The following is a 1090500-nucleotide window of genomic DNA, read 5'->3' as shown; positions in this document are numbered from 1 at the left end:
CCTCCCTTTATCTAGTGAGCTGACATGCAGAATGGGCAATCCGTGGAGTAGTCTGCTGGCGATCTGAAGCAAATCTGTTGTGTATGCCTTGGGGAAGGAATGAAGGAAAACCTACTGCCAGCCCAAGATGGTCACAATGGAAGATGTGCAGGTCCAAGCTGGCCTTTGAAGTTGGCAGGATTAGCCAGAAGCTGAGTGAATAAAATGAAAGGGAAGAAAAATGGATGTAATCAAATTATTACAAAGAGGAAACAGACAAGGTCACTTTAAAGAGATGAAAAATAAGCACTTCTACTCCCTCCACAATCATGGGGATTGAAAATGTTAGTATTCTTGCTTGCTTTTCTTTTTGTTAAAAGAACTGGGTGTTACCTACCTGCCCCTGCTGCTGGGAGGCCCATGCTCCCGGAAAGACATGAAAAAAGATGTATATATCCATCTTTTTATGCATATGATTTTTGTTGTGATTTTTTTCTTTTTTTACCACCTGTGTTCCAGATGTCCATTGCATTTTCCACTTAGCTACTTTGTTTGAGTATTTCCAAACAGACCTTAATTTTGAAACTCTGCTGTAGCACATTTTCTTTTATTTGAAAAGATTTGTTTGATTTAGAACATACAAAGGACATTGCCCTACTTTCTTAGTATCTAGGCTAAATTAGAAGTAGGCAGTAGAATGGGTTACCTCCTGACGAGTGGAAGAGATGCAGACCCAACAGACGGGCCACAGACCGTGGTGGCCAGGGTTGGGTAGGCAGAGGCCATGTGCATCCCTCAACCTTTGTGCTTTCTTGTGCCAGAGACCAGAGTGACAAGAGAATATGGACTTCTGTAGCCTCAGGTTTAAAACAGAGTCCAGGTAGAGTCCATACCATATTGAGACATTTATTCATATGTAATGTGTGTTCTACACATGCAAGTACACACGTGCTTTCATGCAAACATAAATGCATCAGACATCTCTGGAAAGACATATAGGAAGGTGGTTGCTACTGGGGTAGGAATTTGGTAGCCAAGGGCCAGGGTGAGAGGAAGACTTCATTTCACGGTAAATACTTCCTTTTTAAGACTTTGGGACTTGGGCTCACCCTTCCCATTGAAAAGTTAAACATTTGGCAACCATCAAACCCAAAGAATATATTCTACAAGACTGGACAACTCTAAAAGTTGTCTCCTAAAACAATTTCCTCTTTTGTATAAGAGGAGTAAAATCCTACTTGTTGCTTCACTTTGAAGGGAGGTTAACATGGCACATCTATGCACTACTGCTTTACTGCAGAGACATTTTAATGACAAAGATCTCTTACCTCCTCAGCAAATGGCTCTTGAAAACCCATGGGCTTGGGGGCATTTGATAATGATGCTGTGGAAAAGATGGCAGGACTTGGGCATCTGTGTTGGTTGGGCCTGTGTGTTACCTACCTGCCCCTGTTGCTGGGAGGCCCATGCTCCCAGAAAGACATGAAATAAGGCTAGAGTGGTGGAGACTGAGAAAAAAACTGAATTGGAGTAAGACATTAAAGGAGCAGGGTGTGGAGACCCCACAGCCCCTCAGGCAGCCAGGGCAGTGAACATCCAGAGCTGTAGAATCCTTTGGTTGTATCATCTGAGTTCATTCCTTGCTGCTGCCACAAGGTGAGCACTCATCTACTTTCCTGGGACAGGAATCTAGACCTTTCTCCAATTCCTCCCAGATTCTCCAGCGTAATCCCTTCTTCCGCTCTGCATTTGGTGCGAAACAAATAGACCAGTGAGAGGACAGGATGCAGATGGTACATCTCTCATACCATGTATTCATTTATTAAACATGTGGAAAACCTACCACAGGCCAAAGCCTGTGTTATGCTCTGAAAATGCAAAACCTCAGGAAGTTCACAATCTAGTGGAAAAGGCAGATAGATAAATATATATATAGGGTTGTAATAGTCTAATGAGTATTAACTTACATAACCTAAGCCCAGGGTGACATAAGAGTACCATGGGCATCCAAACCACACTAGGAGTGCTGATCAAAGAGGTGAGCAAGCTGAGACTGGAAGAGCAGGTGGGGGTCTGCGATGCACCCTGTGGGGAAGCAGGATGCCTGTGTGCTGTTGCTCATTGGTGGCAGGAGAGGGGGTGTTGAGAAGAGGGCGTTGCAGAATGAGTTCAACACATATAAAATAGGAAATCACCACTTATCAGGAACTGCAAATTGCCAGCATGGCAGAAACAAAACCTGAGGCAGGAGAGGAAATATAAAGAAAGGATGAAGGGCTTCACATGTCAAGCTAAGGCTTGTGATACAATCCGAAACAGGAGAATGACATGATTTAGTAAGAGCTGTGTTTTACAAATATAACTGAAGGCTGTAGAGAGAATGTGCTGGGAGTGGGAAATATCAGAGTTAGGGGGCCAGTTAAAGGGCATCAGAAGCATCTTAGCCAAGGAGAGAAGAGATGGTGAGTGAAGCAGTAGTTGCAGGAAAAAAGTACAGAGGCGAAACCAAACTATGATTTTCCTCCCCTAACAGAGAGGGACTGGGATGTCACTGCAGGGCTGCCTGCAAGAAATCAAGGAGAAAAGACCAGTCAGCATTCAAGCATATATTAGTTCATGGCCTGGGTGAGTAAGTGATTAACGCTCAACCAAGAGGAAGGAGCTAAGGGATAGTCAAGTGGGAGGGAGAGTGAAGGGAGAAAGTGCATGTAGACACCTGGTAGCCTGATGTTGTGGAACACTTGCAGCTGCTGGTGAGTGTTCCAGAAGCCCCCGATCAATCAGCGTGGAGCACACGTGTGGGGGTGGGGAGGAGTCTAGGATGATTCATTTCCTGCCTCGAGTAGCTGGTTGGGTGGAGGTCCAGTGATGAGAGGCAGAGAGTTCAGGAAGAAAGATTTTTAGGGAGGAGATGAGTTCACATTTGAGCTTTTTCAAATTTTAGATGCTTGATGGCCGTCTGCTCCACATTAACTCTGGAGAGCATCTAGTTTGTCCAAGAGATATGGTGGAAGCTAAAAGAGTCTCAAGAAAGAAAAACTGATAAAAAGGTCCATCATTTCAGTAAAATAAAAGAGGTGTCCATTTGATTTGACAATACGGAAGGATCTGGTGATCTTAGCACATTTTTGGTAGAGGGGTGTTCGTAGGAACCATTACAACCATTAAGGGAGTAACGGAGAGGGAAGGAGAGCACTGTGGTGGGATGAACTTGATGCAATGGTTACCCCCAGGTAGGGGGACCAACTGACCTGTGACCCAGGAATGACTGGATTCCCAGGGTGCTGGACATTTAGCACTAAGACCAGGAGAGTCCTGGGCAAACAGAACAGGCTGTTTCCCTTACCTCCAAGTCCTCTACTAGGAAGGCTATCCTAGAGATCACAAAATAGATAGGCTGAGACAAAATTGATGCTTGAATCACAAGGCTGATTGAATAAATTTAAAACATGTAGCAAGAAGCAAAGGGAAAGAGCTGAAGTAGCTCATCATACTAAGCATAAGGCACAAGTCAGATTTGTCTCTCTATATCTTTCTCTTTCTTCCATTATCATCATTCTCTGCTGCTGGTGCGGTTAGAAGGCTCAGAGTTGAGGGTGAGCAATGTGATCAGCAGACTCATAGTGCCTGAAGCCAACACATACCTGCTCTTTCAAAGAGCTGGAGAGACAAGAAGCTTGAGCACACCTGAATCTCACCAATCACCAGCTGATCCACAGGAGCTATGAATTTATCTGTGTGTCTTGGTAGCTGACTTAAGGATGACAGAACTGTCATTCTGGTTGATACATCTGTGCTTTATTAATATTTTAGGCGCACCTGGTCATTTTATCCCTTTCTATTTACAAGTAACACTCTAGTTTGTTTCATCCTTTCCATCTATGTTTTCGTCTCAAACATATTCTCTGTTTATGCTTATTATGTTTGTTTAACACATTTTTTTCCTCAATGTAGTTTTTGAGTTTCACATGTCTGTGACTTTCTGTTGTTACACTTGTTTGTTTCACTTGTTATTGATAGAAGAATTGAATATTTTCAAATAATATAGCAAAATTGTATTACAGAAGTGTCAATAGCACACCAGTAGACTTTTCATTCTTGAAATTCAGCTAAAAAGAAAGAAGAGTATTCACTAGAGGGATTTAAAGAATCATGAGAACATTTTTTAACAAACTGAATATATAGAGCCAGAACAGAAGATGGTTTACCAGAAACATGGGAAGTTGGTTGATGGTGCATGATCCTTAGGAGGGCAAAAAAGGATAGAATCCAGATTAGGTGGAGAATTGGTGGGGGACCTCATCTTGTTATACTGGAGGAGAGAAGCAGGTAACAAGGCAAATGTATTTCCAGTGGTAGGCTGGGGTTACCATGTATGGTGAAACAGCTTGGCACGTAAACAGTTACTCCAGGCACTGACTGATTTATCTACAGTTGTTAACCTTTTTCTAGGTGTGGTGGCTTTAGAATGTATCAATTTGGCTATGCTGAACTACTTCCCCCAGAATGTCATTTCTTGTATGCCGCAAGGGAGTTGCTCGTGAGCCTTGGAGAGCAGACAGGAAGCGGCAGCCATGCTTTTGCTCGCACACATGGTTGCTGGTCACCAGCGTGAAGCAGACATGGAAACAGCTGGACCTGTTCTACGTTCCCCTGGGCCCTCTCCCAGCTTCTCTGACTCCTGGACAAGGTGTATGTGTTCAGTTCCATGAGGAAAGTCCCCTCCCACCAACAGCAGAGGCAACGCAAACTGACACGGGTTTCAGTCAGTCCTTCTGGGTTACAGTTTATCCTGTTGGTTCCAGAATGATCTTTATCTTCACAACTTTAAATCCATCTTCCCTTCCTAACTGTTCACCATCCAGACTCCAAGCTCCAGTATCAGGTGAGAAGACTACAACTTTACAGAGACCATTTAACCAGTTTCAACAAATGTATAAGGCCAAATGCTTAATCTCCTCAGACTATACTTGATTTTATGCTAATGATATGACTCAGGACAAGGGCTGTCCATGCCAGAAAGACCAGCCATATGAGTGTAAGGTTAGGGCTCTGAGTCCCCTGATATCAACCGAACCTCCAAACTCCAGAGAGAGTAGGGAGGGGAGCCTACAAATTGACTTCAATCACATGGCCAGTGATTCCATCAGTCATGCCTACGTAATGAGACCCCAGTAAAAGCTTTCACCGTGGAGGCTCTAGTGAACATCCTGGTTGGAAATCATGTATCGATATGGCAGGAGAGTGATGCATCTTAAGAACACAAAGCTGTCACATTCAGGGCCTTTCCAGACCAGGACTTGCCCTAAGCATCTCTTCATAGGCTGGTCCTGAGTTGTATCTTTTATAGTAAAATGTAATCATAAGTATAGTGCTTTCCTGAGTTTTGTGAATCTTTCTTGTGAATTACTGAATCTGAGGGGTAGTAGAAATCCTGGATTTGCAGCCAGTGGGTCAGAAGTATGGGTGACCTGAGATCCATGGAGCTTATGGCTGATGTCTGAGATGAGAGAGTCTTGTGGGGGACTCTGCACGTACACTGTGAAATTTGACCTGACTTCAGGTACTTAGTGTTAGGATTGAATTGTAAAATGAAATAGTATAATAAACCCCCATTGGGCATCATTTAGCTACAACAGTAATCAGCTCATGGCCAGTCTTGCTTCATCCATAACCTGTACTATCTGATTACTTTGAAGCAAATCCCTGACATGGTATCATTTCATACATAAATATTAAAGTGGATCTCTCTAAAAGATAAGCCCTCCCTCTTTTCCATATCTACAAGAAGATTAATTTATCTTGGAAAGCTGACAGTGATTCCTTAATATCATGACATTGTAATAATACTCAGTGTTTGAATATCCGCTCTCTTCTAAAAATTTCCCCTATCTTTTTGCAACTGGTTGGTTCAAATCAGCATCCAAGCAAGTGCCCACGCTACATCCTGTCAATAGATCTCTTAGTCTCTTTGAATCTATGTTCCCTTCTTTATTTTGTTTCTTACAATTTACTTGTTGAATATAATGAGTGTCTTATACAGTAGAGTGATTCTTCTCAAACTTTAAAGTACATGCAGACCACCTGAGGATCTTATTTTAAAAGTAGTTTCTACATTAGAAAGAGGATCTGGAATGGGGCCCGAGTCTGCATTTCTAGCAAGCTCCCAGGTAAGGGTTATGCTTCTGGTCCATGGACCACACTCAGACTAGCAAACTCTAGAGCTCTCTACAGTCTGGATTTGGATGATTACACCCTCATGATGTCATAACCATGTTTCACTGTCCCCTCTCCACTGATGGTGAGATCTTCTGGATTCAGTAGAAGCCCATAAACCAACCTTTTTGAGTAACTTTTAATGCCCCTTCCAAAATGCACATTTAAGCAATTTGAAAGTTTTCCACTGGCAACTTTATAGCCCTCCCAACTCCTTTCTGTATTCCTTCGAATTTAAAGTTTATGCCCAGTTTATACCAATGACACTTGGTAAAAATACTTCCTCGGGAATGGAGGGAAAGTACGTGGCAGTTAAGTTAGAAGACATGTCAATATGACATGGAAAAATGCCTAGTTGGGGTAGAAGGCAAGAATAGAAGCAATGAAAAGATTTACTTGGATAGAAGGAAGGGCCTTGGGCAGGGGAATGAGGCCCGGTGAGGGTGTTAAAAGTGAGGAGAGAGGTTGTAAAGGTCAATTTCACACAGCAATTCTCAAACCTGGTTCCAAATTATAGAACCACATGGGGGGCTTTTTAAAAATAACTTCCTGTTCTGACCCTTCAAATCAGAATCTCTGAAGAGCCCTAGAGTATGTTTGACAGGAACCCTCCAGAGATTCTGTTGTGGGTTTAGAAACACTGCACTACATCCAATGCCTTACATTCCCCCACACCTGGGGTTTACAGCGTGCTTTCATTCTGGGTGGACGCTTGGGGAGTCTAGCTGTGTGCTGTGTCATTTAATGGCTGAGCCATTCTCGTACAGTGGTTAAGTACTCCAGCAAAGTTAACCTCTGGGGAGGAGTGGAGTGTTCACCCTGTTATATGTGACACCATTCACATACCAATTACATTGGATTTTCAGATTAATTATACTACCATAGAGTCACAAGCTCTGAAGGAATTGGACCTTGGACAAGAGAAATAGAAATAAAATCTATAAATTATTTATAAGTTTCAGTGCTCTCTTTTCATTCATGAAGCCAGACTTCACCAGAAAGAGGAAAAAGACGGAGGAACATTTGAACACCACGGGGAGAACTTGCGCAGCCATTGCTCTCCATGGGCCCTTGACCTTTCCAGCTCCCTGACCTGGTTGTCTCACACAGCCCTAGCTTGCAGCAAACCGCTGGCTTGGTTGTGAATATTATCTTTATATGAGCTTTGGTCATTCAGAGGGCAAACACGGGCTTTCAAGGATACGAGGGAAACTCCTTGTTAAAATGTTTACGTTATTTTCTCTTTGCTGCTGCACATGCCAACGGCGCACAGCGTGTCGTACTCTGCAGATTAGATTCCAGCTCCTTTTCCCTTGACTCCAGCACTCATCACTTCCTTCAGATCCTGCCTGTTGTTTCTTCTCTTTGGTCTCATTTGGCCCTCACCCAAGTGCAGCCTTCTTCTGAGGGTGTTTATTGGCATTCCTAAGCATTTTGAGATAGCCTGTAGGGTTTCCACTGCATTAAAACATTTAGGTTATAGGAGGGATTGGATTGATGGGGTTGACCTTTTTTCATTACAATAAGTCTTCAGTTAGCATGGCCAGCAGCACCAATAAATTAAAACACCTGAACAAGTTTAAAAAAAGAAAAAAGAAAGAAAAGAAAAACCTGAACAAATTTTTTAGGTGTTCTGAGAAGTAGTAGCTATTTTCTGCTTGAGCCCAAATAACATTTGGGTCAGAAATGGAATGCCAATTTTAGTCAATATTCTAAGCCACTAATATTCAGGGTGGTGACTCTGGTGCCACTTGCAACTCTTGCCATTTTTCCACCTCCTCATATAGGGGGAAGTCATAGAGTGCATTCCGTGGCCCATTTGAAATGCTTTCTGAATTATCCATTCCATCCTCTCCTCTTTGGGTCAAACATCAAGAGGAAGGACTTAAATCAGTCTGATAAAGTTAGAATCTCAGAAATACTAGCTGTACCATTTTGGACAAAATTGTAAACCTCTTTAAGCCTCATGTTTTATCATCTGTAAAATGGGAACAATAGCAGCACGTAAGAGGGAAGTTGTGAGCACTGATTATTTTAATACATAGTAAGCATTTAACATAATATCTGCCTCATTATGAGTACTCAAGACACTTCAGTTATTAATATTTTTCTAAGGATTGTTGATAAATATTCTGCTTTACAGCATTATCATAATTATAAAGTCATTTTTGGTAAAAATTTGTTGTCAAGAATATGATGATGTGATAAGAGAAGACTAAGAACATTATCAATTACCCAAAGTAACCTTTTCATGACTTTTGATATTAGGCCAACATGTTCCTATTTATGTGTTGTATAGCCTTTTGAACACATGAACTGATGCTCCAGGTTTATTATTTTTTCCTCTATGAATTCTTTATTTTATTTTATTTTTAAATTGAGGCATAATTGGCAGAAAACATTATATTATTTTCAGGTGTACAACATAATGATGCAATGTTTGTATATATTATAAAATGATCACCACAATAAGTCTAAATAACATCTGTCACCATACATAATTATGAAATTTTTTTCCCTGTGATGAGAATTTTTAAGATCTACTCTCTGAGCAACTTTCAAATACACAATACAGTGTTCTTTATAGTCAACATACTGTACATTATATTTCCATGACTTATTTTACAACTGGAAGTGTGTAACTTTTGATCCCCCTCACCCATTCTGCTCCCCTTAGCCAGGTTGCTTTTGCAATGATTGTCATGTGCCAAAAAACATACTAAGTCATATTAGTCTGATATAAAAATTGCCACATATTATCATCACAAGGAAATTTCAGGAAGTCTGCTGATTTTAATCCTCTAATTAAAAAGAAAATGTCACAGCAGCAAATACTTGTTTTATACAAACAACAAACTCTCTGATTCTATATACCCCAAGTCATTCAGCAAGCAAATGTTTTTAGACCTCATTTTAAAAGTAATAAAATGCATATGATAAAAAATTCAGAGTCAACAAAGATGCAAAGGAAAGAGGAAAGTCTCCCTACCCCAGCCTCCTCTCCACTTCCTAGAGGGAACCAAGACTGACAATTATTTGTTTATCTTTCTAAAAGTTTGGTAATGCATATGCTGGTATATATTCTGGAAGCTCCATAGTTCAGCTTCCTCTAGGTGTTCCTCCAAATTCTTCTATTTGGCTTTATCTTTGGCCAGTGGAAGATCGAATAATCAAAGGCCAACTCATCATCAACTCTGACATTCTTAGTCTGGTCCATGATCAGTTATCATCTAGGTTGGGGGGTCTGCGATTTAGCGCCCTCAAACCAAAGCTAGCATCGCTTCTGTTTTTGTAAATAAAGTTTTATTATAACCCGCAATACCTTTTCATTTAGATAATTGTCTATGGCTGCTTTCACACTAGGTGGCAGGGTTGGGTAGGTACAAGAGAAACTGGCCTGCAAAGCCACTTTGCATCTGGCCTTTTATGGAAAAGGTTTGCTATCTCTGGTTTTTCCAACAGCTAATCAGTATAAAATCACCCATGATCCATACAAGGCAGGTCACTGATTGCTAATATCTGAACATTTATAAACATAGGAGGCATTCTAGATATAATTTGGAATGAAATATCTCTCCTAGTGTTTTCTGTAGAAATTCTTACATTTAAAATATAAGTTAGTATTTACCATTGCAAAAGAAAAATGTTGGAATAATTAATGTTGTAAAAGCTGTTAATTTTGTGAACAAAAGCCATCATTAAGGTTTTTCAAATAGTTAAAATAAATCAGACAATAGATTGGTGGGTCAGTGTAAATATTAACAGAGTTTAATAATATTTAGAAAGAATAAAATGTCCACAATGTTTATAAGAAGTTAAGTATTAATATGAAGGACAGTAATTGATATTACAGAGTATAAAATTCTAGTGTCTGTACTAGAATTATTGATGGAGTGAATCAAATATCCCTTACTAATTGTGTTTAATTATGTTATTTAGTTCCAATTAGGCTGTGACTTTTTCAAGAAAAAGAATTCCACAGGAGAATTCCTTACATCTTCTGAAGATAAATTAAATGCAGAAGGTCAGCTTTGTTATCACTTCAGATTTCCTAAGAAGGAAAATTCCAAAATCACATGTAACAATAACTATAATATATTTAGAAATAATAAAGATTACATGGAAGTACATAGAAAATGGATTACATAGGAAATGGAGGTACCCAAATACATTTTGTTTTTATTCTTCAAACCTCAAAAGATCAGACTCCATGATGGACCTTGAGGACATTATGCTAAGTGAAATAAACCAGTCACAAAAGGACAAATACTGTATAATTCTACTTTTATGAGGTGCCTAGAAAAGTCAAATTCATAGAGACAGAAAGTGGATGGTGTTTGCCAGGAGCTGTAGGGAAAGAGGAACTAGATACTATTGTTTAATGGGGACAGAATTTCAATTTTACAAGGTGATAAAAGTTCTGGAGATAGATAAGTACAATGTGAATGTACTTAATGTCACTAAACTGTGTATTTACAAATGGTTGAGGTAGAAATTTTATGTTATGTGTACTTCACCACAGTTTTTTAAAAAGGTTCTGTGAGAATGAATATCTTTTTTTTTAATTAAAGTATCATTGAAATACAATCTTATATTGGTGTCAAATATACGACACAGTGGTTCAACAGTTACCCGTATTAGTAAATCCTCACCCCCTCCAGTGCAGTTACTTTCTATCAATGTAGAAAGATGTTACAGAATCCTTGACTATGAGAATGAATGGACTTTAAGAAGACAATTCTTTACAGCTGCGGGTCTATCAAATTCAAAATTTGAAACAGAAGCTTCTTGAAATTACCCCTATTGATAGCCAACCATTTTCAATAATTGAAGGAAAAAGAATATGGGGAGTTGCCCAATCTATAAATCTTACACACAAGTTTCCTTCTAGAAAACATGCTACTGAAAAACTCCTTTCTCAGTTGTCATCTGCTTGGTGCGTGCATGTGCACGCGCGCGCGCACACACACACACACACACACACACACACACAGATGTTATTAAAGGTGCTGACCGAAAGAGAATGCCTATTTTCCTGTTGCAAATGTACAAGACAAATATCACAGGAGCTGCTAACCCTCTGACCTTGCTGTGGAATCACTACTCCTACACCATGCTGGCAATCCTTAAACATGTGACTAACTACATTTTTAATTAATGTTTGAATTTTTAAATAAAATTTCAGACTTACTCTCATAACCCATTCCTTGAGAACGAATTGAAGGAAGCATCTGTTAGCTAGGATGAGACTCATCTGTAAGAGAAAACTCGAAGCAATGGTGGTTTAAATCAGAAAGAAGTTTCTCTCTCACTTAGGGTCTGAGCCGGCCACACAGTTCATGTGTTACTCTGCAACGTTAGGGTCTCAAAAGCTGAAGATAACTATGTGGCCCCAGGCCACTTGCACTCCAGCCATCACATCTAGTTTATAGCCAGAAAGAAGAGAAAATGGAATGCCCACTACACTTGAGTATCTTCTCACAAGTTGTCCACGCTGTTTTTCACTTTATATCCCATTGCCCAGAACCTAAAATTTATGAGCATCTAGCTAAAGGGGTGACTTGAAAATATCTTTTTTTCTTTGTGGCCTTGTTGTCTGTAAAAATGTGGGTTGTTGTTTTTTTTAACTAAGGAAAAAAGAAAGAACAGACAACAGGTGCAGCTATTGGTGTCTATAGGGATGGGGGAGGAGGAGCTTCAGCTGGGCGGTGGGCATTCAAGTTGATGGACCTGGTCATTGCTCTTCTTGCCATACTTAGGTTAAAACTCCTGTATCAAAATCTATTACACTTAATTCACAGAGCATATTTACTCTCAGATTCTACCTGCTTTCCAATTAAAAGCAGGACCATGAAGCCTTTGTTTCTGACCAAGGAAAAATGTAGGCATTTATTTCCTCCTCTTCATGTCTGCTTCACCTGCCAACTGCCTCTCTCCGGCAGCCAGGCCGCCCCCATGCCCCTACTGATGGAGGAAGGAGCTGGTAAGGGAGCCTGTGAGTACTGATCACCTGCAGTGGGGACAGAGGGCCAGCTACAGCTTTCTGTGTGCTCTTTCTTTTTCTGTCACTTCATTTAATTTTAGGGAAATTCTGTGCTTTAGCTTCATAAGTTTTTCATTGCATCCCAATGTGCTCTTCAAATATCCCTAGGTGGAGACAAAATATGCCATTGTCAATTAGGTGGATAAACTTATCAGAATGAGAAAAACCCATTTTTTTAATGGCTCCCATGTTCCCCTCCTGGAAACTCTGGTAATCTGGTAATCCGGGAAACTCTTACTTGTCCAGAGATACACAATTCTATTTTTCTTAGGAAATGAATTACCAGATTATTTATAAAATTGAAATTTTACCAAGAAATAATCATTCCCACCTCTCCTGTGCTGTTGACTATTTCTCAGCTTGTAATTCTACTGATTATGGTAACTCAAAAGTGTTTTGATTCAATAAATGAAGACATTTTATGATACTTTAAAAAAAGACCTTCAGGGAAGCTCTGAAAACTATCTTACTAATAGTTTTTATTGCATGATAATCATTTTTAGTATTTTCCATTTTTGACAGTTATCTCCTAAAAAATACTGACTGGCCTGTAGTAATGGTCTGGCTCACTTAAAAGGCCTGACTAGAGTGAATAATAGTGATAAATGTAATAGTTATAACTAACATTTATTGAGCCCTTACTAATAATACCCTTGTGTAAACACTGCTTAGTGCCACACAGAAGTAAAAATATTAATTTTAAATTGGACTCCTGTGCTTTCCTGTGAAAAGTGCCTTCCTTTGCCCCCTTGTTTTAATGGAACACTTCTGTCGTGGACTTTTCCTCCAAAATTATAGTACTGGTCTCAGTGTCCAAAAACGGGTCATGTTTTGCTTACTTAGTTTCCTGCCCACATCCTGAGAGGGAAACAAAATCGCAGCTTCCCCAGTATGAGCCTCAGTTTCTACTACCTCCATTACCCCTGCAGGTAACTCAGATGCACCGTCACATGGTTGGTGGCCATAGCAATCTGATTTTTCATGAATGCTATTCAGCAGGTTTGCTTTTTTTGGTGGGCAGGACTGAACGGCTTCATTTTATATCCATCCTGGGTAGTGTAACTCCCAGGGAGACTATTTTCCCAGCCAGGGGCAAAATACCCTTGAAACCGAAATCAGTCAAAGGGAGAAATAAAGTGGGAGAAATCCATTTATTGCTTGCAAGCAGTTGTCCTCTTCTGCTCACCCATGTCTTTCTCGACCCGGCTCCAAAAGGGGGCCCCACCCAACCTCTCTGGTCCAGATATACCCTCACTCTCCCTTGTAATTACCTATTGATATGGAGATGGACTACTTCTCTCCACCTCTTGGAAACACCTATTGATATGGGATGCACTAAGCCCAGGTGAGAAATTCTGGAAATATTGCAATTTTACCCATAGCCCACCCCTCCAGAAATCTTTCCTCACAATCTACTTGCTCTCTCTCTTCCATCCACAATAGCCCCTGTGTGAGAAAACTGGAGCACTGTAACCAGACTAATAGCATACAGTAACAACAGCAATAAAATCATGACAATCTTCAAGCCAGAGGATTCACCTAGGTTCAATGTCCTATGCAGATTTAGTCCATAGCTCACCCATTCCACAGGCAGGCAGTAGCTGAATGGGCAGGGAGTTTGGAGCAATCATCATGCAGCAGCTGCAGCCAGGGGGCATGTACAGGCCACAGGGACTGTAGAAGAAAATAACCTTATAGGTGATAAGATACATGTTTTAATGACACCAGCATAGGCAAATCTTGTCCATCAGGTAGGATGCATGCAAGAGAGTGGTCCTGTGATAGGAAAGTGGCAGGAATGGGATCTTGGGCTGGTCTAGTATACCAGGCTTTCACCCCACTACCTGTGGGAGTTACAGATGGGTCAATATATAGGGCTACAGGAGGTACATGTACTGGCCATAAAGATAAAACAAAACTTCCCCTTAAGATGCTCTCACCTTTCACACATTTTGGAAACACTACTGTGATCTTTGGGGGCCACTCTGCTGTTACTCCAGGAATACACAGGAAGCCAGCTTCCAGGCATTTTTCCCAAGGTGCCAGAAGGGCCAGCCATTGCTGGTCCATGTGTCGAAATGTCCAGGGCCACAACTGCTCAACAGAGTCTCCAGGGTTTAATGCAGTTGGGGCTGGCAGTTGGATGTTGCTCTGCTGGCCATATCCTGGCTTCAGTAACTCCCCTTTGGTTTTCACTGTATAGGAGAGGCAGTACGGTGTGTGTTAGCATATCCATAGGATTCAAGGCTGTTTTTTTGGGCTTCTCATTCAAATGTCATAGCACTGTCCATAGGGGAACTGACCAGCCCCATAGACTATTGGTGTTCAGCTTCAGGCCAGATTTCAACAAACCATTGTACCTATCATGCCTGCCCCAGTAATGTTATATGGTACATAAAATTTCCACTTTATTCCTAATTGCTGGACCCATTCCTGTAATGCATATCCAGTAATGCAGGTGCCATGATTGCTCTCAATTACCTGCAGTGAGCCATAGGCTGCAAAGAGATGCTCTAGGCCCCTCTTGGTGGTTTGCTGATCTGCCCAACATGCAGGAAAACCAACCAACAGTCCAATAGCTGTGTCCACATGAGTAATGGCATACTAATATCCTTCTGAAATGGGCAGAGGCTCAATATAGTCTATCTGCCACCTGACAAGGGCTATCAGCCCCTTCACTATTGTCCCATGTTGCTGGGGGACTACTTGGTGTAAGTCCCTCTTAGAGCACACAAGGCACTCCTTCTGGCTTACTGACTTCTTTAAAGGTCAATGGCAAGTCCCACTGATGGGCTACAGTCCATATTGTCTTTTGCCCCATGTGCAGCAAATGCTGATGTAACCATTGGGCCACATCAGAGACAGGCTTTCCTTCTAGCTAACGTGCCTGGGCCAATGTGCCTGCTTCATCATTCCCCGGGGATGCCAAAGGCAAATGGCCAGTCACATGATATATGGTAGCAGTCTTAGTTTGACCAGAGGCCCATAGGTCTTGCCACAGCTCTTGCCCCTAGAGGGGCTGGTGATCAACCATCCAATTGGCATGGCACCATGTTGGTAGCCACAGAGTCAAGCCCTGACAGATGGCCCAGCTCTCAGTGCAGACAACTATAGGGGAGGGCTCCTAGGTGATCACGAGCCATACTGTTGCAACTCAGTCCATTGGCTGCTCTTACCCCCTCCATCCTCCATCCATACTGTCTCAATCGTAGGATGGAAAGCCACAGCTCTCCACTTTGGGGGCTGCCCATGACTGGAGCAGTCTGTATATCAAGCAGCTTCAGGTATAGGGGCTTTTCCCTCCTGATAAGGACTCATGGCTACCAATGACTCAAAAGCAAGTTCTTCCTGCTTTCCACTGGTATAGATCACTGGCCCCAATAAGTGTTGGAGTTCTCCACTTGATGGGCTAGTAGACAGGGTGCTATACTGCTGTATATTTGGCCAGTGTAGGCGTCTCTGTCACACTACTCTGTAGCCTTTGGGTCCAGTCTCACACTCACCCCATGATGGGATAGGTGGTTATTACCTTGGCTGGAGCTGTTCTGGTGATGGGCTCCGTAGCCAGCAAAGCATGGTATACAGCAGCCAGTTGCTTCTCTATCAGGGTGTACGGTACCTATGTTCTTTTCCATAGTTGTGACTAGAATCCAATAATTTGGTGTGTCCGATCAAACCACCTCCAAAGACCCTATCCATAACCATCTTTGGTTACGTGAACATCTAGCTCACAGGGCCTTGATGAGTCCATTACACTCAAGTCCTGTACAGCCTTGACTGATGGCTTAGCAGCAGTAAAAGCAACTGCACATGTTTCATCCCAGTTTCACCTGATGCCCTTTCATACCAACCAGTATAAGGACCTCAGACTTTATGCCAAGTGTGGGATAAACACTCTCTGGTATCCCAAAAGACCCAAAATCTCTTGTAATATTGCTACAGTGGTAGGGGTAGGAAAAGCCTGGACTTTGTCTATGACTGCTTCTGGGATAACTTCAGTTTTACCCAGACAGACAACCCCCAAGAACTTTACAGACAAGCCAGGTCCCTGAACCTCAGTGCTGATCACAGCCCATCCTTTCTCCTGTAGGTGTTGCAGCAGTGTAGAAGTGGCCCTGTCTAAATCTGCAAGAGAATCAGATGTGAGCATATCATCAATGTAGTAATACAGCTGCACCATTTGCGATTTCTTCCATATGGCCAAGTCCTGGGCTCCAAGTTCATGACAGATGGTGGGACTGTGGAGGTATCCCTGTGGAAGGACAGTGAATGTTCACTGCCGGCCTTCCCACATGAAGGCAAACTCTTCCTGACTTCCCTCTGCTATGTAAATAGAGAAGAAAGCATTAGCAAGGTCCACAACATAGTGATGTGTCCCTAGTTCATGACTGAGGGTGTCCATAAGGGCTGCTATAGAGGGGATGATAGCATGCAAAGGGGATGTGACTCTATTCAATTCTCTGTAATGCACACTCATACTCCAAGAGCTGTCCAGCTTTTTCATGGGTCACACCAGTGAATTAAAAGGACTACGGGTGGGCTTTATGATACCCACCTTCTCCAACTCCTGCAGAGTTTCTCCAATTTCCCTGTGTCCCCCAGGCAATTTATACTGCTAGCATTTATCACCCACTGAGGTACAGGCAGAGCTACATGTGGGTGCTTAGCATGTCCTCTCCGAACTGCCTTTACCACACATACCCTCAGTCTGAACTCACCTGCAGTGGTCTGTAACCACAGGCCCTGAAGGATATCTACCCCCAAAATATATTCCTGGATGGAATATATTCCAAAGTGTACGCCTTTGGTGGAAACGCCCTATCCCCAATGGTATTTGGGCTTTCTTCACTCTAATTACCTTACCCCCATGGCCATCTATCACAGCAGGGGTCCCAGGAAAGCACTCAGGGTTGCCATAAATCAGAGAACATTCAGCTCCTGTGTCCACCAGCACCAGGACACATTGTACATTCATGGGGTACCAATGAATTGCTAATTCTACATGTGGCCTCTGGTCCCCACCATGTCCCCCAATGTGGGGTCCTTGACCACCCCTCTCAGTCAAACTGTGACACCCAATAGTTCTCCTATAAGGGTGAGGGCCCAGGTGGATCCTGAGTACTGTCCCCCAGGAAGTCTTGCAGGGACACAGGCCATACATGGGGCTTTGACTCCGGCTTCCATGTCCTGGACCTCAGTAGCTGGAACTGTTGCTGTGGCTTTAATTAGTGTGGCTAAAATCAGTCAAAGGGAGAAATAAAGTGGGAAAAACCATTTATTGCTTACAAGCAGTCATCCACTTCTGCTTGCCCATGTCTTCCCTGACCTGGCTCCAAAAGGGGACCCCACCCAACATCTCTGGTCCAGGCCGTACATGGGGCTTTGACTCCGGCTTCCATGTCCTGGACCTCAGTAGCTGGAACTGTTGCTGTGGCTTTAATTAGTGTCACAGTTCTAACAAGATCCTATTGGGCTGCCCATCAAGTTTTTCTGTCACTACCCTGGCCTTTATCAAATCAACCCACATCTGGGTCCTCAAGACTCCATGGGGCCCTTTGCACCTCTCCTTTCAGTCATAGCCTGTACTTCCTTCCATACTGTTATTGTTTCAATTTCCCCTAGATCTGCTAACGTATGAGTAGCCTCACTTATAGGTTGCCCTATGTGAGGGCAAAAATAGTTACTAGGGACCCAAAGAGAGATGGGGGAGCTGTATTGTGCACCAGATTTCTCATTCTTATGGTGAACAACTCATCAGGGACCCGAGGTTCCATATTTTAGATGATATTCTTCACACCCAACTCCCTTAACACCTGTGGGAGTTCTGCATACATTTTCCAGCTAGTGGGTAAGTATGGTAAATCACCGTGATTAGGCCAAACAAACTGCCCTGATGGCTGCTGTCAACCAATCCAGAAGTGTCTGATCCCCTGAGCACTTTGCAACTGCTGCCAGAGGGAAGGGTGATTTGTCAGGGAAGCCACTCTACTCATTTCATGACCCAACATAACAATGTTTTCTAACCCCATATTCCAGAGATACATAGGAAGAGGTTCCAAAAGCCATGTAGACAGAAGTTCCGAAGGATTTTGCTGAAACCAGATACTAATGTCCACCAGCTCATCCTGGGTATAGGGCGGAGCATGGAATGCCCCACAACCTGGGGAGGGGGTGTCTCCTCCCCCTGAGGAGCCCACAGTTGTTGTATTTTTATTTTCTTAATTACAACCACATGGGCCTTTAATATGGGAGAGGCTGGTGCCTCTGGCAGTGGCCTCAGCAACAGATCAACCCTCAGCCGCACCCCCTATCTTCTCCCAACACCTCCTCTACCATCTCCAGGGCTGTAAGCACTGCTCTTTCCTCCCCCACCCCATGGCCTCCTGCAACAAGGATTCTCCTGCTGCCTCCTCCTGCGCTGCTAACGTATCTTCCAGGAGCATGACCCGTCTTCTCAATACCTATCACTCTTTCTTAAGGGCATCCCATAGGTCATTGCCCAGCTCCTCCAAATGACCCCAAAGTGTGTCTCTCTCCTTGATAACCCTTTCCACTATCTCAATAAACAGACAATCCACAATCCTGGTTGCTACATGGACACTCAGGGACTCTAAGCAGTCTTCTATCTCATAGAGGGCTAATCCACAGCTTCTGGTGTCTCCATCCTTCCCCAACTCTGGGGAAGGCCCTACCCCTCCAGGAGGTGCTCTACCCTAGACCAATTCCCCACTAGGGACTCCCCACTTGGAAGCCGCTCAGAGAGGGGGCTCCCAGGTGAAACTGCACCCTCCACCACTACAGACTCTGGGGCCCCTCACCATGCACTGGGTAGGGGCATTCTAGGTATCTCCCCACCATCTTTAGGGACAGCCCACCCAAGGGTTGCACCCATGAAGACAGATTTCAGGTTCAGAGGTCCTGCTGACTACGCCAGATGTAACTCCTGGGGAAGAAAATTTTCCCAGCCAGAGGCAAAATACCCTTGAAACTGAAATCAGTCAAAGGGAGAAATAAAGTGGGAGAAACCATTTATTGCTTACAAGCAGTCATCCACTTCTGCTTGCCCATGTCTTCCCTGACCTGGCTCCAAAAGGGGACCCCACCCAACATCTCTGGTCCAGATATGCCCTCACTCCCCCTTGTAATTACCTACTAATATGGAGATAGACTAATTCTCTCCACTCCTTAGAAATACCTATTGATATGGGATGCACTAAACCCAGGTGAAAGATTCTAGAAATATTGCAATTTTACCCACAGGTAGGCAGAGGTTTCCCACCCCCCCTTTTTTTCCAGAAAATGTAAATCCCAGGGGAATGTATTGGTGATCCGGGTTCTCATTTGAATGCTCACGCAGGTCATGAAAAATTAGTTGTAGTCTTTGTTTGCCCCAAGCTCAGAAATCACAATTTATAGGAAATTGGATAGAATCAGAAATCTTCACAAAAAGAACAGTGATTTAATGAGCCCTGCAAATGTCAAACTGATCTGGGGAGACCTCACACCTCTGTGAGGAGAAACAAGCAGGGGGTTTTCATTAGCTTCTTACCTTCAAGCTCTCATTTCTAGAGCAAAATATTGTTGTGCGTCTGCCTGAGGTTTCACCTCTAATCATAAGCGCTCTGATTTTCTTTTAGCACTCCCAGACTGTTTGTACTTGTCATTAAACAATGTGAAAAAATATTTATTGAGAAGTGAAACAGGGGTGGCATGGTGAGGAAATCATAGATTTTAAGTAAGAATAGTCATTCTTGTTACAATATTTAGGACTTTCACTGAAGAATGATGTTACAGTTTTACACCAGATTGGTGGGGAATTTGATCTTTACCATTTACTTCAAAGCTACATGTGTTGGTTTCTACGCCTCTCATTCAAGTCCCAGCTCTCTGACCCTCAGTGTCTGGGGACAGAGTCATGGCCTACAAGCAGGTATAGCTGTCTTTGCTACTGCCATATCCAGCCTCCTCAAAGTTCCTTCTTAGCTTTCTTCAGCACAGCTGAAAGGGTGCTGTGCTGGAGTATTCTCAATACCTCTACCCCTACATCCCTCCAGATGGTCTGCTCTAGGTAAATGGGATCACATGGGGTCAGCTGATGGCCAGATGACAAACCTCTGGGCTAAGCTGGGCCAGACTGGGAGGGCTCCCTTCACCAACACACTGGTATCACGTACTAGAGTGGCGCAGGACTGAAGTCAGCATTCTTTAGGTCAGTGCTCAGAAATTACCCCCAAACTTTAAATAAAAGCCATTTTAAGACCTGCTTTCTCCCTAAAGTCTTTATGCTCAATCTCTGTAATTGTACTCCATTTACTCATAATTGTTAAATAAGAAACGTAATGTTTCAATATGTGTATTTTTAGATGTTATATGCACATTTTGGTGAATACTTAGAAAAAGGCATTGATTCCAAGTGAAAACAGCAAGAAATAGAGCAGGTATCAAAAATAGAACTTAAGGCTAAAAACAAAAAAATCAAAAACTAATGTCCCTCTACAATTCTTTTCCTCCTTCCGCATTGTTACATTTTCTCTGATCACTAGAGCATGACAGAAGTTTAAGCACAAACTACAAAAGAGAAGCCTAAAAAAATTCTCCTTTTTAAAGAGATGGATTTAAGATCTTTCACACAATAATTTTTAAAAGAACACAGTGAACAAGGAAGACAAGTCAAAAGATAAGATTTAAAAAAAAAAATGAACGTTAAAACATGCTTGACCCCTCTTCCTTATCCAGCCGACCACCCTGTAACATCATCTGTGTTTTTTGTTTTGTTTTGTTTTGTTATTTTGATTTTAATAATGAAAGTTTCAAAACTCATCTTTGGTGTGAGAAGCCAGAAGAGTGATTATCTTTGTGGGATATTGACAGAAGGTGGCAGGGTGGGGAGAGCCTGCTGGGTACTTGATCTGGGTGGTGGTTACAGGGTGTGTGTGTATGCGAAAATCCATTAAATCCACTTAGCAACGTGGGCCCATTAGTAAGTCATACCTCCATAAGAAAGTTTTTAAAAATCGGTGAAGCTTTGATCTTAACTAGCTTATTAAGAGGTGCAAAAAGCATTTCTGGTCACCTGGGGGCAATGCTCTATGCTGCCTGAAAGCTCACACGGTGTGTTCTGTGGACGCAATGTGGGGCCCACAGATGGCACTGTGCGTCCCAGGTATATCCAGATGCCACTGAATCAGATGGGTGTCTGGCCCCTGGAAGTGACCACAGTGTGGAGGGGGATGCTTGCAATACAGAAAGATATAAAATGATACCAACCTCTGTTCCTCTTAACTATATTGACCAAATATAATTGATGTCAATAATTACTTATTATCTGACAAATTTTTATGCAAATCGTATATAGACTTTAAAATATCTATACAAATGACCTCATACTGAATACTGTCCATAGCTGGCTTTTTTTTCACTTAAAAACATATCTTGGAGATATTTTACATGTATACAAATTTACCTCATTCTTTTTAACTGGTATACATTATTTCATTGTGCATCATAATTTATTTAATAAGTTTCTTACTAATGGATGTCTGTGTTATTTCCAGAATTTTGTCATTACAGTTACTGTAATGAACATCTCTCTAGGCGTATAAATAGATATGCTTAGGCAAAAATATCCCACAAGGTAAATTTTCAGTAGAAGAATTAATGGGTCAAATGATACAGTGCATTTAAAATTTTGCTAGACTGTGTTAAATTACCCTTCCAAAAGATTTACCAATTACCATTCAACCAACCATGTATTAGAGTGCCTATTTCCTCTCACCGTGGCCAACACTGGGCATTGCCAGTCTTTTATATTTTTTGTCAATTAGATGTAAAAATATGGCAAGGGCTAGATTTTAAGATCATAATTAAATGATTAAGATTACCTTAATGTACTTAATGTACTTCCTTATATTTGGTCTAATACCAAAATTAGACCAAGACAGGTCCCTGTCATCTTTAAGTGCCCGGTGTTTTACATTTACCAGCCTGTCCATTTTTTCTATCATAACTGTGGAAGTTTAACAATTAACCAGATTTCTTATGCTACTAAAGACTACCAAGAGGCAATTTACATATATATGTGTTTCAGTCCCTCATCTAGTTTCAAGAAAACTTGCCCTAATGGGCACATCGTCTGCATTTGTACACAGTGTACACTTCATTGGCTACACTGTGTCCTGAGACCTGAACAGTGAGTGATATGGCAGCTCCCAGAACAAGCAGGCTAAAAGGAAAACCAGGTTATGTTTCACAGAAGACACACAGTTTTCTCATGTTAACCCACTGTAGATTTTCTCTCTTATTTAGTAGGGTTCATCCTAATAGCTACCTGCTGATCCTTCAAGTAGGGTAGTGTACAATATGCTATCTTGATATTGCTTCAAGCAGAAATACAATTGTTGAATACCAATTATGTTACTTTGCATCTGGCCTCCCCAACTTCTGTGAACATAGTTGGGAGGAACACATCTATTTACAGAAAGGAAAATGACACTCAGCAACCATATGAATTCAAAGGCATTACATGGAGCACACCTGAAATACAATTTCAGACTTGAAAACCTTCAGTGCTTTAAAAATGATCACACACAGCTAACTTGCACTACTCCCACAAGAAAATTCTAATAACTTTAAAAGTTTTTACAACTTCCCTTTGAGCTACAAAAATAAGCATCTATCTGCCATGAGCAAATCTCTAGAGTTTGCTGATAAATATAGTTTGCTATTTAAGCCCTCTAAAAAGTATCTGAGAGTATTATCTGCCACAGGCATGTTTTTAAAGCAACCACAATAAACTCTGGAAAAGAAGAGATAAAGGAAAAGAGAAGGAAAGAAGGAGAGGAAGACTTTGAAGGAAGAAGAGGGAAGTGGTGAGGCTGCAGCTGAAGAGCACAGGGGCAGCAGGGACTGGGTGGTTAGAGGAGGGGGGGGCTCTATGGGGGAGGGGAGAATTATATTCAAATCTGTATCTGTCCAGCCTCATTTCTTTCTCAGTTATAAAAGGTCACACCTGTCAATTTAGAAGTTTCTCTCAGGTTTATTAATATCTACCCATATTCCTAGATCTGTAAGATGGAATACCTATTACTACCAAGATACTTAGAGAACATTTGTAATAAATGCTGAAAATATGGGAGAGAGATATTTGTGTCAGGGAACATGGAACAGACACACTTTTACATATTCTTTCACTAAGTACAACCCCAAACCCTGGACATTATATATAAAACATATAAAAGAAAACTGAGAAGTGGAGGAAAGAAAGCAGACCAGTTAGGGACCTCAGGACACAAGGAACAGCAGATGGAGCTCACCCTGGGTTTGCTTTCTGCCTCAGATAACCAAGACTTGGAGATGGAGAAGCCATCAACCCAGAAATGCCAACAGGCACAGAAAAAACAGCAGTAGCAGTGAGAGCTTTTTCTCTGTAGTCAAAGGACAGGGAAGGGGCCACCTGGAAACACAGCAACTCTGGGACAAGAGCCACTCTAGCTCAGTCAAACACTATAGAACATGTACTATGTTCATGGATTCGAATACTCAGTACAGCTAGCCCTTCCCAAATTGTATACAGGTTCAATACAATTCTTATCAAAATCTCAGGACTAATCTTGTATACAGACAAGATTAGTCTAAAGTTTATATAAAAAGGCAAAGGAACTAGAATTGCTGAAATGAATTTGAAAAAGAAGAATAAAGCAGAAGGAATTGTTCACCCTAATTTCTATCAAAAGTCAAATGAAGAAATACAGTGTGGCACATCTATACAATAGAATATTATAGAGCAATGAAAATATGTGAGCTGCAGATACAGGTGTGAGATGAATGAATTTTGGCCAGACATGAAAGACTGCATGCTATATAATTTTATTTATTTAAACTTTAAAACAGGCAAACCTAAACTGTATTGTTTAGGGATGATTACTTACATGGTAAAGTATAAAATAAAGCCAGGAAGTGGTTTCCATAAGAGTCAAGAAAGTAGCTACTTTCTGTGGGAGGCAGGGGAGGGGATATGATTAGTAGGAGATAAGAGGGTGCACTGAGCTAGGAGCAATATTTTATTTCTTGTGGTTAGGAAGTGTGGTTTATAATAATGTCTTCAGCTGTACATTTATACTTTATGCACTTTTCTATATACAGATTGTATTTCTCAATTAAAGTCTTTTTTTTTTTTAGGACACCAAACACCTTTACTGAAAGAAAAAGAGGGTAAGCAAACGTTACGCAATTCATGCAACTGATTTTCCGACAACACAAAACAGAGGAAAGCACGAACGCAATCCTCCACTACCACAAATTATGCAGTCGAGTTTCCCACATTTGGGGAAGTCGCAGGAGTCGGCACATTCGGCGTGCAATGGATAAGCCTCGCCCTGGGAAAATCACCTTCGTGATCATGGTATCTCCCTGCCAGGTAAGTATATAAAGTCTACTTTTAACAATAAAAATCCTACCATCTTTGATTGAAGAGGAGCAAGATAGAAGTTAGGGGGAGCAGTTGAGGTGGGGGAGGGAGGGTGGGGTTGCTCTCACAATAGTCCAGGTATGAGGTGACAAGAAGGAGGTGTGGGATGTGAATAGTTGGGATGGAGAAGAGAAATTAGAGACGATTAGAAAGTACATGGAGGAGAGTGAAAGGGGAGGATATGGTAGTCAGTCTCTAAAGATGACCCCAACACACCCCACCTGCAATGGTGTAGTTCCACACTAATTCAGGGACAGTTCATCAAAACTGGTGGAATGAGGCATAAATGACACCAAGAGACTTCCAAGGCTAGGTCAGAGAAATGTGTGCGTGCGTCTCTTGGAATGAGAACCCAGCTCTCACACCATGAGCAGCCCAAGCCGCTCAGCCGAGCTCTCAACTACCAACAGGCGTCCCCTGCCCACCACGTGAGTGGGCTGTCTTGGGAGTCTGCTCTGGCTGAGCCACCAGATGACTCCAATCCCAGCCAATATCTGACTTTCAGTACCTGAGAACCAACAACCATACCCACCTGAGCCCAGTTTGCCCACAGAATCATGAAAGGTAGTAATATACTATTATGTCCTTGGGTCTGGGGAGGTTTGTTATGCAGCTGTAGATAATCAGAACACAAAGATAACTCTACAGTGCCAAGCTTGGGTGACTGGAGGGACAATGATACACCTGAGATGGGCGATGTGGGAGGTAAAGGAGGTTTGGGTGGGGAAAATAAGTTTAGTTTAGGATTTGGGGATCCAGTAGGCATTTGTATTACAAACCTGAATCCCAGGGAAGAGATCTGGGCTGGAGACAGAGATTTGGAAGACACAATTGGGGAGCCGTGAGTGCATTACCCTATTGAGAAGCAGGATCTTCTTCTTTGAGGACTAGTCCCAAGATCATTTCCTCTATGAAGAACCTGCCAACACTGCTCTCCAAATGCCAACTACTCTTTCCCCAGTAATTTAGTAGTTCTTTGAAAATATCTTTTGTAGACCTTACCATCATGCCTTGTGATTATTTGTTTACATGTCTTATCTTCCCTGATAAATTGTAAGGTGACCCAAAAATGAGACCATCATGCCTTGGTGGTCTAAGGTGGGTCTAAGGTGACCCAAAATGAGACTAACTTATACCTACCAAAGTGAGACTAACTTAATCATGTATTTTATAGTCCCTGAGGACAAGGAAACCTGCAATGGAAATCGAATGAGTGAGCAAATGAATGAATGCATGACTACTTACATCTTACATAGGTATATATATATCAGCTAAAGTCAGGATATGTGAATGTGAAAATTAATAGGCATTAGCTGTTAATATCTTACTGAATGAGCTAATTTCTTAGAAGGCTAAAATTAGAAAATAGTGTGCTATTGATGAACAAAGAACTGTAAAGAATGTGTTTTCCTCTATATTTTACTCCTCTTTTGGACTTACTTCTTTCCAGAGATGATTTCTAATGCCGCAAATGTATCTTCTATCTGGTACTTAATTAGAAAAATTAGATATTTTCTATTAATCTAATTTCTAATTAAAAGAGTTTAATTAGAAAAGTCTGAGATTTTCCCAGCATATTTCAGATTATATTTTGAATATGCTCTTCTTTTTGAATGAATCAAATAGTTAGAAAAACAAAACAAAAGGAAATACATTAAAATTTTGTGAATTAAGAATACATTAAGAATACAAGAAGACGGGCATCTATGGGTTTTTCTCTTTACCCATTAAGGGCTTTTAAATAAATGAGTTACACAGCTTCAGGCCCTTCTTATACCTACCAGTATTGACTATTCTAGCAAGTTATTAGGACAACCCTACTCTAAAACCTTTGATTTTTATACCATGGAGTACAATGTATTTTATTTATAAAAATAATAAAGTATACTTATTCACTATGTAAGACCTTGTTCACCATGTAAGAACTTGTTTGTTATGCTTCAGAAGATTGGAGACTGTTGAGATATAGGCTTGGGGTTGATTAATGACTGTGCATTGAGTCCCCTATACAGAATTTTATTGTTGTTAACAACCATTTGATCAATAAATATGAGAGATGCCCTCTCAAAAATAAATAAATAAATAAATGAATGAATAAATAAAGTATAATTAATTTACTTAAGATTTTAGAGGAGGCAGTATCAGAATTTAAATCATAAACCCATAGGCTACCCTATAAATTTAGTTTCCCATCCTTCCCATGAGCAAAGAAAACAGCTGGGTTTATCCATTCATGGCTGACAAATCCATTGTTGGTACCGTACTATCAAAGTTACTTTTGCAAATGCAATATCTGGCATCATTTTAATTTCAAGTTATCACATGTACTTGAATGAATCTTTAGAGAGAGAGAAAACTGCTAATTTTGAAGGGCTGCCAAAGGTACTAAAATATTCCGCAGACAAGAGATCTGCCAAGTGCTTCAAAAGCCCAACTGAAATTACACCCTAGACATAGAAGATTTGGGGAATGTTAACAAAACGAGAATATGAGTTACTCAGGTACTTTGAAACCTGAACTGTTGAAACTGGAAGTAGCTATAGCTTCATTCAAGGTCAGGGGTTGATGAGAAAGTGTCTCTCAAGGAAAAGCAAAATTGTTCAATGATCACTATCACTGCACAGCTGGCCAGACTTTTGATGGAAAGATTGAAAGAACAGAGAAACTGTTAAGGATGCTAAAGAGACGCCTAAAAATAGTCTAATTTCTAAACACTGGGCTCCTGGATTATTCACTCATTCAATAAAGATGAAGCGCCTACTATGGTCGCTGATGCTGCCAACAACATGAAGCAGCCCCTTTGGAGCTAGTGGTGCTGCGTTGTTTTTTTTTTTTTTAAATCAGGAACAAAGCTACGCGCTCAGTTGTTCTATCACTGTGCAGGATATGACGTTTTCCAGTCTTGCCAACCCAAAGCCATCTCCCCCTTAAGCCTCTTCAACCTCACACCATGCCCCTCCCTTCTGAGTCCTGGTCTCAGATTCATTGGTTTCCAATTTTGGCTGCAAATTAGAATCACATGAAAAATTTCTAAACACTTAATGCCTGGATCCACCCTTAGAGACCGTCATTCAACTGCTCTGGGGTTGGGGTGAGGTCCAAGCAGGGGTATTTTTTCTAAGCTCGTAGGTGATTCTCTGCGCCGGCCTTGAGACCCACTGCCTTAGAGCTGGCCTCCTCCCGCTCGGAGTCCACGCTGCAAGCTGCTGCTCAGCTTTCCCCAGGGTTTGCAAGAATCACCTTACCTCTGAGTCATGTGACGACTTCCCCAGGAAGAAAAAGCTCTCTCCTTCGTGTCCCACTTGGCACTCTGCAGAGTTCCATCATACACCTGTAGCGAGTTAATGAGCTTTTTTCACGGACAGGTCTCTGCTTCCTCTGAGTTTATGGGGGTAAGGTTCATCAGTGCATTCCCTGTATTAATTATTGTTGCCAGGAGGGAGGAAGGACAGGTATAAACTACTTTTAGGACTCCATCTTTTCTGGTTTAAACTTCCAGAATCCCCTGGGGGAATATTTCCAAGACCACTGGTATTCCAGAGGCCCATAAATTCTCCAAATGCTCTACCACAGACCTGGCAGGGGAGATAGGCAATAGTGGGGCCCATGGGAGAGAATGTCTCAGGCTGTAAAAATCCACCTTAGGCCCAACTGTTGGGACACACTCCTTGAGGCTCTTTGCAGTCCATTCTGGTATTCTGGAAATAGCAATAATAAAAATAGCCATGTACCAGGGACTGTTCTAAGATCCTGTTTTCCCCCATCTTTTTTGAGGTATAATTCACAAATGAAAATTGTATGTACTTACGGTGTACAGCGTGATGTTTTGATATATGTATGCATGGTGGAATGATTACCACAATCAAGCTAATTAACATATACATTGCTGCATATAGGTACCTTTTTCTTTTTGTGGTAAGAACGTTTAAAATCTACTTTCTTAGCAAATTTCAAGAATACAATACAGTATTATTAACCACAGTCATCATGCTCTACATTTGATCTGTAGAACTTATTTATCCTGCAAAACTGAAACTTTGTAGCCTTTGACCAACATCTCTCCATTTCCCTCACCCCACAGCCACTGGCAACCGCCATTCTACTCTCTGCTGTGAGTTCCACCTTCTTAAGATTCCATCTGTAAGCAGGATCATACAGTATTTGTCTTTCTGTGCCTGGCATATTTCACTTAGCATAATAGCCCCCAGGTTTATCCATGTTAACTCGGGTGACAGGATTTCCTTCCTTTTTCAGGCTAAATTACAAATTGTATATGTACTGTATGTGTAGACCACATTTTCTTTATCTGTTTATCCATGGATGGACATTTAGCTTGTTTCCACAACTTAGCTATTATGAAGAGTGCTGCAATTAAGGTGGGAATGCTAATCCTGATTTCCATTTTTTGGGGTATACCCAGAAGTGAGATTGTGGGATCACATGGTAGTTCTATTTCTAATTTTCTGAGGAACTTTCATACTGTTTTTCATATCAACTGCACCATTTTGCATTTCCACCAGCTGTGTGTGCAAGGGTTCCCTTTTCTCCACATCTTCACCAACACTTGTTATTGTTTATCTTTTTGATAATAGCCATTCTAACTGGTGTGAGGGGATATCTCATTGTTGTTTTGATTTGCATTTCCCCAGTGTTTAGTGATGTTCAGCATTTTTTCATATACCCGCTGGCCATTTGTATGTCTTCTTTTGAGAAATATCTGTTAAGGCTGTTCATTCATTTTTTGGTGTTATTTGCTGCTGTTGAGTTGTTTGAATTCCTTATGTATTTTGGATACTAGCCCCTTATGAGATGCATGGTTTGCAAATATTTTATCCCATTCTGGAGGCCATCTCTTCACTCTGCTGATGGTTTCCTTTGCTGTGCAGAAGCTTTTTTACTTTGATGCAATCTCGTTAATCTAATTTTGCTTTTGTTGCCTGTGCTGTTGGGGTTATATTAAAAAAAACATAACTATTATTTCACAGTGACCTATGATCCTATTTAACCAAGGGCTAAGAACTTTTGGCATTTTGACAACTTTTGATATTTTGCCTTCCCCAGATCAAATACTAAGTGAAATCTCAATCTCAAACTGACTTTGAGATTTCCCAGAGGCCCCCTGGAAAGTCTCACAATCTTTGTTTTCTTACCTTATAAAAAAAGAATGTTAAAGATATTTAGGTTCATTTTATGTGTTTATTGTATAAAGAACATTGTCAAATATGAAGCGATAGTGTATGGGTATGTGTATAGTTTATGTGTATGGGTAAATGTTAAAATATTTCAGGACTCATATGAAATTCCTAGAAATTTGTCAATACCCTCACTGTCCATGACATGTCCTGGTACTGCCATGACTAATATTAGACAAAAAGAATAGTATAATGTTATCAGCCATAACACCCGTGATTATTTAAAATGTACACATTGTCACATACACACACACACAAATTCCTTGTGAAAATATATTATTTTTATAAGGAATGGGATATCATCAGATCTTTCCCCATGGCTATTTTAAGTCTTTTGTCATCCATAAATAGTTGTTTTATCTCAGGCTTCCTGAAAGCATTTGTAATCAACCATGGCTGGGGTGCTTCTCTCCAACAAAAGGGGACTGTCTTGGAGATCCATGAAAAGGATTATACCAGATACTCTGGTGAACAAGCTTCTGATGGCATATCACTTAAATAACTGAGATCATACTGGCCTGCATAAGGAGTGGCAGAACTCTGGTGGAGAAGCTGATGGGGTTCATAGGATCCAACAGGAAAAGAATGACATGGGACTAAATGAACTGATGAAGGATTATTATGGCTGTTCTTTGGGACATTTTTGTTTCTTTAATGCTCCATTTTCTGGATTTAAGGAACACTTTCTGGATTAAGGAACCCTTTTCTCTTTTCGCTTACATTATCTATGATAATTTAACAAATCATTGTTTTTTTCACATAGGACCCAGGTCTCCCTCCCTGTCTTTCTCCCTGCTACTTATCTGTCTGTCCATCTACCTAACTAAAACATAGGACCCAGGCCTCCCTCCCTGTCTCCCTCCCTGCTACTTATCTGTCTGTCCATCTACCTAACTAAAACAAAAGTTTCATGAGACAATTCTTACTTTTGCTGTATAAGATACATTCTGGCTTTTTTATCTTCTAGTTCATTTTTAAAAACTTTCTGGCTCTGACATGCTATATTCACTTAGTCACCCCACAGGGAGAGAGAGCGTGGGCCCCCACTAGTGGTGTGTGGGGTCACCCTGAGCTGCCAGGGTTCAAGGCCCCAGTTCCTTCTCAACCCTCCATCATTCTGGCTCTGGCTCTGCAGAGAGGCTTAGCATTTTAAGAAGGTTTCTTCATGGTTTTACCTGCAGGGAATGAATGTGCCAATCAGCAAACATGAGTATCTGCCCACTGATATTTCTCTCAATTAATTGATATTTGATTTAATTAATCAATTAGTATTAATCGGAATTCTGTTTTATGCACCTATCTCTTGTGGAAAACCTGAGGAGCTTCACCTCTGGATGCCCTGTCATCTCCTGCAAGGAGCAGGCCTCTGGCTAGACAGAGGGCTGCCACGTGATGCTGCCAGGGGGGCACTCCTTTCAGGAGAGTCATGCTCACAGCAGTTTATAAAGACAACAAAGATCCTGCTGGCGGCTGGCACTGACATTACTGTGAAAGCCTTGGTAAATTTGTGTAAGCCTTTCTCTGTTTACCCAAATAAGAGTGTTTAATGGAGATGGCAGGCTCAAAGCTTGTTTTACAAAGTGTGTAGCACTTGTCCTTTGGGAGTAACAATTACAGACTCACTTCCAGCTGATTCATAGATGATACACCAAAGTATCATGTAGTGGAGAGTGGGTCCTGCCCCTGGAAGCTGTACAATAAGTGCAGCCTCTGGGAGGAGCTAAACCTAAAACAATATGCTTATATGCATGCGTGCTTCTTTAACAGTGCATTACATTCAGATAAGGCCTTACCATTTCCAAATGTGTGCAGGCTCACTGGTTCCCCGAGGAGGGTAGGAAGGGTAAGGTAACTGTGGCTCTGAAGGCTTCATCCACTCCAGGCACTCAAGGTCACCTACTCAGCAAATGAAAGAAGAAAGCCTTCATTTCCAGCCTTCTCACGGACAGGTCAGCTCCCTTTCTGTGGTTTCACAGTAACATTTGTATATGGTGATCCTCTTCTGGAGGGTTCCCAAATTGTATGATGCCTGGCATGCTCACGAATTTGTCCTAGTACCTGCAGGCCCGCTCCACAGCCTACCATCCTCCACCCATGCACCTCATGTGGCCCACGTGGAAAGAAAGAACTACAGTTGACTCAGCAGAATGTAAGCAGAGCTGCTTACTCCTCCCACGCTTGACTATCTTTTTGGCCCTCAGAGTTACAGGGAGCCATCCGACCCAAAGTTACCCAGATCGAATACCTGGAGGGGACTTTAAATCAGAGGCTGATCAAGCCCCAAAGGGAGTCCCTCAGGAATGAAGGTGACCAGGAATGAGGGTGACCCCAGTTTACATGACATGCTCTACAAACACAGCCAATTTCTGGTGCCAGCTTCTCGTGCCTGCTTCCAAATGGTCTTCACTAAAACTAATTTTGGAGTACTGTCTTCATTCTACTATAATTCAAGTTGTCCTCTATCCTTTTATTTTTCTTCTATAGTCAAGATTCTGTTGACCTACCTTTGTGTCTGTCAAGGAAAAACACAGTGTTTTCCTTGACTCACACACAATACTCCCAAGAACTCCCAGTGTGTGGGTATTTTCCCACACTGACCAATTCTCTGACACCAGCTGGGGATCCTACAATTGGATTTGATTCCAACACTAAATGAAGTTAGCAAAGACCGTACAGATTAAGGGCTCAGTCCCACAAGCCTACCTCCATTTCAGGGACCAATTGTAGGTATTGGGTCTTACCCATAACTTCTGTCTGACTTGGCTACAAATTGGAGGTTCCCATGACACCCTCCTCAGGTTCACGAATTTGCTAGAGTGGCTTACAGAACCAGGAAAGCAATTTATTTACCACTGCCAATTTATTATAAAGAATATTCAGAGAATACAAATAACAGCTAGATGAATGGGTACACAGAGCAAGATCTTGAAGGGGTCTGAGTGCAGGAGCTTCTATCCCTTTGCATTTAGGGTGTGTCGCCCTCCAGGCACACTGATGTGTTCTACCAACCTACAAGCCCTCCGAACCCCATACTTTTGGGATTTTTATGGAGGCTTCATCATGTAGGTATGATCTACCATTAACTCAATTCAGCCCCTCCCCCCTTCCTGGAGGATGTGGGGAGGGGCTGGAAGTTCCAAACTTCTGATCATGGCTTGGTCTTTCTGGTGACCAGCCTCCATCCTGAAGCTTCCAGGAGCCCAGCAAGAGTTGCCCCATTAGAACAAAAGACACTCTATCACCCAGGAAATTCCAAGGGATTTAGAAGCTCAGTGTCAGGAACTGGGGTCAAAGAGCAAACATTAAGACAAAAGATGCCCCTAGTGCTCTTATCATTTGGGAAATTGCAAGCGTTTAGGAGCTCTGTGCCAGAACACTGTCCTACTGTCTATTCCCGAAAATTTGTTTCCTTATGTCACTAATTCTCCATCTTTGTTTACAACTGCTCAAAGTGTAGGCTTTAAGATGGAGTTCATGCATTACTCTGTGGCACACCCACCTTCCTTGCTACCTGCCCGGGAACCAGCTGCTCTGTTTCCTTGCCCTCCAGCTTTTGGCCCCCCTCTGTGCTCTCTTGGCACTTTTGAGCTCAGCCCCAAAGTATAACAGGATAAAGGTTTCTATAGTTTTCTTGATGTGGGGAGGATTGTCCAGATAGGGCCCAGACTCTAAATGGCTTTCTCCACTATTCAGTCCTCTTTCTGCATGCACTACTGGGGCCCTTTTAGCTGAAATGGAGGGGCCCTTTTACTCTCAGGGCCTGAGCCTCACATGCACGGCATCCCGATCTTCTCTGTCAGCCCTTGTCTGGGCTAGAAAGTGGGGAACCCATGAGTTCCATGTCCTGATCTCACAAGAAACCTCTCCAGGCAAGACAGCATTGGTGGATGTTGCATGTGATCATTCATATTATGCTTGGGGAGTTGAGGCACACAGTGGGACGTGAGTTTTGAGTTCAACTGACAAGGGAGGTGAGGCTGCTAAATTTCAGGTCCAGTAGCCTGCAGAAATGCTAGAGATGGCAGCCAGATTCACAGAGAATACCGGGGAGATGACCGAAAGGCCCCCCCTTCCAGCTGCAGAAATGCACTGAATCCCTGCTGAGAGAGAGAGAGGAGGGACTGCTCCACATTCTCAGCTCTCATGTCTCAGAAGCAAAACATCAGACACTAAATAATGGGACTACTGACTGACACCACTCTCAAGAAAGATACTCCAGTAGAGGGTAAGCAAAACAGGATTTTCAAAGGATGAAGAATGACTTTACCCAATGATTCTGTCCCCAAAAACTGAAGGAAGGTGGAGAAAAAGAGATTGTGACTGCTTATTAAATAGAGTTTCTAGAAAGCAGGATCTGATTACCACTTCCTCTAGTAGTCTTGCTAAGTGGATTCCTGCACACAGGAAAAAGAGGGAAGGTCATCAAACTCAAATAACTTCAAACCAACTCCCAAAGCAAGCCTGGCAAATAATTCACTGCCGGAAGCTGGGGAGCTCTAGGGGATTGGTGCAGCTGGCAGCTCCGGCGAGCCTGCCCCAGCTCTGCAACAGAAATGCAGGACACCCGCTGACATGTGCATTTTGGATAACAACAAGTGGTGTTGCCTGTGAGTATGTGCCTGTTGTTTATCAATTCAAGTTTAACGGGTGTTCTGTATTTTATCTGGCATTCCTACTCCCAACACTTAAAAAAAAAGTGTGCCTAATATAATTTCCCCTAGATACTTCAGCCTTCCTTCCTCTTATATCCCAAAGAGCTGAACTTCTTTCTCTAAAGAAAAAGGTTGCACGTAAAATGATGCAGGGAATTTAAACTTGTTTGATATAAAGAAAATCAGGGTTCCAGGGATGTGAAGTGGATTTTATTTTCCTTGTTGTTCTTCCCTAGTGAAAGAAACGAAAGTAAATTACAGGGCTGAGAATGAAGAGAAACAGGTTCTGATTCTGTGCCTGATCCCCGCTTCCAGTTAGCAGCACCCGCAAGTCCCTTTCCTCTGCCCCCCTCCAAACTCAGATCTGGGGCTTTCACTTGGCAGTTGGTGGTGGAAGAAGAGGTGTAGATATAGAAGGATTTCTGTATGTGTGACCTGCAGGTTGGGAACGAACTATATTTAATATTTAAAAGTGCACATTTATTCAATTAATGTAAGGAGATGTTTTAGCCATTACATCTACATATGTTCCTCTTGTTTTAGTTAAAAATAAAAATGATACATAGATTTGTCCCTGAAGAGAGAGCTAGAGAGAAATGGATGTCAGTCCAGCTATGCCATAGTTCTGAGCGTCAGATTCTTCCCATGTGGACGGCAGACCTGGGGGAAGAGTTCTAAGGTCTCTTCCCATTCTAGGACCCTGATGTGACAATTCCTCAGTGGGCTTTTGTAGGCTGCAGGAATTCTGTAACTCAGAAAACGGAATAAATATTACGACTTGGCTCTCAGCCAAGAGCAAGGTTCAGTTTTTCTGCTTCAGGTCTTACTTTTAGGATTGAGCACTGGACAATTATGGGGGACAGTTAGCTTCTAGAGATGCCTAGATTTGGTTGGATATCAGGAAAGAAAAAAGAAAGGGAACAGTCATTCTCCAGTGGATGGAAATAGGATCACTGGGTAATGTACTCAGAGTAAACATAAACATGTACTCTTCTTACATCTTATCGTGATAGACTCCACTGTTTGTTATGGGAAGCAGGTTATAAGGATGGGTTAGGGAATAATGGACTAGGAGGGGTGACTTCCTTGTTCTGCTGGTGTGTTTGTGTTGGAGCGTCTATATATCATGTAATAGCTGATTTGTATTAACTGCTTGGACTCTCACATAAACTACACAACGGACACACAGTCAATACAGTGCCACAAAATTAAACAATCTGTAACTATGATCATGGGATCAAAAGATATTTTGAGTTCCAATTCTACTACTAACAGGACATACTGCTTTACATAAGTAACTCTATTACGTTTTTTTCCATGTGGAAATCTACACATGAAAACAATGTGTAAGTCTAGATGAAGCAAACGTTTCTTTTAGATGCCATTAGGGTAAATATATACATATATATACCTAAAGCAGTGTATTTGGAATGTGAAAGGAAAGGAGCGACACATAGCAGCAATTCACCAGAGAGTTCCGCTTTATTAGGGAAAGGTACTGGGTTATATAGGAAGGGGCATGAATTGATTGAGGTGTCACTTCTACGGGGCTGGTGGCTGTTGGCTAGGTGCTGGGATTGGGAGGGGGGCGAGAGGTGATTGGGCTTCAGGTGGCACCGGCGGGAACTGAGGACCCCGAAGAGAAGAGAAGCCGGAAGTTTGCCATCTTACTGGTAGGGACCCTTCATTCCCCCCTTTCTCCTCTATGGGTTTGTGGACGTTGCTTTCTCTCTGGCTGCTTCTTGCTGAACAGGGGCGGAGAAGGGAGTGAGGGCTTGAGGATTGGGAGGAAAGGGTTGATAGGACTCCCCGCAGTAAGGACGAGTAGATGTGGACTTCTTCAGGTTTGAAAATCAATGAAGGTTCCCTATAACTATAGGTTGAGGACCTGTTGATTCCAATGGTGCTAAGAGGATATGGGTGTCAGGAGCCAGGCGTCTGCGGCCATTGTTTCCAGGAACAGTTTCCAGTGAAGAGAGGGGTCCATCTCAGTGTGTGGTGAGGAGGTCACATGAGGATGAGGGATCTTCTGTGGCTAGAAGCTGGTAGTTCCTAAGTAAAAGCTGGTTGAAAGCTTGATTAGAGATTTTTCCAACTTGGGATTTGATGAACTTTATTATACAGGGTAAGAAGAGACAGGCGAGAAGAATGACTATTATGGGGCCTGCAATGGGCCAGAGCCAGGTGAGGAGGGGGTTTGTTAGTATTGAAGAGAATGGGTTGGAATTGGAAGCAGAGTGGAGGCTGGAGGCAAGGTCGGTGAGTTTGGTAATGTTAGTTTCTACAATGCCGGAATAGCAGCACTCTTCTCAGAGGAAGACGCAGGTGCCGCCCTTCTTGGCTGTAAGCAGATCTAGGGCCCGCCGGTTTTGAAGGGTGACTTTAGCTAGCGAAGTGACCTGTCTTTGGAGAGAGGCTAGGGAATCGGCAGTGGATGTCAGGGCTCCCTCAAGTTTGGCGTTGAGATCTCTAACTGCCTATAGTGACCCAAGGCTTCTCCCGAAAACCCTGCCCCAATGGCTGAGGTGATCAAAGAGCTACTGACCATGATGGGAAGGAAAGCAGCTCTTTTTGTGCACAAGGGCAAGGTAGGTTGGAGCTCAAGGAATTCTGCCATGCTGTAAAGTGTAAACTGTGGGATTAGGGTGACGAGAATGCAGGTTGTATCGGAGTTGAGAGGCACTGAGTTGAAAAGACTGCCATTACACTAAAAGAAGTGTCCCGGCTGCATAAAAGTCTTAGAGCCGGAGGTAGGGGTGTAGATAGAGAGGCAGTGAAGTGCGCTGGAGGCGGGTGGAGTTGGGTTTACACAGTGGTGGATGGTGAGATTATCTGCGTATTCTGGTTCCCATAGGGGTATGTCTGCCAGGGGGCGGAGAGGTTGTCCTTCTGCATGGAAGGAGTAGTTGGAAATATTAAGGGGCACGGCGGCCAGCAGTGTGCGCTGTAGTGATGCGCACAAGAAACAATTGGCTGTGTTAAGGGTGTGGTTGAGAAAGATGGTGGTGTCCTGAATGAGCTGTAATGAAGAGTAGGAGAAATGGGAAGAGGGGCGGGGATAAGAAGATGAAGAGCGCCGTTAAGAGTTTGGATAATGACTTTTTCGGAATGTCTGATATCTGATGCAACTTGAGAGATCTGGAAATGAGAGGGAACATACTTTTGAGAGATATGAAGGGTACCGTGGGGGTCGAGGACCCCCCCATAGTAAACTGAGGCTGTGACTCTGGCAGCTCATCGAGAGTCCCAGGGATCTGGGATTGATAAGGAGAATGAGCTGTTGGGATATTTCATGAAACGGTTGGAGGAGTAATACTGTGGGTACTGGAAGTTACTCATGTAGTGAATTGCACAAGACCAGTAGGGACATCCCCCGTAGGTGTCTGGCTATTGCCTGCAATAGGCTTGTTTTTGGTCATAGAGGAAGCAGAGGTAGGAGAATAAGGGTAGCTGCTAGTGAACACTTCGGTGGAGGGAGGAAAGTGGAGGTATAAAGGCTCAGAGCAGCTTTTCAGAGGGCAGTCTGGTGTGGCAATGAGGGCAGTAACTTTTGTTTGATGCTGTGTGTAAGTCTGTCTGACTTTGAATCACCATACAAAGGAGGCTGGGGTGGCGGGGAAGACAATAAGAATGAGGAAAAAAACAAGAGAGCAGTAAAGGAGGGAAAAGTCATGATTCGGGTATGGATGGCAAAGGGGGTGAATGGGATTTTGGAGGAAAGAGGACAGTAAGGTCAGAAGTCTGGAGGGAGGGAGAGTCTGTAAACTTTTGTAGGTTAAGAGATCTTTTAGGTGATGTAGGGACAGAATGGTAAGGGGTGCCCTGAATGTCAGTTTATGAGCTTCTTTCTGCAAGAGCTGTCTAGCGGCTAATGCTCGTAGGCAGGGGGCTCATCCCCGAACTGTGGGGTCTAATTGCTTGGAGAGATAAGCTACTGGGGCAAAGGATGGGCCATAATATTGGCCTAGGACTCTTAGAGCTTGACTGGACCTCTCATGAATGTATAATGAGAAGGGCTTCGACAAATCAGGAAGATGGAGAGCTGGGGCTTCTACAAGGGCTTGACGGAGCTTAATGAAGGAGTGTCGGGGTAAGGAGGATAATGGTTTTTTTAGGGGGGGGCTCTTGCTGAGGTCGTATAGGGGTCTTGCCAACAGAGAGCAGGGAGAAGTTAGGGATTTACGCTCTAAAATATCTACCCAGGATTAGAAAGGAAAGGATTTCTGTCTTGGTTTTGGGAATGGGCAGGTCAGAGAGGAGCCATTTTCTGTCTAAGGTAATGGACTTTCTTTGTTGAGATAGAAGGAATCTGAGGTAAGTGACAGGAGGGGAAGAGATTTGAGCTTTGACGGGGGATACTCGGTAACTTCTGGACGCTAGAAGGTTAAGTAGGGAGGCAGTGTCAAGTTGAGACTGTTCTCACGAGAGACTGCAGAGTAGAAGATTGTCTATGTATTATAAGGGGGACTTGGAGTGATCATGATGAAACTGTTTGAGGTCCTGAGCTAGGACTTGTCTAAAAATATGGGGACTATCTCGGAAGCTTTGTGGCAAAACTGTCCAAGTGAGTTGTTTAGAATGTCTTGTGTATGGGTCCGTCCAGGTGAAGATGAAAAAATCATGGGAGCAGGGGTCTAGAGGGATAGAAAAATGGGTCTTTGAGATCTAGGACTGAGAAGTGGGATGCTGAGGCAGGGATCTGCGATAAAAGGCTGTATGGATTTGGAACTAAGGGATGGATAGGAACAACGGCTATGTTGATGAGGTGAAGGTCTTGGACAAGGCAGAAAGATCTGTTGGTTTTTTAACAGCTAATATGGGGGTATTAAATGGGGAGTGAGTGGGTCTGAGGTAATTTTTGTTTAAGAGATCTTGAATGATGGGTTGGAGGCTTATGAGGGCTGAAGTGGTTAGGGGGTATTGGGCCTGACAGATATACTGAGAGGGGTCACGTAATTTGATAGAGGCAGGGGGACATAGGGCTACGGAGGGGCTTGTAATGTCCTAAACTTGGGGATTTACAGGGTGTATGAGGGCAGAACCGGAGCTTTCATTTGGTAGAGGGATGTCGTTGGCTATGAGGGCTATCAGAAAGGGAGTACTGGGGGCTGTGGGAGTGGATATAGTTATGGAAACATGGAGGAGGGAAAGGATGTCCCATATTAGTAAAGGGATGGGACACTGGGGCATAACCAGGAAGGAGTGGGAGTAAGGTATGTGATTGTCTTGGATTGTGCATAATGTGGGGGGGGTTTAATGGGAAAATCTGTTTACCTCTTACCCTGACTATAGGAGTAATGGCAGGGATGGTAGGGCTCCGGTATTCTCGCAAGACTGAGAAGGTGGCTCCTGTGTCTAGGAGGAAGGAGATGGGGCGACCGTCTACTATTAAAGTAACCCTGGGCTCCTGTTTGGTGATGGAAATGGTCGGGCGAGAAGCCCCTGGGCCCCATCAATCTTCTTCTGCCAGCCCCACTATGGCGGGCTTAGGATGGGGGTTGTTCATCCAGCCTCCCCTTCGGGTGGTTGGGCAATCAGACCCCCAGTGGCCCTTTTTGTGGCATCTGGGGCATGGGGTGGTAGGAGATCTGGGGGAGGGGCACGCCCTTGACCAATGTCCCTCTTTTCCACACTTGAAACAAGCTCCTGGGGGGGGGGGGCTTGTTTGTAGAGGGGCGCTCAGGTTGTGGTTTTATCAGCTGGGCCAACGTTTGGAAATTGGCCTGATCAGCCTTTTGTTTACGGCGTTCTTTCTCCTCTTCCCTCTTATGGAAGACTTTAAAGGCCACTGTTAGGATCTCAGTCTGTGGGGTAGCGGGGCCCTGTTCTAACTTTTTGAGTTTAGCTTTAATGTCGGGGTAGCCTTGAGCTAGGAAGTATGTCATAAGGACATGTCTTCCTTCAGGTGTTTCTGGGTCCAGGCTGGTATACTGTAATAGGGCTTGAGTGAGTCTGTCTAAGAACTCAGAGGGGATTTCGTCTCTCTTTTGAATCATGTCTTGGAGCTTTTGAAAATTGACTACTTTACAAGTTGCCTTTTTCAGACCTGCTATTAAGCAGGAGGCAAAAATATCTCGAGAGCGGAGACTCATGGCGGTGTTATAATCTCAGTGTGGGTCTTGTTCGGGGACAGCAGTGGGGCCAGGGGGATAGGTGGGGTCAGTCCTGTGGGTTTCGGTAGCCTGCGTTTGGGCGAAGTCTCAAACTCGTCTACGCTCTTCAGGGAGGAGAGTATTGGCCAGGAGCATGAAAATGTCATGATGTGTGAGGCTGTAAGACTGGAGGGTCTATTGAAACTCCCTGATGTATGTCATGGTATCAGTGGAAAAGGAACTTAGGCGTTTCTCTAGTTGGGCTAAATCTCTTAAGGAGAAAGGGACGTGAACGCGCACGATGCCTTCGGATCCTGCTACTTCCCAGAGGGGGGCAATAATTTTGGGAGGCTCTCGGGACTGAGTCTGAGGGGGACTGAAGGGTTCTGGCTCAGTCTGTGGGGGAGTGACGCGGTCTAGCCGTGCCTAGTCGAGCAGGTCCTGAAGTGCAGAAGGGGGGCAAAGAAAATAAAGAAAGATAGAATCGGACCCACATGTTGCCAGCTAGCAGCTTAGCTGCTTACTTCTGCTGCTCTAGTTGGGCTTGAACTTATGACTCTGAATTAAGAGTCCCATGCTCTACTAACTGAGCTGCAGCAGGGCTCTAGTTAATTGCTTATGGAATGCGTAAACAGAATGTTCTTTGTTCTCCATTCCTGCCACATCTGCAAGTGGGGGAAGGGCATATTTAGAAGCAGGGGCGGTGTTTCTACACATCTTCAAGGTCTCCCTATTTTCAGAGTGAGGAGTCTTGGCAAGATATGTTTTTGTGGACAGATAACTTCTAAGGACTGCACCGGTTGTTCTCTAGCTTGTGCTTTCCCATGCTGCGTTCAGACATGAGGGAAGGTGCTTTCCCATTCTCCCTACAAACATGTGAGAAGACAAAGGCAGTCCCTAACAGGGGAGAAACAGGTGATGAGGGCAAAGACGCAGGAGGCTCCTGGGACCTAGTTAAAGGGGGGCTGAAAGGCTCAGGCTTAATCTGCAGGGTATGAAGGTGGAGGAGGTGAGATGGGGGAGGAGATGGTTGGGGAGGAAGGGAGAAGGGCTGTTGTAGGAGAAGAAGGGGAGTGAACGGGAGGCTTCTGCGGGGGCGCGGCTTGCAGGCTAGGAGAACTTGGGAGGGGACAGGGAGAGGAGGAGGCGGAAAGCTTCGATATAGGGAATCTCCTTCCATTTTTTCAGGTGCTGGCAGTAGTTAAAAAGATCGCGAGTGATGTTAGGATCAAGAGTTCCCCCTGCGGGCCATTGGTTGTTATTGTCTAGGGGTATGTCTGCCAATCTTGGGAGCAATATTTACGGAGAAGTTTTGGTTTTATATTAGGCGTCAGGGAGAGGGTAGCCAGATGCTTAAGCAGGCATTAAAGAGGTGAACTTTCAGGGAGGGATGAGGAGGCTCCCATGGCTAAAGGACAGAGAAGGAGACAAACAGGGGAAGACGAACGGAGATCCTCGGACTGGAAGTAGACCACAAGGAGACAAAGGGCGTCCCTGATGATCCTTGGTGGTCTGCGGAAACTCGTATACGAGCCAGAATTTCTTAGGAAGTGTGGGTCGTCACCCAGACTTCCCTAAGAAGGCAGAGTGCCGGAGTCTTGAGGTACCTAGTGCTAGGCGTTTTCGGCGGACGGAGCAGAAGGAGGAGGGGGGGGAAAAGGGAGCGTTCTCATCCACAAAGGAGTCACCTCATTTATGGCTGTTGGAGGGGGGTGCCTGAGAGTTGGCCGCAGCCGTGAAGGCCTGAGGCGGGGATTTATGACTGTCGGAGGAGGGGCCTGAGGGTCCGCCGCAGCTGTGAAGGCCTGAGGCGGGGAGAGTTCCCTCCTCATCCCCGAGCGTCAGGGCCTTGCCGGACGATCACGGTCAATGGCACTGCGATAGCTCAGGGAGGAGTGGCCCACTCTGGAGGGCAAATTTACCTAAAGGCCAGAGAGGAGTGGTGAGTGTGATGAGCCAGCGCCGGAAAAAGAGGACGAAGGCAAACTGCTGCTGGTGTCGGGGGGAAGACGGGGCCCAGTTGGGGTGTCCCGTCTCCCAGGTTTCAGCACCAATGAAAGGAAAGGAGCGACACATAGCAGCAATTCACCGGAGAGTTCCGCTTTATTAGGGAAAGGTGCTGGGTTATATAGGAAGGGGCATGAATTGATTGAGGTGTCACTTCTACGGGGCTGGTGGCTGTTGGCTAGGTGCTGGGATTGGGAGGGGGGCGAGAGGTGATTGGGCTTCAGGTGGCGCCGGCGGGAACTGAGGACCCCGAAGAGAAGCCGGAAGTTTGCCATCTTACTGGTAGGGACCCTTCAGAATGGATAATAATAAAGATAAAGGCCAAAGAAAAGAATATCATGACTTGGCTAATTTCGGCTGAGGGACGAAATGGCTCCAGCTTTACTACTGAATAATCATCATAAAGTGAAAAGGACTGAACCTTAGGCCAAACAAACAAACAAACAAAAAAATCTCACCATATTAAATAATAGTGGCATTCATTATTACCAAAGGGGCAGTTATTCAAAGGCAGGCACATCCAAGCCCTTGCTCACCAGCCTCCTTTTAAAAGAAAATTAACCTCTTTTGAGTCATGACACAAGCATATTCACACTCCAAGTGGGAAGGGAGTAAGAAACTAGATTCATAAACTTTCCACTTCTGACTAAGCAGGTTCAGAGAATTGTAAAATTACTTCTTTGGGGGCCATTTCCCAGGTATTAAAAGCCTTCCACACAATCACAGCGCCCACTGGCTTGATATGAGTAATCCCAGCATTCCCAATGCATCCATCAAAAAAGTACATAGATTGCTAACCCATGACTGTCTGTTGGGCAAGTAGTAATTCTTCTCTTACCCACATTTATTATTTTGTACTTGGATTATTTAACTCCAAATAACAAGATCCTTTAGTAGGTGGCTGGCATTGGTAGAGATTCTGTACCTCTTGATTATTTCGTACTATATTCCATGAGTAAGAGAAAACAATGGCTACTTAAATATGGCGAGGCACAGCCAAATACAGTTGAATTGTATAAGCAAAGTTCTAGTGAATCTAAACTTAAAACCTTTGTCTCAAAATTTCACATCTTGCGAGAGTATAGTTCTAATAGCCTTTTAAAAATTTATTGAATTACAAATGAAAGACTTCAAGTTAGAAAAATTGGATTGCCTTTAAAAGTGACATTAATAATAACGAAAAATATTATTATTATTATAAAAATGTTTGGCCTTAAAGCACACTTTTCCTCAAGTAATTTGAAGCATTTAACAATATGCATGACTGCACTTGTTCATGACAGGAAGAGTTATAGATGGTGAAAACTTTAAAGGAACAAAGAGATGTTTGGATTGCTCTAGCTTAGTATCAGTGTTCAAAACGAAAGGGAAGAACTTTGTTTTCCTTTTGAGTCAATATAGATAACTAACCAAGGTAAATTAGTTCCCAAAGCAGATCTAGGGTAGCTCTCTAGCCAGCTTAAACTCACTAGGTAATTGCCAACTTCCCTATGTTCTTTTCCAACTCTACCTGTGCTTACCGTCTGGCTTAGGATAAAAGCATGGAAAAGCCGGAGTAAGCTCGGTTCTCTCCCCTGGAGCTCTGAAAGGGAGAAGAGCGATCCTGGCCTTCTTTTCTCTGTTGGAAGGAGCGTGGATGCCATCATGGAGCTCCTGTAGCTCCTGGCTGCTGTTCTCTGGACTCCTATGTGAGAGAGAAAGAAACTTCTGCCTTGTTTAAGCTATTGATATTTTGAGCTTTTCCTGAGCTTCACTTTAATGGATGCACTTCCATAAGATGGTTTTTGCCTACAATAATATCTGTCACCTCAAGTAGCAGGAAGCCTTGGAAAATACTCTGTTGCAATGCCCTCCCCAGTGTCTCATCTTATTGTGGCCTTTTCTCTAGAAATGCTCCTAAGTTGTACATGCACGAAGACCCTTTGCCTCACTGAATAGCTGTGAGCAGGAAGCCCTCTTGTAAACTGGTTAACAGTCTTACTAAGAGTGAAAAATCTCACTGTATCTCAGTTGCCCCCAAATTCCCCACTGCATGTGCTCCAGTGGGCCGGAAAATGTCAGTCATACAGACTAGAGTTTCAGAGTATATTTCATTTTAAAATTTAAAGCTGAAAAATAAAAATGTCCTTTTCCTTGTTCTCAAGGGTCAAGTAGAACCTTATGATACACAGGGTTGCGTCTGATATCTCATTCATTATGAAAAGGGTTTCCTTGAATCCTTTAGAACCTGTGACTTTGAGCAGAAAAGTGCTGCTATAAAGGTAATTCAGCCAAATAAAAGGAAGATGAGGGGCACCCAGCAAGGCTCTGTGAAACGAGCCTGGGAAGATGTCTGGAGTCACCTGGGCAATGAACTTTTGTGGCCAGAAATCCACCTTTTGTGAGGGGGCTGCACCCAAACTTCACTTCCCATGGCACCAGTGGCTTCTTTCCCTGGCAAGGGGTCTAACACTTACCAGGACACAGCAGGCACGGGCTGGCAGATGATGACCATTAAAAAAACTCACCTTACACAACTGAAGAAAAAAAATCACTAAATTTTGAAAGAAACATTTACTGCAATTACTTTGGGAACAGGTCTGGAAGTTTCTTTATAAACTAAACATACACCTCCCCTATGACCCAGCAATTCCACTCCACTGCCCAAGAGAACTGAAAACATATCTCCACACAAAGCCTTGTGCAAGAATGTGTACAACAGCTTTACCCATAATTCCAAACTGGAAGCAGCCAGGCTCCATCAGTGTGGGACTGGCTACACAACTTGTGGTGTATTCATTCAAGGATACTCTACTAAACAATAAAAAGCAATGAATTACTGATATACTTAATTATATGGATGAAACTCAAAAAACAACTATGCAGGGTGTAGGAAGCCTTGCACATATTGTACAATTCCATTTAAATGAAATTCAAGAATGGGCAAAACTAATCTATGGTGGAACAAAATTAGAAGAGTGGCTGTCTGTGGGGGTGGGAGGCAAGGATTGACTGGGAAGAAGCAGGAGTGAGATGTATTCTGTATCTAAGTTCTGTAATACAGATTTATACAATTGCCAGACTTCACTGAATGTGCTCTTAAGATTTGTGCAATTTGCTGATTTTTTTTTATTGTGGTAAAATATACATAATATAAAGTGTGCCATTTAAATCATTTTTAAGTATATGGTTCAGTGGCATTGAGCATATTCATATTTTTGTTCAGAAATCACCACCCTCTGTCTCCAGAATTTTTTCATCATCCCCAGTTGAAACTCCTTTCTCATTAACAGTGCTTCCCATCACCCTCTCTTGTCAGACCCTGTTACCCGCCATTGCACCCTCTGTCTCTATGATTTTGACACTATTCTAGGTCCTCATGTAAATAGAATCATCCAATATTTTTCCATTTAGGTCTGGCTTATTTCACTTAACATAATATTTGTAAGGTTCATCCATGTTGTGGCATGTATCAGAAATTCATTTCGTTGTAAGACTGAGTATTCCATTGTACTTAAATATCACATTTTGTATATCTATTTATTCATCGATGGACATTTAAGTTGTTTCCATCTTTTGGGTATTGTGAATAATGCTGCTGTGAATACTAATGTACAAATACCTGTTCAAGTCCCTGCTTTCAATTTTTTCATTATATATCTAGAAGTGGAATTGCTGGATCGTATGGTAATTCTATGTTCAATTTTGAGAAACTGCCATACTATTTTTCACAGCAGCTCTACAGTTTTACATTCTGACCCCCAATGCACAAGGGTTTCAATTTCTCTACATTGCCAACAATTGTTCTGTTGTTTTTTGTACTAGCCACTCTAATAGGTGTGAAGTGGTACCTCATTATGGTTTTGATATGCATTTTTCCAATGATTAGTGCTGTTGAGCATCTTTTCATGTGCTTATTGGCCACTTGTGTCTCTTTTCTAGAGAAACCTATTCATATCAATTTTTCAGTTTTAATTGGATAGTTTCTTTTTTCTGTAGTTGTTGAATTATAGGAATTCTGTATATAGTCTGGATATTAATCCCCTATCAGATACATTATTTGCAAGTATTTTCTCCCATTCTATGGGTTGCCTTTTTACTCTTTCAATAGTGTCCTTCAATACATAGAGTTTTAATTTTGATGAAACCCAATTTATCTATTTTTTTCTTTTGTTGCTTGAACTTTTGGAGTCATTTCCAAGAGATCATTATCAAATCCAATGTCATGAAACTTTCCCCCTATGTCCCTATTTTTTTACTAAGAGTTATATATTTTTAGCTCTTAAATTTATATCTTTGACCCATTTTTATTTTTTTGGGTGTGTATGTTGTCAGATAAGTGTCCAACTTCATTCTTTTGATGTGAATATCCAATTTGCTCAGTGTGATTTATTGAAAGACTATTGTTTCTTCACTGAATAATCTTGTACAACACAAAGAAATAAAAGGCATCCAGATTGGCAAGGAAGAAGTCAAATTGTCCCTGTTTGCAGATGACATGATATTGTACATAAAAAACCCTAAAGAATCCACTCCAAAACTGCTAGATCTAATATGTGAATTCAGTAAAGTTGAAGGATACAAAATTAATACACAGAAGTCTGTTGCCTTCCTATACACTAATGATAAACTAGCAGGAAGAGAAATCAGGAAAACAATTCCATTCACAATTGCATCAAAAAGAATAAAATACCTAAGAATAAACCTAACCAAGGAAGTGAAAGACCTATACCCTGAAAACTATGGGACATTCTTAAAATAAATTAAAGAGGACACTAATAAATGGAAATTCACACCATGCTCTTGGCTAGGAAGAATTAATATTGTCAAAATGGACAGATTCAATGCAATCCCTATCAAAATACCAACAGATTCAATCTACAGATTCAATGCAATCCCTATCGAAATACCAACAGCATTCTTCAACAAACTAGAGCAAATAGTTGTAAAATTCATATGGAACCACAAAAGACCCCAAATAGCCAAAGCAATCCTGAGAAGGAAGAATAAAGCAGGGGGTATTACACTCCCTGACTTCAAGCTCTACTACAAAGCCACAGTAATCAAGACAATTTGGTACTGGCACAAGAACAGACCCACAGACCAGTGGAACAGGATAGAGAGTCCAGATATAAACCCAAACATATATGGTCAATTAATATATGATAAAGGAGCCATAGACATATAATGGGGAAATGACAGCCTCTTGAACAGCTGGTGTTGGCAAAACTGGACAGCTACATGTAAGAGAATGAAACTGGATTATTGTATAACCCCATACACAAAAGTAAACTCAAAATGGATCAAAGACCTGAATGTAAGTGATGGAACCATAAAACTCTTAGAAAAAAATACAGGCAAAATTCTCTTGGACATAAACATGACCAACTTCTTCATGAATATATCTCCTTGGGCAAGGGAAACAAAAGCAGAAATGAATGAGTGGGGCTATATCAAACTGAAAAGCTTCTGTACAGCAAAGGAAACCATCAGTCAGAACAAAAAGACATCCTACAATATGGGAGAATATTTTCATAAATGACAGATCCAATAAGGAGTTGACATCCAAAATATACGAAGAGCTCACACACCTCAACAAACAAAAAGCAAATAAGCCAATTAAAAAATGAGCAGAGTTGCTGAACAGATACTTCTCCAAAGAGGAAATTCAGATGGCCAACAGGCACATGAAAAGATGCTCCATATCGCTAATCATCAGAGAAATGCAAATTAAAACCACAATGAGATATCACCTCACACCAGTTAGGATGGCCAACATCCAAAAGACAAACAACAAATGTCAGTGAGGATGTGGAGAAAGGGGAACCCTCCTACATTGCTGGTGGGAATGTAAATGAGTTCAACCATTGTGGAAAGCAGTATGGAGGTTCCTCAAAAAACTCAAAATTGAAATACCGTTTGACCCAGGAACTCCAGTCTTAGGAATTTACCCTAAGAATGCAGCAGCCCAGTTTGAAAAAGACATATGCACTACTATGTTTATCGCAGCACTATTTACAATAGTCAAGAAATGGAAGCAACCTAAGTGTCCATCAGAAGATGAATGGATAAAGAAGATGTGGTACATATACACAATGGGATATTATTCAGCCATTAGAAGAAAACAAATCCTACCATTTACAACAATATGGATGGAGCTAGAGGGTATTATGCTTAGTGAAATAAGCCAGGTGGAGAAAGACAAATACCAAATGATTTCACTCATCTTTGGAGTATAAGAACAAAGAAAAAACTGAAGGAACAAAACAGCAGCAGACTCACAGAATCCAAGAGTGGACTAACAGTTACCAAAGGGAAAGGGACTAGGGAGGATGGGTGAGAAGGGAGAGATAAGGGGGAAAATGGGGCTTTATTATTAGCACACATAATATAGGGGGTTGGGGACATGGGGAAGGCAGTATATACAGAGAAGACAAGTAGTCATTCTAAGCATCTTACTACACTGATAGACAGTGAGTGTAATGGGGTATGTGGGGGGGGGAGTTGATAATAGGGGGAGTCTAGTAATCATAATGTTGTTCAAGTAATTGTACATTAACAATGTAAAAAAAATTACTGTTAGACCTAGTAAATAAATTCAGCAAAGTTACAGGATATAAAATCAACACAAAAATCAGCTGCATTTCTACACATTAACAATAGACAATCCATAAAAGAAATTAAGGAACACTCCCATTTAGAATGGCATCAGAAAGAATAAAATAGTTAGGAATAAACTATACCAAAGAGGCAAACAACTTATACATTGAAAACTATAAAACATTGCTGAAAGAAATTCAAGAAGAAACAGATAAATGGGAAGACATCCAATGATCATGAATTGGAAAATTATTTTTTTATGATGACAATACTACCTGAAGAAATCTATAGATTCAATGCAATCCTTCTCAAAATTCCAGTGTTTTTTGCAAAAATAGAAAAATTCTTCCTAAAATTCATATAGAATTGCAAGGGACCCTGAATAACAAAAACAATCTTGAAAAAGAACAAAGAGGACTCAAAATTTCTGATTTCAAACTTGTTACAAAGCTATTATAATCAAAGCAATATTGTACTGGCATAAAGAAAGACATGTAGACCAAAGGAATAAAACAGAAAGCCCAGAAATAAGCTCTCAAACACATGGTCAAATGATTTCAATCAGAGTACAAGAGTATGGATGATCTTTTTGATGTGTTTTTGAATTTGGTTTGCTAATATTTTGTTGAGCATTTTTGCATCTATGTTCATCAGGGTATTGGTCTGTAGTTTTCTTTTTTTTTGTGGTGTCCTTGCATGGTTTTGGTATTAGAGTGATGTTGGCCTCATAGGATGAGTTTGGGAGTATTCCCTCCTCTTTTACTTTTTGGAAAACTTTAAGGGGGATGGGTATTAGGTCTTCACTAAATGTTTGATAATATTCAGCAGTGAAACCATCTGGTCCAGTGGTTTTGTTCTTAGGTAGTTTTTTGATGACCAATTCAATTTCTTTGCTAGTAATTGGTCTATTCAGATTTTCTGTTTCTCCCTGGGTTAGCTTTGGAAGGTTGTATTTTTCTAGAAAGTTGTCCATTTCTTCTAGGTTATCCAGTTTGTTACCATATACATTTTCATAGTATTCTCTCATAATTCTTTGTATTTCTGTGGTGTCCATGGTGATTTTTCCTTTCTTATTCCTGATTATGTTTATGTGTGTAGACTCTCTTGTTTTCTTGATTAGTCTGGCTAGGGGTTTATCTATTTTATTTATTTTCTTGAAGAACCAGCTCCTGCTTTCATTGATTCTTTCTATTGTTTTATTCTTCTCAATTTTATTTATTTCTGCTCTAATCTTTATTATGTTTCTCCTTCTATGGACTTTGGGCCTCATTTGTTCTTCCTTTTCTAGTTTTGTTAATTGTGAGTTTAGACTGTTCATTTGGGATTCTTCTTCTTTCCTGAGGTAGGTCTGTATTGCAATAAATTTCCCTCTTAGCAGGGCCTTTGCTGCATCCCATAGATTTTGTAGTGTTGAAATTTGTTGTCATTTGTCTTCAAATATTGCTTGATCTCTGTTTTTATTTGGTCATTGGTCCATTGATTATTTAAGAGCATGTTATTAAGCCTCCATGTGTTTGTGGGCTTTTTCATTTTCTTTGTGTAATTTATTTCTTGTTTCATACCTTTGTGATCTGAGGAGCTGGTTGGTAAAATTTCAATCTTTTTGAATTTACTTTTTGTGGCTTAGTGTATGATCTATTCTTGAAAATGTTCCATGTGCACTTGAGAAGTATGTGTATCCTGTTGCTTTTGGATGGAATGTTCTGTAAATGTCCATTAGGTCCATCTGTTCTAATATGTTGTTCAGTGCCTCTGTCTCTTTACTTATTTTCTGTCTGGTTGATCTGTCCTTTGGAATAAGTGGTGTGTTGAAGTCTCCTAAAATGAATGCATTGCATTCTATTTCCCCCTTTAATTCTGTTAGTATTTGTTTCACATATGTAGGTGATCCTATGTTGGGTGCATATATATTTATAATGGTTATATCCTCTTGTTGAACTGAGACCATTATCATTATGTAATGTCCTTCTATGTCTCTTGTGACTTTCTTTGTTTTGCAGTCTATTTTGTCTGATACAAGTACTGCAACTCCTGCTTTTTTCTCCTTGTTAGTTGCATGAAATATCTTTTTCCATCCCTTTACTTTCAGTCTGTGTATATCTTTGGGTTTGAAGTGAGTCTCTTGTAGGCAGCATATTCATGGGTCTTGTTTTTTAGTCCATTCAGTGACTCTATGTCTTTTGATTGGTGCATTCAGATCATTTACATTTAGGGTGGTTATCGACAGCTGTGTACTTACTGCCATTGCAGGCTTTAGATTTATGGTTACCAAAGGTTCAAGGTTAATTCCCTTACTATCTAACAGTCTAATTTAACTCACTTCATGTGCTATTACAAACACAACCAAAGGTTCTTCTTCTTTTTTTTTTTCATCCTTTTTCTTCCTCCTCTGTTCTTAGTATGTTATGAATCATATTCTGTGCTCTTTGTCTATCCTGTGGTGATATCTATTTAGCCTTAGGAATACTTCCATCTATAGGAGTCCCTCCAAACTGCACTGTAGAGGTAGTTGGTGGGAGGTAAATTCTCTCAACTGTTTTGTATCTGAAAATTGTTTAATCCATCCTTCAAATTTAAATGATAACCTTGCTGGGTATAGTATTCTTGGTTCAAGGCCCTTCTGCTTCATTGCATTAAATATATCATGCCACTCCCTTCTGGTCTGTAAGGTTTCTGTTGAGAAGTCTGATGATAGCCTGATGGGTTTTCCTTTGCATGAGACCTTTTTTCTTTCTCTAGCTGCTTTTAAAAGTCTGTCTTTATCCTTGATTTTTGCCATTTTAATTATTATGTCTTGATGTTGTCTTCCCTCATCCCTTTTGTTGGGAGATCTGTGCACCTCCATGGCCTGAGAGACTATCTCCTTCCCCAGATTGGGGAAGTTTTCAGTAATTACCTCCTCAATGACACTTTCCCCTTTTCTCTCTCTTCTTCTTCTGGTACCCCTATAATACAAATATTGTTCCGTTTGGATTGGTCACACAGTTCTCTCCACATTCTTTCATTCTTAGAGATTCTTTTTTCTCTTTGTGCCTCAGCTTCTTTGTATTCCTCTCCTCTAATTTCTATTCCAATTACCATCTCTTCTACTAAATCTAATCTGCTTTTAAATTCCTCCATTATATGTTTCACTTCAGATATGGTATTTCTTAATGATTGAATCTCCACCTTAAATTCATTCCTGAGTTCTTGAATATTTTTCTGTACCTCCATAAGCATGTTTATGATTTTTATTTTGAACTCTCTTTCAGGCAGACTGGTGAGTTCAGTTTCATTTGACCCTTTTTCTGGGGTTTGTGGGATTTTGTTCTGAACCATGTTCTTTGACATTTCTATTTCTGTGTGGTGCCCACTAGTGTCCAGAAGCTCCAGTCTCTGGAGCTGCTCAGCTCCTAGAGTGAGGGTGGGGGTCATAGGGGAGCAGAGCTGGTGCCTGGGGGGAAGGAAAGCTCTGCTTCCTGATTCCCTCTGCAGTGCCTGTCTCAAGTGTCAGTGCCAGTGGGCCAAGCACACAGGTGTATTGCTTGGCTGGCCTGGCCTGATGCCAGCACAGTGATTACTGGTTTGTGAACCGGCAAGCTAGGAGGAAGGCGCAGCAGGGTGTGTGCCACAGTGGGGGGCCTCTGAGCTGAGTAGGCAGCCAGGAGGATGGGGCACCTGAAGCTCCTCAAAGTTCCCAACCAGCTGGGCAGAGCATGCCCACACAACCTTGTCCAGCTCTCTCCTCCCCCATGCAGTAAGGTCTGTGCAAACCCTGCTCCTTCAGCAGCCATCTCACTGCTAGGAAGCCTCTCAGACTGCCTGCCTTTCCTTCATCCCTGAGTGGCCGGGTGTGGATCCCCTCCTCCACAAATGGCTGCAATCTGTCTCTCAAGTACTCCATCTGTCTGAGCTCCCCAACGTCCAGAGCACCACACAGTGTAGGTTTCTGCTCCCAAAGCAGACCTCCAGGGCTTGGTGTTCAGCAGTTCTAGGCTTGAACCCCCTCCCCAGCTCCGTTTCTCTTCCTCCCATAGGTGAGCTGGGGTGGGGAAGGGCTTGGGTCCCACCTGATAAAGGCTTTCGTATGTTACCCTGTGTTTGTGAGGTCTGCTCTTTTCCTGAGGTCTGCATGCAGTCTGGTTCAGCCTTCTTTTTTGTTGCTGTTTTAGGGTTAGTTGTAGCAATTAACTATATTTTCATACTATTTGTGATTTTGGGAGGAATTCTCCATCTCACCTCTCATGCCACCATCTTTAATCCCCGGATTTACCAGTCTGACAGTATTTTTGTAGAGTCTTCAGGGATTTCTACATGCATGATCATATCATCTGTGAACAGAGATAATTTTACTTCTTCTTTTCTAGTTGAAATGTCTTTTATTTCTTTTTCTTATCTAATTGTTCTGGCTAGGACTTCAAATATCATGTTGAATAGAGTGGAGAAAGCAGGATCCTGGTTTTATTCCTGATCTTAGGGTATTAATTGAGAGTTTACTTTAACAAAAGAACAGTAAAAATATTTTTAACTTTACTTAATGACACACATGCTGAAGTGTTTAGAGACGAAGTTACTGATGCTTGAAATTTACTTTGAAATGAGTCAAAATTATTTATAAATTAATAAAATGAGCTGATAGGTGGAAAAGTAGATAGATATGTGACAAAGCAAATATAGTAAAATGTTAGTTGTAGAATTCTAAGTGGTGGGTATATAAGTGTTCATTGTGCAAGTCTTTAGTTTTGAAAATTTTCATAATAAAATGTGAGTAAAATTTTAGAGATGAAATTTTCACTGACATTTTACTATGAAAAATTTACCTCCAAAATAGATAAATCGAAAAGCCAAGAAGTATTTCTAATAGAGTAGAACTAGAGTATTGAGACACTATTAGTTGCCCACATAACAGCCATTGTCCCCTTTTCTTTTCCTTACCAAAGCCTGACTCCCTCAGAAAGGGATAACTTCTGAGGTAGCTTTCCTAGCCTCTGCTGAAGCTAGCAATGATATGTTCCAGCTCCAAAAAATTAAGTATTAGAAGAATTCTGTCAGAAGAACAGTCTCTTTTAGATAAGATTTTTTTTCTCTCCAGTGAAAAAAAGATAATCATAAATTCCCTTTCCACTGTGGCTTTGCTATGCATTCTGCCTTTGAATTTGATCACATGAGGCTGTGATACCTCACTCTTCAGCCTGCATCTTGAGACTATGAGGTTTCCTCTAACCTGGGGAGAAATGTCAACAATATGGTGGAATGAATGATGGATGGATGGCCAATAGCATCACTTAGTTGTTGAACTAACCCTGGAAATTCCTGCCTCTGACTTTATGTTATGTGCAATAACTGAATGTCTTTCATTAAAGTTGTTGATAGTTCAGTATTTTATCTAACTAAAAGCATTCTAAAAGATACAACTTAAAACAATATAGTAGGTAAATTCATCTTAGTTTCTCAGATTAGATGGAACCAGTCTTCCATCTGATGTAGAAATTTCCCTGCAACTCTGACAAGTTGTGCGTGAATCAGCTGCTTAAATACTTCCAGGGATAGAAAGGTCAGTGTTTCCTGGGCATTTACTAACCTCCTTTAATTGTTACAAGGCTCTTCTACTATGTTAAACTAAAGTATATCTCTTTACTCCTTTCTCTCCAGTCCAAATAGTAAGTGGTGGACAAATATGTGAAAACAGCTCCTATATATTCCCTCTGTATCATTTCCTAAGGGTTTAACATTTTTAGTTGCTTTATTTCCTATAGCACATTGTTTTTAAATGTTTTGATATTCTAGTCACCCTCCTGTTTACACCAGTGTTTTTATTATAATGGTATTTAGAAAAGACCATAAAGCCACTGGGAAGTGTAGCTAGAACATGGTCAACTAAGATTAACTAGCTTAATCTAGGAATAGCATCAAACATCTGAATCATGCTTTTGATTACACCGTCTAGCCAGTTCTTTCTCCAGTATTAATGAAATAGATACTTTTAAACCTACATGCAATTTTTCTAGTTAAAATTCTTCTTATGGTTTTAATTCATGTTCTAGCCCCTGAAATATTTGTGAACCTTTTTCTGTTATCCATCATATAAGCTATCTCTCCCAGGTTTTCACCACCATTTTTTAAATAAGCATGTCTGGTAGCTCTTCACCAAATGAAACATTAAAATATAAAACATAAAATACAAACCCTATGAGGTACATCATCAGAAACACCACCAGTTTGACACTAACCAGTTAATACTCTTTGGATGCAGGTTTTCAATCCATTGATATGATATAGAGGATCATTAGCTGAGCATAATTAATACTGAAAAATACACCTAAAGCAAAACCATTTAAAACAGAAAACCATAAATTAAATATTGAAAATAATGTTTTATTGGAATTAATTGCAAAAAATAAACCCCAAAATTTTTCAAATCAATTTTGCCTTAACATTAATGACAGTTCAGTTACAACTTAACCATATAACAGTTCAAAGGCTAAAGAAAGAAAAGATCAAGTTCTGTATTCTTTAGTAGGAGGGGGCACATTTTCTGACAAACCTGTATGACAGCAAGATGTGATAGTCTTCATTTTACTTTTGACATTCAGATCATGATCACAAAGTCTGTTCATTTCTGCAAAAATATTACAAGGCTTCATTAATTTTCCTAAGGTCTTTACTTCTTTTATCTTCAAATAATTCACTCTGTGGTTTTTTGAAGTTTTCATGAAACATTTTCTTCTTCCATTACCAAGTCCAACCTTTCTAGAAACTTCTTTGTTTCTTATTTTGGGTCTTCTTCAAGCAATTCTCTGAAAGACTTCTTGAAATCCTACATCTTTTGCAAGATTCATAACTGCACTGTGCAACTGATTTGAATTACCGCAAATAAGATAGCTATTAAAATAAATTCTGGATCTAGATACTCCAGGTTGAAATCTTACCCTGCTACTCACTGGATCTGGAGCCTCAATTTCCTCATCTGTAAAATGGATTAATAATAATACTTACCTTACAAGGTTTTAATGAGTATTAAATGAGTTCACATAGTAAAGCACATAAAACAGTGCTGACATGTAGTAAGCTTTCAATACTATAGCACCTGTTTTTATTATTTATTGCACAAGAAAATCAACAAGCCATCAACAGGAAAAGAAATTAAAACCTTGGGCTGGGACAGATGCTGGTATAAAGTGATGGTATGGGCTGAATTGTGTTCCCCAGAATTCATATGTTGAAGTCATAACCCCTAATAACTCAGATTGCCACTCTATGTGGAGATAGCGTATTTAAAGACGTAATACTTCTGTAAATTAAAAAGAGATCATCAGAGGTGGGTCCTATCCAGTCTAACTGGTGTCCTTATAAGAAGAGCAGATTGAGACAAACACAGAGGAACGGTCACGTGAAGACATATGGGGAAAGTGGCCATGTGAAAGCAGAAGAGAGAAGCCTCAGAAGGAACCAGCTCATCCAACACCTTGATTTCAGACTTCTAGCCTCCAAAACTATGAGAAAAATACATTTCTGTTTAAGCCCCTTAGTCTGCAGTATTTTGTTATGGCAGCTCTAGCCAACTAACACAAGAGAGGACGGATATTTGAGTGCGGCTATCTCACTTTAACAAGTTACAGGTTTTTAATGAGCTCATTCATAAGTGTTTGTGTTATGACCATTTCATTTCTCTTGCAGCCTTGTAATGGCGGCTGCATGTATGGAATACTGGAATACAGAGGACCCTGGGATCGCCAGGCCACATTTCTCTGTATGCAAGGATGTCATGAGAAACTACTGGCAAATGTTTTGCTAAAATGTCATTTCTGAATGCAATATTTCCCTGTTCCTCCTGTCAAGTGCTACAAAATAGAAATAAGGTTGGCTGGCCTGAGCTCAGATTTCGGGGAACTCAGCAGAGTGCCTCACAGTCACCACTTGCTTTAATAAATATGCACAAAGCCGCTTTAATCATTCATTCTGGAGTTTTGTTGATGCTCAGCATTAAACATAACCAGCGCACAGATCCATAAGTCACCTTTCCTGTTGGGGAGGAAAATCTGGAACTCATTTGCCCATCTCCGGTCTTTTGCCGTCTCTTGTTTCCCCGGGTTCCTCGCGGTCGGATAGCCCTGTGACCACATCTGCAAGTTCTTTCAGGCCTCTGGGGCGTCATTTATCTGAGCACACAGCCCTGCTCTCATTTGAGGCAGCTAGATGCTCTCTTTGCATCAGTCTTGGGTTGAAGATCATTCTGCTTGGGAAAGAAGACAAAAGCTTTCCCGTTGGTGCTGTTTTATCATACACATTGCACTTTTTTTCATTTACATTGAGCACCTTTCTTTTTGTCTTTCCTGGTTTGATCAGTAAGAAATTATATTCACTGTTACAAATATCCTTTATACTGCAACACCTTATCAACGATAGTCAGTTTAATTCAAAATATATTATTCAAAACTGCACTGATACCCCTGTGAACTATAAAATCCACTGATATGCTATAATAATTTGTAGTATTATATCCTCGGGAATTTCAAATATAGTTCAATTTTTTCCCTAGTCTTTTAAGTACTGAAATAATATTGACTCTTTGTCATATACTACAGACAATATTTCTAAAAGTGTAAGTGTCAGAAGTAATGAGTATCATGTCCTAAATCAGACTATAGTGTTTTCCATTAATGGAGCCAATTTATGAAGGTACATACTTCCATGCTTCCTGTACATGTTTACATACTGGTATCACCTACACCCCACTCAGTGCCTCATCTGTCAGACCCCCTCAACACCAGAGAAAGCCTACAAAGCCATACACATTGCTCCCCTCCAGGACCAAGCCAAATGAAAACCTGCAGTGCCCACCTGAGATCCAATTCCTCAGGAGATTGAGTCCTGCCATCTGGAAATGATGCCATGGGCTCCTGCCAGCAAGGATTCAGCTACCTTCAAAGTTGGTCAACACTTGACATTTCCATTAAAGGACATGGTTGCACCTTCCTAAGGGGACTGCAGAAGTAACTCCAGAAACACCCCTCCTTGCAAATGGAAGAAATTATGCATGCTCTTCAGTAAGTTTTCACATTTGTGTGCAATGCCTTAAGGCATTGCAGGAAATGGGGGATGGCATAGAGGGCTAATGGAAGAGAGACCCCTTTAGTCCTGCTTCAACTTGAGCAGATTCATTGCTTTTTTTTTATATATATTGGCTTTCTGATAAGATTTTGTTTCAAGAAAGACTTCAAGACAGTCTGGAGTAATAAGCATCTCTGAAGGCTACTCACATCCACTCCCTACTTGAGGTTGACAGGTTTAGCAAATAAAAATACATGAGATCCAATTAAATTTGAATTTCAGATTAAAAACAAATTTTTTTTAGTGTAAGTGTGTCCCACATATTGCATGGAACACACTTATACTAAAGAATGATCGGTTGTTGATCTGAAATTCAAATTTAACTGAGTGCCCTGTATTTTATCTGTCAGTCCTCTCCTAGTCCTAATCACCCAACAGCCCTTTCTCCTACCCCAGAGTTTGACAAAGTGACAGGCTGACCATCTCAGAGTATGCCTCGTCTCATCTCACTGATCCCCTTTAACAATTGCCCCTTAAGCCCTCAGCATTTAGACCTCAGTCCGCTGGGCCCTGCCCCTCAGGCCCAGCTTTGGTCATACTCCACCCCAACTGAGTCCTGAGAACAGCCTGGCTCCAGGCCCCACAGGCCCAGCTCACCTTGATAATCAGAGTGAATGACTCTCTTTCAGGCTTACCAGTCAGGGCAGAATTTCACCTGTGTCCATCACTGGAAATGTCTATACATCAATACTTACATTTCTCAGTTGGGAAACAAAAGCCAAAAGAGATTTCCACCAATAAAGGGTCTTGGCTGAGATTGGTGACCTATGATTGGTTGGTGTTAGGAGGTCACAGAGTGGTAGGAGCTGGGAAAGTCCCTCAGGGGCCTCAGGTTGAAGGAAGTGGGAAGAAGGGACTATGTTCTGCTAAAGCTGTGAAATGAAAGGAAGGATGTAGAGAGTATTCAAGAAGGAATTTTTCCAAGACACCAGAGACATTTGACAGTGTGCTTCTAATTGTTCTCATCTTTCCTCAGCGTAAGGTGACAGAAATGCTAGGGGAGAAAGAATCTGAGTTTGAGAGGAGTTACTCCAGGATCTGCTTAATGAAACTGTGAGCCAGGTACGTAACCTCTCTGACCTTTCTCTGCTATGTAACAGGGTGCTTATGTCTGTCTTGCTGGGTTTTTGTGGGAATTAAATGAAATATCACTTAAAGTTAGGTTCCTTTCCATTTCCTTCTCCCCTTTCCTAAATTAAATTATTTTCTCTGCTCTAAACAAAGCATATAAAAAACAAAATAATCATGGTTTGGAGATAATAAAATGAGAAAAAGAAAAGAAAAGAAACATCTAGAAGTACTAACATTAAAGAAAATTCCATAATTTAATTTGAAAACATTTCAATTAGGCTAGAGAATATGGAGAGATTCTTTTTAAAGACAGAACACCCACGTTTATTGCTTCTCCTTCCAGAAACAACCAAAATTATGGCAAAGGAACACACAAAAGAAATAAACTGTAGGAGGGAAGATGACAGCAACAAAATATTGGAGGGCAGAAAGCAGAAGAAAAAGTGGTGACTTAGCTCTCCATAGAAAAAAGCCTGATTTTCTGCGAAGAGCACCAGTCAGCTGGGGAACTGGTAGTACCAGCCTGAGAGTAAAGGAAGGCGTGGTGATAGGAGAGTCGCATCCTTAGGCCTCCTTCCCCAAATCTTCAGCTCAAGGCTCACCCAACTCTATGGAGTGTCCAAACAGTTCGTCAGCACTAAACTTTTAGGTATTGATAGAGAACCAAGGGCTATCAGACATCTAAAGGGGAGTTTCTTACATGAATGGGGTTCTAAACATCAGTGGGATAAAAAGCAATTCAGAGAAAACCCAGACACTACATAGAAATGAAAACTTCAAAAAAAAACAGTCATTAATGTCCTCACAGAGATGACAAATATTTTATCCATGAAACAAGAGCAATATATCACCAAAAATATTTTCAGAAAAACACAGATCTTAGAAATAAAAAATACCAACATCTGTAAGATATAAGATACACCATTATTTTTATAACATTAAAAAAGAAAAAAAAGTGGTAAGCATTGTATGATACAATGCTTAACACAATTTTTATTTTTATCTATTGAAAAACTTTTAATATTACCCAGAGATAGGTGTATTATACATCACCATATTGTGCGTGTGCATAAGAAAAATGTATTACTTCCTTAACATCTTCACATTAATCTTCAGAGACCCCTTCCTAAGTGAGAATCACTGACATCTTTTTCCCCCATTTAATATTTTTCTCTGTGACATTAGAATAGAGATTATGCATCATTTCTTAGCCAATTACTCCAGTAGACTCTTAGGGTTTTTTTCTAAGCTTCTGACATCCATTTTTCAAATTTCAAAACCAGCACTATTTTATTTGGCTTAAATAATAATTTCATCTTTTCACAAGTGAATTTTACATCACTTGATGTCATGCAGATTTTGTTCAAAGTCAGCAGGAAGTTCCTGACAAATTGAGGTCTGATGGTTCAATGATAATCCTGCAGAAAGCACAACTTGGTTGCACCAGTTCCTTGTTGCTGTAAAAGCTCTCTCATTTATTCCAAGGGATTTGGCATTGTGCCTTTCTTCAGCTACATTTCTTGACATGTAGTATCTACATGTGTGGTATCAAGAATTCACATAACTCATGATGTGACAAGTTTGTAAGGGATGGGCAATAACAACGATGCTTTGGCTTCTGCCCGGATGACAGTTTGTCATTGTGATGTGCCATTATTTATGTAATACATCCTGATTCCAATATGGAAAAATATGCATCTTGGAATTAATAAAGAACATGAAAAAGTAACATTCATTAGAGGGGATGAAAGATAGCATTCAGGAAATCTCTCAGAGATTGGAAAAAATAGAGAAGGAAAGTAAAAGAGAAACAGAAAGAAAATTGGAGACTGAATCCAGAAGGCCGAGTAAATGAATTATAGGAATTTGAAAAAGGAGAGAGAACAGACCAAATGGAGGGAGATGATAACAAATAAATAATTCAAGAACATTTCCTGCAGTGGACATGCAAGAGTTTTCAGATAGAAAGGGTTCACCGAGCTCCCAGCACAATGGATGAAAATAGTAACACCTTAAGGTCTGCCACCATTAAATGAGGGTGAGAGGAGGGCCTTAAAGAATTCCAAAAAGGAAAAAACACATTTCTTAGGAAGAATCAGGTATTAAAATGGCTCTAGACTTCTCAATGACCACATCATAGGCAAAGAATATAGAATAATGTAAAATCCTCAGGAAAATGATATCTATGTATAGACTTCTATCTCTAGCCAAATTATCAATTAAATATGAGACTAGGGTAAAGATATGCCCAGATACCCAAGATCTCAAAAAATATATCCCAGCTATCCTTGGAAGACACTAGAGGAAGATACAAGAAGTACTCCACCAAAATGAGTGAATAAACCTAAAAAGAAACATGGAATTCAGGGAACCCAATAAAAGAGAACTATGGGAGAAAGCCCAGGAAACAGGTGGAGATCCAGGCTTGTTGTGAGCCTAGAGGGTAACTAGCCCGGTGAGCAACAGGCCACAGCACTCACAGACAGACGATGCCAAGAAGATAAAACTGATAAAAAATCAGGCATATAGACAGATTTGGGACATGGGGGAAAACAGAGAGATACATTAGCTGTAAGAAAGTTGCTTAGAAAACTAAGCAAAGGAGAAAACTTGCCAACTACTAACTCTGGGAAAAATATAAAGCTGAGCAGTAGCAATCGTAGTATAATGTATAGCCTGACAACTCAGCAGTAACTAGTATTTACAGAGTCACAATAAAGTAATTCCCAAATACTGATACACCCAGAATTATGATTCCACCTGGAGTGGGAGGAGGGTGATCAAGTATAAGACAGGAGCAATGGAGAACTCAGTGAAAGAAAAACGGTATCCTCACCTTCCAAAGTAGGAAATCAGTAGATAATGCCTAAAAGTGAAAAATCAGGAAATAGCAGTGTGTGTTATTAGAGAGCTGAGGATAAAGACCAAACGTTGCAGCTAAAAGTTTGAATGGTTTCTTCTGGAGATTATTAACCAGGGCAGTGGACTGCTCTTTTTCACAGTAAACCTTATAGAGCCATTTGATTTGTTAAAATGATATGCATAATTAAAAAATTAAAACAACAACAAAATATTTGGAGAGTAGAAACAATGAAGGAGATATACTAAGGTAGATGATCACCAGAAGTCTTTTAACCTTTCTCACACACAGTTTCCTCACCTATAAAGTATGAATTATGCCATGGACCTAATGTTCTGGATTGATTGCAAGAAACAAATACAGTAAGGTATGTGTAAAGGTTTTGTAAAGTTAATATGCCATAGAAATAAAAAGGATTCTAAGTGCACAAAACAAAATGCAGCATAAGAAATCTAGTTTAATACCAATAAACAGCTGGCTCTTTGATACTTGTTTGCAGTCTTCAGAAAACTTGAACTGAAAATCACTGCCTTGAAGAGACATCATGGCTAATCCTTATGGAAAAGAAAATGTTGCTACTTTCCACAGGGCACTAAGGCTGCTCTTATGAATGGTCATGGAGTGTGAAGACCAACAAGTGTTTCATGGTGTGGGCTGGGTACATATCCAGTGTGTTTCATGGGATGCTTCCTGGGTGGCTCCTGAGCCATCTTGCCTCAATAACCACACAAAAAATGGCCATATCTGTAGAGTAGTTGATACTGTACAAATTCCCATTTCCTGGTTTGGGTAATACACTTTGGTTATGTAAGATGCTGTCATGGAGGGAAGCTGGGTGAAGGGCACACAGGAATTCACTAGACTATTTTTACAACTTCTTGTGAGTCTAAAATTAATTCAAAACGAAAGTTAAAAAATAAAAGTATCCAGATCCAGTCAATGTCCCAAACCACATCTAGAATGCAAAGGGGCTGTGAACCCTACAAGAACACGGGATTGTGCCACAGCAAGGAAATGTGGTATCAGCACCCTCACAGGCTGCTCTGCTCTTGCCAAGAAGGAATGGCCTTTTGCCAGATCCGTTTTCCTGAATCATTTGCTCAATACCTCCCCTCAAACCACTATTTTATTTCTGTCATTAAGAAAAATTACCAGGTACAGTCATTCTCCTTAAAGAAGAGAAAGTATAATCCTTTTGCTTACTTTAACAAAGTAAACAATCTGAAGTCCCTGGGTAACCTGAAAAAAATCCCAACTTTGTTTTACTTAAGGATGCCAAGACTTCTTGTGCCACTGGCACTGTGGGTGGAGGGATTTCCTGTGTGCTAAATAACTAATGCAGGATGCATTAGCCCAGAGCTTTAGAAGTTCCAGATTTCTTGGCACCAAAGTGTTGCGAATAATCTGATCCACTCCCCTTGACTGTTGGAGGCCTTTCAAAATATTTCCTAGCCCTGTCTCTCCTGCCCTTTGATCTTGTCAGGAAGAATGCAGGATACCAGGTTGTACCCTAGACTAGCTGCAGTGTTTCTCCAACTTCAGTGTGCATGGGAATCACTGGCCAAAAATGCAGATTCTCAGGCCATGCTTCCTGGTATTCTGATTCCATAGATCTGTAACTTTGTAAAACCAGGGTCTGGCAGTAGGTGGCGAGGTTGAAGGTGGGCATAGCCTATGGCTGGCACAGTGATTCACAGCTGAGGCTGGCTTATTGACATACGACATACTTTCTATATCTTGATTGTGGTGGTGGTTTATCACTGTATACGTTTGTTAAGGCTCATGGAACTAACTACTGAAAATGGTGTATTTTACTGTGAATTACATCTTAAAGTGGATGCAACCCCAAAAGATGCCACTTTGGCATAAAGATTATTTTTAGCTAAAGACAACTGAGAATCAACAAATGCAAGAAGAGTTCTTGCCGTCCCCTTATCTGCCTAAAAGCAAGACATAAATCTTCCTTTGTGAAGGTGTCTCCTCTCCTCTCCACCAGATAAACAAGGGAACTCTTATCACTGTGGATGAGGAGTTGGCATTAAGATGAGTTTATATAAACACACCTTACTAAAAATAACCTCTATCTGCCATAATTTTTCCTGTATACTTGCTAGTCACTTTCCCATGATTTCTCATCCCTTGCAGCCTAAACCCTTTCCTTTTAAAAAGATACATAAATCCTTAGTCTAATCACTCGTTTCACTATTTTTCTGTGAACTCCCGTACTTGTGAATATTAATTAAAATTGTACATCTTTTCTCCTGTTAATCTGTTGGTTTAGTTCATGTGACTCTAGATACTGAACCAAAGAGGGTAGAGTAAAAATTTTTCCTTCCCAATAAGCTCAATTAAAAAATTAAAAATAAATCCCTCCAGAGAAATGTTTATGCAATATTAGTAATTGGGAATCAAGGAAAAAAAGTTCACAAAACAACATGCTCAGTTTGATCCTACAATGGACATATATGGTTTGGATTTGCTCAAAAGCCCCGCTTCCCTCTGATAATCTGTCCCTCCCTGATTTTGGGTGGTCCAGATGTAACTGTCAAAGATAATGTCCTGCCTTCTTCATCTCTGGTCAAAGGGGAGGATACAGGACCCTGACTTGCCGATCACAGCAGCCCCATCCCTCTGGAAACATACCTTGAGAAGGTAGGTGACTCAAGCAGAGCCAAGCAGAGTTCACCTCTACATTTATAGACAGACAATGGAGAAAGAGGTCTCTTTTCTATTCTCAGTACAATTCCCTACCATTTGGTTTTAAAATTAAAGCACAAACCCCCAGTTTTTTGCCACCATTGATCTCCCTAGGCTGAGGAAAGCCAGCCTCAGCTGTGAATCACTGTGCCAGCCATAGGCTATGCCCACCTTCAACCTCGCCACCTACTGCCAGACCCTGGTTTTACAAAGTTACAGTCCCGTGAAGAGTTTTAAAGGCTCCACTTCCTCCCCAACACTTGATATAGTTAGAACCAAAATTTTTGCCAATTCTTTAGCATGAAATAGGATCTTGTGTTTACTTAAGTTATTTCCCTGATTATTATGAGGCTGAGCATCTTTTTATATGCTTTTCATTCATGTAGTTTTCCTCATCTGTGAATTCCTTATTCATGTATTTTGCCCATTTTTCTGTGGATTGTCTTTTTCTAGTTACTTTCTGAGACTTGTTTTTAAATGTATTATGCTGATTCTTGTAAGCTAAATATATTGAATTAATAATACCTTATTTTGTAACTTGTTTTCTTTCTTTATTATTCTTTTTACTTTTAAAAGATGTCCTTTTGTTAAACAGAAGTTTTAGATTTTAGTGTAATCAAGTGTATCACTCATTTTCCTTATGGCTTCTGATTTTTATTTCCTAAGTAAGAAATTCTTTTTTTTTTCAAAATCTAAAATTTTCTGCCTTTTACATTGTGGTTTGAAGTTCATCTGGAATTCACTTCTTGTATATAGTATGAAGGAGGGCCTTGTTTGTTATTGTTTTTTAAATTTTCATGTGGATAATCAATATTAGCAACACTTAGTAAAAAGTCTTTACCCTGTTGAAGAAAGCTTTCTCATAATAATTTGTATCATCACCTCTATCAAGGCTCCTAATATATAAGTTCCTTTAATTTTTTTTAACATAGTTTGAGTTCATATATATTTTTAATTGAATCCTAATCTACAGAGAATGTAGCATTAGAGAATGGAGTGTGGCAAGCAACAGATCTTATATGTGGAAGTGGGTGAGCTTGGGATAGGCTGGGAAGTACGGAGGGCTCCAGGGTTCTGGGCTGAGAAGTGGGCTGTCCTTTGCATATGGCATCAGAGCTGTTGGTTAAGCTGAGGGACATTGTATACTGGGACTGCAGTATTAATAAGAAAAACCGAAGATGTTGGATACGTCTTTAACCTTCAGAAAGGAGCTATGGTAAAGACACATTTAGTTGAAGGAGTACACCTTGAAAGAAAAGAGGGAAGAGATTATTTTTCCATACAGATGTCCTTACTGTATCCAGAAGGAAATCCAAAAGTTATATATCTGGTTGTCTAAAGGTTGCCAGAGTTTGAAAAGCCGAATTATCTGTCCAGCTAAGGATAATACTTGTAAAGAAAGGAAACTGGAGGATGTATCAGAAGATACAATTGGATCCTAGGAGGCAGCCATCCTCCCTGCAACCTGTCCCGCTTTGGAGCATCTGTCAAGCACTAATGGCCTACCATGGAGGACGGTGGCACTCACTTTGAAACTCGGTTGGGGTGCAGCCTGGCATGGAGGAAATTTTAACACCTTCCCACCCAAGATTATTGCTATTAATTTCTAATTGCTGTTGTAATAATTTAACACAAGTTTAGTGGCTTCAAATAAATACAGGTTTATTCTCTAACAGTTCTGGAGATTAGAAGTCTGAAATGGGTCTCACTTGGTGAAAATCAAGACATTGGCAGAGTCGCATTCTTTTCTGGAAGCTCTAGGGAGAACCCACTTCCTTGCCCTTTACAGCTTCTAGAGGTTGCCTGCCCTCCCTGGTAATGGCCCCCTCCTCTGTCTTCACAGCCAGCTGTGGCTTATCAAATATTCCTCATGGTGGATCAGACTGACGCTGACTCTTCTGCCTCCCCTTCCACTTTAAATCCTTGTCATTACATTGGGCCCACTTAGATAATCCAGCATAGTCTCCCTGTTTTTAGGTCATTTGATCAAGCCTCTTACTTCCTACTTGTTATGTAACTTAAGGTATTTGCAAGTTTGCAGGACAGGACAAGGACATCTTTGGGAAGACATTGTTCTGCGTGCCATAATTATTATGTTGCATTTTCTTACTGCTGCATGACACTACTGTAAGTGGCCACCTCATAATTTATTTAAAATTTCCCTGTTGATGAACTTTTCTGGATTTTTTTCTTTCCCTGTAATAAATGATACTATAGCAAACACTTTTGTAAATATAGTTTATACTTTGGATTTTTCTTTGGGACTGTTAAATTATGCAAATATTTCATGATTTTAATACCCATATCTATTATATTCACTAAAATACCTGTGTTAATTTCACATTCCTTTATAGTATAGGAGACTATCACTTTGGTAAATCTATGTGGATATTGGCTTTAAGCATTTTGCATAGTTTTCTTTTCTTTTTTTTAATACAATGAGGCTGAACAATTTTCCATGCTGTAAGTTTTAGAAAGGGAAAGATTTTTGGCTTTCTTAATCACTGTGGTATTTGTAACACCTAGCATGGTGCCTAGTACTGCAGTTAAGTCCTCAAGTATTTGTGGAATGAATGTGGAGAAGAGCATAGTGGAGTGCTTAAGAGCACTGAAATCAGACAAACCTGGTCCACCTTTTGAGGTGCTTTATAAATAGATTTGCTTAATCTTCACAACAATCCTATAAAACAGCTACTATTATTGGCATAGTCCTCTGTAGCTGAGTCGGGAAAGCATTCCCTGCCCAGGGCGAGTCTCCTATGAAACTGGTCAAACCAAAGTAAGTCAAAGGAAAGGGTAGATTGGGAGAAATCATTTTTACTGTTCACAGCTTGCTCGAATTCCTTAGCTAAGGCCACCCCTGCCCACCTCCTTTGGCCACTGCTCACTCTCTGCAGTCCCAGGGTGCTCTCTGCTTTCCACCTGCCCCTTCCGGGAGGAACTCCACTGGCAGGTTCTTGGTGACTGGCAGATGCCAGACCAATTGAGTACCAGGAAAAGAGGGGAGAAGAAAATAGCCATTATCTATCCACCCCTTGCCCCAGAGGCTGCAGGAGGCTGCAGTGGTAAACACCTATTGATATGTAAATGGCTAAGACCAGGTGGGAGATTCTGGAAATTCTGCAATTTACCCCACTCCTTATTTTTCTAATAAGGAAACTAAGGCTCAGAGGTGGTAAGTAACCCTCCCACAGCCAAACAGTAACTAAATAACAGACCAGGATTTAAGCCCAGGTTATGAACTCTGATTCCAGTAGTACTGTTCTTAACAGTGCTTCTCTGATATACAAGTGTCTACTTCATTAGTTTGTTATGAGGATTAAGTATAGTAGAAATATATTGCTTCTTTACCATAACATACTTGACATGTAATAAAGCACAGTAAGTTTTTGCCCTTTTGTTATTCATTTCATTATTATTACTATTATTATCTTATTTCATGGATTGTCTATATAATTTTTCCATTTATGTATGTTTCAGAAAGATTTTGTCTATTTTTTATGGGGGTTTATATAATTAAAAGTTATTTCTATTTAAGGTTTCCTTATTTTATATATATAGTATTTGTTCTAAAACAGTGACTACCAATTAAGATGGGATGCTATGTACTTCTACTCTTTTCTCTGCTCTATATACACTACCATAAATAATATTCAAATAGCCTTCTCTTTTGATTAACCCAATCCAAAACAGAAGAGGGAAAGGCCACAGCTTACAGCTATACCTTCTTCATGCACAACAATGTAAATGCACTTAATTCCACTCAACTGTACATGTAAATATGTTTAAAACGATAAATGTTTATTTTACTCATTAAACAAAAGCAGGAAAAGAGCAGGATTATATTCATAAACATTGGTAGACGAGACAAATTTTCTAAGAAGCTTGAAAAGTTTTCAGACTGAAAAGATGCCATATTTTATCCAGCAATGTGTCATTAAAGTAGTATCTTCTCTTGATAATGGTTTATTTTTTCCTAACTTCCCCATGCAAAAGAAATTAATACTTTCTCAACTCTCTCAAAAAGATAAATGTAAAGTGGGAAAATGAGCAAATTTCTGAAATATTATTAAATGTTTAAATATCCAGACTATTAAAATAATTATGAGTTTGTACAATTGCTTTCATGACTCAACACTTGAAGATTTTTTTGCACTGCATACAGATTAGTCACTACATGAGACAGACAATATCATAATGTAACAGAAATAAGTATCTCATGTGTCATAGTCAATGAATGAATTCAGTAAGTAATTACAGGACCAGTCCCAGTATGGGTCACTACCATTCACTGCAAAATCATATACAATTTAGAAGAAAACTTTGAAATCGTAAACCAAGATCATTCACTTGGAATTCAAATTTTTGAAACACTTCCTCTGGTATCTCATCACTTTGAATAATCTATTTAAACTCATGAACTGGAATTTTATCAAAATTATACAGATTACTTGAAAGACAACATATAACCTTTAAAAAATAAAGGGAAACATATTCAAAATTTTAACTTTATTTGAGCAAAATTCGATTTGAATCTGGCAGTGCCAAACTGGTAGCAGTTAGGAGCACTCCACCCACAGCAGCCAGGAGCAGGGCTTTTACAGAGAAGAAGGAAGCGAAGCAAGGAAATGATTTGATTGGCTATAGCTTGGCTCATTGGCTGTTTGTGATTGGTTGTCCTTAGGTTTTGATTTCCTTTAACCTGGAGGCATTTCAGGCTTAAATTTAGCTTTCTGAAGAAAACTACTAGAACACTAAAGGCACTCAGTCTACTGTCCTCCTTGTTGAATTTTTTTTACATGGATGTTAATCTTTTTAAAAACCAAATGTCAGTTATTATATCTATAATTAGCAACTATGAAATAATTGATATCCCACGGAAAAAATAGATCATGGGGTAAATGATCACAGTTCTCTTAGCTATCTATAAGTACTTTAAAAAAATGCTGTAAAAATGCTGTATATTAAATCACAGTAATCTAAAAACTAGTCCCATTAAAAGGAGTCAGGGCTCCCTGGCTGACTTCAGGTTTGGGACAGAAAAAACACAAGGTGGGCCTGCACCATCATCTTATTGTTCCAGAAAATAAGAAACTGTTTACAATTGCATGGGGACGAGTCAAAAAAGCTTAGGAACCTACAAAAGAGACTTGTACAGGCCAAGTTTGGAATAATTTGAGCATATAAAAAATAACGATGACGGTGGATTGAAACAAATTGAATTAAAATAGAATCCAGCCGTCCAGGGTCCTCCAACAACATGTAATATTGGGAGAGGTTCTTATTTACAGAAGAATCCCAGCTAATATATATAAAAAGAAGGACTGATCTAGAGAACCACTGTTACTTCAACAATTTAATGACTGATTCAGACAAGTATGAACAATAGATACTGAAAGGAAAGGAGCGACACACAACAGCAATTCACCGGAGAGTTCCGCTTTATTAGGGAAAGGTGCTGGGTTATATAGGAAGGGGCATGGGGTGATTGTGGTGTTACTTCTACGGGACTGGTGGCTGTTGGCTAGGTGCTGGGATTGGGAGGGGGGGGGCGAGAGGTGATTGGGCTTCAGGTGGCGCCGGCGGGAACCGAGGCCCCCCCCCCCCCCCCCCCCCCCCGAAAAGAAGCCGGAAGTTCCCCACCTTCCCACCAGTAAGATGGCGAACTTCCGGCTTCTCTTGGGGGGGTGGTCCTCGGTTCCTGATGGCGCCACCTGAAGCCCAATCCCAGCACCTAGCCAACAGCCAACAGCCCCGTAGAAGTAACACCACAATCACCCCATGCCCCTTCCTATATAACCCAGCACCTTTCCCTAATAAAGCGGAATTCTCCGGTGAATTGCTGTTGTGTGTCGTTCCTTTCCTTTCAAAAACTGCTAGGAAACAGGAGATTTGCACAATATCCAAGTATCACCACCTCACAGAATGTTTATTAACTGCAAAGAGGAAACGGAGATATCTGTCACACAGCACCTTAGCCAAGTAATCAAACATGACATCCCTGAGGTTAGATAAACTCTGTTATACACCTGATGACATAATGCACTAAGGTCACAACAACTCTCAGGCTGGAGCAGTTAACCTGAATTTAATTCTGATACATGCTACAAAACAACAGAACTGGACTCTATGTGTTAAAAGGTGGGGCAGGGGGTACAGGCAACAAACTGAAGATTAAATGAAACTGTAGCTACTGAGAGTTAAATGTAATACATGTTCCTACATTGGATCCTGAATTAAGAGAAGTAAAAAAATCTCTAAACCTCATTTTTGGGATAATTGGTGAAGTTTGATTTTTTTGCTATGAAAGGTACCAGAATATGCCACCCCAAAATAAGCCTTTTTAGCATATGGATTATTTTGAACTATTGGCAGATTTAGCAAAAGCTCTAAAAATAGGGCAATTGTTTTCCTTTTGTGAAGAAAATGGAAATTTCCATTTGTAAGGATGTCTCCCACTTCCAGTACCAGGAAGAGGAAGTCTCTCCCAATTCTTATCCAAGGAGAAGGCACTGACTTAAATTTGCAAAACAAATCCTGCTAAACAACCCTCGTTTTCCATACTTGTCTTGGTCAGGTTCTTGTAACTTGCCTCCCTGACTAAAAGCCCAAAGTCTCTTTCCCTCTGTTCAGCCTGAGATACAAGCCCAAATTCTAACCACCTCTCTGGATTACTGACTGCTGGGCACTCCAGGTGTACATGTGTGATGTACATGTTAACATACTTCCGTTTGCTTTTCTCTTGTTGGTCTGTCTTTGGCCAGTCTAATCCACAGGGCTCCAGCTGGAGAACCTAAGATAGGTAGAAGAAAAGCCTTAAAGACCTTTTTTTCTTCCCTATAACTGTTATTTCAATATTTTGATAGTAAGTGAATATTAAATAATATATCAATGTTAAATTTCTTGAATATGATCATGGTGTTGTGTTTATGTAGGGAAAGTTCCTTTTTCTTAGGAGTTAGGGATTAAGTAGTTAAGAATACAATGTAATAATGTCTGCAAGTTACTTTGAAATGATCAGAGAGAGGAAAAGAGCAAGAGAAAGCAAGCAAAAGTGGCCAAATGTAGGTGTTTGTGAATCAAGGGAAGGTATACATGGGAGTTCTTTGTGCTAGTCTTTTAACTTTTCTGTAGGCTTGAAAGTTTTCAAAATAAACAGTTTGGGGAAAATTGCATTAAGATGCTCCTTGCCACATGTTTCATTTATTCATGTTTTTGCTTACTATTGTCTTTATTATTCAGTCTTGCAAGATTCTATATTCCAACTCATAACTTCTTTTCTAGTACCTTAAATATTATTTGAGACCCCTTAAATAGATAATAAAATCAGATCTTCCTGGCCTGAAGATTATTCTGTTGGTGAAATAAATACACTGGATAAAGAATTGTTGTACGTTCCATGTTTAGGTTTCCTAAGGAAATTGTTTAACATTAAAGAGCGTGGACAACCAGTGGTTCTGTAACATCTTCCTATGTTGACAGATAGTAACATAGGGGTGAGAATTTAATAATATGGGTATCTGTTGAACCTCTGTGTTGTATACTTGAAACCAATATAATATTGTGTGTCAACTATACTTCAATTTAAAAAAAGATTTAAAAAATAAATAGATAGGAAGTTAAAAAAAAAAGCAAATATACCATCACAGTCATCATTTGGTGTGGTTGCACAGTGAGTGGAAAGATGAAATTGGGGTCATGGAATTGTAAGGCTAGAAGGGATCTTAAGGGTTATGAATACATCGTGTTTTTCCTCTTAGATGCCTCAATATTTGCAGCAACCAGTGAGTGGGGTGCAGGCAGCTACACTGCCACCATTCGGATACACTGCAACCTGAGGGTACAACAGTGGTTGCACCTCACGGGACACCCTTTGTTCTCTGGGCATTGAGAATTCCTTGATGACTATTCTCCTCTTCTGTCCCAACAGTGGGCAGTTCAGACATGAATTAAACGTGGCTGTTCACCCAGGATTCAAGTCCAGTTTCCCAGAGCAGTGAGGAGCAGAAAGAATCGTCACCTGAATTCACTCCTTCCAGCACCTCCGGCTGCTGGGATCACGTCCGGAAATAAACGGTCTCCATATAAACACATTTCTCAGGCTCTCTGTTTGAAGATGCTCACATTCTACAGGACCTTACCTGGTTCCTGTGAGTCCTGAGCCCTCAGTTTCCGTGGAGAGAATCCACTCACTTACTGACATCCTGCCCCGCCATGATGAGAAGCAGACCCAGCTTCTCTGCTGTGGTAATGAAAACCCCTTCAGATGCTCCCCACGTTGTAGATATTTGTGGATATCTGTTGTCTGTGGCTGGCTCATCTACCATTCCCTTGGACTTTCCTAGTTGCCCTCTTCTGATTCCTGTATTGTTATTTCAGCTGGGGTGCACTGAAATATACAATAACCAAAATTTTAAAATGTGGAGATGGGCTCAATAGCAGGATAGCGATGACAGCGAAGATTCAGTGAACTTGAGGATAAAACAAAAATTACCAATCTGAGCAAGAGAAAGGAAACAGACATTAAAAAAAAAAAACACAGCTTCAGGTGTCAGTGGGACTATAACAGAAGATCAAATGTTTGCCCTTTTTTGCATCTTTTGAAATATTCATATGGTATTTCTCCCCTTTGTGGTGGTGGTGTTGATACGGTGAATGACATTGATTTATCTTTTGAATGCAAGGCCTATCTTGCCTATCTTGATGACAATTATACAATTATCCTTGTTATTGTTGGATTTTATTTGCTAGTATTTTCTCAAGGATTTTTGTACTTGTTTTCATGGAGATACACTGAAGGAAAGACATGTAGTGAAAATTATATAAGTAACAATAATCTGGATTTGTTATAGTAGCAAAGACCAAGAAGCACCTGGTTTACGAGATGCAGAATTCCCCTGTGTGTCTCATCCAGAGTGAGGGTCGGAAGCTGAGGAGAGCTCCGTTTCGCTAGTGGCTTTGTCATTTACAGAAGTGCTTATTTGTTTGACTAGATCAGTAGGAGAATTTAAAAATAAGTTATGAAACAAAATAACATAAAGATCACTGTATCTTTTATAACAATGCATATAAATAGATTAAGCTTCCTATGAAGAAAAGGTTCTCAGGTAGAATGACAAGACAGTATCCAACTCCAGATTTATGGGATTTCTAGGGACAGATAAGTCACGGGAAGAGTAGAGGTAAAATGATATAGGGAATGTCTTTCTTTTCCTAGTTTCCTGACAGTAGGTATATACATGTTGAATTTTATTAAATGCCTTCTAGCATATACTACTCTTTGAAAAGACTTACTGGACATATTAATATTGTTAAAAGATAAACTGAGGCATAATGAAAATTTTAGGAGTTTGAGCAAAAATCAATTCAAATTGGGCAGCACCAAAGCAGGAGTGGTTAGGAGTTCCCCACTGATGGGCGCCAGGGGAAAGACATATACAGAGAAAGTATGGTAGCAAAGAAAGGAAATTATTGATTTGCTATACAGCTGACCCTTGAACAACACAGGTTTGAACTACATGGGTCCACTTACAAGCGGATTTTTTTTCAGTTAATACATCGGAAAACTTTTTGAAGATTTGTGACAATTTGAAAAAACATTTTCTCTTCTATAGCTTACTTTGTTGTAAGAATACAGTACATAATATATGTAACATTAAAATATGTATTAGTCAACTGTTTATATTATCAGTAAAGCTTCTGGTCAACAGTAGGCTATTAGTAGTTAAGTTTTTGGGGAGTTAAAAGTTACACACAAATTTTCTACTGGGGTGGGGGCAGGGAGGTGGCACTCCTAACCCCTTGTGCTGTCCAAGGCTCTACTGTCCAAAGATCGGCTGCCTTTAGGTTTCAATTCCTTAACCTATGAAAATAAGATTCTCAGATGGAATGAGAAGACAGCATCCAACTCCATAAGTGTAGGCTTAGCTTTGGTTTTGCTTACATCGGTTGCCATGGCATTAGAGCCACCTCGGTCAAACAGCCTCATTGTTAAATTAATTTAACAGTATAACATTATAGTAACAAATTTTCTAATATTGAATGATCCTATAGTTTCTGATATTAACAGTAAAAGAAAAAACAGCCACATATTTATCAGTCAATCCTAAATGAAAAAGAAATACATAAAGGAGAATGTTACTAATATACAAAGTAGAGATCAAGGCAAAAAGAATGAAGTGAGGTACGAATGGATATTTACTTTATTTTATATTTTGCTTATTTCTTTATCTTTTAAAAATGGAAACAACATGAAACCTCCTACACTGTTGGTGGGAATGTAAGTTGGTGAAATCGCTGTGGAAAGCAGTATGGAAGTTCCACAAAATACTAAAAATAGAAATACCATTCGATCTAGTAGTTTCACTTCTAGGAATTTACCCAAAGAAAACAAAATCCCTGATTCAAAAAGATATATGCACCCCTATATTTATCACTGCACTATTTGCACTAGCTAAGTTATGGAAGCAACCTAAGTATCCATCAGCAGAGGAATGGATAAAGAAGGGGTGGTACATATGTACAATGAAATATCATTCAGCCATAAAGAAAGAAGAAATTCTGCCATTTGCAATGACATGGATGGACTTGAGGGTTTTATGATCAGTGAAATAAGCCAGGCAAAGAAAGGCAAATACCATATGATTTCACTTATTTGTGGAATATAAATACAAAGCAAAACAGAAGGAACAAAACAGCAGTAGACTCACAGACACTGAGAAGTGACTAGCGCTTACCAAGGGGGAGGGTTTGGGGTGGGTGCAGGGGGAGGGGGAGGGGGATAAAGAGGCACAATAATTCACAGTCACAATATAAGTTAGTCATGGGACAGTAGTGCAGCACAGAGAATATAGTCAATGATTCTGCAACATCTTTTTACGTTGAGATATAGTAACTGCACTAGAAGGGACGAAGATTTAATAGTATGGGTAACTCTTAGGTACCACTGTGTTGTACATTTGAAACCAATATAAGATTGTATATCAACAATACTTCAATTAAAAAAAATGGAAACAACACATAGGCAGGGGTGGGAAGCATAGATATTACAGAACATTATAAAAGTAAAAGTAAAAGTTTAATTTTGCCCTCCCTCCAGCCATGAACCCAGTTTACTGAAAGAAAACTACTGTCAAATACATTAGTAAAGGTTACACTTCATGTTCCTGTTAACCATGAATAAGACTGTGTCAAAATATAACACTCACAAAAGAAATTAACAGATATAATATTGCTAGGTATAGGTATTTTAAAACACCTTTCTTGGTCTTTGACAAATCACACAGGATATAAACAAGGTAGGTTATGGAGGCCACAATGACAAAATTAATCAAGTTACCTTAATAGCTACACATCAGATGTTAACTTTTCACACAGATAATATTTTTTTTCCCAATGTCAATGGAATTTATTATTAGGCAACTAAAAAGTGGAAATTATACAGAGCAGATTATCTGAGCACAATACTTAAACACAAAATACTAGTAACAATATTTTAAATTCTAAGTAACCAACATGCTGTAGTTGGAATTTTAACTAGAAACATATTTAAACATGAAGACACATTGTATAGAGGAAAAACTATCCAGATTCTAGAATCAACTTCCTTCAATTGCTTTTTTCCCCCTCATAGACAGACCTATACACATACACACAACTTATGAATTGAACTTCAGTTTCACAATGATACAAGAAAAACATTTATTTCATCCCATGAGGAAAGGCATATAAATTTTGTTATTAATCTTAATGAAATTATAAAGGTAAAAGTTGAATGAGCATGTCACTCATGGAAGAATGGATTCATTTTTTTTTGTTGATCTTAACCATCGTGGCCATTGAAATTAATAAAATAAAAATAAAAATAAAAGAAGTGAACAGCAAGCACTCTGCTTATGCATTATACTAGATGATTTATCAGCTGTAAAGAAATACAAGAGGGAAGAATCAATGCACAGAAAATCCTGCCAAGATGTGACTGAATTAAGTCATACTTCCCAGCATGAGAATATTACTGACATCATATTCTGGAATAAGGATGTCACAGAGTGTTTGATTTTGATTAGACACTTCTTGTCTCTTGCTGATCACAGCAATTGTAGCTTCATCTCCTGTTTCGAGTGGTACATGGGTGTTTGATTGGTTGACAGCCAATCAGATGAGGATTTATTTCTCCATGACAAACCTATTGCTTGAAGTCAGCGCTCACTAGTTTATACTGTTGTGTGTCTCTTACTCTTCATCTGCACCATAGAAACATCCTGCTCTGCAGACATCATATTAATATGATTGTTTGGTCTCTGTGCATTTCTCAGCATTTTCACCTGCCAGGGTTAATTCCAGAGTCTCTTGGGTTATAACTTTCACAAAGGAAACACCGGAAGAAATTAGCCCTACCATGAGTCACAGATGAATTGGGAGGAATGGTGGGACCCAACTGGGTTTCCCTCCTACCTTGGTTCTTCTATGTCCATGCTTTTTCCAGTTTTCCCCATGACTAGCCTAGCTAACAATGGTTCCGTTTTATAGGATAGGTTTTATTTTAGTTACTGTGTTTCAAGAACTGGTTAGAGTTATCTAGCAAGACTTCTAATTCACTAATTTGTTTTGTTGCGATGCTTTCTACTTTCTCTAGAATATTGTTGTCATTCTTTAACAAAATTTAGTTATTTGCTGATTGAATAATTCTTTTCCTCAATAAGAAATGAAGGCATTGGAGTTCCTGAATTTTCTCTTAGAATAACCTTAACTTTGTTTCGTGTGCTCTGATCTGTTATTATTATTTTATTTTTTTCTACTAGTCACAGAATTTCCAAGTTGTTGACGTTTGTTTTGCCTCTTCACTTTCATTGCTGATTTTCTCTTTTATTGCATTTTTATTACATTGCTGTCAGAGAAAAGTAGGTTATATTCTCTTCTTGGTGGGATATTATTGAGGTGTTTATGGTGGAATAATTACAGTAAATTGCAGTCATTATTTATTAGCATTTGCAAAGAAGATGTGTTCAGGGTATAGATTTCAAAATTTATCCAGGTTTATAAACTGGTATAAATTTTCTCTATTTGATATTTCTCATATTACAAAAGTAATGCTTCCTTGCTATATTAAGTATAACAGTACAATAAAGATGCAAAAATCAAAGCTAATCATCTCCCTTCCTGTCTCCAAACTCACTAAGTGCAAAGAAAGGATCCTTCCATTTTTTCATACATAATTTTTAACACATACAGATTTAACCTTTTAAAGTACATCACTTTATCCTCTTTTTTCTTAGTACTACTTAAGAAGTATACTAATTTTTCAGTTTTTACAATTTTGTTGTTTCTGCTCTAATTCTTGAATCTGTGCTTCATATAGTTTGATTTTTTTGGTGTATAAAGTTTCATGACATTTATGTATTGTGTATAAATATCTATAATGATTACTAAGTGAACCTCTGACCTGTTTACTTCTTTTTGCCTTAACTTCTTACTATTGCTTTTTTTAAATTGAACTGGCCTGCTATACTTTTGTTCATTCTTTTACTTATATTCTGAGATCTTTTGTCTTCAGTGTGACTCTTGTGCATGTGGATGGGTTTTATAATTTCACCTATCAGAATCTTTATATATATACATATATAGAGAGAGAAATTGATAAAGTAAAAAAAGAAAAGGAAGACCCTACATTTTCAGTACCCAGAAGAAAGTGATATTTTCTTATAGTTCTTTTATTTTTTTATGCATTAAATATAACATTTTAACTAAGTTTTAAAAAGTAAGGAAATAGTTTACATGACAAAAAAAACTAAAAAAGAGTCTAAAATAAAAAACGTAAGTTGTCTTCTGAATTATTCCAACCCTTAGTCCCACTTGGCTGAAATAACTTCAAAAGTTGTGTTTTGTTTTTCTGGTGGTTGCAGTTAACACTTTAAATTATATTGCTGTGTCTTGATCCTTCTTTTAAAGATGAGGGCTTTACATACTCTACCATTCACATCCTCTTCCCTTTTCAGCTATCAATATTTGTAAATCATAGTGTACTGCTGACTGGAGCACCTTCACTCGGCCTTTGCATGTGGCTTATGCCTGTCATGGGTGGCCACTGGGTCCTGACAGGTAGCTAGCTGGGTTCCAGGAGCTACAAGAGGAAGGAAGTGGAAGCTCCCAGTCCTCTCAAAGGTGAAGCTTGGAGCAGGAACTGGCATGATGTGACTCTCTACCCGCAAGTGATGTATGTTGGATTTGTTGACTGTGAGCTTAGATGCTTCCTCAGGAAAAATATCTTACATTTGATACTTGGGCTGCGGTATTACCCCCCCCATTCTTTTCCCTGTAATCTCTTCTACTATCTTCCATCATAACTTCAAACTTTGCAGCCTAGGTCTTTCTTTGCTTCTTATCACTCGTGCCATTTAATAATCTTTTGGGGCTTCTTTTCCATTTTTTCAATGGAACCTGGGGGAGAAAGGAACATATCTGTTTAGTTTGCCATAATCAACCAGTTCCAAATCAATTGATTTTTTTCATATTCTGGGATTTATTTTTAAATCTCAGTCTATTATTGCCAAATTATTATTATACTTTCATGTGTAAAATAATGAAAATATGTTTCTCTCAGAAGCCATCATAATCACAATATCAGAAACAATAGATACCATGATTATAATGATTTAATTCTGTTTAGAAGAACACAATATTTATTGCTAATCTATCTCTATCACAACTTCTCCACTAATAAGGTCTAAATTTGATTCTTCTTTCAGATAGCAGGGTTATTCTTTCAAGTGGATTTTTCAGGAAGATTATATTAATGCTAAAATTACAAAGTTCTTACTATTTAAGAATGTATTTCTCATGCCTTTACATTTGAAAGATATCCTGGCTAGGTTAAGAATTCTGAGTCATAATCTTTGTTCTCAACATTGCTCCATTATCTTGTTCATCTAATATAGCTCTGGACAGTCATTTAAGGCCTGCTCAAGATATATTATTTTCCTTTAAAGGTGACAAGACTCTTCCGCCTTGATGCTTGTAAGACATTTTTCAACCTTGAAATTCTATTACTTCGTCAGGATACACCTTGATCTTGGTGGAACTCTTACCACATTTTTCTCAATGCCTTCAAGAACCTGAAGGTTTAGATCTTTTCTTTCAGGAAAACCTCATTTTATTACTTTTTTGAACAATCCTTTTTTTTTTGGTTTTCTTTTCTAGGGACACCTATTACGTGTATGTTGCATCATCCTTATTTCTTTTCATATCTATAACTCAGGTGTTAGCTAAGGTCTCTTGGCCCTTTGAAGACCTACATAACTGGTCTTCTCCAGCCAAATCTAAGAAGACCAAAAACTTCACAGTATCAACTAAGTCCTTGTCTTTATTTGTCTCAATATGCTCATAGATACAAACTTATGAGCAGACAAAACTACGTGGCTTTCTTAAAAAATTGATTTTCCCAAGAAATCAACTGACATCAATTTTTAGTTGAATTTACTTAAGATTTGAAAAGATATGAGGAAGAGTTACATCCCAGGGCCTTGGCCTGATACCTCCCTCACTCCGTCTCTACTCCTCTTCCCACTCCTGTTCCTCATCCTCTCCATCCGGGATGGTTGCCAAACTCTCCCCTTGTGTTTGTGTACAATAACTTCTTATTTTCTTTAAAACCTTTTTACCAGATTACCAAGCCTGGCATTGACTGCATGGTAGGGGTGGGGACATTAGAACTTATTTTCTACTTTTACAATCTGCTCTACCAAACAAAGGCATCAGTCACAGGTACTTTCAGGTGCTTAAATGATGTCATCAAGATTGTATTTCCTACCTGTCCTCTCAGGTTATGTTTGTCTCTCTCTTTTTTCTTTTTTCTTTTTTTGCATGTGACCTAATTCTCTTCTGATACAAAATATGCTCATTATATGTGGCAGGAAATATGTCTACTGATAGCCCCAGTCCAATGTATAACCTTATCATGCTTGGTAAATAAATGAGACACTCCCTCTCTTTCCCAATATTTCAATTATCTTGGAAGAAATATAGTTGGACTTGCTTGGGTTGATGCCCAGTTGCATTGTGTAAACATGGCTGGCATGTCACGATCAGATGGAGTGGAAGTGTCACAACCCTCATCACCAGCCCCATGGGAACCCTGTGGGGTCTGTGCAGACCCCAGTGCAAAGAAGAATGTTATATTGAGAAGACAAAAGCAACAGATATCTACCACACCTCATACTCTTTGGTATGGAAATGTGCCCTGGCTGTATTCCCTTTCTCATCTTGCCTTTAGTTAAGGGTTATTTCCAGGACCTTTTAGAACATTTTCACTTAAATATTAATATTTGTATCTTATTAAAGATTTGAAAAATTGGCCTTGGCTTGTGTTTTGATCTGTTTTGTGATTTTTTTTTTGTCTCCCCAGTAGATTTCAGGGAGAGGAGTAACAGGGGGAAGTTACTTTTATGAAAGGTCTTTTGTTTGTGTTTTGCTGGCCCGTGAAACATGGTGGAAACTGAAGAGCAAATGACAATTGAGAAGAATAGGGGAAAAGACTGAAAGAAAATTGATATCACAAATCCCAACCTTTCAAAGTGAAATTATAGTTGCTGCTATGTCTCCACATATGAGAGGCAGAGGGAGCTACACTGAGGCAAGTCATGACAGTTCCATCAGTACAAGTGCTCCATCAGCTAGGTATCTGAATGGCAGTAGGGTTAAAGAAAAATCTTGCTTTAAAGCTATTTACTGAAAATGGTGCACATCTATTGAGCACTTATGATTTCTCAGGTACTGTGCTAAGAACTCAGTGTACACATGGGTGGTTAAAACAGACTGTCTTAAGCACTTAAAATCTAGCTATTGTGTTATATAAATACCTTACTTCCTCCATATCCTTCATTCTTTAATATAAGCAATGATTTTAGATGACTCTACTGTATGTAGTAATATCTATCATTTGGTGAGGTCCTATTATGTCATATATATTTTATATATGCTATCTCTAATCCTTTAAGAGCTCTATCAAATGTGATTAACTCCAATTTACAGATGAGAATAATGAGGTTTCAAGAGTTAAATAAATTCCTCAAGATCAAGTGGCCAAGCCAGGACTGGAACACAATCCAGTCTGCCTGTCTCCCACTCTGTCTTCTCCTTCAAGCCTTCTCTGTGCATCTTCTCATCTTTGCATCTTGCTCTCATAGTTTCTCAGTTTGACCCAGTTTGGCCTTTCCCACTGGCCCATAGTCTCTGTCCTGCCCTTAGTTGGTGTCTATCCCTGGTCCAAAAAGGGGTGCCTGGTGTGGTTCATGGAGTTCAGTTATGGCACCTAAGCTGGTCTCTGCATCAGTGGCCACTGGAGGTAGAGGTCCCACTAGAAGAGAATGCCAACATTAGTGAAGATGACTGGCCTTAAATGCATCAAAGGGTAGCAGAACATGCTTCCCTAAAATGTGCTACTTTGACTTACAGATTATTTCCAGCGGAAGACGACAGAGAAGAAACAGGTACAAGAAAATCTCTGTGTCCTCCCTCTATTTGCCAAAAAGTAGGGCATAAATTTTTAAAGGTGAGTCCACTTCCCCTCTCTATGAGGAAGGGCAGAAATTACCCAGCAGAGAAAACTCTAGATTCTTATCAGCCTGAAGATGGCACCAGAGGAATCTACACAGCAAACTTTACTAACTAGCCTTATCTTCCTTAGTTTCACCATTTATCTGCCTTTCCACAATTTGCCACTCCTGGGAGCTCAAAGTCATTTTCCCTGGTCTTGTTACTTTTCTAAAGAGTTATTGTTCTTTTGTTAAGATGCTATCAGAGCCTAAGTTCTGACCACCCTCTTTGAGTCACTCAGCAGGGCACACTCCCATGTACACAGGTCCCCTCCTGTTATGACTCTTTTGTTTCTTTCTTGTTCATTTCTCTTGTCAGTCTGATTTGCAGGGCCCCAGCCAGTAAACCTAAGATGGATGAGGGAAAAGATTTTTTTCCTTCTTCTACAGCAGACATATCTAAATGGCTTTTATTAACTTATTGACATGATTTTATTGAATTTTGTGTCATAGTTAACATGGGAGTTGCCCAGAGTCATCTAGTACAGATGAGAGAGCCAGCCAACAACTGAATTAGATGTAAAATTGAAAAGCAACAATACAAATATCAAAAAAAGGAATGGTAAAGCAATCAGAGCATAGAAGTTGTTACATAATCATCAAGAGTGATGTTTTCAAAAAAAATTTTAAGTAAAAAAAAAGGAGACAATTTCTAAATACATCACATATTATGTGAACATAGTGTGCATTTTTAAATAATTAGAAGGAACTATGTAGTTAAAAGTAAAAGAGAAGAAGAAAAGAAGGGGGTGTTGTCCTGGAAAGTGCGAATCCAAGGAGTTCTAGAAACAGGAGAGGAAAGCAAGAAAACATACACTTCTCTGCCTTCGTGTTGGGGAAGAGAGCCCCAGACCAGCAGGCAGATGATCTCAGAGCAGACAATCATGAGTTCTTACATTCTGGTAAAAATACTGAGTCACAGAGTGAGCTCCCTTTGTTGGTGTTGTACATGGCTGATTTAGGATTCTGATGCTCACCCTGTACTTTGGCTCATAAAGGTGATGCTCTTGCGAGTATTTCTGTTTTTTTGAGAACATACCCCTGCCTTGCTAGACTACGAGGCTGGCTGGCTGGGTTACAAAGCAGCCCCTGTGTGGATAAAGTGAGACAGTCACCTCATTCACCTCAAAGTTCACCAGGGAGGCTCTGAAACTAAAGAGCAGAGAAAGCAAGCCCCTGAACTGTGGTCACCTTGCTGCAGCAAAAAGAAACCAAACAGGTTCAACCTGAAACTGCCGACCAGCCTTGCCCATTTCCTCACCCCAGTTTTGAGATCATTCAACTAAGGGACCAGCTTTTTGTATTTGGCCCAAAGCAAATGCTCACGTCCTGGGATCTTATACAGCGTATAGGCTGGCTCCAAGACACAACGTCTCAACTGTTTGTCCCTGACAGGCACACCCACATACATTTTGAGGTTATAGAGGTAGATTTTTGTGGATAAGGAAGGAATAATTCCATCGACACAAACTGGGAAGCCATTGGTTAGATGGAACCAGGGAAGAAAGCCTAGGAGAAAAAGCAGACCACAAGCTGGATATGAGTCAACAAAGCAATAGAAAACACATCCACATGCAGCATTTGAAAATGTTCAGTGGAAGTATTGTTTGTAAGACAATGCTACCTCTTTCTCTGTCCCCTTCTACTGAAGACAGAAGTGGGATACTGTTGCGAAAAGAACTACAATGACAGCATGAAATCTGGAAAACAAACTATGAAGACAGAGTGAATAAAAAACTTAAGAGTTTTATAGATGTGCAATAGAAATCACTAAGCGTATGGCTGCTTATACTGAGGGAAATGGCAAGGTAGAGTGAGAAGGAAGGGTCACAGGGGTTAGTTCACACCATTCACGGCAGAACCACAAAGTACGATCAGCAAATGAAAGGGTTTCAGGTAAGCATTCTGAACTTAAGTAGAAAAGTCTCCTCAAATCTGGGATAAACTGCCATTAGACTACTCACATAAAATAGTGGTTAGTATTTGTTGTGTTACGTCATTTCCCATGTAGCCGTCTAAAGGCCTTACATGTATTGGCTTACTTAATCCTCACAGAAACACTAGCTGTTGTAGCCTCATTTTGCAAAGTGAGGAAATTGAGGCACAGGAAGTTTAAGTATCTCAGTCAAGGTCTTTCTGCTAATGTCAATGGAAGGTTTTGCATCAGGAAACCTGACTGCTATCCAGGAGCCTAGAGCTCCAATGTTCATTCAGTGTACTCACCTATACAGCTCACTCCATGACCTTCCTTTTTGAGTTTATGTCTGTTCCAGTAGGTCTGATCACAAGAAATCTTGGAATGGACCAAGACTTCGTAATTATACCAATGTGTATTTGCATACAATTTTATAAGTACTTACTTTCTTATGAACGTTCTCACTTCTTGCAAAGTCCTGAAAGCATGTTGAGGATTATTCTCCTCATTCTGAAGGTGAGATAACTAGAGTCCACAGAGTTCGAGAGACTTGTCCAAGGAAGCACAGCCAGCACATCACAGAACCAGAGCTAGAATCCATATCCAGTGAGTGGTCCCCCAAGTGGAGGAACCCCAGAGGCCTGGGAAAGTCTCTGCTCCTTGGGATCTCTCAGGTCACTAATAAGGTAATATATAGACCATAGTAGATCCTTAATAGATAATAGTGTTGAAAGATTTTGGTAGCAGAAAGAATATTAAAGTGCTAGTGTAAAAGTGGAGCAGTGTGAGCACTCTGCATAGAAGCTTAGAAGAGATCTTAATTTTATTCTAGAAGGAACCTTTCCTGAGTCCTTTCTGCCCTTGTTCCTAGAGAAGGCTATCAGTTGGGTAATTCCAATGCATGTGTTTCGCAATGGTATGGGAAGGCAGATGCTGTTTAACAATGTGATGCTCTTATTAATGTGCCTTTCAATGATGTAAAAGTGGGAAGGGTCTTCACTTGGAGCAGAACTATTTTTTCTTTACTTTTTTTAATTGATAGGGGATTTCTGCTTGTAAGTAAAATTGTAGTATTTCCAGAATATTTCACCTGGCTTTAGTACATATGCATATCAACCTGAGCTCAAGGGTGGAGAGAAGAATGGCTTTAGTGCATTTGCATCATTCCTCAGGGGTGGAGAGAAGTTCATCTCCATATCAATGGGTAATTACCTGGGCAAGGAGGGCTTATCAGTACCCAAGAGGTGAGGAGAGGGCCGGTTTTGCCGCTGCTGGACCAGGAAAGGCTTGGACTAGGCCCAGGGGAGCAGTTTCAAAGCAATAAATGGATTTTAAACTTTATTTCTTCCTTTCACTGATTTCGGTTTTTTGGTTTTTTTTTTCCACTGTTCTTATTTATTCGTTTGTTTGTTTGTTTGTTTCATTATTTTATTTTGTTATCATTAATCTATGATTATATGAAAAACATTATGTTTACTAGGCACTCCCCTTTAACAAGTTCCCCCCCACAAACCCCATTACAGTCACTGTCCATCAGCATAGTAAGATGTTGTAGAATCACTACTTGTCTTCTCTGTGTTGCACAGCCCTTTCCCCCACCCCCCACATTATACATGCTAATCATAATGCCCCCTTTCTTCTTCCCCACCCTTATCCCTCCCTCCCTCCCACTCTCCCCAGTCCCTTTCCCTTTGGTAACTGTTAGTCCATTCTCAGGTTCTGTGATTCTGCTGCTGTTTTGTTCCTCCAGTTTTTCTTTGTTTTTATATTCCACAGATGAGTGAAATCATTTGGTATTTGTCTTTCTCCACTTGGCTTATTTCACTGAGCATAATACCCTCTAGCTCCATCCATATTGTTGCGAATGGTAGGATTTGTTTTCTTCTTATGGCTGAATAATATTCCATTGTGTATATTTACCACATCTTCTTTATCCAGTCATCTACTGATGGACACTTAGGTTGCTTCCAATTCTTGGCTACTGTAAATAGTGCTGTGATAAACATAGGGGTGCATCTGTCTTTTCCAAACTGGAGTGCTGCATTCTTAGGGTAAATTCCTAGGAGTGGAATTCCTGGGTCAAATGGTAAGTCTATTTTGAGCATTTTGAGGAACCTCCATACTGCTTTCCACAATGGTTGAACTAATTTACATTCCCACCAGCAGTGTAGGAGGGTTCCCCTTTCTCCACAACCTCGCCAACATTTGTGGTTGTTTGTCTTTTCGATGATGGTGATCCTTACTGGTGTGAGGGGATATCTCACTGTGGTTTTAATTTGCACTTCTCTGATGACAAGCGATGTGAAGCATCTTTTCATGTGTCTGTTAGCCATCTGAATTTCTTCTTTGTAGAACTGTCTGTTCAGCTCCTCTGCCCATTTTTTAATTGGATTATTTCCTTTTTGTTTGTTGAGGTGTGTGAGCTCTTTACATATTTTGGATGTCAACCCTTTATCAGATCTGTCATTTATGAATATATTCTCCCATACTGCAGGGTACCTTTTTCTTCTATTGATGGTGTCCTTTGCTGTACAGAAGCTTTTTAGCTTGATGTAGTCCCACTTGTTCATTTTTGCTTTTGTTTTCCTTGCCCGGGAAGATATGTTCATGAAGAAGTCACTAATGTTTATGTCCAAGAGATTTTTGCCTGTTTTTTCCTAAGAGTTTTATGGTTTCATGACTTACATTCAGGTCTTTGATCCATTTCGAATTTACTTTTGTGTATGGGGTTAGACAGTGATCCAGTTTCATTCTCTACATGTAGCTGTCCAGTTTTGCCAGCACCATCTGTTGAAGAGACTGTCATTTCCCCATTGTATGTCCATGGCTCCTTTATCGAATATTAATTGACCATATATGTTTGCGTTAATGTCTGGAGTCTCTAATCTGTTCCACTGGTCTGTGGCTCTGTTTCTGTGCCAGTACCAAATTGTCTTGATTACTATGGCTTTGTAGTAGAGCTTGAAGTTGGGGAGATCCACCCCAACTTTATTCTTCTTTCTCGGGATTGCTTTGGCTATTCGGGGTCTTTGGTGTTTCCATATAAATTTTTGCACTATTTGTTCCAGTTCGTTGAAGAATATTGTTGGTAATTTGATAGGGATTGCATCAAATCTGTATATTGCCTTGGGCAGGATGGCCATTTTGATGATATTAATTCTTCCTAGCCAAGAGCATGGGATGAGTTTCCATTTGTTAGTGTCATCTTTAATTTCTCTTAAGAGTGTTTTATAGTTTTTAGGGTATAGGTTTTCACTTACTTGGTTAGGTTTATTCCTAGGTATTTTATTCTTTTTGATGCAATTGTGAATGGAATTGTTTTCCTGATTTCTCTTCCTGCTAGTTTATCATTAGTGTATAGGAAGGCAACAGACTTCTGTGTATTAATTTTGTATCCTGCAACTTTACTGAATTCACATATTAGATCTAGCAGTTTTGGAGTGGATTCTTTAGGGTTTTTTATGTACAATATCATGTCATCTGCAAATAGTGACAGTTTAACTTCTTCTTTAACAATCTGGATTCCTTGTATTTCTTTGTTTTGTCTAATTGCCGTGGCTAGGACCTCCAGTACTATGTTAAATAACAGTGGGGAGAATGGGCATCCCTGTCTTGTACCCGATCTCAAAGGAAAAGCTTTCAGCTTCTCGCTGTTCAGTATGATGTTAGCAGTGGGTTTATCATATATGACCTTTATTATGTTGAGGTACTTGCCCTCTATGCCCATTTTGCTGAGTTTTTATCATGAATGGATGTTGAATTTTGTCAAATGCTTTTTCAGCATCTATGGAGATGATCATATGGTTTTATCCTTCTTTTTGTTTATGTGGTGGATAATGTTGATGGATTTTTGAATGTTGTACCATCCTCACGTCCCTGGGATGAATGCTACTTGGTCGTGGTGTATGATCCTTTTGCATATTTTTGAATTCAGTTTGCTAATATTTTGTTGAGTATTTTTGCATCTGTGTTCATCAGGGATTTTGGTCTCTAATTTTCTGTTTTGGTGGGGTGTTTGCCTGGTTTTGGTATTAGGGTGATGTTGGCTTCATAGAATGAGTTTGGGAGTATTCCCTCCTCTTCTATTTTTTGGAAAACTTTAAAGAGAATGGGTATTATTTCCTCTCTGTATGTCTGATAAAATTCCGAGGTAAATCCATCTGGCCAAGGGGTTTTGTTCTTGGGTAGTTTTGTGATTACCACTTCAATTTCTTTGCTCTAACTGGTTTGTGTAACTTTTGTGTTTCTTCCTTGGTCAGTCTTGGAAGGTTGAATTTTTCTAGGACATTGTCCATTTCTTCTAGGTTTTCCAGCTTGTTAGCATATAGGTTTTCATTGTAGTCTTTAATAATTCTTTGTATTTCTGTGGAGTCTGTCGTGATTTTTTCCTTTCTCATTTCTGATTCTGTTGATGTGTTGATTCTCTTTTTCTCTTAATAAGTTTGGCTAGAGGCTTATCTATTTTGTTTATTTTCTCAAAGAACCAGCTCTTGGTTTCATTGATTTTTTCGATTGTTTTATTCTTCTCAATTTTGTTTATTTCTTCTCTGATCTTTATTATGTCCCTCATTCTGCTGACTTTAGGCCTCATTTGTTATTCTTTTTCCAGTTTCGATAATTGTGATGTTAGACTATTCATTTGGAATTGTTCTTCCTTTTTTAAATATGCCTGGATTGCTATATATTTTCCTCTTAAGACTGTTTTCACTGCGTCCCACAGAAGTTGGGGTTTTGTGTTGTTGTTGTCATTTGTTTCCATATATTCCTTGATATCTATTTTAATTTGTTCATTGATCCATTGATATTTAGGAGCATGTTGTTAAGCCTCCATGTGTTTGTGAGCCTTTTTGTTTTCTTTGTACAATTTATTCCTAGTTTTATACCTTTGTGGTCTGAAAAGTTGCTTGGTAGAATATCAATCTTTTTGAATTTACTGAGGCTCTTTTTGTGGCCTAGTATGTGGTCTATTCTGGAGAATGTTCCTTGTGCACTTGAGAAGAATATGTATCCTGTTGCTTTTGGATGTAGAGTTCTATAGATGTCTATTAGGTCCATCTGTTCTAGTGTGTTGTTCAGTGCCTCTGTGTTACTTATTTTCTGTCTGGTGGATCTGTCCTTTGGAGTGAACAGTGTGTTGAAGTCTCCTAAAATGAATGCATTTCATTCTATTTCCTCCTTTAGTTCTGTTAGTAGTTGTTTCACATATGCTGGTGCTCCTGTGTTGGGTGCATATATATTTATAATGGTTATATCCTCTTGTGGAACTGAGCCCTTTATCATTATGTAATATCCTTCTTTATCTCTTGTTACTTTCTTTGTTTTGAAGTCTATCTTGTCTGATACTAGAACTGCAACACCTGCTTTTTTCTCCCTGTTGTTTGCCTGAAATATCTTTTTCCATCCCTTGACTTTTAGTCTGTGCGTGTCTTTGGGTTTGAGGTGAGTCTCTTGTAAGCAGCATATGGATGGGTCTTGCTTTTTTATCCATTCTATTACTCTGTGTCTTTTGATTGGTGCATTCAGTCCATTTACATTTAGGGTGACTATTGAAAGATATGTACTTATTGCCATTGCAAGCTTTAGATTTGTGGTTATCAAAGGTTCAAGGTTAGCTTCTTTAGTATCTTACTGTCTAACTTAGCTCACTTATTGAGCTGTTATAAACCGTGTCTGGTGATTCTTTACTTCTTTCCCTTCTTATTCCTCCTCCTTGATTCTTTATATGTTGGTTGTTTTATTCTGTGCTCTTTTGTGTTTCCTTTAACTGCTTTTGTGGGTAGTTGATTTTATTTTTTTCCTTTAGTTAGTATTTGGTTGGTCTGCTTTCTTTGCTGTGATTTTATTTTCTCTGGTGACATCTGTTTAATCTTAGGAGTGCTCCCATCTAGAACAGTCCCTCTAAAATACCCTGTAGCGGTGGTTTGTGGGAGGCAAATTCCCTCAACTTTTGCTTGTCTGAGAATTGTTTAATCCTTCCTTCATATTTAAATGATAATCGTGCTTGATACAGTGTTCTTGGTTCAAGGCCCTTCTGTTTCATTGCATTAAATATATCTTGCCATTCTCTTCTGGCCTGTAAGGTTTCTGTTGAGAAGTCTGATGATAGCCTGATGGGTTTCCTTTGTAGGTGACCTTTTTTCTCTCTGTGGCTGCCTTTAATACTCTGTCCTTTTCCTTGATCTTTGCCATTTTAATTATGTGTCTTGGTGTTGTCCTCCTTGGGTCCCTTCCGTTGGGAGTTCTGTGTACTTCTGTGGTCTGATTGATTATTTCCTCACCCAGATTGGGGACGTTTTCAGCAATTATTTCTTCAAATACACTTTCCATCCCTTTTTCTCTCTCTTCTTCTTCTAGTAGCCCTATAATGCAGATAGTGTTTGTTTTGGATTGGTCACACAGTTCTCTTAATATTCTTTCATTCCTTGAGATCCTTTTATCTCTCTCTGCGTCAGCTTCTATGCGTTCCTATTCTCTGGTTTCTATTCCATCAATAGCCTCTTGCATCTTATCCATTCTGCTTATAAATTCTTCCAGAGATTGTTTCATTTCTGCAGTCTCCCTCTGGTTGTCATCCCTTAGCTCTTGTATATTTCTCGCAGCTCCGTCAGCATGGTTATGACCTTTATTTTGAATTCTTTTTCAGGAAGACTGGTTAGATCTGTCTCCTCAGGGGTTGACTCTGTGATTTTGGTCTGTATCAAATTCTGCCTTTTCATGGCATAGAGATAGTTTGCGGAGCTGGCACATGTGACTGCTGGGAGAACATCCCTTCTTGATTTGTGGCCTTCCTCTCCTGGGAGAACAGTGACCTCTAGCGGCTTGTGCTGGGCAACTGCGTGCAGACAGGGCTTCTGATTCTTGCCTGGCCACTATGGAGTTTAGCTCCGTGGTTGCTGTGGGTGAGGCCTGCCTCAGGCTGCCGCTCCGATATGGCGGAGTTGCATGGGAGGGGAAATGGCTGGGAGGCTGTTTATCTCCGTGAGGGGCCTCCGAGCTGCGCTGCTGCTCAAGGGGCTTGGGTGCCCAGGATTCCCAACTGCTGGGCTACGTGTTCCGGGATGCTTCTGTCCAGCTGTGGGGTCACTCTCCCTTTAAGAGTTTCAAAAAGCACTTGCTTTTCTTTGTCCCAGGCGCGCCGGCTACAGGAACCCGCTCACAGGTCTTACTGTCCTGTTTCCCTAGTATCCAGGACCCCACGCACGCAGTGTGTGTCTGTGCTCTGGTGCAGATGGCTAGGGCTCGGTGTTTAGCAGTCCTGGGCTCCTTCTCTCTCCCCACTCTGACTCCTCTCCTCCCGCCAGGAGCTGGGGTGAGGGGCACTGGGTTCTCGCAGGTGTCCTGGGATCTCTGCCTGTTGTCCTGTGTCTTCTGGTCTCTCTTTTAAGAAGAGTTGTATTTGTTGTATTTTCAAAAATATATATGGTTTTGGGAGGAGATTTCCACTGCTCTACTCATGCTGCCATCTTGGCTCTGCCCCTGATTTAGGTTTTTAGAGGTATTTTGCCCAGGGAGTTCCTTTCCTAGACTTACATTTGGAGCAGTTGGCAGGATTCCTCTGAACCTGAAATCTGTCATAATGGGTGCAACCTTTGGGAGGGCCTCCCCTAGAAATGGGGAGAAGTGGCACTTGCACCGAGGGACACGTGTCTACACTTGTGTGGTCATGGAGGCACCACCACTGCTGCTGGCCATGCCGGCCCTAGCCCGTGACCTGAGCCTAAGGCTATTGCTTCTGCCACTGCTGCTGCTTCTGTTGCTGGCTGGAGCCTGCTCACAACAATGAAAGAACAGAGGTCCAGTTCACCTTGATAGAGAAGCAACTGGCTGCTGTGCACCACACCTTGCTGGCTATGGAGCCCTTTGCCAGAAAGCTCCAGCCCAGGTAATAACCACCCATCCCATCACAGGATGGGTGCGAGAGTGGACCCAAAAGCCACGGAGTGGCATGGCACAGACACCTACTGTATATCATGTGACTGGCTACGTGCCCTTTGGCATCCCCAGGGAATAATGAAGCAGATACATTGGCTCAGGTGCGCTGGCTAGAAAAAAAGCCTGCCTCTTATGTGGCCCAATGACTACATTTGTGGCCCATGACAGTATTTATTTGATGTGGGGCAAAAGACAATGTGGGTCCATTGGTGGGGCTTGCCATTGACCTTTGAAGAAGTCATCTGAGCCCGGAAGGAGTGCCCTGCATGTTGTGCAGACCAGCAAACCACCAAGAGGGCTTAGAGTATCTCTTTGCAGGCTATGGCCAGTCACTGGTGATTGAGAGCAATCAAGGCACCCACTTTTTTGGACATGCGTTGCAAGGATATGTGCAACAATCAGGAATAAAATGGACATGGCCCTGGACATTTCGACACATGGACTGATGATGGCTGGCTCTTCTGGCATGGTGGGGAAAAAGCCTGGAAGCTGGCCTCCCATGTATTCCTGGAATAACAGCAAAGTGGCCCCCCCAAATCATGGTTATTTGCTTCTACAGTCCTTGTGTCCTGGATGCGCCCCCTGGCTGCAGCTGCCAGGTGATGGCTTGAATGGATGAGCTTTGGACTTAATCTGCATAGGACTTTGAAGCTAGATGACTCCTCTGGCTTGAGAATTATCATGATTGTGTTGCTGTTGTCAAGAAAAAAAATGCTTAAAGAGAGGCTTGACTTTGTTTAATGTTTGGTAAACGTTTTGTGAGCAATCTAGCATGGTTGTTAGGAATAAGTAAACAAGTGTAGAAACATATTTTGTGCTTAGTGAGAGATTGTGCTGTAAAGTACATTTACTTAATCTGCAAAGGCTGAATCCTCTGGCTTGAGGATTATCAAGATTTATTGCTGTTGCTACTGTAAGTCATTAGTTTGGTTGTAAGAGGGGGAATGAGTAAATTGTAAGGAAATATTTCTGGAGGGGTGGCATGTGGAAAAAGTTGTAACATTTCCAGAATATCTCGCCTGGCTTTAGTACATATGCATATCAACAGGTGTTCAAGGGTGGAGAGAAGTATAGCTTTAGTGCATTTACATCATTCCTCAGGAGTGGAGAGAAGTTCATCTCCATATCAATGGGCAATGGAGGGCTTCTCTGTACCAGAGAGGTGAAGGGGGGGTGCCAGTTTTGCTTCTGCTGCAGCATGAGAGACAAATGGCCCCGGATTACAGTTTGTGAGCAATAAACGGATTTTAAACTTTATTTCTCCCTTTGACTGATTTCGGTTTTTAGAGGTATTTTGCCCCAGGATTTCCTTTGTCTGGACTTACACTGCTTCTTTTACCTGAAGGTGGGGAGGTGAGGCAGTTGAAAAAGAGGAAGTGGGCCCCAAGAAGAGGGTGGTAGGCTGGGGACAGAGAACTGATGGCCCATGGGGACCCCAACTAAAAGGGTGTGGCCAATGGTTGCCACTAACAGTGATAATAGATAATCCAGGTTTAAATTTCCTTTTTCTGCAAAATAGTTCCTGTGTTAGCGTCAAACCTTGGTAAATTCTGGTAAACATGGTGAACTTGCCTTACATCCTTTGGGAAATATGAGAAAGTGCCCTGCATATGGTGTAAGAGTGGATGAGATTAGGGCAGCGGTAGGGGTTTGGAGAGGTGGGTGTGAATTGCCATAGGAGCAGATGTGAGAAGTGACAACCAGAATGGAAGTGTGGATAGGACAAGCGACCCTCATCCACCCCAAAGAATGCTCAGAAATTGTTGGGGAGTAAATTGCACTTGCAGAAAGCAGGATAGGAACTTCAGGCTGTTTGTGTAGGTTTTATTTAAACAGCAGTGCTCCCTCACTGTCACATGCCCTCCCCAGTCACACACACAGAAACACTCAAAGGCTGGAGGACCCAGCAAGAAGTCAGATTACTTGTGTTAAATGAATGAACTTCCATATGTCCTGAATTTAGAGAACTAATGTGGATAACCAGAAAAAGATATTGCCTGGCCCTAAAGCTGTCTCTGTGTTGGGGGTTGGTGATCAATAATAAGTTAAGGGAAATGAAACCACAGAAACAACAGAACTGCAGCTATGAGAAAAATGATTTCTGCAAGCCCGATGTAAATGTGTGGCTCTTTGCAAACACAACTCTGTCCTTGTTGATGATTCTAGACACCTGAAAGGGGCCCTTTACTAAAGTGTAGATGACTCATTATTTCAGCCAGTGGAATTAGATTCTGCAGACATCATTTTTATAAAGAACATAGTAGGTATCTTAATCACCAAAACCAAACTTTGATTATTGGCATTTGTGAAACAGTCTTATTTATATCTTTGATATAATCTACTGTCTATTGAAAGAAATAGAACTTCAGTACACACCAGGTACATCAAGTCATAATGGGTAGCTAGATGTTTCTGGAAGAACCATCAGCAATAAAGCAATAATACTGTAAATATTTAAGTGACAATAATTAGACTCAGCATTCAGAGGAGCACCAAACTTACTTTAACCATTGTTATGCTTCAAAGTTGACAGAAAGGGCAGTATGCTGAAGACAATCTTTACATTTTCACAAGATCTAGTTTTCACCACAATGCATTGTTTGATACACAGAAATCCTTTCTGGTAAGACTTTTTTGAGGAGTGAATGTAGTTCTATCACTTGTGATGTGAAAGCGGTAACTCCTGGGTATATGTTGACATATGAAAAAATTTAACTCAAACAAAAATCATACATTGAGGTGAAGTATTTCAATAATATGATTCTAATATAGATCTAAGATAAAAATATCAGGTTTCCTTCAAAAATAATTTTACCATCTATTTAGAGCATTTTGTTGGTATTTGTGTAAGCTAAGCCTATTTTGAGATTTCTTACCTAACATGGTGGAGCAAAATTTGCCACCCCAAAATGCATCCCTTTAACATGTGGATTATTTTAGGCTGATCATTTAAAACAAAAACAAACAAACAGAAAACCCAGAAGGCTCTGAAACAACCTTTGACCTTCCCCCTACCTGCCTAAAAGAATTTAGATAGAGAACCTGCTCCAGGATGGCAGTTATCACCATAGATAACTAAATATAATACCATCTAGGTTGGTAGACAGGGAGGAACTTAGCAAAATCTGTTGGTTAAAATTCTGGCCCAATCAACATTTGTTTACCAAACATTTGCCTTTTTTCATCTTCCTGTGAGTCAGCTTCCTTCCCTTTGAAGTCCAGACCCATACCCCTCTCCTGAGCTCTGGAGGGCATATAAGCCTCAACTGGCTGCCTGTGAGCTTCCTGGTCTTATGGAGCCCCCAGATGAATATAAATACATTTGATTTTTTCCTGTTAATCTATCTCAGGCCAACTTAATTCTTAGACCTTTGAAGAGCAGAGGACAATTTTTCCTCCCCTACACTAACAATACCTTTATTCATCAGGAAGTGGTTGAACTAGAGCCTTTATAAAAAAGGAAACCCAATCAAGATGGTGTTATGGGTTGAGTTGTATCACCCCAAAGACATATGTTGAAGTCTCAACTCCTAGGACCTCAGAATGTGACCTACTTGGAAATAGGGCCATTGAAAATATAATCAGTTAAGATGAGGTCATTCTGAAGCAGGGGGGTTCTAAGCCATCATGATTAATATCCTCAAAAGAGCCATGTGAAACAGGGACTGTGGGTGTGGTCAGAGTAGGGTGAGGGCCTCCGGAAAAAGCAAGGCAGGATATTTGCAGTCAGAGCAATCTAACTACATGCAAGGAAACCCTCTACCAAAACTCTGTGTTAAACATTAAGCTCTAGAGTCATTCTTCAGTGAGATCAGTTGATACTCCCCAGATAAAGGAAAGTACCCCATGTTTTTATTATGCTAATTGTTTATAATCATGGGTAAGATTCACTTTAGCATGCTAAAAGGGACTTAATGTCTCATCAAGGACAAACATTCTAAGACCACGTTTAGCAAGTCCACACTCTAAGCCCTTCATCAGTTCCCAAAAATCCTCAACGGCCTATAAATCCCCTAGACAACGCAAGACCCCGGGCTCTCTTGTCCCCTCCTGACTTGAGCCAGGAGCTCTGTCCTCTCACTGTATCTCTAAATAAAAGCCTCTTCCTCGCTCTCCTACCTTGAGTGTGCTCTCCTACCTTGAGTGTTTTCTAAGTTCATTCTTTGACTCCGCAAGCAAGAACCCCGGCATCAGTGTGACGTCACAGGTGCAGGGAGAAGGCCATGTGATCACAGAAGCCAAGCTCTCAGCAACGCAGCTGCAAGCTGAGGGCCGCCAGGGACTGCCTGTGACACAAGAAGCTAAGAGACAGGCATGGACAGATTCTCTCCCAGAACCTTTGAGTGAGTATGGCCCTGCGAAGCCTTGTATTTCAGACTTCTAGCCTCCAGAACTGTGAGACAGCAAATCTCTGTTCTTTCAATCCTCCCAGCTGCAGCAGCCCTGGGAAATGAGAGCAGATAGAATGGATGCACCGGCCTCTCACACAGGGTGATGAAGTGCACAGGGCATAGACTTTGGGGTTTAGCAGAAGTAGAAATTAACCCCAACTCAGCCAATTTTTTCCTGTGTCACTTGATGCAAGGTAATTTCTTTAGTTTGTTTCTTTAGCTATGTGATAGAAAGATCTTCATAAGATTGGTAAGGACTTTAACTATTAAAAATATGAAAGTTACCTCTTACATATGAACACATTTAAGTGGCCCATTAATATTCAGTCATTTTACTTGTTTACATGCTCTTTCCATTGTACTTGTTGACGCAGGCTTTTTCTTATGTTTATTTCATGTGTTTATGGAATTTAAGAGTTCTTTTCCTTCTTTACAATAATTTAAAAAAAAAGGAACTTCTTTTAGAACTGTAAATTTCTAGCGACCTGGATGTTTGGTCATAATTTTGGCAAAAATGTTTTTAAAAAGGAATTTTTCATAATTAATGGAAAATAAACAACTGCTATTATATGCTCTACAGTTTTGTTCAGTTGTAGATACTCTGGTTCCTTGACTGCAGTTTGAAGAGCACTCACGGAAGGGAGTACCCCACCCAGAAGATGTGGTGGGTGAAAATCCCCAGGCAAATACAAAGTTTGCTTATCTAATTATATTTTGAATGTACTAAAAAAATTTTTTGTGGGGCAGGGGATGTAAGTAAGATGTAGTAAGACGTAGTTCTTTCATAAAGTACTGAAATGTGAAGTACCTAACCTAATGACTCAGTTTCAAAATCTGATTTATTAGTCTTATTAAAAAGGGATAAAACTAATGGTTCCAAAATGAGGAATGGCATATTTATGTGATCTTCCTGATGCCCCATTAAAATGACAGTAAAGAAATAAAGAGCTATAATCAAAGAGCAATCAAGAGACAAGGAAGGACCATCAGTGACATAAACTGTTCAATAAATTCTGGAAGACAGAGAGGAAGTGGTACCTAGAGAACTACAGAGGAGGCAATTTGAGCCTGATAGATGCACAGAGGCCATACCTGAGAGGAAGTCAGATGTCCTGCAGATCCCAAAATGCAAGGATGCAGAAATTTCACTTCCCACGTATCCTTTCTTAGGAAGTTACCTGGCAATATGCCTCAGCAAGACAAAGGAATAAACCAAGGGAAAGACACTGGCGTCCAGGAAAGAGCAGTTTCCAACAAGGTCACTGGGGAGTCTCAGAGTGGCGGCTGCAGAGCAGATGCAGTCAGCAAGCAACAGGCTCAGGACATGTCATCTGGGGAACAAAACAGAAAGGGCTGAGTATTCTTAAATCTCACACTAACTTTGAGATTTTAGGGTGGGGTAAAGAGAACAACAATGCAAAAATAAAAAGAAAGAAATGAGAAAACCACCCTTTTCATCAGGATGATTTGGTGCAAGCAACAGGAAAATCAATTCAGTGTGGCTTAAAAAATAATAAATTTATTACCCAACATAACAAGGACTCTATGGGCAGGAAAGCTTTGGGGCTGACCAGCTAATTCTGTGGTTCTGGGCTATCATCACACACATGGGTTCTTTGCATCTTTTTCTGTGTCATCTTTACTTTGTAAGATTTGTCCAAAGGCTGGCTCCCTTTAAGGTGGCAAGATGCCTACTGCTCTTTCAGCATTCACACCCAACATGACAGAACCCCAAAGAATATACTATGTCTCTCTTGGAGAGAAGAAAACTTTCCCGAAAGCCCTTAGAAGACATCTTTTCCTGTCTCACTGGCTTTAACTGTGTCATGTGCACCTCTAAGTAATTGCTGGAGAGGAGAATGGAACCATTGCAGCAGAGATGGTTAACTACCTCTAGATACCCTTTCTCTTCTTCCTTTTTGTATTAGAACCCCCTGAACTTTCTCTGGATACATAATCACTGAGCAGGAAGCTGCCTTTCCCAGCCTCCCTTGCACCTAGGTGTAGCCATGAGACTAAGTTCTGGCTAACCGGATGTAACTGGAGATAATGTGGGCAATTTCGGGATTATTCCTTTATAATAAGTTGTGCTCTCCACTGCCTCATGTCCTGTCTTCTGCTAGCATGAAGGTTTGGGGGCAGTGAGTCAGCTTCAAACATGAAGATGAGGGCAGTTCCTAAGGGGCATGACAGAGCAACAGGTAGAAGGAACCTGGGACCAAGACATTCACATGAGGCTGAGCCAACTACTATCTCACACTCCTACTAGTTTTAAAATTTGTGTGACAGAGAAATAAACTGTCCATTTATTTTGATCACTATTAAGGCAGCCAGAGCAACATCCTAGTTACTGAAATGGCTCTGCTTCACTTAGACCAGCGGTTCTCAAAGCATGTTCCTTACACTGGCAGATTCAGGATCATCCAGAAGCTTGTTGGAGGTATACACACACATTTTGGGGGCCTCACCCCAGACCTACTGAGTCAGAATATCTGTGAATGTAGCCCCACAGTCTGTGCTTTAATAGGCCTCCCAGCTCACTCTGATGTACATCTAAGTTTGAGAAACACTAATTAGCTCTGCTGGATCCACTCTCTCTGGCTGAAGATGGAGTTGGCCTCCCATGTGGCGGTGGACAGACACCTGAATAAACCAAGGTCTTGTTAGGTTCTGTTAGGTGAGGTTGGGGATGGATGCTGGGTAGGCAACCAATAGTATCTGACACTGTTATAATAAACATACTAACCTAGTTTCAACTGTATAGATTAACCTGAAGATTTACTACAGTTTCAGAGCAGACTGGAAAAGTCCTGGTCATTGACAGTGTGAAAAGACAGATGACAAAGCTGAGTAATGTAAATCAAGAGAGATGGAGGGAAAAGAGATAATATCAGTAGCTGACATAACAAATGAAGGTGCTTATTTAAAATTATAAATGTATCCAAGAAAGGAATTCAAAATAAGAACATAATTATTGAGGAAAGAGGCTGGCAGGAGGAAAGGTGAGCTAAATCTTCATCCTTCAAGTAGGAAGACAACAGATAACTTCAGAAAATGCTACCTCAAGAAATAGCACTGTTAGCATATTATTTAAAGACATGAGGCAATCACTGTTAAGAATAAAAACAGAAATGACTAAAATAGTTAAAAAGAATTTTCCCTCTTGGAGTGGGGACTACTTTTCATTATTAGCCCTTCTCTACTATTTTTTTTTAAACTTAGAGAATGTATTACTATGATGAAACATTTTAAAATTATGTTTTTAGAGGAGGTATACATAATGTGGGACAGAGGTCTCTTACAAAGAGCTTCTTTGTAAAAGTGCTTTGTCCAGGACTGGGGTCACCAGAATGTGTGCAGAGCTTCAGTCAGACCTGTCTTTCTAGGCAGCTTTAAAAATAGTTGGATTGGGGCAGGGTTTCTGACAAAAGGCCCTCTCCTCATTGGCGTAATCCTCTGGACAGTTGTATGGAGGCATATGTGGCTGAGCGAATGAAACCAGCTCGCAATGGTCTGTTGACAGTCTTGAGCTGTCCCCTTTTGTAGAGTGACCGCCCCTGCTTTCTCATTCAGATGTGGAGACAGAGCCTTAATGGGTATAGGATGTTTTCACCAGGAGAATCATTCTCAGTAGCCTCTGAGTTCTGACCGGGCAGCTGAATGTTTGCATCATGGAAAAGTCATATTTCAACAATCAGTTGACCCCAAAGCACTTGTCCAGACAGTAATGATTGTATATTGTAGGAGGATAAATTAAACCACGTCTATGTCTTCAAATTCAGCTGGCATGTTTCCTCTTACCATACTGCCATTTTTGTGATTTACTCTGTGCCCAAAATTACTTGTCCCACCAGTTGATGTCAGGCTCTCTGTTTTCAACACCAAGTAATGATGGCTGGAAATGGGGGAGGCTGAAGTGGTTTGGGAGTAATGTGGCATTAGGCAGTGGTTTTCAGTTTGTTTGTGGTAGAGCTCTGTGGTGCTGGAGAGACACCTCCAGACAGGACTGGGAGGGAGAGGCCTGGGCTCCGGATCACTCCCACTTGAACGAGAGTAGCTGATCCTATCCTGTATTTTGGGAGGAAGAAGTTTCCAGAAATAACTCCCTGAAAAACACTGGTGTTGTGAAATTAACACTGGGCTAGCACTCGGAGGGCCTGGGTTTGCTCCTTATTTTTCTCATGTATTCAGTTTTCTCACTTATAGAATGGAGATAATGGGTTCCCCTGGGTCATAAGATTAACTTTTCAAACCAGCTAAAAAAGGTAATTCTAGATTATTATAAAAACACAAAGGATTATTACCTAGAATAGAGTCTCAGAAGAGTTCATTTAATTTGATTAAATATTGATGTTGGTCTACACAGACATAGTTTTTAAAGCTTGTCCAGAAAAGCCATGGACAATTATCATGTGGGAGTAGCTTTTTTTTTTTTGCCTTTTGAATACTCTTTTCACCCAATTTGTATTAAATTGCACATATAAAAGAAACCTATAGTAACCAATGTGGTAACTGTTATTCTTTTTGCTGCAATTAATTTCTCTAGAGTGCTAAGCATCCTGAAATCCATGGGCTATATGTGCACCCCCAGCTCCCAAATGCCAGCTTAATTTTAAAGGCAATCTTTCAACTAATTCCATTCATAAGAACTCTGCCCTCATGTGCTAATCATCTCCAAAAGACTCCACTTATTACTACCACCCCCCTTAGGGGTTAGGATTCAACATATGAATTTTGGGGGTACACAAACACTCAGACCATAGCAATATGCATGAAAAGAAAATTCAAAAGCATATACAACAAAATGTTAACAGTGCTTATCTCTGTTGAGTGATTTGGGATTATTTTTTCTTATTCTTCATCTGTCTTTTCTAATTTATATGTAATGAATACTCATTATGTACTTAATTTAAATAAATAAGGAACACAGGCAGTCTTTCAGTTCCTACAACACAGCGGAAATAGGATGCAGCAAGGTTGTAAAATCACACAACTCAGACGTGCAAAGGAACCTGGAGTTCATTTTCCCTGACTGCCCATTTACAAGTACACCTCCCTTGGCCACCCTGCCCTTCATTTCTCAGGCATCAGAGGAAAAGCTCGATTTAGTTCCTTGACAGCATTTCCATTTCTTCCCATTTACCCAGGTTTGTTTTAGTGAAAACATTTGGTCCATTCAAAGTTCAACATCCCAGTAGGGCTGATTAAAATCCTTAGCTGGTTGAGCTAGATAATGTCTTTAGATAAAATTCTCTCCCATTTAGTCTCCTCCTCCTCTTGCTCTGAGAGAATGAGCAGGGTTATATATCCTCCTGATGCCTCCGTGATCAAAGTTCCTTGGGTGGTGCGAGGTCCGGGCCTCGGGGTGATGCCCGCGTCCACTCGGTGAAGTCTGCTGCTGGAGTAATTTGGGCCTTGGTCAGTGCCCAGTGGGCTCTCCTACCGTCACTCCTCCGAGCCTATTTCACAGCCAGTGGGGCCAGTCAGGCCTCTGCTGTCAGTTCTGCCCCTTACCCCCTTCGGATCCGGGCCCCGAATCTCCAGTCAGCCACCCAGTTTCTGCCCCAGTCCACACGATCTGCCTGCCGGAGCTTCTGGGTCTGATCCCACTTCTTGGGAACCAAGAGCTTCGTGGGAAACCTTACTCTGATCTCCTGTGCCCCAGCCTCAGTGTGTCCTCACTCAGCCCCGAAAGAGAAAACCTGACCGGTGCGCGCGCCCACTGCCGGCCGGGATCCTCGCCTCTCCTTGAGGTCCTAGGAAGGGTGGCAGGCTCGCCCCTCGTCTTCTCCCTTTCACCAAATCCTCGCTCTTCCGGAGTGGATTCCTGCCCTCTCCCAGGTGGAAGGGTTCAGCAAACAGAAACCAGCTTATCGCAAGGAAGCACAGCAGCAGTCATTCAAAAACACTGTATCTGTTACAAGGCAAAAAAAAGTACCTAGGGCAGCACTGACTCGCCTCTGGGGATAGGCCAGGACCTGGTGGGAGAGACCGAGGGAGGTCGGGGCCTTAACTCTGCAGGCCGCTGGAGCCGGGTCAGGGAGGCCCAGGTAGGAGCGGGGAGTGGCCTCTTCCAGGCCCCGCCCCCGGCACCAGGCTGGAGCCGGCTCGCGCATGCGCAGGAATCGTCGCACTGAGTGGAATGGAGTGACTCCGGCCGTGGCAACCGACGCTCACAGGCTTTGTCAACCTTCCTGGGATACGTGTCCTTTCATTCCCCCTCTAAAAAGGTAGAGCTGAGAATAAATAAACCCACCCTACAACGTTTTTTCAAGTATGAAAAAGAGAATGTATTACATGTCTCTTGGTGAACTCAGAAGGGTAGAGGATAAAAGATTCCTAATTCTTCAATACACCCAGGTAGTAATAGTGTAGTAGCCAAAAAGGAGACTTTATTTTCTCCTTGGCATACTTTAACAGAGAAAATAAGAATTTTTTTTTTTGCTCTGGAAACAAAACTATTTTTGTGTTGAAAGAGGAAAATGTGGCAGGGAACATTTTTACTCTCCCTGACCTGGCTCCTTTGCAATAAAGTTTTGCTCATTTCTGCCTGAGTCCTCTTGTTTGCCACTCATTCTTCCAAAGCGTTTCCTTTAGAATAACAAGTTCTTTCCCCAAAATTGAATTGAGATTTGACTGAGTTTTGGTTAAACCTGACAGCTGTACAATACTGAGCCTTAACATCAGGAAGATGGCAGTTTTATTCTTTTATTCAAGTTTTTCTGTTTCTCTGAGTACATTTTGGGTTTCTTCATGAAGTCTAGTATATTTCTTAAGATTATTCTGAAGAATTTTACAAGTGTTTTCTTTCCTGCTATCAAGGAGACTTCTTTCCACCATGTTTCAGCTGTTCATGGATGACATAGAGAGAAGTTACTGATTTTTAAAAATTTGTCCTATAGCTGCTGATGCCAGGGTTCTTGTTTGCCGAGTCAAAGAATGAACTTGGCAAACACCCAAGGTGGGAGAGCCAGGGAGAGGCTTTTATTGAGAGATACAGTGAGACGGCAGAGCTCCTGGTTTGCGCCAGGAGGAGACAAGAGAGCCCAGGGTGGTGCATTGTCTAGGGGTCTTATAGGCGGTTGAGGATTTTTGGGAACTGAGGGCTTAGGGTTGACTTGTACCACCTGCCCTGCCCCTAAGGCGGGCTGGGTTGTTGTCTGTTTGCTAGGGCTGTTTACAGTGAAGTCACGGGTTATGCTGAGATACCCTTCTTTATTTGTGGAACACTCAAACATTTCAGGCCAAGTTGCTCCTGGCCTTTTTACCTTTAATTGATCTCACTGAAGATGTCTATATTCCTAGTCTGGTATCTTTACTCTAGAGAATTAGTGTGACCTTGACTTTGCATAGTGCTTAACACAGAGTTTCAATAGGGACTTCTTTACATTGTTACATTGCTTTGACTGTAAATATCCTGCCTTGCTTTTTCTGGAGGCCCTCACCCTACTCTGACTACACCCAAGGTCCCCGTCTCACTGCTACAATAAAAATAGCAATATGTGATAAAATTATAGTTGTATTCAACAGTTGCCAAATAGTAGGCACTATGCTGTATGTTTACACATATTCCCCATTGAATTGTTAAAAAGCAGAATTCATGTAAATTTGAAGATATAATTGATTTTATTATATGATTCATTAATCAGGCAGCATCCCATCTAACAGGAGAGGAATGCTCTGAGGAGTTGTACAAAATGAAAGGTTTTTATAGATGGGAAGGTGGGCAAAAGTTATTAGCAAAAGAAGAGATTAGGGATGGTTTCAGGGAAGGTTGCTCTCCCTCAGGGGGAGCAGGGGGTCTTATGCAGATCACCTCCTCACTAGTGACCTGGAAATTCCAGACTCATTAGCTTAAAATTCCACTCCTGGGAGAGGCTGAGACTGCAATTAGGTTGGACACTAAGCCCCACTTTGGCAACTTGGTCTGGGGTAAGTAACCCCATGCTGGGCCTGTGTTTTTTTTTTTTCTAACAGAATCTTCACAGTAACTTTGTAAGTCAATTATCATTTTACCTTAATTTATAAAGGAAGAAAACTGAAGTTCAGTGAGATTCAGTAACTTGCCCAAGGTCATACACAGTTCATTAGTGAGCACTTAGTAATTCTCTTCGGTTTTCTAGGTTTTTTTTTAATACAAAATAATAATTTTGTTGACTCCTTTCCAGGGATTATGCTTCTTATCTTTGTTTTGTGCTACACCGAAGTGGTCATAATTATATTAAAATGTTAAATAACAATTATTGTCTCTTAAATGTTCCTGAACCTCATACCCTCTGTGGATATGAGTATATGGTGCTGCAGTCAACAGATAACAATAATCCCTAACACCATGCACCTAGACAGTCTGAGTCTAGACTCAGTGCTCTCAATCACACTACTAATTCAGGAACCACTCTAACCTGTTCTAGCATGTTCCATGCCACTTTAGCATGACCCACATGCTTCACATCTCCACCAATTTCCTTAATTTTTTGGCCTTGAAGCCAAACTTCATCTCTAAATCTAGTCCCAACTGGACTGCTAAATCCTCTTTACCCTGGATCTTATCTGGTACTTCCTTACAACACTGCTTCCAATAATGGCTTCTTGGCTCAACCAGTGAAATTAAATAAAGAGGTAGCCCACCTCCATGTCCTCTTTAGGGATCACGACCCTATCCTATATAAGCCTACAGTTTCTTTTTACCAATATACCCATTTAAGTCTCTCTCAACTTCTCTTTTAAATGTCTTTGAAAACAAAGAAAATGAGGGATTGACAATATTTTTTTTGTTAGTTAAAAACCCACAACACCTAATGTCAGAAAGGCTAAAGAGAAAGTAACACTTCTACACTGTACTTATATGTTCTTTCTCAAGGGCAATATGACAATGCATGTAAAAAAAACAGAACTTTGCCCACTGCTTGACTCAAGATCTCATTTGTTGGAATATATCCTAAGTAAGTCATCATGGATGAACACATATATTTTTATAAAATCCTTTATTTCAATTTTATTTATGATGGTTAAAAATTTATAGCAGTTTAGATGCCCAACAGTGGGTGGTTTGTTAAATAAATTATATACATCCAGAGGAATATTTAATAACATGGAAAAGTTCATGATATACACTGTTAGGTGAAAAATGTATATCACAACCCCAGATGTAGAACATAACCTCATTTTTGTTATATGTATATATATCCATTTCTATATAACTATGTGAATATAAATTCCTCTCTTTCTACATATATATAATAATTTTGTATATAATATTATCTATATGTATACCACTATAGAAATCACCACAGAAAATATATACCCTCAAATGTTCATCTCTTAATGGATTAATTATAAAGAAGTATGGCATATTTCTTCTTTTTTGCTCACCCTTTTCTGAATTTTCTACAGTGACATAGAATTTTAATAGAAAAAAGAGTTATTGTTAACAGCTTCTTGTTAATTAGGTTATATGCAAAGAGACACAAAATAGAGGGCTCAGAAAAAAAAGGTTTTTCTTTAATTTCCCCCAAACTATCCAGAGGTGAATGTTGTGCAGTTACAATGAAATGTATTCCACAAAGTTATAGAGGGATCCAGATTTCTTTCATCTTGTGCTATTATCTAGGTTGGTGTCTTCTCCATATGGCAGAAGCTGGTTAACTTGCACATCCACATTCTAAGCCACAGGAGACTCCACACCAAGTACATTTGTCTTTAAGGGGATAACCTGGAAGCTGCACTCATTCTCTCACCATGGGCTACATCCTAGTCACTTGACCACACCTGTATGCAAGGCAGGCTGAGATATTTAGTTTGCAGCTGTTAGCCATGTACACATTTTCAGCTATAATTTAGGGTGGAGGGATTATTACTAAAAGGAAGAGGGAAGAATTAATAGATTCTTCCCCCAGATATTATAAAGCTATGATGGTTAAAATACTGTGTTAGTATTACAGGAATAAATTCTAAAAAATGGAGTAGACAAGGTAAGCCAGGAACAGGCTCAAACTCTTATAAGATTTAAGCACATATGAAAGGTAGCTTTTCAAATGAGGAATGAATTATTCAATCAGTGTTGAGAACTGAATGACCACTTGGAAAAAACAAAGTTGAATTAAATAACAAAATGCATCTAGATGTCTTAAAGACCTAAAGTACTATCGGAAATTCTGATGAAAATAGTGACCAGACTATAACTTCTGCTTTGTAGTTGGTTCCTCATTCCACAGATCTTGGGGCCTCACTGAGCTTAAGTATCTCTTCACTGACCTTCAGCAACCAGAACTGAAAATTAATTATTACATATAAAGGGTCATGTTTGTACTAGGTCAGGAGAGTGATTTCTATTATGTTTTTTGATTGTTTTTGGTTCCTTTCTTATGAAGTGCTAGGTTAATCTTATGTGTTGCTAAATAACATGCATAAAACTAGTAATCCATGTAATGACTTCTAATTCACATCGAGGGGCTACCCTAAGAGTGCCTCAAACTGTATTTACTACATATAAAAATCAGTGTCCAACTCAACAACAACAAAAAACTCCATTTAAAAATGGGCAAGTGACTTGAATTGATATTTCTCTAAAGATGATATATAAATGGCCAAACAAATATATGGAAAGTTTCCCAATAACACTTATTACTAGAGAAATGCAAATCAAAATCACAATGAGATAGTACCTCTACCACATCCTACCCACTAATAGTAGGATGGCTACTATAAAATAAAAGAAAAAAAGAAACAAAACCAGAAAATAAAAGTGTTGGCAAGGATGGAGAGAAATTGGAACTTTTGTGCATTGTTAGTGGGAATGCAGCTGCTACGGGAAACAGTAGGGTAGTTCCTCAAAAAATTAATGAAAATAGAACCACCATATGATCCAGCAACTTCACTTGTGAGACAAATACTCTATAACTCTCCTTATATAAGGTTCCTAAAGTTGTCAAATTTATAGAAACAGGAAGTAGAATGGTGGTTACCAGGGCTGTGGCGAGAGGGAAATGATGGAGTCGTTATTTAAGGTGCCCATTAAAGTTTCAGTTTTGCAAGGTGAAAAAAGGTCTGGAGATTGGTTGCACAACAACATTAATAAATTTAACACCACTAAAAAATTTAAATAAATAAATAAAATAAATAAATTTAACACCACTGAAATGTATGCTGAAATTGGTTAAGATGATAATTTTATGGTTTCTTAAATTTAAGATGGTTTCTTTTTTAACCACAATTTTAAAAAAGTCTTATCACAGAGTTTGTGCTTTCACACTGCAAGAATAAGAGATAGAGATTTCTTATACCTAAGATGTCCATCATGTTAGTCACTAGCTACATGGGCCATGGAGCACTTGAAATGTAACTAGTCTTAATTAAGATGTGCTATAATTTAATTATGAAAAATTCATGAAAAAATCAAAACCACTGTGGCAGAAATGAAGAATACTGTTGATGGGCTTATCAGTAGACTGGACATGACAAAAAAGAGTGAGCTTGAAAAGTGAGCTTGAGTATATGTGAATAGGCACATCTTAAAATGAAAAACAAAGAAAAGAAAGAATGAGAAAGGTGGAAAAGATGATCAAAGGGCCATGGGACAATTACTAAACGTGTACTATACAGTGATTGTGATACAGAAGGAAGAGAAAGGAACAGAAGAAATATTTGAAATAATAGTAGCTGAGAGTTTTCCAAAATTAATAAGACACCAAACCACAGTTTCAGGAAGCTCAAAGAATACCACACAGGATGAATAACAAAAAATGTACACCCAGGCATATCATATTCAGAAAATCAGAGATAAGGAGAAAATCTTGAAAGAAACCAGAGAGAGGGAAAGAAAACACCTTATCTACTGAGGAACGATAAGAACCTCACTGGGCTTTCCTTCAGAACCCATGCAAGCAAGAAGAGTAGAGTAACATATTTAAAGCATTAAAAGAAAAAAAAACAAGCAACCTAGAATTCTACATTCACCAAAATTATCCTTGAAAGGCAACAGAGAAATAAAAACTCTCAGATAAGCAAAACTTGAAGGAATTTTCTCAAGTAGAAAATTCTCAAGTAGAGCTGCTTTGTAAGAAATGCGAAAAGAAGGTCTTCAGAGAGAAGGAAAATAATATGGGTTGGAAACTCAGATCTATGTAAAGAAACAGAGTTTGAGAAATGAAGCACTGAGAAATGAAAGTAAAATAAAATATTTTTTTCTTATTCTTAACAGATTAAACAGATAACAGCTCAAAATAACAGTAACAATATACTGGATGATTATAGCTTATGGGTAAGTGAGGTGTATGACAGCAATATTATAAGGGATGGGAGGGAGCATTAGAAATATTTTGTTATACAGGACCTGCACTACTCATGAAGTGGTATAATGTTACTTGAAAGTGGACTTAGATTAGTCATAAATGTATATTGCAAACTGTAGGGCAATGAGTAAAAATTTTTAAGAAAGAGAGAAAACTGAATAAAAAAATGCTCAATTAAAATGGGAAAAGGCAAAAAAAGAGTGGAAGACAACAAAAGAAACAAAGAACAAGAACAATGAATTAAAAATAGTTAAAATATGATAGCTATTACTATAACTATGTCAATAATCACTTTAAATGTGAATGATCTAACTACACCATTTAGTAGACAGAGACTAATAGAGAGGATAACAAGACCCAACTATATGTTGTCTATAAGAAACCCAATTTAAGTATAAAGACACAGATTAAAGGCAAAGGGATGGTTTACTGTTTACCTCCATACACAGAAGTAAACTTGAAATGAATCAAAGGTCTAAATGTAAGACATGAAACCATAAAAACATTAGAAGAAAACATAGGCAAATATCTCTTGAACATAACCATGAGCAATATTTTCCTGGACACATTTCCTCAAACAAGGGAATCAAAATAGAAAATGAGCAAGTGGGACTACATCAAACTAAAATGCTTCTGCACAGCAAGGACACCATCAGCAGAACAAAAAGGCATACAGTATGGGAGAATATATTTGTAAATGATTTATCTGATCAGGGGTTAACATCCAAAATACATAAAGAGCTCAACACAAAAGAACAAATAACCTATTTAAAAAATGGACAGAGGACCTGAACAGATATTTTTCCAAAGAAGAAATACAGATTTCCAACAAGCACATGAAAAGCACATGAAAAGATGCTTGAGTGCAAATCAAAACCACAATGAGATATCACCTCACACCAGTTGGAATGGCCACTACCCAAAAGACAAGAAATAGCAAGTGTTGGGGAAGATGTGGAGAAAAGGGAACCCTCCTACACTGTTGGTGGGAATGTCAGTTGCTGTAGCCACTGTGGAAAGCAGTATGGAGGTTCGTCAAAAAACTAAAAGTAGAAATACCATATGACTCAGTAATTCCACTTTTAGGAATTTACCAAATGAAAACAAAATCCCTGATTCAAAAAGATATATGCACCCCTATGTTTATTGTCACATTATTTACTATAGCCAATATAAGGAAGCAATGTAAGTGTCCATCAATAGATGAATGGATAAAGAAGTGGTACATGTACACAATGGAATATTATTTAGCTTTACAAAAGAAAATAAAAGGAAATCCTGCCATTTGTGACAACCTGGATGACTCTAAAGGGTATTATGCTCAGTGAAATAAACCGCACAAATACCATATGATTTCATTTACTTTTGGAATCTAAAAACAAAACAAAACAAAACAAAATGGACGAAATAGCAGTAGACTCATAGACACTGAGAAGTGACTGGTGGTTACCATGAGGGAGGGGAGGGGTTGGGGTGGGTGGTGGGGATGATGAGGAGGATAAAGGGGAGCAAAAATTCTCAACCATAATATAAGTTGGTCATGGGAATGGTAGTACTACATGGAGAATATAGCCAATGTTTCTGCGACATCTTCCTATTTACACATAGAAACTGCACTAGTCGGGGTGAGGATTTAATAATATATGGGTAACTGCTGAACCACTGTGTTATATACTTGAAACCAATATAATATCATGTATCAACAGTACTTCAATTAAAAAAAAACTTTTCCTTTTTCCAAATACGTAACTGCTTGAAGCCAGGTTTTCCTTATATGCTTCTACCAACATAATATGAGATTACTTGAAGACACAGATATAGAATCCAGCTGTATTCTCTTAAACCATACATTAAAGAGATTTGCAAAATATAAACAGTGACATCCTTTTTTTCTATTTTCTTGTTTGAGAAAATTGTGTCATTTTTCTTAGAAATATATTTATTTAGAAGCTTATATTGTTCATTTAAATTGAACTAATAAATATTTTTACAATTTCCCAGTTTTAATTTCTGATGCAGTAAATACAATAGATATAGCCCACATAAACAAAAGCTCTTGGGCTCTTCAATAATTTTTAATAGTGTGGAGACGCCCTGAGACTAAGACGTTTGAGCACTGCTGATCTAGAGTGTACTACCTATTGTATAATAAAGATATATATATATGCTCATTTTTTTTTCAAAAATAAACACAGGAAGAAAACATTAGAGACCAATGATCTCGGTTACGTAGAGGGGTTATACATAGTAGGAGGAGCCTGCAGGACTGATCCTTCCATAGGTAAACCTTCTACTTAGTATTGATGTGGGAACCATGCTAATATTTTACGTTAACACAGAAAATATAATAAAATCAAAAGAATGTGGCAGAATCATAAAATGGGATGGATATAAATTTAGTAATAAACAAATGTATTTCAAAATAATACTAGTCACACTGAAGAGGGTGGAAAAAAAAGTAACTCAAGTAACTCTTCAGCATAGCATTTTGACCTTGTACCTTCAGACTAAAACAAAAAATAAATGAATATTGAATTATAATAGCAGGTTTGTTCTTTGCAGAGGCATGACTGGTATATTCTAGGACTGAATAAATAGCAATTATCTTGAGAGTAGTTGAAACAGATTTCTCAACGTCAGAGAAGAGAGTCACAAGTATAAAAAGTGGGAAGACTGAAATGAGTCCTGTAGTTTTGGACTGAAATTGGAGGTTTCACCACGTTCAACATATGGACGGAGAGGAGTCTGCGTGTGTGCATTCTACATCTGTCCACTGAGAGGACTGAGAAGTAATGACACTCCAGTAGCAATAAGCACACCTAGAGCACAGATCTTGGTTTCTAATCATAGATCTTCTATTTCTACTGAAAATAACTAGGGCTTCTTGGAGAAGAGATTGATTCCAGAGCTAAGGCAGGGAAAATCAACGTGAACCTGGGTACTTTGTCCTACTTGAAACAAGAAAGTCCTCAAAGAATGATTGACTTAAGTCAAAAGGAGGATGGAGTCAGTTTGTGGAACTCTGACTGGCCAAACATGAGATAATCTGAATGCCAAAAAATAGTAGTTATAAACCACTGAATTTAAAAATATTGTTTACTAATATCAACAAGCAAACAAACAAATGGAAAAGGAATAACTCTTCTGTAGAGTATAACGGAGATAAATAAATGTCTTTAAAAAAAATGAAGACCAAAGAAATTATGGTGTTAGAAATCACCAATTGATAAATGTGGTAGTAACATTTGATTAAAGCTATAATCATAATGAATTAGACACCACATTTACCTGTAGTCAAAGTTAACATTACTCTTACAGGTCAACTCTTACAGGTCATGGAGATCATTTGCTTCCTAATACAAGGCACTTGGAAGGAGACAGTGTCCCTTTTGTGACGTGTCCATCAAAAACTCACAGCCTCAATTTAACTATGAGGAAACACGAGACACTGCCAAAGTGAGAGTTATCCTATAAAATAATGAGCTTTTACTCTACAACAATAACAAGGTCGTGAATGGCAAAGATAGACTGTTCCAGATTAAAGGAGACTAAAGAGATATGCTTACTAAAATACAATGTGTGACCTTAGATTGGATCTTAGTCTAGAAATTGTTGCTTTCCTATGAAGGATGTTATTTGACAACTAGCAAAATATGAATATCATTCATATATTATTGGTTAATAGAATTACATCAATATTAGCTTCTTAATTTTTATATTTTTTAGGTCAGAGGACATCCTGGTGCTTAGAAAATACACACTGAAGTATTTAGGGCTCAAGGGGCAACATATCTGCAACTTGTTCTCAAATGATTCAGGATAAAAAACATACGTGGGAAACGAGTGTGTGTGTGCGTGTGTGTGTGTGTGTGTAAAATAACGAACCAAATCTGGGGAATCTAGGTGGTGAGGGGTTTATGGGAATCCTTGTACTACTCATCACTTTTTTTTGCAAGGCTGAAATTGCATTAAAATAAAAATGCTAAAAGAAAAACAAATTAGAAGGTAATGAAATTCTGACACATTCTATAGCATGGATGGACCTTGAAGACATTCCACTAAGTGAAATAAGCCAGACTTAAAAGGACAAATATTGTATGATCAATTTATATGAGGGATGTAGGACAGTCAAATTACAGAGAAAGAAGGTAGAAGAGCAGCTGGCAGGAGCTGGAGGGAAGGAAGAATGGGAATTTAGTGTTTATGGGGGCAAAGTTTCAGTCTGAGATGATAGAAGTAGTTTTGGAGCTGGTAATAGTTGGTGATGATTGCACAGCAATGTGAATGTACTTAGTGCCACTAAATTGTACCTTTTAAAATGGAAATTTTAACGGTCTATTTTTACCACACACACACAAAAAAGCAAGTGAGGGTTTCCAGCCCCAGATTTAGACGTTAACCCCACAACAGCAGTGCTCCTTCCCCAGAACTGGTTACAAACTGCAGTTTCATTCTACAGAAACACTTAAGGAACATTCCTTCCCCACCAGAGAGCTTAGAACATCTTGCCAATCAAAGTGGGAAACAGCCTATTTAAATAATAGTTATGAGCTGGCTGAAGAGGTAATCTTAGTCACTACAATAATTAGTCAACCATCTGTTTGTAGGGTAACACTTCCCAAGGATGCTGGTGACACTGAGCAATTAAGCATTTTGCAAGCCTTTGCCTTTTGCACCCTTTGACCTCTGCAGTGTGAACAGGACAAACAGAGCAAAGTAAAACAGCTGACTTATGCAGTGTAAACTCTGGCACCGGCCTGGCTGCAGTGGGCTCATGTTCTCACCTAAGTTCCTCATTTTTTTTTATAACATCACCAGTGGTAATGTGTCTGCTATATGTTAAGTGTTTGTAGTAACTGTGTGTGCAGCACTGAATATCAAAGCACAGTTAATCTTGCCTTATTTTTAGAAACTTAAAGTACCAAGTAAAAAATCATTTCCATTTTCAGAGTCACAATGAAATCTTGGGCTTTTAATTTTTTTAAACCCTGTTAACCAAACTCTTTGCCTGTGATTTATTCTGTAGAAAACTACAAACTTCATCTTTCTGAAGTGTTGCCAAATAGTCATCATTTCCTACAGAAAAAGGCATTGATCGCATCTCAGTCTAGGAATCTGACCTCAATGTACCTTTTGAAGTTGACTTTCCATGAAATCTAAGTTCTGTATCTGCCAAATCAGAACTCTGAACCTTAGAATAAAGCACCAAAAATGTAACTGAAGATCAAAACGTACACCCATTTGTAAGACTTGAGGTATACATTGGTTTGTTCTCTCACCAGCTTTGAACAAAATGCCTACTTTTCCCTGTATTGTTGCCAACTCTACTTCCTTCAGTTTTTGTAAATTCACTGAACTACTCATAATTTCTCCTTTAACATCCTGGGCACATTCACCTACTGGTCTTTGCTTACTTTATTTTCACACCAACCAACTTAAAATTTGACCCATAGTAAGCATTCAAGAATATCTGTCAATATTTGTTAAGTGAATAATGTCACTATTTCACATCACAAGTAGAACCTGTAATTGTATCTAGAATCTGGTGCCAAGGATAACTTAAACAAATAACAGCAATTGCTTTTTAGGATGATAAAAGTTAGAGAATCCAAACTCGCTGCAGAAAACTTCCCAGAGTTGGGAGGCCTCACCTCACACTCAGGCACAAGCATGGCTTATATTTAGGGCCACCAATAATCAAATTTGATGCATCAGATGAAGCTGAGTCCTAGAAGTAAACAATTTTATCTTATTTTGTGTTTGCTTTATTTCTATGGATAGTCAAATCATGTCTGGTGTGGACAGAAGTTAGAGTGTAGATCTAGAGGCCCCTCCGTGAAAGAAAATAAACCTCAATTTCATTAACCTGGAAGAAAGGGTACAAACTCTATTTGCACATCCCCCAAACCTTCTCAGCTTTATCTCTCAAGAACAATTGATAGCAGGATGACAGCTCTGTGTGACTGGGGGGTGGCGGGGGTGGAGGTGAGGCATTCTAATGCTACAGCTAATCAGTGAGGGAAGGCAGTCAACTTCCCATTTCAATATTTTTTAAGGCTTCCCTCCCCACCCGCTAGCTTAGACCACCTGTTACCAGATAAGGATTCCCTAACAGTAACTTAGTTAAATTTTTACACAACTTAAAGTCCAACAAACAAAATTTATATTGTTCTTTCCTGCACTAAAGTTTATTTCTTGCATTTTTTTCAAGCAGAATTGGTTTGATAAGCAAAATAATATATGTAGGGAGGTGTATGTTTAAGTTATATTAGAACGGAAACTTTTTCTATGTTTAAGTCGCATTAGAGAGGAAACTTTCCCTAAACAACACTGTAGGTATGAAAAATGGGGAGACAGTTTTGTGAAATGGATTTCAAAGCTACACAGAAGGGCTTGTATTTCAGACGTGGAGTCTAAAGAATTCTTGGAGGATATACAAAATGATGACAAAAGGCAAAATACTGTAGTTACAGAATCATTAATCTGTTTAGAAAATGCACTTTGTCATCAAAATGTGACAAGTAACTAATTAAGCAGAAGTTTGTGTCAGGTTTTGCTGCATCCTTTCCCATAAGGAAGGCGGGATGGACATGTCCTTTTGTCAGATGATAGCAAAGTGAACCTATCAAGAAATGTAGTCCCCATTATTGGAACAGTTGTTTTGTTTAGTTTTTTAAAACTAAATGGGATTCTTGTGAAGTACAAAATATTTAGGATAAATCAAAGATTTGTGATTTCCAGTGAGGATTAGTGTGTCCAAGAATTATGAGAGAAAGAGAAGGAAAAGGAGAGGGAGGGAGAAAGGAAAGAAGGGAAAGAAAAAATATTCAGATAAGCTATCTAAAATTCTTTTTCAAACGTAATGGTCAAAACGTTATGTTTTAAAACTTTGGAACAAGGGCTGTCTGTGTGTTTTCGTTACCATCTGGCTGTTCTGATTGAAAACAACTCCACACTGGATGGGTCTAACCTTTCTAGACTTCCCCATCTCCCCATTCCTCTCTCTCTCTCTCTCTGTCTCTCTCTCTCTCTCTCTCTGTCTCTCTCTCTCTCTCTCTCTCTCTCTCTTTCTCTCTCTCTCTCTCACACACACACACACAAAACACCCGAAAAGTAAATAATTGTCCTTGGAGCCATTAATTTTTTTAAGTAATTTTTTCCTTATACTCAGTAAAGTAAACCATCATTTCTAGAGGCCTCAAAGTGAGATACTGATTTGGTGAACACATTTCCTAAACCAAAAAACATCAGGGCACATAGTCTGATAAATTCAAATAGGAGAAATGGAAAAAAGTACTTCAAGCTAGGACTGTCTAAAAGAGAACCTTTGCCTCAGTTATTGATCTAAAAGAAGCTACTAGAACTAAAAGCCTTGCAGTACTGTCTAAAGATAAAATGTAATTGTTCTCTATGGTGGGAAGAAAATATTTAACCATAGAAACAGAAATGGTTGGAAAAGAAAATACAATGGGACATAATTCTAGGTCTTCTTAGCTCCATTAGTAAATAAACCGTTTAGACTAGGGGGTAGGAATTACCACCTAGGTAAGCCAGAACATTAACTGTAAGTGCTTATCCAGAACTGATTATCTCCAGTATTTGCTTTGGAATAACAGAGGAAAGAAGGAAGTGTGTGAGGGTGGAGATGAAGCAAGCGTGCCTATGGGTTGATAATTGTTTAAGCTAGGTGATGGGTTTGTGGGGATTCATTATAGTAGGATCTCTACTATCAGATATATTTAAAAATTTCCATAATGAAAAGTAAAGAAGCAAAATGAGGCATTTGGAGCATGGCAAATCCCTTGTTTCTGAGGTCACCTGGCGCTTTTTAAGTTTTTTCAAAATAAAATTTATCCTGGACTAGTAGATGTATGTGAATTGTTGACAAGCACAGACAAAAGGGGAGAGAAAAACACAAACTGATTTAGGCATGTATTCCAGCCTCAAAGAGAAGCCCTTCTAATCTACTCTGAAATGTGTGGCTGAGGACAGCTTCCAAATGGGTTGAAAAAATAAAATGTAATCTATCTAAGTTTTAAAAATAAAGTATATCCAAGTAGCTTGGAAGTAATGTTTTCTTCCCTTTTAAGGTAGCATGGAAGTATTGTTTTGGCTTTTGCATGACATCCTGTGGAGGCCTGATGAAACACTTTGGGAGACAACAGATTATTCCCTTTAACAAATATGCCAGTAGAAGAGAAAGCCTTTACTTAGATGTTCCATACCTTCCAAGGGATATGCTGACTCTGTCCATACACTGATAGTATTTATTAACTTATGCTGGGGAAAAGCATTTCGCCCTATTTTTTACATGTTATAATGCTTGGCCAGATTTTTCTATTGAAATTACCTGCATCAGGATTAGCCTTTCTAATTTACAGATTTGGTCATCCAATTCAGTAATGTCAATGGTTTGACAGGCTTTGTTACTATTTTTTGTAAAAGGCAATGAATAATGAGCTCCCAGGGAGTCATTGGGGGTTTTCACACTTGCTAACTATTAACCACCCATGGCTCCTAGACTGCAGAGCCAGACTTAAAGGCCCCAAATACAATTTATTTTAATCCCTGCTCAGGTTTTTATATAGGATCTTCGAAAATCCTTTCCAACTCAAACTAGAACAAACCTAAATGTCCAATAAATAGGGATTTGTACTTAAATTACAACTAATTAGAACAGACTATTATTTAGTCATTAAAAATGGTGGTAGATATGCCTTGCCAGAAATGTTAAAATAAGTTCATAAGAGAGAAGGAAAATAATATAGGTCAGAAACTCAGATCTAAAAGAAAGGAAAGTGTGAAGGAATAAGAGAAGATAAAATAAAATGATGTAAACCCCCTGCATCAGTCAGATTGGGCACTTGCCCCTACTCCCCCATCTCAGGCTTACACAAAAAAGTGTAAAATGAAAAAAAATCCTCCTTATCATGCATCCCATTCCCTTCCCCCTTTTTCCCTCCAAAGGGAGCCATTGTTACTATTTCCTTGAATATCATTCCAAAAAACATAGACATAAAAATTTTTATAATACTGTAGTTCTAAAAACTTATCAACATGTAAAATTAATCTTTCTATATTAGCTCTGATTTATTTTATTGTAATGACTGAAAAATAAAGTTTTCATATTTTTGTTTATTTATATTCCTCTTCTTGGTGAACTGAAATCTATCTGTAGACTTTGCCCCACTTTTTAAAAACAGAGTTCTTCTTTCCTAGGGTTTGAATGAGCTTTTCATTAATTAATTAAATCAGTCTTAACGCCTGTCATATGCTACAAGATTTTTTCTCCTAGTTTATTTGCTTTTAAAAAATCTTACGGAACTTTTCTTCAAATATAATTTCTTAAAAAACCAAAATATTTATAAACATTTATTTCTTGTCTTTGTTTTTTGATTTTGTGTACTGATCAGAAAGGCCTTCCCCACTCCCAAATCAGATTCATGGATTCTTCCAGAATATGTCTCAACCTTGGCACTATGGACATTTCGGACAGCATACTTTTTGTTGGGGTCTGTCCTGTGCGTTGTTAGAATGTTTAGCAACGTCCTTGGCCTCTATCCGCTAGATGCCAGTAGCATCCCCTGCTCTCCAGTTGTAATCACCAAAAATGTCTCCAGACATTGTGAAAAGCCCCCCAGGAGGACAAATTGCCACACACATCTCCCCACTTGGAGAACCACTGTTCTAGAACACACATAGGTGTATTTTTAATTACTGTAACATTTCAATCTTTGATTCAGTTAAGTTTTATTTTTGTTAAAGGAGTGAGATAGAAATATAGTTTTATTTTTTATTAAAAGTAGTCAGTAGTACCAATTCAATTTATCCCTCGTCTGAAAAGCCACGTTTGCCAAAGTCTAAACCTTCATATGAGTTCTATTCTTGTCTCAATGTTCTTTATTTTCTCTTTTTTCTCAGTACAAATCAGTTACATTTTAGTTATTATCAACTTCAAAATATACTTTAATATGTGGAGGGGCTTCACCTGCCCTCCCCCATCCTCAACCCTTCTTTTTTTGAGTTTCTTTGGCTATTGTGAAATAAGTTCTGTTTTAAAATTATTTTGTACTTTCTTTTTGTAATCTAGTAATAAAATATTCATTCTGCAAAACAAAACAGATTAACACAGTTTAATTTTGAAGAACCATGGCAATTTAAAAAATCCTGTTAGTCATTTAATGGCAATTCCTTTGATTTAAAGATTGATTTGGGGAAAATAAACATCTTTATGCTTTCACTACTGCATCTTGCTAGAAAGAATAAATTATATCTTTTATTTTACTTAACTGTTCCTTTACATCCCTCAGTAGAGTTTTAAAGTTTTCTTCATAAAACTTGCACATACTTCTTGTTAACTTTGTTTCTAGATACTTCATCATTTTATTGCTATTATAAATGTGCCCTCTATAGGAAGAGGTAATGGATAAATGGAAACATGTGAGTGGATTAACTCTTTGATGGAATGAAGAGAGATGAAATTAAAAACTTTTCAGTATGGTATCCTGAAAGTCTTACTCTTGCTACACAAATATGGTACTTAAACCAAACAATATATATATTTTTAAAATCAGGACACGGCACCTCCCTGCATTCATTATTGGCTCACCTAACCCTGTTCCCTCACTATTCACTGTTTTTAGTTCTCTATCAAATGATCTTTTGAGCTAATTAAAAGCAGGCTGGTTCTTGTTGACTATTTTAAAAAGAGAAGAGAAATAGAACAGAGAAAACCAATACAATAGAATATTTGACACAGTTATGAACAGGTGAAAGAAGAAATTAAAGTGACTAATAAATACACAAAAATGTGCTTACCTTCTCAAATATGAACCTTAAAAAGAGGAGGGGACATTTATTTGCCTAGGAGGCTGACAAATATGAAATTGATTGAGATATGCAGTGTTTGTTAGCATGGGCAGAGATAAGAGGTTTTCCATGTATCTCTGGTAGGATTTTAAATAGGTAAGATGATTTGGAAGGCAATTGGACATCTATGAAAATTTTGAATGTACACACCTTTTTCCCAGCTATTCCACCTTCCAGGGATTCCTGCAAATATACTCAAACAAACCCCCAAAGATCTGGGTACAAGCTGATAATTCTTTTGAGACACACTAGTTCAGGATCAGAAGTCCTTGGAATTGGATGCTGCCCATGTTCTCTCAGTTGTTAGATATTTCAAATATAATCACTATCTTTTTGCCCTTAGTTTTAGCAACTAGAAACCAAGGAAACTTACATAAATAAAAAAATCAAATGGCGGTATATCATTATTATTTGGATCATTGACCAGAAGTCAGAATGGCAGGACAAATTACTTCATTCTCCCAGACTTGAACAACTTCATCTGTCAGATGGGTATAATAATGAGTATTTCTTAGGGTTGTTTTCAGGAATAAGATATGTCAGGTATTTGCAGGCTGCCTGGCATGCTATTTACAATAAATGTTTTATTATTAATGATTCTGAGAGTCTCATTTTCATGCATTATTTTGCTTGATAAATATTTACTGGGCACCTCTGATGTGAGGCACTGTGCTAAATGCACAAAGATGTCATAATGAGCATACGTTTTAATAGGGGAGTCAAAGCAAAACAAAATAATTAGAAATTGTGGTGCTATGGAAAAAATAGAGAAAAGACTGAGTTAGATCTGTGGTTCTCAACAGAAGTGATCCCTCCACTTCCCCCTGCCATTTCCATGCCCTCTGGAGGACATCTGGCAGTGTCTGGTCACGTTTTGTTTGTCATAGTGTGGCAGGGAGGTGTTACTTGCAAGCCCTGGTTAGCGGCCAGGGGTGCTGCTAAACACCTACAATACACAGGGCAGTCACCACAACACAGAACCATCCACCCCAACCAGTAAGAGGGCTGTGGCAGGGAAACCCTGAGCAGCACTGGGAGTACCTAAATTTAGGTCAGATGGTCAAAACTCCTCTGAAGTGGCATTTAGGCCAAATTCTGACTGGGGAGAAACAGACCAGCAACAAGTGTGCAGGCCCGTCCCCATCCCTGGCCTCTGACTTGACAGGGACAAATAACCATGAAGAATCCCTACCTTAAGCATGCAGTACATATGCGCATATGGAGAAGGAATGCGCGATGGAGAGGCCTTTCATATTTCAGTTTGTAATACTTCTGTCTTGGTTGAATTTTTGAGGACAGCCTTTTTCTCTTTCAAATTAAAAAATGAGGGCAAAACACAGCAGGCAGGTGGGAAGAAGGCCTCTTGTAAAACTACAGGTAGATTTCAGAGAAGAGAGACTTGGAGCAACGTCCCCCATTCGCAGGGATCCCTGGTCTGGCTGGTCTCTGCTCTTCCCTGCCCTCCACCTTCTGTCAAAGAATGACAGACAACACCTAATTGAAAGCCAAATAATGTATGTCTAATACTTGGTTTCATGCCTTTTAGTTTTGTGTATTTCCTGTGTTATCTTGATTCTAAGAAAAAAAATAGCTACCATATAGGATGATTATTAAATGAGGTAACTTAAAGTGTTTTATAAGCTGCACAGCACAATACAGACACGAGATATTGAGACTAAAGGGAGACTAAAGCTATGCTCAACAAATTATCTTTTTGCTCTGTCCCCTTGATTCCAAACCCCCTCTGGATATAGAAAAATGAGGTTTGGCTAAAGGGGAAAAGAAGGACTGGGAAGAGAAGTGCAGGCTGGGAGAAAAGTGATTACAAACGAAAGTGGCAGCAGGAGCTACATTATTCAAGAGGGGAATAATCTTGATGGGGCTGATACCATCACACAAGATGGTTGGAGCCCAGCCCCTGGCCCTTGAAAAGACAATAATCAGCTTCTCCTTAAGCAGCCCAAGACCCTCTGACCTGAGATGTGAAAAGCTGATTATAGAAGCTCTGTGCAGTATTTGGAGCCTGGCAGTCTGCATATTTTATTAAAAATATCTGTCCCCCTGAGACTACAAGCAAAAGGGGTGCAATGCCTGTGTGAGTCATCATTCCTTCACCTAAGACAGTGCTGGGATGGAAATCATGCTTAATCAATGGTTGCTGGGTAGATGAATGAAACAAACACATTCTTCCATCACTTTATATTCCTAGCATGTGTATGTGTGTGTATATACATACTGCATGTATTTCTAGCATATTTCCTTTTATGTTTCTTTTTGAGTTTTTGCCTTTGGAAGGTTTGCAGCTGGTGAAAAGTAACTTACTTATACAACTGTTTCTTTTCTTGGCCTTGAGGCAGCTTCAGAAGATAAAACCCCAAATGGAACTAAGTGTGCCTGGAGGGGAAACAAAAATAATGGTTAGAAACGTTTATCAGCAGCCTTCTTAAGCACCAAGCACCATTTCACTAATACACAATTTTTCAATTTAGTTGACATTCACACGAATTCAGCAAATAATACGTAGCAAAAGTGAATCCATATAATTTTTTTAGCACTGTTAAGAATCTCTCATAAGTCATCGGATCTCTCTTACAGGGAGGCCCTGCCTGGGACATTAAAGGACTGACAGAGCCAGAACTGAAACTTGTTTTTCCACCTTGAGAAAAGCAAATAAACAAAAAAATAGTCTAAGCAACTGCTGGCTTTTCGAGCCCACTCTTTCGGGTTGTCCTCCTTGTTTGTGTTAAGCAGAACCCAGGCACAGGCACTTTCTCCCAGAATGCACGAACAAGCCGCAGCCGTGAACAAGGTTAGGTCCAGCCGCGGGGATGGGAGTTTCTACTAGAGGAGCCATCAGGCAGAACTGTGTTCCCTTTTAGAGCATCTCGCCAGCTTTGATAACTGCTTCCAAACGATTCGCTCGAGTAGAAGCTGGGCATTGGCGGGCTCAGGCCGGACCTCCAGCTAGAGTTTAAAGTTCGCCCTTTTTTTTTTCCTCCTTGCCATTTGAAAGCAGCCTTTAATTCCCTCCGCCCCTGCCCCCTCCCCTGCAAAGTTTGTTTTCTAGCCACAAACTCGCTTCAACTCTCGGTTTCCATTTCGGTGGGTCGAGAATCGCTGTAACCAGCCAAGTTCACTAAGACGAAGTAGAAATCTCTGTATACATAATGAGAGCCACCACGCGGCCAAGCGTAACCACGCAGGAGGAAATATTTTCATCCGGAGCCGCTGAAAGCGGGCAGGGGGAGGGTTAAGCCGACCCGAAGGCGTGTTTTGTTGAGCGGCTTCGAAAGCGGCCGAGGCAGCCGAAGCGGCCTTCGAAGTTAGCAAACAAAGCGTCTCCCCAGTAACCGCGCGGTTCCAGACGAGGCTCCTGCCGCTCCGGCCGCGGAGCCGCGGCGGCCGGCGGGCTCCTCCTCCCGGAGTCTCCCCTCGCACCCTCCCTCTGGCTCGCCAACGGACGCGAGCCACCAATCCCGGCCACAAACAACCTTCAAACGCAGGCACCGAGCGGCGCTCCAACGGGCGCCCCTCCCGGCCGCACATCTGTCCCGCACTCGGACTCAGCCGCTGATTCATCTCCCGCCAGGCGGGGGAAGGAACTGCGCTCCGGCGAGCTGCGGGGGAGCTTCCAGGCTGGTGGTTCTCCCCAGGACCACGTTTCTCCTTTGCCGTTTGCAGTGTGTGTCCTCTTAGGTGCCGAGCAGTCGGCAAACCACAGAAGAAAAAAAAAATTCTAAGGTTGCTGCCTGCTTAGAGTGACGCTGTTTTCCTTGTTTATTCATTTTAAGCCCCCTAATTGGGAAAACCACCCAGGGTTTATAAACTCTGGCCTGAATTAACTCTCCGGGCGGGGGTGTCTTTTTTTGGGAGGGTGAGTGGCGGGGAGGCTGTCTTTAATTTTCAGAGCAATCCCAACACTGAGGCTCCAAAGTCTAGTTAGTCACCGTTTGGCTCCCTTAGTCGTCCTTGGGTTCAGCCGTATTTCCACGGAGCTTCTGCCGGCCTCTCCGTCGAGGTTACAAAACAAAAACAGCACAGAGCCGAAACTGGAGGCCGACTCGGTCGCTGACGTCTCTACTAGGTTTATTTACGGTTTGGGTGTTTTTTTTAAGTGACGGGGAAAGTCTTACTGTGGCATGCAACAGTTCGTTTACTTCAAAACATCGGGACACACACGAAAAACTAGACCCAGAGGAAAGGGCGGGGAAAGTCATGCATTTCTTGATATTAGCCAAACAGCATCTGGTTTTTAGAAAGGGTAATTTCATCAAGGCAATCCTGCTGGAGTCCTAACTCTCAACCAAAATAAACCAACAGCAACATGTGTTTACTCAATGGCTAGTTTCTGTTTGAAATACTGGAGGGGAAAGGGGGTCCCCTGGCAGAGTTTAAGTCCTAAAAGTAGGCACTGTTTACCGACACAGAAGAGCAGCCCCAGTGTGGTCGCCCCCTTCCCTTAAAGGCGCCAGCTACCCCGGTACTCATGTGGGGGTGTCAGGCCGAGTTGCAGTGGGGCGGATGCGCGCCCGGGCAGTCCCCAGGCAGAGACTTTTAAAGAGCATGTGAGCATGACAAATGTCTGTCCGCAACGTGTTAGATTTTGAAACTGCTTTGCAATTCAGTCCGGAACTCGCAGCTTTAGCCCGGGGGAAAAGACAGTCGCCTGGGGTGTCTGTGCCTCATCCTCCCTTCCTCCACCCCCGTCGCTGTTGGAGGAAGAGCCCGGGGTGGAGAAGGGTGCGACGCGCCGCGCCCGCGTGTCAATGGCAGCCGCGCATTCTGGAAGAAGTTGGTTCTTGTCCCGAATACTTTTCCTGCGGTGCCCCGCCCCTTGAATCAGAAGCAGCTGTCTTCTCCTGCGGCTAGAGCCGGGACGGTGGAGTTTGGGGCAGCTGTCAAAAACGGAGAGGGGTGCCTTTTCTTCCCTGAGGTGGAGGCGGGGAAGGACGGGGCGGCCTTTTTTCCATCTTTTGCAATTTCCTAACCGAACGCACGCTTGCCAGCCCCGGGAAGAAAGGCCCAAAGGAGAAACCCGGCGTTCGGCGTGTCGCCAAGCGTGGATGCGGGCAGCGTGCGCGCAGCGGGGAGAAAGGATCTGGTTTCTGGGCTCAGCCGCCCCCACGAGGAACGGGTGACAGCGGCCAGGGAGGCGTGGAGTGAGGCGCCGCTTGGTGTAGCCCTCCCACTGGAAGGTGCGGGGGAGGGGCGGCGGGGCGGGCGGGGGACCGGGCGGGCGGCTGGGGGCGGAGGCAGGACCTCCAGTACCTTCCCTCCTTGACTCTCTGACAGCGCCGAGGTGCGCCGAACCGGAGCGGGGAACAAAGGAGCGGAGTAGGGAGGGGAGTGAGTTGGACGAGGGAGAGCCCCCGGCTGGCTGCCAGAAGATCCCGGCGGGAGGAAGCCCAAGTGTCACTCGAATTCCACCCAAGAAGCGGGCGCCTGGGATCCGAACGCCTTGTTTAGCAATAACGGCAGGAGCCTGTCCTAGAACTTAAGGGAGAGTTGGCCGAGTCGCTTGTCCCCTTCGCCCCCACTCCTTGGCCCCTCGAGACCACAGTATTGCCTGGCTCTGGAAGGGGAGCTCCAGGATGAAAAGCAAGAAAGGTAAGGCTCCGCGGACTGTGCGCACTGTGGCCGCCAGGTCTGGGGAAACGTGCTCGCGGGGCCTCGCTGGGCTTGGGGAAAGAGTGACTTGGTGGACTTCTCAGCCCGGGGGCTCTGAGGCTGGAACCGCGGCGGCTCTCTTTGTTGAGGCTGCGTCTTAAACGGCAGTTGCTGTTTACCTTCTAGACACAGCATGAGGGGCTGTTGTGGGGAGACTGGCCTCTCCACGCTACTGGCACGTTGTCAAGAAGCAGGCTCACCGCCTTGTTTGTGCGTCTCCAAGTTTCATTGTCTCACCGACACCCCATGTTCCGCGGAACAGCCGCATGGCTTCTGTTTCTCGCGGGCGGGGGTGTGGGCCCGGGTCGGGGGGACCCTCGCCCCGCTTTGCTTCGTCGGGATCTGGGGCGGCCGGGACCGCGGCGCCGCAGCGCCTTTGTTTGAAAGTTGGGCTCCGGGGCCCCCACTCACTCCCAGCTGGGCCCGGGCACTCTTCTCTAGGGATGGGGTATTTTAACAATTGAAGGAATGCGACTTTGGCCCCCAGATCGCCCTGGGGTGTCGGTAGGTTTGGCAAGGTAGACTTTAAGAAATTCCCAGCCTCTGAAAGTTTTCCCACGAGGAATTTGGGGCACGATGAAGAGTGAGGACCGAGGGCGAGCACCTTAAAAGCGGCGTGTAGTCAGAATGAGTCCAACTGTGACAAACAGGCTTGGTTGTAAGTGCAAAGAGTGAGTCTGTCATTGTTTCCACGAAGCGTTCTGGAAGCGTTACAACTAAAACTTGCCGTCAGTGTGGTTTAAAAACAAAACAGAAAGGGGAACAAAAAAAGAAACACCATGAAAGGTAAAAAAATGTGAACTCCCTTTTGAAGTTAACTTTTGAGTCCCCGACTGGGAAGTACCCCCGAATGTTCCGTGGTAGCCGGAGTTGGCTTTTCTGTTGTGATTTATGTGGAGTGGTTCAAAACAGAAGTTAATCGCTCGGGAAAGCCAGCGCGGGAGCCGGGCCGGCGTGGGGGGGAGGCGCTGCTGCGCATGCCCAGGAACGTCCCCGAGTTTTTGTAACTCACATTCTTTCAGACTAGTCCAGTAAATCACAGTAAAAACAGTTGTGTTAGACCCGGACAGTCTCAAACCTCTCAAGGTCCCTCGGCCACGTTTTTATTCCGGAAGTCTGTTCTTTTGACTCTGGGCTGGTCACTTTGACACACGCTGGGCCTCTCACCTCGTGGTCTCTCTCATCCAGAGTGAAATAAAAAACCCAAACCCGGGGCGTTCGCAGCAGTTGGTGGTTGGACTCCCTGCGTCCCTCCCCAAGGGCCGGTGAGAACGCGGGCCTTCAAGGTTGGACGTTTCACAGGCTGAGAAAACGGGTGCAGGGGACAGACAGCCCGGCGTGCCCTTTGGCAGGCCGTGTCAACTCGGGCAGGACTGACAGGTCTGGGTCTTACTGGAAGGCGTTTTTTCGCCTAGTGAAACTGACTGGGGTGCGTGGCAGGGGGGAGGTGTTTCTGAGGAGTGATTCCTAAGAGCCGAAAGCAAAGCTGGTTTCCGCCGGGGGCGGGCTCCCCCCATTGTTCGGGCTCCCGTGAAGCTGGCCGTGATTAGTCCCCGGGGTGCAGCACTCGGGGTCCCCGCCCCGCAGGCTCTCCTCATCCCTAACCCCAGCGCTCCTCGCCCTCCCTGGCGCTCCCCACTTGGGACTCCTAGGCATACCCCCACCCCGAGACTGAGACCCGCCGGCCTGTCAGCAGCCCCGGGCGCTCAAGGGCCTACTACTGAGCGCAGGCTCGTGGAAACAATGAAAGGTGACGTGCTGGAGGGGAAACTTTGCGGCTGGTTGGGAGCCCCTGCGGGGGAGCGGAGATTGCAGAGGTTGCCCAGGTTTCTTTCCCTTTTTAGGTTTTCCTGGCAGATTTTGTGGGGTGGGCAGACCACTCGGTGTTGAGATTCACCGCCTCGTTTCTAGTTTCTGGTAATCTGAAACTCCGAAGTTCTCCGGCTCGCTAACTTGTAGGTTGCAGAGCGGGCTGCAGTGGGGCTGAGGAGCTCGCAGGAACAAAAGCTCGTGGCGGTGCTCGCGCCGCCCCCTCCCCCTGCCGGGCCCTGGGCGCGCCCTCGCCGTCCCGGCCCCCGACCCGCACCCTCACGCCTAAGACTACCGTGCGGGGGGCCGGCGTCCGGAGTCGCCCCCGCCGGACCCTGCAAGAACTCTGTCCCTCCTCCTGGCTTGTAGAGGTAGACTGTCTGTTTTGTGTAAGTCTCTGAAAACCTTTTCAAGTCTTCGTGAAAACAAAAGCGCCTTAAACTCTCTGGTACAGCCCGGGACTTGATAGGATTGGCTTGTGATAATAGTGGCTCGTCTTAGAAAGCGGCCGATGCTCAAAAGATCTCCCCAGACGACTTTAAAACAAGCAGAAGGTAGGTTCACTGAAGAAAATCCCCGAAGTCTTTTTTCTTTCAGTGCCTGTAACAATGTGGAATTCTTGTTTCAGAGTTGCTGTGTGTCTGGGTCCAGCCTAGCGCACTTGGGAGTTAGTGCCTGGGGTGTTAAGTACTATTCGTGTCGCATCTTCTGAGAAACTGGTCAGGAAATTTGTTAGGTTAGATTTACTTTTTCTGATCATATGCTGTAACTTCTCTTTCGGTTATTCTTATTTGTAGATTCCTTTCTAGTATCTTTCAGATTTTTTTTCCCCCAAGTCCAGGTAAACAATCTCTCTCTCTCTGGCCTTCCCCACATCCCCCACTTCCTCCACCCCGAGTTCCTATTAAGAAAAGATGTCTTTTTAGAGCTGTGGGATTCATAGGCCATCTTGAGGCTCTCTAAATATTTCCTTGTATGTGGATGAACTACAAGAGGCTTGTGATCCCCGCACCGTCCCCCACCACATTTTTTAAAAGGTAAGCAAAGCAAGACGTTTGGAAACAAGTCGTAACCGGGAAACTTTTCAAAAGCTCTGTTACAATAGGAAATGAGTAACGTGGAAAAAGTCTTTTTGTTTTTCCAAGTTGAGCCACAATCCGGAGGGAGAGTTTTAATGAAAACAGTCCTGACAGCAGCAAACGTGGTTTGCAGCAGTGAAATAATCAGCTGGTGTGGAGCCCAGGAACTGAAGTCTTAACTTCCTGTTACTTCAGCTTTTGTGCACATATTGGAAATATTTGTTAAAGAGGTCCAGAGGCCTGGCATTCATTTATTTAAATGAACTCAGAGTAAAGTCACACTGTAGTCTGGTGTTGCTTAACTGCAACCTGCCTTTGTGTGTCACTAACCTATTCTAAAAGAACAGGCTTCTTGTCAAACTAAGTAAGCAGATCAAAGGGCAGGCTTCAGGGTATTTTTTTTTTTGTTTGCTTGCTTCAAACGCTGTTATTATCAGTTTACAGTTGGGAATTCACTGTTGAGTGAGCAAATTTTAGCTCTTTTTCTAAAAAGAGGGAGGAGGGTACTAGCCTTGAAGAATGTCTGGCTTTTCAGACGTTAAATAATCTAAAAAAATTGCTTTATTCAAATTTGCTTTAGTCATTTGGTTACTTGACACATTCTTTTAAAAGCTAGGTTTCTTTCGCACAGCAAATGTCAAACAGGATCTCGTTTATAATTTCTTAAGTTTTTTATTAAGAGCTCTTTAGCCAGATTTAAGTATGGGTTTTAAAAGTTCCTCGTCTTCCCCTCAACAGTGAAAGCAGTTTCAATTTTAAATGTGCCTTTTTTTTTTTTTTTAAGCAGTTTAATGAAATCTGGGAAGGGAAATGGCAAATACATAGCAATTAAAACTTAGGATTCTTGTGTGGTTTAATGATAGCTGTTTGCTAAGCCTTGAGCTGAAATGAATTTGCAAGATTTTCCTACTCTTTTGTTAGAACTTGCTTTACTTTGTCTTTGGAAGGATCTGCCTTTTCTGTGAACTCTCCCTCAGTACCTTCTGCCCCCTGCAGTCCAAAACTACAAATGTGTTACCAAGTCAGACTCAGTAACTGTAAGGTATCTCAGCAGCAAATCATTGAACTGAAGTAGCCTTTTGAGTTTCATTGTTTTAATATGCCTTAAAAGGATGTGTTTTTAAATTTTTCTTTGAAATACAATGAATAATTTATCACTATGAGGAATATTATGTTTTTATTTCCTATCTAGATCAAGTACTCAAAGTTGTGTGAACAAAGTTAATGCATACCTTTAAATTTCTTATTTTAATTAATTTCCTTTGTATAGAAATACCGGTGTTTTCAAGCATGCCGTAGTTCATAGTTCATTTATATTTTAAAAGTTCTAGATTGTCTTCAAAAAGAGGATTTCTTTCGTCATTCAGTTACCTATTGTAGTTTTGAAAGGGAGGAGGGTTAATAGCTCTTTCAATTCGAGTTTTTTAAAGTTCAAAATTATGGATAAATATCTAAAAGGCCTAGGTCTGAGCTTCTCTTGAACCCCATGTGTATGTGCGATGTAGATATTTGTTCTCTATGGCTTGTGAATTCTTAAAATTTCTGGAAGGATTAAAGTACTTAGAGACAAAGGAGAGTTTCCTCTGGGAGTTGCATATTCAGTTTTCTTTGTCATGGAATAACTGAAGACCAAACTCTGTTTTTTTGGTGTGTAGTATTAGGTTCAGATTAAACTGGCAGCTGAAATTCATGGAAATTTAAAACTCTTAATTCTGTATTAGGCATCTTTTGACATTTTGCTAATGTACAATTAGTGGAATATTTTTTTGTAATGAAACTGAGCACTCAGTGGTTGGTTGTATTTAGTGAAAGGTGCCTACAATTGTCCATTAAAAGTTAGATGTTTGGTTTCAGTAGCATGAAAAAGCAATGATGTGGATTTGGCAGAAAATTTGGACATACATTTTATCTTTAGAATGCTAACTGGGTTCCGTGTGTGCTTTTCCTTATCTATCAGTGAAAAAATTTCAAACCTTCAATGGAAGAAGGGGGAAGAACAGCATTTTAAAAGGTATATTAGAACACTCATTGTTTTACCTGGTTAACAGTGAACTCAGAGAAAGTTGTTAGACACATTCCATCTGCTGTAACTCCTTTCCTGTTTCCCATGTGGCAGGCTATTTTCACTTTGTCTCCTCTTCTGAACTAGATGATTTTTCTGAGACTCATTCAAAAGGAATGTGAGAAGTTAAATCCTTTATGAAAGTAGGTATGAACAGCCATCTGATGATTGGTTGAGACTCTAGACTATAACTTAACTCTTGAGACTTTGAATGTGCTCTGGTATCTCAAGACAGAAAACACAGGCCTTTGGCTTGGCTCTAGGTAGCAGAGAAAATGTGGTTATATGAATGGTCAGAAGAAGGGAGTTTTGCATGAAGAGCTCTACTGATAAAAGGCCTTTGTCCTTTGCTAGGTGTTGTTGCCGTGTCTGGCAGTGAGACTGAGGATGATGACAGCATGGACATCCCCCTGGATCTCTCCTCTTCTGCTGGCTCAGGCAAGAGAAGGCGAAGGGGCAACCTGCCCAAAGAATCCGTTCAGATTCTCCGAGATTGGCTGTATGAGCACCGATACAATGCCTATCCCTCAGAGCAAGAAAAAGCATTACTGTCCCAACAGACACACTTATCTACACTACAGGTAAGGAAAGGGAACACAGGTGTATGTATGCACACGGGTCCCCCCCTCCTCAAGTCATTTTATAGCATTCCTGTATGTCAAGTCATTAAGCACTTCCCCGCTCAGAAAAAAAAGGAATATCTCTTTCTTGTTAACTTTATAGCACTAAAAGCTAAAACTGGCTATTTAGAGAAACAAATACTTGACAGTAATCTGTCAAACAGCATTTCCTTTAATGCCTTTATGCAACAAACATAAAAAGGAGGTTAAATCTTACTCTCTTGCCTAGGAAACTGGTTTGATGTTTAAACAAGGACAGACTTCAGTGAGGAAATTCATGCTGTGTCTATTGACACAGTCATTTGATCTGGTAAAAATCAGTAACTGGGAGGAGTGGCCCTTCTCATACAGCAAAGGTTTTCCTGTAGTTGATTAACTTAAACGCTGCAATAGTAAGTAACAGGTTAATATGGGAGGCAGTTAAAAGGAAGTTTCCCTCCCTAAAATCATTTTCAGACATTTGAGAACTTGTACCTTTTTCTTCCTCTTGAGAAGGTTGAAGGGTGATGAAACAAAAAGGGGAATTTGTACTAGAAGAGGAGGTTTATGACAGGAAGCTGCTCTTTTTTCTTGACTGGGCTCAAATACCTTGAAATAACTGTAAGTTCCAATAAGCCTTTTTATGCCTTTAATGCAAAGAGAGAGGTCAATTGGCCATCCAGGGTGGCAGGTTCCCAAAACGTCTTTGCTGAGTGTTAAAGTGTACCCATATGATTTCAGGTCTGTAATTGGTTCATCAACGCCCGCCGCAGGCTCCTCCCAGACATGCTGAGAAAAGATGGCAAAGATCCAAATCAGTTCACAATTTCCCGCCGTGGGGCCAAGATTTCCGAAGCGAGCTCTGTGGAGTCAGCAATGGGCATCAAAAACTTTATGCCAGCTTTAGAGGAGAGCCCATTTCATTCCTGTACAGCTGGACCAAACCCAGCCCTACGGAGGCCACTGTCTCCTAAGACATCATCTCCAGGATCAGTTTTGGCTCGCCCGTCCGTGATCTGTCATACCACTGTGACTGCATTGAAAGATGTACCTTTCTCTCTTTGCCAGCCAGTTGGTGTGGGACAAAACACAGATACTCAGCAGATAGCAGCCAGCAACTTTACAGACACCTCTCTCATATACCCAGAGGACACATGTAAATCTGGGCCAAGCACAAACACACAGAATGGTCTTTTCAACACTCCTCCCCCTACTCCACCGGACCTCAACCAGGACTTCAGCGGATTTCAGCTCCTCGTGGATGTTGCACTCAAAAGGGCTGCCGAGATGGAGCGTCAGGCCAAACTTACAGCTTAACCCTTCTTCCAGTAAAACAGTTCTCACAAATGTTATGATTGCCGGGGTGATGGCAAGAGATGAATTGCATTATTTTATATATTTTTTTATTAATATTTGCACATGGGATTGCTAAAATGAAGCTTCCTGTTACTGAGATGTCTTCAATGGAATAGTCATTCCAAGAACTATAAACTCAAAGCTACTGTAGAAACAAAGAGTTTTCTTTCTAAAATGTTTCTTGGTAGATTATTCATAATGTGAGATGGTTCCCAAGATCATGTGATTTTTTTTTTCCCTCCCCTTCCCTTTTTTTGTTGTTTTTTCAGACTGTGCAATACTTATAGAGAACCTATAGCATCTTCTCATTCCCAATGTGGAACAGGATGCCCACAAACTCCCTAATTAATAAATTTTCAAATTTTTTTTCAAACAAGTATGAATCTAGTTGATTGATGCCCTTTTTTTCATGATGTAATAAACTATTTTCTTTAAAATTTACTGTAATGCAGAGTATTTTGTTGAAGGAGACACTTACAAAAATGAGTAAGAATATAGCACCCCCAGGTGCAGAAAGTTGGGCGTAGGGTGGAGCATGAGTTAGGGGGCTGTCACCAATTCTTTAAAGAACTGTGGACAACAAACAAGCCAGTATGTATAAACAGGATGTGTGATATTTACTCTTGATAGGAGACCCTTCAACCTTTACTTAAAACTGCCCAACAAATTGAAATGAATCATTCCATCAGTGTTTAACTAACCACTAATTCCCTTGGTGATCTGTCCTGCATAATTTAAGGCATGGCAAGTGTTGAAAAGAAAGGTTAAAAAGCACCTGATCATAGCTTACGTTTTCATAAGTAAACAGCCCAAGCACCCTCAGATTTGCTTCTCCTCTTCCACACTACCCTTTAAAATAAACTGTTCAGTGGTACAATGAAGTATTCAAATACAGTGTTAATTTGTTCAGAGATCACCTCAAAACATTTTTTGAAGTGGGTAAAACTGGGGATTCGTCTCCGGTGGGATTCTTAGTGTATTAGGTTTATTTTCTAAGGCTACAGCTTGTGCAATATGTTGCCACACACAAGTGAAGTTTGTTGGGATAGACAATTACAAAGCCAGCATGGCTGGAAGGGAATTGATGGTGTTCCTTTCACTTACATGGTTGAGCAGATTTGTCACATGCCACAAAACCATTCTCTGTAGTCATGCTTAGTATGAGGTTTCTTTGTTATAGTCATATTCTTTCCAGCCCTGTCTCAATTATGAATTGTTTAAGCTGAGGGATCATCAGAGCTCCAATACTGAGTGAGTGAAAGGGTGCTGTATCCTGTGAGCTATGTATCTTTGAAGGCCACATCAGCCTTGAGTCGGCTGGCCCCATTTCAGGGTCACAGAAAAGAGATGCAAACCAAAAAAGAAAGAAAGTATGTAAAAGGAACAAAATAAAAAATGAAATAAAGGTGATTAAGAATCATTATTTGCTCTTAAAGATCAAAGACCAAAATTCTTGGAGTACAGATAAGGGAGATGAACAAATCCTGAAAGGCTTCTTTTGTGAAGATGTTTCATTAATCAGACTATAAAGGGGAAGAGAAGCCATGTGAGTAATTTAAAGGAAAAATATCAAGAGTCAAATGAAACTCAGTCTTAGAAAAATCATTCAAATTCCTTGTTCCGTTTGCTTTTCCCTCGAGGTTGCTATAGATCCTGGTTGATAAAACTGGTGTGTAATGTAAACCATTTTTTAAGAAAACAGGTACATGTAATTGAAAGTTAAAACACTAATTACTCATTGAAGCCAAATAGAATGATTTTTATGCTTAGTACTTGATACATCTTTCTTCGTTGGCTTACCTATTTGTATATTTGTGTTTAAAGTTCATTCCTTTCAAATAGTATAAGTCTAGCTTTTTTCTAGCTTAAACACCTCTGTCTTTTACTTGGTGTTTATGATTTATTTACATGTAATACACTTATGTATTGATATGTTTTGATTTAGTTTACCATTTTCCTAATTTACAGGTTAATTGAATATTTTTAGTATTTTGTTTTAATTTTTCTATTGGCTTAAAAACTATTTTTTAATGGTTATTTTAGGGTTTACAATATACATATTTAACCTATCACAATATATATATATATATTTAGCATTTATATATAACTACATACAAAATAAAGAACCTTGCAATAGTATAGGTCCATTCATGCTTCTCTCTTCCTTTATTTTGTGTGTGTATTATACTGGATAGCTGAGAAATCCAAGAGTACAATGTTAAAACTTCTGTTTTAAACAGGCATATGTCTTTTAAACAATTAAGGGAAAAAAGATGTATATATAGTCTTATATTTTCTAAATATTTACCATTTCTGGTGTTTTTCATTCCTTGTGAATCCAAATGACATGTCATTTCTCTAAAGCTTAAAGAATTTCCTTGAGAATTGTGCAAGCCTATTGGTGACAAATCTCATTTTATTCATTGAAAATGACTTCTGTTATTTTCATCTTTGAAGGATAGTTTCACTAAAGATAGAATTCTGGGTTGACAGGTTTTGCTTTTTGTTTTTTTCTATCACTTAAAGGCGTTTACTGTCTCCCGGCTTCCATTGTTTCCAATAAGGCACCAATTGTTATTTGTATCATTGTTCTCTTGTATATAATGTTTTCTGGCTCTTTTATCTTTGGATTTAAACAGCTTGACTGAAGTACCTAGGTGTAGTTTTCTTTGTATTTATTCTGCTTGGGATTTATTTATTTGATCTGGGAGTTTGTTTTGTTTTTTAGCAAATTTGGGAAATTTTGGCTATTACACATTTAATCAAAATTTTTTTCTTCTTTTCTAGAACTCCATTAGATTTATATCAGATCACCTGAGTTTATTGTACATGACTCCAAGGCTCTGTTTTTCTTCAGTCTTGCTTCTCTATCATTCATATTGAATAACTCATGAATTTATTTTCAATTCATGAACTCTTCTGCAGTCTCTAATCTGCTGCTGAGCCCATCCAGTGAATTTTCAGTCAGTTACTGTATTTTTCATGCATAGAGTCCATTCCCATTTGATTCATTTTTTAAAAATCCTGTTTCTCTGTTGAGATTCACCATTTAATTAAGAGTATATGTCCTTAAAAGCTACTTGTAATAGCTGTCTCACCGTATTAGTCTGTTAATTAACAATGTCATGTAATCAGAGTTTGCACTTCAAAAAGTTCACATATTTTTTTGCTTATCTAGTGTGTTTTTCTATGCTGAACATTATGCATATTACATTAATAATGATTCTAGATTCTGCTACATTCTTCTGAAGAGTGTTACTTTCATTCTGGCAGGCAGTTCATTTGACTGGACTGAAACTTCAAATTCTGTGTCGCCTCTAGCAAATAGTAGCTCAGATTCCTAATCAGTTCTTTCAGCTTCCAGCTGCTGCTTTTCATTGGGCCCCCTGGGATTTTCCAACACAAACCACTCACGGATTTGGAAAGTTTAGATTCAGAGTTTGAGGTTTGTTCCTTCTGCAGCTCTAGAATTCCTCTCCTAAATTCCCATCTGCTCTGCCAGTCTCAGTTCTGCCCTTTACATCTCAAACCAAGGCTGCAGCTTTCTGCTATCCCTAGCCTGAAGAATGAGGAGTGCCCTCAGACATCAAGCCACGTGCTTGTACGTTTTACCCCTTGAAGTTCCCTTCCTTCGGCAGTAATCTCCAGCCTCTGCCTGCTTTATGGTCACTCTCCAGGCCTCCAATTAATGTTTTGTTAGCTTAATTTTTTGTTCAAACTATTATTACTCCTTGTTCCTACTCCTAGTCTGTAAAGAAATGACTCCACCATTACCAGAAATTGATTTTACTATAGTTACCTTAAAACTAAATCTGGAGTTCTCCAACTCACCCTCACATTGAGATCACCTGGAAAGCTTAAAAAAACAAACCTGAGGCTTGACTTTAGGAATTTTAGTAAGATCTCTTGGTGATTCTAATGCATAGACAAGTTTGGGAACCACCACCCTAGATCATTCTTGAAATTAGCCATTGTTTCTTTTCATAAGTAGAACAGTAGGAGTTGACAATTTGTTATCTTTCCAGACCTAAAAAAAAATTTTGTAGTATATCTTGTTGAGGCATTAGACAATTTTTGTTAAAGAAATGTAATTTGCTATAGAATTGGCCACCCAGGTCAATGTAACCAATTACAGAGTTTGACATAAATTTGATACTTGGCACTGGGCTTATACTATAGTATATGTATAGTTCATGCAATATGTAAAGCTAAGCCACTAACAGACCTAACACTGCATGAAGGTAAACATGCATTTATATCAAACCAAGAAATAAAACTTATTTTTGGAAACTGGCCAGAGTATAAAAAGTAGTATTCAGAAATCTGGTTTTAGGTCTCATTAAGATCGCTAAGAGGAAGATGTCAAGTCTTGACCTCTAAATAAAAACAGACTGCCATATGAGATGATTCAGAACTGAAGAGAAAATATTCAACAAATACTTTGGTTGAAGAAATAGTAACTTATGGTTAGTGCCACAACAGGGCAGCTGACAAATAAGAGAAGAATGATAAAGTGATGAGTACTACAGAGATTTCAATGAATGTCAAGGAAGCAGGGTTTTTGAATGAAATGTTTTACTGACACCAATAGAATGTACAACCTTTGAAGCACTTGTGGATAATGTACAAATGGGATCCAATCCAGTGGTAGGAACTTGCTCAGATTTGGAGAGAATGCATTTATAGACAGGTGTTTAGTTAATAGCATACAAGTAAGGAAAATGAAACCATTGAGGGGTTTCAGAAGAGAAACTGTCAGGAAGATTTACCAGCTTTTAAAAAAAGAATATTCCAAACTGTTGTATTTATAAGTAAAATTGCCAAAACTGGAACATGTTCCCACTTGATTAGGTCACTCAAATTTATGATCTTAGAACAAATTCAGCTCTATTATCTCGTCTCTAATTATTGCTAATATTATTACTTAACACTCTAAAGGCATTTTCTCAAATTTTAATGGGAGGATAGGGCTTTCAGAGACTAAATAGATAAAAATACAGCAAAGAAAAATTAGCCATTTAACTTTTAACATGACTTAAAAAAAACCCAATATATCTTTGTTCCCCTATATGATCATTCATGTTTTGTCACTTTAAAGTCATTTCCAATGATTTTTGCTTTGAAATTTGATTTATTCAAATGATTATGCCAAAGCCACTGTGTATTACATTAGTCAACATTTTTTTTCCCAGCCTGTGTGATAGTATATCTCTACAACCTAGAATATTGCTTATTTTAAATTCTCTAATCAACAGTCCTAATTGTGATGTTTTCTGGTATCATCTGTAAATCCAGTATTGCAGTGAAAAATGTTAATTAGTAAAGGAAAGGATACAATATCTATTGAACAATTTATTTATTATACTATTATTATAACGTTTATTGATCACTTTATGTGCATATCTCGTTTAGTCCTCACAGCTCTGATGAGATGGCATTCCCATTATGTAGCTGGGGGAACAGACTCATGAAAGCTCAGCGTGGCTGTGGTTACGGGCCCTTAACAGTCACATTCATTGGGCGGTTCTGCAAGCTGACGCTCTTTTCACACACTCTGCCAGATAGGAAACGCATCCCATTTTTACCATACTGTTCAGTAAATCTCTGACGGTCCCTTTGGCAGATGATCAGATACAAGTTTTATTTTCCAAGAACACTGCCCTCGCACTCCCGTCTTTCCTCCCCCATTCCATTGCCTTTTGGCCACAGCTGCTTCTCAGGGAGACTTGCAGGATCTGACACATCCTTCTGATTTCCTAAATCTTATGACTCGGCAGGACCTGAAATAATGAACTCTCTGATGCCAAGAAATCTGTTTTGTAGCTTCCCCAGTGTAAGTCTTAACACTTAATTTATTATTCAGTGCATTGCATTTCCCTTTTTAAATATCCGCTTTCCGAGCCCACCACCTTGTTACTACCTTTTTCACTACGTTTCAGTTTTTTATTTCAACTCAGAATCTTTAGACTTTGTTAGTGGCTATAGTTACTCTGCGTGGCTCCTTTCAATTTTCTCTGTGCAAAAATGATATCTTTTAAACTATATTTCCCCATATAGAAATGAGGGACTGCTCTGGGGCAAAGGTATTAGCTTCATAAAATAATACCTGGCAGTTAAAAATTAAGTGAAAATTTATAACAACGCCTGCCCACTCTTCTCTCCTCCAACCCTTGCCACCTTTTTTGAAACAAGGCAGTGTGTAGATTACAGCCAGAGGTCTTAAATGGTATACACCCCACGGGCAAAGATCAGCTTTAAAATAAATAAATACCTCCATGCAAAAAAATAAATAAATAAAGCATTTTCCCTTCGAAGTCCCTAATATTCAGCAAGAATAAACTAAACCTGAGTAAATTTTATAAAAGGACTGCCACCTCCAAGCTTGACTAAGAGATTAACTTTATTTGGCGAAATGTGTTGCTATTCACAGGCCGGTGCTGCTCTGATTCACCAACTCTGTGTTAACCTGAACCTGCAGAGGTACCTTTGATCAGCTCCCTCAGAGCCTTACCGGCTTCTTCCCGAGTTGATTCCGGAAACATCAAAAGACCTGTAAAACACACTAATCTCAGCCTTCCTGTTTCTCTGTCTGCCCACAGCGTTCACACAACTGCCTGTTTTCCTGGAGAGGTGATTTCCATGATCATACTGGGTGTCACAATGTTAAACCTGCATTCGTTTAACATACAGGGGTTTATCCTTCTTTGTAACTCAAATCTCTAAAAAACGGAAGATTCAGGGAGGGCTCCGAGACTCATTCGCAATGATTTTTATGTGGTTATACAAATGACTGCCTGCTGGCCTGATGCTGGAAGTAACCGGAAGAAACAGTTCAGTTTAGGCGAACTCTAATCAGTAAGGCAGCTATGAAGGGCAGCATAGTCTGTCCAAGAAGATGACACTCAGAAGACAACAGGTCTGGGTACTTTAATTGGGACTCTGGCAGTGGACTGGGAATTCTGAGTTACAAACCTACAGCAGTGTCCCTTACCAAGACACCATGCGCAAGGGTGGCAGGTCAGATGGCATCTAGTGTTTTTTAATTGGCCTTTCTTCCTTCGCACTCAATTACAGGTTAATACTTGTCTTTGGGCTTTATTTCTCTTCCAAAGCCCATACAATTTTGACTTCCAGGATTTTATGCCTCCATATTTGGACTTTAAAAATGTTTTATTTTTTACATTGCATTGCGAGGTATCTTACAACCACTGGGACCATAGGTGAAAAAGGATTGAACTTGTGTCACCTCAACAAGTTATTCCACATCTCCAAACCTGGGTTTTATCTGTAAATTTGGTAAAAATAAATACCTAAATCTCAAGTTCTTTGAGAAGATTAAATGAAGTAACAGTGGAAACGCTTAAAAAGTTTTAGAGCAGAGCAGATGGATCTGCAACTGCATACTGTTGCTACCCCTGCCCGCCCACAACCTGGGCCAGGATCAGAGTCCTGCCTGCACATTGCCACCTGGCAGGTGAACGCTCTCAGCCCAGGCCCAGCCTTTGATCTTGGCCTGCCAGGCCCTGGCTCCGCCCCCCCGTGTCGCCCTCCAGGTTGCCTGTCCTGGTTTCTTACAACAGCAGCTGTTCAGTTCTTCCCCACTTCCAAAGCTGCCTTTACTTCCTTCTGCCTGAGGATGTTGTACGAGGAAGGGGGAGGGCTTCAGAAATGGGTTGTAGGCTGGAGAAAGGGGTGGTGGTTATGCTGCTCGTGAGGTAATCATCATGTCTCCCAAACCAAGGTGCCTGAATTTTTACCACTGGCATCATTTCTGCAATGGTCAAAACAGCACCCCTTTTAGTTACTAAAGGGTTGACCATCCAGAGCCTCTGATTTGCTTTTTCCTCCTCTGGGCTCACATAAGAGGAATACTCTGCAGATATCTCACTTTGTGATTTTTTTTTTGTATTCTTGTGAAACATGCTGAATTTATTATGGCTGTGGAATGAAAACAGGTATATTTTTTCATTTTTTTCTTGGAGGCAGAAGGACTTTTAGGAAATCATTGACAAGAGATGAGAAAACTGGATTAATCTCTTAAACCTTTTTAAGTTACCTGACTTCTCCAAGCCTCAGTTTCCTCATCTCTTTGATCACCCAGAGAATATTTGTCATAGATCACAGTCAGTTTTTTTTTTACCAGAAACAATAACTGGTTGAATAGAATCTCATTTGCCTGTTCTTGGAGGTTCTGCTTTTGCTTCATTCCCTAATTATTCAAGGAAAATTGCTCTTCTTCAATTGTCTTTCTTCATTCTTTGCCCTTCTTTTTTCTTTCTTTAACCCCTTTTTTATTTGTTTACCAGCTTATTATACAGGACTTTATAAAAGGTACTGATAGACAGCTAGATGAAGAGGTATGTTGGGCGAGGTCTGGATGGGGATGGAGGGCAGGAATTTCTGTCCCCACCGAGCTGGTGTGTGCCACCATCCCTGCACATAGATGCATTCAGCCAGCCTGGAAACTTCTTGCCTTTTGTGATATTGATACACTAGCCAAGAAGCCACGTGACTCAGAAGGAAAAGCACTGAGTTGAACTGCAGAAGAATTCAGTATAACACTAGGCCAGCACTTCTCAAAGCTAGGAGTTGGATTAGACGATCTCTCTGGCCTCTGACAGCTCTAATTTTCTAAGGAAATAAATAATAATACATATTGACCTGATAACAATGTAGGTTATAAAATTCCCATAAAATACTGATCATTATAACCACAAAAAGAGCTTTGCGGAATGACAGGAAGCAAATAAAAAGTTTAAGGGTCTCAAAATGGTGGGATGACTCTTTTCTTTGGACTAAACTATCAAAAAGGTTATTACAAATTTTGAAGATGATGCTTCAGTCCAGAGAAGAGACTACCCTATCTGAAAACATTAAGTTGGAGAGTCCATGTGTTTGTTTCTTGTAGAAGTAACTGGAATTGATGTGAAGGGGATGCAGGGGGTGGAGATGAGAGTGGGGTGGTGCTGTGAGGAGACAGACTGGGGGCCAGAAGAGGGGGTGCTCTGAGTCCTTGTGGTTGCAGAAAGCGACGCCAGGCCAGCCCTGCTGAAACCAGGGGCAATGTTCTTCACTGGAGGTGGAAGAAGGAGGACCTCAAGGCTCTCTTGAGGATGGTCAGAGCTTCTGGAAAAGCTGTAGTTGGTTAGGAAAATGACTGTAATTGTAAACTTACTGAGAAACCAGAGGGACATTTAGAAACAGGATAGGAAAGAACTTATGACTCTAAAGAATAAAAATGTGTAGCCTCTGAAGTCAGGATCAAGTGCTTTTAAAACTCCAAAGTAGTTGGGCAACTGTATGCTTTAACATCAAGGATATTTGAAGGATACTGTAAGTCTTATTTGACAGAGAGAGGGAGCTGCAACTATGTAAGGCAGATAACTTCTGTGCACAGAAAACCTTTCCTTTGTGTTCAGGACTCCCTTAGCCAATGGTGGAGCAGGCAGGCAGAAATAGAGTCCTGGGAAGCCTTTAAAATAGACACGAGGTTCTATATTCTGGCCGTGCTCCAGAATCTCCTAATGGGAGACTTTCAATTGTAGGTCTCCACCCAGGGCCAGTTCTGTAATTTGCAGGGTCCTGTGCATAACACATATGTGGGGTCCCTTCAAAAAATGGAAAAATACCATTAAAAGTACTAAAATGTAAATCTTTTTCCTTTCTGTTGACATGTCATGGTGTTTTCTATTTGCTATTTAATGTTGTTTGAAGGAAAGGATAACCACGATTTATTTGAATGAATTTTTCCATTCATCTTTATTTTTATTAAACTATAGTTAATATACAATATTATATTGGTTTCAAATATAAAACATAGTGATTTGACAGTTATCTACATGATTAAATGCTTACTCCAATTAGTGAAATTACTAGATGTAGAAAGAAGCTACAGAATTATTGACTATAATGTCTTCTATGTTATACTCTCATCACCCATAACTAATTTATATTATGATTGAGATTTGTGCCTCTTTGTCCTCTTCACCTGTTTCACCCACCCACCCTAATCCCTCCACCATGATAACCACCAGCCACTTCTCAGTGTCTATTAGTCTATTTCTGTTTTGCTTGTTTGCTTTGTTTTGTTTTTAGATTCCACATGTAAGTGAAATTATATGGTGTTTGTCTTTTTCTGCCTGGTTTATTTCACTTAGCACAATACCTGCTAGGTCCATCCATGCTGTTGCAAATGGAAGGATTTCTTTCCTTTTTATGGCTGAATAATATTCCATTATGTATGTATACCACATTTTATTCATCCATTCATTTATTAAAGGATGCTTGGATTGCTTCCATATCTTTGCTTTTGTGGCATGAAATAATGCAGCAATAAACATAGGGGTACATACATCTTTTTGAATCAGAGATTTTATTTTCTTTGAGTAAATTCCTAGAGGTGGAATTGCTGGATCAAATGATAATTCTGTTTTCAGTTTTTTGAGGAGCCTCCATGCTGCTTGCCAGAGTAGGAGGGATCCCTTTTCTCCACATCCTCACCAAAACTTATTTTTCTCATCTTTTAGATGGTAACCAATCTGACTGGTGTGAGATGGTATCTCGTTGTATTTTTGATTTGCTTTTCCCTGATGATTAGTGATGTTGAGCATCTCTTCACACGCCAGTTGGCCATCTAGATGTATGTCTTCTTGGAACAAATGTCTATTCAAGTCCCCTGCCCATTTTTAAATTGGGTTATCTGTTTTTTTTGCATTGAACTGTGTGGGTTCTTTACATATTTGGATATTAGCTCTGTATCAGGTATATCATTTGCAAATATAATCTCCCATACAGTAGGTTGTCTTTTTATTGTTTACCACCCCCGATTTTACCTCTAACTGACAAGTTAGCCAGATTCTATGTCCAGGGCCTCTGAAATGAAGGCAAGGTGAGGGAACATGAGAAAGAGGGAGGCCCCTCAATGTTGCTAAAGGTCTGGGTGAAGAGACATAAGGAAAAGGAACTCTGGGTGGCCGTTTCTTCCCCTGTTCTTCCGTGGCATCACTGTCAGTGTGCACTGAAGGGTTCACCACAACTAAGCTGCAGGCTAGGTGCTGACATTTTGTAATTCTAAGAATTGGAGTGAGACAGAACCCCATGTGGTTTTACTGAGGGATATATCCTTCCACCTACCCTGCATTTTGCCTTCAGCCCTTGGAATCCAAAGGACTATGACAGAAGCCAGGTTGAAGCCAGGGGCTTAACTCTTAGACCCCAAGATAGGAAACCCTTGTCTGGGGGACCTGGAGTCCACTATCATTTACAATCAATCCTAAATCCCACAACGGGGAAGACTGGTGAAGACTACTTTTTATCCTTGCTTTCAAGGTAAGTGTGTATTTTACTCTATGTTCAGATCTAGACCTAGATTAGGTGGTGTCCAAATTAGTTTTTCCACAAACTTTCCTGGAAATGGAAATTTAAGATAAGAGAGCAGTTCAGAAAAATAGTAGTGTCAGGAGAAGATCGCCTGAGTCTGCTAACATGGTCGATAAACTGCTTTAGTGGATCAAGAGCCTTCAGGTGTAATCCTCTCATCCCAGCAGACATAGGAAGTGGTCACACTCATGTCACACGAGCGAGCGGCAGCTCAAGGCTGGAGAGCCGGCCTGGGAATCCCCAGCTGCCCCCACAGATCCCGGAGCTCCAAGGCCTGCTGAACTCTCAGTGAACCTTAACCCAGTCACCCACGGGCCCAGGCACCCTGCATGGGAGGCTTTGCTGGAGTAGAATCTTGTTGATCCCTCTCTGATGGCCATTTCCCCTTTCTCCTCATCAAAGGCATCTATTTTCTATTTGGGGAACCATGCAATTTATGGAAAGGTGATTCTGGCCTGGCCCACAGGTGAGGACAGGACTCGGCCAAGTCAGTCGGCCCACCCATTGCCCTGCCTTCAGGGACTGGTTCTGGTGTAACAGGCCACCAGTCCAACCAGAATGACACTCCTTCCTAGAATGCTGGGGCAAAGCTGGTCTCTCCTTGGGACAGTGTGTGTGGATGTGAAACCACAGCTGTGCCCACTGAGCCTCCAGGATAGCAGCCAAGCTGAAGAAGCAGCCAGTGCTTTGAAGGCAGAGTGGTGAGTCCAGGAGCCCTGATCCTGTCGCAAACCTCTAGGTAATGCCAGACTCGAGGCTCATGTGGCTTTTAAACTTGACATTTACAGAAACCAATAAAATTATCTTATTGTTTAAAGAGGTCTAGTTACCTCTCCTCTTAATTATAACTGCTGCATCCTAACAGGCACAGGTTCTCATAATGCATCTACTGCAGGCACTCTCAGTTTTCTCGTAACAGTATGGAAATATCTATCCAATTTTTTTCATTCATATAGAATTGTTATTTAGAGAATAAAGCTGAAAGACATTTGGCCAGCATTAGACCCACTGTTTTTGGCCATAAGGTACAGTATAACAAACTGGACTGTGCAGAAAGCAAACCTGTGACTGGCCATTTGATGAAGCTCGTAAACCAACTGAGTTAAAAACACTTGTGCCATGACATACCAGAGCCCCAGGTGATACAGGAATAGTTTACCATTAAGGATTCCTGAAGCTGCCAGGTGCCTGAAAAAGTGAAATGACTCCACTTTTAGAGAAAGACCAGTGTCTAATTGTTGACTGCAATTTCCTAGCTCCACGACCTTGTCTGAACCTCAATTTCTTCTCCTATAAAATGGGAATAACATGCATTATCTCCTATAAAATGGGAATAACATGAGATTTTGTATGGATACATGAAGAAATGGATGCTGATGTGCTTCATAAACCATAAACATTGTACAAACATAGTGGATCAAGACATGATATTCACCAAAGGGTAATACTTTCTTTTCTATTTTACTTAGTTACTATGTGACAATTTTTTAAAATTGAGATAAAATACACATAACATAAAATTTACCATTTTAACCATTTTTTAAGTGTACAGTTCTGTGGCATTAAATATTCACAATTTTGTGCAACTATCGCCACCATCCAGCTTCAGAACTCATCTTGCCAACTGACACTTTGTACCCCTTAAACAGTAACTTCCCATTCCTCTTGCCTCCAGCCCCTGTTAACCAGCATTCTACTTTCTGTCTCTACCGATTTGACTAGTCTAGGTCTCTCATATAAGAGGTCTCTCATCTGACACATTTTCAACAAAAAGTTGAGGTTGCATTAGTCTTTTCTGCAAGGCAATAATTTACAGCCTATGATAAGAGACAATCTTTTTCAATGTATTTACAATACATTTGTTGTAGTCAGCTCAGGTTACAATAACAAAACAGCATAGACTCGGTGGTTTAAACAACAGAAATTTATTTCTTAAAATTCTGGCAGCTGGGAAGTCTGAAATCATGGTGTTGTATGGTTGGGTTTGCATGAAAGATCCCTTCCTGGCTGGCAGTTGGCCGTCATATTGTGGTACCTTCACATGGTGGAATGAAAGTGACCCTGGTCTCTTCTTATAAGGACAGTAATTCTATCATGACCTTATCCAATCCCAATTATATCCCAAAGACCCTGGAGCAACCACCATCATCACACTGAGATTAAGGGCTTCAACGTATACATTTTGGGGGACACAATTCAACCCAAAGTTCCATCTAGAAGTACCCACAATGGACTTTCAAAATCAAATGATGCAAATTAAAACAAATACAAGACACCACTACATACCTATTAGAATGGCCAATATCTGGAACACTGGTATCACCAAGTGCAGGCAAGGTTGTTGAACAACAGGAACATTCATACATTGCTGGTAATGCAAAGTGGTGCAGTGATTTTGGGAGACAGATTGGCAGTTTCTTATGAAATTAAACATACTCTTACTATGTGACCCAGGGTTTGTGCTCCTTGGTATTGACCTAAAGGAGTTGAAAACTTAGGTCCATGCAAAAGTCTGCACATGGATATTTATAGCAGTCTTATTTGAATTGCCAAAACTTGAAAGCAATCAAGATGTCCTTAGGTAAATGAATGGATAAACTGTGGTCCATCCAGGCATTTAGTGCTAAAAAGAAATGAGCTATCAAGCCATGAAAAGACACTGAGGAAACTTAAGTGTATATCACTAAGGCAAGAAGCCATCTGAAAAGACTACATACTATATGATTCCAAGTATATGCATTCTGGACAAGGCAAAACTATGGAAACAGTAAGAAGATCAGTGGATGCCAGGGTGGGGATTATAGGGTGAATGAATAGGCAGAGCACAGATAATTTTTAGGGCAGTGAAATGCTCTATGAAACTGTAATGCTGGATACATGTTATCCCATGTATGTATTTCCCCAAACCCATAGAATATATACCACCAAAACTGAACCCTAAGGTAAACAGTGCACTTTGGATGATAGTGGTGTGTCAAAGCAGGTTCATCCTTGGTAAGAAAGATGTACCATTTTGGTGAGTGATGTTGATAATCTAGAAGGCTCTGCATATGTGGGAGCAAGAGGTATAAGGGAAATCTCTGTACTCTTCTCTTAATTTTGTGAATTTTACAATTTTGTAAACCTAAAACCGCTCCTAAAAATTTGTCTAAAAAAAAAATAAAGTGAAGAAAATCCTAAAACATGGCTCTGAATGTTGTTTGGGATTGTTCCTCTAAAAGCTACTGCCATTTCCAGAGAACTCATGAGCTTGCTCAGTTTCCACTCCTGTCAACTTGAGGACATGAGATTGAATGATCTCCAATGTACACTTCATGTTAAAATTTAGTGATTAAAAAAAATAATAATAAACAAATATTAAACTCTAGTTAGTGATAGATATGCTGGAGTATTCAGAGGGAACTGTGTGCAACTTACTTTGAAATGGATACAAAACTAAGAGATGGTGTTGGGGAGACGGATGATAATGAACAGATAAGTGATACAGCAAGCCCAGTAACATGTAGACTTGTAACATGTAACATGCCACGGTAGCATGTAGGATCTAGGTGGTGGCTATATGTTGGGTCCACTCTAGAAGTCTTTCAATTTAGCTGTATGTTTGAAATTTAAATTGAAAAATGTGGGGGGAAAAATGAATGATTTGGCATCCAGACTTCATGACTATGGCAGAAAAAATGAACATAGAGTAACCCATTCAACTGGTTAAAAAGCTCTTAGATGTAACCTAAGGTGTGATAACTAAAGAGCTTCAGGCCTTAAGAAACAAAAGTTTACAACTTCTGCTATTGTAAAAACTTTAAGGTACCAATTATTATTTTTGTTATTGATGTTTTAATGATATGCAATCTTATTTTGGTTTCATATGTACAGCACAGTGGTTCAACAGCTACCTATATTATTAAATCCTCACCCTCCTCTAGTGCAGTTACTATCTATCAACATAGAAAGATGTTACAGAATCACTAACTATATTCTCTGTGCTGTACTCCTGTCCCCCAACCAATTTATACTGTGATTGCAAATTACTGTGCCCCTTTATCTCCCTCTCCCTCCCCTCCAATGCCCCAACCCCTCCACCTTGTTAACCACTAGTCACTTCTCAGTGTCTATGAGTGTATTATCGCTGTTTTGTTCCTTCTGTTTTGCTTTGTATGTATATTCCACAAATAAGTGAAGTCATATGGTATTTGCCTTTCTCCGCTTGGCTTATTTCACTGAGCATAATACCCTCTAGCTCCATCCATGTTGTTGCAAATGGTAGCATTCTTTTCTTTTTAATATATTTTCTGAATAATATTCCACTGTGCATATATACCATTTCTTTTTTATCCATTCATCTATTCATGGACACTTAGGTTGCTTTCATGTCTTGGCTATTGCAAATAGTGCAGCAGTAAACTTAGGAGTGCATATGTCTTTTCTAATCAGGGATTTTTTTTCCTTTGGATAAATTGCAGGAGTGGAATTATTGGATCGAATTGTATTTTTATTTTTAGTTTTTTGAGGAACCTCCATACTGCTTTCCACAGTGGTTGCACCAATTGACATTTCCACCAACAATGTAGGAGGGTTCTCATTTCTCCGCATCCTCACCAGCATTTGTTATTTCTTGTCTTTGAATAGTGGCCATCCCAACCAGTGTGAGGTGATATGTCACTGTGGTTTTAATTTGCATTTCCCTGATGATTAGTGATGTGGAGCATCTTTTCATGTGCCTGTTGGCTATTTGTATTTCTTCTTTGGAGAAGTGTCTGTTCAGGTCTTCTGCCCATTTTTTAATTGGGTTATTTGTTATTTGGGTGCTGAGGCATATGAGTTCTTTATATCTTTTGGAAGTTAACCCCTTATCAGATGAGTCATTTGTGAATATATTCTCCCTTTTTGTTGCCTTTTTGTTCTGCTGATGGTGTTTGCTGTACAGAAGCTCTTTAGTTTTATGTAGTCCCACTTGTTCACTTTTTATTTTATTTCCCTTGCCTGAGGAGATGTATTTTATTTTCCTTGCCTCCAGGAAAAAATTGCTCATGCTTATTTTATATTCCAGAGATTTTGTTGTGTTTTCTTTTAAGAGTTTTATGGCTTCATGACTTACATTCAGGTCTTCGACCCATTTTGAGTTTACTTTTGTGTATGAAGTCGGACAGTGATCCAGTTCATTCTCTTACATGTATCTGTCCAGTTTTGCCAACACCAATTGTTGAGGAGGCTGTCTTTTCCCCATTACGTATTCAACCTACCCATTATTATTATTTTTTTATTTTGGTATCATTAATCTACAATTACATAAGGAACATATGTTTACTAGACTCCCCCCATCACCAAGTTCCTCCCCCTCATTACAGTCTCTGTCCATCAGTGTAGTAAGATGCTATAGAGTCACTACTTGTCTTCTCTGTTCAACTTACCCATTATTGAGTACTTACTATGTGCCAGGATTCTGCTGAATAATCTGTGAAATATGTCATTCAATTGAATCCTTACAACAATTTATGCAGTAGGTAAAATTCATATTATCTTTGACCGGCAAGGAAACTGAGACTTAGCAAGCTAAATAAAAGAGTTTATCCAAGGTCATGGAGTTGGTAACTCATAGAGCTGGGATTCAAATTCTGGGCTGAATGATCTCCCAGGCAGCTTTTAACCAGTATATTATACCAGCATTCAGAATTGTGAGAGATAAATTTTTATTGTTTGAGTCACACACTCTGTGATATTTGTTACAGCAGCTCAAACAGACTAAGACAGTAGTAGATGAGAAAACTGTCATCTGAAATGATTCCTTATAAGCTGCTAATTCTCTTGGCTAAGTGACTATGCAAAAAAGCCTCAGGTGCATAGTATTTGACCCACAATTTATTGCAAAGTATATTTTGGAAAATAAACTGATAGAAGCTAGTCACTTCAGAGGAATATGCTATACAATGTTGTACTTTCTGCCTCCTGGGTTCTGATTTTCGGAACGACAGCCAAAGCACCAGGTGGACAGAGTTCCCACCACAGCCTCCTTGGGAAACCTCAGACTCGCTCATGCCCCAGACAAACTCCCCTTAGATAGAAATGGAGAAATTGTTTGTGTTCCATTAGTAAGTAGGTCATAAAATCCCTAGTAATGCTTTAGGTCAGGGTAGAGTTTTTTTCCTTGTGCACAGTACACTAGTTCTTACTGGTCCTTGCCTTGGCATATGAGTTAAAATATAGCTCCCACTAGGCACCTGTCATTCTAGCCCTACCTAGTTACCTGTGATTGATTCCTCAGACATTCACTGCTACCACCATCTCCCATGCCTTTACTCAACCCCTTTCTTTGGCTTCAAATGCCTCTCAGCAGGTCTCTCAACTTCAGCTTCCCCCAGACATGGATGACTTGCTCCCCTGCAAACCCACACCTCCTTTGTGGTGTAACTGATCTGCTGTGAAGCTTTCTTAAAGCTTCCCAGATTGAAGACCATTACTGGATCGCAGTTTCTCAGAGGGTGGCCTCTGAGCTCTTGTAGTAGACTCTCAGGAACTGGGGAGGGGATGGGAGTGGTGGATGAATTTGTTGGAAAAGTGGATTGGCTCTCAGAGCAGGCCTGCCAGTCAGGATCAGCTTGGGAGCCAGGTGGCTAAGTGACTCCTAAGTGATGCTTGGGCTACTGATGTTGAGGAACCATTGTTCTCAGGGTTGTTAAAAGCCTGTAAGTCAAACCCCACAGCCTATAAATCTTTGTCTCCTTCCCTCCAATCAATCACTTTATGTATTTTGTAAAAGGCAGAATGCTTTGGTCTATTTTCAAGTTATTGTTTGGTTTGCTTCTTTTCCCATTGCAGTATGTGTCTTCTCTTCCTTTTCCCCACCTTCCAAACAGTAGAATGTGGCTACTAGAGGGTAGTGACAGCTCAGCCCAGTGTTATGCACTTAATAAAGAAATGGGTATTTAAATGCAATGTCCAAGCATGGTCTTTCCAGGTTTGGGGCTTAAATATTAAGCAGACCTTAGGCCTGCAGCTGCTGTGTGAACTCCTTTTCCACACTGAGGAAGCAACCTCATCCTAATGTGTGTTAAAAGGACAGGGCTGTTTGCCTAAATGCAGCTGAAACTGCCCCCTGGTCGCAGCACAAATGCTGCTATTAGGTGATGACAGCCCCGAGGGACAGCAGCGTCTTCCGGCCAGGGCAGGGGTGGCCTGGACTGCTGGGAGGAAAGAGTTGCGTCCTTTAGTATGACACAGGGATGCGTTTGGGAAATGAAGAGTTCCTGCTCGCAGACAAATAGGTCTTAAAAGTCACACGCTCAGATATGGGCCAGTCTGAACAGGAAAAGCAGGACTTCTTACTTGTCAGGAGGTCTGCTTGAAAAGAAAAAGGAACAAAAAGACCCACTGAAATATTGCTTACTTCCTCTAGGGAAGGACACATTCTTGGATTGAATTCTAAAGGATGTTGGACCCAACAAGTCTTATTCTGGGACCATTTGTTTGCCGAAACCCCAAAATCATTCAATCCTGGAATCACTGATTTTAAGGACACAGTAGTTATGTTTCATTCTATGTGGTCATTTGCCAGCGTTGTGATTAGCAACGTAGCTGTGCTCACACCTTAGGTTTGCAACGTATGCAAAATCATTTTGGTAGCTTTCTGAGTGTAGAAAGGGCCTTTAATGTTTTGGTTCTCCAAATGAAATGAAGACAAACTTTAAAAAGTGCTGACCACTTTCCCTGGCTATCTGGAAACCTCGAAAGAAATTCAGTGTTCATTTGCCCCAACGGTCGGTGAAGTTATTGATCCACTGATCTTTTTCTTGTCATTAAAAAAATGTTGAATGTTGTATGTTTTCATTCTGTAAATCATCTTAAAGCCTTTTTGGAAGTGGAATTTCACTTTTTAAAAAAACTATTAGGAAAAAAAGAACTATGAAACATGGGAGTTGGTGTTCTGTGGTGTGCGCCCCACTGACCGCCAAGGCGCCATGCTCCACTCCCGTCGTGGCTGAGCTCTAGGCTGTCAGCTAAGGTGTCGGCAAGCAGACCCAGTTCCCAGACGAGTTCACCCACTATGGCTGGTGACATGCTTACTTCTTCCTTCAGTGCTGGCATCTTTTTCTGGGAGTTACATAAAAAAATTGCATTGAAACCACCTCCACATTTTCTAGAGACTTTTTTCCCTCCCTGTTGAAAGTCAGCTGGAAGATGCCTGGGGCTTTTCTTTGTTGCCATTGTTATTGTTTTAAGCATGCCTCTGAATTTACTTTTGAATGCTTTGTTTCCTTGTTTGCAAAGGTAGGTGCTAAAACTCATACATATTTGGTGAAGTTGAAATCGGGGTAGCCTTTCTAGAAAGTCAATTAGCAATACTTACAGACAAAGTACATGTCCGTTTGTCTAGGAACATAACCTATTGATATACTTCAACATGTACTGAAAATGCATTTATAAAATCATTTTCCCTGGAGATTTTGTCTGCCATAGCAAGCATGTCTGGAAACAGCCTAAATGTCCATCAATAGAGGGAGTAAATAATCTATGTGGGTCATCCATAAAATAGAATGCTACAGAGTCATTAAAAAGAATAGACGAATCAGAATATTCTGAAATGGAACAATACATTACTAAATTAAAACAGTCAAGGAATGTGCTTCGAGTTGTGGAAAAAGAAAAAAATATATAGTTGAATGTGCATAGATAAATTTTAGAAAACTATACAATAAGCTGTTCAAAGATATTGAATGCCCCCGAAAAGAACTGTAATGAGAAGCTAATTTACATTGTACATCCCTTTGTTCTGTTAGAAATTTTCATGTGTGCACTTTTTTCACCAGAAAAAAAAAGGAAATATAAATTGTCTTGCACAAATCACACACATATGAACAATGGATCTGGAGTTAGACCGGATTCAAATATTAGTGCTGTCGCTTACCAGCAACCTTGGGACACTCCCTAATCTCTTGGTAATTTACTTGTGGTGACTATCTCATGGGGTAACTGTGAGGATAAAGTTACAGAAAGCATATAAAATAGCACAGCCAGGACACAAGGTACTTTTTCAGTAGATGTAAATGTGTAAATTAATGATGATGATAATGATAGTGAACATTTATTGTTTACCATGTGCCAGGTACTGTATTAAAAGCTTTACATATATTAATTCATTAAACCCTTAGAACAACCCTATGAGGTAAGTTCTATTTTCTTCCTAATTGTACATACTGAGAGAGAAACTGAGGCACAGAGAGATTAAGTAACTTGCCCCAAAAGACACAGCTAGTAAGTGGTAGAGCTGGGATTCAAATACAGGCAGTCTGGCTCCATAACCTGAACTTTTCCCCACTTATAGACTGGCCTTGTCCTTGCTGGGCCGACACTCATGGCACAATTCTGAGGCTGATGAGAAGATCAGTCCCATTTCTCATAAAAATGCTGGGAATATTTGTAAACATTTTATAAGCACATGGCAATACTTTCCTACCCAGTACCAAGTCAGAATATTGCAATGAAAATTACTCATGTTTTGAGGGAGGGTGTGGGGACTTTTCCCTCTGCCTTTGTTTTCTTCCAGCTGGATCCTCTCTGCTTGGGAATCAAAGTCACTGACAGAAACCCTGCGGTGAAGTCACTACTTCCTGCTGAAGCCACCAGGGACCATGGGATGTGGAGGGGGTGGGGACACCTATCTTTTCTGTGTCTATTAGCTCATAAACAAATTTAAGTTCAGAGAACATGCCCTCTTTCCTGAGGATCATTCAGGTTACACAGGTCTATCAAAACGACTTCTCTCAGGACAGTATACCAAATTTCTCAGGAGAGTCAAGACCTCATATTTCCTTTAGGTAAGCAATTCTTTAATATTTAACCCAAGTTTTCTCAGTTGAATATTTAACCCAGTTCTAATGTGGTGCCTTTGCTAGAAGAATAGCTGGTCCTTGGCCTTCTCATAGCCAATTTTAAAATGAAGTGCCCTTGAGAACAATTACATGATTTATCAGCCACTGACAGATCTGGAAAATATCTCAGGTCTGCATTAGTATGGTGTCTTGCTTTCTTTCATTGTCTCCAGAATCAGGCAGAATTATCTGAGTAATTATTCTTTGCTTCATCACTTTTTACTAAGTGCTCAACACTCATTCACATTCAGTTTGGAAATCACCATTTTCCTGTGCCAAAATCTTTCCAGTTTCATTCTTCCAAACTGTTGATCGGTTTTTCACTCTCTCTGTAAGAATTCATTTTGAACAATCTGCTAGTCAAGGGATCCTTGGTGCACTAACTTGAGACTGGATGCAGACACCAGCTTCTTGGAAAGATGCCCCTTCAATCATTCCAGACTCATTTACCTTACTTGACTAATGTTAGAAGTGATTCAGGAGCCCCAGAGTTGCTCTTTCATTGGTGTCAGGCTCTATGTTGGAAGTGCCAGGCTCCCTCAGACCTCCCAGGCACTGCTCAGGGGAGCAGCCAGGCTGCAGAGAAGGGAAAATGCCAACTGCTGCCAGACAAGCCAGGGAAGGCGGCCTGGCTCTCTTTCCTGAGCATACCAGGGAGAGGAGAGGTGCTTGACTGATGTACTGAATCTAACTGGAAAGGAATCTAAGAGTGAATTATTAGCTCATCTCCTTCTCACCTTTGTTCAAGTTCTACCTTTGAGATTGGCTTCTTCTCGTAGTTGCCAATTACTGACAGACATCGAGGTTGCCAAGTATGTTAGGTCTTATTTTAGAAAGGAAATGATGTGACAAAGCTGGTGTTTTTAAAAAATACAGATGTAAAGATTTTCTATAGCAAGAAGTTATTCACTAAAGGTGTTTTCCCCAGTGTATTTTATGGAGCCATCTACAGTATTATCCAACTCCTAGAATCTAGTTTCTCCTCATTTTTCATAATGGAAATTGCTAGTAGGCATTGTCTGGAAAGCCATAGAAAGAAAGAAGGGTTTATCAACTGATGATTATGGGTGTGAGTCTCAGAAGGCTAGCTGTGCAGAAACATTTTAATTTTGCAGAGCAAGGGCCTTCAGAAGCAGTGAAAGTACCAGGATTTAAGACTGCAGAACCCATAACTGTTGTTTATAACCTCCTGTAGAGTCAAAGGAAGACTGCATTTCTCCCTTTCTAACAGAATAGAAAGCTAAGACTCTATTTGCTTCCCCCACTTCCCTCTTTCCATGAAAGGGAGAATTTTTCTATGGAAGAACCTCTTTATTGAGGCCTTGATAGAAGCTCCCTCATAACACTGATTTACCTATGAAGTAATCTGGAAAGAGGAAATTAGCATCTACATCTCCCAGAAGGCAGATTAAAACTGTGAAGAGGAAGGATAACAATCTTCATCTGCGCTAGTGAAAACATTTGGTGCAATGAATAGCAACAGTTCAATTAGCTCCATGGCAGAGCTTGCCTTTGAGTGTTTATTAAAATGCTTTCTTGTTTCCAGCCACTTTTTGTAAATTCGGACTAGCGCTCATTTACATAGAAGACATATCACAATAATCCGCTGGGCTACAGAGACCCAGGATCCAGGAATCGCACTGGGACTTCATGTTCCTGCGATTTTCTGATAATGCCTCCCTGCGCCTGCAGTAAATCCAGAGGAAAGCATACGGACCAGGAAACAGCTTGCTGTTTCCTCTCTGCTGCAGGAGAGATAATGAGTGACTTACAGAGGAATTTAAGACCTATTCTGTAAACTTAAACTAGTAAATGAGTTAGGATCCAGAGACGGCCACTAGGTTCTGTTTGCAGAAGGAGTTAATCTGATCTTGATTTAACAGCTGAAAGTCAAACAGCCTATTGAGCAAACTCGAGGTAAATTTTGGCACCCTTCCAGATCAGTGGCTTTTGAGAATGAACACATTCAGACACTATGATTTTTAGTATGTCATTTATTTAAATCAAAATCAATGTAAATTTTCAAGGTGTGGATTTCAAAGTATATAAAAAGAAATTCACGTTCAGAGCAAACAATTTTGTTCAATGTTTATAAAAAATGAAATTACATTTTTGGGGGGAGTGGACCATGTAACACGAAGAATTTCTTCACCGGAATTCAAATTTCTACATGCAAAATAGTAAGTCACTTCATTTTTGGGTTGGCCAAAAGGTTTAAGGAGCCCCCATGAAATAGAAGAATTAATTTGTTAAAAGGCAGGAAGTATAATCATGGCTCAGATTATGGGAATAGCCAGTGAATGAACCAAAGTAATGAGACCTTTGCAACCTCCAGGGATTCAGCCACTTGATCATTCCTCTTTTGAAGCACTTTCAAAAGTACACTGTGTTATTTTGGTGACTGACACAGGTCTTGGTTCTGTACAGAAATAAGAAAAACTGACCTGTTTGCTTAATAATTTCCGTGTTTGTTGCATATGGATGGGTGAGTGGGGTGAGTGAGGAGGAAATGCTCTTGATGTCATTTCCAATACAAGCAAACCTGCTTTATAAAACATTCTAATCTTGCCTTTTTTTTTTTTTGGTTTATCTACAATTTTTTGTATACAGTAAGGTTTATAGATATGACCTAGATGAAAACCAGAGGAAACTGACAGTGGCAAATAATTACCAAACTTAAATGTGGGAGGAATGACAGGACCCCACTGAAGAAGCAGGTGACCAAAGGCTTGGATTTTGGACTCATCCGTCACTTAACAGTTGTGTCATATTGGGCACATCACTAAACCTCCGTGAGTGAACACAGTTTTTGTTACTGTGAGGACGGATGAAAACCACAGAAAATTATTCTGGTTTTTCCCCACCCTGGAGAGCTGTGTAAGGAAACAAAACTGATGAAATGCTGGTGAAGAACTTCAAGTGGATAAATATATACAGATTTGCACATGCTTGAGAGGTTAATAACTTCTTTCATAAATTATAGAGCTCCTGACTTGCATATTCGGGTGGTCCTTGTAGTAAAAGTAGCAGTGTTTGGTATCTGAATCCCTCGCATAGGATGCAAGGTCTTCCTACCTACTCAACAACGGCTAGCATATATGTTGTGATAATGAAAGTTAGAATGATATGCTTGTCAGTTATTTAATTATTCCCCCCAAAGTCAATTACTTGTATTTTGGAAGAAGTAGGACTCTGTAGTGAAAACACAAAGACCTGAAAGCAGTGCATTAATTATTTTATTAATTTCTTCTTTTTACATTATGGGAAACATTCATCTATTTACACTTTTTTTTGTCCACACATAATTTAGGTAAATAAGCCTACGAAATTCCAATTCATAAAGCCATAAAAATGTTCCCCACCCTCCATCTGAAGGCTTTCAAATGAATCTTTTTTTTTCCAAACCAAAATAATTTTTAAAAATTACATTTGGGACTTCAGATATGCTAGTGATTTACATTCCAGTTATTTAAAATATGCATCTACACATGTTTTAAAAAAGAAATGGTAAATTCACAAGGGTAAGGCTTAAATTAAAGTGGTAATGCACAGTAGAACATCAAGGAAACATCTATAAATAACAGAAATATATTACAAATAAATTAGTTCTATTTACCATTTCAAATATTAAAAATCTTTAATCCATTTCTTCATCTCTCTTTACAAAAAGGTTATGTGAATTGTATGGAAACATCTGCAAAAAATATAATAAATACTTAATTTATTTGAAGATTTTTTGATGTGGGAGACAAACTTCTCTTTTAATTCCCCCCCCACCCCCGCCCCAAGAAAATGCCCAAACACCTTTATACCAAAGTTAAACAAAATAAGTAGTTTCTCAGGGTACATACATTTTCCGTTATGAACTAAAAAACATTTCTACAAATTACATCAAAAAGAACAACATAACAAAGGTTATGCTCATGGATGTCAGTTTAAGGGGGCAAGTGGTTAACAAGCAGCTTTATGTGGGGTCATGTTTTAACATCAAGAATTAGCTTTTTATAAAGTGTTTGTACGATTTGTATTTTTAAGGAAGGCAAAGGTCATGATGCCTGTAGGCATTCAGCTAAAAGATTTAAAATTCTTACCAAAAATAGCTTATGAATATACAAATACCATCCACATAGACAAGATAAATAGACCTTCTCTTGTCTCTCTTTAAAATGCCCTGGGCTAAGCCAGTTTCCAAAGAAAAATATTGTAGGATGATCTTGAATCCCATTAGAAATCAATTTCTTAATCTAAAACCTTCTCTCTACCTCAGGGCACAGAGCTGTAGTTGGGAACATGTGTCTTCACACGGATTGCTGCTTCCTTCCCATCAATCTGCGAGTTCCAAGTCATTTTCGGGACTACTACCATAGGCTACCCAAGGTGGCAGTAAACCTTACTTGATGCAAACTTTGTGTGACCTTCCATTGCTACTACGAAGTAAAGAAAAGGTGTGTTCTTTTTAAAACCAGCAAATACTTGAAGCTCAATTTTACAAAGCACTCATGGTGCTTCGGTCACCCTAGTTAAAAGTTGATTGGTTGGTTTTTTAATAAGTTAGTAGCCCTTTTCTTGTAAACCACAGCAGTAAACATTTGTGCCCTGTTTATAAAGATAGCTCAAAGCATCAATGGCTCTGAGAGGTAGCGAATTCTCTAGTGGTTTTAGAATATATCTGTGAAAGTAGGTGCCAGAACCCATCACCTCTCTTATTTAAATAATTTCATAAATAAAATGAAATTAGCACCTGGCTATGAGAGTGTTTTTTTTTTTTAAGAAAAAGCTTCTCTGGTGCAAGCATATTTGATGCATGTTTTGAAAAGTCTTTCATTATTCAGTGGTAATTTCTAATGCTTTAGGCTGGGAGCTGGACATAAAATGCCAGTGGCAACTTTAAGAATTACCACATTCTAAATGTTTAAACTGCTAGGAGTAAGGGCATCTAAAGATAACTCCAGCTAGATGCAAAGTGCATACTGCTCATCCATCATGACTAAAAACATTCTCTGCCAAAAGCCTGGGTTTCTTCCAGTGTTTACAAATCATGACTTTTCCCTGCTCATGATTGCTGAACCTTGCAGGTCACGCTTCCTCTCTCATTACCTGGGACCTCAAGATGAGTGGCAGTTCTTTGGAATGAGGCAGCATGTATATTGGGGTAGAACATTTATTTTATTGGTTTGACATAGGACAAAATCCATATGCTGGGGTATGACAGGCCTCTGTGTAGTAGTGAGAAGGCGAAAGAAGAAAATACACCTGCAATACGAAGTACTAGGTTACTACAGATGGATGTGTAGCATTCGAAGGGATAATAGGAACATCCAAACTTCTCTGAACACAGCTGGCTGCCATTTACAGCGTTTCATAAGCAGAGGTGTACTTACCATATATGTGTAATTAGGGAGGCCCCCAGGATGGACACTAACAAATTAATAGAACCGACACTTTCCCCTTTAAAGACCCCAACCACAACATCACTATAATACACATAGTACAATAAAAGTTGATAGAACATTTCAGGTCTAAATTTTCTTGATAATAGGACAAAAAAAATCCCCTTATGTAGTATTTTCACCCTCAGTGCTTCATTTGCTTTGCCTTTCTTCATTTTATTGCCTTTCAGAATAGATTAATTTCCCTGAAAGATCGAATTTACAATCTTCTGCTGATTGAAACATCTGAAGCAGTGATTGATGAGATAACAGTGAGGCAGTTTGTGCAGCTGTGAGTTTTGCAGGCTCCCCCCAGCACCTGCCTTTCCCACTACAGATCCTAGTCCCCCACCCCCAGCCCATCTTCGTTCCCTCCTGGTTTGTCACTCATTGATTCCGGTGAGATGGCGTGATTTCTGAGGTTGGAAATAAAGGGCTCCCTCTGCTTTGCAAAATAATAACCGTTTCGGGGAAATAAGGAAATCGGAGCCCTAGTTTCTTTCGCGTGGAAGACGGCTAGGTCCCAAAGGATCACCCTGTGATACTGGATTTCTGAAATACCCTATAAGTTGTATATTGCTGAGCTCTAGGGTCAGACTAGCTTGAGAGAACTGAGGATGGAGGGCGACTTAAGGGGGCCATTTCTACACGGGTGGGCGCGGTCTCGCCGAGAAAAAGAAAGGGCTGGCTGTCGGATGAGCAGGGTGACGCGTCGGCACGGCGGCGAAGCGCGGTGAAGAACGTGGCGGACCGGTCGGGTTGGCAGGGGCGGGGGCGGCTCCCGCAGGAGCCACGGGAGCTGAGCGCCGGCCCCAGGGCGGAGGGCGGGGGAGAGGGGCAGGTGCGCGGCGGCGCCGGCCGGGCCTCAGAGCCGGGTCTGCGCCTCGGGGATGTAGATCTCGATGCTCTCGGCGCTCTCGGTGGCCGAGTTCTGGCGGACGGACGCGGCGCGCTTGGCGGCCATCAGGCGCTTGCGGGCCTCCTGGCGCTGCGAGCTCTCCAGCGAGCGCTCCCGGATCAGCGGCGCGGGGCCCTTCGCCGGCTTCTTGGGCACTGGAGGAGGGGCCCTTCTCTCCTGATCAAAGCAGAAGGTTCAGGACATTACACAGCTTCTCAGGACAAGCTTGGGGAAAACTGGGATAGGTCAGCAGTTAGGACACACATTCTTTTTTTTTTTTTTAACCTACGGGTGGTTATCTCTGCTCTGAACACTGTATATATATATATATATATATATTCTTTATTATTCTGGCTTGGGTATTCAAAAGATGCGGGAAAGGGGAAAAAAAAAGTACCGGTAGGCTTAGGGTCAAGCGTAAGACTGGATGGCAGAGCTAGGGCTCCCAAGGGAAGGATGTGGGTACTTTAAAGGCCCCTGTGGAAAGGCGGCGGCTCCCCGCACGTTTAGTGTGGTTCTCTCCGGAGGCTCGGGACCCGTCTGGGTGCCCGAGGTGGGAAAGGCCTGACCAGCAAAGGCCTGGCGGCGTCTGAGCACTCTGCATCCCATAAGGAGGCCAGGCAGCGGCTGCCCGCTTGGTTCAGAGTTTAAGAACATCACCGCCCTCTCCCGGGACCCACTCAAACCTAAATAACCAAATGAGGAAGAAGAGGTAAGTCTGGGTTCTTTAGTTTTGTTGATGCCACAGTGAGTTACATCCCTTCTCGCCCGTCACACACACACACACACACACAGCGATCCACTTTCCAGGGTCATCCCGGAGGGGGGGGGGGTGTCACTGAGAGTTCCTACACTGGGGTGCATCCGTCCCAAGATGACTCCTAAAACATCACTCCTTAGGGACCTCAGGGTGAGTGTGGTAGCCCGGAAGGCAATTCCAATCATAGGGACATACACGGTGCCATGAAACTTTAACTCAGGCTAAAAGAGGTCATTCCCCTTTTCAGCAGCCAACTATAAGACAGTCGGATGTTTTTCAATGCCACTGCAAAAACAAAAGCTGTCAATAACTTGGGCTGGAAAAAAAAAATGCAGTAGGAAAGAAGGGAGTCTAAACCACACGAGGAAAAGGATGGTGAGCTTTCCATCTGTGAAAAGGTCCACGTGAATCTGTTGTTTTCATTTGTAATAAAATGTTCAATTTTCATAAAACTAAATGTGAAAATTACGAAATATGGACTCTGTGATTCTCCAAAGGGCAGTCTTTGTGTCTTAACATTTATGTTCACCATAGCAGTTCTTCCTTGCTTGCCTGGTTACACTCATCACATTGGAGCTGCCCGCAGGCTGTTTACGGTGGCGTCTGTGTGGACAGGAATGGGAAGCTCGGAGCGCAAACAGTACTCCGCCAATGACTGTGCTTGTTCATTTTTGCCCTCCAAATTGATGGGATGATGAAAGGCTCTGATCATAGACAAAGTGTATAAAAATTTAGAAATCAAGTTAACGAATGGCTTACTGTGTAACTGTCAAAATATACCAATTCTTAGCACCACAACTTTTGGACATTCTAAATCTTCATTGTTGGGTAACTTGGTGATATTTTTAAAAGTCTGAATATCGGAACCTTTTTGATCTTATCTTCCTTCCCTCATACTTTTTTAAACAATCATACTTTTTAAAAATCTGTGAATGAGAAATGAGATGGATCAGCTCTGGAGACTAAATTACCGGTATGAATGCTCATCTGTAATGTTTTTTTAAAAATAAGATCAATTTAAAAGCTTGTTTAGCAGACAGTTTTAAACACAGATTAAAGAAAACTAGACTGAGTGCAAATATTTGGCTTTCCAAGTGGGAGGCCCCTTATACATCAATGGTACTTTCATGCTTAACCCTAAAATGGCCTTGTTGATGGTGACAGCATTGGAGATGAGGGACAATGATGATAGCCCTCCTGTCAATTAACCACTGTGCCTTGGGACCAGATTTCCCCTGGCAGCCCCCTGATCCCATGTACCCCTGCTACTCTGATGAGGGACAGCAGAATGCACTGGACTGTGGTGGCTCTTGCCACCCATGCTTCATGGGAATAGCCAGGCCTAATTTTTCGAAGTTAAATCTCTTGGAAACATTTGACCTCAGTTAAAAAAAGGCATGCATGATAGGCTAGCCTAGGGAGGTGCACATTGGGAATTTGTGTGACCCTGATGGAACCACAATAATCAAATGTGAAAATTGCAGTTTATTAATTAAAGGAAAAGAATTTGAGTATTTCTGAACTGTTGCATGAGGAACCCAGTGAGCAATATTTCCCAAGGCAAATCAACCCCAAGTAAAACTCTTAAAAAAAAAAACCCAACATTTATGATTACTGTGAAACTTTATGGTATATATCTTTAAATTTGAACAACAGTGGTTTCTTTGTTACTATATTTGTGAAATGATTATCAATGTCAATTAGTTTCTAGGGCTTCCTATTTTTCTTGGAAACACATCCTAGGGGTGTGAGGAAGTTGAACTCTTGTTCTATGTAACCATGCACTGAAGATGTCATTTATTTTAGTTTAAAAAGCAAAATGGAGGCAGTTCCTTCCAGTGACTAAAATGGTTTAACTTAAAGTTTAATTAACAAAAAAAAAGCCACATTCCCATTTTCCAATTCACAAAGACAGGTTTCTTTTTAAAAATATGCCTGAAACATATTACAGATAATATCTCAAATGAGTACTATGTAAACATTGTCATTACAATGAAGTTAATATGATATCAGCTTCATTTCACATTGTAAACAGCAAGACTGAATGCAGAAGCCTATTTAGACTGTCCAGTGTTTGTGCAGGTTTTTAAATGAACCATACAAAATCTACATTGTTCTACCTTCTTGTCAAGAGGATCCATCTGTTTCCAATTATTGGCCTTTAACTGATGAAGTTCATCAAATTTCATACTAATATTTTCTATGGACAACTGCAGCATGTCCCAGAAGCCCGCCAGATCCTGGGAGGTGGGCCTTGGATGAGCATTGGGATTCTGCATAAGAGAAAGGAAAACATTCATGCTTCAGAAGCAATCTGTGACCACAGCGCAGGACCAAAGAGGCATTTTCAAATATTTCAAGTAACATAGGGAGGATGAATCCCTTTTGGTTTGCAGACAGAGGATAAAAGTGAGGCTACAAAAGGTAAATTTTATGTATTTATTTTTAATTATATGTATATACATATATTTCAGTTTTGTTAAGATATAACTGACAAATAAAATTGTAAGATATTTAAGATTATAAAGCATGATGATTTGATATACATATATACATTGTGAAAGGACTCCTCCCATCAAGTTAAGACATCCATCGCCTCACATGCTTACCTTTTTGAGTGTGTGTAAGAACATTTTAAGTTCTACTCTCTTAGCAAATTTCGTTAATACAACACAGTGTTATCAGTTATCATAGGTTACAGTCACCACTGTTGTACAATAGATCTCAGACCTTAGTCATCTTATAATTGTATATACTCTCTTACCAACCCCTCCTTATTTTACCCGGCCCAGAGTCCCTGACAACGCTTTTCTACTCTCTTTATGAGTTTGCCTTTTTTAAAATTCCACTTCAAATGCTAATTTTGTACACTCATCCTACTGAGTCAGTGGTTCTCAAATGTTAAGGTTGTAAAACTCTTCTTTGTAATACAACTTATATCAATACGGTATTGGGAGTCTAAATATTTGAAAAATCCCAGAATGTATGATATACAAGATATACAAGATGCATTTATATCATCATATTTAAAAGATGCATTTATATCATCATATTTAAATGGAAATACCATCTTTGAAAAAAAAAACACAGTATATAATTACTAGAGCTGGTATTCTACTCCATTCCATCAAATTTGTTCAGAGAACAGATAAGGAATCTAAAACAAGATTTAATACTCAAGTTGACTGAAACAATAGGATAAACAAATGATGAGTAATAAAACTGGATTTTCAAAGCACTATATATTTAACAATTAAGATGTTATTAACATAGGAAGTCATTTTATTATACAACTACTTTGACAAAGTCATTTGGGAATGAGTTAGTATTAAACTGACCATATCATAATATAGCAAGTGTGAGAACTCATATCTATACATACACACAGATGTCTGTAATAACCCATTTGCTATGTTAAACATCTTTCGGTGTTTAAGGATTGACTTTCTTTGCCTACATCCACATATACCTGACAAATCCTAGAAGTATAAGCCACTAATCTATGTGGTCTAAAACAGAAAAAACATAACTGAGAGACGGAACGTGGCATGCTCATTGTTAATCACTCTCTGCAACAGTCCCCAAAGGCATTCATGGTGAGATAGGAGGACTCGTATGGCAGAGGGTTCCAGCTGAGGTCAGTTCTAGTTACCTCTGGATATTCCAGGTAATTGGATAGACTGAAACCTCATGCCATATAATAACTTGAGGCCAGTTTGTACTTTTAAAACCAAACCCTATAAAAAATGATATCATCAGGATTTCAGAAAGTGCAAGGTTGATGACCATCAAAGTTAATAGGTTGGAAAGAACTTTTTAGCCCTGTGGTGGACTAGCATGATTGGTCTGGCTTCAAAATAAATACAAGTAAAGATATATTTATAAACTTATACTTCTAAAACTACTTATAATTTTGAAATTCACTGGAAGAAGTAAATAAATTCTAAAGTTTATAGTATTCAGTTCAGTATTAAACTCTATTCCAATGACACTTAGATTAACGAAAGGGTTACTCTGTAGTATTTTGATTTAGTAAATGAAAAAAATGTTTCTTAATATCTAGGTTCATAATAGACAGCTAATAGCTTTGACAAAATACCTCTCAAATGGAATATTACAATCCCACAAAGTATTTCCTTATCTTACTGGTAACTAAAAACTAAATTGCTCATATTTTGGAGTCCACAAAATTCTTGTAGATCACAAGCCTGATTGGCTAAATCACTTCGGCGCACCAATGCATGAAATGGTAGTTCAATAGACCCAAAGTTCATTTCACTCTGAATTGGGCAATTTGTTCCCTCCTCACCAAGAACCTCTTTGCCTCACCTCATCAAGGGGATGGATGGGGATGCAGGAGAAAGAGCTCTGGTGCTCCCCCAGTCTCCAAATCAGTGGGCCATGTGCTACCCTGTGCACTAGAAGGAGTTGTAGGACTTGCCTTAGTCTGAACCAGGCCACCTGGAGGTCAGAGGGGCTGAAGGAGTGGAAGGATGAGGAAGGATGAGGTGGCTCAGTTTTGTTGGAAAAAGTAACTCTCATGCATTTATCGTATGCCTGAGAGTCTAGTCGGAGATAACTTGCAAGTGTTGTCAAGTGTTTGCCTCCACACAGTAAGAACTCAAGAGAGTTGGGTCTGGTTGTGACCAATCTCAGTGCCACTTTGACGTAACTTTGTAGACCTAGGCAACGGTGGTGACTGATCAGCCCCATGTGCCTCTGTGAGGGTGAGGAATGGAACTAAGATCCTGGGCAGGTGGGGTATACAGGCTTTGACGGCAGTCAGATAGCGATTGGAATCTTGATTGTGTCTTACCAAGTGGTCCTGGGCAAGTTACTTAGCTTTTCCATGCCCATTTTCCTCAACCATAAAACCATCCATAAAAAATAATGACACTTTCTGTTTCATAGGGTCTCTCTGAGGACTTAAGCAGATCATAAATCTAAAAGCTCTTAGCATGGTATCTGGCACATAGTGAGTTCCTGACCTTCTCTCCTGGGGCAGCGTTTCACCAGTCATCAGTGGCCTCTGCCTGCAGGGTACCTCCACCTCAGTCTACCTCTTACAGGCTTCTCACATTTGCCATCTCAGTTTTTCTCATAGTCAAGGAATGGGAGCCCATCAGGAACCAGGAAATATCAGAAGCTGGCTGTAACAAGGTTAACCTTTCCTAGAAGCCTGCAAAGTTTTCGAAACATTTTGTCTGCAATTTCATCTTCAAAATGCACAATGTTTGCATTCTACTTCATAGTAAACCTGCTTAGTATATAATTCTCCTAAAAGGTATGCTGTGTTTGCCTTATAGCATGCACATATTGGTCTCCACATGTATCTTTTGACCTGTTTGAGAAATAGCACTTTTATATAAACTTTCTTATATTTAAAAAGAATCATGTTAATTCAAATGTATGACCCATTAGCAAGTTTACAAAGTAGCAGGAATTCTGTACCCGTTACATGGGGAAGCTAAAGAAAATATTTGTTGAATTCACTTGTCAATACATTTGCTAATATGTGTTATCTCATAATCCAGAACAACATTTCTGAGGAGGTGGGAGAGGGTTGAGTAATTTTTGCTGAGTGAGGAAAAACAGACTAGAGATGTGGGGAGTGCAAAGAGAGGGCTCAAAAGAAAAGCCTGGTGGGAGGGGCTGGTGAGCACCACCTTTTGTATGCTTTATATTTTCTCTTGGTTGATAAAATATCTCCTGTCTAGAAAAACACATTCAGTCTATATCTGCCATTGCTAACAAGATGTGGTTAAAACTCCAAAATCATAGTTTGGGTCAATTAGACTGCAAATAATCATGCTTTTAACTTTCCACATGATAAATGGGTTGCTCTTCTTTTCATTTTGTTTATTTTAGATCCAGCTTATACCAACAATTTATCAATAAACGCTATTCTTGTGGAATGACACCTGTCGAGACAGTAGCAGTTTTTAAAAAAAAGGCATATGTGAGGACACTCGTGCCTTTGTAATTTGCAATTTTTAAAATGTTGCTGATGCTAGTAGTGTTTCTGTGTCTTTGTTTTGCTTCATGTTGTTTCTGTGTGTTCAAGAGGGATGAACTATTCATTTGTCTGTGGGACTTGAAATCTATTATTTTGTGACTCCTTTGAATTAGAACACAGAACTCTGGTGAGGAAATAAGGCTTGCTGGCTATTTCAGAAAGAAAATCACTGTCCAAAATGGTTTCCTGTAAGATTATTTTTGAAATATCAGGCTGCTCCATATTTTGGTAAGAAAAATGAAATCAGAGATGCCATGTGAAAACTGAGAAAATGGAAAATTTTCAGTTATGAAAAAAAGCAGGAAATGGGAATTCTAACTGGATTGGATTTTCTCTTCTAAGATTACTTAAGTATAAAACAAATATTTTTAAGTTTAAGAAAAGCAGGAAAGAAGAGTCATCAGAAAACTCTATTCCAGGTGAGAGTCCACCGGGGCTTGAGTGGGTCAAAATCAGTTTTACTTTAGTTGGGCCAGTCTTGACAAAATGTTCTACTCACAGTACTAGAAGGGAAATGGTAGTGATGGGGAATGTTACCTACCAGGTTTTCTTCACACAGTTCTCTGAACTGGTAGAATTTCTGGGCCATAAGAAGTTGGGCACTGCCCACTGCCGTTCGGATCTTCCCTAGAACTGAAGAGCAAACAGACACGAAGTTTACACATAGGTGTCAATGCTGAGATGTCATCTGGTAAAGCAAGAGGAAATTAAGCTGTAATAATTAGGGAAAACAGCATGCATCCTGCACACGCACACATCCACGCAGCCCAATCAGCGTCCTTACTCTGTTGGTCCAGGAAACAGAGACTCCTAGGTTAAAGGATAAAATCAATGTGGAAAAACCCACGTGCTCATTTTGCATATTTCTAAGGAATAATGGAGTTTTCCATCACAGCACCAGATGTTACCAAGAGAAGAGGCAAATCATTATGTGTTTTTTTTTCTTTTACTGTAAGGATGCATTTCAAGTGTTCACCAGTATAGTTATGTATTTATTAGTGCCAGCAATCATGGTTGGCTAGCTTGCTTTTCTAATCCGAATCCAAACACAAGAAAAGTGATCCTAACTCAGAGAGGCGAATCTCTTGGCACTCACCATATCCCATCCACAGCCTTCATTATTTTTCTGGAGCTCAGCCACCGGTACTGTCAGGAAAGAGCCACACCAGTCAAAAGATTTTCCAAGTGAACATTTTCAGTCTGTTTCCTAGGGAACACCAGCACCAGCCCAGCTTTTTCACTCCACAGACCAATTTTATTGTTCACATAGGTTTAATTCCCTATGCACGGTGCTGAAAATTTCCTTTGCAAGCTACTTCTTGTCTTCCATGCAGTCTGAGGCGAGAACCTTTCAACGGATGGCGCGCTGTGACGGGGTGGAGCTGCTCTGCACTGAGCTGTCCCGAGGTCTACACTGTCCCTAAGGCTCTCCCTCCAGCCCGCGGGGACCAGGACACAGCTGTGCTGCTGGAGCCCTGCCACCAGGCAGTTCTCAGCATGCCCTCCCTGGCAGCAAGAGGGGGCGAAGGCCCGGTGCTCGCCCCTTCCCAGCCCACGTAGAGAGCCAGAGAGGGAGGCTGCTCAAAATGCATGTGCTCTCTGCGGAAGCCTGCATGGTGAGCTGTTAGAGGCTGAGGCAATGGTTTTGCTGTGATTTTTCTGAATTTACAGAACCCGAGCCTCCAAGTGGAAATAGGTCCCCCTTTCTTGACCTCATTCCCCACAAATTCTGAGAAGAAAACAAAAGATAGAGGAATTTATTTGGGCCCAGGGTCTTCCAGGAATGTGCTTCTGTTGGTTTAAAGCTGCCAGGCCAGATAATGGCTTATGATGAATGCTATACCTGGACACTACTCAAATGCTTCAGCATTCCCACATTGGTAACTCGGGGCACTTATGAAGGCTCTCATATGTCACCAGTCACACCAAACAGCTGACTTGCAGAGATCTGCCTCCTTGGGGACAGGAAGGGGTCCTCCTTGACAGTTGTAAGGCAGCAATTCCTTAGGCCTAAGTTTTCTTTTTTTGCAATCTGCTTTAAAATTCTTTTGGGATGGTCAGCCTTTTCTCCTTTAATGGATCATTCAGCTGTGCAAGGCCTCCTCTTCCTTTCTCAACACTCCTGCAGCAGAAGGGACACGTAGGGAGACCTACAGTACCACTGTAGCTAGGGCTTCTGGCTCCAACATGCACCAGCAACTGCCCTGGACAGGCCACTTAACTCTTTATTCCCATATGTAAAATGGACTAATGGTACTTATCTGTAGGGTTGTGGTGAAGGTTAAAAGTGGTAATATATGGGAATTGCTACAGACAGTGTCTGATATAAAGTAAGCACTCAGTGAATATTTGTTGTTACCTAGGACAAGAACACTACACTTCTTCTATGGGTGTGCCGACTGTGAACCTTACACTTACTCTGTCCCTGAGAGAAGAGGAAAAACCCAAAGTCAGAATTATTTAAAGGTGACCAGATGTCCTCATTGCCTGGGATGCTTTGGATGACCTGTCCCATATCTGAGATGCATCTGAGAGTGCATTTCCTGGACAAGCATGCGGCTTTAGGCAAACTCTGAGGTTCTGCAAGCTTCTCTGAATTATCTTGCTGAAGGGTAGGATTGTGACACCAGCAAATCTCAGAATGAATCATGGGAGCTTAGAACAAGTACCTCAATCTCAGTTTGTTGGCTGGAATACACAGCTCCAGGTAACTGTCATAGAAACTCGAGCTATTCTGCTCTACCTCTAAACTCTGAGCTACTGGTTCTCAATTACACCAACATACCTGCACTATATAATAGAGTCCCATAATAAGAGCCTCTGAGTAAGACAGGATTCTCAAATGAGGAGAAAGCACTGCTCCAAACAATCTTTGAGGTAACACCCAGCCACATAGGTAGGGGCTAACTCGATGTCTTCTTAAAGTAAAACAAGAGACATCTTTCTTCATATGGCATGGTCTTGCAAGAACCCTGGATCTGGAGCAATAATATCTGGGGTGGAGTTGTGGCCCTTCTGTTTCTCAGGTCTTTGTCATCATGTTCCTTGAGTGGAAATTCCCTATTGGCTCCATGATTATTTGCATTTCCAGCGTCCAAGGGAAGATCTTGCCTAGGTTCAGGGGAGGGAGATGGTGACCTGGAGCTCCAGCGAGGCCATGAAACAGGCAGGCCTAGAACAAGCAGGTGATGACTCCAACTTCCTTGCCCTTCACACTTCTGTTTCTAGAGAACTAAAAACTCACTTTAATTTTTGAGAAAGCAGCTCTAATAGAGTTTGTTCTGTTTTTCTATTAGATATGTGGTGTGTGAGATAAATTTTTTCTCCTGAAAGTAAATTTCATAGTTGTTACATGGGCCTTGAGAAACAGAAAAACTAATAAACAGTAAGTGGGAAAATGAGGTAAAAGGCTGAAAGTTGGTAAAGAAATGAGATGAAGTAGAAAGAAGCATCTTAATGGCGTTTGGAAAGTACTTTAAAGCTTAGAGTTTTATACCAACCTCCAGCGGTTGGGAAGAAAAATATGTCTCTCAAGGATGCTAGGAAAGAAGGATAAAGGAGCAACAGTAAATGAGACACACCCATGGGCTGCAACTGTGGGCTTTTCCTATGCATATAAAGCAGCCCAACTTGGTATTAGAAAGTTCCAGAAAGGCCTAGAAATAGTGCATCTTTTCAAGTTAGCCTTGTATCCAGTTTAGTGTGGTGGCAGTTAACAGGTGGCAGTTAATCACAGGGGCCAACCTGGCTCTCATGGGCAAGGCAGACCTTCAAATAACATTTATACAGATCAGGGACAGTCCATGTGGGCTTTGGGAAATCACTCATTCACTCAACAAACATTAGTAAGTGCATACAGTGTGCCAGGCACTGTGCTGGATGGATATGACATGGTGATAAGCAAGACAAAGTCTTGCCCACATGGGTTACATTCTGGTGAGGGATAGATATAAATGTTTGCGACTTCTTAGATTACTTGGATTGGGACAGATGGGACTAAGCATGACTGAGTACTTCAAAGGACTGTGAATTCCTTAAATGGTGAGAAAACATTCTACATTCTGTGTTCTTGGTCTCTTTCCTATAAAATGAAAAACAAACAAACAACATGGTTGGGGGTAGTGGTATCATTTGCAATATGAAAATTGGCTCTGGACTAAATGGTTCATTTTAGTAATCATCATTTGAAAATGCCACTCATTTTTATTTGGAAAAATATTAAAATACATGAAAGTACACAGGGCGATATAGCAAACATGCACGTATGTGCTCTCCTCCAAAGGAATGCATGTTAAAGTTTTTTCAAATTTGCCTCTGAATTTGTTTTTCTTATATTTTTTCTCTCTCCAATAAAATGAAGCCCTTCAGATCAATGTATGTTCTCCATTTCTGTCCCATTCGCTTCCTCCCCAGAAGAAACACTGCACTAGACAGTGAACATTCTGATCCCATCTCTGAATTTATGAAGGTTTCCTCCCTGGCCCTAGAAAAGGGACAGCTAAAGGCCTTCCTGAATTCAAGCAAGAAGCACTGGACTGGGGCGATCTCACTAGCACAGTTGAGACCCACAGCCTTTCAGACTCTCTGAAAGTTAGAATGGGGTTTTAAGGTTCTGTTGATTTAGGAGGAGAATGTACTCCTGGGCTGTGCTTAGTGGGTTTCCTTCACTCGCCAGGTTATTCAACCAAGTGTGGTTAACAGTTTTTACCACCCATCTCCCTTAGGGCACATTCAGTGTCTCTTCTGAGATAACCATCTCTGTTGTATCCCACCAAGCATACCACTTGACCATGATTTATATCATGTATTGTGTAATATTTCATCATATTATAGGCCTTATTTTGCTGTGCCACTCTTTTTATATAGGTAAGTCTGGTCTCCCTAAGTGTCTTATAAGCATCCTGATAGTGGATTTTTATGATCCCTTTCTCTCTTTCCTTTCCTTTCCAATCCAATCCTTTCCAAGTCTATCCTCAGTGGAAGTGAGAAACAACAACCCAGAACACTGCTGAACTCAACTGCTTCTATTTAAGAAGTGGGCACTTCTTTATTAACTCCCCACTTATAATTCTAGAAACCTCTCATCTCACTGTAGATGGCCATTGGGAATCAGGCGTGGGTTAGTTTATGTAAAGCCAGGAAGATCTTTTGGAAGGCCATCACTGTTTGCTTTTTGCAAAAATCTGGCTATTTATATTATTACTTTGTATGTCAAAGCACTTTCACATGCACATCTAATCTGATTCTCACAGAACCCTGTGAGGCAGGGCAGATATCATTTTGTCTGAGAAATCTGGGCCCAAAGTACACAGTGCCTTCTCTGGGGTCATACAGTGCCTGGATCCCCATCTCTTCATTCGGTCCAGATGTGTTCTTTTCTCGCAACACTTTTTGAAAATTGGGTCTGGATCTACTTAAGTGATGCCAACTGAGGGTGGGAAATTTCTTTCTTATCAACACTGTCTAGCCAGTGTCAATGGACAGGAGGAGGAAGGGAGGCTGTAACAGGTCAGTGGAAGAAATCTGAAGATGTTTAGCAAACCCGTCCCTGTCCACATTAGGATGGGAGAGCGAAGCACATCTATGTAGCAGAAGTAATTGTCACACAAACAAATCAGTTGTGAAAAGAAGGGAGGAACCAGGGATCACCTGAAAGAGTTGGTGGTGGGTAGAAGGCACTCGTTTCGGTTTTGCTTTAAGGATTAGACATTGTAATGAGAGGCAGAGAAAGACTCTTTTGGGATTGTGTGTGGGTCTTTTATGAAAACTATGATTTAAATTTCCCAGGTGCATGTAAACAAAAGCCCAAACATTTAGAGAAAGCTTATATCCTCCCTCCGACTGACTCCATGGGGTGTGACTTTTATTTTGGGACCAAGGAGGTGGTATGACAGCACAGGGGTGAGGGGCATGAACAGCTCCTTGTAACCCTGCAAGTGAATCCATGGCCAAGTGGCCAGCATGTGGTGGTTCCAGGCAGAAGCCAAGACTGGCTTCTTTGGGGATATGCCCACTTCTGGCTGAGTCAAACCAGTATTTTATATCTGTAAGCAGCACTCTCTCTGTCTTTCTCTGCCACTGTGGTATATGTGGCTGATTTTGTTTCTCACCCTGTTTTCACAAAAGACTTTTCAGGAACAAGTGATTCCTGGCCAACAAAGAAAAGCAGAATTGTCCCACTCCCCAGTGTAGAGGGAAACTGGTAATAAAACCAGGTGCCACTGCAACAGGGGACACTGGAGAAGAGCCAAGTGGGGTGTATTAGGAGTTGCCCATGGGCGGGCACACCCACTTATGCTGTGTCAAGCTCACTAGCATCTTATCATATCCAGCTGGTGGCATCAGCATTGTCTGGACCTGTTTTATTGGAAAAATGATTTTTTTCTCTTTGTTTCTATGTTTCTGCACTAGTAGGTTGGTTCAGTAATAAATAATGTGCAACATTTTGTTGGAAAAAATAATCTTTAGTATATTTAACATATGTAGCTGGTGATATTCCAAGAAGACTGAGGTCTCAAAAACTGAAAAGGCAGAAGCCCTAGGGTGCTGGACTGCCTCCTATACTTGTCACTTGGCCCACCTCCACAACCTTAGGGTCCCCCATTAGGCCTCATAAACAGAGGATTGGCATATTTCTTATACGCTCAACAGCGGTTCCCTGAAACCTGGACACCAAGTATCAATACGAAGGAGTAAGTCTAGCTGTCCCACGAGCGGTGAAGCTTACTGCTGTGGCATGCTGGGGGGACACTTCCCAGGCCCCGCCACCTGCACTGTAATTCACCTAGGACACTTCTTTTCCAGCCTAACTTTGTGTCTGTGTAGTACTGGGAAAAGCACAGACCTTGGAGTCAGGAATGCCACTTGCCAGCTGCTGATCTTGGGAGAATTGATTGCGCTCTCAGGCTCTGTTTTTTTATCTGTCCAACAATCATGGTACTACTATCTTCATAGGATTGCTGATTATTTAATGAAATAATATGTGAAAATTGTTAGCATGTAGCAGAACTGAAAACTCCTTTGTCTTATTGATATTTGTTAGTTTTTAGGCATTTACCTGGGGAACTAACAGGTGAGATGAGCCAAAAGAGAGAATTATTTCTCCTTCTAATCTCCACATTCCAACCTCTTTCCCCAGTAGTGTGGACACACAGAATGTTCTCCTTTTTGGTGGCTTTCATTCAGGCAGATTTAGACAAATGTCACAGAGTGACTGGATACTTTCTTTGGTCTCTATGTATAAAAGATCTCTAACAATTATTCAGGGGGACCCGATTTTCATGCCTCTCTGTATAGCCTGGCATACATCTCCCACCTGTCAGAGCTAGAACAGTGGCCAACTGGCTGTTGGTGACAAATACACAGATGGCACAAGACCTTAACCAATGCTGAACACCAGGACCACCCAGCTGGAGCCCTGAGTAGAAAACATTCTCACTGCAGATGAAGCGTCAGAACCCTCAGTAGCAGCTGCTGTGGCAAAACAAGGTCATCTTGGTGCCGAATATGCCCATAAGTCCTGCTGGCCTGGAGAGCTGTGGGCCCACCCCATGTCCCAAATAGCATTCAGCCCTGTGGTTTAATGCCTCTATAAACCCATGTGCTCCAAAGTCAGCAAACCCTTTGCTGCTGTTCATCAGTCCTCTGAGATGACCTTTGTTACCGCCCTGTCTGACCTGCCTTTCTCTTATTCACAGCTCAGCCCCTGCTCCCTCATCTTCAACAATAACCTCGCCTCCTAGAGATGAAGGAAACGGGGAATTGGGTGTGAATACTCTCAGTGTTCTGCCTCTTCTAACACTTGCCCCCACAACCCTCTAAAGACTGTGCAGGTTCCACATTATGGGTGAGCAGCAGGCCCTGCAGATTAAAGGCAACCTGAATTAGGTTCGTTCCCAATACCATCTGTCCATGACCATTATCTGCCTTACCCACCCTAAAGACTTCTCTACATCCACTCTCCTTGTTACCTGGTTCTCGACAGGATTCCCTCCAGGCTGCTCTAGGGTCCGTCCTCTCTCTGCAGCTCTGCCTCTAGCTAAGCTACGCATTACCTGAGATGCTAGGAGCATCCTCAAGTCTCTCATCTCAAGGGGGGGTAAAATCCTCCCAGTTTCATGATCCCCTCTAGCTAATATAAAATTCCTCATCTCCCCTGCTGACGACTAGTGGCCTCCCCAAATTCCTGTGTGAAGTCCTGACCCCAGTACTCAGAATGGGACTGTGATTGGAGATGGGACTTCTAAACCAGTAATTAAGTTAAAAAGGGGGCATTTGGGTGAGCCCTAATCCAATATAACTGGTGTCCTTATAAAGAGAGGCCGTGAGGACACAAACAGACACAGAGAAGACCAGCCACAGGCCGTAGGAGGGGCCCTGGGGACACTGACACCTTGATGGCCACCTTGAAGACTTCCACCTCCTCGCCTGTGAGAAGAGCCGCCTGCTGTTTCGGCCTCCGGCCACCCTCGCAGACCAGCGCGTGCCTTCAGCTCTGGCTCTCCATAGGGGAGGCCGCCTCGGCCCCCTTACTTCCTCGGCTCCAGCTACTGGCTCCGCCCTCGCCCTCCTCGCCTTCCTGGGTCTCTCTGCAGGGGGCACAAAAGACTCAGCGATCTCGGCTCCCACCGCGCTCTGGCCCGCCTTCCCTGTTCCTCATGGACTTCTCTCTTCCTCCCCTGCACCTGATGAACATAGAAGTCCCTCCTGAGCCATATCCCTTGCCCCGACTGAGGGAGCTCTGTTCTTCTCCTGATTTCTCCTATCTTGTAAAACATGTTAATGTTTCTCAGTGTGTAAGTCCAGCATCTGCCAACCACTCAAGCTCGTGTAGCGTATGCAAGCCCCCACCTGACACTGCTTGTCTCCCCAAGCCCATGAGCCTGTCAGGATCCCCTAGCTGATCACAGTTAGGGCTGCCTGGAGCCATCACCCCATCCATGCATGAGTTGTCCGTCCCTGGCCAGTCTTGGAGCTTTGTTTTTACTAAGGAAACTAGAGGGGTTTCTTATCTCATGCATTCCCCACGCTTAAGACTTTTCCACGGTTCCCTATCGTCCAGGGGCTAAGTGGGAGACTTCCCCCGTGCTCTGGGCCCCCAGTTTCCCAAATGCAAAAGCTGTCCCTCTGCAGTGTCTTTGCTCAGGCCACACACTGAGCGGGGGTGGCCTCCTGCTTGGGCACCTGCCCTCCTTTACCCCTGCTCTCAGGTGCCGCTCCTCCAAAAACCGTCTCCTTTCACCACTCCTGTGCACACTGCCTGAGATTCCCACACAGAGCTCTGTCTCTGCCCTTTCCACATTCTTTCCAGCATGATCTATTTATATGTCAGACTTTTTGACACGCCCCAAGGCCTTTGATGGCCCAGACTATGGAATAAATTTTGAAATTAACTGACACATCTACAAACTCCATGTTCACCAGAAAAATTAATTAACTGCAACCTTCCAGGCATTAGCATTCTGATTCTTTTAGGTTTTTACCAAGTCCACCACCACTTTTAAAGTTACAGTCTTGATTACTTACTTTCTTAGCTAATACATTCTTAGCTGACCTATTATTCCTTGGGGGTTATGTTTACAACACTATTTGTGCTGACTTAGGCTGGAAGAGTCGAGCCATTTGGGACAAGTTGAAATGTTGGTGGGTGGGTGATTTAAATCTCCTTATCCTCAACTTTTGACTTACCACCTGGCTTTTGTTTTTTTCAAGTTATAGACGTTATGGGTGAGGAGGGAAAAGACATTTTTAAAAAGTGGGTCTGTCTACTTACTTTAAAGTTATGTGGATTTGTCAGAATGAATCTGTTTTTTCCAAGTTGAGAGTATCCATGTGGAAACATTCTCTTTTACGAGTGTGTCCTCGTGGAAAAGAATCTCTCTAACCAACTGCCCAGCTGCTTCTCAAACACATTTGTGATCCAGACCTGCTGTCAACAAAAGGTCCCCGTAGGAAACGTGGACCTGTTTCACTCCTGGCTCACAATGGCTGCTCTGCATTTAACAAGAGTGCTTTTGTTTTTTTTAAAGGAGCCCAAACTTGGTGGATAATGAATAAAGAATAGAATTCTCAAGTAGAAATTATCCCATAGACTAAAACAGAGTTTCCACAGAGCTAAAACTTGAGGGAAAATATGGTTTTGTTTGTAAGTAGCAAGTTTTCAAAAATTCAGCTAACACTATTTTTTTCCCTCAGTCCATACTGCAGGAGTCTTAATCATAAAAGATGGTTCTGCTTCAACCCATATCTCAATTTTACAACAGCCATGAAAGAGAAACATCATGTGCAACACGTGGATAAGTAGTTTTTAGGCCTTTGCAAGCTGAAAGACCTGAGTTAATATTTCCCCTGGTATTATAGAAGAAAAACTAAATACTGTGTTTGAAGTCCACTGCAATTATACTCTACAGAAATAGTTATTGTTAGGGAAGACAGTGGGGGATCTCGCTCCATGAGGCAGAGTCCTCTGCAGCCCCGGCCTCTCTGCAGTGCAGGCAGTCTGCACGACTGTGAAGACTACTGGCTCAACAAACAGGAGCTGCATCTCCACACCTGGTTCTGCCTTCACTTGGCCACATCACTTCCCCTCTTCATGCCTCAGTGTCCCCCTCAGCTTCAGGGCCTTGCCCAATGAAATGCACCCACAAAACGATGCTCCATAAGGCCCTCTGGCACCAACACCTTCCTCTTTGTGCCCAGCACTATGCAAAACCAAATGAACTGAGCATTCTAAAAGGTTAAACATAAGGCACATGACACATGATTTCCTTTTCATTATTGCCACTTCCTCCGTAGTCACTAATTTCAGGTTGGCCAGACCTTAAAAAAGAGATGATGCTCTGTGTGTGTGTGTGTGTGTGTGTGTGGTGGTGGTGGTGGAGGTTGAGGGGGAGGGAGCTTTTGAAGGTCATTTCAAAAGTAAAATGAGAATAAAACAGAAAGGAGCTAGGATGCACCCATCTCGCCCCACTTAGAAATGCACAAGATGTGAAGCAGATGAACTGTAGAAATCATAGAGGGCTCCTTTGCCTGCCACCCACTGTTTCATGGGCTGCACAGTCAAGCCACAGGCGACACATCGATAGACGGTCACACTGATGACTGTGCACAGCTTCCGTAACTCAACCTGAAACCAGGCAAACCCCATTTCAGGTTTCATTACCAGCCCTATACTCGCTGCCAGGACTCACAAACCTGCTGGGGGACTCACGACCAACTTTCACTAACTTGGATGCTATTACCAGGCAAAATTAAAATGCAATTAATCTGCCTCCTGCACACGCTCTAGGTTTATCAGTCCGTTTCAGATAAAGCCTGAAAATTCCACATATAAGTTGTCCACAGTTCAGGAGGCAAAGTAGATTTCCAAGTACGATCAACCAGTATTTCATCCTAGGGCCACTGAAACCCGAGCCTGTGTTTTTAGCACGCAGTGGTAGACTGCATTCCCAGTTAGAAGCATTCAGATCCATCTGGCTGTTTCACTCCTGGTCAGATAATACCAGGCGTATCTATGTAACATACAAGCCACTGGCAAATAGCACTGAGCCATCTCCCAGAGACAGCTGTTTCACACAAGGGCTTCATTGTCTGAGGAAAGCTTGTATCATTTTACTTCAAGTGCTGAGGGAACAAGCTTTCTGTCAGCTGTCCTGGTCTGAGGAAGCCTTACTCATGGCAGATTTTCAGGATTTTGTAATCAAGCCCCAAACCTACTACCGACTATTAGGGATGAAGGCTTAAAACAAGAATTGAAGTCCTCACTCTGCTTTTATTTTATTAGGGAAAATAATAGCTCCACACACCCAAAGGATTTATAGTTATACTTTGTAAAGATAGCTTGCGGTTAAGAGGCCGGTCCGAGGCCTGTTTTCCTTCTGCCCTTCGCCATGCACAATTACCCAGCTGCAGGTGAACCAGGAGAGCTGTTTCCAATCCTGGAATGCCAAAACCAACATCCCCAGGAGGTAGCTGTCAGAATTAGGATAACAGCATCATAAACTAATAGATAACTGAATAATCCTTTACAATCAGACGGCTCCTTTCTCCTTTAGCTCTTTAATCAAGAAGAATGATTGCAACCTCCTCACACCCTGCATCTGTACCTCGAGTTTCCACTGAGCAAACAGTTTCTGTTCCTAACTTCTCTTAGTCATCCCACATTCCTTATTTGAATTCAGGAAGATATTCAACAAAATGCCTTACATTCATATAAGCATGTGAACAGCTGTGAACATGACCACAGCATGTTGATTCCATCTACCTTCCACTACTGCAGACTTTTTTTGAAAAGGGGGTTATTTGTGTGTGTGTTTGGTGGGAGGGTAAAATATACATAAGATCTACTATTTTAACCATTTTTAAGTGTACAATTCAGAGGCCTTAAGTACACTCACCAAACATTTAAAAATATTTAACAGTCGGGGTACTTCTGGTGCCCCACAAAATGCATTAAGCAAGGATGTCTAGAATCTTCCTTTCTCTCACTCTATCTTACTTATCTTTCCATGATGACTTTGAAGACTAGCCCTCCTGGGAGGGGTCTGCCCAAGGAGCCACCTCTACCACGTACCCTGAATAGAGGCCCTGTTTATATAGGACCCAAAGAATACATAAGGTGACTTGGCCAAGAGAGATGTATCTGTGCTCAACCCATTTATCAAAGCTATTTTTCTGGGTTTACACAGGTTTTGTTTTGCTTTTCAAAGCTGGTTACTCAGAAATCAGCTACGCCTGCCAAACAGGATTTGGCTTCTCAGCCTTACCACCCCTCTTATAAAAAAAAGAAAAGGTTAAATTAGTGAATTAGTAGAACAAAGGCCCTCTGCAACTCCAGGCCCAGTTATCAGGACAGGATTGTGGTTGCCAAGGAGCCAGGGACAGATATGTATGCAGAGCTCTGGAGGACGCGACACACAAAGTATCATTATCTTGTCAAATGTTCTTCATGCTGTATCTGTTCCATCAGACACTTGTGTGTTCTGTGACCTTGGACAAGGTATTACCAGAGAGCTGTTTTGAGGGCAAATAAAATATCACCTGTCAAAGTCTCTAGTCCACTGCCAGGGGTATTGTAAGGACAAGATGAATATTCCTTCATGTACTTACAGTCTTCCTTTGCCCATAGATGGTCAGACACCCACGATTTAGATTTGCCTCATTTGAAATTAGTGACTCTTTGAAGACAAGTAATGACTCTATGGCATCTTACTACACTGATGGACAGTGATTGCAATGGGGTGGGAGCTTCGGGGGGCTTGATAATATGGGCGAATGTTGAAACCACAATGTTGCTCATGTGAAACCTTCCTAAGATTGTATATCAATGATACCTTAATTTAAAAAAAAAGAAATTAGTGACTCCTTGACCTGAGCAAACAAGTTTACCTCTGCATTGTTTAAAATTCTGGAATGTTAGTACATTGAAGCTCCAGCTTTGTGCCTCCCAGGGAATGAAAGGTAGATAAAGCGTTCAAGTGCTGGTGGAACAGACCCATGTCCCAAGATCTGGAAGGGACAGATGGAATTTATCTAGACCTTCCAGCTGGCCAATGTAGAAGTCCTTTCTACAGTTTCTGTGGCCAGAGCTCATCTTGCTCTGCCAAATCCTCGCTCTGATCGGAAGGGCTCAGCACCTTACACAGGAACTCCTCTTCCAGTTTCTGGCATAGGTTAGTTACTTATTGTGTTCTATAGCTGCTTAGGAAGAAAGGTTTTGCTAAGTTAAATAGTTTTGGTAAAATAGAATTTCCAAAATATTTCCAGGACTCAAATACATATTCACTGATCCCCTACATGTGCCAGGAAGCATCAGAGGGGTGGTAGGTGTAAAGATGAATGAAAGAAGAATAATTTCTGTCCTAAGAGAGCTCAGAGACAGATACACAGATTATCACAAAATAATGTAGTAAACACCTGATCCACAAGTGTACAGGCTATTACAGGAGCACCAGGGAAACACGTCAAATTCAGCCTAAAGGAAGCATTTTGCAAAGACTTCTAAAAAGTGAGGCCCAAGCTAAGACTTGAAGGAAGAGCCATATTTTGCAGGCTTAATGGACTTATGTGAATCAATGTTACTAATTTGAATCAGTTTTGTACATTTAAAAAACCATGTATAAGGGACATTTACATCTGAACTTGTGTTAACTGATCTAAAGTTACAAAATTATATTTTTAAAGAATTAACAATTTGGACTTTTTACTATGGATCATTGGACTTTCAAACTATATTCCAGGGATCCTAGGATTTTGGGGGGGATGGGAGAGTGTTGTTGGGTACTTTGGTCCAGGCAGTGCTGGAGGCTGAGCGGAGAGGACTGTGGACCCTCACCAAAGAGCTTTCCTGTTCTTGTTATATTTATTTGTGTTGTGTGTAATTTTTTTTCAGTTAGAAAAGGGCATTCTGATATTAAAATATGTTTCAGACTGTAAAGGGAGAAGCAGGTTTCATTGCATACTTGCCATCTAAGACCTATTTACTCAGTTGGGTACTTTAAGGCAAAGCACCAAAAAGCAGTCCCATCCCTAGTTATCTTTGCTTGTTCTGCAACCATGATCCTCGTATCTCCCCCTGGCAGCAACCTCCTAAAATAAAGAGGTAGATCTGAGAAAATCTATGACTACTCTGAAGAAAACGCCCTTAAGAATATGGCTTATCAATGGTGGGACAGTGGCATCTTTGTGTACAAAGGCAGCAAATTATAATTGTTTAGAACAAATCTTGATAACAAAATATCTTCCTATGGAGCAGGTTCATAAGTCTATTTGTAAGTCAATGCTTTAAGTAACATCTGAAATAATATTCTGGAACAGTGAATGAATGGAGAGTTCCTTCATGTTAATTATTTTGGGACTTTTCCAGCAGTGTACATTTCAAAATGCAAATATCTGTAATAATATTACACAGGATGAGAACCTGTTTTTCTAACAAGATTTTCACTTTTCAAATATATGTGCTTGCATCAAAATACACTGAATTATTTTCACAGCTCCTTTAGTGCCAGGGAAGATTTTCCTGAATCTTTGTATGATGACTATCCTCATGCATCATTATAAAGCTGGATTGAGAGAAGTAAATCTAGTCGCAGAGGAGAAGGAAGTACCCGATGGGCAGGCTCCCTGAGTCCTACTGGAAGCCCACTGGGAAACGAGAACAAGACCCAGACTGATGAACTGAATGAACTGAAATCTGAAAGTTATCTTGTTCTGATGAACAGCACACAAGTGGCCATTGCTTCTTAAATCCTGGCATTTTTCCTAGGAGCATCTAGAAAACTTTGAGTATGCCCACAAGGGGGAAGGAAAATAAGAAGATGCAACTGCTAAGACTTTCTAACTGAAACCTACTCCACCCATTGTGCTGGGTGGTGCCTCATTCACCTGCCACCAGGGCAAAAAGCAATTCTGCTTGTGGAGTAACACTCAGGTGAACCTGCAGTGGACCATCTGTTAGGGACAAAGTCAAGGAGATTTAGTTTTCCACTGCTAAGTTGTTTGCACTCATAACATGAAAGAACAAAAGGAACCTTATGTAACCTGTTTATGGATTTTCTAACCTGCTCATAAAGGCAACAAATAAGCTAGTCAGCCAGTTGACAGGGTTCAGGCAGGAGGAATGAGAATGGAGAAGAGCTCTGAGCAAGACCCAATAATATGCTGTTATTTTCCAGACTCACTTTTAATAAAAATACTTCCTTTATGGAAAACTCACTGCTCCTTGCCCTAATTAGTTTGGTTCATTTAGTAAGTCAACTTAAAATGACTTACAGTAGGCTCTAGGTCTAATTATTAAGAAATTACTATTATTTTTGTTAGGGATGATAATGCATCATCATATCATATGCATAGGGATGATATATATATATATATATATATATATATATATATATATATATATATATATAAGTCCTTATCAGTGTGAGACACATAGTGAAGTGAAATGATGCTTCAGATTTTCTTTAAGATACTTGGCACAAATGACAAGTGGGATAAGATAAGAAACTAAGACTGGCCACTTGTTACACTGGGTACACAGGGGTTCATTATATTAAACTCTCTATTTTTGCTCATAATTTAAATTTGCCATGATAAAACGTTTAATGATGATTTTTTTAAGTAGGTCCAGAAAGCTACATCACAAAACTCTTCTAGGTGTTTCTCATACAAAAATGAAGACAGGCTTCCATGCCTACCATTAAATTTCTTTGATTAAAAAATATCATCAGTTGGAAGATCCAACATTCATCTGATAATTTTTCAGAGGAAAACATTAAAATGCACAGATTATAAACTATACCCCAATGTCAGAACTGTTGAAAATGTGTAAAACATGCCTCAGAACCAAGGTGACCTGGTCATTTCTTTGACAGCTGTTAATAGGAATGATTGCTGTTGCTGAAAGGCCAACTTGGAAACATAATGGGGTGCAAGGCCTCCGTTACTTATTTATTTTAACCCATCAAGTTGTAATTTCTGTTAATTTAGCGACTGATGGTTTGCCTCCCTAAAATATGAGAGAAAATGAGTGCTCAACACGCTAAAGGGGATGAAGCGCGGGCCTCTCACTGCCTGGACATAAGCCTTGCTTTCACATTGTGTGTGAATGAAAGCAATCCAACCACACAACACACACCTATCTATGGGCCTTGCAACCAGTTAAAAAAACTGTTAAAGAAGAGGCACCACCTGGCGCTTCTAGAGCACAGGATCTCTGGCATGAGGTCACCGCATTGGAGCTAGTGAGTCTATCACCTTAGCCCTGAGGTTACCGGGAACTGCACGGGGCAGGTGCATTGTGCTTGCAGCGAGGTGGAGGCAGCCGGCTGGGAGCCCGGCGGGGAATGCAGGCGGCCTGGAGGCCCGCGGGGTACTTACTGTCCTCCGGCAGGCTGTTCTCCCGCTCCTCCCTCTCCATCTGCTGGCACCAGCCTTCCATGCGGTCTCGCTCTGCCTGGAGAAGCTTCAGGAACCAGTGGCCGTCGCGATGGCACACTGACCTTTGGACGGCCTCCATGGGGTCTTCAGTGATGGAGTCAATCCAGGGGTCTGGGGGAGGCAGAATGGAAGGGTCGAAATCCACGTCGAAGTCGTCGTCGGCCGCACAGGCGTGGTAGTGGTTTCCTGAGCCCTGAATGCTGACTGTGGAGGTGCTGGCATCCCGGGAGAACTGTCTGGCCATGGGGCCCAGGCATGAATTGTCCTCTATAGATTCCAGAGAGTTTTCCAAATTATCATGGAAGTCCAGGTCAGCCTGCACTGCTGTCGTCACACTGTTGGATCGAGTGAACCTGCGGAAGCTTAGAGGAATAGAGAGAGGAGATTGAGTTCAGGAATATTTCCAGAAGCAAGACCACACTGTACTTTTCTTTGTGGGTGACAGTAGGGGTCTCATCTCAGTCTTAGGCCCTTGCTGTGAGCCAAGGCCCCAATATAAAGAACACAGACCTCCGGGGAAAAAGGTGGCAGTGTGAGAACTGGGGCAGAAATCTCCTCCCAAAAACACATATAATACGAAAATAGAGCAAATACAACTATTCCTAAAAGATTGACCAGAAATAAGATTGCACCAGCCAGTCTACATCTGGGAGAAGAGAACATCTCATGGAAAAGGGTAAGTAATAAAGCCAAGACCCGGTGGGATCTGAACACCTGCCCCACCACAGCTCAGTGGCAGGAGGAAGAGAATCAGAGCAGGGAGGGAGCAGAAGCCGAGGACTGCTAAACACCCAACTGTACTAATCTATTTCAGGAGCACAAACCCACACTGCATGGTGCTCTGGAAATTAGAGGGGGTGAAAATTAAAGTCAGACTGAGACTGAAAACAGGTTCCCACAACCAGCTGCCCTTGGACAAAAGGAAGGCCAGTGCTTTGAACAACTTCCCAACAGTGAGAGGGCTGCTAAAGGGGCAAGGATTCAGGAGAAGGAACAGGTGGACTAAATCGTCCTGGCACACTAAGCCTAGCAGATTGGGAATGTTCAGAAGCTTCAGATGCTCCGCTCCCTCTGGCTGGCAATGCAGCCTCAAGGGCCCTCACTGTGATAAGCAGTCTGCCATTTCTTCCTCTCCACGGGCACCTGCGTGCAAACCTGCTACCGCCGCCATTGCTCTAGGCCACACAGAGGGCAGCTCTGCATACAGCAACTACAAGGCTTAATGCAGAGGATGCTCCCTGCATGCTGCTCACTGGTCCTGACAGTGGAGGCAGGCACTGTGGCCAGGAAGCAGGAAAAGGCTTGCTCTTTAGGGTAGGCACCAACACCACTCGCCTGTGACCACTGCCATTGCTCCAGGTACTGGGAAGCTCTGAAGAGCAGAGCTTCTGGGCACTAGCGAGCACTGACTACACAAACAATATTTCTTACCATCCCATAGGATTATGAAAAGGAAGAAGAACCTTGTTCAATCCAAAATCCCTCAAACACCAGAAAGAAGGCTCAGTGAGACTGAAATCACCAATCTTTCTGAAAAAGAAGTCAAAATAAAACTCATATGCATGCTAATGGAGCTACAGAAAAATATTCAAGAAATAAGAGTATTAAATATGGCAGCATGAGAGGAGAGACAGAGGCTTCCTCCTAAAACTGGATACAATTAGAAAATATAGTTCGCGCAATTAATCCTGAGAGAGCAACAGGAAAGAGGATGGCAACAGACTGCATGCACCGGGAGAAAAGAGCAGACCTCACCGAATGGGGTAACGTACCAGAGCTGTGGCTCAGCGGGACTCAAGCCCTTCCCCCACCCCAGCTCACCGGCAGGAGGAAGAGAAACTGAGCAGGGAGGGAGTGGAAGGCTTCAGACTGCTGAATACCTAGCTCTGGAGATCTGCGCTGGGAGCACAAACCTACATTTCATGGTGCTTTCATCATACTCTTCTGACTATGGGGTTGGAAAGCTGGAACAGGCGGAGTTCCTGGGGAAACTGGGATCCTGGCCGCTTGTGGAAAGCAGGGATCCATATCCGGCTGCTCTGGGACAAAAGTTTATATCCGTGTGCTCGGCCCACTGGTTCAGGTGGTGGACATAGGCACAGAAGTGGGGAAGGGGGGAACAGCTCTTTCCTCCCCCCAGGCACCAATACCACTCTCCTGCAACCCCTGGCATTGCTTCAGGGGTTGAGAAGCTCCAGAATAGAGCTTCTGGACACTAGAGGGTGCCATATATAAATATGAAACACCAAAGAAACCTGGTCCAGAGTAAAATTATTAATACAACTCCCAAGCAAAATTTAAATGATATGGACCTCGTGACACGTCCTGAAAGGGAGTTCAAAATAAAAATCATCAACATTCTAATGGAGGTACGGAAAGACAGCCAAGAACTCAGGAATGAATTCAGGTCGGAGATCCAATCATTGAAGGGCACAATGGAGGGTTATTAAAAGCAGGTTGGATATGGTGGAGGAGACAATAAATGAAATAGAAACTAGAGAAGAGGAAGACAAAGAAGCTGAAGCACAGAGAGAAAAAAGGATCTCTAAGAATGAAAGAATATTGAGAGAACTGTGTGACCAAACCAAATGTAACAATATTCACATTATAGGTATACCAGAAGAAGAAGAGAGAGAGAAAGGGATAGAAAGTGTCTTTGAGGAGATAGTTGCTAAAAACTTTCCCAATCTGGGGAAGGAGATAGTCTCTCAGGCCATGGAGATCCACAGATCTCCCAACACAAGGGACCCAAGGAAGACAACACCAAGATACATAGTAATTAAAATGGAAAAGATGAAGGATAAGGACAGACTGTTAAAAGCAGACAGAGACAGAAATAAGATCACATATAAAGGAAAGCCCATCAGGCTAACATCAGACTTCTCAGCAGAAACCTTACAGGCCAGAGGGAGTGGCATGATATGTTTAATGCCATGAAGCAGAAGGGCCTGGAACAAAGATTACTTTATCTGGAAAGATTATCATTTAAATTTGAAGGAAGAATTAAACAATTTCCAGATAAGCAAAAGCTGAGAGAATTTACCTCCCACAAACCATCTCTACAGTCTATTTTGGAGATACTGCTATAGATGGATGTGTTCCTAAGATTGAATAGCTGTCACCAGAGGTAATAAAACCACAGTAAAGAAAGTAGAACAGATAATTACTAAGCAAATGCAAAATTAAATAGACTATCCCCAAAGTCAATAAGGAATAGACAAAAAGTACAGAATATGATACCTAATATATAAAGAATGGAGGAGGAAGGAAAAGGAGGATAAACAGAAAAGAACCTTTAGATTGTGTTTGTAACAGCATACTAAATTAGACTCATAGATAGTAAGGAAATTAACTTGAACCTTTGGTAACCATGAATCTAAAGTCAGCAATGGCAATAAGTACATACCTATTGATAATGACTCTAAATGTAAATGGACTGAATGTACCAATCAAAAGACATAGAGTTAATGAACGGATAAAAAAAACAAGACTCATCTATATGCTGCTTACAAGAGACTCACCTCAAACCCAAAGACATGCACAGACTAAAAGTCAAGGGATGGAAAAAGATATTTCATGCAAACAACAGGGAGAAAAAACAGGTGTTGCAGTACTAGTATCAAACAAAATAGACCTCAAAACAAAGAAAGTAACAAGAGATAAAGAAGGACATTACATAATGATAAAGGGCTCGGTCCAACAAGAGGATATAACCATTATAAATATATATGCACCCAACACAGGAGCACCAGCATATGTGAAACAAATACTAACAGAACTAAAGGAGGAAATAGAATGCAATGCATTCATTTTAGGAGACTTCAACACACTATTCACTCCAAAGGACAGACCCACCAGACAGAAAATAAGTAAGGACACAGAGGTACTGAATAACACACTAGAACAGATGGACCTAATAGACATCTATAGAACTCTGTATCCAAAAGCAACAGGATACATATTCTTTTCAAGTGCACATGGAACATTCTCCAGAATAGACCACATACTAGGCCACAAAAAGAGCCTCAGTAAATTCAAAAAGATTGAAATCCTACCAACCAACTTTTCAGACCACAAAGGTGTAAAACTAAACTAAATTGTACAAAGAAAGCAAAAAGGCTCACAAACACATGGAGGCTTAACAACATGCTCCTAAATAATCAATGGATCAATGACCAAATTAAAGTAGAGATCCAGCAAAGTATGGAAACAAATGACAACAACAACACAAAGCCCCAACTTCTGTGGGTCGCAGCGAAAGCAGTCTTAAGAGGAAAGTATATAGCAATACAGGCATATTTTAAGAAGGAAGAACAAACCCAAATGAATAGTCTAACATCACAATTATCAAAATTGGAAAAAGAAGAACAAATGAGGCATAAAATCAGCAGAAGGAGGGACATAATGAAGATCAGAGAAGAAATAAATAAAATTGAGAAGAACAAAACAATAGAAAAAAATCAATGAAACCAAGAACTGGTTCTTTGAGAAAATAAACAAAATAGATAAGCCTCTAGCCAGACTTATTAAGAGAAAAAGAGCATCAACACACATCAACGGAATCAGAAATGAGAAAGGAAACATCATGATGGACCCCACAGAAATACAAAGAATTATTAAAGAATACTACGAAAACCTATATGCTAACAAGCTGGAACACCTAGAAGAAATGGACAACGTCCTAGAAAAATACAACCTTCCAAGACTGACCAAAGAAGAAACAGAAAATCTAAACAAATCAATTACCAGCAAAGAAATTGAAGCAGTAATAAAAAACTACCCAAGAACAAACTCCCTGAGCCAGATGGATTTACCTCGGAATTTTATAAGACATAGAGAGATGACATAATACCCATTCTCCTTAAAGTTTTCCAAAAAATAGAAGAGGAGGGAATACTCCCAAACTCATTCTATGAAGCCAACATCACCCTAATACCAAAACCAGGCAAACACCCCACCAAAACAGAAAATTAGAGACCAATATCCCTGATGAACATAGATGCAAAAATACTCAATAAAATATTAGCAAACCAAATTCAAAAATACATCAAAAGGATCATACACCATGACCAAGTGGGATTCATCCCAGGGATGCAAGGATGGTACAACATTCGAAAATCCATCAACATCATCCACCATATCAATAAAAATAAGGACAAAAACCACATGATCATCTCCATAGACGATGAAAAAGCATTCGACAAAATTCAACATCCCTTCATGATAAAAACTCTCAACAAAATGGGTATAGTGGGAAAGTGCCTCAACATAGTAAAGGCCATGTATGATAAACCCATAGCCAACATCATACTGAACAGTGAGAAGCTGAAAGCTTTTCCTCTGAGATCGGGAACAAGAAAGGGATGCCCACTCTCCCCACTGTTATTCAACATAGTAGTGGAGGTTTTTGCCATGGCAATTAGACAAAACAAAGAAATACAAGGAATCTAGATTGGTAAAGAAGAAGTTAAACTGTCACTATTTGCAGATGACATGATATTGTGCATAAAAAACCCTAAAGACTCCACTGCAAAACTACTAGAACTGATATCGGAATAAAGCAAAGTTGCAGGATACAAAATTAACACACAGAAATCTGTGTCTTTCCTATACACTGTCAATGAACTAATAGAAAAAGAAATCAGGAAAACAATTCCATTCACAATAGCATCAAAAAGAGTAAAATACGTAGGAATAAATGTAACCAAGGAGGTGAAAGACCTATACCCTGAAAACTACAAGACAGTCTTAAGAGAATGAAAGAGGGCACTAACAAATGGAAACTCACCCCATGCGCTTGGCTAGGAAGAATTAATATAGTCAAAATGGCCATCCTGCCCAAAGCAATATACAGATTTGATGCAATCCCTATCAAATTACCAAAAGCATTCTTCAATGAACTGGAACAAATCATTCAAAAATTCATGTGGAAACACCAAAGATCTCGAATAGCCAAAGCAATCCTGAGAAGGAAGAATAAAGTGGGGAGGATCTTGCTCCCCAACTTCCAGCTCTACTACAAAGCCATAGTAATCAAGACAATTTGGTACTGGCACAAGAACAGAGCCACAGACCAGTGGAACAGAATAGAGACTCCAAACATTAACCCAAACATATATGGTCAATTAATATATGATAAAGGAGACATGGACATACAATGGGGAATGACAGTCTCTTCAACAGATGGTGCTGGCAAAACTGGACAGCTACATGTAGAGAATGAAACTGGATCACTGTCTAACCCCATACACAAAAGTAAATTCGAAATGGATCAAAGACCTGAATGTAAGTCATAAAACCATAAAACTCCTAGAAAAAAACATAGGCAAAAATCTCTTGGACATAAATATGAGCGACTTCTTCATGAACATATCTCCCCCAGCAAGGGAAACAAAAGCAAAAATGAACAAGTGGGACTATATCAAGCTGAAAAGCTTCTGTACAGCAAAGGACACCATCAATAGAACAAAAAGGTACCCTACAGTATGGGAGAATATATTCATAAATGACAGATCTGATTAAGGCTTGACATCCAAAATATATAAAGAGCTCAAGCACCTCAAGAAATATAAAGCAAATAATCCAATAAAAAAATGGGCAAAAGAGCTGAACAGACACTTCTCCAAAGAAGAAATTCAGATGGCTAACAGACACATGAAAAGATGCTCCACATCGCTAGTCATCAGAGAAATGCAAATTAAAACCACAATGAGATATAACCTCACAGCAATAAGGATGGCCACCATCCACAAGACAAACAACAATAAGTGTTGGCGAGGTTGTGGAGAAAGGGGAACCCTCCTACACTGGTGGTGGGAATGTAAATTAGTTCAACCATTGTGGAAAGCAGTATGGAGGTTCCTCAAAAAGCTCAAAATAGAAACACCATTTGACCCAGGAATTCCACTTCTAGGAATTTACCCTAAGAATGTAGCAGCCCAGTTTGAAAAAGACATATGCACCCCTATGTTTATCGCACCACTACTTACAATAGCCAAGAAATGGAAGCAACCTATGTGTCCATCAGTAAATGAATGGCTTAAGAAGATGTGGTACATTTACACAATGGAATATTATTCAGCCATAAGAAGAAAACAAATCATACCATTTGTAACAACATGGATGGAGGTAGAGGGTATTATGCTCAGTGAAATAAGCCAGGCAGAGAAAGACAAGTACCAAATGATTTCACTCATATGTGGAGTATAAGAACAAAGAACAACTGAAGGAACAAAACAGCATCCGAATCACAGAACCCAAGAATGGACTAACAGTTACCAAAGGGAAAGGGACTGGGGAGGATGGGTGGGAAGGGAGGGATAAGGGCGGGAAAAAGAAAGGGAGCCTTATGATTAGCATATATAATGTGGGGGGGGCATAGGGAGGGCTGTGCAACACAGGGAAGACATAGTGATTCTACAGCATCTTACTACACTGATGGACAGTGACTGTAATGGGGTTTGTGGGGGGGACTTGGTGAAGGGAGGAGTCTAGTAAACATAATGTTTTTCATATAATTGTAGATTAATGATAACAAAATGAATATCCAAGAAATAAGGGATGAATTCAGGAGGGAGATAGGCACCTTAAAAAATACAGTAGCTGAAATAAAACATACAATATAGGGATTTAAAAGAAGGGGAAGTAGAGGAGATGGAAAATAGAATAGAAAGTAGACAACAGGAATACATAGAAACTTAGGCAGAGAGAGAAAAAAGTATCTCTAGGAATGAAGAATATTAAGAGACATGTGTGACCAATCCAAACAGAACAATATTCGCATTATAGGGTTATCAGAGAAGAAGAGAGAGAGAAAAAAGATAGAAAGTGTCTTTGAAGAAATAATTGCTGAAAAGTTCCCCAATCTGGGAAAGGAGATAGTCTCTCAGGCCATGGAAGTCCACAGATCTCCCAGCACAAGGGACCCAAGGAAAACAACACCAAGATATATAATAAAATAGCAAACATCAAGGGCAAGGACAGAGTATTAAAAGCAGCTGAGAGAGAAAAAGTTAACTACAAAGGAAAACCCATCAGGCTATCATCAGACTTCTCAACAGAAACCTTACAGGCCAGAAGAGAATGGCATGATATATTTAATGCAATGAAACAGAAGGGCCTAAGGTTAAATAGCTGTCACCAGAGGAAATAAAACCACAGTAAGGGAAGCGGACCAACTAAATACCAACCAAATGCAAGATTAAATCAGCTACCCACAAAGTCAGTCAAGGGATACACAAAGAGTACAGAATATGACACCTAACATATAAGAATGGAGGAGGAAGAAAAATAAGGGAGAAAAAAAGGAATCTTCAGATTTTGTTTATAATAGTTTAGTAAGCGAGTTAAGTTGACTGTTAGATAGTAAAGAAGCTGCCCTTGAACTTTTGGTAATCATGAATCCAGAGCCTGCAATGGCAATAAGTACATATCTATCAATAATTACCCTAAAAGTAAATGGACTGAATGCACCATTCAAGGCATAGAGTTACAAAATGGATAAAAAAGCAAGAGCTGTGTGTATGCTGCCTACAAGAGACTCACTTCAAGCCCAAAGACATACACAAACTAAAAGTGAAGGGATGGAAAAAGATATTTCATGCAAACAATATGGAGAAAAAAGCAGGAGTTACAATACTTGTAACAAATGAAATAGACTTCAAAACAAAGAAAGTAACAAGAGACAAAGAAGGACATTACATAATGATAAAGAGGTCAGTTCAACAAGAGGATATAACCATTATAAATATCTATGCACCCAACACAGGAGCACCCAAAAATGTGTAACAAAACTAACAGAATTAAAGGGGGGAAATAGAATGCAATGCATTCATTTTAGGAGACTTCAGCATACCATTCACCCCAAAGGACAGATCCACCTGACAGAAAATAAATAAGAAAACAAGCACTGAACAACACATTAGAGCAGATGGACCTAACAGACATCTACAGAACTCTACACCCAAAAGCAGCAGGATATACATTCTTCTCAAGTGCACATAGAACATTTTCAAGAATAGATCATATACTAGGCCACAAAAAGAGCCTCAGAAAATTAAAAAAGATCGACATTGTACAAACCAACTTCTCATATCACAAAGGAATGAAAATAGAAATAAATTTTACAAAGAAAACAAAAAAGGTTAAAAATACATGGAGGTTTAATGATGTGCTCCTAAATAATCAATGGATCAATGGCCAACTTAAAACAGAGATCAAGCAATACATGAATACAAATGAAAGCAACAGATAAATACCCCAACTTCTGTGGGATGAAATGAAGGTAGTACTAAGAGGAAAGTATATAGCAATCCAGGCATATTTGAAGAAGGAAGAACAATCCCAAATGAACAGTCTAAATTCACAAATAATGAAACTGGAAAAAGAAGAACAAATGAGGCCCAAAGCCAGTAGAAGGAGGGACAAAATAAAGATCAGAGAAGAAATAAACAAAACTGAGAAGAATAAAATAGAAAAAATTAATGAAACCAAGAGCTGGTTCTTTGAGAAAATAAACAAAACAAGATAAACCCCTAGCCAGACTTACCAAGAAAAAAAGAGAGTCTACACACACAAACAGAATCAGAAATGAGAAAGGAAAAATCACTATGGATACCACTGAAATACAAAGAATTATTAGAGAATACTATGAAAAATTATATGCTAACAAATTGGATAACCTTGAAGAAATGGGCGACTTCCTAGAAAAACACAACCTTCCAAGACTGACCCAGGAAGAAATGGAAAATCTGAACAGCCAATTACCAGCAATGAAATTGAATTGTTAATCAAAAAACTACACAAGAACAAAATTCCTGGACCAGATGGCTTCACTGCTGAACTTTATCAGATATTTAGAGAAGACCTAATACCCATCCTCCTTAAAGTTTTCCAAAAAGTAGAAGAGGAGGGAATACTTCCAAACTCATTCTATGAAGCCAGCATCACTCTAATAACAAAACCAAGCAAAGATACCATAAAAAAAGAAAATTACAGACCAATACCCCTGATGAACACACATGCAAAAATACCCAACAAAATATTAACCAAATTAAAAAATATATCACAAAGAATCATCCATCATCATCAAGTGAGATTCATTTCAGGGATGCAAGGATGGTACAACATTCAAAAATCCATCAACATCATTCACCACATCAAAAAAGAGAAGGACAAAAATCACATGATTATCTCCATAGGTGCTGAAAAACCATTTAACAAAATTCAACATCCATTCATGATAAAAACTCTCAACAAAATGGGTATACAGGGCAAGTACCTCAACATAATAAAGGCCAGATGTGACAAACTCACAGCCAACATCATACTTAACAGTGAAAAGCTGAAAGCTTTTCCTCTAAGATCAGGAACAAGACAAGGATGGCCACTCTCCCCTCTTTTATTCAACATAGTACTGGAGGTCCTAGCCATGGCAATCAGACAACGGAAAGAAAAAAAAGGCATCCAGATTGGTAAGGAAAAAGCCAAAGCCAAACTGTCATTGTTTGCAGATGACATGATATTGTACATAAAAAACCCTAAAGAATCCACTCCAAAACTACTAGATCTAATATCTGAATTCAGCAAAGTTGTGGATACAAAATTAATACACAGAAATCTGTTGCATTGCTATACATTAATGATGAACTAGCAGAAAGAGAAATCAGGAAAGCAATTCCATTCACAATTGCATCAAAAAGAATAAAATACCTAGGAATAAACCTAACCAAGGAAATGAAAGACCTATACTCTGAAAACTACATGACACTCTTGAGAGAAATTAAAGAGGATACTAACAAATGGAAATGTATCCCATGCTCTTGGGTCGGAAGAATTAATACTGTCAAACTGGCCATCCTGCCTAAAGCAATCTACAGATTCAATGCAATCCCTATCAAAATACCAACAGCATTCTTCAGTGAGCTAGAGCAAATAGTACTAAAATTCATATGGAACCACAGAAGACCCCGAATAGCCAGAACAATCCTGAGAAGGAAGAAAAAAGCAAGGGGGATTATGCTCCCCAACTTCAAACTCTACTACAAAGCCACAGTAATCAAGATAATTTGGTACTGGCACAAGAACAGATCCATAGATCAATGAAACAAACTAGAGAGCCCAGATATAAACCCAAGCATATATGGCCAATTAATATATGATAAAGGAGCCATGGACATACAGTGGGGAAATGATAGCCTTTTCAAGAACTGGTGTTGGCAAAACTGGACAGCTACATGAAAGAGAATGAAACTGGATTATTGTCTAACCCCATACACAAAAGTAAACTCAAAATGGATCAAAGACCTGAATGTAAGTCATGAAACCATAAAACTCTTAGAAGAAAACACAGGCAAAACTCTCTTGAATATAAACATGAGCAACTTTTTCATGAACAAGGGAAACAAAATAAAAAATAAACATAAAACTAAAAAGCTTCTGAACAGCAAAGGACACCATCAGTAGAACAAACAGGCATCCTACAGTATGGGAGACTATATTCATAAATTACATATCCAATGAGGAGTTGACATCCAAAATATATAAAGAGCTCACATGCCTCAACACCCAAGAAGCAAATAACCCAATTGAAAAATGGGCAGATGATCTGAACAGAGAATTCTCCACAGAAGAAATTCAGATGCCAACAGGCACATGAAAAGATGCTGCACATGGCTAATTATCAGAGAAATGCAAATTAAAACCACTATGAGATATCACCTCACACCAGTTAGGATGGGCAACATCCAAAACACAAGCAACAACAAATGCTGGCAAGGATGCAGAAAAAGGGGAATGCTCCTACACTGTTGATGGGAGTGTAAACTAGTTCAACCGTTGTGGAAAGCAATATGGAGGTTCCTCAAAAAACTAAATATAGAAATACCATTTGACCCAGGAATTCCACTCCTAGGAATTTACCTTAAGAAAACAGAATCACAGATTCAAAAAGACATATGCACCCCTATGTTTATCACAGCACTATTTACAATAGCCAAGACGTGGAAACAACCTAAGTGTCCATCAGTAGATGAATGGATAAAGAAGATGTGGTACCTATACACAATGGAATATTATTCAGTCATAAGAAGAAAACAAATCCTACTATTTGCAACATCATGGATGGAACTGGAGGGTATTATGCTCAGTGAAATAAGCCAGGCAGAGAAAGACAAGTACCAAATGATTTCACTCATATGTGGAGTACAACAACAAAGCAAAAACTGAAGGAACAGAACATCAGCAGACTCACAGAACCCAAGAATGGACTAGCGGTTATCAAAGGGAAAGGGGCTGGGGAAGGTGGGTGAGAAGGGAGGGATAAGGGAATTAAAGGGTATTATGATTAGCACACATAATATAGGAGGAACCTGGAGAAGGGAGTATAGCACAGAGAAAACAAGTAGTGACTCTATATCATCTTACTATGCCGATGGACAGTGACTGTAATGGGGTATGTGGTGGAATGATAATAGGGAGGAATGTAGTAACCATGATGTTGCTTATGTGAACCCTGAGCATAAGATTGTATATCAATGATACCTTAATAAAAATTAATTAATTAACTAATTAACTAAAAAATGTAAGAGTACAAATCTCTTATGTTTGTTCAATATGGAATATTAAGGTGATCCAGAGACATTTAAGAAGTGCAGCAACATGTACAGCTATTACACCAGGATAATGCCCAATGTCCAACTTTCTTCCCAAATCCAGAGTGACTTGAATCCTGAAATTCAGCTTGATGAGGGGGTGAGGAAACAATCCAGTTATACCTTGGTCTGTTGCTTGGAAATGGGGAGAGGGAATGGCCCTAACCTGGGCCAAGACTTGTGAATCTTGCATAAGCACCTTTTTCTAGGGACAACACTTAGTAAAAAGACTTACTGAAAGTAAAGTAAAATGTCATGAGCTTCTTCTTAAAATTAAAACTCCTTTTTCTGGTAAGGATTCATCTGTCTCTTGATCATATGGGTCACTGTTATAATTTGGTACAAAGCCTCTGGGGCAAAACCAGCTCCCAGTTCTTAGTGCTCCAGTACCTCACCTGCAACTTTATTTCCCTTCCCACTGTTTTCCAAGATGAGAAAAGACAACTTGCCAGCAGATCAGTCTAGCATTTTACATGCATATCCATGTGACATGTTTCTCAGCCAAATACATCTCTGGTTGACCCCTACAATGAAGGCAAGGACATATGGAAGATGGGAGGGATGGGGAAGAACATAAGAGCAGTGAATTCTTTCTCAGAGGGCAAGGGAGGGTGTGGGCCTGAAGTAATTTAAAACATAAAAAGCTTCATTGGCTTCTAGTGCAGGTGGGAAACAAGGGCAGAGGATGTAAATCCACTAAAGGCAGCATCTTGCATGTGCTACCCAACTTTGTAATTCTTTTTCTTAAAGGTAACTTCTTGACCTAATATCTTTATTGTTTTATTATGCAAAAATATACATAACATAAAATTTAATGTTTTAACCACTTTTAAGTGTATGGCTCAGTGGCATAAAGTACAATCAGGTACTTGGTGTGCCACTGCCACCACCATCCATCTCCAGAATGTTTTCATCTTTCCTGTTTGAAACTATGTACCCATTGAGCAATAACTCCCTCTCCCCCAGCCCCTGTTAACCAGCATTCTACTCTCTGTCTCTATTAATTCAACTTTAATACCTCATATTAATGGAATCATACGGTATTTGTCTTTTTGTGCCTGGCTTATTTCACCAAACATAATGTTTTCAGGGTTCATTCATGTTGTAGCATATGTGAGAATATCCTTCCTGTTTAAGGCTGAATAATATTTTATTGTATATATTTAATGTGTATATGCCACATTTTATTCATTCATCCATCATTAGGCACATGTGTTGCTTCAGCCTTTTGGCTATTATGAATAACTCTGCTGTGAATGTGGGTGTACAAATATCTCTTTGGGACCCTGCTTTCAGTTTCTCTGGGTGTATATACCACATAATAATATGTACCATATTACATTTATATGGTAATTCTGTTTTAATTTTTTGAGGAATTCTCATCTATTTTCCATAGCAGTCGCACCATTTTATATTTCCACCAACAGTGCACAAGTTTTCCAATTTCTCCACAATCTTGCAAACACTTATTTTTTGACTTCTTTGATAGTAGCCATCCTAATGAATGTGAGGTCGTATATTTTCTTGACTTGCTTAGGATTATGCCATGTTAAGATGGCTTATTTTCCAGTTGTTTTCAATTAATGCTTCATATTAAATAGCTCCAGTCTTAAAGGGTAGTGCAATAAACAATATCTATACAATATTCAATAAAACCAGATAAGATGTTTTTTTCTTAACTCTCCTGGAACCTTCTGTTAAAGCCAATTAATACTAATACTCTCACCCATCAAAAATAAGGAGTGACCAGAGCAATACAGGGAAGTAGTTATGTATAAGACTATAAAAAGACTGGAAGTCACAAAAAAGAGAGAGTGCAATAACCTCAATGAATGAGTTTTTTTTCTCCTGGAAAATAAATGTCAAGAAAAAAAGTGGCTATACTATTAATCAGGGTTAGTTATTAAGATGATCAAAATAATCAAATATATTGTGTTGGGCCATTCATTTTATGAAGATAGGCTAGCCAAAAAAAGCTGACCTATCTTAACATTTGCTGTTTTTAAGCAATTATTTCTGTTGAAAGCATTTTTTTCTGGTCTTATTAAAAGTTCTTTAACTCTCAAATGGACCTTCACAAAAAAATCACTCCTGCCCAAAGCAATTTACAGATTCAGTGCTATTCTTATCAAAATACCAATGGCATTTTCCAATGCCAGAGCAAATAATCCTAAAATTTATATAAAACCACAAAAGACCCCAAGTAGCCAAAGCAGTCTTGAGATAGAAGAACAATGTTCTAAATATCAAGCTCCCTGATTTCAAACTATACTACAAAGCTACAGTGATTAAAACAGTATGGTACAGGCCCAAGAATAGATACATGGATCAATGGAACAAAATAAAAAGTCCTGAAATAAACCCATACATAAAACAACAATTATGACTGATATGGAAACAACCTATATCCATAGATGGATGAATGGATATGGAAGGTGTGGTATATATATATATATACAATGGAATACTCTTCAACCATAAGAAAGAATGAAATCTTGCCATTTCTGACAACATGGATGAGCCTAGGGGGTATTATGCTAAGTGAAATAAGTCAGACAAAGACAGATACCATATGATTTCACTTATATGTGGGATCTACAAAACAAAATAAAACCCAGAGCAGACTGGTGGTAGCCAGAGGAGAGGACATGGAGTTCAGGGGGGATGGGGTGTAGTGAAATGGGTGAAGAGGATCAAGAAGTACAAACTTCCAGTTATAAAATAAGCCATGGAGATGTACAGCAGGGGAAGTATTGTCAATAATACTGTATTAACTTTGCATGGTGACAGATGGTAACTAGACAGATTGTGATGAGCATTTCATAATGTATGTAAATGTTGAATCACTATGTTGTACACAAACTAATGTGATATTGCATGTCAATTACACATCAATAAAATAAACAAAAAAAATAAAATAAAATAAAGCCATACATATATGGTCAATTAATATATGACAAAGGAGGCAAGAATATATAATGGAAAGAGACAGTCTTTTCAATAAATGGTGTTGGGAAAGATGGACAGCTACATGCAAGAGAATGAAACTGGACTAATCCTTAATACTATACACAAAAGTAAACTCAAAATGGATTAAAGACCTAAATATAAGATGAAACCATAAAACTCTTAGAAGAAAACATAGGCAAAAATCTCTTGAACATAAGCATGAGTAATTTTATTTTGGACATGTTTCCCTAGGCAAGGGAAACAAAAGCAAAAATAAACACGTGTAACTACATGAAACTAAAAAGCTTTTGTATGGCAATGGACACCACCAACAGAACTAAAGGGCAATTTATGGTGTGGGAAATCTATTCATAAATGATGTATCTAATAAAGGACTAACAACCAAAATACATAAAGAACTCATATGACTCAATACCAAAAAAAAAAAATTCCAATGAAAAAAATGGGCAGACATGGACACACAATGGGGAAATGACAGTCTCTTCAACAGATGGTGCTGGCAAAACTGGACAGCTACATGTAGAGAATGAAACTGGATCACTGTCTAACCCCATACACAAAAGTAAACTCAAAATGGATCAAAGACTTGAATGTAAGTCATGAAACCATAAAACTCTTAGAAAAAAACATAGGCAAAAATTTCTTAGACATAAACATGAGTGACCTTGTCTTGAACATATCTCCCCAGGCAAGGGAAACAAAAGCAAAAATGAACAAATGGGACTATATCAAGCTGAAAAGCTTCTGTACAGCAAAGGACACCATCAATAGAACAAAAAGGTATTCTACAGTATGGGAGAATAAATTCATAAATGACAGATCCGATAAAGGGTTGACATCCAAAATATATAAAGAGCTCACACACTTCAACAAACAAAAAGCAAATAATCCAATTAAAAAATGGGCAGAGGAGCTGAATAGACAGTTTTCTAAAGAAGAAATTCAGATGGCCAACAGACACATGAAAAGATGCTCCACATCTCTTGTCATCAGAGAAATGCAAATTAAAACCACAATGAGATATCATCTCACACCAGTAAGGATGGCTACCATCCAAAAGACAAACAACAACAAATGTTGGCGAGGTTGTGGAGAAAGAGGAACCCTCCTACACTGCTGGTGGGAATGCAAATTAGTTCAACCATTGTGGAAAGCAGTATGGAGGTTCCTCAAAATGCTCAAAATAGAAATACCATTTGACCCAGGAATTCCACTTCTAGGAATTTACCCTAAGAATGCAGCACTCCAGTCTGAAAAAGACAGATGCACCCCTATGTTTATTGCTGCACTATTTACAATAGCCAAGATATGAAAGCAACCTAAATGTCCATCAGTAGATGAATGGATAAAGAAGATGTGGTACATATACACAATGGAATATTATACAGCCATAAGAAAAAAACAGATCCTACCATTTGCAACAACATGGATGGAGCTAGAGGGTATTATGCTCAGTGAAATAAGCCAGGTGGAGAAAGACAAGTACCAAATGATTTCACTCATATGTGGAATATAAGAACAAAGGAAAACTGAAGGAACAAAACAGCAGCAGAAGCACAGAACCCAAGAATGGACTAACAGTTACCAAAGGGAAAGAGACTGGGGAGGATGGGTGGGAAGGGAGGAATAAGGGCAGGGAAAAAGAAAGGGGGCTTTATGATTAGCATGTGTAGTGTGTGTGGGGGCACGGGGAGGGCTGTGCAACACAGAGAAGACATAGTGATTTTACAGCATCTTACTATGCTGATGGACAGTGACTGTGAAGGGGTATGTGGGGGGGACTTGGTGAAGGGGGAGCCTAGTAAACTTAATGTCCTTCATGTAATTGTAGATTAATGATACAAAAAAAAAAAAGGAAAAAATGGACAGAGAACCTGAACAGACATTTTTCCAAAGAAATACAGATGACCAACAGGAACATCAAAAGATGCTCTTCATCGCTAATCATCAGGCAATACAAATCAAAACCACAATGAGCTATCACCTCACACCAGTCAGAATGGCCACTATCCAAAAGACAGGAAACGACAAATGTTGGCAAAGATATGGAGATAGGAGAACCCTCCTGCACTGTTGGTGGGAATGTCTGTCAATTGGTGCAGCTACAGTGGAAAGCAGTATGGAGGTTCCTCAAAAAACTAAAAATAGAAATACCATAGAACCCAGTAATCCTACTTCTAGGAATTTACCAAAGAAAATAAAATCTCTAATTGAAAAGATACATGTACTCCTATGTTTATTGCTACATTGTTTACAAAATCCAAGATACAGAAGCAACCCAAGTGTCCATCAATAAGTGAATGGATGAAGAGTGGTATATATATATATATATATATATATATATATATAAACAATGGAATATTACTCAGCCATAAAAAAAGCTTGGCATTTGCAGTAACATGGATGGACCTAGAGGATATTGTGCTAAGTGAAATAAGCCAGAAGGAGAAAGACAAATACCATGTGATTTCACTTATATGTAGAATCTAAAAACAAAACAAAACAAAGAAAACAGGCAAAACAGAAATAGACTCATTGACACTGAGAAGTGACTGGTGGTTACTATGGGAGAGGGGTTGGGGTGGGTGGGTGACATAGGTGAGGGGGTTAAAAGGCACAAAATCTCAATCATAATATAAATTAGTCAAGGGGATGAAAGTACAGCATAGAGAATATAGTCAATAATTCTGTAACATCTTTCTATGTTGACAGCTGGTAAGTACACTAATTGGGGTGAACATTTCATAATATGGATAACTGTTGAATCAGTTATCTGTTTGATAACTGTTAAATACAACTATGTTGTATATGTGAAATCAATAGAATACAGTATATCAACTACAATAAAAAAGAAAAATCACATAGTATGAAAGACTGAAAGCAGTGTTACAGATCTCTTGTAATAACAATGCAAGGAAGGGCAATTTTGCTAACTTGATTTTTTCAATAGCCACTGACTTCTTGGCTGCTGTAGGCCATTTTTACTTTCTTCTTATTCATCCCTCAAAATGCTAACTGTCATCTGAAGCTGATCTTTCTCTCCAGCTGAGTATGTGTGAATTGGATGACTTCCCTTGTAACAGTTGACATTGTGGCTGTTCCACTGACACAGAATCCCAACTATGAAAACACTAGGCACCCGTCTCCAAGATCATGTATTGCCAGAGGCATTACATTTCCACACTTACAGGATCGGTGCCTATTGTTTTCAGTCGGAGCAAACTTGCCAGAGACAGAATTTGTTCCACGTACAAAATGGAATGACCTACTTTCCTGTGCCTTTGTTTCTACCTACATAAAACCATCCCACCAACATTCCTGACAGAGGGCTCCTGGCTATGGTGAAGTATCCACCTTCTTAAGAAAAATTACTTGGCAGTAGATGAGTGGAAGTTTGCAGTTGAGTCACCCAGAAAGAAATAAAAGTTAAGTAAAATGAAAATGGTTTGGGATTAAAAGCGGTGCCTTTGAACTCATGCAGCTTATCCAGGCTGCACTGTTTCTTTTAATTAAGTTCCTCAAGCAAGTGCTTTCTCCCACCCAGAACTTTCAAAGAATGTTCTGCTCTAGAAAATGTTTCATGTCTTTCAAGTGCAAAGTTCTTTCTGGGTGAGGGCTACAATCAAGTTGTTATTATTGTTTTAAAATTTTGATGGGAACACAGAAGGAGCCACTGGATTAATTTCTGTAGTTTAAAGAAGGATAGATCAGTTACCGGTGGGTTGCTTTTATCAACCTAAAAGCTGAACCCAGTGGCTTGTTGTTTCCAAACCCACAATCTCCAATCTGGAAGCTTCTTTGGTTCCTCATTCCCTGAGGGCACAGTGTGTAATGATTACAACTTCTGAAAAGGACTGGCTGATATTCCTGCCTAAGAGCAGAAAACCATGTCACCAAAGACTGGATCAACCAGTACGGGACACAATACCCTGTCTGCTCTGAACAGCAAGAGAGTCACTTGTTAGCATTCACCGCTGCTGTTGCGTCATGCTCCTTCTCTGAAACAAGTTCACATTTCTACTTAGAGGATTTTTCAGCCACCAATCCCCACCACTTTTATGTACAATAGATTATAAACAACACAGAGATGGTAAATCATAGGGACTTGTTCTCAGTCCACCCTCATCCCCAGTCTAACAGAGTTGTATTCAAACAAAGTTATTCATGAAAAAAAGCTAAGCACATTCAGTATCTTTAGAATGTAACTGCTTCGGCCCTGCAAGACATCGTAATTGTGAGACTCAAGTCATAACCTTATCTTAGGGGGACTAGCCCAGTCATTCCATTACAGAATCCTCTGGCCTCTGGTTCTCTTCATTATCCCTCTCATTCACATAATGGTTGCTTTTCAGGGCTAAGTCTAGTTTCAAAGGGAAAAACCCTAGTCCTGTGCTGTTCTTTTTTTTGTGGGGGCATTTACACATCTTTCACTAAGCCTGCTGTCAAGGCTGAATATATGTGGATTTGAAAATGCTACCCTTCAAAAGTGCAACCACTGTGGTATTTTATGAAATAGCAACCTTTAACTTATGTAAAACCTAAGACATCTCATTATATAAAAGAAAAGATACATCAAAGAAAGGCATGGGGGTGAGGAGATTGACATCAAGAATTAAAATTTCCTCAAGAGGTTAATTCTTTCCTGATAGATCAGCCTCCCAGTTTCACCTGTCTGGAGGAACCTAGGCATAATGCAGCCCTTGTTCACAAATTCAGTGGGAAGGAACTCTCCTCCTCCCAATTTGTATATGATTAGCACAGTCCTGATGACTGATTTTAAAACTACCACAAAACAAGCATCCATTGGTTACTTAAAATCCACTATGCTACAAAAAGACATCCTACAGTATGGGAGAATATACTCATAAATGACTTATCCAATAAGGGGTTAACATCCAAAATATATAAAGGACTCACATGCCTCAACACCCAAAAAACAAATAACCCAGTTAAAAAATGGGCAGAGGTTCTGAAAGACACTTCTCCAAAGAAGAAATTCAAATGGCCAACAGGCACATGATAAGGTGCTCCACATGGCTAATCATCAGGGAAATGCAAATTAAAACCACAATGAGATATCACCTCACACCAGTAAGGATGGGCAGCATCCAAAACACAAGCAACAACAAATGCTGGTGATGATGGAGAGAAAGGGGAACCTTTCTACACTGTTGGTGGGAATGTAAGTTACTTCAACCATTGTGGAAATCAATATGGAGGTTCCTCAAAAAACTAAAAATAGAAATACCATTTGACTTTCGAATTCCACTCCTAGGAATTTACCCAAAGAAAAACAAGACTCCTTATTCAAGAAGACATATGCACCCCTATGTTTATCACAGCACTATTTATAATAGCCACGATATGGAAGCAACCTAAGTGTCTATTAACAGATGAATGGATAAAGCAGATGTGGTACATATACAATGGAATATTATTCAGACATAAAAAGAAAAGAAATCCTACCATTTGCAACAACATGGATGGAGCTAGAGGGTATTATGCTCAGTGAAATAAGCCAGGCAGAGGAAGACAAGTATCCAGTGATTTCCCTCATTTGTGGAGTATAACAACAAAGCAAAACTGAAGGAACAAAACAGCAGCAGACTCAGAGAACCCATGAAGGGACTAGCAATTGCCAAAGGGAAGGGTTTAAGGAGGGTGGGTGGGGAGGGAGGGAGAAGGGAAATAAGGGGCATTATAATTAGCACTCACAATATAGGTAGGTCATGGGGAAGGCAGTAAGGCACAGAGAGGACAAGTAATGACTCTATAGCATCTTACTATGCTGATGGACAGTGATTGCAGTGGGGTTGGTGGGGAGCTTGATAATAGGGTTAGTGTTGAAACCACAACATTGCTCATGGGAAACTGAGTAAAATTACAACATTTCCAGAATCTGTCACCTGGCCTTTGCACCTCCATATCAATAGGTGTTTCCAAGGGGTGGAGGGAAGTAGTCCATCTCCATATCAATAGGTAATTACAGGGGGAGTGAGGGCATATCTGGACCAGACCGGTTGGGTGGGGCCCCTTTTTTCTGCAGCCAGGTTTGTAGAGACAGGGGCGAGCAGAAGTGGGCGACTGCTTGGTGGCAATAAATGGGTTTCTTCCACTTTATTTCTCTCTTTGATTGATTTCAATTTCAAAGGCATTTTTCCACTGGCTGGGAAAATATTTTCCTCTCCAGAGTTACAGTGACCTGCATAAGATTTTATATCAATGATACCTTAATTAAAAAAAAATTCCACCATGTTCTTTTATCTGAAGATCTCTTTAAGCAAGGGAAAAGAAAATAGGTTTTCTACATAAAGACTCCCTATTCCTAAAAATTGTAATGCATTTACCAATTAAAGAAAGGGAGGAAATGGAAATTCATGACAGTGGGTTTGTTATTATGTGATAGCTTCTGTGAGGGCACAGCATGTTTTTAGTACCAGCTGGGCAAGTGCTAGTATCCTTGATGGGCTGTCACTATAGGAACCTTGGTTAGGAGTCTCAACAAAACATCCTTGAAATGACTGTGGCCCAGAAGGAACTGCTTTTCCTCAGCAACCAGAACATTAGGTCACTCCTTGGCTATTGGCCCCAGGCAACTAACAAAGCCTGAGAGGTGCCACTCACAGTTCTTTTTTTATCAAGTCTTGTTTTGGGGTCAAATGGAGGCTATGGCTTTGTTAGTCAGAAGGTCATTTTTCTTCTGCAAACTAAATTATCTTGAAAAAAGATAAAGTGGAAGAAAGAAAGAAAGAGGGAGGGAAGGCAGGAAAACAGACAAAAGGAAGGAAGGTAGGAAAAGGAGGGAGGGAGAGAGGAAAACAGGAAGAGAGAGAGAGAAAGAAAGACAAAAGAAAAGAAAAGGAAAATGTATGAGGCATATTAGCAATTACACCAAGATTCAGGCTTTTGAAATTTGAACCACACCAGTGCCACACCTTTAAAACTCAAGTGTACTGCAGGGAACTATTTGGCTAGGTCATGGTATTGTTAACTTGGCAAAGAAAAGAGGTTGTTTGCCAAATGTAATACCAAGGGGAGTACTAGGCTCTGTCATACTCCAAGGAAGCTGGGAGGAGTGCGGATTGATCCAAAGCTTCCGGGTTGGCAAACGAGGGATGCTCTGACTGCCAAAGGTCTTTGCAAGTCTGTGGTCCCTGAACTGGCTGTCAAATGTTGTCTTGATTTTGGCTTTTTGTTTTAACATCCTGCTTAGTTGAAAAGGCACAGATTGCTACAAGCCCAAATGTTTACATATTTAAGTCACTTACAATGAAAAGAGATATTTTATAATAATTGACATTGTGTGAAAAAAGAAAATGAGGCTACCCTTCCTGCTTGTTCCACCCAGTTATGAGTCCAGGAGTTTAAATGTGTGAAGCAAAGAAAATGATCAAAACTCAAATTTTATGGAAATAGAGGTAATTTTGGTGAAAAAAAGAGTATAATAATCCTAATCACTGAGAATTTGCTTCTAGAAATGGGGAGCAGCTCTCATAATAGATTAAGGTGCTTTCCTTTACCATGTGTGACTCTACCTGTGATTTCACAGACCTGCTGAAATGGCAGGTGTCATTCACAAGCACATTTTGATGTAAGCATTAAGTGTATCCCAAAGATCTGAGTATTATTTCATAACATACAAAAGGTGTATCAGGAGAGGAGATGGCTCCACCAACTGGAGATAAGTAAGACAAGAGGTTGTTATGCAAATCATCAAAATATCCATCTGCTCCCATTCCCCTCCTGTAAATGAGACATAAATGAAAAGATCTTGGCTTTCTCTTTGCAAGCAGAATCTTCTGAACACATGAATCCTGCTCTAGACACTCACAGTTATCCAGCTTCACCTATTTAATAAAGGAATGCAGGGGTCGGGGAGTTGATGAGGGAGGAAGAGGCCACAAAGTGATTTACTACCCATTTATTCTAGGAAGAGTTTTCTCTTCTAAGTCCCTGGATGCTGAAAGCAAATAGTCCTTGTATTAACATTGACTCTCACTTGGATGATCTCTAGATAAAGATCTCAGCCAGTTAAGAAACAGTTTACAAAGACATAGATAAGAATATTAAATACACACCCACCAGAAAAATAACATTCTGGAGTTTTCTTTACAGAAAACCTCTGTAAGACCAGTAGATTCTCTCTATACAACCACTAAAGACAGACATCAACTTGAGAATGTTAATAAATAACCAAAATGATACAATTTAAAGTCTCTAACTCCCCTTTATACTTTTGGTTGTGAAGATCAATGATGACTGCTTTATAAATTGTTCCAAAATAAGTAATAAATATCTAACCTTATGAAAGGTAGGTGAGTTGCGATGGGGACAGGAAGCCAGAACTTGTGTCACACACTTATCTTCACTTAACTCTTGCTCTGAGCTAGAGCTCATGGCAGCAACATAGAGACCTGGGAAATATGGTGAGAAGCAGAAAGGCAAGACCCAGGAGACTGGGTGTAGACCTCAGCTAGGAGACTGCATCTATATATAATCCTACTCTAAAGTTGAGGAAACACTCTGGAATGTCGACTCAGAGAACTTACACCTAAAAGAGTGTTACTGATGTTAATTGTATCCAACTCCCAAGTTTTAGAAATACAAAGATAGTTACTTTGAACTTAGATCCCTTGGCTGGAATGCTCCTTTTTTCCCATGGCTTCTGTACCTTCCTGTATATTTATTCCATTATAAGCCAGAGAGTAGTGCTAGATGACAGGGCTTGCCCCACTTATGGCCAAATAAAACTTAACATGTATGACTTCTGCTTCTGGTCAAGAGGAGTAAGAATTTACTCTAAGTATCCCAATTAAAAGGAAGAGGTTGCAAGATGAGGTTCTAAAGCAAGACCCAACTATACACTGCCTTTACAAAGCCTACTTTAAATGTAAAGACACAAATAGTTTAAAAGAAGAAGAATTAAAAGGATACATCATGAACACTAATGGAAAGAAAGTTGGATTGGCTATTCTGAATATCAGATAAGGTAGATTTCAGAATAAAAAATATCACCAGGGAGCAAGAGGGATATTTCATAATGATAAACAGATCAGCTAATCACAAGGACTTAACAGTCTTCAATGTTTAAACACCTAATGAGAGCTTCAAAACACATGAAGCAAAACACTGATAGAATTATAAGGTGAAACAGATAAATTTATAATTGTAGTCAGAAATTTCAACATTTCTGTCTCAATACTTGATGGAATATGTAGACAAAACTATCAGAAAAAATATAGAACTGACGTAATTGGCACTTAGCACTCAACTCAAAAATAGCAGAATACACATTTTTTTTTGGTATCATTAATCTACAATTACATGAGGCAGAATACACATTTTTACAAGTGCACACAGAATACTTAGCAAGATAGCAATATGTGGGGCCATAATAATGAATTTTAAAGGATTCAGGATAACATTCATAGTATGTTGTCTGACTATGATGGAATTAAATTGAAATTAATAGCTAAATGATACATACTAAATCCCAAAATATTTGGGAACTAGATAACCCATAGCCCATGGGTTAAAAAAAAAAAATCGAAAAGGTAATTAGAAAATGTTTTAAACTGAAAATGAAAACACAATAATTAGAATTTCTAGTTAAAGTAGTATTTAAAGGAGCACCAGATATCAATAGTACAAAAGAGTAAAGGTCTGAGAAGGGACTGGTGGTTACCGTGGGTGAGGGGTTGGTATGGGTGGATGGGTAGTGTGAAGGGGATAAAGGGCCATAAAAATTCTCAATAACAATGTACCTTGGTCACGGGGATAGTAGTACAGCATGGAGAATATAGCCAATGATTCTGTAGCATCTTCCTATGCTAACATATAGTAGCTGTACTAGTGGGGGTAAGGATTTAATAATATGGGTAAATTACACCACTGTGTTGTATACTTGAAATTAAAATAATACTCTATATCAATTTAAAAATAAGAATAAAGGTCTCAAATCAATGCTCAACTTTCACTTTAAGAAATTAAAAATAGAAGAGCTAATGCAATCAATGGTAAACAGAATAAAGGAAATAAAAAAAGTAAGAGCAAAAATCAATGAAATAAAAAAAGAGTAAAACAATAGAGAATATTAATTAATCAAAGCTGTTTCTTTTAAAAATAGATAAAATTAATAATCCTGTATCCAGACTGATGAGGAAAAAAAAAGACACATATTGCCAATATTAGAAATGAGAGACATGACATCATTACAGAATCTATAAATGTTAAATGTTATTAAAGGAATATTATGAACACCTTCATACCAATAAATTGGTAAACTTAGATAAAATAGGCAAATTCTTTGGAAGACCCAACTACCAAGCTTCAAGCAAGAAGAAATCAATGATCTATCCCGATACAGCTATTAAAAAACTGAGTTTGTAGTTAATAACGTTCCTACAAAGTAAACTCCATATCTGGATGGTTTCACTAGTTAATTCAATTTAATGAAACAATTATAACAGTTTTATACAAGCCCTTCCAGAAACTGAAGGGGAAAAAATATCTTCTGATTCTTTCTATGAAAATAGTACTACTCTGATACCAAAGACAACAAAGACATTATAGGAAAACTACAGAACAATATCCCTCATAAATATACAATTTACCCTTGAACAACATAGGTTTGAACAGCATGGGTCCACTTTTCAATGAACACATTGAAAAAGTTTTTAAGATTTGTGACAATTTTACAACACTAAACTATGTTTTCTACCTTTATCTTGTATCTACCTACCACTTCAGCATTTTATTAAAAATGATATTAATAAAGAGAGAAATGTGGTATACACATATAAATCAAGTATAAAAATCAAACGAATATTCATATTTGAACTGATTGTTTATAGTTCATAATGCATGAGCAAAACCGAAAGTTTCTGTGATGACTGCCCTTGTACTGTTCACCATGTAACTTATTCACTATGTAAGAATTTGTTCTCCATGGAAGAACTTGTTCGTTATGCTTCAGAAGATTGGAGACTGACGAAAATTAGGCTTGGGGTGGATTAATGATTGTGCATTGAGCATTGACTCCCCTATACAGAATTTTATTGTTGTTAACAACCATTTGATCAATAAATATGAGAGATGCCCTCTCAAAAAAAAAAAAAAAAAGATTTGTGACAACTTGAAAAAAGCAGATGAACTGCATAGTCAAGAAATATTGAACAAATAAAGAAAAAGTTAGATATGTCATGAATACATAAAATATATGCCAAAAATAGTCTATTTTATTATTTACTGCCATAAAAAATACATAAAATCTATTATAAAATGTTAAAATTTATCAAAACTTATGCACACATTTATAGACCATACATGACACCATTTGCAGTTGAGAGAAATATAAACAAGTTGATGCAAATCTCCAAAAAATTTTCCAATCTTTTTATTGAAAAAGAAATCGATGTGTAAGTGGACCTGTGCAGGTCAAACCCACACTGTTCAAGGGTCAACAGCAGCCTATTATTAGTTAAGTTTTTGAGGAATCAAAAGTTATACTTGAATTTTCAACTGTGCAGGTTATCAGCAACTCAGGGCCTGTGTTGTTCAAGGGTCAACTGGAGGTACAAAAATCTTTACCAAATAATAGCAGATCAAATTCAATAACATGTAAAAAGAATTATGCATGATGACAAAATTGGGTTTATTCCAGCAGTAGAGATTGGGTTAACATTCAGAAACCAGTCAATGTGTGATGGTTAGATATCCACATGCAAAAGAAAGAAGCTGGATACTACCTCATGCTACATGCAAAAGTTAGCTCAAGATAGGTAAAAGCCTAAATCTAAGAATTAAAACTTTAAAATTCTTAAAGAAAAACACAAGAACAAATCTTCATGATTTTGGATTCAGCAATGATTTCTTCAATCTGATACCAAAAACATAAGTGACAGAAGAAAAAATAGATAAATTGAACTTCATCAAAATTAAAAGCTTTTGTGCATCAAAGGACTATCAGGACGGTACAAAGAGAAACCAAAAAAAGAGAAAAAATATTTGAAAGTTTTATATATCTGATAAGGGTCTAGTATCCAGAATATATAAAGAACTCATAACAGTCAACAATAAAAACACACACACACACACCCAAAAAAAACCACAAAAAAAATTGAAAATGGGCAAAGGATTTGAATATGTATTTCTCCAAAGAAATGTACAAATGGCTAGCAAGCACATGAAAAGATAATCTATGCCATTAGTCATTAGGGAAATGGAAAACCAAGCCATGGTGAAATACTACCTCATATTCACTAGGATGGTCATAACTTTAAAAAATAACTTTTCATCAGAATGTGGAGAAATGGGACCCTCATACATTGTTGATAGGAATGTAAAATGCTGCAGCCACTGTTGAACACTTTGTGCTTTGCCAAAAAATATAGTTACCATATAACCCATATACCATATAATTCCACTCTTGGGTATATGCCCAAGAGAATTGAAAATGTGCTCAAACAAAAACTTGTCAACAAATGTTTTTGTAACAGCTCTATTTACAATAGCCAAATGGTGAAAACAACCAAAATGTCCATAGACAGATGAATGAATAAAATGTAGTGTAACCATACAATGGTTATTTAGTCATAAAAAGGAATCACGTACTGATGCATGCTACAACATTGATGAACTTCAAAAACATTATGTTTAGTGAAAGAAGCCACATACAAAAGACCACATATTGTATGGTTCCATTTATAAGAAATATCCAGGATAGGCAGATCTGTAAAGACAGAAAACAGATCAGTGGTTTCCAATGGCTGGGAGGAGGGATAAATAGGCAGTGGCTGCTTAACGGGTATGGAATTTTTGTTTGAAGTGATAAAAATATTTTGGAACTAGATAGTGATGATGGTTGTAAAATATTGTGAATTTACTTTATGCCACTGAATTACACACTTAAAATGATAAAAATGGTAAATCTTATATGCATTTTATCAGAATTTTAAAAGATCAATGTAATTCATCATATTGATAGTCTAACATGAAAAGCTGCATGACATCTCAATAGATGCAAAAAAAGCAGTTGACAAAATCTATTATCCATTCCTGATCATAATTCTCAACAAACTAGGAATATAAAGGAACATCTTCAACTACACAGAGGGCATCTACCAAAAACCTGAAGTTCACGTAATACTTAGTAGTGAAAGACTGAATATTTCACCCAATATCAGAAACAAGGCATGTTGATACTCATGATTTCTACTCAACATTGTACTGGAAGTTTTAGCCAATGTAATAAAACAAGAAAAAGAATGCATCCAGATGGAAAGAAGAAATAAATCTGTATTTGTAGACAGCACAATAGTCTAGAAAATCCTATGGACTACAAAAATACTACTAAAAATAATAGGTAAGTTTAGGAATATTACAAGATAGAGATCAATATACACAAATTAATGGTATTTCTATGACCTAACAATGGACAATTAGAAATTGAAATAAAAATAAGTATCATTCCAATAGCAGGAAAAAAAAAAGTATTTATGGATAAAGCTGATGAAATATTTGCAAGACCTTTACACTGTAAATTATATAATATTGCTGAAACAATTTAAGGAGTATCTAAATAAAGCAAAGATATATTGTTAAGATGTGAAATCTTTTCACTCCCTAGACCTGCTGCATGACTGCTGTCTGGAGATTTCCCTTCTCCATCCCCTGAGGCTTCCCTTTCCCCCTTTTTGGTGTTGGATGACTTGTTCCCTGGATTCTGTATCTACTTTTTCTTTGCTTTTCCCTTTTTGTTCTTTTTTCTAGAAATTTCTTCAAATGTATCTTCCAACTCTTCTTCTGTTGGGTTTTCCCGTTCTGCTATTAAGTTTTACATTTCTAAGGGCACTTTTCTCCTTCCTCCTACCTCCCACTCTCCTTTCCCTGCCAGGTAGGTAAGGAGATGTTCTGTAAGAGACTGTATCAATTTCCATTTCCCTCATGGAGTCTTCCTTGCCCACCATTCCTCTCTTTTCTCTCAAAAATAACTTTTTAATTTTCTGACTGTTTCTTAAAACTTTTGGTTCTTTTTAAATGGATCTTCTCTGACCAGAGTTTGCTGATCCTTAGCTGTCTGCTCCTACCTCAAAGGCATAGTAAAAGCCTACTGAGAATTCTGTGCTTCGGGAAAGGGTTTATCTAGTGTGATCCCCAGTGTAGGGGGAAATGACGCAAAAATAACAGTGAGAGAAAGGGGAAGCAAATTATTCTTGAATATTGGGTAAATATTAAAGGAAGTATTGTCATGAATTTTCAATAATGTGAGCTTTTTTGTTACGTTAGTTGATTTTAAAAATATTACTAAATTTTATACATAGGATGAATTTCAACAACTTTTAAAATGCTCAGGTAACAAGTATGGGTAACACTATACCCCTTTATTAGTTAATGGTATGGAATTGTGGGGAATTTTATTTCTGTAATTTATATATTTTTATAATGCATAAATACTATCTTAATTTTCTTATTACTAGATTATTCAATAATACACAATTACTATAGAAAAGATAGATAAAACTTAACAAGATGAATACACACACACAAAGTTTTTTTCAATGGTTCCAAAGTCCATCAAAGACTTATACACTGTCAACTTGCTGCTGTATGTTTTCCTTCAAGTAAATTTACATACTACTTTTATAATGAAAATAATAATTTTTCCTCTTTGTGTCCACTCTTAGTCTTAGAGTCACTAGTGCGCTAACGAAAAAGTCTAGTATGAGACACAGTTGAAAGACAATTGTTACTTGGAAGGAAAGGGGAGCTCCCTGGGAGCCTCTTAGCTTTATCACCATAGTAAATAGAAAGGATTGGCTTACTAGCTTTGCTAATTATCAGCTTTAAAGACAAGAAGACCTCATGCAAATTCCCAGGGAGTGGTCAAAAGGATGAGTGGGAATGGCGACAGGACGCTGTGAGGCAGTGCAGTGGGCAAGTGGGAGGTGCTGGCAATATTGTCTGCTTTGCTTAGAATCAGTCCTGCATATCAGCAGAAACATGCTGTGTGGATCCTATTGATCAGTGCCACTACCTGATCTGAAACAGGAATTGGGGAAACATAACTAATGTTTGATGGAAATAAGTCATTTCCCCATTGGCTTAAGAGAAGCAGTTTTGTTTCAAAATCACATGCATACGTTATCCCTAGCTTGGTGCTACCTATCCCTGGCCATGGCATTTCAACTAGTGACTTTTAGCCAGCATTCCTCTGTGCTGGTACCCACCATGAGGCAGCGCTGGAGAATGGGCATGGCACATCTGCTGTGGATGGCATTTGAAGGATGCCAAGACTGCCTGCAAATATACCAGGAAGATTTTAATACTTCATTTCAATTCCTCTTCTTGAAGCAGATCTGTTACTTAGTGCCTTTTACTTTTTACTAATGAGTTATTAACTTATTCCTTTTGTTTCAATTTGGAACACTGAGGAGAACTCAGATTTACAAATTTACCCCTCAATAGACAAATCAGCCAGGTGGACTTTGCTGTGTTAGGATGGATTCAAAAGATGATAATGAGACTCTTGGGCTCTTACAAAGGCTTTTATCTGCCTCTTTGTACTAGCTTGTTTTTTCTCTGGCTCTATTTTCTTTCTTTCTCTCACTTTTTGTTAGGTTACTGTCATTTATCGGTCTATTTGGAGAAGGAAGAGATGGATTGTATTGGCCATTCAATGTGAAAACAACCTCATCTTTATCACTAGAAAATCAAAAAGAAAAAAAATCCCCCAGCTGTCATTAGGAAATCTCATCTGCCCGATTTTACTTTGTAAGATCCTATATAAATGAATTACTCCTAGCAAAATTGTAAAAAGAAGTATAATTAGAGACAGAAGATAGAGGTAATCCCTCTTATTCAACAATGGATTTATTTTGGAGAGGTTGAAAATGATAATCAGCATCAATCTGAATGCATATTTACTTTACAGCAGCTAACCATACAGTGAACTTTGAGGAAGGCATGTTTGGAAAGTTAAGCACCTAAATTGGATTTGTCAGCCTTCTAGAGGGATGAATTTTAAACAAATCACTCAGTTTACTGAGGAACCGAAACTTCAGTAATTTATTAAATGTTCATTTTTGTAATAACATGATCAAAGTGGCTCATTTGAAATTTGGGGGTTGCTGTTAGCTATGTCCAAATAATGCAATATTCAGCATTTCTGTAGATGGAAAAGTGTCAGGGCACTAATTTGGTAAGATAGAATAGTTGACACCAGGGGAAATGTTTGAAGTAAAATGTAAAATTGAGATGATTTTCTTTTTTTAAGAAAAAGTGGCATAATTGCTGTCTTAAGACTTCAATCTTTAGAGTGATTCTATTTGAGGACATAATGGAATAGGGAACACTTACACGGTGATTCCTGTGTCAGGTACTTTTCTGCAAGTTATGTGTGTGTGTGTGTGTGTGTGTGTGTGTGTGTGTGTGTGTTAAACAACACACCTAAGACCAACACTCTGAGGTTAACACTACTATGTAACACCCCTCTATTTTAATTAACTAATTTTTTTAGAGCAGTTTTAGGTTCACAGCAAATTGAACAGAAAGTACAGCAATCTCCCAAGTACCTTTTGCCTCCCATCTCCACGCCATGCTTCTCCTATTATCAGCCTCACCCCCACCAGAGTGGCACATTTGTTACAATTGGTGAACCTACACTGACACATCAGTACCACCCAAAGTTCATAGGTTACATCAGACTTCCCTCTTGGTGCAGTACATTCTGTGGGTTTGGACAGATGTGTACTCACGTGCATCCACCATTGTAGGGTCACAGGGTAAAAATCCTCTGTGCTCTACCTACTCATTCCTTTCTTCCCCTTAAACACTTTTTTTACTGTCTCCATAGTTCTGTCTTTCCCAGAATGTCATATAGTTGGAATCATACAGTAGGCAGCCTTCTCAGACTGGCTTCTTTCACTCAGTAATATGCATTTAAGTTTCTTTCATGTCTGCTTGTGGCTTGATAGCTTATTCTTTTATAACCCTGAACAAAATTCCATTGTCTGGATGTACCACACTTATTTATCTATTCACTTAATGAAGAACATCTTGGCTGCTTCCAAGTTTTGGTAATTATAAAGCTGTTATAAATATTCACGTGCTGGTTTTTGTGTGGATGTAAGTTTTCAACTCCTTTGAGTAAATACCAAGGAGTGCAACTGCTGTATTGTGTGGTCGAAGTGTGTTTAGTTTTGTAAGAAATTCCAAACTGTCTTTCAAAGTGGCTGTATCATTTTGCATTCACCCAGCAATGAATGAGAGTTAATGTTGCTCTGTATCTCCACCAGCATTTGGTATTGTCAGTGTTTTGGATTTTGGCTGTTTTAATAGGTGAGTAATGATATCGTGTCTTAATTTGCAATTCCCTAATGACATGTGATGTTGAGCATCTTTTCATATGATTACTTGCCATTTGTTTATCTTTGGGGAGGTGTCTGTTAAGGGCTTTTGCCCATTTTTAATCAGGCTGTTCAAATGTTTTACTACTAGTTTTAAGAGTGCTTTGTATACTTTGGATAACAGTCTTTTATTAGATGTGTTTTTGCAAATATTTTTTCCCTGTGTGTGTGGCTTGTCTTCTCCTTTCATGACTTTGTTTTTCATACAGTAGAAGTTTTAAATTTTTATGGAGTCCAGGGCTTATCAATTATTTTTCTCAGAGTGGCTTTGGCACTACATCTGAGAAGACATCACCCCACCTAAGGTTATTTAGACTTTTTCTTTTGTTATTTTCTAAGAGTTTTATAGTTTTGCATTTTATATTTAGGTCTGTGATCCATTTTTGAATTAATTTTTGGGAAGGGTGTAAATGAATCTATATAGATTCATTTTTTTTTTCATGTGTAAGTCTAGTTGTTCCAGCACCATTTGTTGAAAAGACTTTGCTTCATTGTATTGCCTTGGTCTTTTGTCAAAGGTCAGTTGACTATTTTTATGTGGCCTATTTCTGGGCTCTCTATTCTGTTCTATTGCTCTACTTGTCCATTTTTTCAGTAGTACCACACTGTCTTGATTACCATAGCATTACAGAAAGTATTGAAGTTGGGAGTGTCAATCTTTTTTTCTTTTCCTTCAATATTGTGGTAGCTATTTTGAGTCTTTTGTTTCTCTCTATAAACTTTAGCATTAGTTTGTCAATATCCACAAAATGACTTGCTGAGATTTTGATTGGGGATTGCATTGACTCTATAGATTGAGTTGAGAAGACCTGACTTTTTGATAACATTGAGTTCTTATCCATGAACATGGAATATCTCTCCATTTATTTAGTTCTTCTTTCACATCTTTTCATCAGAATTATGTAGTTTTCCTTATATAGGTATTGTACATATTTTGCTAGATTCACACTTTAGTATTTCATCTTTTGGGTGTACTAATGTAAATGGTAATGTTTTTAATTTCAAATTCCATTTGCTCATTGCTAATATATAGGAATGTGGATGACTGTTTTAAATTTATCTTGTATTCTACAACCTTACTATAATCACTTATTAGTTACAGGAGGGTTTTTTGTTGTTGATTCTTTCATTTTTTAAATCTTTTTTCCCAGTTTTATTGAGAAATGATTGACATACATAACTGTATAAGTTTAAGGTGCACAGAATTTCCCCTCCTTTCCAATCTGTATATCTATTACTCCTTTCCCTGTCTTTGCATTTAGAACTTCTAGTACAATAATGAAAAACACTGCTGAGAGGGAGCATCTCATTGCCTTGTTCCTGATCTTAGCAAGAAAACTTTGAGCTTCTCACCCTTAAGTATGATATTAGATGTAGGTTTTTCATAGATTTCTTTATCAAATTGAAGAAATTCCCCTCTATTTCAGGTTTGCTAAGATTTTTTTTTATTATGAATGGGTACTAAATTTTGCCTGATATTTTTCTGCATCTGATGTGCATATTTTTCTGTACATATTGATGTGATCATATGATTTTTTCTTCAGTGTGTTGATATGACTTACTACACTAATTGATTTTCCAATGTTGGACCAAGCTTACACACTAGGCTACATCCTATTTGGTTATGGCACATAATTCATTTTATACATTATTGGATTCAATTTGCTAGTATTTTGTTGAGGGTTTTTATACCTATCTTCATAAGAAATATTGGTCTGTAATTTTCTTTTCTTGTAATGTGTTAGGTGGTTTTGATATTAGGGTAATGCCAACCTCAAAGAATGATTTAGGAATTATTCCTTCTGCTTCTGTCTTTGAAAGAGATTATAAAGGGTTGCTATAATTTATTCCTTAAATATTTGATAGAATTCACCTTGTAAGTCTACCTGGGCCTGGTAATTTCTGTGTTGGAGAATTAGTAATTATTGATTCAATTTCCTTAATACATATAGGCCTATTCAGATTATCTATTTCTTTTTGTGTAAGATTTGGTAGAATGTATTTTAAGGAATTGGTCCATTTTATTTAGTTTATCAAGTGTATAGATGTAGAGTTATTCATAATATACCTTTAGTATCCTTTCAGTGTCCATGGGATTTGTAATGATGTCATCTCTTTCATCTGATATTAGTAATCTGTATCTTCTCTCTTTTTCTTTTTTTAGTTAGCCTGACTAGAAGCTTATCAGTTTGATCTTTTTAAAGAACCAGTTTTGGTTTTGTTGATTTTCTCTATTGAGTTCCTGTTTTCAATTTCATTAATATCTGCTCTAATTTTTATTTTCATTTCTTCTGCTTACTTTGGATTTAATTTGCTCTTCTTTTTCTAGTTTGGTAAGGTAAACACACAGGTGATTGATTTTAGATCTTCCTTTCTAATATATGCATTTAATGTTATGAATTTCCCTCTAAGTACTGTTTTCATTGCACCCTATAAGTTTCAATAAGCTATATTTTCATTTCATTTAGTTCAAAATATTTTTAAATGTCTATTGAGGTTTCATCTTTGGCCTATGTGTACTGGAAGTGTATTGTTTAATCTCTAAGTATTTGGGGGAATTTTCAGCTATCTGTCTATTACTGATTTCTGGTTTAATTTCACTGTGGTCTGAGAGCAGATATTTTATAACTGTTATTCTTTAAAATTTGTTGAGATGTGTTTTATGACCCAGAATGTGGTCTCTCTTGGTGAATGTTGTGAGCTTGAGAAGAATGTGTATTCTGTTGTTGCTTGGTGAAGTAATCTAGAGATGTCAATTATATTCAGTTGATTGATGGTGCTGTTGAGTTCAACTATTGCTTTAGTGATTTTATGTCTTCTGAACCTATCCATTTCTGATAGAGTGGTGTTGAAGTCTCCCACTATAATAGTGGATTTATATATTTCTTTTTGCAGTTCTACCAGGTTTGCCTCATGTATTTTGATGCTCTTGTATAAATACTTAGGGTTATTTTATCTACTTGGAGAATTGATCCCTTTATCACAATGTAATGCCTCTCTTTATCCTTGATAACTTTCCTTGCTGTGAAGTCTGATCTACTTGAAATTAATATAGCTACTCCCACCCTTTTTTTAAAAGCAGTGTTAGTATGGTATAACTTTTTCCATCCCTTTACTTATAATCTGCATGCAATTTTATATTTGAAGTAGATCTGTTATAAACAAGATATTGTTTTTTATCCACTCTGATAATCTCTGTTATCTAATTAGTGTATTTATACCACTGATGTTTAAAATGATGACTGATATTGTTGGATTAATAACTATTATATTTGTCACTGATTTCTATTCTTGCCCTAGTTCTTTTGTTTTGTCCTAGTCCTATCTTTGTCTTCCACACATTTTCCTGCTTTTCTTAGCATACCAGTTATACTTAGTTATACTTCTTTTTTCATTCTTTTTAGCGATTGCCCTAGAGTTTGCAAAACACATTTACAGCTAGTCTAAGTTCATACTATACCATTCCAGGAGCAGTGCACGTACCTACATTATTTTCCTTTTCTTGGAAGAACTTCTTTTAATATTTCTCATAGGGCAGGTCTACAGGTCTGCTGGCACAAATTTCTCCAATTTTTGTTTGTCTGAGAAAGTCTATATTTCTCTTTTATTTTGAAGGATAATTTCATAGAGTATAGAATTCTAGGTCAGTGGGTTTATTTTCTCTCAGATATTAAATATTTCCCTCCCCTCTCTTCTTACTTGTATGGTTTCTGAGGAAAAGACACATGTCATACTTATCTTGACCCTTTGTAGGAAAGGTGTTTTTTCCACTATGGCTTCTTTCAGTATTTTTTTCCTTTTGATTTTCTTTGAGTGTGACATTTATTCTACTGGGTCTTTTCTGAGGCCTGCACCTCTGGTTTGGTGTCTGACATTAATATTCTCAGTCATTATTGTCTCAAATATTGCTCTGTTCTTCTTGGTTTCCTTCTGGTATTCCCATTATGTGTATGTTACAACTTCTATAACTGTCCCCAGTTTTTGCATATTCTGGGTTTTTGGAAGGGGGTTTCAGATTTTTGTCTCTTTGCTTTTTAGTTTTGAAAGTTTCTATTTTTATATCCTCAAGCTCAGAGATTCTTTCCTCAGCTGTAACTAGTCTAGTAATGAGCCCTTGAAAGGCATTCTTCCTGTCCCAGTGTTTTTGATCCCTGGCATTTTTTAAAAAAAATTCTTTCTGGGAATTTCCATCTCTTCACTTACATTATCCATATGTTCTTACATGTTATCAACTTTTTCCATTAAATCCCTTAGCATATTCATCATATTGCCCTTAGCAATTTAAAAAAGTTCCTGGTCTGGTAAGTCCAGTATTCATGCCATACTCACACTAGTTTGGATGGTTGTTCAGTCACTTCAAACTGTTTTTCACCTTTTAGTACCTTGTAGAAAACCAGACATATCATCCTGGGTAAAAGGAATTGTTCTTTAGTAATGTGGTGGTGAGGTCTGGGGGAAGGGTAGCATTCTGACTGAGTAGGTCTCAGTCTTGGTGAGCCCATGTCCTTGGACTGTGAACTTCAACGGTGCTTCCCAGTTTCTACCCTTTTATGTGGACAGGATGGCTAGAGGGAGCTTAAGTCGGGTATTTCCTTTCCCCCAGGTAGGTTAGGCTATGACAAAGTCCCAGCAGGAGAGGCTTGGGTAAACTAGTTTCTCTTGAGGGCAGATCTTGTTAAGAACAGAAAGCTCTGGAATATTTCAAAATGCTTTTCCTCTCCTCCTGCTAGAAGCACAGGGGATTTTTCTCCAATATTCACTGTGAGGACCTGGTAGCACTCCTAGATGTAAAACTCAGAACTGTGGAGGCTCTCAACCTATAACTGGGTCCCCCTTAAATGTCTGACTCTCAGACTCGTGCCCACTGAGCCTCCAGTGATTCATCAATTGCACCTGAGCTTTTCCTACCCCGGCACTGGTTCCCATGGAGGTTTCTGCTTGTGGGTTTCTACTCTGGTAAGTTGTGATTTTCTGTATTTATGTCTGTCTCTCCAATTTGGGGGCAGTGGTTTGCCCTGTGACCTCCCTAATCTGACTGATTTAAGATTTTTTTGCTTTTTCAGTTTGTTCAGCCTTTTACTTGGTAGGACAGATGTGTGTCTTCTCAGTTCCTTACCTGCTGGACCAGAAACCACCTATTATCCCCCTTTTACACATTAGGAAACCAAGGCACAAAGATATTTAGTAATTTGACCAAGGGCTCCCAGCTGGTCTTTGGTTAAAACTGGTTTGATTCTCAAGAGTCTGTCCTTCTAACCACCAAACAAGCAAGATGGGCTGGAGGGGAGAGAGGAATGTTTTCCTACCATATTGTTCATGTCTCCTAAGTTCCATTTTCAAAAAGTTTTCCAAAACACTTAAAGAAACATGTGCCTCAAGAGTTGGCTAGAAAATAATAATAACTAAAACTTGAAGTAGGTATATGTAAACATTTTAGGGTAAAAAAAAAATCACTCCTAAGCCTACCATTTTTACAGATTACGTTTCAGTCCTTGTCCATCTTCATGAATGTTATACATGGACATTATGTATTCAACTTCTTCACTTAACATTTTATCATGGGTATTTCCCCATGTGTCTGTATCTTCTTTTTACAAATTACATTTAATAGCTGTATAATATTCTACCTTGGTGATGTGCTAACATTTACAAAAGTATTCTATTGTTCAAGATTTAAAATGAATATATTTCCTTTACAATGATAGATAATATTCCACAACTGTTTCCTTCCACTGAGTAATTTCATTCAGGATAGCCTTATATATGTGTTTACTGGGTCAATGGGTATGGGTAGATGTATAACTACCAGTGACTTTTATCATATTAGTGATATAATATGATATAGTGGTAACCCAAAAGGGCTGCACCAATTTTCTGAGCTTCCAGCATTGTATAATTATATGAAATATATTAAAATATTATACATACATATATAGAAAACCTCTTAGATGCAAATGCAGTGTCAATATAGGCAGCTTTAAAATAGAACCCCTTCCATGATCTGATGCATGACTTATTTTCAGATAGTAAGTTTATGTTACATGTAGCCTCGCATGCAGGAAACATTCCATAGGTATTGAATGGGTGGATGGATGCTATCCAATTGATTCCTCCTAATTGACACACAAAAAGTTGGTGGAAAACTTGAAATGATACCCTGATTTATAATACAGAGCTCCTCGTATTGTAAGTGTGATCTTATTTCATTTGGCAACATTTACTGTATACTTAGCAAGTGCAAAGCATAGTTCTGGAGCTGGGAACATTACTACCAGTAAGACATAATTTCATCCATTATGGACCTCATAGTTTGATTGAGAAACTCATACCTCTCTGTTTTCATTTCTAAAATGAATATACTGATCTCAGAAGTCCCTTCCAGCTCCTGGCTTCTGTGACCCCCTGAAACTAAATTGCCCAATTCTAGGTTTTAAGTCTGTAGAGTAAGCTTATTTTAAAGAGCAATCTAAAGGAACTGGGTATTCAGGATAATGACAAGAAATCTCTTTTTCCTCCTCCTCATTTATTCATTCATTCTCTATCATTCATTAGTGTATACTAAATGACATACACAATTAAGTGTTAGGAATAAAAATGGGAAAACACCTTCTTCTCTTAAAAATTCTACACAGTCCAAAAAGGGAAGGTATTTTGAAGAGGAATAGTTTGGCATCACAGCATATCATTGTGTGCATGTGACGGTGGTGCGCTCACTCTACTACTCTAGTTAAAGCTTAAATAAAGTGGTCTCCAGTATTAAAGTAGAGGAGGGAGTCATTGATACTGATTTAAGCTTCCCCTCTAAAGGCTTTCAAAAGTTAATGGAAAATATCATTGTCTTTTGTATGTTTATTAGGGAGAAAAATACTTGCACCATACTTGCCAATATCAAGGCGAGAGGACAAATGCATATGGACTCACCATTTCTCTTCTTCTACTTGCACTCCTACGGACTGGAACTTACTGGGTGCTTTACTTTCCCCCGTTTTGTCAGGCTCTTCTGCGTCATCCACCTGAAGGAAAAATCAAATAAGTAGAGGTTCCTCATTTTAGTCACCTTGCTTCAAAAATGAATGTCACAATTTATCAAAAACATCTGTAGTATTACTGAGATGTTTAGTGACTTGCAAACTTAGTGTTCAATATTTGTGTATTTGATGAGAACTGACTACATTGTTAGCATGTTCTTGGACTCTGCTTATCTTAGTAAAATGCAATTTTGTTCACTCCCAAGGTGCCTAATAAATGTTTATAATTCCTTCATAGATTTGTGATTCTGTACTTATCTGAGAGCATTATATTAGAAAGGAGCACTATAAGGTAATGTGTTCTTGGAATTTTTGAATTTGAAGATAATAAAACACACACAGAAGAAGAAGAAAATTCATTTATTGTAGTTAGAAGCACTGATACTGGGAGGTTTAGGTATTAACCTTATTAAGAGAAGCTATAGAATATCTTCATTTTTTCCCCTTAAACTAAGGAACTGACTTTGAAAACAGTTTCTAAATAATATGTATATATTAAAGCCTATATAGAAAATATTTCCATATCTAACTATGTGATGTATTAGGTTAATCCGATTTTGAAATTAATTTATGACTATTCCGAGCAATGAGGTTTTTCTCTTTTTAAATGTATTTAATAAATTTTTTCTAAATATAAAAGCAATTCAGTTTATATAAAATTAAAATAAAGAAATATATAATGTAGAAAGCTAAAGCCCTCCCCAAGAATTACTGTCCATCCTTCAATAATAAAAAAGATATAATATATAAATGATTATTAATACTAAATTTACAAAGATGCAATTATAGTACATACATATATTGCAATTTGCTTTATTCATTAACACTGCTATCTTTGTGGGCATTTTATTAAGTTAGTAAATATAGCTCTAACTCAAACCTTTTATTGGCTACATATTCCTTTTAATGACTAACATGGGCTCAGGGTAATTTTCTCTTTGTTGCTATTACATATAATATTACAATTAATATTTCATATGTATCTTTGGAACAATTGTGCAAATGTTATTTGGGAAAAATTCTTAGAAGTAGAAATGTTAGAGGGAAGGTACTAATAAGCATGTTCAACTGTAAGGAATATTGCCAAATTGCTCTTCAAAGCATTTATCATCTTTCCTTAATTGGCATAGAGAAGTGTCCATTTCCTTGTATTCTCACCAATGCTAAATACGGCAAACCTTAACATTTTTGCTAATAATCACAGGTGAAAAATACTTACTGGGCTCCTGTACTTGTATCTGTAAACTACCTATTCATAGCCTTTGCTAGCTTTTTGTGTTTTTATCTTATTGAATTGTTTTTTTATTTTCTAATTTGTAGAATCTTTTTATATCTTACATAAATATTTTCTCCCAGTTTATCATTCGTCTCTTAAACTTTGTCTTTCTTTGCAGGGAATCTTAAGGTACTATGTAGTCAAATGTAACTTTTATGGTTTGGAAAAGCCTTTGCCCTGAGCATATTTTTAAAAGTTCTCTTATGGACTTTTATGATTCCATTTTTCTTTTTTGTATTTAGTTCTTAAGTCCATTTCCTGAAATGTGTGTGTGTACAATACAAAGTAAAGATATAACATTTTTTCCCCCACATGGATTGTCAATTGATCTGGCTCCTTTTATTATTAATAAATTCATCATTTTGATTTCAGATGTCAACTTTATGTTATTCCAAACTTTGTATGTATACATATATTTACCCATACGTTCCCATATATATAGACCTGTTTTTGCATTCTTGCTCTGCCACCTTTTCTTCCTTATATAATTTATTATAAATACATTTTCTATGGCAAGACTCCTCCTTAACTTTTTTTTAAACTGTGATTTTAAAGTCCAGGTAATTTTGGGGTACTAACTTCTTCAAATAAACTTTAACATCAAGTTGTCAATAAAAGTCACACTGGGATTTGTATTGGAATTTCTTTAAATATTTCTATTAATTTTGAGGGAATTGACATTTTTACAGTCTGGGATATCCTTGTGTAGGAATGCTGAACAGTTTTCCTTTTATTCAGATCTCTCATATTTTATATAAGGGAAGTTTTTATTTTGTTTCCAGATTGGTATTATGTATTTTCTGTAAGCTCACTCTTGTTTTATAGTTTTTGTTACTAATGTAAATGGGCTCTTTTTGCTCCATTACATTTTTTATTTATTGATAATATGTAGAAAAGTTATTGATTTCTCTATATTATATTGTATTTCACTCTACTGAATTCTAATGTTTTTTCAGTGGTTTCCATTAGATTTTTTTTAGGTGGACATGCTTATTATTTGCAAATAAAAACAATTTCGCTCTGTCTTTGGAATATTTACACCTCATTTCACTTTCTTATTTCATGTCGGCTAATAAGGGCAAATAGTACTGAATAAGTAAATCTGTGAAAAAAGAAGGAATACTTACCTGGTTTCTGACTCTAATTGGTATAGCTCTACCATTTCATCTTTAAATCTAAGTTTAATTTGGTTTCTTGTGGATGCTTTTTATCATGCTGATATTTAGAAAGCTTCTGTATTTTAGTAAATATTATATTTCTTAGCATCTATCTGGATAGCATATTTTCCCTACTAAGGCTAAAGTAACTTGAATTTCTGTAACATGCAAACTTCATGATGGTATATTATTTTAAAAAATATGTATTTGGATCAGTGGCCAAATTTAGTTAGAATTTTTACATCTATATTTATGAACATGTTTTTCCATAATTCTTTGTTCTTGTGTTTTTCCAAGTTTGGGTATCAGAGTTACGTTTATTTGATAAAATTTATTGAGAATCTTGACCTTTTCTCTTGTATTATAACATACTTTAAATAGGAAGTATTTTCTTTTTGAATGTTGGTAAAAACTTTTCTGTAAAATCATCTGAATTGGAACCATTTTTGGGGAGGTATATTTTTTACTTTTTTGCAATTTATTAGTATCTTACTTTTATCTAATATATGTTATAGTTACCAGATTTCTTGTCCCAGATTTTGGACTTCCTCTTGCATTAGTAGTACTAATTTACATGTACGTCTATTTTATCTCGACTTTAAAGTTTACCAGCATAAAATTGTTACAAAAATCTTTTATATTTTTTAAAAAAGATTGTCTCATTCCTGATATTGTTGATTTACATTATCTTTTTCAATCATACTTGTCTATTTATTTGGTCTTCTCAAAGAACCAGTTTTGATTTATCAATTTGATTTTAGTTATTGCTGTCACTCTGTTTTGTTTTCTAATGTATTTTTTCTATTTTCATCATTAGTGGTTACTTTTAATTTGTTATTCTTTTCTTGTTTTCTAGAATTGAATGTTTTGTTTGTATTGTAATACTTCTGACTTAATTATGAAAGAACATAGGGCTATGAATTCTTCTGAGATCATAGCTATGGCCATGATGATATAACTACAAGATGTAGTGATGATGGTGGGATTCTCATCACAGAATAATCTCGAATTTCCTTTTGAAGCTAAATGTTATTTACAACACCTTTAGTATGTTCAAGTGGTTGGATTTTGTTATCTGCTTAGTGTTAATTTCTAGTTTTAATGCCTGATGGTTGGAAACCATGACTATACTATCTTTTTATTTTTATTAAGGTATTATTGATATACACTCTTATGAAGGTTTCATACGAAAAAAACAATGTGTGCATACAAAACCCTAAAGACTCCACTCCAAAACTACTAGAACTAATATCTGAATTCAGCAAAGCTGCAGTATACAAAATTAATACACAGAAATCTGTTGCTTTCCTATACACTAATGATGAACTAGCAGAAAGAGAAATCAGGATAACAATTCCATTCACAATTGCATCAAAAAGAATAAAATACCTAGGAATAAACCTAACCAAGGAAGTGAAAGACCTATACCCTGAAAACTACAAGACACTCCTCAGAGAAATTAAAGAGGACACTAACAAATGGAAACTCATCCCATGCTCTTGGCTAGGAAGAATTAATATAGTGAAAATCGCCTAAAGCAAGAATCCTGCTTAAAGCAATCTACAGATTCAATGGAATCCATATCAAAATACCTACAGCATTCTTCAACAAACTGGAACTAATAGTTCTAAAATTCATATGGAACCACCAAAGAGCCCGAATAGCCAAGGCAATCCTGAGAAGGAAGAATAAAGCAGGGGGGGGTCTTGCTTCCCAACTTCAAGCTCTACTACAGTAATCAAGACAATTTGGTACTGGCACAAGAACAGACCCATAGAATGGTGGAACAGAAAAGAGTCCAGATATTAACCCAAACATATACAGTCAATTAATATATGATAAAGGAGCCATGGATATACAATGGGGAAATGACAGCTTCTTCAACAGCTGGTGTTGGCAAAACTGGACAGCTACATGTAAGAGAATGAAACTGGATCATTGCCTAACCCCATACACAAAAGTAAATTCAAAATAGATCAAAGACCTGAATGTAAGTCATGAAACCATAAAACTCTTAGAAAAAAACATAGGCAAAAATCTCTTGGACATAAACATGAGCAACTTCTTTATGAACATATCTCCCTGGGCAAGGGAAAAAAACAAAAATGAATTAAGTGGGACTATATCAAGCTGAAAAGCTTCTGTACAGCAAAGGACACCATCAATAGAACAAAAAGGTATCCCACAGTATGGGAGAATATATTCATAAATGACAGATCTGATAAAGGGTTGACATCTAAAATATATAAAGAGCTCACGCACCTCAACATACCAAAAGCAAATAATCCAATTAAAAAATGGACAGAGGAGCTGAACAGACACTTCTCCAAAAAAGAAATTCAGATGGCCAACAGACACATGAAAAGATGCTCCACATCGCTAGTTATCAGAGAAATGCAAATTAAAACCACAACGAGATATCACCTCACACCAGTAAGGATCGCCACCATCCACAAGAAAGACAACAACAAATGTTGGTAAGGATGTGGAGAAAGGGGAACCCTACTACACTGCTGGTGGGAATGTAAATTAGTTCAACCATTGTGGAAAGCAGTATGGAAGTTCCTCAAAAAACGCAAAATAGAAATACCATTTGACCCAGGAATTCCACTGTTAGGAATTTACCCGAAGAATGCAGAGCCCAGTTTAAAAAAGACATATGCCCCCCTATGTTTATCGCAACATTATTTATAGTAGGCAAGAAATGGAAGCAACCTAAGTGTCCATCAGTAGATGAATGGATAAAGAAGATGTGGTACATATACACAATGGAATATTATTCAGCCATAAGAAGAAAACAAATCCTACCATTTGCAACAACATGGATGGAGCTAGTGGGTATTATGCTCAATGAAATAAGCAAGGTGGAGAAATACAAGCATCAAATGATTTCACTCATCTGTGCAGTATAAGAACAAAGAAAAACTGAAGGTAAAAAACTGCAGCAGAATCGCAGAACCCAAGAATGGACTAAGAGTTACCAAAGGGAAAGGGACTGGGGAGGATGGGTGGGAAGGGAGGGACGGGGGGAAGGAGGGGCATTCAATTAGCACACATAATGTAGGTGGGGGGCATGGGGAAGGCAGTATAAGACAGAGAAGACAAGTAGTGATTCTATAGCATCTTACTACACTGATGGACAGTGAATGTAATCGGGTATGTGGTGGGGACTTGATGATGGGGGGTGTCTAGTAACCATAATGTTGCTCATGTAATTGTAGATTAATGATATCAAAGTAAAAATAAAAATAAACCATGTGGTTACTACATTCACCCATATTATCAAGTTCCCACCCATACCCCATTGCAGTCACTGTCTATCAGTGTAGTAAGGTGCCACAGAGTCCCTATTTACCTTCTCTGTGCTACACTGCATGACTGTACTATCTTTTCTTTTTGGAATCCATTAAAATTACCTCCGTAGTTTGGACTTAAGGTAAGTTCCCCTTAAAAAAGTTTTCTTGAATAACCTTGATTCTGATATCAAAGACATCAAACTAAAGTTTACAAAGTCTGAATGTATTCATTGTTAAAAAGAAAAAAACTGTTCATTGCACTTGTTGGAAGAACGGTAAAGCACTCTTTACTCAGGGGAACCACTGTTACAGACAAAGGGACTACTACAGGGGGTCTGGAACTAGGGGGGAGAGACTGGGTTCAGCTCCAAATACAACAAGGAAAAGTGAGAGTTTACAGCAGCCAAAGCGCAGGGTGGGGGGTGGTCAGTAGATAAAAAATCACTGAGGAAAAATCAGAGGTAAGGGAGTTAAACTGACTTCACAGAATTCTTACAGAAGGCATGCCAGGGTGATCGATGTCACCTAGGGGACCATGGGGGATGCAGAACATGATCAGACATCCTATATTGATGGTGACCAATATCGAGGGTGGGAGATCCTGGCTACAGTGACTTAGCAGGATTCTTGATAAAGATACATACAGAAGTACAAAAAATGAGACCTGGCTGGGGACAGAGTTCAGAGCAGCCTGACGAGAGTGAGGTCAAGGAGAGTTCTTCCGTTTTCCTTTATTGTTTTAAGTCAATGCATTATGAATCGGAGATAATGTGACCTTTTTATTTCTCAAAGTCCTCTTTCAAATCATAGTAATGACTCACTTGGTTTTAATTGTTCTAAAATAGTTCGGTCCACGTGGCAGAGACAAGTTTTGCCATTTGCAGTTGGACTTACTTCTTTACATAGGACATAGTATATATCTTGTAAACTTGGACAGGTGTTAAAGGAAATAAGTAAATCTTAGGACTGCAATCTCAAAGAGCTTCATTTTCTTTTATTTTTAATTCAAAAAATGAGAAAGCAATCACATTTTACATAATGTGAAAGATTAAGCTTAAAGTTCTTTTTGGTTGTTTTGCAACATGAGTAAAATGGTAACAGAGAGAATCACGATCTAATATCTGGAGGTAGAGGAGGGATTACTATGTGAAATTCATCTGTAGTTTACACTTTTGGTAGACTAGAAGATGGTATAACTAACTTTTGCTAGTGGCTAGTTTTGGGGAGGGAAGTAGGAGTTAGAGGTAGACAGAAAGGGGAATTTCATATTTTGTTCTGTATACTTTCATATTGTGTGAATCCTTTACAAATCTTTTACCAAAACTAGATGCAACAATACCATATGCATGTATTGCTTATTTTGCAGTTTTAAAGAAAAAAATTTCCGTTAATATTACCCTTGACTTTTTAGAAGACATACAACTACTCTAAATCCAAAGCAACCAGTTACTCTCTTCCCACTACCCTACCTCAGAACACCAGAAGAGCACCAGATAAATAGTTGGGTTTTAGAGCCATATTACATTAAATATTCTAGTGTCACATATAGTGCCATGAGGTGTTCCCACTAAAAGAACATGACCAAGACTACATATACACCCTGCTGATCTTAGGCTTTTAAACACCCACACTCATTGAGGGAAACAGCGTCTTTATTTATTTGTTGGACAAAGCACCTCATTTTGGTGACTTAACTTATTGTCCAGCAGCTCCAAGCCCATCTTTTGTGCCCATCTGCTCTGTGGTACTGGGGCCAGGGCTCTGCAAACTACATCTCCCAGGCTTCCTTGCTGGCCACCTTCCAGTTATATTCTAACAAAGGAAGGTGGGGGAACGGAAGGGACTTCCTTCCTGTTTCCACCTGCTGGTGTTGCTGCAGGCAAGGACAGCTGGCTTGGCCTCCAGTTCCTCTGACAGCCTCACAGCCTTGTGCTCAAATCCCAACACCAGCTGACGACACCTATTCCGTGGTCTAAGGCTGGCAGTACTGGGGCCTCTCCTCTGAGCTCCTACATTCTGGAAGCCCCATCTTTCCCCTTTTGGTCCCCTAGTGCTAGGAGTGGTAACTGCTTCGTGCATCCTTTCATAGCTCTCGTAGTCTTCCCATTCCTGCAGAACCAATTTTGTGTATTAAATGGCCTCTATTTGAGAAACAAGCACGGATTCTGTTTTCCTGAGTGGGCTTCTCACTGATTCCTTTTGGCTACATTTATATACATTAAAATGCCTAGAATGTTGCAGCTTTACACCAAGGGGTAGAATCAAAACTAACCAATGAAGCGTTTTTCAAAAGATGCATGATAGATATTTCCCTAAGAACCATCATCCTCACCACACAGAGACAGGAAGAAGGAAGGGAGCAAGGGTCTTGAGGATGACAACAGGGAACACAGTATTGTGTTCCAGCCTCACCCCACCTCTCCAAACCCACAGCTGATTTGCACCATGTTTGTTGTCATTTCTAAGCTTTAGTCATTGTATGTCAATTTAGCTGTGACTTTTATCCCTTGTTCATCCAGATGGACAAATCTCACGTCTCTTATACAGTGTACAGCATAATCTACTTAAATTTATGAATTTGCTTTTAAAATTTTTAAAGAAATTACAGGATAATTAAATATCTGTCTTGAATAAATTGAGAAAGCCCTTGGCAGGTAACAAAATTTGGCTTATCCAAAATTCAGCGTATTTGGTTAATCGTGATTTTTAAGGAGGACAATATTAATAATAAAAACTAAATCAAATATTTTTAAGCCCTTATTATGCCAGGCACTGTGACTAGAGCTATATATATATATCAGTCAATTTTTACTACCACCTGTAAAGTACGCTATGAAATAGTGACTATTATGACTGTCATTTTCTAGATGAGGAAAGAGAGCTGTTAGTAACTGACCTAAGTTCACAAACTAAGTTAGCAGAGTAAATGATTGTAATATTAATGATTAGGTATGGATTAAATTTAGAATGATGGAAAAGACTTGGAAGCTCTGACTCTAAAGAAAGAAAGGGTGGGAAGGAGTTCAGGACCCTAGTACTATGTATTTTGAGGATAAGGATTTAAATTTGATGACAATGTGATGAAGTTTGCTGTCCACTTTGCATCTTGCATTTTTATTTACTTATTATTCTTCATCAGGGAAACAGCACAGCATGGCCACATTAGACATCTGGGTACAATCCAGGCTATGTCAGCCTAAAATGTGTGGCCTTGCTCAGCTTCTCCATGTTCTCATCTGCAGGGTGGTAATAACAGCACCTAGGCCGTAGGCTTGTTATAGGAGGTAAATGAGGCAACTAGGTGAAGTGCTCAGAACTCCCACAGAATTTCTATGGCTGTGAACAGTGATTGACAAGTAAAAGCAAAGTTTTTGCTCATGAAAACATACAAATATTTAAGAAGCAGGATGTTCTCTGAAACAAAAGCTTTCTCCCCAACATTATAGTTGGGTTTCAGAGTAGCTTCATCTTACTGGGTGAAAAAAAACAATTTTGATGTCACATATATGAATGCTGTATTCTGAGTAATAATTATTTGGGAAGTAACCTATCAGGCCAACCAGTAGACTTGAGAGGTGATTAAGATAGATATATAGAAGCTTTTAAATGAAACGAGCAGTAAGACTAGTAAACAATTATCTTTAAAAAACATTATTAAATGAAAAAAGGAAAGATGTGGAATAGTGTGGGAAAAATGTGAACATCTGACTAAAAGAAGGGAATATACAGCATGGAGAAGACAAGGAATGACTTTACTGTGCAGATAGTGGGTAAAGGCGGGGAGGACCTGATAATATGGGTGAATGTTGAAACTACAGTGTTGTTCATGTAAAACCATCATAAGATTGTATATCAATGATACTTTAATTAAAAAAGGGAATAAATAAAGTACATATTTGCTTGAATATGCACAATATGTATGGAGATGCAACTATTGGTTATATTTATTTCCTCCAGAAAGGAGAGCTGGCAGGAGACTAGAAATGGGAGGAAGGCTAGTCACCACATATCTTTATATGACTTTTGAATTTTGAGCCACAGGAATATATTATCTATTGAAAAATAATGTAAAGAAAAACATAAATTGAATCTTAAGGAAACAGAAGAAACATTACTGGGTGCCAACTATGTGCCAGATAGGAAGGTAGATTTTGTGTGTGTGGCAAAATGTACATAAAATTCTTCATTTTGTCCCCTTTAAAATGTACAGTCCAATGGCACTAAGTACATTCACACTGCACGCTCCTATCACCACCATCAGTATCCAGAATTTCTCCTCATCCCGAACTGAGACTCTGTACCCCATAGGAAACTGGGTTTTGTAAATTCAATCTTCAAAATAATCCTGTGAGGGATAGATGAGGAGTCAGGCTCAAGAAGATCAAGTAATTTGCCTGGGACAACACGGAGGACCCACCTCAGCTCTTCCCCACTCTGCAAATCCTTTGTGTGGCAAGAGGAGAAGTCACTTCCAGGGGGACATGGGGTGGGGGTGGAGGCTGGCTTTGAGCCCGCGCCTCCTGCTGTGTCTTCTGGTCCCAAGCACTAGCACTATAAATGCTTTCAGGGAACTTGACATCTTGTGCCATGGTAACTTGCAGACTATAAAAAAGCATTTGACTCATTGCTGTTGGAGAGAAATTAATTGCCCTTTAAAAGTGGACTCTGCAGAACGGACTGTGAAAAAACATCCTTGATGTGAAAATGCACCCCACGCCTGGCTTGAAGATGTACCTTAGAGTTGGTTCAGTGTGGACAGATTTACTGGTCACCACGTCAGGACATTATTATTCAAAGGGCACCTGAATGATATGGCAAAACAAAAATGGAAGAAAAGAATGAGTCTTCTCCACTGAGAGAAGAAAACTTCTAACAGGATAAGCCAAGCAGAACAGATGTGAAAAACAAGAACCAATTTGATCTTATCTTTGAGTAGCAGAAAAAAGTTGAGAAGCCTGTTGAATTATCTATCCTTTTTCTGAAATGCATGACTTAAGAGCCAGCGATCATGCTGAAGCGGCCGCACATCTTTTGCTCATGACGCAGTGACATGAGCTGTGGCTTCCTGCACTGTCACCCACTTCGGCCTTGCCGGCCTTCACTCCTCCATCTCAGAGAAGCGATTCACATTTTCGCTCTCGTATGATTACTCAGTAGTGTTGACATACTGTAACACACCCTGATAACCCAGGTTATTCTTGGAGGGCCACTTCTTTTTTGAGAATCAAACTGCACTTTAGGATTGTGGGCACTTTGTGTTTGATTGTGTTTGTGTTTGTTTCATTACCCTACATTTTGAGTCACACATACAGTTTAGAGAACAAAAATAAAACTGTTAATGATGTCGACAGACAAGATATATTCATCATTGTTTTAAAATCACGTTTAACAATGTAGGAAGTCCAGAGTCAAGAACCTGACCACCTGGTCCTGTGCATAGCGATGTGATCCAAAATGGCAAGACCTCAAAGTTTTTGGAAAAAATGGAAGTGTTACATGCCTTAGTTTTGGGTGCCTATTGCAAACGACAGAAAGGGAAGCTGTTACCTGTATCCCGACAGACAGGCATCGATTTTTCTTAAAGTGCTCCTTCTTCCTGTCCTCCGTGGTGACAGTGGCTATGGTGGTCGTGGTGGTGACAGTGGCTGGGCTGTTGCCCACGTGTTGACTTGCTGGGCCGTGGATCTGGGCATTTGCGGCTTCGATGGCGGCCGTCAGAGCCTTCATACTGTCCAGGCTCTCGGTGGAGTTGCTCAGTCCAGACTGGCTGATAATATCTCCTCGCTGGCCCTGGCCGTCCATGTAGGCATCCTGGGCAGACTCTGTGCTACTCTGGGCTGTGATAGAAATGAAAGGTTTCGTGGTAGTTCTGGGTGGGACTGGAGGTGGTGTCTTCTTATATGTTGTAATGCAAGATGACACTGGAAGACAGTGAAAACAAAGACACTGTGATTTCTGCCTGGGTCTTAGTTTCTGTACTTAACTGACATCCATTGGAAATTAGGGCACATGAGACACACAGAGACATTTAACATGAGAGCAAGTCTGTAGATTCCTGCCTTGTGGGATCTTTGGGTCCCCTAGCGGGTGACACTGGCACAAAGATTGAGGGGGAAAAAGACTGGAAAACACCAACCTCTGAGATGGAAGTTGCTGAAATAGAAATTAATATGAATTGACATAAAATAGACAGGACTAGCTGTCTATAGAAATCTTCCCAGGCTGATCTCCTGAGAGAGATCAGCATGTGGGTAAGGCCAGGGTAGACCCTGCCTTCTCAGCACTACATTAGAGAGCTAACGTGAAACAAAGTAATTCACTGGAGAAGATTCTGGTGGTTGATGATGAACATTGAAAAAAAAGAGGGACAGCAAAGTGGTTGTTAGCATGTGTTCTAATCCTAATAATAGTACCAAGCCAGGGGTGTGCAGGGCGCACAGCACTTTATCATAGTTTCCTGCAAGGGGCTCCCATCAACACCATCTTCTCTGTTCCTCCTCCTTCCCTTCCCTCCCTCCTGACTTTTGCTTGCTTGCTTGTGCTGGATAGGCGCTCACTATATAATTTTTGATCTGAGGAGCAGTGCTGTTTCTGAGCAGAACTGTCTGAGAGGGAATGCATTGCCCAGCAGTCTCTTGTTGTAAAACACACATACACCCTACTTTACAGATGTGTGTGTGCATGGCCTCCCTAAAATCCTGTCCTTCAGGGCCTTGAGGAGTCCTTTTTGGGCCTGGGCAGTTCTGTCAAGGTCCCCCTGCAGCCCCAGCTGAAGCCCCTTTCTTTGACCATCTGATTATTACCCTGAGGGTCCTGAAGAAGCTTTACACACTGTTTTTCAGATTTCCCATTTGTGGAGCCCTACGTAGGAAGTACAGATCAAAAAGAATGATTAAGTTCCCAAGTGGGGACTTCCTGCCAGTAGAGAACAATTCCTTAACCAGCTTTCTAAAGATTTCTTCCTTCTCATGCCTTCTTCCTTTGAGACCCTTCCAGAAACGCATGCCCCCGAGCTGGCCAGCTCTTCCTGGCACCATTCCTTCTCAGCTTTGCAGGCTAAGCCCTAAGTGCTTTCCACTCTCCTAGGATTATTGTTACTTCTAAAAATTCTACTCTCATGATTCCACACCATGAATGACTTAGAATCCACCCAGGTCTGAGTGCCAGGAGGCATGTGGTAAAGTGAGACGCAAGGAGGGGGAACACAAGTGAATAGATCTTGTCCAATCAAAATTGAAGAGAAAATGAGTGGCTTCCACACAGTAAGGGAAATGTTTCACTTAAGAGTAACATTCTCAAAAAGGTTGATTAAAAAATGCAAGTGCTCCTTATATTCAAGTGGAACTTGAAAAAAGACATGACGTAGTTGAAGTATTAGTATTGCTTTCCTTTGCCTGATATGTTTATTTGTTCATTTCAAATAAAATTTTTTTTCCTTCTTAAGGTCCTGAAACATACTACCCCAGCTCAAAGCTGGCTGAAAGGACTCCTGTTCATTTATAAGCAGAGTGTGCAGGAGTGGAATTCCAGATCTTAGTGACATCACTTTCATGCAGATGACCCTGCAGAGCATAGAAAGACCAGAGTTTGTTTTTATATTTGAGTTAACAAATTACTAGAAAAAAAAGTTATAGAGAAAATAAAGGAGAACAAATTTCTGTCCTATTTCAGCGTCTAGCTATTCAATATCGTCTTGGTTTGCATAGAAAGATAATGCTAATGTTGGAAGCTTCAGGAAGGAATTCTTTTTTTTCCTGTAGTGGTGAAGGTGCTCTGGAGAAACTTGTAGACTCCTACTATTCTGCTTATCCTTTATTATCAGGAGCACACTTGCATTAGGAGGCCACAAACCAGACGTAGGATCAAACCTACTTTTGTGGCTTATTAGTACTTTCTCACTGGCTAAGCCAGTGGGTCACATATGATGAAACTATGCTGAGGGTTACTTAGCAGTTCCTGGTTACTAAAATTTAGAAACGCTTTCTAATACGAGACCAAGCCCATAAGAAACTACAAATAAAAATGCAAAAGGACAACAAAAGCACTCCAAATACACATATACTTAGAGTTGTACAGAAGTCTCATAACAGCTTCTTAATGTAAGTAAGTTACCCTATGTTGTTCTTAACTGCCAAGCAAGCTGTGATTTGATCTGCCTTCAGTGATTGCAGGCTTCTGCACAGAATTCATGGTCAAAGCAGTCTGGCATGCACTGAGAGTTGTATCAGATGGTCAGCTCTTCCTGGGCTGAAGACCACAAGAGAGAAGGGCCGCCTCAACCCACTATTTGTTTCTGTTGAGGACAAAGGTCTCCTGATTTGGGTGATTTGGTAGAGATGGCCAGTTGAACAGTCCTCAAAAGTAAGTGCTTTATTATTACAAAGGAGATAAAATGAATCAAACAGCATTAAGAGCTGGAACTGGTTCTTATCAGCTTGCTAATAATTATGCAAATCTTTCAAGTCTATGTTCAGTAATGTTTCACTGATAGTTGAAACTGACCTCAGTGTGAGTGTTAAACCACACAAACTGGCAAATGTTGTAAATCAGTAGATGGCCTCCCAGGGAGGTGGTTGTTTAGCATTTCTAGCACAACTCTGCATTGAGTGGTGCTATTCAGCTTGCAGGCCAGAGGGAGCTGTGTCCATTCACAAACTGTTAAGTGCCTAGTGCCTGGAAAATCGAGAGAGCTTTTAGAAACGTTTATAGCAACTCTAGAGTGTTTTGTTGGTTGATCCTAACAAAAATAGAAAACCCAAGGCCTGTGTTCTGTGTGCCTTTGTTTTTTAATTTCCTTTTTCTAGTAATTCGTTTTTATTACATTTTAGCAAAATATTGATCTGCAACAGATCGGACATCAAACAAGCAGACTGATGCATTGCCAGAGATAGTCTGAGAAGCACTGATACAGAACATTTGCAAATACAGCAGGCAGGTCAGAGATACTGCATGTGAGACTGAGAACATATTAGAGAGGTAACTTGAAACTACAGGATACTTTAGAAAGCAAAAGGATATGAAGAGGCCAGAGGAAGAAAAGGAATGGTGGAAGGACTGAAACTGGGGACATACTGGGACTACTGCACAGATTTGGGATGGGAACAGTGGACTTGTGCCTTTAACTCAGGTAAGCTGCCTATTTCTAAGAGGGCATATGTTAGTGAGCAGGTGTGAGGTCTAGAAAAATGGAAGGATTCTTGTGCTGCATTTCATTCTGGAACCTTGTCTTTAAGGGGAAATCACAGGGTGCTCCAGGGAGAGAAAACCCCTATCTAGTGAGGAGTGGTTTAAGGAGAGAGGATGTTTAGTTTGCAGGAGGAGGAAGACAGGGATTTCTGATTATTCCGAAGGCTATTGTATAGAGGATAGCATGGACTGGTTCTATATGTAGCCCCAAAGGAAATCACAAAGGTAAAAGCTCAGAGAGGCATAAAGAATAGTTCTCTAGCGATCAGTTGTCCAGAGATGGCATGTGGGCACCTTGAGCTCTTAGTGAGTAGTGGGCTCTTAGTCCCTGGAGGTGTTTGAGCACAGACCAGGTCATCTTTGGGCTGGGAAGTTATTAAAATTGCACCACTATCTGACAGAGGCCTGAAGTAAGTGACAAGACATCTTTCAAACTGGAGCTCCTGTGGCTTTATGAATTTGAATAAAATCTAGGAAATCATTTGAGAATGAAAGACCCAATGAGAGTGAAGCTAACAGCTGAAGAAAGAGGCCAAGATAGAAGGCCAGGGAGAGTTACCAACAGGCAGTTTGGTAGCAGTTATGAATGTTCTGGCATACTGGGAACACATTTTGGCATGGATGAGGACAAACTGTTAACAGAGATGCTGGCTGCCACTGCTGTCAGTCATGTAGGTCCAGAAAGGCTGAGCATACAACCAGTTGTGGAGGCCGTGCTCACTGTGATGGTGCGTGGCCCAGACTGGATGGCCCACCGAATGCCAGACAAATTGGGTCTGGCCCCCATCCTTCACAGGATAAAAGCACAAACCTAGGTAATAACAAAGACGATGGGATGGAGAATAAGTGCAGATTCTCAACAGGCACCAGATGAAGCTAACCAGCACAGAGTGAATCCTTACCCTGAAACACACTGTGCTAGGAATTTATTTAATAGACACAGTCTCATGACAGGAAGAGCTCACTATCCCTATTTGCTTGATGGTAAGACTGAGGCTCAGAGCCGGTACATGACTTCTCCAAGTCAAAGTAAGAGGTACAGTTAGCACGCTCAGGACTGTTTTTATTCACCCAAACCACTTGTATTCAACTGCCCATTAAACCTTCCATTAAACACCCTGTCCAGTGAAGCACAGTGTTTTCCATGAGAAACTGCCAGGAAAACTGCTGCGAGCACAGGACTTTGCGCCCTACAGGATCTTGTCAAAGGGTCAGAGAATGGATGAATTTGGAGTGGTGAAGAAGGGGTGTGCATCAGCTGACACTTTAAAATACTGCAAAAAAGGAGAGTCTCCCACAAAACAAAACACACATGGAAAAATCACTCCCTTGTTGCAAAATATTTACAGCTTAACATTTACAGGCCACCCAAAGTGTGGTGGTCAGTGGTCTGTGCTGAGCCAGCCTTCGGTGAGAAGATGGCATCAGATGACTGTTGAGGTGGAGCTGGGGGCTTCTAGCCTTGTCTCTCTCTGAGTTTGGGCTCCAGGGACCTAGCTACGTGAAACCACAAAGACTAGCTGACCTTTCCTCCGTGGAAGTAGAAAAAAGCATGCTTGTGTGAGCCTGTAGTGGGAGGAGAGGGAATGTGGACAGAGAGGGAGGGGCGCTGTAATAACTCTTGTAGTCATAAGGCTCGCCAGTTGGTAGTCGCTAGTATTCCAGACACTTCCTAATGCCAGACAAATGCACCAAGCCTGGGCATGTCTAGCTTAGAGATCTATTCAGCTGATAGCAGCCTGTCTCTTGTGGGGAGAACAGATCTTTCAGGGAGCAGAGCTCTGCTGCTGATCAAACACAACATTGTTCTCACAAGGAAGAATGGAAAGGTTTGTTTCAGAGTACCAGCTTTTTTTTTTTTTTAAAGAGGCACCCAAGTTTTAACAAGTTGCTACAAAACTTGGGCTTCCTGAGGTAAGGCTGTCGGGCACAGTGCATGTACTGTACCAAAATCCAGGGGAGGAGGGACGGATCAGAAAGTTAGTCATTAAAAAAGAAAGAAAAAAAAGCCCCAGGCACTTCATGCCTGGAAATGATGTAACATGCAGCCACTCCTCTGTTACAACTACAACCAAACAATGCTCCGCAGTCCTCGGCAGCTGCTCTCCAAATGTCAGCACCCACCAGTCAAAAGGGCTTGAAAACCGTCACGCTGAAGGGCTGTGCTGTGCTTTGCTCGCCCACATATTCCCGGAGCACTCTCGGGAACCTGGCAACAGGTAACGTGGCCTTACAAATTGGCAAGTGGTATACTTTCAGAGAACAAATGGTTTTTTTAAAAGTCGGCTGCATCTCCCCCACCGTCTGCACACACAACACCCCCACGCCAACTCAAAATCCGAGAAAACCAGGTACTGCATTGCCGCCGGCAGCCCTGCTCTCTAGCGCCCTCTTGTGGCCAAACTCGGAACACCAGCGATGTACCTTGAAACTGGCTGTTTGGCTCCAAGGTAACACACTATGGAAAGGGGTTGACGCCTTTGCTGGTCTTGTCTTTCAAGACTCAGGCCTCTTGCTTTTATAATCTTAACAGAAATATTACCCTCGCTGGGTAATATTGTTTTGGTCTTTAAAGCAGCAGCTATGGAAACATTTTTTGTTAGAGTGGGTTAAGTTGAAGAGCAAGAACTGCTGTAGTCATTTGGTTAGGCGGATAGTAGTGAGGGTTAATAGCCATGAAGCTGAGGATTCTGGCTGGGTGGGACTTGCATTTTCCATTTTTAATTTTTACCTGAATTTGTATGTTCAATGCAGCAACATTTCTCAGGCAGAAGCATTTCTAATTCACACTGCTGGCCAACGGTTAGCCTTATGCAAGGATTACCTAGGATTTCCAGACTACAAACTCGATAGCGGAGAGCACCCTTGTAGCCCCACCTTAGCTCTTTTATCTCTGTGTGGGGCAAACACCCACAAAAATGCCAAGGGCAATATTTTTAACCAGTCTTCTTTCTCGTAGGTTCTCCTTCCTCTGAGCTGTCTCTGATTTGGAGAAATGACTGCAGTTGTGAGCTGCTGCTAACTCCAGCTGGGTGGGAGGGTTTCTGTTCTTTCTCCCTCTCTGGAAAAGTTAACTAGAAACTAAGAAAGAGGTTCAGATCGAAGTAACTGTTTTCTTCAGAAAGTTCCATTAATTAACTAGATTAAAGGAAGTTAAGTGATGTTTGGAGGAAAGTCATTTTAGAAGGCTGAGGTCCAGAGGATGAGGTCTAAAACTTCTAATGTGGATGTTTAATGAAGCTTGGCAAAAAGTTAAATGATATTAGAAATTGAAGGTCACCATATATAAAACCAGTTGTTGCCTGAAATCAATCATTTCAAAGGAGCATCTTGAAAGTAGACATTTCGCTAGCCTTTGCCTAGACCATACTGAAAATTAAAAACTCAGGGTTCTGAGTAAGAATCACTTGACCAATAGCTAAGGTGAGTCATGGCCTTCTTAGAATAGACACAACATCCTCAAGTCAGGATGTTGAGAACATGGGTTTACTAATTTGCAAGGCGGGGCCCTAGCTTCCAGTAGGGAATGTGATCAGGATTTCATGGTTCATCCCCCGCCCCCCCCTTTCAACAGGTGGTACTGAGTCATCCGTGTACACAGTGACTGCTCTGGCAGTTTCATCTGTTAGGATTAAATTTCCATTTGTTCTATTACTTTATGAAGTGATTTTTACCACTGAATCAGATATAGCACTTCCTCTAGGTCTTAGGGATTTTTTTTTCAATGTTTGTAACACCGTGTTTTTCAAAATTTGTCCCAGACAGGTCTGTAGGTCTTCCTGGGTTGAATGGACTGTTTACAGGAGGGGAAAATTCAGGGCCCAAGGTCAGGGTTACAGAATTATATAAGGTTTCCTGTTTGGGCAGCTGGTCTACCAGCTCCTCGGGTTGTGCAGACTGGGTCTTGTTGAAAGACAGCATGCCGAGAAGGCCTGGGGTAGGGATGGTGCGAGGAGCAAGGAAGGAAGATTTCCTTTTAAGCTTCTCATCAACCAGCTTTCATTTCTTTTCAGATGTCACTTCTCAGTAACACCTTCCTATATTCTCTGTTGGGTGAGTTTTTTTTCCCCAACCAGAGTGAGAGAATGGAATTGCTTAAGGATATAAGAATCACAAGGGCAGGCATTGTTGCCTGCTTTATTCATGATGACTGCAGTACTTAGAGCATGCATGAAATGTAGTAGTACCGTGGTAAATACATGTTACAGGAAGGAATGAATAGGGATGGGAGGAGACTTTCTGGAGAAAAAGAAAAATGGACTAATATTCAGAAAAGGAGGTCACCAGGGTAGAAGTAGGCTGAATATGGGCCTTCTCTGTGACCTTGGCTTTTGCAATAGAATTTCCTATCACCTGTGCCCACTTCTGTTTGGCATTGGCCAAGAGCTGGCCAAGTGCAATTGTGATTGGTTAACTTTTAACATGTGAAAGCCCAACCTAACGTCAGCTGAAACTAGTTGGTCCTGTGGATTATCCACTTAACCGTTTCCATCCTCTCTGCTTGGCTTTACTCACTGGCATGTATGATGGACCTGGAATGCTAACTGCCCTTTTCCAGTGCAGCTGCTTTCCTTCTCCTTAGTTCCTGTCATGCATTATTCTTTGACTTTCTGTGCTCTGTCTGCTTGCACAGGATGGGTATCTGAGGGCCAATAACTCACTTTACCTCCTGATCTTATTTCAGGAGAATTTGTATCACATGCACAAGGGGACCTGGAGCCTGGAATACAAGGAAAAGTCTGGAATGGAATCATACAACTGAACAGGACTCTCCTGCCGTGTCGCTGTGTGTCTGGTAAACAAAGTAGAACTCACAGGTACCTACGTTGAGGCTGTATGAAGTAGCAGCTGGTTTCTAGATGGGAGCTGGGTATCGGACACTTACTGCCAACTTGTCTCCCTCAAGAAAATGGCTGTGCAGTGAGTGTCTTGTGTACAAACCAGGGAACGTCCTGTTTAATGACAGTCTGGTCACGCTAAGCCCTAAGTGAAACTTCAGGCTGGGTTTATCAGAAACATCTGCTCACGGGTAAACTTTCTGGGCTTGGGAGAGATGGCAGGCCTATCAAAGCAGCCTGATACTGCTGCCCTATGGACAGAGGGCCTGGAGGGAGGGCTTAATCTGGAGCAGAAGCTTTTTTACAAGGCAAACTCAAACCCCCAAACCTAGGAAAACAGGATGTGTGGGGAAGTAAAGAAGAAAGAAAATGCATCCACCGTTCCTTCCTGTTGGTTTCGGCATGATGAGGAATAATTACCTGGGTTTGGAGAGCAGGGCATGTGGGAGGCCACAGGAGGGCCTGGTCTGTGCAGTTAGGCAGTTAATTATTCATTCTATTCCTTTCCTTTTTCCTCCCAGAAACCCCCCTTTTTAAAGGAAAAACTATCTGGGTTAAGTTGTGGAATAGTGATTTTGTTAGCCCACACCAGCCCCTTACCGACTCTCAAATGACAGAATCAGTGCTTTAAAATGACACCTCATTACCCAACTGTGTCCCTGACAGAGGAGGACACAGATCCAGAGAAGAACCTGTCCAGGTGTCCCCGAGGGCTTTTTCTGTTCACAGCATGCTGCAAACATGAGTTCAGTAGTCAAATCAACCTTTACAGTTAGTACAAGACTGCATTTTAAAATTCCACTTCACAGCTGGGTTTTTATCGCTTGCCAAAAGTAAGCAAGAATAACCTAGGACACTGCCCAGGCCTGCGTTCAGTATCAATTTACTCCTCCCACCCTACCGTCATCCTCATTCCCTGTGTTTAAAGAAGCTGGGTGCTCCACCTCTAATACTAACTCCTGAAGTGGCAAGAGGGCTGCAGAATTTGAGTTGCACACATCGTCCAGGGTGGAGTCCATTCGGAACCTGGGTTCTTCCCAGCCAAGCCTCCTTACTTAACTTTGAAAGAGCTGCCTTAGACTTCTGTCCTTAAGATTCTCCTCTGCACGAGAGCAATGCCTGCATCCAAAAGCCCTTGTCTGAATCACTTGGTTCAATGTGCTTGGAATTCAGAACTTCTTGGATTGTAGTAAGCTAACACACACGAAACACCCAGGGAATGGGGCAGCGCCCCTTAATCTTGTTCTCTAACCTGTCTGCAGGAAGAGGTAGACCAGTCACCCCGCACATAGTTTCAACGTCAGGTTTTGGCCAATGGCTTTCAGAATTGCAGAGGAAGAGATGAAGTCCACCCACTCCTTCAGGTCACACCCCCTGCCCTTCCCCCACATCCTACTTCCTCCTTCAGAAGCATCTCAGGTCCTGGATGGAGCTGTGTCCCAACCAAGCCCACATAGAGGGTGGTGGATGGGTGGTGATGGGGTGGTATTAGGCTTGATATTCTGGGTGGTCAAGGTTTCTATACATTTAAGGCAAAGAGGAATGTAAGATCATATTTGGTAGTACTTCTGACCCTGTCTCTCTTTCCTTGACCATGTTGGAGTTCTGGATATTTATGGATTTATTACTGTGTGTGTTTCACATGCTGTATTCAGAAACATTCTTTTCTAGATTTTTTGTTGTAATGGTTGTAGGGGTGCTAGTAGGAATTTTAACTGGCCTCTTCCCACAAGGTTGAAGGACCTTCCCACAAGGTCCTTATAAATTACAGAATGGGGTGGTCTGATGTGCTCTATAGACAAACATTTCATATTTGCAAGGTTGCAGGGATTCCTTTTTGACTCATCCTTTCCATCACTCTTCCCCATTCTTATCCCCTACATGCAAGCTATCGTCTGACTTCACAGCAAAATGTGTAAAACTGACATTTTTCTCGGCCCACCATAATTGGTACTGTGCCAATTGTAGAGGATGGTACCATGCCAGTTGTGGAGGATGGTTCTGTGCCAGTCCAGGCTGGATGCTGTGCTAACTTGATGCAGCTCAGGACACTGGCCTGAAAGTTTATCTGCAAGGGATCTTCATTTGCTAAATGAATGTGCCACTGTCTCACCTGAGGGTTTCAGCCCTGGGCAGGTTCACTATGGAGATGGTGAGACTGAGAAATGACAGTGGAAGGTTCTTGGAGTAAAAGCGTTTATACCCGGCTTTATTCTTCCAGCTATAGGTCGGGCACTAGAATCACGTCTGCATCCAGCAGTCTGAGGTCTCCTTGACTTGCCTCTCCAGGTGTGGAATCACTGCGTCATGAGCTGGGGCAAAGGAGTTTGAGTCTCCAGTATTCTCAATGCTCAAGGCAGAGCCTTCCACAAATGGGGCAGAAGAATGGCACACACAGTTTGAAAATCATTTTGACAAGACTCGTTTTTATACCACATTCCAATGTAAAAGGTAACTGAAGTAATTCATGTAACATGGCTTGGATCAGAGCAGACTAATGAGTGAGTAGAAATGTATTATGGAACTGCAGGTCAAGCACTAGAAATTTTTGTCTGAAACAAGCACTGCACTGCCTCCTGGTGTGGGTGGCATTCTACTTTTCCAAAGGAACCAGAGAAAGTAAAGGAATACGATTTGATTATTTTGGATCTGTACTGTCACAGATGAAAGATTTTACTGTCAACTCTGAAAAAGCAACTTGTACCCACTACAAACCTACCCGGCCGGAGGCTATTAAAAGATTCTGTGTGTTGAATGTTTGAGGCCCAGGTTGGGATTTCATCTCATGCTATGGGATTGGCTCACGGTTGCAATTTACAGTTTGTGACCATGATAGCCAGCTGACCACAGAAGTGCTAAGGTGAGGGAATGCCGAACAAGAGGAAAACCAGCGCTGGTCTCTGGATCAAAATTAACTACCAACAAAGAGTTAGGAAATGGATCAATGGCCAGGGAAGCATTTTGGTGACCACTGCCCAAAGCTGCAGCCCCAGTGCAGTTGCTGATAACCTTGTCAGCCCTCCAAATAAAGGCACATCTTGTCACCCTCAGGCACCTGGGCCAGAGGTAATAAAACGGTTGACTTATAAGGGTGGAGTCAGTCAAACCTCAGCCTCCGTAATTAAAGAAAACTGAAATTGCCTGTCATTGACAAAAAAAAAAAAAAAAAAAGGCGGGGGAGGAGGGAGAGAGAAAGGAAAAAGGCCAAAGGCAGGAAATTGCATTTGTCTCTCTCCTTGGATTTTAAAAAGGAAGTGATCCTACCAGCCAAAAGTTTTCCAGCGAGTGAGAAAAACAGCCTGGCTCGGCTGCCCTCTCCCCGGGTAACAGGATTGCTGACAGTTCGGGTCCACGTGACGGCCTAGAAAAGAGGCTCAGGCTGATGAAAACCGAAGAAATCTTCTTCGGAGTTTTCCTTTCTGAATGTCAATGGCTGAGTCAGTGCGTTGCTGAGCGGGGAAGGAAGTCACAGTCACACAGAGTGACTCATTCAACGCTGTTCGCTCAGGCAGGCGGATAAAAAGTTTTAGCGAAAGCAGTAACAATCTCCTTTAAATACTAGCACAGTAAGGAAATTCTTCTCTTTCAGGCTGAATGCCATCCACACAAAAGAGCTCCTGTTGACATCTCATTTACAATCTCCCCCAGGACACAGACAAGACCATTTCAATAAACCCAGCTCAGAAACACCTATTGTTCAAAATCTTCAACTAGCAACAGGCTACCACCACTCCCTATTGTTTTGTAAAATAAAAGATTTAGAAGGGGAAGGATTGGGGCTGTGGAAGCTCTGAAAAGAGGTAGGGGAAAAAGTCCCTTTGACTCGAGGCTGTCAGAGTGCACAGGAAGAATAAAGTTGATGAATTTCCATTTTCATAAGAAGTGCATAGGAATGCCCGTTAAGCTTCTGAACTAGTGATTGGGAATTCTAAATTTGATGCCAACTTTGTGTGTAAAGAAGCTAATTCCTGCCAACTTGTTTGCGAAGTGGAAAGCCGGAGACTGTACTCACCCTCTTCTCAGCCTTACAGAAGCCCAGATAGCAGCACAAGCAAACGCACCAGGTGAGTCTTTGATCTCGGCTGTTGCCCTGGGATTTATAGCCTGACCTTCTTTCCAAGCAGGATTTTTTCTGGCTCAGAGCTCACTCCCCTGCATTAATGATTTTCTCCTTTGCCTGAACACTGCTTTGCTCCCCCTTTTAGTAAAACTTCAACACTTTCTGGAGTCGTATAATGTAGTCCTAAAACGGCTTTTCTTCAGATAATGTTCCACATTAACGGGATACGTTTGATTTACCAAAAAGGGTGGCAGAGCGTTTCTCAAATCTTTACCCCTCTAATAGAAGTTATGGGTATCTTTACCCCTCGACTATCTTTACCCACAGAAGAGATCTTACAGTTAACGGGTTCCTCATTTCAGCCAGTGACTCCTTTATCCATCCAGAGTTCAAACCCACACTGCGGGCATCATCTCTCTCTTTGGCTCTTGAATCCCCCGGGAATCATCCCACACCCTACAATACACCTGTCTGCTTTCCTAGATCCTATTAGCTCCTTTCTGGAGGATCACAGCAACTAACTGACTCCCGATTCCTCGAACTACCGGTTGTGACTTGTTAATGGGACATGAAATCCATTTTTGAAAATGAAACAGCTTGAGAAGTGTCAGAGTGCACCAAACAAAGGAACAGTAAGTATTGTTTTGTGAAATGTGTTTCAGTTTGTGTGTTCAGATCTGAGTACATTCTGGGCAACAGGTAAAATGTATTTCGTTAAAATATTTTGAGAAATACTTTAATTGGTCTCTCAGGGTCTGTCTTGTCTCTGCTTCCACACTGCTGTACACGCTTAAAGCAAGAGTGGAGAGTGGAAGATCCTGGACAGATCCTGTCACTCCTGCGGACGGGTCTGCCTTCAGGATAAGTGCTGACTCGAGGGCTTTAAAGATTCCAAAGAACTTGGTTCCCCACGCACCTTCGAGGTCTCAGAACTCTACATCCTCCTGCCCACTCTTACTTTTAGTTATTAAAACCATTAAGTTCCCTGGTCTTTGCAGATGGAATTTCCCCTTTAGGGACATGCTTTCCTCCTCTTTCCCCTTCAGGTATCGTAGGGGTCACCTCTGCCAGGATGACTTCTGGAATGTTCTAAATGACTCCCCCAGTTCTTATTAGAACACTGTACTTTTTATCTGACAAAGCACTTAGTACATTATAACTATCTTCTCAATTCCCTATTATTTAAGCTCCAAGTGGGCATTCAGTAAATATTGTGTAAATATTTGCATCGAATGTTTCACATAGCTCAACATTTCCTTTCTACATACCAATTTGAATAGTTTATTGTAAAGTATCATCTCCATTTTTCAAAGCTTTTGTGTTCATTTTTTTACACTTCAATATCTCCTGTTCATTTGCTTTTCAAACACTGATTAATGTGAAAATTAACTGGACTTTTGAAAATCAAAGTAATAAAATTTGGAGAAAACGGTTCAACTTTTGCCTGGTCATTCACCCTCCTGAAACTCAGATCCTTCACACATTAAAAGGAGGGACAGAATTCCGTAATCTGTGGTCTCTCTTCCAGTTTGCTACTCTGAACCTCCAGCTTCAACATTCTCCTTTTATGGACTAGAGAGGTTACGTGATTTTTCCCAAGGCCAAACAACTTTTTTGTGGCAGAATATAGTTTGTCTTTCTGTAGAATTTTAACAGTAAGCAGCACACAAAAAACAAAAACTTTACCCGGCAATTAATAGTGCCACTAAGTTTGTGTGAAAGAGAATCATAAAATTAAAGAAAAAAGGGACTTCAAGAAAAAAAAGCCATCTACAATGGATTCCTGCCTAAGCAGGTCTTAACATTTTTTAAAGTCTTGCTATTATTTTCTATTAGATGGAGAGATGTTCAGATTTCCTTCCTTAAATTGGAAGTGAAGAACTAGGAATTCTGTGCCCTGATCCTTTGTAGTGGGCATTCCACGGAGACACAGCAGACACACACAGCCTTCCTGAAGGTGCCAAGAGCATCCTACGGCCTTTCTTAGTGCTGAGGCCTTGGTGCCTTGACCCAAAAGCCACATCGCATCAGGATGAGATTTCATGTCAGTTCTGGCAACCCCTCCCCTCCTTCCCAGCCTGAGTCCCATTGAAGTCTCTACTTCTGCTCCACTTGCTTTATTTACTATGGAGTTTGGGTTTCAATAACCTGCTCTATAAATCAGAAAGTCAACGGAAATACACGCCCTTAGGGAAAAAAGAAACAACGACATTACTTGTATTTGTCCTAATGTGATATGCTGCACTCCTTGACCATCTAAGTCGGTGTGCCCATTGGTTGTTTTTTTCCCTCTAAACTGACCAGCAGCAGCTTTGTTTGACAGAAAATGATGGTAGGTAGACCTTGACTTTGAAATGCATTCTTACAAAGAAAAAGTCAAAGTTACTTACTGCTGTAACGCTATGTAGAACTACTATATATGTGATGACCCAACTTAACCTCAAGTTGTTACAGCCAAGTGATGGGCTTATGGACAATTTTTATTTTATTATTTGGGCTTTTCTGAATTTCCCAATTTAAGAAAATGAACATGCGTTACAATTGTCATCATAGAAAAATACATATGTTAGAATAAAAATTAGATACTCTATTATGTCATCGCTGCTCTTGATACCTGATGAAATAATTTAATTTTTACCATATATGGTGCTTGGTATTTTGTCTTTCTTTTAACCCATTTGCTTTTGAGGGAAATTTTATAGGATTGCCACATGTAAAAGAAAATAATGAAAAATTCTTAACATGATTTGATATTACACTGTCTTTAAAAGCTTGAAAGCAGGAACAGTGACCCATAGACACAGCCAAATACTGGCGTAGAGCCCCTTCACCGTCTGGCTGCTATATGTTTTATTTGCTACAGGACAAAAGGGTGAGAAGGGAATTATGATGGGAATGCTTCTGGGAAGCTTTACCTTCCTAGACACAAATCAGGGACCTTTTTCTTCCTCTGGACAGTGTCATCAGCAAGCGGTACCTTGACCTGTGGCTGCCACCCGGGGCATCTGCTTGAGAAAAACCCGTGCTCAGCTTGACAGGTGGAAAGATGCCAAAAGCTGATTGGCTACATTCATGGGCTGCCCTAACTTTAGACTTGCGATTATTTGAGAAAATAAATGACTTTATCATTTAAGTCATCTTGACTTCATTTTTAAAAGTTTATTTGCTTACTTACTTGTTTTGGCTTGGCACTTCCAATCTTCCATGTGACTTCATAGATATGAAGTGCCCTTTGTTCCCTGGAAAACTATTTATTCATCAAGATACACTTCTTTTGTGTGCCATCAGTAAGTGGTCCTCTGCATCTTTACTATAGAACTCATCACACTTTACTTGTTACGTGAAAGCAGAAGAAAACTAGCGATCAGAGAGATCATTGGTAACTATTTACTTGTCAGATTAAATGATTCTACGTGGCAAATTCTACTACACAGGATATCACCAGACCATATTTTCTCTTTCAAAAAGATTCTCAGACTTGGTGGCCCAGCTTCTGCAGTGGTAAGATGGCCGCTGGAAAGGCAGCACCTTGAAGTCAGCCAGATGCCGTGCAAATCCTGACCTGCTGAGTACAGGCTGCATGGCCTTTATGATTCAACTCTCATCCCGTTTCTCATCTTTTGAGTCAGGGCAATGACACTGATAATGAGACGAATGAAGAAGCTGTTGGTGTGTAAGGTGACCCAGTGTGACACTTCTATCTGACAAAAGAAATAGGCACTTTTCATTTTCCCCCTCTTTCCTACATTATTTGATACAACAAAATTCAAATATTACAAAAACGATCTTGAGAACTCCTGGGGGAGTCTACCTGAGGGAGAAATTCTCTACTTTGCACATGTCTGGGTTTCTGCAGCGTGAGGAGCCTGGCACAAGGGTTGCAGGCGTGAGTCCCTATTTTAAGATGCTTCTCCCTTGTGTTTGATATTAAAACCTCATCTCATCACTCTGGTCTCAACTCATAAATCCTCTCTTTAAAGAGGCCTTCCCTTGACTGCCCAGCTTCAAGTAGTCCATCCATGCTCTCCCATCGCAGCCCGGCAGCCCCCTGCTTATAGCAGGAGATACACACGGATGATAAAATGGACTCTGAAGATGCTGCCTCTTTTAGGTGAAGCTAAAAGCACCTCCTGTTGGGTGGGGAGTTGTGGCTGGCCCATTTTGCTCTTCAGCCAAGTCCTTAGCAGTTTTCTGCCCCTGGACCCCCTCCCAGCCTTCCTGGGCCTCTGCAGGCTGCTATCTCCAGATGGCGTGAAGGCCCCACTCCGCCCCCTGAAATCACACACCTGCTTGGCAGGCTAGTCCCTATCAGTGGTTTAAAACTTTTTTCCACACTCTATTATCACCCTTCAGTTCAGAAAAGAGCAAAACAAAAACACTTGCAAGCATATTTCCCTTTGCCTTCCTGGTCAACACAAAGGATTTCCAGCCAGAGAGGGCTGAAGGGCAGAATGTGAGTGGGCCCTGCTCACTCTAAGTTCAAGTACTTGAAAATTTAAAGTCCTAGACCCTCTCTAAGCACAGCATACAGTCTGTCAAGTAGATTTCCTTAGTTTATTACTAACAAGGTAGGATACCATCTCTAAAATCATCCACTTAAATTACTAGAAAACGAACAAACAAGAACTTCCTATGCCTTAGAGCAATATTGCATGGTATTTCAGAATGTAAGTGCTGGAGGCAGAACTGAATTGAAAAGTGCCTTACCTAGGGAAGGTTTCTTAATCTGTTTAAACGTCAGTTTTTTACTATGTACTGTGAAGATTAGACTACCTCCCTTATGGGGTTGTTGGGAGAATGAAATGAGAAATGCTCAGCGTATCACCTGACACAGAGTAAGTGCTCAATAAATAGTACACATTAACAACAATAATCCCCCAATTCCATTAGGGCAATTCCTTCATTCTGGCTTAACAGTTGCCCCTGTGGTCCTACACAAAAGGCCCTCCAGCCTCTGAAGTTCTCTGCAAAGGTGGCCAGATTATGCCAGCCCATCTCCATGGCAACCAGAGGTTTCTGTTATCTAGTCTGGTGCCAGGTAGGTGGTAGGTGATGAGACAAACTGAATCTTAGGGTAAACCTCTCTTGTTTAGTGTACTCACCAGCAGTGCTCCTGTTCTAGATCCATGCAGAATTCTGATTTCATGTGACCTTTAAGTCACAATTTCAGTCATAAAAGTACTTCCAAACATTGGCCCGCTCGCTCAGACACTTTTTTATTTTTAGCTATTCCCCAGATGTCTACTTTATATAGAAATAAACAGAAGAATCAAAGCTTCTCTAGTAAAGTTATCTCAAGGTCTCTCATTTAGTCCATTTTTCTATTGCTAGCATAAGGGGTTAGATTAGGAAGTCAGTTGTTGAAAACAGTTTTTTGAGCTGCAGTGAAATGTGGGTAGCACTTTATTTCATAAGCTGTTTTGGATATAAAGTAAACTTTTTCAGGAACAAGGCCTGGCATTCTGCAGAAGGAATAAAGGAAACAAAATTGATTAAAGGGCCTAGCACCTAATACACCGAGGAAGTATGAATTTATGAAGCAATGGAATGTACAAATGAGTAAAAAAATCCTTGGAATTCCAGATCTATAAATTAGTAGGTCTGTGATAGTGCTGTTAAGGATGATGCACTTAACTATTCTATGCTTTATTTTATAACAATCTTCAGAATGGGACAGTAACTATAAGGTGGTTGGTACAGTGAAAGATAAGGAGGGAGCATGTGGAAGCCCTTTGTAAATTGCAAAATGCTCTGCAGATGCCACAGGAGCAACAACAGCAAAAGCGGTTAATAGTTACATTTTTGGGAGCCAGGTGAGTAATTTTTCCAAACCACAATTCTTCCTGGAGCAGCATAAATTGAGTTGGCCTTTGGCTGATACTGAGCTGGGACTCTGGGGATACCACAAAATTGTTTATAAAATTGCACATTTAGGCTCAATAGGAGGGGGGAAATGCTGTAAAAATTAATAGGGCCAAAGGGAATGGTCTCTAATCACCAAATTGCACACTTCCTTTCCCAACGGCCTCCAAAACACAAATAGTATTTGATAGAAGAACACCACGGTGACAAATAGCTGCATTAAAAAGGAACAATTCTTCCAACAAAGCTTAGTAGATTTTAAAAGTGACTGGAGTCAAACATAACTTGGAGGAATTAATTTTTTAAATGATGCGTAAATAGAGTGGACCATTTCAGAGGTTTGTGAGTAAATGAGCAGAAAAGTTGGGACTAAACCCTCTAATGTCACCATAGTAAGTGCTTGTGGCAGGGGTGAGGGTGTGTCTATTTTCTTGAATAGAAGCTTGCTGCTAAAGAGAATGGGTTGAGAGGTGCTTAATAAACCGGCTCCAGTACACCCCTTTTTGAATTCAGAGCACAGAGGAAGACTGGGCCACAAGAAGATAATCTCTCAGGGAGCTGGAGAATTGGCCTTGGAAATACCCAGGTGATGAGAGAAAAATTCCAAAGGAGATTTTAGCAGGTGGGAGGAGGTCAGAGTGGAGATAGCAAGTCTGGGTAATAGGAAAGGGAGGCAATGGGTAAAGGGGAGGCCAGCAAACATTTTTCATTGCTTTGTCTGAGGCAGAGGCAGCTCTGAGCACGGCTGTGAAGCAGGTCAAATTTCATCTTTCTCTCCCTGGGCAGTTGGAGATCCTGCCACCCTGCACTCCTGTTCTCACTTAATTCCAGATTTCCCAGATCTCATTCATTTGCTTAGGGACTTGCTCTTTGAAAGGTGAAAATCTAGGTAGTCTGATAATGGCATGCACTGGGGCAGGGGATGGGGATTGCATTTTTCAGAGAATTCTTGCAAATATTTCTTTCCTCCTAACATAAAATACTCCAGAGTAAAACATGTATTTAAAAAGTGGGGGCCTGGGGGTGGTCTCTCTAAAATCTGCCTTAATTCCAAGAAGCATCTAAAATTGGGAATTTCTGACACTATAAATAGACCCATAGTGGCAGCAAACACCTTTCCATGGCTTTCAAATCCTTAAGCCTGGAAAGGGAAGAACTAAATTTTATACTTTAATGTTACAAGCATGGAATTGTGCTCAGTACTTTGTACACATGGTCTTCATTCCATTTTACGGATTTGGAGGTGGGGATGAAGTTCAAAGAGGCTGGTAACCTGCAAAACTGTACTCCATCTGACACGTTCTTCTAGAACAGCGGTCAGCAAGCTTTTCTATAAAGGGCTGTATAATAAATCTTTTAGGCTTTGTGGACAATGCAGTCTCTGTGTCAACCACTTAATTCTGCCATTGTGGTAGAACCAGAGGCAATATGTAAATGAATGGGTGAGGGCTGTCTTGGAGAGGGAAGCCAGAGTTGGTGTAAGAGCAGGATTTGCCAATCCCTGCTCTAGAACATTGCCACTTCCAATCAAGGGATGGGGTCTAATTGCCTTCCTGTTGTATCCAAGGTGGCAGGTGATTTGCTTATGACCAAGAGACTATGAAGGAAGTGACACTGCATGACCTCCTGGGCTGGTACAGCTATTTCTACTTTACTCCCTGGGACAGCTGCCTGCTTGAAGCCCTGAGCCACTGCAAAAGCAGTCCAAATGTCCTGAGGCCACCATGCTGTAGGAAGCCCAGGTTAGACATGTGGAAAGATCACATGGAGAAGCCTCAAAAATCTAAGAAAGATAAATGCTTAGCTGGACCCCAGTTGTTCCAGCCCAACACCGGACTGCAAGTGTGGGAAAGACCCCAAGCCATAACCGCCCAGCTGGAACTCTAACCAAATTCCAGCACCATGGAAACTGAGGAATAATAATAAGATTGCTGTTGTTTTAAAGCACTAGGTGTTTGAATGATGTTACATAGAAATAAATAGAACACTGCCCTAAGCTAGTGAGTGGCAGATGTGAGATTCAAACCTAGGTTGGCCTGCCCCAACCACATATTCTACTACACAACTGCTTCCAGCAGCCTTTAAAAAAAATGTGCTAAACTACATGTAACATAAAGTTTGCCATGTTAATCATTTAAAAAATGTATGGTTCAGGTGGGGGCAGAGCCAAGATGGAGGCATGAGTAGAGCAGCAGAAATCTCCTCCCAAAACCACATATATCTATGAAAATATAACAAAGACAACTCTTCCTAAAATAGAGACCAGAGGACACAGGACAACATCCAGACCACATCCACACCTGCGAGAACCCAGCGCCTCGGAAAGGGGGTAAGATACAAGCCCCGGCCCGGGGGGACCGGAGCACCCCTCCTCCCAGCTCCCAGCAGGAGGAGAGGAGTCAGAGCGGGGAGGGAGATGGAGCCCAGAACTGCTGAACACCCAGCCCCAGCCATCTGGACCAGAGCGCAGACACAGTGCATGCATGGGGTCCTGGATACTAGGGAAACAGGGCAGCAAGACCGGTGAGCGGGTGCCTGAGGCTGGTGCCTGAGGACAAAGAAAATCGTGCGTTTTTCTTTTTTTTTGTTGTTGTTGTTTTGGTTTGGCGAGTGCTTTTTGGAAATCTTAAAGGGACAGGGCAGGACACTTAGTACGGAGGCAGGGAATCTGGGGATCTCTGGACACTCTAACCCCCTGGGCAGCAGGGAGCATGGAGGCCCCTTACGGAGATAAATAGCCTCCCAGCTGCACCCCTCCAAGGGGCTCCACCATTTTGGAGCAGCAGCCCGAGCCAGGCCATGCCCACAGTGACAGCAGAGATAAACTCCATAGCAGCCGGGCAGGAAGCAGAAGCCCTGTCTGCGTGTTCCTGTCTTCACGCAGCTGCCCAGCACAAGCCACTAGAGGTCGCTGTTCTCCCATGAGAGGTAGGCCACAAACCAACAAGAAGGAAAGCTCTTCTAGCCGTCACTCGTACCAGCTCTGCAAACTATCTCTATCACCATAAAAAGGCAAAACTACAGACAGACAAAGATCATAGAGTCAACACCTGAGAAGGAGACAGACCTAACCAGTCTTCTGGAAAAAGAATTCAAAATAAAAATCATGAACATGCTGACAGAGATGCAGAGAAAAATGCAAGAGCAATGGGATGAAGTCCAGAGGGAGATCACAGATGCCAGGAAGGAGATTACACAAGTGAAACAAACCCTGGAAGGATTTATAAGCAGAATGGATAAGATGCAAGAAGCCATTGAAGGAATAGAAACCAGAGAACAGGAACGTATAGAAGCTCACATAGAGAGAGATAAAAGGATCTCCAGGAACGAAACAATACTAAGAGAACTGTGTGACCAATCCAAAAGGAACAATATCCGTATTATAGGGGTACCAGAAGAAGAAGAGAGAGGAAAAGGGATAGAAAGTGTCTTTGAAGAAATTATTGCTGAAAACTTCCCCAAACTGGGGGAGGAAATAATCAAACAGACCACCAAAATACACAGAACCCCGAACAGAAAGGATCCAAGGAGGACAACACCAAGACACATAATAATTAAAATGGCAAGGATCAAGGACAAGGAAAGAGTTTTAAAGGCAGCTAGAGAGAAAAAGGTCACTTGGTCCTTGGCTGTGACACCGAGATTGTGCCGGGCTCTGCACACATCACTCTGGGTGTCTGTCCCTGGTGGCAGATGAGGTGTTATTCCAGCTCACCCATGGTGGCTGCAGGGTTTTTCCTCAGCTGCTGCATGACCACCGAGCGAGAGCATTCCAGGACACCAGAGGGGCTGGGCCAGCCCTGGAATTTCAAAGGGACAACCTGGCACGGCTGCTACCTGGCTCACTCTGCCGTGTCACTTTTTCTGAGCTGTGTGGCACTTTGTAGTGAGCTTCCTCACCACCTGAATTCCACAGACCCTAGGACTTACCTTTCTTAGAAGGGAAAAGCCTATTTACTTTCCCTCCAAAGAAACAGTTTACTTTTTTAAGATTCAAGACATCCCCAAAGGTCATGACAAAGACTATTTACAAGGACAGCAGCAACTGACATAAGAAGATACCTTACTGCCTTTAAATTCAAACACCTTCTGTTTATTTTATTTAACTAAAGGGAAGAATTGGTCATAATATTACATCTGATTTAGGCCGTATGCACCTAAGGGTGTCTGTTATGTTTATACCCTGCCTTCAAATCCATATGCTGAAGCCCTAAGATCTAATGTGATGGTATTCGGAGGTGGGGACTTTGGGGGGTGATTAGGTTTAGGGGCATCATGAGAGTAGGGGGATTAGTGGGATCCTCCCCATGGTGGGATTAGTGCCCTTATACTAAGAGACACCAGTAAGATTTCTCTCTTTCTTTCTCTGTTTTCACATGACAGTCCATGCAAGGACATGGCAGGAAGGTGGTGGTCATCTACGCACAAGAACAACGGAGCCCTCACCGGACACTGGCCCTGTTAGCCCTTTGATGTCAGACTCCCCAGCCTCCAGAACTATGAGTAAATTAGCGTCTGTGGTATAAGCCACTCAGTCTATGAAATTTTGTTATAGCAGCACGAGAAGACTAAGACAGTAGTAACTCAGGAGCAAATTCTAAACTCCAGGAAAAGAAAAACTCCCAGGAAGCTTTCACTGACTCCTCTTCCTCCCTGTCCTAAAAGACAGATGTCCTTTTACAGATGCTTCCAGAAGCAAGGTCAACCCACCACACCCAGAATATGCAAAACGGAAGAGCCAAAGCAATGAGTCTTTGAATCTTCCCAGTTCCTCTGTCCCACAGAGCCTCTTCCTCCACCTCCCCAGAGTTCATGACAGCAATTACTACCTGCCAGCTTCCCAAGGGACATGGTTCTTCATTCCCCTATGCCAGGCAGTCTTCATTGCCCCCTTCATGGAAATATAGCTCTAGACATCATACAGGTAATGATTTTATGATGACCAAATTCTGCAACTATTCAGAGGATTATACAAGGAATAGACATATTGCATCTAATGGCTCTGGGCGCCCAGAACTCTGTGCAGTTGTGCTGCCATTTTCTGTCATCACACCCTGTTGGATGTCGGGTGTGTGTTTGGGGCATGGGTGGGTAATGGTGAGGAGATCACCTTCAGGTCAAGCATGTTGGCATGGAGCTGCTCAGAGTGTGTAACGTTCTGCATGGTGGTGCCACCCAAACACTGCCCCAGACAGGAAACAATCTTAGGCTGAATTAGCAATTACTTTTAGGAGATTAGATTTGGGGCAACTTAAACCATTCATAACAGAAAATCATTTGTTTTAAGGCAATTAAACCAAAACCATAAATTTTAATTCTGAGGGACAGAAAATAGATTGGTGGCTGCCTAGGTTTAGGGGGCAGGGGTAGAGAGTGACTGACTGGGAAAATAAAAATGTTTCAAACTTAAATTGTGAGTGATAGTTGCACAACTCTGAATAATCTGAAAAAAATCTAATGTATTTTAAATGGCAAGTTTTATAGCATGTGAATTTTATCTCAATAAGGTTGTTAAGAATTTAATTCTGAAGAAAGTACAGTCTTATAAAAAGAGCTCTCATATTTTATTAATGTTAATAATTTTTTTTTCCCAATTGTTTCTGGTGTGAGATTACTAATACTTTAGGATACATGCTCTTGAGAAGACCAAACTGGAGAAATTATAAGGCTTCAGAGTTTAGGGAAGGCATGGACTAGCTCCCAAGCACACAAACACAGGGAGTGGATTTGTTCAGCCTGAATGGTTTGTCGGTTTTCCTCTATGGTTTTGCCCCTAATAAAGATCCACAGGGTCGAAGGCATGGCTAGAGCAGGTGTGGTTCCTCATACCTGATCTCTACAGTCACTCCCCAATACTGTACAGCTCTAAACATCATCCAGTTATTCTCCAAATGGAGGTTCATATCAGATTCTTGGGGGGAAAAAGTGGAGAGAGAGTGACTTTTAAAATTTGAAAAAGCATAGTTTACCTTGTAATATAATCATTTGTATAGGGGTGCCCTTCTCTCTCTTTATGTAATATTCTGAAAGAATAATTACAGAATGAACATCCTGTGGGTAAAATTGTAACATTTCCAGAATATCTTGCCTGGCTTTAGTACATCTGCATCTCAGTGGTGGAAAGAAGTATGGCTTTAGTGAATTTGCATCATTCTTCAGGGGCGGAGAGAAGTTCACCTCCATATCAATGGGTAATTACCTGGGCAACTGGAGGGCTTATCTGCACCTGAGAGGTGAGGGGGATGGGGCCATTTTTGCTTCTGCTGGAGCAGGAAAGAGAGATGGTCCAGGACTGCAGTTTGTGAGCAATAAACGGATTTTAAACTTTATTTCTCCCTTTGACTGATTTCGATTTTTAGAGGTATTTTGCCCCAGGATTTCCTTTCCCCAGACTTACAAGGATATATATATATACACATATATATGTGTGTGTGTGTATTCTGCTATATTTGTAGAAGTGAGATCCTATCAGAACATCATTTTAAATTTGGGAAATGAAGTACCTATTGGTTTTTATATCACAATGACTCCAAGTAAAGCCTGACCAAATCTTTTTGGCTGGAGGCGCTACTGTGAATGACTCTTAATGTGATTGTGGGAGGGAGGAGGGGGCAGAATACAGGAGGAGATGCTTGGCATATTTCCCTTAAGCGAATTTATCAGAATTTCAGAGTAGAATAAGGTGATTAGTGCCAAGGCTGATTACGTATCTATGTATGTATAGTATACAAAAGGTGGTTTGGATTTTTTAGAAAATTTATAAACATTACTCCATAACTGTATTCAATTCTGTTTCCTGAAACTTCACTGAAATTACAATTCCATAAATTCTGTAATGAAAACATTCTTTTACATTTTGGGTCATTGCCTCCTTAGATAGTCTATAGAAAGCTACTGATATTATTCTCCTGAAACAGTTCACATTTGCACACAGTATGAATTATTTTGTTTGTATATATTATGTAATTATGATTCCATTTGTGTGCAAGCATAGAAAATATGTGGAGAGATATATAAGAAATTTGAACAATGTGACTGGATAGGTATTGTGTAGACTTTTTTTGTTTACGCCATGTAATATTTGAACCTTCCTCTCACTATTAACTTGGATTTTTTATATACATTAAGAAGACAAGTTAATTAAAAGATGAATCATTCTTCTAAAATATGTTTTATAGTCTTTATAATCTACTACAAAGAAAAGGTAGATACTATGTGTTTATTGCTAAATAAGATCCCTTCCTGTAATTGAAAACTTTGATATCCTTTTCCTTTGTTTTTTTTGGACAAAGGACTTTCCTTTGTTTTTCTAGTGGACTGCTAAAAGACATTCTTGGACTTTTCTTTATGACTCAACTCATCTTTGCCCAATTATCTTGCTTTTGCTTCTCTTCCAGTTTTCAATTTCTTGTTTCCGTGTTAATGCCTTGGCATTTATGAATAAAGTCCAGACATATGTAAATTATATTGAGAATGTTGCCTGATTAGCTGCATAAATTCTTATTTCATGACCAACTAAGTCATACATTATGATTTTTATACAAAATGATTCATGACTTACTAACTCAAATATGCTGTTACAGTCCACCACGTGAGATGAGCTAATTAGGAATTACTTGAGATCAATCTTGATCTCTCTCAGTCAGATATTTGCCCAGATGGATTTATTTGGGTGTGAATAAAATAGTTCTAATGTTTATAAAATATTAAATTTCTCACCTGCTATTTCAATTTAATTTTATCCTATTTTTTTAAGCAGAGCAAATTTTCTAACTTTATTATCTGACATAAGGCATTTTGGATAACATTGGAGAAGAGACACTTTTATTAAAGTTTGGAATGACACAAAATGGAGAAATGTGCATAATAGTCACTGAAATTACTACAATGGAAAGTCCAACTAATCTAGCCTGTTGATCAAAGAAAGTTTCACATATGAAATTGTTGAGAATCTGTTTGTCTCATATTCTCAATGAATAGGGACTCCACCTGCTTGGCAGTTTGCAGAGGCTTATCTCACCGAGGCAGCCACTTATTCACATCTGAGCAGTGGGTATGGCCTCTTCTCCGCAGAGGGTAGATTATTGATTGAGGACAAATTCATGGAACCAGAGAAGCTGTCTTGGATATTCCTCAGTAGAGATTCTCTCCAGCAGACAGCCACCATCTCCATCTGGCAATAGATTTACTGACACCTTTGTTGTGTTCAACCCAAACCTTTCTCACTTAATTGAACCCTCTGATATTTCATTCTAATCTTCAAAAGTAAATTGTCAATCTCCAATTTGTAGCCATATTCATCTCCTTCATATTTATGTTTAAAGAGTCATCAATTCCATGAATCCAGCCTCCTTCAGCCCATGGATCATAGGCCTTCCATAATCACGGGATTCTTTGCCTCCAGTCAAAACCTTTATTCATTCATTCCCTACTCTGTCTCCTGAGCTATCTTTTGAAGAGACAAGCTTGATGATTGCATTCACTGGCCTAAAGATCTCCAATGGCTCCTCACCTCCTACAGGGTGAAGAGCAAACATCTTGTTGGGATTTTTATGACAGACCTTTCTTTTCTGCTCCTTCCTATTCTTGCACTACACTCCTTTTGCTCCCTTCTAAAATATGTTTATTTATTTTCCTGTTTGCCTGACTTGACACACAATGTTCCCTCTGCCTGTAATTTCTGCCATCTCTTTTTTTATCTGGAAAACTCCTACTCATAAATTTCATAACTGCTATCACCTCTCTTGTGAAAACTTCCTGAATTATCTACTCTGTCCATGTGATCTCGTAATCTTTAGAAGGTGCTCTCATACTTCTCATCACTGCGCTGTAGTAATAGATTCTGTCTCCCTGAGAGATCACAGCCTATGCCTTGACCATCTCTGAATCCAGTACCTCCACAGTGCCTGGCTCAACACAGTTTTTTTTTCAATTATACTTTTACGTATCTTAAACCAGTTCACATGTCTAAGGTAACTGAACTTCATCTAAGAACAAAACAGGGCCATCAGGAAATGGAACTCAGAATAAGCCTTATTATCTAATGGGTGTCTGGGATACTCTGTCCTTAGTATTATTGTTTTATAATATTGCATGTATATGTTTATGGATATTTACAGGGATAGTTAAAGATCAAGAAAAAGGCAAAGGTTAATAAAGGAATTTCACTTCTTCCTAATGTTATGCACCACATTCCAGCAATATAAAATGGACAAGCAGTGGATCCTAGAAAGTTCTGCATCAGGGTCTTTCCTCTTATCTGCCTTATAGAAATATGTTTAGTTTATTGGGTACAGCTAAACCACAATTTGCTTCTGAGGCTATGACTTTGATTACTCTTTTAAAAATGTTTTTCTAGTTCTTTAAAAAATGTATTAATATAAAGTTTTGGGAAGGATCAATTTCAAATACGTTAGAAAGACTGCCACCTGCCTCTTACATTGTGTTAGCATTTTAGACATTCTCAATTCATAAATCAACTGGTGTAGTATTATCAATTCTAGGTTTCTTTTTTTTCAGTTAGGCAGCTTTTTTAAAATCTTAGGATCTCATTCTTTCATTTTCTTCTCTCAGTCCCATTAAGGTCCACTTCATTGCTTTGAATGTCATCTTGTTAATGAAATAATTTTGTACTTAACAAAGATCATAGTGACGATTCTGCTAATCTTATATTTTTAAGAGTGGGAAAACGTAAAGAATATCAAGCTCTTGAGGCATTGTGTATTTGCTGTTTTTAACATCAGTAAAACATTCAGTTGCATCAGTACTTGGTACTGTCAGTATTTGGTTCTTATATTATCAGAAGAACAGCTCTAAATGAGTCTGATTGTAGCATAAGTTCACCAGGATCCTAACATTGTCACATCAGTCTATGGTATCAAGGTGGATATTAGATGGCAGTGAATCAAAACCAGGTTCAAAACCAGACTTCTTTCTAATGCACGATAATAGAATATGGTCTTCAAAAGCACTTTAAATCAACCGGTAAGTTAGCACCTGCTATGGTAAGAAACAGACCAGGGGTCCCTTGACTTGGGACTGAAATGAATCCTTGGTTGAACAAGTAATTGAGACTGACAAAGCTTCCAAACTGGGGAGAACCCAGCACATGGTGAGCTTGGTCAGTCAGACCCCAGGTGTGTTCCCCATACCATACTCCCCATGGAGGACATGCGTGATGGGGCTCAACCTGCACCCATGGCTGCATTCTTCCACCTGCATGTGTGAACAAAGGACCTTTTCTAGCTGACAGACAATTCTGACTACTGCTCAGAGCAACCTCACTGCTGTCTTTGCTTTCCAGCAAGTCCTTATGGCCAGAATCACTCTCTGGCTCCTTTTATTCCCCTAATACAACTGCTGTTACTAGTACTAGTACGTCATCACTTATTGAGTGCATGCAATGTGCCATACATTGTTCTGCAACCTTAATACAATTTAATGGTTAACTATTATTGTCATTCCAATTGTAAGTGATGAAAAAGAGGCCCAAAGAAGTTAATTAACATCCCTCCATCACACAGCTAGTAAGTAGGAGAGGGAGAATTCAAATACAGGCAGTCAGACTCTATAGAGTTTAACCCTCAACAACTACTCTATACTGAAATATATCCTTCCTGAAACACAGCAAGCAAGATTGTACAGATGTTCCATGAAAGGAAGACAATGTATTTATATATAATACTACTCTATGTATATAATGTATAGAATTATATATAACTAAGATGTTATATATTGAATACATTAATAATTATTAATTAATGTATATTACCAAGGATTCCAGGAGCGGTTGTTCCATACAAATAAGACCATTCACAGTACACACACATATATATGACATACATCATCAGTAAATTATATATATACGTATATGTGTATGTGTGTGTGTGTGTGTATGTGTGTGTGTATATATATGTGTGTATATATATATATATACACACATATATATATACTGATCCTCTATGGTATCAATAGTAGATTGGTTTTTCTATACATAGTAATAAATTCTTGACAACAAATATTAATGCTTCACTCTAGAGTTCAGAAGTACTTTTCAGGCTCTTACCCCTTAACCCCACAGTAATCCTGTAAGGGCATTGAACAGGCATTATTGTGATTGTGGTCTATGTACTGCAGGTGCCAGTGTTTGGCTTATAAGCCTTCAAGAGGATATGAAATGTTTGAATCATGAAAATGGATTTAAACCATGAATAAAAAAACCTACAAAATCAAACTTAAAAATATTTAATGAAATGCTATTGTGAACTAACATTAGGTTAGCATCACTAATTGTTAAACTTAACTATTAACAAAATTCCATTCCATTTGCAAATAATTTGTGGATTAGATTTTTTTCACTTTCTGAGAAATTCCTAAGTATGTATGATTGCCAAGGAATTATAGCTAATCGTAAACTAAATGAGTTTTACATACGTAATTTTAATTGTAAAAAATGATAAAAATTATTTCAAAATGTTTACAGAAAACAAATTCATTTGCTGAGAATGGGGATCATTCTGTAATATGTTTGAAATGATAAAGAGTAGATTTTCTACAAGAAGCTGAGCCTCAGGCTTATGAAGTTCCTCAATCATCTGATTACCCCAACTGCAGGATAAGGACCCTGAAGCACACAGGAAATGATTTGCTGAAAGCAAGCCAGTAAATATGGAGCTGAAACTCAAACATTGCCTCTATGGCATGGTGCTGTTTCTGTCATCGTCTTCAGAGAACAGTCTCCACTGATACCTACATCCTGTTAAATAGGATCACTGCAGGAAAAATGGAAGTTCCATGGCCAGGATCCTCACCTGATCCTAACCTACTTACCCGCTGTGCAGGTGCATGCTGGCATATGTGCTGGCAATAAGCCATTATTGCCTCTGTTATATAAAGAGCATTACCCAGTGCTCGGTGCAGAGGCTGAGGCAGAGGGAAGCAGGAAGGCAGGACCTATGAGGTGGATGGGAGTCTAGTGCTCGACCTACTGCTATTAGAATAATAAGCTTGGTGTGAGCCTTTTTTCACCCCCAGCATTCTGTTATCATTATTCGGTCTCACTGAATCCATAACTTGTCTGGGCTGAAACACTCTGGTGAGACATTTGGCATAGTCAGCAGGATTTGCTGAGACTGAAAAAAAAAGGCTGCCCTCATTGGAGAGGTACTTCAGCAGGCTGCCCTGTGGATGGGGAAATACCTGGGTATCTCCCAAGGGGCTTATGGTCTGAGGTGGCTTTCCTCCTAGAAGAATGGGCCCCTCCCCAGGACTATGGGGAGGTGGAGGTGACTCCTGAGGCAGTAGAGGAGGTTCTTGCAAAATAGGGAATTCAGTAAAGAAAAAGTGCCCACAGGCAGTGGGAACCATGGGTTGGCTATTTCTCACGTTGTAAAGAAAGGCCATAAAGGAGAAGGACATACTCCTGCAAGCAGCCCAGGAAGAGGCAGCACTAGAATGCAGGCCGCAAGGTGCTGTGGAGAGGGTAAAAAATCTGTTGATGACTGAGATAGCCTTGCTGTGAGGCAGTAAGGATGTAGCAGAGGTGGCGTTCAGTGGACAAGAGAGCTGCCAACAGCCCTGGAAATGGAGGAAGAGCTGGGGGAGAATGACGATGTGAGGATGGAGGCAGTGTCAGAGGCACCATCCCCTCTTCTGTAGAAATCCTCCCTAGTTGTAGTTAAGAAAATAAAGACACAGCAACTGTGGGGGCATCCCCCTCCTCAGGTCGTGGAGCACTCCATGGTCTGCCCCTATGCTCAGGCAGAGCAGGTGGATTTGGGCTCCTGAGCCTTTGGGATGTAGGGGTGGATGGGATTATTCTGTCTGGGTTAGAAATGGGAAAGCTGGCTTCCCTGACAACTCATTCTTTCCTGTTGCAGCAATTACAAAATGTATACCAGACCCCAGGGAACCACTTCTTTCTCTATTGGCTCATGGCCCCACTTGGTACTGATGGCCCAATCAGGGTGACTTACCATCTTTCCCCTCTAGGTGTAGGCTGAGCTCCAACAGGTGTTACAGGAGTTGGGCATGAAAAATGGCACTTACAAACCAGAACATCATGGCCTGGATGAGGAGATGTTTTACAATGGGGATGAAGGGTATGCTGCTTCAAATGCCTTCCCTTTCCCTCTGTGGGTCCCTAGTGGCCCTTTTTGCCCCCATATAGGGCAACTCATAAAAGAGGTTTCCTGTATTGTAACAGATCTGGGAGAGGCAGAGGTGAAGCGGGGATGGAAGGGAGTGCTGCCTGCTACCCAGAGGAAGAGTTTAAAGGGCTCCGTGAAGTCTTGGACCCAGATGTGGGTTGATTTGATAAAGGCAAGAGCAGACAGAGAGAAATTGGATGGGAAGTCAAATAGAATCTTACTAGAGTTGTGGCAACGGTTGAAGCCAGAGCAGCGGTTTCTGCTGCTGAGGACCAAGAAGGGAGCAGGAGAGTGGAGCCTGGAGATGAGAGGAGAGAAAGCGGAGCAGAGGCTGAGCTGGGGGCAGAGAGGGAGGCGGACAGCAGTCTAGCGTTCAACCTACTGCCGTGAGAAGGAAGCTTGGTATGAACCCCTTTTTACCGCCAACTTCCTGCTGTCATTATTTGGTCTCCCTGTATCCGTAGTGAACTTGCCTGGAGCTGAGAACTTTCTCTGGCCTGGAGCTACAGTCCCACAAACCAGTGCCTATTGCTACAGATGCACAGTCCAGATCATGTTCACTTATCTGTGTTCATTGTAATTATCTGCAAAAACTCAGCAGCTTCTCTTTCGTCCAGTCTTGTGAAATTGTGCCTGGATTCATACCATACATGAACTTGGAGATTTCACTGTGGGCCATCTGCCTTAGACAGTTTGTAACAAGCTGAAATAAACTGCTTTTAGCCCTATTGGGAAAGTAGATATACTGAAAAGGAGGCTAGTGTGGGGATGACTTAAAGGGTTCAATTATTACTCAATCCTGGGTTTGAAATTTATGACCTTGAATTAGTTAACTTCTCCATGACTTGGTTTCTTCCTTTGTAAATCAGATGATAATAAAGTAGCTGCTGAATTACCATGAGGTTTTAATGAAATAATGCATGTATTCTCTTTGCTTGCTTTAATTATGAACATATTATAAAGTGCTCAGTAAAGGTTAGCTCTTGTATTATTAATAGCCTTCATATCTTGTTAAGAGTATAGTTCTTTGTCCAGGGGTTAAAAGTTATGTGCAAGAAGATTAAAAAAATAGTATGCATAAGAGATGGGCATTTTTATATATTGCTAGCTGGAGTGTGAAAAGTACAGCCTCTATGAAGAGGTATATGGTAACATATGGAGAAACTACATATGCATTTATGAGTTGCTTTGACCCAGCAGCTCAACTTCTAGTAACTTCTTTTGATAATTCAGTCTTGAGCTATGTAATAAAAATAAAAACAAAATAATGTAAACATCTATAACATACCGAATGCACACACACCAAATACTTTATTAGATACTTCAACATTATCTCATTTTATTTGTCTTTTAATCATCTGGAGTGTTAAGCAGCCTTACCTTCATTTTATAGATGAGGAAATTGTGGTTCAGAGAGAGTAACTTGCTTCAGATCACAGCACAGCTAAGAAATGACGGCTATGAAGTTTGAACCCAGGAATGCCCTTTCCACTATCCTACACTCTCTTCCAACACAGCTGCTCCCAACTCGGTGTTAACAGTTTATATTTGAGAAGGCCATCTATAAATCAGCAATGGGATATGAAAGGCTTAAAAAGAAATTAAACTTGCCTCTGTATCTCCTAGCGGGCATACATTCAGCAAACACTATACTCAACAGAGTTGTACCCAGAACATCTCTGTTTTCATCTAAACATACGTGGTTAAAACCAAGAAATACATGCAAATGCATACATTAGCTCGAAAACATTTCGGATCCATAAAGCTTTTGTTCTGGTATCTGATTTTGCATTTCACTGATATGTCATTGTAAAAATACTTTGGCTTTTTTATCAGTGAAACCAAAAGAAAGACATAATGTGCTTCCCAATTTAAAGCATTAATGGCTTCAACAAAACTGCTGTATATACAGCTGTAGCAATATTTAGATATGTAAGCATCTTAGTTGAATACCAAATGCATGCCGGATCAATCTCAAGTTGATTTTATAGTTATTTTAATGGGCATAATGGGTGATTTAAGAGTGTGTGATTTCCAGGTTCATATTCCAAACCACAACATTAAAGTGATCTCAGCAGTTATCTAAATTACAATGTGTTCCAAAATTAACAGTAGGGTCAGACTATAATTTTGGATTGAAAATGTAAAGTCCTATCTTCTAAATTTGGGACTGAAATACTAGAAGTGGCTTTGATATCACTACTGAATTGGTTTTAAAGACTACTAATTAGATCACTGTCCTTAAAAGCTGCTTTTTTATGCAGCTTAATTGAGTTGGTTACTGTTTTAAAGTAAGAGCTTTGTTTACATTGAAAACTTCTAGTTGATGCTAAAAATAATAAAAACACACAGACGTTGAAACCTACATGCTCATAAAAACACAAAAAGAAAAGAATGAAAATGTGACTCAGGCTGGCAAATTCTCCTTTACAGGTTGCCTTTGATTTAGAAATGTCTATTTCGCACCCCAGGGAGAAGGCTGAAGGGTAGGTCATAGTGCAGTTGGCTGCACACTGTCCTCTGGCTTATGCTAATTTGTTGCTAGGTGCTCAAGGCTGCTTATTCAGCATACTGTTAGCTTTTGGCTATAAAAGTTCAAAGATTTATGGAAGCCTGTTCTCTGGAGAGCTGTGGTTGCAGTCACTTTATTTTTCTTTATTCACAAACTTGCATATTCTTGATCAGAAACACTGTGAACTTATAATTTATGTCATAAGAAAACACTATTAATATTGAAGAAATCAGTCTTCATCTAACACTTTGCTGGACCAGCGTGAAAACCTTTCCTGTCCTCCCTGCTCCCCAGATCTGGAAGAGCAGGTAGGGGATGATTCCATCTGACCAGGATGCCCCCCAGGGGGCTGTGATTTGGCTCCTGGCACTGTTCATTTGGGCAGCTGCTCATCTCCAGAGATTTCAGGGCTCCCTGAGAGGTGGTCAGAGAACTATTCTTTAGGAGGAAGTTTCTCTAAGTTCTGTCAAAGCAGAGAAGCAAGGGTTTATACCTGTTCTTTGTCTACTGCTTTGCCCCAGATGAAATGGACTTTGAGCTGTGCTCCACAATGCAATCCTAGTGGCAGCGATCATTTGTTTGCTAGATCTTCGGACAGTGGAAAGAGGAAGGGCTGCAGCAAGGCTTGGGAAATGGGCTGAGAAAGAGAACAGGAGCTTACTGGGCACCTACCGTATTCCATATATTCTGTGAAGTCCTTTACACAGACAATTGTGGTTGGTCTTCACAGCTGCCCTGAGAAGCAGAGATGGACAAGGCAGAGAGTGGGTACTTGCCAAACTCACCCAGTCAGTGGCTGGCTTTTTATTGGGAAGCACCCCAACCCCCCCAGCTCCATGCTGTCCATCTCTCTGCAGAAATGGTAATGCGGCAGGAGTAGAGAAGAAGGAGAGGGAGGAGGAGAAGGGGAAAAAGAAAAAAAAGGATGAATGGGAGAGTTATGGTCTTTGAAATGCTGCTCATGGTTATTAGAGGTCAACTGTATCTGAGGGGAGGGTAATCCCAAGAAACACTGCAAATTGGGCAAAGCCTGACTCCTCTTCTTCCAGTTTCCAGCACGTGGCTCCATTCTTGCCATGTAAGGGGGTTCCTAGGTATAGGAAGTTATTTGGTAATTCTCAGCTTAATGCTCATCCCAGACACATTGCTATGCCATAGGAAAATTTCACCAAAAACATATGACGAGTCTCTGCAAAATACATTTGAGAAGAGAACATTCATTTGCTCAGTAGGGTGATCCAGCTTCCAGGTTAGCCTTGTAAGCAGGAGGTCTGGGTTTCTTTTCAGAAACAATTCTCTTGAGTCTTGTTTTCAGTTTTTACCATATTCCTGACTCACTGCCGCCTTTCACTCTGGTGGAATTTCATCCCCGGAGGCAGCCCTTCCGTATATCTGTAGCTATCTGACTTGAACAGCTGGAAAGATATTTGTCTTTTATTTCTAGCAGTAAAAAAAATTGAGATTCATTCTAAGTATATTACTAGAAAAAATCCATCAGCTATCTATTTGTTAATGGATCTACCACAGTCTAACCTGATAAACGAACATACAGCTTTACTAAAAAAAAATGGAAAGACACAATGACAAGAACAAAATTCATCTAGGGGGGAAATTATATCAATACATTTAGACTATTTTTTTCAATGTAAAAATTTATTTGGGATGGCTATGGGCTGAATATTTGTGTCCTCCCGCAATTGCAGTGTTGAAATCTTAACTCCCAAGGTTATGGTATTAGGAGGTGGGGCTTTGGGGAGTTGAATAGGTCATGAGGGTGGAGCCTTCATGAATGGGATTAGTGATCTGATAAAAGGGCGCCTTCCACCATGTGAGGACACAGCAAGAAGTCGGCAGTGTGCAACCCAGGAACCGGGGAGGAGGGAAGGGTCTGCTCCAGACATCGAATCCGCTGGTACCTAGATCTTGGACTTTCAGCCTCCACAACTGTGAGAAATAAACTTCTGTTGCTTAAACTATGGTAATTTGTACAAGTAGCCTAAACCGACTAAGGGGCATTTTGGGATACATTGCTTGTCGTATTATGGAAAACAGAATTCATTAAGCAAAGTAAATAAGTATCTCAGTCTTCAACATGCATGTAAAGTCAGATCAGAGCTTTATAATGGAAAAGTAGCTGTACTTGTACAGATTAACAATACAGACATTAAGCTGTGGGGATTGTGAATTTTGAAAATGGAAATTTTTAAAAGATTGAGTAAAGCTTCTACTTAATTTTTCATACTCTTGAGGAGTTGTTCCTGTTGCTGGGTTAGAGGCTGTGAGGCCGTAGAAAACAGCACCTTAGATGTGACAACAGTCCTGAGTCCAACAGTCCCGACTGGCTCATGAACCATTACCCTGAAGAAATAAGATCCTTTCAAAATAACCTACATAAAATTAAATGAGAAGAAGAAAAAAGGAAAGCAAAGGCTCCACATGCCCAGGGAGCTTTTGTTTATGAAATGGAATCTGCTCACAGAGACGCTCAAGATTTTTCTGTTAAGGCTGAGTAGTCTTCCCTCTTGTGCTAGTGAACCTCCCAACACTGCCCCCCAGGGATGACCAGGGTGAGGGCTTGGATAATCATCTTGCCTATTAGAGTTCTTCCTAGAGGCTCATCTGTTCCCATTTTTAGAGACTGAAACTTTTTCAAAGAAGCCAAACTTCTAGAATTTGATGACATTTTGGTATTTTGAATTCTCACCCACCTACAAGGTAAAAACAGATCACCTTGTCAGGCAAGTCCCATCACAACACATCCTGCTTATCAGTTGCAAAGCTCTGTCCATCAGCCTCTGCTGCCTCATCTTTTCCCTCCAGGCTTGCCCTGCCGTCCCAAAGCTCCCCACTACCTGCAAGTCTGAACACACCATCTGTGTTGGACAAAGAGCTTCAGGCTGGGGTCCTGGGAAGCAAGAACTGCCTACAGCTTATCAGAGCAAGTCTAACTCAGGCATGACTCAGCAGTTCTGTGATCTCCACTGTCATTTCTCCATTAGGCTGGAGGGCTGGTCCTACTTGTGGACATATGCATCCCCCTCCCAAGTTCCTCCCTGCTGCAAAGGAATTCCACTGTGGAATCCATGCCATGGATAGTTTTTCTGTTGCAAATGCCCCAGCTACCTTACTTTGCCCCCAATTTGCTTCTGGATGTTTCTTACTCCCATTTTCTGAGTTTGGGATTATCAATCTAAATTTAAGAGTCGGGAACTCAACAGGGTTATCAATAAAACTTTGCAGTTATTTCTTTCAAACTTAACTTTTTTCCCTGTTCAAATGTTTTCTTCATTGTACAACAATTAAAGCACTGATGTGTGTTCTGTATAAGTCTTTGAAGTCTGAAAGGACATTTTACTTTTAACCTGACCAAATGTAATATAAGTAGCCTTTTTTTCCCCTGCTTATTTTAAAGCTTACATGAAGCTGCAGAAGGCCAAAGGGGGCACCCCTGCTTCAGAAAAAGAAGGAACAAAACTGCATGGCAAAATACTTGATAAGACGTGGCAAGTGGAATCTTTGCTGATTTTCTCTTATGACTTTGAGAAGTATGTTTCCTTAAATAGAAAAGAAAGAAAAAGAGAACCTACCAAAAATATTAATGCTATATCCAGAGTTCTAGAATAATCAAGAACAGAATCATTTTTAAAGAAAAGGAAGCAGGTTTCGTTACTGGTATTTCATCTTCTCCACTGATTTGCATATTCCTTGACAAGATAAACTTCAGGGAGCTGCCCTGTGTTCATTTCACAAATGGAAAATAACAAGTACAGTCATCAGCTAAGCTTTCACAAAGGACTACAATCTGAGATTTGACTTTGAATCAAGTATCTGACACATTCCATTGAGCATGCCGTTCAAAAATCTCATACTCGAGATGCACTGAGAATGCATGCATTGAGCACACACATCCCCGCTGCCCCCAGACTGCACTCCAGACAGCCCCCTGCGCACACATGTTCTAACACAGTTACAACAGAGCATGCTTCAAAGCCATCAAGCTTCTGTAGCCTCCATCCAATAAGCTGCCAAAAGGATGCTCAAGCAGCAATCGAAGTCCAGAGGGCCTGACCTCTGGAACCCACAGCCGCTCCAGAGAATTTCCCCTGAGGACCAGGGCCTCAGAGGAGGCCGAGTGGTGAGGAGGTTGCTGAAAAAGCCCCCCACAGTCATTCTGCTTTTTGCTCTTATTTTTCCTCACTCTCATCTTTCTCTGGAAAACAAACTTATTCTGGGGGTTCAGATAGGCTATGTCACCCAGTAGTAACAATAACTACTAGCAAAATGAGACACAGAACAATAGTTCTAGCAGAACAATAGTTTTAAAATTATCTAATGTTCTCTTGGCTTTCTGGCTTTTAAATTTTCTTATTTTGTTTTTCCATTCCTTTGCTGCAAATTGAACACTATGCTTAAGCCAAGAAGGCATCATAAAGCTCTGACTTCAAAGCCGTTCCTTGATAAAGCATGAAAATAAACCAGGGTGGGCCAACTATTACCTGGAATTCTACAGATAATTAATTGAACCTCAGTGCTAACTTGACACTGGGGGTTTCTGCAGCCAAGGTCATTCTCATGGTCTTGCTTGATTTTGTTGCTGTGTCTCCTGTGTTTTGTTAGGCATGGAGAAGCTTGGCTAGTCTCTCAATAAAATTGCATGTTATGGTGCAAAGGGAACTTGAATTCCTGGGTGGCCTTGCTGAGGCAACGTGCACTGTTTCCATTGTTGCTCCTTGAGGTGAATCATTTTGTTCCTCTCTCTTGACCTGGAAACACCCCTTGTCTGCAGAAACACCCCTTGTCTGTGCCTTCTCATGGTCCTTTCTTTATTTCAGAGGAGTGGCCTACTTTTTGCCTTTCCAACTGTTTTGTAAAATGTGACGGTACAGAGTCCCCCACTTGACTTGGCCACCCCATGGCTACACGACTGAGGTCCTCTCTCATCTGCCAACCTTCAAAGTGCAGCCCACCCAACCCTGTGCTTGAGTCAAGCCCATGGTCTCACCACTCCACCCCCCTACCCTGCACCTGTGCATTTTCCCACTCCCTGCCTCCATGCACTGCCCATCCTTCAAGCCACATCTCCCTTTAAATGCAAAGACTCACCTTAAGGCCCACCACCTCTTCCAAGGAGCCTCCCCTGATTAAGTGGGGGATGACAAAACCTCCAAAATATAACTGACAAACTCCCAGTAAATGAGAACACACACACACACACATACCCCACAACAAACACAGAAACTCACAAAAAGAGAAAATCGTGCATTCTCTACTTTCAGATTGTTGTAAACTCCTATGAGGGTAAGAAGATCAATTTTATACCCATAATCAATTAGTCATTTCAGACCATGAGTTATTTTTAACATTCTTGGGGATTACTCAACAAAACGCTGCTGTGTCTTCCCTCTCCCACTCATCCTTTTCTTTCTTTAAATCCCCCTTTTCTTCTCAGCTTTTTCTCCTTACTATTTTATTTTATTTTTTGTTGTCTTCTCAGCTTCTTGAATATGCAGCTAATGGGGACCACCACTCCTGATATGGATGACACGATTCACAGTAAAAGAAGCTGGTCTTTGCAATCCCTCCTGGGTCGTGGATCACACTGCCCAGGAGAACCTGTATTGGAGGCTGGCAAATGCCTTAGCCTCTTAATGTTCTCTTCTCGAAGGTTCAGCAGTTCCATGCCTACCTACTTCCTGGGCAAACACGTCCAGTCCACTGGGACAAGGGACCAAAGCTCTTTAGAGAAGGCCCTGCCAAAAGAATGGGGGCAGATTCCCAACAAGACCCAATATCCAGCCTCAAATAAAGCTGCTGGAGAACAAGGGGATCTCTAAAGAGCCCTGGATCTGAGGGAGCCACAGCAGGAAACAGACACAGACATGTCCGCCCTCTCAGGCCAGCGTTGAACTCATTTGTGAGGACTGGGAGGCTTGTGGCATAAAACAACCAGAACATGGAGCGACAGATGGGATGGCGATAGCTGGCAATTAGGACATTGCGTCAAACAGCACTGCCACAGAAGCTTTCTAGCTACAAAGCCACGCTATGCAACCTTTGAGCAAAACATTATTGATTTTGTGGTTGTGAAAACATACCTTCAACTGCAGAACTCAGTTTAAGGACACCTTGAATAAAAACAAAAAGTGGCAGTTATACAACGGACCCCAATGATCTTGTCCAGTCTTCTCATCAAACACACGTGCTTCAGATCTGTAGTTTCTCTGGACAAATATCAACTTCAAAAATGAAATAATTTTCAGTCCTTGATTAGGCCTCATGGGGGTACACATTTCCCCACTAAAAATGTTTAGAGGAATTTTTCACTCAGTAAGGGATCTGTTTTTGGATGAAACAAAGGTCACATCTGCCTAAATGGATGTTTCTATATATAAATGATGCTGGAAAATAGATTGATGAATGTTCACACAAGATAATCTGTACAGAGATAATCTGATACATGTTGGGGTGGGGTTTCTGTTGAAATATGTAACAGGTGGTTAAAACCATGGTGTGATCTGGCAAATTCCTTCTCTAGAGTGGTTGGGCCATTGGCCATTTTCTGTTCTGATGTATTCAGCACACTAGCTCCCTGCAGGGGTCAGACTGTGAAAGAGCTATCTGAATGTGTCTACTTGTTCTTGAACAAGTAGACATTACTCTTGACTGGATATTCATGAGCCTGTTTCATGAATTCAAGGGTGAAAATAATAAAATAAATTATTATTTTTTCCTGTTCTGATGATTTGACTTAAGATGGTATTTTTTGTAGGTCATAGTCATAATAAATAAATAATATTCCCCAAACGCTATGTGATAACCATGGCATTAGGCTGAGCAGAAATGTCTCCAAGTTTCATTTGAATGACATTCTGGTTTGCTTTCAACCTAGAGGAGTTTCAAATTACCAACAGAAACAAAACCCATTTAATACTGGTAAACTAAATTGGGATGAGCATGAACACACACTGATTTTTAACAGATTCTGTTCACAAACAGACAAACTTGCTCTTTATTACAACTTTCTGAAAAAGGTGCTTTTAAGTTACCTATTGGATTTCATTTTTCCTGTGTCTGATCAGTATTTAACAAGGTTGCCAGGGAAAAATGTATGCATTTATACATATGTGCATTTATTACAACTTTATTGATATTACTGATGTGTAGCATGCAACCTACAAATAGTGATAAAATAGACAGTATTCTTTATTACAAGTTCCATATGGCCAATTGATTCTTATAGAATGCTTTTGTTGATTTTGGCCAAACTCTTGTGTCCAAAGGCAGCAAATCAACCAGGATTGGACAAAATCATACATTGAGTGGCATCCCACCCTGCTCTTCTGATAAATTGATTATCATTACATCTTCTGTGTGATGTACTGCTGAACTACTTCTCACTTTCATATAAGTTATTTTCATTAAATTAAAAGTCTTCCAACTTCAATACTATGTAAACACTCCCACCACGGCCTCTTTCAAGCTTCCAGCTTGACATCACTGAATGTGGTGTTGGTAAGAAATGGGCAGTAGCAATATGATTAGATAATATTTCTACCAAGTGTGTACAGCAGATGTAAACAACCTCAAGAATATGGACAGTAAAATGCAGTCAAATGATTAGGAAATGACAAGTTTCAGGTATTTATTACCTTTGTTTTTAAATATAATTTATTTAATTGCAATTATATAATTTCACTTGTTATAATGGCTGTGTTAAAGAATGGACTTGCAAAATTCCCCAAAATGTAACACTTGGCTTCTGCAAGCTGATATGCAGCAGATCTAAGTATGCCATTGTCACAACATCAATGCCATTGATGTTTCTTTCCACTCAAGCCTAGAGAAGAAAATTTTGATCTTCAGAATATTTACTGAGATATTCTCAAATGGGGTTAGAATTTAACAGGCCTGAAGATGAGTAAGCTTAGCATTTACTATTATTTTGCTAGTAGTTTCAAAACCTCTCAACCCTGTGACACACAAAAATATACTCCACATAGACTACCTGCCACCTTGGAAATAACAGTCATTGACAATCAGCTAAGAACACAGCCTAAACGGGCTTGGCCTTCTGGTCTGGCAACTATGATGCCAAGGGGCACGAGTCTTTGGTTTTTTAAGCAATGATCCTGTCTTTTTTAAGATTGTAGAAACTTTAGACAGGAAACCAGGTCAGAATATTGATTTTTTTAAACCATATTCATTGATTTATTTATTTGTGTATGGACATGGGTATACAAAATAACCAGTAATCCTCAATAACAGCAAGTGAAAGGACAATAATGTACTCTAATCAATATGCAGAAACAGGCCCTAGGCAAATAAAGCAAGAAAACCTAAACAAATTCTTATGGGAGATGTGGGTGGTGGTAGATCAGAGCCCAGTAATGCATTTATTGAGTAAAGGGAAACATGGTAATTTAAAAAAACAAATAAAAGTCTGACTTTAGAACTCTAAATATAAACATTATTTTAATAAAAAGCATTAATGATTCATTAGCTCCTTGTAGACTTCTCTTATTTGCTTAAAAATCAAGTTTTCCCTGCATTGGGGTAAGCCTTTATATTGCAAAGTAACTATGTCATAGTGAAAACCTAGAATTAGCTAAATCTAGTTAGGGAGCTAAATTAATATTATGCAAAAAAATATAGAATAAGGGTAAAATATATCTTTCATGTTAAATTACTAACATTTAAAAAATTTGAGTATTTAAGAAATGACTGATGTTGATGCTGAAAAGCTACATGTAGCATTGCCGACTTTCCAGACACACAATAGACATTATCTGGTGACTGGCTGACAATGACATTGCCTGGAATTCAGGGTAAGGCATAACACACAGAAATGTGTGTATATACACACAATAGATCCTGACCCCACTACCTTTAATTCTTAACAGTAAGCAGAAAGGTTGAAAATTAAATAGAAAAAAAAAAAAGAGAGAAAAGGAAAATAAAGCCAATTGTTTTTTTCCTCAACTCAGTATCTTTCATGCAACAAAATTCATAATCTTGTGGGTGATTCAAGCAGATGACGTCCACTGTCTTCCTCCAAGTCAGAAGTGAAGAGGATTTCATCGGTCCCAGCAAATGTAATTCAAACACATCATCCTAATTGTGGATATTATTGAATATAATACATTCAGTATAATATATTCAATAATATATATCTGAGAGACCTCAGATTTCCTTACACTAACCACTGTCTTTCTGCTCAGAGGCTGGTTTTCATGACCTCTAGTAAGCACTGACATGTGGAGTGAATATACATAAGCTACAATAGATATTTAGGTTTCAGGATTATATTGTTAAAAATTTTATCCCCAACAGGTAATGTTATCAACTAGTTGGACAGAAGATGATATGCTTAATAGTTAGCTAACTGATTTTGTATCAAATATCTCTAGCATCTTCAGTTGTCCTATCTCTACTGCCATCACTCTAGGCCAGATTATCATAGCAATGTTTACATCAACCTTTAGATAGAATATAGACTGAGAAAGAGGAACTACGGGAGAGCCATTCAGTTTTTAATATCCTCCTTCCAATGCATTCTCACACTGCAGCTGGAGTGATCTTTTCAAGAGGCAAGTCTAAAGATATCCCTCACCCCTTTATAATTCTTGAAGGGCTTTTTATTACTCTTAAGATAAAGATCAAAAGCCGTAACATGTCTTGTAAAACTCTTCATGATGTCACCCATGGCAGAATAAAAATGGCCACAGATTCTTCCATACACCTCCAAAGAAGGGCCTGTCTTATGGACAATTGTGGATGTGTGTCTAATGTGTGGAGCCTACTAAGATTCACAGAAGGCCCACAAAGATTTCAAGAGAAGTGTATTAGTAGACACATTTATGACCTTGGACAAAAATGGGTAGAGATAGTTCAAAGGGAAAGAGTCTGAATCCTCCAAACTTCTATGGGCAGGAAATAGGCCGAGACAATTATTCAGTTGCAAATGACATTTTATATGCTATGGAATGAATTGTTTTCTCTGCCTCAAATTCATATGTTGAAGCCTCAATTAATCCCCAGTGTGATGGTATTTGGAGGTTGTAACATAATGATATTTGGACCCCACCCAAGGGCAGGGACTGATTTCCAGGGGGACCAACCTTGTGATAAGAGGGTGGGAACTTTCGGTGTCCACTCCCCCTGGAAGGGGAGAGGGCAGAGGGCTGGAGGTTGAATCAGCCGAGGGCCAATGATGTAGTCAATCATGACTATGCAATGAGGCCCTCACAAAATCTATAAGAAGAGTATTTCTTTTTGCATCCTGAGAGAGTTTCTCCCTGAGAGAAGCTTCTCTCTTTCTCCAAGGGAGCTACAGCACTTGTGGAACCAGAATACTTTCAGGTGCCATTGAGCCAGACCCCAAGCTCAAGGAGTATAGAAGCTCCTTTTTTCAGGATCTTACCCTATGTTTCTTTCCTTCTGGCTGTTAACTTCTATTCTTTACAGCATCCTTTATTGAACTGGTATATGTGTCTCCATGAGTTCTGTGAGCTGCTCTAGCAAATTAATTGAACCTAAGGGGAAGGTGGTTGGAACATCCAATCTTTTGCTGGTTGGTCAGAAGTACAGGTAACAGCTTGGGGCTGTGACTGGCATCTGGAGTGGGGATGGGTGGAAGGCAGTTTTGTAGGACTGAGCCCTTAACCTGGGGAACCTCGTGCTATCTCTGGGCAAACAGTATCAGCCTTGAGTTGAAATCTCAGACACCCTGCTGGTGTTCAAGAATTGCTTGGTGGTGTGTGTGGGAAAACCCACTTCCCCCAACCCACAGACACTGGAATTGGATTCAGGAATCTGAACACAGAGGTAATTGGGTTTAGATGAGGTCATGAAGATGGGGCCGCATGATAGGATTGGTGCCCTTATTGAAGAGGAAGAGAAAGATATTGTCTCTCTACCTTGTGCACATGCAGGCAGAAAGTGGCCATCTGCAAGACAGCAAGAGTCCTCACTAGAACCTGACCGCTCTGGCACCTGTTCTCAGTCTTTCAGCCTCCAGAATGGTGAGAAATAAATATCTGTTGTTTAAACCACCCTGTCTACAGTACTCTGTTTTGGCAGCCTGACCTAACTAAGACATTATGAAAACTGCATAATTCAGAAGGTGAAGCCAAGACTTTGGAGGGTGGAGATAAGAGCTGTAAAGAACCTTTCTCAGAGAGCAAGACTTGGCCTCCCAGTCAAGGAACTGGCAACATGTGGACTTCAGAATTGCTAGGGACCTGTGCCCCTCCTTCCTCTGTTCTTTGGATGAGAGTCCTCCTTGTGTTTATATCATCTCTGTGTCACCAGCATATGCTGGGTATGTGTGGATCAGATAGATACCTTTTCATTTAAGTTCACAGGTCTTCATACTGAGAGAAATTGTACTAAAGAACCACATCAAAGGAGCCTCACTGGCATCTGAACCTTATTGAGAAGGTGAGAACCTGGACCCCAGACCTGAATGTCATGCCATAATGAGATGGGGCTTCTGGAGGGCTTTAGGAAGAGAGTGTTTTTTGCATTACAATGGAATCTGTATAATTTGTGTCCAGAGGATGACTGTGGCCAACTAAAGATGGTCACCAATTATTTGAAACTGTTCCAATTGAGATGTGGCATCTCTGTAATTGTCCTTGATCTGGGTGGGCTCCGTGACTGCTTTGGCCAACAGAATATGCTGGGAGTTATGCTCTGTTAGTATCTGGGCCCAGGCCTTAAGATTTCCTGTCCCTTGGACACTATCCCTGGGAGCCCCGGGCTGCCATGTAAGAAGTCTTGAAGCCACAGTGCTGGAGGTGTCACTTACAGGTGCTCAGCTCTGCCTGTGGTCCCAGCCATTGAAACCAAGGTGCCAGGCATGAGAATAACACCATCCTGGAGTCCCTAGACCAGCTCAACCTCCAGCAGAAAGTGGAATAGAAGAACCACCCAGCTGAACCCTGTCTAAATTCTTGACCCATAAGATTATAAGGTTGAATCAAGTGGTTTTTAAGCTGCTCTGTTACATTTTGGCATAAGATGTTGTATAGCAACAGAGAACTGACAGTTCCCTGTGCCTAAATTCTCAGATCTCACCTTGTCCCTTAGCTCTCTGTACTCTATTAACCATCCATCCAGTTCTCTATTAACATGTGCCTTCCTCAACCTCTTTATCTGCCAGCCCTTAGCTTATGAGGAGTTTCTCAGGACACTTCTCCCTGACCTCCTAGATTAGTTCCATTGTTACAGTAGATTCTCCCACAAGAACTGTATTTCTTTCTTGCAGAGCAATTTTCTCTGTGATTATTTCTTAATACCAGTCTCCACCTCTAGAGTGGAAACTCCATGAACAGAAAGCAGGGCTCTTTGATCATCACTGAATTCCCAGAGTCCAGCAGTGTGTCTGGACATAATAAGTGCTGAGCAAATATTTGTGAAGTAAATGAATGAAGTACTTGATGAAGCTGATAAGGACTCCCTCCTTACCAAAGCCTTTAATAACTGTGCCACTATTCATCTCTCTCACATAATTGAACATTTGGATTCAAAGCCATTGTAACTGGGGAGGGACAGTGTGACTTAATACGAGGCCATTACTCCTGCCTGGCTATTGTCTGTGAAGGCAGCTCATCACGGCTGAAGTTGCTGAAGTTCCTTTTTGTAACCCTTGTGCAGAGAAGAGGAAAAAATGGAGTGCTGCTTCTGAAGGGCGTGGGCACAGGAGTGCAGAGATTAAAGAACAATCGGTGCTCGCATTCATGTCTGTGGAAATCAGGGAGCTTTCCTGAGGATCTAAAGAAAGTTGCAGGTGCTCACATTATTTAAATTATGTCTACTTTTAAGTTTAGACATAATTTCTTACTAGACGGTGAACTGTTGTCCACTCTGCCCTTCAGCCAAAACTGTGGAGGGAAGAGCAGTTGGACGATGTGGCAGCGTCTAGGGAAAGATTCTGTACCCTTCCTTAACCGCCGCTCCTAGGATTGTTTCCTTAATACTGATTGCATTCCACTGTTTTTAAAAATGTATTTCCCCACTTACTTAGTCCTGTGGGTGTGGAAAATAAATAGTCTTCAGAAAGAGTCTTAAAGTTCTTTGGTTCTATTTCTTTAACTCTTTAGTTTGTCATTTTTGTTGGAAGAGAAATAAGCCCAGGTCTCTATAAATGTGCTTATGATTTCTAGTTCATCATTGAAAAAGTATTTTCTTTCGCTTTATTTAATTTCTTTAAACACTCGTCTCCAAATGGGTCTGTGTACAATATTGCACTAAATGGGTTTAGCAGGGCTGCAACTGGAGAGAGGACGGTCTCCATTACCCATAATATTCTTATTCTTTTTAAAAGAAAACACTCCCTAGTGGCAGGGCTGCTGTGTACACAGATATGCCCCACATCTTTTATCGAGTTCCCACACTCTGGGACTTTGCCCATTTCCATTCTCTGATTTGTCCTCCTGTCTAAGTGCACAATACTGTACTTGTCCCCTTTGAACATGTAACAGATTAAAGAGCTGGGCAGGAGGCAGCTGTAGGCACACCTTTGATCTCTCATCCTTGCGGTTAAGGGAGGGCAGACACCTGGCGGCTGTCGAACTGGAAACAAAACACAGGGCCTTAAAGGGAGCCGCAGCTCCAGCCCAAGGGGCAGCTGGATGGGCACGGAGGGAGGAAAGCCCACGGCTGGGCAGAGGGCGCAACACAGTCCCAACCTTGTGATTCAGGGTGGCTAGGGGTTGGTTGGAGTAACCATTTCTTAGACAGAGGACTGGAAAGATCAGGCAGCTGTACTGAGAAAAACATGAAAACTAAGTCTTTGCAAATAATATTGCAAAACGTGCACGACTGCTGAAAAGCAATTTTGATGGCAACTCAGGGAGCTTTCGAAGAAAAGATTTACAAAATTTTTTTCTTTCCTGAGCGGAACTCTTAGTAAGGATTTCACCTTTGAAGCAGGATGCTGTTTTTAGTCCCAGAGTTAGAGCCTTTCCTATGATTTTTGGTGAAGCTGCGTTGCCCCCTGGCGTTTGTGCACCGTTGTTACGCCATCACATAGAAAGCCCAAAGAATGCCCGTCAAGCTGTGCAAGGATGCAGCTTCCAGTCTTACCTGGGGTCAGAAAATACAGATTCAAGCCTCAAATCTAAACATGGTTTGACAAGACATGGAATGAAATTCGAAATTAAGGATCTCTCCTTCTCCACCCTTAGCGGAGTCTCCTGAGATTTTCAAGTGGCTCTTAAAAGAAATTGATCAGATTTAAATTTGCTAATTTTTAATTTATAAGCTTTCCTGTAAATGGCTGCTGCACAACTACCCATTTTTCAGAAGCAACTCAAACATGCTGTGTTCTCTAAAACCTTTCCTGACTTATGCTCAGCCTTTTGTACACATGCTTATCTTGGATGGAAAGTTGAAAGCGAGGATTATACCTGATTTATCTTTGTATCTACTCTGACTAGCATGGTGCCTCATAGATGGTATGTATCTAACAAATATGTGTTGTTTGTTGGTAGCATATAACAAGGCTGTTCATACAAAGATCAAATATATTTCCTAATCAACAGCAGCTGAAAGTCAAAATGGTATCAGAACCAGCGAGTGGAGAACATGGTCCCTAATAGACGGGACTTAGGGGGTCCTTCAACCCCCTGAAACCATGTAGGCATCATGTCCAATTACAGGGGAGAATGGTTAGACTAACTGGAATATATCTAGCCCTAACAATCTAGGAATCTATTAACACTATTCAAACTTCTATGTCCTCCCCAAATGAACCTCTACTCTAGAGAGATGATGAGTGTATTCATTATCAACACTTCAATTAGAGATTTCTTTGGGGCAGATAGATCTAGCAGTGAGTGAAAAGCTTCTGAGTGATGCTATGTTGTGTGGCATGTTGCCTGAGGCCATCAACCCTGAGCTGAGTGACATGAGCATGAGACACAGGGGTCTGGGGCAGGTTATGTGTATTGAGGGGCAGATTATGAAGGAACTGAAATTGTGACTCAAGGGGCAGACTCCCTATGTGTAAGGTATATGGTGTTACTCTACTTTGAATATTACCTTAGGACAGGAGAAATGGCCAAATCTGAAAAATCTACTGCATTAGGATGGATCAGGAGGTTGATATGATTAGCAAGACTGCTTTCATGTCACATTGATACTATGTGTAGAACCTCTTGAAGCCATTTGTCATGCTTTGATTTAGTTAAAATAAAATATTTCAGGGAAGAAGGCCCATATAGTAGAGGCACAGTTTATTGTTGTTAAGAACTTGAACTCTGGAGTCAAACTGAACAGGTACAAATATTCATCAGGTCACTGACCAGCTGTTTGACCTTTGAAAAGTCACTACTTCTCTGTACCTCAGTTTCTTCAACACAGTGAAAATGCCATTAATAGCATCTACTGTCTGGAACCCAGGAAATGTTCTATGAATGTTTGCTGATGAGAAGAACCATGTGAGTTTTCCATTATGGTGGACTAAGGGAGATAAAAAAATTTTACTGTTGAAAGAGCCAGGCTCCTGGCCTAGTCCATTCTATCCGACATTAATAAAAACCCCAAATACAAAGGAATGTTCTAAGTAGTGGGGCTTCTTTGTGCTGGCCTTGCCCCTGGGGCTGTCCTCAGTGTAAACATGAAAGTAAGCACGTCTCTGATACTTTCAGACCAGCGTGAGCAGACCTCCAAGAGTGTGCTGGGGCTGAGAGGGTCCATCCTTACTCTTCCCTTGCAGAGAGCTCCACCCTCAGGGCTAGCTCAGAGCCTGACGGCCACTTGGGATGGACTCAAGGGCAGTCTTCTTTGGCCCTTGTTCCTTCTGCAGGGGTTCAGAATACGCCACTGAGACATAAAATTATTTTGAGTTGACAGCATTTGAGAATAGGCTTTTTTCTGAGTTCCCTTATCTGTCTGAAACCAGAGACTCCCAAGAGTTTCTGCAACCAGGGAAGATTGATTCTTATCAGCCAGAGAGGAGAAATGTCACCACATTTAAACAGACATTGTCACAAAACTATCATAATGCTTATTTATTCTCCAAAGAGCCCATTTATGTTTCCTAGGAGTCATTCATGAGTACCTTTCTCTCCCTCCCCTTTCCCTATTAAGACGGTACATAAGCCTCAAATTCTAGTAGCTTCCTCGAATCATATTTTTCTGTGAACTCCCATGTGCACATGAATAGAAATCTGTCTTGTTTTTGCTAATCTGTCTTTTGTCAGTTTAATTCACAGGCCCCCAAAGAAAGAACATAAATGGGTTGAAGAAACATTTTTCCTTCCCAACACATTCCTTTATGGTTTGGTACAAATATTGACTCCACAGTGCAAAATCTCTACTCAGGTCCCCAGTACTAGCTGAGCACCATGCAACCAGGATATCCTCAACTGAAGGAGTTGTGGCAAACGTAAGTCCACTATAAATCAGAAATAGAATGCCCCATGTAATACTTGAGGTGTTAATATTATTCACTACCTTGTACAATCCCTATCTTTAAGAGAAAACAATGTAGATTAGTATTAGGGTTCCAAACCTTCTAGATAATTTTTTTATTTCACACCATGTATTTATAATTTTGCATATATGATGATGTAAAAAGTGAATACTGTTCAGAAAGCTATAACTTCTTATTGTTGGAATAACATAATCAAAGTGAGGTCATTTTACATAACTTTCGCCTTTTTAAGTGTAACTAGAAATGGCACTTTTAAATGTGTACAGGATATATTCAGACTTTTACAAAATGGAATGGGTAGATGACTGGAGACATAAATGGTGGTTATAACCACTAACAATGGTGCAAAATTGTGCATTCTCTGGGAGCCTGGAAATATATAGTCTTTTTCAAAAGGAGATGACACTTGGAAAATTGGGCTCTCAGATGTGATTTCAAAAGGTGTACAATCATCAATGGGTTAAATCGGTCTGGCAAAGCACGCTCTGGCTTCCTGGGAATTCCATGGCATTCCAAGCAACCTGGCAACTGATAACTTCCTGGACAGCTGTTTCTTCCATTTCTCCCCCAAATTCTTTTTTGTTAGTTGTCAGCTAAATCTTTATGTGAGTGTAACAGCCACCCTACAGAAGCAAATTCATCTTAAAGGTTTTCATTTTTTATTTGGCAGATGAGTTGCAAAAATGTTGACTGTCATTCTCTAAGCCTAAAGCAAAAATGCAGGGGTGTATTTTCTACAAGTGCAATCAAGCCTACCATTGTGCTGTTTATGGGGGATTTCTAAATAATTTCTATTTCAGTGTCTCTAAATGTAAATGACAATTCCGATTAGCCATGCCTGCATTAATATTAACCATATCCCGAAATTAATATTTGACAACTGTCAGGTAAGCAAAATGGTTGCTATTTGGCTGATAAATCATCACATTTTTTCCATGACTAAGCACACTGAGATAAACTTCAACCTATTAGTTTTAGTTTACTTTATTAAGAACATCTATGCTTGGTGATGGATGTTATGGATGTTAACTACACTTATTGTGGTGATCATTTTGCAATATATACAAATATTGAATCATTATGCTGTGCATCTGAAGCTAATATAATGCTATGTGTCAATTATACCTCGAGAAAAAAACAAAAAAGAACATCTGAAAAGGCTAAGCTGCTTGACCTTGGTTGAAACCATTGAACAGCCTCCATTTCAAAACTTTCAAAATCTTCGCTATGGTGTGCAGCCGTCTGGGTTACTGGGTCCTTACAACTTCTTGTTTTATCTTAAACCACTCCCAAATCTTTCTCCTTCCTTTCCCTCCCACCACTCTCCATCTTCCAAGCACACAAGACTTTTAGTTAAAATTTTTTCTTTTCATTCTTGCCTCTGGCCTTTGCTCTTTAACCCTTTGCTGTTCCCTCACTTGGGAGTCAAGGAAGATTTCCTTAAGGAAGAGGCAGTGAATTTTCCCTGACCACACACTTCATGGTTGCCCTAGGATCCTAACATCCTTACTTTTCTCTTTAGAGGACTTATAACCACGGTAAACAATTATACCCGTAAGTGTTACCAAAAAAGGTCTCAGATTATCTGCTCCTTGAAGTCAGGGCAGAGCAGAGCCTGGCTCAGTGTTACTGCTGTGTCCTCAGGAGGACCTCAGGGCCTGGCACACAGTAGGTGCCCAATAAATGCCTGATAAATAAGGAAAGAAATTCTTAATTCTACCTTTTCTTAAATTGGCAATTCATGCTTTCCTGCTTCATGGCTGTACTTGGGTGGAAATGATAACCGTGTCATCAACGTTGATTATTTAACTCTGATATGGAGTTGGTTATTTTCATAAAGGTGGAAAACAGATTTTTGAACTTGAACTCCCCAGGAGCTAACTTTCTAAACAAATATTTTCTCCCCTACATACTCATGCTCAGCTGATAGAAGTACAATCTATGAGAGAAACTAAACAAATACAGTCTTGATAACTACATTTTTCATTTTTTAGAGTCTATTTTAAAGATAAACATAGACACTTTTACCCTTGTTCCCATACAGTGCATTCCCAGTAAAGCAACAAAAATAATTCTTGAAAAAGTAAGATCATGTAACTCATTTGCTAATACACTGAAAAGGCTCCTATTTCACTTAGAATAGAAGCCTCCTCTTAATCGCCAATGAAGTCCTGCATAATTCATGTTATTCAATGAATTTCATGTTATTTTTTTCTTCAGAGTTTTCTACAATGAGACATATATTTTTGTTCAAGAAAAACAAAGCATTATTAAAAAGAGAAGACAGTGACATTCAGAAAGGAGCTTTGGTAAGTTCATATCCTGTTTCATTTCCATTAAAGATCAATTACGAAGATTCTGGATTTTTCCAGAAGAATTTTTCAATGTGGAAATGTGGTCACCACTAATTAATTACTCAATTGCTGATTAGAGAGATGCATACACTAGAAAGAATTTGACTTCTACATTTTTCTTCTTAAAACTTAATGAGAGCTAGAGAATACCAGGGAGTGTTGCAGACTTTTAGCGATCACTGGCTTCTAAGTACTAGTTTTTATTCTGTAGTTTTTCTGAGGCCATTGGGTTCTCCCTCATTTTTGGCCCAATCAATAGTGTGCTTACCAATAGTATGGCAGCACACATCCCACGCTGGGGCAGGTTAAATGCAGAGAGACTGGAAGAACTTACTCTCAGTCCATTCCTGCTCCTGCAGCCCCTGTTTCCCCCCCTCCGCTCCCCATCCCCAGGTTGGGGTCTCACTGGGGTCTCTTCCTTCTGTCCCAATGCCGTGCTTGCGCAAGCCCTTATGTCCTCTCGTCTGTGCCCTTCAGTTGTATTCCAACTGGTCTTTCCATGGTCAGTCTTTTCCTTCTTAAACTCATTCTCCATGAGTGACTTCCTTGCCTAAAAACAGCTAACAGCTCTTTACTGTCCACAGCATGAAGTTCAAGGGCCATCTCAGCCTAGACAGAGCTTCTTCTCCCATCATGTCCAGCATGTACCCTGTTTTTTGGCTCCCCTCTTCCCTTCACACACCATTCTGTGGCTCCATGCCTCTGCGCATCCTACCTCTTGGCCTGGATATCCTTCTCCAGTTTTCCATGTGAACAACCGCATTTCCCTTTCTGGGCTCAACTCACTGCCCTTCACAGGGATGTTTTCCCAATCCCCGTAGGCACAAATCTACCCTCTGTTGCATTCTTTAACACTCTGCCTATCTGTTATGGGCTTTAGAACACGGTATTTCAATTATTTATATTCCTGTTGCCTTTGGTGACCTACTCATTCCACTGCAACACCGTTCCCATTGGTTATCTTACACAATTGCTCTACTAGTAGAGTAATAGAAGTACTCATTGATAGAAACATCCCTGTTATAGGATACTCATGAACAGAGAGAAATTCTATTAAAAAACGATTGTAGTAACTACTGTTAGTGTGCAAATTACTGTTCTGGTAAAGAGAATGATTGTTACAATTAACTGTGGGGCCATCACCACCACCACCACCATCTCCACCATCCGCATTTCACTATCACCTCCACCACTGCTACCTCCACTATCACTGTCTCCATCAATATGTCTACCACCATCACCTCCACTACCTCCCACCCCCACCATCATTACCTCCACCACCTCTACCTCTCCTCATCCCACTACTTCCCTTACTTTTATCATTTCCACCAAGTCCACCACTATGACCATCCTCACACACTAGTATTTATTGAGCACTGTCACAGACCAGGCACTGGGGTGGCTTTTACAGGCATTATCTCATTTCATCTCCACAATCTGAATAAAAATGAGTGCTATGGTCTGAATATTTGTGTTCCCCTAAAACTTAACCATGGCCATCCTAATGCTCAATTAGGAGATGGGGGCTTTAAGAGGTAATTAGGACATGAGGTGGTGCCTTCATGAACGGGATTAGTGCCCTTACAAAAGAGGCCTGAGAAAGTTCCCTTGCCTCTTCTGCCAGGTGAGGTTACACGTGAGGCCATTTATGAACTGGGAAGAGGGCCTCACCAGACACAGAACTGACCATGCGGGCACTCTGATCACAGAGCTCAGCCCCCAGAACTATGAGAAATAAATTTCTGTGGTTCTTGGGTCATCAGTCTGTGGTATTTTGCTATAGCAGCTTGAATGGACTAAGACAATGAGAAAATGGAGGCCCAGAGAGATTAAGTAACATTCTGTGACTACACGGCTCCAGGTGAGTCTGGATTTTAAGTTGGGGCTCTCTGAACTCAGAGTCTGAGTTCTTCATCTCCATGCAAAGGGTCTCCTATATTCCAAATTCCCTGGGGCCAGAGGGCCATTCCTTTTATTGCATTTTACAGCTCTTCTTCTGGGCTTCTCACATGGTAAGAATACAAAAATGTTGAAATTCAGTACTGGATACAGAAGTGGGCAGCCTAATTAACATCCAGTTTGCTTCTTGACTATGTGGGTTTTAATTAAAAAGATATTTCATACTAGGAATAACTGGTTTGGATACTATTCACACAGTCTCCATGTCAAAAACAGTAACCTGGCTTTTAATCTGTTTTGCTCCTCCTATTAAATCCAAGACATTTTATTTTTGGTTTAAGATAGCAGAGCAAGAGAAAGGGTAATCTCAGTTACCAGTGAGTAAAGATACCTGTGTCTATGTCTAAAAATGTGACACAAAAGAAGACTATTGGGAAGACCAAAAGTCTCCCCAAAAATGACCCAAAGAGGAAGGAGTTGAAGGGAAAATAGTGAGCCCTGCATATGTCACCTAATGCCCAGTTAATGGGACAAATTTATGCAAAAGGAGTCTTGCATGCTTTTTTTTTTCATTTAGAACTCTGGTGAGAAAATCTGTTGCAAAGAACAACTGTAGCACCTGTAGGACTTTCCAAGCTGTAAGTCGGAACAGACAAAAGTACACACTAGGAAGGCAAATTTGCAGAGGACTGACACATCAGCTCTTCCCTGCTGCTAATAAGATGTGCAGTTCACCTCCCTACGGTTTCTGTGTTTCCATTTTCTTTGCTCAGTCCCATCCCCTCCAGCTGTCTCATGCTCCCTGTTTCTGCCTCCTGGGGACCCACTCTACCAGTTACTCTCTTGGAGGGCCTTCCATTATGCTTCCCAGGGGTATGCATGTTCATTACACCTCCCAGGGCTATGCTGCTACAGTTGAACAATAGGCGCTTTCAGTGAAGGGAGATGGCACTTCTGATTTCTTGTCAATTTCCATTGTGTAAATTTGGAAGCTATTCGGTTTGACATCAACCAGCTGGAAAAACTCAGGACAATTTCACTGAGTTCTCAGTGAGCCAGGATGAGCTGGCCCCAGGACACCACTTTTACTCTGAGAACCCTTTCTATATTTTGAGCCACATTCCTCTGTCTTAAGGAAACTACTTTTCCTTGATTATCCCACTGCCCTCCAACCCTTAGGAATTTGAGGCCACCTCTCCTTACCTTTTCCAGAGAAGAGATGGTAAGGTCAGCATACATAAGAAAATACATGAATGAATTAATGAGAAAAAGTATATTTTTATGCTTTAAAAATTCAGCAGGATAGCTAGTGAAAAGTTTCTTTCCTACTCCTGTTGCCTGTCCCTGAATGTAACCTGCGTTCTCAGCTTCCACGTGTATCACCATGCTTCTTTATTCCCACTGCCACCATTTGTTACCACCGCCCTACAGACTCCCTTGTTTTGGGGCTAAATTCACTTACACCACTTTTTCAGTCCATATCTACTAACTTCCAGGGTATTCCTCATCTTCTGTAGTGACTTTTTAGCCTGTTTCATTGATCTTTTTATCTCATTCTCTGAGATTTACAACCTCACAAAATTTCCCCATCTTTCATGATCTTTAGCTTTACTATAACTCTTCAACCACTAGCCCACTCACACCTTAGACATCAGCTTTTCTAAAAACAACTCCACCCCTAAGTGCTTAAAGAATAAATGAAAGCACTCCTTTGACCACAATCCCCTTATCTTACACTTTAATCTCCTCTTCTGTGAGAATCTGCCCAAGGGCTGTTTGTGAACTCAAGCTCTTCTCTGCGTTGCCCAGTGAATCAGCTCTCTAGGAGTTTCATCCTCTTGTCCTACCTGGCTTGGAACCTAATTCAACAAGAGAATTCTCCATCCTAAACACCACTTATATCTGTTCTAATATTATTCATCCCCTTTATATTCCCGGGGCAGTTATGAAGACATTTCTATGCTTAAAATCCTTCAGTGCCTTCTCAGGGATTCAATTCAAAATTCTCAGCTAAACAGTGAGTGATTTCCACTGTCTGGGGGGGCCCATGTTCCTGGTGTGTCTGTAAGCATCCACTTCAGGACCCAACATTTCGACAAAACTCAGCTGCTTGCTCTTGTTTTAACATACCCTGGGCTTTCCCATCTTCAGACCATTTGTTCAGTTATACCTTACATTTTATTTGCTTATGGCTTTATCTCCATATTCCTGGCTATTGAAGTCCTATAGCTTCTTTAAGGCCCAGGTCAAACAACACCTCCTTCACCAAGCCTTGTCTCGTTTCCACCCCCCTATAAATTCTCAAAGTCCTTGTGTGAACTTATTTCTTTCATAAACAAAGCACATTATGTATAATATGACAATTATTTTTGTGTCTTATCTTCCTAATAGACTGAGCTTCTTGAGGACTCTTGCATTTATTACCGTAGTCCCTACAACATTAAATAATTGCTTTACAAATTTCAATAGAATACATTTTGTTTGTTTCCTAGTAAGAACTAGCGAAGATCTGAAATCAAAACTGGGCAGAATCAGCATTACAATGTTCTGACCCCTAAACCTCATACTCAAATTTCATAGAAAACTTAGGATATCTTCCTCCTCCAATTACCTTACAGGCTGCTCTTTTCTACCTAAATACAGAACAAAACTCCAGTAGATGGAAGTATAAGCACTTTTTTCTGCTGTACATCACAATGTGTAGGATCTTTGCATCGTGAATACAGTTGTGGAATGTCTTCTGCATTTCTGTATGTTGAGGGCAATCCCCAGCTCACAGAGGATGGTCAACGAAAAAGAGGAGCAATAACATTGCTGGTGGGCCACACTTCAGTTGTGATTACTAAATTCTTGGTCATCAAGGCCCCAGGCCTTTGTTGCAGATGTCATTTCCTCATTTTCCCCTGAATGAATTTTTTACCTTTTCACAGAAGCTTTTGCTGACCTCCATTCTCCTGCAATTATTACTTATTTCTCTACTAGTTGGCCTTTCCAACATAAACAAGAGTGGGGTCTCTTTAATCATAAAAGTGCTAGTGTGACAGACAACATTATTATTATTTTTTGCTGCAAGAATTAATATCAACTTTACTTCCTGAAAAGCAGCACAGCCCTGGAATGAAGCACTTGACATAGAATCGCATGAGGAAGAACTTAAGTTTAAACCACTGGGAAAGGGCATGTTACGGCCATCTACAGTTTTATCACACCCACAGTGACCCCATACTTGACCCCTTATTGATCACTGTACAACCTATGTGCATCAGGCATTACAGACTGTATGGGAAGAACAGAGACTGTATAGGAGGGACCGATGAGCTCTATGCTGCTTTGGCCCTTTAAGAAGGTCAATTTGGGGATCCAGGCATCATTATGGCTTTCTGACTTCTATTAGGTTGTGGAGTTGGGGCCCAAAAGAACAGCACAGGGTGGAAACTATTTCCCAAGAGAAGATCACAGTCTCTCCCAAAATGTCTTGGTTGAGGTTGTAGAATATTTGTGGTTTTCCCTTCTTTAGCCATGAAATACTCATGCCTGTTATTTATGGTGAAATCGTCATGCTCTCTGGCAGCAGCAGGCCAAGTAGCACGACAGGACAGACTGGCCGGAGCTGCCCGTCTGTGATCTCTATCCGAGTGTGATAGCAGAGCCAAACCAGAAGCGTCACTCCAGTGGCTCAGGGTTAAATGAAGGAAATCACGAGATGACAAGTGGTGAACTCTGTCCTCAGGGCCTCTCTGGGATCCGGGAAGGGTGGCAGCAATGGCTACAGGCTTGAGAGCAGGACAGGTGGGTACAGTAATCACAACTTCTACATTATCTGAGAGAGTCCTGATTGTCGACATTCTGTTGTCAGATGTGCCCTGTCCTTTTATCCTCCAAGTTTCGTCATTGAAAATTGAGGGGAAAAATTACTGTTTACCCACGGTACTGTTCTCCACAAAGAAATGCTGCCATTTATACATTTGGGTCTAGGGAGAGTACAGAAGGTCCTCTGGGAGCCTATGCTACTAGTTCTGATTTCCATAATCCTACTGAAAGATGAGCAGAGGAGGCCGAGAATGCCTCGTCCCAGTGGAATGAGACCACGTCTGAAATCGCAGCTGATCTGGTGAGACGTGAACAAATGTGGAATCATCTGTCTTGGTGAAAGAAGAAAGGGTGACTTCATCTCAGTTTACAGGCACAAACATCTCTGATATAACATAGATGTTGATCAGGATTCAATCCAACCACTTCTTTCAGTACCAGAGTAGGGCTAAGAATTGGCATTATTTTAGAGAAATTTCAAGAGGTTTAAATGGACTTGAAGGCAACACTATCTTCTCATTTTTTTTCAATTTGTTTCTTAGGGTCAGAGATGATGTTTTGGAAGGATTAACTGAACGGAATTTCTCACATTAATTTGTGATTAGGACCTTCAGGGAGAAAACTATGCTTCCAGCTTCACAGACTGACATATATTTACTGCATGATGCTAAGAAAAGTGTGGGTCATTTAAAATATTCAAGGGTAGTTTTTATAACAATCTTCTTGAAAGAGTCTGCTCTCTAGTTACCTTATATGATAGATGACAATGACTAAATAAAAAGTTTATCTGTCTCCTCTAAGAATAGCATATAAATATTTACAAACATTGATGCTGCTGTATAAATTGCAGATTCTCCATGCTTGGGTTCATATTTATTTTCTCTCATCCTCAAAGAGTCAGTGTGTTGTTACTAAGAGATCACAATATTTCAGAAAAAGCTCTACATTTAAATTCCAAGGCCAGATGAGCAATTTTTAGATACGTAGTAAAGAAGATCCATGAGAGAGAGAGGCTGATCCAATCCTCTCTAGGTTTCTAATTTTTCTAAAGATGGTGTAAATTTTTGAGTCAGGAGGCCTGGATTTGAATCCTGATTCTTCTCTAACAAGGTGTTTGTTTGTTATTTGATCTTGTTGCCTGATGAATTCATAAAGTAGCCACTCTAGATGAATTCTAAATCCCTTTCAGCTATAGAATTTGGATTCTAACTCTGAGCACTGGTATGATGTTTAAATACAGGACTTTTTACTGAGTTCTAGAAAAAGCTCTCAGAATATGGAACTCCCAGGCACGTTATCCATTATTTATAAGCATTATTTGATCAAAGACTAGTGTTCAAAGCTTTGACAAAATATATGTGTGTATATTTCTTATCGAATGCTTTGGTAAAATATGAAGATGCTGATGTTAGCCAAAATCAGGTGAGAAAAGGACAAGTATATAGAAAACATTGAGATCAATTGAGTTTGTCCTCATAATAAACAATAAAACTAAAAATATCAATGGTATATAAGCAAGAACTGTCGTGATACAACCCTATAAAGAGAAATAGCTTTATTGAAATTTGGATTGAGTTTTGTGGAGAAAAGACGAAATTAGAAAGGCTCTAAATCTGTTAAGAGATTTTTTTTATCTCTATTTGGGATGATAAGTGATGCATTTCAGTTCTAGAGGTCTAATTGAACCAAGGATGATATAGTAAGTACTTAAGTGGCTAGAAATAAATATTGCCAGAGCTTTCCTCATGTGAGGAATGTACAGCAATAATGAGGATCAGACAAAGAAGTATCATTGTAGAGAGGAAATGAGGCATTAAGCAAATGTAATGAGTGTTAAGTCATCTCAGAGAATACTTGTAAGATTGTAAAAGGCAAACATTGTTAGCCATTTTGTTGAGAAATGGTGGTAAGAAAAAGTGAATGAAATAAGATTAGTATTTGGGAGAGAGTGTGGTATCAAACCTATTACTAGGTTTATTTATTTTTTGGCTAATTACTTATTCTCCAAGATTCCTGATTTTTCCTCTGTAAAATGCAGCAAGGAATATCTTCCTTGCTGGAGTGCCATAGGATTAAATAAGGTCATATATCATAAGGTTGAATATACAGTGCATAGGAATGTTTCTGAAACAATAAAAGGGGTCAATAATTGATGTCTACCTTTACCTCAGAATCAAAACAAGGTGATGTATGATCCATCTGGTCCAATAACTGTTACTCTACCATAGATATGAAAGATGTTCTCTAAGAGAAGTGATAGCCTGTTAAAAGACCATATATAAACAAATCATCAAAGAAAATGTTTTTAAGTCATAATTTTCTTGCAAGTTGGAGATCTTCCACTTTCATTGCACAAATCACTTTGTGTTTCTCATTCATACCAGGAAAAGGACTTCACCCAAGAGTCTATGATATACTAGAGTAACTAATTATCTTTGAGAAGCTGGAGAAAGATAACAGGGACTCAAGAACGTACCCCCTTCAGACAGTTGGAGGTCTTCTCTAAGATATACTGGGCAGAGCCTGGGGAGACATCTGATTTTAGCTCATGGAGACTTATCTCATACTTCTAATCTTTCAGAACTTTAAGATAATAAATTCATGTTGTTTTAAGTCACCAAATTTGTAATAATTTATTATAGTAGCCACAGGAAATGGACACAGGCTCCATCCCTCAAGTCTTTGTATTCAGTACACTTTCATGTGCTTTAGTTGATGGGTGCCCAATTAGGAGGATTTTCAGATTATGTTGTCTAGTTTTCACTGAAATAGCCTTCATACAATGGATGGATAGTTTAAAAAATTATGGATAATACTAATAATGTAAGCATCTGCAAATAACATAAAAGCAAATTGACTTACTTTGCTATTGCTTTTCATTAATCAATTTACAGATTAAACATGTATGACCTTATCAGATCTGATAAGAAAATGGCCCCCAAATTTAGAATTATCAAGAATTATAAGAACATTTACTCTTAGAAATGCAGAACCAAGCTCTAAATACCTCAAGCTTTAAGATTGTTACCTAATTATATAAAGTCACCACAATGGAAAAGAGCTTTTAGAAATACTAAAAGTATATTGGAAATATTACGAATAATAAAAACATGATTTGTGGAAGCATATATATGCTCATTGACAAAACTGGAACTCAATGTCAAAAAGAACCCCAAATAAATGTTATGCTAGGAAGTGAAATATTACAGCAATTATAAAAATGGCCAAGGAAACAAATGGCCAACTTATAATATTAAAAGAGAAATTATGAACAAATAGTAGAACTCTAACAATGAGTTCAATTATTCCAAATCTCAAAGACCAATTTAAAATTTGGTCAAAATATAAGACAGTCTAATTTTCCATCCAAAATGTATGTGGTTAACTGTATCAACTCTAAATTTCTTCATTCATGTGAAAGAATCTGTGTGAATGCAAATCAGAGGCAGGAAGTGCAAGGTAGAAACCCCACACTGTACAGGGAAGAAGAGAAGAGACTGTCTTCGGGAATGGAATTGATGCAACTCCCCTGACATCTTGGTGCTCTGAGGGAAAGGTCAGTGTAATCCTGGAAAGTCACAAACAAAAAGAAAAATGTGAAATAGCTGTTCATGGAAGGCCACTACAATGTCTTGGAACAAATTTTAGAAAGTTACTGTTGAGATTATTTACTTTTCTCCTATTAGTTTAAGATATTATATTCTAGGTATATATATATATAAAGAACAAAACAAAAGAACCAAATATTTATCCTACTTAAAGAGGGCATACAGGCTAAAGAATGGATTAAGGGGCAGACTGGGATGGTTTGGAAACATCTGCCAATATCTCTCCCCACCTACTACCCTTGTGGCTTCTCTGCATGTTTGCACGAACCTCATCAGTATGTGAAACTGCCCTCTTTCAGCCAGTCTCCTTTCTGGTCCCCAGAACCCGTCAAGGCCCTTTGCTATTGACTCCACTGCAGGAAAGTACTTATGAGAAACAGATTTGATAACAGAAATGCTGCAATTTAGAACCCTGGGTTTAGCTCATTTATACCCAGTGCACTTTTAGCCAGCCCCCAACTTTACCCAAGTTTTAATGTATTTCCAAATGTGAGTATCTGTCTCTCTAGAAAGATTTCAGGGTCTTACCCCTGTGTTCTGTCTCCTCTTAGCACACTGCTATTCCTAACTGTGACACCGTGTAACTTTCTCAGCGTTCTAAGAGGTTCACAACATGTGAGGTATATTCAAGTATATCTCAATGGTATATATATATGTGTGTGTGTGTAGTTTTAAAATTATTTTGTAGAACCCTGGGATATAGTTTGAGAAATGCTGACAAACCTCTTCCCCCACTTTTTTCTTTTGGTGAAATTCCTGAACGTTGTTGAGAATTTCTAACCTCTACAGTTACTAGTGGTATCTGACCTAAGGGCTGGGTCAGGACTTGAGCGGGCAGTACCATGGAAGGAGACATTTATTTGGCCTTGGTTTAGCTCATGGAAGAGCCTTTGGGGGTTCCAAGATGTCTTAAGCCTTTGATTCTGCGGCCACGGTCTTTGAATGGCCTGGCCTGGGCTGCTAGTCCAGGATTTCGGATGGTGTGTTATGGGATGAAGTAACCTGACGGCCGAGAGGAGGTGCAGGCTGATAGACACACGTTAGAGATGAAGGGAGTTTTCAGAAGGAAAGAGGAAAGCAAGTGATTGATCTTTTGGTTTCCCCATTTCTTCCTCAAGTATTTCTTTTTAAGGTAATTTCCTTATAATGTCTATTCTTTTTTAGTTTTCATATTTTCCCCCTTCAGTTTCCTAATTTATGGTGTTTTTCCCCACCACCAACAGAATTAGGCTGTACATCTCATGCCACTATTCACTGAGACCAAGATATGGTTCCGGTGTACTTAGGGTGGCTGGCTTTTAATACTGTGAAGAAGAAAATGTATCTCAGGAAAACAGGACCACATGGACATGCCAAACAAGATATGATTTGGTAAAGATCAAAGGCACATATGAGGGTCTGGCTTAGTAGGGGCCCTCAAAAGCACCGGCATAAACACCATTCCTCATAAAGGAAGTTCTCTATTACAACTGGGCCAGATGATTTCCATAGCTAATAGGCTAATCTGAAAAAACATAAGTCAGGTGAACAAAAATTGTTCAGAAAGGTTAAATTCACATGAGTATGGCTTTGAGCAAGTAAACTTTTTTTTGTAAATTGAAGTATCATGGATATACAATCTTATGAAGGTTTCACATGAACAGCTTTGCAGTTTCAACGTTCACCCATATTATCAAGTCCTCACCCTGCCCCCCATGGTAGTCATCACTGTCTATAGTGCACTAAGATGCTACAGAGTCATTACTGAGCAAGCAAACTTTAAAAAAAAATCTTTAAATTTACTGGCCTGTGTTTATACTTATTACATAACAATATAATGATAAATACTATCATTAATGGAATTCCATAATTCCACCATATAATAATACTTTTAAAAAAGGTTGAGAATTTCATATAAGGAAAGTTAAGGAAGAAATCCTGAAAATGACATAATGGGGGCCCATATTTTACTCTGTATTTGCTCAAGTCAATATTTTCTTTAGTTCATCTTAATGTATAAAGAGTTATCATTAGGAAAACTTTGAGAAATTTACTAATTATTTTAACATATCCTCAAAAACAATATCAAGGGAAACAAATTCCTGGTTGCCTAAAGCACCCTCTGGTAGAGTAATTTAGCTCAAGATCAAAGGTTAAGTGCTTCTTAAGAAAGGAGTGAAGTAATCATTTCCATTATGCATATTTTTTGGAGTTTTTTTATTGTTATTACAAAATGAAATGGACTTCCTATCCCCCTGTAAGCCATTAATAACTGTGTATAGGCATCCAAAAACACATTACAAGAGCCAATTATAAAGTTCTCCTGGTCTCCAGAGTTCAAGTGCAATTTTGTCATTTTAATCAGTTTATTCTTTTACTGGGCAACAGAGTAACAACGTACACTATAAGCCCCACTCATTCCCAGTTTACAGTGGAATAGGGAGGCCTCAGTCCTCCAAGGTCACCTGATAGCTTTCACCAGTTCTTTCCACTGGCAATGGTTCAGACCCTGGGAAGGCAACCTGGCTTCTGTAAGCAAGGGCTAGACAATGAAGTTGGGCTGAGCTCTGCATAGGGTAGCTGTTTGCTAACTACTCAGTGCTTTGAAGTTTTAAAGGGCTCTCCTGTTAATAACTTCTCCTGTTATACTCAAGGGGAGATGGACATTAGCTCTGAATTACTATCATCAACCAACCCTCTTTATTAATTTTTCTCCTTCATTAGGAAATCAAGAAGCTGTGTCCCTGGAAATCCAACCAGCTTTTCTAGTGGCCCACAAGTAGAAATGAGGTGGGCCTGCAGGCCATGGGAGCTAGGATCTAGGTGACTAATTCTGGACTTGCTCATATTGATGAAAAGCCAGCAGGCATGGCCTTCATGAAGCCAGCACTCCAGGTCACTATTAAAGCTCAGCAACTCTTTGCTTAAGGTGTTTTGTTTGGGAGAGGGAGTTCTCAATATAAAGTCATTACATGTCTCTGTACTGCTAATCTAAAGGAACAAAGATGAGGCAAATTGTGTTTTCTAACACTTGATTTTTCTATTTCCTACATATACTCACCTGTAGGTTGAAGAAATGCAAAATGTTTATACTGTGCACAGGCAGAAACTTGTCTGAAAACCTATTTTAATATGAAGGCAATCAATCATAGATGTGTGTCAGTCAGATGAGTGGCATTGTTCTTGCCAAATAGGATTAGGTAAAGAGTAAAGGGAAAGTCAGCTGTCCAGGGCAACTGACTCAGTGCAACGTGGTATATTATTAAGACTCAGGGCCACAGTCCTCTGTGATTTCACAGCTGAAGTCAGAGTGTCCCAATAAATTTAAAATGGAAGTAGTTTCCTCCACTGAAAATTTGTTCATTCAAAAAGGACAAAAGAGAGTACATGCTGGGCAAGGAGGCTGCTGGGGGTGTGTTTGATCAGAGCGCTGTGTTGGAACTGCCAGTTCCAGCTGCTGATGTAAGCTGCTGATGGCTTTTTAGGGGCATGAGTTGTCTGATCTTATCAGAGGAGCAAAGTAGGATGTGAAGGGGGAGAAATAGCCACATCAGTCTCACAGACCTCCAGGGTAAAGACATTCCTTGTTCTGTAATGTAAGTGCCTGGTTCTCTGGTTAATGGTGGCAAGGTATGGCAGGGCCCTTGTGTCGGGGCTCCTGAAATAATCCCACCTTCCTCCTCACAAATTGATGAGGCCTGTTTTCTAAAGCATGTTAGAGTCATTCTAGGGGATTAGGAGAATGACAATGGTGCACAGTCAAACAGCAGGGCAAGGTGGCAATAGAACTCAAAACATGCTTATGGGATGAGTTCCATGCCAGCTGCTTGAGCGGGGGGATCCTGAGGGGCTGGAAGTTGTTGGGCCACTGTGGTTGGCCACTTAGCTCTGGAGTAGGGAGGAGGTTGAGGCAGAGAAGCTCTGCGGGCTGAGTCCAGGGGGCAGTTTGGACTTTAGGTGATGAAGAAAAGATTGCATCTGAGTCCATGTTGGTGTATTGGGGCTCTGAGCAAAAGGGAATCTGTTTCTCTAGGATAAATGGAGTAATTCAGCCAGGATGTGACAGGTGGTCATAGAGAACACAATACAATCTCAAGAATCCTAGGAGTCATGGGAAAGCTGTGTGTGACAGAGACAGTGAGACACAGAGAGTTCCTGCAAGTGATTTTAAAATTTTAAGTGTGTGTCAGGATGCCAGGGCAATGTTGAGATGTATACATTTGTGTTATTCTCGATAGATAAGAATCCTCAGAGTGCTTGGATGTACAACAGCAGGGGTGCCTGCCAGTGCTCAGTGGCAAGTTCCTCACTGGAGCAGACAGGGTGGGGAAAGGCTACCCCAGAAGTCAAAACAGGGCTGCACAAGTTGTTCCCCTCTTTATGTTCTCTATGAAATGTTCCCAAGAGGACCCCTAGGCTAGAACCTGGCAGGGGAATGGAATTCTGTGTAGAGATGCTCCAGAGATGCTGGGTCTCTAACTCTCTTCTGGATTTGAGGTCCAGTGGGGTGAGGCAGGTTGTTGGGTCCTAAATACACCATCCTGCAAACAACTGGCTCATCAAGGTAGCTGCCGTTGGAGCAAATCTCAGCTGGAAGATTTAGGTCAAGCTACATGGGCAGCTGGAGGAAGGACACTCCTGCTCGATTTGGACCAAGAAATAACTGAAAAGTCAGAGAAGCTCATGGACAGGGCCTCTGCCACTGGGGTTGAGGGAAAGGACGGGAAGGGAAAGGTAGGTTCTCACTCCCTAGTCACTGTGGACCAGTCAGCAATGAGCCAGAGGGTAAGAAGCCAGAGGACAGGGATCCAAGCCCAGGGAAGAGTACGAGATAAGAATTTGGTCTTAGAAACAGGAAAGAAACGTACTTCCTAGGGCAAAGGGAAGCAAGGGCATTTGCATGTTCTAAATTCCACGAAGGTAGGACCTACCCAGTGCTCATGAAGTTGGGGAGCCGGCTGGTGCTGGCTGGTCACAAGACTGTTCAGGGAAATGAAGGGTCAGGAATGAGAGTACATTCAGCCCTAGAAAGCCTTCACTTCAGAGTCCACATTCTGCCAACTGTTGTGAAGGCTGTGGCTCAGGGTCACCAGAAAAAGCCTGGTCCCTGCGATGGGTGTTTGGAGCTGTCTGTCAAGGAATCAGAGCTCCCTGTCTGCAAGAGCCTTTGATTCATGTGCTTGAATTTTTACCACATTTACTTCAAATATATTGGGCACTTGTAAGCTGATGAGAGAGCAGAAAGCATGAAAAATATTATAAGGGACATATAAATGGGGCTGGTAGCAAACTAGACTGACAGAAGAGAAAAATTGCTAGAACTTCTTACTTGTGAGACAGTGGCTGTTTTTAACATGACCATGTTTTATTTTCTCTTAGAAGATGAAGGGATGTCCAAAGTTCACTAGATATAGATACCTTCCTTATCCTTGATATGTTTTGAGTTACAACTAAACTTCCTGGAATGCATTACGGCTGGTATTCATTCCTTGCCCCTGGGTGCACCTCAGCAGCCACCAGAGGGAGACGTTCCCCACCAGCTTTCGTTAAAGAGCATTCCCATGCGGATTGATGCACCTTACATTAGATAAATTCCTCCCAAGTTGGCCTTTACATGCTGAGACTCTAATCTCGACATCTCCGAGAGCAGCAGGCATGGCTATATCCAGGCAATTATACCACTGGGGACATTAAGACTACTTTGTAAAATCACATGCACCTGGGAACAGATGCTGTAAAAAATGTAAAAACAAGACTGCAATGACAGCATCAGGATCGCAGAGGCAGAGTCACCTCAATGCATTTCTCCACGGCACTTTCATGGGGAGGAAGCTCGGCAGAGTCCTTAGAAAGGGCTGTGTGCTGCAGCCAAGGGACCTGAGAGGCTGGGAAGATTAGACTTCCCAGAGACCAGGCTCTCTTCGTGGGGAGAAGGCAATTCTGTTTCCCCCACTATATAAAAAATTTAACTTCATGACTAAGTGAGAAACAGTCATTTGGAGAGTTCATTGCCAAACTTTTTTTTCAAATCTCAAAACAACTTTGACTTAGAACCTCTGAGCACAGAGTGACTCACGCCCCTCCACGTCCCTGCCCTTCTACAGTAACCGTTGTGTCATGGTGTCCTGCCCAGAGGAAAGTATTTTAAATTTGAACTTTATCTGTTTATTACTGAGCTGATGTCATGGAAACTGGCTGGAATGCATGCAATTAGGGGAAGAAAGTACACCTCTAGGATTGATTAGTATTAGTACTTAATGTCTCTTGCGTATTTTTGATGGGAGGCTTGTGTAAACAGAAAAGACATGAGTACAGGAAAAGTCAGCATTTATAACACTGTATTTTGGGGTTCTAAAATTATATAATAAAGGACACATGTGTGGATCTTCCAGGAATTGTTTCTGTAGTTCAGTTCAGGAAAATGTAGAGTGGGAACCCATTACAATAGATAGAAATAAGAAATTCTGCTTTTTGTTACAGATAAATGCAGATGATTTGGTAGGGTTATATGAATTTTTTGTGCCAAAGAGATTTTGTTGGGGTGATGATTTCAGCAAGCCATGTGCAAGGCTATCTGAAAGAAATCTAAAATAAATGAAGGGGTAATTGCAGTTAGTGTTTGGATAGAAACATTTTAAACTTCAGATTACCTCTCAGGAAACTTCAGGGAGGCAGACAATGCAGGTTTGTTTTGCTCTTCCAGGTGTTCTACAAATACGTATTTACAAACGATGCTAAGTGCTCTGAAGGACAAGGACATAGAGACTCAAATCCAAGTCCCACCCTAAGTAAAACCAGAAAGCCTGCAGAGCCAGCTAACATCCACGCCAATGCCCTGGACACCTTCCTTCCCTCTGTGCCGGTCCATTCAGCTTCCAGCTAGCCACCAAAAGACGCCCCTTCAGGAGTCCACCTAAGATTCGGATGCATTTTAACTGCACAGGGATAAACCACAGGAGTACTGAGCCAGCTCCTTTGATCTGAATGTAAACCGTACTGTCAGCACTGTGAAGCTGGAATGGAGATCCTAACAAGACACCTGTGGAGCTGAAAGTAACTGCATGGGTCAACTGAAATCCTGGAGTAATTTAGGGGACAGATTACACCAGGGTTTTCAGCCTCTTTCCAGTATGTAGAGAAAATGTACATTTGCTACTGGGTCCTAGAGAACTCTGCCACTATTACAGCAGTGCAAAAATTGAGAATTTAGCAAGTGTGTTGAAATTAAAAGTGCTGGTTTCCCTGCAACTGGGAACTCCTCTGGGCAGGGATGGCTTCGTATCAGGTTAGTGTTCTCAGCTCTAAACTCGGGTTTGACAGAGAAGTGTTCAATGTTTGCTAGACTGAAGTTTGGATAATACTTGACTTTGCTCTTTCCTTCTCATTCCCACCACTACCATGCCTGGTTAATACAGAAATCAGAAGTGGGTGGTGTGCGCATAGCAGATAGGCTGTCCTGCCTCAGATACAAGGGGAGCTACCCAGGACAGGCCCAAATCTGGTTCCCTTTGTAGACTGGCGCACGAGCTGCATGAGCTAAAGCGTAGGGCCACTGGAGGTGAATCATTGCTATCCCTTCAGGCAATGAGAAGCTGCTCTGAAATAACATAAATAGGGAGCAGCTCCTTTCTGTGGTAGGGAGAGTGACTCTTCTTGTGTGGATGTTTCGGAGGGAGTGGGACATGGATGGTTTTATGCTTCTCTGTGCAATGGGCTCTCCCCACGAATACCCTAAATGGCCTTCATTTTACACTAGGAGGGGCCAACTATCGTAAACCAAGACCTTTTCAGACTGCATCTTACCCACTTGTACCAGATCCCTGGTTGAGAGAAGGTATATTTAGGGAAGGTGACTTGGAGGGCTGGTGGCTCCTACCTCCACTCAATAAACTGGACATTTGTACCTGCCCTTGTAAATTCTGATGGGTCTCCTGCCTCACTCCCCAGCCCATTCCATCCTACCCCTAGCTCCAGACCCTGAAGAGGGGCAGGAGTTTCTTTTTGTTTTTTTCTTTATCAGAAGGAGGCATGCGTTAAAAACGCTGAAGACTGGTCTGAGGGGCTTCACACTGTTCCCAGAGAAGCTCCATGAGGGTCCATGCCATTAAGTGTGGGGAGCACAGCACAGCTCTCTTTCACATACTCATTCTGAAATATTTTTAAGACATCAATTACAGATGTCACGGTTCTAAGAGCTGGGGACACAGTAGTGAATAAGACAGAAATATTCCCTGTCTATAACTGAATAGCAAACACCCAAGGAAATATCTGATTTCATGACACTTAGCAATAAGTATCGTGAAGAAAAAGAGCATAGCAAGGGACAGGTGAGTGATACAGGGTGGCACCGGGTGGCCACGAGGCAGTGCCAGAAGGAATGAAGACTGTGGGTGGAGAGGTGGAGAAGATTCTGGGTATGATAGGAGTGAGCAGGTCTGAGCTCCCCTCTCATGGGAAAATCCGAGATGGATGGGGTTGGGATGGGTGTGGACAGATAGACAATTGAGATTTATGCCATAATTGGAAAGATTTGTCATGCTGGAGGAGGCTTTAGTCAAAAAGGAGAGATGAGGTAATGTTCCAGTAGCTTGTTAGCAGTTCCAAGTATGAGTATCTGTATTGTCTTTTGGGATGAGATTAAGTCATGTGGTATGGGGCAGAATAGAAGCATCTTGGTGGAGGGAGAAGGAATAAGCAACAAATTGATGAACTGTGCTTGTGCTTATAACTCTATTCTCAAAACTCAGGGTTTGCTTTAAGTCTCTCACCCGACCATAACCTTTAGTATATCTTAAGGATTTGGTGGTCCTTCCTCTGATATACAGTGTGACATGTGTAGCATAAAAAACACACTGCTTGTGAAAAGCACGCAGGGAAGGCTGGTGCAGCAGATATTCAGTAGGTTTCTAGATGTCCAAACTTTGTGCATAGGACCCACATTTGCTCATGGTACATTCGGAGGAAGTGCCCAGGAAACAGAATTGATCAGTAAGTCTATTTCATTAAAGCTTTACCTATTTGCCCATGCCTCTTCTTCAGCTTATGTGCAGAGAAAACTAACATATGGGAAATCCAAAAATAAAGTTTTGAGGGTGACTTAACATTCTGAGCTATACAGAAGAACATGGACAAGTAAGTGGGGACACTATCAAGGTTCTGCCCTATTCTGAAACATCCAAATGCTTCTGGAGGTACGGTGTTAACATCAGGAATAGCTCCTTTACTAAGGAAGAACTTTACCTGAGAACCACAGGTTTCTTATTCTCCTTTTTAAAGAAAACCATAATTCTGATTTAGAACCAATTTGATGGGAGAGAAGTGAGGGTGTCCTATTGTAATATAATCCTATTAAGTCTTTGTGAAGAAAAACAAAACCATTTTCTGATTTTTCTAAGGTGGTGTCAGGCTTCCCCACTATGGAATTGAAACCAGGAAGAATTATATGTGGAAAAGATTATTACAAACTATACACAGGTTCAAATAGCCAATTGTGTTTCAAATGGAGCCAGAGGTTGTATATGAGCAGACAGAGGTACTTACTACTCCAGAAGAATGGCTCTGAATTAACACATACAGTTACCATTAAGGTTAATGGCAAGACTCTAAAGCACAAGGCAGGAAACAAGCCTCCATTTGCTCATCATTCTCTGGCTGAAATCCTCCTGTTACACACACTCAGCTTGAATGCTGTCGATGTCTTAACAGGTATAAAAGTATTAACTGATATATATGTGGGTTTTGAAATTCAGCAGACCACACAGCGCATGTATATTTTCTCTTATTCCTTAGATGAAGGCTTCACGATGCTTCTGAAATAACATGCCTATAAGGTGGTTGGTTGGGAGATGCCAGGCCACAGTAGTCCAGTCCAGGGCAGTGTGACTATGTGATTGAAGAGAACTCAACTACCTGTTTCTGGGGTCTTATTCATGCCATGTTCCCTCAAACAGAGTTTCAGAAGAATGAATGTGAGAAAAGCAAGAACTGGTTAGCCTGGCCATTTTTACTTTTCCTAAAGTTTCCCCTAGAGCTATTGGAATACGTGAGAGATGGCCACGTGCCTTTGAGTTCTCTCTGGAAAAGTAAGGGAAAAGGGAGGGAAAGGAATGAGGAAAGAGGTTTGGGGGAGAAAGGCAGAGATGCTGTGGGGAATGTCACTACGAGCCCTGCGACATCCGCGGAGCCCGCCAAGGGCTGCGCTGTTTACAGGAATCCCAAAAAGCATTGTCCTTTGATCTGCTGCTTGACACTTCCCATGAAGCAAGAGTTCCTAATACTTTTTTACAGCAAACTTGTCAACATCTCTTTTTAATGAATAAGGATAATGAGTATTTTCCATGACTTTCCACAATTCCATTCAGCATTTCACTTTGTCTACTTTCTAAAGAGTTCTCATCTTTCTAAAAGCACAGGTGGCCTGCTTATTCTATTATATCAGATTGTGGCTGTGGCAGAAACCTTTTTTTTTTTTGCTGTAATTGCTCCGAGAGCTTTTCTGGCCGGAACACAAGTAAGAGCTGAAAGCATGCCTCTAGGAGCTACAAAGACGTGGATTTATGTTTTTAAAGATGCCATAAGCTGGTTTTATGTAGTTTTTATTCCTTTGTCCTCAACTCTCTTCTCCTTGAAAACCACCTGCAACTGTTGTTTGCAAATTAACTGCCTCTGACTCCTGAAGGGAAAAAAAGAAAAAACTGCAAAATCTCCAAAAACCTCACCTGCTGCCACCATGGGAATAAGGGAAGACAAAAGAAAGGAGCTTTAAAGAAATTATTTTACGGTTTTAGAATTCCTTCCTAGAAGGAGATACATGCTTAGATGAATAACAACAATCACCCAGCAACATCTTTCTAGACATCACCTTTGGTTATCCAATCTAACGACTGACCTCCACTTTGTTTAATCACAAAAGCTAAAAGAAAAAAGGTGAAATCTGAGGGTTATGCTGATTTGAGATGTATCATTGTTTCCTAACAGGAGGCTAACCATGAAACGTTAACCATTTCTTTTTTAAAAAAAGTTTCTTTTATTACGAAAGTAAAACACAACCACCGAAGAATATTTGGAAAATAAATACAAAGAAAACCCATATCATCTTTGGTTCCAATGCCAAAGACAACCACTGTTGAACATTCTAGTGCATTTCCTCCCAGTTTGTTTTTCTGGGCACAATACCATGACATAATTCTGAACCATGTGTACATGCTCGTGTGTATATACACACACAAACACACAATTTTGCATAGTGTTTCAAGGTACTATGGGTTTCTAGCTTAATATAACATCAGAAGTTCTCCTCCTCTATATTATTATAAACTCTTTCTAAGCACAATGTTTACCACGGCTTTGAGAGTCCATTGAAGTGGAAGTTCCATACTTTCCCTAACATTTCCTGGTCTGGTAGAGAGATATTCACCACCAACAGAGGTTGTTCAGATCTTTCACCATCATAAAAAATAATGCTGAGGTCTATAAACATCCTATCTATACATTTTTCTCTATTTCATATTATTTCAGATTATTTCTGCAGAACAGATTCATAGAAGGGAATTAGAAGCAAAAAATAATGAGCATTTTAAAAGTTTTTAGAGATTTCAACACAGCTTGGGTTGTCTGTTATGGTTTGGACGGATGCAGAGTTAGGCTGTTTTTGGTTTTAAATGGAGATTCAAAATGCAAAGAGATGCCCTGTTCTTGGCAGACTTAGAGCTTATCAGTATTTTTGCTGCCCTTTCATAATAATCTAGTGATTCAAGGGATGAAGAATCTGATGCATTTTAAGAGAAAGCTAGATAGGATAAATGTTGATGCAAATCCTTTATCAGTTTTACCAAATTTTAATATCCATTCCAGAGATATGATTAGCAGTCCATGAAGTCTTCCTTAATCTCTGAGTAAACAGAGATATGAGACCGGACTGAAGATATATAGTTTCTTATTACATAATTACATATTAGCACAATTAGAATTATTAGCATAATTATTAAACATAATTATTGGCATTAATTTCTTTACTTACTATGAGTCTGAGAGGGAAGAGGTAGGGAGCAGTGTCTGTGGGATTTTGGCTAGAAGTGAGGAGAGAGAACGTGAATGGGAATTGGTCTGAGAATATAGTGGAAGCCTTTAGGTACAGATGTTAATGTTTACCAGTATCCTTAATTCTTACTGTCATCCATTTCTAAAAGTTCTTTCCCCAAATAAGAAATTATTGAAACTTTATTTCTCAAGATGGTTTGGGGGAGACACGTGATTATCTCATTCTCTAAAATGAAGTGGTTTATTTTTCAGGTGCATGAGAAAAAAGTTTATAATGTTCTGCTTCTGTGGAGATGTGAGAATCATCCCAGAAACTTCCAGCATTCTGAAGTAGAAAATTTCCTGAGGAAGTCCTACCTTTTAATCCACTGAGCCATGATCAACAAATATTCACAACGCAATTCTTTACATGTGAGAACTGTAGGTTCGTGTTTTGATGGATAATTGCTGATCCATTGCAAAGCTAAAAATTAAGTGGCATTTAAACTCTTTAATCTATTGTTTGGGCCATAAATTACTAACAGAGACCTTACAGTAGTAGAGACTTCAAGACTGCTATAGGCCAAAGCCAAGAGCATTCATCCTTTCAATTTAAGCAATTTAGGAAATATTAAGGGCTTTTGGAGTATGGGTTTCTCTTTCTATCTTTTTTCTGGTGGATAGCTATTCATGTTTCAAGTAGCTAGTATTTAAATGAAAAAAGTTCCTTTAATTTGTGTCAATTTTACATCAACATTACATATAATGGAATACAGTAAATGTGCTGTCGATAAGACTAGAAAAGACTGATGTGGCTCTGCCGTCTGAATTTAACAAATACAGGGCAATTCCATAAGCTATATAGACAGAGAATGCCTGGTATTAATATTATTTTTATGGACAGATTGTGCTCCATTAAACTTCATCTATGACTTGATATGCCACTGACATCATCCTAGATTATTTGAAGGACTATAGATACTGCCTGTCCTTGAAGGTTCTTTGCTCCTTTTTCTAGGAAGAGTTGTCTGTTGTATTTTCAAAAATACATGTGGTTTTGGGAGGAGATTTCCACTGCTCTACTCATGCCGCCATCTTGGCTCCGCCCCCCTTTGCTCCTCTTTCTAAGTCAAGCTTGTTGAGTTTTGTTTTGAGTAGTCAGATATTTTTATTGAGTATATAATATAACCCATAAATTACAGAACAGTGAGAAATAATACCTGGACAGGATTAGGAAGGAAGACAATGGACTCTGATAATGCTAAGAGGCACTGCATATGGGATAGAGCAGCTAAACATAATTTAGGGTGGTCTCCCATTTGTGAAAGATGGGTCTTGTTAGGCGGGGCATTCTATGTGTGCTAAGAATTGTTCGTGTTTCACAGGCAGAAGAGGTCACATAATAGAGATGAAACAGTAACTGTTTCCCCACCTCCTCCTCTGAGGAGGTCATCCTGTCCAAACCACCCACTGCAGGAATTGTGGCTACCTTGTCACTGCAGGAATTGTGGCTACCTTGTCACTGCAGTCCCAGAAGAATGGCAGAAGGAGGGTGGGAATGAAAAAATAGTCATAAAACAGTGGCTGAAAAGTTCCCAAATTTGGCAACTTGGCAAAAAATATGGGTAAATTCTATAGACTTTCCCTCTTCTCTTAAGTTTTCCAAATTATATTTGACATTTGAAGCAAAAAGGAGAACATTGCGTGATGTGGCTCTCAATGTATGTGAATGAAATCTTTAGGATAATTATATTATAAATGGGAGAGGGCAAAGGCTTTAGAAGCGTGGTAGGGTTTCTATATTTCATTCAAACTGGTAAAATGTGGACAACAGTAGATCTTTGTGGTGATGGAATAGTTCTGTATCTTGACTGTGGTGGTGGTTGTAGAAATCTACAAATGGACAAAATATGAATGATTCATATACATAGTACCAATGTCAATTTCCTGTTTTTGATATTGGATTATGGTTATCCAGCATGTAACTTTTGGGGGAAACTGGAGAAGAGGTACGACACCTCTTTGTAATATCTGTGTATCATCCTGTAAATCTATAATTGCTTCAAATAAACAAGTAAAAGTAAAAGATGATGGAAAGAAGTTCCTTGAAAATGATAAACACAAACACATAATGATGTCTCATTATGATTCTCTGGCCATAATCAACTTTTGGAAAAGAGAAAGATTTTTCATAAGCAAAACAGTAGATGACATGAACTCACTGATATTCCTAAATTTTAAAATTTAATTGTGGGAGATAATATATGCTGGAATAAGAGTATCAGATGAAAAAGAAATTCAAGGTTGGCTTTTAAATGAGGCAGGATGGCAATCCTACCTAGAAATTCGGGCTGAGTTTCTCTTTCTTGATCAGATCCCTTGTCAGGGAGAGACCTCTGAAGTATGAGATTGGTTAAGCAAAGTTAATTTTAATAATATTATGTATACCCTTGAAACCATAAAACTGTCAGGATAAAAATGAATTAAATTTTGATGCATAACATATTTTTAGAGATAATTTAGACTAGTTATTTTCTTTTATAAGTCAATTGATTTGAACTAGTATTCTCAATAATACTGATAACTTTAGTTTCTTTTTTTGACCTTTTTCTACCAATTATCTTGTATGTTGGTGGAATTTGCATGCCAGTAGACCAGTAGAGGGCAAAGAAAGCTTTCAGAGTGTTAATAATTACATGATAATTGTTTCATCATTCCAATAAATATGAGAGCATTTCTTATTTGCCAATATAGTAAAATCACGGTACTATTTGTCTCGGTCTTCTTTGTTTTTAAATAAAGACTCTTGGCCGTAGTAAGGGTTGCACTGAAATCTTGACAAAATGTCAGTAATAGGTAAAAATAATAGGCAGAGGTACAAAACCTCAGTTGTTGGATTTACCACCTGAGGCTAAATAATGCTGCTACCAAACTGCCAGAATTAATTACATGCGTGGTTTTCAGTGGCTATTACTTTGCTATACTTGTTCAAGTTGTACATGAAGTGAATCAGACAAGTCTGGACCATGACCGTGTTCTTGGAGGTATCATAAAGATAAAAAAGTGAATTTTTAGGTTCTATGTCGATTAATTAACTTTATGTGAGAAATTTAAAAAGATTTTAAAAGGAATTTCCCATATAATAAATATTTGCTTTAAAGGAGTTTGATTTTCTAATTTGTATTTCCTGATTAACCTTTGTAACTGGGTTGTAAATGCTCACAATCAAGAGACCAGTCAGAATCATGATTAAATTAATGCAGTTTTTTTAATTACTTAGCCTGAGGCAGAGAACTCTGATCATTTCATCAGTCACAAAACAGAATTTCTCACCTGCTTAGTTTATCCATGAGTTGGCAAAAATTCTTTATTTCCATTTAGTGCTGTCTGACAACACCATAACTAGATCAAGGGATTGGATATTTGATCTCTTAAATCTGTCATAATATGAAAATAACAAAGGATCTTATGAAATTGCAACCCTTATTTTCTTTTTATAGGTTTTTTTCTCTATCCATTTTAATTTCTCTCTATTTTTACATCTTTTTTTTTTCATATAATGAGACTTCTAGGTTACTTTCTTAACAACTTTTAAATTTGCAATATAATATTATTGACCTATAGTCCTCATGCTGTACATTATTACATCCCCATGACTTATTTATTTTATAATTGGAAGATTATATCTCTTGATCTCCACCCATTTCTCCTACACCCCAACCTTCCTCTCCTCTGGCAACTACCAATCTGTTCTCTGTATTTATGAGTTTTGTTTCATTTTTTTAGTTAGCCATTTGTTTTGTTTTTTAGATTCCAGATATAAGTGAAATCATATGGTATTTGTCTTTTTCTGTGTCACTTGTTTCACTTAGCATAAAACTGTCAAAGCCCATCCATATTATCTCACAAATGGCAAGATTTCATCCTTTTTTATGCTGAATAATATTCCATTGTGTTTATGAACCACATTTTCTTTATTCATCCATCCACAGACACTTGGGTTGTTTCTATTTCTTGGCTACTATAAATAGTGCTGCAATGAACAAAGGGGTCCATATATCTTTTCAAATTAGTGTTTTCATTTTCTTGAGATAAATACCCAGAAGTGGACTTACTGGGTCATATGATAACTTTATTTTTAATTTTTTGAGGAACCTCCATACTGTGTTCCAGAGTGGCTGCACCAATGTACATTCCCACCAATGGTGCCACAAGGGTTCCCTTTTCTCCACATCCTTGCCAACACTTATTTTTTGTCCTTTTGGTAATAGCCATTCTGATGGGAGTGAGCTCATTGTGGTTTTGATTTGCATTTCCCTGATGATTAGTAATGTGGAGCATCTTTTCATGTGCCTGATGTTGGCCATTGTACATCTCTGGCAAACGTCTGTTCAGATCCTCTCCCCACTTTTTTTATTGGACTTTTTGTTGTTATTCAGTTGTATGAATTCTTTATATATTTTGATATTAACCTGTTATTGGGGCATATGATTTTCAAACATCTTCACCCATTTAGTAGGTTGTCTTTTTATTTTGTTCATGGTTCCCTTTACTGTGCAGAAGCTTTTCAGTTTGATGTAGTCTCATTTGTTTATTTATGCTTTTGTTGCCATTGCTTCTGGAGACAGATCCAAAAGTTATTCCTAAAACCAATGTCCAGGACTTAGCACTTACATTTTATTCTAGGCGTTTTATGGTTTCTGGTCTTACATTCAAGTTTTAATCCATTTTGAGTTATTTTTTCCATATGGTGTGAGATAGTGATCGTGATCCTGTTTCATTCTTTTGCATGTAGCTGTCCAGTTTTCCCAGCACCACTTATTGAAGAGACTCTCCTTTTCCCATTGTATATTCTTACCTTCTTTGTTATAAATTAATTGACCATATATGGGTTTATTTCTGGACTCTCTTTTCTGATCCATTGATCTATGTGTCTGTTTTTATGCCAATACCATACTTCTTTGGTTATTATAGCTTTGTAGTATGGTGTGAAATTAGGGAGTATGATGTCCCCAGCTATATTCTTCTTTCTTAGGAATATTGTTTTGAATATTTGGGATCTTTTGTGGTTCTATACAAATTTTAGGATTGTTGTCTATTTCTGTGAAAAACACCATTGGAATTTTGACAGGGATTGCATTGAATCTATAGATTGCTTTGGGTAACAAAGACATTTTAGTAATTCTAATTCTTCCAACCCATGAGCATGGACTATCTCCACATTTATTGTGTCTTCTATTTCTTTTATCAATGTCTTAGAGTTTTCAGTGTATATCTCTTTCACCTTCTTGGCTAAATTGATTCCTAGGTCTTTCATTCTTTTAGATTTGTAAGGGGGATTGTTTCCTTAATATCTTGTTTCTGATAGTTTTATGGTATAAGAATACTACATATTTTTGTATATTGATTTTGTACCTGGCAGCTGTACTGAATTTGTTTGTTAGTTCAAACAGTTTTTTAGCAGAATATTTAGGGTTTTCTATATATAAAGTCGTGATACATGCACATAGTGACAATTTTACTTCTTCCTTTCCAATTTGGATGCCTTTTATTCTTTTTACTACTTTTATTGGGTGAGTCCCACTTCTCAGTCTTCCAGCTCACTGATTCTATCTTGCACTGCATCCAGTCTGTTGTTGAACTCCTCTGGTGTATTCTTCAGTTCTGTGACTTCTGTTTGGTACTTTCTTGTATTTTCTGTCTCCCTGTTGAGTTTCTTACTTGTTCATCCATTCTACTGAGTTCAGTGAGCATGTTTATCACCATTACTTTGAGCTCTTTATCAGTAAAATGCCTATCACTATTTCATTAAGGATTTTTTTTCTGGGGTTTTGCTTTTCATTTGGAATATATTCTTCTGCCTTTTAATATTGCTTGAGTCTCTGTTTTTTTTTTTGCCCCTATGTATTCAGTAAAACATCTGTCTCTCCCAGCCTTGTAGCATGGTCTTGTGTAAGAGACTTGCTCTAACTCTTGGTTGTCTCTCAAAGTTTTGTGATTGTTTAAGCAGTTTTATTTTTAATTGATAGGTCCCAGTTGTTAAAAGTGTGCCAAGACCTGTGTCATCCCCCCAAGAGGGAGCGATGTTAGTCAGTACCTAGGTTTAGGCTCTAAGATTCTTAGGCTACAGCTTTTAAGGTATGCAAATATATATAGTCCTGTGGGACTGCAATTGTAGAATCTGCTGCCTTTCAGACTGAGCAATCTGGAGATGTTCTCTAAGTGACAACTGCAAAATCTTGGATTCCAGATGAGAGTATGAGCTCTTTTCTGGGAAGTACCAGTGACCTGTAGTGAGGCCAAGGGAGAGCTCAAAGATGGTATCCCTTGGCCTGTCCACTGTGTGGGAAACCTGCAACCTGCCCCTAGGATGAAGCTCCAGGTACAGCACAATAGGCCTTTTGCACAGGAAGATTTGGGGGTATGTTTTGGTTTGCTGTTTGGACAGTCCTCTGGTGGTAGTAGCCTGCCTAGAACTGTCTCTCCAATTGTTTGAGATGTAGGGCCCAGAAATGCAATCCCACTTGGCCACCAGAGTCAGGCACTGAAGGGAAATTCCCTGTGTGGGCTGTGTTTGTCAGCTGGCTTTGGCGGGGCTGTAGTGGAGTGGTACATCAGGGGGTTCTATACTTTTGAGATCCCCTCCGACTGAGGGTCGCTGTGTCAGAGGTGGCTTGGCTGGCATCTCTGCATCTCCCTCCCTTCTCAGTGTGGCCTTTTTATCCTTTGTCCTGGAAGAGTTTATTCAGGTAGTTTTTAGGTCTTTTTCAGATGGAATTTTTCCAAATGTAGGTGCAGATTTATTGTGTCTGTGGGAGGAGGTGACTCAGGTCTTCCTATGCCACCATCTTGAACCACTTCTATTTTTTACAACTTTAATTTCACTTTAAACAGGATATTCCACAATGAGACAAGCCCACATGAAAACCCGTGTCCCTAAGACGTGCACAAAACAGTTTCTTTTAAAAAGAGGGATTTTCAGATATTTTTATGAAAAACACAGGTTGCAGGGCAGGAGCTAAATAAATATTTGTGGGAGAAAGAATGAAAAAAAGAACTCCTAGGCCTCTTGTTCTGTAGACAGATTTGTATTAAATTATTTCAGGGTATACTGTACTTTACTAAGTACTGATTGATGGTCAAGAGGATTTATGAGCCCGCTCTGCCACTTACTGGCTGTAGGGCCTTGGTTGAGTTGTGCTGACTCTCTAAGCCTTATTTTTTTCCTGTATGATGAAAATGATAATATATGATGTACATGTCATAGAGTATTTGTTAGGATTGCATGAGAAAATCTGTGCAGCTGGTTCATAATGCTTGTCAAATAGGAAGTGCCCAAAAGTTAATTATTATTATTATTAATTGAAAGCTTTAAAATTAAAGCCAGGATAGAGGCATTGTTATATGTAATTTACATAGTACTTCCTTAGTAATGATCTTATTTGAACCTCACATCAACACAAAAGGCCAAAAGACTCAAGATCCCCTTCAATATTGGCCATATGACACCCTCTCAGATGTGCAAAGGTGGCCTTGTGGGCTGTCTACAGAGCATGACGCCTTGAGGCTTGGCACTCCATGCCTCAGAGGTGATGTATATATGGCAAAACAACTGGAGGAGATGAATCCTACAATCTTCTTCAGACTGCACATCTTTCTCTATGTCCGACAGGACTGTCCCATGTTATAACGTCATAATATTTGTTTTAGAGTACAGAGGAACGTCACCTCAAGTGCCCCAAAGAAGAAAAGTTATAGCCAATTTTTTCCAAAAATCATCAATATAATTTTTCTCAGTTTTCTCAGCTATAAAGACCAGACAAGTTACCTCAAAAGAGATGCAAGTTGTATCACAAATCTAGCTTTTTTTGTTTGTTTGGTCTGAGTCTCTTTAGGTAGGAATTAACTGGATGTCTCTAGTTCTATTTGGATATTTGGAGGGATATTTGGAGAAATTCAAGGAAAGGAACCTCATTAGCAGAGGGAGAAGGAACCAGTTCAGGCACTATCTAAATATTTATTACTTAATCTTATCTTGAATGGGAAAACAAAGTTTCTTTGTTCAAAACACTTCAGATTAATGTTTATTCCCTTGGACTTCTGAAATTTTCCTTCATTGCTTTATTAAAACAACCTATTAATTAAGTTAGTGCCTGGTAGAAAGAACTGAGCTTTCTCTGAATTCTGAGGATTTTCCAAAAGTGGTCATTAAGTAGTGCTGATAAGAGAGGCAGCATTATAATTTCATTTTACACATGAAGAACATGAAGTTCAGATTAACTTTATAATCATGCAATAAATAATGTGTAGAGCTGGGACCCAAACAATCAAAGGGCTCTGGCTGGGCAATTTTACTTCCAGTTAGAGGCCCATCACCTTGGGCTTTAGTTTTCTTTACTATAAAGTGGGTGCAGTGGATTGGATCGGGGTGGCAACCTTTTTCAGTAAAGGGCCAGATAAATACTTTTGGTCTTCTGGGCTGTATGGTCTCTGCAGCAGCTATTCAACTTTGCTGTTAGACAGTGAAAGCAGCCACAGCTAATATATAAACAAATGGGTGTAATTTTGTGCCAATAAAACTTTATTTATAAAACTAGGCAGTGGGTTGGATTTGGCCCATAGGCTGTAGTTTGCAGACCCCTAGTCTAGATTATATAGAAGCTTCTTCTACTGCTAATACTTTACAATTCAACTCATTTTTAATAGCATGCTATTTCCTTAGGAAAGTCATTTTCATTTCTCAAACATCTGCTGAATATGCAGTTTGTGAAGTGGTTAAGTATTTTTCTGCTCATTGCAATATTATTCACAATAGCCAAGATATGGGAACAACCTAAGTACCTATTAATGGATAAAGAAGATGTGGTATAATATACACACACACAAGAAATATTTAGCTATGAGAAAGAAGGAAATTCCATCATTTGTCACAACATGAATGGAGCTTGAGGGCATTTGCTATGTGAGATAAGTTAGAGAATGACAAATGCTGCATGATTTCACTTAAACATGGAATCTAAAGAAAGCTGAACTTGTAGTAACAGAGAGTAGAATGGTGGTCACTGGGGGCTAAGAGACAGGGGAAGTGAGGAGATGGTGGTCAAAGTTGCAAACTTACAGTTAGAAGATGAATAAGTTCTGGAGATCTAATGTACAGCATCATAATTATTAGCAATTCTGTATTATATACTTTAAAGTGTCTAAGAGACTAGATCTTAAAAGAGAAATGATATTCTGTAACATGATAGACATGCTAGCTAATCTATGTTGGTAATCATATTGCAACATATTAATGTATCAAATCAACACATTATACACTTTAAGCTTACATAGTATGTCAGTTACATCACAGTGAAAATAAGTCTTTTTCTGGATCCTCCCCACCTTACTTCTTCCATTATTGAATGCCTACTATGTGTATTGCAAATAAGAATTATTGGCTTAACGTTATTCTGCTCAAGTCTCATGTGGTTAGGGTTTTTTGTTGTATTGGGGGTGGGTGCGAAGCAGGGTATACGGGATTGAAGTAGGGTGCATGAAGGTAGTTTGCTGTGACCTCCTGGATGAGATGGCTGACTGGGAGTGGAGACCCAAACTATGGACAAACCCCAGAATGTTGACCACATGACAAAAGGGGACGTGCTTCTGCTCCACAGAGCAAGACTCAGTAAGTGTGCCAGAGCTGACAGCCACGGGAGAGTGTGCTAAGTAGGATTACAGAAGAACATGTGTTAGTTTAAGGGAAAATATGATCTCCTGTTAGAAAAATCAAACTGTAAACACTGCTGTCACCATGACCGCAAGCCACACCTGAGAGGGCCCACTGGGTTGGCCCCCTGGCTGGACCCTGGCTGCTCACCTGGGAGACGCTTTGTCCTGGGCCCTCACTGTCCTCCCTGGGGGCTCGGTGAAGGACAGGGGACCAGTTCAACTCCATCGACATTAAAGAAAAGAATATAATACCAAACTTCAAGAGCAACAGTGTGGCGAATGAACTTAGTCTTTATAAAAGTTACATTATTGCTACATGAAGCTTTTTTGAAAAGCTTGTAATTTCAAGGTGAAAACTTTTTTTAAAAGACCAGAGAATCATATATCACAATAGTTTGTCTATTTCTATCAAATAGTACTATTTTAATTCAAATATTATATTGGCTTTTAAAACCATAAAAAGTAATAAATACTTATTCTAAAAATCTTCTCTGTCCATACCACCTGACCCTTTCACATACTGCTTACTGGGTAACCACTGAAAACTGTTTTGTGTCAGTTCTGACCACTGTGTCTGTGTATCTGTACTGTTGTGTCTGTTGATGATTATTATACAATGGTTTGGTTTATTCAGGCTGTTGGCCTCACCAGATACAAGATTGTCTAGATACAATGTGGGGTAATGCTTTTGGTAGATCCTAGAGGCTCAGTGTAGGAAGTAAAAAGAAAAGATCCTTAAATGCCTACAATCGCGCTGGTATTTCCTATATGCGGCAGGTTTAATCCAATGCTCTGAAGAGCAGGTTTGGGTATATTTCCAGTACCAAATTCTTTCACCTAAAGTATTCAGATGGCTGAGGTAAGGGTGTTTATTTCCCATACTCATGATGTTAACTGCTCTACTTTAAAATTTTACTTTCTCACACTAGTTCTAATCTTAACCTAAGAGTCCCATGAGCAGTGGTTTATATAAATACGTGTTGACTCTATTAGATGGAGAGAGGCTGGTGTTTGAAGCAGATTATAGGATTAGAGAATACAAGATTCTTAGTTAGATAAATCAAAATGCCCATAAACCAAAGGAAGCCTAGCTGTAAGTCATTCTCTAACCCTGTTCCCCACTTGCCCTGATTTGTTCGGGCGAGTCTCCATAAACCCTCGCTCACATGGCTAGGGGCCCTTAGGGCCACTCCGAGGCAAGCCTATCTTTGCGGCTCTCCCACATGCCGCAGGCACTGCGGTGGGCTGCGGGCTGTGATTTCATCTTGCTAATATGAAGAACGGACAAGGCTGGAAGAGAAGAGCATAATATATTTTGTTGAAGATTTGAACAATTAAAATGGACTGAAACAAAAGCCAAAGACTCAGAATGTGGACTGCTGTAGGGAAAAGCTAACAGCTGCTGTTGACAAAAATGGATTTTTTTCAGGCAAAGGGAAGTGTAGGGAAAAATATAATGTGTTCCGAGTATGCAAGAATAATGAACAAGGGAAAAGAAGTAAAAGGAGAAATCTGTGTATGTCCTACTGAACACGGGTGTACATCTAACTGGTGTACATTGGTGGTGGTGAGGGAATGGCCAAAATTAAAGCAAAGTAATTTCCTGATTATCACAAATGAGCACATTATTTAAAAAATTAGTATGTCCTGTGAAGAAGTGGATTTTCTGTGTTTTCTACTTGAATTAATCTAAGAAGGAAACCAGTAGAAAAGAATTAATAAGCACTGAGATCATGTGAGAGAGTAAAGTGTGTGTGTGTGTGTGTGTGTGAATGTGAATGGGGTGGGGAGAGAAGAGCACACAGGATTATCGGAAGGGGTAAAATGAAGGGCACAGAACCTTATTAAACCATAATAATGACTTTTTAAAATAAAAGACTGAGTCTATGGCAAGGAGAAACTGTGAAAGGTGGTATCAGAATTCTTAATTAGACTCTCAAATATCTGATGGGCTTACTTAGAATCTCCTACAATGGTTTAGTCCCTAAACTGTTAGTTTTCCATGACTCTAGGGTTGATACATCATAATGTTTAGTTTGATGGTTAGGGGTGAAGTTACCAGGCTTACCAGTCCCAGCGGCAAGTCACATCTTCCTGCCGGGAACCCCCTGCAGCTGCGCCCAAATCTGGAGCCTCCCACCCAGAGAGCAGCAGGTGGCTTTGACCCAGGACTTAGGATGAGGCATGGGGAGCCCAAGAAGGAGCAGAGGGCTCCTTGTGGAAAATTAGTCCGTGGTATTTTGTTTACTTCTTTTTATTTTTTGGTGTTTTCTCACAAATGGCCTCCAGCTAAAGCCCCTCTGATTTAATTTATATTAAAAGGAACAACCCAGGACACCCTCCCAGACCTCACTCACTCCTTCTCTGATAGGCTTGTCAGATTTAGCAAATGCTACAATTTTCTAGTGTAAGTGTGACCCATGTAATATTTGGAATATACTTAACATTACAAATTTATTCACTCTTTACCTGAAATTCACATTTAATGGGCAACCTGGATTTTATCTGACAACCCTGCTGTTTAAACTCTGGGAATGTTCAGAGTTTCTGGGAAGGGTCTTAGGATCGTCAGACATCTGGGTATTTGGCGTGAAGAGCCTGGTGCAAGAACTAATGCCAGAAGTGAATTATCTCTTAAATGACAACACAAAGTCCTCTGAGAGGTGAGCAGAAAAAAGCCATCCTGGAGTCAAGAGCCACTTTATCTACAACATTGTTCCCTGAGAGGAAAGAGTCAGCCAGTGGCCCAAATTTCTCTTCCCTTGACACTTTTGGGCAAGGACGACAGCAAAGAAGAGCAGCTGGCAGGCGACAAGATTGTTAAGCAATGAATGGACCTGACACCGGGAAAGGGTTTTGGGTGGTGACAATGGGGAAACATCAAGACACAGTGGGATGCTACAGGCACAGTGCCTTCAAACTGCACTTACTGCATGAATGTAGACACACACATAAATATGTCCATGGATGATTTTTTAAAACATATTTTTTTCATTTCATAAATCAACCTTATTTGATTTATTAACCCCATCCATGGCTGCTCTTTTAGAATTTCTTAGTGAGCAAGAATGCACATTTGCTATCTCTGGTTGGAGACAGCCAGCCAGGGCCAGAGTTGCTAGACTCTCTGCAGAGCCGCGAGCCAGTGCAACATCTAGAAGCATCCTTTCCCTCGTCCTGAGATCTTAGTTTTCACTGGTCTCAAGTGAACTCCTATTGTTTAACCTCTAATGATTTTTACAAATTCCTAACCTCAACCCTGCATCTCTAGTTAGTAGGAGCACAGGTTTGAGGACCTATTACTTCTCCAGCCTGCAAAAGTTCTAGGCAGAATGATAATTCCTGATATTTGATGTACCTAGAACTAAAATAGAATAATACAAATATTCAGCACAGGCTTTTCCTTCGAATTCATTCATCATTATCTTGACTCTAGGTTTGATGATATTTTTGAAGAACTACTCTGTATTGGAGTTACGCTGAATTCAGTCATAAAGTTAAACTTCATTAAGATGAAGGGGATTTTCTTCTTGGACCAAATGTTATAAAAAAACCAACACATACAGTGTCCTACATAACTCATAGCTATATTCCTATGCAGGTTCCAGTGTAATGGAGACCAGTTAAGCACTTCTGTGCCTTTCTGCCTAAAATCTAAATTCAGTTTAGAGGGAAAAGGAGGTGCTGTATACATTTATCAGTCAGAAGGTTTTAAATTACTGAAAGAAATCTGCCTTCTCTTACAATGAAAGAAAACTCATAAAATGTGCAGTCAGTATTACTGGCTCACCTGTTTCTTATTTTCTCACAGTGGCTTTCAGGTCTTTCGGGGTAGTCATTTTGTTGGGTATTTTGGAAATTTTAAAAAAGCATTCCAATTCTGTGACAGTCAACGATTATAGGGTGTCTGATTCACGTGGGGGTCAGGCCCCTGAAAGTCAGGGCCTGATTTCAGACTCCTCAGAAGGAGCTGGTTGGGTGAGTTCGCTGGCTCTTGGAAAGAGCGCCCCCAACCCGCCCCCCAGGCTGTCTCTGCTGGACCTGCAGTTGCAGTTTCCTCTCTTGATACCAGAGGGGGTTGAGAGAAGGGGTGTGAATGTGGCCAGAGGCAGGCCGGGCAGCGAGGCCCCGTTGCCGGCGGGCCTGGGTGGCGCTCTGCCGCGGGCGGGGCGGGCCGGGGCAGCCGCCTGCTCACTCACCCGTGCTGCTCTGGATGGTCCTCACGGTGGTGGTGGTGCGGGGCGGGGAGGAGGACCGCAGCGACACGCACTCGTCGTCCTGGGAGCAGCCCTTCTCAATGGCCCGCACGTAGCTGTGGCTCCGCACGCGGAAGCAGCCGGGCACCGGCAGGTCCAGCGCCTCCACCGCCTGCGACTCCAGCTCGCTGAACACGGATTCACACACCGACTCGAACTGCCCGTTCACCTCCATCTCGCTCACCTGCGGGCAGACACAGGGCGCCGTCACCTCTTCCGCAGGGCCCGACTCCAGCCCCGCAGCAGCCAGCCCCGCGCGACTGCACTGAGCTCCGCGGCCCGTCATTTCCTCTACGGTACAGACTGTAATCGAGTGGCATCCAGTTAATAATCCCGAATAGCCCATTACATTCTAAAGGAAAAGAGCTTTGTTTTTAGAATGAAAGAAGTGTGGGGCTGGAGCGTCTTATTCCAGGGCTCGCCCAGGTGCTAATTCTCCTTATTTATAAATAAAACCCGGGGACACTTTCATTGCTCCATGGTCAGAGTTACTGTATTTCAATGGAACCATTGTTAGCACCAACATTTTGGAAACCAGTATTTTTATTGTGCTTCTGGAAGTGACTGGTTTGTCAAATAATTTGTGTCAATTGAAGCTTAATCTACTGCAAAGTATGGAAATAAGCCCTATATTTTCTGGCAGGATATTCACTGTGCGCACAGACAGACCAAACCCAGATATGTCAAAATCTTGAAAAGCACTATTAAAGATGTTTTCAACTACCTACATACTATCTAAGGAAATTCCCACTGTTCTTTATAAAAATCTGATCTAGCCTACAAATTATTTATAAATGTGTTTTAAAATCTTCCAGACGAGGTCTTTCACTTTTCTGTGGAATCAGTTTGTATTTACTTATATTCCTCTGCACATAATTTACATTGGTTTGAGCACCACCTAAAAAATAAACCTAGACGAGGTTTTTCTAGTCAGTTTGTAGCTGATTTGAGAGGGACATGGGAGCAGTCTTCAAATTTCTGCTACCTTCTAGAACTTTATAAGTCTAATTTCCCTGACATAAAATTCATGAGTAATTGATAATTTTAACAGATTAAACTACAATTCAGCTTAGAGCACATACCAAAAACCATTGCGATTTTTTACTGTCCTTCAGTTTGTGTTATTTGATGATGTAATACAATAAAGGCTAATTTCTTTAAACTTCAGATAAAAGTGACCAATTACTTCAAGGAACATCAAGTGGAAAAGAGACATGCATTTCTTAATAATGATGCTTTACAGTTAAAATAGTATGTTCACATATTTAATTTGATATAAAGTCCTGTAGCTTTTGGAGGATAATAATTATATATGTGCATATTTAAAAAGCATGTATTATGTATTTCCTTGTTTTGTAGGAAATACTTGGAGATGCATTTAAAAGCAAAGAGACATGATATTTGTAACCAATTATCAAATAGAGAGAGAGAGAGAGTGAAAGAATGAACCAAAATCTTAATCAACAAATATAAATCTGGGTCAAGGATGTACAGTGTTTCGTATTTTACATGCAACTCTTTGGTAAGTTTGAAATGATTTCAAAGTAACAAGTAAAACAAACTATGTATTGTGTACATATATATATATTTACACATATATATGTATCATTTATTAGATTTTTTCCCTTTTAATTGACATGCAAACATTGCAAAGAAATGGTAAAATATCTATATCTGTCAAGGTAACGACTATTAAAGTTGGATGACTATCTTTCTAGAGGGTACCTATGTCCCCTCCCCTATTTTTCTATATTAAACTTATATCTTAATAGGATTTTCCTTCTTTATTGTCTTTTAATCCTTTGTTTTTATTGTACACAGATACAGAAAACCACACAAAATAAACGTATAGCTTAAGGAATTAAGGCAAACACCTTTGCAGCCACTCCCCAGGTCAAGAAACAGAACTTTCCCAGGCACCTCAGAAGCCCTTCCTAACCACAAACCCCATCCTCCCTCCAAAAGTAACTACTACAGAGTTTTATTTCAATCATTTCTTTGTTTTTTTCACCCAAAACAGATTCACCCAAGTGTGCATTCCTGGATCCTATAGTTTAGCCTTACCCATTTTAATGGATATTTTAAATTCATTTTTAACATATAGATCTCTGTCCCTACATTCACTTATTTTTTAATTTTTAATTTTTTTGAAGAACATTATTTTTACTAGGCTCTCCCCTAACCCAAGTCCCCCCAACAAACCTCATTACAGTCACTGTCTATCAGCATAGTAAGATGTTATAGAATCACTACTTGTCTTCTCTGTGTTGCAAGGCCCTCCCCTTTCCCCCACCCCCCACATTATACATGCTAATCATAATACCCACTTTCTTCTTCCCCACCCTTATCCCTCCCTACCCTCCCATTCTCCCCAGTCTCTTTCCTTTTGGTAACTTAGTTCATTCTTGGGTTCTGTGATTCCGCTGCTGTTTTGTTCCTTCAGTTTTTCCTTTGTTCTTATACTCCACAGATGAGTGAAATCATTTGGTATTTGTTTTTCTCCGCTTGGCTTATTTCACTGAGCATAATACCCTCTAGCTCCATCCACGTTGTTGCAAATGGTAGGATTTGTTTTCTTCTTATGGCTGAATAATATTCCATTGTGTTTATGTACCACATCTTCTTTATCCATTCATCTACTGATGGACACTTAGGTTGCTTCCATTTCTTGGCTATTGTAAATAGTGCTGTGATAAACATAGGGGTGCAGCTGTCTTTTTCAAACTGGAGTGCTGCATCCTTAGGGTAAATTCCTACAAGTGGAATTCCTGGGTCAAATGGTAAGTCTATTTTGAGCATTTTGAGGAACCTCCATATTGCTTTCCACAACTAATTTACATTCCCACCAGCAGTGTAGGAGGGTTCCCCTTTCTCCGCAACCTTGCCAACATTTGTTGTTGTTTGTCTTTTGGATGGTGGCCATCCTTACTGGTATGAGGTGATATCTCATTGTGGTTTTAATTTTCATTTCTCTGATAACTAGCGATGTGGAGCATCTTTTCATGTGTCTGTTGGCCATCTGAATTTCTTCTTTGGAGAACTGTGTGTTCAGCTCCTCTGCCCATTTTTTTATTGGATTATTTGCTTTTTGTTTGTTGAGGAGTGTGAGCTCTTTATATATTTTGGATGTCAAGCCTTTATCAGATCTGTCATTTACAAAAATATTCTCCCATACTGTGTAGGGTACCTTTTTGTTCTATTGATGGTGTCCTTTGCTGTACAGAATCTTTTCAGCTTGATATAGTCCCACTTGTTCATTTTTGCTTTTGTTTTCCTTGCCTGGGGAGATATGTTCATGAAGAAGTAGCTAATGTTCACATCCAAGAGATTTTTGCCTATGTTTTTTTCTAAGAGTTTTATGGTTTCATGACTTACAGTCAGGTCTTTGATCCATTTTGAATTTACTTTTGTGTATGGGGTTGGACAATGGTCCAGTTTCATCCTCTTACATGTAGCTGTCCAGTTCTGCCAGCACCATCTGTTGAAGAGACTGTCATTTCCCCATTGCATGTCCATGGCTCCTTTATCGAATATTAATTGACCATATATGTTTGGGTTAATGTCTGGAGTCTCTAATCTGTTCCACTGGTCTGTGGCTCTGTTCTTGTGCCAGTACCAAATTGTCTTGATTACTATGGCTTTGTAGTAGAGCTTGAAGTTGGGGAGTGAGATCCCCGCCACTTTATTTTTCTTTCTCAGGATTGCTTTGGCTCTTCGGGGTCTTTGGTGTTTCCATATGAATTTTTGAACTATTTGTTCTGGTTTGTTGAAGAATGCTGTTGGTAATTTGATAAGGATTACATCAAATCTGTATATTGCTTTGGGCAGGATGGCCATTTTGATGATATTAATTCTTCCTAGCCACGAGCATGGGATGAGTTTCCATTTGTTAGTGTCCTCTTTCATTCTCTTAAGAGTGTCTTGTAGTTTTCAGGGTATAGGTCTTTCATTTCTTTGGTTAGGTTTATTCCTAGGTATTTTATTCTTGTTGATGCAATTGTGAATGGAATTGTTTTCCTGATTTCTCTTTCTATTGGCTCATTGTTAGTGTATAGGAGAGTCACAGTTTTCTGTGTGTTAATTTTGAATCCTGCAACTTTGCTGTATTCCGATATCAGTTCTAGTAGTTTTGGAGTGGAGTCTTTAGGGTTCTTTATGTACAATATCATGTCATCTGCAAATAGTGACAGTTTAACTTCTTCTTTACCAATCTGGATTCCTTGTATTTCTTTGTTTTGTCTAATTGCTGTGGCTAGGACCTCCAGTACTATGTTAAATAACAGTGGGGAGAGTGGGCATCCCTGTCTTGTTCCCAATCTCAGAGGAAAAGCTTTCAGCTTCTCACTGTTAAGTATGATGTTGGCTGTGCGTTTATTGTATATGGCCTTTATTATGTTGAGGTACTTGCCCTCTATACCCATTTTGCTGAGAGTTTTTGTCATGAATGGAAGTTGAATTTTGTTGAATGCTTTTTCAGCATCTATGGAGATGATCATGTGGTTTTTGTCTTTCTTTTTGTTGACGTGGTGGATTCTTTTTGTTGATGTTGATGGATTTTCAAATGCTGTACCATCCTTGCATCCCTGGGATGAATCCCACTTGGTTGTGGTGTATGATCCTTTTGATGTATTTTTGAATTCAGTTTGCTAATATTTTATTGAGTATTTTTGTATCTACGTTCATCAGGGATATTGGTCTGTAATTTTGTTTTTTGGTGGGGTCTTTGCCTGGTTTTGGTATTAGGGTGATGTGGTTTCATAGAATGAGTTTGGGAGTATTCCCTCCTCTTCTATTTTTTGGAAAACTTTAAGGAGAATGGGTATTATATCTTCTCTGTATGTCTGATAAAATTCTGAGGTAAATCCATCTGGCCCAGGGGTATTTTTCTTGGGTAGTTTTTTGATTACCGCTTCAATTTCTTTGCTGGTAATTGGTTTGTTTAGATTTTGTGTTTCTTCCTTGGTCAGTCTTGGAAGGTTGTATTTTTCTAGGAAGTTGTCCATTTCTTCTAGGTTTTCCAGCTCCTTAGTGTATAGGTTTTCATAGTAGTCTCTAATAATTCTTTGTATTTCTGTTGGGTCTGTTGTGATGTTCCCTTTCTTATTTCTGATTCTGTTGATGTGTGTTGATTCTCTTTTTCTCTTAATAAGCCTGGCTAGAGGCTTATCTATTTTGTTTATTTTCTCAAAGAACCAGCTCTTGGTTTCATTGATTTTTTCTATTGTCTTATTCTTCTCAATTTTGTTTATTTCTTGTCTGATCTTTATTATGTCCCTCCTTCTGCTGACTTTAGACCCCATTTGTTCTTCTTTTTCCAATTTTGATAACTGTGATGTTAGACTATTCATTTGGGTTTGTTCTTCCTTCTTTAAATTGCCTGGATTGCTGTATACTTTCCTCTTAAGACTGCTTTCGCTGTGTCCCACAGAAGTTGGGGCTTTGTGTTGATATTGTCATTTATTTCCATATATTGCTGGATCTCCATTTTAATTTGGTCATTGATCCATTGACTATTTAAAAGTGTTTTGTTAAGTCTCCATGTGTTTGTGAGCCTTTTTGCTTTCTTGGTACAATTTATTTCTAGTTTTATACCTTTGTAGTCTGAAAAGTTGGTTGGCAGGATTTCAATCTTTTTGAATTTACTGAGGCTCTTTTTGTGGCCTAGTATGTGGTCTATTCTGGAGAATGTTCCTTGTGCACTTGAGAAGAATGTGTATCCTGTTGCTTTTGGGTGTAGTGTTCTATAGATGTCTATTAGGTCCATCTGTTCTAGCGTATTGTTCAGTGCCTCTGTGTCCTTACTTATTTTCTGTCTGGTGGATCTATCCTTTGGAGTGAGTGGTGTGTTGAAGTCTCCTAAAATGAATGCATTGCATTCTATTTCCTCCTTTAGTTCTGTTAGTATTTGTTTTACATATGCTGGTGCTCCTGTGTTGAGTGCATATATATTTATAATAGTTATATCCTCTTGTTAAACTGAGCCCTTTATCATTATGTAATGTCCTTCTTTATCTCTTGTTACTTTCTTTGTTTTGAGGTCTATTTTGTCTGATACTTGTACTGCAACTCCTGCTTTTTTCTCCCTATTGTTTGCGTGAAATATCTTTTTCCATCCCTTGACTTTTAGTCTGTGCATGTCTTTGGGTTTGAGATGAGTCTCTTCTAAGCAGCATATAGATGGGTCTTGTTTTTTTATCCTTTCAGTGACTCTATGTCTTTTGATTGGTACATTCAGTCCATTTACATTTAGGGTGATTATCGATAGGTATGTACTTATTGCCATTTCAGGCTTTAGATTCGTGGTTACCAAAGGTTCCAGGTTACTTTCCTTACTATCTAAGAGTCTAACTTAACTCAGTTAGTATGCTGTTACAAACATAATCTAAAGGTTCTTTTCTATTTCTCCTCCTTTTTCTTCCTCCTTCATTCTTTATATATTAGGTATCAGATTCTATACTTTTTCTCTATCCCTTGATTGGCTTTGGGGATAGTCAATTTAATTTTGCATTTGCCTCACAATCAGCTGCTCCACCCTCCCTACCATGATTTCCCTACCTCTGGTGACAGCTATCCACCCCTAGGAACACTTCCATCTATAGCAGTCCCTCCAAAATAGACTGCAGAGATGGTTTGTGGGAGGTAAACTCTCTCAGCTTTTGCTTATCTGGAAATTGTTTAATCCCTCCTTCAAATTTAAATGATAATCTCACTGGATAAAGTAATCTTGGTTCCAGGCCCTTCTGCTTCATTTGCCACTTCATCACGCCACTCCCTTCTGGCCTGTAAGGTTTATGCTGAGAAGTCTGTTGTTAGTCTGATGGGCTTTCCTTTGTATGTGATCTTATTTCTGCCTCTGGCTGCTTTTAAAAGTCTGTCCTTATCCTTGAGCTTTCCCATTTTAATTACTATGTGTCTTGGTGTTGTCTTTCTTGGGTCCCTTGTGTAGGGGGATCTGTGGATCTCCATGGCCTGAGAGACTATCTCCTTCCTCAGATTGGGAAAGTTTTCAGCAACTACCTTCTCAAAGACACTTTCTATCCCTTCTTCTCTCTCTTCTTCTTCTGGTATCCCTATAATGCGAATATTGTTCCACTTGGATTAGTCACACAGTTCTCTCAATATTCTTTCATTCTTAGAGATCCTTTTTTCTTTCTGTGCCTCAGCTTCTTTGTATTCCTCTTCTCTAGTTTCTATTTCACTTATTGTCTCCTCCACCATATCCAACCTGCTTTTAATACCCTCCATCGTGTTCTTTAATGATTGGATCTCTGACCTGAATTCATTCCTGAGTTCTTGGATGTCTTTCCGTACCTCCATTAGGATGTTGATGATTTTTATTTTGAACTCCCTTTCAGGAAGAGTCACGAGGTCCATATCATTTAAATCTTTCTTGGGAGTTGTATTAACAATTTTACTCTGGACAAGGTTCCTTTGGCGTTTCATGTTTGTATATGGCGCCCTCTAGTGTCCAGAAGCTCTATTCTGGAGCTGCTGAGCCCCTGAAGCAATGTCGGGGATCCCAGGGGAGTGGTACTATTGCCTTTGGGGAGGAAAGAGCTGTTCCCCACCTCCTGGCTCCTGTGCCTGTCTCCACTGCCTGAGCCAGTGGGCCGGGCACACAGGTATAAGTTTTTGTCCCAGAGCAGCCAGATATGGATCCCTGCTTTCCACAAGCAGCCGGAATCCCAGTCTCCCCAGGAACTCTGCCTGTATTAGCTTTCCAACCTGGTAGTCATGCGAGTCTCATGAAAGCACCGTGAAATGTACGTTTGTGCTCCCCACACAGATCTCCGGAGCTAGGTATTCAGCAGTCCCAAGCCTTCCACTCCCTCCCTGCTCCATTTGTCTTCCACCTGCTGGTGAGCTGGTTTCAGGGAGGGGCTCGGATCCCGCGGAGCCACAGCTCTGGTAGTTACCCCGTTCGCTGAGGTCTGCTCTTTTCTCCAGGTGTGTGCACTCTGACACGTCCTCTTTCCTGTTGCTCTCTCAGGATTAGTTGCGCCAATTAAATTTTCTAATTGTATCCAGTTTTAGGAGGAAGCCTCTGTCTCTCCTCTCACGCCGCCATCTTTAATGAACTCCCTCCATCCACTTTTAAAATCACATTTATTGACGCAACTTGGTCATTTGATCTGTAAAGATTCCCACAGTTGAACTTGCTTATTTCATACTTACGGTGGGATTAAGCCTATTCTTCTGTCTTTTGGGTTTCCTGAAGATTGTATGCTGAATCAGGGAGTAAGACTCGGGTTCATATCCTTTAGCAAGACTAGAGGTCATGTGTTCTTTCCTCAGGAACCACCGAGTCTGGTGGTCTTTCTCTTTCTGTTGTTAGGAGTCATTTGTGCTCAGTGCCTAGATTCATTAATTCATTAGGGGTGGCAAAGGGGTGATATTCTAATTCCATGATTACTTTACAGTTATTAGTTGTAAAATTTTTACAAAGAAATGCTTCCTTTCATATTATTTGGTTACTCATGGCTTAATTCATACGGGAATAGCAGAATGATTTAAAAAAATTTTTCCTATTTTTCCCTAATTTTCAAGATAACAAATTTGTTCCCTCTTATCTACTGCAATATAATGAGTTATAAGAAACACATATTTCCCAGGCATATTTGGTCTTCATCCACAGTTCCTGAAAACACTTCAGAGCCTTAAAGGTGAAATGAGTGTCTTGGTATATTAATGAGAGAGTTTGGACCCACCCAAGGGCAGGGCTGAAGGTTGATTCAGCCAATGGCCAATGATTTAGTCAATCAGGACTATGCAATGATGTCCTCACAAAAACCTATGAGAAAAGTGTATCTCTCCTTTCCCATCCTGCTTCTCTGTTGGAAAGAGCTTCCATGCTTGGGGAACTGGAATGCTTCCATGTACCACTGAGTCAGGCCCCAAGCTCCACAAGGATAGGGGCTCCTTTATTTGGGACCTTGCCCTATCTATGTATTTCCTCATTGGGCTGTTAACGTGTAACCTTCACAGTATGCTACATTAAACTGCTAAATGTTAAGTGTTTTCCTGAGTTCTGTGAGCTGCTCCAGTAGATTAACTGAAGCTAAGAGGGAGGTCACTGGAACCTCTAACCTGTAGCTGGTTGGTCAGAAGCACAGGTAATAGTCTGGGGCTTGTGGCTGGCATCTGGAATTGGGGGTGGAGGGCAGTCTTGCAGGATGGAGTTTGGGAAGGTCCCCCTGCCACACACACACCCTGGAATTGGGTCCAGGAACACGAAAGGAGTTACTGCTTCTGTGTGGAAACACATCTACTAAAGGCAGTCAGTTAATTTTTAAAAATATAAACTGAACTCATAAATTTAAAAAATATTTGATGACTTTAAATCTATTTCAGTGACTCTTTTAGTGAACTCAAATTTGTCTCATCTTTGGTCAGTAGGAACTCCTTAGGCTGGCTCCTGAGTCCTTCTGATGGGAAATAAGTAGTCTTTGATAGCTTCTGAAATCTTGTATGCCAAGGTATTTCACATTCATCTTACACTTTTTCTGCCCAGTCTTGGAATCAGTATTTTTCCAAAAAGCATTTTCTTCTTTTAGTGGGAGGTAATATTACACAAATACACTCTGAGCACCAGGAAGCTTCACTGTCATCATTACTGGGTTGTTCATTGTTCAGTGGGTGGGACTAGGTCATGCATATGTCCAATTCCAATTCAGACAGCAGGGTTTTAATGTAACCTCTTCTATATTGCATTTATTTATATCTTTTTTACTTATATATCTATTCCATACTAAAAATCCTGGTTCTCAGAGTAAATGATAAGATTGAGATATTCTATAATTATTCACTTTTTTCTTCCACAGTTTATGCACAACAGTCTCAGATTAGCACAGTAATTCTGTCATGTCCATATCATTACTGAACAGAGCTAACATTTCTATTTTTTTGCTTCTGTTCTATCCATTCGTTCCTCACTTAAAATACTTGTGCTGTATTTACATTGTGAGAACACATAACCTGTGTGCTCTCTACAGCTTTGTTCCTCATTTAGTCTTAGTTTTACAGATAACTACATATTAAATGTTTCACTACTTTTTTCATATAAAAAGGTTATTTTATATCAAACTTATATACAAATGCAGGTCAAATAGTTCTAGATGGCTTATAAAGAACCAGAGCAGAACCCTGAACAACTCTGCCGACTCCATATTCTCCCTTTCCAGAGACAACTACCTTCAATTCTCCCAGCTGGATCTTAAGGTATTTGCATCCATATTCCACAAAATTTGCTTAGCGAATCTCTGGATACCTTCATAGACCCCTGATGACTTCTGGTTTCCTTCCTGCCCTTGAAGTATCACTTTTGGAGCTGTCCTTCCTTCCATTGCCCTCTGTGGCTGCCAAACCCACTCTATCCTGGGATCCCCTTTCCCATCATTTGGGGGTGCCCTTCATTATCTAGCATGTGGCTGTTTTATTCCTTCATTTTGGTAGAGCCCATCTTCCAGGGCTTTCTTGGCAAGGCGGCCACCTTTCATCGATAGCAATGCCTGAATCCCACTTCCACTGTTAGGGGAGAGTGTGCTTGCATTTAGGATTCTAGCCTACATCCCTTCTTCTTTCAGAATGTTTCCAGGCTTTGTTCCTTGTCTGTTAGTCCCCTGTATGAAAGATTGAGAAGGTGATGCCTTTCTCATTCCTGAGGCTTTCCTCACTCATTTCTGGGAGCATTTTAGGATTTTCCTGTCCTGAATGATTAAACATTTCACCATGACATCCCTGTGCTCCATCCATTGTGCTAGGTACTTGGTGGGCCCTTGCAATCTGCAAAATCATGTCTTTTAGTTCTGGGGCCATCTCTTGACTAATTTCATTAGTAATTTCCTTCCTTCTTTTTTTTTTTCTTTCTGGAATTCCTACTAGTCAGATTTTGGAATCCAATGAACTCAAAGAATTACAAAAAAGAAACACAATGAAAATTACACTGATACATCATAATTTCCAAAGCAATACTGATATAGAACAAAGCTGGAGGACTCACAATTCCTTATTTCAAAACTTACTACAAAGCTTCAAGAATCAAAACAGTTTGACACTGTCATATTCCAGACCAATGGAACAGAATCAAGAATCCAGAAATAAACCCATATGTCTATTCACTAGTTCTTGTATCTGGTCGTTTGGAATCAGGCTAGCTCATTGTCTAGTGTATTCCTCATGATGGCCTCATGGAAACAACATTCCTTGCATTCATCCATGCTTATAGTCATTTGCTCTTCCTTCAATACTTGTAAGTCAGTTTTACTGGATATAAGATCTTTGGTTCACATTTTTCCCCTTAGAGTATAATATGTTACTCAATTTTCTTTTGGTATAAACTGTTGTTGTTAAAGGGTCTGATGATAATTTAATTTTTGTTCTCTTTTAAATCACGTGCTCTTTTTTTTGAGTCCAAATGGTTGTTTTTTTTTTAATTCTCCAAAGTCCTGTAATTTTGTTGGACTATGTCTTGTTTATTATTTTGGTTCAGTTTCTCAGGTATATGGTGTGTTCTTTCAGTATGTAATTTTGAAACATCTTGTCATTTCATGAAAGTTTTCCTTAATTATATTTTTAAAAATTATTTGTTCTGGTCCTTTGCTTTCATTTTCTTCAGAGACTTCTATTATCTGTAGATTCAATCTTTGCCTATCTTTAGTATTTATCAATTTCTCTCAAATCCTTTTTACCTCTTCATTTCTTTTTGATTTTAAAAAGTCCCTTCTGTTTAAATTCTACTTTTTTTTGTAGTGTGTGAAAGGTCTCATTTATTTGCTCCTGTATTTCTTCTAGTCTAATCTTCATTTCTTATGCGATGATTTTTTCTTCTAATTCTTTCCTGTTATGACATTACTTTTAAGTTTTTGAAATTCAGATATATCTTTTTCTTTTATGTCTTTATGTAATTTTCTTAATGTCCTTTAGCTCATTTTGAAATAGTGACCTATTTTGTGGGTATGTCTTTATGGTATGTTTTCATTTTCTGTAGGAATGTTATTCTGCTCCATTTTCTCTTTCTTCCTATAGTGACTTTAAATAAGACTTAAAATGGGTACTTTCTGTTCCTCATTCTTCTATAAAATTAGCTTTCCTGACCTTGAGAGGGTGATACATTCAGAATTTCCCCCCTAAATTCATGAGGCTTCTTCTTTCATTGTTTCAGCACAATGTTGCTTTCTGAGATTTCCTGCTGCTTTTGCTCCTGCCCCCAAACTTTTACCTGGGCCTTTTCTCTTCTTCTTTGCTATTGACTCTATCTTGGTCATATTTGATTCCACTCCCAACTGTATCATCTTAGTACTGGTCCTTGTTCTGGAAGAAAATGCTGGTTGGTTGGTTTTCAGTGGACACACAGGCTCAGATTGCTTCAGCATCTTCTGACATTACTGCAGGTCCCTGAATTTACCTGTGATTAGAGAAGGCAAATCCTTCCTAGATTCAGCTGCTGTCCCCAAATAGGTGCCTGAGGTTTCCCATGAATACCTGCTGCTTGCTTTGTTCTGCTGTGCTCAAGTCCATCAGGAAAGTTGTTTTGCTCCATTTCTCCTACACAGGTGTGAATACAACACAGGCTAATGGCTACTGGGGGTTTGTTCTCATCCACTTGTATTTTGGGTTCATGGGGTATCTTGTCACTTCATTTTCTTGTAAATGTTGCTCATGAGCTTTTGGGTTTTCTATGTAATTGCCCTGTCTATTGTATAGAGACTCAGGGAGGTTCAGACATTGCAGTACCACCATAATATTGCAAGTATGATCATACCATAATCTATTCAACCACTCCTTTGTGGATAATGAGTCAGGTATGTCCTTGGAGACCATCCTATGAACAACATCCTTGTGCATTTCTCTTTACATACTGGTGCTTCTAGTTCTATATTACAGAGCTCCAAAAAGATATGTTTTACCTCTCTGTAGATTTTACCAACTTACTCTCTAAACCAATGCAGCAATTCACTCCAAACAGCAAGTAAGTCAGAGCTCACTTCTCAGTGGTATCAGAGTTGGGTATTAGTGTTTGCCACTCTGATAGGTTAAAATGATATTTTGCTATTTCATTTTGTCTTTACCAGCCTATTAGTGTATATGACCATTTTTTCCTAATATTCCCCTCATCAACTGTATTTTGACTTTATGGTATCTTTTGTTGCACAGAAATATTTAATTTTTAGTTAGAACAGTTGTCAGTCTTCTACTTATGCTTTCTGGGATCCTCATTTCATTAAAAGTTATAATCTCACCACATATTGTCCTCATTTAAATTTTTTGTCATTTTGTGTTATTGCTTAGATTTTAAATTCATTTGGATTTATTTTTTTATAGGGGAAGGAGTAGTTTAATGCTCTTTCTACTATATCTTGGGCAATTTGCTTGAATTCTCTGAGCTTCACTTTCTTCATCTGTAAAGTGGGTATAGTAATACCTAGGGATTATTATAGGGATGCTTTAAGGATAAAAATAAAATAACCTAAACAAATGCATATTACATTTCTAGGCACATGGTAGGTATTTCATAAATAGTGGATATTAATTTGTGAGACAATGTAGGGGAAGAAGGAGACAAAGTGTTCCAATTCTGTAAGACTGAGTTTCATATATTAAAAAATGATCTTTCTAATAGTTGATATGAAATTAATGAGAAAATGCACAGCTTCTAGCTTGTAGCAGATAAACAATACATGGTAACTATTCCATAGTTATAATTTCTATTACTACTACTACTATTAACAATTTATTGCCACCAGTACACCAATACCTGCAGGCATTGAAGAAACTAACCAGTTAGGAGTTAAGAAACTTGTTTTTTCTAGCTTCTTTCTGACTAGCTTTGTACTCATAGACACTTACTTCATCTGTGTTTTCAGTTCTTTGCATATATGCAGTGAAGGGGATAGTCTATGTCAAAAGTCATGGCTAAACTGCTGGTATTACTATTGAGTATAATAACCACCTATTACATTCACTTTTAAAAGTGATGTAGAAACCCAATCTATTGCCCGATAAAATATGTGGGTGTCTACGATTCCAGATGAAGATATTTAAGATTTGCACTTGAAATAAATTAAGGCAAAAATTAAGCTAATTTGGAAATGACAGTTATTATACCAAATATTTTAAAAAATGACTTTCTAAATTTTTTTCTTCTGAAGTTTAACTTTAAAAACATTTTTATTAGATGTATCTACAGTAAAAATATAGAAAGGGAAAAAACACATGAATAAAAACATTTCTCTATCATGCAAAGCAAAGCATGATAGAGACAAAATCTGTTTTTAGGTATATTTTACTTCTATCAGGTATAAATTGAAGAAACAAACAATTTAGTTATTTAGTTAGACCAATTTCTTGGCTTACATTTTACTTTGATCTTTCTAGGAGCCTTTGATGAATAATGTATCAAGTTTGAAAAGGGAATAGGATATAATGCATTTAAATTCCATACTATTAGAGCTGCTACTAATAATCTATAAGAGAGAGTATCTCCAACATCACAAAACTAACCACTTTTGATAAGTAGCGTATATGTGGTAGCATTGCTTTGAAAAAGAAACTCTTCCCCTTTCAATAATGACAAAGTGGTACTGCAGTAGAAAGCTTGAAATTATCCTTAAAGATACCGTGTTACATGAAAATTGAACATGGAACTAGAAAAATGATATATCATTAGGAATCCATTTAGGATGGCTATTCTTTCTGTATTTTACTTGAGACAAATGATCACACCACTGAATTGCAGAGCTTGACCTGCCCTGGCATCAAGGCCTACGTGCCACCTCTTCAGGGATTTGTTGATATCTTACTAAATGGTCACTAGGACGTGATATTATTTCAAGGAAGGTCAGATCTGTGGCACTGGAACCAAAAGCAGACAGCTGTGTAGACACAATATCCTGACGGAGGAAGTGACATGGTTTCCTATCTTAAACATGTAAAATTATGAAAGCAGTGAATGTGTATAAACATTTTCCAGCAAAGATTTTTAAACCTCCTGACGTATTCTCCATGTATGACAGTTGGACTTAGAGACTTTACAACTCCAGGTTATGTGTACATGAGGCTGTCCAGAATAAAGATAAGCCTAAAGAATATTAATAATTTAAGTATCATATTGTTTATTGTGAAAAAGTAAGGATGAAACAAGCCCAAATTTCACCAACTATTGCCCTAAGCCTAGGGACAGTGAGCTTCCTTGGAGAGCATTAGCTAGCACAGAGAGGTATGCATGCTCTTGGATTTCTTTAAAGTAAGGAAATGTTCAGTGAGCAAATACTGGAGTCCCACCTGCCAGTTTTCCTTGACTCCCACCCACCCTGCCCTCCTCTTGGAGCCTTGCTAAGGTCCCTGCCTTTGCTCTTCAAGAATCCAGGTAGAACAGGGAGCTCCATTTTTTTTTTTGGTGATTTAAAAGATTGATATATAGTTGATATACAATTTTGTATTGGCTTCAGGTGTACCACATAGTGATTCAACGATTATATATGTTATAAAATGTGGAGCTCTATTTTGATGGTTGGGACAAAGTAGAGCAGTGGCCCTATTTCAGGGCTTCCTTCTGACAGATTAGAGGTGCTTAAGCCTGCCAATCAGCTTCACTGTTCAGCCTACACCACTACCACTACCATGCTAACCAACACCCCCCTCACGCCCCTCACCACCAGCACCATTATTACCAAAATCACCACCGCTACCATCACCATTCGCAGCAACATCAGTCACATTAAGTCTCACCTTAATGATCACAATGTCTTCCAAACTAGCTTTTCTGCTTCTAATCTCTTATCCTCTCCAATCTTTCCTACATTTTTTTGCCAGATTAAATCATCCTACATCAAATTTCTGATCATATCTCTTGCCTGCTTAAAAGCTGAAGTTTCAATTAATGTTTAGTCAATCCCATTCCTAGTGAATAGAGTCCCATCTCCTGGGCCTGGCATGCAAGGCCATGCACACAGAATGTCTCCAGGACAAAATTCAGGACAGATTTCCCACTGCTCCCTCTGCAAGTATTCTGGGCCTCAACCAACCTAGACATTCACTATCCCTTGAATATGCCTTGGGCTAGCAGTTTTTAAAGTTCAGGTCAAATAATACCTATTAGAATCACTTGGAAATTTGTTAAAATGCATATCCTAAAGCCCATGCCTAGAAGCTCTCATTAGAATACTGCATACTTAATACCTTTTTCTCCTTAGGTTTGTGTTTGTGTTGGCAATTTTGTGACCACAGAGAAAGTCCTATTTAACATCTGGCTAGTTACATGTCTTACAGGGTGCTTTATAAACTAATAGGAAAATATAAAGCAGGTAGCATGGTGTTTGGTCCAGTAAAGGTGGCTCTCATCATTAATTCTTGCCCTGCCTACTTCAGAATGTTTTTGTGGTGTTCAAGTAAGTAGTGTCTGTGATAGCACTTCCATGTTTTTCTCCATTAGACTGTAAGTGTTTGGTGGCAGGGATTATGTATTAGTTATCATTAAATAACCTGTGTAATCTGTTGTTTAATAAACATTAGCTGAATTAATAGGTTGGTACTTATTTTCAAAATTGTGGTGGAACCTTAAATTCAGAATCCCTAAACATCATATCAACAAATACCCTTCTGCTCCTCTAGTGGCCCCTGAAATCTACAAGTTCAGGCCCTCCAAGAGTCCCAGGTTCTCTCTGCCCCTGATTACAGGCAGCCCAGCTCTCTCCCACACTCTCTGAGACTTCGATAGGAAAGACTGGAGGAGCTTTAGCTGAATATTTTGGATACAGCATTAAATTAACTAATTGCATTTTCATCCCCCGTCCTGCAGACCAGGTCATAGAAGTGGGCTTCTGTCTCATTACTAAAGCACACTATTCACTAAACTAGGACCCAGTTGAGGTAAATAGGTTGTATTTTGCTTCCAGTACCTGGGTCCCTGGCTTGATGACCTGCTTAATATTTGTACTTTCAAGATTAGACACTACTTTGGTTGTGCCAGTGATGTCTACCCTGTCCTTCTCTCCTTTAAGCATCTTTACAACTGAAGTTTCATCCATCAGCTCCTTAATAATAAATCTGCCTATGCCTACTGACTTCTAATGTTTTTCCACAGACTCCGCCAATATGCTATATCCATCTACAGAGGACCCTTCTCCTGCTGGTAGATGGTTGATACCAGGTGCTTGCTGTGGCTGAGCACATGTAGCACTTAGACTGGACCTCCTACCTGATCCATCAGTGGCTACTTGGCAAGTGGCCACTTCCTTATTTTTCATGCCATTTCCACTAACCCTTGTGAAGTTAATGGTCTGTGACCATGGTGCTTACCTGGCTGATGGTGCTCATAGCTCGCATGTAGCTCTCATTCCTGGAGCGGAACTTTGGTGATGTGAGCAGGCCTGCAGGGTCAAGGCTGTCCAAGCTTCGGTTGATGGAGACTTCACTGACTGCCCTCAGGTAACTGTGACTCCGGATCTGGAGTTTGGGGGAGTGTTCATTAGAAATCCTGGAAAAGAACACCAGAAGGGGTGCCTTTAGTCATATCCCAAAATGTAAGCAGTAATAAGATGTGGCTGTACCCTTACTGATGTGGCACCCAAAATATTGGTGTGAATAATACAGGATCCCTCCTGATTGCTAAACACCCCCATGGTGTCTCAGAAGGAAAAACATGATGACAAGGGAGAGCAATTAAAATTCTCTTCAGCCCATGGAACAATTTTTGCATTTTGGGGAGGGAGAACATAGCTGTGGAATTGTGTCCAGTGTAGCTGTAAGCTTTTCCTAGGTACCCACTTCTTTCCTGTGGCTATCTTTTTGTTTTTGGACTTCCTAGCAATGGCAAGTAGGTATATAACTGTAATGATATCAATGTCTCTTTTTCTCTGTCAATCTTTTCTATCATCTATTTGTTTGTCATCTATGTATCTATCATGTATCTTATCTTGACTATGCTGTTTAGTAGAGATTGAACTTAGTGAACAAAACTTAAATTTTAGCCATTAACAATACACACATCTCCAAATCTTTTGTACCCTTTGGACTTTTTTCCAACATGCATTTTAAAATCATAATAGTAGAAAATGCTCATTGTAAAAGGTAAAGTGATAAGAAAGTGCATAAAGGAGAAAGTGTATCTCCTTCCTTCTGTACCTCATTCCTGCTCCAGAATTTCACACCCCAAAAAAATTACCCCATATCAATCTGGCGGATATCCTTCCTCCCTTCCTAGACACAGGCAAACTGTTTTTAGTAATTTTTAAAGTTTGTTTTCACATGGGATTCAGGATGATTTTTCTTTCATTATTTCAATTTCTTTTATTTTTGTTATATATTGTTTACAATTAGAAATTAAAGTTGATAAGAAGAGAGGTATATGCCCAATATAGCTGTCATTATTTACCATTATTTACCCCTATTTACCATTATTCTGAACATCACAGTGAAATTAGAAAAAAAAAAAGGGAATAGAGAGTATAAATATTGCGAAGGAAGTGATAAACTTTGAGTATTTAGAGATTATGTAATTATTTGGACGATAAAAGAAAACTGAAAAACTATTAGAACTAAGATAGTTAGATATAGGGTAAAAAGACATAAATTAATAGCTTTCCCATATTCTGTCACAACCAAATATAAATCTTAATTTAGGATCATTCAAAATGTCAAAACATTATAAAATGAGTAGAAATTACAAAAAAGAAATGCAACAGAATTTTATGAAGACAATTATAAAACTTTATGGAAGGCAATAAACAATGCCTAAATAAATGTAAAAGAACACAATTTTCCTTGGTAGCAATACTCAATACTGTAAAAAAATAAAATTTTCTGTAACTTAATCTTTAAATATCATGCAATTACAATGAAAATTCCTGAATAATATTTTATTGGAATGTAACAAATTTATTTTAAAGTTGATATGAGGTTCATAGCAGCAGTATTCATAATAGTCAAAAGGTAGAGACAACTCAAATGTCTATCAACTGATGAATGGGTAAGTAAAATGTGGTCTGTCCATACAGTGGAATATTATTTGGCTATAAAAAAGAATGAAGTACTGATATATGCCACCACATGGCTGAACTTTGAAAACACCATGGTAAGTGAAAGAAGTCAGTTACAAGCAACCACAGAATGTATGATTCCACTTATATGAAATGTCCAGAACAGACAAATCTTCAAAGACAGAAAGTAGATTAATGGTTGCCTACAATTTGGTGGTGGGGATGGGAGTGCAGTAAGAGGAGGAAGGTGGCAGGATTTGGGGGTAATAAATAAAAAGTATGGCCTTTTTTTCTGGGGTGATGAAAATGTTCTAAAATTGATTGTGGTGATGGCTGCACAATTCTGTGAATACACTAAAAAGCATTGACTTGCATACTTTAAATTGGTACATTATACGGTATGTGCATTATATCTCAATAAAGCTGTTTTAAAAATTATATGAAGACAAAATAATCAGATTTTCTTATGAAGGGATTAAACAATAGATTATAATGGACAAAACTAGAGAAGGAAAACTAGTCAAGGTGGTTGCAATATTGCAATAATTTAAACAAATGCTAGGACTGAGTTAACTACTGGTAGAACTTGAGAAAAGCAGATAAGTTTGAGAAACCACATGAAAATTAAATCTGGAAGATGAGGAAGAGGAAGGGGTCTAAGAGCAGCCAGAATATAAAAATAAATTTAAAAGGAGATAAATATCTTATCAGATTTCAAATATACTTTATAGTTACAAAGATGAAGACAGTGTGGTATTAGTGATAGAATAGACAAATCAGTGGGATATAGAGACTCCAGAAACAGAACTGAGTATGTATTTGAATTTAGTATATTGCAAAGATGGCTATTCTAATAAGTGGGGAAGAGAGCAACTGTTTAATGAGTTGTGCATCCATTTGCAGAAAAAATAAATTCTTACTATCCATGGGCATTAAAAAGATTAAAAATAAAAATATTTACAAGTTTAAAGTAGTCTAGTATGTTCTATAAATGTATTTTATAATTTTAATTTCTATACTTAAAATTTTAAAAAATTACCAGAATTTTATGGAAAAAAATGATTAAACCTTATGGAAAGCAATAAAGAAGGCCTAAAGAAATGCAAAAGAGAACAGTGGAGAAAGACTTTAGAAGCATGATGGCGAACCAAAAAGCCTTAAAAAAATGGACAAATAGAACTACATACAAATTTAAAACTTTTGGTCTACAAAAGACTGTAAATAGTTAAGAAAAATGGTCATTGGGTAGGGAACATATTTGCACCACCGCACAATATAACAAAAAGAGTTCATATCCATAATATTTAACTTGAACTTAGGAATGAATGAGAAAATAATGCAAACTCAAAAAAAATTGGAGAGTGTAATTACATAAAAAATTCACATCAGATCCATGTACATCCACGTTCATGACTGCAGACAGTAAAGATGTTCTCCACATTCCAAATGTCCTCTTAGCAATGTATAAGACTGTACTCATTCTGGAAGCTTGCATAGAATTACTTAAATATAGTAGGCAAAAATGATAGACTTAGTAATGCTAAAACCCGAGAATTTGTTTAACAGCCACTTTTTGCAACTCTAATGAAAAAGGAACCAAATTAAAACATCCAAGGCAAACCTTATACATTTAATTATTACAAAAGAGAAACTGATTGTTCTGAAAATGTTCCCTAACTGTCAAACATGAAATATTTGCTCTGCCAACTCCAGCAAATATTTTCATGTTCTATGTGCCATTATAGTGACTCACAATGGGTCACTTTATAAATGCTCATACCAAAAATTCCAACCAACAAACAAATAAACTGAAGAATTTATTTTCCTTTTAAGATCTCTTCTAGGAAAAAAGAGCCTTAGCTAGAAGCATTTATAACTTTCAGTTCACTTCCGCTTAGAACCTGAGAGTTAGTTAGATGACAAATGTATTTCTTTGGCTATTTTGCAAGTTGATCCAGAGCAATGATATTGCCAACATAAATGATGCTTCTATTCCAAATGGTTTTCAGGGCAGCAATGGGAGTGGTCCTCTTTCATAAATGGTATATAGTCAAAGAGAGAAGTGAAAGTTCAGTGTTTTGAAAAATGAATGTTGGCTGAGATGGGGAAATGAGTCATCATTGCAACAATCATTCACCCTGGCCACTTATTATGAAATAAGATATAGTCACCAAATTTCAAAGTGAAAAATCATTCAGAAAGGATTGACTAGTTCTACTTTGGTGAGTCATTCGTGATAAAACAACACATACTTTAACAACACACTAAATATAAGGAAATGAACTCTTTCATCTTGTTCTCTTAGAGAGCAGAGCCCACAGCTATCAGTATAAAGGGTACAGTATGTACGTGTGCTCCTGATGCAGAAATGCTCCTTACATAGAGAACAAAAAATAGTGCATTGGTTACTTTATCTTCCCCTCAAGAGAAAGTTGATTTGCTAAGAAGGAAGGGAGTGTGTACATTCAGAAATATTAGTTCTCATGTTGGCCTATTCAGATGACATTCATCATTTCCTACTTTTTCTTCGTAAATTATTTATGCTAAGTTAACCTTTCATAGCTTATCAGAACTGAACTGAAATTTTGGCCTTGTGGAGCCTTCTTCATTATCATGCCCTTTAAGTGCATCCAAAGACACGAACCTTTAGGTTGTTGTGAGGCAGCTACACAAACAAGCTTGGACCAGCATATCAATAAGGTTGTCATTGCAAAGAAGAGAAAATGCAATAATACTCAGATTGTAAATTTTAAACCAGTGTCCCCAAGGAGAAAAATGATTAACTTTGTAATCTATTACTAAAAAAAATATAACTTCATAAGATGAATAAACTCTGGGGATCTAATATACAGCATGGTGACTGTAGTTGATTATGCTGTGTTGTATACTTGAAATATGCTGATCTTTTCATTAAAATTTTTTTAAAATTGACATATAACATTATATTAGTTTCTGGTGTTTAACATAATGATTTTGATATTTGTATATATTACTAAATGGTCACCAGAGGAAGTGTAGTTAACATTTATCACCATACAAATTTAGTTGATTATCACTCTAGACCTGAAATAATTTTCTAAATTGCAAAATTTGCTTTTCTCACTTATGGTTAAAGACCCTATAAAGGAGTTTTTAAAAGCCTCATTGTGATATAATTCATACACAATAAAATTCACCATTTTAAAGTGCACAATTCCATGGTTTTTAGTATAGTCACAGAATTGCACCCATAACCACATTATGCATTCTGAGGAATAGAAGGAAAAAGAATGAATAAAAATGAAGAGAGCTTGAAAGAACTTATGGGACACCATCAAACACACATGTAATTGGAATTCTAAAGGAGAGGTAGAAAATGTAGTTGAAGAAATAATGGTCAAAACTCTCAAATTTGACAAAAAGTTTAATCTACATATCCAAGAAACTTAAAATCTCCAAATACTATAAACTCAATGAAATCTACACTTAGCCATATCCTTGTCAAAGTGTCAAAAGTCAAAGATAGACAGAACATCTTTAAATCAGAAAGAGAAATACAAGGAATCATCAGTACGATTAACTTGCTGACGTCTCATCATAAACCATGGGAACTAGAGGGCACTGAGATGAAATACTCGAAGTGCTGAAAGAGAACGGTGGTTAACCAAGAAGTCTATATATAGCCAGCAAAACTGTCTTTTATAAAGGAAGAGCTTGAGACATTTCCAGATTAATACTGAGATAACTAATCACCAGCAGACCTCTCTAAGAAATACTAAAATAAGTCCTTCAATATCAAAAAGAAGGATACTAGACAACAACTCAGATCCTAAAAGGAAATTAGAAGAGCACTGTAAAAATAACCATGTAGGTAAATACAAAAAAAGAAGGTACAAACATATTTTGAGACTTTTCTTTACATAATTAATTTAAATGACAAACTCATGAACAGTAATTTCAAAATTTTATGATTATAAAGATGTAATTTGTGTAACAATGAGAGCAAAAAGGAGTGGGGCAGGAAGGGAGCTATATTGGAGCAAAGTTTCTATGCATTATTGGAATTAAATTAATATTAGTCTGAATTAGTTGATTTTAAGATCCATATTTTAATTCCCAGAGTCATAACTAAATAATTAAAAAATATATAGTTAAAAAAACTAAGAAAGAGACTTAAATTGTATTCTAGAGAAAAATTATATATAACACAAAAGGAGGCAACAATGGAGGAAGGAACAGAGGAGCAGAAAAGACATGAAATACTTAGGAAATACATAGAAAAATGGCAAAACTAAACCCTACCATATAACAATTATATTAAATAAATGGATTAAATACTCCAATCAAAAGGGACAGATTGTCAGATTGGATTAAAAAACAGACTCTAATTGTGTGCTGTCTATAGGAGATATATTTTAGCTTCAAAAACACAAGTAGGTTAAATGTGAAAGGATGGCAAATCAAGAGAGATGGAATGGATATATTAATATCAGACCAAATGTACATTAAAACAAAAAAAATGTTACTAGAGACATGAAGGATATTTTATAACGTATGCATTAAGAAAAATGTTAAAGTTATAAACATATATGCATCTAAAAATGAATCCCCAAAATACATGAAGCAATAACTGAATAAAGAAATGCATAATTCAGTAATAACAGTAGAGCCTTCAATTTTCCACTCACAATAATGGATAACACAATTATATAGAAAAATCAGCAAGGGTATAAAACACTTGAGCAACATTATCAGCCAACCAGACCTCACAGACATCTATGAAATATACTACTGAACAAAATCAAAATATACATTCTTTTCAAGCACACATTCAACATTCTCTAGATGGACCAGATATTAGGCCATAGACCAAGTCTGAATAAGTTTAAAGGACTGAAATGATATATAGTAGGTACTCCAGTCACAAGATAACTAAACTAGAAGTCAATAACAAAAGGAAATTTTGGACTGGCACAACTATTTGGAAATTAAGCAACACATTTAAAAAAACCCATGTTTCAAAGAAGTTACAAGGGAAATCAGAAAGAATTATGAAATGAATGAAGATGATAATCCAATATATCAAAATTTATGGGATACAGCTAATGTAGTGGTTAGAGGGAAATCAACAGGTATAAATGAATATATTAGAAAAAAAGAAATGATCTCAAATCAGTGACCTAAATTTTCCCATTAAGAATCATAAAAAAAAATAGAAAACGAAATCTAACGGAAGATGAATGAAAAACGCAATAGCTATTAGAGTGAAAATAAATATAATAGAAAACACAAAATTTGTTTTTATAAAAAAAAATGTCCAGCACTTTAGCTAGATTAATCAAGGGAAAGAAAAAAGAAACAGATAACTGATGACTAGTTAGGAATGAAAAAGGAGACACTATAACTGATCTTGTCAGAAATTAAAAGGATCATAAGAGAATACTAAATTCAGTAACTTAGATGAAGTGGACACATTTTTAGAAAAACAAAATTACCAAACAGATTCCAGAAGAAATAGAAAATTTGAATAGGTCTACCATAGGTGAAGGTATTGAATTTGTAATAAAAAAATATTTCCATGGAGAAAAGTTCATGTACAAATGTTTTCACTGTTGAATTAAAGCAAATGCTTAAAGAAGAAATAATATTAATACCCCACAGTCTCTTCCAGAAAATAAGGAAGGAAGAAATACACATAAACTCATTCTATGAGTCTAACATAACCCCAATAGCCAGACAAAAATGTTGGAAGGAGAGAAAACTACAGACTAATGGCACTCATTAGTATAGAGAAAAACATCTTCAGCAAAACAAGAGCAAGTGGAACCCAACAATATACAAAAAGGATTAGACACTATTATGAAGTCAGATTTATTTCAGGAAAGCAAGGTTGGCTTGACATCTGAAAATAGATTAATATAAGATGCTATATTAATAGAATAAGGATCATGATGATCATGACATGATCATCAGTAGATGTAGATAAAGTTTTTGACAAAATACAACAGCCATTCATGATGAAGACTGAATACACTTGAAATAGAAGAGATTTCTCTGGGAACCCTCCTGCACTGTTGGTGGGAATGTAAATTGGTACAACCATTGTGGAAAGCAATATGGAGTTTCCTCAAAAAACCAAAAATAGAAAAACCATTTGACCCAGTAATTCCACTTCCAGGAATTTACCTGAAGAAAACAAAATTCCTGATTTGAAAAGACATGCACTCTTGTGTTTACTGCTGTACCATTTTCAATAGCCAAGATATGGAAGCAACCTCAGTGTCCATCAGTAGATGAATGGATAAAGAAGATGTGGTACATATACACAATGAAATAGTATTTAGCCATAAAAAGAAAAGAAATCCTCCCATTTGTGTGTGGATCTAGATGGTATTATACTCAGTGAAATAAGCCAGGTGGGGAAAGACAAATACCGTATGATTTCACATACTAGTTGAGTATAAAAACAGAAGGGAAAAAAATGGCAGTAGACTCATAGACACTAAGAAGGGACTATAGGTTACCAAGAGGGAAGAGTTGGGGGCCCATGGGGGAGGGAGGGTGAAGGGGATAAAGGGGCACAATAACTCACATTCACAATATAAGTTGGTCATGGGGATGGTAGTACAGCATGGAGAATGTAGTCAATGATTCTGTAACACCTTACTACATTGATAGTATCCATACTAGAGGGGGTGAGGATTTAACAGCATGGGTAACTGTTGAACCACTGTGTTGTATATTTGAAACCAATATAAGAATGTTTATCGGTGATATTTAAAAAAGAAGAAGAAAGAGAAGAGATTTCTCAGTTTGATAAAGGTCATCTACAAAAAACCTACAGGTAATTTCACTCTGAGCAGTGGAAGACTGAAGGCCTTCCCCATAAGTGTTACTGTTCTTACCACTTCATTTCAATACCATACAAGAGTTTCTAGCCTGTGCAAACAGGCAGTTAAAAGAAATAAAATAAATTTTACATAGTAAAAACCTGATATATTAAAAACTGTCTAATGAAATATGGATATTGGGTGCAAGTCTTGGGTTTATCATGAATATTTGAATGACCTTGGAAAGAATGATTTGAAATCCTTGGGATTCAGTTTTCTTTTCTGTAAAATGAGAGTACTCTAAATTTCTATGGTGCTGTAATGATGGTGGCTTCAGCTTAGTAATTTTCTTGTTGGCATTGATTATGATTAGCCAACCAATGTTTAGAGAGTTCTCCAGGGTTTTACATGCCTGCCTCAGTTTCCTTCCTTTGCTCCAGATCCTCACATTGCCAGTCACATAGAGTCATTTTTCCAAACTTTACTATTTTTTGCAACACCGTGTTGTTCCCTAAACATTAATTTTCCTTTTGCTTCTTAGAATTGTAACTTCATAAAGGGATCCATTGCACTGATTAGCTTCACCCGAAGAGCACACCTTGGCACCAGCAACTTCTACAGTTTAAGATACAAATTTTGAAGGAACAAACACTGATAGATCCCTTCTATATTCTTTGTTCTTCCTCCATAAATGTTTGCCATGGGGGCTGAATGTCAACATTATTTCTAGGAGACATTGTAATTTTCAAGTGCTGTAGACTGCTTTTAGAGGCCCAGGGTTCAGGGTGGGTAAAAGGTAGCTGAGGGAATAAACTTGGGGATTCATGTGATGTCGCACCTTTTCATTTACTCCGATTTTATTCTGTAGAAAAATAGAGACTGACTGGGGTGGAGATTTCTGACTTCTGGAGAGACTATCAAAAAACCACAGGCTTACTATGTGCAAAGCCATATGCTAGAATCTGGAATAATCCATTTTAGTTCTAACATGAGCCTTGTCCACAGTGAAGGAGTGTGCTTCCTATAAAAATTTATCATTCATAAAAATTATCAACATAAAATTCAATTCTTCCACTGTGCCAACTATATTTATCTATCATATTTAGGCTGTAAATTCAGACATTCTTTCCTCTGGTCCTCTAGATTACACAATGTTAGATTTAACCAATGCAAAGCAAATACCAACTATTCCTAATGCTTGTGCTAGATGTTTTGGAGGACACATGTTGCCACCTTTGAGAACTTCAGTCTCTTGTTTGAGACACACATGCAGAACCAACTTCAAGATAATCTGCTGAGCTTAGAATAGATGTTCCAGAAAGCAGCAAGAAGAGGGTAAGGAAAGAAGACTCATCTGGAGTGAAGGCGTTAGGAAGAGCTTTGGAAAGAAGATGGCTTTGAGTTAGGCCCTGAATGGTAAGACTGTCACAGGTAAGTGTGAACCAGACAAGGCATTCCAGACCCAGGGAAGTGTGAGAGCAAAGGCTTGGAGGTTCAGGGTGCAGGGCGTGTCTGGGACAGCAGATGCCCAGGCTGCTGGGGAATACAGGGCTGAGTCTGCTCTTCTCAGAGACCTACGGAAGAAGTGTGCTGTAATTGCCTGCTGCTCAGTTTCCCCCATAAAACTGTGGGCTCCTGAGGGCAACAATCACATGTTGGGGTCATGGGAATCTATCACTGCATTCTTAAAGCTCAGCACTGTGGCTGACATATATTAGGCTTCCTTAAATATTTGTTGAATAAGTGTGAAAGGGGAGAGGTGGCATAATCTGAAGGCCCCTGCGACTTTGTTGAAAACTAGTAAGCCCTTGATGAGGGTCTGAAGAGAATCAGGCATGGTGGGAGGTGAAGGCCAACCTCCCAGTTCTGAAAACTGGCAGTGGCTGAGGGGTACTGAGGAGTGTCCTATGGAGTTCCATTTGCGGGTGACAGAAAGCAGGGTGGTGATGCCTTTCTATTTATCAACATGATATAGAGACTATTGTCAGGTTCAGGGGAATCTCCTTCTTTGGGAGTAACAAGGAAAGAATCTTTCTTAATATTTAAATGTGCCCAGCAGAAATTTATTGCTGGCTGCCTGAGGACACAGCACTTGGTACACAAAGAATAGTGTCCAAATACCCCCGTGCAGGAATTTGGGGGCCCTGGCCTGCTTTTATCATCCCAGGGGGTCTGTGTGAGGACACGGTGCATAGATGCTTAGGCAAATTACCACCTAGAACTGAACAAGTAAAGCTTGAGTAGTGGGGCTCCTTCTCTGTTGCTCCTCCAGGGTAACCAGTTTTATAAAAACAATTCTTACATATCCCTTCAAAATAATTCCTGCCATTACCTTCGCTCTTGTTTGCTCAAGATCAAACTGACCACTAAATCAATTAAAATACTCCAGAGAAAAATGTGATTTGCTGTGGGGCAGTAGGGGGGTTGTTGCCTTTAACACAAGTAGCTTCACAGTGGGGAGCTTGCTTTGCTGAACTTGGCTCTGCAGTTTGATGAACTTGGCTTTGAGTCTTGGTTGGCTCCATGGCACTGGGCAAGCCATGTTTTCCTCTGTTTTAATCTACGATAACAATACCCACTTTACAGAACTGAGAGAATTTACTGTGTAATAAGTATCCCTTATTGTGGCAAAATAAACATAAGATCCACCATTTCAACTATTTTTAAAGGCACGACTCTGGCATTAAGTACATTTGCATCATTCTGCAATGATCATCAGCGCCCATCTGCAGAATTTTTCATTCATCTCAAACTGAAACTGTCCCCATCAAACACTAACTTCTCATTCCCCTCTCCCACTAAACCTGGGCAACTACCATTCTACCTTCTGTCTCTGTGAGTTTGACAACTCTAGGTGCCTCATATAAGGGGAATCATGCAGCCTTTGGCTTGTTTCACTAGCATAATGTCTTCAAGGTTCATCTGGGTTGCAGCATATGCTGGCATTTCCTTCCTTTAAGGCTGAATGATATTATGCATTGTTTATCCATTCATCTGTGGGCAGACACTTGGGTCGCTTCTACCTTTTGGCTTTTGTGAATAATGTGCTGTGAACATGAGTGTACAAATATCTGTTTAGTTCCCTGCTTTCAGTTCTTTTGAGTACATACCTGGGAATAGGAATTTTTCTTTAACAGAAGTACTCAACCTTTTATATTTCATTTCTTAGCAATTAAGCTACCAACAAATTAGAGGACCAACATAATAAAAATGAACTGTCACTTTTTTTTCTCCTGAAAAGACACTCTCTATTGATCATTTATGATAAGTTTTAAGGCCACTAAATAATATAGCAGTATTTCAGGGGCTGACTATTATTGCTATGGCTGAAAACTGAAAAAATGATATTTCTTTTATTTGGTGGAAAGTTTAGTAATAAATTCAAGTATAATTGTACTGCTCTAGTAATTGCAAAGGAGTACTATAGTTAAAACTTGATACAGTATCATTGAGAATAAATTGCACTGCCATGATTAAAACATCCAGAAAGATAATTCCATAAGCAGTTAGAGACTGCCGAAAAACAGTTGACATCGGTGTCATTTATGAACTGGTAGGAAAGGAAATAATGTCATCACTAAGAAAGACGTGATGACAATTCAGATGTACTATTACTAAAGAGCCCATAATGGTAATTCTTAGGAGAGGGTGGAAATATTGACCTAAATGCTGCTTTTAGCTGAATACAGTCTTTCTTTCCATTTAAAAAGTGTCAGGGCAGAGCAGATATACTTACACAGATATATATAAGTTGACATTGACAAATTGGAGAGGTTAAAGCCTATGTGAAAGCATTTTGATAGATTTTTCATGAGGTGTTTCATATTCTGACTTCACTTTAGGAAGAAAAAAAAGGAAGTAAAAACAGACTCCTAAATAATTCTTTTAAAGTTGGTTTTCTTCTAGTTCCCATCATCTGATGTTCGGTGTCTATACTCAACACTAGCAAGCCAAAAGGTCACAACGAAGACATTTCTACCGTGCAACAGTCTTCCATTGTTTTGAACACAGCTGTCACATCCTAGCTACGCTTTCTCTTTTCCAGGTGACATACCCCTTTTATCTTGCCCTCTTATGTCGATTACCAAGCTATTACCTTGATGACCTGTCTGTAAAGTTGGACCAATTTATTCCTTTCTCTTTGACAACAGAGCACCCAGAACGAAACTCAGACTTTCAAGTGTGGGCTGACAAGCATGGAATACAGAAAGGTTACCATCTGTTCTGTAGAAAATAGTCAGTTGTGGCCTGAGAATCTTTAGATGGTTGGCCTATAACCATGCTTTTAGGTTTTGGTAAGTCCTCTTTGGACAACTTTTAGATCTTCATATGAAATTCTGTTAAGTCATTCCAATTTTTGACCCTTTTGTTCCTGTTAGATTGAAATAAAGTATACTCTTGTCATTCCCATACAATATATGCAATACATCAGCCATTCTTTTCAATTAATATAGCACAGCAAATGTGATAACACAGGCAAACATAACAAAATCCCAAATAGTGAGTATTACAAGGTCCATGCATGTAAGTGTTTTACCTACAATGTCTAATTTAGTTATTACACCAATATCATGGTTTACTATAAAAATTATGAAGCATTATTACTCTTGCTTTACAGATGAGGAAACTGAGCTGACAAGCTAGTAAACTCAGAATCAAAAGCTTAAATCTAACTTCCATAGTCTTAATTACCTCATATCTTCTCCATAAGCATGCTATCTGTTTTCTTACCCAGTAACTCATAGAATTTTCACTAGGATTAGGCAAATCAGTGATCTTCTGAGTTGGCTCAGTCCATTATTAAGCGGTCTTTACTGTAAGGCTGTTTCATATATGCCCATATTATGCAGCCCATGTTTCTCTCATTAAAATTTTTCTTTCCTTTAAGAAACAATTCAAAATTTTTCTGATAGCCTACTGTGATCTACTGTTTCAAATGCTAGCCCAAATTCAATGATATTTCCCTGAGATGCCTGTCTCAAGCTTCTAAAGAGGAAAATATAGGTAGTTCTATATGTGTCTTGCTAGTAAATCTATGGTGCTTCCCTATTTTCTGCATTACTACAGACCATCTGTTTAAAAGTTCATTCTGGGATGTTCCCAAGGGTTCACATTAGATTACTTGTAATTTTTAGATTCTTCTTTATGGAAAACTGAGATAATATTTATTTATTTTTAATGGTACTTTTTCCACGGACTCTAAAGTATTACCAACAGTGGTTTTTCAATAATATCTGAATTCCTTCACATGGAAACTAAATTTTCATGGCTTTATATGTTTTCTTCTGATTTATGGCAGTTATTTGGTTTTGCTTCTAGGTTGGGTATATGCAGTTGGCCATATTATTAATGTATGCCCACTTCAATTAAATTTAAATTCAAAAGGTTATTGTATATTGGGGAATTATTTTGTAACCTAATATAAATATGGCTCCTAGACATTCAGGGTTGCTAGTAGCTCATGTAGTACTCTTGTACAAATAGAAAAAGAGGCCCTCAGATCAAATAAAAAAATGTTTAGATTATTATATTATGACATAACCTAAATAACTGATGGCAGATTCCAGCCTAACATGGCCCCATGGCTCTGTTTACACATATACATATGCCCACATGTCAGCCCAATCTCTCACAAGACAGAATACATTTAGACAATGACTACTTTACTCCAGCTGAAAACCACAGAAAAAAATGTGGTACCCTCCCCACCCACTCCAGCAAAGGCCGAGTGGGGAGCTTAGATCTCCATTTTCATGAGGCTGTAATGAGGAACCACACATTGCCGCAAGCTTGGTATCAGAGAAGGCCAGATAAGGAGTCGGGACTTTAATCTCCATGAGGATTCCCCTACTCTGCGGTGTTAGTGGAGGCCACAAGGGAAGCCAAGATTTACACTCCTGCCCAGCAATAATGAGGCATCTCTCTTCCGCTTTGTCAAATTAATTCAGAAGAGGCCCAGTAGAGAGCTGTATCTTTCATCATTGCCCAATGGCAATAAGGCTGCCCCTGATGTGCACCTGTAGAGATCATGTGGGGAGCTAGAACTCCCATCCCCACCCAATAGTAATAAGCAACACTCACTTCAGGTGTCAACAGAATTTGAATGGAGAGTTTGGCCTTGTACACCTACCTGGAAGTGATGAGGTGGTGCTCCCTATGCCCCCACTGGAGTAGTGTTAAATAAAAGCCAGTTAAAGCAGAAGGTTTAAATAACATCCTAATCAATAACAATATAAAAATGCCCAGGTTTCAACTATCATGTAAGAACCAGGAAGATCTAGAAGTGAATGAAAAATGATAATCAATAGGTGTCAACACTGATATGACAGAAATGTTAGAACTATCTGAAGAAAACTTTAAAACATTCATAACAATGACTGAAAGAGCAATTATGAATACATTTGAAACTAATAAAAAATAAAGCCTCAGCAAATAGTCTCAATAAAGAAATAGAAGATATAAAGAAAAACCAAATAGACATTCTATAACTGAAAAATACAATAACTGAAATATAAAGTATAGTGAATGCACTCAGCAGCAGAATGGAGGGAAAAGAGGAAAGATCCAGAAAACTGAAAAAGAGAGCATTAGAAATCACCCAGTTTGAATAACAAAGAAAGAGAGAAAAAAAGAGTAGGGTCTTGTGGACATGTGGGATGATAACAAAAGCTCTAACATTCATGTCATTGGAGTCTGGCAAGGAGACGGGAAGAAGGGTGGGGCTGAAAAAGCATTTGAGGAAATAATGGCTGAAAATGTCCCCAATTTGTCAAGAGACATAAACCTACAGATTCCAGAAGCTGAGTAAACCCCAAGCAGTATAAAATCAGAAATCCATGCCAAACCACATTATAATTAAACTTCTAAATATTAAAGATAAAATAAAAATCTTGAAAGTAGCCAAAATTTACTTATCTATAGGGGAAAAACTTTGAATGACACAAATTTCTCCTCAGAACCTATGGATGTGTGAAGGAAGTAGTACAACATATTTTTGAGTGCTCAAAGCAAACAGCTGCCAACCAAAAATTATATATCCAGTGAAATTATCCTTCAGGTGTGAAGAAGAAATAAAGACTTTCTTAGACAAGCTAAGAGAATTTGTTGCCAGCAGATCTACCTGAAAGAAGGCTAAAGGATATTCTCTAAACAGAAAGGAAATAATTAAAGAAGGAAACTTGAAACATCAGGAAGGTAGCAAGAACATGGTAAGCATAAATATGGGTAAATACGACAGTTTTCCTTTCTTTTCCTGAGTTTTCTAAATTATGTTTGATGGTTTAATCCAAAGTTACAACACTGTTGTTATGGTTCAAAATGTTTGTATAGGACGTAGTTAAGGTAATTATGTTATAAATAGAAGGTAAACAGATGTAAAGGAAGGAAGGATTCTATACTCCATTCAAACTGGCAAAATAATGATACCATTAGGCTATGATAAATTATAATTCCTAAAATAACCACTAGACAAGCTATAAAAAAGATACTGAAAAATACTACAGATAAATCTAAATGGAATCCTAAAATATATTCAAGTTTCTCTTAAGAAGGCAGGAAAAAAAAGCCCTAGCAAAACAAAAACAGAAAGAACAAACAGAAAACAAGCAAATAAAAAAACAAATGAAACACTTAGAGCCTAAGATAATAATTATATTAAATGTAAATGCTCTAACATCTTACTATGGTGATGAACAGTGACTGCAATGGGGTGTGTGGGGAGGACTTGATAATATGGGTGAATGTAGTAACCACAACGTTGCTCATGTGAAACCTTCAAAAGATTGTATATCAATGACACCTTAATAAAAAAATGTAAATGCTCTAAATGCACTAATTGAAAAATGTAGATTTGCAGACAGAATTAAAAAACACATAACCCAACTATATGCCATTTATAAGAAACTCAGTTCAAATCTATGATGTAGACAACTTGAAAGTAAAAGAACAGAAACAGATGTAGCATGCAAACATTAATCAAAGGAGTGGCTCTAGTAATAACAGATAAAGACATTTTATCAGAAAGTTTATTGGTAAAGAAAATGACCAGAGAAAGACAGGAACATTACATAAAGATCAAAGGATCAATCCATCAAGAGACATAGCAATCCTAAGTATGATGCACCAAACAATAGAATTGCAAAATAAATGAAAAAGTGATAGAACAGAAAGAAGAGATAGAGAAATCTAGTTTAGTTGGAGACTTCAATAACTACTTCTCAAAATTTGATAGAGCAACTCTACAGAAAATCAGCAAGGATATAGAAAGACTCAAACTCTTATCAACCAACATATTTAAATTGACACTTAGAGACCAGCCCACCCAAGAACAGAATACATGTTCTTTCCAAGTACCCATGGAACATGTATATAGATAGACCATATTCTTGGCCATTAAACAAAGCCCTAACCAATTTAAAAGAATTGAAATAGTACACAATATATTCTCTGACCACAGTGGAATCAAATGAGAAATCAAAAGCAGAAAGATAACAAGAGTGTCTCCAAACATGTGGAAGTTAAACAACACAAAGCTGAATAACCTATGGATCTAAGAGGAAATTTCAATGGAAGTTAAAAAATACACTGAACTGAATTAAAATTAAAATACACTGTTCCAAAATTTGTGGAGGCACAGCTAAATCAATGCTGAGAGGGAAATGTATAGCTTTAAATGTACATATTAGAAAAGAAAAGTATCAAATCAATAATTAGGCTTCTACCTCATGAACCTAGGGAAAAAAATGACCAGAATAAACTCAAACCAGGAGGAATGAAGTAACTGAGACAAGAGCTGAAATGAATGAAAATTGAAAAGAGGAAAACAATATAGAACATCAATGAAAAAAAGAGCTTATATTTTTAAAGATCAATAAAATTACTAGAGAAGACACAAATTCCCATGATCAGAAATGAAACAGATTATCATTACACACATCAAATGATAATAAAGGGATAATACAAACAACACTGCATACATTTTTCAACAACTTAGATTACATGGACCAATTCCTTGAAAAACACAAATTATTACAACTCATACAATCATAAATACTCAATAAAGCTGTAACTCTTAAGGATAGTGAATTTTTAATCTAAAAAATCCCTCCAAAGAAATATCAAGGATCAGACGGTTTCACAGAATTCTACCAAACTTTTAAAGCAGAATTAAAACCAATTGCAGAAAATCTTTTTCAGAAAATAGAAGAGTGATGGATATTTCCAAATTCATCTTATGAAGCTAGTATTAATTACCCTGATATCCAAACCAGAGATAGACAGTACAAAAAAATGAAACATACAAACCTCATGAATAAAGACACAAAAATCATTAACAAAACATCAGAAATAGAATTCAACAAAATATATAAGGAATTATACATCATTACAAAGTGGAGTATTCTACTTTGAAGCAGTATTCCACCTACAGGGATGTAAGGCTGGTTTCAAGATTTGAAAATCAAACTATGTAAGCCACTATATTAATAGGTTAAAAAAGAAAAATCACATCCTATCAATTGATGCAGAAAACATGTTTGACAAAATTCAACTCCTATTCACAATAACTCTCAGAAAAATGGAAACGGAAGGGAACTTTCTCAATTTGATAAAAAGTATCTATGAAAAACCTATAGCTAACATATACTTGACGGTGAAACGTTGGATGTTTTCCCGGTAAGATCATGAACAAAATAAGGATGTCCATCCACTCTTACCACTCTTATTCAACATAGTGCTACAAGTTCTAGCCAGTGCAGTAAGGAAATAAAAGGCATCAGATTGGAAATGAAGAAATGAAACTGTCCTTATTAGCAGATGACATGATTGCCAACATAGAAAATCCCAAAGAATCTACAAAAAAACTCCTGAACTAATAAGTAAATTCAGCAGTCACAGGATTTAAGATCAACACACAAAAATCAACTGTATGTCTATATACTAGCATAAACACATGGACATTGAAATTAGAAATACGGTACCATTTATAATTGCTTAAAAAATGAAATGCTTAGGTGTAAATCTAAGAAAACATGCAAGATTTGTATGCTGAAAACTATGTTATGCTGATGAGAGAAATCAAAGAAGATCTAGGTAAATGGAGATGCATACCATGTTTATGAGTGGGGAATACTTAACATAGCAAAAATGTCAATTTTTCCAAATTGATATGCAGGTTAAATACATTTTCTATTAAAATTCCATATGTTTGTAAATATAGACTAGATTATTTAAAAATTTACATGGAATGCCAAAAGAACAAGAATAGGTAAAATAATTTTGATGAATAAATCAGGAGATTTACTCTACTCAATGTGAAGACTTACTATATATATATAGCTACAGTAATCAAGACTGTGTGGTATTGCTGGCGATGGACACATAGATGAATGGAACAGAGTGGAGAATCTACAAATAAACCCATCCAAATACGCCCAATGGATGATTGACAAAAATGCAAAAGAAATTCAATGGAGGAATGAGAGCTTTTCAACAAATGGTGTGGGAGTGACTGGACATCCATAGGCAAAAAAGGTAACTTTAAATTTCACACCTTATATAAAAATCAACTCAAAATGGATCATGGAATTAAATGTAAAACATACTTTTGAAAAAACATCAGGGAAAATGGGATTCAAAGCTGGACATTGTTCTTAGATTGAACACTAAGAGAATGATCCATAGAAAGGCAACTTGATAAGTCAGACTTAATCAAAATTAAAGCTTTTGTTTTGTGAAAGCCTCTATTGAGAAGATGAAAAGATGAGCTAGAGATGAGAAGATATCTGAGAATCACCTGTCTGACAGAGGACTAGCAGCTGCTGTTAACGAAGTAGTCCCAAAATCCAGAAGCAAATAAATTAATTAGGAAATGGGCAAAAGATGTGAAGAACCATTTCACAAATAAGCACAGGAAAAGAGGTTCAACATCATGAACCACTAGTGAAACACAAATGAAAACGACAATGAAACTAGTAACGTGGTTCTTCACCTAGTCCAAAGCTGGATGGTGGAACTGAGTTCATGCCTGAGAATAAGCAGGACCAAGTTCATTTCCAAATTTTAAAACTTCTGCCACCATGAACCAGGGTTTCTGTACATGGCAGTGAGCAATGCTTTAGGAACGTACTCACTGGTGTGGGCTTGAGGACCTGGCTGGGCACCACTGTGTCTGAAGCCCCTGTGTATTCCATTTCCCTGCCTGATGGGTCACTGTGGTCTCTTGAGAGGAAGGGAGGCTGGAGTCAAGGTGGTGGTAGGACTTGCCTCTTGTTTTTCTTTAATTGCTAAATTCTTGTTCTCTGATTCTCTGGGAAATGCAGGTGTATAGTTTCCAGGGCCTAGACTCCTATCCTAAATGTTGCCTCCTGCCTTTCCAACAGACCTCTGGCTACTGCTGTTCCCTATGGGCACTGTGATGCCTTGAGGCTTGAGAAGACTGAAGATGATCATAAGGAAAGGCACTTAAAAACACAATTTTGAAGTGCCATGAAACATGTGAATGCACAGTCATAACCATGTTGTACATCAGCTTTAGCTGTAGAAATGCAACAGTTCTGAAACTTATATTTAGAGCAAATAACTATTTGTTCATCCTAACAAAAAGGGAAAAAAAGGTTTTTCAAGAAATGTGAAGAATCAATAACTTCACAGATTCTGAACAAAACTATAATTGTCCACAACATAAGGCAAAAACATATCTTAAAGTATCTCTGAGCAAAATGGAAACACGCCCCACCAATCCATTATCACCAGAATCAGACAATATTCAAATGATCACCTGTACTCTGACTAACTCAATTAGGTACAAAGACAGTAGCATTAGGGCTGTTTGCAGTCAAAGCTTGTCCAGAAATGTGCTTAGGTGCTGAAAAGATGACTTCTACCTACTTTTTTTTTTTTTAACCTTTGCACCACGGTAAATTATAGTAATTTCTTATGCCTTGAGTGAAAGAGAATGGAAAGAGAATAGTCACCCAACCGAGGGTGGTTTAACTTTTCCATTGAGAAGCACTCAACAATAATTTCCTAACACATAAAAAGGGATAAAAGCTTTCTGGTCAAAATGTACTCCATTGCAGCAGCAATATAACAGATAATATATATTCTGCTGTGGAAAATCCCAAGACTCCGGTAAGTAATGTGCATGAAGCACGAATTAGGGAGTAGGGGATTAGAGAAGATAAACACAGCTCTCCCTCCATGTACAGTTGTGTGGAGAGTTAAGGCTTGCCCTTTTTCCTTTCCTCTTCTAATCCCTGAGGGTCCTTCCTCTTCTCTGGGTCCTTATTAATTGGCTTTTGTGTCTCCTAATGGGAAAGGCACTTATGTTCTGTCCTGCTCTTCCCTGTGCCCATTAATGGTCTCAGTGGAGGACAGAGTGAGTGTCCGTGTTTCCGAGCAGACGGGCCCTGACCAGGAGGCGACTCAGTCCCGAGGAACGCCTGCAGGGGGCGGCCGACACTGAGGAATGAACAGAAGGCGCTGCCAGTCCAGGACTTCATGCGTCTCCTACAGGAGAAGCATGAAAGGCTCCGTCTAGGAAATCCGGGTCATTCTTTCCAATCAAGTTGTGAAATGTTTGCCGTTGGTGACTTAAACACAGAAGCGAAGAGTGTCAGCGGCCTGGATTGGTGTGGTCACCTTTCCTAAGGCTCTCATTTTGCAGATGCGAATTGAGGCTCAGAGCGGCTCTGTGGTCTAACTAGCTAGTTAGAGGCAGAGCTGACCCAAACCGAGGTCTACCAACAGCCTGCCACCTTCAACCTTAAAAACTCCAGGTGGCCCCTGCCGTGCTTTTATTTACAAGGTAAGTATCTCTAAGAGAACATTCTCGCCCCTTGGAGTCGGCATTACAGGGTGTAAGCTGAGAGTGGAGAAGGTCCTAGGGGTAAACAGGCACACATTTGAAATACTATAGAATAATAAATATATTGCAATATCTGACTATATTATAACAACCATACGCTTTGGTGGTAAAAACAATTAATAAGCTTTTTTATTTTTGTCTAGCTGTACTTGCCTATTGGCTTTGAATGTATTTAGGAACAAAGTTTTTTTTCTGGTGAATTACATGTTCATGTGATCAGTTTGGGAATTTTATTATTGTTTTTCACTGCCACCTCTATTTCTGAGCCCTACTCCACAACAATTAATGAAGGCTCTTAGGTTATTTTTAAAAGCAAGCTACTCAAAATTTAGTCCTAGAACCAGCAGTGTGAGCATCCCCTAGGAGCTTGTTAGAAATGCAGAATCACAGGCTTCTGTTTGGACCTAATGCAGCAGCTGCTATGCAGTTTAGCAGGATTTCCAGGTGATTCTTAAGTGCATTAAAGTTTCAAAAGAACAATTCTGAGTCCTCTGTAATTCCCATACCACCTGCCAGGGGGCTTCCCCTCTTGTTCCTTGTGTTGAAATGGGCTCTTACTCTTAACTCGCTTGTTCTTCCTGCCAAGAATAAATGTTAGCATATTCCATTTAATGGAAGAGAACATTATTACTTGTGCTTTAAAATCTAAGGGTAGTAGGATGACAGAGCTGAAGAAAACCAGTTTCTCAGTGGGCTCAATTCCCAGGGCTTGGCTCACTCACTGTTAATGAGTTAGGTGCCTGTGATTGTGTGATTCACCATCAGAAATACGTATTTGCTCTTCACTCTTTTTCTGGCACAGAGCACCTAAAACTCTTGGAATTTCATAAGTGCGGAGAGAATTAAAGGTGTCATTTGTTATGTTAGTGAGATGACATTTGGCCCCTACCCAAAGATGGGGCCAGGTTGGCTGGACAACCGACCACGTGGTTGGAGGCTGGAACTTTCAGTCCCACCCCAAGGAGGGAGGTGGTTGTTGGAAGCTCCAATCGGTAGCCAGTTGTCAGAAGTACAGGGGACTGCGACTGGCATCTGGTGTTGGGGGAGGGGTGCATATTTGTGGGACTTGAGCCCCTAACCTGTGGAAATGCCATTTTATCTGGGTAGATAGTGTCAGAATTGAGTTGAATGGTAGGATACCCAGCTGGTGTCCAGAGAATTGATTACTGGTGTGGGGAAACCTCCCCCTCACATACTGGATGTGGGTCTGGAACACAAAAGAGCACCCTAGCAGGTACAAAAACTCTGCCAGCTCCTAGGATATAAGGACACTTGGTAATAAATGAATATTCACAGAGAACTTATTTTTTTGTGAAATTGTTTTGTATACAACAGGTACCTAACTATTCCTGACAATAATAGATAAACATTTACTGAATGCCCACTATGCACAAAGAACTGTCTTGAATCAAAATGTTTTCCTAATTAGTTAACATAATATTGTATTACTATCAATGCACAGGTGTGAGTAGAAGAGCATCTTCAGATAAGCTGCTCTGATGACCCCATTCCACACATAAAATTATAGGTCCCTTTACTTCACGTATTTCTATATAGTTACCAGTTTAGGGGAAAAATGACTTGCTAAATTGTAGTGCTATTACACTTAAGAGTTTCAGAATTTGTGGAATTAAATTCATGTTTGTTTATTCTATGTTAAGAAATATATAATGTAAATGTTGGCATGCTTAGAAGAATACACTTTATAAGTGTTTTTTCATACATTACTTCATTAATGTCATGGAGTTTCAGCACTAGAGACTTCAGAAATTATCTGTCCAGAAGTTTCCAAATAGTAGATTGGGATCTTCCAGAACCCTCCAAATCCTGGCTTGCTGGTTCTCCTGGCAGGTTGTCACTGTCAGGCCCCTCATTTGGGAGGATTGATCCTGGTGCGGAGAGGAGCCTGGACTGCCACTTACCACCAACCCCCTGCCATACACCTCAGTAACCTCCAGGTGTAGAGCACCAGTGCCCAGGTGTTCAGGGTCCTTGTAGGAAATGACCAAAGGAAGGTCCCCTGTGTCCTGTTCTGAAGCTTAGAGAAATTGATGACATAGCAAAGCATAAGTAACATTTAAAACATTCATCTTAATGTGGGTAAAATTGCAATATTTCGAGAATCTCTTGCCTGGCCTCAGTGCATCTCCATATCAACAGGTATTTCCAAGGGGTGGAGAGAAGCTGTCCATCTCCATATCAACAGGTGATTATGAGGGGGAGCAAGGGCATATCTGGACTGGAGAGGTTGGGTGAGGTCCGTTTTTGCAGCCGGGTCACAAAAGACACAGGCGAGCAGAAGTGGATGACTGCCTGTAAGCAATATATGGGTTTCTCCCACTTTATTTCTCTCTTTGACTGATTTTGGTTTCAAAGGTAATTTGCCCCAGGCTGGGAAAATATTTTCCCCCCAGAGTTACAATTAAACAGGAATGATTTGGTACCATGAAGAAATAATATCTGCAATGATAATGGCATGTAGCTCTTAACATCTTTTATGATAACTATTTTAATGTCAAGTTAGAAATATTTTTATGAGAATGATCAGTGAAGAAATGCGTGTGAATAGAAGTGTGTGTGAAGAGTAAGGGTCAGCCAAAGATGAGGTTAGGCAGAGCAGCTTCTTCAGAGATCTTTCTCTATGCCGACTCTTGTGGTGTGTGTCTTTACAGATCTCTTAATATAACATGGCATTATCTGATTAGGCATTCTGGACCCAAAAGCCATGTGATAAAATAGACTTTTCACTCCATTCAACACCAAATAGATTTTGATTAGGAATACAATTTCTCCATCAAGTTATGAATATGGTTATATGAAGGATTTGGTGATATATTATATGCCATTAATGAGGACCATAGATTGAAATTTCAAGCTGCTAAATCAAAAAGCTGAAAAAAAATACAGAATATCTTGACAAGCAAAAGTGCAGCATGTTTGGATTGCACAGGAAGTAAGCATAAAAGTGAATTTATATGGCAAAGTTTTATGAAAAGAAGCTGCTGTCCTTGCTCTGTGAATTTGTAAAGGTTAATGCAACTCTAGTTTGTTCATCAATGCACAGTAATTACAAATGCTGGAAAGGAGAGAGAGGCAGGCTAAGAGAAAGAGAGAGACCTCTTTGTGGAGGCACTCTGTGGCTTATCTGTTAGAATAATTATTACCTGTCAATTTAGTTTGTCCAATTGTTTTAAAGTTTTGAGTTAGAATTGCAGAAGACATTAGTTGTTTAATTTAACACAGACTTCAGATTCTCAGTGTTCTAGCCAGGCAGAGAAAGACAGATGCCAATGATTTCCCTCATTTGTGGAGTATAACAATGAAGCAAAACTAAAGGAACAAAATAGCGGCAGACCCAGAGACTCCAAGAAGGGACTAGTGGTTACCAAAGGGGAGGGGTGTGGGAGGGCAGGTGGGGAGGGAGAGAGAAGGGGATTGAGGGGTATTATGTTTAGTACACATGGTGTGGGGGATCACGGGGAGAACAGTGTAGCACAAAGAAGGGACATAGTGGATCTGTGGCATCTTGCTGCACTGATGGACAGTGACTGCATTGGGGTATGGGTGGGAACTTGATAATATGGGTATATGTAGTAACCACATTGTTTTTTCATGTGAAATCTTCATAAGAGTGTATATCAATCATAACTTAATAAAAAAAAGATTCTCAGTGTTCTATTTCTACCAAATCTCTCTCTACCAGAAAAGGGTATTTTCCTGTCAAATGATACAATGAGAAAAACGAATCAGGTCTCCACGATATCACCTTGAAGTGCAAAGATTCTGTTCCAAGTAAAGAATGGCTTTGTGCAGTGTGGCCTGAACTGCTCTAGCTTTTGAGAAGGCAACAGAAGACACCTTCCCGGCCCTCAGGACCCAGGTTCTGGAGGCAGCTGCTGCAGGAAGCCTCTATTCCGATCTTTGGTGCCTCCCTACATATTTCTAGGGTACTACCTCAGATGCAGGATGACACTTCTTTCCCTCTGCCTCATTCCCCTGTTTCTGAGTGACAGGCACAGCATGCCCAATCCTTCCTATTGCCATGCTCATAACATAAGATGGAGAAATTGTAGGTCCTGACTGTCATCAGTTTAGGGTTGATCAAGCTAGTCAATTATCCAATTCATTCATTCATTTTCTTATTTAACAATATGTATTGCATACCTGCTATGTACAGGGTACTATTCTAGGTGCTGGGGATAATAGCAAGTACGGAAACCAAGTTCTCATCCTCATGGTGCTTATAATTTAGTGAGGGAACAATAGCAACTTCCAGGCATGGGGGGGAGCAAAAGCCTGGGTACAAACATACCAAAAAGGAGAAAACTGAATTAAAAATCCCCAATAATGCTATGTATTATAAAGAAAACCAGCAGGATGCTGATAAAGAAAATAAAAAGGGAGTCTGTCGATTCCTGGCTTGAGCAACTGTAGAGTGATGGCTATGGAAGGAGGTTTGAGATGGAGGGAAGAGCACGTGTAAATGTCCTGAGGCGGGTGTGTGTCTCTCACATTCCAGGAACAGTATGGAGTGAAGTGTGGCTGGGGTGGAGGGAACAGAAGAGAGATCTAAGAGGGAGAATCAGAAAGTAGATGGGGACTTTGTGTATGTGTGAAGATTATGTTGGCCATTGTTAGGACTTTGGCTTTATCTTGAAGATGGAAGCTACTGGAAAGTTCTGAATGGAGAGGAACTCCATTTGACTCAAGTTTTTACAGGATCACTGTGGTGACTGTGTGGGGAACAGAATGCAGGGAGCCATGGGTGGAAGTGGGGAGACTGTTCTAATAATGGCTGCAGTAATTCCAACAAGAAATGATGGTGCCTGCAAGGAGAGCTCTGATTCCAGACATATTACGACTTTAGAACTGCCTGGACTTGTTAATGAACTGGATGTGGGATATAGGAGAAAAGAGTCAGTGATGACCTCAAGGGCTTTTGTCTGAACAACTGAACAGCTGGAGAGGCTATTAAGGTGGGAAGACTAAGGGAGGAGCAGGTGTGGGGAAGAGACAGGAATTTTGATTTGGGACCTGTGAAGTTTGAGATGCCACAAGTTGAGTTGTTGAGGAGGAAGTTGGAGGTCTCAGTCCAGATTGTAGGAGCAGAGTCGAGAATAGAGATCTCCATTTAGAGTCCACAGGAGAAATTATATTTAAAGCCAGGGTTATTGCTGAGACCGCCATGGGAGTGGAGCACAGCCCTGAGGCACTAAATGGGCAGAGGTTGGAGAGACGAGACAGTAGCAGGTGAGATGGGAAGAACCTTCCAGTGAGGGAGGAGGAGAGCCCAGAGAACAGGGTGTGCAGGACCTTCCGACTATCAGAGAAAGCTGCTGATAGGTCAGGCATGACGGACACTGGGAACTGGCTAGTGGCTTTTGCAATGGGAGGTCACGGATGGCCTCCACAAAAGCAGCTACGGGGCATGGCAGGAGCAAAGGCCTGATGGGGCTCGGGAGAGGCTCAGGGGAGACAGCCTGGAGGCGGTGAGGACATGAGGCATTTCAAGGACTTTTGCTAGGGGGTGACTGAGAAAAGCAGCAGGAGTAAAAGAGAGAGATGAGGTCCAGACAGGAGGAGGTTTGGGTTGTGGGAGGAAGGAAAGAGTTCAGTTTGGAACATGTTACAGTTACGACACCTCTTAGACCCTGCAGTGCGCCTGTGAAGGCAGCAGGTGCATGTGGAAGGCTGGAGTTCAGGGGAAAGCTCATCGGCACACAGTGGCAACATTTAAAATGAACACACCTTTGCTCTAATAGAAGATAACATGGAAGCCCCAGATTTAAGTCGTCTACCCAGAGGTAACCCTCCTAATGCCCAGCTCAGAGCTTTCCCTGTTAAATGATGCTTCTTCTCATATCTGTGGATTACAAAGCAACCTTGCCTATTCATTACCTATAGGTTATCTCACCTACAGGGAAGACATTAATCTTTGCCTGAATTTGTTCTTTTTCTCCTAGAGGAAACCTCAGTGCACATGGACATTTGAGTGAGAGCTGGCAGCAAGACAAAGGCCTACTGAGGAACCGTGGGAGGTTTGTCAAGTGTGGCTAAGTGAACCTGGACTTTTATTCTATTTCTAAATTATTTATTATTTATTGAGTGTATACTTCAGATGTGCTGAGAGTCCGTGATGAGGAAAGCAACCTAAGAGACGGAACATTTAAAAGTAATGTTCATGTGGCTTCTCTCCATTCAAATCTCTGAAGTCAGTTAGTTGCATATTGCTGGGACTATATCACCCATTCGGGCTGTACCCAAGGTTGAAGTGACTTTCCAGTTCTAGCCTGTTCTAAAGGGGAGGTCCAAAAGGCCATGAGTGATCTGAATCTGGAGTTAGATTATGTGATAGTCTTAGCATTAAAAAGAAAAATGTCCATCTTAGAGTCAATTACACTCTTAATAAAGCCACAAGCTGGTAGAAGCTAAAAAAGGGAAAGAAACCAGTAGGGCTAGATCATGATGCATAATAACTTTGCTTATTATTCTAAAATAACTTATTTGTAGGGCACATGGTGAAGTTATTAGAGACATTCACAAACTTTAAGGTGTTTAGAATAAATGACCAACTACAGCAATGGTCCTCAGCAATGTTCATATCACTGGGGGAGCAGCCCTGGGGGGTGTAGTACATGCTACCGAGGTGCAGACCCCACCCCATACCAATTGAATCAGTCTTTAGCATGTGCCTGCGCATCTGTGTCTATAAAATCTGTCCAGATGATTTTAACTGCAGTTGGGATTGAGACCATGAGTTTGTCGGTCCTCCCCCAGAAATAACAAGAGCTAGTAGAAATAAAAAGCACTGTTAAGCCATGAAAAGTGAAAAGAAGCCAGTGTGAAAGGGCGCCTTCCTATGTGATTCCAACTATATGACACCCGGAAAAGGCAAAACTATGGAGATACTGATGGATCCATGGTTGACAGGAGGGAGGGATAAGCAGGCAGAGTACAGAAAGTTTTTAGGGTACAGATGCTGCAATGTGGATTATTATACATTTGTCAAACCCTGTAGAATGTATAACACCAACACAAAGCATGACGCCTGATGCAAGCTACAGATTTTGGGTGATAATGTTTTACTGTAGGGTCATCGATTGTAACAAATGTACTGCTGTGGGGCAGGCTGTTGATAATGGGGAAGACTGTGGATTGGGATGGGATATTTGGGAACTTTCTGCCCAATTTTGCTGTGAATCTATAACTGCTATAAAAAGGTCAAGTCTATATTAAAAAATATAGAAAGGAAGAGAAGGTTTGGAGACAAATTTGGGTCATTGTGTTTTGAGCCTTGAAGGACAGTAGTGATGGTCTAACTAGATGGTGGACAGAGCTGGATCAAACACGCACGATTGTTCTCTCCATAATACTAACCAAGCAAGTTTGTTTTTTTATTTATCAAAATATGTTGACTACCATCCATGTGCCAGATATTGTGTTAGAGTTTATGATACACAGAGAAATCTTTGTCCTAAGGAGGCCCATAGTCATCACAGGAAACATAAATAAATGGACAATAAAATACTGGCCAATAGCAGAACAAAAAGGCATCTGACAGTATGGGAGAATATATTTGCCAACAATTTATCTGATAAGGGGTTAACATCGAAAATGTATAAATCACTCACATGCCTCAATACCCAAAAAACAAATAACCCAATTAAAAAATGGGTCGAGGACCTGAACATACACTTCTCTAAAGAAGAAATACAGATGGCCAACAGGCACATGAAGAGATGCCTCCCATTGTCAGTCATCAGGGAAATGCAAATAAAAACCACAATGAGATACCACCTCATGCCAGTTAGGATGGTCACTTTCCAAAAGATAAGGAACAACAAATGCTGGCAAGGGTGCAGAGAAATAGGAAGCCTCCTACACTGCTGGTGGGACTGCAAATTGGTACAGCCACTGTGGAAAGCAGTATGGAGGTTCCTCAAAAAACTAAAAATAGAAATATCATTTGACCCAGTAATTCCACTCCTAGGAATGTACCCAAAGAAAACAAGATCCCTGATTCAAAAAGACATATGCACCCCTATGTTTATTGCTGCACTATTTACAATAGCCAAGATATGGAAACAACCTCAGTGTCCATCAATAGATGAATGAATAAAGAAGATGTGGTACATGTACACAATGGAATATTATTCAGCCATAAAAAGAAAAAAATCCTGCCATTTGCAACAACATGGATGGATCTAAAGGGTATTATGCTTGGTGAAATAAACCAGGCGGGGAAAGACAAATACCAAATTATTTCACTCATTTGTGGAGTATAAAAACAAAGCGAAACAAGGAACAAAAAAAGCGGTAGACTCATAAATACTGAGAAGGGACTGGCGGTGGGTGGAAAGGGGAGGGTGGGTGGAAAGAGAGAAGGGGATTAAGGGGTGCTATAATTCACAATCACAACATAGGTAGGTCACTGGGATGATAGTACAGCATGGAGAATGCAATTAGTGACTCTATAACATCTTACTACATTGATAGACAGTGACCCCAGGGGAGGGGGTAAGGTCTTGATAACATATATGGGTGAACGTTGAACCACTGTGTTGTGTATGTGAAGACATCATAAGATTGTATATCAATGATACTTTAATAAAAAATTTAAAAAATACTGGCTGATAAATGCTTGGGTAAAGATGTCTATGAGAAATTGTTCTAGCACAGTTCTATACTGACAGTTTGAGTGATGAGTCCAGCTATCCTGTTTGCTTTCAAGGGAAAGGACCATTGATCCTCCAGAGATGATGCCTAGATCTGGTAGACCATATTCTGGTGTAAATAACTACAGCTGGTCTGGAGTAATCTTTTGCCCTGCTGATAAAAATCTAGCCTAACTCATTTTAACTGATTATTACTGACTTTATATGCTATCTATTAGTGAATATATCCTCTGTTCTGGGAGCACCTAAGACTGATGCTACATTAATTCAGCAGATTAGAGAGGGAATAGATTCAGACTCTGCTAATATGTCTCTGTAGCCTGACAGTCAGATGTTAGAAGTTATAAATTGCCAAGTTAAAAAGTAACAGAGAGAACTAAAATATATTTTTCTGTTATTGAAATCCAAGCTGAGAAGTAAGATTTTGCCAAGTTTCCTCAAATTAGGAAACCCCAAATTAGATTGCTTACCTCTCCCACCATCTCCCAGCAGCTGGCACCCCACCTCCATCCTCCTACTTATTAGAAATAATTTCCAGTGGCTGTCTGAGGCTAGTTGTTCAGCAATGGCCAACTGTGGGTTTTGGTAGCATCCTTAACCTGTGAAAATAACTGAGTGCCAGAATTTTCCTCTTGGTGAGCTCTAGGATATAAGAAACCCAGATGTCCTGTTTAAACCTTAACAAAAGCCTGGTTGATGGCTCAAGACTGCCAGGCAACATGCACTTCATTGTCCCTTTCCATCTAGTGACAAGGAAATAAATCAGAAAGAGTATGTAATGATCAGTGGTAGGAGGACTTGTGGGAATTGGGATTCTTGGAACAAGAATTCTGAGAAGTCATTTATGGGATGATTAGTATCTGGACTGTCACAGAACATTGGGGACGTCCTTCTTACTGCTCATGTAGGGGAGTCTCTGTCTGAGATGTTTGAGGGGGTTCCGTTTCAGTGGCTGGAGCATGGAATGGGAAGAAGCAGGCTCTTCCTGCTGCCAGGGCTGGCTTGCTCACTGCTGCTTTCTCTCTTGTTACTGGCAGGAGGTGCTTATCATTAAAGGGATGGTGGCAATGAGCCCAATCGTTCCATTCTTCCTACTTGGCTCAACTTAATTAATATAAGTGTTTTACTGAAATATAACATATATTAACATATATGCAAAATAATACTCAAGTGTAAGTTTATAGAACCATGCATTGCCACAAAGTGAATATACCCACGAAACCAACTTTCATTCAAGGAAGAGCACGTGACTGGTGTCCCGGAGGCTCCCTGCCTGTCAATACCACCCTCCACTACCTCCCTAAACATAACTGCTATGCTGGCTTCAAACACCATAGATTTGCTGTGCCTGCTCTTAACTTTAGATAAGTAGAGTCATAAAGTATGACTCCTTTGTGTCTGGTTCCTTACACTCAACATGATGCTTATAAGATTCATCCCAGTTGTTTGGTGCAGTTGTAGTTTATTTACTGGTAAATTTTCCACTGTATGCCTATTCTATACTCTTTATCCATCCCATCTTGATGGACGTTTTAGTCACTTCCACTTTGAAGCTGTTAAAAATAACACTGCTCTGAGTCTGCATGTCTCCTGTTGCACATGTGCATGCATTTAGGAAGTGTCTATACCTAGGAATGGAATTACTGGCTTACAAACTATGCATTTTTTGGAGACAGTCCACCATGGGCCCCAAGCATCCCTGCGTGTTCTTCCTGAGTGTGCCAAATGTCAAGCCATGCCCATCTCGGATACTGAGCAGTTCTTGTAGTTGGTCAGGTAGAAACTAAGTAGGTCACAGCAGACACAGTGTGACTGCTGCTCACTCCTCAGGGGCAGCAGAGGGGACTGGCCTGTTTGCTGCTTGCTACAAAAGGTGCTGAGCTCTGGGTGCTGTGGCCCAACCCATTGTGAGTGGTTTCTACTGTGCCCATCAGGTTGTGCAGGAGGTTTGGGAGGCAAGGAACCATCACAACCATCTGATGTTCCCAGTTTGCTGTGCTGTGAGTAATAAACTATCTTGCTCTGATTTATTACATCTCAGGGCCCACTTTTAGCAACTGCGGAGTTATGGCAGGCCACCCTGCTTGTCTACCCAGATCTCCTTCGGGGTCTTACTACTTCCTGCTGTCCTCCAGGAGGGTGGAGTTCTTCCCTGACGGGGCTTGGTCAGCTGCAGTAGGTAATGCTCAGCAGTTTCCCAAAGCCGTATGTGGGATTTCTTACTGTTCTTCTGACTAAATTTTTTTAGAATTTGCTATAACTTGTATTTAATTGGCCATTATGTGCATGATACTTCCATATTCTCAAACAGGATAATTCTTACAATTCTGTGAGGTAGGCATTATTGTACAGATTATAGCACAGAAGACAGAGGGTAAGTGGACATGTTTGATTTCATACAACTCTGATAACAGGAGTTACCATAACATGTAACAGTAGTTACCTATTGCATTATCAGCCCCTGGGGTTGGTGTTCTATGCAGGAATTGTTTTATTACAATGCTATGAGATAGGTATTATCATTCCCAATGAATTAGATCAAGACATTGACTCACATTAAAGGTAATTCACCTGCCCACAGTCACACAGTTGTAAGTGGTAGAGCTGAGGTTTCAATCCAGGGTGAAACTGACTTTTAAGCCTCAATACTGGGCAGCTGCCACTTTTACTGTGTAATCTGGTAAGTGGTGGAAGCATAGATTGAGCCACATCCTCAAGGATCCAGGACTGGTGTTCAGTTCACTGTGTATTTTGCCAGGGCATCTCAATCTTCCACGATTGTCTACTTGTTTGAGTTCCCCTTCCTGCACATGATTGAAGAGCAGTGAAATGACCAGTGAGCAGGCAGAGAGAAAAGAGGGAGCAGGATGGAAGATTTGTGTAACTCTCCTACTCGATCAAAATCCTCTAAAAAACACACTGAGCACTGAACATGAAGCTGCATTCAGAAGGGGAATATAAATCCTCTGAAATCTAGAAGATACATGTGGCTAATTTTAAAGGAAGAATTAATTTTGCCTTTTTTAAAGGTTACCAGTCTGTAGCAATCTGTCTCCAAGGAAAGTAGCTCTAGAAGGTCAGGAGAGGCGTATTTGTGTGTGTTTGTAGAACTCAAATGAAATGAATTCTCAAAAGTCTCATGCTTTTTCATCTTGTCATGCTACAGTGGCCTCAACCTAAATCCAAGAGCCTGGTTTTGGAGGAACAAATGCATGATTAACTTCTCAGATCAACCCAGTTCTTGGCTTCTTGACTGGGGAGCTTGGGCACCCTTGGGGCTCTGCTGACTCTCCATCATAACCTAAAAAGTGAAAATGCTTTTCCTACTCACCTCCCTTCTGCCATAGTGCCAGCATGCTTCTTTGGAGACACCTCAGTATTTCTCTAACCCTGAATGTGATAAGGGTAAAATTATGTAACATTTGCTCAGTGGCCATTTCAAGAAACTGATTCAAAGATATCCTTGGGAAAATTATTTTATATACGTGTTTATAAAATACTCCTCAGGGCCCTATACATTTAAAAACCCCTGCATTTCCACAGTTCAATTTCCCTTTACATACCCATCATAAATGTGGCTGCAGTACTTTGGCAGAGAGTGGGGAAAGGGGCTTACGTGGATATTCGAAGTGAAATTCAGAAATATTCCCCAGTGACCAGGAACTCTGTGATGAAAAGTATCTTCATCAGGGAGGGGCCATTTAGGTATTGGTCCATGTGATCCTTAGTAATCATTTCAGAGAATAAACTGAAGGGAATATATTGAAGACAAACATTGTAGGTAATTTCATAAATGTGAAGATGCCAGAGGAATATGCATACTTGGCAAGGGAGAGGGGCTGGCAGGGGTCATCCAACTTTGTATCTTAAAATACATTTCCTAGAGGCCTATTGCTTATTATTTCATATTGTAAGTAAGAAAAAGAAGCAATTCTTAGCCTTGTTACTTGGAATTTTTCACACAGTATTGTTATGGTCATCTTCTCTTATAAAAGTAAAAAGAGATGTAAATGTCATTCCAAGAATATCTGGGATAGAGAGTCAATATGTTTTGATTCTAAAAGGTGTTCCAATCACTGATATGTTTGAATAGATCAGCAAGATCAGGTCAGAGAAATCTCTTGTACTTTTATATTGTTAAATACTGCTGCTTTTAGTACATTAAAACAATTAAGCCAGTAATAACTGGTCTTTTGGCTCCCTGGGTGGGAAGAGGCAAAGGCTGATGAGAAATAAGTTCTTCAGGTCTAATTTGAGGGTCCTGGGGTGGGGCATCCCCTTCTGAGATCAGGGGCCTGTTGTTGGGTATATGTTCACAGAACCCAAAAGGAATGAATCCTCCCCAAGTAAGCAGTCTGTTGCATCCAGTCTTTTATTTTTGCTTTTTTTTTTACCAGTCGTTCACTGAGCACTATCATCAATGAGACTTATTTGAGAAGAGTTTCTGATTAAAGACACAATATCCATAAGAGAAAAATTTGATTGTGCATATCAGAGTCTTGAACTAATTACCTTTTATGATGAACATAAAAATCAGGTCGTGCCATTCATTTTAGCAGATATAGGGAAGAAAAGATCCTTCTGATGGAAGGATCTAGGTTAACAATAAAAAGAGGTTTCCTGATAGTGTGAGCTGTAAGCCCAGGTTTCTCAGGGCTGCTGGGGAATCTAGCTAGAATGCTCATGTACAGAGAGACTGTGCAAAGCTGCAGCATGTGGAGAAAGATGCATGCTCCTCAGAATCTGCCAGAGTGTGAGACTTCAGGAACCACACCATATCTGTGAAATAGAAAGGCTAAGCACAGATACGGGAAGGAGGAACAAATGATCATTGTGCTGGGGATAAAAATTCAAGGGGAGAGCAGGCAGGGCAAGCATACGGGTAAAGAGAAGGGAAAAGGACATGAGAGAAAGGGAAACCCTCTCATTCAGATGCAGGGGGGTACTGTCTAGGCTCTGGTCTTATACATCACCCTTCTCCTGCTGCCCACACAGAATCTACACAGGAGACACCCCTGGCACCTAAAGCAGTAGTATATTCAAAACTGCTCTCACCCTCCCATTTTCTATTACTCTGCTTCCTTCTCTTTGCAGCTCACAGCTGGGGGAGTGTGTAAGCTTTCCAGAACTGGCTTCCACCATGTCTCCCAAATTTCTATCTACGTGACCCTCTCTCCTGTCCTTATCTCAGGGCCTAGGCTCTGGGTGGGGGTTCTGTCCAGTCCCTTATCTCTCTGCACTGAAGGTTTAATCTTAAAGTAACATGATCAGTTTTTCTGCAACACCATAACCTCCACTGGTTTCCGTCACCTACCAGATCAAACCCATGTAAGCCATCCAAGCTTCTGGGATCAGGCCCAAGCATCCTGGCAGGTGCTAAGTTCTACTGCTCTGCCTTCATACACCTTAAATCCGATAGACTTCCAACATGTCTGGTCCTTTGCTTTGTTCATGCTGCCTCTCCATTTTGATGTTTTCCTCTACCTTTGGTTGTCAATATTCTATCTTTTAAGATACAGTGTAAATCCCACCTCCTCCAGGAAGCTTGATCTGATGGAACCTTCACTAAGACATTACTTAGAAGAGGTAGTGCATTCTTCATTATAGTTGTCTACCTATGCTCATAGGCAGCCCCACAGGTTTCAAAAGGTATACAAGTTCATATAAAAACAATAACTGTAAAAGGTAAAAAATAAAGGTATTCTCTCTTCGTAGTTTAATTCTGCTTCTTAAAAGATGACTTATTATTAGCTTATCATGCATCAGTATCATTTCCTATTGTCATCAGTAACCAATTACTACAAGTTTGGTGGATGAAAACAAGACTCTTTTCTGATAGTTGCAGAGATCAGAAGCACAAAACAGAGCTGGGCTAAGATCAAGATGTCAGCATAGAGGTTCCTTTCTGGAGGTTCAATTGAGAATCTCCTTTTCCACCTTCTATGGGCTGCGGCGTTCTTTGACTTACAGCAACTTTCTTCATCTTCAAAGCCAGCAGTGGCTCTGACTCTTGCATGCTGCATCCCCTTCCTCTAATGCTGACTCTTCTGCATCCCCTTTTACTTATAAGCATCTTTGTGAATACAATGAGCTCATCGCATAATCCAGGATAATCTCCCTATTTTAAGGTCAGCTGATTAATATTCTTAATTCCATCTCTAAGTTAAATTCTCCCTTGCCATAGAACAACATATTCACAGGTTTGTGGAATTGCTCATGATCCTCTTCCCTAATTTTCTGCTCCCTTTTCTCCTTTTTTCCCCCTCTCAAGCTGTTAAAGTCTCAGGAGAGATTTGGATCTTGTCTCTGTGTGTCTTACTTTAAAAAAATCCTGGGGATTCTATTTTTAGTCATCTGTTCAGGCATCCAAACCACCCAGATATTTTCTCCTTATCAGCATCAGCCCACCCACAGGGTCAGCGTGCTCTGTGATTAAGTTCTTGATGGCCGGTCCTGGGCTGCACGGCTGCTGCCCACACCAAGCTGCTGCCCCAGGGCCAGGTGGGCCTGGGCCAGGTACTGCGTCAGAGCTCGGGCAGGGGCATCCTGGAGCTCTTGGTAAAAACAGAATCAAGAAAACAAATGAGTTCAGGAAGTGTACTAAAGTTCCAAATTCTCAGTGAAACCTGTAAAGCACTTGCCACTGGCACTCTGCCCACCTCCTCGGCCTCATCTGCCACAACCATGCCCACTCCACCACTCCTGGCCTTCTCACAGTTCCTGCATCAGATAACCACACACTCCTACCTCCGGGCCTTTTCTAGATTTATAAAATGAAATCAAAGCACTCCCCCCACCTTTATAGCCACCTCATTTTGTAAACTGAGAATAATAACTGTTAGAAAGGAAAATTGATATGAATGGGGTGGAAAGAGAACAAGCTCAGTAAAGCCCCCTAGAAAGGACTCAGTTAACCAGTTAAAACCAGAAAGCCAGAAAAGACTCAGAGTTAATGAGTTAATCAGTTAAAAGGTCAAGAGCAACTTGGCCTTGAATGTTTGAATATTCTCCAGATAAAGAGAGCAGGCAGGGCAAGCATCCTGATTACAGCCCATGTCTGCATTGTGCCATTGTAAGATTTACTCTAGCATGCTAAAAGGCCCACCTATGAACAGCATAATAAAGACAGGGAGATCCCACCTTAAAGCCAAAATTGCATTTTGAAAAACCCCAGGAAGTTGAGAAGAAAAATTCTTAGCGTACTCTTTAGCAAACAACAAACAAATAACTCTGCCCATCTTGGAGGAAGGGCTGACAGTCTTGACTGATAGGCTCCCAAACCAGGAAGCTGCTACCCTGGGAGGGGACCAGAGCAGTAAATTTGTGTTAAGCTAATTTTGCAGAATTACCTAGAATTAAGAAATTTAATTTCTCATCAAAGATACTTGAGACCACTTAACAAGTCCACACCCCTATCCCTTTGTCACATTCCTAAAAAAATCCTTAAAAGGGGGACCCCCCAACCTTTCAGTGCGCTCCTCTGTCTGAGGCCGCCTGCACTTTCTGAGTGTGAAACTTTAACTTCTCCCAGCCTTTTCAGGGCACTCCTCTCTCTCTCTCTCTGAGGTTGCCTACACCTTATAAGTATTTAAATAAAACTTTTATTCTGCTTCATGACTATGTCTCTTGCCCTTCAATTCAAGAACCAAGGAAAATACACAACACTTCCCCCAACATATTTGGTGTTGTGATTTGGATGGATTTCCATCCCTGTTAAGCCAAACCAACCTCTCCTACCAACCAATAACCCCTTCTCTTCCCAAGTCTTTAATAATCTGGGCAGTATTTGTGTATTCATTTTCTTTATGTCCATAAATGTCCTCTTACTGATGTAAGCAGATCTGAATGAGAGGCTGTATAGTTGCCTATTGCTATTGTAATAAACGATCCAAACGTAGTGGCTTAAAAACACATAGATTTAGAATTCATCTCCAGTCAATTGGCTTTCAGAAGAAAAATTCTAAAGGAAAGTCTTCAGATAGAGGGCTAAAGATACCCCAGGGAAAACTGGAACATGAAGAATTCAGGAAGAACAACTAGAATGGTAAATATCTTGCCAAAGAGACTATTTTTCATCTCTTAAACCTTTAAAATATGTGTTTTGTTAAAAGCAAATGTTGAGCAACATCTGTGGGATTGGCACTGTGTGAAAATGTACTATGTATGATTATAATAAAAAGGAAAGACTAAAGTGGCTAATATCATTGGGGGAAATATAAACTCTTAAGTAGAATGTAGAAAGTCAGGTATGTTTTATTTAAAATAACCACTAAAACAGCTATACAGAGTCACAGATCCAATAGACAAATTAAAATAGAATACTAATGGTATTTAAATAACTCAAAAGCAGGCAGGAAAGAGGCCACAGAGAATAAAAATGGAGAAAGCCAGGAAATCATAACATCACAAACTTGTGTCCAGTCATACCAATAATAATTAAAAGTAAATGACCTTTAAAAATGCCCCCAAATTTATTATCTTTCAATTCTGGAGGTGGGAAGTCCCGAATGGGTCTTATGGACCACAATTGAGGTATTAGGAGGGCTGAGTTGCCTATGGACGATCTAGGGGGAAATCCGGCCTCTTGCCTTTTCCTCCCCTAGGAGGAAATTGCCTCTATTTCTTGGCTTGTGACCCCTTCCTTCAACTTCAAAACCAACAATGGTCATCCAATCTCTCTTTCATCTTCTCTGACCCTCCTGCCTCCTTTTTTATAAGATCCCTTGTGATTACATTTCCATCTCGGGATCCTTAACTTATTCACATTCTCAAAGTCCCTTTTGCTCTGTAAGGTAACATAATAACAACTTCTGGGGATGAGGACATAGACATCCTTGGAGGTTGTAATTCTGCTTTCCACCAAGGTTAAGGGCTAAGATGGTTCCAATGCCTTATTTTGGGCCAAATGCTTCCATTCAACTTTTATGATGGTGATTAGATAGTCACATATTTAGTAATAGAAGAGAGAAAGTAGTTACAGATGACAGAAACAAACCCAGACAAAATATCAAGAACTTGAGTGCTGATTCCCAGGTATAGGAAAAATGCCTTGTATCTGTCTGATAGGTTTTATGGAAAGACCAAGAGCCCATAGTACTGACATTTGATATGGTACATAAAACCTAAATCTATAGAAAAGTAGAGTTGGAGGTTACTCATTTTTCTAGAAGATTTTAGAATGATTTTTTTTGTTGGTCTTAAAACATATTAAAATAGCTAGCGAGAATAAATGAGTAAAAATTACAAAGAGGTAGGTGTGAGTTCAGTGAATGAATCTCTGATGAAGAGGGCTGTCATCAGTGGAAAAAGTTTTGAGAGTGTCCCCTCAACCCCTCAACCTGGAGAAATATAAGCAAATATTTGGACTCAGTGTGCTGCTTGTAACACTGACTCCTCAGACTTTGCCAGTGCTTGATTCTCATAGTGCTTTGAAGTCTCATCATTTGGGTAATCTACTGTCACAGATGAGAACATGGGGACAATGAACAAATGCCAAGCCTTTTAATTGTATCTCAAAAAATAAGCTAAGTTAATGGGGCACCCTGAGTAAATTAATACAATTTTCATTTGTAAATTTCCTTCAGGCACTGCATGTATAGTTTAAAACAAGGCGTTTGAGCTCAAGAAGGTTTTGGGTGATGTCTCATACAGTTACCCAAAGCTTTGATATTAATGATACACTCAGGCCAGTGGCTTAAGATTAAAATATAGTGGAAAATTGGTACAGAAAGACAACTACTTCATGATCTTACTTACATGTGGAATCTAAAGTCAACTCTTAGATGTGAGAGTAGAATGATGATTATCAGAGGCTGGGGGATGGGGAAATACAGAGATGTTGGTCAAAGAGTACACATTTGCAGAAATGGAGGATGGATAAACCCAGACCTAACGTACAGCACGACGACTATGGTTCAGACTACTGTATTGACTACTGGAAATATGCCAAGAGAGTAGACTTTAGATATTCTCATTACATATACAATGGTAACTCTGTGAGATAATGTTCTGTGACTGTAGAAATCATCTCACTCTGTACATGTGTATCCAAATCATCATGCTGTATGCCCTAAATATATACAATTTTTAGTAAAAATAGCAAATGAATGTACTTTAATGGGGAAAGCAACTTAAAAGAGATTTTATGAGTATATAATTTGCAATTGCACATTGTCATCAATGAATATGGCCATTGAATGGTGGATTTTGAGCCAAAAATGAGAGAATTAGCAATGATTATTTATAGAACAAGCAGAGGTAATGAGCATTGCAAGAATTTATGTCAAAGAAAAAAGTTTAGGAAAAATGTTAATGATAGCCAAAATAGGAACACCACAAAATGGCTTTTTCTTTTTTTTTGGCATAGATATATTGTCACATTAAAGTAAACAGGGGGAAAATGAGTTTATATTAATATGGTGGATTTCCTCCTCATTTCATTGTGGTTAGTATTGTTTAACAGAGAAGCCCTAAGAATATAGTATTATCATGCGGACAGTGAGGACTTCACTATCTTCTGGGAGTTTTTTTTTTCATTCTTATTGGTCTTCATGACTTCTGGAAAATTAATGGGAAATCACCCAAAGTTTGGCCTTTTTTTGACTCCAAAGTTCTCCTAGAAATGAGTCTGTCTGGAAGGGACATGGAGAGGACAAGGATGTGTGCACTCTTAAGTTGTTTAGCTTTTCCCAAACTCTCTTTCTCCATCTGAAAGATAGAAATTAGACTAGGGATAATTCCTTGAATTCCTTTCACTGCTAAAATTTGATCATTTCAGGCAAAGATAATAATATTGCAGGAGAAAGGCAGGGAGGAAGCTTAAAAGATGAAAATAGATGACTCAAAAACAACAAAGGAAGTTCAGTGTTTCTGCCTGGCTGTCCCCGCTTAATCCTTTCAATCCTTGCTGCTCTGGAAAAGGTAGGTTATCATTAACTGCTCTGCCTTCAAAGGGAGAGACAAAGGAAAGTGAGTTATTTCCAGCCTACAAACATATTTTAAGCCTATATATAAGATAATAAAAATAATTTCTACTTTGTACAACACCCTTTGAGGGTTGCAAACAACTATGAGAAGTTTTATGTGGTAAATGGGAAAATTTGGGCTTTGAGTTAAGTAGTTTTTCAAAGTCATTACACTTTGGCAGGCTCCTCTGGTACTCAGCCTTGTGTATCAGATGCAGGATTGGTTTGGCAATCCTATCACTTGTATTCTAGAATGATTTTTGCCCTGTAATGTAGCCATTGCAAAGGATAACTATAAAGCTCATGTAAGCACATGGAGAAATGGTTTTGAATCAATGCTGATTAAATGAAAAAAAGCAGAACATAAAATTTTATGTTCATTTTTATTATTATAACTACCTAAAAAAATGTATGCATATGGGCAAAGCATTGAAAAGTCCTGATAACAAAGAACATAAATAAACACTCCAGTTTTGTGGCAATATTATAACTAATTTTTCCATTTTCAATGATCACTTATCATTTCCTTCATTCACACTGATACATAATTTAGTATCTATTATGTGCCAGAGGGAGTCACATGTAGACAGATAATCATGACCCAGTGAAATAAATCCCACTAACAAGGCTTTTAAGAAGAATCTGATAAAGAAGATAACTTATTAGAGAAGTATTTAGGAGACATAAGTAACAGACTTTAATAACCTATGGGAAGAGATGCTGGGGGAAGGGGAATGAGGAGGCCCGACTCAGGTAGGGTTTAGGTGGTGCTGCGATTCACTGGGATGGGAAACAGAGAAGGGGAGCAGGTCGGTGTCTGTGGGAGTGAAGAGGACAGTTGTGACAACTTTCAACACTGAGGTGCCAAAGAGTCATTCAGAGGTAGCCAGAGATTTCTAGAAGATGCAGAGCTCAGAAGGCCTGGGTCAAAGAGGTACATTTACGAGTTAAAACTAAAAATAATGGATGAGTCTGCAAATGTGGAGGAGTCTATCTAAAGAGACAGCAGTGAGTGAGAAAAAAGGTGAAGGTAGGAGCATAGGGTATATCAGCAGTTAAAGGGACGGTGAAGAAGCAGAAGACACCGAGAGAGAATGCTGTGATGTTCAGGAGGGGAGAAAACAGAGAGGGCTATGAGCTAAGCTAACAGAAGAGTTTCAAGAAGATAGGGGTCAACAGTGTAACATATTACAGTTATGACAAAAAAGATGAGAACTCGGAACTGTCCCTTGCCTATCGTATTTGGGAAGACGTGAGTGATCTTCAGAGTGACGAAGATCAAAGAGTTCATGGGAGATTCAAATGAGTGACCTATAGGGTTACAGTGAAAACAATTTAGGTTTGAATGAATCAACAGTAATAAAAGGGAAATATCATAATTCAGACACCATACTAAGGTAACCAGTAATAATATTTTTAGTCACCTGAAGCTATGTTTCGGAAACTATTGTAAGCAGTAGATCTGGTACATAAATTATTTCAGAGTCAGAAAATATTTTTTTAGCATAAATGTGGGCAAATATTGATAAGCTCCTCATGGCTTTCAAATCCCACCTAAATATGGCTGTTTTTTAGTTTGGGGAAATGCCTCTTGGCCCCTAGATTATATATCAGAATCCTTGGAGATTTAAAAGATCCCAAAGTCTCCAAAGAGATGTTAAAATGAATTTCCTTCTTCTTGTTCAATTGAAGAGCAGATGCCCAGGTGAGCGGGGCCACAACTTGGCATGGATACTTTCAAAATCTCTCTGAGTCTTGTTTCTCTTAACTATAAAATGAGGAAGCTGGAAGAGATTGTGATTTTCATTATTCAGTTTATTCAAGAAAAGCAGGAAGCTGACACTAGATTTAAGTGAAAGAAGAGCATCTGCTTGCATTTCTTTTAAATATTTGAAGAGAAGAGTTTTTACTTGCACTTTTCTAATGTGTCCGACAGAATATGGGGAGAAAGGAATAACTTGTGGCTTTTAGGGAATCAGGCACTAAATTTTTGGCATTGGGAAGTGGGAAAGTTTCTTCTGAAGGAGTCATTGTGAAAATATTTGGCAGGTTTTCAGCATCTATCGCAAGGGGGCTGCTAGATTGATGTGCTTCCCAAGGAGGCCCCTGAACTAGCTTTCCATGTGAGATAAATCACTGTCACTTTGCAGACAGGCACAGACAAACATGGAAGCTACTTTTGCTTCATTAAAAGAAAAGAACCTACCAGTCTCCCTCAGATGTGGTTTCTGCATCTTAGAAATGACAGAATCAATTAGTGCAGGTGCACCTTGGCCATGTGCCATGGGCATGGCTTTTGGGCTGAGGCAATAAAGACCTGTCAACTATGATGATGTTTCTGGAGAACAGGTGGAGAATAGGTGTCAGCTCATCAGGCTATGAAAAATGATACCCCTTGGAAAAATAGGTACAGGCATTGTAATAATATACTTGACAAGCACCTTATCTTCCAGCAACTTGGCAAGCCATGATGATAGTTAGTAATAAAATTGGCTCAATATAGCAGAGCAGGACTCACCAGAAATTGGTATGGATGGAAGAGCTGTGAAAAACAGTATTTTTTTCCTTCATAATTTTATATGCATTTGTTACTACAACAGGGTCAGAAAACTCAAAGTAGCTCATAAGAAGAATGGCTATGCATTTGTAGAGCTAGGTTGAATCCACAGCTGTCAAAGTTTAGCCTGTGTTGCATGATGCCATCATCCATGTATTGAAGCTAGGTGATATACGTGAGTGTGTATGTGTGTGTGTGTGTGTGTGTGTGTGCGCGCGCACGCGCATGCATGTGTGTGAGAGAGAAATAAATTGAAAAATACCTTATTCAGGCAAAAATGCGTAAAATATTTACATCGGTGTCAATGTTAATCATTATGTAATATGCAGTATTATATGTACTCATGTATTTTATATGAATTAGAATATATTTTCCTAGAAGGTGTAACAATCTTAGCATTTTAAAGCCTGCTGTTCAGGGTGAGCAATCGAAACTAAGCATAATTAAAGTGGCAAATTGGCAATTTATCATTTTTAATGGCAAACTAATGATCTGTCCCTGTCTGCTCCCACCTCTGCATGGAGGACCGTCCACCTACAGCTGGCTGGAGTCTGAACCCAGCCCAGATCCAACGTGGCAGTATCTTATCCTAGGCATACATGTCCCTAGCCGCATCACTGGCTGGCTGGGATACTCACAGGTCTGCAGATCAGTAGCCCTCTTCCCTAAGCCAAACCATGAGTACTTAAGATGTTCTGCTGGGACATTCTGCTTTGGCATCATCCGGATCTCCTTGATGGAGACCCTGACCTGCCACTTCCCTCCTCTGAACTCCTTGTGCTCAGGAGGTGGGACCCTGAGCTCTGCAGTTCACTCATTCACTCTCTGGCTCAGCATTTACTGCAGACTGGAAGGAGCCGGGTAACTATGCTGCCCTGATAGTGTGTGTCACCACCTGCTGCAGCAGCTCTTGCCAGACCTCACCAAGCAGACTAGATTCCTTGGGCCTGGGGTCAGCTTGGATGGAGCCCAAGCTGGGTGAACTGTTAGGATAATGTACTGGATCCAGCACAGGCACCTCCCAGGTTCTTTTGGCTCTGCCTGACCCCTGGGTTTCAGCCCCTTTTAAGCTGCTGGGCCTGTGGGGCCCAGGATTCCTTACTGAGTGACTGAAGGGCCAGATTGTAGTTCAGAAGTGTGGCCCTGTTAATATCCTGTGGAGCTGGTGTACCGGCGAGAGCCAGGACACTGGGAGGAACTGCTTGCCCTTTCTCTGATGGACTGTCCAGCACACAGGGGTTCCATGTGGCCTCCCCAGAGATGTCCCAGGTGACCAAGGAACCAGCTGTGTTTTCCCACGAAGCTCTGGTCAGCTCAGTCCTGTCTCACCTTCGATCTGCTTTGCCTTCTTCCCAGCCTCACATCACCCCCCTGTCAATCCTCCTGCTCCTTTGAGGAAAAGCATAAAGGCTTTGCCTCAGGTTATATTTCTGGGCAACTGAATTAAGACAGACAAAGTGGCTGAGGCAGCAGGATGCCCTTGCCGAAGGACCAGTCAGCCCAGCTTGATTCTACCCATTCAAAACTTGTGGTCCCGGCTGGTCTACCACTGAGGTTCAAGCCTGTCTCACACCTGTGGCCCACTGGGTTACGGTAAAAATGGGCAAATTCTTGGCTACTTTGGTAATTGTTCTGTGAGATTATGTGTTTGGGGGCCTGGACTAAAGAGAAGAGGTTTGGGCTTGGTATTTCTAATGTTAGCAGCCCCAAATAGGCTAGGTTCTCTCAGGAGTGTGTGTTAGGGGCATCCCTGCAGAGGAGCTCAACATTAGGCTGGTGAGCAAACTTGGGAAGACTGTAAGAAAAAGGGTTGATTCGGCCTGAGGACCGATTCCATGGGAAATGATGACAGCATTTATTTTCAGTGAAATTATGATACAGGTGAATGTGCCCAGGTGTACTGTTTTGGGGAGAGTGTTCATAGCTTTCATCAGCTCCTCAAAAGGGCTGTGACCTAAATCAATAAACAGACACTAAATAATCAATCCTTGGCTTAACAAAAGAAATATTTTAAATTTACTTTATATAAAATAGCTTAACATGAACATTCAGGTCTCTTGACAGGAGGCTGTTGTCACACTGATCCCCTCTCCCCGCCAAAGGTGCAGGCCCTGCAGGGCGACACCCGGGAAGCGTGTGTTTGGCTTTCTGATCGGCCTTGCGTATTCTGATGTCCAGAACAGACTGGAGCTTCAGTCCCACTGCCAAATCTGCTCCTCTCACGATTCCCAGACCCAAGGCCAGATCCCTGGCCTCAGCCCACGTCTGATCCCCACAGATGCTGCCCCCCTCCACCCCTCATCACTGCACCCCTGAAATACTCCCATAGCTTTTCCTGCTGCCGTCCTTGCTCCCCCTTAGCTGCTTCTCAAAAAAAGCAGCCAGAGTAATTTTCTTCAAATGCTAGTATCACCCCGTCTCACTCAGCGGAATACAGCACGCTCCCACGGCCTGCAGGGGCGACCCGGCCCCATGCCCTTCCTCTACTGCTCTCCCCTCCCCACTCTGCTCCAGCTGGTGGTCTTGGGGCTGGACCTCAGACAGCAGGTGCACCCCTGGGGCTTTACACTTCCTGCTCCCTGCCTGAGTTCTCTTCCCTGGGCACTACAGACCTCACGTTGTCCCTCAGGGCTTTACCTGAACACCTGCTTCTCTGGGGCACCTTTCAGGGTCACCCTATCAGAAAAGCACCTCCCTCTGCTTAATTTTTTCCTTCCCAGAACTCATCTCCAACTGCCCTTCTCTGTATTTACTTCTCTTGCTTGTTTTTGTTTCCTCTGCTGGAATGGAAGCTCTGTGGGGTCAGGGGTTACTATGTTTTGTGCACTGTGGAATTCTGCAGTGTCTAGAATGGTGCCTGGTATTAAGCAAGTATACAAGTGTTAAATACTTGCTGAATAGATGAGTAAATGAACAAACAAGGGTGTCACATGCATTTAACGGTTTCATTTCTAACTATATACATCTCTTCCTTTCTCCTCCCAAGGGGAGGGGTGCGTGGCTAGGTCCCAGGTGGTCTGTAAGTCCTGCTTACCCTCACACTCCCCTACCTGCCTGTACCTCCTTTAATCCTTCTCCAACCATGACGGCATGTTAGGCAGCTCGCGCCAGCAATGACAGGAAACTTGTCAGCTGGGACGTAACTTTTAAGAGTCTCTGTGTAGTTGACAACATGCATTTAGGGTGATACACGTTTGGAGCTCATCTCAATTATAGGCACCTGTTTATACTTTTCTGACTTCAGAACTCTCTGTGATAAAAATTTTGCTTCTAACACCTTGTTGAACATGCCTATGCCAATTCTGCCTGAAGGGCCCATGGATAACCAACCCGGGATGTTCGTGCCCTGTTTGGCACTTACATTACGCTGAATATAGAAGGTTCCTTTTTGTGTACAGAGAGCTTCTCAAACTTGGGGATTTTTGTGTGGGTGGGAAAGGACCACAGAACAATGGGGTAGAATCAGCCACAGGGGCTCACACGTGGCCACAAAGGCCTGGTTTGGCCGGTTGCCTCCTAGAGGGCAGATTGCAAAGGCTGGCAGGGGCTCCACCTAATTACCGAGGGAGCCTTGTGGCTGTGAGCTACTGTCCAAGGTGTCCGCAGCAGAGGTAGCTCTCTCAGTTCTCAGCACACAGGGTCTGATTGCTTTGACAACATACGGTGGAGAGATAATGGTCACTGGTTTCCTCTCCCACCACGGCTCGCATTTGCCCAGCTGCTTTCTCCTTGTCTCCCACTGCCATGCCCCATGAATTACTCTCGTGTGACGGAATCAGCATCTTGAAGGAGATGGAATATCTTTGAGACTGTAGAATGATCCAGTGGAAAGTTATTGTTAAGGGAGAAAGTAACGCCAGCCAATCTCCCTTGTGAGTTGCCCACTCATTTCTGAATTGCTATGACCCTTCATACTCTGTGGGCATATGCAAGTGGCCAGGATTAGGAGGACCATGAAGCCACTTCCTGTCCTAAGTGCCCGGGCAGCTGGATGTTGTGAGATGCCAGGAAGAAGTCCCCAAGTACCTTGAAACAGACAAGGGCATTTTCCTATTGGGGGCTAAGCCAGATGTCATCAGAAACTATTTTCTCCATTATCCTTAACTGTTTTCTTAGGGAATGCAAAGTACCAAATAAAACACAAATGTTCTCCTTGTGTATACCAACCAAAACCCACAATAAAATGTATTATTCTTTCATTGATGACCCGTAGTCATCTGGCAGGGCTACGAGGCTGAACAAGTGGAATGGCTAGGGCCAGAGGACATGGTCAGTGATAGATGTTATGGGTGATGAAAGGGTTAATGTGCTTAAGGAGGTAAGACTCAGCACCTCATTTGGGTTAGTACTCCTTTTGGCGGCCAGGTTGCCCTGTGACCTCAGGTAAATATTATTCCTGAAGTCAGTTACTGATGTCACTCCTTTGCATCTGTCCTGGGCTCTAGAGTAGAGACAGAAATTCATTTGCGGCTGAGACAGGCATAGCACTTAGGAGTCCAGACCCAAGATTGTCTTGGGAAACTTTCCATAGTGAAGATTTGGATGAAACAACTTTTTGGTTTCTCTTCATAAAAATTCTGTCCTTTGCCGCATTTCTCACTGGCATTTAGTGTTTTGGAGAACAGTCTGGCTGAAGATTAAGAAGGCCCAGGCTAAGCCCCAGTTCTGCTCATGGCTTGTAATTGGAGGTATGGATTCGCCTGCATAGAAAGGCTGTTTAATGATCAAATGTGATATAAATGACAACTTTTACAACTGTAAAAACTACATAAAAAGAAATATTCTCATGACTACCACATATAAAAAGTGTTTCTAACAGTCACAGTGCATATAAAAAGTGTTTCTAACAGTCACAGCACTCCATTGGAAGCAGGCAGGTAGAGTGTTCACTTGAGGAACCCAGGAGACAAGAATTGGGCACTGAGTGACAGCCACTTGGAACCCAATCTTGATTGCCAGGATTGGAAAAGGCAGGCTTTACGCTTATACTTTACGCTTATACTTTTTGATTTTGGTGGCTGGGACTCTCACTCCTTCCAGGATCCTGGGAAGAAGCTGGAATGCATAACCTGAGCTTGATACAGGACTATCGACCTGTCAGTCATAACTGCTTGGCCACTAAGCTAAGAGCTAAAGTTACACAGGAGATGGGAACTGGTAGGTCCTCATCATGCTGTTAAAGCAAATTCCAGCCACAGGTGCTTTTTTTTTTTGGTAAAAATGAGCACCAGGATTCATTCAAAATAATTAAAAAATGCTTTTTCCAGTAGTTTCTTCTTCCTGTGCTGCATCTACCCTTTTTTGAGCCACTGCACTCAGAGACTGAAGATGAATACCAGGGGTAGATCAAAGAATGGAAAATATGAACAGTAGGAGAGGAGAGAAAGTTTTCCATCATCAAGGGCTGGTGAGCATGCAAGCAGGGTACTCTTAACCCTTTTAGTGGTGGATCAGGCAGGTCACCCCACACATTAGCAGAGGGGTGCATTTCACTCAAACTGGTTGAGTAAGTCTGGAAAGGAATGTATCACTAAGCAGAAGGATCTGGTCCACTGTAACCCATGTTCTTTAACTACTGATTTTCCAACACAGGCAAAGATAAGATACTTATTTAGAAGAGTAAGTAAAACGCTTAACTTCACCAAACCACAGATCATGTTCAGCTACCTGCCAATTAAATCTTTCCGCAGAGGAGATGAATCAGTGAGAGATGGGTCGAGACAGAGATAGGACTTCCAGGTCCACATGGGAGAGCTTGGAAAAAGCAGCCTGCTTTGTTCAAGTACCTCCCGTCTGGGGCCAAGGGCCAGGGATGAGCCTACAGGAACCAAAGGCCAAGGGCAGCTACAAAGTAGAAGGAAAACACCATCCAGGGCTGGTCCTGAAGACTAACCTGAGGAGAGGACCAGGATTCCAGTTCAGTAAGGAGCCCGGAGGGGGGCTGCCTGATTGGCTTGGCACACCGTGGGTGGTTGGGCTGTCTGTGCTCTGCCAATGCATCCATTTCTGGTCTTCCCAGTTGTCTCTTTTCCCCTAGGCTTGTTTATTTTTAAGTAAATATTGTATTTTGCACATAGGAGTCACTAAATACATGCTTACTGAACAAAGCTTCCCAGATTAGGTGCTTAACATTTGATAGCTCATTTAATTACAGATAATTAGAACCATTGAAAAAAATGCTCAGAGAAGTTAAGTAACTTGTTTAAGGTTGCAAAGTGGTAAAGTCCAGATCTGTGCTCAGGACTGCCTTTCTCAGTCTCTCGGGCTGCCCTCTATCAGCGGGCTGTGATCTGACCGACCCTGGTGGCCCAGAGCAGTGGGCACTGTGATGAAGGGGAGAGGGCGGAAGATGGGTGGGCCGCATGTGCTGTGCCTGCTGCTGGGGCCTCCTCATAGCGTTCCTTGTTCGTGAAATTATTCCCTCTCTTACAGTATTGAGGATGGCTGGCAAACTCAAATGACAGCCGTTATATTTTCAGTATTTTATATCATTTAAGAAGTAGTGCTTCTTTTTTAAATAAAGGAGAATAAAAACATTTGTAGATTTAAATTATCATTTAGATTTAATGTAGTTAAATCTCCAGGGCACAGGAGATGATCATGGAAGTCAGGCACAGGCTCACACGCTTTTTCTATCACACTGAGCTCAGCTCCTTCAGGTGCAGTTGTGCTCTGGGTGACTTAACCTCAGGGAAGGCCAGGGGGTCTAGTAGTGTAGGCATTTAATGGATTCACCTTCTCTTGGACAAACAAAACAAAACAAAAACACCTCAGATTTTTTCCCCCAAGGGTTATTTTTCCCTTCTGCTAAAACTAGGCACTTCCTCTTCCTAAGATGATTTTTTTTTCAAGACAGCCAGGAAAGAGGGATAGGAAGGAAAACTTCACCTATTTTCTAAACAACTCAGCTAATCTCAAAATATTCATAAAGGGAAATAAGCTGGAAATTTCTAGCTGTTGAGCCAGTATCAGTGGATTTTTTGTCTTTAGAAAAAAAATTTTTTTTTCACACTGGCCCCATGGATGGTTTTTCCACTGGTGGATTGTTTCTGTTCAACTCTTGAGTGACATTCTCTTCGAACGCAGTCCTACTTGTAAGGAATTGAAAGGGCTGGCTTTCTGATTATACTTTTTGATTTTGGTGGCTAACAACATATTTCACTTTACATCCTGCTTTTCACTTCATTTTCATTCTCTTCAAATGATCAAGTACGTTGAGATCCTAAGCCTTCATGTCTATTAAAATTACTTTAAAACTTTCAGTTCCTTCCTGTACTCTTACCCAAGAGTTATAATCCAATGACCATTTTGATATGTTATAAATATCTTTCTCTTATAACTAAGCTTTTTTGCCTTTTATAGCTTTGCGCAAAGAATATTCCCCATTCAAAGAGGGAAGTGGTTACTTAAATTATTGTACATGCACACAATGAAATACTTTGCAGTTGTTTTTAAAAAATTTAAAAAAACAGTTCATCTACAGTATTTATCTAAAACAATGTTTAAGAAAGAAGTTTAACTAAAAGAACAAATTGCAGAACAGTGTGTGTAAAGAAAGTACAGATATGTGTATATATAATATACTCATAGAACATTTCTGAAAGGATATGTGAAATAAAATTAAAATTCTTACCTCTAAGGAGGGGTGACATGGGATTGGACAGGGGAGGAAGTGTTGACATAATCTCCACATACTTTTTGATGCCATTTAAGTTTTTATGAGTATAACTTTTATAATACTGGAAAAGGAAACCTGCTCATTTTGTAGGTGTGGCGATTGTTGTCTTGTAGGGTATCAGCCTATTGGTTGACTTTTGATTGTTGGCATCTACTTATTTGTGTAACTCTGCAGGCCCTTTCCGGTACTGCTCTTGTCTATGCATCTGGTATTTCATGCCTGGATCAGTGCAGCTTTCCTTCAGCTCATTTACTTGATTTCAAACTCTCTCCCCTTAGTACATCTCTCGTCCAGAAGCAGTATGTCTAGCGGTTCATGGATTCAAAGCCTGGTGGTGGCACTTGTAGCTCTGTGACCTTTGGCAAGTCAATAATCTCTTGGGTTCCAGTTCCCTCAGTGAATAATTCAGGATAATCATAATTCCTGTCTTGTAGGCACCATTAGAATTATTATATATATGGCATATAGGAAAGGCTTCTAGATGTTAGTCATTAATATTCTTTGAGATGATTTTTTTCCTTAAAATAAGGTACATACTAACAACAACAAAGAAGCAAAAAAGAAAAAGAAAAGGAAAAAGAAAAATACAGAAAAGCAGAAGAAAGGAAACAAAGACCACACACAGAGTTTCCCCAGAGAGATAATGACTGCTGAGATGTCAGAAAACATCCTCCCAGACATAGATGCCCATGTAAATAATGTAGAATATACTGTCAGCTAAATGGGAGGAAAGCTGTCCTGTGACTGGCGTTTCACTCTACACCATGCAAGTCGTCTTTCTAAAATAGCATTTACATTACTTCAACCCCTTCTTTGTTGCCAACGGTTCCCTATTACTAAATGGATTAAAACAAAATGAATTCTCTGGATATCTAAGGATCTTGCTTATAAAAATCTTCACTATTTTTCCAAAGAGAGTTTCCCAGTTTCAAATACACCTTTCATGTGTCAGTCAGCTTGGTTTCTTTATATGCAGACACATCCTCTCTCCCCATTCTCTTGCCTCTGAGTAATTTTTCATATTCCAGGTCAAATCCTTTATCTTTCATGAAGCCATCCCTTGCTATTTCTGCTTCATAATAACTTTTCTGTTTTCTGAACGATTACAGCCCTTTTAGTCTGAGGTGACACACATAATGTCATTTTGAAACTCGCAAATAATCACACAAAATTGTTTTCATCAGTCTTGGTGGTCCTTAATCATACATGTGCAGTAGAGACAGAACCTTATATTTCTCTTGTCTCCCTCAGGAAATGTAGCCGCTTGGAAACTGATTTCTCTGGGAAGAATTCTAAGTCGAGAGTGAGAAGACCTGGATGCTCACCCTTGAAAATAGTTTAAGCAAGTCACGGCTCTTCTCTGGGGCTCCGCCTTCTCCTTTTCAATATAACAGGTTTGGAATGATCTCTAAGGTTCCTTCCAGTTTTCCTTCTGAGATTTTCCTTTCTTACCTCTGAAGAAGGGCTACATGAAGACAATGCACGATGGCATTATATGTGCAGTATATAAATATATGTATCTGCATCATGTGCAGCCAAATATTTAAAAACTGGTTCTCCAGGAGGAAAAATCTCTGATTTGTAGGGTTTATTGATTTCTGTGGTGTAAATCAACCCATTATGGTCAATGTCAAGCTATCTAGGTGATAAAATCAAGTGTGTAGCTGGGAAGAGATGTGCACTATTGCTCTGCTTCAGCCAGTGGGACCCAGCCAGCCTCACTGGGTGGCTCACTTTCGTGAAGAAGAACGCAGTCTCAGGCTGGAAGAACATGGGCTACTATTTTAATCTGTAGTGTCTCTCACTGTCAAACTCCAGTATTACCTTTCTTCACTGAGTGGAAAGGAAGCAAGGGAAACAACAAGAGAAAATGATTCTATCTTGGCTTTTTGATTTCAGGCTCTCCAGACATGAGCTCTAGCATCAGCCAAATCTCAGGTGCGCATGCCCGCAGCAGAGCATTCATCTCTCTTGAGATCTGGCACAGGGATGATGCTGCCGAGGTGGTGTCAATTTCATATGTAGTTGGTCATCTGGATCTAGCCGAGAGCTCACAACTCTACTTTTTCTTGGAAAGAGAAGTGGTCCCAAGAACTAAAAGAAATTCCTGAGTTGGGAATCAGGAGGTGTCAGATGGTGAAGACAGTCTGGCTTGGGAAAAAGTCCCCAGAGTCCACAAGGCAGTGGGAGGAAGAAAGTTGGAGTGAAAAGCCAAGGATTGGAGTGTCAGACCCTGGACCAAGCCTGGCTCTGCACCACAAGTCTCATAAGCATGCAAAACCCTTGCTTTGTTTGTAAAGTGTTGGTTAAAATCAACCCTGAAGTCCTTCTGAAACCATTGGGAGGGGCAAATGAGATCTACTAAAAACACTTGATAAGTGATTATTTACAATTATTTAAGTTGAAAAATAAGCTTGAAAAAAATAGTAGTTATCAGGATAGATGATCAAATATATTTTATTCTCATTGATTTATTTGGGTTCACAAATTAATCTGAAAAAATGTTAAGTAGTTAATGCGATCACTGAAGAGAAACCTTCTCCAATTCCAAGAGGACTAGTCAATGTCAGTCTCATAGCCACTCTCTTCCTCCTCGCAGAACTAGAAGGTACGGGGATTCCCCAGATGAACTGGGGGAAATACGCTAATGTTCAGCGTGGATAACAATACTGGGGATGGCTGCATGAATATTTGTAACATGCTAACGTGTACCTGCCAGACAGAGCTCTGAGCCTCGAGGTGGGCTGGCAATGCTGAGTAGGGCTGAGAATGAACAGGGAACTTTGCAGAGAACCACAGATTCCGAGCAGAAGGAGAGTAAACGAGGGAGAACAGATACAGCCAGAGGGTGTTGGGCAGATGTCAGATGACAGTTCAACTCAGCAACTACCAGTTAAAGCTACTCTGGGAAGCTACTGTTCAGGGTACCCAAAGCATGTAGAGATGGTGTGATGGTGACTTAACATTTATTCAGCATCTCCTTGGGGCTGACCTGTGCCAAGTACTTCACAAACACTACTTTGGATAGTGTTTGAACCCCTATTGACATGGGGGGCAGAGAAAATAGAAGTGTTCAGGAAAGCTGTAACCACCTTGAGAAATGTTTCAACACAGTGCTTTGGGAGTTCTTGAGGGGGAAGAAATAACAGCCAACAGGGAAAGGTTAAATGTCAGAGGAAGATTGAGAGGAATGGAGAATTTCTTCTATTCCTCTCCCCCATTACATTTTAAGTTCTATTATATTAGGAATCCTGAGTAACAATATATCCTAATGCTTAGCACATAGCATGTGGCCAAAAATAATAAAAACGATGGTAACAGCAAATGTGTGAGCACTCACCTTGTGGTAGGCATTGTTCTAAGTGTTTCACATATGGTACCTTACTGAATCATCACAATTACTTGAGGTAGGAAATATTATCATCCCTCTACAACGGATGAGGAAACTGAGACACAGAATGGCTAAATGATTTTCCTACAGTTACACATCTTGAGGTGACAGAGGTGTGATTCTGAACCCAGGAAATCTTGCCTCAGAGCCTGTGTTCTTGAGCAACATTGTATTCTATTACAGTAAGTCTTTTTTGAATGAACAGGAGGAGATGGCAAATAAGTTATATTTTGGGATATAGGGTGGGGAACAGCCTAAACAAAGGCCTTGGGGTACCATTAAAGCTATTCGCCAAATATAACCAGCCCCTGTTTTTGGGGCACATGGAAGTAGCACACTTCTCTGCCTCTTTGAGATCAACACAGTCATGCAGATGGCTTTAGCAATGAAATGTGAGTGAAAGTGATGTGTATCCTTTCCAGGAAATAATTTTTCAATTCACTACATTTTCTTTATTTGATCTAATGACCATGGAAGGACCTCCTGAGATACACCCTCTGTCTTTCTGGGTATCTGAGCTACTGTAATGAGCAGCGCCTCTTGCCAAGTCTTCATGTGAGCACACTGCGAGCAAGGAATAAACTTTTGAGATTTGGGGGTTGTTTACTAACAGCATAATCTAGCCTATGCTAGCTAGCACATATGCTAGGTACCAGAAATGGGATGTTTGCGTAACAGTGGCAACAAAGCACCCTAAAATATGTGGCTGTGGTATTAGGAGTTGGTAGCAGGCAGCAAGGTAATTGTTATCAGAGGCTGTAAACATACCGATCCATGTTATGCTGCAGTGAATCATTTGGTAAGCTGTGTGTGCAGCAACTTGGAAGGTAGATGATGTAACAGATGAACTCATGACTCTAGGGGAAGTAATTGCAAAACACAGTGTTAAGAGCATGTGTTGGTTGCTGTTCACAGTCTTTAACAAGGTGTTATGCAGTTGAAATAAACTCAGGAAAGAATTTATTAGATTGTAGATAGCAATGAAAGGGAGCCTAGACATTTGTAGACTTGCAGGATTAGAGGAAGCAACCAATTTCAACTTTGTAAATTTGATTTTTTGGTTAAGACTTGTAAAAAACCTGAGAAGACAAGACATGAAAACTACCCCTTGAAGCAAGGTTCAACTCAGAGATGTGTGTTCAGACCTCTGAGTGGAGTCAGACGATTTAGAATGAAGATAAAATTCAGTAAATCTTTCCACAGACAAAATGATTCAGAGAGAAACAACTAAGAAGTTGATGAGCCGAGAGTATCTGAGATGGAGGGAGGCCCAGGGTTGGGAAGGCAAATGAATAAAGCAAAAATGGCACTGCATCCAGAAGGGCTCTGTGAAGTGTGACGACTGTTACGTGGGACTCACTGGAATCTACAGGTAAGAGGCTGACTGTAGTCTTGAGAGAGCTACACTGCCAAAGGACCACAGGCCTAAATGAAAAGATGTGGTGATGACAGTCCTCAAACGTCTCTTGTTCTCCAAGGAGCACATGCTCCCTGATGTGTACTTTGGATATGACCAAGGAGGATGGTAGAAAGGGAAGACTCCCAGGGCAGGGAGCTAGGAAACATGGAGAACGGTGTACAAGAGGTCGCTCTGAGGAAGCAGAAATACTTCCTAATCCTCCCTAATCAAGAAATACTTCCTGCCCTAGCGTAGAGAGCCTGAACATCTTACCCCAGTGGGATTGCATAATTGCTGCAGGCCAATGACCAGTGTTATCGTGCATCTTTTCAAATGGGAGTGTTTATTGTGGAAGCTTTGTCCTCATTCCACCATTACAAATTGGGTGTGTAGGAGGCAGGTCATTTATCTTTCTGAGCCTGCAGGTCCCCAGATACAGAGGAGCTACATCTGGAACAGCTGTAGATATTACAGTGCATCATCCCCTGCTGCACAGACTATCACACATCACCCACAGACCACAAACTTTGAGGTTTCTAGGGCTAGGATAGGGCCAGGACAGGGCTTTTGGGTTTTCTCCCTTTGATGCTGGTGAAGAGGGAGGAATATATTTTGCTTGTGGGAGAGAGAGTGAGCCAAATATTTAGTATCAGAAGGATAGATTTTGGAGATGGCCAAGTACTGTTTTGTGTGTTTGAGTCCTGGGAGCATAGTAAGATTGCCTTCTCTTTCCTCTTTGAAGATAGACATTGCCATGCCACTAGCTTTTACCCGTGAGATGGGGATGGAGGTGACACAGCCCAACTGTGAGTGGAAGCTTTAAGACATTGTGCTCTTGTCCTGCCTTGTGACTGGGAGGCCTTTGTTCATACTGGGTGCCCACAACCTGGTTCCTGGGTAACCATGGTGAGCAGAATTCCCCATTGGCCCAAGATGGATACATAGCACAAACAGGAATAAATTTTTGTTGTTAGAAGTGTCTATGATTTGGGGGTTGTGTTTTCCTCCCAGCACACTCTAGCCTGGGCCTGCAGCCAGCAAAATATATCCTAAGAACAATTAGTAGCTCCATGTGACTGAAGCATAGAATAACTTGTGGGGGACAGCAGAAAAGATCTCCAAAGAGAATGGAGTGTTACTGTGAAACTCCAAATGCTGTTGAGGACTGTGTGTGCACAAAATGGGATTCAGAGATGACATCTCATCAACCTGGCAGAAAGTCTATAGATGGAGTGATTGCAGAAAGAGGCTGGTGGCAGCAGGACAAATGGGTCATTGTGCTCATTCCAGTGAGGAGGGAAGCTCTAAAGTTTGAAGAGCTGAGGGGTGAGCTGCCATGTTTCAAGACTGAATTGAAGTGAATGGCTCGGGTGACAGAAATGGAGGAGTCAGGACAGGACATGATGCACTTAGGGAGTAGTGACTTATTTGGGTGCCTTGATATCTCATCTTCCTGAAATATTTAACTTAAAATAGTACAGGCATACCTCTGAGGTATTGTGGGTTCAGTTCCAGACCATCAAAATAAAGCAAATATCACAATAAAGTGAGTCAAAGACTTCTTTGGTTTCCTGGTGCATGTAAAAGTTATGTTTCTACTATAGTAGAAACTTAATACTGTAGTCTATTAAGTGTGCAATAGCAATATGTCTAAAAAAACCATGTACATACCTTAATTAAAAATTGCTTTATTGATAAAAAAATGCTAACCATCATCTGAGCTTTCCATGAGTCATAATCACTGACCATAGGCCACTCTAACAAATATAATAATAGTAAAAAAGTTTGAAATATTGTGAGAATGACCAAAATGTGACACAGAGATGTAAAGTGAGCAAAGGCTGTTGGAAAACTGGGGCCAATAGATTTGTTTGTCACAGGTGGTCACAAAACTTTAACTTGTAAAAACTGCAATATCTGAGAAATGCAGTAAAGCAAAACACAAAGAACTGAAGTATGCCTTTACAGGATCAATGTACATGACAGAATGTGATTGGTGCACATCTCCTGTGGTCTTAGATGCCACAGGCTGGAAAAATCTTGTACAGAGATTTTGTCCATTCCATCCAAATCTCCAAACAGAATTGTCAAAATTCTGAGAGAGAGACAGTTCAGCTTGTTTAAAAGCTGCATGGAAAAGTTTCTCTCAAAATTCACAAATTAATTTATTCCATAATCAATAGCTTTGTGGTTAGAAGTTCCTCTTTGCAGGTAACCTAAATTCCTTAGGCTGTAGTTTTGGTCTCATTTCCTCCTATTTTATGTATTGGAATGTGGATATACAGGTTTTATATCGACATATGTAATATGTTTTGCTATTACATGTGATCTCTGTAAAGGTGCATTTATTTAGCATTTCCACCCAGAATGCTTCCATCTGCCTAGGTGCCTTTTAAAGTAGCTTTTCTCATTCTTCCATGGTGTCCTGCCATCTGAAGGGCAGGTGGAAGATTTCTTTTGAGATATTAAATGAAAGCTAGGCTAATAACTTGGACATGCTGACAAAATAGTAACCTGCAGTGAAAAATAGAAGATAAAGCCTTCTTTGGTATGGCAGGTGAAGTGAATTTTTCTGACTAGAAAAAATTCTGAACAAAATGGTCCACTTTAATACTTGCAACTTCTGACTTTAAGTTCCCTTCCTCTCTGTAGTGCCTGCTTTCACTGTTCATAGTTGTCGAGTATATCTATTGTCTCCAAAAATATACGTGTGTGTGTGTGTGTGTGTGCGCATATACTCCCACTTGACCCTGGAAAACCAGATTGTAGTAAAACATTTAATAAATTTACTGAAACCAAGGTATAAATGTCTCACACTGTACTTCAGTAGTAAAGGTACTGAAAAAAATGTTATGTGAATAAATGAGTGAGTGAGCGATTACATGAATACAATTTCTGATTGTAATTAGTGTGTTCTCTTTTACCTGGTTGTCTGCACTTTAACAGGGAGCATAAACTGAAGGCATGGTAGCTAGCAGACAGGCAAAGTAAAGGAGGTGTAAGGCTCTCTGCAAACAGAAGTCTCCCTGGCAGGACAGTGGGTAGCATTTTCCATCAGTACCACCTCGGAAGGGAGAGGGCATTTTTGTTTCCGGACCCTGCTTTTGGCATCTTCTCTTGCTCACCTTTCTCCACTGTCTTCAGGGCCTTGCTTACACAGCTGTGCACAGCTAGGTCATGTGAAGAAGGCCCAGGTTATATGCTGTATAGTAACTGCACAGATCCAGGGACTGGGTTTATTATACTAGTCCCAACAGAGGATGCAGGCTCCTGAGAGGCCATCACCTCTGTCAGCCAATGCCTCCTTTATCCCTGGTCCTCCGGTCATTTGGTCTTTCCTTCCTTTCTTCACCAGAGCCCACACCTGAGTCAAGATGTTCTCAGGGCCTTCCTGTTTCAGCTGCAGGTCAGCCTGCTTGCACTTCTGGGTCAGAACCTACATCACCGCAGCCCGACACCCCTCAAATCTATCTGTATTGTCTGTATCTGCTTCAGATGGCTCTTTTTCCTGCACCTCACTTCCCAACTGTGCGTACCCACTTATCTTCCTTTTCTCTCCCATTTTGAGCTCTCTTCGACATTGCTCATTGCTGTAGTCTGAGTCCCCCATTCCAACCAGCTTTTTATTCTGTCTGCTTTTAACTCCTGAGCTCAAAGCTGACCTCTGACAGTTGACATGTAAGCTTGGGCAAGTTATTTGATCTCCTTCAAATGTGGATTCCTCATGTGCAAGGTGGGGAGAATTTCATGTGAGTTGTGGTGATTAAATGAAAAAAAAAGGCATGTCAATCTCATTAAAACTTAAATCTCTCTTTGTTTTAAACTCTTCATTCCCTCTCTCTAAGAGTATCTAAATGTCATTTCATTCTTTCACCTCCTTCAGGCACACAACCATTCTTTCCACAGGGGGGAACAGTGCCTTATAGGAAGACCAATTTATGCAAGTTTCCTTTCAAAGCAGGCTTTTCTAAAGAGCAATTGTATAGCAAGAGACCAGGATACAGTCAGGCTACAATACTTACACACGCCTCTCTTCAGGAGAAGGGCATTCGTATCCCAAGGAGGGGCTGATTTTTTAAGCTGGGTGTGATGATCGGGGGCTGAATATAATAGGTAATTTCTTGTACCAGTTTTTGTTTTGTTTTTAAACTAGGCTTATTTCTAGCAAGGGGTTGAATTGTACTTAATTTGTCTGAGCAAGTGAATGAGTTTCTATGTTTTAAACTTCTCCCATTTCCTATTATTTTGGAAGTGATGGGCTGTGGGGGTGCTGGGAGGTTAGAGGACAACAGAAGAAAGTATTGTGGTCAGGGAAGGATGGAGAACTATCCTGAGTTTGTGTCAGAGGATGAAATTCATAGTTTTCTAATGTTGGGCTGTGTTATTCTGTTCTCCCTCCCAGAGCATCTGCTGTTCCATGTTTCAGTGATACTGAGGGACAGGCAGGAGAGGGATGTCAAAGCATTTGAGGACAACAGACAGCAGGAAGAAAAACAGACATTTCCTACCACTTAGGACAAAGGTGGGATGATATACATTGCTGTGTTCTTAAATATGGTTCACAGTCTTAGGAAAAAAATTGCAGTCCTCTCATCTTCATGCCCCCCATCCTCCTTTCCTGGGAACAGAAGGAACAGGAGGAACCATAGGTGGGTAGGAGGGGCATGTGCAGTGTGAGGAAGCAGCAAAGGACACAGTGTGTCTAGAGAGAAAAAAGGAGAAAGAGATTTATACAAAGAAAACCAAAAAAGAGACTCCAGCAAGAGCATACAGTTTTGGGATCCTGTTGTACAGTGGACTCATTTTAAATCTTCAGAATTAAAGATGAAGGAGAAAACCCCATCTATCTTTTCTCAAATTTTAAAATTTACTAATGCTCTTCCTTTAAACTGTGAACTGCCAGTTCTGTGCCTCATCTTTACAGTTGTATACCGTACTGCTGGAAGGTCCTGCAGAGACCACGCAGATGAGAGATAGCACCTTGTGGCATTGCCAATGAGAAGTGGTGGCTGCAGCCTGTGTTGAGAAGGGTTCTGAGGCTCAGTCTGCACTTAGTGGGAAGGGTACTGGGATCCATTAATGCTGGGGTCAGCTAATGCTGTCTGCCATGGGCCTTGGCAGGTGAGAGTTCATACGGTTGTCATCTAAATGGTACCCTTATTGCTAATGCCTAAATCTCTCATTTAATTTGGAGTCGGGAAGGGCTCAGAGACATTAAGCCAGTTGCTGAAATCCACAGTTAGTTAGTATTTCAACAATTTATGTTTTAAAGAAAGAGAAAGTTTCAGGATGAGGAAAAGAATGGAGATGAAGAGGATTAACCATTTTGAAATGAAACACTACCTGCCTTCAAGGCATTGAGGGTTGAAAATAAACCTTCCTGAAGTCTTTACCAGAATTGCCAGGAGCTCTGACTAGTCCTCTGTAGAGCAAATGTGCCGGAAGCCGGGAGCACTCCCGCCAATTGTAGAGGGGCTTCAGAGCTTCTAGGGTGAGGGACTGATTGTTTCTTCCAGGAGAAAATTTTTCTTAGTGCTTGGATGTAGGGATAAAGAAGTATGAAGGAATTTTAAAGTTTATTTGTCTGGGATTAACGGAATTGAACTTAACTTTAGAATCCTTTAAATAGCAGCTCACTTACTGCTATTTCCAAAAAGTTCTTTCTACAGTATATTGGAAAAAAAAAAAAAGCCCAAGATGGGATTTGAACATGGTTTTAAGAAATCATGGTTGCAGGTAGTAGTCTCAATTGTAAAATAAATAGCAGCATAATATAGCAAGTCTAGCTAAAAGACTTAAACTGTGCATCAGTTGTGGTGACATGCTTTGAGGGGACTCCAGCCCCCAAACCTCTCCTCTACCTGCATGAGAATTACTGTTAAACATTCAGAAATTATTTCTGAAGATACTAATATTTTTGGGTGATAAGTCATTTCAAGTTCATTGTTAACCAATAACAAAGGAAGAAGGAAAAGCTAGTGGTGTGGTAAAGGGATTTGTTACTAGCTGTGGAAGAAGACAAGGGAGTGAGAGAAATAGTGGTCCTGGGAGGTTTGCGTCCAAAGACGGAGGTCACGGTCTCAAGACTACTTCTGATTCTAGAATGTTCAAGTGACCTTAGGCCTTATGTATCTGAAGACACAACAACTAACACAACTAGCTGATGAAAACCAGCCTCATAACACTCAAAATGCCTTTGGAAAATAGAAAAGAGAAAAACAATGTAAGAAAGCATGGGAGTGTTTTCTCTCCAGCATTTCTGAGAGGATGGGAGTAGAAAACCTCGAACAAAATGTTGCCCCAATCTCACTTGGCTAATTTTAGTTATCTTGGTTCATGGCTGTGATTCATCCCTAAAGCTGTGAATTGCTGAGGAGGAAGGAGGAAAAAAAAATTGACTTAAATGTCAAAGGAAGTAGGAACAAAAATACAGTTTTCTTTTTTGGGGAACTAGAATCCCAAGATATGGGGATCTTTTATCTCATGAGGGACAGGATGCTTCAAACTTCTAGAAAAATAATCATCTCCAGTCAAAATATCATCAAGGAATAAGAGACAGCATTGATTATGAGTCATGTCATGTCTGAATTTTTGCCTCCTTTTCTCCTTGTGTATCTCCTTCAATCCCATTAAACTAGAAATCACTGATTATTATATGTAGTTGAGTTATTATGGAAACTAATATGTAGACTGTAATAAACAGGTGAGGAGAGATGAATGGAGACAAACAGAACTATGAGAACTAAGTCTGGGGAATGGGCTGGTAGGAAAGAGGAGAAAAGCATGCTTGCACGATGGTCAGATACAGCCTTGCCTGCTAAAGAATAGTGGGCAGTAGACAAGGTTTGGTGAAATTCCACCCTGAGTCAAGAAAAAATTGTTTCAATTTACAAGGGGTCCCCTAGTAAATTGGCTACCACTTTGAATTTCCACAGGTTTGGAGGAAGGATATAGTTACTGATTCAACTCAGCTCGGTGATTGATTTCACTTTCTGAAGTAGCTGACCTTCTTGACCGTTAGCTTGTCCATCATCTCTGTTTGCCTTTTGCCCTTAAAACTTATGAGCAGTAGAAGAAATGTAAGATGGTTGTAAAAATAGGACCCAGGGCATCAGAGGAAGATAATTATGTAGGAAGCAAGTTGAAACAAAGAGTTCCAACGAGTTCTGAGCAGATTCCCCACAGCCCTGAACCTATGAGGACAGCAGCTTCAAGGCACAGTTGTGAACGTTGATTTCTGCACCTCCCCGTCTTCAGCCTCCTTAGCACACATTTTGATTAAAATGATCTGGAGATCGTCCATGTGATCCCTTGAAAAATATTTCCAAGGGGACCCTCCTGGTCCATGTCTTTAAACTGTAATGTACTTTGCTATTTAAATAAATTTCCATCATAGAATTGTCAGCTGTTTACAATGTTCTAGGTTAATTAGTTTGTTTTCCTTAACCTGAGAGCTTTAGTCCTTTTCTATTTTATTAATTTTATCTTTTACTATTCTGTTTTGTGATGGAATGTAAGTGCATGAGTAGTAATATGCATTTCCTCAACATATGGAAAAAAGCCACTTAAAAATATGAATTATCCATAATATATTTCTCAGGTACAAATGATGATCCATTCACATGATAATATATTCCAAGATTCTGATGTACTCTCCATAAATAATATTAAAAATTAAATCAGACCTTGCTTAAAATAATCAATTTTGATAGTTTCTTTTGTAATGCTGTTACCTGTTTACAAATAGTCCAAATGGAGGTAAAGGAGGACTTACAGTCATATTTTTCAAAACAAAAAAACATTTTTAAGGCCTTGTAATTAGTGCTGAGTGTCCAAATTTAAAAACATATATCATGAACCTTATATTTCACCCATTTTTTTAGTATAATGACTAAAGCTTATTATTCTATAAGCTTTTCCAAGATCCTGAAAAATTCAAGGATCTTTTAAGAGTTGCCCGGCAGATTTAGTGGTTAAACAACCATCCAGGAGTTGGGATACATAGAGCTCATTGAGCAGAAATCTTAATTCATTTCAGAAGCCATTCTGGATAGTTTCAAATTCTTCTTGGGGGTCAGGAGTTCAACTGATGATCTATGTAGAGTACACCTAGATGCCCATGTCTTTGAAGACACTGGGATATGTGAGTCGGACCCAATGTCAAAATCAATAGATCATTCAATGCATTGTACTGTTCTAATTGTATGATGTTTTCTGCCCCAGTTTCTAGGAGTCACACAGTCTGGGTAGTAATACAAGGAGTATAGTGTCGGAAACACTTACTTGAGTGTGGTGAGTTCTGTAAGGGATGGCTGAGTAGCCTTGAGATAGCTTTCTCTTCGCGCAGCAACTTTGGGCGAAGGCTTGGGACTTGTGTCTGAGTCGCCGCTGTCTTCATCTCCCATGGCCTTGATGTAACTGCCGCTCCGCATTCTTCGGCATGGGATTTCATCATCTTTACTTCTTGGGGTGTACCCTGTCCATTCATCTTGAGGAACCTATTCAGATGTAAAACAGGTAACTCAGCTTTTATAAAATTCTTTTATAAAAATTTTTCTTTCCCTTTCTTTCTTTTTGATATGATCCTTACTATGGGTACTACAACTAATTATCTAAAACTTTAGACATTAACTTTTCAATAATGGTGTTTTACTCTAATTGGTTTGAAAATATTTTGAATACACGCAAATCCATATCTGAATCTTAAAAACAACCCATGTATAACCTGTGTATTAGGAAAAAAAATTAAACTCATTCCTCTGATTTACTTACACTCAGTTTTCTTACCCTGATAATAATGTAATTAAGTATAAGATTGCCATTGGAAAGGAAGGCAGTTATATTTGAGCTTTTCAGTAATTTATTTTTGATTGTCATTTAAAATCCATGACTTTTTCTGTTTTATCAACACCTTCCCCACACCCTCCATCTCTACCATCTCTACCCAGTATCTCTTCTTCTTAAACCAGTGGTCCCTAACAGCTTCAGTGACTTCCCAGTCACCTATTGTTTCTGAACCCCTCTTAATTTGGATTCAGCCTCCATACATTTACTTAAAGCACTCTTCAAAGGTGTCCAATGATCTCCTCAGGAAGCTAGGGGTATTACTTAAATTTTTCTTGGCCTCTACACACCCGTATCCACAGACACACACAAACAAACGTGTGTGCATGCACACGAGCATGCACCCACCCTCTTAAAGAGTTTCTCTACTTACCTGGTAGAGCTACTACTTATCTGATTTGTCCTTTTCCTCTTGCTTTGCTGGATCCTACTCTCAGTCTCTAATTGTGGTACCACACAAGATAATGTTCTCAGTGCACTGAGTTTTCTTTCTACAATCATTTCCTTTGAGTTCAGTAGAGCACACTATACTATAGGGGAATTCTTTATGATTTTCTCTTTGGTTCCTCTTAGATTTTCCACTTCAACATGGACTCAACCTAGGATTTCCTTCTTCCTCCATTTAGCAAAAGAAATGCAGAATGACCACTTTTTAAAAAATTCTTTAAGAAGCAACAAACAGATTATAGTGCACAGAACATTGCATAGGGCAGAATTAAAAGAGGCGAGAAAAAGGGAGGCTGGTTTTTGTCCTCAACAATCTCATAACAGAGATGAGAAAACAAAGCAAAAATGAATTTGGGAGCAGTTCCAAATCAACATATTAGCAAGTTTAAGATATGTTGCCATAAGTGGAATATGCACAAAAGAGACACTAGAAACAGGAGTTATCAGAAATGGGGAAGCAGTATCCAGGAAGGGCTCCCTGGAACTGGCCAGGGTGGCAATGAGAAGGTAAAAAGGTATCTAATATTTTGATGCCAGCTATTTACTGATTATCCATTAAATGATCTGGTGTTTCAATATTAATATTTGATTATGTTAAGTAATTTGCTTACAGGATCTTATTTCATCAACACAATAGCTCTCTGCATTTTTCTTTATTTCTCAGATGAGAGGCAGGAGCTCAGAGAGCTTAAGAAATTTGCCAAAGAACACATAGTTAGTAAAAGAACACATAACAGCAAGTGGGATTCAGAGCATTTTGGTTTACCACCAAAGAACAGAATTTGCTTAATCTAAATGCTGTGATTAACAATATATGGATCTTAAGTCTAAAGTATTCAGAAAATTATCCGCATGTCATATACATGTATTAGATTTCTAAACAGTATGGATTCTAGGAAGTGAGAATAGATGTTCTACTGAAAACACTACTCTTCCCTCCTTAAATCATGAATTTATCTATACAATTTAAAAGCTTATATCTGGAAACATCAGATGAAGAATTCATGGACATGAAAATGGCGGTTTGTGGGTTCTCTTTCTGAAAACTACCAATAAAGTTTGACTAAGCTTTACTATGCAGCTTATTTTATTTAACAAAGTATTATATTCGCTTCCTTTATGCAGGCATTGTTCTAAATGTTTTATAAATGTTAACTCATTTGATCCCCCAGCTGAGGGATAGTATTATTATTATTATTATACCCATTTTACAAGAGAGAAAACAGATTATGGAACTAGCTCAAAGTCCGGCTATGAAGGGGCAGAGAGAGTCTCAGCCCAGTAGCTCCTGTAGCCTTGCTTCTAGGGCAGCTTCTGACCACTGTTTGATACTCTCTCTTTCTGAGCTATGACCTGTGGCACTGACAAAATTGTAGAATTATAGTCCCATGACACTGCTGTGATCCATCACATCTGACCCATTTGCCATTTATTAGTTATGATAGTAACAGTGTAGGGTTTTCACTTTTTTAGCTAACCCCTCCCCCATCAAAATCACCATAGCGACATGGGAGATTTCTTAGGAATACTATAACTGTTGAAAACAGTCTTGCTTTTTCCTCCAGGTGGCAGGTGACTCACTGCAAAGATATGATCATGTTCAGAACCATTGTTGGCTTAGCAATTACATTGTAGAAATTAAGTTGATATAGCTGAGGGTCATATGATGCACACATCACCAGCTATTTCTCAGTACTAATGCACAGTTCGTAAGCACTGCTCTGGAAGATGTCAGAAACTAATGACACACTTATTAGCTCCTCTCACTTATGAAACTAAACACGGCAACTTTCTCTATAGGTCTTTTTTCCCAGTTAGTTTATGGTAGACACTTGGGGATGTGCTAGAAACAGGTTGCAATTGTTGCTAAGGAAGCCAGCTGGGAATTATTTAAACTGTATATCTTTCAGTTAAACAATTTTCAAATGATAGCAGTTAAGAAGTTGTATGGAATGGAATTTACATTGGAGTAGAATTTAAAAATTAATGCATTATTCATATATCTAGAGATAATCTACACCAAGATTACATATGAACCAATACAAAGATCAGTTCTAGGAAAAATGTAAAGAAACAGAAAATCAAGATCTGGGAGAAGAAAAATATCACTGAAGTTGTTGTAAGTGAGCCAGGGTTTTTATCTAGAATCTCTTAAACTCTAAAGCAAGATGGGAGACAGTGGTCAGGTAAATAGTTTTCAAAGAAAGTATACCAGTTTGTAAGGGGCCCAAGCATGAAATTATACTCTCTTTGATTGGAAAGAAAGGAGAATCTTGTTGCTGCAGCTACTATTGTGATCTAGTGGAAGGCTGCTGTGTCTTTTGGCTCAATTGCATAAAGAGAAAAGATTTAGGGAAATTCAAAGAAAAAATTAACTTGTAGTTGTCTGAGAAAGCCTTCTTTATTACTGATCCTAGCAGTTTAAAGGGATGGGAGTCTTGGTAAGGAAGGCAAGCTGGGGCAGATAGAAAAATAGCCTGGACACTTGACAAGCTAGCCAGATGTCCTGCTTGTCTGTACCAGTTTACGGGGTAGTTGGACCCAACAAATGTTAAAGAAACAGTAATACAATCAATCTAATAAAGGTTAGATTTAACAGTAGTTATGATTAGGGAAAAAGATTTGCATTTTAATAAATATGTTTAAGTATTAAACTCTAAGAGTTTTATTTTTGGTGAAACAAAATTGTGATTAGTGTGCATTAGTGTGCATCTGAAAATTTCAGGCATAGCCAGTCTATAACTTACACCACATGTCAAAAAGTACAACCTCTGACCAAGGAATGACCATAACCCAGTGCAACAATCCTCTAATTATAGGATTAGCATGTTTTCTTGGTTGAAATAGCATTATGGGCACTAAATGACAGACCATTCTAATGAAAGCTATACTATAATAAGTCACAGAACAGGAGAAAATGAAACACCCCCTAATGGGGTGTGCTTACATTTTCTGTCTCCCTCATTACCTCAGTCCTGACTTCCTTCCGTCTTCCTCCATTTCTGTGAGTACTTTTTGCTCATTTATTTTCCAGCCATTGTCTGGGTGCTGTGAACAATATAAACACTAGTCTCATGCAATGGAGCTTATATTCCGTGAGAGCATACCCACAAATGAACAGGGCCCATACCTGCCATTAGGAAAATAACACGGGATGGTGTGACAAAGTGGCTGGAGGGGGACTGCTTTAATTTATTCTTTGGAGAAGCCATCAGGAAGGAGTAATATCTGAGAGGAGATCTGGCGACTGAGTGGTCAGCCTTGAGGGAAGCTGGGGGAAATGATTCCAGGCAGAAGGTCAGCCAGAACAGTCTCTAGAGTAAGAATAAGCGTGTTGTGTAATTAAATCCTAGGAAGGAAAATGCTAGCATGGCTGGATAGTTCTGAGCAAGAAGGAATTGATAAGAGAGGCAGGGGTGAGGGAAGGTGAGGGGGAGGGAGTGGGGGTAAGGGAGTGAGGGTTGGGGGGTGGGCACAGGTCACATAGGGACTTGTAAATATATCTCAAATCTTCTTTCCAGACTGAAATATGCAATCCCAAAGCTCCCCACAAACTGCTCCAGCCTGAACTGATCTCCTTTATGAAATCTACAGCATAGTTAAGAGTTCAACAAACTATAGCTGCCAGACCAATTCCAGGGTGCCATCTGTATTTATAAATAGTTTTATTGGCACACAGACACATTCATTATGTACTGACTGTGGTTGATCTCCTGTTACAAGGACAGAGTGGTATAGTTGTGATGGAGACTGCATGATCCTGCACCTGGTCCACCTCTTCCTTCAGAGTACTTAATGTGCAGAATCATGCAATGACATTTACATACACTACTTGCTTTATGTGTCTTTGTGTCATCTCTCCAATTACTGGGTAAGCTCACTAAAATCTGGGGAGGCAGTATTGCTGGTGGCTTAGATGCATGGGCTCTGTGATCAGACTGCCAAGGTCTGAATTCCTGCTTGCCAGTAACTAGGCACATTCTTAGGTTAAGTTTATTAACTCTCTGTGCCTCCATTTCCCTGTCCATTTCCTATCCCATAGAATTATGTGTGGGTTAAATGAGGAATGCCAGCAAAGCACACCATAAAGGTCTTTTTTTTGGCAGTTAGGCACTGCTTAGTGCACTCAGATGTTCCCTCATGATGGATGACATTGGTTTTCCAAGAAGACTGATGTCTGCTTTCAATTTTCTTTGGTAATGAAGGGGCAGTAATAATTGATCTATATTATGTAAAAACTTAAATTCTTAATACACTACCTACTCCACTGTTTTTAAGTGAGTGTTTCCCCTCTAGGAAGCACTTCACAGCTCTCTGTGTGGGGACTCATCTCTATTCTGCTGGGCTGAGAGGGGAGCCTGCAGCCCTTGGGCTGCCTGAAGCTTGCCTGGCTTCCCAGTGGTTGAATCTCAAACACCTCCTTTTGGTTCACAAAGCAGAATCTTAGGGAAAAAGAAACCTCCCTGGGCACTACTTTTGTATTTGGAGAAGATTTTTGTTCAGAAACCTTGAACTTAGACCTGTGCATTCCAGATGTGTTAGTACTGTCAAGACCAGCAGCTGGGCTCCAGGGGCCCTTTGGGCTGCAGGAAGGTTCTTCTCTGTGTAGCTTCTAGTCACAGAGGTGGGGCAAAGTTGGAGACAGCAAAGGGGGACAAGCTTGTTGCTATTTATCTCGCTGTTTCTAGGACCTAGTAGAGTGCCAGAGAGACAATAGGTTTCTGGGGAACTGTGACTCCGAATGAATGAATGAATTCCAACAACAGCTTTGTTTTCATTCACTGTGTGACCTTGGATGAGTCACCTCACCTCTTTGATTCAGTTTTTTCATCTGTAAAATGGGGTTGATAATAGATGTATAATGAATAGGGATAATGTGTGTGAATATAGTTTGTGAACTTCAAAGCACCATGAAAATCTGAGAATAAAGGTTAGAAATTGGTCTCTTCATGGTACTGTTAAGTATGGCCAGCCAGATTAAATATCTTGGGGATTAAAAAAAGTGGCATTTTAGTGGAAATTCTTCTATTCATTAAAGTAGATACTCTAGTGTAAGAATATAAATGCAAATAGAATATAAATGTAACCCTATACAAAAATATAAAAATTTCATGCACAAAAATGTATTTCTCCTCTGGGATCTTTGGAAATAGACTATCTTCTGGTGCTGCCAATTTTTTTTTCCATGTAGGTTTCCCCAAACCTGGTTGAAAGAGGATCACACTAGATCTATAAGCAGAAGCTATAATGAGCTAGGGATCCTTAAAAAATCTTTTGCATGGGGAACCTTTAAAAGTTATATGATTCAAGGTAATCTTCTGTTCTGAATATGTCAAACACTTTGGTCATTCTTTTGGGGTCCTATCCACACTTGGCTGATAAAGTTTCCATTGTGAATAGACAAGGTACTCTTACTTTTTCCCTTCTTCAGTTTCCTAAGACCCAAATACCACATTTTACTGACTCTGAGCTACCAATGCAAAACCCTCAATATTTTTTGTACCACTAAGAGAGAAATAAATGCCACCAATTAAACTCTGACACTCCACAGATTCTGTGATATATTCCAATATCAAAGGTGCTAAAATGTGAAAGTAATGGTCTTGGAATCAATTAGACACCCTTTTATGTGCAAAAATAAGAGCAAGAAATGGATGTATTCTGGGACAGTAATTATAGAACTTACTGTTTATATTTAGCAGTGACCAAATTAATAAGAACTACTAGCATTCGTTTCATGGTTTTGTGAAACACCCTAGTTCACATGTTTCCTGATTCTTACAACTGACTTGAATGGTAAGAAGAGGACGTATTATAATCCTAGGATGTCAAATAAAGAAACTGAGGTCCAGAGAACATCTGTATTCATTACAAAATGATCACTCAAAAAGTCTAGTTACCATCCACCTGACTCCCTTTGCCCATTTAAATCCGCCCTCCTCCATCCCTCTTTCCTTCTGGTAACCACAAATCTGTTCTTTGAATCTATGAGTTTTAGTTCTGATTGTTCTTTTTTTGTTGTTTTTTGTTTTAGATTCCACAAAGGAGTGAAATCATACTGTGTTGTCTTTGTCTTCTGACTTTTAAAAGGCTCTTGCAAAGCACCTGCGGCTTTGCTTCCCCACTTTGGCTGGCCTGCAGTCATTACCGTGTAACTAATGTACACAGTCAACATTCTGGGCCCACGATGGTCTGGGAGATGATGCTGGAGATGAAGCCATGTGTGAGTGATGGCTGCAGAGTGGATTGTCTCAGGATGGGAAGTTGGATGGTGAGGTTTGGAGGAATGAAAATGTGTGAGATTTTGGGAAATCTGAGAGCCACAAAAAGGAATGCAGACACTTAGAAAGCTGGGACAGCTGGAATGGAGTGTACGTCCTGAAATATACCAGGGTAGGCCAGTGCGATTCTGTGAGCAGCTCCGGACTGCAGAGATTCGGGAGGAAGAAGGATGAACCTACGGCTGACGTGGGATTTAGAGCAAACTTCTATTTCATCAGGAACCAGATGGGAGAAATCATTTAGGCATTTGATTGATGATGTGGAAATAAAGACAATATAGCAAGGAAGAGCAGTGGTTAAGATGGTGAGTAGAAATAATAGGTTCATATTTGCAAGCCTATGCCTTTGGCAGTTGTTCATTTCTTCAGTAATTGAGTATTTAAATAAAAACATCAGGTAACGGTGCTTGTCTATGACTGAAGGGGATCAACCTCCTTGGCTTTTCTCGAACTTGATGAGGAAAGGTAAATATGAGGAGGAAAAGCTGTATTTATGAAAGGAGTTAAGAATCTGATATGTATGGATTAATCTGACATTTATAGGATAATCTCAAAGGGCTGGAAGTGATACCTAAATTACTTTATTTTAATACTTCTGGCAGTCCCAGGAAATGGGCACTCTGTTTACTGTACTGCTGCAAAACTGAGACTCAAAAAGGCAAAATGACTTGCAAAGGTCATAGTGAGTCTGTATCTGTCTAACACCGAAGCTTGTAGTATCATCCTGCCTCTGATGAACATTGAGTGAATGAGCAAATATACTTAAAAAAAAAAAAAGTTCTTGCTCCCACTCAACTGCAGTTTTTTTTAAATGAAATATAACTATTGAAGTAGACAAATATCTTGTCACTGATTTGCTAGATAAAGAGAAATAATTGAGATAATTAAGAGCATTTGCTGTCTCCCTGTTTCTTGGTGCCCTTCCTAGCTGTTGTCAGTTACTGCTTAAACACAAATGGACAGTCTGGGATCCAGGGGATTGGCAAGCTTGCAGGACAGCCACCCTTTCAGAGACAGCTTTGGGGGCCTCCCACCTCAGTGCTTTCTTAGCATTTGTAAGAAGGCTTCACCCTGGATTTCAAGTTCCTGCCTACAACTTGTTATGGAAATGGCTTTAATGTAGTGGCCTTCTAAGCACTTTTAGTGAGCTCTCAGATTCCCTACTCACTCGGCTCCTTTGCATCTTCTTTGCAGCTGGGAGAACTGCTTTTCTGCTCCACACAGCTCTCCACTTGACAAATGAGACTTGGCATAAATGTCCCTGTAGCCTTTTTAGCTTGCTCTTCTCATAGCAAAAGCAGAAAAAAAGAGCAAGAATAGGAAAATTACAATTATGTGATGTGCAGATCCCAAGGCCTGACTGGTGTTTTCCAGTCAGATTTCCCTGGCAACCGCGCTTTCTAACTCCCCTTGAAACCCGAAGCTGGTGTAAAACTTAATTTGCTTTTCAGATTGCTTAAAAATTACCTTTTAAGGACAAGAGCAAATACCTATCTCTTTTGAAATGGGGCTTATGCCCTTTGTCACATCTTCCAAATAACATTTTTAAATACTCTCAAATGGAACTATGTAAACAGTGCTGTGCAATGGTGATTCGCTCACTGTGACCCTGTGGAATTATTCTCATCCACGAACATTTGTAGGTGTCTACAGGGTACCTAGCACCATAGCAGGTGCTGGGTAAATAGAGCAAACACATTTTATAAAACACAGTCTCTGGTCTCAAAGGAGTTTACAAGTTTTAAGGGGATCAGGCAAATCTGGGGAATTGAAGGAAAAGAGTAAAAATAGCTTTAAAGCAAGTCAAGCTGAGTTGAGTATTAAATTTCAGTCCCTCTGAATTACCTACTGTGTTTGTAGTTTGTTCATATAAATCCTCTTCCCTGGTGGTAAAACTGCCCCTTAGGAGTTGAATGTAGGTGTGTGAAGTGCATGGATACACTGAGAAATGGCCCTGCAGGCGCAAGGCAGAGGGGCAAGGTCTGTGCCTGCCCCAGAGGAGGGGAGGGACCTACGGCCTTGGGGGCTGGTAGAAAATGTTACTGAGGTGATGGCTGCCCTTAAGGGGGGCTATCTTTCGGGAAGATGCCTTTGTGATACCATGTCAAGAAATAGTAACTAAGATACTATACTCCATTGTGTTGTGGGGGCAGGGGAGGTAAATGGATTTTATTCACTGTCCTGTGTTTTGATTGTAGTGGAAATCTGTGGGTTTTGCTACTTGGTTCTGTTTCTGGTTCTTGCAGTCACATCCCCATGATTTTGCTCAGGGACAACCTTCCTCCCCCCTTGAGGTCCAGGTGTTTCAGGAGTAGCACAGGAACTGGCTCAGCCAATCAGCACATCACATCCCCCAGCTTCATTACTTGGCTCAGGGCTGAGTGTGCGATCTAAGCCTGTTTAGTCAGCAAATATCTTTGGACCTTTGCTTGCAATGCTGAGACAAAGATATTTCCTCCCTCATTCAGTACATCAACAGGGAAGCAATTAGCCTAGCACCTGCTGGTAGCCATTTTACAATCTCTAATACACAAACATTATTCCATGTAATACAAAAACCCTGTGTTATTATTAATCCCATTGCCAAGATGAGAAAATTGAGACAGTGCTATTAAATTTTACAGTTAGTAAATCATAGTCAGAATGGAAAGGCAGTTTTGACCCCAATTTCTCTGCTTTTTTCATCATATCACTCTGCTGTCTGTAAGTTTCAGAACAGTAACAGCAATTTTTCATTAAACATAAAGCACTCATTAAGTGGCTGGAAGGACAGTGCGACTGCCTTTTGAAAACTGTAACTGGTGAGGATTAGATGCTTGGAAGAACCAAAAGACTTTAAAAAGTAAGTTCACAGATCACCCAGGACCCAGCAGTTGTAGTTGGCTAGAAGTTGTAGTGAAATATAAGCAGGAACAAGAACATCCTCAAAGACAGTAAGATAAAAACAACAGAGATTTAAGTCTATTGTACATCTTATATTTATTCCCACTGTCTGTATAGCAGAAAAGCTTGTGTAGAGTGCTTTCTTAGTTTTGAATGCAACTGTTCATTTCGATCATGTCTTTCTGGAATATGAGAGGCATAATGTTGGCTGAGCCATCGAATCTTCCCCCTGTGGTAGTTACTAGAGTGTTGGTGTCTGTCCACCACATCTCCTGTGGTTTGTAGTTATAATTTCAAAATTTGAATTCCCTAAAGCAAGCTAGAATTCTGTGTCTGGTGTTCAGAAACAGAGATGTGGATAGAAAGTTGGTGATCTTCCTCCAGGGGTCACCAGAAGCCCAGATGCAGAGGTATCACTCATCAAAACTAAACGGAGGCGTTGGCGAAAATCTTCTAAATCTTCCAGCACGTCTGAGACCCCACTACGTGTTGAATGCTTATGAGTTTGGATCTTTTTCCATGGAACGCAAAGTCTTGAGAACCTTTTTATGAACAAGTGGTACCGCTAGTTTAGAGTCTATAAAAGTCAATCATCTTCAGTACTGATACTTAATTTCAAAATATGAATTTTAAAGTAAGTTTCAGCAAATAGTCTCCTGTAGTTTATCATTAATTTTGGAATACTTAATTTCTCAAATAAAGTTATAAATGATTATACTTGTGAATCATTAGCTATTTGGCATCTGTTGAAAAAAACAGTAGATTTAAGAAGAGATACAATTCGAAGTTTCTCGCTTTTTATCAGTGTCATCTGATCACTACTATTGGAATTTTTATTCCAAGTTACATTCATAACATCTAAAAATTTACTGCACTCAAATGGGCCAAAATAGGATTTTTCCTTCATGAATACTACTCATTCTGATTCAATGAAGCCATCAACTCCCAAGTTAGGTAATCTAGGTCTTGGTATCTAGGAAGGACAGAATAATATTTTGGTTGTCCCTATTCACACGTGTAATACAAAATTCTACCTTAATAGTCATCACACGGGGAAATTGCCTCTTCAGGATTTGTATGTTAAGCCTATATTCCAACCATTTCCTCTAGGCAGCCTTATATTTACACCCAAAAGGAGTTGTCACGAAGCATGCGCATGGCTGAGTGTGGCACTTTCCACAGATATCTGAATCAGGATCTCCAAACCAGCTGGAGCTCCAATGAAAGAAGATGCCTCAGCAGGAGTATTCTTGGTAGGGTTTGGGGTAAGATTTCTTACACCAAATTTTATGTGGTCCTCTCTTTGATTTAGTGGTTAAGCTACAGTTAAAAGTACCATTTATTTTGTATTCAAAATACTTGAAAAGCATTCATTCATTTATTCAGTGCATATTTATCGTGCATTATTGTGAAATACATGCTGTCATAGGTACTGGGGATACAGCAGTGTGTAAACAGGAAGAAAAGTCTGCCTTCATGGCAAAGGAGGAAGAAAGACATTAATAAAATAAATAAATGTATGTTAGACAGTGATTGTGCCATGGAGAAAAAGCAGGGAACAGACAAAAGGGGGAACAGTGTGGAGGTGGTTGAGGGAGGGAGCTGGAAAATGCAGTGTAAGAGCATCACTGAAGGCCACCCTGAGAAGGGACCTCTGAGTACAGGTGGAAGGGAGGGAGTCAGCTCTGAGGGCTGTGGGCAGAACTCAGGGCAAAGGAAGAGTAAGTGAGGAGGGCCTGAGGGGAGATTCCTTGCCCTGCTGACATGCAGGCACCAGATGCGCAGGTGGAGTGACAGGGACAAAAGGTGAGGATGGAGGGGTGGGTGTGTGTGTGGGGGGGTGTGTGGCCTCCAGGTCCCTGGGGCTGGGCAGCCCACTGTAAGGACTGTGGCTTCTACTCAGGGTGAGAAGGGACCTGATTGGAGGTTCTGATGAGAGATGTGACACCTTCTGGCTTAAAAGGATTACTTAGGTTGCTGAGCTGTGAACCACTAGCTGGGGACAAGGGCGGAACTGGGGAGAGTTAGGAGCTTGTGCAATAATCCAGATGAGTGGTGACGGTGAGGAATGGTGGTAGCTCGTGGGGGTGGTGGGCTGAAGACAGTGCCAGGAGGTTTCTTAATGGTGATTTGGATGTGGGATTGAAAGAGAAGAGAAGACGCAAGCAAGACTCCAGGGTTTTTGGCCTGATCATGGAAGGATTGAATTTCCATTAGCTGAGGTGAGGAGGCCTAAGGAAGGCAGAGATTGAGGGAGTAAGGTTAGGTGTTGAGTTTGGGACAGATTAGATATGAGATGCCCACGGGATATCCAGGTAGAGAGTGTAGTCAGGGACCTGGATAAGTGAGTCTGGGAGCTCTGGGCTGGGGAAAATGAACATGGGTGTTCACATGGCATTTAAAGCCCTGAGAATAAGTGAGATGATCTAAGGAATGTGTGTTGGAAGAAGAGAGAAGTGGCCCAAGAGCCGTGCCCATTCGGCACTGACCCCACCTGAGGATGCGAGGAGCTACGCAGGGCCAAGAAGGCAGTTTGAGAAGGACTGGTGATGCATGTTGCCCTGGAAGCCAGGAGAGGAGGGCGTTTCAAGGAGGAAGAAGCAATGAACTGTCACTGCGATTTTTCCCTGGTCTAATCCCCTGGGACACTACATCAGCAATGCTCACTTTACCCCTTAGTCATTAGCTGCTTTATACAAAAGGCTTTGCTGTTCATTAATTAGCTTTATCTTCCCAGCAAGATGCAAGCTCTTGAGAGCAAAGCTTTTGTTTTCTTCTTTCTTTCTCTAGAGCAGCAGTTTTTAAGCAGTTTTTGATGACATTTCACAGTAAGAAATACATCTTACTTGGAAACCAGTCTGGCACATACATAACTGAAAGAAGGAAAGATGAGCTCTCTGCATGCCATGCACTCCATCTTCTTTTCTATTCTCTTCTATTGTGTTCTATTTAATTAAAAATAATGTTGTTCATGACCCACTGAATTGATTTCACTAACTACTAATTGGTTGTGACCATTGGTTTGAAAAACACTGCTTTTCAGGCATCCTGCACAGGGCACTGCCACATTTCCTATTAATCAGAGAGACAATGCTATTCATTTGTTTCCCCCAAAGTACTTTCTGTAAAATAATACACGCTTGTTGAATGAATAGCTTTGAGACCCTAAGTAATACTTCTTGAACTGAGCTCTCTGGCTCTTAGTTGTCTTTACTTTTACTGATTGTACTTTCATAGAAGAATATCTCTTAACAACGCTCTACCTTCAGAAGGAGGAGAGATGGGAGCATCTTTTTGAATGGGCCTCTGCGTAGCCCAGAGTCAGAGAACACACTGGCCAGGGGTGGAGATGCGCAGCCAGATCAGCTGGGTTAGTACCACATGGGTAAGAGCAAGAGCAGCCAGCCTGGTGCTTGAAGGTGTTTACATGTTCCTTTATATCAATCTCTAAAGGCCAGGGTGGTGGGGTTCAAAACATTAAAACAAAAATAAATAACAGACAGGTAGATAGACAGGCGATTTTCATTCACTTAGAACAATCCTGTCTTCTTCATTTTAATTGCTGTGACATTAGGTATCAATGTGAAACATCTGTTGTTCAGGAATCGGGGAAACAAACCATCAACTATATGTGACCAAAGTAGATGGAGTTGGGACAAAAATCATTAGTAATAACATGTCTTAGAATTTTTAAGCATCCAACTATAGACATGATGTATAATTCAAGTTAGACATTTCATTGGAAGAATCTTTAAAGCAAGAGTCTAGCACACAGTAAGGGCTCAATAAATGCTAGGGAATGTTTAATTTCTACCTACTGTACACATACAAAAGTGGCACAGAATAAAATGGAATGTTTTCCACGTAATTTGACCCAGGTAGTTTTTTATTTACAGGGAAGGTGCAGGGTGAAATAGATATAGTATAGAGTTTGGAATCACATAAACCTGGGTTCAAATATGACTCTGTTACATACCAGACATGTGATTTTGCCCCAGTAACCTTAACATCTTATAGCCTCAGTGTTCTCAAACATAAAATGATGGTGACACTACATAAGGGACTTATATCCTTATAAGGATGAAGATGATATACAATTCCATACATATATATATTTATTTTTTAAATAAAAGTTTGTTTTTTGGAATTCAGAAGGTATTTTCATGCAGAACCATGTCATGCATTGTAGTTAAGTTCCCATATGGGGCGACTCCTGCAGCCTATTGAATTCATAATAGAGTGGAACCAGTAGGAGTAGAGGCAGTAGTTTGGAACTCTTTCAGCCTAGGGGTGGGAAGGGGCGGGGAGTTAAGAAGATCAGTGCATTTTGGGGAATCTCCAGAGGCCTGTGTGTAAGGAACAGGGGGTCAGTCAAGGTTCTTAGAGCAGAACAGAAAAAACAGATTTCTTTTAAGGAGTTGGCTCACATGATTTGTGGGGGTGTGGCAAGTTTGCAATCTAGGACAGGCTGGGAGGCTGGAAACTCAGGCAGGAGCTGATGCTGCAGTCTTTAGGCAGAATTTCTTCTGCTCAGGGATGCCTCAGTTTTAGTCTTAGGTCTTTCAACTGATTTGCTGAGGCCCACCCACATTATTGGGGGTCATCTCCTTTCCTCAAAGTCATCTGACTGTAAATATTAACTATATCTACAAAAGTCCTTCACAGCAACACCTAATTAGCATTTGATTAAATAACTGGGTACTATAGCCTAGCCAGGTGGCCACACACAACCAACCACTACAGATGGAAACTCAAGTGGCAGCTTCTGGAGTATTTGATGCAAGACTAGAGGGGCACCTAGCAGAGTGCCAGGCACATGAATTTAATTGATAAGTTTTTAAAAGCAAGGGCATCATTCATGAAATTTTTGTTACTGGTTGACAAATGAACAGGACTATCTACAGTCACCTTAAACATTACACCACATAAAATAAATAGGAATTTCAGATCTTCAATTTAAGACCGTCTACATTCCACAATGACCTGCCTTAATAAAGCAAATATAGAGCTAACCTAAAAAATTATTTACTCTAACAACCTGCATGTACTACTAATGTAACACTATCACAATATTATAAAACCATTTGTTTACAGATCCATCCCATTTGCCAGTCTGAAAGCAACTTGAGAGGAGGGATGATGTCATTTGTCTGGCAGGGACTCTGTTTTACTCGTGTCTATATCCCCAATTCTAAGCAGAGTATCAACTCAAATAAAATGAGATTATAAAAATGCTCATGTTCTTTTATTATATCACCTGAGTTATACCTGATTTATTAACCAGTGGGAAGTGTGGAAACCTTTAGTCCTGGATTTTCCTGCATCAATGTCAGGGAAGAAACCTGGCATCCAATGTGGGCAAGTAAGGGGACCTGGTCAGAACAAGTCAGGAGAGGCCTTGCATGAAGGGTTGGGCGGGGTGTGTAGTGTCATGGCAGTGGGTTTGGCGGGGGTGGAAGTGTAGCTAGCATCCAGAGGAGAGGCTTTGCTTCCAGGGAGCTGCACTTGGATGTTTTCTGGGAACTACAGCTACATCCCACAGCAGGGTGAACGGAACTCCATCAGGCCCAGAGCCCATCACCAGATCCTAGCAGGACCAAACAGAATCCTAAAACTGTCATCTCACCCAGTGTACTCCAAAGCACATTTTACGGATCACTCATCGTTAGGAATGCTCTGTGGAAGAGGGTTCCCAGATGGAAGAGCTCTGGGAGATGCTCTGTGTTGTAGTGTTTTCTAGAGAGTTGCCATGCATATTAGCCCCTTAAAGATGACAGCATGTCTGCCAATAAAGAACCTGAGTATATCACTCAGTTCATCAAATTTAATTCATTTTCTGCATATGAATATCTGTTTGTATCACGGTTTGGTAAATGTCATCATTTCCAAATGAAGACAGTGATCCCCAGAATATAAATTACAGTTCACATGGCTAATAAGCAGGAAAATTGGGCTGGAATTCAGATCTCTTCCCTCATGGACCGGCTTCATCACAGTGGACCTATGTATTCACTGAACTCAACAAAATGAAAAAAGTGATTAATCTACGTGGGTACTTTTCACAATCTGTAGAACAGTTCTGATATCCCATATGGATAGGTAGAGGACAAAAATGAAGGGTGGCTTCTATGTGTACAGGAAAGAACCATAACAAAACACAGCCTTTGGGAACTCACACTGTGACAAACCTATGTATCATTTGTTTCATATGGAAACCATGCCAATGAAATACAGTAATAAATGAAAGTGGTGTTGGTTTATAAAAATAGGTATGTTACATGTCTTTCATTTCATACTGTGAACCTAGATCATGCCAACCTTTTACAGTAAAGACTGTAATGAAGTAAGAATGTCTTATTCAAGATAATAAATGATTCTCTTTGGTTGTAGAAGAATCTTTGTTAATGGCATGAGCACTGCCTTATTCTTTCTATCACCAAATATTGACTGGAATCCAGTCAGTATTTTCTTTCTCACGCTTACATGAACATGTATGCATATTTCATATGCAGTGATGATGCTTTCCCTGTTACAGGAGTTGTGAACCACTTTGTATGGACAGTACACAATGTAGGTATATTTCACTTGAGAAATGCTTTTTTTTTTTTTCTTTACCTTTTTGGTAACGAGTCAAACTGACCTTCTTCAACTACTCATGCTTCCTCCTAGCAACAGGGCTGGCTTTCTGCAATTCATACACACCTTACTACAGCTGGGTGAGTGGGCACCTGGCCTCCCACTCAGGTTGGCAATTGTTTGCATGGAGTAAGACATTTTGAATCAATAGAAAAGCATTAAAGCAAGCTCCACTTATGATATCCCATTTGACAAGAATGAATTATTTTCTTTTTCCCTGAGACAGATTTGGACAACATTTGGAAAAAAAGAAAACTTTTTTTTTTAGGAGGATATAGTTCTTAAATCAGAAAAAAAAATTGCATTTGTGGGTGCTTTTAAAAAAAATATCCTTTTTTAAAAAAAAGAATAGTGAGTGGCCTATTTTCTAACAAACCAGTCAAGAGTCCCAGATCCCACTGAAAGAAATCTGAAACAGAGACAATACTTTCTTGGGATGGGGAGAAAGGCTTGGAGGGCTAGGAGGAGGTGGGAAGGGGTGGCATCTCATGCCCTCCCCTCCAATTACTGGGACAGAGGGGTAAGGCTGTTTTTTCCCTTGTACACTCACCCATCCAGCAACTCAGATTTATTTTCTTCTGTTCACGGTGCTCCTAGATTTCATTTGTAATACATTTATTACTTGATTTCATTTGTAATAAATATATAGCTCATAGAGGTAATAGAAATTCATAAATGATTTTTCGAATCTGGGTTTTTTTAGGGATGGCTTTTTGAATGAGGATCACATAAGAAATAATATATTTTTGGCACAGTTTTTTAGAAGGCATAATTTTCTTGAATTTCCTCTAAATGGAGAAATATATTTATTTGTTTTGTTTTGATTAACAAAACATATTTCCTTTGTTTTTGTTTTTATGTTACACAGAAAGCAAAAGGAGACATAAAGATTGTGTCCAGGAGGCCTTTGGATGTCATGAGATATCCACAATGCCCATATGATCCATAAAAGTAGGGTGAAGCAGGGGCGTCCGACCTGATTCCCGTTAGGAGCATTATCATAGGTTAATCCAGGATGATTCAACTCAGACAAAACTTTAATACCTTTATTAAGGTATTTGAGGATGCAGCTTTACAAAAGACAGAATACCTCAGTGTAAAAGTTCTATCTCATTCATTAACAGTGGAAAATTCACAATCCATTTCTAAAAAACTTGATATAAAGAAAGCAATGACTAAAAGATAATATATAAAAATAGTATCTGCAACTTATCCAACTAATAAATTGGTATGAGGATTTATTTACTATGTGATTCATTATGGCTTTGTTTGTAAAGGCTGAAAGTGGGATAGGGAAAAAGGTTGTTTGATGTATACTGTAAATATGCTAGTTCCTCAAGAGGTAATGTCAAAATACAGTAGATTGCGGTCTTCACGAAGGCAGGGACTTTGTTTTGTCCAAATCTGTATTATGAGTATTTGGAAGAGTGTCTGGCACATGGTAGATGAGCATTAAACATTTGCTAAATGAATGAACACTCCCATATAAAGCATTTCATAGCTCTTGAAAAGAATGAGGTAGATCTACATGTACTGATATGGAAAGAACACCTATATATATGTACTATAAAGAAGAAGGGCCAAGTGCTGAATGGTATTTACAGTATGACATCAGTTTAAAAAATAAGACAAAGATGTCTATATATGTATGATATATATATGTATGTGTATATACACACATATATACATACATTTTTTTTTGCATTTGAATATAGCATAAAAGATCAGAAGGAAAATGTTAAAATGATAATAGTGGTGATCTTTAGGAAGTAGGAGTGGGGAGAATGGGAAGCAGGGGCTTTCATTTCTAACTCTAATATTCTATACTGTTGGTATATATTTTTTTCAGGATTAACACATATAACTTTTATTTAAATATGAATTCTGTGGAAAAACCCCAAACGTACTTTCTTTAAAAAAAAAAAAAGAAAGACTGCAAATTTATAATCAGTTTAGGTCTGTTTCTTAGAATTTGTGTTGTCTTTACATTATTTCAGCCTTCAGATAATATTCCATCACTTGCAAAGAAAACCTAAGGAATGGATTTCAGCTGGGAATTGATGAAAGTTGGGTAGAAGAATAAAAAATTACAATCTTTAAAGAATCATTATAAAAGAATGTATTTTGCTTTCCTATTTTTTGGCTTGGGCTAGAATTTTATGCTCAAAGTTAAGAAAATTTACATATAACTATGCAAAACCCCATATGTTCTGTGTCAGTCTGCACCACTTATTTTCAATGAGATAAAATAGCTTATTTAAATTTTGAATTTCCTCATTGGGTTTAGACGGTTCAGCTGTTTATCCAGCATCACTCTGCTTAAAAATAGATGGGATGACATTTGTGGGTGCTTTTAAAAAAATTATCCTTTGGAGAAAGAAGCAGAACTCTAATGCCACGTTTACCATTATATTACATAAGAAAGGAAAGTTTTATGTTATGAGGGCTTCATATAAATTATTCTCCTTTCTAACACAGAACTAGAGCTCTTTTGGAACCAATCACCATCACAATGATGAATAAATTTTAGAGCCAGGCTGTTAACTATGTAATTCTAAACTGACTAAGGGGAATCTCTCCTGAGTTTTACTTTTTGATGATTGTAATTAATTTAATGAAAATGTAAACATGGTTGGAAAGACTGTTACAAATCTATATGAAAATTTTTCTCTTCTTTCATCCTTCTAAGTCTGTACTTTCCTCCATGAGCTATTTATTGAGTGACTGCTATGTAGCAGGCACTGTGGTTAGAAAATGAATATAAAGATGATTTTGAGTATATTTTACCTGACTTTACAGACCTGTTTAATAATGTTTATACCAATCTGCCAAAAATAAGAATTGGTTAATATTAGTCTTAAACCTGCTGTCATACAATTCCAGAGTCTGGAATAAGAATTAAAATAGCTTGAGTTGAAAATATACTGTCACCCAAAGTTCTACACTGAGTGGATATACAGGAGAACTATAGTCAATTTAAGTATGAAATATTAAAATCAGTGTTCCAATCTTGGTAGCATTGCTGATGGCAAAGGATTACAACACCAGGAGGAAATGAAACCAAATGTATCACTTTCCCACCCAGAAAAATACACCTATCTTAGAATCCTACTGATTTTCTTTATTAAAATAATACACTTTAAGATGAAATTGCATTTACTGGGTAATATGAAAGAGGAAATCAGGTCTGTGTGAGGGCATGGGTATATGTCATCACTATTCAACATGTTTATCCTCAGTTTTCATAGAAGTTTTCTCTGAGTAGTCATAAAAGGTAATGTGATTAGATTCTCTTTCTTGTCAAACGTTCTTCTGACCCTGAAGGCGGTCGCACAGACTGCAGATGAATGGCATTTGCCCGCTGAGGAGGAATTGCACTTTTGCCCCTTCTGTTATGTGACTTGAATACCTGGCTTGTTCCATTTCGGGACTGCCACCTGCTCCTGCTCCGAGGTGGCCCGCTGACCTGAAGTCATCCCAGTGGGTGCTCAGGTTAAGAGGGAGAAAGAATTCTCAGCCACACATTCTTCCATCTCCCCTTGAATCTACCTCTCAGGAGCAGCCTAAGTGGCCCTCCTACCAGACACATTGTTTCATCACTACTGTATTTTCCTTTTCTTAGATTCTGTGATTGCTTTTAGTGGTCCCCCCCAAAAGCAAGGATTTTGTGTTTCCTTTTGAATAGCACGGTATAGCTCTGAGCACCCCGTGGAATTCTGTAAAAGTGATAAATACTAATGATGAACAATGAAGCAGGCTCCGAGGCCCTAGGGCTGGCTGCAGGAGAACTCAGAATGGGGGAAAAAAACAAATCAATTTCTAACACAAAGGCAAGATTTAGCCTCTCATTAGATCCAACTGCTACATGTGAAAAAGTGTGTTAATAAAATGGCACAGGGATTTTTGTGAGTGGGGGCCAAGTATGTGGACTAGGCTTTCAAGATGTGTTTTCCATTTTCTTTCCAATTTGGGTGTCATGATGTAATGGGATTTTGGGATCTGAAAATATGTTATTTTCTTTCTTCTTTTTCTTCTATGTTTAAACCTCCACTACCATGAATTAGCTCTCCCTCTTCAATAACAGAGTGTTTATTTCTCTTCCATAAAAACGAAACACTTAGATATAAGGTGGTATTTAAGCATACTCCCTTACAGGACTTTCAACACTATTTGTATGTGATTTTCAACTCAGGTGTGAATGCATTAATTTTGGCAAGCAATGGATATTATTAATTTGTACTTGATACCAATGTATCTCTTCAAAAACAAAACTTTCAAAAATACCAAGTTTTTAAAAACATAAATATAATTTATAATTTCATTTTAAAAAGCAAAATAACCCCCAATTATCAAAGCCATGCATAGTGATAAATGCAAGTACTAAGCACCTGTTCCTCTCTCCGGACTCCAGGGTAGTTTGGAAAAGAGACAATTTTTTTTTAACATTTCTAGTTTATGACATCTAATTTCTTAGTGATTTAAAAATAATGTAGTTTGAGATGGAGCCATAAAATTAAAACAATGAGGAGGAGAGAGAGATAGAAGAAGAAATAATAGCCAACCACTGGGGGTAAGAAAGCTACAGTGTGGGGGTAAAAGATCTGAGTTTTCCTGGTGGGTTAGCCTACCGAAATTACTCTGCTCTCACAAGCAAAGAACCTAATTTTTGTGCAACAAAAGCTAGTCAAAATATAACTTGCCTACTTGAGATGAGGAAATGATAAATGCTAGTTCTCTTTTATTTTAGCAGCTCATCAGCTGTTTTTCAGGAATTTATAACAATCATGATGATTCGGGTCTTTCAGTTGTGAAGAACTATTCCATTGTGGGGTTTATGAACAAATGGGCCTGAGAATTCTCAGCAGCTGTAAAGCACACTAGGCATGAAAGAGAACTCTGGACATGGGCGAGCACAGGTAGTTGTATCGCCTGTGATGCCTGGCGCTGTGTCTTACACACACAGAAGTGTTCAAATTGTTTGTTTGATGTGTGAGGCAAGTGTAGGATTTCATTTCCCCACAATTATCCTGCTTGGTAGTGAGCCGCAACTTCTTCTGTTCACGATAATGAGTGGATCTTAGAGCCAGGAGGTTAACTTTGTAATTCTAAACTTAATAAATTCTAAACTTCAGATGGGTGGAGAATGAGGATAAAGTAGTTTATAATTTGTTCCTGAGACTTGGACATATTAAATGGGCCTTTTGAGTTGCTTGCTTGTTGTGGGTCAATGCTTTAGATATTTAATCACTTGATGATTTTTTAGTGATGTATTTGATTTGCATAATTTTACTCCAGATGTGAACAAGACATGTTTTACTACTGCTCTTATTATTTATTTTTGTAATAAAAAGATAATAATAGCATCCATAAGTAATAGCAGCATATACTGAGCAGAACATACGTATATTTTTGAAGAGAAATATCATGGATAGTAGACAATTTTTCCCTCAAATGTGAAATACAACAGGTTCAAAACCAACCTGTGGATTTGTTATATTTGAAAATAAAATAGTGTGCATTTAACATGGTATTTTCTTATTCTCCTTTTTTAGACTGTCTTGGTAAAAAAAAAAATCATGACATAAAAGAGATGGCAAATTAGATTTGGAAGCAAAACAACTTGTTCTTAAATTCTAGCTCAGATGTTGAGTTGCAGTTTTTGAGTTTGAATATATGCATAAAAGATCAGAAGGAAAATGTTAAAATGATAACAGTGGTGGTTTTCTTGAGGATGTAGGAGGGGGAGGCTGCAAAGCTGGTTTTTTTTAACCCTATAGCATTCTGTACAGTTTGAACCATGCAATAGATGAGAAAAACACTTCTGTCATTATTTCCTTTTATAATTTCTTACTTTTGAGAGAATAGGGTGAAAGGGTTTATTTTCTTTAGGCACTGACTCTAGGATTCACTGTTTATTATTTTCTTTATCCCATAAAAACTCTGCCCACAGGATACAACTAATGAATCAATTCATCCATCCGTTCTTTCACATTTACTTTCTGTTCTTGAAGCCCTCTCATATTTTTTTTTTGCTGTTTCTAGCTTTATTGAGATACAACTGATATATAACATTGTGTAAGTCTAAGGTGTACAACATATTGTTTGGATACACTATATATTGCAAAATAACTGCTACCATAGCTTTAGCTAATGCTTTTTCACATCACTTAAATATCATATGGTATGTGTGGTATGTGTGCATGGTGAGAACATTTAAGATCTGCTCTCCTAGCAACCATTCACATTTACTAGTGCTTCCTCCATGCCAGGCACTGCGGCAGAGGAAGATGCCAGTATCAGTAGCCTGGTGTTTACCTTCAGGTCTATTGGACGGAGAGATGGAATTAGTAGAGGGGAAAGAGCAACCAGTGTTAAGTGTGGTTACAGTGAAGTGTGGAAATTCCTGGAAAATACATAGTAGTTGGTGCAATTAGCATGGGAGCTGGTTCAAGGTGGTCATACTTGAATGATGGGCAAGACGTTGCCAGCTGGTCCCAGGGAGGAGAAGAGGATGTCACAGAAGAGGGAATAGTGTATGTGGAGAGACAGCCAAATGAAAAGGCACAGTGCGTGCTGGAGGAGGTATCAAATCACGTACAATCCATGCAGAATTCAAACACAGCAAACTTCACCCTTGTGGGTATACTGCTAGAAACAGATGCAGTTCAGGGCACTCAGTCTCCTGCTCATAGTCTTGACCTGGTTTAAAGCACAGCAGGTCTTTTCAGATTCCTTTCCTCGGATTGTGCTTCCCTCTCAGAAATGTGACCCCGGGAACAACGGAACGTTGCTCCTTCTGATCCCTTTTTCTAATTGCACATTTCCTCTCTTTCTTGACAGGACTGGTTGCCCAGAGAAATCCCCCAAACCAGCCTTTCTTCTGAACTACTTACTCTTTCTGGCACAGGGCATCTCAGATCTGCTCAGCCACCCTCCACGGCTACAGCCTGCCCTCAGCACCAGTCATCACCTCCCTGCTCCACAAGGCCTCACACACGCCTTCTGCCTTCCCCCTTCTCCTGGACTTCCTCTAATGCGGCACTGCCTTACCTCCAGCTGTGTATCCAGGCACACAGTTAATACGAGAGGGCCTTTGTAGTACCTCCTTTCTTACTCATTTGGAGTCATCTTTCATTTCCCCCAAATCATGACTGTGTTGGTTTCCTAAGGCTGCTGTATCAAATTATCACAAACCTAGTGGCTTAGAACAACTCACATGTGCTCTCTTACAGTTCTGGAGGCCAGAAGGCCCCAGCGGGCTCACTGAGCTGAAACCAGGAGGGCTGGACTCCCCTGGAAGCGCCAGGGAAGGAACCCATTCCCTTGTTCCTCCACCCTCTAGAGCTGCATTCCTTTCTTTACTGGCCCAAGGCCCTTCCCTCTACCTTCAAAACAATCTATGCAGCATCTTCAGATCCACTCCTGCATCCGTGGCTACATGGTGCTCTTCTGTGGTCAGGTCTCCCTTTCCCTCCCTCCTAAAAGGACCCTTGGGACAGCATTGAGGGCCCACCCAGATAACCCAGGATAACCTTCCCAGCCCCAGATCCTCAACTCACTCACAAGGGCAATGTCACCATGTCACGTATGCCAGGTGACACTCACTACTTCCTGGGGTCAGGTCTTAGCCATACCCAGAGCCAGTTTTCACTGCACCATGGTCACCCACACTATCATCATGGCCAAGTACTGACTCTGCATCTGCCAGCATTTTACGAGCTAGGTACCACTATTATCTCTGATTCACAGGTGAGGAAGCTGAGGCACAGAGAGGTTAACTGAGCTGCTCAAGGCCACAGAGATAAGAGAAACGGTAGAAAGATGACTCAAAGTGGGGTCTGTCCAATTTGAAAGCCTTGCCCTCACACAGTGCGGTCATCACCTCCTCTCACCTCCTCTGACTGTGTGCATCCGCCTGCTGGCGTGGTTCCCAAGGACCCTAAAGATGATCACAGTCAACACAAAATGGATCATTTCCCAGAAATTGTATATGTCCCTTCTCTGGCGATACTTCTAGATATTTCCTCCATGGATGGCACTGCTCATTAAGCGGTTGGGTGGCACAAGCAGCGATTTGCTTCCCCAGTGGAAGACAAGTGGCCCGTGAGAGGTGTGACATTGTGCTGTGGCAGATGAACACGAGGGGCGAACTGAGCTCAGGCAGAGGGCTTTGTAAAGAATAATCATAAAGCAGGAGCAGGAAAAAACCCTGTGTTGAAAGGGACAATGGAAAAGAAACAGAAATATGAAGCCCAGCTACTCACTGCAGAGAGCGAGAAAGGCAGAAAACTCCTGTAGACAGAGACTGAAGACACAAGCCTGAGAATAAAAAATCGAGCACACAGAAAGGTACTTTTGGATTGACAATAGGGAAAAATTCATTCAGAGCAGACTACTGGAGGTCAGAAAGCAAATGAATAAGCAGGCAGTGAAAAGTCAAGGATTTTTCTGTGATTCACTATTAATTTTTAAGATTAAAATTTTGTCATTCTAAGGAGACAGTGGGCCACGCAGAGAATAGGAAGAGCTGGCCCCTGGAGCCAAACAGACAAGGAGCCTGTTCCTTAAACTGTGTCACTCTGGCAACTTGAGCCAAGTTGTGTCATTTATAAAATGGGAATAATAAGAAGAAGATTGGAGTTTATGTGAACTGCTTTAGAACAGAGCTTTGCAGGAATGAGTAACTAAAGAGTCACTGCATTCAGTGTCTGCCACCTCATCAAAACAAAAAGCAACCAAGCTGGTTAAGGAGTCCAAGTGCTATTCATGCATCCAGATGAAATTTACTTTGTGCTTGTGCATGGCTATAACTATGAATAAGAGCCTGAATATCTCCCTGCATGGAACCGATAGACTAGTGGAACAGGCATCCCTACATAAAATAGAAGCATGAGAAGGAAATCATGGGTGCTCTGAGAATTACTGGGCGGGGGACTCAACTTGGCCAGTCCGAGAAGGTTTCTAAGAGGAAGTGCCATCTCAGACGAGACTAGATGGTCGAAAAGAGGGTAAGTAGGGATGAGGGGAGTTTGGGGTGCTTGGACAGGAGAGACAAAAGAGGAAGCTGCTCATGCAAAGGCCCTGGGCAGGAGAACATGGCACCTATGAGAAAGTTACAAGTAGATCACTATGGCTGGAATGCAGAGTAGGCAGAGTGGGTGTGAAGAAACGAGACTATGAAGGACAAGGTCCCAGCTCTGCCGATGCCATGCCCTGTAGGAGTTTTGACTTCTTCCAGGGGGTAAGGAGGGTAAGAAGGATTTATGAGCAGAATTCTTAGTGATTGTATTTGTATTTTAGAAAGGTCATTTGGGATATAATATACAGAATGGACAGGATTAAGGGCAAAGTAGAAGCAGGAAGACCACTTAGGAAGTATTGATAATAATCTATGGAGACTTAACTAGGACAGTGGCAGAGGGAGTGGAGGGAAGTGGACAGAAATAAAATATGTAAGACTTGGTGATCTTTCCACTCATTCATTCATTCATTCATTCAACCAACTTTGACGAGTCTACCTTGGAGATGTGAGGGTGAGATAGAGGGAAAGATTAAGGTTTTCCTATGTGTTTTTTGGGTTGAAAGAAATAGGTAGACAGTGGTGCTATTTATAGGGGTAGAAAACACAGGTAAGGAGGAGGCTTGCGGGGATGACACTGAGCCAAGTTAGAGATGATAGGTTTTGAGTAATGCCTTTGTTTTTATACCACAGATCTCCTTGGATCCTCCAGCCAGTGAGTGTAAATGAGGTAACACAGACAGTAACCATCAAGTCTAGTGACATTTTAGTCTTCTCTCATCTTTGCTCAGCCTCCACTTAATTCTGATTGTCCCCAAGAAAGGGCTTCACATGCATTTGGGAACAAATCTGTTTCCTGCCTTCTGCTCAGGACTCCTGGCCATGGTGCCAAGAACTTCTTATGATGGTGAGCCATCTGTGGCATGCTGCTGTCTTGGTTACCACTGTCCTCAGCTGCTGGCTGCTTTGTGGTCTTTGCTAAATGTGTGCGTGTGTTTGTGAAAGGAAGGAGGCTGTGGTGCTTTCTCTAGATTTTCTCCACTAATGAATGCAGTTAATGCATGAGTGATGCCTTGCATTTAGCATCAATAAGGATGCCTGAAAGATGAACAACTTTGCATCTCATCTTGAAGCATGAGTGAGTTGAAAAAAAGAATCATGGAAAGGATGCTGGTCAAACAGCCTTATACATTGGCAGCATCACATTGGTTTTAGGTAGCAAGAGTGGATAGAAAGTCATGCTGGTATGAAAATTTCCTTAGTACAAATGACAGGAAATAGAAGACAGCAATTTGGTGGTTAAAAAAGATAGTTTTCCAGTTTGTTTCTTTCAGTGGATGCAGCGCAATACACAGGTTCTGGACAAGTGATTCCGGTGGGGGAAGGGAAATGGGAAAAATATCAGAATTAAAGGAATAAAAAGTACATGTGCAGGCAAGGATGGTCTGGAGTGATGAGGAATGAGGCGGACAGGGGGAAAGAGGAAGAGGAAATGAACATCTTACAAACCCAAAGCAATCCACCCTATCTGAGCTCCCAACAGAGTTCTGCAAACAGAGAATAGCCATGAAAATTGAACATAGTTTGAAATCTTTAAGTATGAACAGATAACTTATGTCTGTCTTGGTGTTCTTAAAAATGAACTGTAATAGACTAAAATGCCACACTCCTACTTCTCAAAAGGTTTATTCAGTTAAAGGCTCCTCAAGAGAAATGCCTAAAATTTGTACGTAGAAATGGGTGATGTGTAAGTGGACTTAAGTCATTAGTGGTAGCTAAATATTTGTGTTCAACCTTAGCACCCTGTTTATATATCCAGGAAAAACAGGCCTTGTGTACAATTTAAGGGGATCGATAAAAGTTTCTCCTTTTTTAATAAAAGTCTGGTATTTAAAGATTTCAATGAAATAAAAATATCTGGTGCCCACAGTTCATTTTCCAGGGATAAAAACAGACTGAGAAGATTAGACAGTACGAATAGGAGAAATGTTTTCTTTCCATTTCTCCAAAATTTCCCACATACTTTGCTAAATGTGTGTTCTGAATAGACCTTCTGAAATATCTTTTGAGGTCACCTACTTTGAGAGAATAGAGTCTCTGATTTTCAGGTGACACGGCATTGAGCCCAGAAAACATAAATCTTAATTATACTTTTCATTTTTGCTATTCTTATAGAAAAGATTATAATTTCATCCCCATCTTGCTAAGCTTTGGTTAGTTTCAAGTATTTGTGCTACATGCTGACTGAAATGAAAATTGTTGTGTTAAAACACTGAAAATCTACATCACAAAAAGCAAAGTCAACCTAGTAATTGTTTCATCATTTCTTGTGTTTGAGATACAGTAGCCAAGGTAGCAATGAAAGTCTCCGAGAGATCTGATGGTTTTTCATTCCATGAGCTTCGGTAGACACACAAGGACATTTTCCACATGAACTGAAAACACTGTGGCCACGGTAAATCAAGAGGTAATGAAAGTTCACATTACCGGTATGCTTCTATTTTATTTTATTTTATTTATTTATTTTTCTGAATGATAGACAATAGGTATGCTTCTATTTTAAAACACAGTCTTCCAAAATAAAACCTACCTAAACTAAAGCCGTGGGATAATTTTAGCAGTTGGAAATTACTACCTTCCCTAGAATAACATGTTCTTAGAAATGAAATGACTCAGAAACCAACATGCTGTATGTATTCTGCTTCTTCCAGAGCACATTGAACATTAATTTACAATATAGCATGCTAAATATATTCAATAAGTAGTGCTTAAATAATTGTCTATACTGCTTCTAAATACTCTGCACATAAATTCACTTCGCACTATACATGATCAAAGCATTATTATATAGATGCCATTCTTATAAAAAGCTGTATTTCTCCCTTTGACCCTCTAGTACCATAAGCAACCTCATCAAAGGAAAAGGTGCTGAGGTACCCCTTATAAAACTGCTCACCCCAAATTCACAGAAACATGAAATTAACTCTAGCATGCTAAAAGAAAAATTATGGATTAGCACAGAAATCAAACACACAGAGACTTATTTTTTTCCATAGTCAGAATTGCCATCAGCTTACCTTATTAGCTGAAATGCCAAAAAGAATGTCTTTATGGAAAATTAAGTTCATTATTCATCTCAGCTTTGATTTGGTATAGTGCAGCCGAGAGCATTTAGCTTCTCTCCATGATTTGCTGATGCAAAGTGGGTGAGTAAGGCAGTAAACACAGAACTTGGGAGATGGGGAGTGGTTAGCCAGGGCTCACAACTCTCGACTTGCAACTTTACATTTCCATTCATATGAAAATGCTTAATGAGATAAAATCTTACCACTGAAGAAGAACACATAAGTGAATACCTGGTGCAGATTTTTAAAGCTCATGCAATTTTGTATAGCAGTTGCAGTGAGGGTGTCCTGCATGCTCACAGTCCTAGAAAAACTGCATTGCTATCTTTTGTTATTTCAGTGGATTCTTCAGCTATTGATTCATTCTGTAGCATATATAATAGATAATGTATATTTTGTCAAGGAGAAATCCACTTTGTGGAGTGATCTCTGCAATTTTGCAAAAAAAGAATACCTGGTTTTCTGACTGGTGATGGAAAGGCAGAATGCATTTTACAATTTTGAAGGTAACTATGCAGACACACACACACATTGGATACAAATTCAGGTGGTAGATTTTAGGGCTCCAGGAGTAAAATAGTAGTTGATAGCTATCCTCCGGATATCATTTCTTGTAGAAAAAAAAAGTCTATATCCTTTAGTAATTCATTAATTCTCTTCAAATTAATTCAATATATTTTAGACAAACACTTTTCCTTTCTTTAAAAATGACTTCCATTGAAAATATCCCAGAAAAATCTTATCTCATTAAAGCGTGCATTTCATGTCCAAGTAGGAAATGGATGCTGCAGTGTTCTCTCCCAGGTATTCAGTGTGTAGAATTTAAGTAGGCAACATTTATTGAAATCCAGCTTTACCAAGTAAACTGTGCAATCAGAACAGTAAGATGAGTCCAAGATTAACAGACAAGAACAACATGGCTGAGAAAAGCAATTTTAGCTTAAAGACTTTTAAACTTTTCTTGCCTTTGTCACCTTGCAAAATCAGACCCCAAAGCTCTCCTCTCCTGAATTAATAAAGAACGTGGCTCCCTCTAACAAGAAATGATAAAGAAAAAGCAAGAATTAAATGATTGATTTGCCCCAAAATGTTAAACACAGAGTTACCAGATGATTCAGCGATTCTACTCCTATATATATCCAGGAGAAATGAAAACACATGTCCACACAAAAATGTGTACACAGATACTTTGAGCACCAATATTCACAAGAGCTGAAAAGTGGGAACAACACTAATTTCCGTCAGTTGATGAAGGGACTAAAAAAAATGTAGTATGTCCATACAACAGAATATTATTTGGCATTAAAAATAAATGAATCTTGATGCATGCTATAACATGAGTGAAACTTGAAAACATCATGCTGACTGAAATACGCCAGTCAAAAAAGACTACATATCATATGATTCCATTTATATGAAACATCCAGAGTAGTTAGAATCTATGGAGACAGAATGTAGATGAGCAGTTGCTCAGGTCTTGGGATGGGAGTACTGGCAAGGGAATGCTAATGGGCACAGGTTTCTTACTGGAGTGATGAAAGGTTCTTATCTTAGATGGTGGTGATGTTTGCATAGCTCTGTGAATATACTAAAACCATTAAGTTGTATACTTAAATGGGAGACTTTTATGTTTTGCAAATTTATATCTCAATAAAGATGTTAATACAGTCACTAATTTGCCAAAGAAACATAGTCATGCAATGTTTGTAATTATAAAAATAGTTATATATAATAAATTCTGGTTAAGGAACATAGGGAGAGGTTGGGAAAGAGGAGGTATAGCCCCAAACATGGGGAACCCTTGGGGACACATGAGCTGTAGATCTACCTAAAGAAGCATTTGTACTGGTGTTTAATTGTGGCTAATTTTCAGTGAGGAAAATCTCCCCAAAATCAGAGAGAATGAGAGCAAGAGGAAAAAGAGGAAGGGAACGAGAAGAAAGAAGGAGAAGGGGAGACTTGTTTTTGATTAGATGATGTGAAAGGGCAGATGATTCAAGAGGAAAAGTAGGCTCATGAACCTTAATTCTGATGGTAGAATGTTAGGTGATACAGATGAGAGTAAAAGAAGAAAGCCCCGAAAGAAACCAAAAGAAATTGTACAAGGAGGGTTTTGTTGTGTTCTAATTAAAGGAACATTTTTCAAACATCAGAGATGGGCCCACAATCAAGGAAGAATACAGGTAAGTGATTATCTGCAAGAACTGCACCCAAAGCACTCAAGTCCAGAATAAAATGAAGTGTGTGAATTCCGAAAAGCTAAGGACAGTCTTAAAAAGGGCTTTTTAGAAAGATATGAATTGGAACAAATAGAAGAACAAAGGACAACCCCAAGGCTTGGTCCAGATGGTGTGACATGAGCAGATGATGATGAAGGGAGGAGGGCGGAGAAGGCAGGAGGACAAAACATACAACCCTCAACCTCTGCCACTTTTTCTGTCAAAGAAAATGATCTTCAAATTGTTAAGGGTAGAAGAAGAAACATGGTGAAGAGAAGTTTGAAGTCCAGGAAAACCTTTTACAGGCAGGTAACTCATACATTGATATTTCCATTCCAGATCTCCCACATGAACTCCAGGCACTTGCCAATTTCCCTTAGACCCCGCAAAGCACTTCCTACACAGCACCTGCAAAACAAAACCCACTTTCTCTTCCCCCTCCCAGGCCTACTCCTCCTCTGTCCTTCCAGAACTCCCTACTTCAGTGCATGGGGACTCCACCTTCTATGTGAGTCAGGAACACAGGTGCCTGTGGACACTTGCCTCTCCCTCCACATCAGTATGTTCTGTAGACCTGGAATCTCTGGAACCTGTTTACTTGTTTCAGTATCACTGTCAGTATCCTAGTCTTGTCCTCATTTCCCTCCACCTGGGATACAATACTTGCCTTCCAACTGGTTCTCCTTCTTCCCCTTTCCTTGTCTCTCACTCAGTCTAAAGGGATGTTTTCAGAAGGCCAAGCAGATACTGGCTTTCCCCACTCCTACCCTCCTACACACACAAACACAAAATATAAAGATTCAAAATTTAAACATAACCTTCAGGGCCCTGAGTTAAACAGTCCTGTGTATCTTCCTGGGGTCATCATGCACTGCCTTGGTGACCTAAACATGCTAGTTTATTTCTGACCTTTTTGTTTCTTCCTGCCTTTGCATGGTTCCCTGGGCTCATTTTCTAATTTACACTGGATCTTCCTTCAGACCTAATCCCAACAATTACTTCCTAGGGCCTGCTTCTCTGAACCCCTGAAGTCAATAGGCTATTATAGCATCACACTCTCTAGGTATACCATGCTCTTGGTATCTTTGAAGAAGCTCGCTTAGGTTGAGTCTCCAGTGAGTTAAACTCACTATGGAGGGACCCTGTGTCCCCACTGGCCACTCTTCCGATAGGACAAGTATGAGAGATGCATTGTATGGAGGGAAGGCAGGAAATAGGCATTCTGGGCTCAGTGACACAGCAGTCTGATCTTAGTTGAGTGCAAGATGTTTAAGGCAGTGCTAAGAAATACGGTTGCTCATCCCCTAGGGCCGCAAGTCCTGTGAGAAGCTGAATTCAGCAACAGGTCTTCCCAGTGCAGTAAGGGACAGTCCTGACTACAGACAAGGAAGAGCTCCCACCACAACTCAGTAGTAGTGCTTAGCATGATAATAAATTGACATATATTTATGTGATTGATCTGAGCAATGTTTACCTCCTCAATGACAATAAGGAGCATGGGAATAGGAATCATGTCTGTTTCTGGTTACCACTGTCCTTTGCATCTAACACAAGGCCTGGGAAGAGTAGGCACTTAAATATTTGGGGAATGAATAAATGAAAGAGCTCCTAAATTGGCAGGCTATGGTGAGAGGGTAGTGATAGTATAATAGCTACTAGCAAAATAATTTAAAGCCTGTGATCTTTGTCAGGTGTCAGGATTAGTCTTCTTGTTTATAAAGTCTGACCATTTTCTATCTTTCCCTGGTCAACATGGCTTCGATGTCACTACTGCATGAAGACCCGCTATTGGTCAAATACATACATTTTGCTTAGAAAATTAGCATCCAGGATGTTGATCTAAAATATCTTAAGATTCATTGGATTCATCATTTAATTTTCCTAATAAAGGATTTTCCTTTTTAAATAAAGGGTGCACCTAAGGAACAATAAGCTTAAGTTTTAATTACATCTTTGTGTATACAAAGAGCTTTTGTTAGGATCCCAGAATTGCTGTGGGGTCCTAATCTGAAAGATTGTTAAAGAAAATATGGCAGCAAAAGATGAAGAAGGACATGTCTTTTGAATCATCCAAAAGAAAACAGCTTCATGGGCTTGAATTTACAATGCAGCATTGTCCAAGAACAGGCTGTTAAATGGCAGGTCTCTGAATACTAAGAGAAGCAGCCTGTGTTTATGGGGAATCGTAGTATGTTAAGCCAACTATGTTTTGTTTTTATTTTTATTTTAGAAGATTAACTTGGTTGATAGGTAAACACATGCCCTGAGCTTCCTCATTCAAAGTCATCTTTACAGAAAGAAACCAGGAGGAAAATATTCTTAAATGTGAACAGGAGTGGTTTACTTGGGAACTGAATTTTCTCACTTCCCTCCTGGAATTTGTTCCAAACAACACAAACAACAATACAACAACATGAAGAGAAATACTTGCAAATCACATTTGCAGCAAAACCAACAGAAAATCCTAAACTCCAAAGTCAGAGTCAGACAGAAAGCCAAGAAGGCAAGTCATACTCATGTAGTAGGTAAATGAGAAGTATGAAGGGCACCTAAATGTAGCAGAGGACAGAAAGCTCTGTGACATATATACTCCCCCTAAATGAGGACCTCAATCCAAGAGGAAGGCACTGTGGGAAAGGCTGGGATAAGGTAGGTGACAGAGGGTGAATGGGAAAATTTCACTAACGACCAAAAATATTCTTTCTAAAAATGACTGTATCATTTGTGTTCTCATGTGACAGGCAGCCTGTGAGGTCATCCATGAAATAACTGAGGGAGAAAGAGCTAGGTTTGGCTTGAGAGTCTGAGGATGTGTGACTACAGGGATGTGTCATATCGTAAAGAAACAGTTTATAATTGTAGCAACAGCAAAGGATGCCCTTGGTTCATGAGCACACATTCCCTCCAAAGGAACCTTCTGATGCTCTGGGAAAATGCAACTCATTCAAATAGGTGACACATAAAAAGAATACACATGCAACTACTCTAAGGAATATGAAAAAGAGCAGCCACAAATTTCTTGTAAATAATGTAAATGCACTGGAAGAATATGTTGCCATAAAGAAGATTAAAAGCATAACCCAAATTCAAAACAATCATTAACAAAGCAAGGACAGCTATGAAGGAGACACAAAGCAGGAGAGGAAGGACTCAGGGAAGAAGGAAGAAGATAGCAGAAGGTTGCAGATTGACAGACGGCCGGAGGATGTGAAACAGGAACTGGCAGAATTGAACGAAACGGAGGTAAATGAAGGGGAATAAAAGATAAAAAATGAAAAAAAGGCAAAAAATTATTATGGAGATAAAAAAAGAAAAAGAAGGATTGGAGAAACAAGGAAATATATCTATCATGTGCACAGCTATAATTCCATAGAAGGCAAAGCAATGCAGTAGGATGATTATCTTAAAATACAATTCAAGAAAGCTTTTCTGAAATTAAAAAAGCCTGGAATCTATCTAATGAATAGACTCTCCATTTTATCAGTGAAAAGTCATCCAGAATGGTCAAAGATTTATCTTAGAAAACTTTTGGAAAGAAACTTCTGGCAAGCAAAAAGATAAGATCAGATTAAGGAAAATTAGGTTGACATCAGACAACTACAGAAACATTTAACCTCAGCACATAATGGAGCAACCTCTATGATATCAAGTCAAGGAAGCAGTAGCCAAGGGTTTTCTTCTGACATCAAATTCTCATTTAAGTATAAAGACTCAAGTAATCAGGCAGTTCTGAACATGCCAGAATTTTGGTTATATTGCTCAAAGGAGCCTTTCTAGGGGAAAATACTAGAGGACAAGCTATAGACAGACAGGACTTCAACAGAAAAATGTCATCCAAGAACCGTTGGCCAACTGACCCCTATGTTCATAGCAGCACTGTTTACAGTGTATAAGATAAAGAAATGACCTAAGTGTCTACTGATAGGTGAATGGATAAAGAAACATGAATGGATTTTGAAGGCATTAAGGCTAAGTGAAATAAGTCAGACATAGAAAGACAAATATTACATGATCTCTCTTAAGTGTGAAATCTTTAAGAAAATGAAACAACAAAACAACAAAAAAACTGAGCTCACAGAAACAGAGAACAGACTTGTGGTTGACAGAGGCAGGGGTTGGGGGATGGGTGAAATGGAGGAAGATGGTGAAAGGGTACAAACTTCTAGATGTAAGATAACTAAGTCATGGGAAGGTAATGTACTTCCTGGTGCCAGTAGTCAATAATACTGTTTCACATTTTTGTAAGTTTCTGAGAGTAGAACTTAAAATTTCTCATTATAAGAAAAAAATTTTAACTATGTACAGTGATAGATGTTATCTAGACTCATTATGATCATTTAGCAATAAATACAATTAGCAAATCATTATGTTGTAAAACTGAAACTAATATACCAATTATATTTCAATTAAAAAAAAGCTATGGCTGGTCAAAACCTAGTTTAATACATTTTAGAAGAGGTTCATTGTCCATAATTTAAAAGAAATACCTTTTGATTCATCACTGCATGACGTTCCTGTCAGTTATACATATGTAAATATACTTTAAGAATTTTTTTCTATTCCTAATTTGTTACAAGTTTTTGTTAAATCATTAATGTCTGTTTAATATTACAAAGTGCCTTTTTCTGCATATATTGAGATAGTCATATGTGTTTTCTTTAATCTCCTAATGCTGTGAATTATGTGAATATCATTTCTAATGTTAAGTCTTCTTTTCATTGCCAAATAAATCCCATCTGGTCATGTTATTTTACATTATTTATAATTATTTAATTTCATTGAAATATTTATTAAGGATTTTTGCATCAAGTTCATGAAAAATGCTGCATTGAAATTTCCCTTTTTCAAACTGCCCTTGTCTGTTTAAGATTATACTAAATCCTAAAATGATACAGGCATCTTTTCTTTTGTTCAGATCTCTAGAAGAGTTTTTGTATGACAAAGATTATCTTTTCCTTACAGGTTTCTTAAATCTATTTGGGTGTGGTCTTTTTTTTTTAGTAAATTCCAAACTACTGTGTCTATTGCTTAAATTGTGGATGTATTTGAGGTTTTTGTTTTCACTGGGTTTTGAAGAATTAATTTTTCTAAGAAATTATCTGTGTATGATGTATAAGTACAAATAGTCTATTTCTATATTAGACTTTTTCTTTTTTTCTTTTTCTGTTCACATATTTATCAATGTTATCAGTATTTTCAAATAACATCAATAATACCATGTTCACAGTGATCATTTCTGGGTGATTTGTTTGCTTTTTAATTTTCTTATGTATTTTACAAAATTTCCCCAATAAATATATACAAACTTTATGAACCTCTCCTGTAATAGCTGTAATAAAGTAATATACTTTTAAACAAAAATAAAGAAATGTGGACTGGATAGGAGGTTCATAATTGGTTGAATGCCTTTCCCTACATGGTATACGAATCATTTCATAAAAAAGTACAGCATGGTCTCTAGTGGTCTACCTAAGACCTTCTTTCTGGCCCTATTCTGAACATTTTTTTTATCATCAACTTTGATGATGATATATTAGACACTAGTATGAGATTTACAATATAATACATCTTGGAAAACATTTAAAATATTGAATTCCAGATTTACTGTTCTCCAATTTTGACAGAGAAAGCATTCTTTTTGGCCATCTAAATGGCACTTTTAGGTGGGTGAATTAAGACAGGCTGTCCCTTCCTTAGGATTCACTGCCATTTGCTGAAAAACTATAGTAATAAATAAATAATACTAACATAAATGGTGTTTACTAATGTTAGGTAGCATACATACCTCACAACAATAAGGGGTGGCCCTGGGCTAGAAAGACATTCATATCTATAAGATGACATTTAATAAAGACAAATACATTCTACATCATGTTAAACTGCCCAAATGCATTGTACAGGTTGGGAGAAACATGGCAACATGATTTCACATGAAAAAACGGCTCAAAAATTTTATCTGTGAGATAGGTTGGCATGGCTGCCAGACAAGCTAGTACATCGATAGAAGTAGGGTGTTCAAATCTAAAGATTTTTGATGGATGCTGTGAAGTCCAAATTCATCTGAAATATTATTCACACAGTTACACTGTAAGTAGAGGGATGTTGTTTTCTTGGAACTAGATATAGTACTTACAGTGAAAGTGCTTACAGTCCTGTTTTTAGAGAATTGCTGAAGGAACTAGGTGTTCTGAAGATGGACAATGAGGACTTAGGAGCAAATTATAGTTTTTAATAAACACTTGAATAATGGCAATAGGGAAGAGTAATTAGATTTCTTTCACATAGCTCAATATCCAAGTTAAAGAGAGAAGGATTTGTATTCACCATAGACAAGAATCTTCTAAAAAGGAGGTCAAGAATGGAAATTCAGAAACTTTCCTAGAATTCATTTGGTAATATGTGCAAAAATCCTCAACATTTTGCATATCCATTGGCCCACCTCGTGTGATTCCAGGAATTTCTGCTGAATAAATGATTGGATGCATCTTGAGGCATTTGTGGCACTAAAAGATTTGGATAGGTTACTAGGTACATAAGAGGAAAATTAATGAAATGTGAAAAAAACAGCATGGTGTCAAAGAGGAGTGGGGAAAAAGAATGAACTACATGGAAGAGAAACTGCTATTTTAAGTACCAGGGTGGAACAGAGAGAGAGAGAGAGAGATATTATTAGAAAATTGCCAGTCAAAATAAGGTTGAATGCAGGCCACTGAGGCAATGGCCCAATTTTTTTGTTAATTAGATGAGAGAATTGTGATTGCTAAAATAAAACAGATTGAGAATCTCTAGTGAAGTGAGGTCAACAAAAAAAGCTAATAGGTGGGAAATTACTTGTCATTTGAAAGTGAACAAACCTATTACTAATGGGCGCTAAATGGTTTGTAATGTAGAGGAAGAAAATGGATTCATGTACAGATTGTTAGGCACTATAATGCTACATCGACAGAGGGCTTCAGGAGTTAGTATGCTAAGAAGATGCTTATTGTAGAAGTATGCGCTCCAGGTTAGACAACAGTCTAGACATTTGTGATTGTCTCCATCTGAAAATGACTGAAAGAGCAAAAACATCTCTGCAGAATGATCATTCAAAATTAGAATTTTATTTTAAGATACTACGATTTAGTTGCATTTCTTTTTTAAAATTGAAGAATGGTGCATAATATTTGGAACTATTAACTGGGAAAAAGGTTTCATGTTATCAAAAAAGACATTTATGGCATTATTTCATAATGATTAAAAATTGTAAACAAAGTTCAAATGCCAAATCATTGAGAAATAAATTTCTAACCAGAGTGTATGAGCATACTTTCATAGCTACACATATTTTCATTAAAATATAGACTTATGAAAATAATTATTAAAGTGATAAGCACATATGTGCATAAATGTATACAAAATGATTTTTACTCTATCACACTTCAGGGAAAATACTGGTAAGTTTAATAGTTGCTTCCTAATTTCCTGATTCATTGATAGACTTTTTATTCCTTGTCTAACATGACCATTCTTTTGTAGATAATCTTGTTGGACCGCACCTATTATTTGGGGTCTCTCTCCCTTTGCTTGCATGCTCTTTGATTCCCGTTCTTTCTGACTCTATCACTGCTTTCCATCCTTTGCCTCCTGTTTGTGCTTTGATGTCTGTGTAGCCCAGGAAACTGGCCTGTGCTGCCTTATCTAATTTATATCTCCCAATGTGATCTCACTTTCAAACTTTTTTCTACTTTCTGTGTGATGACTTCCAACTAACCTTTCTCCAGTCCTAGCATCTTCCTCAAGTCCAGACTCATACATTGAGGGGCCTTCCCTTCTCTATCTTCCTCACTTGAGGATTCTTGACTAACCTGACACCTTTTAAGATATGGTAGAAAGATTACTTCTCTTCATCTTTACTGCTCCTTACCCAAGTCTGAACCACAGTCACCTCACATCTGGATTATTATATCACCTCCAAATAATATTTGAATGAATGCTTGCCTATGGGACATCTTCAACTGAATATTCACAGGCACATCAGATTCAAAATATCTAGAATTAAATAAACTTTTCTGTCCAAACTTTTTTTTTCTCTCCTATTATCTATCTCAATTACAGGTCCTGATATGAACTCGATTTTTGAAACTATAATTTGGTTATCATGTCTACTCTTCTCTTTCCTGACACCTCATTCAGTGTCCAAATCTATGCAATTCTTTGTATTCTGAACATGTTTTCCTTTTTTGCTCTTCAAAAATTCTTGACATGAGAATCCCTTCCCCCTTCCACTACAGTGAGAGCTCCTTGAGGACAGGAGTTGTATCTTCTCAACTTTGTATTCCAAGTCTTTAAAGATTGCCTAAAATAGTGCTCACAAGCATTCAAATTAAAAGTTGTATTATGTACAAAGAAGGGAAAAGATATATATAACACATTAATTGCAAATGTGTTAAATGTATTTTACATTTATAGACACTGGAAGGAGATTTTGAGTCATATAAAGAATTGGTATGTTACTGTGAAGTTAACTGAGTTACAAACATTTTAAATACAAAAGAATCAGCAAATATGTAACTCATCGGCAAAGAGGAATCCAGACTCAATAGTCAAAGATAGTCTAAAATAGTTTAAAATAGACTAACATAGTTTAAATAGTCTACATAGTTTCAATAGTCTAATAGTTCAAAATTTATGGCCTTTCATTCTATCTCCACATAAAAGAAGTATCCAGGGACCCTGTCATATATACAGTGATCTCATTAGGCTCATGTGCTTGAGGGATGATTTCCCACTTTCCATTCAAAGTTTGAAAAATGGTTAGGTTTAAAAAATATATCATGTATTGAGAATTAGGCTTGGGGTGGATTAATGATTGCACATTGAGTCCCCTGTACAGAATTTTATTGTTGTTAACTGTTAACAACCATTTGATCAATAAATATGAGAGATGCCCTCTCAAAAAAAATATATCATGTATTATTAGGTGGTAGAATCTGGGGATGGTAGAATAATGGCTCCCCAAAGATGCCCATGTCTTGATCTGTGGGCTTGGGAATATATTACCATAACATGGCAAAGGGGACTTGGCAGATGTTAAATTAATGATCTTGAGTGGGGGAGGTTATCCCAGATTATCTGGGTCTTTGTAAGTGAAAGAGAGAGTCAGGAGGGCCAGAGAAGGAGACGTGACAAGAGAAGCAGGACTCAGTAGTGCTGGGCTGTGGGCTTTGAAGATGAAAGCTGTAGCCGGGAGTCAGGGAATACAGGCTGCCTCCGGAAACTGGGAAAGGCAAGAAAACGGATTCTCCCCTCTACCTCCAGAAGGAACCCAGTTCTGCTGATACGACAGAGCTCAGAGAGGCCCGTGTCCGACTTCTGACCTCGGGAACTGTAAGAGGATAAATCTGTGCTGTTTTGAGCCACTTGGTTTGTGGTAACTTGTTACAGCAGCGACAGAAAACGAAAACGGATGCTGTAGGATTTCGTGTCATCAAAAGCCTGACTAAAGAAAATCATGATCTCTAACAGCGACTTCTGCAATGCATTCTTAAATCTGTTCTCTTGTTTCCATTCACAGTGCTACCACCATGTTTCCAGGCTTAATAAAAACAATAGCATTTATGGAGGCATTACATAATGTCCCTTCTCCAAGCACTGTTCTACACCTTTATATTACATTAACTCATGTAGTTTTCTCAAAACCCCGATGTGGTAGGTATTTTTATTATTATCTCCATACTACAGAGATGGAGACCAAGGTAGAAAGAGATTAAGTAACTCACTAAAGTTGCATCATCAGTAAAACACAGGGTTTGAACACAGCTGTTTGGCTCAAAAGCTGTAGTTGCCTTTCTGGAAATAACTTCATGGCCTTCAAATTGCATGGCTTTCACTGAAGGTGTCCCCTCACTGATTCACTGTTTACATTGACTCTTTTTAACTATTGTAGTAGACGGAATTTTGGCTTCTGGGATCTCCACCCTCTGGTGTCATGTCCATGAATATGCTATGTTTCTTGGCAGAAGGGACTCTGCTGATGTCAGTAAGGTGATGTCTCAGTGATCTTAAAATAGGTGGATTATTCCAGATTAATGTGGGTGGACCCAAATCACTTGAGCCCTTAAAAGAAGAGCTTTGTGTCATGTGTATTTTACCACAATATGATAAAATAAAGAAAAAAGAGCATTCCTCTGGCAGAGGCTGAAGTGAAATCAGATCAATGTGGCAGAAGTCAGGGACACTCAAAGCAGGATAAAGATTTGATATGCTATTTGCTGGTTTGCAGAGAAGGGACTTCAGTTGTACAGCTACAAGGAACTGAATTCTGCCATCCACCTGAATGAATTTGGAAGCAGAAATCTTCCCCAGAGCCTGCACACAAGAGCCCAGGCCAGCTAATGTCTTTATTTCAGCCTTGGGAGGTCATGAGCACAGCACTCTGACCAATGGAAATGTCAGCCTTTCTAACCTCTTGTCTGATTGCTCTCCCAGAAGACTCTGAACTGAGCTGGCTGCTGAAGTCACCACTCTAATGTTGGGTCTATTTCTTCTTTCTCTCTCCCTCTCCCTCGCTTGTGACTTTCCTCTTTCCTGCCTGTGACCCATCCATTCCTTCCATCCAGCCATCCACCCACCTACCAAACATAAATAGTTGCTGGGCACTAAGTTAGGCATGGGGGGTACAAAGCCGAATTACTGAGAGACTAATAAACAGTGGGAAAATGCTAAGAGAAATCTCTCCCAATTTGCTTCCACAGAAATGATATTTCTGAGATAAAACATTTTAAATGGAGAGACCTTTTTTCTCCTCTGTCCTTCCTTTCTTAAACTACGGGTTTGGAATTTTTCTTCCTATAAACCCCCTTTCTTTATTTTTCTTTGCTCAGCTAGCTATCTTTATGCTTCTTCTTATTCACCTTGTATTGTATTTATCTGTCTAGTGTCCCACTAGACTATAATGAGTGTAGGAACTGTTTTACAAATCTTTGAATCCCCTTCTTTTAGCTTCAGCCATTGTATACAGCAGATCTTCATTTTTTTGTTACTTGAATTGATCACTCAGGAAAAGCTCCTTTACAGTAAATCCTACTATAAGCTCTAGTTTTAATAGACTCTTCAAGTTCTAACAAATGTCTACCTATTTCAGGTAACATGTACCCACAATAATATTTTGTTAAAATTTTTCTAAGGTTCAACCCAAAAGGCTTTGCTAAGGAAGAAGACAAGTCATAAAATTTAAGTTTTTAAGGAAAAAGTTACCCACTTCTAAAGATACCATAAATTAAACTTATTAGCCACTAATAATCTCTTCTGAGGGGATGTGATAAAAGTGAAGGACTTTTCTCCCAAGCAGGGTGAACATGAACACCACCCTCCTCAATTTTTGATTGAAGTTGAGGAGTTCGCTGACCCCTCAAGCCCATTCCTGCACACTCGGAAAGCCCAGATCCCTGGGCACGGAACTCTGAATTACGCAGGAGGCCTGCCATTCTGCATCTGAGTTCTCCTCAAACCACACCCTGCCCTTTACCCCACCAAAGGGTCTCCCCGAGGTGGGATTGCTTCAGAAGTTGGTTGAGCTGTCCGTCTGTCCTGTCTGGGCTGCCTCAGCCCTGTGAGTAACCTCCCGGCGGATAGTCCAGGCCTGGAAAGCCTCCGCCTCTGAGGGTCTGCATTAGTCCTGCCTTATTAAGCTTTTCTAGAAAAGCTTTTTCTGGAAAGCAAGCTATCCAACTGGGGCTGCCACCCGTGGCATTTTTCTGGCTTTCTGGGCTAAAGCAATCTCTTTCTTTCCAGGCCTCAAAGTGGCCAAAGAATGCTTGGTTTCAGAGAGCAATATGAGAAAATATGACTTTAGAAGTTTGGTAAGTAAATGAGGCCAGTCGCATGTTTTTGGTAATGTCAGTTCCCTGAAAACAGAAGACTGCTTTAAAGAGGGCATTCTGGTTATTACTCCATGCAACTACTTCCTGCTCTCTCAATAGGTAATTATATTTACAATTCAGAATGGTGTGCCTAAGCCTCACACTGACACCCATGACTTGGTGTATGAAGTTTTGAGTGTGCCACGGGAAAGTGTGAGACTCACTCATCTCACTTCTACATCTCACAGGTTCAAGTAAACAGTGCCCTGATCACCCCCAGCGAATACTCCAAGGGCCGTTCTAGAAAGCGCTTGCCCTTTGGTCAAAAGCAAAAGGATGTGAGGCCGGCAGGAGTGCCTCAGGCCACATGCAGCCCCCTACCTGGTGGGGGCAGAGGAGCCTGTCTGATTGGTATGAGCTGTGTGACTGACTGGCTGTGACAGACAGTACTCTGCACTGCCAACTTCCGGCTCCATTGGCATCCAGATGCAGCTTCTTGAGGTGCCCAAACATTGTAATTTACAAATAAATGTGAGGAGGAGAAAAGTTTTGCAGCTATCTTTCACCAGTGATGAAGAGAGTCACAGATGAGGGCTACTGTCTGAGAGAGAGCTTCAGCCTAACACTCAAAAAGTGTGACTGGCAATAGTGTTCTAGGTACTAACTGGGCGGCTAATGGCGAGTCAGGTACAAAGTGCAGGAGCAGAGAAGGGCTCCTGGAGGGCGGAACGGAGGGGCAAGGGCAACAGTGGGCGAGACGGGCCCAGGACAGCGCCCCCCTGCGTCACGGGGGATGATAACTGCTGGGTGAGAATCTGGGCAAAACCCAGGCTAGGCCTTGTGTTTCTAGGCCTTGTGGTCGTACTGACTGAAAACCAGGTACTTTATAAAATTTATCCCTTGAAATAACTCCACAAATGATAATTGGAAGATGAGTGAAGCAGTTTAGTTAATGCCACACGGTGAGTGAGTGCAGGAGCAGATGCTGACCTGGAATGGCCTGGCTCTCCCTGTGCCCCCCTGAGCCATGTGGGCCTGTGGCCAGTCCTGCCACCTGTCTGCGCAGGGACACACAGCAGGAAGTAACCTTCTCATGGCAAAGCCCAGAGCAAGTCAATATATGAAAATAGACAAAAACAACTAGAACAATGTTGTCCAATAGAACTTTCTGCAGTGATGAGCATGTTTTATATTTGTGATGTCCAATATGATAAACACACACTGACTACTGAGCACTAGAAATCTGCTCTGAGGAACTGAATTTTAAATATTTATTAATGTAAATTTAAGTCATGCACGTGGCTAGTGGCTACTATATTGGACAGCACAGAACTAGACAATTTGACTTCAAAGGATCCCAGGGGCCATCTGTCCTCATTTCATCAAATACGGAAATTTCCTTTGCTCTATCCCTGATTATGTTCAACCAGCCTCTTGTTACACATTTTTAATAAGAAAAAGCTTTTCACCTTAACTTGGGATCCATGCCTTTGTTAGGAAAAATCTTCCTAATTTAACAGTTGAATCCTGCGGTGTGTGATCTGGGGATGCAGTTTGGTTTTGGGATAACAATCCCACTCATTTTCCCTGGGGTTATCTCCTGATTTGCTCTCTGCTCTTCTCATGCTGTGAACTTTTAGGTCTCTGAGGGCAGCCCCAGCTGCAGCTCAGTTCTCTGGTGCAATGTTGCACTGCCACCCACACGGGCCAGGTGACCCTGTCCTGCTGGCCTGCCGCTGAGCTGAGTGCACACTGCTGCGTGATGTGAGGATGCTGTCCCTCACCAACAGTGTTCTGCTTTCTTCCCAGATTTCTTCTCTAGCGCCTGGGCAGCCCCACTGCCTCAGGGGTCAGCAGCTTGGCTGTTATCTGATGCTTCCCACAGTCCTCTGGGGAACCTGTCCCTGCTCTTTCTCATTCTTGCTTCATTGCTTGTCCTGAGAAATGCTGCCTGGAGAGTTAAATTACTTGGGTTCGGCCAGGATGGATCACATCCTTCATCTTTAAGAAACGTGAGTATTTTAGAAAAAACCATTCCATATCATCTTGTCAACTAGAGAATAAATCCTGTCCTCTGTTTACAGATTCTCACCAGCTGGGGGCCAGCTTCCTCATCTGTTCTGTCTCTTTCCCCAAATCAGTCTTTCCTTTTCCTCCTTTTATCTAGTCACTTCTCCCAGAGTTCATTTTGAGTCCAACGGGTGCCAAATAAATCTTGGTTGAATGAAAGACCTGTTGAGAATAGCAGTTCTATGTACCACTTAACAACATTTCTCATTATACACCTGTGAGCTAGATAATTCAAATGGACTACTATTTTGTCAAAATACAAAATGTATTTTGATAGTTGGGATGCATTGCTAGTTAAACCTAAGAAATACAATGCTACATTCTATTCACCCATTGATCTAATTAAATGAGATTAAATTGGCATGGTTTAATTTTAGGGAATTTTTTCATTTCTTAGTTACAAGTCCCTGTTAAGTGAGTAATTAACATTTCATTCTAATGCATGGAGAAATTTTATAAAATATTGAACCGAGAGAAAAGAGCCTGTGGAACATGTTAAGACTGTATCCATTACTTCAAATTAACTTCATCTGGGTTTAAACAAAAAAGGGAAAACATTAAATAAGGGCTTGCTAGAACACTGAATTACCTTTAGTGACATACATGTACATAAGAAAAATCCAAAATGAGCTGAGGAGTAGGATACTAAAGACTACACTGACTTCCAAGTTCATTGCTGAGTATGGTACCTTTTATCTTGATGGATTTCAAAAGTCTGACCATTCTGTATTGTTATCTATTATAAGAATTTAGTTTAAACTCTACTAACATACCCTCCCAGCCCTATTTATTGGATCTGTGCAGCCACCTCTAAGCTGACATATATCGGTGCTCTGCGTTGTATGGTATATGACTCACTTGATCCAATTATATCTTTGGGTAATTAATAAGCATCCTAAAGGTGGACCTTTAGGGAAACATATCTTTTCCTTCAGATCTAGAGTGGAATTTTAACAAATAGTAAAATTGGTGAACTTCTTCAATACTTCATTAACTGTCTGGGATACATGGAGCTCATGCACCAAGCAGAAATCTGGCCCGCAGTGTGCCTGAGAACCAACTACCTGGTCTCCCATAAGGATAAAATATAAAGTTACACTGACTTAGACAGGAACTGAGTTTGGAGATTCCTAGTTTGCTTCCTCATCTTTTCAGGAAATTACTTAGAGAAGCAGACATCCCCAAATTAACCCAAGCAAAGGATATTAAATGGGCTGATTGGGTTTATTTGGATAAAACCTTACAGTGTTATTACCTACAGTCAGGTTGGCAGTCCTAAGGGGTCAATACTATTATTTCTCATTGAAACAACCAACCAAATAAACAAAAGCAGCCTTGAGCAACGGTTCTGTCATAGGTTGAGATATAATTTTCTAGTCACATGAAATAGTATTGTTCTACTACAACTTAGTATTTTTTACATCTGACTTTGTAAATGAATCTCATATATTACTTGCTTTCTAACATGGCCACCTTCCAAACAAGACTTAGGTTTATACCTAACCATAAAGGTAGAATCTTTTTTTAACTATAATCATTTCTTGATTTGCTATTAGCAATAAATTCTCCTCAAGAAACAGTCCTTCAGGAAAAGATCAAAGAGAATATTTGCAAAGCAGAAGCAACATGATGTGGTGCTAAGTGAATGGGTTTTGGAGTCAGATCAGAGTTCAAATTTTTCTCTTGTTAGAAGAGTAATCTGAAGCAAATTATTACCCTCCTCCCCCACCCATTGAATATAAAATGAAGGTATGAAGCTCTAGTTAGCCTAGTAACTTTAAAAAATCAGGACAATATATGTCAGGCATAGGCCCACAGAAGCTTTCTCAAAAGTCCTTTTTCTCCCTTTTCTTCTCCTGCTTCTCCTTATTTGCTATCGGTCACAATCACAAGAAAGTTCCCCAGCTTGTGAGGGAGACAAGACTCACAGTGTGGTTCTAGGGAAAGAGTACGAGCCTGGGAATGAGGGGCCTGTGCATCCTGAAAAAAGCCAATTTCCTGTGCTGGGTCACAGCTGAAGAAGAAGGTAGGGAGGGGACATGAGGATGTGTCTGTCAAAACTGAGAACTGATCCTACAGGGTGAGTCACTCTGGAGCTCCTGGTGCCCCTGAAGGACAGGGCGCCGGGTGGGTCTGCAGCGCGGACAGCTGTTGCTGCTATGAATCTACAGAGCTTGGGTAGCTGCCTAACAGATCTTGGACTTTTATTGTAAGAGTTTTCTGATATATCTTATTTATCAAGAATGGGTTTCTTAGGAGTGGGTAGAGACTACTCTCCTCCCCCGACTGTTAAACTCTTCCTTCGATGGCTTAGATCTCCTTATTAGGGAAGGAATGGGAAACCATTTTCAAATTGTGCTCTGGGCCCCCAACTTGGATGCAGGGCAGTGGATGGGGGTATAGGAGTGGGTAGGGGATAGGTGGGGGAAGGGATCTGGATTTGAATCCTCCTTTTCTTACTTTAATATGAGTGGCATTGTTTTAAATTGTTTCATGTATACTGTGCTTTATATGAACAAGGAACCCCATGGTTGCAAAGTGTAAAAAGCGCTGGGATACCTGACCTTTGAAGTTCTTTCTGATGCCTGCTGATACTGAGTCTGCATGTTCACTTAGTGTGTACTTCTGAAGAAAGGCATCATGACATGCGTGCTCTAGGACCTTCAACAACAGACTAGACCACAACCAGATCAGCCCCAGTGCCTCGAGTGGGAAAGCAGGGGGTGGGGTGGGCAGCAGACTTTCCAGAGACTATAGAACACCAAGGTAAATGGATCCCTTGTGCTGGCGTGACTGAGGAGCACTGACATGGGGTAAGGGGAACCGCCTCCTGCCCCTGCTTCTGCACCATGCCCATCCCGAGGGGCCATGCGGATGCCAGTTAATCTCTGTAGGCCTCAGTTTCCTCATCTGTAAACCTGGTTTTGGGATAGCTTCCCTTTCCAAGCTATAATATAGCAACCTAAAAAGTAAGGGCAAGAAGAGATTAGAGGAGGAAAGGAGTAGGGGGACGTACTGCTAAGCCCTGTTCTCTTTTGCTCAATAGGGCGCAAGGGATGGGAAGGTAGGAGGGAGTATTTCGAACCTCTTATATCTGACTTCTAAGTTTTATTTCTGTAAGGTCAGTGAAGGATGATACTAATGGCTTGCCTAGCATGCATACAGTCTTTCTGGGTTTCTGGAATTCCACTCTGGAGACTGGGTGGTATTCAGGATGGGTAGGGCATAGGAGACAAAGAGATGGCAGGCCAGACAGTAAAAGCTCTCTGTAAGCAAGGACAGTTTGGAGAACAAACAAGGAAGTAGCCTCAATTTCCTATCATGGAATAAATACAGGAATTCATTGTTTGGATTTACCAAAGGAATCTAATACACAGGAATTGGCTTTGTTGATTTATTTTTTAAAAATTAAAAAAAAATCTTTTATACTTTGCTTGACCTGACTGTCATAAACCAGCATTAGGATAACATATTCTGTTTTTAAAAAAAAGCAGTGTAATAGTCAAAATATATATTTTTAAAGAAGTAGGAAATCTCGTGTGAGACATTTTTGATTGACTGTTGAGTTCATGAGATCATCTGGCATGAAATAAATGTTTCTTTTTCTGGGCAGTGATGGCATATGTCAAATATGGCAAGGCAACCTACACAACAATTTCCAGCCTATGGAGCTGATTTTTCATAAGCCTCGCCACACACCCATCACAGAGAGCTCTTGTTTCTGGAGGATTTGTTTCACCTCCTTTGTGAAAGCCTTAGAGAGAAGGCAGCAAGCAGGAAAATCAGCTATTTATAGGCGTTTTTGACTAAAAGTGTCTGCTCAGCGTGCCATGGAATACTTCCAAGAGGTGGGAGAACAGGAAACCATCTAAAATCAACTAGAAGGCTAGAGAAGTGTGATGAGGGAACAGTGTTACATGGGTATCATTTTCAGAAAGCTCAGGTCTCATTTGCAAACAAATGACAGCTAATTTCACTGACACTCCTGAGTTACTGAGGAACCAGCTCAACTATCAGTTAATGAGAGAAGAAGAAAAAAAAAGACATGAATTCTCCAAGGATGACAAGTGGTTGGGATCCTTTAAGGTACTTTAAAGGAGCATCTCTCTCTTTATCTATTTACTGCTGGAGGGACCACCAGTCAGGCTGCTGTCTGTAACCCAGCTTGGGCTAGCAGGCGGCCTATGATGTAGCCAACTTCAGAAAATGAAGATCAGTCAGGGACTTTGGGCATGAGCAAAGAGGAGTGATAAGGGCCTGTGGTCATCTGTTCACCACGGTGGCTCCCACCTCTCAAAGCTGCCCTGGTGGAAACACTCCTTGGGGAACCTGGATAAGCCAGTAAAGGAGAGCGTAGGGTCTGTAGTCGAAAGCCCCATGGCTGTGGCTGTTAATTAAACTTGTCCTGTTGGCAGCAGGGTCTTGACAGATTTAAGGTACGAAAACAAAAGCAGGTTTTGTGTGGACAAACTAAAGCTTGAGAAGGCCAGAAGGACTGTGTTCCATCAGCAAATACCACGCCATGGGAAAACCTGACCCACTGAGACTGAGCTACTAAGAGATCGCAGGCTTTGGGACTTTCTCATCTGCAGATAAAAGCTTTATGTGTTTACTTGGCACAGGGAGGGCTTTCCTTTACTAGGGAATCAGGTATGTTCATCCTAACCCTGGTTTATGACAGTCAGGTCAAGCAAAGCATAAAAGTAAAAGCGGTGTGGTCCATGAAACACATGAAGAAGCAGTGAAGCATGTTTGCCTCTGAGCATTTTAATACTCAAAACATTTCATACTATATTTTTCATTTATTCCCAAAATTTTAAATTATTTTTTTTCTAAGACCTGAACAGACACAAGTCATATATCACTATGCCCACTTTACAGATCTAGAAACTAAGGGGCTGAAGAGCGGGAGCCCAAAGCCACGTCGGACGTCAGCAGCAGCACCAAAGCTAATGGAACGCTTGTCGCTCTGTTTTCATCTGTGAGACTCTACTGCCCTCTTCAGTGAGTAAAATGATAAATTTGGACTGATAGTTCCCTAGAATTGGGTTAAAGTATGGTTCTTAGATTGATCTGATACCACAATCATCCCAGATGTACAGAGTTAGAATCTGTTGTGCTGATGCCAGAAATCCTCCTTTTACAGACACTCTCAAGGTGAGTCTTTCACAGAATTAAGGAACCATTAAGTATTCAGTGATAGTGCAAGTGGCCACATACACATTTGATTCTACACATGCAGATGAATGTGGTATGAATATGCTAATTTTCACTCAAATGGATGGCACTATATGTTTCATATTGAATTTTCAACTTTAGACCTAGATCTTCTTTCCTCTTACTTGCTTTTTAATTTCAAAAACAATGACCAAGGACTCAGCCTCTCTCCCTGATGTCTCCCATGTACTATCCTTTTCCATTGTCTAGAGTTGCCCTGACTTAATATATTTGGTTGCATTTGTCCCAATATATTCTCTCGTGTATTATCTTGGAAAATATGTTTACAGCTACATTAACAGTTTTTATCCTAGGAAAGTGAGTGGAGAGGTGAGGGAAGCTGGCTGCCAACACAGTGAAGGTGCCAGAGAGATGCGGTCCAGCCCCAGAGCTGAGTGTCGTGTCTAAAGGTTACCTGTCCAAACTCAGAGCACTTCTGCTCCTTCTATCTTCCTTTGGGACATGGTTTATTTATAATGCTTATAAGGAAAACATTGGGATGCAGAGGGGACTGACAGAAATGACAGGACAAACATAGTCCCCCACCCCTTTTTTTAGAGGTTAAAAATACTACCCTGCCATTTGTAGCCACTGAATTACAAATTGCAGGAAATTATTTAGATAACAAATGTCTTCATCTCTTGTGAACCTTTTAGGCCACAAACATGCTTCAAATCTAACCTTCAGATCAGTTTTTTTCTCCCTTTGCCTCCTTGTGCCTTGACCCCACAGCCTTAAAAGGATGTACTAAGGATAGATAAGCCAGGCTTTGAAAAGAACCCTAAAGGTTTTCGCCACGTGCAAGGGACAGAGGGAAGAACAGGGCAGCGAACATGTTAGTCTCAGCCTGCTGCTGCTGAGATGACTCACCTTGTACCAGTCAAGGCATCTCCTTAGAGCTTATTTTTCTCGTTGTTAGAAAGAGTGGGTTGGACTGAGGGATCTCAATGAATTCTCCCATAAAGTGATTTTCAGATGAGAAATAGATAAGAAGATGCTATGTCCACCTTGCAGGGAGAAGTCTCTGAATGAGAAGGCATACAACATGGCCCTCCACTGAGGTTCTAGAATGCTGAAACTGTCATTTTTCTTAAACAAAACAAAACAACAAACAAACCACACCAAACAAAACCTAGTTTTTTAGTTATATGCCTTAAGGTTTTAGGGACCTGGGCAGTTAGACAATCCTGTATGTATATATGTAAATAGTGGCTTAAAAAATAAGGGGAGCAGAAATCATTTCCTTTCATTGGTGTTGGGTATCTCTCTGAACAAAGGGGTTTATCCTCACACCAGGGAAGCAGGGCACCACTAACTTATTTATACCAATGGTCTGAGATAAACGAAGTTTAATATAATCACTGCAAAAGCAAGGTAATAACTTTTCTGGTGGAATCTATGAAAAATCTGTCTCCCTATTTTATAGTCATTCTTCTTATATGGGCTTAGTGAAATGGTATATTTAAAATAGATCTTTTGTCATGAATCACAGAATGAAGAAAGTATATGTGTAAATGTATATCTTAGCAGTATGGGTGCAGGAATGCCTGTACAGGTGTAACGTGTATATATAGACCCACACACATGAATCCAACATACATCACCCTAGACTCCACATGATTCTGCTCCATAGATTTGTGATATCACAAGTCTGGATATTGTAGGAAGTTTCCAAATTCTGTGAGAACAGTGAGTATAAACTCCAGTTGATAGAGAATAGTGACTTATTGTATATGAAAATAAAGATCCACCTATCTAGAAAACTCCATTTGCGATTATAATTAGAAGTCTCTTTATCTTAGAAATGGAAGCAAGGTGGGGCATATGTTAAACTTCAGCAAATGGAAAGTCCAGTTTTTAAAGATAGTGCTATCTATTTGTAAAAGACCAGAGAATCAGAAGAGGTCTTTCCTTGGTCATGCGAGTGTTTTCTAAGAAATGAAAGAGTTAAAAAAATAGTAGAAATAAGGAACAGTCAAAAGTAAAAGAAAGAGTGAGATAATAGGCCTCTCCTTAATCTACATTCCCTCTTCTATTAGTTGTATAACAGTAATTAGTTCACTCTTTATAACTTAACCTTTTAGCTACAAACAGAGGATTGGATTGAAGGAGAATCACCATTCACTGAAAAAAATTAAACGAGTATGGTTTCAGTCAAAGAATTAATAAAAAAAACTCTTAAATAGACATTTACAAAAATAAAGTAAAAAAAATGTCCTGTGCCATAATGTGTTCCAAACGGCATTTACTCAGGATGGAACCTGCTGGTAAGAGATGAGACAAGATGGTCTGGAGAAGCAGATAGACGAGCCCTGGATGAGAATTTACACACACATGCTATTTTTACCCAATGGGAGAAGTTATAGGTTCAAAATTTCAAGTAGATAATACAAATCATATTTAGGTCATATAATTCTTCATGAATCTCATTAAGAGTAATCTGGTTTCACCTAAAAAGGCCAATTTCTATATTTTCTCAACCAAGCTACCTTGACAAATGATGGGAAAAATCTGACTGTTAAGAGGTACTATAGTTTGAACTGTATGGTTTCTTACTTCAATTGTTTAAACCTATAAAGATGGAATTTCCCCATGATTCTTATCAATGAGCACAATAACCTACTAAGAGAGGTTGTTACCTTTGAACCTAAAATCAAAATGGTGAAAAAAAAAAACTAATCTAATCACCAAATCAGAGCCAACTTGGCAGTATTGCACATATATTTCGAATGGCCCCTATAAAACCTCAAACAAAAAAACCGAAGTTCTACCATTCACAAATCACTGTTTGTTTACAGTCATGTAAAGCCATAATCTCAAATGGACCAGAGATTATGGATGACTCTTTCTCTACAGAGTAGTAAATGATTATCTTGAGTTCCTGTCTTTTGTTTGCAACTAAGCAAAACCATCCTCTAAGGAGAGTGGAGAAAGAGACATAAAATCCACTGGCCACTAAGACGTCAAGGCTAGTTTTTCTCCTTTGTGCTGTGTGAATCAACACTATACCTTCTGACTGTAGATTGGATTCTGTGGGATGAGAAATCATGTGTTATGAAACCTTTAATTGATGGCACCTTTGGTGTTGCTGAAAATGTCTTTAAAATAATGAAATTGCAGACCAAGAATAATAAAGTTTCCTTAACAACTTTCAAGAAGGATTTTCTATTTTTTTTTCATCTTCCTTTTACTACAACTGACTCTGACTGGACCCCTGCTTTCTCACCGTGTTTTGCCAAGTGTCCCTCCCCACCCCCCTGCATTGTTTGGATAGGAGAAATAGTGAGAATTATGGAGAATCAGAAAAGGGATTTCCAGGATTCTGCTGCTCTTCACCAATTCTACATTCAAAGTTAGGACAAGGCAGGAGGTCATTTTTTTTTTTATCAAAGGAGAGGGACCTCTCTGCTAAGGTCAGTGAACAAGAGGGAGAAGATTGTGTATGCCAAATAGGAAATACATTCAAGAATCTTGACCATTCTTGCTGAATTATTAAGGCAATTTAAATAAAAAATAAATTAATTAATCAATTAATGTAGTTGATGGAGGTTTTAGAAAAAAGCAGCAAGGAAATGTCGCAGGCACCAAAGTCCCTAGCAGACTTGCGTAGCACTGTCACACATTTCACACGAAGTAGTTTTAACTGATTTAATATAATTTAAGTTGTTCTAAAATAAGAGGAATGAAAAGCTCAGCCAGCAAAAGAAAATCTTCACTGGGCAAAGACTGAAATAAGCTTGCACAAAATTTTGAAAAATAGTTGTACCTGCTTTGAAAAAAACATCCTGGGTTCCTGCTTGCTATAAATGATTCTTCAGTGATTTTTATATTTAACCAACAGACAAAATAAACCTCAACCATTCAGAAACATTAATTTTGCAAAGGAACACTAAGTGTTTAGGATTCTTGTCATGGAAAACCTCTAATCACATTTCAATCACTAACCACATAATGTCCTCTAATAGTACCTAGCGCTTTTGATCATCTTTTAGTTAAAGATTTTATGAAGCCCCTGTGGAGACACAGATTTGTAGGTATCCGATGTCTCAGCCTGTTTTCTTAGCATCTGTACACACGTTAGTGTGTTAGCTCTTTCCATCTTACTACCATTATTTAGAGAAGAAATAAAATTATAAAAACTATCCTCCCCCAACTCCACCTCCCCAAAAAACCACCCAAAGCAGCGACATACTATCACCAAACACAAAGTAATAAAAGAGTTATACCCAAACCTGGTCAGTTCTTTCATTTCTTGAAACTTGCACGCAAACCGAAGAAACCCACTCAGCCTTAAAAAGGTCGATCATTTTGCTCTCCTAAAATTTCATCTCTGAGAGTGCTTTCTCAGTCCTGTCTTGTTCTCTCTCTCCCTCAGTGTGAGTGAGTGTGTGTGTGTGTGTGTGTGTGTGTGTGTGTGTGTGTGTGTGTGTGTGTGTGTGTCTACTTCTACCGGAGAGCGTTTTGTTTCCCTTTTCCCGTTTCTGTTGCTGGATGAATGCAGAATACATGATTCAAAGGGATTTTTTTTTTAAGTGAACAGTTGGAAATCTAAAATCTTGCTCTTCTGAATGGCTTTATATGCCAGTCACTCAGCACATAACATTTACATAAAGAGGCATATATAGAAACAAGAATCCTGCTTGTTTAAAGTAAAAACAAACTAACAAAAACTCATTTTACTCCTTTGAACCCATTCCTATTTTATTTACTAATTATTAACACTTACCCTGAGATGTGCCATAAATGCTCTATTCCAAATGTATAAAAGCCAACCACATCTCAACTGAGCATTAGACAGTTTTAATGTCTTCAAATCCATGTCCCTGCTCTAAATCCTGATACAGACAGTCACTGGCAGCAGTACAATAGTTCTAAACAGCAGACATCTGATTCTTGACATTTAAAAATAACAATATTGGAAAAAAAAAAGAGAGTCTTTTTTTAATTGACTACAAACAGCTTGTGAGGGAGCACATATCACCAATTGACTGTATTAACTGGAACTTGGAACAATTTCAAGCTACAGCATTTTATTTCCTAATCAATGTCAGGCAGAGACCAAATAGTTAGAGACCTGTCATCTTCTATCTTACTGCAGCAACAGCCTAAGTTGAATTAATTCTAGGTGATAATCCTACAAAGAGACAATCAGAACTTGGCTAGTATTTAGATTCCATTGTTGTGAATATTAATTTAACTTGTGTTCAGTCTTGAATCAAATTAGGGGCATATCAGTTATTCCATTGCTCATGTAATATGGGCATTTCAGGACATGCATTCTTGACTGAAAGCACATGTATGAGGTCAAATGAACACATAGATCTGCTACAGAATGAAACCAGTAATAAAATGAAAATGCATTTATTTCTACTTCTGATGCTCTTCCACTTATCTATGCATTCCTGGGCAAATGGTTTAATGTTTTCTACCTCAGTTTTGTGGTCTGTAAAACTGGAGTACATAGTAGTACTTACTTTACAAAGTTTTGGGTACTAAACGAGATACTGTATGGTTTCTGGCATGTGATATGTGTCTGATATATGCTGATGCTGACTTCTGTTTTGTAGTTATTTGGAAAGGGTAGGGGTTGGGCATGGTAGAAAATTCAGGCTTTGCAGACAGATGAACCAGTTTTGATCCTCCATGTTGCCATGTAGAGCTGTGTGTCCTTGGGCAAGTTACTTAACCTAATTTACAAAGTCTCTATTTCTTCAACTGTAAAATACCTTATTGGGTGTTAAAGAGCAAATAAGATAAGATTGGGGGAAAAAAATCTACTTAGGTCGGCACTTATTAAATGACAGCTCCAGGCCTTGCAACTCCCTCAAATTTCTCTAATGAGTACTCTTCAGACGTAACATAGGAGTTTAAAGGCAGACTGAGATCACAGGCCTTTAGAACCAGTGCTTCATTTATATCAGAAGAAGACCTAGAGAGCTGCAATGGCGGCTCCAAGCCACATCACTACCTAGCGAGTGGTCACTAGTTAGCGGCAAATAGGGACTAGAACACAGACCCTCTTATTCAAAGTTCAGTGCTCTGTCCACAAAACCTTGTAATGATGAAGTCAAACGCACTTGTAAATCCAGTTTCAGCATTAGCTGGTAATTAAGAGAATACAACTGGATAAAAAAACTTACTTTATTTCCCCAAATTCGCTTCTAAGAATGAGCTTGTAAAAGAAATTATTACATGGGGGCTGGCCAGGACTGGTGGCACCATTCTTCTTGAGGGAAGCTTTCACAGGATGATGGAGTTTCCCTTTCCTATGAAGCATAAAGAGCTGGAAAGGACGTTCAGTTCTCGGGAGATCCCTTCTCTTCCCACCCCTTGTGAATGTCCAGTTCCTTCTTCTCTCCTCGGAGGAGCTCCTCAACCTCGGCACACTGGTTGGGGAGACCACACTGTGCTACATGTAGTTTATTTGTTAAACATACCACCTTCCCACTTGAAATACAGAATTTTATTTTTTCAGTTTGAAAGCCTTACACGGAATTGGAGCCCAATAACTATCAACATTTGTTAAAGAATTTGAGACTTTGAGCTAGGTTTATATTTAAGCAATTGAACTAGTTTGGTTCAGGATTAATTATTGCTCAACGTAGGGTAGGAAATACTATTTATTTCAGTATTTCAATAATTTCAAAATTTAAAAGCAAAGGAGCATTGGATGTTAGGTTAACTATTTACTCTGGGGAGGAAGGGAAGGAAATGGTATTGAGGAAAGTAAATGATGACCCACTGTAATTAATGCTTTATTTCTCTAGTTGGGTGATATATAACTGGGTGTTTGTTCTATTTTTTCTTTGTGCTTTTATGTAAGCCTCGTAGATTTCATTTAAGAAAACTGGCTTAAAAGAAGGTAAATAATTTCAAAATAGAATTTCCAAATCTTTATAATATGAGATCCAATAATGTTACTATACTAAATCCTGTACTTAAATCTTCAAGCTTTTATTTTCCAGTTACTGAGGAACTTTAATAATTATTTGCTTCCTAAGGATATATTTTTTTCCTTCCTCACCATTTCCATGCCATTGATTCCACTGTTGTGCTGGGGTGTACTGGGAAGAGCTATTTCGCATCAAATAGATCTAATTCTCAGTTCTTTAATTTACTGGCCATGCAGCTCTAAATAACTTCCTAAGCCTCAGTTTTCTTTCTTATAAAAACAGCATATTATTATATCTAACAGCTCTCAAGATTAGTATGAGGATTAAATGAAATAGCAAGTGTGAAAATACTACAGCATCTGGCACATAGTCAATTTTCAACTGGCATATTATCAGGGCTGGGTGGAGACATTACCAAGGGAGCCAGGTTCATCAATGGAATTTCACTTTCTTTCTTTCCTTATCCTTCTACTTTCACCACTACTTGAGCTTTTTACTTCAAAAAAGTATAAAAAGGAGGAAAGATTAAGGTACAGAGGATATAGGCAATTGTGCAAGCATAATGACAGCATTTCATAACTAAGAAAGGCTGGTCATAGATTCTTTTCTAGAGTATTCCTTATTCTAATATTTCTCACATAATCTCACCAGCAATTAAAGCCCAAGGTTTTTGTTTTCTGTTTTTGCCACTAGTCACAGAACCTTCAGAGACAAAATATCCTATTCTAGGACTTCTATCTCATTACCCACCCCTTCTTCAAGACAGATAATCTAACCAAAATTCACCTTCAGTAGTAGATGATGTTTATGGGCTTAAAGAATCTCTAAAGCTTTCAGTCGGAACCCTTGTAATGGTCATTTTTATAAATTAAGAGATCTAGATTCCCACGTCTGTCAAACACTAACAATATAACCCACTAATCTTCTATATTTCTTTGAGTCTAGTTTTTTGTATGTTTAATGAGGGGGTTGTATTAGATGATCTCTTTAGCTCTAAAGTCCTGTAAATAGTTCTTGATGCCTTAAGGCATGTAGCAACCTACCAGTAAATGAGGCAATACTACTTCCAGTGGGATATACTGACCACGTAACTGTGTGTTGTATATGAAAACTGTTGTTGGCTTCTCCTGAATTCTGGGGATGGGCTCTGGCCCTGCCAGCCTGGCATATTCTCAGGGCTGGGTGGACACATTCTCAAGGGAGCAAGGTTTATCAGATGGAATTCAAGGAGAGCAAAAAGATGAACTTCTCCATGGAAGACTATCTTTTTGCATTTCTTCTTGAGAATGGAAAATGACTGTCATGCTTTTATAGCCCAGTAAAAGCTTTTAAGGAAATGGGGATAGCAGGAGACAAGAGAGAAAAAAGACATTGTGAAAAGGAAAAATAAGAGTGTCCTTTTTAAGGAGAAAAATGACACTAGAGGGAGGAGGTAGGCAAGAAAAAGACTTTTTCCCTGGTATTTTTACCCAGGTGAATTTAGTTTGTGAGTTGGAGGGCAGTAGGGAAAGAAATGAGGAGGCTGTGGAAGGGGAGGAGAGGCTTACTTTGGGTCTGTACGTGTGTGGGATCTACATGCTGACACTAATTGTATTTCACTGTGCAGATGCTTCCCCCTTCCTTTCCTCCCCTTTTCCGTTGTCCCAGGTCTCTGCAGCTGTGCTTGTCAGGGCCCCAAACTGGTTTGATCTCCACCTCCTCAGGGCCCATTCCCTGTGCTCTGGGGGATGGGGGCTCGGGTGGGAGCGTGGTTGGTGTTGGAGATGGTGATGACAATTGTGATGGGGAAGACATAGATCAATTTTCCTAAACTAATAGCTTGAGGAAGAATTCTACATTAACAACAGCAGCAGCTCTGGACAGATCTAGTTAAACTTGACAAAATTCGAAAGATCATTGCTGACTTTTATAAAAAGGTGGATGTATTTTAAAATTTTGTGTAGACTCCCCTTTCCTCTCTTTCCTAGCCCATGATCTCTCAAACAAAAGAGGACAAAACATTAATAACTCCTTGCCTTTATGTAGGCATGCTTTTCAAGCCACTTTTATATCTAGTAACTCAAGATAACTGGATAAAGTTGGTACCAGTTTGTTTCCTAATAGCACTAAACCACAGAAATGCTAAATAATTTGCTCAAAGTCATGCAGACAATTTATAGTAGAAACAAGACCAGGACCCATGAGAAAACACCACACAATTAGAAGGTAAAATCTCTAAGCATCCACCACTGGACATAAATGGTACCTGAAGGTATTGGCAGGAACGTTCCTGTTGACATGACTCTGACTTCACCATGGCCTGGTCCATGTTAACTGAGGCTTTCTGGTAAACCTCCCGGGCTCGGCTCACTGTCAGGGTGGAGGACCAGGCGCTCTTCTTCAGGAGTGGTGCGTCCAGGTTGACTGGCAGGTTGGCACAGGTGGAGCACTTGACATCGTTGTTACTCCGGGAGGCCTTGACCGCCTGTTCGCTAATGGTGTTGTAGGCCTCCATGAAGTATTGTGAGGCTGAGCGGTCAGGGCACCTGCCCATGGTCATCACACCAGAGGGGGCATGGTAGATGCACATGTCACCGTCGAGGTTGTCATCTGAGCTCCACCAGCCTGGGGAGGTGTTGGGGCGTGGCTTGGGCTCAGCCCGCCGCTCCTTGCTCTTGCTTCGCTTGCCATACCTCACTGTCTGTGTTTCGTCAGGGCTGGCTTTGCCCCCATTGACACTGCCCTTTGATGGCCCTTCCAAGGAGTGTGACTTGGTGAAGAGCTTCTGAACTGAGTGGACCAGATGGCGGATGCGGCCAGGGCTGTCGCTGCGGTGCTCCAGGGCCGTGCGCTTGTACTGCAGCGTGTGGTAGCCATCTCGGTTGAGTGGCAGCTGCCTCTCAAACTGGTCCAGCAGGTTGGCGGGAATGCGATTGGCCTTGGTGGCCAGGGTGCGGGGCACTACGGAACACTCGTCCTTTAGTTCTTGCTGTGAGTTGTAGTGCCTGCGTGGGAAGGTGCTGCTGGCCAGCGGGTCGCTGAAGGGGCCCACGCACTCGGCCTGGAAGGAGTTCCGCTGAGTGTAGTAAGGATGGTCCGCGGGGTGGTGCTCCACCGGGCTCAGCAGGTATGGCTTGCGGTCTGAGTGGTGCGACAGTGAGTCACAGACAGAATCACAGGTAACTCCGTGGTGATGGCTGCGGCTGCCTGATAACCCTTTCATTGCGGATGGGGTGCAGCCGCAAGGGTCATGGACACCCCGTAGTTAGGCTCCAGACCCGTCTCCCACAAAGACCTGGGGTGCAATGAAGAACAAGAGAAGGAAAATGGTTAACACTTCCCTTGGTATGTAGGTACTGCCCTCTTTTGTGTATGCTGTCTTGTGCATTTATTTTCTGGCAGAAGTCATCACTGCCCCTAAAAGCAGCTTTAATGCATTTTTGGGAAAGCTCTACCATCTCTATAGGATGGGAAAACTCACTCCAGATTTGGAGAGATCGTAGGGTGAGAGCTAGTAAACCTGGAAAAGGAAACAATAAAAATGCTAAATTGTTTAAAATTATTCGAAAGAAAAACTTGCCTGCCCTCCAGAATTTCAGGAACTGGATATATTCTTCTTTTGCTTCTCTGGTTTTATTCTTAACTGTATGTTAATTGTAAAGCTAGCACACCTGAAGGGCTCAGTTTCTCTGGAAAGACTTTGCTGATCCCCCTTGCAGAGAAAATTAGTTCCCCTCTGTGTTTCCATGGCACCTACTGCACCCTCTCTCAGCTCCTGTGGAATTGTTTCAGGCCTTCCTTCGCTAGCTTAAACTCTGCAGACCAGCTTACCTCTTAGTCACCTTTGCATCCCACCTAGCACCAGGCTGCCCAGGTAAACACATAGTAAATACTCCATAAATGTAAATAAAATCAATGTGAGTAGAAAACAATACATTAAAGAGATTATTGGCACATTATAACTGAGGATATATCTTTCTATCTTCTGTCACATGCTTTCCTGTTAGAATTCTCTGGTAAAAATCACAGCACACAAACAATTCTTCCGTGGTGATTAGAGCTGAAAAAAGTAATGGGGACAAATAAACAGAGCTGTAGAAAATATCTGCCCCCATATTTCTATTGTCAGAGGGTCAAGAGCTTCCTGTCAACAGAGTGGTTGGAGGACAAATTATCTTGAATTGGCTCATTTGAATATCATGGCATCTTGTCTTCCTGGCTTCAAGGTTTATAGTAAACATTCACAAATGGCAAGATGGCCAAAGGAAAGGCCTTAAAACATTTCCGAGGACATGAAAGGCCTGGACCTAAGGGTCAGCTCTGCCTTGGAGAGAAGTGACTCCTACAGATCTACCTGCGGGGACTCAGTTCACTCTGAGCACAGGCTTCCCTATGCTTTAGGGGCTGCTGTTCCACTGGGAGGGTTATTTTCTTTTGACTCTAGTAAGTGCGTTCTTTAGTGGCTGACTGAGTTCCTACTGACATCCTGATTTTTTTTAAAGCTTTCTATAACACAGAAATTGTTGTAATAAGAGTTGTTCTGTAAAGCCAATGTGACTTTCCAAAATATCACAAATGTCATTTTAGATATTAAGAGAGAAAGAGAGAGAGAGAGAGAGAGAGAGAGAGAGAGAGAGAGAGAGAGAGAGAGAGAGAGAGAGAGAGGCGAGAAAGAGATAAATGGTTTAATTTAAAAAGAACAACAACAAAATAAAACATGAAGAAAAATGCACACTTTTGAGAGGTCAGGTCTTGTCTATTCTTTGGGATGTGGTGTGCATGGCAGCTCCTGACAACATTGAAAATCTCTTTCCATGCCTTAGGAAACTCCTTTCTTCTTCCTAGTCTCTCAGTTTCTGGATTAATGGCTCAGGAAAACTGACGGGAAGTTTGAATCACCTAGTCCCCCTGGCTGAGAGAATTAGCTCTTTTGAATTTCTCTTTTGAAATTAGTTAGTCTACTAAATTATGAGCTCCTTGAAGGTAGAGACTATGTTTTATCCATCCAGTGCCCGGCAAAGTGCTTGGCTGATGGTGATAACTCAGTAAAATATGTATTCAATGAATGAATGCATCAGTGGAATATTTCCCAAAATGGTCCATACAGTGATCAAGTTACATATAACCAGTGGAAAGACGGCTGTGTGCCAAAGGAAGGGCGAGGGTCAAGGAAGGGACCATCTTGAGGGCATGTCAGAAATCAGCAGTTTTTAGAGTGCTTTTTAGTTTTTAGAGTGCGGGAAGCGGGAGGCAGGCAGATGAATGCTCCTTCGGCCACTGTTAGCTTTTGCCTCTGACTCTCCACAACTCACCAAAGGACATCCCACCTCTGGAAGCTCTACCTGCCTTGAAGTTAAAGTCGAGGAGTTTTCCTGGCATGACTGTAGGATGCCTAGACACAGGACAACCTGTCTGAAGGAAAGAAACTGACACCTGAAGACACAAAAAGGAAAGCCGGACTCAGGATACCTGTGTTTCAGAACTTGCAAATCAAAACTTGTCCACTGAAGACAAACTAATGAAAAAGATTTTTGCTTAAAATACCTTGGGAGTGCTTTGCATGAAGTGATGATCCTAAGTATCAGCTGTGTCAAGGAGGGATTTAAGAGGGTTAAAACATGTCTTTAGCAAAACTGAGGCACCAACTAATTTAGATGAAAAAATTCACTGCATGGGGGAATCTCTCTATACAAAACAGGTCCTATTGAAGATGTTTTTGCCCTTTAAATATGGACTTAAAAGTAAGAAACAAAAATAACAACCCAGTAGGACTACAGCCACATAAAAAGTCTTATGATTATATGTAATAGAATCTCAATATATAAAATAATAATGAGCAGCTGGGTCTTGAGTAGATATTTTCTGCTAATAGAATATGAAACTGGCAAGAGTTCAAAACATGAATTATATTTATTTTCTCCAAAATGTGTAAGATTATTTGAATCATTATTTAATAATTAGTTCTCTTTAAAGTATGAACAACATCTCATGGAAGATGATGTTACCCGAGGACAAGCATAGCAAAGGAAGAGCCTTTTTTAAAGCCATTAGAGATGAATTGGCTACGTGCTTTGACTGATGAGAATTTTTGTAAATTAAACATACATAGTATGATTTTTACTAAAACTTAAGTGGGCTATTTTCAGCGTAGGGACAAGCACTTATATTTTCTTAGAGGGCAATACACTGCATCAAGGATAAATAAGTTAATGCTCCTCCTTATTTACTGAATATTCATAAAAGGATATTGAGATCATGATCAATTTATTCTATGATATGGGCAAATGAGGCCATGAAAAAATGGCATTCAATAATTATAAACATTTCTAAATGCTCAATCTATCTTTTTGATAAAGGCCAAATAAAAACTTAATACCATGCCCAGTATAAACAGAGAAAAAATATCTTCCATATTTTTCTATAGAAAATATTACACTGTTTTGTACTCTCTTGGCCTTTTTAAAGGAAACTAGATCAATTTGTGATTATACAATAAAGCTACATATGCAGTGACTTCAAGTGGCATCCATGGACATCACTTATAAGCAGCATCCATGGATATCACTTGCTTCAGCCTGTGGAGCAACCCACAGCATCCCTGGGCAGAATTAACCAAGCACCCTTATGTGCAGGGCCCGGCGTTCACTGCTGCAGACAACTGTATGCATACAGCAAATCCTCATGGCCAAAGGCTTATTTTGTGCTCAGAGAGACGTGACCTAGTCATGAAAAATGATAAACAGCAATTCTTGTAATCCTCCGAATTATTGGAAAAAGAAGCTGCTATCCCCTGAATTAGATTTTAAGTGGCCATAAAAGATTTTGAAAATACAAAGGGAAATCACCTCCGTGCCTTCATCTTCAAGCAGGGGCAGGGACAGTGGGCCTCGACCTGCCCTCGGAGGGGTTTCTATGACTACAGGGATCATTCTTCAGTGTTTCTGGTTCACTATGACTTCAAAATGGTATTTTCTTGTTCTCCTAAGTCCGGTTTTTCCATCTGACCATATGCCCTCATTTTTGGCTTAGAAAAGTTGTTGACTGTCTTGGCTACCATTAGATAAGCTCTGAGTGTGAGATTTGCAAAGTCCCCACACCTGAGCAGAGGCACTGCGGTACAGATGATGTTCAAAGCAAGAATGGTTCGGCACACTAAAGGAAATTCTCAAAGTAGGTAATTTATTAGACCTGAGGTAAAAACAACCAACCATGTATTAGCAGGTGCTGACAAGGGTAAAATCATCTTGCAAAGCAGGCAAGTCCTTATTTCATTTTGGTTCTGTGCCTGCCTTTTTTTTTTTTTTTTTTTTAAAGCTGCTCTTCTGGAGTTCTCTTCACATGCAGGGAGAAGAGCTAAGTGAAGGGACCTGACTCTCTCACTTTTTAGACAGCCTGGCAATCGTGACTAGCCTTAGAAAGAACAACACTGGGACCCTGCCTTGGGGAACAGGGAGCACTATGTTCTCGTTTGGGGTGACAATGGGAAGAAGACATCTTCATGAATCTTTTCAGGGTCAAGTGGCATTTTTGGCTTCCCGCCATGTGACCTGCCCACACCAGGTTATAGTTCAACTGAAGAGAAAGAAAGGATTTCTTTATTGACAAGTATAAAGTAGTCCCAGAATAATGACCATGCTCCCCAGGCTCACTGACGGTGCACAGGCGACTAATCTGCTAATGGAACATAACTGGATATGGCATGTGCAACTTCTGGAAAATGCCTCTACAGTGAAGGGCATACCCTTCTTTACCTCTTCCCAGGCTGGAAAGCAGAATTGAGGGCTGGCAGAGCAGTCATCTTGTACCATGAGGTGGTAGTCACAGTTGGAGGACAAGATAAAAGAGTTGGTCACAGTGGAGTGCCTGCCCTTTGAGCCCAGGACACCTACCTCTGCTTCTTGTTTATTGGGATGAAATAGACCTTTACCTTTGCACCCTATTATTTGTTTTCTGACATGTGCATCTGAACCTATTCCTGAGTGAGATGGATAGTCAGGGCCAAATCCTGACGAGCTTTTGTAAGCTAACCTAGCACACAGGGCTTGATTGGCAGATGCTGATGCTCCATGAGTGCGATTTAAACCAGGCAGTGTCATGGCCATACATTTGTACTAAAGATTTCTCTGGCTGTAGTTAGAGACTAGATTGGGAGGTGGGAAGAGGCGAGAAGATCTAAAAGCAGCAATTATTTCTTGCTTGGGCAGCTCATGAGAGATTGAGGGGAGGAAGGGGACCCCAGTGAGGGTGAGAATGTCCTGGCTGGTAAGGGCAGTACCTCCCATTTCAGACTGTCTTGCTCATACATGGTATTTCCACCCCATCTAAACATACATAGCACTTTTTTAGACAGAACAAAATCCTATGCAATACTGAGGGAGAATTTTTATTAGAATTTATTATCTCCTCTATTAATAATAAATCCCAATTCTATGAAAATTGAGAATAAAGAACTGTACGAATGCTCAGCAAGCTTATGATTTTAAATTAAAAAAAGAATAAGGTAGCAGTTCTCATTAATAGACTACTAAAAAACAAACCCATGCCATGTGAGGGTAAAACTAAACAGAAAACCTAAGGGAGGAGAGAGTGTGAGTTAATATTGCCCAAAGGCCCACTTTTCAGATATTTTCTGACTGTTGTAGCTGCAAAGGATAGCTGAGTGCCTTTCTCTTTGACTACTTCAAGCTTCCCGACTCAAAGATTTTCATGTGCTGTATACTTAAAAATCATACAAAGACCATTAGAGCACCTTTGAATAAGCACAGTCTGAAATACACTAATTATTTTACTCCAAGTACAATGATACTAAGCCATTTTAAATATGCAGAATGTATTGTGGCTTTTCATTAACATTAATTGCTGCCCTACTCATCTGCAGTTTGATTTTGTTTGTGAATATCTCCTCTAATCAGTCTGCTTCTACAAATAAATGCTTTTGATGCATTTCCCTTTTAAAAGATACAATATTGTAACAACAACAAAAAAAACCCAGCCTAAACCTCCTCCAATTTGGTCACAGTAGGTACAGAATTATCATGGCACTCGTCTTCATACAAAGCTTTAAAAGAATTGTTTCATTTTGGGTTTTTGAGCATAAACAGGTGGAAGGTGGTATTTCTTGAGAAATGGTTAGTAAGTCATCATTAATACTGGCATATACTTATTGCTGGTTGAGCAAAATATCATAGGACTTAGGAGGAGACTTTTATGTGAATATAATCAAGGCAGTACATGCTAAAATCTCCTTAACATTATTTTAGGTTACACAGGTGGGAAGGTGGCTGTCCTCTTTGTGTGACTTCGGAGATGTGCGTTGGCCCTCCCCCACCACCCCACAGAACCGTTCCCATTCAGATTTCTAGGAAAGGGTCTGTTTATCACAGACCTACAGATGGATTCCCCTGGGAATCATTAAGCGAATGTGATCCCCTTGAAAAACCATGGCCAGTAGCTCTTCAGGGGGCACTGTGGGCAGGCAGACACCCTATCTTAAGCGGGGAAAAACACGTCTGAAGAATTTTCAGCAAGAAGAGCAAAAACCAACAGTGTTTACTTCAACAAAACAAAAGTTGAGAAAAACATGCAGGCCACTGATTAATCTAGGAGAGACAGAAATGATGATCGAATAAACTGTTCAATGGGCTATAAAGACAACCGCAATGGAGAGATGGAAAATGCGAGAACAATGACAGTCAAAACAACACAACAATACAATGTGAAAAGGAGCAGTGGAAATAGCCTCTGATGAAAACAAAGTTATTTTTGTCTGCATCTCTCACAACTAGCTGACTGGTCTTGTGACTATGTTCTGGCCCATTCTAGACAATTTGCTTCACAGTCAGACTATGTATTTTCTTTTACTTCAATCAAAAGTTTGTTTGTCATAAATTCCCTTCTTTTAAATGCTGCTGCTTTTCTTACCAAGTTTGCTGTACAAATATATATTACCTGGTGCTGAGGCCCCACAAGCACCTATAATGGTCTCTTTTGTGCTAGCTGTTCAGCTGACACCTGCTTGGGGAATTTTTTCCCTACCTGCAGCATCTGCTGACAATGTCCTGGCCAGGAATATGGGCCTCGTTTGAACTGAGTGAGCCAGGTTGGAAGACCAGATCAGGAGTATCTGTGCAGAGGCTAAGCTAGGTTAGTCAGATGCTGGCTTCCAGCAATTTCAATGGGTATTCCAAGAGTCCATGGGCCAGGTGAGCGCATCTGCAGTCAGGCAGAGGAAAGGCAAGTATCGGCATGGGAATCCCATGCTATGGGAAACTGTGGGACGGCAGAAATAAGGGCTCTGCTGAGGAAGTCAGCGAGGTTTGGGGACAGAAGTGAACATGCAGATAGCAGATCCAGACTCCACGTAACCCCAGGGAAAGAGAGAGAAGCTCAACAACCCTTCAGATCCAGGCAGGCCCAGCTCCCTGCCCAGCGCCCGAGACCTGAGAGTCGTCTGTGGCCAAACCAGGGCAGACCCACAGGAACATACCCATCCAAGTAAAGGGACCCTCCTGCCAGCAACTGCAAGCCTAATAGAGCCACCAGCCATGTGCTCTTTGTCCCAGAGGGCTGAACAGGAGTCCTGGAAGCCTCATCTGGACTGGCCACAGTGGTTTATATACCTGTTGAAGCATTTATTGGCTCCAACAGACTCTGCACACTCCTTCCAATTTTACATGCACTCTTTCAAAACCATCCTTGGTGCCTGTGTGTGTGAGCGCGGGGTGGCCGGCAGCTGCAGCGGCTGAGGGCAAGGGCAGTCTCCGCAGCCGGCTCCGAGGGCCTTACGCAGTGAGGTTCCCAGGCGGGGTTTGGCCTGCCTGGCCCTGTGGTGGCCGCTATTGGTGGGAATTAGATGTGCAATTCCTCAAACTCCCTCTTTCTTCCACCTTCACATTAGCTTTAATGTGTCTTATTCTTACTCTTCACGTATTTAGCAATTAGACTCCTTTTTAGCTCTATTTTTTTCCCACTTTGGAGCCAGTCTTTTATTCCTTCCCCTCTAGATTTCACCACTCAATCTTAAATTTTAAACACATAAATCCCTCTCCTCTGAACCTTCCGAAAATGCCTTTCCTGTGGTAGAGAAGAAAACGTGATGATATTTACTGTCCCTGTGGCTTAAAGTCATTGAATCTTGACAGGGAATGGAGTTAGCCAGTAAGACAGCAGTCAATATATTCTTTAAATGTACTGGGCATGAAGTCAAATCAAATCAGTACATATGCATTCGATTCACATCTATTTATTGAGTAACTATTGTTTACATGCAATGCACTGGGCCCTGTGAAGAAACAAAGGATCTTTAATGTCTCCGTCCACTTCCCGTCTTGGAAGTGTTCTCCTCCTCTTACCCGCTTCCTGGCCTCTGCTGCTCTGTGCCCTCTGCTAGCTCTCAGGGTCATTTCATCTGTTCTCTGGATCCTTAACTCCTTCTTCAGTTCTAGCAGCCCCTCAGGGTCTCCCTGCCTCCTCTTGCCAACCTAGAAGACACCCATGTCAAACAGAAGCACCCTCAGCTCCCTGCTCTATGATCCTCTGCCTCATTTATTCTGGACAAAACCAAAGACTGATGCCAGTATCTTTCTGTCCTTCCACACAAGCTGCTGAGTGTCCCTGGGAATGGGAATGGTGCTGGGGCAAATTCCCAGTGTCCAATCCCAACGCACTCCCCAAACTGATTAGGACTAGGTCTCCTGCTTCTGTCCCTGCTGTTCCAAGCCCTCGACTGCACTTATTTCTCATCTAGACTTGGTTGGAAAAACAAAGACAGTACCCAACAGACACCAGGGCAATACAAAAGGAATGGTCCCTTTGCCCTCACCATAATAATTGTAAATATTTTCAGCATGATATATCAGGTACATGTTGATGGCTTTAGTCATTATTTCATCCTCAGACAATATATGGTAGGGACTATTCTCTGGATGAGAAAACAGACTATTTAAAGATTAAGTAATCTGTCTGTGATCACACAGTTAGTAACTTCTGAAACCAGCATGCTCCTAACCAATATGCCATAATGACTTTGTTCTCTCCACCTCTAACACACCACACATACACGCACACACACACACACACACACGCACGCACGCACACACGCACGCACACCCCACAGTATTCTCTATAATGCTAACAGTATGATTTGTAATGTGATCCTTGCTATCTGATCATGTCATTCTTTTGCTTTATATTCTCCCCAGGCTTCCTGTACCTTTATGATATAATACAGACTTTGGAATATGACTCAAAGTGGAGCTTTTCATGATCTGGACCCCACCTACCAGACAGCCTTGCCTTCCATCATTCTCCCCCTACACCAGCAATACTGGACTTGGCGTATTCCTCCCCATACACTTTGCTCTCCAGTGTTCTTGTGCTTTGTGCTCTCAAATACTCACTTCCATTCACTGGGGATGTTCTTATTCCTCCTTCAAGAAGAGGTACAAATATAGCTTCCTCTTAAAATCTTCCCTGTGTTAAAGAAAACATGGAGATGAGTGGCCTTATCTAATTTACAATCTAGTTGAGAAAATAAAGTGTTCAAACATGAAACGATCAGAGAATAATATGAGTCAGAATCTAATCAAGCACTAGATTGTGTGGTACATGTTGCAGATGTAATGCACCAAGAGCTTTTGAAAAATCTACAAGGTGCAAAAGTTAAGGAGTATAAAGATGTCTCAATATAGGAGGTTTAGAGAGCCTGGATCTGCACATACTTCAAAGATGAGGTTCTTAGGATGATGCTTAAATCTGTATTTTGTTCGCGTCTAACCATTTCATCTGTCCTCTGGCTTTTTTAACACTTCCAGTTCTGCCTCTGCTTTCTCTCTGATATTACCCAGATGTGAGGCAGGCTGTCTGAGAGCTATAAACTTGACCTCCCTCTTTAGGCCTCGCTTTGCTTCCTTCCACTGAACTTTTCTTTGATATTAAGCCTATGGTAGGCAGTTATAAGAAACAGATATTAAACTTGAATGGTTTTTACTGTCTGGATGACATGTACCTCAACAAAGAGCATCTTCTGAATGACATGCCATGGGGAAAGTCCCTGTGAGGTCTTAGCATTAGCAAAACTGTGCATTTAACAGCTGCTATTTAATCTTGCATGTATCATTACCCTTGGAAGGTGAATGTATTCTATGCTTAGACTACCAGGAAGTTTGTCAGGAAACTTATGACAAATAGTAATGGTTTCATTTACTTTTTTACATTTATTCTTTCATTATGTTGCCTTTGGCTATATGCTTTATCCCTTTTTATGATCCATGGAATTCTATAAACCAACCCTTTGTGGAAAAGATTGAAGTGGGTGTGGCAAATCTGTATCTGTCCAGATATCTCTGCATTATATAAAATATACTTTGCTAATATATTTTTTCCTTTCACCTGATACCATAAGTTGACTGTAACAATGGTCCTCATACCTGAGTGTGCCTAACAATCAGCTGGAGGGCTTGTTAAGACCCAGATACCTGGGCCCCATCCTCAGTTCCTAGGGTGGTTCCCCAGCATGTGTATTTCTAACAAATTCCTTGGTGACGTTGATGCTGGACCAGCAACCACATTTTGAAAACTACTGAACGAGACTATTTCTTACATCTTTGATTCTTCCTAGAATGTACATCTTTCTTTCCTCCATTAGACTAAACTCATACTTTTCTTCAAGCCCAGCTCCACTGTCAGTTTCTTGGTGAAGCCGCTATTGAATCCAGTAGGCAGACTTAGCCACCGCCTTGTGTGTTCCCACATAGCACATGGTTCCTGTGTCCACCAGGCACCAGAGATGTTTGCTGTGATTTACTTCCAGTAGACTTGTATCTCTTTCAGTAGACTGTGTATGTGTACCTCTGCAGTAGACCGAGAGATTCTAGTGGGCCTTGAGAGTCTCACTCATTTTCATATCACCATTTCCTGGGAAAGTCCCTGACACCCAGTATGAACTCATAAATGTTAGCCAAATAAATGCAGGAATGGGAAGTCTCCTGCTTGGGAAACAGGGTATTTTCATGCAAAAGGTAGTAATTTATAAATAAAATGACTGGCTCTGTACCAGGAATAACACATCTTCAGTGTGGGCACTGTGCTAATCGGGAAGTATCTGAGTGGTGCCCAGTGAAGAGGGCTGGTGAGAGTCTGCTTTGCAGCCTCATCCACAGCACATAGCTGCATCCGTCCTGTGGCTCATTCATCCTCCTTCGGCCTTCTCAGCCATCGGAGGCTCCTGAGCTACCACGGCAATGACTGAGGACACTGGTGGAGGAAACTCTATGCCAGATTCTCTGTGCATCTGGGAAGATAGGAGACTTTTTGGTTAGAACCCAGATGCTAATAAATTGATGTCACGAGGGAAGGCTTTCTCTTTTTGTAGTGGGTCACACAGTCCTCAGTATGCTATTATGAAATATAGCTTTACTTTCAAATAGGCCTATTACTTACCAGAAATTTGATATACATTCCCTTAAACCCTTGCAAGCTTGGCATGATTTCTCCCCTTTGCACAGATGAAGACACTGAGGTCCACGATTAAATAATGTGCCCAAGGAGTAAGCAGCTAAGCTAGGACTTGACCTGGGTCTGTGACACTTAAAGCTCATGTTCTTCCTGCCCCATCAGTAGCTCCAAGAAACTTTAGGATATTGGAGGCAGCCCAGCAGGGACCACCTTGTAATCAGTGGATTTTCACAGCTTTTGGACTTTTCTTTGAAGAAAAGTTTGTCTGCTAAAAGAAAATATGAAAGAAACAAAAGATGATACTACCATACTTTGTTACATTGCCTCTTATTGATACAAGAAGATCCCTCTGGCTTAACATTTAAATAAGCTAACTAGCAAACTGCTCCCTGGGAATGCAGATCCTTAAGAATGGATAGGTGACCCTTAGTTCTTGTTCATAACTCAGCAACTTTGTGCAAGTGAAAGATGTTGGCCTGTGAATGCAGCTAAGCTCAAGACCACCGCTACTCATTCGCCTTTTCCCTTCCACCTTGACTTTATATGAGATGTGAATATACTACTTTCAGCCTTGATATATAAGTGTGCTAAGGTAGATAATCACTTTCCAATTTTCTATAAAAGAGCTAACATTCATATATTGCTTTTTTTCCCAACAAATATTTATTTAACATCTGCCAAATGACAGGTACCTAGGGATGGGAGATCCAGTAATGAACACAACTAAAAATATCCAGGTCTTTGAGGAAAGTACATCTTTATGTGGGGAGACAGACAGTAAACCAATATATAATTTATAAAATTATTGCATTGTATATGTAAATGCATATATATCATATGTATATATATCAAGATATCATATATATCATGTCTATCATAATTACATCATACAATCTCTCAGGTGATGACATAAATTGCCTCCCATAAGCAGTCTTTTATAAACTCCTTGCTGACCTGGAGAATTGAAAATCGTACAGAAATATTGGCTTATTCATTAAAGAGGCAGTTCAGTTAAGTTTATGCCCGTTAGTATATTTCAGCAATCATTAAGCAAATAGCTATGTCTATTTGCCTGTCCTAGGCACTTTCTGTGTATTATTCTATTTAATTATCCAGCAGTCCTGTGAAACAGGACAGTTTTCCAGTGAGGACAATGAAGCACAGAGAGGTTCAATAATTTGCCCAGAGTTAATCCAGGAAGTCAGACTCCAGAGCTTGAACTGTACCCCACCACACTATCAATGACAAAGTTTGTCTTTGTCACTCAACACGGTGATGGGTGCCACTGAGACTGCAGCACATGGCAGCATAAACCATGCACAGCACAACTGCAGGGGACAAGCTGATGTCATGTGATGCAGCAGCCCTGTGGCTTTGCTGTCACTGATGTGCCAGCAAGAAAGGCACTTTCATAAATATATGTTCACAGAAACATAATAAAGGAGAAGATGCCAGAGAAAAATCATGCATTCCACCATCAAAGAGAAACAGGACTCTTCATCTATTATCACATCATTATTATTTAATAAGACAATAATTGAAACCATGAGATTACAGACATATTTCAGAGACATAGATGTGTACTTAATATATACCCTATCTACACTTTCAGATAGGATATTTGAGAGGAAAAATGCTAGAAGCCTAAAAGAATTTGTGAACTCCTCCAGTCAAAATGCCTTTCTCCTTTCCACATCTCTCAGCTTAACCTGGACATTTTTAATTTCCGCATATGACCCCTTCTCCTCACCATCTGCTTATGCTGGCATGGGGGTGTGATTCACATCATCACCATGGGGTATCCTATGCCACACAGATAAATAAAGACCTGCAAGCCAGTGGAAGAAATAAGTGGGGAGAGAGAAACCACACTGAGGATTTCAGGGGTTGTATCTAATGTGCAGCCTGCCCTAGGGTTCCCTGTGCAACCATGGCCTATGGCAGTTCTTCTCCTGACCACTGAGGGGTTTGTTCCCTCTCCCTGAATCTGTGTCAAGACAAAATTCCATTTAAGCAGGATTATAAGTTTCATTTCCCAGCTGAAACATGGGCAGCCTAAAATTCCAGCCCAGCAGATATGAGCATGAGCAATCCGCACAAGCATGAGGGCTAAGTGTCTAAGTCGGATAAGAACATAAGCATGTTAAGTCCCATGAGTAGTGGCTTCAAATGGGAATGAGAACATTCAGGGATATTGCTTGCAGGAAAACAGCTAACTTTAGACTTGAAGCCTTCTGGATGCTTACTTAGGAAAAGAGATTCAAAACTGGGGTGCTTTTGGCCTACATATTCTCTGTACACAGGATGTCCAGACTTCAGAGAATACCCCTAAAATTGCTTTGAGCTTGGTAGCTTCATCCTAGCCCTTAGCATCTTTTATTGAGAGAGAGGGTGGCTTCTCTTACTATCCCACTTTTTTCTTGTGTGGACTTAGAAATGTATTGTTCTTTCTCTTTTCTTTCTCTCTCTCCTCTGGAGAAGCTCTTGTAGGAAAAACCAGCTCTGTAAATTACAGGAGTGCTCCTGAAAAAGTTCGTGGCCACACAACCAGCCCCTACATCACCAGTCTGAAACATGTTCAGCATTCTGTGTCCTTTAGATGAGGAATCCCTTTAGAATTATTTAACTTAAGCTTTCTAAAAAGATTTAATTTTTTTTTTAGACCCTGAGAATTGCTGTGGGTCACTGAATATAAGTGAACAACCTGTAAAAGTAAATCATGGAGAAAAGCATTGTTAACTACAAATATGAACTCTGTAAGAAAGAGTTGGAGTTCAGTGGCAATTAATTATAGAGTAACATTGGATCCATGGGTAATGAGGGCTGCACTGGGGAAATCTTCTGTTCTCCCAAAGGATAAGAGAACTGGACCTGAGCCGGGGAGGGAATCTGTCCTGGGCATGAGGTTTGAGGTGAGCTACAGCACTTTACCTGTTCATCTGAGCCACAGATCCCCTGCTCAGGATCCCTCACTCGCTCTCCCCACTTCACCACTGATTCCTGTCCCTAGGTACTTAAAGCCCTTTGGAAAGAGCAGCATTTTAGCACTTTTTAAGCATTTATCTCACTGAAGAGTAGTTATTTGCACATTATTCTGTTTTCTACTCAAATGCGAGCTTCTGAAAGGGTTTGATTGCTCAGCAACTAGCTCAACGGCAGGCACAGAGTAAGTGCTCAATAAATGTTAAGTGAAATAAACAAAAGGAGGCAAAAAAGCCCCATCAGCTTGCTGGCTCTCTTACAAGTCCATAAACCATCAGTGTGGATACTCCAAGACTGGAAAAGAGGAACATTATGCCTTCAGGATGTGGAGGAGCCACACATGACTGTTTAGGTTATACTGAGTTGTTTAAAGGAAGAAAGGAATTTGACTTCAGGAAGCTGTTTTCTTCAGTGTGGGAGTTCAAGGTAACGGGACTCTGCCTTGGAATCCCTTATTCAGTTTGAAGATACTAATATCTGCGAAGTGGGCAAAGGGGAAAGATAGTTATAAGTGATAAAGGTTTTTTGTGCAAGTCCCCCCGCCTCTTCCAGCACCCCTCTACCTCACCTGTTGCATTCCTCCAGAACCACCTTTCTAGCGTCCTAGCCTGATCACGTCCTTTCCTGCACAAAATTCTCTCGTCTCTTCAAAATAAAGCCTAACCCCTTGCACAGCCTGCGCAGCCCCTCCTGGCCTTGCTGTGACTGCCCTCCAGCTTCACCCCTGCCTCTTCCCACCACTGCCTCCATTCCAGCTACCTTATCCGTCCTGCTTTCCTGTTCTTTATGACTTTGATGTCCTGTGTACTCCCTCCACTTGGAGAATGCCTTTCATTGCCTGTGTGATTCCTAGTCATCCTTCCGAATTCAGTTGCTCCCCTTGTATTCCACATCCAGTAAAGCTCTGCCTTGCTTAATCCACCCATCTTCCTGCTTGATGATTTTCTCTTCTCCTGCTATGAGGCAGCCATGGTTACCCTTAAGGCCAGTACTCACTTTCTACACCCAGGCCACTGTTCATCAGTAATGAGCTTTACCATCACCTACAACTGCAGAAGCTGAAGCACATGAAGGATGTAGGAGTTGGGTGCCTAGGGACAGTGGCCTCCATGCTCCCGGCCAGCAGACACATGATCTCGGGCTGTTCTCAGAGGTCGATGGATTCATGGCAGGGTGTAGTTCTGACAGAAATATCTGATGCCTGATAGACAGCCTGCTAGATCCTTAATTACGGTGATATTCTACCTGCCACGTGAGGGCATTTCCCACTGTGCTTTAACACTTCTCCTCAGCCTAAGAAATCTGCCTTCATTTTGTTTTCTGAGACAATAAAGGTAGATTTTATGCTTGTTCTCAGCAACTAAAGGGGAACAGCCTACACATATGGAATTAGATTAAACTCTAGAAATAGGATTTATTTTCCAAGTAATAATGAGCCGAGGGGGAAATCTAAGAGAAAGCTCTTGATTGGCCAGTAGTACCCTGAGACATCCATAGCATTCTGGACTTGTCTTGCACTATGCAGCATTCATTTGTGTGTTTCCTCTCTTCCTGCTGAGCTGAGAACAGAGGGTGAGGTTCACCTGTGCATTCACAGCCTGCCCAGAATAGAAGTGGTTGGGGGGTAGGGCACTGAATTACATCATAAGGAAGTTCTTTCCATTTCAATTCTTTTCGTCCGTTTAGTTTAATCAAAGCAGAAAAATCCCTGTTTCTTTTTTTATTGAATTATAGTTGATATAGAATATTATATTTGTTTCAGGTATACAACAGTAGCTCAACAATTACATATATTACAAAATGCTCACCCCATGAGGGTGGTTACCATCTGATATGTTTTCAAAACTTCGTTTTGCTTTTCCTCCCTTTTAAGCAGGCTTCAGCAGGCACAGCATCTACCTAATTGAGTAACTTGTTTTGTTTACTGTTATTTTTATGGTTGACTTTTATTGAAGTCAAGGCAAATGGAAGTGATACCAAGTTTCCTTTTTTAAAAGTAAATGCACATAAGTTAAAAATGAGTCTATTTGTAGAAAAGTGCTAAGTAAAAAAAAAGTTATAATAATACCAGTAGAAGAGGATATATGGCAAAAATCAGGAGGGTGGTATGCAAATGATGGAAAACATACGACAGGTGTGTGGCCAGTAGTAGTACCTGAAGATGACCACAGAGCACCAGGTTTTTCTTGCACTGCACAGTATTTATTTGTGGGCTTCCTATCTTCCTGCTCCGTTGAGCTCTTAATGGAAAGCAGTAATTGTTAATTTAATGAAAAAACGAATGTCTGCTGTGTCTCCTGTCTTTTGACTTCTCTAATCTTTTACAGCAGACTTGGCTCTGCCTGCAGTTTATATTACCACAGTCATCTCATATTCTGAGCTATATTCTTCAAAAAGTTCAGTGATTGGACCACTTCATAAAATGCTGGGGTAAAAAATGTTAAAAAGGTTTCTTTACTGCAAAACTTCCTTTAATAGGCTTTAATAGGCTTAAAGTGTGTCATGAATCTCCAAAGAGGGGGGCATCATATAACAGCCAGCTTCGCTAAATACACTGACTCTTGCTCAGGACTGGAGATGCACAGAGCACACTTTGGGGAAAGTAGAAGGCACAAACGATTTCTAATACATCTTTCTGTATTACTCTATTTTTGTTGACTAAATCCCTTGCTGACTGAATTGATAAATGAATGGAGATATTTAGGGGTACAGTGAAGGAAGGCAATGGGGGAGTTCACTGTACTGCTCACACATTGCCTCAGCTGACGCATAGCCAACTCGCTCACTGGGAATTCAGCCTATTTGTGAAAATCTACCTCTTTTTAAAAAAAATGATATGTTGTATTTTTTAAAAATTATTTTTCAAACTAATATTATTTATAACCTAGTCTAAATCCTTCCATTTTAGGGGCAATAACAATGAGATAATAAGATAACACTATAAATGTAATGTCTGGGCAAGCATACATTTACATCTGTGACTAGCACTGTGTCCACCCTGCAGATATGCATGGCTGAAAGCAGGCCTTTGGTTCTTTGCAGCATATGTTTCAAAAGTCAGAGGAATCACACCCTTTAAAATTTTCTTAACCTTAGATACAACTACAAAAAATAAAAGCCATATTTATAGTACCTAGTCTACTCTTCTGGGTCTAATATTTGTTAGCTGTTTATAGAAACTTTGGAGAAAGCTGCCTGTGGGCTAGACTACCATTCCTTCCAGTGTGAAGTGGTATCATCACTTCGAAGAAGATGCTTCTCTAATAGCTGCCTCTAACCTTTAATTGGTTTTGTTTCATGCCAGATGCCTCATTAAAAAAACAGCAATATTGAAATGGAAAGGCAGTAACGTTAGTAACATTAGTAATGTTAGTATGTCTAGATTTATTCAGCAGAAAACACAAAAAGCAAAAACAAAAAAGACTATTTGTGGCTGTTTGCCTTAGTGAACCCCTAATGGCATGGTCTCCCAGAAGGATGGATTGCTTGTATAAGGAACACCAGTAATCAAGCCTACAGTTCTGGGCTGGAGGAAAAGTTTTTCTTCATGACTCTCTAGTCTGGTGAGAATTCCCCTTTTCACCACTTCACCCCACCAACAACAGTGGGGTGATCCCCTTTCAGGTGCAGCATTTACATTAGTGGGAACAAATCCTCTCAGTTACCCCAGGCTGTTAAGGATTCATGCGAGGTCGGTTTGCTTTTGCACAGCTTACATTGAACAGGCTCGCAGCCTTGCTCCCGGGCCAACGGGGCCAAACGGTGCCGGGGTCGTGGCCTTGGACGGGGGTGTGGCCTCGAATAGATAGGCGCTACTCTGTGATCAACAGGGGCAATTACAATAGGGCAGATACAATAGGGCACTAACCCTGGTTACCGCTACAAATCCCTGCAGCAGAGCTGGCTTGGCTTCAGAATGACCTAAGTAAGTAGAGTTTTAGGTATTTATTCTTTTGGGGTCTTCAGCCTGGGGCCAAGACTGGGTAGGCTGGGCCTCTCACGATGGTGCTGGCCAAATGGAGCCCACACACTTCGTCTGGTGCTGCCTACAAACTTCAGTGCTTAGAGTCAGGCTGTAATGACATTGTTCACAAGCCTTCTTGGAATTCCATTTGGTGGGTTTTCAGTGATGATTAAAGAATCTATTCAAACCAGGAGAAAACACACTTGCTCTTTTCTACTTTAACCACTTAATGAATCAGCATTTGAGGAAACAGACCTTATAATTACACCAAAGCTGTCAAGGCTAAATATTTTGTTTTTACAAGGGAGTATAATTGATACTATTCTTAGTTGATAATGCAGTAAAATGTTATTCATTCTTTAAGAAGTCTTGGGGATCATTCATTCTTTCAAGATATACTTTGGTTCTTGCCCACTTAAAATATAGAAGGAATAAAAACATGCACCACACTCCTTTGGTACAAAAAAATACATTTTCTGGACTATTGAAGTTGTATGAACTTGCAACATTTCTTGATAGAAAGGCCCAACTGCATTATTCACTATTATTGTTATTGATGACTATTACTATCTTTAATCTCTTCCATTTTCTCTATAATGTCCTTTCACTGTCATTAGAAAAATAAATCAAGAGAGTTGAAACATGTGCATAAAAGGAGGGAACAAAGAACTAACAAAGATAATTTGAAAGTCACCTCTATCAATGCCAATACTGTATACAAGTTTCTTCATAATTACAATTGCAGTGATGGTCATTACTTGGCACCAAGGAAAACATCAAAAGAAGGCTCTGGTAACTTTGCATCTCCCTTCTTGACTTTGCTCAAGGTTTTTGTCTTTTAAAAATGATCTCCATTTCCTCTGGCCATTTCAATACCTTGTTAGGTCTCAGTGTGTCAATGACATAGGCCTCATTGAAACTGAATTTGGAGCCAGAAAGTACCATAGAATAGCTAAGCCAGAACTTTTCCTCAAAGTGTGTTCTGGCTCTCTAGTCCTGAGAGAGATTCTATGAAAAAAAGAGATTTGGTGCAGTATGTTTGGGGAAGCTGGCTATTATATAACATCATATAATACATATATAATATGAATCTTGGAGATTCATGATGCTCTTTAGCCTATTAAAGGCTCTGAAGTTTTGCAGTAGAGAAAAGCTTTTTAACATTTTGCTCCCGGATTTTGTAAACCTGCCTTGTCATTGAACTTTTTGAAGAATATCTCTTGCCATTTTTCAGAATGATCATTCTGCAGAACATACCTGAGCATTGATGATTCCTCACCGATGAGGAAATTGAGCCCGACTCACTTTCCTTTACTGGGAACACGTTTGCCCATGAGACCTTTGGGTGAGTATGGGGAATAGGCTTTTGAAACTGAAGAGAACTTAGTCTGTCTTTACATAAGAACAAACTGAACTATAGGAAGTGTAACTGATTTACCCAAAGTCACCAATTAACCATGTCTGAATCTCGAATCTAGAATTTCCTCACTTCTGCTTTCTCCTTCTCCCATCAAAAAAATGATCTTACTACTACATGAGGCCATTTTTCTGAAATTATTATAGCTTGCATTCTGCATTATCTTATGTTGAATCTTCTCTTCTCAGTACAGTAGACACCCTTGTCACCAAACCCCACTTAACCCACTCCCCAGTTTAAAGGCCTCTCTTCATTCTCACTGAAAACACAACTAGGCCTCCCAAGACCAAAGAATGCTCAGACTATTAAGCTACTCTAGAACTTTTCTAGACTTTTCCTCAAGTCTATTTCAGTCTAACTTGAATTACAATTATGTGACTTAATTATTATAAAGAGTGTTACAGTGAGTGTAAAAGAGTCATTTCTCTAAAAACTCTTTTAAAAAGAGTTGTTTGTCTTTTAATTTAGAAAGTTTTGTGAAGATTGGATAGATATGAGTTGTTAAAAATTGCTGCTAAAGTAGTTGAGGGTGAGACCAATGTAAATAATGGGAAAAATCATGACAATTTAGAAGGATTCTACATACAGATTGCTTTGCATCAAGTCCAAATCCAAGGACAACTGCAACTAGAATTTATAGATGATACACTGTGAATGTGGTTCATGCAAGAACTTGGAACTCCAATCAATCAATTCATTTTTTAAAAAATGGCCCTGGTCCTTCATGAAAAGGATAGTTAATGAATATATATTTATACGTTTTAAGTTAAAACTAAATGTTTGAGGAAACTATTTTTGAATGACTCTCCTTTATCTAGCTTTATAATTAGCTGACTACCAGCACAAATAAATCAAACAGTTTAGGGGAATTGTTAGTAGGTGTCTAAAGAATTAAAATTACTTATTTAAAGTGTTAGAAAAGTGTCACATTCCTGTGTGGCAGGTTAAAATTCTGATTTGCTACCTGTAGTATTATATTTCTCCTGATTTCCTTTGACCATGAAAACTGGGCTGAAGGGTCCAGCTCCTTGCCCTGGAATGGGCAGGACCCAGGGATGCAGAAAGAGCAGCGATGAAACATCCTCAGCTCAGGTGCAGCTGCTGGGAACACCTACTTTAGACTGGCAGGATTAAATGCAGGAGAGGAAAGCCAGACACAGGAGAATCTGTGAGATTCAGGACATAGTTTACAAAATCAACCAGAGAATAGAGAGCTTGAAGTGTGATTCTACACGGGTGTTTTCTTCCTGGGGAAGTCAGAGACATCAGAGATAGAAACCCTGGGAGACGAGAAGCATGTAAAGGGGACAAAAGGTGAGACCAGAGTTTCTTATCCTTTTCTTACTAAAAGTACATTAAAAAATATAGACTCTTGACATCTTGATCCATGTGGGGAAAGGGGAACTTTCTGACTAGGATTCCTGCCTGCCCTTAATAGCGCCCATTGTGTATATAATAAGAGCATGTTTTCACATTTATGGGATGTTCATTAGTGACAGGGCCACTGGTCACTGGTAGCCAGTCCAGGCTGGAGAGGAAGTACCCATTCTCTCTTCTCCCCTCTGTTCCTGGTACATAATTGGTCAGGTGCCCGCCAGTCACTGGGACCCACCCACAGAGTTCCTCCCAGTGCGGTACCTGGCAGAACCTGGATGGGGAGCAGAGAGCCAGGAGAGAGCCTGCTTGAGAGCCGAGGGACAGGGGGTCCTGAGCGGTGCTGGAGAGAGCAATTGGTGCGAGCAGAGAGAGTTTGAGCCCTGAGAATAAACTCTTTCATTCCCAACCTCTCATCCTTGTTTTCTTTTGTCTCGCTAAATTCATAGAGAACTTGCGCTGGGTGTAGAACCCTCTCCTCCCAAAGCTACAATCCAGAATAAAAAAAGAAATACAGCACTATGTTCTCTTCTAGTTGATCTTATCTCATCCCATTTAAAATTACTGGCCATTTTTTGACCCACAGTTTAGAAACTGGTGTATGAATGATTGGTGCCACTTAGAAGGCTCATTTTTCACCCTATCCACTCCTAGGGTCAAAACCAGGTCTGGCAATAGAAATGCTCAGGAAAGCTAGGCCTCAGAGTATCTCAGATCTCCTGCTTGAATTCCACATTTGGAAAGATAGTGTGGGGAAGTTGGGGTTCCTATGGCCAGGATCCTCACTGAACTTAAACCACCTGATGATGTAACTGGCCTGTTGCTAGGCTACTGCTTCCACACCTTTAGGCAATAAGCTATTATTGCGCTATATAGAGAGCTTGGCCCAGTGCTCTGAGCGGAGGCAGAGACGCTAGTGCTCGACCTGCCACTGGGAGAACAAGCCGGGTAATAAACCCTTTTACCCCAAAGAACATTTTGCTGTCGATTTCTTTGGTCACATTGAATCCATAGCGAACTTGCCCAGGGCTCAAACCCATTGGGCAAGACAGATGGCAAGCCTACTGTGGGAGCCTCATATTTAGGCTTGATTCATGCTGTAACTGGTAAGGGCCCAGGGCTGACTTGGTAGATGAATGACTTCCCATTGCTATCACTTCTTGGCTAGGGGAAGAAGGAACAGGTGACAGTTCCAAGCAGCTATAGACATGCTGAAAGCACCAGCGGCTTGAGGGTGGAGCCTGGGGGGACCCAGGTGCACCCATTCAACCTGAGGCTGTGGTAGAGACCACAGGTATCAGCAACAATTGGTAGCATGGAGGACAGGAGGACCAGGCACATGTTGCTACTTTTCAGCAGACCAAGGACGAGGAATAATAGACTGCAGCTTAGAGGCCAGCAAAGGCAGGCTGTGGGAGTAAAACCCACATCTGGATGCCAGACAAGCCTCCCAGCAAGATGAAAGAATAGTTGGACAAATATCTCCCTAAAAGAGAGGTACCTGCACAGAGCGACTGTTACCTTCATGGTGCCAGTATTCCTAGTTCTTGGTCTTGACTGGAATTGAGGTCCAGGAGGTAAGCTTCATTTACTTGTAGAAAATAAGAAAACAGTTCTGTTTCTGCACATGTGATTTGTTAACTGCAGATTTTAAATCTGATATACCTCACTGAAAGAAATTTTGGTATGAAAGCAACATGTAGTTCCTACTGTTTTGTTTTAACACTTCCTCAGTGCCAATGTTCTAGACACTGTACTGAACATTGCATCAGACACAATTCCCTGTTCACTTGGCTCACAGGCAAAATGAGAAGAACACAATATAGACAGTGTGATGGAGGAAGGGACAGATGCATGATTATGAACATATTTAGGAAGTATGAATAAATAATCTCATGACATATTCAGAGGTAATTGCTGTAAGGGACAAAATTGTAGACTCATAAGTCACTGATTAAGTATCTCCAAAACTGAGAAACTATAGAATTTTGCTCTTAACTCTGGCTGGCTACTATACAGGATCATCAGTGGCACACTTAAAAATGATTTCTGGACCTCCTCCTCAAAACCTGGGGTTTGGCCTGGCCATCTGTATTTTCAGAACGTTCTCTTGGTGATTCTGCTGTGTGGCCACTGCCATAGAAGGTTTTTGTGTTTTTTACAGATCACCTACTTGTGCCTGATTATTTTATGTGGCATTCTTAAGAGGAGAAAAATAAGTTGTTTAGACTGTTTCACATTTTCTCAGAAAATGTCCTTAAAAATATTACCGTGTGTGGGGAAAATGGAAGTTACTATGGCTGGGATCCTCACCTGACCCTGACCTACTTGATGATGTAATTGTCCTACTGCTAGGCTACTGCTTCCACACCTGTTGGCAATGAGCTATTAGTGACTGAGGCACTATATAAAGCCCTGCCCAATGGTCTGGGAGGAGACAGAGATGGAGGTGGATTAGGGACCTGCAGATTGCTGGGTGGAGACATCTGACCTACTGCCTGACCTACTGCCATGAGAATAAGGCTGGGTATAAACTCTTTTACCCCAAGAACATTCTGTCGTCATCTCGGTCTCACGGAATAATCCATAGTGAACTTACCTGTGGCTGAAACCTCCAGGCAAGATATCATGTAACACCGTGTTCTCCATTAACTGGGACACACTTTTAGTAAACTATGTGAAAAGTAATAAACTTACAAAAATGTGTTTGAAGCATCAAGCTTGAATAGCCTACTATTAAATCTTGAATAATAAATGTTAGGAAGCAAAGATGTGTATATTTCATCTTTGAAGATGCTTAACCCAAAGTAATAGGAAGCCTCATTCATCTTTTTCTTCTCAGTCTTGGTGGCAATGTATAATTTGCTTAGGAAACCCTAACTTGAGTTGCTGAAATCAGTAGGTACCAAGCATACTACCTAAAACATATGGTGGTATTGGGAGCACAAGTTAGAAATGAGCTTTCTCTGCACTGGAAAATCTAACAGTAAATTCTGTCCTTAAAACCACCTGAGGGTTTATTGCCAAGATTCCCTTTTGCTATGGAAGACAAAGGGTGGTAAAAGCTCCTATTCTACACAGCTGGCAACCAATTGCCGATCTTCCCTACGTCAAAATTTTGACCTTAGGCAAGGAAGACTTGGCAGAGTCATGGCTCACAGGTGTTTAGCACCTAAGCTCTCTTATTGGAAACCTGAGATCACATACAACAAACAACTAGATGGAAACTGAGGTTTCAGTCATTGCTAGTAATAATGTTAGTCTGCATTTTAGAGTCAAATTAATGTCATTGGTCATACCACCTTGAAGGGCTATTAACTGCAACTTGTGATGTTCTGAGGCTGAGTTTTAAAAGGCACCAACTCCCTAGTAGTGACCCTAGGCACTAGTTTGTTGATATTACTGACTGTGGATCTCTTCTTTTGATTTTTTAAAAAATGAGCGATGATTCTATTTCACTGTGATACTGGTTGAAACACTTAGAACTGTAAAACTTTATAGATTTCTCTTTCCCTTGGTCCTTCACATATATGCTCCATTTTTGGCATCTTGCTGGCAAATTGCACACAAAAGGTGTTCCGTTTTCGTTGACTGCCTGCCTTAAAAGACACCATCTATGTAATTTCACCTTTCTATTTACCTAGAATGCTAAAAAACTCCATATTAGAAGTAGATATTCTGTACATGATTTTTCTCTTGCTTAGATATCTAACTGTGGTGTATTCAACCAGTTTTGAGTTTTATAGAAGAAATGTACTTTTTCCTCTTATATTTTAAGCCAACTTAAGTTCGAGCCTTATACAGATAAACTGCAGCTTTCTTGATCTTGCTTTCTTTCTGATGGGTTTATTGAAAGGTTTTACAGAATGCACTTTTGTTGACCTAGGAACAGGACATGATCATTTGCTACTTGTTTCATGGCTAAACTTTTACAAGTTAACAGTTGGGTTATAAAAATGAATGCCTGCTGTTGGCTATCTATTGTTCCTAGCTAATATTAAGGAATAATTAAAACATCTTTTTTCCAATCAGCATGTGCATTGTATCATTATTCAAATGCTAAAGTCACAAAAGCAGTCATCTGGAGGTGTTATCTTATTATCCACAGGGCAGCTCTGTTCATCACACCCCCATTTTCAAAGAAGTGACAATGTAATACATTTGCTGGCAATTTCTGTGTTGACAGTATGCCCTGCAGAATGAAAGTAAATTGAGAAAAATTTCATGATCTAAGATGAGGCATGCAGAATGGGGTTTGAATTAAAAAAAAAATTTAAGTAGTTCCAGACCAAAATTTTCATCCATTAAAACCTGCCTCTTCCCATAGGCCAAATTCAAATTAGTTAATCCCTTAGAACAAAGTACAACATTTGGACACGGGACCTCAGGTAGATAAAAGTTTTACCATCTCCTTAGTGGACTCTAGAGCAATTAAAACTTTATAAATGACTGCTTGGATAAGGGCAAAATCGGTGATTAGGAACCACGGCCATCTGCTAGCGCTGCCTTTGAAGCACCCGAGGGATGTTGATTATGGAGCTGTATTTGTAGCAAGATTCAGTGGAGTGACTCACCTCTTCTCCTGGATAGAAATAAAGGTTTGAGAAGGGATACCTCATTTTCTAAATATAAAAAAATATTGAAAACAAGTAGAATAGGAATCTTTCTGATGTCATCAGTAGTGTCTAAAAAAAAACCATGAATGTGAACAGAAAAGTCTGGGTGGAGGTGGGAGAAAATTCCCACAGAATCCACGAGGATGACTGCCAGCTGGGAATTAGGCAGAGTCACAGTTCTAATCCTGGTTTAGGCCCACGAATGCTTCAGGATGAGACATCTAAACCCTTCAGAGTTTAATTTCTACAGCTGTGAGCTGAGAAGGCCTTTGCTTAATTAGATAAATACAAATAGAACAAACACATAATGCTTATTAGGAAGTTTTGTTTAGTAAATGACTATCAGGTAAACCTACTTTCTCTCCAAAGATGAAGTTTGCTAGGCACTTCCTTTGAGTCACATTTGGGACACATTCATAGCTTTACATGTGCTGTGCTGGTCTTTGGGATGAAGGCTGGGTCTTATATATATTTGATTATTCTTACCACAGTGGGTGGCTTATTAGCAGTACCCAAATATTGAACTGATTTTGTATGAATTATTCCACACAAAGGGAGAAAGGTTTTGTGGTGGGTGAAGGGGATGACAGGTGTGGATAAAGTGAAGGTTCCTATGGCCAGGATCCTCACCTGAACCTAAACTACTTGATGATGTAACTGTCCAGCTGCTAGGCTACTGCTTCCACACCCGAGGCAATAAGCTATTATTGACTGAGTCACTATATAAAGAGCTCTGCCCAGTGCTCTGGGTGAAGGCAGAGACAAAGGAGGATGACAGACCTGCAGACTGCTGGGATTGTTTTGACAATGGATTTCAGCCTCAGGCAAGTTCCTTATGGATTCAGAGCACTGGGCCGAGCTCTCTATATAGCACAATAATAGCTTATTGCCTAAAGGTGTGGAAGTGGTAGCCTAGCAACAGACCAGTTACATCATCAGGTGGTTTAAGTTCAGTGAGGATCCTGGCCATAGGAACCCCAACTTCCCCACATGGATGCAGATGTAATTCTAGTGCTCTTACCTATCACTGGGAGAACAAGCCTGGTAATAAACTCTTTCACGCCAAGAGCATTCCTTGGTCTCACTGAATCCATAGTGAACTTGCCCAGGGCTGAAATCAATTGGCAAGACATAGGTAGTAATCATGCAAAGAAGGTCAAGATTGGATTCTTATTAAAAGCAAGTTTTTCTTCTTTCCCTCATGGTAGAAATACATTTCCCTTCATTTTATATGGTTATTAGGAGAAATATACTCCCTAGACTCTGTCAGTAGAGGGATGAGAGCACTTGGATAACTAGGAAGTTGTTGCTGACTTCAAGTTGTCCAATGACTAGAGTATTAATCATGTTGGGTATATGGTGTCATGGTATGTTATAGCTAACTAGTCACCTAGCGAGGAAATTACATAAACTTTCAACTTTATAGAATAGCAATCTATGCCACTTTCCTAATGAGCTGAGGGATGGCTCCTCTGGGAAATTTTTAGCAGGAATTCAAATAAACAAGTCCTGATTCCTTTTATCAAATCATAGCCCTTCCTGTTCCTCTCCTTTTGCAGTGGGACTGCCAAGAGGTTAATTGGCAACATCTGCTTAGCTGCTATAGTTTCAGTGTGTGCCAGAGGTTGAAAATTCACTTGATGTCAAATTAGAGAATTACAGTGGAAGGCAACGGTGTTTCTCAAAGTGGGTCCCCTGGGCCTGCAGCATCAGCTTGCCTGGGAACTTGTGAGATGCACATTCTCAGACCACAGCCCTATTGACTCAGACTGTTTTACTAAGTGCTTCAGTTGATCCTGATACCTATTAACATTTTGAAACCCCTGATCATCTATGATATTTAATGCTCCAATTAACAGCTAAGTGTTGTTCTTAGGCACACTGTTAGATCGAACAAGGACTATGCTCCATATTAATCTGTTTTGTATGGATAGCTAACAGATCAAAATCAAGTTTCTTATACTCATAACAACTCTGGTGCTATTACCTAGTAGGGCCAGTCATTTCAGGAAGGGCAATTTTAATTCCTATCACTAACTGTTGCCTGAACCCCTACTTTGTATAAAGCTAGAGTGCTGTGGGGGAAATGTGAGTGACACTAAGTTCTTCCCAGAGTCTTAAAATCTAGTGGGGGTATTTAAAAAGATAAATAAATTAACTAGACAGCATGTCATAACTACCCTGGAGAAATGCAAAGCCAGGGAGGGGTAGCCCCCAGTGGAAACACGTAGGGCTGTGGGAGGCAGGGGTGTTACAGGGCCTGCCCACTGAGGCCTCAGGCCTATGGCTGGGCAGGTAAGCTTGACCACGTCAAGGCAGGTCCCCTTTCTGTGCCTTTATTTTATTCTGAAATAGTCTGAGGCAGAGTGAGAACTGGGACTTGAAGAGGCTTCAAGGGATTGCAAGTCAGGGGAGGTCAAACTGGGGGAACTCGGTGCCTTCTGCTTCAACCAGAAGAGAAGATTGCCTCTCAGTTTATACATCAGGCTCCCCTATGTAAATTTTTGTTTGAAGAAAGGTTTCCATGGCCGAAGGAAAAAATAAACCTCTGCACTAAATGACTGCAGGTTCCAGCTCTGTGGTTCTGTACTATGTACTTCATAAGGTTCTGGAAGGACTTGTTGGTAGGTAGAGATATCTTGAATTCTTGGCAGGAAGTTGTTATGGAAATAGAAGGTGAAATGATATTTCTATTAAACAGCTACCACTCAAAATGGGATACAAACAGCGTGAATTCTTGAATTTTCCTTAAGAGGCATATAATTACTTTTTTATACTTTCTATGCTGATTTAAGAACAGAGAACAATTTTTCTATGGCAGAACTGAAATATACACCCTTTTGGACTTGGACCAAAATTTCAAAATAGATCAAAATTCCAACTGAAAGGAGAAAAATCTCTTGTAGTTCAAGTTCTCATCATTATTTCTCCTTCAACTAAATTATACTCTTAGTCTATTTATGAATATACAGTGACTGAAATTATGTTCTCTCCCTAATCCAACACCATGTGTCTTGTTAACTTAAAAACATTACAATAAGGGTGAGATTTCTTTTTTTCTCAAACAGTAACCAAGAGAATAGTACTCAAATAAATGACAAATGGGAAACCCATAACTAGTTTGGACCAGGAAATTATTGTTTTACTTTTATAGAAACTTACCAACTCAACCTTAATTAAAAGTCCTCCCAATGGTCACTAGAGCATCTTTTAAAAAAGAATTTTAATGGTTTAATAAAAATAATAAGCGTATCTATGACAATTATGTGCAAGAATAACTGAGAATACTTAGAATACACTAACTGAGCCTCAGTCAGAGGCTCTTTGAAGTGAATCTCATGGAGACCGTAAAATAGTGGGTGACCCAGAGAATGACATGGCAATTCACTGCCATAGCTCAGGGAACAAGTAGCCCAGAAATCACCTCAGGAGGTCATCAAGAAGATTAAAAAAGAACAAAGAGAACTGGGAAGAAAAAAAGAACAAAGATTGAAACTGCTAATTGCAACTGAAAAAGGCATTGTAGAGCCAAATCCTAAACATAAGATGTGATTGATCTGTTCCTGGGAATTCTTTTGTAAACTTGGGAGAGTTTCAAAGTCAAATACGCTTTTGATTTGTGAAAATAGTGATCACAAGGGGGAAGAAAAGATTTAAAAAAAGGAAAACAGCATACCAGCCCAGAACAAGCTATTTCTGAAATATCAGTTACATTGGGATGCAAAATTTGCAAATTCTCTATATTGGGAGAATGTCATTTCTGAAGACACTTTACTGACTTTGAGAGAATAGGGAGTTCTCACAAGGCCTAGACCTTAGATCAGAACAAAAATCAATGGAAACAGAAAATTCCCTATTCTCTTTAGCCAGATGCCTCACAGCTGGTAGATAGGGGTGTTACTCTAAACTGTGCTGCCCTCATTCAAGTGAGCTGATTAGAAGCTCCAGAGACATCCACAGACTTCTGGCCAAACACCCAAAAGCTTGATGTTCAACTTTCTGGAAGTTTGTCTGGAGCTAAACAGCCCAAGGACAGGGATGCTGCCAGAGAGACACCCACAGTCAGAGTCACATCAGCCAAATCTGAGCGCGTGCCTGTGCCTTCCTGGAGAACAGAGGGGCATATGGAAGGTTTGGGCTCCTTGCCATCTGTCAAGAGTGGGTAGGACTGTGCAAGCAATCCCATCGGCCCCAGTGCATGGGAGATAACAATTTCCACAGTGAAGGGTCTGCTGGCCTCAGATAACAACAGTTTTCAAATGGGAATTTTGAGAAGCCATTCAAAGAAACAATCCCGTTTTACTCCTCTCAGACCTGCTTGAAGCTCTCCTGGCTCAAACTATATGCCTTGAGGGGAGAAAATACTACTCAGTTTGTACTGAGCTTGACCATTCATGTGTTGTATAATAACATCATCATTATTATTCTGAGCAATAACATTTACTGAACTGCTTCCCTTTAACTTCTGAGGGCTTGCATAGCATCATATCATGGTGGGATTGAGAGCCAATGTATCATTGTCCCCCACTTCTACTTGTGCTCTAGTAAGGTATGAAAATGGTAGCGGGGGTTATTTTTATTAGTAAAAGTGCAATGATGACTTTTCTGGCATCCTTCTTTATCACTCTGAAAATCTTACCCTTTCTTCTGACTTGTACCAACATCTATAAATGAAAGGAAACAAGACAAAACACAGTTAACATGACCACCCTACAGAGGATGTGGTACTAGATGGCCATACAGTTAACATGACCACCCTACAAAGGATGTGGTACTAGATGGCCATACGAGGCCAGTGTGATGGCTTCTAATAAAAGCTTGTTCAAATGAATCACTCTGTATTTGAGACTCCTGAGTTATTACTCCAAAGTGTTGGCCACCAGTTTCACTATTTGTTATGCAGGATACTCTGAAAGACTAAATTTCTGTTTCAGAGGCTCAGTTTAAGTCCCTTAAATATTCTAACTCATCAAATCCTGTTAAGAAGTCCTCAATGCAGGTACTGTTACTTTCTTCTTTTTACGAATGAGAAAATGTAGCACAAAGAAATAAAGTAAGTTGGCCCACATGATACAGTAAGAGGCGGTGGGGGTTGGGGGGCAGGGTCAGCACAGGAGGGCTGGCTGGGGAGTCTGTGCTGGTAACCACTGCGCTTACTGCCTCCTGCCTAATCTAGGAGCCCTGCTTGTGGGCGGTGTGGGGAACAAGCTGGTCACTGTAGTAGGGAGTGTGGATGGAGGAGAGGGGGGAAGGGTAAGAAGAAAGGGCATAGAGGACATACTGGGATGTTCCCTGTTTCACACACACTATAGTAAGTTTCTCAGGGAATGACTGTGGTGTCTATTAGAGAAGGAGGGGTTTGCATTAGGAGCTGAAGGACCTGTAGACAGGGTGCCAATGAACAAGAATGGAAGGCACTGGAGGTCAGTCTATGAAGATGCCTACAGTCCAAGGAGCTTAATGCCTATTTCTCAGTTTTGTTGTCTTTACTCATTTCTGGAAGAGTTACCTAATTTTACATCATTCTATAGAGTAATGAGCTACAGTAGTATTTATAAGTGGGAGTTTGTTAGATCATATACCTGGCCAATACCAAGGGCACCATTCAACTGCCAGTTGCTACTAAGTACACTGCAGCATCAGTAAGAGAAAACTGGCTTGACAACTGAGGTACTCTGGGTGCCTCTCACTGCATTATGCATGTGAGGATTTGTACTCAGCTGAAGCAATTAGTAACCATATTAAACTTGCTTATACTGTGAACATTGTACATATAGGAAAGTCAGAACCTAGGAGAAAAAGGAAAAATGCCGGGGAAAAACTTCAAGTAGGCAGATTATCTGCCTCACAGGTTGGGGATAGAGATGGTGGTGGTAAGGATTGTAGAAAAGAGATAAAGAGAAGTAAACCAGGTTCAAGGTGCTTCTCTCCCCATGGGCCCCCGCTCTCCCATCATCAGTGGTATCAAAAGGGAAGGAAACAGCTTTACAGGTTTCTTCCTGTCTGACAATAAGCTGGAGGATCTGAGAGAGAAGTGCTAGGACACTGACATTCTGAAGGATGCACACTTGCATTCCTTTGCCCTCTGCAATCATCTCTATCCCAGCTGAGCTGTACACACCATACCTGTTATTAGAGGGCTCATGGACCAGCTGTGCACTTTGTTGGCGTTCTAATATTGTGTCTGTTACTGTGAAAACGAAGCATTCCAGATCTAGATTCGAAACACATAAATGAATGCAGTAACCATCAACACAGAGTAATTCTAGTTTCCAGTGAGTATATGTCAAATGGGTCACTTCACCTTTCTGAGCCTCTGTTTTTTCAGATGTTTTCCAAGTTCTCTTTGGCCCCTGACAGTTAGGTGGGGAGAGATTAATAGTCAACTACCAACCAACCCAATGCAGGCATTAAAGGGGAAGAAGGGAAACAACGCCATTCATTCCGAGGACTTTGTCCCTGAACTTTGGATTCAGGATCTAGAAGTGTGTCCTGGCAAGGCCATTAAATACGTGTTTCTGGAGCCTTTCTCCACAAGTTTTCTGTGCTGAAAGAGTGATTTCTGCCTGTGTTATAGGTTGCTCCAGAGGCTGGTATTCTGAGCATACTATACCCTTCCTTTGGGGGACAGGGGCAGTAAGGGAAAGTGGAAGGAGGGGGCCAGAAGGAGGTCTACTGTAGTACGACTAGAAAGGTGAGTGAGGAGGCCTTGAACGAGGGGTGTCTGTGGTGGAGGACTAAGCAGGAAACAGCAGATGGAAGAAAATAGTGTGAACTGAGGGGAGGAAAGGCCAGGCTCAGGGAAGAAGTTGCAAACACTAGCAATGCGTATCTCGGGAACTTGAATGCAGTGCAGCTAACCAGCGCAGGAGCTGTAAGCGGTTCTGCACATTTCATAGGCAAATGGTTGGTCAGAAAGGGTTTGGAAAATTTGGGACATGCACAGCCCAATGGGGGCTTTGCCAGAATAACGTATGTGCTATATTGAAGATTCTGGAACATAGATAAAATTGATCAAGAAGGATTGGTGAAGGTTTTGACTTTTTTGGGGCACTCAGTTTCATAGGTATCTTGAATCATTTTAATCTCCCTGGTAGGCACTTGGGAAAGACCTGAAATTTACACATCTTACATTCTTAGCTTTGTTTGAAGGTTCCTGTTGGCAAATCTGTATTTCTTCCTCAGCAGCTAAGGGCACCACTGACGGTGCGATGGTACCAAGTTTTCACATATAGAGGTAGTTCACTACAAAAGCACAATGTATCACATGCATCAGACCATTGAGATTCCTGAAAGTTAAATTGGAATATAAGGCTGCAGAATTAGGTTGCAGCTAGATTGTGAATGACTTTAAATTTTAAATTCGTTGGATAGATAAAGGGGAGCTACTGATAGTTTCGGCACAAGTAGGTACCATAGTCATAGTATTACTTTAGCAAGCTAACATGCAGCAGTGGAAAAATGGATCCCTCCAGGTAGGATTACCAGTCACGGGTATCAAAAAGGACCCTGCTGAAATGTGCTAGATACAAGGTAATAAGATTGTAACAGTGGCAAGTGATTGAATATTATTACATGTCAGCATTGTGCTAAAAGAAATGCTTAACCTATGCTATCTAACTTAATCCTTACAGCAATGCTACAATGTTTTCACTTGCATCTCACCTCAGAGGCTCAGAAAATTTAGAGCTCTTGCCTAAGGCCACACAACTAGTACGTAAAAAACCCAGCTTTGAACCAAGACCTGTCTGAATTCTAACCTGTGTTCTTAACCAGTAACGTAAGAAAATAACAATGATAAGGGTGAGCTAGTGCCTGAAGCCCTGTGAAAGAGGACCCATAGATAAAACTGCCTGGGAGGTGAGTCATCACCAGATACATCTTCTGCAGAAGTTGTAGTCCTGAGGAAAGAAATCTTCCTTTGTAAATCAATCACCTTGAATGTAAGAAATAATTAAAAAATGCTTTGAGGCAGAACTAGTCTGGACACTATCTGCCATGCTAGTGGCCCTCACCATTTCTCTCATACATGTTAAGCCCTAAGCTTAGTAAAATCACAGCAGGTCACCATCAAGTTCTCCACCTTCCTCTGCTGCCCCCTGGCAAGTCCAGTTCATGCCCCATTTCTTTCCCAGAGCATTAGTGCTGCTTACGGCCATATGCCTCGTCCTTTGACTTTGTTTGGACGAGATTGCCCTGGGCTTTCAGTGCACAGCTCTCCCATCCCTTTCTACCCGCCCAGGGATACATGGCAAGGTATCCATGAAGCCAAGTGTATTGATGGAAAAGGTCTTGTTGGCTAGACAGCATTGACAAGCACATCGTGTTTTAGGGAAGAGGTCACTTCTTGTCAATTGCTTCCCCTTTCTGGTGGTTTCTCTAAAGTTGAGGGTAACATCCTGATTCATGTAAGTAATTTTATGTTCTTCTGGCAAAAGTGAAACGTCCCATGCTGATAACAGAAGGATTAACAGATAACTTTTCCTTTCTAAGAACAGACCTAACCATCAATAATTCAACTTGTACATTTGTAAAACTGTAGTTCTGCTACCTTTGCAATCACTACATGGCTACAAGGATTAATTTCCCAAGACACTGATGCAACTTGGAATGATTCCACAGCCCAACAGAAGTAGGAAGCATTCTTTTAAGATCCACAAGTATGAAGAAATTCAACTAGGAACTCTAAGACCTGGTTTCTTTTTCTAGCTTTGTAATTTCCTATCTGGGTGATATTGGGCAAGATAATTCAATATTCTGAGCCAGTTTTCCCAATTATGAAATGGGAAGACTTATAAAGTGTTTGAAGGATTCATTTGAGAAAGGTATATGGATACGTGCGCGTGGATATTGTTTCTCCGTGCAGGATGGTAAAATCACCAGAGACACTTACAACATAGTGTGGGCAGTTCTTAAACAGTTAAGAAAGCACGATGTAGTGGAGAGAACATGGATTGTAGAGTTAGAAGATACAGGTTTGAAGTTTGGCTCTATCAATTTGCACACATGTGAACTTGAGAATATTATTAAACTTGATGAATTTTTTGTTTAAAAAAAAGGAAGGCAAGGGGTTAAATGGAGAGGATCGCAGAGATGATCAGATACAAATGTTTGTCAAACTCCATTGTAAACTGTGAAGTAATATGTAAAAGCCAGAATAAATTGAGAAACCCATGTAGGCCTTTTTAAGCACCTAAGCACACATTAGTAAATTAAACAGATCATAGAGTCAGCTACCTCCTTACCTAGTTTCTGAGCCCTGCTCTGGAGATAAGCATGTTCCAGTTCTTTGCTCAGCATCAAAACAGCTCATCTACAACCAGTAATTGGAGTTAACTGTAACAAAATCTATTTTAGACTTGATGAGGGTAGGTGACTGTGGGCACCTAGGAGGGAGGTATCCAGAATACACTTGGATTTGAGGTTCTAGAGTTGAGAAGAGGGATTAAATTTGGAAATGAAGACATCTTGATTTTGCTTTTTGTTTTGTTTGCTTGTTTTCCCTAATTTTTGGTTATGCTCTCTGACATCTAAAATCTTTTCTTGAGTTATAAATGGGAGAAAGTTCAAAACACATCACCCCGGAGTAAAATAGCTCAGTGGTCTTACTTTACATACATCCATTTTTTTTTGTTACATTTCTGTTTAATAACATTCATGGGATTTTTTTTCTTTCAAGATCCCAAAGAATAGATTATCTTCAATGTGGAAATCTTATTTTGTGCCACTGGTACCATAACCCCTAACAGTAGCTTGTCGGTGCTAAAAAGTGCCCATCATCTCTAGTTTAGACATGAAGGCTGACTGCTGAGGGACAGCAGTCACTCTCAGGCTCAGCCTTAGCATGCCCTGGTCTCTCCTGTTACAGCTCCGGCACGCCCACAGCATCTTATAACTCAAATTTTGACCTGCTCTTTAAAGGCATATGTATAAGGAAAAAACAATATTATGAAAATAACTTTCTTTGGTATGAAAAAGTTAGCCAGAAAATCATACAGACCAATAGGGCTAATATGTTTAAGATCATCAGACTCTAGGACTTAGAGACTTAAGCAAAATAGTTTGTTTTCAAAGCAACAGATACAGAGAAGAAAGAACCAATAAAGTTCAAGTGGCTCTCATGCCTTCATTAGATTCAGGAAACAAACAACCCAAGTACCTTTTAAATATGATATTCTCATTACCCTCAGGATAACAACCAAAAAGAAAAAAACTCCAAATGAAGCAAAATTCCATTTAAAGAAATACGGAGTTTCAGTACTTTTGTTTTCTGCAGAGATACACTCTCTGTGCCTCGGGGGCTTGATCATATATATAGTAAGTGCACCGTGGCTAAAGGAGGCCGTGTCTGTCACTGTCAGAGAAGGATATTCAAGAGTGAACACTGTGGTGCAGGTTGAAATCTTCATTAGTAGGGTTTTCCAACTTCAGCACTGCTGACCTTTTGGGTCAGATAATTTTTTGTTGTAGGGGGCTCTCCTGTGCTTCACGGAATATTTAGCAGTATCTCTGGCTTCTGTGCATTCGATGCGAGTAGTATCATCTGCACCCCTTACCTCCAAACTCTTGATAACCAAGAATGTCTTTGGATATTGCCAAATGTCCCTTGGGAACAAAATCTCCCTGGTAGAGAACCACTGATCTAAGCTAATTGATTTCAATAGATAGAGAGATGTGTATGTGTGTGCTTATATACATGTGCACATGCATATATTTCCCAGGTCTACTGAGAGGATCTGGAAGCAATGACACCATAGTAAGCAGAGTACATCTAGGCCTAGGGTTTCTAACTACCATTCTTGACTGAAAGTAAATCAGGACTCCTGGGGGAAACAGCTACTCTATCATCTCCAGGGTTGGTGCTGGGAAAATATAAGATGATCCTGGAACATGTTATGTCAGAGAGTAAGGAAAAGCTAAAAAAATGGGGACCTATCAAAATGTTTGAAGGGGTTCCCCAAATCTGGGACAACAGATTCAGAAAATTTGAGAAGCAAAATAACTAATAATTGAGTAAAATAAGAATATACAGTCTGTACTAAGTAAGAAAACTCTTTTCTGTAGGAAATTTTCAACTAACAAAGTTAGAGGTGATAATGATTCTATCACTAGATGATCACATAGGCAGAGGATAACTGATGCAACAAGAATAACTAACGGATGCTAAAACTAGAGGGCAAAAGCAGATGAGTAACAGTACATTTTGGAAAACCAATGTCTTGATTGGGGAGCATGTGATTGAATTCCTGTATAAATACTTTTTTGAAAGCTTGAAAGAAATCTAAACTGTGGTACATTCCAGATTCAAATGAGCATGTATAATTATACTTACCAGCATTAATGCCTGGCAAAATAAATATTTGTCAAATAATGATATATTCCCATTTAGTATGATATAGGACTGTTGCATCAATATAAGAATCATAAATGTGCCATTGTGACATATGAAGAAAGCAGCCAGTCACAATTTTCTTAGCCTAAAAAAATCTTTATACCATCAGCAGAGAAGTTTAAAATGTTGAACCTTCAGCTATATATATGATTTAGTTTTGGTGCTGGAAAACAACAGTTCTTCTAGTGGCATAAGGAAAGCAAATTTGAATTATTTTTATATTCATAGTCTTTTAATATGAAGTCCACAAGAGTAAATCCATAGGATACCAGCATGTGAACTTAAGGAATACAAAGTGTGAAATATACATTGTATATTATATCATTAAGCAGTATGACTCTATTTTTAAAAAGTAATGTTAGAATCACTTAATTTTTGTCAACTTGTATACCAATAAAAAATTTCCTCCTTATTATGATGATCTCAAAAAGCTGAGGTGATGTGACTTGCCATCCAATCACACATAACAGAAGACCTTAAAGATTTACCTGCTTACGGAGTTTTCCTTCCTATGTGTCCTTTGCCATCACTGGCGGTTTCTCTACATTCTAGTTTATCAGCTCAAGTTCCTCTGTGTGAACTTTTTGACCTTCCTTCCCTCCCATTTCTTTTTCTCTACTTCCTGGCACCTTTCTGCACTGTAGTCTATCTGTATTTGTATCTAGTATAGCTTCTAGTGCTCAAGAGGTTTGTTGGACTAATCTGACTGTAAGAACACACTTGTAGGTTTTCATTTTTAAGGAACCAGGTATCCAGTTTTTTGAACAAGACCTTTGACAACCCTTTTGGTAGTTAAATTGTTGGCATATTGATGCAGTTAAGTATTTCTCCTTGGAGGAACGTTTGAACATAGAGACCTACTTCTCACACCAGCCATCAGGATGACAGGTCAGTATGCTCCTTAAAAATATTCCAAAGGAGGCAGGAAAGGGAGTTGGAATTACATTCTAATTTATTGATTATCTCTATAAAATGCAGAGAGAAGCAAAGAGCTGTGAGAGTAACAGTTGGTTTGTACAGACCTAACTATGTGCCATGCATTGTTCCAAGTCCTTCAGATACATTAGCTCATTTAACCTTGACAACAATACCATGGAGTAGGTACAATTATACCTCCACTTTCACATGAGGAAATTGAGATCTGGGGAGTTTGAGAAACTTGTTCAAAGTCAGAATGCCAGTAAATCCTGGTACCTGGGCTGAATACAGTCATCTGGCTCCAGAGCGCAGGCTCTCACCCACCACTTCATTTATATCTTATGACTTCCCAGCACAATGGCCTTTTCTTGCTCTTCTGGATGATTTCATTTTGGGACGGAAAGAACTTAAGAGGAAAGTTGTGTTGCTCAACTAACCTAATCATACTTTGAGCCAAGACCTGGCAGTCTGAGATCATTAAGGTGTAGCTTATTATCCCTGTGGATTTGCAAATGAATTTGAAATGAATAAATTGATAAAGCAAATGTCACACACAATCCTGACCATTTGCTGATGGTGATGTTGAGAAAGTGCTCTCATCCCCTTTTGTCCAATTATAACATCCAGAGGCAGTGGGGAACACCGCTGCATGCCCCTTGGAGGCCATGTCCTGGAACTGCCCAGTCCTTAGATGCATGTTGAGAAAGGCCTCCATTCATTTTTCCTGGGAGCAGGTGAATCCACATTCACATTTTCTCTCCCTATGACCTGTGTATTTTAGCAGAAGAAACAGTAATACAGACCAAATTTATTTCTCTCTGTTGAACTTTAAATTCTGTGCTGGGGATTTAGTTGTCTACCCACAGCAAAACTGCCTTATTGTGTTTATCAAAGTGTTTTGCAAAGCGGAGGTGTTCAGCTGGTAAGGAAGGCTCAGTGAGGGCCGGCATGTGAAATTCCTTTAAAACTGGAAAAGAGACTAGAGAGTCTGAGGTAACAGGGTGCAGGGAAGTGCAGGGGAACATGAATCATGCAGCCTTTAATGAATTGGAATACTTTCCACAGGCTGAGTAGTAACAGGTTTCTCCTCAGAAAGGTGGGAAGGAGTTTTAAGGGTTACAACACTGGGCTGGGGGAGGGGCAGTGTTATCTGAATTCCGCTATAACACTGGGTCCCTCAGAAAGTTAGAAGTCTAAAGGAAGATTAGCAGAGGTATCTTGAACTGATGCAAGCTAACATCAAAAGTATGCGGAGGAGGAATACAGCACATGACCAAGTAAAAGGGAGAAGACAGGGTCTGGGCTCGTGACGTCAGTCCTGTTGGCCTCAGGCTGCTTCTCACAGGCAAGGAACATTTCCAAAGAGCAAACCTCATCCCAGAGCTCCAGGTCAAGTTCAGAGTCCCCAGCACAGTTTACAGAGCGTCCTGTTTCTGACTCCAGCTGATCTCTTCCTCTACACCCCCGGCTTGGTCTGCAGCTCTTCCCCCACTAAGTCTGAAGCATCCACGCTGAGCGAGCTGGTTCTTAGCTTTCCCACAGCTCGCCGGCTGGCTTCCCTGCCCATGCCAGTCCTCTCCAGCCACCTTGCTCCTTCCCTTTTCCTTACCAGCCGCACCCTTGCCTGTAGGAAGTCTTCCCTTCTCTGGCCCCTGAAGTCCGGTGACGATCCTTTCATACCTCCCTGGCTTGAACATACTGTGGTGCAATGACCTGTTTATGTACCTTCATGCACTACTCTGATAACGATCTTGACACTAATACCAGTATTAATAATGTTGTGATAGTACTAAGTTACCAAGTACTTAGCTAATACACACACACACACACATACACACACACATACTATACATGTTAACAGCTAGCATGTATGCTTCACTTCTAGCACCCACACAGTCTGGCATATATAAATACTCTATAAATAGTAGCAGATGAAAGAAGGATTAAGTCTAGGACTATATCCTGAAATCTTAAAAGTCAAAATTTCTTTTTTTTTCTTTTAATACAGAAGCAATGTATATACACTACAGAAAAATTAGAAGATGCTGTTAAACAGAACAAAACAATAAATTTATAATTCCACCATGTCTAGACAGTCATCACACATTATCCTTTATCTGTACCTTAATTCAGGTTTTGTAAATTCCTTTTCCCAATAAAGGCTTTCCTGGGCATCTTTGAATAATACTGGAAAGATGGACTGCAATATCATAGATAGGTCTGAATTTCTTTACAATATACAATAGGATAGTTAGTCAAACCTCTATAGTCGAATATTTAGATAATCACTACTTTTTTTACTTTTATAAACAACAGTGTGGGGAACATTCTATAGATAAGTATTTCTATATTTTTCTTAGAATGAATTCTCTACAAATGCAATTACTACACCAAAGTATGTATGAACATTTCTGAAGTTTGTAATTGTGTAAGATGAATGGGCAGATCACTCTATGGAGAGTTTATGAGAGTTGGGCTGCCCCCTGTCCAACACCAGTTTATTATCTTAAACAAAAAGGAACAGACAGAAAGCAGATTTTGCCAATTCATTGTGTGGGGAAAAGGTGTTTTATTATTTTAATTTATTCTTATTTGATTTTTAATGAGGATATTTTATATGCTTCGTGGACCATGTGAACCTCATCTTTTACTGAACTGTCTGTGAACACTTTACCTATTTTTCTACTGACTTGTAGAAAGCTCTATTTTAATGACAACAATAACATCTACAACTTGTCAAATAGCTGCTGTGTGCCTAGCAGTGAACTGAGCCCACTGCTATCAAATACACAGCAAGTGTTTTCCCCGGTGGTTTGCATTTTAAAATATTGTCCTAATGAAATCATCATGCCTATTTCTTGAGGCAGTTTCTGGAGCAGTCTGTTTTAGAAGTCTACATTAGTTCATTTTTAGCATTTAACATCTTGAGTGGGGGACTGAGGCATGGAGCCTGTGTAGGCCGCCCCATGTTTGTGAGGCTCTGAGCATGTCCTTCATTGGAAAGCCCCAGCCTGACAGCATGTACATGGGGTCACCATGCTCCGGCCTGTGACTCTAGCGGTGACCTCAAATTAAGTCCCTGGTGCTCTGTGGACAGCCCTGTGGCTGCCAAAGGACCAGAGCCATCACAGTAGGTGTAGTGAGGTGATAATAACATAATTTTCCAGTGTCACTAAAATGTGGAGTTAAGGACAGTCCAGAGAGCTCTCAGACATTTATCCAAACACCTGAAGGAAAGCACACAGTATGAGGATTAAGGAAGAACAGCAACGACTCATTGGTCCTCACAATACCATGAGACAGATGCTTCCTTTTGTGGTTTTGGAACTGCCTACACTGTTGTCATGGTTATGTGAAAGCTCGTCTAAAATTGCCCCTACATTAGCTTCTGAGTGGGACCTAACTACCATCTCTACCATTTTCTTTACTGCCTGCCTCTTTTCTCCCCTAAGAAGACCATCTGGATACAGCATGGATTCTGGGTGCAGACATGGTATCAAGCTCAAAGTTGGGCTCCAAGAACTTCCCTGCCTCTACCTGCTCACTCCACCGAGCCTGGATGTGCTGTCACCTGTGTACCCTTCAGTCTCTCACTGGCACCTAACTGGTAGTCATTGCCTTTCCTTGCAAGGAAAGGTGAGATGCAAGCTCTAGACTTGGGAGTTGGGGTGAAGTAGGCAAAAGCAGTCTTTCCATTTACTCATTCTGGCTCCAGCCCAAAGGCTGTTGGAACGCAGGGAAGGAGCTCAGTCCTGCTGTGTTCACTGGGTTTTGGCCTGGAAACCAGGAGTCATTTGCTTCCTCTCCAGGCACATGCCTTCCTCAGTGACTAGAGGCAAGGGGTAGGGCTGGACAATGCCAGATGGTAGTTTTCAAATCTGGACATGCTTCAGGATGAATTGGGACCTGTTAAAATCTAGATTCCTGGGTCCTGGTTCCCGTTTGACTCTACAGGACAGTGCAGAGTTTAGGAGTCTGTGTTTATAATTAATAAATTAATTATACCCAGATAATTCTCACATTTGGGAAACAAGGAATTGGAGTCAGAACTGGAACGCTCACTAGTCCCAGCCAAGAGTCTCAACGTGCATCACTTTCAACGTCCTCCTTCCCACAGACCTGAACAACAGTTTTTGGACATAGGATTATTTTTTAAGATGCAATGTGATTATGGCAATAATTAATCCCAGGTAGATGGTTTTTACAAGTATAGACTATAGATATGGCCTCCAGGAAGGCATTTGGGAGCTCCCATTTTGCTTCCTACATCATCTTGGCCTCGACTGTGACTCATCTCTTCCAGCGATGGCAAGGTGGATTTGTCTGCAGTCCCCAGCTTGCATACACCTGGGAGGACGCCCTGCCACTCTGGTTCTCTGTGCATTCCTCCCAGCCTGCTGCTCCGATTGCTTCATTACCTGTACTTCTCCATAGTGAGGCTGCAGTGGCAGACACCAAACACCCACAGGCCCAGTTACAGAAGCACACAGGTGCCAGGGCATCCAGAATGTTTTTAGTCTAGCAAGCCTCCTTCCCAACTCACCCACATGGTTGAATCTGAAGATATCTGCATGTCACTGTCCATCTGGGGAGGGCTATTTGAAAGCCATTGGGCATATAGAGGTTGTCACAACAGCTTGAGGTGAATAGCTGAGTGAACAGCCCAAACCAAAGAATTCATGACATTCCACCTTCCACAGAACATACAGTCAAAAAGTCCTCTTGTGCATTCCCCACCCCCTACCCTGGAGATCTAGCCAATAACAACAAAAAGTGCCTCATAAGCATCTTCTGAAGCTCAGTGCAGATAGAACAAGCCCCCAGCCCCAAGGTTTGGGCCAGTATGAAGCTGTGGTATTAGTTTGTAAGATGTAACACTGCAGAAATACCCTCAGGGAGAGCTCAGGCCCTGTGCCCCAAAGAAAGGCATGTCTTCACCTCCTGGGATTCCCAAGGGCCTCAAGGGGTGTGACTCACAAGGAGGCCAAAGTCAGGGCTGTGATGAGGGCAGCAGGGCCAGAGCCACGTTTGGAGGAGACTGGTCTTAGCTCTTTCCATTGTATCTCACAGATGGAAACAGAATCAAGGGCATGACTGAAACATGACCAGAACCAATGGACATATCATGTTAGAATTGGCTTCCCAATCCCTGAATTCTCATCCCAGATTCACACCACTTTATGCTAGGCACTAACTGGCTGGATATATAAAACACTTAGATCAATTTCTGTCTAGGCCATTAGAAAATAAAATAAAAAAAGATTCAATTTTGAGAATGTGTACCTGGGCTGTGGTGTGGAAGCCAGGTAGGGCAAGCTGGGCCCAGCCTGATTCCTCCTGGAGGGACATCTGAAAGGCAGGCTGGAAATGGGGGTGGCAGACAGAGGTTAGGGGTTCTGCTTGCTGTCCAAGTGGGCTCTACAACTTACAGATTATGAAGGGGAAGACCCATGACCTTGGTTGTTGGGATGGGTTCAAGATAGCACATCCCTGGGTGTGCGTTGTGCTTGGGAGTTCATTCATTCATGTAACCCACTCTCCAGGACTCAGGTCTTCTAACTTCAGAGGCTGTCCTCTTTCTACCTTACCATGCCGCCTCTTGTTAACTTAGTAGGGACTCACTGAACTTGGAGCTGAGGATAAAACGAGAGGAAAATACAGATGCCCTCTGCCTTCTTGTGGCTTCAGTGTATGACAGAAATGGACGTGAATAAAATATTCACAAAATAAATGGAGCAATGTCAGAATTTATAGTCACAATTCAGGTGGCAGGAATAGAATGTTCTGCTTTTCTATTTCTGAGTCCCATTTGTTCTCAAGACCCCATTTCTGCTAAAGAGTGTAAGAAGTCTTTGTCATCAAAAAGTAGATTGCAGTTGTGTGAATCCTTAAAGATTCTGGGCCTGAACAGAACATTTTCATAAACTTCTTTGTAATTTCACAGTCAAGTTAGAAATCAAGTTTGACTCAAAGTTTAAACTCTATGGAAGGTGCACCTCCATTCTACAGTTACTCCTTCCATTCTTCCCCCTAGTTTGCACCTGGGAACAGGAAGAGGACCCACCAGCATGGCCTTGGGGCCATGCTCTTTCTGGCTGCCTTCTGCTGCTTTTCTGAAAGCCTCATTCTTCTGGTCATTGGCTACTCTTATAGCCTCTTACGTTGTGTTTAGACTCCTCTAGGAGAGGAACTTAAGATGTGGTATAAATTCTCCCTTTCTTATAACTTATTGATGTGGGACCTGATCTGCTGTTCAGACACAATGGGGGATACCTGGAGGAGGTTAGGCTAAAAGGAGAAGGCCTGGTACCATGCCTTTCAGGGGTCACAATGGCACAGAAAAGCTCGGACACTCATCAAGTCAATAGTCTTTTGAAGAGAGAGAGAATCTTCCTGCATAGTATTCTAGAACAGTCTCCCATAGACACTCTGGCATGAAGAGAACAGGTTGCTGAATTTGGGCCACTTGGGGTCAGTAGAAGCAGTTGAGTGGGCTCTTAAACACTGAATTATGGATCCGATCTTTGCATCGTTCCAGGAAGGGAGCAGCCATGCAGGAAGGGCAGCCTCTCTGGGTAGATAAGCTTGCTAAGAGTGACTTTCATTTAGTGACTTTGCCTAGTCACTAAAAAATGGAACTGCATTTGCTAAAAACAGGAGTGACAAAGTACAGGCATTTCCACTGTGGGCTTTTTCATTCATTTTGATTAGTGGCCATACCCTTGACACTGTAAAAGTAGATTGCAGTTGTGTGAATCCCTAAAGATTCCGGGCCTGAATAGAACACTTTCAAGGCTTCTATCCAACAGACAAGCCAGGAGGCTCCCTGGAAAGACGAGGCCCTCCAGAGGGACTTATCAAGATGAGACTATTGAAACTCATTATTATTGACTCATTAATTCCTCATTCATTGGATACATATTTAAATATTCAGGAGCATCTACTACATATTGGTGGTAATGGACTAACTGATATAGAATGCTAGGCATTATAGAGAAAGGGTAGTCTCTGCCTTCAAAAACTCATAGACCTGTTTGGTGACATAATTTTACATAGACACAGAGTAAAATAATATTTTCAGAATGAAGAGTAATACCTAACAGTAGTACAAAGGATCCCTTATGCCATCTGTATCATGATTTAGTACCAAATAGAGGCTGGGGAAGGGGAAATGACTGGTCAGGAGGCATAGCCAGGACAGGCCCTAAATATGGGCATGAGGAAGGGATCAAATTCGGACAGACAGCCAAGAGAAAGTGTGTCCCTGGAGCAGTAACCATCAGTTTGGCTGGAGTGAGGGGTCTTTTTAAAAGAAGCATGTCTAATGAGGAATCAAAAGTAGAGCTCTAAACTCAAGCCCCTGTTCCACTGCAGAAAGCTGTATGCCTTTGCTCAGGGGGCTTCAACTTGCAGAGCCTCAGATTTTTTTAATCTCTGAAACTGAACAAAATATTTATCTAACAGAGTTACTGAGTGATTGATTGTAAGAAAGATTACATACTTGCCCAGCATTTTGAAGGCCCTCAGTAAACGCTATTTCCTTTTTCTCTTGTTGATAGTGTGTCAAAGCATACAAAACAGTTCTACAGATGCTCTCTCATTTAGGCTGCATCACAAGCTTATGTGGTGGTAACAGTGTAGGTATAAATACCCTCGTTTTATAGGTCCTGTGGGATTTCCACTTTACCACCTGCCCTTAGCAAATTAGAGACATGGAACAGCACTTAAGGTGACTCAAACATAGACAAAATGAAAGAATAGCAGTATTTGGGGAAGGTTAATCTAGCAGTGGTGGGCAAAATGGATTGAGAAAGATTTATTTAAGGGTGACTCATAAGCAAGTATTTTGGGTGTTGTTCCTTATAAGAGTGAAAGGTCGCTCCATCTAACAATGCGCTGATGATACAATTTGACATAATTTCCTCACACCAACAAGACAGGTGCCATTAGCCATCTGCTGCTCCTGCCTGCCTTTGCAAAGTGACACTATTGATAAAAACAGGAGTACAAATGACACAATAACTACTGAGTGTGAGTACCAACCGCATCTCAGAACTGCATGTCCACTGCAAACATTGCAGAGGGGCACTGTCATGATCAGAGAGGTTTCATGACTTGTGTAATGTCGCACAGCTAGTGCTAGGGGACAGATTTGGTCTCCCATTCCAAAGGCCAAACCTTTTCCACTATGCCATTTCCCCTTCAGAGTTTGGGAGATTGTCTTTGACCAAGGAATATAAATTCTTTTGCTCATACAAATCGTGCACAGGAGTCAAAACCCACCCCAACACTGGCTTCAGTAACTGTTTCCAATAAAAGGCTTAATCAGCCCACACCACAGTTTTTTCTCTGAAGTCATCTGGGGGTCATCCTCAAGAAGTCAAGCCACCATTTCACAGAGTGTTACCCTGTTATGGGGGTTCAGCGTGAACCCCTCACTTATGAGGCACCTCCTCCTGCTGCTCTTTTCAGACAGCAGATGTCCACACAGACTTCAGACTGTGTTTGACCCATGGTCCCATTCTGATATGCATCTGCTGAAAGCCTCAGGGCCCCACGCCTTTCCTGTGTGAAACCCTCCATAATCTGACCTGTGCTTCTCAGCTCCACTGGGGCCTCTTCCTTGCTCTATAGTGTTCCCGTGACATATATGTTCTAGATTTGCCTGCTGATCATGTCATTTCTGGTGCTGAGCCTTTGCCTTCCCTCACCCTTTGCATTTCCACTTGCCCAGTTCCTCCTAATAGGCTATTGCCATTTTTTGTAATGCTGCATTACATTCATCTGGGTACAATCCTGTTCCTCTATTAGACTGTGAGAGAGGCCCTGCTGTCTGTCAGATCATGTTGCAGAAATTCTGGTCTACAGTAAGGACCATGTCTGAAAAAAATGAGTGAGTAAATGAATGCATGAAATGCTCTTGAATATAATTCCAGAAATGTTTCAGTATTCTTAGATCCACAAAGTTATTCACAGCTTGGAGACACAGATGGTTAGGGTGGCAATGGTCAGCTTATCCAGGAACACAGAATCGGGAATGATGACCCACACTGGAGAAGTTCTAATCTGCATGTTGAGTACCAATGAAGGTGGATGGAGGGTGAACACTCAGTTTGCATGGGCATTTGAAGTCAGTCAGCTCTGACGCATAAGCTGCTTGCCTCAGCTCTCATTACAAACGAATTTGCAGAGGACTCGTGATGGGAGCACATGATGCAGGCCTGAAGCATCAATGTGCCCAGGAGAGGCCAGCTTCTGCAATGATGTGTGGAGGGGCAAGTGAATGCTCTAGACTGTGATACTTTACTTATGCTTTTAAGTATTGTCATGCACTTGTTGCAGCTCCTGCTAATAGAATATGGTGACCCACACATCTAGAATTTAGCCATCTGAAATATTCACCTCTCTGAGATGTAGTGCTATCAGAAGTAACCAAAATGGATCTATCACAAAATCCACGCATTAAAGTTTATGCCCTTTACTCATGAGAGGTCCCCTCAAGACACTTACTCAGAGACAATTTATGTTTATTTTACATGCAGTTATAGAATGGGATAGGCATGCATTACAGTGGTCAAGGGGTAGTGCTTTGGAGCCAGACTGCATTCACTGTAATCTGTCTCAGACACTTATTAGCCGAGTCACTATGAGCAAGCTATCTATACCCTCTGTGCCTCAGTTTCCTGAGCTATACAGTAGACATAGTAATAGACTACAGTTTCCTGGGAACCAAGATGGCGGCATGAGTAGAGCAGCGGAAATCTCCTCCCAAAACCAAATATATTTTTGAAAATACAACAAATACAACTAATCCTAAAAGAGAGACCAGAAGACACAGGACAACATCCAGACCACATCCACACCTGCAAGAACCCAGAGCCTCGCAAAGGGAGTAAGATACAAGCCCCGGCCCGGTGGGATCTGAGTGCCCCTCACCCCAGCTCCCGGTGGGAGGAGAGGAGTCAGAGCAGGGAGGGAGAGGAAGCCCAGTTCTGCTAAACACCCAGCCCTAGCCATCCGCACCAGAGTGCAGACACAGTGCATGTGTGGGGTGCTGGATATTAGGGAAACAGGACAGTAATACCTGTGAGCAGGTCCCCGCAGCCGGTGCACCCGGGACAAAGAAAAGTGAGTGCTTTTTGAAAGTCTTAAAGGGACAGGGACCCCAGAGCTGGACGGAAGCGCCCTGGGCCACTTAGGACAGCAGCTGCGAACCTCAGGGAGCTCTGGGTGCCCAAATCCCCGCAGTGTAGTGCAGAGGGCCCTCACTGCGATAAACAGCCTCCTGCCTGTTCCCCCTCCAATGAGGCTCCACCATATTGGAGCAGCAGCCTGAGGCCAGCCACACCCACAGCAACTGCAGAGCTAAATAAACTCCACAGTGGCCGGGCAAGATCAGAAGCCCCATCTGCACGCAGCTGCCCAGCACAAGCCGCTAGAGGCCGCTGTTCTCCCAGGAGAGGAAGGTCATGAACTGGCAAGAAGGGACTTTCTCTTACCCAACACATGCGCCAGCTCCCCACAAATATATCTATCGCCATGAAAAGGCAGAAGAAATTGATACAGACCAAGATCACAGAGGCAAACCCTGAGAAGGAGATAGACCTAACCAGTCTTCCTGAAAAAGAATTAAAAATAAAGCTCATAACCACGCTGATGGAGATGCAGAGAAATATGCAAGAGCTAAGGGATGAAGTCTGGAGGGAGATTACAGATGTCCGGGGGGAGATTACAGAAGTGAAACAAACTCTGGAAGGATTTATAAACAGAATGGATAAGATGCAAGAGGCCATTGATGGAATAGAAACCGGAGAACAGGAACGCATAGAAGCTGACGCAGAGAGAGATAAAAGGATCTTCAGGAATGAAACAATATTAAGAGAATTGTGTGACCAATCCAAAAGGAACAATATCCACATTATAGGGTTACCAGAAGAAGAAGAAAGAGAAAAAGTAATAGAAAGAGTATTTGAAGAAATTACTGAAAACTTCCCCAAATTGCGGGAGGAAATAATTGATCAGACCATGGAAGTGTACAGAACTCCCAACAGAAAGGATCCAAGGAGGACAACACCAAGATACCTAATAATTAAAATGGCAAAGATCAAGAACAAGGACAGAGTTTTAAAGGCAGCTAGAGAGAGGAAAAAGGTCACCTACAAAGGAAAACCCATCAGGCTATCATCAGACTTCTCCACAGAAACCTTACAGGCCAGAAGAGAATGGCATTTTATACTTAATGCAATGAAAGAGAAGGGCCTTGAACCAAGAATGCTATATCCAGCATGACTATCATTTAAATATGAAGGAGGGATTAAACAATTCCCAGACAAGCAAAAGTTGAGGGAATTTGCCTCCCACAAACCACCTCTACAGGGTATTTTAGAGGGACTGCTCTAGATGGGAGCACTTCTAAAACTAAATAGATGTCACCAGAGAAAATAAAATCACAGCAAAGAAAGCAGACCAACCAAATACTAACTAAGGGCAAAAAATAAAGTCAAGTGCCCACAAAAGCAGTTAAAGGAAGCACAAAAGAGCACAGAATAAAACAACCAACATATAAAGAATGGAGGAGGAGGAATAAGAAGGGAGAAAAATAAAGAATGACCAGACAGGGTTTAAATAGCTCAATAAGTGATTTAAGTTAGACAGTAAGATACTAAAGTAGCTAACCTTGAACCTTTGGCAACCATGAATCTAAAGCCTGCAATGGCAATAAGTACATATCTTTCAATAATCACCCTAAATGTAAATGGACTGAATGCACCAATCAAAAGACACAGAATAATAGAATGGATAAAAAAGCAAGACCCATCTCTATGCTGCTTACAAGAGACTCACCTCAAACCCAAAGACCATAGGAACAAAGAAAGACTGAAGGAACAAAACAGCAGCAGAATCATAGAACCTAAGAATGGACTAACAGTTACCAAAGGGAAAGGGACTGGGGAGAAAGGGAGGGAAGGGAGGGATAAGGATGGGGAAATAAAAAGGGGGCATTATGATTAGCATGTATAATGTGGGGGGGCATGGGGAAGGCTGTGCAACACAGAAAAGACAAGTAGTGATTCTACAGCACCTTACTACACTGATGGACAGTACTGTAATGGAGTTTGTGGGGGGGATTTGGTGAAGGGGGGACCCTAGTAAACATAATATTTTTCATGTAATTGTAGATTAATGACAACAAAATTAATTAATTAATTAAAAAAAATAATAGACTACAGCTGTTAGGGCTGTTTTAGGAAGGAAAGCACTGGACAGACACTGGCTATTATTATCAAGTATGGTTATCTAGTTTCTGTGCTTGGAGTAGATTCGAAACATCAAAAAAGATGGTGGTGCTGAGGCAGATGTGTTGAGAGCTGAGTCAGCTGAGGTCTTGGCATCAAACACAACCTGGACATAAAAAGATCAATATTTTGGGGCTACTGGTCTAATAACTAGAAAAAAGTGAAAAAAAAAGTCCTCTCTTCTTAGACCTCTCAGTCTGGCCAGGAAGCTGGACATTTAACAAACAAAGGTACAGTGTCAGGTACAATATCAGATTTGACCAGTGGTTTGCAGGAAAATGAAGCAGCGTGTGGAGAGAGAAAGTAGTGAGGGGGTTAGAAAAAGCCTCTCTGAGAAGCGTGAGCTGAGACCTGTATGATGTGCGGGAGTGACCTATGTTGAAAATCTGGGGAAGAGCAGCCCAGGCAGCAGGTACCAGGCTGGGCCCTTGTTGTGCTTGGTGGGTATTCTATGAGGCAGGCCTGCTTATCTGCTCTGTTCACTGTTATACTACAGCTACCTAGGAGAATGTTGGGTAGACAGTATTTGTTCAATGTTCTTGGATGAATGAATGAATGAATTCAGGGAGTTCAGTGTACTTGGAAAATTGGAAGCAAGGAGATGTATGGTGGAAGAGAAGGTCAATAAGCTAGCCAGGTCTGGGCCACATAAGGCCACATGGGCTATGGTGAGCAGTGTGGTGTTACTCTGAGAACAACGGGAGGCTGCTGGGGGCTGAGAGCAAGTGAATGACATGGCTTGGCTCCAAGGTGAGGTCATCAACAATGTGTTGGCTTGTGCTTTGCTTTCTCAGATAATTCACTTCAAGGGACGCTGGCCACTGTGTTATGAGAACACTCAAGCAGCTTTTTGGAGAGGTCCACACAGCCAGGAACTGAGGCCTCCTGTCAACAGCCAGAATGACAGTGAACCATCTTGGAATCAAATTATCCAGCCCCCATGAAAGTTATGGGTGACTTACACTCCCGCCCATATCTTGAGTGCAACTTCATGAGAGACTGTGATCCAGAACACCCACATAAACTATTCCTGGAATTCTTGGCCCACAGAAATTGTGGGGACAATAAATGGTTATTGTTGTTTTAAAATGCTTGTTTTGGGGGTAATTTGTTATGCAGCAAATGGATTTTTAGTCAGTATTTTGAACTTTCACTCAGAACCGTCTTACTAACAGTTGCTGAAGAGTAGAAGCATTGTCTGCTTTGGGATTTATTCATTGCTTCTCATCATCTCTTTCCCACCAAATGGTAAAAATGCTAAAAGCAATAACTTAAGTGAACATAAATAATCACCTTGTTCAGGTAAAACTGAATCCCATAAAATTGGTGCTTATAAATCAAACAATGGCACTGCAGTCAACCTTAGAAGTGTCTTTAAGAGATAAATTAGTCCTAAGTTTACAGTTGTGTTCATTACATCCCCTTTCTGCATTATCCAGACTTCTGAAAAATCATCACCCTGCTTGGAAACCTCTTCTGTTTGTTCTCTTTACAGAGTTTTTAAGATAGATGTATAGTGCACATAATAAACAGATTAACTCAAATGATGAAATAAGTTTGCATTTCCTGAGTTTTAGTAAGGACTTAAAAGTTTCCCACAGGTGAGATGAATGTGTACAAAAGATCCTTTCAGTCTGTTAGGGAACTTGGCAGGAACAAAAGAAGACCTTAGTCCCTCACCATGGAGAAAACCACAGGCTGTGAAGCAAGAATGGCATTTTTTCCCCTTGTTGGAAGTGATGTCTGCTAGTTTGCCATAATGCTTTAAGTGTACAGTAAGGATAAAACTGTAATGATTAAATTCTAGTAAATCAGAAGACCAGGATATGAATGGAACTTGTAGCCTGGGGCAAAAACATTTACCTTTGACTGAATCAGAATTTGCCAGTGATCTATGCTATATCACTGGTTTGCATTGTCACACAAGGAAAAATGGTGGAGGGCACCAGGCTCAAAATCGAAATGGAATCTCTCGAGATAAGGGAAGGAATGTGCCCTGGCTTCCGGACTGAGCTCAGGTTCCAGGGATGTGTCACCTTTCCCATGAAGCCACATGGCCTAAAAACATGCTGGTGGGAGCTCTGGGGACAGGAGCCAAAGTTGAGCAAAAGTGAAGGAGCCTTTTAACAACTGCATGATAAATAGAACTGGCCAGAGGAAAACAGACTGAAACAGAAGGTTGATTCCCAAAATCTTGAGACAGAGAGTTCCAGAAAGGGCAGAGGTAAACACTTTAACAGCAGAAGCCTGGAAGATTGTTCGGTGGGGTTGGGGGATGAAAAGGAGGATATAAAGGGGGATGGGGGACCATCTTTATCCAAGACAGTAGTTATCAGGGGTCATTCTGTCCAATTCATAGTAACAAGAGGCATTATTTATTGAGAGCCTTCATTATGTGCCAAACACTGTGCCCAGTGATTTGTACACATGTTCCGAACAACCATCCTCAGAGTGCTGTTATAGTTCCAGTGAGGAAACTGAGGCTGAAAGAGAGGCTGAATCATTTACCTACAGGCTCAGAACTGTAAGTGCTGGTGTCTAAAGGCAGGCATCTGACTGCAGAGCCTGCATTCTCTGTCTCCATATCACAGAACCTTGTCCCTGGGATGGGAGAGCTACAGAGTATGATCAGTATTGCAGGTCCTGGAGACAGAAGAGTTTATCTGGGAAAATCATGTTCAGACTTGGAAGTGAGTTCTTGGGAGGATGAAGAGATCTATTACATCTGAATCTGTGACAACAAAATTTGTCTTAAGAAAAGGTTGCAGTATCTGAGTCTCACATCTATCCTAAGCAAGACGAAAGGCACGGAACGCATGGTAGGTGTCTCTTCACAGTGAGCCATGCTGGTGTGTGGCTAGAGTTAAGACCAAAAACCTTTATTTGGCTTGGGCACTTTTTTGTCTTGAGGGCAGTAATTGATTTTGCACAGTACATAACACATATATCATTACTGTTTCTAGAATTGAAGTCATTTGTTTTCAAAATTCTTGTGAAAAATTCTTTGTCCAAACAGAAGAAAATGAATTTTTTCTCACACCTAAAATACCTCTAGGGATTGGTTCTAGTTAGTGGTTTGGATAGAATTTGAGAGAAGGGGTATCTGATGGAGAGGACTCAGCCTAAGGACGAGAAGTAATGGGTGAGGACTGGCAACATTTTTAGGCCTTTTCTACCTTAACCATCCCTGGATGTAGCCATTAAAAATAAATAAGAAGTGGTTCCATTTTCAGCTTTCCTTATCATTCACTTTCAGAGAAAATTGATTACAATTTTCTTTCCTGCTCTCCATTCAGTTTTCTATTTCACATCTCTTTTCTGGTTATTTAGTTCTCTGGGATCAATCTTCTGACGTAATTTCACTGAGTCCTAGCATCTTCCATTTCTGAATCTACTCACCTGCATTTTCCAGGGTTCACAGAGGATAAACTGACAAATACATATTCTAGGAGGAAGGAAGGAAAAAAGGAAAAACAAATATAAGTCGGATGTTGGGAAGTTTGGCTTCACAGATTGCCAGGCTTGCTGACTTAATTACAAAACACTATTTTGATTTGGCATCAAAGAACATATGTACATTAAGGTTTTAAAGGTGATAAGCTACAGAGGTGGAGGATTATCTACTGTGAAAGAGATTTCTTTTTTCCTGGCATGAGGAAAAGAACATGGCTGCTAGGAAACAGTCGTGGACTAACATGGGATTACTCCCTTTGTGAATCTGCAAATCAGTGCAATAGCTCAGCCTTTTGAGAAGGGGGAAAACTCACACTGCAAACCATACCTGAGGAAAACTGGCATTAAACCCAAGTTCAAATACAACCCTCACCACAATTTTCTTCTTTCTAAATGAGTCCATCTGTTATAATAAAGCAACTGAAATGTTACTATACAATCTTTTCAAACTTGTTTGTACATATCCTATCACAATTCTTGGATTTAGGTCTCTGTTGTGGGCCAAACTGTCCCTCCTGAATTTTTATGTTGAGTTCCTAATCCTCAGCACCTCAGAAGAAGACTGTAAGTGGAGATAGGGTGTTTAAAGCAGTAATTAAGGTAAAAAAAGATCATTAAGGTAGACCCTAATTCAATAGGACTGGTGTCTGCATAAGAAGAGATTAGAACACAGACACACAGAGATGATCATGTGAAGATACAGAAAGAAGGTGGTCATCTAACAGCCAAGGAGGGAAGCTTCAGAAGAAACCAGTCTGTTGGCACCTTGATCTTGGATTTGTACCTTCCAGAATTGTAAGAAAGCAAGTTTCTGTTTAGTTTCCCAGTCTGTGGTACTTTGTTATGGCAGCCCTAGCAAACAAATAATCTTTCATGCATATTTTATCACTTTTATACCCAGCGCGCACACACACACACACACACACACACACACACACACACACACACACACACGTGTGTGTGTGTGTGCACTCAGCGTGATTGGGAAAGATTGAAGAAAAATGTCTTCACCTTTCTTCCTGCTCAGTTCCCCCTACAAATCAAAGTACACAAGAGCAAGGTGATTTAGGCTTCTCTGAAAAACAGCTGGAGCACCCCTTCCTTTTGCCCCCGGATCAGCTAAGCCAGACAACTTTCTGCTGAAGCTGTAAGCTGGTGGTGAGGCCCCATAAGACTAACAGATACCACCTTTGGTGAACACTCACATCCCTGGTTTAAGAATTATTGCCTGTGATGAACACTGTTGCTAAAGAAATGGTATTTTTCCTTAGAATGATGTGAAGACAGCAAGAAGTTAAGAATCACCTTTTTTTGGAGAGATTCTTAACCTATGTTTCTGCCTTGGGCCTTTGGTGTGGATGGAGAGACCTGTGTGTTCCTGGAAGGACCCACCAAGCCTTCTGCCCAGGTGTGGGGATGGGAGCCTGTTCCCAGTACTGCTGGAGAAAATGAACGTGGCTCTTGTCCTAACAACTGACTTTGGTAGCTTCTAGTAAACAACTGAGTGGCTCTTTCAAAGCTCTTAGAATTCCTTACCTCTAAGGTAAGAATCTCAGAGGCAATGTAACCATTGAAAGCTAGGCTCTGTGGCCCAAGAGTCTGGAAGTGAATCCCACACACTCCTCACTAACGTCTCTGTGTTTTTGTTTCCTTCTCTCATTTCAAAATGGGAATAACAATACTTACAACACCAGATTGGTGTGAAGATTAAATGGGTTAATGTATGTAAAATCTTTAACAGTGCCTCATATGTGAGTTCATTAACATTACCTATTACAATATCTCCAATTAAACCTAATAGTGTGTCATGGGAAGAAAATAGGACTCCCCAGCCAAAGTATGAGCCACCTTTCAAGACAGAAGCAAACTGAAAAGAGCAAACATACACCATTCTTTGATCTTTTCATATCTCATGGTTTGGAAATACATAATAATATCTTTAAAATACTTTTGTTTGGAGCAGGATATAGGGCTTGGAGGTGTTACTGAGTGCTGTGGTTGGTTTTAAAGTTTATGTGGAAATACAAGAGGTTAAAGTGATTGTCAAAGTAAATTTTCAGATAAAAGAACAACCAACAGAATTTTTTCTTAATTTTTAGTTATTTAGTTGGCATTCAATATTTAATTTCAGGTGTACAACACAGTGATTCAATATTTATATACATTGCAACGTGATCACCATGATAAATCTAGCTACCATCTGTTGCCATTCAAAGTTGTTACGATATTAACTATATTCCCTATGTTGTACATTTCATCAACAAGTCTTATTTATTTTATAACTGGAAGTTTGTACCTTTTGATCCCATTCCCTTATTGCACACATCCCCCACCCACCTCCACTCTGGCAACACCAGATTGTTCACTTATGGATCCATTTCTGTTTTGTTTGTTTTTGTTTTTAAGATTTCACATATAAATGAACCCATACAGCATCTGTCTTTTTCTATCTTACTTATTTCACTTAGCATAATACCCTGTAGGTCCATCCACATTGTTGCCAAGGAAAAGATTTCATTATTTTTGTTTATGACTGAGTAGTATTCCATTGTATACATACCACATCATCTTCAACCCTTCCTCCATCCATGGACACTTGCTTCCATATTATGGCTGTTGTGAATAATTCTGCAGAGAATGTAGGCATGCATATATCTTTTTCAAATTAGTGCTTTTGTTTTCTTTAAGTAAATACCCAGATCTGGAATTGCTGTATTACATGGCAGTTCTATTTTTAATTTTCTGAAGACCTGCACAGTATTTTCCATAGTGCTACACCATTTTGCATTCCCACCAACAGTGCATGAGGGTTCCCTTTTCCCCATATCCTTATCAACACTTGTTTCTTGACTTTTTGTTAGTAGCCTCTGACTGGTGTGAAGTGAAATCTCATTGCAGTTTTGATTTGCATTTCCCTGATGATTAGTGATGTTGAGCACCTTTTCATGTGTCTGTTATCCATCTATGTTTTTTGGAAAAATGTCTATTCATAATCTGCCCATTTTTAAATTGGATTACTTGTTTTTTAAATATCTAGTAGTGTGAGTTCTTTATAGTTTGGATATTAGCCCCCTATCAGTTATATCATTTGCAAATATCTTCTCCTATTCACTAGGTTGCCTTTTGTTTTGTTTATGGTTTCCTTAACTTTGTAGAAGCTTTTTAGTTTGATGTAATCCTATTTGTCTATTTTAGCTTTTATTGCTCTTGCCTGAGGAGACAGCTCCACAAAGATATTGCTAAGACCAATGTCCAAGAGCTTATTGCCTGTTTTCTTCTAGGACTTTTATGGTTTCAGATCTTACATTTAAGTCTTTAATCCATTTTGAGTTTGTCTTTGTATATGATTTAAGAGTGTTACAGTTTCATTCTTTTGCATATAATTGACCAGTTTTCCCAACACCATTTACTGAAGAGGTGTCTTTTCTCCATTGCATATTCTTGTCTTCTTTGTTGAATATTAATTGACTGTGTAATCATGGATTTCTTTCTGAACCCTCTTTTCTCTTTCAATGGTTTATATGTCTGTTTTTTGACAGTGCCATGCTGTTTTGATTACTATAGCTTTGTAGTATAATCTGAATAATGATATGTGATACCTCCAGCTTTGTTCTTCGTTTTCAAGATTGCTTTGCTATTTGGGATATTTTGTGGTTCCATACAAATTTTAGGATTATTTGTTCTGTGAAAAATTCCATTGGTATTTTGATACAGATTGCACTGAATTTGTGGATTGATTTACATATAGTATGGACATTTAAAGAATACTGATTTTTCCAATCCATGAGCATGGGATATCTTCCCATTTATTTGTGCCATCTTTAGTTTCTTTCATCAATGTCTTATGATTTTCAGAGTACAGGTGGTTCACCTTAAATTATTCCTAGGTATTTTATTCTCTTTGATACATTTGTAAATGGGATTGTTTTCTTAATGTATTTTTCTGTTAGGTAGTTCATCATGAGTATATAGAAACACAACAGATTTCTGTATATTGATTTTGTATACTGCAACTTTATTATTAAATTCATTTATTAGTTTTAATAGTTTTTGGTGGAGTCTTTGTGGTTTTCTATATAGACTATCATATTTTCTGCAAACAGTGATGGTTTTACTACTTCTTTTCAATATGGATGCCTTTTATTTCCTTTTCTTATCTGATTGCCAAGGCTAGTACTATGTTGAATAAAGTATGATAGTTGTCTCTGATCTTAGAGGATGATGCTAGCTGTGGGTTTCCTATATATGGCCTTTCTTTTGTTGAGGTATATTCCCTCTGTCCTCACTATGTTGAGAATTTTTATCATGAATGGATGTTGGATTTTGTCAAATTTTTTTTGCATCTATTCAGATATGTGATTTTTAGCTTTCTTTTTGTTAGTGTCAAGTATCTTGTAGATTGATTTGTGAATACTGAACCATCTTGCATCCCTGGAATAAATCCCATTGGATCATGGTGTATGATCTTTTTAATGTATTGCTGAATTTGGTTTGCTAATATTTTGTTGAGGATTTTTGCATCAGTATTCATCAGGAATATTGGCTTGTAATTTTTGTGTGTGGTGTCTTTGGCTTTGTTGTCAAGGTAATGCTAACCTTGTAAAATGAGTTTGGAAGTGTTCCTTTCTCTTTAGTTTTTTTGGAATAGTTTGAGAAGGATAGGTATTAACTCTTCTGTAAATGTTTGGTAGAATTCACCCATGAAGCCATTTGGTCCTGGAAACTTTTTGTTTGTTGGATTTTATTTTTGTTTATTTTTGTTTTTGATTACTGATTCAATTTCATTACTAGTAATCAGTCTATTCAGCTTTTCTATTTCTACTTGATTTAGTCTAGGATGATTGTATCTTCCTAGAAATTTATCCATTTTCTTCTAGGTTGTCCCATTTGTTGGCATATAATTATTTGTAGTTGACTCTTATGATCCTTTGTATTCTGTGGTATAAGTTGTAAGTTCTCTTTCATTTCTGATTTTGAGTCTTCTTTTTTTCCTTAATTATTCTGGCTAAAGGTTCATCAATATTGTTTTCCTTTTCAAAGAACCAGCTCTTAGTTTCATTGATATTTTTTACTGTCTTTTCAGTCTCTATTTATTTATTTGTCTTGTCTTTATTTCCTTCCTTCTACTAGTGTCTACTAGTTTTGTTTGTTCTTTTTCTAATTCCTGTAGGTGTAAGGTTACATTGTTTGAGATTTAAAACAAAATTTTTCTTGAATTGGGGCTATAAACGTCCCTCTTAGAACTGCTTTTGCTCCATCCTATAGATTTTGGAATGCTGTGTTTCCATTTTCATTCATCTTTAATTTCTAAAAATTTTTTTTCTGATTACTTCTTTGATCCATTGGTTGTTTAGTAGCATGTTATTTAGCCTCTGTGTATTTACATTTTTCCAGTTTTTTTCTTATAATTGGTTTCTACTTTCACACCATTGAGGTCAGAAAAGATGGTTGATATAATTTTAACTTACTAAAATTTATTGAGACTTATTTTATAGCCTAACATGTATTCTATCCTGGAGAATATTCCATGTATATTTGAAAAGAATGTATATTCTGTTTTTGGATAGACTGCTTTGTATATATTTAAGTCCATATGATCTAACATGTTATTTAAGACTAAAATTTCCTTACTGATTTTCTGTCTGGATTATTTATCCACTGACATATATGGGGTCTTAAACTCCCCTACTACTATTGTATTACTGTCAATTTCTCCCTTTATGTCTGTTAATATTTACTTTGTGTATTTAAGTACCCCTATATTGAGTGTGTAATTAGAAGTGTCATATCCTTTTACTATATTGATCAATTTTTCATTAGGTAATGATCTTCTTCCCTTGTTACAGTCATTATTTTAAAGTCTATTTTCTCTGACACAACTATTGCTACATCAGCTTTCTTCTTGTTTCCCTTTGCATGGAATACCTTCTTCCATTCCTTAATTTCAGTCTGTGTTTCTTTAGGTCTGAAGTGAATCTCTGTATATGTGTATATATGGGTCTCATTTTGTTATCCATTCAGCCGCCCTGTCTTTTCATTGGAGCATTTGGTCCCTTTATATTTAAGGTAATTATTTATAGGATGTGCTTGTTGCCATTTTGTTAATTGTTTTGGTTGTTGTTGTAGTTCTGTTTCTTCTCTTATTCTTTTCTGTTGTGGTTGGTGACTTTCCTTAGTGCAATGTTTGTAATCTTTTCTTTTTCTTTTTCATGTATCTATTATAAGTATTTGGTTTGTGGTTACCATGAGGCTCATATATAACCTCCTATGTATATAGCAGTCTATTGTGAGCTGATGGTTGCTTAATTTCAAGTGTGTTCTCAAAGCTCTACATTTTTACTCCCTTGACTCTGAAGTTTTAAGTTTTTAACAATAGATTTTATGTCTTATTTTGTGGATCCCTTGACTAATTTAAAATAGGTCTAGATGATATTTTTTTCCATTTTTCTCTTTTAACCTTATGTTAGCTATGTAAGTGGTTGACCCACCCCATTTATTATATATTTACCTTTATCAGTGAGATTTTTTTCTTCCTAATTTTCTCATTTCTAGTTATATTTTTTTCTCCACTTAAAGAAGTTCCTGTAATATTTCTTGTAAGGCCCACTTGGTATTGATGAACTCTTTTAGCTTTTGTTTGTTGAGGGAAAGCCTTGTTTCTCTGTCAGTCCTGAGTAATAAACTTGCCTTGTAGCATATTCTTCGTTGGAAATGTTTTCCTTTCAGCACTTTGAATACATAGTGCTCCCTTCTGGCTTGTAAAGTTTCTGCTGAAAAAATCAGCTGTTTTATGGGGGTTCTCTTGTACATAACTAATTGCTTCTCTCTTTGCTTTATATATTCATTATTTTTACATGTTGACACTTTGATTATAATGTGCCTTGGTGTGAGTCTCTTTTGTTTCAACTTATTTGGGGCTTTCTGTGCTTCCTGGACTTGGATGTCTGTTTCCTTCATCTGGTTAGGGAAGTTCTTCAGACACTTTTCTGTGCTTTTCTCTCTCTCCTCCTGGAACCCCTGTAATGTGAATGTTAGTATGTTTGATGTTGTTCTAGAGGTCCCTTACATTATGTTCATTTTAAAATCCTTTTTTTTCTTTTTGTTGTTTCAATAGGGTGATTTCCACTACCCATTCTTCCAGATTGGTGATCATTCTTCTCCATCATTTAATCTGCTATTAAGACCCTCTAAGTATTTTTCATTTAAAATATTGTATTCTTCAGCTCTGATGGTTTTCATATTTTCTATAGTTTTGTTGAAATTCTCACTTTGTTCATCCACTCTTTCCCTGAGTTTGGTGAGCATCTTTATAACCATTACTTTGAACTCTATCATGTAGGGGTTGTCTATCTCAGTTTCATTTAGTTCTTTTTCTTAGGCTTTATCTTTTTCTTTCATTTGGGAAATACTCCTCACTTTGCCTAATTCTGTCTTTTTTCTATGTATTAAGTAGATCAGTCGCATCTCCCAGGCTTGAAAGGCTGTATGTAGAAGGTGTCCTGTAGGATCCAGAAGCAAAACCTGCCTTGCTTACCTGAAACAGGTGCCCCAGGGATGTCACCTGTGTGGGCTACATCCCTTCTATTATGGTTGAGTTATAATTCATATGGACTTGCTGATATGCAGGTTGTCCCCCAGCATGGCTGTGTGCAAGGCCTGGTCATGACTGCTGCAGGCATGCTGGTGTGTAGAGTTGGCCCCAGTATGGCTGGGTGTGAGGCCTGGCTACAAAGTCTGCAGGCACACTCACAGCTGGGAACGACTCTGGTGTGGCTGGGTCCAGCTGTGTCTCTTGCAGAGGTTCTAGTGTGTTGCTGCCCTCCTCAGAGCAGGAGCTCTTGGGGTTGGTGCCAGTACCAGCCTAGGTTGCCCACTGTTGTTGCTGACAGGGGACATTTGGGAGGGGTTCTCCAGGGTGGAGTGGGTGTGTTAGGTGAGGTGAATCTGCAGGGGAATATCAGTGCTAGGTAAGTGGTGCTAGTACAGTAGTTGGAGGGTGTCAGAATGTCAGAATCTGTACCCACCAGAGCTGGGCCAGCTAGGTAGAAGAGAAGTGAAAAGAAAATGGTGCCTACTAGCACTTCAGTTCCTGAACTTTCCAACAGATCCCTGTCTCTCCAGCACATGCCCTAAACTTTGTCAGTAGATTTTCTTCATGGTAATCCAGGTGCTTTTCAAACTGCTATCCCTGTGCTGGGACTCAGAGTAAGATTGTGCGTGCACCCTTTAAAAGTGGATCTCAGCTTCCAGCTGCCCTTCAGCTCTCCAGGACTCTGGTCTTCAAAGACAAACATGATGGGGGCTCATATTCCTGGTGCAGGTACCCCAGGCTGTGAAGCCTGATGTGGGGCTCCGAACCCCTTGTTCCCAGGGATGGCCCCTATGGTTGCAAAATCCTTCCTGCTTGTGGGCCACTGCCCGGGTATGTGGGTCCCAACTACAATGTATCTCTGCCCCTCCTACCCATCTCGATGTGGCTTTTTCTTTATATTCTTAGTTGTTTTATATTCTGTATCTGATAGTCTTTAGTGTGCTCTCAGAGATAGTTGTTCTATATGTAGTTATAGATTTCGGTGTGTCTGTGGGAGAAGGTGAGCTTAGGATCTTGGTCATCTTGGTCCCCCATAAGAATTCTTAAACATAATTGCTCAGAATTTTTTTTATATAAAATAAGGATAATAGCATCTTCTCATTGGATTTCAAAAGTTCAGTAAGTTCTATAAAACAGTGGTTTCAAATAATGAATTTTCATTTAAATATTATTATATTAACATGTAGTTCCAAGAATATATGCTTATGATAATTTTAGGCTATGTATTTAGAATCTCTGAGGATGATAGATAATTCAAGACTAAGGATGATACTACTTGCAACATCATCTAAGAAATTCTGTTCAGAACTCAAATCTTAATAATGGTAGATAATGGTTTGATTTGATAGAAAACTACAGCAGGTATACTTACTATCAACATTTGTTTGATTAGGGATTTTGTACCTTAGGTTACTTTATTCCCTTATTTTTTCCTTGAATCTTTTGGTTGCACAAATAACTTTAAGAGAGTGAAAAGTAATGAGCTTCTCCATGAAAGCTTCCCTATTCTCCACTGCTGTCTCAGATGGCAGGGCAACTGTGGACTTCCTCTGACCATGCATGGCCCATTCTGACAATGTGATGGGTAGATATGAAGCAAGAAAACTGGCTTGGCTCATTTGCTCACAACATTTCATAGTAATTATTAAATAGCTCAGTCCAGGGCCTTGGACAATGTGTCAGTGATATGGTTTCCACAAGCAACAGGATCAATGAAAAGGAAATGAACTTCTTACATATAAGAACCAAACATTAAGAAATTAAGTCTCCCAAGCTAAATCAAAATAGCTTTGATCAATTTTATATACATATATATATATATACACATATATATGTGTATGTATATACATATACATATATGTATATACACACACACTTTATTACCTGGTTGGATTATTTACATTACTATGTAAGTAAAGAGATTTTCAAATTTATCAAATTTAAAAGAAGCAAACAGACGAAGAAAACTTCAGATTGTTTCCTCTCTTGAGAAAATTATCAAGTATTAAAATAATTTGGTTTCTAAATGATGGAAACCCTTTTTGGAAAAGTCCTATCATTTTCTTTGTGGACTAAAGTTATTCATAATTAAAGGTTCTGACTTTAATAAAGGATGCCAGAAATGATCTGAGTCTCTGCTAAAATTAACACTGAATTTTGATTGACAGAAAAAACTAATGAATCACATTCATCTCTTTTCATTTAAACCTGACATGATGCTTTTGGACTTTACTGCTTTAATGAAGATATAGTTAGAAGATTTTCCACTATGCTCTTGATAATGTTACAGAGCAGCCTTATATGATGAATGAGATAAAGCCCCTTGTTTTATTCCTTGGATGGATCTTCAACAACAAAGAAAGCAGGGTGGAGGGTGGAGAGATGCCTCTAAATTGGGCCTCCACGATCCACTGCCCCTAATCCCTAAACCTGTCATTTTTTTTTCCTATCACAGTCACTGCACTCCAGTCAAACCCTTTGGGATCAGGTGTAGACTAATTCTCCCCACCACTGCCCCACACTACTCTTAGGGTTCCACAAAATTCTTCCTTCCCACTATGCATGTGGCTGTGCTGCCTGTAGCCTGGTTCTCAAGCCCTGCAGATTAGTGGATCTAGTTAGTCTAGCTTCCAGGGGCATAGCCAAGCATGAATGCCTAACATTGGTAAAAGCATAGGGAGAAATAATAACACATTCAGTAAGGAACAGTTAAAAATGGATCTAAGGAAAGACATTGTTTCAAATAAAACGTTAAGAAAAAGAAGCACTAGTAGTCCCAGGGCTCTGTTATCTTTACACGTGGTACCATTCAGCATCATTTTATGGTTCTGTGCCAGTCATCTGTCTGTCTGCCCTCAGGTTCATTCCTTGCCTTTCCCTGGCTCTGCCTTGTGGGACTGGCTGCAAATTCCATTTCCCAGACTCCCATACAATTAGCTTGAATTACACTGGGTAGATGGGAAGCTTGGTGGGAAACTTAAGGGTGGGAGCAAGGGAGAAGCAAGAAGCAAGAGTGTTTCTCTTTCTGCCTCTAGTGCCCTCAGTGTATACAGGACTACATGTGGCTTCAGTTTCTGTTACACACCTTTTATCTATGTCTCCATTCCCAGTTCTTGGGTGGTGTAGGCTTCCTGCTGCCACTGTTTTTCAGCTCTGGCCACCATCTTCATAAGCAATTCCTTATATTACCTCTACTGAGTGACATGGCATGGGTTTTGTTTTTCACATAGGATTGTGGCTGTTAAATCTCCATTGTCTTGCTAGAGGTAATTCCACTGGTCAGCACATGCTGTATTTATTAAACAACACCTTTTTCTACACAGGACAATTTTATCTGCGTTATATATGTTGAATTGGGTGTATGTGGTTGACTCAGTTTAATGTGTAATCATTTGTGTTTAATATCATATAAAAATATTTAGAAATAGAGGGCTCAGGATGGTAGCATGAGCAGGGTAGTAGAAATCTCCTCCCAAAACCATGTATATTTTTGAAAATACAACAAATACAACTATACCTAAAAGAAAGACCAGAAGATACAGTACCACATCCAGGCTACATCTACATCTGCGAGAATTCAGCATCTCACAAAGGGGGTAAGATACAGTCGCAGCCCCGTGGGACCTGAGCGTTCCTCCTACCCCAGCTCACCAGTGGGAGGAGAGGAGTTGGAGTGGGGAGGGAGTGGAAACACAGGACTACTAAATACCCAGCCCTAGTAACCTGCACCAGGAGCGCAGACACACATTGCATGGTGTGCTGGATATTAGAGAAACAAAAAAGTAAAATCTGAGATGGAGAGACTGCAAGCAGGTCCCCACAGAAGGCTCTCCTAGGACAAAAGAAAAGCAGGCGATTTTTGTAAGTCTTGAAGGGACAAGGGCTCAACACCTGAACAAAATCGTCCCAGCACACTCAGCCCAGCAGGCTGGGAATTTTTGAGGAACTTCGGGCCCCCTAACGCCTTGATGGGGAAAGCAGCCCTGAAACCCCTCATGGTGATAAGCAGCCTGCCATTCAGTCCCCTTGGCCGGTGCTGCAGACTGGAACAGCCCACCCACAGCAACCATACAGAGTCTCCTCCCAGCACGCAGCTAGCCAGGACAGGCAGCGGAAGCCAGTGCAAGGCCCAGGAGGCACGAAGGGGTGTTGTTCTCAGGGGAGAACACCCCCGGCATGGCTGCAACTCTACACAGTGCTCTAGGCTAGCCTGAAGGGGGCCCCACCCAGGGTAGCTCAGGGGATCCCAGACACTGCCTCCTGGTGTGTGGGTAACTGGCGCAGGCAGCAGAAGCCGGAGCAAGGCCTGGAAGGCACGAAGGGGCATTCTCGTGGGAGAACATGCCATGCACAGCTGTGACCCCCACACAGTGCTCTAGGCTAGCCTGAAGGTGGCCCTGCCCAGGGTAGCTCAGGGGATCCCAGACATTGCCTCCTGGTGCACAGGTAACCAGTGCAGGCAGCGGAAGCCTGAGCAAGGCCCGGGAGGCACAAAGGGGCAACCTTCTCGTGGGAGAACAAGAGTCCCACAGGGCTCTAGGGTAGCTTGAAGGTGGCACTGCCCAGGGCAGCTCAAGGGATCCCAGAGACTGCCTCCAGGTGTGCAGGTAACCAGCACAGGCAGCCGAGAAGGGCATGGTGAACAACAAGCAGGAAGGGACTTTGTTCTCCCAGCTGACACATGTGCCACCTGCCTGCGACCTCTTCTATCACCATGAGAAGGCAGAAGAATCTGGTCCAGTCAAAGATCACCCAGAGAACTCCAGAGAGAGGGCCTAATGGGATAGATTTAATCAGTCTTCCTGAAAAAGAATTCAAAATAAAGGTCATAACCATGCTGATGGACCTGCAGAGAAGTATGCAAGAGCTAAGGGATCAAGTCAGGAGGAACAATACAGAAATAAAACAATCTCTGGAAGGACTTAAGAGCAGACTAGATGAAGTCCAAGAGACTGTTAATGGAATAGAAATCAGAGAACAGGAATACAGAGAAGGTGAGGCAGAGAGAGATAAAAGGATCTCCAGGAATGAAAGAATATTAAGAGAACTCTGTGACCAATCCAAATGGAACAATATTTGCATTATAGGGGTACCAGAAGAAGAAGAGAGAGAAAAAGGGATAGAAAGTGTTTTTGGAGAAATAATTGTTGAAAATTTCCTCAAACTGGGGGAGGAAATACTCTCTCAGACCATGGAAGCTCACAGATTTCCCAACACAAGGGACCCAAGGAGGACAACTCCAAGACATATAATAATTAAAATGGCAAAGATCAAAGACAAGGACAGAGTATTAAAGGCAGCCAGACAGAGAAAAAAGGTCACCTACAAAGGAAACCCCATCAGGCTATCATCAGACTTCTCAACAGAAACCTTACAGGCCAGAAGAGAATGGCATGATATATTTAATGCAATGAAACAGAAGGGCCTTGAACCAATAATATTGTACCCAGCACAATTATCATTTAAATATGAAGGAGGGATTAAACAATTCCCAGACAAGCAAAAGTTGAGGAAAATTGCCTCCCACAAACCACCTCTACAGGATATTTTAAAGGGACTGCTCTAGATGGAAGCACTCCTAAGGCAAAATAGACGTCACCAGAGAAAATAAAATCACAACTAAGAAAGCAGACTAACCAAATACTAACTAAAAGCAAAAAAAAAAAAAAAAAAAAAAAAAAATTAACTACTCACAGTTAAAGAAAACACAAAAGAGTACAGAATAAAACACTTAACATATAAAGAATGGAGGAGGAGAAATAAGAAGGGAGAGAAATAAAGAATCATCAGACTGGGCTAATAGCTTAATAAGCGAGTTAAGTTACATGGTTAGATAGTGAAGAGCTACCCTTGAATCTTTGGTAACCACAAATCTAAAGCCTGCAATGGCAATAAGTACATATCTTTCAATAATCACCCTAATGTTAATGGACTGAATGCACCAATCAAAAGACACAGAGGAACAGAATGGAAAAAAAAGCAAGACCCATCTATATGCTGCTTACAAGAGACTCACCTCAAACCCAGAGACATGCAGAGACTAAAAGTGAAGAGATGGAAAGAGATATTTCATGCAAACAATAGGGAGAAAAAAGCAGGTGTTGCAGTACTTGTATCAGACAAAATAGACTTCAAAACAAAGAAAGTAACAGGAGATAAAAAAGGACATTACATAATGATAAAGCGGTCAGTCCAACAAGAGGATATAACCATTATAAATATATAAGCACCCAATACAGGAGCACCAACATATGTGAAACAAATACAAACAGAATTAAAGGAGGAAATAGAATGCAGTGCATTCATTTTAGGAGACTTCAATATACCACTCACTCCAAAGGCCAGATCCACCAGACAGAAAATAAGTAAGGACACAGAGCCACTGAATGATACACTAGAACAGATGGACCTAACAGACATCTACAGAACTCTACACCCAAAAGCAGCAGGATACACATTCTTCTCAAGTGCACATGGAACATTCTCCAGAATAGACCGCATACTAGGCCACAAAAAGAGCCTCAGTAAATTCCAAAAGAATAAAATCCTACCAACCAACTTTTCAGACCACAAAGGTATAAAACTAGAAATAAATTCTACCAAGAAAGCAAAAAGGCTCACAAACACATGGAGGCTTAACAACATGCTCCTAAATAATCAATGGATCAACGACCAAATTAAAATGGAGATCCAGCAATATATGGAAACAAATGACAACAACAACACAAAGCCCCATCTTCTGTGGGACGCAGCGAAAGAAGTCTTAAAAGGAAAATATATAGCAATCCAGGCATATTTAAAGAAGGAAGATCAATCCCAAATGAATAGTCTAATGTCACAATTATCGAAATTGGAAAAAGAAGAACAAATGAGGCTTAAGGTCAGCAGATGGAGGGACATAATAAAGATCAGAGAAGAAATAAATAAAATTGAGAAGAATAAAACAATAGAAAAAAATCAATGAAACCAAGAGCTGGTTCTTTGAGAAAATTAACAAAATAGATAAGCCCCTAGCCAGACTTATTAAGAGAAAAAGAGAATCTATACACATCAACAGAATCAGAAATGAGAAAGGAAAAATCACGACAGACCCCACAGAAATACAAAGAATTATTACAGAATAGTATGAAAATCTATATGGTAACAAGCTGGAAAACCTAGAAGAAATGGACAACTTCCTAGAAAAATACAACATTCTAAGACTGACCAAGGAAGAAACACAAAATCTAAACAGACCAATTACCAGTGATGAAATTGAATCAGTAATCAAAAAACTACCCAAGAACAAAACCCCTGAGCCAGATGGATTCACAGCTGAATTTTATCAGACATATAGAAAAGACATAATATCCATTCTCCTGAAAGTTTTCCAAAAAATAGAAGAGGAGGGAATACTACCAAACTCATTCTATGAAGCCAGCATCACTCTAATACCAAAACCAGGCAAAGACCCACCAAAAAAGAAAATTACAGACCAATATCCCTCATGAACATAGATGCAAAAATACTCAAAAAATATTAGCAAACCAAATTCAGAAATACATCAAGAGGATCTTACAACATGATCAAGTGGGATTCATCTCAGGGATGCAAGGATGGTACAATATTTAAAAATCCATCAACTTCATCCACCACATCAACAAAAAGAAGGACAAAAACCACATGATCATCTCCATAGACGCTGAAAAAGCATTTGACAAAATTCAACATCCATTCATGATAAAAACTCTCAACAAAATGGGTATAGAGGGCAAGTACCTCAACATAATAAAGGCCATATATGACAAACCCACAGCCAACATCAAACTTAACCAGTGAGAAGCTGAAGCTTTTCCGCTAAGATTGGGAACAAGACAGGGATGCCCACTCTCCCCACTGTTATTCAACATAGTACTGGAGGTCCTAGCCATGGCAATTAAACAAAACAAAGAAATACAAGGAATCCAGATTGGTAAAGAAGAAGTCAAACTGTCACTTTTTGCAGATGACATGATACTGTACATATAAAACCCTAAAGACTCCACTCTAAAACTACTAGAACTAATATCTGAATTCAGCAAAGTTGCAGGATACAAAATTAATACACAGAAATCTGTTGCACTTCTTTACACTAACAATGAACTAGGAAAAAGAGATATTAGGAAAACAATTCCATTCACAATTGCATCAAAAAGAATAAAATACCTAGGAATAAACCTAACCAAGGAAGTGAAAGACCTATACTCTGAAAACTACAAGACACTCTTAAGAGAAATTAAAGAGGACACTAGTAAATGGAAATTCATCCCATGCTCTTGGCTAGGAAGAATTGGTATTGTCAAAATGCCCATCCTGCCTAAAGCAATTTACAGATTCAATGCAATGCCTATCAAAATACCAACAGCATTCTTCAACAAACTGGAACAAATAGTGTTAAAATTCATATGGAATCACAAAAGACCCTGAATAGCCAAAGCAGTCCTGAGAAGGAAGAATAAAGCAGGTGGGATCTTGCTTCTCAACTTCAAGCTCTACTACAAAGCCACAGTGATAAGACAATTTGTTACTGGCACAAGAACAGACCCACAGACCAGTGGAACAGAATAGAGAGTCCAGATATTAACCCAGACATATATGGTCAATTAATATATGATAAAGGAGACATGGACATACAATGGGGAAATGACAGCCTCTTCAACAGTTGGTGTTGGCAAAACTGGACAGCTACATGTAAGAGAATGAAACTGGACAATTGTCTAACCTCATACACAAAAGTAAATTCAAAATGGATCAAAGACCTGAATGTAAGTCATGAAACCATAAAACTCTTAGAAAAAAACATAGGCAAAAAGCTCTTGGACATAAACATGAGCGACTTCTTCATGAACATATCTCCCTAGGCAAGGGAAACAAAAGCAAAAATTAACAAGTGGGATTATATCAAGCTGAAAACCTTCTGCACAGCAAAGGACACCATCAATAGAACAAAAAGGCATCCTACAGTACGGGAGAATATATTCATAAATGACAGATCCGATAAAGGGTTGACATCCAAATTATATAAAGTGCTCACGCACCTCAACAAACAAAAAGCAAATAATTCAATTAAAAAATGGGCACAGGATCTGAACAGACACTTCTCCAAAGAAGAAATTCAGATGGCCAACAGACACATGAAAAGATGCTCCACATCGCTGGTCATCAGAGAAATGCAAATTAAAACCACAATGAGATACCACCTCACCCCAGGAAGGATTGCCACCATCCAAAAGACAAACAACAACAAATGTTGGTGAGGTTGTGGAGAAAGGGGAACCCTCCTACACTGCTGGTGGGAATGTAAATTAGTTCAACCATTATGGAAAGTAGTATGGAGGTTCCCCAAAAAGCTCAAAATAGAAATACCATTTGACCCAGGAATTCCACTCCTAGGAATTTACCCTAAGAATGCAGCAGTCCAGTTTGAAAAGACATATGCACCCCTATGTTTATCGCAGCACTATTTACAATAGCCAAGATACGGAAGCAACCTAAGTGTCCATTGGTAGATGAATGGATAAAGAAGATGTGGTACATATACACAATGGAATATTATTCAGCCATAAGAAGAAAACAAATCCTACCATTTGCAATAACATGGATGGAGCTAGAGGGTATTATGCTCAGTGAAATTAGCAGGTGGAGAAAGACAAGTATTAAATGATTTCACTCATCTGTGGAATATAAGAGCAAAGAAAAAACTGAAGGAACAAAACAGCAGCAGACTCACAGAACCCAAGAATGGACTAACAGGTACCAAAGGGAAAGGGACTGGGGAGGATGGCTGGGTAGGGAGGAATAAGCGGGGGGAAGAAAGGGAGCATTATGATTAGCATGTATAATGTTGGGGGGGGCACAGGGAGGGCTGTGCAACACAGAGAAGACAAGTAGTCATTCTACAGCATCTTATTATGCTGATAGACAGTGACTGCAATGGGTTATGTGGGGGGAACTTGATGATGGGGGGAGTCTAGTAAATATAATGTTCCTCATGTAATTGTACATTAATGATACCAAAAGAAAAAGCAAATAGAAAAAAAAATTTAGCATGAACACTATCCTTCATTTTCAAAAAGTAACCTGTTATATTCTATTTTCTAAGAAGACTGTTTATAAGATGGGTGAGGTGTTAGTAATAATTAGACTAAATAGTAGAATAAATTACATTGGGAAAAAAAAGTATCTTATTTAAGACCACCTGTCTATACATTTTGTACTTCACATGACATTTTGTTTCCTTAAAGAAAACAAATTCATTTATTTACATCCCAAAACATAGATGGTATATGCTAGGAAAAACATTAGATGCAGCTTTATCACCATATCTGAGATTTGAAGGCAGAATGAGGATTGAATTCCATATTACTCAGAGATTTTTCATGCTACCAATTAAATATCCCCATGTTCAGGAACAAGATGATCAGGGCTCTTTGCCTATTAGATTTACCACTTAATGAACAGTTGCTTGAGCATCCCTATAAAGACCATTTAGGATAGAAAGTCAAAAAAAAAAAGTGGCAGAAGCTGATATATTTCATCATTTGTGGAAAGGGTCGTCACCATCTTTGTTGGTCTCAAATTAATGGACAGGTTTCACACACACGTGCTTCATCCTGGAATGATGTTCTTTCTCCCGCCTAGGTAACTCCTCTCTTCCTTCAAATCTGGACTCAACTGGCACCTCTTCATGGAGTCAAGTCCCCTTTGTTAATGTCAGGTTGCGGAGAGCATGCCTTCCCTTAGTAGCACATACATCACTGACGTCTATACATGTTTGTTGAATTATAAGATGCATCTCTCTTTCCTGCTACACAGGAAGCCCTGTGAGGACAGGGACTGTTTCTCATGTTGCTTGTGTTTATTTCCTAGTGAATATAGCACAGAGTAAATACTTCACACAAACCAACTGATGAGTGAATGAATAAAGAATAGACACAGAACTTCTGAAACTTAGGAAGCAATGACAGCATGGAACCTGCCCTAACTCTGCTTGAAGCCTCTGTATCTCTCCTGAACTCTGCTTTCATGCGCCCTAGGCTGAAGCAAATTCACTCGGCGAAGATTCAAAAGGGACTTTTCACTGTGTTTTCTAATTATAGTATTGTATTAGAAATGAAATCATTTTGGTGGGTGAACATTTTAAAAGCACAAATACCAATGTGAATGAATTCTATGGGATAACAGTTATCCAGGCTCAAGGCATGGGAAGATGGGAGAGGAATCCAAACACAGGAGAGACAGGGAGAACATGCCCCTTAGACAGTAGCACATGAAGGCAAACCATCACTCATGTAGGAAGTTACTTTATCTGCCTTTCATACTAAAAAAAAAAAAAGAATGTTTTCAGTCAGCAGACCCTAGACAGCAACTGAAGAAAACTCATTTAGTTCCTACATGTGTGCTCCATGCTATAAGATTAATGTAATTTATCTAGAGCTTATTCAAGCATGAACATTCCAGGCAGAGCAAATGACGGAACTGAAACAGGATTGGCAGTAGTTTGTAGCGGTTCTGTGTTTTCAGTGCTAAAATTAAAAGCGAATTATACACATACACATATACAAATATATACATAAAATATTTCTGGGGGAGTAGATCACTACAACACAGTGGATTGGACATCTAATATATTTAAACTGGTATTTTATAATTTTTAGGTGGTTGATTTTTATATTTTAGTGTAAAATGCATCTTTTGATGAATATATAAGAAAATTCTTGGAGAGCAGTTATCAAAGTATATTGGAATTAGTGTATTAGTTCTTCATTCTTTTTCTTTGTTTATTGCTTTATTGTTTGGCCCAACTATGTAACTAAATTTAATTTCAAATGTACCCACTAAAATCTTTTGTAATCACAGTAACCTCTTTGGTTTACAAAGAAGAAAAGTTGGCCTATTAATGGAATATTACTTCTCTTGAAGATTTAGATTGTTAGAATTATTGAGATATTTTGTGGGGAATGCAGGATGGTAGAAAAACATACGGAAGTTGCTATACCAGAAGGAAACAGTTACCAATGGTATATTATTGCTGGTGATTAGTAGGTTTTTAAGATGGATGTCAATGCCATGTGTGAAGTATTTGACAGAAGTCTACTGAGACTGACTTAGATCATACCTTTTTGGGAAGAAAAAAATTCTCCTTTTTCAGGATGCTTTTTTCTGCTTTTATTATTTAATGCCCAATGGAAAAATAAAAGGAAATTTCTTTTAAATTCTTTGGCTCTTTACCAAGGTGCTTAGGCATTGTGACCAAGCCAACACCCTTGGGGCAGGTTTGCCCACTGGTGACAAAGGCTGTTCTGAGTTAACTCCAGGCCTCTGATCAGTCCCCCTTGTGATATGCATTGACCAGGTGCCTGAATGGAGATAACTGGGTGGTCTCTGAAGGTATTGATTTTCCACCTAAGCATACCGGCTGACCTTGGCCACAGTTCTGCAGCCCGGGCCCCCCTAGTTTTGTGTTCAGCTGACTGAGCCAAGAGGTGGCATAAAGTAGCATGCTGAGGACAGAAACCAAACAGTGGCGTGAGTGTTCGCAAAGAGGATAAATTAACATTGACCGTGTAACTGAGCACATGCTCATTGCCAGACCTCAGTGAGACTGTCTTACTTGAAGATGAATGGCTATCGGGTGAATAATTACACCTTCAAGTATATGAAAGATCTTGGAAGATGCTGAGCAATTGGTCTTTATTGCCACAGAATCATAAGCAATGGGATAAATGTACAGTCAGGAGAGAGTTTACAGTAAGTAAATAAGCAACTTGGAATCTCTTTAAACCATTCAGGACAGATGGCTACATGTGGCTCTTTTGATGCCCAGGACCATTTTTTCTGCTTCTCTTAAGAATTTATCTATGTATTGCACTGAATTCCTAGTAAGGTTAGGCAGTATGCTCAGCCCTTAGATAACTGAAGGTTCAGTCCCTAACTATGAGTTGTAAACTGAATATACAGCATAGAAAATAGGTAATTATTTTTTTAAAAGGCAGCCTAAGAAATTGCTTCATCTCAGATTTTTGAGTAAACAATCCTTAAAATTCTTCAGCTTCTGCAGTGGTATATCCCAGTGTTCTGTTTTATGCTTTCCAAGTGGAAATATTTTAACAATTGAAATACTGATGCTGAGATGATAGTAACATATCTGATATTTCAATCAGTGTAAAACATACACTAAGCTTTTATGTCATTATTGTGATTTATAATAAATACATATTTGGCCTTTGTTCCTATTTCTAGCACAGAGCCCTCAGAATTTCCTAAGCGAGGAGAGCCACAAAGCCGTCTTTTGTTATGTTAATGAGGCGATGTTTGGACTGCACCTGGGGATGGGAGCTGGTTGCCTGGAGAAACAGTCCTGTCCCACCTGCTGACCTGCTATGATGGGGAAGGGGTGGAGGCCGAGTCAGTCACCAGTGGCCAATGATTTAATCAATCATGCCTATATAATGAGGTCTCCATAAAAACCCCAGAGACCAGGGTTTGGCAAGCTTCTGGGTTGGTGAACACAGGGAGATTTGGTGAGGGTGGCACATGGGGTGGAGGCATGGAAGCTCTGTGCCGTTTCCTTATACTTTGTCCTATGCATCACTTCATCTGGTTGTTGATTCATATCTTTTAATATCCGTTGTAATAAACTAGCAATCTGCTGTCTAAACTGGTTTCCTGAGTTGTGTGAGCTGTTCTAGCAAATAAATTGAACCAAGTAGCCGGTCACGGGAACCTCTAATTTATAGCTAGTTGGTCATAAGTACAGGTGACAACCTGAACTTGGATTGGTGTCTGAAGTGGGGGAGAGAGAACAGTCTTGTAGGACTTTAACCTGCAGGGTCTGACACTGCCTCCAGTTTGACAGTGTCAGAATTGAGTTATACTGTAGGACACCCAGCTGGTGTCTGAGAATTGCTTGGTGCTGTGGGGAAACCACCACTTCCTACAACATTGAAATTGGATACAGAACCCTTCTTAGTCACTATTGGAATTCTCATAAACTAGGCTCTATTAAGACGGAAAAAAATTGCTGAGAGCACTCCATGGCTTGGATGAAGTTATTTCATTCAAGGCTTTTTGCTCAGAACTTTTTATCTCCACCACTGTCACACTGTACTGAAGAAGTAAAACTATTTCTAGCACTACTATTATGAGCAGATGCTTCACCTCTTGCCCTTCATATGAAGTAAACATTGGTATTTCTTTGGCTTTTATTAGTATGTAAAAGCTATAAGCAATTGTTTATTATTTGCAAATGCATAGATATTTTAAGGAAGGAAATGAGCAAATGTGGAAAAGAGAACTAGGAGATCAAATATATTTTAGAATAAAGCTATCTTCCTAAAAATACATTATCTTAGAAACATTTGTCTTCTTGTCATAAATTAGAACCATGTTTATATGATGCCACTCACAGGATGAGAATAAAAGGCCCAGTAGGGCACTAGCTCTATTCAGAAGTCTCTGATACTAAACTGCCAAAATATGATTTTTGATGTTAAGTGGTGTGAACAGATTTTATTTTAATTGGCACATTTGAAGATGAGTGATAGGATGAATGAAGGATCAAACAGTGCATGTACTTCAATGGATACTGTTACTAATAAGTAAAATAATAGGGCTATTTGACATTAGAAAGTTCCACTCATACTTTAGGATTTTAAAGCAAAAAGTTATTTGACCTATTTCTCTAGTGCCATAGCATTGTCTTCAAATAAATGAAAGTCACAGAACTGTCTATAAGAAACATATTGAAGGAGCTTTTTGAAATAATAATAAATACAAGATTAGGAACTTCTCAGAAGGCCATAAATTGCTAAAGGGATGAGACTTCTGCCAAAGGTAGAGTAACAAGGGACTAGATTTACCTCTTGCCTGAAATAGACAAAAACACTGGATAAAATATATGAAACAACAGTTTTCAAAGCACTGCACATCAAAGAAGGACAGTGATCCTTGAGAGATGGGAAAGAAATGAGGTGGGCTTGCCAACTGTCCCTACTTATTCTAAAGAGAGTTTCTAGGATCTGGTGCAGGAAGGGGAAATCCAGGCAGAGCCCAGATGACCCCCTGAGTTTAGGAGACAGAGTCCAGGGACACTAAGACAGATGGAGTTCTCAGGACAGAGTGCCAAAGAGGAGAAGACTACATGGAGAATCCCAGCAATTGGCAGGGGGTATGACCAGCAAATGCAGATAAAGAAACTACCCAAGTTTTGGGGGGAAAAAACATAAGAAAAGATAAGTAAACAGTGTGTGGACCTCAGTCAGGACTGGGAATGGTGCCTATTCCTACCAGGCAGACAGGAAAAACTCAGAATTTGAGGCATAGGTTAGGGTACTCAAGAAAGTCTTGCTTCAGTAGAACTAGCCTTATACTGAGCGCTGCTCTGGGCTTGCCTTACAAATGATCAAAGCAAAGCTCAAAAAGATCAAGCTTTTTCTAAGTGATTTAACTATCACAGAACAAAGCTTAAGAATATTTATAAGAATACAAAAATATCCAGTACCCAAAAAGGTACTGATGTCTGTTAACCAATCAAAAAGTTAAGTAGATACACAGAAGATAAAATTGAAAGAAACTAATATATATCAGATGGCACATACACTGAGTGGGATTAATGGCAGATTAGATATGGCAGAAGAAAAGATTACTGAATTTGAAGTTTAAAGTATCCAATGTGAAACATGCAGAGAATAAAGACTCCTGCAAAAACAAAGCATCAGTGAGCAGGGACTACTTTAAGTAGACAAATATACATGTAATTGGAGTCCCTGAAGGGATTATTCAAGAAATAATGGCTTAAATTTGATGAAAACTATAAATCTAATCTAAGAAGCTTAGTGAATTCCAAATATGAGAAATATGAGGAAAATTATACCAAGGCACATCATAATCAAATTGTATAAAGCAAGTGTTGAGGAGAAAATCTTAAAAGCAGTCAAAGAAAGAGAACATTGTGTAAGAGGTATAAAGATAAGAATGGTAACAGATTTCTCATCAAAGCAATGTAACTGAAAAGATATATCTGAGAAGCAAAAAAATCCTATCAACTTAGAAATGTACACCCTGAGAAAATATCTTTCAAAAGTGAAGGTGAAATAAAGATGTTTCACTCTGAAGGAATTCCTCTAGCATTTCTAATTTACTCATTTCTTTTCCAAGAAGTGAAATTGTTAGAGACCTACAGTATAGGCAAAATAATGGCCCCCAAAATTGTCCATGTCCTAATCCCCAGAATCTGTGAATAGGTTACTGTCACTTCGGGTTGCTGTAACAAAAATACTATAGACTGGGTGGCTTAAACAACAAACATGTATTTCTCACAGTTTTGGAAAATGGAGGTCTGAGATCAGGGTGCCAGGATGGTTGGGTCTGGTGAGAGCTCACTCCCACATTGAAGATGACCAACTCACTTGTCCTGTCCTTACATGGTAGGAGGACAGCTAGAGAGCTATGTGGGATCTCTTTGATGAGGGCACTAATCCTGTTCATGCGGACTCCATCCTCATGATTTAATTGCCTCTCAAAGCCTCCCCCACCGCCCACCTCCTACTTCCATCACATTGGCGGTTAGGAATTCAATGTGTGAATTTTGCAGGGACACAAACAGTCCATAACAGTTAGCTTCTCATGGAAAAAAAAGACTTTGCAGGAGTGATTAAGATAAAAATCTGGAGATCAGATTATTCTGTATTATCAAGGTAGGTCCAATGTAATTACAAGAGTCCTTCTAATTGAGAGGAAAACAGAAGAGTCAGAGCCAGAGATTGATTGGAAGATTCTATGCTGCTGGCTTGGAAGATGGGGGAAGGGGCTCTGAGCCAAGAAATGCAGGTAGCCTCTAGAAGCTGGAAAAAGCAAAGGAAAGGATTCTCCCCTAGAGCCTTCAGAGTGAACACAAGTCCTGATAACACCTTGATTTTAGCCCAGTGAGACCCATTTTGGACTTACAGTCTTCAGAAATGTAGGGTAACAAACTTCTGCTGTTGTAAGGCACTAAATTTCTGGTGATTTATTATAGCAGCAATAGGAAATTAATACATTTACATTCAGGGGATGACATTTGTATTCTAATTGACTAACCAGGTAGATTTTACTTGTGTCAGATATTTAAAAACCTTTACCTACTTGTTAATCACACTGATGATTCCTTCCTATCTTGTTAGCTTTGAACATGTATTCAACATTCAACATGTTCTGCTTAAAATTATTTTTGACATTGGTTATTTGAAAATTTGAAATCTGATGGTTAAACCTTTTGCCATTAAAAGCAAAGCACTCAAATTTATAGTTCTCTCTCTAATGAAAGGAATTTTTTTCTTACCATCTTAGTCATTCATGTCTCCTTCATATTAAATTCTGTAGAACCCAGCATGGGAATGCTAACATCTGTATTTGAGGGGCATACATTCTCCAGTGGGGTCATTTTCCCATTCTCCATTTCTCATTTTTTAAACAGTAATAAGGAAGATGTAGTTATACATGAAAAATAGATAGAGGAGGTAGGAGAATGGGGCAGTCTGGTAAACGGGGACTTTAATACTATTGTAAAGAGAGAATGCCATTTGGGGGAGAAAAAAAGACACTACAGAACGGATAAGACGTTGTCTCCTAGCCAAGTCAAGTCCTTAGCCCTTGCCAAGAAAACAAATAAAGGTTGAGAAAAGGCAATACACAGAGTTCAGGGAACAGGCCTAAGATTAATCCTCTTTAGGAAGAAAACCCTTAGTGGTAGGTTTTGTGGTATTTAAGGAACATGGAGTTATAAATACGTTTTCCACAGCATTATTTTTCTCATTTGTGTTGCTCCAAGCATTGAGTGTGGAACTTTTTGAGTGACAGCTCAGGAGTCAGCATGAAGCCTTTAATAAAGCCCCCACTGAGTGCCCTCCTCCTGTTTGCTTTAGCCTTTGGTACCAGATTCTTCCTAAGCAAGTTCTGTGTTTAGGCATCTTGTGTGTTTCTGAAATGGACTCACCTACGATACTGCAAGGAAGACTTTGACATCTTATTCTTATACTTTGACCTTTCCCTTTCAAGCATGAAACCAAGAAAGCAAGGGATGACATTTGGTCTTTTTTCTTCTTTTACCCACCAAAAGTTTAGTACAACTTATTGAAGATTTCTATCAAACAAGAAGAAATTTCACTCTCAGTGAACTCAACTATTCCTGGTCAGTTTTAAATTAGTAGCCAGTCTTTTATAGGCTAACTTCTGTATATTTATATTCCCTTCGTTGTTTTTTTTTTCCTTTTTTGAGGCACAGAGACATTTTTCTCTCAACATTTTAGGACACCATTTAACACAAGAAGAATCTTGAAATAATTGCAAGTGTTTTCCTCAAGTCTGTACATTGGCCTGAAACTTTTAAACTCTTCCACTCAGTTTTTCCCCAAACCTGTTAGATGTGCCTTTGCTTTCGACCAGAGTTCTCCATCAGAAACATGATGTAAGCCATGAGTGTAATTAAAACTGTTCTAGTAGCCACATTAAAAAAAGAAAAATGTGAAACTGATTTTAATATTTTTATTTAACTCAATATATTAAAAAGTAGTATTATTTTGACATGTCATCAATATAAAATTGTTAATGCATTATTGTGTGTCCTCTTTTTATATTGAGGTTTGAAATCCAGTGTGCATTTTACATTTGTAGCACATTTCAGCTTCAACAAGCCTCACCCCCAAGTGCTTGACAGTCACATGTGGCAAGTGGTTAAGATACTAGAGTTTGGTTCTGATTTCTCTCCCTTCACAGTCCTCGGGAGAATCCCCAAGTATTACTTTATTTCCAGCATCTTTAGCTCTCCATCGGATCTTTTTTCTCAGCTTTTAAGCTGCACAGGTCTCCCTTGAAAGCCTTTCACTTGACTTATAACTGCTTTAAGCTTCATTTCTCAATTTCCTATCCCTGATAAGCCCTTTAAATAAAACCTAGGATTTCTCCATTACATTAGACATTGCCGACAACTCTCTCCTTCCCTGCCCTTGGTTGCTTTTCAGGCTGCCTACTTTTCTCCCCTTCTTGGGGATTCATCCAAATAGAGGGGAACTGGGGGCAAGCAGTGATTCTCAAACTTCAGAGGGCTGGGGAATCCCCTGGAGGACTCGTTAAAACACTAACTATTGGGCCCACTTCCAGAGTTTCTGATTCCAGTGAAACCAGAGAATCTGCATTTCTAAGTTCCCAGGTGCTGCTGCTGGCCTGGGGACCCCACTTTGAGAACCACTGCTGTAAGTTTTAGTCCTTGGCTCTCTAGCCTTCCTCTCAACTGCCACGCCCCCTCCTCTGGCTGATAGATTCCCAGCCCAGTTCAGTGTCCGGGAGCCTGGGCTTCAGGGGCAGCGGGCCCTCACCAAGGTCAGGGCTGATGTTGTGTTGGCCCCGGCCCCATTGTCAATGCACTTTCTCTATCCAGTGACAGGTTCTGGCAACTGAGACCTGGTCATGGGGAACAAGGGAGCCTCCAGTGCTTTTCATATTCTGTGGAAGGACACAGACAGGCTCACTCTTGTCCTGCTCTGGAGGCCAGCCTGTGCCCTAACCAGAAACAAAGATGAAAGATGGCAAGAGACTGAAAATTTCATTAAGCTTCTGGAAGATCCTGAGGCCCCCCCAACTCCTGCAATATGAACAATAATAAGAATACATATGGTTTAGGCCACTTTTAAGCTGTGTTTTTGATTATTTACTGCAGAAAATGTCCCAACACTCTGGGAACTTTTATCTCTCCCCTTTCCAATGACCTTATCTAGTTGGTGTTTTTCTTAAGTCAGCTTTTGACCCCATTTCTTTCTTTACTGAATTCTCTCTTCCCTCCCCATCTATTGTGCTGTCAATGATGAGGGCAGGCTTAGGACAGGGATACAAATGGAGGATCCTGGCATGTGGCCTTGCCCACTTCTCTTCCCACACATGGATACATGCCATGCCATGAGCAGCATGCAAGTGGGGCCCTGCGAGTGTGTCCCAGCTCTGCCATAACCCCACTTCCTGCAGACCTTGGTCACCCTTCATCCCAGGAGACCAAGCATGAGTGCTTGGTCAGCCACAGGAGGGTAGTGGGAGAGCTATGCGGGCATTACAACTGGACTCAGCGCCACCTGGCTAGGAGTTCTAGCATCCCAGGTACCCAGAGCACATTCTACAAGTGGGGTGAGGAGAAGCATAGCATGCTTCATGCTGCTGTGAGGGGCATGGTAGGAAGAGGGCCACAGAGGGCCTTCTATAGCAGCGTGTCCAGGGCCCCACTGCCCAGGTCTCAGAACCGGGTGAGGCAGGAGTATGTGACTGAGCGGCCTCTGAGGAATATGCGATGCTTGGGCTCCGAGTCACACCCAGTCACGGCTCCTGTAACCACATAAGTGAGACAGATTAGGCCTGATGCTTTGAATGTTTGGAATGAGAGAATACCCTAGCGTATCGATTTTTTGGAAATGATCTGGGAATTTTTGTTCAAGATTGTGTTTTTTAATTGTATTATGTATTATCAGGCATTTAAAACTCAGTGATAAGACTTTTCTTTTGGTCTTATTTCTGATAGCCTTTTTCTTTTTTATTAACTTGGATTCATTTGCTGAAACAAATTCCATAGGTAGCTTGTCAGAAAGGGCCTCATTTGGTAAACTTTGTTCAAAACATGGTCTTCCCATATTAAATCTGGATATGAACGATACAAGCTAGTATTCATTTTCCCTCTGCACTTTGGCAAATGGATCCCACAGCTGCGGGCACAGAATCCCTGGTGTAGTGTCTGGCCTGCCTGCTCTTCACTCCTTTGTCAGTGATCCATGCGCACACCTTCCCCCAACCTGGAACCTTTTATATTTTCATATGTTTGTTTATATCTGGATATTCTGGATGTGAATTGTGCTGTGTCCTTAATTTCAGGGAAATTTAATTTGCACGGTATTTTCTCTCCCTCAGTGCTTGCTCTTCTACAACTCCTATTAGACAGATGTTAACTCTGTTCTCTATTCCTACATGTCTTGACTCTTCCTATTCTTTCCATCCCTTTGTTTACATGACATTTTAGGGAATCTTTCAGAACTTTCATGTTTTTAGCTGTATTCATTTTGCTGTGCAGTCTTTAGACAGAATGTGTGTCTGTTGATTATATGGTTAACTCCTGGGAATTTAAAGAATAGTGGCTTGTTCTTATTTTATAAATACCATTGAATATTTGAGGATAAATATGTATTCATTTTATACTGCTTTTAAAGTTGCCTTAGCTTTTTTTCTATTGATAATTTTCCTTGGGGTTAGTTCTTCAGTTTGTTGAGTTCGATGTTTCTCTTTGAAGGTGTTTTTTTTTTTTTTTAATGTTTGGTGACTCCTGGTTATCTGTTGACACATTAAAAGACTGAATTGAAGACTGAATTTCCTCAGCTCAAATCATCAACCCTATTCACTTTTCTATTAATATGGATCCTGATCTCTGCAGCCTGTCATCCACAGCTGTTGGAAGGTTAGGATGGGTGAGCCTGCCTCGCTTCAGGGGGTTGAGAAGGAACTCGTCCACACCTGGAGCACAGACCTCTCCTGCTGGGTGTCCCCACATGCAAATACACCTCAGTGTTCTACCTTATGGACCAACATCAGCCTCAACGGCCCCTTTTCATTTCCTCCAGGTTCTAGTCTGCTAATCTCAGACAAAGCAGCAGAAGAACTTCCAACTGGTTGAGAGAATAGTTCTTGAGCCACTAGCCTGCAGGAAAGCACCACAGGTGCTCTGGTCCTGGGCATGAGGAGGAGGTGCTCTACTTACCTAGCTCTTCCCAAGGCCATCGCTGGACTACTTGCCCTGGGCCCTTGATTGTGTTTGGTAAAGTCTGCCTTTGAGCATCTTTAGGGGGAGTTTTATTCATTTATTGTTACTTTATCCTTGCATGTCCTTCCTCTTCTATCTATTTTGGGCTGCGATGTTTTGTTTTTTTAAATACTGAGATCTGTTTGATATATAACAGTGTAAGTTTAAAGTGCACAACATGTTGAATTGATACATTTGTGTATCACAATATGATTATCACTGTAGTATTAGCTAAACCTCTACCCTGTCACCTAATTATCATTTCTTCATTTCCTTTTTGTGGTGAGAACATTTCAGATCTAGCCTTTTAGCAATTTTGAAATATATAACATTGTATTGTTAACTATAATTGTTATGCTGTGCAACATCTCTAAAACTTATTCATCTTCTAGTTGCAAGTTTGTACCCTTTAATAACATCTCCCCAATTTGGGCTGTGGTTTTATCTTTAATAATTCCATCTGCTTTAAAGTTCTGTACTAATATCTCCCCTTCCTATCTTTGTATTTTCGATTCTTGGTTTTCATTGCTAGTACCTGAACATATGGTCTTATCTCTCACAGAAGCCACAGGTATATCCTTCTATGAGTGTCAGCTCCTCCACTCCAGCTCATGCTCTGTGTTCCCTAACACGACAGCCACCAGCCTCATGTAGTCATTGCCCATTTGATTCTGAATATCGTTGCACACAAAAAATGTAAAGTATTTATTACTAAAATTTGTATAGTACAGTTTGAAAGTTTAACAGTTTAGATGTATTAGCTTAAAAAAGAATGTAGTCTTAATTTCACTTGTTTTTACTTTTATAACGTGGCCACTAGGAAATGTAAAATGTACATGTGGCTCACTATACTTCTACTGGACAGAGCAGCAGTCATTCCCAAAATAAAATTAGGAGACAAGATGACAAACTGAGTGTGCATATACTATCCGTCCATCCCCAAATCTCATCACAAACACACACAGTGAGATGACTTATGCAACTAAAAACACAGTATGGATGGAAATAATCAGATCAGAGGTATTCTTTAGTAGAATTTATGTGATTTAGGCACCAGTTTATTATAGGTAGAATACTCAGGGAAAAATTCCATGTTTCCAGCTTGGGAAAATGGGTCAGTAATAGTCCTGTTTGCTGTGTGAATTGGGATGCTATCCAGACAGGAAGAAAGGAGTCAGAGTAGATATGCTAACAGAGGTCAGAAGATAGTTTGACTTTGGATTTGTGGTATCTGAGGCAGCCCTGGGCCACCCACATGTCCAACAAACAGAGGACAGCACGGGCAATGCGGGGAAAGAGCAGGGAGCTCTGGCTCAGCAGACGGGGGCCGTCAGGGCAGTGGACTGGGGGCGGCACTTCCATGCTGGTGCTTTGGGAAACCAGTTTGGGTGAGCTGACAAGGAAAAGCCTTGAAGGAAAAGGAAATGTTAGCAAAAGGAACCTGGATAAATTTGTATACTCCAAGACCTAGCAGAGCAATGGTACAAGGCAGGCCTCAGGTGGACATTGGTGTCATTTAAATTACTTCCAAAGTGCCAAAAATAGCTTTCAACACACTTTGTGTTTCAGGAGTTATTAGAGCATGAGGTATGTCTTAACTGGGGGAAGCTTTTTACCAGTTAAGGGTTTTTAAGAGGTGGCACATAAATGAGAAGGAGAAAGTACAAACCTGAGAACAAAGGGAGTTTGCCATGGAAACAAGGGAGGCTCTCCTTGATTTAGACTGAGATGAATAAATCTTGCTCTTATTCCTGCATGTTTATAAAAGATTCTACTAGAGAATTAACTGGACATGGCAGGAAATGTAACCATGTCAACTCCAAATCTAAAGCAGAGTACAAGAATGTTTCAAATCTTAAGTACCTGGCTAAGGGGGATTCTTGTTCTTAATGCCATAGTAATAGATTTTAAACATGGGGGACAAACAGCTTTGTAAACAACTTGAGGCATGGATTCTCTCTATTTCCTTCCTGTGGTCTATGTTGGAACAGAAAATGCTGGACAACACTACAAAACAAATAATAACCATGGGAACTTGTGCTATTTCTCAAGTTGAAGCCTATCATGATATTCCAGAGGACCTGAATGAAAAACTTGATCCTGTTTGTAACAGTTTTGAGAAGTACTAGCCAGAAGGGGTTTATGTTGAGTTAAAAACATAGTCTGTGATTTGGATTATAATGAAATATCAAGGGCAGCACAAAGACATTGACATGCAATTTCTGCTAGGCAACCCAAGTATCTGTCTTTGGATTTAAGCCTTCTGGGATTCAAGAAAAATAGATTAGAGAGTATGAATTCATCACTGATTGCAACAATCCATTGTGTAGATATTGGAGTAGATTCTGATCAGGTTATAAAATAACACCTAAAAAGGCATCTAAAAAGGCATCAACTTGGTGTTGGAGAACAACATATTTAAAGTTCACACTTCAACGTGCTTGTGTGGTTCACTGTGTTCTACATGATTCCGTAATGATGAAGAAAACAAAATCCCTGCCTGCTTGGAGTTTACCTTCTAGTTACCAGATACAGAAACATATTTAAACAAATAGCTACAGGAGTATTTTCAAATAGTGCTCTGAAGGAAACAAAAATGAAATAGAGAGGATGGAGTGATGAGGAACTGCTTTGGCTGATGTGGTCAGGAGGAGCCTGGGGTTGGGGAAGGGCACTGCAGGCAGAGGGAACAGCAGCTGTAAAGGGGGGGGAAGCCCAGAGGTAGGAGGAGTCAAGAAGGAGAAAGAAGGCCTGAGTGGCTGAGTGCGGAAGTGGTAGGAGGTGAAGGTGAAGTGGTGCCTTGTAGGTCCCGCATGTAAAAGACTTGGATATCATCGTATTTGTGGAGAGAAGCCTTGGCAGGTTATAACAGAATTGTTATGGTCTGATTCACCCTTCAATACAATAACTCCAGCTGCCTGGTGGGGGATGGAGTGATGGAGGTGAGAGTGGGAACTCTGAGATGAGTTATGAAGCTACTACCTTAGATTAGGGGATGAGAGAAACTGGTTTCCACTGTGGTTGCAGCCGGGGAGATGGTGCAAAAGGGTTGGTTGGGAAACAGTTTGGGAGTAAAGACTGATCAAAGGAGTTTGTGTAAGTGAACACATTAAAGAAATCCAAGATGCCTGAGATTTTGGCCTGATGGGGGTGATGTCTACTGAAACCAGGAAGACTGGGGGAAGTGGGTGTGAGGCAAGTGAGGATGCTGTTTTGGACCTGTTACCTTTGAGATGCTTATTAGGTATTCCAGGGGAGATGCCCAGGTGGCAGTTGGGTACGTGAGCACAGAGCTGAGATGGGGAGTCTGGGCTGCTGAGAGGCAGGCTGGGGTGATATTTGCATGTTGGTGTTACCTGGGCTGATGAGATCATCAAAGGATAGAGGAGAAGGCAGTCAGTTAAAGAGTTCACCCTCGGGCATTTCGACGTTTGAAATTCTGGAAACTTTGGTCCAGGGGAGGAGGAGAAAGCAAGGCAGGGACGTAGAAAGCTTGAAAAAGAAGGGCTAGTCAACTGGCCCAAACCACTGTGTGGCCGAGTAGGACACAGAGAGAAAAGTATCTAAAGGACCTGGCAACACATAGGTCAGTGGTGACTTCATGAGAATTAAGAGGCTGTGGTCTTAGTCCCAGTTCTGCCAATAGCTAAGCATGAGTTACTTAAGATTTTCTCTAAAATGGGGATTTTAATACAATGCTCTGCTTACAGGAACAAAAAGACACTTATTGACATTTCATAGTTTTCCAAGATTTACATTTTTAGTTACTTGTGACCTTTTATTACCTTTATACAGCACTAAGATCATAGTCTGAAGTGAATGCCATCAAGGAATTTAAGGGGTGTCAATAACTAGACATTTATTTTATTCCTTTGGCACAGAGATATCACAAGCAGTTAATAATAAAAGTGCGTCTTTGCTTTCAGAGAGAATATGCCTGATGCATTCATAAAGGGCATTCAGGAAATGCTAGTTTACCTTCCTTCCTCAGATCAGTTATTGGGTGCCAATTATGTGCCAGGCACTGTGGTAGGCATGGGGATAATCAACAGTGAGTGAGAAATAGATCCTGAACATAGGAGCTCTAGAGACTTTGAATACTGCAGATATTCATACTGGGGTTGTAGAGTTTGGTTTACAGCAGTGATTCTCAAGATGGGGTGGCCAACCAATAGCCTCCACAGAACCTGGGAACTTACTAGAAATGCAAATTATAGGGCCCACCCCAGATCTACTGAACCACAAACTGAATCAGTCATCTGTTTCAATAAGCCCTCCAGGTAATTCTGATGCACCCTTAAGTTTAAAAACCATTGGTAAAGAGGGTATTATCTGGAGTTCATTTAAGCTCCATTTAAAAACTGCAGTACCTAAAGAGAAGATATCACATGTAGAGGTAATGGTGGTATTTATCACTCTCTGTTCCATTTCTGAAGCCCATATACTTGGTTATTTTGGCTGATGGCATATTTGAGTCTACTTTTGGCTTCAGGCTATGTGGAGCTATTTAAAAATTTTTCGGTTTATTTCCATTATATAAGTAAAACTGAGAGCTTCTCAGAAAATCACCCAACTGTGCAGACTGGTCGCAGCATAAGTGGATGGCTCTCAGCTGCACTGGGCACTTGATGCCAAGAGGGAGCCTGTGTTTTCCTTGTGAGCCCTCCCTACCATTCTCCCAGCAGCTGCTCTGAACATTCTAATTCTCTATTTGTTTGTTATTCCCAGCAAATAATCTTACCTTTTACTCTTCAGAGGTAAGATAATTTGTTGAAAAAACTCCCCTGACACTAATCCTGAAACTACAACTCCATCACCTCTTTCCTCCTTTGATCATGTTTAGATGAGAAGCTGTAGCTTCTCTAATACAAGTTCACCAGGTCCCCACCTCTGCCTCTTCTTTCTCTTATATCTTAAACCCTTACTGTCCATCAGTATCTTTTGTTCAGCATTTAAATACGCTAAGAGGCTCTTTCATCATAAAAGGAAAAGCCAAGTCTTAACTTCACATCATTTTCAAGCTATTGATCTCAGTCTTGGATTTTGTGCAGCAAAATTTCTAGCACTTTCCTACCTTGTTCTGTTCCCACCAACCAGCATGTCTTTGGCTCATTGTATACAGTCAACTAATATTTGCTGAAAAACATGGCTGAATGTACACTTCAAAGAAAACTTGAAAATACATAAATTAGCCAAAAAAATATCATCTCTTTACCTAAATAAAACCATCATGGAAGTTTTAAATAGTTAATATCTTTATATTTACATTCTCAGTCTTCAAAAGATAAATAATAGTTTCATGAGGATTTAGAAAGAGAACAATAATGTTGGAGGATGATTCAGAACTGGTATTCAATTATTTGTGCAAATATTATCCAGAAAAAGTAGAGACAATTGAAATTCAAAGAAAATGCCTTTCTTTGAAAATGTAAATTATCATGCCCAATCAAACCCTAATTGGAGCAGCTAATAAGTAACACCATGCAAAGGAAGTTTTTTATTGCTTCTCTCTGCCCAGCTTTATGGAGCTAATAATTAACAGACATTTTCCATCAAGAAGAGAAGTAATAAAGAGGAACTCCTACAAATGATATATATTTTCTTGAAGATCATTCTTCCTCCAACTTAAAAAAAATATATATATATTCACGTGGCAATAGTCCAATGAGACAAAGAGGGGAAAGAGGTAATGAATTAATGAATGAACAGCATCAGGAAGGTGGAAAGTATATTCTCATAGATAGATACTGTTTTTCCTAAATATTCAAAGAAAATGATTATTTTGTTACTATGCAAGAGTTTAGAGGAATAATGTTAAAGATTAAGGTGCTTTAACCCTTCAGATCAAAAAATTTTAATCTACATGTACCAAACTTTGTAGTACCCTAATATTGTGGAACTATGCCAGAAATATCACAAATTATCAGTTGGGCAAGCAACACACCCAGTAATTCTCACCTAAAAGAAACAGTCTTTAGTCATTCCTTCTTAGAGACCAAATGACAGAGAAGCACAATGAAGTCTTAGTATAGAGTGACCATTAGTTTTTAAAGTAATCCTGCTGTATATTCTGCTCCATTAGTACCTAATATGTTACAACACTGACACATTCCATTCTTACAAAAAGAATATTAAAAAGAGAAGGTGTTTGTTGTCAAAACAAAAAAGACACAGAGAAAGAAGGTGGTCAGACCTAATTTACAAAGGAGGTCTAGAATAAAATTAAGATAACCACACTTACAGACAAGGAGCTCCAAGGTCCAAGGTACAGAAGTTTCACAATTTGTTCTTAAAAAAAATTTCTACCAAAGGAATTATCACAGATGCAGTTCTTTAGGCTTTCATTTTCACTGTGAATACCCACAAATTTATGTGAAGTCAAAATTATTGCCCTTGATAAGAGTGCCAGCTTCCTTCTGCCAACTATTCTTTGTCAGCTTGTGAGGAAAGGAGACTCTATTCAAAGATGTTTATTTAATTTTTAATGTGCTTTAAGTAAGGGGCCTTTTATGTATTGAGTATGTAAAGGAAGACCCCTAGACTAAATATCTCTCATAAAAAGCCTGTCTGTCTTGTCTGTGTGCTAAGATGGAAGGTACATGTAGAGAAGCTAACAGACTTGTTGTGTTAGGATGTGGGCGTTTGATCAGTGCTTAATAATAATGGTAAGTTTGATTAACGTTTGTCATTATAGGCAGAGCAAGACACATTTTTTTTTATAGCTGGATGAAGCAAACATATTACAAAAATGAAAATGTAGAACTTAAAATGGGTTGAATACCACTGTACTTAGGCAACTTATCTCCCCTTTTTTCATGTGAAACTATGATTTCACTGAATTTTATTTTGGCTAAATGACCAGAGCTTTATTTTCAAATTTCATAGGGAATATAGGAGATAGTCTTATGTTTTTCAAGCCCCAGAGTGCCAAGAAAATATGGTAAGCAAAAAAGAAGGACCTCACTTTCTTTTTTGTATGTTTACTGGATATTAGAGCTATTAGGATCAATTACGTAGCAGTAACAATAACAAGTCCTCTAAAGAAAGAATGCCTTGGTAATAAATATATAAATATACTTTTTAGTTTAACTCAGGTACAACTGTTAAATGAAACAAATGTCATTGTTACAGAATATTGTAAACATGCATTACAATCATGGGAGATGAGGGAGCTACACTGGACTGATCAATTAAGCAGATGAAGTGGTGTACCTCCTAGACAATGTGAAGGGCAACAAAGAAGGAAATAAACACATTGCAGAATGATAATATAGTTTTTACCCTCAGTTTTCAATCAGTTAATCCTCAAATAGGTAGAAGTTTTAGAACCAAAGCTTTTTTATTAACTTGTATTAGAGATACCTTGGTATTTATCTTAGCATTAACATATGCAAAAGAAAGGGTTTTTATTTTCCCCTAGGGCAACTAAAATTCGGTTTTATATCACCTGAGATTCAGGAAATGTATGTAAGCATGCTCCCTTGCTAAGAGGATCCCAAAGGAGTTCTGTACCCTGGAGGTACAAGGTCCACTTTTGTTCAGCCTTGGGTCTAGCTGTCTATTTCCTGAATCCGGGAATGCTGGAATACGAGGCCTTAAGCTTAATGAAGCATTGAGGTGGTTGTATTTGCCTTTGATTCCACATCTCTACCCAGATTTCAATCTGTAGCATTGCTCCAGAATTCAAACTAGACTCAGGGCCTCTACATTAATTAGGTTTGGTGCTCCAAAAGGATAACCACAAAGAAGCAGGAACTGAAGTGAGCAGGCTTGTCGTGGCTAACTAACTGCTGAACAACAGTCACAACGAGTCACTGCCCAGGAAGGCTTAATTTTGGCAGTATTAAGTTGCTATCATTTGGCTCTCATTATTCAAATTAGGTAATCAAATAGCTATTGAATATCTACTATACACAGAGCACTTTCCTAGATTCTATAAGGAGCACAAACAAAAGTAACACTGGGGCCTCCATTGAAGCTGCTTATATCTAATTAGGAAAACAATTTTCTGTAAAAGAGAATAGGTGCAGCAAAAAAGAAAATTACCAGCTTTTTCTTGCTTATAGTAGTCAAGGTTCTCCAGAAAAATGGAACCAATTGTGTGTGTGCAAGTGTGTGGTGTGTATATGTATGTGCGCCCACACACATGCATGCAGGAATGCATGCAGAGATTTATCTTGACTAATTGGCCCATGTGATTGGTTAGGCTGACAAGTCTCAAATCTACAGGGTAGGCCAGCAGGCTGGAGACCCAGGGAATGTTGCAGCTCAAGTCTGCAGAGGGAAATCTCTTCCTCTGGGGACTCCATCATTTTTCTCTTGTGGACTTAAACTGAGTAAATGAGGCCTGACCACATAATGGAGATAACCTGCTTACTCAAAGTCTACTGATTTAAATGTATTCTTACCTAAAAAATACATTCTGTGTTCTTTAGGCTGGGGTTTGACCAAATATCTAGGTATGTAGCCTGGCCATGTTGACACATAACATTACCCATGATATTACCCTTTGCAAAAAATAGTCAATACATTGCTTTTAATTCAGCTGTAAGATTTTTCTGGAGCCAATGATAATAATAAGCTGCCAGTTGTATCACCCCTGGGAGCTACAGTTCATATCAGGAATAACTTTGTTATCTTTGTGATCAGATAGCCTGGTTTGGGAATTGATCCCTCTTTTGGGAGAGTTAGTTGGTCGTGCACAAGCTTCTCTACCTGGCTCAGGTGTCAGGTGGTAGGGTCTGCAGTTAGCCTCTAGCCTCCTGAGGGAGCTCCTGCTGGGCACATGCTGGTAGGCTCCTTGCTCACCACATTTCATTCTGCCAGTTAGACCAGCTTTTGGCCAAATTGCCTGCCAATTGTCTCTCTTATTTTTTTATTTTATTTTATTTTATTTTTTGCTCTATTTTAGATAATTTTGTTCATTCTGAAACCTGGCAAACTGGATTTAGGCTGGAAAGTTTCAAGGGAGGCCCGTGGTTCTGCACCCATTTTGAGCAGAGTGAGTCCATAGGAGAGACAGGAAATGATATGTTAGGAAAAAATGTATTCAGATATTTCAGTTCAAGACTTTTTCATATTTTCTCAAGATATTTTCAACTTTCTAAGGGTAGCTTCAGATTTCAATGTTCTTTAACCAAAGAAACCTTACTTTAAGAGGAGAGAAAAAGCACAGCCTCTCCAAGAATAATAGATCAGGGGTTTGTCTCTCTCCCAGCATGGCCACCGATTGCTTTTCTTCATTATTGGGCTAATTGTCTTAGGGACTCCTGATTCGGTTTAAAAGTGACATATAAAGAAATTTACTATTAAGCAGGTAAATGAGAGAGCAACACTAAATGAATTCAATGTCAGAAAACCTGGTATAGAAAAGGGGCTTCAGGTGGCTGAAACAGAGAAGTTAGCATGAGATTCATATGGCTGAGAAGGGTTTTAAAATTTATAAATAAAATATATAAAAGCAATACAATACATACAATGAAATACAGCCTTAAAAAAGGGAGGAAATTCTGACCCACACTACAACATGGATGAAGTTTGAGGACATTATGCTAAGTGAAGTAAGTTGGTCACAAAAGACAAATACTGTCTGACTGCACTTCTACGAGGTTAACTCGAGTAGTCGCATTCATAGAGACAAAAAGTAGAATGGTCATTGCGTGGGGATGGGGACTTACTGTTTAGCCAGTACAGAGTTTCAGTTTTGCAAGATGAAAAAGTTCTGGAGATCTGTTATACGACAATGTGAATGTACTTCATGTCACTGAACTGTACTTAATAATAGTTAACAGGTAAAGTTTCTATTACATATATTTTACCATGATGAAAAATGCATTACAGAAAATGTCGAGAATAGAAAAAAATGAAATAAGTGCATGTAATTCTTACCACCCTCGTATACCACTACTATGCTTTCCTTTTAGTGTTTCTTTCTCCATGCATATTTTTATATAATATTTTTTTCTGTCACATTATTATGAGGTCCTTGAATTTCTTATCTATACCTATAGTATTAGAAAATTTCTTTTTTTATTCTTTTTGAATTTGGAAAATAATGGGAACTATGTGGTATTTCTACTTTGAGGAAGCTTCATAATCTTTTCCATAGTGGCTGCACCAATTTGCATTCCCACCAACAGCACACATGGGTTCCCTTTTCTCCACCTCCACAACACTTATGATATCTTCTTATCTTTTTGATAATGGCTGCTCTAACAGGGATAAGTGGTGTCTCATTGTCATTTAGATTTGCATTTTCCTGATTTAGTGATATTGAGCATGTACCTGCTGCTGGCCAACTGTATGTCTTCTTTGGCAAAATATCTATTCCGATCCTCTTTTTTAATCAGATTTTTTTTCCTGTTGAGTTGTAAGAGTTCCTTATATATTTTGGATAGTAACCCCTTATGAGATATATGACTAGCAAAAATTTTTTTCCATTCCATAGGTTATCTTTTCATTTTATTGATGGTTTTCTTTGCTGTATAGAAGGTATTCAGATTGATGTCCTTAATGGCATCTAGAATGGTGAATCTTTTCCAGAAGGTTTTCAATTTACTTTGCCCAGATCCATCAGAGGGCTAGCTATGTCATATATAGTCTTACAAAATGTATTTCTTAAATAACAAGACTTGAAAGTTAAAATGACTCCTTGATCCATGGGCTGCAGAATGGACGTTGTGTTAGCAGGCATGATGACAACATTAATTTCATTGTACCTCTATCTCCATCAGAGCTTCTGGGTGACCAGGTACATTATCAATGAGCAGTAATATTTTGAAAGGAATCTTTTTTCTGAGCAGTAAGTCTCTATGGTGGGCTTAAAATATCCAGTAAACCATATTATAAACAGATGTGCTGTCATCCAGGCTTTGTTGTTCTATTTATAGAGCATAGGCAGAGTAGCTTTCGAATGATGCTTATGGGCCCTTGGGTTTTCAGAATGGCAATGAGCACTGGCTTCAACTTCAAGTCACCAGCTGCATTAGCCCCCAACAAGAAGGTCAGCCTATTCTTTGAAGCTGAAGCAAGGCACTGACTTTTCTGCTCTCTAGGTATGAAAGTTCTAGATAGCACCTTCTTCCAATAAAAGCCTGCTTTCTCTACATCGAAAATCTGTTTAGTGTAGGTAACTTCATTATCTTACTTAGATTTTCTGGATAACTTGCTGTAGCTTCTATGTCAGCACGTGCTGCTTCACCTTGCACCTGTCACACAGGCAGCTTCTTTCCTTAAAACTCATGAGCCAAACTCTGCTAGCTTCCAGCTTTTCTTCTGCAGCTTCCTCCCCTCTCTCAGCCTTCACAGAACTGAAGAGAGTGAATTGCTCTGGAGTAGCTTTGGCATAAGAGAGTGTTGTGGCTGGTTTAATCTTCTATCTAGACCATTAAAACTTTCTCCATTTGAGCAGTTAGGCTGTTTCACTTTCTTCTCATTGGTGTGTCCCCTGGAGTAGTACTTTTAATTTCCTTCAGGAACTTTTCCTTGGCATTCACACCTTGGCTCAATGGCACAAGAGCCCCAGCTTTCAGCCTGTCTTGGCTTTCAACGTGCCTCTGTCACCTCAACAGGACTTCCTAAGCATAATCATTTCTAGCTTTCGATTTAAAGTAAGATGTGTGCTACTCTTGCTTCCTCTTGAGCACACAGAGGCCATTGCAGGGTATTTCAGTGCTGATGTTTCTCAGGGAACGGGGAAGCCTGAGGAGAGGGAGAGAGATGGGGGAACTGCTGGCCATGGGGCTGACAGGACATGTATTTGTTAAGTTTGATTTTTATCTGGGGGTGATTCACAGTGCCCCCAAACAATTACAATAGTAACATCAGAGATCACTAATCACGGATCACCAAAACAAATACAATAATAATAGAAAAGTATGAAATATCATGAGAATTATCAGAATGTGACACAGAGATGCAAAGTGAGCAAGTGCTATTGGGAAAATGATGCCAACAGACTCGCTTTACACAGGGTTGGCACAAACCTTCCATCTGTATAAAGGGTATTACCTGTGAAGTGCAATAACATGAGCCTGTACAATAAAACACACCTGTACTTCTTTGTTTGAAATTTCCTAGTTCTAAAATAAAACTCCTTTTCCTGATGTACTCAGAACTGTATCAGCCTCTGCTGTTAGCAGTAAGGCAACTAAGTCTGACTGACAAGTACCTGTCACTTCCCCAGCTCCCTCTGGGTGGTTGCTGGTGGGGTGCTGGTATATTTTCCGCTAAGTAACATACACATGAGCTGTCTCTGGAGCATCAGAGTTTACCTGAGACATAGTTAGATTAAAAAAAAAGGCTTTGGTTCTTCTATGGAAAGTGAATACTGGATTAAATCTGTAAGAGAACATAAACTCAGCAAGGAATGATTAACACCCCAATGTAAGATTATGGCGTTCCTCACACCCCACCTTCCTGCTAAGAATAAAAAACCGAAATACTAAAAAAAAAAAAAAGATTCTTCTGTTGTGAGAGGCATTTGAAAAACTTACCAGGACAAGAAAATAAATGATGAGCCCATTCTAAATTCTATAGTATTTCTGAAGAAATAACATGGTCAGCAGGAAGGCCTCATCTGGACAGGTTTGCAGCGAACAGCCCTCTAATGACAGCAGGTCCTCTGAAGTGCTAACACAGGGACCTGGGCTGTGACTTGAGGTAGAGATACGAAAAGACAGGTGATTTGAAATTCTGAATAGAATTCAAAGGCCCTAGAATTCACAGCCTTATTTGGTCAGAAAAATGGGAAGAGGAGGAGGCATTTGCAGATAGGCAGAAGAAAATAAATAACATGCCCACCAAATGTCAAAGCTTCAGAAATGTCTCCAGTTTGCAGTCTTTCAAAAGAAGTTCAGAAAATGGTAAGACAAAATATATAGTATCTTTACCACATTTCCTTGTGATTTTCACTTTGCTTATGGAAGTAGAGTTTTACTGATACAAAAAAAAAAATCACCTCAAAGAGTCATTCCTCCTAGATGTTACTGATGCTTCCTAGCTCATTTTGGTATCCATATGCACATTATTCATGCCATTCTTGATGCAGTGCAGGCACTGTGCTCCATGGTATGCAGACTTGAAAAGGTGTGATGCTAAAAATTAACTTTGTGATGTTATTATATACTGGGACATGTTTAATTGTACAAGATCTCAGAAAATACCGTTTTGGTGTCACTTAGCATACAAACAAAAAGAGGAGCATGTAATTCTCTGTTTCCTTTTGTGTCCTTCAAAGCTTTACTGTTCATTCTCTTTCCTACTAATTAGGTCTTTTACTTTCTGTGAAGGGTTGAATTGTGTACCTTCAAAATTCGTATGTTGAAGTCCAACCCTCCAGCCTGACCCCAGTACCTCGGGCTATGACTGTATTTGGAGACAGGGCCTTGACACTGGTTAAATTTAAAATGAGGTCACATGGGTGAGCTCTAATCCAGTGTGACTGGTGTCCTTTCAAGGAGAAGAGATAAGGCCTCAGGCAAGTACAGGGAAGCCATGTGAAGACTTCCATCCACAAGCCTAGGAGAGAAGCACAGGAGAAATGGGCACTTCGATCCCGGACTCCAGCCTCCAACCCTGAGACAACTAGCTCCCGTAGTGGAAGCCTTCCTGGCTGTGGTGCCCAGTTCCTGAGGCACTGGCGCACGATGCACCTCCTGCTGCAGATGACCCTCCTCAGCCCTGGGCAGGGCGCCTTTTCTCCTCACTGCTTAGGGATCTCCTCACTTCAGTGACCCCATCACCATACCAGCTCATTCAGACGGATACCCCAGACCTCCACTCAGCCGCCGAGTCGCAGCTCCGTGTATTTTTGGTCCCTGAAAGATGGTGGTCTTATGTGACCTTCAGTAGCAGGAGCGCAGGCCAGACGCCAAGCTCCATGCATCTAAAGTAACTTGCCTGAGAGACACATTGCCTCCTATCACTTTTATCTGGTCACTCGGGCCGCAGAGCCTAAAGCCACCTTATTTTTTTTCTCTCCATGCTTCTCCCAGCTTGGCAGTAGGCGATTTTCCTCGCTGTTACTTGGCATCCTGCTGCCTGGGCTGTGGCGAGCCCCGTCGTGGCGGTGCCTCTTCCCAGGCCTGTGCGCGGCCCTCTTCTAACCCGTCTCCCACTCAGGTCCCACCGTGCGGCCATGCATGCGGCCATCAGCCCAGGCTTGCCTGCCCACCGCTAACCCGCTTCAGCCTTCGAGCCTTTCTCCGGCCCACGGAACCCTGCCCGCCCGCTCCTGGGGCACAGGGCTCCCTGTGTGTGTGTGTCTCCATTCTGGTCACGTGGGTTCATGCCCCGATCGGAGGGAGCCGTGCTCAGTGCGTGGGCAGTGACCGCCTCCTATTTCTGCCTCACCGTTTTGGCTCAAGCCGTCTCCCTTCTCGGAAATCCCTTTACTTACCAAACCTTACTTATTCTTCAAAGGCAATTTCAGATCTATTTTCCGTGTAACCCTTATTCAAGACACGTGCTAGATGATCGGCCTCCTCGAGCTTCTCGGGCCTATCCTGTCTCCCTGTCCATCTTTATCAGCAAGTACCTCTGGCCACACAGGGCCCCAGGCTGCGGCCTCACTTCTCTGCTCAAAGTGATTCGTGACATTTCTTTCAGTTCCATTTTAAACTCTGTTTGGAAAGTATGCTCTTCTTGTAACAGGAGGCCTCAAACACATGGCCTGGCTCACAGTCAGTGCTCAATAAATATCAGTATTAATTATGAACTATGAATATTATGTATTAATTATATTACATTACATTAATATGTATGTATGTATTAATAATGTATTACATTAATACATAATATAGATTTATAACCTATTACATAATTATATAATATTTAATAATTATGTCATAAGCAAAAGTTATGCTACTTATAGCTGGTGGCAATTATATGTTGTCATTTAAAAAATCGCTTTTAATCATTAGTTATGTTTTCTGAATATATAACTTTCCTATGAGGCATTACTCCTTGAAAGGCTGGGGGCCTTTGTCTTACATTTGTGTGTGCGTGTGTGTGTGTGTGTGTGTGTGTGTGTGTTTAGAATAACATTTGCATAAAATAAGTACTCTAAATGCTCTCTGCTCAGTGAAAATAAATGTATTTTTTCAGAAGACTCACATATGTTTTCAGAGGCAAACTGATAAACCTGAAGGAAGAGCTTAGTGTTCAGTAGTACTTTTTACATAAATGCAGAAACATCTGTTTTTGGATCTTAGGGAGGATTTTTTTTTCCTTTACATTTTTACAGGCTTGAAAAATAGTTGTGCTCCATAAATATCACAGTATGAGTCATTTGCTTAACCAGACAGCTGCTTACTCATTAGCCAAATGCTCTTCATTTTAAGTCATATGCAAATGAATTTTCTCCTGTGCCTCTCCTTGTTGCCCAGGAGCCAGAAAAGTGAGGCACAGGTATTTTTCTGGAATATTAAAGGGGTATAGATTTGCCTTTGACCTGAGGGAATTTCATTCCATGATGCTAGCTCATTAACATGGCTGGATTGTCCAGTAACACACAGAATGCCTCGTCTGCCATTCCCATCTCTCCCTGTGTGCCTCCAGATCACCCTCTTTCCATTCAAGCCCAAACCACCTGTCCTCCCATTTGGGACATTCTACAGGTCGTTTTGTTTTTTCTCCTGTCACCATCACCTGCCTATTGTAGTCTGGTACAGTATATTATTACTGTAGGTAGATAGTCTGTGTCAAGAAACAGGGGCAGCTGCATGCAAGAGAATGAAACTTGATTACTGTCTTAACTCCATACACAAAAGTAAACTCAAAATGGATCAAAGACCTGAATATAAGTCATGAAACCATAAAACTCTTAGAAAAAAACATAGGCAAAAATCTCTTGGACATAAACATGAGCAACTTTTTCATGAACATATCTCCCCGGGCAAGGGAAACAAAAGAACAAATGAACAAGTGGGACTATATCAAGCTGAAAAGCTTCTGTGCAGCAAAGGACACCATGAGAAGAACAAAAAGGCATCCTACAGTATGGGAGAATATATTTATAAATGACATATCTGACAAGGGATTAACATCCAAAATATATAAAGAACTCACATGCCTCAACACCCAAAAAGCAAATGACCCCATTAAAAAATGGGCAGAGGATATGAACAGACACTTCTACAAAGAAGAAATTCAGATGGCCAACAGGCACAAGAAAAGATGCTCTATATCGCTAATTATCAGGGAAATGCAAATTAAAACCACAATGAGATATCACCTCACACCAGTTAGGATCGCCAACATAGAAAAGAATAGGAACAACAAATGCTGGCAAGGATGCAGAGAAAGGGGAACCCTCCTAACACTGCTGGTGGGAATGTAAATTAGTTCAACCATTATGTAAAGCAGTATGGAGGTTCCTCAAAAAACTAAAAATAGAAGTATGATTTGACCCAGGAATTACACTCCTAGGAATTTACCCAAAGAAAACAACTTCTTAGATTCAAAAAGACATATGCACCCCCACGTTTATTGCAGCACTATTTATAATAGCCAAGACATGGAAGCAACTTAAGTGCCTATCAGTAGATGAGAAGATGTGGTACATATACACAATGGAATACTATTCAGCTGTAAGAAAGAAACAAATCCTACCATTTGCAACAACATGGATAAAACTAGAGGGTATTATGTTTAGTGAAATAAGTCAGGCAGAGAAAGACAAATACCAAATTATTTCCCTCATTTGTTGGGTATAACAATGAAGCAAAACTGAAGGAACAAAATAGCAGTAGACTCACAGACTCCAAGAAGGGTCTAGTGGTTACCAAAGGGGAGCAGTGTGGGAGGGTGGGTGGGGAGGGAGAAGGGGATGGTGGGGCATCATGACTGGTGCACTTGGTGTGTCATGGGGAAGACAATGTAGCTCAGAGAAGACAAATAGGGACTCTGTGGCATCTTACCACACTGATGGACAGTGAGTGCATGGGGTATAGGGGTGACTCAATAATAAGGGTGAATGTAATAATCACATTGCTTTTCCTGTGAAACCTTCAGAAGAGTGTATATCAATGATACTTTAATAAAAAAAAAAAGAACCAGGGGCAGAAATTATTTATTTCAGTAAGTGCAAGGGAATGAAAGGATTTTTGTAAATTCTTTTGCAAAGACAGAACTACAGATCAGCACCAATAATTAGTAGCTTTCAGCTCTCACTTCGGATTCTTCAGCCTATTTTGAATGATAAGTACGAAGCAATCATTTGCAATTTCTCTCCCAGACAACCACTGTTCAACTGTTTGCGATGACTTGGGTTTGAGAATTTTGTTTTCATTTAACAATACTTCTTTATTACAGACAAATTCATTTATGGCAATGGATTTTTGACTGACATCATTCTCTCCCATCTAAGAGAGGTGATTCATACTGTTACCTTCTTTAAAAACTGTGACCCTCATCAGTAGTTCCTCTTTCAGATGACAGTGAATGCCCAAACGTTTTGGAAGAGGCCAGAGGAGAACAGAACTTAAATTTCTAGAAAGACCAAATGAGAGGAAATAGATACTGTTCTCCAGTGTTTCCATTTAGAGTACAGCTATTCTCAACAGGGCTCCAATCTCATGTGGATGTTTCCAGCCAGCAGAGGACATCTCAAACACCCAGAGCAGACATTTAGTTCGTGTATGTTCATTATGCCCGCGCACTGGTAGAATCACTCTTATACTATAGTCCTGAGCCCCGTGTATCCCAGCCCTGCCACGGTGACACCTTGCCTCCCACAAAAATGCCCGATAGTTTAACAACTAATGAGTTAATGCCTGACACCAAGAGAGATAGACAGCACCAGGCTCTGGCTAGGCAGAGAGATTCTGATTAAGTAACTGGCTAAATATAAATTGAGTACTGCCCTATAAAGAGCATTTGTTTGCAGGTAAATAAGGCATTAGCTGTTTTCTGGAATGCAATGTGCATTTGCTAGCTTTGAAAATGAGGGCTTTTACCTCCCGAGGGTTTATATTCCTCATGACTGGTGGGGTGCCTTAGCTTAGCTTTCAGACAGAGCTGCACAGCCCCACCCTGAGAGTCTTCTGCTGCTGAGAACCTGGGCCCCACTGCTAGCAGTGAGGGGCCTCCTCATCTGGCTACATGGGATCCCTCTACCATTTTTGTTTGAAGAAAGGATTCTTGGAAAATGCATTTTCCTGCCCCCCCTACAAAAAAAAGATGAAGCACCACTGACTTAAATGAACGCTAATCTTTTGTCCTATTTTAAAATTCTAAAATTCAATGTAACTGTAAGTATAAAAAAAATTACATCTATATAATTACAGCAGGAACTTATATTGTGTCTACTCTGTACCAGGCATTTTCCAAGGGCTTTGCATATTTAAACTCAATCCATAGAGCAACACTATGAATTACTGTTGTAATTATCATCATAACTATTAAAGTTTAGAACAAGTATGATCAGGGATACTTAACTTGCATTCTTATAATTTCCTTAGATACATTTGAGGCCATAATTTATTCAAAAGTAATAATCCTATAATGACTATTTAATGAAATATGTCATGATATTGTCTTTCTTATATACTGTCGTTACTGATTTCTAGACACACTTTCAAGAGCATTTTGTCTAACTCTTGGATTTCATTACACCAGCAGAGTAGCAACTGTGTATGTTCCCTGTACTCACATGGTTTGTTTCTTCATTTTTCATGCTAGGCTTGGAAATCAGTTTTTAATAACAGTCCGTGGACATGGGTTCAGGTAGCTCTGAATGTGCTTGGAAATTCTCTGAGTGCCAGTGCTTGACTCTTATTGCTTACCTGGGATAAACAACTGGATGCAAATCTGAGCAGGACATCCCTCACTGTGTTCCCTTTCATGTGGGTTTGTGAAAAGGACTCTGGGGCCCGTGCTGGCCACACCTGGCCTCTGGCATAGACCTCTGTAGGTCCTTGGGTCTCAGTATCCTCTCATGCTTCTCTGCCCTAAAGCCCCGTCTAAATGGGCTTCTGGTGGAAGGGAATTAGTCTGGCTGCTGTGCTCTAATCAGCGCAGCGTGGGTCCATGCTGGGGATGGTGCTGTCTTTCCTGAGTCCAGCAGAGGTAGGGAATGGCAACTGAGGCTGTATAGGATGAGGAGGAGAAGATTCGGGGGGTCCTGGGCTTCGAATAGTGGTGGAGCACACAGAAGAGGAACTAAGCCGATTTCTGCAGCCATGGTGGGCAGGAATAGAGCTGATGTGTGGCTGGATGTCGGCAGAGGGGAAGAAAGATGTCCTGTACTGCCTGCACGGAAGCTGGATGACAGCTTGCTCAGTGCAATAAGTGAATTCAAACAGGATGTGTGGATGGAGCGAATGAACTCTGTATAGCACTGACTATACACCCAGACCTCAACTCTTCTTTCCTACTGTTCCCAGAAGTATACTTTGACTTGTAATTCTGATTTTAGGTTAAAAAAATTCCAATTTCCTGAATCTCTAAAGCACAAGTTCATTCTGATATTTTATGATTTTTTAAATATGGTATCTTGCTTAGGATTTCTCAATGAATATTCAAATGACTAGACTAATACCAGATTTTTACACATTTGTATTTGAATATTTCCCTGTTTTTGTGGTGGGGTAGAGCTGAAATGGAGGAGTAAGAGACATTTGTGCTTTATAGCAGGAGTCAAAGCCCAAGATAGCCAGGAAGCTCTGCCAGGGAAATTTCTAGCATTGGCCAGGGGGAGCCAGGGAAATCTAGGGGTTGGGGTCCCTGTGATCACAACCCCCTGCCTTTTCCTGAAGTCAGTGCACCTGGAAGACCTGTGTGGGTTCTTCTCTGGAAGCCTACAATCCAAGACACCTGGAGAGTCAGAGAAGCATTACTCTTCACCCTAGAACTATGCCTGATTTGGGCTGAGACAGTGGAACATACACAACCCATATTTTAGTACATTCCTGCTTTACTATCATGCCTACCCTCCATAGTAGTCTTGGCTCTAATATCTTGTCCTGATGTTTCCCCACAAAAACAAAACTGTACTACAGGTAGACTTTTTGAATATATTGTTGGTTATCTCATTATAAGTAACTGCTTTAGCTTCTTTCCTTTTTTTTTTTTTGTTCTCCCTTGACATACTTTCAATGTTGAAGACCATGGGAAAAAACGGATTTCTGTGTGACATTTCTAAAAATAACAAATTGGAGACTAAGCTGCTCCATCTCAGCATGCTCCTCTTTCCTGATGGCCAGTCCAATCATACAGTTCCCAAATAAAGAAGATAAATTTGCAGTTACTTTCTATATGCCTGAGAAATGTTCATTAAGAAGTTCCTACCTTACTGCTTTGCCTCCTTAGATTTACCTCCCCTATTTTAGTGATTTAAAGCATCTTTTGAAAAGATTTCTTGTTTGAAACATTCTTGGCCAAGCAACTGTTTGCAAAGTAGGGGAGTCTGGTGACACTACTTGCTCCTCTGAATTGAGGTTCTAGATTTTTTTTTTAAAGGCACAGATCTATTAGCTTTTTCTCTTCATTTTTTCCAAGAATTTTATTCACACAAGAGCTACCCATTGTAATTAGGTCTCATTGTTAGTGACTTATAAAAACTTGTATAAATAAACTGAAATATAAATATTGGCACTGACAAACACACAAATGTTTTAAAAACAATTACAATTTCTTTGTAATAACTCTGAAGATTATTTAACAGAGACCCTACAAGAACCTTTAAGACCTATTTGTAAAAGGTGTGAGAAAAATGTACCCTGATAATCACAAGAGATCTAGCAATATCTGCCCCAATGCAAGTAACAGAATCCAGTTTTAATTCTGCTCAGAACATGCTAGAGGATAATCAAGTCTGTCTGTGACTGGGTTGCATACATAGGATGACTGCAAAAGATCACAAAACAGCTTCACCCCTGGCAGAAATGTACAAACCTATTTGTTAGGCATTTCTGCCAAGGATTTATCTTTAGAAGCTAGTAGATGAAGGATCAAAGCCTACTTGTGCAAAGCCCACACATACAGGGCCCACTCAGTGCACCAATGATGCAAATGGGAAGAAGATAGGACTCAACACCGCAGAGGAAAGAAAAGGGAGTTTAGAAACAAAATAAGACAAGGCTTCCTTTGAATAATGCAGAGGACTCTTAGGAAAGAAAAATAACAGAATAAATTTTTGTTCACTGATTAATATTCAGAGCAGAATGTTTTTTCAAAGAAAGTCATTGGTTTTAATCAACTGCTTTCTTACAGAGCTTTGTCCATACATGTGACAAAATCATCAGTCATTTAATCATAGTACAATTAGAATGAAACCAGAGATTTCCTTTTCTTTCAGTAAAATTATGAAAGGGAGGTGTAGGAAGGAGTGGGGGTGGGACCCAATGAGAACAATTTTTATGAAAGTGACAATATGCTTTGCATTTGAATTTTTTTTCTGTTAGAGATTCAAGTAGATTATAAGAAGGAAAGGAAAAGTTGTAAATTAGAGGTTCCAATGGTCCAGGCTGGGTGTGATTAGTTTACCTGGGGGTTTAATGGGAACTTGTCAGAGATTCAGGAGAGAATGAATCCAGTCTCCCTTCTCACCAGATCACTGATGGAGCTCTCCAAGTTCAAGGGGCAGTGACTTCACTAGATCCATTCGAGTTTGTCATGTCAAGATGTTTGGAAGAAAAAGTTCTAGACTTTTATATCACAGAAAATGCTTCCTCTTGAGTTCCACAAAAGACAAGATACGTTCAGTAAGGAATAAAAGATTCCATCTAAAAGCCTGACATTTGTAATAAAAGGATCCTTAAAATACTGTTTTCTCTGGTTTCATAAGAAGGTGACGAGTGAAATAAAGCCAAGGAGGGAACCATATAGACAGTCTCCAGTAGTAAGACTGCCTTGAGTGAGTCGGTATATTCAGTGGTCCTGTAATTCTCCATTTGCTGTGGTCACCCCACCCCCAGGTATGCCCCCTTCCCTGCTGGGCTTTGAGAGGTCCAGTGAGGCGTTGGCCAGTGAGTAGAAATTATACCTACCCATTTATTTTTCAGAGTTCATTTCACATATGACTAGTGATAAAATAAATTACTTTAGGCAATGCTAAGATGTACATTTATAATTGTTATATACTTATTTTTATGAGCAATAGTGAAAATGTAACTGATAGCAAATCTATGATTTCATCAGCAATAATACTTAGGGTTACTTTATACATGAATCATAATGCTCAAATACATACATTTTTAGTAATTTTGAATCTCATTAAAATGACTTAGAAATATGAATTGCTGAGTTTCCATAAGCCTGGATTTTATTGTTTTCATTCATTTGGTATCATTTAACATGTTCTTCTGTCCAAGGTATAGCCTGTAAATTGTAGTTAGAACTAGAACAATAGTGTCCAAATAGAAATATCACCTGAGCCATAAATATGATTTTAAAATATTTTAAAGAAAAATTGTCAAAATTAGTTCTAACAATATAATTTTTCACCTAATGATCCAAATACTATTTTAGCCTGCAGTCAATATTAAAAATTATTGAGGTAGTTTACATTATTTTTTTCAAACCTAGTTTTTACAATCAGATGTATGTTTATACTTAGAGTGCATCTCAATTTGGCCTATGCCCAAGAGCCACTGGTGTGTAGTATTGAATAGCATAGATCTAGGAATGTCATCTTTTGGGGAAGAATATACCATAGGTGGTATTGTATACTATCATCCAGAAGCACATGTCTGGTGGCTTTTTTGTGACATTAGCAGTCATTTATTGCCATTGTTTAGGTCCAATAATTCATTAAAAGTTGTAAAATAGTGATACTGGAATTTTAAGATTCCTTCTTCATTTGTTAGATGGGCTACTGTATAAGAAACACCTCTTTATCCCCTACTTAGTTACTTGGAATCATTTGTATAGGGAAGGCAGAATGAGTGATCTCTTCCCTTTAGTTACTAGCTTGTAAAGTAATGATTTTGATTTCCTCCCATTTGGCAAGCATGATCATTAGTATTCTATTTTCATAGCATAACTAAGAATTCATGAATTTAATATTTGATATGTTTCAATCCATTGCAGTTAGCATATTCTTATTCTCAAATTCAGGAGTAAATATTTTTTTCTACTGGGTGTGCTTTTCCCATGTCAAATATTCAGGTTTTTAATGCCATAAATATATATAATTTCCTAGGTCCATAATACACACACACACACACAAGAGTCTCCGAATAAATGCTGAGATGAACACCAAGAAAATGATTAAACACCAGGGTAAGCTTTGTTCTTGTTTTTGTCCTTCTGACGTATTCCAGTTAGAATGAACCGTCAAATCACTGTTTTAGTCACTTGGAAGAGTTCTCTTAAGTGTTGTTCTGCCACCTACTGGACACACAGACACAGTGGTCTCATTTTGCTTTTGATATTTAGGGATTGCTTTATTTTAAATTTAATGTTGTTTTATAATTATGAAAAGTTTTATACAACCCTAAAGTTGAATTTACAAAACAAATCTAGTTTTTATTCCTGTCCCCTCTGTCCTATTTCTTTCCTTTCTTTAGGTATTTATTTCATTTTTAAATGTTATGATTTGTTTTTCATTAAGATATTAATATATACTTATAAACAAATGTATAAAATTAACACACGTGTATATGTTTTTATCCCCTCTCCTCCTTATTAGATAACTGGTGGTATAGTTTGCAGACTTCTCTCTACCTGAAGGAATTATATATATATATATAAATGCAAGTGGAGAAAAAAGTATAAATCAAACTATGTATACACACAGGCACATACATATATAATATTTATTTATTTATTAACCAGGAGTATTGGATTTTGCTTTGCTTGGTTACCTGAAAATGCTTTTTAAAAAAATAGGTGAATTAAGCCTTTTTACATGTATTGATAAGATTTAAATGTTTGACATATTCAAAGACATATTGAGGCATATTATAAAAAGATTAAGAGTTTATTTGAGCAAAAGTAGATTCTAATTGAGTTAGGAGTGCTCCAGCAGGAGCTCATTTATAGGGAGAGATGTTTATAGAGAAAGTGTGGAAGAAAAGGAAATTACTGATTGGCTATAGCTTAAAGCCTACTTGACTGTGATTGGCAATCCTTAGGTTTCAATTTCGTAACCTTGAGAAATTTACAGGCCTAGACTTGGGTTTGATTAGACCACCACGGCATTAGAGTCCCCTCAGGATAAGAGCCTTCTTGTTAAATATGACAAAACTGATTTAATTAATGTTGCATATATTCTAATAGGTATACACACACACATATTTATCTACCTTTATCTGTATTGTTTTTACATTCCTATTCTTTCAGGTAGCCTACATCAGTGCTGGTCCACAAACTGTTTGTTACCAAGCCATGATATTCATACAGAAAATGAAAGAAAATACTTGGAAATGTTTTGGCAATTTGCCGTGCCACAGAGTCCAAGCACATGATTTTATTTTATAAAAGTACTGGCTGCAATTGACCAGAAAAGAAAACAACTGGTCCTTCACTGCATACAGTTTGCAAAGCACCAGTCTACTATTTGCTTGTTCTCCTCTTTGCATATCCTTTTTGTATTTAGAAAGTTTCATGTTTCTTTGTTCTGATGACTTTTCTTTTTTTTTAATTCCTTTTTATTAAAGTGTATTTTGAAATGTAACATAATGTTAGTTTCATCTGTACAACATAAAGATTGTATATTTGTATACATGGCAAAATGATCACCAAAGTAAGTCTAGTTACTATTTGTCACCATACAGAGTTACAAATTTTTTTCCTTACAATGAGAATTTTCAAGATCTCTTAGCAACTTTTAAATATGCAATACTATATTATTGACTAGTCACCATGCTGTATATTATATCCCTATGAATTACTTATTTTATATCTGGAAGTTTGTATCTCTTGCTCATTTTTCCCACCCCTTTGCCCCCCTCTCCTCTAGGAACCAGCAGTTTGTTCTCTGTATCTGTGAGTTTTGTTTGTTTTGTTTTTTAGACCCACATATAAGTGAAATGATATTGTGTTTGTCTTTATTGGACTTAGCTCACTTAGTATAACACCTTCAAGGTCCATCCATGTCACAAATGACAAGATTTCATTTTTTTTATAGCTGAGTAACATTCTATTGTATATATACCATGTCTACTTTATCCATTCATCTTTGGACACTTAGGTTGTTTCCATATCTTGTCTATTGTAATAATGCTGCAGTGAATATAAGGGTGCATATATCTTTTCAAATTAGTTTTTATTTTCTTTGGATATATCCCCAGAAATGTGATTGCTGGATCATATTTTTAATTTTTTAAGGAACTCCATACTGTTTTTAATAGTGGCTGCACCAAATTACAAGCCTACCAACAGTGTGCAAGGGTTTGTTTTTCTTCACATCCTTGTCAACACTTGTAGTGTCTTGTGTTTTTGATAACAGCCATTCTGACAGGTGTGAGGTGATAACCTCATTGTGGTTTTGCTTTGCATTTCCCTGATGATCAGTGATGTCGAGCATCTTGTAATGTACCTACTGGCCATCTGTAAGTCTTCTCTAAAGGTCTATTCAGGTTCTCTGCCCATTTTTTAGGTGGATTTTTTTGTAATTGTGTGAGTTCCTTATATATTTTAGATATGAACCTCTTACAAGATATATGATTTGCATATATCTTCACCCATTCAGTAGGTAGCTTTTTAATTTTGTTGATGGTTACTTTGGCTGTGCAGAAACTTTTTAGTCTGACAGACTACCATTTGTTTTCACTTTTGTTGCCCTCACCTTTGGAGTCAAGTCCACAAAATCATTACCAACACTGATATAATTTATTTTATTGCCTGTCTTTTCCTCTAGGAGTTTTATGGTTTCAAGTTTTATATTCAAGTCTTTAATCCATTTGGAGTTAATTTTTGTGTATGGTGTAAAGAAGTAGTACAGTTTCATTTCTTTTGCATGTGACTGTGCAGTTTTCCAACACTATTTATTGAAGAGACTGTCCTTTCCTTATTCTATATTCTTGCAGCCTTTGTCATAAGTTAATTCACTATATATGTGGGGTTTATACCTGGGCTCTCTGTTCTGTTTCATTCATCGATATGTTTATTTTTATGGCAATATTATACTGCTTTCTGTACTTTAATAATATAGTTAATATCTATATTAATACAATGTAAACTAGTTCAACCATTGTGGAAAGTAATGCGGAGGTTCCTCAAAAAGCTAAAAATAGAAATGCCATTTGACCCAGGAATTCAACTCCTAGGAATTTACCCTAACAGTGCAGTTTCTTTTTGTTTATGTTATAGATAATATGTTTATCTATAAAGATAAACTAAAGTTTATCTTTAGTTATAGATAATAACTATAATAATATAGTTAATATCAGGGAGTAAGATGCCTCCAGCTGTGTTCTTTTCCAAGATTGCTTTGGCTATCTGGGATCTTTTGTGGTTTCATACAAATTTTAGGATTTTTTGTTAACAAATCTGTGAAAAATGCCATTGGAATTTTGATAGAGATGGCACTGAATCTCTAGATTGTTTGGGTAATACATATACATATACATACATATACATATATATGTATATATGCATATATATTTGCATTTCCACAGCTCCTTTATTCATTTAAACAAAAGGATATGTACTTAAGTGCATTAATTTTTTTTATTTTGGTATCATTAATATACAATTATATGAGCAATATTGTGGCTACTAGATTCCCCCATTATCAAGTCTTCACCACAAACCCCATTACAGTCACTGTCCATCAGCATAGTAAGATGCTATAGAGTCACTGCTTGTCTTCTCTGTGCTATACTGCCTTCCCTGTGCACCCCACCACATTATGAGTGCTAATAATAATGTCCCTTATACCCCTTATCCCTCCATTCCCATGTCCTCCTTTCCCCCAGTCTCTATCCCTTTGGCAACTGTAAGTCCATTCTTGGGTTCTGTAGTCTGCTGCTGTTTTGCTCCTTCAGTTTTCGCTTTGTTCTTTTGCTCCACAGATGAGTGAAATCATTTGGTACTTGTCTTTCTCTGCCTGGCTTATTTCACTGAGCATAATACCCTCTAGCTCCATCCATGTTGTTGAAAATGGTAGGATTTGTTTTCTTCTTATGGCTGAATAATATTCCATTGCATATATGTACCACATCTTCTTTATCCATTCATCTATGGGTAGACACTTAGGTTGCTTCCATTTCTTGGCTATTATAAATAGTGCTGCAATAAACATAGGGGTGAATATGTCTTTTTGAGACTGGGAAACTGCACTGTTAGGGTAAATTCCTAGGAGTTGAATTCCTGGGTCAAATGGTATTTCTATTTTTAGCTTTTTGAGGAACCTCCACATTACTTTCCACAATGGTTGAACTAATTTACATTCCCACCAGCAGTGTAGGAGGGTTCCCCTTTCTCCACATCCTCGCCAGCATTTGTTGTTCCTAGTCTTTTCAATGTTAGCCATCCTAACTGGTGTGAGGTGATATCTATTGTGGTTTTAATTTGCATTTCCCTGATAATCAGCAATGTGGAGCATCTTTTCATGTGCCTGTTGTCCATCTGAATTTCTTCTTTGGAGAATGAATTTTAGAACTATTTGCTGTAGTTCATTGAAGAATGCTGTTGGTATTTTGATAGGGATTGCACTGAATCTGTAGATTGCTTTAGGCAGGATGGCCATTTTGACAATATTAATTCTTCCTACCCATGAGCACTGGATGTGTTTCCATTTATTTGTACCTTCCTTAATTTCTCTCATGACCGTTTTGTAGTTTTCAGAGTATAGGTCTTTCACGTCCTTGGTTAGGTTTATTCTTAGGTATTTTATTCTTTTGGATGCAATTGTGAATGGAATTGTTTTCCTGATTTCTCTCTCTGCTAGTTCATTGTTAGTGTATAGGAATGCAACAGATTTCCGTGTATTATTTTGTATCCTGAAACTTTGCTGAATTCAGGTATTAGATCTAGTCATTCTGGAGTGGATTCTTTAGCGTTTTTAATGTACAATATCATGTCATCTGCAAACAGGGACAGTTTAACTTCTTACTTGCCAATCTGGATGCCTTTTATTTCTTTGTGTTTTCTGATTGCCATGGCTAGGACCTCCAGTTCCATGTTGAACGAAAGTGGGGTGGTGGCCAACCTTGCCTTGTTCCCAATCTTAGAGGAAAAGCTTCCAGCTTTTTGCTGTTAAGTATGATGTTGACTGTGGGTTTGTCGTATATGGCCTTTTTTATGTTGAGGTACTTGTGGGTTTGTTGTATATGGCCTTTTTTATGTTGAGGTACTTGCCCTCTATACCATTTTGTTGAGTTTTTATTATGAATGGATGTTGAATTTTGTCAAATGCTTTTTCAGCATCTAAGGAGATGATCATGTGATTTTTGTCCTTGTTTTTGTTGATGTGGTGGATGATGTTGATGGATTTTTGAATGTTGTACCATCCTTGCATCCCTGGAAGAAATCCTACTTGATCATAATGGATGATCTTTTGGTGTATTTTTGAATTTCTTTGCTAATATTTTGTTGAGTATTTTTGCATGTATGTTTATTAGGGGTACTGGTTTGTAATTTTCTTTTTTTGTGGTGTCTTTCCCTGGTTTTGGTATTAGGGTGATGCTGGCCTCATAGAATGAGTTTGGGAGTATTCCCTCCTCTTCTACTTTTTGGAAAACTTTAAGGAGGATGGGTATTAGATCTTCACTAAATGTTTGATAAATTCAGCAGTGAAACCATCTGGTCCGGGAGTTTGTTCTTAGGTAGTTTTTTGATTACCAGTTCAATTTCCTTGCTGGTAATTAGTCTATTCAGATTTTGTTTCTTCCTTGTTCAGTCTTGGAAGGTTGTATTTTTCTAGAAAGTTGCCCATTTCTTCTAGGTTATCCAGTTTGCTAGTATATAATTTTCATAGTGTTCTCTCGTAATTCTTTGTATTTCTGTGGTGTCCGTAGTGATTTTCCCTTTCTCATTTCTGATTCTGTTTATGTGTGTAGACTCTCTTTTTTTTCTTCGTAAGTCTGGTTAGGGGTTTACCTATTTTGTTTATTTTCTTGAAGAACCAGCTCCTGCTTTCATTGATTCTTTTCATTGTTTTATTCTTCTTGATTTTATTTGTTTCTGCTTTAATCTTTATTATGTCCCTCTTTCTACTGACTTTGGGCCTCATTTGTTCTTCTTTCTCTAGTTTTGTTAATTGTGAGTTTAGACTGTTCATTTGGGACTGTTCTTCTTTCCTGAGGTAGGCCTGTATTGCAATATACTTCCCTCTTAGCATGGCCTCTGCTGCATACTACAGATTTTGCAGTGTTGCATTATTGTTGTCATTTTTCTCCATATATTGCTTGATCTCTGTTTTTATTTGGTCATTGATCCATTGGTTATTTAGGAGCATGTTGTGAAGCCACCATGTGTCTGTGGGCCTTTTTAATTTTCTTTCTGTAATTTATTTCTAGTTTCATACCTTTGTGATCTGAGAGGCTGATTGGTATAATTTCAATCCATTTGAATTTACTGAGGCTCTTTTTGTGACCTAGTATATGATCTATTCTTAAAAATGTTCCATGTGCACTTAAGAAGAATGTGTATCCTGTTGCTTTTGGTTGGAGTGTTCTGTAGATATCCATTAGGTCCATCTGTTCTAATATGTTGCTCAGGGTCTCTTTCTCCTCAATTATTTTCTGTCTGGTTTATCTGTCCTTTGGAGTGAGTGGTGTGTTGTAGTCTCTAAAATGAATGTGTTGCATTCTATTTCCCCCTTTAATTTTGTTAGGATTTGTTTCACATATGTACATGATCCTGTGTTGAGTGCATAGATATTTATAATAGTTTATCCTCTTGTTGGACTGACCCCTTTATCATTATGTAATGTCCTTCTTTGTCTCTTATAACTTTCTATGTTTGGAAGTCTATTTTGTCTGATACAAGTATTGCAACTCCTGCTTTTTTCTCCCAATTGATTGCATGAAATATCTTTTTCCATCCCTTTACTTTCAGTCTTTGTATGTCTTTGGGTTTGAAGTGAGTCTCTTGTAGGCTGCATATAGATGGGTCTTGTTTTTTTATCCATTCAATGACTCTATGTCTTTTGATTGGTGCATTCAGTTCATTTACATTTAGGGTGATTATCGATAGGTATGTACTTATTGCCATTGCAGGCTTTAGATTCGTAGTTACCAAAGGTTCAAGGGTAACTCCCTTACTATGTAACAGTCTAATTTAACTCACTTAGTATGCTATTACAAACACAACCTAAAGGTTCTTTTTTTCTCCTTTTTCTTCCTCCCCTATTCTTTGTATATTAGGTATCATATTCTATAGTCTTTGTCTATCCCTTGATTGACTTTGGGGGTAGTTGATTTGATTTTGCATCTGTTTAGTAATTAATTGTTCTGTTTTCTGTGGTTTTATTTCCCCTGGTGACAGCTATTTGGCCTTAGGAATACTTCCATCTATTGCAGTCCCTCCAAAGTGCACTGTAGAGGTGGTTTGTGGGTGGTAAATTCTCTCAACTTTTGCCTATCTGAAAATTGTTTAATCCCTCCTTCAAATTTAAATGATAATCTTGCCAGGTAGAGTATTCTTGGTTTGAGCCCTTCTGTTTCATTGCATTGAACATATCATGCCACTCCCTTCTGGCCTGTAATGTTTCTTTTGAGAAATCTGATGATAGCCTGATGGGTTTTCTTTTCTATGTGATCTTTTTTCTCTAGTTGCTTTTAAAAGTATGTCCTTATCCTTGATCTTTGCCATTTTAATTATTATATGTCTTGATGTTGTCTTCCTTGAGTCCCTTGTGTTGGGAGATCTGTGCACCTCCATGGCCTGTGAGACTATCTCCTTCCCCAGAGTGGGGAAGTTTTCAGCAATTACCTCCTCAATGACACTTTCTATCCCTTTTTCTCTCTCTTTTTCTTCTGGTACCCCTATAATGTGAATATTTTTCCGTTTGGATTGGTCACACAGTTCTCTCAATATTCTTTCATTCCTAGAGATCCTTTTTTTTTCTTTCTGTGCCTCAGCTTCTTTGTATTCCTCCTCTCTAATTTCTATTCCATTTACCATCTCTTCTGCTATATCTAATCTGCTTTAAAATCCCTCCATTGTATGTTGCATTTCAGATATGGAATTTCTTAATGATTGAATCTCTGCCCTAAATTCATCCCTGAGTTCTTGAATATTTTTCTGTACCTCCATGAACATGTTTATTATTTTTATTTTGAACTCTCAGGAAGATTGGCAAGTTCAGTTTCATTTGGCCCTTTTTCTGGGGTTTGTGAGATTTTGGTCTGAACCAGGTTCCTTTGATGTTTCATATTTCTATGTGGCACCCTCTAGTGCCCAGAAGCTCTAGTCTCTGGAGCTGCTCAGCCCCTGTAGTGAGATTGGGGGTCACAGGGGAGTGGCCCTGGTCCCTGGTGGGTGAGGAAAGAGCTGTTTCCTGCTTCCTGGCTGCAGTCAGAGCCAGTGGGCCAAGCAGACAGGTGTAAGCCTCTGTGCTTTGCATTTGTAGGTGTTGTAGGTGGGGCCTCCCTCTGGCTGGCCTGATGTCAGGGCAGTGACTGCTTGTTTGCAAGCCGGTACCAGCAGGCCAGGAAGAAGGCACAGCAGGCTGTGTATCACAGTGGGGCACCTTGGAACTGAGTAGACAGCTAGGGGAATGGAGCGTCTGAAGCTCCTGGAAGTTCCCAACCTGCTGGGCAGAGTGCATCCAGACAACCTTGTCCACCTATCCCTCTCCTGCACAGGAAGCTCTGTAGAAACCCCACTGCTTTAGCAGTCCTCTCCCTGTTAGGAAGGCTCTCAGACCACCTTTCCTTTGTCCCGGAGCTGCCGGATGTGGATTCCTGTCCTCCACAAATGACTAGAATCTCCGTCTCTCAAGTATTCTGCCTGTCTCAGCTTTCCAAGCTCACTAATCTCTAGAGCACCATGCAATGTAGGTTTGTGCTCCTAAAGCAGATCTCCAGGGCTGGGTGCTCAGCAGTCTTAGGCTTCCACCCCCTCCCTGCTCCATTTCTCTTCCTTCTGCAGGTGAGCTGGGGTGGGGAAAGGGCTTCAGTCCCACTGGATCAAGGCTTTGGTACATTACCCTGCTTCATGAAGTCTGCTCTGTTCTCCAGGTGTAAGCAGTCTGGTGCAGCCTTCTTTCCTGTTGCTCTTTTAGGATTAGTTGTATTAACTATATTTTCATATTATATGTGGTTTTGGGAGTAGTTCTCTATCTCACCTCTCATGCCACCACGTTGAATCAGGTATTCTGTTCTGATGACTTTTTATTAAATCTTTGTATGAGTTTGTTATATAGTTTATGATTTTATTAATATCTGTGTATGATACACTTAATTCCCTTTTTACTACTGTTAGTATCCTCCTATAAATAAGATTTAAATTGGCTAGTGACCCGTTCTTCACCCTGTCCCCCTGAATTTATTTTCAATGCCTATTATTCCCCATTGATACCTTTGAAGTGAACACAAAGCTTATTCTATTTCTCATATTCTCTTTCTAGTTTACCCTCCTTTATTTTAAGGCTGATCAATTAAGTGTATACACAGCAAATGACCATTAAATTTTATACCCTTTCTCTTAAACATATAGGTGCTCTGAGTTATATGAATAAATACATATTTAATACTCAGTTCCAGTTCTACTGCTGACATCTTTTCAATCATTTTGGGTGTCTGAAGCTTGTTCTCCAGTAAATTCCCCAGGAAAGGCTCACAGGAAAGGCTCCCTGAGTTCTTACATGTGCATAAAAAACTGTGGCCATTATATTTAAACGTGAGTGTAGCTGGATACAAAATTTGTATCTCACATTCACTTTCCTTGTATTTCCTAAATGTTACCTGATTGCTTTCTGATACAAGTATTGTTATTGTATGATGAGAATATCTTTTTCTTTTTTTTGTAGAGGATTTCAGTGGGTGTCAAAGGAATTTTTAATTTAAAGATCCATAGTTTTAGCAGACTATGATCAGGTGTAGGCCATTCTGGGTCAATTTTGCCAGTGTGTCCTTTCAACATGTAGTGCAGGTCTTTTTGTATTTCAGAAATGTTTTGAATTGTAATTGATAATATGTTGTCTTTGTTCCATTAATTTTCTCTTTTAGGGGTTTCTATTATGTGTACCTTGGACCACCTTTGTCTATTGTCCATATTTTTTTAGTTTATTATTATTATTATTAAAGTTTCACTGGTATACAATCTTATGTTGGTTTCAAATATACAACACAGTGGTTCAACAGTTACCCATATTATTAAATACTCACCCCCTCTAGTGTGGTTACTATCTATCAACATAGTAAGTAAGATGTTACAGAATCATTGGTCTATGTCTTTTTCTTATATATTTATTTTGAATCTTCTTACTTATTTATTTAAAAATATTCACTCTTTCCTCTTCCATTTTTCTTAAGGCATTTTTCTGTGACATTCACTCACCATTTTGCTTCTTCTCGTTAGTTTGAAATCTTCAAATAAATTTTTCTTTCACCTCTAATATTTTACTTAATTCTATAAACTCCCTTTTCAAGTCTTTGTTTTCTCTAATGAGCTTCTTTTTGAGTTTTTCTAATTCTGGGTTATGCTGTTCTTTCATAGCTTCTATCCATTCATTCAAATCTTTTAGTTTGATTTGATATATTAGATTTATAACTGTTTTTGTTTACATGTTTTTCTGGCATGTTTTCAGTGTATGCAGAGGACATTATTCTATTTCTCAGTCCACTTTTCCTTATAAGAGCTTGGACTGCTATTTTTTTCTTTAGTAATGTTTAAGTGACATGAGTGTTCTGTACGCCTAGGAGGGAGGGTGGGCCAGGATAGCTCCCTAGCAGTACAGCTCTATAGCTCCTGCATCTATTGTTCTGGGAAATGTTTATAAATATGGTCTTATTGTGTCTGATACCTGCTGGCTGTTTCCCATTCCCTCTCTTGTATCTGGGCCTCCTCTTACTTTGTCTCCTTTGTTACTGTTTTCTCTTCCTGCTCAATTTGTATTATTTTCCCTGCAATTGTTTCTCAGTGTAGGGCTTTGTCTTGGAAGGGAAGGTTGGATATGTCTAAGGGTCCATGGGGTCCAGGCTGCTCTGGCATAATTTGACCTGTGTTTTCTTGCATTCACCCACAAATGGGACCCAGCTCACCCACAAATTAGAACCAGCAAGACTCTATGGCCCCTCAGGCCTCAGAAATCCTTCTGCCATCTTTCTGCCTTCTCAAATATGCTTGCCGATACTGTGCAGATCTTAGCATCATCAGGAATTTATACCAACTGTCACATGTACAGGGGTTCATAGCGGTGGGTTTTCCCACTGCTTTATTGTTGATGTTGTCTGTGGGGGTTTGGTTTTGCTATCCTAGTTGCTCTGTTTCTACAGGGTGGTTTGGGGAGGTAAAAAATGATGCCACCATCCCACCATTTTCCAGATTGGCTGTTTTGTCTATGTTAACGATTTTCTGATGCATTAAATTGTTTAATCAAACTGACTGTATTGATATCCATGCATGTTAATATTTGAATCCTACTGATGTCTTTTGACACTGCCAGGCCTCCATCTAACTCCACCTCCCCATCCAGCCTGTGAAGAATCGCTGAGCATCTCACTCCCGATACTTTCCCCAGTGTCCTGGATGTTGACACGCTTCCATGGTGCTGCAGTGTGACCACCGGGCTGCCAGACAATCATAAACATCTCTTCTTTCTTTCCTCTCTCCCAGCAGGTGATTAACACTGGCTCATAATTGGGGTGGTAGAGGATGAGGCTTAGAGAAGCGTAACCCAATAGGAACATAGAAAAATGTGGAGAAATACACTGGGAGGAAGCAGTAGTTTGATAAAAAGCCTCCCAAGGGATTCAAACAGACCTCTAAGAGGGTGATTATTTAGATTCTCTGCTCTTGGTGGTAGAGAGGAAGAGAATTGGCCCTGGATCCAGACTACATGGGCCTCCTCGGGCAGAGGAATGGGAAGATAATGACTGAGATTAAGAGATAGGATAAAGGAAAAAAAAGACAGGAGCACAGGGATCTAATATATTTTGAGCCCATTTTCTTCTTTAGATAGCTTAACATCTGAAGCAGATTTATCTTCAAAGCATTTAAAGTCATCCCTGCTTAAGGTCCAATTTAGAAAAGCAAAACCTTCATTTTACTGGTAGAGATTGGTTCACACATCATTAAATAGGGAAGTTTCCAAGAGGTGGCATTTTGCATGGAAGTGTTTCTACTAAAGACAAAACAGATGATATCAAATCTGCTGTTGTTTTAATAGAAGGAGAGATACAGAAAGGCAGGAGGTTCAGGAGGAGGATGCAATAAATATGGAGCAAATTCCAAGAGGAAGACAGGGAGCAGCAGGCAGGCACTGGAAATGGCCAAAGTTCTGCCAGTTTCATAAATGTGTTTATCTTCATTGTGCACAAACAAAGGTGCTATGTGGGTGTATTAATGGTCTGCACCATGCAGGGCTGGTACTGCCTCAGGCTCTGGGAAGAAAGAGCATCAAGTATTTGGTAAGCGTGTGTACAGGCAGAGAAAGGTCAAAGGACTGAAAGCCTGATGATTCCTGGTGGGTGCTTTAAGAGCTGAATAGGATAGAATATTTGGGATAAATACTGAAGTATCTATGGAAGCTACAGTTTCTGGGAAATATTAGCGAGTTTAGGTCATATTATAATTAAATAATTCATAAATATGGTTCATATGTAAGTAAGCAGACTTTTGTTCTATAAGCAAAACAATTGTCATTTTGACTTTAGAGGGATAAGTAGCTATTTCTGAGCTGCTTATGTTTTCTCTGTTTCAGATGTTGGTTTTTTCTGTAATTAAAGAAGGATCATAGGACTGGAGGTAATTGAAAGTCAGTTTTCCTCTCTATGGCATGAATATTTTTGAATCTTTTTTCCCCTTGTTTTCTGGATATGACAGATGGAGCAAGTGGATTAAGTACTAAAAAGCTAGGATCCCTCCTTCTGCTTAGAGTCCCACTTTCCCTTCTTGCTTTGTTAACTAAGCTGTCCTTCTTTACCTAGATGTTAATATTAGCCAGCTTTACTCTCAGTGTTAGTGTCTGTTTTTAGCTCTGACAGATACATGAATGAGACTACTAATTAGAATATTCACTGATCTATATTACTTTCTTAAAAAAAGGAAAACCATATGAGTCAGAAGAGCAAAAATAGTGAGTCACTAGAAGGGGTGTTTCTACTTGACTAATTTCAGCTACACAGTATATAATAACCCGTGTGTGCAAGATTTCAGCTTTCATCAAAATAACCTATATAAAGTCACTAAGAAATCAAGCTATAAATAACGGGGCACCTTTTAAAAGTTAAAATGTTAGTGTTGGGTTTGGAGAAATCGAAGACGGCATTGATTTCTGACTATGCATTGACCTTTATGCATTTCTTTCTCTATCATGGTTCCAAAAAAGTTAGAAGTTTACTCAACAGGCTTTTTGGGCTCACAAGTGCCTCCAGGGATGTGTGTGCTGTTGTGGGGTTTTGCTGGACTGGGCAGGTGTAGTGGGAAGCTGGCAGCTTGCTTTGAAATTTGGATGTACATTCCCTATAATCTTAATCGTTTCCTATTTTAATTTTGGGTCTCTGCAGTTCACAGGCTCTCCTCTTCCCTCAGTGCTCCCTTACCATGACTCACTGTTCTTGGTATTTGTCATCCAGTCAGAATTCTCTGTACTGAAACCAGACCCTCTGGTGGTGCTCAGTGGATCCCAAGGTAGGTTTAGACTGTTAGAAGCATAAGGCATATTTTGTCTCCTGGTCACATACATATGAAACAGGAGCAGGTGATGGAAACTTATAAGAACTCAGGAGCCCTTTGTGAACTAGACAGACTAATCAACTATTTGAACCCCTGTTATTCTGTCAATTTCCTTGAATTTGATTAGTCTGAAACTGAATTTACGCTTTTTCTCTAAACATTTATCTTTCTGAGTTTCCTTATTGTGTCTTGCTGATACCATATTCTGCAGCCCTCAGTTTTCCATATTTTGTTCATATATGATTCAATTATTTATTCAATAACTATTCAGTCCTTATACTGTGTGAGTTGAGGTCCTGGGAACTCTGGGGTGGGACAGTGAGTGTCGGTGTGTCCAGGAGTTTACAGCGGAGTTGGCTCCTGTTGGCATCCTCTCTCGGCTTCCTGCTCATCCTGCCTGGCAGTTGTGCACCTCTGTCTTGCATTTCTTCCTTTCCACCCTACTTGGCCATCTGGATGGCAGCCCCTCCACCATGCGCCACCCACAACAATCAGTAGTCACTGGCTTCAGGTAATCTGAGAAGTAAAGCCTCTATCCGACCTGTTCCAGGAGTTCTCAGTCCTGGTTGTGCATTAAGATCTGTAGACCATTGTATTTGGTCGGTTTGTTTTTAACACAGATGTCCAGGAACCACCTGTAGGGCAGGTGGTTCAGTAATGTTCCCCTTGGGGTTTCTGATCTGCAGCCAGCTTTAAAAAGGCTGATTTAGTCTCTTATCGGTCACCCACCTAAGCCTTCACCTTGGGCAGCCAAACAGAACCACAGTAACCCTTCATCCAAAAGCGTCACCACACCTTGCCTCTGAGTCTTTGCTCCACTCAGCAGCTAGTGTTCTAGTGTTCCTCCTCTTATCAAAGCCCTACATTGTTACTTCAAGTCCTAAGGGCAAATGCCATGCCATAGTCATCTTTGACTCTCCCATGGATTGAGTTGTTTACTGAATGTGAAAGTGGAAGAATGTGTCACCTTAGAGATGTCTCTTTGGCCTAAGGATTATTTGGAGCTGAAGGCACTTGAAAAGTAGCAAATGCAGTGCCAGGCTTTCTCTGAACTCCTCTTACCTGCCTAAAGGCAGATCCTCCGAAAGGAACTCAACTGTCATCAGCTCCCGACTTTCATTAACCAGGGAAGGCTGACTCGCCACAGGACAGGAGGCCAGAAGTGGACACCACACCCAGACACAGTTTGTCACATGCTATCATATCTGCTATCTACTCTTCTAAGGGCCCTCATCTTTCTTACAAATCATTTATTTTCCCCTATGTGACTTACACTTGCTCCCTTCCCCTCGTGTAAGCTCGCAAGTCTCACATTTTTTGGGGGTAGTCACTTATTTTTCCAGTGGTACCTCTGTGTATGTCTTATTAAAAATTAATACATTTCCATACTTTTTATTCTGCTGGTCTACCTGCTGTCAGTTTATTTCATAGACCCAGCAATGGAACCTAGGAGAGTAGAGGGAAAGTCTTCCCCAGTGAATGCATGGCCCTGCTTTTGTTTCCACTGTCCTCTAATACTTCAAGTCTTCAAACTTCAAGTTTTACTTATTCAAAGTCTTTAGTGGTTCCTTCCTTATCTCAACAACTGAACTCAAAATTGAAGCCATTGAGGAACTCAATGTGAGTGCCTGTTACTGTATTTTTCTATTATGTTTTTATTTTGCACATTCTCAATTTTTTTCAATTATTTTTTACATTCACTGGGAATAGAAAGTACCTTGAAGCCTATTGCTCCCTGAACATCAGACTGTGCACTGCACATAACAGATTCTCAGCATGAGCTCTGGGCCCCCTTCTCCATCTGAAAAGTCAGCAATGGCAGGTCGAATCCTTCTCATGCTTTGATTCTTTTCTCCTTCTCCTTCCATCTCATCTCTCTCCCCAACGTGTTAAGGACTCATTAGACTGGGCTCACCTAGATAATTCAGAATAATCTCCCTATTTTAAAGTCAGCTGATTAGGAACCTTAATTCCATCTGCAACCTTAACATTCCTTTTGCCATGTAATGTTACACATCCATAGGTTCTGAGGATTAGGACTTGGACACATGTAGACAGCCATTATTTTGCCTACTGTATTCATGATAATAAAGGTAATTATCAAACCTCTAAATCCTAAAATTATAAGTCCTAAATTTAAGTCACAACAAAACATTAACTGCTGCCACTTATCAAGCAGTCATTCTCAGACAGGAGCTGTTCTTTACACATGTGAGCTCATTTCAACCTTATTAGTAACTCCAGGGGGGATTATTTTTAAATTCCATTCTACAGATGAGACAGGGGCTTAGAGAATTCAATTCAGGTAATTTGTTTTAGATCTGAGCTGGCAAATGTCAGAGCCAAGATTAAACCCAGCAGGCTGGACACAGAGTACGTGCCTTCAGCCTTCACTCCATATGCTCCCTCCTAAAATCCAGGAATTGTGAATCTCTCCCCAGAATTTCCAGTAAAATCACAGTCCTTTTGGAAATTCCTGTTTAATAGGCCTACATAATATTACTAAATGTAATCCATTTTAAAATTTGTAAAACATATTACTAAATGTTATTTAATTCTCCAAATAATCAAGGAATGTATTATAACTATTCCCATTTAATAGATTTTAAAGAAGTAACTGAGGATTGTACAGGTTAAGTGGTTTCTCAAGACAACACAGCTAACAAGTACCTATAGCAGGAGCAGGGTGGTATCTGAGCTGGGCTCTGTGCCTTAAACTTTCAGCATGATGTAGTGGCACAGGCATAGCTTTGGGGAGTATCAGACATGTGGTTTTTGAGCCTGTGATTTGGAAGGCATTGAACAAAGGGACCAGCTCTGGTTCTGCTATACAGACCTCTTAGTGGCAGCATGCAGGGTGGCCTGGAAGGGAGAGGAGCAGGCTACTCCACCCCAGCTGGGCTGGTGTCCCTCTTCCCCTAGCATATCACCACGTTCTTCTCTTTGCCTCCCTTCTGTGGCCAGCTGATTTTTCTACAACAATTCTACCAGGACAGAACCCTACCCAGAAGCCTGCAGTAGTGCCAAGAGACTACAGATAAAGGACAATTCTAATGTGACGCTCAAGGCTCTTTAAAATCTGGGTCCCATCTTTTGGTTTAACATCACCTCCATTTCTTCTCAAGCAGCAGCTGCTCCCCTTATTTAAGTACAGCTCTGAGAGTGCACCTTGCCTCTCTCACATAGGCTCTTACATGTAATCTCTGAATGACATCCTATCCAGGCTTCTAGACAAGAGACAACTGTTCACTCCCTCTGTGGTCCTGCGTACTGAACTCTTTGGTTCTGCCAGTGTTTCTGTGCACCTGTCCTTTCAGCTAGACTGTGAGAGCCTTCAGGTCAAACAATGTCACCTGACTCACCTGTATATGATTACTAAACACTTTGACCCTTCTTTAAAGCCTAACGGTGCACAGTAAATTCTCAATACATTTTCATTTCATTAGTGTTTGTTGCCATTTTGGTAAAAGGGAAAATAGGCAACTATTGGGGACCAGCAAAGCCCCTGCACCCTGTTTTCTTCTAGGCCAGAGCAGGGCTAAACTGTATTTGAAAAGAAAGAAAAATGAGTTATTCTGATGTCCTCCTACAGAACTTACAAGAATCACTTGAATTCTAGCATTCTCTTCTCTCCATGGGAATAACCCTTATCAGTCTGACTCCTTCCTTAAACTCTCCGCTACATGTCCAAGAACACTACAGCTGTATTCCTACCAGTTAGTATAAAGTTGATTTGGTTTCTTGATGAGAACAGGGGTGGATCTGTACTGGGCTTTATTTTGCAGTCACAGCTGCAGTAGTTCTGGTAGTAATCATCAACATTGTAACCTACCAATCCTCTCCAATGACATATTCCTGGAAAAATCCCTGCTTCTGTTCCCTCTTTGTCCTTTTTTTTTTTAAATTGAGATATAACTGACATGTTATGTTATGCTAGTTTGAGGTGTACAACATAATGATTCAGTATATGTATATATTGTGAAATGATCAACACAGTAAGTCTTCTTAATATCCATCACCACATGTAGTTCCAAATTTCTTTGCTGTGATGAGAACTTTTAGGTTTACTCTCTTAGCAACTTTCAAATATACAATGCATTGTTATTAACTATAGTCACCACACTGTGTATTTCATCCCCAGGATTTATGTTACAACCAGAAGGCTGCACCTTTCCACCACCTCCACCATTTCAACCCCCACTTCCCACCTCTGGCAACCACCAATCAGTTCTCTGTATTTATGAGTTCATTTTTTTAAATTCCATATATAAATCAGGTCGTATTATAGTATTTGACTTTCTCAGTCTGACTTATTTCATTTAGCATAATTTCTCAAAGTTCTATCCATGTTGTCATAAATGGTAAGATTTCATTCCTTGTTATGGCTGATCATCATTCCATTGCACATACACGGCACCTTTTCTTTCGCCAGTGGACACTTAGGTTGCTTCCATGGTTTGGATATTGTAAATAATGCAGTGATGAACACAGGGGTGCAGATATCTTTTTAAAGCAGTGTTTCTTTTTTTAAACAAAGTATACTAAAAGAGAATTGCCAAATCATATGGTAGTTTTATTTTTAATTTCTGAGAAACCTCCATACTCTTTTCCATAGTGGCTGCACCAATTTACATGCCCACCAACAGTGCATGAGGGTTGTTCCCTTTACTCCACATCCTCACCAACACTGACCTCTTGTATTTGTAATGATTACTATTCTGAACAGGGATGAGGTAGTATCTCTTTGTGGTTTTAATTTGCATTTCATTGATGAATAATGACATTGAACATTTTACATGTACCCACTGGACATCTGTATGTGTTTGGAAAAATGTTTCTTCAGTTCCTTTGCTCATTAATTGGATTGTTTGCTTTTTCTGCTCTTGAATTGAGTGAGTTATTTACCTATTTTGGATATCAAACCCTTATCAGATAGATGGTTTTCAAATATCTCCATTCCATAGGTTGCATTTTCATTTGTTGATACTTTTGCTATGTACCTTTTTAGTTTAATGAAATATCACTTATTAATTTTTGATTTTAGTGTTAAATCCAAATAATCATCAACAAGACCAATGGCAAGGAGCCTACTGTCTATGTTCTTGAATCTATTTGAGTTGACTTTTGAATATAGCGTAAGAGTGATTCAATTTTATTCTACTGTATGTGGCTGTCCAGTTTTTCCGGCACCATTTATTGAAGACACTGTCTTTTCCCAACTGTATGTTCTTGACTTCTTTGTTATAAATTAATTGACCGTACATGCATAAGTTTCTTTCTGGGCTCTCTATTCTGTTCCATTGGTCTATATTTCTGTTCTTGTGCCAGTACCATACCATTTTGAATACAATAGCTTTGTAATAGAGCTTTGAATCAGGCATTGTAATATCTCTAGCTTTGTTCTTTCACAAGGTTGTTTTGGCTATTTGAGGCCCTTCTTGCAGTTCCATAGAAACTTTAGGATTTTATACTCTATTTCTGAGAAAAATACCATTGGAATTTTGATAGTGATTGCACAGAATCTATAGATTGTTTTGGGTAGTATGGACATTTGGACAATTCTTCCAATCTCTGAGCATGAATTATCTTTTCATTTATTTGTGTCCTCTTCACTTTCTTTCATCAATGTTTTATAGTTTTCAGTATACAAATCATAACCTTCTCAATTAAATTTATTCCTAGGTATTCTTTTGGATGTAGTTGTAAATGGAATTTTTTCCTTAATTTCTCTTTCTGCTAGTTCATTTTCCTATATAGAAATGCAACAGATATCTGTATATTTTGTTTCTTTGCAACTTTACTGAATTCATTTAATAATTATAACAGGTTTTGGTGGAATCTTTGGGGTTTTCTGTACACAGTATTAATTGTCATCTGCAAATAGTGATGACAGTTTTACTTCTTCCTTACCAATTAGGATGTTCTTTATTTCATATTCTTATCTAATTTCTGGCTAAGACTTCGAGTACTGTGTTGAATTAGAGTGCTGAGAGGGGACATCCTTGTCTTCTTCCTGATCTTAGAAGAATTTGGCTTTTCACCACTGAATATGATGCTAGCTGTGGGTTTGTCATACATGACCTTTATTATGTTGAGGTATGTTCTCTCTATACCTACTTTGTTGATAGCTCTTATCATAAATGGGCATTGAATTTTGTCAAATGCTTTTTTGCAACTATTGAGATGATCATATGGTTTTTAGCCTTCCTTTTGTTAATGTGCTGTCTTATGATGGTTGATGTATTTGGGGATGTTGAACCATCCTTACATTCTTAGAATGAATTTCTTTGTTGTTTTAGTAGAATTGTTGTTTGTTAGAATGTTGTTTAGCCTCTACATGTCTGTGTTTTTTTTCCACTTGGTCATGGTGTATGCTCTTTTTAATGTGTTTTTAAATTTGGATTAATAATGTTTTGCTGAGGACTTTTGCATTTATGGTCATCAAGGATATTGGTTTACAAATTTCTTTCTTGTAGTGTCTTTGGTTTTGGTTGTCAAGGTAATGCTGGCCTCATAGAATGAATTTAGAAGTGCTCCTTCCTTTTTTACTTTTGGAATTGTTTGAGAAGGATAGATATTAACTCTTTCCAGATTTTGTTGAATTTACCTGAGAAACAATCTGGTCCTAGACTTCTCTGTTTGCTGGGAGTTCAATTTCATTACTAGTAATCCATCTGTTCCGATTTTCTGTTTCTTTCTGATTCAAATAGTATGTTTATAGGTTTCCTTATTTATTCTAGGTTGCCTAATTTGCTGGATATAATTTTTCATAGTAATCTATAGTGCTTTGGATTTCTATTGCACTTGGTGTAATTTCTTCTTTTTTTCCCTAATTTTACTTCATTCTTCTTTGAATCTGGGTAAAGGTTTATCAATTTTATCTTTTCAAAGAAACAGCTCCTAGTTTCATTGATCTTTTTTTTGTGTGTGTCTCTGTTTCATTTATTTCCATCTGATCCTTATTTCCTTCCTTCTACTCACTTTGGGCTTTTCTTCTTCTTTTTCTAGTTCCCTTATGGTTAGATTGTTTATTTGAAATTTTTCTTATTTTTTTGAGGTATTACTGTATTATTATAAACTTCCCTCTAAGAACTACTTTTGCTGCATGCCAAATAATTTGAGCCACTGTGTTTGTTTTCATTTGTCTCCATGTATTTTTTATTTTCTCTTTGATTTCTTTGTTGACCCATTTTTGTTTAGGCTCTATGTGTTTGTGGTTTTATTTCCAGTTATTTCTTGTAACTGATTTCTAGTTTCACACCATTGTGGTTGGGAAAGATGCTTAATATGGTTTCAGTCTTCTAAAATTTACTGAGACTTGTTTTGCAGCCCACCATGTGATCTTTCCTGAAGAATGTTCCCTGTGCATTTGAAAAGTATGTGTATTCTGTTTTTGGATGGAATATTCTGTATAGATCTGTTAAGTCCATCTGGTCTGATGTGTTGTTTAAAACCACTATGTCCTTATGGATTTTCTGTCTGGATAATCTATCCATTGATGTAAGTAGAGTGTTTAAGTCCCTACTATTACTGTATTACTGTCATTACTGTAATCTCTCCCTTTGTTTGTTTTATAAATTAATATAGATATATTACATATACTTTTATATATTAATATGATTAATATTTGTCTTATATATTTAGGTGTTTTTATATTGGGAGCATAGATATTTGCAAATATATCCTCTTAATGGATTGATACACTTATCATTATATAATGCCCCTCTTTGCCTCTTGTTATAGCCTTTGTTTTGAAGTCTATTTAGTCTAAGTATTGCCACTCCAGCTTTCTTTTTTTCTCTTCTATTTTCATGGAATATCTTTTTCCATCCTTTTATTTTCAGTCTGTATGTGCCTTTAAGTCTCAAGTGATTCTCTTGTAGGCAGCATATAATAGGTCTTGCTTTTTAATTCATTCAGTCACCCTATATCTTGAGATTGGAACATGTAGTCCCTTTATATGTAAAATCATTATTAATAAATATACTTTTGCCATTTGTTGTTTTCTGGTTGTTTTTGTAGTTCTCTGTTCCTTTCTTTTTCTCTTGCTCTCTTCCCCTGTGATTTGATGACTTTGTTTAGTGTTATGCTTGGATTCCTTTTTCTTTATTTTTTGTGTATAATTTAGTGTATCTTCATGTAACCTACTGTATACACAGAGATTCATATATAGCACCCTACATATGCAGCAGTTTATGTTAGGCTGATGATCACTTATGTTCATTCTAAAACAACTACTTTTTAATTATTCCCCTGAATGTTTTTTTTATATATGATGCCTTACTTCACATCTTTTTATTTTGTGTATCCCTTGACTAATTTTTGTATATGTAATTGATTTTACTACTTTCACCTTTTTTACTACATTGTATCTTTATAAATGATTTATCTAGTAGTGAAATTTTTAAAATTTTTCAATTAAAGAAGTCCCTTGAACATTTCTCATAAGGCCAGTTTAGTGGTGCTGAACTCTTTTATCTCTCCTTTAATTGTGAAGGATAACTTTGCCAGGTAGAATATTCTTGTAGTTTTTTTCAACACTTTTAATATATCGTGCCACTCCCTTCTGGCCTGTAAAGTTTCTGCTGAAAAATCAGCTGATAAATTTGTGGGATTTCCCTTGTAGGTAACTAGTTATTTTTTTTTCTTGCTGCTTAAGATTCTCTCTTTATCTTTAATCTTTGACATTTTAATGATCATGTATCTTGGTGTAGACTTCCTTGGGTTCACCCTGTTTGGGGCTCTCTGTTCTTTCTGGACCTGGAAGTCCATTTCCTTTCCCCAGGTTAGGGAAGTCTTCAGCAATTATTCTGTCAAATAACTTTTCTGTCCATTTTTCTCTTTCCTCCTCCTTCTGGGACCCCTATAATATGAATGTCATTATGCTTGAGGTTGTCATAGAGATTGCTTAACCTATCCTCATTTGTTTTGTATTCTTTTTTTCTTTGTACTGTTCAAATTGGCTGCTTTCTACTACCATGTCCTCCAGATTGCTGATTTGTTCTTCTGCGTCCTCTAATCTGCTGTTGTTCCTACTAGGGTATTTTTTCATTTCAGTTATTGCATTCTTTGGCTCTATGACTTTTATTTAGTACTATCTTATTTTTTCTCTTTGTTGAAGTTCTCACAGAGTTCATTTGCTCTTTTCTCCACTACAGAACAAACCATTACTTCGAACTCTTCTCTATTTTGTTTAGCTCTTTTTCTGGTATTTTATCTTGTGTTTTGATTTGGGACATACTCCCCTGCCTCCTCACTTTGTCTGGTTCTGTGTTTGTTTCTACATATTAGGTAGGTTAGCTATACCTCCTGGGCTTGAAAGGAGTGGCCTCGTGTGTTAGGCATCCTGTGGTGCCCAGTAGCACAATGCTTATGGTCACCAGAACCAGATGCTTTTTGTGAACTGCATACACATTGCTGCTGTGGCTGGGCCATGACTGCTGTGAGCTGGCTGCTGGGTGGTGCCAGCCCTCCATCAGCCATGACTTGACTACTGTAGGCACACTGGTTTGCAAGGAGTGCTTCTTGTGCAGTCATCCAAAAGTCTGAGCTTCAGGGGCTGTGAGTACACTGATGGGTGGGACGAGTTACAACTACTGGTGGGGGAGAAAACTCTAGCATGGTTGCCTGAGAGGTCTGATGTATCTACTGGGGACATGTTGGTGTAGTTGCTGCCTCCTCCCCTCCCCAGGGCAGAAGTTGTTTGAGTGATGCCAGTTTGGGCTGGGGCTGGTTGTAGGGTGTAGTGTGGGAGCAGCTACTCTGGGGGCAATGCTGGTTCTGAGTATGTCAGGGTGGCCATGTTGGTCGGCTGAGTCTGCAGGGGGATGCCCTCATGGATTAGGTTTGCTGGCACAGTAGCTGGAAAGTGTCAGAACTGGCTCATAGGTATGTGGCCAGCCAGGCTGAAGGAGGGCGAGAAAATTGGCATTTTTAAACACTTACTCCTTTGGAGAAAATTGTAGATCTCCACCGTTCCAGTGAACATCCCAAAATAAATCCCCTTCATGCATAACTCAGGTGCTCTAAAACACTGCCTCTGTACTAGATCTCAGATGGTTTAACACAGCATGTCAGCTGAAGGTATGTTTTTTATTTCTCTCTTGGTTATTCATGTTGTTTAATCTCCACATATTTGTGAAATTTCCAGTTTTGTACCATTGTGGTTGAAAAGATGCTTGATACGATTTCAATCTTATTACATTTATTAAGACTTATTTTGTGCCCTAATATATGTTCTTACTGGAGAATGTTCCACGTGTGTTTGAGACATATGTTTGTTCTGCTACTTTTGGTTAGAATGTTGTGTAAATGTCAGTTAAGTTCATCTGCTTTAACATATCATTTAAGATCAATGTTTCCTTATTGATTTTCTGTCTGGATGACCCACCATTGGTGAAAATGAGGGTTTAACTTCCTCTACTACTACTGTATTGCTTTCCATCTCTTCTTTTAGGTCTGTTAGCTTGCTGAATATATTTAGGTGCTCCTATGTTGGGTGCATAAACATTTACAACTGGTATATCCTCTTGCTGGAGTGACTCTTTATCATTATGTAATGCCCTTGGTTGTCTCTTATTACACACTTTGCATCAATGTGTAAATATAGCTACCCCAGCTTTGTTTTGGTTTCCTTTGCATGGAATATTTTTCCCATCCCTTCACTTTCAGTCTGTGTGTGTTCTTACATCTGGAACTGAGTGCCTTGAAGGCAGCACCTACATGAGTCTAATTTTTTAATCCATTTAGCCTCTCTGTGTCTTGAGTCCATTTATATTTAAAGTCATTATTGAAAGATATCTATTTACTGCCATTTTGTGAATTTTCAGCTGTTTTTAATTCCTTTGTTCCTTTCTCCTTCTTTTACTCTTTTCCTTGGTGATCTGATGATCTCGGTGGTGGCATGATTAGATCCCTTTATCCTTCGTGTATCTGCTCCAGGTTTTGGTTTGTGGCTACTATGAAGCTTAAACCAACTCAGACTATTTTCAGTTGATAACAATTTAAGTGTAAACACATTTTATAGCTCTACAATTTTACTCCTCTCTTCCTCCTTTTACACTTTTGAAGTAATAATTCATAACTTTTTATCTTGCATATCCCTTAGCTATTTTAGTTATCATTATTTTTACTTCTTTTCACTTTGCTACTAGCCTTATAGGTGATTAACCCACTACCTTTACATCATTATTTTATATTTTACTATATACTTACCTCACCACTGAGATTTATACTTTCATATGTCTTCTGTTATTAGTTAATACCCTTCTGTTTCAGCTGAAAGAAGTCCCTTTAACATTTCTTGTGAGGCTGGTCTACTGGTAATTGTGATATAATGAGTCATAAGAAAACACATTTGGTTATTCAGTTGACCAAATATATGTTTCCCAGGTATATTTGGTCTTCATCCACAGTTCCTGAAAATACTGTAGAGTTTTAAAGGTGAAATGGGTGTTTTGTCATGTTATGAGAGACTTTTGGACCCCACCCAAGGGCAGGGGCTGGAGGCTGAATCAGCCAATGGGCAATAATTTAGTCAATCATAACTAAGCAATGAAGCCTTCACAAAACCCCTGAGAAGAGCTGTCGCTCTCTGCTCTGCTTTGCTCTGTTGATCCTGCTTCTCAGTGGGGAGAGCTTCTATGCTTGGGGAACCAGAATGCCCCCACGTGCCACCCAGCCAGGCCCCAAGCTCCATGAGGATAGAAGCTCCTTTATTTGGGACCTGGCCTTATGTATCTCTTCATCTGGCTGTAAACTTGTATCCTTTATTAAACTGGTAAACCTAAATGTCTTCCTGAGTTCTGTGAGTCCCCCAAGCATATTACTCAACCTAAAGGGGGAGGTCGTTGGAATCTCCAATCTACAGCCGCTAGGTCAGAAGCATGGGTAACAGCCTGGAGCTTATAACTGGTGTCTGGAGTTGGGGGATAAAGGCAGTCTTGTAGGATGGAGCCCTTAAACTGGGGAACCTGGTGCCATCTCCAGGCAGACAGCATCAGAACTGAGTTGAGTTCTTGGACCACCCTCTTGGTTTTTGAGAATTGCTTGCTATCTTGTGTGGTGTGTGTCAGAAGACACCCCTCCACACACACACATTGAAATGGGGTCTGGGAGCCCAAAAGGAGTTAAGCACACTCATTGCAGTAATGAACTCATTTACCATTTGCTTGTCTGGAGAACTCTTTTCTTTATCTCTCCTTCAATTCTGAAGGACAACGCTGTGTAGAGTGATTTAGGTTGGAAGCTTTCTTTTAGCTCTTTGAATATATTGTGCATCTTGGTGTGGGTCTCTGGGCTCATCTTGTTTGGAACTTCTTCCGGGCTTCCTGGATCTGGACGTCTGTTTCCTTTCCCTGGTTAAGGAAGTTTTCAGCCTCTCTGTTTTCTCCTCCTGGGATCCCTATACTGTGAATGTCAGTCCACTTGGTGTTTTCCCATAAGTCTCTTCACTCTACTTTTTGCTGTTCTGATACAGTGAGTCCCACTGCCCTGTCTTGAACGCACTGATCCTTTCATCTAGTTCACTGTTGGCCCCTTCCAGCATATTTTTCACTTCGGTTACTGTATCTTTCAGCTCTGTTACTTCTATTTGGTACTTATATTTTGTATCTCTTTGCTGAAGTTCTCACTGTGTTCATCATTTTTCTTCCCAGTTCAGTGAGCATCTTTATTACCATTATTTTGAACTCTTTGTTGGGTAAATTATTTATCTCCATTTCATTGAGGACTTTTTCTGATGTTTTATTATGGGTTTTTTTGAGGGGGGGCATATTCCTCTGCTTCTTCATTTTCCTTAATTTATGTTGGTTTCTATGCATTAGATAAAACAGGCATTTCCCCCTCCACCCCTAGTCTTGAAGGAGTAGGTGAGGAACTTAATCTTTCAACCCTGCTTTAGCTCTTGATTGTCTGTAAAACCTTTGTGACTGTCCAAGCAGCCTACTTTATTTTTAGTGGTTCCCAGGAGTTAAGGGTGTGCCAAGGTCTGTTAGAGAGGAAGACCTCAGTCAGCACGTATATTCAGGCTTATTGGAAGTCAGACTCTGAGGCAGCAGCTTTTAAAGTATGTAAATATACCTCTTCCAGGGAATACTAGGTTATGGATGTTTGTCTGCTCCCTCCACACTGATCCCTGGGGTTGCAGCCAGTTAAAAACTCTTTCTTTGGTATTGTCGCATTGAGCACAAGCTCCTGACAAACACTAATGACCTGGGGCCAGGCAGCAGAAAAAAGTGAAGATAGCATCCACCCCCGCAAGGTCACTGGAGAAGACTGCAGTTGGCCCCTGTGTGTGTTTCAGTGTGTGTCTCTGCACTGCGCTTTTAGAGGGGCAGTCAGCTAAAAACTGTTCTTCATTTGTAAAATTCCTGTGGATCCCACTGGCCACCAGAGCCAGGCAATCCTGAGGTGTCCCCTGAGCAGGAGCTGTAAAAATCAGAGTACCACATGAGTGTACAGCCCCTTTCCAAGACATACCAGCGAGGTGGAGCCAAGAAGAAGGACTGCTGACCTCCATCTCTGGAGAGTATTTCCGTAGGCTCTTAGATGTGTATAAATTAGATGCCTATGCCTCAGGTGGAAGCTTTAATATAACCAAATCAGATTCTCAGAATGGGAACTTTTCAGTCAACTGCCTCTGTACTGGGTCCTGGAGTGGTAAGTGCATGCAAGCCCCAGTGGCTTTGAAAGCTAGATAAGGAAAAGCTTAGAGTTTTGAGTTCCTTCCAGAGTGTGGGTAACTGTGCTGGAGGTGGGGTTTATGGTGCCTCACCCTTTCCTACCCACTTTGATGTGATCGTTTTCTCATTTATCCATGTGCAGGAGTTTTTAGCTAGCTTTTAGTTTTTTTCCAACAGCTTTTGCTGATTTCATGCCTCTGTGTCACATTTTGGTAACTCACAATATTTCAAACTTTTCCATTATTATTATATATGTTATGGTGATCTGTGATGTTAATATTGTAATTGTTTTTGGGGTGCCACAAATGGCACTTATTTAAATTGCAAACTAAAACTGACAAATGTGTGTGTTCTGACTGTTCCACCAACCAGCCATTCCCCATCTTTCTCCCTCTCCTGTGGCGTCCCTGTTTCCTGAGACACAACATATTGAAATTAGGCCAATGAATAACTCTACAATGGCCTTTAATTACTCAAGTAAGAGAAAAAGTCTCATGTCTCTCACTCTAAATCAAAAGCTAGAAATGATTAAGCTTAGTGAGGAAGGCATGTTGAAAGCTGAGATAGGCTAGGCCTCTTGTGCCAAACATCAAAGTTGTGAATGCAAAGGGAAAGTTGAGAAATTTAAAATGGTATTCTAGTGATACATGAATGATAAGGAAATTAATAGCCTTATTGCCGGTATGGAGAAAGCTATAGTGGTCTGGATAGATGATCTAACCAGCTACAACATTCTGTGAAGGCTGAGAGAGGGTAGGAAGCTGTGGAAGAAAAGTTGGAGGCTAGCAGAGGCTGGTTCATGAAGTTTAAGGAAAGAAGCTTTCTCTATAACTTAAAAGTGCAAAATGAAGCAGCAAGTTATCCAGAAGATCTGGTTAAGATAATTTTTGAAGGTGGCTACATTAAGCAACGGATTTTCAGTGTAGACAGAAAGGCTTTTTACTGTTGACACCTTTCATAGCTAGAGAGCAGAAGTTAATGCCTTGCTTCAAAGGACAGGGTGACTCTCTTGTTAGAGGCTAATACAGCTGGTGACTTCAGATGTTCATTTACCATTCTCAAAATCCTGAGAGTTATGCTAAAGCTACTCTGCCTATGTTCTACAAATGGAACAAGAAAGCCTAGATGACAGTACATCTGTTTACAATATGATTTATTGAATATTTTAAGGTCACTACCGAGGCCTACTGCTCAGAAAAAATATTCCTTTCAAAATGTTACTGCTTATTGACAAGATGCAATTGGTTGCCTAAGATGTCTGATGGGAGATGGACAGGGAGATTAATGTTATCTTCATTCCTTTTAATGCAACATCCTTCTGTAGCCCATGGATCAAGGAGTCATTTCAATTTCAAGTCTTATTATTTAAACAATTCATTTGTAAGGCTATAGCTACCATAGATAGTTAGTTATTCTTCTGATGGATCTTGGCATTTGAGATGTCATTAAGCACATTTGATTCATGGGAAGAGGCCAGAATATCAACATGAACAGGAGTTTGGAAGAAGTAACTGTAGATGTGGTGGACATAGCAAGAGAACTAGAGTTAGAACTCTCATGATAAAGCTATTTAATGGATGAGGAGTTACTTCTTATGGATGAACAAAGTAGTTTCTTGAGATGGAATCTACTCCTCATGAAGATGCTGGGAAGGTTGTTGAAATGACAACAAAGTATTTAAAATATTACATAAACTTACTTGAGAAAGCAGCTGCAGGGTTTGAGAAGATTAACTTTAATTTAGAAAGAAATTCTAGTGTGGGCAAAATGCTCTCAAACAGCATAAGATGAAACAATAATCTTTTGTATAAGGAAGAGTTAATCAAACTTCATTGTTTTTTCAAGAAATAGGAACCCTAGCAACCCTGATCAGCCAGCAATCTTTGACGGAAGACCTTCCAATCAGTAAAAGAAAAAAAAAATTCTGACTTGCTTAAAGCTCAGAGGGTGGTTAGCATTTTTTATCAATGAATTGTTTTTTAATTAAGGTATGTACATTTTTTTATTTACATAGTGCTATTGCACATTTAATAGACCGCAGTATAGTATAGAAATAACTTTAATATGCACTGGGACACCAAGAACTTCATTTGAATTGCTGTATTGCAAGTTGGTCTGGAATCAAATGTGCAGTATCTCAAGGATATGCCTGTAATATACAGCATGGTAATTGTAGTTAACAATACTGTATTATATACTTGAAAGTTGCCAAAAGATGGGATCCTAAATGTTTTCACCTCACACAGGGTAAGTATGTGAAGTGAGGTGAGAGACATGTTAATCTTATTGAGGTAATCATTTTAAAATATGCATTTATCAAATCATCATACTATATACCTTAAACTTACACATGTTAAATATTAATACAGCTGGGGAATAAACCAACCATGTCCACCACCAAAAGAAGAGACAGCACCTCCCCCCTCCACCTTGCTAGATTTGTGACCTGTAGTTACACAGGGCTCCCAGAAGCAATTAATTGATGCCTTTTGTATGTACTTGGAAAAAATTAATAATCAGAGATGAAGAATACAAAAAATTGTACGCCAGAAGGAATCAACAGCAGATTAGAGGATACAGAAGAACAAATCAGCAATCTGGAAGACATGGCAGTGGAAAGCAACCAAGCTGAACAGCAAAGGGAAGAGTACAAAGAAATGAAGATAGGCTAAGAGATCTCTATGACAACCTCAAGCATAATGACATTCACATTATAGGGGTCCCAAAAGGAGAAGAGAGAGAAAGGGACTTACTTGATGAAATAATTGCTGAAGACTTTCCTAACCTGGGGAAGGAAACAGACATCCAGGTCTAGGCTGGACAGAGATCTCAAAATAAGATGAACCCAAGGAGATCTACAACAAAACACATAATAATTAAAAGGTCAAAGAAAATCTTAAAAGCAGCAAGAGAAAAGCAAACCATTACATACAAGGGAAATTGCATAAGGATACATATATTGCAGGCCAGCAGTGGTGCTATATATTCAAAGGGATGAAAGAAAAAAAAGCCTACAACTAGAATACTCTAACTGACAAGGTTATCAGTCAGAACTGAAGGAGAGGTAAGGAGTTTTCCAATCAAACAAAAGTTGAAGGAGTTCATCATCACTAAACCATCCTTACGAGAAATGTTAGAGGGACTTCTTTAAATGGAAAAGAAAAGGACATAACTAGAAGAAAATTATGAAAAGGAAAAAATTGTCACTGGTGAAAGCAAACATACAGAAAAGGTAGTAGATCAACCAGAAAACAAGCATGAAGTTTAAAAGACAAAAGTAGTAAAATCAATTATACCTACAATAATTAGGAAAGGGATATAAAAAAAGATGTAAATTATGACATCATACACAAACACATTCACACTTAAGCAACTGGAAATCGTTATAATATATATATTTTATATATATACACATATATATGTGTGTGTGTGTGTGTGTGTGTGTATATATATATATATAATATTCAAGTGAGATATATTCCAGGAATGTAAGGACAGTTCAACATTTGCAAATCAATCAACATAATACACATTAACAAAAGGAAGGATTAAAAAACTATATGATCATCTCAACAAATGTGCAGAAAAAGCATTTGACAAAGTTCAACATCCATTCATGATAAGAAATATCAACAAGGTGGGTATAGAGGCAACACCTCAACATAATAAAGGTCATATATGACAAACCCACAGATGACATACTCTGTGATGAAAAGCTTTCAGCTTTTCATCTAAGATCAGGAATGAGACAAGGATGTCCTCTCTCACCACTTTTATTCAGCATAGTCCTAGAAGTTCTAACCATAGTAATCAGACAGGAAAAAGAATGAAAATGCATCCAAATTGTAAACGAAGAAGATAATTGCCACTATTTGCAGAAGGCAATGACACTATACATACAAAACCCTAAAAAAAAATACCCAAAAACTAAAGACTCCACCAAAAAACTATTAGTAAAATTAATTCAGTAAAGTTGCAGGACAAAATATCAATATATAGAAATCTGTTGTGTTCTTATACACTAACAACAAACTAGCAGAAAGAGAAACTAAGAAAACAATCATATTTACAATTGCATCAAGAAGAATAAATGCTTAGGAATACATTTAACCAACAAGCCAAAATTCATTTAATCTGTACTCTGAAAACTACAAGACATTGATGAAAGAGACTGAAGATGACACAAATAAATGGAAAAAAAATCATACTCATGGTATTTTTCACAAACCTAGAGCAAATAACCCTAAAATTTGTATGGAACCACATAAGACCCTAGATAGCCAAAGCAATCTTGAGATTGAAGAACAAAGCTGGTGGTATCATGATTCCTGATTTCAAACTATACAACAAGCTACAATAATTAAAACAGTATGGCATTGGCACAAAAGTAGACACATAGATCAGTGGATAAACCCACACTTATAGGGTCAGTTAATCTACCCAAAGGAGGCAAGGGTATACAGTGGGGAAAAGACAGTCTCTTCAGTGAATGATATTTTGGGAAAACTGGACAGATACATGAGAGACAAACAAACTAGATTACTGTCTAACTCTATCCACAAAAGTAAACTTGAAATGGATCAAAGACCTAAATGTAGGACTTGAAACCTCCTATAAGTAAAACTCCTATAAGAAAGTATAGGCAGTATACTTTTGGATATTGACCTCTGCAATTTTTTTCTGGATATGTCTCCTCAGGCATGGGAAACAAAAGCAAAAATTAAGAAGAGATGGGACTATATCAAACTAACAAGCTTCTACACAGCTAGGGAAACCATCAACATAGTAAAAAGGCAATATACAGTATGGGAGAATATATTTGCAAGTGATATATCCAAAAAAGGAGTTAAGATCCAAAATATGTAAAAAAAACTTCAACTCACCACCAAAAAACCCTCAAATAATCTGATTAAAAATTGGGCAGAGAACAGGAACAGACATTTTTCCAAAGAAGACATATGTATGGCCACAGACACATGAAAAGATTTTCAACATCACTAACCATCAGTGAAACACAAATTAAAACCCCAATGAGATATCACCTCACATCTGTTAGAATGATTACTATACAAAAGACAAGAAATAACAATTGTTGGTGAGGATGTGGAGAAATGGGAACCCTCCTACACTGTTGGTGGTAATGCAAATGGGTGCAACTGCTATAGAAAACAGTCAAAATAGAACCAGCATACGATCCAGCAATTTCTTCTTTATTAACCCAAAGAAACATAAAACATTAATTTGAAAAGATATATGCACCACTGTGTTTACTGCAGCATTATTTACAATACCAAAATATGGAAACAACCCAAGTGTCTATCAATGGATAAATGGATAAAGAAGATGTGGTACATATACACAACGGAATATTACTCAGCCTTTAAAAATAATGAAATATTGCCATTTGTTACAGTATGGATCAATTTAGAGGGTATTATGCTGAGTGAAATATGTCAGACAGAGAAAAACAAATACCATATGATTTCACTTATATGTGGAATCTAAAATACAAACAAACAATCAAAACACAACCCAGAAGCTGGCATAAATGCAGAAAGCAAACTGTTGGTTGCCAGAGGGGAGGGTTTTGGGGTAGGGTGAAATAGGTGAATGGGATCAAGAGATACAACTTCTGGATATAAAACAAGTAAGCCACAGGGATTAAAAATGCAGCATAGTGAATATAGTCAATAATACTGCAATAACTTCTGATGGTGACAGAGGCTAACTACACTTATCATGGTGAGCATTTTGCAATGAATATAAATGTCAAATTACTATGTTGTGTACATGAAACTAATATAATTTCAACTACATGTCAATAAAAATGAAAAAAGTGGGCATGTGAAACCAATACCAAATATAGATACATGACTATAAATGTATGTGTAATGTAATTCCTAAATTAATATTTATGAAAATACTTAACTGTAATTTTCTTTGTAAAGAAAATATCTAATTGTGAAAAATTATCCTAACTGGAAAGTATATAGAGAAACATGACACTATCATTTGAAATTAACAGGATTAACAATTTACAGCAAAAAAGAAAAGATGCAAAGGCTGAGGTAGGAGACAAAGTATAGGTATACCTCGTTTTATTGCACTTCACAGATTTGTGCCTTTTACAAATTGATGGTTTGTGGCAACCCTACTTTGAGCAAGGTTATTGGCACCATTTTTCCAACTGCATCTGCTCACCTTGTGTCTCTGTGTCACACTTTGATGATTCTCACAATATTTCAAAATTTTCATTATGATTATATTTGTTATGGAGATTTGTGATCAGTGATTACAACTCACTGAAAGCTCAAACTGCAGTTAGTATATTTTAGCAAAAAAGTATTGTTAAATTATGGTATATAAGTATTGGTTTTTTTTTAGACATAATGTTATGGCACACTTAATAAACTACAGTAAAGTATAGACCTAACTTTTATCTGCACTGGAAAACCAAAAAGTTCATCTGACTCACTTTACTGCAGTAGTCTGGAACTGACATAAACAGGTGAAATGGTTTGCTAGTTCTCAATGTTTGCTCTCATGATTGATGAAATAATCTACAATTAAATCTACTTACAGTAAAATATGCAAAACCAGAATGTTGGATCGATACAAGAGTCAACTGACAGTATTCTGCTAGACTAGTGAATGATTCAGTTTGGTTTTCAAAAGAAATTAGCACCTAGAATCAATCTTCTTACTTTCTTCAAGCATCATCTGGATGGACACTGAGGATCACATGCCACAGTTAGGTTGCAAACTTTTAGGGGAAAATACCATGTTTTAAAAAAATGTGTAGTATCTTATACATAATGGGCATTTTGTTTGGGTACTCTGGATGCCAACGGATGATGGAAAACACCCGAGTGGACTTTGAAGAATGGCTCTGATAGGTGACGTCCTGTGCTTCATGGAGTCTGAGGTGGGGTTCCCTGGACACAGACTCTGAGATGGAAATTTGTAAGCAAGAGGTTCAGTGAAACTTTTCACTGGGGAAAACCACCACTCAAGTGGCAAGGGTGGACCGGGTGGAGGAAAATGCTGAACCCTGGAGCTGGGATGGGCCTCAGCATTGTCCCAAATTGAAGCAAGGTGGCTGGCCTTTGTATCTCCCTCACTGACTAGTCACTGGGCGTGGGCTGCCCTGAGGAGGAAGCATAACAGCTCCCTTGAACCAAAGGCGATCCCCCAGAAAGGCTGGAGCTGAAAGCCAGGGGTTTCTGGATGGCTGACTGAGTGTCCACTAAAACTGACAGGTTTAAGTAACAGTGCATTTAAGAGAGAGTAATTGACATATAATTTATATACCAAAAACATGTAATAAATATTTGCTGAATGAATGAATGAATGAATGAGGAAAGAATGGTAAGCAATGGATTTAACTTCATTAGAAGGGATTTAAATGAGGCTACAAGAAAATCCATTCAGAAACCAGAAATTCTGGTCCAGATATTTGTATTATGACTTCGCCATTTGATTTAATCATTAAAATCATTCAGATCCTGAATTTATTAAGCCTTGGGGGAAAAGCAGAAGGAAAAGTTCTGAAAAGGACTTTGATTTAGGCAATCAAGTGTCAACAAGTAAGGAGCCTCTCTCTCTCACTGATTATTCCACTATGAAAGAGTTGGATAGCAAATTCTATATCTTAAAAAATAAATAATTAGCCTGGTGTGAAGCAGCAGCGAGAAGTGAAAAGTGTAATTTATTGAATCTTTCTAAAAAAACTACTTGGGGCCCTTTTGACTAATGTAATCATCACCTAAAGTTCTCTTTGAAGGTCGTATCTGAGCACAGTTTTGCTCAATCTAATGATCCAGCACCTCCTCCACTGAGTGTTTGGACCTGCTCACCTTGAAGGCAACAATTTAATCACAAAGACATTTTCCTGACATTATGCATTCCTGTCAGATGATGCCACTTACTTTATTCAATGCCCACATTAAAAAAGTGATATAAATTAGATGCTTGCAATGAATCAGTTTTATCCAGGGATGTACATGGTTATTTCAAAGATGCTTCACGTCTTCTCAGTGGTCTTCAAACGAAAGTAGATTCTAACACTTGATCTATAAGCATTTCTGCTCAAGATTTATCTGATTGAAGACTTAAAAACAACTTATTAAATATCTTTAAACTGTCATACTATAACAAAAATCCATAAATTCTTTGTGCTAACTATAATTTTTACTATGACTCACCAGTCTGTTCCTGTTCAGAATAAATCACTTTTGCACGGATCCCAAATGCTCTTGTCATCTCTACCTACTTTAAAAGAATCCTGATATATCAAGTCAATTGATTAAAATATTAAGAAAGGACTTAAGTATTAAATATATTTCAGATAACTGAAATATATTTAAAATATTTTTAATATATATAAATATATATAAAAATATTTTTATGCAAAAGAGCAAGTTTTTTTCAAATGAAAAATGCTTTTAGTTTGTATTTTGTAAGTATATTTTCCAGACATGCCTATTTAACTCATTAGTTCCATGCATTTGGGGAAGAATATTCTGTCTATATAGTACAAACATTTTTTGACCACCTTATGAATTATTTTATTTTGGCTTAAAGAATAGCCACGTCTTTTTCAGGGTTTTTGGCTCGAATTATAAGGATTATTAAACAAGATACTTCTATCTTGCAGGACTGCTGCAGATATTCAGGGATTGAGAACAGGAAACACACAGATGCATACCTCCACACACACCACAGGCATGTGGATCTTCCCTGAAGCCTAAATTTTATCAAAAACAAACTATATACCCTTGTACAAATATTAGCAATTTATAAACAAATATTATAATGTTCCTAAATAAGGTATCATTAAAGTGATTGGGGGAGGCAGAGGCATAGTAATCTATTTCCTGAATTGGAAGAAGGGCTCAATTTTGCCCAGAAGTACGTCTGACGCATGAATTAGCACTGAAAGAAAGTCAGAATAATTCCAAATAGTTCAAAAATAATAATGGGAAATTTATCATTATTATTTACTGGCAGGCACTAATTAGCATTAAAATGCTTTTTTTTAAAGCCAAGATAGTCAGCATAGCAATGTGACTTCAATAATGACTCTGTAGATTTTTTCCCCCCTTTTCTACTATTGTCAGTAACCTGCACTCTACTTTCATGAGAATGATTGTCTAAAAATAGAACCACTCCTTTTCCGTTTTTGCAGCCATTAATGAAGTCACTGCTTAGCTAAATCTTGCTCTTAATTCAGCTTCAGTCTAAAGGAAGAAAATAATCTGGATTTCTGGTATGAAAGATTGGACCCATAATATAAAGAAGGGCACAAAATAACAGCACTGGTCTCTAGTTGCAGTGAATATGATGATGAGTCTGAATCTTACGGCAATATAACTATATTGCTTATTTCATGGGAAAAAAATCCTCTCTCATGTTTTCAAATTTGTCCCAAGGCTTAGCTACAAGAGGAATAATTTGTTTTTAAAATGTGAGTTCATTCACTTCACAGACTTGAGTACCTGTTTTGGGCCAGATCCTGTGCTGGGGTGTGGGGCCCTCAAATGAATTAACTATAGTTCCCACCCTGTCCTGACGGGACACATTTTTGTTAACTTTGCTCTCCCCAGGTGAGAATGACTAACTCCCTAAATTATTGTTAATTCACAGTGTGCAAGATCCAAGCTCAGCTTTCACGAATAGAGTTGGTGTTTTAATGGTTGTTTTTCACATGTTCTTAATTTTGTTTTTTTTCCCAACTTCTAAAGCTTTAGTTAAAAAAATGTGGACCTCAGATAAGAAAATTTTAATGATTGTGAACTTGATTTTATGATCTTTGATTATTGTCAGAACACAGAATGCTTCTCTTTTGTTTAATTTCCTTTGTTTTTGCTTTATTTCTGTTATCTTCTGTCACTAATCCCACACCCCTGCCTGCCATAGGCAGCTTTATATTATATTTAAAGTATGTTCTTTGTTCTACATTTTTATACACACAGACACATATACATACACAAAGAGAGAACCTTTGAAAATTTCTGGCATGGAGCATATCTGATTTACATAAATGATATGATGGTATAAATATCTGTTGCTAACTTTGTATTTAGCATAGCTTTTAAAGACCTACCCATGTTACTGCATATACACTGAAGTTACTGCTTTTTATACTCCATTACATGCTATCCTATTCATACACTGGTAATTTGCCAACATGTAAGAGAGCTCTGCCGTGAATATCAACACACCTTTCTCCTTGAGCACTTTAGTGACTTATTCAAGATCTATCCAGTGGTACAACTGCTAGTGTGAGCATAATTGTCAGGTGTGTGCATATTTAATTTTAGTAAATTAAGTGAGGCTTTTTCCCCCCAATGGCTGCATTTGATAATATTCCCACCAGCAAGGCAATAGGGTCTCCATTTTTCTACATCTTCACCAGCATTTGATATTGTGTGACTTTTTAGTTTTTGCCAATCTAATGACTATAGCTCAGCTTTGGTGCTTTCATTAGCATTTTGATGCTTTCATTAATATTTTCCTGATTTCTAGAGAGTTTGAGCACCTCTTTTTTATTACCCATTTAGGGTTTTCCTTTCTATGAATTGTCTATTCAGAGATATTGCCTCTTTTTTGTTTTTTTCCCTCAGTTTTTCAGGAATAGGGACAAAAGAACCAACCCTCCCAAGAATATTATACAGATTTATCCTTTGCCTTCCTTTTTAAAATATGTTACATGAAGATTTTCTCTAAGCCTTTAATACTAGGAAAGCTTTAGGTTTCCAGAAAGTTATATAGCTGTCATGGTAAACTTTTTATTTCAATGTCATTATGAACTTTTTTTATGTCTCTTATCATCACCTAATTCAAAAGATGTTTTGAAAGAGTCAGGCATAAGTGAGTCAATAAATTTATTTTTTTCAAAATGTACCTGTTTAATTTAATTGGTCTTCTTACTAGAACAAAATGTGTTCCCACTCACCTTAGAATAGCAATAGGCTATTAGAATTACAAGGCTGTGGAGATCACCTGGTTCAACCACACACTTCATAAATTGGAGATGGAAAAGTCACAGAGGTCATCTGAAACTATTTAGGCTATATAGATAGGCAAAAACTGGAGTGGCCTAGCACTAAATCTGGTTTTAGTTTCCTTTTATCAAATTATTTTTAAACATTTGGTAATTTATATTTAATAGGAAAGGTACATATATGGGGACATGTGTCTGTGTGTATGTATGTGTGAAGTGTGTTTGTGTTTTATAAAACTCATGAGTCCCACCCCAACTCCCTGGGCATTTATCTATATGTTACTGATCAGAAGTTCTGGTCTCAATACATCTCTAATCTTTTCTAAAAGTCTTTGCAAAATTTTCATCTAATCTAGAGTGCAAATTACAAGTCAAGCTTTGGAAATCAAACTTAAATTCCTCTGTTTGGTAATCTCTGAGATAGTGTATAAAAATATCCTACTTGCTAATTATTTGAGTATCAGCTCTGTTCCTAAATCATACATGAATTGCTTGTCTTTCTAGGTTAAGTATCAGCATCAGAAAGATTCTCCCTCAATTGCAGGACTTGGAACGGACAGTTGTGGTTGCGTCTAGATCTGCAGATGATGAAGCCCCAACCTCACGTCCTCGTGGAATCCCAGGTCCCCTGAGCGGACAGGAAGCAACGGCTGGGCAGGGTTCCAGTGTTTCTGACTTGGATCAAGTGAGTATTACCCTTGGCAATGTCAATACTAAGGCTTTTCACTGAATATTTGCTTCCACATACACCATGGCAAGGAAAGGGATATGTTAAGTCCTCCTCTGGCTCTGAATGCTTGTGCTCAGAGGTGACGCACCTGTTCCCTCTGACATTCTTTGGCCAAGCAACTCACTTGGCCACAGTTAACAGGTGTCCTGGAAAGGGCAGATTCTTTGCTATTTGGTGAAGAGTACCACTGACTACTACAGAGGGTAAAGATACTGGGTAAAGAGGCCTACATGCCCTCCTGACTTCCAAAAACACTTCTGTGTACTAAGTAGCCAGTAATGGTTCTGGAGATTTAGCAGGGAAGAAGCCAAGTGGAGGGAGAATGATAACTAAAGCCGATTCCCGAGGGCTGGAGTGTGTGTGTACAGGGAAACAGCTCTGACATTGTCTAAAGGCAGGTGTGGGCATGCCACTGAGTATTTCTTGCACACAGTGCATTTGATATGTGCAGAACTCAGTGAGGTGAGTGTTGCTCTTACAACCATTTTTCCAACATGGCAACAGTTCTTCAGGCTGATAAAGAGACTGGCCCAAGTCATGCAGTTGATCCAGGTCTTGGTTCTCTGACTCCAGGGGCCCCTTTCACTTTACTTTTGGACTATAACACTGATGTTCTCAACATACCACAAACATCAAATTAAAAATTTCCTGAGTTTAGATCTAAGGTTGACATTTTGTATCTGAGCCCTATTCACATCTTATGATTGCCATTAAAAAATATATATGTATATAGAATGTTAACCTAACCATACATATAGGACATTTTTTGGATTCTTTACATGACCACTAAGAATTCAGCAAACTGACCTTTTAAGTTGCCAAGGAAATCTATCAGAAGTATTCCTAGAAAATGGTTACTCTGATTGCAAACAATCTCTTGCCATGATTCAAGTAGTCCAATCTCTAAAATAGGCAAATACAATTAGCTGCATGCAGATGAGTAAATCTGAATCTGCTTCCTCATTGTGGGAGGTGAGTCTAAATGTCAAAACTGCCTGTTCTTCCCAGACTTTCAGCACTGATAGCATTTAGTCGGAACATGCAGTTGGGGGCAGGTCATGTGGCTACAATAGTGTTTCTGCTTAGAAAAGGGAAAGTGGTTCTTAAGCTGATTCCTCCTGTGCTCTGTCATTCCCACATACAAACACACACACAGGCTAATGAAGCTCAATTTAGTTTAAGTGCTTGGAAAAAGGCTTCTGAATGGCTGAAAACCATCCTGGGGGTTCGCTGGTGGTTTTTGTCTAAAAGGGTCATACATATCCTTAGCTCTTTCAATCTGAGGTATCCAGATGCTCACATGCCATTCTAAGCAGCAAGTGACAAGGATTAAAAAGTAATGCACCAAGAAAATACTGAGGCCAAATCTATCTTCTCAAGTTTTTCTACTTTTCAGGGTAGAATACTTTAATATCAGAATTTATGGAGTAATAAATACTTAGGAATTAAGTGTTATCAGAGGGTCAAAAAGTACCCAAAGAGAGGTGGAGCCAGGATGGCGGCATGAGTAGAGCAGTGGAAATCTCCTCCCAAAACCACATAGATCTATGAAAATATAACAAAGAAAACTCTTCTTAAAATAGAGACCAGAGAACACAGGACAACATCCAGACCACATCCACACCTGCAAGAATTCAGTGCCTCCCAAAGGGGGTAAGATATAAGCCCCGGCCCGGTGGGACCCAAGCACCCCTCCCCCAGGTTCCCAGCGGGTGGAAAGAAACCGGAGCGTTTTTTTATTTGGCGAGTGCTTTTTGGAAGCCTTAAAGGGACAGGGACCCCAATACCAGGGAAACGGGGCAGCAAGACTGGTGAGCGGGTGCCTGAGACCGGCGCCTGAGGACAAAGAAAATCGCGCGTTTTTCCCAGTACTGGGGAGGCAGGGCGGCAGGACCGGTGAGCGGGTGCCTGAGACCGGCCCCTGGGGACAGGGAAAATTGTGCGTTTTTCCCCTTGTTTTTTTTTGGCGAGTGCTTTTTGGAAGCCTTAAGGGGACAGGGACCTCAATGCTAGGGAGGCAGGGCGGCGGGAGCGGTGGGAGGGTACCTGAGACCGGCGCCTGAGGATGGAGAAAATCACACGTTTTTCCCTTTTTTTTTTCTTTTTGGCGAGTGCTTTTTGGAAGCCTTCAAGGGACAGGGACCCCAATACCAGGGAAACAGGGCAGCAAGACTGGTGAGCGGGTACCTGAGACCAGCGCCTGGGGACAAAGAAAATCACGCATTTTTCCCAATACTAGGGAGGCCGGGTGGCGGGACTGGTAGGCGGGTGCCTGGGGACGGTGCCTGAGGACAAAGAATATCGCGCACTTTTCAATTTTTTTTTCTTCTTTTTTGGCCAGTGCTTTTTGGAGGCCTTAGGGGGACAGGGACTCCAGTGCCAGGGAGGCAGGGTGGCAGGGCCAGTGGGCGGGTGCCTAGGACCGGCACCTGGGGATGGAGAGGGTCTCGTGTTCTTCCCTTTTTTCTTGGCGAGTGATTTTTGGAGGCCTTGGAGGGAAGGGAACCCCAGTGCTAGGGAGGCAGGGTGGTGGGACTGGTGGGTGAGTGTCTGGGACCGGTGCCTGAGGACAAACAATATCGCACGTTTCCCCCCCCCTTTTTTTTTTGGTGGGTGCTTTTTGGAAGCCTTGAAGGGACAGGGACCCCGGTGCTAGGGAGGTAGGGCAGCAGGACCGGTGAGTGGGTGCCTGGGGCCGGCACCTGAGGACAAAGAAAATCACGCGTTTTTTTCCTTTTTTTTTTCCCCTCTTTTGTTGTTGCTGTTGTTGTTTTGGTTTGGAGAGTGCTTTTTGGAAGTCTTAAAGGGGCAGGACAGGACACTTAGCCCAGAGGCAGGGAATCTGGGGATCTCTGGGCACTCTAACCACCTGGGCAACAGGGAGCACAGAGGCCGCTTACGGAGATAAATAGCCTCCCGGCCGCTCCCTCTCCAATGGGGCTCCACCACTTTGGAGGAGCAGCCCCAGCCAGGCCACGCCCACAGCAACAGCTGAGATAAACTCCATAGCAACCGGGCAGGTAGCAGAGGTCCTGTCTGCGCACAGCTGCCAAGAATAAGCCACTACAGGTCGCTATTCTCCCAGGAGAGGAAGGCCACAAACCAACAAGAAGGAAAGCTCTCCCAGCTGTCACTCGTACCAGCTCTGCAAACTATCTCTATCACCATGAAAAGGCAAAACTACAGGCAGACAAAGATCACAGAGACAACACCTGAGAAGGAGACAGATCTAACCAGTCCTCCTGAAAAAGAATTCAAAATAAAAATCATGAACATGCTGACAGTGATGCAGAGAAAAATGCAAGAGCAATGGGATGAGATGCAAGGAAAAATGCAAAAGCAATGGGATGAAGTCCAGAGAGAGATCACAGATGTCAGGAAGGAGATCACAGAAGTGAAACAATCCTGGAAGGATTTATAAGCAGAATGGATAAGATGCAAGAGGCCATTGAAGGAATAGAAGCCAGAGAACAGGAATGTATAGAAGCTGACATACAGAGAGATAAAAGGATTTCCAGGAATGAAACAACACTAAGAGAACTATGTGACCAATCCAAAAGGAATAATATTCGTATTAGAGGGGTACCAGAAGAAGAAGGAAGAGGAAATGGGATAGAAAGTTTCTTTGAAGAAATAATTGCTGAAAACTTCCTAAAACTGGGGGAGGAAATAATCGAACAGACCACGGAAATACACAGAAACCCCAACAGAAAGGATTCAAGGAGGACAACACCAAGACACATAATAATTAAAATGGCAAGGATCAAGGACAAGGAAAGAGTTTTAAAGGCAGCTAGAGAGAAAAAGGTCACCTATAAAGGAAAACCCATCAGGCTAACATCAGACTTCTCGACAGAAACCCTACAGGCCAGAAGAGAATGGCGTGATATATTTAATGCAATGAAACAGAAGGGTGTTGAACCAAGGATACTGTATCCAGCATGACTATCATTTAAATATGATGGTGGGATTAAACAATTCCCAGACAAGCAAAAGCTGAGGGAATTTGCTTCCCACAAACCACCTCTACAGGGCATCTTACAGGGACTGCTCCAGATGGGAGCACTCCTAAAAAGAGCACGGAACAAAACACCCAACATATGAAGAAAGGAGGAGGAGGAATAAGAAGGGAGAGAAGAAAAGAATCTCTAGACAGTGTATATAACAGCTCAATAAGCAAGCTAAGTTAGGCAGTAAGATACTAAAGAAGCTAACCTTGAACCTTTGGTAACCACGAATCTAAAGCCTGAAATGGCAATAAGTACATATCTCTCAATAGTCACCCTAAATGTAAATGGACTTAATGCACCAATCAAACAACACAGAGTAATAGAATGGATAAAAAAGCAAGACCCATCTATATGCTGCTTACAAGAAACTCACCTCAAACCCAAAGACAAGCACAGACTAAAAGTCAAGGGATGGAAAAACATATTTCAGGCAAACAACAGTGAGAAGAAAGCAGGGGTTGCAGTACTAATATCAGACGAAATAGACTTCAAAACAAAGAAAGTAACAAGAGATAAAGAAGGACACTACATAATGATAAAGGGCTCAGTCCAACAAGAGGATATAACCATTCTAAATATATATGCACCCAACACAGGAGCACCAGCAAATGTGAAACAAATACTAACAGAACTAAAGAGGGAAATAGACTGCAATGCATTCATTTAAGGAGACTTCAACACACCAGTCAACCTAAAAGATAGATCCACCGGGCAGAAAATAAGTAAGGACACACAGGCATTGAACAACACACTAGAACAGATGGACCTAACAGACATCTATAGAACTCTACATCCATAAGCAATAGGATATACATTCTTCTCAAGTGCACATGGAACATTCTCCAGAATAGACTACATACTAGCTCACAAAAAGAGCCTCAGTAAATTCCAAAATATTGAAATTCTACCAACCAATTTTTCAGACCACAAAGGTATAAAAGTAGAAATAAATTCCACAAAGAAAACAAAAAGGCTCACAAACACATGGAGGCTTAACAACATGCTTCTAAATAATCAATGGATCAACGAACAAATCAAAATAGAGATCAAGGAATATATAGAAACAAATGACAACAACAACACAAAGCCCCAACTTCTGTGGGACGCAGTGAAAGCAGTCTTAAGAGGAAAGTATATAGCAATACAGGCACACTTGAAGAAGCAAGAACAATCCCAAATGAATAGTCTAACATCACAAATATCGAAACTGGAAAAAGAACAAATGAGGCCTAAAGTCAGCAGAAGGAGGGACATAATAAAGATCAGAGAAGAAATAAACAAAATTGAGAAGAATAAAACAATAGCAAAGATCAATGAAACCAAGAGCTGTTTCTTTGAGAAAATTAACAAAATAGATAAGCCTCTAGCCAAACTTCTTAAGAGAAAAAGAGAATCAACACAAATCAACATAATCAGAAAAGAGAATGGAAAAAATCACGACAGACTCCACAGAAATACAAAGAATTATTAAAGACTACTATGAAAACCTATATGCCAACAAGCTGGAAAACCTAGAAGAAATGGACAACTTCCTAGAAAAATAAAACCTCCCAAGACTGACCAAGGAAGAAACACAAAAGTTAAAGAAACCAATTAGAGCAAAGAAATTGAAACAGTAATCAAAAAACTACCCAAGAACAAAACCCCGGGGCCAGACAGATTTACCTCGGAATTTTATCAGACACACAGAGAAGACATAATACCCATTCTCCTTAAAGTGTTCCACAAAATAGAAGAAGAGGGAATACTCCCAAACTCATTCTATGAAGCCAACATCACCCTAATACCAAAACCAGGCAAAGACCCCACCAAAAAAGAAAATTACAGACCAATATCCCTGATGAATGTAGATGCAAAAATACTCAATAAAATATTAGCAAACAGAATTCAACAGTATATCAAAAGGATCATACACCATGAACAAGTGGGATTCATCCCAGGGATGCAAGGATGGTACAACATTCGAAAATCCATCAACATCATCCACCACATCAACAAAAAGAAAGACAAAAACCACATGATCATCTCCATAGATGCTGAAAAAGCATTTGACAAAATTCAACATCCATTCATGATAAAAACTCTCAGCAAAATGGGAATAGAGGGCAAGTACCTCAACATAATAAAGGCCATATATGATAAACCCACAGCCAGCATTATACTGAACAGCGAGAAGCTGAAAGCATTTCCTCTGAGATCGGGAACCAGACAGGGATGCCCACTCTCCCCATTGTTATTTAACATAGTACTGGAGGTCCTAGCCACGGCAATCAGACAAAACAAAGAAATGCAAGGAATCCAGATTGGCAAAGAAGAAGTTAAACTGTCACTATTTGCAGATGATATGATACTGTACATAAAAAACCCTAAAGGCTCCACTCCAAAACTACTAGAACTGATATTGGAATACAGCAAAGTTGCAGGATACAAAATTAACACACAGAAATCTGTACCTTTCCTATACACTAACAATAAACCAATAGAAGGAGAAATCAGGAAAACAATTCCATTCACCATTGCATCAAAAAGAATAAAATACCTAGGAATAAACCTAATCAAAGAAGTGAAAGACTTATACTCTGAAAACTACAAGTCACTCTTAAGAGAAATTAAAGGGGACACTAATAAATGGAAACTCATCCCATGCTCAAGACTAGGAAGAATTAATATCGTCAAAATGGCCATCCTGCCCAAAGCAATATACAGATTTGATGCAATCCCTCTCAAATTACCAGCAACATTCTTCAATGAAATGGAACAAATAAATTCAAAAATTCATATGGAAACACCAGAGATCCCGAATAGCCAAAGCAATCCTGAAAAAGAAGAATAAAGTAGGGGGGATCTCACTCCCCAACTTCAAGCTCTATTACAAAGCCATAGTAATCAAGACAATTTGGTACTGGCACAAGAACAGAGCCACAGACCAGTGGAACAGATTAGAGACTCCAGAAATTAACCCAAACATATATGGTCAATTAATATTTGATAAAGGAGCTATGGACATACAATGGCAAAATGACAGTCCCTTCAACAGATGGTGCTGGCAAAACTGGACAGCTACATGTAGGAGAATGAAACTGGACCATTGTCTAACCCCATATACAAAGGTAAACTCAAAATGGATCAAAGACCTGAATGTAAGTCATGAAACCATTAAACTCTTGGAAAAAAACATAGGCAAAAACCTCTTAGACATAAACATGAGTGACCTCTTCTTGAACATATCTCCCCGGGCAAGGAAAACAACAGCAAAAATGAGCAAGTGGGACTACATTAAGCTGAAAAGCTTCTGTACAGCGAAAGACACCATCAATAGAACAAAAAGGAACCCTACAGTATGGGAGAATATATTTGAAAATGACAGATCCGATAAAGGCTTGACACATGCCTCAACAAACAAAAAACAAATAACCCAATTAAGAAATGGGCAGAGGAACTGAACAGACAGTTCTCTAAAAAAGAAATACAGATGGCCAACAGACACATGAAAAGATGCTCCACATCGCTAATTATCAGAGAAATGCAAATTAAAACTACAATGAGGTATCACCTCACACCAGTAAGGATAGCTGCCATCCAAAAGGCAAACAACAACAAATGTTGGCGAGGCTGTGGAGAAAGGGGAACCCTCCTACACTGCTGGTGGGAATGTAAATTAGTTCAACCATTGTGGAAAGCAGAATGGAGGTTCATCAAAATGCTCAAAACAGACCTACCATTTGACCCAGGAATTCCACTCCTAGGAATTTACCCTAAGAACACAGCAATCAAGTTTGAGAAAGACAGATGCACCCCTATGTTTATCGCAGCACTATTTACAATAGCCAAGAATTGGAAGCAACCTAAATATCCATCGGTAGATGAATGGATAAAGAAGATGTGGTACATATACACAATGGAATACTACTCAGCCATAAGAAGCGGAAAAATCCTACCATTTGCAGCAGCATGGATGGAGCTGGAGAGTATTATGCTCAGTGAAATAAGCCAAGTGGAGAAAGAGAAATACCAAATGATTTCACTCATCTGAGGTGTATAAGAACAAAGGAAAAACTGAAGGAACAAAACAGCAGCGGAATTACAGAACCCAAAAATGGACTAACAGGTACCAAAGGGAAAGGAACTGGGGAGGATGGGTGGGCAGGGAGGGATAAGTGGGGGGAAGAAGAAAGGGGGTATTAAGATTAGCATGCATGGTGGGGGAGCGAGAAAGGGGAGGGAGGGCTGTACAACACTGAGAGGACAAGTAGTGATTCTACAACATTTTGCTATGCTGATGGACAGTAACCATAATGTGGTTTTTAGGGGGAACCTGATATAGGGGAGAGCATAGTAAACATAGTATTCTTCATGTAAGTGCAGATTAAAGATTAAAAAAAAAGAAAGAAAGAAAGAAAAGGGGGATTACTCCTTGATAGGATAAAACTATTGGTAAATCAAAGATCAACGCATGCTTTAAATATCCTTAATGTTGATCACTTAAAGGGTGTCAGATCAGCTATGGAGGTACTCTTTTCTGATAATATGCCTTTCTCTTAATAAAAAAAAAAAAAGCAGTTCCTATGTGCTGACCTCCAATGAGTTCTACACAGTGGTATAGAGGGCATGTCAAAGTGTGGGCAAAAGGTCTGTTTGTTTCTATGCAGAAGATCAAGGCCTAGCTTGGCTACGCAGAAAATGAACTAAGATACGATATTAGGAGGAGCTTCCACCATCAGCACTCTCTGGAGGACTCGTGCCGGGGGATGATCATCAAAAAGCCTCCACAGGGATCCGGGCGATGCTGCGGTTGTGGCTGCGTCCACCCCACCGTTTCCTGGACTTGCCATTGGAATGAGGAGGGAGATGTCTAGGCTGGCATGTGCATACAGGGAGACAACGAATTTGACCGGATCTGTACTGTTGGAACTCAACCAGGAGTTGGGAGGAGTGCAAGTTGTAGCACTCCAAAATCTTATGACTATAGACTATCTATGGTTAAAAGAACATATGGGATGTGAACAGATCTCAGAAATGGGTTGCTTTAGTTTGTCTGATTTCTCTCAGACTGTTCAAGTACAGTTGGACAATATCCATCATATCATAGACAAATTTTCACAAATGCCTAGGGTGCCTCAATGGTTTTCTTGGCTTCACTGGAGATGGCTGGTAATTATAGATGTGCTTTGTTTATCTCACTGTATTCCTATTATGTTAATATGTGTGCGCAAGTTAGTATTTTAAAACCTATACATGCTTAAGGTACTCTACAAGAAGATATGTCAGAGAAATAATCAATCCTCCCATGTTTTCTTCCATATGCTACCTCTATAGCTTTTCTTCTTCCTTCCTAATTACAACCCTTAAATAGAATTCGTGCCTCATATCGAATTTACCGAGTATCATAATTCCTCCAGGTGGTAAAGATACCTCGAGACAAGTGCTGGGCATAGAAGCCACTGGGCATAAATCTGCAAAGAAGTAAAAAGCTAACCTTTTCAAACAATATGGCTTCTCTCTCACTTACCAACTTTACATTTCCCTGTATGGCCCTGGAAGATGACTGGTTAGCCAGAGATGGGTAAGATTCCTCAAGGGAGGAACAACCTAAGACAGGCACAGTCGCAGGGGGGCCATCAGGTGAGAAATTGGAGAACAACAGGGTGAAGCTTAAAACTTCACCCCCCCCTGTTTTGAGAGAAAGCTTCTGCATCCATGGATGTTTTGTTGTCCTTGTCTAGCTCGGATTAGCACATAGTCTACAGGAACACACCTGATCATCTACAATTGCTCTCTTACAACACTAAACTATGTTTTCTAACTTTATCTTGCATCTACCTACCACTTCAGCATTTTATTAAAAATAAAAATAATAATAATAAAGGGAGAAATGTGGGATCCACATATAAATCAAGTATAAAAATCAAACGAGGAGGCGGAGCCAGGATGGCGGCGTGAGTAGAGCAGTGGAAATCTCCTCCCAAAAACACATAGAGCTATGAAAATATAACAAAGAAAAATCTTCCTAAAATAGAGACCACAGGACACAGGACAACATCCAGACCACATCCACACCTGCAAGGAACCAGCACCTTGCGAAGGGGTGCTTTTTGGAAGTCTTAAAGGGGCAGGACAGGTCACTTAGACCAGAGGCAGGGAATCTGGGGATCTCTGGGCACTCTAACCCCCTGGGCAGCAGGGAGCACAGAGGCCCCTTACGGAGATAAATAGCCTCCTGGCCGCTCCCCCTCCAATGGGGCTCCACCATTTTGGAGGAACAGCCCCAGCCAGGCCAAGCCCACAGCAACAGCGGAGATAAACCCCAAAGCAACTGGGCAGGAAGCAGAAGCCCTGTCTGCGCACAGCTGCTCAGCACAAGCAACTAGAGGTCGCTATTCTCCCAGGAAAAGGCTACAAACCAACAAGAAGGGAAGCTCTTCCAGCGGTCACTTGTACCAGCTCTGCAAACTATCTCTATCACCATGAAAAGGCAAAACTACAGGCAGACAAAGATCACAGAGACAACACCTGAGAAGGAGATAGACCTAACTAGTCCTCCTGAAAAAGAATTCAAAATAAAAATCATGAACATGCTGACAGAGATGCAGAGAAAAATGCAAGAGCAATGGGATGAGATGCAGAGAAAAATGCAAGAGCAGTGGGATGAGATGCAGAGAAAAATGCAAGAGCAGTGGGATGAAGTCCGGAAGGAGATCACAGATGTCAGGAAAGAGATCACAGAAGTGAAACAATCCCTGGAAGGATTTATAAGCAGAATGGATAAGATGCAAGAGGCCATTGAAGGAATAGAAGCCAGAGAACAGGAACGTATAGAAGCTGACATAGAGAGAGATAAAAGGATCTCCAGGAATGAAACAACACTAAGAGAAATATGTGACCAATACAAAAGGAAAAACATTCGTATTATAGGGATACCAGAAGAGGAAGAAAGAGGAAAAGGGATAGAAAGTGTCTTTGAAGAAATAATTGCTGAAAACTTCCCCAAACTGGGGGAGGAAATAATCGAACAGACCATGGAATTATACAGAACCCCCAACAGACAGGATCCAAGGAGGACAACACCAAGACACATAATAATTAAAATGGCAAGGATCAAGGACAAGGAAAGAATTTTAAAGGCAGCTAGAGAGAAAAAGGTCACCTATAAAGGAAAACCAATCAGGCTAACATCAGACTTCTCAACAGAAACCCTACAGGCCAGAGGAGAATGGCATGATATACTTAATGCAATGAAACAGAAGGGCCTTGAACCAAGGATACTGTATCCAGCACGACTATCATTTAAATATGATGGTGGGATCAAACAATTCCCAGACAAGCAAAAGCTGAGGGAATTTGCTTCCCACAAACCACCTCTACAGGGCATCCTACAGGGACTGCTCTAGATGGGAGCACCCCTAAAAAGAGCACAGAACAAAACACACAACATATGAAGAATGGAGGAGGAGGAATAAGAAGGGAGAGAAGAAAAGAATCTCCAGACAGTGTATATAACAGCTCAATAAGCGAGCTAAGTTAGGCAGTAAGATACTAAAGAAGCTAACCTTGAAACTTTGGTAACCACGAATCAAAAGCCTGAAATGGCAATAAGTACATATCTCTCAATAGTCACCCTAAATGTAAATGGACTTAATGCACCAATCAAAAGACATAGAGTAATAGAATGGATAAAAAAGCAAGACCCATCTATATGCTGCTTACAAGAAACTCACCTTAAACCCAAAGATAAGCATAGACTAAAAGTCAAGGGATGGAAAAACATATTTCAGGCAAACAACAGTGAGAAGAAAGCAGGGGTTGCAGTACTAATATCAGACAAAATAGACTTCAAAACAAAGAAAGTAACAAGAGATAAAGAAGGCCACTACATAATGATAAAGGGCTCAGTCCAACAAGAGGATATAACCATTCTAAATATATATATGCACCCAATGCAGGAGCACCAGCATATGTGAAGCAAATACTAACAGAACTAAAGAGGGAAATAGACTGCAATGCATTCATTGTAGAAGACTTCAACACACCACTCACCCCAAAGGATAGATCCACCGGGCAGAAAATCAGTAAAGACACACAGGCACTGAACAACACACTAGAACAGATGGACCTAATAGACATCTATAGAACTCTACATCCAAAAGCAACAGGATATACATTCTTCTCAAGTGCACATGGAACATTCTCCAGAATAGTCCACATACTAGCTCACAAAAAGAGCCTCAGTAAATTCCAAAATATTGAAATTCTACCAACCAATTTTTCAGACCACAAAGGTATGAAAGTAGAAATGAATTCTACAAAGAAAACAAAAAGGCTCACAAACACATGGAGGCTTAACAACATGCTACTAAATAATCAATGGATCAATGAACAAATCAAAATAGAGATCAAGGAATATATAGAAACAAATGACAACAACAACACTAAGCCCCAACTTCTGTGGGATGCAGCGAAAGCAGTCTTAAGAGGAAAGTATATAGCAATCCAGGCACACTTGAAGAAGGAAGAACAATCCCAAATGAATAGTCTAACATCACAATTATTAAAACTGGAAAAAGAAGAACAAATGAGGCCTAAAGTCAGCAGAAGGAGGGACATAATAAAGATCAGAGAAGAAATAAACAAAATTAAGAAGAATAAAACAATAGCAAAAATCAATGAAACCAAGAGCTGCTTCTTTGAGAAAATAAACAAAATAGATAAGCCTTTAGCCCAACTTATTAAGAGAAAAAGAGAGTCAACACAAATCAACATAATCAGAAATGAGAATGGAAAAATCACGACAGACTTCACAGAAATACAAAGAATTATTAAAGACTACTATGAAAACCTATATGCCAACAAGCTGGAAAACCTAGAAGAAATGGACAACTTCCTAGAAAAATACAACCTCCCAAGACTGACCAAGGAAGAAACACAAAAGTTAAACAAACCAATTACAAGCAAAGAAATTGAAAAAGTAATAAAAAAACTACCCAAGAACAAAACTCCGGGGCCGGACGGATTTACCTCGGAATTTTATCAGACACACAGAGAAGACATAATACCCATTCTCCTTAAAGTGTTCCACAAAATAGAAGAAGAGGGAATACTCCCAAACTCATTCTATGAAGCCAACATCACCCTAATACCAAAACCAGGCAAAGACCCCACCAAAAAAGAAAATTACAGACCAATATCCCTGATGAATGTAGATGCAAAAATACTCAATAAAATATTAGCAAACAGAATTCAACAGTATATCAAAAGGATCATACACCATGACCAAGTGGGGTTCATCCCAGGGATGCAAGGATGGTACAACATTCGAAAATCCATCAACATCATCCACCACATCAACAAAAAGAAAGACAAAAACCACATGATCATCTCCATAGATGCTGAAAAAGCATTTGACAAAATTCAACATCCATTCATGATAAAAACTCTCAGCAAAATGGGAATAGAGGGCAAGTACCTCAACATAATAAAGGCCATATATGATAAACCCACAGCCAGCATTATACTGAACAGCGAGAAGCTGAAAGCATTTCCACTGAGATCGGGAACCAGACAGGGATGCCCACTCTCCCCACTGTTATTTAACATAGTACTGGAGGTCCTAGCCACGGCAATCAGACAAAACAAAGAAATACAAGGAATCCAGATTGGTAAAGAAGAAGTTAAACTGTCACTATTTGCAGATGATATGATACTGTACATAAAAAACCCTAAAGACTCCACTCCAAAACTACTAGAACTGATATTGGAATACAGCAAAGTTGCAGGATACAAAATTAACACACAGAAATCTGTACCTTTCCTATACACTAACAATAAACCAATAGAAGGAGAAATCAGGAAAACAATTCCATTCACCATTGCATCAAAAAGAATAAAATACCTAGGAATAAACCTAATCAAAGAAGTGAAAGACTTATACTCTGAAAACTACAAGTCACTCTTAAGAGAAATTAAAGGGGAAACTAATAAATGGAAACTCATCCCATGCTCATGGCTAGGAAGAATTAATATCGTCAAAATGGCCATCCTGCCCAAAGCAATATACAGATTTGATGCAATCCCTCTCAAATTACCAGCAACATTCTTCAATGAATTGGAACAAATAATTCAAAAATTCATATGGAAACACCAAAGACCCCGAATAGCCAAAGCAATCCTGAAAAAGAAGAATAAAGTAGGGGGGATCTCACTCCCCAACTTCAAGCTCTACTACAAAGCCATAGTAATCAAGACAATTTGGTACTGGCACAAGAACAGAGCCACAGACCAGTGGAACAGATTAGAGACCCCAGAAATTAACCCAAACATATATGGTCAATTAATATTTGATAAAGGAGCCATGGACATACAATGGCAAAATGACAGTCTCTTCAACAGATGGTGCTGGCAAAACTGGACAGCTACATGTAGGAGAATGAAACTGGACCATTGTCTAACCCCATATACAAAGGTAAACTCAAAATGGATCAAAGACCTGAATGTAAGTCATGAAACCATTAAACTCTTGGAAAAAAACATAGGCAAAAACCTCTTAGACATAAACATGAGTAATCTCTTCTTGAACATATCTCCCCGGGCAAGGAAAACAACAGCAAAAATGAGCAAGTGGGACTACATTAAGCTGAAAAGCTTCTGTACAGCGAAAGACACCATCAATAGAACAAAAAGGAACCCTACAGTATGGGAGAATATATTTGAAAATGACAGATCCGATAAAGGCTTGACGTCCAGAATATATAAAGAGCTCACACGCCTCAACAAACAAAAAACAAATAACCCAATTAAAAAATGGGCAGAGGAACTGAACAGACAGTTCTCCAAAAAAGAAATACAGATGGCCAAGAGACACATGAAAAGATGCTCCACATCGCTAATTATCAGAGAAATGCAAATTAAAACTACAATGAGGTATCACCTCACACCAGTAAGGATAGCTGCCATCCAAAAGACAAACAACAACAAATGTTGGCGAGGCTGTGGAGAAAGGGGAACCCTCCTACACTGCTGGAGGGAATGTAAATTAGTTCAACCATTGTGGAAAGCAGTATGGAGGTGCATCAAAATGCTAGACAGATGCACTCCTATGTTTATCGCAGCACTATTTACAATAGCCAAGAATTGGAAGCAACCTAAATGTCCATCGGTAGACGAATGGATAAAGAAGATGTGGTACATATACACAATGGAATACTACTCAGCCATAAGAAGTGGAAAAATCCAACCATTTGCAGCAACATGGATGGAGCTGGAGAGTATTATGCTCAGTGAAATAAGCCAAGCGGAGAAAGAGAAATACCAAATGATGTCACTCATCTGAGGAGTACAGGAACAAAGGAAAAACTGAAGGAACAAAACAGCAGTGGAATTACAGAACCCAAAAATGGACTAACAGGTACCAAAGGGAAAGGAACTGGGGAGGATGGGTGGGCAGAGAGGGATAAGTGGGGGGAAGAAGAAGGGGGATATTAAGATTAGCATGCATGGGGGGGAGGGAGAAAGGGGAGGGTGGGCTGCACAACACAGAGAGGACATGTAGTGACTCTACAACATTTTGCTAAGCTGATGGACAGTAACCGTAATGTGGTTGTTAGGGGGGACCTGATATAGGGGAGAGCATAGTAAACATAGTATTCTTCATGTAAGTGCAGATTAAAAATTAAAAAAAAAAAAAAAAAAAAAAGAAAGAAAGAAAGAAAGAAAAGGGGGATTACTCCTTAACAGGATAAAACTATTGGTAAATCAAAGATCAACGCATGCTTTAAATATCCTTAATGTTGATCACTTAAAGGGTGTCAGATGATCAGCTATGGAGGTACTCTTTTCTGATAATATTCCTTTCTCTTAATTTAAAAAAAAAAACAAAAAAGCAGTTACTGTGTGCTGACCTCCAATGAGTTCTGCACAGTGGTATAGAGGGCATTTCAAAGTGTGGGCAAAGGGTCTGTTTGTTTCTATGCAGAAGATCAAGGCCTAGCTTGGATACCCAGAAAATGAACTAAGATACGATATGAGGAGGAGCTTCCGGCATCAGCACTCTCTGGAGGACTTGTGCCGGGGGATGATCATCAAAAAGCCTCCACAGGGATCCGGACGATGCTGCGGTTGTGGCTGCATCCAGCCCACCGTCTCCTGGACTTGCCATAAGAATGAGGAGGGAGATGTCTAGGCTGGCATGTGCATACAGTGAGACAACGAATTTGACCGGATCTGTACTGTTGGAACTCAACCAGGAGTTGGGAGGGGTGCAAGTTGTAGCACTCCAAAATCTCATGACTATAGACTATCTATGGTTAAAAGAACATATGGGATGTGAACAGATCCCAGAAATGGGCTGCTTTAATTTGTCTGATGGTTCAAGTACAGTTGGACAATATCCATCATATCATAGATAAATTTTCACAAATGCCTAGGGTGCCTAAATGGTTTTCTTGGCTTCACTGGAGATGGATGGTAATTATAGATTTGCTTTGTTTATGTCACCATATTCCTATTATGTTAATATGTGTGTGCAAATTAGTTAGTAGTTTAAAACCTGTACATACTTAAGGTACTATACAAGAAGATATGTCAAAGAAATAATCAATCCTCCCAAGTTTCCCTCATATGCTACATCTATAGCTTTTCTTCTTCCTTCCTAATTACAACCCTTAAATAGAATTCGTGCCTCATATCGAATTTACCGAGTATCATAATTCCTCCAGGTGGTAAAGATACCTCGAGACAAGTGCTGGGCATAGAAGCCACAGGGCATAAATCTGCAAAGAAGTAAAAAGCTAACCTTTGCAAACAATATGGCTTCTCTCTCACTTACCAACTTTACATTTCCCTGTATGGCCCTGGAAGATGACTGGTTAGCCATAGACGGGTAAGATTCCTCAAGGGAGGAACAACCTAAGACAGGCACAGTCGCAGGGGGGCCATCAGGTGAGAATTTGGGGATCAACAGAGGTGAGGCTCAGAACCTCACCCCCCCTGCTTTGAGAGAAATCTTCTGCGTCCGTGGATGTCTTGCTGCCCTTGTCTAGCCTGGATTAAAACTTAGTCCATAGGCACACACCTGATCATCTGATCATCTACATTTGCCCTCTTACAGCACCAAACTATGTTTTCTACCTTTATCTTGTATCTACCTACCACTTCAGCATTTTATTAAAAATAAAAATAATAATAATAATAATAGGAGAAATGTGGGATCAACATATATATCAAGTACAAAAATCAAACGAATATTCATATTTGACCTGATTGTTTATAGGTCATATTGCATGATCAAAACCGAAAGTTTCTGTGATGACTGCCCTTGTACTGTTCACCATGTAAGAATTTATTCACTATGTAAGAATTCGTTCACCATGTAAGAACTTGTTCGTTATGCTTCAGAAGATTGGAGACTGACGAGAATTAGGCTTGAGATGGATTAATGATTGTACATTGAGCGTTGACCCCCCTATACTGAATTTTATTGTTGTTAACAACCATTTGATCAATAAATATGAGAGATCCCCTCTCAAAAAAAAAAAAAAATCAAACGAATATTCATATTTGATCTGATTGTTTATAGTTCATAATGCATGATCAAAACCGAAAGTTTCTGTGATGACTGCCCTTGTACTGTTCACCATGTAAGAACTTATTCACTATGTAAGAATTCGTTCAGCATGTAAGAACTTGTTCGTTATGCTTCAGAAGATTGGAGACTGACGAGAATTAGGCTTGAGATGGATTAATGATTGTGCATTGAGCATTGACCCCCCCTATACAGAATTTTATTGTTGTTAACAACCATTTGATCAATAAATATGAGAGATGCCCTCTCAAAAAAAAATACCCAAGGAAAATAGTTGAGAGAATTAAGAACTTTCTGGGTCTATAATATCTTCTCTCAGATGGAGCCATGATTATAAGTCATCATTTCTGGTTCTCTAGGTTGGAAAAAGCACCAAGAGATCATCCCATACTCTATCAACTAGATAGTCATTCGTTTAATAGTATCCTATTTCTGATTCTTTGATCACACAGTGACCTTCTGGGCTATGATACAGACGACTCAGTGAAAGGGATGCAAAAATCTTTTCCTTGGTCTTAGTCCTAGAGTATCTCACAAAATAATGTATCAGTTGACATTTGTTCTCATGCATCAGTCTGAGCGTTTTGTTACTTTCCAAAGTTTAGAAGCTTACTGTCATCATTACTAAGATATGCATTGTAGGTGTGGTGGCTCAGCCCCACATGAGACTCAGCCTGAATCAGCTAGCTGCCCCAGCAGGGCATATCACGTCACTGCATGCACACTGCTGCTCCTGGGTGTCTGTCAAACAAATGCTACATCGGTTCAACTAGTGGCTAGATAGTGGAAGTTCAGCATGCTTTTTGGGGAAAAGAATGGAGATTTTGTAGGTTTTTACTAAGACTGTATGACTTCTCTGAGTCTCAGTTTCTCCATTTAAAAATAGGAATAACAATATACTCTACTGGGGTTAAATTTAAAGGCATATTTAAGTATGTAGTCCAGAATTTGGAGCACAGTAAGTATTCAAAAAATGTTGTTTTCCTCACACCTCCTTCGCCATGGGAGGAGGTAAGTTCTACGGTTTTTATTACTATAGATCCACATGCTATCTAAAATTTTATTTTATTTGAGATCAACTTAAAATATCACTGTTGCAAAAACAGTGATGTAGCAAAATCTTAAGAGAAAACCCACTTCAGGTTATGGTGACTACAGTCATTTTCTTTCCATGTCAGCAACATTGGGCAGAGCTTGAGTAATAAATGACCTTGAATCTGATTTACTTCGCTTGGAGCTGAACTTTAAAACGATGCTTTATGGTGCTTTCATAATGATTTTGCTCAAGCAGCATGTTGTGGTCAGATGTTCTCTAAATGGCCCTTGATAAACCAATCAGTTGCAGTCTTATCTACTTCAATAAAAACAAAAAAAGCATTTTAATTTGGAGAAGAATGAAGTGGGCTTTTCCCCCTAGAAACAGCTGTAAAGTGGAACCAAATAGAAACATTTAAAAATAAACCCAAAGCTGCTGAGAAGATTCTAAAAAAGCTCCTCCTTTCCTGAAAAGTTGCTGTGAGTGCAAAAACTGTCTCAGGCACATGGAATTTTTTTATCACCAAAGGTCACCCAAAGCAAGTAAATCTACAGGGAACCATCCCTCCGTGTAGCTCCTTGCAAAGTGTCTTTTTAAGGAAACATAAAAGCACATGATGGATCATGAAATTAACATGTCGAGAACAACATTAGTTGACTCTGTTCTAAGGGGTTCCTGCCTCCTCCTAACTTGCTTGTGCACTTCAATTGGCAGCAAATAAATTACTCTCAGGCCCTGCAGAGTTTTCAAAAATGCACGGAGCACATCAGGCCACAGGTTGAAATGATGCACCATATCAAAGTAAACAGTAACTTTCAGGAGACTATTAGTGCTACTGACATGTGAAAAATGAAATCTGTTACAGCCCTTAACCCTCATTGCTCCTGGTATCGCCCCATCAGTGAGTTTCAGGGAATGGGATATTTGGCATAATTATGTTTTCCGGATTATTGAAGTTTAACATTTAAGCACTGAGCCCCTTTACTGTAGTAAGCATTTGTGATGGGGAATTTTCTTAAGTGCATCATTTTTTCCTTGTCTCATGAATTAAAAATGCTAAATGCTATCTAAACTCCTCTTAATACTCAGGTATGATGAATAAATAATTATAAGATTTTATAGCAAGTCAGAAACTCAGAAATGATTCTTATCCTATATTTATACTTGAACTTTAGAGATGTTAGGTGATTTGCTGATGGACACACAGGTGCACATGACAGGAGCTCACCCTACAATCTAGGTTTCCTAATACCAAATTTCATGCTCTTTCTCATACACAGTAATTCCCAATTATACTGGATTTTTGGCACTTGTCATTTCCCTTGCCTGGAATATTCTTCCTACACAGTCACATATGCCTCAGTCTTACCTGTTGTTTTCCCTCAACTGTCACTTTTCAGTTAAGTCCTCACTGATGCCTTACTTAAATGTGCAACCCTCTCTCTACCCTTGGCACTATTTTGATTTTTCTCTGATTTATTTCTTTTCTCTACAGCATTTATCATATATATACTTATGCAATCTACTTTATTTATGGCCTTTCTCTTCTCACTAGAAGGTAAACTCAGTGAAGAAAAGATTGTTTGTCTGCTCTGATCATGAACAGATTTCTACTGGTAGAACAGTGCCTGGCAAATAAGAGGTGCCTGGCGAATATTTGTTAAATGAGTCACTGGTCTGAATGATTAGAACCTCACAGAAGTTTGATTTCTGAATAAGTCAGGTGTTATGATGTTAACAATATGGGGATCCATGGGTTATTTTTTCTTCTTGTTGGTAGAGAAGGTTAAGAAATTATTTGTCAAGTCCCCTGGTTAAGAAAAAAGAATTTTAGCTGGTTAATTTGTAGCATAAAGTTGATTTCTTTTTAGATGACACAGTAAAATATATGTTGCATTTATAAATTTATTTCCACCAAAATATTTAAAGCAATAATGACAATGAAACTAGATTTTGAACAACAAAGATGACCTGCTTATAAATCCTCTATGAGTTCCCAGTAGGGCACTATCAGTGTTTAGGTGTGTTTTCCACAAAGGGGTCTTGCTTGTTCAGTAGGGAACTCATGTGGCCATTTTAAAGCTAAATCAACAACAGCATTTTTCAGAGCAAAAACCCCAGGGGTTTCTGGGTAAAGAGTCATCTTCAGTAAGGGACATAGAAGAGCTTTAACAACTGAGCTTCAAAGAAGGATAAGTCTTTGTGGAGTCTGTCTGAAAATAATGAAAAATATAATGAATGTTCAGATGTTCTTTGCAGTTTTACAGCAGGAGATAATTGGAAAGGACCTAACTCTTTAACAATAAGGGAATAGTTAAGTAAATTGCTCCCTGGAAAATGGTGCTTCCGTTAAAATTATGACTATAAAGACCACAGGGCAACTTAGAGCAATCTCATGAAATATTATTAAAGTCTTTATCTATTTGAAATCACATGCAGTGACCGCAACCATGTAAAAATATTCATGTGGACAGACTTGAATGTAGTCATATGAGTAATAAGCAAATTACTTATTTTCCCAGCTTTGAGTCTTCATATTATAACTGATTAAATGAGAAAAATATATTGATCATGAAGCATGCAGTTTACCTAAGGTACTTAAGGAAGAGTTGGTTCTATATAAGATTGTACTCCTACTGGATATTCATGCTACAACTATTAATTAAAGGCTCTGAGAAATTCTGTAGTAAAATAAATGATTCAGTCATACTTTATTTCTTTCCCCAAATCATCTGACCCAATGCTATTTTTTCCTAGACCATCTCTGGATATCTCGAGAAAGACCACGCTGTTCTGCAGAGCACCACTGGGGATCAGTACACTAAGCTTATAGCTACTTTGGTTTTTTTTTTCCAATGATGTTTGAAGATAAGGAAGGAAATTGAGGAAGGAAGAACGGGAGGGAGGGAGAGACAGAGGAAGGGAAGAAGGGAAGAAGGAAGAGAACAGGTTGAGTCGCAGAGTCCAGGTTGCTTTATCCCTGAAAACTTTCTGAGGAGGACTGACATTATTATCTAATTGTTGGAATCAGGAGGCAAAAGGAAACTCCCTTCTAAAAGGGAACCACCAAAGAAAAGTCTGTGCATAAGGTACTTTTATAGCAGGACTGAACCAATTCCAGAGGCAAATGATCATCCCACATAACTAGGAAATGAGCCACTTGGAAGCTAACGTCTTAGGGATTACAGAATGGAGTTAGGAACTACTAGGAAGATTCCGGAACCCATATACTCCCATCATGCATTGTACTGATCACCATTAGATTGTTGTTAATTTTCTTACGGATTGGTCTTAGTAGATTGTAAACCATTCCTTTTCTTTCTCTCCCTCCCTCTCTGTCTCTCCGTGTAAGCTTCTGGATGAATGTTCTTGTGCTCTATAGAACCTTGGACTATAGAAGTCAAAGCTCTTTCCAAGTGTAACTTTTGAAGAAAATAGTCCTTAACCAACTTTCCATATTTCTATTAAATTAGAAAGGACTAGAATAAGTTTTCAACTTTTCCCTAATTTCTGCTCTCCTTCTTTAAAATTTAAAATTCATATTTGTGTTTCATTTCATGATATATTATACCATCAAACACTCTTAACATTTCTGGAAAAGCTAACTCATTTCTTGATTATTACCCATGAGGCTGGCATATGTAGAGGCCAAGACAGGCTGCCCCAAAATGGGCCACTTTGGCATGTTGTTTATTTTGAGTTGAACACAATCACGACTCTGCAGGGCCAAGAGCAAGTTTTACTCCTTCCTTAATTACCTAGAAGAATCTAAATTGGGGTCTTTCCCAGAATAAAGGTTATTATCAGACAAAAATTTTATCTGAGTGAGCCATCTGTAGGGCAGGGCAAACATCTAATTACTGAACATCTGCTCTTCTTTGCCTGGTGAATTGCCCTCCTCCCCGTTGAAGCTCCAGGCCCCTATCTCACTCCTTAGCTCAGACGGCAGAGACCTCATTTTACCTTTCTGTCTTTGAACCTTTCATATACGTGGGGTTCCTATTCATATGAAATATTTGATTTTCTCCTATTAATCAGCCTCAAGTCAATTTCATTCTTAGACCAGCCAGAAGAACCTTTGAAGGGTGGAGGATATTCCTCCCTAATATAAGTAAAATCTGTGTACTTTAGGAAATATGGATTACTTAAACTTTTTTCAGTAGCTGCACAGTATTCCATAAAGTGGTTGTATTATAAGTCATTTTATATTTCCCTACTGAAACATTTTAGGATGTTACTAAGATTGACTATTATGGGAAAATGCAGCAATGAACATCCTTGTATCCTAGATCAGATATTAAGAAGCAAAACTGTTTGGAAATAAATTTTACAGTTGAAATACTGCCAAATTGTCACCCAAAAAAATGGTTCACTAAATTTACATTCCTACCAGCAATGTAGAGTGCATGCATTTCATTTGCTTGTGCCAAAATATTTTTATTACCAAATTTAAATTTTTTCTAATAATTTGGGTGAAAATGGGATCTTTGTATTTTGCACTTCCCAGATTACTCTTGAAGTTTAGCAACTTTTGCAGAGTATTTGTGACTGTGTTAATTTTAGCCAATGTCATTTCTATAAATTATTTAGCCCTGTTGCAAATTACTCTAAGCAAAACTACTTTAAAATTATTCCTACACTGTTGGTGGGAGTGTAAATTGGTGCAGCCGCTGTGGAAAGCAGTATGGAAGTTCTGCAAAAAACTAAAAATAGAAATACCATACTATCCATATAATTCCACTTTAAGCAATTTACCCAAAGAAAACAAAATCCCTGATTTTAAAAGATATATGCACCCCTATGTTTACTGCCATATTATTTACAGTAGCAAAAATATGGAAGTAACCAATGTGTCCATCAATAGATGAATGGAAGAAGATGTGGTATATATGTACAATGGAATATTATTCATCCATAAAAGAAAAAAATCATGCCATTTGTAACAACATGGATGGATCTAGAGGGTATTATGCTCAGTGAAATGAGCCAGGTGGAGAAAGACAAATACCATGATCTCACTTATTTGTGGAATATAAATACAAAGCAAAACAGAATGAACAAAATAGCAGAAGACTCATAGGTACTGAGACATGACTGGTGGTTATGATGGGGGAGGGGATGGAGTGGGTGAGTAAAGGGGATAAGAGTCACAAAATCTTAATCATAATATAAATTAGTCATGGGAATGAAAATGCAGCATAGAGAATATAGTCAATAGTTCTGTAACTTATTCCTGTGTTGACAGTAACTATACTAGTTAGTGTGAGCATTTAATAATGTAGATAACTGTCGAATCGCTATGTTGTATACTTGAAACATAATATTGTATATCAACTATACTTCAATAAAAATATATCAAACTAAATAAATAGATAATTCATGAACATACAATTGTCTATTCATGTGAAAAGATTATCCTGAAAAGATCTCTAGCTATAGTATAGGTTTTATAATCTTCCTCAGCAGGAGGATGCAATGCTCAGCTATCTTTGCAGAAAAGTTGGTCACGTTTCTGGACAGTCTTTACTTCATTCAGGGAAGTATCACCTCTTCTGTTTTGTTCCCTCACAAAGAACGCCTTCTGGTGAACAGATATTATAATTCTGTAACTTTTGTGCCTAGCATAGTGTTAGGTACATCAAGATCGAATATATTACAATTGTAATGGATTTACCAACTCAGCCTTATTTTCCCCACACTAAACTCTAATTCTGCCATTAAAAAAAAATGACAGTCTCCTTATGCTGTCAAATAGCATAATCCTGATCACAAATAGAAAAGACTGTTATAATAAAACAGTTAAAAGTTATCAATTGACTTATCGATGACTAACTTACATAAAATTTTTCTTTTTTAAATAAGCAAAACTGAATGGCATAAGTGTTTGGGTAAAAGAATAAATGTAGATGTAAAGGTATTAGTTAAGATACTTTAAATACACACACACCTGAATAGTAATCAGACAATGTAATGCAGATATTTTTTGAACTAATCTTTTTGGAAAAGGGACTATTAAAGTACAAAAAGTACTAAAAAAAGGAGAAACTTACATTTCTCCTTTACTACTCTCAAATCACATTTTTCATGAACAACTTTATAATTTTTTAAATGAATAGGTTTACTTTTATTTAAATAAGAGATACTGATAAGGAGAATGTGGATTGTCATTGTACTGGCAACTCAGTATTTAGGCTCTGGAATATTATGTTTTCCTGCTCTATCAAAGTAACTTTTCAATTAGCAACTACGAGAAATAATTTCTACATACCACTCATTATTCACTAATTTGATGAAGATTAATGAGACAGTTACAGATTCAGGAAAATTTTTGTAAGTACTTGAGATATTTTCAGAGAACTACATATTACTTGAGCTCAACAAATACTGTAACTTGAAATTCTCCCTGCCCCCTTCACTTACAACAAGCTTTCTGAATTTCATAATCAGGCATGAAAAAACTGAGAATCAGGAGCTTGCATTCAGATCTGGACTCTGATGCTAAACATCCATGTGATAATGGCACAACTCACGTGATTATTTTTCTGAACTTCTGTGTCTTATTAAGTAAAACAAGGGATTTGGCTAGATTGAAGGATACAAACTCAATTTCCTTGATTTAACTTCCAACATTAAAAAAAAAACAAATTTCATGTGCAGATAAGTATTTCAAGTGTTTCTTGAAATCCTGGGTGACTTGGCAACAGGAAGCCATTGGTCCTACAGTTTAACCTCCAACAAGAGGCTACAACTGTCCACCTGCGGGCGTGGACAGCCCAGCTCACCTAAGCCTTTCCTGGACTGTGTCACTTATTTCTATTTATGTTCTGTAGACCTTACATTCATTTGATGTCGAACCAAAGGCTGGATGAAAAGTCCATAGAACCTTTATGTTCTAAAATTCAAAACACTGAGGTCTCAAAGGACTTACTGGTGAGATACCAGGACAGACTAATAACTAATGTGGCCAAACTGACTTAGCATCTTAATCTCCCTCCTTTCTCTCACAGACACTCAGCTACAGGCTTCTCTGGAAGGCTTCTACCTCTCTTGTCCCCACAAATGCCTCATAGGTCTCTCCATGCTCAGGGTTTTATGCTTACCCTATCACTGTAACCTTATCATTTTTGTCTATTTTCCTCTAATTTCCAGATTTTGTTTTTCACCTTCTTGGTGGACTTTGATAACAAGTTCAGTAATCTTTCTCTACAAGGCTGCTTTACCAAGGGTGGGGAATCTGGATTCTTATTGGCACATGCAGACAGTTGGAGACCAGCCCTGTCCAATTCCCCACTTAACTATGGCTCCTAAAGATTGCATGTGACAGTTCACAAGTTTGCTGTCAAGGAGAGTCCTATGATGGATTGGTGGAGCTGGAGATACACAGTTGCTACTGTGCAGAGAAAGTTTAAAGCTGGTTTCTGGGATTCATTTTCCAAAACTCTACAGTTTGCATAGAAGACATAAAAGCCCAGAGAAATCATCTGCTTGGCTCAAAGACACACTTTGAGTATATATATTTTTAATCTTGACAAGAAACAAGAAAAATTGAGCATTGAAAACTGTGTGAGAGTTTTAAAGCAGGTGAAAAGTCATTAGGTAGGTACAGTCATAGAGTGTGTAGTTAAGAACAAAGGAGGAAGGAGACAGGCTATGAGCTGAAGAAATCTTTACCAATTGATAACTATGCCTTTAAACCTACTTGAGGAAATTTATGTCATTTTTATTAGGTGTCACTAGGAATCTGCAAATTCTGAATAGTTTTAGTTAACACTCAAATAAGGAAAAACAACTTTAAGAAGCTTGAGATGTATACATTATCAGATAGAAATAGCTTAATATGCTGAGGTGAGAGCCACTAGGAAAAACACTACATTTCTCTAGAAGTCTTTTAATTCTAGAATTCCTTACCTAAGGAATTTTCAGCATGATCCCAGAAATACATACTTAAATATACAAATAAAACCATTATTTTTTAGTCATTAATGACATAGTCGTTTAATATTTTCCATTCTCAGATTTTGAAGTATCTTGGCTCTTTGAAACCAGTTTTTAAGTCCAGATTCTATTCATATTGTTTATACTCACCAGTTATTTTCCATATGCCTTCATATTGTGCCTGTCTCACTCACTTTGGATATTCTTTCTGAAATATTCCATATAAACAAATATCTACCCTCAAAATAATTCCTGTAATTTCCAAAATGTAATTGGAATGAGACTCTTTCTGTTATCTGTCCAAATTTCCACTTAGCTGTTTTACTCCATTGGATTAAAATTTACTTTCTTTAAAACTATACAGAAAAGAATACCTATTAAATTATAGGTTATAAGGCATCTGAGTCAGTGTTAGATACTGAAATGCCATTAAATGAAAGGCTGTAAGTTAGATGTTGTGTTCTGGGGGGGAGGGTGTTTTATTTTATGTATGGCTATTGATGAAAAGAATAATTTAAAAAATGTTCAGGGATGGAAAGACACAAAAATTGATCATTTACCTCACAGAAAATAATACCTTAGATGAGGGGAGATAATATACCTCTACCTCATCAGGTTCTGGGCCTTAGGAATGTTCCTGAAATAAATCTTTTGAGCTGAGAACAACAGGAAATTGCCACTTATGCACTTAAATATCTTTCATGCTGCCATGGGGCTATCTACTCACTTGACACTATATCAGTTGCTAATGGTTTCTGGCTAAGGATTTGCTTTTCTTTGTCTTAATCTCCAACAGATCACCTGTTTCCACACTAATTACAGTCCACTGGCTAACCTGATTCTAAAATTCAACATTCAATTCATTCTGTTTTGAAAATTCTTAAGTACATGATCACTCTAATTTCAGTGACGATTCTGTGTTTACAACCTATGTTCACTTCTTTGATGAATATTACCTAGGAAAATTAAAGGTATCATAGATATGTCATTTGGGAAATGTCATGACTTACTTATTTTTTAGTTATGGAAAAATAGGCTAGGTACCTCTAGAGCTAGTAGTTTTCTATGACAGTTTCAATTTTTTTTATTAAGTTGAATAGATATTACTGTAAAATAAAGTCCTTGGTATGAGGTAATGCTAGAAGGAACACAGTTGGTCATGAATTTCAGCATCTTCTAAAAGCAGATATGTTAAGACCCAAAGCAGGTGTGGGAAGAATATGAAAATTAGTCTTGCTGGAAAAGTACTGCTCTTCAAAATACAGTAGCTGGGAAGGATGCTGAAGAGCTTTTAACTCATCTAATTTTCAGATGAAGAAACTGAGTCCTAACATGATTATAGAGATGGAAAATTTTGCTAGTGGCCCCTCCCCCAAATTTACAACTCATTTAACTTGAGTAGAACATTCCTCATTTCTACATCAGTATTTCTCAAGAACCCTTCAGAAGTACAGGGATGTAATCTCATAGACTCCTTACTAAACACGTGGTTATCTACATTACTGCACTTCTTTGGTCTCTATACTTTTCCTGGAGCAATTTAAGATTGTTACGTTGACACAAAGAGTGTTTTTAGCTTGTTTGTTCTTTCAATGCAGATTATACATTTTAAGCCCCAGCTGGGTACCCTTTAATTCTGTATGATTTAACATTTTTTTCAGGAAGTAAAGTGGAAAAAATAGGGGGAGTTGTAAGTTTCTCGTGTTTAAGAATGAGAAAGAAAAAAAAATCAGACTACAACTCAATACCAAAATAAATAAAGTTCCATCTATGCAATAAAAAACAAAAGAAGTGGCATTATTTTCTCTTCAGTATATTCTATCCTTCAAACTCTAGTAACGTTTTCTTTGTTATTATGGGCGAATTGGCATGAAACTGCTTTTGCATGATAGAATTCCTTTGAGAACTCTGTAAACTGTTAACTCGATTTCTGTCATTTGTGTAGGGGCCAAGGATAGACTGCCCTCAAAATATGCCACTTGGGCATGTGGGCTGTTTTGAGCTGAAGGCAGTCAAGACCCTGCAGGCTCAAGAAAAACCTTGCTTTCTCCCTTAACTTCCTAGAAAAATCTAAATTGGGATCTTTCCCAGAATAAAGGTTAGCACCAGAGATAAATTTTATCAGGGCAGGGCAAATGTGTAATTACCAAACATCTGCTCTTATTGCCTGTGAATTGCCCTCTTTGCTCCCTGAAGGCCCAGACCCCTATCCCATTCCTTATCTCAGCATGGCACAGATACCTTATTTTACCTTTCTGTCTTTGAAACTTTCATGTGGGGGGTGTTCCCCTATATATGAAATTAAATTTGATTTTCGCCTCAAATTTTTAGCCACAAGTCAATTTGATTCTTAAACTGGTGAGAACCTTAAGGGTAGAGGGAAATTATTCCTCCCCAATAGTTCATTACTAAGAGATTCCACAGTGCCGCAGACTCTTAGCTCATTGAGTTGTGAGAATTGATCAGTGGCTGGCGTTAAAATACCACAGGGAAAAGTTATACTTGGGGAGAGAGTTGAAAGAGTTGAGAAAAAGGGCAACAAGTTATCAGTTGTGTATTGAACATACCAGAGGGATCTGAAACACCATTTTAGATCTATTTTAGGGTCAATTTAAAAAATATATTGGTCCCCTGTGGCTACAGATACTTTATTATGTATATTTTTAATACGGATATTTATTTACAGAGTTTATGCTAAGAAAAATGGCCAGCATGTAAAACAAAGAGAGGGTGGTATTCCTATCAATGTAGACATTTAACTTTCATTTGTCTCATTTGGAGACTTCACTTTAAAATTTCTTAGACTTGGTTAAATCCATACTAGTTAATATATACTGCATGATTATACCAAATCTGACTGTGACTTTTGGAAAGGTAGAACACAATTTTACCCAACTTTTCCTTTTGTTCTGAGTTAAGTGATGCCTTCTCCCTTTTGGGGGCTATTTAGCAACAATAAGGCTTAACAGATCTCTGAAATTTTAGGTAGAGCTTTTCAGATGCAGAGAATGTAATTGGAGAGGTAAAGACATGGTTATCACATTCATAAGTTTCTTTTGATAGCCTTTCAGTGATAAATTTGCTCACTCTAATGTGTCATGTATTTATTTGCTCAACTAGAAACGTATAATCAAACAACAGTTATGGTGTAATTCCTCATAGACTTAAAGAGTGATTTCTTAATTGTAGAACACAGGTACAAAGAAGCATATCAGTCCTATATCAAGTCAAGAGACTTGATAACAAATTTCAACCAACATTGAATACTATTTAAACATGTAGCAGCTACAAATTATGAAGCATACTGATTAGGTTGATTCTGGTTGTTGCCTAAAGCACTGATGAACCATCTCATATAGGTGCTGAAGGTTGGGGAACTGGTAACATGCTTCTTGGATTTGGATTTATTATCAAGGACTCCTCACCACTTCCTCTGTCCTTTAATATCATCTGGTTTTTATTTGGCTGTGCAAGTACTCTTTTAGTTCCTGAATACCTGCTGGCTCACTACACTCCCCCTGAAGGGTAGTCTGGTAATGGTTGGATACCAGGTTGCCCTATGTGGGCTCCAAATATATATTTGCTTATCACTTGGACTTGGACATTCAAACACTTGTAATTTTTTTATAAAGTACTGATTTGGGACCATTCTTTCAGCCAGTGCTGGTAACTTTTAGTAACATACTTTCTTGTACACTCACATAACACACACCCTTGAGTCCATATATATGGGTCTTCAGTCTGTGGGGCTCGTGAATAACTCATTTCACAGCCAATAGCCAAAGCCCGTAAGAAAGGAGTAACAGAAGAGGAAGAATGAAAAAAAAAAAAAGGGAATAGTTAAAAGAGTCTAGATAGTTCACAAACAGTAAACATGAGTGAGTCTTTTAACTTCTCAGAGTATGACTCTTCAAATGTACAATGGTGATGGTGATAACACTATTTTATTTGTTGAGATGATTAAACAATATATAAAAACAGCAGTGATAAAATAGTAAGAATCAACATTTTTAACCCCTATGCTATTTTATATGCATTTAATATTTCAATTCTTATAGAATCAAGAGGATTATATGTGAAAGCTCTTTGTATTATGTTGTAAAAATTAGTTGTAATTATTACTGAAGGTAGACTACTTTGAGTCAGTGCCATAAATTTACATGTTGAGACATAATAAACATTTGGAAAAACACCTTCATACATGTTACCTCCTCTCTGATCTAGAGAAGAGCTTTGTATTCAAGGACTCCCAGTTGGGTTAAGTGAGTACCTATTCCTGTTTCCTAAAGACATTTTAGAGTAATATGCCTTTCAGAACATCTATAGCACAGAAGTTAAGGGTTCTGACTCTCTGGACTCAAACTTCAAGTCTACTAATAGCCAGTTGGTGACCTTGGGTAAGTACCTGTGTGCTTCTGTTTCCTCATCTATCAAATGGAGGTAATATTATCTCATATGAGATTGTGAAGATTAAATAAGGATTATATATAAGGAGCTTAGATCAGTGTGCCAGTAGCCATTCACTAAACATTGACTATTATAATTATAGTCATCATAAAATAAAGTTGGGTTTTACATATGGTCATCTAATCTTCAAAGATGCCAAGAATACACAATGGGGAAAGGATAGTCCCAGGAGCAAATGGTGCTGGGAAAAGTAGATATACACATGTAACAGAATGAAATTAGACCCTTTTCTTAGATAATACATAAAAATTAACTCAAAATGAACTTAAAAATAGCACTTGAAACTGTAAAACTCTTAGGAGAAAACATATGGGGAAGCTACCTGACATTGATTTTAGCAATGATTTCATGGATATGACAGCGAAAGCATAAGCAACAAAAAACAAGTGGGGTGCTATAAAACTAAAAATTTCTGAGAACAAGAGAAACAATGAACAGAGTGAAAAGGCAACCTACAGAATGGGAGAAAATATTTGGAACCATATATCTGATAAGTGGCTAATGTCCAAAATGTGTAAGGAACTCATACAATGCAGTAACAAAAACTTAATAACCTAATTTACAAATGGGCAAAGACTTGAATAGTCATTTTTCCAGAGAAGACATACAAGTGGCCTGCAGATATATGAAAAAATGGTCATCATCACTAATCATCAGGGAAATGCATGTCAAAACCATAATAAGTTGTCCTGTCATAACCGTTAGAATGGCTTTATCAAAAAGACAAGAAATCACAAGTGGTCACAAGGATGTGGAGAAACTGGAACCTCTGTACACTGTTGGTAGGAGTGCAAAATGGTACAGTCACTATGGAAAACAGCGTGGAGGTTCCTCAAAAGACTTAAAGTGGAACTACCGTATGGCCCAGTAATCCCTGGGTATACGTACAAAAGAACTGAAATAGGATCTTGAAGAGACATTAGCACCAATATTCAATGCAGGACTTTTTCACAATAAAAAAGATGTGAAAACACACAACCTAAGTAACTATTGACAGATGAGTAGAGACAATGTAGTATATACATACAATTGAATACTATTCATCCTTAAAAGAGAACAAAATTCTATAATAACAGCAGCATGGATGGACCCTGAGGTTATTATGCTAACTGAAATAAGCCAGACACAGAAAAAAGTACTGCAGGATTCCACTTACATGTATGGTATCTATAATAGTCAAGCTCATAAAGTCAGAGGCTGGAATGGTGGTTACCAGGGGCTGGGGGAGGGAGAAATGAGGAATTACTTATCAAGAGACATAAAGTTTCAGGTAAGTAGGAGAATAAGCTCTAGAGATCTATGGTATAGGACTGTACCCAGTGTCAACAATAATATACTTTAGATGAGAAATAACAAGTGCTGGTGAGGATGTGGAGGAAACAGACCCTCCTATGCTGCTAGGGAGAATGTAAATTGGTGCAGCCACTGTAGAAAGCAGTATGGAAATTCCTGAAAAAACTAAAAATAGAAATGCCATTCAATCACATAATTCCACTTCTAGGAAGTTACCCAAAGAAAACAAAATCCCTGATTTAAAAAGATATATGCACCCTATGTTTATTGTCACATTATTTACAGTAGCCGAGATATGAAAGCAACCTAAGTGTCCATTAGTGGATAAACAATGTGTGATACACATACACAATGGAATATTATTCAGACATAAAAAATCCTGCCATTTGCAACAACATGGATGGACCAAGAGGCTATTATGCTCAGTGAAATAAGTCAGGTAAAGAAAGACAAATACCCTGTGATTTCACTTACTTGTGGAGTACAAAAACAAAACAAATAAAATGAACAAAATAGCAGTAGACTCATATACCGAGAAGTGACAGGTAGTTACGATGGTGGAGGGTTTAGGGTGGGTGGTGTGGGTAAGTGGGGAGGGTAAAGGGGATAAAGGAGCACAAAAATTCCAATTATAATATAAGTTGGTCACAGGATGGTAGTACAGCATGGAGGATTTAGTTAATGGCTCTGTAACATCTTTCTGTGTTGATAGATGGTAACTGAACTAGTTGGAGTGAGGATGTAATGTAACTGTTGAACCATGCTATATACTTGAAATGAATATAAAATTGTCTATCAACTATACTTCAATAAAAAAACTATACATTTACAACTTATTAAGAGCATAGATTTCATTTTAAGTGTTCTTATCACAGTAATTTTCTTAAAAGTCCTATTTTATTGTTGAAAAATATTTATATGTATAAAATATAATGGAGTTTTATTCAGTTTAATGGATAGCTTTTTTTCCTATACAATTCTCAAAACATTTTATCCATAACAAGGTCTAGGCATCCATTTAAGAGCAGAGAGATTTCTATGTTTCTCAAGAAAAGAGAGAGAAAGGAAATATCCCAATATCTCAATAGGAGGAAAAGGATTAACTGAGGCTATAGATAAAGTTTCTTTTCTCTTTTGTCCCTGTCACACATATCCTGAGAGGCCATAAAAAGTTTGAATGGCTTGACTCATTTCAGCGAAGATATCACAGACAGCGAATTATTTGGGAGATGAAATTCAAGCAGAGGATGTCTATTGTTTTAGAAGATGACATATGAATGTGGCCAAGTGCTACAGCAAGGACTGAAATTTCAGGTGGCCTTGGAGTTTCAACACTGTATTCTCTTCAGGCAAGTTTCAACAAGATAAAGGGCTACTTAGTGTCCTGGATCACAGGCTTTTACTGTGGTCAAAAGTACCCACATGTTTGCCAGTCAGTGACCTGCCACAGGCCTGCTCCCCTGACACCGGGTGTTAACAGAGAGAGAGTTATAATCCTCAGAGCTCCACACCTTCCCTTCCTGAATGGACCTTATGTCTTATTCCACAGTATAGCAGCCCAGAGAGGAATTCTTGAAGGAAATGAAGCAAGGCCCAAAGAGACAGGGAGTCCACATCTGACTGCCCTAGTGCGTATACCCCCAACAGCAGAGGGAACCAACAGTAGCAGCTAGAACACAGAGCAAATACAGCACCCCCAGTTTCTCCAACTATACCAAAATATGACTTTGCAATAAAATTGGTGGATGGGGGGATGTCAGTATAATATAAGTTCTATTCACCTGTAGTTTTTTGATTCAGTGACTCATTTTAGGGAAGACAACAGAGATATGCGAAGGGTTTTGTTAAGATGCTTATCCATATTCTTCATCATAACAAGTTACACTCTATCTTCTTCTATCTGAAGGATGAAGGACAATCCTATAGAAGGTTCAGCATATGAGTCTTTAGGGCACCTTTTATAGGTGAGGAATATAGGTGGGAAATATTCTTCCTCAGGCTACAGTTACAGAAGTCAGATTGTTATAAGGCAAAAAAAAATTCTCAGTGTCAAAATGTGGCATCGTTTTGGAATCCCTGGTCAGCCATAGTGCCTTCTATGTCTAATGGTTCACATTTCGTTTCAACATTTAATTATCCTATACCTAACTTGAAAGTATCTTTTGTAATTTCACACACACCACGAAAGGAACATTCTCAGATTCACATAGCTATTTTGACAAAACAGAACTCAAGAATGGGGCTATGCTAGCCTTTCAATCATGCAAACTTGCTTTCTTTAATATCCTACCCTTTCACTTGAACCTTTAGTGATGGAGAATCCACTAGTTCCACGGTCAAGTCATTCCATTCTTGGAACAGATTCTACCTGCACCCCTCTCCCTCCCTAGGCGCACTACAAAAGATGGTGACTAATTGCTCTTCATCCCTTTTAGGGTTTTAACAATAACTTATTAACATTTTGAATGGGATATTGGTACAAAGAGGTTAACAATAATGGTTTTGAAATCTCATTTTGTGAACTTCTTTTAAAAGACAATATTGGAAATCCCAGGTTTATATAACTGTGGCCTTGGGCTTGTGACCTCCAATAGGGTCAACAATAAATTGAGCTGATTTTTATGGAAAACAATATTTTTCATTCCATTGTGTTGTATAAATGTCTTGATGAGACCTACATTTCTAACAATCATGTATCCCTTTAAAGAAGAAAGAGGAATTCCTATAATAGATGTGCCACTTTTTGTTTTATTTTATTTCACTTTGTTTTCTTACAGATTTGCCATTCTTCCCATAACACTATAACTTCTTCCCATAACTTCCCATAACTGAGCAGTTTTGGGTTGATGAGGTTCATAAATATATTATTATAATCATTTGAATAACTTCGAAAGTTTGCAAAAATCAAATGCCTTAGAAGTCCTAGTTAAGATAAATAATATTCTCTTCTTCCTTCCCCATTAAATATAACATGTCACATTTGTGGTTTAATGAAACACTTCAAACTTTTCTAAATTCCTTCTTAATACTGTGTGGTATGATATTTGCTGACTTTATGAAGTTTATATCTGCAAGACTGGAATTCACAGTTTACTTGTCCTGGATGAAGACAGCCTTCAGAGAGCTGAATTACAAGGGTTCTGCGCTTGGCAGAATTCTGAAGACAGCACCAAGGTTCCCATGTAATTCAAACAACCAATGTAAGTGTCACTGTGAAGGGATTTGGCAGTTATAATTAAAGCCACAAGTAGGGTGACTTTAAGCTATGGACATTATCATCTTGACTTGACCTAATCGCATGAGCCCTTTAAAAAGGCAGACATGGAAGCACAAGGAAGTTTCAACATGCCACTGCTAGGTCTGTGACGAGAGGAGAACATGAGCCAAGGAACGTGGATGTCTTCTAGAAGCTGAGGACAAACCCCAGCCAAGAGCTAGCAGGGAAGCAGGAGCCTCAGTCCTACAGCGCATGGAACCAAATTATGCCAAGGACTTGAATGAGCTTAGAATCAGATTCTTCCCCCAGGGCACCCAGATATGAGCCCAGGTTAGGGGACACCTTGATTTCAGCCCTGTGATACCCTAACAGGGAATCCTTCAGAGCCTGCCTGGACTTCTGATCTATGGAACCCTGAGATAAATGGATGTTATTTGAAGACACTAAGTTTGTGGTAAATTCTTATGCCATGAGAGAGAACTAATACAGGTTCTGACAGTCCTATGATTATTAGTCTATTATTTAAAAATATGGTTCAAAGCAACAATGTGGAAAACTTTAAAAAAATTTTAATAGTTTTTGGACCAAAACACCCTAATTCCCCCAAAAGATCATCCTACTGGCTAAAATAAATATCCTAAAATATTCAAAATTTGTATATAATTAAGAGTTAATAGCAGAAAACACAATTTTCTCTTCTAAAAGATTCATTTATAGCATTTGAAATCATTTGACACAAATTATAATATTTGATTCCAACCACTAAAAAGTATATAGCTATCCACCAAAAGTTTAGACTTTCTCTCTTGATCTTTTTCTCTGGAAGCAGAAGAGTAGACCTCCACATATGATTTTCACTACTGTGTAATATTTGCATATATTTAATTTCTCTTGGAAATATTTGCTATAAATATAATTTCTATACCAGTATAGGTAATACAATCAAAGTTAATTAAAGAAAAACATTTGTATAGTCACTCTGGCTGGACCTTATGCAAATATAGAAAATGACAAACCTGAATTTAATCACCAAATGTCTGACATTAAAACAGAAATTTGTCAAGGCAGAAATGTATGAGTCATAACAGTATTTAATTCCATGGCTTTTGGGCATATCTCCTTCTGTATTGTAATGAAACTCATATTTATTTATATTAGAACCCTCCAACAGACCATATCTTATAGTTAATTCAGACATACAAAATCCCCAGATGGAGTGTAGAAGATTTCAAAAGGTTGATCAGTTTAGATGTAACCTACCTCTTATTTTTGCCTTTTATTTCTAAAGATCATCTTAGAAAGACAAACACATTTTCTATATTATACTTCATCATCCCCAGACTGACTTGTAATAAGTTAGAAGAGCCAAGTACATTAAGCTTTTATGGACCACTACTACTCTGACTTATAATATCCACAGAAGCAATTTGTTGCTCCCTTTGCATGTATCTTTCAAGGATACATCTAACAGGACTAGCAAATCTCAGGAGAAATTTACTGAGAGAAAAAAGAGCAGTGTCACAAACTTTGTGGACTAATTTATCATTTTTTCAGGTGTTAGCAAATGAGAACTAGGTTGGGGATATTGATATGATGTTTCAACATTGCCTTAGCAGTGGGTGATGAAGGCTGGTAAATGTCACAACTGTACTTTGAAAAAGCATTTACAATTAGTATTAAATATAAACTGAAGAATATAGAGTATTTCTTCTATACTGTACATTGAATGCAGAAACTAAAAAGACGATTACCAATATACTGAGGGGGCAGGCACCATGAGTGAAAGGGCAGAAAATAAGGTTAAGTGAATAAGGAATGAGCAGAAATGCAAAGTTCACATCTGGCAAACCAGAATTCCTTCAAAAAAATGTAAAATCAAAGGACAAAAAGTTTTTTACAAGAGACATGACCAACTACAAAGGACTAGTGATATTTCTCTTACACTGTCTAAAAAGTGCAATTTCCTAGAAAAGCCAGTCACTTCACTGAACCCCTGGTTTTGGGAAGATTCACAATTGGGCCACCTGAGAGTAAACAGGTTCTGTCTAAATGCTGGTTAGGGCCTCCCATGACAGGGTACAACTTCCAATAGTAAAGAGCCATGAAGAACATGTCTACACACTCGTATTTTGAACATTGCAACCAATGAGCACACAATTAAGCAAACAGACATTTCCCCAGATTGTCCAGTGCTGAGACTCAACAGGCACACTTGTTAGAAATGCAAACCCTCATTTCACTCAGGTAAAATGAAGAGGATCTCCAGGAACAAATTTCAGAAATCCGCATTTGCACAGGGTCTTGCAGTGCCTCATCACTGGGAAGGTACACGGAAACACTGAATATTACTGCCTCCCCTCCCCACAAACAAACACCAACATAGATGACATAACTATGTCCATAAGAGATGAATAACTAAAGATAAGTTATTATAATAATTAACACAACTTGATTTCCCAAATCAACATTACATTTTTATCCACTCTAAGGGACGAGTCTGTTGTAGTGGTGACATATTCCAAAGCCACCACTTTCATCTCTTCCTGACTTGACTGCTTTATTCACTCAGGTACCTTAGTCTCTGCTTCCCACACAGGGCTTGGCCACCGAGTCACACTCTGTGGAGCCCTCATCCATTGGAAAAAAGCTATTAGTTTCATTGGTGTCCAAAATAAAAGGAAAAAAGAACTCCTTTCAATGATTCTTTATCATTGGCTTCTACTTTCTAGAGTTATCCACATTTTGAGTGTCTAGGAATAGAGATCTGATTGTAGCAAATAGTATGTAATTTTAAAGCACATTCTTATTTTCATCTTATTACTACATTTCCTTCCCACCATTTAATTGATAAATATAATGTTAACTGGAACTTTCTGTGGTTGAACATTCCGTATATAACATTTTACCATTTGACATTCTTTGTGTAAAAAAGGTTGTTTAATATTCTCTCAGAATGTTTTAAGCTTCTTTTATTTTTTTGTATATATAAAGCAGGCATTACTTTCATCAGTTACTAAGAATAGTAATGACCTCATAGGAGCCAAATTTCCCTCAGAGCACTAAAACTATAAGATTCCATGAGAAACTTCAGTTTACCTGCAGTCTGTATATCCCTTTCTGGCACTTACTTGCTGATCATACAAAGATGCTAACCAGAGAAGATTATTTTCAAAATTTGATGAACAAATCATATATAGGTTTTTGTAAAATTTACTCCTCATGGTTGCTTGTACAATTGTGAATTTACTGGTAGGGCTTCTAAAGATTGCCTAAATCTTTAGATACTACTGCCTAAATCTCAAAAATAATATTTACCTAATTATAGACCAGAGAAAAGCAGGATCACTTGGGGTGAATATGTTGGTAAATGAGGAAACAGCCATACTGTTCCTAGCCTAGGAAAATTGGGTGTCTTCATGTACCATTTCAGCATTCAATACATGTTGATTGCATGATTCCTGGGACATTTAAAAATGAAATTTTAATATCTGGCTGGGTGCCCCTAGTCTCTGGGGAAATCATGCAGGTTAATGAATAATAATAAATTTTTAGAAAACAGGTCTGTTTTCACACTGAGATCAAAGAAAAGGAAATGCTTAATTTTGAGTATCAGGGTATTCTTTCTTTGTATCTCTGCTGGGCATTCAGTACAGTTCCTGAAGTGTTCTCAATAAATGTTTCTTAAATGACTAACTAAATGATTTCATATCAGTAGTACTTAAAAGAACACATTGGGACAATATAGCCTTGGAGGGTATTGTGTTGATAGGAAGGTCTTTCATGAAGAGGCTGAGTTTGGAGTACCTGTGGAATACACAGATGGAGTTATTTGGACATACGGGTCTATAGTTCACATCTAAGGACAAAGTGCTTTCATCTTTGGTCCCCAAACTGAGCAGGTCCAGAAGGCCAGAACAGTCAGAGGTATGACAAATTTTCAATGTAAGACTGATAAATCCAGACAGATTCTAATGACCCTTAGTCTTTACTTCAGGTACTTGAACAAGGGATTTTTATTACAGAATTACAGGAAAGAATATTTTCCAGCCTACTCTAGTAACTTATTCCAATGTTTGATTTCCAGAAGAAAAATTAAGTCAACTCTTCCTTAACATCCTCTGAAACAAAGCAGAATGAGTACTTATATTGTCATTGTAACTGTTTCTAAGTTCTTCTCCAAGAGCTCCCTGTCTCATGAGAAATGCTCAAACTTTTAGAAAAATAAAATAGATTATGAAAACACATGCACACTTAGCATATTAATCCACATATGGATAATAGTAGAATAAGAAGCTGCAGATTATCCAACTGTTTTTTTTATTTGGAAAGGTATTTTATAAATATCACTGAGATGAATGTAATGAGACTTAGTTATACCCCACAATCATGATCATGCTTTAGGTATAGTATGCAATAACAATAAAATGGATAAAAGAAAGACCAGATCCTATTTATGAAATGAAGACTATTTAGCTACCAAACATACTTGCAAAGGATGCAAAAGAGAAGTTGACGAAGTATAAACCAAGTCTCTGTGACTTAGGTGTCCAGTCCCAGGGGTGTATGTCAGTGTTCTTACTTCTAGTCCATTTGTTTCAAATGTCTCCAGACATCCACTACCTGAACACAAAACCATGGTTAACCACCTTCATCCAGATCAAGAATTGTGTTGCTGTGTGGTACAAGTGCCTGCTCATCGCCCGTAAAATGGCTGCTTCCATTATACTGCTGAGGTCTGATGAGGAACAAAAACCTCTATTTGAATTAGAAGGAGACTGCCCATCCCAACTACAGCATGACAAAGCATGAAGCATACAGTTTGGCAAATCTTTTTTTGGTCAGAAATAGTATTTGTCTTGATGAATCTTGTTAATCAAAGAGTACCACTCATCCATCGAAGTTAGATTTAAGGGGATTTTAATAATTTTGTTCTTTTTTCCTTTGACAGAGAAATGCTAGAATGTGCATGGACTGATAAAGGCTGGGAAGTGTGACCTGATATATGTGTGGTGTCTGCTAGGTCAACACCACACCAAAGCAGGAGAGGAGACAATTTTGACTGTAAGTGCCAACAATTATGGACAATCAGAATATTAGTTGCCAAGGCAAAAGTGGCCATAAAAGGCTGCCTTGGGATTGAAAAAGAAGAGCTGACATTTTCCAGTGTCTTTATAATAATACCTCTCCATATACTATAATCTGGGAAATATTTGCATACACAGTTAAAACGTTTCTATCCTTTGTAAGCTCTTAGTCCACATGTCACTTTTAACCTCACATCTGAATTAAAAACTTGATACCAATGGGGGGTAGATGACCATGCCACACAATGGCAGCCCCCTCTGGGGCTATATTTAGCTCTGTGGAACTGTGCTAGCTGATGCTGCCCTCATGCCAACTCAGTCCTGCCCCAATTCTCTAGTTAATCCTGGATGAGTAGCTTCACGTCTCCTCCTCTGATCTGGCCAAGCCATTCATGCTAGTTGTCATGTCTGGGACCTCTGTGCTCCTGAAATGACTCCCCTGCTCCAGTCTTCCATCATTTTCTTGTTCTCAAAATTATGATCTTGCTTGGCCCAAACGTGACTTTCCACTGGGTTCTAATTCCTATGTTTGGGATTTTGCCTCATTCTCCTTATGGAATACCTTTTCTGGTGACCTGATAAGCTTTCCAATTCCCTTCTGGGAGCTGTGGTATTCATTTCAGATTTCCAAGTTTGACCTTGGCTAACCTACAATTCACCTGAGGCTTTGCCTTGTTCTTTTCAGTCTCTAGCTCCAGTATGCCACTCAAGGGCACTCCCCAGATGTGGACTGCCGAGTGGCCACACTACCAAATGTCAGCTCTGTACTTTGTTTTAGGTTATCACCACTGTGACCATGGGTTTGGATTGAGTTTTGGCTTTTCCCCTGAGCGCAGTCAAAATTGCCTCTAGGATTATGCATGCATGCGTGCATCCATCCATCCATTCACTTGTCTATCCATCTTTACATTCACGTATTCATTCTTACTTATTAAGGGTTTACTCTGTGTCAGATCCTATGTTTAGTGCTGGAGACGCAGTGGTCTCTAAGACAGACATTATCTCTGCTGTATCATGAGGAACAGATAAACAATCACTTTAAAGTGTAATAAATGGCTCTCTGCCTATCTGCCTGAGTAGATGGGTCTAATGCCAAATTCCCACACATCCTTTATTGCCCTATTTCTCTGTGAGCACACAGCTATACACTACTGAAGCTAACTGGGCTAATATTTTCGGTTCCCTTATTGACAACTTTAATGGAAGAATATCATTTCATAACTCTTTAATTCTCTACAGTTAGGTGTTGGGAGCCGAGGCAAGCAGCCGGGCTGGTGGCTGGAAAGCACAGGAGCGTCAGCCCTCCCAGGTCTGTCTGTCTTCTCTTTTTTCTCCAGTCTCACCCCCCTCTTGCCAGGTCCGGTTCGACTCGGCGCGGCTGGACCGCGTCAAGTGGCGCCCGAACAGGGACCTGAAGGAAGGAGGGGAAGACAGCCACGTCTGAGGTACTGAGAAGTCTTTCGTGAAAGCATAGTTGCCGGCAGAACGGGCTGCGGCAGAAAATTATCTACAGAACAGGCTGTAGATGAGTACAATTCCAGAGTGGTAAGTATTTTTCAGGGAGCCCAGAATGGGACATGCAAATAGTAAACAGTTGTATGTCTCAAGGTTAAAAAGACTTTTGGCTAATAGGGGAATCAAGGTAGGAAAAGCCCAACTTGACAGGTTTTTAGATTTTGCTATGAAAGTTTGCCCCTGGTTTCCAGAGGAGGGAACAGTTGACATAAAATTATGGAATGAGGTAGGGTCAAGCATACAGTCCTATTATTCCACCCATGGTCCTAAAAAGATCCCAGTAGATACATTTGGCTTGTGGACCTTAATTAGAGACTCTTTAGATCTTCAGCATGAAGGTTTCAAAATATAGAACTAGTTTTCCAAATTCTTTCAGTGAAAATCTGTTCTACTTACTAGGTTCATCATTATCTTTGAAAATTGGGAAGTTTTAAACTAGAGTCCCTAAGATAGAAGAAATTTATCTTTTACAATACAGCCTGGCTTTAAATAACTCATGCTAGAATTGTACAAGCATTTTATTTCCAGCCCCCTGGACTGGGGCTGTCTAAACCTTAACCCAGTAATGTAAACTGCTTGCCCTTAGAGTGTATTCTTGAAAACTGAAGTACTTTTAATCAAATAACTAAGAAGAAAGAAGACAATTGAATATTAGAAACTCAAATCTTTATGTCAGTTTGTGTATATGTTTTCGTATGAAGTGTTGCTAACTGTAGTCATTATGTCTCGGTCTGTATGTTTGTATGTCTAAGTGTGTGAATAAAAAATATTTTCTACCTCCGGAGGGTATTAATAAAATTGATTTAAAGACAAGTGCTTGTGAAAATTGGGCATTCTAAAACTTCCAGAAAATCTAATAAAAAAAATATTATGCATTAATGCTAATTTAAGCTTAACTGAAATGGACATGTCCTTATAGTTATTAGCTGCCAAAGTTTACTTTAAGTCATTTAAGTTGATGTTACCTGTTAAATATTTCAAGAAAATGCTTAAAGAAAAGCTTGATTTTGTCTAATGTTTGATAAAAGTTTTATAAGTGATCTGGCATGGTTGCTAAAAATAAGTAAACAAGTGCAGCAAATAAACTTTTTAATAATAATACTGTATTAATGTATAACAGTGTATAATATCTGCAAACAGCCTGAGAATTTTTGTGGTAATCAAAATTCTTAAAGTTTGCTAAATTATATAGACATATTTTGTGCTTAATGAGAAATTGTGCTGTAAGGCACATTTCCAAACATGATAAAATATGTTCATAGATGTATCAATCTGAAGAATGCTGGTGTAACAGTTTACAGTGGCCTGTTTTTCAGTGTTCACTGAAGGTTAAGGTACCAAATGGTTTTAAGTTCTAATGAAAACTACTTAATATAATAAGGAAAACATTTCTGTATGCTAAAGAATATATGTTTTAATAAGAGAAGGTATAAGGAATAGAAATGCATTGTATTAGAAGTAAAAGAAGATAACTATTCAAAAGTATAGCAGTTTAAAGAGTGAACACTGAATGTAAAAGGAAAATTGTAAAAAGTTTATAAAAAATTGATATAGTCATGCTATGTGAAATTAAAGCAAATAAATCTTGATATCAAGTACACAGCAAGACTAGAATTTTTGTTTGTTAAAAGAACAAAAGTTTATTACTTTACCTTTAATGTTGAAAGATTGTAAAAAGTTTTCTGATTGTTTATTAAAACAGTTTCTTATGCTTAAAGTCTCAATGAATTATCTGAGTATTTAAGAAAATGAGATCTTAATATTAAAAGGACTGTAAGCTAAGTGTTAATAACTATGTAACTTTCTGCATTTGTTTTTAAACTTTCTTATTATCATTCTAGTTAAATAACAAGTGTTATTTAATAACTATAATTCTATTTAGGCAAGTGCCTTAAAAACTTTTGACAACTTCCCAAGACCAAATTTAAAAAGGTATTTTTACCTCTCAATTAACTCTGATATTTTCCAGAGGGCCCCTGGAACATATCAGTAGAATTTCTTCTCCTTATCAAGGAAAATATTTGACTAATTTGACTTACTTACCTGATATATATTTACCTGGGAAGCACTGTCAAAAGGAATAATGCTAAACTTTATTACTGAATGTTTTATGTTACAGAAATGTCACTCTTCCCCCTAGGATGCTTACTCCTGATGCCCAATTAAATTTACCTGTTAGCACTACTATAATTACTGTGTATGTATTAATCATACTCATGTAGCCTCTTATTGTAATTGTGCAATCAATGTAAAATAGTCTTCTAGATATAGACTTCCAAATAGTTGGGTATTTTTGTGTGATGTGAAACATATTAAGCCCTTTCTTCACACAATCAAGGTGTTTGTGGGGTGGGACGCATCCTTCCTGCTCTAACAGACCACCTGAATATAAGCGCAAGAGGCTTCTCCGAGCTCTGCCATCTGATTGTCATGAAAACTTGAAACCTTGAGATCCTGCCGCTGTTGCAGTTGCAGCTGCGTTCCTCCTGCCGGTTCCTGGACTTGTCGTTAGAATGCTAAAGGAGATATCTAAGCTGGTCTGTGCATATAGCAAAACAACAAATTTGACTGCTTCTGTATTATCTGAACTCAACCACGAACTGGGAGAGGTGCGAGCTGCAGTGCTTCAGAATCGCGCTACTACAGAGTATCTACTGTTAAAAGAACATGTAAGATGTGAACAGTTTCCAGGAATGTGTTGTTTCAATTTGTCTGATTTTTCTCAAACTACCCAAAATCAATTAGATGATATCCATCATATTGTCAGTAAGTTTTTACAAATGCCTAAGCTATCTAACTAGTTTTCTTAATTTCATCATATATAACTAGTAATTGTAAGTCTGCCTTTGTTGTGTATCTGTATTCCTATTCTCTTAATGTGTGTATGCAATTTAACTAGTACTTTGTTAAAACCTTTATATATATTCAGGTTATGTCTGTCTTTCGACATGTTCGATCTCAGCCATATAATGCATATTTCCCACAAAACTGGGATACCACATAATCCACAAGACCAAGGCATTGTGGAACGTGCCCACGGCACCCTTAAAGCTCAATTGGAAAAAACAAAAACGGGGGAGTTACATCCCCGGTCACCCCAGAACCATTTAAATCATATCTTATTCGCAGCTAAAACTGCATCTGATATATTAAATCAGATAAAAGACATGTTCACAGAACCCCTGAATAGTCTCTGGCACGCTGTCACACCTCTCTTTACCCTAAGCATTTTATGTCTTTTATTGCTATTACTAGGGCCTTGTGTCCTTCGCAGCATGTGGAAACTCATCCAACAAGCCTTAAGAGACCTGCATCATTTGAAATTGCAGACGGCCTCCCCTCACTTGAAAATCTTAAGTTCTAAAGTCAAGTATGGCAGCCAATGACGGGTAAGATATGGTTGAATTGTAAATACCAACCTAAGACAGGGAGTGGTCGACAGAGGACTATAGCCCCATGATGGGTAAAGATTTACTTCAACCATACAACCTAAGACAGGCACATACCTTGACCCAGTCTGAGTTGGGCTGGTTGTTTTATTAAAGAAAAAAGGGGGAGATGTTGGGAGCCGACGCAAGCAGCCGGGCTGGTGGCTGCGACGCACAAGAGCGTTAGCCCTCCCAGGTCTGTCTGTCTTCTCTTTTTTCACCAGTCTCACCCCCCTCTCGCCAGGTCCGGTTTGACTCGACACGGCTGGACTGCATCAGTTAGGTGAGCAGGCACTAGTATCATATGCATATTTATATAATAAACTGTTAGTTTTATATTGCATTTTTAATATGCAAATTCTCTGTTATTTATAGATCTTGATCTTCAGAGCACAACTGTGAGGTACACGCAGGGTAGTTATTATTGTCATCCTCATTTGTGGAAAAGATACTAAGGTTCATAGAAGTTAAAGTAGCTTTGGCAAAGTTTAGAGCTGAAACTAAAAAAAAAAGTAATTTTTATTGCTATTATTAAATTCTGTCTACTTTATTAACAATTCATTGGAAACTTGTGTAGTTCCTAACATCTCAGTAATGTCAGGTCCAGACAGATAGTCTAAATAATCTACCATCTACATTTTCAAACAGGTTAATGTTCGCAGGATAGCCTTGTACATAACCTGTTCTGGGAAAGTGGCAGAAGATAACACACAGACCTCTAAGTGTTGATTTATCTTTCACTGAATGTTTACTACTTTAATCTATGAAGCCAAGTGGGGAGGTGGAAAGACGAAATCATTTGTCTCTTATCTTTGGAAGATGTGAGATCATTATAAAGCCCTCACAAAAACAGCGGGTGGCTCTTGAAACATTTTCCAAAAAGCACTTGGAAACTTTGATTCACGGCAGAGGCTGTGTGATGGCATTTCCCTTGCCACCACTCCCTTATGATGAAGACATCCTTTTATCATCTGTTGTCACTTTTAATTAGAGTCATCAGAATGTGTCATTATATGTTGTTTGTTTCTTCTTTCATTTTTTAAAATTCATATACCAATATGTCTTTCATTTCTCCAAACAACCTGTGTCCTTGAAACTGCAGTTAAGAGTTTCCTTTAGGGGTCAGCCTCCAATCCACCAGTCTGTTTTAAGATGCTAAGTTACTAGACAAAATTCAAAGGTGTCCCACAGCACCACATCTTAGTTAATCCATTTTCCTATTTGCCTCATTTATGGAATGATGGGAAAAGTCTGGTCTTGAGCACCACATAATTAAAATATACTTAAAATATGGAAGATTTCATTTTTATGTGGACTTTGTATGTGCACATAAACCTTAAAAGCAATTTTATGGCATCATGATTACTTTGAAGCAAGAGTATTAGAGAAATTTAAAAAGTCATTTCATAAAATTTTAATTCTCTCAAGGGGAGAGTAATCTGGCACCCCCCTGGGGTGAAGTCAAAGGGAATTTTGACTGCCATCCCTGTTACTTCTCTGCTATTTACCCTCAGGGGTTTTGTCACTTGGTTTTTAAAAATGGAGAACTTTCTTCTGATGGTTCTTACCTGATTTCTGATCCTCTAGGATAAACATCCATTCTCTAAAGGTTTTCTGTGTGGCAGGTAGTATTACAATCTTGTCAACTCCATGAGGAATATGGTATAGATAGGGAGGGGAAAAACCCCTAAAATCTCTCATGATGAAATAGACTCTCTCAAATTAATTTTTTCTCTAGTCATTTAATCAAAAGTCTTCACAGGATGGCAAAGAAAGCCATTTGCATGGTTTTGAAGAATGAGTATTTCTTCCAGTTGAAAAGAATCCCATAATTTGATAGGGATTAGATCAATTGATTTAATAATGCTACATAAAGAACTGTAGAAAATCAACAAGTAGAAATCATAACTATATAACAGTAGACATAGACAAAAGGGATGTATCGTTCCTTTACAAAGAGAAGTAAACACTGGTTTAAGTATTAGCATGAATTTAATGAACTAAAAATTCCCTTTGCTCTTTTTACTGTAATTTTACTCCTCTTAGTTGTTTTCTCAACTATTACATTAAAAGTATAAGGAGACACAAGCACAGCCAAGATAATAATGCCACATGATGATAATCTGAATGGGGTTTGTTCATATTCAGGAACATTTAAAATTAGCTCAATTTCGGCCCCAATATAAAATCTTTTGGAACATCATTTCTTTTTTTTTTCTTTTTTCTTTTTTCAGACCATTACTTCCTGAATAACAATTTAATTAAAAAAATGAACATGACTTTCATTAGAGAACTGGCTTTGGAAATGCATATTCCTGGAATGGTTTTGAAAAATAACCTCTCTTTTTCTATTTAGGAGATAGGCAACAAACCTTGAATCAAGTTGAAATCAGATTTTATGACTTCAACACTCTTTCCGTAAGTATTTACCCTGAAGTATTATTTTATGTGCTTTGGAAGTAGAGAATTAATAGGATATTTTCTTTTCTCAAGGAGGTTTTAGTGAGGAGAGGTGCGTGTCAGCGGATGCTATGAAAGCAAGTAATTCTAGCAATCCAGTGACTCCACACCACACGAGCTTATTTCTGCTCACACAGCATGCCTAGAGAGGCGGGCAGGGGGCTCTGGTTACTGAAGCCACTGAGGGGCACAGTTTTCATCCAAACTGACGAAGGTTTCATCTGGACATCTGTTTCCAAGTTCACCGTTGAGTGGGAAGGGTTTGGGGAGGGCACACTGGCTCCTACAGTTTCTTCTCAGCAGTGACCTCACACTTCTGTTCATATTTCATTGGTCAAAACAAGTCCTAAGGTCATACCTAACTTTAATGGAGAAAAATATAATTCTCCCATGTGCTTAGAGGAAGAACCGGCAGTATTTGATGAACCAACACTAATGCTACCACAGAATGAGGAGCCTGGTGAGTCACCTGGATGCCCCTAATGCCATCAGAGATGCCATTCAATGGGCCATCATAAAATCTTAAGAAAAACGCCAGAATGCCCTGGATCACTTACAGTTTCATTGATGGATGTATCATCTCTACCCCACCAGGGCTGTGTGGCTCCTTCAGCGTTGGTCAGAGATGACAACTTTCACAGAAGAGGGCTGTACTCTTACAGGGCGTGCAAATATGCCAAAGACAGAAAAAGAGGCTTGATGGTCTTCACATTAAAGATAGACACACAGTTACATGGTATGTTAATTCAAGTCTACAGTGAAACAGATGCCAAAGATGAGATTAGATATGCAAGAGATTTTCGGAGGAGGGACGGGGAGGAGGGAAGCATTCCGACTTCAGAGCAGGCTATGCTGCTCAGGGAGGGGAGGTAGGAAGGGGGAGCCTCATACTGTAAGGCTGACTGGAGGTCTATGGCCAAGGCGACCCACATGAGGGCTTCCCAGTTCTCTGAACAAGCCTGCATCCAGGCTTCTGAAGTGCTTGGTCACTGTCTAAGAGCCTGAGAAACACAGACTTGGCACAAATGTGGTGTAGATCCAGAGTGCATGGCTTGGCCCCCACCATTACGCTCCTGCAACAAGAGATGTGAGAGGTGCATTTTTATGTCCACCGCACTTGATGTTTAGAACATACTGTCAATATTACCACTGTGCTTATGTGGACAGTAGCTTCCAAAGGAAGCTAGCGACTGGTACATTAATAAGCAAACTTTAGAGTTAAGGAATGTCAGTTCATCATTGAAACTAAAGTCCTGTCACCTGCAATCTGAGGCTTTGTGTAATCTGGAGAATTCTGGAGAGGCTGACACCCTAGGAGCCTAGTTACTGAAATATTCACTAAAAAATACAGGGCAAAATGACATGGTTTCCAATAACCAGACTAACGTTACAAACAAGGACCTCTGAAGAATCTACAGAGCCCTTTTATTTTCAATGGGTTTTCCAGGCCATTCTAAATCCAATATTCCTTAGTATCTCCCTAATTCACAGGCACATCCAGATCAAAACTGGCCTAAGTGGAACAGATTTGGTAGCAGACTGCAAAGGTTGACTAGGAACTTTCTATTTTTTTCTTCTTTGCATTTACTGCCATCTGACATACATATGTTTCTCAGGAAACATCTCTCTAGGTACTCTTAATGGTTTTTCTAAGTTTAGACAAATAATTCAACTAAAAAAACTAATAGGAAATTAGGGACCCAGAGCCTATAATTATGATTAACCATGGTATGCAAATAGAAGTTTCTAGGTGATAGGAATGAAAGTAGAATTTCTTTAATGGGGAAAACCAAAGGCTAGGATACAACTCTAGTAAAGTCATAGAAGCAGTTATTAAATTTACTTTCCTACCAGTATTCAATATTGAAGTTTGCTATGATCTGTGAGGAGCTGGGTTTTGCCTTTGTTGACTAGAAATGACTTTATATCTCATGCCCAAAGAATTAGAAGACTGTCTGCATATAATCCTGGCTAAGGCAATGCTATATAAGAGGGACATCTCTTTTACCTATCTGAATAAAGAAGATGTAGAAGAGAAGATTTTTTTTATTCCCTCTCATACCCAGCACTTTCCTCATGTTATTTCCCACCTGGAACACCCTTATGGATCTGAAACTTCCAGTCTTTTACATCTAGTGTCAGCATTCCAAAGCTTTGTTGCCCTTGATCTGACATTCTACAGCACTGATATTCTGTAGATTTTTCCATACCACACAATCTCGGACTTGGGTACTACCTTGGTTTTCTCACTAACTGATTCTCATTTGTATAAAAGAATAGTATCTTGTATTCAATCAGCTCTTATCATAAAACAATATATATATTCTATATGTATATGTGTATTAAGATATAAGTGTACTTTCCTTTCCCATATAAGCATATTCCTCTTCTCTGTTTTTCTTGTTTGTATTTATTCGCATCTGACATACTATATATATATTAATATACTCTCTTTTTATTCAATTATCTGTTTCCCACTGAATGTAACATAGGCTGCATGAGGGCAGGATTAGTTGTCTGTTTACTACTGGGTCTCTAGGCTTATAATAGTGCCTCACTTAGTAGACACTTAATAAATACTGCATGAATTATATTTGTGTTTTGGCATGAATTTTAAATCACATACATCAGTGTTATATATGTTTATGTGTGTATGTATATATGTATGATATAGTATATATTATTTCCATATGTTTTTATGTATGTTTACATTTTGAAGTCATAACTTTAATGTTCTGATCTCTAGATATTTCACATAACAACAATAACAGAGATGGATTTTGATGTTTAGGTTATTTGCAATATTAATATGAAGCACAACTATGTATTTTTAACACATATGATAAAATATTCTTTATAGTATAAATTACATATAAGAATGTTTTACATTTGTAGTGACAGTGTAACAACAGAAGTGAAGAGGAATCCTTATTGACAGAATCACAGTGGCCTGGTGAAGGAAATGGACTGGCTGGTCTTTACTGTAGACTGCCATCTGCTGTGTGTTGGCAGAATAATGGTGAATATGTCAAATGTCGAAAACCTGAGAGCTGGGAAAGGCTCAAGACCCCCTGAACCAACTTCCATAGGTAGGTAAGAAAATAAGAGATGTGAGAAATTAAGAGACCTGCAAATTTCTTGTCCGTCTTTTCACTAGCAGAGCAGGATGCAAAGGAAGTGCTGTTTAGTGGCTAAAACACCAAGTCTGGAGTTAGACTGAGTTTAGCATTTTGGCTACATGGCCTCTGGCAAGTTACTTAGCCTTTATGAGTTTCAGTGTCCCTTTGGGGTTAATAATATTTACATTATATGTTTTCCCTGAGAATTAAATGCGAGATAGCTATATCCATATCACCTTCCATGAGAACGTCCTGAAGCAACAGTAATTATTATTATCCTACTTGTATACAAGTTTTTCCATGGCAAAGGCATTTTATCTTTAATTACCAATGAGATAGTGTCTGAAGCACTACATTCATAAGTACTTGATAAGGACTCACTGAATAAATGAAAGAGTGGTCCCACACATATCATTACAAACAACACTATAAATCACATATTGGAAATTGACAAGTCTGTGATGTAAAGAGCAAAAAGATCAACCCATTTATCTCTTCATTTGCTTTTCATGAGGTGCCCTAATCTGTGAACGTCTGAATGCGTTTCATACAAATCATAATTTCTATTTCATAATATCCATGTTCACTACTTTTTTTATTCAAGCAGAGTTTAGAGACAAATGCTTAATTCCACATTACCTATCCTGATTTCTTTCACAACAGCTAAATAACAGACTTGTTTAGTACCTTCACAGAAACCATGTTTATGATGAATCATATCTCTGAAAGAATATTAGTCTTAGCAAACTGTATGATTCAGGTACAAAGAAGTTATGTAGAAGTTACTTGTATTTTTGCATTAAGAATTTTTCCAAAATATGATGGATATTAAACACTTCCTCATTTTCTAAAACATAAGCCAAGACAAACGGAGGTCAGAAAAAAAACAACTAAACTCAAATAATCAGTGAATAACAATCCAGGTTTTAAATACTTGTGGTCAGTGACAGAAAGAAAATAATGTAAATGGCAGGGAATGAATCATAACAGAATAGCTATAAATATCTTAGATATAATATTTGTCTCTCCTTAATGTTTTTTCTTTAGGTGTAATATACATAGTATTATTTTGTAACCTGTGGGTTTCCTTAGGGATTCTAAAATTAAATTTGATGAAGTATCTAAGAATGGAATAAGCAGAGGAGGGCTTATAAAATGGGTAATAAATGGTAGGAAAAGAACTTTAAATTATTAGGCTCCTAAAATTAGAATTTATGTCTTTTAAAGTAAATTGGTAAGATGTGTCAAGACTGGGCAGGAAACTGTTATGGGTGGTAAACTTGTCGCATTTGTGTACCATCTCTCTTGCTCCAAACCCTGGAGAATTAGGGAAACAATATATTTTTTAAAAGCCCTACAAAAATCACCCAAAAGGAAGAAAAAAACAAAGAAAAGACTACCAGTAGCAGAAAAAGTTAACTTAAGAAACCTCAGAGTCATAAAGCAGGAGTAATCAGACTGAAAGAGAAACAAGGCTGGATAAGTACCTTCCCCAAAGCTGACTGCTAGAGAGATAATGGGGTTGTGGAGCTGCCAGAGGCAGGATCAACAAGCATCAGGAAGGCAATCCCCAGATGGATCAGTTGGGGAACCATATATGTGTTGCTCAACCTAAGTATGTTTGTCCCAGGATAAAGTGGTGAATGTAGGCTCTGGCAATGGAGAGGCTCCTGGTAGCTGGCACTGCCTCAAGGGGAGATCGTGGCATACCTGACTGGCAGCAAGCCTGAGTCTGTTTTCCCAAAGGCAGAGCAGAACCTGTATCCTTAGGGATGCCCATAAACACTGGCCAACATAAACATGAGCAGACAGCCAAGGATAACGAAATGTTGCTAAAAAACCAGTACCATTTAAAAAGAAAGGCAAAACTCAACAAGGAGAATACCCTAGGAGATACATGTAAGAGAGGAAACAAAAGCCTACATTAAATGGGTCTAAATGATATCTTCATACAAATTAGAGTATTACACACACCAAGTAAGAATACATTGACTACACACATAGAGATCTTACACATTTAAATCATGAATATTAAAAAAAACAATAGGTTGGCTGAAAATTACATCTTATGTCTTATATCTTATATTTGTAGTACATTAATGATCTGTAAGATGGAAGGGAAGGAAATCTCTCAGAACTAAACATTAATGAACAATGAGATAAAAAAAATGGGGAAAAAAGGTAAGAGAGTTGGAAATAATTCTGTAACTTCCAACCTTTTATAGAATTATATAAGAGGACAGTTGACAAGTAAAAAATATATCCATCACTTGGAAGTTACAAGTCTTCATCTGGAAAGGATCCTCTAAATACCAAGAAGAGTGACTAAAGAGACACAAATCTACATTAGGCTGATACTTCAGAAAGCAAGGATAAATATGAACTTCTATAAGCTTCTAGGGAGAACAGACAGGTGACTTACAAAGGAAGAGAAACAGTTTGACAGGATTTTTTTTTTCTTCAAGAGCCCTGTGTATAATGGAGCAATGTTTTCAAAATCCAGATAAGAAGTATTTTTTGAGACTAGCTAAACTAGCCTTTTTCTTGAAAGAGGCACAGGTTTGTACTCTGGTAAAACAAGATGTGTATCTAAGAAAAAGAAAGCTGACTGTGAAAAATAGTGAGGAATAAAATAACTAGTTAAAGATAAAGAACTACAAATGACTGATGTACAATGTAAAAAAACAATGATATTGAACTGAGATCTCAGATGATCTCATGTGGGATCAAGCAGGAGCAGGAGCGGGAAGTGAGAAAGGTTGTAGGAAGGTAGAAAAAACATGTTACTATTCTTATCTTAATTGGGGAAGGATACAGATCTGACAAACCAATGCATTGTCCAGTATGCTAAAAATTTAAGTGGAACTCAAACAAACCTAGAAATAAGATGCTTGAACATTAGGAAGAAAAAAATGAAAAGGAAATTGGTGAAAACTATAAAAGTAAGAAAAGAAAAAACATTATCTATCTATCTATCTATCATCTATCTATCTATCTATCTATCTATCTATCTATCTATCTATCTATCTATCTATCTTCAAATACTTGATTTAAATATTTCTTGGAAAAGCAAAATTATTGAGAAATCCTTGGTCCCTGTTTGAGTCCATGGGACAATTAAATATTAATGTGAATACTTTCTCATAAGGAGATAGTAATATGTACATGAATATGATAAACCGATACATTTTATAGCTATTTAAATTTCTTCTGGCCAATTGTCCATTTGCTATTTAAAACTCTTTATAATTTAATTATTTGAAGTACAACTAACTGACTCTCAGGCTGCCCAGTACAGTGCTCATTCCCATAGCTCCTGAGAAATGCACGTCATATCATTTCAATGATGTGGCTATCGCCACATTCTAAGGTAAACTTGCCTCAAATAATACTACCATCAATTCAGTCCTTACTATTTCATCATGCATAATAATGAGACTCTTTCAAAATCCCTTATTACAAAAAGTTTTTCTTTGACATTGTAATAGGTCCAAAAGGATGGGCTTGCTTGTCTGAGCTATCTTGAAGGAGAAACGCAAGAGGCAATGATGGCTTTCTTACTTGAAAGCTGTAGTTAGTTTCTCAAACTCTGTTCAAATATCCATGTTACTGAGAGAATGTCAACTCTGTAATTCAAAATTCCCGTTGTTCCTAAGCATTTTGCAGCCCCTACAGCTTGTAGTGCAAGAGTTTCAGTTTGACTTAAGCTCATATACTTTTCTCCCACTGATAAGTATTTTTTTATACAGAAGAAATGTGTTCACATACCTGTGTCTAAATTTTAATGATCTCTTAGCTCCTGCAGCTGCCTTGTAACAACTGCTGCATCTGTCTGTGGTACATGCCCCAGTATAACAGACAATGCATATTAAACATAACATCGGTTCTGTGCATTCAGCATCATGGAGCAGGGACTCCAAGCTTATGTTTTTTCCACAGATTTTTTCTTCAGAACAACCCTCTTAGCCCAGATAGTTTAGAGGCACAAAGCAAGAGGTCCTTACTGCATTTTTAGTTGAAATTAGACTCCACCAGGAAGGTGAAACATTGTTCTCTTTTCACAGATTGAGATCACCTTCTGTAAGATGTGATCTGTCCTAAACAGTGGGGGTTTTCATCTTATCAGAAATCAGTGTTCTTCATTGTCATCATTTCATCACTGTTATCTTTACAGTCATTTTACTGTCATGAGTTACATGTAAGTGTTGACTCTCTCAATCCCATGAGGTAGGTATTATTATCATACCCTGAACTGACAGATGAAGAGACTAAGGCAAGGGAATTTCAGTGAGTTGCACGTATATGGTCACAGCTAGTTAGAACTTGGGTCTGGAGTAAATCTGCTTGGGTTCAAATTCTGGCTCCCCCACCTACAAGCAGTGTGACTGTAGGCAGGCTTCTTAGCTTCTTTAAAAGGCTCTTAGTTTCCTCAACTATGAAAGTGGTGCATAATAATGGACATACGTCATGGTGATTACGAAGAGATAGATGGAGAAGAGAGAAAGTGCAAACCGTAGGAGGAGGCAAGTCCCAGCAGATTGCATGGCATGAACCTGCATTACTATTCTTCATTTTTATATTTATGCTGCCACCACAGATGTTGAAATAACCAAGCTCATAACCTATAACCAAGTTACAAAAATAGAGAACAAACAGGGTTTGTTAAATGCCAGTTTCTGATGCAGAGCGGACTTCAAGATAAAAATCTGTTCAGATCCTAGAAGTCACAGATGTTTATCTGAGATGAAAATGGAATTAAGAGTTCACACTTTGTAAAGGAGAGAACTCAGATATCAAAATGCCTGTCATCACTAATATAGCATGTCTAACCAGAAGGAAGATTTACTCATTTTAATCCTCCAACTTAACACTTTCATGTCAGGAAAGTCACCTTCAGGCAGTGCTGTTTGAGGATAATGAAGGGGAAAAAGAGAAGCAAATCTAAATATTCTGATGTTTTAATGCATAAATCAAAGTGACCTTATTTTAATGTTAGCCAGAAACAAAATAAATAAGCAAAGAGGTTCTTTACGCACAGCAAACTAAGTGGATGGAAATTCTAGTAAATCCCTAGGAATGATTTTCTCTCAACATCAGCTGTGTAGTAAGAAATAAAGCGAATCTCCATTGATTCAGGGAGGAAACGGCATTTGGATATTAATAATCAGCCCATTGTGGAGTTCCTTAGTCAAATGAGTCAACAAAAGTCAGTTTATTTATAGCAAAGATTTTTCTTAGTTCACAGCTTAAACTCTAATAATTTAAAACCAGAAGCAAGTAACCCAATAAGACTTTTTTGGAGAATAAAACACAGATGAAAGGAATTAAACAAGGGCAATGTTTTCAACAAAAAGGAGTAAAGGTGACAGTGAAGGAATTGGAGAACTTTCTTTGTAACTTATTTATGAACCGTATTTATGGGAGTAGACTATTTTAAGATAAGAAATGAAATTCACCTTTTCTCCAAAACCAACACTTGTAAGGCTTGAACTACTACTCATCAAGAGATACACATGCAGAAGATAAGAGAATGCTTTAAGTGAAGTTCTTTGAACTAGGAGCCAACAGATTCTACATCTGACTTTACTAATTGCTAAAACTGGGGTAAGTATATTCACAATTCTTTGTGCATCCCTAACATTTCATTAGGGTCAGGTTGTTGGCTGGATATATTATTTCTAAGGTTCTTTCTATGTCAAATACTCTAGGAAGACACACTATTTAATTGTGTAGTATCACTCATAGGTACTGAGAAGTGACTGGTAGTCACTGTGGGGGAGGGCTGGGGCAGGTGCATGAAAAGGGGAAGAGGATATAGAGGTACAGAAATCTCAATCATAATATAAATGAGTCACAGGGATGAAAGTACAGCATAGAGAATGTACTCAATAATGCAGTAACATCTTTCTAGGTTGACAGACAGTAACTACAATAGTTGGGATGTGCATTTAAAAACATACATAATTGTTGAATTACTACGTTGTATTATTTGAAACCAGTAAAGTATTGTATGTCAACCATACTTCAATAAAAATTAAAAACACCAATAGTCTATTGTCTACTTAAAAATTTACTAAGAGAGTAGATCTTATATTAAGTGCTCTTACCATATAAGGAAATAAAACAACAAAAAGGGGGCCCAAAGAAACCTCTGGAGGTGGCAGATAAGTTTATGACATTGACAGTGATGATGGTTTCTTAGATGTGTACTTGTGTCCAAACATACCAAATTGTATATATTAAATATCTACAGCTCTATGTCAATCATACTTCAATAAAGTTGTTTTATGTAGTATCTCAGGGCTTGAAGGGGCTCAGCAAGTTTCTCTCACTTATAAAAATGGCCATCTGCTCTAATGAGAAGGAAGGGAGGTAGAATATGTTACAGAAATGAGCCCATTCCAGTCTCAACATTGTCAATTTTCTGTATTTTCAGCCTGACCCCCAGAAACTCATTTTAGTGTTATTCTTAATTTTGGAAGGCTAATTGAAAGGAAGGGAGCGACACACAGCAGCAATTCACAGGAGAATTCCGCTTTATTAGGGAAAGGTGCTGGGTTATATAGGAAGGGGCATGGGGTGATTGTGGTGTTACTTCTACGGGGCTGGTGACTGTTGGCTAGGTGCTGGGATTGGGAGGGGGGAGAGAGGTGATTGGGCTTCAGGTGGCGCCGGCGGGAACCGAGGACCCCGAAGAGAAGCCGGAAGTTTGCCATCTTACTGGTGGGAGCCCTTCATTCCCCTCTTTCTCCTCTATGGGGTTGTAGACATTGCTTTCTCTCTGGCTGCTTCCTGCTGAACGGGGGCGGAGAAGGGAGTGAGGGCTTGAGGATTGGGAGGAAAGGGTTGATAGGACTCCCCACAGTAAGGACGAGTAGATGTGGACTTCTTCAGGTTGGAAATCAATGAAGGTTCCCTGTAACCATAGGTCGAGGACCTGTTGATTCCAATGGTGCCAAGAGGATATGGGTGTCAGGAGCCAGGTGTCTGCGGCCATTGTTTCCAGGAACAGTTTCCAGTGGGGAGAGGGGTCCATCTCAGTGTGTGGTAAGGAGGTCACGTGAGGATGAGGGATCTTCTGTGGCCAGAAGCTGGTAGTTCCTGAGTAAAAGCTGGTTGAAAGCTTGATTAGAGATTTTTCTGACTTGGGATTTGATGAACTTTATTATACAGGGTAAGAAGAGACAGGCAAGAAGAATGATTATTATGGGGCCTGCAAAGGGCCAGACCCAGGTAAGGAGGGGGTTTGTTAGTATTGAAGAGAATGGGTTGGAATTGGAAGCAGAGTGGAGGGTGAGGCAAGGTCAGTGAGTTTGGTGATGTCAGTTTCTACAATGCCGGATTCGTTGATGTAATAGCAGCACTCTTCCTGGAGGAAGACGCAGGTGCCGCCCTTCTCGGCTGTAAGCAGATCTAGGGCCTGCCAGTTTTGAAGGGTGACTTTAGCTAGCGAAGTGACCTGTCTTTGGAGAGAGGCTAGGGAATCGGCAGTGGATGTCAGGGCTCCCTCAAGTTTGGCGTTGAGATCTCTAACTGCCCATAGAGAGTGACTCAAGGCTCCTCCCAAAAACCCTGCCCCAATGGCTGAGGTGGTCAAAGAGATATCGACCATGATGGGGAGGAAAGCAGCCCTTTTTGTGCACAAGGGCAAGGGAGGTTGGAGCTCAAGGAATTCTGCCATGCTGTAAAGTTTAAACTGTGGGATTAGGGTGACGAGAATGCAGGGTGTGCTGGAGTTGGGAGGCAGTGAAGTGCACTGGAGGGGGGTGGAGTCGGGCCTACACAGTGCTGGATGGTGAGATTATCTGCGTATTCTGGTTCCCATAGGGGTATGTCTGCCAGGGGGCAGAGGGGTTGTCTTTCTGCATGGAAGGAGTAGTTGGAAATATTAAGGGGCACGGCAGCCAGCAGTGGGTGCTGTAGTGATGCACACAAGAAACAATTGGTGGTGTTAAGGGTGTGGTTGAGAAAGATGGTGGTGTCCTGAATGAGCTGTAATGAAGAGTAGGAGAAATGGGAAGAGGGGCAGGGATAAGAAGATGAAGAGGCGCCGTCAAGAGTTTGGATAATGACTTTTTTGGAATGTCTGATATCTGATGCAACTTGAGAGATCTGGGAATGAGAGGGAACATACTTTCGAGAGATATGAAGGGTACCGTGGGGGGTCGAGGACTCCCCGTAGTAAACTGAGGCTGTGACTCCAGCAGCCCATTGAGAGTCCCAGGGATCTGGGATTGATAAGGAGAATGAGCTGTTGGGATATTTCATGAAACGGTTGGAGGAGTAATACTGTGGGTACTGGAAGTTACCCATGTAGTGAATGGCACAAGACCAGTAGGGACATCTCCCGTAGGTGTCTGGCCATCGCCTGCAATAGGCTGTTTTTGGTCATAGAGGAAGCAGAGGTAGGAGAATAAGGGTAGCTGCTAGTGAACACTTCGGTGGAGGGAGGAAAGTGGAGGTATAAAGGCTCAGAGCAGCTTTTCAGAGGGCAGTCTGATGTGGCAATGAGGGCAGTAACTTTTGTTTGATGCTGTGTGTAAGTCTGTCTGACTTTGAATCGCCATACAAAGGAGGCTGGGGTGGTGGGGAAGACAATAGGAATGAGGAAAAAAGTGAGAGCAGTAAAGGAGGAAAAAGTCATGATTTGGGTATGGATGGCAAAGGGGGTGAACGGGATTTTGGGGGAAAGAGGACAGTAAGGTCAGGAGTCTGGAGGGAGGGAGAGTCTGTAAACTTTTGTAGGTTAAGAGATCTTTTAGGTGATGTGGGGACAGAATGGTAAGGGGCGCCCTGAATGTCAGTTTATGAGCTTCCTTCTGCAAGAGCTGTCCAGCGGCTAATGCCCATAGGCAGGGTCCCATACCCGAACTGTGGGGTCTAATTGCTTGGAGAGATAAGCTACTGGGGCAAAGGATGGGCCATAATATTGGCCTAGGACTTCTAGAGCTTGACTGGACCTCTCGTGAATGTATAATGAGAAGGGCTTTGACAAATCAGGAAGATGGAGAGCTGGGGCTTCCACAAGGGCTTGACGGAGCTTAATGTTTTGGGGTGAGGAGGATAATGGTTCTTTAGGGGGGCCCTTGCTGAGGTCATATAGGGGTCTTGCCAACAGGGAGAAGTTAGGGATCCACACTCTAAAATACCTAGCCAGGCCTAGAAAGGAAAGGATTTCTGTCTTGGTTTTGGGAACAGGCAGGTCAGAGAGGAACCATTTCCTGTCTAAGGTAATGGACTTTCTTTGTTGAGATAGAAGGAATCTGAGGTAAGTGACAGGAGGGGAAGAGATTTGAGCTTTGACGGGGGATACTTGGTAAATTCTGGAAGCTAGAAGGTTTAGTAGGGAGGCAGTGTCAAGTTGAGACTGTTCCCACGAGGGACTGCAGAGTAGAAGATTGTCCATGTATTGTAATAAGGTGGACTTGGAGTGATCATGATGAAACTGTTTGAGGTCCTGAGCTAGGACCTGTCTAAAAATATGGGGACTATCTTGGAAGTTTTGTGGCAAAACTGTCCAAGTGAGTTGTTCAGAATGTCTCGTGCATGGGTCCGTCCAGGTGAAGGCGAAAAAGTCTTGGGAGGAGGGGTCCAGAGGGATAGAAAAAAATGCATCCTTGAGATCTAGGACTGAGAAGTGGGATGCCAAGGCAGGGATCTGCGATAAAAGGGTGTATGGATTTGGAACTAAGGGATGGATAGGGACAACGGCCATGTTGATGAGGCGAAGGTCTTGGACAAGGCGGAAAGATCCGTTGGTTTTTTTAACAGCTAATATGGGGGTATTAAATGGGGAGTGAGTGGGTCTGAGGTAATTTTTGTTCAAGAGATCTTGAATGATGGGTTGGAGGCCTATGAGGGCTGAAGTGGTTAGGGGGTATTGGGCCTGACAGATATACTGAGAGGGGTCACATAATTTGATAGAGGCAGGGGGACATAGGGCCACGGAGGGGCTTGTAATGTCCCAAACTTTGGGATTTACAGGGTGTATGGGGCGGAACTGGAGCTTTCATTGGGTAGAGGGGGGTCATCGGCTATGAGGGCCATCAGAAAGGGAGTACTGGGGGCTGTGGGAGTGGATATAGTTATGGAAACGTGGAGGAGGGAAAGGATGTCCCGTCCTAGTAAAGGGATGTGACACTGGTGCATAACCAGGAAGGAGTGGGAGAAAGGTCTGGGATTGTCTTAGATTGTGCATAAAAGGGGGGGGTTTAATGGGAAAATCTGTTTACCTCCTACCCCGACTATAGGAGTAATGGCAGGTGTGGTAGGGCCCCGGTATTCCCGCAAGACCGAGAAGGTGGCTCCTGTATCTAGGAGGAAGGAGATGGGGTGACCATCTACTATTAAAGTAACCCTGGGCTCCTGTTTGGTGATGGAAATGGTCGGGCGAGAAGCCCCCAGGCTCCATCAATCTTCCTCTGCCAGCCCCACTATGGCGGGCTTAGGATGGGGGTTGTTCGTCCAGCCTCCCCTTCAGGTGGTTGGCCAATCAGACCCCCAGTGGCCCTTTTTGTGGCATCTGGGGCATGGGGTGGTAGGAGATCTGGGGGAGGGGCATGCCCTTGACTAATGTCCCTCTTTTCTGCACTTGAAACAAGCTCCTCGGGGGGGGGGGCTTGTTTGTAGAGGGGCGCCCAGGTTGTGGTTTTATCAGCTGGGCCAACATTTGGAAATTGGCCTGATCAGCCTTTTGTTTATGGCGTTCTTTCTCCTCCTCCCGGTTATGGAAGACTTTAAAGGCTACTGTTAGGATCTCAGTCTGTGGGGTAGCGGGGCTCTGTTCTAACTTTTTGAGTTTAGCTTTAATGTCAGGGTAGCTTTGAGCTAGGAAGTATGTCATAAGAACATGTCTTCCATCAGGCGTTTCTGGGTCCAGGCTGGTATACCGTAATAGGGCTTGAGTGAGTCTGTCTAAGCTACGTCCTGGGGGGGGGGGCGATAATTTTGGGAGGCCCTCAGGACCGAGTCTGAGGGGGACTGAAGGGTTCTGGCTCAGTCTGTGGGGGAGTGACGCGGTCTAGCCGCACCTAGTCGAGCAGGTCCTGAAGTGCAGAAGGGGGGCAAAGAAAATAAAGAAAGATAGAATCAGACCCACGTGTCGCCAGCCAGCAGCCCAGCTGCTTGCCTCTGCCGCTCTAGTTGGGCTTGAACTCATGATTCTGAGGTTAAGAGTCCCATGCTCTACTAACTGGGCTACAGTAGGGATCCAGTTAATTGCTTATGGAATGCATAAACAGAATGTTCTTTGTTCTCCATTCCTGCCACATCGGCAAGTGGGAGAAGGGCATAGCTAGAAGCAGGGGCGGTGTTTCTACACATCTTCAAGGTCTCTCTATTTTCAGAGTGAGGAGTCTTGGCTCATCTTCAAGGACAAGATATGTTTTTGTGGACAGATAACTTCCAAGGACTGCACCGGTTGTTCTCTAGCTTGTGCTTTCCCATGCTGCGTTCAGACATGGGGGAAGGTGCTTTCCCATTCTCCCTACAAACATGTGAGAAGACAAAGGCGGTCCCTAACAGGGGAGAAACAGGTGATGAGGGCAAAGATGGAGGAGGCCCCCGGGACCTATTTAAAGGGGGGCTGAAAGTCTCAGGCTTAATTTGCGGGGGAAGAAGGCGGAGGAGGCGAGATGGGGGAGGAGATGGTGGGGGAGGAAGGGAGAAGGGCTGTTGTAGGAGAAGAAGGGGAAGGGAGTGAATGGGAGGCTTCTGCGGGGGCAGCGGCTTGCAGGCTAGGAGAACTTGGGAGGGGGCGGGGGGAGGAGGAGGCGGAAAGCCTCGATATAGGGAATCTCCTTCCATTTTTTCAGGCGCTGGCAGTAGTTAAAAAGATCGCGAGTGATGTTAGGATCAAGAGGTCCCCCTGCGGGCCATTGGTTGTTATTGTCTAGGGGGTATGTCGGCCAATCTTGGGAGCAATATTTACGGAGAAGTTTTGGTTTTATATCAGGCGTCAGGGAGAGGGTAGCCAGATGCTAAAGCAGGCATTCAAGAGGTGAACTTTCAGTGAGGGATGAGGAGGCTCCCATGGCTAAAGGACAGAGAAGGAGACAAACGGGGGAAGACGAACGGAGATCCTTGGACTGGAAGCAGACCGCAAGGAGACAAAGGGCGTCCCCGATGATCCTTGGTGGTCTGCGGAAACTCGTATACGAGTCAGAATTTCTTAGGAAGTGTGGATCGTCACCCAGACTTCCCTAAGAAGGCAGAGTGCCGGAGTCACGAGGTACCTAGCGCAAGGAGTTTTTGGCAGACAGAACAGATTTTGGCGGATGGAGCAGAAGGAGGAGGGGGGGGAAAGGGAGCGTTCTCATCCGCAAAGGAGTCACCTCGTTTACGGCTGTTGGAGGGGGGGCCTGAGGGTCCGCTGCAGCCGTGAAGGCCTGAGGCGGGGATTTATGGCTGTCGGAGAAGGGGCCTGAGGGTCCGCTGCAGCCGTGAAGGCCGGAGGCAGGGATTTATGGCTGTTGGAAGGAGCTCCTGAGGGTCCGCTGCAGCTGTGAAGGCCTGAGGCGGGGAGAGTTCCCTCCTCATCCCCGAGCGTCAGGGCCTTGCCGGACGATCACAGTCAATGGCACTGCGATAGCTCGGGGAAGAATGGCCCACTCCGGGGGGGGGGAAACTTACCTAAAGGCCAGAGAGGAGTGGTGAGTGTGATGAGCCAGTGCCAGAAAAAGAGGACGAGGGCAAGATGCTGGTGGTGTCAGGGGAAGATGGGGCCCAGTTGGGGTGTCCCGTCTCCCGGGTTTCAGCACCAATGAAAGGAAAGGTGCGACACACAGCAGCAATTCACTGGAGAATTCCGATTTATTAGGGAAAGGTTCTGGGTTATATAGGAAGGGGCATGGGGTGATTGTGGTGTTACTTCTACGGGGCTGGTGGCTGTTGGCTAGGTGCTGGGATTGGGAGGGGGGAGAGAGGTGATTGGGCTTCAGGTGGCACTGGCGGGAACCGAGGACCCCCGAAGAGAAGCCGGAAGTTTGCCATCTTACTGGTGGGGGCCCTTCACTAATCAAGTGCAAAAAATTTTTTTTGAAGTTAAAATGTCATTTAAAAACTGCTTAGCCACTTATGTTATCATGTCAAATGTCTTCTCACCCTGGTCCCAAGAAATTTTTTTAAAACATTTTATTTAAAATGTCAAATCACAGCTAGTTTATGTTCACCACACTTAACCAATATCATAAACTTTTAATTGACCAACATACAGTTTCCTGAAAACATCAAATAAGGAGCATTTGTGGTATCAAACTTATCCTTTCTTGTCCTGTAATCATAAACATGTTTTCACTGAATACATCTTATAATGGAATACTGTTGGCACTAAGAAAATTTTTCCTGAATAAATGCCTTAATCACCATAACTGATACACATGGGACAAATCAAAGTAGTTCAACTTACAGATTCTGCTAAATAAAATTTGTTCCCTTCTCAAAACATTTTTCTCCTTTTTCCATTAATCCAACCTTTTGAAGGTCAAACTTTTGGTCTCTTGCTTTCTTGACAATAAAAGGAATTAAACCTCTCCTACTTCACAATCACAAAAATTTACCAATGGGAATTTCTCTTGTTTACCCCATGGGAAACAAGCTACTTGACATTAAACAGCTTTCTCAGCATCATTACATTAAAAAAAAAAATCAGCAGCCACAGTTTCCCCAGATACACTTTCTTATTTCAATACCATATGGTGCTGGTAAGAAATAGTGAGAAATCTTCAAACACTTTACTATATGATTGTTAGTTCGAAGCTTTTGAGCTATGATTAGGTCAAAAATTTTTTGCTGTGTTGTAAAAAATAACTAGGCAACAAAACCATTTCCTTTTCCTTCTTTTCTTAACAAATGCAACAAATAAAACATGTGCAACCAACTGAAATAGAATGACCTTAATTCTCTAATAGCTAGAGAGAATTTTAGCACTATACTCCATTTGAAGTCACCTGTACTTCCTTATGGCTACATTTACATGGGAAAAATGTCCCTGGGTCCCCAAATGGTTTATTTTAGTCAGTTACATTGCTCCTAAAATGTGGATAGTGAGTAATGGGTGTTAAGGATCTCACTGAACAAAATTAGAGACATCTTGCTTTGTCTGGCATTATTAGGCTAGAAAACAACAGTAAGTAAAGAATGCTATTCAATTATCCAGAACATAGCAGCAATAATTGCATAAGTGAGATGACAGATTCAACTTTGATATTTTCAACAGTAACAAGTCGAGCAAGCAGTGTTTCTCATTATAGAGTCATCCTTTGTTCAGTTGTGTCTAAATGCAACATGAATTTAATGCCTTACAAGAGACATGTTGATTATCTAAAAAGAACGTAAAGATAATTTTAAAAACTCAGAATCTGTTGTCTATAATATAATAATGGAGTTTATAATTACACCTGAATCCACTATAGCTCTAGGATTCTTTCCACGGTGAGCTCTCAATCTCCCTTCCCTGTCCTACCCACCACATCCCGATAATGCCGTTGGATTTCTAAGACTTGTTTTCTGAGGGTTCTCTCCTTTGCAGCTACCCACTCACTCCTTCCGTCCCTCAGAAATGCATATACAACGCATCGCAGTGAAGCTACATGGTCTGAAGTGCAGAAGAGAGAGGTGAGGTTTCATTTTTGGTTCCCAGCTCAGTGCAATTTCCCCCAAATATGCTGTTTTTCTTGTCTACTTAGAACAATATCCTGTATTTTGTTTTTTAAAACTTACGTGTAATGGAAAGAGCTCATTGTTATTGGCATATTTTGTGGCTATACAGACTTGATCTTGCATAAACTTGCCAGGAGTGGGAGTTAACCAAACTACAGTAAAGACCTCATCTACCAAGGCATTCAAACTTAAGTTAAGCCTTGTAAATGTTGAAACTGTATTTTCATGTATAGAATTGACTAAAAATGAGAAATTAATACAGTGAAGTAGAGAAAAGAAATTCTGAATGTGAAAGAGCTAAGTTTTGGAAAATGAAGAGTTTACATGCTATATTTGGAGATACTACTACTAAAGCCTCGCCATTTATATTACATGGTCCTCCCATTTCCCTCCCACAGGCCCTGTTCCTTTTCTCTTCACAGCATTTTTGACAGTTTGTTCTTATATAGTAAGGGCTTGTTTGCTCGATGTTTGTTTCCTTTCCAGGACTGATGAAGGCAGTGAGAGCAGAACTGGTTTTGCTCAGAGGTGGTCTCCAGTAGACATGGGTTGAATTAAATTATGAATGGGATTCCCTTTGCTCTATGCTATCCAAAGGGCCATGGTTAAAAGAATTAGATTTTGTCCTTTTGCTTTTGTATCATTTAATGCATAATTAATGCATATATGTTAAGGAATAGATTAAACATTTAATATTTATGCTTTGTTGTTGGTTAAGTATCCAGAGATATTTTTGTTACACTAATTGAAAAGATACTCATCTCCAAGAAGAAGACAGCCATGGTTGAAATTAATATTCCCATTGATGTTTAATTTTCTAAATCTTACAGATGATACTCGGAAAAGTAAGATATTTAGTCATATACAGGTGCTAAAGCAGTACATAAATTTAAACTACCTATTTGATCATCTTTGTAGGTCCTTCAGGCATTCTGTGAAGGGAAGCATTTGGTACTCCAGAGCTCTTGAGAATTGACAAGTTCACCTAACAGGAGCCTAAGCAGGCCATGCAAACAGGCAGAATGTCCAAGCCTGCGGAGGGTAAGACCTAGATGAGGAAAGTGGTGGTGGTCTGAATGCTGTGAAAAGGGCATGGGGCTTTCAACATTAGGGGTCTTCCTCTTCCTTGAAAACAACAGACATTCTCCATGTGCCTTTCAGTTTTAGGCAAACTAGATACTCATTAAAGCAAGTAAGTTATTAAAAGCTTGAGACTTCAGAGAGTTATAAGTGGGATCAAAACTTTACTATCCTCATACATATCCTGCTAGAACAGTTATTCTGTATTATTTTAATAACACTGAAATATTGATATTAAAGCCCATCTAATCAATAACTGCAGCAAACAGGACCAGCCTTAGATCAGCTGTTTTGACCGTGAAGCTCCAAGGGACACATTTTTCAAAGTTATACTCATTTATATTTAAAAGAAATCATTGACTAGATGGCACAGTATAAGACAAGTGGTCACAGGGCACACTCAGAATCTTTGGGGAGGAATTCATGAAACGGTATTTTCAAAGCAACCCCATGATGATGCCTGGGAAAGCATGCTAACCATCTCCAGGGCAGCGGGAAGTGTTCAGTGTGAAGTGAAGCCCTAGATATTTCACACATGGGATCTGATTAAATTCTCAAAATCTCCATTTTTTTGGATGAAAAGGCATTGCACAAAGAGGTTATATAAACACCTGTGGCAGTGCAGTGACATAATTTTACAACACTGACAATGTTTCTAGTTTACTTTTAAGTGGTTTTATATAGTCTGGAAACATAGTATGCAACAAAATAATGTTTCTTGAGTGGAAGAATGAAGCGTTCGAGAGAGGATGGTTAAACTATGGAAGGGTGTATAAATAGATACGTATTTCCTTAAAACCAGAGGGCTCTTAGGTAACCGGTCACCTGTGACAATGCGATTAGACCTAGGTTCCATCCCCTGTGGACTAGCTAGCAGTTCTCTATTTTTATGGTCACAGGTTAAATTCCTAAACTTTGGCCATTTGACAGATCGCTTCTCCTGTTCATAAAACTTAGGTGACAATCTGGTTTGATGAGTGAAAGACAGTTGTCATTGCAGGAAGATACCAGAGGCAGAGTTCACAGCAGTGGGGTTCAGTCAGAAGAATCAACCTCCCACGTGAACCAAATGTGGATGGGGAGGGTTTGAGCAGCCAACCACCCCATTAGGCATATGCTCACCATTTAGCCTCACTGGCTTGTGAAAGATAGGAAACTAGGAGAGAGAATTGGTGAGAGGGAGTGTGTTGGAATTCTTTCCATGCCTATGAGCCAAGGGGGCACTTTGTGGTTTCATTTTTTTTCCAGATCTAGGATCTAGTAGTTGATTCAGAAAAAAGATGGCGGAGTTGTAGGAGCGAGATAACCCTGCACGGACCCTTGGCAAGAAACAGGAGTGGAAAGAAAGCTTTGCTCTGATCTTTACATCTCATCTTTCATCTGTTTCCACATGAATGAAGGATTGAGTGTGTCTGTCCAGCTTTACTGTGGATAACATTCACTAACTTGTTAACAATGAGATTTCTGAATATCCTCACCAGAGTCTCTGATTCAGTAACTCGAGAAAGGAAGCAGAAACCTGTGATTTAAACAATCTCCCTCAAATGAGTCTTACACACTCTTGGAGAAACAGTGGCCCACACCAACCATTATAACTCTCATAATAAATTTCCATCATAGTTTAACTCAGGATATTAAAGTGTTTGCTCATCAGATTCTTCTTTGTTGAGAATGTTCAGACACAAAGTAGAAATAAAGTTGGCATCATTAACTAAGCGAGGAGCAGTTTCTTTCCCTTTGCTAGATACTTTCCAATTTTAAACAAATTTCAAGTTTGATTTTGTTCTACTAAAAAATGCTTTACGACATTTAGTCAAAGAGCCATGTTCTCATTTACCCCTGTACAAGTGAGGGAACAATAGACTTTAAGTTCTTTCTTATGCCTAAATTTAGACATATTATAATGCTTTCCTCTCTAAAAATTTACTCTTGAGGAATCAGGATTTAATTTTAAATTCTATTTCACTGTGCCATGCTGCAGCTTTTCATGAAATTTCTTATTAATGATAACTGGAATTATTTAAAATAAAATATAAATTAAGAAAATAGCAGGACTTTCCCAGATGGCTGTTTTTCTTGTTTTCTGTCTTGACGGAGGAACCATGCATCTAGAAAAGGGAAAGAGTCTGTAATTTATTGAGCACTGCATACTCGTAACAAGAGATTCTCTCCTGGACCAAGCTCTAGCCAGACTCCTCTGTACCCTCTCCTCCCCTAGACTTTGACCTTGGCCTATAAAGACTTGAACAAATACTAACACAGTTTCTAACAGCTCAGGATAGCATCCCTAGGTGACTCTAGGCCCCCCTAAAGTGTCTGCATGAGAAAACTCAAAGCTGCCCAAAGATTTGACTGTTCCAGCCAACACCTGCAGTCCAGACCCCCTGGCCCAGCATCTCTGGGAGGGGAGGAGCCTCTTTGGTAAGTGCCAGGTAGCAAACCAGATGGGTGTCATGTGAACCATCCCTTCCCCTCCATTTTTTGTACATTCTCATTTCCCTGACCCTAAAAAACCCCAGCTTGCCTCCCACTTCCTCATTCTCCCTTTAAAACAACCAGTCATCTTGATACAGACTTAAGTTGAGTTCAGTTAATATGAACTACTTTCCCTACTGCAACAGCATGTGACTAAATGCAGCTTGTCCTTACCACTTTAATGAGTGGCTGGCTTTGTTTATCTTTGACACCAGGCACTACGCGAAATGTTTTGCATGTAAGACCCCTATACAGTGCTTCCGTATGAAAGTCAGGCAGCTGGTGGCAGAATAAGATACCAACTGAGGCCTGCCTCGCTGTAGAGCATGTATTCTCTTTGGGATTGGCTTCACGTGAGGGCAACGTGCTTGCTGGCACAGGCCTGCACTTGGTAGGGCCCCATGGTTGGTCTAATGGTCTGCTGGAGCTGCCTTGAAATTCTTAAAACCTTTTGGGTAAGGGGATCTACATTTTAATTTTGCAACCGGCCCTACAAACTAGGTAGCTCACTTCAATTCCGTGGCCTGTTCCATGTCAGGCTCCCTCAAACATTTCAAACTCTTAGAAATTCTGATGAAGTTCTACTAAGAAGGACTACATGTACATATGATTCTCACTATGAGTGGGGGGCAGTACACGAAGCTGCTCTGGGAAAGAATGCCTGGAATATTCCATGTAAGTATTTGCAAGGATGTACACACTAATAGGGATTTGACCTCCTTATAAATTATGCTATTTAGTTTTCTGACCAAATGACTTTGTTCTAATTTTGTTTTGTTTTGTAATATTGTGCTTTAATTTCTTCTGGTTACATTAGGGACAAACTCCTTACAATGTTCATCTTTTCATTCCATAAAAATAATGTGTCTTTTTCTTGACTATAAAAGTAATGCATGTTTCCTGTGGAAAATATGAAGAAGAGAAAAACAAAAATGACCCATAAGTAACCAAGTGGAAAAAATATTTCGGAACATAGCTGACGCTTGAACAACCAAGGTTGCGAAGCCCCATGCAGACTAAAATCTATGTGTACCTTTACCCCCAGACTTACTACTAATAGTCTACTGTTGCCTGGAATTCTTACCAATAACATAAACAGTCAATTAACACATATTCTGTATGTTATATGTATTATATACTGTATTCTTACAATAAACTAGAGAAAATGTTTTTCCAAATTCTCACAATCTTCAAAAAATTTCCCAGTATCTTTACTGCAAGTATCTGCATTATCAGTGGATCCATGCAGTTCAAACCCATGTTTTTCAAGGGTCAACTGTATATCATTTTTCTTATGCATTTTATATATGTATAGGTATTTATTTTTATGTTTACTGATGTCTGATTGATTGATAGATGGAGCAATCTATGATCTATCTACCTGGAATCACAGAATCCAGACTTAAATCTGGATTCTATGATTTTCCTTTTTCATTTAATTTATCCTAAGGATTCACTTTATCGGAAAAATGTTTTTTTACAAGAATGTGTTTGACAATCTCTCCATTGTTAAAAATTAGATATGTTCGCTTTTCTTATTTTTTATAATTAACTCTAAATCAAGGAGAGCATGCTGCAAGGAGCAGGTATCAACTAAAACTAAATTCTGGATGGTTAATGGGGAACACATTGCATACTCAAAAACTGCAGATCATAAGTCTATGAATCAGGATGGATTTTTGTACTTACAGGACATAAATATAGAACAGATCATTCTATATTGTTCTATGTATACCAGAAGAAAATTACTGAGGCAGGCCAGGCAGTCTTGGTACAACTGAATGGTAGAATTAAATGGGTAAGTGAAAAAGGAGAGGGGAAAAAACTATTTGCAGAATCTTTCCAAATGTCAACCTCTTTAAAAATCAAGACGCTAATTATTTACTGCACAGACAAGTCACCAAGGCAGAAAAATATGTGGGCGGTTTTGGGGTTTGATTATTTCCCCCAAGCAAGTGATTATATGCATCAGCATCGGAGTCACTTACATGTTAATTAGAGGCTTTATCTTCATTGAAGAATCTGCTTCCTTTGTTTAATTCAGCAAAACCAGCTTAAAATCAGAAGTTTGCTACTTAGAAAACCTTTATCCTCTCCTTATCACAGTAGAAACTTCCTTCACATTCAGGATAAGCCTATCAGTTTATACTTAGCCTGGATTTGGAGTTATATAATATTTTTATATATAAATTTAATAACATATGGAAATAGTTTGAAAGCAAAATCTGTCGATTTCTGTTGTACAAACAAACTTTAGTCTTGTGTTCCTTTCAAGCAGCTTTCAAACCATAGGGCTTCTTACTGGCAGATCACCCTGCCTGATCTCAGTCTCTGTCCCAAAAGAAAACAAAATGTATTTTTCCACTTTGAACATACGGATTTCCTCAGAAAACCTCAGAACATAATTACCTGGTCCAGTCAAATAGTTGGAAATTAACTCCTGCAATTTTGTTGACCTGATTCCTTCTTCCCTCAATGTTTCTGAAGTCATTCTATTTTCACTGTCTTCTGAATTCTTGATTACCTCTATCTGGTTTGCAGTGGGAACTTTTAAAAATGACTACTGACTTTGCTCTCAGTTTGGTTTGACCGAATAATTTGGTAATTTACATAAAACTTAGCTGGGCAGAAATGGGAAAAGAAGGCCATTTATGCCAAATAATTACCTTTCATTTATTTGAAAGGGGGAGATTATAGAATGCTCGACTCTGCTTCTCCCTGGCTGGGACAATCTAAGGTATGACAAAGTTTAGAAGTGAGACACAGTGCAGGAGTAGTATGTGATACCATGTGGGCGTGTTGGGGAAGGATTCAGGGAAGCTGCTGGATTTAACTTTAGGAAAAGGTGGCTGAAAAGGCAGGCATTCCAAAGAGTGCTGTCTTCTACCATTCACTAAATATTTTAAGATGCACTCTTTTAGCAACTTTCAAATATAAAACACAGTACTGTGAACTAAAGTCACCATGCTGTACATGACTTCCCCAGGACTCATTCAGCTTAGAACTGGAAGTTTGTACCTTTTGATACATCACCCACTCCTCCTTCACTCTCTGCCCCTGGCAACCACAAAGCTACTCTGTTTCTACTGTCTACTGTCTTTTTTTGATTCCATACGTAAGTGAGATCACACAGTATTTGTCATCTTCTGTCTGACTTACTTCACTTAGCATAATACCCTCTAGATCCATCCATGTTGTTGCAAATGGTAGGATTTCCTGTTTTATGGCTGAACACTATTCCATTGTATGTCCATATGTATGTATGCATGTCCATATGTATGTGTGTATGTATACCAATTCTTTATCCATTCATCCCTTGGTGTACACTTAAGCTTTTTCCATGTCTTGGCTACTACAAATAATGCCGCAGTGAAAACGGGGTGCACGTATCTTCTCAAGTTAGTGTTGTTGTTTTCTTTGGATAAATATCCAGGAGTGAATTTGCTGGATTGTATGGTATTTCTGTTTTGAGCTTTTCAAGAAACCTCCATACCGCTTTTTGTTGTGGCTGCACTACTTTACATTTCCACCAACAGTAAAGGGCTGCCTTTACTCCACATCCTCATCAATGCTGGTTATTTCTTGTTTTTTAGATGACAGTCATTCTAACAGGTATTACAGGACATCCTATTTTTGTTTTATTTTGCATTTCCCTGATGATTGGTGATGTTGAGCACTTTTTCGTATACCCGATCATTTGAATATCTACTCTGGAAAGATTTTATTCAGGCCCTTTGCCTATTTTTAAATTGAATTATTTGTTATTTTTTGCTACTAAGTTATGTGAGTTATTTTTATATTTTGGATATTAATCCCTTATTGGACATGTGGTTTGCAAATATTTTCTCCCATCTCATAATTTACCTTTACATTTTGTTGATTGTTGGTTTGTAGATGTTTTTTAATTTAATGTACTCCCACTAATTATTTCTGCTTTTGTTGCATGTGCATTTGGTGTCATACCCAAAAAATCATTCCCAAAACTAATGCCAAGAAACTTTTTCTTATAACAGTCTAATGGTTTCAAGTGTTGTGTTTAAGTCTTTAATCCATTTTGAATTAGTTTTTGTCATTGGTGTAAGCCAGGGTTCCAGTTTCATTCTTTTACATGTCACTGTCCAGTTTCCCCAACACCATTTACTGAAGAAACTCTTTTTTTTTTTTCCCATTGAGTATCCTGGGATCCCTTGTTAAATATTAGTTGACTGTATATGCATGGGTTTATTTCTGGGCTCTTGATGGATTTCCATTGGTCTGTGTGTCATTTCAGTACCATACTTTTTTGGTTATTATAACTTTGTAATATATTTGAAATCAGAGAGAGTGATGTGTCCAGCTTAGTGGTTCTTTCTCTGGATTGCTTTAGCCAATCAAGGTATTTTGTGGTTCCATACAAATTTTAGGATTGTTTGTTCTATGTGTAAAAATTGCCATTGGAATCTTAATAGGAAATTGCATTGGATCTTTAAGTGACTTTGGGTAATATGGAAATTTTGACAATATTAATTGTTCTGATCCATGAGCATGGGATACCTTCTTATTTATTTTGTGTCTTTTTCAATTTCTTTCAACAGAATTGTACAGTTTTCAGTGTATAGCTCTTTACTTCCTCGGTTAAATTTATTCCTAAGTATTTTATTGTCTTTGATGCTATTGTAAATGGGATTTCTTAACTTTCTTTTTCAGACAATCCATTGTTATATGTTGACTTATATCCTGTAGCTTTACTGAATTAATTATTGCTATTGATATTAGATTATTAAATCAAACAGATTTTTGGTGTATTCTTTAAAGCTTTCTATATATAATATCACATCACCTGCAAACAGAGACAATTATACTTCTTCCTTCTTTGATCTGGATGCCTTTTATCTCTTTTTCTTGCCTAAATACTCTGACTAGGACCTCCAGTATTGTGTTGAATAAAAGTGATGAGACTAGGTACCCTTGTGTTTTTCCTGATTTTAGAGGGAAAGCTTTTAGCTTTTCATTGTTGAGTATAATGTTACCTGTGAACTTGTTATATATGGCCTTTATTATATTGAGATATGTTCCCTCTAAACCCAATTTCTTGAGAGTTTTTGTCATGAAATAATTTTGAATTTGGTCAAATGCTTTTTCTGCATCTACTGCAATGACCATGAGATTTTATCTTCCATTTTGTTAATCTGGTGTATCATACTGACTGATTTGTAGATGTTGAACCATTCTTGCATCCCTGGAATAAATTTCACTTATTCATGGTGTATGATCTTTTTAATGTCCTGAATTAGGTTTATTTGTTTTTGAATTTCAGTTATTATCTCTATGTCTTCTGTGTTCTTAATGAACTTGTTTGTTTTCTACACAATGTATTCCATTTTTTGTAGAATTGGTTTTGTTCTTATTGTCTTATATAAATTCAGTTTTCATACTTGATTTTTTCCTTTCTTGTATCTGCCATTTCCCTTTGTCTGACCTTTCCTTTCTCTTTAGTAAAATCATATTTTGAGTATAAATGAAATGTGTCCTCCTCCATTTATCTCCTCCTCTTTCAGTCAGTCAGCAGCATTACCTTCAGGGGTGGCTAACTGAACCGAATGTAAAGAGTAAGCATTAACATCTTGGACTTTGTGCTCTAAAAGTCATAAAAGACAAAGTCCTAAAAAGAAGACAAGATATGGCAAGAGCAGGACTTTTCAAGAGAGGAATTTTGTTTTTCAGTTTCAAGAAATCTACGTTAATAACAGTGGTTTGGAAAAAGAATAAATAGAGATGCTGGACACTCTCCTCCAGCTAGACAAACATTTCCCAGGTGGACAAGGAGATTTGCAAAGAAGAAGAATTTAAGCTTGGATGACTTTAGATGTCGATGAATCCTCAAGACAGGTGTGGGTAAACAAACCTCGAAACAGGGAGAAATTCTGTCTCATTTTCTAGGACTGCTTCTATACTTCTGAAGAATTCTCCCCCAGCCAACATGTTATGGCAAGAGTGTAGGAGGGATGGTAGTGGAGGGTGACCAAGCAAAGAGGACCTGAGATACTTACAGAGAGCATCTGAAATTTACCTGTGCCTCAACGGGGGTATAGAAAGACAGATAAAGCCCTGGAGGAGCTGTATGATCACAGTAATAGGATGCTTCTGTGGAATTTGGAATTGGCCTTCAATTGGAAACCACAGTACATCTGACTGGATGGCAGTTGGGATATCTGTTGATAAGTAAGGACAAGAAAAGAAAAAGAACAATTTCAGATTTGACTCTTCTTTTCAATGTCATAAGGACATATTAGTCGCTCTCCTCCTGGCCACATGTGCTTCTTTAGAGAGAATGTGAGCTAGGCAGAATCTCTGAAATGATTGGTAAAAAAAAAAAAAAAAAAAGAAATGCTAAAGAGAATCTAACTCCCTAAAATTATTATTTTATACCATAACTTACACTGATTATTAAAAATTTAGAAACATTTCAGCTTATGTACATTCAACATATTTTTTTTAAATTTCTTTGACCTAAAATAGTTTTGAATTCTGATTTTGTACTTAATATTAGAAAATAAATATTTTCCTATGTTACTAAACTCTGCAAACACTATTTTTTTAGTGGCTGCTTCAAATCCCATTAAGTAGAGTTACTATGGCTTGGAATTTTTTCTTTTTAAAAAATTTGCATGCTTTCCAATTTTTCATAATTATAAATAATGATCTGAAAAATATGTGTGTGAAATGACTTATATTTAGGATCTTTTTCCTGTATTTAGGATTACTTCATTTGGATAAATTGCAAAATAGGAACCACTTGCTGAAGGTTATGCTGACATTATAGGATATTATTGCATGGTTTTCTGATGTATACTCCATCACTGATGAGAGGAAATCAGCTTAATCACTTTAGCAGGGCACGGTATTTTTCAAACTCTTTGAATAAGGTGGCTGAAAATGTTTAATATGTTTTTCTTAATATAAAAGAGACTGGCCTTTTTTCCCCTACTTTTTGCTTCTTAATGGCATTCTGCTCAGATATTTTACTCATATATTTATTGGATTTATGTTGTTTTGTTAATATTATGCTATTTATGTTACAAAGATGTTGATACTTTGCCTCATCTATCTATCTATCTATATATACCTGTAAGTTCACACACTATTTCATGACAAATAAACTCTCTGTGGGAGACAAGTCTATTATCAGCTGTGAAAATTTCCTGGTGAACTTGACCATTCTTAAAGATAACAAGTAAATGGTCATATTCATGGAAAAAAAGCAGCAAAGTTGTTCATTCTTGAATAGTCATAAACTGGAGTATAAATTATATCTTCCCAATGATTAATCAATTGTAGTATGAATGGAGAAGCAGCTGAAAACCAGGGATGGAATTGGAGGAACTGGAGCTGTCCATTCACCCTCTGAAGTGGCAGCTGCATAACTGCGGGCAGTTGCTTTTACAAGGGCCGCAGGGGGGAGGACTGCCAACTTTCTGAGCTGCTGCTCATTCATTTCTTCATGCGGTGCCTGCTGCCTGCCTTCAGATTCCATCCTGCTCTGTACTTGTGCCTCTGAGCCTGGAGTGACTCTGGGCTGCTCAGGAGACTGGCCTTGGGCTGAGGGGTCACGCTTTTCCTCTGGCAATCCATTCTAATCTGCGTTCTCTGCCTCTCAAAGATGTTAACTGATTTTTAACTCAACAAGCTTCAATGTTTCTGGTGTAAAAAAAGAAACCACAAGCAATAAAGCAAAGGGAAAGGCTCCCTTGCTAACTGTATTTCTTCTTGGAATTGAATGTTCATATTCTCTGCTCAAATTTGTTATTATTTTTTTCTTATTTACATATAGGGATCCCTTATGTATTTATACTGTGAGTTCTATGTGTTGCAAATATTTTGCATATACCTGTGCCAGTCATTACTTTGTCTTTTAACTGTATGTGTCTCATAAATAGTCATGAATTTTAAAAATGTTGGTGATGTCCACGTATAGGCTTTTAAAATTTTTACCTTTTGCATTTAGCATCTTTCTTTTTCTAGAAAAGTCTTTCCTACTTCTCTTTGTTTTTTCAATTGCTCTTTTGGATTTACTTTTTCTACATTTAAAAAACTAGATTATACATTTACGTGCTAGAGAAAAATCAAAGTTATATAAAAACTTTGATTATATTGAAATAATCAAATAGTTATATATTGAAGACTTGCTGCCAGCTTTAGCTTTTATTCTCCCTATTTCTACCCTTGCCACATTAACCATTTAAATTAATTTCTTATTCTTCCAGTGTCTCCTAATACAAATATATATATATGTATACATATGTAACATACACAAATATTTATAACTGCTTGTACATCTATAAATATATATACAAATACCTGTATATATACAGAAGTGTACATTACAGAAGTGTATATATACATATACATATAATGTGTGTAAAGCATTCTTTAATACACAAGAGAATGTTTCAACACTTTAATGTACCAGTATACCTGGCATTTAAAAATTTAACTGATATAAGAATTTAACTCTTTTTCCTAAATAGACGTTTGACTTTATTTACTGTCCTAACTGACCTGAAGTACCCCCATAGTGGACGTCTCCAGTTTGGTGGTTAGTACCTTCTAGAAACAATACTGTTTCTTTTGGAAAACATCTCTGACCCTCCATCAGTCTTACGGTTTGTATACATTGAATCCACGCTCAGGATTGGGATGGGTTCATGAACTTTGGCTGTTTTACCATAATGGCAATATTGGGTTTAGGTATATGATCCGAGCCAATCAGAATGAAACCTGGAACTTTTCTGGTAGGCTGGGACAAAGATGATCTCTTTTATGCTAAATTTACAGGGGAAAACCCTCTTACATCTAGTTATGGAATGAAGCTATAAAGGCCCAGAAACGGGATAAAGCCAGCACCACATAAACCAGAGAAGACCGAAGGAAGGACAGAGTCACGGGAGGGGTTTTGGGTGTTGGCTTTTTTATAGGCTGAAATAGGTGAAGGGATAGAGAGGTGTGAACTTCAAATTATAAATAAATTATTCACAGAAATGGAAGTACAGCACAGGGAATACAATCATTGAGGGCATTTTTGAAGGCCCTCAATTCTGCCCCTGCCTGAAGCCAGTCTTTCATTTTCCCTCAGATTTCTCAGTTACAAGAGCCAACAGATTTCCTTTAGTTTTTAAGCTACTGTATCCTAAATTTTCTATTACTTGCAGCTGAAATGTTCACAACTGTCATAGCTATTTTTATCATATAATAAGGATCTACATATCCACGAAAGTGTTTGGTACTTGTTTCTGTTCTCTGAAACAGTGTGTCCCTTCTTGTGCCAACACGAAACAGCTTTCATTTCTCTCCTTTATACTTTGTGTTGGACACTGTTAGTCCCACGTTTCGTAGTGGGGATTTCCCACCCCTTTCTCTCTACACTAATTCACCCCTTTCCTTGGGACAAGAAGTCATTTATTTGATTGATGAGCAGCTCTCGTGTCCTTGGGACCTGCAGGGTCTGCAAGGGTGACCATTGCCTCCCAGCCACCTTCTGGGCTTGGAGTCCTGGCCATGCCGCCTGCTCCGCAGTAGCGGCTAGCCGTCCCCGGTTCTGACTGTGACCTTGCGGGTAACTGACATCTGAGCGAAGAAAGACGGACCTGAACTGCATTCTCCACCCCAGATTGATCAGCCAGGAAGGAGACTGTGTTGTAATTCTTAACCAGCTCATGAATTTCTCCACAATCACCTCACAGCTAAGAAAGGTGCCTAGGGGGTGTGGTGGTGTTCAAACCCCTCAACGGTATGTTTTGATACCTTGTAGAGAAAGTATCCCCCTTCTCTTTTTTTTCTACTCCCTCTTCAAATTTTCTCGGCTCTTCAGGCACATTTCATCTTAGATAAATTTCCAGTGAACTGCTGAAAACTCTACTGGGTCTTTGATTGGGATCATCTTAAATTTATAGAATAACTAAGGACTGGTATGCTAAAAAAAGAGTTATCCTATCTAGGAGCTTGGCATAGTTTTCTGTTTATTCAAGGCTTCTATGTACCTCACAAATGCTTGTTTTCTTTAATAAGCTGTATGCTTCTTTGTATACCTACTCCTAGGTATTTTATAATTTGACTACTATGGTGAAAGAATTTAAGAACTTTTTTTCTAATTGTTTAGTGGGGGTATATAGGAAAACTATTTATGTGTCTTATTGATTTTTACTCTGGCTGACTTGACTAAATTTTCTGTTAGTTCTAATTATTAGTTAGCTGTTTATCTCTGAGTTCCATGTAGACAATATTATCTTAAAGTTTGACCCTCTCATTCCACTACACTTTTTGGATTAATTATATCCACTAGGAATTCAGGTATCATATATTGTTTCTAACTTTAATTGATATGCAGGTAATGTCTTAACATTGACTACAATGCTTCCTGTAGGAAGTTAAACGGAGTTTTCTCTATTACTTGTTTGCTATTGGAAAATCAGCAGTGGGTTTTATATTTTATTGAATGTTTTTTTCAGCATCTAATCAGACATTTTTTTCTTCCTTTGTTAACATAAATAATAACATTAATGGATATTCTAAATCAAATTACCTCTACATAGTAAATACAAACCATACTTTGTCAGCATGCTTAATTGTTTAGATGCACTGCTACATTTTAATTACTGGTAGTTTATTTAGGAGTTTTGCATCCATATTTATTATTGAGACTGGACTAGTTTTCCTTTTTGCATGTGTCTCCTCTCAGCTTAGTTGGTTTCAGAATTCTGTCAGCCTTTTCTAATTAGCCAAGACATTTCCAATCCATTATCTGAACATGGCTTTATCTTGGAAATAATTTATAATATAAACATTATCTATTCTTTAGATTATATAAATATAGAAATATGTTATCAATATTATAGTAATAATAAGAAATAGATAATATGTTTTTATGTTTTTATTTTTAAATATAAAAATCATCTATTTCTTTAAGGTTTACAGGGAATAACCTATACAATTTTTTGAATCTCATGACTATTTTGGGGATAGATTTTTGACTACTTAATTTCTTCTGTGATTATTGTTTTCTTGAAATGTTCTATTCCTTTAGCCAATTTTGATAATGTATATATTTTAGAAAATTAATAATGCATCTGTAATTTTCAACTGTGTATGAAGTAATCTCTTATGCTTTCTTGAATCCTCTTCCCCCCTATCTGTAGTTATATCCCTGCTCTTATTTCCAACATCATTTAGTTTTAGAGTTTCCCTTTTTCTGCTGTTCAGTCTTGCCAAGGACTTGTCAATTTCACTAGTCACTTTAAGGAACTAGGCTTGATTTATTGTTCCAACTCCAGCAGTGTTTGTTTTTTTGTTGTGATAATTGATGTCTCATTTGCTTTTTACTTCTGAAAAGTCTTCAAATATGCTGATTTTCTAATAACATTCTTTTCTGATATGCTTTGTTTTACATTGCAGATTATGTGTTATATATACATTCTTTGTCATTCCAGAATATATACTAGAAAATATAATAAGAGATTGTCCTTACTGACTCAACTGGTGTTTTTCTCTTCTCTAGTTCAGGTCAAATAATGGAAGGTGCAAGTCTTCCTAGCTGTTACAATTACTCCACAACCACCCAAATTATATTAGATTTTTTTAAACCTTCCCTTGGCATTAATTCTCAGCAAAAGAATTAATAAAACAGACTACCAAAATGTCTAGCACTTGGGCCACATTTACTCATTCAGTGACTGAAACACACACACACACACACACACACACACACACACACACACACACACACACACACCCTGGGGGCTAGGCACTGTGCTGGGGACACACAGGAGAGTAATATAGTGTCCTTGAATAAAAGGGGCCTCCAGTGGTATGGGGGTATTAATCCTCTGAGATTGATTTATCCAAGCAGTGCACACAGTGTTCTAAAAGCAGGGGATGGACAGTGAGGAAATATTTTGAGTGCCTAGAGGGTGGATGAAGCAAAAAACAAGCAGAGAAAGGAGTGGCTCTCAGGCACACTGCCTTACTTCATAAGGTTTGACATGCCTTTCCTCCAGCTTTGGTGTGACACTGTAAGGCAGGCAGCGTAAACTCAGAAAGTTAATGGCAAAGTCCCCAGTGTCACATCTGCTTGTGAATTTCAGATGCCATTTCTTAGGGGAAAGAAGAACAAATAATACTTAGGAATATGCAATATAAAATAAAAGTCTGATGTCAGATGTAGACAGACCATTTTAACTTAAACTGTAAATTGAATCTCAAGTTTAAAATTACTTCCAGTATTTTAGCCATGTTACCTAAAGTTCTGTTGTACTCATTTATCATCAAATTTGTGAATGAAATGCATTTAACCACCTAGCAATTTTGATTTAGCTTTGAACTTTTGAGTTAATTCAGAGAAACCTGGAGATGACAGACATGCACTGCTGTTCAAATTTAAGTACTATTTCAAAAAATGTCCATTGCCTCTTTAACCCCCATATCCAAATATGAAGAGAAAGGAGGATTTAAGAGCAGTAATTAAACAAAAATCTGCAGAATTAAAAAACGTTAAAATAATTTTTTAAAAAGTGGCATTATTTACTATCTCTAGTTTAGAGATAATACATGGCAGGGAGAAGAATTGATGCCTCATTCCAACTCAGGCAACAGAATATTCAGTGCCAAGATACCTGTAATATAGTAAAATAAGTGGCATAGATAAAGATCATACAAAACTGTGACCCCTCCTGAGAACTCCCGCCCCACAAAAACTTGCTTCCCTGGAATTCACTTATTTTTACAACCACATGAATATCTCCTTGTGGAAACAATGTCCCCAGTCCTGTGTGTATCACCTTTGCACATCCTGAGGGTGTAGGAAGAGACCAGCAAGAGGAACGGGAGGGAGAAATTTCATTTATCTTTGGAAATTTTAATACTGACTGCATTTGCTTGCAAGCTCTTTTAACCACGCAGGCCAGAAAATGTGCTCCCACACACAAAGTGCCTGTAATACTCCTCTTCAGCCAGCAGAGGGAGGAGAGGAACAGAACTTCATAGACGCAGGAATGCACTGCTTATCTTCACAAGCAGAAACTAAACCCTATGTTTTCCCTTATTTCCTTAGAAAAATAGCATGTTTGAAGAAAAAGTGTTTACCAGGGCTTTTGATATCGGAACAGTATATCTAATTTAGTACTTCATGTTTCTGATGTAAAGACTTGTAGATACACTCAAACGTCCCTGATGAGGTGGAATAAAAAACAGATTATACAGCTGGTGCTGGCCATGGCTCAAATTTTAGTCAGTTCTTAGATCGGTCCAGAGTTTATAATTCTCAGAAAAGAAGAGATTTATGTATTTTATTATAGCTGTTTGGTTTTAATAAATATTCTATTCACATTCAGATTATTCAAAAATAAAAGGCAATAGATTCTCTTTAGCACTCTGGTCCCTGAAACATAAAAAGAAAGAAAGAAAATGAAAGGAAATCACAAAGGCCTTATTAAAAACAACCCAAGGCAAGTATTTGTTATAAATTGCCTAGCTAAAACACAGCGGCACTTGAATGCAATTACCTCTTTGCTGAAGCAAAACACACACTGTGCTGAGATTCTACTTCAGCCTGAACCCCTTTTGACGGGAAAGGGAGAGCCTGGTGGTGAGGAATGAAATTCACAATTCAGCCTTTTTATAAGCCCTGACACTCCCATTACGTTTAACTGCAATCACACAGTAAATTTTCCACAGGCTACATTTACCAGGAAAAACTGCTTTGTAGAAGCAGGGGAGAGTCCAGCGCGATCCAGAGAATTCAGACATTCCTTTGTCCATCTCTCATTACCCCTTTACCCCTCTCCTTTCCCAGTTTACCTGTTCCCCAGGACCCAGAATGGATGGTAATGCTTTCTGCCTCACAGTGATGAGTCAAGGGAGTTCATGGTTTCTTTCTGGGGGATGAAACATTCCAACATTAGATTAAGGTGACGGTTATACAGTCCTGTGAATGAATATATGATTGAATCCTACATTTAAAATGGGTGAATTGTATGGTATGTGAATTATTTCTCAGTAAAGCAGTTAAAAAGGATTTCTCTCTCTCTCTCTTTGAATAAGGTAGTAAGGAATTTAGGCAGCAATGTCTGACCTCTTACTTTTCAACTAAAATGGGAGTAGAGGCAGCATAGCTCGGCTGATGGATTTCATTTCCTTTTCATTTTGTCATGTTTCCATATGGCGTGCGTGTGTTTGACTTTAGATGTTCCTTTTACTTCCAGTCTGATTAAGATTTGGTCTTGTTTTTTGCTTCTTTACTTGGAAAGAAATAAAACATACATTATACAATCAAAGAAAAAGTCCAACATCTTGTGTTGGTTTTATTTTATAACTTTATTAAACTAATACCACTTATTATGTGTCTATATGCAAAACAAAATTGGGGATCACTTCCTATTGTAGGAAAATGAGTTTATCTGTGATGCAGCAGGAGCAAAATATTTTAAAGATCTTTAAGCAGCATTTATTAAAGAAAAGAGCTAAGACTGAAGAAGGAAGTGCTCCTGTGGTTGGTACTGGACAGACACATCTGGGTCTTGGTGTTCAGCTTTAAACAATACTGTAGCTGGAACACTTTCAGGGAAAAGAGAAACTAAAGGGGAAAACTTAGAAGAAACTTCTCCTATTTTCAAACAACAAGACCTTTTGACGCAGCTCTTATAGTGCAAAATTATGCGTGCTGTGCAAATAACACATCAAGCACAAGTTACACGGAGGCTTGCGTAAGAACTCTGCAATGTTTGGAGCTGTCCAAATGGAAGCTGCTGCTGCATTGAACAGTGAGCTCCTCTCTGAGGAGTCAGGTTTCATGACAGAGACTCAGTGTTACTGATTATGATGTGGAGAGGAATGTGCTAATTTTAGGTCTCTACTCATGACTGACAGCTGGAAACCTTCTTCCACCATCCACACGGCAATGGGTGTAGTTTGGGAAAAACGGCTTGAAAGTGACCAATTGAGGTTTACCTGGGGCTCAGGCCATTCTGCCAGAGCACACCCATGAATGCTTGGGAAGGTCTCGTGACTAGATGGGGGCAGCTGAATCCATCTCCCTTTGGCTCTTAAAAAGTGATAGAGAGTCTTTACAGTTTCTACCCATATTCAGAGGGGAGAAAATTATACAAAATAAAGATTCACTCAGGAAATCTGTCATGGGTGACATGGAGTTAAAATATTCCATGGTTATTATAATGCCAGGAGGGAGCTAAAATACTGGCATTAGACCCCATGCTTCACTACTTGGGTACCTACATTGTTTTTCAGCTCCTGATCCCAGAGGAAGGCCCTTTCCAACCTAACGAACAATTACCAGGTATAAGGTCTACAGAATCTCCTGAAACTATCCCTCTCCTCCTTAGGTTCACTCCTGGAATCTTTAGCTCTAGGACTCTAGCTTATATCAAGTTTAGAACTGATCCAAGTCTAATGCCAATGTATCTAATTACCAATTAATTCTAACTCAGACTAGTCTAAACATTATTTTTCTTAAATCTTCATGACTTTTTTTCCTTTCATAGCTTTTTTAGGGGAGATCATTTAAGTCTTGTAAAGTTAAATATGTATGTTTCACCTATTTAGAAGATTTCTACTGTGTGTAGAAAAAAAGCAAATGTGTATATTTTTTACATTGGACATTTATTGTTATCCCTTTCCTATTCCTTAGAAACCCTCTTTTTCCTAAAGCCCCAGGACCCTTCTGCTGCCTGCCTTGCCATGCCATTCAATCCTCCCATGCTCCCTGTCCCAGGCTGGCATTTTCTCCAAAAATTTTCTCTGCCTACAAATTGTTTTTCTTTCAAAATGCAAATGAAGCTGTTCACTTCATGAAGCTGATTTTACCCAAAGGTTATTTACTAGCTGTGGGATTTTTCAAAGAAGCCCTGTATCAGTTTGAGGAAGCTCCCTCCTCTTTCCAATTTGTTGTACGTTTTTTGTTTTTGTTTTGTTTTGTTTTTATCATGAAAGGTTGTTTGATTTTGTCAACTATTTTTCTAGGTCTAGTGAGATGACCTAGTGGAAGAAATCCTAGGTCAAGGTGTATCATCCTTTTTATATGTTTCTAGATTCGTTTTGCTGAGGATTTTTGCAACTATATCCGTAAGAGATACTGGTTCACAGTGTTCTTGTGATATCTTTGCTAGGCTTGGGATTAACATAATGCTGGCTTTATAGAATGAGTTTCCCTCCTCTTCTATCTTTTGGAGGAGTTTATAAGTTATTGGTACTCTTTATACAATGTTGGATAGAACTCATCAGTGAAGCCCCCTGGGCTTGGGACTTTATGGGAAATCTTAAAATTATTAATTTAATCTGTTATATATTTATTCAGTTTTCTATTTTTTCTTGAGTCACATAATTTGTGTTTGTCCAGGATTTTTTCCATTTCACCTAAGTAATCTAATTCTTTGGTATACATTTTTTAATAATATTCCCTTATACTATATTTTGTTTAGTAAAATCATTAGTGATATTCCATTAGTCATTCTAGATTTTGGCAATTTGAGTTTCTTTTTTCTTGGTCAGTTTAGTGAAGGGGTGTCAATTTTGTTGTTCTTTTCAAAGAATCAGCTTTTGGGTTCATTGATTTTTCTATTTTTGCTACTTAAAGTGGAAGGTTAGTTTATTCTATACCTTTCTTCTTTTTTAATATAGGCACTTAAAGCTATAAATTTTCCTCTGAGCACTGCTATAGATGCATCCTGTACATTCTGATATAATTTTCAGTCCCTTTTAAGTTTTCTTGTGATTTTTTTCATTAACCCATTAACTTTTTACAATGTGTTTAATTTCCACATATTTGTGAATTCCCCAAATTTCCTTCTTTTTGATTTCTATTTTAACTTCATCAAGGTCAAAGAAAATAGTTTGTATAATTTTAATCGTCTAATTTACTGAAGCTTGTTTTATGGCCTACTTATGGTCTATATTTAAGAGTGTTTTATGTGTATTTCAGAAGAATTTTTGTTCTGCTGCTGTTGAATTGAGTGTTTGAAAGATGTCTGTTTAGTTTAGTTGTTTTATACTGTTAAAGTCTTTGACTTTCATATTTATCTTCTGTTTAGTTCTATCCACTACTGAAAGTAGAGAGTACTGAAGTTTACTTTTTGTTGTTGAATTGTCCCTTTCTCCCTTATTTCAGGCAATTTTGCTTGTATTTATGGATTCTGTTGTTAGATGCATATATATTTACAATTATTACATCCTCCTTATGGACTGACCCTTTTTATCATGAAGAAAAATCCTTTATTATTTCTAGCAATATTTCTTGTTTGAAAGCTTATTTTGTCTCATATTAATATAGCTACTGAAGAGCTCTCTAGGTTGCTGTTTGCATGGTACATATTTTTCCATCATTCATCCTCAATCTATTTATACCTTTGAATCTAAAATGTATATTTTGGAGACAGCATATAATTGGATCTGTTCTTTTATCCTATCTGCTAATCTGTTTTTTTGACTTCATTGTTTATAATGAATATTTTTATTATAATATTTGAATTTTTATCTGCCATTTCATTGTTTTCACTTTCTATGTGTCTCATATCTATTTTGTTCCTATTTTTCCTTTACAACTTTTTTGTATTAAATTGATATTTGCAAGTATAATATTTTATTTCTTTTAATAACTTTAATTTCTCTCTATATATGTATTTGCATTATTTTCTCAGTGATTCATCTAATATTTATAATGGACATCTTAACTTACCAAATTTACTTCAGATTTACACAAAAGTAACTCCAGCGAAATAAATTTTACTATATGTAGCTCTATTCCCTTCCTTTCTTTTTGATACTATTAGTTTATATGCATTGGACTTATATGTTATAAAACAAACAATATATTATAATTATTACTTTATATAATATTATGCCTTTTAAAGGAACATATGAGGAAAGGAGAGTAAGAATATGTTTATGTACTTTGTTATGGTAACCTTATTTTATATCATTTCTGGTTCTCTTCATTTCTTTCTGTGAAGTTGTACTACCATCTGCTGTCATGCCTGTACTCTGCGGCAGCTTTGCTCCTATCCACCTTCTTTGTGATGTTGTTGTCAAACATGTTAAATTTCAGTATGGTATAAATCTAACATACCATGATATATATATATATATATTGTTTTATTCAATTGCTCTTAAATCTGTTTAGAGAAGAGAAGCAATTCACTTTATCAGTGAAAGAAAGAAAGTGGAAAATACTCTTATATTTACCTACATGATTATTTTATTTGCATTATTTTTTTCATGTCCATTTAAATTATTCTCTGATGTGATTTGCTTTCAGCTTGAAAAATGCTCCTTAGTACTTGTAAGTCAGGTCAAAAAATAGCTTTAGTTTATCTTGGAATGTCTTTATTTTCATGTAATCTTTCAAAGATAATTTTAGTAAGCAAAGATTCTTGGTTTCGTTAATAGTTTTCTTACACTGAGGACTTTGAATATGTCATCCATTTCCTAAAAGCCTTCATTGTTTCTGATAAGAGGTCAATTGTTAATCTTACTGAGGTTCCCTTGTATGTGATGAATCGTTTTTCTCTTGCTGTTATCAAGGTTTTCTCTTTGTCTTTTAGTATTTTGACTATGCTATGTCTAGGTGTGGATATTTGTGTTTGTCATATTTTGAGTTTACTGAGCTTTTGGATGTGTACATTAAGCATCTAAAACCGATGCTTTTCATAAGTTTAGAAAGTTTCAAATATTGTTTTCTTGAATATTTTTTTCTGCCCCTTTCCCTTTTGCCTCTCCTTCTGGTACTCCCATTACACATAAATTGCTATGTTGAATGGTGTCCCACATTTCTCTGAGGCACTGTGTGTTCATTTGTCTTCATTTTCTCTCATCACACCTTCTATTAATCTGTCTTCAAGTTCATTGATTGTTTTTCTGCTAGCTCACAACTCCTGCTCAGCCTCTATAGGCATTCTTTAATTTATGTTACTCTACTTTTCAAGTCCAGAATTTCCACTTATGACTTTTTTAAAAATCCATTTAGGACTTTTAATAATTCCTCTTTCCATTGATTTTTTTTTTAGAAAAAGTCATTAGAACTTTTAATTCCTTAGTTCATTTAACATATTTATAATGACTGTTTTGAAGTAGTTGTCTGCTAAGTCAGTCATCTCTACCCCTTTAAAGGCAGTTTCCATTCTCTGCCCTTTTCTGTTTATGGGCAGAATTACTTCCCCCTTAAAACTCATATGTTGGATTTTCTAACCCCTAGTACCTTAGAATGACTATATTTGGAGAGGAGGCCTTTAAAGAGGTAATTAAGGTAAATGAGGTCATGTAGGTGGGCCCTAGTCTAATGAAACCAGTGTCCTTATAAGAAGAGATTAGGACAGATATATATACACAAAGAAAGCCATGTGAAGATATAGCTGGGAGATGGCCATCTACAGATTAAGGAGATTGGTCTTGGAAGAAACTAACCCTGCTGACACTTTGATCTTAGACTTCTAGCCTCCAGAACTTTCAGAAAATAAATTGCTATTGTTTAAGCCACCTACTCTATACTTTGTTATGGCATTAATAACACACTAACGTAGAGTCACACTTGCCTGTTTCTTTACATACCTTGTGGTTTTTTTGGTAAAAACTGTTCATTTTAAATAATATATTATAGCAATTCTGCATAATTACTGTTCCCCTACCCACCCTGTGGGCTAATATTGTATTGTTTCCTTGATCATGTATCCAGATAGATAGTGACTTAAAATCTCTTTCCCCAATGGTGTGCAGCCTCTTGTTTTATGCGTTAGTGTGATTACCTAAGGATTCCTGCCGGGACAGCTTAAGTCACTAATTGGACAAAGGTTGGGCCTAAGCTTGCTTAGCCAGGTATATTTTCATTCTTTTCCATTTCTTTGATCTGTGTGTGGCATATAGGATGCTGTCATAGTTTAAGTTGTTTAATCAGTTGCTTTTGATTTAGTCGGACACTACTAGTTCAGAGTTTCCTCACCCAACATTTCTGAGAAGGTGCAGTCTTAGGGTTGCATGTGGTCTTTCAGACTGCCAGGGACAGGTGTGATTTTGTTCTTACACCTGCTTTCTTAGACATGTTTTTTCTTGCCTCTGGGTCACAGTAGTTTGTTGCCCAGTTTTTGGTGAAATTCCTATTGCCAGTGAAATTTCTGTCCTTTGCTGGTTGTTCTGGATGCACTTTTGGGGATGATTACAAGTCTGTCCACATCCAGTTCTGATTGTGGCTGAGTAAGTGCAGCTTAGCACTTACACATAGACATCCTGACCACCATCATCTTAGGAGGGCTCTTCTTGGATGTCTCTTTTCAGTGTTTTTCTGTTAAACTTCTGACTGTTCTGCTTTTTTACTTATTGCTGCTTATGTCATGAGGTTATGAATGTCTTCCTAATTGCATTCTATGAAGATGTTCATTCCTTTGGCAATGCCCTTAGGTGTGGAATTCTCCATGCTCTCTTCCAGATAAAGTCACTTCTTTCAGGTATAGCTGTCAAGTTCACCATTCTTGAGATCTGCCTCTTCCCCTGGCAGAACCATTGTACCACCACACAGAAGCTGGGGGCATAACACAGTATCTTTCCCTGACAGACACACTGCCTCCCAGTCAATGGGGTGGCAGGGATGGCCACCATCTTTTTAGCTTTTCTCTGTATGGAACCTTGGCCTTTCAGATGAGTTGGAACAAGAATGATCCGGGAACTGGTATTCTTCATTTGCTATGCTTCAGGTAGTTTTTGTCCTACAAATGTGGGTTAAGTGGAAGAAAGGAATCCTGAACTTCTTAGTCTACCTAGAATAGAGTATTATAAAATAGGGCTGAAAGGAAGGAGAATGCAAAAGACATATGCACCCCTATGTTTATTGCAGCACTACTTATAATAGCCAAGATATGGAAGCAACCTAAGTGCCCATCAGTAGATGAATGGATAAAGAAGAGGTGGTACATATACACAATGGAATACCATTTAGCCATAACAAAGAAACAAATCCTACCATTTGCAACAAGATGGATGGAGCTCGAGGGTATTATGCTCAGTGAAATAAGTTAGGCAGAGAAAAACAAATACCAAATGATTTCCCTCATTAGTGGAGTATAACAACAAAGCAAAACTGAAGGAACAAAATAGCAGTAGACTCACAGACTCCAAGAAGGGACTAGTGGTTACCAAAGGGGAGGGGTGTGGGAGGGCGGGTGGGGAGGGAGGGAGAAGGGGATTGTGGGATCATGATTGGTGCATATGGTGTGTGTGGGGTCACGGGGAAGACAGTGTAGCTCAGAGAAGACAAACAGGGGCTCTGTGACATCTTACTACACTGATGGACAGTGAATGCAATGGGGTATGGGGTGACTTGATAATAAGGGTGAATGTAATAACCACATTGTTTTTCTGTGAAACCTTCATAAGAGTATATATCAATGATACCTTAATAAAAGAAAGGAGAATGCTGGCAGCCTGTCCTTCCTCAGGTGAAACTGTGGCTTTGGAAAAGTCACTCGGGGAGAAGGGATCCCAATCTTCTTAGTTGCACCTGCCTGAATTAGAGTTCTTGGAACTTGGGGTAGGAGGTGGGGTGTATAGTTCAAATACTACAGACTCTTGCCTTAAAGGAGATTTAGTAAGTGTTCTCATTTTCTTGAAAGAGTTTTTCCTCTATTTGCTGTATGTCCTTAGGACAATTCTCTTTAAATGAGTATTTCTTTCTTTGTATTTCTTCCCCCCCTTTTTAAAATTGAAGTATAGTTGATATACAATCTTAAATTGGTTTCTAAAAACAAAACAAAACAAAACAAAATGAACAAAACAACAGCAGACTCATAGACACTGATAAGTGACTGGTGGTTACAATGGGGGAGGGATTGGAATGGGTGTGGGAAGAGTGAGATAAAGGGGCACAAAAATTCTACTGATGGACACTTAGGTAGCTCCCATAACTTGGCTATTGTAAATAATGTGGCAATAAACATAGGGGTACATAGATCGTTTTGAAATCAGGGATTTTATTTTCTTTGGGTAAATTCCTAGAAGTAGAATTCCTGGGTCATATGGTATTTTAGTATACAATACAGTGGTTCAACAATTACCCATATTATTAAATCCTCACCCCACTAGTGCAGTTACTATATGTCAACACAGAAAGATGTTACAGAATCATTGGCTATATTCTCCATGCTATACTACCATCTTGTGACCAATGTATATTATGATTGAGAATTTTTGTGCCCCTTTATCTCCCTTACTCTTCCCATACCCATTCCAACCCCTCCCCCATTGTAACCACCAGTCACTTATCAGTGTCTATGAGTCTACTGCTGTTTTGTTCATTTTGTTTTGTTTTGTTTTTAGATTCCACAAATAAGTGAAATCATGGTATTTGCCTTTCTCTGCCTGGTTATTTCACTTAACCTAATGCCCCCTAGGTCCATCCATGTCACAAATGGCAGGATTTCTTTTTTCTTAGGGCTGAAGAATATTCCATGGTGTATATGTACCACACCTTCTTTATCCATTCAACTACTGATGGACACCTAGGTTGCTCCCATAACTTGGCTATTGTAAATAACGTGGCAATAAACATAGGGGTACATAGATCTTCTTGAAATCAGGGATTTTATTTTCTTTGGGTAAATTCCTAGAAGTAGAATTCCTGGGTCATATGGTATTTTTATAGTTTTAGTTTTATGAGGAACCTCCATACTGCTTTCCACAGTGGCTGCACCAACCTACATTTCCACCAACAGTGTGGGAGGGTTCCCTTTTCTCCACATCCTCTCTAACACTTGTTATTTCTTGTCTTTAAAAGATCATTTAAGAAAATTATATGCAGCTAAGTGATTGCTTGTTGGGAAGACAATCTGCAGTGATCCTCAACCCTCTTCTGGAAGGCATCTCCTTTGCACTACAGATAATGCAAATACCAATAATGACTTCTTGTTTTGCATAACTTTTTCTTTTTTTAATGACAAAGATGGTATCTTCTATTACTTTGACACATGTTTTTATATGCCAATAACTTTATCTCAGTACTTTAAATGATAGAGTCACCAATAATAAGTACATTATAGGACAGAGAAAAGCTCATACCCTCTCAAATTAATATACATTTAAATAGCATTTTATTGCTTCACACTGCTATTGAAATTATACTAGCACTCTGTGCTCACTGGAAAGTGGCTGGAATGTTCTTATCAATAAAGACATATAGTGAGGATCGCTGCCTGAGGTTATACAGGGTTGGTAGCAGAACTAGACTAGAATCCAGGGTTCCTGACTTCCAACTCACTCTTTTCATTAGGAAAAGTACTCTTAAAAAAAAAAAACCTGTTTATTTTCTATCTGGATGAGACCTGATCTACCTACAAAGATTTAGATCATTATTAAACTGGAAATTTTCTCTTTCCATATTTTAATTCAGTAATAATGTGATGAAATTTGTTCCTGTGATAAGATTTCTTATGAAATTAGACATCATTTGGATATATAAATATTCTCACTGGTGAAACTATTTGACATACGCACCTATTCTTTATTTGATACAATGACTGAATTTTAAGTATCTCTTTGAGGTAAAAGCTACTGAAAAGGAAAAAAGGAATGAATCCCTTTTAACAGCAGAGGGGGCTGGCTGAAGCAATCAACGGAAATGTGCCGAATTACAATTCATATTTAACTGGAGGATTCTCTTCAACAACAATCATTATTTTGAAAATGAATGTTTATCTTGACTGGAAAGTAATGAAGATTAATTATAAAGCTATTTTTAAGAGACATTTAAAAAAACATCACTTGCTTGAAAAATATCCATAAAATTAAGCCCCTAGTTCAGACAATGTTAGCAATTGTTAAAAAGAGCAGTGAGCTGCTACTAAGCACATCAGAGTGTCCAGTTAAATTGGTAGAGGTCATCAGATGGCATCACTGATGGGTGGGAAGGCTGAAGTTAGAGCCTCCAGCGTGGAGGGAACACTGACAACGCAGCTTCTGGATGTGATCCATGTCACGACAGAAAGCCACTATGAACAGCGAATTTCACACCACTCTTGGCTTTTTCTAAGCATTGTCCACAGCTTAATCTCAAAGTGAATCACTGAGAGATAACTGGTAATTATAAGATCTGCAGCGTCAGTTGAGCAATGATAGGCAAGAATGAGATCTATGCCTAAAGCAGCTAGGGAAGTCTGGGGATTTCTCCTGACAAAGAAGAGATCAAAACATGGCAGAGTTAATTGGCTACCATTTTCACAGGTTCCTTTTCTTCCAAATTCAGATTTCTCAGTCACGCAAACAAATGTCTTCCTTCTCTCTCTCCTTCTTTCTTTCCTTTGTCTCTGTCTGTCTCTCTTTCTCCTTCTCTTACTATGGGGAAGTTGGGGTTCCTATGTCCAGGATCCCCACTGAACTTAAACCACCTGATGATGTAACTGGCCTGTTGCTAGGCTATCACTTCCACACCTTTAAGCAATAAGCTATTATTGTGCTATATAGAGAGCTAGGCCCAGTGCTCCGGGTGGAGGCAGAGATGTTAGTGTTTGACCTACTGCAGGGAGAACAACTGGGTGATAAACCCTTTCATCCCGAAGAACGTTTGCTATCAATTTCTTTGGTCACATTGAATCCACAGCGAACTTGCCAGGGGTTGAAACCCATTGGCAAGACACTTACCCTACACCCCCCCTTTATTCTTCTATTCATCAACAAAAATGGATTGAATGCCTACAATAGGCTACACATTTTGATAGAAACGGGGAGACAGCAGAGAACAAGATACACATGTTCCCAGCTCTCAACACTCACATTCGGGTAGTGGTCATTGGAGGAGGCACAAACATGGGGCTGGGTGATATGGGTGGGGACGGGGGAACCTTAGTGAGGGACATTAGGAAAGGCTTTTTGAAGACATACACACCTGAGTCCTGAGATGAGAAGGAATCGACTGTGAGAACATTCCAGTCTGAGGAAACACCCAAGGGCAGAATCCCAGCAATGAATCAACAAAAAGATGGATAGATTTTATTAAAATATACTCAGAAAGTGGGAGAGAAACAATGTTCTGAAGGAATATATAAAAAATGGTAACTGGAAGTAATGCTTACCTAATAAGTGATCCTAAGTGGCCATGTGGGCAGAGCAATTAGAAGTGCTGATTCTACTCTCTCATTGCAACAGAAATAGCTAGAGTCCCTGACTCAACAGATTATGACCTATGAGTTAGGGACAACCACAGATCCTCTTCAACAACTGCTCCGTGAGTATCACGAATGAACATCACTTCAGCGTTCCTCCATGTTTTAATCTAAGCCTGACTTCTCAAAGAGATTTTGGGCAAAATCTCAACAGAATGCTATGTACAAGGCAGATTTTTGACAATATATGTGTTGATTCTGTCCTCCAAATACTATAAAAATAGAGTATTATTGGGAAAAATGCTTAAATACTACCTCTAAAAGTAGTCCTATATTTCACCAACTATAGTCTAGAATGTCAAATTTTGGTGTAGTTGAAGAAAGGAAGATCTCTGGCATTTTAGGCCCCAGATAGTGCAACAATGACAGAGCAGGGCCTCTGGTTCATAAGATCCAAAATAGCTTTTGACCCCAGGCAGGGCTTGGTTTTCACCTGACACCATTTGCTCACTTTGAAATAATGGTTTTGAACTTTCAGAAACCCTTTACCATGAAATATTTAGCTATCTTGTTAATCACCATTAAAGGTGTTAAAGGTGATTCATTCCATACTTTTACTTTTCCTATTAAGGATGAAGGTCCAGCACTTAGCATATTCTTTGAAGGGTTCAGAGTTCACAAGGATCACATTACCTTGATATGAATTATTTCCCAGCCTGAGAGAGAAAAAGTTATCTGTCCCAGGCTTTTAGCCATCATTAACAGTAGTGGAAACTTCAATGGACTTTCTGGGAGACCATCCACCACTAGCCAGAGTTAATGGGCATCACAAGGCACATGGGAATAAGGTCAAAGGACACCAGACAAGCATGCATGTGGTCAAGGTTGGCAGCCAAATGCCATAGCTTAAGTACAGACAATTGCCAGTGAAGGCTAGTGATAGCTGGATGAAGCTTGGATGTCAATATATAGGAGCAGGGCAAAGGGTCAGTTATTACATGTAGACTTAGGACACAGGAATCCATCTCTGAAGATACATTTAATCAGTTAGGGAAGATCAAGAAATCACATACTTGTACAGGCACCAGGAAACATGCAGACTAGGGTGTATGTGTGGGGAGGTGACTGACAGGTAAATGGATAATTGTGATGTAAATCAATAAGATGTTTCAATATGCACAGGCCATCAGGTGAGCATAGTGAGGGAGCATCTAGCCCAGCCTCACAGGGGGTGTGGGCTGCATTGGGATGTCAGAGAAGGCTTCGTGAACTGATGCCTGGGCTGAGTCACAACAGATGTAGAGCAATTGACCAAAGCAAAGAAAACAGCATTCCTGTCATTACAGACAACGTGCTGGTCTCACATTGTGTTGTAAGGGATGGCAGAGACCCAGTGGGCAAAAAACCCTGTGGAGAAAGTGAAGGTGCCTGTGGCCAGGATTCTCACCTGGCCCTGGTTGGCTTGCTCACTACACATGTGTGGGCAATGCCCTGTTACTGACTCTGTATAAAGAGCTCCACCCAGTGCTCTGGGCTGCTGCACGGCTGCAGGGCTTCAAGGCTACAGGTGAGCAGTGGCTGGAGTGATGGCAGCGCTGAGCTGTGGGGACAGAGAGGTCCAGAGGCAGAGACTGGCTTGCTGCATACAGACTTGTTCTGAGGTGGACGGGATTCTAGTGACTGACCTGTCACCATGGGAGTAAAGTTCAGTATAAACCCTTTCACCCCAAGAATATTCCACTGTCATTTTTTCGGTCTCACTGAATTCATAGTGAACTTGTCCAGGGCTGAAACCCATTGGCAACACAGACCCAGACGCTGCAGATCCCATATCTAACGGTGCAGAGTAGGGCTGGAATAGTGGAGAGTCAAGAGGCAGGTTTAGACGATCATGGGCAGGGCCAGGGAAGTCCGGTAACTCCAGGAAGGCTGATGAGTGGACTCAAAAGTATGGACTACTAGAGCAGAACTCTAATCACAGGGAAAACTGGGGGACATTGAAGATACTAGATTTGAGCAGACAAACCAGTGAGATAGATACTCAGTAATTTGTTTCTCAGCCAGAGATTTATTGTTCTTTATGTCTTAGTCTGGGGCCACAAAGTTGTCCCAAAGTCAGAGCATGGAGCTGGGTCCACAGGTGGTTGCTAAACCTTTACAGGGCCAGAGAGATAGGACCCACAAGACCGGGGAACCAAAGGCTAAGGGACAAGGCAGCAGAACACAAGGAAATAAGGGCATCAGCCAGAGTCAGGGAGACTCGATGAGTGAGGCAGTTTTCTGACCTAGTTCAGGCCTTCTCTTTAGTTCCCTGTGTGTAAGGAAACAATCCCAGCACAGCTGGACTCGGGCTTCTAGTCGGAAGCTTGCAATTAGAAGCACCTGGACAAGATTACCCGGGCAGAGCAGGGACACAGCTGTGGCTTTTTGTAAGTGAATCTTCTCCTGGGTAGGGGTGAGGGAATCACATTAAAAAATAAATAAGGCCCACTGCAAAGTCAGATACAGCACATCTTCCTACCATTATTAAACACTTTGTCTCTGAGCTGACTCTACTGCCTTTAAGTACGATAGGAATTGCAATAGGAATCTCAGCTGTGCACAAACTCATTTGCTCACAGTCACAAAGGGACAACTTCTAGGATCATATCTCTGTGAAAATACAAAGCTCATAGAAGAGCTAGCCCAGGTTAACCTGTTAAATACCATGCACAAATACACATATTAGAGTACTTGCATAGTCTATTTTATATCTCCATACCTACTTGTTTTGATTAGTTGTCCAAATATAATTCATGTGTGTGTGTGAACATATACATACACACATATATATATTATATATAATTCAATACATACAAATATATATAACTATATAGACAGATAGTGTAAATATATAGTATATTTATATGTATCTATATGTTTTCACCATGCATTTATAGCTCTAAAAAGAGCAGGGATGCCTTTCTTCTTGGAAGCCTTTTAATGGTATATAAGCTGCTGAAACTCATAAAATGGCTTTTTCCCTGACCTGCCACAAGTCTCCTGTGCAACCTTACAGCAGCAACCTCATTACTATCACAGCGGTCACATACGGTGCTGAAAGATGTTTTATTTTTAAATCATAGAAACTCAAATAAAATTATCAAAGAAGCTTTTCAAAGGCAGCCTCTAAAAAGGATAAAATCTCTACAGATATGTGTCCCAGATTAATGAAACCATTTCTCCCCTCAAGGGAAATGGGAACACCCCACAAGAAATACCAAAAGGTACCTGTGGATAAAGTGAAGGTTCCTGTGGCCAGGACTCTCCCCTGGCCCTGGTCAGCTAGCTCACTACACATGTGTGGCAATATGTTGTTTTTGACTCTGTGTAAAGAGCTCTGCCCAGTGCTCTGGGTGACACTGTGGCGTGGCTACACGGCTTCAAGTCTGCAGGAGAGCAGAGGCTGGAGTGGTGGCAGCGCCAAGGACAGAGACTGAGACGGCTGTGGGGGCAGAGAGGCCCAGAGGCAGAGACTGGCTTGCTGCAAGCAGACTCGCTTTGAGGTGGACAGGATTATAGTGACTGACCTGCCACCATGGGAATAAAGTTGGGTATAAACCCTTCCACCACCAGAATGTTCCATTGTTATTCCTTGAACTCATTGAATCCACAGTGAACTTGCCCAGGGCTGAAATCCTTTAGCAAGACAGTACCAGAACAGCATATCCAGAAGATAATTTCCTTCTCTGGATTTTTCTTTACATTTACAGCAGCAGCTTTGGTTCCACTTTGAAGGCAAAAATTTGTCTAATAATGCTGTGGTATTCCTAATCATTTGACACCGAATACTGTAATGTCAGTTGAAGTTTCCAGGAATATTTACATCATTTCAAAAGAAGAACCAGAAGAAGCCATCTGAGTGGAGTATATAGTGTAATTTTGATCAACAAAAGCTACCATGCACCCACAGGGTTATTCAAAAGTCAGACACCTACCTACATTCACTCTTTGCAAAGCAGCATGTGGTACCATACAGCTGAGAAAATAGATATTAGGCAAGAAGGCAATTTCAAAAGTATATTTGTCCAAAAGGAAAAACATTATTTAATTTCTTCTTTCTGACATTATCAGGGTGTTGGCTATAGATACCTTTCTTATAATCATGAATCAAATTTTACTGCAAAAATGGAGAGGTAGAGAAGTACAACAGGGAAAAGAGGGAGGCAGGAAAGTAAATAAAAGGAAGATCTCAGATTCACAGGAATGAAGGTAGAGGAAACATTTGGAAGCATATTGTTTAGTTGATTCATTGATGAAACAAGAAAATGCTAATTAATATCAAGAAGCAAAATCAGTACTACTGCAGCAGTGAACTCACTACTCAATAGCAGCTGGCATGATAATGGTTTTTCAGGAAAAATATATTATGTGAAAAGCACACTTGAGCACAATTGGAAGGAACAAACATTTGCTAAAAAATAGGAAAACAGATATTAAGATGCTACCTTATTGCTAATTGCTCTCCTAACATTATATTAAAATAAGGCCTCAGAAAATAAGACCTGAAAGATTGAAGATTTTAAAGATCCGTTTGCCCTGGATAGGATCTGAGATGGCAGCATAGGAAGATCCTCACTCAATACGTCCCATGGACACACTGAATCTACAGCTACATGTGAAGCATTTCCCACTGAAAAAGACCTGAAAACCAGAACTGCTCTACAGGATAGAAGGGCCACATTGAGATGGATAGATGTGCCCAACATGGTGCCACACAATAGGAAGGGATCTCACCAGATAGGAGTTTCCCCTCAAGGAGGGAAGGCTTGATGTCCAACACTGCACCACAGCCCCTGGGATCTGCACTGACAGACAAGCCCCCAGAATGTCTGGCTTGGAAAACCAGTGGAGCTGATGCCCAGGATCCTTGAGCATGACAGGGAACTGAGACTCCCCTCTTGGAGGGCTCATGGGTAAATTTGTTCACCCCAAGACTCAGTGAATAAAATGCCATTTTGAAAAGTGCCTAAGTTATATAAGAGGGAGATTCATTTGCTGATCTGGGGGCATCAGCTGCAGGGCAGGGAAAGCTGAGACACTCCCCAGAGACAGAGGTGATGGTAAACACCGTTGTCGCACTCTCCACATAGCCTGCTAGCAAAGGTGGGTGAGCTCGGATTTGTCACCCTCCCACAGCCTTGCTAGAAGAGGTGGGTGAGTGGTCATGGCATTTGCTGAGGCCAGAGAACATAGGCTATTACAGTGCTCACAACTGCTCCCTGGCTGGGGCAGGCAAGTGATGATGGCAGTGGAATTTTCTGCTCTCTAGCTGAAGTCTGCGGGCTTGGGTGGTTGTGACATTCCCCTGGACCATGGCTGGAGCTGATGAGTGACTGGTAGTGGTGTTCTTATGCTCATAGCCAAAGCTGGTACATGTGCACATACAAAGCATTCTCCTGCTGCATTGCTGAAGTCCACAGTACATACAGTCAAGACATTTTCCCATTGCATTTCTGAAGCCAGTGAGCATGACCTACCCCCTACATTCTCCAGCTGCCTAATTAAAGCCAGTGAGCCCATGCATTTCACACAGGAGACACCCACTGATTGCCTGGCCCTGATGGCCAAGAGGGCTCGTACTCCAGAACACTATGGGACTGTAGCAATTAGACAGTTTTTGGCAGGTAGTTAACCCCCAGGGCTCTGTACATACAGCAGACTGAAACACAATCGAGCTTTCCTATAAAAAAGGCCCTTTTTCTTAGGCTGAAGCTTCAGCCTGAGGAACTAGTTTCAGATTTCCCACACATCTAGAGGCTAAACAGGTGCTAGTAAGGGTTATAAGCAGGGAGACCCCATCTTTGTGTACCCTATAGGCCTTGCTACATCTTAAGACTTCCCAGAAAAGGAACTTATACATTCATTTAGAGCTGCAATTTTGCAACTGTCACCCAAGAGATACCTCAAGAGTTCATGGTCTAGAAGAACGAAGAGATTATGAATATGGTCCCGCAGGATTGTGTGTATGTGTGTGTGTGTGTGTGTAAACACACACAGACATACATACATACACACACATTCTTCAAAAGCTGCTGCCTGAGGGTCTGGCTTCCAGTCAGCCTGAAACTTGGTTCTCAATGGCATTCCTTCCCTTGGATCACTGACAGGTCTTGGCTCACCATCAACAGTGGGGGCATATCAAGAATAATCAGGGGTTTAGTGAATGACAAGGGTTTGAGAGAATCAAGAGCTTGAACAAGAAAGACCGTCACTTACAGAAGGCTACTCCTTCATGTCTAAGAGGGGTAGCTGTTTCACCTAATACATAGAAACAACACAGAGAGTCAAGCAAAATGAGGAAACAGAGAAATATGTTTCAAATGACAAAACAAGACAAAACCTCAGGAAAATACTTGAATGATACAGAGATAACTAATCTACCTGATAAAGAATTCAAACTAATGGCCATAAAGAGGTTTACTGGGAGAAGAAAGGATGACCACACTGAGAACTTCAACAAAGAGACAGAAACAAAGTATCAAACAGAAGTCACAGAGTTGAAGAATAATAATAACTGAAAAATACAGTAGAAGGGTTTAACAGCAGACCAGATGAAATAAAAGAACACATTAGTGAGCTGGAAGATAAAGCAGTGGAACTTACCCAACAGAGCAGCAAAAAGAAAAATGAAAAATAATGAAGATAAGTTAAGGAATGCCTGGAACAACATTTATATTATAGAGGTCCCAGGAGGTGAAGAGTGAGAGAAAGGGGCAGATAATTCAATATTTGAAGAAACAATGACTGACAACTTCCCTATTCTAGGGAAGGAGACAGATATTCAGGTCCAGGAAGCCCAAAGAGTTCCAAGTAAGATAAACCCAAAGGGAGCCACACCAAGACACATTATAATTAAAATGTCATAAATTAAAGATAGAGAATCTTAAAAACAGTGAGAGAAAACAAATTCTCTTGTAAAAGGGAATCCCCATAGGGCCACCAGATTTCTTAGCAGAAACTTTATCTATCAAGATTATCTTTCAGATTTGAGAGATAAAAAATGTAAGAAATGATATCAAAAATAAAAACATACAACATGAGAAAGGGACTAAAGATGTAGACTTTTGGAATGTGCTCGAATTTAAGTTGCCATCAAGGTAAAATGCACTGTTACATAGGATGATTTATGTGAACCTCAGAGTAACCACAAAGCAAAAAATAGAGCAAATATAACAAAAGGAAATGAAAAAGGAACCTAAACACAACATTAAAGAAAGTCAGCCAACCACAAAGTATGAGGAAAAGAGAAGGAATAGAGAGGACAGCCAGAAAACAACTAACAAAATGGCAGTAAATACATACATCTCAAAAATTACCTTAAATTAAAATGGACTAATTCTCCTATCAAAAGACACAGAATGTCTATATGGATTAAAAAACAAGACACCTCTATATGCTGTATACAAGAGAATCACTTCAGAAATAAGGATATACACAGAGTGAAAGTGAAAGGATGGAAAAGATATTCCATACAAGTGGAAATTAAAAGAAAGCTGGGTAGCTGTACGTATATCAAATAAAATAGATTTTAAAACAAAGACTGAAAGAAAAGACAAATAGGGGCACAACATAATGATAAAGGGGTCAATCCAGCAAGAATATATGTTTATAAAAATGTATGCATCAGAGGAGCAATAGAAGATATAAAGTAAATATTAACAGACCTAAATGTGGAAACTGACAGAAATAAAATAATAGTATGGGATTTTAAACCCCACTTAAATCAGTGGATAGATCATTCAGACAGAAAATCAATAAGAAAACATCGACCTTAAACTATATATTAGGCCAGATGGGTTTAATAGATATATACAGAGCATTCTGTCCAAAGCAGCCAGTACACATTCTTCTCAAATGTACATGGAACCTTCTCCAGAACAGATCACATGATAGGCCACAAAATGATTCTAAATAAATTAAAGAAGATTTAAACTATATCAAGCATCTTTTCTGACCACAATGGTATAAAACTAGAAATTAATTTTAGAAAACTGGAAAAGCTACAAATATATAGAGAATAAACATGTTATTGAATGACTACTGGGTCATAGAAGAAATCAAAGGGGAAATCAAAAAATACCTAGAGACAAACGAAATAGAAATAAAACATACCCATCTACGGGATGCAGCAAAAAGCAGTTGTAAAAGGGATATTCCAAACAATACAGGACTACCTCAAGAAACAAGAGAAATCTCAAATAAACAGCTTAGCTTTATACATAAAGAAATCAGAAAAATAAGAATAAGCAAAGACCAAATTTTGTAGAAGGAAGGAAATAATGACTATCAGAGAGGAAATGCATGAAATAGAGACTGCAAAGACAACAGAAAAGGTCAATGAAATTAAGAGCTGGTTCTCTGAAGAGATAAATAAAATTGACACACCTTTAGTCAGACTCACAAAGAAAGTCCAGACACTTTCATAGATGAATTCAAATATTCAAAGATTTAATATGTATTCTTCTCAAACATTTCCAAAATACTGAAGAGGAGAGATGGGTTCCCAACTCATTTTATGAAGCCAAATTACCATGATACCAAAATCAGACAGGGATACCAAAAAAAGGAAAATTACAGACCAATAACCCTATGAACATAGATCGAAAAATCCTCAACAAAATATTAGTAAACTGAATTCAACAATATAACCATAATCAAGTGGTATTAGTCCAGGAAGCAAAAGATAGTTCAGTGTTCACAAATCAATCAATATGATACACTACATTAACAAAATGAAAGATTAAAAACAATATGATCACTCAATAGATGCAGAAAAAGCATTTGACCATATTCAAATTCCATTTATATGATAAAAAGTGTCAGTAAAGTGGGTATAGAGGACATATACCTCAACCTTTATTATAAAAGCTACATATGACAAACCTATAGCTCATCTCATACTCAAACTGGAAAGTAAGAAGTAAAACTGTCACTATTGCTGATGTCATGATACTACACATAGTCCTCCCAAAACTGTTAGAACTAATAAATGAGTTCAGTATAGTTGCAAGATACAAAAATCAATTTTCAAAAACCTGTTGTGTTTCTAAACACTAATGATGGACTATTAGAAAGGGAAATCAAGAAAACAATCCCTTTTACATCACATCAAAAATAATACTTAGGCATAAACTGAACCAAGGAGGTGAAAGACCTGTACTCTGAAAACTATAAGACACTGATGAAAGAAACTGAAGACAACACAATAGAAAAATATTCTATGCTCCTGGATTCAAAGAAGTAATATTGTCTATATTAATTAAAATGTCCATATTACCCAAAGAAATATACAGATTCAATGAAATTCCTATCAAAATTTCAATGACACTTTTCACAGAACTAAAACTATTCTAAAATTTTCATGGGATCACACACACACACACACACACACACACACACACACACACACACACACACACAAAACTGAATAGCCAAAATAATCTTAACAAAAAAAAAGCTGGAGGTATCATGTGCCCTGATTTGAAATTATACTACAAAGTGATACTGATCAAAACAGTATGCTAGTGATATAAACACAGATCAAATGAAACAGAACAGAGGGCCCAGAAATAAACCCACACATATACAGTCAATTAATTTAAGACAAAGGAAGTGAAAATATACAATGGAGAAAGTATAGTCTTCAATAAGTGCTCTTGGGGAAAGTGGATAGCTACATGCAAAAGAATGAAATTGGACCACTTTCTTTTACCATATATAAGTTACTCAAAGTGGATTAAGGACCTGGGTAAGACCTGAAACCATAAAAAAATAAGCAGTTAGCTCTCTGACAATGGTCTTAGTGATGTTTCTTTGGATCTGACTCCAAAGCAAGAGCAACAAAAACAAAAATAAACAATTGGGATCACATCAAACTAAAAGTGAAGTGAAGGAAACCAGCAATGAAGCAAAAAGGCAACCTACTGAATGGGAGAAGATATTTGTGAGTCATATATCAAATAAGGGGTCAATATCCAAAATATAAGAAGATCTCATACAACTCAGTACCAAAAAAAATGAGCAACCGGATTGAAAATATGGTCAGATGATCTACACAGACATTTTTCCAACAAAGACATGGCCAAAAGATGGCCAACAGGCAAATGAAAATGTTCTCAACATCAGTAATCATCAGGGAAATGAAAATTAAAACCACAATGAGACATTGCCTCACACCAGTCAGAATGGTTATTATGAAAAAGACAAGAAATAACAAGTGTTGGTGAAGATGTAGAGAAAAGGAAGTCCTCATGCACTGTTGGTCAGAATGTAAATTGATGTACCCACTATGGAAAACAGTACGGAGGTTCCTCAAAAAATTAGAATAGAAATACCAGATGACCCTGCAATTCTACTTTCAGCCATCAATCCAAAAAGAAATGCTAATTTGAAAAGATATGCACTCCTGTGCTTGTTACAGCATAATTTAATAGCCAAAATATGGAAACCACTTAAGTGTCCATCAGTGGATGACCAGATAAAGAAGACATGGCATATATTTATTATGGTAGAATACTACTCGGCCACAAAAAATGAAATTTTGCAGTTTGTGACAACATGGACGCACCTTGAGGGTATAATGTTAAGTGAAATAACTCAGAGAAAGAAAAATACCACTTGATTTGACTTATGTGGAACCAAAAACCAAAACAAATAAGCCAAACAAAACAATGACCACTCTCAGAGATACAGAGAACAGATTTATGGTTGCCAGAGGAGGGAGACGGTGGGGGAATGGTGACGTGTATATGTAAGTCATGGGATATAATGTACAGCATAAGAAATATAGTCAATGATGTTGTATTCACTTTGTAAGGTGACAGATGCTAACTAGACATTGTGGTGACAGTTTCTCACGGTATAAAATGTCAAATCACTACTTCATACATCTGGAAGTAATATATTATTTGATGTCAATTAAACTTCAATAAAAAAAAACAAAGACAGATATCCCAGCCATGGCACAAGCTGTGATAAGTTTTTATATGTAATTTATTGGCTTATTCAACTAACTTAAATCATGCAATCACCGAAAAGAAACATGTAGAAAATTGGTTTGACATGGTTCAAGACTGTATAAAATAGTCTCATATGTCAAGAGAAATCACTGAATATAATAGTCCACAGCAAGACAGAATTTTTTCAAGAGCATTTTGAGTTTGAGAAAAACCTAATTTCTAATGGTACTTTTCCTTTTTATATTAGCTACACAATACTTTCCCCAGGAACACCACTAAGTTCTTTAATCACATTCTATGTCACTAGAGGCAATTATCTATCTCCTGCAACTGGTGATTTCACATGTGAGAATAGGATTATACTACTTAACATTTATATGTCACTTTGTTTTCTAAACACTATACAACTTTTTTATATTATTCAAATGAGTAGAGAAGAAAGTACCCAGTAAGAGGCATGACGGATGGGAACAACCAAAATGGCTGAGTCCTTACAAAGACAAATAGATCCTTAAAAGGTAATATTGACATGGAGCAGCAGGAAAAGGTGCACGATATAAGCAAAAATCCAAGTTAATTCACAACACATTTGATGCTAGGCACATTTACTAAAGTGGAAAGTAAAGTATATGTCCAAGGTCTAGCAGAGTTAAAAATTAAGCTAGAAACATTTGCAAGATCTCTTGACTTGCAATATGACATTTTGGGCTACAGAAGGTGACCGTACTCCAGTCACCCAACTGAACAGCTAACTGGTGGGAAAAACTGGAAATCCAGTATTTTCATGTACAGCTTTCCCCAAATGCCCACAAATTTTCCATCTAAAGATTGTGTTCAGTATTGTAGAATAAATTAAGTACAAATTCATAACAGTGTGTCTGTAAAGTCAACAGAAGTTACTTTGGCTTGGAGGGGAGGGAGGGGATGAGGCATTTGCAGTCAAAGGTGATCCTTTTGTGCAGCGGCATTATCCAAACCTAACTAGTAACTTCAGAATAGAAGGACTACAGGAATCTGACAGCGACATCTCTACTCGGGGTAGCACAAGAAATAAAAGTGTCCCTTTGGTCAGTTCTACAGAAAGAAAATTCAACAACGATGTTAAGTGATAAAGAAAGAGCCTTTCAAGCTTATGTATGTTTAAGATGAACCCATGAAGACCTTGTGATTTCCAACCTCGATTAAAGTATTACACACACACACACACACACACACACACACACACACACACACACACACACTGGATTGGGCAAGCATGCGGCTTACAGAAGGAGCACCACTTACGGTAAATAACGTCTCAGCATTCTGTCTCTCATATGCTGTATAAAAATCCTATTTGGCCACCTTGGGCAACTCTTCTACTTTCCCTGATCTTGAAGGTGAGGGTGGGAAATAGTGGTGCCCTCTGAGAGGAGAGCTGTGAGGTGTGCTGGTCCCTCATCCTCAAAGGCCAATCTGGGTTCCCGCAGATGCACTTCCTCATGATCTCAGGGACGCTGCAGCCTCCCAGAGGCGTCTGGTTTACAGGAAGGTGAGGAAGGATAAATGGGTAATTGTGGAATCTTTTGAATCCCCTCTGACTATTTCACCTGATGCCAACTTTGGCATTGGCTTACTTAGGAGTGTTAGGACTGTAGGACTCAGTGTACAGCAATGACTAAAGCAATTCTATTTCAAAGACAATCTCGTTCTGAAGTGGTAAGCCAAAGGCATGATATAAGAATTTATCAAATAAAATAAGGCTTCCAAGTATTTTACCACAGGTAAACAAATATTTTCAACAATAAATGATAAAACATCAGTACCATCCTGAAATAGTTATTATATATCTTAACAGGACATTCTGGGTAGAGTCCAGAGCATGCTAAACAGATGTCCCATCATATACTCTTGCAAAAGCTTTCACACAGTAATTTGACTGCCTTTCTACCATGCCAAAACCTTTTCAAACAGTGATTTAAACTATTAGAGTCCATTAGATTTCACAACAAGAACATCAAACACCTTTCAGGCTGTTCTTGAAGTTCCATGTAATCTAAAAAGACTTTCTGAGTTTTACAGACAGATAACTATTCATTATTTCCCAAATTTTCCAAGTAAATTCCAGAGGCATCACTTATACAAACAGATCAACATCACCATGAGAGAAGGAAAGGGATATATGTACACAGACAGTACCCAGAATAATGATTAGTCAATAAGTGATCGATCAATTGGTAAATGAATGCATAAGTGGCATGAGCAAAGCTATGTAAAGATTCCAGTGACATGTGAATGCATTAATATCTCATCATTTCAACATGGACTGGAAGAATTATAACTTTAGGACAAAATTAATTCACTTAATATTTGAGCCCTTACTATATTAGAAACTGGAAAAACTGCTAAATAAAACAGATTCAGTCCTTGGATTTGCGAAGTGCTTGGCCTTTCCCAGTAGAGAGGGCAGGCACCATCCCTACACACAGATGCAAACACAAATATTGACAATAAGAGAATTGCATATTGTGATCAGTGTCATGAGTGTCACAGGACAGGAGCTGAAGTCGACATTAAAAGGTTGTCAGAGAAAGTGAGTGACATACTCTGAGAAGATGATATTTTAACAAAGACCTAAAGGAGGACACTGGAAGCAGAAAAAAAACAAACCAGGGAGTGTCTGGGCAGAAGAGTAGCTAGAAGCTGGCCTTTTACAAAACTTGTAAGGAAACTGTCCATTTTGGTTGATGGAGAGGCGGTCAGTGGGAGGGGTCATGAAAGAGGGTGGGGAGAGGGCAGGGTCACCTGGGAAAGAGTTTACTGAAGAAGGGACTACTTGCATCTCATTCCATGAAAACATCATAGTCACAAACATATGTGATATTACTGCCATGTCTTTAAATGATCATAACAAATCATGTCTTTTTTTCAGAGACATATTATGTGATGTCATTTGTATCCTAGGGCAACTGCCTGCATTCAGACTTTGCACAGAAAGACCATTATTGCACCCAGTTTATCAGCTTCAGGAAAATGTATGTGTGTGTGTGTGTGTGTGTGTGAGTGTGTGTGTGTGCGCATGTGTGTGTGAGGGAGAAAGAAAGAACAATTACATACTACACATTATGGCAAGAAAATCAAACCATGTGTAGGCTCTTCGTGTTGGTTATGTTGTTTATCATGATAAATTTATTCCACATGATGAATGTAATGAGAAATAATGAGATTTACAAATAAAATATACAAAGAGCTGCAATCCTTCAGAGCAGAGGTTGACAAGTTTTTTTCTCTAAGATTCAGAGACATGGGAAAGACCCAGGGAAGAGTGACAAGACATCCTACTAGCTTGGATTGGCTAAATATTCTCATATTTTACTAGCTATAGCACAAAGTTATATCATATGGTAAAAAAAAATCCACCAACTGTTTCTGTTGACTTTATACAAAAGTTAGAGTTGTATTTGTCGAATGTCTTATTTTTTAAATGTGTGTGACTACCTCTGGCATTAAGTAGAAAGTTGGCACAGATTATCTCAAAGTTCTCATCCAGCTCTGAAATTCTGTGATCAAAAATTTACATTATTATACAATTACTAATATCTGGCAGAATTGCAAAAGTAGTTGAAATGGTATTTTATGACTTCTTTTCCCTGGCTTAATATTTTTGCTAATTTTAGAATACGAGTTGCTGAAGCTTGGCAGCTGTAACAATAATTGACTATTTCCTAATCACTTTGCAACTGCTTTCTTTTAACTGACGATGAAATGGTATAGCATGTAAAATCTGAAAACTTAAAATGGATGCTTCAGATAAATCAGTTTTTCATTGAAATGAGTCAACCACTATTAAATAATAATTCAACTTGTATACATCAGTCAGTGAATATCCTTGACTAGGCCTTACACAATCACTGAGTATACATTCATTGACCAACTAGTAGAGCCTAAAATCAGGACTGATGTACAATAGGCCATAAAAATACTTATTGCATGAATGTATAGAGACTCTCAATTCATGGTGCCTGGTTCAAATTTCACCTCTGCCACTTACTAGTTGGTAACCATGGAAAAATTACTTAACTTTCTGTGCTTCCCTTGCTCATTGTAAAATGGGGCCAAAAATCATATTCCTAGGGTATTTTGAGAATAAAATGATACATTTTCTGTAAACTGAATGGTATAGCACTTGTTACATACTCAGTTTTAATAGAAGTTGATAATATTATTTCAACATCTGTTTTCATTCTAGCTGGTACAATAATTACCTAGCATATAAACATCACATAAGTCTAAGGAAGAAATGGACTTCCAAGAGAGCCTGGAGTTGTACTAACTTCTGGCAAAACACACACTTAAAATCCTACTCTAAAATATGTTACATTTAAAGTGAAACAAGGAAAATAACATAAAATGAAGACCTGTTAAGGTAAATAAGTACTTTTATTTCCTGTGTGCAGTATATTTTGCTAGGTATTATGAGGGATACAAAAGCACAGAAAAGATAATTACTATTCTCTAGGAGTTTAAATCTTTGTAATAAAATAAAAACAAATTGCAAGCAAAAAAAGGTAACTGGGGTACTCATTACAGACTCATTGAGCATTTACTAGGTAACACAAAGATGACTGAAATGATACAATCTACAGAGGCAAGTTACATAATGTCTGTGAGCCTTAACTTTCTTCATCTTTGAAATAGGAGTAGAAATATCTCAACAAGATTGTGAGAATCAAATGTGAGTCACTGGATAAAAGTCTGCAATCTGACAGGCTCTCACCATCCTAAGTGCTTTGAGCAGAGGCTACAAAGGTATGGAAGAGAGACATGCCCCTCCTCCAGTAAGGCGACACTGGAGGAGAGTCTCAAAGCAGAACTGAGAGGCAGAGAAATTCAGTAAGAACATCCATGTAGATGGGACAGTACATGCTGTAAGGTAAGGGCTCAAGGTAGGGCTCATGAAGGGGAGAGATTTACTCCCCATATTTGAATCCCTGTAATCCATTCACCATCTGAATGGTGAATGTTTCTCTCCATCCCCTGCCTCAAAATCTGGAAGAAGCTTTTGTCCATTAGATGAGTTGAATGGAATCTCCCACAACGTAATTGCAGTTTACTATTATCTCCTTGAGTCTGATCACCATCATTTCTTTAATGCATGGCCACAGAAGATAGTATGCAACAGTGGCTAAGGGGTCAGGTTTTGGAGTTAGATGTTTCTACTTAGTTTCTGTGACCTGGGGTAAGTTATTCAAACTCTCTAAAGATCAACTTTCTCATTGCAAAGGAATAATAATAGCTCCTACTGCTTAAAGTTGGTTATAGGAGTTGAATAAAACAGCACACTTAGTATAGTGTCTGGTATGTAATAGGGACTCAAACAGTAACTATTAAAAAACTATCACAAATGGTATTTTGGGGAAGTTAATTTAAGAATGGCTTGCAAAATGGAGTTTTGGAATGAGGGATTAGGTTAATGTTACAAATATTGTTAAGAGTGCCACTTCAGCCACTGAGATATGAGGCTGTGCAGACCCGACCTAGGGTGATGTTAGACAGAATGAAAACACCCGGGAGGGAACAGCTAAGACCCACAGAAAGGCTGGAGAAGCAGGGATGGAGTGAGACAACTAACCCCATGATTTTGACCTTGAGGTGGTGGTCCCATTTAAAAAAAGTAGAGAAGTCAGGTGACCTTTGATGACTGGATTTATAATTTCATGACTTATAATTATATAAACATAAAATGATGCCATATAAAGATATTGCTAAATTTAGTTATGACATGACTGTGCTGTGCTGAATCCTGGAACTTTCTCTTTAGCCATGTGCTCCTGGTGCTCTTTGCATCGTTCCGATGGACACTCTACTTAGCTAACTTCACGCAGGGTCTTCTAAGCCCTCTAGGCCTCCACGTTAGGCTAAGTGTCCATCCTTGTTGGGCTTGAAACCCCCAGTTGTAGCAATAAGTCAGTTTGGAGGAGCTCCCCGCCCTCTATAATTGATCACCCCCAAATTCTGATCAAATTCTTCACCCCGGTATCCGATCAACCTGGCCTGCCTGCCTTCAGAAAGAATCCTTTTGCATCTGTTTAACCAGAATCCTCTTACTCCTGATGTTTCCTCTTAGTAATTTCCACCCTCTGACCTCCCCACTCTGCTCCTTAGCCATAGACCCCAACTTGTCCTTGGTGTATGTGGAATTCCATCCAGTTCTCTACTGAAGTCTTTATTTTCCCTATTGCAGTAGTCATTAATAACATCTGCTATTAACAGCTTTAACCACTATCTAGTTCTGATTTTCTTTGAACTTTCCGGCTAATTCCTCCTTTTACTCCTGCCTACTAAATGAGGGCTTTTCCTGGAGTTTAAGCTGTAATTCTTCTCATTTCTGTTAACTGTCTCTAGAATGGCATGATGGGGGGCAGGGTTCACCTAAGTGTTAAAATTTTATTTGAAATTTTCAGGCCTCCCCTTTACCTTCCCAAAGACACCTTCCTCCATATTCTAACTGCAAAAATTTCCATGCCTAGAATAGGTTTGAATGAACAACAATGTTAAAATTATCAGGAAAGAGGTAGCAATTTAAAAGTCAAGGAAGAGATAAATTATTCGAATTTTTAATACCAATACCTATATTACTTACCAGTAACTTCTCCTAAATAAAAAAATATCAAAATTAATGAAATCTTCCTCATGTCCCTCGTGAAACATATTTCCTTATGTTTATCATTTAGGGTTTCTTGATCCCTAAAGGAGATTAAAATACATGCCCAATTAAGCCATACTATAACTTTCAGTTTGAAATGTTTGAGTTTCTTATTACTTAAGACCCAGGCAGTCTTTGATTAGGAAAACTTCCTTGCCAGGAAACTGATTATTTTCCCAGGGGATGTAATTAAAGAGGACAATACTGCTGAGAACCTATGTGTGCCAAAGGCAATGCGCTTCATTTGTCAACATATACAATACCTTCATGGAGAGGAGGAAACATCTCAGCTGTTCTACAGGGCATCTGCCATGAATGTATTAACACCAACATCAAAACACTGCTAATAGCAAAATGCAAAAAGCAAAACAAAACCACACATGGGAATTGAGTAGTGTGACTAGACACCAAAACATATTACGCACATCAGCAGGGCATGTTTGCTCTCCACACTCTCTCTGACTATAATCATCTGAACAGTTGGGCATTAAAATATTAGATGGGTCATATGGAAATTCATTCAACAAATTCATTCAAATTTACCAAAGTTGGGGGCAGGGAGATTTCATAGACAACTCCAGATTTCTAACTTAAGCAATTGGGTGTGTGGGTTGTGGTTACATAGATAGGGACAGAGAACAGCAGAGGAAGGAGGAGCAGATGGGAGGGGGCGTTTATGAGTTCAGTTTTTGGAAATACTGTCATGAGTTTGACGTGACTATGAAACACCAGTGAATGTTCCTCATACTTAATACATAGGTCCTAAAGATGATCAATAAATAACTCAGGTCTGAGTTAGTAACGGGAATTAATTTAAGATAATAACCTATGTCATTTTTGCTTTGCTTTTACTAGTTAAATATTTAGCAACTGGTTAAATTCACTTTTAATTTATGGTTTGAATTGTCTTCTTCTATGTCTACCTTCATAGGTCACTTAACCCTTCAGTTGGTGGCCACAGTGACAACATCCTTGCTACAAAACATAATCTAATAAATTAGGTTTAATGTCTAGCATTCTTCTCCTGATACAGAAATTTAAATTATCTCTCAAAGACCAGCTCTTTGCTTCCCACCTGTATGACAGCCAATACAGACTGATAATGCAGTCAACAGGCTCCGATGGCAGCCTGCCTGGCTTTGTGCCCTGCTCTGCCATATACGAGTTCTGTGTTCTTTGCAAGCTGTGTAACTTTGCCACACCTCAGTTTCTTCATCTTTGTAATGGAGGGTACATTTCAGACTTGACTTATGGCTTAGCACCTAATTTAAAAATATTATACTTGCACTTGAGAAGAATTGGTATGCTCCAACTGTTGAATGAAGAAGGCTATATATGATGACTAAATGAAGGCTGTTAGTGTGTTGTTTACATCCTCTATATTTTCAGTGGATTTTTTAGGAGCTTCATCTATCATTGAGGAAAAAGATCTTGAAATTGATTACTATGATGGTGGATCTGTTGATTTCTCCCTGTGGTTGTATAAAGTGTTCTCCCAGGGTGCAGTAAGCATTAATTGAGGTCACTCAGGAAAAGTGCTTCAGACAATGCTTGGTGAAGAGTGGCAGAATACACTGCTCCAAAACGTGCCACTTTGGCATAAGGATTATTTTCATCCAAAGACACTTGAAAAACAACAGGTATAAGAAAAGCATTCTGCATCCTGACTTCCTCTGCTTCCTAAAAGCAGGAGATGAAACTCCCTTGTAAAAGATGTGTTCTCTGTACCAGGAGGGGAGAAACATTCTTATCGCCAGAGTGGAGGCTGAGAGAATTCTGTACCAAAAGACCTTGTTAGAATCATTCTTCTTTTCCTTTAGCCTCCACATATATGTTAGTTATGTTTTCACAACCTCCTGTCTTTGTCAAACCTAGTGTAAAAGCATTTAGCTTTTACCACTCCTTTGGGTCTTCATTTCCCTATGAAGGCTCCTATGCACATTACACTTCTGTTAATTAAGTCTTTGTGCTTTTCTCTTCTTAGTCTATGTCAACTTAGTTCTCAGGCCCAGCCGAAGACCCTAAGAGGGTGGCTATAAAGTTCTGCCTCTCCTACACTTGCACATACTTAAGTATTTGATACATGTTTGCTATTATATTGTAATTATAAAGAAATACCAACTATGGCCTCAAATATTTGAATTGCCAGAGAGATGGATGTTGGTGTAGCACTGTGATTATTATATAACATTTGTACCTTATTGGTTTACACTTCCTAGATTGTGTGGAAGATAAAGGGATCCCTGTGTTAATGCTGGTTGTTCCAAATGGTATCATTTTCCCCCCCTAAAATTAGCTTTTAAATAAACAAGATATTTCAGGTTAAAAATTCTAGCATGTGATAAGAATACCAGAATGAAATAAACTCAGCCAACATGTATTTCCTCTTTCTTTTTTTTTAAAATAATTCTTCTTAAGCTGCATTATTCACTACATAGTGAATATGTCCTTGGGCATTCTTACAGTGTGTGAGCTGTGATAAACTCTATTATACTCTGTTTTATAAAGAAATTATTCTATCATACAACAAGGAATATTTATGTTCTTTCAGTGTACTTAATAGTTTACTACTAAAATGTTATTTTCACTAAAAAATGCAATTTCAGTAGTAATTGTTCCCTACAGAAATAATTATGATACTGTGAAGGATCTTGCTGTAATGTTACCACCATGAAAATCACCCCTACCACCATCATGCACTATGTGTGTACACACACACACACACACACACACACACACACACACATATCCCAGGGCTTCAAGAAGCCTCATCAGTTTGATGATTTTTCTCTTGATGGTGGTATGTCTTAGAGATATGACAATAAACACAACATTCCACAATTAGATTTTAGTTATGTTATAGATGTCTGATATAATCAAAATACTTAAATAGCACCAGAACTCTTTGCTCCTAAATTATTTCTGACATGAAAAGTTTAGGAGAGTAAAATAGTAAGATTTATCTCAAAACACATTAACTTGAAGAGGACTTATAGAATATTGAAATTTAAAAAAGGATTAAATCCTCTGATAAGATTGATAAAATATTACACCAAAACTGTGTTGATCTACTCTTATTAAGTAGGCTGCTCTGAATTTCTTCTGAGAAAGTACTGGGGTTAACCAATATCAAAGTGACGATTAAGCCTTAAAAATACTTAAAAAGCGCAGAAACATATTCAGCAGAGCATGAATCCTGTAGTAAATGAATTGTCTATTGACCAAAATTTGATTTCTTTTGCTTCTGGGTATAGGACTGCATCAGGCAAATTGGCTATAAAAATAATTTTTTAGAGGAAAAGAAAGGAAGAGAAGGAATACCTTTAAACTTACTGGAATCAGATATAAATCAAGACTATGTACATTTATTCAGGCCAAACCTGTGTCTTGAAGAATCTTTATTCTAACTGCTGCCCAAACTGTGGCTAGATAACAAGACAGAAGACAGAATGCAATTTGCAAACTTCATGCTTTGACATTGAAGGAGTCACCCTTGGTGAAAAAGCATTGCTTGCTATGTTGCTATGTTTAATCATTTGCAATGTAAAGAACCAGATATCTTGTCTAGATGAAAAACTATGTTGAATTTTCCCATTAATATTGCTAGTCTCAGGTGACTCAACTATAGATAGATCTTCCAAACTGTTCATCTTTTAAAGATACAAATAAAAAATTTCTTAGCCTTGTACAAAGAATTACACTGGAGAAGAATGTCCTCTCCATTAACCTCTAAACCTGTGGTTTGGGCTCTGGTCAGCTTAGAGGCCTGTACAGGCCTGAGAGTTACCTATATATGTTCAGCATATAAATGCTAGATATTTTTTAGATTATCTCTAGTCTTTAGAGCAACCTTCCAAACAATAACACTGCCCCCATTTTACAGATGAAGATAGTAAGGTACACAGAGTAGTCTGGTAAACTCTCCAAGTTCATACTGTTAATAAGTGAATGAATTAGGCTTTTAACTTCGATATTTCTGTATTCAAAATCCTGCTCTTTCAACTTTACCATCAAATATGTGCCTTTAGTTGATTGGCTGACTCACTCATAGCCTCACACCTGAAAAAGTAGTATTTTATCTTGAGAATGCAAGGTAAGGTACTGGAATGAATCCAGGGGCCGTTGGATATAAATCCTTCCTTTTATAAATGGAAGTAACTGAGGCCTAAAGATTCAGTTAAGGACATGTATCAAGGTAATAACAAAGCTGGAACTAGGATTTTCCTTTGAAACTTAACATTAGGCATGCCATAATATGACATGAAAATTAAAATTTTTCATTTAAAATATGAAATGATTTATTTAAATGAGATATGAAATAATTTAAAAAAATAAAATTTCAAGATCCATATTATCATCCATTGTCATTATTTATGCTAATGCATAATTAAAACAGGCTTTTTCCAGGGTGCATCGAAGTTGATACCACTATAGAACACCCAACAGAAAAATAAATGTGAGGACTTGGTTTAAAAACATACAGAATAAAATTCACACTGAGCTCTAAAAATAGGCATTGAGCCCAATTTCTGGAATAAATCAAAGAGTAGGCAGAAAACAGACAGCAGGAACAGTTATTTTAGCAAGAAAAGCAGGATAAATTTACCAGGCCAATCATGGATGATGTGTGCAGATAAAAGATGGAGAAAATGTGCAACATTGATACATGCACACATTTGAATGCAAGAAAGCAGAAAACCAGAAAGCACAATTGTCCTTAATGTGAATAAACATTCAAATTATGCTGCAGCTGCAAAGTTTAACTCAAAGAAGAGACATTTGCAAAGGAATTTATTAAATAGATGTGATTTCCTGGTTTCACAAACCCAGTGGCTCTTTTGTAAAGTAAAATGTACAGCTTGTCTTGCTGTAAATGACATTTGTCCCTGTTGTACTCAATGAAATAGCAAAAAGTCTTTAGTGAAAGAATCTGCTTATTAAGGAGCACAATACTATTGATAACCAGACACTGGGCTCTGAATACATGGAGTTATTCCACCTAATCAAATGTCTTATATATTGAATATGGTCTTACAATAAAGAGGTTTTCATGTGAAGTAAAGAGTTCTTCCCTAAAGGCCTATGCCAGAGCAGTTTCTTTGTAAGGAGCTAAAATTCTTGCTGAAACCAGTCTAGGCTGCTAAGCTTGTCCATCTGTCTTTCCTCTCCTCTCCTCTCCTCTCCTCTCCTCTCCTCTCCTCTCCTCTCCTCTCCTCTCCTCTCCTCTCCTCTCCTCTCCTCTCCTCTCCTCTCCTCTCCTCTCCTCCCTCCCTCCCTTCCTTCCTTCTTTCCTTCCTTCCTTCCTTCCTTCCATTAACCAACAGATATTTGTGGGTCTACAAAGTATATAACACAGCAGGGGATATAAAAATCTATCATAAAGCTTATTGTTAGGTATTCATGATATTAAGATGGCATTTCATCAGAAGACTAAGACTCTGCTCTTAAACTGGTACACCCCCCACAGTAGTAGTGATGTCTGCAAACAAGCCCTTTATTGCAATCAGTCTTTGACTCAAATTGCAATGAAGAAATTGTGCCAGTCTGGATCATTTGTCTTACAGAGTGGGTCTCGAAGTAAGGTCTCTGGACCGGCAGTATCACCTGGGAACTTACTGGAAATGCAAATTCTTGGGCCTCATCCCAGACTAATCTATGTTTGAGAACCAAAATGTATCACAATTACTTGGAAGACTTAACAAATCACAGAATTCACTTCCTACACAATGGTCTAGACTACTGGTAGGTGAAGTCAAGGAATAAGAAATAAGTCTGAAAACTTGGAGTATAGTAAGTTTTAAATGTTTGGTTAAGAAGTCTGGAAAATGATGAATTAGTAAATCACAGAAAATTTTCTAAGCGAAGAGAAGACACAATCAGAGCTTTTATTTAGTAAGACTTTGCAGTCTAATGGACCATAGAGATGTGACTACATTGTTCAGGAGAGAAGACACAGTCTTCTTAATCTTTAGAACTTAATCTTTAGAAATTTTTCTGCTTCATATTGATTGGGACCATTCACTCAGTTTGCATTTGATGTTTAATATAAGGTTTGTTCTAAGAGATCCCTCTTGCCTGCTGTCCTGGGATTCTCTGCAGCCCATGGTTTGATCCTGTCTACCCTGGTGTTTATTTCTTCCTTGTCATCCGCCACTGCCTCCATGGTTTCCTTCCCCTGCATCTTTCTGTTGCCCTTTCTCTTCTTCCCTTTCCTTCCCTAGGAGTTTGCATGCCAATGCACATTAGTTTAAATGTTTGTTGTTTGTTTGTTTTAATAGTTGCTCCTTAGGGAGTTTAACAATTACATTCCTTCATACAATCTTCTAGGTCAACACAACCACAGCTTTTCCCTGACTTCATTTTATCTGTTTAATGTCCTCAAATCAGAAAACCAGATTCACTTCAGTGTGTTAAATCTATTTTTCCAACTGACCATCCTTGTAACATTATGCTCAGACATGCATTATTTAAGGCACACTTGTCACACGAATGACTGCCACCTAGGTTAGGTCCATGTAGAAAAGACAATAATTGTATTTTTGTGTATCTACAGACATCTTGTATATAAAACAATGTACAGTGAGTAAAAAGTATAGATATTATGAAATGTTATACTAACTCTATTCCAACATTTTGGTCCCACTTCGTATCTTACTATGTAATGTCTCAAATATCTAGCATTTATTTACAAAGTTAGGGTTTTTTTAAATTAAGTTATCCTTGATATACAATCTTATGAAGGTTTCACATGAACAACATTGTGGTTTCAACATTCACCCATATTTTCAAGTGTGCCCCCCAACCCCACTGCAGTCACTGTCCATCAGGGTAGCAAGATGCTATAGAGTCACTATTTGTAAGAAGTTAGTTTTGAAACTGAGTCCACTCCAGTTCTATGACGTTTGGATATAACCCTATAATGTCTTTAAAACACAAAACACTCTCTTACTGGAGATAGTTCACTTAGGAGGAAAATGTGATTTATTTTATGATGTAAAGTAAAGTAAAAGGAACAGTAAGAGATATGCCTGGTTCCCTGCATCATGCCCTTTGCCCTGCTCTGATTTCAGCCATAGTTGCATAGACAGACGGCCCCGTTGCAGTGCCTGTTCTCTTCACCTTAGTGTCTACCTCAGGTGAAAGACAACCGAGTGTCTTACTGTCCCATTCAGTACAGCACAGCCCAGAATTGGGGGTAGTTATTGCCCCAGAATCAATCCACAACCAAGAGAAAAACGCCAGTGGATAAACCTCTTGTCACATATCCTTCACGCAGAAATTCTGGTAGGTACCCTATACCTTCTAGGAGGTCCCAGAGAAAACATGTTCCCACAGTCTACAGTGGAGGACTTGCTCACCCACTTTCCTGATCTGTGACTCTGGGAGCAGTGTCCCAGTAAATCGCCATGCCCACGCCATTGTCTCAGACCAGCAACCCAAGCAAAAATGATGGCTTATTAATATATTCAGCAACATCCACTCCCTTCTGATCCAAAGGTACATAGTATTTCTGATTTGTGCACATCAATAAGACCCTTCCTTTATCTTTCCTCAAAGCTACACATAATGACATGAAAGGAGTGGAGATCCTGGCACACATAGATCATGTCCAGCTTGTCTATGCTAACAAATTCAAATCTGTACAACACTCTAAGAAAAAATAAAGGCTGATATCATGTCATCTACTTTCATAATTCCATGCTTAACCTAAAGTACAATATCTTGGTCTGTAGTCATGAAAATGGAATTGGCCTGATCTGCCACTCTAGATTAACAAGAAGAATGAAAACTAAACATATAGAACACATCTCACCTGGATATTGCACAGGCAACTAGGGAGTTAAAAAAATCAGACTTTAAACTCAGCAGACTCTTAATATGCTTGGAGTTACAAACTAGAAATATTTATATACAAATATACCATGTTATAAAAAAACTGGTTTCACATAGGATGGCTAAAGAAGAAGATGTGGGGATGTGTTATAAAAGGAAAAAGGCAGTCTTACCTTTTGTTATCAATTTTCCATTTTTCTTGCTTCAAAGGCAGGAAAAGATCCAAACTTTGTATTTTTTAACCTGATGCCACTCGGTATGTGATGTCAACTTCTCTGAAACATAACAAAATGTAGTAATTAGATGCAAGAATGAAGACTACTCCGACACCCATTAAATTCAAAGACATGAGAAGAGAGTTTTCATGGAGAATTTACATGGCAGTGTGCTTGCGCATGTTACACTGTGCATTTTAATGATTTTCAGAAAATAAAATCAACCATAAAAAAATTAAAAAGTCACTGTGAGAAAAACGTTTGATTTCTACAATCTACTTTTCTACTATTAATGTTTATATCCTCTTTTAAAAAAATGTAAGCATTACTCATTTGATTTTGTAAAATATACCACACACACGGAATTGTATTCACTTCTTGTGCATTATTAGTTTGATGAAACTAAACAGTTGTGACTTTAAAAAGGGCTAAGAGGTATCATTCTTCCCAGGCTGGTTCTTCTGACACCATAGGAAGACACAAATCATGGCACAGTCATTACAAGCACATTTCTGGGGGCTTACTGTCACCTTAGCCAAACCATTACCCTTAATTATTGATGCTTTCTGAAGAAAGCGACCAAGTGGAACTTCTAATTAGGCCCAGAGTTAGAGGAAAGGTACCTCTTTCAACAACATTGGATGCTTTCTGCTGAGCTGTGATTTTCCTTTCCGGAAGTACACAGAGAAGGGCTTGTGTTATACACGAAAACGATCTGCTATTGAAAAGTCTAGGTGTCAACAGAGTTTGTTTTTTGTTTTCTTTTAGGCAATACAATTTTGTGGCCCTAAGTAGTATATTAAAGTAGTATCTGAAGGGATAAGAACAATAGTAAATCTAAGTTTTAAGCCACAAGGTAGTGACACTCAGAAGTAAGAATATACATTTTTTTGCCTCATAACTGTTTATAAGAATAATAGTGCCTGAATGAGTGCAGAGATCATTTCACAGAAGAGGTGATGTGGCTTGCCCAATTTAATTCAGCTGATAGGCATGAAGGCAGAGTGACATCCCAGAAGCTCTGCCTGAAGTTCAGTCCCTTTAGAAACCCCTAGCATTGTGTTCATTTCCAGAGAGAACACTGGACCTTCAAAAAAACCAGTGCTAATATGATTCTCTGCAGAACCTGTTCAAAGTTGACAGGTTGAGTTTTAGAATGCTGTGAGTAGTAAAATGCAAAAACAACACAATATCATGTATTTTCATAGTACATAAAGCATGTAAAGAATGCATTTTCATATGTATCTCATTTATCCATGTTATAAAAGCTAAAAATTAGATTCTATAATTAATAATTTTGGGGTATAATTATGACTATGAGCTCTGATTTATATATGATTGTTCTGTTAAATATATTCTTAATATTCCAGTAAACCAGACAAAAATCTGAATTTTCCCCTACAGGTATGAAGAATAGTTTACTCAAGGATATAATGAATAACTTAATTTTTAAAACATAGGAAACTAACCATTTATTCATTCTTAAATATTTATTGAGAATCTATTTTGTTCTTAATTGTTTGTAGAAATAAAATCATGCAATTTCCTAAGAAGACACTCAGATATACAATAAGAAATCTTTTTTTTTTTTTTTAAGAATTGGCATGTTTTCTAACTTAGATATTTCTATATAAACATACCATCACAAATGCTGGGTCATCTAAATGTCATCTGGTCAAATGGTTCCCAAGTATGTTTGATCATCACAATCATCTGGAAAGCTGCTGAAAATAGGAATTTTAAAATTTCATGTAAGATCTATTAAATCAGAATATTTGTGGGTAGAGTCAGGGTAATCTCTCTTTTGAAAATGTTCCCTAGTTGATACACCTGATTAAGGAGGTTGGGAAACCTACTGATTTTATCTAATCTCCTTATTACACAGATGAAGAAACTGAGACAGAGAATGACTTGCCCAACAGATATGCTCCTTGGTGAAAGAACTGAGATTAGAATGCAGAATTCCCTAGTCCCTGGTATTTTATTTTTTCTCTTGCTTACCCCAAGAGTCCTTCTATTATGGTTATTTCTGCTCTTTCCTATCACCAAGTGACCAATATTTAGACCCTGTATCTGAGAAAGAACAAGAGCAAAGAAAGGTAAACAAAACAAACAGGAACTTGAACTTAAGCTGTTTGATTGAACAGTGTGTTTTCCACTATGCCACTGGGTTCTTGAGTCATGTACTTCTGAGGTATCTGTTGCACCCCTTTCTCTAGCATCCTGCACTCCCTGACCTTCAGAGGTGTCCTCTATCAATTGTTTGCCATTGAGTCCTCACCGCTGGCCACGTTGATCACACTGGGACAACTGCTCACCCTGGCTGGGCTCATGATTTGGGACCAGAAGATTGCAGTCTCATTCAACTGGAAGAGTTTTGGTTAGAGCCTGGTCCCCTTGCCCCTCACAGGAAGAAGGGAGCACACGCTGGTAAACTAGAGAAAGAACAGAGGAAGAGACATGTGTGGAAGGTGGGGCAAGAACTCTCTAAACTTGTCTGCTTCCTGCGCTCACTTCTTTATTTTTTCCCTTGCTTCCATGAGCTCATATATCCTGATGACAGATTCTACTTAATTTTTTTCATTATTCATTTTTAAGTTAATTTTTTGGCTTAAAAATCAAGCTAGCTCATATTGGTTTGTTTCTATGGCTCTGCAGCCAGTCTTGAGATACTTTACATCATTCATTTTATGTGAGTTATTTTATAAGCCAGTCACTTTAGTTACATTATTTTAAGAGGTTCACTTACGAAATATTGGCTGAGAGTATGGAGAAAGGACAGAAACTATAAATGCATCACACTTTATAGAATACCTATGTTTTTGTAAAGTACATGTTCTGCAGTGTGATAAAGTGGAGAAGGTCCAGATCAGAGAGCTTTCTTTCCATCTCAGCTCTGCCTCTTAACAAGACATCTGACTTGTGAAAGTTGCCTAGCCTCTTTGAGTTCCAATGTCCTCATGTGTAAAATGGAGACAATGAAACCTACTTTCGTCAGGTTAGTATGAAGAATGAATTCACTTACTCATTCACTCATTTCACAAAGATTTACTGAGCATCTATCACAAGCCAAGCACAATGCTAAGTGCTTGGAAGAACCACTGAACTTTTCATTTTAGTGGAGATGGGTAAACAGAAAATGAACAACAAGCACAATGAAGAAATAAAGTACAGAGTATTTTAGAATGTGAAGCATGCTAGTGATGTAAGAAAAACAGACCACACAGTAAGGGGGATCAGGAGGACACAGGCTGGAGGGCAGAGGTAGGTGAGGGAACCTTGCTAAGAAAGTGGGACACAACCAAACCTTGACAGACATGAGGGAGTTAGTCGCATGTGAGAGAAGGGTGCTCCAAGCAGAGGGAATTGCCGAGGCCAGGGTCCTAAGGTGGGGGTGTGCCTGGCTGTTCTTGAAATTGCCAGGAAGTCGGTGGGGATAGAATAAAGTGAGGGAGGGGGTGATGGGCAGAGGAGGAAATGGCAGGGCAGCAGGGCTGCTGTGGGGAGTGAATGAGGGATGGATCGTGAGTGGTCAAGGCTTTCTGGCTCTTCCTCTGGGAGTAAAGTGGGGGCCATTGCAGGAGTCTGAGCTCAGAACTGACACAGCTTGTTTAAATAGGTTCCTCCTGGCTGCTGGTTGGGAAGAGAGCACAGGGGAGGTCAGCACAGGCAGGGAGAAGACTCATCTTCCTGGAAGGAGGCAATGTTTGCTTAGACCCAGGTGGAGTTGGGGAGTAGTCAGACCCACGCCAGGCTTGTTTTGAAGCAAGTCAGTGGGATCTACTGGTAGACTGGGTGGAGAGGGTAAGAAGAAACAGAGACAAGGATGACCCCAGGGTTGCCAGCCTAAACAACTGCAAGTGTGTACGTGCCCTCACTTGAGATGAGACAGGCTGTGGCTAGGGAGGCTTTTGGGGAAAGAGGATGAGCCTCGTCTGGCCACACTGACATGGAGACGTGATTGCCAGGTGGGCCTGTCATGCAGGTGGCTGGATATACAATCCTGCAGTGGGGAGAGAAGTCTGGGTGGCGTTTGCTTTAAAAGCCTCCATAAGTCTTTCTGGCTTGGCATAGGTCCCCGGTACATTCTTATTCTCACCTCCACAGATGATTATGTGGGTTAAACAACATAATAAGTGTAAAACACAGTACCTGGTACATAACAGGAACTCAACATATATGAATTCCCTTCTGCCTCCTGCCTTTATTTTCAAATATTTATTTCTCTATTGCCTATAAGATTAAACCTATCTTTCTGTGAAAAAAATCAATTTTCCATAAGACATAATAAAATCCATGCTTTATATTTTGGCAGTCCTTTTTAAAATACAGTGAAAATAATCTCCTGATAAAAGATTAATAATAGTGCTCAATAAGGCATAAGGTAGAACTTTCAGGTAGCAAGGTAAATTTTCATTTGGGCACAAGCTGAAAGATCTGAAGAAAAACATGAAAATGGAACTGAAATAGATCTCTGGATCTATAAAGTCACTCAGCTTCTCTCACACGTCCCTGGAGTTTTAGCAGTGATTCATAGTCCTTTGGGAGAGAGAAGATGCACAAAACACAGGATTATTGAAGCCATGAGCCCCAGTGCACATCTGGGAGCCCTGGAATTCTGCAGAGAGTCTCTCAAGGCTATCATTGTGTCTTTCAAATGGGGCTTCTTAATTTATAAATGCCTCAATTGAATAAATCTTAAACTAGAAACTACCTACACATTTCAAGCCTATTTTACAGATGGGCTTAATGAGGCCACCGTCAGCCAGTCACACGGCCAGGACTGGACTACAGACCTCCACCTCTCAGCATGTTTGTCTTTTCTCTCAAATAGTTTCTTGTTAAGTTTTTTCACCAATTTCCTCTTTTACCTAATAAGCAGCATTTCCTTGAAATCTCACGTTTTGTCTTAAAATTGTTACTCAAATTGTATAGGCCATAAAACACTGCAGTTGTTTGAAGACAAAGTTAAACTATCTATCTACTTCTGGGTCCCCTCACCCAAGCAGATGTTGGAGTAAGAATCAATTTCAGAACAAGGTCTGCACTTATTCACACTCCCCATATGTCCGAGAGCATTAGATCCCAAAAAGAGAGGACTAACCAGCTGCCACTTCCTTTGCAAACCATGCTGCTGATTCATCATTTGTATGGAAGAAACTTCAAGGCACAGCGGGAGGCACCAGTGCGCAACCCGAGCAGCTGCACAGGAGCCCACGCTCAGAACAGCCCCGAATTTTGCGTAATGTTTTTATTTGTTTGTGTGTGTGTTTGAACCAGTGTTTTAAAGCTGCAATCCAACAGGATACAGGAGAGTGTGAGGCACGGGGGTGAGGAGGATTATCTACTATCTGTACAACATGCAGACTCCGGCCAGCCCTTGCTGCCTCATCCATATACAGTGTGTGCAGCGGTGAATTTTAGTGGACCCACAATTCCTGGGAGTTTACTGAGATTTGATGAGGTTAAGTATCTTGGATCTATGACTGCGTAAGTAGGGAAGCTAACATTCCAAGAGGACATGCTCCCCACTGGAAGAGGAATTTGCTCCAAATTTCATAAGACAGCAATGGTGTTCTAAGAAATAGAAATGGTGGGGCTAATGGGGCTCAAGGAGCCTGCCCCAAAATGTACCACTTTGGCATATAGATAATTTATTTATTTTTTTTTACTGAAGTATAGTTGATATATGATACTATATGTATATTATTTTGAATTAAAGTTACCAAAACGGCCAGTGTAAAAGGACACTCTGACTCTCCTTTATCCCCCTGAATGCAGGAAAAAGTCTCCCATGTAAAGAGTACCCTCCCTGTACCAGGAGGCAGAGAGACATCCTATCACCAGAGACAGGGAATTAGGTGAGAAGTCCTGTATAAACAAACTTTGTTACTTCTTCACTAATTTACTACCCCCAAGCCCAAACCTCTCTGTCTTGCCCATTCCTCACAAACTTGCTGTTGTTTTTTTCTAAGACGTATACATATTGCCTGGTTTGGTTACTTGCCTCCTATTTTCATGACCTCTGGTATAAATTAATTCCATTAATCAGTGTTGCGTCAATTTAATTATTAGGCCAAAGAACCTAGAAGGGAAGAAGGGAAAAGTTTTCCTCTCCTACACAAGAAACCCTATTGTATATTTCTTGCATTTTTGTTCTTGTACTAGCAGACTACTTATGCTGCAAATGATGACAGAAAAGAGAAAGAAAGGGCATTTCATAGTCCTTTGTATTGTAGTCCTTCCTTGCTCATCAGTAAGCCAAAGGGAGAGAGTGCTGCTAGACTGTACACATGTCAAGAAGTGAAATAAAAATAAATGGCAGGGAAGTTTTGTGTGATGTTTCCATTGTTCTGACAAGAATGACATACATACCCATGATCCATGAAATACAAATTGGGTCATTCTGGTGATTCGGTGTGCATGTTACTCTTACATTTGCATTGTACAGTCTAAAGATGAATGGCAAAATTCACGCCAATAATTTAAGCCTTTGCTTTCTTCTTTACTTGGAATTACATTGAGTCATAAATAACACCATGATAAGTTGAGAGAGAGAGATGGTAGAAAAAAGGAAACAGTTTTTACATTTTAGTACATTTAAGAACTCTCTTGTCCTGGTTTTTGTACAAGAGGCATGCATTTTCATTTCTCAATGGGCCCTGCTAATTACATTGCCAGCAACATTCCGTCTATTGTAATGAACTGGCACAAACTCTAGTAAGGGCTTCAAGCACTATTAACTTAGAGTGTGAGTACTGTACATGGGACTGTGGAAACAGACCACCTACTTCTGAAAACCCTAGCAAACGACATTGATCTAGTCTCTGTTCTCAAATCTCCTACTGCCTTTTCCTTCTTTCCCAAGTGATTCTTTGGATGTCTGACGAAGTTCCTAATTCAGAAGTTCCTGTTTTTTATTTAATTTTGAATTTAATTTAATTTTAATCTTCCATTTGAAACTCTATTTCTCTCAAATAAACTCCTCAATTGGGGAAGAGAGGAAAATCATGACAAAAGTAATTTAATTTAAAACATGAATAATGGGAACACCTGACACTTTTGAGGGACATTTACATTTTAAAGGAGCACTCATTTATTAAGACTGGTGTAAGACTAAATGACCTTCATGTATAAGAAACAATGGTCCTAAGGGAGACAATTTTCTGGTTTTCTCTGCTTAGAAGGCACTTCTATCCAAATCCAGTTGGAAAGATAGGTGGTGTTCCATTTCTGAATAACTGCACATGACTTTTTTTAAGCGAAGTAATGTATGCTCAGACAAACCAGCACTTTTCCAGAAGAAAGACTTCACAATCACAAAATATACAGGCTTATTTCATGTCTCTTTAAAACTCACTAGAAAGAAATACACTTTAAAATGTGTGGTACTAGTTGGAAAGTTAGCCTCCACTTAATCGCCTTTATTCATCTGACCTTTGTTCTTTCTACCCTGTCCTATCAGTCCATCTGCAGCATCTCTTTTTTTAATTGAAGTATCATTGATATACAATCTTCTACTGGTTTCAACTATACAACACAGTGGTTCAACAGTTGCTCACATTTTTAAATCCTCCCCACCCTGTCCCACTAGTGTGGTTACTCTCTGTCAACACAGGAAGATGTTACAGAATCATGGGCTATATTCTCCATGCTGTACTACCATCCCTGTGACCAGTTTATATTATGATTGAGAATTTTTGTGTCCCTTCATCCCCCTCACTGTTCCCACCCACCCACCTCAATCCCTCCCCCATGGTAGCCACCAGTCACTTCTCAGTCTCTCTGAGTCTACTGCTGTTTTACTCATTATGCTTTGCTTTGTATTTACATTCCACAAATAAGTGAAATCATATGGAATTTGTCTATCTCTGCAGCATCTTACCAGCTCCACAAGTTTGGTTAAAGGACTGTCTGTGCTGAAATTGCTAAGGTACTGCCTCCAGTACCTTAAATTCATGAAGGTGGATGAATTCTATAGACAAGATGATTTGGGGGTCCTTGGGGTATAGAAGATGGGTAGCGACTTTGACAACATGGCCATTGCCCTGTTACAAAAGACTGACAATCTATTTACAACTTTGAGGGCACTATTTAGCACTACCTTTTCATCCACGTGGCAAAAGACTGAATGATCTTTCCCTGGGGCAGGTTTCTTGGTCAAAGGAAGGTTCATCACTCAAGAATAAATCGAACACTCTTGTGATATTTATTGTTGATGACTTAAGTGGAAACTTTCAATGTATCGCATTTGTATAGCCTTTCTTTCCTAAATCTAAGTTTAATATGTATACAAGTAGTTCTCTTAAAAAAGAAAAAAAAGATACTAAACTATCACGATCCATTTGGCCCCAGGGAATTCTCATTGCTTTCTATTCATTCACTGGCTGACAGTCTTCCACATCTCTTTCAAATGCAACACAGTAAGGAGGGCTACATTTATTGTATGTTTCGATATGCCAGGCATGGTGGTAAGCACATTTTATGGGTTGTTTTAAAATTCACAATAAGGAAGGTAGTGTTATTTGCACCATTTTACAGGTGAGGAAAATGGGATGGAGAGATGTTCAGAAACTGACCAAATCATACCAGCCGTCAGAGAGGGTGCCATGCCCCAGACCTGGCAGTCTGGCTCAGCCATCTGTCCAACCACCATTCCACTCCTCAGTGTTTGCCTCAAGCCAAATATCCAAATTTGGTTTTCATGAATTCATTTTCAGCCACCTCATTCCTTATTTCAGCCTGGCTGTAAAGCTTTCAAAGCTTACCATGTTTTAGGAACTTTAAATAACTTCACATAGTTATGTTATCCCATTTTACAGATGCCAAAATGAGGTACAAAGAGATTAAATCACTTGGCAAAGGACTCAGAAAATTTTGGAGCCAGGATTTAAATCTGGTTCTTCTTATCATAATGCTTTGTTTCACTCTTCAGCATCAGATTTAGTTTTCCTTATTCTTAAAAATCAGTTTTCTATGCCAAAGATGAAAAGCCTTCCTTTTAAAAAAAAAAACAATAGGTTGGTGATTAGTTCAATTGTTAGAGCCAATATTTTAGTAGCCCGAGACCGAAGTCTGAGTTCCAAGGCTAAATACACCAGTTGGCAACACCAGTTCTGTGGCCACAAACTAATTTGTTTTCAGCTAGCCAATTCCCAAATGCATGTTGCTAATCATCAGTCAGTGAACTATGCATTTTTAAATGTGGGCTGGATTTTACCTTTCCTGAAATCTAATTTCTTCATTTCATAGATATGAAAGGTACACAGAGGTTAGGTGGCATGCCTGAGATCACACAGCAAATTAGTATCAGAGCTGGGACAATAATCTAGGTACTAGATTTTCTGATACTAAATCTAGGAGCTTTATCCCATGGACAAAGGCAACCTATAGTGGCTATTTTTTCAACAGCTATGGAGTGGCTACTATATGCCAGACATTATTGTAGGTGCTGTGGGTAGGGTAGTAAACAAAAAAGAAAAATTCCATCTCTTATGGGGATTTACAGCTGGGCGATGTAATGGTAAAATGTACTAGATTTTTGAATGATAAAATATATTTGAATTTAAGTTACTCTGAACTTAATCACTGTTAAAAAAGTGATTGTTTTTAAGAAGGACAGGCTTGAAGTATGGATGACCCAAAGCTATACTGTCTCATAGACAGAAGAGCTTATTATTAGATTTATTAGTTTGTACATATAATCAAAGCCCAGTCATTGTACATAAAAAGGGGAGGTGTGAATTTTATGGTACCAGCAGAGAGATAGAGAATATATGGTCCCTGCTCTCAAGTAGCTGACAGATGAAGTATGAGTCACGTAGATTAGGGGAGAGTGTTTCCCCTCAAATTAAAGTTCTTTATGCAAATTCCATAACATTTTAAAATTAACTTTTACTCTATGACAATTAAAAATCATTCTCTATAGCTACTGAGAATAAAACTATAATTAAGTGCATAATCTGAAATCCCAAAGCCCCAGTTGAATTTTTTGTAATTGATCTATTTGAAGACTTTGAAAATGATGCATGCCTTATTTTGTTTCAACTTGACCAGTGGCAGAGAAATAACAATACAAAAATGTAAATTTCCCTCTGAATACATATATAACCTCATTTTCTTGCCAATCATTATATAATTACATATATATAATGATTATAGTGAAGTGACAAAATTGAGCTCTTGGTCACAAAGTCTGGTTACATTTGCTATTAGTCTGAACAGAAATACCCACCTCCAAGCTATTTTATAGTGGAAAACAAAAAGCAGTGTCTATAAAGTACTATACTAAACTTACTCTTTAAGTACATTATTTTGCAATGTTAATACACACTATTATCTGGAATAACCAGAATTTAAAAAAATATATAATATAGTTATGTTTTGAGCTGATCACAGACTATGCTTTAATGTCTTTCAAGATGCTAGATGATTTAGTCTGACTTTCCTACTTAGTAAGCATGTTGAGTAGATGTGGCTGATATCATGTCCTCTGAAGATTCTGCCACTGAGGGACAACATTAAACATCTTGACTGAAGCCCAGCAATCAAAAGATATTAGTCTTCCTTAAGTGCAGAACTGCTAAAGATATGTCTTCTAATATACATATGCCCACTCTTCGAAATGTATTTTCATCTGTCATGAATTCCTATTTATAACTTCTGAGGGGTAAAAAATACAATAATTCACATTCAGAAAACCCTGAATGACAAATGTTGGAAAAAATATAGTTAGCAATTAGTTGAACCACATTTCTCCAAAGAACATATAAAACGGCAAATAAGCATATGAAAAGATATTCAATATCACTAATCATTAAGGAAATAAAAATCAAAACCTCAGTAAGATATCACCCCACACCTATTAGAATAGCTATTATGAAAAAGTTAAGAAATAACAAGTGTTGGTGAGGATGTAGAAAAAGGAAACACTCCTACACTGTTGGTGGGAATGTAAAAAGTGCAGTCACTGTAGAAAACATAACAGAAGTTCCTCAAAAGATTAAACATAGAACTTCTACATGACCCAGCAATCCCACTTCTGGGTATATAGCTAAAGGAAATGAAAAAGGATTCTTGAAAGCTATCTGCATTCCATGTTTCACTGCAGCATGATAGCCAAAATACAGAAACAACCTAAGTGTCTATCAACAGATGAATGGATGAAGAAGATTTGAAGACTTATATATATATACACACATGTACATACATATACATATACAATGGAATATTATTCAGGCATGAGACAGAAAGAAGTCCAGCCATTTGAGAAAACAGGGATGGACTTTGTGGGCATTATGCTAACTGAAATAAGTAAGACAAAAAGACAAATACTGTGTGATTCCAGCTGTATGTGGAATCTAAAAAAGCAGAGCTTTTAGAAAGTAGATTAGCAGTTACCAGCTTGCTAAGAGAGTAGATCTTAAGTGTTATCACCACAAAAAAAGAAAAAGTAATTATGTGACATTATGAAGATAGCAGCTAATACTATAGTGGTAATCATTTCATTATATGTATATCAAATAAATATGTTTGTCCACCTTAAATGTATACAATGTTACAGGTCAGTTATATCTCAGTAAAGCTGGAAATAAAATAAATTAAATAATGGCATACTTGCTATGGAAAACAGTATGGCAGTTCCTTGAAACACTAAACATAGAAATGTCACTTGATCCAGCAATCCACTCCTGGTATATACCCCAATAATTTGAAAGCAGGGACTCAAACAGTTATCTGTATTTCTATGTTCACAGCAGCATTATTCACAATAGCCAAAAGTTGGAAGTAACCCATATGTTCACTGATAGATAAATGAATAAACAAAATGTGATATACATACAATGGAATATTATTCAACATTATGCAATATTGACACATGCTATAACATGGACAAACCTAGAAGACATTATGTTAAGTGGAGTAAGCCAGACCAGAATGACAAATATGTCATGATTCCATTTATAGCATGTTCCTAGAATAAGCAAATTCATAGGGAATGAAAGCATAATAGTGTTTACCAGGGGCTGGGAGCAAGGGAGGATAAAAAGAGATAAATTATTAATACAAGCAACCACTTAGATGGCTCTTTAGGGAATTGTGGGGGAGGGAGGGGAAGCCAATCCTAAAAAGTTACATACCACTTACGATTCCATGTACATAGCATTTTTAAATGACAAAATTAAGGAGACAGGGAACAGATTAATGCTTGCCGGAGTTCAGGGATATGGGTGGAGACGGTGGGTGGACAGGACGGTGCTGGAGAGAGGCGGGTCTGCCTATCACAGGGCCAAACCACATATCCTGTGGTAATAGAAATGTTCTGTGTCTTGACTGTAATATGTGAACCTAGATGCATGGGATAAAATAGCATAGAACTAAGTACACAAACATACACCCCGCCAATGAGTACAAAACTGTGGAAATCTTATTAAGATTAGTGGAGTTCATCAATGTCAGTAACCTGGTTGTGATACTATACCATAGTTTTTTGAAATCTTACTACTGTAGGAAACTGGGTAAAATGTACATGGCATCTATTAGTTCTAAAGACTGAATGTGAATCTATAATTATTTCAATAAGATTTTCAATTAAAAATCAGTAAGCTTAGTTTAAAAAGTTCAGTGAAAATTATAATATTCTTGAAAGTAATACAAAGCAATAGAACAATTTATATTTTCAATATAATATGCACTGAGCTAGTCATAAAGTCACTATGTGATTCACATTTTAATTTCTTTCTTGGCTGATAATTTTTTATTGTGGTAAAATATATAACATAAAATTGCCATTTCTATTATTTTGAAGTATATAATTCATTGGCATTAAGTACATTCACGTTGTTGTACAACCATCACCACTAACCATTTCTAGAACATCCTCATCATCCCAAACAAATTCTATACTGATTAAACCACATTCTGATTAAACCATATTCTATACTGATAACTCCACATCCCTCTGTTTTCTCAGTACCTGGTAACCACTATACTACTTCTGTCTGAATGAATTTGCCTATTTTAGATTCTTTATATAAGTGAAAACAAGTAGTATTTTACCTCTTTTATCTGGCTTATTTCATTTAGCATGATGTTTTCAAGGGGCATCCAATATTGCTGCATGTATCAGAAATTCATTCCTTTTTAAAGCTGAATACTCCTGTGCATGGATAAGCCAATTATGTTTTCCATTTACCTGTTTATGGACGCATGGGTTGTTTCCACTTTCTGACTATTATGAATAGTGCTGCTATGAATGTTGGTGTACAAGTATCTCTCTGAGTCCCTACTTTCAGTTCTTTTGGGTATACACAGAGTGGAATTGCTAGATCAAATGGTAATTCTATGTTGAATTAAGGAACTGCTACATGTTTCCCATAATCACTGTGCCACTTAAATTTCCACCAGCAATATATGAAAGTTACAATTTCTTCACATCCTCACCAACACTTGTTACATTCTTTTCTTTTTAAAATAGCAACCAATTTAACGGTGTGAAGTGATAAACCACTGTGGTTTTGATTTGCACTTACCTCATGTGGACAGAAGAAAAATAAATTACTTTGAATACTATGGAGTAAATGCCCATGTATTAGTTATAGTCCAGAAAAACAGCCTCATAAAATATATACAACAAATTAAAAGTATTTATTGTTATAGTTGCCATCATTAACACATGCTGTTTTTGTGAAAATACCTTTAAAATATTGCAGTTCCCTTAATGACCTGATTTCAGTTCTCAAAGGAAGGTTTCATGTTTCCCTATTGAATGAACTAAAACTCAGTTTGCTAACTCCCAGGTGTATTTTCATTTTAAGATGTTTATTAGTCAAAATAAATGCGTCCTTAATGTTCTGCTTGTACGAATGGTGCAATGCTTGGATGGGCGGAGCACTGAGTCTTGCTCTGTCCTCGTGCTTGCTCTATAGCTGTGTCTTTGTAAACCAAACACTTGTCCCTTAGAAGACTTGTTTATCTTAGGTGAAGGGACCTGAGTTTAAAAATGGGGCAGATCCTCCTCCATCATTCATAGTCAAATGCTTAGTGTCTCAGGGTGTTGTTTACCTCCAAAATGTGACCGATCCGCTGCCCCTTACGCTCACCTCTATGAGCGCCCAGCATGGCACCGCAGGAGCAAAGGTGAAGGCAGACTATCAGGGACTCCTGCAGAGTGTGGATGTCAGGGCGTGATGGCTTACGGGGTGCTCGTGGCCGGGTAGGCAGGAAGAAGTGATAAAATTCTATACGTGTATTGAAGGAAAATCCAGCAGAAGTGCTGTTTGAATGTTGGGCATGAAAGAGAGGAGCTGAGAATGATTCTAAGGTTTTGGGTCTTAGAAAAAAGTACCCTGTATGAAGACAAAAAAATTTTGGGTGCTAGGAAAGCTCAAGTGTGAGGCTTGGCTATGTTAAGTTTATAAACTGTCTACCAGACATGCAAATAGTATGGTAGAGAACTAACTGATTTGTGTTTTAGAAAAGTTCTTAGAGAGGAGTGAAACTGGACATTAAGAGCCAGATGGAAGCTGCTGGTTATAGTCTTGGCAAGACTGTTTATTAAGGCATGGAATAATGCAGCAAGGATCAAAGGAAGAAGAATCTAGAGGTAAACAGATCTTGATGACTGATTGGAGATGCAATAACATAAAGAAAGCCCATGGGTGACCCCAGGATGTCTAGTTGGGATGTTATATAAGAGTTGGATAGAATGGGAGAGAAAGAACAAATTTGAGAAGGGAAAGATGAGTTAAATCCACAGCCATCTCTCATCTGGGTCACTTGGATATGAACTTAAATAAAACAAAGGCCCAACTATCAAGAAGTTCACTGGAAAAGTAGGCAATAACATGATAGTGGTAAGAATAGAGTGTTCTATGTGCAAAAATGAATGAGTGACATGGGGATCTATCCAGCTATCTATAAGGCAGCCAGGTTTGAAATACCTGTGAATTAAGCAAATTGCTTGTTCTTATTTTTTTTAATCTGCAGTGTTACATATCTCATTTACTTCAGGTCATCTAGAAGCATTTGCAGATTTCAGTAATAGTGATATTACTTACTGCCCTCCCAAGCGTTGTCTGCAAAAAAGAATACTTCAAATTATTTTGCAAATCTTAAAATAGCAGTGTTCATTCAAGTTTCACATTTTTTTGTTTTAGAAGCGGGAGGGAAGATGGAAGGAGACATGAGGACACAGCTCGAGAACATTTGTACACTTCTGTTCTTATGCCTTCACTGAGCTCTATCTAAATATACCATGTTTTAAGGTTTAAATATGCATGAAAGTATATAAATTATAACATGAATTGGACGTGGGAATTATTCATGTTTTGAAGTCTTCAGTTATAATTTTCTACCTAAAACTTTCAAAAAAACTTATTTTTATTCAAGAATACAATATCTGTATTTACATATACATATATAATTCACTAGTCTGAAAAGATTTCTGTAAATAATTCCATGAAATTAATGTTAAATTGTACTCTCTGCAACCCGAATACATTCAGCCTCTTTAATTGTTAGTGTTTTTAGGAAGGAATTTGTAGATAAAAAATCCACTCAGCAGTTGAGAATAAATGCTTTTAGGAAATTATTGAAAGTTATTTGTTAAATTTTATTGTGGAAATGTCAAATTTGCTCATAAACCCTAGATACCAGTGTTCTCTAATGATGACCAGTAAAACTGCCATAGAAAAAATTTCAAAATATGCTCATTATATGCTCCCAAGTAATACAATCTTGATTCTCCAGGATTAAGCCAACTTCCCTTTACAAGCCCACTTGTGAATGTACATTTGGAAAAATTACAAATTTGGGTCTTATCTTGATTAACTGGACTAGTGACTAAGCAACAAGGGCTCAGAAGATCCTAGATCTTGTTTTTCAAAGGTTTTTTTCTCCTGGAGCTAGAGACAAAGGATGATCAGAAGGGAGACGATCATCGTGATAATGACTTTCTTTTTCTTTACAGAGAGTTTCAAATTTTGACAATTCGAAGTTTGACAACTGTCTGAAATATTCAATTAATGTCACCATATTACAGAAACAAGGACAGCTCATTAGAGGACTGATCTGATAGGCAGAGAAACTTTACCAAAGACACACAAACATCTTTAAAGCATAGAAGAAAGCAGAGAACTGCATTTATGTAGAATGAAATACAAATAGCAGTTGTTCTATTAATTTTGACAGTTGTCAATAAAGTTGAAAGGATGTAGTCACCTCCAATTTGAAATAATTTTCCTGGTCAGCATAACTGCATAAATGCCAATGAACATTCCTTTTTGTCTCTCTGAGTTTCATGACTTAAGAGTCACATGTCTTCTACCCTGACACATTTCTAAATATATCACCATTTCGTCTTGCATGTGTGTGTGTAAGTGCAGATTTCCTGTACATACCACTTGAATGCTTACTAAGTTTTCTAAAGGGAGAAATAGCCTCATTAATTTATAGCTCATTTCCATTCTTCCAAAGCTGATCAACATTACTGAGCCTACCCATCGGATTAAGATAAAATAGCATGATTCAACATAGAAAAATGTCAACTGCTGAACATAAGGGTACTGAAATAACCGATCCTAGTCTGGCAAACACCCAAGGCATCCCCCATAGCGACGGAGCTGCTGGCATAGCAACAGCAGCTGCTTCACTACAGAAAAAATTAGAAGAAATATTCTCGGAAAAAAGTGTAATCCATGTTAAAGTCAAATATGACATTTTTCTTCAACAACAAAAAAAACTGTTGAGAGTGTATGTGTTAAATGATACTATTCCTTAGCAGCTGTAAATGCGCCACTGTAGGGTGGAAGGCACTCTGATCATAATGCTCAAGGCCAGGTGCTTGCAGCTGAAACTTCCTAGGCTGTTCTCATCCAAACTGGTATATTCCTTGAAAAGTTAGAGCACAATCTTTCCTTTATTTACCTGTTTATGATAAAAGGATTTCCACAATTCTTTGAAAAGAATCATTTGAAAGAAAAATGTACTGAAGTTTCAAATTAGCATGTGAGGGATATTAATATATTACTTAATTATATTACTTAAAATAGTGTAAAATTTCATTAAAATTAATAAGAAGACTTAGACTTGCCAGCCTCTGAGCTTAGCATTTGCACACATGTTGGGCATATTTCACATCAAAATTTGATCACTGGACACTTCTAGAGGATGGGAGAGTTGGATCCTTTCCAATGTGAATCAAAGGCTAATGCAGCCAATCCATGAGAGGGGCTGAAACTAGAAAGGAAAAACTCCTGTGAGCACCAATCCTTCCCAAGTTTTGGTGAAGATGTCAAAGATGTCATCCTGAGGGAGACAGGGAGTTTGGGGTAACAAAAGTTGGAAGAGCCAAGAAGCAGAAGGACCCTAATACTTGGAATGTGCCAACATCACATTAGCTTGGGCTGAGTGGACATCAAGGTTTTCTGCAGAGCTCCCATCCCAGGATTTTGCTAAAAATATAGACTTTCCTTGGACCGAGTATATAGTCCAAGCACTGGACTTTGACACCTACTTATGAAGTGTGCCTCTGCAGCCTAGCCCAATCACAGACTAAAAAGTCTCAGTCAAAAAGAGGAAAAGAATACATATATGAAATGAGAGGGACTTAGAGCCAGGAAAATCTTCTGTATCTGGTGAAAGACAAGTTAGTGAGGTGAACAGACTTGGTGGGAACATGAGATTTAATGGCTGCTCAGAACTCATTCCCTAAATAAGAGGTGTTTTAAGTATGAGTGTGGGCCCTCCCTCCCTTCTTCCCTGAATGCCCCCAACTGGATCCACTCATGGCTTCTTCCTGGCCTCCAGGATACCTCCAGTCCCTCTATCCTTGTAGGAAAGCCTATATCAATATTTGTATAAATTCCACTTACTTTACGCACCCTCACCTCTGCTTGACCTCCATTTTCCCCACCTCCCATGCTGAAAGGTAGAAATAAATTATTCTTAGAACCAGGATTCCCTCAATCCTGCCTTTATCCCCAATCTTCTTTGAACTAGACAGCTGACTTCATGCCCTGAGGGCATTACTCCTAGGTGCCTCAGAGTAGTCCCAAAACACAGCACTTGCAATCTTCATCCTGACCACATCCTAACCCAACCTGGAGGCTAGTCTCTCCCCAGAGAAGAAGCTTCCTGTGTCTGGAATTCCAGCCCTTAGGTCAGAGGCTGAAGCCTGCCCTGGGCCGGGTGGACATATTGTTCAATTTCACCAGTCCTTCGGTTCACCACGTAAACCTGGGTAACAAGCTTGCACTACCTCACCTTCCCTCCTCACTACATGTTGTTCCAAAGTGACAGTGACATTTTTAAATGAATGGTCCCCAAATCTGTCTTTAGTGTTCCAGCTCTTCATTTCAGACATCTATTGCATGTACACCTTTTCACTACTTATGGAGGACCTCCACACATCTAAGACCAAGATGATTTTTATTCTAAACCAGCATCCATTCACAAGTTCTCTATTTGTAATGGACCAGCACCTTCATATCACACAAGTCAAAGCCCCAGAACTAACTTCTTCTTAGTCTCCCTTATCTGCCCAATTCTAGAAGCTGCCTTTATTTCTACTGCTATTACCCTCATTCAGATCCTAATTATAATCTCCTGCAGCACTGCAGGGGTCTCCTTTGCCCTCCTCCTTAGCCCCTGTCCATATTTAGCCTGGACATTACTGACATTAACCCTATCAAATGATAGCACTGGTCGTGATCTAAATCATATATGCCAGGTGTGGAGTGTTGTTCTCTCTTCCTTATCTCGACCTGTAGAAATCCCACAGGCTCTGGAAAACCTAGTCCCTGTAACACCCACTGCAGAAGGTCTTTCATTATTCTTATAAGTATGGTTATTTTTTGGATTGCTGCCTACCTTGATTCTCAGACATGTCTGTTTTACTGTTTTATGTTAAAGCTTTTTTTTTCATACACTTCTTAGTTCTAGTAGGAATAATTTTAAGATCAGTGCTAAGGCACTGTTTATTCCATGGTACCTAGCATGATGCATCAGAAATACAATCAGCTGCTCATTAAGTGTCCATTCAACATGGGGACAAATATTTTTTCATACTGATTTCCTTGACAAATTAATCAATGACACCATTATATAATTCTTACACAAAGTTCAGAATGGTGTTATTTTATACTGACTATAAAAGAGACATTTTTATGATCTTATGAAAAATATACTAATAACTTTGATTATAAAAGAATCAACATGTAGAGAGTTTAATACATCTCATGTTACATAGAAGTATATATCAAGTGAAATGTATGTTCATATTACTTTTTAGAGTATTTGTGAACACATAGTTGTAAGACTACTCAATATAGAAACATATAAACTAGAAAGTTATAGAAATGATTACTTATATGATGGCAGATGATCCTGAAATATATCTTTACCTATAACATTTTATTTATACTAAATTCATTAATTGCAAATAAAACATTGTGTCTGTTATGAAAATCGTACTGTGTGGAAACCTGATTGCTGTCACTAAAACATACAATAATTAGATATTAAGAGCAGTTTGTGTAAGGACAGCTCCTTTGATTTTATCTTTACTAACAGTCAAACAGCAGGACAGCAGAGCATAGATGAAAACACAATCCTCTCCATTAAACTAAAGATAAAGAAACATGTTTTTTTTAATTTATTGGCAGAATCTGTGTTTTTTTTAGCCCTCAAACTGATGGGGATGAAGGAACATAAAAATGTCACCATGTGAAACATGCCAAGTCCACATCGTTCGTAGGAGTTGTCTGGGAGGGCTCTGTATTCTGATAAAAGACACCAGCACTGTACCGAGTGTCAGGAGTGATGGCCCTAAGGATGCTCACCCGTGGATGCTCAGTAACCAATGAAATACATACAGCTAGTTTGTGCTTAAGTTAAAATTCCTATGTCATATCATTTTAACATTAGAATAGTTTGACACTGCTGTTGTTCTCTTTGATTTAGTGCTTACTGCATACCAGGTACAATGTCAAATGTTTTATATATAAGAATTATTACCATTATTATTATGAAAGATGAAGAAACTGAGGCACGGGGTAATTCGAGGTCACACAGCTGGTATAATTAGCACTTTAGCCTTGACTGACACATGGTTCTAACCTCTAAGCTTCACCCTGTCCTACATGGCTTTAATGGCTTGATAATTTTATTTTTAATAAAATGAAAATTAATGAAAGTTCTGTCCCACTACCTTTTAGTACATGAATCCCAGGATCATCACAACTTCAGGCATTTGGAATTCTTCCTCCAGTAGCTCCATCAAACACATATCTAACCCTTTATTAAATCTCATTTATTCTTTCTGAAAAATCTTCATTTCCATTCCAATGCCACCACCCTAAGTGAAACCCTTTTACATTCTTTAAACACTAATTGAATGCATTACATTTTCAAATCACAAGACTCAGAACCAACAAAGAAAAAAAAATTGCAAGATGAACTTTTGCCCTTAATAACTTTAAAATTTAATTGGTGACAATAGTCAGTAACTATGCCAAGCCATCTTTCACACACTTTACATCCTTAATTTTTATAGTAATCTTGTAAATTCTTGTAAATAATGCAGTATGACATTGCTTTTGTATGTGAGAAAACTGAGGCTCCAATAGCACAGGGCCACAGGTCAAGATCACATACTACTGGCCACCAGAGTAGATCTGGAATTTAACCTAGGTCTCATCTGAAAACACAGTTCAGACTTTAACTCATTACATTGTCTTTCCAGATGACAGGTGCAAGGCTGTCTAGTAAGGTCTAGAAGGGAGAAAAATCTGGAGACAGACTAGTCAGTACTGAGCTCAGAGGTTCCAGCACCAAGGACCTCTGCTGATGGACAGCAGCTGTGGAGAGGCTTTAGTAAAAATGAAATAATATCCTCTTACTGGGTAATAGGTAAGTTAGGTAATAGTGTCCCACATTTTCTCGACTATGTGACCTGACTTCATAAGGTGATTTGTGTCTAAGGTTTTTCACATTTCTTTTCAAACATAAAGAACCATTTATCGCATCCATTTTTTGCACCCTGGTTATTCATAAGTGGAGTGGCAAAATTAAAGACCACAGAAAGAACTAGACTCCTGTTATTTTATATCATGAACTAGTTTCTTGGCAGAGTTGCCCCAGATGAGTTAAGTAGGAACTGAAAATATTCCTCACTCCTGAAACATCAGAATTCTGCTTTTAATTATCATTGAAATGCCACCAGAGACACATTTAAACAGTTTTTGGTAAGACACAAACTAACAAACTGTATCCAACTGCTACAGAGAGAATATTTTTAATTTCACAGTTGGTTGAAAAATATACTATTGCAATATAAAGGAGAAGATTCAGTACTGGCCACCTGACACAAGAATACACATTAGTAACTGAGGAACAGCCCTGCCACCCTGGCCAAAAACACTCTTACACATAACAAAACCCAAAGCTCCTCTATCAGATCTTCTTCTAGAACCTCAAGGACCCACTCTGCATTTTCTTTACTACTATCTGTGGACCAAAATCAACCTTAATTTACTTTATTGCTCCCTTGTTAAACTTCTTTGGATTTCTTCTTAACTGTCTGGTATGTTGGCACCCTCCCTTCTCACATGGGCCTTATTTATGTGTTGTTCTAATAAACAAACTCATCTGATACTTAGTGTAGATAATGTTCTTTTTGCTCCAGGGAAAGAAATTAAGGGAGTTCTTTTGAGAAACTAGGAGCACTATCACTCATTAAGGCAGGGATTGTTTTCTTCCATTAGAAGAAATATCAAAGGCAACACATGTATTCTAGTCCGCAGTACTAAGTGCAGCCAATTAAAGAGAAGATGATGTAGGGATTTGCAGAACTGGGGCCTTGGGATTATTGTACAGGGGTGCTCTGGGCCTTCTGGTACCGGCTGGAGAGATGGTGCTCATCTCTTCCCAAAGCAGGGGTCTGTGAAGACTTAGGGGTAGCTTGAAGTTGGCTATGGAGAAAGTATACACTATAGAAACTGTCAAATACTACATATCTTACCCTCAAAGCTGGCTGTTAAACATTACCAGCACACTACTGTCTATAAAAGATCTTTGAGTTATGATTCTGGTTTTATAAATACTGGAACACAGAGCACAGGTAGAACTGAATGAAATAAAAATGTGTTGAACTTTGCCAAGCTGTTGTCTGTCAATAGTTGGTAACATTGAGTTCACTTCATACGGGCCAGGAGAAAGAGACCAGTGTTTGGAGAAGGCGGTGGACAAAGAGGGAAGATGTTTTCACATAGAGACAATCACAGCTGGGCTCTTTAGAAATAGTCAGTTATAACCAAATCTCTGTTATTTCACAGGCTAATGTTTGATGGTTACAGAAACATGAACTGCCAAGGTAGACTAAAAGAAAACAAAAACAAACAAAAAATCTCTTTGAAAATAAAAAAATATATACATTATATCAAATTCTTGGCATCCTGATTATACAAGAAAGTTGAAACCACAAGTTGTGCTAAAAGCCAACGTTTCCTTTTGCACGTAATCTGGTATTTACCAAGTAAATTATTTTCTCTGAGGTTAAGTTTTTTTTAAATAGATGAGTTTATTTCTAGCCCAAAGCTGAATGATTATTAATTGAGTTAATGTCAAAGGCTAATAGGAAATAAATACTTAAAAAGAATTGGGATATATCAGGATTTCATAGATGGTATGAAAACAGACAGATCAAAGAGAAGATTCCTTTGTACATTATTCATATTTATATTTACCAGAAGTAGGCAATCTAGAAATAAAATTATTTCAAGGTAAAAGCCATACTATCTACAAAAATATCTTGTACCTTCTGCATAGTCATTTCACTTTCCTGAGCTGTTCACCTTATTTATTTACCTTTGTAAATTATTCTTTTTAAATTATGTGGCTACTTTTGGGTGGTCCACAACTTCTTTCCTTCAGAAAGGTAGGATTCATAGATTCCAACCTTCCTTCTAGAAGTCAAGAAAAATAAGTTCCATGCAGGTTTCCTTGGAAGACAACTGAAAAATCTTTACATGGGATTCATGCACAATCATTTATTTAACAATGTTAAGTGTTAGTCATATCTAGAAATTAATTCTCCCTCTGAGTCTGCTATTAAGATCTGAAAACACTTTACTTTTCTTCACATCAAATATGGCCTAAGTTGTCTTAATTTTATTTTCCAGAAGCTTTCACAGTAAGAGAGACTTGAGGGTATTTTCTCATCTTGTTACAGAAAGTGACAGTACAGAATGTACATAAATGCCCACACAGAAAAGTTAATAATATTCTACGAGGAGTCTATTTTTAGACTAATGGAACTAGTTTAGATGAAGCAAATCTGTACTGCAAAAAGAACAAAAATCTTTACATGTTTGACTTAATTCTGCATAAACTTTAAGAAAAAAAGTAACCTTTTTCCACATTGCATCTAACATAAATGGAACCCAAAGGCTTAGTCACATCACAAAGTCTTTTTAATTGCTCATATTGATCATGACCTAAATTTGTTCCCGCTCAGTTTACAGAGCTGCATTGGGCACCAGAATCAAAACCCTGGGGGAAGAAAGTCCACAGTTATCCTAATATTACCAAATGACAGGATAATTACATTTATTAATATGGAGACAAAGATCATTTTACTGTTAGACCAGATAGTGAGGTCTTTACTGGTTAATGCTACATTAGAAGAGACTGCTCCAAAAGTTAAGAGTTCTTCCACTGGACATTAGCAGACCATGATTTTTACTTTACCCAAAAAGACAAACTCTCAGTGTAAGTGTAAGGTCATTATTCTAAATCTATTCAATAAATTGGCATTATGTATAACCTCAAGGACAGACACACTGATGTTGCTCAATGGCAGTATTTCTAAGTTTTAGCAGCCCTCTGCCTCTTATTTTTTAATATAAAAGGGAAATTACATGTGCTTTTCTTATTGCTAGGAGTGGAATCTGTCTATTTTGCCACACAGAATTATAATTCTGGCATCCTACCAGCTATTTATGCAAGCTACTATGTGTATACAGCTTTAATGGAGGAATTCTAAAGTACCCTGCAGAAGCCATTTACATTTTGAGGTCTGAATATATGTCCCAGTGTCCAGTACTGTCACTCAGAGAGACTTCTCTTCTCCCAGCTGACTCCCTGGCTCCTTTGACATCCTGTGAACATGTGTGTTTCAGATCACTTAATACAGCTTATTTTAATGATATGTGTATATCCCCGACTTCCCACTACACTAAATACTCCCTTGGTCACCCTTTCTTTATTTATCTTTTCATTCTCATGGCCCTGGACAGAGTCTGTTAGCTACTATTACCTCAACATTTAGTGAATATAGGTAAGGCATGGGCAAACATGCCTTTAAATGCTCCAATATATGTACCAAACAAGTATTTGCTTTAAAAGTTTTAATTCTCTCTTTAAAGTGTCTTATTTGGTATTTTAAATGGAGATTTTAGGTGCTGACGTATTAAGAACTAAAACCATTTTAACAGAAACTTCTCTTTTTAATTCTTAGTACATTAATATGTGTATATAACACACATACTATAAATAAAATATATGCATAAAATAAAACAGAATTCTGTTAGACAAGAAGCAAAGCATGATTATTATCACTTCATCACTGGCTTATTATTTCACATTTAGTCATATCAAAGTTCATCTGTCTCACTGTAAAGACTCAATAATTATCAGCTATTCCTGCTTTTTTCAGGTTTCTTTCTAATATGTAGGGGAACAAATATTATAAACATCCAGGAATCACGTCATCAGATTAAAATTGTATACAGATGGATCAACAGACAGAATAGAGAGCCCAGGAATAGATGTGCACAAAGGTTGTCAACTAACCTTTGACAAAGAGCAAAGGCAACTTGATGGAGCAAGGATGGACTTTTCAACAAATGGTGCTCAGACAACTGGGCATTCATATACAAAAAAATGAGTCTACACATAGACCTTACAGAGTAACAGGAGCTCTCATTCACTGCTGACGGAAATGCAAAATGGCACAGCTAGTTTGCAACACAGTCTGACAGTTTCTTACAAAGCTAAACATAGGCTTACAATAAATTTCAGCAATTGCACTCCTAGGTACTTCCACAAATTAGTTGAAAAATTATGTCCACACAAAAACCAAATGACATATTTTTTATTAAGGTATCATTGATATACACTCTTATGAAGGTTTCACAAGAAAAATAATGTGTTTATTACATTCACCCTTATTATCGAGTCCCACCCCACACCCCATTGCAGTCACTGTCCATCAGTGTAGTAAGATGTCACAGAGTCCCTATTGGTTTTCTCTGAGCTACACTGTCTTCCCCATGACCCCCCACACACCATGTGCACCAATCATGATATCCCACAATCTCTTCTCCCTCCCTTCCCACTGGCCCTCCCACACCCCTCCCCTTTGGCAACCACTAGTCCCTTCTTGGAGTCTGTGAGTCTGCTGCTGTTTTGTTCCTTCAGTTTTGCTTTCTTGTTAATACTCCACAAATGAGGGAAATCATTTGGTATTTGTCTTTCTCTGCCTGACTTATTTCACTGAACACAATACCCTCTAGCTCCTTCTATGTTGTTGCAAATGGTAGGATTTGTTTCTTTCTTATGGCTGAACTGTATTCCATTCTGTATATGTACCACCTCTTCTTCATCCATTCATCTACTGATGGACACTTAGGTTGCTTCCATATCTTGGCTATTGTAAATAGTGCTGTGATAAACATAGGGGTGCATATGTCTTTTTGAATCTGAGAAGTTGTTTTCTTTGGGTAAATTCCTAGGAGTGGAGTTCCTGGGTCAAATGGTATTTCTATTTTTACTTTTTTGAGGACCCTCCATATTGATTTCCACAATGGCTGAACTAGTTTACATTCCCACCAGCAGTGTAGAAGGGTTACCAACAGACATATTTATAGCAGCTTTATTCATAATTGCCCAAACTGGAAGCAACCAAGATGTCCTTCAATGATGAATGGATAAACAAGTTGTGGTATATCCATACAATGGAATATTACTCAGTAATATAAAGAAATGAGATATCAAGCTACAAAAAAATACATGGAGGAACTTTAAATACATATTGCTAAATGAAAGAAGCCAGTTTTAAAAGTTACTATGATTTCAATTATAGGACATTTTGGAAAAGGCACAGCTATAGAGACAGTAATATGACCAGTTGCTGGGAGTTTCAGAGGAAAGAGAGAAAAATGAAGGATACAGCATAGAGGTTGTTTACAGCAGTGAAACTATTCTGCATACTGCAATGATGGATACATGACATTTGTCAAAACTCAGAACATGTACAATACAAAGAGATAACCCTAATGTAAACTATGGATTTCAATAAATATTAATGTGTCAATATTGGCTCACGAGTTATGAAAAAATATGCTACACTAATATAAGATGTTAATAAGATAAACTGTGTCCTGAAGGGAGGGGGCCATATGAGAACTTTCTGTATTTCCTACATAATTTTTTTTGAAACATCCAAAACCACTCTAAAAATAAAGATTACTTAAAAAGTAAATATTGTTGCTCACCCCCCATATATTATTAATTTTCACTGAAACCCTGTCTCAAGATTTGGAGCTATGATGAAATACCAGTAATTTGCTATCACATAAGTTTCAAGGACCAGAGTTTCTTTTCTTTAAAATACAAATAGACTTCTAAATTTATTTTTTCAGAAATAATATTAAATTATTCTTGGAGTAGAGTAAGTTATTTGAGAATAGTTGTTTTCATTTGAAATATTTCAAAGCATATTAACCTTAGGTGAAGTATATTAAATAAGAAACTAATAACTTAAAAAAGTCTTTTTTATTAATTCTCTTCAGTTAAAAGAGGGGAAATAGTGGGAAAAAATCTACCTCATATATACCTTCTTACTCAAGATTACAAATTTTCCTTTTTTTTCTGCATGGAAGTATATTTGAGGTTGATTTTTTTTCCTTTAAACAAAGTTCTGTTACATTGACCACATCAAAATATGTTTGTCATAATGACCAACGAAGGTGACATTTTTCCTAAAATCTTACATTTATTTCTACACTTTCCATGTTGCTTCATGAATCTTATGATTACTCTATAAGATCTTTTAACTGAAACAGATTAATAAATGTTTTTTTCAATTAACAATTCATACCCAATAAGTCTTGACATGAATTTTACTTTAAATAAAGCCTGAATGTTAAACGATGGAAATCACACATACATTATTAATTATAATTCTGCAAGTCCCCACGGAGTACTTACGTATGACTTCATTATATCTATTCTCTTCATCTTCCATACCCTTACCTTATCTACTACCACCATCTCTTTCATGGGCACAGACATATGCTCAATAAATATTTTTTATTTATTGATGATATTTCTAAATCATCACAAGAAAAACAAAAGCAACACAGGGGTCCATTACAAAGACATGACAGAGCAGGAGGAATAATCAAATTTACATAACTATTAACTAGACGGGGAAAGAAACCTCAGTGCATTTGGTTTAGGATACCTTTTTCTCTTCTGATTAATAAAGAGCTCTTATTTATAAAATTTACTATAGGTGAAGGAGAGAGATTCTATTTGTCACAATCTGTCTTCCAGTAGCCTGAGAAAAACATTTAAAATACCTCAAAACCCTGGTTTGAATTTCCATTCTGTTCTAAAGTGCCTGATGAGTCAATGAGTAAAACAAAGCAGAGTGGTTCTTATTTGTAATAGCCATGGGCCATACAAGCTTGCCATCCAAAGAAATAATGGGAGTATTAAAAGCATATCATTTGATAGCCACTGCAACTTAATTCTTCCTCCCAACAGCCAATTCTTAGAAGTGGGCTGGAATGATGTTAAATAATTTAATCCTTAAAAGCAGAAGCTATAAGGGTGATGTATTTACCGTGTAACCTCAACTAACTTGAATTCTCTACACTTCATCCTATCAGAAAGACACAACCGTAACAGACTATGAAGGTAGACAGAATCTGTTGATCTTTCCTAGGTCTACAATTGTATTACCATATTACAAGCTCCTGAGAGAGAGTAACATTGTAGCCAGAAGAGGCAGCCAAGTGAAGATCTGGAAGCAAATTCTAGGCAAAGGAAAGGCCAAGTGTTCCCTAAGCGGGGAAAACAGAACCGAATGAGGCCAATGTGGCTGCTGCACAGTAAGAGACAAGGTTAAAGCTGTGGGCAAATGCCAAATCATGGGTTTTATAGGCTTGGGGGGAACTCAGGCTATATTTTGGATAAAGAGTTGACAGAAATTGTTAACAAATTGCATGTGAGAAGAGGGGTGAAGACAGGAAAACCTTCTCATTGAAGAAAAGCACTAATAGTCCAAACTCCAGGAAGAGGCATCTTTGTCAGTTTAAGCTTGAAGGGTGATGAAACCTACATAGTATAGATTTTCCATTTTTCTCCTTATGGATGTTCACTTTAATTTCTAGTGTGTGTCGTTTGTGCAGGCTAATGCCTGCAGTGATGAGCCAGCCATGGAATAGAACTGGAAGGCAGTGTGAGGGTTGTCGTTATGCTAGAGTTGAGATGTATTGAGGACTCAACTGTCACCATGCTCTCTGCTCTGACAATATGGTTTCTCTGGAGAAAGCTGCAGAGAAAAGCTGGAGGAAGGCCTGGCCTGGATTTCAGTGCTGGGACATGGCCAACTCTGGCTAGAATTCATTTTTGATCTCATTTTTTATACGTTTTCTTTACATTTTGCACATTACACATAAATTATCAAAACTAGGTCAAAAATGAAATCATCAGTTAAGATTTCACCTTTGCAATTTGTTCCAGCCAAAAACAAAGGCTTAGAGGAGATCTGTAGTTGTGCTAAAGTAGAGCCAATATTATGACTCTGTGAAACTGCCCAGAAATAAGAGCTTTGGGGGAAAAAAGAGCCAGACACTGGACTAACACCAATTCAATCCTGGAATCTATGAACAGATGAATCTAACAAATCAAATGAAACAGCTTTATGGTTTTTGATTAAAAAAGACATGATTATAGTTACAATTGTATCTTGTAGGATTTTAAAAATGGATGTTTCAGAAAAATATGTCTCTTCTTAGTGTTTTTAAATATTGGTAAAATAAATTAAATAATGAATGAATGTGAGAAGGGAAATTAAGAAGAGCAAAACAAAACTAAAAAGCCAGAGGTTTGGATACTTTCTTTTATACTGGTTCCTTGACTTTTCTGTTTTGAAGTTATTTTCAGAGCCCAGAGGAACTTAATACCATCTCTGACAATGAAGAGGATCTTCAGTGACTCAGCTCCAAAAGCTAATGTGAAAACCTGGACATTTAACAGAATAAGTTTAGATGTAGGAGAGATTTATTTTCATCTGCTATTGTTTAAAAAATTTTTTTTGGTCCCTATTTTTCAAAGATGGAAACTGAGGCTAAAGTTTGGTAGTATCTCTTAACATTTGTGAAAAATACAGAAATACAGGAATTAAGAAATATGTATATATATATATATATATATATATATATATATAATTCAATCACTGAAGCATTAGCTTTGCTGTACATGAGAAATATTATCAAACTGGAACAGTAAATTCAAGGGCCAAAGCAATCTTAAAATTGTGTAGAACTTACCTCTAATAGAGGAAAACTTCCTATTAATTATATATATAGATGTATCAACATACACAGACACACATCTATCCATTTAAAACAGTTTCTAATGTTTTACTTGACTTGACATTTTCTAGATTTGTGAATTATTTTCAGCCAAAATCTAGCGATGAGAAAACTCTAGCTTCAGAGTTGTTTTAAATTGTAATTCTGCCTTTATATTGAACAAATTCAAAGTTATATGCCAGTACTGAAATTTCAGGATATCTTCTATCATTTAACAGAGTTTATAGGGTAATTTTACTTTAACTCACAAAGTTCAAGGAAAAAAAAACACACGAAATAATGAAATTGCCATCACTAATTACTTTTTTAGAAAGACAGGAATATAGAAATGTAGAAAGTTTTATCACAGTATATATGTACTTGAAGACTCTCCAACTAAGCAATTCTCATCCAAGATTCTTGAGACATAGAATGTAAGAGACTATAAAAAATCCTTTTTCCTTCATGAAAAGCAACCATTTAAAAATATAAGGCATTTGAGGAAACAATAAGCTTCTTTATGAACTCTTACACCTCCAGATAGGCAGAAGGGGAGGAAGCTTCAAATGTGTTAAGCTTGTTGCCCCCACTGCATTTATACTATATACCCTAAATATGATGAAAGAGGAAATTTGTGTGCCACCCACGAAGGCTTTTTTTAATCATCATCGAATTTCACAAAGTATTGTTTTTTCACAGAAGGCTACTTTTATAAGGATAACTCTGTTCTCTACAGCAGATGACACGTTGGAAGATGAGGGAATTTGCAAATGGAAGATAAACTTTAGGAAAAAAAAATTACAACACAGAAAACCAACGCTCTGCTTGCATCTTTCCAATTTTTTTTCTCCAATGGGTTGGTAAGTTGCCTTTCATGCCCTGAGACCCAGGCAGGATGGACACGTGCTCAGCAGGTACTTGTTCTAGGGTTAATAGAGCAAAATGGGGTGGGATGGGGGTACCAGGCCCCTTCTTTCTGTGCTCCATTCACTGTTCGACCACCTGAACACTGCTGCCTGTCATGGACTGAACACTGTTGCCTGTCAAGTGTCCAGTTAGGCCCCGGGTTTCACTGTGAAAAGGAACAGGCAGGAGCCCATTCTCATTCTCATGAGCACTACAGTAAAGGAGACACAGCACAAGGGGCCACACTCGTGTACTTATTACAAACTGGAAAGGGCTTTGGAGAAATGGTTATAAGAGAAGGGAGGGAAGGAAATTAACCTTACCTGGCTAAAGAAAAGGCCTCTATGGATGCTATATTTAAAGAATAAAATAAAAGTTCTTTGCTTCCACCGAAAAAAGGGTGGGGGAGGGGTGTGGACAAAAATCCTTCTTGGCATGTGGCTCTTATTTGAGAACTACTCAATATTTTTCAACTATAAAAACACACTTTCTACACACGCGCTGCCCATGCACCATTGTTGACAATACACATATGACATAACTCCTACTTTCAATATGTTTGTTGACTACTTGGACAGAAAGACAAATTAGTATATACGTGGTAGAATACGCTGCCTATGATGGAGAAGGAGGTTAAAGCCAGAGGGAATACAGGACAGGGGAAGGCTCTCCTAATGGCAAAGGTCCCCTAGCAAGTGTGTGGAATTCAAGCCATTCTTTTATTTTTAAACTCAACTTATTCCTGGTTTTGCATTATGTGCCTAAATTTTTGTTATTTTTCCCATCACTTCTATTTTCTGTATTTCACAGTATTGTAAATACGTGCTTTTTCGTGAGAAATCTTAAAACCTCGCACAAACAGAAGCACAAATAAATGGAGATTAAGGGAATGTTAGGGGGTTAAAAACAGAAGTAGCAACTCTTCCAGAACAAGGCTTTCCAAACAGGGAGAACTCTCCAAATGCTGAAGGCGGCACAGAGACAGGAAATACAAAGGATGTGTTGGAGAAAGAGGCTCAGCTGGTAAATTGGATTATGGGGTTCTCAGGAGGACAGAGGGCAGAGCTTTGCAGAAAGGCTGACTTCAAAATGCAGAGGGCCTAGAATGGCAGAATTCCAGGTTAGATGTGAGTCTCTGGCAGGGCCAGGACAGGAAGGTAATCCTGGAGGGAGCGTGAAGTGGCAGTGATCAGATTGATAGAATGTGCAATTCACTAAATGTGAGGGGTGGGGAAGGATGAAGTGAAAGAAGTTTCCCATATTTCTAGCCCAGATCACTGAGAAGATAGTAATCTTTTAAATGAAATACAAAAGGGGTAGGGACATGTATGGTGGGGGACAATGGCTTCCACTTTAGGCATCTGTAGTTTAAGCTGTCAGCAGAATATCACAGAAGGAATTTCTAAGAGAGATTAGGATGCAAAGAGTTGGAAATCATTTACATTCAGTGTCATCTGAAGTCCCTTGAATGCTGGAGACTAAGTAGGAGAAAATATCGATTCAGTAGGGAGCCAGCACTTACATCTCAGGGCCTCCATAGTAGCTGGAATAGGTGGGAAGCTGAAAAGTGTTTTGGAGAAAAATGCTGAAACCAATTCTTACATTCCTAAAAGAGGATCTATTTGACATACATCCCGCATCTGGGGAAGAAATCAGATTCCAAGAGGATCTCAAATCAGAGTTTTATCAAGAGCAATGAGCTTCTGTCCCCACAAATGCCATAACAATGTTTACATTTTTTCTTTTTTTCTGTAATGTGGCCACTAAACAATTAGCAGATATCTTTAGAAAATAATTTTGAATAAGCCATGTTTAAATAGTATATTACACAGATGTCACCCTTTCTAATCCTTTTAAAATACATTAGAATTGTCATTGATAATATCAGAAAAACTCTCTAACCTCAAAAATGAAGTCCATCAAATTTAATAGGATGAAAGAGTTGCCAGGAATGTCAGCAAATCGCTAGACTCTCAAGTTACCATGCTGTAGCAAAGGTTCCAACTTTATAGTTTTTTTTAATTACATCTTTAACATGGTCTTGCAGAAGGACAAGATTTTTATAGTACTTGGCCTCAAGCTACAATTCACCTTTCTCTCCAAACTCCTTACAAGCAAATATAAATGATTTGTTGTACACTGAAGTTTTTCAATGGTACAATTAAAATCAATTAAGATACATACAGTATTACCCTTACAACAATGCCATTCTCATTTACTTGCACTGGAGTGGCGTGCAAACACCATGGCATCCTGTGGCTCAAGTAAAAAGCCAGCATTGTGGTGGGAGGATGGACAGAAAATGGAGTGGTGGAGGGTGAGCAAGAGGCATGTTCTGCCTCAAGCGCTCAACGTCCCAAGTGAAAGTGTGGCTGCAAGCATACTTGGGTGGTGCTCCAAACGAGAGTGCTACTGCACACCTACACAGCTTTTTATTTGTCTCTTTTTGTTTGCATGGTGACATCTTTCCCTGATTAAGGTAAAGGATGAGTGATTATAAGCAAGTTAGCATCAGTGTTCTCATCAATTTCAATATGCATTCTAAAAACATTTTAACACCTATTAAATAGTGATGACTCCTACAATCAATGACATATCGTTTAACTATAAAATACTTTTTTTCCTAAGTGGTATATATGGTATAGATTACAACTGGTGTCAGATTTTACGAATTAAGATAATTATGTTAATATCACCTGTCATGTCTGAACAGGGGGAAAATGCTCCCCCATTTAACCATTGCCTTAAAATAATCACCATAATCATGGAGATTCTGATTTCTAGATATGCCTTTAGGAATCAAGCTATTTTTTAGAAAACTATTTTACAGGAAAACAATCTCCAGAGATTAGCATTAGGACCATGGAAAAGATGGACAGACAATGTATTTTTAATTCTCAGAGGTGTTCTTTCTTTCAAGGGTGTTGGCATCCTTGATGTTAAAAAGAGGGTGTTTTTCATGGGGGTTAAATAACATTTCCCCATAGAGCTTTACAGGAGAATTAGCAGCACAGTAATAGATTTACTACCTAGATAAATAATTCCATTCTTCAAAAAGACCTGCATCCCACTATATTTTTAATTGTCAAAGTTATATAGTCAGTCTCATCTCCCAAACACAGCTATTAATATTATGGACGTATTTCCTTGTCTTTTTTTCATAACCATATTTTACACTGTTATTATATGTATATACAATTTTGTATCTTGTCTTTATTTAGATAAACTGGATTACAAGTATTTTCTGAGTGATATCCAGTCTTTGTTAACTTGTCATCTTCAATGGCTGAATAATAGTTTCTTAAATGAATGCACTGTACTTTATGTGTGATTTTCCATACTGTTTCTAAAATTTGTTAATATAAAGCTATAAGATTCATGTATCTTGAAATATTTCTTAAGGCAGAGTTTAAAAAAATAAGATTTAGGAATCAATGGATATGTACTTTATTATGACTTCTGTACAACATGTTAGTTATTTGTATACCGTGTACAACAGTACAGATTCTGCTTGCACAGTACTCCAGTTAGTGATGATAATTAGCTTTGCTTTTATTGTGGGCTTTTCTTTAATAGATGAGAAATTAAAACTAATTCTCATTTCTTTGATTAATTAAAAGGCTGCACAACTTCCCACACGTATGTTTGATCACCTTGGCTCCTGTTTTGTGGGTTGTCTTTCCAGGCCTATGTCCAGGCGTATTCTGAGTTACTTTAGTTTCCTCACTCAGTTGTTATCATTTATGCATAGTAAATGTATTATGCAACATTCTATTATATATCTTTTTGATATGGACATATTTGATACCCAGAAATTGAGGAATTTTAAACAAAATATATCTATTTTTCTTTTATTTTTTGAAAGCATATGTTTTTATTTAGCATTCAGAGAGCTGAAAAAGATTGAGTTTTCTTCAAATGCTCTTTTATAAAACCAACTTCTTAATTTTTAAGGGTTTATTTTAGCATTAGATGAAATGAAGGTTTTTATGTTGATTTCATTCTATTTTTGTAAGCCAATTATTCTAATACTGTATGTTGAATAATTTTTCTCTTCCTTATATATTTATGGTCACTCCAATAATACATTATATTTCTAGATATGTCAGAGTCTATTTCTGGGCCAACAGATCCATCTGTCCCCTCCCTCCCTCCCTCCCTCCCTCCCTCCCTCCCTTCCTTCCTTCCTCCCTCCTTCCTTCCTTCCTTCATTGATATACATTCTTATGAAGGTTTCACAAGAAAAACAATGTGGTTATTGCATTCACTTTTATCATAGAGTCCCCATAAAACCTCATTGCAGTCACTGTCCATCAGTGTAGTAAGATGCCACAGAGTCCCTATTGGTCTTCTCTGACCTACACTGTCTTCCCTGTGACCCCACACACACCATGTGCACCAATCATGATATCCCACAATCCCCTTCTCCTTCCCTCACCACTCACCCTCCCACACCCCTCCCCTTTGGTAACCACTACTCACTTCTTGGAGTCTGTGAGTCTGCTGCTATTTTGTTCCTTCAGTTTTGCTTTGTTGTTATACTCCACAAATGGGGGAAAACATATTATTTGTCTTTCTCTGCCTGACTTATTTCACTGAGCATTATACCCTCTAGCTTCATCCATGTTGTTGCAATTGGTAGGATTTGTTTCTTTCTTATGGCTGAATAGTATTCCACTGTGTATATGTATTACCTCTTCTTTATCCATTCATTAACTGATGGACACTTAGATTGCTTCCATATCTTGGCTACTGTAAATAGTGCTGTGATAAACACAGGGGTGCATATGTCTTTTTGAATCTGAGATGTTTTCTTTGGGTAAATTCCTACGAGTGTAATTCTAGGTCAAATGGTATTTTTATTTTTAGGTTTTTGAGGAACCTCCATACTGCTTTCCACAATGGTTGAACTAGTTTACATTCCCACCAGTAGTGTAGGAGGGCTCCCCTTTCTCTGCATCCTTGCCTGCATTTGTTGTTCCTAGCCTTTTCTCTGTTGGCCATCCTAACTGGTGTGAGGTGATATCTCATTGTGGTTTTAATTTGCATTTCCCTCATCTGTCCATTTTCAAGATTAATACATGACATGAACTATTGTTGGTTAAATGTCTTGCAAGGCTCACTTGTGACCTCCTTACTCATTTTTTTTGTTTTATTTCCTCCTCACTATTTCTGATGAACTTTAGAAATATTTTGTTTTGAAAAAAGATGTGTTTGAAGTTTTTATTAAGATTGGAATAAACCTGTCAAATTATAGGGAGTTGAAATAGCTATAATATGTACCACTCTCTTTGAAAAATGTTTCTTATGATTTCAGTTTATTCACATGTATTATATAATTCTTAATAAAATGTGATTACTAGATATTTTATATAATTTTGCCACTATAAATGAAGTATTTTCCATTTCATTTTCTAAAAGAATGTTCACAAAAGTTACAAGTGATTATTGAATATCTTTTACCTTGCCAAGTTACCAACATTTTATTAGCTGTATTTTTTCAGTTGATTCCTTTTTATCTGTAAGATATATAAAAACATAACTTACAAAGAATAAGAATCATTATTTAACTGTTTTTAGTACTTGTACCTCTACTATTTTTATCACATTGGCCAGAACTTTAAAAAATGTTAAATAATTATGGTGATACTAAGCACCATTATTGTATTTATCTTATGGCAAATGCCTCCAGAAGTTCACAGGTAAATTATAATCACTAACTTTAGTTTACAGGGATCCCCTGCTTTTTGAAAGTTCATCTTATGCCACTTGGGTTTTATGAAAGACCTACATTTGCAGCTTTTTACTAACCAAAAGAAATTTGAAGAGGATTTTCACTTTTATGAAACAGGCAACGGGAAAGTAGTGTTCAGCACTCATTTGGCAGGGAGCATTTTACAGAGGAAGCCTGCAACCTGAGCTGTGAAAGTGGCCCCACCAAGCTTGGTCCCTAAGAACCACACTCAGCATCTCAGCGTCAAGAGCCAGAGCTTTGAACTGAGTCTCTGGGCATCTGGGCTTTACCTCAATTTATTTTGTGCATCCTTTAGTAAGATACATACTAAGGTACCAGAAAAGCCTCAGAGAGGTTATTTTTGCAGTCTGGAAACTCAACAATTTTCTATATAAATTAATGGGAATTGCTCCTTTGTTTTATGCCATTTTGGTTTACAAAAGTTTTCATAGGAATACTCTACTGCTGGAAAATGGGGGAAACCTGTAGAGTGAAATCAGGGCAATTCTTACCCTTAATTTCCTAACATAAAGCAAGAGGTTGGTCACAATCCCTTCAACGGTATTACCATTTTGTTAACTGCATCTCTATCTGATAGGAAATATTTACTTCAGAATGCTAGGGAGGTAGGAAGAGTAGGAAACAGGAAGGGCCTAGAAAAATCAGGGACATTTTTTTATTATCATCATGACTTTGTAATGAGAATCCTCTCAGTTCAATTCTTCTCTTAGACTGAGTAAAATTTTATTGGAAAGGTAGACCATATCCAGTAGAAAATGAATTGGTCCTTAGGCCCTTAAATCACTTTATTAAAACCCTTACAAAAGATGTTATTTTGAAGCATAGATGTAGTATGAAATATTCTCTAAAGACTGCATCCTTGAATTACCCATTAAATATTTTCAAAGGGCCAAATTTGTCATGAGGAATAACTTTAGCAATGGGAAGACTCTAGTCCCATGTTTCAGATCTTTACTGTAAAAACAGTTATCAATTAACCTTTTAAAATGTTTGTTTGCCATTAATTTTTATTTGGGCTTCAACTCTGATACACTTAAAAGCTAAATCTACTCCAACTTGGGAATTTTTCAGTCTCATAAAATTTAAGAAGAATATGTTCATCATTCATTTATTACAAAAAACCACGCCCTCCTTCCTCCTTTCCTCTTCTTCTCCCACCTGGACACACCTTACTGAGTGTCCATCTTGTTCAAAGCAGTGTGCTGGGCTCTGGGGCATGCAATGGTGACTAATAGCACAGTACCTCACTTCAAGAAGTTCAGGTCAGTGGGGACGCAGAAATAGATACATTAAATTACAGTATAACCCAGTAAGCTCCACGATGAATGTACATCTACACGGGGTGCTTTGGAGCATAGAGAGCTTTCCCACTCAGCCAGAGGAGGCTGGAAAAGAATCAAATGAGAAGGTAGCTGGGTTAACACTTAGGTCTTCCTCAAAATTCTTTCCTAATATAATTTCTACAAAAACAAGAGGCTTAGGATTACAACCACTTCTAGATTTGAATGTGAAATAACTCATGGTCCCTACCTTTAAATCTGGTTGACTATAAAACACTTCACAGGAAAAATAAGAAGTAACAGAAACCCAGTCATTATGTATTCATTTTCTATAATATTCAACTCTTCTTAATAGTCATAATTCTTTCAACTGTCTGTACATAATAGTGGCAATGAGACTAGAATATTTTGAATAGGTACTAAGGAGAGTCTTTTAAATAATCACTTTAAAAAAATGTTAGTAATAACTGAATCCTCAAAAACACAGCAGACTGCTTTGCTTTCCATAAAATCAGGACAAGAAGGACGCTATTCTTTTCATCCTCCAGTGAGCTCAAAATGTGGGAATGTTGCCAAGATAATTCAGTGAGCAGGGAGTCATTTTCCCAGGAAATTTCAAAAATATCATTAATTCACTTTAATTTTTTTTATAATGGTTATAAAAACATTTATAAGCCTTGCTGTACCTAGCAGTTTTAACTGACAGGATTTTTTTTTTGTACTGCACTGCATCACTTTAAAAATATCCTCCCCTCTTGTCAATTTCACAACGGAAAATCCAGGCAAAGAAAGGTTTTTACTATTGTGTAACCTTGGAAGATACATGGTGTGCCCAATGGAAAATATATCATTTAATTAGTTTTAAGAGACTGGACATCAAATGGGAATATATTCGAACAATTTTGAAGAAGTAAAAGAATACAGTTTAGAACTGTAAAAGAAAAGTTTAGATGTTGTATGAAGGTCAAGGTCAACTCCTTCCCTTAAAAGCATTAGAGTTTGTCATGGTGGTGACTGCGGTGATTCTCCTTCTACTTTATTTGTCATTGCTACCCTTCTTATTCATTTGAAATTCAGCTTGATTCTTCTTCCTCCAGCCAACACATTAGTTATCTGTTACAGGTAATACTTTTGAAAACTGCTTTCTAACTGACCCCTTTGACGGGGAAAACAAATAACTTCCAGCCAGTAGGTTAAATGTTTTATTACTGAATATACAAGTTGTAATGAAAGCCGTAAAAAGGAAGTTGGCTTGTGCCTGAGGAGGTGAGAGGAGGCTTTCAGAAGTCACATTTGAGCATAGACTTTAGATTTATAGGTGTTCATAGGAAGTTAAGAAGAGAAGAATGTATCATATGAAAACACACAAAGGAGCATACACACTGAATAAGCCAGAACATGAGGTCCTTGTGGAGTTCTGAGGAGATAAGTAGTTGTGTGGGTCTGCAGCAGAGTCCCCAGCGGATTACAGAGGAGAGGGGAGATAGCAAAGTTGTGGCTGGTCCGTGAAGGCTCTTACATACCGTGACAAAGGCTTTGCGTTTCATATACAGATTTCCTTTATATATATGCCAGGATCTATATTAGGTGGAGTGACTATAATGATGTATAAGAAAGATATGGTCCCTGTCATCTTGGAAGATACAGCATAGCAGGAGAGACAGCAGAAACAGGAAATACATTGATATGTGCTATGTTAGGGTGAACTGAGGTTGCGATGGTATTACTTGGAGGGCTACGGAAAGTTTCTGGAAGAAAGGAATTCAAATAGTGACTGCAATGGGGTGTGGGGGGCACTTGATAATATGGGTGAATGTTGAAACCACCGCGTTGCTCATGTGAAACCTTCATAAGATTGTATATTAGTGATATCTTAATTTAAAAAAAAGAAAATTCAAAGTAGACACCAGATGTACAAGGAGCCTGGAGTTATCCAAGAGAAGGGGGCAGGGGGTAGGGAGAAATCTTCCAGATAGAACTGGGGCATTTGGGTTGAGAGTGGTTTATTCCTGGGAGAGGGGGTGGTATGGAGAGGATCGGAAAAGCATTGATGGCAGTTCTCACCACTGGCTGCCTACTCAGGAACTGATCCATTCTGGTTGCCAGTAGAACCCTAACCCCATTTAGATTCCTACCCCTCACCCTCATGGTTCGAGGGAAGATGACTGCAGCCCCAGATTGGCAGGCACATCCCGATAAAGCCATGCCTCCCATGGTAACTCTTTCACTTTCTCATTCTTGGATGATGATTTTTTTCCCAGAGAAAAATCACCTTGTTATTAAGAAAGCCATCAGAGGAATGGAAGTTCCTCTTTTTCTACTGGATGTTATCAAGTTGGAATTTGACACTTGGAGCTGCTGTCATAGTCATTTTTCTGACAGACAGAGAATGAAGCATGACACCAAGAAGGGCTGAGCTAAGGTCATTACAAAGAGGTCAAGGTAGAGTCCCGGTGTGCCATGCCTAGGGCCATTCCTCTGATTTCTGTCCTCTGACCTCTGAAGGGTTTACACAAGAATTAATATATTCATTCTGGTCTTTTTCAGATAAATTCTTTTGGGTACAGTGAAGAATAGAGTGTAGGAGGATGAGTTCATGGTCAGGATACCAATCAAGGGAAGACGGAGGCATGCACAAGGCCGTTGGCGTCGGGGGTGGGGGGTGGGATGTAAGATGCAGACAGAGGCTGATGTTAGCTCAGCTCGGAAAGCAACTGGCGCACTTACTGTATGTACTTTGCTGTGTTACTGAATGTACTGAGGTTGAAGACACAAAGATTAAGAGAGTCTTTGCCTTCAAAGATCTCATAGTTTAGTAGTGGGAGAATACAGACACTGTCTAGCATACGCAGTCAGCGGAGCACTGAGGCGGATGCACAGGGAGCTATGGGAGGAATTATCAATTCCCAGGAGAGAGAGCAGAGAGGGAAGTGTCTAGGAAAAGAAAGGACCGTGTGTATACTTCTTGGCCCCCATGTTCTCCTTAATTCATTTTGATCTGACTTCAGCTCTGCTCCACCGAGATTTCTCTCCTGAATCTTTCTTCACAGGTTGTTTTTCATTGGAATTGAATGTGCCCTCCTTCAGCCTCTCTACAGGTCTGTGTGGGCTTAAAATTCACTTCCTTGGAAAGTTGTTCTTAATCGTGTAGAGGGGGTTAATTAATCCTCCCATGTATGCCCAGGGCATGCTATATGGCCTCTATCACTGCTCACACACTTTTTAATGTCAACTCATCATCTGTCTGTACACTTCACAGGCCTGTTAACTCTGAGTGCTGGTACCATTTCAGTTAGTTCACCATTGAATTTACTTTCCTATCAAATGTATGGTAATTAAAAGGTGTTGGGTAAGTATTTATGGATGAAGGGAAGAATAAATGAAGGAAAAAATGACTCTGATCATAATTAGAAGCATCAAGTTCAAAGCAGAATGATGGGAACTGAGAGTGCAAATGAGCTGAAATCAGCTCATGGAGTGTTCTGGGTATCTTTCTGTTAAGGTGGGACACTACCAATCGGAAAATTCAACTCAAGGCATATCATGAGCCAGGCTATGAAAAGGAAATGACGATTCATTTAGAAGAGGTCATGATTTTTATTGCCTTGACTGAGTCAGTATTTACTATGCACATGCCACTCAGGAAAATGGGCCTGAAGAATGGGAAACTTTGTGACTACAACTCCAGTCCCTTGATCTTGAGGCTAGAACTCTTGGTATTAGTTATAAAGAAACACAAGAATTGGTCAGTAGTTGGAGGAGTGAAATTCAAAAGGGATAATGTAGCTTAATAATTTATAATAATGCATTTTTGAAGTTAAAGGTAGTTCTTTAACTGAGCATGGAGGCCCAAGAGTGACAAGAGATTATGTTGTACAATGCAGTGCCTTTGTTTAGTGAGCTAAGGTCACAATAAATCTCACAGATTTTCTAGACTTATGATAACAATGGACCTGCAGATGGCAGGCAGGGTGTTTTACACTGAGGGATCAGTTTTTAATGGCATTAATCACAAGAAGCTTGTAGAGAATGATAAACATTTGGTCTTCATAACTCCTAAGTAAAAAGAACAAAAGATGGACCAACATTATAGTGTTATGGACTTGGGCTAGGTTATGTATTAACTCTTTTCATTATTAAATGTAACAGTTATCAAAGAAAATGGTTTAATCATCCTTTTTGGTGGGGGTCTTTCATTTAAATCGGGTGGCATCAGACATTCATTGCAAAGGGTGACAGAGTTGATGTCTCATTAGAGCCCAGTAAGACCTCTGGCTTTTTAAGTGTTTCCCCAGTAGGATATCCTAAATAGTCCTCATCAGAACTGGTAAAAGTTGGCAAATATCCTATTTGAAAGATTGGTGGTAAATTACTATTCCTTTTATTTTACTCAGAATTATCAGCAATCATTCCATATGCTTCCATAGAGAAACAATGGTTAAGATCTCCTTTAATCTTTCAAGACAGGGATAAAGCAATACATCACAATGCAAAATGACAATCGCTACAGGCAAGGGAGGAGATGCTATTTCTGTGATGGCAGCATACGATAACGTGCTAATGAGGCTTTTCTGAATTGTATTTCAGCTTCAGGTCCTACCCTTTCTCCTTGTTGGATCATTCTTTCAGAGCTTATTCACCTGGTTAAGAAGAAGAGAATGCAAGCTTGTTTGCATGTTTCAGCAACCCTAAGAAAGTCTCTTTAAAAATATAAATACATGTTTTGTATACATATTTGAAAATGTACTCATTTACCACACTTTGTATATACTGATTCTTCCCTGTGTGTCTTTTTGCAAAAGCAGATATTCTCAGTGGGAATACATTCCCTGCAGTATTATAATCTCCAAAGGTCCAACTGTACATTACTTAACTCTTTTACATGCAGGCAGGCAGTTCATGCCTAATGAAGGGCACTGACAGGAAGGGTAAGGGACAGGGGACTCCGAATGTCATCAAACAGGATGATTTTGAGATGGTCTTGCTGGATTATAGGATGCTGAACAGCCATTTAGTCCTTAAAACACATAGTCTATGTCAATAATTCCCAATGGACAGATTCTGCTTTAACTTGGAAATGCAAGAGAAGAAATGTTCTTCAAAGTAGGCACAATAATTATACCAAATCATAGGACTTTGATGAAAATTAAATAACTGAATGGATATGTCATATGGTTTTAATATCATTAATGATGTAAATATTCTGGTTAATAGGGAGTCAATATGTATTATACGAACAATTAATTTTTCATGAGTAATAAAAATCACTCCATCACTGAAATCATATTTAATACAACTTAATCAATTTTTAACCATTCAAAAAAATTTTCAGGAAGTTTTTTCCCCATAACTCAGTATTACTAACATGAACCTTTATCATGTTTATCATAAATGAGGGAAACCATGTTATCAGAAATCTATGGATGATAAAGTGGCAAATAATTATATTCATGCTATTTCATAAGGTACTTTCTCTGTGTATTAGAGCATAATAATAACACTTATTGTTTTCAGTTGTTTGCTTAGGTTTTGAGCAAATATGTTTTGGGCATTTGTTAAGTACAAGCCACTAAGCAAGACTTTTAAGAGTATAAAGTTAATGAGACATAACCTTTGCCTTTTCCAGAGTAAATAGGGGCCAAAACATGAATGCTGATTCTAAGGAATTTCATCTTTACACTGAGGGCAACCGAGAAGAATTTAAGGGGGTGAAGGAGGGAAGATCTGATGTGAGACTGGCATGGAAATGATTAGAGGGGGCCAGCTGGAAGGCCACTGCAGTAACTCAGGTAAGAAATGATGCCAGACAGGCCCTGAGCAGGGAAAGAGTCAGTGGGAAGAAAGAAGAGAAACAGAGGCATAGGAGAGACATTAACAGCATAAAGTTTACTATCTGGAGGATTAATGAAGGGGGAAGTTATTCCCAAATTTTACTTTGGTTTTCTGGAGAGATAATGGTGATACCCACAGAGATGTGAAACACAGGAAGAAGAGCAGGCTTAATCATGGGGAAATGATAAGATACATTTGAGGCATTTTATTCCAGGAATGTCAATGGGAAATTCCAATAGAATGGCTCCCCTTAAAAAAATCCAAGGGGAGATTTTTAAGTGAGAGCTACATAGACACAGGCACCAGCAGTGTGGAATGCTTTAGAAAACCATGGGAGACCCTCTCCTCCATCCCAGAGAATGTTTTCTGAGAGTAATAAGACAAAGGCAAGAACAAGCCTTGGGCTCCCAGGAGTCATGTAGTGAAAATCCTGACAAGATTACTGTAAATTAGCCAGATCAGCAGAAGGAAAATCAAAGTAATGAGTGGTATCATTACCTGGAAACCAAAAGAAAGAAAGAGAACACAGTGTAGGGCACAACTTCTTCAGAGTCCAGGGAGGAAGACCTCTTGTCTGGGCACCCAAGGATCTTCTGGGACATTGGCCAAGGAAATTTCAGCAGAGGTCAGAGATCCTCGGAATGAGGAGGAGTCACAGAAGACAGGAAGGAGGGGCCATTAAGTGAAGACAATGCCTCTAAGAAGCCCAATTGTCAGGACTATGAAAAAAAAAAGTATGAAGATGGATAAGAGGAAAAAAGGTGTTTTGATTTTTTTGTTTGTTGGAAGAAAGAAATGTTTAAAAAGCCAACAGAGAAAGAAATACCAGAGATTCAAAAGGAAGTGAGAGAAACTGATAGTGTTGAAGTGGCAGGTGGGGATAGAAACTGGAGCACTGGATTACTGATAAATCAGAGCCCACAGTTGCAGGGTAAGGAGATGGGGCTTTTCTTTATTTTATTTTCTTATTTGCAAAAGCATTCAGTATAAAACCCCATGTGGGACTCTGACCTCACTCACACAGTGGTACGTTTTTTCCTATCTATTTAACAAGTTTATTGAAGGTCTATCTTCTCTAGATACTGTGCTAAGAACAAGGAATATCATGGTAAACCAAACAAGGTCCTGCCTATAAAAAACTCACTGCTTTAGGGGTTGGGTGGAGACAGGGTACATGCAAAAACTTCTAATCCCAAAGCAATCTATGATAAACAGCATTGGTTTACAGTTTGTACTGAGTACAGAAAAGCCCTATATTTCTTTGTATGTCTTTAACATGAAAACCAATAATAAAATAGACCACCTACTCTAATATACACAATCTCATAAATGTTGACTACTAAATGGCTAAGATTAGTTATTAATCTAGCCAGGGGACTGGAATTAATCAACCTTAGCAGTAAATTGCATATTTGACCTTGGTCTAATCAGGCCAATTTTCCACTCTGGAGAACATGATTAATTATCTGGTTCATTTAGGGAAAGAACCCCAACAGAACAAAACATACAAACACACACCAGAAACTTTACCTTAATAGGATTATAATGCAAATTTTGATATAGTGTGTCTTTCCTCTGATAAGAAAACGCATAATAAAAGGAAGACAACACTTTAGATGTACAAATAGTGAAAGAAAAAGATCAATGAAAAGTTCAAGCTAAATTAGTAAGGAAGCTAAAATTTATTTTACTGTATTATCAAATGTATTCTTTTTATTCTTTATTTCATTGTATTTTGCACCAGCTTCCCTTTTTTTTATAAGAAGGTATTTTTTGTGATGTTACTATCCAATACACCAATAGAGATATGATAAACTCTTCTAATACTTTGAAATTCTGCCATATGCAGAAATTATTTTTGTTATGTACATTTAATTAGTACCCTTGATTATTTAAAAATATGTCAATGTGAAAACACAGTGAAGGTATCTGCATGTATGTCAACTGAGATATCACAATGAAATAAAATATCTTAAATGCTATGTATGACAAAATGCTATTTTATATAGCATTTAAATTGCTACTAATGACCTATTTCAATAAATAAAGGCTCACCCAACTTGGAAAAATTTTCAAGAGAAAGAGTGAGCCATATTAACAGATGCTGAAGAGGGCAAGCAGCCCCATTTTTTGAACAGTACATTCATAAGATCCCATGTCTGCTGGCCTCACTGTCATGTTTTTATTGAACTGATTTGTCAAATGAACCTTAAAAGTAAACACTCATGAAAGCACAGAAATCATTCTGATATTTCAGTCAGTACCTCTGGTTCTATGCGGCAAGTAAAAGGGACAATTTATCCCCCTTTCATTAAAACACTTTGGTTCATTTACTGGCCCAAAGTGGGAAGGATCAGCAGTAATTTGGAACATCCTCTCTGCACCAAGACATTGGCGGACATTGAATGCTCAATTAATGGCTTGATGTGTTTTTAAAACAAGCATTGATGCAGTTTCCATAGCAAAGGTAAAACATCTCCTCTTAAGGTGGAAGTACCTTCTCGTTTTCAAAAACGTGGGCAGGATTGGGTTTTGGAAGGAAATGGACATTGTGAATTCACTGGAACGGGTCAATGTTTGCACCAAAGCAGAAGAGCCAAAAGAAGTAAACATAAAGTAGTTTTAGAAAATGTTGCATCCTTTAAATTCCCTGCCTCTTATCAACTGGCTTTAGTTGTCCTCTAATTTTCTTCCTTATTACCTTTTATCTATGTATATAGTAAAACTTTTTAAACAGTATACTGAATTCTTAGGAAAACATGTACTTGCCATACACAAACACATATACAGATACATCCACATTTGCTAAGCATTAATACATATTTTATAGCTTAACATAACAATGGATGAATCTGTGCGTTTACCTACAATCTGTCATTGTAGGATGTTATTGAGATGAGCTCAAAACACTGAAACAGAGTAGATAGCATCTGACTCCTTCACAGAGTTGGGTTAGGGAATTGTGTTAACACTGAGTCTTAAAAAAGTAATAGACTTTATTTTTGGGGCAGTTTTAGGTTTACAGAAAATTTGAGCAAAAAGTACAGAAAGTCCCCATATACTCTCCTTATCACCTCTACCACCAACAACTTCCCCTGTTAACATCTTACATTAGCATAGCCCGTTTGTTACAACTGATGATCCAACACTGACACATTATTATTAACTGAAGTCCATAGTTTACATTAGGTCTCATTATGTATTTCTATGGGTTTTGACATGAATAATGTCATATATCTACCATTATAGAACCACACAGAATAATTTCACTGCCCTGAGTATCCTCTGTGCTCCATCTATTCATCCCTCTCCCTCTCTCTCCTCTCTTCCCTCCCCTTCTCCCTCCCTAGGAATCCCTGGAAAACACTGACCTTTTCACTGCCTCTATAGTTTTGCCTTTTTCTAGAATGTCATATAACTGTAAATAAACACTATGTAGCTTTTCCAGATTGGCTTCTTTTACTCAGTAATATGCAGTTAGGATTCTTCTGCATCTTTTCATGGCTTGATAACTCATTTATTTTTAGTATAGAATATTATTCTATTGTTTGGATGCACCACCATTTATATATCCATTTGCCTAGTGAAGGGTATCTAGGTTGCTTTCAAGTTTTGGCAATTAAGAATAAAGCTGGAATAAACATTTGCGTGCATGTTTTTCTGTGGACATAAATCTTCTGCTCATTTGGGTAAATACCAAGAAGTATGACTGCTGGATAATATGGTAAGAATAAGTTTAATTTTGTCAAAAAAAAAAAGCCCAACTGTTTTCCAGACTAGCTGTGCCATTTTGCATTCCCACCAGCAACATATTATTATCCCTGTTGCTCCACATCCTCAGCATTTGTTGTTGTCAGTATTCTAGATTTTGGCCATTCTAATAGGTATATAGTGGTATCTCACTGTTCTAATTTACATTACTCTAATAATATATGACAGAGAACCTCTTTTCATATGATTACTGTGTATCTTCTTTCATGAGGTATCTGTTCAAGTCTTTTGCTTATTTTTAATCAGTTTTTTTTCTGTTGACTTTTAAGAGTTCTTTGTATATTTTGGAGAATAGTCCTTTATGAGATAGGTATTTCACAGATACGTTCTCCCATCCTGTGGCTCTCCTTCACATTCTCTTGATTGTGTCTTCCACAGTTTTAAAGTTTTATAAAGGCCAACTTAATGTTTTCCTTCATGGATGGTACTTTTGGTATTATATCTAAAAAGTCATCATCAAACCCAAAATCTCTTAGACTTTTTTCCTATGTTCTCTTCTAGAAGTTTTACAGTTTTATGATTGACATTTTAGTCTATGGTACATTTTAATTTACTTTTTTGTGAAAAGCTATGGTCTATATATTTATTTTTGTATATGGGTATCCAGTTGTTTAGATGCCTTTTGTTGAAAAGTCTATCTTTTCCTCACTGAATTGCTTTTGTTCCTTTGTCAAGCATTTGTTCATTATAAATGTCTGAGTCTATATCTGGGCTCTCTGTTTTATTCCAGTGATCTTTTCTCCATTCTTGCACGAATACTATGCCATTTTAATTACTGTAGCTTTATGTTCAGTCTTGAAGTCAAGAAATATCAGTTGGCAGTCCTCTGATTTTGTTCCTTTTAGTAGTGTGTTGGCTATTCTGGGTCTTCTGTTTTTCTCTATAAACTTTAGAATCAGTCTGTTGATAGTCACAAAGAAACCGGATGGGATTTTTATTGGGATTGAATTAAATCTATTGATCAAATTAGGAAGAACTGATATCCTAGTGATATTGACTTTTCCTATCCATGGACATGAATATCCATATATTTAGATCATCTCTGATGTCTTTTATCAGAGTTTATAATTTTCCTCATATAGATCCTGTACAAGTTTTCATAGATTTATATCTATTGATTTTAATTTTTTTCGGTGTTAATGTATGTTATTGTGTTTTTAATTTCAAATTCCAATTGTTCATTAATGGCATATAAAAATTGACTTTTATATATTTGCTTTGTATTCTATAATCCTGATATAGTTACTTATTAGTTCCAATAGTGTTTTTATGAATTTTGTGCATGGACAGTCAGGACATCTGTGACCAGATGGCTTAATTTCCTCTTTCTCAATTTGTATAACTTTTACTTCCTTTTTGGTCTTATTGCATTAGCTAGGACTTCTAGTACAACGTTGAATGAGAACAGTGAGATGAGACATCCTTGGCTTGCTCCTGATTTCAAGGGAGAAGCTTCTAGTTTCCCACCATGCAGTATCATGTTAGCAGTAGATTAGATTCATCTATTCTCTATCTATCATTGCTCCTCCTAGCTTCTTGGGGGAAAAAATGACTATTCAAGGAGAATCATGATATTCGGGTAGGCCATCTCTGTTTGTCATTAGAAGCTACCGATAATCATATCAATATTCATCAAGACTACTGGCAGCAGGAAATAGTCTTTCCTATTACAATGGATGTTTTCAGCACATTAGTGGACAACCCATCCAACGTCTCAGCCATCTTTTCCAACTCACCTAATTCACTAATTCCAAAAGTACATTCCAAAACTTATCCTCACTCTAATCTCTTCAAATCCCAAATCACTAGCTCTAAAATTGCTCATTACCTACACTTCCTCTCCACTGAGATTATATATTCAACCACTTCAGCTTCTCCCTCATCAAAATCTCCAATGAGTCTACTTCCACCCCAGCACATCAGAACTTTCTTACTTCATTCTTTTCTTAGTTTAGATTCCATGGTTCCTAATTTTAGTTATATTCCTGTCAAGGACTTAGTATCTTTTGTCCCCCTGATTTCTTCACTTCCATCTGGCAAAACCACCAGCAGTGGATGAATACAATTAACTGCTTTATTTTGCCTACATCTGAGCAAAAACAGATGGAGAAACCACAAGTTTATAATCAGCAAAATCAAACTGGCCCTCAAGACTGTTTAGAAATTTGACTGTATTTTTTATTCCACCATCTCTACTCTAATCCACAGTAAATGTTTCAAAACTTCTCCACTTTCCTCAACCTTCTGCATATTTCTTAATTTCCTCAGTTATCTTAGATTTCTTGTATTTCATTTCACAGAGCAAAGAGAAATCATCAGACATACTGGAATCTCATCCATTACCCTCAAATAAAACTACAAATCTACCTATTTGAGCTCTTATTTCTTTTTATAAACTTTTATTTCATTTGTGGGAAAGAAGTTCTTCCAATCCAGGGTCAGAGCCACATGTTTAACCTGGGTCCTACTTTTTATAAACCTCAAACTATTAACCATCCAGTCTTTTCCCAAATATTCTATAATTCTCTTAGATTCTTCCCCATCAAAATTAAGCATTGTCAATTATCTCCCTTACAAAACCTCTCAACTCTCATTTCACATTCTCATTTACAAATAAAATAATGAAAAAAGCCCTTGATACATAAGCTAGATTATATATTTAATTAAAATATCCCCTCCCCATTGTTGCCTTATTCATATAGATTTGGCCATGTGACTTTTAGTTACTGAAATATATGTGAAAGTGAAGTGAAGCTTTTAGAGTAATTGCATAATCCTGCCACTTCCCATTTTTATGTCCACTATCCAGACCAAAAATGTCCTAGATAATGGCTGTCACTTGATCCTGGTACTGAATGATACAGAACACAGCAGAGGTGATGTCGGTCCACAATGGATAATAGCTTAAGCATGAAATCAACCTCTGTGGTAGTATGACCACTGCCACTGTAAGGTTGCTTTTATTGCCTCATACTTTTGCTTACATTGATTTGCACATGACTTCTTGCTTCCATTTTCTCCCTTTCCATTACTCTTCAACCCACTTAAATAAGATTTCAGGGATATCTCTTTATTTCTAAATGTCAGTAAGTAAAATGGTTATTTTTCAGTACTAGCTTAACTAAGATCCCTCCAAGTATTTTAAATAGTTGATCACTCTCTCCTTTTTGAAACACTCTTTAAAAGATTCTATTGCAATCTGTGAACACAGACTATTCCGGATTTCCCCATAATATCCTATTGCTTCCTTTCAGTCCTCATTCCTCATTTTCTTGACAATGAAATGTTGGATCTTCTCAAGACTCCATACTAAGACTTCATCTCTTCTCATTCCACATTCTAATATTAGACAACTTCAACTTTTCTATGATTTCCTTTCTTTTCTTACAATGATGTTAAAACATATCTGTAGCCCAAACTGCTCTGAGTTCCTGACATATATATATAAAATTGGGTACTTTATATATCCTCTTAAATACCTTAAAGACACATCATATTCAGTATGTCCAAAATGTATGCATAACCCTTTGCTCCAAACCAGGTTTGTTTCTGGGCTTTAGTTCATTTTCTCTCATTTCCTCATAAGCTTCATGAAATAGAGCCTATGGATGTTCTTGTCTCTTACAGTACCTGTGAGAAGGTGCCAAGATTCCAAGAATGATAAATTAAAAATAACTAACATATATAATGGTGATATATATATATATATATATATATATATTATATATCAGATAAAGATATACTTTTAAAGGTGAAAGAGAAAGTACCTGGTTGGTACAGGATTGACTATAGTCAGACAGCTGATTTCTTAGAACTGACAGAAGCTAGAAGTTAGTAGAATAATATGTTTAAGCGGCTGCAAGAAAGCACTATCAACTTAGAATTACATATTCAATGATACTTGTTTCAAGAACAAAACAGAACTAAGGACTTTTTCATATAAATCAAAAAATGAATAGTATGTAATGCAAGGGTAGTCCAAACGATATATTCCAGACTGAAGGAAAATGACATTGAGATGAAAGAATAATGGGGGAAAGGTAGATGGCAAATATCAAATCTAAACAAACATTTACTGAATAAAACCATGATGTCCGATTTGGAGGAGTTAAAACATAAAGGAAAATAAAAGCACATATTGCAAGATTGGAGTGTCTATAAACAAAAAGAAAATCAAAGGAATGATACACATACATTCAGGATATTGTTACCATTTTCTTTTAAAATTGTATGTAAGTTACTTAGGCATTTAGCATAACATTTTATACCATATAGATGTTTTATAAATATTGCTTTAATAAAACTAATACTTAATAAAAATATAAAAATGCATATCTTTAAGCTCTCTAGATGAATGTGAGACATGTTTATGGTAAACTAAAATTTCTAATTCATTGAAGAGTAAAACTGGCTTAGTTCCTCAATTTCTTAAATTACAGAAGTATTCCAAAAACTGATCCATGTTTTGCAACCCTGTAGTTTAGTGGCTTATACTGTAATTGTCCACCAAAATAGTTGTAGCCTTTTATGTAGCATTCTGAGGTATTAGAGTGGGAGCTTCTGACATTTGGATTAATTGTGCTAAGTACAAAAAACAGTATCATAATTTTTGTTTTAAAGGAAATGATCTATTTGGCATAGCTGGAAAATGTGATTAGTGAGGTCATCTGGAATTTCCTTATCTATAATGATCTTAATAAATCTTAAGATTATGTAACAACAATTGAATGTCACTAGATAAGTAAAGGTATTACTATAACTCTAAAAGAAAATCCAAATTATTATATTTCTGTATCAGAAATGCAAGTTGTCTTGAAATTTTAGTAGTGACAGACTTACTTTTTCCAGCATCTGATTCTGTAAGATAAAACATCACCCTGCCCAGCCCTATACAGAGAATGAAGAATTAGTTTTAAGAGCATCATTGTGGCAGATGCTCATACTGACTACCATATGAGTGAAAATGTCTACACAAAAATGCCTACTCACTTTAACTAAGTTTTTTAGCTTCAATCATTTAAATAAACTTGAGAAAATTTTAGGTAGAGAAATAGAAAAGAAAAATACACTACTGAAAACTACAGAATAGCAGTGTGGAATCTGTCCATGGTCCTGAAGAAGCTACCCACCATTATAGTTTCAGCAGGTGTAAATTAATTTCATGATTACGTGTCAGGTACTTTTTACTGCTTACTTATTGTCAGAAATATTATTTTGAGTAGAGAAAAACAACACATCCAGGAATATTATAATTAGTTCAATTTATATTATATGAACATTTTTTAAAAATTATGAACATTTCCTTCTGTTTAACTATTGCCTGCCGCCAATAAAGCATTTTCTTCTGAAAGTATGCTGATTTTTCTTAATTATTCTCTTTCCAAGATCCCGTCTCCACAACTACTTTTCCCTGTTCTGGAGGGGATGGGTGGCTGATGTTCAGGACATCATGTTGAACTAACTATAGTTTCTGATAGGATTTTGCCTGTCGGAAGCATGCGCAGGAGAGTAGAAGATGAGTAAGTAGGATGAGAGAAAAAGTCTGAGGTATTTCCTACCTTTGTCTTTATTGCTTTGGAAAAACTATCAGGAATGATTATAACTTTTCAAGACTATCATGGCACTGAATGATCTCTCTTTTAGGGCTCCAGCCCTCTCTGTTCTCATACCCTTTTTTCTTAGTTTTTACCAGAAATAACTTGTCCTACCATTGTTATTCTTTGGATCCTTCAACATCTTTTGTTTCCTAAGTCCTGCCAGCCACACTGTAAGTGTACTCTGCTTTTAAAAAGTTTCATTTAAACCATCTGAGTGCAACTTATTTCCTGCCAGAACCATGAACGATACAGAGGTGTCTGAACCATAACTAATACATTCAACTGAGAAGACAGTGTATTAGTAGACAAGGGACAAGCATTAAATGCCCATAAAATACACAAGTTAGTAAGGAATAGGCTATAAGCACTGCAAATACAGATACATGGCTACTGTTCCACAATATCTAACCCACTGTGTTCACTGATATTATTGTATAATTACATTTATATAATAATATGTATCAAGAAATATTGTTTAAATATCTGTAGTTGACTAAAAAGCTAGCTCACAATTTTAAGGCAAGATATTACTAAAATCAAGTATTCCTTCATACTTGGGCCTATTAATTTTACACACTAGTTTCAGAAAGAGAAAATATTGGGACATAAAACCTAAAGACTGCCCTCCGAATTCCTGCCATCCAACACAAAAATAGATGTCATTAGTTAAGAATGGAACATTAGTTACAGTAAAAAAATTATCTGGTCTTTTGATCTATAGTTTGTTAAAATTTTTAAAAATTCTTTGTACGTGAAAGCAGTTACTTTAAATGTAAGTGTGGTGAAAGGTATTCATATTTACATAAGAGATATAAATGCACCAATTAATAGGCTAGGGCACATAGCAGAGAGAAGTTTTAAAGGGCTAATAATGATCTTTTAATAATCTTCCTGCAATAAATCAGCACCCTGAAAGGAGATCATTATCACCAGTTGGGTATTTTTGGTGCAAAGTCTCTCAGGAGATTGAAATCAGATATTGGCTGGGATATGGCCAATTGAAGGCCTACCTAAGTAAGTGGGAAATACATTTCCTAGGTGGTTCACACACATGCTAGGAGACTGGTGCTGGCAGTTAGTGGAAGTTCTTACTCCTCTCCACATGGGATTTTTCACGGTCCTGAATGAAAATTAGGCACAAAGGCTAACTTGCCCCCAAAGCAAGTGACCCAATAGATAGCCACAATACCTTTTATGACCTAGCCTCAGAAATTAGAAACCATCCCTGTTACAGTATTCTGGCACACAGATCAGTCCTGAGTCACTGTGAAAGGGACCTGTACCAGTGTGGGAATAAATAGTCAGGATAGAGGGCCATCTTGGAGCTTGCCAACCAGAGTAACTGGCTGCTCATGAATTAGTTATCTGTAAGACTTTTATTTTGAAATAATTTTAGATTTACAGAAGAGTTGAAAAGTTAGAGAAAACTTTCTATACTCATCTCCTAGTTCCCTACAGCTATCCTATGTCAAGAACTAAGAAACATTAGCATAACACTATGACCTAAACTAAGACTTTACTTGGATTTCCTCAGTTTTTCTACTGATGTTCTCTTTCTGTTTCTCATCTGTGCCAGAAAGATCACATTAAATTTTTCTGTCTTGTCTTCACAGCCTCCTCTACTCTGTGTAAGTTCCTTGGTCTTGTCTTTCAGGACCTTGAAAATTTTGAAGTGGCCAGATGTTTTGTAGAATGCCCCTTCATTTGGAAGTTCATGATGTTTTTTTTCTCACAAATGGACAGGAGCTATGGGTTTGGGGCAAGGTGAAATGCCCTTCTTATCACATTGCATCACAGGTACCTGATATCAACAGACTCATCACTACTGTGGTTAATCTTAACCTGGTTAAGATGATGTATGTCAATTCTATCATAGTTACAATGTTTTTCCCTTTCCAAACTCTACTTGTTAGAATCAAGTCATTAAGCCCTGCCCACACTCAAGGGGAAAGGAGTAAAGCCCTACCACTTGGAAGGAATTCATCAAAGAATTTGTGCATACATGTTAAACCCACCACAGTGATCTACTAGTTTTTGGAGATAGAAGATAGTGTCTGATGGAGATAGATGTTTGCATAGGAAATGAATAACACTGTAAGACATTTGGGAAAGAATTTCTACTTCATTTTGACTACCTGTAGCCTGTCACATTTATTTACACCTATACTTATTTTAAAATGAGTAAACATAATTCACCTAAGTTATATCTTCCTGTCCTAACTATAGTACATCGAAATTTTAAAATCGTTTTGATAAGCATGGCTTCATTGCCTAAACATATCAATTTTCACCCAACTCAATTTGAGAAGAATTCCAAGTATCTACAATTACATCAAAACCTGTCCTCCAAACGCGATATGTAAAGTTTCTTGTTTTGTTTTATTAGTTTCTTGGATGGAAGGTCAACTAGACATAAGTATAATGATCCCCAGTGAATACTAATAACGGTACCAAGGACATCTCGACCAAGTACTGGAGAGGTTCCCAGATAGCAGATTCTTAAGATTGCAATTTATATCAGCAGCACTAAAATTCAATTTTAATTAGCCATGACACTTATATATACGTCAGAACGGATGAAGTGCTCTTCAGGCTAACAATTCTTAATAAGCTCTGTTTAAATTTAATCTCTGGTAACAAAGGAAAACTTGTGATTCAATACAATAACGTTGCCCATTTTAAGTGTTGTAAATTTTCAGTTTGTTTTTACTTATTCATAGCCAATTTAATTTTCAAATCATAAACTTGTCTACCCTCCCTCCTGAGAATAATTTCCTTTGAACCATTTCTTTAGATTTCTAACTTTGATTGAAAATATATATCTGAAAACATTTTATATAACCCAGTTCTTTTGTTCTACAAATTATTTTTCTATAATTTGCTTCTGCATAATTACAGAAAAATTATTACTGTTCTACAAATTAGTATGTTCTATAAATTGTTTCATAAATCAAAACAGTAGCACATCTTTAAATCATATTTTAGCAAATATACATTCCTTTAGAAGAATTATAATAGGAAAACAAATTTAATGCTGCTTGGATAGCTAGTAACTATGTAAGAGGGAGAAATAGTCTCAGTGTCTATGCTCATACATCCCTTTCCTACTCATGGCAGTTTGGATAGATCTTGACATTCATTGTGTCCTCTTTACTGATTCATAAAAATAAATTTAAAAGAAGAGTTAAGATGTTTACTGAAGAAAAAACATTAAAGCATGTTGACCCTAGAACTGATTTTAAACTGTTCTTTTTAATGGGCTGAAAAAGAAAATAAAGCCTCTTTTACCTCATTTGTTAACAGTTTCCTAACTTTTTCCCTTTTCTGATCTTACCCAGAGTATTTTTGCCATATTCTTTTGACACTTATTCTACCCAAACCTATTTTCCAGCTCATTGGAAATCCATCTTCTTCTGCCACTTGAAGCTTTCATGGAAATCAGAAGGCACAGCATGTTTATCTTATACCTACATGGACACTCTTTAAATATGTGTTAAGTTGAATTTTTAAAATATCTTCTCCTTTAAAAACTCAAAACTGCATATACTCAATGAAGAAAACCGAGGAAGCACAGTAAGAAAAAAAGGGAAAAAGGAAATTGACCTTTATGGGAGGCAAGATTATCTCCATTTACAGATATGGAAACTGAGGCTTAGAGACATGGAACTGCCCCAGGATGTGGCTCTGGTGTCAGTTTCTCAACCACCACGTGATACTCCAAAGGGTCATAAGTGCTGCCTGCCGATGGGTGTACATGAGCCATCGGAGGTGGGAGATCACAAACGAGTGAGAGCCTATTAGGAGAGATGTTCCATTGTCTCAGGCATTTATTAACTCATTTTCAAATGTTAGGAACTGTATTTCTTAGTCATTCTCCAGCTGTCTCAAAGCAGAGGCAGAAGGGGAAATGTGGCTGTATTCAAGGCTGGGATCAAGACATGTCAGGCCCAAGGCCCATGGGGCTAAAAGAATCGTTGCTGTGAATCTTAATGAAATGCTAGACTGCTCAGGTAGGAAATGAAATTATCCAGGAGAGACTGAGAGCTCAGAAAAATAAGAATTTGGATGATTTGGGGGGGGGGAGGGGCACGTCTCAGTTAAATTTAAAAAGAAAAGGGATAAGGAAAAGACGAATATAAGAACAGTGTACTATCAATTAAAATTTTCACACATGGAGCTGTTGGGGGAATGGCGAGGTCCAAGCGCACCAGCACAAGGAAATCACTGCGGCGACCCGGGCGCGAGCAGAAGTGACCGTGACACTGCCACTGTGACGGCCGCCCGCTGGGGAAGGAGACGACGGGGAGTAGGCTCAGAGCCTGGGGCGCCTCCCCCCGCCCCGAAGTGGGAGGAAGTGACCTGGAGGCCACGTGTGCGCAGGACAGCAAGAAACTAACATGACATTAATACCCTGGGAACCATATGAAAATCATTCTGTGTAACTACTCCTGAACTCACCCATCAATTACCAAGAACAGCTAGGTCCTCATCCACTTGCTCTCTATGCGACAGGGAAGACTTGTAGCTCCTGCACTGGAAACCCTTTCAACTTCATACTCTAATTCACAATTTGCCCCAGCTTCTCCCTTGAAACATTACCTTACCTGAGTAGCCAAGTAGATAAGCTCTAACAGGACCCTCACATTCTCTAGCTGTGTGTCCCTAGGAAATTGCTTGATCTCTTCACTTCAGATGATTATACACTCTGCCTTGTTGATTTGTAATTAATGTAAAAAGTATCTTAAATGTATAGCATTGTAATGACCAGCATTTCTTTGACTTATGTGTGGTGCTAGTATAGTGTCCAATACAATGTAGTATTTCTTAAGAAGTTTGGAGCCATATTAGATGCCCTCTGCCCCTCAGCATTGTTATCTGAGGAAGGAATCTAATAATTGTTGTTGCAAGAAGTGTTGTGGTAATTAAGTTATATCGTATAGGTGGCACACCTAGCTTACAATATGTGCTATCAAGTGATCATCCCCCTGCAAGGTCAAGGTTTTTTTTTTTTACTTGACTTTGGAAAGTCATACATCATGGTGGGGTGGAATGTGTGGGACTTGATACAAATGTAGTTCACATTCTTTTCATCCTTTGTTTCTTCATCTGTAAAGTTGACAAGCGTGATCAGAGGTCTCAAGGCAAATAGGTAGGCAGCATCATTGTTGTGTTGAAGTCATGGAGTCAAAATAATGCACAGCCACCGAGCTCGTAGCTACACCCATTTGCAGGGTTTCTTTTTCAGTCCTCTGCAGGACAAAAGTGTCATCTCCTAAAACACCTCAGTGATCATTCTTGGCTTCTCCCTACACAGAACTGACCCTACTAGCAATCATCAACAAAGGCTAAAATAGTACGGTTGCATGCCCTTCAAAACACATGCACAAAGCATAGTTAAGAATTAATTCTTAATATGGGTGAATGTTGAAACCGCAATGTTGTTTATGTGAAACCTTCATGAGATTGTATATCGATGCTTTAATTAAAAAAAAATTCTCAAGAGTGTGTGTGTTAAGATATGGAGTTCAGATATGTGTGTTAAAATATAAAGATATATAGGTGTGCATATGTGTATGTTTTAATGCAAGAAACATGAGCATTGAAATGTTAAGTGTTTTTTTTAGATGTGGTGATATTAGAAGAAGTTTAATATTGTTATCTGTACCTTTTTTATTACCTGGATTTTCACACTGCTCAAGAATTACTTTCATGATATAGAAAATTAAAGCTATGAAGGACAGTGTTTGGTGGGTAGCCCTGAATTTCCTGACCTCATACTTTTCACGAAGAGATTTCTGCTGGAATAACACCTTTTTCTTTGTACTCAGTCCTCCACATGGCAAATGGGGCGGCACTTCAGTGGGTGATGTGGGAAGCATCAGCGAATGCTCAGATCAGCATCTGCCCTGTCTTTTGGGTTTGCCTGCCAAGGAGAAGGCCACATGCTGGTCTGCATGCTGCTATTAGGTCTGGGGCTCCCCTGGGGGTCTGGCTTTCCCAGTTTCAGGAATGCCTGTGTATGTGAGTCTGTCTCATTAAAAGGTGAGTCTGACAAGTCCAGTTGGCTGCAACTCTAATATCACAACCTGCAGTCAGCTTTACTTTGACTTAAAGAGGTGACATCATCTCTGATCTGTGTGTGTGTGTGTATGTGTATGGGTACATGCACTTGTGTATGTGTTCTGGTGTGTGTGTATGTGCCAGATCATGCAAGCATAGGCATTGAATTAAAGAGAGTAAGAAGGAGGTTATATTTTACTGTTTCCCCCAAATTGAGAGAGATTTGCTCTCTTTTCATTGTTGTTGTTTGTCAGCTGATATTCATTACCATTCTCAACAGTACACCTAGTTTCCTTTTGGAGAATTTCCTCTCCTCCAATGGGTATAGTCTTGGAGAGATGGCAAGTCCTGGAAGCTAGAGGGGTCCCTGGAGTTTCCTCTGCTAGGAATTTGAATTGAGTGGAGAGACCTGATTCTGGGGCAGTGGGGCACCTGGGTGTGTTACACTGCTCCTGCCACTGAAAGCTCTGGAATGTCCAGTTTCCTGCCTTTCCTGAGATTGGCTCTGCAACCTTCCCTGCAAACTTGGTCATTTCCTCAAGAACCTTCTAATAAATTCCTGATATACTGATGTGACAGAGAGCTAGTTTTTGTTTGCAGCAAGAGACCCTAAAAGACACCATTTGGGGTGGGAATTGTTGCCTGAGTTATGAGTAGATGAAATTTAATATGTACAAATGGCTCCAGTGATAGCATGAATTATTAAACTTAAACTAAGGAATGTTAACATGAATCATTTTGCAATTACTTTATAGTACTGATCATGACTAGCATCAATGAGTTATTATGAGTTGTAAAGCTATAACAAAAACATTATGATCCAATATTATTCTATATACAAAATGAAAAATTCATTAGGATTCCTTACCTGAAAAAACAATCCACAGATGACATGTTCCGCTTAAAGTATTTCAGGCATGGCATACTCTATTTGTAGAGGTAGATTTTCTCTCAGTCTGTTTGACCATTTGTAAAATGGTCACTTTCCTCAAAGTATTCTAAGTTAAATGAGATAATATCTGTGGATGTTTTCAGAAGACCCTCTGTAAATTATGACCCAAATCTGAACAGCAATTCCAAACTATTTTCTAAGGTTAAGTTTATATCCTTATTAATTAAAAAATGTGGGCTAACATCTGAAGTTATTTAGATCATATAAAAGAATACATCTCACTTTTTAATTTAAGTCAATTTGAAAAGTTTCTGACAATGTTTTGATCAGCTCTGTTTACTTTCAATTAAACAGAAGTTTAATGGTGCTTGAGAAATTTTTCAACTATGTAAATAGACAATAGAAGTTTGAGAAATTAAAGCCTTTTTATCACTCTTCATTTTTGGTGTCCTTCCTTCAGAAAATATATTCAGTAACTATTAAGGTTTATTCAGTAAAAAAGAACATGATGATACAAGATAATGAGGGATTATACATCTACAGTAACACCATTAGTTCTAATAAAAAATATGCAACTGCCCTTTCAGGCTACTGAAAGCAAGTGGGCTGGCAATGTGGGCTGAGGAATGCTTTCAGATTGTTCGAAATGGGTAACCTTTAGGCAAATATCTCTCTGAGAATAATCCATGGACCACCTGCACCCAAATTATTTAGAGCGATGTTTTAATAAAGCAGATTCGTGAAATGTCCCCCACTCCTCTGGTTTATCGAAATACAATTTATTGAGGGATTGAAAACAGGAATGAATATTGATGACAAATGACCTATGTATTTTCATGAACATAAAAATTTGAGAACTACAGCATTTGTCACCTGTGAGAGTCCTTCTCATTGAGCAGACAAGGAAAAGTAGGGCCACTATGTCATGTTGAAGAGTTGTACACTGCACAACTTTGGAGGGTGCCATTGATCCCATCTATAGTACAACAACTGTGATGGCAAGACTTAATTTCTATCTTATAACTGCCAAGGAGTAGTTACCAAAACAGCAATCAGGAGAATGTACCCTATTTGTACTTTTCAAAGCCTCCGTTATCAGTGTCACTAAGTGTGACACATATGAAGGGTTGCATTTTGATCTTCCCCTTAAATATTAAATTATTGGCATCATTTGGAAAGTTTGATTTGTCTCACCATTATTTGATGGGGTCTAGATTTTGAAACCAAAGAGCTAGAGAAGAAAAACTCTATTTTTGAGACATGAAAATTTGGGCCATGAAAAGTAGTGCACAAGCAGTTTTACGTAATGAGAAGTATTGGCCTTTAGTAATATGGTTATTTAGTATAAACTTAGAAGATCCCAGAAATAGAAAACAAATCAATTAAAAAACTTGTGTCCTCCTTTTATAGTAGTGCTAAAAACCGTGCTTGTGTCTTTAAAAAGCAGTCTAACATCATACCAATTAGCCAATGGTACAGTTAAGTGATAATCCAGGTGAGAGGCTCCAAGAGCCACAGACAGAATCAACACCTATTTTCTCAAGTCAATTGCTAAGCAAAGTGTCTTCAATTCAAAATTAAACTACACAGGCTTCATTGGTTATCTCCATGTTCACGGATACTTTCATATTTTATATTTCAAAATATAAAAGTATTTAGAGGATATTTTCCTATCATCTAAAATTATATTGTTTCCAAAGATTAAAAAGTGAGATTATCACCTTCATTGGTGCAGGTCATCCAAGGCGGTCCAACTTCAAGAGCTTAATCTGGATGTGGTTCTGCAAATCAACACCAAACCCATCAGGACCACCTAATACCATTCCTCACCCACATCTTTTGTCCTTTTTTTGTGCTCTGTTTACTTAAACATCTTCCTTCATCTTCTTAGTCCTTCAAGCATATCAAGTTTGCCTTCCAAAGAGACATTTCCTTTACCATGTAATTTACTTGTGTTGGAAAATTCTCAACCAAATAGTCCTTTTCTGAAATGTAGTACTAGTTATCAGATAAAAGTTGTTTTTAATAGGCAAGGAAATCCCAGTGAATGATGACTATTTACTTGTTTTCCCAGTATTTATATATTTTTTATGAAAAAAAAATGTAGTTTTTCCTTATAGCCCTGGCAATGTATTTTTATCACATATGTATGTGTATATATATCCAAATCTAGTTGGTATATTTTATCAGTGAGAATGAGCAACATGATGCCATAACTTTATTATATGCTATTATGAATATACTATTGTATTTAAATACTATTATATTTTAATATACTAGTATAGAAAAATAGTTAAAATACAAATATTATCTTAGAAAAAATTGAGAATTCAAAGGAAAAGATGTAGGATCCTCAGAAAGTAACCCTTTTTAATGATAGGAAGTTCCTACCAGACTAATAAAAATAATATATTTTACTAATACAAAATGTATAATAAATTTTCTGGTGAAAGTGGAACTTGTATAAGACCAGCTTGAAAACCTAAAGAAAAATAGATTAAGCTGGACACTAATTTTCTCTTCCTATGTATGGATAAGTATTCAAATAAAATAAATAGAATCAAGTTATAAATGTTCTAATATGACTCACTTAATCATAACTGTAGTTAGGGTTTATAGAAATAACTATCTTTTATTATGTGAACTGAGTTGCTGAAAGCTTCAGAATGGAGAAAGTATTTTATTAGAACCTGGCAAAATTTTCAGATCTATTTCAAGGCATGTTCTGCTACTGTGGAAAGTTCACCAATTAACGGGCTTCTTCTAAGTCCCACGTGGTTTCCAGGCAATCATATGAATTTACTCAACTTCATTTTGGCTCAATGATTGATGGATACCAAATATAACACAAATACACGTGCCCTCTAATCTCACTGTTAATGGGTCCGTCATTCACTACCACTTTACTCCCCATTTTAATGGAGATGATGAGAATTAACAGAGAAAAAAACAATGGCCTCTTCATCTCTTTTCTTGGTTAACTTGAGAAATTCATTCTGGTCTTTTAAAAGCCAAAGCAGTAAATTACCAGGCCTTGGGTCATGTCTGTCATCATTGCTCAAAGCCTTCCCTGTTGCTATTTTTGTTAGGATTGCAGGGGATGGGACCCAGCATGATATCACTGAGCAAACCTCCAGGGGGTTCTGATGCACGGTGGTTCTTCAAATACTCATCACTGATGCCCAGTTCAGCAGGTCTGGGGTCAGGCCTCCAAATGTGCATTTCTAACAGATTACAGGTGGTGCTGGTGTTACTGTTTTAGGAACCACACTTCGGTTACAGCATCAGCGCGTTGTCTGTGATTTTTCATAGACTGCCTTTCATTTCCATTTTATCATAACTTATTACAATGAAATATCACCATATGTCTACGCATACAATCAGACAAAAACAAACTGCATCAGCTTAGAACACAACTCTTCCAAAGGATGATTTCATATGAAATATAAACGTGTAATAGAAATCACACAGCCTTTACAAACAGGTAAATCTTTGTTGAATGGATTGAGGAAGAAAAGGAAATAACTTGCCACCAATATGAAACAAATAGAAATGCAAAATCCAAAAGCCTCAGCTGTAAGATAGGGGATACTACCAATAAAAAATATAGAGCCTTATTTCTCCCTTTACTTTATTTTTAAAAAACATGGGCTTCATGAACTGCCATTATATTGCAACATATTGGGGTATTTCTGAATATTATGAAAAGAAGGCCAGGCAATGATTCTGTTAGAATATTGAGTGGCCAGTGAATGGGTAGTTCTCTCTTAGAGTATTTGGGTATTTCTCTCTTATGATTATTTATTGGGAATGGTCATTTGCCATTATGTAGAAAAATGATGCATTATCTTGCTTTCATGATGGAAACTACCAGAGCTAGACATATCTGCTATTCAAAAATGGTTCCCCTTCATCCTCATAGCCTTTGAGCTATTACAGCATGAGTCTGATTTTTTTAAATGTATCTTTCCATAACAATAAAACACATTCCATTTAATTATTTGAGGAAGATTACAGCTTCCTCACCAGTCTTTTTAGAGGCCAAAGGAACATTCTCTATATGACAACTTTATCAGGATTCATCTTGAAATATTTTATGTATTCTATTTCATCTTTGCTCATGGATCACCTTCCAAGGATACTATCTGTTCTTAGAGCTGACTGCTCCTGTTTGTCTAGCATGTGTGCCCAGAATCCTGGCAGACAAGACCTGAAATGAAGGAGAACAAAGGTGGCTACACATTAAGGAGATGTGGGGGATAGAGCTGATCTTGGAAATACAAACTTAAAAAAAATCCCAACACTTTACTTCAGAAAAGAGTCATGATTTCCTTTGAGAAGTAACACAGCAAAGAGATCTTACTATTCTGGTTATTCAAAATTTTTTTCAGAAACACAAGGACACTAGGGCAGAAGACCAGGGGAGAAGGCTAGACCATAGCTTAGGAACTTGGCAGCTGGTACTGCCACAGTCGAGCATGCCACACACAGGCAAGGGCTGGAGGTGCAGTGATACGATGTGCCCAGGGGCTGCTCAGCTGCAGTGACCCCACGAGCATGGTGACCACACCCTAGAGAGAAAGGGGAGAGTGTATGCCCACCCACCTCCCAGCTGCCCCAAACCCAGAGCTTATTTCGTTGATGAAGCTGCCATTGGGCAACACTTGGGGAGGCTTATGCACTGAGTGTGGTGGGTTTAAGAGTCATACCCATGTGCATTAAGAGCCAGTCTTGTGCAAAAAACTTTCTGGGACCATGATACTTTAAATCTTTCTTTTAACTGCCCCACCTGTAAAGTGGATATAATAATCATTCCTTCCTCATAGAAAGTGCCTGTGCATATAGTAGGTGTTCCTTAAATAATAGCGACAAAGTGGTAAGGAGCATGAGGTGATCAGCTCTCAGGTATGTGGAGGCCAAGTGACAAAGCGCAGGCACAAAGTACCAAGACACTCTTGTGCCCTGTTTTGCTTCAGTGAACTGTCAGGTCCTCCCTCAGCTCTGTGCTCCTGGGGCCAGCATGAGAATTCATCCCCATGGGAGATATTCATCAATGACTTCTTCAGATCAAGAATAATTCAAGGTTGCTTGGAGTTAGATTTCACTACCAACTCTCTGATAACACTAACAAGTTTGAATACCAAACACAACAATTTCCCAGCAATGTGCTAATTCCATGATTTCCCCAGGTGTATCAGTGTTTACTTCCAAGTCTGCTTACTTGGACGATAAATATTATCCTTTGGGGATTTCCCCTTGGCACCTGAAATGTTCACTCTTATTAATGAAAGGAAAATGGGATATTTCATTCAGGTTTGCAGCTTTGATTTTTAGAAAAATGAAACCCACTTACCTTCTTCTATGTGACACTGTGGCTAAAAAGGAAGCAACATGCAAGTGGACTTTAAAATTTGGGATATGTATATTTTGGGATATTTTCTCTACTTCCAAATTGTTTAGGTCTTCATGAAAGTTAATAGTAACACAAAGAACACCTTTCTGCCCATCATATAATTTTATTGATTGCTCATTTGCTCATGCTTGCTATTTTTTGCAGTTTTTTGGCTGCACCATTTGAAGTTGTGTGCATCAGGATAATTTCTCACTAAACACATTGGCATCGTCTGTGCTTAAAAACTAAAGCATTCTCCTACGTAATCATAGTATCTGAAGCACACCAAAAAAGTCGCTTTGATACAATATTATCATCTACTATGCAGATTATCCATTCTATTACCCTAATAATCATTCTATTAGGATAATTTGAAATGTATTTTCACAGGCAAGAATGCCAGCAGGAGGTCTGCCTAAAAGGTCCTCTTTCTCCCTTGATCCTCTGTAGGAGGGGAAGATAACTCAAGATGACTTTGCTTTGATCAGATTAATGTGCCACTTATCAAGAATTTAACGAGCAACCTTAGTTTCCTAATATAAAAAAACACACATTAAGTACCATCCTTTTTTCTATATTTTTAAAGGTACTTTTTAGGTTTTCAACACCACCATAACATATTAAATTCATCTCTTGAACACAAAAACTACCTAATTTACATAATTTACTTAATAGACAATCATATGGTATGTATTTATAGTAAAAACTGCCTTAAATGTGACAGAGTAATCATATTTGTATGAGTCACCAGGTTAGTGACAGGAAAAATGGCAGTGACAATAAAATAAGTATCATGGGCCATTCTTTCTTGACTTTTTATGAAAGATTTCCCCCTCCCAAGTCGAAGTATTTAAGTGACTACAGATAAATTACTTGATCTGTGTATCATTTTATTCAACCATAAAATAGATTCATAAAACGACTATCAATATCACAGGATATGAAGAAACTAAAGAATATAGGATGACATTCTTTCAGTTCACAGGTGACAGGGTGTAACATAAATCCCAGCTACCTGCATCTCAATGCCATGTGCTGTAACCCTGTGTAATGGCACAGGTCTTAGCCAAGGACACTGTGATAGAAAAATACTTGTAGAACTTTTCTTATAATGCTGCAAATGTCTAGAAATACAGTTTCTGAACAGTGTGTGCAATTCAATAAACATTCAATTCTTTATTTTTATTATAAGCATAGTAATGTTAAATCATATGTCACTACCACTTTATAGCTTTAAAATGATGTTAGCAAGCTCAGATTGTTCAACTTGGCAGCTGTGAGAGCTGTGGTCTACTGCTATTTTAATGGCTACTTTTATTAGTCAGGACATTACTGGAATAGTCAAATCATATAAATTCCTACATGTGCTAAGGAGGATGCTTGGCACATGACATTCATGAGGGTTATTATGGCTGTTAATTCTGTAAAGTCCAATAGTTCATATTAATTGTTATTCATGCTCCCATGTTTTATGCATGCCTGTTCTTCCATCAGTATTACAAATACATATGTTGGGATGAGTTACAAATGTGACCTGAAATACACAAAAGACATATGTTCTCCTTTGGAAGCTTATGTTTACAAAGAGATTTCCCAGCACATTTCTTTAGTAAAGTAATGGGTCTCAGAAAAACAGCAAAGCTTGCTGTTTTAGCAGCTTTATTGCTATGTTTTTTTTAATGCAATAAAACAAACATTCCAATCTCTTAAAAGTCTTAATCCTAGCAAAGCTATTTTTATTTATAAGCAACAGGCCTCGATTTTAAAATGAGCAGCAAGTTCCAGACAACAGCAGCACAGAGATAACACACAGGGCCCCAGAGCAACTCATTGACCTCCAGCAGGAAATAACGATGCATCAGCAGAATCTGCTTGGGCAGTATTACTTTGCCGAGAAGCACTAGGCTTCCTTTTTAAGCAAGATTTGATTGCGCTGCTATTTCTAGAGAGCTTGAGCACATTTATATCAATGAAATGCAAACATGCTCTTTTATTCACCTAGCAGGGCTCAGATTCATCAATTTTTCATTTGCAAGGTTCTACTTTAAGTCATCCTCATGGAATGGGGGAGCCTCTTCATAAAAACCCAATGCCTTAAATACATACTCAAACATTACCACTGAAAACCTACACTTCTTAGCACTGCTTGATGATGACAAGGAAACCTTCTCTTGTCTTTTTGTCTTCATTATTACTGAAGAGTTTATGAATTTGTTATTAGTAAAGAGAGAAAGGGATTGGGAGAGGGTGTGCTCTGCACGCATCTTGGAGATACTTACCTGACACTCTCAAGGAGGAGCACAGCATGATAAAATTATAAAATGTAATAAAGCATAATTGTGTTTCATGCCATTCGTAACACAGATATTGTTAAAAACAGGCCCCAAATGGAGTCACTTAAGCTAAACCCTACATTAACAAACTGCGATTCTAGAAATGGAATCTTAAACATTTAATCAGGAATCACTTGATCAGCACTAGTTAGGTTATCTGCCTGGTACACTCTTGCCATCTCCTGACATTCTCCCCTAAAAGAATGTGACCTTGCCACAAGCAATCCACTCTTTGCTCCTATAACATCCTTGGTCCAGCTCCGCCTGGCCTATGAAAGTCTTTCATTTAGTACAGCTCCTTGGAGCTGCTTTCTGTCTGGCACACTGGATGCTGCCTCCTTCATGAATTGTTGAATAAAGCCAATAAGATCTTCAGAAGTTATTCAGTTGAACTTTGCTTTTACAATACTAAGGGACTATTCTAATTTTCCTTTCAGTTCCCTGATTAAAAAATGAAGGAAAAAAACCCATAGCAGGTATTATTTCAGAAGGCCAAACGAATTTTATTCAGAACTTCCAGGGCAACGTGTTTATGAGTAACAGGTTTGTATGCAACAAAACTGGGTGGTTTGGCAGAAACAAAGAAATACATACTAGTTGTACTGTTAGTATTTGTGTGTATATGGCTAACTACATAAAATATGTACTTAATTTAAGGTATTATATAGCTGCTATTTCAAACTATTCTACCCTTGTATGTTACTCACTGAATGTCTCTTACCAGTGTTCTGTTTGGGGGTGGATTTTGCTTTTTAAAAACTTGTTTCAAAGTGGGGTGTGTCTCTTAAATACTGAGAATTTGACTGCATTGGCATCAGTGAAGTGTTAAAGCACTATCCAGTATATTGCTATCCAGTATCCAGTTATCCACTGCTAACTCCCATTTTCCTCCACTGAGTGTCCATAGGCACACCTGGGCACTAGGATTTAGCAGAGAACAAGACGGGCCACAACCTCTTGTTCCAGTGAGGGGTTGGCCGTTGTCCCCCAGCCATTGTGAGCCTCAGCGGTACACAGTGTACATCTCCACCATTTACCTGCACACAGCTCCTTATTTATCAGGACTTAAGCCTTAAAGGTAATTATTCAAAAGAGAAAGCAAGATTCTTCCAGTTTATCACAAGGTGAAAAAGAGTCAGAAAGACAACAAACACTGTATAAGAATTTGCTGTGGCCTATAAAGCAGAGGATAAACATCATGTACTAGTTCATGGACTTGGAATCAGAAGGCTCCAAGTTAGTCATGTTTCTTTTCAATTCCCCCTGACATTTGTTAACTAATTTTACCTTTATTTCTCCATTCAAGAAAAAGAGAGAGAGGGACCAATTCTTTCATCATATCTTGTTTCAAAGCTGTGAAGCCCAATGAGAAAAGATCTCTTATTTTATCCCAAAATAGTGTCTTGGTATTCTGGTAGTGTCCAAAAAGCTTTGGTTATGTTCAGAATTTCAGCTACAGGAGTAGTAGTGGGATTGGGGGCAGAAGAGGTACACAGTAGTAGTAATAGCAGTGTTATATGCAGTCATAGTAGCAAAATTTATTGTAAATCATTACTGAGTGCATTCCCTTGTCTGGTACTATTGTGAACATTTTTTGTATGGATTAAGGTGTTTAACCTTCAGAAACACCTGCTAAATGAGACATAATACTCTCAGTCCCATTTTTCAGATAAGGAAACTGAAGCACACAGAGGCTAAGAAATTTGGCCAAGTTCACCTAGTAAGGAAGGAATAGAACCAAAATTTGAACTTTTCTAGTCTAGCCTCAGCTTCATGGTTCTAACAACTATGCCTCATCTCGATACCCACTAGTATGAAAAGAATCTGTAGAAATGCTATCCTGTATGTTTTTCACTGAGAAGTTTTGAGATAAAGATACTGCAGTCAAGAGGATTCGATGTATTTTCCAAGGTCATAAATGATACATACAAGAGCATGACCTATGTTGTCGCCTTTATTTCTACTATACAATGAAATCCTACTATCTAAGAACTCACTATACACCGAGATCTAGAATTCAATATGCCAGTGACAAACAAAACTATCACAGCAAAACTATTTAATTCCTTGGCTATTAACATGGCACTGGGGCACAGAGAAGTGAACAAAATCTTGGAGACTTTGATCAAAGTCACCCTTGACCACCGGAGCTAGACCCGGCACTACTGGCTCCCTGTCCCTCGCGCACGAGCTCCGGCTGCAGGCCCACGCTGCCTCTCTGCAAGCTTATCCCAGGTTCCTATGTAACTTCATTAATTAACTCTACTAATAGGAAAAAAAAAAAACAAAACTAAAGAAACAAGCATCAATGTTGACTTTAATACTCAAAGGAAATAATTAACAATGACCTTCACAATGACGAACCCAATGAAGAAATGAACGCGACGCGAGAACCCCAACCAGTTTTAATTCCTTAAGGATATTTACTCCTTGGAGTCTGTAATGTTGGCAGGTATTTTACTGCATAAGGATTTATTTTATCCTGAAGTAAAAATTTTCTCTTCTCTATTATTTTCCAGCACATCAGGCTCACAAATGGCTCTCTACTTTAATTAACAGTCTTTTATATCATTTTCTTACAGAAGCTGCTGAATCTGTTTAATTATTCAAGGCAGAAGAGGGGAGACATTTAGACACATTAGCATGAAGGTAGAAAAGGAGAGCTAGAAGTATGGATGGGTAGCTCCCCTGCACCTCAGACTCCTGTATCAAGCTGCCCATCATCTCCACCTGGTTGTCTGCTTTACTTCTCAAGCCTACAAATGACCTCCTAATTTTTCCCGGTCTGTTCTCAACACAGCAGCCAGAATGATCCTCCTAAAAAGGAAATTACACTTGAAACATGTCCGTCTTCTATCCTACTGTCCGTGGTTACACCTAATAGGCTCTAAGCGCATATCCTTCGGCCCGTGGCCATGGCCAGGTAACTTCACTTCACTGTGCCTCTTTTAGGTCCCACCAAGCAAAATGCACTTGCAAGTCTAGCAGAAGCTCCTGTGGCACTTCACAGAGGCAGGGACAGAGCCTGTGGATGTCTGGGGGGGGCCCTCTCTTCCGTTCTACTTCAAGACACATTCTTTGCCCTTTGGCCCACAACAGTTTCACAAGAAAAGCTACCCCTCAGAAGAGCAGAAGAGCTTATTATTTAAGAGGGCAGAATATTTAGGTGGGAGCAGTTATCACTACATTAACCTTGGCATTTAGAATTTGTGGGGAGCTCACTTCTGCTATTAGACACAACATTCATAGCTGTCACCTCCCTGAGTAGTTAACAGGAACAAAAAATAAACTCGTCAGCTGTGGTACCACACTGCTACTCTGTACCTGAGAAAGCCCTGACGCCAACAATTTAGAAGATCACCTTTAGAGGATTTTGCTACTGTTTTATGTTTCATGTTTAATGAAATGATGGAGGGGCTAATTATTTTTTCAGCTCAGGAACATTTGTTCTTGTTATTTTATGTTCATTTTATGTTCACAGTTAGTGGCGCTGTACCTTCTCATACCTGTCACCATCATTCTCAAACAGGATTTTTACTGAAAGACTTCAATTTAAATAAGGAGAAAAGCTGAGCCTTTGTACCTGTTCGATGTAACTTCCCACCATGAGGTGGGGTGACAATGTGTCACTTCTATCATATAAACTCTCTATGCAGAGCTGAACTTTTATAAAACACGACTTTTTAAAAACATTTGACTGCTTAATAACTTATTTAAAAGCAGATTCAAAGAATATAAAAAAAGAAAACTAAATCCTGAAGTATAGATTTAGGAAAAATATAAATTGAGTTAGCTGCTGTTTCCAGTATAATTAATACTAAAATAAAAAACAAAACAAAACACACACACAAATGAAGAAACAAACAATAAAAACCCATACCTCACTTGGAGTTGAAAGAGATCACAGAAATGCAAGTAGAATTTACACAAGTAAAATCTACAATGACCAGGAACCAAGCTGAACTGTAGTGTTAAGAGTGCTAAATAATTTGTAGAAACACAGAAGCAGGAAGGACTTTAAGCCTCCAGGAAAATACATTCAGATGCATTGAGCAGGGTGGGGATGGGTGTTTATCTTCCTCTTTAAAATCCTCATAGACATAAATCCTATGTATTGTTTATCTTTTAAGAAAGTTTTCAGCCCTGGGATTATGTAACTTCTAAAGCTGGAAAGTCTGTCAAGTTCATTTAGTCTGACAACTTGACCTCAGAGCCCTGTGCTCTAAGGAAGGGCAGTAAGTCCTGGCCAAGCAGGGCAGGACCACAGGGGTCTCACCACAGCCCCCAGTGCTTGCCTTATTAACCAAGGTCAGAGACAATCTACTGTACTGCAGCCTCCTTGGAGAATTACAGAATTTGCTCAGAGTTGGAAAAGACGAAGAATGCAATGTCTTATTAGACAGACACTACTCAATTTTCATTGTACACTGATGTCCATGAGTGATTCGCCTCATTTAAAATCCAGTGAAAATAGGATGTATTTGTTTGCCACACACATTTTTTTTCTTTGTAAAATAAAACAGAATTTAAAAACATTTCGTAGCCTCACAACCCCTGGTTCAAGTAAAATCATACACAAAAGCCAATATCAAAATGGGTGGAAGCTGAGCTTCCGTAAAGAAAATACAAGTGAGGCTCCCCTGACCTCAGTCTATGCTGAGCTTTTAGAGAGTACGCTGGACACTTGAAGCTACCATTATAAAGAAAGATTATTTGTACAACTTTCAGTTTCTAAGACAAATACCTTAAACCTCTTCATCTCTTTCTAAATCCCTCATTTATACAGCTCCTCCTCCCAAGCCTCAGATTTATGTCGGCTGCACTGACCAAGGGTTTGGGTACTGCGTGCAGAGTGGGCACTCACTGTCCTGGGCCCCACTCTGGCTCTCTGCAGGCTCTGAGAACAGCCACCTGTTGTGCAATGAAGAGCTCAGCAAGCATGCAGGCACCCGGGGCTGGGAAGAGGGTTGTCCCCACATGGTGTTGTACTGAATTGTCTCAAGCCCTGAGGGACTTCCAGGGCATCTGCCCAGTGTCCTGTATCCCTGGAGAGGCAGCACCTTCGTGGTCAGCAGAGAGGAAGGCCTTTTGAGGAACTCATTTTGCCTCCTTTCTGTCATTCTGGTATCGTGAATCTGCAAATGCTATCTATTCATTTCGACCACTATAAATAGGAACCTGACACAAGAGCAAGTCACAGGAGTACATTCTCCTGAAATACCAACTGTGTTTTATTTTGTATTGAAGTATAGTTGATATGCAGCATTATATTGGTTTCAGGTATACAACATAGTGATTCAACAATTACATGCATTACTCACCATGATAAGTGTAGTTACCAAAAGATACTATAATTTCATCAGCTATATTCCTTTATTCCCTATGCTGTACTTACTTATCTCAATGACTTATTTATTTCATTGTTGGAAATTTGCACTTTTTTATCTCTTTCACCTACATTTCCCTTCCCACTAACACTCCCCATACCCCGCCCTTTGGCAACCACTAGTCTATTCTTCACATTTATGAGTCTGAAATACCAATCAGTGTTAATTTTGATTAAGGGGATCTAGGAAAGGAATTGAAAGCTGGAGTTGGCAATGGTTTCATTGTATCCACTGAAAATAAACGTTGTCCTCACTTTTACTGAGGAGAAGCAGAAAAGAGAAAGGAAAGAAAAAAAATTGACAATATTCCCACAATACATTGTATTTCAGACTCCTTTGTTTTGCACAAAAGATCACTCATAACTCTCTTACAGCAATGGGCTTTTATCACATTTGTGCCTTCCCTTTAAACTAATAGCTAAGAAAGGGAAAGCTGAATATTCAAAACAAAACAAAGCAATGAGGTTTACCTTCAAATCCAAGAATAATAGTTTCTGCAGAATTCAAATGCCGCCACTGAAGATAAAACATTTGCTGATGATGAGACAAGAGAACATTGCCCCAGATGTCAGTGTTACTTATCACCACAGAGCTGAACATTAGAAACCTATTCATATATCACAATGGCTGTGCCACTAATCATGAACCACCTTTTTTCCTTTAAAAAAAGTCTCATTTTTCTTGCTTTCAAGATTTTTGAAGCTGAATGCTTTTAAGAGACTTGGAGATTGATCTTCAAATTGAAAGTACTGTAGGAGTTACAGATTTTTATCAATAGGCTTATTGCTGGTGGCTGGAATGTGAAATCCCTGGAAGAGGGTAAATGCAGGTAGTTGCTGCAGTATGAACTGTAAGGAGTGATACCTCAACATGCTGTACTGCTAGGGAAGTAGCAAAGGACCATTTATTAACTCAAGAAAGCCACATAAAGGAAAAATACTAAGAAATACATTAATGCCCTTTGCACTAGGATTTTGTGGCCAATCAATTCCATTCATCCAACTCAAACTAACCTTTCTCCAGTATGCTCTGAAGAGTTACAAAATAAGCATCAGGATTATGATTTACCCAAAAGATAGGTTTCAATGAGAAATATTCAAGGAGAGCAAACAAAACAGATTATTTCTTAGAATTATTCCTATCAAAAGACATCATGTCTAAGGTGATCACAACTGAGGTTAATTTAGTGCTTTGGAAAAGAATAAACACAATACCTACCCAATCCCTGGTAGACTTTGCTAAAGACAAGACTAAATTCCTTTGAAATCCGCTAAGCTCCAACAGCTTTTCCATCTGCATCTGTACCTGGCATATTGTTCCTGCCTCTCTCTGCTCTCAAGTGATGCCCTCAATTTACCACCTCTGTGTCAGCCCCTCCCTGCCTCCTTTCCCTTTCTAAAATGTTTATGCTTCAGAGAAGACAAAAATAAGTCTTTAGTAGATAAGTCTCATATTTTACCCCCCTGCTCCTCTTCTTTCTCACTCCTAGATGCTCCATGACACACAATAACTTGGAAGACCAACACAAATTTATTGTGCCCACAGTGCTATATAAGTGGGCAGTCGTAGGAGAGAGAAAAGGCTTCTCCATGGCAAATGTTCCCAGGAGGTTTTTTCCTCTCAATACCTGGAATCTGGAATCCTGATTCCTAGAAATAATTGCTGTAAGTGTCATGATCCTAGGGATCTCAGTTTGTATATAAGGAGGCACTTCTGGTGATGACCCCACTTATCAACAATTAAATGAGAACCAAAACCTTGGAGGTGCACAGTTGATTGCATCAACTGGTCCAAACTGCCTTGATGTTGAGGACATTGAGACCCAGAGAAGGTAAAAATACCACATACACGGTCATTCAGCTTGTTAAAAGAAAACTGATGGCTCAGGATGTTCATTCTAAAATACATAACAGTTGGTAACTGAGTCAGGTCTAATATCTCGGTTTTATTAGACTATATTACTCATCCAAAACATCACTCTTATCTCTTGTAAAGTTGTCCTGATGTGACAGCACATCCAGAATCTAAAATAATGAAAAGATAGAAATAAGACCACATTCTGAGGTCAATAAGCAAGAAAGCTAAAGATTCTAGCATATATATAATAAATATACACATTTTGGCCTGTCCCAATTTATGAAAATGGGGAGTTGGAGTGCAAACCTTTTCTTCCCATCTGACTTTATTTCCAAGTTCTCAGGGAAACACATTGAATCAGGGAATGTTTTTCAGTGGCCCTTGAATTCTTTGATAGCTGTAGAAACACAAATGAATAGGACATGACCTCAAGTAGCCTATTTGCAAAGGAAAACTAACATGCAAAAGCAGGGATCAAGACAGTCTGCAGTCTGGTGCTCAGCTCCGAGGAAAAGAGTGGAGTTCAAAGGAACAAAGCCTAGGAAAATAGGCAGAGAGGGAGAACCCACGGGGAAAGGCATGGAGCTAGCATGATGGGCCAGCAAAGAAATCAAACCAACCTGGTCAAAGCAGAGAAGAGGTGCTAGGGCAGAGTGGGAAATAATGTGAGAATTTGTTTCAGGTGTGCCAGAGTTAAAGCCTGCCCCAGCGATTTAGGCTTAATGCACTGGGGACTAGAGTACACATTCAAGTCCACCTAACCTCAGGCTGCTGTTTGCCCTGATTTACAGAACCTGTTTGGAAAGCAGAGGTGGAAACAAGGGAGTTGGCAAATGAATACGAAAATTTATTTCCTGAGTCCTAAACTGTAGTCTGGGCTCTTAATTCATGCTTTTATTCAACAGAATATTGCCTCACCATCATCTTGCCAAGGAGATTGGGTTTTTCTCCCCTTTGTTCGACTTCCTTTCAAACTGACTTTACTTCTTTATATGTATTTTTTTTTATTAAAACTATACTCATCAGTGACAATTGTTTTCCATGATCAGCTAAGTGCCAACTATGAGCATGAAAAAACCAGGCCCACTAATAAAACTCACCATCTTTCTGCCACAGTTTGATCTATCCTCAAGTCTGGGCCATTTCATATAAATCATTTCCATGTGTCTCAGGTCTAAAAAAACCAAGGCTGAGAGGAGTTACTAACTTTAACCTCTATGGAAGTGATACAAATTGAATTGTTCCCCAAATAAACTAAGTACAAACTTAAAAATTTTTTGACTTTTGCAAAAGACAAAAATGATGCAAAGCAACCATGTTGAATGTAAAATATTATACAATTTATATGTAGAAAATTTCAACTAATCCTAAGGAAATTCATTATCAGTAATTCTTTTTTTAAGGTATTATTGATATACACTCTTATGAATGTTTCACATGAAAAACAATGTGGTTACTGCATTCACCCATATTATCAAGTTCCCACCCATATCCCATTATAGTCACTGCCCATCAGTGTAGTAATATGCCACAGACTCACTATTTGCCTTCTCCGTGCTACACTGTCTTCCCCATGACCCCCACACCATGTGTACTAAACATAATACCCCTCAATCCCCTTCTCCCTCCCTCCCCAACCGATCTCCCACACCCCTCCCCTTTGGTAACCTCTAGTCCTTTCTTGGAGTCTGTGAGTCTGCTGCTGTTTTGTTCCCTCAGTTTTGCTATGTTGTTATACTCCACAAATGAGGGAAATAATTTGGCACTTGTCTCTCTCTGCCTGGCTTATTTCACTGAGCACAATAACCTCCAGCTCCATCCATGTTGTTGCAAATGGTAGAATTTGTTTCTTTCTTATGGCTGAATAGTATTCCATTGTGTACATGTACCACCTCTTCCTTATTTATTCATCTGCTGATGGACACTGAGGTTGCTTCCATATCTTGGCTATTATAAATAGTGCTGTGATAAACATAGGGGTGCATATGTCTTTTTGAATCTGAGAAGTTGTATTCTTTGGGTAAATTCCAAGGAGTGGGATTCCAGGGTCAAATGGTATTTCTATTTTTATTTTTTTGAGGAACCTCCTTATTGCTTTCCACAATGGTTGAACTAGTTTACATTCCCACCAGCAGAGTAGGAGGGTTCTCCTTTCTCCGCATCCTCGCCAGCATTTGTTGTTCTTAGTCTTTTTGATGCTGGCCATCCTTACTGGTGTGAGGTTTTATCTTATTGTGATTTTAATTTGCATTTACCTAATTAGTGATGTGCATTATCAGTAATTCTTATCTGGTTTCTTTAGCAATAGAATTCTAGATCAGACTTCAGTGCCCCACCCAGCAATGCATTTAGTATTTGTGTGTAAGAACAAGGACAGGAGGGAAGCACAGAGCGCTTTGACAACTCCAGGCAACAAATGAGCATGTAGATGCTAATCCAAGCTGAACTACTGACTCTGCATTACTACATGCAAATCATTTGAGGTACTGCTCTTCTGGTGAGCCCTGTGGAAATACCTAGTCAAAAGCAATATGAATAATAAAAAATCATACTTCGATACACAAGTTCTGCCACTTCAAAAGAATTCATTTTATTCCAGTGTGTTTTGTAAAATTTACTCAGACCTACTCAACTTGGAACCCTTAGGGGGAAAAATACATGTGTGTGTGTGTGCGCAAGCGCACGCACATGCACACATGCATGCATGCGAACACACACACATGCAGTTGTATATACAAACACAACATGATTAAGGTTTTTATTTTTATATGAGTGACTTTCATGCTAAAAGCTTTGGATAGATATTTTGGATTATACTACTATTCTAACATTTACCCTCTCCTGAGAGAACTTAAAGTAGGGAACGTGCATAAATCATTGAAGATGTATTCTCCTTGGAAAGCATATGATATAAAAGAAAGTGGAACCACTCTTGCTCTTTAATGCAAGGCTTCCTTGATAGCCCAGGGACACAAGGAACTGTGGAATGGTCAAGAGGAAGGATGCAGAGAGCTGGAACAGAGTTGGAATGCAGTTTCTGGGTTCTTTCTATAGCAAAGCAAGCATGAAGAACACCCTTCAAAGCTCTCACGATGTGATGCTGGCATTGATTCTGGCTGAGAGAAAGAGCAGAAATAACACACTGCCAAGGACTCTAATGGTGTATGTATTTATTCTCACTTCAAGGGATGGGAAGTCTGCAGGGAGCAGAGTAAAGGAGTTATATTTACAATTTGAAAACCTTGAAAGTACAGGATACTCAACTGCCAGGGTAAGCAGAAAGACATCATGATCTATAATAAGGAGATGAGAGAAATTTTGAGCAAAATGTCAAAGTGGTATAGGATGCCTGAAACATCAACATGGCAAGATGGACCATTATCTGATTCAGCAGCTGGAGGAGGGCACTCAGCTCAAGTCTTCAGCCGAGAAAACAGTATGATGACAACTTGTTAAGTTATCAAATCTACCATTTAGGGTTTGTAACATACATTAATATATACACCACCTTACTGGGCAATATCTAGCTAAATGGTTATGGTTTAATGTTGAAATTATTGCATTTTAGAATTTTTAACAAGAACTTGTGTTAAAACATGTTCATGAAAGAAATTTAACAGCTAAATCATTTACTTTTCTCATCGAACTGTCTCCCGGACTTTTTATAAACCTAATTTAAGACCCAAAGTTCTATTACTGTCCTCTTGTTAATTTACTTTCAGAATTTAGTGTTGCTGGAATACTGCTGGTTTCCTACTCTCCAAAAGATAAACTAACTCAGGATAGGTAAACTATTAGGAATTAATGTGACTGTCAGCAGGAAAGGGAATTATAGCCAATTACAAACTGGCCTCTTCATTTTCTATTTCCTCACTAAGCAATTGTTATGGATTGTGACAGGAGTTACACATATATTTTTTTAAAGAAGAAAAAAGAGTTATGCCAAAGTCTGTCAGCCCAAAGCAAAGTTTATTCGCTTGGAGAAACACATGACCCATCCAATCTATGTTATCATCCAAAATTCAGGGGTAAGGATTAGCCTTGAGAATGTTCCCTAGAAAAGCCAAGAGAGTGGTTAGACAAATGAAGGCCCCTGTTTTCAGCATAACTGTCAAGACCATCTGTTGATGAATTACTTTCTGAAGTTTCACTTTTTGAAGGACAAGATAGGTTGATTTGGATTCACATTCTATGTTGTATTTCATTCCTTCCCAGACCAGACAGTAAGGCTTATCAAACATTACATTTCCTTCTCCTATCCAATGGGAAGAAAAATATAAATACTAAAATTAAGTGGTAAAAGTGAAATATATATATAATACTACAATATTATATATTTGAACTGAGTTATAATAAGACTTGGAAAAAAATTTTTTAATTTAATTGATTTCATTTCAATAACTTCCCAACTGATAATTCCTAATGCAATAGCTCCACTTATCCTGGTGCATGTGCCAAAATTAAATGATCACAAAAAGAAAGAAGAGTGTGGAGGATGCACTTTCATCTTTCTACTCTCCTAATACAAGTCTAATCAAACACTGAACTCATAACCACGTTTCAAGTTAGGAAAATTTACCATCAAATTTAGTGTTGCTTGCACATAACTTTGTATGTTATTAGTCACCAAAGCAACCACAAACATCTGAATTGCTAGTTGTACACATGTGCAAGGCATCCATGATTTTTGTTCAGATGATGACTAGAACACAAATGAATCTGAAGACTTCTAGCAGTCATCCACCCTCCACAGGGTATGGAGCTAAGCACTATAATAGAGGGTGTGAATGGAACTGGAAAAAGCAGAAAGGCTGGGAGGAGAAGGGAGACACCAGAGGTACTCGGGAGAGAAACTGAGGGTTATGGAAAGTGGAACAAACCCAAAGAAATAATCCTTTATTATTCTTGCAATATGCTTTCATTTCAGTAACTTCCCAACTGATAATTCCTTATGCATTTAAAAAACAGCAATTTAGAATTGTGCCCAAATAATACACAAACTGGATACTCTGGGTTATAGAAAAAAGGGAAAGCTAAAGTACCCATTAGTTAAATCTATCAACTTTCTCTCTACTGGATGGTGAAGAGATTTTGGCCTGAGAATTTTTACTAAAATTATATATTCAGTTTCTGAGTCTGCATCACACTGAAGGAGAAGGAATATGATCTCTAAAAAAAAGCCAAATTCCAAAAAAATCTAAATAGTCCCTTGAGATTTACTGGGTTGGATATTTGACCTCTGTGTCATTACACAGTATGACACTGAATATTTAACAGCAAGGTAATGCACTTTGATAGACAGTATAAATGAGAAATAATAACATTAAAACCAAAAATAATCTAAGCAACTTTTGTCAAAGATTGATTGCACCCTTAAAGAGAAGTGAATTAGCATACAAGACATTCCCAAATATAAAACATCTACTGCCCATCAGAATAATCTCTCTGTATTAGGTCTACTATTATTTTTTATTGTTCTATTCCATGAATTAAATTCTGTTACTTTCTATGAATTCCAGTCTATAATATCAAAGACAACAACTCCTTTGAAGTTGAAAAGAATTTTTATAATAAAGAGGACATCCTGAAACTCAAGAAACTAGTACACACAATTTCAGGATCATATGAATTGAAAACAAGGATCATTTATTTTGTGGTTAAATATTTAATGTTTGAAATAGAAAAGAAATTAAATTAACTGTCTTCTTTAGGGTCAAGCATTTCCACTTATTTTGTTATGCATAGACATGTTAAGTATAAATGAGTATCTCACATGGTTAAATCACAATTGTTATTTAATAATCATGTTTCTAGATAAATATTAGATATATATTTTATATGGGGGAGGTGAGTGAGAATCTTTGTCATGCCTCTAAAAAAGTCAAATTCATAGGAACAAACGGATCTATGCTGCTCTGCCCCGAGATGCAAAAGCCTGCTTATCGGATAGGTAAATGGCAAACAGGTAAATTTGTGATGACATTAAAGTCTGGATTCCAGTGATCTCATCAGGAAGTAATGATAAGGCACGGTAAACTGGTGAAATTAAATAATACAAGGAAAGTACGCAGGGTAAATAAAATAAAAAGATATCAAGAAAGGACTAGAAGGTCTTGGGTACAAACCAGGCCATCTGAAAATGATCAAGCACTTTAAATGGCTGCTCACTCAAACACATAAGGCATGGCATGCCTTATCACAAAGCTGACACAAAGAGATTGTGCTAATGGAACTGGATATGCAAAAGAAAACGTGAATCTTGTTATACCCTGATTTGGTCAGAAAACAAATAGAATATTCAGTTGTTTGTGGATCCCCACTTCCAGGGGTACTTTGGTATCTAGATGAATTCAGAGAATGCACATGATGGTGACAGGACTGAAAATATATCATAGAGGGTGAGGAAATAAAGAGGAGCTGCTTTACTGGAAAAGAAGGCAAATTAAGGAGAACAGAAGAGCTGTCCAAGTGGGGCCCTGTGCCTCCGCTGACACCAGCCCCACAAATATAAAGGGACTGCACCCAGTACTCATGCCTTCAGGGAGCTGACTTCAGGCACCTCCCCAGCCCCAGCCTCCTGCTCTCCACTTCCTCTGCACTCCTGTGTTGTTATGGAGGTGCTTACATTGTCCTGACACCATAATGTCACCAAGCTCTTTCTTACTGGTCCTCTTCTTCAAGCACCAGAATCACCTCTGCTTACCTCTTTCGTGGTATAACTTCTCGTCTTTAAAACTCAGCTCATACTGATTCACTCCAGAAAATTTTGTGACCCTCTCCTCTCTTTTCTACCTTCCGGCCTCATCCAAAATCCCTCCTCCTCTGTAATCTTGTAACATCCTTTGTATATTTGATAGTATATACTTAATTAAAGTGTATGTATGACTGTCTCTTGTAGAGGTGAACTAGTAAGCAGAGATTCTAACTCTAGGGACTGTGAGCAGACACTTGATGAACTGAGATGAATGCACATGTTCAAAGGCGAATGAGCTTCCATGAATCACAAATGTATGTATTGAACTGCTATTAAGGGCCAACCGGTGTGGTAAGTTATCTAATACCAGAAAGAAAGAAAAAGTAACCAGAAACTCATCTCAATAATTGAATAACTTTCTAATAACTAGATCTCCTTAAAATTGGGATGGAAGGCCTGATAAAGAAGGTTGTGCTCCATTCACTGAAAGTGCCAAGAATACAATCATTTCATGATTGGGAGGCTGTATTAGAGCATTAGATACTAACCAAGATCCCTTCCCAAACTGAGATTCTCTATTCTTTTCTCCTGTATTTCTACTTCTGTCATAGGTGAGATAAATAAACCCATTTGCAATACCATATTGATAGCCATGGGTTCTTTTAGTTAAAACTCAAGCTATTCGAAGAACTCTTTTGCTGCAGAGTAGCAGAGTACAGCCAGAAAATAAACCACAGACATGTGAGCAAGGCATTAGCCCTTCGCATTTCCTTAGCTAATGAAGTAAAAGTATTTCCTGTGTAATCTTTGTGTGTGTGCACAACATGTGTGCACACAAGCTGCAGGGTGCACATTTGTCTAGGTGAGCTCCATTACCAGAAATTACTGAAGATGAAATGCTGAACATATACAGGTCTCTTGTATTGTCAAATCGTGGGCACACTTAAGAAGAAATAAATGAATGCATATTGTACTAAGTGACACTGAATTGAATAATTGTTAGCATTTAATGACTTGCAAGGAAACAAGAATATAACTGGCCATTGTTCAAATGAACTATTAATTCAGGGCCCCGATAGGAAAGGAATATATTTTAAAACACTCACAGGTACCACAGAATCAGGCAATCTGTGGACAGCACAGCAGAGGGGAAATAAGGAAGGACCATGAGCCTGGCACCCCTGAGCTGGGACCAGTAATCCATAGCTATGTGTTCCTGAGCAATTGCCTTAACTGTAGTGTGCCTCAGTCCCCATATCTGTAAGATGCAGATAACAGTAGCTGCCTAATAAATTTATGAAGAGCCTTGAATGATAAGCTAAGAACAGTTTTGGTTGCAGTAAGTAGTCTCAGATATTAGCTGTCCTTTTTGCACCAGGACACGTTTTTATACCAAGGGGTTTTACAGTTATTAGAACAAAGTAAAATGCTCTTAATTACTAGGTTTTATTTGCAGGGCCAAATTCAAAGATTGTGGAACCAGGGTTGATAGAGATACAATGAATTACATTTCTTCCCATCAAGCTTTTCATTCCCAGGGTAAGTACCTATTTCACAGCATTGTTAAGATAATTGAAGGAATTAATAACGACAAAGAGTTTAGCTGCTGTCATTGTTATTACTCCCACTTACCAAACAAGTATTTAATATTGTTCACAAAACTAACCTTTTCTAGCTCTGTCAATAAGTAAGTCTAAGTGCAATGACAGCTTCTGAAAATGAACTGTTTCAAATGGAGAAGAATAGCTAGTGACTCCCAGACCTGGAGAGCAGAGTGAACGCCTCGTGTAGTGCAAGGTGGATTTAGGTGATGCACAGGGACCTAGAAAAATGTTAATAGAAACTGGGGCACGTACTCAAAGAGCTGGTGGGATCTCCTCCTAGAGAGAACTGCCATGTACTTGGCTGGCCATTGCTGGCAGCAACAGAACATTTTAGGAGATATGGTAGCCATAATAGTAACTCCAGAGTACCCATGTCCTAATGCTCAGACCTATGAATAGGTTAGGTTATAGGGCAAAGGGGAATTACAGTTGCAAATGGAATTAAGGTTACCAATTAGCTGATCTTAACATAGGGAGGTTATCCTGGATTATCCAGGTTGGTTCAGTGAAATCAAAAGGCTTCTAAAGAGTGGGAGAGAGAGGCAGAAGAGCACCAGAGGCAGTGGCATGAGAAGAATGAGGTAGGGCACCGCTGGCTTGGAAGATGGAGGAAGGATCCACAAGCCAAGGAATGAGGGTGACCTCTAGAATCTAGAAAAGGCAAGGAAGCAGATTCTCTCTCAGAGCTTCCAGAAAAGCATGGAGTCCTGCTGACACCTTCAGTTTAGCCCAGTGAGATTTATGCTGGACTTCTGACCTCTTGAACTGTATGATAACTTGTGTTGTATTAAGCCACTAAATTTGTGGTAATTTGTTATAATAGCAATAAAAACTAACACAGTAGGCATCTTTCAACACTACTTTTAATTATGTGAAACACAATTATGTTAATGTGCAATTTACTATTTGTTTTGATGCATTCTTATTAAAAATTGTTTTAAGTATTATATTTAAATAATATTAAAACAAAATAAATATTAAAGTACAAAATTATAGAGAAAACAATGATTTTATAAATGATTCTAAAATTTTATCCACTGTAAAATGTACAGCCAAAGAAGAAAATATTAGATGAAAAATGCTTTAATTTCCACTGGAATTCCAAGTTCAGTAAAGAACCTGTGTCTGTTAGGCTCATCTTATCTGGGTACCTGGTTTCCAGAACTTAAGTGTTTATAAAACAAGTAAATGAATGAATGTACAGTTAATCAGTCATGGTTTCTCTCAACATATACTAACACTATCAAGTTTGAAGGGGGTTCTTTGTACATCATCTTGTGTATTTTTTTATGATTTTTTGTCTTTCAAATAGACTGCAGTTAACATTAAACTACATAGATAAGCAGACATTACCTACAAACATGAACAACTCCCTACTCATTAAAAACAGTTTGGTTAATATTGAATCAACTATTATGCTACAAACTAAACATTTGTGTCTGCCCAAAATTCCTGTGTTGAAATCTAATCCACAATGTGATAGTATCTGGAGGAGCCCCTTTCAGGGGGTGATTAGGTCATGAGGGTGGAGCCCTCACAAATGAGATTTGCACTCTTTCATAAGAGACCCCACAGGGCTCTCTCGCCCTTTCTGCCATGTGATGACACAGTGAGAAGACAGCCACTGTAAACTAGACATGGAATCTGCCAGCATGTTGGTCTTGGACTTCTTAGTCTCCAGAACTATGAAAAATAAATGTGTACTGTTTGTAAGCTGCTCTATGGTGTTCTGCTGCAGTAGAACTGTCTAAGACATATAAAGTAAGCAAATGGTCTTTTTCTAATCAAAGTTTTTTACACAGCACACATGAAGATATTTTCCCACAACTTCTAAGAAATATAAATTGGTCATATGTGCTTTGTTAAATTACATTCCAGAGGGCCATGGTTATTATAGTAGGGAAAATCAATTACAAAATAGCAAATCCACAAAGTCTATCCAGCAGATTCTTATATTTTTAGGGAAAGTTGTTTAGATTCCCTGGAGCCAGGGAAACCCACGTACACTGAGCTAAAAACAAGGAAGGAAAGAGAAGAGGTGGGGAACACATCCATATGCTGTATTCATTTCCTTATCCCTGTGCTCAGACCTCTTCTAAGCCATCAAATGCCTGAGCGAGTCTCAGCGCTACCATGAGCTCATATACTGAGATCCAATCTGGCAAGAGGAAGGGAGACCAATTCCATTGCTTTCTGGGCAGTACTGTACAAACATTGCTTATGGTCCTTAGTGATCTCCCTGTAGGCGAACGGATTACTGTCCTGTGTCAGTAACAGGTTCATAGGATTCACCCCCCACCTGCACCCACACTTCAACTCTGCACAGTACTCCACTGGGGTCCTGCCACCCCCAAGTCTGGACTTCCACCCAGGCTGTCTGCTACCCTGCTTCTTAGAATCCCAGCATTGATAGAACTTACTACTTTTCATGAGCTCTTTTTTCCTTCAAGTTCTAGAGGGAAAGATGGGAACATACAGGGAAATGCAGGCTAATCTGCTAAATCTAGATTTACTACACAAGTCCTTGGGGACCTTGAGCTGACCTGATAGAACCCGAAGTTCTTAGTCGTCAGTTCTGGTGGAACTGCAGCTCACTTCCAGCTGAGGCAAACCAGCAGCTGTGAGAAAGCAGCATATGGCAGGGTTTCCTCCAGGTGCACCAGCTGTCATCATGGCGCTAGGCAAAACCACCAAGAAGACAGAATTTGTCTATGGAATCTTTCAATGTCACATTTGAATTTCCTTTTGTGTTTTTCACCTGTTTTCCAATGCTGCTCTGGCTATGCACTAAGTACTACCTTGCATTCAGATTCCTGCTCCTTTTTTTTGTGCATCAGTTAAAACTCTTTCAAAGAATGACAGGTTTCTGGTAAGTCTTAATCAAAGTAATACAATTAACACTAAATTGTTTTATATGCAGGACTTTGTGACATTTTCCTTCCTAAAAAGAGATTACTAACCTCAATGATGTAATGGAATCTGCAATTTATAGATACAAGAGAGATCGTGTTGACCGGGGAATCATTTTTCTTTTAGCTGATTTTCCAAAATAAATTATACTGAATATAACTATCCCATACTCACCCACCCCCATCACTTCACCTCTGTAAGTAATGTTATACTCCACCTAACCATATAACCAATAGTCTGCAATTTGGGAAAGAGCGTGTATTTGAGTTTGCCACATGAGATAAAGCATAAACAGATTTCACTAATTGCTTGCTTTGATGATAAAACAATACAGAGCTAGAGAGCACAGAATATCTATATATTGGCAATTAGGGTGCAAACGTTCTCTTGAGAACTATAAGACCACTAGCGGGTGAAGACGTGTCTGATGTTTAGTTAAATGGTCAGCATAGAGCTGTTCGGTTTGGACTGTAACATACCTGTTGCTTCTTTGCCCACTTGATTCTCCATTCCACTACATATAGACATGTCCATTACAAGGCTAGAGGCAGAGGAGAACAATAAATTAAAGAATACAATTTTAACTGTTCTTTTCACACTTCTAGTAAATGGTGGGGAGAAAGTTAATCAAAAAGCTAAATGATATTTGGGGGAATTTCAGAAGATGTGCATTTATCTATGTATCACAACAATGATCAAGAAACAACTGCATTTGACCCAGGAATTCCACTTCTAGGAATTTACCCAGGAATGCAGCAGCCCAGTTTGAAAAAGACAGATGCAGCCCTATGTTTATCACAGCGCTATTTACAATAGCCAAGAAATGGAAGCAACCTAAATGTCCATCAGTAGATGAATGGATAAAGAAGAGGTGGTACATATACACAATGGAATATTATTCAGCCATAAGAAGAAAACAAATCCTACCATTTGCAACAACATGGATGGAGCTAGAGGGTATTATGCTTAGTGAAATAAGCCAAGCGGAGAAAGACAAGTACCAAATGATTTCACTCATCTGTGGAGTATAAGAACAAAGAAAAACTGAAGGAACAAAATAGCCCCAGAATCACAGAACCCAAGAATGGACTAACAGTTACCAAAGGGAAAGGGACTGGGGAGGATGGGTGGGAAGGGAGGGATAAGGGCAGGGAAAAAGAAAGGGGGCATTACAATTAGCATGTGTAGTGGGGGGGGGGCATGGGGAGGGCTGTGCAACACAGAGAAGACAAGTAGTGATTCTATGGCATCTTACTACGCTGATGGACAGTGACTGTAATGGGGATTGTGGGGGCGGACTTGGTGAAGGGGGGAGCCTAGTAAACATAATGTTCTGCATGTAATTGTAGATTAATCATAACAAAATAAAAAATAAATTAAATTAAATTAAAATAAAATAAAATAAAATAAAATAAAACAACTGTACTGTGCAAACAAGCTGTCTGTGATAGTTTTAAATGAGGACATCTGAAATCAGCATGTAGACCATATGCTTAACTTGAGTAACTTATTAAATTGCAAACAAAAAAAGGAAGAGAAATCTTTACATAAATTTGACATTCTGGGCAAGTCTGATTCTCATTTCAATCATAATTTTGCTAATGGGCTCACTCACTGACTGACAGCTGAATTAGTTGGACCTTTACCCTATAGCATCTATTTTTTCCCTTTTGCCTGACGTTTTATGTTTATATATTGGTTTGGGCATTTTATAATAATATCTTTTCACAAACACAAATATCCTAGTAAGATAGTTAGGAGAGCAATATTTATTTCTATCCCTGTAATATAATGGGGTGATATGTGTGTGTCCATGTACAAAGACAGAGAGAGAGAGAGAGGCATACCTCATAGACATTTTAAGTTCAGTTCCAGACCACCACAATACAGAAAGTCAAATGAATTTTTTGACTTTCCAATGCATTGAAAGTTATGTTTACACTATACCATACTCCATTAATTGTGCAATAGCATTATGTCTAAAAAAAGTACATACCTTAATTAAAAAGTACTTTATTGATTAAAAAATGCTAACCGACCTCTGAGCTTGCAACAAGTCATAATCATTGATCACAGATCATCATAACAAATATAGTAACAATGTAAAAGTTTGAAATATTTGTATATCACCAAAATGTGGCATGAAGTGAGCCGATGCTGTTGGAAAAATGTTACTAATAGACTTGCTCAATGCAGGGTTGCCACAAATCTTCAATTTGTAAAAAAACACATCTCTGAAGCACAATAAAGCAAAGTACAGTAAAATGAAGTATGCCTGTGTGTACAGATATATATTATTATCAATCTAGCATTTCAGACACCTGCTGTCTTAATACTATGATTAATGCTCGTGCTACCTCCACGGTAGCTCTCCTGATCATCTTCGGAACTTTGAATTTGTAGCAAAGATGGACAGGTTATCAGTAGGGAAACTAGAAAGATTTTTTTGCTATTTATCTTTCCCTTTTGGAAATATTTCATTGCCTGTATAATTACTTTGGCTACACTCCACAGTTATTTTGTCTGCTTATAATGTTTAATGAGAAACTTCTCCCCACCCTCATTTTTTTTTAACTAGAGTTAGAAGATATGTTGGTAATCATAAAATCTATTCTTGCACCTAAAGGAATTATTTCTGTCAGATGGTATATTATTTATCTATAGCTACACAACAAATCATGTCAAAATTTAGCAGCTTAAAACAACAAACATTTATTGTATCTCACATTGTTTTTCAGGTTTGGCTTCTTATCCATACCAAAGAGGAAAATTATTTGAAAATCTGCATTTATTCTCTTTCAAAAACAGCAATCAAAGTGAAACTTCCACACTCCAGTAATCTGCTGCTCAGCTCAGGATCTCTCCTAACATCCTAGTCCAGCTGTCAGCTGGAGACGCAGTCATCTGGAGGGTAGACTGGAGCCCAAGGAACCACTTCCAACCTTGCTCAGGAGACTTCAGTCCCTCCCCACGAGGCCTCCTCACAGGGCTGCTCGGAGCATGGCAGCTGGATTCCCGCAGACCCAGTGCTCCAAGGGGCAATCAAAGTTAACCAAAATAGATAACGCAGTGTCTTTGACAACATAACCTTAGAAATGACAAACTGAAACTTCTACCATATTATACCAGTCACACATAATTACTCAAATTTGGGACAGAATTACACAAGGGCATAAATATCAGAAAGCAGGGGTCAGTGGAGGCCACCTTGGGGGCTGGTTGTCACAGATGTGTGGTCATTTTTCTAACAAGATGATGACTACCTCAGATGGCAGCGCATTCCACTTCTACACAATTAAAACTGTCAGACAAGCTCTTCAGAGATGGCCCAAAATTCACCTTCATAAGAGTTGAAGGGACAAGAACAGGTATAATTCACTTGATTTTGATAGCTTATATATTTTTGTTAAATTATTGGAGTGTGGAAGTTTCACTTTGATTGCTGTTTTTGGAAGAGAATAAATGCATTTTCAAATAATTTTCTTCTTTGGTATGGATAAACAGAAAGTATACCAGAGAAGAAAAATTAGCTAACAAAGGAGACAGGGAAGGGACATATAACTGCAGAGAGATGGGAATAAATGCTGATTTGATGAAGCAGGTGTGGGGACAATCTTTTAGCCTACTACCCTGGCCACACTGACCACAGTTCACCTTTCCTCTGTTCTCTCTTCATAGCACCAGACTAACCTTTCATTTTCTCATGTTAGCAGTAAGGGTTGTGAGATAGAGTCATTCTAATGTACTGTGACTACAATTCCATTTATAGCATTTGTACCAAATGTGGTAAAATTGTTAAATATCTGTAAGAATTTTTGAGATATTAAATGTAGAAACTATTATGTCGAGAAGGAATAACTACTGAACTTGAAATACTTCATAAGTACATATTCTTATTTTAAAGATAATACATTTTGCATGTTTGCTTCTTGCCTGAAAACATAAAAGTTAATGGAATAAAATCAATGTATTTATAACATTTTCAGGCTGTTCCAATGTAAATTTTTAAGGAATTCTACATTAGAGTGGAAATCAGTGAAGAATAAGATCAAGGATACAAATAATAAAGATTTTTTTAAGAGTCCTTTCATTACTGGTATGTTATATGTCACTTTTTTCTTGCTTAGGATTGGCAGTTATTTGGATATAAATTTAGTAATGCCAAAACATATGTCAGATTGATGAATAATTAAAAATTGGTAAATTGAAATAATCATAATGAATATTAAATGTATAATAGGAAATCCTTTTTATAAATCTATTGCTATTTATTGAGTTTTCTGTCAAATTCAGTAAGATATAGCAATAAGTATATTCAATAAAAACTGGCTTGACCTCTCCACATGTCTATTTAATTATAACATGATATTGACTATAATTTAGAATGAATGTAGAAATATTTTCTCTTTGGGAAACAAAATAGCAATGTCATTCACATTCTGAATTGGAATGCACTGGAAAGGAGCATAATAATTGTTACAACTATGAAGGAAAATTCCCATTGATGAGTCTAATTATTGAACATCATAGACATTCTACAAATATATACATTTGTCTAGAAAATTCTAAGTCTAACCATGAGAACTAGTTGGAAAACTTGAATTCTAAAGTAAGTCATCTTGTTCTATTTAAATTTCATTTCTAATATTCTTTTTCCAGCTCTTTAGAAATGTCTTCCCTATTACAGCTTGTTTCACTTTAGCAAGATATTGACTAAAACACAAACTCATGATCTTCATGATAGAATTCTTCCTCTTTGATATAATACAATTTTAATTGTTCAGAAGCTTTGTGTTAAAGACAGAATGGTCAAAGTTTCTTTTACTGGGGAACAAGATCTCAATCTTTGGAAAGATTGGCTTTTCAGATGCGACACACGCTATATTGTTCAAAGTATGGCTGAGTGAATAATACTGGGAGATTCATTAGCATGTGTCACCTTTCAGGTAACCTTTTTGTAAGAACTTTATTTCTTTTCATCTTCTTGGCTGCAGCCTATGTAAGGTAAAGTACAAAGAAAAGCCTCATTCTCCTAATACTCTGGAGATAATCTGTTCTGCAAGTAACTTTCCTCCTTGCAGCTCTTGAGTCAGTTTATATCCCAATACTTCAAAGGGCAACATTTTGGAGTATAAAATATTTACTACAGGACAAACGATCTGTTAATTTAAAACTTCAGGAAATATTCCTTCATAATAACTAATTTTGTGATAAATTAATATTTTACCAAAATGTAATATTTAATTTCATCTTACAGAAGTAATAATTTTTAAATATTTGGACTATGTCTTTCCTAAGAGGAACTCTTATTGAAAATGAACAGCATCTAAAAAAATTGATACCACCAATAGGGAATCACTGTTTTTCCTTTATAGTAAAAGAAATATTTTAAAATTATTTATTATAATTGCAGAATGGAAACTCCTAAATCTCCCTTCCTACCTTCCCCAAATTAAGCTCCCCAAATCTCTGACAAACATTCTACGGCTGTTATTTGCAGGCTGAGTTTTTTTTAAATCAGATGTTTTTTTGTAAGCTTTCTTTGCAAAAGTAAACTTCCAAGAACAGTTTTCTATAGAATTGCAGTCATGCATTTTGTGTGAGCTTATCTCAGATGCTGTTCTCGGATGTTGACTTACACCTTAAATCATTTTCATGGTGAATAATATCCCTGATTCACCATGTCCCTTTATTGTTTGATCCAATTATTTTAACATTTATGAAGTAACAGTTTTCATAAAGGGAATTTCATTTCCCTGTGTGGATTTCTAAAGCACAGAACAGAATTTCAGGGGCAGTTCCCTTCCTGACTCATTCTAGAATGTACGGAGGTCAGCTGACTCAAAATTCTATCTATACATTTGGGATGTTCCTGATTTAGAAAGTGGACAGAGATTCTTGAGGTACACAAAGGCTTTTACTCATTTGGAACAAAGTTTCCACAAACTGGTTGCACAGTTGAATCATTTGGGGAAGTTTTACAAAAACTCAAGCTCAGACCCAATACTTAGAGATCTGATTTAATTAGTCTGGGGTAAGGCCCATGGGCCAATATTTTAAAGTTCCTCGGTTGTTTCTAATATTCAACCATGGTTCAAACTTCTAGTTAGAACAACATTTACAAAGACTTTACCATGGTGATCTTGCCATTTATACTACATCATTTTACATATCTGAGTTGACAGGAAATAAGGCAATCTTAGGGAAACACATCATTTAACTATCCTTTGGGAATAATTATTATGAATGAAAGAGCTCTCCAGGTAAGACATCTAGTGTGTCAATGAATGCTGAGATAGTAAATATTTCACCATTGTTGGAAATCTTTCTCATAAATATTATATAATTCTTTGCCCTGAAGAAAATTAAACAAAATTAACTAAACAAAAAGACTAAACAAAATTTATACTTTCTTAACAGTTCATTATCATCACTGTAGACATCCGTGGTTGTATTATCTGGACTTTGTGGTATTTAGGCACCTCCACAAAGTTTCAGTTTGAAAAGTTTTGAGGGTAATTATTCTTATCATCTGTCAGTCTCGGTGACTACGTCTTAGTATTTGTCACTGCCTGATCGCACACCCCCCATTTCCCTTTGCTTTTGCCCTTTCTGCTTCTAATCTAATGATGCCAATACTGATTATGCTGCAAAGACTGAATATAACTTGACAAGACCTTACTGCTTGAGAGAGCAGATAATCATGCTTAGTAAATCAAGTAATTCCGATGACACCTACATTTTGCAGTTAGTAGGCTCTGTTGTGAGAACATAGGGATGTCTGCGCTGCTACAAAGGAAAGCAAGTAAGCGCCATGATGAATTTTCCCCTAGCAATTCTTTAACAATGTTTTTCCTTTTGTACTGTATTCAGGACAATTTAAGTTGGAAGAAATTTGACCTCTAAGTGACTAGGATGTTCTTATATTAAAAATATTGATTTTTTTTTAAAGCTTTGGTCTGAGAGATGGCTGTGAGTTTCATAGAGTGACATGTCCCTAGTTGAAGCCCTGCCTTCCTCCCTAAACGCACACTAAACCTAACTAGGAATCACTCTGAGGAAGTGGCCAGGAGATGGCCCTGTGTACAATCCAGTTGATTGTACATGATCCAAATAAGAAAAGAGCTAGAAATATAAAGATAGAGAATACATCCAGAGGTGATATTTCATAATACATCATAAGTAATTCAAAAACTCTTCCAAGTAGTTTGCAGAATTAGTAAGAAAAATATTAGAGGCAATTACCAAATTTATATATCATATGTGCCTAAGCATATTTTCCTTGTATTCTCTGTGCCATAACTTCTAATTATGATTTCATCCCAAATCAGGTCACCTAATCTGTAGTTTGGAAAAGCCCACAGGTGGCAGATTGAATTGCAAAAATATTTATCATGTATCAGATATATCATGTATATGATATATCTAGGTCTAGCTTTAATCCCCCAAACATTGAGGTGAATGAGCAATGTGCTAGAAGAGGTGTTAACAGTCTAATATAAAGAAAAATCCTGTGATTTGCTTGAAAATACATGTATTTCATGGCTCCATTTTTTTTTACACATGGGGTTCATGATCTTTGCAGTGTATTCCAACTTTATGCAGGTAGAATAATATTATGGTGAGTAGTACTAATATTAATATATGGAATTGATATTATTAAATAATAAATAAGAAATATATATTTATCTCATTTCTTAGAACTACATAATTCTTTGCCTACTTCCATCATTGAAATGGCTTCTGAAAATCTCTTGCCTATAAACTTACGTAGTATTTCCTCATATGTAACCTTTAAAAGAGTCCATCAAAAAAAAAATCACAATATAAGGTTTAGTGTGATTTCAATTTATTCTACTTTTGTGTTACTTGCTCTAAAGCCAGTAGAGATTTTTACGTGTAATATATATTATGTAATGTGAGATGAATATTTAGACTCATAAAACAGTATTCCTGATTTATAATGGCCTGTAAATCATATGGAGCAACACAGCACCCATGAGCTATATGCTTCTATCTGGTATCATAGGTGCACTGTGAAGTATTTCAACTACAAAACACCTAAAACTGTTAAAGTTGGCAAACACTGGTCCCAGTTAGTCCCTCGCACCAGCCTGTCTTTTGTAATTCAAGACTCTTTTGGCTTGTCTTTTGGATACTCACCATTCCGACTGGTGAGAGGTGGTGGTACTTCATTGTGCTTTTGATTTGCATTTCCCTGATGATTAGTGATGTGGAGCATCTTTTGATGTGTCTGTTGGCCATTCATATGTCTTCTTTGGAAAAATGTTTCCTCAGGTTCCTCTCCTCATTTTTTAACTGGGTTATTTATTTATTTATTTATCTTTGGTGTTGGACTGTATGAGTTTTTATGTATTTTGGATATTAACCCTTTATTGGATATATCATTTACAAACATATTCTCCCATACTGCAGGTTCCCTTTTTGGTTGATTGATGGTTTCCTTTGTTGTGAAGGTTTTAGTTTGATGTAGTCCCACTTTGTTGATTTTTGCTTTTATCTCCCTTAGCTATAGAGACACATCCAGAAAAAAATTGCTAATGCTGTTGTTCAGTAGATTCATGACTAAATTTTCTTCTAAGAGTTTTAGGATTTTATGTACTCCATTTAGGTCTTTTATCCATTTTGAGTTTATTTTTGTATATGGTGTAAGACAGTGTGATCCAGCTTCATTCTCTTGTATAGCGCTGTCCAGTTTTCCCAACACCACTTATTGAAGAGACTGTCTTTTCCCCATTGTACATTCTTGCCTCTTTTATCATATATTAATTGGTGACGATGTGGAAAAAATAGAACCCTCCTACACTACTGGAGGGAATGTAGATTGGTCCAGCCACTGTGGAAGGCAGTATGGAGATTCCTTAAAAGACTAAAAGTAGAAATACCATATGATCCACTGTGGGTAAAATTGCAATATTTCCAGAATCTCTCACCTGGCTTTAGTGCATCTCCACACAATAGGTGTTTCCAGGGGATGGAGAATAGTCCATCTCCACATGAATAGGCAAGCGAGGGCTTATCTGGACTGGAGAGGTTGGTTTGGGGGCCTCCTCTTCTGCAGTCTGGTTGCGAGACACATGGGGAAGCAGAAGTGGATGACTGCTTGTAAGAAATAAACTTTATTTTTCCCTTTGACTGATTTTGGTTTCAAAGGTATTTGCCCTGGATTTTCCCCCTGGAGTTATACCCACAGTTCTATTTCTGAAAGTTTACCTGAAGGAAACAAAATCAGTGATTCAAAAAGACATATGCATCCCTATGTTTACTGTCATATTACTTAGAATAGCCAAGATATGGAAGCAACCTAAGAGTACACGGATAGATTAGTGGATAAAGATCACAACACACAAATACTGGAATATTACTCAGCCATAAAAAAAGAAACCTTGCTATTTGCAACAACATGGAAGGACCTAGAGAGCATTATGCTAAGCAAAAAAAGCCAGGCAGAGAAGGACAAATACCATATGATTTCATTTATTTGTGGAATCTACAAAACCGAAATAGACTCACAGATGAAGAGAAAAGCCTGGTGGCTGCCATAGGGGAGGGGAGTTGGAGAATAGGAAAAAAGGTGTAGGGAATAAAGAAGCACAGAATTCCAATTATGGTATAAATAAGCCACAGGGATGAAAGTACAGCATAGGGAATACAGTCAATAATATTAAAGTACCATTGTATGTTAACAATAAAAATACCTATTGCTATGAGCATTTAATAATTGTAGATAACTGTCAAATCATAATGTTGTACACCTGAAACCAATATAATATTGTATATTAACTATACTTCTATAAAAGAAAAAAGTTAAAAAAGAAACCTTACATTGATGGGTGTAGGTCAAAAGAACAATGCAGCCAACTGAAAGAGCACCCAATGGCCATAGCTGGAACAATTTGAACAACAAAATTAAGTACTGGATTATTTTTTTAAGAAAAGAAAGACTACTCTTCTGCTATCAGCAGGCCAAGGTGGCACACAAATCTTTGGTACTCTTTGCAACACCAAGTAAGGTGAAGAACAAAAGAGATACAGATTCAATATACACAGAAAGGCTCCCTGCTTACCCCAACTCTCTTCTAAGACAGCAGTTAGAGTAGGTTGAATAAATTATGCCCCTCAAAAAGATATGTTCAAGTCTTAACCACTGGTACCTGTGCATGTGACCTAATTTGCAAACAGGGTCATTGTAGATGTAATAAGTTATGTGCTGGATTAGGGTAGTCCCTAAAACTAGTGAATGCTGTCTTTAAAAGAAAAGGGGAGGACACAAAGAGACATATATGGACAAGGTCACATGAAGACAGAAGCAGCTACAAGGCAAGGGACAGTAAGGATTGTCAAGAGTCAAGTAAGTCTTCAGAGACAGAGAGGTCCCCCTAACACTTTATGTTTGGACTTCTAGCTTCCTGAACTGTGAAAGAGAAGTTTCTGTTGTTTTAAGCCCCCTAAGTTGTAGTAATTTGTTATGGTAGCCCTGGAAAACTAATACTGCATTGAAACAAAACAAAACAAAACAAAACAAAACCTTTCTGTTCTGCAGTCACTCATGAACCTCCCACAATGCTGGGAAATGACTTGATCTCTTAAACCATCCATACCACCCCAGCTTTCCCCCTCCTGCCTTCCCTGCACCCATGTGTCTATTTTTGCTGCCTACTTTTCTTTTCTGGGTCTTGGTCGAACCACAAAATCCCTCCAACACTTCACCCAGAACCTGACATGTGTTCAAAAGCATAATGTTGCAATCACGTATGCATGTTGTTTTTATAGTTTATGGCATCTTTGTTTTCCATAAAAAGAAATCCTTTAGTGATTATAATCATACGTAAATCTGATCAAAGATTCTGTATTTTGCAGTTTTAAATAAATATAAATTAATGTACTGCCAATAAACATTTTTAGTTTTCCTAGATTGGTCATTATGCATGAGAAGATTGTCCACTGTTGTGAGATGGAACATAAACTTCCCTTCAGGGTATGCCTGATCCCAGAGCACATGAATAGTTTCTTCTGAAACAGTAGGTCTTCTAATACAGAACATTTTTTAGGTTACACCAAATTTATGCCAACAGCTAATATATTACATCAGAAAAAAAGTTAAGACACAGAAAAGATTTACCAAAGACACTCACATACTTATGCAGTTAAATTGACATAGGCCTGGCATTTCCCAGCTAGTAAAGCATTCATCTTTCCCCATCATTCCCTGCAAGGAATGTCTTCCTTAAGACCAAGTGGCCCTAAATAATCAGAGGAAGTCAGGCTTTTGCTAGATGGACACAGATAACTGACAGTTATACTGGACTCATGGAAATTGGTAGACCCTCTTTTTTTCCCTCCATCTACTGACTGTTTTTCCTTTATTCTGTTCATTAGATTCTATTCTAAAAAATGAAACTCAGGCACATTAATCTTATCAGTAACACCCAATATAAAATTTAAAAAAAGAAGATATATTATTTGGCTCAGCAAAGAGTTGCAGCTATTCAGTGGATTCCATTTATCTTTGCTAATCCTTTTCCCCACTTTTTTTTAAAAGAACTTTCTTAGGAAATAATTCATATAATATCATGCAATTTACCCAGATCAATTGCATAATTCAATGGTTTTTAGTATAGTCAAAGATATGTGCAACTGTCACTACAGCTGATTTGAGATTTTCCTCATCCCTCAAGCAAACCCTGTTCCCTTTAGCTATCACTCCTCCACGCTATCCTCCTATAATCCTTGTGCCCCCAATCCTAAGCAACCATTAATCTACTTTCTGTCTCCATATATTTCTCTATTCTGGACTTTTTATGTGACTGGGATCATATAATATGTAGCCTTGTGGGTTATTTCATTTAAAATAATATGTAAAACGTCTCTACAACATGGATGGACCCTGTAGCACAGTACTTTATTTCTTTTTATGGCCAAATAATACTCCATTTTATGGATATAACACATGCTTTCTTTCTCTATTTGTCAGCTGACAAAACGTGAGTTGTTCCCACCTCTTGGCTCTTAGGAATAAAGCTGCTATCAACAAAAGTGCACAACTTTTTGCATGGACATATTTTTTCATATATCGATAGAAGTGGAATTGCTGGGCCACATAGTAACACTATCCTTAGCTCTTTTAGGAATGGTCAGACTATTTTCCAAAGCATATACACCATTTTATATTCCCACTAGCAGTGTATAAGAGTTTAGGCTTCTCTAGACCCTAGCTAACACTTGTTATTATCCAACTTACTATTTACCTGACATCCTAGTGGATGGGAAGTGGGAAGTAGCATCTCATTTTGCTTTTGTTTTTCGTTTTCCTGATGACTAATGATACTATCTTTTCATTGCTTACTGGCCATTTGTATACCTGCCTTGGAGACATGCTTTGCCTGATTAAATTTTGGTAGTCTTTTTATTATTGAATTGTGAGCATTCTTTATATGTGCTCAATACAAATCCCTTATCAGATATATGATTTGTAAGTTTTTTTTTCCATTCTGTGAGCTGTCTTTTTACTTAACTCATAGTGTTCTTCAAAACACAAAATGCTTTAATTTTGATAAAGTCTAATATACCTATTTTTTTTTTTTTTTGCTGTTGCTTTTTATGCTTTTGGTGTCATTTCTAAGAATCCTTTGCCAAATCCAATGTCATGGAGATATACCCCTGCATTTTCTTCCAAGATCCTCAGAGTTTTAGCTCCTACATTTAGAACTGTAACTTACTTTGAGTTAATTATATATATGGTGTGAAATTAAGGTCCTATCTTTGTCAGTTTATTAGCATACAATTGTTCCTAGTATTCTTACAGTGCTTTTTAGTTTTTGTAAAATCAATAGGCACATTTCTGATTTTAGTAATTTGAGTCTTTTTTTTCTTGATAAGTCTAGCTACAGGCTGGTCTATTTGGTTGATCTTTACAAACTTCCAGCTCTTAATTTCACTGATTCTCCTCTATCATCTTTTTTTGCTTCTCTCGTTCATCAATTTCTGCTTAAATCTTTATTATTTCCTTCCTTCTTCTTTACTGATTTAAACTCTTCTTTCTCAAGTTAGCTATTTATAAAGAGCTTTTCATAGCTATATATTTCATTTAAGCAATGCTTTATCAGCATTCCATCTATTTTAGTATGTTGTATGGTCTTCATTTTCATTCTGGTCTCACTTTTGATTTCTTCTTTGTATTTTCTGGTTTCCCTTTTGATTTCTTCTCTGGCCCATTGGTTATTGAGGAGTAATGTTGTATAGTTTCCATATGTTTATGAGTTTCCCAAATCTTTAACTGCTATTGATTTTTATTTTCATTCCACTGTGATCAGAGAACATATTTTGTATATTTCTATCCTTTTAGATTTATTGAGGCTTGCTTTAATGGCCTAGCTTATGTTCCACCCTGGAAAATGTTTCATTTCCCTGTCATTTTAGAGTGTCAAAAATTTACTCAGTATCATTCATGTAAATTAAAACAAGTTTCTTATTTTTCACTGGGATTGATTTCCATTAGAGGTTTTGGTATTAAGATCAGGCTATGCTTACTCAAATTTAAAGGAAACTTTATAAGATTTAGGTACATAGAAACAACCCATCCATGCAGATACCCTTCATTTTAAGTCAGTATAAACCTGTAACTTATTTAAATTCAGTAAAACCATAATTCTGATAGTTATCACTAAGGCAGCCTCAACTATAATTGAGCATTTAAACACAGAGGTCTCAGTACAGACAAACAAAAATGATGAGGTAAAAATAGTTTTTAATAATGAATATTCCAAGATAAATTACACTCCATTGATCATTTAAGATGAACACATTGCTATGATGCAACTAAATACTTTTGAAATTTAAGAAAAAATTCTTCCCAAGATTTTGTCTGAGTTGGGACTGACTTCTAATTTGGGCAATTGGTGAATTAATCTGCAAATATCTAATAATTTTATCTCCATCTGGAAGCAAATTATAATTTGTATTATAAATTGTGGTTAATAATGAGATAGTATTGAAATGCATTTTAAAATATATACTTTACATTACTTTCACTCTTGTGTATCATCCTGTTATTTCCATAATGCCTTTGACCACTCCTGCCTACTTGCTCACTCCATTCCAGCCACACTGTTCGATTTGCTATTCCAGGAACTCTCCCACTTTTACACTGAGTGTTTTTCTCCCAGGAATGCTCAGATATCCACAAAGTGAACTTCCTTATTTCCTTCAAGCCTTTGGTCAAATGTCACCTTCTCAAGGAAGTATATATGTATTAAAATTTCAACCTGCCCCCGTATGTCTCTTTGTCCCTGTCATTCTTGAACCTCCTACTTATATAAAATTTTTTGTATTGCATACCCTATATAATTTTCTAACAGACTGTATAATCTAATTGTTTATTATGTATACTTTTGATCCTTCTCCCCTTAGTATAGGAGATTCACAGGAATCAGAGATATTAAGTATTTTTTGTTTGTTTTTTTGGAATATCATAAGTACTAGAACAGATTTATCTCATTCTCACAAGAAATACTTAGCACTTACTATGTGCTAACCATGGTACTAACCATATTGTCACATTGTGTATAAAAAGTTATGTTTTCTATTCTTGTGGGGTTTGAGTAGAGAGATGGATATAAATCAATATTCATGCATAACAATTGTAAATTAGGATACATATATATTCTAAAGGAAACAAACAGCCCTTTGGAAATATAAGAAACAACTTCTGTATTTAGAGGTAGATTTCATTGGTTAGGAAAGCTTTTGCTCAAACACCAGAAAATTAATCTTGAACTGAGATATGAAATATAAGTAGGAGTTAACCAGGGAAGGAGAGTAAAGGAGTGAGCCTTGCCAAGGAAAGAGCATATGCAAATATCCTACTGGCAGTGGGCACAGAGAGAGGGGTATTTGGGTAGCAGGCGAGTAGAAGACTCCAGCCAGACAAGCTTCTGTGGATTATGAGATAGCTTTGGTCATGTTCCAGGATAAAGGGAAATCTACTGACATCTAGGATTTAGGGCAGGAGGTGGGAAGGTGGGGAGACATAAGAAATATGATCATAATTATGCTATGATGCTACTTTGTCTAGAGTCTGAGGAATTATAATGAGCTCTTGATTATTTGAGTTTTAAGAGTTTCTATTTACAGACAGAGATTAAAATAAACAATTATATTTCCCCATAGTTAGGAGTATAATGTTCCTTATAATATAATTCAATGGTTAATTTTCAAATTCTATTTTTTTTATTTATAATGTCAGAGAAACTCAAGTAATGAATTTGTGGCACTGTAAATTCTATGTGACACCTTTAACCTGTGAGTAAGGCTTAAATAAGAAATAAAGTTTCTATGTATGTAACTGTAAACATGCACATGCAAAAAATATAAACATATATGTAACATTTAAAGGAATGGGTATCTTGAAATATTTGTTAAATGTGCATGAATACTAGTTCCCAATTCCTTACATATTTTAGCTGCTTGTTAGACTTTTAATGAATATAGATTCTAACCCATAAATAAATTTGCTTAGTAAGTGGATTCATGCTATTTTTTAAAAAGGAGAAAAGTTGAAGTAAAATGGTGTTGCCTGAACAGTTTTTTCCTTTCCAAGCATTACGGACTTCTGATCATTTTTCTGTGCATGTAGGTGATATAGGGGACAGTCCGGCTGGGGACTGTGTGCACTGGAGGGCCCCACAACCCAATAAAGCTGCAAGCTTCTTCTACCAGAAAAAAACTTAATAAACACAGAGAATTACACAATTTTATTTCATTTAAAGCTTGCTTACAGAGCTCTGATATTTTAATTATAACCCAATTTCACAAATAGGTAGTGTGTATGTGTATGTGTGTGTGTGTATGTGCACATGTACATGTGTGTGTGCACTGTTAAGGTATAATTCCAACTCTGATAATTTTAGGATGCTATGTTACTTTGAACCCAACGTGTGTTAGGATTCAGAAAGCAAGAATAGAATTAGTGTGGGTTTTATGTGGGGGAAGACATACATCATGAGTTCCATGAAGGATTTCTAGTAGAGTAGCATAGGAATCACAGACTATTTTTTGCACCTTAAAGGAAACCTGCCCAGACCTGGCCTTGCATAAAAAGCCACTTCTTAATTGCACTTGCTGTAACTCTCTTTTTGGGGTTAAATTTTGTGCATTACTGTCACATATTGCTGTAACCCAGACAGCTTCCAGAGATACGATTGTGATAGAACTCAGCAGGGTAACACAAACCTATCTTCTACTTTCACTATATTTTTTTTGTCTGCCTGAATTATTAGTTGCTCAAATAGCAGTAATATTAACATTAAATCTTAGTCTTTGTGGAGTTTCAGTTGTTGGAAATAAAGTATCTGCCCTTACTCTGTCCCCACTCCTATTTTCTCTACCTTCTTTACCTTACAGACCTACTGCTGGACAGTCCTTTAGTTAGGAGACCTGACAGTGAGAGAGAGCTTTTTATTTTTTGGACTCCTAGGCTTGTTCCTCCTTACCTTTGGTTCTTTATCATTCTTTCATTATTGTTGTTTAGTATTTTATAGTATTCTCATAGCAAATCTATAGTTTTTAAAATATGGCAGGCACATTTTACAGGCTAACTATGCATGAGTGGGTTACTTTGTATTGATATAGAGTGTCTATCCTCAGAATGATAATCTAATCCTCTTGAGCAAGCAACAAGAAAATCCTTTAATTACCTCTTCTCCCTCAAACAATCAAGAAAGTATTCCTTATCCTTGGATGCAGTTGTAAACACTAGCACACTTCATCTGCTTGCTGGCAAACAAGTGAGAACCCTCCTGGAAGCAGTCATTTGTGAAGGCGATGACTGTGAGGACCACGGTGACATGGGCAACAGTGATGCGGGCAAAGTAACCCAAAGGACAAGTACTGAAGCAGCCAGCAGCGGACCTGGATTTGGTCCTTAGTAGTTTCTTTTAGCTGTGCAACTACACTTAGGTCTCTTAAATTTTCTGTTTCTTCTTCCATGAAATAGGGATAATACCACTTCTCAGAGTAATCATAGTAACACTTGTGAAAATGCAAAATGGAAAACTTTGAGCATCCATAAAGTTTTATATTTTTAACATTAGATTAAGAAAAAAAATAGCACTGGCATTTAGCAATTTTTCTTTGGCCAGCAGCGCTTGTCTTGCTCATTTTAGATCTCCAAGCAGTATGATTTAGAGTGATTTGCAAGAGGCTATACTTATTTATGTATCCTTTTCTAGCTTTATTGAAATTCCATGGACAAATGATTCCTGTGCAAGTTTTTGGCATAAAAGGTGATCATATGATATACATATATGTTGTGAAATGTCTACTATAACGTTTTTTTCTCCTCTAATTCAATTTGAACATGGCCGGGAATGGAAAATATAAAAATAAGGCTAGAATAGTAATAATGTTTGATACTGTGAGTATTTAGATTAAAATTAAGATATTAGCCAAAGGGGCTCTTTATTTGGGAATGTATATTGGCTACAAAATGTTTACTGAATCTTGGTCCTAGTGGTGAAGTGCATGACAGGTAAAATTTAGACAAAATTTAGGTGAACAAATTAGTTGGCCTCCCTAGAGTTCCACAAACAGTTGAGAGCCTATTTCTTTAATTTAAAAATTATTTAAATGTGTTTGACCTTCTAGATACTAAGAGAATGCTAAATAATTTTTTTTGGAACTAAATATTTCTTGTATAGCAGATAAACACTATTATTTTATATCATATTTGCTAATATTAAAAAAATTCATCTTTTAGCTCTTTGAAGATTGAGAAAACTTAAGCATATCATCACAATATTGTGGTTCTCATTAATTTTACATACCCCACTAACATGTCGATAATTTTATTTATGTTATTTCATCCTACTATTGTGAAAATTATCAAGTATACCTATGACTATTTTTAATCAAATTTTGATTTATTCATAAAAAAGCCATTGTAGCATAGTTGCTCAATTTCTTTTCAATAATGAAGAATAAAAATAGTCATTTTAAGCTAATTTTCTTGTAATCCTGCTAAATTTTTTCTAATATTTACATTCTTCTTTAATTTTATCAAATATTGAAAACTAGCTCTTGGTTGCTATTTAGCTCCAACATGAACTTCATATTCCTTTTGTTCAATGAAAGAATAACACCTAAACAAGTTAGTTTTAAGCTTTTTTTAAAACATGTGTAAGTCTTCCCAACCCTTCAAGGTAAAAATTAATCCAAGGTATAATGTTAACCAGTCCAGTTGACCTGACAATTACTCATTCATTCATCTATCCAACAAAATTTTCTTACAAAGCAATCTCACCAAATACTGTTCTTAGTGCTTGGTATATATCAATGAACAAAACAGATAAATTCCCTGCCTTGAAGGCCTTGCATAAAACAAATGAGAAAACTGAGGTCCAGCATGAATAAATCACTTATTCAAAAGTCTATGATGAGTATATGTTTAAGTATGTACTTTCAGCCTTCAAATCATCATACACCTGGTGAATGGTGGAGCTGGGCTTGTAATCTGTCTTCTATGTCAGAACAGGGATATTTCCACAATCCCATGCTGTTCCCCATCTTCTCCCACCTTCTACCCCCTCACTGGTTTGCAATAAGTTTTAAACAGTAATTTATCAAATGGTTGACAACAGACTTTCCTATGGTCTGATAAAAATAATCATTAGCGTTTTCAGTGTGCCATTTCTCCTTTGCTGTCTTTCTATGGAGGAGGCTCCATGTGTCTTATCTTCACATCTCGTACGTGTGAGTCTGACAGCACTGGACAGAGAGCTGGCATGAAATACTTAAGGACTGATTGCCTCTGAGAATTCTGAGACAATTTTTATACTATTGTTACTAATGCCATCCTCTGTATTCTTCCAAAATTAGCCCATTTTTCTTTTTATGGCCTGAATAGAAATGTAAATTTCTTTTTAACCCTAAGTTGTCTTTGGTTAGATCTTGAGATATCCTACAAGAAATGTATTAATTATGCATACTAACCTGGGAATAAACTGGCAGTCTAAGTTTATTCTAGTTTCATGTTTCATCATTGGAAATTCCATTCAAGTAACTCCTGTGTTAACACTTAGATCTATTTTACATCAATCACCTGAAAGCAGCTGCTTTTCAGATGTTTTTGAGTTAGAGAAAAGTTGGAGTCTTCCAGTTTTTTGTTTGCTTGTTTTCACATGTTTAAAAATGTGGTCCATCTACAAAGTTTTCATTGATACTTGATACTGGCTATATGTATCATAATTAGCTTTCACACACCCCTATGTACCAGCTATCATTTTCTATTGTTTTGATAACACTAAGTGAAGAGAATACAGCTATTTTTCTGCAAGATAAGTATTCAGGATTTCTCTGGCAAACACAAAGTTGGACTTACTTCTTAACTTCTTTAAGCTTATACACAGAGATACACACACAATACACACAAATAAACACACATAAATACATATAAATATGTATACCTCCTATATTTATGATCTGTGTGTTAGAGAGATTTTCTCTGAGTCAAACTCCTATAATGTAAGATTAGTCTATTTAATGAACTCTAAAAACCATTCTACCTCATTTTAAGTATTCATGTCACCAAGAAATGTCAAAGGTTTTTATTAAAAATCCACATGATCAATATTCTTAATTGCTATATTTATTTGTGATGGTAGATATAAATATCTTTGATAAATAGTAACTATGATAGATTTTCCTGATGGTGAGACAAAATAGTTTGTGAATAGCGTTGGCACAGAGAAGGTAGCTGATAACAAATACTCTAGTAAATTAGTCCCTGTAGAAACAAAATAGCGTGTACAAAACCATAAATTAATCATAAACTCATTGATTTTCATTCCAACCCAAGTAAAATCATACATTTGATGTATATTCAGCATTGCCAGAATTTCAGAAAGTAGTAAAATGTTTTAGACCTGAAAAAAAGGGATTTGCCGTGCAAGGGGCTAGTGCCATAGTTAAAGCATTAACAAATCCTCAACTCTATTGTTAGGAAAGCAGAGCCTTGCTAAATGTATGCACTTAAGAAGTAAAACAAGTGTTTTCTGGATCCTATAACCAGGGCCAGTATTGAAAGAAAAGAGCATGCTTTCAAGTAATGCCATGGTAGCATGCATGCCTCCAAGCTAAAGCCAAATTGTCAAAATATGGATATGACCATAGGAAACAATTACAAGAAATACATCATGAATCAGAAGATACAATAACAAATTGTCTTGACTATTTTGTCTCAGTCACATCACTTTATAACACTTAGTTTCAAGAACAGTAATGAATTTGTTCACTCTGCCAACCTTACCACAAAGGATAGGAAAAGTTACTTTGACATCAGGTCATGTCAAAATGACAAAATGAATAGGAAAAAAAATAGGAGGTGGCACTGCAAGCTCAATATTGGCCTATGGTATATGTGGCTGTCAAAAGAAGTTTAATGAAACACTAGGTGGCTGAAGTGAAGTAGAAGCAGAACAAAGAAAGTGATCTCAGTAGACTTTGCACAAATCAGACCCCATCTGGTGTACAATGTGGATTTCTAGGAGTCCCTTTTCAAAAGGGACATCAATATATTCAAAAAGATGAATTGGTGTGTTTTTTGGAATGTGGCTATATGAGTGACAGTTAAAGAGGATATTTAATATGTAAAATGGGATAATTAGGGAAATATTTGTGTTTTTAAATGTTTTAAGAGATGTTATATAGCAGAAGGGTCAGATTTATTTTGCCTTCCTGAACCAGTGCTAACACCTAAATTTATTAGTTGCCACCAACAGGTAAAGGACCTTGAAAAATAGAGATAAAAACAAAAAATAATAACCAACAATAAAAAAAAATAAAAGCAATACTTGCCAACTCTGGCAAAAATAATTGTATTATGTTTCTTCTACATGTCCTTTTCTCCAAGAAGCCTGTGTGCAGCTTTAAAAGGCAGAATACAGAAGGCTTTATCATCAGTAGAGTTTGTAAAGTACATTTTAAAAAGCAGCAGTTTGGGATAAAGAATCTTTTGAAACACACTAAACGTGATAATGAAGATACAATTAGCAAACAGAGTTTGCCAAGAATTCACACACTTGCACAAAGTTTTACTGAGTGAAGTTTTTAACACTTGAATACTATATCGAATCAAATTACCTGTAAGTTTAATTTCAAGCAGAACATAGTCATATCTGAACTGCAGAATCAATATGCTTTTGTCTGACCTAAGAGAGCTAGGATCCAAATTCCTAACAGACCAACAGAATTAAATAAAGGTGAAGAGTTTGAATGTAAGAACAAACATGGATGATCCTCTAGCCAAAGGAGACACATAAAAGAATACATGGACAGTATTCAAAACCATTGGCCAAAGGTCATTTCCAGTTAAAGATCCAGTATGGCCATCCCAGTAGAGAGACACTTTCCATGGCAGAGGTATAAATGCCAATCCTTCCTAGAGGTCATAGGTCAAGTAAGTACTAGCTGCACACAGGTGGAGTAGGGTGGGAATGGGAAAAAGAGGAAAAAACAAAAAATAATTGTGAGAAAGGGAATCAGTTAATACATAAAAGAGATTATCTCACCAAATGTTTCTGAGCAGGGAGGTCTTGAATTTAAGCACGAGGCTAAAATATGGTGTTAATGAACCTGTGGACCCTGATATATGGCAGTAGCAGAATTATTACACATGCTGTTGAAGCTGGAATTCTTCAATTTTACAAGCCAAGTCACTAGGTGCTGATGTTTGGCCCCTGACTGGTTGCCTGGCTCTGTGTTCAATGAGTACAACTAAGGAAATGGTTTAAATCACTGAAGCTTCTGGGGTGACGTCAGGAGGGGGCACCAGGTCTCTGATGGCCCTGGTGGTTCACACCCGAGTCCTGATAATCACTTGGCTACCAGGGACAGACTATGGGTGATTGACTAACTGCTAAAAAACTAAGTAGCAATTGAGGGGACATTTTATGAATGCTTTCTGTGTAAGTACACTTAGAGAAAAGCTCAGTGCAATGATTACAAATTCGAAGCTAAATGGGGAAATGGAAAGCTTTCACACCTGAAGGTATCCTTCTAATCATGGATCCCAAAAGGAAATTCAAGAAAAATGGACGAATTAAAAACAGAAGTCTAAAGTAAGAACAGAGGCAGAGAAGTGAATTGGAAAGATGAGATGAGACAAGAGAAACTGCCTTGGGAGAATGTTAGGAACATACGGAGCAGTTCAGACAGACTTCAGGGGAAGAGAAGTCATGTATATTCTGATGATTTTAAAGCAGCCTGGATCTTTGACTGATGGTAAAATTACTCAACTCAGAGCCACATGTATGAAACTGATTTGGAAAACCAAACGATGCTTTGGCAAACTCAGAACACAATCACTTTATATCTCTTACTGAGGGACACTTCAGGGAACAGGGTCTGGACAAAAATGTTGACAAAAGCAATCTCAGGATCCAGAAGCCAAAGGCTTCTGTTTTGTGAACCAAAGCAGCGTTGCATGGTAGAGGAGAGATGAGCGAAATTAAGCAGCAGGTAAAAAAATCAAACAAATAAACCTAAAGCAAGCAAGCAAACCCAGAAGGGCCAGTTTGAAAGGACACTAGAGGCTGATTCCCTCACTACAGATCGAAATGTGACAAAAAGGACCCCACCCCCACCCCGCCCCATCAGAGTCCGGACACAACAAAGCTGAGGGAACAAGCAGGGAGACAACAAGTGATTCAATTCAGGCTCTGGAAGTGACTCTGAAGCCAAGGGGCCTAGGAAGAAGCTGCCCCAGGAGGCAAGGATTCTTGGGCAAGAAGAGCAGAGTCCAGTTTGGCACAGAACTAGAATTGCTGTGGGATCTGGCTGGGCATAGGGAGAGCCTGGGAGAAGAGCAGGATTTGGGGTTCACGCCTCAGCCACCTATTTGGTGAAGTCAGTTCAAATCACTTCCACACTGCTCAGGATTCAGGAAAAAAAAAAAAAAAAACAGAACAGACAGAAAACTTCACCTTCACAGGACTTACCTCCTAGGGAAGGAGGCAGAGAATAAGCAAGATAAATTCTACTCTCTTTGGCATTGTTTTCACATAACATTCTATGCAAGATGGAGCTAACGTCAGGAGTTCCTTAAAAGAAGTGCTACAATACCCAGTAAATTGTTACATTTCTTTGTACCTACAAAGGCAGGCTTTTTACACACAGGGGGCTTGAATTGCTTTTAGGAACCTCTGTTTGTTCTCGTGACCAGAAAGATGAATGGTGACCATTTCTAATCTTGCAAAAAAAGTATTTCAACTCATTAGTATTTACATACCAGGTCCCAGATTTTTATTAGTATTTGCATACTAGGTAGTATTTATATAATGCACACACACCATTTCCAAAATCAATGGAGAAACCACAGTATTTGGAGAAGTACATACATTATTAAACACTACTGAAGAGTAAAAGTATTCTGTAGGGGAAATTTATAGACTGTAAGTATAACACAGAGAACTGAACTTTTATATAACTTTAATGTTAGTCGTGATAATCTACCAAATCTACCCAATGGCCCTTCTTTGTTAGTTAGCAAGATGCAACAGCTGAGTACATTGGCGTGTGGGTCAAAGACAACATGGACACCAATGAGCAAAGCAGGCAGTTTCTCTGAACGTGAAAATTGCAGAGATAACCTGCCAATCACTATAGGAGTGAAGTGAGCAGTGATTCATCCTGTCTTGAGGCACCTTTTAGAATTTACTAAAGACAGCCAATCTAGGCAATACATTTGGGATTCCCAAGGGTGAGGACATAATTGCAAATTAAAATCCAAGAAAAATGAAACAAACAGAAGGCCATTTACTTGAGTTGTCAATCAGTGATTACCCAGATTTTTAGGGTTAACATTTCTTTTATTTATTTTTATATTCATTAACCCTGTTTTTTGTAACATCAAATAATGTGTATTGAAAGTGGGGGGACAAATGAAAATTTTCTAAGAAAACATGAAAAGAAAACCACATTTATAATCTATCTTATTAACTCTTTCTATCTATGATGCACTTTTTACAGCCCTACAACAAATTTCCATGCAGAGAATGGTCAAAAATGTTTTGGTATTTCTTATTTCTGTTAATGGCAAAATGAACATTTGATAAAAGAAACAGAAATGTACTTGTACATTATTAATCCTTTAAAATCAAAAGCAGAGTAAGTGAAGGAAAAGGAAGACACAGGAATCTAGATTTTAAGACAAATATTTTCTCTTAGCCCCAAATACCAGACTTTGAAAATACAGGGAATCTAATTCTAATAGGTACATTATGTGTGATGGCATCTGGGCTTCCTTCCTTCAGTCCAGTTCAGGCAAATACTATAAATGGAAACTGATACAGCCTGAGAAGATGTCAAAGTTCATTAAAAGGGAGTGGAAGATCTTTAGACACTAACCACAGATTGCTCCCAGGTCTCTGCTTTTGTCCAGGGGAGAGGTGACCCTAGGAGGCTATGAATTTTCTCTGCTCAGTGCTGTGTGTATGGGTGTGGTCTTTATCATGACAGACTATTAAATAATCACTTAAGCACACTGTTTATAGAATTTTCCACAACTAGATGGACCAATAACCTACTTAAACACCATTTTCCAAATTCTAGTTCTTACCATGTGTGATATACATATTCATATTCCTTAAAGAAAAATTTTGGATAATTTCACATATACATACACAAATATTTAATGGCAGCACTAGCTCTCAGTTACTATAATAAAATAGTTGCATCTACTATAAGAAACCCAAATATGATGCTATGTAATATTTTATGTCTATTAATTTATATTGAGTTTACTGTTAAAATCTCACCTGGAAAAGGAACCCTAAGCATACCTGCACATTTAATGAATATTGATAATTGTAGGTGGGAGACAAATTATGAAGCACTCATTTGAAGGAAGTATATCATGAAAGTCAAAGAGTATAAACTGCACAAAAATAGAAAGGAAAAGTATTTTGTCGAAGCTGCTTCTAGACTAGCAGTTCCCAAATTTGGGCTGTACATTAGAATTGCCCAGGGCACTGTTTGAAATATTTGTCAGAGTCCCACCTACTGACTCTGATGTTGGAGGTGACTGATATTTTTAGCAAAATCCCAGCAATGTACAGAATTTACTGTTACATGATTTTCATTTAAAAATTATAAATAGATATTTTCAATCTATTTTCTGCCATTAATAAACTCAATGTTCAAAGTTAAATAGTGTAAGTAATAAGTGGAATTGTCCTAATGAAGCACAGTCAGCAAAAAAAATTAGCCAGAGTAGTAAGAAACTGATCCGGTTTGTAGAAATCATTAATTTTTCTCAGTTTGTTAATTTTTTAATTACATAAGCAATATATGGTTGGTTTTGGAAAACAGAAACAAATGCAATAAGCCTAAATGATCACCCATTACCAAAATGTTCAGTGCCACTGCCAGGAGAGTTTTCTTTTTAATGTGTGAATATACATATATTCATACATATATATATATATGTATGTATATATATATATATACATACATATATATACACATATATTTAAATCAAATCATTAGACTGTATTCTAGTGAGGTTTTCATGAAGTAGGATACGAATACTTCACATGTCAGATAATCTCTTACAATGTTGTATTTTCATGATTTATTTTTAAATCATGCTATAATACACTTTACTGGTTTCTCATTTTTAAAAAAAAATGAATAGAAAAATATCTGTTTTAAATACTGATCTTTGACTATGTGCTTAACATAGAATTTTCATTACATTTTAAAAATTAGTATATTTCCAAGAATGGGCTTGGAGATTAAATGAACACATACACACACTCACACAATTGTGTTACATTTTCTTGCAAGTAAAAATTAGGCCAGAATTTCAAGGACAATCTTCCCCCTGCAACTGGAAAATACATCACAGAAGGAGGAAACAGGCTAGGAAGATGGTGAGGAATGGTGAGATGGGACCAAACATCTTGTAGAAGAGGCTCAGGGTTCTTTTCCTGCTTAGGACAGCTCAGTCCTGTCATCTTCCTCACAACTGCCAGCAGCATGAGTGAGCAGAGAAGATCTGTTGTAGCCCAGGGTGGATCCCCGTGTAAAGAGCAGTTATGAAAATGTTGTAATTACTTAAATCAATTTGATAAAGCTGTGCTTATAAGACACGCAATATTCCAAAGGGCACAGGAATAAGAAAAAGGAATCCATGGTTGTCAAAGTGCTGTTAAGCACAACGTTAATTATGATTCTAATGTTTGAATGCTACTACAGAAGTTTCTTCCTTCTCTTCATTGAGCAAGATGATAGAAGCAAAAGTGCAAAGGTAGGGAGAGATACCAATAATAAAGCTTCACACTATTTACAATAGCCAAGAAATGGAAGCAACTTCAGTGTCCATCAGCAGATGAATGAATGAAGAAGATGTGGTACATATGCAAAATGGAATACTATTCAGCCATAACAAAGAAACAAATCCTACCATTTCCAACAACATGGATGGAGCTGGAGGATATGCTCAGTGAAATAAGCCAGGTGGAGAAAGACAAGTGTCAAATAATTCCCCTCATTTGTGGAGTATAACAATGAAGCAAAACTGAAGAAACAAAACAGCAGCAGACTCACAGACTCCAAGAAGGGACCAGCGGTTACCAAAGGGGAGGAGTGTGGGAGGGTGGGTAGGGAGGGAGGGAGAAGGGGATTGATGGATATTAGGTTTAGTACACATGATATGAGGGGGTCACAGGGAAGACAGTGTAGCACAGAGAAGACAAACTGCAAATCTGTGGCATCTTACTATGCTGATGGACAGTGACTGCATTGGGGTATGGGTGGGGACTTGATAATATGGGTGAATGCAGGAACCACACTGTTTTTCATGTGAAACATTCATAAGAGTGTATATCAATAATACCTTAATAAAAAAATAATAATGAAACTACAATTATTAACACACATGCTACTCAAGAATAGAGAACCTGCCACCTACAACAGTAATACCACTGAAAAATGTCTGTGATGGAGTAAGTTAGTGGACTGTCAGCTTTGGTTTAGAAACAAGTCTCCTAATTTTTAGAAAAAGGAGTCTCTATGTTAAATTTAATAACATTAATAGAGATCCAGTTACAATGACTAAAATAACAACACTGTTTTTTGCAAAATCAGATTAAACTACAATCCAAAACAATACTGACTCCTCTCAAAGCAGAGTGTCTTCTTGGCGATTTCCCTATGCAAATGCAAAACAATTAGGTCTCAATATGCCAAATTCTATAGACTCTATATAAAATAAAAGTCATTATTAAGACTTAATTTTATTCAAGGTATGTACAAGACCATTTTGTTACAAGGCATTTGTAAAGAGGTTGTTTGTTATGTTTTCCCTGAATATCTTTATGATAAAATGCTTTAGCTCAGAGAAACCTTTAGAATATTTAAAATCATTAATAACTATGATACATAATGTAGTGTCTGAATGATTATCTGCAGTCCATTTCCTGCCACCCACCTCCACCCCACCAAAGGAAGAATTCAAGGTTTTAAGAATAAGATGAGTCGCTTTAACATAACACATTCCTAACTCATTTCCCTAGTTGAATCCATGTTAGGAGGCTTTCCTACATTCCCAGGAGAGAGCAGACTGAAAACCCAATGCAGAAAAAGTTTTACAACAGTGGGTGAAACCATAACACTACTAGGCCATTTTCAAGGATAAATCAAATACAAACTTTTGAAGGTCATAATGCACCTTAGGAGTACTGGTTGGACAAATCATCATTTCCTTAAAAATGGTATAATCATACCCTTATTCTACAAATTGTCTAAAATCAGAGTAAATCAGATGCACAGGGCACTCTTTCAGGTTAAAGATAATTAATTTTGGAGGTATGTCAAAAAATGTATGTCTTGCCACCTTCTATGTCTTTACTTGCTATCTTCTGCTTCTTTGTCCCCAACCTGTTTCCTCCCATCCTAAACTATAAGGAAATCAGTAACTTAGAAACCCCAAGAGTTTAAACTGAGCCAGAAGTTGGAGTACTTCATATCCACAATTGTTTTTATCTTTGGGACATGCCTGTTATTCACCTGTGATCAAGAACTGTCTTTGACATGACATCCAAAGCCTTTTATCAGTCGATTCTCAACTTTCTGCACCCCACTTCCTGCTCATCCTTTGGAAAATATCCTATTTTCCATATGTGCTCCCCAGATTTGTTAGGTTAAATTCCCAGTTAAAATGCCTTCCCTGACATTTCTTACTCTTTTAGACACAGCGGCAATGTTCCAACCTCCCGGAAGCATTCCTAATTCCACAGGATAAGAGGGCTTTAGGGAAGACTATCCATGTCCTCTGTGACCGTTAAGAGCTGGGCATAAGAAGCGAGCAAGGTGATGCACGTATGGCATCCAGCATGGTTGCTGATATTAAAACACTTGCGTTTCGGTACTTTTTCTGCCCCTGTGGTTCCAAAGGGGTCCATGTTTGCCTGGATGACAGCATATGCCACACTGCATTGTGGTTATTTGGTTACACAGATTAATGGTGGCCCCAGTGCCTTATTCTTAGATTGGGTCTCAGTAAACATTTGTTGAGTTACATGCGTTATCTCCAGAAGACAGATTGTCTCTTATTCCTCCAAGTGCAATGTCTAGCACTTAGTAGGAGCACAAAGAATGATTGTTGAGATAATGAATGAATAATATATCTAGAAGATTGATTTTTCTACCTGTGTGTGGTGGCGGTGGGCAAAACAGTAAGACAGATGATAGACAGATACACAAATACATGCATGCATTCATGAATGGAGGTCAAGGACCTATAATACCTGAATGAGCTGCTAACCCACTTCATCTTGCCTTACCACTTCTACCTATATGACTTTAGGAAAATTACATAAGTTCTCTAAACTTCTATTCCATTATCTGTAAAATGGGGGTAAAAAAGGTGCCTAGCTCTTAGGACTGTTCATAAACTTAAACAAAGGTAGGTAAAGTGCTTAGCAAATGCCTGATATACAACTTTATGCTTAATAAATGTTATTACCTTATAGTTTTCTGAGAGTCCTCCTCGAGAACTCTTTAAGGAAAGCTCTTATTGTGTTTAAAGATACTAATGATTAAACTAATAACAGGCAATTGACCCAGTATTGAGTGCTTACTACAGGCTAGTCATCTATCATCTCACTTAATCTTTACTATATTTTACAATTTTAGCAATGAGGAAACAAGCTTAAGGGAGTATAAGGCTCATGATTAATCTGAGAGAAAGTAAATACTGAGATTCTCACTTCACAATCCAGGCTTTCAGCACATATGAAAGACATACATTTTGAACACTGAAGCAAACTTATATAAAGATAGTCACTCTCTCCTCAGCTTGACTTTGCTGGACATTGTCTTATCATTTTATGACTTACCTTCCTTTACTTTTTAGTCCATCATAAACTCACCAAGGGCACATTGTGTCACTCACCTTTAAAGCTCACAGCCCCAAACTGGCGGATGTACACACACACACACACACACACACACACACACACACACAGAGAAGATGACAAGCTAGCCCCATATAAACTAAGCCACCCAAAAGGAACACACACTCACATTCAGTTACACATTTTACACATTCTTTGGTGCAATTTGTTGAATTTCTCAAATATGTAATTCAGTTAGTTCCTCCTCCTTCAATCTTGAATCATTTTATAGTTTAATTCCAGTTTCCTTCTCTCCTGAATTCTGTAGTTAATACCATTTTCAGCTTGGCTACCTTGATTAATAGTTCTGTAATGTCTACATTCTCTGTTGGATGAAGCATTTTGTTCTCCAAAGTAATTCCTTACCTCTACGTGTCGATAACTTCAGCTTCAAGAGAATAAATAATCACCTGGAACTGCATTCCTGAGGCTGGGCTACTGCCATGCCTCAGGATGGCATTTTCCTATCTTCTGCCCTCACCTGTGAACTGACAGGTGGAACAGATGGCATCTGCCCAAGCAGTGCTCCTATGCCCAGCAAAGCAGCCACTTTCTGCTCATACAAAGAATGGATTTAATCTCACATCTTTAATCACCAACTTGCACTTCACCCTACGTGGTGCATCATCTGGAGATCTTGCCTGTTAATGACACTTGGACTTCCCCTAAAGTGGACAGGGAATAGGTCTGTGCATTAGTTTGGATTAGCAGGGGTCTCTGGCAATGGCACACCAAATGGTAATTACAATTTTTGAACACCATCTATGTGGTAGGTCCAATACAAGTCAATAGATAAATACAATTTTTATCTTCTAACAATAGAATAAGCCAAGTATGCCAATGTTTACAAGAGGAAACTGGGGACCAGGGACATTAAGCAAGGTTTAGCATGAAGGTAAGAGGTTAACAAGAGGCAACGGATGGATGCCCATGCTGGTGAGTCCAACTGTGAAGGTCCTGTCTCTTTTCACTGTGTAGCCTTGTGACCTGGATGAAATGCATCTGTGCCTAATAGTGCCTAAGAAGCTGTGAGCCATGGGTAAACAGTGACTGAAGTATAATATACACATGGGAAAATGATAAAATCCTTATTATTAAAAGTTATTCATGGAGAGAAAATGAAAAAGACATTTAATTAGATATTTTAAATAGCTCTCATTTGAACATATCCTCTAATAACCAGTTTTGGGAAATAATGATCGCTGGTTATTTTGTTGTCCCCAGTTATTTTCACATTTCTATGTGATACCAAGCCTTCACAAAGGGTACTGCAAGGATCCTTGCATAAGACAACCTTAGAAGCCAGACAGAGTGTCTCCATTAGGATAGAGAGCACCAGATTTGGAGACAGCCCTCTCCTTTCTAACTCTCTGGAAGAGATTTGGTTACATTCCAGGGTAACGGAGGGCAGGCAGATGTGCTAGCAGCAAATAAAAGAGTCTTCTAATCTTGGTGCTCCTTTCCTATGATGCAAACTGACGACAAGGCAAGTAAACATCTGACCTTACAGCACTGCCTGCACAGACTGGGGCGTGGGAACTAGAACCAGGGTAAAGGTGGTTCTCCAGCTGCCACTGTGCAGCACACCCTCTGTGTCTTTTTTACCACGATCTAGAGTCTTCTGTTAGTGTATGTGTGTAAAACGGTGGCAGGATAACTTGTTAGATTGCCAGCAGGGTAATTCAAGAGCCTTCCCAGTTTCAAAAGTAATACTTTTGAGGTTCTCAAAGTGGGTTCCTGGATCAGCTGCATTAGTATCCACTGCAACCTTGCTAGAAAAGCAAACTGTTAGAGATGCCCCAGCCCACATTCACTCAGTCACTCTGGGTTTGAAGCTCAGTAATTTTTTTTTAATGTGCCATTTGGGGAATTCTGATGCATCATACAATTTATGAACCACTGAAATATATTTATTCATATATTTCTACAATAGCTCCATTTGACAGTGCGCTGCTAGCATAAAGTCATTTTGAAAGAACACCCAAAACATCTGCCTCTAAAACATTTTGGATTTTTTAGGAGAAATCACTCCTTTGTGTTTTGAGTTTTTATTAATAAATTCTCTAATGTAGTACAAACTCTACATTTATGGCCATGATTTAGCACTACTCAGAAGAGTTTCCTCACTTCTAAATAATATACTACTTAGTTGAGCCAGAAATAATGTGTACTGAGCATCTATGAAAATGAAAAGCCTGTTTTTTCATATTGTCTCTAAATAGGGATGTCTTGCTTTTTAAAATATAATTATTGATTTTTAAAAATTGTGATTATTGATCACACAAAACTTAGACTATATTAAATAGAAAGAAAGTTGAAAGCCATTAACATCTATTCTATTTAATTTCAGACTATAATTCTAAATTTAGCACTAATCCATCCTCTATTGTATGACATAAAAGTTATTTTTAAACTTAACATTGAAAAAAATATTGTATAATGGGAAGTAATCCCCTAAGATAAGTTCAACTAGAAAATGATTAGAACTATTTAGAGACCAGTAAATGTTTTATTACAAATAATCAATGGCTTTCTTATATAACAACAAAATTCACTCAGAACATTCAAAAGAAAATGATCTCATGTATAATAGTAAATTTTCTTTTTCAATGGTGTGATGAAGCTTTGCCCAAATCTTTACTTGCAAAAAGTGTGTCCTTTTATTTGCAAAAGGATGTACTTTTTATGAGCATAAGGATAAATATTGTTTTTTGTTTCATTCTAAGTATCTTTTAATAGTGGGGTTTAAGCCACAATAATAATATTTGGTCTTCATCTTATTTATGATTGTGTTGACTAAGTAATTATTATATCACTTTTTGCCTCATTTTGCTAAAAATAACTTTTAAAATTCCTCAACTACTTAGAAGTCACACATACAAATTATAGTCTACTATGCTTTATCTATAAACTTAAAACTACTTAAACCTCTATTAATATGTTATGCGAGACAAAATCCTGAGCAGAATTTTACTCTTGCTTTTCTCCATACTTATTCCCACCCCACATACAAACACATCCACAAGCATATACTCCATGCTCCTTCTGATGGTACAATGTAAAATATCTTATATTTCTTCTCTAGAAATCCTCTTTTATATTAGCATGAAAATTCACACCCACATTACTAGTAACAGTAGCTTAGACTTGATTCTGAGCTCCAATATTAATACCACTCACCAACATTTGTTTTAAAATTACTTCCCTTTCAGAGGAATGTTTAAGCACAGTAAAATAGTTCAAGCATCTTGTTCATGACATTGTATGTAGAGTCTGAGTCCTAACATGTGAAAACATCCCGTCCTTTCTCATCACCCCCTGAATGATGGGTTTATTATTTCTAAGAATTCTTTACATATTCTTGCACATCAGGGTCTTCATGTTATTTCCTTTTTTTAAATTTTTTTTATTTTGGTATCATTAATCTACAATTACAGAAAGAACATAATGTTTACTAGTTCCCCCCCTTCACCAAAGCCCCCCCACATACCCCTTCACAGTCACTGTCCATTTGCGTAGTAAGTTGCTGTAAAATCACTACTTGTCTTCTCTGTGTTGCACAGCCCTCCCCGTGCCCCCCACGCATAACACATGCTAATCGTAATGCCCTCTTTCTTTTTCCCCACCCTTACCCCTCCCTTCCCACCCATCGTCCCAGTCCCTTTCCCTTTGGTAACTATTAGTCCATTCTTGGGTTCTGTGATTCTGCTGCTGTTTTGTTCCTTCAGTTTTCCTTTTTTCTTATACTCCACAAATGAGTGAAATCATTTGGTACTTGTCCTTCTCCACTTGGCTTATTTCACTGAGCATAATACCCTCTAGCTCCATCCATGTTGTTATGAATGGTAGGTTCTGTTTTTTTCTTATGGCTGCATAATATTCCATTGTGTATATGTACCACATCTTCTTTATCCATTCATCTACTGACGGACACTTAGGTTGCTTCCATTTCTTGGCTATTGTAAACAGTTCAGCGATAAACATAGGGGTGCATCTGTCTTTTTCAAACTGGAGTGCTGCATTCTTAGGGTAAATTCCTAGAAGTGGAATTTCTGGGTCAAATGGTATTTCTATTTTGAGCATTCTGAGGAACCTCCATATTGCTTTCCACAATGGTTGAACTAGTTTACATTACCACCAGCAGTGTAGGAGGGTTCCCCTTTCTCCACAATCTCGCCAACATTTGTTGTTGTTTGTCTTTTCGATGATGGCGATCCTTACTGGTGTGAGGTGATATCTCATTGTGGTTTTAATTTGCATTTCTCTGATGATTAGCGATGTGGAGCATCTTTTCATGTGCCTGTTGGCCGTTTGGATTTCTTCTTTAGAGAACTGTCTATTCAGCTCCTCTGCCCATTTTTTAATTGGATTATTTGCTTTTTGTTTGTTGAGGCATGTGAGCTCTTTATATATTTTAGATGTCAATGCTTTATCGGATCTGTCATTTATGAATATGTTCTCCCATACTGTAGGATACCTTTTTGTTCTATTGACGGTGTCCTTTGCTGTACAGAAGCTCTTTAGCTTGATAGAGTCCCACTTGTTCATTTGTGCCTTTGTTTCCCTTGCCCAGGGAGATATGTTCAAGAAGAGGTCACTCATGTTTATGTCCATGAGATTTTTGCCTATGTTTTTTTCTAAGAGTTCTTTGTTTTCATGAATTACATTCAGGTCTTTGATCCATTTGGAGTTTACATTTGTGTATGGGGTTAGACAGTGATCCAGTTTCATTTTCTTACATGTAGCTGTCCAGTTTTGCCAGCACCATCTGTTGAAGAGACTGTCATTTCCCTACTGTATGTCTGTGGCTCCTTTATCAAATATTAATTGGCCATATATGTTTGGGTTAATGTCTGGAGTCTCTATTCTGTTCCACTGGTCTGTGGCTCTGTTCTTGTGCCAATGCCAAATTGTCTTTACTGTGGCTTTGTAGTAGAGCTTGAAGTTAGGGAGCGAGATCCCCCCCCATTTTATTCTTCCTTCTCAGGATTGCATTGGCTATTCGGGGTCTTTGATGGTTCCATATGAATTTTTGAACTATCTGTTCCAGTTCATTGAAGAATGCTATTGGTAATTTGATAGAGAATACATCGAATCTGTATATTGCTTTGGGCAGGATGGCCATTTTGACAATATTAATTCTTCCTATCCAGGAGCATGGGATGAGTTTCCATTTGTTAGTGACCTCTTTAATTTCTCTTAAGAGTGTCTTGTAGTTTTCAGGGTATAGGTCTTTCAATTCCGTGGTTAGGTTTATTTATTCCTAGGTATTTTATTCTTTTTGATGTTATTGTGAATGGAATTGTTTTCCTGATTTCTCTTTCTATTAGTTCATTGTTAGTGTATAGGAAAGCTACAGATTTCTGTGTGTTAATTTTGTATCTGGCAACTTTGCTGAATTCCAATATTAGTTCTAGTAGTTTTGGAGTGGAGTCTTCAGGGTTTTTTATGTACAATATCATGTCATCTGCAAATAGTGACAGCTTGACTTCTTCTTTACCAGTCTGGATGCCTTGTATTTCTTTGTTTTGCCTGATTGCTGTGGCTAGGACCTCCAGTACTATGTTGAATAACAGTGGGGAGAGTGGGCATCCCTGTCTTGTTCCCGATCGCAGAGGAAAAGCTTTCAGCCTCTCGCTGTTCAATATGATGTTGGCTGTGGGTTTATCATATATGGCCTTTATTATGTTGAGGTACTTGCCCTCTATGCCCATTTTGTTGAGAGTTTTTATCATGAGTGGATGTTGAATTTTGTCAAATGCTTTTTCAGCATCTATGGAGATGATTATGTGGTTTTGGTACTTCTTTTTGTTGATGTGATGGATGATGTTGATGGATTTTCGAATGTTGTCCCATCCTTGCATCCCTAGGATGAATCCCACTTGGTCATGGTGTATGATCCTCTTGATGTATTTTCTAATTCGGTTTGCTAATATTTTGTTGAGTATTTTTGCATCTGCATTCATCAGGGATATTGGACTGTAGTTTTCTTTTTTGGTGGGGTCTTTGCCTGGTTTTGGTATTAGGGTGATGCTGGCTTCATGGAATGAGTTTGGGCATATTCCCTCCTCTTCTATTTTTTGGAAAACTTTCAGGAGAATGGGTGTTATGTCCTCTCTGTATGTCTGATAAAATTCCGAGGTAAATCCATCTGGCCCGGGGGTTTTGTTCTTGGGTAGTTTTTTGATTACCAATTCAATTTCGTTGCTGGTAATTGGTCTGTTTAGATTTTATGTTTCTTTCTGGGGCAGTCTTGGAAGCTTGTATTTTTCTAGGAAGTTGTCCATTTCTCTTAGGTTTTCCAGATTGTCAGCATATAGGTTTTCATAGTTTTCTCTAATAATTCTTTGTATTTCTGTGGGGTCCGTCATGATTTTTCCTTTCTTGTTTCTAATTCTGTTGATGTCTGTTGATTCTCTTTTACTCTTAATAAGTCTGGCTAGAGGCTTATCTATTTTGTTTATTTTCTCGAAGAACCAGCTCTTGGTTTCATTGATTTTTTCTATTGTCTTATTCTTCTCAATTTTATTTATTTCTTCTCTGATCTTTATTATGTCCCTCCATCTGCTGACCTTAGGCCTCATTTGTTCTTCTTTTTCCAATTTCGATAATTGTGACATTAGACTATTCATTGTGATTGTTCTTCCTTCTTTAAATATGCCTGGATTGCTATATACTTTCCTCTTAAGACTGCTTTTGCTGCATCCCACAGAAGTTGGGGCTTTGTGTTACTGCTGTCATTTGTTTCCATATATTGCTGGATCTCCATTTTAACTTGGTCATTGATCCTTTGATTATTTAGGAGCATGTTGTTAAGCCTCCATGTGTTTGTGAGCCTTTTTGCTTTCTTTGTACAATTTATACCTAGTTTTATACCTTTGTGGTCTGAAAAGTTGGCTGGTAGGATTTCAGTCTTTTGGAATTTACTGAGTTTCTTTCTGTGGGCTAGTATGTGGTCTATGCTGGAGAATGTTCCATGTGCACTTGAGAAGAATGTGTATCCTGTTGCTTTTGGATGTAGAGTTCTATAGATGTCTATTAGGTCCATCTGTTCTAGCGTGTTGTTCAGTACCTCTGTGTCCTTACTTATTTTCTGTCTGGTGAATCTGTCCTTTGCAGTGAGTGGTGTGTTAAAGTCTCCCAAAATGAATGCATTGCATTCTATTTCCTCCTTTAATTCTGTTAGTATTTGTTTCACATATATTGGTGCTCCTGTATTGGGTGCATATATGTTTATAATGGTTATAGCCTCTTGTAGGACTGAGCCCTTTATCATTATGTAATGTCCTTCTTTATCTCTTGTTACTTTCTTTATTTTAAAGTCTATTTTGTCTAATACTAGTATTGCAACACCTGCTTTTTTCTCTCTGTTGTTTGCATGAAATATCTTTCTCCAACCCTTCACTTTTAATCTGTGCATGTCTTTGGGTTTGAGGTGAGTCTCTTGTAAGCAGCATATAGATGTCTCTTGCTTTTTTATCCATTCTATTACTCTCTGTCTTTTGATTGGTGCATTTAGTCCATTTACATTTAGGGTGATTATTGAAAGATATGTACTTATTGCCATTGCAGGCTTTAGATTTGTGGTTACCAAAGGTTCAAGGTTAGCTTGTTTATTATCTTACTGTCTGACCTCACTCAGTATTGAGCTGTTATAAACACAGTCTGATGATTATTTCTTTCCCTTCTTTATCCGCTTCTTCCATTCTTCATATGTTGGGTGTTTTGTTCTGTGCTCTTTTTAGGAGTACTCCCATCTAGAGCAGTCCCTCTAAGATACCCTGTAGAGGTGGTTTGTGGGAGGCTAATTCCCTCAACTTTTGCTTGTCTGGGAATTGTTTAATCCCTCCTTCGTATTTAAATGATAATCGTGGTGGATACAGTATCCTTGGTTCAAGGCCCTTCTGTTTCATTGCATTAAATATATCATGCCATTCTCTTCTGGCCTGTAGGGTTTCTGTTGAGAAATCTGATGATAGCCTGATGGGTTTTCCTTTGTAGGTGACCTTTTTACTCTCTCTGGTTGCCTTTAATACTCTGTCCCTGTCCTTGATCTTTGCCATTTTAATTATTATGTGTCTTGGTGTTGACCTCTTTGGATCACATCTCTCGGGAGTTCTGTGTGCTTCCGTAGTCTGAGCAACTATTTCCTCCCCCAGTTTGGGGAAGTTCTCAGCAATTATTTCTTCAAAGACAGTTTCTATCCCTTTTTCTCTCTCTTCTTCCTCTCGTACCCCTATAATGCGGATGTTTCCTTTTGGATTGATCACACAGTTCTCCTAATATTGTTTCATTCCTGGAGATCCGTTTATCTCTCTCTGTGTCAGCTTCTATGCGTTCCTGTTCTCTGGTTTCTATTCCATCAATGGCCTCTTGCATCTTATCCATTCTGCTTAAAAATCCTTCAAGAGTTTGTTTTACTTCTGTAATCTCCCTCCGGACTTCATCTCTTAGCTCTTGCATATTTCTCTGCAGCTCTGTCAGCATGTTTATGATTTTTATTTTGAATTCTTTTTCAGGGAGACTGGTTAGGTCTGCCTCTGCAGATCCTTTCTCAGGTGTAACTATCTTGGACTGGACCAGATTTTTTTGCCTTTTCATGGTGATAGCAGTGGCTGTAGGCAGGTTGCGGGTGTGTCAGCTGGGAAAAGAAAGTCCTTTCCTGCTTGCTGGATGCCTTGCCCTTCTCCACTGCCTGTGACGGCTACCTGCCCTCCTGGAGCAGCCACTGGGTTAATGTCCTAAGCTGCTGTGGGCTGGGTGCCCATCAGAGCAGCGCGGAGCCCTGCGGGGAGTGGCAGGCACGCCAGGTGCTCTCCTCCGTGCTAGCGGCGACCCTGCTGGGAAGCTGTGTGGCAGCAGTGGCCTTTGGTTCTGGCCCAGGCGGCTGTGCATTGGGCTGGGATCCTGGTGGGCTCCTGGGAGTGCACCTGCTCCCTCTGGCTCCGCTGCTGGTGCGTGCGGGGCTTTTCCGCGCAGGCTTCTACCGGGCTCTGGCTTCACTGCCGCCAGTGCGCGTGAGCCATGCCAGGGCTGTTCAGTTGCACTGCTGCAGGCTAGCACAAGCCTCTTCTGCGGCACACGGATCTGCTCTCAGTTCCTTCTGGCGCTGCTGTCCCCAGCACGTGTTCCCACTCTCCTGCTACTGGGCCCATATGTCGGGGTCCGCGCCAGTTGGAGGAATGACTGGCAGGCTGCCTAGTCCTGTGTGGGGCTTCAGAGCTGCACTGCCTCTGTTTAGGGTGCCTAAGTTTCCACGGTATTCCCAGCTGCCGGGACAACTTCATCGAGCTATGGGTCCCTGTCTTTTTAAGACTTGCAGAAAGCACTCGCTTTTCTTTTGTCTCAGGGGCGCCAGTAGCAGGGACCTGCCCACAGGTTTTGCTTTTCCATTTCTCTAATATCCAGCACCCCGTGCACCTTGTGTCTGCGTTCCGGGTGCAGATTTCTAGAGCTGGTTGTTTAGCAGTCCTGGGCTTTCACTCCCTCCCCATTCCGACTCCTTTCTTCCCACCGGGTTTTGGGGTAGGGGAGCGTTTGGGTCTAGCCTGGCCGTGGCCTGTATCTTACCCCCTTCGTGTGATGCTGAGTTCTCACAGATGTAGATGTATCCTGGCTGTTGTACTGCATCCACTGGTGTCTCTTTTAGGAATAGTTGTATTTATTGTATTTTCATAAATATATATGTTTTGGGAGGAGATTTCCTCTGAACTACTCACGCCACCATCTTCCCGTGATCCTCCCTTGTGTTATTTCCTTTTAAGAAAGCACTCCTCCACTTCCCAAGATAGGCATTTTTTGGTCACTCACTTCACAGATCAAAAGCCACCTTCTCTGCTGAGTACCCAATCCAAAGGCAGTCACTTGAATCAATCACTGTATCCTATTTAATTTTATTTGTGGCATTTACTATAAGTAAAATGATCTAATTTATTTATCTGTTTGTAGTTAGTTACCACCTTCTAGAATTCAAGAGGTGGAACAGTTCTGTTGACAGCTGGATTCCTAGCTTCCAAAATAGCAATTGGTCCACGGAGGCCATAAAAAAAAATGAATGAATGAAATCCAGTCAGTCTAACATTGGTAACTCAGTTGAGAGGCTTCTTTTCATTTCTTTCTGTCTGAGTCACAAGATGGGAAGGCTTTTATTCTATTGTTTTCATTAGTAAGCTAGGGAGCTAGGTTAATGCAGGGAAGGAAACAATCTATGGGCAGAGGTTCACAGCTGCAATTAGGGAGCCCCTTCATCAGTTAAGATATCTGTCCGAGTCCATGGCGACAACCCACAGCAGAGAACCTGGCAGGAACCAACCTCTGCAAACCTCCCACTTCTGGTCTCTGTCAGTTTGCCTCCCTCAGACCAGTGAGGGTCTAGGATGCTGAAACTCAGTTTTTCCTCCAAACTGGCCAATATTAATTGAAGAAAGGTGGCACAGTAGTAAGGGCAGGCCTCACTTACTCACCAACTAGATCTGCGTAGAAAATGGACACTGGGGTGGAATACTACTTTGCTTCTTTTTGGGACACTATCAAATTTCAACTATGTGAAGCAGAATGCCCTCTGGTTTCCATGCCTGTTAGAGAAATGTTCCTTATTGTTGCAATTGAGTCTGTTATGAAGTACTTTAGGACAGGGAGAAAGTCAAACAAGCTAAGAATACCACCTTCCTCCTGAAAATTTGGTTTATTTTTAATGACATTCTCGGTGGGTTCTTAGCATTTGCTTTTGAAAGGTTCAAAAGAAGATGATTTAAGACTGTATCAAAAAAATGGAAAACCCATGTGTTGTGCACAAAGACTATAAAAAATTTTTCACCATTTCTCAGTGGAGAATGCAAATTTTTCTTGTTCAAACATTTTTGTGGTAAGTAGTTACTAGCTTTAATATCTACATTTTTTAGTTTGAATTCACAAAATTGTACAGAATTGAGAAATTGGTTATGATGGTGTCAACTGCAATTTATAAATTACAATTTATAATGTAATTGTGTACTAAGGATGGATTAGTTAGTCGTGAATGAAAAGGCCTACAATAACAATCCATTAAGGCTGGCATGAAATGCTGGCCATGGTCTAACATGTACCAATGATTTGTCCGAAGGGATCACAAAGCACATATATATATATGCATATGTGTGTGTGTAGGAGAGTTTTTGGGAGTTTTAAAACAGCATTCATGTTATAAATGTACCGTCAACAGAATGAACATGTATCAGAAAAAAACCAGTAATTTCCAGAATGCATAAAAAATTCCTACAACTCAACAACTAAAAGCAAATTGACTCAAAAATGGGCAAAAGATATGGATAGATATTTCCCCAAAGAATATACGCAAATGGCCAATAAGCACATGAGAACATGATTAACATCACTGATCATTAGGAAAATGCAAATCAAAATTATAATGTGATACCACTTCACCACCATTAGGATGGCTACTATCAGTAAGTCATAAAATAACAAGCTTTGTCAAGGATGTGGAGCAACAGAAAAATATATGCATTGCTGGTGGTAATCTGAATTGGTGCACTTACTGTGGGATATGGTATGGTGGTTTCTCAAAAAATTAAGTGTAGAATTACCATCTAATACAGTAATTCCACTTCTGCGTGTATACCCACAAAAACTGAAATCAGGGACTAGATATTTGTACACCAATGCTCATAGCAGCATTATACACAGTAATCAAAAAGTGGAAGCAACTCAAGTGTCCATTGACAGATGAATGGATAAACAAAATGTGATATATACACACAATGGATATTATTCAGCCTTAAAAAGGAAGGAAATTGTACCAAAGCTACCACAAGGATGAACCTTGATGACACGCTACGTGAAATAAACCAGTCACAAAAGGACAGATATTGTGTGGTTACACTTACATGAGGTCCCTAGACTAGTCAAAGTCATAGAGACAGAAAGTAGGATGGTAGGTGCCAGGGGCTGGGGGTACAGGGTGTAGGGAGTTAGTGTTCACTGGGGGACAAAGTCTCAGTTTGGGAAGAAAAGAAAGTTTGGAGATGGAAGGTGGTGATGATGGGTACAGAACAATATGAATATGCTTAGTGCCACAGAACTGTATACTTCATAATAAAAATAGCAAATTGTATGTTACGCATATTATACCACAATAAAAAACACAGGTGTCAGGGCTTTACCCATAGAAAAAGCCCTTAATAATGAAAAATCACGGCTCAAATAATTTTCCAAATCTATTCATGATTACGCATCTTGATGTTTGAAGTTGTTACTCTCTTCATGCAATACAATTCCACTTGTTGCTGACTGATTCTCAGAAAATTTTGGGGGAAACTGTAATTAGCTGATGACTTCCTGTCAGTATTGCAGATTATAAACACCATTAATATTGCAGAAGCTTCTTTAAGGAAACATTCTATACTTACCATCTTAGTATTTCCAATAGAATTCACTGAAGTGTAGTTACTGTTAACTTGGCTAGTATAATTCATGCAATGTTCTTCCTAACATTATATATGACTTTCCTCACCCACTCCTTTCAGCCTAAACAATATTAAATAAATATGTTCATTGATTCAATTAATTCAATAAATATTTCTGTACCTATTATGTGTCTGGCCCTGTGTGGGGATAAAGACAAGGAACAGACCCTAAATTCAAGAAGCTTGTGATGTGAGTGTGTATGAATTGGGCAGGTGGGGGGGGTGCGCAGTGGTGAATAGGGGTCAAAGAGGGAAAGGAGATAAGCAAGCATGTAACAATAACAAGAAGAAACAATAATGAGAAATACTATATGTCACACCCAGTCCACAAAGATGCATGCCATATACATATATATATATATATGCTGTCCAGGCTGGCCTCCCAACAATTTGCTGAGTAAAGTACTGCTGCTATTCCAGCTTCACAAGTGAAAACATCATGCTCACAGAGATTCAACAACATTCTCTATACCTGAGTCAGTAATCTGAAGTGTCCATCTCAAGTCTTCTTGACAAAGCCCATGTTTTTAATCACTTCACAATATTACCTCTTACTTCCAATGTTAAAACCAAACAAAACAAAAGCCTGCAACAGAAATAAGAAGAAATTTGTGTATAAACTGGGAAGAGCGTAGAGGAAACTCGGCATGACTATCATTTATTTGTAAGACAAACTTTAGGTTTTGTGTTGGGGGAAGGCATTAGGACCATGACATCACCTCACTGATGACGCCACTTCTGAACCAGCACATGGAGAGAATTACAGGAGAGGAGATGACCGAAACACGCGGGGAGACCACATCTGGTTTTTATTGGTTTTCCTTTCTCCTTTCCTTACATGAGATTCCCTAGACTAGTCAAAATCATAGACAGAAAGTAGGATGGTAGATGCCAGGGGCTGGGGGGATAGGGTGTGGGGAGTTAGTGTTCACTGGGGGACAAAGTCTCAGTTTGGGAAGAGTCTCATCAGGTTAGAGTTCCTCCAAAATTTTTGATATAATTAGATTAGAAGGACAGGAGAATTTTTAAAAAGAGAGCAAACAAGAATATACGTATGTGTAAGAAAGATGAGTGAGAAGGAGGAGGGAAGGGAGGGAAAGGGAAAAATAGAAGCCTTGTCAAGAAACTGTTTGGCTTTAAATTACTTCCTTGTGTAGCTTTGACTATTAACTGTACAGGGTATTATAACTTATTATTGTGTTTTTAGAGTCAGTTTTTCAAATCATAGAGAAGTCAGGAATTTTAGACTACTTTTCATGGCTTACTTAACTGACATTCTCAGCCTTTTTCAGAGATTCTGGTACATTTGTTTCAAATTATATTTCTCTAAAACCTAGGAAGTTATCAAACTAAAGGCCATTTGAGTAATTTCCATGAGAATTTATTAAGTCTGTTACCCTTCTTTATTGTAGCAGATTATTTATCTTCTTACGTTCTAGGTAAGTGATATAAAAATTCTGTAGGGAATGAGTTTTGGAGCATTACAGAAGACTCTTTCCCCCCACTGGAATATCCACTGCCAGGCGGCAAACTGACCCCATCACGTCACTTCAACAAAAGACTTTCCATTCTGCAAGAGACTCTCAAATGCCATCTCTGACTGCCACCTTTGAAGTGTGTTAATGCATTTGTTTGGCAAATATTTCTTCGTACACACAGACACTCACAGAGCCACAATTTAAGCCCTGCTAAATATTGCACGATATTCTAGGTACGTTAATTTTTTAAATTTATGTACAACAATCTTCTAGAAAGTTACTATTTCTTTTCACAGAGAAAAAATTTAGAAAAAGCAAGGCTTAGAGAAGCACTGTGGCCAGTCACAGAAGTACAGAAGGGCAAAACCGGACTCATCTTGCCGCTGCTCTGCACACTAGCGCAAACTTGAGGGTTTCCTCTGTGCTTGCTACTGTATCCATATTAAACACCCATCACCCGATTTGAACCTTAGCATGAATTAATGAGCAAAGCACTATTATTACAGATATACACATGAGGAAACAGAAGCTTATTAACACTAAGTAACTTGAAGAAGATTTTCCATCTGACAAGTGACCAAGTGGGCATGTGACATCAGGCCTGCTGTGCTGAGCCTGAGGAGCAACCTTGCTCTATGCTGAAACTGCTTGCCTAAGTATCTGCAGCCATATAGAGGCGCTCTACAGCTCTGCGCAGATTTCTACCAAGTACTTAATAAATGAATTTAGAGTCTCATAAAAAGGAGCTAAGAAATACGCCAGAAACATGAAATAGTGATCAAATCTACTGTATGCAACAGCTGCTCTTTAAAGTAGTTCACATACTGAAAGCTGTTACTAGTCACTTCAAGTGATATTTTCAATTTTATGGAAGATAAATCAAACTAGAAAACCCTAAGTAAAGAGAGAACTCCCTATTTTTGTACCTTATGCAGAACTCTTATTTTCATGGTGAGAGGATAGGAAAATCGTAAAACCTTCCCATCAAGATTAACAATAGAAATGCAGGAATTGCCCTTATCTTACTCAGAAATGCAGGAATTGCCCTTGAGCTTCCTTTTGTAAGGTCAGGCTAAGTTCACAAATTAAAAGGTTTAAATTTGCACAAGTAATAGATCTATTCTTGAACCTCATGTAAAGAAAGAATAAAGAGAAGAACACTTCAATTTCTATGTGAAAAGCAGGCAGTAAACCCAAATAACAAAATACAAAGCCTCAGGAAAAGGAGCCACTATCACACTCTTTGCCAAATAAAATGAAATCCACCTTTAAAAAGCTCCAACTAAGCTGAAGTAAGTTATTAAACAGTAAGTAAGGCACACAAAACCTAAGCGTTCAAATGACACACAGGCCAGAAGAACAAGGGTATCTGTTTCATTCATTTTGCAAATGAACTGAAGAAAAGTAAACACTTCCTGATCCTTAAAAAGACTAAGTCATATAAGTATTAATATAATGTAAAATACAATAACGCTTTTGGAAACATTCCATGCACTATAGACCTGTACAACGATCAGGTCAGCTGTAGACAGCCAAGACACGACAACATATATGGTACCATTTTCAGTTCAGGACTTGGCTACCGGTACACTTCCCATCACTAGCACTCATTGAGAAGGCATGCTTTGCTCACCATTGGGCTTCACTGTCTACAGGAGAAAGTTACAGCCTAAACCACGTACACAGGGTTTTAAAATCACTTAGGGAAAGGGAAAGACTGCACACAGAAATGATACTCAACATATGGGAGAACTATAAGCCAGCACTGAATTTTGTGGATCAGGAGAGAAAAATTTTTAAATGCTAAGGCAGGTGTCAAAAGCAAGAGAGGAGGGAATCTGCACTGAGATTTGCAGTTCTGATGGGATTTGCAGTTCTGATGGGATTTGCAGTTCTGATGGGATTTGAAAAGGTACAAGAGTAAGCATGGATGAGTGGGTCAGCCCTCAAAGTTTGAGTCAGAATGAGCTAAGCACTTCATTCTAGGAGCCAGCACAAACTTTCATCACAGAACTGAGATACAAAGAGAGAGAAAACAAGTTTCATTTTAGCTGATTCTTTTTTCCTCAGTCCAGTATCTGCAAATTTAGCAAAGAAGGGAAGAGAATTACTAAAGCTAAGGAGGCAAGCTGATGTGTCAGAAAAATCAACAGTTCAGGCTTACTGGGAAAGAAGGCAAATTCTCATTCCAGCACTTTCTTACTTTTGTGACTTACAGTGAGTTATTCAGCATTTCTAAATCTCTAGATAAGTTTTTGTAACTACAAGAGGGGAGCAATAAGAAACCAGTCATAGGCTTTTTGAAATGAACTTTTTTAAGTAAGATAATGTTTCTCTCCTTTCTCTTCACACCACCTCTCAAAATCTAGAGGAGTATTCTGTGTATTTGCTCTGAGATGGTATGAGTTGTTTCTTGGACATTTACAATGATACATGAAATCAGTTATTTTTTTCCTCCAAGCTACACTTGAGGGCTAAGTATTTTGTGATCTCTCCATACTTTCATAATCGAATTAAGTGGCAGGAAAAATGGGGAAGCTTCTGTTGATGCACTTTGCCATCTTTAGAAGCCAGGGCTGTTTGGTCTGCCTAGAATCATTCCTGTGGGAAATGACGGTTCTCATTCAGAAGATACTCCTCATTTCCTTGGCTGACAGTTTTGTTTTTGTTTTTTAAATTACATTCAACTATACACTTTCATTTTTGTTTTCAGTCTTTTTTTAACACCGTTGTATGTGTTAATATGTATGTAATATAAGTGTGTGGGTGTACACATGTATGTGTAGCTAATTTAGTGTTTTTTAAGCTGAAAATCTACAATGACGTTTCAACTGTCACTGGATCCAGGAAGTTTTCCACCTCTTCCTTTATGATTAGTTAGTTAGCTGTCACTTCTTCCTCCAATTAGATCAGATGTCCCTTTGATGTGTTTTCCTAATACCTTGAACACTTCTCCAGTATTGTGCTTCCCATAGCATCTGTTTTTATATTCTTTCCAACACTAGGCAGTGAGTTCTCTGAGGGTCAGAACTATCTGATTTCTCTTTGTATTCTGAGTTTAGTTGTCTGGCACATAATGAGGCACTCAATATATGAGAACAAAAGATATTTATGTAGAAGCATATTTTGTAGAAGATATGCTTCTACAAAAAGATATTTTGTAGAAGAACAAAAATGTCACCCTTCCTTTAACCATTCATAGAGTAAATACTATTCCATATACTAAAAGGGAAAGGTTTCATTCATTCTTGCTTCACAAGTCACTCTCCCTGGTTCATTCTTTATTCATGGAAACAATTCTCCAATCCTATGTTCTACAGATCATTTTAGTAGTTCTTTCTTGGGTTCATTCTTTCAAGTCCCTCTTTACTTAACCCACTAAATGCACACTTACTCTATGCTTGCATGTAAACAATGCTGACTTATTTCTCCCTTTAAAGTCTAGGTCTAAAGAGAAAAACAACTCAAAAAAGTCTGCAGCATTAAACTAAGGAAACCTAGGTATTAGTCAAAGTATACCTCCAATGCGTTTGGTGAGGAAGAGTTCTTCCTTTGGGCAAAATTCATCTGCCTCCCTGCTCCTGGGCCCTGACTTGCACAGAACTATTCAGCATTTTATTGCATACAGCTAAACTTAGACAAAGGCAAAATCTTTTTACCCTCCAGTTCATAAAGCCTCCTAATTTACTCATCAGCTTCACTTTTTCAGCAAGCCCTCTGGGATAATGATGGTGGTTGTTTCACTTCTGTCTGCTTTATTTAGATAATAAGCCTAAAAGGCCAGGGATGCCTTTGTAGTTTATATCTATAGCACTGGATACAACATATGCAAACAACATTTATGAAATAATAATACTAGGTTTTTAATATTTTTTTTGTCACAAATCCTTGTGAATAGTTTAGGGGGCTATATTAGAGTTGAGTTCTGTTTATTTTTTTCTTGAGATTTCTATATTGATTTTAACATGAGAAATTATAGTCCATTAGTGTATCAGTTAGAATTGTTCTCTTGAACATTTTTAGCAGTGCATTGGTGCATTTAGCACTGGTCTTTAATTCTGCGTTTGAATTATATGTATGGTTTCCTCTCGATCCAATGCCAATCATTTCATAAAAAACATTCTCTAGGGGAGAGCTAAGTGGTAAGAGTCTTCCTAGTGCTTATACTTTGTCAGCCACCGTTTTAAATGATTTATCCATGTCTCACAACTAAGAAGATGCAAATCTAGGATTTGAACACAAACTGACTCTGGAGTCCATGATCTTAACTACTACATCCTACACAGAGTTTATATTACACTAAATGAGGGGGCACTTTAATTTTGAAAAACCTGAAGTTGAATCATAAAATTTCTGGCAAAAACTATTAAGCTTAACTCTAGTGCTTTTACTTTTAGTCTTAGCCTTATCGGTTTTAATACTTTTTATTTACTAATCTCATACTTATTTAATTTTGATATAATAAATTCTTAGTTTTTGATATAAAAATTTCTAGTTTTTATTAAAATATAAATGTTTTTAAAATATAATGATGCCCTTGGAAAATTCTTTTGGAAAAAGTAAAAATAACTTATTATCTAAATGTCCATAGCAACATCTTGGTGTTAACTACCTAAGCATGCATGCCTGTACAGGCATATACAAATTGACTTGAGCTTCACTTTTCCATGTTACTTCTCCTCACTACCTTCTCAGCATTCTAAAGGCTGTTAAAAATAACCTACTTATTCTTCTACAGAAGAATTACACTTGTAAGGTTTATATAATAGTCAATCATCCAAGGAGTATTTGTTGATTACAATGAACCATGGTACTTTGCACACATTAGTAAATAAATAGAAAAACACTGCCATGTGGAGCTTATACTGTAGCGTCAGAAGACAAACAATAAACAATAGATGTAATAAACAAGTAACTTTTATAGTAGGTTCGAAGGTGGTATGTGCTGTGGAATAAAGAAAAAATAGAGCTGGGTTAATTGATAGAAAGTTCTGGGGAAGGGATCTGAGGTAAGCTGCAACATTGTATAAGGTGGTCCAAGTAGGTAGCATTGAGAAAGGGCGACCTGAGGAAAACACATGAAGGAAGACAGCAAGGCAGCCATGCAGCTTTGTGAGGCAAGGGCGTCCTGGGTCAGCAAGGACACCTGTATTATTTCAACCTGATTGGAAAAACTAATTCCTGTGAGTAGGGGCACCGAAACGTAGTCTCAGAGAAAACCAGCACTTTAGAAGACCAGGATAGTCACCATCTAGTCACCATTGCTTTCTGTGGCAAAATGGACTCTGGTTTAGAAGCACATATGATAAGAAAAATAGACATTCACCAGGTATTCCTGGGAATAAAAGAGATGGAATTAACTGGGAACCATGAGAGCAAGGAGAGAACCACCAGGCAGGCTCCTGAAATAATGGCACTTACTATTACAATAAATTGAAACAGAATACATAACAAGTTGAATTTCACAAAAGATTACTAGGACCTTAAAAGTGGTCAGCTGCCTGCTGCAGAAGTGCCTAATAAGGAAATTGATAACAAAGTAGTGACTAGAACTTGCCAGGAGCCATGCTCAACAAGACTTCCATGGCAGATAAAGCTGGGTCTGTTAGAGAAACGTGGTTCAGGAGAGAAACGTACGGAGGCCAGATGGAGAGCTATCCTCTTCTGCCATGGTGCCAAGGATAAGGATAAGGAGAGTACTTTCTGCAAACAAATACTTGGAAGCTGATTTTTCAAATGCTTGAGCTTTAACTAAATTTTGAGCAAGTTGGCATCAAATTGATGCAGAGGTGGGTAAACAGATTCTGCTGTCTAGAAACTATTTCTGGAAGACACTACATATGACATATTATTACACAATGAGCTGAGAAAGGCCGTCTGGGAGTATAAAGTAATAGATGCTCTGAGGCCTTAATAAGATTTCACGAACCTCTTGTCATTTCCCAAATTGCAAATTTCTAATTTTCATTATTCTCACTTATTTCTCAACTCAACTATCACTCCCTCGAAGAAGGCTTCCCAAATCCCCTACTACATAAAGTTGCCTGGCTTTAGAATTTCACTGGATTTCTATAAGTGTAATTAAACCATCAATCATGTAATAGTTGTTTATAGTAGATATTTCCATTTAAAATATAAGCTTCATAGGGGTGAGAACCAGGTTTATTGGTCTAATTGCCCATTATTTCCCCAGAAACTAGCCCAGTGCCTGGGTGAAGGAAACACAATAAATGTTCCTCAAATTAATAAATGAGGACATCCAGGAAACAGCCTCTGGAATGATTAGGACATAAAATGTAGTCAGTTATTTTAGTGTGATGGAGCACAGAAGAGTAGTCAAGAGAGAATAAAATCAGAGGTTAAAAGTCAGTTGGTAAGAGGAGATAAATACTCAGAGTCTACAGAAAGAAAGAAAATGTGCTGATTTCAATTATTTGAAGCATTATTATTCCTTTATGGTATACAGAGAGACAAAATAAGAAACATTTATCTGAAGAACAATATCTATATTTCTTCCTCAAAATTAAAATTTTGGAATTAAAATTTATGTTCCATAATATTAAAATATTAACCATAATTTAGGAATTAATTTGAGGAAAGATTTGTGAGCACAGACCCTGGAATCAAACCACTGATGGGCAAGTTATGTAACTTCAATTTCCCCATCTGCAAAATTGGGATAGTAACCATAAACTGAGCCTTACAGTTGTAAGAATATAATTATATAAGACAATGTAAAGTGCTTATAATAGAATCTGGCAATGGCAAGTGGGATATACATTTATTACTGTTGTTATCTATATACATCCAACAATAATATGAACTATATAGAACACATTACTCTCTAAACATTTCACAATGAATTAAATGCTTACCATGACGAACATTCTTGGTACCTGGCAATTCCCTCTTCTTCCACTTAATGAGCTTTTGATACATCTTTTGAAACCTCTCATTATACTGATTTACAGGAGGTTTACAACAGTGAAATTCCTCAAATTCTTTATAGAAGTAGACAAAGGAAGAGTTATGTTCATTTTGGTTTTATGCATTAAATGCTATTTGTTATACTTCCAATTACCAAAGTCCTTGCAATTGTACATTTTAAATTAGTCTGAAGGTCAATTAACTTTAAAATAAAGTAATTTTCAAAGTTAACCTAATGAAAATTAGTTCAGCTCCAGTATCAGATATTAAAGAAAAATTAATAAAAATACAAAAACCTTTTAAAAATACTTGATACTCAGATCAGTTATCTTTAATATTTGCATGATGTGTCATAATATATTTTTTTACTCTGAAGTAGGAATGAGTGAGGCTGCAATATGCTTGGCACATGGCAAATGCAAAATAAATAGTGACTGAATGAATTAATGGCTGAACTAATGATATTTCATATGTGATGGGTTAAGTGGTCATAGAGTGATCAGGATTTGTCAACTACTGAACATATTACCAATAACTGTACTTGGAAAAAACACATAAGGAAAAATATAGAACTGATACAAGAAAAAATAACATAAAAAGTTCTCCCATTTCTGTTTATGACTTCTTTTCCTACTACTTGAAAATATAATGCATTAAAAGGGAAATCAGAAGAAGCACATTTCCAATGCCCAACTGAATCCATCATATTGATTTCCCATCTAATATTTTTCATCAACTTTAGACTGCTCATGTCTATTTGTTTATGTGTTACAAAGCATTGTGCTCTCTGGAACAATAACAACAATCTAACATGGTATCATAAGAAATAGCTATACACTATTTGAACTCTATGTTGGGTGTGAAAATACCACAAGTTCTATTTACTATGCACAGGTGTACCATACAGAAAATGGGAACTCTGCTCTCTACTCCCTTCCTATAGCAAAGCACTGTTACAAGCTGGATGGGGAGACAGGGATCCTGCTGGGGTCGAGTGGTACAAGATACCAGGAGAAACCTTCACATGCCACTCTGCCACCATTTTATGCAGAGACTCCCAGAAAACCACGCATCCCTTCCCCTGCTACAATCGTACCCCAGAGGACTATGAATTAGCAAAGGGGTCTCCAAGCATAAAAGGCCACAGGACAGAGCCCACTGATGAGTGCCATCAGCCTCTGCATGGTTCTGTGGCACTGCACACACTCTGCATAGCTGCAGCCACATTCTGACCTTGTCAGCAACCATTTAAGGTCCTCGAGTTGAACACTTAAGTTCCAGCACTACTGTGTGCCAGTTATGATTAAACTATCAGCATCAACCTTGTCTCAGACTTGCTGTTTACCCTGTGCCACAATTTGATCACTAGATCCATGACTTTTTCCCTATGCCCATATCCCTGGTGAGCTTCATAGTTAGGTTTAGCAGTAAACCTAATAACAATGCATTAAAAGGGAAATCAGAAGAAGCACATTTCCAATGCCCAACTGAATCCATCATATTGATTTCCCATCTAATATTTTTCATCAACTTTAGACTGCTCATGTCTATTTGTCTCCACATTCAAATTTGATTCCACAAATGATCAAACATAAACTTTAATGGATGCTGCTGTTGAGAGTGTATAGAACAGTAACTAAAATATATAAAAAGAACTATAAGCTGTCTTTTTAATAGGAATATTTTTTGCCTTATGAGAAAGTTACATCAAAGAGGAAAAATGTAGTTAAAAAGAAGACATATCATAGCATCCAGATATGGCCAGTGGCTCTAACACATCCCAGGATTCTATTTCAGACATCATTAAAACAACAGCATTTCTCATATGACAGCACCCTTAATCTGAAGGAAAATTGAGCATTTCTATTGCTTGACATAGTAAAATGTCCAAATCTTTAGAGAGAATCAGTTATTAAGATGTGAACTGTTGAATCATAAAACTGCACTGTGTAAAGACAGTAGGAAATCTAAAAGTTGTAACATGATATTAAAATCAAAGCTCAATTCAAGTGCAAGCAAAATTGAAAGTAATGCATTATGCCAACTCTCAATGCAAGTCTTCACTTACACAATGTGGAATTGTCTTCCCTGTATGAGAGAACAGGTCAGGGAGAAAGCGTCAGGGGAATATACTCACAAAGGCTTTTAGAAGATGGAGTTCCATCTTTAATCAAAGAATACCAGGGATAGCAAGGTCTCTTTTCTTTATTTTCAAAAATGTCATTTTCAAATTGCAACTTCATTAAGAAGGGCTATCTTAAGCCACCATATTTCAATTTTTAAAAATCAATGTAGTACCTGTGAACAAAGTCAGAAGTGGAAAAGGAATAGTCACAACAGATATCACAGAAATACAAAGAATTATTAGAGAGTAGTATGAAATATTATATGTCAATAAATAGGACAACCTAGGAGAAATAGACAACTACCTAGAAAAATACAACCTTCCAAGACTGACCCAGGAAGAAACAGAAAATATGAACAGACCAAATACCAGCAATAATATTGAATTGGTAATCAAAAAACTACCAAAAAACAAAGTCCCAGAAAGTCAAAATGCCATTCACAGATGACTTTATAGCTTAATTCTACCAAACATTTAAAGATCTAATACCCATCCTTCTTAAAGTATATTCCAAAAAGTAGAAAAGAAGGGAATATTTCCAAATTCATTCTATGAGACCAGCATCACTCTAACACCAAAACCAAACAATGAAATCACAGAACAAGAATACTATAGAAAATTATATTCCTGATGAACATAGATGCAAAAGTCCTCAACAAAATCTCAGCACACTGAATCCAGAAATACATCAAAAAGCTTATCCATCATGATCAAGTGGGATTTATCCCAAGGGTTGCAAGGATGGTACAATATTCATAAACTCATCAACATCATATTCCACATTAATGAAAAGAATGATAAAAACCACATGATCATCTTAATAGATGCTGAAGAAGCATTTGAAAAAATTCAACGTCCACTCATGATAAAAACTCTCAACAACATGGGTGTAGAGGGTATGTATCTCCACATAATAAAGGCCATATACAACAAACACACAGCCAACATATGTAATAGTGAAAACTGAAAGCTTTTCTTCTAAGATCAGGAACAGGACAAGAATGACCACTCTCATCAGTTTTGTTCAACATAGTACTGGAGATCCTAGCCTTGGCAATCAGATAAAACAAAGAGATAAAAGGCATCCAAGTTGGTAAGGAAGAAGTTAAACTATCACAATTTGCAGATGAAATGATATTATACATAGGAAACCCTAAAGACACCATCAAAAACTTTTAGAACTAATAACTGGATTCAGCAAAGTTGTAGGATACAAATTAACACACAGAAATTTGTTGCATTCCTATATACTAACAATGAACTAGCAGAAAGAGAAGTCAGAAAAACAACTCCATTTACAATTGCATCAAAAAGAATAACATACCTAGGAATAAACTTATCCAAGGATGTGAAAGATCTGTACTCTGAAAACTATAAGACACTCAGAAAAATTTAAAAAGACACAAATAAATGGAAATCTACCCTATGCTCATGGATAGAAAAAATCAATATTGTCAAAATGGGCATCCCATGCAAAGCAGTTTACAAATTCAATGCAATCCCTATCAAAGTACCAATAGCATTTTTCAATAAACTAGAAAAAATGATTCTAAAATTCATATGGAACTGCAAAGACCACAAACAGCCAAAGCAATCCTTAGAAAGAAGAACAAAACTGGAGAGATTATGCTCCCTGATTTCAAGCTCTACTACAAAGCTACAGTAATCAAACAGCATGGTACTGGCACAAGAACAGACCCATAGGTCAATGGAATACAAAAGAGAACCCAGATATAAACCCACACTTCTATGATCAATTAATATATGATAAAGGAGCCATGAATATTCAATGGGGAAGAGATACTCTCTTCAGTAAGTGGTGTTGACAAAACTGGGCAGCTACATGTAAGAGAATGAAACAGGATTACTGTCTTACTCCATAAGCAAAAGTGAACTTGAAATGGATCAAAGACCTAAATGTAAGTCATGAAACCATAAAACTCTTAGAAGAAAACATAGGCAAAAATCTCTTGAACATAAGTATGAGCAATTTTTTCCCAGACATATCTCCTTGGGCAAGGGAAAAAAAATAAGAAATTAGTAAGTGGGACTACATCAAACTAAAAAGCTTCTATAACACAAAGGACACAATCAGCAGAAAAAAAAGGCATCCTACAGTATGGGAGAATATATTCATTAATGCTTTATCTGATAAGGGGTTACCATCCAAATACATAAAGAACTCATCCTCCTCAACACCCAAAAAACAAATAACCCAGTTAAAAAATGGGCAGATGACCTGAGCAGACATTTCTCCAAAGAAGATTTCCAACAGGCACATGAAAAGATGTTCCACATTGCTATTCACCAGGGAAAGGCAAATCAAAACTACAATGAGATTATCACCTTACACCAGTTAGAAAGGCCACTATAAAGACAAGAAATCAAAAATGTTGGTGAGGATCTGGAGAAAAGGGAACCCTCTGACACCGTTGGTGGATGTAAACTGGTGCAACCATTGTGGTAAGCAATGTGTAGGTTCCTCAAAAAACTAAAAATAGAAATATCATTCAATCTAGTAATTCTACTACTAGGAAATTACTCAAAGAAAAGAAAACCCCTGATTCTAAAAGATGTATGCACACCTATGTTTATTGCCCCATTATTTACAATAGCCATGATACGGAGGGAACCAAAGTGTCCATCAATAGATGAATGGATAAAGAAGATGTGGTGCATATGCACAATGGAATATTATTCAGCCATAGAAAGAAAAGAAATTCTACCATTTGCAACAAGAAGGGTAAATCTAGTGGGTATCATGCCAAGTGAAATAGGCCAGGCAGAGAAAGACAAATACCATATGATTTCACTTATTTGTGGAATATAAAGACAAAATGAAACAACATGAACAAAATAGTATACTTAGACACTGAGAAGTGACTAGTAGTTACCAAGGGGGGAGGGCTTGTGGTGTGTGGGAGGGAAGGGTTGAGGGGATAAAGGGACACAATAATTTGCAATCACAATATAAGATGGTCACGGGGACAGTAGTACAGCATAGAGAATACAGCTAATGAATCTGTAACATCCTTCTATGTTAATAGATAGTAACCGCACTTGAGTGGGTGAGGATTTAATCATATGAGTAACTGTTAAACCACCGTGTTGTACATTTGAAAGCAATATAAGATTGTATATCAATGATATTTCAATTAAAAAAAGATTTAAAATATCAGTTTATTACCTGCCTAAAGAAGGATATTTAAGATTATAGATAATCTTTCACAGTTAGGTCTTGAAGTATCTTATGCTATTATTAATATCAAAAATATTTTATAGGGCTTCTGATTAAAATATTTTTCATCTCAAGATACACTCAAGAATCTTTGTTTTTTTTACAAAATTCCAAGCATCTGCTGGTTTTACTAGTAGTTGGCTGTCATAAAGATTTAAAAATTCATAAATATATCATCTCTGGAATAGCAAAGAATAGTAATAGTGTTTTGTACTACATAGCCCTTAAAGCTCCTTTGTGCCTTTTAAAATATAATAAATATATTGTCTTAAATTATTTTCTTCTGTATATTCAAGTTTAAACATTTAGTGGTGTCTAATCATGCTACATGACAAGTGCTAAGAATGTGAAGGCTCACATGAATAGTTTGGGGACCAAAACAGATAAATACAGCACTTTAATTAATAAAACTGCATTAATAAACCAGAAGGAAGGTTCCAGGAGGGCAAATTAACTTTACCTGTTGCAAGAGGTAAGAAACAGATGCAGAAACATTTCAACTGGATATGAAGAATTTGATAGAAATTAACAGAACACAAAGTAGGGAAAGATTCTTACAAAGGTTCCAGTCTACTTGGGTGCACTCAGGATCCAGTGTTTCAAGGAACAAGATTAAAGTTAAGAATGAGGAGGCGCTGATAAGAGAGAAGACTGATTGGCATTTGTGTCCTTAAATTCCCGTTCGGTTTACATAACATTGGACAGTAACCACTGGAAGTTGCTGAGTAGGAAAGTTACATTTGAACTTTAAAACAGAACTTGGTAGCACTTGGCGGAAACTGCAGCACCTCCCACTCCTCCACTTACACCCTTGCCTTTTCCCTCTTCAGGTCTGAGGCCAATCCATCCACCCCTCGCTCACGCCTCAGCCCGACACTCCCAGAGGAGGACCAGCTAGCTCCTTTCCTTTCTACCTTCTTGTTTGTCTTTGCCATTAAGCTACTTCCTAGTAAGCATTTCATTGTCAAGTATTAATTATATTCCAGGAGAATCGTTTCCAGAAATATTATGTGAGCACCGCGGAAGGTCCTGGGGTCATTTTCCTCCTCAACACAGCATGTTTTGAAAGGAGGCAGTTATGAGAAAGAAGAGTGAGACATTGTATAATTTCTTATATTTCCACTGTTTGTTCCACCCACAATGTCACAGCCGCTTGCGTCATTTTTGTTGGCAGGCTGGGGGAAGTGATCGTAACGTTTCCAAATATGGAAGAAGATGCTTATTTGATGAGCTCCATTTCTCTTTCTAGATGCATTCCAGCTGAATAGCTAAATTGGACCTACTTTTTTAGAGGTTTGTTTGAATTAAATACATGTATTTTTTATTATAGCGCAATAAATGACATATTCTGTCACTGTCTGGAGAGTTATAATTCTCTTGTTCTCTTGAACACACCCCCACAGAACATTCTGGCTCTCTTCTCAGCCAAAGCAGTAGCAAACTGAGTAGGAGGCAAATTCACAAAGCCAAGAGACCTGTCAAATGTGAGACTGCACAACCAGCAAGCCTAAAGCCCCCATCCTCTCTCCTGCAAGCACAGGCCAAAGTTGATTTTAATTCATTCTTGCCTTCATTTATAATGAATTAAAGTTGGCCTTCCCAAGCTTTAAAAAAAAATCTGTAGCAGAAACCCTAATTTTACTTATACACACACACACTATACCCCTGCAAACAAACAAACTCATAAGACTGAAAAGGAAGATTAACTCAAGATTCTCAGATGTTGCTTAAAGGAAGTGAAAAATGACCACCATTTATTTATTATGCCTTATGAAATATAATGAAGCCTTTCTGGACACTACCATTAAAATAACCTTTATAACACTTGTAATTCCAGAATTTCAGGATGGGAAAGTAGATATTTTAAAATAAACAGCCCTAGATATGATTTTAAAAAATGGCTAACGTTGCCATCATTCATAAAAGAAAAATATTTTTAAAAGCAATGTTATCAAAGCTTTTCTTTCATCACTTAGTCTGAGGACTATGCAGTTTAATACGGAAAACATTTTCAGTACATAGATTCTTCCTATTATCAGCATTTTTAGTTACTCTAAGTTTATAAGCATATGAGATTAATGTAAAAGAAGTTGGGGGAAATTTACACAGGATCAATATTAACCATAAGAAATATTACATAATTGTAAGTATTGTGATGTATCTTCATGCTTTGCCAGTCACTGGGCTTCATGCTTATAGTTGAAAACACTCAGTCACTGACAAGGAAAGGCACCTATAGCAAAATACTCAGCAGCTTCAAGCCGGGAGATAGAGGCACTTTGCCACTGACCCTCTAGTCACAGTAAAAAACAGCAGAGCTGCTTCACCTGTACTTGAGAATTTATCTCTAGTAACTTCCAACTTCAAGCAGACGACATCCCACAGACCACACTCGCTTTAAAAGCAGACTCTAAGGACACTCAGTATTTCCAAACTTGACAATATCCATGTAGACACCAAAGACAGGTTCTGAGCAGTCCAAGGGAAACCAGAACAAACCAATAAGTCATATGGGGAAAATACTGAACCAATTCAGTTTGGGAATTTAAAATCATGATGAGAATTTAGAAACTGTTAGAAGAAAATTTTACCATTCAGGACATTCCTTGATACTGGGTACTGTGTAATAAAATGAGGAAGTAGCAGGAAATTCAGTATGCCCAATGAAACAGTTTTCTGAGTGTTTTTTTTAATGCATGAAACCCAATGTCATTTTAAGTAATTTGATTTGCCCTATATTTTTCACTCTTTGAAGTTTTAAATAACCAAAAGCTTTTAAATTCTGGAATTTTTAATTCAATCTAGAGACCCAGTAATAGAATGAGAAATGATTCAAGATTATAAATATAGTGGATCATGCTTATGGGCTCTGTAGATCAAACACTTCTGTAAGTGCTTCATTGAAATTTAAGCTGCATACAATAAAATTCACCAACTGCACACATACAACTTAATATCTATAAACTACATCCTTGCTTAAATACCATTTCAATCAGGGGTTAAAATTTTTTTGTACCATAGAAGGCTTCCCTGTGCCCACTGGTGGTCAATTAATACTCTCACCCACTCCCAGTTCCTGAAAACCATTGTTCTGCCTTCTTTCACTATGGTTTTGCCTTTTCCAGAATTTGCCTTATCAGTGAATTATTTGATATGCAATGTTTTTGTTTGGCTTCTTTCACTTTGTGAAATGATTGTGTGATGCATCCGTGTCATTTGAATGAATAATCTGTTCCTTTATAAAAGCTGATGGCATTCTGTTGCATCCATACTCCACAACATATTTATCGACTATTTGATGGACACTTGGGGTTATTTCTAGTTTTTCAATAGTATAAATAAAGCTTCCAAGAACAGTTGAAAAGACTTTGTGGAAACTTGTGGTTTCATTTCTCCCTGGTGCTGGAGTTACTGTGCCACACAGAAACTGTTTGCTTTACTCCAGAAGAAACCATGAAACTTTTCCAAAGAAGCTGCACTAGTGTACATTTCTGCCAATAATGCATATTTCCAGTTGCTCTGCATCCTTACCCACATTTGCTATTGTTAGTCTTTTTCATTTTAGCCATTCCATTCCAGTGGGTGGGGAGTGATTTCATATGACTTTTATTTGCATTTCTCTAATTATTAATGATGTTGAGCATGTATTCATGAGCTTATTTAGCATTCCTAATCCTCTATGAAGTGTTTATTCAAATAATCTTCTCATTTAAAAAAATCATATATTAAAAAAAAGTAAGAATTCTTATACTAAACTAAAAAATTTTACCATCACTGAATTAGAAATATATTCTTCAGTCATTGGCTTGTCATTTAATTTTCTAAGTAGAGCATTGTGAAGAGTAAGATATTTTAATTTTTAAAAAGTACAGTTTATCAAAATTTTCCCCTTTCTGTTGTAGTTTTTGCCTCATCCAAAGTAACAAAGCTCATCTCCTTTGCTTTTTCCCACATGTTATACACTGTAAGTCTACATATAGTTTATAGATCTGCAATCCAGGTTGAAATAGTTTTCTATAGGACGTGAGGTAATGGTTGAGTTTTAATTTTTTTGATGTAGCTATCTAATTGTTCCTACTTCATTTGGTAAAAACACTCGCATTTCTGTATCAAATTACTTGGTTTCTTTTCATCAAAAGTCAATTTACCACATTGACAGACTTAATTTTGTTTCCATTGATCTATAGAAATATTCTTACATCAACACCACACTGCATTGATTAATGAAATATATAACATACTAATGTAGTATATTGTAAGACTTGAAATCAAGTACAGTAGGTTCTTCAAGTTTTTCAATTTAAAAGTTGTTTTGGTGAATATAAACATGAGCAACTTTTTCCTGAACACATCTCCTTGGACAAGGGAAACAAAAGCAAAAATTAACACATGGGACTACATCAAGCTAAAAAGCTTCTGTACAGCAAAGGACACCAACAGCAGAACAAAAAGGCATCCTACAGTATGGGAGAATATATTTGTAAATGACATATCTGACAAGGGGTTAACATCTAAAATACATAAAGAACTCACATGCTTCAACACCCAAAAAAGCAAATAACCCTATTAAAAAATGGCCAGAGGATATGAACAGACACTTCTCCAAAAAAGAAATTCAGATGGTCAACGGGCACATGAAAAGATGCTCCACATTGCTAATTATCAGGGAAATGCAAATTAAAACCACAATGAGATATCACCTCATACCATTTTGGATGGACAACATTGAAAAGACTAAGAAAAACTAATGCTGGTGAGGATGCGGAGAAAGGGGAACCCTTCTACACTGCTGGTGAGAAAGCTAGTTCAACCATTGTGGAAAGCAATATGGAGGTTCCTCAAAAAACTAAAAATAGAAATACCATTTGACCCAGGAATTCCACTCATAGGAATTTACTTAAAGAAAACAACTCAAGATTCAAGAAGACATATGCACCCCTATGTTTATTGCAGCACTATTTACAATAGCCAAGATATGGAAGCAACCTAAGTGTCCATCAGTAGATGAATGGATAAAGAAGAGGTGGTATATATAAACAATGGAATATTACTCAGCCATAAGAAAGAAACAAATCCTACCATTTGCAACAACATGCATAGAGCTACAGAGTATTATGCTCAGTGAAATAAGTCAGGCAGAAAAAGACAAATACCAAATGACTTCCCTCACTTGTGGAGTATAACAACGGAGCAAAACTGAAGGAATAAAACAGCAGACTCACAGACTCCAAGAAGGAACTAGTGGTTACCAAAGGGTGGGGGAGGATGGGTGCGGAGGGAGTGCAGTTGCTGTAGTTGCAAACCTCTTCCCATTCTGCCCCAAGGAGATAGCAAAACCTCTGCTCTCTTACATCTTGCATTCCTAAGGGCTGATCCTCAATAGAAGACAATTTGAAATTCACCCTTAGGCTTGAGGCTCTGAGGACACATCTCTAACTCAGACTAGAACCTCTTTACAAACCCTTTTGCAAACTGAGGTCAAAAATTTTCCAGCCATCACTAAAGCCAAAGGACTCATTTGCTATATACAGGAACAGGGAGGTGCTTCCGGTGATTCCAGAAATCAATGGTAAGTCACAGGCTTCATGTGGCCCAATGGAGAGACTAGTCATCTGACTTCTCTTGATCAATTTGTATGCAAATAGTATTAACGTGCTAACATAAAAATAGTCAATTGATATTTAAGTTGTCATGGAGACAGAGATACAAAAAGGGGTCTTCCATCTATTTCTTCATGTATGTATTATTAGAAATGTATTTTGAGTGCCTTTCATATATGGATGGCACTGATTTAGGGTTTCAAAGGAAATCCTTATTGTTTTTAATCTGAGGATGGGGTCAATTATAAAAGTGATCACAAACTCTTTTCCTCCCTGTATGGATTGTGATGTTATAGATCTTCCTGTCCAGAAGGGAATTGGTTTGGCTTATGGGACATTAGCAAGTAGCATGAGGGCAATTGTGAAGAGCGTGTGCACAGTGAAGCTCAGCCTCTTGGTGCTTGTAGTACCTGATATCCATGGGAAGAGGCGGAGGCCAGCCTGCCAGAGATGAGATGCACATGCCCCAATTTGCCAGCCAACTGCCACAACTGTAAATGTGGCCATCTAGGATCATTAACTCCCAGCTAACCCTGAAACTGACCTCAAATACAGGAGCTAATTTTGCTGAAATCAGCCTAACCTGACTAAGACCAGTAGAACTATGAACTAAATAAATGGTGGTTGTGTTCTGCCATTGAATTTTGGGGTTTATTAAAAAGCAAGGGTTAAGTCATACAGGGTAAGTCATACAGGATGTAAAAGTAATGTACTTTTAGAACAGTTACATAGTAGGTAGGGTAACATATGGCTAAATATCATCAAGCTTAGATTATCAGAATTTGCTGACAGGAAATCTTACCAAGCTGGCAGAAGCTGAGGAAAAAGATTTTAGTTTTAAGATCAACTTTCAAAAATAAGTAGGATTTGGGTAAATATAGGTAAGTAGAAAGGACATTATAGAGGAAGAGAATATTAATTTCAGCACAGCTGAGAGGCCAGGAGGAAAAGGAGACTTGAATATAAAATCTTATGTTTCATTCAATTTGATGGAATATATAAATGATATCATGTCTCTGCTAGATTACTAGTCTTACCTCCAATCCAGGCCATTTGAGATGGCAGCCCCAGAAAAAAATCCAAATATTCTAATGTTCCCACCCCTTATATTGGTCCATTATGCTTCCAGTTTTAAGCCCAGATCAAAAGAATTGAATTATTTGGATGATGCCTAAGAAATGTATGCAAGTACTTCTTATTTTTACTACATTAATATCTACAGTCCTATAAGTTTCTTTTTTGTACCAAGTTTATAAATTATGAATCAGAAATTTATCTAAAAACTTGCTATTACCCTTTTCTTAGCAATTCTATCTCATGGTGCAAAATATCATTCCTCTCCATTTGAAATAAGAAGCCCATTATTTTGCTTTTAGGTATATCACAAGATTGTGCCAAATTGAGAGTTGTTGTAAATCACTAATCATGATATGTCTAATCAAAATTGTCATAATGTATCTTGTGAACAGTACATGTATAGGAGCTAAAATTTCAATTTATATGCTTTTTATCTCCACTGAATTCACAATATGCCACTTAACTCTTACTCCCCTTTCAGATCATAGTCCAAGAAGCCTTCTTCAAGGAAGCCTATTTACAACTTCAGTCTATCTCAGTTTTACTATGAGTTTTCACTGAGCTGTGCTCACTTCCTTTGCAGGACTTCTTTCACTTCATGTCTGTACTTTCATTGAATGATCTTTGCCTTCTCCACTGAATTGCAAGCTCCTTGAGAACAAAGGTATCTTTACTATTTTATTCTCAGGATGGAGCTCAGTGTCTGGCATCCAGTATGCACTGAACAGGTATTTGTTGAAAGGATGAATTAAGGAAGAGATGTTTTGGCATGCATGAGGCCTCAGTTTAAATGCTAACAATGGAAAGGACCCGGGTGAATCTATTCCAGTCAGAGGCAACAGCTGAGATCCTCAATGGAAAAAAATTCAATAAAATCAAGAAGCAAAAAGACCAAAACTGAGTGATACACAGTAAGAGACGGGGGTAGATAGGGAGTCAGGGCACCAATCATATTGGGCCTCTAGGTCATGGCCAGAGTTTAGAGTTTACTCTAAGTGCAAAGGGAGAGACAACAGGGTTTGAAGAGGGTAATGATGTCATATATGCTACAATCACCCTTGCTACTGTGCAGGCAACAGGATGATGGGCAAAAGTAGGACCTAAGAGAGAGATCGGGAGATGCAAAGTAGTGAAAAGTTTGACCTCTTTTAGGTTTATGCTGCAGATATGGAAAAAAGTGGGTAAATTTCTGATATTTTCTGAAGAATCAGTCAGATATGCTTAATAGATGAAAGAAAAGAAGAACTGAGATATTTCCTAGGTTTCTGGCCTGAGCAACTGAGTATATTGTGTTCCATTCACTGACACAGAAAGTCTAAAGATAGGATGAGGGGTAAACTAGTAGACGGGTGGAGAAAATGCATTCCTGCGAAACATTAAAGTAAGACATTAAAGGTAAAAAGATGGAAATCAGTATACCACACAAATATAATCAAAGGAAAGAAAAGCTTTATTAATGTGAAACAAGCACATTTTAAACAAAGAATATTATTGGGAAAATAGGGACATTTCATAATGAGAAAGAGGTCAACTCAACAAGAAGACACAGAAGTCCTTAATGTGCCTGTACCTACAGCCTCACATCAGAAGCAAAATTTGATAGAACTGAATTGGTCCTACCTTGTCAGGAGAAATAGACAAGTCCACAACTATAGTCAAGAAATACAGTTCATACAGGCAAACTGATGCTTCTTATAAATTCTCTGTCTTTCCTGATCACACGTAAAAATGAGTTCACTCCAGTTTCCAATTTATATTATGGAATATAGATAATTTTAATTTTAATTGACCCCAACAAAATTGCCAATATTATAGTCTTATTCCTTGCTTAACATTTCTCTGACACCAATGACAGGAACTTTGAATCTTCATGACTCAATAAACCAACAAGGATTTCAATCTAACAAAAAAATAAAATACTCAATGTCAATGTTTACCACTTACTCCAAATGCGTATGTTCTGCCAATGACAAACACAAATCATTGCATGCTTAATGAAAGATGACATACTTCAACATAGTCAGTAACAGTTGGTGGGACACTAGGCCCACTAAAAATGTTTAACTTTGAAATTTTTTAAATTAAGTGATTTTTACATTTAGACTCTCCAAAATCTTATAGTAAAAGCTTCCATGTAATACCATGGTAACAGCAATGTTCACATGCACTATTTTTATAGAGCCTTAAATTTCTAAAACACTGCCATAGAGTTGATCTCATTTAATTCCCATAACAACTCAGTGAAGTTTTGTTTTGTTTTAAGGGAAAATAAACTAAATCTCAAGAGGTCAAGAAAGTGGGTGGCTTTCAATCTCAGTTAGCAGCTTGGTTTTTCCAACTTCATGCCCACCACTTTTTTTCTCACACAGACTTAGTTTTAGAGCAAAGATAAAAGGCTGGAAGATATTTACAGACCCATCTATTCTTTGACAACCATCCCTACTTTTTATTACACAGTTTCAATACCTAAGTAGATCTTTTCTTAAATTTTCCAAGAAATAGACTAAATTTTGGTATCTCTAAATAAAACTGACTTTTATAAAGAATATAAAAGAAAAGTTTACTAGACCACAATCTTTGAAAAATCACATCATAGAAGTGCACCTAAGAGATTACATTTGAAGCAATTCTTAGAAAGACCTCTAGAATGTTCAAAACAATTAGAATTCCAATATAATTAAAAAGCTAAGGTACACAAAATGTTTCATAAGTATAATCTAGTTAATTCTATGCTCTTCCCTGTCAATTTATACCAAGAATTATGAGTTATTAATATTATCCATCCAGTTTCAGGATGAGGATATATAAATAAATAAGGAAAATGTTCATTAGGGGAAAAAAGTACCAGTCTTCTTATAAAGTACAGATAAGATGAATTAAGAACATTGACATACTAATAATGCATTACACACTTTGGAAAATTAAAGAAAAATCATTAGTAAGAGCTTTTAGTTTCTGCAGCTTTCCCAATACAAATTAAACAAATTAATGAAACGAGACATTTGATTTATCAAGGAACATCATAGTTACCAATACCAAACAGGTACTGACTTAATGAAAGGTCATAGCAATTAAAGTTGACCTTAAGTTTCCATTAACCACCAATATCAATAGCAAACATTGAGATCTTTCAGAACACTGGGTAAGTATTCCATTTTTCTTTTCAGGAAGTGTCCTGGAATAAACTAGAAGTATATATAGTTAGACACCTGAAGTTTCTCCTTATGCCCTCACCACCACACTCATCTACCCCTATTTCCACTCCTTCCCAGGGAATCATCAATGGTCCCCAGAGACTCTGTAACAGGGCAGATCACCCAGAGACACAAGAAGTGCTGTTGATGGACTTGACAGTGTGTATTGGTTAGACATCAAAAACAGAGGGATTCATTATAGACCTTCCTTGGAATTTTTTTTTTCCTCAAAGAGTCTTTGACAGAATAATAAAGGGGAAAATACGATCAAATGGAAGATAGCTTTGAAATTAAACTGACCTGGATGAGACCCCACCTTCACCCCACCCATATCTCTGTGCACTTCTAGTCAGTATAAACTAACACATAACTTAATTGCTTGATCTTCATTTTATCAGGAAGGGCTGGACTCATCTTACATCATCTCCAGAATTTATGAGCAGATAAGCAAAGTTCATGGCATGTGGTAACCACTTAATGCGTGTTACTTCCCTTGTCCAGTCCATAGAATTTATTTAAAAAGTCACAATATTGCATACATGGAGTAATACAAATTGGTCCAGATTACAGAAAGAGATAAATTAGCCCTACAAAGGATCTATTATTGGTTAATTTTGGATATGCATAGATATTCTGGTAGATATTTGAAGATCTGACATATTCTTATTCCTGCTTACTCATACAATTAAATTATTTAAACATATTTTGGAAGAAAAAATACAAAAAAGGAAGAAAATCAATTGGAGGGGAAATCTAAAAATAATTTTGATTTTATTCTTCCCAACAATTCATAGAAAATCTTATTATCAACCGTGGCACCGAGTCTTCCAAGGTTAATAGCAGATCTTAATATGAGAGATGGAGTCAAAATTTTTGGTTTACTAAAATTCACTGTTTTTTCAAACCCACACCTGTACTGTGCTGAACATAATCTGAGCCAGGATCGGGCATTAAGACTGGATTAGAGAATCAAGTTCTAGGCTTTCAGAATCAGACTGAGCACAAAGTGAGAAAGTTCAGGTGGAGTATGTAGTGGAGAGTTGTTGTATTCTGATTACCTAGTATTTATTGTATAATTTTATAGACTCGATAGGTTACATCATTAGTTTAAAGTCAAGAGTGAAAAGTTAAGGGCAAAAAAGCCCAAATTCTGGTATTAAGAATCATCAAAACAGAGCAACTTAAATGGAAGTTACGTAATTTCCTCTGGGATGAATCAAGTTTGGGAGTTCTAAAAGCAGTTGTCCTTAAGATAATTTCGTAACATCATGAAATGAGATTTGCATTTAAGCTAAATTTACTATATTTCTGAGGGTACAAAATTATGATGATGATGAATCATATTTTCAAAAGTTAGAAAGTGGCCTGAGATTTCACATATATTAATACCTTATTAAAAATTCAGCACAACATCCTGCTTTAAGGTCCACAAGTTGAAAACATCAGCAATCACACCAGAGGTAAGCAAGAATGTATTTAAGGAGAATAATTATAGTAACAGTAGTAATATTAGTAGTAGTTCACATGTGTTGGGTGCACCATGTCATGCACTGTGTCATATTATTTAATCTTCACAAAAATGTTTATGGAAATTCTATTATTCCCATTTCAAAAAAGAGATTTTAGGGAGGTAATTAATTTACCTAATAATATTAATAAGCTAGAAAGTGGCAGATTTGAGATCACAGAATTTAAAATATCAATGACCCTCAAAAAGATAATACACACCAGATTTGAAACCAAAAATCTACGCTTGGAAAATATAGTAATGTCTTCTTATGGTTGGCTAGGTGAGATGAAGGGAAATTCAACCTAGTGGGAAAGTTTATAGATGAGAAATCTTATAGAAGAAACAGCATTAAGATTAAGGACTAGTGAACCTACAAAAGCCCTTATAAATGTTTGCAGACTTAATATTCATTTATTGAACACATACTGTGTGCCAGGTCCAGTACAAAGCACTCTTTATAAATTAGCTCATTTGTATTTCACAACTACCCCAGAAGTCATGGCCAAAAGGTGGTTGAGCCAGAGTTCAAACCAGAGAAACCAATCTATTCCCAAATACCATGGTTTCAGCCACCGTGGTATGACCAGAGGCATTTTCACATCTTCAGCCTTTCCAGTTTCCATTTACCAGGCTATACTCTCTAGGAAACTTTTGAGATATCCCTTCTCTACATTGTGTGTGAAATACTTGAAAAGTTGTTGCACAGTGTAGGTAAATATGCTTTCCAAAAGGTCCTGTCTTCCACCTAAATATTTGGTATCTTTCTATTTATGTCTAAGAGGTACTGACTCAGTTTGAATCTCAGGTATTTGAGATGCAGAATAAACTTGTATGCTTGAGAAGCAAACCCTCTGGATGAACTTTATTTCTCTACATCTACTCATCCGAGATAAACTCATGTCCTGGGAAAAGCACCTGTTTACATCTCTTAGCTTCCATCCTCACAGCAGCCACTGGAGGGTCCTTCTAAGAGATGCCTGATCACTTGTGCTCATCTTCTCCAACTCCCCTGAGTACTCTCTGCAGTAAATACTGCTATTCTGCACCCTGGCTCAACTTCAATATCTTTTCCCAGCCCCGGTTCTCTTGTTTTGCAAATTAACCCCAGCTGCAGTGGCTGGCAACTTAGTGTATTGGAACAGAAAATTTCCATGTTGAGGAAAAGATATGCAGAAGTAAATTTATATGCACTAGAAGTATAGGTAAGGGAAACTCACAGTTAGGGAATGATTTGCATCAAAATAACCACAGTAGGTACATTTTCATTATAACCAATTTCAAGGAGATAGCCTCTCCATTTTAGTTATTGGTTTTACAGCAGAGGAAACAACATAGATTGTAGCAATTACAGGTTTCACAAAACTGGATGGGAGTTATATTTTAAAAGAAGAATGCTTGTCATGAAATTCCCCTTATACTAAACTGAAGTCTTTATACTTTACGTAAGTAATAAAAATATCTTCAAATACATCAGCATATGCTTAGCTAATAATAACCACATCCATCAATGTACCAATGTCTTTTTGTGGTACCCTATTTTTCCTTGTCACCATGTGTCTATTTAGTTACTACAACTTGCCAAGTTATAACAAGGCAGACATATTTCAGAACAGGTCATGACATACAATATCATCCACAAAGAGTAAATGTATTTTTAAACTCTTACCCAGTCTTAGTGAGAGGGGTGTAATTTGCTTCAAAAAAACTCCATTAATCTGGGATCATATCTGAGTAGACTGGATGTTTGCCAGTACTTTCAAGAAAGTGTCCCCAGAAGAGAGATGAGTAGTAATCACAAAGGTGCTCAAGATCACTGTTCTCAGCGTGCTGCATGAAACACAGAAGACGACAAAAAGGGAATACAAACCTGTTAACAGAGCTTCATAGTTACTTTTTCAATATTGCTTACACACGTTAAACCACAAGAGTAGCAACCTTAGTCTTGTGGTTTAACTAACAAGCTCGTCTGGTCAACAAGAGTGGGCTCTGGGTCAGATGACCAGCTTTCACCTAACGGCCCAGCCACCAACTCTGCCTCTCTGGGCATGCTCTGCAGGCCCCCAGCAGGGGACTGTGAAAGAAATTAATACAAGTAAAGTGCTTTTAATAGTGCTCAATAAAGAAGGGCTATTTTATTCCTTCCTTTTTTTTTTTTTTTTTGTCTGTCCTTAGTTAAAACTTAGGAAGGAGACTAGAACACCCATTTATTGAGCACATGATAAAAAGCACTGAGTATGCTTTGCAGAGATTATCTCACTTCATCCTCATATGAGATGTTATTATTTCTGTTTTGAAAATAAGGGAACTGAAATTTAGGGGATTTGTAAGTTGTCAAAGTTAGCAGTAAGAAAATGGTACGGTTACAACTTCACATGTGTGTCTGATTGCCAAAGGCCTCTCTACTTCTGAACTCTCATATATGAGGAGGGATTTGGTGTATATTTTGAAGCTGTCTATAGCAAAACAGCAAATACATCAGATTGAATCCTTACAATGGCTTAATATAAAATACTATTTTTATATAAACTCACTTGAAATTGACTTACACTAAATTTTAGGAGAAAGACTGAGACTGACATTAACCAGTGAAATTCAGCACATGAAACAAAATACCCAAAGAAATTTCTCTAACTTTCTATCATAAAGGATTGATTTATAGTGGCATTTACCACCATGAAAAGATAACAAAAGACAACTTTTTGAAATTACTTATAGTCAAATTTACAAACAATTAAGACCAAGTACTACAGTTTATTTGATAAAAAATTATTTTTTATTCTAATTTTTATTAAAAGTCTGTAGAATGTACCAATTATTTAATCATAATTCTATGACAATATGATAGTCACTGCTAATAGTATGGCATATTTTCTTCCAAACTATTTTTCTATGGTTACATATTTTTTTCTATATGTATAAAACACAAAACGGTATCCTGTTTATTTGCATAACATAAGCAGTTCAAGTTTTTAATAGTTTGTAAACATTTATTAAATAATGCAATATTATACATTACACATAAAATTTCACTTTGAGTATTTTTATTATGGGAGGCAGCCTTATTGACAATACCAAATGGCAGAAAATCTCTTAAGATTCTGTGTCATATTTGACAAGAAAACCTTATCTGAGCTGAACTGATGTGAGACCACTTTGCATTTTTTGGTGATATTCAATGTGAATATTCTTACATTTCACAATAGAAATGTTAATGAGTTTAATTATACAGTCCTACACCAAAATCCATGGTGGGGCATTACATATTATGATCCATACCCCATAGTATCTTTCCAGAATCAAAAAGGCCTGTATTTTGAAATCCTTAGAATTTTGGATGAGCAGTTGTGGACCTAAAAATAATAGTCAGGAAGTCTTTGTGGAGCTTGTGACTTGCACAGCAAATGTTAATCCTCCAAACACCCAGACAAGGTCGGCATTGTCATGAACCCCATTTTTACAGATGAGGACACTGAGGTACAAGGAGTTCCAGTATTTTGCCTGTGTCCACAAAGGTCAGAAGTGACAGAACTGTGACCTGAATCCAAACAGTCTACTTCTAACATCTGCATTAAGTCACCAGCATAACCACTGTACTTCTCTCTAAATCAATAAACATGAAATCAAATAAATATCTTTTAAGATCTGGATGTGTACTGAAGCAGAATCACTAACTCAATAAACATTGTTAAGATCTAGATGTGTGCTGAGAGGCTGTCTTCTTGTTTACACTTTTTATTTGGTGTTTACACTGGCTGTCACTGTGAACCAGCAGCTCCATATCATTGTTGTCGTGTATTTTTAAATTTTTGGTATTTTGCAGGTAAAGAAAATCATTTTTGTGGTTCGCTTTGATTTTAACTTGATTTTTGTGACGATGAAAGCATGCTTGAGTATTTTTATCCTGTTTGTTTTCTCTTCTTCCAGTTATCTTTTCATACCCATTGCCTCTAGAGTTATAATTACCTATCGGCACATCCTTGCTCTTGCTAACCTGCATGGCCTTGTCCAGGCTTGTCACTACACCCAGTCAGCCTAGGCCTGTTGCCATTTCCCACCTGGAAGACTTGGTAACTCCGTGGCCATGCTCATCTGGAGGATGTCTCCTTTCAAAGCCCAGTTGAAACAGAGAGGCCTCATTTCCTACTCTTCTCCCTCCCTTCACTGGGCCTCTTTCCCTCCTTCCCTAAGCACCACCGTTCACGTGGGAACTGCTGGGATGAATCACGTGGAACTTCTTGGGATGTTCTCCTATGGTGACTTTCACTGAAGCTTATTGAGTCAGAAACATCCCATAATCTCCAAAGCCGTCTGGTACCTTTCATGAACTCCAGTCTCTCTGAAGCTCATGCCTTCCAGCTCCATTCTTACCTTCTACCACCACCTTGGGCATTCTTGATTGTTCACTTAGTGAATAAACTTAGATTATTATGTGAATAATGCACCCAACATTCCCAACCTCTGCTGTTTTTCTGGGCACATCTATGAACCTTTAGCTTTAGAGAGAGTGAAAAGCCACAGCACTTTCTCCTTCTACAAATCCTCCTAAAAAATGAGCAAATATCTAGCAATATAAGCTGGAGATGAGACCAGTTCAACTGCCTTTCAGCATACCTCTCTGTGTATATAAAAACATTTATTATCCCTTACTCTCAGCTTTAGTTTAAGGCAAAATGATAAGGCAATGAGGACAGTCTCATGAAAAGCCTATTACACTTCCTTACTTTCAAGACTCTGCAACATACTGTTCTTTCTGCCTGAAATTCTTTGGGCCCTGCCCCACCCCATTAGCTAATGGTGCTCATCTTCCAGGAAACAGCACAGAGATCACTTAAGGGCATTTCCCTGATACCTTAGGATCACTAAGTGCCATTACTCCCAACTTTTCTTCCTCCCAAAGCACCTGGCATGTGTTGTTTGTCTGATTCACAACTATGTCCCCCAAATCGGTATTTTTGCTGTGACTGATGGAGCACTCATGAAGTATTTGTTGACTTGATTTGAATGCAAATGGTAAAATATTTTCAAGTCAAATGTGCCACTCTTTGATGACCAGTAAGCAATCTTTAATACTGTTAAGCAGTATCCTTTCTCTGGAAATTTAATGTGTCAAATGTTCTTTTCCCCCTAATTTTAATGATTCATGATTATGAACCAAACTGTATTCTCCCAAAATTCAAATATTGCAGACCTAATTCTCCCCCATGTTGGCACCTGGAGGTGAGGCTTTGGGAGGAGAGTCAGTTCAGCTGAGGCCCTAAGGGTGAGGCCCCCATGGTATGTTTGTGTCCTTGGAAGAAGCAGAGAGACCAGAGCTCTTAAGAAGTGTTAAGAGATCAATATCCATAGAAGAAATAAAGTTTTTAAGATTCAATCCCACAAGAACAACAGGCACAAACAGTGTCACAGTTGAAACCAAAAAAACATTCAAAGACCAAATAGTCCCAACACTCTAAATTGTTCCAATAGTTTGGATACACCATAAAGTGGAAGTAAGAGAAAAACCTCTATTTCTTCATATTAAGCCAGTACAATATTGACATCAAAACCTAAAAAACTTCGTTCATTAAAGTTTTATGAACTTTTTTGAAATGAAATGAAATTTTAGCAAACAATATAAATTAAGAAAATAATGCACTCAAGTGTGATTTACTTAAAAATCCAAGGTTGGTTTGTATTGGGAAATTTATTAATATTAAACACCATGTAATTATTTCCATACATGCTGAAAAGTTTAATGAAATTCCAGCATTCACTCATCAAAAACACACTCAAGAAAATAAAGAGAACAGTTTCTAGCACTGAAAATATTTATATTCCTCAATCTTAAAACCACTATCTTACTTATAGGAAAATACTAAAAGCATTACTACTCAGATCAAAACAGAGGACAGATGTCCAGAATCTCATTATTCACTACTGTACTGAAAGTATTAGCAAATACAATTGGATGAAATGATTCAATTAGAGTAAGAATTAGTAAGGAAGAGGTAATGCTATTTCTACTTACAGATGATGGAATATGTTGAAAATGCTAAAGACTCAATAACAATAGTACTTCCAACAGTAAATGAATTTAGTAAGGTAACAGAACATTAAATTAATATTCATAAACTAATACCATTCACATACATTTCACTAGAGAGAAAAAACACAACCATTTAAGGGATTGGAAAAGATCAGAACCTATGTAACTTCTGAAAACAGTGTTTTAATTATATACCTTAGAGCTAAAGGCAAAAAACTGTACACACATTTGTCCTCTAGTTAAAGGTATATTTTTTACAGTGCTATGAAACTGCAATTGAAAATAAGTTATGTGTATTTCCAGGTTGAGTAAATAATTAAATAGATTGATGATAATGAGAGTGAGGTTTCCCCATGTTATAGAGGAGTTACTAGTAATAAATGGAAGGGAGTTGGCTAGAATTAACTCTTAGCATGTTGGACTGGAATCAGATGTATCAATATAAACTCATGATTTTGTGTGTGTGTGTGTGTGTGTGTGTGTGTGTGTGTGTGTATACGCAAATAGATATAAGACAGATACAGACTCTGTATATGCATGTTGGTACATACACACACCCCCAACCTCTGTCAGATGACAGAGGACCTAGAAGCAATGGCAAAATTCAATGAGCACATCAAGAATGCAGATCTTTGTTTCTAAATACATTTCTACAATGGAATGAACCAAAAATCCTTCGAGGAATGGGGCAAGATCAGTCTTTGCAAGACACTGTGATGCCAGAAAGAAGGCAAATGCTCCAAATTTGATGTCATGTCAAAAGACAGAGGAGCCAGCCTCAAGGAGATCCCAATGCCCAAACCTAGAATAAAATGAACAACAAACTAAATAATAGCAATGAATTTTATCTCATTGGAATAAATAAATGTCGAGTCTATAAGTAACTGAATGAATAAATAAGGATGAGACGGTTCATTCTTATAGTAAATTTAAATTAGTAAAGAAGAAGGAATGATGCAAGTAGAAAAACTGCCCTATCAACAAACACCCCAGATTCTTGCAGGGTCAAAAATTTTTGATAGAGGCTAACATTCATGGGCAAAAGTGTTCAAGAAAATGCATAGTCTCAAAATGTTTCCCACAAGATACTCAGTAACTACAAAAGAAAAAAAAATCCTGTAAATTTATAAGGGAGAAAACTGACAGACTCTGCCTCAATCAAGTGATTAAATTTAACATCACGAGGAATGAAACATGTCAACATTATATATCTCTTGATAAGACACACTGAGAGCTCATCATCACTTCTGGGATATTCTTGCTAAAAATGAGTAACCTGAATTTCATTGTGATGGAACATCAGCCAAACCCAAACAGAGAGACATTCCCCAAATTAACTCACCAGCATGCTTCAAAATGCCAAAGTCAGGGAGATACAACAAATTCTCAAAAGAAAATATAGACATGACAACTAAATGCAGTATAAATCCTGGATTTGGTCCTGAATATTTGTGGCAAAATTGGAAAACTGAAAGGCTTATAGACTGTATCAATGTTAATTTCACGGTTACATAATTGTATCACAGTTAGGTAAGAAGTAGACATTTGGTGAAAATGGATGATGGGCTTCTAAGAACTCTTTGTAATATTAATGCTCATGTTTTGTAACTAACTTACTTCAAAATGAAAGTTTAAAAGCATCGTAAACACACTTGGAAAAAGAATCAAACTAAATTCAAATATAATAGATTAAAAGAATGAATGGGTACAAAAATCAACTGAATTGAAACAAGATATATAATGGAAAAAAGCCAATTATGCCCAAAGTTATTTCTAGAAACTGTTAAGATAAATACCACATGAAAATGAGGATATCTCCAGGGCAAATAACAGTGTGTTAGAAAAACCTTTATGCCAATAACTTATTAAACAGGACAGAGTCACAGTAATCAAGACAATTTGGTACTGGTACAAGAACAGACCCATAGACCAATGGAACAGACTAGAAAGCCAAGATATAAACCCAAGCATATATGGTCAATTAGTATATGATAAAGGAGCCATGGATATACAATGGGGAACTGACAGCCTCTTCAACAACTATTCTTGACAAAACTGGACAGCTACAAGCAAGAGAATGAAACTGGATTATTGTCTAACCCCATACACAAAAGTAAACTCAAAATGGATCAAAGACCTGAATATAAGTCATGAAACCAAAACCTCTTAGAAAAAAACATAGGCAAAAATGTCTTGAATATAAACATGAGCAACTTTTTCCTGAATATCTTTCCTCGGGCAAGGGAAACAAAATAAAAAATGAACACATGGGACTATATCATGCTGAAAAGCTTCTGTACAGCAAAGGACACCAACAGCAGAACAAATAGTCATCCTACAGTATGGGAGAATATATTTGTAAATGACATCTGACAAGGAGTTAATATCCAAATAATATAAAGAACTCACATGCCTCAACACCCAAAAAGCTAATAACCCTATTAAAAAATGGGCAGAGGATATCAACAGACACTTCTCCAAAGAAGAAATTCAGACGGCCAGCAGGCACATGAAAGAAGCTCCACATCGCTAATTATCAGGGAAATGCAAATTAAAACCACAATGAGACATTACCTCATATCAGTTAGGATGGCCAACATAGAAAAGACTAGGAACAACAAATGCTAGCGAGGATGTGGAGAAAGGGGAACCCTCCTACACTGCTGGTAGAAATGTAAAATAGTTCAAACATTGTGGCAAGCAATATAGAGGTTCCTCAAAAAACTAAAAATAGAAATATCATTTGACCGAGGATTTCAACTCATAGGAATTTACCCAAATAAAACAACTTGTCAGATTCAAAAAGACATATGCACCCCTATGTTTATCACAGCACTATTTACAATAGCCAAGATATGGAAGTAACCTAAGTGTCCATCAGTAGATGAATGGATAAAGAAGAGGTGGTACATATACACAATGGACTACTGTTCAGCCATTGGCAACATTCATGGAGCTAGAGGGTATTATGTTCAGTCAAATAAGTCAGGCAGAGAAAGACAAATACCAAATGATTTCCCTCATTTGTGGAGTATAACAACAAAGCAAAACTGAAGGAACAAAATAGCAGCAGACTCACAGACTCCAAGAAGGGACTAGTGGTTACCAAAGGGGAGGGGTGTGGGAGGGAGGGAAAAGGGGATTGTGGGGTATCATGATTGATGCACATGGTGTGTGTGGGGTCACGGGGAAGACAGTGTAGGTCAGAGAAGATATATAGGGACTCTGTGGCATCTTACTACACTGATGGACAGTGACTACAGTGGGGTATGGGGGGAAACTCAACACTAAGGGTGAATGTAATAACCACATTGTTTTTCTTGTGAAACCTTCATAAGATTGTATATCAATGATACCTTAATTAAAAAAAAAAACAGGACAGAGTAGAAATACACCCATACATGTATGGCTACCCAATTTATGACAATGAAGCCACCTCAATGAATGGGGAAAACAATGAATTGGATCTTTTCAATAAATGGTGCTTGATAAGTTAAAAATGCATGTGGAATAAAATGATTCTTGACCACTTCCTCACACAATCCAAAACATAAAAGTAGTGCCATATGGATTGTAGACTAATACGAAAAGTAAACTGTGACAGCTCTAGAAAAATGGCTAAAATTACAAAAATGATTCTTAGTTTTACTGGCAAAGATATACAAGAAGTGGAATTCATATTTGATTGGTTCAGTGTAAACTGATTCCACCCCTTTGAAAAGACTGTAACTACAGCTGAAAGAATGCAGACCCTTTGATCAGTAATTCTTCTCCCTGGTGTGTAGCCAAGGGAATTACTCCGTGTGTGCACCAAAAGATGTCCCCCAGAATCTTCACAGCTGTTTTATTCATAAAAGCTAAAACCCGGCAACAAGGCAAACATTCACCAATAGAGCTGACTAATAAATTATGATATTATTTGTAAAACTGCACTATAGCCACAGAGATCACCCTATTACACCTACAACAGATCAACCTGACAGAGATAATACTGAATTAAAAAAAGAGAGAGAGCCTAGTGTATCGTCCCATTTATAGAAGTTTTTAAAAATTGGTAACACATCTATAGTGGAAAATACATTATAGTGATTACCTTAGGTGGGTATTAATTAGGAGGTATGACAAGGGAGTTTTTGGGGTTATTGATAACATTCTGTATCTTTGTATTAGTGGGAGTTACACAGATGTAGTCAAACATCACGTTCATCAAGCTTTACACTTATGATTCATGTATGTGGGCTGTAATTCAGTGGAAATTAAGAGAAAAAAATGTTCTTGAATGTATCCGTTTGTCTCAGTTTTCATAGTTTAAACATGCCATATTATCAAAGTTTTCCAAAGAATGCAGTTAAATCAAGTATTCATTTCTGTGAATGTCTTTCTCCATAAAATAACAGAAGGAAAAGAACTATTTTAATATTTCAACTCTTTTGCTGAAATGGGTGCTTAAGTTTTCTGTTCATTACTTTGTACAGCAATAAAAGATAATATCCTGGCTTTTTACTAAAAATGCTGATTATTCCCTCTGTTCAAAGTATTTGTTCTAAAAAAAGGAGGAAAATATTAGTTATTGGATACTAAGGAGTTCAGCACTCTGGGATATCTTAGAAAAATATTTTTAATTAATGTGTAACAAACCCGATTGTTTAAGAAAAAAAATTTAATGAGTCATATTTTTTCTAAACAATATACTTCTACCAATATAATGGTGCTAATGCAAAACAATGTATTCCAATTTTCCTCAACATTAAAAGTAAATGTAACCACATTTTCCCTCAATAATTCTAAAATTTCTACAACTTTCCATCTTTATCAACTCTAGTCAACTAATATTAACATAAGTTTGAAATCTCCTAAACTGCAGTCATCCCTGATTTTTTCTCTCTGAAAAATCCCATTTAAAAAATAATATAGTTCATTACCTTAAGGATTTCATATTCTATTGTGGAAGACAGATATATAATAGAACTAAATCACAACTAACTGGCACGTGAAATTTGAGTACTAGGCACACAAGAACTGATTTCTACCAACAGAAAGTGAGATGTTCAGGATCTCCATTAGCCTCTATAGTACCCACAGGCTCGATAGTCCAGTGTCTTGAATATGGCCAGATATCAGTGAATTGCTTTTCTAAATTCCATAAGGGAACTCCTTAAGGCAAAAAGAATATGTTCAACTATGATCAATTTTGATCTTCTGTTAAGAGAAGACTGGGAAATATATTTATTTAAAAAGCAAAATAAAATAAATCTGGCAGTTGGGATATATTCCAATGATCTAGAAAATTTACTTATTTATCACCCTTCTGTTCAACACCATTGCCAGGTAAATGAGGACATGTAGAACTGTGCACATGTACACTGCCTTTTCCAGACCTAGGAAAAAATACTAGGAGCTGCAATAGGACAATTTTATAATCTCATTTCCCCTAAAATCTTAAAAGAGAGTTTCATGACATATAAATATTTTTGCTCATTATACTGTAGAGGTCCCCTTTGGCTTTTGTTGTACTCTGTTCATATGATAAAGTTTCTAGGTTCCTCTGCATTGAACTCCTCCTACAGCCATCACCAAAGTTTCCATTTGTAGGTTTGATCTAATTACTGAAGCCTTATTAGAACAGAGGCAGTGGCATGTTATTATCTTACTAATTAATACTCTCCAGGAGACTTAGGAATAGAGGCCACTCGCAAAAATAATGACCACTGATATCAGAACCCTAACACTCACATCAGTGAGCACTCTGAAATATGGTCCACTTCTTTGGGGGTATAGCAAAGGATGGAGAAATTAACCACGATAACCTGCAGAAAAGCATAAACTGTATTGACTCAGTTATCAGAAAATGCTTTTAGCATTCACCAGTTCTGTCTTTATGATTCTGATAGTGAGGTAAACAACACAGAAAGGAATATTAAGAATTACACAATCCTTTCTGTAACCAATTGTTAGCTTGTTTGCTTTAGATTTAAACACTGCCACAGGCTTCTAGTGGTTGGCAGCTCACACTGTGGAAAATGTCACTGGGCTTTGCTACCTACTAGCTGTGCTCCACAGAGCAGAAAATTAAGCTTGGCATGTTGGGAGGAGGGGTTTTCTGGTTTGTAAGAATTTATACAAATAGCCATACTTATTTATTACAGGGCCATGTTTGTAAGTTCTTAGTAGCTTCGAGATAAATAATTTTATTACACATGTAAAATCTTAGACCATTCTTACTTAAAATTTAGCTAAGGCAAATAGACTTCTATTTCTAACTTACAAAGATACATATACACACAGCACATTAAAACATTTTAAATTTTACCACTTGAAAATAAACTGAAAAAAATCAATTATCTAAAACCATGCATTTCTGCCTTCAGTTCATTCTGATTTCTTTTGAATAAGGATAAGTCTCAATAACTAAATCAAAATACTGGTTTCATCATGAATAACCTAGATTTGACATACAAATGGAATTATTAATTCAAGTCATACTAGGTTCAAACTTGTTTATTTTACACTATTGTGTGAACTATGCTGATTTAAAACAAATGATTTCTCTTTAGTAAAGAGTTTGTTTTGGCATATATGAAATCCTTAAATATACTTTTTCCCTCTATTATAAGCAGTAACATAAGAATCATACCTCACAAATGGTCATACTTAATTTACAAATCTGAAATAAAACTATGAGTTACTGAAATGTGCCACACAATGAGATCACCATTGAAGAAAAATATTCATAGTCCTGTTTCTAGAAAAGTTTATACAACTTCTGCAGTATCATCAAACCACTTATTTGATCACTCAGAGGCATTTGTCAACTTCATCAAAATGAGGAAATACCTCCCTATCTCTTGCCAGGTTTCCTTCTTACCTGACTCTGTTCTCTCATGCAATCTAAAAGAGAAGAATTTCATCAGGCTTCTAGATTCTATCTGCAATATGAAAGGCCCAGTTTATTATACATGCCAAGAATTCCGGCCTTCAGAGAAAGATGGTCCCAATTCTTGCCCTTTCCTCAGCACCTTGCCCCCTGTGTTTGGGCAAAGATTAGCAGTTTCAGCAACACTGGCCTTATCGTGGCTTGGAAAGGCATCCCTTCTGCCTTCTTCAAGTCGTATTGATCAGCAAATGACATTTACTTAGCAGGTGCTGAGTGAACGTCACTTGTTCTGCTGGCCATGAGGGATACATATATACACATAGGCCACGGAGCAGCTTTCTTCAAAGACAAACATCCTGTGATTCCTGTTTGTTCTCTAAAGTAGCCCTGATGACTGAAACTTCCTTCATCTCCTAGTAAATCATTTCCCCTCCCCTTACCCTTACCTGACATTTTGTCTTTTTCATAAGCTTTTCCATTTGAATTAACAAAGGCCAGCCTTTTCCCTTCCCCAGCAACCACCACCCAGAATTCTGTACACACTCTGGCCTTTTGCTCTTAAAACATATACTGACAACCAGAATTTTAGGGAAATGTCTAAGTCTATTCTTACTTGACTTAATGTGTCCTCATAAGTGATCATCTATCTGTATGTGACCCTCTGACTTCTGTATACGTGATTGTAAATTCTTAGAGTAAAGGGGCCACTTTTGATTTTTTTGAGCCCTCAGCACAAACATGAATGTTCTCTGTGATTATGAAGATTTTCAGCCAGAATGGCAGATGCTTCTTCGCTCACTTTCAGAAAGTCTTATGAGCAGAACTGCATGTCAAAAGGCTGTCTACCAAGTACAGTGACCAAATTCAAGAAAGCAAGCAGTTTGGGCAACAATTCCGGCTCTCAGAAAGCACTCCTGTTTTAAATATTATAAATCAGGGGCCAATAGCTTTTAAAACACAGGTCATGGCGCACGAACACTTTCTGGTTTGTAACTGTTCCCTCTGCCTTCAGAGCACTCAGCTGCTCAGCGCCTGCTTTGCCTTGCTTCAGTTTGTCCTGTCTTCCTTCCCTCTGGGTCCCAGGGAGGCACTGGCTCAATAAAGGTTCCCTCAACCGCGGGGCAGAAGTCACAGTGCCTTGCCGATTACGTCTCCCTAGTTGACCTGTTTCAAATGACCTGAAGTGGCTACATCTGTTCAGTCAGGTTATTACAAGCAGCTTCCAGAGGGGGCCCCGCGCCTAGCAAATCAGAGCACAACCTCCTTTTGGTACCCCAAAGCTGCAGCCTCCTGCCAGGGGTACTTTCCAGGTTTCCCTATCTCCATGCCAATGTAAATTCCTCTTCATTGTAAAACTGGCCTTTTGCTTTTTGGTTATTTTTTTATGAAGAGAAATTTGGTTTAGAGGAAGCATTATCTCAGATGGAGAATGAAAAGCATTTTTGTCCTAAAAATGTAGAAATCTTGAACCTGTATGTTTTAAGTACATATTCAAATATATTTATGAAATACATATACATATGTAGTATTTATATGTTAATATATACTCAAGCATTTATATTTTTTCTCCCACTCTGTTTCTCAAGTAGTTGTTTTTGTCCTGTAGTTTAGTGTTGGAGTCACCCGTGCTTAACAAGCATCTATCAACTTGTGAGCGCTTTGGAGTTACATATTCTGTGTCCCTGTGACAAGCAAATCTACAGATTTGAAACACATACAACAACTCAAATTTGTAGTTCCTAGGTTGCTGCTCACTACCATGCATTCCACCCTGGAGGCTGAGCAGCCTTGATGCCCAGTTGTTTGTGAGCCAGATGAGTCAGACTTTCGGGCTGGAGCACAGACCGAAACGTTAACTGGCCACGGCTCCCGCTGCTGACGGGTGTGGGGCTCTGCTCAAAGCACAAGCTCGCTGCCCTTCCTGCCACAGATTCGGATGGTCTCTACTCCCACATCTGCTAAACATAGCCATCTTCTAAACAAATATCACATCTATGTATGTAGATGTCACAACAGCTTCTCAATATTTTAAAATATGGGCTGATTTTTAACAATCTCCAATCTACCTAAGAAGAAGCTAGAGGGTACCAGTAGGCTCCCAACTTATCTGCAATCAGTCTTTTCTTAAAAAGAAATCTCTCCCTATGCACGTGTCAGAATGGCTAAGATTAAAAAGCATGACAACACAAAATGCTGGCCAGAGTGTGGAGAGTCTGGATCACTCATACCTTGCTGGTGGCAATGTAAAATTGTTCAGCCACTCTGGAAAACAGTTTGGCAGCATCTTACAAAACTAAACACGCACTTAACATACAACCCAGCAATTACACACTTGGGCATTTATCCCAGATAATGAAAACTTATGTTCACACAAAAACCTATACACAACAGTTCAGAACAACTTTCTTCTAATAGCCCTAAACTGGAAATGGCCCAGGTGTCCCTCAATGGGAACATCCATACCATGGAATGCCACTGAGCAACAAAAAGCCATGAACTATCGATAGGCACAATTGCTTGGATGAATCTCATGAATTAAGCTAAGTGCAAAAAAGTCCATCCCCAAAGGTTATATACTGTATAATCCAATTTATAAAGAAATTATTTAAGAAAATTAAAGATCTGTAGAACAAATCAGTAGCTGTCAGGAGTTAGGGATGGGGGATGTGTGACTTTAAAAGTTGTAGCATGAGAGAACCATGTGATTATGGAATGTTCTGGATCTTGACTGTTTCTGATGGTTACAGGAATCTACACGTGATAAAACTGCATAGCATGCACACATGAATGCATGGATAATGGATAAAATCTTAACCTCTGTGGAATCTTAGCAATGACCATTTCTTGGTTTTGATACTATACTGTGGTTACACAAGCTGTTATCTCCGAGGGAAACTGGGCTAAGAAAACAAAGGCCCTGCCTGTACAATTTTTGCTATTTCCTGTGACTCTTTAATTTCAAAATAAAAAGTTACAAAAAGAAAGAGAAATCATCTCTTGGAAGTCCCCTCCTCCTCCAGGTGCTGTGCTTCCTTCCCCTTCTGTTCCCTTCACAGGAACCTTCTCAAAAGTTGTCTGTTTGCTCTGATGCTGTTCCTACGTGATGAGGTTAATCTGCTCCTATCATCGCTCTGACCCTTCCACCACAACACTGGACCTGCCCCTGGCAAGATCACAATGACATCACTGTTCCTAGTCCAAAGGTCAGCTGTTCACCTTCATCACACATCCATCACCCCAGGTCCAATGGCCACATCTGACACTTTAGGACTCCTTCTTTCCTTCACGGGCTCTTTTGACCTTCTTTCTCTCCAAGTGGCTCCTTCTCAAGTTCATTTGGAGATTCCTCTTTTATTCCCAGAGACTCCTCTCCCCTGCTTACCCATTCCCTTGGTAACCCATCCAGTCTCCTAGCTTTAGCTACTGTCTGTCCACTGATAACTCCCAAATTTGTCTCTAGCCCAGTCCTCTTAACCTCAGCTTCAGATCTCTATCCAAGCAGCAAGGCAGATAACTAATAGACAGCTTATACATTATGTTCCCCAAGCCAAACACCTGATAGCCCACCAAATCTGCCCATTCCAGTTTTTTCCTAGATCTGCCAAGAACTGACAAATCTATATTTTTTGTAACACAAGCCAAAACTGGGTGTCATCATTTTATCCTCTCGTTGTCCCATGCATCACATGCAATCTATCAGAAAATGCTGTTGGCTCTACTTTCAGCATTTATACTGCATCTAAGCACTTTCCATGACTTTAATGTTGTCATCCTATTCCAGTCCACTATTATCTCTGGCCTGGAATCTTCCAAGAGTCGTCTACCTCACTGGCCTTGCTTCTAACAGTATATGCTCAGTGCAGTGACCCAAAGAGTTAGGGTAAATCATTAAATTAGATCATGACATTCCTCTGCCCAAAGAGATCCTACACTTTCTGGGCAAACTCATATTTTACTATTATCCCCTACTCTGCTCTAGTCCACTGACCTCCTTGCTCTTACAGAACATACCAAGTACCTGCCACAGAACCTTTGCACTTGTTATTCCACCAGCATTTGTAGCCATGAGGTGAGGTTAACTTCCCCTCTTCCCAATTCAGGTATTCAATTATATCACCTATTAAGATGGATTTGTATCATTCCATGCCTTACTGTTCTCCATAGAAATCACCACCTCCTCATATATATATATATTTATTTATATAGATAGACCACTTATTTATTATCTATGGATTCCCATTAGAAAGCAAACTTTATAGGATAGGAGTTTTTGTCTCTTTTTTCACTTCAGTATTGCCAGTGTCTAAATTATGTCTGGAACATATAACGTTCCAGATAAACAACCGTGGCACAGATTAATTATTTATTTAAGCAATTATGCAAAGAGTTCTCTACTTCCAAGTCAGGTGAGATCTGGAAGAATTGACACCTCTTGCACTCCAAGAATTCTGTAAGACCTAAAGAACCACAGAGAACCCCATCTGCTCTATGACTGACAACTATGGCAAGAGCAGCAGACATCACCTACTTTCTGCAAGGTCTGCCAGTCAGATGGCCCAGTACTTCACAGATTCACAGCCACAGCACCTCTCCACAAAACAACACCCAGAGCCCTCTTGGCGGGCAGGGCCTCTCTGCCTCCTAATTCTCAGAGACTCCACAGCCTCAAGGCAGCAAGAAATGTAGCTGGTAGGAAGCATTTACATATACTTCTAGCTTCCTCTCATCCCAAGTAACCTGAAACATGTACTCCACTATAGCTAATACTTCAAGAGTTGGTAAAATATGGTCATGGGTAAAATATGAGTTTTTCTAAGACTACAACTTTTAATTAAAGGTTTGCCTGCTGAAAGCATCTGATAGAACAAAAAAAGTATAATCTGTCCATTCATTCAACAAATTCTTAACAAGGGCCAACTTAAGTCAGGTACTGTGTAGACACTCAGGATAAAGGAACAAAAACAGGCAATATTCTTAATTCCATGAAGTTGATATATTCTAGCGTTAGAGGGAAACAAATACAAAAAAACAAATGAAGGAACAATATAATTTCAGATAATGATTCTGTGAAGACAATAAAATAGATGATAAAGAGTTTCCTTTCAATTGGGTGGTTATTACTCTTAAGATGACATTTGCACACAAATGTCCATAATTAGAAAAAACTAGTCATACATGACCTGAAGGAAGAATGGTTCTCTTAGAGGAAAAGAGGTTAAAAGGCTTTAGGGTACTGGTATGACATCTTTGAAAACAAATAATGAAAGCCAGTATGTTTGCACCATAGGGAGTAGGAGCAAGAGTTCCATAGCAGATGACGAAGGCACCCACTCATCCTAGTGACCTCAGAGAAGGAGTTTGTACTTTTCCACCTTTACTGGGGATAATCAACAAATAAAAATTGTATATCTTTATGGTGTACAATGTGGTGATTAGACATACATATATATTGTGAAATGATTACCATGCTCAAACTAATTAACACAGACTTTACTTCACATAGTTCCCATTTGAGAGAGAGAGAGAGTGTGTGTGTGTGTGTGTGTGTGTGTGCGTGTGGTGAGAAATCTTAAAATTTACTCTCTTAGAAAATTTCAGGTAGGCAGTATTTTTAACTATAGTGACCATGCTGTATATTACACCCCCCAGGACTTACTCATCTTTTAACTTTAAGATTGTATCTTTGACCAACATCTCCCTACTTGTCCCATGTTCAGGCCCCTGGCAACCACCATTTTACTTTCTGCTTCTATGAGTTTGACTTTTTTAGATTCCACATATAAGTGAGATCATAAGATATATGTCTGTGTCTGGCTTACTTAACTTGGCATAATCTCATACAGGTTCATCCATGTTCTCATAAATGACAGAATTCCCCTTTTTTAAAGTTGAATAATATTCATCTTGTGCATACATATATTATATATTCAAATATATAATTCATATACATAATATATAATTCACATAGATAATATATATATAGGGATAACATGTATTTATCTCACATTTTCTTTATCCATTAATTATTAGTGAACACTTAGGTTATTTTTCTATCTTGACTCTGTGTATAATGCTGTAGTAAACATGGGAAGGCAGTATTTCTTCAAAATACATATTTAATTTTCTTTGGATAAACACCCAGAAGTGGAATTGCTGGATCCTATGGTAGTTCTATTTTTAATTTTCTGAGGAACCTCCATACTGACTGCACTAATTTATATTCCCACCAGCAGGGTGCCAGGGTTTCCTTTTCTCCATGTCCTAGCCAGAGCTTGCTATTTCTTGTCCTTTGAGGATGGCCATTCTTACAGGTATAAAGTGGTCTATCATTGTGGTTTTGATTTGCATTTCCCTGATGATTAGTGATGTTGAAAACCTTTTCATATGCCTGTTGGCCATTTGCATGCCTCTTTTTGAAAAATGTATTTTCAGGTCTTTGCCCATTTTTTAACTGAGTTGTGGGTTATTGTTTTTTTTTGCTATCAGGTATAGTTCCTTATGTATTTTGGATACTAACCCTTATCAAATTCATGGTTCAAATATTTTCTAGGAGTTCATATTTCATTATAAGTGCAAGGAAAAGGCATTAGAGATGTTTCTGTGGAACACTTACTCTCCACCCTCAATGTTTCCTTCATTCTCACACCTTTGACTGGAGAATTTGGAAGGAAGAGCCAGACACGAATAGCTCAGGCCCTTCCTCTTCCCTGAGGAAGCAGGATTCTGGCCTACTTTGGGCCTAGGGTTGAGCTTTGTGGTAATAGCTTTATCCTTGTGGCACCTGGCTTACAGGTATTTAGCACAGACTGTAACTGCATGAGTCAATTCATCTCATTCCGGGGCAAAAGTCCATTGTTGGCACACTATGCCACCACATTCTTTAAGGGCTCTAGTAGTTATAAAACTGATACTTCATTCTCCAAATATTTGACACCTTTGTTGTCCATTGTTCTAAAATTATGCTGGTGAGAAGAGGGGTATAATTTCTTAGCCCTCTCAAACACCAATGGATTTTGTATGTCAGTTTGTCTTTAACAAGAGATACAGTGACCTAATTTGTGTTTTTAGAAGATCACTCTGGCTTCTATTTGGAGACTGTATTATAGAGAGGGGAAACAAAAAGCAGAGGGACCAGGGAGAGGACTACTGTATTCAGGGCAGAGATGGTGGTGGCTTGGACTAGGAATGGGAGACATGGAGAGAGAGAAAAGTATAAAAATTGGAATATATATTCAGTTGGAACCAAAGAGTAAGTTAGATAGGGGGATTTAAAATAGCACCAAAATATGATTTCTAAGTTTTTAATTTAAGTAGCTGTGGACAATGAATGGCAGTAGATATCCAAATGTGGCTCTCAGGCAGGAAGCTGAGCTGGGTTGACAATTTTGGTGCCAAATAGAGAGGTCATGTAAGAATAGAAATAGGTTAGCATAAGCATAGTCATCTTAAAAGCCTAGAAGCCATTTTCTGAGTATGTGACTTAGAAAGAAAAACTGGAACTGGGTAAGGCCTTGAAAAACAAGCTAATCATGAACACCAGATGGGGGGCAGCTGTGGCCTTTAGTTAGCTAACCTTGGTCAGCTAATCCTACATACCAAGCTTATCGTGCAGAACCTCCCTGACAATTGAGGAGTAGTCTTATCTTGCTCCTGCCTAACCCCAGGATGTATGTCTTGCAAGAATAATGTGCAGCTGTGGAAAATTACTATGAGTTAAGTGTTTTGAAAATGCTATATAAACCCTTAGCTTTGAGTGCTCGGGGTCCTTGTTGAGACCCGCTGCGTCGGGCTGACTTGGACCCCAGCTAGCTGGCTGAATAAAGACTTTGCTTGAATTTACATCTCTATGCCTGTGTAGTTTGTTCTCTGGAGAAGCCTCGGAAGCCCGGACCCTAACAGTCAGAGAAGAAAATAAAAGTTTGGAAGTTTTCAGAAGGTATTTAAATCCATTGGGACTACATGAAATTATTGAGAGAGAGCATATAGATAGAAAACAGAGGAGGGCTTAAGACAGAGCTACGGAAAAATGCCGACATTAAGGCTGTGGTTTTGAAAAGGATGAAATTGGATATGTGTGCTTGGAAGTGAAATAAAACAGAAAACAGGAATTCATTCATTTATATTGGGTTACATTTAAAAAAGGGAAAGAGTGAGGCACAAAATGGGAGAGCCCAATAAAGTCTTCCAAAGCATAAGTGAAGTGAGTAGGATGTTAGAGCAGACTGCAACAGAGATGACTGAACTGGAAAACAGGTAGACCTCATGAAATTGAAAGCAAAGGAATTCAATCTCAAATAAAATAAAATGAATTTTCCACACAAAGAAAGACGATGAATGGAGATAAATGTAGTAAATTTAGATAGATTGGTAGGAAATGAAAAATCTGTAATCTAGAGTTATGAAGACAACACTCTATAGCCAAAGGGATTTACTACTGGGGATGAATAGGAAAGAATGTCTGTGGAAGAGAGGAAGAATCAATAATAATTGTGTTTACATTTGTCTCTTATTTGTGAGAAGAGTCAAATGTTGAGACATTAAAGGTAAAGCTAAATTTTAGCTAAAGCTACACTTACATAAGGGAAATCAACAGAAATTTTGGTTTTCCTTCAGGATTTTTTAATCAGCAGAGGGTTGCAGGGAGTGTCTATGAGACCAGTATTTTACTAATAATGCTTCTATGAATTAATATAATGGTTTATTAATGGTATATCCAAAAGGAACTAAACAAATTATGTTTCAAATTAAACAATTGTGCAGGACATAATAATTCATTCTGGCCTTCTAATACCGAATCTAGAATATAGCTCTCTCAAATTATAGACTTAACAATTAAGGACAAAGAAATCATTCTGTAAAATTCAATGTATAGTCTTTTATGTATTTTATTCTGAAATCCAAATAAGTTATTTTTAAAATACACTGATAGGAAGAGAAAAAAATACTCTATTTACAAATGTATACTAGACAGATTAGTGAAAGCAGAGACTACATAGAAAAATGCAAAGATTAGAGACAGAATTTCCAATATGGAAGAGTAACAAGTTCTGCAAATTCTCTCTGCAAAAAGCAAAGATAAAATTGGACAAAACTGTCAAAAAATCATTCCAGCCATCTTCAATCAAAGAGATACAACAAACTGAATAGCAGGAAACCAAGAAAAAAATGCTGAACTTCAGCTAAGAACAGGAGGAGTCACTAGCAAGCCATGAAAACAGCACTTTCACTGCTGGAGGGGAGTGACTTGACTTGGAGCAGAGCACAGAACTCCATTCCCCTTGGCATTTCCAGAAGCAATGCTTATAGTAACCAAACCTGGAAGCCCAACATCATACCTACCCTAGGTCTGTGATCCTGACTGGCAAGCAACAGATTGGCAGACTAGCCAGAAATCTACAAGGGAGATCCAGGAAACGAGACAGCACTAGCTGTCTTGTTAAGCTCCTACATATCCCTGATGGCCTGAAATGCACACTCAGGACTGACCAGAGAAGGCCCTGGCTATCCAGGTATCTCTGACTGCACATGAGGTCTTGCAAACATGCAGAGGAGAAACAAGCCAGCCCACTGGAAATTGAAAGCTAGAGCAGAATCTCACCAAACTATAACTATGTTACCCAACCCACACAGATACATCTGATAACATGGAAGCCTCACTGCCTCAAGGTATTGGTATATAAACTGATAATTCACTGAAGGACAACTAAGCTATTCTGACACAGTGGCAACCTCTAGAAAACTGAATTTGAAAAGAACTTTTATTTTAAATGTGTAGGGTCATCAGAATTCATGTAACTCCAAGAGATACAGATTCCATAGTATCAGCTCAGGCAAGAAATTAAACGAAGAAACAAATAGTAACAGCAACATAACTGGTAAGGGGGAGAAGGATAGCAGGTTAGAATCCAGAGTTACTACAATGTATTCTCTAAAATGCCCAGTTCTTAAAAATAAAATAAAAGAGAGAGAGAGAGACATGCAAAGAAACAGAAAACTGCATCAGGAAAAAAGCAGGAAATAGAAACTGTCCCTGAACAGGCCAAAATGTGGGATTTAGCAAAAAAAGACTACAAAATAGCTTTATATATTTACATGAATATATATATGTGATAAGTGAATACATATACACACACATGAAATACAAATACAGTCAAGGCACTAAAGGAAACCAAGTTCAAAGAATTAAAGGAAAGTATGATGACAATGAGCTTTCACATACAGAAATTATAAAAAAAAATGGAAAGTTCTAGAATTTAAAAGTACAATAACAAATAAATTCACGAAGGGCTCAACAGCATGTCTGAAGTGGCAGAAGAAAGAATCCGCAAACTTGAACAGAGATCAGTGGAAATTATGTGACATTAAGAACAGAAAGAAAAAGAATGCAGAGTAAACAGAGGACTATAGGATACCGTCAAGCATACTGACCTGTGTGCAAAGGGGAGCCCAAAGGGGGATGAGAGAGAGAAAAGGATAAATAATTTTTGAAGAAATAATAGCTGAAAACTTTACAAACTATGTAAAACATCCACAAAAGCCCAAAGAATCCCAATAACAAAAAGAAAGCAACACCTAGAAACATCATAGTCAAATTGTTGAAATGCCAATCAAAGATAAATTCGAGAAAAGTAAAAGAGGACATCACATTGGGGTGGAAGCAGTTAAAGGCAACAGGGTGACAAAGTCAGAGTGCTGGGGGAGAAAAACAACAACTGTCCACTAAGACTCCTATGTCTAAGTGAATGGTCCTTCAAAATGAGATAAAAGATATTCACAGATAACAAAGGGCTGACATAATTCACTGTTAGCAGACCTGCACTAAAATAAATCCTAAAGGAAGTACTTTTGCTGAAAGGACATTACACGAGATGGTAACTGAAATCCAATGGAAGAAATAAAGCACCAAAAAAGATAAATACATAACATAAAAGACTGTGTAAGTACCTATTTTTCTTCACATAAATGATTTAAAGTTAACTGCATCTTAAATGTTTTCTATAACTCTATTTTTGCATGTGTAACAAAGATGTAAAAATATAACAGTAGTAACATATGGGGAAGGAAGGAAATATAGCTTTATTCCAACAAAGTTACTAAATTTTACTGGAATTTAGTTAATACTAACCTGAAATAAACTGTGGTAAAGTTGAGATTAATATTGTAATTCCTACAGCAACCTCTGAGAAAAATAACACAAAAATATATTTAAAAAACCTACAAAGGAATGAATATGGTATACTAGAAAATATCTACTTAACACCAAAAAAAAATGGAACATAGGGAGAATTTAAAAAACAGACATGAGAGGTAGAGAAAAATAAATAGCAAAATGGTAGATACAAACTCAACCATATCAATAATTACATTAAATGTCACTGGATTAAATCTTGGGATCAAAAGGTAGAGACTGTCAAGCTAGAATTTTAAACATAAAAAACAAACAAGATTCAACTATGTGCTGTCTAATGAGGACAGATTTAACATTCAGGCACAAAGAAGTTGAAAGGAAAAGGATGGTGATAGAGGTAACATGAAATAGCAACCATAAAAGAGTTGGAGGGCTACAGTTATATCAGACCAATTAATTTTTAAGACCCCAATTTTTACTAGAGATAAAGAGAAACATTTCATAGTGATAAAAGAGTCCATTCAAAGAAGTGTATAACAATTATAAATGTACGCATGACTGATGCCAAAGCTTTAAAGTACTCACACAGAAAACAGAAAGAATCAAAATGAGAAACAGGTAATTTGACAATGACTGTTGGAAACCTCAATACCCAGCTCTCAATAATTGAAAGAATATTGAGACATAAAATCAAACTTATAAAAGACATGAACATTACCAACTCAAAGTAACTGGTATTTACAGGACACCCCACCTAACAACAGCAATACACATTAATTTCAAGTTGGCACGGAACATGTTCCAAGACAGACAGTAGGCTAGACCATAAAACTATCTTGATACATTCAACAGGATAGCAATTTTACAGTGTATTCACAATCACAATAGAATGAAATCTAAGAAATCCACAAATATGTGGAAGTTAAAACATTTCTAAATAACCCATGGATCAGAAAGGAAATTACAAGGAAAACTAGAATTTATTTTGTACTGACTGAAGGCAAAGGCACAATATAACCAAAATGTATGGGATGCAGGTAAGTCAGAGGCTAAGAAGGAAATTTTTACCTTTGCTCACCAATATTAGAAAAGAAGAAACTCCAATCAGTACCCTAACTTCCCACATTATATAACTAGAAACAGAAGGGCAAGCTAAATGCAAAGCAGGCAGATTCCATATCACGAAAAGTTCAGAAAAGGCACATTACTATAGAGACAAAAAAGCAGATTAGTGGCAAACAGCCTGAAGGGATCTTTTTGAGGTAATGAATAATGTTCTAAAAACTGGATTGGAATGATGACTATGTAACTCTACAAATGTACTTTAAATCACTATATTATATAACTAAGATGAATGTATTTAATTGTATGCAATTTACACCTCAATGAAGCTATTACAATACAAATGACCTGATAGGCAGTGGAGAAAAAATGCATATGTATATGTGTATATACCTCAAGTAAATGAAAGTCAATGTTACTACATTGAACAATCTATTCAGTCCTGGACAGAGGCAGAAATTTAAAACTAAAGTACACTTAAATCCTGCTCTTTGTAAATTTATAGTCAATAAAATATCCTCTAGTTTTAGCCCTCAAAAATGAAATATTTAAATTATTTGGCTCTTCTCTTAATTTTTGAAATTAAACTTAATTTACTGTTATTTTCCCCTAAAATATTAAGTCAAAAGCTACATTCTTATTCCACAATGATATGCATACTTGGCAATAAGCAATAGATTTTTTTAAATCATGGCAGTATAAATATATCTCATGTTCCTCTTTAGCAAGATACTGATTTTAAGTGGAACTCTATTAAGATTGTAATAAATCATCATAATTGCCCAAAGACTTATAGATATCTACAGATACTATCAAAATGACTCAGATATATATTCATCTAACGTAGTCAGGGACCACATTCTGCAATAAAAATGCTCTACATCTGAATTCCACTGACCAATGTTTCAGTATAAAATGGATTTACATCGTTCTGAAACCCTGAAAACAGTCCATTTGGGTCCTGAATGCTCAATAATCTATTAAGATTTTTAGATGTAAATAAAAGAATGGGAGGAGTTGAACCATTTTAATGGAGGGGGGACTGACTTTTCTTGGAAAATTTGGGTTCTGAGGGAAAAAATGCCTTTAATGTACTATCTATTCATTTCTAAATCTGCTGGAGAAAAGCTAAAAATTTAAGTCACAGATTCTTTCTCATGGGAAGTGAAATACCTTATGTGACCATGGTTTGTTTTCCAAGGGCTAGAGCACATAAATAGAATATGGTATATCTGTGGTATTAAAGTCTCATAAATAGTGACCACGAAAAGAACTGTCTATGAAGGATCCTTAGTCGGGCAATGATGAAAAGAAGCTGAGAAACAGTGGTATAGATGATTCTACAGATAAGTTCAAAATAATTCATTTGGCTCTCCCCTCCACTCCTCATTTTTTTAACAACGTTCACTACAGGTAAGAACCTGTGAGTTATCCCAAAAGTGAACTCATTCAATCCAGTGTGACATAACGTTGTGAATACAAAAACACTTCCTATGCATATTTCTAGACGCTATAAAAAAAGTCAATAGGATTTTGGACCTTTCATGTCATAAATCGAACACAATACAGAGAGACAGCAAAGTAATCTCGTGGAAAAATTGATTTTTTTGCTCTTTAATTTCATAAAATATAAATTATTTGTAATAATTTAGTATGCTGCTTTTTGGTAGGGGAGGGGAGGACCTTGTACTCAGTTTCTGTATCCTGCAGCTGCTGACCAAAAACAGCAAGAACCGTGCTAATCTAGTACACTGGCATTTTCTTTGCTGACCTAAATTATAAAGGACTGGCTTCAAGACCATCAAGCAAACTAATTTTAAACACCAATTATGTCTAACAGATAATATAGTCACTCGGAAGCAGCAATGTAGATACATTAGGAAAACTGGCATAATTTCAGATAAATTAGTTGGCATACTGCTTTTGGAACAATTTGAAAAAATAAACTCATTAATTCTTTGACTCAACATAATCAGATTCAAAAATGTATCCATTTGGATCACTTTCCTCATTTTATCCTTTTAAGTTGCTTTCATTTCATCTTACTAAATCAACATTCTTTTATAATAAAAAATTGCAAAGCGTCCTAATTAAATTTGATGTATTTACTTCTTTCAAAAGTAGAAAGATATCAAATTATTTCTTAAGAAATTTACCAATTCTATAGTGTCATACAAAAAATAATAATAATTTATGGAGACAGAAGGAATGATCTGAGTAGCTAATTACCTTCTTCAGATAACTCAAGTGATTTTTTTTTTAAAGGTACTATGGCACTTATTTGGTCATATATTTTACTCAAAATGCTACAATAGTTAATGAATCTTATTTTATCAACATATTTGTACAAAGGATATAAGCAAGGTACTCATTTAAATGACCTTTAAAACAAAGAGTCATATGCATATGGTACGATGGCATTAGGAAAAGTTCAAGATTCTCAGGAGAAAAAGCAACTTCAGTACAGTCTCTAAGACACAGTTTTAATGATAGTAAATCAGAGGCATCATCATGGTTACAGTTTTGCTCCAAAATTTTAAGAATTTTCTAACAAATCTTTCCCTCCTACCCATCACAATTTTCTCTCCCAATCTGGCCAATGGCATTTAATTTTTATGATTCAGACAGTGTTTGCAATAGAGAAATAGAGGGAATAGGCAAATACTGCTTATTCTGCCCTTATCTCTCTCTCTCTCTCCCTCATTTAAAGATTATGAATTTTAATAGCAGTGTTATTTTAAATAGCATTACAGAAGGGTGGGTAATTTTATGTCAGCTTGGCTAGGCCATGGTATCCACATATTTGGACAAACATGTCTGGATAGTGCCATTATTTTTAGGTGAAATTAATACTTAAAGCAGATTCTCCTCCATGATGTGGATGGGCCTTCCCAACCTGTTCAAGAAATACTTAAGGAAAAGACTGACTTTCCCCAAGAAAGAGGGTATTAATTCTGCTGGCAGACTGCCTTTGAACTCAGACTGCAATATCAACTCTTTCTTGTGTTGATAACACTGCTATTAAAATTCATACCTTTTCGATGAGGGAGAAAGAGAGAGAGGACAGAACAAGCAGTCTTTGCCCTATTCCTTCTATCACTGTATTGCAAACAGTGATGAGGCAGTGACTGTGCAAGAAAGCAGGTTAAAAATTACCATAAAGTTGTAAGCCATGCAGCTGACCCCCATCCTACACTGCATATCAGAGATACGCAGCTACCTTTCCAAGGGAAGGAAACAGGTTCAGATAAGCAAAGCCGGATCTCTAAGGTCACATGATCATCTGATGGACAACCCAGGAATAGAACTGCCCTCTCCATATCTGAGACATGCTCATCAGCTGGAATAATTCTTCCTAATTGTGTGTGTGTATATACATATGTGTTTGCACACACATATCTGTGTGCATGCATGTGCATGTATATGTCACTGAGAAGTTAAATATATATGTTTGTTCTTCTACCTTGTCTCTAGCTGACAAGAACTCCCAGGTCTTATCTTCTAATTATAATTTTCATCAAGAACTAGAATCATTATCCAATCCCTTAGTTATCCATAACTCTTATTTTTTCTAAATCAAATAATTTAATAAAGTCTGTTTATCCTAGAATTATGAAAAGTGTCTAAGGACCCTGTATTATTTTTTCTACCATCAAAATACCTACTGAGCAGCCAGGCACAATGCTGGGTCACAGAAACAAATGCCTCACGTCAGCGCATTAGTGAGGACAGCACAGAGAGATGCCCAGACTCTGAGGCAGTCAGTAGGACAGGAGTTTTGCCCAGAAGGAAAGGAGTTAGGAGTGTGAGATAGGGATTAGCAAATGGGATTAGGGAAGAATTCTTAGAGGAAATAAAACCTGGCACAACTCCTGCTTTAGTTAAAAATGGAGAATGGTGCTCCGGGCAATGGAATTAAAATTCAGTGATACGTGTGCACAAAGGACCAGGCAGGTAGTGGGGCTGAAGCAGCCCTGGGTAGGGGACTGAAAGTCCTGAATGCACTGTTCTAACAGTTCCTGTCTCAGGAGTGGATACAGGGAACATGACTGGCAGGTGGAAAAGTAATCAGGAGGCCAGCACTACAGTCCAGGTGAGAGATGCCAAGGTAAGAACTTAAGTCTTAAGACAAAGGTAGTAAGCCCACAGCGAGGGGGAGAACTTGAAAAACTCTCCTGGAGGCAAAATCAGGAGGACCTATGAAGTATTTCCAGTGTGGAGGAGGAAGAGGCCAGGGTGAAGAATGATCTAATGATTTTAGTTGGGCTAGAGAAGGTACGCAGAAAAACTTCTATCAGTGTCATCCACCTAGTCTTGCTTTAGGATTTAATGGCACCAACTAATTCCAGTGCCTGCCTCAGGAGAGAAAAATTAAGCAAAGCTTGGATCCCCATTCCTCTGGAGGAGGTGGGAGGTGGTGCTGCTAGTGGTCTTAAGGAAGAAAGGTGAAAAAGGTGGACTGGAGTACAAGCTTTTTATTCCCCACCCCTATTCTATCTCCTTATTCCCTAATTCTGTAATATGTATACATGCATGCATACTTTTCATGTTTTTGAATCATAAGACATGCTTGTGATATTCAGATAAAACAGTGCGGAAAAAAAAAAAGGAACCTCTCTCTACCTTAGTCTCTGATATAATCAACTGATTCTATTCAATATATTATTCCACAATAGTCAGCCTAGGCTACTTTTTTTAGCCAAAAATAACAATATAGTGCACGCATGCAGACACATACACAATCACACTCAACAAAATGAATAACCTTCAGGAAACTTCAAAGGTGGTATGAATAGTAGAGAAGAGCAGTTTTCCATTCATTCATTCAAACACATCTGTTGTTAGGTACATTGCTACAGACAGAGCTATAAGTGTGGGGAAGACTTTCAAAATCCTAAGGAGTTTACTGTCTAGGAAGGGAAATGACAAACAGACAATTACAACAGATGTTGCTAAGCGTGATGTATACAGCTAAGCGCAGGGTCAGAGGAGGGAGGCCGCTGAAGAGACAAAGTGTAAGGGAACTGCATTACCTCTACTGTGTAAAAGCATGGCACTAAGAAATCCTACCTTTAAGCATCTTGGCTTTCAAATTTGGATTTCATTCATTTATTCATGTAATATTTATTAGGGCAAATTACATCACCTGCTTTTGTGATTTAAACAGACAACCTCCTTAACCCACAAAAATTCGATGACTCAAACCCTATCTCACTTCAAGTGTTATGCTCTTCCGCTCTAATTCATCACAGCACTAAGCTTTTTAAATCACTCTTATGACTTCTAGGTTTAATTATTGAGTTCTTAATTATTGTCTATTAAAATCTGGCTCTATCTATTTCAATTCAAACTAGAAAATGCAGGAAGATTACAAATGTATGAGGCTTTTGCACAGAGGGTAAATATTTTGGTATTTAGGATAAGCCTTAGGCAAAATGACAAGGCAGTAAAAGTCTGGTTTCTGAATACTTTCTCCTCCTTTTCTGTCCTTTCAGCCAGCCCTCGAGGTGCTGTGCTTAATACTGCCCCCCAAGACCTTGATGTCCTAATGCTGATAAGAGTGCTGTTTTAATTTCCTATCAGGAAGGAGGACACAGGAACAGGTGTTAATTCTTCACCTGAAATAATGTGTCTCTCTAAAGATGGAATATTAGACCATGTTGCTATTTTCAGGTATGGAAAATAATCTCTTCCTTTAAATTACACTGCAGCACACACTTCTATAAGGAGTCCAACTTGTCTATGAGCAATATTCTGGAGGACCATGTGATTTCAATATGCTTAATAAACAGAAAAAGTTATGATATGGGGGTAAGCTTGGCTCAAAAGGACAATATATGGTTTATTTCTTGAGGAGTCTAGGCTTTCCAGGTCACAAGGCATATACATCTGACAAGAAATGGCTAATATGGAATACCAAAACATTATATATATATCATGTAAAATAAGTACAAATACTTATTAATCATAATTTCATTCATTCAGTAAGCATTTACCATGTGTCCACCACTTACCAGGCACCATGGAAGGTAGTAGCCATGGAGAGTCAACATATGACCTTGTAAGGGGCTCAGCTAAGTCAGCATGTGGTACTGATACTCGATAAATAGCGGCTGAAGGAATGAGTTAAAAAATGGTGTGTGCTGGAGGTACACACAGGGTATAAGAGGACTAGATGGGTGTCATCTAGCCCAGATCAAATATACTTGGGAGGGATGGACAGGAGCACCAACATGAAGGAAGGCTTCCCTTACAGCTAAAGCTGAGTCATGAAGAAACAGGACCTGAGGCTGGGGTGTGGTGAGTGAACAGAGGGAAATATCATTTGAAAAGGTAAGATCAAAGAACAAACACACTAGATACAAAAATAATGCCCAAGCTGTATGGCTAGAGCACAGGGTTTGTGTGGGCGGTGGTCATAGAAGCATCGGAGTCAGGGCTCCAGCTCACCAGAGCATGGGCTTCATCACAGCAGAGAAGCAGGGACTCCTGAGGGAGCCTCACCGCAGAAAAGTACATTTGAATTTCAGCAACATCACCCTAATGATCATGCTAAAAATTGATTATGGGGAAGAAGAAATGAAATGGCTGCAGTAATTATCTAAAGGGAAAGGATGAGGGCCTAAAGAAGGGAGGCAAGACCTGAAGACAAGCAGTGCTAATGACCAGAAAAGGGCAGATCAGAAGCAGAATCAACAGAAAATGAAGGCTACTCTTAATGGGGTAAAGGAGGGGTGAGAAATAAGGGGATGGGATTGGAGGACTCCAAGGAGACTCCCAGGTCACTTGGGTGAGAAGGACCCCTTATGAGTGCATGGAACTAGGTCCCCTCCATGCCTCTGCTGCTTGTAGCAGTACCCGCCTCCAGGCCAGCCTTGCCTAGCACTACACCAGAGCACACACACACAGGTGTGCACACACACACACACACACACATAGCACAGAGTCTATCAGTCCCTCCCTTCCTCTCATTCATATCTTCTCCTTGTCTTCTTTTCCCCTCTCCAACATATACACTCTGGAATTTTCTATTTACTCTTTTCTTATGGAGAGTGCTTTATTAGTTATTTTTCTTTTTTTTTCAGTTTTTCTGCCATCAACCATCTCATAAAGAACAGATCCTCCTGAGAGCTGAACTTCTTACACATTTGGGGAGTAGATAAGTCAGTGTGAATGCTTAACATTTTTCTTGTCAAGTAAGTGTACAAAGGAGCAAGTTTATAAGGAGAGATAAGCATTCCTATTTGGGATATACTGTTTCAGGTAAGCAATAATTGGAGTCCCTAAAAAAATCATAAAAGAACCAGAAAATATTTAACAATGAAATTGAAGGAAAACTTAAAGGAAATAAAAGTTATACTTGACTTTACAGTCTCAAAGGGCATACTACCTTCTAGGAAACCAACTCATGAAAATAGTCAACATTGAGACATAACCTAATATTGTTACTTGATTGTAAAAAGAGAGAAAAGAATATTGGGAAAGCCAGACAGAAAGACCTATTTATAAAGGAAAACATGAAGTGACCATGCACTACTTCAGATCACCGCCTAGAGGATGATGGAACAAAAGACTTATTTATAAAGGAAAACATGAAGTGGCCAGGCACTGACTACTTCAGATCACTGCCTAGAGGATGATGGAACAATGATTGCAGAATTCCTTTAAAAAAAAAAAAAAGAAGGGAAAGAAAGGCAAATATGAGTTTGGAAATTTTATACTCTGCCAAGATCGCACATGGGGGAAAAAAAGCAATGCATAAATGTTTTAATATGCAAAAATATGTAGTAATATTTTTTCCCATAGCATTTATTACTGAAACTACAAGATCCATCCAAGAGGTGAATGGATGGAAAAGTGTGGCAATGACTGGCAGTGGAGGCTGAGTCTAGTCAACAGAACTAAGGCTTACACAAATGCAGGACGATAGGCACAGAAGACAATGCAAATACTATCACAGAAGCTGAGAGAAGGAGTATTAAAAATGGGATGGTGTCTAAAGATTCTCATTTACTTTCCTTTAGAGTTTAGGTATACAAAGTATCATTTAAATCTGATTAATCAAACGATGGCTTTAAGTGTGTTTACCAGTGAAAAATGAAAATGTTAAGAAACAACAAGTGGTAGGAAAAAGGGTTAAGAAGTGAGGAATAGAAAATATAGTGATTCCACCATCAGTCATATAAAAATACTTATTTAATGAGATATAATTATGTATAACATGAAATCTGTAGTTTAAATATAATACAGGACTGGAAATAAAGAAAAGGAAATGGACAACTTTTAACTATTATTAATAGAAAAATTGATAACAAAATTAAAATACTACTTTTTCTCTTCTAGGAACTTAAAGGATTTAATGCTTTCTAAACAAACAATTTATGCATAATTCACAAAAAAGAAATTTGATCCACGTCAATTGGGGAGAAAATCTAGAAATCAAATCATGTTTGGGAGCTCCATGACTATGAGCTCTTATTTCCTCTGACTTTTATCATATACAATGTTGCCGGTTACCATAATATTTCCCACTGATTCAAGAGTCCCAATTGTGTTTTTAAAATAAATAATGAATGGCTGCTGCTAAGGAACCAAATGTAGTCACTGAATGGCATCCAAAGGCTAGAAAGGAGCATTTGGATTAACTGGATTAAATTAGTTCAAAAATGTAAATATTGATATTTTTCACCTGACTTGAGCTTCAACAAGAAGTTATGTTAGCATTCAATCAAATGTTCAGCAATCATATTCTTCAGTATGCTCAGCACCTTTATAGTATATTGTTATATATTCTTTCCTAGTACCTTTCCACAATATAAAGTTCCATAAATCAATTGTCTCTGTTGTGATAAACAGATGTAGGTGTTCAAAACTGAGCCCAATCAATTGGAGACTAAAGCTGCCTGCTTCTTCCTAAAACAAATGGTTTTCCAAGCCATTATTTATTTGTAAGAGCCCCCAAGATCAGTTTGATTCAACATTAAAGAATAAATTTAAAAAAACAGTGGAACAATGTTTTCTACTTTCTTTACCATAAGCCTTAGGCATCATACTAGCCTGCACACGAGGACAGACTTGGGTCCCTTCGTGCCCATGCTAGCATTGAGCACAGTGCCTGGCACATAATGGGATCTCAATATGCATCTGTGCAGAGGCATTGGCTAATAACAAACAATAGAATAAAATCCTTTAGATTAAATTAGTCTTGAGAGTTGAATTTACCATACTAAGTGCTTTCTTCAAACAGAGAAAATCCTTATTTCCAGTTAATATTTAAGACTATTAATATATGAGGCCCACTGCCTGTAAGTAGGCAAAACAAACTTTCTTGTGTTCATCAATTCAAACCAAAATTTATAAATGTTTATATATAGAAATCTGGCAAACACAAGTCATTTTAATTTATAAAGAACTTTTTTTTAATATGTAGGTATAAAAAGGAAATTCCATAAATGCTAAAATAAAAAAAAACCTTTCAGAAGAGCATGAAAACAAACTGAAAACACTGAATCATGTTTGATCATAGAAAATATCAAATAGCAACCAAAAACATATCTCAAGAATAAGTAACACTTGCATATATAACAGCATTATTCAAATACTGTATGTGGTCCAAGGCAATAACCAGCTGTTAATGTCATTGTGCTCTCCTACGCAACTTACTAAAATTATTTTTCAGTATATCCAGTAATTACTTTTGGCACATACTCCAGTTCTATAACTTGTTCTCTGTCTCATGAGGTTTCAATCTAATTACATTCTCCATCAAGTAAAATCGACTAACTTACTGGAATCCACATAGAACTAGCTGAATTCTGTGTCCTTTCTCCCTCTGCTTTCTCTCACATAGTCTTACACTACGACAATGGTTATTTGAATTTCACTGGAAACCAAAGTGATGTATCTTTTACCACAGTCTCAGTGTGTAAGAACTCTACTGTTCCTATCTGAAGACTGTGCTCTTTGTCATTTCTCATGAAGGCAATGCCCATCAATTTAGGAAATATTCATTTAGCCAACATATAATTAGTGTCAACAGGAAATTTTCTAAGTCAGAAGAATAAATGGTCTTTAGTCTTAAAAGGCAGCCTTATAACAAACTCAGGGTTATTTGAAGAATGATTCTGAACATTTGGTTAGTGATTCTTAATTGGATATTATTTCTCTCCTTTAATATAGGTAGTGGTGAAATAAAGTTTATATAACAGATTTATTAAATGCTTATTGGATGCCCAGTAGTGCCCTGGATTTTCAGGGGTCTGGAACTTGGCATTGTGCGCTGGGGCATTACAAAAATCACCCACAACCATCCACAACATACTTAAAACACAAAAACACAATTTCCTTGACAATAGTTATCTAGATTGATTATAGATTAGGTCATTTGGAGTGAGTATAACTTTGCTAGAGCCTTCTGATAGCATAAATTCTGACTCCACCTAGTGAGTCATAGAGAGGAACTGTTCCCTTCCCGATGTAAGGAACCCTCAAAGGTCTAAACTCTCTGATGGAACCCATACATTTACAGGATTTCAGAAGGCTACTCTGGTTAAGTTTTACCCATTACTCATTCACAGGTGCGGAGTTCAGGCATGATGACTCCATCTGTAGATGATGTTCCCTTCAGATCTGAGCACAGAAAAGTCTAGGGAAGGTGAATGATGCTCTCTGGTCACTACCATTCTACCCAACTCGAGAAGAGAATCAAATTCAGAATAAAATATTCCCTTAATTCATTATTCCTAGACACTGAGTTAATTGTTCTCATGCAAATACATTGTTTGAAAATAAGTATTTATAAAAGCTCTAAAACCTTTAGTTGTTGCCAGCTTTTTCTTGTTTAATATGCAGCATATTTTGATTTCAATGAGTTGGAGGTAATAACATTTCCTTTCAGCTAATAAATTATATTGAAGAGATTAATTATTTAGGATTTTTAAATTAACTTCATCTTCAAACATTTCTAAAATGATTGTAAAATGTAAGTACCTTACATTGTCCTTATATTGTGAAATGTACATTGCTTTCTTATTAAATACATAATGGTCACTATTGAGGTAATGTTAACAAAATCATGACTCAGAATGGATGCCAAGAAAACATACTTTACACAACTGGTGAGGGAGTAGAAAACAGATAATCTCATATATTGTTGGTGGAAATGTAAGTTAGGATAGCTGTTTTGTAAGGCAACTTGGCTTTATTAAAATGTAAAGAGTACATATGCTTTGATCAAAAAATTCTACAGTTTGGAATCCATTATATCTAAGTATAATCATAGACATATGTAAATATGCATAAGTTATTTATTGCAAAACTTAAAGTATAATTCTTTGACTTTTATTGGGCATGAACTTAGGATGGCTAAATCCATATTATAGAGTAAAATGTGGCAGTTAAATACAGTGCAGTAGAGCTACATGTACAGATATGGAAAGATATTCAAGGTGCACTGTTAAATGAAAAATGTGAGGCCAAGATTCAAAGTAATGTATTCATAGTGACCTCAGTTATGCAAAGGGTAAAACTCCATGTCTATTTGTTTATCTGCCTATCTATGAGTTTGTGTGTAGGTGGGTGTATTAGAAAAAAGTCTGAAGGGATACAACAGACTATAGTTATCCATAGTGAAGACAGCAGAATGGGGAAGTGTGGGACTTGGGATAGCCAGATAAGAGGTAAGAACAGGGACTTTTACATTTTATATTTCACATTTAATTTTGTATGGTTTTGAAGGTTTTATGATAAACATGTACTCTATGTCACTTTTTGATTCAAAGTTTAAAAAGGCAAGTTAAACAGGATCAATGCAATAAACTCTTTAATCACAAACTCATGCAGTATAATTAAATTGAAACATCTAACCTGCATGCTCAGCAAATGGAACTGCCAATCAAATTGAAGTGAGTGAAAGTATAGTATTAGTAAGTTAGCCTGATACCTTGAGACAAAATCAAAACCTACTTTCTGTGAATCTACAGTCTGAATTGCCATTGAAAACAAAAGTAAAATTAAATAAAAGACAAAAACTAGCTCCATGCATGCTTGTGAAATGAGTAGAAGAGGAAGTGCCCTATACCATATGGAATCTTGGTACGTGATACAGTACATAGATTCTTAGTGTTAGTATCCTGTCCTATTGTGGGCCTTAACTCTCTGCTTAATCTAAACAGTTTTGTCCAATTTTATTTCTTAGTCTTGCCCAGACAGCTTGGTTGTCTTACAATTCTATTAACTGCCATGCCTTTCTTACCATATACCTCTTCATCAGATGCACTTGTGGGGCCTCCTCAGCCAGCATTCCCTCTTCTGAGAAATTGACAAGTACATTCCCACAGCTCCCCTCCAGAGAGATGGTCCCTGCTTCCATGTTCATAGCACATGGCTTCCTGTCCTATGTTATAGTTGCTGAGCTATATTCCAAAAATTTAACTGAAGCTCACTCAACTTAAACAAGCAATTAAGGCATGTATTCAACGACTGAGATCTAATAAGAACACTGACATGAAAGAAGCAGTCTTTAAAGAGATGTTATATACTAGAAAGTTGGAGTCAATTGTGAAAAAAATGAATAAACTAACATACACTGCTCAAGCTTTTAGAGTTAAAGCACACCTGACAAGAACTGAGCTCATGTTCAAAACCCAGATGCAACCTCAAAGAAAAACAATGTAAGTAAAATATTATTGTTGATGCATTGTATCCCTTACACACAAATATTCTTCCAGGAACAGAATAAATGAGATAGATGAAAATCTTAAGTAAAATTACACATGATTATAAGAGCAGTTGGCATCTAACAGGTAATACAGTACATCACAAATATACAATCCTTGAGGGTTTCCCACATATTATTAACTAGAAAATAAAATAGTTGAATTTTGAAAATTACTCTTGGTTTAGTTATCAAAATTAAACCCTTTCAAAATTAAAATAACTTTTAAAAAGCTGCCAATTCAACCACCACAGTAGGAGCACAAGTATTTGCTCCATGACTAGAGAAAATAAGTCTACCAATAGAATAGAAATGACAGGTATAGAGTCACAGCAGAAAGGAAATAAGATATAGTTTAACCCATCTTCTCCATCTCTCCTTCCCTTCCTTCTCCCAAACCACTCTCTTTCTACCTAATAAAGATGATACATGTGCAGGTTGATCACTTTGAGATCTGCACCTTGAAGCACACAGCACTGAGTGTTAGGAATATCACTGAGAATAGAGTTTAATCTAGCAGATATTCACCATGAACCGTCTCTTACTTCATCTTTAACAACCCCTAACTTCCTATGTGCCTGCTCCCTTGAAACTCTGCCATATCATTAATGTCTCTCAGGATTTTAACCCACTGCTTATATGAGTTTACCAATCTCATCTCCTCCATGCAGACACAGTATTAATGAGATACGTATTGTTTTTGTCTTTGTTTTGGCATCAGGACTCAGCCACCCCTATGATGTATTACACAAGGCAACTTCATGATGTGGTTACCAGTTCGGTTTTACTGCTACATACATCAAAGTCTCTCACCCTGACCTGACTAACACAGATGTATTAAAAGTAAGGTCTGAGGCACACCCTTCCTACTTCATGATATAAGGAGCTTCAGATAACAATCAAGAATACCATTCAATCAGTTTCCCACAGATAGTCTCTTATTTCCAACCCACCTATCATTCTCAGGGGGTAATTACTACTCAAAGATCATATATATGTATATACACACATATACATATATATTCTATAGATGTGACTGATTTGAAATGGTTGACATACAGCCTACAGAAAACTTCTCCCATGTTAAAATGACTGTGCTCCTGCTCTCTATGGCCTTGTATGGTCATTCTTCTAATGGAGTTGGGCTGGAATTGTTTACAGAGAGAGAGTGAAAAAAAGAAATGAATGACCAATCTGATATTCAGAAGTGCATTTATACCATAAAATATGATCACAGTGATATCCAACTGATAGAAGAAGCATAATTTGAAAGAATCAGTTCACAGGTAACATTTGGTGAATCTGATTCTTCTCTTCTGGTCCTTCATGCAGTACAGTGACTGCATGGACAATGCCTTTCTACCATTTCATACTTCAGGTCTTCCACGATGTGCTTCTCACCTACTTTCTACCATCACCACTTCATTTCATGCTCCAGCAGAACCAAGTAGATAGGGACTCCCATTTCCCATTCCTTTGGCTGATTAGCCTTCTTCACTCACGAGTATTAAAATAAAATAAGATGGAGCCTGAGGTTGAGAATTCTCCAGGATGACAAAACCAGACCTAAGCACAAAAGCAAAACCACATAAGCAAAACCTAACCTAGCCTATTCTGCAACACAAGCAAAACTTATTTCTTATAAATGCTTTGAATAATCATAAACAAGACTTAAATCATTACCCTAAAATGGCATAAGTTACTTTTGACCAATGCACTGCCATCTGAAAACTTCCATTGTTAGAACCAATCGCTGTAAAGGTTAAATAGCTTCTGCATTTTTACTGTATAACTTGTCCTGTGACAATAAACCTTTGAGTTCCATTCCATTTGCGGTTTGAAGACTCCCAGTTCATGAACTGTTCTTTTATGCACAATAAACTCTTAATTAAAACTTTAATTGATCTGATACTCATAACACTAGCATGTGTATGTTTAAATCCTATTCTCCTTCCAAGTCCCACTAAAGATAACCATTTTTATGAAATTTTTCTTAATTCCTTCCTACAGACAGGGGTCTCTTCCTACTCTAAACTCACAGGCTCTTGTCTGTATCTTTCTAACTGCTCTTATCTCTCACAGTGGCATGCAGTGACAGAGCCCAGACTGCAGATTCACACAAATTCCATTTCACAGCCCACCTACTTTTATACATACATGTATAAAGCCACTGAACTTTTATACATATATGTATAAAATGAGGCAAATTGTAGGAGTAATCTCATAGGCTTGCAGCACACTCAAAATATTAAGAACTCAGTTAAGGTCAGCCATTATTGGATAATTGTTTTATTTTGCATTATAATGATTTTTGTTACTTTTTTTCTCATGGTCAATTAGTAGATTTTCCTTGTAGGCAAACTTTCAAAACATAGAAGTAAGAATTAACAACTCTGGAGACAATAAAAACATAGCATTGTGCTATTTTTAAAAAATCTTTTCTTGCTATGAAATTGAGTTTCTTCATGTATGACTAATAAAACCACAACATTAATTGGGAGGAGAATCAATTACTTTAAATTTAAAATACATCTTTTCTTTTGTAGATTTCTGATCTTTAGCTCTAATTTTAAAAAGAATATTTGCTTGCTAATCCTCAAAGATAGGGATGCTCTTTTGGAATGGATTTTCAAAAAATTACTTTCAAAATATACACTTTTTTGAAAAGGGTATATGAAAAATGAAGCCTCTTATATATCATTTCTTTTATGTTTTATGCTATCTCACCTGTACACAACTCCCACTTCAGCATACAGCCCAAAACATAGCAAGAATGTAAAAATGATTGTTTAGTGGGTCACCTGAAGTTATTTAAATCAAAGATGAATTTGATACTACATTTCAGCAATGTAGCTTCAATAGCAACATGCTTAATTATTACAAAGCCAGGGCAACTAATTACCTTGGAAATGAAGTAACATGATGTATAGGGCCAGCCAATAAGTATTTCAGTAACAGTACTCAGAATTAACAGAGGATTCATGGCCCTGTTTTTTTAACACATTGTTTTGCCTAACAGAGGTCAAATGACTGATCTGCCTGCTAACAGAGTTTAGCAAAGAAATCAGAGGTTAATTAGTTATGCTCTCTCTTCTTACAAAGGGTAAATGTCCTAAGAATCTCTGAATATTCTTCTAGATAACACAAAAAGCACCAACAAAACATTAAAATATTACCTGGGGAATAATGTTCTAATATTTATCTAATTGCAAGGTCATTATCTTTGGAGTTTTACCTTTTAAAATTTAACTACTGTGCAAACATATTTATTAATGAGTAAAATATTATGTGCTTGAACCCAAAATATTCAGTATATTAATGAGATTTTCATGGTTTTCATTAATATTCATTTGCTTTTCCTTATATAATAAAATTTTGAAAATATAATCCTAAGAAAATTAAGATGATCTCTCTCTGGTTTTGCAGCAGGGGGCTGTACTAAAAATAACACCAACTGGGAGTTAAGAGACTTGCGTTTAAACTGATGAGCTATTTAATTAACTATGTATGGATTTGTACTAAATGAGGCATTCCCATTGATAAGGCAAATATACACTTCAGAGGAATGGTTACTCATGAAGATCAGATAGAATTGTCAGGAGACTATGTTACGTAGAACACAAAATCCTCACATCTAATGATTATACTTTTTTTTTAACCCATATATTGAGAGCATGTGCCCTTCTTAATTAACCAAATGGACAAAACCCATATATCATAATACTGAAGGAGAAAAGCTAAAATTATTCCACTTCTATTTAAACCCTATACCAATTGTATGTCCAATCCACAAAATTGAGAGTAAGGTTAGCTGAGATCATTTCAATGGCTGCTATCTAGTAAATAAAATATATCTGTATCAGTTCTCCAGAACCCAGTGAACAGGAAAGATTGGCATGCAACATCCTTTCACTCTGCTAATAAGAAAAAGTCAAAAGTTATTTATACCATAAAATAGTAAATTATTGCATGAAACAAGCAATTTGCACCCCCAAAAATGGCTTTAGTGGACAGAGGCTTAGGGGCTTCCTCCTAAGGTGAGTACTAATGACTGGCTCAAGTGTATAATACATTATTGTATCTGGCAAATAGGAGAAGCAAATAACTAACCTAGCTAATATCAGCCTTACTTAGGTTTCTTGGGGTTCAGTGAGGAAGTTTGAAGAGTTAATTTTCATTTTGAAGGTAACTGTACACACTAAGTAGGACTTCAAAAGAGCTCCCTCTTAGAGAAGGTACTAAATATTAAAATTGATTAGACCAGTGCCTGGCACTTAGTAAGTGCCCAAGAAATTGAGATCCTTACTATTACTGTTACTGATCTGTGAACTGCTTTTGTTTTCCTGTGGAACCACTGTAATCCACTTTGATGGCAGAATGAAATGGCAGGGATTAATCAATTTTCATATACCATGTCTTATTTATCACAAGAATGTTACTCTTCAGTTCTGGAAAACAAGTTGAATCTTAACAGCAACAGTGGGGGTTTCATTTTTTTTTTTTTTGATATACCAGGCCTACCTCCAGATCAAGTATTCTCTATATGTACTCTCATTCTGATATATCTAAAATTATTGCATCACCTCTGGTCATTTGAACACCCATAAAAAGATAAGGATGATGGGCCAGATCAAGAAAGACTACCTATTGATTTCTAGAGGTTAGATCTTGTAATTTCACCAGCAGTATCATACTAAGAATTATATTATTGTTTTTCACTATAAGAAAAATAAAAACAGTTATCTTATTCACTTGACTCAGTACATGAACAAACTGGTTTTCCATGAACTGACATTTCAATTTAGAGTATCTCTAGTGCTTTGCTAAGTCCATCCTACATCTGTGCCCTCAAAGTTCTTCAGACTTCCATTATTCCTGTTCTCTCTACTCCCTTTACCTTTGCTGGTTCCCAACTCCACTGTGGCTGTCATATCTCCCTAATGCCTGGAACAGTGCCTCGTTGCCATGGAAATAATCACTTTAAAAAAACAATACAATAAAGTAATAAGGAAAGCTTAGGCAGCCTGTACGGGTTCCAGGAAGCCAGAAATAGACTCAGACTTACTGACATCAACAACTGCTTCCTTGATTTGGCCATTAGACCACTAGATGTTCCTTTTCTTTTTTTGACTCTTATTTTCATATATGTACTCCCAGATGATATCAGGCAGCATGCAGATTTCAAATAAAGAAAATGCCAAAGTAATGGTGAGAGAATGAAGTTTATTCTATGATTATTTAAGATATCTTGTATACAACCCCCATATTCTGGATAAATTAGTTCTCAAGATGCCTTCCTCAGATTCCCCCAAAACTGGGTCAAGTTGGTATTAAATAGGTTAGATATTTATTTTCATTCTTTTTCAATTACACCATCATAACATACTCATTTTGCCACTGGCCCACACCTTAGCACAGCCCCTCTGTTGCTTATGACATCTGATTTAAGAGAGAAACAGATTGCTTATTGCTGCAAGGAATAATTTACCACATTACATAAATAAATAAAATAAGAACCATGGGAATTAGCATATGGATCTTAAGAAAACCACAGGGTATCAAAGAATTGACAGGCTGTTCCAGTAAAAGAAATCTACATATACAGGATTCTTGCCATCCAGAGACTTCTAAAACAAGATACACAACAAAAATACACAAATATACCTATACATAAGAAAATGTTAAGCAGATTTATATTCATCACTTCAGTTATGAATAATCCCATATTAATTGTGGAGCAATGTGGAATAGAAATTAAGGTTACATGTCCCTGAATTGTCAATAATATTGTACCACTGTTCAAATCCTTTTTGCAGAGAATATGAGATTTTTGTAGGTCTTTAGAGGAAATCATACAAAAGATTTGCAAGCACAGAAACACACAAAGAAATACATAGAATATGAGCCACAACTTTTAAAAACTGCCCCAAGGTTTTAAAACTATACTGATGTGGAATGATGAAGTATCTTAAAGCTAAGAGTCATTTACTCAAAAGATACCTAAGTGCATCTGTGACCCAGCATGGGCTGTGGGTGATTACAATGATGTCATGACCTTCTTTAGGAACTGAAACATCCCTTTAGGAATTTGTAGTCCACTGAATACAACCAAGTTCCAAATATTACTACAGTTTGTCATGGTTAATGCTACATTAGAATGCTATGTAGAAGAGTTATAGTTATCACTGTAACATTTTTATGTAAGCCATGCCTACATAGGCCAATAGACCTGCCCAACATCAACAGCTAGTGAAGAGTTAATATAGGTAGTAATGGGAAAATATATGCAAAAGTCTTCCCAGGTCCTTATATCAATGAGAAGAATCACACACACATAAGGGATGAAATAACAGGCAGTAACTATGTTATGCCAATGAAAATGACTAACTGGGAAACCAATACTTAAGACCTAGAAATGCAAGAATGAAGATAAGCCTGCAGAAAGTAAGTACCTTTAGAATAGAGGAGATGCCAATTAAAAGGAAATGAGGAAAAGAAAAGTGAAGTATCACAGTTGCATTATCAATATAATTTAAGGAATAAAACTGGTGGTAAGTGTTTTGAATGAAAGACAAATGTTGCCTCTAAAATATTCAGGGATAAATAAAGTTATTCTAACATGTCTTGTAAATGAAACAGATTTAAGTTAGAACAGTAAGTATGCTGTTCTTCTTTAATATTTATTGAATACCCACAGTGCCCCAACCACTCAAACCCTCTTTGGAATGGTCATAAAAACCATGGGAGTGGATGAAAAGGGTAGAATAAGAAATAATGGGGCAAGGGTGCATGGAAAAGTAGGTGATATCAATCAGTTAAAACATTTATTGAGGCTCTATTACAAAACATATCTACAAGGCATTTTGTTAGCCAATTTGGGGAATGAAAATAATTCAATAGCTGAGTTAGGAAATAAGACATATATGAATTTTAAAAAGCAGCACAAGGCCATATTTTTTTTATTATTTTATTTTATTTTTTTTGAGAGGGCATCTCTCATATTTATTGATCAAATGGTTGTTAACAACAATAAAATTCAGTATAGGGGGGTCAATGCTCAATGTACAATCATTAATTCATCTCAAGCCTAATTCTCGTCAGTCTCCAATCTTCTGAAGCATAACGAACAAGTTCTTACATGGTGAACGAATTCTTACATAGTGAATAAATTCTTACATGGTGAACAGTACAAGGGCATTCATCACAGAAACTTTCGGTTTTGATCACGCATTATGACCTATAAACAATCAGGTCAAATATGAATATTCGTTTGATTTTTATACTTGATTTATATGTTGATCCCACATTTCTCCCTTTATTATTATTATTATTTTTATTTTTAATAAAATGCTGAAGTGGTAGGTAGATGCAAGATAAAGGTAGAAAACATGGTTTAGTGCTGTAAGAGGGCAAATGTAGACGATCAGATGATCAGGTGTGTGCCTATGGACTAAGTATTAATCCAGGCTAGACAAGGGCAGCAAAACATCCACGGATGCAGAAGATTTCTCTCAAAGCAGGGGGGGTGAGGTTCTGAGCCTCACCTCTGTTGATCCCCAAATTCTCACCTGATGGCCCCCCTGCGACTGTGCCTGTCTTAGGTTGTTCCTCCCTTGAGGAATCTTACCCGTCTCTGGCTAACCAGTCATCTTCCGGGGCCATACAGGGAAATGTAAAGTTGGTAAGTGAGAGAGAAGCCATATTGTTTGAAAAGGTTAGCTTTTTACTTCTTTGCAGATTTATGCCCTGTGGCTTCTATGCCCAGCACTTGTCTCGAGGTATCTTTACCACCTGGAGGAATTATGATACTCGGTAAATTCGATATGAGGCACGAATTCTATTTAAGGGTTGTAATTAGGAAGGAAGAAGAAAAGCTATAGATGTAGCATATGGAAGGAAACATGGGAGGATTGATTATTTCTTTGACATATCTTCTTGTAGAGTACCTTAAGTATGTATAGGTTTTAAACTACTAACTAATTTGCACACACATATTAACATAATAGGAATACGGTGACATAAACAAAGCAAATCTATAATTACCATCCATCTCCAGTGAAGCCAAGAAAACCATTTAGGCACCCTAGGCATTTGTGAAAATTTGTCTATGATATGATGGATATTGTCCAACTGTACTTGAACAGTCTGAGAGAAATCAGACAAATTAAAGCAGCCCATTTCTGGGATCTGTTCACATCCCATATGTTCTTTTAACCGTAGATAGTCTATAGTCATAAGATTTTGGAGTGCTACAAGTTACTTGCACCCATCCCAATTCCTGGTTGAGTTCCAACAGTACAGATCCAGTCAAATTCGTTGTCTCACTGTATGCACATGACAAGGCCATATTTTTAAAATCTATGTAAAAAGATTAAAGAAAGGCCACACCATTGGCCAGAGAATGAGTTTAGAATGTAATTGACACATAAGAAATAGCAAATCTCAATGCAAAGGTAAATATATATTAAAAGTAGTGGTTTAATCACTTATAATGCCAGGATGAAGGTTAAAATAAAAAAGTATTGAAACAACTGATTACAATAATTAGTTCAGGGGTATATAAGATACAAAGATGTAAAATGTTACATCAAAAACAAAATGTTGTGGGGGAGTAAAAATGTTTAGCTTTAGAATGGGATCAAACAAGTTGTTATCAACTGAAAAAAGAGTATTATAGATATAAGTTGTTAATGCAAGCCTTATGATAACCAAAAAGCAAGACCCTAAATACACAAAAGACAAAGAAAAAGGAATATAAGCACATCACTAAAGTTATCAAATCACAAAGGAAGACAGCAAGAGAAGAAGAAAGCAACAGAGAGGAACCACAAAAACAGACAAAATAACAACATGTTGAAGAGTACACACATATCAATACTTTAAATGAAAAAAAATGGAAAATACTCTCTTCAAAACACATACAGTGGCTAAATGGATTAAATAAAATCAGACAAAAAACAAGACCCATCTATATGCTGCCCAAGAGAGACTCACGTTAGATATAATGACACATACAGACTGAAAGTGAAGGGATGGTAAAAGGTATCATGCAAATGGAAACAAAAAGAAGGCTAGAGTAGCTATATTCATATCAGACAAAACATACTTCTAAAATAAAGACTGTAATAAGAGACAAAGAAAGGTGTTACATAATAATAAATGGATCAATCCAAAAAGGGGATATATTTATGCATCCAATGTAGGAGCATCTAAATACATGAAGAAAATATTAACAGACCTAAAGGGACAAACAACAATATAATAATAGTAGGGAAACTTTAACACCCTACTTACATGAATGAATAGATCATCTAAAGAGAAGGAAACATTGGCCTTACATGATATATCAGACCAGATGTACTTAACAGATATTTACAGAACATTCCATCCAAAAGCAACAAAATACACATTGTTCTAAAGTGCACAGGGAACATTTTCTAAGATAGATCATATGTTAGGCCACATAACAAATCTTAATAAATTTAAGAGGACTGAAATTACATCAAGCATCTTTTCTGACTAAAGTGGTATGAAACTAGAAATTAATTATATAAAGCAAGCTGGAAAATTTATAAATATGTGGAGATTATACAAAATGCTACTGAGCAACCACAGGGTCAAAGAAGAAACCAAGATAAACCTTAAAATACCTTGGGACAGATGAAAATGGAAATGAAATATACTACTACAGGATGCAGCAAAAGCAGTTCTAAGAGGGAAATTCATAGAGATAAATGCCTACCTCAAGAAACAAGAACAGTCTCAAACAGTCTAAGTTCACACCTCAAGGAACTAGAAAAAGAAAAAATGAAGCCCAAAGTTAGTAGAAGGAAGGAAATGACAAAGATTAGAGCAGAAATAAATGAATCAGAGATTAAAAGGACAATAGAAAACATCAATGAAACTAAGAGCCAATCTTTGAAAAGATTAACAAAACTGATAAATCTCTAGCTATACTCACCAGGAAAAAGAACATAAGGAACTCAAATAGAATCAGAATGAAAGAGGTGATACAGTTGATATGATAGAAATGCAAAGGACATATTACTATGAACAACTATATACTAACTTGGAAGTCATTCTAGAATTCTCCTTTTCATACCTTACTTTACCTTGTCTTAATAGCTCTTCAGTATTGCAATTACCTCATACAGAACCTCATTTTTCTCTTGGAATATTGCAAAGATCTCTGAACTTACCTTGATGTAACAGCTCATCTGCAATCCACCTTGCATACTGTTTACCCTGATGCTTCCTGTTGAGGCCCTCAGTCCCTGCAGAAAAGATCTGATCTCCTGAGCTTGGCACAAGAGACACTTCATTACCTGTTTCTTCCCCAACCTAATCTTCCTGGCTTTCTATTTAATTCACTTCACTCTCAGCACTCTGATGACAGCATTCTTCAGCTCAGAGTTCCCCTCAAACATCATGTGTTTTCATGAGAAGGCAAATATTTGGAGACAAGGCAAAGAATACTCATTCCAGTGAGCAGTAGACAACACAATCATGACTGCAACATTAGAAACTCCTAAGAAGATGAGGGTATTTCTCATCTCCACCTTTCTCTGAAAGGGTATTTCAGGAGACTGCAGACAATAACAGCTAGCAAATATCATCAAAGATATACAGTGCCTGAATCAAAGCAGAGATGAGATTAAACCCAGGAATAACACATTGGTGAAAATCACTGGATAAGACTTTGAATAATCATGAATTGCCAATTGCAAAACAATATTTTATGGTCTAATGCAGGCAATGAATCTATTTGTGAACCATTCAGCTTATAAGAAATAAAACTTAGATTTGAACCCTGATGTTCCTAACTCTACAACCCAATCTTCTCTCATATAAGAGCATTTCTTAAAAGTGCATTCCCTGAACATCAGTTACGCAGATTGTTCTCAACTGGGGTAAAATAAGCTAAACTGGGTTTTTTTAATTCAAAAATTCTCAAAAAATGTAATGTGGGATTTCCCCAAAATAGTTAGCTTAAACACTTCTATTTTAGTGAATTTGAGTGAAAATTGTGTTACCTGCAGCCCAAGACACCTCAACCAATAAAATACTTAACATATTGTTTAGTGGGTTCAAATAAACATATCAAAATATATCTAAAAAATGTATCAAAAAAGCAAATGAACCACAGTGAGACATCACCTCAAACCCATCAGGGTGGCTACTATTAAAAAATAAAAAACAGAAAACAGACATTGGTGAGGATGTAGAGAAATTGGCACCCTCATGCACTGTTGGTATTAATACAAAATGGTACATCTCCTACAGAAAACAGTACAGCAGTTCCTCAAAAAATATTAAAAATATAAATACAATATGACACAGCAATTCCACTTCTAGGCATAAACACCAGAGAACTGAAGGCAGGTTTTCGAGATATTTGTATACTCACATTCACAGCTGCATTCTTCACAACAAACAAACAGGGAAGCAACCCAAGTGTCTATTGACAAATGGATAAACAAATTGTGGTATGCATACAACAGAGTATTTTTCAGCCTTAAAAAAAAGGAAATTCTAACACATGCTTCAACATGGCTAAATCTTCAGGACATTATGCTACATGAAATAAGCCAGTCACATAAGGACAAATATTGCATGATTCCACTTGTATGAGGTACCTAGAATAGTCAAATTCATAGAAACACAAAGTGTAATGGTGGTTATCAAGGGCTTCAAAGTTTGGGGAGTCATGTAATGGGCACAGATTTTCAGGTTTACAAGAAAAATTCCTGGAGATTGGTTGTATCATTGAATATATCTAACACTACTGAATTGTACACTTAAGATGTACAATTCAGATTAAGATGGTAAGTTTTGTTGTATGTATTTTATCATGATTAAACAATGGCTTTAGCGGTCGAATTAAATGATTGTTATTTTCTTGTCTATTTTCATGCATTATCCAAAATTATTACAATAGGATGTTTACCCTTTTATTATCAAAATAGAAACTATTAAAATAAGTCCAGACCAACTAATATATGCAAACTGAATGAATGTCTCCAACATGCATTCAGATCAAATTAATTATATACCTCATGAGTCTGCTGGTGACACACAATGAATATCTATTATGGTGCACATCAATTACTACAACCTGCAATTAATAAAATATTTAACAGTAATATTTAAATATTACTGTTGATAAGCCTTCATTATTAAATCGAGATGTAATGTCTATTTCATGTTTGTGAGATACTTCTACAAAGTTCAATTTTGCTGAACACCACCCACACATAAAAAACTGTTGGTTATTATGGTGACAGGAATCAGAGTTTTTGACCATGAGGCATATGTTTAAGTAGACTATATTATTAAAGCACTCCCTGTGCTTCCCTATGGATGTAATATACTTCCCCACATCGTGTTGGCCAGGGAATTGTAAGAACAAATGGTGAATGATCCCCATTTTTATAAGGTTTTTATTTAGAGAGGCTTTAAGTTCATAGCAAAACTGAGGAAAAGGTACAGGGAGCTCCCATATATTCCTACCCCACACATGCACAACCTCCCCTTAATTATCAACATCCCCCACAAGAGTGAGCCACCTGTTAAAAATTATAAAGCCTGGGACACATCATTAGTACCAAAAGTCCACATTTTACCTTAGGGTTCTTTCTTGGTGGTGTACATTCTATGGGTTTTGACAGACGTATAAATGACATACATCTAACATTAGAGCAACATAGAATTTCACTGCTCTAAAGAGTCTTTGTGCTCCAGCTATTCATTTCTCCCTTCCTGCCTCCCTTCTATCTTCTGGAAACTACTTATCTTTTTTCTGTCTCCATAATTTTGCTACTTCCAGAATGTAATACAGTTGAAAACACACACTATGTAGCTTGTTCAGAACAGCTGCTTTCACTTAGTGATATGCATTTAAATATCTTCTATATCTTTTCATGACTTGGGAGGTCATTTCTTCTTAGCATTAAATAGCATTCCATTGTCTGAATGCACCACAGTTTCATTATTCATTCATCTACTGAAGGACATCCTGGCTACTTTCAAGTTTTGGCAATTATGCCTAAAGCTGCCCTAAATATCCATGTGCAGGTGTGTATGCCCCTTTTGAGCAAATCTTTAAGGCCTCTTTCATTTTCTTCATGTTTCATTTATTCTCTGACCTGAAACTGGAGGTGCTCTAATTTGGGCCAGCTCCATATGCCTGCATACATCCTGGAAGAAGCTGGGTGCAGAACTATAAGCAGTCCAAAATGGATATCACAAGCAATCTTATTTGTAACCTCAAACTAACTTAGCCTATCCAAGTTGATACAAGTTTGTATACAAGTTGACTTTAGACTAGATATATATATATAACCTTCAAAGACAGCTTATCTGTCTATGCCACACAACAAACACTGCTCCTCTTGTGATCATTTTCTCCAAAATGCAGGCACTTCTTTGTCATCAGCACTGGCAGGAGACTTCTGTAACTAGGGAAATACAACTAGATTATGTTCCATATTTCTTTATTTTTTACTGAAGTAGAGTTGACATACAATCTCATATTGGTTTCAAGTATACACACAGTGGTTCAACAGCTACCCATATTATTAAAGCCTCACTCCACTAGTGCAGTTACTATCTGTCAACACAGGAAGATGTTACAGAATCATTGGCTATATTCACCATGATGTACTACCATCCCCATGACCAACTTATATTATGACTGAGAATTTTTGTGCCTCTTCATCCCCCTCACACTCCTCACCCATCGCAAACCCTCCCCCATGGTGACCACGAGTCACTTCTCAGTACCTATGACTCTATTGTTTTGTTTTTAGATTCCACAAATAAGTGAAATCATATGGTATTTATTGGTCTTTCTCCATTTGGCTTATTTCACTTAGTATAATACCCTCTAGGTCCATCCATATTGTCACAAATGGAAATATTTCTTCTTATGGCTGAATAATATTAAATTGTATACACATACCACATCTTCTTTATCCATTCATCTATTGATGGACACTTAGGGTTCCTTCCTGCCTTAGCTATTGTAAATAATGCTGCCATAAACATAGGGATGCATATTCACCAACACTTGCTTTTTCTTGTCTTTTGAAAAGTGGCCATTCTAACTGATGTGAGATAATATCTCATTGTGGTTTTGATTTGCATTCCGTTATGATTAGCAATATGGAACACTTTTCATGTGCCTATTAGCCATCTGTATTTCTTCTCTGGAGAAATGTCTGTTCAGTTCCTCCACCTATTTTTTAAATGGGCTCTTGTTTTTTGTGGCATTGACACATATGAGTTCTTTATATATTATGGATGTTAACACCTTATCAGATGAATCATTTATGAATACCTTCTCCTGTACTGTAGGTTACTTTTTTGTTCTGCTGATGGTATCATTTGCTGTACAGAAGCTTTTTAGTTTGATGAAGTCCTACCTGTTCATTTTTCATTTTGCTTCCCTTGCCCGAGGAGATGTGTCCAGGAAAAAATTGCTCATGTCTATATTTCAAGAGATTTTTGCCTGTGTTTTCTTCTAAGAGTTTTACATTTTCATGTGTTACATTTAGGTCTTTAATCTATTTAAGTTTTATTTTTGTTTATAGACTTAGACAGTATCCAGTTTCATAGAGCTGTCCAGTTTTCCTACACCAGTTATTTAAGAGATTGTCATTTCCCCATTGTATATTCATGGCTCCTTTATTATATATTAATTGATCATATATGTGTGGGTTTATACCTGGGCTCTCTATTGTTCTACTGATCTGTTGATCTAATCTTGTGCCACTACCATTCTTTCTGGTTACCGTAGCTTTGTAGTATAGCTTGAAGTCAGGGACTGTACATCCTCCAGCTTTGTTCTTTCCCAGGATTGCTCTGGTTATTCACGATCTTTTGTGGCTCCATATGAATTTTAGGATTAATTGCTCTAGTTCATTGAAAAATGCCATTGGTATTTTGATACCAATTACATTGACTCTGGAAAGTGCTTTGGGCAGGATGTCCATCTTGACAATATTCTTCCTATCCATGAGCATGGGATAGATTTCCATTTATTTGTGTCTTCTTTGTCTCATGAGTGTCATAGTTTTCAGAGTTCAGGTCTTTCATCTCCTTAGTTATATTTATTCCAATGTATTTTATTCTTTTTGATGTGATTGTAAATGGAATTTCTTCCTGATTTCTCTTTCTGCTATATCTTTGTTAGTATTTAGGAACACAAAAGATTTCTGTGTATTAATTTTGTATCCTGCAACTTTGCTTAATCCAGTTATTAGTTCTAATAGGTTTCTGGTGCAGTTTTTAGGGTTTTCTATGTATAATATCATGTCATCTGCAAATAGTGACAGTTTTACTTCTTTCTTACCAAACTGGATGCCTTTTTGGACTGTCTTGTTGGACTGTCATGGCTAGGACACAGCTAACATCATACCCAATGGTGAAAAGCAGAAATATTTTCCTGTAAGATCAGTAACAAGACAAAGACATCCACTCTCACCACTTTCATTCAACACAGTACTGGAGGTGCTAGCATGGGGGAGGGGCTGGGGTGGGTGAGTGGAGAGGATGAGAAGATAAAGAGGCACAAAAATCTCAGTCATAATATAAATTAGTCAAGGGAATGATAAACAACATGAAGAATACAGCCAGTAGTTCTGTAGCATCTTCCTATGTTAATAGATAGTAAATGCACTAGCTGGGATGAGGACTGAATAATGTAGAGAACTGTTAAACCAGTGTGTGTATACCTGAAACCAATGTATTATATATGAACTATACTTCAAAAGAATAAAAAAGAAACTAGAAAAGAACAAATGAAACCCAAAGTTAGTAGAAGAAGGAGCATAATAAAGATGAGAGCAGAAATAAATAAAAGAGTAGAAAAAAATAGAAAAAATAAAATAGAGAAGAAAACAATAAAAAATAATCAAAGAAACCAAGAGCTGGTTATTTGAGAAGATAAAACAGACAAATTCCTAGCCAGACTTTTGGAAAAAAAGAGGGCAAAAAATAACAAAATGAGAAATGAAAAAGGAATAGTTACAATGGATACCACAGAAATACAAAGAATTATTGTAGGACTATATGAAAAATTACATGCCGATAAATTGGACAACCTAGAACAATGGACAATTTCCTAAAAAATAGAACATTCCAAGACTGACTCTGGAAAATGCAGAAAATCTGAACAGACCAATTACCAGCAATGAAATTGAATTGTTAATCAAAAAATTTCCAACACAGAACCAGATGGTTTTACAGCTGAATTCTACCAAACATTTAAAGAAGAGCTAATACCCGTCCTTCTCTAAGTATTCCAAAAAGTTGAAAGTGGGAATACTTCCAAACTCATTTTATGAGGCCAGCATCACTCTAATACCAAAAGCAGACAAAGATGCTACAAGAAAATAAAGAATATTATAGACATAGATGAGAAAATCTTCAACAAAATATTAGTGAACCAAATTGAAATATATTTCAAAAGGATCATCCATCAGGACCAACTGGGATTTATTCCAGGAATGCAAGGATGGTAGAATATTTGTAAATCAATCAGCATCATACAACACATTAACAACAAAAAAAGGATAAAAAAACCATATGAACAGCTCAATAGATGCTGAAAAAGCATTTAACAAAATTCAGCATCCATTCATGATAAAACTCTTCTCGTACTTCCTTCATTCAAGAAAAATGACAGAGTCCCATTGCTGAGGACATGCTCAGAAAATCATCACACTTTTGCTGTTGGCCACCTTGAATCACAGTGGTCTTTCTTACATTTCTAGGGTGTCAATTCCTTGTTCAATTAAGAGCTGTATTAACCTATTACAGCATCCTCTGGAGTTGAGTCGTTGCTTTTTTTTTTTTACAAATTTGAATACTGAGTCATGTTGGCCCCAACCAATAGCAGAATGTCTTCTATTATCAATGATTTCTGTGGCACTAATTGATGAAAGGCCCCTTAGCCTGACAGCAGCTGAAAAAACAACCACAGAGCTCAGAACAGCACCTCTGATTCATGGCTTGCCACTTAAATAAACTGGTCCTTCACACCAGCAGCAACCTTCAGAATGGCTTGAGTAATTGACTCTTACGTTGTTTCATGGTCAAGCAGATCTACACCTCTGTTAAGGTATGCTCCCATAAAAAGATGTTCTCAGGCTAAACAATTATCTCACTGGGGTCACAAGAAATTCTGAATGTTGCCAGACAGCAGTTTACTAAAAGAGAGCAGTGTGGCCTTGACGTCACCACATCTACGTATTGTTTTGATACCAGGCCCTCTTTATCTGATCTAAAAATAAGTTTTACAGAATTTTGTATGGCAAAGGATATTGAGGTAATTGGCTTTACTGTTGTTACTGATTTGTTATTGTTTGTATGCTTCACTTGGGTTAGAAACTCTTAAGAGAAACTAATCAGTAGACTTTTCTTTAGGCAAGTATTGGTCAAAGTGAATGGAGCCTATTCCCTCTTCTGTCATTTACAAAAATAGGGCCTCGTGCGAGCAACTGACATTAGCAGCCCAGACAGGCAGCCCAAACCTGCTTACAGACAAGGTAGGGAGCACACCTGAGATGCACTGAAAAAGACCCACTTCATGTCATCAAGCCCCAAGGTGGGGCTGACCCACCTTCCTTTTGGAAGCTGTATTTTTTTCTTCACTTTAAGACTTAATTAGATGCTTAAAATCAGAGTAAAAGGTGTGTCAGAATTTTTTCATGAAAGGTTAACAAGGATCTGGGGGTCCTCAATACAGAACATTTACTAGAGTATTATTTATTCTGAGACTATAGCCAGGCTTCAGATGCTCCAGGAAGGAAGGAAATTTGGCCTCATCTCATAATACAGAAAAATGCCTTCCTCAGAGCAATTAAATGAATGCTGGCAGATAGCTTACCTTGGCTGGTAGCCTACTTAAACTTTAAAGGCTAAGATAGGAAATTTCATCATCTACTATATCTCTATATAACTGTACAGTCTAAGGTGATTTTTACCCAGGCCTGTGGATTTAAATATCATCTTCATGTTTATAATTCCCACATTTATATTCCTAGGCCACATCTCACTTCTGATATCTAACCTCAGCTGTTCCCAACTCCAGGCTTCTCCCTCCCACGATATGGATGAGCAGGCAATTGTGGCTACCAGAACCAGAGAAGTCCTGTTTCCTCCCGGCCCTCACCCCTCACACCTAATCCATTAGCAAGTGTTATCTCCTCAATCCTCCAAAATGCATAACAAATGGACTTAATTCCTCTGTCCTAGCTACCACTTTGAACCAGACCCCAAAATGATTGTCAAACTCCTATAGTTGAGCTTTCCTTGAAGTAACAGAAACAATCTTAAGACAAATTAAATGGTCATTTGCATACTTACACAATTTTGCTGATATCCTTTGCACTTAAGATCCTAAGGCCTGACAGTGGCCTTTGAAAACTGTACACATGGACTCCTGTTTACTGCATACTTAGACTCCTCTATCTTATTTCAAGCTCATCTCTCACCACACTTTGACCACAGCAGTCCTCACCCCCATTTTCTGCACATGCCAGTATCTTTCCCACCCAAGGGCCTTTGCGCATATCAGCACAAACCCAGAAAACACTCTACCTCTAATTTTTCATGTGGTCAGTCCTTAACATTTAGGTCCCATTTCAAATGCTATTTCCTTAAAGAGGCTTTCCTTGACCAATCTACTTAAACTGGCACCCCCCTCCCATTATCTCAATCCACAGTTTGTTTACATAGTTTCACAATTTATAATTACATTTTTTGTCTGTATTTGTCAGATTGTTTTTGTTTCTTCTTGCTAGTTGGTAAACACAATGAAGGGTAAGAAGGATGTATTACTCACCTTTGGGTTTCCATCCCCTAGTATAATTAATGCATTGAAGGTGTGCAGTAAATATTTATTGAATAAACAAATACCAAAGTAGCTGCATGGCCGAATATAGTAATGTGACCAAGCTTCTGTATAGGCAAGACAACCAGAAAAAATAAAAAAGCCACAGTAAAGCCCAGTGTGAGCCACGTGAGCCCCAGGAAGTATCCATTTACCAGATGACATCGCTTTTGGTGTTGCTAATAAATTGTTAAAATTTTAGTAAATATCAATTATTGGGTGTCTACTGTTCTTTAATATGGAAGAAACAAGGAGTTATTTGAAGGAGTGAGATAAGTAATTTTAAATTTCCTTTTTCTTTATTCACTATTTCACTGACATTTTGAAAAAAATTTACTTCGCATATGGCAACATCTAAACAATAAAGCAATAAAGATGCACTTGTACATGGGAAGATTCTCTTGGAAAAGAATTTGAAGGACACAAAAAAATACCCAAATTGGAAAGCCTTTCTATGGCTGGCTTCAGTTGCTTTTTGAAAGAATTAGTTTAATTAATTATTCATGAAAATGTAGCTTCTAAATGAAAACTGGCTTTATTGTTCAAATATCCTTTCTTTGTAATACAAATTCCTCTCTCAGTGAATCAGACAATTTTAAGCAGGTGGGAACAAACTTATTTTTAGAAATCAAGATTTTGATGATCAGAGAAATTAGTAAGGTTCTGATATCAATAGTGACAGGTTAAGTCTTCTTTTCTCTTAAAGGATTTCATAAATGGCTTTATGGGGGTTTCAGTTCTCATCTGTTGAACACAGTAGTACTCAGTCAAAGCAAGCTGAAATACACATAGGGGGAATATCTTCATTAGGACCAGCTATGCTGAACTAAACCATTAGTTAGCAGTAGAAAGAAAATCCTTCTCCGGAAAGCCAGAGAGTAGTATTTAATAGTGTCAAAGAAGAGAAGGAAGAGTCTTATTGTCTTACCAAGAAATTTCAAGGTTAATTTTCCAGTTCCTGATTTTCAGTTTTTCATTTGAGTTTTACATATAACTTTAACATGTTCTACTACAACACATGCTGTAAAAAAGAAAGAACATATTGCATTTGGAATTCTTTAAGCTCCCATTTTTCCCTATCAACATATAAAATAAAAAGGAGAAGATAAAATTCCAAATAAGCATTAACTTTTATTTAATCCTATCTTTTCTCATCCTATATTGCTGATACTATCTCCAAAAATCAGGGAGGCAAGTGTTGTAGTCTCCTGGGTCAAAACAAACCAAAACAAATTTATTTGAAATCAAGTATAACATAAAGACTTGGTATCATTTTTTTTTTTAAATTATGATTTCTAATGTCCATCACAGTAAAAGAACTCACTGACTTACCTCCAACCAGATGCTGATGAATCTTAACCTATCTACCTAGCATTGAGCGGGTACTTTATAAAAATCTGTCTTTAATTAAAGAATGTGGAAGGAGACAAATGCAGGCAAAATGAAACGGCAAAATTATTCTAGTAAATGTAGATAAACACAATGTATATTTTGAGAGCCAAATGGTTTTTACAACATAATGATTTTTAATACTCGAGGAGTTTATGCCAGAAACTGTTGATGTCAATACCCATTGAATTAGAAAGACCCTGATTTGTCAGAGAGGATGCTCTATAGCCTCTCTTGAATACCAAAAGGGAACATAAAATCACTTATAGTCAAAAGCCCAACTGACACTGAATGTGTGAACTGGAATTAATACTTGTAAACCCCAGGATAAGGACAAATTCAAGATCATTTGCACTCTGACCGTAGACCCCTGGCAGACACTCCATGAGGGAGACTCAAGATCTATTCTACCCAAACATGCATCCCAAGAGAGACATATGAAGGAGCTATCCTAAGCTAAACTTAGATACATAACAGAAATTTCCACCCCATAGGTTTCAGGCAAAGAGAGAGCTAGAGTAATTGGTTATAAAGAAGTGGAACAAGGCCAGTTAGTCTTTAAAAATGATTTTGCCTCTAGTACTCAGGAAAAGGAAAAGAAAATTTAAACACTTGATTCCAAGTCTGAGAAAACAGTGTAAAGAGCAAACTAATGAAGCTTCCATATACAAAGTCTGTTCTACAAAGACACAGGGACGATGCCATCAAAAGGTCCATTATCCTCACTTTGTGAAAGGTGAAACCAACAGAAACCCGAACATGGACTTCCATCAGCACCCAAGGACAGGGACAGGAACAACAAGGAAGAATAAGTGTCTTTCATGATGGTAAGGACCAAGAATTTCTTGAAAATAGCTAAATTAAATTAGGAGATTATTGTCAGTAATTACATTCTTCTGCAACTGCTGTCCAAGAGATGGAAAGGAAAAGCTTTTACTAGGAATGAAAGAACAAGACGGGCTTTCCATGTAGCGAACCACAGGGAGCTGACAATAGCACTGTTATTGGATCACTGTCTCTGAGAGAAGGCTAAGTATTCTCGCCTTTCTAGAACGACCTGGCTGGTTAACTTGGGAAGATAGTAACTTTTTGGGGGCTCTGGTGGCCAAAGGAGGCCCTAGAGAAAAGCAACAAAGAAAAACCTATCCCTTTCTTGCTACGTAAATCAGGCATTAAATCTTCTAGAAAAAAGAAGACGACCAATGGCCTGGAGGGCAGGGTTTGTGAATTACTGAGTTAAGGGACTTGGCTAGGTTTTGCTCATTGTTTCTGAAACTTACGATGCATACCTTGCAATAATTTGCTCTCTGAGCAATTTAGAATTTCATCTGTGCAATACTTCCATGTGGGGAAAGAAACAGAAATAAGGAGGGAAAGGTGCCATGGAATTAAAATTGGAGCCAAATGGTAATATGGGCTCTGGAACCAGAAACACCTGAGTTCAGGTTCCATTGCTACTTACTAGCTGTGTGGTCAAGGCAGGTCACTTAAACTCAGTGCCTCTGTTCATTCACCTGTCCAAAGGGTAAGGTAAAGTATTTCCCATAAGGTGATTGTGAGAAGAAAAAAAAATCACTTAGAGTGCTTAACACAATACCTGGTGGATAACAAATTGCTCTAATCATTGGTAGCAGTTTCCTCAATAATTATGAGCTACAAATTACCAGAAAGCTGTATTTCATTAGTTTGGTTTCATAAAACTGATTTAGGTTTGCTGTGATTGTTTGATGTCAAAGTCAGAATGAAGCACTGATGTTAAGGAAGACCATTTTAAATTGCTGAAATCTACATAACATTTAAAAAATTTGAGTACTTTTATGTACTTAGAAACCACACTTGATTTATGCCTGACTATTTCTTGGAACCTCTGTGGGGAAAATGGAAGTTCCTATAGCCAGGATCCTCACCTGACCCTAAACTACTTGAAGATATAACTGGCCTCCTGTCAGGCTCATGCTTCCCCTCCCGTAGGCAATAAGCTGTTACTGACTGAGTCACTATATAAAGAGCTCCGCCCAGTGCTCAAGGTGGAGGCAGAGACGGAGGTGGATTACAGACCTGCAGACTGCTGGATGTGGGCATGATTCTAGTGCTCCACCTACTGCTGTTAGAATATACCAGGTGTGAACCCTTTTACAGCAAGAACATTCTGTTGTCATTTCTTGGTCTCACCAAAACCTTAGCAAACCAGACTCATGCTGAAACCCTCAGGCGAGACACTGTCTTTACCTTTTATTGTTTACCTTTTATGAACAGGTAACATTCACTTGCATTATCAACATCCACTTGTTTGTTGTAACAGAACATGTTAAAGTCCCTGAGTATTTTCTCTGGGTCTGTTTGTTGTTTCTGTCTCCACCTGCAGCTGTGGTGAGTCCTCTTCACTTAAGCAGCACAGCTAGAAGGCCCCACCATTTGTAGTGGGGTAAAACTCAAAAATTTGGAATTATTAGAGCCAAAACTCAGCAGATTTCATGCACTATTACACTATTACATTAGTGTAATAGTCCATAACATTTTAAGATGTATGAGGATAAACCAAGAATTCTGTAGCTCAGTCTTACTCCATCTTCGGAGCTAGTGGTAGTTAAAATGTAAATTAATCAGCAAGAGATAAAGATTTCAGGACATATTTATCTGGCTACTAAGTAGGGTTTATGAGTGAGTAAAGCTGGTTCACAGGTCATGCATCAATATGTTACTTTAGTGTGTGCTTTTATTTTTAAGATTTAATGACTTCCTAAGGCATAAACTCTAAACAGAAAATGGAGCATTCAGCATATTAGTTACGGCGTATGTACCTCAGATGTGTGTTGTATCTGCCATATATCTATTTTTAGACATACTGAATACCTATTACTAAATTCAAGTCAATGAATAAATATTTACCAATTCTTATTATGTTCAGAACCATGGGGCCCCTATAAAACCCTACTGGGAGATAAGCCATACTCACTTGAAGCAAGCAGTGCAAAAAAGAACGGCACATATGTTTAAGCATTTTCAGCACATTGAATATTATCAAAAACAAGACAATAGACACAAAATGAAGTCACATGCTAAATTCCATGTCACCAAACCAAGACTTAATTAGTTTCAGCTCTTCCTGAAATGGAATCACCTGATCAGCACTCGTTAGGTAATCTGCCTGGGACCCCCGACATCCTTAAAGTAACCTCACAAAACCAACCCACTTTCTGCAAGCAGAACTTCCTTAGTCCTCTTTCCTTGTGCCTATAAAAGTCTTTCATTCTGTGCAGCTCCTTTCTATATGCTGGACTGTACTGCCCAATTCATGAATCACTGAATAAGGCCAATAAGACTTTAAAAATTCTCTCAGTTGAATATTGTTTTTTAACAGTAGGCAACATCCAGAGTCCATTTCTGAAGATTTTAATTTGTCTCTGAGATTCTGCTCCCAATTCCAAGGTGTGTGGGATTTTTCCCACACCAGGCAATTCTTCAATACCAGTTGGAATCCAACTCAATTTGACACTATCTACCTGGAGTTAGCAGCAGATCCCACAAGGGTGTAGTCCCACAAAACTGCCTTCCCACTTAAGATGCCAATCAGAAGTCTAGGTTGCTACCTGAGCTTCTGACCAAAGGGTGATAGATTGGAGGTCCCCTCACCCCTCCTTGGGATAGACTGCAGCTCACATAACTCAAAGTAACATTTTACTTGCTAGATTACCTGCTTATTACAATGGATGTAACTCAGGAACAGCCAAATGGAAGAGATGCACAAGGCCAGCTGTGGAGTAAGGGCATGGAGCTTTCATATTCTCTCCCAGCAGGCCACACTCTGCAAAGCTCAACATGTTCACCACCTGGGAAGCTCTCCAAACTCCTTCCTTCCAGGTTTTTAGGGAGGCCTCATTACATGGGCATGACTGATGCAGAAATCACTGGCTATTGGTGACTGAACTCAACCTCCAGCCCCTCTTCCTGCCCTGGAGGTAGGGGTGGGACTGAAAGTTCCCACCCTCTAACCACATAGTTAGCTCCACCTGCAACCCAGCATCCTTTGGTGCGTCCAAAAGCCACCTCATTAACATAACACAAGACACCTTTATTGCTCCCCTCACTTAGGATACTCAAAGAGTTTTAGCATATTTATGCTGAAAAGAGGGATGAAGGCCAACCATATATTTATTTTATCACAGTGCCCTCTGCTTTTCTGCAGAAATACATGAGGAAAATAGACTTTGATAAAGCAAATTTTTCATTATTAGAAATATTACTTTTCACTTTTCCCATTTACTTTAGAAGCTGAATCAAATATAGTGAAAGGGAAACTCCATTTATGTTTAGTGGATGTGCTGCAATATGCTGACCTGAAATCACACAAGCCTGCCCCCTCTATTCTGGACAAATTGTTTATCAACTCTGGGTCTAGCAGGCCTGAAATGTCTATTAACTTAATAGCTATTACAGAAAATGTTTTGAAATTGAGGGAAGATGATTACAGGGATGGAAGTTGAAAGCATTATTGCTGCTACTAGAAGATAAATATAGGAGCCACCTCACAAACATTGGAAACTGGTTAAATGGGGAGCAACTGCTATCCCTTTACCTTCATCTGTGCCACTTAAATCAATTTTCCATGAGTCCATTAGCCCAGGGATACATCACCCAATCTGAAAATGGGGAAATTTTAGAGTTTAGTCATCCAAGAAAAGCCAGACTGTTCGAGATCAAATGTGACCTATTTTAAAGACCTTTAGGGAAGGTTATTTCAAAACATCTTTTTGGTAACTCATTTCAGTGTCAAGCTGTAAAAAAGGAAGGAAATATTTCTATTCTTAAAAACTACTTACTTATCTTTTTTACAATGCAATGCAAACATATTTAATCTACTACCGACAGAAAATCCTATAAATAGCAAGAGTAGCAGATGATAGCTGTCAGTTTTTAATCACCTATTTATGGGCATTTCCCTTACATTGAAATATCTAGCACACAAAATGCTGTAGAATAAGTACTATTATCCCATTTTACAGGTGATGAAATGAAGGGTCAGAAAGCTGTTTGTCCAAAGTTAAAGAGCTGATGAATAGAGAAAAACGTACATGTAACAACTGATACTGAGTGTTTTGAGCTTTTTCTTTCTCTATGCTTAAAATTATGTTTAGGAAAGCTTTTTCCCCATCTTTCCTGAGAAAACCTTTGTTAAGACCGTTAAGAAAAGCCAGCACTCTGGCTCAGCACAATTAAATCCCAAAGTACGTGATACTTCACGTTTTTCTTTCAGATTACAGGTGTAGAGGCGGGCTATCTTTACAGCGGCAGGTGGCGAACCAAGCAGGTAGGCATAGAAAGAGCCAGCTATTGGAAAAGGGGGGGGGGGGAAGCAAAGACACCCTCAAGTTGTGCAGCTAAAGCACCTATTCTGTAAGTGCCCTGTATTTCCCAAGACATGCCTTCTCTTCCTGCAAGCATAATTGTGTATGTTAAGTACAGCCTAATTATTTTGCATATTAAGTAGCAACTTGATCTGAGCAAAAAGTTGGATGTGTCTGAGTTTCAGAACAGCCCTGAGAGCATCATCACCGAAGCCCTGCCAACAGGAAGGTTCTGGGAACCACCACACTAGGCAGCCAAGGAGGGGGCAGCTGTGGCATTTAGGACTAGAGGGGACATTAAAGATTTTGACAAGATGGCAACAGGTGTCTGGTGAGCTTGATTTTAACTGGAGACAAGCTGACCTGGATTATTCTGTAAAAACATTCCAGTTCTACCCTATGTATATCATAAAGGACAATTCTCCTGCTGTTGTTCTGAACAGAGAAAGGATGGGTAGGGCTTTCTAACCTGCTGCTACAGCATCTGCTCATGGTAGATGACGGCTGTGTGCTTCTAAGGAGGCTGGCCCACAGAGGCACACCTCTAGACCAATAGAAGCAGTGTCACGTTGGCTTCTGGTCACAGAAATGCTTTCATTGTGAGCTGCTTCATGTTGGACTCTCAGAAGTCCAGGGATATTGAAAGAATGTACATGATAGGTCTGAAGGCTCATGAACTAGGCATTAGAGGGTGATTCTCAAACATCAGCGTGCAGAACCACCACACCGGCGCTTGCGGATGCACAGGTGGCTGCACCCACTCCCAGAGGTTCTGATTCAGTCGATCTGAGTGGGACCTGAAAGTCTGCATTTTGACAAGCTGCAATGTGTCCTAATCCTCCTGGCTAGGGAAATCACATGAACAACTACTGCTGCAGAACAATCAACTCTGGCTCCAATATTTTGAAGATTTCCTTCCCATTACCTCAGTCTACATCCGCCTACCAAAGTCCACTATTTGTGAAAATAGTGAATGTCCTTTTTTCCATCACTTCATCTACGACAAGTTAACTCTTCCCTCAGGTAGTTACAAAATGGTGCTATCGTCTAAATAACTTTGAAGTCTAGACATTAACAAGATATCTAGAATAATACAAGGTTGGGTAAATCATGTAAAAAGCATGGAATCACCTTTTACACTTTACTGATAGCAGGAGAAGCATTCCCAAATGATCACTAGTCAGATTAAAAGTTTCAACCATTTATTTCGGCTGTAGGTTGAGCCACACCAATGCCCAGGAGGGTCGGCAGTACCATACTCTTCGGCCAAAGTGGGTACTCAGTTAAGATTCCCAGGCTCTGGTTGAATGAGAGATGTGAAAGAAGTTTGAACCTTCAAACCTCATCCTTGCATTTTTAAATAACTTGTGCTTTGTTGTTGTTTTGTGTTTGCTTGCTAAAATAATGCTGCTTATCCTGGATAGAACAAAAAAGTTAGCCACCAGTATGGGTAAAAAGATGTAAAATGTTAAGTACAAATCACTATATTAGGTATGATCAAGTTTTTTCCCATGAGTTTTCCTTGTATAAAATTTATAAGAATTATATTTACTGATGTGTCAGACACTGAGAATTTAGTGCCAACAAATAGTGATATTTAATTATTAGTGTGCACTGGTGGAAGGACCCAGGGATCTGTATTTTAACAAACTCATAGGTAATTTAAGCACCACACTGAGCAGCACAAACTAGGGAGAGTAATGTGCCCTGGGCTCTGTCTGAGAAGGAACTACAGACCTACACAGCCCAATGGCGGGGCACTATGGACTGCAGCTTTTAGAAACAGTCAGATTTACTGTCCAGTGCAGCAATAGCTGATGTTAGCTACTATAGGACCATTAAGCACTTAAACAGAAGTCAATAATTTCATATTATCTAGCTGTGATAATAGATATTTCGTTCACTATTCCTTTAGGACATTAAGGTGCAAGAGGGAGGGATGATACATCATTCCAATGTTTCATTAAATCCACTAAATTGGAAGAAATTATTTCTACATTGATGAACAAAACAGCTTAATCAGAAACAGGTATTTCCATTTAACATTATTAATGTTAGGAACTAAAATCATAACAATCCCATACATTCATATGAAACAGTCATTTCCAAAATAGCAAATAATATTGATCATCTTATTTGCTTTTCAAGAGAACCATGAGAGGCAGGCAGGGCAAGTATGCTTAATTCTATTTTACCAATGACAAAGACTGAGATGGATTAAGAAATGACATTTCCAAGGCCACACGGCCCACAAACGTCAGAATCAGATCTCAAAGCCAAGTTTTCTGACCTGAAGAGGTTACCACTGTAGAGTATTACTTTGTTATTTTTATTAAAGAGTGCTGAATTGCTACAAAGTGGCTTGGTAAAAGGATTAATTGTCTAGAACAAATAACACTGATTATAATTATATTCAGTCATATACTTGTCTGGGGAAGGTTTATTCTTAAATATCTTCAAGCCATTTTATATGAAAGCCTGCCTGACAGGTAGGTCTGTAATATGTTGTAAAGTATACTCACTTTTCACTTTATTCCTACTCACATTTCTATCTAATTCTTCTGTGTTAAAGAGGTTTTCCAGTGGAAAATCATTCACAAAATTCCACAAGAAATATTAGAGAATGGGACAAGAAGGAAGTCCAAAGGGCTGGTGTAGTCCATAAGGAAAGGTGTGTAGCCAGCAGCAAACGGGGTCAGCTTGTTGTCACAAGTCCCCACCAAAGTCCTCACTCATTCTTTCTCTCACCCTTCCCTCCTCCCTCTTCCTCAAGTAATTATTTAGGATGCTTACAAGCCAGCTTTAATGGGGACGGTGCAGATTTATAGCTGTTCTTATCTCCAACAATATTGCATACTTTGAAGTCCTCACTCAATACCAAAGTCAATGGTTGTGTTAGTGGGGGTAGAATGTAGCCCCAGTTCACCTCAGATTAAAATGCATCCTTACCATTTGCACTTCTTTTTTTCTGAATAATATGATAATAAACTAAAGGGTTATTTCTTAAATAAATTAACATTAAGTATTACTAGTCCTGATTCGGAAATATCAGCACATTTTAATGTTGATACATTATAATTTACTATTTAATTATAAGCCCTATTGCTGCTTAAAAGTCTCCACCGTAATGCATGAGTCAGTCACTAAGGGGATCAAGAGCATGTCATGTTTACCTGGCCCATAAAATACTGAAGTTCTGCCAAAAAGGCCACTTCTCTATGATTAACTACAATGTATCTGGAAAGTACAGGTTGAATTTTTAAATTTCAGAAAATACAATGTAATTTGACTACAATGATGAAACCATTCTAATTATTTAATTATTTCCATCTTTCAAACTCAGTATTATACTGGTGAAATTTAAGGCTATCCATTTTTTTAAAGAAAAAAAAGCATTGCCTTTAGCTGAAAATTCCCAAGAAAACATTTTTTTTTAAATGAATGGCAGTACTTCACCAAGCAGGCTTTAAAATATATAAATTCTCGTGATAAAATTTCCCTCCTCCATTAAGTCTATATTCCTACCAAATTCTAAATTATGTTTTAAGAAATGTTTTAATTATGCAAATCAATGTTTTACTGCATTTTAAAATGAGGAACTTTGTTCTTATGTTCATGCAAATTCAAAAAAATTACTAAATAGGCTGCTATTGTATCTTGGAATGGAAATAGGCCAGTCTCACCCCTATCCTCTCCTTCCTTTCTTCCTTTTTCTCTCTTTTCTTGCAAAACTACTTAAGAGTCCATGCACTCTGTAGGATCGATTTGATGCTCTGGGGGGAACTGTTGTGTGTATATTAGGATATGTAATATTAAAGAGAATTGAATCTCACTTTCACTGTTTCTTTCTGAGGCCCTCCTGCAGACTCTTTCCCACTTGCTCAACCCTGGCTGCTCCTGCCCCCACTATCCAGGCATCAACCTTTAAATGTCCCAATATGCATCAAAACTCCTCCTCTGCTAAATGCTCTCAGATGGGGCCTGCAGAGATACCACAGATGGCCAGTGTTGGATGAGGGAGGCTTCATGCCAGATGCCCAAGTCAGGACTCCAGAAGAGGAAAGGGGAGAAGTTTGGAGGTGGTGATGAAATGTTCTTGATTAAACAGTTCCTTGTTTCTGAAAGATTATGAGTATTTCACAACATTTTACTTGGAAAGAATAGACTCTTAATGATATGCATTAAGAAATGTGAGCAAATGAAATCTCACTTAATAGCATTAGATAACCCAAAATTCAGTTTCTAGCTTAGTTTGAAGTACATTTTGTTTTTTTTCCTATAAAGCTAGTCTTCCTAATATGTATTTAAATGAGGTTGCATTTATTGAGCACACACCAACTGCTCTGAGTAAGAAAATGTGGCAAGTAGGACAAAGAAGTTAAAATAAAGTTACATAATAAAAAATGCATATATCTGTCACAGGTAATACACAATGTGGATAATCTAAGCATATATATCATAAGTTGACATCACATATAACAAATAGATGTAGAGTAACTGGCCTTCACAAACATTACTAGAAAATAGCCTATAGGGTTAAAATAAACCTAATGAGCTGGAATAGACTCTACATTTTCTTATTCTACATAATATTGTCATGTATCTCTTCCTTTCCAAATTCTTTTGAAGGAAAAATGTCAATGGAAACTTCAAATCCTATTAATTCAGAAGATGCAATAATATGTGGAAAATACAGAAGGAACATAGCAAAATAACAGAAGATTTGTCAGGAGAATGAAACATCCCCACATAGTTTACAGGGAACAATTATGTAAGGTATGATTAAAAAAGAGAGAGACACTTCTTCCCATGCCTTCCTATGATCTTGAAATAAAAGCTAAAAAAAATGGAAACAACTCTATACTACCAGTTCTTTCAGCAAATCACCAAGATGGAGAATAACTGCACCGGAGAGTGAATTTTCATCACTTGGCGCAGTTACTGGTCAGAAAAGAAAAAAAATAAAGAATTTCCACATAATTATTAATTATACCTTGAAACTGGATTGACATCAGCACCTGTAATGGAGCTGCACCAAAGCAAAGAGTTAATGTCACAGCTCTTCCTTGATGGGATCCAAATTTCAGTGCAACCTCCTGGTCTACTTTCCACTGGGGGACAACATACATTATAGATTTAGCAGCATATATTAGATAATTTTCTCTGCAACCTGTAATCTTCCTGTAATCTAGACACCACAAAGAAGCTCTCATCATTAATTGTGAGGAGAAGGGAGGTTAAAAACCCCATATTTTCCTAAATCCAGTGCTATGCCAGTCAGTACTCCGGAAACAATAAGATAAATAATTTTCAAAGTTCCAATCTTTCTTTCTCAGAAAATGTGTTGCCTTCTGAGCATTAGGAGCTATAACAACAAACACAGATGGTGGGAGGGGAGCATAATACCTTCCTATTGTCCTCACAGTTGACCTTTCATACTCCCGGGTCTCATACAAAGTGGCTTTCACTGTTTCTATCCTAATTGGCTTACCTTGTTTAGAAGACTGATGATTCCCAGGACAGACTGGATCCAGTGAATTCAGTTACAGCGCCAGCATCAGAGGGGTCACTCACAGGGAACCGAAACTAACTTTAAAGAGCAGACTGGCCCCCAAAAAAGGGTGCCAGAGTAGTGAGAAAATAAGAACCACATCCTGAAGTTTCCCCCTCTGAAAGGCACTGTCCTGAGAGCTGGAAAGCATAGAAAAACGCACTGCTCTCAAGGAGAAGAAACAAGAGCAAATACAGTATCACTAGGTAGCACCTGAGTGGAAGCAGAGAACAGGCTGTTGGTGCTCAGCTCAAGGAAACTGAGCTGTTAAGGGGAAGAACTTAGACACACAGGTGGGGCTTTCACAAATTAAGAAGGCTGTGTTGTGTGAATTAAATACTTTGTGTTAGTTCCACACAATGGACTTAGAATGCTGAGACATTACACCATTTGCCACCAAGTCCCATGTGGTCATGATAGTGGCTTTTGTAATGGATATCACTTAGCCTGTGAAATCACTCTGAGGTGGGAGAGGAATCAGCTTCCTTTATAACTGAGAATACTGAGGTTAAGTAAAAGTCCAAGGTCACATTGCCAGGAAGTGACAGGTATCTGCACCAGGTAGGAAAAGAGGCAGTGCTAAGAGATGTTCTTCTGCAGCCCTGAGCACATTAGGATTCGTGTAGAATATGGATTGGGAGTGGTTGTTGGACAGGGTGTTACATGGAACTAAGCAGGCCAGTCTGAAGAATATTGCAACAGTACAAGTCAGAGAAGAGGTTAGCAAGTGCCCAATAAATAGGCATTAAATGGAGAGACAGAGGCATTAAAAGGGGCCAACAGAACTTGAAATAGGAAGAAATCTTAACCAGAACTGTATCAAATTAGTGGACTTACAAGAAAATGCAAATGGCGACAATTTAGTCAAAAGCTGAGTAAACATATTTCTAGTGTTGACTGTGGTGATTTGAAGAGACAGCAATTTCTGCGGTCAAAATTGATGATTTTATAATCATGTGTATTTTTATTTTTTAAAATTGTACTCTCCTGTCACATTAAATTAGTTGGTCTTCATTGTTGAACCAAGAAATCCATTTACTTTATGTAGGAAGATGGCTTATTCTATGCAATTCTAGCCACAAAACAATAACCATTAAATTTAATCCCACTTTGGCGATACAGATTTTACCCACCAGAAAAAATAATGGGCAGAACACAATTTAGTTAAAAGGGGGCAAAGTAACATTTGCAGTAAGAAACAAGAAACTTGGAGGTGGGAAGCCTTTTAGTTCTAAAGAAAATGGAAATGGCAGCTATGAAACCACCCCAAAGAATTATTTGGCCGCTCACATTTTTCCTTTAAAGGAAGAGAAGATGTCATCTTCACACAAGTAAATTAAGTAAGTTTAGCTGGCTGCAAAAGAAGGGATTTGGATTTTAACTTTCTGAATGGAGTCTGCACAGAAGATAATCCATTACTGGTTCCCTCCCAAGCACAGTAGTGGTAACACGGTGCAGTCAATGAGGAAAGCACTGGGACTGGGCTCTTGGCTGTGCTGCTTAGGAGCTCACCATACCTGGGCAATCCCTTCCCTCAGTCACGTGTCAGAAAGTACCCAACAGACATCTGCTAAGTAACTATTCTACACTGCTAGAGTATGGACAGGAACAGAATATGAATTTTGTCCAAAGAACTTAAAGCTCAGTGAAAGCATACAAATCTGTAAGTACGTACAGCCTTAAAGTGATAGAGGTGTTATAATAGCTACTTTGGTGGAGGAAATGAGAAAAAGAACAATCAATGTTAAAGAGGAGAGGAAAGGAGGAGACTCAGGAAAGGGCTCCAAAGAAAAGATTCTCCTTGATGTAAGTATTGACAAAAGGGTCAATATATATCAGGTGCATATTTGTGGTAGTAGTTAGGGTGGCACGTACATTACTATGTATGGAGGTGGGGTGGCACTACTATGCTAAGCACAGGAAAATCATGAAAAAGGACAGAACTGGAGCAGTAAGCAGTCCACTGTGGCCGACACATCCAACTTGAGGTGTAAATCAGGGAGAAACTGGGGGTTGGAAAGGTCTTTATAAGCGTAAAGCCAAAGAAGAAACCAGAAGCAGCACAAGAATTTGTCAAAATTATAGTAAGAGTTCAAAAGGAATGGCAAGGTATGAACAGGACATTAACATATGGCATATAGGACATATCAGCACATGAGATAGCAATGGTTTCGTAGTATTGATAAAAGACGAACAAACCAATTAAAAATGGTTGAAAGACTATTTGCAAAAGAAATAACAAACTATCCAATGAAAGTATGCTAAAGTATTCAGTCTCACTAAACAGGAAATGAAAATTAAAGCAGTAAAATATATTATTCACATGTTAGACTGGTAAAGGCAATTCACTGATTATTCATATATCAGATTGGCATAGGTGATTCATTGTTAACACTATCAGCCAAAGTGTAGGACAATTGTATACCCAACAATAGAGGTAAGACATTATCAAATAAGAATATTTCTGGAGGTCATTTCACAATATCTAGCAAAACTGTTTAACCTAACCTAGCAATTCCTTCTAAAATTTAAGCTTAATTAACAAAGCAAGCTAGTATTAAATAAATCTATATCATATGTAGATTTTAGCATTATTTACAAGAGCCAAAAAAATGGAAACAATGTAAATGTCCAGCAATAGGTTATAAGTTACGATATAGTTACACCATGGAATATATAAAAAGCCTGAATTATATGGATTTTTGCCTTTTTACAAGGAAATTAACCATAATATAATGTTAGTTAAGGAAAGGCAGTTATTGACAGTGTTCATTAAAAAATGATGCTGAAAAGATGATGCTTTAGACCATGGTTACTTTATTTCTTTTCTCCTCAGCCTCCATAATTTCCTCCTTCCAAGCATGTTAAAATCTTTAGAAAACTTAATGTGTGGAAGGTAGTCAACTACAGTATGATATTCATGAATTTAGGCTTAATTTAGGCACTTCACAAATACTGTCATATTGAGAAATAATTTTTTGATCTTCCTATCACTATTAAATAATATACAAAACTAGAAAATATAACTATAGATTTATCTCCTTTCAAAGGGATCAAGAAACATAAAATTAACATTATTGAGAGGAAAACAAATCTTCCAGTTTTTTTATGCTAAAGCTTTAAGCAGATAAAAATGAAGTCAGTAGAAAATCCATTAAATTGAGCTAGATTTTCAATACTAATATAATCAAACTACCAAATAAAATAAATTTGTTTAAAAATTGGATTCTAAATATTTCTAAATAATGTAGCAATCTAATTGAGAAGTATTAGCAATACATGTATACATGTGTATATATATATGTATGTATATATATATATACATTGAATATGTGTGTGTATTTAAAGTGCATAACAGATATAGTACATTTCTGAAAATTGAAATGGAATATGAAACCATATATAATGGAACTCTCATAAACTGCTGATGGTAGTATAAATTGGTTAAAACATTTTCAAAAACTGTAATGGTTAAAGCTGGAATTACATCTATTCTTTGGTACAGCAATTTTGTTCTCAGGTGTATCACCCCTGATATATAGAATTATATATGTATATATCTGATATACATAAAGGTATGATCAACAAAGTTCAAAGCAATAGAACCAATCAATAGATTTTAGTAGAGTCACACAGTAAGAACAAATTATTAACAGCTATACTTAGCAACATGGATGGATATCACACTTATAAGGAACAAAAGAAACTGTAGTGGATGGTATGGTGTACTACCAAGAATCACACCTCCAGCCCAAGGTGTTCATTTGCCTGGCTGCCAGGAGTCAGTCACCTGCTGAGGGATCATGTGTGAGTTCCTCTGCCAAAGGGAGGCAACCTCATCCACTAATGACAGATGTCAGCCGATCCCATTGCTGCAATGTGGGACATCTCTGAAGGGCTGTCCTTGCTCTAGAGCATCTCACGGAACTGGTAGAGGATTTTGGTGCAACTGCATTTTAGTTCAAACTCTCCCTCTGCCTACCCTGTTTCAAATCATACCCTTAGAGATGTTGTTGCCAACAGGGCTCCCCAGTAAACTTTCTTTATGCACATCTCTGGGTTTCAGAGTTTCCTGGTGGATGCAAGGTAAGAGAGTTGGTACCAGGAATAGTGTAAGCATCACCCGCTGAAAAGCTAGCAGTTAGGACCCATCACCAGCAGAGAACTGACAGCCTCTGGGATGTGCTTATTGTGCAATTGTTAACACTTTTACTGGATGAGGGGAATCCATTGGAGAGTACAGTATCATGGCCGTGTGAAAGGTTTGAGGGAAGTATTAATTAGAAGGTCAATGGGATCAGAGAGTTCTTGCAAAGGGTACACTACACAGTGAAAACCTGAGGTCACCAATTTACAGATAAGTGTGAAGGTCAGCGGGACTGTTTCTCTTCTCCACTGCTATATAATAAACCACCCCACACATAGTGGCTTCAAATAATGGCCATTTTATTCTCTCTCACGATCTGTGGGTTACTTTGTCAGCTTTTCTTCTCCATCGTGTTGCCTAGAGTTGTCTGAGAGCCTGATATTTCAGAGCATGAAATATGTTCACTCATGTGGCTGGAACTAGATTCTGGCTCTTGTTTAGGACATCAGCTTAGGATTTCAACTAGAGCACTTCAGCTCTTTATGTGACCTTCCATGTGGCTTGGGCTCTTTATGGCATGGTGGCTAGGTTCCAAAAGAAGAAAACTGCCAGTCCCCTAATGGGCTCAGAAGTCCAAAACACAACCATCACTTCTATCACATTCTATTGGTCATAACCAGTCACAAGTCCAGCCTAAATTCAATGAGAGCAGAGATAGGCTCCATTTCTTGATGTGACCTGCTTAGCCAAGGAGAATTGGCAGGGGTGGAGGTAGAGCCTCATCTTACAAAACTAACTACACAGCCTCCTTGGTAGCATAAAAAGAGGGGCTCAGTTCCTGCACTCAGAGAACAGAAAAGGCTGATGATGAGGCTTTGGGCTTAAATATAAGGGTAAACTAACTTCTCAGCCAGCCCTAGCAAGTTGCCTGTGCCAAGGCCAGGACCTTTGCTGGGAAGATGGATGTCTCAGTCACTGCACTTGGAAACCTTCTACACTAGATTGCCCCGAACCTGCTGGGCCTAAGCAAGTGGCCCGCTCCACTCTTCTAAGGTTGGCACCGCTCCCTGCTAAGGATGATGCCAAGGTCTCTGCCTAACAAGACAAGTGTCACCACTGGGATACAACCCAGTTCCCCTGTGGCTGCCAGGTCAAGTCATAGTATAATGGCCAGGTGAGTGCTGGGTCCACCAAGAAAGGAGATGGTCTACATGCTGAGAGAGCTGTGGGGCTGGCCAACACGCTCAGGGAACGGGTGCAGCTTAGATCCGGAGGGTCCTGTAGCAAGTGGAGATGAACATAAAGCTTAAAAAGACACAGTTTACTAACATGGGAATGATCAACTATATGATATAGGCTTTGAATCCCTGAAAATGACCCTGGAAAACAGTGCTAACATGCTGCTAAGATGACTTGCTAAATCTGGAGGAAGCAATGGTCTACACTATGGCAGACAATAGAAAAGAGGACCAAAAGGTACAGTGAAGTGAGCATTGTAGAGAATATAAGTCAGAAATACTAAAGCCCAAAATCATCCCAGGTGACCATGTTCTATGGGAGATCCTGGAGGACACAGTTTACTGAAGTCATAAAAAATTTACTAGTGAGGTAGGCGTGAGCAATGCTGACATACACAGTGGTGCCATCCTCCTCAGGCAGGGCTGGTTGTAGCAGGTGCTATTACGGAGCACATCACCTGCTGGCAATGGTGAGCACGATTATCATCAAGAATGGCTGTCAGAATGGCAGCCAGGGACTGCTGATCCATATAGGGTAATGGAGGTGGGTAATAAAACTCAGAATTCTTTGTGGAGATAGATGGGTAGACAACAAGGGCCAATTATGTGATCAAAGCAAATAAAAAATGGATGATCATGCAGTTGAGAAAAGCTGCCTCAATAAAAATTCGTGATCTCTTCCCTGATTTCTGGACCTGAACCAGTTTTTAACCACCGAGCCCATTAACTAAAAGGAAAACTGGGTTGCTATGTTTTCCCAGAAACCCATGGCAAGTTGTATGTTAGTGCTTCCCACACCCCTTCCTCAAAGGAGTTTACAGCCACTTAACTCAGGCACCCACAAAATCAGACAAATCAAGGTCCGAGGTATACAGTATAGAAGATTATAAGCATGGTGCATGACTGGCTTGATGGGTCAGAAGCTTGGAAAGAGAATGATTAGAAGGCTGGAAAGAAGGAAGTCTGGAGAAGAGAAACCTGGGGAGACCTGTGGGAGTGAACATGAAGTGTGATGTTTATTCCAAGTATGAGTTTGCTTCCAAAGGACCTCAGCCAGCACCATTGTCCACAGGCTTACAGAGTGTGCAACCCATGGCATGCGATCCTATGTAACACTGCATTGGACCAGAGCACTTCCTACATCGGGTAAAGTGTGGAGGTGGATGCATGATTATGGGGATATACCAGTCTTATTACATGTCACACTATCCCAAGGATCCTAGCTTAACAGAATGATGGAAAGGCCTTTGAATTTGAAACTGAGGGGCAGCACGGTGCACCATATTTCTAGGATGCAAAAGACACCCTAAAGCATAATTGTTTAGCAACCAAGTGTTGGATGTAAGAGTGGCTCATTTACCATTTCTCCCAATGACCCATTCAGGAAAGGTGTGCTTCCTATGTTCCAAACTCTAGGTTCTTCAGGTCTAAGGGTCTGGTTCCCAGAGAGGAAACACTTCCAATAGGGACACATCAAGGGAAAATGAAACTTTAAGCTAAGCCGCCAACCAGTCACTCTGAGCATCTTGTACCAAGAGATCAGCAGACATGGAAAGAAGTCACAATTCCTGCAGGAATATTTGATTCTGATCATCAGACAGGAGAAAATAAGACTGATGTTTCACAAGGGGGCAGTGAAGGACATGTTTGGCACTTAGGTAATTCCTGGGGCACTTTCGATACCCTCCTGATCAACTGGTTTGGTACAGACAAGTGCAAGGTGTTCAGGAACTCAGACTCCTTACAGATGATGATCTGGACCACTCTACAGGAAAATCCACCTAGACAAGCAGAAATGCTGACAGGGAGGAGCCTCTAGAATTGTGGGCAGAGAAAGAAGATGATGAGTGCCAGTTGTGGCCCAGGAACCATCTACTGTAGCCAGGGCTTTATTTCACCCCCATTATCCCTTCTTCTGTAAGTTTCCCCAGAAAAACAGACCAACAAAAATCCTAATCAACTTTCCCCACTGACATTAAATCAATCAAGTGAATCTCAGTGGCCCAGTGGATGGACTTTCATACATACTTAGTGCAAGTCCTCGATGCCTCCTTCAGGACAGATTGGTCAAGGCAGGGTCAGAAGGGCCTGGCCCCCTTGTCCACCTGGGTCACCCAGCACTGGGGCTCCCTGGGGGACTGTCTGAGGCTGCATCTCAACTCAACTTCCTCTGCAGAAAACTCCTCCCCTTAACTCCCTCACAGATAATGTTGCCAAGAACACTCCTCATCAAACTTCCTGCATGTCAACCTCCACCACAGAGTCAGTTCCTAGGAAAGCCCATCTAAGTTAGAAGCCAAATACAAAAGAACATATGCAGTATATTTATATTTATATAAAGGCCAAACATGGGCAGGAATAAAATACAACACTAGCTATCAGGGCAGGTGGTAAAGCCTCCGATGGGATAAGGGGCTCAGAGAACTGGTAATGTCTGTTCCTTATCTGGGCACTACCACCACGGATGTGATCACTGAAAACTCATCCAGCTAGGAAATTATGATTGCACTTTATTGATGTATTTTATGCTTCAAGAAAATGTTTTGTAGAAATCTTTACTTCACAATTACACTTGACAACTCAAAAATGATTTCACTTTTGGAATGCCACAAGATCATCTAAATGAGTGTGAATTATGATCTTTCATCCTTAAGCTCTGAATTCGACAGTCTGGGTTCAATGCCAGACTTAGATATTTCCTAACTATGTCAAGCTGGTCCAATTCTCAACTCTGTAAACTTCATTCCTCTACCTCTAATATGAATGAAAACAGTGCCACATGGAATTATTATGAATTATTAAATAAAATAATCCATTTAAAGAGCATAGGACAATGCTAAAATAGAATATAGGACACATTCAAGAGCATTGTAACAATAACGGTTCCTTATTCTGAAAAGATTAAAGTAAACTGTTCCCAGGACATGTCCTGGCAATTCCTTTTCAAAAAAAAGATGAGCTAGTTTGTTTCGTTTCACTCATAAAAATAAATAAAAGCTACTTGACTGTTTAGATTTAGAGTACATAGAAGAGTGATATTTACATGATGCTCAGCATTTAATTAACCATTATTATTCTGACACATATTGAATCTATATAAGAAGAGTAATAAGTAACATAGAGACTACATTTTTCTCTCAGCAAAGTGAGAGTCAATGGCATCTTCATATTGTCAAATGAACATGGGCTATAAAATTTGATATTTTCATATTTGAACTCTGATTTTGCGAGTTACTAGCTGTGTCAATTTGCACAAGTTGTTTATCTCCTGAATCTATGGTTCTTCATCTCTAAATTAAAGTCCTCATCATTTCTGAGCATTATTCCTTTTCTATAAATATTAGCTAATTTGTACTTACTCCTCATGTGGCTGTGAGGATTCAAAGAGAAAATGTCTGGGAAACACTTAACACAGTGCATAAAATGTCAGGAGTGCTCAATATAGACATATTATTAATAATAATGATATTATTATCATTTGATTTATGGTGATATTCCATAAAATAGCATTGTTCTTAGAACACTGGGTTATTGAAATTGTATTTCCCAGTCTTCCTGCTACAGACAGGGACATTATATTTACATAATGACCACTTATATTAGAGGGAAAGTCTTTAGTCAGTGAACATTTTTCAGAGATTTTTAAATCAAGTACCATATACAGTACAGAGACTTGCAGTAATATATTATCAATTAATGGGTATGATGGATGAGATAAAAATTGTATGGAAATAGAATGCATAACTTAGACCACAGTATCAGGTTCTGGACAACTTTGCAATTACAGTTTCACAACTGGTCATGGAATTAAGTTTTAAAATGTGATAACGTGACAACGTTTTATAAGATATAAGCTGTAAAAAATACTACAGTGTTTATAATATTGAAATTTGTTTTATTACTGGCACTATAAAATAAACATTCAAAATTGCAATCGGAAAATCTGTACACAATGAATCAGTTTATAGATTAGTAAAGTTCATTACAACATCATTCTGCATACTGAATTGACTTTCAACAACGGATTAGTAATTCAAGATTCTAAGAATAACAATTTCTTCCTATAAACTTGGTTTATCTTTACACAAAATAAGCTTGGTTACAAAAGATAAGCTTGGTGGAATGTAAATGATACATATAAATTTTGCACTTTAGCTGATACAGGCTCAAATATAAGCTCTGTCACTTACTAACTTTGTGTGTTGGGCTAAGCTTCTCACCTATGTGAGCATCCATTTTTTCATCTGTAATAATGAGAGTTATCACCCACCTCAGAGAATAATTGTTAAGACTAGAAACAATGTCAAGCAAGAACCTAACACACTGAAATACAGTAGGAATTCAGTCAGGGGCTGTTTATATCATGTGCTTGTCATTATCCTAAAAATTGATTTAATTTTAGTTTTTACAGAATTCTCCCTCTAATTTAGTTGCTTTGAGGTTTCACAGTACAATATATAAACCTTATTAATTATGTTTATGCTGTTCAATAAACACATTACAGTATTTCAATTCTGGCACTAGTATCTTGGCAAGCATTCTGGCTAAAATATATGTTATGCCTCAAGACCTAAATGTGTAGTGACATATTAATACACGATTAAATTCTACATAGATGCGGTGGCCTTTAAGAAAGAAAAAAGCATATGTTCACAATTCATCATGCAATATTATCTATCCTGTCATTATTTTTGTCAGATATCCTAGCAATTGTGCCCTTCATTGACAGATTTTAATAATTTCAAATTCCATAAATGAGCCAATACCAAGGTTAGACTGCTAATAGGCTGCTAAGTTGAGTTATTCTGCATTAGAAGGGAATACCAAAATAGGCTAATTTCATTAATAACAAATTCTACACTTTCATTCATGAAAAAGAAAAGAACTACATACTGATAGCAACCATATTCTAGTTCAAGCAAGAATTTTACCACATATACAATGTGAAGTTTTATAAGATAGTAAACGTGGGTGGTTAATATCTGAAACAGTAGAATTCTGTGAATTGACTGCATACATAGAGACCTATGTAATTCTGAATGTCCAAAGGTAATGCCATTAGTTAACTTTCTATAAGATCCAATAATATTCTAGACATTTCTTTTTTCAGCTAAAAAGCTATAGAGCTGCTGTTATCAGTTTTTGGACGACCAATATAAGATGTGATGGGAAATGTACACCACTTGTACAGTGCATTTTGGTTTGACTGTTTTCCAAACCATCAAAGACAAGATGGCATGGGAGACAGAACACGACCTCTACAGACAGGCAGACTTGGATTCAAATATGAATTCATTCACTTACTAGATCTACATATGCCTTCATATATTTCTGTTTCTTAAACCCACAAAAGTGTAATATGTTATAAAGAAAACTAAATTTTCTAACACAGGGACTTGCTGTATGTTCATTACTGTGAGGGTTGTAAGTCAAGGATATAGTATCATTACTTCCTTATTTCAGTTGTTCTATACCCACTAGGGTAATGCAATTCTCATCTTGTTCAGGGGGTATATTGCAATACAGGCCTACCTCAGGAAAGAAGAACAATCCCATATGAACAGTCTAAACTCACAATAAATAAAACTAGGAAAGGAAGAACAAATGAGGGCCAAATTCAGTAGATGAGGGACATAATAAAGATCAAATAAATAAAATTGAGAAGAATAAAACAATAGAATGAATCAATGAAACAAGGAGTTGATTCTTCAAGAAAATAAACAAAATAGGTAAACCCCTAGCCAGACTTATCAAGAAAAAAAGAATCTATACACATAAACAGAATCAAAAATGAGAAAGGAAAAACCACTGCAGACACCACAGAAATACAAAGAATTATAAGACTACTATGAAAAATTTTACACTAACAAATTGGATAACCTAGAAGAAACGGACATCTTTCTAGAAAAATACAACTTTCCAAGCCTGATGCAGGAAGAAACAGAAAATCTGAACAGACCAATTACCAGCAACAAAATTGAACTGGTAATCAAAAAATTAAGAACAAAACCCCTGGACCAGAGGACTTCATAGCTGAACTTTACCAAACATTTACCAAACATTCTCCTTAAAGTTTTACAAAAAATAGAAGAGGAGGGAATGCTTCCAAACTCATTCTGTGAGACCAGCATCACTCTAATACTAAAACCAGACAAAGACACCACAAAAAAAGAAAATTACATTCAAACAATATGGCTTCTCTCTCACTTACCAACTTTACATTTCCCTGTATGGCCCCAGAAAATGACTGGTTAGCCAGAGACGGGTAAGATTCCTCAAGGGAGGAACAACCTAAGACAGGCACAGTCGCAGGGGGGCCATCAGGTGAGAAATTGGGGATCAACAGAGGTGAGGCTTAGAACCTCACCTCCCCTGTTTTGAGAGAAATCTTCTGCATCCATGGATGTATTATTGCCCTTGTCTAGCTTGGATTAACACATAGTCTACAGGCACACACCTGATCATCTACATTTGCTCTCTTACAACACTAAACTATGTTTTCTACCTTTATCTTGCATCTACCTACCACTTCAGCATATTATTATTAAAAAAAAATAATAATAATAATAATAAAGGGATAAATGTGGGATTCACATATAAATCAAGTATAAAAATCAAACAGATATTCATATTTGACCTGATTGTTTATAGTTCATAATGAGTGATCAAAACCAAATGTTTCTGTGATGACTGCCCTTGTACTGTTCACCATGTAAGAACTTATTCACTATGTAAGAATTTGTTCACCATGTAAGAACTTGTTCGTTATGCTTCAGAAGATTGGAGACTGATGAGAATTAGGCTGGGGGTGGATTAATGATTGTGCATTGAGCATTGACTCCCCTATACAGAATTTTATTGTTGTTAACAACCATTTGATCAATAAATATGAGAGATGCCCTCTCAAAAAAAAAAAAAAAAAGAATATTACAGACCAATATCCCTGATGAACATACATGCAAAAATCCTCAACAAAATATTAGCAAACTGAATCAAAAAATACATCAAAAAGATCATAGAGCATGATCAAGTAGTATTTATTCCATGGATGCAAGGATGGTGCAAAATTCGAAATCCATCAATATCATATACCACATTAACAAAAAGAAGGACAAAAATCATATGATCATCACCATAGATGCTGAAAAATCAATCAACAAAATTCAACATCCATTCATGATAAAAACGCTCAACAAAATGGGTATAGAAGGCAAGCACCTCTATATAAAAAAGGCCATATATGACAAACTTACAGACAATATCATACTTAGCAGTGAAAAGTTGAAAGCTTTTCCTCTAGGATCAGGAACAGGAATGCCCACTCTCCCTTCTTTTATTCAACATAGTACTGAAGGTCCTAGCCACAGCCATCAGACAACACAAAGAAATAAAAGGGATCTAGATAGATAAGGAAGAAGTTAAACTGTCACTGTTTGCAGATGACATGATATTGTACATAAAAATCCCTAAAAAATCTATGCCAAAACTACTAAAACTAATAACCAAATTCAGCAAAGTTGCAGGATACAAAATTAATACACAGAAATCAGTTGCATTCCTATATACTAAGGATAAACTAGCAGAAAGAGAAATCAGGAAAAGAATTCCATTCACAACTGCATCAAAAAGAATAAAATACCTAGAAGTAAACCTAACCAAGAAGGTGAAAGAACTATACCCTGAAAACAACAAGGCACTCATGAGAGAAATTAAAGAAGACACCAATAAGTGGAAACACATCCCATGCTCATGGATAGGAAGAATTAATATGGTCAGAATGGCCATTCTGCCTAAAGCAATACACAGATTCAATGCAATCCCTATCAAAATACCAGCAGCATTCTTCAACAAACTAGAACAAATAGTTCTAAAATTCATATGGAACTTTGAAAGACCCTGAATAGCCAAAGCAATCCTGAGTAGGAAGAACAAAGCTGGGGGGATTATGCTCCCTGACTTCAAACTCTACTACAAGGCCACAGTAATCAAGACAATTTGGTACTGGCACAAGAACAGACCCATAGATCAATGGAACAGAATAAAGAGCCCAGATATAAACCCACACATATGTGGTCAATTAATATACAATAAAGGAGCCATGGATATACAATGGGAAATGACAGCTCTTCAACAGTTGGTGTTGGCAAAACTGAACAGCTACATGTAAGAGAATGAAACTGGATTATTGTCTTAACTCCATACACAAAAGTAAACTCAAAATAGATCAAAGACCTGATTGTAAGTCATGAAAACATAAAACTCTTAGAAAAAACCATAGGCAAAAGTCTCTTGACTATAAACATGAGCAACTTTTTCATGAACACATCTCCTCAGGCAAGGGAAACAAAAGCAAAAATGAACTCATGGGACTATATCAAACTAAAAACTTTGGTACAGCAAAGAACAACATTAGCAGAACAAAAAGGCATCCTACAATATGGGAGAAAATATTCATAAACAACATATCTGACAAGGGGTTAATATCCACACATGCTTCAACACCCAAAAAGCAAATAACCCAATTAAAAAATGGGCAGAAGACATGAACAGACACTTTTCTAAAGAAGAAATTCAGATGGCCAACAGGCACATGAAAAGATGCTCCACACTGCTAATTATCAGGGAAATGCAAATTAAAACCACAAGGAGATATCACCTCACACCAGTTAGGATGGCCAACATTGAAAAGACTAGGAACAACAAATATTGACTAGGATGCAGAGAAAGGGGAACCCTCCTACACTGCTGGTGGGAATGTAAACTAGTTCAACCATTGTGGAAAACAGTATGGAGGTTCCTCAAAAAACAAAAAAAATACAAATACCATTTGACCCAGGAATTACACTCCTAGGAATTTACACAAAGAAAACAAGATCCCAGATTCAAAAAGACATATGTGCCACTATGTTCATAGCACCACTATTTACAATACCCAAGATATGGAAACAACCTAAGTGTCCATCAGTAGATGTACAGATAAAGAAGATGTGGTACATACACACAATGGAATATTATTCAGCCATAAGAAGAAAACAGACGCTACCATTTGCAACAACCTGGATGGAGCTAGAGGGTATTATGCTCAGTGAAATAAGCCAGGCATAGAAAGACATATACCAAATGATTTCCCTCCTTTGTGGAATATAACAATGAAGCAAAACTGAAGGAACAAAACAGCAGAAGACTCACAAGACTCCAAGAAGGGACTAGTGGTTACCAAAGGGGATGGGTCAGGGAGGGTGGTTGACGGTAGGGGGAAGGGGATTGAGGGGCATTATGATTAGCACACAGGGTGTGTGTGGGGTCATGGGGAAAACAGTGTAGCACAGAGAAGACAAATAGTGACTCTGTGGCATCTTACTACACTGATGGACAGTGATTGCAATGGGGTTGGGGGGGACTTAATAATATGGGTGAATGTAGTAACCACAATGTTTTTCATGTGAAACCTTCATAAGAGTGTATATCAATGATACTGTAATAAAAAATACAAATCAATAAATAAGTTAATATAAGAGATGGGATTTTAAAAAATGTTTAGTTTATGTAACAAGAAATTTAGAGAAAAAATAAACTGATGTAGTAAATAGAAAACAGATAATACAGATGGTAAGAAAAAACAATCAAGACCCAAATATATACTGTCATTAAGAAACAGGCTTTAAATATAAAGATACAGATAAATTAACATTAAAAGTAAATAAGGTAAACAGTAACCAAAGAAATGTGAAGTAGCTATACATCTACTTTACAGCAGATAAAGTTGACTTTAGTAAAAGGAGTATTATTAGTGATTGAGGGACATTGTGTCATGATAAAGGGGTCAACTCTCCAAAAAGACCTACTATTTATAAATGTATATGCACCTTACACAGAGCTTCAAAATACATGAAGCAAAAATCAAAGACTGAAAAGAGAAAATAGACAAGCCCAGTATAGTTGCAGATTTAACACTTCTCCAAGCAATTGACCAACAGGGACACAGCAAATCAGTAAGTATATAGAAGACCTGAACAACACTATTAGCCAACTTGACATAACTTACATTTATAGACCACTCTTTCCAAGAGCAGAGTATACAAACTTCTCCATTTTACATAAAATATTCACAAAATAAGCTGTATTCTGGTTCATAAAAACCCTTAAAACTTTAAAGCTAATAAAAATAATATAAAGTATATTCCCTAAGTAACCTATGAGCCAAACAAGAAATCTTAGGGAATATTAAAAAAATTTTAACTGGTATTTGCAACACATAAAACTAGGAAAAGATTTGTAGCCAGAATACATTAAGAATGCCTATAAATGGGCAAAGAAGGAAATGCAAATCACAGGAGAGGAGCTAACAGGTCAGACTCACATGTAGAGCTGTCCAACCACCCTGTAACCAGAGAAATGTAAATTTAAACAACGATAAACCATCATCATCTCACCTAAATATATATTTTTTTAACTGAAATAAAATGAAAATGTAACACACAAAAATATGTGAGTTGTGAAGAAAATGTGTAATATTAAAGTGATATTAGATAAAATGATTATATTAGAGCAATAATGATTTTGAAATCAGATCGTCAGTATGCAAACATGAGACCACTTTGTACTCAATGTGTGTCCATAGGCAATTTGCTTAATATCCCAGTGGATCAAATTGTTTGTCTTTAAAATGAAGATAACAATAATTCTTAATTTCTATGTGCATTATAAGAGTTAGATGTAAGATTAGATTAGAATTATATAGAACTCTTAGCACAATGTCTGGCATATATTAAATGTTTAATAAATATAGTTAGTATTTTTTGTTAATCCCCAACAATTAGTAGACATTTTGGTAAGAACTGGATGTAAGGATGACAAGTAGTCCTTACCCTCAAGGATCTCAGACATTTATAAAAATTATGATTCGGTGTAAAATTGGGACCACAGAGAAAAGCTTCTTGTACCAAACTGGGAGAATTGAGAAAGTTTCTCAGCTAACGTAGACTTTTCATTAAGGTTTAAAGTCTTAGTAGTTATCTAAGGTAAAGGAGACATTCCAGGGACAGACGGTTTGAACGAAGTGGTAAGTTGTGAGAGACGTTCAAAATGGGAGGCTGCAGCTGCTTCAAATTACTGGAGCACACTTTTCCAAAGACAGAATGTTAGGTGGGTACATAGGCAGAAATAAAGGATCCAAAGGCCTCGATTGTCATTCCTCAGAGTGCTCCGTGAATGACTTCATGTGGAAGTAATCCATGAGAAGATGCATGATTCTGGCTTGTACATCTGAGCAGATGGAGGTATGAATCACCTTGGTAGATAAGAGAGGGGAAGGAGCAATACGTGCAGTCTAGCAATAGATTTGTTTGGTTTGAGATACTAATAAGCTATCCAGAATGCAGCTGTCTAGTGTTGACAGATCAGCAGTGAGATATTATGCAGAATTAAGACTTCAAGACTTAACAGTGCATAACAGTAACTGAAGTCCTGGGCACAGGAGAGCCCTCCCAGGTAGGGTAGCTTAGGGAGGACAGAGCCAATGGAGTGGTGCAAAGCTCTGGGACCTGTTGAAGACAACTGAAGAGAGAATTATAAACAGATGTTAAAGATAAAGTGGGAACCTGACTAGGGATTGATGACGCTTGAGAATTTGGTCCAGAAATTTTCCCTTCAAACTATAATAATATCTCTTCGTAACAGTGAATTCTGTATAGCACTATATTAACTTCCTGGGCTGCTGTAGTAAATTACCATAAACTTACTGGCTAAAAATAACAAAAATGTATTCTCTTATAGTCTGGGTGTCAGAAGTCTGATATCAGGTGTTGAAAATGCCACATTCTCTCTGGAGGCTCTAGGGGAGAATCCATTCCTTGCTCTTTCAGTTTCCGGTATGGTCAACACGCATTGGCTTTTGATTGTATCTCTCTCTGCTCTGTCTTCACATCACCTTCTCCTCCTAAATATCCATCCCCAAACTCCCTCTCTTCTATAAGGACACATGTGATTGCATTCAGGGCTCACATAATCTAGAGTGAACTCCTCTTCTCAAGATCATTAACTTAGTCACATCTTTGCATTCTAGGGTCACATTCGCACTGTGCCATATTAGGTGATACTGGCAGGTTCTGGAATTAGGGCATGGATATATCCTTTCAGGAGCAACAGTCAGACCCTACAAGCCCTTTGTCAAAAATTTTAAATAAGACTCACTGTTGGAAAGCAATGGGGGAAAGGGTGTTCATACACTGTTGACAAAACTTAAAGAGGCATCTTTTTGAGAACGATTCAGCAAAGTAAAAGCTTTAAAAATGTTCATATTACCTTTAACACAGCCATTACGACTTTAGAAGTCTATCCCAAGAAGATATTTGGCTCCTATATGAATGTGCAAGTATGTTCACCACAGTCATTTTAGTATAAGATCTAGCCAAAAATGCCCATCTGTTGGCAGCCGCGCTCAGAAAATAGCGCCCAATGCAGGGCAGCCGGAAGGCCCCGAACTTCCTAATGACAAATCATCCCACACCACTAAACTACATGCTAATTGCGCCTTGGCATAAGGACCAATGAGACCCACCAAATGGTTATGCTAATAAGGCATATGGAGCCGCACCAACCAGGTCAGAGCATGAGAACTATATAAGCAAGCCTCTCCTTCCCCTCTGGGTCCTGCCCAACTCATTTGTTTCACAAAGAGCTGAAGAATAAAGCTTTCTGCAGAAGAATCCTGCTGTTGTTGCATGCTGTTCTTGCCGGCGAGGACAGGGCACGCGACAAGTGGTGCCGAAACCCGGGAACCAGAACATCACCGGCACAGGGAGGACCCTTCAGACATCTGGAGAGGATTCAGAACTGCAGGTCAGAAGAAAGCCCGGAGGGGTAAGTTCCGAGAGGCCCCTGCTTTTTAGGATGATGGTTGATGGTTCTCTGTAAATAAGGAGGCACCATGGGGAATGCACCGTCATTAGTCACGGCGCTGCAGACAGCTCTCAAAGAGCGAAACTTGAAGGTCTCCAGCAAAGTCTTAGGATCTTTTGTGAAGGAGATAGACCGTGTGGCCCCCTGGTTCATTTGTTCAGGGTCCCTCTCAATCCCGAGCTGGGACAAACTGGGGAAAGATCTTGATAGAGAGGAGGAGGAGGGTAGCCTGAGGGGAGGCACCAGGCCCCTCTGGAAACTGATTAGAGCTTGTCTGCAAGATGAGAGATGTGAAAAGGTAATAAAAGAAGGTCAGAGAGCATTGACAGATATCCAAGAGAGCATGTCAGAAACGGAACGGGAAACAGAGAGCGCGCGCGGCCGAAAAAAGGCCACAAAAACGAAGGTAAAGAAACCTCAGAGTGAGGGAGAAAGCCCGCCTAGGGCAAAAGCGAAAGAGCCCCGAGAAGCGAGTGACGATCGCCTCGGAGAAAATAGTAAATACCCCTGGAAAGAGTTGAGGGACCTCCAACTCTCCAATAGGGAATCTGAGGAGGAATTAACGTCCGCAGAAGAAGGGGAAGAAAATAAAACCGCAGAGTGTAGAAGTAAGGGAACCAGCAAAGTTGAAAAGCGGACCAAGGAAAAAATGAAAGCAGGGTGTCCCCCGACGCCCTTTGCCCCGCCACCTTACGTGAGTGGCGCACTCTCCTTTTGCCACCCAGATACTCTTCAGGCAATTAGACAAATGCTTCCTGTATTTGAGGATAATGGCGTACGCTCTCACCAGCCCCTGAGCCATAAACAAGTTAAGGAGTTAGCAGAATCCGTTCGGGCTTATGGAGTCAGTGCTAACTATACCATAGCACAAGTTGAGAGATTAACAGAGACAGCCATGACACCCGCAGACTGGCAATATGTAACTAAGGCATGCCTTTCTAGTATGGGGCAATACATAGAATGGAAGGCATTGTGGCATGATATCAGCATGACCCAGGCACGCGCAAACGCGGCCGAAGGACAGCCTGCGTGGTCATATGATATGCTGACGGGCCAAGGACAGTGGGTAGCTGACCAGACCGCCTTCCCCTTACAGGTATACGCACAAATAAACACGTGCGCCGCCAAGGCATGGAAAGCCCTCACCAACAAAGGAGAAGTATCAGGCAATTTGACAAAAATTATTCAGGGGCTGAGCGAGCCATTTTCTGACTTTGTCGCTCGTATGATGGAGGCCGCAGGCAGAATATTTGGAGATCAGGAACAAGCAATGCCCCTAGTGGAGCAATTAGTATTTGAACAATGTACCAAGGAATGCAGACAGGCGATAACACCCTGGAAACAAAAAGGGATACATGACTGGTTGAAAGCCTGTAGAGAAATAGGAGGGCCACTCACCAATGCGGGCCTAGCCGCGGCCATATTACAGAGCCACAAACAAGCCAGGATCACTAACAGAAGTATCAAATGCTTTCAATGCGGGAAATTAGGACATATAAAGAGAGAGTGTAGGAGCCCAGCTTCAGAACAAACAACCCAAAAGACCCCTGAGTTGTGCCCTAAGTGTAAGAAAGGCAGGCATTGGGCTAATGAGTGCCGGTCTATTAAAGATATAGAAGGGAAACCCTTAGAGTTGCCAAAAAACGCCCAGAGGGGCCCCCGTCACCAGGGCCCGCAAATATATGGGACAACCAGCACGCAAGTGTCATTCGGGAACAACCAGGCCCCCCAAGGAGAGCCACTTCAGGTTCCGCGGGATTGGACATCCGTGCCACCACCAGAATAGTGTTGACTCCACAGATGGGAGTTCAGCCTATCCCTTCAGACTTTAAAGGCCCCCTACCACCAAATACCATTGGGTTACTCCTAGGGCGCTCTTCTGCTGCATTGAAAGGCCTGGTAGTTCATCCCGGAGTCATAGATCAAGATTATGAAGGACAGGTAAAAATCATGTGTTCGGCTCCCAGAGGAATCTATCCTATATCCCCGGGAGACCGCATAGCCCAGCTCTTAGTTTTACCTAGTCTCCACGCCAATTATCCTGCTACCAACACGGAGAGGGGAGAAAGGGGCTTCGGCTCCTCTGACTGGGATTCAGCCTTCATAGTATTAGATTTAGCAGACAGACCAAAATTAACTCTTCAAATAGAGGGAAAGAGCTTTGAGGGAATCCTAGACACTGGAGCAGATAAAAGTATTATCTCTGCAACCTGGTGGCCCTCCAAGTGGCCTGTGACCCAATCCTCACATTCATTACAAGGTTTAGGATATGAGTCAAGCCCTTCAATTAGTGCCAAACCATTGAAATGGTGATCCCCTGAAGGACAAGAGGGTACAGTCACCCCTTATGTACTCCCTCTACCGGTCAATTTATGGGGGAGGGATGTCATGAGAGACTTAGGCCTCAAACTCATTAATGAATACTCCACCCCCGCCCAAGGCATGATGATGGACATGGGATACATCCCTGGCAAGGGGCTGGGGAAACACCAACAGGGACACATAGAGCCCATCCTGCCCAAAGTAAAGAATGACCGTCACGGCCTGGGTTTTTCATAGGGGCCATTGAAGATGCCATGCCCAAACCTTGGCTCACAGAGGAGGCCGTATGGGTTCCTCAGTGGCCCCTATCCTCTGAAAAATTAGAAGCAGCTCATTGCTTAGTGCAAGAGCAGCTCCAAGTGGGACACCTAGAACCCTCTGTGTCCCCATGGAACACACCCATATTTGTAATCAGGAAAAAGTCAGGATCATGGAGGTTGCTTCATGATCTGAGAGCAGTAAATGCTCAAATGAGAATGCTTGGACCCGTACAACGGGGACTGCCACTCCTCTCTGCCTTACCCAAAGAATGGAAAGTGCTCATAATAGATATTAAAGATTGTTTCATTTCTATACCTCTAAGCTCCAAGGACAGGGAAAGATTTGCTTTTACTTTGCCAGCTATTAACCATGAACAACCCGATGCCAGATTTCAGTGGAAGGTCCTCCCTCAAGGAATGGCAAATAGCCCCACCATATGTCAACTGTACGTTCAGCGAGCGCTAGACCCAATTCGTAAGACCTATCCCACGCTAAAGATCATCCATTACATGGATGACATCCTTCTTTGCTCCCCACAACCAGCGGAAATAGAAGAAGCATATATAGATCTCACTAGATCCCTAGAAAATTGGAGACTGAATATAGCAAGCGAGAAGGTCCAAAAATCTAGTGTTAGCAAATTCCTAGGAGCAACCATTTACACAGATGTAATTTGCCCCCAAAAGCTTGAGATAAGACATAATCAATTGCGAAATTTGAATGACTTCCAAAAACTCCTAGGGGATATTAATTGGTTGCGCCCATACTTAAAGATACCCACCACTGAATTGACTCCACTATTTAAAACCCTAGAAGGAGACCCACAACTAACGTCACCGCGCTCCCTCACACCTGAGGCATTACAAGCCATTCGCAAAGTAGAACAGGCTTTGATGACAGCACAATTAAATAGAGTGCAATCGAATGAACCCTTTGAGTTGTGTGTGCTTCCCACCCCAGAGCTGCCAACAGCAGTCTTATGGCAGCACGGCCCACTGATCTGGATTCATCCCCAAGCCTCTCAGGCTAGGACAATAGAGTACTATCCAGCAGCCGTGGCCAAACTTGCTTTGAGAGGAGTAAAAACCTCCATGACACATTTCGGAGAGGCTCCAGCTAAAATTATAACCCCTTACAGCGTAGAACAGATACAAGTATTATGTGCTATGAACGATGATTGGGCCATACTTGCTTACAGTTTCTCAGGAACCTTTGATAATCATTTCCCTAAACATCCCCTCATCAACTTCGCCAAAAATCATCTCCTAGTATTCCCTCGGGTCACTAGCCTAACCCCGCTGCCTCATGGAAAAACAGTTTACACGGACGGGTCTAAGACAGGCACAGGTGCCTATGTCCATGATGGCAAAGTTGTGACAAAAGGCTACACGCCTGACACTCCACAAATAGTGGAATGTCGCATAGTCTTAGAGGTCCTACAAATCTTTCCTGAACCTTTAAATATTGTCTGACTCCTGTTATGTAGTTAATGCAGTCAAATCTCTAGAAGTGGCCGGGCTAATCAAAGCGTCCAGCCCAGTAGCCACTTTGTTCAAACAGATACAATCAGCACTACTTCATAGGCAATCTCCTTTGTATGTAACTCATATCAGAGCACATTCAGGCCTTCCCGGGCCTATGACCCAAGGCAACCACCTGGCAGACCTCGCAACCAGAAGTATAGCTTTTCCCCTGCTAGACCCTGTCACCACAGCTTCAAAATTCCACACACAGTTTCATGTCACTGCCGAAACGCTGCGCAGGCGGTTTAGCATAACCAGGGCCGAAGCTAGGAACATTGTCCTTAGCTGCCAACACTGCTGCAGCTTCCTTCCCGCACCTCATGTGGGGATCAACCCCAGAGGTATTAGGCCTTTACAAGTCTGGCAAATGGATGTGACGCATTTTTCACCTTTTGGGAAACTTAAATACGTACACGTATCCGTAGATACTTGTTCAGGAGTCATCTTTGCCTCCCCATTGTCAGGAGAGAAAGCTTCCCATGTCATCCAGCACTGCCTTGAAGCTTGGAGCGCATGGGGGTTACCGCAGATTCTGAAAACAGACAATGGCCCAGCCTATACCTCTACAAAATTTGCTCAATTTTGTCATCACATGGGGATAAAACATATCACTGGCCGTCCCTACAACCCACAGGGTCAAGGGATTGTGGAACGCGCGAACCGCACGCTCAAATCCTATTTACTTAAACAAAAAGGGGGAATTGAAGATATACCCCCCACACCAAAAACTGCCATAGCCCTAGCACTTTTCACTATAAATTTTTTGAATCTGGATGCTCAAGGCCATACAGCAGCGGATCGCCATAATCAGTGGCCAAAAGACCCACAAGAACTAGTAAAATGGAAGGATGTGTTATCTAACCAATGGAAGGGCCCGGATCCAATCATAATCAGATCCAGGGGAGCTGTGTGTGTTTTCCCCCAGGGTGAAGAAAATCCCTTCTGGATCCCAGAGCGCCTAACGAGGAAAGTCCTAAACAAAGGAGATGACTTCGCTGTACCTCCTGACCCTGCTCCTGACACTGGAGACCCCGACTCAGGGAGTATTGAGATGGGGAATCCTGTCTGCCTTTCCTAAGCCTATGCCTGTCCATTTCAATGCAGCCGTTTTTCCCCGCTTTTTCACCACCAACTCTAGTATGAACTTGCCCTACCTAGTTAAAGACACCCTAGTAGCTCCCCTGGGAGAAAACCGATCCTTCGTAACTAATGGGTCATTATGCTTCACCACTCAGAATCTAGCTGGCTGTATCTCCCTGAAACAGAGGAAATACGGATGGTTCAGTGACATAATTCTAGAGGCCAGTAGCCTCCCCGTTATGTCAGCTAAATTTGAAGGGCCTAATAAGGAAGGGAGCCCATCCTATAAGAACATGACTATCCACCAGATGGTTCTCTGGATCAATGGCACATTTGTACACTCTCCCAGGAGGAATTCCACCGACAGGCCTCGTCAACCCAAATATGCCTCCCATTGTGTGGGCGACTATGAGGGAGAGCTGTGGCCCTGGACTGACTGTCAGTCAACTGTAGTAACGTGGGCAACTGAGAGGCAGGAGTTTACCATCTCCCCAGATATGGAGGGACGGCCAGCCAATGAGGCTTGGTGGCCAGTAAAGGTGCTCGAAGGCGAGTTTTGTCAGCAGCTGAGCATGAACCCCTTCCATAAATGGATGCTGTGTGGAGTCAATGGCTCGTGTACCGACCTCTCCCCCTTTTCCGCCCTCCAGGGTGGGGGAATCGGTGTAAAAAATATCACCTTTTGGTGCGAGAATAACCACATGCGCGCACACTGGAACATGATCATGACCCATAACAACGAGAACTACACGTGTTCAGCAAAATCAGGTCCAGAGTCACCTAATTCCCTTTTTCCACCTTCTCCAGTATGCGTATACCCCCCATTTCTGTTTATCTTATCCAATAGTAGCTTTGACTCCTGCTCCAATGAAACCTGCTTTCTGTCTCAGTGTTGGGATGCGCGTAACTTTACCAATGCTTTGGTAGTCCGCATCCCCCGTTGGGTCCCTGTTCCCGTAGACGCCCCTAACACCATGACTCTGTTTCGAGAAAGGCGCGATTTCGGTGTTACAGCCGCCATAGTGCTCCTGATCTCCGCGACCGCGGTCGCAGCCACCGCCGCTGGTATAGCTTTAGACACCTCCATCAAATCGGCTACAGAGCTCAATAACCTTGCAGCCTCAGTAGCTTCTGCCCTGGACCAACAGTCCACACTTGATGGCAAACTGAAAGGAGGAATAATGATCCTCAATCAACGCATAGATCTCGTGGAGGAACAAATAGAGGTGCTCTGGCAAATGGCCCAATTGGGATGTGAGCGGAAATATCGTGCCCTCTGCATCACTAGCATTCAATATAAAAATTTTACACGGGCAGCTAATCTGTCACGAGACCTGTCCCAGTATCTTTCAGGAAACTGGTCCCAAGACTTCGATGGGACACTAGAAGAGCTGCGGCGAGAAATTATCCACATCAACTCCACCCGTCTAGATATCTCCGTAGCGGAAGGACTCTCTTCCTGGTTCCTCAGAGCTCTCTCCCACGTCAAGGAGTGGGCGGGCATGGCTGGGATGGGCGTGTTCCTGCTTGGAGGTCTCATGCTCTTACTCTGGTTGTTATGCAGACTCCGCAACCAACATAAGCAGGACAAGGTGATCCTTGCTCAAGCCCTAATGGCGATAGACATTGGCGCCTCTCCCCAAGTGTGGCTCAACATGCTTAAGAAGGAAGCTCGGCTTTAGCTTGAGGTAGCTCTTGCACCCTGAGCCCATGTGGCACTGCACCAGGCCCGAGTACCTCAATGCTTAATCACAGCTTTCTTTAAGAAGCTCATGGTGCAAGAGGGTTGAGAAAAAGGGTCCAAACCCTTTGTACCAAGCAATCCCAACGCCAGCCAGAGGATGCGAGGCAAAGCACTGCAAGAGGTCTTGGACCCCTCTGAGAGGCATGCCTGACTGCATAGGGGTAGATGCCCAGAACCCCTCTCCAAAAAGGGGGCATCAGGAAGTATGATGGAGGTCAGGCCTCTGTCTCCGCCTCTGCTGGCAAGTTCCGCCTTGAGCTTCTGTTAGACAAAAAAGGGGGAGATGTTGGCAGCCGCGCTCAGAAAATAGCGCCCAATGCAGGGCAGCCGGAAGGCCCCGAACTTCCTAATGACAAATCATCCCACACCACTAAACTACATGCTAATTGCGCCTTGGCATAAGGACCAATGAGACCCACCAAATGGTTATGCTAATAAGGCATATGGAGCCGCACCAACCAGGTCAGAGCATGAGAACTATATAAGCAAGCCTCTCCTTCCCCTCTGGGTCCTGCCCAACTCATTTGTTTCACAAAGAGCTGAAGAATAAAGCTTTCTGCAGAAGAATCCTGCTGTTGTTGCATGCTGTTCTTGCCGGCGAGGACAGGGCACGCGACACCCATCAATAAAGGCTAAGATGGGGTTTAAAATGCATATGTGTATGTGTATATAACATACATGTATATGTATTGGATTCACACAATGACATCATGTACACCCATTAAAATTGGTAATATAGTTCCCTGTTTATGACATATAAAAAGACTCACAATATCAAATAAAAAGTTTATAAAATAGTATGTTATAGTATGATCATATTTTAGTAAGAAAGTTACATCTAACAGTACCTGCATGAGTTGGTCATACAAATATTAATATTACTAGTATCAATGGAAATTTGTTAATTCATTTTTATCTATAATTTTAAATTTCTCTTTAGTGGGCTTACTGATAGTATCCTTAAATAACAGGGTGATTTCTAAGGCACAGATTATCTTTTCTTCAAAATATATTTATAACCCTTCTTAAAAGTTCAGGCATTTCAATGTAATTTAGTCACAAATTATCTTCTTATACATAAGAAAGAACACTTTATAGAAATATATCAAATGAACTTGGGGAAAAAATCTATTTTCTAAATATTACAAAGTCCAAATGTCAAAACAATTTGAAACACCTCCATAAAAATATTAATACTAGTATTATCTATTTGTAACAACTGAGAGTATAATCTTTATTCCTAAATGTTATAAACATTTATTATTTCTTTAAAAAGCTAGCCAATTATGTGTATGTGCCTGGTAAATAAGACTGTGAGTGAATTACAGCTACAAACTCATATTATACTCATAAATTATGAAATTTAATTGATTCTGGAAGAGGGTCTAATCTTATTAAACATCATGATTAGTGACATTGTTGTCCACAAAGTCCACTTTCAAGATTTATTTTGATTGTGCTTAACTTATAAAATTATTTTTTATATACTACTCATATAGAGTATATTCATAGCTCAAACCTAAAAAAAATAATGAAATTGCTCTTTTGCTATCATTAAATTATCCACCAATTCTTCCAAATCCAATAAATATTCACTTCCATTGATCTTTGATTCCTCATCTGGAATATGGATTAATCAAAAACAATGTCCTCTCCGAGCTTTATAGAGAACTTTATGTAGCTCTTCATAAAATGAATAATGGAAATTGTCCAGTGCTCACTGGCAGAACATTTGCATAAATATTAAGAAGTAGTGTGTAATTCACTTAACAACTATGGAACTGACTGGTTTGTTAATTTTTTTTAAATCACTCTAAGACCATCTGCTTGCCTACTAAGTACAAGACATTTTACATCAATTTACAAGGATAGTTTCCCTAAATTATTATAAAGTAGAATTCTTAACCTTTTACAGCAAAGTATAATAAATGATTCAATTTTGTCCACATCATAAATAATCTAAGAGAAATTTTTCCCAGTTTGTCTTTCATCAACAGCATTTGCTAGACTATTCTAATGCCTGATAGAAAACTACAGTAGATATGCTCATTCACATCTGTCACTGACAGAACTCAGTGCTCCTTAAATGAGCCTCTTCTAACAAAGAAGCTAATCATGGAAAAGCTGTTTCAATTCTGTCAGGTTACAGGATTCTTAAAAGGTTCCTCACCCTTGAACAACATTTATAGACATCCTGGGATGGGTGATGTAACTCCAGGACCCTAAGGGTATGAGACAATAGACAGTGGGAGGGAGCCAGCAGAAGTCTCACCAGCTTTTGGGGAAGAAGAAGGCAGAGAATTTGGAACCACCTGAATTTACTATGCACTTGGTAGAGGTTGCTGCAGTCCTTAAAAAGTGCAAATCAGAATGGGACCTAAGCACACTTGTCCTCCTTCCTGATTTTACTTGACTCCAAATAAGCAACTGAGTTGACAACATACAGGGGTCCCATATCCCAGATTCTTCTCTAAAATTCCAGTTCAGAGAAAGCTTCAAACATTATCAAACATTTGCCAGAATTCATCTCTTCTGTTTATTTGTTACACTACCTTCCCAGTTTTACTATTGTCCAAATTCTTTAATATAAATTTAAATGCACACACGCTTGATATAAAGATAATACAAGGCAGTCATACTCATTGAGATAGAGGGACCTTTAATATTTTCAAGGATAAAATTAGTCATTTATACTGCATTCTCTTAAAATTAGTTTTTCTTTAAAACCATCTGGGAATGCCTTCAAACTGTGACCAAATATTGAGCATACTGTTCTCCATGAGATTCTAATTTAATTCACTGGATATCTGAAAGTGCAGAGTTATTAATCAAAAATTGGGAAAAAGAAAAAGAAAGCAGCAGTCTTGCTAAGTATTTATTTCTTTTTCATTTCTCCATTTTTTTTAGAAGGAAAGTGCAAATACAAGAGCTGGTAAAGTTGATTACTAAATTTGCACCTTATTCTTCATTTTATTTCCCCAAACCAGTTTACTGGTAGAGTTCCCTAGCAGCATGAATATAACATTGACTCTTATTATTTCTTCTACTGGATAAACTCCTTTTAAATTTAAAACATAGTTGAGTCCATCTACCCATCACTTGAACACATATGCAATGCCTAATATATACCAAACTCTGTGTGAGTGTCCAGGGAAATGAAGGGCAAGTATATATTCTTCAGTCAGCTAAAATTTGATTTGCATTTTATTTCTTTTTTTGTTGTTATTTCTTCAAGCTGAAAATCTAGGAAAAATTTTCAAAACTAGCAAAAATATTAAGTTTAAAATATAAATAGTTCCACAAATCATCATTATGAGAGAATTAACAAGAGTTAACTCATATTTGAGCAAAATAATATATAATACATTATTTGTCCAAATGTAAAACTGACTGTTTATTATTTGGCTACCAGTACTGAAGTTGGACACCAGTGACTAACCATGCTAATGCCCTTAATTTGAGTCAGACTTGAACTCAGACTCCTACTCTATCCCGTTACTGCATTAAGGGGAAGGATGGTGTCAGTCCCAACTTCTCAAGGACTGACTTGGTGGCATAGCCACTGTGACAAGGCACACTTAACACAACCCTGCAAATAGAATTGAACCTGTACCAAAAATGCTCACCTACCTACTTAAAGACACAAAGTTTTGTCAGTTCTCTGGACATTGTTTTCAGGCATACAGAAAATGATTTTTCACCAGTATTTCTTCATTAATGTATTCAAACATTTATTGAACATCTGCTATAGGCTAAGCATTATGTCAGGCGCTGAGGACACTGCAGAGACCAAGATAACATGACCACTACTTCATGGAACCTAAACAATAGGACACACTCTTGAGAGGTTGGAAGGAAAACAGACAAACCTACTCCTGACCTCTCTCCAACTGCCACCCCACCAAACATCACCATATGCAATGGTTTGATAGTTACTTCCACAAAGTCTTGCATTCAGTTTTTTTTTTCCCCCGAGTGTATTTGGTTACACAGGCCTTCTCTCTAGCATGATAGTAAACTCCTTGAGGGCAGAAATCCTATATCATTGACATTTTTATGACCTCCTCTATGACCAAATTGCCTAGAGGAGGTTCACATAGACCCAGCATTTTTCCTGCAAAATGGAAAAGATCATATTCACTTCCACATAAAAGATACAGCCAAGGTAAGTTAGAGCACCCAGAACATCATGAAGCCTATATAAAAGTTCTTAGTAGAGCAGGGTGCTGTGTGGCTGTTGTGTTACTCATATAACAAAGCAGTTGACATTCCATAGGCTCATAAACTGCCTGTGTTCTGGGGGGACTCTCACTACCCTAACTCCCAACTCCACACCTCTAATGCATGTAGGAAATCACGATGGCCTGATTTGAGGCCACTGTAGAAGTAGATGTCCTCAACTTAAAAATCCCCACCAAGTGGTCTCAAAAAGGCATTTGAAAGTCCTGCCCTACTCATGCTTTTGAGTTAAAGTCCAGAAAACCTCTTTTGAAAATATAAACATTAGCTGTGATTGCTTCTGCTCTTGAATTCTTGTACTATCTTCTGCCTATCCTCTTGTACCAAAGAAATTTATTTATTTAAAAGACCTGTCTTGTCCAGAAAGGATTTAAAGAGAATGACATCTGTATCATATTGATAAGGAAGTAGAGACCGATGAAGAGTGCTGATCCCCCAAATTCTCGTTTTTGCATCATCTCCCTCCTGCTCCACTGGTTTCTACTTCCTATGTGGCCACAGATGATGCTATGCCTCACTTTCCACATTTATAAAATGGAGATGTTAAAATTTATCATCATAGGGCTATTGTGAGAATTAAACAATAATATACATAACACATAGCAAAGTATTATCTTCCCAGAATAAAATGACAATTCTAGATATTATCAAATTGTTATGTTTTCTACTTACATATGTATTATCTATTCAATTATACCTAAAATCATATCAAAGCAATAGAATGTGATTGGGAGCCTTCAAGAACACTGGGCAGCACTGATCAGAAGAGAAACACATTGTAACGAAAGAGTAAATGTATTAGGTTAAGTTACAAGTTTATTAAATTGGTACATGAAAAGGTACTCAATATTCCTAATCATGTTATGTAAATTAAAACCACAATGAGATATCACCTCAGCCTTTTACAGTGACTATTATAAAAAAAGACAAGAAATAACAAGTATTGGCAAGGATGTGGAGAAAAGAGAACAATGTGCACTACTGGTGGGAATGTAAATTGGTGCAACCACTCTGGAAGCAGTACGGAGATTCCTCAAAAAACTACAAATAAAATACCATATAATCCAGTAATTCCACTTCTGGGAATTTATCCAAAGGAAATGAAAAAGGATATCCACTCCACATAAAATAATGTTCACTGAAACATTGTTAAAAATAACCAAAACATTGGGCAGCCTAAGTGTCCACCAATGAATGAATGGACAAAGATATATACAGTCAAGAAGTGTTCAGCCATAAAAAGAAATTTTGCTATTTGTGACAACATAGATGGAGTCAGAGGGCATTCTGCTAGTGAAATAAATCAGAAAAAGACAAATATTATATGTTTCACTTATATAAAGAATTAAAAAAAACAAGCTTATAGATACAGAGAGCTGATAGGAGGTTACAAAAAGAAATGGTTGGGGGGTAGGCACAATGGGTGAAGGGAGTCAAAAGGTACAAACTTTCAGTTAGAAAATAAGTCCTGGGGATGTAATGTACAGCATGGTGACTACAGTTAATAATGCTGTATTGTATATTTGAAAGTTACTGAGAAATTAGATCTTAAAAGTTCTTAGCATAAAGAAAAAAATGTGTAACTTTGTGAGGTGACAGATGGTAACCAGACTTAACTGTGGTGATTATTTTGTAATACATACAAATATCCAATCATTATGCTGCACACATGAAACTCATATGTTACATGTCAATTGTGCCTCAATTTTTAAACTATGGTAAGGCTAGGAGGTGACCAGTACAGTGTTGCTCTGTCAAGGAAAGTGGGAGCAGCCAGGACCTGGTAATCAGCTGGGCAGCTCTCAGGAATTTCACGGGACAGGGCAGAGGCTATGTACAAAATGGGCAGAAGTCATCCCAGGAGTTCCAAATGAAAGGAATGGATTATACAGCCTGCGGGAAGGGAAAAAAAATTCAAGGCAGAAACTGGGGAAGAACGTGACCAGGTCTTTGCATTGAGAGAACAGGCTGGATGGAAACTAGGAGCCAAGTATTTAGGAGGTGAAAGGTTACCACTCCAACATAGCCAAGAATCTATGAGAGCCTTAACATTTTCTTCTTTGTTCCACTGGTGATTCAACCAAAAGCTCTAATTAGGGTTGAAAAGCAGTGCTGATGCAATCATATTAAGTGATAAGCCCTATGCTTTAACATGAAGTTTAGTATGATAAAGGACCTGTGCAGCATCTTCTGAGGACTTTGAAAGTGCCAAAGTCCTACTTAGAAATCCCCACTAAAGCCTTCATAAAGGCATCCGTTATCCCATTCCTAATTAAACCAGCATCTCTTCCACTACCTGCATTAAACCCCACGTTATTCAACTTTATAGTTCATTTAATTAGGACCACAGCAACATTATTTCTCATATGAACTTCCAATAACAAATCGACAACATTTCAGCTATGGTTTGGGGCAAACCTGATTTATGGATGCACATTAAAGTACCCATTGTTAGCAAGTTCCTGATATGAAGTGCACTCCAAGTTCCAAGCAGCTGCCTTTACAACCCAGCTTTAAATACCACCTATTCTCCACTTTTCTGTATGTTTATGTCTTGCCTCATCAAACAGCCCATAGCCCCTCCTAGTTAGAGACCCTGCCATTTTCATCTCTTATCTTCAGGTTGCCCCAACACTAGGCCAGGCTCACAGCCTGTATCTGTCCCAGGGAAGAGGACAGGGTTCAGATAGGAATTCAGTTGAATGGCAAATTAAATCTGCCTTCTCCATACCTGCCCCTTCCACTTTCTCTCTTCCTTTGCTACCACAGTTCTTAAAAGAGTTGTCCCACAGGACAGGTCACTCCACTTCTCTGACTCAGTTTCCACACCTGTATCCCATTGTAATTTATTTAATTAATGTTAAATGTTGAGGACAGAGTCTGGTTATTTAATAAAAGTAGTCCATCGCTATTATCTCAAAAACAAAGGAAGTATATAAGATGCATTTGGTTAATAAGATCCCCTGTTAAGATATGATTATGAGATTATTAATGTTTGAGGGATACATTTTGAGTTAGAAGGAACAGAATGCCTAAAAGTAGTGGCTTTTGGAAATTATAGTTTGATGCAATATATAAAACTAACTAGGAAGGGAAAGTTTCAGAGTTTTTATAATCATCTAAACCCAAGAACAAGGTGAGCCACACAGTCGGAGATTAATTAACCAAACGGAGCAGAGAGACTGCTTTCCCATGATAGATACCATATTGAGCAAAGCCACATGCAGAGGGAGTGAAGAATAAATGGGGACAGAGCAACAAACAGATGGGCTAGGTCCACCTCGGGTGAAGGTTAGCGGTGGAGTTGGGAAGGAAGTTACATAATAAAGGATGGGATCTGGAGGGACACCTGGTGACACTGACCTTGTCAGCTCCAGATCTTAACTCCTGCTAGTGTAAATAAGGGATGTGCTTGGGATTCCACATCCCCTCAGCCTGTCTACTGGGCCTCATACAGCAATGACTGAAGCTTAGATTAGTAGAGCCTATTCTCTGGAGAGCTTTTGTAAATTGGCTTGGTTTATGACAATTTTAACAGCTTGAAATTTAGATTGCCTCTTGCTGCCACCAAAGACTGGAACCCACCTAAAGAGAGTAGGAGGGGTGGATGGGAATCCAGAGTGCCTCAGCCAGTTCAGTTCAACTTCAAATATAAAAACCATTTGTTGATATCATCCATTTCTTGAGCTACACTGGGATGGTCACAGGTCTGAATTTTAAGTTATAGAGGAAATGCTAAGCTCCAAGTAGATCCTAAAATAAACTTAAAGTCTCCTAACTCATTCCTTGCTTATTATTGATATGTGACCATCCCCAGTCCTTATGATAAGTATAGTGTGTGAAGTGACCCCGTTGTGCCAATGTTTGGCATTTCATTACAAAGTAACTTCAAAGTACAGATGAGATTTGCCATCAAACCTGAATGTCAACTGTGCAGATCTGTGATCACAGAGGGAGTATTTATTAAATCTCCTCTAACTCTGGGCACTTACTGAGTCTTTACAGAAAGGTTCAACGTTTCTGAGGGTATTCACCTATTTTTAGTAACAAGTTATTAGAGCAAAGTTGCTCTTACTTGACTCAGTGGAGGGTGGAAATGGGCACTAAGAATTCAGTTGATCGGTATCACCACATTAAAATAGGAAGTTGGTGTTACCATATTAGATCCTGCTGGGACAGAAAACTACCTGTAACCAGAGCCAGGAGAGCTTGTGCCACATTACTAGAAACATTAAGCATCATATAATAAGAGCACCTTACAACGAAGGGCCTAAGAGGGTTTTAGAAAGATTAAATTGTGAAAATCTCAAAATAGTCCTTCATGTTACAGTGTTATGACTTCCATAAACTTTGTAATATAATTTACTTAGGTCAAAATATGATTTCATCCTGTCATTTATATTTATATGTATGTATGTATGTATATATGTATGTGTGTGTATATATATATGATATAGATATAATTATATAAGACATATATAGATAGATAATTCCCATCTTGCTATATTCATTTATATATAAAATATGATATTTAATGCATATAGATATATATATTTTGTATTTACATAAAAAAATCTCATCTAACAAATCCTCTTCCAGGATGAGTTGAAACAGCAGGATAAAATAACTATAAATAAATGAAACTTCAATTTATTCAAGATTATCATCAAATATTAATGAATATGAAGTGTCAATGCTGAATTTATCAACAACCAACACTCTGAATGTGTGAAAATATCTGTCCTCTAATAAAAACATTATAGATTTTCTTCATGTAAATGTGTTGTGCTTTTCTTAATCATTTTGTCTAAAGTAAATATTTATGAAATGTCCTATTTTTGTATCCCCTTGTAGTATTCACTGCACATGCATTTCTTACAGAAAAACATTAGACCCCAAATCACAATAAAAATAAACTTGGAATGCTAACATCAACCCACCTGACTGGCAAAAATTAAGGCTGGTGACACCAAGTGTTGGCAAGGATTTAGAACATTAGAGACCCTTATACACCACTTGTGGGAGTCCAAATGAGCAAGCCACTTTGCCGAACAGCTGGGCCTTATCTTGAAAAGCTGGCACATTGCAGAGCCCAGTCTCTTGCACAGAGTTATCATGAGACATGCATAAGAATGTATGTGGTAGCCTGCTTGGTAATAGCAAAAACAAACAGACAAAACCAATGGTCTAACAAACCAAATATACATAAATGAGAAAAATGAATGAACAACTTGTGGAATAATCATAAACCAGAATTAGTACAACACTGAAATTATAGTAACTGTATACATTGGCATGGATGCACCTTCAAAGAACATTGTTAAACAAAAAAAGCAAGTTGCAAAGAACACAAATATTTTGCTGTCATTTTGATAAAGTTCAAAAGGAAGCAAAATTTTCAAAACTAGATAGTTTAAAAATAATACTGCATATCATAGTAAAAGAATATAGAACAGTGAGTGACAAAGTGAATTTCCATAGAGCAGTTCATTGTGGAGGAGGAAAGGGCACTAAAATTGTGAAGCTGAGAGTACATGGAGCACTTTGTGGCTGGTGACAATGTTCTATGTGAAGAAATCAGACAGCACGTTTGTGGTACTTGTTGAATTGTTATATTTCATATCACAAATGTACATCAAAGGTTAAAATATTTTCTAAATTCATCACTTCAAACCCAAATATTTTTTTAAGGGTGTGCATTTTATACCTGAGAAGCAATACTCACTTCTCCCAAATCAAGAATTCGGTTTCCATTTCTGATACTGACCTTATTAGTTTTATGACCGTGGACATGGGACTTAATCAGTCTAGGGATCTTCTCTTTCCAACCTGAAAATGCAGGTCTTAGGTAAGAATCCCTGAGGTCTTTTCTAAAGAATATTCTCTTTCTATAAATTTCTGAGGCTTTTCTTTCTACCTTAGACAAAGTACAGTCTGCACTCACCTCTCAAACACAAGCCCAAAGAAGTTAATCAAATGTACAAGTGTCAACATGTGCCTTTTTAAACAGCAGGTTATTTAATTATATATACCACATTGTTAATTTCCTCTCTTTCCCTAAGGTCTGCCACCCTAGGATTTAAATTTTTTAGCAGCCACACAAAGTGGCTTCTCTCTCTAGGGATTTAGCAGAGCCAGATGGAGATTTTTTTTTTATAATACAGTTCAACCTATGATTTGACTTTACAATTAAAGTGGCATGCAACATTATACAATTGAAGGAACACTGGATTGCACATTAGAAGCCAACTCCTAATTTTGGCTTCAACATTTACTAGCTGGATAACTGTGGTGAAGTCATTGAACGTCTCTAGGCCTCAATTTATTCATTTGTAATAAGGTGCCAGAAATGGACTAAAGCTCTCTGGGAACATTTTCCTTTCCAACATAGTGTAATTCCACATATTTCAGTCTGCCCTTGGAAACTATTTTTTGACCTAATAATCAACAGTTTAAAAAAGCACTCTAATGGCTTGTAAAAATCATTTACCAAAACCAAACTTTTAAAACCACTTAGTTCCACCAGGAGTAACTTGTCTTAGAAGAAATTAAAAGGAAATGAGTACATACACTGATGGAGACACATAAAAAATTACCTAATTCATTTGCTAATACAATCTTTATGAAGATGCTAACCACTGCTCTAGCCACTGTAAATAAAGCAGCCCTCACGGAGCTAAGATTCTTTGCACAAGCAGGTTAGTAAGCACTCTGAAAGGCTACTGAAGAGTAGAGAGCAAAGATACCTTTCAACTTTGGCCATTCATTCCATAATCTCATCACCAGAACCTTAAAGCATCTTACATGTCAGAGATTTAGGGACATAAACCCCTATAACACATCTACTTGGCTCTCATCTGTTCCTTCTCCAGCCACTCCAAGAATATACTGGCATCAAAATCTGGATGGGCTCTAGAAAAATAGTTCTGCTAAAAATAAAAAAATCAAAGATTCTTTGCTGCATGATTAATAAAATCAAATTCCTTAATTGATGTCCCTAAACCTCTCTATGACTTACATCTTGCCACACACCATATGTCCTAGCCATCACAAATTTCTCACTTCTATCTAAACATGTTTAGCCCTTTCATTTACTCACTCAGCCCTTGAGCTTGAGCCTGGCTATGCAACTTCTCCTTCAAAGCCTAAGCCAAAAAATATCTCATAAAGTCTTCTTCATCCTATTTTTCACTTTATGAATTAAAACCTGTTCTTTACCCCCAGAGCATTATGACCCTATACAAGAGCATTCTCCTCTGTTGCTTTATAACACAGATGCTCATCTGCATAGGTGTCTCCAAGAATGTCATGACTTGTTCAAATTCTTGACCCACAAAATTTGCAAGCATAATGAAACAGTCGTTTTATATCACTAAGCTTTGTATGATTGGTTAAACAACAAAAGATAACTGCTAACTTTTCCTTTCTCTCATTGTGTTTGCTGAGTTATCTTCTGTTTTCTGAACTTTTTTCCCCTAAACTTACTTTCTTCTTCAATCTGTCTAAGTTACAGAAATAGTTTGCACATCATTCTCTTTCCTTCTCTGGGCCTCTACCACCCAGGTCACCCACCTTGGGTCCCACATACTTCCTGTTTGCTCCAGAATTACCCTCTGGTGTCCCCAACTCTAGACTTCTCTGGAGGAAGAAGGCTTCTTCTGATGATTCTGCAAGAAGCTAATCCTTCTCAACCAGGTCATGGAGAGATCGGCATGGCCACAGCAAATTCTGTAATACGCTGTAATAAGTACACATGAGATGTTGCTGGAAACCAGAGGAAGTAGTGTGTAAATCTCCCAAGAGAAGCAGGGTAGCCTCAAGCTGTCCTGAACAATGTTTAGAAGTCCACAGTGCAGAAAAGGAAGAGGAATGAAACAGAAGCAAGACATAAAAGACAAACATGACAAAATCTGGCATTATTAGGAAATGACAAATACGGTGACCAGAGGCATAAAACTACACAATGTGGGGGAGTGTTAAGAGTTAAGGCTGGAAAATGCTACTTGACCAGGTCATAAGAGAGCTGACATGCCACACTGAGATGAAATGTTATTTTATAGGTCCCTGAGGGCCAAACATCAAATGATTCAATTTGGGAGTTTCACCAAATAAAAACACTTCAAAATGATTGATCTAATGTAACTTCAGAGGATAGTTTGGAAGAGAGTGAAAGGGAACATAGAATGAGCAGGAAGGAGGCTCCTGGACTAGCAGAGCAAAGAGATGGTGAAGTCCCAGGAAGCTGAGGTTCCTGGGTTGCAGAAGGAAAGTGTTCTTGAGAGAAAGGCAGTCATTAAAATTCGATGAGAGGATGTGAGGTACTAAAAGTGGAGGCTACTCACTTTTGACTTACTTGAAGGCTACCTCAGAAACTGCCTCAGGTTTCTGGCTTGAGCAAGGAGGAGGCTAATGTAACATGAAATGGAAAATACAGTCATATAAAAAAATAGTAGTATCAGATTCTGAATAATGGAAATGTGTTATGGCAAAATGAAGAGAGAAGGAATAGGAGTCAGGAGTGATAACTCCTAGAGTCCCAGAAAAACAGCGTACAAGGTAGAAGAGAGGGGAGGTTGAAGTGGGTAAGTTGTGGTCACAGAAGAGGCAGCAGCTTTCAATCATTCTCAATCCCGACACCAACGGAGGGAGGGCACAGATGTGAGATGACCGTGACTTAGCTGCATCTGTCATTTAACTTTGTAAAGAGTTTTGGTATATTTAAATGCAATTGCTCCAGATGTTCTACAAACTCATAATTCTTTAATCACAGTAATAAAATCACTCTACAAAAAAATGTGATTCTGGAGCAATAAAATATGCCTAATTTCTGAATTCTTTGTTTTACTTCCCTCTCCCAGCACAGGGAAAGATTCAACTGCATAGCACCCAAAGGCTGGGTAGCAGCATGTCACAGGTACAGGCCATGGGACCAGGAAAGTTGAGGATGGGCGATGATGCGTGAAGAGCTGAGAGGGCTCAGGGGCTCAGAGCCAGGGAGGCATGCATGCTGGTATCATAAATTAGCTGGTTAGAAATTAGCAGACTCCAGGAAAGGTGGCCAGAATACTCAGCAAAGAAGCTCAAATATACAAGATGATTTTGGTAGCCAGGGGAAAGTCAGGAACTCAGAGAAACATCTCTGGAAATGGCCAGAGAAGAAAGTTCCCGGGGAAGTGGTCTGGAAAGCAAACATGGTCCTGTTAGGAAGACTGTGGTAATGACCTCATGTTACTAGCAGTGTGATCTTTTATGTCTTTTCCTCTTATGGAAACAGTTAATTCCCAAGCATGATTGCCTGGGACCTGCGGGCAGAAATATACGAACACAAGTAACTGGCTGGATGCAGGCACCTAAAGGCCAGTGGTTTTGAAACTTTAGCATGCATCATAAACACTGGGAAAGCTTGTTAAATCAGGGATTTCTGGACCCCTGCCCCCATAGTTTCTGATTTAGGAGGTCTGAGTTAGGCTCAGGTGCTGGCATTTCTGACCCATTCCCCAATGACATGATGGCGCTGGTCTGGAGACTATACTCAGAGACTGTACTTTGGAGACCACTGCCAACTGTCATGTGTTTTTAACCCTAGATGTCCCCCAGAATCATGTGACAAGCTTTGTAAATGCTCAACCTGAACCACCCTACAGATGGAGATTGAGGAGATCTAGGATGGGGTATGAGATCAGTATTTATTTTAAGTTCTCTAGATGTTTCCAATGTCTAGACAAGGTTGAGGATTACTGATATTGTAGACGTAAGTTAAACAATGACAAGTTAGTTCTTTTTTTGGATTCAGCCATGTCATTTTTCTGAAGGGATGTTAACTTCTTTCTTTAGACCTATGAGTTCATGAGATCTAATAGTGGTTATGTTTAACTAAAGCACTTTACTTAAACCTGCTGCTCAAAGTTCAATTTATGTCAGTTAAGTATTTAGGTAACATCATCAATAATTTATACAAACCATCATAGAATATTCAATTTATCTTTAGGAACAGAGTAATTCCTAACAATGGAAGGAAAACTTTGGTTTTCTTCATCCATGCTGCCAACACTTAGAGGAAAAAGAATTTTTTCTAAAACAATAATAAAGCAGCAGAGAGGAAAACCCAATAAAGTTGCTGAGGAATGACAGTGCTCTAGGAACAGATGGGCTGGTTCATTTCTGAAATTTTATAAAGAATATCGATTGACCGAAACGTCGACAAAGATTTTTAATGCATCTTTAGAGATAGAGAAAATAAGTAAGCCCTTTGCAACATACTGTAGCCAAGTGAGACACTTGAATGCAAGGATAATGTTTTCAACCTCTGTGTATTTTTCAAAATTACTAAACAATCGATCAATTAACAGTTACTAATATTATGCTGGTATGATTTTGGTTTTCTTTACCAATTCCTCCTCTAAATATGGTTTTAAAATGATTATATACTGAAATGGCATTTCTACTTGTTTCTTGGAATCTTTGAATTATACACTTAATGGAAGATATTTTAGGATGGAGAAACACGAAGTACTACAGAAAGTATATTTATTTCTTTTTATGGGGCAAATTTTTGTCATCAAAATAATGGACTGTCCCCTTCAGAAAACAATACAAGAGCTGTTTTTACAGCTTCTTTTGGAAGATTTACACATACACCCTCCTCAGGGTTCCCAGCAGTATCTCATGTGTACTTACTCCAACATATGCCAAATTTAGCTAATATACTGGTCCCTCCATTGTACCGAGAACCAAACATACTATATGGCAAAGAAAGGCTCAATAAATGTTTCTGAAATACTAGACCGATGATATCATCCAATAGGCCCTGCATTATTTTAATTACTTAGAAATTATTTTGCTTATCACATTTCAGCCCCTGATCCTTAAACTGCTCATAACCTTTATTTATTCATTCTTCTTAGTATTTATGTAGTTGAAATGACTGGAAGCTTGAGTCTGTTGGCTGATGGTCTGTTGAGTCTGTTGGTTGACTCCAGAAATTTTGAAGAGCAAGGTAGATTTTTTGGTAGACATTTTACCTAGCACATTACCTACCACAAAGCACTGCTGTTGGCAACAGTGATATTCAGAAAGGAGAGTCATATTAATTGACTTAAAAGGTTCAAGAAAGAACTAGTGCATGCTTCCTTCCCACCCTGACACTCCTTTGACATCACTGATGGCCACTTCTGAGAAACCCACCCTGTACCCACCTGATGAACTGAGTAACCCCCACTAAATACACCACAGCATCCTTTGCACCTCATCTTCCTGATACCCCCAATGGATTGAATCCAATTCTTTCCTTCTTTCTCTTTAGTCTGTGAGTTCACTGAAATGGAGGTGATGTCATTTCTAATGATGATTTCTAAGCACTTATTAGGAGTTGATATATTGGTAGGACTTAAGACTCAAAACCAAAGCTCTAAACTCAACTTCTTCAACTAACAATTATTTAAGTTTATGTTCAAACAAGCCTTGTTGTTATAAACCATAAATTTAAATTATTGAGAACTTTTTGTTACCTCACATTTATTCTCTGGAAAAATATTTAAGAACCAATAGTGGGCAAATACTTATTAAGAAGCTCTGTGCTAGGATGATAAGAAAGAGAATAATGGGGACAGGTTGAACTGTTTTGCAAATGGTGATCAAGAGCAGCATGAATGAGAAAAAAGCAGTCATGTGAAAAGATATGAGAATAGGGAAGGGACAAATTCCCAGGCAGATGAAACAAAATATCTTAGAAAATATTAATTATTCTTACATCTTATACTAGAATATTTATGACTGTGTGATATGAACTCAATTTCAATTACAGAATTTCTAATAAAACATTTTGACCCACATACACTCCATACATGGATATACAAACACCCAACTAGAACTCTCAGTAAGTTTATGTCCTATGATAATTAAAAATTAAAACTTTTTTGGGGGGTCAGGAATATAATTTATTAAAACAAAAGCATTAGAAATAATCTGTACAGAAGCAAGGGAAGAAAGATTTAAGACGTTTCCCTTATAAAACATATTTGTTGTCTGTGACATCTCAATGTCAACAAAGATTTGTAAAGCGCTTTCAGTTTTATATGTGTCCACCTACATTTTGGCCTCTGTTAATTTACATCAGCCAAACATCCTGTACTAATATTTATTTATCTGAGGCAAGGATACTTACATAGTCAACTTGCCTTTTTCTTAAAAAATTAAAGTTAAAAAAAAAACTGCATGGGATTAAAGATGACGGTGTGAGAGGAGAGACAGACGCTTCCTCCTAAAACTGGATACAGTTAGAAAATATAATTGGTGCAAATAATCCTGAGAGCAATAGGAAAGAGGATGGCATCAGACTGCGCACACCTGGAGAAAAGAGCAGACCTCACCGAACGGGGTAACATACCAGAGCTGTGGCTCCGTGGGACCTGAGCCCCTCCCCCACCCCAGCTTGCTGGCGGGAGGAAGACAAACGGAGCAGGGAGGGAGTGGAAGGCTTGGGACTGCTGAATACCTAGCCCCAGAGATCTGCTCTGGGAGCACAAACCTACATTTCATGGTGCTTTCATGAGACTCACATGACTACTGGGTTGGAAAGTTAATACAGGCAGAGTTCCTGGGGAGACTGGGATTCCGGCTGCTTGTGGAAAGCAGGGATCCATATCTGGCTTCCATGGACAAAAACTTATACCTGTGTGACTGGCCCGCAGGTTCAGGCAGTGGAGACAGGCACAGAAGCCAGGAGGCAGGGAACAGCTCTTTCCTACGCCCAGGCACCAGTACCGCTCCCCTGCGAACCCCGACATTGCTTCAGGGGCTGAGCAGCTCCAGAATAGAGCTTCTGGACACTAGAGGGCGCTATATACAAACATAAAATGCCAAAGGAACCTTGTCCAGAGTAAAATTGTTAATACAACTCCCAAGAAAGATTTAAATGATATGGACCTCGTGACTCTTCCTGAAAGGGAGTTCAAAATAAAAATAATCAACATCCTAATGGAAGTACAGAAAGACATCCAAGAACTCAGGAATGAATTCACATCAGAGATCCAATCGTTAAAGAACACGACGGAGGGTATTAAAAGCAGGTTGGATACGGTGGAGGAGACAATAAATGAAATAGAAACTAGAGAAGAGGAATACAAAGAAGCTGAGGCACAGAGAGAAAAAAGGATCTCTAAAAATGAAAGAATATTGAGAGAAATGTGTGACCAATCCAAGCAGAAGAATATTCGCATTATAGGGATACCAGAAGAAGAAGAGAGAGAGAAAGGGATAGAAAGTGTCTTTGAGGAGGTAGTTGCTGAAAACTTCCCTAATCTGAGGAAGGGCATAGTCTTTCAGGCCATGGAGATCCACAGATCCCCCAACACAAGGGACCCAAGGAAGACAACAGCAAGACACATAGTAATTAAAATGGGAAAGATCAAGGATAAGGACAGACTGTTAAAAGCAGCCAGAGGCAGAAATAAGTTCACATACAAAGGAAAGCCCATCAGACTACCATCAGACTTCTCAGCAGAAACCTTACAGGTCAGAAGGGAGTGGCATGATGTATTAAATGCCATGAAGAAGAAGGGCCTGGACCAAGATTACTTTTATCCAGCAAGATTATCATTTAAATTTGAAGGAGGGATTAAACACTTTCCAGATAAGCAAAAGCTGAGAGAGCTTACATCTCTGCAGTCTATTTTGGAGGGACTGCTATAGATGGAAGTGTTCCTAGGGTTGGATAGCTGTCACCAGAAGTAGTAAAATCACGGAAGGGAGGGTGGAGCAGCAGATTGTGAGGCAAACACAAAATTAAATTGACTATCCCCAAAGTCAATCAATGGATAGACCAAAAGTACAGAATTTGATACCTAATATATAAAGAATGAAGGACAAAGAAAAAGGAGGAGAAATAGAAAAGAACCTTTAGATAGTGTTTGTAACAGCATACTAAGTGAGTTAAGTTAGACTTTTAGACAGTAAGGAAAGTAATTTGGAACCTTTGGTAACCATGAATCTAAAGCCTGAAATGGCAGTAAGTACATACCTATTGATAATCACCCTAAATGTAAATGGACTGAATGCACCAATCAAAAGACATAGAGTCACTGAATGGATAAAAAAACAAGACACATCTACATGCTGCTTATAAGAGACTCACCTCAAACCCAAAGACATGCACAGACTAAAAGTCAAGGGATGGAAAAAGATATTTCATGCAAACAGTAGGGAGAAAAAAGCAGGTGTTACAGTACTAGTATCAGACAAAATATACTTCAAAACAAGGAAAGTAACAAGAGATAAAGAAGGACATTACATAATGATAAAGGGCTCAGTCCAACAAGAGGATATAACCATTCTAAATATATATGCACCCAACACAGGAGCACCAGCATATGTGAAACAAATATTAACAGAACTAAAGGAGGAAACAGACTGCAATACATTCATTTTAGGAGACTTCAACACACCATTCACTCCAAAGGACAGATCCACCAGACAGAAAGTAACTAAGGACACAGAGGCACTGAACAACACACTAGAACAGATGGACCTAATAGACATCTGAAGAACTCTACATCCAAAAGCAACAGGATACACATTCTTCTCAAGTGCACATGGAACATTCTCCAGAATAGACCACATACTAGGCCACAAAAAGAGCCTCAGTAAATTCAATAAGATTGAAATCCTACCAACCAACTTTTCAGACCACAAACGTATAAAACTAGAAATAAATTCTACCAAGAAAGCAAAAAGGCTCACGAACACATGGAGGCTTAACAACACACTTCTAAATAGTCAATGGATCAACGACCAAATTAAAATGGAGATCCAGCAATATATGGAAATAAATGACAACAACAACACAAAGCCCCAACTTCTGTGGGATGCAGCGAAAGCACTCTTAAGAGGAAAGTATATAGCAATCCAGGCATATTTAAAGAAGGAAGAACAAACCCAAATGAATAGTCTAATGTCACAATTACCAAATTGGAAAAAGAAGAACAAATGAGGCCTAAGGTCAGCAGAAGGAGGGACATAATAAAGATCAGAGAAGAAATAAACAAAATTGAGAAGAATAAAACAATAGCAAAAATCAATGAAACCAAGAGCTGGTTCTTTGAGAAAATAAACAAAATAGATAAGCCTCTAGCCAGACTTATTAAGAGAAAAAGAGAATCAACACACATCAACAGAATCAGAAATGAGAAAGGAAACATCACAACAGACCCCACAGAAATACAAAGATTTATTAGAGACTACTATGAAAACCTATATACTAAGGAGCTGGAAAACCTAGAAGAAATGGACAACTTCCTAGAAAAATACAACCTTCCAAGACTGACCAAGGAAGAAACACAAAATCTAAACAAACCAATTATGAGTAAAGAAATTGAAATGGTAATCAAAAAACTACTCAAGAATAAAACCCCTGGGCCAGATGGATTTACCTTGGAATTTTATCAGACATATAGAGAACATATAATACCCATTCTCCTTAAAGTTTTCCAAAAAATAGAAGATGAGGGAATACTCCCAAACTCATTCTATGAAGACAACATCACGCTAGTACCAAAACAAGGCAAAGACACCAACAAAAAAGAAAATTACAGACCAATATCCCTGATGAACATAAATGAAAAAATACTCAATAAAATATTAGCAAACTGAATTCAAAAATACATCAAAAGGATCATACACCATGACCAAGTGGAATACATCCCAGGGATGCAAGGATGGTACAACATTAGAAAATCCATCAACATCATCCACCACATCAACAAAAAGAAAGACAAAAACCACATGATCACCTCCATAGATGCTGAAAAAGCTTTTGACAAAATTCAACCTCCATTCATGATAAAAACTCTCAGCAAAATTGGTACAGAGGGCAAGTACCTCAACATAATAAAGGCCATATATGATAAACCCACAGCCAACATGATACTGAACAGCAAGAGGCTTAAAGCTTTTCCTCTGAGATCGGGAACAAGACAGGGATGCCCACTCTCCCCACTGTTATTTAACATAGTACTGGAGGTCCTAGCCACAGCAATTAGACAAAACAAAGAAATACAAGGGATCCAGATTGCTAAAGAAGAAGTTAAACTGTCACTATTTGCAGATGACATGATATTGTACATAAAAAACCCGAAGGACTCCACTCTAAAACTACTAGAACTGATATCGGAATACAGCAAAGTTGCAGGATACAAAATTAACACACAGAAATCTGTGGCTTTCCTATACACTAACAATGAGCCAACAGAAAGAGAAATCAGGAAAACAATTCCATTCACAATTGTATCAACAAGAATAAAATACCTAGGAATAAACCTAACCAAAGAAGTGAAAGACCTATACCCTGAAAACTATAAGACACTCTTAAGAGAAGTTAAAGAGGACACTAAAAAATGGAAACTCATCCCATGCTCTTGGCTAAGAAGAATTAATATAGTCAAAATGGCCATCCTGCCCAAAGCAACATACAGATTTGATGCAATCCCTATCAAATTACCAATAACATTCTTCTATGTACTGGAACAAATAGTGCGAAAATTCATATGGAAACACCAAAGACCCCGAAGAGCCAAAGCAATCCTGAGAAAGAAGAATAAAGTAGTGGGTATCTCACTCCCCAACTTCAAGCTCTACTACAAAGCCATAGTGATCAAGACAATTTGGTACAGGCACAAGAACAGAGCCACAGACCAGTGGAACAGATTAGAGACTCCAGACATTAACCCAAACATATATGGTCAATTAATATTCAATAAAGGAGCCATGGACATACAATGCGGAAATGACAGTCTCATCAACAGATGGTGATGGGCAGAACTGGACAGCTACATGTAAGAGGATGAAACTGGATCACTGTCTAACCCCATACACAAAAGTAAATTCAAAATGGATCAAAGACCTGAATGTAAGTCATGAAACCATAAAACTCTTAGGAAAAAACAAAGGCAAAAATCTCTTGAATGTGAACATTAGTGACTTCTTCATGAACATATCTCCCCGGGTAAGGAAAACAAAAGCAAAAATGAACAAGTGGGACTATATCAAGCTGAAAAGCTTCTGTACAGCAAAGGACACCATCAATAGAACAAAAAGGTATCCTACAGTATGGGAGAATATATTCGTAAATGACAGATCTGATAAAGGCTTGACATCCAAAATATATAAAGAGCTCACGCACCTCAACAAACAAAAAGCAAATAATCCAATTAAAAAATGGGCAGAGGAGCTGAACAGACAGTTCTCCAAAGAAGAAACTCAGATGGCCAACAGACACATGAAAAGATGCTCCACATCGCTAGTTATCAGAGAAATGAAAATTAAAACCACAATGAGGTATCACCTTACACCAGTAAGGATGGCTACCATCCAAAAGACAAACAACAACAAATGTTGGCAAGGTAGTGGAGAAAGGGGAACCCTCCTACACTGCTGGTGGGAATGTAAATTAGTTCAACCATTGTGGAAAGCAATATGAAGGTTCCTCAAAATGCTCAAAATAGCCTTATCATTTGACCCAGGAATTCCACTTCTAGGAATTTACCCTAAGAATGCAGCACTCCAGTTTGAAAAAGACAGATGCACGCCTATGTTTATCGCAGCACTATTTACAATAGCCAAGAAATGGAAACAACCTAAGTGTCCATCAGTAGATGAATAGATAAAGAAGATGTGGTACATATACACAATGGAATATTATTCAGCCATAAGAAGAAAACAAATCCTACCATTTGCAACAACATGGATGGAGCTAGAGAGTATTATGCTCAGTGAAATAAGACAAGCAGAGAAAGAAAAATACCAAATGATTTCACTCATCTGTGGAGTATAAGAACAAAAGAAAAACTGAAGGAACAAAACAGCAGCAGACTCACAGAACCCAAGAATTGACTAACAGTTACTAAAGGAAAAGAGACTGGGGAGAATGGGAGGGTAGGGAGGGATAAAGGTGGGGAAGAAGAAAGGGGGTATTATGATTAGCATGTATAATGTGGGGGTGGGGGAAAGGGGAGGGCTTTGCAACACAGAGAAGACAAGTAGTGATTCTACAGTATCTTACTATGCTGATGGACAGTGATTGTAATGGGGTTTGTGGGGGGGACGAGGGGAGAGCCTTGTAAACATAATGTTCTTCATGTAATTGCAGATTAATGATAACAAAATTAAAAAAATTAAAATTAAACAAAAAACTGTCATACTTGGTTTTTGATGCTACCAAAATTCTTTCACCCCAGAAGAACCCACTGAAATAGGCACCAGTAAAAGAATCAAGATACAACTCAAAGAAAGGATCCATAGGGATTCCTTAACACAACAGACACTATAAAACAAAGAAGCCTCATCTTCAAACTAGAGGGTTGTAAATTTTTAGCACAAGTAATTCTAATTCTATTGTGTTCCTGCATATGAGATGTATGGAAACAGGAGGAAGGCATTACAAAAAACTAAGAGAAGTGTCACTTTGAGAATTTCCAGATAACCACCTCCTGGACCAGTTAAGCTGTAAAGTGAAACTATTTAAAATAAGTGGAAGATATACCTTGCAGGCACCTGGAGACACATCTTTGAGAGTTAACCGGTTTTGCAATAATGCAGTTTATACTTCATTTCACTCAGATACCAAGCAAATCAGAAGAACTAGGTTAGGCAACAGAAGAGCACAGAGCCTAGTGCTAACAGAACTTGGTTCAATTTTCAGCTCTACCCAGAGCAGTTCTGTGGTCTGAGAATATATTATGTAAAGCATGATATCACTTTCTACACAGTGCTTACATAATGTGCTTAGTACACAGTAGACATTCGATAAGGTACATAATTATTATTATTATTACTAGCAGTATTATTATAGGGATATAAATTTGTAAGAAACTGGCCCTACATTACAGTTTATAATCTGGTAGATTATAAAACGCAAGTAGTTACAACACAATACGGTAGCTACTATATCCAAGGAATATATGGACTGCTTTTAAAACAGAAAGGATAAACGAGTGACACCAAAGTGAAAGTAATCCCACACCTTGCCTAGCGCCTTGTCAAATCCTAAAGCTAGAATGTTTGGAGTAAAGGTCTGAATTTTTTTAAATGCTCTGAATTAAATAAATCTATCAGAGTATTTCAATAATCCCACTCCTCTTGTTCTATTTTTTGCATAGTTATATTCCTTCTAACGTTCTAAAAATAATATTTATTATGCTTATTGTTGTTTTCTCCCACTTTAAGGCAAACTCCACAAGGAAATGCCTCTTGTCTTTCATCCTTGTTCAGGACTGAATTCAAAGCACCTAGAAGAGGGCCTGGCATGTACTAATTATTCAATGAATTGTTGTTTGAATGAATGAATGAATTGGTAATTCCCATCATCCAATAGTGGGCATCTTCAAAATCTGGAGTGCATAAAAAAAAAAAAATCTGGTAAAAAGGGCCCAAGTACAAGGAATAGTTACACCTCTCTCTCCTAACTAACATACTGATATCTGATTTATAAATAACCTACATATCTTGGTTTTTCACACAGGACATAACATGGACAACTGAACTATACCGGGCTTTTCTTCCTTTATTCAAATTCAAATAAAATAGTTCACATAAATGTAGACTGTCCACAGTTATTAGTGCCCATGAATAAGATCTTTTGGTTCCCTCATCTCCTCACCGGGTTCTCCATCTGGACGAAGGGCAACTATACCTCTGTGATAGCAGCTGCTATTGCCTGAGTATCTATCATCCAGCACCCCACCACTGGCTGAACCAGGGAGTTCCTAATTCTGTGGCAGAAGGTGTGGTGTGTGTTCCTGGACACAATTTAGATTCCTTTTTTTCCATAGATACAGGGTCCTGAATTTTAGGTATATCCGGTTTTCATTAGAGCCGTACTATTTTGTCTGCAGGAAATGGGTCAAAAAGGCTCTAGAAATTTAACTTTGGAAGCTAGCCACCAACAGATAACACAATTTCTATGGGATAATTCTGTTTGATGTCTAAAAATATTCAGCTTATAAGCTTATCTTTGGAACACAACCTGTCTGTAAATTAATACTGCCAATGTTTAAATTGCATTTAATGTGAGTTTATCATCTCTCTCTGGAGCATCTCAAGCCACTTTGTGTGCCAACATTTCTACCCAAAAGGGATCCCTGAAAAATGGCATTAGAAAGAGTATCTTGTATTTTGTTCTATGGGGTTTTAAACCTACATCATACAAGTATATGGAATATTGTATTACTATAACAGATTAACAAACTATAAAACACAAATAATCTAGATATAACTGCCCAGAAGTCTTTCCCTTGATGAAAAAACAATGGAATTTTTCCACCTAATCAGTCAGGAAAGTTCTCATTTTAATTTGTATTGGTTTCCATCTGCTGAGCCCTTTCTAAGAGAAAACTGAGAGCTGAAGATACCTGATGTGAGGCAGAAGATAAACCCCGTGGGGCTGAGGAAGTGGATGCAATCAGAAGATATACACTCCACCTGCCAACATAACACCAACTCAGGGCTCATCATGACCTTTAGGAAATGCTCCTCCTTAAGGATCAAGCATCACTCCCCGTTCCTGGTGAGCCTCCATGTTTTCCCTATCCCTTTCCCTATCCCATTTTGTCTTGGTAAATATGGCTTCTGGTCAGAGTAAATTAAAACTCACATTTGGAATGTTGCTTTAAGTGCACTGGACTGTTTCACATTTAAATCGTCCTTGGGGAGAAAGACATGACTTTGAGTTCTTTTGAAATCTCCTCACAGCATATGGTACCCTCGGTGGTCCGGGCTATGGGCCTCCTTCCCTGGAGAGGGAGGCATGGAGCCTACAGCAGCTACTCTAAGTTGTATTATGCAAGACAGCAAAGACCAGGGTGCTCAAAAAATATGAGCTATTGCAGGGAATTGCTGTCACCGACTTTAGATAATAAAGGACCATGAAATAAGATCTACGAATCTTCACTAGGATAAGAAAAATATATCATAAGTAGGCAAGAATTCTTGAAATTCTTGATGCCCCATTAATGTAAAAAAGATGGTTGGTAAACAACATTTATTAATTGTCCATGAATAGCCCACCACTGAACTATCTACTTTACATAGGTTGGCTCATTTAAGCCTTTCAAAAACTCTGTTGTGTAAGTTTAATTATCTTTTTACAGGTGAGAAAATTGGCCGCAGAAAACTTAACTAATGTGACCAAAGTCATCTAGCTAGTATAAATAACTCAGGAGAGTACAGTCAGGACTGGGGGGCAGGGGGTAATATTCTGATCTGGAACACAAAAACAGCAGCTAGAATCATGAAGCTATTGATTATCTTTTAGCAGATCCTAATCAACATCTCAAATTTTATCATTTTATAAAACTCAGGTTTAATGTTTCCCAAGTTGCTGATGGAACATGTCCAATGTTGTCTTAAAAATCAACATAACGAAAACAGAGCTCAATTTTTCTCTCTACAAATTAGGTCCCTATCCCAAACCCTCATATATTCCAGTAATGTCTATTCCCCGTGTCCTCACACTCCAAATGTCCACTCAGCCTATGCTGTCTCCAATAACTACTCAGCAACCATCGAGAAAGCAGCTGTGACACACTGAAAATTCACTCTGCTGGCTACTAGGCTTAGTCCTAGGAGAGATGCAAAAATACATCATCCAGTTCATCTCTTAAAAGAGCTTAAAATCTAGAAGTATTCACATTAGATGTTTAAAACATAAATTATAAAGTAAATGATCCAAAAAGTGCAACTGGAATTCAGGGGAAAAGGTTACCCTGGGCTAGAGTAGTCTTAAAATGTTTCATGTAAGAGATGAGATTTGACTTGGCCTTCAAGGATGGAGAGCACATTGAAACAATTATTTTAAAAGAAATCCTTGCTTGCGGTAAAATACTCAAACTATATAGAAGGACAGGAAGGGAAATGAAAAGCTCTGCCTCCCCTTGTCTGAGCCCTAGGAGAATCTGCTGTTACTAAGTATCAAATTGGCAGAATTTAAATACAGAGAAAAGAAACAAAGGAAGAGGAGAGAATGACCCAAACAGCACAGTCCTGACAAGCAGGGGCAGTCCTGGTGGGGCACTTGGATGTAAGGGACTAACTAAGAGATGGAGCTGAGTAATGAAGGGGACCAGCTGTGCCCTCTCACACTGTGCATTTGTCTCCCTCACATGTCTGAAGGCCAGCATGGCCCAGGTATGTGCTAGCCTCTGGTGGATGCAGGAATAAAAAGGGATGTGATTGATGCCCTCATGGTCTCAAGGACAAAGTTTGAGGAATTTCACAATGACTTTGACAGTTCTTTGAAAAGTAAGCCCAGGTGCACATTTAATCAGGAGACCCTGGGGGCAAGATGTCTATGAAGAGATTTCCACGTATTCCAGAAACAAAAATCACAAATTCCAACTCTGACTTAATAGGGAAGAAATTAAGACCAAGAGGAGTCATGCGTTTGCTAAATTTGGGATGTAATCTGAGACTTTATAAAATAACCACTGAAAGGAAAGTTTTAAAGAACTAAATGTGAAAATAGTTGATGAGATATGAAAGGATGACACTCCCATCACTTCAGAATTGGAAAAGATTTCCCAAACAAGATATCTCTACCATAAAGAGAAGAATCAAAAAGGAACCTATTTTAAAAATAATATTTTCACCCAAAGACAATTAAAAATAAACACAAGCCACCAGTTGTAAGAAGATCATTGAAATGCACATTACAGGAAAAACTGTGGTACCCAGCACATGTAAATACTCCCACAAATCAAGAAGTTGTGTTTTGGGGTTTTCTTTAAGCAGTGGGAAAGTGGACAACACATATGAATAAACATTCCAAAGAAAAATGAATGTTAATCAAAAGACAAAAAAATGGTCAACATTACTAGTAGCCAGTCAGGGAACAACACATTGAAACTACAAGGAGATTTCATTTCACCTTCAAAAGATTGGCAAAAAAGAAAATGTATCACCAAGTGTTGACAAGGATGCCAAACAAAAGAAGCTCCTATAAATTGATGATGGGAATATAAATAGATAGAATTATTTTTGGTAATTTGGCATTACCTGCCAATTCCCACCTTCCTACAATTCCAACCAGAAGAAAAGCCGCCTTTGTTAACACAAGGAGATGTGTGCACATGAATGTTCATAGCAGCCTTATGGGAAAATACCCTGAATGTCCATCAACAGTAGGTTGGTACATTACTAATGATATATTACACAACAAAATACCAAAGAGCAGTAAAAAATGAATGAATAGGATGTACATATATCAACAAAATGCCAGTCAATTAAGTAAGGTGGAAAAGACTATGAAAAGTGTGTCACTATTTATATAGTATTCAAAAACTGCAAAACGAGAAGCTACTGCTTCAGTACACACATATATATATAGCAAAGTAAAGGAAATGCACAGAAATAAGCAGAAAGTTCAGTACCGGCAACTTTGTTTTATTGTGCTTCAATTTATTGCACTTCACAAATAATTGTATTTTTTACAAATAAAAGGCTTGCATCAGCCCTGCACTAAGCAAGTCTATTGCAGCCTTTTTTCTAAGAGCATTTGCTCAGATCATGTCTTTGTGTCACACTTAGGTAATTCTCTCAATATTTCACCTTTCATTATTATTATGTTTTTTATATTGACCTGTGATTGGTGATCTTTGATCTTAATGTAATTGTTTTGGGGTGCCACAAATGGTACACATATAAAATGACAAACTTAATAAACAAATGGGTGTGTTTGAGACACAATATGGAAATTAGGCCAATTAATAACCCTACAATGGTCTCTAAGTTTTCAAGTGAAAGGAAAAGCCTCCTGTCTCTCACTTTAAATTAAAAGCTAGAAATGATTAAGATTAGTGAGGAAGGCAAGCAGAAAGCTGACAGGCTGAAAGCTGGGTCTCTTGTGCAAACAGCCAAGTTATGAATGCAAAGGAAAAGTTCTTGAGAAATTTAAAGTAGTATTCCAGTGAATACATGAATGATAAGAAAGTGAAACAGCCTTATTGCTGATATGGAGAAAGTTTCAGTGGTCTGGATAGAAAATCTAACTAGCCACAACACTCCCTGAAAACAAGTCTAATCCAGAGCAAGACCCTCACTCTCCTAAATTCTATGAAGGCTGAAATTGGTGAGGAAGCTGCAGAAGAAAAGTTGGAAGCTAGTAGAGGTTGGTTCATGAAGTTTAAAGAAAGAAGCCATAAACATAAAACATAAAAGTACAAGGGGAAGCAGCAAACGCTGAAGTAGAAGCTGAAGAAATTATCCAGAAGCTAAGATCATTAATGAAGGTGGCTACAATAAAATATTTTCAGTGTATATTAAATGGCCTTATAATGGAAGGAGGTGTGATCTAAGGACTTTCATAGCTAGAGAGGAGAAGTCAATACCTTGCTTCAAAGCTTCGAAGGACAGGCTATTCTCTTGTTAGTGGCTAATGCAGATTGTGATTTTAAGTTAAGTTGAAGCCAAGGCTCATGTAACATTCTGAAAACCCTAGGGCCCTTAAAACTTAGGCTAAATCTATTCTGCCTGTGCTCCATAAATAGAACAGCAAAGCCTGAATGACAGTGCACCTGTTTACCACATAGTTTACTGAATATTTTCATCCCACTGTGGAGACATGCTGCTCGGATAAAAAGATTCCTTTCAAAATATTACTGTGCCTTAACAATGCATCTACTCACCCAAGAGCTCTAATGGAGATGGACAACAAAATTAATGTGGTTTTCATGCTTGCTAACACACATTCATTCTGCATCTCATGGATCAGAGAGTAATTGACTTTCAAGTCTTATCATTTAAGAAATACATGTTGTAAGGCTTTAGCTGCCATAGATAGTGAGTCCTCTGATGGATCTGGGCACAGTAAACTGAAAACCTTCTGGAAAAGATTCACCATCCTAGATGCCATGAAGCACATTTGTGACTCATGACATGATGTCAAAATATCAACATGAACAGGAGTTTAGAGGTTGATTCCAATTGTTATCAATGATTCTGAGGGGTTCAAGACTTCAGTGGAAGAAGTCACTGCACATGTGGCTGAAACAGAACTGAAACTACAAGTGGAGCCTGAAGATGTGACTGCATTGCTTCATTCTCATGATAAAATTTAAACAGATGAGCAGTTGCCTCTTATGCATGAGCAAAGAAAGTGGTGTGTTGTGATGGAATCTACTCCTGGTGACGATGCTGTAAAGACTGATGACATGACAGCTAAGGATTTAGAATATAGCATAAACTAGTTGAAAAAGCAGCAGCAGGGTTTGAGAGGACTGCCCCCAATTTAGAAAGAAATTCTATTGTGGGTAAAATGCTACCAAACAGCATTGCTAAGGAGAAACTGTTCATGAAAAGAAAGTTAATTGTGTAGCAAATTTCATTTTTGTTTTATTTAAATTACCAAATTGCCACAGCCATCCCAGCGTTCAGTAACCACCACCCTGATCAGTCAGCAGCAATCAACAGTGAGATAAAATCCTCCACCAACAAAAGACTACAACTTGATGAAAGTTCAGATGGTGGCTAGCATTTTTTAGCAATAACGTATTTTTTAATTAAAGTATGTACATTTTTTTAGACATAATGCTATTGCACATTAATAGACTACAGAATAGTATAAACATAACTTTTGTATGCACTGGGAAGCCAAAAAACTCATTTGACTGGCTGTATTGCTGTGGTCTGCCAAGGTATGCCCGAATACAGGGTACCACTGAGGGGAGATGTGCTTGTAGAGCAAGTACTCTGAAAGTACTGATAGTATGTGCAATGACTTATTTCATGATCTCAGGGATGAGTACATAGGTGTTTATTATAACATTTAACTTTTGGTGTTACTGAAATATTTCACAATAATTTTTTATTAGTAATAGAAAATTGAAAAACACTTTGTAACACAGATATAGGGTAAAGGAGAAGTCAAAGAGTCAAATGTTAAATTTTTTCAAAATATTTTTATATGTCTTCTCTTCTTGCATTCCTTCTTCCCTAAACCTGGTTTCTCATTCATTAATGCCACCATTAGTGCAACAGCCTCCTAATGCTTCCAATCTGATAGTAGACTGTTACCTGCATCAGTCCAAGAGGCCACTTCTTCATATCATATCCACTCACATTCCTTCAATGCTCCTATCAACTCTAACCATTCTTGTAGGTCATCGAAACCCTCCACAGTGTGTCTTCATCCCTGTCAACCAAAGCCATCTCCAGACCTAATTAAAATGCACTAGAAGGGCTAGAGCAGAAGACTATCTCCCTGAACCAGGCATAAGGCAATATATTTTGCATCTCCATGTCTTCATAAATGTCTTGCCTTATCTGAAAAGGCATCCCTTCTTCCATTTAACACTTTGGTGAAAGTCCAGCTTCAGGTCTTCCTCTTTAGGAAGCATTCCACAGGGTCTCATTCTTGTTGAATTCTGCCCCTCCATAAAAGCCCAAGATAAGTATAATTAGTCCCAAATATTTGAGCACTTAATTTTATTCTGAACACATTTTTACTAATCATTTCCTACATCTGAATCTTATCCTTTGGATTAGTTTTTGAGCTGCCCAAGGATTTGAACTGTGTTTTGCACTTCTGTATTCCCCCCACTAATGAGTACACATGAGCTGTTGTAATTGTGTTTGTTTGCCCATACTTGGAAAGGCTATATCTGACATCTATCATCTAGAGCCCTTAGGATTCTAATCAAAGCAGAATATCTTAAACTATCAGTAAAAGAAGGCAAATCTATAGAAATTATTATGCACCATAGTTCATAAAGCCATTGACTATGTCCATTTTGAGTTTTAACTGTTCCTTGCAGATCCTTTAAGGCTGAACAGTGAATCTAACATCTCCTGCAAGTGCCCAGTGGCAATACGCTGGCCCACCTCACCACAGCATTCCAGTATCTCAGAAGCATAGAGCAGGACAGACTATGCTATATACCTGGCCAGAAACTAGTACAGAAAATCATGGAAATACCTAGAAGGCTGTGATTCCATGTAATTTGAAATGGTGGATTCCAACAGTTCCCATAAGTGAGAGCCATCCTTCACTGGTTTTACCTAACCAGCCCCAAACAAGAAAGTCAGTGGTAGCCACCTCTCTCCCTCCCCCTATATTCATCTCTCATCCCGATGATCTGATCCAGTCTTACAATCCTCTGTGAACATTGGTATCCCCTCTATAAACAACCCTTACACTGGCCACTATCTCTGTTATCCCTTGAGCTCATGGTCTGATAGAGGTAGACAGGCATATAAACAGAAAATTAAATACACAACTTAGATACAAATATTTATCAGATTCAGTGGAAGAACAAGAGGAGAGCTCAGTCCTATATGGTAGAGTTTGACAAAAGAGCTGGTGTTAAGCTTGGTTGGGGTGGAAGGGTGAATTCAACACAGGCAAGTTGGGTGTTTAAGCTATTCATCATTTATTTTGAGTAAGAAGGAGGAGAAAGAGAGGAAAGCAGGAGGTTTTGTTCTGTTTCATTTTAAATCCTTTTCTTATTTCAGAACTGACCTCTACCCACAGATTGCAATTTCTCTAGTTAAGAAATGTAGCATAACTGGCTCCAACACATGTTGGCCATCCTGAGATCAGTCCTGCATTTCCCAGGTATTATCAGAGTAAGCTTAGGACAAAACAGTTCACTTTGGGACTGCAAGGAGGGCCATGCAAAAGCCCCATAATGCTACCCACCCTTAGAGTTAAGGTCCTTACACAGTCAGAATACAGATTTGCATTCACTCATTTGTTCATTCATTCATTCACTCACCCAATGCTTACTGACCATACTAAGGGCCAGGGCCATCCTAGGCATGGGTGATACTTGGTGAGTGTTCTAATGTAATTCTTCATCTCAGGGAATGCACAGTTCAGTGGGGAAGACAGTTGACTGAATTATCACAAAAGCCAAAACATCACTACTGTAAAAGGACCATGAAAAAAAGTATAAAGCACTAAAACTTAATTCAGCTGGATAGCTTCACTGCTTAAATGACTTTTCAGCTAAGGTCTAGGAAAGAGGAAAAAATGTAAGAAACAGTGATCCAGGAAGAGCATGGAAAGACATCTTACTCTGCATCACAGAAGCGAGAGAATCCAGTGAGCCTCATCTGCATTGCCCAGGGAAGGGTTCAAACCATAAACCTGTATATGCTTCCCGCTTCAAGTTCTCTGCTGCTCCTCCCCAGCCCTAATGGGAAAATGCATCCCCATTTGAGAGAATGACAAGGTTACTTTGCTATCTGGGTTAATGTCTGAGAAAAGAGCTTGGAAGGGAGTGACTGTGCTTAGCCTTTTTGCTAAAGTAGCATGATGAATCATATCAAAGAATAGTTGTTTGCAAAGTCGGAGACAAGATCAAAATGCCATGTTCCTCTGAAACTGCAGCATGTCTTTTGTAGAGAAATCTCAATTCCAGCTAGCAGGGAAATGTTTAGTTCAGAAATATACTTCACATTGAGTTTCCAATGAAATTGAAACCAAGAAAGAAAGGGTCTCCAGGGACAGGGTATAATCATGAGGTTATAGTGAGGGTTAATGCCAATCCTCCCATCACATACTCATAATTGTGCTGGAGGAGTAGAATTAAAAGGAAGTTACTCTAGCAGATGTTTTCAAATTAGCCAAAACCGTGTCACGGAGTAAAGCAGCAGAGTTGGACTTGCGCCCGGACAGAGAAAGGCCTCCCCCAAGCCGCCTGAGGGAGTCACTTAAATGTCTCTGAAACCTGCCGGTGCTGACTGGGATGTACAGGCTGGGAGATGAGCAACTCCCAGCACAGACCCTCCTTCTCTAATTGCTTAGCCAGGGCTTCAGCCCGCCCCCCACTTTGTTGAAAGCTAAGAAAACCTGGCAGGATTGGGCAGTTAATACACTGCCAAATCACACACTCCACAGCTTGCTTTTGTGTTGTGCTTACAAATCTGACAAGAAAACGTTGGGAGAGGATATAGAAATTGTAAATGACAACAGATGAGCAAACTATGATAAGTGACTAAGGAAATGAACAGTTTAGTTTCAGGCAAATCCCAGGAGGAGGGTGGGTTTGCACCTTCACAGCAGATTCAGGGTGTTGATATCTCATTGACAACCACCCCAAATGGGGCAATCATATCCCAGCTATATCAGTTCTCATCTACCCAAAGAAAGGTCCAAGACTCTGAGCCAAAGGTCTATGGCTTTATAGCCAAAGGGCTTCCAGTGCTTATGTGAGCTGTTTCTTCTAAGTGAGATGTCACTTGTTACCCAGTAATTATTAACTCCTACAGAAAGGGGAAAACAATGAACACCAACCAGGAAAATTCCAAAGTCAATAAAAGAAGAGAATATCTCTAACCCCCCACCAACCCCACTCCTTCCCGGCCCTGCTCCCACCCCCAAACCATGCACCAGTTTTCTGGTTCCTACCATTTACTAGAATGAGGCATGTAGAATTGATGGATCAACACATCCCGTATGCAATACCAGACTGTCTCTGTGCAGTCAGAATAAGAAACAGAAGACCTCCAAAGTAAGTCATTCACCTTTTTAACCTTACAGCCACACCCTATTTCACTTGCTCTCAACTACATGTTTTGTTCTGCAGGTCTGCGCATTGCAGGGTTACATTAAAAGAAGTAGCGGATGTATAGAATACATACACATTTATATAAATATATGTAAATATGCATTAATGGCATTCTGTATATACATACATATATATTATGTGTATGTATATATATCACACACACACATATATATATATAAAATAACTTTTTACATAAGCCAAATACTATGTGTTAGAAGAAAAGGAATTGGTACTTGGTATCAAGCAATGTTATGAGTGGATGTTTAATAAATTTAAGCAAATGATTTAAGACTAGCTCTACATCTTCTTCTGTGGTAAAAGAATGTGTTTGTTTTTTAAAAAAGGAAGAAAGTCATTGGGGGTACTGAAATGATTCCTTTATTTGAAAATGGAGCATTACAAGCCCTTAGGACTTTCTGGAAATGAAAAAGACAGCACAAGACATGGGGTGTTTCTGAACCTACAAGAGTCTCAGAAGCACGAAGAGTTTTAGAATGTTAGAAAAGGGCCTTCTTGTGATTATGTTTCTTTAAAATAAAAAGTACAAAGAGAACATACCATAGATACAAGGCATAGAGATTTTAAGTGTAGGAGGTGAAGATTGGGGAAAAGCATTTCGATTTTTCAAAAGTCCTTTCAGTATTCCTGTTCTAATGGTATCCCTTCAGCAGGGGAAAATAATTAGTGAAGGAAGAGGAGAAAAGAAAATCATTTACAACTATATCCTGCATTGTTTCCTTAAATTAAACAAAGAGAGGCAAGTGTGGTTTCTAAGAGATGAAATCTTCATAAAGTCTGTCAACTGAATGCCTCCTAAGAGGAATTAGATTTCTTCTTTAGGGAGTAAAGTTGCTCTGAGAAAGGGTGGAACAATTTGTGGGAGTGATCAAGAGAACACTGTAATGTAGATTGGAGTCTATCACATAAACTTCACTATAAAAATACACAATTACATAGCAGTTTTGTACATAATGGTATATACACAATTATATACCATTCTTTCTGAATTTGAAATATTTTAAGTCAAAATCAGAGCCCTGAATTCTTGGTTTCCATAAGAAGTTGCTATACAAAGAAGATGGTACTTGTCTCAAATTGTTACTATGCTACATATCTCTAAATGAATAGTATAACTTTAATTTCTCTCTTCCCAGTTCTAATTTTATATTAGAAATAGTCTAGATGGCTAGATGGGACAAACATACCAAGAAGAGTTAAGTCAAAGTGCATGCACTCAGTATTTCCAAATTTGATTCAGTAGGACATTTAAGCATGATTTAGAAAGTACACCACCATTTAGTTTTAGGATATTACTCTACATGGGCTACACAATATTTTGAAAGGAATGCCTTGCTACAATAAGCACTGATTTGTTTTCATCAAGGTTTTAGTCTTGTCAGAGCAGTTTCTGTTGAAGGAGAAATTAACAAAGCTAAACCATGAAAATTCCCTGGAGGTAAAGCTCATGTGCATTTTTGTCTTCCAAAAGCACAATGCTTGTGTTGGGTATGAAGAGCTTTATCAGAAAATTACTTCCTAATTTTTTTAAGAATCTGTTCACCAGTTCATTTTGCCAATATTTATATTGCTTATAATATTTGAGATATAATATTTTATTTGGCAAAGTAAGAATAGAAACCCTATTAGAAATAGAGAAATAGAGAGGTAGATGTGATTGTTTTTTAAATCCTATATTGCAAATGCATTCACGTCTTTTCTCATACAAGTAACTAATATTTTCTAAGTGAGTCAGTTTATTATTTTTTTAAGCAGTTATGGGATTTTTAGATCTGAAACCAGGAATATTTCAAGACAGTGACTGCAGTTCACTGCTGCAACTTTAAACTGAATTAATAAATCCAAAGGAAACTATTAACAAAGCAACTGACATACTCAATTTTTTAATGGCTTTGAATTTCCTTTGAAAAAATGTAAGCAAAGAAAATTTTATCCTTTTGACATTAGATTCAATTAGGTTACTTGTGACATTTCTTGCCTCCATGTCATTTCCGTTCAAGCTGGAATGAAGATTTGCTATATATGCCAAATTACATAGGCCAATAGTAAATTGCTTCCTGAAACTGAAATTCTGCTATAAATAACAGTCAAAAGGCAGTGAGCTTCTTCCTCGTAAAAATAAATTTGCAAGATGCTTGCACTGGGTCCTAAAATTGATTTCCTAGTTCTAAACATTCCTCAGCCTAGTGTGTGACGGCAGCTGAGTCTGATCCATCACCACTTTACAAAGCCATTCATGATGACTATAAAAGATAAAGCTCTGCCTTTGTTACTTTTATTTATGTCTTTAATCATGGTAATTCCATAACTTCAGGTGTTATGCCGGAGAGGCAGGGCGTCCGGATCTGTCCAGAACCAAAGCGGCCCACTGTGTCAGGAGTGAGCAGACTCGCCTTAGTCCACAGCAGAAATACCATCTCACCCACCGGCGATCCTGTCCCACAGCCTGGCCACCCCAAACCCCCTCCCCTTCTCAGAAAATTCCGTAGTGGAACCGGCCGGGAGGAAGGAGAACCGGCGGGCAGACGGGCGGGGGGCGGCGGCCGCCGCGCCCGGGTACAGGCTCTTAGTGTCTCCGCGCGGGCATCCGAGCCGCCGGCCGCCCCTTCCCACGGCCTCCGGGGGCCACCCGGCCAGCAGGGGCGGCTCGCCTTCCGCGCGGGGCGCAGCAGCCGGAGTACTGAAAGCAGGTCTTCATCCCCCGGCAGGTCCCTCCCGCAGCTGCAGCCGCCGCTCAATGAAAGTGCGATTTGTTATCTCTCCCGGCCGGGAGGAGAGGTCCCTATTCGGTCCCGGCTCCTGCCCGATTCATTCAATCGGCTGAATACAGGGTCTCATCGCTCGCCCCGCGATTCGCCAGGAGCTGGCCTCCGCGGCGGGCGGGGGACGACTCCAACGCCCACCCCCGCGGGCCCTGTTCTCTCTGTGTGTCTCTCTTTATCTAGGTCTCTCCCCGTTTGCCTCTATCTCTTTGTCTCTGTGTCTCTGGTGCTTCCTCGCTGTCTCTCTCTCTCTTGCGCGCGCGCACACACACTCGGTTGGGGGCTCTCTCCACAACCATTGCCAAAATGTCACCTAGAAAGCAAGTGCAACAACTTGCTTTGCGACCGGCCCGAGAGCCCGTGGAGAAATGCCCGGCAGGAAGCAGCCCTCTCCTCCCCGGCAAGGTGCAGCCGGGCTTGCGGACGCGAGCAGGGGCGAATTTGGCCAGTGGAGATGACGGGGACGGTTGTCCCCTCCCCCTTCCAGGACCCTGTCGCAATTAGAATTCCGTCCCCTTCCCGGCCCCTGGGACCCGCGAGGACCGCACACCCGGGGAGGGGCGCGCCGGTGCCCGGGCTCCCGGGGTACCCAGGGGGCCGGGAGTGCGCCCCGGGCGCCAGAAGGCGAAGGCGAAGCGGACGAGCGGGACCCGGGGACCGGGAACCCAACCCTCAGTCCCTCCGCCGGCAAGAAGCAACGACCGCGCGGCGGGCAAGAGCAGCCCAGGGCACCGCGACCGCGGCGGCGGCCGGGCTCGGCTCGCGGCCCCAGCCCCGCGGCGCAGCCCGGCGTTACCTTTCTGCTGCCCGCAGTCTGGCCTTGGACCCCTGCGTCCGTCCGCCCGTCGGGTCCGCGAGCTTCGGAGTGAGGACGAAAGGGGCGTCCTGGCGGCCGGGACAGGTTCTCCGAGAGGTGACGGGAAGCGCTGGGGAGAGGAGCCGAGGCGGCTGCGGCAGCTCCCGCCCCTGAGGATGCCGCGTGCCCGGGGCCAGCGGTGTCGGAGAGGCCGCGTCCTCTGGCTTGCGGCGGCCGGAGCTCAGCGCTCGCTTCTGGCGCGGAGGCTGAGCGCCAGGACGCGGCGGGCTGGGGCGGCGAGGCTGGGCTGGCCACCCGTCCCTGGGTGCATGTTAATACGGTGGGGAGGAGGAGTCCCGCGCTTCCTCCGCCCAACCACCGGAGCCGGCGGCCGGGCGGCGGCCGCGGCCCGGAGCCAACCGCCCCCACCCGCCCCGCTACTACGGCGCGGCCCCCAGACCTGGACCCAGCCCGGGCACGTGCGCCGAGGCCGCGGGGAGGCGCCCGGCGGCCCCGGGAGCGTGCTCCTGGCCTACGGGGTCGGCCCGCTCAGCCTCGGGGTGGCGAGTGCACTCACACCGCATCCCCATGGGCTAGAGCGGTCGGCGAGGCGGCCACCAGTTAGTGGGCGTGCCCCATCCGTCCCCAGCGCAGCGTCTCAGGGGACTTCGCCCTGCCCCTCCTCTCTCGCCAGGTGTTGTTCCTTACTAGTCTTTTAAAGGCGGAAAATCGGGAGAACTCATAACACTTTCTATCACCGATCAAGTTGGCAGGCAGATTTGTTGTCCAATCCTCTCCCTCCAGGGTTCCTAGGAGAAACTGTGAAGAAGTAATCGCCAGGGAAAAGAAGGGGTAGTGGAAAGGGTCTAGACTCATAAATACTGACGTTCAAACCCAGAGCCTCAGTTTCCCCATCTATAAAAAACGACAGTTTTTAGGAGATTGCGTGGTTTAGATTACACAATATATACCCCACCACCTCCACTCAGTACTGGACTGAAGGTAATTAGAAAAACGAATCCCTTTTCCTCCTGTCCTCCGACCTCAGGAAACTGCCCACTGTCCACTCCAAGTGCATCTGGAAGCCAAACCCTTTCAGAAAGGCTGAGGACCGCTCCCCAGCGAGCTCTGGAAATAGGAAGAATACACAAGGTTTCCAAATAAGAATAAAGATAAATGGTGTGACTAGGTGAACTGGGTCAAGAGAGAAAGAAAGTCGATCTATTTCGTATTTATTGAATTCTTGTTCTGCCCATTTAAGTAGTAATGTTCTGGATGATAACAGTTAAAATAATTGTGGTTAATCACCCTCTTCCTGTTTCCCTCTACTCACAAAAGAATGGGCATCTTCAAAGAGAATGTCCTTTGTCTACAGCTCCCAGAGAACATTATGCCTAAGAGCATATAATCTTCTTTATGTAATTGTACCCATAAAGCTATAGCATAAGATTTAGCATCTGTTTTGTGTGAAATCTAATTATAAATATTAATAGAATACCCTTTTTAAAAACACTTCTAAAAATGCAGAGAAGTAAAAAACAGTTTCCATAAAAATATGACTCAGATAAATAATCGCTTTTCCTCAGTTTCACTGAGTGATTTTCCATTAAAGAGAAAAAAATCTTTAAACCACTCAACACTCTAAAGAAATAGAGGTAAATCCTCAGCATTATAGAAACATAGTACCATGATAACCAACACTTTAACAAAGCTCTAAAAGATATCCCCAAGCTGATTTAAGAATGACTGTGTAGGGGTACTTACACTTCAAATAAGATGCCATGGAAAGGAAAAGTATGTACTGACACAGGAAAAGTAGTCTTCAAAATCTGGAAAAAGCAATTACCTTGTCTCTCCTGATTTGTAAATATGTATAATCTGTAGATGTTTTAATGAGGTCATATAAATAAGGCCAATATAATTGTGAGGTCCTAACTCAAATGAGGTGACTTCAAAATTACTTGAATGGAAATCAATTTTCTTACAGAATTTTCATGGTAGATTTAACCCAGCAACAATACAATCTAAGTAACACTACTATTATTAGGGTTTTCTGACTGTACACTGCAGAAACCAAATCTTATTTTAAGAGAAAATAATTTATTGGAAAGCTATTGAAAGTTTCCAAAATTGAAGGGAGGGCCAGAAAGCAGTCTTGGAAACAGGCAAGATTTGAGGCCATAGTGGAGGGCTAGGAACCTAGAAAGACCAAAAACCTGAATGGGTGCTGCACATTCAGCATGAGTACATGCCAGCTCACATTACTGGATCAAGAGTCAAGTCCCAGGATCCAGCATTTAACTGGCCAGACTTCAGTCAGGCACTAACTCCCAGCTGTACCTGGATAAGGAGAGGAAAAATTTAGTTCTTTGACTTCCAAAATGGAAGGCAGGCAGCTGAATTTTTCATCCTTCCAAAAGTATGAGTGAAGATACGTAATTCCTCAAAATAAGTTCAGGGAGCTATTAAGGAGAATTTGATGTGCAGGCAAAAAAATCAATTACATTGACTGGCTATGAAATTTATATTATAATTCTTAGCATTATTTGGAAATAAACAGTGATATTGTACAAGTAAAATGGATAGCACTTTTTATAGTTATTGTACATATGCTTGGTTTTAGTTAAGGAATGCTACTTAGTTATCATATGTAAGGCCGGTTACCTAACTTAAGTAAGCATAGTGCCTGTACGAACTCCTGAGAGCCAGGGTTAGTGGCTGTGTTCATTTCTAGGCATAGACAGTATGGGAACTGAATAACGGCCCTGGAAAGAAGGCCATGTCCTAATCCCTGGAACCAGTCAATGTTTTCTTACATGTCAACGTGTAGATGTATTTAAGTTAAGGATCTTGAGATGACAAGGTTATCTTGGATCGCCTTTATGGGCCCAATGCAATAACAAGGACCCGTGTAAAATATACAAGAAAGCCAAATACAGAAGAAAACGATGGGATGATGGAAGCAGAGGTTGCAGTGATACACTTTGAATGTGGAGGAAGGTGGCCATGAGCAAAGGATCCCAGTCTCCAGAAGTTAGCAAAGGTAAAGAAACGATTCTTCCTTAGAATCTCCTGAAAAAAATGCCAGTCTGCTAACATCTTGATTTTAGCCCAGTTGAACTGATTTCAGACTTCTGATCTCCAGAACTATAAAAGAATAAATTAATGTTGCTTTAAGCCACCAAGTTTCTAGTAGTTAATAACAGCAGCCATAGGAAACTGAAGCAACCCTTGAAGGAGAAATAAATATTAGCCAGGAAAAGCAGAGCACCCTTCCCAAAACACACTTAAGGGAGCAGGTAGAAGAAAACAGTGAGGTTTATCTACTTCTGGAGTCTCAAAGGAGACTAAGTCAACCAGGTGTTGGGAAGACCAAGACAGGACATTGGAAACCATGGACAGACAGGGTTCCTATTTAGGAGTTGTCATTTCTCTGGTTAAATCAAAACAGTGGCATTCCTTCTGGACCACAACATGGTCAAAAGGTGAAATCCTATTAAAATGAAGTGTATTTGTGAAAGAAAGAATTCAAAGGACAACCTGAGTGGTGAGTGTGAAAAACACGTTTCTATTGCATTAACAAAGGATTCTCACTCATCCTCATGGTTTAAGTAACATTTAAGAGGTGATGCCACATCTGTATCTCCAGACTTGACCTCTCAGCTAAGTTTCAAATTTGTAAGCCAAAGACGTGCTAGACAAATCCACTTGAAGCTTCCACTGGTACCCCAAACTTAACAGGTCCAAATTAAGCTCATCACTTTCTTCCCATTCCCTCCATTCAAATGTAATTCTTTTTCTGTTATGCTGTATGAATTCGTGGCCCTATCATCTACCAAGTCACCAATAACAGAAACCCTTACGTTTTCGACTTTTATACTCACCAGTCACCTCTGATCTACCAAACACTGGTGGCTTCTCTCACCATGGGAGTTGATCTTGAATCCTTCCTTTATTTCCATTTCTACTCTGTATCCCTATCACTTTGTCAAGTCCCCCCAGGTTATTATCCTCCTAATTTCTTTCCTTTCCCCCCATCTTGCCTCCTCTTCCTTGTAGCAAGAACAGTCTTCTAAAAATAGAATTCTGACCATTTTACTCCAGTTTTACCTCTGGTTTAACTCTTTGTGAAGTTATAACGTATAGCTCCTTAGAATGACATACAAAACTCTCCATAAACTTGCTTATGTCTTTCTTTGGCCTTTGCTCCTATGATTTATACATTATGCTGCAGTAAATCAGACTGCTACTTCTAATGCCATTAGTGTCTCATGCTCTGGAATATATCTGTAACTTTCTCATACTAGTCACTCTGTCTAAAACGGCCCCTCTCTGCTTTTCCTGGGTAATATTTATTTCTCCTTCAAGGGTTGCTTCAGTGTACCTCATGCCTGAACCATGACGTTGGATCAAGTGGTGCAATGCTCACTGCAGTACTACTATTTTATTTCTTACCACTTTATACTAAAATCTTCAGGTTATCTGAGTTGTATTTTTGAGACTGGAGCTCTCCCACTTTGGATCCCCCAATTCCTAGCAGAATATTTGCCTTTCAACATGTATTTGTGGGACTGAATGAACCTGAACTGTTTTGAGAATGTTTGGTGATATCAATGTATATCTTCATATAATTTAGTATAGAAACCTAAATGTGATATAGTCAAATTTTAAATCTCATTGTGCAGCACATTTAATGCATGGAAAGCTTTCTTTTTCATGCTAAACATACACACACAAAAAATTGAGGAGAGACATATAAGGACATCATATCCAGTTTTTCTTTTTCATGGTTAACCTAGTCAAGTGAAATGGTCTTGCTATCCACAAATGCTTTTCAATTAACATTTTTGCTTTATGTTTCACTTCACATTTTTATTAAAATATAAATGCTGGAATACAATTGATGTAGCTTCTGTCCCACTCCTTTTATCCCCTGTCATTCTTGTCTGCAGATGAATCTATTACTCTCTGGTCACCACCCGCGCACCCGCTTACGCTCCCATGCATTGCAATGGGGTGTGTCCCCTGTGCATTACCCTCTTTTTCTTCTGATAAAGGAGGTCTGATTTTTCCAACAAAAAAAAGGACACTTTGTAGTTTTTGTTTCCTTGATCTCTGATTAGAATTTTATGCTGTGAATAACTTATTTTTCTAATTTTCCACTAGAAACTTCCAATACTGTGTCCTGGTTTTTCTTCTAGTTCTCTGCACCCACCGCCCACCCCAGCTTTCCCACTACCTCTCCTAAGCTGTAATTATTATGCCCCAAGATGGTAGCTGAGGCCATTGGTAGGCGTGTGATCTCTGAAGAGGACGGGTCCCACCAGGTCCCTGGGAGTCTCTGCAGCGCCCGCTGGTGAAGGAGGAAGAGCCCAGCCTCAGAGGCAGGAGGAAGCCCAAGAGAGCAAGGCCACAGAGATGGCAGCTCCATGGGAACCAAAGGAGAAGGGTATTTTAGGAGACAGGGCTGTTCAATGCTGAATTTCAAACCAGTATTTCTACATACATAACAACTACATCTGCAAGAAATGTATAGATACTCCAAATTCAATATATGCAAACCAAATGGACCGTCTTCATTCTGCATCGGCACTTCCCCTCAGTCTTCCCCTTGCTGACCCATTCTATCACATCCCAAGACACTGCAGCCAGAAACACAGGAGCCATTCTGAGGCTCTTCCTCCTGTCTCACTCACTACCAACTTTTGTCAAAATCCTGAAACAATAAGCTATCTGTTTCACTCTGCTGCTTAAAATTTCTCATTAAATCCTCCATGTCTTTAAGATAAAATCTGAAACCATAGGTAGGACGTGCAAAAAAGCCCTTCACAATCTGATTTTTTCCTCATTAAATTATCAACATAATTCATTTAAATGGGGTGACTTTTCACATACTGGATTAAAAACATTTTTAAACTAATTTGAATAGGTTGGAGATAACACTTTATAGTTTAAAGTAAATGTGGAAAAAAGAACCTATGTTAACCCCATTATACTAGGAACTGGTAATGGTACATATGCCCCTGGGCCAACTACATATCAGAGCACAATCGTAAAATGGGGAAAAAGAATCAGAATATTCTGATACCTAACAAAATTAATGTATTGTTGGATATATACTGAGAAAAGACATACTCCGTCTTTTTCATTTAGAAGCATTGTATTTAAGATCCCCTTTAAAACAATCCCATTTACAACACCATCAAAAAGAATTAAATACTTAGGAACAAATTTGACTGACCAATGTATGTGAAAATTGTGTACACTGAAAACCAAGACATTAATGAAGGAAAGTGAAGAAAATACAAATATGGAAATATATTCCATGGTCATGGATTGGAAGAATTAATATTTCTTAAGTGTCCATACTACCTAGAGCAATCTGTAGATTCAATGAGATCCCTACCAAAATTGCAATGGAATTTTTCCCAGAAATAGAAAAAAATCCTAAAATCTGTATAGCACCACAAAAGACCCCAAACAGCCAAAGCAATATTGAGAAAAAAAGAACAGAGCTGGAAGCATCACAATTCCTGATTTCACAAATATTGAGAAGCTATAGTAGTAAAAAAAAAAAATTATGATACAGGCATAAAAACAGACACACAGATTAATGGAACAGAACTGAGAGCCCAGAAATAAACCTGTGCATTATGACAAACTCACCTTTGACAGAGATGCCAAGCACACACAATGGGGAAAAGAGCCTCTTCAGTAAATGGTGCTGAAAAAAGTGGATCACCACATTCCAAAGAATGAAAATGGACCACTGTCTTACACCATACACAAAAGTTAACTCAAAATGGATTGAAAATTTTGATGTAAGACCTAAAACCATAACATTTCTATTAAAAACATCATGGGGGTAAGCTCCCTGACATTGGTCTTGAAAATGTTTTTTTCAATTTAGGGACAAAAACAAAATTAACCAGTGGGACTATGTCAACTTAAAAAGCTTCCGCATAACAATGGGAACCAGCAACAAAACAAAAAGGCAACCTACTGAATGGGAGTAAATATTTGCAAGCCACATATCCAGTAAGGGGTTAATATCCAAAATAAACAAGGAACACATAAAATTCAAGAGCAAAAAATAAAAATCAGTACAGGACCTGTTAGAACATCTTTTATCAAAAACACAAGAAAATATTGGTAAGGATGAAAAGCAGGGATCCCTTTAATACTGTTGGTAGGAACATGAATTGGTACAGCTACTGTGGGAAGCAGTGTGGAGGTTCCTCAAGAAATTGAAAACAGAGAATGAAGAAAAGATTGAGGAGTCAACCAAGATGGTAAAATAGGAGGCCCCTCTTTCCACAGATGCACCTAATTCATGGCTACACATGGAGCAATTCCCTCTGAAGGAGATCCAGAAACTAGCCGAGTGATTCCTACACACTGGACAAATGAGAAAATACCCAGTTAAAATAGGTAGGAAATGCTGAAACACACTCCTGATGTTGTGCCATGCAGTCTGGAGGGAACCCCAAACCGCAGGTTCTTCCTGACAAGTGAAGAATTTGGACTCTACATCTAACACTTCAACTTTGAAGACACTCACTAGAGGGAGGACTCCCCAACTCTGAAAGCCCACAGGCTCCTGTCCATGAGACCCACAAGACTGTGTCAAAGAAAGAATTCTTAGTGAGCACAAACCATTGCTGGCCCTATCCTCCCAAGGCTCAGTGCAGAGGGAGCAGGCAAAATCACCCATTCCCTAGTCTTCCCCTGAAAGGGATTGACCTGCCTACTTTAAAAGCTGTTGCCTGGGGGCCAGGTTTCTAATTTAGCCAGAACTGGGAGCTGGCTGTGATCCTCCCCAGAGACCAGGGAAGCCAGTAGACACCTCTCCAATCTCATCTGTCCAGCCTGCTCTAATAATAACAGCAAGGCACCAGTATCTCCCTGGAAGGAGTCTGTGTATATATCTGTGACTCCAGGTTTTGCAGCAGCCACCTGAGGGATAGGCCCCAGATTTCCTGGCCCTAATAGTCAGTGGGGCTTGTATTCATGAGTCCCACAGAGCTGTAGGAAGCAAAGAGTTCATAAGGAGTGCAGGAGTGCTTCTCCCCCACCACAGTTCTATACGTGGGCCCAGCACTGGGGGGCTGGCAAAAATGGCCATCCCCCAGTTTCTCCCTGGAAAGGGCTTAACTTCATACTTTACCAGCTGCTGAAAAATGGTGCTGCTTCCAATCAGCCTGCATCTAGCTGCTGACTGCAATTCTCCTCTTTGGGACACTGACAGGTCTTGGCATACCCTCAACAACCGGGAGCCACTAAGAACAAAGAAGGCTTGGACAATCAGAAAAGTTTAAGAGATAACTAGGAACTTGGACTGCACTGATTGTAGCATTATTTACAACAGCCAAGGTATAGAAACAAACTTGAGTGTCCACCCACAGATGAATGGATAAAGAAAATACCACACACACACACACACATATATATACACACACAGGAATATTACTTAGTCTTAAAAAAGGAAATCCTAACATTTGTGGTAACAGGGCTGGAGGGCATTAAGCTAAGTGTAATAAGCCAGACAGAGAAGGACAAATGCTGCATTGTATCACTTATAAGTGCAATCTTTTTTTAAAAAGTGAAACTCTTAGAAACAGAGTAGAAAATTAATTGCCAGGTGTTGGAGAATGAGGAAATAAGGAGAGGTTGGTAAACTCAGTTAGAAGATAAAAAAGTTCTGATCTAATGTAACCAGACTATAGTTGATAATGCTGTTTTGTATAACTGAAACTTACTAAAAGAATAGGATTTAAATATTGTCACAAAAAAAAGAAAGAAGAAAAATAGGTGATGGATGTATTAATTAACTCAGCGAAAATCCTTTCACAATGTATACATATGTCAAATCACATTATACACTTTAAATACCTTACAATTTTATTTGTTGGTTATCCCTTGATAAAGCTGGCGGGGGGGAAGAGTTCTTTAAATATTTTAACTGAACAAGACATTTTACCCTTTCAAGAAATTGTTTATAATTATGAAGTATTCTAATTTCTCCAGAGACATAAATGTTCTTGACAGACTACATTAACTAAAATTGTTTAAAGACAAATTATGGGATTAGGATTTGACCTTTAATTTTACATGCAATATATTCAGCCAACTGAAAGAACAAATTATTACATTATTATTCTCAATTGTTTTGCATTACACTTAATTTGACTTTCAAGTCCAGTTCATGTTTAAATTTTTCATAAGATAGATAAATTCTTGGTACATCTGGAGATGTGACCTTTGTTAAAGAGAATATAGATTAAAGAATAATTCATAAAACTGAAATGGTGTGAAACAAGCATAATCCAGCAACTAAGCCAGCAGAAGTATGCACACTTGTGTAGAATTCTTTTTGTCTTCACTGTTGTGTTTAGCAGGCTTAAAAGGATAACATCTTCCTTTTAAAGTGGAAGCATGTGTAATTTAGGGAAAGTCAGCAGTGAATTTTCAGCAATTGTGTGGATAGCTCGGTAAGTTACACACAAGGTGTTACGTGAATAAGCCATATTCTCTTAAGAATCAGTTTCTTTAGATACAAATTTGTCATATGATATAATTTATTGAATCCTGTGAAGCATAGCTCCCAGACACACATTATTAATATTGATACCCATTATAAGACATTTTAAGACATATTTAAAAATACAGTGAGTATCCCTTCAGATCTGGGAAGCTAGAATGACTAAGAGAGTTTTCCTAGGAGTTAAGATTCTGTATTTAATATTCATTCTATCAAAAAATATCAATAATAGTCTGTTTTACTCTGCTCAGTATCAAGAGACTTCGAGGAAAAAAAAAACAACTATACTTTGCTTGGTGTTGGATTCTGTGCTTAAGAATTCTATATTCTACAGCAGAAATTAATAAAATAATATTGATAAAATTCATAATATGATTATTGGAAAGTTGGCATTCAAGAAATGGTTGCTGATGATATCCACGATGATTATTGTACAGCATTAGTATTGATACTATAATATTACAGTGTTATACTATTTTAGTATACATAGAGTGATAGCACATCACATAAGAATTCACACACCAGCAGCCTGAACTCTGAAACACAGTCCTAACAAAGGCTCTGCACAACAAATGGACATTTCTAAGGCTAAATCCTAAACCTCATTTTGAATATTCGCCAGACCTTCATTTTTTATTGATGCAAGGAATGTAGTAGAACACACTAGCTGTTCATCAAAACTTGACTTCCATTTCTTCCTGGGCACAGAGCTAATCTGCCTTTCCCAGATTACTTTACAGTTATGGCAGTAGGACTGCGTTCTGTTGAAGTGAACATAGGTACAAATGATGTGTGCTACTTCCAAGCCTGGCCTACAGAAACTTCATAAAATACTTTCCACTACCCCTTTCTGCATGTCTGGATGGATGTTGACACATAGAATGTGTCTTGTACTGAAAATGGCTGAGACCCCAAAACACTTCCCCCAACCTACACCCTGCTACCTATCAGATAGTCTATGAGCAAGAAATACGTTTCTATTGCTTTTGGGGGTTTATCAAGTACAGAGCCAGTCTTAATTCATTTAACAGTGACAAAAGGAATGGCAAAAAACAATTTGGCTTGTCTGCTGTATACAAGACCTTGCATACACAGTATTTTATTTATTCTCCCAATCAGATGTATGAATTAGTCAAAAGCAGTCCCATTCCATGATAGGAAAACTGATTCTTGAGTTATATACCTTTTCTGAGGTTAAGTCTCAGAGTGGCAGCATCACAAATGGAACCTGAGCTTATTGACTTCAAAGACTGTATTTTCACAGCACAACCTCTTACAGTCTTTGGTTGACTTTTAACAACTGGATGATAAGCATTCATTTCCATGAGAGGTTCAAAGCAATAAATCAAAAGACAGGAATTTTGATATTTGAAATAACAGAAAACAAACAATAAAAGGTTAAAACAAAATTTCACAAACCACTGATGCCCAGGACTATCTGTGTGGGTAAATGGCCCAATTAACTTCAGAGATGCTAATGTTATCTTAAATGATGGCCCTAAAACATGTTAATATGCCAAATAATTATCCTGAGTTAGGAAGAAAAGGGAAATATTATTTGTATACAATGTTTAAGATGGCAAAGAACTATGTGGTTTTATTAAAGAGCCTTGCATACACAGTATGCATACACAGTTGAAATATAATATACAAAAATTACTATACATGTCAAATTATTCAATGTGATAAACTGACATATGTGTGTTTGTGTCTGTAGTATGTATGTGAAGCCACCATGAAACCATTACCACAATCAAAATAATGAATATAAGCAGAACTTCCAAAATTTTCCTCTATCCATCTATCTTATCTCCCTTCCACACTTTACCAAACCTGCTCTTTCTCCATAAACTCTGTTCTGCTTTTCATCACTATAGATTATTTGTAGTTTTCAGCACACAAATTTTGAAATCCCTTGTAAAATTTATCTGAAGAATTTCATATTTTTGATATTAAAATGGTACTCTTTTAATTTCAACTCCTGTTCACTAAAAGTATAGAGAAATACAATTGATACGTGTATATTGATCTTCTATCCTGCAAACTTGCTAAGCTCACTTAGTAGTTTTAGTAGCTTTTTGTACATCCCATAGGATTTTTTTGAAATAGACAATGATGTCATCTGTAAATAAATATAGTTTTACTTCATGTTCCATGATTTTTAGGTCTTTTATTTCTTTTCATTGCCTTGTGTCCCTGACTGGAAACTCCAGTACAATATTGAATAGAAGTGCTGAAAGCAGACATTCTTTATGCATTTATGAACTTAGCAGAGAAATATTCATTTTTCTAATCATTGATTATGATGCTTTAGATACAATAGTTTCATAGATTACTTTCTGCAGGTTGAAGTTTCCTTAAATTTTTAGCTTGGTCAGTTTTTGTAAGTAATGGATGTTCTATTTTGTTAAATGCTTTCTCTGAATCTTAGATGATCACATTTATTTTCCTTGTCTTAATCTTATTAGTGGTGAATTACACTGATTGATTTTGTAATGTTAAATCATCTGGACTTTCTAGTTACAAACTTCACTTGATTATGATTTATAATCCTTTTGCAATATTGCTGGATTCAGTTTGCTAAAATTTTGTTAATAGTTTTTCATTAAACTTGAGGTAAATTAGTCTGTAAATTTTTTCTTTGAATGTCTTTTCTGGTTATGATATCAGAGTAATGCCCACTTAATAAAATGATTTGAGTTTCAATTTTCTGAAATTTTTGTGTAGAATTGATACTATTTCTTCTTTAAGTGTATGGTAAAACTTACCTGTAAGGTACCCCAGGCTTATATATAAATGAAAAATACATTAATTTTATTATATATTTATATTCCATATTTTTTCATGTTATATTAATTTATATTAATATATTTTATACTATGAAATATATTTATCTATATAAATGTAAAGTAAAAGAAATATTTAAACAGAGAGAGTATACACAGCCAGTTTATTTGGGATTAAGGACTTAAAGCCTCAGAGGAGGCAAATATGTGTTTTTATGTATCATGTTTTCCTACAATCATGTTTTTGGCCAGAAACCTCTTGTTCTTTTCTTGTGGTATAGGAGATACATCCAGTATGCCAACTTACAACTTCTTGGACACAACTTCGATTCCAGTCACAGCTCAGGTAGGTAGTTCCATGTAGATCAGATTGACTCTCTCTGACAGCATCTTGTATTACACAGGTAATGGGCACCTTTGTTGTGGCCTGTCCCAGTAGCTCTCCAGAGCTACCAGCTACTCATGAGGACTTCTCCATTCTACCCTCATAGGCATCTTAGAAATATAGATGGAGTTAACTTCCCAAGGCAATCCTTGGTCAGTGAGGGATGGGAGCTCTTGCTTTCTGTTCTTCAGATGGATTACTCTGGATCATCTTCTTAATTGTAGCAGAAATTAGGTCTCATTGTCCACCTTGATAAGAAACACTTACATACATTTTTCCCCCTTCTCTTTCTTAATCTCTGTAGTTATTAACTCCTGCACATTGTGTTAACCTCCAACCAAATTACCTGCCCTGAGGTTCCTGCATTGGTCTTGGCTTACTGGGGACCCAAGCTAAGACAGATTGCTAATTCATTTTTTTTGCTGTCCAATCAAATCGTAGTATTCCAACAACCATAGGCATCAGGAGAGTACCCTTTATGTCAGTGGAAGAAAAGGTAAAAATTAGTCTTTTATACAAACCTAATCTACTGGCTGCTCAAGAAACTGCTCCATTCATCAGAGCAATCAGATGAGTGATTTCCCTTTATGCCTGATTTGAGCTGGTAACATTTGGATAACATTTGTTCAATGCTCAAAATTAAATATTTCTATTCTGTAATGTTCATTATTAGTTTTACTTTGTGAACACCTCTATTTTGTAGACAGAATTGAGACAAAGGAAGCTCAGAAAAGCCAAGCAATTTGCATCAGGTTACATATGTGATATATACTGTGGCCAACATTTGAACCCAGACTCCTAGGCTGCTAGGCCCTTTGAGTCTTTCCTCCTGCACTGCACTGCCTCTCCTTAATGGTCTGGCCTTCCTACTGGTTTCTGACTCTGGTCTGTATGCCAGTGGGGTAGGCAAAATCAGCAAGCCTCGGAAGAAAGCTGACACTGGGAAGGATGACGCAGTTATAAAAATCTCTGGGTCTTTGTTTTATTAGGGTATAGACAGAACATGAATGGCATTCAGAGACTCTTATTTTCACATCTGACAGAAACAAACAAGAATCTTGGGAATCCTGAGTGCAGGTGTGAGGAATGTGGGGCGGGATGGAGACGAACATAAATCCCTGAGGCATGCACACATTAGGCACATCACCAGAGTAAAGCAATCCAGTCTTGGGCCCAAACTCAAGTATAAACTCCATGAGGGGATTGACTACATTATCTATGTATTTTTGTAACTATATCCCTAGCATCTTAAAGAGTACCGGCACTAATAGGTGTAAAATAAATATTTTTGTTGTGACCAAGTGAGTTAACAAATAAGTAAAGCTGTACTCCAGTGGTGGATAATGTTCCCCATCTGAATCCAGCCTGGGAGAGCAGTCTACTATTCCTCCAATATTTCATTTTAGCAAGCATTCTTTGAGCATCTTGTATGCAGAAAGCACTGTAATAAATGGCTAGGGGGTTACATAGAAGTATAAGACTTAATCTTTCCCCTCAAGGAATCTGCAGTCTAATGTGAGAATGAGAAATAGGAATAGCTAATATAATATACAACATGACTGTATATATGCTAAATCTATTGAAGTACTGCTTTGGTAAGAAGAACTAATTAAATTTAATAGAGATGCTTTCTTCTGAGTGCTAGGTGATAATCTGTGAAGTAGGTGCTAGATAAATGTTGCTAGTTTATTGGAAATTTGGTAACTTCCATTCAATTAGTACAGTGACAAATAGAGGAATTTTTCCCCATGGAAATGATTCTGCTTTAGAAGATCAATCAAGTAAGTGCATTACACTTTTAAAGAGTATCCCATCCTGTACATACTGCTTTTTCTATCCCCTTGACTATCTAGTTTTAGAATCTCAGGCACCTGTTCCAGTCAAGTCTGGCAGTAGTAGCATAGATTTATGCTCTTCACAAGTATTGAATAAAAATAAAGCCTCCTAACATTTCATCCAATTCCTTTTCTTTCTTTCTTTTTTTTTTCTAGTTGATAACATACAACTTAAGAATAATGAGGTGATCACAAAAAGTACCTCGGAGAATTTAGGCCTCAGCACAGGACTTGTGTTAGATGTTCCAATGCTGTACAGGCATGCCAAAAGAGATTTCAGGGAGAAGTGTGAACATTTTACGTTTCAAAACTCAGCTCTTCAAGTTTTATTTCACAATATAACACCTTCGCTTTGCTTTGCCAGGAAGTGCTCGACTATTTCACCACCCCCGCAAAACAAGAGGGTCAAGCTCCAGAGGTGTGAAAGCGCTGTGTGTCCCTGTTACACACACAGCACACATTCAGCACAGCATAAGGAAAGCCACCAGCTTAGCCTCCTTGAGAAAGATGCATTTAACTTTGATGTGGCCAGCTGCTGAGGAGTTTTAGTCAACAATGAGGGCCACGCAAAAAAAATAAGTTATCACTGAAGGCAGTAACCAAAGATGAGAGAATTTAAATTTTCAAAAGCAACACTCTTTAGAGCTTGTTTCTATTCAAATAAAGTCCTGCAAAATATCCACTTTGCTTTCTCTTATTAATCAGTAATAGGGAAATGCAGAGAAATAGAAAATGGAGAATTAAAAGAATACAATGAAAAAAGGGGAACTTTGGATAGTCTTTTCACTCCTGACATGATCCTGATAGAACTGTAACAAAACACCAGCCAGAAGGAAACCCATTTGTGACTGACAGTCAGAACTGGGATGGCCCCAGATGAGCTAATTCTTAATAATTCATAGGAGAATAAAAAATTTGATTAAAACAAGAAATATTTACATATGATACAGAGTTAGAGGTAAAATCACCAGAAGAATCACTTCAGAAACTCCTAAAGATGCTTCTTTCCAAGTAGCAGGATTGGAGGTAGTGAGGAAAGAGATGAAATATTATAAATTATTTAATACTATTTAATTTTTACCATGTGCATATGTTACTTTGATAAAAATAAGGGAAACAATAAATAATGGAATTCATTAATAAAAATGATGTAAGAAATTATAATGGCAGGAAAGATATAATGGCAGGAAAGGGTATAATCAAACATTACTGCCTCACTTCCAAAATACATTGAGAAAATAGACATGATCTAATAGTGAGAAATTCTTAAATAGAGTAATATTTAATAGGGGATGAAACATTTTAAAATTTGCACTATCAGAAATTATTCTGGGCCAACAGAGCAAAGCTTCTAGAGAAATAAAAATTGAGTTCCAAAGGAGGCTTTCTGTCAGGTCAGATTATAAAAATCAAAATTTCAAATGAAACATAGAATCAAGGATGTCTAGAAAATTGACAGCCTCCTTTCTTATGATTTTAGTATAAGGAAAAACAGGAACTTGGAATAAGACCAAAGATGGCTTAGGCACAATTAACTGGGGAGATGACATGATGTTACAAAACTATTTATTTTCAGTGTCCTTTTTATTTTTACTATTTTTTTTTCAGTAAAAGAGAAAGTTCTACAATATAGAAAAGCTTATAAAACTTTGAGAGATATCTGAAGTTCTGTGGAAGTGAGATCTAGTAAGTCATTAGGTTCTTAAAATATCAAAGTAAAATATTTTGAATGAACTGCAGATACAACTGAAGAAATGTTATCAGTAATTTTTGTTAGTCCTGGATGTGAAGAAAAGTGTTGGGTGACTTTAAATGTACCAATCTCACCATAATAATTTTCAAGAGGGGATAAAGAAAAAAAGTTGATATTGAGTGTTGCTAAATGTTATTTTAGCTAGAATTCCCTAGCAAAGTTCTACAAGGAACTACCCAAAAGATGATTTAATAATTCCCTTGTATGAAATATCCTGGAGGAGGAGATATCTTGAGAAGAGAAAGAGAGGCCGAGGAACACCAAGACACCAGGACATGTGCAAAAGAAGTCGTGTTGGACATCTAGTCAGTACTTCATTGGACTCCAGTCCCAACTGCTTCTGACCTGAGCCCAGTTAACCTACAAAACCTTGAAAGATAATCAAGTGTTGATTAATGCAATATGTCAGTCACTGAGGGTGACAACCAGAAAAATTAAGAGTGGCAGAAAAAACAAGGTCCCCTCATACACTTTTCACAGTTTTGTCACTGGATTGAACAAAGTAGCTAAACTGATCGCATCTGCAATGCCACAATGCTCCTAGGGAAGGCACCGCATGAGAGGACCACATAACTACTCATGAAGATCCTGGTGTGTTCAGGCAATGAGCTACAACAACATGAAACTTAACAGGAATAAATGTTAGAGCCTCCTGTTAGAACTTTTTCTCCTCAATTTTTAAAAGATCACTTGTTCAAGTAGAGGGGAAAATATACCAACAATTTATGCAAAAAACATGTAGGCTCACTATAGCCAACTGTGAACCAGAAGGTATGCCAAGCTTACAATTTAATGTAAGATACAATTTCCTTAACAGATGACCAGACATAAAAGCTCCCTGATCTGGGAAACTGGGCCTTCTACTATCTATAGCTTATGTGAGTCAATGTTTAAAGGGTTAAAATTCTAGCTGCTGGTTATATTTCAGGTTGATTGGGAAGAAAATGGAATATTTCCAGAGTAGCACAAGCCAAATAATACAGGAACTGTAATCCATATCATATGAGTGTTGAAAGCCACAAGGAGCAGCTGGCCTTGTCCATCTTGTATTTTAAATGTCGAACAGAGTTGTCAGTAAATGCATATGTAAAGATGAAATGTTTTGTGTATAAAACAAAGTTATATCTAAGAGCTATTACATTCCTCTAAGGTAAAGAGGTCTTTTTTCACATATAAATATGACACCTGTTAATGTTTTTTTTTACCCCATGTCTTGAATTGGTATCTGACCTTTTGTGATGGTTCAAACATTATTCCTTTTGTCTCAGGGTACTTGGAAGTGAGTCAATCCTTACCAAAAAGCATGGTTCATTTTTACGATCTGAGAGAGTAAACTTTCGGGACACCTGACATCACAAAGAAACAGTTGTACCCTTGTTCACACAAAATTATTCAGAATTAACTTTTCAAATTGGCCTTTAACTAGAAGGAACCAAGATGGTACCTGGATTTTTATGATTTTGCTTGGTGTTTCTATCATTTAGAGAACTATTTGGTAATGAGGGGGCTATTCCAAGTGATTCCCAGATACATTCACAAAAGCATGTTAATTTCCTTACTTTTCTTACTAAGTGTAATCATTGGCTCAAGGCCATATTCTCGCTGTTTTTCAGGTGTGCTGAGGATATGCAGAGAGGCAGTATGTTGTTTCTTCTTTTAGCTCTGAGATCATATCTTGTTTGTTTTGTTTGATGTCTTTCAAAAAGGCAAAGAAGGGTGATAATAGGGCAGAGGTGGCAATATGTTACTACTCTTCAAAATTCATTTTTGCATACAAGGAGTTCACCCTCATCTTTGTGTGGAAGTTGCCCAATTCTTAATTGAAGTTGTCTCAGTGATAGTAAGGTCCTAACATCCTCAACCTTTAAAGGATAGCCATGTACTACATCCTTTGAATATCTAAAAATCCACTATCTTGAATGAAAAAAAGTCTCCTCATTTTGGTCAACTTCTTGTATTCTTTATCTCAAATAATGGTGTCACTATTCTCCCCAGTTTCTTAAGCTGAAACCACAGGAGAATCTGTTTTCCCTCCTTTCTTTCACACATCTAATATGGGCACTATTCCTGTTCTCGGACATGCTTGTGATATCCCCTCCAATCTGCCCCTGCTAAGGTCAGGCTCTTATTTTCTGGATTAGTTCAAGAGACTCCTGTATTTATCATGTAAGATCTTTTACAATCTGAGCCCAACAAATAACACCACTGCTCACTACATACTACAGCCATATGCTCTAGTTACACGTGTTAAAAAGAAAACTACAGGCCTAAAATGGAGTTGTTTCTGCTAGGCCAGGTCACCAAGCCAGGATTTGTTGCCTAATCTAATTGCTGTTTCAATCTTCCTCTGAAATGTAGTCAGAAGTATTCTGGTGAGCACCAAGGAGGTAGTCTGTCAGATGGGCCATCTCCATCCCTGCCTAGAAGACAAGGTCATCTGCAGGAGAACACTCCCTGCTCTTCCCCCTGAAGGGAAACAATTCCTGAAGCAATTCCTTCTTTTCTTTTGCTAATAACATCCTGACACACCCTTCTTCCTATAAAAACCTTTCATTTTGCAGACTCCCTTGGCACATTTCTCTACCTGCAAAGATGGGACACTACCTGATTGGTGAGTTGCTTAATAAAGTCAATTAGATCTTCAAATTTACTTCATGATTAAATTCTGTTCTTTTAACATACAAAACTTAGCACCATTCCCAGGACACTCTATATGCTTTCATAACTCTGTGCATTTCATCTGTCTGTAATGCCCCCCATATTTTTTTCTTTTGTGTGCTGTAGAACAATTTTTAAGTCCATAAACATATACTGAGAACTTAGTACATGAAGAAGAGAGTTTAAATTCCTGTAGGTACTAAGATTAAATGTTTCCACACTGGTAATCATGAAAAAAAATAGTATGATATATAACAAAAATAGGTATAAGGGAGAGAAGTAGGACAAGGAAAAAAGAACATTTTTCTTATTGAGAAACAGGGAGGGTCCACCATGGAGGATATATGTGAATAGGGAATTGAAGGTTTTGGGGATGAATAAGACTTAGCCTGACCGATGTAAAGAATGAGAGGAGTTCCGAGAGAGAGAAACCCCCATAGTGTAAAACCTAAAGTGAGCAGGCAAAGTTGACTCCTTGATACTGTTGGAGCGTATGAAGAATTTGGAGATAGAACTGGAGAAATGAGGAGTCTGATGAAGGAAGGTCTTAAATGTTTGTGAAGGGGTTTGCTTCAAAGGTGTGGAGGGACTGTGGTGCATTTCAAGTGAGAGAGTAATAAGAGTGCTCATAATTTTATAAGATTACTCTGGTAATAAGTCTTTTGAAAGTGATCAAGACTAGAGGTTGCAATGTCAGTTAGGAAACCATGCTTCTGGTCCAGATTGGGAAGATAAAGGTTGTCATATTGGGAGGTGAACAAAATGGATGTTGATTGGGGTAATGAGAGTTCAACCTAACTGAATGTATAGATTTTATAGCCAGGTCAGAATGTACATACAAATTTTCCTCAAAAAGCATGTAAATAAACACTTATAAGGACCTAAACTCTCTTTATCAAGGTTTCATTTCAGTGCTCACTGCTATAGTTGATAGCCATGGTGCAAAAGAATAGAAGTGTATCTGGCATATAGTTTACACTCCAAAAATGCCATAAAATAAATATCTCACTGAAGAAAAAACTCTCTCTCTTTAACATTGTAGGCATACACATGAACAAACTCTCAAACGCAAAATAAGTATTAAATTTTACTTCATTAGCTAAAAAAGAGGAATTGATACCTTGTCCTTCCCCTTGTTGGTGAGCATGTGAAGAATTACTACCAGCAGCAGTGCAGTCTTTCCTTAGCAACAGTTATTGCCATTGAGTATATTGTTGTTAATAATTATTTCAGAAACTAAAATTATCACCACATGTAACTGATGGCACCATTAAGGTAAGTGTTATTTCCTATGATTTGTTCATGATTTATTTTGCATTGCAAATAATATTATTACTTATTTGGATTTCATAAAAGTGTCTTTATTAATTTAAAAGCACATATAGCTGTAGTTTCTATTTTTTATTTATAAACGGCTTTATATGCTCCATCAGAGTGAGCATTCAAAACAAAACAAAAATTTTAAGTACAAATTAGATATACTCCTCAGTACTTAACTACAATGTGTTCTATTTTCTAAAAGTTTATTTAGATTCTTTCCCATATATGCTCAGTTCCAGGCCCTTTTCCCACTGCCTGACCCTCTGGGACCAGCCTGTCATTGAGAGTACTGGTTGACTCTATGCACTTACCTCCTCGTCCTGCCTTGAGGACATGATTTTCTCTTTCCTCCAGTTGTTCGAGTTGTTACTTGAATCACCACGTAGACACCTTCATATGGATTTTCCCTTGTCTTTCTCAGGGCATGTCTCTTTCACTTAAGGAAGGTGCTGTGTATCCACACGGTGGCTCTCACTCTGCCAGACCCCTTCATATTCCAGGACCATCCTGCACCTCCACTTTGCATCCAAGTTCTCTGTGTATTGAAAGGTGTGAATGTCAAGTTAGTAGTAGGTTGTATGGGTTTTCTTGATACCCATTGACTGAAATTACATGAGATAATGGGAATTTTTCTTAAGGAACTTAACAGAAAGACCACAAATGTCAAGTTAACATTTGGTAAGCTCATCTAACAATTTTCCTTCTTTGACATAAAATCCTCAGCACTTTCAAACTAAGAGAGCTTCAAAATTTTCTTCCTCAATAATAAATGTTTAACCACAGAAATTATGATAATTGGCTAAACTGAAAATTTTGTTAAAGATTCATCTTCCTGGCCTCCCTGTCCCCTAGCCTGAGATTCTTATTCAAGAGTTCTGGGATTGGCCCCGGGAATTGGTATTGCTGGCGTACACTCTATGTGATTCTTTTGCCAGTAGCACCCTGATCACAGTTTGAGAAAAGGCCACTACAAGCATGGGAAGAAAAGTTTTCTAGGTCATTTTGTGATTTTCTTATTTTTCAGTAATAAACATACAATTTCTAAAAACAAAGAAAAAAATCTCACCATTTTTTAAATAAACAATGATTAATCATTACTAATTTGAGTAACTCAGTTAATTATAAAATATTGAAAGAAATTCCAGATGTGCAGATATAAAACCCTGGGCTTAGGTTCATATGCTTGTTCAACAAAAAAATCCTCTAGGTTTTAGAATACATTTTTAAATAAATTTTTAGAGTAAATATTTAACTTTGGAATGGATTTAGATTTATAGGAAAATAGCAAAAACAATACAGAACATTCTAACATGCCCAAACCCAGCTTACCCTATTTGTAACATCTTACACTAATATGGTGTATTTGTCTCAACTAAGGAACTTTGATACATTAATATTAACTCAAAAGAGATGTTAATTAATATTAAATCTCAGAGAATGTTAGAAACCAAGATCTCTAGCACTTTACATTCTCCCCAGCAATGAGTTACTATTGCTCCACGTCCTTAACAGCATTTGATATTGTCAATTTATTTTTTCCTTTTTTTTTAAACCATTCTAATAAGTATGTTGTGATATCTCATTGTTTTAATGAACATTTTCCTAATGACAAATGATATTGAGCACATATTAATGTGTTAATTTGACACCTATATATCTTTTCTGGAGAAGTGTTTTTTCAGATCTTTTGCCCAAATTTATTGATGTTTTGTTATATTGATTTTCAAGAGTTTTATCTATTTTTGGACACAAGACTTTTATCTGATATCTGGTTTGCAAATTTTTCTCCCATTTGTGGCTTGTCTTTTGATTTTATAATGTGTCTTTTGCAGAAGTTATAATTTTAATAAGATCCAATTTATTGGGTTTTTTTTCTTGTATCATGCTTTTTGCGTTGCCTTGTTAGGTTTTGAATGATTAAACAATGACTGATCCAATAATAAGATCCAATTTATTGGGGTTTTTTTCTTGTATCATGCTTTTTGTGTTGCCTTGTTTAGGCTTTGAATGATTAAACATAGCTTTACTCTCTGTTGAGGGATACAGTGATTATGGAATAAATGATGCTTTCAATTTATAACATAACAGTACTGGATTAAATATATCTCCAAGATTCCTTTCCGCTCTAAAATTATTATAAAAAAATTATGCTTCTAAACAGTGATTATTTCCATATTTTTCTGCATTGTGTGTGAACAAATTGTGCACTTCATATTCTTCAGGTTTCCATTTGAATTTATCTTAGAATATATATAAGTGTTTTTCTATCTCATTTGTAGTTTTCATCCTTTAATTTGAAAAAAACTATTCCTTACCTACTATATAGTTTTTTGGCCTCACAGTATAGTTAGTCCCTTCTCTGAATCTACAAATCAGTGGTTATAATGGTATGCTTGGAAAACTTGGCTTCAACTCAGCAAGTACTTTTCTTCCATCAAATAAGTGTTTTTTAAGCTTTTTGTATTAATGAACATTCTTCTGCCTGTACTAAAGCATGCTGACATGTCTAAGCTGATAGTGACAGCCCTCCAAATGTACTCCCCAAGCAGTGCTCAGGGATCCAGAAGCCAGAGGTGCAGGATCTCAGATGCTCACTGGCTAAAGTACTTGAACCGCAGGACATCCTTCTTGCACAGGCAGATAAGAATGTTCTTGTGGTCTCATGACAGTAATGCTGAGAACTTGACAATGGAAATTCTTTGTACAAGCTCCATTAGTATCTAGACTTTGGCGGAATGTCCCTAGTAACTGATTTTAGATGAACTGTTACTGCCAGCCTTCAATTAAGTTGTGAAACTTTTGACATTTGTTTTGGACCCAGGTTCTTTCCTATCCTCATTACTTTTCTTTTAAATATTCAGATAAAACATTAGTCCTTACTGCTTCCTAATCAAGGTTTGTTCTTGGAGACTTGATTCATGCTAAATTACAAATAATAACTAACAGGTGAGAATACTGTGCCCTTCTTAGGATTATTTAGGTTTTAGTAAGGATGTACAACATAAGCCAAAAAAGCAAAGCTTTGTTTCATGGGAGCTAGAGGGCTTTTCAACATCTCTAAAATGCCTTTATTCAAGTAGTTGCCTGTCCTATGTTAAGGCCACTTGCAGCTAAGAATAAACTTTCAGGGCTATAAATATTTGGTAAGAAATGCTCATTGTTCTTGTATATCATCAAAAGGCAAATAGAGTGAAAAATATCACAATTTAAATATTACTATGGATCTGAAAATGCTTTACTTTTTGATGTAATTACAAATAGTTTATAGTAAAAAAGAATCAAGATGTGCATATTCAAGTAATCTTATGTAAATAATTTTTCACGATACATATTTTTTCTGATTTTTAAAAGTTCATTTATTTATACAGAGCCTTAGAATATGAGTTTCATTTAAAGATCATCTATTAAGAAGGAACCTTAGCATATCGGTTTCTTTAAAATATTAAGCATTTATAAAATTTATTCATGACTGATCCTCCCAATGAAAGCAACATAATTTTTAAGTTAGAATGAACTTTAGCCATTTATTTTTCTATTTTAATTTTAAAATGCTTATAATCATTTGCTATCCATTCATTGGATTATTGCTTTCTGAACATCAATATACTCTTACACAATTTTTAGCTATGTGTCCCACCTATACATGGCTTACTCTGTATTTTATTACCTCTTATTAAAATGCTTGTATTTAAAATTGTATCACTGTTATGAATTTAAAATGATCTCACTTGCCATAAGTAGAGTAATTGTAAGTGTAAATATGATTAAAACCCAGTTTTTATGTTAAAGAATATATAAGTGCTGATACATCTAGTCCATTTGCAAAACTGCCTACCTAAAATTATATTACTCAACAAGAAAAATGGTAATGTTTTTGATGAGTTAGTCAAAGGTGCATTTGATTTAGCGTAAGATGAAGATTAGGTTCCTACTTTTGCTTTCTGAAGTTTTTATGTTAACTAAAGAATTAAAACTTGGCCTATGAAATCAGAAAGCAAAATAAACCTTTGCTTATTTCTCTGATAGAATGGTATACTGAGAATTAATTCCTGGAACGATATGTGACCTTTGTTAGACTTTTATTTCAAATTATCATTTGATAACCCACAGAATGAATGAATCCAGTTATATTAGTGCTTTGCTCACACATGATAAGAAAAGGATTTGTTCTCCATCCACAAGTGCCTTCTGACAGGGAATGATGTTAATAACTTTTTTCAAATATTTCAAGTGCCTCTTTATAATTTTTTAAAAACTGCTTCAAATAAGCTCATAAGCAGTTTAGACAAGAAGAGGACATCAATCTGATTAAGAATATATGTGCACTTCTAATGAGAGGCATACAATTCTTTTGGCTTCAGACTTAAGCAAACTTAACTTGTAAGAAAACTATGGTGTCATTAGGGACCTCATAATATCTTGGTTCTCATGATTCCTGGCATACGGTAGGCTTGCATTTTGGGGCATCTTAAAATCCAGCCGTGTGATTTGCTTTGGTGAATGGAATGACGTGGGTCACTTCCTGGTGGAAGCTTTTAAGAGCCTGTGCACAATTCCTTATGTTTCCTCGCCTCGGCCGTGGCAACTGGCAATGTTTCAATGGTAGTAATCTGTCGAATCAGGTTTTGAAATGGAGGCCACCATTATGGAACAAAGTCCTAGCCAAACTGAGGACACACATCATGTTTTGCAAGCCAAAGAATATGGGGCTTGTTTATTGCCAGAGCTTAATCTAGCCCACCCTGACTAATAAACACACATTTAGATTTTTCAAATGAGCACATACAAGTACAAAATTAATTTACAAATTGCTGTATATAAATCTTACTGATTAAATATATCTTCCAGAGGAAATTGAAGTTCTAATTACCAGATCAAACACTGAACACTTTCTGAGAGGAAGTCCACATGCTTCAGCCTGAAGTAGCATTTATTTGTAAACATTCCCCATCTCTTCACAGTTAGGAATTGGAGGTCTAGCTCTGTTATAAATGACAATTTTTAACAGATTTAAAAATACTTTTCTGAAATAATTGTGTTTGCACAAACAAAAAATTCCTTATAATATTCAACACAGAATACAATTTTAAAAAGTCTGTTGTAACAGCTGAAATGCCTGAAATGGTTTTCTTTATCTAAGACCAAATGCACCTTTAGCTTCAGTGCTTATGCTAGAATATCACCTTTAGTCTATTTGGAATGAAGTTGTCAGTTCATTGGAAATCTCTAATCATGGCTATTTTCAGTACTGGACTGAAATTACATCTTCATGGAATTCTTTATTCACTCATATTTGAAAAACAGTTGTTAATGAATTATACTCTGCACACTTCAGATAGTAACAATTTCTTTGATCTCTGCCATATGTAGAATATTAAAATAAACTTTTCTTTTTGATAAATCACTTTATCATTTCATTTGCTCTGTACCCAAACATCTTTTGACCCCCATTACCCAACATTTTCATCATGTTTTTCATAGTAAATTCACTAAAGATCCTATCAGTGCTTCAGCATCTGTAGCCCTTGTGTCTAAATGTGACACTGCATGCAAGTATTCTAAAGCTTTTGCCTTTGTCCCCTGTCTCAATGCACATTAATTATTGGGACACGCTTGAAAATCCTTATAGTAAATTTCAAATATTTTGAAACATTTCCCTTGGTATCTTTGGATAGTTCAAAATTATGATTGAGGCTGATAAATTTGTATCCCAAATAATTCAAAATGAGATACATTACATTGCTGGTTCAATAAGAAACATCAAATATTTCTCTATATTTTATTATTTTTTAAATTAAGGAATGATTGACATATATCACCTTAGATGCAAAAAATAATGATTCAATATTTGTATATATTGAGAAATGATCCCCACAGTAAGTCTAGTTAGCATCTGTCACCATAAATAATTATCAGAAAAAACTGCTTTTCTTGTAATGAGGACTTTGGAGATTTACTCTTAGTAACTTCAAATATGCAATACAGTCTTATTAACTGTAGTACCATGCTATGCTTTACATCTCCATGACATATTTTCAAACTGGAAGTTTATATCTTTTGACCCCAATTACCCATTTTACCTACTCCCCTCCCCATCTGGCAACCACCATTCTGTTCTTGGTATTTATGAGCTTGATTTGGTTTGTTTGTTTTTTACATTCCACATATAAGTGAGATTCTACAATATTTGTCTTTCTCTGACTTATTTTGTTTAGCCATGATGCCATCTAGGTCCATCATGTTGTCACAAATGTCAAGATTTCATTCTTTATTATGGTTGATTATACTATTCCATTATGTGCACATACATACACACATTTTCTTTATCCATTCATCTATCAGTGACATTTAGGTTGTGTTCGTATCTTGGCTATTGTAAATAACGGTGTGGTGAATATGGAGGCACATATATGTGCATATATCTTTGATTAAGTGTTTTTATTTTCTTTGGATAAGTATTCAGAAGTGAAATTCCTTTATCATATGGTTCTATTTTTAGGTTTTTGAAGAACATCCATATTGTTTTCCACAGTGGCTGTACCAATTTACATTCCCACCAATAGTGAACATTCTCTATATCCTTGCCAAAACTTGCCATTTCTTGCCTTTTTGATAATAGTCATTCTAAAAGGCACAAAGTGTTATCTTATTGTGGTTTTAATTTGAATTTCTCTGATGCTTTGTGATGTTGAGTACCTCTTCATGTACTTGTTAGCCATCTGTAAGCCTTCTTAGGAAAAATGTCTGTTCAGAACCTGTGTCCATTTTTTAATCAGATTATTTAGTGTTTTCCTTGCTATTGAGTTGTATAAGTTCTTTATATTCTTTTGATATTAACCCTTTATCAGATAGATGCCTTCCAATGTCTTCTCCCATTCAGTAGGTTGCCTTTTCATTTTGTCAGTGGTTTCCTCTGCGTACAGAAGCTTTTTAGTTTAATGTATTAAAATATTTCTATATATTTTAATGTCATTTTAGGGGTTTTATTTTGTAGATGATATTTATAAAATTCTTAGTAATTTATTAGTTCTCATGACACTTTGGAGACATATCACTCAATCACTACCAGCATTAGTACTCATAGTCCTATTGCTCTTTCTCTTCGTGCTTTAAAAATTCTCTTCTAAATTATTCATCCGTGATGGAGTTAACAATAAAATTAAAGACAGAAGCCAGCAAAAATACCAATGACAAGTCTGATTCCAACTTACAATTCTGTTTAATTACAAGTATTTTTTCAAATCAGTCACTACCAAGCCTTAAAAGTAACAATTTAAAGTACTGCTGAAAAAAAATGCAGTGCTGAGACGTATAAATTCAATATAATATATCCATAGTAGAAAGACACATTATTTATAATTTGTGTTGTTCTAAAAAATTATGATAGGCATTTCAGTTTCTGTAGGTTTATGTCATTCAGGGGTTTGGTCTGAAATTTAAGGTGAATCCACTCTGGGTGCTTCCTCCAGAGTAGTAATATCTTGGGGATCACAGGTTATTTTTTTTTAAACACATTGTTTTATTATTTAATAATAAGCCATTCCAAAGCAGTGTCTTAAAACAACCACCATTCTGTTTTCTTCAGAATCTTATGGTTTGGTTAGGGTTCATTTAAGGACTCCATTTATTACTGGTTGGCCTGGAATGTCCAAGATGACTTCCCTGACATGTGGATAGTTCTGGAAAACAGGGTCCACCTGAGGCAATGGGATAGTTGGGCCTCTCTGTGTAGTTTTGGGGTCTCTTGCTCTCCATGAAGCTTACTTCATTGATCTCTTCAGTAAGTAGCTGCCTTTCCTGGATGCTCTTTCAGGACATACAAAAGTGCAAAAAGAGAAGAAGATACAAAGAGTTTTAAGGCTTAGGACTGGAACTGGCAAAATGAAACAAACACAAGATGGAAATAAGAATACTAAAGGAGACAATTCATTCAGAAATATTTGGGAAGGCATGTAACAGACACTGGCCCATAGAAATTTTGAAACCCCGTTGGATACATGTCACTAATTGCTCTGTTCCGGGACATGGGATGAATGCTGAGTTAGACCCAGTTCACTTCCTGGCAGTGATTATTCTAATCAGTTAGTTCTTTTGGTTTTGAATTCTGAGTTTATTCTTTATTTTCCATGAGAAATGGCCTGGGTGAGCAGCTTAAGGAAATTTCTTAGTCGGCTTTCTGCTTTTGGAGTTACAGGGCTAAGAGGTCTCCTTCTTGAACCCTTTACAGTTTAGTCTGAGCTAGTATAGTCCCTAAATGATCGTTAAAGTCATCTATGTATTATTTTAAAATCCATTCTACTAAACAGAAACCAAGCAAAAATCTCTTCGAGACAGGACCCTCTCTATTTGGGCTACAAGTCACAACATCCTTAAGATTCTTAGATATTCTCTTGGACAACTTATTATCTGTCAGAGGCAATTTATGAAGAATGCCCTTAGATTTTGGAAAGTATTTTGCTAGTTGAGATGGCCTGTACACCTTGCCTTAAATTTTTCTGAGGTGTTAACAAAGGAACTTAAATGTGCAATGTAGACCTGATCTTTACCTGAGTTTCCTTTTACTGTAGATGTGATCTTTGTACTGAAGCCAATTTTTATCTTGAGAATTTTTCCAGGAGATACCTGGAATGAGAAACAGATATATTTTCAGACTTAGCAAGTCTGGTTTCAGTATATTCTCTTTGCAAGCTGAGAAGTTCTGTAGCTCATTTCTTGCCTCCCATACTTTATCAGAAGAGACCAAAATAAGTCAATTGACACTTTTAACTTTCTATCTGGAAATCTCTAAAACTAAACTTACAAGTTCCTTTGAAGCCTTTTCCATTTTTCACACTCCCTCAGGCAGTTGTTTTGAAAGTTTTCTGCTGTTGGATAACTTGGGTTCCCCTTTCTCCAGCCTCCCATCATGATTTCCATACTCTCTTGCCAGACTTCATTAATGATACCTTCAGGCCCCTCTAGTCTCTACCTGCTAACAAAACCAATACCGCATTTTTTGCTTTGGTGATACCTACTCCTGATAACACTTTCTGTTTTGGTTATCTACTGCAGTGTAATAAACCACTCCCAAACAAGTATCTTTGAAAATGCTATTTTTAATATTTCTCATGATTGAGGAGTCAATTGGTTGGGTGGTTCTTCTGTTAGTCTCACTCAGGGTCCGTGTTATTGGTGCCGTTAGATGTGCTGAGGTTGGAATCTCCAAGATGGCTTTATTCGTGTGACCGCTGCTTCAACAGACACAGGTGGACTCTGGCCTCAGCCGGAACTCTGGGATGGCTGGTCTCTGTCCCTTTCTCCATGTGGCTCCAGAACTTTTCTCCCTCCACATGACTTTTCTGTATCATCTTGCCACATACTGTCTCTAGCGGAGAAACTAGACTTCTTAATTGGTAGCTCAGACTTCCTAAATTACAAAAAGCTGAAGGGGTAAGGTCTTCTTAAAGATTAGATTTGGAAATGGCACAACATCTCATCGGCTGAAGCAAATGACCTATATTTAATGTGTCAGGTGAGTAAACAGAGGCTTAGAAACAAAGGAATGGCTCATTGGAGATCATTTTTGGAAAGTAGCTGTACTCATGTTAATATAAATATGTTCCTATTAGATAATGTTGGTCTCTGCATTAACCCAAAATAATATTTTGTTCTACCAGTGGTATGCAGTCCACTTCTGGGGAAACATTTTGGGAAAAATTGTTATCACTGTGCCAAATATTTACCTAGAATCACCAAAAATGATGATAAATATTTAGGGTAATTTAAGTAGTACATGTAGCATGAAATTATTTAACCACCTTTTCAAAGATTCTGTAGTTATTAATGATTGCTCACCCCCCCAAACCTTTTGCTTAATGTGCTACAGGCACTTGATATTCTAGTCAAAATAGAGTAGTTTCCTGCAAGTAGTATGATAAAAAATGGTTTAGACAGATTGTCAAAACATTCCTTAGGAGAATTCAGAGGCATTTAATAATTTGAAGAAATAAGTAGGTGAGATCTGTTGGTTATGAATAGAGTAAAAAATATGTATGATAATAATTGATTTATAACAAAATAGTATGCTTCTTTACACAGCAACAAAATAGGTATGAAATTGCCTGAAGCCCATTTACTGTGCTGTTTGAAGTAAAATATCATTTTAAAACAAATTTTTCAGAGGATAACAAATATGCCAGGTAGTCAGAAGTTAATATTTTTAATATGTCCTCAAAACACATAATTAAGCTACACCAAAAGTGAATTTTTTATAAATAGAGGTACCAAGTAAGCTATTACTGTTGCAAAATACAATCTTCTGTTGATCTGCAATTGACAATATTGCCTGCAACATTTCAAGCTATATGATATATAAAAGAATTAATTCTATCTAGGTTTTCTTTCTTTAAAATTAAGTTATTCATAATGTGACCCCACATTAAACATTTAAAATTTGCATAATCTTGATGTTTAAATACTGTCAATTTAAATATTTTTTGTAAATTTTCTCTCTTAAATAGCATAGATTCCTTCTGGGATGTCTTTAATGCACAGCAAGGAGCTAAACTGTTTCAGGACCTAAATTAAGTCTGTAGCACTATCACCAGGGCTACTGCTAGCCATAGCCCATAGTAGTTGTACTTTTCTTAAACATTTTCCTATTCTGTCAGAAAAATAACTAACATATACTGATTCTGTGAAAACAAGATACTTATCTGCCAAATATCAGAAAAAAAGGACCCACCCCACATACAATTCTGTGCTGTCAATGAATGTGATGTCACCCAAGTGTTATGCAGTGTATAACCCTCATATACTTGCAGATGTTTGACTACCACAAATGCTATTTCATTATTCATTCATTCACAAGTGTTCACGTAGCATGTACTGTAAGTCAGACACAGTTCTGGGTATTGGGGGTGTTTGAACGCCTAGGACACACCTCATAACTAAAAGAGCCACATCTCTATTGGAGAAGTTTAACTGGTAATAACTTATACCTGAATATAAAGCAGGGGATTTTCCCTTCAATATTTTCTTTCAGAAAAAGTGTAATCATTTATATCTGACTCCTAATACAGTCCTCCACATCACAGGACACTCTTTCAATTACTTTATTTTGAAAGCTGATGCTTAAGGAAGATACCGACCGAACATTTAAAAGTCTCTGGCTGCTTAGAGAGGTCATCATCACATAGATGAAGTAAAGTGAGGAAAGGAATTTAAAGCAAATTTGCTCATTGTTCCTGGGGGTGTTATCTAGGGTTTCAAGTATTAAATGCCATTATAAATAATCTATTTGTAGATCTCTTTACTGTGTTAAATAGACTAAACAATTACACATGGAGATCACGAATTTACAGCCACAGGAAGGATTAAAGAAAAGGAACTATTCAAATGGATCCTTGTGACCTGTCAAATTTTCAGTAACAATGCCACATGTGGGTCAAAAATCTGCATCTCAAACAGTAATCATGTTAGATTGCTCCAAACACATCTTTAGTAATGATGAAGATATATATTTTAAAAGGAATGCACAGAGTTAAATAAAACATTTTCAGGAAATGTTACATAAGGAAAATATGAGTATTTCCTTTCTCTCTTTTTAATATAAATCATTTTTATTACTAAAAAGTTCAAATGTCCAGAAAAAGACATTTAAACATAAACTATGCACTCACTACCCCAAATCTAGCATTTTTCATTTATCTTCCAGATAACTTCTTAATTTTAATGAAGTCGTTTATCATTTTTTTCTTTCCTGTATCATGCTTTTGATGTTATATCTAGAAAGTATCACCAAACTCAAAGTCATCTAGATTTTTTCCTGTGTTATCTTCTAGAAGTTGTATAGTATTTTGTGTTTTACATTTAAGTCGGTGATCTATCTTGAGTTAATTTTTGTAAGAGGTGAACGGTCTGTGTCTTAATTCATTTTTTTGCATGTATATTTGTTACAGCACAATTCATTAAAAAGACTATACTTTCTCCATTGAATTGTCTTTGTTCCTTTGTCAGAGATTAGTTGACTACATTTGTGTAGGTCTATTTCTGACCTTTTTATTCTGTTCCATTGATTTGTTTGTCTATTCTTTCATCCATACCACATTGTATTGGTCACTGTAGTTTTAAAGTAAGTCTTGAAGTTGAATAGTGTCAGTCCTACAACTTAGGTAGTAATGGATTTTGTCAGATGCTTCTCCTGCATGTATTGATATGATCATATGATTTTTTATAAATGTCAAATTCTCCAGAACTATGATAGAATACATTTCCAGTGTATTATTCCCCAGAGTTTGTAGTTATTTGCTATGGCAGCCCTACAAAATTAATACAGATTTAGGTATGAGGAGTGGGATGCTACTAATGCTACTATAACAAATGCCTGAAAATGTGGATGTGCTTTGGATTTGAGTAATGGGCAAGGGCAGGAAGAATTCTGTGGTGCCTGATAGAAAAACTTAGATTGGCTTGAAGAGACTGTTGATAGGAATATAGACATTAAAGGTGATTTTGGTGAGGGGTCAGAAAGAAGTGAGAACTATAGAAAAAGTTTCTTTGATCTTAGAGAATACATATATTGATACAAACACAATATTGCTATAAATATGAACCTTAAAGGTGCTTCTGGAGATGTTTCTGATGGACATGAGCAACATGTTATTAGAAACTATATCAATGGTGATACTAACTAGAAAGTGGCAGAGAGCTCGACTAAACTGTCATGATTTTGGGTGAAAAGTAGAATTTGTAAGTGATGAACTGCGATAACTAGCTGAGGAGATTTCTAAGAAAAGTGTGGAAAAGTGTCTAAAAACTTTCTATCCAAGTTCAACCTGGTTTCTCCCTCTTGCTTACAGTGAAGTGTGGGAAGGAAGAGATGAATTGAGGAAAGAATTGTTAAGCATAAAGAAAACAGAACTAGAGGATTGGGAAAAATTCTCAGCCTAAAATACTAGATAGCTTGCTCTGGAAACAGATCCAAGGGTAGGTCTGGTTAATCTTTCGATAAAGATATTAGGCATGTGATTCACAGATCAAATAAAAAATCCCAGCAGAAACACTGCCAATTTGGACTAAAAGGAGAAGAAAGGCATGCAATGAGGAGAATGCCATATGTAAACAGAGACTAGACAGACTTCTGAGGATAGAAACTGGAGTTACGCCGATGCAAGGCCAGAAACACCAAGGATTGCTGGCAACTACCAGAAGCTACAAGAGAGCATGGGTCTGCCAACACCTTGATGTTAAACATGTAGCCTCCAGAACTGTGAGAATAAACTTCTGTATTTTAAGCCACCTGGTTGGTGTTAATTTATTATGGCAGCCATAGGAATGAATACAGGGACTTTGATGACAGTGAGGACAGATGAATTCTCTAGAAAGACAGATTTCAATCTGTGAGTCAGAAGATAAGCCAAAACAGAGAAATACCCAGTTGGTAACCAGACTATAATCTCTTAGAACAAAATTAAAATTAAATCTCACAGAATCAAGAGAAAGTTGAATATTATACCTTTAGAATTATTTGGGACAATGACAATGGTGAGAAATACATTTTTCTTTTAATTTTAAAAGTTTCACAAAGTATTGATTCCTACCACACATAATGCACTCTGATTTGTCTTTTCTACTCTCTTCTATTTTCTTTTATGTCATAAAGGAAGGCTGACTGACCAACCAAACTGATTTCATGAATCAATCATGGAAAGTAATGTACATGGAAAACGTTGCTGTAACACTCCCTAACTCTCCCTCACTATTACCACAGAGCCAAAGGGAATCTATACTAACTGGGAATCAACAATAATAAATTACATTTTATTCTTTTCTGTTGCTCTTATATTATACACAGTCTTTTAATAGAAAAATATTTAAGGAATTCTCATCAATACAGTACACATAAGGCACAGTACCTTCTAGGAACAATTTGAAATATGTTATTTTATTATTTTCATGTTCAATATATAGAGACAGCAAGGATGTTTTTCAGTCTGTTCAAGTGGTTATGAATAAATGTTATCACCTTGATAAAACTTTCCAATGTGGTAAAATGGAGAAGGCAACAGGTAAAATGGATAAGGTAAGAGGTCATGTGTGGATTCCATCCATTCCCAGTACAATTTCAGGTCTTGTTAATCAGACAGAGAAGGGGTGAGAAAGTCACTGAAATTAGACAAAATTTTCATTGACTTCAAGAAAACAGTGATTGACAGTGGCAGGACATTGGTAGCAATCTACTCATTAGCAAAGGATGTTACCATGGATACCAGCACAGTACAGAAAATGAGTGGGAGAAAAAGAAAATTATGAGAACCAAGAAGAGTTCCATTATATAAAATATATATTCCTGAAAGATAATTATTTACCTGCAGTTTTCTTACTGAGATTTTCCTTTGTTTCAGTCTTATCTTTTAAATGTCAAAGACCCTCCCAATAGAAGTATAAAAGAAAGATCAAGTTGTGTTATTAACAGCTTTTTCTACTCTATCCTACTTTGATCCTTTCTTTTGTCAAATTGTAGAAACTTTAAATGCATACAAAGAAGATTAGAAGATACGCAGGCTATCCTCTGGGATAAACAATCTTATAAATGATTTGCCCCTTCAATGTTATGTAATGTTTATTATGGTGGAAATAAAAATACTGTCATCTTGCTCCTGAATTATTTCAACTAATTGTTCAGCTCTACTTTTAAATACTTCACACATTTACTTGTTCATCTATTTCATAGATTAATGATATGAAATGATAATGAAATTCTGAAATAAATGCACATAACATACGAATATTATGGTAGGCACTAATTTGCTATTGTATTTGGAGGTATTGATGGGAAAATTTTTATGTTTTTGTTTTTTTTTTCTGAGCATGATGTTATGTATGCAGTGGAAGAAAAGGCCATAGAGCCATGCTCCATAAAGACAATTGGAACACTGGTGAAACAGAATATGTGTCAGTCAATGTTCAATCAGAGGAGCAGAACCAGTAGGTGGGAGAGAGAGATAGGAGACAAAAGATGGGGAGAGAGAGAGAGAGAGTCACACAGACATGTTCTAGGAGATCAGCTTATAAAACTGCGGGAGTATCTACAATGTAATGCTAGATTTTGAGTTGGCATGGCAGGCAGTCAAAAGGAGTACAGATACAAAAGTAGGACAGAATCCATAGGTATGAACTGGAATGTTTGGACTACACTGTGTCTTGTTTTCTTCGGCTCGATAATGAGGGTAACCTACAGAAGCCCTGCCCCTTTGCCACAAAGCTAAACACAGACGCATTAACTCAGGAGTCAAGAAAGCTACAGGAGGTTCCAAGGACAGGTGGATCCCTTGTAGGTTCAGCTATCCCTTCACACCAGGGAGGTGAGTCAGCATATTGGCAATACCAGGTATGAACTGGGAAAGCTGCCATTTACATTCTGTTTTCCAAATGGCTCAAAGATACCCCTTGTGCTACTTTTGTGCCTCAGTTGTTCTTTCCAGTCATGGTTAAAGTTTCTCCCCTACATTTTGTTACCCCTCTGTGAATTATAATAATAGTTATCATGCACTGAACATTTGAGATGCATCAGGCACACGTCTCATTCAATCTTCAATAATTTCTTGGGAGGTAAGATTATTAACCTGGTTTTACAGATGGGGAACCTGAAGCTTAGAAAAGTTAACAAATTCACATGAGGCTGTAACACTAAATTATTGACAGAATGGGGTTACAGATATTGGTGCCTATGATCATGTTATGCTCTGAACCTCCAAACCATGCCCATCTTTATTATAGAACACATGAGAGTATACTCTGATTATTTCTGTCCATGTGTGTCTGGCTTTTTCTGGCACACTGGAAACTCCTAAAAGGCAAGAAAATATCTTTTTTTCCTTTTTTTCATGTCAAATCATATTTTCTCTGGTACTTTGTATTTTTTCACTCTAGAAGAACTCAGATCACCTGTTTCACTTTTCTTTTTCTTTGTAAAAACAGAAAATAAAATCTCATTTTAAGGTTGCTTTAGTAAATTGTGATCAAATGCTTTTTGGGGACTGTAACTTTTGGGCAAATAACTATGACTATAGAAGCTTCAAGAAGTTTCCAGAAGCTTAACAGATTTTTTTATTGTCTAAAAACTTTCATCAATTCTTTGGAATGATAAACTATTATCATGATCTTGTACATAACACTTCATCGTCATGTTTGATAATGACTGGCCCAGGGCTATCAGTGTACCACTGCAGAGAGGTGACTTGTCAGGCACCAGCAAAGTGCTAATAAGGTCTTTTTTCTTCACCCTGAAAACATCAGCAAAAAGAAAATAGACACTATTGTGACTACAAGATGATAAAGAAATGCAATTAAAAGGAAATTAGAAAGAGAGAAATATTAAATAAAGAAAGCAAAACCAAAATAAAAACAGTGGTACCCATATTAGGAAAGGGATCTTCATTCTGAGAGAGGACTTGGCTGACAGCCTCCTTTGATGTACATTGAGCATGCACGTCATTGGAAGAGATGTAATTAGACCTAATCCTAAACTAGAGCATTTATTACCGTTAGCTAGAGAAAATTATTGAAAATAGAAACCATTGGGAAAATGACTTTATAGGAAAGGAGAGAATTTTTATCATTGATGCTTGACTTCCATCTTTAAAACGATTAAATGTAGAATTCCAAATGCATTTTGACCTCTTCTAAAGAGTCAGGCAGTCTGCTAGGTCCTGGACATACAGTGGTGAAGAAGTCAAAGTCGCTCACCTCACAGAGATGATAGTGTAACAGGGGCACACACAAGAAATGAGGTGATTGCAAATCAGCATGAGAAGCACACCTATAGGACAAGACACAACAGGGGAAGCTGACTACATGTTGAGACTTCAGAGTAGCCTTTCTGGAGGATGTCACATGGAGGGCGGGTAGAGTTTAGCTAAAGAAGAGAGTATAAAAAGGGGGAAGAATATTTCAAGTATGAAATGATAGAAAATCAAAAAGAATATGGCATATTCTAGGAATAGCAATCCCTACCAACTGTAAGGTTACACTTTAGAAATGTGTTGTGAATGGCAAACCGTGGTTGGCATAAGCAAGGTGTCACTTAAAAGTCCTGAATCAAGTAAAATAAATGAAGAGAATATCTCTATGCTTTAGAGGACATCTCCTTCCAAAATCAAGCAGTAAGCTAGAGTTAAACCCCTACTCAAGTATCATTTGAATAGTCCATTTACCTGGAAATACTGACTTGTTATATTTCTCAAAAGCCTATTCCTTCACATGCTTTATGTTCTGTACCTAATTGTTAAATGTTGAGGTAGTCCTGATGCACTTACAATCTCCTTCATTTCATTTTTGCAATTATTGGCAGATTCTAGTTGGTATTTTTGTAAGTTATCACAGAATTTAAGTGACTGCTTTCTAAGTCCAATCTTAAAATCAGAGACAGAACATTTTCTGCACTCTTCCTTTGATAGTTTCATATGGTTACTTCAAAGAGGGGAAAACAATGTTTTTGTGTTATTTTTCTTTAAAAAATACTCAACTGTAAATAACATTAATACATTAAAAAATATCTGTTGTATTCAAGTACACAAAATCATACAAAAATCAAGAGTATGGTTATGTTATATAAATGTACAGTATGGTTAGAGCATTTAATAAAGACAATGTTAGGAAATGAAGATAGATAAGGTAGGGAAAAGATTTCTAAAGCCTTTCCATGTTCAGTTTAAAAGCCTGGGATTTATAATGAAAAGGATGGTTAGGAGCTAAAAAGATTGAATTAGGTTAATGGCATGAAATTTTATCTGGTGACTTTGGGGTTTGTGGATTTGAAATGAATGAGATTGAACACAGGAAAGCCAGTGGGTTTTGATGATGATCACTGATTGAGAAAACCATCAGATGATAGCCTAACTAGAGAAATGCCAGTGGAGACCTAAAGAAGTGGATGCATGTGGGATATATTTAAGTAAGGCCTTCAACAAAATGTGATTGAATGTGGAGTGATAGAAAGGAGAGTAAAGGTTGATGCTCTAGTTATTCATTTGAATAATCAAGTATATTAACAAGTCATATACTGAGTACAGAATCTCTAGAAAGGAGCGCAGCAGTTGAACACCTACTATGTGCCCATAGCTGCACTGTGTTTGTTTTTCACACATTATCTTAATCAGCTTTCCCATAACTCAAATTAGGAAACTGAGTTTCAGAGTTTATTTAAATATGTCTAATATGTGACACAGCTGGTAAATTGAGAAAATGAGGCTCAAACTCAACAGCCCATACTATTTTATTTTTCACTACATACATGCATTTTTTGAGTTTGAGGTCCCAGTCCAATTTCAAAATGGAGATGTCAAAGTAGGAAATGGTCTATTTCAAGCTTGTGAGCTTAGGAGGAAGGCTGCATAATTTGCAAATGTGAAGCCACGGGAATGTGTGCCTCTGTCCATGTAGAGTGAGAAGACACAGAGTCCAAGACCTTGTGCTGTGGCACACACAGAGGAGAGGAAGGAAGGTGAGCAGAGAAGACAGGGAAAAAGCGACCATGAAAAGGAATAAAAGAATAAATAGCAGAGTGTCGTAGAAGCCAGGAGAGTAGAAATTTTTCTAAACAATGTCTTCATCAGTATCAAAAGCAGTATTAAGATTTTCCGAAGAAAGTCTTCATCAGTGTCAAATGCTGTATTAACATCAAGTTAAATAAAGACCCTAAGGTAGTCCTGGTTTAGCAATTTGAATATTGTTGGTAACACAGGAGAGTGTGGAGATGGAAACCAGCTTAAATTGCTTTTCGTTGATGAAAGAGAGGGGAATGAAACCGTGGAGGGAGCAATTGTTCAAGACGTTGGACAGTGAGGGGCAGGAGAAATAAAGGTAGGTGTTGGTTCTAGGAGGCTATTTGTAATTATTAGAGATACTTAAATATGCTTAAATGCTGTGTAAAGGAGATACACAGCCAGGCTTACTGTGGAGGAATGCAAAAGGTCAGGCTTTGATTCATAGTATTTACTATTTCACAGTAATAAGGTAATGTTTTCTGCTCATTTACCAAATCCAGTCATTAGAGAGATGCAGTATGTACATGCTGGTAACTGACATTTTGGGAAGGCATGAATATTTTGCATCTCCTTTTCTCCTGGGTAGCATTGCTGCTAAAGTTAAAAGACTTAACTTTGAGCTATGCTGAGTAGAGAAAATACAAGTAAGATTCCCTGTTGACATGAGCTTATAGGCTATGAGGCTCTTGCAATAAAATGGACATGTTTGGCCATGGCTGATTATTGTCCACTACCACGGGATATGGAAAGAAGTGGGCAGGTGTTTGAGACTTGGATTGGGATGAGTGTTTTTCTTCTTCTCTCTTGTAGTATCCATCAGCAAGTCACAGAATTATGAAATGAGTGGAAATGCAGTGGGATTCATTCCAAGCTTCAATACCTTTATAACTGAAATAGTTATCTTTGGTAAAAAAAATTAGTACAGGTATCCCCCATTTTTCAAAAGTTCAAGTTACATCACTTTGCTCTTATAAGAAACTTACATTAGCACCTGCTTTTGCTAACTGAAAGAAATCCAAAGAGGATTTTCACTTTACAAAATGGCAGTTGTTAGCTCTCATAAGAACACTGCTTTTGCATAGCAGGGGAAATCTGTATTATATCAACCAGCAGATTATCTGTAGTAAATACTGCTTTCATAATCTTAGAAATACTGAAGATTTTGAAACTGTTCACAATCCTTAAAAAAAATTCCTCCAATAACCTATAAAACAGAAGTAGGCTTTCAGTTTATTTTTATAAAATCATACTTCTTCTTTTCTGGTTTTAAATGCAATACATGCTCACTCCAAAGATGTACATGGTAAATAAATGTGCAAATAGAAAATTTAAATGTCATTCATTTATTCTACCCATACTATTTCCATTATGATTCTATTTCCCTTTAGACTTCATGTTGTATATAAAATTTTTTTCTTACATAATTCTTTTATAAAATATATGAAAATGGTGTATTTTTATTCTATTTCAAAATAATATTTTATCTTTCTATACAATAGTATTATTTAAAAACATGACTTTATTAGCAGTATATCTTGCAATGTAAGTAACAAAAATATCTGATAAATAATATAATTTAACCATTGTAATATTCCTGCACAGTCAAGGGTATTATAGATAACACAGTACTCAAGATCTTTCTACCCAGTTTCTTGTTTTCTTTTCCTCACTTAGGATAGATCAATGGAATGGGGATTATTAAATGGTGGGTCACATATGATAGGGTTAGCTTTTATCAAGGTCTAACCACTTAAATTCCAGCCATCAAAATTTGGGACTGCTGATTTCAATGGTTTCACTTTAAACATGGCAACTTTGAGATTTGCCTCTCCATTTTGTTTTAATGTTTCCTAATTTGAATGAGAACTATCATTTAAAAAAAATGATTATCATGCAATACGGCTAGCGGTTAAGAGCATGGGATTTAAACTTCAGAGTGGAGAAAACGTCAGCAACTGTGCCTACTAACAATGTCTTGTTAAGCAGCAACTTAGCCTAAGTGTGTTTCTTCTATAATAATAATCATAGCTAATATTTACTAAATGCCCGGTACTGTTCTAAGAGAACCCTATATTAATTCAGGTAATCTTCACAACAACTCCATGAGAATAACACATTACTATTGCTCTACAACCCACTATATCATGCTGGCCCACAGTGCTGGTGGAAGCCTTAAATGAGATGGAGCATTTATGTAAAACATTTTAGCACTGTACTATAAAAAAAGAGGATACACAATAATTATCAGCTAAAAGCAAAAGTTTTTTTTCCCTGTAAATTGTCTGCTTTATTCATTATTCATCGGTATTTTTGAAATTTTCTTATCAAAGTATATCAATTTCTTTCATAGTAATGTTATAAACCACTTGTTTCTCATTTCTTGTGTTTTGCCCCCCAGGGCCCTATTAAACTAGAAAAAACAAGTTTTTGATGCCCCTCAAAAATATGAATGATTACACACATGAACTTTAGATGAAAGTACGGTAAGGACACAGAAAGAGTTTGTGTTTTTTGTTGTCTTGCTTCTTTGTAACAGGCAGTGTTTCTACCTAGCATGGAATGAAGAATGGGAAGTAGTTCTGTGCAATTAATCATGATAAGAAATCCAGGCAACCTTCTGTAATCATGTCTACATTTTATTATGAATTTTGGACTGTCACACATACATATTCTAAGGTAATAAGAGAAGGTAAAATTCCAGTTGACCATGAATAATGATTAAGATTTTCACAAAGGGAGGAAATAGAAGGGACATTCTGTGGTAGCTAATAAGAATAATAAACAACAGTAATATGCATGATAAGAGTTTAACAAGGAATGTGTGGGTGCCTATAATGCCAGGCAGAGTGGTAGGCACTGTGAATAAGAAAGAAACAATACAGCCCCGGTCCTCACGTTGAGTATATGTAAATTAAGTGTACCTAACAGAGTCTGAAATATGTGAAAATTAAAGTTAAAAATTAATCAGGTTAAGGAACAAGATGAATGAGGAAAGAATTCACAGGTATTATAGAAGTGATGTTACATTAGCTGAACAAAGGTGACACCTATCAGTGACATCATCAAAGCTGAGGGAATCATAAATGCAAAAGCATGAAGGTGAGAAACAGCATCATGTGAGTATTAGTTTGCTATTAATGAACAACAACTTCATGACTAACTTAGCAGCCTAGGAGAGGACTCATTTATTAGCCCACGGTTTTGACGGGACAGGAGTCTGGAGAGTGTTTAGCAGGGTTTTCTGCTTCAGAGCCTCAGTCTTGCAACTCGCATGTCCACAGGGCCTGGACTTTCATCGGACACTGACTGGGGATTGATTCATTTCCAGACCCAGCCAGGCTGTTGGCAGCATTCACTCTGTTCCTACAGACCTGAGGCTATTTTTGACTTGATCTTGCTTTTAGATTCCATGAATTGTTTCAGACTCCAGTCTAGCTTTATGGAGTCATAGAAACAAACTCTTTGAGATGAAGTTGGGCTTTATCTTTAGATCCTTTAAATCCTCTTTTATTCTCATCAGTATATCCTATCATTTCCTCTTTCAGTGGTCTTTTACTGAGGCTACCAGTGCCGGGCTAGCTGCTGGCTGGAGGATGCCTCTGGTTCCTGGAGGTCTATGTAGTTCTTTGCCATGTGGACTCTCCCAACATGGTGGCTTATGTCATCAAGCCAGCAAGAGAGAGAAAGTCACCTCACAAGAAGAGGGTTAAATTTCATATACATGTAATCTCATGTATTTGAAGAATACCTGTATTATGGCCACAATATCATAATACACCTGTAAGGTGTATTTAATTTTGATAGACTGAAGGTGTGGATATGAGACAAACCATAAAAAGCCTAAAGAACTGGAACTTTTTGAAGATAGCTGGTATAGACCCACTGAAAAGTTTGAAGAATGATAATAATATATATTACTATATAATATGTACATTGAAATAGTAATGTAATATATTAATATGCTCATATTTGTGTTTTAGTTCATCTGATAGGCAGTAAAGATGACAATGGTGAGATTAGTTAGAAAATTATTCAAGTATAGACTATAAGGAAATGAGTCCCCTCACATAATAATATTAAGCTCACTGATAATAAATAGAAATGTTCCACATATGGAACAGCCAGTGAGAATTCATCTTTTCCTTCTGTTTTCTGAGTTTCATTGTTTCCTTGGGGAAATTTGCCCTACCTCTCTTGCCAACACTCTGATGATCTCCAGTGGGTTAGTGGAAGTCTTGAAAATACCTATTAAGTAAACAATTCTTTTAATTTCTTTCATTATAATAGAAACAAAGCTGCAATATTTAAACTACCTCCCTTAGAAACACAGGGTATACAGTGTGTTTCAGACCTCACATGATCAAGATGCTAACAATGGAAATAAGGAGAGGAGAGAGTACACTTAAAAGACCACTGAAAAAGGAAATGATAGGATATAATGACGAGCATAAAAGAGGATTTAAAGGATCTAAAGATAAAGCCCAACTTCATCTCAAACAGTTTGTTTCTATGACTCCATAAAGCTAGACTGGAGTCTAAACAATTCAAAAGCAGAGCAAACGTAAGGTCAAGAGCCCTACTAATTGTTTTCTTTTTATTTCTGCCCAAGCACTTTCTTCAACAACTTGAACAAAAATTTAATTGTTTTGCAGTTAACAAAGGGTAAGAGGGCTCTCCCCACACTCCAAATGCCGTCAAAATAAGTTTCCTCATACCTTTTTAAATTAAGAAACATGATCTTTATAATTAGAAGTGTTTACATTTCCAATAAAAGCAGACAAGTTCCTGCGACCAATATTCCCACTAATACTGACTGTAATTGTTGGAAATGAAAAACATAAGTGTTAGCATAACAAAGATAACAAGGCAGAATGTATTTAAGATGTATAGGTCCCAGAGAGAAGGAAGAAAGTACATTTGATATAGCTTTTAATCTGTCCATTTGTCAAATCATAAGGTGAGGCTAAAAAATTGAGCAGCTATTGTAAAGTCACAATAGCTTGATATGAAAGTTGAAGCTTAGGGTCCAACAAAGAGGATGGGATTTCCCATTAGAACCACAGAAAAGCTGGTGATACTCCAGAAATAGGAGTTAATCATAGCTTAATTTGGCTTTCACAAAACCTAAAGCACACCATGTGTCCTATACATAAGGTGGAACACCATACAGTCTTTAAAAAGAAGGGAATCCTACCATTTGCAACAACAGGAATGAACCTTGAGGATATTATGCCAGGTGAAATAGGCCAGTATCAGGAGGACACTACTGTAGGATTTCACTTATATGAGGCATTCATAAGATGCTCATAAAAACAGAGAGTAGATTGGTGGTTGCCACGGAGTGGATAGAAGGGGAAATGGGGACTGGTTCAATATTATAAAGTTTCAGTTATGCAAGATGAATAAGCTCTGGAGAACTGCTGTATAACATAGTCTTATAGCTAACAACACAGTATGTTGCACTTAATTTGTTTAAGAGGGTGGATCTCATGTTAAGTGCTCATAGCACAATAGACACACACACGAGACATGAGGAAACACTTGGAGATGATGGGTGTATTTATTACCTTGATTGTGCTGATAGTATCATGAGTGTATTGATATGTCCAAAGTCATTAAATTGTATATATTAAACACATGCAGTTTTTTGTAAACTAATTATACCTCAATAAAACTTCTAAAAATATCACCCCTCACACCTTTCAAACTCCTACTTCAATACTTTCTCCACTGAAATTAGATGTTAGTACTGATGTAAAAGGCAAAAGACTAAAGCATCTAGAAGATAACATAGAAGAATATCTTTGTAAATAAGGAATAGTCAAAGTTTTCTTCAAGTATACTCAAAAAACCACTAATTATAAGAAAAGTTTGGTAAATTGTACTGATATAAACTTAGATATGATTAAAAGAGAAAATATGAAAGTACAAGGTAAGACCCTGAGTGAGAGAAGATATTTGATATTTCAAGACTTTATCTTGAAAATAAAAACAACTTCTAAAAACCAATAAAACAAAGAGATAATGAAAAAAATAGGAAAAGAAAACCTCAGGAACAGTCATTCAGAAATGAAGATACCTACATAGCCAATAAACATGAAGAGTTGAGAAACTGCATTAGTCATCAGGGAATTGCTCATTCAAACCATAATACCTGAAGTAGAAAAGATGGACAAACAACAGTATAGCCTTGGGCAAAAGAAGCTAGCCATTAAACAATATTTTCTACTTATATAAATTTCCAAATCTTTGTGATGTGAAGTCAGATTAGTTGTTACATTTGGGAAGGAGATGGGGGATGTGGTTGGAAGGGGACACAGAAAAGCCATCAGAGATTCCAGTTTTATTCTGCATCTTGACCTGGTGGTGGCCACTTCGATATTTTCACTTTTTTAAAATTCATCAGCTTGGGGCTAATGACTTGGGCTTTTCCTGTAGGCAATATATATTTCAATAAAGATGCTTGAAAAACAAACAATTAGTAGCTATGTAAATACAAATTTATTCAGGCTGAAAAATTATAATTTTTGATGAGGTATAGGATATGTGACTAAGTTGTTTCCTAACTGGTAAAATGTAACGCTAGCCACAACCTGCTTAATCTAAATCAACTTCATTTCCCTGTTGTCATTGTATATGAACATTATTCTACTAAGAAGTAAGATTTATATCCCACTTCTCTATCCCCTGAAGATTCATGGCTATGTCATTATCACTATTATTATAGCATACAGATTTAACATTTATATTCCGTTCTTTAATCAGTTTGCACAGTTGTTAGCCTTTGTTTCATATGAAAATGATTCAATATATCTCCACCACAGCTTTGCCAGTCAACTTTTGTGTTGATTGGCACTTATTCTCAACAAGTATTTTTCAAGAAGTATATTAATAGACGCTACAAGTTCTTAATTACTGAATGTTTGAGATTATGTGTCTCTTGATTTGATTCGTGGTTAGTAACTTGCTGAGTAAAACTTTCATTAGAATTTCAGACATCTAATTATTATCAGCTTTGAATATGGCAGTGAAGAAGTATGAGACCAACTGAATCTTTTCTGCAGATGCCCATGCAATTATTTCTTTGTTCTTAAATTTTACTAAATTTTCTCCTGGTGTTCATTATTCTATATCATTGTAACTTATATTTTTGCTCTTTCTCCATATCAGGGATGTTTTCCTCATGTATTTAGGGTATATTTATTTTCTATTTGTTCTATTTTGCTTAATAATGCCAGATGTTAATGATGCTTTGTCCACAGCACTATTTTTTCTCTTAAGTTTTTAAGCATTATGTTCTTTTCCATTCTATTTTTTTAAATTTCTCAAGACTATCCTCCACATCTCTACATTTCCAATGATGTCTAATCTCTTCTTTTACTGCTTTGAAGCATCATGGTTTTCTATAATGATTAAATGTTATCTTCATTTCTCTTGTAAGAGCTCTGCCAGCTCATAAGAAATTTATTGGGCAATATATCACACATATAAGTTTAACATACACATGCACAATTTAAATAATAATAATAATAAAAGCATTCAGTACCAACCATCCTGCTTAAGAAATAGAGCCAAACCAACCTTTCGAGGCCCTTGTATACTTTTCACATCTCATTCCTCTAAATTAGATAATCTTGATAATAAAATTATAGCTAATCATTCTCTCATCTTTTAATTTTAAATTTTAATGTCTTTAAATGCATCAATATTTTCATTTACTTTTTATGCATTATTGGGGTCATATTTAGGACACCTCCTATTACTCTGGGGCCAGTTAATACAATGAACAAATGTGATGTTCTGAAAACTATCTGGATATTCTGGGTTCCCTTCAGTCTATATTGGGACAGAGAGCAGTAGTCACCAAGGCTAGACATCACCCTGGGACAAGGCAATGAATATTATACACACACACACACACACACACACACACACACACACACACACACACACACATATATTATTGTCTATTTCAGGGAAATATAAACTGCTTCTGATTCTCTCTCTGGTATGAATTGGAAACAGTGCATTTACCAGGTCAACAGCCACATATGAATTTCAGAGTCTATGTTGATCTACTAAGATATTACATCTGCTATAGCATCTGTGACTAGCGATCCAACTTTATTAAACTTCTGGTAATCCACCATTATTCATTTACATGCACTGCTTTTTCAGAGGCCAGACTAGTGAATTATATGGAAATATTATTGATTTAATACAATAGAACATATAATAAGACATATGCTGTATGACATATTATCAGTTCACTATATATATTAGATAGATAGTATATAACTATCTGCCAAAAATCTATAGAAATTTAAATATACCAATATTGTCTGAGTAAATTCATATTTTTATCTTTTAATTAAAAATTTTCCCACATTACTGAAATGTAATTCACATATTGTGTAAGTTTAAGGTGTACAACATGCTTATCTGATAGTTTTACTGCCACATAATTACCACCATAGTGTTAGCTAATACCTCTGTACATACCCTTTTCTCTTTCACAGTGAGAGCATTTAAAATTTACTCTCTTAACAACTTTCAAGTATCTAATATGTTGCTCTTAATATGATAAAAATAGGTGCCCTAGGTTCCCAGAGCTCATTTGTCTTCTAACTTGAATTTTGTGCCCTTTGACCAACATCTCCCCATCTCCCCCATCACCCACCCTCTGGTAACCACCATTCTACTCTCTGCTTCTGCAAGTTTAACTTTTTTAGAGTTCACATTTAAGTTAGATTATACAGTATTTGTCTTTCTCTACCTGACATATTTCACTTAGCATAATGCCCTCAAGGTTCAACCATGTTGTTACAAATGGTAGAATTTCCTTCCTTCTTATTGCTGAATAATACTCCATTATATATATATATTACTTCTTTTTCAATGTCAGTGCCTTTATTTCTTTGTCTTGCCTGATTGTTCTGGTTAGGGCTTCTAGTGCTATGTTGAGTCAGAGTGGTGATAGTGGGCACCCTTGTCCCATTCTTGACCTTAGAGGAAAAGCTTTTACCTTTTACCATTGAGTATTTTCTTAGCTGTTGATTTCCATATTTGGCCCTTACTATGTTGAGGGATGTTTCTGCCATACCGTTTGTTGAGAGGTTTTTACCATGATAGGATATTGAATTTTGTCAGATGCTTTTTCTGCATCTATTGAGATGATCATATGATTTTTGTCCTTCATTTCAATAATGTGGCATATCACATTTAATGATTTGTAAATATTGAACTATTCTTGTATCCCATGGTTAAATCCCACCTGGTCATGCTGTATAATCCTCTGAATGTATTGTTGAATTCGGTTTGAAAATACTCTGTTGAGTATATTTGCATCTATATTTAACAGGGATATTGGTTTGCAGTTTTCTTGTTATGTTGTCAGGCTTTGGTATCAGCATGTGTTGACTTCATAAAACAAGTCTCGAAATGTTCCTTCCTCTTCAATACTTTAGAAAATTTAGAGAAAGGTTGGCATTAATTCTTCTTTAAGTGTTTGGTAGAATTCACAAGTGAAACCATCTGGTTTTGGCTTTTTTTTGTTGGGAGGTTTTCATTGCTGATTCAATCTCCTTCCTAGTAATCGGTCTGCTCACATTTTCTATTTCTTCATGGTTACCGCTTGGCAAGTTGTATGTTTCTAGAAACATACCCATTTCTTCTAGACTGTCCAATTTTTTAGCATCTAATTGTTCACTGCAGTCTCCTATGATTCTTTGTATTTCTGTGGAATCAGTTGAATGTCCCCTTTCATTTCTGATTTTATTGAATCTTCTCTTTTTTTAGTCTAACTAGAGGTTTGTCAGTTTTATCATTTCAAAAAAATCAGCCCTTAATTGCATTGTTCTCTTCTATTGTTTTTCTGATCTCTTTCTTCATTTACATCTGCTCTGATATTTGTGATTTCCCTCCTTCTGTTAACTCTGGGATGAGGCTCCTGGGTCCTTTGGACATGGTTTTGGATCCCACAACTTCCACAGAAGCAGTTTTTTTGTGTGGATAGGAGCTCAATTTTTGCTTTGGGTGGGGACAAAAATGAGAGATGTCTTATGATGCCATGATACACTAAACTAAATTTACAGTTCTCAAGTTCTTAGAAGAAAAATGGCATGTACATAATAAGGACTCTATATTAAATACAGAAACATAAATTATGATAGAAATACAAACAGGTAATACTTCTACATCAGAACTACATATTTTCTTTTCATCTGTTAACTTTTCTGAAATCGGGAAGTGTATGTGGATTATGTGAATATTTTTCTCCACATAAAACTGCTACTGTTGGTGCATTTTACAGTTTTCTAACAGATGAGAAGTATAAAAACTTTTGTCATATTTCTGTTGGCCTAAAATATTTATTCAAATTGTAATTTTGTTAAATAATATATGTTGCAAAATGAATTTATGTTTTCCATAACTATGTCTATTTTGGTTCACATCTGAATATATTGCCACCAAATGGTAACATCACAAATTTATATTTAAATAGCCTAATAAGTTTATGATATAAAAATGATGAGGTAAAAGTTTCATGACTCCAGAATAAAATAATCATCTGTAATGAAAAGTAGAGAAAATATGTAAGTTAATTTGTTTATTAGAATTTGATTCTTTTAAAGCTTTGCTTATAATGAAGTTTGCCTTTTAAAAGTTGTGTACTAAACACAGAAATTCCATTGAAAGTGTCCAAGACATCTACATTCAACTCTTTTAAAATATTTTAATAAATGAGAATCAAAGAAATGTGGTCATTGATTTTAATATTAAAACCCAAAATTTATTTTACCCTCTAAAGAACATTGTTTTCAGGTACTCCTTGTTTATTCCTCATTTTTTAAATATGCTGCAATTATGACATAGATCTGCATAAATTCTTCCCAAGATCTCTCTCATATGTTTATTTTTCTCATTTCGACATCACAGTCTAGTGAGTAGTTGAGTAAATATTTTATAAGTAACAATTAGTATTAGAAGTGGCTGTAAAAGGAAAATAACATATTTTTTAACATATTTTCTTACATACTTCAGAATATTAAAAAAAACAAAATCACTTTTGTGGCTATAAATTTTATACCTTTAAATATATTAAATAAACTTACATGCAATTCTTACAAGCAAGGCATTATTCTAACTTGCTAAATCATTCAAACAGTTCAGTGGGTTTGGCTCTATAAATACCCCCATTGCACAGGTAAAGAAATTGACATACTATATGATTTAGAAACTTGCCAATGGTCTCAGCACTTTGAGCACAGGCAGTTTGCAGAGTTCGTGTTCTTTTTAACTTCATATAACTACTTCTCAAAAGAGAGCTCACATTTGTATTGTAGTAAAAAACTGTGTATAAAATTATCAAGTGATGAGAGTTTTCAAGCATGCTATTGCAATATATGAGGCTGTAATAAATGGGATGGAAAGCAAATACTGAATTTGAAATTGTTTTATATGAGAAGCTGGAAATTATTGAAAGATGCAATGGAGAAGTTAAAGTTAATCAAAGTATTAACAGAGATTCAGTAAAAAAAATTAGCAGAAACATTTGTAATAGCTTGTAAATATCAAAAATGTCAGTTAAAAATTAAGTTATTCCACATAGAATATAATAAAGAAGGAAGAAAAAATTCTGTACGTATTAGAGCAATTCAGAAGTACTTGTTTTACTTTAGGATTTGGTCTTGTTTTATGAATAATTGTTAAAATTTTTTAAAGGAATGTGAACAAGATAAAAATTTCAGTAATCGTTTTTACTGTGGTGGTTACTGTAATGACTCATGACATCTGTGGAAATGAACTAATTAACTATTCAACAACTTTCTCCATATGTCTTAAGGTATTTGCACCCTTACATTTTAAACTTACTTAGACATTTCAAATGATCCATTTTGGCTCTTTTAGGTAGGATGTATAGATAACATGTATTTATACTATAGAATGCTAAATATTTGACTAAGTTTTTATAATATACAACTTTAAAAATCAACTATACGATACACAGACACACATATATTTAATCCTCTAGTCATCTCCTCTGCTTTACACAGAAAGCAGTAACCAATAATATATTCAAAGTTGAAACCAAAAGGACTTAATGAAATGGAAATATCAAAGAATGAGTGAAGCTAAAGCCTTAAGTATTCCAGAAGGTGGCAATGGAAGCTTGGCACGAGCTCTAGATTCAACAGAGTTTGAGGATGCTAGTCAACTAGATAACAGTATTGGCAAAGTCACCCATAATGTCACCTAGAAACAGGAGTAAAACAAAAGTAAAAAAAAAATCACCTGAAACATTATGAATACATAGTGAGACTCCTACATTCATGCGGTCAGAGTCCAATAAAAGCAGAATGTTCCAAATGTTAGAGCAATAAAATTTGAATAAGTAATTGCATGAAAATTTTCCAGATCATAAATGTACTCCAAGTACTCAGAAGAATGAATCAAAATAAATGTCTACATAGTGATAAAGTTATAGAACATTAAGATAGAGAGAAGCTTCTAAAAGGCACAGAGGGAAACAACATGTTCCCAACCATGGTACGACCAGGTGAACCAACAAGACACACAAGCAACAATAGAAGCCAGAGGACAATGGAATAATGTATTGTGATGAATAATGAAAGTGATGAAATAAAATAACTATAAACCCAAAATTTTATGTGCAAATTGTTATTTGTGAGTAAATGCAAAATAACATTCATGATAAAAATTACCAGAATTTACCACCTGCATAGCTTTCATTAATAGAATTATTAAATATAAACCTCATTAATATAAGAAAACCAAACAAAGAAGGATACAGTGGGTTTCAAGAAAAAAATGTGAGTTCTAAAACTGACTAAATGCCAGGAAATTTCATTAACTATTGACTATATAAACATTAACTAAAACTTGTATTTTAAAAATCAGATTGGAGAGATGTCATTAATTAAAAAGTTACATCCTTTCAAGTTTGGGAGATTGGTAGAAGAATACGGAATAAGTTCAGGCATTTTTTTTTGGTACCATTAATCTACAATTACATGAGCAACATTATGGTTACTAGACTCCCCCCATGATAAAGTCCCCACCACATACTCCATTACAGTCACTGTCCATCAGCGTAGTAAGATTCTATAGAATCACTACTTGTCTTCTCTGTGTTGTACAGCCCTCCCTGTGCGCCCCCCACATTATACATGCTAATGATACTGCCTCTTTTTTCCCCTTAACCCTCCCTTCCCACCCATCCTCCCCAGTCCCTTTCCCTTTGGCAACTCTTAGTCCATTCTTGAATTCTGTGATTCTACTGCTGTTTTATTCCTTCAGTTTTTTACTTTGTTCTTATACTCCACATATGAGTAAAATCATTTGATACTTGTCTTTTTCTCCATGGATTTTTTTTTTTTTTTTTTTTTTGAGAGGGCATCTCCCACATCCATTGATCAAATGGTTGTCAACAACAATAAAACTCAGTACAGGGGGGTCAACGCTCAATGCACAATCATTAATCCATCCCAAGCCTAACTCTCGTCAGTCTCCAATCCTCCGAAGCACAACGAACAAGTTCCCACACGGTGAACGAATTCTTACACAGCGAACAAATTCCTACATGGTGAACAGTACAAGGGCAGTCACCACAGAAACCCTCGGTCCTGATCATGCAACATGACCCATAAACAATCAGGTCAAATATGAATATTCGCTTGACCTTTGTACTTGATCTATATGTTGATCCCACACTTCTCCTATCACCATCATTATTTTTATTTTTAATAAAATGCTGAAGTGGTAGGCAGATGCAAGACAAAGGCAGAAAACACAGTCCAGTGCTGTAAGAAGGCAAATGTAGATGATCAGATGATCAGGTGTGTGCCTATGGACTAAGTATTAATCCAGGCTAGACAAGGGCAGCAAGACATCCACGGATGCAGAAGATTTCTCTCAAAGCATGGGGGGTGAGGTTCTGAGCCTCACCTCTGTTGATCCCCAAATTCTCACCCGATGGCCCCCCTGCGACTGTGCCCGTCCTAGGCTGTTCCTCCCTTGAGGAATCTTACCCGTCTCTGGCTAACCAGTCATCTTCCGGGGCCATACAGGGAAATGTAAAGTTGGTAAGTGAGAGAGAAGCCATATTGTTTGCAAAGGTTAGCTTTTTACTTCTTTGCAGATTTATGCCCTGTGGCTTCTATGCCCAGCATTTGTCTCGAGGTATCTTTACCACCTGGAGGAATTATGATACTCGGTAAATTCGATATGAGGCACGAATTCTATTTAAGGGTTGTAATTAGGAAGGAAGAAGAAAAGCTATAGATGTAGCCTATGAAGGAAACTTGGGAGGATTGATTATTTCTTTGACATATCTTCTTGTATAGTACCTTAAGTATGTATAGGTTTTAAACTACTAACTAATTTGCACACACATATTAACATAATAGGAATATGGTGACATAAACAAAGCAAATCTATAATTACCATCCATCTCCAGTGAAGCCAAGAAAACCAGTTAGGCACCCTAGGCATTTGTGAAAATTTATCTATGATATGATGGATATTGTCCAACTGTACTTGAACCATCAGACAAATTAAAGCAGCCCATTTCTGGGATCTGTTCACATCCCATATGTTCTTTTAACCATAGATAGTCTATAGTCATGAGATTTTGGGGTGCTACACCTTGCACCCCTCCCAACTCCTGGTTGAGTTCCAACAGTACAGATCCGGTCAAATTCGTTGTCTCACTGTATGCACATGCCAGCCTAGACATCTCCCTCCTCATTCTTATGGCAAGTCCAGGAGACGGTGGGCTGGATGCAGCCACAACCGCAGCATCGTCCGGATCCCTGTGGAGGCTTTTTGATGATCATCCCCCGGCACAAGTCCTCCAGAGAGTGCTGATGCCGGAAGCTCCTCCTCATATCGTATCTTACTTCATTTTCTGGGTATCCAAGCTAGGCCTTGATCTTCTGCATAGAAACAAAGAGACCCTTTGCCCACACTTTGACATGCCCTCTATACCACTGTGCAGAACTCATTGGAGGTCAGCACACAGTAACTGCTTTTTTTTTTTTTTTTTTTAAATTAAGAGAAAGGAATATTATCAGAAAAGAGTACCTCCATAGCTGATCATCTGACACCCTTTAAGTGATCAACATTAAGGATATTTAAAGCATGCGTTGATCTTTGATTTACCAATAGTTTTATCCTGTTAAGGAGTAATCCCCCTTTTCTTTCTTTCTTTCTTTCTTTTTTTTTTTTTTTTTTTTTTAAATTTTTAATCTACACTTACATGAAGAATACTATGTTAACTATGCTCTCCCCTATATCAGGTCCCCCCTAACAACCACATTACGGTTACTGTCCATCAGCTTAGCAAAATGTTGTAGAGTCACTACTTGTCCTCTCTGTGTTGTGCAGCCCACCCTCCCCTTGTTCCCTCCCCCCCATGCATGCTAATCTTAATACCCCCCTTCTTCTTCCCCCCCCTTATCCCTCCCTGCCCACCCATTCTCCCAGTTCCTTTCCCTTTGGTACCTGTTAGTCCATTTTTGGGTTCTGTAATTCCACTGCTGTTTTGTTCCTTCAGTTTTTCCTTTGTTCCTATACTCCTCAGATGAGTGACATCATTTGGTATTTCTCTTTCTCCGCTTGGCTTATTTCACTGAGCATAATACTCTCCAGCTCCATCCATGTTGCTGCAAATGGTTGGATTTTTCCACTTCTTATGGCTGAGTAGTATTCCATTGTGTATATGTACCACATCTTCTTTATCCATTCATCTACCGATGGACATTTAGGTTGCTTCCAATTCTTGGCTATTGTAAATAGTGCTGCGATAAACATAGGAGTGCATCTGTCTTTCTCAAACTTGATTGCTGCGTTCTTAGGGTAAATTCCTAGGAGTGGAATTCCTGGGTCAAATGGTAGGTCTGTTTTGAGCATTTTGATGCACCTCCATACTGCTTTCCACAATGGTTGAACTAATTTACATTCCCACCAGCAGTGTAGGAGGGTTCCCCTTTCTCCACAGCCTCGCCAACATTTGTTGTTGTTTGTCTTTTGGATGGCAGCTATCCTTACTGGTGTGAGGTGATACCTCATTGTAGTTTTAATTTGCATTTCTCTGATAATTAGCGATGTGGAGCATCTTTTCATGTGTCTCTTGGCCATCTGTATTTCTTTTTTGGAGAACTGTCTGTTCAGTTCCTCTGCCCATTTTTTAATTGGGTTATTTGTTTTTTGTTTGTTGAGGCGTGTGAGCTCTTTATATATTCTGGACGTCAAGCCTTTATCGGATCTGTCATTTTCAAATATATTCTCCCATACTGTAGGGTTCCTTTTTGTTCTATTGATGGTGTCTTTCGCTGTACAGAAGCTTTTCAGCTTAATGTAGTCCCACTTGCTCATTTTTGCTGTTGTTTTCCTTGCCCGGGGAGATATGTTCAAGAAGAGATCACTCATGTTTATGTCTAAGAGGTTTTTGCCTATGTTTTTTTCCAAGACTTTAATGGTTTCATGACTTACATTCAGGTCTTTGATCCATTTTGAGTTTACCTTTGTATATGGGGTTAGACAATGGTCCAGTTTCATTCTTCTACATGTAGCTGTCCAGTTTTGCCAGCACCATCTGTTGAAGAGACTGTCATTTTGCCATTGTATGTCCATGGCTCCTTTATCAAATATTAATTGACCATATATGTTTGGGTTAATTTCTGGGGTCTCTAATCTGTTCCACTGGTCTGTGGCTCTGTTCTTGTGCCAGTACCAAATTGTCTTGATTACTATGGCTTTGTAGTAGAGCTTGAAGTTGGGGAGTGAGATCCCCCCTACTTTATTCTTCTTTTTCAGGATTGCTTTGGCTATTCGGGGTCTTTGGTGTTTCCATATGAATTTTTGAATTATTTGTTCCAATTCATTGAAGAATGTTGCTGGTAATTTGAGAGGGATTGCATCGAATCTGTATATTGCTTTGGGCAGGATGGCCATTTTGACGATATTAATTCTTCCTAGCCATGAGCATGGGATGAGTTTCCATTTATTAGTGTCCCCTTTAATTTCTCTTAAGAGTGACTTGTAGTTTTCAGAGTATAAGTCTTTCACTTCTTTGGTTAGGTTTATTCCTAGGTATTTTATTCTTTTTGATGCGATGGTGAATGGAATTGTTTTCCTGATTTCTCTTTCTATTGATTCGTTGTTAGTGTATAGGAAAGCTACAGATTTCTGTGTGTTAATTTTGTATCCTGCAACTTTGCTGTATTCCGATATCAGTTCTAGTAGTTTTGGAGTGGAGTCTTTAGGGTTTTTTATGTACAGTATCATATCATCTGCAAATAGTGACAGTTTAACTTCTTCTTTACCAATCTGGATTCCTTGTATTTCTTTGTTTTGTCTGATTGCCGTGGCTAGGACCTCCAGTACTATGTTAAATAACAGTGGGGAGAGTGGGCATCCCTGTCTGGTTCCCGATCTCAGTGGAAATGCTTTCAGCTTCTCGCTGTTCAGTATAATGCTGGCTGTGGGTTTATCATATATGGCCTTTATTATGTTGAGGTACTTGCCCTCTATTCCCATTTTGCTGAGAGTTTTTATCATGAATGGATGTTGAATTTTGTCAAATGCTTTTTCAGCATCTATGGAGATGATCATGTGGTTTTTGTCTTTCTTTTTGTTGATGTGGTGGATGATGTTGATGGATTTTCGAATGTTGTACCATCCTTGCATCCCTGGGATGAACCCCACTTGGTCATGGTGTATGATCCTTTTGATATACTGTTGAATTCTGTTTGCTAATATTTTATTGAGTATTTTTGCATCTACATTCATCAGGGATATTGGTCTGTAATTTTCTTTTTTGGTGGGGTCTTTTCCTGGTTTTGGTATTAGGGTGATGTTGGCTTCATAGAATGAGTTTGGGAGTATTCCCTCTTCTTCTATTTTGTGGAACACTTTAAGGAGAATGGGTATTATGTCTTCTCTGTGTGTCTGATAAAATTCCGAGGTAAATCCGTCCGGCCCCGGGGTTTTGTTCTTGGGTAGTTTTTTGATTACTGTTTCAATTTCTTTGCTTGTAATTGGTTTGGTTAACTTTTGTGTTTCTTCCTTGGTCAGTCTTGGGAGGTTGTATTTTTCTAGGAAGTTGTCCATTTCTTCTAGGTTTTCCAGCTTGTTGGCATATAGGTTTTCATAGTAGTCTTTAATAATTCTTTGTATTTCTGTGGAGTCTGTCGTGATTTTTCCATTCTCATTTCTGATTATGTTGATTTGTGTTGACTCTCTTTTTCTCTTAATAAGTTGGGCTAGAGACTTATCTATTTTGTTTATTTTCTCAAAGAACCAGCTCTTGGTTTCGTTGATTTTTGCTATTGTTTTATTCTTCTCAATTTTGTTTATTTCTTCTCTGATCTTTATTATGTCCCTCCTTCTGCTGACTTTAGGCCTCATTTGTTCTTCTTTTTCCAGTTTTAATAATTGTGATGTTAGACTATTCATTTGGGATTTTTCTTCCTTCTTCAAGTGTGCCTGGATTGCTATATACTTGCCTCTTAAGACTGCTTTCGCTGCATCCCACAGAAGTTGGGGCTTAGTGTTGTTGTTGTCATTTGTTTCTATATATTCCTTGATCTCTATTTTGATTTGTTCATTGATCCATTGATTATTTAGTAGCATGTTGTTAAGCCTCCATGTGTTTGTGAGCCTTTTTGTTTTCTTTGTAGAATTTATTTCTACTTTCATACCTTTGTGGTCTGAAAAATTGGTTGGTAGAATTTCAATATTTTGGAATTTACTGAGGCTCTTTTTGTGAGCTAGTATGTGGTCTATTCTGGAGAATGTTCCATGTGCACTTGAGAAGAATGTATATCCTGTTGCTTTTGGATGTAGAGTTCTATAGATGTCTATTAGGTCCATCTGTTCTAGTGTGTTGTTCAGTGCCTGTGTGTCTTTACTTATTTTCTGCCCGGTGGATCTATCCTTTGGGGTGAGTGGTGTGTTGAAGTCTCCTACAATGAATGCATTGCAGTCTATTTCCCTCTTTAGTTCTGTTAGTATTTGTTTCACATATGCTGGTGCTCCTGTATTGGGTGCATATATATTTAGAATGGTTATATCCTCTTGTTGGACTGAGCCCTTTATCATTATGTAGTGGCCTTCTTTATCTCTTGTTACTTTCTTTGTTTTGAAGTCTATTTTGTCTGATATTAGTACTGCAACCCCTGCTTTCTTCTCACTGTTGTTTGCCTGAAATATGTTTTTCCATCCCTTGACTTTTAGTCTATGCTTATCTTTGGGTTTAAGGTGAGTTTCTTGTAAGCAGCACATAGATGGGTCTTGCTTTTTTATCCATTCTATTACTCTATGTCTTTTGATTGGTGCATTAAGTCCATTTACATTTAGGGTGACTAGTGAGAGATATGTACTTATTGCCATTTCAGGCTTTAGATTCGTGGTTACCAAAGGTTCAAGGTTAGCTTCTTTAGTATCTTACTGCCTAACTTAGCTCACTTATTGAGCTGTTATATATACTGTCTGGAGATTCTTTTCTTCTCTCCCTTCTTATTCCTCCTCCTCCATTCTTCATATGTTGTGTGTTTTGTTCTGTGCTCTTTTTAGGGGTGCTCCCATCTAGAGCAGTCCCTGTAGGATGCCCTGTAGAGGTGGTTTGTGGGAAGCAAATTCCCTCAGCTTTTGCTTGTCTGGGAATTGTTTAATCCCACCATCATATTTAAATGATAGTCGTGCTGGATACAGTATCCTTGGTTCAAGGCCCTTCTGTTTCATTGCATTAAGTATATCATGCCATTCTCTTCTGGCCTGTAGGGTTTCTGTTGAGAAGTCTGATGTTAGCCTGATTGGTTTTCCTTTATAGGTGACCTTTTTCTCTCTAGCTGCCTTTAAAACTCTTTCCTTGTCCTTGATCCTTGCCATTTTAATTATTATGTGTCTTGGTGTTGTCCTCCTTGGATCCTTTCTGTTGGGAGTTCTGTGTAATTCCATGGTCTGTTCGATTATTTCCTCCCCCAGTTTGGGGAAGTTTTCAGCAATTATTTCTTCAAAGACCCTTTCTATCCCTTTTCCTCTTTCTTCCTCTTCTGGTATCCCTATAATACGAATGTTTTTCCTTTTGTATTGGTCACATATTTCTCTTAGTGTTGTTTCATTCCTGGAGATCCTTTTATCTCTCTCTATGTCAGCTTCTATACGTTCCTGTTCTCTGGCTTCTATTCCTTCAATGGCCTCTTGCATCTTATCCATTCTGCTTATAAATCCTTCCAGGGATTGTTTCACTTCTGTGATCTCTTTCCTGACATCTGTGATCTCCTTCCGGACTTCATCCCACTGCTCTTGCATTTTTCTCTGCATCTCATCCCACTGCTCTTGCATTTTTCTCTGCATCTCATCCCATTGCTCTTGCATTTTTCTCTGCATCTCTGTCAGCATGTTCATGATTTTTATTTTGAATTCTTTTTCAGGAGGACTAGTTAGGTCTGTCTCCTTCTCAGGTGTTGTCTCTGTGATCTTTGTCTGCCTGTAGTTTTGCCTTTTCATGGTGATAGAGATAGTTTGCAGAGCTGGTACAAGTGACTGCTGGAAGAGCTTCCCTTCTTGTTGGTTTGTAGCCTTTTCCTGGGAGACTAGCAACCTCTAGTGGCTTGTGCTGGGCAGCTGTGCGCAGACAGGGCTTCTGCTTCCCGCCCAGTTGCTTTGGGGTTTATCTCCGCTGTTGCTGTGGGCTTGGCCTGGCTGGGGCTGTTCCTCCAAAATGGTGGAGCCCCGTTGGATGGGGAGTGGCCAGGAGGCTATTTATCTCCGTAAGGGGCCTCTGTGCTCCCTGCTGCCCAGGGGGTTAGAGTGCCCAGAGATCCCCAGATTCCCTGCTTCTGGTCTAAGTGACCTGTCCTGCCCCTTTAAGACTTCCAAAAAGCACTCTCCAAACCAAAACAACAACAGCAACAATGAGAGAGGGAACAGAAAGAAAGAAAAAAAAAAAGGAAAAAACAAGCGATTTTTTTTTTTTTCCTCAGTTGCCGGTCCCAGGCACCCGCTCACTGGTCCTGCTACCCTGTCTCCCTAGCACCAGGGTCCCTGTCCTTTCAAGGTTTCCAAAAAGCACCCACCCACCGGTCCCGCAGGGAAGCAACACTCGATATTCTTTGTCCTCAGGCACTGGTCCCAGGCACCCGCTCACCAGTCCCGCCGCCCTGCCTCCCTAGCACCGGGGTCCCTGTCCCTTCAAGGCTTCCAAAAAGCACTCGCCAAAAAGAGAGAAAAAAAGGGGAAAAACACGCGATTTCTTCCGTCCTCAGGTGCCGGTCTCAGGCACCCACCCGTCCCACAGGGAAAAACGCGGGATATTCTTTGTCCTCAGGTGCCGGTCCCAGGCACCCGCTCACCAGTCCCGCCGCCCTGCCTCCCTAGCACCGGGGTCCCTGTCCCTTTTAGGCTTCCAAAAAGCACTCGCAGAAAAGGAAAAAAAAAAGGGGAAAAACGCGCGATTTCCTCTGTCCTCAAGTGCCGGTCTCAGGCACCCGCCCACCGGTCCCGCAGGGAAAAACGTGGGATATTCTTTGTCCTCAGGCGCCGGTCCCAGGCACCCGCTCACCAGTCCCGCCACCCTGCCTCCCTAGCACTGGGGTCCCCGTCCCTTCAAGGCTTCCAAAAAGCGCTCGCCAAAAAGAGAGAGAAAAAAAAAAAGGAAAAACGCGCGACCTCCTCCGTCCTCAGGCACTGGTCTCAGGCACCCGCCCGCCGGTCCCGCAAGGAGAAACGCGGGATATTCTTTGTCCTCCGGCGCCGTTCCCAGGCACCTGCTCACCGGTCCCGCCACCCTGCCTCCCCAGCAACGGGGGCCCGTCCCTCTAAGGCTTCCAAAAAGCGCTCGCCAAGAAAAAAAAAAAAAACTGCTCTGGTTTCTCTCCACCCGCCGGGAGCCAGGGGGAGGGGCGCTCGGGTCCCGCCAGGCCGGGGCTTGTATCTTACCCCCTTCGCAAGGCGCTGGTTCCTTGCAGGTGTGGATGTGGTCTGGATGTTGTCCTGTGTCCTGTGGTCTCTATTTTAGGAAGATTTTTCTTTGTTATATTTTCATAGCTCTATGTGTTTTTGGGAGGAGATTTCCACTGCTCTACTCACGCCGCCATCCTGGCTCCGCCTCTCTCCATGGCTTATTTAACAGAGCATAATACCCTCTAGCTCCATCCAGGCTGTCGCAAATGGTAGCATCTGTTTTCTTCTTATGGCTGAATAATATTCCATTGTGTATATGTACCACATCTTCTTTATCCATTCATCTACTGATAGGCACTTAGGTTGCTTCCATTTCTTGGCTATTGTAAAAACAGCTGCGATAAACATAGCAATGCATATGTATTTTACAATCTGGGCTGCTGCATTCTTAGAGTAAATTCCTACGAGTGGTATTTCTGGGTCAAATGGTATTTCTATTTTGAGTTTTTTGAGGAACCTCCATACTGTTTTCCACAATGGTTGAACTAATTTGCATTCCCACCAGCAGGGTAGGAGGTTCCCCTTTCTTCACAACCTCGCCAACATTTGTTGTTGTTTGTCTTTTGGATGGTAGCCATCCAACCTGGTGTGAGGTGATACCACATTGTGGTTTTAATTTGCATTTCTCTGATGACTAGCGATGTGGAGCATCTTTTAATGTGTCTGTTACCCACCTGAATTTTTGTTTGGAGATGTATCAAATTCTCTGCCCATTTTTTAATTGGATTATTTGCTTTTTGTTTGTTGAGGTGCATGAGCACTTTATATAGTTTGGATGTCAACCCTTTATCAGATATGTCACTTATGAATATATTCTCCCATACTGTAGGATGCCTTTTTATTCTATGCATGGTATGCTTTGCTGTACAGAAGCTTTTCAGCTTGATATAGTCCCACTTGTTCATTTTTGCTTTTGTTTCCCTTGCCAGGGGAGATATGTTCATGAAGAAGTTGCTCATGTTTATGTCCAAGAGATTTTTGAATATGTTTTTTCTAAGAGTTTTATGGTTTCATGACTTACATTCAGGGCTTTGATCCATTTTGAGTTTACTTTTCTGTATAGGGTTAGACAATGATTCAGTTTCATTCCCTTACATGTAGCTGTCCAGTTCTGCCAACACCAGCTATTGAAGGGGTTTTCATTTCCCCATTGTGTATGCATGGCTCCTTTATCATATATTAATAACCATATATGTTTGGGTTAATATCTGGACTCTCTATTCTGTTCCACTGGTCTGTGGCTCTGTTCTTTTGCCAGTATCAAATTGTCTTGATTACTCTGACTTCGTAGTTGAGCTTAAAGTTCGGAAGTGAGATCCCCTGTGCTTTATTCTTCCTTCTCAGGATTGCTTTGGCTATTTGGGGTCTTTTGTGGTTCCATATGATTTTTAGAACTATTTGTTCCAGTTTTTTGAAGAATGCTGTTGGTATTTTGATAGGAATTGCATTGAATCTGTAGATTGCTTTAGGCAGGTTGGCCATTTTGACAATACTAATTCTTCCTACCCAAAAGCATGGGATGAGTTTCCATTTGTTAGTGTTCTCTTCAATTTCTCTTACGAGTATCTTGTAGTTTTCAGGGTATAGGTCTTTCACTTCTTTGGTTAGGTTTATTCGTAGGTATTTTATTCTTTTTGATGCAATTGTGAATGGAATTGTTTTCCTGTTTTCTCCTTTTATTTGTTCATTGTTAGTGTATAGGAAAGCAACATATTTCTGTGTATTAATTTTGTATTGAGCAACTTTGCTGAATTCAGATATTAGATCTAGTAGTTTTGGAGTGGATTCTTTAGGGTTTTTTATGTACAATATCATGTCATCAGCAAATAGTGACAGTTTGACTTCTTCTTTACCAATCTGGATGTCTTGTATTTCTTTGTTTTGTGTGATTGCCATAGACCTCCAGTACTATGTTGAATAAAGTGGTTAGAGTGGGCATCTTTGTCTTGTTCCCAATCTTAGGTGAAAAGATTTCAGCTTCTCACTGTTAAGTATGATGTTGGCTGTGGGTCTGTCATATATGGCCTTTATTGTGTTGAGGTACTTGCCCTTTATACCCATTTGTTGAGAGTTTTTATCATAAATGAATGTTGAAAATTGATGAATGCTTTTTCAGCATCTAAGGAGATGACATGTGATTTTTGTCCTTCTTTTGGTTTATGTGGTGGATGATGTTGATGGATTTTTGAATATTGTACCATCCTTGCATCCCTGGGATGAATTCCACTTAGTCATGGTGTATGATCCTTTTGATGTATTTTTGAATTTGGTTTGCTAATATTTTGTTGAGTATTTTTGCATCTATGTTCATCAGGGATATTGGACTGTAATTTTCCTTTTTGGTGGTGTCTTTGCCTGGTTTTGCTATTAGAATAATGCTGGCTTCATAGAATGAGTCTGGAAGTATTCTCTCCTCTTCTATTTTTGGAAAACTTCAAGGAGAATGGGTATGATGTCTTCTCTGTATGTCTGATAAAATTCAGCAGTGAATCCATCTGGCCCAGGGGTTTGTTCTTGGGTAGTTTTTTGAATTACCAATTCAATTTCATTGCTGGTAATTGGTCTGTTTAGATTTTTTGTTTCTTCCTTGGTCAATCTTGGAAGGTTGTATTTTACTAGGAAGTTGTCCATTTCTTATAGGTTATTCAGCTTGTTAGCATATAGATTTTCATGGTATTCTCTAATAATTCTTTGTATTTCTGTGGGGTCCCTTGTGATTTTTCCTGTCTCACATCTGATTCTGTTTATGTATGTAGACTCTCTTTTTTTCTTGATATGTCTGGCTAGGGGTTTATCTATTTTGTTTATTTTTGTCAAAGAACCAGCTCTTGGTTTTTTTGATTTTTTCTATTGTTTTATTCTTCTCAGTATTATTTATTTCTTCTCTGATCTTTATTATGTCCCTCCTTCTGCTGACTTTGGGCTGCATTTGTTCTTCTTTTTCCAATTTCAATAATTGTGACTTTAAACTATTCATTTGGGATTGTTCTTCCTTCTTTAAATAGGCCTGGATTGCTACATCCTTTCCTCTTAGAACTGCCTTCACCGTGTCCGACAGAAGTTGGGGCTCTGTGCTGTTGTCATTTGTTTCTCTATATTGCTTGATCTCTGTTTTAATTTGGTAATTGTTCTATTGATTATTTAGAAGCATGTTGTTAAGCCTCCATGTGTTTGTGAGCCTTTTTGTTTTTTTGTACAATTTATTTCTAGTTTTCTACCTTTGTGGTCTGAAAAGTTGGATGGTAGAATTTCAATCTTTCTGAATTTACCGAGACTCTTTTTGTGGCCTAGTATATGGTCTATTCTGGAAAATGTTTCATGTGCACTTTAGAAGAATGTGTATCCTGCTGCTTTTTGGTGTAGAGTTCTGTAGATGTCTGTTAGGTCCATCTGTTCTAGTGTGTTGTTCAGTGCCTCTGTGTCCTTACTTATTTTCTGTCTGGTTTATCTGTCCTTTGGAATGAGTGGTGTGTTGAAGTCTTCTAAAATGAATGCATTGTATTCTATTTCCTCCTTTAATCCTGTTAGTATTTGGTTCACATATTTCGGTGCTCCTGTGTTGGGTGCATATATATTTATAATGGTTATATCCTCTTGTTGGACTGAGCCCTTTATCATTATGTAATGTCCTTCTTTATCTCTTAGTACTTTCTTTGTTTTGAAGTATATTTTGTCTGATACAAGTAGTGCAACACCTGCTTTTTTCTCCCTATTGTTTGCATGAAATGTCTTTTTCAATCCCTTGACTTTTAGTCTGTGTATGTCTTTGTGTTTGAGGTGAGTCTCTTGTAAGCAACATATACATGGGTCTTGCTTTTTTATCATTCTATTACTCTGTGTCTTTTGATTGGTGCATTCAGTCCATTTACATTTAGGGTGATTATCAATAGATAGGTACTTATTGCCATTGCAGGCTTTGGATTCATGGTTACCAAAGGTTCAAGGGTAGCTTCTTTACTATCTTACTGTCTAACCTAACTCTCTTATTAAGCTATTATAAACATAGTCTGATGATTCTTTATTTCTTTCTCTTCCTATTCTTCCTCCTCCATTCTTTATATGTTAGCTGTTTTATTCTGTTCTCTTTTGTGTTTCCTTTGACTGCTTTTGTTGGTAGTTGATTTTATTTTTTGCCTTAGGTAGTATTTGGCTGGTCTGCTTTCTTTGCTCTGATTTTATTTTCTAGGTGATATCTACTTAGCCTTAGGAATACTTCCATCTACAGCATTCCATTTGAAATATCCTGTAGAGGTGGTTTGTGGGTGGACAATTCCCTCAACTTTTGCTTATCTGGAAATTATAGAAACTCTCCTTCAAATTTAAATAATAATCATTTGGTTCAAGGCCCTTGTGTCTCATTGCATTAAATATATCATGTCATTCTCCTCTCACATGCAAGGTTTCTGTTGAGAGGTCTGATGATAGCCTGATGGGTTTTCCTTTGTAGGTGATCTTTTTTTCTCTCTCTGGCTGCTGTTAATACCCTGTCCTTGTCTTTGATCTTTGCCATTTTAATTATTATATGTCTTGGTGTTGTCCTCCTTGGATCCCTTGTGTTGGGAGATCAGTGGGCTTCCATGGTCTAAGAGACTATTTCCTTCCCCAACTTGGGGAAGTTTTTAGCAATTATTTCTTCAAAGACACTTTCTATCCCTTTTCTCTCTCTCCTTCTTCTGGTACTCCTATAATTCAAATATTATTCCATTTGGATTGGTCATACAGTTCTCTAAATATTATTTCATTCCTATGGATCCTTTTATCTCTTTCCGCCTCTGTGTCTCTGTACTCCTGCTCTCTGATTTCTATTCCATTAACAGTCTCTTGCACCTCATCCAGTCTGCTCTTACATCCTTCTATTGATTGTTTCATTTTTGTTATCTCCCTCTGGACTTCATCCTTTAGCTCTTGCATATTTCTCTGCGTTTCCATCAGCATGGTTATGACTTTAATTTGAATTGTTTTTCAGGAAGATTAGTTATATCTATCCACCAGGCCCTCTCTCTGGGGTTGTCTGAATGATTTTTGACTGGACCAGATTCTTCTGCCTTTCCATGGCAAAAGAAGTAGTCACTGGCAGGTGGCGCTTCTATTAGCTGGGAGAAGTCCCTTCTTGCTTATTGGTAAGCCTTGCCCTTTTCTACTGCCTATGCCAGTTACCTGCACACAGGGAGCAGCCTCTCGGATAATCTTCTGAGCTTCCATGGACGGGGTGGCTCTTGGGATAGCCTAGGGCATTGCGGGGGTCGCAGATGCGCCTGGTGTGTTTCCTGTGAGAACGGTGCCCCTTCGTGCCTTCTAGGCCTTGCTCTGACTTCCTCTGTGCTGGCTAGTTGCCCACTGGCAGCAGCCTCTGGGTCTGTCCTGGTTAGCTGTGCATTGGGAGAAGACTCTGTGTGGTTGCTGTGAGCAGGGCTGTTCCCCAGCTGCGCTGCTTCTGTGGCGGGTCAGCCGGTTTGCTTGCAGCGCGGGCAAGGGGGAATGAATAGCAGGCTGCTTATTGCCATGAGGCACTTCAGAGTTGCATTACCACCCTGGGGGTTAGGGGACCTGTAGTTCCTTAAGATTCCCAGCCTGCTGGGCTGAGTGTGACAATTTTGTCCAACTGTTAAGCCCTGGTCCCTTTAAGACTTTTAAAAAGCACTCACTTTACTTTTGTTACAGGGGAACTGGCTGTGGGGACCTGCTTGTAGAATCCATCTCAGATTTTACTTTTCTATTTCTCTAATATCCAGTACACCATGCAACATGTGTCTGTACTCCCAGGGAAGATTACTAGGTCTGGTTATTTAGCAGTCCTGTGCTTCCACTCCCTTCCCACTTTGATTCTTTTCTTCCTGCCAGTGAGTTGGGGTAGGGGGATGCTCGGGTCCCACCAGGTCATGGCTTTGTATCTCACCCTTTTCATGAGATGGTGAGTTCTTGCAGATGTAGATGTAGCCCGGTTGTTGTACTGTATCTTCTGGTCTCTCTTTTAGGAATAGTTGTATTTTAAAAAGTATGTATGGTTTTTAGAGGAGACTTCTGCCACCCTACTCTCACTGCCATCTTGAGCCTATGCAGCTTCTTTAACTCAAACTTTGTTGTGTACCTCTCTGAGCCTTAGGCTCCTCCTTCACAGCCCAGCCCAGGGAGGGAGACCCTGCTGCAGCCCTCAGACAGAGCAAGTTTAGGCATTTTAAAGAAAAAAATGTAAGGATAGAAATAATAATATTTATAAATTTTAAACCAGAAAGGGGTAATGAGTGGAATATTTTTTTATTTTGTCATCATCAATCTACAATTACATGAAAAACATTATATTTACTAGGCTCTACCCTACCCCAAATCCCCCCCACTAACCCCATTACAGTCACTGTCCATCAGCATAGTAAGATGTTGTAGAATCACTACTTGTCTTCTCTGTGTTGCAAAGCCCTCCCCTTTCCCGCAACCCCCCACATGATACATGCTAATCATAGTACCCCCTTGCTTCTTTCCTGCCCTTACCCCTCCCTACCCTCCCATTCTCGCCAGTCTCTTTCCCTTTGGTAACTGTTAGTCTATTCCTGGGTTCTGTGATTCTGCTGCTGTTTTGTTCCTTCAGTTTTTCCTTTGTTCTTATACTCCACAGATGAGTGAAATCATTTGGTATTTTTCTTTCTCTGCTTGGCTTATTTCACTGACCATAATACCCTCCAACTCCATCCCAGTTGTTGCAAATGGTAGGATTTATTTTCTTCTTATGGCTGAATAATATTCCATTGTGTATATGTACCACATCTTCTTTATCTATTCATCTACTGATGGATACTTAGGTTGTTTCCATTTCTTGGCTATTGTAAATAGTGCTGCGATAAACATAGGCGTGCATCTGTCTTTTTTAAACAGGAGTGCTGCATTCTTAGGGTAAATTCCTAGAAGTGGAATTCCTGGGTCAAATGGGAAGTCTATTTTGAGCATTTTGAGGAACCTCCATATTGCTTTCCACAATGGTTGAACTAATTTACATTCCCACCAGCAGTGTAGGAGGGTTCCCCTTTCTCCACAACCTTGCCAACATTTGTTGTTGTTTGTCTTTTGGATAGTAGCCATCCTTACTGATGTGAGGTGATATCTCATTGTGGTTTAAATTTGCATTTCTCTAATGATAGCGATGTTGAGCATCTTTTCATGTGTCTGTTGGCCATCTGAATTTCTTCTTTGGTGAAGTGTCTGTTCAGCTCCTCTGCCCATTTTTTAATTGGATTATTTGCTTTTTGTTTGTTGAGGTGCATGAGCTCTTTATGTATTTTGGATGTCAAGCCTTAATTGGATCTGTCATTTACAAATATATTCTCCCATACTATAGGATACCTTTTTGTTCTATTGATGGTGTCCTTTGCTGTACAGAAGCTTTTCAGCTTAATATAGTCCCATTTGTTCACTTTTGCTTTTGTTTTCCTTGCTCGGGGAGATATATTCATGAAGAGCTCGCTAATGTTTATGTCCAAGAGATTTTTGCCTATGTTTTTTTCTAAGAGTTTTATGGTTTCATGACTTACAGTAAAGTCTTTGATCCATTTTGAATTTACTTTTGTGTATGGGGTTAGACAGTGATCCAGTTTCATCCTCTTACATGTAGCTGTCCAGTTCTGCCCGTCACCATCTGTTGATGAGACTGTCATTTCCGCATTGTATGTCCATGGTTCCTTCATCAAATATTAATTGATCATGTATGTTTGGTTTAATGTCTAGAGTCTCTAATCTGTTCCACTGGTCTGTGGCTCTGTTCCTGTGCCAGTAACAAATTGTCTTGATTACTATGGCTTTGTAGTAGAGCTTGAAGTTGGGGAGTGAGATCCCCCCCCACTTTATTCTTCTTTCTCAGGATTGCTTTGGCTATTCGGGGTCTTTGGTGTTTCCATATGAATTTTTGCAGTATTTGTTCCAGTACATAGAAGAATGTTATTGGTAATTTGATAGGGATTGCATCAAATCTGTATGTTGCTTTGGGCAGGATGGCCATTTTGACTATATTAATTCTTCCTAGCCAAGAGCATGGGATGAGTTTCCATTTGTTAGTGTCCTCTTTAATTTCTCTTAAGAGTATCTTGTTGTTTTCAGGGTATAGGTCTTTCATTTCTTTGGTTAGGTTTATTCCTAGGTATTTTATTCTTTTTGATGCAATTGTGAATGGAATTGTTTTCCTGATTTCTCTTTCTATTGGTTCAGTGTTAGTGTATAGGAAAACCACAGATTTCTGTGTGTTAATTTTGTATCCTGCAACTTTGCTGTATTCCGATACCAGTGCTAGTAGTTTTGGAGTGGAGTCCTTCAGGTTCTTTCTGTACAATATCCTGTCATCTGCAAATAGTGACAGTTTAACTTCTTCTTTACCAATCTGGATTCCTTGTATTTCTTTGTTTTGTCTAATTGCTGTGGCTAGGACCTCCAGTACTATGTTAAATAACAGTGGGGTGAGTGGGCATCCCTGTCTTGTTCCCAATCTCAGAGGAAAAACTTTCAGCTTCTCGCTGTTCAGTATGTTAGGTGTGGGTTAATATATGGCCTTTATTATGTTGAGGTACTTGCCCTCTATACCCATTTTGCTGAGAGTTTTTATCATGAATGGATGTTGTATTTTGTCGAATGTTTTTTCAGCATCTATGGAGATGATCATGTGGTTTTTGTCTTTCTTTTTGTTTTTGTGTTGGGTGATGTTGATGGATTTTTGAATGTTGTGCCATCCTTGCATCCCTGGGATGAATCCCACTTGGTTGTGGTGTATGATCCTTTTGGTGTATTTGTGAATTCGGTTTACTAATATTTTACTGAGTATTTTATTTTTGCATCTACATTCATCAGGGATATTGGTCTGTAATTTTCTTTTCTGCTCGGGTCTTTGCCTGCTTTTGGTAGTAGGGTGATGTTGGCTTCATAGAATGTATTTGGGAGTATTCCCTCCTCTTCTATTTTTTGGAAAACTTTAAGGAGAATGGGTATTATATCTTCTCTATATGTTTGATAAAATTCTGTGGTAAATTCGTCCTGCCCGGGGGTTTTGTTCTTGGGTTGTTTTTTGATTACCACTTCAATTTCTTTGCTGGTAATTGGTTTGTTTAGATTTTGTGTTTCTTCCTTGGTCAGTCTTGGAAGTTTGTATTTTTCTAGGAAGTTGTCCATTTATTCTAGGTTTTCCAGCTTCTTAGCATATAGGTTTTCATAGTAGTCTCTAATAATCCTTTGTATTTCTGTTGGGTCCGTCATGATGTTTTCTTTCTCGTTTCTGATTCTGTTGGTGTGTGTTGATTCTCTTTTTCTCTTCATAATTCTGGCTAGAGGCTTATCTAATTTGTTTATTTTCTCAAAGAATCAGTTCTTGATTTCATTGATTTTTTCTAGTGTTTTATTCTTCTCAATTTTGTTTATTTCTTCTCTGATCTTTATTATGTTCCTCCTTCTGCTGACTTTAGGCCTCATTTGTTCTTTTACCAATTTTGATAATTGTGATGTTAGCCTATTCATTTGCGTTTGTTCTTCCTTCTTTAAATATGCCTGGATTGCTATATACTTTCCTCTTAATACTGCTTTCGCTGCATCCCACAGAAGTTGGGGCTATTGTTGGGGAATTTGTGTTGTTGTCATTTATTTCCATATATTGCTGGATCTCCATTTTAATTTGGTCATTGATCCATTGACTATTTAGAAGCGTGTTGTTAAGCCTCCATGTGTTTGTGAGCCTTTTTGCTTTCTTGGTACAATTTTCTAGTTTTATACCTTTGTGTTCTGAAAAGTTGGTTGGTAGAATTTCAGTCTTTTGGAATTTACTGAGGCTCTCTTTGTGGCCTAGTATGTGGTCTAATCTGGAGAATGTTCCATGTGCACTTGAGAAGAATGTGCATCCTGTTGCTTTTGTGTGTTGAATTCTATAGATGTCTATTAGGTCCATGTGTTCTAGTGTGTTGTTCAGTGCCTGTGTGCCCTTACTTATTTTCTGTCTGTTGGATCTGTCCTTTGGAGTGAATGGTGTTTTGAAGTCTCCTAAAATAAATGCATTGCAGTCTGTTTCCTCCTTTAGTTCTGTTAGTATGTGTTTCACATATGCTGTTGCTCCAGTGTTGGGTGCATATACATTTAGAATGGTTATATCGTCTTGTTGGACTTATCCCTTTATCATTATGTAATGTCCTTCTTTATCTCTTCTTACTTTCTTTGTTTTGAAGTATATTTTGTCTGATACTAGTGCTGCAACACCTGCTTTTTTCTCCCTAATGTTTGCATGAAATATCTTTTTCCATCCCTTGACTTTTAGTCTGTGCATGTCTTTGGGTTTGAGGTGAGTCTCTTGTAAGTAGCATATAGATGGTTCTTGTTTTTTTATCCATTCAGTGACTCTTTGTCTTTTGATTGGTGCATTCAGTCCATTTACATTTAAGGTGATTATCGATAGTTATGTACTTATTGCCATTTCAGGCTTTAGATTCGTGGTTACCAAATGCTCCAGATTACTTTCCTTACTCTCTAGGAGTCTAACTAAACTCACTTAGTATGCTGTTACAAACACTATCTAAATGTTCTTTTCTATTTCTCCTCCTTTTTTCTTCCTCCTTCATTCTTTATATATTCGGTATCAAATTCGGTACCTTTTGTCTATCCCTTGATTGATAGTCCATTTAATTTTGCATTTGCCTCACAATCAGCTGCTCTACCCTCCCTACAATGGTTTTTTCTACCTCTGGTGACAGCTATCCAACCCACCCTAGGAACACTTCCATCTATAGCAGTCCCTCCAAAATAGACTGCAGAGATGGTTTGTGGGAGGTAAACTCTCTCAGCTTTTGCTTATCTGGAAATTGTTTAATCCCTCCTTCAAATTTAAATGATAATCTTGCTGGATGAGGTAAGCTTTGTTTCAGGCCCTTCTGCTTCATGGCATTAAATACATCATGCCACTCCCTTCTGACCTGTAAGGTTTCTGCTGAGAAGTCTGTTGTTACTCTGATGGGCTTTCATTTGCATGTGATCTTATTTCTGCCTCTGGCTGCTTTTAACAGTCTGTCCTTATCCTTGATCTTTCCCATTTTAATTACTATATGTCTTGTTGTTGTTTTCCTTTGGTCCCTTGTGTTGGGAGATCTGTGGATCTCCATGGCCTGAGAGACTATCTCCTTCCCCAGATTGGGGAAGTTTTCAGCAACCTCCTCCTCAAAGATACCTTGTATCCCTTTCTCTCTCTCTTCTTCTTCTTCTGGTATCCCTATAATGCGAATATTGTTCTGCTTGTGTTGGTCACACAGTTCTCTCAATATTCTTTCATTTTTAGAGATCCTTTTTTCACTCTGTGCCTCAGCCTCTTTGTATTGCTCTTCTCTAGTTTCTATTTCATTTATTGTTTCCTCCACTGTATCCGACCTGCTTTTAATACCCTCCATTGTGCTGTTCAACAATTGGATCTCTGACCTTAATTCCATTCCTGACTTCTTGGATGTCTTTCCGTACCTCCATTAGAATGTTGATGGTTTTTATTTTGAACTGTCTTTCAGGAAGAGTCATGAGGTCCATATCATTTAATTCTTTATCGGGAGTTGTAGTAATAATTTTACTCTGGATAAGGTTCCTTTGGCATTTCATGTTTGTATATGTCACCCTCTAGTGTCCAGAAGCTCTATTCTGGAGCTGCTCAGCCCCTGATGCAATGTCGGGGGTCACCGGGGAGCGGTACTGGTGTCTGGGAGGAGGAAAGAGCTGTTCCCCACCTCCTGGCTACTGTGTCTGTCTCCAATGCCTGAGCCAGTGGGTCGGTCACACAGGTATAAGTTTTTGTCCCAGAGCAGCTGGGTATGGATCCCTGCTTTCCACAAGCAGCCAGAATCCCAGTCTCCCCAGGAACTCTGCCTGTATTAACTTCCCAACCCAGTAGTTATGCAAGTCACATGAAAGCACCATGAAATGTATGTTTGTTCTCCCAGAGCAGATCTCCAGAGCTAGGTATTCAGCAGTCCCAAGCCTTCCACTCCCTCCCTGCTCTGTTTCTCTTCCTCCTCCCGGTGAGCTTGGTTGGGTAAGGAGCTCAGGTCCCATGGAGCCACAGCTGTGGTACATTATCCCGTTCGCTGAGGTCTGCTCTTTTCTCCAGGTGTGTGCAGTCTGATGCCATCCTCTTTCCTGTTGCTCTCTCAGGATTAGTTGTGCCAATTAAATTTTCTAATTGTATCCAGTTTTAGGAGGAAGCCTTTTTCTCTCCTCTCATACTGCCATCTTTAATCCCCAGAATATTTTTTAAGTGAAAAATATAATTGAATTTAGAATGATTCAGACTCTGAGATTCAAGGTGAAATAAAAGATGATTTTTATTTAAAAATTATTTAATTATATTTAATTATTTAATTATATTTAAAAATTATATGATTAAAATAAGTCCTAATATTTCAGAAATCACAATAAATATACAAATTGTATAGATATTGAAAGACAGATTAGATTTTTAAAATCCCCTTTGTGATGCTTAAAGGAGAGAATGCAGAAAAAGAAACATGGGGAATTTTTTGTTATTTTCTGAGTGCAAGGAATGTTTTTGCAATTGTAGCCCCAATCCCAGAAATCATAAAGGAAAAGGCTGACAAAATCAGCCAGATAAATGGTTAAACATCTTCATATCAAAGAACATAATGTCAAAAGAGAAATGAAAATCTGAGAAAAATAAGTGCAACACATATCATAGCAAAATGTTTAATATCCCTAATATATTAAATGAGGCCACTGAATTTCAATTCCACAAACATATGTGTGTGTGTATATATATATACTTATATACTACTTATATATATACTACTTAGGGAAAGACACAGCTGTACAAGCAGACATCTGCAATAATGCTTTCGTCATACTATTGTAAGAGTGAAAATTTAAGTATGCAAAATGTCCATCAATGGAATATTGATATGTTGTTTTACGTATCAGTAGAAATATTAAAATAAAGCAGAAAATTGTATAGAGGCTAAATTTGGCCCTCCAAATTTTCATGTGTTTTACATATTTCCATACATATGTTGCACTTATAATTGTTATATAATAGTTGAACTGATAAATTGCATGACACTTTTCTAACTTGCTTTCTATCCTTATCTATAGGGTGTTTACAGACACCCCTTTATTGTTTCACATAGCTCAAGTTTATTCATTTTTACTACTCTTGAATTAGAATTGGATCAAAACAAATTCTCATTTTCCTATAGTTACTTGGCCACAAATAACTTATAAATAAAAAATTTGGAGTATATGTATTAGGATTCCCTTCATGATTATCTCCTTTTGAATGTGAAGGAAGCCAATTTTCACTATCACTCTGGGTCTCCAGAAATATGTGCTAGCACCAGTACCAGATGTGTTAATAAATTAGATGTGTTTCAAAAATTATGATGGCGTCACTCCAAGCAGATAGTTGCCTCATTTCCCTCTCATTGTTCCAATGGGCTATCTGAAATGAAGATGAAAATTCCAGCTATTATGAGTTCTCATCTATTCTCTTATCTTCCAAATCTGATATCTATCTTCTGTACCTCAAATTCAAACACCTGTCCTAATATACCATACCTGGAGGTATTACAGGTACATTACCAGTTCAAAAAAATGGTGAGTTCAGGAAGGATGCTAAAGAGGTATTAAAGAAATGAGAAGGCATGCTATGTTTGTAATTTTCAAACCAAAATGCAGAACTGCATTAAATAATTTTTTTAGATATAATATTCCTAATTCCATTAATGATACCTTGAGTAATATTTAATAGCAATTTATATCATTTGATGAAATTTTCATTTACCTTCATTATTGAATATTCTATTTCCTAACAAGTGCTATTTTGACCAAAAATAAACAGGTGCTGAATCTCTAAACCTAGGCAATGAGTAATCTGTTCTCTATCTACATTTGTCATTTCAAGTGTTATAGAATGGAATTAAGTAGTACATAAACTTTTGAGATGGACTTTTCTCACTAAGAAAAAAACCTTTGGAAATCCATTAGATGGGGGTGAGATGATAGCAGAGTAGGAAGGCAAGTTAGAAAACTCCTCCCGCACATACACCAAGGAAACAACTACAGAAAATAAAATGAATCCTGAAAATGACCTGAAGACTGTAGAAGAGACCACCTACTCCTGGGAAATAAGAGAAGACCACATAGAGAAGGGTAAAGTGGCAGATCTGCAATCAAGCAGAAACCAAGCCCTTCTCCCATCCCAGCCCTCAGGCTGGAGGAAGAAGAACGGAGCAAGGAGGAGATAGGTGCTCAGAAACTCTGCATACCTATCCCTGGAGATCTACTCTGGGAACACAAGTCCTCATTGCATTGGGTTCTGGTGATTGATAGGGCTGGAAACCAGGGAGATTTGAAGCACTCTGGGAGGCTGAGACTCTAGTACCTTGTAGAAGACAGGCATGCTCCCCCACTGAAACTGAATATAGAGGTGGCAGTTCAAAAGATTTGCCAGCAGTGGGAGGGGTGCCAGAGGAGCAATGGTTGGATAGAGCTCTCTCTGCAGAGAAAGAACTGGTGGATGATGCTTCCCCAGCCCTCCCTCAGCCCCAAAAATGGGTCACTCATGAGA

The 1090500-nt window shown here is 38.8% G+C and overlaps 3 protein-coding genes, 6 long non-coding RNA genes and 1 other non-coding gene across 30 annotated transcripts; 7 read left to right on the top strand and 3 right to left on the bottom strand.

The window, feature by feature from the left end:
- Window positions 1–24498: 24498 nt before the first annotated feature.
- On the bottom strand, window positions 24499–24661 carry LOC118972543 (U1 spliceosomal RNA). The gene has a single exon (XR_005061579.1). It is a non-coding gene; the product is annotated as a U1 spliceosomal RNA (small nuclear RNA).
- A 9737-nt stretch (window positions 24662–34398) lies between these two features.
- LOC118972389 (uncharacterized) lies at window positions 34399–62614 on the top strand. The gene is made up of 4 exons (XR_005061339.2): window positions 34399–34503; window positions 58015–58252; window positions 59293–59378; window positions 62539–62614. It is a non-coding gene; the product is annotated as an uncharacterized lncRNA (long non-coding RNA).
- Window positions 62615–75999: 13385 nt separating this feature from the next.
- Window positions 76000–124438, bottom strand: LOC108395760 (uncharacterized). Of its 2 annotated transcripts, XR_005061344.2 has the most exons (5): window positions 123877–124438; window positions 123421–123620; window positions 122252–122323; window positions 97863–98101; window positions 76000–79380 (listed from the first exon to the last, which is right to left on the bottom strand). It is a non-coding gene; the product is annotated as an uncharacterized lncRNA (long non-coding RNA). The 2 variants fall into 2 exon arrangements; XR_001852754.3 differs by lacking the exon at window positions 123877–124438 and having other exon boundaries at window positions 123421–123864.
- On the top strand, window positions 96523–116108 carry LOC140843421 (uncharacterized). Its single transcript, XR_012121162.1, has 3 exons — window positions 96523–96722; window positions 96812–96964; window positions 114087–116108. It is a non-coding gene; the product is annotated as an uncharacterized lncRNA (long non-coding RNA).
- Window positions 124439–124660: 222 nt separating the features above from the next.
- On the top strand, window positions 124661–132938 carry TGIF1 (TGFB induced factor homeobox 1). Of its 7 annotated transcripts, XM_073212864.1 has the most exons (5): window positions 124661–124843; window positions 124936–125124; window positions 125222–125536; window positions 130901–131127; window positions 131887–132938. In XM_073212864.1, exons 3-5 carry the CDS (start codon window positions 125521–125523, stop codon window positions 132460–132462), a joined length of 819 nt encoding a protein of 272 aa, XP_073068965.1. In that variant the 5' UTR covers window positions 124661–124843; window positions 124936–125124; window positions 125222–125520; the 3' UTR covers window positions 132463–132938. The 7 variants fall into 7 exon arrangements, with proteins under 7 accessions (XP_073068965.1, XP_036874275.1, XP_036874298.1 ...); XM_037018380.2 differs by having other exon boundaries at window positions 124831–125124; XM_037018403.2 differs by lacking the exons at window positions 124661–124843; window positions 125222–125536 and having other exon boundaries at window positions 124924–125124.
- A 20657-nt stretch (window positions 132939–153595) lies between these two features.
- On the top strand, window positions 153596–158958 carry LOC118972407 (uncharacterized). The gene is made up of 2 exons (XR_005061361.2): window positions 153596–153689; window positions 156354–158958. It is a non-coding gene; the product is annotated as an uncharacterized lncRNA (long non-coding RNA).
- DLGAP1 (DLG associated protein 1) lies at window positions 156962–1015442 on the bottom strand. 11 transcript variants are annotated; one of them, XM_073212860.1, is made up of 15 exons: window positions 1015143–1015442; window positions 885303–885463; window positions 732281–732364; window positions 730599–730700; window positions 464277–465305; window positions 404841–405055; window positions 340541–340718; window positions 323189–323429; window positions 275265–275294; window positions 235111–235484; window positions 223728–223819; window positions 183722–184143; window positions 167388–167479; window positions 162951–163103; window positions 156962–160247 (listed from the first exon to the last, which is right to left on the bottom strand). In XM_073212860.1, the coding sequence occupies exons 5-15, from the start codon at window positions 465231–465233 to the stop codon at window positions 160038–160040; spliced, it is 2964 nt and encodes a 987-aa protein (XP_073068961.1). In that variant the 5' UTR covers window positions 465234–465305; window positions 730599–730700; window positions 732281–732364; window positions 885303–885463; window positions 1015143–1015442; the 3' UTR covers window positions 156962–160037. The 11 variants fall into 11 exon arrangements, with proteins under 11 accessions (XP_073068961.1, XP_073068960.1, XP_017513754.3 ...); XM_073212859.1 differs by lacking the exon at window positions 732281–732364 and adding an exon at window positions 601461–601562; XM_017658265.3 differs by lacking the exon at window positions 732281–732364.
- Window positions 242682–259838, top strand: LOC108395756 (uncharacterized). 4 transcript variants are annotated; one of them, XR_012121161.1, is made up of 7 exons: window positions 242682–242802; window positions 243434–243566; window positions 245809–247651; window positions 248131–248279; window positions 255077–255143; window positions 255769–255838; window positions 257893–259838. It is a non-coding gene; the product is annotated as an uncharacterized lncRNA (long non-coding RNA). The 4 variants fall into 4 exon arrangements; XR_012121160.1 differs by lacking the exon at window positions 255077–255143; XR_012121158.1 differs by lacking the exons at window positions 255077–255143; window positions 255769–255838; window positions 257893–259838 and adding an exon at window positions 250606–251031.
- On the top strand, window positions 449429–634351 carry LOC118972402 (uncharacterized). The gene is made up of 4 exons (XR_005061357.2): window positions 449429–449863; window positions 454803–454925; window positions 610217–610397; window positions 631819–634351. It is a non-coding gene; the product is annotated as an uncharacterized lncRNA (long non-coding RNA).
- Window positions 970368–978344, top strand: LOC140843420 (uncharacterized). The gene is made up of 2 exons (XM_073212858.1): window positions 970368–970806; window positions 975877–978344. Exon 2 carries the CDS (start codon window positions 975938–975940, stop codon window positions 977711–977713), a length of 1776 nt encoding a protein of 591 aa, XP_073068959.1. The 5' UTR covers window positions 970368–970806; window positions 975877–975937; the 3' UTR covers window positions 977714–978344.
- Window positions 1015443–1090500: the final 75058 nt, after the last annotated feature.

The sequence above is a fragment of the Manis javanica genome, chromosome 9 (genome assembly GCF_040802235.1).
Source record: "Manis javanica isolate MJ-LG chromosome 9, MJ_LKY, whole genome shotgun sequence".
Classification (NCBI taxonomy): Eukaryota; Metazoa; Chordata; class Mammalia; order Pholidota; family Manidae; genus Manis; species Manis javanica.
Note: the sequence above shows the minus strand (reverse complement) of the source record. Positions and strands in the feature narration are given on the sequence as shown.

Excerpts from the sequence above, each read along its gene's own strand:
- TGIF1 (XM_017658270.3), top strand. The coding sequence starts at position 127,917 with ATGCTCAAAAGATCTCCCCAGACGACTTTAAAACAAGCAGAAG. Across the intron at positions 127,960-130,900 it reads GACTTTAAAACAAGCAGAAG|GTGTTGTTGCCGTGTCTGGC; the intron begins GTAGGTTCACTG and ends GTCCTTTGCTAG. Across the intron at positions 131,128-131,886 it reads CACACTTATCTACACTACAG|GTCTGTAATTGGTTCATCAA; the intron begins GTAAGGAAAGGG and ends ATATGATTTCAG.
- DLGAP1 (XM_073212860.1), bottom strand. The coding sequence starts at position 465,233 with ATGAAAGGGTTATCAGGCAGCCGCAGCCATCACCACGGAGTTACCTGT. Across the intron at positions 275,295-323,188 it reads GACCATCCAGAGCAGCACGG|GTGTCCTTAAACTGAGTTCT; the intron begins GTGAGTGAGCAG and ends TTTTTATTCAAG. Across the intron at positions 235,485-275,264 it reads ACTGAGTTCTGCAGTTGAAG|TGTCATCTTGCATTACAACA; the intron begins GTATGTTTTCAC and ends ACTGTCTTCCAG.
- LOC140843420 (XM_073212858.1), top strand. The coding sequence starts at position 975,938 with ATGACTTCGCTGTACCTCCTGACCCTGCTCCTGACACTGGAGACCCCG.